General features: G+C 38.3%; 7 protein-coding genes and 2 non-coding genes across 15 annotated transcripts; 3 read left to right on the top strand and 6 right to left on the bottom strand.

Moving 5' to 3' along the window:
- Positions 1-62,541: 62,541 nt before the first annotated feature.
- LOC137766914 (U6 spliceosomal RNA) lies at positions 62,542-62,648 on the top strand. The gene has a single exon (XR_011074441.1). It is a non-coding gene; the product is annotated as a U6 spliceosomal RNA (small nuclear RNA).
- Positions 62,649-78,406: 15,758 nt separating this feature from the next.
- IL20RB (interleukin 20 receptor subunit beta) lies at positions 78,407-108,101 on the bottom strand. Of its 2 annotated transcripts, XM_068547320.1 has the most exons (9): positions 107,896-108,101; positions 96,240-96,366; positions 94,450-94,640; positions 90,438-90,562; positions 88,186-88,336; positions 85,498-85,569; positions 85,271-85,369; positions 84,860-85,002; positions 78,407-79,269 (listed from the first exon to the last, which is right to left on the bottom strand). In XM_068547320.1, the coding sequence occupies exons 1-9, from the start codon at positions 107,966-107,968 to the stop codon at positions 79,162-79,164; spliced, it is 1,089 nt and encodes a 362-aa protein (XP_068403421.1). In that variant the 5' UTR covers positions 107,969-108,101; the 3' UTR covers positions 78,407-79,161. The 2 variants fall into 2 exon arrangements, with proteins under 2 accessions (XP_068403421.1, XP_068403422.1); XM_068547321.1 differs by lacking the exons at positions 85,271-85,369; positions 85,498-85,569.
- A 9,925-nt stretch (positions 108,102-118,026) lies between these two features.
- NCK1 (NCK adaptor protein 1) lies at positions 118,027-201,096 on the bottom strand. Of its 3 annotated transcripts, none has more exons than XM_068545966.1 (4): positions 201,011-201,096; positions 138,842-139,085; positions 120,769-121,481; positions 118,027-118,726 (listed from the first exon to the last, which is right to left on the bottom strand). In XM_068545966.1, exons 2-4 carry the CDS (start codon positions 139,065-139,067, stop codon positions 118,532-118,534), a joined length of 1,134 nt encoding a protein of 377 aa, XP_068402067.1. In that variant the 5' UTR covers positions 139,068-139,085; positions 201,011-201,096; the 3' UTR covers positions 118,027-118,531. The 3 variants fall into 3 exon arrangements, with proteins under 3 accessions (XP_068402067.1, XP_068402068.1, XP_068402069.1); XM_068545967.1 differs by having other exon boundaries at positions 200,976-201,059; XM_068545968.1 differs by lacking the exons at positions 138,842-139,085; positions 201,011-201,096 and adding an exon at positions 136,599-136,699.
- Positions 201,097-206,891: 5,795 nt separating this feature from the next.
- Positions 206,892-244,050, bottom strand: SLC35G2 (solute carrier family 35 member G2). Its single transcript, XM_068547319.1, has 2 exons — positions 243,981-244,050; positions 206,892-208,148 (listed from the first exon to the last, which is right to left on the bottom strand). The coding sequence occupies exon 2, from the start codon at positions 208,128-208,130 to the stop codon at positions 206,892-206,894; it is 1,239 nt and encodes a 412-aa protein (XP_068403420.1). The 5' UTR covers positions 208,131-208,148; positions 243,981-244,050.
- A 76,443-nt stretch (positions 244,051-320,493) lies between these two features.
- Positions 320,494-746,751, top strand: STAG1 (STAG1 cohesin complex component). Its single transcript, XM_068545965.1, has 34 exons — positions 320,494-320,731; positions 443,032-443,142; positions 449,294-449,396; positions 466,255-466,419; positions 500,621-500,717; positions 549,583-549,659; positions 581,169-581,373; positions 596,703-596,854; positions 599,091-599,164; positions 622,746-622,869; positions 646,791-646,889; positions 647,405-647,484; positions 652,917-653,024; positions 656,033-656,147; positions 670,277-670,394; positions 679,399-679,502; positions 694,760-694,852; positions 694,954-695,043; positions 695,207-695,410; positions 696,407-696,477; positions 697,911-697,998; positions 706,521-706,601; positions 720,834-720,926; positions 723,285-723,459; positions 725,173-725,312; positions 728,421-728,522; positions 731,189-731,337; positions 732,100-732,228; positions 735,915-736,120; positions 739,906-740,080; positions 742,289-742,399; positions 742,952-743,066; positions 744,553-744,633; positions 744,721-746,751. Exons 2-34 carry the CDS (start codon positions 443,114-443,116, stop codon positions 744,742-744,744), a joined length of 3,777 nt encoding a protein of 1,258 aa, XP_068402066.1. The 5' UTR covers positions 320,494-320,731; positions 443,032-443,113; the 3' UTR covers positions 744,745-746,751.
- Positions 746,752-750,574: 3,823 nt separating this feature from the next.
- Positions 750,575-834,209, bottom strand: PCCB (propionyl-CoA carboxylase subunit beta). Its single transcript, XM_068545963.1, has 15 exons — positions 834,002-834,209; positions 831,410-831,529; positions 830,349-830,417; positions 827,536-827,592; positions 825,396-825,509; positions 811,869-811,979; positions 796,670-796,778; positions 795,275-795,395; positions 793,298-793,379; positions 772,700-772,823; positions 753,650-753,757; positions 753,306-753,406; positions 752,780-752,878; positions 751,859-751,958; positions 750,575-750,820 (listed from the first exon to the last, which is right to left on the bottom strand). The coding sequence occupies exons 1-15, from the start codon at positions 834,185-834,187 to the stop codon at positions 750,699-750,701; spliced, it is 1,623 nt and encodes a 540-aa protein (XP_068402064.1). The 5' UTR covers positions 834,188-834,209; the 3' UTR covers positions 750,575-750,698.
- On the bottom strand, positions 774,953-775,025 carry TRNAE-UUC (transfer RNA glutamic acid (anticodon UUC)). Its single transcript has one exon. It is a non-coding gene; the product is annotated as a tRNA-Glu (tRNA).
- A 31,679-nt stretch (positions 834,210-865,888) lies between the features above and the next one.
- MSL2 (MSL complex subunit 2) lies at positions 865,889-895,944 on the top strand. The gene is made up of 2 exons (XM_068545962.1): positions 865,889-867,031; positions 892,739-895,944. Exons 1-2 carry the CDS (start codon positions 866,890-866,892, stop codon positions 894,328-894,330), a joined length of 1,734 nt encoding a protein of 577 aa, XP_068402063.1. The 5' UTR covers positions 865,889-866,889; the 3' UTR covers positions 894,331-895,944.
- Positions 895,945-897,563: 1,619 nt separating this feature from the next.
- PPP2R3A (protein phosphatase 2 regulatory subunit B''alpha) lies at positions 897,564-1,108,046 on the bottom strand. Of its 4 annotated transcripts, XM_068545958.1 has the most exons (15): positions 1,107,935-1,108,010; positions 1,076,094-1,076,248; positions 1,055,930-1,058,392; positions 1,027,821-1,028,087; positions 1,019,820-1,019,923; positions 1,013,764-1,013,866; positions 979,793-979,867; positions 973,500-973,586; positions 969,691-969,847; positions 964,703-964,751; positions 964,154-964,243; positions 926,224-926,399; positions 924,816-924,934; positions 923,030-923,136; positions 897,564-900,203 (listed from the first exon to the last, which is right to left on the bottom strand). In XM_068545958.1, the coding sequence occupies exons 3-15, from the start codon at positions 1,057,922-1,057,924 to the stop codon at positions 900,077-900,079; spliced, it is 3,456 nt and encodes a 1,151-aa protein (XP_068402059.1). In that variant the 5' UTR covers positions 1,057,925-1,058,392; positions 1,076,094-1,076,248; positions 1,107,935-1,108,010; the 3' UTR covers positions 897,564-900,076. The 4 variants fall into 4 exon arrangements, with proteins under 4 accessions (XP_068402059.1, XP_068402060.1, XP_068402061.1 ...); XM_068545959.1 differs by lacking the exon at positions 1,076,094-1,076,248 and having other exon boundaries at positions 1,107,935-1,108,014; XM_068545960.1 differs by lacking the exons at positions 1,076,094-1,076,248; positions 1,107,935-1,108,010 and adding an exon at positions 1,063,216-1,063,261.
- Between the last annotated feature and the right edge of the window lie 45,387 nt (positions 1,108,047-1,153,433).

The raw sequence follows: 1,153,433 nt of genomic DNA, 5'->3' as shown, positions 1-1,153,433 counted from the left end.
GAAGAAATAAAACTGTCCCTATTTGCAGATGACATGATTACCTACATAGAAAATCCCAAGGAATCTAAAAATAAAAAAACAAAAAAAAACCCCTCCAAGAACTAATAATTCAACAAGGTCACAGGATACAAGATAAACATAAAAATTTCTCTTGTATTTCTATACACTAGCCATGAACACATGGACATTGAATTTAAAAATACAATACCATTCGCAGTCTCTCAAAAAATGAAATACTTAGGTATAAATCTTATAAACATGTACAGGACTTGCTTACTGAAAACTACACAATGCAAAGAAAAACCACACAATGAAAGAAATCAAAGAAGATCTAAATAAATGGAGAGACGTACCATATTCATGGATTGGAAGACTTGGCATGATAAACATGTCATGATAAAGATTGTCAATCTCCCCAAACTGATATACAATTTAACACAATTCCTACCAAAATCTCAGCAAGATTTTTTGCACATATAGACAAGGGTATTCTAAAACTTATATCGAAAGGCAAGGGAATTAAAATAAAACTATTTTGAAAAAAAGAAGAAATTAGGAAAGATCAGTCTACCCAATTTCAAGACATATAACTACAACAATCAAACTCTGTGCTTTTATACAGAGAGAGTAGAAGTGGCATTGTCCTAGATAGGGTGGACCAAAAAAGAAAGATCATACATATGATATTTTACTTGACCTAGGCCAAAAGTTTGAAATGCTCTAAATGCAGAATCCCTGGAAATGTTTCAACAGTGTGATGTACATTGGGTGTCTATATAACATAATACACCTGAATAAAAATCAAAACATCAAGTCTCTCATTTGTCTTCAAAACTGAAAGACAACTATTTGGAGTTTTCATTTTACTCTTATTAAAATTGTTCATTAAGTTTGTTTTAAGAAAAAAAATAGAAGAATTATATTCCATAGGAAGGGAAAACCTAGTTGTTCTGCAAAAATCCAGATGGATGAGTGTGCTGATAGAGAAGACAAATACAAATATATGTTGTGGGGAATTAGAAATTTTGATTAGATTTAGTGGATGTAAATTAAATTTCTACCTCTAATAAGATGATAAGGCACATATTAAGGGAGGAACTGAGAAGAAATTATACTATTTATATCTTACAGGGTTTTATTTCCCTGACAATACTGACAAAGATTTGCAGCCAAAGAAAATGCAAAGGTGCGTTCATGTTAACATCACTGCAAGTCTGAAGGTGAAAAAAACCTGACAGAATGTGTCTTCCAAAAATAGCCATTGTCTTCCTAAAAAACAAGTGAGGGTTGAAAAAAGCTGGTGATAGACAGCTCGGCCTCCCTATTCCAGTGTTATACAAAGACCATAGGCATGGGGAGGGCCAATAAATAGGTCACCTGCATTTGCAGATTGCTGAGGGCACACTAAACAAGGAGGGGAGTTATCAAGGTAGTCAGTAACACCTGGCCCCTCTTTAAACACCTAAGCATGACATTTAAATCAGTGGTTCTTAAATTTCAGCATCCGTCAGAAACACAATTGGGCAAGTTAAAGCTCAGACTGCTGGGCCCCACCCCCCGGAGTATCTGATTTGTAGGTCTGGTGTGGAGCCTGAGAATCTGGATTTCTAACAAGTTCCATGATGATGGCCCAGGGACTGCACTCGGAGAGCCACCAATTTAGAGGAACTTACACTTTTTCACTTTACTTACACACTTTTTTTGGCACTTACTTAGGGAAATTATCACAAGAAGAAGTTTTTCTCCAGATGTGCTTGTATGCCTCCCTTTATCAGATACAGTGTTTCCCTTTCTTCTAGGAAGCTCAAAACTCTTATTTTTATCATCAAGCATATTAAAATGTCAACTGAGGTTTGAGGTGCTTCTATATTCCTGTTCCTCAGCAGCTTCTCCTTTTATTGAAAAATGCTTTGTTTCTTTTAAGAGGAAGACAGGGTGAAATGAACAAATGAATAAATGAATAACTAAACTTTCATTGCACTTTATTTCTTGCCTAGAAATATCAGACTTGGAAGCTAGCAGCACTCACTAAGTATAAGCCCTAAAATTTGATACCTTTAACTTTGTAAAATACTAGCTTCCAAATGACTGCCCCACGTGTTACACCATTCCCCTCTGATAAGCTAGAGAAAGGGTCATTGAAAGATGGTGTCCGTGTGGGCTTTGATTTGGAGCCGGTTCACCTTGTTGATCCCACACCTGGCTGGCAAGGACGAGGCAGGAAGGTGCACTGCTGCACAGATGGCGCAGTGGTAGAGCTCTGGCCCAGCACTTAGCTCATGAGCCACAGAGCCTGCTTCCCACTGTCTCTTATGACACTGGCTGCTGCAAGGTTCTATTCAAAACCAGCTTCTGAATTCTCCATGTAGACATTTTCTCTGGGCCTACTCTGCCCTGCAGACAGCCCTAGCAAGAGCAGCCTCAAGTGGGACCCCAGCCCCTCAGTCATTCTCAGGTTCCAGTCATGGGTTTGGCAAGGATCCTATCACCTGCCAGGGCCCTCATCAGTCTCTGTTCCCAAATTCTTGGCCCCTTCAGCAACACCACTGTTCCTCTTGCTCACACAAAACACATGTGCACACAAATACATACACACAATGTGCATGAACACCCTTTTAGGGACTGCTTTACAAACTCCTGGGTATAAGATTTTAGGATACCATTTATAGCAAGAGTCTTTCCCAAACAAACTAGTTTGGGAAATAAAGAGATTGAATTCTACCTGGCATATGTTTTCTCTCATCATTATCAGGCTATTTTGGATCTGGCTAGTTATTAACTTGCTATCAGCTGAATTCCACTTATAGTTTTCAAAGTGCTCACTGTCAAATGATTTCAAGGGTTTTTCTTTACTGGGGATCAGCTGAGTATAGGGTCAGGCAGAGCAGCCCGACAGGAAGTCTGAAATGATGCTGTGTGTGTTGCCTGAAGGCGGAAGGATCTTGCAGGGCTGATCTATGTAGCCATGAAACAGGCTCCTGATAACAATAGCTACCATTAGTCAGCACCTCCCATGTGCCAGACATCTTATCTTGCATTTAACCCTCACCGGCAACACAAGATGTCTATCACCATCTCCAATTACAGATTCTGATGCCTAAAGGCGTTAAATGACTCAAGCCAGTAGGTGATAGGACCAGATTCCACCCTTTCAACTCCAGGACACACCTTTCTGCTACACAGTGCTGGTTTGCTTCTAGGTTCATAGAGAACCTCATTTTCTCATGATCCTATGGCCCTCTAATCATGGTTTGCCACCATCTATATAAAACTCCAAAGTTATCTGCATAGATGAAACAAAGTAATGAAAACAGATTAAATGCGTATTGGCTTTTTTTTAAGTTTATTTATTATTTATTTATTATTTATTTTTGGCTGTGTTGGATCTTCGTTTCTGTGCGAGGGCTTTCTCTAGTTGCGGCAAGTGGGGGACACTCTTCATCGCGGTGCGCGGGCCTCTCACTATCGCGGCCTCTCTTGTTGCGGAGCACAGGCTCCAGACGCGCAGGCTCAGTAGTTGTGGCTCACGGGCCTAGTTGCTCCGCGGCATGTGGGATCTTCCCAGACCAGGGCTCGAACCTGTGTCCCCTGCATTGGCAGGCAGATTCTCAACCACTGCGCCACCAGGGAAGCCCAGTGTATTGGCTTCTGAACTAATTTTTATTTAAATTAAAGGGTGCATTCGTGTCCGGACAATGGCTATGGTTTTTGGGGGTTTTTTTCCATCTTGTCTAAGCTCCTCACTTCCTGGTGGTTAGAACTAATGAATGCATTTGAAGGCACATGCACACACAAACATGTGAGCACACACTGGTAGACGGCTAAATGTGTTTGTCTAGCATTTGCCCTTAATTTAATTCATGAAGTTGAGCAGGACTGGTCCCACCAATCCACCAAGTTCTAACAGCATGGGGATTTGTTCAGGGATAGGTCTCTAATTCAAGTTGGTTCATCCTCATTCCCAGGATTTTTGCCAGAGCTGCCAGGAAGAAGACACTCCATGTCCATAGGATGTAAACCTAGAGAGAGCCTGCCTGAAGACAACACAGAGACGAGTGGAGCAGAGACATGGGGAAAAAGTCCTTAGGACAGTGTCTGAGGCCCCCAAGCCAGCATGCTTGAAGCTCACGACTGGCCTTTTCAGTTTGTGAGGCAGTACAGTGCTATTTGGTCTTAAACCAAATTGAGTTGGGTTTTCTGTCATTTCAATAGAACAAGCTCTGATGGGGAATCTGTAAACTCCAGGTCTTAGCAAGCACCTGGGTCTAGTCCCTGCTTCCCTCAACTAGAGTTCTTTTAGTTGCGAATAACTCAAATAAATTTGAATGGGGGGAGGGGCATTTTTAAGGATATATGTGGAGCAGTGAGGAGGAAGAAAGGACCTGAATTCCAGAACAGGGGACCTTCTGGTCACATCAGTCCCCACCTGCAGAAAAAGAAGACCCTCAGGATGAGTGGATTTCCACTTTGCCACCCCACACTGATAGAATTCAGCTGTCCTCAGGTATCTTCTCTCCCTGGGGCGTTTCTGTTGCAGCCTCCTCACTGCTTATTCTTTCAACCTGCCGTTTCTCTGCCTTGAGTCCCTGCTCCCTCATACCTTGGACTCTCCATCACGCCTCTCAGCTCCCACTCTTCCTCGAAGCTCCTCTTCACACAGCCCTTAAGCTCCAGCTCTAGCTCCTCACAGCCTCCTCCTCTTGGCATCTTCTAGTTCACGGTCCTGAAAGAGAAAGAAGATCTGACTGGCCCACCTCTTCTTTGTGTGCAGGGCAACTTCCTAGGTGGCTGACCAGCCTGCAAAGTGACTGCCCCTTGGGTCAGTAAGCACTTGTGATCCCATCAGCTGTGGACAGGGGTGGAATCTTTTGCTTTTGCTTAGAAGGGACTGTAGGCAAGGCAAGTGCCATGATTGCACACTCTAAGTGCACGCCCACTCTCCCCCAGCTCCGCCAATGAGGGCTTTTTCTTCTGCCTACAGTACCGTTTCTTCTTTCTCCCTCAAAAGGCATCTCAAAGGTCACCTTTCCCAGAAAGACGCTGTGTTAGATTTCCCCCTTCATAGCATCAACCATCTGCCATTGTGCAGATAATAGAATAATGTTTTAATATTTTAACTGATGTCATTTTCTCCAAGATTTTCTGATGTCTGGAAGTACTCCTGTCTTTGAGGAGCTAGACTTTGGGAACCTAGGAAAACATAAGTGATGTATTCTTGGTTTTTTGTGCTTTAAAAACCATTTAGGGAACATAAACCTGGAGTTTATTCTGAGAAAGAATAGTATCAGTCTGGCCTTGGTTTTGGAACTGGTCTGGCACCCACAGATAGGTCTGGGTGTTTTGTTAAACATAAATAACTTCACAGAACATCAATATCAGACAAGGCTACTATGAAACCATAATGCATCAAGACAAAAACAAGACCACTCCGTAATCATGTCTGAACAGAGTCAAAACATGGAAATTCTTCAAGCCACAAAAATACCCAAGATCCCCCTCTCCCAGCTAATATGAATGACTGCTACTTCTTTATGTACTAGAGCTTTAGCCTCTGTCTAGTCTTCTCTCCTTCTAGATAAAATGTATTAGATACCCAATCGTAGAATTACCCTACTTCCTGGCAGCATCCAATCCAGAGCAAAACCCCATTTCCTTATAAACCGTTTCAAGTCTCTTAACACAAGCCCAGTTCTATAATAAGTTCTTCCTAACACCCTCTTACTGACAACACCTCAGCTCTTTATGGCTTGTGCTTTCCCTCACCACACAGAGTAATACCCCAAATATTTTCTACTAAGGTGTGTTCTTGCTGGTCTTGGCAGGAGGGCATTGACATTTTGAACCTTGAAGAAGTCAAGGGGCATAGCTTATACCATAAATTAAAAGATTTGAAAGAATGTGTGTGGTCATTCAAAGTTTTTTCCAATCCGCACCCATAGCAGACTGCGTAATATTCCATAATCTGGGGAGCTAAGCCAAAAGGGAGAGAAGATCAAAGGAAACACACTGACATCTGCTGCTGAAAAATAAGCACACTCTATGGGAATATTGGGACATCAAAAACCAGTATTGCAGTCACTACACGGAAAGGAAGAAACCTGGACTCAGGTGAGTCCCTGAGAGGGGTACCCATGCCATTTACTCTCCCACCTCTCCCCATCTACCCCCACCAACCCACACTCACCAAACCAAGTCTTTTGGAGGCAGTGTGTATAACAGAATTCCCAGATAGATTTGGGGATCCAAGAGTAAGGAGGATCTGTGCTCAGTTCCCAGGTAGAGCTCACTACTTGCTAAAAGTCATGGAACTTCCTAAAGCCCAGCATCAGGACTCTGTGAACCCAGCCATTTCAGAATTTTTATGGAGGTTTAATTACATAGGTATGATTGGCTAAATCATTAGACTTGATGATTGAAATCCATCTCTAGGCTGGAGGTCGGGGTAATAGGTGGGACTAAAAATTCCAAGCTTCTAATCAAGACTTGGTCTTTCTGGTGACCAGCCCCATCGTAAAACTATCTATGGGCCCACCAAGAGTCACATCATTAGCTTAAACTCAGGTATGGTTGAAGGGGCTTCTTATGATTAACAAAAGATGCTCCTATCACCTTTATCACTCAGGAAATTCCATAGGTCTTTGGAGCTCTGTGCCAGGAATCAGGGACAAAGGCCAAATATGTATTTCTTATTATATCACACCAGCACAGTACATGGAACAGCCAACTGTGTGGGGACAACCAAGAGGGTTGTGGGAGCAGCTAAGACCCAGACCTGAAGAAGCCTTGTGGTTGGGATAAAGAGACACAGCTGTAATCTACATGGACCAGCCCTTATGAACCAGATGGAAATGAGATGCTCAGAAGATGCCAGTGTGGAAGATGACACTAGGAGCCCCCCATCTCCCAATGTCTTGGCATTCTGATGCCCCCAGAACTCATTTCAGCCCCATGGAAGGGGAGGGGACAGGAAATCCTGAACAGACCAAGATACTTACATCAGTGGAAACTAAGTGTCCATTTGTTGTCAGAATAAAAGCTCAAAATAGAAATTAAGTTCTGTTCTGAAAAAACTAAAACAGTTTCATATTGGGGGCACCTGACTTTCTTTAATGAGATCAGTCCACTACTTTTGTTGTCACCTGATCTAGGCTGTGGATGTTCGGAGTCTGTGGAGGTCATGTTCACAGGACCTGTCTGTCCCCCTCACTAAGTTCTAAGTTCCTGAAACACTGGAACCCCGTGTTATTTGTCATTGACCCACCAGTGCCTATCACAGTGCAGGTTTTTCATTTGCCCTGGATCAGCTATTAACCAGCTATAAATCCTTAGGAAAGTTACTTAATTCCTTTGAGATTCCATTTTGTCACCTTAAAATTCGGTAATCTACTGGCAAAAGTAAAGTATGTGTTTTCACCGATCGTAGCAAAGACTAGTATTACATTGGTAATGAGTATGAATTGCAGAATATATTAAAATGCAGAAAATGTGTTTTTCTATTTTATAGCTATATACTAATCAGAACTAGGTTAACTAGATTCAACCACTCCTTTAATCCAAGGGATTCAGAGTAGTCCTTAGGGAACCTAATTTAATGACTAGATAAGACAAATTTGTAATTAGCGTATCAACTGCTTATATGGAATTAAGTCTTTCCAAAGTGCTTGAAGGTACTTGAAACAGTTTATCTTAAGTAGACCAACTGTTCCCAAACCTGGCTCATCATCAGAATCATATGTGGAACTTTTTAATCACAGAGATCCCTCGGCCTGCCATGGAGATTCTGATTCCATGGGTCCTAGTGGGCTGTGAAATCTACATGTTCAAAAAGCGTCGCAGAAAATTTCAGTGATCAGCCAGGTATGAGAATCACTGCTTTAGAAAAAATTAACTAGACAATGGAAACTCCAACCGTATCTGAATTATCATAGATTCCAAATTAATTTCTCTTTTATACTTTATATTAGAACATGCTTTTTTCTTTTATGAATCAATACATTACTAGTGAATGCTGTGCTGTCTGGGAGTTGCTTCAAAATAAGCTGGGGAGTTGAGGAATGGGCTGGGGGAATGAGATAAAATGAAACAAGATTGGCCATGACTTGATCATTGTTGAACCTGGGGCAGAGTACAAGTATTCTATTTTGTTTCTATTATTTTATTCTCTCTACTTTCGTATATATTTGAAACTTTCCATGACAAAAAGTGTTTAAAAACAAAACTGAGGTACGTGAATAGTGAGTAAAGCCTCCTGCTTCTCTCTTCTCATAATCTCATTCCCCACTATTAACGGTTATTAGAAGTTGGTTGTATATGCTTTCAGATATTTTTCTGTGTGTTCTAAATGAATGTCCATTTTTTTATTCCACTTATGTGCCAACTTTGTGCCAGATCCTGTAATGAAATTGGTTTAGGAGATATGCCTGGAAAATTTTCACAGAGAAATCATTGCAATCCCCTCACCAACTTTCTTCCTGCTTCCTCACTCCCACCATCACGTGTGTCATTCCCATAGCAAACAGAAGAGTGCGCCTTAAATCCCAATCAATCTGCCTGGGAGCCATTACTGCATTTTCCTCACAGCCCAGTTCTCCCCTCCTTGACACCTTCAAAGGCTTTGAAAGCAGCCTTCAAAGGCAACTCTGAGTTCAAATCCCAGCTCCATCACTTTCTGGTTGGATACTTAATCTCCCTGTGCCTCAGTATTCCCATCTGTTCATGACACTAAAACTAACTCTTGAGGGTTATTAGGATGAGTAACACCTGTAAAGTTTAATTTTTTTTAATTTTTTAAATTTTTCTCCCCCCACCCCAAATCCTCTAATTAACATGTGCTCTTGTGTCACTGTGAGTTTTTGCCAAATTCATGTCCAAACCCAACTCTAACCTTATACACACACACACATGCACACACCCCACAAATATGTTAATATTTCAGGTTTTGTTGCACTGAAATATAAGATAGTCAAACAAATCAAAAAATTATTTTCTTCAGCCTCCTTTCAATAAAAAGATGTCTTTCCACTAGGGGGATAAAAGAGGTTGACACACATTCATATAGATATATATGTGTCCCAGACATGATCTCTAAAACACCAAGTACTTAGCTGGCCACCTCTCAGGTTTTGTCTTGGTTTGTTTTTAAATCTCATTTCAGCCCTTTCTTTTCCAGCACAATGTACAATGGTACAATGATGCAGTATCTCCAACCATAGGTTTCCAAGATGGTCTTAACCCATCAAAACCCTTGCAACACATTTCCCAAAACCTGTCTGGGTTGGTGTTCCTTGACACTAAATTCCATTTTATCTATAGAGGTATCAGCACAGAAGAGAGAGAGAGAAAGAGAGAGAGAGAGAGAAGGGGGGGGGGGTGTGAGAAAGAGAGAGAGAGAAAAGGTTAGAGAGAGAGGGAATGCTTCCAGATACCTGGGTCATCTCCTGAATTTCTTATTTATAATCCAAATATATTTAGGTCCATGTATTCACAGGCAGAAGAACATACACTTCTTGTTCACATCCTGCATGAGTGCACACACAAACACATGTATAAATCTCTTTTGACCCTATCATGTACATACTTTGAAAAGTTTGTTAGAAGAACCAGACTGGTAATAATTCACTGCACCTCATGTATAATAAGCAGAAATGCACTAGCCTTTATGATGAATTGCCGGGGTAACACAGGGACATCTTGTTTGCATTTCAATGCACCAAGTGTCAGATTCTTATTTCATTACTTGCCGGCACATTAGTGGACAGTTTTTAATTTCTTTTTTTTTTCCCCCTTTAGCAAAGCTCCACAGAGAACTCTCGCTTTTACCACTTGCATCGAGAGCAAGGTTGCATTATTTTTAAATGCTATAGTGTCTGGGTCTCACTCGAAATGTTGCTGAATTCACAAAATAAATGATAGCATACTACCAACAGTTCTACCTGGCTTTTTTAAAAAAACACACAAAATTCCTCTTGCTTTTATTGAACTCATTCGCTGAAAGGGAGTTTGGAGGATTTGTGTTATCTTCTTCATATTTTATATTGGAAGGTGCTCTTTGTTTTTAGTTATGTTTTGGAGGTTTTTTAATCCAGATTCATATTGTTCCTTACACACAATGATATGAGAAGCTACAAGAAGCTGTCCTCAAGGAAAATGTAGTTCTGAATTACCTTGTAATCTGCTGGGAGCTGTTGGATGCTTGGACCTCCCGTGAAGCCCCCTGGCCTGCCCCACACTTGAGGGATGGGATGTAGATGCCACATGGACTGAGCAGATCCAAAAAATAATCTGAAGTAGACTTTCTTCCTAATATTTTCCCAGGTACATAATCAGATATAATGCAACATTCTTTAGAGCAGTGGTTCTCAAACTTAACAGGCATCACTATCACCCAGAAGGCTTGTTAAAACACAGATGGCTGGGTCCCACCCACCCCCAGAGATTCTGATTTAGTAGGTCTGGGAATTTGCATTTCTAACAAGATCGCAGGTGATGCCAATGCTACAGATGGAGGAATACACTTTGAGAACCACTCCAGGGTGGATTAGAAGCCCGGCTCTGCCATTTACCTTCCCAGTGGCCTTGGGAAAGTTGTCGCACATCTCTGAGGTTTAGAGTCCTCATCAATACAATGGAGACATAATAGCACTTTCCCCCTAAAGTGATTGTTAGGAAAAATGAACCAATAAATATAAAGCATCAACCGTAATGCAGGACACATAGTCAGTGTTCAACAAATATTAGTCCTTTTCCCTTTTTCTTCTCACAGAAGGGAGATGAGAGGTCCAATAGTCCAATACTCCACACAGGGCAGGAATCCCTCATCCATCCTCCTGCTATCGTCCTTCGGCTCCTGTCCAGTCACCTCCAGATGTGGGAAGCTCACTGCTCCAGGGAACCCATTGCTTTGTGGCCAGCAATCACTGGCAGAAAGTCATGCTGGGCTGAAACCTATCTCCCTGAAATTACATGCCACTGCCCTCCTGAGTCATGGAGACTAAATCTTGCCTCTGAGCCTGTGTGTGAGCAGGCTCAGGAAGTCCAGACTAAAAAGGTCTAGGCTTTATTCCTGGTTGGTGGGAAGTTTTTGACTAGTTTTGTTTTGTTTTGTTTAACATCTTTATTGGAGTATAGTTGCTTTACAATGTTGTGTTAGTTTCTGCTGTATAACAAAGTGAATCAGCTATACATATACACATATCCCCATATCCCCTCCCTCCTGCGTCTCCCTCCCACCCTCCCTATCCCACCCCTCTAGGTGGTCACAAACCACCGAGCTGATCTCCTTGTGCTATGCGGCTGTTTCCCACTAGCTATCTATTTTACATTTGGTAGTGTATATATGTCCATGCCACTCTCTCACTTCGTCCCAGCTTACCCTTCGCCCTCCCCGTGTCCTCAAGTCCATTCTCTACATCTGTGTCTTTATTCCTGTCCTGCCCCTAGGTTCATCAGAACTTTTTCTTTTTTTACATTCCATATATATGTGTTAGCATACAGTATTTGTTTTTCTCTTTCTGACTTACTTCACTCTGTATGACAGACTCTAGGTCCATCCACCTCACTACAAATAACTCAATTTTGTTTCTTTTTATGGTTAATATTCCACTGTATATATGTGCCACATCTTCTTTATCCATTCATCTTTCTATGGACACTTAGGTTGCTTCCATGTCCTGGCAATTGTAAATAGTGCTGCAATGAACATTGTGATACATGACTCTATTTGAATTATGGTTTTCTCAGGGTATATGCCCAGTAGTGGGATTGCTGGGTCATATGATAGTTCTATTTTTAGTTTTTTAAGGACCTCCATACTGTTCTCCATAGTGACTGTATCAATTTACATTCCCAACAACAGTGCAAGAGGGTTCCCTTTTCTCCACACACTCTCCAGCATTTATTGTTTGTAGATTTTTTGATGATGGTCATTCTGACCAGTGTGAGGTGATACCTCATTGTAGTTTTGATTTGCATTTCTCTAATGATTAGTGATGTTGAGCATCCCTTCATGTGTTTCTTTGGAGAAATGTCTATTTAGGTCTTCTGCCCATTTTTGGATTGGGTTGTTTGTTTTTTTGATATTGAGCTACATGAGCTGCTTGTATATTTTGGAGATTAAGCCTTTGTCAGTTGCTTCATTTGCAAATATTTTCTCCCGTTCTGAGGGTTGTCTTTTCGTCTTGTTTATGGTTTCCTTTGCTGTGCAAAAGCTTTGAAGTTTAATTAGGTCCCACTGGTTTATTTTTGTTTTTATTTCCATTTCTCTAAGAGGTGGGTAAAACAGGATCTTGCTGTGATTTATGTCATAGAGTGTTCTGCCTATGTTTTCCTCTAAGAGTTTTATAGTGTCTGGCCTTACATTTAGGTCTTTAATCCATTTTGAGTTTATTTTTGTGTATGGTATTAGGGAGTGTTCTAATTTCATTCTTTTACATGTAGCTGTCCAGTTTTCCCAGCACCACTTATTGAAGAGGCTGTCTTTCTCCATTGTATATTCTGGCCTCCTTTGTCAAAGATAAGGTGACCATAGGTGCATGGGTTTATCTCTGGGCTTTCTATCCTGTTCCATTGATCTATATTTCTGTTTTTGTGCTAGTACCATATGGTCTTGATTACTGTAGCTTTGTAGTACAGTCTGAAGTCAGGGAGCCTGATTCCTCCAGCTCCGTTTTTCATTCTCAAGATTGCTTTGGCTATTCGGGGCCTTTTGTGTTTCCATAAAAATTGTGAATTTTTTTGTTCTAGTTCTGCAAAAAATGCCATTGGTAGTTTAATAGGGATTGCATCGAATCTGTAGATTACTTTGGGTACTATAGTCATTTTCACAATGTTGACTCTTCCAATCCAAGAACATGGTATATCTCTCCTTCTGTTTGTATCATCTTTAATTTCTTTCATCAGTGTCTTATGGTTTTCTGCATACAGGGCTTTTGTCTCCTTAGGTAAGTTTATTCCTGGGTATTTTATTCTTTTTGTTGCAATGGTAAATGGGAGTGTTTCCTTAATTTCTCTTTCAGATTTTTCGTTGTTAGTGTATAGGAATGCAAGAGATTTCTGTGCATTAATTTTGTATCCTGATACTTTACCAAATTCATTGATTAGCTCTAGTAGTTTTCTGGTAGCATCTTTAGGATTCTCTATGTATAGTATCATGTCATTTGCAAACAGTGACAGCTTTACTTCTTCTTTTCCAATTTGGATTCCTTTTATTTCTTTTTCTTCTCTGATTGTTGTGGCTAAAACTTCCAAAACAATGTTGAATAATGGTGGTGAGAGTGGGCAACCTTGTCTTGTTCCTGATCTTAGTGGAAATGGTTTCAGTTTTTCACCTTTGAGGACGATGTTGGCTATGGATTTGTCATATATGGCCTTTATTATGTTGAGGTAGGTTCCCTCTATGCACACTTTCTGGAGAGTTTTTATCATAAACGGTTTTGAATTTTTTCAAAAGTTTTTACTGCGTCTATTAAGATGATCATATGGTTTTTACCCTTCAGTTTGTTAATAAGGTGTATCACATAGATTGATTTGCGTATATTGAAGAATCCTTGCATTCCGGGGATAAACCCCACTTGATCATGGTGTATGATCCTTTTAATGTGCTGTTGGATTCTGTTTGCTAGTATTTTGTTGAGGATTTTTCCATCTATGTTCATCAGTGATATTGGCCTGTAGTTTTCTTTTTTTGTGACATCTTTGTCTGGTTTTGGTATCAGGGTGATGGTGACCTTGTAGAATGAGTTTGGGAGTGTTCCTCCCTCTGCTATATTTTGGAAGAGTATGAGAAGGATAGGTGTTAACTCTTCTCTAAATGTTTAATAGAATTTGCCTGTGAAGCCATCTGGTCCTGAGCTTTTGTTTATTGGAAGATTTTTTTTTTTAAACCACTATTTTTTTTTTAATCAGTCATCAATTTTATACACATCAGTGTATACATGTCAAACCCAATCGCCCAATTCAGCACACCACCATCCCCACCCCACTGTGGTTTTCCCCCCTTGGTGTCCATACGTTTGTTCTCTACATCTCTGTCTCAACTGGTGCCCTGCAAACCGGTTCATCTGTACCATTTTTCTAGGTTCCACATACATGCGTTAATAGACGATATTTGTTTTTCTCTTTCTGACTTACTTCACTCTGTATGACAGTCTCTAGATCCATCCACGTCTCAACAAATGACTCAACTTCGTTCCTTTTTATGGCTGAGTAATATTCCATTGTATACATGTACCACAACTTCTTTATCCACTCGTCTGTCAATGGGCATTTAGGTTGCTTCCATGACCTGGCTATTGTAAATAGTGCTGCAATGAACATTGGGGTGCATGTGTCTTTTTGAATTACGGTTTTCTCTGGGTATATGCCCAGTAGTGGGATTGCTGGATCATATGGTAATTCTATTTTTAGTTTTTTAAGGAACCTCCATGTTGTTCTCCAGAGTGGCTGTATCAATTTACACTCCCACCAACAGTGCAAGAGGGTTCCCTTTTCTCCAAACCCTCTCCAGCATTTGTTGTTTGTAGATTTTCTGATGATGCTCATTCTAACTGGTGTGAGGTGATACCTCATTGTAGTTTTGATTTGCATTTCTCTAATAATTAGTGATGTTGAGCAGCTTTTCATGTGCTTCTTGGCCATCTGTATGTCTTCTTGGGAGAAATGTCTATTTAGGGCTTCTGCCCATTTTTGGATTCGGTTGTTTGTTTCTTTAATATTGAGCTGAATGAGCTGTTTATATATTTTGGACATTAATCCTTTGTCCGTTGATTCGTTTGCAAATATTTTCTCCCATTCTGAGGGTTGTCTTTTCGTCTTGTTTATGGTTTCCTTTGCTGTGCAAAAGCTTTGAAGTTTCATTAGCTCCCATTTGTTTATTTTTGTTTTTATTTCCATTACTCTAGGAGGTGGATCAAAAAAGATCTTGCTGTGAGTTATGTCAAAGAGTGTTCTTCCTATGTTTTCCTCTAAGAGTTTTATAGTGTCCAGTCTTACATTTAGGTCTTTAATCCATTTTTTTATTTTTGTGTATGGTGTTAGGGAGTATTCTAATTTCATTCTTTTACATGTAGCTGTCCAGTTTTCCCAGCACCACTTATTGAAGAGACTGTCTTTTCTCCATTGTATATCTTTGCCTCCTTTGTCATAGATTAGTTGACCATAGGTGCGTGGGTTAATCTCTGGGCTTTCTATCTTGTTCCATTGATCTATGTTTCTGTTTTTGTGCCAGTACCATATTGTCTTGATTACTGTAGCTTTGTAGTATAGTCTGAAGTCAGGGAGTCTGATTCCTCCAGCTCCGTTTTTTCTCTCAAGACTGCTTTGGCTATTCGGGGTCTTTTGTGTCTCCATACACATTTTAAGATGATTTGTTCTAGTTCCGTAAAAAATGCCATTGGTAATTTGATAGGGATTGCATTGAATCTGTAGATTGCTTTGGGTAGTTTAGTCATTTTCACAATATTGATTCTTCCAATCCAAGAACATGGTATATCTCTCCATCTGTTTGTATCATCTTTAATTTCTTTCATCATTGTCTTATTGTTTTCTGCATACAGGTCTTCTGTCTCCCTAGGTAGCTTTATTCCTAGAAATTTTATTCTTTTTGTTGCAATGGTAAATGGGAGTGTTTCCATAATTTCTCTTTCAGATTTTTCATCATTAGTGTATAGGAATGCAAGAGATTTCTGTGCATTAATTTTTATCCTGCAACTTTACCAAATTCATTGATTAGCTCTAGTAGTTTTCTGGTAGCATTTTTAGGATTCTCTATGTGTAGTATCATGTCATCTGCAAACAGTGACAGTTTTACTTCTTCTTTTCCAATTTGTATTCTTTTTATTTCTTTTTCGTCTCTGATTGCCATGACTAGGACTTCCAAAACTATGTTGAATAATAGTGGTGAGAGTGGACATCCTTGTCTCGTTCCTGATCTCAGAGGAAATGCTTTCAGTTTTTCACCATTGAGAATGATGTTTGCTGTGGGTTTGTCATATATGGCCTTTATTATGTTGAAGTAGGTTCCCTCTATGCCCACTTTCTGGAGAGTTTTTATCAGAAATGGGTGTTGAATTTTGTCAAAAGCTTTTTCTGCATCTATTGAGATGATCATATGCTTTTTATTCTTCAATTTGTTAATATGGTGTATCACACTGATTGATTTGTGTATATTGAAGAATCCTTGCATCCCTGGGATAAATCCCACTTGATCGTGGTGTATGATCCTTTTAATGTGTTGTTGGATTCTGTTTGCTAGTATTTTGTTGAGGATTTTTGCATCTATATTCATCAGTGATATTGGTCTGTAATTTTCTTTTTTTGTAGTATCTTTGTCTGGTTTTGGTATCAGGGTGATGGTGACCTCATAGAATGAGTTTGGGAGTGTTCCTTCCTCTGCAATTTTTTGGAAGAGTTTGAGAAGGATGGGTATTCACTCTACTCTAAATGTTTGATAGATTTCACCTGTGAAGCCATCTGGTCCTGGACTTTTGTTTGTTGGAAGATTTTTAATCACAGTTTCAATTTCATTACTTATGATTGGTCTGTTCATATTTTGTGTTTCTTCCTGGTTCAGTCTTGGAAGGTTATACCTTTCTAAGAATTTTTCCATTTCTTCCAGGTTGTCCATTTTATTGGCATAAAGTTGCTTGTAGTAATCTCTTAGGATGCTTTGTATTTATGCAGTGTCTGTTGTAACTTCTCCTTTTTCATTTCTAATTTTATTGATTTCAGTCCTCGCCCTCTTTTTCTTGATGAGTCTGGCTAATGGCTTATCAATTTTATCTTCTCAAAGAACCAGCTTTTAGTTTTATTGATCTTTGCTATTGTTTTCTTTGTTTCTATTTCATTTATTTCCACTCTGATCTTTATGATTTCTTTCCTTCTGCTAACTTTGGGTTTTGTTTGTTCTTCTTTCTCTAGTTCCTTCAGGTGTAAGGTTAGATTGTTTACTTGAGATTTTTCTTGTTTCTTGAGGTAGGCTTGTATAGCTATAAACTTCCCTCTTAGAACTGCTTTTGCTGCATCCCATAGGTTTTGGGTTGTCGTGTTTTCATTGTCATTTGTCTCTAGGTTTTTTTGATTTCCTCTTTGATTTCTTCAGTGATCTCTTGGTTATTTAGTAAAGTATTGTTTAGCCTCCATGTGTTTGTGCTTTTCACGTTTTTTTCCCTGTAATTCATTTCTAATCTCATAGTGTTGTGGTCAGAAAAGATGCTTGATATGATTTCAATTTTCTTAAATTTACTGAGGCTTTATTTGTGACCCAAGATGTGATCTATCCTGGAGAATGTTCCACGCGCACTTGAGAAGAACGTGTAATCTGCTGTTTTTGGATGGAAAGTCCTATAAATATCAATTAAATCTATCTGGTCTATTGTGTCATTTAAAGCTTCTGTTTCCTTATTTATTTTCATTTTGGATGATCTGTCCATTGGTGTAAGTGAGCTGTTAAAGTCCCCCACTATTATTGTGTTACTGTCGATTTCCTCTTTTATAGCTGTTAGCAGTTGCCTTATGTATTGATGTGCTCCTATGTTGGGTGCATATATATTTATAACTGTTATATCTTCTTCTTGGATTGATCCCTTGTTCATTATGTAGTGTCCTTCTTTGTCTCTTCTAATAGGCTTTATTTTAAAGTCTATTTTGTCTGATATGAGAATTGCTACTCCAGCTTTCTTTTTCTTCCCATTTGCATAGAATGTTTTTCCATCCCCTCCCTTCCAGTCTGTATGTGTCCTTAAGTCTGAAGTGGGTCTCTTGTAGACAGAATATATACGGGTCTTGTTTTTGTATCCACTTAGCCAGTCTATGTCTTATGGTTGGAACAGTTAATCCATTTACATTTAAGGTAATTATCAATGTATGTTCCTATTACCATTTTCTTAAATGTTTTGGGTTTGTTTTTGTAGGTCTTTTCCTTCTCTTGTGTTTCCTGCCTAGAGAAGTTCCTTTATCATTTGTTGTAAAGCTGGTTTGCTGGTGCTGAATTCTCTTAGCTTTTGCTTGTCTGTAAAGGTTTTAATTTCTCCGTCGAATCTAAATGAGATCCTTGCTGGGTAGAGTAATCTTGGTTGTAGGTTTTTCCCTTTCATCACTTTAAATATATTCTTCCAGTCCCTTCTGGCTTGCAGTTTCTGCTGAAAGATCAGCTATTAACCTTATGGGGATTCCCTTGTATGTTATTTGTTGCTTTTCCCTTGCTGCTTTTAATATTTTTTCTTTGTATTTAACTTTTGATAGTTTGATTAATATTTGTCTTGGCGTGTTTCTCCTTGGATTTATCCTGTATGGGACTCTCTGCACTTCCTAGACTTGACTATTTCCTTTCCCATATTAGGGAAGTTTTCAACTATAATCACTTCAAATATTTTCTCAGACCCTTTCTTTTTCTATTCTTCTTCTGGGACCCCTATAATTCGAATTTTGGTAAATGTTGCCCCAGAAGTCTCTGAGACTGTCTTCAATTCTTTTCATTCCTTTTTCTTTATTGTCCTCTGCAGTAGTTACTTCCACTGTTTTATCTTCCAGGTCTTATCCATTCTTCTGCCTCAGTTATTCTGCCATTGTTTTCTTCTAGAGAATTTTTAATTTCATATTGTTTTGTTCATCATTTTTTGTTTGTTCTTTAGTTCTTCTAGGTCCTTGTTAAATGTTTCTTGTATTTTCTCCATTCTATTTCCAAAATTTTCAATACCTTTACTATCATTACTCTGAATTCTTTTTCAGGTAGACTGCCTATTTCCTCTTCATTTGTTTGGTCTGGTGGGTTTTTACCTTGCTCCATCTGCTGCATATTTGTCTGTCTTCTCATTTTGTTTAACTTATTGTGTTTGGGGTCTCCTTTTCTCAGGCTGCACGTTCGTAGTTCCTGTTGTTTTTGGTGTCTGCCCCCAGTGGGTAAGGTTTGTTCAGTGGGTTGTGTATGCTTCCTGGTGGAGGCGACTGGTGCCTGTGTTCTGGTGGGTGGGGTTGGATCTTGTCTTTCTGGTGGGCAGGGCCACATCCAGTGGTGTGTTTTGGGGTGTCTGTGAACTTAGTATGATTTTAGGCAGTCTCTCTGCTAATGGGGGATGGGGGGCGGGTTGTGTTCCTGTCTTGCTAGTTGTTTGGCATGGGACATCCAGCACTGGAGCTTGCTGGCCATTGGGTTGAGATGGGTCTTAGTGTTGAGACAGAGATCTCTGTTAGAGCTCTCGCCAATTGATATTACATGGGGCTGGGAGGTCTCTGGTGGTCCAATGTCCTGAACTCAGCTCTCCCACCTCAGAGGCTCAGGCCTGACACCAGGCCAGAGCACCAAGACCCTGTCAGCCACATGGCTCAGAAGAAAAGGAAAAAAGAAAGAAAGAAAAATAAATAAAAATTAAAATTAAAAAATAATAATAAATAAAACAAATTTTTTAAAATTATTAATATAAAAATATAATAATTTAAAAAAAGAGAACAACCAAACCAATAAACAAATCCACCAATGATAAGAAGCACTAAAAACTACAGTAATATAAACATAAATATCAGAAACAAATCAGTTGCAGACAGCAAACCCCAAGTCTACAGTTGCTCCTAAAGTCCCTCACCTCAAATTTGGGGCAATTCATCATCTGTTCAGTTATTCCACACATGCAGCGTATCTCAAGTTGAGATTTAATTGATTTAAATCAATTAATTGATTTAATTGATTGATCTCAAGTTGTGGGGGTTTAATCTGCTGCTCCTGAGGCTACACAGAGATATTTCCCTTTCTCTTCTTTGTTCACACAGCTCCTGGGGTTCAGCTTTGGATTTGGCCCCACCTCTGCATGTAGGTCACCCTCAGGAGTCTCTTCCTGACCAGACAGGACGGGGTTAAAGCAGCGGCCGATTAGGGAGCTCTGGCTCACTCATGCCAGGGGGAGGGAAGGGTACGGTAGTTATAATTGGAATGTGGGGGCGAGTCTGCAGCAGCAGTGACCAGCATGACATTGCAACAGCCTGAGGCACTCTGTGTTCTCCCAGGAAAGTTGTCCCTGGATCATGGTACCCTGGCAGTGGCAGGCTGCACAGGCTCCCAGGAGGGGAGGTGTGCACAGTGACCTGTGCTTGCACACAGGATTCTTGGTGGCAGTGGCAGCAGCCTTAGCATTTCATGCCCATCTCTGGGGTGCAAGCTGATAGCCGTGGCTCGTGCCCATCCTTGGAGCTTGCTTAGGCAGTGCTCTGCCTTCTGTGGGCACATGGGGAAGGAATCCCTTCTTCTCACGCACCCCAAAACAATGGTCTCTTGCCTCTTAGGCAGGTCCAGACTTTTTCCCGGATGCCTTCCCAACTAGCTGTGGCACACTAGCCCCCTTCATGTTGTGTTCATGCAGCCAACCCCAGTCCTCTCCCTGGGGTCTGACCTCCAAAGCCCGAGCCTCAGCTCCCAGCCTCCACCCACCCCAGAGGGTGAGCAGACAAGCCTCTCGGGCTGGTGAGTGCTGGTCAGCACCAATCCTCTGTGCAGGCATCTCTCTGCTTTGCCCTCTGCACCCCTGTTGCTGCACTCTCCTCCGTGGCTCCAAAGTTTCCCCCAATCCACCCCCCATCCCCACCAGTGAAGGGGTTTCCTAGTGTGTGGAAACTTTTCCTCCTTCACAGCTCCCTCCCAGCGAGGCAGGTCCCATCCCTATTCTTTTGTCTCTGTTTTTTCTTTTTGCTTTTGCCCTGCCTATATACATGGGGGTTTTCTTGCCTTTTGTGAAGTCTGAGGTCTTCTGCCAGTGTTCAGTAGGTGTTCTGTAGGAGTTGTTCCACTTATAGAAGTATTTTTGATGTATTTGTGGGGAGGAAGTTGATCTCCACATCTTACTCCTCTGCCATCTTGAAGATCCCCCCTGCCTTTGACTAGTTTTAAGCCAGAGAGTGAAATGGTCAGATTTGTGTTTCATAAAGATCACAAGGACAAGAGTTTGAAGAATATATTGTATATGGTGAGACTGGAGCCAAGGAGACTAATTAGAAGATTACAGAGAAGAGAAAGTGAATAGGAGCGTATCAAGGGGGTAGAAAGAATAAGACTGGATCATCAGTTGTGTGTGAGGTATGAAGAAGGGGGCATGTCTAGGATGATGTCTAAAGCCCTGGCAGCTGAATAAGGGATAACATTTACTGATACTACTTGAAGAGTATCAGATTTTCTAGGAAATAATCAATCCAACTTGGGGCACATTAAGTTTGAAATACTTGTGGGATATCCTGTGGGCAGTTGAATACATAGATCTGAGATCTCAGAGTAAGATCTGAACTGTAGATGTAGATATGGGAGTCAATGACTTACATATCATAGTTGTTATAGGAGTGATTATAGGAATTATAATTATAGGATAATAATTCCATAACTATAGGAAGGGAAAATACAGAGAGAGGAAAGAGGGGGACCAGGACACACTTGGTGGAAGAGCAACATCCGAGGGGCATATGAACCAAAAAGGATGGACCCAGGACAGCCAGCAGGATGGGAGAAGACAATGGAGAAAGCAATAACACAGAACCCCAAGGAGAACCCCAGTGTTCACTGCAGCACTGTTTACAATTGCCAAGATGTGGAAGCAACCTAAGTGTCCATCAACAGATTAATGGATAAAGAAGATGTGGTATATATATCTACAATGGAATACTACTCAGCCATAAAAAAAGAATGAAATTTTGCCATGTGCAGCAACAGGGGTGGATTTGGAGGGCATGACCCTGAGAGTGAGGGTCTCCTTAAATTTTATACCATAGGAGTCTCAGTCACCTCACCCCAGTCCTGGACGTAGATTCTCTCAAGGATCTTCTTTGATATCCTAAAACAATACTATTTGAAGATGTATAAAATTATCTCATTTCTGGGGTGATGTCACCAACATGACTAAGACATCCCTTGTTCCTCCCCCTATAGACACCTCAACAATGACAATCTGGCATCCATCCACAGATATGGGAGCTGTGGGATCCAACACCATTCACCAAGGGAGCCAGGAGGGGTCATGCCCACCCATGTGGTAGATAATAGGCATATAGACCTCTGTCCCAGCTCTGGACCCTGCAGTGGTGGCCCATGAACTTGCTCCAGCACCTCTCAGCCATAGTCTGGGAGCCCCTGGAAAACACTGTCTTAGACAATTACTCATGGACTAGAGAGCCTTTGTGGAAGTTCAGTTTTCCAGTGGAGAACTTCCAGCACACCACTGGAAGAAAAAATGCAAGTTTGAATGCATTGGAGAGGGTAAGAGGAACAATTTGGTTTTCCCACATTACCCCTTCCCAAACCAGCACAGCTCAGGGCCAAGTGACATCTTCTCTTCTTGGCCTGTGATTACTCCCACAAGGGAAAGGGAGTGTTTGAGTGAGCACCTGACTTACCTACTTGTGCCGGATGCTGCCAAGGAGGCCCATTTCTCTCTCACTCCACCCAGAGTACTGAGTCATGATCTGCATGACTAGGGGGCAGGAAGAGGATGGGAGAGCAGCACATAGGAATCTTGGAGAATATTAAAAGGATGTGAACCCACTAACTGTACCAAGGGCCCCATCAAGCCCACCCACACCTGCTAGGGACATCTAGCCCACAGATACCCCCAACTGGCCCACAGGCAACTGCAGTGCTCCATGTGCTTCAACCACACACACCCCGACCCAGCAGCCCGTTCTCAAGGTGTACTACCAATGGCAATGAGAGCAAGCTTTGGCAGATGGCTGGTGAGCAAGCACAGAAAGCCAGTCCAAATCTGCAGGCCAGGAAGAGACCACAACCTTGAGCTTTAGTGCCTCTTCCAGAAAAACAAAAAGGAGGCTGTCAACACATGATCTGGTGTGTTGCAGGATCAAGAGAAAGCATACAAGCTTAAGAATTCTGCCACAAGAGGAAGGAAGAAGTATGGAGCCGGTGTGTCCAGAGCGGGTCTGAGAAAGCCTCAGAATCCCTAGCTGGGCTAATGGAAGATATTCCTCTCCTGAAGTCAGTAAAGACAGGAGGAGGTGACTACTTCAAATGCAAAGATAGCAACTCAAGACTTCAAAAATGTGAAAAATCAAGGAAAATGACACCTCCAAAGAGTTACAATAACCTTCCAGTAATTGACCCCAAAGACATGGAGATCTGCAATTTATCCAATAAAGAATTCAAAGTAACTGGTTTAAGGAAGTTCAATAAGCTATAAGAAAACACAGAAAGACAATTCAATGAAATCAGGAAGAAAATACTCAGCGGGGAAAGAATGGTAGCTTCCATAAATGGAGTTGGGAAAACTGGATAATCACATGCAGAAGAATGAAATTGGACCTCTGTCTTACACCACAAAAATTAACTCAAAATGAATTCAGATTTAAACATAAAACCTGAAAGCATAAAACTCCTAGAAGAAAATGTAAGGAAAAGGCTTTTTCACATTGGTCTTGGAAACAATTTTTTTAGATATGACACCAAAAGCATAAGCAACAAAAGCAAAAGTAAATAAGTGGGACTACCTCAAACTAAAACACTTCTGCACAGCAAAGGAGCAATCAACAAGATGAAGAGGCAACGCAGATATATTTGTAAATCATATATCTGATAAGGGGTTAAGATCAAAAATACATAAGGAATTAATGTAACTCAACAGCAAAATTAATTAATTAATTAATTAATCCAAATAAAATGGGCAGAGGATTTGAAGAGACATTTTTCCATGGAAGATTACAAACGGCCAACAGGTACATTAAAAGGTGCTCTACATCACTAATTATCAGGGAAATAGTAATTAAAACCACAGTGAAACATCAACTCACACCTGTTAGAATGGCTGTCATCAAAAAGACAAGAGATATACAAGAGATAACAAGTGTAGCAAGGATGTGGAGAAAAGGGAACTTTTGTGCCCTGTTGGTGAGAACGTAAATTAGTACAGCCACTATGGAAACAGTATGGAGCCTCCTTACAAAATTAAAAATAGAACTAACATATGATCCAGAAATCCAACTTCTGGGTATAGGTCCAAAAGAAATGATCAGTATCACAGAGATATCTGCACTCCCATGTTCATTGCAGCATTATTCCCAATAAGCAAGATATGGAAACAACCTAACTATACATCTACAGATGAATGGATAAAGAGTTGGTATGTATATATAAATGTGTATGTATATATTAATATATATGAATATTATTTGGCCATGAGAAAGAAGGATATTCTGCCATTTGTTACAACATGGATGGACCTTGAGGGCACTATGCTAAGTGAAATAAGTCAGAGAGAGAATGACAAATACCACATGATATCACTTATACGTGGAATCTAAAAAAGCCAAACTCACAGAAACAGAATAGAATGGTGGTTGCCAGGGACTGGAGGATGGGGGAAATGGTGAGATTTGTCAATGGCACAAATTTCCAGTTATAAGATAAATAAGTTCTGGGGATCTAGTGCACAACATGGTGGCTATAGTTAACAGTACTGTATTATGTACTTGAAATTTGCTAAGAGAGTAGATCTGAAATATTCTCACCACAAAAAAGAAATAGTAATTATGGAGGTAGTGGAGGTATTAACTAACACTACTGTGGTAATCATTTCACAGTATCCAAGCTTATCAAATCATCATGTCATACACCTTAAACTTACACAATGTTATATGTCAACTATACCTCAGTAAAGCTGGAAAAAATTACCTTATTTCTATAAACTTATTTCTACTTTCTGCTAGTCTTGTGTATGTGCAGAGATATTCTGGAATGGATTTGTATTGAGAATGACTATGTTGGGATTGAGTGTTTGAAGGTGTATCTTAGCCTAAATTCCCAGAGACAAGGGTTGGTACCACCAACCTCCAGTAGCTAAAAGCCAGAAATCTAGGAGTCAGTCCTGAAATGCCTCTTGCTCCCTCCCACATCTAACCTATAACCAAGTCCTGCTGCATCTGTCTACAAAATACATCTCAATCTGTCCGTTTCTCTCTACCTCCATGACCACCATCTGGCTCAAGCCACCAGAGCTATTGACAGGAACCATATCAACAGCCTGATGACTAGGCTTGGTTCTGATCAGTCACCTCCAGCGCTGAAAATGGACTCTGGTGGAAACTTGTAATCGCCTAAAACTAGCTCAACAGGGTAGGGGTGGGGAAGAGGTGAGGGTCGCGACTCCTGACCCGTCTGGTGCCAACAGCTGAGTGGGCCTCCAGCTTCTGCAGGAGGCCTATTCTCATCTATTTAGGCTTATTCTGACCCTCAGTATTGACCTCACAGTACAGACTTCAGATCCAGGGCCCTCAAGGCCAGTGAACACATCAGTTCTTCCTTGCCCATCTACCCACCTGGCTGTCCGTTACTGTCCTGCTCCTTCTCAGACCCTCAGCACTTGAAGGTGTCCAGCACCCCTGCTGCCAGCCCTTCAGTTCTCCCTCTACCCCCAGATTTTTCCCAGGGCTTCTGGGCCTGAGCTTCGTCCCTCGGGCTGCTCCTCAGGCTCAGCCCCTCCATCCATGAAAGTTATGCCCCTATCTTGACAGTTCCCCCACACCTACAGGACAAGGGCCAGTCCCCTCCTTTGCAACATGGTACACAACTGCCCAGGCCTTGCTTACCTCTCCAGCCCTGTTTTATATATTCTCCCTCCTCTCTTGAACACTCTAGCAATCTACTTGTCTCCCAGGTAGGCCTCTCGGTTTCACACTTCCACATTTTGTTCATGCTGTTCCCTCTGCCTCAAAGGCTTTTCCCTCACTTCTACTACTGACTACTCCTGTTCATTCTTTGAGACTCAGGTCAGATGACCACCTCCCCCCATATTCCATCCCTCATCCTTCCACACCTACCAGTTCTAGATGCCCCTGCTTCCTGCTCCTGAATTTCCTTCTCACTCTGCACTGTACCTATTACATATTAATTATTTGTTTATTTTTCCATCTCTATCACTGAACTATGAGCTCTTTGAAGTCATAGACCACCTCTTATTGACCTCTGTCCCCTGGGCCTTGCATAATCGCTCACACACAGTAGGTGTCAAATAAGTGCCTGTTGAGCTAAGCTGGCCTGACTCCCAGACCCCCTGTGCCCTGTGTCCCAGGTGCCAGCCACCAGCAGAGGGTGACACGCTTCTCCCTCTCCACAGCAGGGACTCTGGCTGCTGCCTTTCCTGAACTGAGTCACATGGCGGCCGCTCTAAATGAAGTGCACAGGTAGTGAGGCCTGGATGGCTTTTTAAAGTTTCTCAAGGAAAAAGAAATTGTGAAACGCCCCAATGGGGCTGCAAAGCAATCTCTCCTAGTCCAGACTTGCGCCCAAAGCCAGCTGCTTGGGCCGGGAGATAACGGGGCCCCATGCTGAGCTGCCACCAGCAGACTCAGAAAAGTAACAAATTGACAACATTCAGGAAGAAGATTCCTCATTTCCAATAGTATCATCTATACCCTGTGGCATAAAGCACCTCCTGCCTTATTAACGTCTTTTACATTTTTTAGTGCTGAATCCAAGGTGAAAGGGAGGAGGGGGAGAGGGTACGTCTGTACCAGAGTCCTTTAGGAACTAGGAAAATGCCGTGGCAGAGATGAATTGTAGACCCAGAAATAGCATTTTGGGGATGAAATGTATAATGTTCACTCTTTTTCAAAAAAAAATGTTTAATACAGCCCAAATGACATCATATCAGGTCAGATAGAACAGAAGGAAGGAAGAAAAATATTGAGCATTAAAAGAAATTAATCCAGACAGGCGCTTTCTAAAATGGATTCCACACTGCACACACTGAAGACCAGGGAGAAAAATCTTCATCAAAAAAGGTGTCTCCCCTTACTTGCCACAGTTAAATACCAGCTGGACTTACTTAGGTTTTAAACTATCCACTGCACTTCAAAGACCAACATCAAAACTTGAAGGAAAATAATATTTAGCTAGTCTAGTCGGGTTCTCTCCGAGGTATGCCTGTGAAGTAGGGGAGTTCCTTATCATATTCACTAAGCCCAGTAAATTTCACTCACGCAGAACCCCTGCCAGCCCCCACCCTGGCTTCCCCACTGCCCAGGACCCACGTTCCCATGCTCCCCATCCTTGAAAACATAAGCTGTCCTGTGTATCGCTGAATTATAGAGTTCTAGAAATTAACGTGTCGCCACTAGTATTCTCGTGGCGGGTGGCAGGTCACTGAAGCCCACTCGATCTAGTTTCAGCAAAGAAAGGGGAGAATTTTGTTTATTCTAAGGCCACCAATCTGTCTTACAGAATCCAAGAGGAAGAATGCAGCCTTTCTCAGGAAAGAACTAGAACTCGGAGTCATCATGATTTCAAGTCCCTCTCTCATTTCTGATTCTCTCTGCACATGTGCTTCACTGCCCTGGCTCTGCAGGCTGGCATTTCCTGATCCTCAGCCCACGGACAGATTGCATAACCCACAGCCCCTGAGAAACCCACGGCTCCTGCCATTCCACAAAGAAACAAAATAACTGGCTGTCTCTCCAGTTCAAGTCCAAATTCCTGGAGAAGGGAATCTGATTGGGTAAAGTATCGTCCCTGACTCAGTCAGCCCTGACAAAGAGGATACATCCTATAGTGCATATGGTTGCCTTGGGCTCATCCAGAGCATCTGGGAGCAGTTGCCAGGGTAGATGTGTTTGTGTTCTGTCCAGGGTCCAGAACCAGCACTGGACAGTGGGCCACTGTGTCTCTCCTGACCCTAGCACAGTCTGAGTCCTGTCCAATCTCTCTCAGGAAATCTGGACCAAGTCAGGAAAGAGAAAGCTTTTGGAGAAAGGGATTAAAGAGAGAGAGAGATACTAATTATAGGCATCAAGAGAAGCCAAGGGATGAACAAGCAGTACAAGTGTTTTACCATGGTTTTCAAATAATCATTTATCAAGAAAGAAACCAGGGAGATGCAACACTGTCATGAAAACACAATTCATATACAGACATGAAGAACACTAGAAGGGCAGAGATGATATAATTGAAGAGTTATCTCATCCACTGAGTTATACCAAAGTGCTCATAATTTGTTTTCCATTTTCTATCTTGATGAAAAATTCTTTTTATAATGCTATAGAACTAATAAATCTTGATACATATAGCACTGTTTTAATGATTCTTTCACACTTATGTTATAATTTAATTTTTACTAAGTATGACCATGTGAAACTGCCATTTTCATAGGTCAAAAATGACAAATATCAGCAATTTCAAAATAATATATATGCATCCTTTTAAATAGAACTACAGACTTAAATGAAAACATCAGTCCTTGGGATGACTCCCACTACGTCCCTGATTCCTGCTGCCCAGAGACAACCATTTTTAGCTTTTTAGACTATTTTTTCTGATTGCTTATTTCTAAATAATATATTCTTATCTCTTGATCTTTCTATTTTATACTTTATATGTCAACTTCCTCCTGTGGAAGATATGCACCATCTCAATGCCATCAAACCTATCAGGTAACCTACAAGTTCCAGGGGATTTCTTGAGAACCCTCCTCCTGAGAACTTCCATCCTTCTCCTCAAATCTCAGCTGGTGCTCTCTGGACCTACAGACTAGCTGCAATACTGGAACTTCTCCTCCCATCATCCTGGGAATTCCCTTTGCCTTTGCCACTCTCCTGTGTTGCTTTTCCCCACATTAACTTGATGTTCTCCTCTTTCTTGGTTTGCAATCTCATTCTGTGGAGCACACACCCACTAGCTTCTGAACATCTGAACAAAGCAGATACATTTGTAAGAACTTACATGTCTGCAAATATCATTCTGCCTTCAATCTTGATTGATGGTTTGGCAGAATATGGAATTCTAGATTGAAATGTATATCTTTCCTCGAATTTTGAAAGCATGACTCATTGTCTTCCATCTTCCAGAGTTTCCATGATAAATCCTATGCCATTCTGATTCCTGATATGTATGCATAGCCTGCTTATTCTCCTTAGAAGATTTTAGACCCATGTCTATATCCCAGGTGTTCTGAAATTACATGAAGATGTATTTTGTAGTCAAACTCTGTTCATTCATTTTGATGGGCCTTTAAATCCAGAAGTTCTTGTCCTGGAAATCATCTTGTATTATTACTATAAATTTCTCCTGCATTATTTCTTGGATAGTTTCCTCTCCTCCACTTTCTCTCTTCTTTCTTTGGGGCTCCTTTTCATCAAATATTGACAGCTTGACCTGATTCTCCAGCTTTATCTTTTCTTTCCTATTTTCCAGCTCTTTTATTTTGTTATTCTATTTCTGAGGGATTATCTTCCACACTATCTTACTCAATGTTATCTTCCAACTTATTTATTAAATATATCACTTTTATCACATTTTAAATTCCCATGAGCTCTTCCATATTACATCACCTCATTTCTCTAAGGACACCTCATATAATATTACCTCTTATCTCTCTGAGGATATTCAATTATAGGGAGCTTTTTTAAAGATTTTTCTTCCCTTCTTATTTGTGGTTCTTCAGAGTTACTTTTTCCTGTTTGCTTGTTTTGGTCACTATCTTTTCTACATGAGACTTGTCACAAATGTCTGATGATCAGTGGTTGCCCATCTAAAAGTGAAGTCCTGGGACTTCCCTGGCAGTCCAGTGGTTGGGACATCACCTTCCAGTGCGGGGGTGGTGCCGGCTCGAACCCTGGTCAGGGAGCTGGGATCCCACATGTCTAGCGGCCAAAAAACTGAAACATAAAACAGAAGCAATATTGTAACAAATTCAATAAAAACTTTTAAAATGGTCCACATCAAAAAAAAATCTTAAAAAAAAAAAAAAAAAGTTAAAGTGAAGTCCTGAAAAAGCTGACCAGAAGCTCTTTGTGCTTGGGTGCAACAGGAGATCAGGTGGTGACCCAGCCATTTGTGTGGGGATTTCCAAATATTAATGTCTGGAGATTTGTTCTCTCCTGTATTCTTTGTTCTTGTGGGTTTATTCTCTTTTTATTCCTTCTGTCTCTTCAGTGAGATTTGAGCGGGGAAAAGAAGTGATTGTATGGATTCAACCCTTGAGTTGAGAGTGCTCTATTACATTTCTGACAGTTAACGTTTCTTTCTGGGGAACTGGGAGTTCACGTGTCTCCTGTGTGTCCCCAATACTGTGTTTCTGCCTGCTGGTGAATCAGCCCTCAGAAGTCAAGAATGTGCCCTTATCTTTTGCTCCTTTGTTTCTGTGGTCCTCTCACAGGATAGAACCCACTCGGGGGTTCTCATTGCTTTCTCTGATCCCTTGAATTCAGAGAACAGTCAGCATACTTGGGGATTTACTTACCCCCTCTTCCTTTTTCCTGCTTTAGCTGAAGCAACAGGGACCTGTTTGCTAGAATCTGCCTATTGCTTGTGCATTTAACGTGGTTCTGACCACCCCACCTAGCACAGCCCATCTTCCAGTGATAACTCTTATCTCTGTTGCACCTTAAGACCAACAATTCCTTCTCTGTAAGGCCTTTCTTTGCACCCACTCAGAAACTGGCAAAGAACATTGGCTTCCTCTGGGAAGTAGTATGATTGGCGCAGTGGGGGGGAGCATCTGCTTTAAGACAACTCTGGGTTTTGTACCAGCTTGGTCAAATACTGAACCTCTTTGAGACAATTTCCTCATTGTGAAATGGAGATAACATTAGTATAGTGAAATAATGTTTCAAAGAATTAGTTATGATACTGTATAGCCACTGTCCCACTCACACTCTGCAATTAAAGGGAAGGAAGAACATCCATTGAGGTAGCAACAGTTACTTTTGGGAACAAATGTGCTGCATTCTTTATCTTTTATGGTCAAAGGACACTTTCTGGGTATGAAACGTGAAGATTTTTAAATGGGGATGCGGATAGAGAATGCAGATTTGTCCTGTACTCCACAGCAAATGGAAGAGCTCCAAGATGGAGGAGAAGGAAGAGAGTTCTGAGAGAAAGAAGAAGGAGGCACCTTGTAGGAACCCAGCTCCCTGCCTCTCATGCCCGGGGCAGGCTCAGCCTGGGCAGAGAGCATCTGAGAGCAGAGAGGGCTGTACCCTGCCCACCAGAGAGCTCTGAGAGTCAGCCAGCAAGCAGCCTTGCAGAGCTGACGTTGGGAGGTGATGGGCTGGCTGCAGGAGCCCCAGGAGTGTCCATGGGCATGAATGGAAAGCAGAAGTTCACTGAGAATGAACACTGTGAGCCAGCCTGGAAGTAAGCACAGCACAAGGCAAGTGGACCCCATCGCTGAGGCTGGGGAGGACGGCCCAGACAGATCAGAGGAATCTCTCTGCAACTGAGCTCAGGGTGACAGCAGCAACGCAAGGGCAGAAGTGGGGACAAATCAACAGAGGAAGATACCCCTGCTCCTGGCCTAAGCACAAACTGAGGTGGAAAAAGAGGCAAAGAGGGGCACCTGCAGCAGATACCTCATCAGTGAGGCAACCACAGGCCAGAAGCCCACCAACCCAATGCCACTGGGTCCTGAAGCCTCCCTTGAACAAGATATATGAGTATGGGGGGAGCAGGGGCAGGAGGGGAGCCACAGACCTTGAAACGGTTACATTTTAAGCAGAAGGGACAAAGAAATTAGCGTCTTGTGTCGAAAGGGCTTGAAACATGGCTAGGTTACATATCTTCTAGCAGTAGGAATAGGAATTTGCCTCTGAGTTCAATATTAGAGAAATTTTTAAAGTTTCATTTCTTCTCATGTGAGTCTTTGAGGCTATTGTGACTATAAAAGCCACGGTCATTATACTTGCTTCATAGAATTTTTATTGCGATTAAATAAAGCTCTATCCATAAAGTCCCTAACACCAGGTAAGAACTCAAAAATGTTAACAACATCCATCTGCCTTTGCCCCTCTGGAGTTAAAACCTGTGGGCCTAGAAAAGTAACACAGGGAGCAAACACTCATTGCCTTGGAGCAGTGCTTAACCCTGCTCGCTGTATCCCCCAGGCAGGGGATGCCTCCCCGACGCTGGTTCCCGTCCCTGTATCTCTTTTCTGCAGAGCAGGTTAAGCTGGGCTTCTGGCTCTGAGCCCGATGCACTAATGCTTTCCCTTTGCCAATTACACTCTGAGTTCTCACTTTGCCCAAAATACCACCATTTAGGATCACTGAATCACCCTCTCTTTTTCCCCATGTCAATGTGAAGCCAGAGGTACACACACAGTCACCCTGCTAAGAATGTTAGATAAATAATGCAGTTTGCCCAGACACTGCATGTTCAATTCAGCTGGCTTTAAAGACAGACGATGTGGAAAGCCCCAACCAGGAGATAGAGATCTTTAGATCAACTACAGAAGGACAAATTTAAAACATCCGTGGACTGAATGAGACAGTCCCGTGGGGAAGATTCTTCCACTATCAGGAGGGTCCAAATTTCATACCCAGGTAACAGGTTGCTTTTCTCACTTTATAGACCTCCAGCTGGATCTGCAATTTGACATATCAATTTCTTTCTTCTAGTAAAAGATGAGCTATGAGGCAGCAGAAGATGTTATGTTCAGGAGAAAGTTAGAGGAATTTTATAGCTTATTTATGTTGTCCATACCATCCGATGGCAGTTGGCCTCTATAAATAATTATTAAAATTAATATTGTTTGAGCAAGTCCAGAAAGAAGAAAGCACTTCTGCAAACCTCTGCGTAACATAACTCTCCCTCACAGAGCCTGGGACCATAGCAACTGCATGACACGGTAGGTCATAACGCCGTGGTGATGGAAAGAACATTGTGCAGGGAATGAATAAACTCTGCCCGAGCGGCATTTTGGAATCACACTCCCAGCTTAGGAATAGCACTGCTGATTCACTCCACCTCTGTCATTTCCCGGGAGCATCCACACACCTAATACTACCCTCTGGTACGGTGACACTCATTAGGTAAAACCTCAAGACAAAGCAGGCCTTGCCCAAGTCACAGCTACAAGCCTGCGGTCAGCATCTGCTCTTACACATCTAGCCTACATTAAAGGCTGCGGCCCTGTCTCCAGAACGACAAAGAAGCCATGTCAAAATTGAGCATTGCTACAATCAGAGTGGCCTCTTGTGCACTTGTGCAACGATAATGGGAATGCATACGTATACGGTACTTTATAGTTTACAGAGGAGTTTTTACCAACTTTATTCCAATTAATCCTCAGAACATGATAAGAATAGGTATCATTATCCTTATTTTATAGGGGAGGAAACTGAGGTTCATAGAAAATAAGTGACTTGCCCAAGGCCACAAATCGAGTAAGCAATAGAGCCAGCGTTCGCATCCAGGTCCCTGACATTGTGTTGCTTTCATTCCTGCAACTCGCGCATACGGTAGCAGGGCACAGGGATGGGATTCCCCACCATTCACTCTTGCCCATCATTTTTCTGCACTTTTGGGGCAGCAGTTAGGGTACTTTGGGTTTATTACATTGAAAAGGAAGGGCATAAAAAGCAAAGAACAAAGAAGTGAGTTTTCAGCTTTTGAGTTTAAAATAGAATTTTGGAACTTCTGACAGCAAACTGCTTGAGATCTCAAAATCCTGGCTTCTGAGTACACAAAGGCAACATTCTGTAAAAGTAGAATTCAGAAGACACGCCTGAGTTGGGTCAGCTCCCCCACCCAAGTCTCCACAGGGCAGAAAGAGGCAGAGAGGTAGAGGGGGAGTCAGAGATTAATTCAGGAGTAGGGGGTCCTGCACCCCCCAGGTGGGTGTTCTAGACCCAGGAGCTGGACTCTGCAGGGGGCAGACTCTGAGCTGGCCCTCCATGATCCATCTATCTCTACCTCCTGGTACTCGTGTCCTTGCAAATCCCCTCCCCTTGAGTGTGGGCAGAACCTGTGACTTGCTTCCGACCAACAGATATGGCAAAGGTGACAGGATGTCCGCGATCATGGGTACATGATTACACTACATACAGTTTTAGTGCCTGCCTTTCAAGGAGACACCCTCCCTTGCTGACCATGAGAAGCCAGCTGCCGTGCTGGGAACATCCCCGTGGCGAGGACCACATGCCAAGGAGCTGAGAGCATCCTCCAACCAACAGCAGCGAGAAACTGTGGCCCTCAGCCCGTGGCTGAGGAATGAATGCTGCCGACCTCCATGCAAGCCTGGAGCAGATCTTTCCCCAATTGGGCTTCAGGGAAGAACTCAGCCCTGGCAGCACCTTGACTGTGGCCTTGCAAGGAACCCAGCTAGGCCGTGGCCAGACTCCCAGCCTGCAGAAACCATGAGATAATACACGTGTCTTGTTTTAAGTCTCTACATGTGTGGTAATATTGTTTTGCAGCAACAGAAAACTAGTACAGATAAGTTCAGGGATCTGTGGGAGAAGGGATGCGTGTCACTCCCAGGCAAGGCCCAGCAAGGTAAGTGAGGTCCTTGAGAGTTTCACAGCCCCAATACGGTAGCAGGGTACACAACATGGTAACAGGGAACTCTACCCAATATTCTGTAATAACCTAAATGGGAAAAGAATTTGAAAAAGAATAGATGTATGTATATGTATAACTGAATCACTGTACTGACACCTGAAACAATACAACATTGTAAATCAACTATACTTCAATATAAAATCAAAATTAAAAAAAAAAAAAGAAAGGGCTCCCCTGGTGGCGCAGTGGTTGAGAATCTGCCTGCCAACGCAGGGGACACGGATTCAAGCCCTGGTCTGGAAAGATCCCACATGCCGCGGAGCAACTGGGCCCGTGAGCCACAATTACTGAGCCTGCGCGTCTGGAGCCTGTGCTCTGCAACAAGAGAGGCCGCGATAGTGAGAGGCCCGCGCACCGCGATGAAGAGTGGCCCCCGCTTGCCACAACTAGAGAAAGCCCTCGCACAGAAATGAAGACCCAACACAACCATAAATAAATAAAAATAAATAAATTTAAAAAAAAAAAAAGAAGACACAATGGGGTAAAATGCTGGCAAGACACATCTGAGCAAATAGGACCTGGCAGAGCCTCCCCTGAGTCTTCCCCACACTGTAGAAGCTCAGGGGTTTCATCCAAGGGGCTCAAGGATATGGCTGAGGAGGGACAGCAGACAAGGAGGGGCCTTGTGGGCAATACCAGGAAGACACAGACCAATGACACAGACACCTCAGGAGGTGTCAGTGGTTCAGGATGCCAAAAACCAAACCAGAGGGGTAAGTGACACATCCCAGATGCCAGCACGGCCTCTTGCCACGACCAGAGACCAGGAGCTGTCCATGATGCTGAGGCACTCCAGCTCCCTGGACTGGGTATCACTCCAGGGAGACGGTGGGAGCTGGGGCAGGAATCCTGGACAATTGTGTTCAAAGTAGAAATGACCGAGTTTACCTGGAAATGATTAACGATCCATGTTCTGCCATCAGTGTAGGAGGGCGGCCAGTAAACAACCTGATTCTACAGGTTGATGAGTGCTGGGGTAGCAGGAAAGGCAGGGATCTTGGGGCTGTGGGAAAGGGATCACTCAGTAAAGGGTTCCTGGAGGAGGTGAGAGCTGAGCTGAGTTTTAGAGGATGAACTAAAATGAGATTCTATGAATATGAGATTCCAAACTTTCATGGTTCCATGCATTTAAGTTTTCAAGGTTCTAAGATGCTTTTTTTCCCAAGTCTACAGATCAAAGTCTCCCCGCTGGCACTGTTATCAATTGGGGCCCTGCTTGGGAGTGGGGAGGACGCAAACTATCTGAAATGTATCTGAATCAGACTCCTATTTCTCATCATTTCCCACGTCTCTGTCATCTCTGCCTGTAGGGATTTACTCCTTTTTTAATTTACTCTTTTATTTTTAAGAAAAGTTTCACAGGCACACAGTTTCAAGAATCAAATCGTTGTACAAGACTTGTATGAAAAAATAGCAATTGCACACACTGCCCCATTCCACCCCCATCTCTCACCACGCAGAGGAAACACATTCAACTTTTAGAAGATTGTTCTAGATGTTTTCCTCCCTATCTCTAAGTAACATGCTGATCCTGCTACTTCTTGATTTTTCAGTTGCACTATCCACTGGCTTCCCAGTATGGAAGATGAGACTTTTTTGCCACTGTCTCTAACCCTACCACATACACCTTCTTCTTGTCCCCATTCTCCCAATGGAGTTGATTTATAATTCTAGTTAAATTCAATACATTCAGCGTTCATATTATTATGATCATGTAAATGCTATTCACAACTAAGTCATGAGGCTTATGAACTATTATTAATATCTAATAGATTTTGTTTTCCCTGGAGTTTATGATTGTTTTGGTGTTTCATTTGCTAAGTTTTCTATATTCTTATCAGTAATCTAGGTGTGAACTCTTCCTCATATATGTAAATGTCTTCTCAATATGTTCAAACTCATTAGGCATTTTATCACTTGTATCTTTTTGAATAGCTCTCTCCCAGGCTTCAGATCCACTCCAGCAATCTGAATGGCTTTGTTTCTCTCCTAAGTTGGAGTCTATGTTTCCCATGTCCCTGTTTCACCATTTCACCATTTTTCATGTACAAACACACACACACACATGATTCCTGGTTTCAGTGTGTTTTTGTTTCCAACAGCTAGTGCTTGCAGCTCTTCTTAGGAGGACTGTCCTTGGGCAGCTGAAGTCTATTTGCCTGAAGCTGAAGATCCAAGGGCCTTGGAATTTTCATCCCCCACCTGCCACCCCCCAGAGCAACTCTTAACTAATGGACTAGTGTGGGAGCGTGCAAGCCAGCTCCTTTGTCTCAGGTTGGGACAACTCTAAAGTAACTTACCCTCCAGCATTTTCCTGGAGGATCAGACTGAACTCTGCCTGGAATCACCCCTTGTTTGGCTTTCTCTATTTCCTTGTCCTGCTTCCTCTACTTCCTTAGAGGTCTCCTTAATAAATCACTTGCACAAGAATCCATGTCTCAGAGTCTTCAAGGGAGCCCAACATAAGACACATGTCTTCCTTTTGCTTGGTTTAATCCCTTGGTTTGTTGGAGCACATCCTTCAGTAGCTCCCTGAGAAAGAATATATGGAATATAAATATTTTAAGACTTTGTATGCCTGAAAATGTCTTATTCTCTTGGCATCCTTAATTGATAGTTTGGCCGGTGTGATGGTTAGCTTTATGGGTCAGCTTGGCTAGGCCACAGTTACTTAATCAAACACTAATCTAGACATTGCTGTGAAAGGATTTTATAGATGTGGTTAACATCTACAATCAGTTGATTTTAAGTAAAAGAAATTACCCTTGATAATGTGGGTAGGCCTCAACCAATGAGTTGAAAGAAATTAAGGGTAAAAACTGAGGTTTCCTAAAGAAAAAGAAATTCTGCCTCAAGACTGCAACATTCATTCCTGCCTGCATCTCCAGCCTGCCCTACAGATTTCAGACTCACCAGCTCCCCCACTCATATGAACCAATTCCTTGAAAAAATTTATTTCATATATTTATATAAATGTATGCCATTATACATTTATATATCCCATAGAATATATGTAGCCTATTGGTTCTGTTTCTCTGGCAAACTCTGGCTGATACAAGTGGGCATCAGAGTCACTCCATCCGAATATTCTGATGTTGTTACTCTTTCGTCCTATGCTAGCTCCCAGTGTTTAGAAGTCCAATACTATTTGATTCCTGATCCTCACTATAACTTGACTTTTCCTTCTGAAGGCTTTTAAACTCTACTTCATCCCCAGTGTTCTGAAATTTCTTGATATGTCTTAGAGTCAGCTGATTTTCTCTCATTGTGTTTGACACTCAGTGGGACCTCTCAATTTTGATATGCATGGTTTTAATTTTTCAAAGTTCTCTTGAGTTGTTTTTTAATGACGTATTCTTTTTTGTTGTCATAATGACGTATTCTTTTATGTTGTCCCTGAAAGCGGATCCCCTCTTTCAGGGACATCCATTATTCAGATGGTGGCAAACACCTTGGTTCTCTAACTCTCACATTGTCCCTCTTATTTTCTATCACTAGACTTTTTCTTCTACATTTTGAGAATGTTATCTATTTTTTTTCTAATTCTTCTATTGAGTTTATCATTTTACCCTTTCATATTTTTAATTTCTAATAGTTCTTTACTCAGTAGTAATTTTTTCTTATTTTGTAAATGAAATATCTTCTTTGAGCTCTCTGAGGATATCAATGGTAGTTGTTTTTCACTTTTTCCTCCTGCAGACTATTTACTCGGAAATGCTTATAACTATTTGTTTTTGTCTCTCTCTTACATGTAAGATTTCTTCATAGTATTGTTATCCTAAATATCTACTCCTAAGAGTATAACTTTAAAAAGGTGACTGGAAGTCCCAAGTGTATGGGAGAGTTCATGAACCATCATCTCCACAACCGAGTGATCTGGCTAAGCTGTTTGTCTGGGGACCCTGGTGTCAGTGTCTTTAAGTCTTTCCTCTTAGCCTGCCAAGCTTACGTCCTGAGGTTTGTGTGTCCCTAACACACACTGTTTTGTAGATACCTTATTTGAGACAGCCCTAATTGAATGCAGAGTGTTGGGATTAATGACCTGTGATGCTCTCTCCCTCCTATTTCTCTGTAGGAATGTGTTATCCAATCAATGGCAAATCCCGAAGAGGTGACAAGGGACGTAGAGGTTCATCTCATCTTTTAAGTCATACCACATGGCAGCATGAGCCTAGAGAAAGGGAAGATAGAACCTCCAAGGCAGCTGTGATGAGGAATCAAGCCTGATTTGAGCTCTTGTTCGCGCAAGTTCCCCTCCAGAGGCAGAGTGGTGTAGTGGAGAAAATACGGGCTTTGGCCCCACAGACCAAAGATGATTCCTATTTCTAACGCTTCCCGGGTATGTTAGGAAGCTAGGAGAAATTACTTAGCTTCTACAAGCATTAACTCTTCCTTTAGAAATCTAGATCAGGAGTCAATCCAATTGTCCCCCAGGACCCTAGATTTCCTCCGCCATTAGCCTAACCTACACTATGACTGTCTGCCTGCTTGCCTCTCACCTCCTCCCGACCATCATCTCCTGGATGAGAGGGGCTGGGTCGTTTATCACTGAGCGGCATAGGCAGCCTGGGGACCTGGGATTCAGTGAATTTTGGATCAATATTCATTCTCTTTCTCCTCATTTCCCCTATGAACTAGGGACCAGAATCTTTTTGGCAGAATGGCTATTTTCAGTTTGCTTATAGATACAGAAGGTCCACAGAACACAGGGAGAGAAACAAGAAGAAAGAGGGAGAGTTGGTGGTGGATAGAGAGGAAGAAGCAACCAACTGAAAGAAACTTGAGAAGGGAGGGAAAAAAATTATAGAACATATCCAAAACAGGATTATTTTGTAATGAAGGAGGACTGGGGGAAAGGAAGGCCAGAGGATACAGGTAAATTTGGATTCTGGAGAAGAAAAATAGAACTTAATAGTAGAACCATGTGATTAAAAGGCTATAATATCTTAGCCTGGGTGAGACTGAGGTTCCCTTTTATGCTGACTGTTGTACTGGTTTTGACCAAAACCCTTCCCTTCAGGTAACTGCTGCTACCCCCCGCTTCATCCGTGCATTTTCCTCAGTTGCCGCCACTTTCTTCCATGAGTCTGCCTTCCAACTCCTGCCACAGCTGACTGAGCTAGTGGTGGGCGTCCAATACTGTCTGGGCCAATCAGAGACATTCTTCAGAACTTTCTTCATTTGTGTAGACTTAAAGGAAAAAACACAGGTGCTCTCAGAAGCTGTTTCTCACCATGTGGAGAAAGTCCATCTGCAGAGAGCAGCAGATAAGGAACACTGGCCATGCTCAAGACCATGGATCAGATTGCTGCTGTCACCCCTCCCTTTTCACAGCATGATAGTTCATTCTTCATTGACGTCCATGAACAAGTAATTTCCTTCTTTTGCCCAAGTCTGCTCAAGATAAGTTCCTGTCACTTGCAACCAAAATGGTCCTAGCTAATATGATATATGTGAAGAAAGTCTGTGATAAAAGAATATATTGTTCACATGCTTAGAAACATTTATATATGTGCACATTATCTTTAATCTTGCCAACTCATTAAAGCAGGCCTAGGAAGAGGATCTTACCTGCGTTTGTTACCAGTGGCTCTTGAGACATTTAACATAGCAAAATCCTTTCTCTAAAAGTCCGTGGCTCCAATTTCAGACCACCCTTCCTTCCCATGAATTCCCACTTTGGTCTCCTGTACTATTAATGCAAACTTTAGAGAGATATTGTTTCTTGCCTCTTCTTTGACATCATGTCCAAAATATCATCATCACTTCTACACTCTATAAATTTTGAAAGACTCTTCCTTCTCATAAACTGGTAACTTCCAAATATTGGAAATTGAAAAAAGATAAATTTCCAATTGCAGTCAAGATAGAGTAAGCACCCTCCAACTTCTCTCTCCCATTGAACACAATTAAAAATCCCGGACAGAATGCATGGGGCAATCCTCTGAGGACTCTGAAAAGTAAATGTTGACAAGTAGATTGGGAAAGGAAACCAGAACTCAAAGAACCACCCAAAGAAATGGTGAGTTTCCAGGTTTTGTTCTTCAGTATCTCTGAGCCTAGATTCAAAGGCAGTCTGAAGCCTGGAATTGTGCACCAAATGAGGACAGAAAGAACTCCAAGAAAAACAATCTATCTCTGATCTGAGGCATTGGAAAGAAAGTCCCTACAGGTCTGAGAGAGTGAAAGAATTCCCCTGGGTGGCTTGGTTGCTTGTTTTTTCCATTTCTCACTGCCCCCAGGCAAGTTCTTGGCAATTCCTGCAGTACCTGGGTAGACTCCTAAAACTCCAAGAGAGGGGAACATTTCTCTGTCCAGAGAAACTGGGGTTTCCATAATGTGGAGATAATCCACATTGTTATATTTTCTCTACATACTCACTATCTCATCATGGCTCTGGATGCAGACACAGACGAAGAAAGTAGATGGCAGAGTGGAGAAACTAAAGACCCAGTTTCCTAGCCAGAGGACCAGGAGGGGAGGACCTTGGGAGCCAGGAAGTGTCAGAGGAAGTGAAACCCAATCCCCAGCTACAGGGACAAGTCCTGCTAGGTCTAACCTTAGCAGATCATTGTGGTTTCGTTCCTCTTGACAGCAACTGGTTTAAGTAGGACATGGAATGCAATTCTGGCCAACAAGAAATGAAAGAAGTGTTGGAGATGGGAGAGGTGGGGGCAGGGGGCAGATTTTGGTAAAGGTTTCAGAGAGAAAAAGACAGTGCTGATATTAGGTGTTATATTTGTGGACTAGGGCCACAGAAACTGTGCTGGAACCACAAGCAGAGGTGGTAGAGGACAAAGCTGACATTCTGCAACTGGCAGAATGGAAAAATGGAAAGATCCTGGAGCTGGGGAATTAACCAGTCTGGAGCTGCCCTACCCCTGGGCTTCTTGTTATAAGGGATTTTTTTTTTTACATGTTTTTTGAGTGAACTGAGGCAGGATTTTCTAGAATTTGCAGTCAAGTTACCTAAGAGTCATACCTGATAAGGTACACACAATGCAAAAAGATTGCTAGACCATGGGCGAAGGGTCAGATCCTCACCCACCCAATGCTGCTCTCACTCTATGCTTTAGGTCCTTTCTTTGAACCCTGGAGCAGAGCATTACTTAAATCGTCCTCAAGGTTCAGAGGATGTATTAACTTCAGGGAAAAGTAAGAAGACTGTATCTGGAACAGGGAGGGAAGAGGGACTCCCCTTCCTCCAGGCCGTCCACAGAGACTTGCAGCATCCTCGTAATGGCTTCCTGGGCAGGCAGCAGGCCCCAGGTGATCACCCAACCACAGCAATAGTCATAGTACAGAAATAGAGGTCAGCTCTCCAAAGGAAGCTAGAAACACCCTACATGTTAGAAAAGAACTGACTGCATGGATTACCCGTATAATGAAGTTTTAACTACCATCTCATTGTTTTGTCAAATAGTAGATGTTTGACAAATATTTAAATAAATAATTTTATAGGAAAAATACCACAGAAATTGAAAACTTCCAGCTATTTACATCTACCTACATTTTCTCCCAGACTCATCAGAACACAGACACCATTTATGTGAAGCTATAAGAGTGGCTATTCTATTTTGCATTCTGCTTTGCTTGCACTTAGCTTTGTGATGTGTGCACATTTCCACAGCTCACATACTTTTCAGTTTCAGTGGTCACAGGGAATTCTGATACACCATGGTTCTCTTAACCATTCCCACTCACTGGGCATTTGGGTCACTTTCTATTTTCCCCTGTTATGAACATGCTGCCATAAATATCTTCGTAAAAATGGCTTTTTTCCATTTGGATTATTACCTTAGGATATTTTCCCAAAAGTGGGATTACCAAGTCAAAGGATATGAATGCTTCATAGTTCTTATTATAAATTGCCAACTTGCACTTGAGAAAAATAGGTACAAATTACAGAGTAGCCAACTGTGTGTGGGTTTTCCATGCAGAACCTAACTTAACAGGTTTTCTCGATCTTATTTATTTTTATTACTTTAATGTTGGCATTCCTTAGCTGTTCAAATCTGTATTTCTTTAGTTATTACTCAGGCTGAACATTTTTTCATGTTAGTTTACCACCTGTAAGAAACAAAAACAATACATCTTTGTTAGAGAAAATCTATTCCCTATGATGATGTGGTGACATTATAAATTGTAAGGGTGATATTAATTAAAGATATTACCTGTCATTCTTTATATGTAAACAATATCCTCATATCTTTTGATAAATCCTCAAGTGGAGTGCAGGTCTTAACCATAAATTTGCATAATTCTGTATCTGTTTTGGACCTTAAGACTTATCCATAATAATTAAAATAATTTTCTAATTTTTTCATTTCATTTAGTATTTTTTCTCTACCAAAAAGTTGAAATTATTTTATAATTGATTCAATTCACCTTGTTTCTGTTGATATCTTCTATTGCTTTAAATATCGCAAATATATTTCTCTTCCATCGTAGAAATAAATATGCTATTTCATCCTCTTTTGATTTTTTTATGTCTTGTTTCATGGTCATTTGCAAGGTGCAAACCTGAGGTAAATTTCATTACTGCCTGGACTTCTGGCATACGTGGCTGAATTCTTCCCTTACAACACTAACAGAGGATAAGAACACACAGTCTTTTAGTTCTGTGTGTGGTGGGTTGGTATGGAGTTCAGGATGTTACTCTACCATAGGCCTCACCCTCCTGCAGGATTCCTTACTAACCAGACAGAGCGAGTAGAAGGGTGTTCATAAGCATCATGAGTGGAAGAAAATGCACAAACACACAAACACAAATACAAATTTTAATGCTTGTCTCTGTATTATTTCTTACACCTGCATGTGCATCTGTAATTATCTCAAAATAAAAAGTCTAATTAGAAAAAAACTTTTAAAATGCATGGAAATTTAATAAGATATTTTCTTTGAGGTATTCACACCCTGACTCTCAGCAGAAGTCCAAAAGCTTAGCACATGGTATCCTGCATCGTCAATTCTGGTACTCAGGGCAGGGGCCGCCAAGAGGTGGAGTCTTCATCCTCAACCTCCCATTATTTGAGGAATCAGCTTTCAAACACTGCCATATTAAGGCCAAAGGCAGGTTTAGAAGTTCTGGTTTTTAACCGAATTGCCAAATATTTATTAAGGGCCATAAGCAATCTTGCTTGAAGGTGGGGCACCAGCTGTCAAGTAAACAACGTGTAGTGGGGAAAATATTTTAAAGCTGCCAACAGCCTCTTCCCATTGCTACAGGTGAGGTTTAATTTTTGAAGCTGGGAAACTGTCATATTGGTAGCTGATTGAATTTTGCATCCTAGAATTTAAGCGGGAATTGGTCCTCAGGCTGGCCTTCCTTTTCCTTTGCAAGGGCCTCTAGAGTGACCCTTTTAGTCATGTAGACAGAGATAAAGCAATTTCTTACCCCTTTTTCTTCAGACAGCCCGGAACCAGTCAGGGCTTTGGATGTTAAGTATTCTATGCACTAATGAAAATTTGGTTTGTATTTTAGCAGGACTGCACCTTTGCAAATAAATTATTTTAAAATGTGAATTTAAACTGTTCAGTCCCTGAAAAATATTTCTTGTTTATGAGAGGTATTTCTATTTTCTCTACCTCCAGTGTTTATTCCCAGGAGATTGCCAGACCAGCTCGTGCCAAGAGCAACATCAGGCCTGGTGATCTCCTCACACTGAAGAAAGAGGATCTGGACTGGGCTTGGCAGGTGCCCCTTGGCCTGGACAGTTGGGACCCCACACTTGGGGCTCTGCCTCTGCTGCTATTACTGCCTCTAGCCCAGCAGCCCCAGACCCTGAAACAATCTAGCCACTAGGAGCACAGATTGGAGTTTGAACCCCAATTCTATCACTATATCCCTGTATGACCTTGAGCAACTCACTTTACCTCTCCTGACTCAGTTTCCTCATTTGCAAAATGGGGAAAGTATTACCTACTAGAGGGGCGCTAAGAAAATGTTAGTTTTGCCCCCAATCTGCACCCTGGGTTTGGGGGGTTTTGCCATCCTGTAACATACAAATTGACATCCAGTCAGCCAAAGGAGCTGATAAGCAAGAGAGACAGCCTGTCACCCCCACCCCATCCCACTGGATATGCCAGCAGAACCAGATCTCTGCAGCAGCCACCTGGGAGCTGCCAAGTATGTGGAGGGCATAGGAATACTCCCTGGGACCTCAGTTTATCCAGCTTATCACAGACGATTTGGGAGATCTTCCCTGAGATCCGCCTCTCCCTCGGGTGCACAGAATTGCAGCTGACACCAAGGCTGACCTTGGTCTTCCTCACATCCTGGCCAAGGACATACAAAGACCCCTGGAGGGGCGAATAGTCTCTGCCCAGTGGGCCACCTCACTGAGTGGGCCCTTGACCCCCTAGTAGGAGAGTTAGACACAAGCGTGCGTGCCCGTGTACACACACCCACCACTTCTTGTATGCACACAGATTAGTACACACGCATTTTTCGCCTACATCCACATTCACAAACAGAAACACACACACACCTATTTGGACACACGTACAAATACAGGCAAACACACTTGTCCCCCAGAATATGCACGTACTCATTCTCAAGCAACATACCTGTACGCTTACATGCTTACACACCACCATGCCTGTTCTCACACTCCCTTCCACATGAATGTGCACATGTGTGTGCACACACACACACCTGAGGACACACACATGGTGAAGCGGGCTCAGATCAATGGCCCTGCGTCTCATCAGAATGTGTGACAAGCTAGTGTGTGTCTTAAGTCCGGTTGCCCAGAAGCAGATCCTGCGATGAGAGGGAGTGTACAAGTGATTGATTAAGGAAGTGCTCCCAGGGAAGTTCAGTAAGTCAGACAGCAGGATAGGGAAGAAGAGGAAGCTAGATGAAGCGACTGTACGTGAAGTTGCACCTCGCCCTGATCCTTGGTGTTGCTCTGAAACACAGATCACCCCTCATGGTGTCTCTCAAGAGGCAAGGAAACTGTCTGTCATCCTGCACTGGTAACTCAGAAGCATCCTGCCGCAGTATCTCGAAGCACCTGAACGTCTCCGGAGCCAGCAGAGCCCGCATCCTTCTGACAGCCCAGCAAACAGCTGGGTCCTGGGCCCCGGTGAAATGTTCATAAACATAGCCTCATTTCTCCGTTATGCAAACATCAGATCCACTTCCACACAAACTGACACATAAATGAAAGATTTGGGGAAGAGGGAAACCCTGTGGTAAATGAAACCCTGGCCACCAGGACCAAAGACACCCACCCCACTCAACAACTTTCAGCACATTTTGGTGCCTGCGAAGCTAGAACCACCCCCACTCCCTCCCGAAGGGCTTGGCATCCAACCTTCCACTTAGTTTTATGAACTTAGGTAAGTTTCCCATCCTTTCTGTGCCTCAGCTTCCTCCTCTGAAAATGAGGATAATAATAGTATCATTACATAATAATCGTATACTTACTAGAGTGGGCTCTCCATGTCCCCTGGTCCTGAATCCAACAGCACTACATCATTTTATACAAGGGACTTGAGCATTCAGCAGATTTTGGTACCTGTGGGGGGGGGGGGTCCTGGACACAGAACAATGTACCACAGGTTGGGTAGTTTAAACAACAGAAACCTATCTTAGAGTTCTGGAGGCTGGAAGTCTGAAATCAAGGTGTTGGTAAGGCTGGTTCCTTCTGAGGCTTCTCTCCTTGCTTGTAGATGGTCATCGTCTCCTTGTGTGTTGGCAGTCTTCCCTGTATGTGTATCTGTGTGTCCAAATTTTCCCTTTTCATCAGGACACCAGTCATACTGGATTAGTGGCCACCCTACTGACCTCAATTAACTTGATTATCTCCATAAAGACCCTATCTCCTAATAAGGGCACATTCTGAGGTATTGGGATAGAATTGAAGACACAATCCAACCCCTAACACCTTATAGGGTTGTCATGAGGATTAAAATGAGTTAGGTTTTGTAAAGTGCTTAGATAGTGCCTCGCAGACAGTAAGCCCTATACACATTTTGCAATGATGATGATGATGATGATGATGATGATGATGAAGAAGAAAAATTATATCAACTTGAGAACTTTTGTGCTGTGTAAGATGTAAAAGTGGTTGCAAAATGATTGTAACACAAAATATAAAAAGTTCTATAACACACAAAATGTGAAAGAAAAGACAAAACCTGTCCAAAAGTGTTTACTCCCTGGTTGCTCTAAGACCAATTTCCACCAGCATGTGGAGTGTTTGAGCTTAGCTTGTGTGCCACAAAACTGAGCCCACCAGGTGGGCAAAATTAACCCACTGTTAGACAACTCTTAGTTACACTTTCCCACTGCCGCTCACGATAAACAAGCAAAACTCACCTCAGACTGAAAATCAACAGTAAAGGGACAGAAAAAGAGGCGTTGCCTCAAGGAATCTTTTTTTTTTTTTTTTTTTCATTAACTCACGGCCCTGAGATCACAGAACCCAGGAGAAAGGTGAGAAAATCTTTGAGTGCATTGTTGAGTTCCAGGCTCAGGGTAGCTTCCAGGATAAATACTATAAATGCACATTTATATTGTGTGGGCCAATCAGGAAGCCCTGCGTCTTTGCTTGCCCTAGGAAATGGAAATTACTTCCTCCAGGACCCCTGGCAGGTGCGCGGAGGCTGAGCTTGTTGAATGAACCACACAATAGTGGTGACTGGTGGGAGACCCTGGAACTGAATCCCAGTGTGCTTCACCCACAGCTCTGTTTCCATCACTGACTGGCACCTCCAATTTGCCCCTGCGGGCCTGGAGGGGCAACTGCACCCACAGGCCAGACCTGGAGGTCACTGTGGCCTCACCCAGGCAGCTATCGCTTCAAAGGGCTCATTGAATATAAATGCAGTTATTGCATTTAATGTAATGCAATTATTAACATAGATTATTTTGAATTGGATGAATATTACATCAGATGTATTCAGCTATGAATAACAGAAAATCTAACAGATTCAAACAAATACAGGCATTCATTACTTGCTAACAAGAAAATGAGAAGAGGGTGATCCTAGGGTTGGTTTGACAGCATAATGAGGCCATCAAGGAACCAAGAGTGTCTATCTTTCCACGCTCCCATCTTTGGCTTGTTGGCTTTTGCTGCCCTGGTATCACTACCTTCTTGCTTCATCTCTCCCATGCAGGGAGGGAGCAGCCCCCTGCTACTGCTAATTTCTGGGTTGTTTTATCCATCCACTGTTTGTCTTCTCAGCAACTCTACCACCTGCTTAAACAATTTCCTACATTAAAATCCTTCTGTCACAATAACTAAAATGACTTTGTTTTCTCAATTAAAACCTGACTGGCCACACAGCTAACACAGTAACAAACTCAAATCCTCAGGGAGCAACACTTCAAGAGTGCATACATGCTTAAGGAGAACACGAAGATAATTTTTGGTAGAAATCAACAAAACTCAAAGTAGGCAATAAGAAGACGATACTAAAAATGAAGCATGTGATCACATGATGATGGTAGCACCCTCGACAAGTGAGAAGGTGAAAGAGGCCAGCCCCCTTTCTAGTATGTTCTGTACAGGGCACCCGGACAAGGAGGTGAGTAGGGGCTCAAATTCAGCCTGTGATTAGGTCAGCGCACTATGCACCCTACATGGGGCTAGTCTCCCAAGGAAAGGGCACTTTTTTATCATTTGCACAAAGGTTTCTCTCATTCTCATTGGTTGGCCTTGGCCCTGTCCAGAGTTGCCAAAACTCATGGCAGGCAGAAGAATGAAGAGGAGCAGGAAGAAATATCAACAGAGCATAAAATGAGGCCCACCCGAACCCTCAAGAGCTTCGTGTAAGGTTTTTAATGTTCCAAGAACACAAGGGGAAAGGAGTTTTAAGAAGGCGGCTCCCTGTCCAGAGGCAAGGCTGGGGTATAAAGTGGAGACAGTCCATCCTCCAGAGGAGCAGAGAGAGGCAGTGCCCACAGCAGCCCTGCTGGAAGGCACCTCGTTAGAAGGAAACCCATACCTGCAGCTATTGGGGCCCGCTCCCAATAGCTGCAGCCTTTTCTTTCCTTTCCTTTTCTTTTTTTTTTTCTTTCATTTGGGAAGGGGGCCCAAATTAGAAATTTAGAACTTAGAAAGTCAACTTTGACCTCGAGTGTGGGCTTAATAGTCTCTCTTGCAAAATAGCAGGACTCCCAGACAGACCTGGAACACACCGTTATTTCTGGAAGTCCTCAAAGGGGAGCCTGCCATGTATGCACAGCTGATCTGTGCAGCTGTCACCAGGCATCAGCCCTCCCTTCCTCTGGACCCCACATCTTATTTGTCTGTATCCCCCGCCCTTAAAGCTGCTTGCAGGAGCCTCAGCTCCACCAGCCCATGGGGGGATGCCTCCATCTGTGCCACGTGTGCTGTGACGGATGCTCCCAAAGCCACCGTCCTCAGGTGCCCTCATGGTGCTAGACCCTATGCAGAAGTGGGGAAGTGGTCTCCCCAGCTCTGTGTTTCACCTCATCACCTGGGTCCCCAAAGCAGCTCTGCCAGCACCCAGAGTCTCACCAGGTGGCCCTATCAACTCCTAGAACACTCCACTCCTGGGCCTGGGCAACCTGAGAAGCCTGGGTGCTAGCAGGGACCTCTGTGTCCTCCAGGGATTCAGCCCACCAAGCTGAACCTCAAGCAGACAGCATACCACCCACCTCACTTCCTCCTCTTCCTTTTTACCCTCTCCAGCCACCAAAAAGTCCTCTGTGAAGCAAAAACTCACACATACTGATGTGTCTGAGAGAAACACAGAGTACCACCTGCATCAGCGGCCAATAAAAGACCCTCTGGTACACTTGGCAGAAGGGGTGGAGGTCTCTCCTCGCCGGGGGAAGGCATTAGGTAGGGGCTGTGCAGAGTTCAAAGAAATATGGGCGGAGACATTTCCTGCCTCTGTTTGACCACCAGGCCTGTAGGTGGCGCAGCAGCAATGCCCTGGAACCGTGGAAGCTCCCTGACAGAATGGGGTTTGGGCGGTGGCCCTCCAGCTCCCTCCCTCCGCTCTCATCTCTGGGCTTCTTCTCCCTCTTCCATTCTTTTCTCTTCATGCTCACCTCCCTCCCTCCCTCCTGTTCCTTAGCCTCCCGTCATTGTTCTTCCTCTACCTCCCTCCTCATTCCACTTTCCCTCCGGTACCACTTGTGGACAGAACACTTTTCTACAGGCTGTTGGAGGTAAAAAAAAGATTGGGAGACACTGGCTCACCCTTAGGGGTTAGCAAGATATATATCTATAGATATATAGATATATAGATAGATAAATAGATAGATGATAGATAGATAGATAGATAGATAGATAGATAGATAGATAGATAGATTTGCTTGCAGAGCCAAGCAAAAGGGTAGGGCTGAGGCAAAGATGGCTTGACCCTCTAACCCTTGTGCATTCACCTGTTAAGGCAGCCTTGGGGGGAGACGTGGCCGGAAAAGATAACCCAATGGGACCCTACTGTATCAGTTCAGGAGACAAAGGAAGGGTTTGAGAACCCTCGCTGATGGCTGCTCAGTGACACAACTGAATTTTTCTAATGAAAAATGAGAAAGCAAAAAAATTTTCTAAGAGTGACTCAACTATTTCTTTTTTAAAAATATAATGTTCTGCTTGAATATGTTTTTACAGTCTTTTTAAAAGCCTCACACACATTGTCAGAAGTCCTGTTAGATATAAGACCCCCAAACAGTAAGGAGGACCATAAATACTGTAAATAGGAGTTTAAAATTTATTCAACAAACTTGATGAACTCAAGTTTTGTATTCAGATAGGAGGAGCTAGACAGATGAAAATTCCTCCTTTCTAGTTGGAAAAGGTTCATCATAAGGATTTCTGGGCTCAACATACAGGAATTCCTCCCTTTTGTGCCAGGAAAGACAGGCTCAGGCCTACAGAGCATAGAGGTGGGGAAGCAGGCTCTTAGGGGAAGCTAACTGCTGGCTAAGAGCGTGAAACTTCCCTAGTTGTCTAAATGCATGTCCCAGACAAGGCAAGCAAGAGTCAATATCATCTATTCCAATCTGGGAGGAGGAACCAGGGATGGGTAAACGGAAGCTGATTCTTCCCATGTTTTTATATTTCTTTAAATCTTACCCCAAACATAGTAGTCTATCTAACAAACATATATTGTATTAATAAGAGTTAACTCTGTTGTGTTTTTGGTTTTTATAGAGCTTTAGAAAAGGAAGCTATATGGTCTTCCAGTCTCCCAGGGCTATGGGAAGCCCAGATATGGACCCCGATGACCCATAGCAGGTACCTGGACTGAAAGCACCCTGCTTAGCAGGATGCCTAGAATCACCCAGCTAACCCAAGAGGTAACAACAAATAGCACAACTCCTACCTAATCGAGGCATGGGGTGAGGGTCCAGAAAACAGCTACCTAATCACACCAGTAACTTAGACAAAGCAAAGGGGAAATAGATAAGAGCACACGTTTTCCTGTTGATGTCCCACAGCTGCTTCCACCCACACCTTTGGACTAAGAATGATGGACAGGAGAACTACCTTCTGCCAATTAATTCCAGAGTGTAATTTGTAACCTGGGCCCATCCTGGAAGATCCTGGGCTGCTAACAAACCATGACACTGCTTTAATTTCTCCTTTGCCCCCGCACTTTATTAAAACCTGGAGTGGGTTCCATCAAATATCCCTTCAAGGGAAAAGCAGAGAGAGGGAGAGAAATGGAGCAACATTTGTCTCAATGCAATATGAAAGATTAGAGTTTGCTGGATAAAGAGGGAGAGGGGAGGGGGTAGAAATTCTTGTGGAACACACGCATGAACAGGGACACACACACACACACAATTTCTCTTTTGCAATGACCTCCTTATGCCCCATCCATCAGCCTGGGGTTGGCTTATTCTAACTAGCAGATTCCTTTATTCAGTATAACAGGCCCATCAGACACAATCTGCATGCCAATTACTGGCACAGACCCCTTGATACCAAAAAATGTAAATTAGCTGTCAAGGAAAAGCTTCAGCTGGCCAGGTCTCTTGCTTGCTCTCCATTTCCAGCTCATATACACACTCACTCTGCTCAGCACCTAGCTCTCACCAGTGAGTCCCCAGTGGAAAAAGTCATCTAAGAAATACAAACATATTTTATTATTATTAGTATTAGTTGCTGACTTTCTCAGTACAATGTGAAATTCACCAGTGGGCGAAAGCTGCTTAGGGCAGAAATGGGTGAGAGAGGTTGATTTCTGATAATTGCATTTCTCTGGGAGCAGATCAAGGCGTCCCATGAAAGGACATTCAAAGAAATGTGAGGATAAGGGCAAAGAAAACAGACAAGGAATGGGATTCTGTAACCAAGATAACAATCAGAACTTTCACACTTAGGAATGGGCCTAGGCAGAGTTGAGGGGACAGAGGTGAGACATGCTCCAGGAACAAGCCTGCAAGACTGCTTTGCATTCTAATCAGCGATCACAAAGCCAGGCTGCAGCCAGCCTAGAGGGCTTCTTATGGATACAGAAACACTCCAGTGTGTCTTCAACCCAACCTAAGCATGCTACCCACAAGGTTTCTGTCCTGCTGCTCCCAGAATCTCCAAAAGAGCACATTTGATTATACAGTTCCTATTTTCTTTTTCCCAAAATGAGTCACAGAGGTAGGAGTTTATTTTCTACTGCCAAGGGTCCATGTTGAATTTCATTTGATGAGACAAAGGACACCACATGGATCACTGTGGCTTAAGAGTGATACACCAGGAGATTCAGGGCATCCCCTTCACTCAGGGGCATGTCCAGCCCAATGTCGGGGAGGCCCTTATCCTTAAAATTTTCAGTGAGGAGTATCTCTGTATTAACAATTTTAGTTGCATGGATCCATCCACGCAAACAACAAATTTTTTTCATTAAATATTTTCATTATCACACAATTCAATACTTACTCAAAATCTGGATTCCTTCCATGGCAAGTGGAAAATATCTTTACTTCTAAACAAACTGTGTTTTCTTCCCATGCATTCTGGCAGCTAAAATTGTCAGCTAGGAAAGTCTGGAGTTTTTTAGATGCACAATTTTCAGAACATGATGTAAATAGAGCTTAATTTGTCCAACTGAATGCCTACTATGTTCCTGAGACCTAAATGTGTGACAAAAATTGTAGCAAGAATGAACGAATGCCAGGAGCTAAGCCAGGTACTGCAAATATGTTGGTGAATAAGACACATGCCTTGACCTTGAGGAGCTCAAGGTCAGATCTAGTTGAAATCCTCATCACTCACTTCTTGTCCCTGTATTTTGCAGCTGGCATTAATAAACAACTTGTCCATTTCACGCTAGGAACTCTTGTATGAATTGCTGGGAAGAAGGCCACCGCATGCAGTACCCTATGACCAAGTGAAACTAGACTAAGCACAAAGGCAAAAAGTGCCAGGCATGTGCGCTGTCTATTGATTAATTTTAAAAGGTAAAAGTGAATACACACATCTTGAGTTGAGTGTGCTGTGAGGAGCTTCAGCGCACATCCCGAGGTGAGGTGTTGGCTCAGCCGTTTCACGAGGAACTCTGGTCTGAAGGGCCGGGGGCAAGGCCTCTGCACAGGGGTCGGTATGAGCAAGTGAAAAAGACTAAGCACAAAAGGAAAAAAGGTGGATGGGCTAGGCCTGAAGTGAGATTGCCAGATTTACGTTCTTTCCAGATGAAATGTGGATCCTCTAGCAACAGGAGTAATGGAAGATTTCCCTAAATCTGCCCTCAAGCTTTTCCTTGATTGATCTGTGAGTATGGAACACTTCAAAATTGAATAGTGTGAAGAGAGAGCACCTTCAAGATGGCAGAGGAATAAGATGTGGAGATCACCTTCCTCCACACAAATACATAAAAAATACATCTACATGTGGAAAAACTCCTACAGAACACCTACTGAAAACTGGCAGAAGACCTCAGATTTCCCAAAAGCCATGTGGCTGACAGGGTCTTGGTGCTCCAGCCAGCTGTCAGGCCTGAGCCTCTGAGGTGGGAGAGCTGAGATCAGGACATTGGTCCACCAGAGACCTCCCGGCCCCATGTGCTATCAATCAGCAAGAGCTCTGCCAGAGATCTCCATCTCAACGCTAAGACCCAGCTCCACTCAACGACCAGCAAGCTCCCGTGCTGAACACCCCATACCAAAAAACTAGCAAGACAGGAATACAACCCCACCCATTAACAGAGAGGTTGCCTAAAATCATACTAAGTTCACAGACACCCCAAAACACAATAACAGATGTGGTACTGCCCACCAGAAAGACAAGATCCAGCCTCATCCACCAGAACACAGGCACCAGTCCCCTCCACCAGGAAGCCTACACAACCCACTGAACAAACCTTACCCACTGGGGGCAGACACCAAAAACAACAGGAACTACAAACCTGCAGCCTGAGAAAAGGAGACCCGAAACACAGTAAGTTAAGCAAAATGGGAAGACAGAGAAATACGCAGCAGATAAAGGAGCAAGGTGAAAACCCACCAGACCAAACAAATGAAGAGGAAATAGGCAGTCTACCTGAAAAAGAATTCAGAGTAATGATAGTAAAGATAATCCAAAATCTTGGAAATAGAATGGAGAAAATACAAGAAAGGATTAATAAGGACCTAGAATAACTAAAGAGCAAACAAACAATGATGAATAACACAGTAAATGAAATTAAACTTCTCTAGAAGGAATCAGTAGAAGAATAACTGAGGCAGAAGAACGGATATGTTACCTGGAAGATAAAATAGTGGAAATAACTACTGCAGAGAAGAATAAAGAAAAAAGAATGAAGAGAATTGAGACAGTCTCACAGACCTCTGGGGCAACAGTAAATGCACCAACATTCGAATTATGGGGGTCCCAGAAGAAGAAGAGAAAAAGAAAGGGACTAAGAAAATATTTGAAGAGATTATAGTTGAAAACTTCCTTAATATGGGAAAGGAAATAGTCAATCAAGTCTAGGAAGGGCAGAGAGTCCCATACAGGATAAATCCAAGGAGAAACACACCAAGACACATATTAATCAAACTATCAAAAACTAAATACAAAGAAAAAATATTGAAAGCAGCAAGGGAAAAGCAACAAATAACATACAAGGGAATCCCCATAAGGTTAACAGCTGATCTTTCAGCAGAAACTCTGCAAGCCAGAAGGGTGTGGCAGGACATATTTAAAGTGATGAAAGGGAAAAACCTACAACCAAGATTACTCTACCCAGCAAGGATCTCATTCAGATTTGATGGAGAAATTAAAACCTTTCCAGACAAGCAAAAGGTAAGGGAGTTCAACACCACCAGACCAGCTTTACAACAAATGTTAAAGGAACTTCTCTAGGCAGGAAACACAAGAAAAGGAAAAGACCTACAATGACAAACCCAAAACAATTAAGAAAATGGTAATAGGAACATACATATCGAAAATTACTTTAAATGTAAATGGATTAAATGCTCCAACCAAAAGACACAGGCTGGCTGAATGGATACAAAAACAAGACCCATATATATGCTGTCTACAAGAGACCCGCTTCAGACCTAGGGACACATGCAGACTGAAAGTGAGAGGATGGAAAAAAATATTCCATGTAAATGGAAATCAAAAGAAAGCTGGAGCAGCAATTCTCATATCAGACAAAATGGACTTTAAAATAAAGACAATTACAAGAGACAAAGAAGGACACTACATAATGATCAAGGGATCAATCCAAGAAGAAGATATGACAATTGTAAATATATATGCACCCAGCATAAGAACACCTCAATACATAAGGCAAATGCTAAGAGTTATAAAAGGGGAAATCGACAGTAACACAATAATAGTAGGGGATTTCAACACCTCACTTTCACCAATGGACAGATCATCCAAAATGAAAATAAATAAGGAAACACAAGCTTTAAATAACACATTAAACAAGATGGATTTAATTGATATTTATAGGATATTCCATCCAAAAAAAGAGAATACACTTTCTTCTCAAGTGCTCATGGAACATTCTCCAGGATACATCAAATCTTGGGTCACAAATCAAGCCTTGGTAAATTTAAGAAAATTGAAATCATATCAAGTATCTTTTCCAACAACAATGCTATGAGACTAGATATCAATTACAGGGAAAAAACCTGTAAAACATACAAACACATGGAGGCTAAACAATACGTTACTACATAACCAAGAGATCACTGAAGAAATCAAAGAGGAAATCAAAAAGGACCTACAAACAAATGACAATGAAAACACGACAACCCAAAACCTATGGGATGCAGCAAAAGCAGATCTAAGAGGGAAGTCTATAGTAATACAATCCTACCTCAAGAAACAAGAAACATCTCAAATAAACAACCTAACCTTACACCTAAAACAATTACACAAAGAAGAACAAAAAAACCCCAAAGTTAGCAGAGGAAAGAAATCATAAAAATCAGATCAGAAATAAATGAAAAAGAAATGAAGGAAATGATAGCAAAGATCAATAAATCTAAGAGCTGGTTCTTTGAGAAGATAAACAAAATTGATAAACCATTAGACAGACTCATCAAGAAAAAAAGGGAGAAGACTCAAATCAACAGAATTAGAAATGAAAAAAGAGAATTAACAACGGACACTGCAGAAATACAAAGGATCATGAGAGATTACTACAAGCAACTATATGCCAATAAAATGGACAACCTGGAAGAAATGGACAAATTCTTAGAAAAGTACAACCTTCCAAGACTGAATCAGGAAGAAAGAGAAAATATGAACAGACCAATCCAAGCACTGAAATTGAGACTGTGATTAAAAACCTTCCAACAAACAAAAGCCCAGGACCAGATGGCTTCACAGGCGAATTCTATCATTTACAGAAGAGTTAACACCTATCCTTCTCAAATTCTTCCAAAATACAGCAGAGGGAGGAACACTCCCAAACTCACTCTACGAGGCCACCATCACCCTGATACCAAAACCAGACAAAGATGGCACGAAAAAAAGAAAAATACAGGCCAATATCACTGATGAACATATATGCAAAAATCCTCAACAAAATACTAGTAAACAGACTCCAACAGCACATTAAAAGGATCATACACCATGATCAAGTGGGGTTTATCCCAGGAATGCAAGAATTCTTCAATATACGCAAATCAATCTATGTGATACACCATATCAACAAATTGAAGAATAAAAACCATATGATCATCTCAATAGATGCAGAAAAATCTTTCAACAAAATTCAACACCCATTTATGATAAAAACCCTCCAGAAAGTAGGCATAGAGGGAACTTACCTCAACATAATATAGGCCATATATGACAAACCCACAGCCAAAATCGTCCTCAATGGTGAAAAACTGAAACCATTTCCACTAAGATCAGGAACAAGACAAGGTTGCCCACTCTCGCCACCATTATTCAACATTGTTTTGGAAGTTTTAGCCACAACAATGAGAGAAGAAAAAGAAATAAAAGGAATCCAAATCGGAAAAGAAGAAGTAAAGCTCTCACTGTTTGCAGATGACATGATACTATATATAGAGAATCCTAAAGATGCTACCAAAAAACTACTAGAACTAATCAATGAATTTGGTAAAGTAGCAGGATACAAAATTAATGCACAGAAATTTCTTGCATTCCTATACACTAATGATGAAAAATCTGGAAGTGAAATTAAGGAAACACTCCCATTTACCACTGCAACAAAAAGAATAAAATACCTAGGAATAAACCTACCTAAGGAGACAAAAGACCTGTATGCAGAAAACTATAAGACACTGATGAAAGAAATTAAAGAAGATACAAACAGATGGAGAAATATAACATGTTCTTGGATTGGAAGAATCAACATTGTGAATATGACTCTACTACCCAAAGCAATCTACGGACTCAGTGCAATCCCTATCAAACTACCACTGGCGGTTTTCACAGAACTAGAATAAAAAAATTCACAATTTGTATGGAAACACAAAAGACCCCGAATAGCCAAAGCAATCTTGAGAAAGAAAAACGGAGCTGGAGGAATCAGGCTCCCTGGCTTCAGACTATACTACAAAGCTACAGTAATCAAGACAGTATGGTACTGGAACAAAAACAGAAATATAGATCAATGGAAAAGGAGAGAAAGCCCAGAGATAAACCCACGCACATATGGTCACCTTATTTTTGATAAAGGAGGCAACATTATACAATGGAGAAAAGACAGCCTCTTCAATAAGTGGTGCTGGGAAAACTGGACAGCTACATGTAAAAGAATGAACTTAGAACACTCCCTAACACCATACACAAAAATAAACTCAAAATGGATTAAAGACCTAAATGTAAGGCCAGACACTATCAAACTCTTAGAGGAAAACATAGGCAGAACACTCTATGACATAAATCACAGCAAGATCCTTTTTGACCCACCTCCTAGAGAAATGGAAATAAAAACAAAAATAAACAAATGGGACCTAATGAAACTTAAAAGCTTTTGCACAACAAAGGAAACCATAAACAAGACGAAAAGACAACCCTCAGAATGGGAGAAAATATTTGCAAATGAAGCAACTGACAAAGGATTAATCTCCAAACTTTACAAGCAGGTCATGCAGCTCAATATCAAAAAAACAAACAACCCAATCCAAAAATGGGCAGAAGACCTAAATAGACATTTCTCCAAAGAAGATATACAGATTGCCAACAAACACATGAAAGAATGCTCAGCATCATTAATCATTACAGAAATGCAAATCGAAACTACAATGAGATATCACCTCACACCAGTCAGAATGGACTTCATCAAAAAATCTACAAACATTAAATGCTGGAGAGGGTGTGGAAAAAAGGGAACCCTCTTGCACTGTTGGTGGAAATGTAAATTGATACAGCCACTATGGAGAACAGTATGGAGGTTCCTTAAAAAACTAAAAATTTAACTACCATATGACCCAGCAATCCCACTACTGGGCATATACCCTGAGAAAACCATAATTCAAAAAGAGACATGTACCACAATGTTCATTGCAGCACTATTTTCAATAGCCAGGACATGGAAGCAACCTAAGTGTCCATCAACAGCTGAATGGATAAAGAAGATGTGGCACATATATACAATGGAATATTACTCAGCTGTAAAAAGAAATGAAATTGAGTTATTTGTAGTGAGGTGGATGGACATAGAGACTGTCATACAGAGTGAAGTAAATCAGAAAGAGAAAAACAAATATCATATGCTAACACATATATATGGAATCTAAAAAAAAAAAAAAAAAAAAAGGTTCTGAGGAACCCAAGGGCAGGATAGGAATAAAGACACAGACGTAAAGAGTGGACTTAAGGACACAGGGAGGGGGAAGGGTAAGCTGGGACGAATTGAGAGAGTGGCATTGACATATATACACTACCAAATGTAAAATAGATAGCTAGTGGGAAGCAGCTGCATAGCACAGGGAGATCAGCTCAGTGCTTTGTGACCACCTAGAAGGGTGAGATAGGGAGGGTGGGAGGGTGACTCAAGAGGTAGGGGATATGGGGGTATATGTATACATATAGCTGATTCACTTTGTTATACAGCAGGAACTAACACAAAAATGTAAAGCAATTATACTCCAATAAAGATGTTAAAAATAATAATAATAAAAAATAAAATTTAAAAATAAATAAACGACTTGCCTTGGCTTCCACTGGAGGATGGCTTATGTGTTATGTGTTCCCTCACCCAAATGCTCTTCCCCCAACTCCCAGTTTTAAGAAACTGGATTTCAAAAAAGTTGTTTACTTTTTATCACCCATCAAAACAAAAACAAGTTGATTTAGGATCTGATGATATTTAGTGCTTCTACCCACTCCCTCCGTTCACTTCTGGATGCTTCAGGAGGCATTCCTAGTTTTCCTTCCATTTCTCTGACTGCTCCTTCTCCTCCTCCATTGAAGATTCTTCTTTCACTCCTTAAATGTTGGTATTTCTCAGGGTCTGTCCCAGGTTCTCCTCCTTCTCGCATATTCAGGCTCCAGGACAACAAAGAAGACAAGGAGAGTCCAAGGTGAGCCCCAGGTTTCCTGACTTGAGCACCTGGACAAACATAGATCATTCTAATCAGAGAATCTTTTATTGTAAGGAACAGAAATCCACTCAAACTAGCTCAAGTCAAAAAGGAGTCCTGGGACTTCCCTGGTGGTGCAGTGGTTAAGAATCCACCTGCCAATGCAGGGGACACGGGTTCGAGTCCTCGTCCGGGAAGATTCCACATGCTGCAGAGCAGCTAAGACCACGCGCCACAACTACTCAGCCTGCGTGCCACAACTACTGAACCCCCGTGCAACGAAGCCTGCTCGCCCGGAGACCGAGCTCCACAGAAAAAGAAGCCACCACAATTAGAAGACGGCGCACCGTAACGAAGAGTAACCCCCCGCTCACCACGACTAGAGACAGCCCGTGCGCAGCAACGAAGACCCAACGCAGCCAAAAATAAATAAATATATAAATTTATTTTAAAAACTGGAAAAAAAAATGTATTAAAGCTACTTGAATGTACTCTTAAAAAAAAAAAAAAAAAGAATCCTGTGAGGACACAAAGTGTCTCAGAGAAACACGAAAAACTCCCAGGCCGTAGGAAAGGCAAAACCAAAGCCACTTCGAGACAGAGACACTCTCTCCTCCCCGTGGAGTGGCTCCTCAGCTTCTCTGACTACCTCCACCCCCTTCCCATCCTCCAATCAGCCACCTCTGAGTTTCCTCTCTTCCTAATCTTCATCTAGCCCTTTATTGCCACCCCAGACACAAATCAGCCAGTCTTTGAGCTCCAGTGCCTACCGTGAACTGAAACTTGGTATCACTTAGATTCCCCAGAGAGGGCATCTGATCAGCCCAGCTCTCCTTTTCTGCACCAGGCCAGCTGGCCAGTGAGCTCCCCTTAGATGAGGTGCACACTCCTGTGACAATCAGCTATAACTGGGGGGTGGTCAGGGGCCTGCTGTCCACCCAGCAGGGGCTGTGGGTGGAGGAAGATTCTGTAAGAAGGGAGGTATCCCCAGATGTGCCGAATACAGTGGTGTTATTCAACAGACTAATTCTACAAATACTCATTGTGAAAATGCTAAATGCACAGCAAGAGAAGAGGACTGAGGCTTAAAACGCTCCCATTTTGGAGGAAACAGGTTGACAAGGACCAGCAGAAGAAGCAGAAGTTTCCATCACTTTAGATGTGACAATCTAGGGAGAAGAGAATTTTGAGAAGGGTATTCATTTCTTATTGCTGCTGTAACAAATTTCCACAAACTTAGTGGCTTAAAGCAATACAAATTTATTCTCTTAAAGTCCTAGAGGGCAGGAAAATGAAATGGGCTTTATGAGGCTAAAATAAAGTATTGGCGGAGCTGTGTTACTTTTGAAGGCTCTAAGGGATAATCCACTCCTTGCCTTTTCTAGCTACTAGAGGCTGCCAGCATTCCTTGACTCGTGGCCCGGCATCACTCTGCTTCCATCATTACAGCTCCTCCCAGAATTAGACTCTCCTGTCTCCTCCCTCTTTTCCTTATAAAGACCCTTGTGATGACATTGGGTCCACCCAGATAATCCAGAATAATCTCCCCATCTCAAGATCCTTAACTTGGTCACATCTACAAAGTCCTTTTTGCCATATAAGGTAACATATTCACAGGTTCCAGGAGTTAGAACATGGATATCCTTGGAGGGTCATTATTCTGTCTCCTACAAGAAGGATATGTTGGTCACACAAGACAAACCCCGCCACTAGCCTAAGGAACAGCCACTGAATCTCACGCAGCCTCATCTGAGTCCTTCAAAAATATCATTTTCACAAAATGGAAGAAATGGAAACCAAATGTCAAAAGATGAGAGGCATGCGGGTGGTGAAAATGAGGAGGGCGAAATGCTGATCATTCCTAGGAAAAGTCCAGCAAAGGCAGATGAGAACTATAATCTGAGAGGACAAGGAGCGACAGAGTCATTGAGGTATGAAAGTTGGCGGGGGGGGGGGGGGGAAGACCCCTCGAGACATGGGGAGGCAGAAATAGACCAAGCCTTGAGGGTCCAGGCTTGATTTCCCTTTGGGGAAATGCCATGGAGGGGCCCCAAGAGGAAGAGAAGTTCAGCACGACTCAGAGTCTCCAGCTGAGGCCGGATGTTGACTCCACCTCCATGACTTTCCAGAGCAGCCCCAAGGCCTGGATAAAGAGCAAAAGGCAAACAGAGGAAACAGTTGGATTGGATGGTTTCAGGGAGACGCTGAGAAGTGAGCGATGCTGTGCTGCTGGAGAGAGCAACGGTAGAACAGCTGAGAAGGCAGAGAAGCCAGGCAAGGCCGGGGAGTGGAGAACTGAAGTGGGAGGCGGAGCCAGACAGCAGCCTAGGGAAGGGCTCCATCAGCACCTGAGGAGGGACAGCACACACGGAAGAATAAACAGCCAATCCCTAGCCACAGTGCTGCTGGTCAGCTGGGTGTGATGTAGGATCTGGGGCCGCAGAGGAGGGGTTGCGATTGGATGGGGGGCGGGGCTGCAGATGAACAGCATCACATCCCTAACCAGGCCTCACCCAAGGCTCACAGAGCTACACAGATGAGGGTGCCCGGCTTTCTTGGAGGATCCATTTGGTCACCACAGTCGAAGGAGCCCCTGGCCGCCCAGAAGGAAGGAATCAAGGTTATCTCATCAGCTTCCACCAAGTGGTCTATCATTATTTAGCCCTATATCTTTTTTGCTGGGGTCGGGCAGGGGGGACAGTTTTATACACTGTCTCCACCTGCCATGCAAATGTTTATCCAGGTTTGTCAGATGGACACTGGCAGAAAGCACATTTCTCCTCCCAGGGAAAAGAAAGATGTCACTGAAATTATCTTGGGTTCTATAGGTGACATTAGTACAGCCAGACTGCAAAACATCAAGTGCCAATTTTCATGTAAGTTTCTGTTGCGTTAAACGGAAATCCTACCCTTGTTGTGTCGATTATATTGGTGAGAAAATTCCCCCAGCCGCTGGCCCGGCGCGGGGCTGCACCTGGGCCCAGGGGCCACTTATCTGCCGTGTAGGTGAATTCTGCGCTGCTTGGCTCTAGAGGAAAATGCATCTTACATAAGGTTCTGCTCCACAGATAAGTCTGTTGTTAATATGCCTCAGACTGCCTTGGCTTCGGCTATTATCACAGATACATGCAACGTACATCGTTTTTATCAGTATGCATTGTACTTGGGGTTGAAAAAAAATAAAAATAAAAAAGGAAGAGAGACCACAGGATGTCATTTGTTATTTTTTAAAAAAGAAAAAAAAATGTTTGCTACAGATTCCACCCATACCACGTATTATTCCCGATGAATAAATTGGAACACCGTGCTCGCTTCGGCAGCACATACACCAAAACTGGAGCGACACAGAGAAGATTAGCATGGCCCCTGTGCAAGGATGACATGCAAATGCATGAAGCATTCCATATCTTTTAAAAAAAAAAACTGGAACATCAAACACGCATTAGTCAAATGTGTGGGTTTTTCAGAATGGACTTTTCCATAGTTCAGTGTGATTGAGTAGTACGTATAGGGCATCATGCCTGAGCTAAATGCTGCCTGCCACGACTCTGTCCCATCTTTTAAATGTATGGGATATTTTTTCCCAAAAATGAAAGAAGAGGATTTGGTAATGAATTCTTTTAGCTGAGGGAATGGAAAAAATGTGGGGCCCTAGTGTGAATCTGGGCCATTTCTGCTTTCATATCCAGGAATTGATCAATCTGGGGAAACTGAGGCAGCTCAATCAGATGTTTGTTCCAATAGAAGCCAGCTTTGCAGCACAGTGAGTCCCAGCTGCACTGCTGGCAGAACTGCTGTCCCTCCTTGGAAGACCCTCCCCTGCATGGGGCATTCAAACAGTGCGACGCTGTTTGGGGGTGTTCGGGTAGTGATCGGACAGTAATATATTTCCCCGTTTCCTGGACCCAGGAAGGCAGAAACTTGAACGATGACCAGTGATGAAACCACCAGCACAGCCAGGCCAGGCCCAGGAGCCCATGGGCTGAAGAAGCCCCAGTGAATTGGTTGCATCCATGTCTCTAGGTCTCGTGTTCCCATGTGTGAGACGCCCTGAGGGGACTAAATGACCAATGACGTCCTTCGCACCAACCATGTGTACAATGCCTAATGGATGGATTTCACCCTCACTCTAGTCTGGCCTCTCCACATGTTTCTGGGCTTCCTGCTCGTCAGGGGGCAGCTGAGGTGCTGGCTGAGGATCCCACCTGAGCTCTGGCTGAACCCCATCCCCAAGAAAAGCCCAGATCCCAGACTAGAGTTGGTACTGAGAGGAAGGGATCCCAAAATTGTGGATCTGAGCACATGGATGGAGACTGGAGACTCCAGCTCCCACAAGGGACGAGAATCTTCTGACAAGGCTGTCCAAGAGCTTTGTGCATCACTTGCCCCAAGAGGGCGCGCTGATGGCTCCAATCGCAAACAACGTGCACAAGGGCTGATGCGGGACATGCGGAAGAGACCCTCTCAATGCTCCATCCAGATCCTCTTGGGTCCCTTCCACCATTTCTGTGCATCTCCCTCCTGGCTTCACTATGCTTTTCCCTAATGGCCACCATCCCACTTCTGGGATTCAGACCCTTCAAACAGAGATTAGTTTATGAGTCCTGGACAGGACTGAATGCTAGGCCAGAGTCTTAGGTGTTTTCCAGAGCTTGATCCAGACCACCAGAATTCTCTCCAGCCCGTAACTCATGTATTCCCAGCACGCGCTAATCCCCCTCACCTCTTTGCTCATCCCATGTCCCGACTGCCTGCCTGCCAACCGCTGAACCATATTTATGGTTGTCTTCTACGTGACTCGGAGCATAACATGGTTAAATCAAGAACCCCAGTACTCCTCTGTTTTACCCTCAGCTGCAGGAGCCTGGAGGCGTATTTAACAGTGTCACACGGAAAGTGCCACGGTGCCTGTGCTTTGTCCCAAATCCAAGAGGAAGGCTCTTCTGTCCAATGTGGTTTAAAACGCCCCTCCCACTGTAGATCGTAGCAGCGAAGAAAGCTGAGCAGGGCAGAAAACACAACATCCAGACCCCAGAAACAGGCTGAATGCCCAGGTTTAGGGAGGAGAGAGCAAGAGAGTGTGAGAGCCGCCCAGCGCTCACAGCGCCCCCATCTCCCCATCCTGGCAGTCTGGCAGCCAGTCACTCCTCACAGGCCTGAAGCCAGAGCCCAGCGCTTACTCATTCGATAATAGACAGTAATTGCATATATGTCTGTCCATAGAAATCAGTGATAAAAAGTCAGTATTTACAGATTTACTTTTCATATCTGTTGGTACAAAGATGAAGAGCTTTCTGTCAACAGTAATAGTAACTCAGTCCAAGGTGAGTCCAGAATTTAACAAATTACACTCTCTGCCTCTTAGTCCATTGGGTAAGGACAGCAAGTCACCTTGGGGCCATTGGGGGTGCCTTCTTAGTTATGCACATTAAGGCCTTACCTATATTTGGGGAGAGGATGCTAAGGCCCCATGGGGATGTAGGTATATCACTCCCTATTGCTGATGCCCTGGAGGGGTGTAACAGGTTATATGGTGCTGTGAAGCCACGCCCCTGCCTGACACCCCACGATCTGCAGAGCTCAGGAGAAAGGTGGACAGTCTGTAGTAGGATCTGGGATCTTCTGAGAATAAAGCGTCTAAGATCCAGACTTGCGGCTAAGAAAGCTGTCGGGGTGGACAGGTCTATGGGAAATCTGGAACAGGGACCCAGGCCCTAACCAGAGGCCTGAGGCCTGGGGTCAGGGCTTGCGAGGTGAAACTAGAGCTGGCAGGGCACCTGGCTGGGGCCTGTGCTGGGCCCTGAGGGTAACAGCCGAGCAGGTGAGCAAAACCTGAGTAAATAACTTGGATGCCAGGGGTGAGAGTTCACTCTGCAGAGGACAAGCATCCATCCGTCTAGGACCAGACTTTGGCAGGGATGCCCTGTGGCAGTGACCACAGTTCGGATCCAGGGGTTAAACCATCTGGGGTTCTGGAACAGCATGGAGGTGAGATATGGAGGCCTTGAGAGGTGGTTCTCATCACCCCTAGTTAGAGCCTGTGGGGACTCCCCAGGGTAGGTAGAAACAGTAAAGCAAGAGGATAGAATTTTTGTTTCGAGCCGGTGGTGTGGCTCAAACATAAAAATCTTAAAACAAAACAAAAAACACACAACACTCCAGTCTAAACAGGTGGGCCGTGGAAGAGGCTTGCACAAGCTGGAGGGAGAGAATAAAGACTATTTTATTGGCAACCCTCTCTAGGGGTCCACCAGCCCTGCTGCCATTCTCACTGGAGGTCAGCTGGGGAAGGAGCTCTACTGAGACCTCATTCCAGAGTGCCAGCTCACTCCTCCTTTTACTCCTGCCACCTTCATAAAGGCCTGGATTGAAGAGCTCCCCTGCATAAATTTAATATTGATTCGGTCAACATTCTAGAGTCCAGAGTAGCAACCACTTGGTAGCCCCTCTGGCCATCTCCCCAAGGCAATGCTCTCTGCCTTCCACCACTGGCCCGGGGAGAGATGCTCACCACATCTGGCCCCCCTCGCGCCCCGGGGAAGAGGCCCAGTCTGCTGCAGCTGAGAACAAACTGAGAGAGTAGCGCCTGGCCCGCCACGGCGGTCCCCATTGCACCTCTCTCCCCCCACCCTGTGAAGCGACCATCTCGGCTGCGCCAGGCCTCACAATTCACAAAGGGGTCCACATGCACAGCCCACCGAACAGCATCACTTGACCTGCATTACCTCTCCATAATAATCTCATACATCAAAGCGGGGAGAGACCTGGCTGTGCCTGTAAGCGACTCCGTTAGACATTGAATATCATTATCAGAAGCCCCTCGCTCCCTCGGCTTCGTATGCAAACTCCTGAGCTCCCTGGAGTCCTTCCTGAAGAAAGTGCCCTGCACGACGGACATTTGTTATTTTGCAGGCGAGGACGCTGAGGCTCCACGGGGACCGAACCAAATTAACTGCAGCCAAGAATTGGCGCCAATCAAGACCTACATTGACACCTAGTGGCGTCTCTCGGAACTTCAGCTGGCTCAGGCGGGTTCCTCTGGAAGCCACCCTCAGAAAAGCAAGAAACAAAGCCACTGATCCAAATATTTACAAATATCCGAGAAGAAGACAGAGTGGGAAACAAATTCACTTTTCAGCACCTCTTTGGTGATAGGCAAACCCACACTTCATGTTTAAATATCTTAACTTGGCATGAGAGGGAGAAATTGAAACCATTACTCTTTCATCTCATCTCGGGATAAAATTCATTGAGAAAGAGAAAGGGAGGAATAGAGTCAAAAGCCTAAGTGGAATCCAACTTTACATTGCACATCCCTCTGATCTACGAATCCGACCTACATACAGTCACACAAGTGTGCAAAGATAGTCACTGCAGCAGTGTTGGGAATTTTTTTTAAGTGGAAATAACCTAAAAAGGCCAACTATTATATATATTATATATTATTGTATATAATATATTATATATAAATATGTTATAGTTATATCTAATATATAAAAAATATAGATATCTAATAAAAGTCTTATATAGTGATATATAGATAGATCACCTGGTGTACGTGTCATGACTTTTGTTTTTGTTACATAATGCGATTTTACCTTTATTTGGAGTCTCCATTCCTCCTGACGCAGGAAAAGTAACCATGGTCAATCCTGGATAAAGTCAGGCATTTTATATTTAAACTTAGTCAATGCAGAAGTTTTCTTTCCTTACCTTGGCCTATAGATTTAGGGGCTTACTTCATATCACATCTTCAGAGGGGGGGGTGTGTGCTCCCCAAAGCTCCAAATGGAGGTTTATCACTGACCCTTCAGCTCCTGAGTCCCCAGACTCTATCCTGAGCGTTCTATAACACCCTCATATGTTATGTCTAACCCCCCAGGGGAGGGCACAGGAGACGCCCTTTTGACATCCTGACTGTTTTTTTCTTACTTCTTCCTCATCTTCCCTCTTCCTCATCCACAGCTTGATCTAGCCTGAGTTTGGGAAGAGGGGGAAAAACTGCCAAAACATAACCTTTTCTGCTCAACCTTTTGTATTTCATAGTTGGGATGAACATTTTAGACTAAAATCCAAGAACTGGCATATTTCATCTCTGATTCCACTGTGACAGCTTCCTTGAAGAGATGAGTATCTCCCACCTACCTTCCCAAATCGGGAGTGGAGGAGGGCTCCAGAGAAGAGGGAGTGTGGGATGGGAGACCGGATCTGGTGATACTTCACATATTATCCCATCTCTGAGAGAGATGGGTCTGGAAGGAGGCACAGCAAACAGTCACAGAGCTCACACCTAGGATGAAGGAGGAAGGAAGGAAAGGAGGAGCTTTTTGATTTATGTCCTTCTGTGTTGCTCAAACTTTTTACAATAAGCAGGTATTCCTTTTGGAGATAAATTTAGTTGGCCTAAAGATTAAAAATCAAGAGGCTAGCCAGATCTTAAGTTTGTTCCCTTCCTCTTCCTTCCATCCTTTGAAAGCAGTGCCTGTGACAGCTCTACGATAGGACAGCAATTAGAATATGTCACAGGAGACAGGCACTGCTGTTTCCTCGCTTGCCCGCCCTGTCTCCATCACTGAACCAGCCACAGGCTCCAATCACAGAGCCGAGTGTCCACACTGAGGAAAACCCCTGGCATAAGCTCCTACTGTGAGTGGTACTGTGTGTCTGAGCCCTAAACGACGGGTGCCTTGAGCTCATCATAAACTACATGTGGACCAGAAGTAACAGAAAAGTCTTTTTTTTTTTTTTAATGCAAAAAAAAGCCTGTTAGTCTATGGAGAGAGAAGGGAGTAGTAGAAAGCTGTGGAGACGACAGTCACACGCCCCCTGTTCTCCCTCCCTGGGCAGAAGAAGGCAGGACACACTTTTGACCCAGATGTTTCCTGTGATGGAAATGTGATCGCACTGATGCCGGCTCTCCTTGCTCTGTTCCCAGTGAGGCATGCCGGTGGTGGTGCTCGGGAGGGATTGTTTGGGTTTTTTAATTACTTTGCCCTCACCATAATCAGTGCACTTTTCTGAACTGGAATTTTTTTCAATTATGGAAATTTTTCAGCCATTCCCTCTCCTGCGATCTCACCAGTTTTCTCATTCAGAACGCCTCTCGGATTAGAATTTCTGTCTATCTTCCATGACTCTCAACTTCATAGTTTTCAGTTCTCCATCTTTTGGTTCTGTATTATATGTAATTTCCTTCTCTCCTTTGATTGACTCATCTCTCATCAGCTGTTCTAGCCTCTTATTTATCCTACTTATTGGAGTCTTTTTTATTTCCAAGAGCAATATTTTTCATAACTGCCTGTTCACATTTAGTCATCTCCTGGTCTCCTTGCAAAGATGCTATTCCCTCCTTACCTCTTCAATATGTAACATGATATTAAACTTTAAGGGAATGCCCAAATATTGTACCTAACACCCATAGAGAGGACATAAAAAGGATTGAGTTGTTGGACATTTCAAAGGATTTGTGAAGAGGATGTCTTTGGAGAGAGTGTTGGAATGCTCTGAGTTTCAATGACCCCAGGCTAAGGATGGAATGAGGGGCAGTTTATCTCTTAACCCCAACCTTAGGGTCCCATGCAGAGAGCCTGATGTGTGTTCCCTGCTGCTGGGGAAAGAGGAGGCTGGGTGCCTGGCTCACTTGGAGGAGGCCAAAGGGCCTATGAATACAGAGCAGGTGGTAGTGTCTGAGGAAACCAGAGGCTAAGGAGGAAAGCTGCAGCTGTGGACTAGTCTGGGTTCTCCAGGGAAACCCTAAGGGCCTGACTTGTGATTCACTGACAAGGGCTGCCAAAGGCTCCAAGCAGCATCCTTACCTGCCATGAGAGTCTAAGCCCCATTGGATCTGCTGGATCCTGTGGCCCGAATGGCAGAGCAGCTTGCACCGCAGCCTGGACCAATGCAGAGTCTTCTCTTGTTCTGGGCCCCACTCAAAACTAGTGTCTTTTGGGACTTCCCTGGTGGTCCAGTGGTTAAGACTCTGAGCTCCCAACGCAGGGGACCCAGGTTCGATTCCTGGTCAGGGAACTAGATCCCACATGCCACAACTAAGAGCTCGCAAGCCCCAACTAAAGATCCCGCACGAGGCAACGAGGATCCTGCGTGCCGCAACTAAGACCTGGCGCAGCCAAATAAATAAATATTTAAAAAAAAAAAAAAAAAAACTAGCGTCTTTTCAGATCACTCAGTAAATGAGCTGGAGGAACACATCACATGAGGAATTTGTTGCATCCAAAGTCCAAAGAGGTACACTGGGTGCTGTGCCACATTTTGGCTGTAGGAGGGTCCAAGCAACAACTTATCCTTTACCTTAGAAGGGCTATCTGAACAGAAGTAAAGGGCTGAGTAAGAAAGAATTCTCTCTCCTTCCCTCTCTCTCTCTGCCTGTCTTCAAGCTGGGACATCAGTCTTCTCCCCCCTTGAGACTGGGACGCAGACTAGAACTTACACCACTGGCTTTCCTGGGTCTCAAGTTTGCCAACTGCAGATCTTGGGACTTCTTAGTCTCTATAGCCATGTAAACCAAAACCTTAGAAGGGAGATCTTGACATGCCCCACACCACGGTGCCCCTAGAAGTTTCACTGAGGTAGAAGGCCCCTGAATTTTAGTCAGGTTTACTTCCCATCCTCTAACATGAAAGTGTCTTACCGATAAGTCTAGAGTAGTTGCTACTTCTTGCTCAGTAGATCCAATCAGCATAATGTCATTAATGTAATGGACCAGTGTGGTATCTTGTAGGAGAGAAAGGTGATCAAGATAGCTGTGAACTAAATGATGACATAGAGCTAGACAGCTGATATACCCCTGAGGTAGAGCAGGGGTCGTGTATTGCTGGCCTTGCCAACGAAAAGAAAACTGTTTCTGGTGGCCTTTACTAACAGGTAATGAGAAAAAAAGCAATAGCTAGGTCAATAGCTGCATACCAGGTACCAGGGGATGTGTTGATTTGCTCAAGCAATGAAACCGTATCTGGTACAGCAGCTGCAATTAAAAACACCACCTGGCTAAGCTTATAATATTCCATGATGCACTGTCATTCTCCAGGATCCATCCTTCTTCTGCAGAGGTCAAATAGGTGAGGTGAATGGGGGTGGGGTAGGAATCACCACCCCTGCATCTTTCAAGTCCTTGATGGTGGCACTAATCTCTGCCATCCCCCCAGGAATGTAGTATTGCCTTTGAGTTACTAGTTTCCTAGGTAGAGGCAGCTTTAGTGGCTTCCACCTGGCCTTTCCCGCCTCACTCCACAGGTCAGAGAAGCAGTGTGGGAATTCTGCCAGCTAATAAGTATATCTATTCCAATTATGCATTCCAGAACCAGGGAAATAGCCACAGGGTGTGTTCAGGGACCCACTGGGCCCACTCTGACATGGACTGAATTAAACCCCGTTGATCACCTGACTTCCGTAAGTCGCTGCTCGGACTGGTGGACCACAGTGACGTGTTGGGTCTCCCAAAATCACTGTCAGTTCAGAATCAGTGTCCAGTAGTCCCCAAAAGGCCTGATTATTTCCTTTTCCCCAGTGAAGTTACCCTGATAAAAGGCTACAAGTCCCTTTGGGGAAATCTGGGAGGAAGAATAACAGTACAAATGTTTGGTAATGTTCCAGTGTCCTTCCTAAAGGGCATTAGCACCCCCTTCATTCAAGGGCCTCTGGGTCTATAAACTGGCTCAGGTCTGGGAATTGATTGAGAGGACACAGTTCTGTTTTTTTTTTTTTTAATTTTATTGGCGTATAGCTGATTTACAGTGTTGTGTTAGTTTCAGGTGTATAGCACAGTGATTCAGTTATACATATACATATATTCATTCTTTTTCAGATTATGTTCCCATATAGGTTATTACAGAATATTGAGTAAAGTTTCCTGTGCTACACAGTAGGTCCTTGTTGGTTATCTATTTTATATGATTCAGGTTAGACTTTTGTTCCCTTGACCTAGAACTTTTCTGTTTCTACAGATCAAGTAGAAATGTAGTAGGCTTCCTATCAGTTTCACTTCTAGGAACACCATGATGAAGTAGCCAACGCCCTAAGCCTGTATGAGTCAGACTTTCCCAATGGCTACCTTGACTCTGCTGTCCATTACACTAACCACGTCCACCTTGCCTTTGGCGGTTGATTGCCACCACTTGGCTCCTGCCACCCCGGATCTAAGTACTCCCATTGCATTTAGGCCTCGATGACTGCAGCTCCCACTGTGAGATCTGACCTGCAGAGAAAGGTGATCACAGAGTTCTTCAAGGATGTCAGGGCTCCCCTCACAAACTTATTTCTCACAGGGATGGTGAAAGGTCTTCTGCAGAGAAAGACAAATACTGCATGTTTTCACTTGTATGTGAAATCTAAAAACTAAAACAAACAAATGAATATAACAAAACAGAAGCAGACTCACAGATACAGAGAACAAACTAGTGGTTCCCAGTGGGGAGAGGGGTGGGAGGAGGGGCAAGACAGGACAGGGGAAGAAGGTTAAGAGGCACAAACTAGTAGGTATAAAATAAATAACATACAAGGATGCAATGTGCAGCACAGGGAATATAGCTCATATTTTATAACAACTTTAAATGGAGTATAATCTATAAAAATATTGAATTACTATGTTGTACACCTAAAACTAATATACTATAAATCAACTATAATTCAATTTTTAGAATAAAATAAAATAAAAAGAAAGGTATGTCTTCTGGACCCTCCCAGTGGGGGAGAGAGAGAGATTGAGATTTATTATAAGGAATTGGCTCACGTGATTTGGGGGCTGACAGGTCCCAAGATCCGCAGTTGGCAAACTGGAGACCCAGGGGAGCCAATGGTATAGTTGCTGTCTGAGTCTGAAGGCCTGAGAACAAAGAAAGCCAATGGTGTAAATTCCAGTCCAAGCTTGAGTCTGAAGACAGAAGTTTGATGTCCAGCTTGAAAACAGTTGGGCAGAGAGAGGGAATTCTCTCCTACGCAGCCTTGTGATTCTACTCAGGCCTTCGTCGGATTGGATGACGCCCACCCACCTTGGGGAGGGCAGTCTGCTTTATCCAGTCTACCAACTCAAACGTTAATCTCATCCAGAAACACCCTCACAAACACACCCAGAATCATGTTCATCCAGATATCTGGGCAGCCCATGGCCCAGCCAAGTTGACACATAAAGTTAACCATCACAAGCTGGAAAAACAAAATTCATTACCTCCATGGGAGTTAACGGTCTGAGAGTTTCAGCAGGAAAGCTTACGAAGAACTCACAAAAGTATTCATAGGAGAAAGAATCAGCTTTAAACCTCAGCGGGTCCCAGGAAGCCCAAACCCAGCTTTCCACTGTTCCAATCAAGTAAGACCCTTCCTGATCCCCCTCTTCCCTCTTCCCTTCTTGAACTCCAATCTCAGAGGGGTCCACAATGGCTGCAGGTGAAGGAGGAGGATGTAAAAAAAAGAGAGATAGAAACTGACCACACCCTTCCCTGAAGTAAGGAAGCCACCTGCTAAAGACAAAAGAAGCTTTATATCTCATGAGAGTTCAAAGTTTTTATTACTATCTGGGAATAGGCAATTTTAATTATGAATGCAAACTCCTAGTTAAAGTGGCTATAGAGCTTTCTATTACCCAGAAGTATCCAAAATAGTCTCAATTGGCAGGGAAAAAAGCTGCCACCACTAAATTTTAAGGAAGGGTGGGAGACATTCCATGAGTTTTTAGATTTTCAAATTATCTATTATTTCCATCTCTTCTGTTATGAATTCTTCTGTCTGTTGAGTCTGTAAAATGAGCCTCAAGATGAATTTCGTGACGTCCTTTGTCATTTTTGTTCCAAAGCTCATTCTGCCTGTGAGTGTTTTCCGTGAACAAGTCCTTGCATGGTAAGTACTTTTGCAGCTGACTTAGCCCATTCTTCCTGGTTTGCACACCCAGGGCGGGATCTTAAGTTATGGACTTTCAGGTGCTGGCTCTCAGCCAACAAAATTTCTGGTGCTGCACCCCTGGTGCAGGACCAGCCCAGTTCCCAACTTTAGCAAAGACGCCCTTTTTCCTTCCTGCACCATGGGCAAGCAGCACATTTCTGGAGTGTTTTCAGCCCCTATTCGCTGGATAGGCAAGACAACCAGCCCCAACCCCAGCTTCATGAAGCAAGCACGGGTCCACTCTCCTGCCAAGCACAGGGTACACTCATCTCCATTCCCACGTGAGCTTTGAAGCCCAATCTATGCATACGCAGTTCCTTCTACCCTTGGGCTACATTTCACCAGCCTACTCTGTAGGTTTATTCTTCATTATTGGTCCACAAAGATTGATTGATTTTTTGATTCATTCATTCATTCATTCATTCATTGGCTCGTGTGTGTGTGTGTGTGTGTGTGCATGCACATTCCATCAATCACTCCTCTGTGGCTGGAGGAGGTTACAGAGAGGGCTTGATGTGTGCTCACTCCACCATCTTGATCAATGTCTTCCAGGCATGTCTCAGACACTACTGAGCTAGACAAGCAAGAATCATGTCCAGACCCGGTCATCTCAGTCTTCACAGAGTGGACAGGCCCATTTCCAAAGTGGCAACACTCTCCCTCGGTGATGGGAGGAGTTTGCTTATCAGTAGCTAAAGCAGAAATCCTTTCCTCTCCTGTCCTGTCCTATCCAGAAGAGCGGTCATGAGAGCTGACACAGGGCAGGCTGGTTGAACACCCTGGAGAGGCACAATTCCAGAGGTTCAGTGATACCAAGTTTCAGTTCATGGTAGGCACTGGAGCACAAAGACTGGCTGATTTGTGTCTGGGGTGGCAGTAAAGGGCTAGATGAAGTTTAGGAAGGGAGGAAACTCAGAGGTGGCTGATTGGAGGATGGGAAGGGGGTGGAGGTAGTCCACCCCCTTGGCTCAGACCCAAGCTTCTTATAAGTTCTTCAACCTGAGGCTTGTCTTTGCCAATGCCAAATTAAATTTCTCCTTCAGAGTTTAAAACTTTGTTAGAAAAGAAAAGAAAGATAAAAGGAAGGAAGGAAGGGGGAGGGAGGGAGGGAGGAAGGGAGGGAGGGAGGGAGGAAGGAAGGGAGGGAGGGAGGGAGGGTGGGAGGAAGCCCTTCAGCGAGGTTAATGTAGGCAGGATGGCATCAGAGGGCCCTAGTTCTGGGGTGTGATCTCCTAACCCAAAATAACATCTGTAGGCTTACACCAAGGCAGTTTGATAGAAGACTTACTGGCATCTCCAGGAAATTTGGAGATGTGTGGCCACCTCGTAGATGAGTCATTTTAAAGCACAGGAGCAAACGTAGAAGTTACTGAGGTTTACACAGGCACTTATTTTTCCAACAGCCAGGTTTTTTAAAGTCGTTTTTTAAAATTTCCCCAGTGGGGTCCAGTGGAGGACCTTTTTTGCAGGTACCTGAGAAGGCTCGTCAAATTTTCCTCCAAGGTCCTTAATGGGGTTTTACAACCTCTCCTGGGCTGGCAGCCCGCTCCACTGAAGGAGGCAGAAGGGGCCGTGTCCTCCCTTTGTGAACCTCCTGCTCCCACCTGTGTGGGTTTTCCAGGCTTTTTTGTTAGATGCTTGAGGACCTGAGAATCCCTTGAGCCAGAAAGAGAAAACTGTAATTTGGGGTCAACTCTTGAGTGCCAGTTCCAAACGTCACAGTCTGGGCGCCAAAACGGTTTAACATGACTCTCCCGTCATGGGAACAAGAAAGTCAGTCAAATCCAGGGATAGGCTAGAAATAGAACACATGAGAAAAAATACCAAAAACTCCTTTTTTAAGAGGTGGGGCGGGGGGGGGGCTTCCCTGGTGGCGCAGTGGTTGAGAATCTGCCTGCTAATGCACGGGACACGGGTTCGAGCCCTGGTCTGGGAAGATCCCACATGCCGCGGAGCAGGTGGGCCCGTGAGCCACAACTGCTGAGCCTGCGCGTCTGGAGCCTGTGCTCCGCAACGAGAGGCCGCGATAGTGAAAGGCCCGCGCACCGCGATGAAGAGTGGCCCCCGCTTGCCGCAACTAGAGAAAGCCCTCGCGCAGAAACGAAGACCCAACACAGCCAAAAATAAATAAATAAATAAAATTTAAAAAAAAAAAAAAAGGTAGAGAAGGGCAGCACAGAGGAAAGACCGACAGACAGGGGAGGAGGGAGACCCACGTGGGCACAGAGTGGAGCCCTTAATCATGTGCTGGGGACAGACAGGACACGAGCGAGGAGATGGTGGCCTTTGCTAAACTCTAAATCTACTGACGACATTGGAGGTTTGCCAGGGACCAAGCCCGTGGAAGTTTGCTGTTGAGTTCTCATTCTAGGAAACTTGCCTGGGTTTTCCTTTTCTCTATCCAGGAAGCCCAGGGCGCTTCGAGGCGAGTGGGAACAAAAGAAGGAATTTCCCGCACTCAACACTAGGTGGCGCCAGACAGCTGTGGACGTAATGAGGTTCCCCCCTCCAGGTGGGCTCAGAAGCTGGCGGAAGTTCCCTGAAGGGACCGAGTCAGGCCAGATTACAAGGAAACTGAGAATTCTAAGCACCCACAGGAAGTTAGCCAAAGGATAAAATGGGCACACAGAAAAATAAGAAGAAAAAAAAAATCTAAGAGATGGGGAAATGTGGCACAGAGGCTAGACAGTCTACAGCCTGTAAAAGGAACTTAAAAGAACTTTGCCGCGGAATCCTTGGCAGGAAAAGAGATGTGCAAGTGCAGAAAGATTGGAAGGGGAGGCTTCGCAGGCGTTCATGGCGGGGAGGGTCATGGCCTGGGCCAGGTAATGCTGGTGGTGACCGCCTTCTGACTGCTGTACCTACATTTACTAGTCGACATTTACTAGTATGATTCTTTGATACAGTGAGTCAATAAGCCCAACAGGATTCAATAACAAGAATCAGTAGAAATACATTCTGTTCATCTTCTCTGAGCATTTGCTTTTTGTGTTTACAGTTATGGACCCATGACTTTTCAAATTTATTGTGTCCATTGATGTAAGCCAGAATTCTCCTTTTGATGCTCACATCGTCCCAACTTTGGCTTGGGCAAATTTACCCCTTTTAGATTGATTCTTGCATAATTTTGAATGACCGAACTATTGAAAGCTTTGCTTCTGGCCCAACAAGGTGTAGGTGTCCTGGGATTGCCTTGCACCCTTCCACCCCAGACCAGGCATGGAATCAGACATTGCTCCAAGATACCATGGCTCCTTTTGGGGGAAAAATAGCATTAGAAACCAAAATCTGGGGTACACTGCAACTGGGCCATTTCAGTGGCAAAAAGCCAAAAAGGAAATATATTTTTCATTTAATGTTTTATAAAGACATGACTTCATATTGCTATATTCAGTTCAGTTCCAGCAGTACACTGCTCCTCCTCAAATGTTTGAGTCTACCATTGGCCTTCCCTTTCACTAATCTTGAAATCTAGGTTCCCATCAAAATAAACACAATTATATACTTGCTCTGACAACTTAAGGGAATAGCTTAAAAAAAAAAATACACTGTCAATACAAACAGTATAAATACTGAATATAGTTTTTGTTTTAGACTGCACACTCCTGAGGCTTTGTTGCCAAACCATTTTGTTCTAGAGTCATGCTTAATCTCCCACACTGTGTAAGGACTTATTTGACAGTTGTGGTTCTGCTGTTGCCATTTACTTTCATTCAGAGGAGGCTGCAACCTGCCCTTACCCCACCCCTCCATTTTCACCCCACCTTGTCATTTTCCCATAGGACTTACAAACTCCCAATATACTAGATAATTCACTTAATAATGATAATTGCTAGTATTATTTTATTATTTTATTATTATGTCTCCTTTCCCCCCACATTCGAATGTAAGCCTCATGGAGCAGGGGTTTTGTTCATTGGACTCTGGCAGCATCTGAAGGCAGGACTAAGAAAGCTGGGCTTGATTCTGGGGTCACAGGTGTCAACTCAGTTGAGCAGCACGAGACGGTGAGAGATGGTCAGTCTCCCTGCCATCCTGTTGTCGTTATTAATCACACCCATTTTCATTCATTAAAGTGTCCCAGCTTAGAGGGCCGGGTGATTGGAGGGGAGGAGGGGAGGCTGGGGAGGTAGAATACAAGTACTCCAGGCCAGAGAGGGAATGGCCAGCTACAGGGGAGGCAGCCCCTCTACTTTCAGGAACTAGCTCAATGTCCGGTGCATGGCTGGGCTTCGATAAGTGATTCTGGGGACATGGGACGACACTAGAATAACTGAGAGAAATTCCTGTATACCTGTAAATGCCTGCAAGGTGGATGGGCAGTGAGACTAGCTGTGAGAGGGACGCAAGCAGAGGGAAGTCAGGGGTCATTTCTGGGTTCTGGGCCTGGACAGGTGACAGGGGAGAGGGAGGAGGGGGTTGGTGACTGGAGAACTAGTATCGTCTTTATTTCTGCAAACTAAAAATATGTTTCCAGCTTAGGCCAAAGGTAAAACGAACACATACTCTTCATACAAGAGTCAGACAACAGAGAGGCCTACAAAACGGTACAGAGGAAATGATCTTCAGTGATCTCATCTTAAAGAGAGCCCATCCTCTGGCTCCTCGAAACCCCACCAGATGGAGAGAGGGCTGTGGGCCTCTATCTTGTAGGGGAAACACCTGGCTGAAGCAGTTAGACTGTCTCCACCTCTGGGCTGGCTGGAAGGGGCCCAGGAAGTGGGGGTGGAGACAAACCAGTTCAGAGGCTCCAGAACTGGGAGGGCTGGGGTCTAAAAGGGAGGCACAGGCCTTGCCCAGCAGTCGTTTCAGCCTTCAGGAAACTTCCCCCTCCATCCCTTCTCTGACCCTGACTCTTCCTCACCTGGTGGGGGAGAGGGTCAGGAAGAGGCTTCAGTCGCGTGCCCCAGATGAACGTGCTAGGAGAGTTAAGGACACCCGAGGAGATGTCTTAAGGAAAAGAGGTCCCCAAGGGAGTTCCTGTATCATGAGGCCTCCAGGAAGACGCAGGAGCATCCTGGCCGGATGAGGCTTTGGCCAACTGCTTCAGTCACATTTCCCATTCAGCCAGACGCTGCCCCTCGCTGGTTCCCTGCCCCAGCCCTTACCTGGGGCTACTCCCACATCTCCTGACCAAAGGTGGTCTTCAGGTGGCCCGCACTCAAGGCTGATGATATAACTGGAACCCTAAGGTTTTCTTTTTTGGAAGAAACCACAATGATTACCCAAGGTGACACCTTTTTATTTTTCATTCAATACTATAACAACTCTACAGGAAAAAGGAACACAGCAAACATCGCACTTACGATCGACATCCTTCTGCGGTCTCATCTCATCATGCACATGCATTTTAGCTGCTGTCCTCAGTGTGAACACATGATTTACCCTGTACAGCATTTCACGTGTCTGCAGCATCTGTGCGCGGCCCATTTTCAGGGGGCTGTGGCCTCCCTCCAGGTCATGGTTTGGAGAGCTGGCTGAGCCATTCAGTCACCTCTGCGCAGGCATTTGGCTGGAAGTGAAATCAACCCCGTTGCACCGATCCTTCCTTTCCTCTTTAAGGTTCCTCTAGCAAAGCAGGATCTCCAAGCCAGCAGGTGTATAGAGCCTGGGATTATTCTTGTTAGACGTGTATCTACTGCTCTTCAGAAAAGCGGAAGCAGTCCCAATGCACAGTGTTGCCAATTTCCCTACAGCTCTGCAAGTGGTGGAGAGATGATATGGATATATATACATATGGTTTAACGGTTGGGTACTTAATCCCCTCATTGTATAGTTGAGAAAACTGAGAGACTAAGCACTTTCCGCAGGGTCATCCCCCTAGACGACAGCAGAGAGATCCAGTGCTGGAGGTCGCATCCCCTGACCGCCCTCAGTGCTCCGTGGGCCACACCGCTCTGCCTCTGACAGTTGCTTCTAACACAGGCACAGCAGGCTCTTCTTCTCTTGTCCTTCGTCCTTGGAGGAAAGCCGAAGCACGGCCCTCCCCCTCGCCCTCCTGTGTACTGCAGACCAGGTTTCTAGACTTCATCTGCTAGATCCAGGCCCTGAGGAGCTCCTCAGAAGACAGCCCGGCCGCCACACAGGCTTCTACCTCTTCCCTTCTGCAGCTGATTAGCTTCTGGGGTGAATTGGTTATTTTCTGAAAAACAATTTTCATTCATAGTCATTAGGTGAATAGTCATAGTAATAGTAATCGTGGAGAATATCACCAAAAACCCCAGCTATCTGATTCATTAAGTTTCCAGCAGCAGAAAAGCCCAAAGACAATTCTAACCCCTAGAGCAAGGGCTTCCCACCTTCACTGAGATCGTCTCCCAGGTCACCGACCAGCAGATGTCTTGGGGCCCTGCCTCCTCAGCACTCCTCCCTCAGGGACCCTGCCCCCACGGAAGCCCGGAATGCAGTTCTGGTCCAAAACATCTAACCTTCTTCCACCAGAGAGCTCTGAAAAGAGTGACCTGGTCTGAGGTGCTCCACGTACAGCACTAGCAGGGTGTCCGGTCCAGGAATTGTGCTCCATAAAGAGGAGTCCCTTCCTACTCACACCTCACACTCCTGCTATCTTCTCCCAGCGACCCCAATACGTCATCGTAACTGGCTGTAAAAACGCAGGTATCAACCTTTCAGGGCCACTTTCCCCAGCGTCGCCGCTAGCCCGCTCGCCTCCAACAAACTCGCTTGGCTCTTGCACAGCTTCTCCCACAGCCCTTCCCATCATCACTGTTTTTCTTTCTTTTTTCTTTTTCTTTCTTTTTTTTTTTTTTTTTTTTTTGGCTGCGCCACAGGGCGCGCGGTATCTTAGTTCCCCGACCAGGGATCAAACCCGCGTCCCCTGCCGTGGAAGCGCAGAGTCTTAACCACTGGACCGCCAGGGAAGTCCCTCCCTGTCATCACTTTAGAGAGTGGCAGGTGGGCACAGACAGGTGGGCACAACGGTTTCCTCCACCCCCATCCCCAGAGACATTAGCTTCACCCAGTCTGTTGCCCTTGATCTTGTTTGTAAAGAGGTGGCTACAGGGCTCACTCCTGGTGTCCACAGGCAAATAACGGGAAAGCAAGGCTCACTGAATGGGATGTCAGTGTGGAGCCCACCACCAATTCGCTGATGCTGGTCTGGTCAGATTCTCAGGACGCTGGCTACCTACATCTGCAGTGCTTATACCTGATTGCTTTTTAAACTCTAGAGGAGTGCCGTGCAATGGAAATGTAATGTGAGCTACATATGCCATTAAAAATTCTCCAGTAGCACATTTTATAAGGTAAAAAGAAATAGGTAAAGTTAATTTTAATAATATATTTTATTTTAAAAATAAATGTTATTTCAACATGTAATCAACATAAAAATATTAATAAACTATTTCACACTCTTCTTGTACTGTCTTCAAAATCTGTCATGTATTTCATAGTTACAGCACATCTCAATTTGGACTAGTCACATTTCAAGTGCTTAATCATCACATATGGCTAGCAGCTACCATACTGGGTGGTGTCGTTCTAGAACATTAAAGTGAAACAGCGTATCTCAGAATTTCAGAGGGTACAAAACTGTTGTCCCATAGTTTAAAACAAACTTTCAAGCAAGGTTCAGCTGATATATATTTTTTTTAATTTGAATTTGTTCTTAACATTTGAAAATCAGGAGATTTATTATAAACTCTGGATTTCTGGATTCTCATTTCAAATTTAGGAAGCACTGGCTCACATCCCCTCTTGGCAGCAACCTGCATGAACTGAGAAGAAGCTGCTTTCTTTAGCTGGGCCATGTTTGCCATGGTCCTCATATCTATCTCTCCCTATTAAATCACATTTATTGCACTGTACACTCTTTTTTTTTTTTTTTTTATCTGTCTGGGCCCCAGAGGCATCTGGGCTCACAAACTCCACTTTCTATGAAGCACACAAAGTCAGACTTGGGATGGTCCATTGGAGCACATCTCAATTTGGAGATGACTAACTTGAGGCCATCTTGATGTTTGCTACCCACATTACAGTGGAATGTGACAGCAAGAAGAGAAAGAATAAAGCGAGTCACAGAAAGGAAACAAAGAACCTTTAGCACCAAAGCCTCCATCCCCATGAAGCAATTATGGATAAAAGACAAGGAAACTACATTATATTTTAAAATAGGGGACACACACCGAGCAGTCTTAATATAATTTTCCTTGCATATATATTTTTGCCGTAGACTGTTACTTGGTGATAAAAACTTGAATGGAAAGACATTCCTAATGGTATATTTCAGAGTGCAACCATCACCAGCTGTAAAATTATAGATGAAGACATGAAATGTTTAATCCAAACAGACAAATTAAACATTTACAAACTCAATAGGACTTTTTGAAGCCCTGTCGAGGATTTCCACTTGGTAATTTTCCATGGTTTAATTGGAAAGATGCATGGACTTTGCAAGGTTGGCTGGAAGTTGCTTTTTAATAGTTTGGAGGATTATCTATGACCAGTGCAAATGTTGAAGTGCAGCTAGGCTGTACTAAAGTAAAGGCTGAGAGGGGGGAGATGGTGGTGGTGATGTGCAGCTCCAGAACTTATTCGGGAATCGATGGACACTAGCTATCTACTTCTCACACAGCACTGTGGGAAATGCATACACTCAGAGAAACTGTCCATGTTAAAATCTGGAGAGAAACAGAATAGAAATTAAAAGTCTTATGGGAAAGAATGCATGTAGGAACAGACACTAGAACAAAGTAGGAAAGATGGTAAGGGGAACAGAGAAGCAAAAGGTCATCAAGGGTCGTGGCATTTATCTTCCATGGACAAAAGTGGTCATTCTCTCATAGAATCTCCTTGTCTCGGGACTTCCCTGGTGGTCCAGTGGGTAAGACTCTGTACTCCCAATTCAGGGGGCCCAGGTTCGATCCCCGATCAGGGAACTAGATCCTGCATGCATGCCGCCGCTAAGAGTCCCGTGCCGCAACTAAGAAGCCCACGTGCTGAAACGAAGATCCTGCATGCCACAACTAAGACCCACTGCAGCCTAAATAAATGAATAAATAAATAAATAAACAAATAAATAATTTTTTTTTAAAAAAGAACTTTTAGTAGGGAATCCAGATAATACTTTTAAAAATTTTTAAAAATAAAAAAGAATTTCCTTGTCTCTGGTCTCATCTCAGTTGCTTGGTTTTCTCCAAAAGCTATTTTTAGGGTATGGCTCATAATGCATTAGGATTTCTAGGAGCTCTTGCCATTGGAGGGCTTTCCTTGTGCACCTGAAATTCTACAGGGAACGGACCCTTTACCTTGTTCTTTCCCGGGCCCTTCACTCTGTGGCTCTCTAACAACACACTGGGTCCTGGGAGGGAACTCTGCTAGGTCATTGAATGTAGGACCAGAGGAGGGAAACTGAAGGAGGGTATTAGGAATGGAAGAGCTCGTGAGTAGAGGGTAAGCATGGGAACAGAGTTGAGAGGAAAGCCGTAAAGGGTGACTACTCGGTGGAGTTCAGCCGAGGAGGCCGAGCTTTTCACGTGTGTGGAAAAGAAGAGCTAGTGACCTGCTGAGCCAGGAATGCTCCCCTCCCATCATCATCGTTTTGGGTTCATTCAGGGGTTCTTCCTTTACTGCAGGGCTCCGCTTCTACTAACGGCAGAGGAGCACCAATCAGACCAATCCTCCTGCAGATAGCAACTTCAAAAACGGATCCAAATATGAAACCAACTTCCTTAAGTCACAGGAGAGCAACCAAAAGTTGACACTTGGAAGAAGGGAATGTCTCTGGGTGAGTTTCCCATTTTTTACAGTTCCCTGAGGAACTGAGGGCAGGTCTCTCTTGGTGCCATGAACAGAAGAACCAGAAAACAGATATGGGTGCAAACAGAAAAGTTAGGAAGTGAGAGGACTAGAGTTAAGTGTTAATGGATTAAACATTCCAGTTAAATGGCAGAGATTGTTGGAACAGATTCACTTAAAAAACAAAACAAAACAAAAAAACCTCTATGCTGCTTCAAGAGACACCATTTAAATTTGAGAACACGCATAAGTTTAAGATAAAAATGTAGAAGAAGATACACGCTACAAACAGTAAATAAAAAAGGGCTATATTGATATCAGGATAAGAATACTGCCAGAGATAAAGAGGGACATTTCATGATGATAAAGGACTCAATTATTCAGGAAGACCTATCAATCGTAAATATGTATGCATCTAAAACAAAGTTCAAAACACATGAAGGAAAAATTGACATGAAAGGAGAAACAGACACAACTACACTCATAGTTAGAGATTTTGTTGTCTCTCTCTCAGTAACTAATAGAACTATACCAACAAAATCAGTGAGGACAAAGATGATCTGAACAGTATTAAACATTTTGGTCCAATTGATATTTATAACACACCACCCAACAACAGCAGAATACACATACTTTTGTGCTTCAGGGAACCCTGAGCCCCTCAAGTTCTTGCTGAAGGGGATGCAGGCCAGCCCTGTCCCCTGTGTTTGATACATCCCACTGCCTTTATGTGTAGCAGTAACCCCTTTAGTCATCCAAAGGGGCTGGAGGGGGAACCAATGTAAAGAACACTGGTTGGTAAGCATTATGAAAAGGGGCAAATGAAATGAGCAAATATCCGTAAAGCCTTAGAACGGTGCCTGGTGCTTAATTCTGGACCAGTGTCCCCTGGAGTCATGACTCCCTAAACTCCTGGAAAGAAAGAGAGCTGACACTAGGATCATATGGTGGGGCATGCGGGGTGTCCTGAGGACTGGACTGCAGGGAGGGATAGTCCTCCTGTGAAGCGGGAGCATGGTCTGTGCTCTCAAGGCCCTGTGATGTCACAAGAGGGACTCCTTCCAGGGTGACTCCTGGCTGCTAAGGAACTACAGGAATGTACAGCTTGCAGGCAGTTCTGGCTCTAGTTGCTTCTGAGAAGCTGACCGCTAACCCCGTCCTCCCAGGACAGAAGGGTGAGAAATCCCTGAGGGGACAGGGAGGGGTTTGCTTTTGTTTGTTATTATTTTGTTGTGTTCTGCTGCACTGCTCGGTGGGTTGAGGTCTGGGGTGGAGGTGGGGGGCTAGGGTGCACAGCAAGCAGACAGGTGCAACGTGGGGGGAGCTCTGGAGGCCTGCTTTCGCTTTTCCCCGACCCTGGCACAGCACACAGGGCCTGTCCCCACTGGGGACACTCAGATCTATGGCCCAGTGACCTCAGGAGTAAGATCAGAACCCTGGCTCGTGAGGAGTTGGGATCCCTCACCTTGGGTAGTCACAGGTCCAGGTAGTCCCCCTGCCCCCAGCCAAAGGCAAAGCAGACGCCACGCGCCCTACTTTCACACGTGCGCTTCACCCTGAGGACCCATGAGGCTCTTGGCGTATGAACCGACTATGCTGTGTTGGAACGTATTTCTGGATGCAGCTGCTGTTACAATGATGGGAGGGAGGTAAGAAGGCTTGGCAGGCCGGTCCTCAGGGTAAGACTATGCATGACGCCTGGAATGCAGAGCCTCCTGGGCTGGGCTACACACCTGCTGCCTTGGCCATGCCAGGACCTGGGGGCAAGGAGCAGAGGCCTGATGGGAGTCTGGGGAAGGCCACCAACCCCCTGGTGAAGGGAGGTCTCCCAGCCCCTCTGACTAGGAGGGAAGTCCTATAAGTACTCTTCTCCCCTCTTTGTGCAAATGCTTGTAAACTCACGAAACGTGTGTCCCTGCCCCGCTAAGGCCCAGACTACATCGGGTCAGCGTCATGCTGAAAGGAAAAAGAGCAGTTACCAAGGTGTCGGGGAGCATCACCACGGGGCAACAGGAGTGCCGGAGCAGCCGGCCCATTTTCCAGACGGAGAGCGGCACAGCCACGAGGATCAGCGTGAAGCCCACAAATGAGAACAGAGCCAGTGCCAGCGGCAGGGTCTCTCCTGGAAACGGAAAGACAGGAACCGGCTTAGGAGACGATCCCGGGCCTCCCTCACTTTCCTGGATCTGGCTCTGCACGCTGGCCAAGAGAGCAGATGCCCACACCCTGACATCTGATGCGTGCCCTAGTGACCAAAATGACCACCATTAAAACCATTTTTCTAGAATCCAGATTGGTTTCCAGAAAGCCAAGGAAGATTACGATCTTGTTCTTGGGAAGGGAAAGGGAGGCGCATCATCTGTTAAGCCACTAGCTGTGTTTGCACGTACCTCTGAGCCACTGCCAGGAAGAAGGCAGAGGGCCAGGCCCCGGGCAGGATGAGGGGGAAGCACCAAAAGAGAACAGCCCAGAAGGGAGCTGGGCAGTAACTGAAAAAAAAGTGTATTTCACAATTTACTCTTGGCATTGATTCCTATGATGGAGGAAAATGCTGAATTCAGAACACAGTCACATAATAACTCATATATCAAGCCCCTGCAAGGGTTAAGTGACTTACCCCAGGTCACACAGGTAGGGCTGGCTCCAAATTCCACTAAGTGATGTATCAGAAAGTGCCAAGTCTGAACGTCTGGAGATGCGGAAGGGGGGACGGGTTACTTTCCCATCTCTCTGTGCTATTCGTTTAGCCCCTCTGGGCTGGACTGCTCACCCAGGATGTGAAGGGTGCCACAGCCGACACAGCTGCAGAGAAGCTGGTGGGCTCTTCCAGATGGCTGGGGCCCCCACAGTTTGTATCAATGATTTTGGAAAATGTGTTGGCAGTACACATCAAGAGATACACAAATGTTCATACTCTTTTCATCCACTCCTGTGAGTGGATTCCAAAGAATAATTCCAAGGAAGGAAACATATGCAGAAAGCAGTTCACAGCAATATCTTTATTAGAGCAACAGCCTCGCATAACCAGCCCCTCTCTCTGCCCAAAGCAGCACCCCTGCAACCTTCTGCCACCCCAGCACGCTCTGGTGTGCCTTCTCATAGCACGTACCACCAAGGGAAACCATCTCATTTGTTTACTGCCTTGTAGCCTGTCTCCCCAACTAGAAGGTAAGCTCGGTGAGGGCAGGGACTTCCCTGCTGTATCCCAGTGACGGGGCCAGCAGGTGGCACATAGTGCTCAATAATTATGCACTGAATGAATGAATGAATCAGTGAATGAACATCATCTTCAAAAGCAGATGGCAATGATCTAAATACCCCAAATGGAGGATGATTTAATACATCATGGGATATCATCATGGCAGGTCAGGAGTTCAGCTATTAAAATGAGAATTAGGATATATACAAACTTGTTCGCTGCATCACAGGTTGTAGTGGCAAAAGACTGGAAAGCACAGAATATACCTATTTATGGGGGATGGTTACATATACTTTGGCACACCCATATATTGGCTTGTTATGCATGTTCTTTAACAACGAGGTAGATCCATATGTACTGACATGAACAGGTGTTCACAATAGCAATACCCAGTGAAGGTGAGCGAGGTACAAAGCAGTAAGCACAGTACAGTCCCAGCTGTGACTCTGAGTACTGGCATCACACGACGACTGGAAGATTAAATGCCAGACTTGCCAAAGGAAACCTCCTGAGTGGTATGGGGAGAATGGAGAACGTGTACTTCTTACTTTATATACTTCTGTGTTGTTCGAATTTTTTAACAAGCTTGACTTACATGGTTTTAAAACGTAGTATAAAATGAGGGTCTGGGGGAGGGATAAATTAGGAGTTTGGGATTAACATATACACACTACTATATATAAAACAGATAACCAACAAGGACCTACTGTATAGCACAAGGAACTATATTCAGTATCTTGTAATAACCTATAGTGGAAAAGAATCTGAAAAAGAATAGATTTATATACATATATATATGTATAACTGAATCGCTTTGCTGAACACCTGAAACTAACACAACATTGTAAAGCAACTATACTTCAATTAAAAAATAAATAAAGACCCAAAAAAAGTAGTATAAAATGGTAATCAGAAAATCTACATGGAAAATGTTGTGGACGTGATATTTGTGAAAAAGCAGACTCAAAGTGTATATATAATTCAACAACAACATGTGTCTACACAAAGGCTGACAGCCCTTTAGAGGGCGATTTGGAAACAGCAGTCAAAATTCAAATGTGTATGCCTTTGACCCAGCAACTCTACTTCCAGGAATTTATCCTTCAAATATACCAGCAAATGATCTATGCCCAAGGTAATTAATGAAAGCATTGGCTGCAATAGCAAAATATTGGGAGAAAAAACTAAATACCCATCAATAGGGAGCTAGTTGAATTAGTTATATATACATACAGTGGAATACTATATAGCTACAAAGAAGGATGAAACAGTTCTTTTTAGATATGGAAAAATCTACAAGATATGTAAAGTGAAAAAGACAAGATCCAGAACCGTGCATGGAGTGCACTAACATTTGTGCTAAAAGGAAGGGAAATATATAAAAGTGTATTCCCATTTACTTGTAAATGTAGTGAGAAGTCTTTAGAAGGATATACAGAAAGCTAATACCTCTGGGGGAGGGGTAGGAATTACATGGATGAGGAAGAGGAGGAGGAAGGCGGTTTCACAGGTACCTTATCATATTTTTTGAACTACATAAATGTACCAAATATTCAAAATGATAATTTTTTAAAAACTAAAAAGTTATACACAAATGTCACTCGTGGTGTTTGTGTGGCAGAATCATGGCATGTGGGGTTTTGTTTTATTTCTTTTCACTGCAGACGTTTAAACCATAAAAAGTTCAAGGGAAAAAATTAAGTCAAACAAGAGGATTCTACAGACTTTCCATAAGGCCCCGCCCAGCTGAGCGCGGCCGTGCTACACGGTGGGCTACGTCCACACGAGGTCCGACGCTCAGGCCCTGGCTGCCTCACCTGCACCCCCCTCCGATACACAGGCAGCTGCCACCGGGTCAACCAGCCTTGCAATGTCTGGCCTCAGGCCTCGGGAGCTTTCGGGGAAAAGTGTTCTAGACAGCTGCCAAGTGACCCCTGCCCAGCCCCAGGGTGGACTCTCTTCGGGGGGGATTAGAACGCAGAACAATTTCACCACAGGATCCACCCAGCCTGGGGGAGCAGGTCAGGGAAACCGAGGGGATACTCAGAACCAGAGGAAGCAGCAAGCAATGAGCATCCCCCAGGAGGGGCAGACAGGCGGCCTTACCTTGCACCTTGACACATTCTGTCTGGCTGAAGGCGCTGTGCCTCCCGATGGCCTTCACGAACGTCCGGACCTTCACGCAGTGTGCAGCCCCTGGCTCCATGGTTTCCAGGTGCACCGGAATGCCCCCGTGCCTCACCATCTTGACGTGTTCCTTTAGGAAAACAGAAAACAGTTACACTCTGGGGGGAGCAGGACACAAAAGAGGGAGAAGGAGGGAAGGGAAGCTGTAAATATTTCCTTTCCACGATGCATACAGAATGTTCCTCTCATTCATTCATTTATTCATTCATTCATTCTTAAATATTTATTTATTTATTTATTTATTTATTTAGCACCTACTGTGTGCCAGGCACTGGTGTAAGCACTGAACAAAACAGGGACACGGCATTGAACAAAACAAAGTTCCTGCTCTCATGGAGCTTATGGGGGGTAAGATAGACCATATATAACACACATCAGGTGGTGATGAGGGTTATGAAGAAAAATGAAGCAGGGCAAAGAAGTAGAGAGTGATGAGGAGGCACCAGAACAGTGATTAGGGAAGACCTCTCTGATAGGGTAATATTTGGACAGAGACCTGAAGGTCAGAAATCTGACTGGGGGCTTGGCCTGGCCACTGCTGCCAGGGGGATCAGTGCACAGGAACACTGGAGCCTGCGGGCAGTGCCTCCTCACACTTCCATCCATCCACTGTCTGTCCATCCATCTGCACGGCCCTCCACCCCCACTCACCCCCTGAGGGCTGTGCTCCGCGTCTGAACCTGCGGGGACGTGTCCGGGCCAGGCCCGGGTGGCTCAGGGCACGTGCTCCTCTCCCAGCACCGGCTCTGCACCTCCCGAAGAATCCTAGGGACCTGCGTGCTCCCGGCCAGCCCAGGCCCTGATCAGTCCCCCACACGACTCCCTCCGCCTGGCAATGCCACCTCCTACCACTGGGCCCTGACCCAGCAGGAATAAATGCTGGAAACCATGGCTGTTGCCTGTTCCACCTACACATACCACCTTCCAGGGGAAGCTACCCAGCCCACAGTCCCCGTTGAGTGGGTGGTAGGGCACATGACCTGTCCCTCAGACACTGGCATTATTAGTTCAGGGGTACCCTTGGCCTGAAAAGGGTCTATCAGAGGCCAGCCAGCAAGCGGCGACCCCTAAGCTTGGCCTGATAAGACAAGCAGGACCAGTCAGATTTCCTCTGCTAGGAACTGATCTTGGGGAACTGATACCTGCAGCTAGAAGCAGGGACCAAGGGGAGAGGACATGGTGAGGAGGAGTCAGGCCTGGTAAGGCACAGCCATAGGCATGTGCAGGAAGGAGTGGTGAGGGATCAGGGCCTGCAAGCAAGCTGGGGAGAGGGCCACGGAAAGAATGCAATAGAGAGGACCCACTGGAGGGAACCAGGGACTCCACAGACGGGGGCCCCTGGGCAAGTGAGTCTGTGCTGCAGCCTGACTCTGGGCCTGCTCTGATCATGGAGTCTGTGAGAGCCCCTTAGAGCACCATATTATCCCTGCGGCAGAGCCTATTTTTCCTTGTGCTGACTCGAGTGGGCCTTGTCACCATTTCAGCTTGGACAGGCCTCCACAGGTCTGCCCAAGCTCCATCCTTTCTGCTGCTGTGGCTACAGGATGCTTGGCCACTCCCTCTGGGAGAGTTGACCTCTCACCCAGCCCAGCCCGCAGCACCCATCCCACAGGGTAGGGCAGCGCCCCATCCAGGCATTCCGGGTGGCCCATTGGCTCAGAATCAGGGTTGTTTATCAGCCAGCTCCTGACTCTCTGCCCCGACTTCTGCACCCTGCCCAGATACACACCCTCGAGAGCCTTGTGCCAGCCTCATATGCTTTTGAAATCATCCAGCTGATCTGGAACACCCTGGTCTGCCGCCTGTAAACAGCAGGGAGAATGGCTGAGAAGGCATGCTGATGAGGGAGAAGAAATGCATTGTAAAGGTATCATGGATCCAACTATGGCAGAGTTTAGTGCAAGGGGGCAGCCCTCATACTTTAGCAAACGTGGCCTGAGACAGCTCCCAGCCACGGTCTGGGTTGGACCAAGGCAGTCCTTTGAGGAAGAGGCTGCCGGGATTGTCAGCCTACACCCATCTCTCCTTTCCCACACTTCACCCAGGCCCGCTCATCCTCAGGCCACCCCAGACAGCAAGCACTGCAGGGCCTGGCTTTCCTCATCCAGTTCTTGGAGGTCTGTGACTGCTTCTCCAAAGTCTAACTCAAAGGCCAAGGGTGAAAGTCTCACCTTGGCACCAGGCTCTCTCTTCCAGTAGGCCACGAAGAACTCAAACTGTGGCCCCAGGTCTTCCAGCTTAATAACCAGGTGGAAACCATCCTTGGTGATCTCCATCCCAGGTGGGGTGAGGATGGCTGTTGGCAAGACAAGGAGAGAATCAAAGCCAGCCCCAGACAGGACTGAGTTTTGTCCAGGGAGACCATGACCAAGCCATCAGTAGAAACATCTCAGGCTCATGGGAGGGGAGGGGTTTGGATATGGCTTCGCAGTGTGCAGAGGCGTGTACACTGATCCTCTCCTGTACTCAGCAGGTGCTCAATAGACACTTTTTGAATGATGAGCAAATGAAAAACACGAACGACAACAACTTACTACAATTCGCACAGATCAGTTATATATACCGGCTGCTGCTGACTCTCAAACATCAGCAAATCAGCAGCCTGTGGATGGGTTGGCCTCTCTATTCTCAGTCCAAGGATTCTTCAATCTCATATCCTTAATGGGAGATATTGGAAAATCAGAGGGTTTTACAAATTCCAATAATCAGCTCTAGAAATTTACAGCATAAGCACAAGCACCATCCTTCATATTACTGGATCCCAAACAGAGAGGCCAGCAGCCCCCATGGATACCTTCCTATCAGGAGACCAAGAGCAGAAGGGCCCACACAGACCGTCTTTAGTCCCTGGTTACTGATGATGGATCCAGACTTGCCTCTCGGATCCAGATGCTGCAGGACCAGAGGGGCCACCGCAATTGCTGGCCTTGGCTTGGCAAGTTTAGCAGAGTGTGTTCTGGGCTACATCCTCCTGCACTGGGGTCAGTGGACACTCAAAAGAAAGGCAGTTCCTGCAGGGAGTTTTCAGAGAACGAAGTATTTCCTGGCATTTGAAGAGCTGCCTGGAAAAGGAACATGAGGACTTGGAAAGTCAGGGACCAACTGTACAAAACATACCCAGGTCGGAGGCTTCATATGAGCACACAGCACCACTAGAACTGCGTCTGAAACACCTCCAGTAGGGAAAGAGATGTTTGACTCCTCCAGTTTTAAGTTAAACATGATTAGAATTGGATCCCCTGATCTCCATCTATGTTGAGAATAGAATTAGACAAAATGACCTAATGTCATTTCAGTTCAGAGAATTTTTTGACAAAGTTGGGACAGGAACTTCTGTCCTATGTACTCTACAAACTTATCTCATTTAATCCATCCAGCAAGCTTAAGAAGGTAAATACTGTTCCTATCGTACAGATAATGTAACAGCCTCAGAGAGGTTGAGTGACTTTCCCAGAATCACACAATTAATGGCCAGAATTTGAGTCCATGTCTTTCCACGTTTCTAGACTCTGCTGTGGGGTGTTTTTTAACTCCCAGTGAACAGGATGCACATAGATCATTTAAATCAGAATCTAGGCTTGGGACCTGGAGATAAGTGGTTCTAAAGCTCCCCTGTGACATGAATTCATATAACTGAGGTTAAGAACCTCTGCTCTCAACAGGCTTCCCTTTAAGAGTAGGAGATCCTTTTCAAGAGAGCCTTAAAATAAGATTTTTCATGTGTCTGGGGAGAAGTCAGCGTGGCCTTCTTCAAAGGCCGAAGAACAGACGTAATGCCCTTGAGAGTCTCGATTCCATCCCAACTCTGCAGCTAACTTCACCTGCACGGGGACCACACAGCAGCAGCTTCTGGGGCAGGTACAGAGACTCCCTTCCGCAGCTCCTCCTGCAGTGGCCCTTTTCCTGTTTATATTGGCCTTCTCAAGCACAAGTTGCTACTGCACACACCCACCCCCGTAGCTTTGTAGGCACTCCCTCAATCTCCAAATGCCCCGTGTCTTCCTTTCCAACAGCTGCCAGCCCCCACCAATGACCTTGGCTGGAGCCCGTGCTTCCAGGAGCCAGAGGGAGGTGGTTCTGGGTGCTGCCCAGGCACGGCAGGCAGACGCAAAGCTGCACTACCCTCCAGCGCCCCTCAGGCTTCCCCAGGGCCTGCAATGGGATCCCACTGCCTCCACCGTATCCTCCCAGTGCCTAGAGAAAGAGACTGGGAAGAGGAGCCCACATTCTGCACCAAAATTCCTATTGGTATCCATTCCAATGGTCCCACTGCTGCCCCCAGCTCTTCCCTCCTTCCTCTGCTCTCTGGCTCTCAGCTCTGGGCATCCCTAGGGTAATTAATATTAATATTTACTAATAGCTGAGTGCTATGATAAGACAGCACCGCCCTGAGACTTTGCACTTTTCATCTCGCCCACAACTATCCAGTGAGGCAAACTGTTGCCCTTCTTACAGATGAGGACTCAAGGGGCTGAGCTGGGATTTCAACCCCCCCTGCCTGACTCTAGAGGGCCAACTTCCCCTTCAAATTCACCTTCCTCAGCCCCTTCCAGCGTGGGCTCCTTCACCTTCTAACCGTCCTAATTTCTACCCAATCTCATATACTCCTCAGTAACCTTTGACTCATTCCATTACTGTAGATGCTGTCCCAAACCTTCCTTTGTCCTCACTCCCAGCAGAGGGTCACCTGCCACACCAAGAAAACAGGTCACTGAAGGCCTTTCCCTTGCCTCTCCTGCATGTCCCAACTGGTCACGTTATCATCCACACCTGCCCTGCCCCTTCCCGCCTCCATTCAACCCTCCAGCTGGCAGCCTCTCCACCATCACCACGGCGCCATGAAGCCACTTTCTCAAGGACCCATTTAGGGGCCTCCTTCAGGCCCAGCAGCAGCTCATCCGCTCTCCCCTCCATGACCCTCTCCCCGCCCAGCACCTACTAGTGCCTTTCTCTCCATCCTCTTTTTAAACCTAAGGTTTCCCAGGAGCCTATCGTGGCTTCTCTTTGTCCTCATGTCTTGTCCCTGGACATCTCACCTGCTCTCAAGCCACTAGCTATTAATTTTGTATTGTGTGTCTGGCATTGACCTGTCTGAGCCCCAGGGCCTGATTTCCAACTGCCAATCAGACATCCGTGGCATGATATCCTATAGGAATCTCAATCTCAAAGAGCCCAAATCCAGCAGCAACTCTTATTCCTCAGACCAGTAGCTCCTCCTGGGTTCTCTTCCTTGGGTGACACTCCCACTAACCCCATCTGGAAGATGGATGCCACCATTATCTCCCCCCACTCTGTCTCCCAGTAACTGGTCCCCAAGCGCTGTCCTTTCTAACTCAGCAATGTCTCTAGAATTTGTCCTCTTCTTCCCATCCCTTCCCCACTTCTGGGACCAGGACCCACCTTGGCTCAGCTGGAGTGTTACAATGCCGTCCTCACTGTTCACCTGCCCTGAAGGCTTGTCCTACTCCAGTTCACTTTTCACACCGCAGCCCGAGTGATTGTTCTGTAAGACAGACCTGGCCTAGACCCTCTCTTCTTCTGTGACCCTCCTCTACCGATTTGATCAAGCTTTATGCCAAAGCCCTTCACCATGTGACCAGCTGCTTCCTCACCCCCGGCATCCAGACCCTGCTCCTGCTGTTCCCCACACACACCCTTCTACACACTGGTCATTATTTGCACTCTGCCGTATTTGGTCACCAATCTGGATTCTTCCCTTACTTCTTTCTCAAGTATTTTCCAGGTTCTATTGCTATAGAAAAGTTATTTATTTCCAAAGGACTGTTTCTGGTCCCTCTGATCATGTATAGACCCTATTGCACGAAGAAGATGCTCACACAGCAACAAAGATGGGGTTAGTGAGGCCCCAGATGGGAGGCAGTGTAAGATTTATGAGGCACTACCAGGGTAGGGAGAGGCCGTCCTAGCCCCATCTCCCCACTTCCAGAGCATTGTTCCTTCCAGAGACAGGACTGGCTTCCAAAGTCTCTTTCAAAATGAGAGAGAGGGCCTGTGGGAAGCAGCTGGCCTTTTAAAATGGACCGGTTAGGGTTCTTGACGTCCACAGTACTCTGGCTTTGCAAGACTAACCTGATGCTGAAAAGAATCCCGACCGTCTCAGTGAGCATGGTTCCTGAAGGGGAGGTTGCTGGGGGCAGGGGAGTGAGGAGAGAAGAGCCTTACTTGAGTTTCGATTAAAGGGGTGCTTCAGCGTGCTCCAGGCTGAGGTCAGGGAGCCCAGGGTGGCCCTGACCCGGAGGCTGTACAGTACAGTGGCAGTGATGTCATCAGTGATGTCACACTCGGGCCCTTGGGTGGGCGAGCACCAGCTGCTGGGGATCCAGATGTGGCTCATGTACAGGCTCTCGTACTCTCTGGCCAAAGAGAGGAGGGGACAGCGTCACACCAGCCCCTTCTACCCAGGCTCAATGATGGTTTCAAGTAACTGTCGCATCCACTGACTTTTTATGGGTCAGGAAAACAAGCATTTGCTCCATACTCCAGTTTCTCCCCTCGCCTCCCTCACCGACCATCCTTTCCTCCTTACTCCTTCTCACCAGACAAGGGAGGCCCAAGCATAAACCCCACTCTGTCCCAGTCTCTCCATCTGCACGCTCACCACCCCAGTCTCAGCCGCTGTCATCCCTTGCCTTGCTGTGTGTCTCCTGACTGATTTTCCTGCTTCCCTTCCTGCCAGTCTTCAAGCCATGCATCACTCAGCAGAGCATAACATTTGTCTCCTTAGTGGCTTCCAAAGAGTCTAGAATGGAATCCAAACTCTCTCCCATGGCCTACAAGACTCTCTGGCCTTCTCACTACACCCCTAAACGTGATGCTCCCTCCACACAGGCCTGCTCGCCCCCCCTCCGACAGGCTGTCACGTTCGCTGTGCCTCCAATGCTCTGCCCCTGCATTCCCATTGGCTGCCTGCTCCTGTCCTTCAGGTGTTGGCTGAAATATCACATGCTCAGACAGACCTTCCCCGACCATCTGATAAAAAGCTGCCACAGAGTCAACTCTCTGTTGCATCAGCCTTTTAGCTTCCTCCTAGAGATGATTTCTATCTGAACTTACCTACAGCAATGCTGCCTGATAGAACTTTCCGTGTTGGTGGAAATGTTCTGTATCCATGTTGTTCTATATGGTAGCTACTAGCCGCATGTGGCTATTAAGAACTTGAAATGTGGCTCGTATGACTGGGAAAGAGACATTTTAATTTAATTTAATTTAACTTTGATTAATTTAAATTTAAATAGCTGTCTGTGTCTAGTGGCTACCACACTGGACAGTGCAGACCTCGTGTACTTATTTCTTTACCTTTTTACTGTCTCCTCCTCTAAATGTAAGCTCCCTCTGTCCAGAAGCTTTGTCGACTGTACCCGTGAGCCTAAGAGAATGTCTGCACATGTAGCTGTTCAGTTTGTATAAATTGCTAATGAAATATATTGAGCACCTTCTGTGTCCCTGTCACTCCTTGACAGCTCCAAGGGCCTGGACACCTGGAGAAGGGCCAGCTGACCTATAGGATCACAATTTGTTTTGGCTTCTAGGGGCAAGCACACAGTCAGGAAAACTGAGGTCTCCCCCACCCCCAAAGGATCTGAGTCCCCAGTGATTTCTCCACCTCAAGTCAGAGGCAAACTCGTTTCTTCTTAAAATTTTCTTCAGCATTAGACAATTGACTCACTGTTGGAAAGAAGCTTCACCAAAAAGTGTTTATACATGTTTGTGTTCCCAGGGAGTTCACTGTCAAATCCATGGGACAATATCCCTGTTGCTTCAACTCTCTCAGTGCCCATGCAGACAGAGGATGCAGATCATGGGCAATAACCTCTCCCTGGGCTCACAAAGCTTCCTTGAGCTCCGGAATGAAGGTTGTGATTCCTGGAGAGGAATCAACTAATGTCTAAAAGAGAAAAACTGAAGAAAAAAAAAAAAAAAACAACACCAAAAAACCAAAAAACAAAACTCACCCTTGGTACTCGACAGAATAGTGTATTATTTCTCCAGGCACAATCACTGGGCTCCACGTCAAGACATGCTTCATGTTGGTTGATTGTACAGAGAGGTTCTGAGGGGCAGGCAGAACAGCCACTCCATCTGGGACCAAGGCAGATAGACAGGCTGACAGGTAAGCTCAGGGGGCTGGCATCGGGGGAAATGCCATAGCTTCAAGTTAGTTTCTAATGAAAAGCCAAACATGCTTAGGAACTAGAAACAACTCTAATGTCACCATACTTGTGTTCATGCTAAATTTTTGCTGTCATCATTGTAATTCTGCCTTTGGTGATTGAATGGCATGTTAATATTAATAATAATAATGGCTAATATTATTGAGCACTTACCATGCTCTATCTAGGCCGTGTGCTAGGTTGTCACACGATTATCTCATTTAATCCTCATGACCATACTGGGAGGTAAGGACCATTAGTTTCTCTGTTGTACAAATGAGAAAACTGAAGCACATTATGTACAACCCTTATGTCATGTTGCTCTAGATGCAGGCCTTGACTCTGCCACTTACTATGTGACCTAAAGCAAGTTGCATAAGCCCCCCACCCCTATATGGCAAACCCATACCGGCTCCTGCCAGCTTCTCATCACCACCCTCTCCTGCTACTGCCATCCTCAGGTACCAAAGCAATTCGTTTGTGTCCCCAAGAAGGCCAAACAGGGCACAGCTGCCATCTGGGAAGTGCAGGCTCAGGTCTGCCGTGGAAGGAGTCCAGTGCAGAAAGGCACCAAGCCAGATCGGAGGCTCCGCCCCAGGCAGCCTGCAGCCCTCTGAGCCAGCCGGGATTCAAGCACCTGCTCACACAGCTGTGTGCTCAGAGTGTGCACACAGTGGGTCTACAGTTTGCACACAGAATCAAAGAGGCCTGTGAAGCTGAACCTGTGCTCTTAAGGACTTTGCAGCCCCAGGGCTCATCCTTGCATGTAACCCAGGGTGCAGTCTGGATCTTCCACTATGGTCTTCCCCTCCGACTTTCACACACTCTTCTTTCAATGCCCAACACCTGCCTCCCTTTGCTGTTACAGTTGCAGTGATAATATCGACAGCATGGTGTGTGTGAGGCTGGGACCCTCGCCTGGGACTTTTCATCTGTGTGCCTGTCTCCAGATTGGCACCTGCTGTTCGTTATCCAGCGCTGTAACCACGAGAGGATGGGTGCTGCCAGGGACACCCCACCTGGTGCCCTTGCTTCTTCTCTAATGTAGGACCCTGGTGATGCATCCCGATCTCACTCTCAGCATCCACGGCCTGCCCTGTGAAGAAACACCTAGGGTACCCACAAGGGAGGCTTCCTGCCCTCCCCACCTTTAAACTTGTAATCACCCAAGGGATGAAAAGGAAAAGAGCCAGCTGCAGTGAGGTCACATGGGAGGGTGGAGTGTGGTCCTCTCTGACATCCTTCCTCTGGTAAAGTAGACAAAACATTTCCCTAGTCACATATGTGAAGATTATAAAGCTATGTAAATATAAAGCTCTAATTCATAATTCTAAAACTCTCATAAATGAAATCTCCTGGCCCAGATGATTACACTGGAGAATACTATGAAATAGTTAAAGAGAAATTAACACCAATTTTATACAATCTCTTCAAAAAAATAGAAGAGGAAAAAGCACTTTCCAACTAATTTATGAGGCCAGTATTACCCTGATACCAAGATCAGGTAAAGGTAGTATGTATTTAAAAAAAACAAAAGACTACAGATCAATATATCTCATGCACTTAAATGCCAAAATCTTCAACAAAATACTAGCAATCCAAATTCAATAATGTATAAAAAGGATTATGCACCATGATCAAGTGGAATTTATTCCAGGTATGCAAGGCTGGTTCAATATTTGAAAATCAATTAATGTAATCCACTGCATGAACAAACTAAAGAAGAAAAATCATACAATCATATCAGTTGACACTGAAAAAGCATTTACAAAATTCAACATCTATTCATGATTTAAAAACAGAAAATAACAACAACAAAAAAACCTCTCTTCGAGTCAAGAACATTAGGGAGTCACCTCAATTTGATAATGACCATCTATAAAAAACCTACAGTTAACATCTTATTCAATGGTGAAAGACTGAATTCTTTCCCCCTAAAATCAAGAACAAGGCAAGGGTGCTCACCCTCATCACTTTTACTCGACGTTGTACTAGAAGTTCTAGCAGCTGTAATAAGGCAAACAAAGGAAGTAAAAGGCATTACAGATTGGAAAAGAAGTAATTAATCTCCCCCTATTTGCACGCTACGTAGGAAATCCCACAGAATCTACCAAAAAACCTCCTAAAACTAATAGTGAGTTCAGCAAGTTCATAGGATACAAGATAAACATTAAAAATTAGTTGTACTTTTAAATACTAGCAATGAACACTTATACACAGAAATTTAAAATATTATTTACAATCATTCCCTCCCTCAAAAGAAAAACTCAGGTGTAAATCTAACGAAACATATCTAGGATTTGTATGGGGAAAACTCCACAACGCTGGTGAAAGATTTCAAAGAAAATATAAATAGATGGAGAGACATACTGTGCTCATGAATTGGACAATTTGACATAGTTAAAATGGTAATTCTCCCCAAATTGATATACAGGATTAACGTGATTCCTATCAAAATCCCAGCAAGGTTTTTTGTAGATATATACCAGCTTTTTCTAAAATTTATAAGCAAAGGCAAAGGAACGAGAGTAACTGAAACAACTGTGAAAAAGAATAAAGTGAGAGAAATCAATCTACCCAATTTTAAGACTTACAGTAATGAAGATTGTGTGGTATTGACAAAGAAATAGACATATAGATTGATGAAACAATATAGACATCCCAGAAATAGACCCACACAATGCTCAATTGATTTTTGGCAAAGGTACAAAAGCAATTCAATGAAGGAAGGATAGCCTTTTCAACGAATAATATTAGAGCAATTGGATATTTGCAGGCAAATAAAAAACCTCAACCTAAATCTCACACCTTATGCAAAAATTAACTCAAAGTGGACCATAGACTTAATAATGCAAAATATGAAACTCTGAACTTTTAGGAAAAAACATAGGAGAAAATCTTCAGAGCTAGACCGAGATTTCTTAGACTTGACACCAAAAGCAAGATCCATAAAAGGAAACATTTATAAATGGGCATCATCAAACTTAAAATATCTTGCTCTGCAAAAGACCCTGTTAAGAGGATGAAAATACAAGATACAGACTGGGAGAAAGTATTTGCAAACTATACATTGCACAAAGGATTCATATCTAGAATATACATACAAAGAATACTCAAAACCCTACAGTAGAAAAGCAAACAATTCAATTAGAAAATGGGCAAAAGACATGAAGAGTCATTTCACCAAAAAGCACATACAGATGGCAAATGAGCACATGAAAAGATGTTCAATATCATTAGCTATTAGGGAAATGCAAATTAAAACTTCCGTGAGATAGCACCACACAGCCATCAGAATGACTAAAAATTTTTAAAGTAACTATACCAGACCCTGGTGAGGATGCAGGGAAAGTCATTCATACATCGCTGGTGGGAATATAAAGTGGTACAGCCACTCTGGAAGATAGTTCAGCAGTTTCTTGTGAAACTAAACTTGTAATTACTATACAGCCCACCAATTGCACTCTTGGGCATTTATCCCAAAGTAGTAAAAATTTATATCACACAAGATCTGCACAACAATGTCTATAAACAAACTGGAATCAGCCCAGATGCCCACAGGTAAATGGTTAAACAAATTATGGTATATCCAATAAAAAGGAACAAACTATCACTACACAAAACAATCTGGATGAATCTCTAGGAAATTATGCCAAGTGAAAAAACCCAACCCCCCAAAAGTTACATACTGTATGATTCTATTTTTATAACATTTTGAAATGGCAAAATTTTAGAAATGGAGAACAGATTAAAGGTTGCCAGGGGTTAGGAACAGTGGGGAAAGGCACAGTAGGTGGAGGTTCTAAAAAGGCAACAGGAGTATCGTTGTGATACTGGAACTGTTCAGTATCTTGACTGTGGCGATAAATACACAAACCTATTACACACACACACACACACACACACTCGAACTAGTGCAAGTAAAGCTGGGGAAATCTGAATAAGACAGGTGGATTGTATCAATGATGTCAATATCCTGGTTGTGATATTATACTATTGTTTTGCGAAATACCATTGGGGAAACTGGGCTTTCTGTATTATTTCTTATAACTGCATATAAATCTAGAATTACCTCAACAAAATTTCAGTTAAAAAATACAAACATAGTGTCATCACACCTAAAAAATTAGCATTAATTCTGATTATCTGCATGACAAGATACATTTTAAAAGACCATGATAGGATAAATTCAAACAGGATGAAATGCACCTAGGAGAAAAGTAAAGTTGTAGAATAAGGTGCAGTCAATTAAATCAGTGAGGGACACCTGTTTAGGGTGGGAGACCTAACAATTAGGTGTCCTAATGACCAGGGCACTCATCAAGGCTTCAAGCAACATACTCTGAGGTTGAGTTTCTGGGTATATCTTTCTTCGTGAGAGGCACACAGGCAGGACAACAGCAAGAGATGTCCCAAAATTTAGGTGGCTCCATTATGTTATGCAGCAGTTTGCACTTGTGTAACTGTGTTCTCCTACCTGTGAAGTTCCAAATCTAACTCCACTATGGGCAAAATACTCAGTTTCATTCCTGTCTTAAAATGAAAACTACTGCTTCTTTCTGAGCCCTGTAGGCAACATCTTCAATATCTTTATGCCATTTGTATCGTATATTCCAAGTTCCTTCTTTGTTTTGTTGTTGTTTATGTAGCACACATACACATTGGGAATGAGATGGAAAATCAGTAATGCCCATGAACTACTGATGCCAGGGGATGTTTAATTGGGTTACATAGAAAGCATGGTGGCCCTACATGAGGAAAGATCCATTTTATGCTAGGACACTAAATAGGGAAGTCTATTTTCAGCTCAGACTCCAAGCTGAAAGTGACTCCTTTCACCTATGAAGTGTTTCATAGGTGAAACCCCTCCAGTTGTTAGACAAGGCTCACTGTGGTCCTGAGAACACAATTCAGTGGAGAAAAAGAAAAATTTGTTATCCACCCACCATTCTCATTAACAAGAAATGTCGTCTACCAGCCAGGAGTAATGTGTATTGAAGTCAAGTCTCTGAAGAAACCAGTTAATAGAGACTCTTCCTGATGTGAATGAGTAAATGCAAAAGCAAAGAATGCACTCAAGGCGGGAGGGGACAGTAAGCTTACAGTGTGAACAGGAACGACATATTGGCCACAGCGAGAAGGGTGCAAAATTGGGAATAATTATTTCCTCAGCCACACTGGATGAGAATTCTCAACGGAGCTAGACCAAGATACTGGAATATCTTGTGTATAATTGTTTGGCTCCTTGTGAATAGTTATGTTCCCGTTACTGTAAAGAATTGTTCTTGTTCTAGCAGTCTGACTCCAGTATCTCAAGAAGGTCCACTGGGTGGAGCCTCTTGGGTGTTTCCAACAGAGACTTGAGCCAGGTGACTGTGACTATTTAAGATTCTGGTGCTCAGTGTGGCAGAAAGTAGCTAAGCAACATTTTTTGCATAGAGCTGCATTCACAAAGCTGATCCCTCTTTCTTGCGGCCTGTTAGTATTCTATTGCTGCTGTAACAAATTCCCACAAATGTAGTATCTGAAAACAACACACATTTATTATTTTCCAGTTCCATAGGTCAGAAATCTGATACAGGTCTAACTGGGCTAAAATCAAGGTGTTGGCAGGACCGCAGGCTCCAGGGGAGACTGTTTTCTTGCCATTCCCAGCTGCTGGTGGGCACCCACCGTCTTGCGCATGGCTCCTCCTTCCTCCATCTTTAAAGCCAACAATGGCTGGTTGAGTCCCTTTCATGCTTCAAATTTCTCCTGCCTCTTTTTCTGTCCTCCCATCTCTCTCTCAGTGCATCCAGGAAAGGTTCTCAGCTTTGAAGGACTCATGTGATTAGATTGGGCCCACACTGATAATCCAGGATAATCTCCTAATCTCAAAATCCCATAACATTAATCATATCTTTAAAATCCCTCTTTCCATAAGAGGTAACGTATCCACAGGTTCCAGGACGTGGATGTCTTTGGGGGACCATCATTCTGACTACCCCAGGGGGCTTGCACTTCAGGGGATACTGATACCATGAACTGACACGATACCCTAAAATGTCTCCCTCGAATACAGTAAATTATTTCAAGAGAATCCCCTTGTATGTGACCAGAAGAAGAAAAGAGCAAGGCTGAGCTAGGACATGGCTGCTAAGCAGGTTGCTGGCATCACTCGCTGCCTAAGTAACTAGTGCCCACACCCCAGCTTCAAAAGGTATGCAAACCAATTCATGCCTCAGGAAAGTGATCTACTGCTTCAGGATCTTAAAGTATGGCCTTTGGATCAGCAGCATCACAATACCCAGGAGCTTATTAGAAATGCAGACTCTCAGGCTGCAACCTGTGCCCTACAGAACCAGAATGTGCATTTTAACAAGATCCCCCAGGTAATTCATAAGCATATTAAAGTTTGAGAAGCACTGGTATATAGAGTTCTAATTGTTTTCAACCTTGGCTGCCCATGAGAATCACTGGGGAGGTGGCTTTTTGTGGGTTTTTTTTTTAAGCTTTATTTTGAAATAATTTCAGACTTACAGAAGAGTTGCAAAAATAGTACAGAGAGCTTCCATATACCCTTCATTCAGCCTTCCAGATGTACATGACCATAGTACAAATATGAAAAGGAAGATATTAACATTGGCCCAATATCAATAATGAAGCCTCAGTATTTATTCGAATTTCACCGATTTTTTCCCCTAAAGTCTTCCTTCCTTCCTTCCTGCCTTCCTTCCTTCCTTCCTTTTTTTTCAGGAACCAATCCAGGATCCCACATTTAGTTGTCATATCTATACTTAGTCTTCTTCAGTCTGTCCTCAATCTTTCCTTGACATTTTTTACGGGTACTGGTCAGTTGTTTTCTAGACTATTTCTCAGTTTTGGTTTGTCTAATGTTTTTTCATGATTTGATTAAGGTTGTGCATTTTTGGCACATACTCACAGGGAATACATGATGTTGCTATGTCTTATTACTGGTGGTGTTAACTTTGACCACTTGGTTAAGGTGGTGTCTTCACTATAAAATGACCATTTCCCCTTTTATAATTAATAAATAACTTAGGGGAGATACTGTGACACTATGCAAATATTCTTTCTCCCCCAACTTTCATCCATTAATTTTTGTGTTTATTGGTGGATGTTACTTGCAACAATCATTGCTGTGATGTTTTAATTGTGATTTTCTATGTGTTAACTGGAATTCTGTAAGAAAGAGCTCTTCCTTCTCCACCATTTGCAATGGAAATTTATTTTATTCTATCGTTATTTATTTTGTTCCTCAAATTGTTCCAGCTTTGGCCATTGGGAGCTTTCTTGGGTTTTGTGTCCTTTTGACTTACTCCCATCTCTCACTCTCTTTTTTCATGTTATTTTTATTAATAGACTTTTAATTTTTAGAATAATTTTAGATTTATAGGGAAAAAATGCAGACAGTAAGTACACAGAGTTCCTGTACACCCTTCACTCAGCTTCCCCTAATGCTAACATCTTATATAGTCATGATATATTTGTCAAAACTAAGAAACTAACATTGTACATTACTATTAACTAAACTCCAAACTTTGTGTGGATTTTGCCAAATTTTCCACTAATGTCCTTTTCTCATTCCAGGATCTAATCCAGGATACTTGTTGCATTTTGGCCCCCATCCTTTTCTGAGCACTTCCTTCCTTACCACAAGATTCTGCTCCAAACTCCTATTTTCTCTTCCCAGTTATGGAATAAACCACTTCTCTAAGGAGCCCCACCCAGGAAGTTTTGAAAAATCCCAAAGACCAGGCAACACCCTAGATTAGTTAAATCAGACCTCTGGCTGTGAAATCCTGGCATTTGTACTTTTAAAAGCTCTCCAGTTAATTCCAATGTGCACTTGAGATTGAGAACCACTGATCTAGACCTTACTTCAGGTAGCTGAAAAATAGTTAAAACTATGAACGATATATGATATCACTTATATGTGGAATCGAAAATATGACACAAATGAACCTATCTATGAAACAGAAATGGAATCATGCACATAGAGAACAGACTGATGGTTGCCAAGGGGGAGGGGGTTGGGAGAAGGGATAGAGTGGGAGGCTGGGGTTAGCAGATGTAAGCTTTTATGTATAGAATGGATAAACAACAGGTCCTACTGTGTAGCTCAGAGAACTATATTCAATATCATGGGATAAACCATAATGGAAAAGAATATAAAAAAGAATGTATATATATGTATAACTGAATCACTCTGTCATACAGCAGTAATTAACACATTATAAATCAACTATACTTCAATAAAAAAAAAAAAACTATGAATGATAAATCCCTAAAGACTTAGATGTATTTCCCAGCAGGTTCTTATGTTTCCTGAAGACAGGAAACACTGTTTTGTTCATATCTAACCAGCACCTAACCCAGAACGCAGCACACAGCAGGCACTCAGAAATACAGAATGAATGAAAACGAAACAGGTGAACCAAGTCTTGGCTCCTTAGTGAAATTAGCCTCGGCCTGATTTTTTCCCCCGAATTCCTATCTCACATTAGACCTTTGTGCCATTCTGAGGTTTATGCCCACCACAAAGTCCCTGGGCACATTTCCCAGGCAGAACCCCTTGCATCTCCTCCCTGGAATCGCCATTCTGGCTTCCCCTCACTGGGTCTGCTGTCAGCTCCCCTCGTTTGGGTTCTGTTCTGCCACCTTTACCTCCAACAGCCCTTATAGCAAGTGTGTCAGAAAACATAGCAACATCTTCTTTATTCCTTTTGCTTTGTCCCTCTAAACTTTTTCTGACCTGCTTCAATGTCTCAGCTTCTTCTGCAGAGAAGTACAAAGGGCACAGGCTCTGTAGGCAGCAGAACCAGAGTCAAATCCCAGTTCTCCCACTTATTAGATATATACACTTGGGCAAATAGCTGAACCTCTCTGAGTCTCTATTTCCTATTGTATAAAATGGGGGTTATATCACCTACCTTGCAGGATTGATGTGAGATGTCAAGAGAACATTTTTGGTAATCCAGAGCATGGTGTGCGGTCATAAATGGCAGTTGCGATGGTCATTGTCGCTGTTATTATTGCTGTTATTATTACTATTATTATTATTATTATTGGTAGTGGGAATCAGTTTCCTGAATTACACACTATTATTTGAAAGGGACAGGGCAAGGCAAATAAATTCTGTAAAAGAGAGCAAGACCTCTACCCATCTGTCCCAAGGATCTAGAGTAAGTAGTAGAAGTTCATTTAGACATTGCAGAAATCACTGCAGGCTCCTACACAGTCCAGAGTAAATGGTCAAAATTGCATAAAGGCAACCTCAGCTAAAGCAAATAACTGCTGACACCACCATCGGTTTGCATAACCAACAGATGAAAAGTAACATGGGGGTGGGCACACTTACATCTTCAGAGTGCCTTTGTTTGCATAATCTCGTTTGACACCTCCCAACTGAAAGGTAGCTACTTTGACCATTTTGCAGATGAGGAAACTGAAGTGATAGCGATATATTCACTGAACAAGCAAGTGATAAAAGTCAAAACTCACACACAGGTCTTTCTCACTCTGACATCCTTGTGGCTTCTACCACTGGTGGGTTTTTTTGGTTTTTTTTTGGGGGGGTGGGTGGTGGAGGGGGACAGGGATGGTGGTTGTAGTTTTTTGTTTGTTTTTGTTTTTATTTCTGTGTAAGTTTACAGGTGTCTGAAGAGTACTCACCTCCAGGTCTACTTGAAATAGGAGTTTTCAGGAAAAGGCTTAAAAGACTAGACTACCTCATTGAAGAAAATGTCAAATTAAAAACTGGGTGAAGGGGATCAAAAAAGTATAAATTTCCAGTTATAAAATAAATAAATCATGGGGATGTAATATATAGCATGGTGACTATAGTTACTGTACTGCATATTTGAAAGTTGCTAAGAAAGTAGATCTTAAAAGTCTTCATCACAAGAAGAAAAAATTTGTATGGTGACAGCTGTTAACTAGACTTATTACAGTGACCATTTCACAATACATACAAATATCAAATCATTATGTTGTACACCTGAAACTAATATAATGTCATATGTCAGTTATACCTTAATTAAAAAAAAAAAATCAGGAAAAATATGCTGGCCTTTCCCCTTCTCATTTGGCCACCCCATCTTCTCCCTTTAGCTTAGTGGAGGAGTGTTTTCCTAACAACTTGTTCGTGCCACCAACTAATCAATCAATCAAGTAACTAACCAATCAACTAACATGCTGAGCCTATGCTAGGGGCTGTGGGGACGCCAGGAAAGATGCCTAGGCCCTGCCTTCAGGCCAGTGCCGGAAACAGAAATAACCCACTGAAACAGAGTACATGGGGTCAAGGATCAAAGGAGAGAGGTCTGGGAAGGGGCTGCAGGAGCAGGGACCCATCTGGCATGATGATGGGAGGATGGGTTTGGGATGCGGTAAGGACTGGAGAGGGAGCTTCTGAGGGAAAGAACAACAGTAAAGACCAGGAGGAGGAAATGAGGGGGTGATGCACCAGCTGTGAAGACAGCAGCCGCCTGTGGCCCATACTTGTTTTCAAGGAGTAGTGAGAAATAGGATTGGGGCCTAAATATGGTGTGTCATGAAACAAACAGCAAATTTGCTCATCATGTGCTGAGACATAGAGTTGTGAAGGGTTTTGAGCTACACAGGCATAAATCTGATGTTTAAGTCAGCTCTAAACATTTGCTAATCACCTCGGCACTGATTTGTTACCTGATTTAAACTAACTAGAATAATTAGTTCTCAGTGTTAAAAAAAAGAAAGTACTCAAGACACCCACAGACACTGCAAAGTGCCTAGTACCTTGGTGTATTCAAATTAGAAATTTCTCTTAAATGTTATTTGACAGGAAGAAACATCAAAAGCGAAAGCTGCGATTTCAGAACAATAACATGTAGGTGCAAGCAGCCAGAAATGGAGCAGAGAAAATTATGTAATCTTACTGGCAGGCAAAATGTCCCAAACCAAATACTTTTAAAAATGGTATGGAGTACCTGACTGCTACCTTTTCTGAAGTGACCAGGAGAGAATTCCAATTTTCATAAGTCTTGTACCCAATATTAAGGTTGCAAATTATGTCTTTTTATTCACGTGTATTTTGTTAGAATCTTTACTTAAACCTGTCCGTACAGTGAACATCTCTGAGGCACACACAGAAAGACTGAGATAATAACTATGTTGTGGCTTTTAAAACTAAATTGTAAGATAAATAACAAAATGCATGGATCTCTGCTAACCTTTAAACTATTTGTTCTGATGCCTTATCTTCCTAGATTGTTCTGTGGACATTAAGAGATTTCTAAACAGAATGCAGGCCTTTTCTTTGTGGGGACGGAGGATTAGGAGGTGAGAAAGCTTTTCAAAAACAGACATAAGATGTTCTATGCATATATTGCAACCCCAAACCCTGGGAAAGTATTTTTCACCTTCTTAACCTATATTTGAGTCCCAGACTGTAGGCGGTATTCTGATTCATACTTACCCACGAGCAAACAAGGAATCAAGGCGTAGGAAAACCACATGATAAGACTTGTCTCGATTTCTTCTAGAACCATTGTGAGGGTCTCTGTTTGGCAGGCTCAGTTTGACCTGGAACATTGTTTCCTTCCAGAATGAAGCACTCTTTCCATATCAGCCATCCTTGCTTCAGAACGCAGAAGTTGGAGCTGAGTCTGAGTCGCTGTAAAGCCTGAATTGTTCTGGAAAGAGGAGCCAGCCCAGACAGCTCAGGAGAAGCGGGCTGGGCAGCACCCTCCTTTCTGCCCAAACCCAGATGTTGCATCAGGGGGTGTGGCCTAGGAGAGTTCCAGAGAAAAGATAACTCTGGGAAGCTTAAGAATCTGCATGGGGGAGATACCTGGATCATAGGCTCTGCCCTGGGGGACCCTGGTGGTCTCCAGAGGCACCCCTGGCAGTAGCAGGCAAGATTATCTAAACTTCTCATCAAATAGCTGTTCTCTTCCAAGTCTCTCTCCTGTGAGTTCATGCAAGCTAGGTACTGATTAGCTCTTTTTCTACATCTCCACTTCAAAAAAAGTAGAGAAGTTTAAAAAATTTTTTCTAAATATCTTTTATAGAGTCGGGAGGTGAAGAATATATAGCTTCATATTTGCTTGCATCTGCAAAAAGAAAACCTGGAAGGAGATAGAGAAACTACCAAGATTGTTTACCTTGGGGCAAAGGGAGTGGGAATTGGGAAGACAGAGGAGAAAAATGGGAACGAGACTCTTTCCACTACCTTTTGTTTGTTTGGGGATTTTAAAAAAATTGTTTTTATTGTGGTAAAATACACATAACATAAATTTACCATCTTAACCATTTTTAAGTATACAGTTCAGTGGTATCAAATGCATCCAAATTGTTGTACAATCATTACCAACATCTGTCCACGTAACTCTTTTCATCTTGTAAAACTGAAACTCTATATCCATTAAACAGTAACTCCGCCTTCTCCCCTCTCCTGGAAACCACCATTATACTTCTGTCTTTATGGTTTTGACTACTCTAAGTACCTCATATAAGTGGAATCATGCAGTACTTGTCTTTCTGTGACTTGCTTATTTCACTTAGCATAATGTCCTCAAGTTTTGCCCATTTTGTAGTATATGGCAGAATTCCCTTCCTTTCTAGGGCTGAAAAATAGTCCATATACCACATTTTGCTTATCCATTCATCCACTGATGGACACTTGATTTGCTTCCACGTTTTAGCTATCGTGAATATAATGCTGCTCTGAACACAGATGTACTAATATCTCAAGACCCTGCTTTCAATTCTTGTGGGTGCTGTGTTATTTTTTATATTTTTTGATTACTGAACCATGTGACTGTATTATTGAAAACTTTATTTAAATGTTTTAAATTGGAAGGAACATCTTATGATAGGGTTTAGCCCCTTAAAATGTCAGATTTTTAAAGACTCTAAACACTCCACATGTGCAAACGCTTCAGTGGAAAGAACATGAATTTTAGAGTGCAACACATTTTGGTTCCAGTGTCAGAATTTATTTGCAATATAACCTTGGGAAAGTTACTTATTTATTCATTCAACAGACATTCACTAAGGGCTTATTATGTACTAGATCCTGGGAATTCGATAGTTCCTGCCCTCAACCAAAACCTAGTGGAGAAAATGGACATGAGAATAATCACAAATCAATACTGAAAATGAAGTGACAGAAATATTCACAAGGGAATAAAGGAGCATTAAAGAGAAACACCTAACCCAGCCTGGGTGATCAGAAAAGACTTCCTGGAGGTGACTTTGGGCTGAGTATTAAATGCTGAAAACAATCAGCCAGCCATAGCGTGTTTAGGAAACCACGAGAAGTTTGATGCAACTGGAGAGCAAGGTTGGAGTTGCAAGAAATGGGGCTCAAAGGCAGACAAAAACAGGACTCAAGAGGGAGCTTTGAATGCCTTGTTGAGGAGCTTAGAGCTTATCCTGAGTCAATGAGGGTCAAAGGAAGGGTTAAAAGCTCAAATATAATCTGTCATTCCCTGCATTTGAGCTTTAAAAAATTTATGACTTGGGTAGAGAAAATCGTGGAAGCGGCCAGACTGGAGGCAGGTGGGCCAGGAGGGAGGGATGTCGGTCAGCCAGTTGAGAGATGATGGCTTCCACTAGGTTTTCCCATGTCTGTGTAGAGAAGTGACTAAATTCAAATGATGGAGGTAGAATTGACAGCTCCTAGATGTTGAGTGGATTGGAGGAGGAGGAGGCAAACATTATTTTCAGGTTCTAGGTTTGAATAACTAGGTGGATGACAGCACCTCAACCTAAATAATGTTAAGGAGGGTGGGGTGGGAGCAGGGCAGGCAGGGTTGGGGATGGTACAGAAAAAGGCTGCATGTGTTCAGCTCGATACACTTGAGTTTGAGGTGCTCATATGGGCAGGGGGAGTCTCCAATATTCAAATGATCTTTGTCTCAGTTTATGAGTGTCAGGGTATGGCACCACTTCCCCTATGTTCAGCATTTCCGTGGTAGCTAAGACCAGGAAGTGGGTGAGAACATTCAGGGAGAGTATGTAGATTAAAGAGATGGGTGGATACGCTCCAGGAGAAGACCTGCATTTAAAGGACCAGCACAAGCAAAATGACATAGGAAGATATAGGGGGAATAAATAGGCCAGAGAGGTGGTCCTGGAACAAACTATGGTCTTGGAAATGATGAGGGATGGAGTGATCACCAAGGGGGGTGCAGAAGAGAGTCACTGAGTAAATTATCAAAAAATGTCTCCTGGATTTACATCACCTAGAAGGTCATTTGTAATCTCAGTAAGAGGAGTTTCAGTGGAGAACTTGGATCAGAAGCTAGCTAGTTGTAGGCTGAGGACTGGATGGGAAAAGTAGCGCTCTTTTAATGTGAAGGGGAAGAAAGCAACTCTATGAGCATCGTTTTTATAAAACAATGATGCCTTGCATAATATTTGTGGGAATTAAAGAATGTAGACAAAGCACATTAGCACAGTGCCAGGAACACAGTAGGTCTTCACAAATGCTGTATTAACCATTTGTTATATTAATAATATTAACAATAAATACATTAGGGTTTATTTGCTCTGACTGGCTGGCCCTTTGTGGGCTGCCCATCTTTCACTTTGGCCCCTGGATCAGCAAAGAAAAGCTTCCAGTTGGTGACATCTATTAGAGGGTGGTCATTAAAAGCATGGGCTCTGGAGCCGGACTGGGTTGGCATTGGGGCTCTGCCACTTAATAGTTGTGTTTTTTTCGCCAAGTCTTTTAAACAATGTTTTAATGTCCTCCTCTGTAAATTGGAGACAATTATAATAGTACCTAATTCGTAGGGCTGTTGTGAGGATTATATGAGATGGTACACTTAGAACAGAATCTGGCAAAGTAAGTATACAATAAGTATTCGCTGTTTATCTTTTAACTACATCAAGGTCAAGGACACTTGCTGCATCCTCTCCTTGATCCCTGCACTCTATACACATTTCCATATATTATACGACAGACTTTCAAGGTATTGATAAAATTTGATTCCCAACTTTTCAGATGAGGACACATGTGAAATTTATTTACTGTAGATCCCAGAGCCAGTCAGGGATGGAGACAGGAATTCCAACAGAGATCTACCTAACTCCAAGTTCTTTTCACTCACCTTACTGCCTCCCAATTAGTATCAAAGGAGGGCTCACAATGTGTCTGAGGGACATAAAAGAGTTAGTGATCTAGGGGATTAGCAAAGGCTTTAGAGAACGGACAATGCACCATAAGGAATTCCAAGGATGTACCTATTTAGATTTGGATAGGAAAGATGTACTTGCAGTTAAGCATTCCAACTGGGAGAATGGCATGGGAAAGCCCAAGGATGGAAAAGTTGAGGGGAAAACAGACTGAGGATGAAAAGGAAAAGGAAAAGGAAAGCAAACAGAAAATGGGAGAAAGAACAAGACTCATTTAGTTATGCGATGGGGGAGGAAGGAGAGTTGTTCACCAAACCTTGAGGTCTTAAGATAGCTCAACCTGGGCATGGGTCCCTGTCAAGATGCCCCTGCCCAGCACTGCCATGTTGACAAGGCAGTACTGCCTGCCAATCCTTTACAAGCCACTGCAAAGAGAGCCTCTGACTTGGGCTCAGCACACCTCTAGGGGCACTGAGGGGTAATGCTACCTGCCTGCCACAAGCTTTTGAATGGCAGTTCCTCTCAGGACTGGTCCATGAACAAGGAACTCAGACCATCCACCTTTGCATGGGCCATGCCACTGTGTGAGAAGCTCTGGAGGGCCGTGCCTCACTTGCTAGCCCCTACCCTTGCCTGGATCCCCGACTCTGATCTTGCCTTTCTCTTCTGGCTTTGAGGAACTTCTCTTTCTACACTTTCTCATCAGCTGGTTGTGATATTTTGTCAACGCAACATGCCAAAACCAAACTATCCTCTAACCTGTTGCTGCACTTCTCAGATTAATTTCCGCTGCACTTCTCAGATTAATTTCCACAGCCTTCCAGAGTTGAAGATGATCAGTCACCTATGCCTGAAGATGAACCGCTGGAAGAACAAAGCTATTTCCTATCATAAGCAAGTATAGTCTAGAAATAGGAATTTTTTTTCCTATTACACTATTTGCTGCTTGAATATTTAATTACAGAAGGAAAAGCAAGGAGTTAAAGGTTTTTGTGGAAAAGAGTGGGGAAGGAAAAGGAGATTGCTGGTCAAGGAAGAGAATCCTAAGCCCTCTGAGCCCCATAGGGCTGGGACTAGAATGAAGCAAGGGAGGCACCAGCGTGCAAAATTTCAGGCACTCACTCTTAGGGTTGTGCAAATGCAGGGTAGGTCCTGGTGCCCTGGCACAGACCACGTGGTCAATTAATTGCAACAACCCTTCCTTGCTCTACTTAGCACAAAATAGTTCTCTTCCCTTTACCAAGATTCCTAAATATCAATGTCCTGTGTTTTAGCACATCTGACATTTAATTGTAATCCACTGTCTCAATTATTACTTTTTTTTTTTTTTCTGGAAGTAACATAGTGTATTTAAACAGTGGAATTCTCCTTGTCATAGATTTTTCTAACTCCCGCTTCCACTGAGTCTGCTCCAGATGTAACTTTCACACACTTTCAAGCTCTGGTTTTCAGGGTTCTTACAGCCCTTTTTCAACCTCCTCTGAACAGATTTTCTTCTTCCATTTCCTGCCTCGTTTATTGTCTGGCACCAGCGCAGAACATCAGGAATTTAACCTCCCTTAACCTCAATTCTGTCCTTAGGGTGTGATGAATTAAAACCCTTAAGTCTGTCAAACTGCCCTCCTTCCTGTAGTTATAACTGATTCTTTTCTATGTGACATTCCCCAACAACTCCTCCTAAGACGTAGAATCAGGCCTTATTCAGAATAGTCCTTTGTAGTTAAAAGTTCCATGTTTAAATAAAATACCATTTTATTCAATTCTAAAATTTGAAAACCTGAAACAATGCCCTGTAAGTGAAGATCTTAATAATTTTCAAATGATTTTGATTGCTGTATTTTCAGTCATTCACTGGTTTAATCCTAGTCATCAGTGATTCTATTGAGTGAAGCACACAATATGGTCAAAGTCCGTTTTATGAGGCCTCCTTTGACCATCCTATATAAATTAACACCCCACTCTCACTCTCCGACCTCATCTTGCTCTGTTTTTCCTTCATAGCACTTCTCCATTAGGCATTACATCACTAGAAATGAAAGTTTTAGGACAGCTTTTGGACAAATTTGTCCATTTTCTTCACTATCATTTTGCTAGGTTAGAAGAGTTTGGCACCTATGCAATCAAACATTTGAGGTGAGGTGGTTGGATGGGTGGTTGAAGGATAAATATCTCCAAAAGCAAAACAAAGATACAAAATCATACACATAGATATAACCGTTCAAAAGGTATTTTTCTCATCTTGACGCCAAGTGATTATCATACGTGCTGATGAAATCAGTACTTGTCTTCTACAACATCCCCCTTATCTATAGTCTAGAAACCACATCAAAACAAGTATATGTTTGGCATTACTTGTTCCAAGAAAAGACATGCTTATTCAGGGATCACTAATTTCTTCTACAAATGCTCAAAAAAAAACATAAATTTAATAACCATTCCGGTATTTAACCTAAAACAGACACTTTAGTCTCATTCTGGACTCCACCTGTCTCCATAATTTCCCGAAAGCTATCTGCAAATGTTCTACATAATTTCTGAGCCTAGAGATTTAAAGCAACTAAATACCTTAACTACCTTAGATGTCTATTCTTAATTGTCTATTTATGTTTGTTTTCCTGTTCCAGAGTCATTATCATTCCATGAGGTACAAGAAAACATGGAGAGGAAATTGAGTACTCTTTGTCTTGTCTTCTTTGTAGTTATAACTACAAATAAAATTTGCAACATTATTTCAAAATACTGAGACCAGCTTTCCCTGGAGCTTTAAAAACAGCTTAAAAAAGTAATTTGAGTGGAAACATTTAGAAAATCAGCCAGTCCAATAGGTAAATTAAATGTTTGTGTGAATCCTTTGTAGGCATCAGGCCTATTCTGAAGTATTTGAGATAATGAAAGTGCACCGGCCAACAAACATACCCTCAAAAAGACACTGTGGTTTAAAACATTTACCTTTGTGAACACTGCCAATAATAACAAAAACTCCTCCTCCTGCTCTTCAAAACCTCACCAAGCCCAGTTTATGTTCTACTCATTAAACAAGTCTCAGCAAACTGTATACTTTCAAATCAAAAGAACCCCTCATTAGTAAACCAAAAAAATATATTTCTTTGGTCATTTGGTTTTAGGTCATGTAACAGCAAAAAACTAGGGTGTGGAGTATGCACAGTATGCTGGTCTGTAAGAGTTCAGGAGATGACAGTTGAGTCATATAAACTTGCTAAACCAATAGAACCAGTTTATCAGAAGGGAGGAGCTTCCTACTTTGCCTTGCAATAGAATAAAATACAGGTTTTCCCCAGAAGCAGTAATATGGCATTTTCAAAAAGTTCATTGGATGCTGTTCAAAACATAAAATGAGGATGTCATCTATCCTACATCAAATGTACTTTAAGTTAGAAGCAACCTCAGTTGTGAAGCCATTCGAAAAGTTAAAGGATGTATATAAATACAGGATTACAAAGGATCTCCTTTTCTTCTAGCAAAATATTAAAGTGGAAAAGTTAAAGCATGCTGTAATGCTACATCCCTAATTTATTGATTTGGACATTGCACCTCAAGTATTTCTGCAAAATGGTAAGTTTCCAGATAACTCCAAGTTACAGGAAAAACAGCGAGTTAACAGTAACTGCATTTGGAGACTTGGAACTAGGGGGATAAAAGCTGGGAAAGAGCCTCTTTTACACTTTTTTAAAAACCGTATGTATTGGTTAAAAAAAGGGAAGCATCCATACCATCTGATGCCTTCCGGGAATTCAAATTTAGTATTATCAGCTTCTCATTTTTCAGGGGAAACCAGAACTCTGAATTTTATGTGAAATCCCCCAATTTTAAAATGTTAACAATTATTTTAAGCATTGTGGGTTGAACTGTATTGGTTGTATCCTGAACAGGGCACCTTGCAAGATGGGAGAAGGGTAGTGGTGGTGAGTTTTGGACTTCTCAACAGCAAAAAAAAGTGGCTGGGCTTGCCCAGAGAAGAGCTGCCTTTTCCTAATTCTTACAATGTACCTACACAGACAGTAGTGGCCCTGCTTCTTGCCATCTCTGGATTAGATGATAGAATTAAAGCATTAAAGCTAGAGATAACTTATGTGCCACTGATCTATCGACATATCTGAGGATAACATCATTCTAACAACCCAAGTTGCTCATCTGCTAGGCTTTTTATTCTTCCAGCAATGGCAGTGGATTGCACTTAGGCCTTCTGATTTTAAGTGATATGTCTGCGACACACCATCTTTAATAGTGCCAGGTGCCTGTGTTACTGTGTATAGTCCAAGATGTGTAATATATTTTTGTGAATATGTATTCAGCTGAACTTAACGACTTACGACCAAATAACAGATACAGCAGCAATAGCTTTTTGTCATTGAGTTTATATAAAGTTCTGAAAATTCTTCTTACAAGATTTTGGAGAAGTTATTTGTAGAAGTGGGTTGGGCAGGGTTATGTGTATTATGAATATTTAAATTGATAGCTAAGCATCTCCTCACAGGTGGAAGAAAACTACTGTAATACTGCTCTTCCCAGGACTTTCCTCCTTATCTAAAAACAAGCACACAGAAGCCAATGTGTCACAGTATAGAGTGTATCAGGCTGGGAATAAGGAAACCTGGCTTCCAATACAAGTCCTGCTACTAGCTAGCTATGTAGATGTTTTCTAAGATGGTTCTAGTTCTTAAGAAAATTAATTCATGCTTTTAAAAAACAGCCATTGATGTAAAGATGGGTTTTAAGACTTTTTAAAAATTGATAAAATGTTGAAGTAGAAAATTAAGTAGTTCCCAGTGAGGTTTCATCACATAACAGGAGGAGCACACAATAACTATTATTGGCACACATGGACTATCTAGGAATTCCCTAGTTATTATAAATCTAATTATGGCACAGAAATATGCATTCTGCTTCCAGTGCTACTCCATTCCTAGCTACTTTCTCAAAGTCCTTAACATCAGCTCTGCAGGGTTTGCTATAAATAGCTCATGTCTGTGATACAAAGTAGTAATTGAATTGCTCCCCTTTTTTTTTTTAAACAAATATCCATTTTTTAAATAAGGAAGACTGGGGGGTGGGGACCACAAAGAGGTGGAGAATAAAAAGAAAGCATCATCAAATGGTTTGTTTAAAATTAAAAAATGTTTGCTACATAGTCATTTTACAACTACTTTAAAACTATTTTCCTCAATTTATATTCAAGTGATTTTACAGCAAAAAAGGTAAGAATACATGACTTTTGTTTCCATTAAACTTGCCTACTAATAATCATCTTAACAAACAAAGGGGGGCTGAGGAAGATAATGAAATATGAACTAAAAGGCTTTAAAAGCAGATGTAATGAAGATAGAAAATTGTACGATGTCTATTATCTGCTAACTCCTATTGCTTAGTGGGAGAAGTCAGGGCTGCCACCCAGTGGCAATGTAAGTCTTTAAATGACTTGAAGATTTCGAGAATTAAAAAAACATTTAAAATAAAACAAATTAAAGAAAACAAAATCAAAAACCTCATGAATTAGACAACTTCAATTTTAGAATCAGTAATTCTGGTGTCTTAAATGTCTGTTCATAACATATTAAAGAATGGAAACATTCATTTGCTTAGGCAGCATTGGGGAAATTTTTTAAAATCTCATGACTTTCTACTATTTACTAAGTTAATGTGGTTTTAGTAAGTATTTTCTATTAAAATATTGAAGGTACTTTGCTTAAATTAAATCTCCAGAATTTATAGTGGGGGGAAAAGCTGTGACCATAAAATATAACTGGTTTTCTTCTGTGATGTACAGAAATAGATTAAATACGCTACAGTAGCCTCTCATCCATACACCCAAACTTCTGCTTGATGAACAAAAACTTAATAGAAGCATCTGCAAAAATAAGATTCTAAAAATAATTTTCTCTAACCATTAGCACATCACATCTTTTCCTCAGGTATACATCAATTTTAGTGTCCCAGTCAATAAAATTCAAAGCTGAAATAAGAAAATGAGAATAGTAGAAATACTATTCCTGATAATTACTGATTTTTTTTTTTTGGTGGGGTTGGGGAGAACCAAGTATCTCATTGCCTCTTACTTCTTCAAAATTTGGCCATAGCTTTTTTCACACTGACACAGATATAACATATTCAAAAACAAGATGCTTAGGTAAAATAACACTAGGGGAAAAAAATAACACTAGAGCATCCATTTACAGTTTGAAAAGCTAAATATCTCAGAGACTGTTTTGTTCTCTTGAATAATTAGATGAGAGAGAAGCACCAAAGGGGGGGAAAAAAAATCTTAGGAATTTAGAGATTTTTGTTTCCAACAGTTGTAAATTTAAATTGTACAAGATATGTTTTCTAACCTATGTCCCGTATGTTTTGCTTTACACTGAAGACAACAAATGAATTTTGAAAAATAATGACAGACACAACATACTTGATATTTACAATGGCTTGTGACAAATATAATACCTGAAAATAATTTCTAATTTTCCATTTATTATTGCTATTTAGTCACAGAAAAGATTAACAACTCTCCACGAAATTTATTTTAGCATATGCCATATATTGATATAATTGATATAATAATTTTATATGAAGAGAACCATTGCAGAAGTAACTAAGGTGGTGCCCTTACAAGGAAACAAAGGAAAGGCAATAAAGAAATTCTTCCATATAAAGACTTTCGATCTGCATCATTTTTTCAAAATATAAAACCTTAATATTAGAAGCAAAGAGAAAAAGAGCAAAAAAAACAATAAAACAAAAGACCAAGGATAAGGAATTGCTCTATGCAGATGTTTGGCATATGTAGTATATATGTATGGACTGAGTTATAATAAAAATACTTATGTATTATAGTCAATTTTCATATAGAGTTAGAAACAGCAATTTCCAATCAAGCATGACTGGACTGATATTTTCTCAGTCTTCAATTACATGACGAATTACAACTGTATAGCAGTCACTTCTGGTCAGCAGTATCATGATAAATGCTTGATAAGATACAATTTTTCTCCTTGTTCACTTGTAAAAATTGGTGCCTTTTTGTAATGTTCTACAAGTTCTTCCATGGTGCTGAATTTACGCTGCCCAATGCAGTAGACAGTCTCTTTTAGTTGGACTTTAAAATGCTTGTTTTTCCCTTGTGCTTTTAGTGATACTGAAAAATCATTTGGCTAAAAGAGAAAAAAATTTTGAAAGACATCTATTAGCATTTTTATATGAAACTGATAACAGCTAAAATGTGAGCACTTTAAGTACTAGGCACAATACTCAATTATTTACATGAATCATCTCCTTTATGCCTCAAAACAAACCCATTTTACAGATGAAAAAAAATCAAGGCTGAAGAGAAGCTAAGTTGCCTAAGATCATCCATCTAGTTAACAAAAGAGCCAGGATTCAAATCGAAGCAGCCACACTCTGAAGTCTCTTAACTAATATGCTCTACCTAACACCAGGGCAAATCCTTTAGTTTAACATCTGAAGCATAAAAACTGTCTTCTCTCCATTCAAACTACTGGAGAGACAAAGGAGAAAATCCAAGACATCCACCCCTTTTCAATTAGTAGCTAACAGTAGCTGTCTTACAGAGTAGCTGATGTAATACTCTGCAATCTCAAAGATGAAGGACACAAAAATGAGAACTAATTTAAACTCTAATAAGAGGTCATAAACTCAAATGCCTATAAGGGGCAAAAAAGAAATGTAAACAATGGCCAGGGTGGCTATATAGGGGGAACAACAGTACATGGCCAATCTAAAGGAGGTGGCCACTTAGCTGCAATTGTTGCCTTGTAGGAATATGGCTCAACATTGACAGGCCTTCCAATTTTAAAAGGGAAATCTGATGTCTAAATTCTTATACTAAATCTCCCAATATTTAAAAACTGACAATGAATTCAAATGCTTAAAAACACTGTGCAGGTCAAATGAAATATGCCTATTTGAGACCTCTACTTTAAAAATTCTACTACTAAAATTAATGGTATATTTTGGATAATATCTATGCTCAATTACCCACAAGAAAATATACAGTATTTTGCAGTCAAGCTACTTTCTTAGGTTTTTTTTTTTTTTTAACCTAACACTCTTTTGAATAGTCTATATCAACCTCTTATACAGTTACTGCCAAAGTTTCAAACAGTGGGTTTCTTGGAAACATCTTATGGTTATTTACCACCCACTCCAAGGTCACTCCCTTCTAATCCTTCTGCCCACTGCTTGTCCTAGAAAGTAGGGCCCGGTCAGGCATCTAACAGAAAACAAATCCCACCACTCTTCCCTATCATCAATCACCTTCTCTTTCCGAGGGGTTATGTACAGGCCCCCATTTCCTGAACTTCACATCAGGCAGTTCAATTAATTTCAATCTCGCCCTCTCATCTCTCCCACCCCCCACCCCTTAAACACACACACACACACACACCACTCACACAGATAGGTTTTCTTCTTTCTTTCAACCTTCTGTACAATCATACATTAACTTTTGTACAAATACATATACACAAAAAACGCCAATACTAGTCATGAAAAGTAGTGATATCCTTTATCAAGGAAAAATAAAGGCCATTTTTTAAGGGAAATGCGTATTGCCAAATTCTAAAATCCTACATAGTACCCAAAAGAGCCCACATAACTATTTTCTTAGCAATTTTTACGGTTTTACAGTTTTATTGGTTTACTAGTATTGGAACAGAATTTATCTTTTATTGCAAATGCACTTCAAATACAGTGCATGTTCAAATGGGTTTCTGAGGTACATAAGAGTGTATTCCAACTTCCAAACAAGCAATTTATTAAAAAAAGCAAATATCAATTTTTTAAATTCAGGGATTTCCTTTATTGTAAGGATGACAGTTTATCCATTATGCAATTTTAAGAAATGTTTTCCCAGTTTCGTCTACTGCATTGTTCTACTCTCAGTGAAGAAACCAGTGTTCAATTTGCTCCATTTTTCAGTTTGATGCAAAAGAAAATATTTCAGGAAGGCAATACCAACAGAACTAGACAAAGCTAAATAATCCAGTGTAGGGCTATATATTACTAAAAATAAATACACTTGGAAAGAACACTGACTTTCACTAAGAAGCTTTACATATTTTAACAAATATACTACCTGGTTAATTTTAGGGAAGCCACTTAACTTCTCTAATCTTCTATTTATTTTTTTAATACTCAGAGTTCTATTTCCATTTACCTTTGAAAACCAACTTACCGAAGATTCACTATCACGAATGAGGAAATCACCTTCATGCCCTCTTTCATTTAATGCCATTTCTGCTTGGTGCCTGGTGACTTTCCCATAATACCATGGATTGCCAGCAAACTTTCCAGTGAGTGAAGGCCTAATGTAATCACACTGTGGAGGCGATGGTTCCAAACCTGAGGTTAATGGATTATTCTGCATAATGGTAACATAGTTTTTCGGCACCAGACCAACCATTCCATTGATCTTCCTGCATTTCCACCACTCAGGGTCATTTTCAGGTTTTTCAATAACATCCATTACATCGCCTTTCTCAAAATTAAGCTCTTCATCATTGGATGAGCTGAATGGGTAAAGAGCCTGTACCACATGTAACACTTGCCCAGTATTTAGGTTACTGACGACTGCTGCTAATTTCTCTGACAAAGAACCCACATGGTCACCCAACGGGCTGTCGCCTTCCTCAGTCACATAGTTTGAAGGGAACCATCCAACATGTCCATTGTAGCTACCCCGCCACCACCCATCACTGCATTTCTCCATGACGATCACCTTTGTCCCTTTTATCAATGACAATTCATCCTCTCTCTCTGCCATGTAGTTAAATTTTACATAAGCAGGCATGTTGAGGTCATACAGACGTTCCCCTGGGTCAACAAAGCTATCATCAGCAGGAGATGCAGAATCTGGCACACTAGGTTTTCTTTTCACTTTTCCAATGCCTGTTTAAATAAAAAAGGGTAATGAGAATATAAAACAATGATAATCAAAAACACCAATTTATTCATTATTAAGAAAGGATCTTCAATTCTGTAATTCTTTCAAGCCTTTTAACTAAGATAACAAATTCCATCCTTCCTTCCTTCCTCCCTCCCTCTCACTCTTTCTCTTTACATCCTCACGACTTATACATAAAGGCTCCAGCAAACCCGTATTCTTCTTGTTTTACTTTATTAACTGAGATTCTATTAACTTGCTGTATAGAAATAAAACAGTAACTTAAATTACAATTTGATATGCAATATAAAATTGTAGTTATGTCTAGGTAATCCTCCCATTTGCTTTCTTAGTCCCCAAGACCCAGGTTGCTCTATTTACCTCATGTTTATTTTAAAATAATATACTATTTACTTGCTTGTCTGCCTTCACCCATTTCACACATAGCCACCACAACAGCAGAAACTTTTGCTGACTTTGTTCATGGATATAATCCCAAGGATCTCATACAGTGCTTAGTACACAGGAGATGCTGAATATATATTTGTTAAAAGAATGAAAAAAATAACCAAATGGTACTATCATCACAAATGTATGCTACAGCAACTTTAGTCAGGCATTTTCACCACTGCTCACTTCTTAGCACATGATTTTGTGTTCTACTTTTACTGAGAAAACTAAGGCATTCCTAGGTAAAATTTCTCAAATACTTTCTCACTATCTCAAAATTCTTTCTCATTATCCTTACTCTTTTTCTTCTCCCAAGTTCCCAACCTCTGATCCTTCTGGGTTCTTAATACCTACCATCTTTCTTGCCTCTTTTTGGGACTCTTGGCCATCCTTGTTTCCCTCCCACTCACTCCCTTCTATTGTCTAAAAACACATTTAGATCGCTTTTACTCCAAAATAAAGTTACTTCAACTCTGCTATTGTTTTTTAACTACATCATTCTTTATAAAACTGTCTTCCCTTTCTTTTTCCTTCAACTTTTTCACCACTCACTCACTCCTAACGCCTTATAAGCTGGTTCTCTATCTCCACCAAAACTACTCAATTAAAACTGTCATCTCGGGGGCTTCCCTGGTGGTGCAGCGGTTGAGAGTCTGCCTGCCGATGCAGGGGACACAGGTTCGAGCCCTGGTCCAGGAAGATCCCACATGCTGCGGAGCAACTGGGCCCGTGAGCCACAACTACTGAGCCTGCGCGTCTGGAGCCTGTGCTCCGCAACAAGAGGCCGCGACAGTGAGGGGCCCGCGCACCGCGATGAAGAGTGGCCCCCGCTCGCCACAACTGGAGAAAGCCCTCGCACAGAAACTAAGACCCAACACAGCCATTAATAAATAAATAAATAAATAAAGAATTGGTTTAAAAAAAAAAACAAAAAAAACTGTCATCTCTTCACTGCCAAATCATTCCCTTTTAGAGCCCTCGGTCTTTTCAAACTCTCTATACAGCAACGAAGATCACAGATAACTCTGTACAACATTTTCTCCTTCTTTAATTTCCCCAAGAGTCTCCTGTTTTCCCTACTGACCTGTTTAAATATTCTTGTGTTCTTCTGTCTGGGCTCCTCTAAACCTTGTTATAAAATTGCATTGTACTTGGTTACTTGTCCATCTAATAAAGGAGTGAGTTTCCTGGGGGCAGTAACCTGGATCTTATTACCTTGTATCTCCAGCACTTAGCAGTAACTATACTAGTAGCAGGAACAAAGTGAATGTTTGCTGAAAGAACAAGTGAATGATTCCTTTGTTGAAAGTGTTTCCCAAGATGCCATGCTTGGACTTAGCCTCTGCTTCAAGGAAATCATACACTTTCACTTTCTATAACTTCTGTATAGAAGGTTCCAAGGTCTCTTTGTAGCTCTAAGCTGGAATTCAAGCATTACAATTCCAACTGTCACTAGACATCTACAGAATGAATGTACCATCAGCACCTCAAATACAACCTCCATGTCCAAATAAAAATAACCTCTCCAAGATCCATAAATCAACTAACTCCCTCCCTCCCAATTTCCTTCCTTCTGGTTAATGCTGTATCATCATCATGAAAAATTCATACATCAGGGATTTCTGGCACAGCGGGTAACTCTAGGGTTCCGTCCCTCCAAAAGAGTAATTAATGAGCTGGCGAATACTGTCAAAATCAAGTTTTGCGGAATTCCAGAATCTAGTAAAAAACTTATAAAAACTAGCTAGGCTTAGTGAATAAAGAAGCTGCTGCTTTGTAGCAGGAGAGCACTGTAGCATTTTAAGCTGCCTGCCTAATATCTCTTAAATCCCAAATCAGCGGTAGCTGTGAGGATAGCAAACTGAACTCCTAATGCCAGACAGAACAATATAGATATTATTCACAAAGAATTGTAATTGTGCATTTCAACCTATCTGGAAGCTACCTGAAGGACCGGCACAATGGCTTGCCTTGGTTTCACCTGACTTGGAGCATTCCCAGGGCTAGGATGTTTTCTGATGAAATCATTTAATTGATGCAGCAGATGGTATAAGAAACAACAACTAGGATAAGAAACAGATAAAAAATCCTAGGAAGGAAAAGTTTGAGTAAGGATGCACATGGGGTAATAAGGGCTTTGAAAAGCCCCTGTGTATAGCAGAAAATCAAGAAAGCCACACACATAGCCAGAACTGGCACTTGTTCAGCAAAGGCCTGAGAAGACCCTGAGCTTTCACCTATTGCTGACCTTCAAGCTCTGAAGAAGCAGTAAGTAAAGGCTAAGGAAGAGTTGCAAATGGCCTGGCTAAGTGTTGAAAGAGGTTTTTTTTTTTCTTTTTCTTTTGGTTTCACGTGTTTAAGAAAACTCTTTCAAAACACTAGCTGACAACTAAGCAAAAGAACACATTTCAGTGGTCATACAATGACACAGACTTTATAAAAATAGTTTAGAAAAGTCACTAAACAAGCAAACAAAACAACCACAATAAGGAGCAACAACAAACCCTAGGGACAAGGTAGAATCTGATGCTGAAAGAAAAAAGTATCAATCAAGAATTCCATGTCCATATATATACACTATCAAACGTAAAATAGATAGCTAGTGGGAAGCAGCCACATAGCAGAGGGAGATCAGCTCAGTGCTTTGTGACCACCTAGAGGGGTGGGATAGGGAGGGTGGGAGGGAGCGAGATGCAAGAGGGAAGAGATATGGCGACATATGTATATGTATAACTGATTCACTTTGTTATAGAGCAGAAACTAACACACCATTGTAAAGCAATTATACTCTAATAAAGATGTTAAAAAAAAAAAAAAGAATTCCATGTCCAGCAAAACTGTCCTTTAAAACTGAAGAAGATACTCCCAAGGTAAACAAAAACTGAAGGAATTTGTCACACTACACGTGTGCTACAAAAAAACGCTAAAGAGAGTCCTCCAGGCAGAGATGAAAGGACACTGAAGTCATATGAAGAACAGTGGTAAAGGTAGCTACACTGTAAATATAAAAACCAGTTACGTTTTTAGCTTGTAAGTCCTCTTTTATTCCTATATGATTTAAGATGCAAATATATAAAACGGTAATTTCAAATCTAGGTCAATGGGCACACAATGTATAAAGACAAAACTATAAAACAGCAGATTTTTGTATACAATTGAAGCTAAATTTGCGTTACTTCAAACTTGACTGTTAAAAAGTTAAGATGCTAATTGTAATCCACAGGATAATCACTAAGAAAAAAACTAAACACATTGAAAAAGAAATGAGAAGGGAAACAAAATGTACATCATAATAAAATCAATTATATGCAAACGAAGCAACTGACAAAGGAGTAATCTCCAAAATATACAAGCAGTTAATGCAGCTCAATACCAAAAAAACAAACAGCCCAATCCAAAAATGGGCAGAAGACCTAAATAGACATTTCTCCAAAGAAGACATACAGATTGCCAACAAACACACAAAAAGATGCTCAACATCACTAATCACTAGAGAAATGCAAATCAAAACCACAATGAGGTTATCACCTCACACCAGTCAGAAAGGCCATCATCAAAAAAATCTGCAAACAATAAATGCTGAAGAGGGTGTGGAGAAAAGGGAACCCTCCTGCACTGTTGGTAGGAATGTAAATTGATACAGCCACTATGGAAAACAGTATGGAGGTTCCTTAAAAAACTAAAAATAGAACTACCATATGACCCAGCCATCCCACTGCTGGGCATATACCCTGAGAAAACCATAACTCAAAAAGATACATGTACCACAATGTTCACTGCAGCACTATTTACCATAGCTAGGACATGGAAGCAACCTAAATGTCCATCAACAGATGAATGGATAAAGATGATGTCACTCATATATACAATGGAATATTACTCAGCCATAAAAAGGAACGAAATTGAGTTATTTGTAATGAGGTGGATGGACCCAGAGTCTGTCATACAGAGTGAAGTAAGTCAGAAAGAGAAAAACAAATACCGTATGCTAATGCACTTATATGGAATCTAAAAAAAATGGTGCTGATGAACCTAGTGGCAGGCAGGGCAGGAATAAAGATGCAGATGTAGAGAACGGACTTGAGGACACAGCAGGGGAAGGGGAAGCTGGGATAAAGTGAGAGAGTAGCACTGACATATATACACTACCAAATGTAAAACAGATAGCTAGTATAGCACAGGGAAGCACCCGCATAAAGCAGCACAGGGAGATCAGCTCGGTGCTTTGTGACCACCTAGAGGGGTGGGACAGGGAGGGTGGGAGGGAGGCTGAAGAGGGAGGGGATATGAGGATATATATATACATACAGCTGATTCACTTTGTTGTACAGCAGAAACTAACACAACGTTGTAAAGCAGTTATACTCCAATTAAGATATGAAAAAAAATCAATTATAAAAGGCAGTAATAAAAGAATTGAGGGGAAAAAAGGTATAAGACATATAGAAAAACAAACAGCAAAGTATCAGAAGGCCTTCCTTACCAGTAATTTCTTGAAATGTTGGATTAAAAGGTAAAGTTTGGCAGAATGGATTAAAAAAGTATGATCCAACACTATGCTATCTGTAAGACACTAACTTCCGATCCAAAGATGCAAACAGGCTTGAAAGTGGAAGGATGCAAAAAGACATTCCATGAAAACGGTAACAAAAGAGAGCACAGACTTTAAGACAAAAATTGTTACAGGAGACAAAGGACATTATATGTTGATAAGAAGTCAATCCATGAGGAAGATTTAACAATTACAGATATATACACACCTAACAACAGAGCCGCAAGACATATAATAAAGCAAAAACTAACAGAATTAAAGGGAGAAACTGACAGTTCTACAGTATAGTTGGAGATTTCAATACCTCACTTTCAGTAATGGATAGAACAAAAGACCATGAAACTGAAATCATATAAAATATCTTCTCTGACCACAGTGGAATGAAATTCAGAATCAATAACAGAAAGGAAAACTGGAAAATTTACAAATATATGGAAATTAATCAACACACCCAAACAACTAGTAGATCAAAGAAAAAAATTACAGGTGAGATTAGAAAATACATTGAGATAAATGAAAATGAAAACACAATATACTAAAACCTATACGCTACAGCAAAAGCAGTGCTCACAGGGAAATTTATAGCTCTACCAGCTTACATTAAAAAAGAAAATCAATCTCAAATCAATAACCTAACTTTACTGCTTAAAGAACTAAAAAAAGATCAAGCAGAAGCTAGCAGAAGGAAGGAAATAATAAAGATTAGAGCACAGGTAAACACAAAGAGTACAGAAAAACAACAAAGAAACAATGAAACCTTTGAAAACATCAAAACTGACAAATCTTTAGCGAGACTGACCAAGAAAAAAAAGAGAAAAGACTTAAATTACTAAAATCAGAACTGAAGTGGGGACATTACTAGCAACCTTACAGAAATAAAAGAATACTACAAACAACTATATGCCAATAAATTAGAAAACCTACATGAAAAGAAAAAATTGCTAGAAACACACAAACTACCAAAAATGACTCAAGAAGAAACAGAAAATGTGGATAGACTTATAAGAAGTGAAAGACTGAATCAGTAATCAACACTTCTCAACAAGGAAAGGCCCAGAACCAGATAACTTGACTTGTGAATTCTACCAAACATTTTTTTCTCAAACTTCTACCAAAAGAGAAGGAAACATTTCATACCTCATTCCATGAGGCCAGCATTACCTAGATACCAAAGACATAAAGATATCACAGGAAAACTACTGACCAATATCCTTTCCTTTATGAATATAGATATAAATATCCTCAACAAACAGTCAATTTCTGTTATTCATGGTGGTTCTGTTCTATAAAGTGACCATGAATACTTAATTAGCATACTGAACCACTGCTCCTAGGGGATACTCTGTTCACAACATTTTTGTTATGTGTGTTTCTCTTTAAAGACACTTTATTTAATATAAATTTTTGACTCACTGACACTGAACTCATGGCCAACAACACTATAAACTCATGCCTGAAGGAAGCTTACCTAGCCCACATATTTTTTCCATAAAGCAAATCAAAGCTTTCTTACACTTAGGAACACTAGACAATACTTTAGCACTATGCTTGGGCACCATTTTAAACAGTAAAATCACACACACACACACACATACACACACACACACACACGTGGCATTAAACTTCAAAAAGGGCACTTATTTGCAGTATGAGAGCTGAAATGAGAGGTCACCTTGTTTGACCTCTGCTAGCAACTCGAATTTTTTGCCCTTGGCAAATGTCCACAAAAGTACTGCAAGTACCAATTTGGGATTTTCATGATAAAAGTGATAAAACACCCTTTCATGGTAAAAATGGTCAGCAAACTAGGAACAGAAGGGAATTTCCTCAACACAATAAAGGGCATTTATGAAAAAACCATGGTTATCATCACACTCAGTAGAGAAAGACAGAAAGCTTTTCCCCTAAGATCAAGAACAAGACATAAATGCCCTCTTTCACCACTTCTATTTAACACTGTATGAGAGGTGCTAGCCAGAGCAATTAGGCAAGATAAAGAAATAAGAGATAGCCAAACTGGAAAGGAAGAAGTAAAATAATCTTTATTCACAGATGACATGATCTTATATAGAAAATCCTAAAGAATTCACACACAAAAAAGCTAGAACCAATAACTTAGCAAAGTTGAAAGATATAAAAACACAAAAAAATCAGTGTATTTCTATATACTAGCAATGAACAATCTGAAGAGGAAATTTTTTTTTTCCTGTGCTCTTAAACCCCCAAACCTTACTGGGCTCCTTCCTTATCTTTTACTTATTTACTTATTTATTTATTTAGGCTGCGTTGGGTCTTTGTTGCTGCGCACAGGCTTTCTCTAGTTGTGGCGAGCGGGGCTACTCTTCGTTGTGCACGGGCTTCTCATTGCGGTGGCTTCTCTTTGTTGCGGAGCACAGGCTCTAGGCACACACGCTTCAGCAGTCGTGGCATGCAGGCTCAGGAGTTGTGGCTCACGGGCTCTAGAGCGTACGCTCAGTAGCGATGACACACAGGCTCAGCTGCTCTGCAGCATGTGGGATCTTCCCGGACCAGGGCTCGAACCCATGTCCCCTGCATTGGCAGGCAGATTCTTAGCCACTGTGCCCCCAGGGAAATCCCAGGAAATTTTTAAAATTCAAGTTTTAATAGCATTAAGAATAAAATATACAGAAATAAATTTAATCCAAGAGGTCCAAGACTTGTACACTAAACACTACAAAATATTGCTGAAAGAAATTAAAGAAGACCTAAATAAATGGAAAGACATTCTGTGTTTATGCATTTGAAAACTTAGTATTTTTAGATGGCAATACAGGTGGCCCTCAGTATCCATGGGTTCGTATCTGTGGATTCAAACAACCTCAGATCAAAAATATTTGGGAAAAAAAACTCCAGAAAGTTCCAAAAAGGAAAACGTAAACGTGCCATGCACCAGAAACTATTTACACAGAATTTACATTGTATTAGGTATTATAAGTAAGCGAGAGATGATTTAAAGTATATAGGAGGATGTGTGTAGGTTAATGCAAATACTATGCCATTTTATACAAAAAACTTGAGCATCCTTGAGTTTTGGTTATCTGCAGGGGGTACTGGAACCAAACCCCTGCAGATACCAAGGGATGACTAAACTATCCAAAGTGATCCACAGATTCAATGTAATCCTTATCAAAGTACCAACATCCTTTTTTTTGCAGAAATGGAAAAAGCTGATCCTAAAATTCATATGGAATCGCAAGTTATCCCAAATAGCCAAAACAAACTTGAAAATGGAAAACAAAGTTGACGGACTCACACTTCCCAACTTCAAAACTTACTATAAAGCCACAGTACTCAAAACAGTGTAGTACTGGCATAAAAGGAATGATGAATAGACCAATGGAAAAGAATTGAGAGTTCTGAAATAACTCTCAATTCTATTCCAGTTGCTCCATATTTTTTGACTTTGACCTTGAGAAGGGTGCCAAGACCATTTAATGGAGGAAAGAATGGTCTCTTCAACAAATGATGCTGGGACAACTGCATATCCACAGGCAAAAGAACGAAGTTGGATTCCTACTTCACATCACATACAAATATTAACTCAAAATGGAGAGTTAAAACTTTAAAACACTCAGAAGATAACATAGGGAGAAGTCTCATGACCTTGGATTTAGCAACAGATTCTTAGATTTGACACCAAAAAAAAAAAAAAAAAGATAAACTGTACTTCATTAAAATAAAAAACACTTGTGCAAAGGACACTACCAAGAAAGTGAAAAGACAACCTACAGAATTAGAGAAGAATATTTGCAAATCATAATGCTGATAAGGGTCTCTATCCAGAACATATATAAAGAACTCTTAGAACCCACGAACAAAATGAAAAACAACCTATCTCAAAAATGGACAAAGGACTTGAATAAATAATTCTCCAAGGAGATTGTACAAATACCCAAAAGCACACGAAAAGATGCTCAACATCATGAGTCATTAGGGAAATGCAAGTCAAAACCACATGAATTTTTTTTTTTTTTTAAAGAATCAAATTTATTTTTGGTTGCGCTGGGTCTTCGTTGCTGCGTGAGGGGCTTTCTCTAGTTGCGGCAAGCAGGGGCTACTCTTCATTGCGGTGCGTAGGCTTCTCATGCTGTGGAGCACGGGCTCTAGACGCACAGGCTTCAGTAGTTCTGCCACACAGGCTCAGTAGTTGTGGCTCACGGGCTCTAGAGCACAGGCTCAGTAGCTGTGGCGCACGGGCTTAGTTGCTCCATGGCATGTGGGATTTTCCCGGACCAGAGCTCGAACCCGTGTCCCCTGCGTTGGCAGGCAGATTCTTAACCACTGTGGCACCAGGGAACTCCGACAATGAAATACTGATACCACTTCACATCCTACTAGGATGGCTATAATAAAACCAAATTAAACCAAACCAAAAAAAAAGGAAAATAAGTGTTGATGAGGATATGGAGAAACTGGAACCCCTCTGGTCAAAATGTAAAATGGTGCTACTGCTGTGGGAAACAGCTGATGGTTCCTCAAAATGTTGAACACAGAACTACCATAATTCCACCCCTAGGTATATACCCAAAAGAACTGAAAACAGGTATTCAAATAAATACTTGTACACAAGTGTTCATAGCTTCACTATCCACAATAACCAAAAGATGGAAATGACCCAAATGTCCATCCACAGATGAATGGACAAACAAAATGTGGTATATCCATATAATTCAATATTATTCAGCCATAAAAGGGATGAAGTAGTGATACATGCTACAACATGAATGAACCTCAAAAACAGTATGCTGAGTGAAAGAAACTAGACACAAAAGGTTACATATTGTATGATTCCATTTATATGACATAGCCGGAATAGGTAAATCCATATAGACAGAAAGCAGATTAGTGGTTGCCAGGAGCTAAAGGGAAGGGGTAATGGGAGCAACTGTTTACTGGGAATGGGGTTTCCTTTTGGGTGATGAAAATAGTTTGGAATTAGACAGATGTGATGGTTGCACAACATTGTTAATGTACTAAATACCACTGAACTGTACACTTTAAAACAGTTAACTTCATGAATTTTACATCATAAAAATTATTTTCTTAGAAGATTCACACATCAAATCCTTAAAGTCATCATATGTCCTTTCTGCCAACACTTTCCATTTCCACTATTCATGTGCTAGTTCAGGCTTATGTTGTTGTGCTTCAGCCTTCACTACCCACTAACTAGTTTTTTTTTTTACTAATCCAATCTATCTCACTTCAGCCCATCATCCACATCATCCAGTCTAATCTTATATTACAGCTACAATCACATGACCCTATTGCTCAAAAGCCAACAGTGGCTCTCCTAACAGATTAAGAGAAATACTCTGCCTGGAATCCACAGCCCTCTCTAGAATGTCCTCAAGCCTTCCTTTCCAGGCTTATGGTATAGACCAGTGGCCCCCAACCTTTTTGGCATCAGGGACCAGTTTCGAGGAAGACAATTTTATTTTTCCAAGGACGGGGTCGGGCGTGGATGGGATGATGACGGTTCAGGCAATGGGGAGCGGCAGATGAAGCTTCGCTCACTGGCCCGCCACTCATCTCCTGCTGTGCTGCCAGGTTCCTAACAGGCTGCGGATCGGTATCGGTCTGCAGCCCAGGGGTTGGGCACCCCTGGTATAGACTATAGAAAACAGTGTAGACCTTGAAACAGCCTTTGAGTTCAAATCCCAGGTATGCTTCTTACTAACTGTGGAAACTTGAGCAAGCTACTTCACTTTTCTGAGCTCAGAAATGGAGGAAACAGCACTTAGCATGAGTGTTGTGAGAACTGAATAAAATAATGTAAAGTAATAGTACAGTACACAGAGTAAATGTTAAACAAAAGCATCTTTCTATAACGCCCTGCACTAAAACTACCCTAAATTTTAATGAGAATGGGCCACTTAAATCCCCTGAATTAGATGTTTCTCCCTTCATGACTTAGTTTACCTTGTTTGTTAGTTTCTTAGCAAAACCTTATTAAAACTTCTGCCTTTCAAAAATCTACCCATTCAAGAAGTGTCATTTCAAATAACAACTTTATTATTTTATCTTTCTGCTTCATGTTTTTCAACATCCTTCATTCCCCATCGTCACCCTCAATGATATGTAAGCTCTCCTTTTTTAAGTACCCCAGTACCTTGTACTTCTGAGGCACTTGTATACTAGCATTTCCTGTGTTTGTCTTTTAAGCCCATCTACTAGAGCATAAGCGTCCAGAGAGGAGCATTTTTAATGTCTCACTGATCTTTTTGCATTTCCTATACTATGTAGAACTGTATATACAGCAGATGATCAATGTGTTTATTAAACTGATTAAACTGAATACTGATATAAGCAAATATAAAATTCTAAACCTGAAAATAAAGGCTAGTTCTAAAATATTTTTCTTTTGATTCTGAAAAATATAATGTCTAAGACTAATCAACCTTGTCCAAAAAAACTGTGAAGAATCTTTGGACAGACCCAACAATTAAAGCCCTAAGTGGGAAAACACCAAAACAACCTATTTTAATCTTAGAGGCCAGAAATAGTTCAGAGAAAGAATATAAGCTTAGAATATTTGTTTTCTGTGCAACACAAAGTCCTGTTTATCTTGTGAATGACTGACAAATGCATGCATAATCAATCATAATCTTCCCCTGCTTACAAATCTTCCAGAAGGGCCTGTTTATTGCCCTTTGTTTCCACTGCTTAAAAATAGTCCTTCCAATCTCATGCTATCAATGAGCGAGTAGATGCAAAAGTACTTTACAAAATTATATAAATGTAAAGTATCAGTATCTCTTAATTTCTCAAGTATGTTATCATCAGCAACAATTAGATCATTCCACAACAAGCAGGCTCCCTCAGATCAATGTATTATCTTTTCTAAATTTTTCCCAGCTTCACAGTTAGTTCACCACAATCCTAATTTTAATCAGTCCCTTTTGCATCAAATCTTTTCAATCCATTACTTATCTGACTCTAATCTTTTCCCTACTCTATAGTCATAATGTGTGCACTAGGGAAACTCTTAACAAAAGAGACCCTAAGTTTACACTTTAGTGCTATTACTTACTGGTTAATCTGATCTTGGTCAAGTTATTTAATCTTCTTTAAACTCCAGTGTCCTTGTTTGTGAAATGGTGGTGTGCAGTAAGTACCTATCTCAGAAAATTTTTGTAAAGAATTTTTTAAAGTTTATATGTAAAGCACTCAGCACAGTGCATACCACCTAGCAGGCACTCAATCAATGGCGGTTATTACTTTCCTACCTCCTAGTGCTTCTGGCATTTACTTTTTCAGAGTTGGGAGGGAAACACTCAGGTATATGCACTGAGGATGTGCGTAACTCTGAGGCAGTCACTTTTATCATTAGCTTAGTTTAAAAAAACAAAAGCATTAGTATAGCTTTCAATCTTCCCCTCACTACAATCCACTAGTCTTGCTTCTTTCTTCCTATAGCACTGTTTCTTGACCAAAACAATGTACTATTAACTCCTCAAAAGTTTTTAAGAATCTGGTTAAGCACTGTAAATATTCCATCTTCACACAATAGTTGTCCTCTCCCTAAGGCAAATCTTTGTACCCATAACTATTCTTTATGTAACCTGGTTTCCAAATCCTTTTATATACTTCATGCTAGTATTTGGAAGCATCTGAGTTTCTCAATATCACTGTTAAAGTATATTTATCCAAAGTGAATAGACGATGTCATGTTTTATTTGGCCAGCACACACACAAGGGAACTACTGCATCCCTTCACCTGAGTGCCTCGTAGATTTGAATCAATGCCATCACACAGTGCGTTGAGATTTTTTTTTAGCACCTACATTATCACAGCAGCTCCTACTAAGTCTTGCACTCATGTAAATTGCAGCCAGAACAGATTCTCAGCAACTTTTTCCAATTCCTTTTAAAAACTTAATGTAGAATTTTACATTAATGTCTGTTTCTATTCATCTTGTTTATTTCTCAGTTTTTAGCTTTCAAATAAATTTCTGAACTCAATGTACTAGTTATACTTCCATCATTAGGTCTTTACCTTAAGCATGTCATTTCCCTTCCATCTAAATCACAGAGTAAACAAGTGTTCAATAGAATGAGGCCTAAGAAAGTATTACTGATTCTTGCTAGTTCTTTAGGGAACTATAATTCTGTTATGTTCCTCCTTCTTCAAAACCAGTTTCTCCCTGATGGACTTTACCCTGATTTCTATACCACATGTAAGACTGATCAGTTGTTTACCAGAACTAAAGACTTTCAGAGTCAGAAGGGACTTTCCAGGATCATCTGGACTTGCCCAACTCTCTCCTTTACAAATAAGGAAGAGGAAATCAGGAAAGTTATATACCCTTGGCCACATGGCCAATAAGTGATATATCTGGGAGCAGAACAAAGGAATTCTAAATACATATAAATGATGTTCTTTCCAGTACAGGTTTTTATTTAATTTTTTTGTATTTTTATCTGTTCATTTGATTTATATGAAGTAAGATAAATTACTGCTTTTTATTTTTCTCTGCTTTATCTAAAACAATGTGCCCTTTTTGTTCTCAAGGGTATTCTGGCTACCACACAAGGAGCACATATATTGTTTCCTCTTACTTTTCAAGTCTATTCAGGGAAAAGGTGGGTGAACAGCTACAAAGCTAAATAAATATAAATTTTGGCTTACTGCAGGCAGTGAGGAAAGGAATATTTTGGTTATAAACCTCAAATCCTGACTCTCAGTCTACACATGTATTTAAGAATAACTATCAACTTTCTAAGACTCTATAGAGAGTAAGATAATTTTATACTGTATTGATGGTATATATTAAATCACTGTATCAATGATACAGTATATTCTTTTTATACCACTTCTAGTTGATTTATGGTCAACATCACTTAGATATCAAACTCAGATATGAAATATTAATAATAAATAACAACCACCACCTGCCTCCTCACCAGAATGTAAGTTCTGTGACAGTTAGTGTTAGTTTTTCATTCTATAATTTTTGTGTGGCTTGCAGTGGGTAGGCTCTCAATAAAAATGTTGATCAACCAATGAATGAATAAGTAAGCTCTTTAAAAGGAAAACTAACCCCCGAAAATGGATCTAAAATTTTAACAACTCCCCAAAAAGTAAACAAAAGAGATATATTCTAAAAGGATTTACTTGGCCACCAGAGTTAATTAAAGAAATGAATGAGTCTTAATATTACAATTACAACTTTTTTTTCAACAAAGTGCTTTTATACTCCCTTTCCATTTTGCCCTTTGCCCCGAAATCTTTTGACAGGTTACTCTTTGTTTCCTTAGACTCCTTACACATAAGAGACTTCTACAACAATCCCTCTGTTCATTTTCCTAGAACCACCGAGCAACTGTTCAAAGAGACCAAATCAAGTTCACTATCATAAAGAGTATAAAAAGGCTATCAGCAGATACACAGATGAGGTTGTTAGTATTAGAATTACTTTATGACCTGAACTCAAAAACAATCTAAGAATTCACTATTTTCTGCCAATGTTTTCATATTCTTTGTATGCAGCTGCTCTCACAATTCATTTCAAAATATCAAGTCTCACATTAACCAAAACAGCAATTTTCTAGCAATTGCTATAGCAATTGCAATAGCTATAGCAATAGCAATAGCTATAGCAATAGCAATCCAACATTATAAGTCAAAACATTCTCTTTACTGATGCTGTTATTAAACATTATCTTCTACATCAGTCCTCTGAAATCTAAGTAAAAAGCACCAGAACAATATCATGTTACTTCAAATGTTGAGGATGAAGGAACTTGCTCACTTAAAGCCTTTTTCTCCTCCTGTTTTTAATATGTTTACAATTGATTTAATTCACTTCAAATGTCTATGCTAAGTTCAAAGAACTAACTGCATCAAACTCAAATAATTTATATCCTTTTCCTGTTTGTTAAACATTGATATTAAAAAATTTTTAATTACTTATCAAGTCAAAGCTATTAATATTTGATGTATCACCACTTAGCTTATGTTTCATAAACAATATAAAGCACCAGCCTATATAAACCCACCATGTTCTCTCCATAGTTTTCCTTTAAATTCACAAAGTGAAAACTCTATTTCAAAAACTACAAGAAAACTACAGATTTAATAAACAGATTAACTTACTGAAAAAATCTTTAAAGACCTTTAACCAATCCATTCTGAAAAAAAATCCCCTGTTCTCTTCGTCAGTTTGTTAACACAGCTCAGGATAATTCTTGGTGAACTTCCTGGTTCTGCAACACTGAAACTCCCCACACCCAATCCATGTGACTTGGCCCACACCCAGGCAATAGAAAGGTTTCCTGAGGCTTCTCTTTTCCCAAAACATTTTTCCCCTGAACTCTAACAGAACCTATAAAACAAGTATATCGTGATGGCCACAAATATGACCTTACTATTCATATTTATCTTGGAAGAAGCTTTAAAGCGTGTATTTTTTTTTCAACAGTTGAAAATATATTCATGTATTCATTCTTTCCTTTGTTTTCTCCTTTTCTTTCTTAACCTTCAAACAATGTCTCCATCAGCACAATCAATCATTTGTGAAAAAAATCCATTAGTTATATGGGACATTTAAGTTACCAAAAAGGGATTCAGAAATTCTGAGAAAGGAAAGAAGGCTGTCGGATGCAAAAGCTGGACTTACATCATTATACAGGCTAACTATAGATCACTAGTCCTCTGGAATAGACAGCAATAACTGTAATATACTAATAAAGTTAACAGCAATAGCCTAGAACTTAAATAGATATAGTCTTGCTAAAACTGTCTCAATAGTATCAGAAAATAGTATGGAATGTTTCCCAGGAGTATTAATAATAAAAACTGTATCTAATAAGGCTTTTAAAATTCATATGCAGTCACATCTAAAACTGGGGTGTTTTTCCTCTTTGCTCTATATTAGTTTTTTCACTATCTTTTGTTAATTACTGTCACATCTGCTATACTTCTCAGGATACCACTATCCTTTTAAAAAGGAACATAAAAGTTTATCTAGGTGTGGCCCTAGTCCCTTCTGTGCCTTCATCACTATGAGGCATACCTTCTTTTTTTTTTTTTGAGGCATACCTTCTTGATAGAAGTTACCTTAATTTTCCCTAATACACCTAATCAACATGCTTTAAATAAATGTCCAGTATTCACAAAATCACAAGTATTCCTGGTTCTAACTTTGGTCTCTTCAGCTATTCAAGGACAATCTCTTTCCAACTGTCTTCCATTCATATGTGAATTGTCTTCTATTCAAAAACTACTATTAAAAACTAATAATAATGGCCTTATTTGCAAAACCTTAAAATCTCAAAAAAAAGTAAACCTAGTTAAAGCAGTTAAGTATCATGGTGAAAATTCAGATTAGTAACTCCATTTATTAAATGACCTTTAGAATAGAATAACAATAGAATAACAATAATGCTGAATAAGAAATAAAAACTAATATAAAGCAGTTAGTCAATAATATTCCATATTCATCAATCATGCCACATTACTCTCAAACTATCTTTTTTCAAGGAGAAATTTTACTTTTTCTCCTACATATATACCAAAAACTATTAAGTAACAGCATGCTTGCCTGAATATGAGGGAAATTCTGTCCCTCCCAATTCCTTCCTGTCAGCCAAGGAGAATTAAGAGAGAGAGAGAGAGAGACAGAGTAGGCCTCATTTGCACGTATTTCCTTCCTATCACAGCTTGGCCAAGCCCAACGTGAAGTAGGTTCCCCTGTCTCTGGCCCTAACGGAAGGCCAGTAAAAACAAACTAACTTTACAGTTAGGGGAAGAAAGAAGAGGAAAAAAGAGAAACAAAATAAGAGAGAAGCTTTGTAGATGCTAATATACAGTAATGCACAATTTATAACTCTTTTATCAAATATAAGAATAAAATGATGGTTTGTTTTTAAAAGCACAGTTCAAACTATAAGCCATTAGATGTAAAATGAAGCAATGTATCCTGTAAAATAAGTTGCCTTGATGACAAGGAGGATATTCTGCATCTCACTCATTTTATCCCTATCTCAATTAGATGTAGAATCTGTCTAAACTCCAACAGGCACTCATGGTTCAAGGAGCCCCTGATAGAAGATCAGAGTTAAGTTCCACGGTCAGCATCACTCTGGCTTGACTCTTGAACTCTGGCCAGATCCACCAGCTAGATTTACAGAAACTGACCTTCACTGGTCTCCCTGAACACACCTGACTTGAATACCCCTGCTATGAGCCAAATTTACCTTGCCTAGCTGAAATCCCAGCCCTGGGACGTTCTAGTCGATTCTGCTCACTGCTGCCAAAATTCAGGACAAAGAACCAAGCTCTAGCATTCATTTAAAACAAAGTATTGTCATTCTTGTTTTAATACAAAAATAACTTACCTAACGTATCCTTTAGGTTTTTTACAATCGATGCTTTCCGAGCACTGTTTTTCCTTTCCACGTAGTTAGAAGGCACAAAACCCGTTTTATTCATGGAATTTCGAACTCGCCACCAGGACTTAGAATCATCCAGAAGCCACAATCTCTCATTCTTCTTGATGTCCAGCTCTTGTTCTTGTTGGGCCACATAATCAAATTTGGCTACTACCACCACTTCTTCTGCCATTTTTCAGCAGCTTCTGCACTGTAACCACACAGAAAATATTTTACATAAGGTTTAACTAGTAGTAGTCTACATGCTTTTCAAAAAAACACACCTAAGAACCAAAGAGCACTGAATGATTGAAAATAAAAATATGAAAAAAATTAAAATACCAGGCATATACTAATCAATACAAAACTGGTATAGCTATATTAATAACTTTAAGGCAAAACTATTACTAGTGATAAGGAAATTAACTACATCATGATAAAAGGTTTCATTCAATATATATAACAGCTAAACTTATATGTACCTATTAATATAGCTCCAAAATAGAACCACAAGGAAAAATTGATAAATCCATTGTCATAGAGGACAACTTTTAACATGTTTACCTCAGTAATAAATTAAGGAGACAAAAAAATAGTAAGGCTAAAGAAGAACTGACATCATAACCGCTAAGTTTGATGTAATAAACATATACAAATATAACTTCCAAACAGAAGAATATAAACAGAACATATAAAAAATCGATCAAATGCTAGGCCATAAAAAAGTCTGTACATTTTTCATGTACTTGGCACCCTACAACCATATTCTCTGACAATTATAATAAAAAGACAGCTTTTCAAAAACGTTATATATTAATATTTAGAAACTTCTAAAAACTCATGAGTCAAAGAAGAAATCATAATATAATTTGGAAAATACTTAAAAGTAAAATTAAAGACTATACAGCTAACTTTGTGGGATGCAGCAAAAGGAATATATAAAAAGGAGATTCGTAGTTGTAAATAGTTACATCAGAAAAATAAGAAAAGTTAAAAATAAATTAATGAACTGATCATCTGTCTTCAGTTAGAAAAGAAGAACATAAAAACAAGTAGATAAAAAGTAATAATACAAATAAAAGCAGAATTTAATGAAACAGAAAACAAAGATATAGAAGAAAGGCTCAACAAAACAAAAGGTAGTTCTTTGTCATGACAAAAAAATGGACAGTCTGGCAAGACTAATCAATGAAAAAAGGAAAAGAGAGCCCAGAAATAAACCCCCACACCTATGCTCAATTAATCTTCAACAAAAGAGGCAAGAAAATACAATGGAGAAGAGACAGTCTCTTCAGCAAGTGGTGTTGGGAAAGCTGGACAGCCATGTGTAAATCAATGAAGTTAGAACACACCCTCACACCATACACAAAAATAAACTTAAAATGGCTTAAAGACTTAAATATAAGACATGACACCATAAAACTCTTAGAAGAGAATATACGCAAGACATTCTCTGACATAAATCGTACCAAGGCAACAGAAATAAAAGTAAATATAAACAAATAGGACCTAAGCAAACTTAAAAGCTTTTGTACAGCAAAGGAAACCACAAACAAAACGTAAAGACAAACTATGGACTGGGAGAAAATATTTGCAAATGATGTGACCGACAAAGGCTTAATTTCCAAAATATACAACCAGCTCATACAACTCAATAACAAAAACACAAACAACCCAATCAAAAAATGGGCAGAAGACCTAAATAGACATTTCTCCAAAGAAGACATATAGATGGCCAACAGGCACATAAAAAGATGCTCAACACTGCTAACTATTAGAGATATGCAAATCAAAGCTACAATGAGGTACCACCTCACACTGGTCAGAATGGCAATCATTAAAAAGTCTACAAATAACAAATGCTGGAAAGGGTGTGGAGAAAAGGAAACCCTCTTATACTGTTGGTGGGGATGTAAACTGGTGCAGTCACTATGAAAACCAGTATGGAGGTCCCTCAAAAAACTAAAAATAGAGTTGCCATATGATCCTGCAATTCCACTCCTGGGCATATCTCCAGACAAAACTATAATTTGAAAAGATACATGTACCCCACTGTTCATTGCAGCACTATTTACAATAGCCAAGACATGGAACAACCTAAATGCCCATCAACAGAGGAATGGATAAAGAAGATGTGGTATATATATACAACGAAATACTACTCAGCCATAAAAAAGAATGAAATAATGCCATTTGCAGCAACATGGATGGACCTAGAGATTATCATAGTAAGTGAAGTAAGTCAGAAAGAGAAAGACAAATACAATATGGTATCACTTATTAAAATATGACACAAATAAACTTATCTACAAAACAGACTCACAGACATAGAGAACAGACTTTTGGTTGCCAAGGGCAGGGGGTGTGGGAGGGATGGACTGGAGTTTGGGATTAGCAGATGCAAACTATTACATATAGCATGGATAAACAAGGTCCTACTGTATAGCACAGGGAACTATATTCAATATCCTGTGATAAACCATAATGGAAAAGAATATGAAAAAGAACATATATATAGGTATAACTGAATCACTTTGCTGTACAGTAGAAATTAACACATTGTAAATCAACTATACTTCAATAAATTTTTTTTTAAATGAAAAAAAGCACACCAAATTACCAGGAATAAAAAGGGACTCATAATTATAGATGCTACAGACATTCAAAAGACATGGCAATATTAAAAACTTGATCAATAAATCTGAGAAAAAATAAAATGTACAAATTTATAGAAAAATTAAAATGACAAAAGTAATAAAATTGAATTAGTCATTAAGAAATCTTCCCATAATGAAAACATCAGGGCCAGATGGTTTCACAGGCAAGTTCTATTAAAATTCAAAGAATAAATAATTCCAATTTATGCAAACTCTTTTAGAACAAAGAAAGGAAATGTTACAAACCTAAGTCACTCCTGAACCTAGAATACCTCTTTGCTTTCTTCAGAGAGACTATTTTACATAAATAGCTATCCCAGTTTAGCAAGCAAATAAAATCAGCTTCTGATTTTGGATACTGAATATCCAAAATACTGATTCTGTTTTCTCAACGATGAAGCAAGTTCTTCAATGTACTCAGGGAAATGCATTTTAATCTAGAATTCAACAAGCCCTAGCATTCAAGGGTAAATACTTTTACATCTACAAGGTAGATACTTTTGGGGGGTTATTGCAACATCTCAAAACCTACCACACAGTCTTCTAAAATAATGACTCAAGTATATACAGCACCAAAATTAATAATGTTAAAAAAAAGAGGATGATGTGATATTCAAGAAATGACGAACAGGGAGAAACCAGAAAAATTAATTTGTATTCTTGCAATTTTTCTGTTTGAAATTACTTGCAAATAAAAACTTACAACCGGGACTTCCCTGGTGGTCCAGTGGCTAAGACTCTGCGCTCCCAATGCAGGCGGCCCAGGTTCCATCCCTGGTCAGGGAACTAGATTCCACATGCCTCAACTAAAAGTTCACATGCCACAACTAAAGATCACGCATGCCGCAACAAAAAACTGGCGTGCTACAACTAAGACCAGGCGCGGCCAAATTGAAAAAAAAAAACAAAACGTTACAACCAAGACTAAGTAATAACTGGTGCATGATGTAAAAAATCACAAGTGATAGACTTTTTGAGACACTGAAAAGCAGAGAGATTTTGTCAGGGATACTTGGGCACCAACTGTGATTCCTTCCTGTGGGAACCTGTCCCCCCACCCCCATATTAATCTATACATTTAATAAAATTTAATTCTAGGTCCCAGTGGAATTTATTCTGAAACTTGACAAACTGATTTTTAAATTTATCTAGAAAAGAAAACATAAAACTGGCAAATATTTTGGTAAAAAAAAGAGTATAATGGTAAGAGTTGGTTAAAAAAAACAAAAACAATAAGAGTTGGTATAACAGTTGGTAGGTTGTATATCCAGCATTCATTTTCTCTTTTCCTAACAATATCCCAATTATCCTCATAGTTGCCACCTCATTATTATTATTTTAGCCATGCAACTTGGGGGAATGACTCTAGCTTCAAAGGTGTATTTGGGTTAATGAAAGCTTTCCCTCCATATTAGAATCACCTACAGAGCTTTTAAAAAAATACAGGAGCTTGGGCCCCTACTTCAGAGATTCTAATCAGTGTGGATTGTCACTTAGGCATTACTATTTTTAAAAGCCATCCAAGTGATTCTAATGTACATGCAGGACTGAGAACTCATCTAAGCCAATCATGACAATCTCTCCCTTGCTAGTTTTGTCCACATTAACCCACTTAAGGCCAATGGGATGCAAGGAAAACTATGCTAGCAACTTCAGGGTAATGATGACTGGCTCTTGAGAAACGTAGTAAAAGACTGTCTCTGTATTTTGTCATGGACAGATGTGAGGCCTGCAGCCACCTTGTCACCAGCTGGAGAAATGAAGCTGACAAGTGAAAGGAGAGCTTCTGGGAAATAGAGCCAGAGCTGCTAAAATAGGTACTAAAAACTGCCCCCTAAACTTCCAGTTCCTTGAGCTAATGTATTTCTTTATTACGTTAAGACAGCTTTAGTTGGGTTTTGTTCTTTTCAGCTGAAATTCCCACTATAGGCAAACATACCCTATCAGATATCAAAATGCACTAAAATATTAAGGCAATTTAAAAGAATATGATATTGGTATAGAATATCAAATAGACGAGTAGAATATAGATTAAGGTCCAGAAACAGATACACCTACATACAGGCGGCTTTAGAAGCCCTTTTCTCTAATATACTAGCTATGAGTTCTTCTAATTTAGGTCTTTTTGAAAGAGATGGAGTACTTCAAACCACTTAATACAAAATGAATTTTTGTATATATTTTCCCCCTAAACATTTACAGTGGTCTCACCCAGGCCTAATTCACAAGCAAGTAATTTTTTTAAGTGACTTCTTTGATAAGTCTTCCCAAAGCAATCAACTTCATTTTCACAAAAGCAATTTTCTTTCAGCACTATTTTTGTTAATTTATATAATATAACAAGATTATAGTAAGAAGCACACCTGAAAGATACAACACCTCTAATTCTTGGTAAGTAGATTCAACTCAATTGGTGAGAGCAGAAATATGTCAAGGGTATCAGGTTATATGTTTCATAATGGAAATAAAGGGGTTTAGTCAGTTAATTAGGCAAGTCAGCTAACTTCTACTATGTGTCTTTAAATATGCAAATATATGAGAATTTCATATATAACAGGGGTGACATTTCAAATCATTGGAGAAGAATGAGTTATTCAATAACTGATACTAGGACTACTAACTATCTATTTGGGAAAAAACAGTGTCCTACCTCACACTATATACAAAAGTAAATTAGACAGACGACCTTGACTTCCAGGAAGACAGAGTAGTTGTACTTTTCTCTATTTCTCCAGCTAAGTAGAACTAAAAACCCTGGATATTATGTATGAAGCAAACAAAAGAAAACTCTGAAAGGTAAAGAGAAGTCAAATCAGCTAGGGAGCTCAGGACCCAAGTAACAACATAGTGGTGAATTCCCTAGGTTTTCTTTTTGCCTGGTATATTCTAGACTTGAAGATGAAGATTGGCAAGCTAAACACACCAACAGGCACAGAAAAAAACAACAAAAACAACAAAACCCAGTGCTCTCCAGACAATGGATCAAAAAAGGGACAGCTTAGCAATACAGAAAACTTTTAGACGATAAAAACTCTACTCCAGTCAAACACTGCAGGAAAAACTGGCCCCACCCATACCAGCAAAGACCAAGAAGGAAACCTAGATTTTCTACCCTTGAGAGGCTGTAACGGGGCACCCCAACATCTGTGCCTGGTGGTGTAAGTAAAGACCAACTAAGGAGCCAGGACTTTTATTACCCATCAGCCAGACAATCGGCAAAGATGTAAAAGAAATCAGTAACACATTCAACCAACAGGATCTAACCAACATTTATATAATATTCCAATGAACAACAGCAAAATATACATGCTTTTCAAGTGCCCCTGAACAAATACCAAGATAGACCATATCCTGGGCCATAAAATAAACCTCAACAAATTTAAAATAACTGAAATTATAAAGTGTATTCTCTGACTACAACAGGATCAAACTAGAAATCAATAATAGAAAGATAACAGAAAAACCTCCAAATATTTGGAACATACTTCTAAATAATCCATGGGTCAAACAGTCTCAAGGAAAGTTCATTTACACTGAAGTGAAAACGAAAATAAAATCTATCCAAATTTGTGTGACACAAGATCAACCTGCAAAAAGCAACTGTATTTCTATATACTAGAAATGAACACATGGACACCAAAATTAAAAGCAATACCATTTATAATAAAAGGAAAAAAATGAAAGAAGTGCTAATCTAACAAAACATCAAGAGGACTATATGTTGAAAACTACAAATGCAGATGAAAGAAATCTAAGAAGATCTAAATAAAAGTGTTTATGGAATGGAAGATTCAACACAGTAAAGGTGTCAATTTTTTCCAAACTGATATACAGGTGATGTAATTCTTATTAAAATCCCAGCAAAAACTTTTGTATATATAGAATTATTATTCTATAATTTTTATGGAAAGGCAAAATAACTAGAATAGGAAAAACAATTTTTAAAAGTTAGAATAAAGTAGGGAAATACTTACTATGTAGCTACAGTAAGCCAAGACTTACTGTATTTGCAAAGGGATAGACACATATATCAATGGAACAGAACAGAAAACCCAGAAATAGAGCCACACAAATATGCCAGACTGAATTTTGACAAAGGTGCAAAAAGTAATTCAATGGAGGAAAAACAGCTTTCTCAACAAATGTTTCAAGAGCTAATGGACACCAAAATAGGCAAACAAAAAAATATACATTAACCTAACCTCACACCTTATACAAACACTAACTCAAACTGGATGACAATCTTAAATATAAAACTTGAAACTTTTAGAAAAATATACGGAATAAAATCTTCAGACTACAGAGCTAGGCAAAGAGTTCTTAAACCTGACACTGAAAGTAAGATCCATAAAAGGAAAAACTCAACAGTAGAAAAATAACTCCAATTAGAAAACAAGCAAAAGACATAAAGAGACATAAACTGAAGAAGATGTATAGATGGCAAACATGCACATGAAAAGATGCTCATCATCATTAGCTACTGAGAAAATGCAAATTAAAACCACACTGAGACATCACTACACACCTATCAGAATGGCTAAAATAGAAGAGTAACAATAACAAATATTGACAAGGATATGTTGAAACTGAATCACTCGTACTTTGCTGATGAGAATTTTAAATGGTACAGACCCCTGGAAAACAGTTTGGCAGTTTCTTGTAAAACTAAACATGCAACCACCATACAAGTGAGCAGTTGTACTCCTGGGCTTTTATCCCAGAGACATGAAGATTTATATTCATGCAAAAACTTTTACATGAATGTTTACAGCAACTTTGTGAAGTCAAAAAATGTAAACCACCCAGATGTCCTTCAACAGGCAAATGGTTAAACAAACTGTGGTATATCCATACCATGGAATACTACCTAGCAATAAAAAGGAAAAAATGATCGATACATGCAATAACCTGGATGTATCTCCAGGGAATTATGCTGAATTGGGGGAGGGGGGGGGAAGACAACCCCAAAGCTTACACACTATATAATTCCATTTATCTGACATTCTTGAAATGACAAAATTATAGAAATGGTGAGCAGATTAATGGCTTCCTGGGGTTGGGAGTGGAAGGAAATGCGTGGTTATAAAAGGGCAGCAAGAGGGATCCTTGTGGTAATGGAAATGTTCTGTATCTTGACTATCAACATTAATACCCTGTTTGTTATACTGTACTACACTTCTGCCCTATGTTACCATAGTACTTCATCATTATACACATATGACAGTTTCCTCAACTATACTTTACTGACGGACAATGGGTTGTTTCCTGTCTTCTGGTATTAAATAGTGCTGCAATGAACAGTCTCATATACATGTCACTTTGTTTTCCTGTTTTCTGTGTCTCTGGGTTCGAGTCATAGAAGAATTCTGAGATGAAGCTTAAGGTTTACATAATTTTGTGAATATTGCCAAATTTCCTATCTATTGGCTCTTTATCTTTTTGTATTCTCAACAATATATTAGAGTGATTATTTCCTCACAGCCTTGCCAAGAAACTATGTTGTCAATTTTTTGGATTTTTGCCAATTGGATAGATAAGAAATGCTACTTCAGAGCAGTTTTTATTTGTGTTTCTCTATTACAGTGAGATTGAGCACCTTTCCCAAAATTTAAAGGACATTTGTATTTGTTTTTCTGTGTGGACTACCTGTTCCTATCTTTTGACCATTTTCCTATGGTGTGGCTTCTTTCAGTTTTTAGAAGCTCTTTGTATAGTAGGAGTATATGTCCTTTGTCTTTGGTATAAATTTTTCCATTTCATCATTATCTTTTTAACTTGGTTATCGTACTTTTTGAGAAGAAAATTTTTGAAGAACAGCTCAAAATTGTAAATGCACATTTCTTTGAACCAGCAATCTACATACTATGGGCAAAAATGATTCAAGTACCCAAAGCCATTTATGTAAAAATGTTTGCTGCAGCACTGCTTATGTGAAAAATCAGGAGTGAAACGTACACCAAGAGTGCCTAAATTATAAATACTGGTATGGTAAAATGTCCAAGAAATATTAAGCAAAAAATGAAAATTCAAAATAATATGCTTGTTATGATTGTATTTTGAAAACATTCTACTACATATGCTTGTATATGCATTAAAAAGTTCAGGGAGGATACACATCAAATTGCACAGTGGTAGCCTCAGTGAGTGGTTAGACTGGTAAGACTTTCATTCCCTACTCCATAGATATGTGTGGTTTGAATATTTTTCAATAGGTACGTATTACTTGATTTTTTAAAATATACTGTAAAAAGAGAAAACCAACTGAAAGCTAGCTAATAGGAACTGGCATCCAGAACACAAAGTATGGGTGAGGAAACATGGGGCATGCAAGAGAAAAAAAGAAATGTAAGAGTAGTAAGTTGTCATAGAACTAAATCTGCTTTACAGTAGAATTACACAGAATTTAAACAACTGGAATCTAAAATGAAAACAAAAAACAAACAAAAAAAACCCCACTTATAATTCAGCTTTCCTTTGATGACCATTTCTTCAGTTAAGTACCAGATAAAAGAGCTTATCTTAGAGTTCAGATCGTAGGGAAAACTATGCATCTTTAAAAACAAGTAACAAAGTAAAATAACATGTTAACACTACAAGAGGGACAGCAATTGAGGCCAACTGAGAAAACAAAGTAAATGCTTCCCATCTCATGCTTACCCTGGAACAGATGCTCAGAGTAGAATTACGGGTAGTAACATTTGCACTATTTTAATAGCCATTTCTCTCTTGCTCTCTTTTGGGTAGAGACTAAAAGCTTAGTTCAAAACACAGAAATTACATATGAAGCGACTCCATTGCACTTTGATTCAGCCCAGAGGCCTGGCTGTAAAGCTTGTCAATTAATATTCCATACTCTCCTACAAAAGCATCAGCTCCATGTTTCCAACTACACTAATAATATTTGCACTGGGATGCTCTTGGCCCCACTCTCCTTCCAGGAATTGGATTCCTATCCTTTTGTCTCTCTGTCCTTGTACCTAGCACCTGAACCCAGGAGCCTCATCAACCAGTGTCCATTTCCTCCCTGACATCAAGTGTTGGATTTCCTTTATGAAATCTGAACTACCTATTTTGATCCTCACTGACTACCTGCCCTCCTCTGATACTATGAACGTCATGGACCTCAGACTTGACATCAGTCCCACTTTATAGTGCTCACATCCTGCTTGCCTTTTTCTCCTGGGCTCTTTTCCTGATCTCAGTTTGTTTTTCAAATTCACTTCCAATCTCATTCCCAATCTGGACCTACACACGGTCGCTGATCATACTTCTGGCCCTTTCTGATCTGGTTACCACAAGAACAGAACCAAGTTGGAATTAAAGAACTCAATCATTTAAACATGTCACTAAAGACAGACAACATGAAATTTACTGTTCTAGGGATCTTCATAAATTACACCACTCTTTCTTATTGGAAAGGGATCAACAGACTAAGTTGGAGAACACCTACTGGCTTAAGATGAGAGGTTTTTACACCATCACAAAGGCTGAGAGTTGCTAAAAATATGTAACTCTATACCAAGGAATGTTTACTAAATGTCTGTAATTCAGGTATATCCTAGCATTTCCCTCACAACAATCATTTAAAGTATTGTCCTCACTTTACAAGTATAACACAGATACTAAGAAGTTAAATGGCCTTTCAACCTTGGAAAATAAGTGGTTGAAACTGGGAGTCAAATGCATGTTCTTTTCACTCCCCCCAGAGTTCATGTATTTTTGATTACTGCTGACTCTTAAGGAACAGAAGAGGAATACACAAGTTATAAATACATGGAAACCAATTACCTAGTAAATCAGCAATTCTCAAACTATTTGGTTTCAAAACCCCTTTACATACTTAAAAACTGAAGAGCTTTTTTGTTTATGTTGGGTCTATCAATATTTACATTAAGAGTTAAAAGTGAGAAAATGTTAGGATATTTTTAATTCAATTAAATATAATCACATTTAATCCAATACATTTCAACATATTTTTATGAAAATTGTATTTTCTAAAACAAAATATTAATGAAAAGAATAAAATTATTTTACATTTTTGCAAATCTTTTTAATGTCTGACTTAATAGAAGACAAGTGGATTCGCATATCTGTTTCTGCATTTAATGTATTACAACATCGTTTTGGCTGAAAAGAAAACCTGGGCTCACACAAATGTATGGTTGGAAAAGGGGAAGAGTATTTTAAGAGTATTTTCAGATAACTGTGGATTCTTTTTTGGTACTACACCAAAACTTGACAAGCAGTAGAGTTTCTTAAATACTAGTTTCTAACGTGGAATCTAAAACTTTATCAATGAACTTTTCCATACTGTTTTAAATATTAAAACTCATTGGCCTAAGTATTTTATTTTTTTTTTGTTTATCCATTCGCCTTTTGTTCTTATTTATTTTTTATAAATTTATTTATTTACTTATTTATTTTTGGCTGCGTTGGGTCTTCGTTGCTGCATGCATGCTTTCCCTAGTTGCAGTGCGTGGGCTCCTCATTGCAGTGGCCTCTCTTGTTGCGGAGCACAGGCTCTAGGCAAGCAGGCTTCAGTAGTTGTGGCACGTGGGCTCAGCAGTTGTGGTTCGTGGGCTCTAGAGCGCAGGCTCAGTAGTTGTGGTGCACGGGCTTAGCTGCTCCACGGCATGTGGGATCTTCCTAGACGAGGTCTTGACCCTGTGTCCCCTGCATTGGCAGGTGGATTCTTAACCACTGCACCACCAGGGAAGTCCTGGCCTAAGTATTTTAAATTCCAGGAATGATGAGTGTAAGCCTGCCGCAAACTTTCTCTCCAACTGATTACAACTAAAATCTCCAGAAAAAAAATGCGAAGCATCAGCTACCTAAGGACCCTGAAAAGTATACAATAGGTAGATTGGAGAGGGAAATCAGCTTGAAAACAGACCAATACATAAATATCCTGTTGAATACACAAATTTCCTTTGAAATTTGACCAAACAATAAATTTCCTTTTGGTCACCCCACCACACACACACTTTATTTCCTAGCTATGACCCAAAGCCAAGAAGAATGGGAAATTGTGCAGAAGGTGCAGTAAGGAAAAACCTCATTTGGAAGAGAAGTTCATTTGGCCAAAAGACAAGGGGAAAAGGCTCTTGAAAGCCAGAGTGGGTGGGTTAAGTCCCTGAGGTTTTTTCCTTCTTTTCCCCCTCTCCCAGCCCTGTCCCAAGGCCAGCCTCAGTGCAGATCTGCACTGCTGCCACAATGGTGGAGATAGCATATATGTTAAGACCCCAAGAGGGGACTTCCCTGATGGTCCAAGGGCTAAGACTCCAGGCTTCCAATGCAGGGGACGCGGGTTTGATCCCTGGATGGGGAACTAGGATCCCACATGCCGCGTGGTGCGGCCAAAAAATAAAAAATAATAATTAAAAAAAAAAAAAAGACCCCAAGAGGACACCTATGCTTTCTCTATAACCTCTTCACCCTGAAGTCAGGCACAGTCAGGCCCAGAACTGAGCAACAACATGCGAGACTGAAACTCTAATAAGAGAACTCAATTTTTCTGGCCAAAGGAAGCAAGGGGTCACTGGGAGCTGGAGAATACTGGAAAACTCCCATGAAAGAAGAGCAGAAGAATGTAATCTATGACAAAGACTCTCTCCTTGACCAAACTCTAGCCAGGCTCCTCTGAACCCTCTTCTTAACTAGGCCTCAATCCGGACCTATAAAAACTGCAGACTCTCAGCATAAATGACTTGTCATAAATGATTACTCACACTAAAAGACTCGAACAAACACTAGGATAGTTTCTAATAGCTTAAGGCTCTATCCCTAAGATGACCCCTCCAGCCCCCTTAAGTTCCTGCCTGAGAAGGCTCAATGCTGCCAGAATTTACTGTTTGTTCCAGCTAAATCTTGGCGATAGACAGATAGGCCCCTGAACTCCCTCTTAGAGCAGTTACTTTAGAAAGCTTGCAATTATAAACACTTCCTCTGCTCCCTTGAGATATAAATTGTCTACCACCTAAAACTGTCTTCTCAAGAACCCAAGAGCCATCAGTTTAAAATGCAAACATTCAAGGAGATAACTCTCACTCTTGTTCCCAGACCCTGTAGGAAGATAAGGGCCCAACTTTGGTGGGCGCCTTGCTCTAACTTGCACCACTGCCTCTGTTATAAAGAGAAGTTTACTTCTCCTCTGGATAAGTACCAATGACAAACCCTGCTGCCCTAGCCATATGGACCAATCCCCTTCAACACCGCTCTGTGCCTTTCCCTTAGCACATTCCAACCTCTTAAAAGTCTGCTGCCTTTTGTTTTGGCAAAGTTGAATTCAGTTCACGATGGACTCTCTTCCCTATCATAATATTTATTGAATAAAATCTATCCTTACCACTTCAACTAGTATCGAGCTTGTGAATCTTTTATATCTATAATTCTAGGTATGAACAAACTTAAGTACTAAACTCCCCTCCCCCAAGTTGGACATGCATGGAATTTCCAAAGAAGCATGACAAAGGCACTGAGAACTGAAATACAAAATAAACACCACCCAAGCCCAGACCATCCTGACTGGTGCATATAGCAAACAGACTCAAAGAGTACAGCAAAGGTTTAGAAAATGAAACTGATATTGGAACTATTGCCCATAAAAACCAAGTAAAAGCTGGTTTGAACCTAATCAGATTGATGCCTACTAAAACAACAGCAAATTCTCCAAAGGATTTTAACAGGATCCCAATTCTCACAACTTAATACTAGAAATGTCCACTATATAATTCTAACTTACCCAACATACCAAGAAGTAGGAAAATTTGGGCAAGAATTGGAAGGAAAAAAACAACCAACAGAATGATGCCAACCAATAAATAACCCAGATATTGGAATTATCAAAAGTCTTAAAGCGGCTAATATAACCATGCTCCATGAGGTAAAGGTGAACACTCTTAAATGCAAAGATAAATCTCATCTGAGGAGGAGAAGCTATTAAATAGGATCAAATGGAAATTTTAGAGTTGAAAATCATAATATTTGAAATAAAAACTTCACTGGAGAGGCTGAATAGCAGAATCAAGATGGCAGATGTATTAATTTTCTATGGCTGCTATAACAAATTACCACAAACTGGATGGTTTAAAATAAGAGAAATTTATTCTGTCAGAGATCTGAAGGTCTCAATCAAGGATACAATCAAGAAGTCTGAAATCGAGGTGTTGACAGGGCTGTACTACCTCTGAAGGCTCTAGGGAACAACCTGTACTTTGCCCCTTCCAGCTTTTGGTGGCTGTCAGCATTCCTTGTGAGTGCATCTCTCTAACTCTGCCCCTGTGTTTACACTGCCGCCTCCTCTTCTGTCTAGCAAATCTCCCTCTGCCTCACTCTTATAAGGATACTTGCCATTGGAATTAGAGCTTACCGGATAATCTAGGAATTTATCCTCCTCTCAAAATCCTCAAATTAATTAATCACACCTTTTATCACATAAGGTAATATTCACAAATTGCAGGGATTAGGAAATGGACATATCTTTTTAAAGTGTGCCATCCAACAAACTACAACAGAGGAAACACTGTGTAAACCTGAAGACAGATCAATAAAAATTATCCAATCTGCAGAACAGAGAGGGGAAAATATTTTTGAAAAAGAAAGAACAGGGCTTCAGGTACCATTGGGACAATATCAAAAGAGCTACTATTCATGTCTTTAGAATCACTAAAGAAAAGATACCGGTGCAGAAAAAACACTTGGAAGAAACAGTGGTTGAAACTTTCCAAAAGTTTGCAAAAGGCATAAATTTACAGATTCAAGAAACTAAGCAAACCCCAAATAGGATAAGTGCAAATCATGTCCAAGTACATCATAATCTAACTGCTAAAAACCATAAGTAAAAGAAAAATCTTGAAAGCAGCCAGAGAAACACAACATATTACATACAGGCCAGTGGTTCTCAACTGGGGGTTATTTCACATCCACCGGGATATGTGACAATGTCTGGAGTCATTTTTTATTGTCACTGCTGGGGAGGAGGAAGGTGCTAATGGGGATACTGCTAAACATCCTATAATGAATAGAATAGGCCTCCACAACAAGAAATTATCCAGTCCAAAGTGCTAAGGTTGAGAAATCCTGATATAGGGGGCAATCTGAACGACAGGACTTTTCATCAGAAACCATGAACCATATCTTTAAAATGTTGGAAGAAAACAACTGACAAGCCAGAATTCTATATTCAGTGAAAATATCCTTCAGGAATGAAATGAAATAAAGATATTCTCAGATGAATCAAAACTAAGTCATTTTGTTGCCAACAGGCTGGCTCTAAAAGAAATGTAAAGGAAGTTTTAAGGCTAAAAGAAAAATGGTATCAGAGGGAAACTTGAAACTTCAGGAATGAAGGAGGAGCAACAAAAATGGGAAATACCTGGGTGAATATAAGATCAATTTTCATCTCTTAACTTCTTTAAAATATACATAGCTGTTGAAACAGAATATTATATTTTCATGGGGGGGGCTTTCAACCTGTATGTATAATTCATATGACAATTATCATATAAGTGGGGAGGGCAATGGGACTTATATACAGTTGTAAGGCTTTATGTTCTATTTGAGGTGGTAAAATATAAACTCTAGATATACTAGGAAAATTAAGAATATATAGTATATTATAATCTTTAGAGCAATTACTAAAAAGAAGGACAAAGAAATACAACTGTGAAAACCAATATATACATTAAAATGGATACTAAAAAAAACACTCAATCCAAAAGAAGAAGGTAAAGGGAAAACATGAACAAAAACCAAGAAACAAACAGGAAGAAATAATAAAACTCAAACATATCAATAATTACATAAAATAAATGACCTAAACATGCTAATTAAAAGATATACTATCAGGGGACTTCCCTGGCAGTGCAATGGTTAAGAATCCGCCTGCCAATGCAGGGGACACGGATTCAAGCCCTGGTCTGGGAAGATCCCACATGCCGCGGAGCAACTAAGCCTGTGCGCCACAACTACTGAGCCTGCGCTCTAGAGCCTACAGCCACAACTACTGAGCCCGCATGCCGACTACTGAAGCCCGTGCCTAGAGCCCATGCTCCGCAACAAGAGAAGCCACCACAATGAGAACCCGACGCACCGCAACGAAGAGTAGCCCATGCTCCGCAACAAGAGAAGCCACCACAATGAGAACCCGATGCACCACAACGAAGAGTAGCCCCTGCTCACCACTAGAGAAAGCACGCGCACAGTGAAGACCCAACACAGCCTAAAATAAATAAATAAATAATTTTTAAAAAGATAAGACTATCAGATTAAATTAACAAATAAGACCCAACTGTTATCAAAAACCCATTTTAAATATAATGCTATATAGATTAAAAGTAAAAGGATCATGCACACACTAGTCAAAAGAAAGCTGGAGTGGCTATATTAATATCTGAGAAAGTATATTTCAGAACAAGGAAAATTACCAGGTATAAAGACCTGAGTTAATGAGAAAAAGGTAAATTCATCAAGACAACCCAACAATCCTAAGTATGTATGTAATTAACAAGAGTTCCAAAACACATGAAGCAAAAACTACTAGAACTGAAAGAAGTAAAGAAATCCACAATTATTCTGAACTGTAACCACTCTCAGTAATACATAGAACAAGTAGACAGAAAAGCAGGAAAGATACAGAAGATCTAAACATCAGCCAACTGAATCTAACTGAACATTATACTCAACAACAGCAACAATATGTACACATCTTTGCTAGTACACACAGAATATTCACCAAGATAGACTATATTCTGGACCATAAAACCAACCTTAATAAATGTACAAGAACTAAAATTACACAGCATATGTTCTCTGACCATGAAGAATTAAACTAGAAGTCAATAACTGAAAAATCTCTAAATATTTGGAAATTAAACAACACACTTCTAAACAATTCATGTGCCAAAGAGTCTTCTCAAGGGAAATTTGAAAATATTTTGAACTGAATGAAAACAAAACATATGAAAATTTGCTGGATGAAGCTAAAACACTGCTTAGAAGGAGATTTGTAGCATTAAAATGCTACTAACAAAATGTTAGAAAAGAAAAAAGATCTCAAATCAATAATGTAAGCGTCCACCTTAAGAAACTAGAAAAGGAAGAGCACATTAAACCCAAAGGAAACAGAAGGACTTAATAAAGATCAGAAATCACTGAGATTGAAACAGAACATAAAAGAAAAATTACTGAAACCAAAAGGATGTTTTTTTTTCCCTAAATATATATTTTTTAAATATTTATTTATTTATTGGGCTGTGCCGGGTCTTAGTTGCTGCACGCCGGATCTTTTAGTTGTGGCATGCAGGAACTTTAGCTGCAGCATGCGAACTCTTAGTTGCAGCATGTGGGATCTAGTTCCCTGACCAGGGATCGAACCCAGGCCCCCCTGCATTGGGAGCACGGGGTCTTAGCCACTGGACCACAAGGGAAGTCCCCAAAAGGATGTTCTTTGAAAAGATCAAGAAAATTGATAACTCTCTAGTAAGAATGACCAAGAACACAAATTGTTCGTGTCTTAAGTGTTCAGTGGAAGGTAGAACTTTTGAGGATGAAATCAGACTATTTGCTTGAAACTATTTCTAAACAAAGTATAGAAGGTGCAGTTTGGCTTCTCTTGAATGCTTATACTAAAACGCAAGTAGAAAAATAAAGATGGAATTGTTAATCAAGACGGAAGCAGAAATTTAAATATTAAGTTGGAAAATTCTCTGCCTACCCATATTTTAAAAAATGAGAGGAGCTTCAAGATGGCTGAAGAGTAAGACGTGGAGATCACCTTCCTCCCCAGAAATACATAAGAAATACATCTACATGCGGAACAACTCCTACAGAACACCTACTGAATGCTGGCAGAAGACCTCAGACCTCCCAAAAGGCAAGAAACTCCCCAGGTACCTGGGCAGTGTAAAAGAAAAAAATAAAAACAGAGACAAAGAATAGGGACGGGACCTGCACCAGTGGGAGGGAGCTGTGAAGGAGGAAAGGTTTCCACACACTAGGAAGCCTCTTCCCAGACTGCGGGGGGGGGGGGGGGGGGAGGAGCTTCAGAGCCACGGAGGAGAGCGCAGCAACAGGGCAAAGCGGAGAGACTCCCGCACAGAGGATTGGTGCCGACCAGCACTCACCAGCCCAAGAGTCTTGTCTGCTCAACGGCCGGGACGGGCCGGGGCTGGGAGCTGAGGCTCAGGCTTCGGTCGGATCCCAGGGAGAGGACTGGGGTTGGCTGTGTGAACACAGCCTGAAGGGGCTAGTGCGGCACAGCTAGCCAAGAGGGAGTCCGGGAAAAAGTATGGAGCTGCCGAAGAGACAAGAGACTTTTTCTTGCCTCTTCGTTTCCTGGTGCTCGAGGAGAGGGGATTAAGAGCGCCGCTTAAAGGAGCTCCAGAGACTGGGCGAGCCGCAGCTATCAGCGTGGACCCCAGAGACGGGCATGAGACGCTAAGGCTGCTGCTGCAGCCACCAAGAAGCCTGTGTGCAAGCACAAGTCACTCTCCACACTTCCCCTCCCTGGAGCCTGTGCAGCCCGCCACTGCCAGGGTCCCGTGATCCAGGGACAACTTCCCCGGGAGAACGCACGGCGCGCCTCAGGCTGGTGCAACAACCCGCCGGCCTCTGCCTCCCAGCCTCGCCCCGCAGCCATACCCCTCCCTCCCCCGGCCTGAGTGAGCCAGAGCCCCCGAATCAGCTGCTCCTTTAACCCCATCATGTCTGAGCCAAGAACAGACGCCCTCAAGCAACCTACACGCAGAGGCGGGTCCAAATCCAAAGCTGAACCCCTGGAGCTGTGAGAACAAAGAAGAGAAAGGGAAATCTCTCCCAGCAGCCTCAGAAGCAGCGGATTAAATCTCCACAATCAACTTGATGTACCCTGCATCTGTGTAATACCTGAAGAGACAACGAATCATCCGAAAGTAAGGAGGTGGACTTTGGGAGCAACGATATATATATTTTTTTCCCTTTTTCTCTTTTTGTGAGTGTGTATGTGTATGCTTCTGTGTGTCATTTTGTCTGTATAGCTTTGCTTTTACTATTTGTCCTAGAATTCTGTCTGTCCATTTTTTTTATTACTTAAAAAAATTATTTTTTCTTAATAATTATTTATTTTAATAACTTTATTTTATTTTATTTTACTTTATTTTTAATCTTCTTCTTTCTTTCTTTTTTTTCCTCCCTTTTATTCTGAGCCGTGTGGAGGACAGGTTCTTAGTGCTCCAGCCAGGCGTCAGGGCTGTGCCACTGAGGTGGGAGAGCCAAGTTCAGGACACTGATCCACAAGAGATCTCCCAGCTCCACGTAATATCAAACAGTGAAAATCTCCCAGAGATCTCCATCTCAACGCCAAGACCCAGATTCACTCAATGACCAGCAAGCTACAGTGCAGGACACCCTATGCCAAACAACTAGCAAGACAGGAACACGACCCCATCCATTAGCACAGAGGCTGCCTAAAATCATAATAAGGCCACAGACACCCCAAAACACACCAGCAGACGTGGACCTGCCCACCAGAAAGACAAGATCCAGCCTCATCCACCAGAACACAGGCACTAGTCCCCTCCACCAAGAAGCCTGCACAACCCACTGAACCAACCTTAGCCACTGGGAACAGACACCAAAAACAACGAAAACTACGAACATGCAGCCTGCGAAAACGAGACCCCAAACACAGTAAGTTAAGCAATATGAGAAGACAGACAAACACACAGCAGATGTAGGAACAAGGTAAAAACCCACCAGACCTAACAAATGAAGAGGAAATAGGCAGTCTACCTGAAAAAGAATTCAGAATAATGATAGTAAAGATGATCCAAAATCTTGGAAATAGAATGGAGAAAATACAAGAAATGTTTAACAAGGACCTAGAAGAACTAAAGAGCAAACAAACAGAGATGAACAACACAATAAATGAAATTTAAAATTCTCTAGAAGGGATCAATACCAGAATAACTGAGGCAGAAGAACGGATAAGTGACCTGGAAGATAAAATAGTGGAAATAACTACTGCAGAGAAGAATAAAGAAAAAAGAATGAAAAGAACTGAGGACAGTCTCAGAGACCTCTGCAACAACATTAAACGCACCAACATTCGAATTATAGGGGTCCCAGAAGAAGAAGAGAAAAAGGGACTGAGAAAATATTTGAAGAGATTGTAGTTGAAAACTTCCCTAACATGGGAAAGGAAATAGTTAATCAAGTCCAGGAAGCACAGAGAGTCCCATACAGGATAAAACCAAGGAGAAACACGCCAAGACACATATTAATCAAACTATCAAAAATTAAATACAAAGAACAAACACTAAAAGCAGCAAGGGAAAAACAACAAGTAACACATAAGGGAATCCACATAAGGTTAACAGCTGATCTTCAAACAGAAACTCTGCAAGTCAGAAGGGAGTGGCAGGACATATTTAAAGTGATGAAAGAGAAAAACCTACAACCAAGATTACTCTACCCAGCAAGGATCTCATTCAGATTTGACGGAGAAATTAAAAGCTTTACAGACAAGCAAAAGCTAAGAGAATTCAGCACCACCAAACCAGCTTTACAACAAATGCTAACAGAACTTCTCTCGGCAGGAAACACAAGAGAAGGGAGAGACCTACAATAATAAACCCAAAACAATTAAGAAAATGGTCATAGGAACATACATATCGATAATTACCTTAAATGTAAATGGATTAAATGCTCCAACCAAAAGACATACACTGGCTGAATGGATACAAAAACAAGACCCATATATATGCTATCTACAAGAGACCCACTAGGGACACATACAGACTGAAAGTGAGGGGATGGAAAAAGATATTCCATGCAAATGGAAATCAAAAGAAAGCTGGAGTAGCAATTCTCGTATCAGACAAAACAGACTTTAAAATAAAGACTATTACAAGAGACAAAGAAGCACACTACATAATGATCAAGGGATCAAACCAAGGAGAAGATGTAAAAACTGTAAATATTTATGGACCCAACACAGGAGCACCTCAATACATAAGGCAAATACTAACAGCCATAAAAGGGGGAATCGACAGTAACACAATCATAGTAGGGGACTTTAACACCCCACTTTCACCAATGGACAGATCATCCAAAATGAAAATAAATAAGGAAACACAAGCTTTAAATGACCTATTAAACAAGATGGACTTAATTGATATTTATAGGACAGTCCATGCAAAAACAACAGAATAAATACACTATCTACTCCAGTGCTCATGGAACATTCTCCAGGATAGATTATATCTTGGGTCACAAATCAAGCCATGGTATATTTAAGAAAATTGAAATCGTATCAAGTATCTTTTCCAACCACAACGCTATGAGATTAGATATCAACTATGGGAAAAAATCTGTAAGAAATACAAATACATGGAGGCTAAACAACACACTACTTAATAACCAAGAGATCACTGAAGAAATCAAAGACGAAATCAAAAAATACCTAGAAACAAATGAGAATGAAAACACAACAACCCAAAACCTATGGGGTGCACAAAAGCAATTCTAAGAAGGAAATTTATAGCTATACAATCCTACCTTAAAAAGCAAGAAACATCTCAAATAAACAACCTAACCTTACACCTAAAGCAATCAGAAAAAGAACAAAAAAACCCCAAAGTTAGCAGAAGGAAAGAAATCATAAAGATCAGATCAGAAATAAATGAAAAAGAAACGAAGGAAACGACAGCAAAGATCAATAAAACCAAAAGCTGGTTCTTTGAGAAGATAAACAAAATTGATAAACCATTAGCCAGACTTATCAAGAAAAAAAGGGAGAAGACTCAAATCAATAGAATTAGAAATGAAAAAGAAGTAACAACTGACACTGCAGAAATACAAAGGATCATGAGAGATTACTACAAGCAACTATATGCCAATAAAATAGACAACCTGGAAGAAATGGACAAATTCTTAGAAATGCACAACGTTCCGAGACTGAACCAGGAAGAAACAGAAAATATGAACAGACCAATCACAAGCACTGAAATTGAAACTGTGATTAAAAATCTTCCAACAAACAAAAGCCCAGGACCAGATGGCTGCACAGGCGAATTCTATCAATCATTTAGAGAAGAGGTAACACCTATCTTTCTCAAACTCTTCCAAAATATAGCAGAGGGAGGAACACTCCCAAACTCATTCTACGAGTCCACCATCACTCTGATACCAAAACCAGACAAAGATGTCACAAAGAAAGAAAACTACAGGCCAATATCACTGATGAACACAGATGCAAAAATCCTCAACAAAATACTAGCAAACAGAATCCAACAGCACATTAAAAGGATCATACACCATGATCACGTGGGGTTTATCCCAGGAATGCAAGGATTCTTCAATATACGCAAATCAATCAACGTGATACACCATATTAACAAATTGAAGAAGAAAAACCATATGATCATCTCAATAGATGCAGAGAAAGCTTTCGACAAAATTCAACACCCATTTATGATAAAAACCCTGCAGAAAGCAGGCATAGAGGAAACTTTCCTCAACATAATAAAGGCCATATATGACAAACCCACAGCCAACATCATCCTCAATGGTGAAAAACTGAAACAAATCCCACTAAGATCAGGAACAAGACAGGGTTGCCCACTCTCACCACTATTATTCAACATAGTTTTGGAAGTTTTAGCCACAGCAATCAGAGAAGAAAAAGCAATAAAAGGAATCCAAATCGGAAAAGAAGTAAAGCTGTCACTGTTTGCAGATGACATGATACTATACATAGAGAATCCTAAAGATGCTACCAGAAATCTACTAGAGCTAATCAATGAATTTGGTAAAGTAGCAGGATACAAAATTAATGCACAGAAATCTCTTGCATTCCTATACACTAATGATGAAAAATCTGAAAGTGAAATTAAGAAAACACTCCCATTTACCATGGCAACAAAAAGAATAAAATATCTAGGAATAAACCTACCTAAGGAGACAAAAGACCTGTATGCAGAAAATTATAAGACACTGATGAAAGAAATTAAAGATGATACAAATAGATGGAGAGATATATACCATGTTCTTGGATTGGAAGAATCAACATTCTGAAAATGACTATACTACCCAAAGCAATCTACAGATTCAATGCAATCCCTATCAAACTACCACTGGCATTTTTCACAGAACTAGAACAAAAAAGTTCACAAGTTGTATGGAAACACAAAAGATCCCGAATAGCCAAAGCAATCTTGAGAAAGAAAAACGGAGCTGGAGGAATCAGGTTGCCTGGCTTCAGACTATACTACAAAGCTACAGTGATCAAGACAGTATGGTACTGGCACAGAAACAGAAATATAGATCAGTGGAACAGGAGAGAAAGCCCAGAGATAAACCCACGCACATATGGTCACCTTATCTTTGATAAAGGAGGCAAGAATATATAGTGGAGAAAAGACAGCCTCTTCAATAAGTGGTGCTGGGAAAACTGGACAGGTACATGTAAAAGAATGAAATTAGAACACTCCCTAACACCATACACAAAAATAAACTCAAAATGGATTAAAGACGTAAATGTAAGGCCAGACACTATCAAACTCTTAGAGGAAAACATAGGCAGAACACTCTATGACATAAATCACAGCAAGATCCTTTTTGACCCACCTCCTAGAGAAACGGAAGTAAAAACAAAAATAAACAAATGGGACGTAATGAAACTTAAAAGCTTTTGCACAGCAAAGGAAACCATAAACAAGACCAAAAGACAACCCTCAGAATGGGAGAAAATATTTGCAAATGAAGCAACAGACAAAGGATTAATCTCCAAAATTTACAAGCAGCTCATGCAGCTCAATAACAAAAAAACAAACAACCCAATCCAAAAATGGGCAGAAGACGTAAATAGACATTTCTCCAAAGAAGATATACAGATTGCCAACAAACACATGAAAGAATGCTCAACATCATTAATCATTAGAGAAATACAAATCAAAACTACAATGAGATATCATCTCACACCAGTCAGAATGGCCGTCATCAAAAAATCTAGAAACAATAAATGCTGGAGAGGGTGCAGAGAAAAGGGAACCCTCTTGCACTGTTGGTGGGAATGTAAATTGATACAGCCACTATGGAGAACAGTGTAAAGATTCCTTAAAAAACTAAAACTAGAACTACCACATGACCCAGCAATCCCACTACTGGGCATATACCCTAAGAAAACCATAATTCAAAAAGAGTCAGTCATGTACCAAAACGTTCATTGCAGCTGTATTTACAATAGCCAGGACATGGAAACAACCTAAGTGTCCATCAACAGGTGAATGGATAAAGAAGATGTGGCACATATATACAATGGAATATTACTCAGCCTTAAAAAGGAACGAAACTGAGTTATTTGTAGTGAGGTGGATGGACCTAGAGTTTGTCATACAGAGTGTAGTAAGTAAGAAAGAGAAAAACAAATACCGTATGCTAACACATATATATGGAATCTAAAAAAAAAAGAAAAAGAAAGAAAAAAAAATGATCAGAAGAACCTAGGGGCAAGACGGGAATAAAGATGCAGACCTACTAGAGAACAGACTTGAGGATACGGGGAGGGGGAAGGGTAAGCTGGGACAAAGTGAGACAGCGGCATGGACATATATACACTACCAAACGTAAAATAGATAGCTAGTGGGAAGCAGCCACATAGCACAGGGAGATCAGCTCGGTGCTTTGTGACCACCTAGAGGGGTGGGATAGGGAGGGTGGGAGGGAGGGAGATGCAAGAGGGAAGAGATATGGGGATGTATGTATACGTATAGCTGATTCACTTTGTTATAAAGCAGAAACTAACACACCATTGTAAAGCAATTATACTCCAATAAAGACATTAAAAAAAAAAAAAGGAAAAGAAAAAAAAATGACACGTGCACCCCAATGTTCACTGCAGCACTATTTACAATAGCCAGGTCATGGAAGCAACCTAAATGCCCATCGACAGACGAATAGATAAAGAAGTTGTGGCACATATATACAATGGAATATTACTCAGCCATAAAAAGGAACGAAATTGAGTCATTTGTTGAGACGTGGATGGATCTAGAGACTGTCATACAGAGTGAAGTAAGTCAGAAAGAGAAAAACAAATATCGTGTATTAACGCATATATGTGGAACCTAGAAAAATGGTACAGATGAGCCGGTTTGCAGGGCAGAAGTTGAGACACAGATGTAGAGAACAGACATATGGTCACCAAGGGGGGAAAACTGCAGTGGGGTGGGGATGGTGGTGTGCTGAATTGGGCGATTGGGATTGACATGTATACACGGATGTGTATAAAATTGATGACTAATAAGAACCTGCAGTATAAAAAAACAAACAAACAAAACAACTAATACTAAACTTTCATTGGGTTATTTGTATGGAAATATGTTAATATAAATGTTTCAGACATTACATGAAAGTTCTAAAAATCTTATATGTTCTGGTATAATGTTGTTAAGTCATAATTCTAGTTATTACTTTAAAATGTATATCTCAGAAATAACTAAATTTCCTTGTCAATTGCATTATTATGAACTTTAATCAAATCTTTAACCGTGGTCATTTTTAAGTCTTTTGTCATTTACAGACAGTTCTGGGTGTACTCTGATACTTTTGCAAATATGTTCCTATAAAAGGGTTTCATCTTCAAGGAATTCATGGAAAACACTGACAAGTACAGGTTTCTGGTAACTGTACTGCTGAACTGAATGAATAAGCATTTTCAGAACTCTAATGAAAAACTGATGAACTCATAAAAGTGTTAACAAAAAATCAAGATAAAAAAAAAATTAATTACATGGGACTGAGTGAACTGATGAGGATGATGATAATTTTTGTGACTTTCTGTTTGAATTAAAAAAAAAAAAAATCCCACAAGGACTCAGAGGCAAAGAATATACAAATCAATTTTCACTGCAAAGTAAAGGAGCTGTTACAGTGGAGGATTACTGGACTGAATGTCAATATTATGACATAGTATGAGTGTGTTTCGTGTTTGGTAATTGCAATCATTGTTGCTTTTGTTGTGGTCATCCATTCACAATACTTGGTGTCAGTCTATTTATCTCTTGTAAAAATAAAATACAGTGTGTGTTAAAAAAAAAAAAAGACAGTGAGTAAAACTTACCTCTTCATACTATCTTCTTGGGAAAAAATAAAAATAAAAATGAGAAAGCACTATGTTCAGAACAGAACACTAAGGTTGTGGCCAAGGACCCCTTGATAAAGAGATTAGTATGGGTGTGAACATCAGACTTAATCAGCCACCCCAGCAGGAAACAGCCAGTCAGAACTGGAAGGAGACAGGAAGGAAGGAACGAAGATTGTCAGCCTTCTTAGGTTTTACAGGATGGGACCACAAAGCTATTCAGTTGGGAACATGGGATATTCTTCAAGACAAGAGAAGAAGCACCCCAAAGGCTATTCTGAAATCACGAAGGCTGCCTCCCCAGTGTCCAAAGAGGAGGCTATCACCTGGGTTTCAACAGGCCAAACAAAGACTCCCAGCCCAAAGCCATGGGGGTCAGGCCAGTAGAGCCACTACTATGTGAGATTCCACACACTAAATTATTGTTTAATAATAAATAATTTATTATTAATTAATAAATTATTTAATTAAATATTAAAATATTTAATATTTTTAAGTGGACAAAATATTTGAACAGATACTTCACCAAAGAAGATATATGGATGTCATATAAGCATATGGAAAGATCTTCAATATCCTTAGTCATTACAGAAATGCAAATTAAAACCACAAAATGTTATCACTACACAGCTATTAAATGGATTAAAAAGAGAAGAGAGGTGAAGAAAGGAAGGAAGAACAGAAGGAAGGAAAGAAAGAAAGGGGAGGGAGGGGGCAAAGAAAGCAAGAGCGAGTGAGTGAAATAGGAAGAGAGAAAGAAGGAAACACACAAACAAACTGACACTATTAGGTGTGAATGAGGCTGCAGAGCAGCTGGAATCCATACACTACTTGTTGGAATGCAAAACAGTACCGCCACTATGGAAAACAGTCTGGCAGCTTCTTATAAACATAATTTACCATGCAACCCAGCAATCTCACTGAGCCAGATTCAAAAGGCTATATATGACATTCTGGAAAAGGCAAAATCATAGGGAAAGAGAATAGATCAGTGGTTTTCACAGGTTAATGGTGGGAAGAGAGTCTGACTACAAAGCAAGAGGAAATTTTTTTTTGAGAGCAAGATGAAGGAACTGTTCTGTACTTATATTGTGGTAGTGATTACATAACTCCAAGAATGTGTCAAATCCCATTTATACTCCAAAAAGTGTGAATCCTGTTGCATGTAAACCAAAATAAACATATAGCAGAAAACATTCATTGTTCAGCCTTAAATGGAACAATTTTTACTCATATATGGTTTTGTATCATCACCCAATATACAGTCACTGAGTTTTTGCATATCTTCCATATGTTGACATCTTTATATCATTGTGTTTTATGCAGTATCTGGAAACACCAGAGTAGAAATGAAAACTGAACATCCCAGTCTAATGAAAACAGTTTGGGTCTTATAAACTCCCTAAAAGGTCTACTATAGGAACCTTCAGAGAATTACTAATCTAAATATGGGAATAACATCAGACCAAACAGCTAAAAACATGTTCTTCCCAACCTACTTTTACAAATTCATTTGGTGTATCTATATATTAATGACACTAAGTCACTTTATCAATCATCTTATCAAATCATTTTACCATATTGTGTATGATATGTAAACAATGAGGAAGGGCACTGTTTACTAGGTAAATATATAGATCATGATAAATATGACCATTTTGGGGAAGCCAGTTGTTATATTCCGAGGAAAAAGTAAAGAACCAGCTAGTGATAGAAAATAATTCTAAAGGGTAATCTCCCATGCTAATACAAATGCAATTTTAGAATCTGCTGTACTTTAACACATAACTTGACAACTTCCTGTTTCTGATAAAAATCAGCAGAGTGACAATACCCAAGTGATGAGCTCCGGAAGTTTGACTGGGCTACAGCTCTCTCAGTAAACAATGAAGGGGTGAAAATCCCCAAATAACTAATTTCAATATTCTGTAATGCAAAAAGACAAGGCAATTCATAAGATTATTTTATTCTATTCAATGTTTTAAAACCTACTATCTCATCAAGTAATTTTAATTGCTAGACACTCTTACTAATAAAACAACATGAATAAGAATCCTACCATGAGGAAAACAAAAAATTACAGGCTAGTCTAAAATAAAGACTACTTACCTGTTTCTTTTAAAAGGACAGGTCAAATAAAATGCCATCTTATCCTATCCACTTTTGAAAATATCACTTTGAAAACATCCCCAATATGAGAAAGCACAAGATGACAAGAGCTAAAGTCCCGTGCATATCAAAATTCATTCACTTATTCATTCAACAAACGTTTATAGAGTAGTTATTACAGAGTAGGAGGACACTGAGCTAAAGCCTGAGAGTAAAGAAAGGCATATCAAGCAAAAATCCTGCTCTCAGAAAATAGACTGTAACTCTATCTCTTCAACAACTTGTTTAATTAATGCCTTTTATATACAAGGCATTATTCCCTATATGATTATCTTGTCAGGTATCACAAAATTTTACTTATTACTCTCTGAATTACAATAAGCTGTACCAAGATCACAATAAGAATGTATTGCCATTTTATAATCTGAAAAATACTGCATTTAATATAAATCAAAGAAGTCATTACATGTTACTGCTAAAGTAAAAGCAATATGATAATCTTGCTAAGATTGCTAAATTATGAGCAATTATGGTATAAACCACCATCTATAACAAAAGTGTAACATAACGAAGAATTTAATGTCATAATTAATACAACAAATGTAAACACATTAACTGATCTAATCCTTATTGTGCTTCACAACTAAACAAAAATGGGTAAAAAACTGACTGTAATCATATTTTTATATGTATTTTTTAACTTGTGGTAAAATACATGTTTTGGGTTGAACTCTCACCCTTCCTCCAAATTCAGATGCTGAAGTCCTAACCTCTAGTATCTCAGAATGTAACTACATTTGGAGATAGGGTTTTTAACAAAGTAATTAAGGTAAAATGAGGTCATTAGGGTGGGCTCTAATCCAGTATGATTAGTGTCACTTTAAGAGCTGATTAGTACACAAACACACTCAGTGGGAAAACTATATGAAGACAGTGGGAGAAGACAACCATCAACCAAGCCAGAAACCAACCCTGCTGACAACTGATCTCAGATCAGACTCTACCTCCGGAATTTTGAGACAATAAATTTCTGTTGTTTAAGTCACCTAGTTTGTGATACTTTGTATTGGCAGCCCTAGCAAACTAATACAATACACATAAAATTTATCATCTGAACCATTTTTAAATCTACAGTTCCACAGCATTAAGTATTCACAGTGTTATGCAATCATTACCACCATCCATCTCCGGAACAATTTTCATCTTGCAAAACTGAAACTCTATACCCATTAAATGATGACAATCCTATATACAGCCAAACTACCAATTAAGTATGAGAGAAGAATAAAATAATTTTCAGACATGCATTCTCAAAATATTTAATTCCAATGTACCCTTATTCAGGAAACAACTGGAAAACATGCTACAGCAAAACAAAGGAATAAAGCAAGAAAAAAGACGACACTGGACCTAGGAAACAGGGGGACCAATGAAGAAAGGCAAAGAGACTTCCAGAATGCCAACAAAAGCAAATTAAGCTCTGAAACAGGTCTAGAATAAATAGTCCAAATTGGAGTAGAATTACAGGAAAAACAGGAAAAAAAACTGATAGATTATCTGACAGGTATGACTATGTGAAAAATTATCGAAGTATGAATTTTACAGAACTGTTGTAGGGTGTGGGAAGGTTTAGCTATAAATTCAAAGAAAACAAAGAAAAGTTTAAATGAGAATCTTACAAATTTCTTACAAATTTCAAGAAAAAAATATGAAGTTACACAAGAAAGGAAATTTAAACATAGGAGGTGGGTCAGCTGTAAGCAATACATACATGGTTTATGTGGTCATGATAATGAAAACACTGAATCTGATTATATTTTATCAAGACAATGGGGCCAAGAAAGATAGGTTAAGAAAATGAATATCCTCATTTATCTTAACAGAAAATCAGTAGATGTCTAAATTTAATGAATAAGAGATAATACAGGCATTAGTTTTTACTTATCAAACTAATATATGAACATGGTTTAAAACGTTATATAGTGCTAAGACACCTATAACAAAAGTAACAGTTGTTTGCTCTCCTGCTCCTTTTTCCTCCCCCTTGCCTCAAGAGGTAATCACTTTCAACTTTTTTAGCTGTTTCTTCTTGCTTCATCTGGTATCATTAGAAACAGCTACTAAAGTTGAAAGAGATTACTTCTTGAGTAAAAGGGGCGGGAAAAGTAAAGGGAGAGCAAAGGACTGCTATTTTTATTACAGGTCTCTTAGCACTACTTGACATTTTAAACTATGCTCATATACTTTTTTTTTTAAATTTATTTTTGGCTGCATTGGGTCTTCGTTGCTGTGCACGGGCTTTCTCTAGTTGCAGCGAGCGGGGGCTACTCTTCACTGCAGTGCATGGGCTTCTCATTGTGGTGGCTTCTCGTCGCGGAGCACCGGCTCTAAGCATGCGGGCATCAGTAGTTGTGGCTCCTGGGCTCAGTAGTTGTGGCTCGCGGACTCTAGAGCACAGGCTCAGTAGTTGTGGCGCACGGGCTTAGTTGCTCCGTGGAACATGGGATCTTCCCAGACCAGGGCTCGAACCCGTGTCCCCTGCATTGGCAGGCAGATTCTTAACCACTGTGCCACCAAGGAAGCCCTCATATACTATTTTGATGATTAAAAAATTTAGAAAGCCTCACTGATCCCTTAAAAATCGAAAATTAAGTCAATCAAAATATTGAATAGCTAACTTTTAAGCTGTACCAGCATCCATTCTCTCTTCTTTTTGTGATAGTATCTCAACTTCTTTCTGAGAAACTACCCTCTCCATCCCCACCCCCCCACCCCCCAATTCTATTTCACCATTTTTTAGGTGGAGTTCCAACAACTGTGATATAGTATCTGCAATTCTTGCACGGCCAATCAGAATATTAAATTCCCTTAATTCTTGTGACCAGTTGGGGAATGGGCCTAAAACTCAAGTTGTTCATTCAGAAAGACTCCTGGGATATCTATGGGGGTTACTGGGATGACACCCTTTTCCCAACAGACTTAAACCTGAGAACATGTACCCTCAGAGTAAACATCACCATGTAGAACCTGGCAATGAAGCTGAGAGGCAAATAAAGATTAGATTTCATTTTTTGAGCCCCTAATCATTCCTCAATCTAGAACCTATCTCTGAATTTTTCATTTCAGAGATAGCAAAAAATTACCTTTCTGTTAAAAATAAACTAATAGGGCCAACATGTGTGTACGATGATAATAGGGAACCGAACTGACTGAAAAAAAGAGTATCAAATTTAAAAGAGAAAAGAACAGTCTAAGAAAGAAGACTTCAGATGGAAGAGAAATGAACAAAAACAAGAATATAAAAAGCTAGATGGGGATTAAGGAAACTCTAATACCAGCAAGTACAGATACTTCCAAACTTAATAACTCTGTGTGTGTGTGCATGTACATGTATGTACACTTTGGAAAGGGTTTAATAAGCTAACACTGAACACTATGTGGGTCTTATAAACAACCAAATCACTGATTTTACCAAGTTTTCCCTTGTAAACGTTTACCAGGTTTTTTTTGAGGTCCTTCTATGTTCCAGGCACACTGTGAGTGAACCAGCTTACAAAGCTAAAGCTTTCCTGGAAGAGCTTACAGGTTAGTGGGAAAAGTTCTATTTCTTGTTAATATTATTTTACCTGTAATGCTGACTTATTTTAAACATATTTTGCTCCCAATTAACATCACAAACTATGTCAGTTGCATCTGTAAATTAGGTCCAGTGTGTTGCTGTTTATACATTTAGCTACCTCTGACTGGACCAATAAAACTACTTGTCTTTTCACTTTATAAACTCTTAGCTGCCAGAACACACCTATTTTAAAATGTAATATAAAAACATATGGTCTCACAATTACTGAGCCTGCATGTCTGGAGCGTGTGCTCCGCAAGAAGAGAGGCCGCGATAGTGAGAGGCCCGCGCACCGCGATGAAGAGTGGCCCCCGCTTGCCGCAACTAGAGAAAGCCCTCGCGCAGAAACGAAAACCCAACACAGCCATAAATAAATAAAAATTTAAAAATAAATAAATAAATTTTTAAAAAAAGAACAAAAAATATAATGGTCCTAAGAAGGCAAGCTTGGTATCAGGTTAAAAAAGGACAGATCCAGAGGAGCAGCATAACAAGTTTATACTCACTAGTTCTAAGACAGAGGTTGTACATTCTGGTTTCATTCTCCTCACACAGGGTAATGCCAAAAAGGAAACTACTAATAGTTGGAGAAGAGCTTTTCTACTCCATGTGTCAACCATCCTGGAGTTTCTGGGAAATACAAATTATCTTCCTAAGACATGGAAGGAGGGATTTTATTCAGCCTAGACTGCCTCTAACCCCTAAGTGCTGGGGAAAAGGACCCTCATAAAGAAACATGTCCTTTTCCTAAGGAGAATGGAACTAAACTAGGTGACTCCACTCTCAAAAACAAAACAGCTGTCAGAAACTAGAGACCAGTTTTACTGGACTATGACAGTAGAACACCTGGGTTATCTCATGTCTTTATTACTGTTATCTCTACATTGCCTCCATATTTGGGTATGTGGACTGTTAAGGTAGAGGAAATGAGAGGACTGTCTAGATTCTCTAACTTTTCAGCCAAGCTTGAGAGAACCCCCAGGTGGTTGTGTAGGTGAACACAGCTTTAAAAGCACAAAGGAGGGACTTCCCTGGTGGCACAGTGGTTAAGAATCCACCTGTCAATGCATGGGACACGGGCGCAGCAGCAAAGACCCAATGCAGCCAAACATAAATAAATAAATAAAATTTAAAAAAAAAAAAGGCACAAAGGAAAATCTACATTCTCTGAAATCTGATTCAGGGGAAAAAGGAGAATAGGAACCAGTCCAGGCCTGAAGACAATACACCCTACATTGTTCTCACATAAAGTGAAGCAATGCTCCACAGGTGTTTGCAAACTGTTAGAGAGCACACAGAGGGCTAGGTCTTACAGGATAATGCTCTTCTACCATCACCTCATCTAGCTTCCTCAGGCTATCCCTAATCTGTAGGGCTAGGAGGTATCTTTTACCCTATTTGACATTTAAACCATGTTCATATATTACGCTGATAAATAAGGATCTTGCAAGTGCAGGATCTGCACCTAAGAGTGAGTACCTCCTTCAATTCTGTACCCTAGGCAACTTAGATGCTTGTCTCACTCTAGTCCCAGCCCTGCTTCATTGCCCCTGTGAATAAAATATGCTTATGATACATTCAATTTCCTTTTTAACCACATCCTTGGGTTCTAGACACTGCTCTGTCATTTGCTATGACTCAGAGAATGTCACATCAACCTCCCTGAAACTCCATTTTCTTATAAGGGAACTGAATAAGATAATATCGAAAAATCTTTTTTTGAGCACCAAAACTATGATCTAAGTTTCCCCTTAAATTTTCTGGGCTAAAGAAGACCAGATTTGTATTGTGTTTTTTTGTTTATTTTTTATAAATTTATTTATTTTATTTATTTATTTTTTGGCTGCTTTGGGTCTTCGTTGCTGCGTGCAGGCTTTCTCTAGTTGCGGCGAGCCGGGCTATTCTTCGTTGCAGTGCGCGGGCTTCTCATTGCAGTGGCTTCTCTTGTTGCGGAGCACAGGCTCTAGGCACACGGGCTTCAGTAGTTGTAGCATGCGGGCTCAGCAGTTGTGGCTCAAGGGCTCTAGAGCTCAGGCTCAGTAGTTGTGGCACATGGGCTTAGTTGCTCCGCGGCATGTGGAATCTTCCTGGACCAGGGCTCGAACCCATGTCCCCTGCACTGGCAGGCAGATTCCTAACCACTGAGCCACCAGGGAAGTCCCTGTATTGTGTTTTTAAATTTTTTCATTATATTAACTGCTCACTATTCCACTCCTTACTCTTTAGTACACTCTAATTACCGTACGCCCTAAAAGTGTCACTCCAAGTTGTACACGTTTCCAAAAGAGTACACACAGCCCAGGGGACAGTGGAACTAACATTTCCCCATGATGCAGAGTATAAATAAGGTTTAGGCTGCATCATCACTTTTACAAACCATATTTTCCTGACATACACCAAACTTGTGGTCACCTGAAATCCCAGACTTATTTAACATGCAATTAATCACAACATTTGAGCATCTTTCACATTAACTGCTGCACTTAATTCTACTTCTCCCTCATGCCCTCCATGTGTAATTTTTATTCAAACATAGATTCAGGACTTTACTCAGAAATCACCTCACAGCTATCAGAATGGTTATTATCAAAAAGACAACAAATAAGTATTGGTGAGGATGTGGAGAAAAGGGAACTTTCATGTACTGTTGGGAGAAATGTAAATTGGTGCAGCCACTATAGAAAACAGTATGGAGGTTCCTCAAAAACCTACAAATAGAACTACTATATTACACAGCATTTCGACTTCTGGGTATTTATCTGAAGAAAATCAAAACACTAATTCAAAAAGACATATGCACCCCTATGTTCACTGTAGCATTATTTATTTACAAGTGCCAAGATATGGAAGCAAACTAAGTGACCACCCACAGGTGAATGGATAAAGAAGATATGGTATATATAAATGTACACACACACACACACAGGAATACTACTCAGCCATATAAAAGATAAAATCTTGCACTTGCAACAACGTGGATGGACCTAGAGGGTACTATGCTAAGTGAAATAAGTCAGACAGAGAAAAAGAAATACTGTATGATTTCACTTATATATGGAATCTAAAAAACAAATGAACAAACATAACTAAACAGAAACAGAGTCATAGATACAGAGAGCAAACAGGTGGTTGCCAGAGGGGAGGGGTGGGGGGAAGAGAAGTAGGTGAGGGAGATTAAGAGGTACAAACTCTCAGTGACAAAATAAATGAGTCACAGGTATGAAATATGCAGTGTGGGGTATGTGTCAATAATTATGTAATATCTTTGTATGGTGACAGATGACCAGACTTATCATGATCATTTTGAAATGTACAGAAATATGAATCACTATGGTATATACCAGGAACATAGTGTTATAGGTCAATTATACTTCAAAAACAAACAACAAACAAACTCAGAAAAAAAAGATCACATTTGTAGCTACCAGAGGGGTCAGGGGAGGGAGAATTGGATAAAGGTAGTCAAAAGGTACAAACTTCCAGTTATAAGATAAATAAGTACTAGGGTTGTAATGTACAACATGATAAATATTATTAACACTGCTGTATGTTATATATGAATGTAGTTAAGAGAGTAAATCTAAGAGTTCTCATCACAAGGAAAAAATTTTTTTTTCTATTTCTTTAATGTTGTATCCATATGAGATGATGGATGTTCACTAAACCTACTGTGCTAATCATTTCATGATGTATGTAAGTCAGATCATTATGCTGTATACCTTAAATTTATACAGTGCTGTATGTCATTATATCTCAATATAATTTTTTGGTAAATTTTGTATTATATGTATTTTGCCACAATTTTAAAAATCAGGGGGAAAAGTTATATACATTTAAACTTTCTAGGTCTAATGTTTCCCTTTTTATCATTTTCTGTTTAATTATTAAATTCTAAACAACCTAGTCTCCACACTAAAACCAGAGTAATCTGAGCTTTTAACTCCCCTACTCAAAATCCCTCAATGGTTCCTACTAGCCCTCAGGATAAAAACACCTTCATACAGTCATATCTTTCCATATTCTCCACCTATGCTCTACCCATACATAAACATCCATGTTCTGCTCCCTAAATTTGGCATCCTTTAAGGATGTTTACCTCTGTATTGCTCCTTCTTTGGAACCTAAATTCAAGAGTCATTTCTCTTATCATCAGATAAGGCTGACTTAGGTGCCTCTCCACTGTGCTCTTATACCACCTTTTATTTATTTTATTAAGGCACTCAGGGTCCTGTCACTGAAACAGGCTGCTTAAATAATGTCTCCCTACACAGCAAGTTCTTAGATGAACTAGACAAAGTCTCATTTCATTTTGTATCCTTGGCACCTTAATACATGCATGTACTAATTAAATTTACAGAATCAACATCATAACTTTCAGCTCCCTTCACATGGTGTTCCAGTCCTCAATATAGCATGCCCTTCCTCACTCAGCAAACTCCTGAATATCCTTTATGATCTCATTCATGTTTGTTATTTTTTTTCATGTTTGTTTTCTTTGCATCACTTCCCCAGACATCTCTGAGCAGAGTTAGTCAATCCCTTCTCTACGCATCTACCTTTTGTACAGTTCTTATAATTTCCGTACCTCCATATGGCAGAATCCATTAGTTGTCTACCCCTTTATTTGTTCCCTTCTTCCTAAGTAACAGAACTCCCCAACTGGGCTCACCACATGCCAACCACAATAAAAAATTATATTTTAAGCCTCCTTTGGAGTTAGATGTGACCATGTAAGTCTTATTCTCAAGTAGTAGTCAGTTGCAGCTTGCCTCCTATAACAAGTAAGGCAACCCACCCCTACATCTGGTTTTACCCAGTGTCCTTAACTCTGGTCTCCAGTATCACGTGTGACTCTGTCAGCCTCTATGATCTTACAAGACATGAATTAAGGATCACCTCAACTATTTCCATATCTAAACCTGGCAAAGCCAAGCCTTCAACCCCACTTTGCAAGCTGTACTTCTAGTCCACTACTTCCAGATAAATTTATCTCATTTTTTAACAAGGCTTTTTTTTTTAATTCTATTTTATCTATCATTGCTTTTATACAGCAGGCATATATTACCCATTCTAATATTTTTTAAAATTAGTTTAAAAATTTGTTAATTCAACTAATTATTAAAATTATATGGGTCCCTGAAGATATTGGTGAAGAAAGGTTAATATGACAAAGCCAAAAGACTGTATAGGATATATATGTACTTATTTTGCTATTAAAAAGAAACACATGCTTTTTTTCCCCCTGAAAATCATACCTATCATCTCATCAACTATTTTCTTTTTTCTTTTCTTTTCCCTTCCTTCCTTTTCTTCCTCCCTCCCTCCCCCTCCCTCCCTCTCTCTCTCCCTCTCTCTCTCCCCCTCCCTCCCTTCCTTCCTTTCTTTCATACTTTTGCAGTGTAAAAGTTTCCAAATCTACTTTCAGAATACCATCACTACTACTAAGATAGAAACAATATTTATCACTGTATCACCAGTTCCTAGCATATCAGGCACACAAGGATCTAGTGACTGAGGCTGATGCCACATAAGGATATGTTACCTGTGGCGATGAGGTCAATAGGTAAGATTCTACATTCCCACTTTGTTAACAAACTGAGTTACGGGCAGTACTCAATTACCAATTCATCAAAAGACAGAAAGAGAAGCAAAAAAAAAAAAAGTGGTAACCAAAACAAGTAAAAATAAGTCTATTTATAAACTAGATGTAAATGAGTTTAGTTCATTTATAAGAGATTATAATAAGAGGTTATCAGATTTGATATAAAAATAAAATACAAAATCAACTAAAGCTCCTTATAGGAGAGAAAAGCTGAAAATAAATGAAAAAATATTTTGGCGAACACCAACACAAAAAAAGATGATGTAGCAATCTTAATATCAGACAAAACAATATTATGGCAACATTAATAGGTATGGAGAGGTATTTCAAGTACACATGGAACGTTTTAAAAAACTAATCATGGAGTCACAAAGAAAGACAAAAAAATTTCAAAGAACTTATATCCAAGACCACCTTCTCTGACCACAATATAATGTTGAAATCATCAATAAAACATCTTTTAAATGTTTAGAAACTTAAAAATGGACTCCTAGGCAAAAAATTTTAAAGAAAATCATAATAGAAATAATAAAATAAGAACCAAGCAACAATAAAAGTATTATGCTATCAAAATGTGGATCTCAGCTTATAGCTTTAATGCATTTTTAACAAAAATATAGATGAAATATGCTTAACTAATATTTTTTCAATCAAAAACTGAAAAAAGATGAGAGTAAACATAAAGAAAGCATACATATAGTAATCATGTTTTTTAATTTTCTATATTTTGTAATGCTCTGATATGGCAGGGCCTTTCAGACCCAGGGAAGGACTATCCCTCCCAGGATTACCTAATCCCTAGAGATAGCAAACAGTAAGCCCAAGAGCACATCTTTGATGTACAACCAATGAATCCAGAGCCCATATCCCCAACCATCTCCATCAAAAAAAAACTCTCACATACCAAGCCAATATTCTCCCTGCCCTAAATCATGCCAGGGCCACTACTAGAAACAACTAAAGACCACCCCTATCACCCAGAGCTATAAATTATTCAAACTAGCCAACCCCAGACTTGCTCAAGCTTGCCTACCCTGACTCATCCTTCTCACAGAAACCACAATAAAGGCTCCATACTTTCCCCTTGACTCCTTTTGCCTCCTTGGTGTAGCGTGGCTTCTGTTTCTAAGGAACTGTGAGTAAAAACGTCTTCTTTCATGACAGTCATTTCCATGTCTGTGTGTCTTACTCTACCTGATTAAATCAAATCCTGTGTGCATTTCAAGACATTAAAGGAAATAAAGAGAAATTAAGAAAATGGAAAATCAGAAAAAAATATCCCAGAGAAGGGAAGAGTTTCTCAAACTTAATCAAAAAGCATAATATATAAAGGAAAATAAATAAATAAATATGGAAAAGATTGACAAGTGAGTACATTAAATCCTCTGCTTTCCTTAAAATCAGTTGTGAGATAGAATTCACATACAAACTTCACTGATTTTAAGTGCAGAGTTTAATAAGTCTTGACAAATGTATAAAATTGTGAAACCCGCACCACAATCAAGATCTAAAACATTTTCATCACCACTTTCTGGTTCCCTTGTGCCCCTTTACAGTCAATCCTCTCCCCTTTAGCAACTACTAATGTGCTGTCACTATAGTTTACCTTTTCTTAAATTCCTCATAAATGAATCGTACAGTTGATTACATAAAACTTAGAAGTTCTGTTCATCAGATTCCCTATTATAAAAAAAATCATTAACATACTTTTAGAAAATGTTATAAAAAAAGCCTTACTAAAAAAGACGAAATTCTAGCAAGACTAGGATCACCGCAGAATGCAAACAGCAACTTATCAGACCTAGAGCTAAACAGGTGGCATAATGGGGTTGGGACCCTTGCATTCTGGGAGGGAGCAGAACTGACACACACTCTAGAAATGGAATTGCCTTCCCTGCCCAAAGTGTTCCTCACATTTACAGTACAATACCTCTGCCCAGCACCACCATCCAATGGTTTCAAAATGTTTGCTTTACCAAAATGAGACCCATCTTAACCTCACCTCAAACCAAAGGACCCGTCTAATGGGGAAGGAGAAATAATAATAAGCATCTGACCATGGCATACACTGGTCCTACCACATATCACATCACCAGGAAACTGCCAAACTAACAAAATAATGGAATGGCATATTAAAGGCTCAACTGAACAGTCGCCCTGCTGGTCTTCCAGGATGACCCAACAACTATGGTGTTATAACCCTATTATCTAGAAATGCACGAGTCCAGAAACCAAGAAGTAAAAGCTGGACTAACTAACTCTTTTCATCATCAATCCCAGTAACTCACTTGTGGAATATGGATTTCCCATACCCACAATTTAAAAGCTCTCCTGTATTAGAGGTCCTGAGGGTAATGCTTCTACCAGAAGATACAATAAGGGTTCTACTAAAAGCTACAACCATGGAAGATAATGGAAGAAAGGGTTCCAGAGAAGGAAGGCATCAAGCACCTCCTTGATGCAGGATGTGTTCTTTGCTGGAATGTTCTTCCCCACTTCTTTATCTGCTTAATTTCAACTCATCCATCCAGTCTCTAAGTAAGTGGAATTCCCTCAGAGAAACCTTTCCAATCCCTGAATGCTAGGCCTAGACTAGTCTCTCTCTCCCTTTACATTTCTCATGGTCCTGAAAGTTTCCTACATAATGGTTATCACAAATGTGTTGGTTGAAATATAACTAATGCAAACGTAACTGTACTAACTGAAATGTAATTAAATGAATGGGCACTAAAAAATGCTACAACCACTACCTGGGCACTTTGGCTTCCTCATGCTGATAGACCAGCAGACAAAGAAAGAAATAAATATACTAGGAATGATTACTGACTCTCATTACCATTAGGAGTTGTTGTACACAGTGTAGGTAGGAAGCAGTCTGCCTCAGACTCAGGTTGTTTTACAAGCTAGGTACTAATAAAGGAAACAGGAAATTGCAGCAACCATGGCCCAAAAAGGGCAATACAACTAAGGGCTCAAGTCCCTCCGGTTTGGAAGTCTAGAGGTCACAAGCAATCTAGAGCAGCTGAACTGCCGGCCCAGCATAAGGGAAATCTAGAATGGGTGGTGAAAGAGGAAAATGATGAATATTAATCCCTGCTTCAAGACCAGTTGCAGCAGCAGGTAGCACCAGCTTGCACCAACAACCCTTTTTAAACTTCTGTTGAGGCTGCAGTGACTCGGTGAAGGATTAGAATCAATGCAGGGTCCAAACAGATCAGAGCAGAGCAAGAGGAACATTTGTGGTAACTTGTTACACAGCAAAAACCTAAAACAGCTAGAATCAAAGGAGAGGCTGGCAACAGGACACAGATTCTATCAGAAAAATCTTCATCTTCATGCAGTCCAACTCTCCTTTGATTCTAGCTGTATTAGTTTCCTAATGCTATGTAACAAACTGCCATAAATTTAGTGACTTAAAACAATACAAATTTGTTATCTTAAAGTTCTGGAGATAAGTTCAAAACAGGTTATACAGAGCTAAAATCAAAGCCTGCATTCCTTCAGGAGGCTCTAGGGGGAAATCCAGTCCAGCTTTTAGAGGCTGCCCACATTCCCTGGCTCCTAGCCAGGTCATCATGACCTCTGCTTCCACTGTCACATTTCTTTCCTTCTTTTCTTAAATGAAACAGAGCCAATTTTATTCAAATTCTCCAAAATTTATACGCAACATATTGTTTCTAAAATGTTTCACCTTTATATAATAGTTTTATTATTTCACCTTTCTTTTATATTTTATAGTTTTTCCATTTTTTCTCTTTCTAAAACTGACGCTCCTGCCTTCCTCTTATAAGGCTCCTTGTGATTACACTGGGCGCACCCAGATAATCCAGAAAAAAATCAACCTATCTCCAGAGTTCCTTCTGCTATGCAAGGTAACATATTCACAGGTTTAGAAGATTAGGATGTATATATCTTTAGGAGACCATTATTCTGCCTACCACACTAGTCATAAGCCAAGGTTAATAGTTACGGGTAGATTCTGACTTACTTCCCCCACAGTATTCACTGTGATTCATTTTCTTTCTGCCCTAAGCCTTCTTTAAAGCCATGAAGTGAGACACCACTTGGCAGGCTCTTGTGTGCAGCCCTAAAATGGGGGAGGGAAGAAGAAAGAATTTATCCTGCACTGAGGCAACCGTCAACTGATGGAGAACAAGAACAGATGGTACAGTTTACTCCTGTCCATCCCTGAACAGACAAACTGAGAAGCATCTAGATCCTCAAAAGTTCCCACTGGAATTGAGCCCTGATTGCCACAGCACTGAATAACTCAATAACACACTCTTGTATTGGCTTTTCTTCTTTTATTTCATTCACGCTGGCCCCTTGCTCTTGTTCTCTAGGATCATCTGCCAAATAAATTACCTGCACGCAACTCCTTGCTTTTAGATTTTTCTTTAGGGGAGAGGATGAGGAGGAGACCTGGTTAAGACAGTCAGGTAAAGAGTTTTAGACACAGAAAAAGGAAACATGATTTAATAAAATGAAAGCTATGCACATAGGAGGTTGTCTAGTGTTGACACTATCACTGTATAACTTTGAGTCAAATCTCTTAACTTCTCTGTTTTAGCAACTGTAAATGAATGGTTTGACTTCCATGATTCTCTATAGTTCCTTTCAGCTCTAAACTTTTATGATACAACAAACAGCGTTATGGATTGCTGAAAGGGGACAGCAGAAAGGCAGAGTTGTGAGATTATCACCAAAGAGGTCAGCCAAGGAAATTGTTGAAATCAGCCAGTCAGAAGGTAATATAGTGTGGAGAAATTAGAACCAAAAAGCCATGGAGAAATCAGAACCCTCATACACTGCTGGTGGAAATGTAAAATGGTATAGTCACTTTGGAAAATAGTTTGGCAGTTCCTCAAAAGGCCAAACATAGTTACCATATAACCCAGGAATTCCATTCCTAGTTATACACCCAAAAGAAATATACATATTCACATAAAAATTTATAAAGTGAAGTTGAACCCTTACCTTACACCATATACTGAAAGAACTCAAAATGGATCAAAGACATAAACGGAAGAACTACAACCATAAAATCCTTAGAAGAAAACACGGCAAAAGCTTCACAACATTAGACTTGGCAATAATTTCTTAGATCTAACACCAAAAGTACAGGCAACAAAAGAAAAAATAGATAAACTGGACTTCATCAAAATTAAACTCTTTTGTGCGTCAAAGGATACTATCACAGAATGGGAGATATTATTTGCAAGTCACATATCTGACAAAGAATTGATATCCAAAATATATAAAGAACTCTTACAACTCAACAACAACAAAAAACCAACCCAATTAAAAAATGGGCAAAGAATTTGAATAGACATTTCTCCAAAGAAGATATACAAATGCCCAACAAGCACAAGATGCTCAACATCACTAATCATTAGGAAAATGCAAATCAAAACCATAATGAAATACCACCTCACACTCATTAAGATGGCTAATCCTATCAAAAAACAGAAAATAACAAGTATTGGTGAAGACATGGATAAATTAGCACCCTTGTGTATTACTGGTAGGAATGTGAAACGGTACAGCCACTGTGGAAAAGTTTGGGGTTCCTCAAAAATTAAAAATATAATCAAGCAATTCAACTTCTGGGTATATACCCAAAAGAAATGAAAGCAGAGTCTTGAATAGATATTTGCACACCCATATTCACTGCAGCATTATTCACAATAACCAAAAAGCAGAAGCAACCAGTGTCCATCAACAGATGAATGGGTAAATAAAATGATATATACAATCAATGGAATATTACCAGCCTTGAAAAGGACGTGCTACAATGTGAAGACATTATGCTATGTGAAATAAGCCAATCACAACAGGACAAATATTGTATGATTCTACTTAAATAAGGTTCCTCGAGAGGTCAACTACATAGAGACGGAAAGTATGGTGGTTACCAGGGGCAGAGGAGATGGGAGAATGAGAATTTAGTATTTAATTGATACAGAGTTTCAGTTGAGGAAGATGAAAAAGTTCTGGAAACAGGTGGTGGTGATGGTTGCACAACAATGTGAATACACTTAAAGCCACAGAACTATACACTTAAAAACAGTTAAAATGGTACATTGTTATGTATATTTTACCACAATAAAAAAATTTATACATGAATGTTCGTAACAGTATTAATCATAATAGTCAAAAGGGAGAAACAACCCAAATGTCCATCAACTGATGAAAGGATAAATTTGGTATGTCCATACAACGGAATATTATTCAGCAATAATAATACAGTACTAATGAGTTATGAAGTACTAATACATGCAATAATAAGGTACTAATACATGCTATAACATGGATGAACCTTAAAAACATTATGCTAAGTGCAAGAAGCCAGCCACAAAGGACCACATATTATATGATTCCATTTATATGAAATGCCCAGAATGAACAAATCTAGAGACAGGAAGTAGATTAATGGTTGTCTAGAAGGACTAGGGGTAGGGGAGGTCAGAGGGTGACAACAGGAGTGGGGTTTCTTTTGAGGAGTGGTGTAAATGTTCTATGTGGTGATGGTTGCAAAACTCTGCAAGTACTAAAAGCTACTGAATTGTCTACTTTATTTCAAGGTATTGTTTAATTTCCTCTTTGATTTCATTGTTGACCCACTGGTTTTTTAGTAGCATGTTGTTAAGTCTCCGTGTAATCCTTGTTTTCTCGTTTCTCTTTCTGTGCTTGATTTCAGAATTGTATACTTTAAATGGGTGAACTGTATGTATGTGAATTATATCTCAATAAAAGTTTTTTTTTTTTTTAAAGCCAACAGGACCCAGTGACTGAATGAAACTGTAAATGAAGCAAAGGGATGAATAAAAGATTAACTACAAGAGAACAGAAACATCACAGTTTGAATTCTTGCTCTGACATTTATTATGTGTGTGACCTTGAGCAAGTTACTTAACCTCTCTGTGCTTTGGTAACATCTACTTACAGGGTTGTTGTGAAGATTAAACAAAGTCATACATAAAACACTTAGTACAGTGCATTCTACATAATCCTCTTTCCCTGCCCTATCCTCCCACCTAATGCTAAAAATTCCACGACCAATTGTAAGAAAGTATAAATTTAATGATAGTTATATCTGAATTTTAAGAAATTATGTCCGTTCCAGGTAGCAAATAACCTTAAAGCCACCAATTATATGCTACTGGCAAAACAATTTCAACGGCTAATTCACTGCAAGTTGAAACCCCAAGGCAAACGGAAAGATAAACTTTAAAAGCTCTATTCACCAATTATCTCTCAGCTTCTTTTTCCCTTCCCCTCCTTCATTTTTAAATACTTCTTTCCTTGCCTACCAGCCTTTTTGCCTTACCCTTTATTCCAAACTACTACTCTTACTTATAGACCGCTATTGATCATGAAAAGGCAACAATAAGTTACTTTTTTCCATAATAATACATGTTAAGATGGGAAGAAAAAAAAAAAAAAAGACTGGTCATGCAAGCTATGGAACAACCAAACTCTGCCCAGCTAACCTGCCAAAGTTCCCTGAACAAAAAGATAATGAAAAGGAATGCAGGAAAGCTCCCACTTCCCCTTGTGTAAATGGCTCTCTTATTTGATTATCTGGAGACAGAATCCTGTGGCAGCTGCAAAAAGGAACTCGAATTTCTCCACACTACCTATGACCAAGTTCCACTACCAAAAGTCAAATGCTCTAAGAAGTTAGTACAATTTGACATATAAAACTATATTTCCATTATAAATATACCTTCATTTCATTTCAGTGTTAAATAAGAATTTAATCTCAACCCATTTTAAAGGACAATGCCTTTCAAAGGATCACCTGCATTATAAATGCTTCCGGAATAAGATTCAGTAAAAGGATGTGGTTAAGAAACATAAACAGATGAACCGCCATTGTACTGCTATGATTCTGTATATTTTCAGATCAGAAAATTCCTACTAAAAACTCTTCAAAATAAATTCGTAAATGTTATCTCTATATAGGCTTTTAGTACAATTCTAACTTACTGGAACATTTAAAAAGAATATATCTCTAAAGAAAAGATGCTACAGCAAGCCCAGAAGCCTTTTTTTCCTCTACAAACTCCTTAATGCCTTCTTGATGCTTAACGGTATTGTCTTCTTGTATTGTATTTCACTTCAAAACGTTTAATGGACACGTACTAAAAAGAGCAACTACACTAACTGCTTTTAGTATAGTATGTTAATAATCCTCACAGTGACCTTATGAAGCAGATATTAATATCACCATTTTATAACCTTCAGGAAAGATGACATTTCAGAAGCTTCAAATGCGTATCACAAAGAATAGCCACACTAGCAGCAGTCAAGCTAAACTTTCTTCTTTCTGAAACTTCCTGGTTTCCTTAACCCTGTATTAAATTGGTTCTCCTCCCTCTCTACCTACTCCTGGTTTCCATATCTGGCTTCTCTTTTTTTTCCCCTTGCTCTTATCAATATATACCCTCTCTCTCAGTAGATCATCCATTTTTATGGCTTCATCTTATCACCTGGGCCAAATGATTCCCAAATCTGTAATTTCAATTGTGTGCTCTAATCCAAGCTACTGTTCCCCAACATTTCTACATGAAAGTCTTGCTATCACCACAAACTCAACACACATCAATCCCAACTCATCATTATCTCCAAAACACCAACTCTTCTATCCTCTTTACTCATCTGTTAATTACAAATCACTATCATCCCCTTCACCCAGACTCCCCACTTTAGTCACACAGCAATTTGTGTTGGTTCTTCCTTTGATTCCTTCCTGTTCATCCTTTTCTGTTGCATTGACACTGCCGCCACTAAAACCCAAGCCCTCAGCAATTCACCTAAATTACCATTAGAAGTCTTGGTTATAATTCACTCCAGTCTCTCCACTTCAGTCTGTTCTGTGTAACAGTCATTCATTCATACAACACATTTACTGAATGACTAGAGCGTGCTAAGCATTGGCTGGGTGCTGCATGGATACAACAGTGAGAAAGACATCTCTTTCTAGCAGAGGACACAAGTAAAGCAAACAAAATTTTTTTTCAAATAAAATAGTTATACATTGTGATAAATGCTGTGATAGATGTAAACACAGTGCTATCATAAAGGACAAAGAATAGGAGAGCTATTTTTGTTTGGGATTTTAGTTAGAGATGGATTTTAAGCTGATATTGAAGATGAAAAGGAGGGAGTGGAGTCATCTAAATATTTAGAGTGCTCCAAGCAAAGGAAACTACAAAACACATAGTTTCCAGGAGGAAAAAATGTTTGGCATGTTATGGGAAATGACCTAGTCTAATGTAACTTGAGAATAATAAGGGGGAAATGGTACAAAATAAGGTTGGAACAGACATAGGCTAATTTTATTTATGGGTAATAAGAAGTCATTAAAGGGTTTTAAGCAAGGGAGTTCTAATCTAATACACACTGTGACAGAGACTGCTAGTGCTCATTACTATCTGTGTTCTCTCTTTCATTAGCACACTGCTATACTGCATTTCCCAGCCGCCTCTGTAGTTAGATAGAGTCATGGGACTCAGTTCTGACCAATGGAATGTGGGTGAAAATGATATACGCCACTTTTTAGTGGGCCCTAAAATCTTCCTCCATACTTGCTTCCCTTTTCAAGACAGCCTCAAAAGTCATATTGTGATGATAGTGATAATTTTAAAAGATAGAGTAGCCTGTGCCCCTGAATTACTGCGTGGAGCAGAGGTATCCCCACTCCTACTCCATCACACATATACACTAGACTGACATGAAAAAGTAATTTAAACTTCCACTGTGTTAAGCCACTAAGATTTGTGCTTATTAAAGCTGTTAGCATATCACGATTAATACAGAAATCTTAACCTTTGACTACCATGTAAAGAATTAGTTAAAAGGAAAAAAAACCAGTAGAAATACAAAGACTAGTTAAGACTCAACAGCAATAACAACAAAAGTTTTAAATACAGGACTTCAATAGACATTTCCTTAAAGATATACAAATGACCAAAAAGCATATGAAAGGATAGCTACTATCAAGAAAGGAGGGAAGGAAGGAAGGGAGGGAGGGAAGGAAGGAAGGAGAGAGGGAGGGAGGGAGGGATGGTAGTTCCTCAAAAGAAAGTATTGCAGTTCCTCAAAAAATTAAATAGAGAATTACCATATGGTCCAGAAATTTCTGAAAAGAGACTTGAACAGATATTTGTACATTCATGTTCACAGCAGCATTATTCATAATAGCTGAAAGTGGAAGCAACCTAAATATCCATCAATAGATGAATGGATAAACAAAATGCGGTATATATAGTCTATGGAATATTACCAGCCTTAAAAAGGAAGGAAATTTTGCACATGTGACAACATGGATGAACCTTGAAGACATTATGCTAAGTGAAATAAAGCAGTCATAAAAAGACAAGTGCCAATGATTCCACTTAAATGAGATAACTAGAGCAAACAAACTCATAGAAACAGAAAGTAGAATGGTGGTTGCCAGGGGTTGGGGGAATGGGGAGTTGTTTACTGAATGCAAAGTTTCGTTTTTGCAAGATGAAAAAGTTCTGGAGATTGGTTGCACAACAATGTGAATATACTTAACAATACTGAACTATATACACTTAAAAACGGTTAGAACCGTAAATTTCACGTTATGTGTATTTTACCACAATTTTTTAGAAGAGCAGTTAATACAAATGTGAATCATTACACTGTATACATGAAACTAATAAAACATCAATTATATCTCAAATAAATAACGACAGGAGTCCAAGTAAAAAGATGATGGTAGCTTGGTAGCCTGGACTTGAGCGGTATGGTGACTATGCAGACAGAGAACAGAAGAATTCAAGATGTATTTGGAGTTCGAAGAGACAAGATGGATTAGAAGTGTGGGAAGTAAGGGAATCAGGTATGACACCTGGGTTTTAGCTACTAGGTGAGTGGCAATACCACTGAATGAAATGAGAAAGATTGAAGAATGAACTAATGGAGGCGGCAGGGAAAGGGTACAGTTTAAGAGTAAGGAAATCAAGAATTTGTTTTGATTGTTTTAAGTTCAAAATACCTATGGGATACATATACAAGTGGCAAAATCAAGGAAACAGCTTGATGTATTTGCCATATTGTATTTTCCAAAGATGGCTGAGACAATATCTTCAATGCTTCTCTTACTATGTAATTTAGACACCACCTCTTAATGGGGAGGACAATTTCCCTCCCCTTGAATATTGGCAGGCTTATTACTATGCAGAAGTAAAGCTATACAACTTCCAAGGCTGTCATAAAAGGTGTTACAGCTTCTACTGGATACCCTCAAGATGCTTGTTCTTGGAGCCTAGCCATCATGCTATGATGAACCCCAAGCAGCCTACGTAGAGATCTACATGGAGAGGAACCAAGGCCCCTTACCCAGGGGTCCCCAACCCCTGGGCCACGGACCAGTACCGGTCCACAGCCTGTTAGGAACCGGGCCACACAGCAGGAGGTGAGTGGCAAGCAAGCAAAGTTTCATCTGCTGCTCCCCATCACTCGTATTACCGCCTGAACCATCCCCGCCACCCCCACCCCGGTCCATGGAAAAACTGTCTTACACGAAACCAGTCCTTGGTGCCAAAAAGGCTGGGGACTGCTGCCCTAGCCCACAGCCAGCCAAGGAGCTCACAGTCAACTGTTAACAACAATTTGTCAGCATTATGACCAAGCAACCCTAGATGATACCACATGGAACAGAGACAAGGCATCTCCACCCAAGTCCTGCCTAAATGTAGATCTATGAGCAGAAGAAAAATGATTATTGTTTTAAACCACTCAGTTTTGGAGTGGTTTTTACACAGTAGTAGATAATGGATACAATATATGACTCTGGAGCTCAGAGCAGAGGTCTTGCCTGAGCAAGAGAGGTCAGCCACATATCAATACTATTTAAAATCATAGGCTTAAACGAGATCACCTAAGGGAGAGTACAAGAGAGAAGTAATTCCAGAATGAAGCTCTAAACTCCAATATAAAAAGCTAAGAAAACAAAAGACATCACTAATTCAACTTCAAACTCTTTGCCAATTGCCTAATTAAGAGATACAGACATCAGGTATTTTATTAGTTTCACTGTCATAAAACTACCAGGGCCTTCTCACCTGTTCAAATCCAGACTTACTGCTCTTTCATCTGATAATCAGTTAGCATTAAGGGAATTCTCTTTATAACCTTAGGAATCCCCTTTGTCCCTCTAGAATTTGATTTCCTGTCTCCTATATTGCTCACCTTCCTCTTTCACTGAAGTTTACTCCTTCCTTTTGGTGGGTGGAGCAAATCACACAATAGCTTTCTGAGAAGGAAGTGAGGAAGAGAAATTTTTGGAGACCTTGCACGTCTTAAAATGCCTACATTCTATACTTGTACTTAATAATTTGGCTGGTAAAGAAATCTAGCTTGGAAATCATTTTCCCTCAGAATTTAAGGGCCTTGCTCACTGTCTTCTGGCTTGTGAGGTTGCAGTTGAGAATACTCAATCTCTGCAGTTGAGGGACCCATTTCTTCCCCTCCAGAAGCTTATAGATCTTTCTCCCCCTCCGGAAGCTTAGAGTCCCATGTATTCCAAAATTTCACAATGAAATACCTCAGTGTCTGTGTGTACTGGTTATTAAGCTATTGTCCTAGACTTCAAACCTACTCTTCTCTACTCTGCTTTGTAATGCTGAGGGGCTGGAACCCTGCAAATCGCAGTTCTTTGCTAGCTGGCTTCCTGTTAAGACTCTGCCTAAAAGGGACACTAGAAAGACACTGGAAGATTGAAGGAGGGAACAGGGAGATACTCCTTCAACTCAGTATCAACTGTCAACCTTCACTCTGGAAACAGCAATGGTTCCAGTATCAGCAATTGGTTCCAGTTAGCAACTTTTTGCTTTTGTGTTTTTCCTGCCATTCCCAGACCAGCCTTATCAAGTCTCCTAAAATACTTATACTTCCTGAGCAGGCAGCAACTCCTCAGAAGTTTGAGTTCCAGTTCCTCAGGGCCACTCTTCAAGCTTCTAAATTCCAATAATTCCAATCTCTTCTCTTTGTTTTCCCAACCCTAGGGGCTAGTAATTACTTCCTACAGTTAATTATCTTTGTGATACCTGAAAGTTCCCTTATTGCCTTTTCAGTTCTCCAATTACCTAGTCTATTATAGTTTCTGAGGGCTGCTATAACAAAGTAACACAAACTGGGTTGGCTTAGAACAGAAATCCATCTCACAGTTCTAGAGGCCACAAGTCTGAAATCAAAGTATTGGCCATGCTGTCTGAAGGTATTAGTTAGGATCTGCTCCAGGCCTCTCTCCTAGCTTCTGGTAGTCTCAGGCATTCGTGGCTTGTAGATGGCCATCTTCCCTCTGTGCATGCCTGTGTCCAAACTTATGTCTAAATTTCCCCACTGTTTTTAAAGAACACCAGTCATATTGGCTTAAGGGACACTCTAATGACCTTACTTTAACTTGATTACCTCTGAAAAGACTCTATTTCCAAACAAGGTCACATTCTGAGGTACCGCAGGTTAGGGCTTCAACATATCTTTTTGCGGGGACACAACTCAACCCATAACATCTGGCTAAACAATTCTTTATATTACACAATTCTGTTATAAGTAGTATGGTTTCCATTTTCGTGACTAGACCCTAATTCAAAGTACATTTATCTGTTTTCATCCATTTTCCTTGAGAACCCAGAAGGCTTCTCAATATGCAAAATGATATTCCTCAACTTTGGGTATTTTTCTTGAATATTTCACTGTTATTTCTTTTCCACTCTTTTCTCTCTTACCAGCACTTCTGTTGCTTGGAAGTTGATCTCCTGGACTGACCTTTGAATTACATATATTTTTTTACCTGTTTTCCATCTTTTCCTCTACTTTATGCAAGGTCTCCTCTACTTTAACTTCCATTCTTTTAGAGTATTTTCTTCTTACTATTACCCTCTAATTTTCAAGAGCTCTTTTTTTAGTTCTTATTGCTCCAAATTCTTTTTTTCTATTTGTTTTGGTCTCTTATATTAAAAGCTTTCCTCATGAACCTGGTGATCCTTGATTGTCTCGTTCATATTTAAAACTAGGGCCCTAAAAACTGATTGTGAATAACTTCAGAGTTTTTCTCCTTGGTTCTACTAAGAGAATCATCCTCTAAGTTCCTACTTGATTGTCAGGATTCTGGGACCCCAAGAGGAGAAGGGACCTCAATAAGGGTTCTAACATTGAGCACATTCACTTAATCCAGGTGTTTACTGTAGGATACCTGGTCTTCAATTACATTAGTATCTACCCCTCTCTCAGAGACACTGCATTTTATCCACTGCAGAGGATAAATCTTCAGTCTTCTGCTGCCACAGTAAAGAGGGCAGTCACTTAGCTATACATACTGACAAAGAGATCTAGGCTCATGCTGCCTTTTTGTTGTTGTTTTTTTGTAATAGCTTACTGAGATATAACTCAAATTCTACACAAGTGATCAATTTAAAGCATACGATTCAATGATTTTTAGTATATTCAGTCGTGCAACCATCATCACAATCAATTTTAGAACATTTTCATCACACCAAAAAAGAAACCTGTACCCTTGAGCAGTCATTTCCCATTTCCCTCTAATCTCCCCTATTCCCAGCCCTAGGCAACCACTAATTTACTCCCTACTCTATAGATTTGTATTTTCTGGACATTTCATACAAATAAAATCATACAGTATGTGGTCTTTTGCGACTGGCTTCTTTCACATAAGCATATTGTCAAGGTTCATTCATGTTATAACATGTATGAGTACTTCATTGCTGTTTATCACAATATGCATTTTATTTACCCATTATCAGTTGATGGACATTTGGCCCGTTTCTACTTTTTGGCTATTATGATTAACTGAGCTGGCTTCTTAAACAGACTTTCAAGGAATCCTTCTATTTTTAGCACCACTCTCAGCCCCTCTTCCACAAGAATACCTGATGCTGCCAATTCCTGAGCGTGAAGATTCTTTTCCATTTTTCCTACTGCCAGTTTAGGATTGAATATTTTTAAATCTACTAAAATGTTTCTATCAGGCTGTTGCTTTCCAGTTTCCAAATTTCATTGCTTCTTCCATTCTCTTTACCTATGCAGTTCCAACCTTTAAAAAATATCCTATATGATCAATCGCCTTGGTAGGCTTTGGAGGGGAGTAAAAGTAAATGCATCTTTCACTCATCCATCTTTACACAGTAATCTTTTCAATTATTTTTAGCCTTTATTCCAACATATGCATTATAAGGCTATAAACGTTCCCTTAAGCATGGATTACCTGTATCCCTTAAGTTATGTCATATTTTCATCATTCAGTTCAGAAGAGTTTAATGTTATTTCTTCTTTAATCCCTGGGTTACTTAGGAGTATACTGTTTAATTTCCAAACAGTTGACATGTCATTTTCTAATTATTTTTTGTAATTGATTTCTGGCTTAATTCCAACATGTCAGAGCACATATTCTAGAACTGATTATTTCCATGTTTTTTATGGTCCAGCATATGTCAATTTGCAGGGAAATTTCCATAGGCACTAGAAAAAAATCTGTATTCTTCAGGTGCTGGGTGAAATGTTCTATGCATGTAATTAGACTCATTTGTTAATTATGTTGTTCAAATCTTTTGACTTTTTTCTTGTTGTTCTACTAATTACTCAGAGTTATACTAAAATATCCCAAATTATACTTATGAATTTGTCTAATTCTCCTTTTAGTTCTTCCAGTTTTTTACCTACCAGGTTGTCAAAAATTAGAATAATTATGCAAAGTAAAGGAACACTATTTGTTAGTGAAGATATAAATTCGTATGTTTTTTCTGAATAGTAGTTTGGCAACAGTTACCAACATTTACAACATCTATACTTTTGAACCCTGTTATTTTACATCTAAAATTGCTAAACACTGCTAAATTACCAAACACTGCTTAGCAGTTAAGTGGATTCAAGAATTCTCATATAAACCTTATAATAATCCTTTGATTAAGTATTATCCCCATATTACAGATGAGAAGAATGAGGCTTCCAGACGCCTAAGCCCAAACAAAGTGATGAAGCCTATACTGGAATTCAAGTTGTCTGACTCTAGAATCTTTAAACTTATATATACTGACTCGAAAGGATGTTTATAAAAGCCAAGTTAGAAAACAAAATGTAGCATGTGATCCTATTTTAAGTGAGCACGAGTTTGTATACTCATAGAAACAAGTCTGGAATATACATGTTAAAAAATAACAGAGAGGACCTCCCTGGTGGTGTAATAGTTAAGAATCCGCCTGCCAATGCAGGGGACATGGGTTCGAGCCCTGGTCCAGGAAGATCCCACATGCCACAGACAACTAAGCCTGTGGGAGACAACTTCTGAGCCTGTGCTCTAGAGCCCGCAAGCCACAACTACTGAAGCCCGTGCACCGAGAGGCCATGCTCCGCAACAAGAGAAGCCCCCACTCGCCGCAACTAGAGAAAGCCCGCGCGCAGCAACGAAGACCCAACGCAGCCAAAAATAAATTAATTAATTAAATAAATTTGTAAAAAAATAATAATAATAACAGAGATAGGGACTTCCCTGGTGGTCCAGTGGTTAAGAGTCTGCACTCCCAAAGCAGGGGGCACAGGTTAGATCCCTGGTCGGGGAACTAAGATCCCGCATGCCACATGCAGCCAAAAAAAAAAAAAAAAAAACCGGAGATAAATACTAAAGACAAGACACCATTTAAAGGAAAGAAAGTATTATACAAGAAACCTGTGATGAGACTGCTCACACAATTAAGACTAAACATAACAGTTTTTCAGCAGCTAGCACTTAAAGGAAAAGGCATTTTACTTTATTTCCTATAACAATGCAATTCCTGTTTCTCCAACCCTGCCACGTGGCTTACATTAATTCTCTCTCTCGTTTCTGACTGATATCAGGTGGACAAATACAACCACACACACACACACATATATACGCACACTTACACATATATATGTATATGTATATTACTGCCTGGAACAGCTTCTTGTCTGGAGCCAATTTATTCTGCCAGTTATGATTTACCAACTACAGAGAGAGCTGATGAAAATTGCTAATTTAAAACATGACTTGGGCCTGTTCTCAATGCCCCTTTCCCCATTCTTCAAAGTATACGCACTTATGTTCTGCACTTAGATGACAAGAAAAAGAACAATGCACACGTACACTCATTATGCGTTGTGATTTATTTCTTCAGTATTTTGCTTTTCTTACTTCTTGAGATTTTACATTAAAAAATCTCATATCTCTGATAACAGAGTATATCCTACCAATTCTTAGTCATAACTTCCATGATATGCACTAGACTAAATTAAAACAAATAGTTTCAGGAAGTTCCAAGATTGTAAACTGAAGCTTCAGTGGGAGTAAAAGTAGTAGTAGTCTAGAAGCTTTATTAAAGGAAATCAGAGCCATTACAACCAGAACAAGGTAGGCAAACCTTTTCTGTAAAGGGCCAGATAGTAAATGGTTTAGTCTTTACGGGCCACACAGTCTCTGCCACATATTCTTCTTTTTTTTACAACCCTTTAAAAATGTAAAATCATTCTGATTGGTTGGTTACTCCACTCTGAACTAGGGCTCACCAGATATAATTAAAGATCTGCATACCCTACCAAAAGTAGGGGAATGAGAAATCCAATCCCTCAAACCAAAAAAATTGGTGGCCAGACTTTCAGACCTCAAGCAGATTTGAGTTTTCCTTCATGAACCTGACCCAAAAGGAAAACACCTCCTGCACATCAATTAGGGTTTTCTCAAAAAATGGCTCACTTGGGCCACCATGCAATGAAATTCAAAGTCTTCAAGTCCCCATCAATTCAGACTTTCACTCACTAGATAACATCCAAGGATTGATTACTGACACCTGAAGTAATAAGCCTCCAACATAAAAGCTGGAGACCAATTTAGAAGGAACAGAGGCTGCAAAAAAAAAAAAGTTTTAAAAAAAGCTATTTATAGCCTCAGAAATTAGAGAAGACAATGCGTCCGTGACAGAAGCACAAGATGCTCTCTATAAAAGAGAATCTTTAAGAGAACAAAAAGAACTCTTGGGAAATCAAAATCTTCACAGCAAAAAATGAAAAATTCAACAGACGGTTTAGGAAATAAAGTTAAGAAAGCCTCCCATATAAAATAGAGCCAAAAGACTAGGAGGTGAAAAGAGAAAAAGGGAGTATCAGAGGACTAGTCTAAGAAATCCAAACAAAGAACAGAAGTTTCCCAGAGAGAGATACAAAAGGGAGAAGAGTAAACCACTGTAATGGACTGAACTGTGTCCCCTCAAAATTTATATGTTGAAGCCCTAGCCCCCAGTGTGACGGTATTTGGAGATACGGCCTTCAGGAGGTAGTTATGGTTAAATGAGGTCATAAGGGTGGGGCCCTAATCCAACAGGATTGGTATCCTCAAAATAAGAGGAAAGATACAGTTCTCTCCATGGAAGGCCTTGTAAGGACACACTGAGAAGGCAGCTGTCTACAAGCCAAGAAGAGAACTCATCACAAACCAACCCTGACGGTACCTTGATCTTGGACTTCTAGCCTCCAAAACGGTGAGAAAATTAGTATCTGTTCTTTAAACCACACAGTCTACGGTATTTTGTTATGGCAGCCTTAGCAGATTAATCCAACCATCAATGAAAAAATTCAAGAAAATTTCCCAGAACTGATGAACATAATTTGGCAGATTTGGAGGGCACAATGAATAATATCTAAGGAAACACACAAAAATAGATGTATGCCAAGTCACACCCTCATGAAATTTACAAAATTCCAGAAAGGCAAAAAACAGGATCAGGAATCAGAATGTCTTCAGAATTCTTAAATGGGTCACAAGCTAGAAAACAATGGAGAGATGCTTTCAGAATTCAGAAGGGAAATTATTTCCAACCTACAACTCCTTACTCAACCAACCAAATCAGTGGGAAGACCAAATATAAATAAATAAATAAATAAAGGGGGTTTTATTAACACAGATCTCAACTTTTCACAGGAATCTACTGTGGGATATACCCCATCAAAAGAAGGAGTCAAAACAATAAATTAAAAAAAAAAGGAATTACATGATTCACAGGAAATAAGAGATTTAAGGCAAAGGGAATCACTAGTTTTATGGTAAAGAGAGAAATCCCAGGAAACTACTATGGACGAGCCAGAGAACTAGTTCAATCAGGTTCAAAAACTGGTAGAAAGGGACTTCCCTGGTAGTGCAGTGGTTAAGAATCCGCCTGCCAACGCAGGGGACATGGGTTCGAGCCCTGGTCCGGGAAGATCCCACATGCCGCAGAGCAACTAAGCCCGTGCACCACAACTACTGAGCCTGCGCTCTAGAGCCCGTGTGCCACAACTACTGAGTCCACATGCTGCAACTACTGAAGCCCACGTACCTAGAGCCAGTGCTCTGCAACGAGAAGCCACCACAATGAGAAGCCCGCGCACGGCAATGAAGAGTAGCCCCCGCTTGCTGCAACTAGAGAAAGCCTGCACACAGCAATGAAGACCCAATGCAGCCAAAAAACTGAAAAAATTAAAAATTAAAAAAAAAAACTGGTAGACAAAAACAGAGCAATTCTACTCCCACATATACTCAAAAGAAATGAGGGTGTATGTCCACTAAAAGACTTGTAAGTAAATGTTCATAGCTGCTTTATTCACAACAGCTAAAAAAAAACGAAGTATGTCAAACATCTATTAATGGTGAATTTTTTTTTTGAATTTTTTTTTAAATGTATATATTCATCCAACAAAATACTGCCATCAGTGAAAAAGACCAACTACTGCTGTACCCAACATCATGGGTGAGTCTCACAAACACAATGTTAAGTAAAAGCAGCCATTCACAAAAGTATATACTGCATGCTTCCACTTATATTAAGTTCAAGAACAGCCAAAATAAACTATGGTGATATAGGTCAAAATGGTGATTACTTTGCGGGGGGTGGGGGGGCAGGGAGGAGATACAGATTGGGAGGACCCATGAGAGAGCCTTCTGGAGCACTAGGAACGTTCTATACCTTGATCTGGGTAATGGGCCTATGCCTAAAATTGGGAAAATTCATTAGGGATACACTGAAATTTGGGCACTTTGCAATTTTAAAAAACATAATGATACTTTCTCTAAACAAGTTTTTAAAGAAATTAATGGAACTTTCAATTGGATCCCACAACAGGAATTAATCAAAAGGAAAATTTTCTAAGGTCTTATACACAAAGATCTTTATTTCAAAGTTATTTATAATAGGAAAAAAACTGGAAATAACAATAAATGAGTGTCATGTAAATTCTGGATTTCTCTGGTGTGGGACAGAAATTATTATTCGGTGTCTTTCTGTTACTAGCAACCAAATTTAATACTTATTAACCCAAAGAAGCCATCTGCCAGAGGGAAGAGCATGTTCACAGGCTCCAAGGCAAAAAAGAGCTTGGCTATTCAAGGCCCAAAGAGCAGCCTAAAGGAAAAAGATAATGGCAAGAAATGCAGCTAGAAGCTGGCAAAAGCCAAATCATGGAAGGCTTTATAGGGCTTTCTAAGAACATGTGAAAGAAATGTAAAAAAACATAGAAAAACTAAAGTATTTGGGTTGGCCACAAAGTTCATTCGGGTTTTTCCAAACAAACTTTTTGGCCAACCCAAAATCTGACTTCCTAGGGCAGCAAAACTTCGGGGTTGGGGGGGTGGGGGTGGGGGAGGTTGTACAGGAAGTATTCTAAATGTTTCTAAAAATAAAAATGTTGCTTAAAAACATATAGTATCTGGAAGTGATCAAGCATTTCCAAAAACCTTTCCAGTGCCTTAATTAATAAAATGTTTTTACAATATAGCTGGAATACTCAAAAAATACAAGGAACATTAAATTCTTTGTTATATTTATTATTTGAATTGATCTAAATGCAACTTGATTTTGAAGCATGCATGTACTGAAAGTTTGGGAAGGCTGATTCATTTAAAAAAAAAAAAAAAAATCTTTTTCAATGCACCCATTTTTTAAAAGATCTCTCCAAGCCATACTCTCACTGCTTTATTCAACTGGTCTGTTTGAACAAAAGCAGAAATTATTCATACCATACTTATCCAATTCAGCACTCCTTAGGTACAATTTCAGGAAAAAAGAACAAGAGAATCAGTGTTTCCACAGTTTATTTTAGCAGATAATTTATTTAAACAAATAAGAATAAGCCATTATAAACAACCAAACAATAAAAGAAAAATAGCTTCTAATTTGTTGCAGGCCAAAAAAGTAAAGCATACCCTCCAGAGATATTTCACCTGGTAGTTTTCTGTGCTGTCTTATACCATTCAACTCTTGCTACATCAATGTAACAAAAATACCAAGGAAACCCTATGCTGCTGGTATTAACAGAAACTTTAAAGTTAAGAGGGAAAAAAACGTGAAGAACAAATATATAAAAGCTCTCTAACTCCCCAAATGGAACAAATGGTTTACAGAATGTTTTGCTCAATAAGCAGATTGCTCAATAACCTGGTTCTTGACAGATGAACAAAATGACAAAATAGCAAAATGTAAAAGTGTTACTGTTCTATCAAAAAGAGGAAAAGAGGGCTTCCCTGGTGGCGCAGTGGTTGAGAGTCTGCCTGCCAATGCAGGAGACACGGGTTCGAGCCCTGGTCTGGGAAGATCCCACATGCCGCGGAGCAACTGGGCCTGTGAGCCACAACTACTGAGCCTGCGTGTCTGGAGCCTGTGCTCCGCAACAAGAGAGGCCGCGATAGTGAGAGGCCCGCGCACCGCGATGAAGAGTGGCCCCCGCTTGCCGCAACTGGAGAAAGCCCTCGCACAGAAACGAAGACCCAACACAGCCATAAATAAATAAATAAATAATAAATAAATTTTAAAAAAAAAAGAGAAAAAGAACATTTAGTTAGGTCAATAAACTTAGTCACCTAATAAGTCATTGTTCACATCTACTTTCAAGGCTCCCAAAGAGTCAGTCTCTTTTATCAAGAGAGTCAAACAAACTAAAATCCAACAGTGAAACTTCTAAGAGATTCATTTTTAGTGAGTCATAGGACTCAACAGTGGACATGACAATATTATTTTTGTTAAAGCTGTTAATACATCCAACAAGCTAGAAGTCTCTATGTAGACTTTAAATCACTGTTTCAATGATTCAAACAATGCAAGTCATGAAGGTTCCCCTGCCCTCATACAGAAGTTTTGAATCTATATGAGAAGGCATTAATACACAAAATGCAAAGTAATGTGAAGCAAACAATACAAAATGACATTGCAAGAGATGAAAAGAAGTATAGTTGCACACAGAATACACAATCTTTTTTTTTTTTTAATATACACAACTTGAGTTAGGAAGTCAAGCAGGAAATCAAGGTTTGAGTCTCAGCTCTGCCACCATCACTAGCTGAATTTTAGTGCAGTTAGTCTGTATGGATTACATTTTCCCTATCTATAAAACAGAAGGTTGAATTCCAACGTTCCCACAATATTGTTCCATAGTATTATGATACAAGTCCACCTAAGATTAAAAACCAAAAGAATGATAAAACAGTAAGGGCAGTGCGTTCAAAGGAAAGCAACAACACAAGGAACAGAAAGATCTGGAAGGCTGCACTAAAGGACCAAAAATGAAACTTCAACAAAATTTGCCTTCATTTGCCACTTAATTTAAGGAGGAAAATTTCTTTTAAAGAACGCAGGCTATACACAGGCAAAGTCTCAACAGATACCAAGGTAGAAAAATACAAAGTCTAAATGAGAACAAGAGATTGGGTTGGTTAGGGTGGACAGCTCCTATAGAGTATTAGTGCCATCATTAGAAAACACAGGTTTTGAGCAGATTGTTAGAAGGCTGGGAATTCTGAACTATACTCTGTAAATAACAGGGAACTATTGCTGGTTTAACAGTGAGGGCGTTGGAAGCATTATTTTAAGAACAGGCAGAAGGCAGGACATACTGAGCAGGGAGAAAAGACAGGCAGAAAACCCAGTTAAAAGCTAGTGAGAAGGAACAGATATCTGAAAGAAATGTCAGAAAATGGTTGACAAAAATTGGCCAATGTTAAGTTATGTGGATAGAGGAAGTCAAAGATAAAACCAAGGTTTATGTCTGGGTAATTTAAGGCATGACAAAATCACCAAAACAAAGTCAGCATATGGAATCAGTTTTGAAGGGAAGACTATAAATTCTATCTTTCAAATAAAGTGAGCATCCAAACAGAATTGTTGCCTTATTAAATAATCTTTAAATGTCATTTGTGGCCCTGTCAGCTGTCTTCCTAAAACAGCACAGCAAAGTATTCACGGAGATTTTGTTAAATGCTTAGTAATTTCAAGAGTTTCCTCCAATTCTACTTATTGACTAAATAACTAAATAATCATTCAGTCTTCTGGTGTAGGTAGACAACATTTGGTACTTTTCCATATTATAAAGGTGAGTAAATTGTAAAAATTATTAATTAAACTATAAGAGAAAAAAATGGACTGCAACTGTATTTATTAATTCTTCCTGACAAGTGATTTATAACAATAATCACATCAAATCTACCTTGAGTTTTGGCAGGAAAGTTCTCAAAGGTTCAAAAGAAAAATGAACCCAGTGGCATAAAGCATCATTCAACATCTAACAAAATGTTCGAAGCTTTATTTACATGGACTTGAAAGCACTGGTAAAATCTGGACTAAAGATAATGCTTAGAAAAATAGAGCAAACAATTTAAAATTTAATACATGAACAAACACAGCTGAGAAATCTTGAACATTCTGCAAACTGTTCACAGATCACAATTTTCCAAAGAAGAAAATCCCAAAGTTTGTGATCAAGATGAAATAAAACTAATATTAATCAACCAATGCATAGTTCTTGAGTTTCTATCAAACTTTGAATGGGATGCCTGTTTAAGAGCCGAACCTTATTGACAATTACCAAACAAAACCTTCTTGGATTATATTTCCCCATTGACTCTGTGAACTCGCTGAAGGTTGAGACTTTAGGCACAGTGCTTTCCAAGTGCTTAATAAATTGTATAGTTGGTCTTTCATAAATCTACCAAAGTAAGATTTTTAACAATGAATACCTCTTGCAACACTTACCCGTTCTGACCGGACACTGAGTGAGCTTCTTTGCTCACCACCCAAGATGGGGTTAGAAATTTCTCCTTAACCTTATTCTTTCATAACTCCCATGGTTTCTCACCAAATCTAACGGGTAGAATTATTTTTAGGTGACTAGTTCATTCGTTCGACACTAATTGGGCGTCTATAATGTCAGAGTTCTCAGCCCCGAACAAAGTCCAGCTTCCCGAGCTTCTTACGGCAAATTTAACTTTCATGGACACACATAAGAAAGGTTACAAAACAACTATCGAGGTACATTTTCTTTTTTTTACCGGATATATTACAACTCAAGTCAAAAGCTCACAGCCCAAGCAACTCGCGTACTAATCTACAGCAGGTCCATAAGATTAAAATAACCCAGCTTTCCCGAGGAGGAGGAAAACGGCTGGGGGTGGGAGGAGGGGCGAGAGGCGCATCCCGAGGACGTCCACCCTCCGCACGGGGAACGGCTCCCTCCCCCTCCTCTCGGCCTGGAGGTGAGCGCCCCCCTTCCCTCCACTACCACGTCCCTACCTTCGCGGCCTCAGATTGCGCCACAACAGCCGACAAGACTTTTGGGGAGGAAAAGAAACGGGGAAGGGCGCGCGCCTCACACTCGACCTCCCAGCCTCGCGGGGGCGGCCGGCCGCGGCGCTCACCCCGACCCGACGTTCCGGGGATGGCCCGGGAGGCCGCGGGGCCGCGCCGCCCGGGGCAGTGGCCGGAGGGTCGCGCGGAGCTCCGAGGCAAACGCCCAGGCCCGGCCGAGCGGCCTCCCCGCCCCCTCCGGCTCAGCTCCGGGCCGGCAGACGGCGCCCCGGGGGCTAACTTCGCCGGGGAAGAGGAAGCACCGCGGCAAGTAACAGGCTGTGTGGATTGCCGGGGCAAGGAAAGACTGTTCTGTGCGTCTGCCTGCCGGCACGACCGTCTCACCTCCCTTCTGCCGAGCCCGGGTGGCCCCAGCTCACCTGAGGAGGGCACCGGGACGCCGCCGCGGCCGCCGCGATGGCCGTTACGGCACGAGGCCTCCGCTCAGCCGCCGCGTAGCTCTGAAGAGAGGGGCGGGGCGCGCGTGGCGGGAGGGCGGGGCTGCAGCACCGACTGGTCGCGAGGCCGTGGGCGTATCCGCGCGGGCAGGAAACCCCCTCCCTGCCCAATCTGATAGGCTGTCTCCCCTTCCACTGACGCGAAAGCTGTCTGCGCCGCGCTGGGATTGGGCGGGCCCCCCTGTCAATCAAGCGCTGTGCTGGGTGTGGAGCGAGCTGAGGCGGCTTCGCGGAGAGGGAGTGAGAACGCAAGAAGCTCCCTGCTTGACCCTGAGTCTTGTTGCTTTTGTCTCCCCGGCTGTTCTGGCTTATTACTTTGGGCCTTCCTCCTCAGCGCCACAGGAGACTCTACAGCAGAAATGACTGCTTCTCGAGTTCAGCCCCGACTGCTCTGGGAGCTTCCTTCTGGTTTCTGCACCAGAAGGTCTTGCCAGCGGAATGTTCTTAGGGGCGGGGAGCGAAAAAGAAAAAAACAAACAAAAAGGCCTGGAAATGGGGACCTGAGAGAAAAATGTAAGACATATGCTTAATTTGAGCCGCAAACCGAAATAAGCTGAGTCTGAGGGCCTTCAAAGTACCCTGGTGCGTGGGTAGCTTCCCGTCTTGGCTGCGGTAGCCTTGCTGTGAGGGGGGACAGTGACCTTGGGTGCCGGGTCTGCCCATTCTTAGCGGCCCAGCCCCAGCCACCAGCCGTCAGAAAGTTGGTTCTCCTCAGACCCGCGCTGCAGCTCCCCATCACCTGCCTGGTTCCTCCCCAGACATCTCTGGTGCTCTGCTTAGGCGATGCCCTCTCAGGGAAGCCTGCTGGGGTGCACAGGTATTTTCCCCATCCTGCTGTTGAAAGAGCCTGTCCATACCCCTACCTGATTGTAAACTCAATTAAGTCAGAAACCATGTCAGTATTCAGTTCTTCCCCAGTGCCTAGCACATGGTAGCTCGTCAGTAAATATTGTTTAAAGCATTAATACATCTTCCATTCCCATTTTAAATCCTGGTCCTGACTGTAAATTCCAAGAGTTTATGCTTTTCTGTATTTAACTTAAAAATTATTCGTTTGGGTCCTGATAGAGGAATGTGGTTCTCTTGCCATATATAGGATCACAAGGTAAAGCACAAATCACCCATGGTCCCTTCCTGGCCTCAACTTGACTGGGGCAAATGGACCACGAAATTCTGGGCAGCTACTCTGTCTATATCCCATAATTAGCATCTAAAGTCAATAATGTTAAGTGAATTTTGGATTTATTCTGAGGGTCTAAATACCTGTGTATATTTTATCATGGCTGATGTGGACTGAATTGTGTTCCCTCTCAAAATTCATACGTTGAAGCCCTAACCCCCCAATGTGACTGTATTTGGAGATAGGGCCTTTGAAAGGTAATTAAGGTTAACTGAGGTGATAAGAGTGGGGCCCTAATCCTGGAGGATTAGTGTCTTTATAAGAAGAGACAGTAAGAAGAGACAGCAGAGAGGTTGCTTTCTGTCTTCACAACTAGAAGACACAGTGAGAAGACAGCCACGTGCAAACAAGGAAGAGAGCTCTCACGAGAAACTAACCATACTGGCACCCAGATGTCGGACTTCTAGTCTCCAAAACTGTGAGAAATTAAATTGTTGTTTAAGCCACAGTCTGTGGCATTTTGTTATAGCAGCCCAAGCTGTCTAATACAATAGTTTTATTTGTTGATACATTTTATAAAGTTTATGGATTGAGATATTATTACATTCATTTTTGAAGCTATATAAACCATTGTCCAGAGGTTGAAACTATTTCTCCAAAATCACATGGCAAACTGTTAGCTGCACCTGGCTCAATTCAATTCTAGTTACATGTGATGGGATTAGGGAGTGTGAATACAAATATAACAGGTAAAATAGTCCTTGCCATCAGGTAGCTTATATCATTGCCTTGAGTGAGGAAATTAAACCCAGAAAAAATATGCTGAAGTCATAAGTTTAGATTTCATTTTGTATGGGAATATGTATTTTGAATGGGCCAATGATCTGAACAGACCCTTTGTGAGATTTTGATCCAGATCTGTTGACTACTGTGTGCCATCTATTTAAGCAATAGAAGAAGTAAGGGAGAGAGCTTTTTCATAAAAGGATTTTAGTTCTCTGTAAATATGTGTTTTTCTTTTAATCTTCCTTTAAAAGTTCCCTCATCACCCATTCTTACCAGGAACTCTTAAAAAAAAAAAGAAAGAAAGAAAGAGAAACTAAAAAGATATAAGAGAAGGAATTGAAGAAGAAAAATGAGGAAACAGCAATGAGAGAGGAAAGCATTGGGTGGAAGGGTAGATAGACAGAAAGTCATATATTGCAGTATGGTGTACTTAGAAGGAATGGAGTCCATGTTCGTAAGCGGTGGGAGTTGTCCCAGAGACCTCCTTTCACACAGTCTGTCTCCCCAACTTCCAAATATAAACATGCGCTTGGCTTCTTCTTCCTCTCTTTTAGCAGAACTCAAACCAAAAACGGGAATCAACCCTGCTAATTAGTTATGAGTGGACTAGGGACTAGCCAGGATCAGGCAACAACATTTAGGTCAAAACTTATGACCTATGGACTAGAAATGGGGCCTCAGATATGGGTAGCTAATCTGTCTAGGATAAAAACATGTACACAGTTCACTTCATTCATCCCAAAGGAAAGAATTTGGGAAGACAAGGAAAGGAAAAATGAGCCTCCATGTCTTAAGACCTTTCCCAGGAAACTATGGAGGGCTTATAGTTAGGAATGCTTAGGACTTCCCTGGTGGCGCAGTGGTTAAGAATCTGCGTGCCAATGCATGGGACACAGGTTCGAGCCCTGGTCCAGGAAGATCCCACATGCCGCGGAGCAACTAAGCCCACGCACCACAACTACTGAGCCTGTGCTCTAGAGCCTGCGAGCCACAGCTACTGAGCCCGTGTGCCACAACTACTGAAGCCCACATGCCTGGAGCCTGTGCTCTGCAACAGGAGAAGCCACTGCAGTGAGAAGCCCACACACCGCAAGGAAGAGTAGCCCCCACTCGCGGCAACTAGAGAAAGCCTGCGCGCAACAACGAAGACCCAACGCAGCCAAAAATAAAATTTAAAAAAAGAATGATCTGGTTTAGCATCACTGTAAGGACTATTTAGGACAAAAAAAAAAAAAAAAAAAACCTATCTACTAATCAGTAAGAAGAAATTAATCACAGGCTTGACTGTGAAGTATAGAAATTAGTGGACCCTGGTAACTAAATTCAATTTCTATACTGAGTATTGTTACTCTTTTATGGGAATTAATTCAACAAAAATTGATTGAGTCCACTCTGTGGTAAGCAGTACAATAGATACCAGAGATCTAAAAATCAGTCTTCAACTTAAAGGAGCTCCATTCAATGTCAGAGAATTAGATTTAAACAGATACTTACTTGTATAGTAAATACAGCAATAGATATGTACAGGGGGACATTAGGCCACAGGGGGAGGGGAGGTGTGTGGTCAAGCTAGTCAGGCAAGTAAGGCAAAGAAGGGAGGGGCTTTCCACATAGAGGGGCCTGCGTTAAAAAAAAAAAAAAAAAGGTATTACACAATAGTAGAATATTGCTAGAGCAGAAGATGACTAAAAGTGTAAACAAGAGTGGGTTATGCAGGTTAAGGGCCTTAGACTTTATCCTACAGGCAATGAGAAGCCATCAAAGGGTTTTCTTACAGCACTTTAAACTGTCATTCTGTTGTTTTCTGGCCTCCACTCTTTCTGGTGAGAAGCCAGCTGTAATTCTTCTCATTGTTTTCCTGTGTGTCATATATCCTTTCCTCTGGCTGCTTTTAAGATTTTGTTTCTTTATCTTTGTTTATCAGCAGTTACACTATGTTTCCAGGTGTGATTTTCTTTGTATTTATGATGCTGGGGGTTCACTTATTTCCCTGGATCTGCGGATTGCTGGTTGTTGTATCTTTTTACCAGATTTGGAAGACTTTTGGCCAGTATTTCTTCAAATCTTTTTTTATGCCCCATTCTCTCTCTTCTTCTGTGACTACACTTACACTTATACTAGACTTCTTACTCCTTAGTACAGGTCATTCCAGGCTCTGTTCATTTTTTTTTCAAATGTTTTTGTTTCTGTGCTTCAGTTTGGGTAATTTCTATTGAGATCCAGTAATTCCTGAAAAATCTGAATGTTAACGTTTTCCAAAAGCACAAACACCCTACAAATGACTCTGGGTTCCTTTGGGGTATGTTTGAACGCATATTAGGAGAACAGAAATCACAAGATATTACAACAGAGAACATAGTATTGGGTGTTGATGGACTGGAAAAGCAAAAAAGGAACACTGAAGCAGCCCAGATATAATAACTATAGAGAGCAGCTACCACCCCTAGGAGTAGTGAAAAAGAGGAATCACGGTTGGGTCATCAGGTCTCAGGAGCTCAGAGGAATGACTTGCTGACCTGTAGCTTATACCCCTGGGAGGATGCTGTGCAGCTGGTCCTGCTGCTACTGACAGGGAGATGCTGAGGCTGGGTGGGGGTGGAGGAGTGCCAAAAGAAGCTTAAGGCTGAGATCAATTGCTGCTTCTGGACCAAAGGGCTCTTGCTTATTGCGGGGGTAAAAATGACAGAAACTGCAAGCAAACAGGAAGGAGGAAGTCCTTTATCCCCTCTGTTTTACAGTCTCCCTCTAATGCCCTTTATTGGTGGAACCTAGTGAGACACTAGCTGGTATAGGAAAAATGTAGTTTGCAGGGTCTGAGCCATAGCATCACAGAGGAAAGTTATAGATGGGTATATTTGAGGTTAAGATAGCTCAATAACTATAGCTTAATAAGCAGTACCATATCAACATTTGTTTGTGCTAAATTAGTAAAAATTTCCCAAATTAGACCCAAATTATTGTTACTCTATGTGGTTTTACAGACATTTAAGCTCTTCTGAAAAGAATCTCAGGACACAAAGTTTTCAGTTTTCTGCTGTACTATGATTACTGTTAGTGTCTTTTTCAGGGGTAAGGAGTACCTTTACTGCAGCTCACATATATACTTACTACATAAACAAGGGCAGGTTTGGAAGAGATCTGCATAACTGAGGATGAGTAGACCCTCCGCCAGCATTCTATCTCCCACCATAAGGCACAAAATGGCATAGACTAAGTAGAGCTGGCAGGAATCCAGTCTTTTCCCTACCTCCATTTACTATGCATTGCCTAATGTGGCCTTAGCAAGGGGGAGACCAATTTCTTCTTCTAAGGTAAGACAACCACCACTGCCAGTGAAAAACCAGCTCCCTTCCTTCGTTCCCTCTTTCTTGCCTCAACTCACTCAAGCTACTTTACCAAGCCCAATCACCTCTAGTTTTCTAATGCAAATAGATGACAAAACAGGGCTTGGTATTCAGCATTTCACCTTATAGATTTTTGAATATTGAAGGATTTTTGTTAAACATTTATAGAACATTGAGCATGAACATTTTACTAATTTTTGAACTTCAGGACCACAGAATTTCCATCTGAAAGGAGTCATTTCTTCAAGTCTTATGTTCTTTAGTGATAAAAGTTAACATTCTCTACCCTTTTATTATTTATAATAAATAATCATTCTTATAATAAAAATTGCCTGTTATTACTAACAGCAAAGAGACCAGATTCATGATATTCCACATAATTTAGTATATGTTTTTAATATATTAGACTAGAATAAAGTTTTCCACATCTGCATATATTAATTATATATTATATAGCACTCTGTCAGTTATACAACACAACATTTACAGGTGAACATTAAAATGTCAGTGTACCTATTAATAACTGAACATTAACAAGATAATAATCAGATATTCATTTAATGGGAGAGTCTAGTATTTCCTGATAATCCTGCCTTCTTAAATTCCTCCAGTAAAGTTTATAGCCAGCAAGGACAAAAACACTAATCATAATGATTACCCCTCCAAAGACATCATAGACACTAGGAAATATATGTAACACTAGAAGCTGCAACACCATGGCTACCACAATCTCCAGATGTTGCACGGTGCTGACCAAAGCTGGATGGAATTTGTCCAAGGCATAATAAACTCCTAAGAAGGCTGCAGTAGAACAAATGCATATAGCAATGAGATAACTCCAGGTTTCTCCATCTAATGGGATGATGGGTTCTTGAAGAACAAACATAGTAGATACTCCCCAGACTGTCCCAGTCCAACCAAAGGTAAACAGTGCAGTCCACATGCTGATCTTCTCCTTAATGGATCTGTATACTATCATGGAAAGAGCAGTGGTCAGTCCAGCCATCACGGTCATAGTGTACCCAAAGGCTTCTTTCCAGGCATTTAACAAAGAATTATCTTCATCAACAATGTTGGGGATCATGACAAGACAAACACCTAAGATGCTGCAAACAACTGTAGCCGTGTCAACGTAAGCCATTTTCTCATCTACAAGTAAAAAAGCCAAAATGGCACTGAAGACTGTGGTTGTGGCTCTCCACATAGTGGTCCCATTGCTGGGAGGAACTATTGAAAATGATGTATAAGCACAGGTGATAGAGATAACATTGCATACACCATAAAAGAAGAGTCGCAATCTGTATCCACTGGGTCCAAAGGGGGCTTCCTGGTAGTAACACACAACTAACACAGATAAGACCTGCAAAACAGAACGGATAAAAATCAGTTCTAGAGATGGAACTTTGGAACGATCAGAAACAAGCCTAGTGATAAGAGCTACACATCCATGAGCCAAAGCAGATCCAAACAGCACTATCCACATTTTTCTGGATTGAAAAATATTTTTCTCAGCAAAGCTTTGGAATTGTCCAATCTCATTGGTCATTGGGTCTTCTGTTGGTGGATGTTGAGTATCCATGGTTCCAAAGAAAGTTCTTCCTTTTCTTTTCATTTCACTCAGCAGGCCTTTCTTTGGATTTTCTTCCCTAAAATTTCCATAGTCTTCATTGATTTCTTCATATCCATCATCCCCAGGCTGAGGATAATGAGAAGTATATTTCACCATCACCGTGTTTGGGTGTATTTTCACCCGTTTTTTAACTGGATATTTTTTGGAGGGAGAAGTATCCATTTCTTCAGGCAATCAATTCTATTTAAGAAGGAAAAAAAAAAGACAAATGTACATATTCATCACTTGAAATATAGTTTTAATTTCTATTATAATCATATGTACCAATTCAATAATAGATAGTAGAGGTTGTAACAGGAGTTTTTTAAAAAAAGTAATAAGAAGACATGATCTGGCAATATGCCTTATCAGATGTATGAAGCCCAATGAAATTGTCTACCCTTTTTTCACTCTCATCTTAAGTCTGCCCCTATGTCTCATTCTGATTTTTCTTTGTCTCATTAAGCTCTATTTTCTTTACATCACAAACAACTGATATTTTTCCATTTGTTCATTCCTCCCTCTCTACGCATCCAATAAGATAAACACAGAAAAATAAACGACAACATAGATCAAACCTTTCCTTCTCATTGTGTCCATTTGTCTGTATTATAAATTATAAATGATTAAGTCCAAATTCTTTTGTATAATCACTTCTGTATGATACCCAAACTAGTCTTATATTACAAATTATAGTGATTTTTTTAAACATTTATTCTGGCTTCCCATACATTTTCAGATATATGGGATGCACTGAAATTAGAAAATTAATAAAATGGATTTCATGACATTCATGCATTGTTGCTATATACAGCTTTTCTGATGAGCAACTGGGCAATATGTTTAAGATTTTAACTGAAACTACCCTTTAATTCAGCAATATCACATCTAAGATTTTACCCTAAAGAGATGATCACAAGATGCTTTTTACCTTATGTTTTTTAAAAAAGAAAAAATAAGAGTACATATTTATATTTGTTTATATAATATAAAAAGTATAACAAAGGAATTATGGAAAGAGACAAAGGAAGCTAATAATCATTGCGGTGGGACAGGAAACAAGAATGGAAGGAAACATTTTTACTGTATACTTTTTAATATATTTTTTGAATCATGATAATTGTTTAAAATTAAATTACAAACTAAAAAGAAAAGTTCATCTGTTATTGAGAAAATGAGAGCATACAAAAAGGTGGGGAAAATGTATGAATAGGAGAGTTCATTGTAGCTTACCAGAATGACCCTCGATACTATGCTATGCAGCCATTAAAAATGACAATGCGGATCTTTACTGACATAGAAAGATATCCATGACATATAAAGGATTTGCCATAGTGCTGGCATATAGTAAACTCTCAATGAATATTAATAAATTCAGCTTCCTTTCACCTATAATTAACTCTTTTGAAACACTGGGTGTCTTCTACAATGTTATTCTTTCTTTGAGACCTGTATTTGTTCACTTAGTTCTCTTTACTTCTTCCCCTCTCCCCAAGAACAATTTCCTATTTCCTTCCCAATGATTTCTCCCCTCCCCTCTAAAACATAAAAATTTTTAAAAAGGAAACCTTTTAATTTTTTGTCTTCATGACATATTCCCTGTTCCTTGCCAAAAACTCACCAGTTCTAGGATCTTAAACCATGGTCCAGAAATCAAATCCTATTTTGTTCTTTAACACCATCTGGGTAAACCAACTGTTCCTATTTACTCCTTTCTCTTCTAAATGACACCACCTTCAGTTGGAAGAGTCATTTTAAAAAACACCACCTGTGCCTCCAAGCCCTTCAGTTCCTAGCATGGACCCCCCTCTTGCAGTCCTTCATGCATATTGCTATCAGGCTAATCTGGATGTTCTCTTTTTTCAACTTTTATTAGGATATTTCCACCTCAAATCATGACTTTAGCTTCAATAATCACAAACTGAACTAACAGTCTTGGTCTCCCAAATAGATTTTCCTTCCCTAAATTCCTCATTTATGTTTGAAATACCACCATCTTTTTAGTTCCCCAAGCTAGAAAAGAAGGAATACTCAATTATCCTTTCTGCCATCACACTCCATTTGGTCATCAATCTTATTGTTTTTGTCTTTGAAATATTTCTCAGATTTTTCCTTTCTCCTCCAATTCCATTTTACCTTTGTAATTCTGGATCAGGTTTTTATGAATTCCCATCTAGAATACTGCAACAGCATCCTAACTAGCCCTCTTGAATCCCAGTCCTTCTCCCCTAAAATCCAACTATATTATACCACTGTCGCATTAATGCCTTTAACAGATTCAAAACAGAACAAAAAACTTCCCTCAAGCTTTCCATTCAAGAACCTACAAGCTTTCCTACCAACTACGTCATCGGTCTCAACTCCTCTGCCTAACTCTCAAGACCCTGCCTAGTCTAGCCCCTATCGATACTTAGCTCCTTAACAAACACACTTTGCTCTGATCAGTCCAGTGTTCTCCCTGTCCTGACTTCCCACATGTACATGTTTCTCTAAGCTTTTATTCTCACTAGCTTGCCCTCTGCTCCCACTTTCTAAATACTGCTCATCTTTTAAGAAGGCCCAGTCCAAATCCTGCCTTTTAGAAACAAGCCTTCCCTGACCACTCTAGCCACTTATTTTTTTCTTCTTTGTTTAACATCTGCAGTAGTTCTTCTAATTTTTGTAATCTCATCATTTTGTTATTTAGTTGTCTCAACTCAGTGGAATTTTGTCTCCAGTCATTGTACCCAAATTTGCTGTTAAATCTCTTTTCCTTGCTAGTCAGCAAATATCTTAATGATACCTCAGTTAGATCCCATAACTTCCCACTTGCTTAAAATTGTTAAAATTATGTCTTATATCCTTTCAAAGCCTTCCCCTTCCCACTGCAGGCCAGATTTGTAGCCCCAGGAGCACAAATAGGGGAAGGACGTATTCTGTTGTTTTACTCCTTCTCCCATTCCCTCCTTTTGGAGTCCTTGGGAGGGCAGTATGGTCTACCTCTGGGACACCTCCTCCATCTCTCTTTCTAGGCTCCAGCTCCCCTGGTGTATTGGCACAGGGAGGAAGGAAAAGGAAAGGACACATATCTCATACACTGGCTGCTGTTGTGTGATGGCTTTTTGATATATAAACTTGGCTAGGCTGAACTACATTCCCTAGTTATTTGATCAAACACTAATATAAGTGCTGCTATGAAGGTTTTTGCAGATGTGATAGAAGTCCCTAATCAGTTGACTTTAAGTTAATAAAAGAAAGACTATCCTGGGTGGGCCTGACCTAATCAAGTAAGCCCTTCCAAAAACGGATTAGGCTTTCCATGAGTTCAGAGATTCCAAACAATTCATGCCATTGGGGTTCTAGCCTGCTCATGACCTTCCTTTCCTTACTACCTGTGGACAAGAAGCTTTGGCCTTTGCTCATGGGTTCCAACATGCTCCTGATCTTTTCTTTCTGACTATCTGCCCTACAGACTACAAACTTCCTTATCCAGCCGCCACAGTTACATTAGCTAATTCCTTGTAATAAATCTCCTCTTGGTTCTGTGTCTCAGGTTGAACCCTGACTCTAATACATGGTGAAATTCTCTCTTTGATTATTGTCTTTGTTTCTTTGCTAACTCTGATAGGCCATTGATACTCTCTAGGTTGCAGGCATCCAAATGCAGGCTGTCTTACGTAAATTCTGTAGAGCCTCCCCAGTGCACAAATCCCTGATGTGGGAGAGTCTCCTGCCCTGGGGCTATGGCCCACAGGTTTTTGCTGTTTGGGTCCTCTTGCCGGGTGGGCAGTTCTCTTGGTTAGGCACCAAAAGTATTCACTTGACCCCAGGAAAGTCACATATCCTTACCACTCCAATGAGTATATAGGCCACTCACCACTGCCCCCTTCTCTCCAATTTTATTTCTCTTTCCTTGAGCAAGCAAAGAACAAATTAAAATGTGCTGTCTAAGCAGATTTCCAATTGGAGAATTAGAAAGCACACCCAATCGTTGTAAATAATGATCTGGTAACTTTCACCCTCAGTTGGCTTTAAGGAGGAACAACCCTCTCCCCTCCCCATTAGGAAAAAGCACAACATTCTTCTTAGACCAAGGACCCACAATAGATAATATGATCCCGTTGACAGATTGCATTTTCCAAAGAGAGTCACTAGTCTAGTATCTCCCATACTACATGTCTGGTTTTTTAAAATGTGAGTTTGACATTATTAAATAGAGAGGTAGGGTCTATATTCCCTCCCATTAAAAGTAGCCCTGCGTTTGTGACTGTTTCAACCAATAGAGTATGGTAAAAGTGACCTATTATGAGTTCTGAGGCTAGGACATAAAAGGAAATATAGCTATTCCTTCCTAGCTGCAACACTTGTGCTTGGAGCTCTGAGCCACCAAGTAAGCATCTGACTGCTCTGAAGTCACCATGTTGTGAGGAAGCTCAACCTAGCCCATGTAGAGAAACCACATGGAGAGGTCCTGAGAGCACCTGAAGAGAGAGAAATTCCTGGTAAGCCCCTAGCTGCTCCAGCCCCCTGCTGTTCCAACTCCAGCCACCCATCTGACTTTAAGTATGTAAGAGACCCTGAGTCAGGATTGCCCTGCCAATTCCTTTCCAAATTCCTGATCTATAGAAAACATGACAGATAATAAAATGATTGTTGTCGTTTTAAGCCACTAAGATTTGGAGTGATTTGTTACCTGCAATAGATAACTGGAACACCCTATTTCCCTCCCCAGTATTTTAAGGAATCGGAAGGAGGAGTGGTCTTAGTGATAGTTAAAGTAAAAGGCCTCTTATATTTGGACCAAAATGATTGGCTTTTGAAACTGGGATATTTTGTCCCCCATTGTGAGATCCTGGATTCTAATTCTGAGGTAAGAGGAAATTTTTTTTTTTTAATTGAAGTATAGTTGATTTAGAATGTTCTGTTAGTTTCTGGTGTACAGCAAAGTGGTTCTGTTATATATATGTGTATCCATATACATACACACACATATATATAACTGAATCACTTTGTTATATATATGTGTGTGTGTGGGTGTGTATACATATATGTATATATATATGAAGAGGAAAGTTTTAGTCAACATCCTGTTAGGTATAAATTAATGTATTTAATCCTAGTCCAACTGTATACTTTAAACTGTTATTTGAACTGTGTCATCTTTGTTCATTTCTCTCAGTGGATTAGTCTATAACAGATATATTCCAGGTATTTGTCAACACCATTAATATTTTATTGTATAGGGATTCCCTGGCAGTACAGTGGTTAAGAATCTGCCTGCCAATGCAGGGGACACGGGTTCGAGCCCTGGTCCGGGAGGATCCCACATGCCACGGGGCAACTAAGCCCATGCGCCACAACTGCTGAGCCTGCGCTCTAGAGCCTGCAGGCCGCAACTACTGAGCCCGCGTGCCACATCTATTGAAGCCCGCGCGCCTAGAGCCCATGCTCTGCAACAAGAGAGGCCACTGCATTGAGGAGCCCGCTCGCCGCAACTAGAGAAAGCCCACGCACACAGCAACGAAGACCCAACACAGCCAAAAATAAAAATAAATAAAATAAATAAATATATTTTAAAAAATATTATATTGTATCCCACTGATGCAAAAGCCATCTTATACTAAAGGGGTACATAAAGATTTTTTTTTGTTTTGGCCACACCATGTGGCATGTGGGATCTTCCCGTGCCCCCTGCATTGGGAGCGTGGAGTCTTAACCACTGGACCCCAGGGAAGTCCCAAGATCTTATTCATTCTCCCTAGTTTTCATTTAATTTCAGGCTTTGAAATATAATTATTGAAGAGAATCTGGAATCCTGACTAGTACTTACATTTTTGCACATTTAAGTCTTTCAACCTGTGAACATTTCAATAAATACTGAGGTACCATGTGCCCAGCACCATTCTAGGCTCTATAAATATGAAGATAAATAAAACAGGCATAGCCCCAGCACTCATAGAGCTTATAGACTAGTGGAAGAGACAAAAAGTAATTCAAACTTAATATTTTAATGTTAATAATGCAAGTAACTACATGAAGTACAAGAAACTGTTGGAACACGTACAAAGGGCATCTAACCCAAATATGGGGGATCTTTTCAGGTTTCCAGGTGGAAAGGATGCCTGAATTGGGACTTTAAACATATGTAACATATAGACAAGTAAAGAGGAGAAGGAGAAAAACAAAACTTCTTTTCTAGAGATAAAAAATTTGAGTCAGAAATGTTGGTTTTGAGTTCTAGCTCTGCCACCAACTAGAGCAATAATTATGTCTATTTTAAGAGAAAGAGTTTTAGATGATAATTGTTGGGGTCTTTTAACTCAACTCTCAGTTTGTCTGTTTAATGATTTCACACTTCTAGTGTTTTGGTAGCTCTCCCATGCGAGACCACCATGCAATTCAGTGATCACAAATTTCTACCACCTGCTCAAAGTTGTTCTGACCAATGTGCCAAGTCAGTTCCTCCTCCTTCCTTACAGAGAGGAGGAATCTGAACTAATTTCATGGCTCCAGTTCCTCTGACACTTATGTGGGGCTGTCCCCTCCCAGGCAGAGGTGCCCATTTCAGCTGTGTAGAGCAACTCAGCTGAGAAGAGGGAATGTGAAACAATAGGACCAGAAGACTAGCCTATCCAGCTACAAATGTATCAACCTGAAATGTTGGGCAAATGGATTAAAAGGATACATAGTTTGGTGTCTGCTTGAACAATGGGCGCAATTCATTATTGCAAGCCTGAAAAAGCAGTATTTGTATCTAAAAGAGGTACTGTTTCCTAAGCTACATCCCACAACCTAAGGCCCAAGATCACCTCTCTCCTAAGGCTGAGAAAACTAACACTGCCAATCCCTACTGTCTCGGTGGGAATCCTTAGAAAATCTCCTTATGGTGCCTACAGCAAATGCCACTTGGTAATCAGAGCTTCTTTCTTTAGTTACCAGACTGATCCCTAAAATGGTAAAAAGTCTTAGATATAAAGCTGGCTAGTACAACTTGATTATAATACAGTGGTTTAAATGTAGGCATTGATGTGGTATTTGACACTCATGAATCAGACTGGCTTTGAACTAAATATTTATCACAAACTGATAGGTTACTACCTTATTCCTGAGCAACCCAGTCCTGAGATACCTTATTCCCCCAGTGTGCTTGGACAGTCTTGGCCCTGAATGAAAATGAAAAGACCACACCTAACTGGTCACCTGAAAGGGAAGACCCAGCAACTACCTTTCCAGGATATTGTGAGACATCAGGACTTGCATAGGATCTGTGCTGTTAAACATATCTCCTGAGAACTATTGAGAGAAGACATTCATCCCTCCAAACTGATGAAAAGGGGCCCATATTCTGAGGCCTCAAGGCTGTGAGCATGAGTCTACCAATCCTTATGATGAACCCTGCTTAGCATAACCTTTAACACCTCTCTTTGAATAGGGATTCACTCTCTTCCCCACTGCAGCTCATGAGGATCAGGAGAACTAGAGGCAGCATTTAAGTCTGCGTGTACTTTATTAATACTCTTTGAGACTGTATCTTTGTGTAAAGGCCCAGAGGGGAAAGAACCTCCTTCTAAGCTCCAACCTCTGGAACTAGAAAATCAGTTCTTAAATAAACTAATAAAGTAGAATTTGAAAGACAAGAATAATGATAATAAGTGAGAAATAACAGAGTAGAAGGTAAAGAGCATGCCTTTCTTAAATCAGTCACACTCAGGAAGTGAGGGATATTTCATGAAGAAGTAGATGTTTGCCCTTCTTAGAAGGTGTGATAATATTCACATTGTGTGTTAAGTGGCAAATGATCAAAATGAAATAAGTCTATAATCAAATCATGAAACGGAACAGTTTTATGAAGATGTAAAAGAGGGGCTGCAAGAAAAGTTAATTGTATAAGACTTCAAATACTCAGATTATAAGGAACTACCATAAGAAAATTCAACCAAAGGGGAAAAAAAAGAGGAGACATACAATCCAGTAGTCTTCTATGGTAAACCAACTGAATCTCTGTAAAAATATAAAAGGAAATTTCAGAGCAACCTGGACAGAATCATTCTAACTCAGATGTATTACTTAGGACAGATATACAATATGTAATTGCAGAAATTGCAATTAAATTAGCATTTGTATTGCATCAGATTATTGCCTGACAGACAACAGTCCATCTACATCTCTCTTAGAAAAGCAAAAAATAAGGCACATTATCAATTTCTCCTTTGTAACACTTAGATTAAAGCATCCTTGCAATAGCTCTCAGAAAAAGACTAAGAAGACAAGATCTTGATTTAGCCAGATATCATGACAACATTTTCAGGTCTAATGGAAACAATCAGAATTAGCCTAAAAGCAAGAATGGGAAAACAAACAGAATAAAGAAAGGCACAACTGATGGCTCTAAAATCCAGTGAAAACAGAAGGAAATATGGAAGAAGTCAATAATAACAATACTATCAATAGCCGGATGTATTGATATTTAACATTTGTACAAACAACATGCTAAACATGGGTTAACTCAGCTTTGAGAAGAAGTGAAATCTTAGGAGGTTTTGGAGTGGAAGAGCATTGGGGAAGGGTGGAAAACAAAAAATTTGGAGAAAACTAATGGCATACCTCACTTTGAACTGCAATAACTTAAAAGGAAGTAAAGGAAGGTACTCACTTTAGGAAACTAACTCGGTACATATTATTGAACACACTCTATGTGAAGGGCACCAGGTAGGCCACGTGGAGCAAGTCAGTAGGTCTTATTGTTGAAGACAATTTGTCCCAAAGTTTTGTCTAGAACTTTGTCACCTAGTGCCCCGAATTAGTCTCTCCTTCCTGCTCTTCTCTCACTCTTTCCTCTCCCCAATCCCCTCCCTCTTTCCCCATCTTACCTTCTCAACTTTACTCCCGTCTCCCACAGACACAGCCCTTTCTGACATCCTAGCCCAGAAGTAACTGCCACTGATTCATGCAAATGACTTCAGGAAAAATGATATTTATTTTATTCCCTTAAAGGACAAAGCATTATCACTGTCAGAGTCACATTCCACTTTCATAACAGAATAAACTATTTTCATTTTCCTGAAATCATAATTTCTCTGACAGGAAGCAAGAGTGATGATGACAAAATATCTGTGCAGAAAGTAGGAGAGAAGCCTCGATCATGTGAGCACCCCTGCCACTAGAACCCCACCCTAAGAACCAGCCTCCTGTCATCCAAACCAAAATGTATACACGTCACTCCTCTGGGCCTTTTACCAGTGCCATCTGGTACTTAGCCCCTGCCTCCTTTTGTCATTTTTTTAAAATTTATTTTATTTAATCATTTTTTTCTGGCTGTGTTGGGTCTTCGTTTGCTGTGCACGGGCTTTCTCCAGTTGAGGCGAGTGGGAGCTACTCTTCGTCGCGGTGCCCAAGCTTCTCACTGCAGTGGCTTCTCTTGTTGAGGAGCACGGGCTCTAGGCGCGCAGGCTTCAGTAGGTGTGACACGCGGGCTCAGTAGCTGTGGCTCACAGGCTCTAGAGTGCAGGCTCAGTAGTTGTGGCACACGGGCTTAGTTGCTCCGCGGCATGTGGGATCTTCCCAGACCAGGGCTCGAACCCATGTCCCCTGTGTTGGCAGGCGGATTCTTAACCACTGCGCCACCAGGGAAGCCCTCCTTCTGTCATTTTATTCTCTTTGTGAATGACACTGTTAAGTTTTAAAAAGCAATGGTTCCTCAGTATGTGTTTGTGGAAATAGGGACAACCTAGTGCCCCAACCCGAATGGATAAAGAAAATATGGTATATCCAAACAATTGAATATTACTCATCCATAAAAAGGAATGAAGTTCCAATACACGCTACAACATGGATGAACCTTGAAGACATTATGCTAACTGAAATAAGCCAGACCCAAAAGGACAAATACTGTATGATTCCACTTATATGTGGCATTTAGAATAGGCAAATTCATAAAAAGAGAAAATAGATTAGAGATTACCAGGGGCCGGGAGAAAGGGGAATGGGGAGTTACAGCTACAAGGTTTCTGTTTGGGGTAATGAAAAAGTTTTGTAAGTAGTGGTGATGGTTGCACAATATTGTGAACGTAATTAATGCCATTGAATTGAACATTTAAAAAATGTGTTAAGGGACTTCCCTGGTCTCCAGTGGTAAAGAATCGTGTTCCAATGCAGGGGACGCGGGTTCGATCCCTGGTCGGGGAACTAAGATCCTACATGCTGCGGGGCAGCTAAGCCCGAGTGCCGCAAACTACAATGCCATGCTCTCTGGAGCCCGCACGCCACAACTACAGAGCCCATGCTCTCTGGAGCCCGCACGCCACAACCACAGAGCCCATGCACTCTGGAGCCCGCGTGCCACAGCTAGAGAGAGAAAACCCGCATGTCACAACTAGAGAGAAGCCCTCGTACCACAAGGAAAGATCCCACGTGCTACAACTAAGACTCGACACAGTCAAAAATAAAAATAAGTAAATAAATATTTTTAGAATGTGTTAAAATGGTAAGTTTTGTATTATTTATATTTTACCACAATTTTATTTAAATAGGAAAAAAGAGGGCTTCCCTGGTGGCGCAGTGGTTGAGAATCTGCCTGCCAATGCAGGGGACACGGGTTCGAGCCCTGGTCTGGGAAGATCCCACATGCTGCGGAGCGGCTGGGCCCGTGAGCCACCATTTACTGAGCCTGCGCGTCTGGAGCCTGTGCTCCGCAACAAGAGAGGCCGCGATAGTGAGAGGCCCACGCACCGCGATGAAGAGTGGCCGCCGCTTGCCGCAACGGGAGAAAGCCCTCGCACAGAAACGAAGACCCAACACAGCCATAAATAAATAAATAAATAAACCCAAGAAAAAAGTTAAAAAAAAAAAAGTTAAAAAATAAATAAATAAATAGGAAAAAAGAAAAGAAAGGGGGGAAATGTAGTGCTTCCTCCAGTGTGGGGCGGGGGAGAAAGGAAGGCATTGGTATTTTCAAAAACCTCCCCAGTAATCCTAACGTATAATTTTCTTGTGGGAGAACCACTCAACTAGATTATCTAAGGACCTTCTGGCTTTAAGATTTAATGAATCTGTATAGGTATACATATAGCTGATTCACTTCATTGTACAGCAGAAACTAACATACATTGTAAAGCAATTATACTCTAATTTAAAAAAAAAAGATTTAATGACTCTGTGGCTGCTACATGATTAAGGAAGACAGAGAATGGCACAGCGATGGAAGTTTAAAAAAAGGCGGGGTGGTTACATACTGAAGCCAGACTGTCTGGATTTGAATCTTAGCTACAGAACTTACTAAATATGTGACCTTGGGCAACTTACTGAACATCTTTACCTATTTCCTCTTCTGTAAAATTTTGATAATAATAGGGTTCTACTTATAGGGTAAAATAAAAATATTAAATCAGTTAATACATACAAAACACTAAGTATCTGGCACCTAGCAAGTGTTCAATAACTTTTAAATCTTTTTTTCACATGATTCTGTCTGCCTGGAATGACGTGGGCCTCCCCCTTTCCGCCCTTCTCTACCTGTAGAGCTCACATTTGTGCTTCAGTGACTTGCTCAAGTGTTACTTCCTCCTTTACAAAGTCTTCCCTCTTCTCTCCAATTTTTGTGCCCCATTGCCCCTGCATTCATTTGTTTATACCCTGTCTTTCTCACCAGACCATACACTTCTTGATAGCAGACTTTCTCACCATTATATCCTCAGCCCCTAACACAGTGTCTGGCACATACAGGCACTCAATAAATGTTTGTTGGATGGAATGGAATGGATTTGAAAACCAAGAAGAGGAAGACATGGAAAAGAATGGGGAATGATGTTGACTACTGACATCTCTATAGGATCTTATAGGCCCACATACCCACTTCTGGTCTCTTAGCATCACTGCTCAATCAATAGTAGGCAGCCGAAAACCTGCAGTTTCCCGTGATCATTCAAACTGCAGAACTGTTCAGAAGAACTCTCCCTATCCTCTGCCTTTACCCTCTTTACTAGTCAGAGTTCTCCAGAGAAACAAAATTAATAGGATGTGTTTATATACACCTATAGAGAGAGAATAATTTTAAGGAATTGGCTCACACAATTATGCAGACTGGCAAGTCTAAAAGCTTCAGAGTATGCCAGCAGGCTGTAGACCCAGGGAACAGTTGCAGTTCAAGTCCAAAGGCAGTCGGCTGGCAGAATTCCTTTATCCTCGGGGGATGTCAGGTTATTTTCTTCAGACCTTCAGCTGATTAGATGAGGCCCACCCTCCATTATGGAGAGCAATCTGCTTTACTCAAATCCACTGATTTAAATGTAAGTCTCATCCAAAAACACCTTCACAGTCAGCTCTACCCACCACCAGAGCCTCCCATCAAGCCTCTTAGATAGCCTCAACCACCAGAGGGCAGACAGCAGAAGCAAGAAAAACTACAATCCTGCAGCCTGTGGACCAAAAACCACAGTTACAGAAAGATAGACAAGATGAAAAGGCAGAGGGCTATGTACCAGATGAAGGAACAAGAAAAAACCCCAGAAAAACAACTAAATGAAGTGGAGATAGGCAACCTTCCAGAAAAAGAATTCAGAATAATGATAGTGAAGATGATCCAGGACCTCGGAATAAGAATGGAGGCAAAGATTGAGAAGATGCAAGAAATGAATAACAAAGACCTAGAAGAATTAAAGAACAAACAAACAGAGATGACCAAGAAAATAACTGAAATGAAAACTACACTAGAAGGAATCAATAGCAGAATAACTGAGGCAGAAGAACGGATAAGTGACCTGGAAGACAGAATGGTGGAATTCACTGCTGCGGAACAGACTAAAGAAAAAAGAATGAAAAGAAATGAAGACAGCCTAAGAGACCTCTGGGACAACATTAAACGCAACAACATTCGCATTATAGGGGTCCCAGAAGGAGAAGCAAGAGAGAAAGGACCAGAGAAAATATTTGAAGAGATTATAGTCGAAAACTTCCCTAACATGGGAAAAGAAATAGCCACCCAAGTCCAGGAAGCGCAGAGAGTCCCATACAGGATAAACCCAAGGAGAAACATGCCGAGACACATAGTAATCAAAGTGGCAAAAATTAAAGACAAAGAAAAATTATTGAAAGCAGCAAGGGAAAAACGACAAATAACATACAAGGGAACTCCCATAAGGTTAACAGCTGATTTCTCAGCAGAAACTCTGCAAGCCAGAAGGGAGTGGCATGATATACTTAAAGTGATGAAAGGGAAGAACCTACAACCAAGATTACTCTACCCGGCAAGGATCTCATTTAGATTTGATGGAGAAATCAAAAGCTTTACAGACAAGCAAAAGCTAAGAGAATTCAGCACCACCAAACCAGCTCTACAACAAATGCTAAAGGAACTTCTCTAAGTGGGAAACACAGGAGAAGAAAAGGACCTACAAAAACAAACCCAAAACAATTAAGAAAATGGTCATAGGAACATACATATCGATAATTACCTTAAACGTGAATGGATTAAATGCCCCAACCAAAAGACATAGACTGGCTGAATGGATACAAAAACAAGACCCATATATATGCTGTCTACAAGAGACCCACTTCAGACCTAGGGACACAGACAGACTGAAAGTGAGGGGATGGAAAAAGATATTCCATGCAAATGGAAATCAAAAGAAAGCTGGAGTAGCTATACTCATATCAGATAAAATAGACTTTAAAATAAAGAATGTTACAAGAGACAAGGAAGGACACTACATAATGATCCAGGGATCAATCCAAGAAGAAGATATAACAATTATAAATATATATGCACCCAACATAGGAGCACCTCAATACATAAGGCAACTGCTAACAGCTATAAAAGAGGAAATCGACAGTAACACAATAATAGTGGGGGACTTTAACACCTCACTTACACCAATGGACAGATCATCCAAAATGAAAATAAATAAGGAAACAGAAGCTTTAAATGACACAATAGACCAGATAGATTTAATTGATATATATAGGACATTCCATCCAAAAACAGCAGATTACACGTTCTTCTCAAGTGCGCACGGAACATTCTCCAGGATAGATCACATCTTGGGTCACAAATCAAGCCTCAGTAAATTTAAGAAAATGAAATCCTATCAAGCATCTTTTCTGACCACAACGCTATGAGATTAGAAATGAATTACAGGGAAAAAAACGTAAAAAAGACAAACACATGGAGGCTAAACAATACGTTACTAAATAACCAAGAGATCACTGAAGAAATCAAAGAGGAAATAAAAAAATACCTAGAGACAAATGACAATGAAAACACGACGACCCAAAACCTATGGGATGCAGCAAAAGCAGTTCTAAGAGGGAAATTTATAGCTATACAAGCCTACCTAAAGAAACAAGAAAAATCTCAAGTAAACAATCTAACCTTACACCTAAAGAAACTAGAGAAAGAAGAACAAACAAAACCCAAAGTTAGCAGAAGGAAAGAAATCATAAAGATCAGAGCAGAAATAAATGAAATAGAAACAAAGAAAACAATAGCAAAGATCAATAAAACTAGAAGTTGGTTCTTTGAGAAGATAAACAAAATTGATAAGCCATTAGCCAGACTCATCAAGAAAAAGAGGGAGAGGACTCAAATCAATAAAATCAGAAATGAAAAAGGAGAAGTGACAACAGACACCGCAGAAATACAAAGCATCCTAAGAGACTACTACAAGCAACTTTATGCCAATAAAATGGACAACCTGGAAGAAATGGACAAATTCTTAGAAAGGTATAACCTTCCAAGACTGAACCAGGAAGAAACAGAAAATATGAACAGACCAATCACAAGTAATGAAATTGAAACTGTGATTAAAAATCTTCCAACAAACAAAAGTCCAGGACCAGATGGCTTCACAGGTGAATTCTATCAAACATTTAGAGAAGAGCTAACACCCATCCTTCTCAAACTCTTCCAAAAAATTGCAGAGGAAGGAACACTCCCAAACTCATTCTATGAGGCCACCATCACCCTGATACCAAAACCAGACAAAGATACGACAAAAAAAGAAAATTACAGACCAATATCACTGATGAATATAGACGCAAAAATCCTCAACAAAATACTAGCAAACAGAATCCAACAACACATTAAAAGGATCATACACCACGATCAAGTGGGATTTATCCCAGGGATGCAAGGATTCTTCAATATACGCAAATCAATCAATGTGATACACCATATTAACAAATTGAAGAATAAAAACCATATGATCATCTCAATAGATGCAGAAAAAGCTTTTGACAAAATTCAACACCCATTTCTGATAAAAACTCTCCAGAAAGTGGGCATAGAGGGAACCTACCTCAACATAATAAAGGCCATATATGACAAACCCACAGCAAACATCATTCTCAATGGTGAAAAACTGAAAGCATTTCCTCTAAGATCAGGAACGAGACAAAGATGTCCACTCTCACCACTATTATTCAACATAGTTCTGGAAGTCCTAGCCACGGCAATCAGAGAAGAAAAAGAAATAAAAGGAATACAAATTGGAAAAGAAGAAGTAAAACTGTCACTGTTTGCAGATGACATGATACTATACATAGAGAGTCCTAAAACTGCCACCAGAAAACTGCTAGAGCTAATTAATGAATATGGTAAAGTTGCAGGATACAAAATTAATGCACAGAAATCTCTTGCATTCCTATACACTAATGATGAAAAATCTGGAAGAGAAATTATGGAAACACTCCTATTTACCATTGCAACAAAAAGAATAAAACACCTAGGAATAAACCTACCTAGGGAGACAAAAGACCTGTATGCAGAAAACTATAAGACACTGATGAAAGAAATTAAAGATGATACAAATAGATGGAGAGATATACCATGTTCCTGGATTGGAAGAATCAACATTGTGAAAATGAGTATACTACCCAAAGCAATCTACAGATTCAATGCAATCCCTATCAAATTACCAATGGCATTTTTTACAGAGCTAGAACAAATCATCTTAAAATTTGTATGGAGACACAAAAGACCCCGAATAGCCAAAGCAGTCTTGAGGCAAAAAAATGGAGCTGGAGGAATCAGACTCACTGACTTCAGACTATACTACAAAGCTACAGTAATCAAGACAATATGGTACTGGCACAAAAACAGAAATATAGATCAATGGAACAAGATAGAAAGCCCAGAGATTAACCCACGCACCTATGGTCAACTAATCTATGACAAAGGAGGCAAAGATATACAATGGAGAAAAGACAGTCTCTTCAATAAGTGGTGCTGGGAAAACTGGACAGCTACATGTAAAAGAATGAAATTAGAATACTCCCTAACACCATACACAAAAATAAACTCAAAATGGATTAGAGACCTAAATATAAGACTGGACACTATAAAACTCTTAGAGGAAAACATAGGAAGAACACTCTTTGACATAAATCACAGCAAGATCTTTTTTGATCCACCTCCTAGAGTAATGGAAATAAAAACAAAAATAAACAAGTGGGACCTAATGAAACTTCAAAGCTTTTGCACAGCAAAGGAAACCATAAACAAGACGAAAAGACAACCCTCAGAATGGGAGAAAATATTTGTAAATGAATCAACGGACAAAGGATTAATCTCCAAAATATATAAACAGCTCATTCAGCTCAATATTAAAGAAACAAACACCCCAATCCAAAAATGGGCAGAAGACCTAAATAGACATTTCTCCAAAGAAGACATACAGATGGCCACGAAGCACATGAAAAGATGCTCAACATCACTAATTATTAGAGAAATGCAAATCAAAACTACAATGAGGTATCACCTCACTCCTGTTAGAATGGGCATCATCAGAAAATCTACAAACAACAAATGCTGGAGAGGGTGTGGAGAAAAGGGAAACCTCTTGCACTGCTGGTGGGAATGTAAACTGATACAGCCACTATGGAGAACAATATGGAGGTTCCTTACAAAACTAAAAATAGAATTACCATATGACCCAGCAATCCCACTACTGGGCATATACCCAGAGAAAACCGTAATTCAAAAAGACACATGCACCCGAATGCTCATTGCAGCACTATTTACAATAGCCAGGTCATGGAAGCAACCTAAATGCCCATCAACAGACGAATGGATAAAGAAGTTGTGGTACATATATACAATGGAATATTACTCAGCCATAAAAAGGAACGAAATTGAGTCATTTGTTGAGACGTGGATGGATCTAGAGACTGTCATACAGAGTGAAGTAAGTCAGAAAGAGAAAAACAAATATCATATATTAATGCATGTATGTGGAACCTAGAAAAATGGTACAGATGAGCCAGTTTGCAGGGCAGAAGTTGAGACACAGATGTAGAGAATGGACATATGGACACCAAGGGGGGAAAACTGCGGTGGGGTGGGGATGGTGGTGTGCTGAATTGGGCGATTGGGATTGACATGTATACACTGATGTGTATAAAATTGATGCCTAATAAGAACCTGAAGTATAGAAAAACAAACAAAACAACTAATACTAAACTTTCATTGGGTTATTTGTATGGAAATATGTTAATATAAATGTTTCAGACATTACATGAAATTTCTAAAAATCTTATATGTTCTGGTATAATGTTATAAGTAATAATCCTAGTTATTACTTTAAAATGTATATCTCAGAAATAACTAATTTTCTTGTCAACTGCATTATTATGAACTTTCATCAAATCTTTAACCGTGGTCATTTTTAAGTCTTTTGTCATTTACAGACAGTTCTGGGTGTACTCTGATGATTTTGCAAATATGTTCCTATAAAAGGGTTTCATCTTCAAGAAATTCATGGAAAAGACTCTGACAAGTACAGGTTTCTGGTAACTGACTGTACTGCTGAACTGAATGAATAAGCATTTTCAGAACTCTAATGAAAAACTGATGAACTCATAAAAGTGCTAACAAAAGATCAAGATGAAAAAAAAATTAATTACATGGGACTGAGTGAACTGATGAGGATGAGTATAATTTTTGTGACTTTCTGTCTGAATTAAAAAAAAAAAAAAATCCCACAAGGACTCAGAGGCAAAGAATATACAAATCAATTTTCACTGCAAAGTAAAGGAGCTGTTACAGTGGAGGATTACTGGACTGAATGTCAATATTATGACATAGTATGAGTGTGTTTCATGTTTGGTAATTGCAATCATTGTTGCTTTTGTTGTGGTCATCCATGTACAATGCTTGGTATCAGTCTATTTATCTCTTGTAAAAATAAAATACAGTGTGTGTGTGTGGAAAAAAAAAACACCTTCACAGAAACATCAGCATAATCTTTGACCAGCCAAGTTGACACATAAAATTAACTATCACAGCCTCATCCTTTGCTTGTCCTCCACACGCACAAAAGTTCTGGCTATCCCAAACTGCAGGAAATTCTCTATGTCATGCTCTTTTATGGCTCTGGGTTTTTACATATGCTGTTCCTTCTTTATGGAATACTCTTTTCCTGCTTTTTCACCCGGTAAATTACTGCTCATTTTTCAAGGCCCAGATTAAATGTTACCATCTCTGGAAAATTCCCTAGGCCCATTTCCCACCACAGTCTGAGTTAGATGCCCACCTCAGTGCTTCAATCATAGAATTTATTGAATGCATTGAATTACAACTGTGTTTTTGTCTTTCTCTTATGCTAGATCTGTGAGGGTTTTAACCCCACAGGTATTAAAATTAGATATTATTAATTTTTATATTTGCAGCATCTAGCTCAATGCTTGGCATGAGATGGGTGCTTAGTAACTGTTTGTTGAATGAATGGACTATTTTTTAATGAAGCAAATTTTGTTAAGAACAAAATATAAGTAATATAAATAAATGGATTTAAATGGCAAGTAACCCAAATAGGGAGCCTTATCCATTCAAATACTTTAAAGTCCTTAATAACATTTCAAGAATAATAAAACATTAGGGTGAGCAGTTTGGCTATTAAGAAAATGTGTGTATTTAGCTTCTCTGCCTCTGGCTCTATTTATGCTGCTAGGTCTCCCATATTTTCTTTAATATTAAATTCCTCAAGCATAACTGGAGCTGTTCTTTAAATAAAGTTTATCTACTTCTCTTAATTAAACTATTATCAACCAGTTAAGAAGGGTGTGGAGATACATGTCTTTCAGCATCACCAGGCTGAACTTCAGTTGCTATTTCCCTGCTTCCCAGAGCATGTCTCATAGCTTGGCCTAGTCAAGTTAGTCCCACCAACAAGACCACAGCAGTTCCTCATCAGGGTTCCCTGGGCTTGCTCAAGACAAGCTTGACTGAGAAGCTATTTACCACCATCAGCCCTTTAGAAAAAAACACATTTTGTTTATTCCTATTACAAAAGCAATATATGTTTATTGTAGAAAATTGAGAAATGTGAGAAAGCAAAGAAAATAAAAACAACTCATAATCCTACCACCCAGAGATAACTACTGACCCTTCCAGGCCTTTTTCTATTTGTGAACACTGTTTTCCCCAAAAATGGTATCAAACACTATATCCTATTTTATAACTTCCCCTTTACTTATCAATGTATTGTAGACATTTTTCCATGTCATTAAATATTCTACAACATCAATTTTAATGGCTAGTTAATATGGATCCAATATTGGGTTCTGAACACAACAGGTCAATCATTAACGTCAGCTTTCTGAGAGTTGAAAGGCAAATGGGATGACCAGCTGCCACCGATCCTTTACACAGGGATAGATCCATAACCATCACAGGAAAAGTCACATATGTGAAAAGGTACAGATAACAATGTTGAAGTTTTCCCTGAGTGTAAATGAGGAAACAGTTTTTGATGGCCAGGGGAAGATTGTGAAAGAATAAATAAGAGATAAGTCAAGAGGATTCATGTTTCCTCTTTGCTCTCTGTTCAGACGTCATCTACATAGAGAAACTAGCTGAGACCAGTAGTGATAAAGTGTCTTCATTCATTTTTTGTGTTTATTTAGGATCAATACACTGTTTGGTTTTGAAAGGATGTGAGGCAACCATTCAGCTAGAGTTAAAGGAAAAATGAAACCACAGGAAATATCAAGCACAGGTGCTTCAAAGCACCTGGGAAGTACTCTTTTGGATTGTTTCGTCCTGAATATGGCTCTAGATTCTCTAACTATAAGGATAGCTATGGTTATTTAGCCTCTATTCTGTGACAGGCATATATTAAGAACTTTATTTTATCATTTAAAGGTCAAAACAACTCTATGAAGTAGGTATTATAATCTCCATTTTATATATGAGGAAATAGGTTCTCAGAGGTTGGGTAACTTGCCAGTTAGTGGGTGACAGAACTAATTAATGGTAGAGACAAGATTCAGGTCCAGGTCTGCCTTCCCAAGCCCTTTCTTCCGTACTACTCTGCAAAGTAACCATCCATGGTAGGCAGAATAATGCCCCCCAAGCCCCACCAAGATGTCCACATCCTAATTCCCAGAACATTACCTTATATGACAAAGGGGAATTAAGATTGCAGATGGAGTTAAGGCTGTTAATCAACTGACCTTAAAATAGGGAGACCACCCTGGATTATCTGGTTGGGCCCAATGTAATCACAAGGACCCTTAAAAGTGGAAAACAGAGATGGAGAAGATGTGACAACAGAAGCAAAGTCAGAGTGATGCAATGTGAGGACTCAGCCTGCTGTTGCTGGCATTGAAGATAGAAGGGAATCATGAGTCGAGGGATGTGGGCAGCCTCTAGAAGCTGGAAAAGGCAAGGAAGTGGATCCTTCCCTAGAATGTCCAGAAAGGAATACACCCTGCCAACACCTTGATTTTAGCCCACTGATAACCCGAACTGGACCTCTGACTTACAGAACTGCAAGATAATAAATTCATGTTGTTTTAAGACACCAAGTTTGTGGTAATTTGTTACAGCATCAAACAGAAAACTCAGACACCATCATTTTATGAATGTCTAAAGATCAGATTTGTATTCTTAGAGAAAAGATCCAAACACTTAGTACTGGTGTGGAAAAGAACTGCCTGCATGTAATCCATGATTTTCCCCAGAAAAGAATTGTTGATCTTCTTAAGATCTAGAAAAGTGTTGGATGAGACTACAAAGCTCTGGGTCAAGTGACATGGACAAGATTATTTTAGCCTGACATAGAAAATATTTGCTGGCTGCTTACCCCTGTGATACTGTTTGAGACATCTGCTTTTAAGAACCACATCCTCATGGATCATCTAGAAAAAAAGTGAATTATAAAACACCTCTCAAGGGCTGAGTAAACTGCTCTGTTGGATGTAGTTATTAAATACTGAATCAGAACTTTGGTTGGATACCACCAGATAGGACTTTGGATTAATAACCAATGCTGGGGGACTTCCCTGGTGGCGCAGTGATTAAGAATCCGCCTGCCCACGCAGGGGACACGGGTTCAATCCCTGGTCGGGGAAGATCCCACATGCCGCAGGGCAACTAAGCCCACGTGCCACAACTACTGAGCCTGCGCTCTAGAGCCCGCGCACTGCAATGAAGAGTAGCCCCCACTCGCCGCGACTAGCGAAAGCCCATGCGCAGCAACGAAGACCCAACACAGCCAAAAATAAAATAAATAAATAAATTTATATATTTAAAAAATAACCAACGCTGGACAACAGGTCTAACCAATTCTTGAGGCAGCAGATTTGAACTTGAATTTTACCTCTATCACTTTCTGCCTGTGCATATATCATGTAACCTTTCTAAACATCAGTTTCTTCATTTGTAAGATGGGCTGATATTACTAACTTGGAAAGGTTATTAATAAGGACTTAATGAAAAGATGGATCAAAAGCATCTAGGACAATACCTGGCACATAGCAGGTGCTCAATAACTACTAGCTTGCTTCCTTCATGTTAGTCAAATACTGTGAAGATTTTTTTACTAGGATAGAAGAAATGCTTATTTTCCTCTCTGATCTGTTTCTATAGCAAGAAGGCTTACTTATAGTTTATAAATTGCTAAATTTGGAACTTTTTTAAAGGATAAAACAATGCACTCTAGGAAATGTGCCTGGAGGCCCAGATTAAAATCTGCTCCTCCAGCCCTTCCAATGATTTGAGAGACTTCTGATTCCTTGTATTATATCTCTTCCTGATTGAAAGAGCTAGAGTGATTTTTGTTATCTGTAACTAAACCTTGCCAGATACACAGATGCACTGTGTATTACATCATGTGATATGTAAAATTGAATCCCACCAGTCAAGGAACCTCTCCTTCTTATTCTGCTTTTAACAATATTATTTTAATACAGATGCCAATAAAGCATTAATATTTTGAAATTTATGGAAGAGTATTCATTCACACATAATGCCAGTCTAATGAACCAAAGGCTGAAGATAATGCTGGTGATCCCTTCCAAGAGTCTTAAATTGCTATTAATTCTTTTCTTGATGAGACAGGGTGGTGAACAACAGTAATTCATAGTAGACAATTTGCTTACACTTTGTTCCTCATGTGGTTATTGTTTCAGAAAAATAGCCTAAAATTTATCAAGAAAGTTAGAATAGATTTTTGAAAGAATCAACGAGGATTGGTTGGTAGTCTGGAGTAATAAAAACATAAGGTTTTCATAAAGATGGGTAGACAGCACTTTGAGCTCATACTGAAGAAATACATGTCAATTGTAAATAACTTAGGACTGCTAATTAAGACAGAATCCGAATAATTCCTTCAAGCCATCTTCTACTAGAAACCTTTTAAATTTTATGTGATTACTTAGATAGTTCTCTAGAAATGCAACTATCAAGGCAAGTTTATTATAACTTCCTTACACATTCTGTCTACTCAAATCTTCATCTAGGCCCAGCTAGCAAACCAGGCCAAGGGACAAGTATTAAAAGTCACTCAGACCTCTGATTTTTTTAAAGTGCTTTTCTGAGGAGACTCAGAGCCACAGAGAAGTCAGGAGCCATCACAGTATGACTCCATCTCCTCCCACATCCATGCTGGGCAGGACTTTTCAGCACATCTCAAGTTTTCTGGGTTTTGCAACAGCCCAGGGTAGCTCCTTAAATCTGCCATGCCTACTCTCTCAACAGACCTAGGCACTACCTAAAGGGAGTTTGCCAAGTCACCATCTCCTTTGTGGTCTGTGAGTTCCATGAAGGCAAGAGAGTTCTCATTCATATTTGTATTCTTAGCACACAGAGCACATTTAACAAATATTGAACAAAAATAAAGACTCAGTCCTGAACTGCATTCTACAACTGCTCCTTGAACTCTGTCCCATCCTGCTGTCAGTTATCACAAGCTCTACTGTTCATTCTCCCATTTCTGTCCTGGTTTCACCTTTGAGATTGTCCTCACACTGTTATCTTTGCTGCTTGGCTGCAATTCTGACTCTCTCTGATAGAGATATTGGTTCCAGAACCCTGAGGAAGCCTTCTCCTGGTTTGGCCTGCCACTGGACTCTATGCTGGCCCCATGCTGGCCCAGGATTGTCACAGCAGCCCAGCCAAGATATATGTGGGACAGGGGTCAGCATCCCTGCAAACTTCTTGGATTAAGACAACTTTCATTTGAGCTACGTTATTGAAGAATTTTCCATCTAAAAATAGGAAAGCCCTTCAACCCCATTCCTCATGCTTCCTTGTCTTGTGAAAGAGATCCTGAACCACCCACCAAGAAAGAAATAAGGAAATGGCAATGAAATCAGACTGAATGAACAAAGGGAGTAAGGGTATTCACTGAAAGGTTGGCATTGAGCATTTGGAATTTAAAAGACCAAAAAAAGTCTTGGTTTTACCTTTTTTTTTTCCATTTTCAAAATGTTTCGGTGGCTAAAATAAGTTATACTTTGAATTCACTTAAGAGCAATGAATGTTAATATATTAGAAGTTACTTCATGAAATAAGGACAATGTCTTTACTTCAAAATACTTCAAAGTAGTCATCTGAATATTTGACAGAAATATTATATTTTATTAATCCTGTGTTTAAATGATTGCTTAATTACTTAGTATTTTCATTTACACTAGCCAGAAGAGATTACTTTCCACATTTTAGATTTTTCAGAGTAAAAATGATACAGTCTTAGACTAGACTTTAAATTGGCTATAAACTGGGTTTTTTTCACACATAATTTGTGAATATAACTGATGGTAGTTACTCTTAGGTATTTATCCCAAAAATGTTACATTGGGGGTCCTTGGGGATGAATTCTGATCTTTATATTCACATTGTTGGCCAGTAATAAACTGACATTTGGCCTAAAAATTAGTAGGCTATGTAATCCTTCACTCTATCCATGCGCTTCTTGCTCTTGAGAAAAAATAATTTACTCTGAGAGTCTGAGGGATAGCTAGCTTGTTGCACTGTGGAATTTGATTTTGGTGCTCTGACCCTGATAGCCCAGCTCTTCAGTAGGGCTCACTTTTGTATTACTGTAGCAACAGCTAGCTTTTGTTTCCATAGTCAATGACTGCATCTCCTGACCCTGACAACCGTCTCTCAAATTCATCTTCTTACTTAGAAGAAACAGCGGAGGAATGTGGATGAACCAGTCTAAATCCATCATAATTGCTGTATTTTGCTGGTGACAGGTCCGTGGTGACATCCTGTGTGAGGGTCACTCCCTGTGCTAACAGATGCACAACAGCACCAGAACGGTATGACAGCTCACTCACTCCAGGTGAGAAGAGGTTTGGGGCACACTAGGCTGAATGATAAACTCCTCAGCATGCTAGCTAACATCGCTTAGAAGAGGGATACTTAGGTGAGAAAGAATCCTTATTCTGGGCTGAATAGCAGAAGCTGCCCACGTGGATGTGGGTCAAGGCTCCTTAGAAGGGGCTGAGATAGGCTGAAGTTGGGGTCGTGGCTGGCTGAGCTGGGGATGAAGGCTGCTTAGCTGAACTAAGAAGGGCAATGGATACCGGATTCCAGAGTAGGCCAGGCTGGGAGGAACAAGGTAGAATGTGGTCTAAGTAAGCTAAGAAGAATTGCGCTACGCTGGGCTATGGGAGAATGAGAGCGAAGCCTCAGGATGTTGCTGGGCTGTGTCAGTCTGGGTTATAGGAGAGGAGAAAATTACAGCTAAAGGACTTGGAGATGAGGTGAGGTAAGGAGAGAGATCGGATGGGATGGGTATGGGGTCGGGGAGAGGCAGGAAGGAGTAGTGGAGAGATGCACCAAACAGGAGCCCTAGCGCAAGTTTGAGCTGGAGACTCAGCTGACAGTTCTAGGGCAGAAGGTTAGGAAAGGGATAGCCAGGGACTATCAGCTGTGCAGGAGCTGCTAGGAGTCAACAGCTGGCTCTGGGAAGGACAAAGAATGAGAAAAAAGAAATCATTAAATTTGTAGGAGCAGGAGGTGGGAAAGAGGGGTAGGGATGAGAGTTATCATTCTGGTTAGAGCTGGCCTAAATATTCTATGTTGCCATCACCTTGGAAGTTCTGGGCATGTTAGTTGCTGTGTAGGCAAAATTGGAGAAGCCTGTCTCCTCTGTACTCAATTGTGGCTAATGACTTTAGTAGACTCTAATGAACTGTGCATACCAGGAAAGGAAAAGGTTAACTGAGATTGAAAAAAAGCCTTATGTGGCAGTTTTCAGATAAGCAGGTTGACTTGGCTTGTGTGAAGGTGATGATGCCTGATTTGGAAAAGAGCAATTTATGTTGTACCGTTTTAAAATCCATTCTGGCACACTGTGATGAATGTGTTGGCTGGCAACTAAGAACTTGCTGAAATGCAAGAGTCTTTCACCGTTTATAATCGACACTTCCCTTCCAGGAAAGAGCCTTTCTCATCTCTGAAGCAGTGGACTTATCAATTTGCATAAAATATGCCATTCTCAGTGAACATATATTTATCATCTACCACTTACTTTCCTACTGTCTTTTTAAAAAAAAAGCTGAATTAGTTTACAGTGAATCAGCACCTTTAAATTCAGCTGTGCTGGGTGAATCTGTCAAGAGTGGCAGGAAGTCATCGCTAGGAGGGGGAGGGGAAGGAATAAAATGATCCTTTTCTGTTTCCATGATCTTTTTTGTATGTATCTAAGTGGTTAAATCACCAATTAGGTTAGATGCTAATTAAATATAAAACAGATTACAGCACTGTTCTGATATCTTGTTAAAGTTGTACTTACTAGTTGTTTATTCTTCACCCAATTCTCACTAGACAGGATCAAATAGCTCAGCTGAGTTCAAAGAAGGCTGCCAGTCCCCCAGGTCTTACACCAGTCCCTGAACAAAACAGGAACACCCAGGGTCAACAGCCTACTCTCAAATCCCTCAAAAACTACATATACCACCTGCTCACATTTGCCCTGTTCTTGCTGCTGTTTATCCATGAAAAAGCCAAGCCTGAATTTTCTCTTGAGGCCAAGATTTATGGAAATGCCAAATGAATCAGTTCAAAATTTTACACATTTGGTTTCATTTAATCATAACTGATTCTTCACACTATAGACACCACTCAATGAAATTACAACTCGGTCACATCTCTCCATATATCAAATTTTATTAAACTCAAATAACATAAAGCAATTGAAAAATGGTGACCAGATGGCATCTTGTTTCAGACCAAACCATAAGTCAGATTTTGAATGAAACTTGACAACATCTGGTTGCTTAAGTGGCATACCTAGATTTATTAAAGTCGTTCCACTCCTTTAATGCCATTTAGAGAATACACACAAATATATAATGCTACTGCAAAGCTGAAAAGAGACTTTATAAAGTCCCATCACTGGCAGGGACATTGTATATGAAGGAAAAGCACAGTATAATCCATCCCATCAAGAGTTAATTTTACCAGCAACATGTACCAAAATTTAAAATGTGTGAACTCTTTGACCCAGCAATGCCATTTGCAGGAATATATCCTAAGGAGATCACTAGTAAAGTACATAAAGATGGCAAGCAATGATATTCATCATGGCTTTCTTTACACAATGAAAAACTGGAAATAACCTAATTGTCCTTTAATGAGGGACCTGTTAAATAAAAACATCAATGCAATATTATGCAGTCATCAAAAAAGATACTATATATGTATATATACTGACATTAAAAAACCTTCATGTCACATTGCTAAGAAAACGAAGGGTATAAAAGAGTATTCATGGTATGACTTTATATAAAACAATTTATATCTATACTTACAGATGGTGAAATTTCAATTATTCAGCACTTTCTTCTTTTTACTTTTTAGTTTAACTTTCCAGATAAGCATGCATTTACTTTAAAATCCAGGAAAAAATCAAGCTATTTTCATTAGAGGAAAAAAAGTCATTACTTGGTATTTCAGTTAGACAAAAAGTCACCCAGGAAGCCAAATGTAGCTCTTACATTTCTGTGCCTTCTGTTGCAAAGAAAATTGTGGATAAACAGACCATATTACAGAGAGAAACTGGATGGATGGTGTCTAGAACCCAAACCAAAATAGAGGTGAAATACTACATAAACTAAGGAGGATGCCTTTATTATACATAGTGTTTGAAACAATTAATTCATTGCACATGTGTGTGTGCATTACTATATTTTCAGGACTAACAAAAAAAATAATATGGATTCTAAATGGCAGCGAAGAATATAATCATCATTGGTTTTTCTTACATAAGTTACCACTCTATAAATCTGTGTTAATGTGGAAAAATCTGACCTGAACAGATGGACCTCATGCTGTTTTCTAAAACATGAACAGATTTCTGATCTTCTGGACCAGGAAATGGAGTCAGCACTAAAACAGCGGACCCCATCATCCATCTCCTAGAATTTCAATTTAAGGAGCTGCTAATAAAAGCAATATTCCCTCTTTAGAAATAATAGCACAGTGATATGTTTCTGTCCTAACGGAATGTGCTCTCGATATAGTAGCAAAACATAGTGGAGATTGGTTGCAAGGGAGGTGCTGGCTGACTGATCACTGAACTGCACCAATTTTGGAGAATCCCCTCACTGTCGTTCTTGGCAGGTAGCATCATTTGGCAGCTTCCATCCTTCATTCTCCAAGTTTCTCATGGAAGGCACAGTCCTGAGGGCTGCCACTCCGCCTGGTTAAATCTTCATCTCATTAGCCCAATGGCCCCCTTTCCTTGAGCATCTTCACAGGAGCAGTTTCACAATAGATACCCTTGGGCTTGAAGTCCCAATAAAGGGCTCTCAGTCAAGTAATTAGCAACTTTGCATTTTTTTTTCCCCCGGCTCCACCACTTTCTAGCTGTGTAACTTAAGGCTGTGAGGAGGCTGGTGGAGGCAGCAAGACTGGGTCTGAGGAGGAATTGGGGCCAAGGGGATGGCCCACGAGGTCAGGATATTGGTTATATAAAGGGAGAATGAGGAAATAGTTAAATACCCTGAAGATGATGGGAACCAGATTTCTTACCATCAGAGAAGGAAGATACAAACAGAAAAAGGGTGAAGACTAGAATGAACACTGTGGTGTTGGAGTGCAGTTGAAGATATTTGAGTAAACACATTTTAATATAAATAGATGAATAGATATAGAAATAAATATAGATGTGCTTAAGAGTTTCCCGGTTCTGTCTGCTAAGATGGCCCTAAAGTAACAATACTCCAGTAGCAATGACCACACCTAGCTCCCAGATCTTGCATTCTCTACTAAAAGGAAGCTGGGCTCTTTGGAAAAATAGCTTTTGAAATGACTGAAATGGTTGGGGCAGGAAAAGTACAAGATGAGCCTGGAACATCTTACACTAGAAAGTACTCTGATAATAGAGATGTCAAAACAACACAAGAAGCAGCTTGAATGGGATTCGAATGGCCAAATCTGTAACAATTTCAGCCTCAAAGTCAATAATCATTAATCATAGTAATGGGTTATAATCCACCTAATAGAATAGAAATCCACAAGTCCAAACTAATGTAAATAAATGAATAAACAAACAAATAAATAAATAAAAGAAGAGAAAACTCTCCCTTACAACAGAATACCAACTAGTAAAGGTCAAATGAATGTTGGAATTGGAAAAATTGCCATTTGGCAATCATCATAGTAATAATTTATTTGAGCAAGAACCATCATAAAATAAGTGACCGAAAGTTTGTTGAAGAATAGGATGTTTACATAGTCTCAAAGTGTCTCCCCACAAAATGCTTATAATTACAAAGGGAAAAATAACAACTTTACAGTGGAGACGTTATCACCTTAACCAAGTCATCAAAGTTAACATCACCAGCAAAAAGACAAATCAATATTGTGTCCCTTAATAAGATCCACTGAAAAAACACAGTATTGCTTCTATCATTTTCCTGACAAAAATGTATAACTAGGCCAAAAATGCATGACGTGCATCAGACAAACCTAAATGAGGAACATTCTACACAATTAATGGCCTGAACTTTCAAAAATGTCAAGGTCACTAAAGACAAGGAAGAAATGAGGAACTGCCACAAATTAAAGATTAAAGAGACAGGACAACTAAATGCAATTCATAACCCTGGATTTAACTCTAGACAAGAAATAAAAAACATTTTTCCGAAGAGGAAATTATTGGGGAAAATGGCATATATTGAATGAGGTCTGTGGATTCAATGGCAGAATTATATCAGTCTTAAGTTCCTCATTTGGGTGATAATTCTGTGGTTATGCAGGAGGGTGTCTTGTCTTTAAGGAAGACTACTTAAGTGTAGTCTTCCTACTTAAGTACTTAGGGGTAATTAGGCATCACATCTGCAGCTTATTATCAATTGGTTCAGAAAAAAAGAGAATGTATATGAATGAATGACAAAGCAAGCATTGTAAAATGTTTATAATTGGAGAACTTGGGATGAAGTATATATGAGAATTACCCTTCACCCCAAGAGTTCATTGGACTATGCGTGCAAGTTTACTGTAAGTTTGAAATTATTTCTAAATAAAATATGAAAAAATATACTGGGGATAACAGAATCTACCTAGATTTTTTGGGAGAAGTACACGAGTTAATATGTGTGAGGTGCTTAAAGCAGAGCTAGGTATACAGTAAATGTTAAATAAATGTTAGTGATGATGGTGATAGTGGTAATGAAGTCCTGAACTTTACACCACAACTCATCTGAATCAGGACAAGTTGACTCTGGTTCACTTGTTTGTTTTCTCTTTTTAGATTCAATTTAGAAATTGAAAAAAAATATTTATTTACATTTGAGATGCTAACATTATTAAACTTGTTTACTGTAGTTTAAGCACACAGTGTTCATGCAGAACAGTATTTTATAAACTGTTGTCCTCAAGAAAAAAGGATGTTAGTAGTATGTTTTAAATAATCAAGATCAAGTTTTTGAAATTTTCATCCTTCATTAATTTAGGCAATATGATAATAATGAGATTATATGATAAGTACATACATAGATATATATGTCTTTGTCCAAATACACTATATACATTAACATGTATATATTTACTATAGGGTAACTATATACAATATTATAATAATATGCATAGAATTAAAGACCATGAGAGTTGAAAAAGGCTGTGGAGTTCATCTACTCCAATTTCTTTGAAAGTAACTCTAGCCTCTACAGCAACCCCAACAAATAGTACAGTTTCCGTTTGAACCTACAGTCACAGAAAACTTATTCCTTCTCAAGACAGCCACCTGGGAGTCATTCTGATTGTTAGAAAATTCTTTTTTAACATTGAGTCAAAAATCTCTCTATATGTAATCTCCAGAGTCTGTTCCTACATATTTGCTCTGGGGTCACTAATTAATTCCCTCTTCCACATGACATTTCAGTATCAGGAACTACTATTTCCTACCCTCCCCATCCCAGGTCTCCTATCATGAGTTTTCTCTTCTCCAAACTGAAAATCTTCTCTTTCTCAATTATTCCACATATAATCGTGGTTTTCATCTTACCACCTTAACCATTCTTCTCTGAACATATACCAGTTTCTATGATCTCTCCTAGTCAGGAGATCCTGTTTCTATGAGGGCAGCCTGAGATCACACCAGCTATTCTGGCAGCCTCATGCGTTTATGTTTATTCCTTCATTTGGTCAATATTTACTAGGTGCCTATGATGTGGAAGGCACTGTGCTAACATAGTATGAGAGATAAAATTAAGAAAACAGGGACTTCCCTGGTGGCGCAGTGGTTAAGAATCTGCCTGCCAATGCAGGGCACACAGGTTCCAGCCCTGGTCCAGGAAGATCCCACATGCCGCGAAGCAACTAAGCCCGTGCGCCACACTACTGAGCCTGCGCTCTAGAGACCGTGAGCCACAACTACTGAGCCCACGTGCCACAACTACTGAAGCCCGTGCTCCGCAACAAGAGAAGCCACCACAATGAGAAGCCCACACACTGCAGTGAAAAGTAGCCCCCGTTCACCGCAACTAGAGAAAGCCCATGCGCAGCAATGAAGACCCAGTGCAGCCGAAAATAATTACTTAATTTTTAAATTTTTTAAAAAACAGACAATGGTAATAAAAGATAACTTTTAAAAAAATCAAGAAAACATACGCTTTCTCTTAAAGAACTTACATGTTCATTTTGGAGAAAAGAAATATGCTAACAAGTACCACAAAACAGACACAACAAGTGCTATGCATGTTAAAGGAAGTTATACAATTAAATATGTATTTGCTTTAACATCAGAGTACTAGAGAACAAAGCAAAAGTAATGACAATTTCAGACTAGACCTATTTTGGTTTGGGATAGCATGAGAACCAGTAAAAAGCAGCAGCTTGGGATTTAAGCAACATTAAGAGAGAAATTTCCAGATTAGGAGAATTATTCACAGATTCAGAAGACACAAAGGGTTCATAGTTTTACCCTTAAGAGCTCTGACAATGGGCTCAATAATCACTTGTCCAGAGTGATTTACATGCAACTTTATAGAAAGGCAAGAAAATAAGTAGACTAGACTACTATGCACCAGGCTTATACCAAGGGCTCAGTGTGTATTATTTTACTTAATCCCACAACAACCCCAACAAGGCAGGCACTAATATCAGTCCCTCTTTAAAAAGAAAAAAAATTAAGCGAAGATCAGCAAGCTTCAGTAACTTGCCCAAGCTTACAAGGAGTTTACTATGGCAGTCAGCCTTCAAATCCAGACTGTCAACTTCCGGTCCAACTTGAGGCCATCAACTACTTACTATCCAACAAAGCAATATCTGGCAAATTCTCACCCACGTCCCCACAAACTTCCAGGTGAACTACTTGGAGAAGGCTCTCACTAAACAATCTGTTCCTCCTCTGGGCTCAAGAACAGTTTCTACAGGACTCTGTTACAGTCCTTGATACAAGGTATCAATGTGAATTGTGTATGTAACACAAACCCCTGATAAAGTGTTACTGCTCCAAGAACAGAGATTGTGTCCTTATGTTCTTGGAATCCCCAGGCCCTAGGGCATTGCCAGACTCAACAAATGATGGGAGAATGGCATAGCTGGCCCACTTTGAAGAAAGTCACCCTTTTAACCAGAGACCTCTAATTCTGGGTCTAATTAGTTGTGGTGCAGAGCTTTGGTTGCCACAATGCTGCAACCTAACTTTATCTTCTATCTCTTAACTCTAACTAAATTAAGGGAATCTGGGAGTTCCCTGGCAGTCCAGTGGTTAGGACTCCACGTTTCTACTGCAGTGGGCACAGGTTTGATCCCTGGTCAGGGAACTAAGATAATGCAAGCCTCATGGTGCAGCCAATAAAATAAAATGATTTTTTTTATAAAAGGGAAGGGGAAAGATATATTTGACTACATAAAAACTGAAATTTTCTATACAGCAGAAAATATAAAGTTTAAAAATAAAAAAATCAAGAAAAAATTGCAACATGTAACAGAGTCTTTAGTATACAAAGAGTTTTTACAAATAAGAAAAAGAATATAAGCACACCAACAGAAAAATAAGGATATGAGCTGGAAACTCACAAAACAAAAATAAGTATGACCAATAAATATATAAAAAGATGCTCTTTACTGCCTATTGAATTGGAAAAAAACCCTGATTTTGGTGATAGTGTGGGGATACTGACATTCTAATTCAGTGTTTATGTTGGTATATATTGGTACATCTTTTCTGTAGCACAATCTAGAAATAGTGTTCTTCCAACAAATATTTCTTGAATACACATATATCTGACACTGTGCAGATACTGAGAACATAGTAAAGAATAAAGCACACACGGGAGGAGACAGGAAATAATTGAACAAATAAATAAACAAATCAATGTATCAAAAAATAAAATGTACATATCCATTGAACCATCAATTTCACATCTAGGATTTTTTTTCTAAGAAAATAAATAAGTGCACAAATGTTTGTTCAAAGATATTATTTGCAGAACTGTCTAATAACAGCAAAAATTGGAAATAAATAAATGTTCATTATTATAAGATTGCTTAAACAAATTATGTTCTGCCAACATAATGCAATATTATACAACACTTAATGATGATGACCTAGTTTTATATGTATTGGTTTGAAAGACATTAATGATAAATTACATAGTGAAAATGCAACCAACAGAAGATTGGTCCATTTAAAATGCATGTGTGTTCATCTAAGAGAAAATCTGTTAAAGTATGGAAGTTCCGTAAAAAACTAAAAATAGAGTTACCATATGATCCAGCAATCCCACTCCTGGGCATATATCCAGAAAAAATGAACGCTCTAATTCAAAAAGATACATGCACCCCAGTGTTCATAGAGGCACTGTTTACAATAGGCAAGACATTGAAGCAACCTAACTGTCCATCAACAAATGAATGGATAAAGAGGATGTGAGATATATAGATATAGGTATAGATATAGATAGATAGATACACAATGGAATATTACTTAGCCATAAAAAAGAATGAAACAATGTAATCTGTAGCAATATGGATGGACCTAGACATTATCATACTAAATGAAGTAAGTCAGACAAAGACAGATATTATATGGTATCATTTACATGTGGAATCTAAAAAACTAATACAAATGAACTTAATTACAAAACAGAAACAGATGCACAGACCTAGAAAACAAACTTATGGTTACCAAAGGGGAAGAGGGGGATAAATTGGAGTATGGGATTAACAAATGCACACTACCATATATAAAATAGATAAATAACAAGGATTTACTGAAGAGCACAGGGAACTATATTCAATATCTTGTAATAAACTATAATGGAAAAGAATCAGAAAAAAAGAATATAATGCTTATATGTATAACTGAATCACTTTGCTGCACTCCTAAAACTAACACAATATGGTAAATCAACTATGCTTCAATTTTTAAAAAATCTATTTACAATGGTTTTTTCTGGTTTTATGTATTTTTGTCACCTAAATTTCTTACAGCGAGCATACATTTTATGAGAGAAAAACCACAGATGTTCAATGTTTTGAAAAGTATATATGTAATCTTTACAGAGTTCACAAACCACATCCCACCAGTATATTTGAAATTGTCAGCATTATGATACATCTTAGTCATATTTTCTTCAGATTATAACTTTCCATAAGATCGTTAGCTAGCTATTGTTCTGTATTAAATTTTTCATTAATTCTTTTTGTTTAAACTTCCTTTAGCAACATCTTTTTTGTATCAATATCAATTTTACATCTTTCTAGACTATCTTTGTTCTGGAATTAAAATATGTGTAAATACTTCGTTGCTCAGCAAAATACCAAACACTTTAATTCACCTGTTCCCAAGGTTTTGTGACTTGGGAACAGATAACTATGGAAGTTAATGGTTCTGCGGAGTTCAGAAACACTAAAGGTGTCAAAAAATAAAGATGGATTACAAAAGAAGCTCTGGAAAAAATGTGTGACTTGTAGTGTGTGATGGCATTGAAAACCAATGAGTGTATTTACATGTGCGTAACGTTTGTGTGCATATACACATACATGCATCCTACATATGCTATGCATATGCATACGTGAGAGTTCATGTTTATGCTCACCCTGTGTCCTCCCATGTAGGTGAATCAAACCTGTTATGCATATGCTTTATCTGCACCCCTGGGCGAGCCACATTTGCCTTCATGTTATCTGCGGGAAACCAGCATCAACCCATCCGCAAAGGGTTTCAGTGTCGAGCCGGGGAGCCGGAGCCACTCTGGCCACCTGCCTTGGAGAGCGGCTACTCAAAGGTGCGGAGTAGAACCGCAAGGCAGGCCGCCGCCCGGGAAGTAAGCCAACGAAGGAGCTTGAAGCACTTCAGCACCACGGACACGGGCAACCCCAATCGAGTCCTTTCGAGCCGTAAAGCCGGCGGAGACCGCCCCTTCCCCAGGCGCCCCCAGCCCTCTCCGCCTAGTGCGTCACTGTCTCCGGGCCCTCAATCGTCACTGAGACGCCAGCTTTCCATCCCGCTCCTCGCCAAGCCCGGCAAAAGCCTGGCCGGAGATGCGGGTCCGCGCAGCCCTTCCACTCGCCCTTCCTGCTGGCCCGCGCCACCCTGCCATCCTCTTCTCTCTGAAGAGGCCAAACGGGCGCACGAAGCGTAGAAATTCTACGGCCCAGAGCCGGGTCACGGAGGGGTCCCGGAGGTGGGGAGGCTGAGCGGACTTGCTCTGCGCCTCCACCCGCTACGTTCGGCCGCGGCCTGGCCCTTCCTCCTTGCCCTCGCCTTTCATTGGGGAAAGATTTCTCCAAACCGTTTATTCTCCGCGAAAATCTCAACCCATATAGACTGGCGTCCAAGAGTCAGAGACAGACAACAGAGTAAAGGAAAATACTCATTCTTGGCCCTATTTCTAAAACCATCCAGCATTCTTAAAAGTTTGTATTTGAAATTGATCCCATGGCGCCACAGGGACTGTCCCTTGTTTGGGTGAGCTCCTGGGCGAAAGGAAAGCAGTAGCTCCTGGCCTTTATCAGAGAGGCCGGGGAAGGACCCATACATGCGACGGCGGCAGGAAACGGGGGCGCACAGCTGATACTGACCCTACCGAACCCGTGTCCAGGTTTTCCAAGAAAGCAGTGCCGGGAAGTGGGGCCCCCGCAGCCGCTCAGGCGTCGAGCAGAGCCTCCGCAAAGGCTTGTAAAGGGGGCGGGGCGCTTCGCCCAGGGCCCGGCCCAACCCCAAAAGAGGGACTCGGCCTCTTAGGTGCCTCGGCTAAAAGCGAGCGTGTGGGGTTCGGGGTACGCTCCCACTCCTTAAGGGTGGGGCGGCCCGGCAGGCAGGGTCAAGGTCCCAGTCCGCTGCTGCCGACCAGCTGCCGGGGCCCGGTTACCTGTGTGTCGCGGCGAGGAACGCGCGCCCGGGGCTCCGGCCGGGGCTGCTCGCTGCCGCGCGCCTAGTCCAGGCTCTGAGCCCACTGAGGCCACCGAGCGCTTCGCCTGGAAAACCGCGGCAGGGGCGGCTGAGGCCGCCTGGCTGGGCAGGGAGAGCGGCGCCGCAGGCACGAACCCTGCGCCTGCGCCTGCGCTCTCCGCTACTCCCCCTCGCTCCCCACCGGCAGGTGCCCAAGTGGAAGACCGCGGGGGAGCGCCGGGGATTTGTGCCCCTTACTCGCGCGGTGGGAGGGCCCAGGCGCCGCGAAAGTGCCTTCCGGGATCGCTTTAGCCTATGCCCTTCGAGAGACCGGGTCTGCCGGAGTGACATGGTTTTGAAGCAATCGCCGGTCTGCCGGAGTGACATGGTTTTCTGTAAGGGGGCAGGGAGGCAGCCTCAATCCATTTCCACCTGTCCCTTTGCGTTTAAAAGTCGCAAGTCGATTCCTTGATATTTAAAATATGTCTAGCATCAGTAAATCGTGGTCCGGGAAGGTCTTCGGGCATCCCCGACTCCACCTGGCGTTTTACCGATGAGGTCTCTGGGGCAAGGGTCTTGACGCTGCAGATCTGGTTCCTGGACTGAGGTCTATATACCCCAGTCCCGTGCTGAATGAATACAGCTTCTTGGAAACAGGGTCACGAGGACAGGCAGGAAGGCCATCAGCATAGGCCAGGCAAGGAAGGGTGAGGCCTGAACCAAGGTGCTAGCTGTGGGAAAAGATAGGAAGTGACTGCTGGTTTTTCCTCTGTCCTTCCAGATCCACTCACCACCCTGTTCTGTGACTCAGGGCTGACTTTTATGGGCGACATCAACTGTCCTCTGGCTTTTGCCTGGTTTTGGCCAATGGGAGGCGTGTGCAGCAGGTCCATCACAAGGCAGAATGTTGATCACAGGGCAGGATGTTATTCAGGACCTCTCCCCTACATTCTCAGAGGGCCATTCTATTAGCAGTGGCTGCATTCTTTATCTGAACGCCATTACTCCAATCCTGTGGCCCTCTCCTACAGTTCATTCTTAGTTCTGTTTACCACTTGCTGCCCTTGCCCCTGCAGGCCTGGCTCCCAGATGTTTCCTTTAACCCTGCCCACACCTTTTTAAATAGTCTCTTCCTTAAATTCTCAACTATCCCCTGGATGTGCCATGCCATCTTTATCCTACCACTTTTTTCCTACCATTCCAGGACTCTATAATACTCCACTGCGGTTGGGAAGATTCATAAGAAAAAAAAAATGTGTCAAAGAAAGATGGGACTTTTGGGACTTCCCTGGTGGTCCAGTGGTTAAGACTCCATGCTCCCAGTGCAGGGGGCCCTGGTCAGGGAACTAGATCCCGCATGCTGCAACTAAGAGCCCGCATGGTGCAACTAAAATATCCTGCATGCTGCAACTGAAGATCCCGCATGCCCCAACTAAAGATCCTGCATGCTGCTACGAAGATCCCACTTGCCACAACTAAGACCTGGTGCGGCCAAATAAATAAATAAATAAATGTTGGAAGGAAGGAAGGAAGAAAGAAAGAAAGAAGGGTCTTTTAAAAGGTGAGATATCTCCCAGAGTCATCTTGATAGCTCCCAGGCTCCAGGCAGCCATCATGCTAGGCGATCTCCCCACCAAGTCCCCCAGCCTGAGGGCATTAAAGACAGTTTGAATAGACCCAAGAATGGGATTCAGACTACTCAGAATCAATGTGTTCCACAAAAGGGCTGGGGGTCATCTAAGTGTCCAGCACAATAGAACTTTTGGGTGCCTCTTGATGGGAAGAGACAATCTAGATCTTTATGGAGCAAGTGCTGGTGCTCTCCCAACTGCAGCTGGGCTGCTTTTGAATGAATTGATATCCTTAGGACACTTAAAAGAGTCTTGGGCACAGTGTCTGAAAAATGTGTTTATGAAGGAGCTGCTGAGTGACGCAGTTGTTGATGAGAGTCTCCGGCTGTTTCAGTAGAAAACCCAAAGAATGTTCCCAAAGAGGGAGAAAATAAAAGGCAATAGAGTGAGTAACGATTGCCCCTAGCACTCCATGTCAGCTGGGTCTGAATCCAAGGCCTGACCATCTCTCTAGCTTGTAAAAACGATCAAACTGGTTTAACTAGTTCAATTCTTTCCCCATCCCACCCCTTCAAAAAGCACACAGACAAAAACAAAACAAAACACGAGGCACTATCTTGGCAAGACTTACCCAAAGGTAACCCCAGGAGTAGCTGCTTGCAAACAGAATTAATATCTCCCCTATTTGTACTGAGTACAAATGAGACCAGAACAGAAAATTAACAAGTATCTTTGGTCTTTCATCGTTTTGAAGAGGAAGTATCCTTTGTTGTTCAGAAAGCAACCTGGGCATTAATTGTGCTGATCTAGGTAAGGAGTAGAGGAACAGAAGCAAAAGGAGCCTCAGAAGGCTAGACTCATCCACAAAGCTCAGCTAGATTTTATGTTTCTCTTGGAGGAAGTGGGGGAGAAAGAGAGCCAGAAAAGTTTTGAGGATGGGAGTGAGAAAAATGAAGATGTAGAGTGATCTGAATTTGAGAGGTTTGAGACTAGGAATTTAGCACAGCTGCCATTCTGAATGATACTGAGAGATACTGAGAAACAGGAAGAAGGATTTTTAGATGTTTTGTTATGTGTAATAAGTGGAATTCTTCTTTTGTGCTATAATATTGAGGACTTTTTCTGACAATTGTAAAAAACGCAAACTGATTTAACTGAAAAATCTATAAATAGATAGCTTCAGGTATGGCTGGATCCAGGGAGCAAACAATGTCATCAGGATATGGTCACTCCTTCTCTCTCTGTGGACTTCAAAGAGTTTATTCTCATGTAGTGATTTTTCCCCACCTCCCCACCTTTCCCCAGTGTTGAAACTATATCATCCTTATAGCTAATCATTCCAGTAGAAACAAAGCACATATTTCCAAGTAGTTCCAATAAAATCTTATTATGTCTCATTAGCAAATTCTGGATCATATACCCAACCATATGCTTTAGTCTGGGGACAAAAAATGGGGGAGGAGTCATTCTCCAAAGAAAAATCAAGGTTCTATTATCAGAAAAAAACCCATAAAGTGATGGGCAAATTTGGGTGTCACAAACTGTGATAACAATATGAAACAATTTCTAAGAATATACTGTTAACGTAAGAAATACACAAACAAACAACAACAAAAAAAACAAGTACAGACCAGTGTGGAATGTAAGTTGCTGTTTGTGTAAAAGAGGGGGACTAGAGAGTGAGAAATGGACAAACAGACAGACCAATAGGCAGGTGGAAACATAGAAATGATAGGGACATACAAATATACATGTCTAGAGAGAATATCTCCAAAAGGATACACAAGAAAAAAAAAAGTGATGGGCAGATGAAAAAAGAACATGTCCATTATAGGTACCTCCTAAAGAAACTTCAGTTAAGATTTATACTGATTTTCAATTTTTTAATACTAGACTAGTGTTTCTTTTGAAAATGACATCATGTTGACATGGAGAGCAAGGCAGCTGAAGTTCTTTCAACCTGAAAAATAAAGTGAAATATTTTGCTGTTCCTACAGAAAGAGGTGCCAGAAAAGATTTTTTAAATATATTTTGTTTTGAGTTTCCATATACATACAGACTTTAAGAGGTCTGTTTTCTGATCCCAAAAAATGATTCAAATTCCTCAAAGCCTGAAGAAGTTACTAGAGTTCCTGATTACCATTGTGAAAATACGTGTTTCCTCCATCAGCACCACCACCACTTCACTCTTGCAGTTAGACACAAAGCTCAGTTCTTGTAGCACTCTGGGCCAAACAACTAAGAACTCGTTTGTATATCCATGCAGGGAGGCACACAGTAACACCCCATTTAGGAACATTCAGACTTTTATCAACCTCCAATACCTGGCACACCACAAATCTTGAGATAAGTGAGGCAACTTGGCTGTCTCAAAATTCAAGCACTTGCCTTAATCTTCAAATTGTGTACAAAACAAAGGGCACCAACAATAAGCACAGTTATCAATTTTCCCCCAATCAATTCTTTCTTCATTATCATTTACTACTCTATTACCACATTTGCTCACTTCACCAATTACTAGTTCTGAGCTTCAGATTCCGTATCAGAAAAGGGGATAATAATAACCTACTATACAGGGCTGTTATGAGTATTAAATTAACTAATACATGTAAAGGGCTTAGGACAGTGTTGGGCACCTAGTAAGCACTAAATTAATGTTTGCTATTATGATTACAGGGGCCCCAAAGTAAATCCCTCTAGATAAGTAAAACGAGTAAAAAGTCTGTATGGAGATCATGTCTGAAGAGAATGCTGTATAAGTAGAGCAGCTGTTCATTCAGCTTCAGAGACCATAAGGAAATGTGAATCCAGTGTTGAAAGATCTTCTATTTTTTAAATATGGGGTAGAAATCTTGATTTTTTTTTTTAATTCTTTCTGGGATGGATTTATTTATTTATTTATTTATTTATTTATTTATTTATTTATTTATTTTTGGCTGCATTGGGTCCTTGTTGCTGCGCAGGCTTTCTTTAGTTTCGGCGAGTCGGGGCTACTCTTCGTTGCGGTGCACAGGCTTCTCATTGCGGTGGCTTCTCTTGTTGTGGAGCATGGGCTCTAGGCACACGGGCTTCAGTAGTTGTGGCAGGCGGGCTCAATAGTTGTGGCTCACGGACTCTAGAGCACAGGCTCAGTAGGTGTGGCGCACGGGCTTAGTTACTCCACAGCATGTGGGATCCTCCCGGACCAGGGCTCAAACCCATGTCCCCTGCATTGGCAGGCAGATTCTTAATCACTGCACCACCATGGAAACCCTTGCTTGTGGGATCTTAGTTCCTGGACCAAGGATCGAACCTGGGCCCACAGCACTGAAAGTGCCGTGTCCTACCACTGGACCGCCAGGGAATTCCCAGAAATCTTGATTTTTAAATGAAATTTTCTGGTTATTAAAAATGCAAATGCATTCATGATTTTTTAAAACTCAACAAACTAGGAATAGAAGAAACTAACTCACCATAATAAAGTCTATATATGAAAAACCCACAGTTAACATTACACACAATGGTGAAAGACTAAAAGCTTTTCCTCAGGAATAAGACAAGGATGCCCACTCTCACCACTTCTATTCAACATAGTACTACAGGTTCTAGCCAGAGCAAACAGGCAAGAAAAAGAAACAAATGACATTGAAATAGGAAAGGAAGAAGTAAAATGATTTCTGTTCACAGATGACATGAGTTTATACGTAGAAAACCCTAAATACTCAAAAAAAGACTGTTAATAAATTAATTCAGCAAAATTGAAGGATACATAACCAATGCTCAGAAATCAGTTGCATTTCTATACACTAACAATGAACACTCTTAAAAGGGAATTAAGAAAAAAATCCATTTACAATAGCATCCAAAAGAATAAAATACTTAGGAATAAACTTAACCAAGGGGATGAAAGACTTGCACAATGAAAACTAAAAAACTTGGCTGAAAGAAATTAAGACAAAAATAAATGGAAAGATACCTTGTGTTCATGGACCGTATGACTTTAAATTACTAAGATGTCAGTACAGCCCAAAGTGATCTACAGATTCAATGTAATCCCTGTCAAACCTCCAATGATGTTTTTTGCAGAAATGGAAAAATCCATCCCAAAACTCATACAGAACCTTAAAGCCAAAAAATCTTGAAAACAAAGAACAAGTTTGGAGGTCTCACACTTCCTGGTTTCAAAACTTACTGTAAAACTACAGTAATCAAAATTGTGTGGTATTAGCACAAAGACAGCCATATAGACCAAAAGAATAGAACAGAGAGCCCAGAAATAAACACATATGTGGTCAAATGATTTTTGACAAGAGTGCCAAGACCATGCAGTAGGTAAAGGTCAGTCTTTTCAACATTTAATGTTGGGAAAACAGAATATCCACATGCAAAAGAATGAAGTTGGATTCTTCCCTTACACCATATATAAAAATTAACTCAAAATTGATCAAAGACATAAATGTAAGAGATAAAACTCTTAGAAGAAAACATATGGCAAAACTCCATGACATTGGATCTGGCAATAATTTTTTGGATGTAACACCAGAGGAACAAGCAAAAAGAGAAAAGATAGCTAAGTTGGACTTTATCAAAATTAAGTGTCTTTTGTGTGTCAAAAGACACTATCAACTGAGTGAAAAGGCAACCCATAGAATGGGAGAAAATATTTGCAAATCATGTATCTGATAAGGGATTGATATCCAGAATATATAAAGAATGCCTACAACTCAACAACAACAAAAGCAACTGATTAAAAAGTTATCAAGGACGTCCCCGGCAGTCCAGTGGTTAAGACTCCCCACTTCCACTGCAGGGGGCGTGAGTTCGAACCCTGGTCGGGGAACTAAGATCCCACATGTTGCACAGCACAGCCAAAAAAAAAAGTTATCAAAAGCCTTGAATAGACATTTCTCCAAAGAAAATATACAAATGGCCAATAAGCACATGAAAAGATGTTCAGTATCACTAACCATTAAGGTAATGCTAATCAAAACCACAATGAGATACCACTTCACACCTATTAGGGAGATTATTATCAAAAACAAAAACAGAAAATAATAAATGTTGGTGAGGATGTGGAGAAACTGGAACACTTGTGCATTCCTGGTAGGAATGTAAAATGGAATACTCACTACGGAAAACAGTATGACAATCCCTCAAAAAATTAAAAATAGAATTACCATATGATCTAGCAATTCTACTTCTAGGTATTAAATGTAATGAAAGCAGGGACTTGAACAAACATTTGTAAACTCATGTTTGTAGCAGCCTTATTCACAATAGCCAAAATGTGGAAGCAATGCAAGTGTTGTCAGATGAATAAGCAAAATATAGAATGTACATAAAATGGAATATTATTCAACCTTTAAAAAGAAGGAAATTCTGTCATATGATACAGCATGGATGAACCCTAAGGACATTAGGCTAAGAGAAGTAAGCCAGTAACAAAACAATTAATGTCGTATGATTTATATGAGGTACCTAGAGTAGTCAAGTTCATAGAGACTGAAAGTAGAATAGTTGTACCTGGGACTGAGGGTGGGTGGGGGCTGAGGAACAGAGGATGGGGACTTAGTGTTTAATAGGTACAGAGTTTCAGTTGGAGAAGATGAAAAAATTCTGGAAATGAATGGTAGTGATGGTTGCACAACAATGTGAATACACTTTAGAACTGTATACTTTAGAATAGTTAAAATGGTAAATGTATGCTATGTATATTTGCCATAATTTTTAAAAAGTTAACTTAAAAAATACAGATACATAAACACTGTCAAGCACATCCACAACCACAAGTCACAGTACTCACAGAGGAAAATACGGGCTTACAAAAAAATTAAAAATCACATGAGGAATCACCAATAGAGAGAGTCAAGGAGATGCAGCAGGGAAGATTAATTCTGGTCCTGGTTGCTTCTTACTGGCACTATGGATCCCCTGATGTCTGGCTGTGACTCCCAGAGGATTCCCAGCCCAAGTAATTTGCAAGCATCTTTTGGCTGCGAAGTCACTTTGCTGCCACCATGGTGACAGACCAACTAGCACCATCAGCTACTTTCTATATCCCTCACAGTGCAGGCAGGAGCCTCTGGATCCCTTCCATACTACACAAGAGTATGAGTAGAATGATGAGAGTCACCTCGGCTCCTCCTTGTCTATGCCACACTGCACTTTTCCTCTGCTTTAGCCATCCTGTGTTGGTTCAGAGGCACCTTGTGGGGCTTCCTCCTCCCACATTCCCGACAGGGAGTAGAACAGAAGCCCCTTCTACTCTCAGCTTCCTCCACAGTCTATTCTATAGCCTTGTAATTTCTGCCTGGAAGGTTAAAGTCACAATACAAGGGTCTACCTCTTTACTGCCAATCTCTCTCACTTTCTTCTCCTTTCTGCACTCAAATAGCAAAATGAACTTTGACTCTTTTTTTTCTCATTAAACTCCTTTTTTAGGAGTCCTAATCCTCCCCACCCTAAGCTACTATGGTTAGTAGGTACCTTTGGCTGACTAGAGAGAAAGTCATATACATGGAAATGCAAAAGAGATGAACATGTTGTATATTATTTTAAATTAAGTAAAATGGACTGATTTGGGCAATAAAGGGATATAATTGCTCGTATAACTGAACAGTCCAGAGTTTTAGGCCCGGCTTTAAGCAAATGCTGAAATGATGGGATTAAGACTCAGTTTCTCTCTGTTTCTCAAATCTACTTCTTCATTGTTGACTCCATTCTTGGCAGGCTTCTCCCCTCGTGGTTTCAAAATGACTATCAGAGGCTCCAGGACCCACATGCTTTCTTGTTCACATAAAAGGAAGAAGAGCACTTTCCCTCTTCCACTTTTTGAACCAAAGTCCTGAGCTTAGCCTGGTTGGATTTGTCCTTCCCTGATCCAATCATTGTGGTGATTGAGATGATGCCTGTTAGCTTAAGTTAAACACCACATCCCATCTGACATATTCCATTCCTAAAGCAGAAGAGGGGTATCAAGTTCGCCTGAAGCCCATGGATCTTGCAAATAAACATTAGATACCATTACCAGGAAAAAGGCGAATGTGTGTTGGGTGACCAAAGATAGCGATGTCTACTACCTCCAATGTCTACCAGATCTGATTTGACTTACTGCGCAACAAGACTTTATTAAACTAAACACTGAAAAAAAAATACAAAACAGAATCAAGTTAATCTTAGCAACTCTTCCCCACAGTACACGTCCTTTCTGACTCCTGATTCCTGTTCTGGGAAATTTCTTTTAAAATAATATCCTAGTGTCTGCACTTGACACACCAAAATTTGCCTATCTCCTGGGTGTCCTGGACCACTTCTCTCATCAGTGTCTGTCCTTGCCCTAGGACTTGGTTTGAACCCTAGGGGCTTTACGAGGAACAGGAGCCTGCCCATGTGGGCAGGCTGCCAGTCTATGTGTCCACACCTCCTTAAAGATCATTAAAGTGGTTCATAAACCACCTAACAGCCGAAGTAGAGTTTGCTCTAATTTTTATCACATTCATTATTATTATTTATTTATTTTTATATTTAATAATATCTGTAATATATGAATCTTTCTGCTTCAATTTGACTGTGAAAATACAAAGAAAAAGAAGGGGGCCTGCTGGGAGGTGGGGGGTCACCAGAACCAGGTCCAACAGAAGTACTAGGGGTAGAGGGGGCTCATCCCAGCTTCCTACCTTTGCGCCTCTGCCATTTCATTTTTTCTCCCCTCTGCACCCTCTCTAAACACAGGTGAAGAACAATAACCAGCCGGCCACCAAATTTTTTATATGCAAAATAACCTCTCTCTTCTCGCTCCATTAATCCTCAAAGACTTTTCCACTTTAGAACTTGAGATGTGATTGGTCACACTGGGTATTTAATATCATTTGTAATAATCAGTGTGATAAAAATTAGAGCAAACTCTGCTTCAGCTGTGAGGTGGTTTATGAACCACTTTTGCTTTGGCTGTGAGGTAGTTTATGAACCACTTTAGTGATCTTTAAGGAGACATGGTGGCGCAGATGGGCAGCCTGTCCGCGTGGCAGGTGGCGTTGGGCACGGGCTCCTGACTGCGGGGTGGGGGGGTGGGGGGTGGAGGCCTGAGGGTGGAGGCCTGAGCTCTATTGTTAGCTCTGCTGCTCTGCAACTGTGTGACCTTGAGCAAATCAATTAACCCCCCTGGACCTACCAGTTCCTCAGCTCTAAATAGCAGGATTAAACTTGATGTTCTCTAAGCTCTTTTCACCTGCAGCATTCTAAAATGTTCAAAGAAATTGACTATGTTTTGTTTTGTTTTGTTTTTGGCTATGTTGGGTCTTCATTGCTGCGCGTGGGCTTTCTCTAGTTGTGGCGAGCGGGGGCTACTCTTCATTGCAGTGTGCGGGCTTCTCATTGCAGTGACTTCTCTTGTTGCGGAGCACGGCTCATAGGTACACAGGCTTCAGTAGCTGTGGCACGCAGGCTCAGTAGTTGTAGCTCACAGGCTTTATAGAGTGCAGGCTCAGTAGTCGTGGCGCACGGGCTTAGTTGCTCCACGGCATGTGGGATCTTCCCGGACCAGGGCTCGAACCCATGTCCCCTGCACTGGCGGGCGGATTCTTAGCCACTGTGCCACGAGAGAAGTCCCTGATTCTGTTTTTAACAGTTCACAAATGAGAAGTTACCAGTAAAGAGTTCTTATCTTTTCTAGAACTGGAAAGATTGCCAAGAGACACTCATTCAGGCTGAAAGGGGTTAAGGAGGAGGTGGAGTGTAAACAGTGAACTACAGGGTGATCAGATGGTGGAGGACAAGCTCCTGTGTGGGTCCTGACCCTCCTCTGAGTCTCCAGTGAGCCTCAGAGAGCACCCGCACAGCCTCGGGGGCTGTGTGCACTTAACCGCAAGAATCCCCATGCTCTTTGGCCTGGGGAGAGGTTGAATATTCTAGATTCATAGGATTCCCTTCTTCTGAAGCTCCTCCAGGGACCCAGTCCTCTCTCCCACTACCTCTGTTTCCCAGAGGAGGGCCCTAACTAGGGGGAACATCCAAGGTGTTGTCCCATGACACCTAAATTAGAATGACAATTGGAAAGCTTGAAGTAACCTCTGCTCTCTCTCAAAAATCTCACTAAAACACTAGGAAGGGATTTTTTTAGAAGACATATATCTACAAGGACCAAGAGAAAAGGAGACAACAACAACGGAATTTTGGAAGTTAGAAAATGCTTGAACAAGCAGTAAATGGCTTAGCAGACTCTAGTAAATGGAATCCACAGTCAGTGATGGTGGAAGGTAAGAAGCAGCCCAATTTACACTGCAAAACCCAAAAGGTCATGAATTGGCAGCACCAGATACCACCGGAAGTGAGGTTGAAGTAAGGGATAGAGATAAAAGGGATGGATTGAAGGTTCTTTTAAGAAGCTGTCAGTTCCCCAGATGTCCCTCCCAATCCACACAGCAAGGAAACTACCTCACCCTCACTCTCGTAGGAGACTGGAGGCCTTCCCTCTGAGAGCAAAGAGGACTGCTCTCTGGAGAAGGAAAATCTGAGGATCTCTGCACTGGGGGACATCAGGCCCAACTGGGGATAGGGAGATCCACATGGAAAACAGGAGAGTGTGAATGTTCACATAGTGAATGTTAAAACCACTAGTCCTCTTCTACCTCATACCTCCCAGAATAATGGCAGCCAGGCATGTACTCTCCAAGAGCCTGGAGGATCCTTCTCTGAGTATTCCAACAAGCTCAAGAGAGAGACTTTAAAATTCTGACATAGGGATTTGCTAACCACTGGCCCTGCTAGACCACTATACAGTGAAATCCACAACTGACAAGCCCAAACCCATGCTCTCAGAGCTCCTAATCAGCTTTTTATGCCCTATCTTTAAATATTAGCAGAGGCCAAAAATCACCACACATCTGAGGAAAGCCTCAGAGAGACCAAAACAAACAAAGATAATTTTGAGGAAACAGAGCCTAACCTGGGAGAAAAAAAATTTTTTTGTAATAACCAAAATTCTCAGAGAGAGTGATATTACATCAGTGAAAGAGGAAAAGTGTATATTTATAAAAAGAATATTCAGAGAACACAAAGGGAGACTTGAAAATTTAAAACATGATAGTAGAAAGTTTTTTAGAGTTAGTAAAAAGATGGAAAGGGACAGTTTCCCATGATGTAAAACAGAAGGACAAAAAGATGGAACACTGGACAGAAAAAGTAAGACAAATAGAACACCTACTCAGGAAATCCAAATAAAGAGTCCAGAAAGATAGAACAGAGAAAATAGAAGGGAGGAAATAATCCTTGAAATAATTCAGGACAATATCTTAGAGTTTGCAGATCGAAAGGGCCTATAACCCCACATAGTTCTCAAAAACAGGCCCACATCAAGGCATATCTTAGTGAAATTTCAGAATCCTAGGGACAAGCAGAACATCTTCAAGCTTCTAGAAAGAAAATAAACAAAAACAAAAAAATTTTTAATAGGACATATAAAAAATTAAAGACAACACAAACAGATGGAAAGATACACTGTGCTCTTGGATTGGAAGGATTAATATTGTTAAAATGACCATAGTACCCAAGGCAATCTACAGATTCAATGCAGTCCCTATCAAAATATGAATGACATTTTTCACAAAAGTAGAACAAACAATTTTAAAATTTGTATGGGAACACGAAAGACCCCGAATAGCCAAAGCAATCTTGAGAAAGAAAAACAGAGCTGGAGGAATCAGGCTCCCTGACTTCAGACTATACTACAAAGCTACAGTAATCAAAACAGTATGGTACTGGTACAAAAACAGAGACAGATCAATAGAACAGAATAGAGAGCCCAGAAATAAACCCATACACTTATGGTCACCTAATCTATGAGAGAGGAGGCAAGAATATACAATAGAGAAAAGACAGTCTCTTTAATAAGTGGTGCTGGGAAAACTGGACAGCCACATGTAAAAGAATGAAATTAGAACACTAACACCACATACAAAAAGAAACTCAAAGTGGATTAAAGACCTAAATGTAAACCATGTTTCCTAGAGGAAAACATAGGCAGAACAATTGTTGACATAAATCATAGCAATATTTTTTGGATCCATCACCTAAAGCAAAGGAAATAAAAGCAAAAATAAATAAAGAGGACCTAATTAAACTTAAAAGCTTTTGCACAGCAAAGGAAACCATTAACAAAACGAAAAGACAACCTACTGAATGGGAGAAACTATTTGCAACTGATATGACCAGTAGGGGTTAATATCCAACATATATAAATAGCTCATACAATGCAACATCAAAAAAACAACCTGATTTTAAAAATAGGTAGAAGAATTGAATAGACATTTTTCCGAAGAGGAAATGCAGATAGCCAACAGGCACATGAAAAGATGCTCAAGATCACTAAGCATCAGGGAAATGCAAATCAAAACCACAATGAGATGTCACACCTGTCAGAATGGCTATCATCAAAAAGAACACAAATAACAAATGTTGGCGAGGATGTTAAAAAAGGGAACACTATTGTACGCTGTTTGTGGGAATGTAAATTGGTGCAGCCACTGTGAAAAACCTTCATACTGTTTTTCACAGTGGCTGCACCAATTTACATTCCCACCAATAGAACTACCGTATATGACTCAGCAATTCCACTCCTGGGTATATATCTGAAAAAAACAAAAACACTAATTTGAAAAGATACATGCACCCCAGTGTTCAGAGCAGCATTATTTACAATTGCCAATATATGGAAGAAACCCAAGGGTCATCAAAATATTAATGGATAAAGAAGATATCGTACATACACACACACACACAAACGTATACAATGGAATACTACTCAGCCATAAACAAGAATGAAATTTTGACATTTGCAGCAACGTGGATGGACTTGGAGGGAATTATGCTAAGTGAGATAAGTCCGATAGAGAAAGACAAATGTTGTATTATATCACTTATGTGTGGAATCTTAAAAATACAGCAAACTAGTGAATAAAAAAAGAAGCAGACTCACAGGTATAGAGAACAAACTAGTGGTTACCAGTGGGGAGAGGGAAGGGGGGAGGGGCAATATAGGAGTAGGGGAGTAAGAGGTTGAAACTATTATGTATAAAATAAGCTACAAGGCTATATTGTAAAACATGGGGAATATAAGCCAATATTTTATAATAACTATAAATGGAGTGTAACCTTTAAAAATTGTGAATCACTCTTTTGTACACCTGTAACTTATGTAATATTGCACATGAACTATACTTTAATAATCAATCAATCAGTCAGGAATTAGAATTCTTAGGGCTTCTTGACAAAGCCCCTGCCATGTGCTCCAGGCAAATTTTCAGGACTCTACTTGTCTCTCTCTCTCTCTTTTTCTTTTCTTTTCTTTTTTTTTTCTGGCCATGCTGCACAGCTTGTAGGATCTCAGATCCCTGACCAGGGATTGAACTCAGGCCATGGCTGTGAAAGCCCAGAATCCTAACCATTAGGCCACCAGGGAACTCCCTTTATTGCTCTACTCTTAAATATGAGTCAAAGACAGAGGCCAAAGGAAAATTATAAATGATGGTAGTAGAAGACTAAGTCCTGTTTAAAAGTTTAAAACTCCCTCCCCTCTCCACTACTCCTTGAGCAGCCAGTGGGATGGATAGAGCCAGAGCCAAGGACCTGTCTGCAAGCCATCTGTTTACTTTTCCCTCAGACTTCACCTCTGTCACCCAACCCTTCACTATTCACTGCCTCCACCTCTCTCTCTCTCTCTCTCACTCTCTCTCACACGCACACACACACGTGCACACGTGCTGGCTTGATTTGAGAACATGCATCATGCTGCTTTTCTTGATAGTAAACATTGTTAATTATGGCTCTGCCTAGGGAATAGGCAAAGATCCCAAGAGCTCAGGCCTTGACAGTAGGGAGCTGCACTTCTTTCTGGACAAAGAGTCAGACTAGATTTAGTGACAAATTCTAAATTGCTATGAGACTTTCCCATTTCCTTGAAGCATAATGCTCCATCGATTGATTGCAAGCTGAGTCATATACTGAATCTGCTTCTCACACTGTCAGCGGGAAGTGTAATTCCTGAATGACTCCCAGCAGACATTTATAGATTTTTCAGTCTGTTGAGTTATAAAAGATGTCCAAAACCTTTTTTTTTCTGAAGACCTTTAAATAAATCTTGATCTCAACAGCTAAGTCATTGAACATAATTACATTCAACACACTGGGAGTAATCTGCATAGAAGCAAGAGTTAAGTTAATGAAGATAGAAAAACAATTAAATAAGTGTGTAAAGAAACAAAGAACAGAGGACTGAAGACTGGAGTTCTGCCTTGCAGTTTGCTCTTGTTTAAGAGGTAGAAGAAAGAAAAATAACTATTTAAGGAGATAGGGCAAAGATGGGAATAGGGACTTGGTTAGGGTACCAGGACAGAAATCAAAGAAAAAGAATACTTCAAGAAAGTGCTGGGGAATTAGTGCTTCCCCATCCTCACTACAATGCAACAGCCCTTAATCAATGACTAACTGAAGTTGGTGTATAAATATCCTGGATCCCACACTCCTTAGGAAAACTCTGAGCCCATGTTCTACACTGACTCCCAGAGTTCCCCAGAAGCATTAAGTTCTAGTCACTCACATTGGTAATTGGCTTGATAGGGTGCCATTTATTGGCTTTCTTCCTTTTTCTTTCTCACTTTCCTACACCCCTACTGTTGCTTCCTGGCATCATCTCCAAAAGACTGAGATGAGAAAAGGCCACTGATAAGATAGCCTAAAGATTCTTGAGAGATCAAGATCTGTAGAATGGAAAAGGCAGAAGCCATACTGCTGGATTCTAAGGGGAGAGTTCGAGATGAGGAATAAGAGACAGGAATGGAAAACTCTTTCCAGAAGTTTAGCATTTAGAGGAAGGAAAGAAATGAGGGGGGGATATTAATGGGGCAATGGGACTGGGCAAAATTTTTTTGTTTACATCTATCTAGGAGAGATCCAATGCACATTTTTAGACATTTGACTCTAGGACCACTTATGTCTTTCTGGAAGCTCCCCTCCCTCTTTAGGCTCACCTTCTACCTCTCTCCTGTTTTTATCACCTCTTTGGCTAGCTTCTCTTCTTTGCCCAGACTTGAGTGTTTGTTTTTCTGAGGATACTGCACTTGACCCTCTCCTTATCTTTTTCTATACCCTCTTTCTGGGTAATCTAACCCTCTCCCATGACTTGAACTTCCACCTATACACTACTGATTTCTAAATTTGTATCTTCAACTAAGACTCCTTTCCTGGACTCTACACCCAACTGCCTACTTTATCTATCCAGCAAGCAGCTCAAAATAATCATGCAAAAACTGAACTTCCCATCTCCTCAAATTTATTTTTTCTTTGTATTTGATTGGTGAATGGTACTAACATTCATTTAGTTACCCATATTGGAAAAGTGGAACTCATCCTGAACCCTACCCTCTCTTTCATCACCTTTGTTCAGTCTCAGTCAGTAATTAAGTTGAATAAGTCCTTTCCTTTTCTTTAACATTTCCCAAGTCCACCCATTCCTTCCATCTCCACTGTTCCTGCCTGAGTTCAGGCCATTAGCATCTCTTCCATGAACCATAAAGGTCTCATAAGTGGTCTCACTGCTTTTAGTCTTAACCCATTTAATATATTCTTCACACTCCTGCCAGATAGATTGCCTGCTGTTTAAAACCTCTCCAGTCTTTGTCACACACATGTGTTGGGAGGGTGGGGTGGGGCAGGGGGTTTTGTATGATAGAGAGAGAGAGAGAAAGACTTTACAAGAATGTTCATGGACAGAGTTTGGGAAAATTGTGTCAAGGACCCCAGAATTCTGAGTCCGTTTCCATCTCCCTTTCTGTAGGTTCAAAACAAGACAACAACTCTACCAAAGTTGATTACTCCATTGGAATCTTTTTCTGGGTTTAGCCCCTGTGAATCAGGATAAAGATAGGAAAGACATCCCCTGGTATTTTTTATCTATGGATGATAGCCACCAGTGGAGGGCCAAGGTTAAGAAGCAGAGCTGAAGGAAGGTCATGATCCAGAGACAGAAAGCTCAAGGCACAGGAGCCCTCCTAACACAAGCATCTTCAAGGCAAAGGCCAACATGGCAAGACACAAGAAGGGGATTTCTTTTTTCTTAGAAAACTCTTGTTTAGAAAGTTGGTTGTGGACTGGGGAGGGAGACATTCCCATCCTAGATCCCACGTGGGTCGGCAACAACATCTCCTAAAACAGTGATCTTCAACCTGAAGCCCGTGCAGCGCTACAGGCACGTGAAGACTTTCTTATTTCTTTTTTTCTAAATGATTGACGTGGGTTTGTATCCTGCAGGTTCTCCTATCCTACCTACTATTTTACAGTTATCCTTCTCCCTCTTTACAAAAGAAAGTCAGACCTGAATCTTACTATGGTGCACCAAACAAGGGTGTGCGTGTATTGGGGTAAAGGGGGTGCATGTTTGGGTGCTGGTGCTGAGAAAGTAAATCACTGGATAACAAAACTTTTTGTAAGCCAGGTGTTTCCTATTCTTTCTTCAATAAAATTGAAGGAGGATCTAAGCAAGTTATCAGCTGACAGCTCAAAGAAAATAAATTTTTATAATATATCATTCTGTTATTTTGTGGTGTATAACTTAAAAGGAGTTTGAAGCACTGAATGACATTTGTTTATAACAAGATGCCTTCCATTTCCATCATCTTATTTATATATATAAGATTTTCAGGGCTCACACATATATAAACAAACAAAAAAGGAATATGATTGATACTGGATGCTGTCTCATTCCAGCAATAAATAATTTTCATCTATGCATTCATGCACCAATTTTTAAAATAGCCCTCCACCTCATTAATAAACTTACTTCAATAAATTTTAATTTTGATATTTAGTATTACTTATCAAAGTTTGTGATATATTTATATTGTTTTAATCAAATATGTACTTATATTAATTGTAATGATAACTCAATCCAGAAGAAATATTTAAATAAAGTGTAATGGTCATAGCAAATGTTTTAAAATTCCATTTCAATTTATATACATAATTTTGTCACAAAGAAGTATGATAGTGTGATCAATAAAAGATTTTCAAGCATAAAAATATAATTTTGTGAAGGAAGTGCAATGGAAGTATAAGTTCAAGAAGAAAAAAAATGCAATGCAATTTTGCAGTGCAAAATTTTCTACTGAAAAAGAGGTTGCTCGTGTATGTTTTAAATGGATATTGGTTGGAGGATGGCATTGCATTGCTTGGATATTTAGATTCCACAGGATTCATTTAAAAGAGTGATATAACAGTTTACTTTTTTATTTATTTATTTTTAACTTCGTTGGGTCTTCATTGCTGCGCGCGGGCTTCTCATTGCGGTGGCTTCTCTTGTTGCAGAGCACAGGCTCTAGGCATGCGGGCTTCAGTAGTTGTGGCACGCGGGCTCAGTAGTTGTGGCTCACAGGCTCTAGAGCGCAGGCTCAGTAGTTGTGGCGCACGGGCTTAGTTGCTCCGCGGCATGTGGGATCTTCCCAGACCAGGGCTCGAACCCGTGTCCCCTGCATTGGCAGGCGGATTCTTAACCACTGCGCCACCAGGGAAGCCCATAACAGTTTATTTTAAAATGCCAATATTTATAAAGTGCCAGAAATTATATCCTTTGCCATGATTAAACTTATGATAAACATGTTAAAGTTCAACTTAAAAATATGCAAAATATGCACAGTATACACAGTTTTCAGATAATTTTAGGGAATTTAAGAGCAAAACTGTTTGAAGCCCACGGAGTTAAGATTCTGTTTTGTTTTAAGTTAACCAAGACCAAAAAACACCACCATCACCATAAAAGTGTTCCTGGTCCTGATAATGCTCTTATCACTGGGGATAAACTTCTTAGCATTGAGCCAGGATCATAAAGTTCTGCCCATTTCAGATTCCATGAGCTTCCTATTTGGCTAGCCACCTCTCTTCGCCTCATTTTCCACTCGGCATCCCCTGTCAACTCCAGACTAGAGCCACATGAGATCCTTACAACTCCCCCGCAGACCACCATCACATTCCATACCTCAGGCCTTTGCTCAAACTGCTCCTTCTGCCTGGGATGCCCCTCACCTCTCTCCTCAGTTCCCCTTCTCCATCCAACAGGGAATTTCTCCCTCAAATTGTCATTCATAACTGGCCCTTAATTTAGCATAACCAACCATGCCAGTTTTCCCAGGACTGAAAGGTTTCCTCGGGGGACTTCCCTGGAAGTCCAGTAGTTAAGACTTCACCTCCCAGTGTAGGGGGTGTGGGTTCGATCCCTGTTTGGGGAGCTGAGATCCCACATGCCTCGTGGCCAAAAAACCAAAACATAAAACAGAAGCAATATTGTAACAAATTCAATAAAGACTTTAAAAATGGTCCACATCAAAAAAAAATCTTAAAAAAAAAAAAGAAAGATTTCCTTGGGATAAGGGACTTGCAGTGCTAAAACCAAAGTAGTCCCAGGCCAACCAGGATGGTTGGTCACCTCACTGTTCTACGTTCAAGGGACTCACAATTTGGCTTGGGAAAAGTGACCCCAACTTTAGGGTGTTAACTTCTGTCTTGTTCCTACTGACCAACTTTCACCTGTGGAAGACAATCAGTCTTCCATGCTCTGAGAGCACTTTCTTAAGATAATACAATTCAAATGCTTTAAGCATTTAAGTCACTGTATTCCCAATTACCAGCTCACACTTCAAAGAGCAGTTACTCTGTCATCTCAAAAGAAACACTCTCTTCTAATTAATTAAACTCATTAAGCTTGCATATGCAACTCCTGCCAGGGCATGCCTTAGATTATCACTCCAAAATAATTTATCTACAAAGATTGGGGCTCTTAATCTCCTAAAAATAATTTTGAGAGAAGCATTATAAATTTCCTGTGACTGTATGAATGTGTGTTTGGGGACGTGGAAGATGGAAGGTTGATTCTAAACCACTGAAGAGTTTCCAGAATTTCCCAAGTTAGAATGTGGTCAGAAGGGAAGAAGCCATAGAGACGTGTTACCTGACTGAACCTCAGTATCCAATCCAATAAGCCTAATAACACCTGTTCTATTAAATTATTGAAAGGTTGAAAAGAGGCAGTGTAGCAACTTAGTTAGGAGCACACATTCTGGAGTCAGGCAGCCTGGGTTTGAATGTTGTCTCTATAGCTTACTAGCTATGTGACCTTGGGCAAGTCACTTAACATTTCTGTACCTCAATTTCATCATCTGTAAAGTGGGGATAACAATAGAAGATGCCTCGTAAGCTTGTTATGAGAATTAAATGAATTAATATGTGCAAAGTGCTTAGAGCAGTGTGAGGCACATAGTAAGTGATATATGTGTTTGTCAACTAAGTGCACGGAAAGTGCCTGGAGCATTAATAGGAGCCCAGGAAATGGAAGCTATTATTGTTTTTATAGACATTCTTTCTTAGTGGCATCTCTAAACTTTCAGAGAATAACTGGATTCAACAGAAGTTCAACAAATTACTGAACCGTGAGAATAGATTTTCTAACTCTGCACTGAGAGTCCTTTGTTCAAATTATTTAGGGCTCACTGAGAAAAGACTTTGAGAGAAGAGGTTTTTTTGCATTGATAAGAAAGTCTGACAATTGACAACAGAATTATTTTAAATAAATTGTTTTATATTAGCAAGGGTATTGCTGAGGTTTTCATTCCAAGTATTTTATTTCCATCATTGTTCTGCCTGCCTGGGAAGGGAAGCCAGCATTTGCAGCATGGTTCAGAGTCCAGGTCAGCAGGCAGCCTTCCTCAGCAGGGCTCCCCTTGGTACACAGGACTGTGAAACCAATTTTGGGTTACCATGGTGACTAAGGGAGCTTCCAGAAATTTTTCCAAATGAAACATTCATTCAGGACATCAACAGTCATGGCCTGGGGGGAGGAACAAAAATGCGCTGTCCCTGACCCCACCAAGTTCACAAGTCTATTGGAGAGCAAGAGCATTTTTCAAAAATCATTATCTTAAAAAGATGATTTTAAAACATTTTAAAGCTTCTGAAATCAGATGTGTCAATGGATGAGTTCATTTAACGTTATGGGTTCCCCTGACCCGGATATCTATTGCTAAGTTAATAGATTAAAAGATATCTTACAATATGTAACTTTTTGGAACTGAAGAAATTTGGTATACTAGTGTGCCCTTTGCTATGACTGAAGCACATACAAAGGACAGGAGGAGCCAAGCATTAGAGGGAGGGAGAAGCAGCATGAGTGTAGCTGAGCTCCCCAGGAAGCTTTCTGCAAACTTCTGCCTTGGTTCTTTTCTTTTAAAAAATAAATTTATTTATTTATTTATTTTTGGCTGCCTTGGGTCTTCGTTGCATGGGCTTTCTCTAGTTGCAGTGAGTGGGGGCTAATCTTCATTGCGGTGTGCAGGCTTCTCACTGCAGTGGCTTCTCTTGTTGTGGAGCACGGGCTCTAGGCGCACGGGCTTCAGTAGTTGTGGCATGCATGCTCAGTAGTTGTGGCTCCCGGGCTCTAGAGCACAGGGTCAGTACTTGTGGTGCACGGGCTTAGTTGCTCCGCGGCATGTAGGATCTTCCCGGACCAGGGCTCGAACCCGTGTCCCCTGCATTGGCAGGCGGAGTCTTAACCACTGCGCCACCGGGGAAGTCCTACTGCCTTGGTTCTGAATTATTTGGATACAGAAAAAGATACAAGACTCTACCAGCAGGATGCAAATCAAATTGCCATCTCTCTCTCTCTCCCTCTCTCTCTCTCAACATGGCACACCAGTCTTACCTTATGACAGAAAGATGAGAGGAACAGGACTTGGTGGTGGCACGGCTTGTGCCCACAGATGGCCAGCCTGTGAGCACTCATCCCTGGCTCTTGCAGCCCAGGCAGCAAGGAGCAGACCTCCTTGAGGAGACTCTGTAGCATCAGCTTTTAGCGTGCTGATCAGGGGCACCTCCAATCACACTAATAAGGAGCTCTACAATTAAGGCCCTACATATACCACAAAGTGCCAGCACTGTACTCTTTCTTGTGCACTGGAGGGATAGTACTGTCCAAAACCAAGAATAGCAAACACTTACATAGCCCTTCCTATGTAAAAACTCTGACACTGTTCTGAGAGCCTTACATAGCTAATTCATCTAATCTACACAACAACTTTATAGGTAGATACTATTACTATCCCCATTTTACCGATGAGAAAATAAAGGCATAGAGGTGAAGTAACCTGCTGGCAGCCCCACATTCTACAAGGTGCTGAGATTTGAACTTGGTCTGACTTTAGAGTCCAAGTTCTCTACCTTCTGCTGCCTCTCAGCCTTGCTGTGAGTTAGACAAGCACACATGGGGAGTCCAGGACCACTCACAGACAACTCTTTACTTTGACTTTCATGGTATATTCCCACCCTTAGAGAGTAGAGAGCAGGGAGAAGGAGTAAAGGTGGGAAAGGCTTCTGTTGAACTTCAATGTTTAGTAACTCCCACAGGTGTGGGATGAGGTGGGGCGAGGGTTCCTGACTCTCAGACCACCCCATGTGGCCAACTCCTCGTAGCTGAAAAAGAAACGTCTCCCCTTTGCATCATTTCCAGCCCTCCATCCACAGCCCTTTCATTCATTTACCCAGAGGCCTTCAGGGGCCAGGAATGTTAACATAAATAGAGAACTAAAGAACAAATTCTCAAATTTAAAAACATTAAAACCTATGCCTGACAAAGAAGACACTTCTGGAGATAGAATGTAGACCGGGGAAGTTGCCAAGTTGCAATCGCTGGTCTATTTCTTTGTTTCCTACTCATAGCCAGAGCCTCACCCCTTTCTGGTGCTCAGCCTCCAAGGAACTGTCACCTAGTCATCCTGCCCCATCCTAATCCCTTGCAGGATAGGCCAGATGAGGCTTCGTTGATCTGGGTCTTAAAGGATGGGTAGGAGTTTGCCAGGGAGGAGTCTGACAATGAAGAAAAATGTAGAAAGAAATAGCAAGAGCAAAGGCTGAGAGGTAGAAAACTTAAGAGACTGCTTGAGGGTCTGTGGATATTTTATGTGACTGGAGGGTGTGGCCATCACATGAGGCTGGAGAGGGAGGCAGGGCCAGGTGTCAGCAGGATTCCAGCAACTACTGAAGAAACTTAGCTTTTACCCTGGAGTCAGTGAGAAGCCCTCAGAGATTTTAAGTTGGAAAGTAAGATTCTCTGATTTCTGTTTAGAACCTTCACCCTGACAGCTGGGAGCTGCAAGCAGGCCAGACTGTTTGAACCAAAGCAGAGGCTCTCCAGATAGAGGGCAGAGGTGCCAGAGATATTTAGCTTGTAGGAATGATAGTGTTCAGTGATAGGGGAGGAGAAGGGGAGAGAAAATTGCAGTGTGGATAATGTTAGAGCTGGCTCAGGAAAACAATCTAGAACATGATACTTGAATGTCTTCGTACAATCTGTACCATTGTGACTTAAACTTACCCTTGAATTGTCTCAACCTCCTATGAGTAAATCCCTGTAGAACTGCTTAAAAAGCTCATTCTTTTCCAGTCCAGTTGTAATTGAGATGTCTAGTAGAGGAAGCAAACACAGAACCGGTTTGTGAGGAAATGTGGAGGTAACACAGGGAGTAACATGGCAGCAGCAGGTGGGCAGGTAGCCTGTGTGACCTCCATGATTCCTGGTGGCTCCCATGCTCTCTTGGTTTCTCTCTCTCTCTCTCTTTCAGAGCTTCCAACTGGCACTGCCCCTCTTCAGTTCTCCAGCCTTTAATTAACTGGATCCTCAGGGGCAGGCACCTCTGGACTATTTAGTCAATGCCCTGAAAGGGCGGAACAACACCTGGTCAGGGGAACTCCAATATCTCCAGATACAGGACAATTATCAGAAGAGAGAAGGGCCAGATGGGTAACAGGGAAAACTGCTCTTTGAATCGAGGTCCCCCTGGGGAGATGAGCTGTGGGTGACAGGACTCAAAGGTTTTGTTCAGAATGAACCATAAGGATTGGGAGGCATGACGGTCAGCTTGAAGCCACTTCACAAGGGACAGTGCCTGGGCACCAGAGAGATGAAATTCAGCAGATAAGAAAAGGCTGTGGCCTTTAGCTGCAGGGGTAGCGAATCCAACTGCCTACAGGGACCATGCAAGAGTGGAATGGGCTAGGGAAGACTGTGGCACCCTGCAGCAGGGGTGCCTCATCTAGAGGGGCCAACTCCTACTCAGACCCAGCCAAGACCATGTGGGAATGTGGGCCCAAGGAAGGGAGAGCTGCCAACTTCTCAAGAGGAGGGAGAACTTCAGAGTTTTATGAGCCATCTCCTGATTTGGGGATGCTGGCAATTAATTCAAAGTTTAAAAACACTGAGCAGGCCAAACAAAGCTCACTTGTGGGACAGATTTGGCCCAGCAGCTACCAAGTTGCAACCTCTGCTCAGAAACTTGGACATTAAGCTCTGAATTCCAACAATCTGGAGCTAGAGCAGGAAAGATGGTGGAGCTATTAGGAAGTTGGAATGAGGCAAATGGTTCATCAGACCTTAGGAGTCATTAGTCCAATTCCTAATTGCATAGATGGGGAAACTGAGGCTTGAGAAGACAAGTACTGAAGGGCACACAGTTTCAGGCAACCTATGGCATTTGCAGCAAGAACAAGGAGACTCAGATCAGGTTCCAGAAAAGCAGCACTGAGCCAGCCTGACTGGCATTTGCTCCTGTCCCCTCAGTCTCCTGTTTGCTTATTTGTTTCTGTTGCTTACTTTGCAGCTGTGACTGATACATATGTCCTCTCCTGAACTCTGCATTCTCCCCATTGGACTTCCGGAGACTGTCTTGAGCTTCATCTGGAGCCCTGCCCAGACCTCTCGGCCTGGAGCTGGTGCTATTTCTGAGTCTGTTGGCACTCTGGGCGCCACCCCCCACTGTCCCTGGGCTCCTCCCTGGGCCTGTGTGAGCCCCACCTGTGCTGGCTGTGACACACAGCTAGTAAGGGGCAAAAATATGGCTTGATCTCACTCTGCCTGAGTCCTATGTTCTGTCCACTCAGACACACAGCTTCCCAGGCTTACTATCTCCCTGCAGAATGGAAAGACAGGTTTGAATATCATTTTTGTGTGTGAACTATAAAGTGAGTTTGAGTACATTTCAGTTTTGCTCTTTCTTGCCCATTTTGCCCTTTCATAGTCAGGGACAACTTACCCGTTAGGCACAGCAAGCACAGCATCGAGGGTCCATGGTACTCTAAAGGGACCACAAAATGGTTTCATCTTAATTTCTTTAAAACTCATAATAAAAATAAATACAATGAATATATAAAACCGAATCCGGTGTACTTAATGCCAGTGAACTGTACACTTCAAATGGTAAATTTTCTGTTATGCGTATTTTAACACAATAAAAAAAAAAAGTGAATGCAGCCTGGATTGTATTCATCTTTATACCAACACAGTCGTAAAATACAATTTTTAATATTTTTTATGGGAAAAGGGTCCACAAATTCAAAATTCCAGGACCCGTGAAAGTCAGAATTCAGCCCTTGCTAATAGTGAGTATTTGGCTAATTCATATCAAAAATAAGTTTCATACTTATGGACCAAACCATATGGACTGTCCCTTGTCCATGGCCTTGAGAGCCTAAGGTTACATGTGTGAAGGTAACACACCATGATCCAGGCTCCTAGCACCTGTCACCTGGTGGCAGCTACAGAGATTGTTCAGGTGAGATGTTGAGGACAGTGGCTATGAGAACTTTGTTAGTTCCAGTCTCCACAGTACAGGTTCCCCTTTCACACAGTGAAGCCGGATCTTTGCAGGTGATCAATTTTATTCCAAAGTTTTTTTTGTTTTTTTTGTTTTTTTGGCCGCACCGTGCAGCATGTGGGATCTTAGTTCCCAGACCAGGGATTGAACCTGTGCCCCCTGCAGTGGAAGCACGGAGTCCTAACCACTGGACTGCCAGGGAAGTCCCCCAAACTTCATTTTTGACCCTTTTTTAAAATTAGCAAATCTTTCTCTTGGTTTACCAAAACAGCCTTCTGGTGGCTCTCCCTGACTTGACTTTTGCTCCCATCCAACCCAGTATGACTTTTGTAAACTTTTATCTCCCTAAAATAAGATTATTCAGTGACTCCCAATATTTTCATTATTTCAAAAGCTTGATGGAAACCCCACTTTTACTCATGGCAAGTAAAATGAACTAACTCAAAGTTGCTTGAGTTTGGGCTAGAATTGTATCAGCACACTTGGTATAATTAATAAATTTTGAGAAAACAAATGGATTGTTTTCTTTCACACATGGGTCCTTGGGGAAAAGTTCATGAATGGGTCCTGGGAAGTGCAAAGGCCTGGGGTTCCCTGGAAATGTCTCAGCAGAGCTGGCCTGACCCTTCTGGGAGGGCAGCTGCTACTCCAGCCACAGAGAAATTACTGACTAGCTGACTACAGGAGAGGGGGAGGGGACGATGAGGAAACATCACATTAAAATTCAATGCAAAGTGAAAGCTTGTCTTGAGCAAGAGTGAATGACTCAGCAAGAAACCTTTTTCCAGGATTTGGTTACTGCTCTCTGCAATTCCTATATTAAATAACAAGCACATACTTATTATTTACTTGAGTAATTTCATTACTCACCAGATGGCAAATAAGCAACAAACACATTTCCTAGAATGTTTTTTAAATCCTAAAGTGAAAGGACTGCTTAGGGTCACAAATACTTGGTGCATCTGGTCATTAAGGGGAACTTGGCCTTAGGCACCGTGAAAGAGGTTTTGGTTTTTAAGTCTAGTTCTGCTTGTTTGTCTCTACAGTACATAGTTATCATCTCCCCCCTCCCAATTTTGGGGGGAAATAATAAATACTCAGTTCACTCTTTTCTTTATTTAAGTAATACTTATTAGATACCTTCATTGTGCTATTCTGGACCTAGGGGCTGCAGCAGTGAACAAAATCAAGGTCCTTGATGAAACAAATTCAGGAATTCAGGTTTATGCGGTATAGGTGGGCACGTGACCTTGGTTATTCCTTAGCATAATCTCTCTCCTTAACCATCATTCAGTAACGGACTCAGAAATGTGCACATGTCTCAGATGAGGTTCCCTAGAAGCAGAGCCTGAGGCAAGGATTCAGATGTAAGGAAGACAGGTGTGCTCTTAGGAGAAACATGTAAGGGAGTGAGGGAAGCAAGATAGAGAAGAGGAAGGAGACAAGAAGAGAGCTGGTGTCAGGTAAAGTCCAGATTTGACCTGATTTTGTTTCTGGAAGGAGAAGCTTGCCTCTGGAACACAAATTGCACTACAGAGTTGTTTCTGCCTGGAGGCAAGGGGCTGCCCTTTTGTACCTCCTTGTCTGTCAGTCACTGGTCTAGAGATAGAGGCAGTGTAACCTCCCAAGCATCCTTGGGTTAGGAGGCTCTTATTAACCAAGGGCAACTCTCGTAAGTCAAGGTCACAGGTTTAAGCTGCTAGCCACAGCCTCAAAACTGCTGTGGGTGGTGGGAAGAGGGATAAGGATGGGAAGGGTGTAACAGCTGATAGAGGGGATCTGGATGGAGCACCAAAAACATCTACTACTGCGTGTGTCTCAACCAGGCTAATATTAGACTGTGAGATTCACTTCTGGAACTTCTGTGGGAACCATTGGGAAAATAACCACTCCTTTTGCTCATTGTGAAATTAGTAGGATGCATGCCTGCAGCTGCTTAAGCCCAGGAAGAGTCAACTGAAAGGAAACAAGTATAGAGAAATGTAGAGAGACGGAGTCCTGATGACACTGAGTCTCATGACCAGCTGTACAAACAGGCATGTGGCCTTGGCCACTAGTGATGTCCAGCTGGGCAGAGTGTAAAAGCTGAGTCCCAGAGGCACAAATATTTAAAGAGAGAACCAAAGAAGAAGCACTCATGGAGGATACTGGGGTGTCGGAGAAATGGGAACCTAAACTGAAGAAGACGTTTTGAGCCTGTGTCCGTAAGGTTTTGCATAAATTCCTTTAGGGAATTAGTTTAGTAGAATATTTCTGGGTAGCACATTCCCCCTTTTTCTAGATCTCCTGCGACTGTGAAATGAACATGTTCATTTTTGCCTCAACACCCTCTCTTGGAAATGATCCCTTGCATAGCTCCTGCTCAGCCTGGGATCCTGCCTTCTCTGGCCACATTTTATTAGAACCTATGGAAACCAATCCAAAGGCAACCAAATTCCCTGATTAAGCTAAGCTGAAAAGCCCAGTGATTGTCTCTGATGGATATTTTAATTAAAAAACCATACAGTGTGAGCCTAAATCAGCACAGGGACAAGCCAGCACCACAGCTAGTAGGAAGCTAAAATAATGAGAGAAGAGTCACCTTGGGAAGAAAAAAGAAACCAGTCCTCACAGAGAAACAGATTAATAAAGCAAATGCAAAAGAAGTGGAAACCAAGAGCCATGCAACTTTGTGAGAACTGAAGGGGTAGCGTCACATCCTGACTTTCAGTTTTGAGTCCCATGTCACCAGCACAGCCTCATTTCCTGACCTCAGATGCTTAAGACACTGTCCATTGGCCTCTTATAATAATGTACACTTCACATAAGCTAACTCAAGTGACCTTCTGTTCTGTGACCAGTCCTCTCTGAATTATGAGACAAAATGCCTATCACATCTATGTAGCCCATTAAACAGATGTGTATTACATTTAGACAGTATGGTGGATGGATTTATTGGCACCAGTTCTTCACTTTGTCTGCATCCACACCCTTTGCCATGTGACTTTACAGTTCCTCTCTTTAGAGGCAGGATATATTTCTCCTTACTATGTGCAAAGTTTTGTGATTCTCTTTGGTCAAAAGGATATTATCGGACACTATGCAAGGGAAAACTTGAAATCTGCTTGTGCAATTGGGCTTGCCCTCTTGCATCTCTGCTATCACCATGAGAAGAACTGTCCCCAGGTAGCTACTGCATGATCAGCCAGAGCCTTAGAATGAACACATATGGAACATATCTGAGCCGTACTCTTAATGAAGACCCAAACACAGGTGAACCCACAGCTTGAAGCAGAGCCATCCAACCAAATCCAGTCTAGATCAGCCAACTCTCAGATACACAAGCAAGAATAAATGAGTTTGGGATTATTGTTACACAGAATTATTACAACTATAGCTCACTGACACATACACTAACAATTCCTGGAATATTGCAGCCAAGCAATGCTATTACCACTTTTCTACACTTACTGAAATTTCCTTGGCCTTACCCTCAGTTCATAGCAGGATGGTGTGGTGGGCTCAGTTTTGTGCATCAGGCCTCATAGTATCCCAGCTGACATGAGGTTCCACTGGACACAGAACTTTCATTCTTTTCAGGGTCCACGCTAAAATCATCTTCTTCAAACTCATGGCTCAATCCTAGCAAGGCTGGTGGATCTTACCTATAGCGGGTGCTGGGTTTTGGAGCCTAACAGCAAAGCAGTGCCAACTATCTTCTTTCTGCCACAACCAGACCATGAGATAGTTAAATGAGAAGGCCACCAGACACTGGTAGGTAATTTACATAAATTCTTTTGTTTAATCCTCATAGTAAATTTTGACATATTATTATAAAATGTTATGTTATCTCCACTTTTCTTTGGAGATTGAGAGAGTTTGAGTGATGTGCCCAAGGTCACCAGCTGGTTAACGGAAGAATGAATCAGGTCTCTGGTCTCCTAAATCCTAGTTGGTGTTTTTCCCTCTGCATACCAAGGTGTCCTCCACCCCGATGTGTCCAGTTCCCTTCAGCCCACATCAGCTTAACCCAGCTGGGAGGGAACTCAGTAGTCATGGAGTCAAATTCTCTTACTTCAGAAGAGAGATTAAGTGAGATTAAGGTGGCAGAAGATTGGGGATTCGCATTCAACCTCGTGACTGAAATTGAGGGCATGTTCAGGGCACTAAGCTGTCCCAGTTCTTGGAAGGGACTAAAATTCTTTTGCCAAGGAAAGAGTATTTATTTTACAAGGTCAAACTGTAAAAGAAACACAAACACAAACCCTGCCTGGTGATTGTCCAGCGTATTCCAGTTTATGGAGCGTTTTTCACATCTAAGATCTCCCTTGAGACTCCCACCAGCCCTGGAGGTCACCAAGTCCTATGCCCTCTGTCGTGTCTCCCTGGAAACTCAGAGTGATCGAGTGTTCCACTCAAAACAGAACTGGGACAGGATGAGGGCCAGCTTCTGTTCTGCCTCCTGGCTACATGCAAGCTGAGAGAGGCCCTTCCTGGAGGCTGCAGCTGCGCACTGTGAATGCAGGCTGGCTGCACTCACCCTCAGCCTCTGTTGGCTCTGCACTTCTTGCATTGAAAGGTGCCAGCAGGCTGAGGGCCAGAAGAAGATCTCATTAAGGAGTATGAAACATATGCTTCACTGCTCCTTTGTTGCTGTCAGACAAGAAGACTGAAGAATTAAGCATGGATGAATTTCTGGAAGTGAACAAGGATAGTGCCAGAATCAAGAGTACAAGAGAAAACACCAACTTTTTTAAAATTACAAAATCCAAACTTGAAGAGACAGTAAGGTTTCAAGCTGCTGGCTAGTTGTCTACCTTGGAGCGATTCCTCTGCCCTTCTCCATACTCCAAAGCTATGTTATTTCTGAAAAATATCCTCCAAGGATTAGCAATGCTTTTGTGGGACTAGTTAGTGATGCATCAGAAATCAGAATAGAACTTTTAAAACTTGAAGTTAGGATTCTCCAACTGTATTTGTACTTTTCTGAAATACAATGTCGAAGGCTACCTCCTTCCATCTGGACAGCTGGGCCATTCGGCTCTGGTGAGTTTCTCCTTGGTGAATGTCATGGACATGGTAATCTGCCACTCAGATCCCTTTCATTGCAGGATTGCTGCCCCAACTACTAGGAGGGCTGTTAGCAGACAACCTTTGACCATCAGTTCCTTCAGGGATTGTCTCATCTGTAGAGATTAGCTTCACCCAAGGTTAGTCTTTCAGGGCTGGCCATTCACCCAAGGTCAGTCTCAGGACTGGCCATATCCAATGAAGAAAGATGCAGGAAATAAAGACCTAGCCACCTCAACCTCAACCCGACTTGGGAAAACTTTGAAGGGCCATTCTCACTCTGAGACTGCATTTGAGGGAGCCAAGCCTACCGTTGGGCTTGCATCACAGTTTGATTTCTCGCTCTGTCAACTCCTGCTTCTTTCCCCTTCATTCAGCAAGAGTCCATCCCGAGGGCACTTCCCATGAATATCCAGCACACTAAACTCCATCTCAGATCTACTTCCTGGAGAACGTAATTTGAGAGAAATTGTTTCAATATTTTTTTCAACTTTTAGATGATTTTTAGAACAGGTTTAGGGTCACAGCAAAACTGAGCAGAAGGTACAGAGATTTCTCATGTAACTCCCTGCCCACCACACACACAGCCTCCCCCAGTATCAAAATCCCACACCAGAGTGATTCATTTGTTACAATTGATAAGCTTACTCTGACACATCATTATCACCCAAAGTTCATAGTTTATATTAGAGTTTTATAGGTTTTGACAAATGCATTATGGTATGTGTCAACTATTATGGTGTCATACAGAGTAGTGTCATTGCTCTAAAAACCCTCTGTGCTCTGCCTGTTCATCCCTCCCTCTTTCCTTTATTCCTGGCAACTGGTGATCTTTTACTGCTTCCATAGTCTTGCCTTTTCTAGACTGTCATATGGTTGGAATCATACAGTAGGTAGCCTTTTCAGATTGGCTTCTCTCACTTAGTAATATGCATTTAAACCTCTTTCATGTCTTTTCATAGCCTGATGGCTCATTTCTTTATAATGAATAATAATGCATTGTCCAGATGGACCACAGTTTAGTTACCCATTCACCTACTGAGGGACATGTTGGTTGCTTCCAAGTTTTGGCAATTATGAATAAAGCTGCTGTAAACATTCCCATGCAGGTCCTTGTGTGGACATAAGTTTTCAGCTCCTTTGGGTAAATACCAAGGAGTGTGATTGCTGGATTGTATAGTAAGAGTATTTTTAGTTTTGTAAGACACTGCCAAATTGTCTTCCAAAGTGGCTGTACTCTTTTGCATTCCCACCAGCAATGTAAGAGAGTTCCTGTTGCTCCACATCCTCATCAGCATTTGGTGTTGCCAGTGTTCCAGATTCTGGCCATCCTAATAGCTATATAGTGGTATCTCATTGTTGTTTTAATTTGCACTTCTCTGATGGCTTGTGCTGTAGAGCATCTTTTCATATGCATATTTGCCATTGTATATCTTCTTTGGTGAGATGTCTGTTAAGGTCTTTGGTCCATTTATTTGGGTTGTTTATTTTCTTATGGTTAAGTTTTAAAAGTTCTTTGTATATTTTGGATAACAGCCCATTATCAGATGTGCCTTTTGCAAATATTTTCTCCCAGTCTGTGGCTTGTCTTCTGATTCTCTTGACATTGTTTTTGCAGAGCAGAAGATTTTAATTTTACTGAAATCTGGCTTATAAATTATTTCTTTCATGGATTGTATCTTTGTTGTTGCTAAAAAGGTATCACCTTACCCAAGGGCATCTAGGTTTTCTCCTATATTATCACCTAGGAATTTTATAATAAGTTTTGCATTTTACATTTAGGTCTATGATCCATTCTGATTTAATTTTTTGGTGAAGAATGTGAGATCTGTGTCTAGATTCTTTTTTTTTTTTCTGCATGTGGATGTCCAGTTGCTCCAGCACCATTTGTTGAAAATATATTTTTTCCATTTCCAGTATCATCTTTGCTCCTTTGTCAAAGATTAGTTGATTATATTTATTAGGGTCTATTTCTGTGCTCTCAGTTCTGTGCCATTAATCTATTTGCCTATTCTTTTGCCAATATTGCACCATCTTGATTACTGTGGCTTTATAGTAAGTCTTGAATCTGAGTAATGTCAATCTTCTAACTTTGTTCTGCTCCTTCAATATTATATTTATCACTCTGGATTTTCTGCCTTTCTACGTAAACTTTGTTTATTGTTTAAAATTCTTAACTTTATTTTTTCCCAGCTTTATTGTGATATAATTGATATATAAGATTGTGTAAGTGTAAGGTGTACAGTGACAATTTGATATATGTATATATTGTGAAACGTTTGCCACAATAAAGTTAGTTAACACATCCTTCACCTCACATAATTACCATTTTTGTTGTTCTTCTTCGTATGGTGAGAGCATTTAAGATCTACTCTCATAGCAACTTTCAAGTATACAATAAGGTATTGTTATCGATAGTCACCATGCTGTGCATTAGATCCCTGAAACTTATTCACATTATAATTGAAAGTTTGTAACCTTTGGCCAACATTTTCCCTTTTTCCCTACCCCCTATTCCCTGGTAACCATCAATCTGCTCTCTATTTCTATGACGTTAATGTTTTTAGATTCCACATATAAGTGAGATCATACGCTATTAGTCTTTCTCTGTCTCATTTTACTTAGCATAATGTCCTCCAGATTCATCCATGTTGTTGAGAATGGCAAGATTTTTTGTGACAGAATAATATCCCATGTAGCCATATATATATATATATATATATATATATATATATATATATATATATATATATATATATATATATATAATCACATTTATATATAAACAATCACATTTTCTTTACCCATTCATCCATGGATGGACACTTTGTTTTCTTGTCTTGGCTACTGTGAATAATGCTGCAGTGAACACGGAAGTGCAGATATCTCTTCAAAATAGTGATATCAGTTCCATTGGATATATACCCAGAAGTGGGAATGCTGCATCATATGTAGTTCTATTTTCAATTTTTTAAGGAACCTCCATACTGTTTTCCATAGTGGCTGCACCAATTTACATTCTCACCAACAGTGCACGAGGGTTCCCTTTTCTCCACATCCTTGCCAGCCTTTGTTATTTATCTCTTTTCTTTTTGATAATAGCCTTTCTAACAGGTGTGATGTGATATCATGTTGTGGTTTTGATTTTCATTTCCTTGATGGTTAGTGATTTTAAGCACCTTTTCATGTACTTGTTGACCATATGTATGTTTTCTTTGAGAAAATATGTATTCAGGTCCTTTACCCAAAGCCAAATTAGATTATTTGGTTTTTTGCTATTGAGTTTGTATGAATTCCTTATATATTTTGGATGTTAACCCTTTATCGGATATATGGTTTGTAAATACTTTCTCCCATTCCTAGGTTACCTTTTCATTTCACTTCGTTGATTGATTCTTTGGAGGTGTCTTTTTGTTTAATGTAGTCCAACTTACTTACTTTTGCTTTTTTTTTTCTTTTCTTTTCTCCTTTAACACCTTTATTGGAGTATAATTGCTTTATAATGTTATGTTAGTTTCTGCTCTATAACAAAGTGAATCAGCTATATGCATATGCATATCCCCATATCCCCTCCCACCCTCCTTATCCCACTGCTCTAGGTGGTCGTAAAGCACCGAGCTGATATCCCTGTGCTATGCAGCTGCTTCCCACTAGCTATCTATTTTACATTTGGTAGTGTACATATGTCAACATCACTCTCTCAATTCGTCCCAGCTTACCCTTCCCCCTCCCTGTGTCCTCAAGTCCATTCTCTATGTCTGCGTCTTTATTCCTGTCCTGTCCCTAGGTTCATCAGAACCAATTTTTTTAGATTCCATATATATGTGTTAGTATACAGTATTTGTTTTTCTCTTTCTGACTTACTTCACTCTGTATGACCCACTCTACGTCCATCCACTTCACTACAAATAACTCAATTTCATTTCTTTTTATGGCTAAGTAATATTCCTTTGTGTATATGTGCCACATCTTCTTTATTCATTCACCTGTCGATGGACACTTAGGTTGCTTCCATGTCCTGGCTATTGTAAATAGTGCTGCAATGAACATTGTGGTACATGACTCTTTCTGAATTATGGTTTTCTCAGGGTATATGCCCAGTAGTGGGTTTGCTGGGTCATATGGTAGTTGTATTGTTAGTTTTTTAAGGAACCTCCATACTGTTCCCCATAGTGGCTGTATCAGTTTACATTCCCACCAACAGTGCAAGAAGGTCCTTTTCTCCCCACACTCTCCAGCATTTATTGTTTGTAGATTTTTTGATCATGGCCATTCTGACCTCTGCATACAGGTCTTTTGTCTCCTTAGGTAAGTTTTTTCCTAGGTATTTTATTCTTTTTGTTGCAATGGTAAATGGGAGTGTTTCCTTAATTTCTCTTTCAGATTTTTCATTATTAATGTATAGGAATGCAAGAGATTTCTGTGCATTAATTTTGTATCCTGCTACTCTACTAAATTCATTGATTAGCTCTCGTAGTTTTCTGGTAGCATCTTTAGGATTCTCCATGGATAGTATCATGTCATCTGCAACAGTGACACTTTTACTTCTTCTTTTCCTATTTGGATTCCTTTTATTTCTTTTTCTTCTCTGATTGCCGTGGCTAAAACTTCCAAAACAATGTTGAATAATAGTGGTGAGAGTGGGCAACCTTGTCTTGTTCCTGATCTTAGAGGAAATGGTTTCAGTTTTTCACCATTGAGGATGATGTTGGCTGTGGGTTTGTCATATATGGCCTTTATTATGTTAAGGTAAGTTCCCTCTATGCCTACTTTCTGGAGAGTTTTTATCATAAATGGGTGTTGAATTTTGTCAAAAGCTTTTTCTGCATCTATTGAGATTATCATATCTTATATCATGAAGGTTTTTATCCTTCATTTTGTTAATATGGTGTATCACACTGATAGATTTGCGTATATTGAAGAACCCCTTGCATTCCTGGAATAAACCCCACTTGATCATGGTGTATGATCCTTTTAATGTGCTTTTGGATTCTGTTTGCTGGTATTTTCTTGAGGGTTTTTGCATCTGTGTTCATCAGTGATTTTGCCTGTAGTTTTCTTTTTTTGTGACATCTTTGTCTGGTTTTGGTATCAGGGTGATGGTGGCCTCATAGAAAGAGTTTGGGAGTGTTCCTCCTTCTCTTATATTTTGGAAGAGTTTGAGAAGGCTCTTCTCTAAGTGTTTGATAGAATTCACCTGTGAAGCCATCTGGTCCTGGGCTTTTGTTTGTTGGAAGATTTTTAATCACAGTTTCAATTTCAGTGCTTGTGATTGGTCTCTTTATATTTTCTATTTCTTCCTGGTTCAGTCCCGGAAGGTTGTGCTTTTCTAAGACTGTGTTCATTTCTTCCAGGTTGTCCATTTTATTGGCATATAGTTGCTTGTAGTAATCTCTCATGATCCTTTGTATTTCTGCAGTGTCAGTTGTTACTTCTCTGTTGTCTTGAGTCTTCGCCCTTTTTTTCTTGATGAGTCTGGCTAACGGTTTATCAATTTTGTTTATCTTCTCATAGAACCAGCTTTTAGTTTTATTGATCTTTGCTATTGTTTCCTTCATTTCTTTTTCATTTATTTCTGATCTGATCTTTATGATTTCTTTCCTTCTGCTAACTTTGGGGGTTTTTTGTTCTTCTTTCTCTAATTGCTTTAGGTATAAGGTTAGGTTGTTTATTTGAGATTTTTCTTGTTTCATGAGGTAGGATTGTATTAGTATAAACTTCCCTCTTAGAACTGCTTTTGCTGCATCCCATAGTTTTTGGTTTGTTATGTTTTCATTGTCATTTGTTTCTAGGTATTCTTTGATTTCCTCTTTGATTTATTCAGTGATATCTTGGTTATTTAGTAGCATATTGTTTAGCTTCCATGTGTTTGTATTTTTTACAGTTTTTTTTCCTGTAATTGATATCTAGTCTCACAGTGTTGTGGTCAGAAAGGATACTTGATATGATTTCAATTTTCATAAATTTACCAAGGCTTGATTTGTGACCCAAAATATGGTCTATCCTGGAGAATATTCCATGAGCACTTGAGAAGAAAGTGTATTCTGTTGTTTTTGGATGGAATGTCCTATAAATATCAATTAAGTCCATCTTGTTTAATGTGTCATTTACAGCTTGTGTTTCCTTATTTATTTTCAATTTGGATGATCTGTCCATTGGTGAAAGTGGGTGTTTAAGTCCCCTGCTATTATTGTGTTACTGTTGATTTCCCCTTTTATGGCTGTTAGCATTTGCCTTATGTATTGAGGTGCTCCTATGTTGGGTGCATAAATATTTACAATTGTTATATCTTCTTCTTGGATTGATCCCTTGATCATTATGTAGTGTCCTTCTTTGTCTCTTGTAATAGTCTTTATTTTAAAGTCTGTTTTGTCTGATATGAGAATTGCTACTCCAGCTTTCTTTTGATTTCTATTTGCATGAAATATCTTTTTCCATCCCCTCACTTTCAGTCTGTATGTGTCCCTAGGTCTGAAGTGGGTCTCTTGTAGGCAGCATATGTATGGGTCTTGTTTTTGTATCCATTCAGCCAGTCTATGTCTTTTGGTGGGAGCATTTATTCCATTTACATTTAAGGTATCAATATGTATGTTCCTATTACCATTTTCTTAATTGTTTTGGGTTTGTTATTGTAGGTCTTTTCCTTCTCTTGTGTTTCCTGCCTAGATAAGTTCCTTTAGCATTTGTTGTAAAGCTGGTTTCGTGGTGCTGAATTCTCTTAACTTTTGCTTATCTGAAAGGGTTTTAATTTCTCCATCAAATCTGAATGAGGTCCTTGCTGGGTAGAGTAATCTTGGTTGGCGGTGTTTCCCTTTCATCACTTTAAATATGTCCTGCCACTCTCTTCTGGCTTGCAGAGTTTCTGCTGAAAATCAGCTGTTCACCTTATGGCAATTCCCTGGTATGTTATTTGTTGCTTTTCCCTTGCTGCTTTTAATATTTTTTCTCCGTATTTACTTTTTGATAGTTTCATTAATATGTGCCTTGGAGTGTTTCTCTTTGGGTTTATCCTGTATGGGACTCTCCATGTTTCCTGGACTTTATTGACTGTTTTCTTTCCCATGTTAGAGAAGTTTTTTACTACAGTCTCTTCAAATATTTTCTCACACCCTTTCTATTTCTCTTCTTCTTCTGGGACCCCTATAATTCAAATGTTGGTGTGTTTAATGTTGTCCCAGGGGTCTCTGAGACTGTCCTCAATTTTTTTCATTCTTTTTTCTTTATTCTGCTACCTGGCAGTTATTTCCACCATTTTATCTTCCAGCTTACTTATCCATTCTTCTGCCTCAGTTATTGTGCTATTGATTCCTTCTAGAGTATTTTTAATTTCAGTTTTTGTGTTCATTACTGTTTGATTGCTCTTTAATTCTTCTAAATCCTTGTTAAATATTTCTTGTATTTTCTCCATTCTGTTTCCGAGATTTTGGATCATCTTTACTATCGTTATTCTGAATTCTTTTTCAGGTAGGTTGCCTATTTCGTCTTCATTTGTTTGGTCTTATAGGTTTTTACCTTGTTCCTTCATCTGTAACGTACTTTTTTGTCATTTCATTTTTTTTTTCTCTTTTTGATGGGTGGTGCTGTATTCCTGTCTTACTGGTTGTTTGGCCTGAGACGTCCAGCACTGGAATGTGTAGGCAGTTGGATAGAGCCGGGTCTTGGTGCTGAGATGAGAACCTCTGGGAGACCTCACTCCGATTTGTATTCCCTTGGGTCTGAGGTTCTCTGTTAGTCCAGCAGTTTGGACTCAGTGGTCCCACCACAGGAGCTTGGGCCCGACCTCCAGCCTGGGAACCAAGGTCTTGCAAGCTTAGTGGCATGGTAAAGAAAAGAAAGAAAAGAAAAAAAAGGGAAAAAATGAGCAGTAGAATATCAAAGAATAAACAACAAAATAAAATTAGAAAGATACAAAATATATTAGGAAAAATAAAACTATAATTGAAACAACTGCAACAAGGTAAAATAAAACCACAACAGAAAAAAGAAAAAAAAGGGGGGGTGGGGTGGGGAACAAGCCAAAAGGAGAGAACAGTAACAAAGTATAAAGAATAAAATAAAATTAGAAAAATAAAAGATTTATTAGGAAAAAATCAAAATACAAAAGTATCAACAACAATGAATCAACAAGGTAAAACAGAACCCCAGTCTAAAAGAGGAAAAAAAAAAAAGAAAGCCTTGGCTATGGGGGTGGAGTTTAGGCGAAGGTGGAACTTCGGCAGGGACGGGGTTTAGGGTAGGGCGGGACCTAGGCTGGTGGGGGACTGAAGTTTGAGCATGGGGTGGGACCTTGGCGGGCGATGTTCAAGTGTGGGGTGGGGCCTCTGCTTAGGACGTGCACGCTGAAGGAGAGAGGCAGCACGTGGAAAGGAGGGCCCCTGGAGTGTGGAGTTCTGGAGTTTGGAGGTAGGACCCTGCGTGAGGGTATGTGGGTGGGGTTTAGGCCCAGCGCTTCGGAGGGAGTCTCCGAGTGTAGAGGTAGGGCCCTGGGTGGAGCGTAGGGGTGGGACTTGGGTTCTTCACGGCAGAAGGGAGGCTCCGAGGGCAGAGGATTAGGCCCAGGATCCCAACAGACTCCCCAGTGCCTAAATGGACAGGGAAAGCACTGGCCGCATTCCCTTCCATTCCTTCATGGCCCTCCCCCACCATATCCCCCATGGTCTCCCCCGTCACCACTGGACCCCTAACCATGGGTGGGTCCCTCTGGGTGTAAGAACTCCTCCCCTCCCCCAGCCGCCCCTCAGGGGTGCTGGTCCTGGAGGTCCAGCCTTTACTTTTGCTCGCCCTTCCCTCCCTCCCACTCCCTCAGGACCCGCATGGCTCAAGGGGGCCTCGGTGGGCAGAGGATCAGTCTTGGGATCTCAGCAGGTTCCTGGGGGCCCAAGTGGGCAGGGGAAACTTGGCCATGCTCCCTTTTGATCCTCTGCCCTCCCATTGGTTCCCCAATTTCCCCCTTCTGGCGTGGGATCCCTTCCCCTTCCCCAGCCACCTCTCAGGGGTGCCAGTCCCATCCCGCCTCCACTTCTCCTACCTCCTCACTCCCCCCACACCCCACATCCTACCCAGTCACTGGGGGTTCCTCCCATCCCCTTAGGTGTCCGTCGTCCCCCACCGGTGCCTGGTAGGTGCCCTAGTTGTGAGAAGATGCGAATTCCATGTCCTCCTAGTATGCCATCTTGACTCCACCCCCACTTTTGCTTTTGTTGCTTGTGCTTTTAGTGTCATATCTAAAAAATCATTGCTGATACTGATGGTAAGGTGTTTTTTCCCTGTTTTCTTCTAGAAATTTTATAGTTTTGGGTCTTATTTTTAAGTCTTTAATCCATTGTAAGTTAGTTTTTGTGAATGGTGTAAGATAAGGGTCTAAATTCATTCTTTTTAATGTGAATATCCTGTTTTCGAACACTATTTCTTGAAGAGAGTATATTATCCCCATTACGTATTAGTTGACCACATATGTGTGGGTTTACTTCTGTGATCTCAATTCTCTTCCATTGGTCTACGTGTATGTTTCTGTGGCAATACCATGTTGTTTTGATTACTATAGCTTTGTAATAAAAGTGTGAAATCAGGAAGCGTGATGCCTCAAGCTCTGTTCTTTCTCAGAATTGCTTTGGCTATTTGGGGTCTTTTGGGGTGATTGCAAATGAATTTTAGGATTGTGTTTTCTATTTCTGTGAAAAAATGATATTGGAATTTTAATAGGAACTGCTTTGAATCTATAGATGACTTTGAATAGTGTGGACACTTTAACAATATTAACTCTTCCAATCCATGAACATGAGAGATCTTTCCATTTTTTTGTATCTTCCTCAATTTCTTTCACCAATATCTAACAGTTTTTGGTGTATAGACCTTTTACTTCCTTGGTTAAATTTATTCCTAAGTAGTTTATTGTTTTTGTTGTTATTCTAAGTAGAATTATTTTCTTTATTTCTTTTTCAGATAGTTCATTTTTCATGTAGTTCATCTATATTCATCAGGGATATTGATTTGTAGTTTTCTTTTCTTGTAGTATCCTTATCTGGCTGTGGTAAAAAAGGTAATGTTGGCCTTGTAAAATGAGTTTGAGAGTGTTCCTTCCTCTTCAATTTTTTGGAAAAGTTTAAGAAGGAATGACATTAGTTCTTTAAGAGTTTTGTTGTATTCACCCATGAAGCCACCTGGACTTTTCTTTGTTAGGAGGATTTGATTACTGATCAATCTCCTTACTTGTTGTTGGTTTGATTTTCTATTTCTTCATGATTCAGTCTTGGTAGGTCGAATGTTTCCAGGGACTCATCCATTTGTTCTAGGTTGTCCATTTTGTTGACATATAATTGTTCACAGTAGTCTCTTATGATCCTTTGTATTTCTGTGATATCAGTTATAACATCTCCTCTTTCATTTATAATTTTATTCATTTGAGTTCTGTCTTTTTTTCTTGGTAAATCTAGCTAAGTTTTGTCTATTGGTTATTTTTCAAAGCAAACGTTTAGCTTCATTGATCCTTTCTATTTTTTTTCTATTCTTTGTTTCATTTACTTTAACTCTGATTTTTCTTATCTCCTTCTTTCTGCTAACTTTGCAATTAGTTTGTTTTTTCTTTTTCTAGTTCCTTGAGGTGTAAAATTAGGTTATTTGTTTGAGATATTTCTTTTTTTCTTAATGTAGATATTTATCACTCTACACTTTCCTCTTATCACAGCTTTTGCTGCATACCATAAGTTTTGGTATGTTGTGTTTCCATTTTCATTTGTCTCAAGATATTTTTTTATTTCATCTTTGACCTATTAGTTGTTCAGGAGTGTGTTGTTTAATTTCCACATATTTGTGAATTTTCCAGTTTCCCTCCTGTTATTGATTTCTAGTTTCATACCACTGTGGTCAGAAATGAGAGCTGGTATGATTTCAGTCTTTTTAACCTTGCTATGATTTCAGTCTTTTTAAACTTGTTAAGATTTATTTTGTGACCTAACATATGACCTATCCTGGAAAATGTCCCATGGGCTTTTGAGAAGAATATGTATTCTTCTACTGTTGGAGGGAACGTTCTCTTTATGTCTGTTAGCTCCATTTGGTCTAAAGTATAATTCAAGTCCAATATTTTCTTTATTAATTTTCTGTCTGGAAGATCTTTCCATTGCTGAAAATGGGGTATTGAATTTTCTTACAACTGTTGTGTTGCTACCTATTTCTGTCTTCAGATCTGTTAGCATTTGCTTAATATATTTAGGTGCTCTGATGCTGGGTGCATATGTATTTATAATAGTTATATTCTCTTGGTTAATTGACCCCTTTCTTTGCCTCTTATAGTTTGTGACTTAAAGTCTATTTTCTCTTTTGGTATTCAATTTGCATGGAGTATTTTTTTCTATTCCTCCACTTTGAGCCTACATATGACCTTGAAGCTAAAGTGGGTCTCTTGCAGCAGCATATAGTCTGGTTTTTAAAAAAATTTGTTCATCCATTTGATGCCTTTTTATTGTAGAATTTAATCTATTTAAATTTAAAGTAATTGTTGATAGATAAGGACTTACTATTCCCATCTTGTTAATTGTTTTCTAGCTGTTTTGTACTTCCTTTGTTTTTATTTCCTCTCTTGCTGTCTTCCTTTGTGAACTGATGATTTTTCATAGTGGTGTACTTTGATTCCCTCATCTTTATTTTGTTTGTACCTACTATAGGTTTTTGTTTTGTGGTTACCCTGTGGCTTACTTGAAACATCTATAACAATATGTTTTAAGCTGATAACAACTTAACTTCAGGCACATACGTACCCTTTTACTCTACCCTTTTACTACTCCTCTCCTTCTTATGTTTTCAATGTCTCTATGTTGTGTATCCATTAAGAAATTATTGTAGCTATAGCTGTTTTTAATACTTTTGTTCTTTTACCTTTATTCTAGGGTTAAGTGGTTAACACACCTCCATATTACAGTATTAGAGGTTTTTTTTGTTTTTTTTTTTCTGGATGTGCCACGTGGCTTGTGGGGTCTTAGTTCCCTGAGCAGGGATTGAACCCCAGGCCCATGGCAGTGAAAGCACCAGCTCCTAAACACTGGACCCCAGGGAATTCCCTAGAGCATTCTTTTCTTTTTTTAAAAAATAAATTTATTTTATTTATTTATTTTTGGCTGCGTTGGGTCTTCTTTGCTGCATGCAGGCTTCCTCTAGTTGCAGTGAGCGAGGGCTACTCTTCATTGCGGTGCACAGGTTTATCATTGCGATGGCTTCTCTTGTTGCGGAGCACGGCCTCTAGGCACGCAGGCTTAGTAGTTGTGGGGCACGGGCTTAGTTGCTCTGGAGCATGTGGGGTCTTCCCGGACCAGGGCTCCAACCGGTGTCCACTGCATTAGCAGGCGGATTCTTAACCACTGTGCCACCAGGTAAGCCCATTAGAGTATTATTTTCTGATGTGTTGTATTTTCATATGTTTTCATGTTACTAATTAGCGTCCTTTTGTTTCGGTTTGAAGAATTCCTTTCATCATTTCTTGTAAGGCAGGACTAATGGCGATGAACTCTGAGTTTTCATTTGTTTGGAACAGGCTTTATCTTGCTTTCATTTCTGCCAGATCAAGTATTCTTGATGGCAGTTTTTTTCTTTCAGCACTTTGAATATGTCATGCCCCTTCTCCAGGCCTGCAAGATTTCTGTTGAAAAACTCACTGGTAGCCGTATGGGGGTTCTCTTGTATGAAAGAAAGTTTTTTCTCTTGCTGCTTTAAAAATTCTCTCTTTGTCTTTGATTTTAGACTGTTTTATTATAATTTGTCAAGGGGAAGATCGTTTTGGATTGAAAGATGAAATTAGCTTCATGAACTTGGATTTCCAAATTTCTCCCCAGGTTTGGGAAGTTTTCAGCCGTTATTTCTTTAAATAAGCTTTCTACTTATTTCTCCCTCTCTTCTCCTTCTGGGACTCCAATGATGCATAGATTGTTTACCTTAATGGAGTCCCATAGGTCCCACAGCTTTCTTCTTTTCTTTTCATTCTTTCTGCTCTTCTAACTGAATATTTTCAAATGATCTGTCTTCAATCACATTCACTGATTCTTTCTTCTACTTGGTCCAGTCTAGTGTGGAAGCTCTCTATTGAATTCTTCAGTTTAATTCTTTAATTTAATGCTTCAATTTAATTCTTCAACTCCAAAACTTCTGCTTGGTTCTTTTTTGTTATCTATCTCTTTGTTAAACTTCCCGTTTTGTTCTTATATTGTTTGCCTGATCTCATTAAATTGTTTATCTGTCTCCTTTTATAGCTTTTGGGCATCTTTAGACCAATTATTTTGAAAATTCATGTATTTCCACTTCTTTGTGGTTACTAGAAGCTTACTGTGTTCCTTTAGTGGTGTCATGTTGCCCTGATTCTTTGTCATCTTTGTAGCCTTTCATAGGTGTCTACACATTTGAGAAAGAAAGAAAGTCTTCCAGACTTTATGAACCGACTTTGGTAAGGAAAGACATTCACCTGTGGGTGGGGTACACAGGAGCATGCTCTGACCCGGGGTCTAGTGGTGTAAGGTGTCATGTGCAGGGACATGTGGCAGCTCCAGGTCTATGGTGTGTGTGTTGACAATGGCTCAGGCTGATGGGGCCCACGACATTGACAAGTGTGTGGTCTTTTGTTGTGGGGAGTCTACAATGGTTGCAGTGGCTTTTGGGTCTAGCAGCTGGAGATCAGGGCAGACACTGGTCATGGCTGGAGGCAGTTGTGTGCACACACTTGGCTGTGGGAGCCAGCTGCAGGTGTCTGTTTAGTGGCAGCGGATGTTGCAGACGCACTTATAGTGGTGTGTGGGAAAAGCTGCTGGGGTCCCCTGAAAAGCTGGTCACTGGAAAATGCAGGGGCTCCCACCACATGGTTGATATTCGAGCGCCTGTTCCTAGCTGTCTCTATATGTCTGTATGTCTCTATATCTCTATATGTCTACATAGCTCTATATGTCTCAGCTTTGCCAGTCTCTGGGTGGGGTAAAACTGAACCAGGTCCTTTGTGTATTGCCCCCAAAGGTTGGTTGTTCATCCTGCTCTCCCTTTACTGATGAGGAGAATTCTTTCTAGCTGGGGAATTCCCTCTTGGAGCTGAGCAGTGCTGACCTGGGGGATAGGATGATACAGGCAAAATGAAGCTGTTCTTTCTTCCCTTTTTGTGAGTTAGTCTCAGGTTTAAAAAAAATTTTTTTTTCCTACTGTGTTCCTGAAGTTTCTTAAGTGGAATCCTGAGGTCTCCCAGGCTTCTTTTATTTGTGAATATCCATCTAATTGTTGATTTTTGTGGGAGGACAGAGACCGGGATCTCCTACACTGCCATCTTGGTGACATCACCCCATATACAATTTAGAATCAGTTTGTAAATATCCACAAAATAACTTGCTGGAATTTTATTGGGATTGTGTTGAACCCATAGATTAAGTTGGGAAGAACTGACATCTTGACAATATTGAGTTTTTATCATGAATGGGTGTGGATTTTGTCAAATGCTTTTCCTCCATCTATAGCCATCTACAAACCAAGTTGAGAGGCTTCAGAAGAAAAAAACTTTGCTGACACCTTGATCTCAGACTCTTAGCCACCAGAACTGTGAGAAAATAAATTTCTGTTGTTTAAGCCACCCACTCTGTGGTACTTTGTTATGGCAATCTTAGTAAACTAACACAAGGACTAATTTTAAACACGTTTTGAACTGATGATGCTCACTCATTAGTATGTTGTTAATGTTCCAGTTGTAGTAGCACATCTTGAGTTTTATATTGTCTTTGTCCATATCAATATGTGGCATCAAATCAGCCAGAAAGTTAAACACAGAAATCCAGACAAATTCTAGTTCATGGAAATCCCACCAAAAAAAGGTTAAGAATGTATTAAGTATTTATAGTTATAAATGTTGTGTCACTAAGAATAAGAGTAGAATTACCTGCTTATAATTGTTCATGTGTAATGATTGCTAAAATATTCCACAGATTAACATCTGGATCTGTATATTTCAAACCATATTTCCACTCCTCATATACTTCCATTGCCAGGTTCTATGGACAACTTCCTAAGGCAATCCATCCTCTAACTTCGTACCTTCACGTCATGATCCCAGGTAAATCAGTATATTGGACAATAGGAGTTCTCCTGGAAGGCATTTCTAACCCAGGACAGCAAGAAATAAATGACTATATATAGAATTGACTGATGAGTACATAAATACCCTTCACTAAATCCAAACTAAGTGTTTCTCCTACTTGAGTTCCCCTTAATCAGATTCCCAAAATGTTCATGGCCATGCCAATGCTATACAGCTCAAGAGGTGTGACACAGGAGAATTATAAGTGGAAATCAATTTCTTATTTTTGCAAAGTTTACAAAAATATATCACTATTAGAAAATTCTTCTAGTGTCCTCCCTGAAGCTCTGGAAGAGGTGTGTGCATGTCAGATCCCTGAAGCTTAAGTTCTAATGATTTCATTCTAAATCTGCCTCTGCCACTGTGAGACCCTTCACCCTAACACCAATCGGGAACTACTACATGGTCCTCTGACCTGCCCACTCCTAGTGCTTACCTAATTTGCTGGTCTCATCCCTCTCAGATCAGTGTAAAATTCTGCCATAACAATATCAAAGTCAATGGCTCCTTCAAGAATTTCTGCCCTATGTTCCTGTCCATAGCCCCATCCAGTTTAGGTTTATCATGATCTTCTTCCTGAGTCTCTCTATTTTGTATTCTAATTATCCCTCAGTATTGTCACAATACAAAGTGACACCATTGCTTATCACCTCAGACACTTGAATAGACCCTGAAAGAGGAGGATCAAGGAGGAGGCAGAGTATGGGTGAGCAGGGATGGGGAACCATGACCAGAAACACAATGGCTTAAGTCAGGAGGAAGAGCTGTTTATTTTATTTTTATATTAAACATGTTCCTTGTGAAAAGTAAAAATAGCATAGACAAGTTTAACATGAAAAGTAAGAATCCCCCCCCACTGTGAAGCCCTAGTCCCTTACCCCATAGTTAATCAGTAACCATGGTTAATGATTTCCTCTGGGTATGTATCTGAAGGATTAATTTTAAGAGAGAGATGATAACTCTGGCTTGAGACACGTTAAGTTGAGGATTATGATGTTACATCTTGGTGGCAATGTTCCAAGAAACAGCTGGATATTTTAAATAGGCAGCTGGAGAAGTGAGAACTAATGAGGTAGATCTGGAAATTTTTTTTTCCGCATTGTTAATGGTATGAGAGTGAAGGAACTATGAGGGAGAGAAATGAGAGGTAGAGGAAAAAAGAGCACAATTCCCAACCCTAGGCAACATCCACATTTCCGAGGTAGCCAAGGAAAGCTAGCCCTTGAAGGAGACAAATGCAATAGTCAGTGAGGTAAGAAAAGTTGAGAAATGCTTCTGTATTTTAATGATATATAAACCCTGCTTCCCCGTGAAAATGCAATATAAATATACCTGGCAGCCAATATTTCTACTGACAAGAAAATTTATAGCAAACATAAATACATTTTATGCTGTATTCCATTGCAAAACTTTCTGTTGCTTGCTCTTATTCACCAGTCTCCTACTCTGAGTTTCTGTATGCTGGAGTTTGGGCCTCAAGTCCAACATAGACATGTGGGGACCACAGACTCTCCCCGTGCCTCAGCTTTCTTTTCAGTTCTGCCCTCTAGCCATTGTGGAAAACTTCTCCTGTTTCACTGTGGTAAGCAGACTTCTAAGGTGGCCCCAAATGATCCCCCAACTCCTAGTATTCATGCCCTTGCATAATTCCCTCTCCTTGAGTGTGGGCTAGACCTAGTGAGTTGATTCTATGGAATAGGTGATGGGACATCATTTCCATGATTAAGTTATAAAATATTGTAACTTCTACGTTGCTAGCAGATATTCTCTATTGCCTCTGGGTTTGAACATTTTGAGGAGGTAAGCAATCATGTAGTAGAGGACCATGTGGCAAAGAACCGAGGGCAGCTTCTAGCTCATAGCCAGCAAGGAACTGAAGCCCTCTGTCCAACAGCCAATGAGTTGTTAGCTTGGAAGCTGATTCTTCTCCAGTTGAACCTTCAGATGAGATCACAGACCCTGGGCTAAAGTCATGATTCCAGCCTTGTGAGATACTGTAGAGGACCCAGCTCAGCTGTGCCCAGATCCGTGACCCACAGAAACTGTAACATGATATATGTGTATGGTTTAAAGTCACTAAATTTTGGAGAAATTTTTACACAACAATAGATAACTAATAAACATACCAAACCCCTAATGCTGGTTGTCTCAGAGTGTCCCAAATCTCAAGTGTTGGGCTCCAGACATGCAGAAGGGCCAATCCAGAAGAGTGATGCAGAAGCCTGAACCAGGACAGTAACAAGGGGAATAGAGAGGGGTAGTGCGTAGGAAGAGGAGGAAGCAGGAGCAGCTAGATTTTATCAACTGGATGGTGGGGGATTCAGAGGAGGAGGCGACCTGGGCTTCCAGGGGGAGGACGGGGCTATTCACTAAGGAGTGGTATACAAAGGATGAGGTGATGGGGAGACGGTTTTGCATATTATGATCTGTTCTCAAACTAGCAAAAAGAAGTTTAGTTTCAGACTTCTTTGACCTGCTTAAAAGCAAATCTGTTGGGAAAATGTGTAGGGGGTACATACACTGTATTTTTGAAGCTGGGTCATGGATATATGAAGGTATACTCTTCATTTTACAGTTTCCTCAAAATTTGTACATGTTTGAAATTTTCCATAGTAAAAAACATTTAATGGAAAAGGTTAATAGCTAGATGGATCACCTAAGTCTATCTAAAGGAAAAATGAAGAGAGAGAACGTATATTAAAGGTAACAGGCAGAAGAAGAAAAATCAAATAAAAACAAGACAAGCGGCCTGGTGGGAATTCCCTGGTGGTTCAGTGGTTAGGACTCCCCACTTTCACTGCTGAGGGAACGGGTTCAATCCCTGATCAGGAAACTAAGATCCCGCAAGGTGCATGGCACAGCCAAATTTTTAAAAATAAAAAAATAAAGCAGCCTGAGAAGTTCACTCAGCTGAAGAGGACGGTAGCTAGAGCTTTTAAGGGGAACTTATGACCTTGGCCACTGAAGGCCCAGAGTCAGCCTGACTCTGAGCTGCAAAAACAGTCCCACCCTTGGGCTTCCCTGGTGGTGCAGTGGTTACGAATCTGCCTGCCAATGCAGGGGACATGGATTTGAGCCCTGATCCGGGAAGACCCCCCTTGCCGTGGAGCAACTAAGCCTGTGCACCACAACTACTGAGCCTGCAAGCCACAACTACTGAAGCCCGTGTGCATAGAGCCCGTGCTCCGCAACAAGAGAAGCCACCGCAATGAGAAGCCCGTGCACCACAACGAAGAGTAACCCCCACTCACTGCAACTAGAGAAAGCCTGCGGGCAGCTACAAAGACCCAACACAGCCAAAAGTAAATAAAATTTTTAAAATGTTTAAAACGTATATTAAAAAAATGAATGTTTTAACAGTAAAAAACTAAAAATAACCTAAATGTCCACATGGTACATTGAAATGCTATTCAGCCATTAGAAAGAAAGTAGATGTATATAGATAAATAATCCCCAAACTCAGTTGTTAGAGAAAAAGGATGATGTAGAACAATGTTAATATTGATAGTATGCTCTCATCTGTGTAAAAAATTTTAAAATGTAAAAAGGGCAACATGGACACAAAATATTTCTTATGTCTGGATGCAGACATAAGAGATCTGTGAAAATATTTCCTCTGGGGAGGGATCTGGGGGATCTGGAATGTGAGGAAAGTTTAGTTTCCCTTGCTATACCTTTTTGCAATGTAATTTTCTATTTTAATAATCATGTGCATGTATATTACCTTTTTTAATTAGAAAAGATTAAAGATTTTTAAAAGGACCAGCAATTCCAATATTCAGAAATATTTATTGTTAATATTTTGATATAATTTCTCCCAGTCTTTTCCTTTGTGAGAGTACATGTATGTGTGTGTAGATACATATACATTCATGTGTGTAGGCTGATAAGAAACAATCCCCAAGATAATGTCAAAATTATCAAACTGTACATATAATCTTATATATTAATTTCTACCATTTATTAGCATTATATTGTGATATTTTTCATGTCAATGAATATTCTTTGAAAACAAACAGTATTTTGAATGGCTATAAAATTTATACACACAAACATATAACATGTACATGTGTGAATCATTTATGTTGTTTATTTTTTTTTAACATCTTTATTGGAGTATAAATGCTCTACAGTGTTGTGTTAGTTTCTGCTGTATAACAAAGTGAATCAGCTGCATGTATACATATATCCCCATATCTCCTCCCTCTTGCGCCTCTCTCCCACCCTCCCTATGACTCCCCTCTAGGTGGTCACAAAGCATGGAGCTGATCTCCCTGTGCAATGTAGCTGCTTCCCACTACCCACCTATTTTACATTTGGTAGTGTGTATTTGTAAATGCCACTCTCTCACTTCGTCCCAGCTTACCCTTTCCCCCTCCCCATGTCCTCAAGTCCGTTCTCTACATCTGCATCTTTATTCCTGTCCTGCCCCTAGGTTCTTCAGAACCATTTTCTTTTTCTTTTATTAGATTCCATATATATGTGTTAGCATACGGTATTTGTTTTTCTCTTTCTGACTTACTTCACTCTGTATGACAGTCTCTAGGTCCATCCACCTCACTACAAATAACTCAATTTCATTTCTTTTTATGGCTGAGTAATATTCCATTGTATATATGTGCCACATGTTCTTTATTCATTCATCTGTCGATGGACACTTAGGTTGCTTCCATGTCCTGGCTATTGTAAATAGAGCTGCAATGAACATTTTGGTACATGACTCTTTTTGAATTATGGTTTTCTCAGGGTATAAGCCCAGTAGTGGGATTGCTGGGTCATATGGTAGTTCTATTTTTATTTTTTTAAGGAACCTCCATACTGTTCTCCATAGTGGCTGTATGAATTTACATTCCCACCAACAGTGCAAGAGGGCTCCCTTTTCTCCACACCCTCTCCAGCATTTATTGTTTGTAGATTTTTTGGTGATGGCCATTCTGACAGGTGTGAGATGATACCTCATTGTGGTTTGAGTTGCATTTCTCTAATGATTAATGATGCTGAGCATCTTTTCATGTGTTTGTTGGCCATCTGTATACCTTCTTTGGAGAACTGTCTATTTAGGTCTTCTGCCCATTTTTGGATTGTGTTGTTTGTTTCCTGGATATTGAGCTGCATGAGCTGCTTGTATATTTTGGAGATTAATACTTTGTCAGTTGCTTTGTTTGCAAATATTTTCTCCCATTTTGAGGGTTGTCTTTTCGTCTTGTTTATGGTTTCCTTTGCTGTTCAAAAGCTTTTAAGTTTCATTAGGTCCCATTTGTTTATTTTTGTTTTTACTTCCATTTCTCTAGGAAGTGGCTCAAAAAGGATCTTGCTGTGATTTATGTCATAGAGTGTTCTGCCTATGTTTTCCTCTAAGAGTTTTATAGTGTCTGGCCTTACATTTAGGTCTTTAATCCATTTTGAGTTTATTTTTGTGTATGGTGTTATGGAGTGTTCTAGTTTCATTGTTTTACATGTAGCTGTCCAGTTTTCCCAGAACCACTTATTGAAGAGGCTGTCTTTTCTCCATTGTACATTCTTCCCTCCTTTGTCAAAGATAAGGTGACCATATGTGCATAGGTTTATCTCTGGGCTTTCTATCCTGTTCCATTGATCTATATTACTGTTTCTGTGCCAGTACCATACTGTCTTGATTACTATAGCTTTGTAGTATAGTCTGAAGTCAGGAAGCCTGATTCCTCCAGCTCGGTTTTTATCCTCAAGATTGTTTTGCCTATTCGGGGTCTTTTGTGTTTCCATACAAATTGTGAAACTTTTTGTTCTAGTTCTGTGAAAAATGCCATTGGTAGTTTGATAGGGATTGCTTTGAATCTGTAGATTGCTCTGAGTAGTATAGTCATTTTCACTATATTGATTCTTCCAATCCAGGAACATGGTATATCTTTTCATCTGTCTGTGTCATCTTTGATTTCTTTCATCAGTGTCTTATAGTTTTCCGAGTACAGTTTTTTTACCTCCTTAGGGAGGTTTATTCCTAGGTATTTTATTCTTTTTGTTGCAATGGTAAATGGGAGTGTTTCCTTAATTTCTCTTTCAGATTTTTCATCATTAGTGTATAGGAATGCAAGAGATTTCTGTGCATTAATTTTGTATCCTGCTACTTTACCAAATTCATTGATTAGCTCTAGTAGCTTTCTGGTAGCATCTTTAGGATTCTCCATGTATAGTATCATGCCATCTGCAAATAGTGACAGTTTTACTTCTTCTTTTCTGATTTGGATTCCTTTTATTTCTTTTTCTTCTCTGATTGCCATGGGCAAAACTTCCAAAACTAAGTTGAATAATAGTGGTGAGAATTGGCAACCTTGTCTTGTTCCTGATCTTAGAGGAAATGGTTTCAGTTTTTCACCATTGAGAATGATGTTGGCCTTGGGTTTGTCATATATGGCCTTTATTATGTTGAGGTAGGTTCCCTCTATGCCCACTTTCTGGAGAGTTTTTTTCTTTATCATAAATGGGTGTTGAATTTTGTCAAAAGCTTTTTCTGCATCTATTGAGATTATCATGGTTTTTATCCCTCAATTTGCTAATATGGCGTATCACATTGATTGATTTGTGTATATTGAAGAATCCTCGCATTCCTGGGATAAACCTCACTTGATCATGGTGTATGATGTTTTAATGTGTTGTTGGATTCTGTTTGCTAATATTTTGTTGAGGATTTTTGTATCTATGTTCATCAGTGATTTGGCCTGTAGTTTTCTTTTTTCGTGCCATCTTTGTCTGGTTTTGATATCAGGGTGATGGTGGCCTCCTAGAATGAGTTTGGGAGTGTTCCTCCCTCTGCTACATTTTTGCAAGAGTTTGAGAAGGATAGGTATTAGCTCTTCTCTAAATGTTTGATAGAATTAACCTGTGAAGCCATCTGTCCTGGGCTTTTGTTTGTTGGAAGATTTTTAATCACAGTTTCAATTTCAGTGCTTGTGATTGGCCTGTTCATATTTTCTATTTCTTCCTGGTTCAGCCTTGGAAGGTTGTGCTTTTCTAAGAATTTGCCCATTTCTTCCAGGTTGTCCATTTTATTGGAATATAGTTGCTTGTAGTAGTCTCTCATGATCCTTTGAATTTCCTTTTTTTAAAAAGTAAATTTATTTATTTATTTTTAGCTGTGTTGGGTCTTTGTTGTTGTACGTGAGCTTTCTCAAGTTGCGGCAAGAGGGGGCTACTCTTTGTTGCAGTGCATGGGCTTCTTATTGCTTTGGCTTTTCTTGTTGTGTAGCATGGGCTCTAGGTGCACAAGCTTCAGTAGTTGTGGCATGTGGGCTTAGTAGTTGTGGCTTGTGGGCTCTAGAGCACAGGCTCAGTAGTTGTGGCGCACAGGCTTAGTTGCTCTGCAGCATGTGGGATCTTCCCAGACCAGGGATTGAACCTATATTCCCTGCATTGGCAGGTGGATTCTTAACCACTGCACCACCAGGGAAGTCCCCGATCCTTTGTATTTCTGCAGTGTCAGTTGCTATTTCTCCTTTTCCATTTCTCATTCTGTTGATTTGAGTCTTCTCCCTTTTTTCCTTGATGAATCTGGCTAAACGTTTATCAATTTTGTTTATCTTCTCAATGAATCAGCTTTTAGTTTTATTGATGTTTGCTACTGTGTCCTTCATTTCTTTTTCATTTATTTCTGATCTGATCTTTACGATTTCTTACCTTCTGCTAACTTTAGGTTTATTTGTTCTTCTTTCTCTAATTGCTTTAGGTGTAAGGTTAGGTTGTTTATTAGAGATTTTTCTTGTTTCTTGAGGTAGGATTTTATTGTGATAAACTTCCATCTTAGAACTGCTTTTGCTGCATCCCAAGGCTTTTGGGTCATCGTGTTTTCATTGTCATTTGTTTCTAGCTATTTTTTGTTTCTTCTTTGATTTCTTCAGTGATCTCTTGGTTATTTAGTAGCATATTGTTTAGCCTTCCTGTGTTTGTATTTTTTACATTTTTTTCCTGTAATTGATATCTAGTCTCATAGCGTTGTGGTCGGCAAAAACACTTGATACGATTTCAATTTTCTTAAATTTACCAGGGCTTGATTTGTGACCCAAGATATGATCTATCCTGGAGAATGTTACATGAGCATTTGAGAAGAAAGTGTATTCTGTTGTTTTTGCATGGAATGTCCTATAAATATCAATTAAGTCCATCTGCTCTAATGTGTCATTTAAAGCTTGTGTTTCCTTATTTATTTTCATTTTGGATGATCTGTCCATTGGTGAACCTGGGGGTGTTAAAGCCCCCTACTATTATTGTGTTACCATCAATTTCCCCTTTTATGGCTGTTAGCATTTGCCTTATGTATTGAGGTGCTCCTATGTTGGGTGCATAAATATTTACAATCGTTATATCTTCTTCTTGGATTGGTCCCTTGATCATTATGTAGTGTCCTTCTTTGTCTCCTGTAATAGTCTTTATTTTAAAGTCTATTTTGTCTGATATGAGGATTGCTACTCCAGCTTTCTTTTTTTTTTTTTTAATTAATTAATTTATTTATTATTTTTGGCTGTGTTGGGTCTTCGTCTCTGTGCGAGGGCTTTCTCTAGTCGTGGCAAGTGGGGGCCACTCTTCATCGCGGTGCGCGGGCCTCTCACTATCGCGACCTCCCTTGTTGTGGAGCACAGGCTCCAGACGCGCAGGCTCAGTAGTTGTGACTCACGGGCCCAGTTGCTCCGCGGCATATGGGATCTTCCCAGACCAGGGCTCGAACCCGTGTCCCCTTCATTGGCAGGCAGACTCAACCACTGCACCACCAGGGAAGCCCTCCAGCTTTCTTTTGATTTCCATTTGCATGGAATATCTTTTTCCATTCCTTCACTTTCAGTCTGTATGTGTCCCTAGGACTGAAGTGGGTCTGTTTTAGACAGCATATATATGGGTCTTGTTTTTGTATCCATTCAGCCAGTCTATGTCTTTTGATTGGAGCATTTAGTCCATTTACAATTAAGGTAATTATCGATATGTATGTTCCTATTACCATTTTCTTAATTGTTTTAGGTTTGTTTTTGTAGGTCTTTTCCTTCTCTTGTGTTTCCTGCCTAGAGAAGTTCCTTTAGCATTTGTTGTAGAGCTGGTTTGGTGATGCTGGATTCTCTTAACTTTTGCTTGTCTGTAAAGGTTTTAATTTCTCTGTCAAATCTGAATGAGATCCTTGCTGGGTAAAGTAATCTTGGTTGTAGGTTTTTCCCTTTCATCACTTTAAACATGTCCTGCCAATCCCCTCTGACTTTCAGAGTTTCTGCTGAAAGATCAGCTGTTAAATTTATGGGGATTCCCTTGTATGTTACTTGTTGCTTTTCCCTTGCTGCTTTTAATATTTTTTTTTTGTATTTACTTTTTGATAGTTTCATTAATATGTGTCTTGGCGTGTTTCTCCTTGAATTTATCCTGTATGGGACTCTCTGCACTTCCCAGACTTGATTGACTATTTCTTTTCCCATGTTAGGGAAGTTTTCAACTATAATCTCTTCAAATATTTTCTCAGACCTTTTCTTTTTCTCTTCTTCTTCTGGGACCCCTATAATGTGAATGTTGGTGCATTTAATGTTGTCCCAGCAGCCTCTGAGACTGTCCTCAATTCTTTTTCTTTTTTCTTTATTCTGCTCCCTGGCAGTTATTTCCACTGTTTTGTCTTCCAGGTTACTTAGCCATTATTCTGCCTCAGTTATTCTGCTATTGATTCCTTCTAGTGTATTTTTAATTTCATTTATTGTGTTGTTCATCATTGTTTGTTTGCTCTTTAGTTCTTCTAGGTCCTTGTTAAACGTTTCTTGTATTTTCTCTATTCTATTTCTGAGATTTTGGATCATCTTTACTATCATTACTCTTAATTCTTTTTCAGGTAGACTGCCTATTTCATCTTCATTTGTTTGGGCGTGGTGTGTTTTTTACTTGCTCCTTCCTCTGCTGCATAATTCTCTATCTTCTCATTTTGTTTAATTTACTGTGTTTGGGGTCTCCTTTTCACAGGCTGAAGGTTTGTAGTTCCCATTATTTTTGTGTCTGCTCCCAGTGGGTGAAGTTTGTTCAGTGGCTTGTGCAGGCTTCCTCATGGAGGGGACTTGTGCCTGTGTTCTGGTGGGTGGAGCTGGATCTTGTCCTTCTGGTGGGCAAGGCCATGTCCGGTGGTGTGTTTTGGGGTGTCTGTGAACTTAGTATGACTTTAGGCAGCCTCTGCTAATGCGTGGGGTTGTGTTCCTGTCTTGCTAGTTGTTTCGTATGGGGTGTCCAACACTAGAGCTTGCTGGCCTTTGGATGGAGCTGGGTCTTAGTGTTGAGACAGAGATCTCTGGGAGAGCTCTTGCCGATTGGTGTCACATGGGGCTGGGAGGCCTCTGGTGGTCCAATATCCTGGACTTGGCTCTCCCACCTTGGAGGCTCAGGCCCGACGCCCGGCTGGAGCACCAAGACCCTGCCAGCCACACAGCTTGGAAGAAAAGCAAGGAAAAAAAAAAACAAACACGAACAGATAGAACCCCAAACCGAATGGTTAAAAACAAAACTAAACAGACAAAATCACACAAAGAAACATACACACACACATTCATAAAAAGAAAACAAACAACAACAAACAACAGAAAACAAAACAGGCAGACCAGTAGGACAAATGGTAAAAGCAAACTTAAACAGACAAAATCACACAAAGAAACACACACATACATACTCACAAAAAGAGAAAAAAGGAAAAAAAAATTTAAATTTAAATAAATAATAAAAAAAATAAAAAAATTTAAAAATGGAAGAGAGCAACCAAACCAATAAACAAATCCACCAGTTATAACAAGCACTAAAAACTAAACTATGATAAACAGAAAACCAGAAACAAATCAGATGCAGAAAGCAAACCCCAAGTCTACAGTTGCTCCCAAAGTCTACCGCCTCAATTTTGGGAACATTCGTTGTCTATTCAGGTATTCCACAGTTGCAGGGTTTATCAAGTTGATTGTGGGGATTTAATCTGCTGCTCCTGAGGCTGCACAGAGAAATTTCCCTTTGTCTTCTTTGCTTGCACAGCTTCTGGGGTTCAGATTTGGTTTTGGCCTCCCCTCAGTGTGTACACCACCCTCAGGAGTCTATTCCCCGCCCACACAGGAGGGGTTTAAGCAACAGCTGATTAGGGCTCTCTTGCTCACTCAGGCCAGGGAGAGTGAGGGGTATGGTAGTCATAATTGGAATGCAGGGTGAGCCTGTGGTGGTAGAGGCCGGCTTGACATTGCCACAGCCTGACGCGCTCAGTGTGTTCTCTCAGGGAAGTTGTCCCTGGTTCACGGGACCCTGGCAATGGTGGGCTGCTCAGGTTCCTGGCGGGGGGTGGGGGGGTGGTGTGGGTAGTGACCTGCGCTTGCACACAGGATTCTTGGTGGCAGCAGCTGCAGCATTAGCAGTTCATGCCCATCTCTGGAGTGTGAGCGGATAGCTGCGGCTCGCGCCAGTCTCTGGAGCTCGCTTAGGTGGTGCTCTGCCTTCTGTGGGTACACAGAGCAGGAATCCCCTCTTCTCACGTACCCCAAAACAATGGTCTCTTGCCTCTTAGGCAGGTCCAGACTTTTTCCCAGACTCCCTCCTGGCCAGCTGTGGCACACTAGCCCCTTTCAGGCTGTGTTCATGCAGCCAACCCGAGTCCTCTCCCTGGGATCTGACCTCCGAAGCCTGAGCCTCAGCTCCCAGGCCCCACCCACCCCAGCGGGTGAGCAGACAAGCCTCTCAGGTTGGTGAGTGCTGGTTGGCACCAATCCTCTGTGCGGCAATCTCTCCTCTTTGCCCTCTGCACCCCTGTTGCTGCACTCTCCTCTGTGGCTCTGAAGTGTCCCTGCCCACCCTGTCCCCCCCAGTGAAGAGGCTTCCTAGTGTGTGGAAACTTTTCCTCCTTCACAGCTCCCTCCCAGAGGTGCAGGTCTCATCCCTATTCTTTTGTCTCTGTTTTTTCTTTTTTCTTTCGCCTTACCCAGGTATGTGGGGATTTTCTTGCCTTTTGGGAAGTCTGAGGTTTTCTGCCAGCATTCAGTAGGTGTTCTGTAGGAGTTGTTCCACATGTAGATGTATTTTTGGTATATTTGTGGGGAGGGAGGTGATCTCCATGTCTTACTCCTCTGCCGTCTTGAAGGTCCCTCCCTATTTTTTTCTTTTTGACTAACATAAGTAAAGCTGTAATAAATATCTTTGTATATATTCAATTCCATTAATTTATTTAATTCCATTTTAAAGTAGTTTCTAAGAATAAATTCCTCAAAGTAGAATTACTGGGAATTAAGGGCCTTTATACATATGGTTAAATTAATTTCCAGAATGTTTACACCAGTTTACTGCCCCAGCTGTGGAAGAGATTGTCTATTTACGACAAAGTTGATTTTCCAAAATGAAAATAGCTTCGTTGCACTTTTTGATTATAAAATCAACGTATAATAAATAGAGAAATTCAGAAAATATAGGACAGTAATAAAAAGGAAAATAAAAATCACTATCCAGAGATACTCACCGTTAATACTAAGGCATACATCCAGATTTTTTCTTACTATATATTAACTTGATTTTGTTTAACTTAATGTTTCTTTCCAAGCTAATTGATCATATGGAGGTACAGTATCTTTTTAATAGGTACACAGTAATCTATTAGGAGGCTATACTATAAATGGCTGTCTCAGAATATGTCCCCTGGGAAGCAGACTCTGAGGTGAATTTTAATAGGCAGGATATTTATTACGGAGTGCCCTTGGTATCAAAGTCCATGGAAGGAAGGGGAAAGAAGCAGAACTGAACAGAGGGAAAAGTTAAACTGGGATGCAAACCAATGAGAGCCTCAGCTGACCTCACAAGGAGTTCTGGTGCAGAGTTATCCCAGATTAGACTGAGATGACCAGGACCCTGGCACTAACTAGTCACTGGATATGGGCCATGCTGGGAAGGGACATGCCTCTCCACAGAGGAGGCAATCCCCAAAGGAGCTAATAGAATTCCTGGAAGTCAGGGTAACAAATCCTTCACTGAACATGGATCTGGGCAGCATATCACATTGCCAACTGCAGTTGAAACCAAGCAGGACCCTGCAGGGCCTTACTGGAGATGGGCCCCCATATCCCCCACCTCTTATTCATAGAAAAGCTTTAACCTCCTAGGCCTTCCCCAAGTTCCAAAGACCAAATTTAATCAGAAAAGGAAGAAAATGCAGAAAGGAAGGAAAAAGTCAAGCAAGACAAAATAATAATAGTTTAGCCATAAAGCAAAGTTAAGGTCCTTTAATTCCTCCTCAAGGGCTATAGATATTATCCTGACCCATATCCTTGAGTTGTTTTGTTGATTGTGGGTATAAATTGGTACTATCCTTTTGAAGGGCAATTAAAATTAATGATACAATTTAAAATCCATACCCATTGACCCAGCAATTCTACTTATCTTCCAGATGGAAGAAGTTAACTGCATAGTGACTGCTACCACATAGACCCTAGACCAGTCAGAATCAAACTAGAAGGTTGATGATTGAGATTCCCAAAATACCACCCGGTCACCTCACCAGCAACGATCAGAAGAATGTCCCCTGGCTGATCAGGCACCATGGGACTCTCTCCCTCACCTTGCCTTTAAAAAACTTTCCCCCAAAACCATCAGAGAGTTCGAGTCTTTCGAGCATGAGCTGCCCATTCTCCTTGCATGGCCCCATGTTGGGCATCTTGCAATAAATGCTATACTTTCCCTCACTACAACCCAGTGTCAGTAGATTGGCTTTGCTGTGCATTGGGCAACTGAACCCGAGTTTGGTTAGGTAACACAGTCTACCCGTTGTTCTATTCAGATATACTTATTCATTTATGTTCTTGGAGCAGAAACACCACAATTAGGATGGGCCTCTTCTTCTGTGGGAAATACTAAAAAGGAAGGTTAATGGCACAAACTAAAACCCCTAACTGAAGCCAGCTAGTCTCTGGCTTCAACTGATACTCATTGTCTCTTTCTTTCTCCATCCATTCTGGGTTCCCCTTACCCTAAACTATCATACCTGCTGGGCTGGTGGCATGACCCAGACCCTCAACCTTGAATGGTATGAACCCTGTCACTATGTCCTTCTTGCTCTGAGATTGCTACACTAGTCCACTTATGGTCAAAACTGGGCAAGAGTTCACCAAGAGGTGTGCAATTGGATCACCTGAATGCCAAACATGTTCCTCTCTACTTCCATGTGTAATCTTCTGATGCCAGAATGGTGACTCCTCTTTTTCCCCAATGGTCCCTGGAGTCAAAGAACACAAAGAAGTTGGGTTAGCAGTCATAGCTTGTAGTTCACTGAGAGTCTTGCTGTGTTCCCTGATAAAACTGTGTTGCCTTTGGAGACCTATACCTCCAACTCTGCAGAACTGGGAGACAATTTTCCATGGATCTCTTGTGTTTCTGCTCATCTTACATGCAGACACCAACAGCTTTTGTTCTGAACTATTTTTTCAAGGATGTTTGTATAGGAACAACCTTATAAGATAGAGATGGTATCTCTCTTCAGAACAAAAGACAACTTTTTTTTAAAAAAATTGAAATATAGCAGGGACTTCCGTAGCAGTCCAGTGGTTAAGACTCCACACTTCCACTGCAGAGGGTGCGGGTTCGATCCCTAGTCAGGGAACTAAGATCCTGCATACTCCACAGCACAGTGGAAAAAAAAATAAAAAATTAAAATAAAATTAAGTAAAAAATTGAAATATAGTTGATTTACAATATTGTTTCTAGTGTACAGCAAAGTGATTCAGTTACATATATTTTATTTCAGATTATTTTCCATTATAGGTTATTACAAGATATTGAATATAGTTCCCTGTGCTATACAGTAGATCCTTGTTGTTTATCATTTTTATATCTAGTAGTGTGTATCTGTTAATCCCAAACTCCTAATTTATCCCTCCCCCACTTTCCCCTTTGATAACCATGTTTATTTTCTATGTCTGTGAGTCTGGTTTTATTTTGTAAATAAGTTCATTGGTGTCATTTTTCTGATTCCACTTATAAGTGATATCTTATGATTTTGCAAAAGACAGCTTTGTTTGGTGTTTGATATAATAAAGATAATACCTCCATCTGGGGAAAAGTTTGGGCAGGTTGTTTGATAAAAGTTTCTCTAAACTCAGAGTATCTCAGCCATGAAGCAAACCCACTGCATGTACAGCTCTATCTAGACCACCCCACATCTTCCTCATGGTTCTTGGGGAACAAGGGAAACTAGTGAAATGTAAGCCTCATGCTACTTGCTGTGCTGTGAACAATAAAGTCTACTGACTGACCCAGGAGTCTCATGTCTTCTGCCAGCATCCACAATAGTGGCAGGCTAACTTGTCAGCTTGCAAACTGGGTAAAATCTCAGACCCTTCACAGTTCTTGACAACTATGTTATTACTAAGGGTGGGAAAATTAACAGCCCTGGGGCAGAAATGTTATCCATTCCATGTATATGAGAACTGTTTCTGATTCTCTTTTCTGAGACAGATGGAAAAGAACATACTTGTCAGTTTAATGGTCGCATACCATGTACCTGCGTCTATGTTATTCTGCTTTAGCAAAGAATTGTATCTTGTATTTTTCTCCAGAATCAGTCTGGTTTTTGCAGGGACCAGACTGGTGAATAAAATGGAGGTATGGGGAATTCCCTGGCAGTCCAGTGGTTAGGACTCCATGCTGCCACCTTCGGGGGCCCGGTTCGATCCCTGGTCAGGGAATGTCCTTGTGGAGTGGTCTAAATAAATAAGTAAATAAATAAAATTCATCTTAAAAAAATGGAGGTATGATGGCGATCACTAACTTTGCATCTTGTAGATCTTTAGAAGTGGCAATAATTTCCATCATTCTCCCCAGCAATACTTTTTAAAATTTATGTCTACTAAGGGAGGGGTAAGTTTCAGAGGCTTCCAGTTGGCTTTCTCCATTATGATAGCTGTTACTTCATAGAGCAAGGACCCAATGTGGGAGTCGTGCCAACTGTGAAGTATATCTATTCTGCTTGTATGTGTGACGACTGAAGAAATGACTAACATGTGAATCTATAGGCCATTTGGGCTCACTGTGACCTGGACCTTGCATAGGACTTTTACCTGGCCCCCATGTGCACCTACTCTGAAAAGGAGACCATGATGATTCTCTGGATCTCCAAGTATAAATGTCAATCCAGACTCTATGATCAACAGTCCTTGAAATGTTTATGTATTCTCATTTTCCCAGTGCACAGTTATCTGAGTAAATGGCCTTAGGTCCAAGGGTTCTGGAACAACCTTTGGCGAAAAACTGAGGAAATCATTACTGAGTACATTTGCAATGGTGTTACAGGTTTTCTTCCTCCTGGGGACCTGATCTCTTCTTAAGTTAGTGAGCTCCAGGTCTAAACACAGATTCATGTTTGGAAACATGGCAAGGAATCATGATTTTACCTGGGGCAATTATCTCAGTCTCCTGACTATGCAGTTTTGAATTCAACTGATGATACAAACTGAGTGGTACCCTTATTGACTGCCCATTTATTTTTCCCCTAGGGACATCATATTCTATTAATTGTCTGCATAATTCTGTGTAGGTCACTTCCCACTGGCTGCTTCTCTGAATTTATATTACAATAATTGTCCTACTTGGCTTCTGACCATTAAACAATACAACCTGACCTCTATCATTTGGGGGTCTTATTATCTCTGTTGCTATCAATAAACCTAGTTCCTTAATGGTTTCCTTTACCATCAGCTCTGGCTTATAGAAAGTCACCGTGGAGCCTCTTAATGAGACTGGTGCCCCTCACAACAGTACATTTCTTATGTCCTTACATATGGTGTAGCCTCCTGGCCTTCAGTAATCTGATCATCTGGTGGGTTTTCATCCTTACATAGTACATGGTCTGTAGCATGACCAATTGTCTGATTCTTTGAATTCTTTCTTCCACTGTCTGTCATGGCAATTATGGCATTTTAACCCAACTTCCTATGAGCCATCACTTTTTCCGTGCTTCTAGAAATCATCCTAGTAGCAAATTCACACTGTCTCCTGGGTTTTTTTTAATATGTATTTTATTCTTCAATTTGTTAATATGGTGTATCACACTGATTGATTTGCATATATCAAAGAGTCCTTGCATCCCTGGGATAAATCCCACTTGATCATGGCGTATGATCCTTTTAATGTGTTGTTGGATTCTGTTTGCTAGTATTTTGTTGAGGATTTTTGCATCTATATTCATCAGTGATATCAATCTGTAATCTTCTTTTTTTGTAGTATCTTTGGTTTTGGTATCAGGGAGATGGTGGCCTTGTAGAATGAGTTTAGGAGTATTCCTTCCTCTGCAATTTTTTGGAAGAGTTTGAGAAGTATGGGTGTTAGCTCTTCTCTAAATGGTAGAATTCACCTGTGAAGCCATCTGGTCCTGGACTTTTGTTTGTTGGAAGATTTTAAATCACAGTTTCAATTTCATTACTTGTGATTCTTTTGTTCATATTTTCTATTTCTTCCTGGTTCAGTCTTGGAAGGTTATACCTTTCTAAGAATTTGTCCATTTCCTCCAGGTTGTCCATTTTATTGGCATAGAGTTGCTTATAGTAGTCTCTTATGATGTTTTGTATTTCTGCAGTGTCCACTGTAACTTCTCCTTTTTCATTTCTAATTTTATTGATTTGAGCCCTCTCCCTCTTTTTCTTGATTAGTCTGGCTAAAGGTTTATCAATTTCGCTTATCTTCTCAAAGAACCAGCTTTTAGTTTTATTGATCTTTGTTATTGTTTCCTTCATTTCTTTTTCATTGATTTCTGCTCTGATCTTTATGATTTCTTTCCTTCTACTAACTTTGGGTTTTGTTTGTTCTTCTTTCTCTAGTTCCTTTAGGTGTAGGGTTAGATTGTTTGAGATTTTTCTTGTTTCTTGAGGTAGGATTGTATAGCTATAAACTTCCCTCTTAGAACTGCTTTTGCTGCATCCCATAGGTTTTGGATCGTCGTGTTTTCATTGTCATTTGTCTCTAGGTATTTTTTGATTTCCTATTTGATTTCTTCAGTGATCTCTTGGTTATTTAGTAATGTATTGTTTAGCCTCCATGTGTTTATGTTTTTTACGTGTTTTTCCCTGTAATTGACTCCTAATCTCATAGCTTTGTGGTTGGAAAAGATGCTTGATATGATTAATTTTCTTAAATTTACTGAGGCTTGATTTGTGATTTAAGATGTGATCTACCCTGGAGAATGTTCTGTGTGCCCTTGAGAAGAAAGTGTAATCTGCTGTTTTCAGATGTAATGTCTTACAAGTAGCAATTAAATCTATCTGGTCTATTGTGCCATTTAAAGCTGTGTTTCCCTATTAATTTTCTGTCTGGATGATCTATCTGTCCATTGGTGTAAGTGAGGTGTTAAAGTCCCCCACTATTATTGTGTTACTGTTGATTTCCTTTTTATAGCTGTTAGCAGTTGCCTTATGTATTGAGGTGCTCCTATGTTGTGTGCATATATATTTATAATTGTTATATCTTCTTCTTGGATTGATCCCTTGCTCATTATGTAGTGTCCTTCCTTGTCTCTCTCTTTTTTTTAAACATCTTTATTGAAGTATAATTGCTTCACAATGGTGTGTTAGTTTCTGCTTTATAACAAAGTGAATCAGCTACACATATACACACATTCCCATATCTCCTCCCTCCCGCGTCTCCCTCCCTCCCACCCTCCCCATCCCACCCCCCCCCCCAGGTGGTCACAAAGCACCGAGCTGACCTCCCTGTGCTATGTGGCTGCTTCTCACTAGCTATCTATTTTACATTTGGTAGTGTATATATGTCCATGACACTCTCTCACCCTGTCACATCTCACCCCGCCCCCTCCCCATATCCTCAAGTCCATTCTTTAGTAGGTCTGTGTCTTTATTCCCATCTTGCCACTAGGTTCTTCATGACCTTTTTTTTTTTTTTTCCTTAGATTCCATATATATGTGTTAGCATACTGTATTTGCCTTGTCTCTTGTAACATTCTTTATTTTAAAATCTATTTTATGTGATATGAGTATTGCTTCTCCAGCTTACTTTTGATTTCCATTTGCATGGAATATCTTTTTCCATCCCCTCACTTTCAGTCTGTATGTGTCCCTAGGTCTGAAGTGGGTCTCTTGTAGACAGCATATACATGGGTCTTGTTTTTGTATCCATTCAGCGAGCCTGTGTCTTTTGGTTGGAGCATTTAATCCATTCACATTTAAGGTAATTATCGATATGTATGTTCCTATGACCATTTTCTTAATTGTTTTGGGTTTGTTTTTGTAGGTCCTTTTCTTCTCTTGTGTTTCCCACTTAGAGAAGCTCCTTTAGCATTTGTTGTAGAGCTGGTTTGGTGGTGCTGAATTCTTTTAGCTTTGGCTTGTCTGTAAAACTTTTGATTCCTCTGCTGAATCTGAATGAGATCCTTGCCGGGTAGAGTAATCTTGGTTTTAGGTTCTTCCCTTTCATCACTTTAAATATATCATGCCACTCCTTTCTGGCTTGTAGAGTTTCTGCTGAGAAATCAGCTGTTAACGTTATGGGAGTTGCTTTTATGTTATTTGTCATTTTCCCCTTGTTGCTTTTAATAATTTGTCTTTAATTTTTGTCAGTTTGATTACTATGCATCTCAGCGTGTTTCTCCTTGGGTTTATCCTGCCTGGGACTCTCTGCACTTCCTGGTCTTGGGTGGCTATTTCCTTCTCCATGTTAGGGAAATTTTCGACTATAATCTCTTCAAATATTTTCTCAGGTCCTTCTCTCTCATCTCCTTCTGGGACCCCTATAATGCGAATGTTGGTGACTTTAATGTTGTCCCAGAGGTCTCTTAGGCTGTCTTCATTTCTTTTCATTCTTTTTTCTTTATTCTGTTCCATGGCAGTGAATTCCACCATTCTGTCTTCCAGGTCACTTATCCGTTCTTCTGCCTCAGTCATTCTGCTACTGATTCCTTCTAGTGTATTTTTCATTTCAGTTATTGTATTGTTCATCTCTGTTTGTTTGTTCTTTATTTCTTCTAGGTCTTTGTTAAACATTTCTTGCATCTTCTCGATCTTTGCCTCCATTTTTTTCCCGAGGTCCTGGATTATCTTCACTCTCATTATTCTGAATTCTTTTTCTGGAAGGTTACCTATCTCCCTTCATTTAGTTGTTTTTCTGGGGTTTTATCTTGTTCCTCCAGCTGGTACATAGTCCTCTGCCTTTTCATTTTGTCTGTCTTTCTGTGAATGTGGTTTCGTTCCAGAAGCTGCAGGATTGTAGTTCTTCTTGCTCTGCTGTCTGCCCTTTGGTGGATGAGGCTATCTAAGAGGCTTGTGCAAGCTTCCTGATGGGAGGGACTCTTGGGGATTTTTTTATGATGTTAAATCCTTAGTACTAGGAGAGTGCTTCCAAATCTAATTTCTCCCTTATCCAACTTTATATTCCCTTCTTGTTTATCAAGCACCCTCAAAATTCAATCCTACATATAGTCTCTCAATTTATGCTGACTGGATATTAAAGCTCCTTTTGGGTATAATCCCTTTCTTACATTATTATATCCAGCACATTGAGGCTTATCATCAGTTAAGGCCTACGGGACAGGAGACAACCTGAAAACAAATCTTGAGAGGGAGAGCACTTGTTGTCCTGATGCGAAGAGGTCTTTTCACCATTGCTGAACAATGGAGGGAAGTGATAGGTCTAAGTAGAGGAGGGCAGGCCTCTTCTGGGAATATCCTCATCTACTGTGTCAAGCCCCATTCTTTTCCAACCAGGCCCCTGACCTTGGCTTAGTATATCTGTCTTGGCTAAAAGTTTAATCTTTGGAGCTTAGCCACCCTGAGTTTATTCTGGTCTCCCACTGCAGGAGATGAGAGCCACTTCATGCACTACCAAAGAGACCCTGTAGTCTTCATTTTAGCTTTCAATTGGTGGTTAATCACTCAGCTTTTCATTATCTTTTTACAGTGCATTAATCTGGCTAAGGAATAGTCACCTGTTTTAGTCAGCTTGGACTGCCATAACAATATACCACAGACTGTGTGACTTAAACACCAGAAATTTATTTTTCAGATTTCTGGGAAGAGATCAAGGTGCCAGCCAATTCAGTTCCCAGTAAAAACTCCCTTCCTGGTGTGCAGACAGCAGCCTTCTGGCTATATCTTCACATGACCTTTCCTTCCCTGTGTGTGGTGGGGAGAGAGGGGAAGAGGAGGGGGAGAGGAGAGGAAAAGGAAGGAGAGAGGGAGGGAGAGATAGAGAGAGAGAGAGAGAGGTGTCTTCCTCTTCTTATAAGACCACCAATCCTATCAGATCAGGATCCTACTCATAAGACTTCGTTTAACCTTAATTACCTCCTAAAAGCCCTATTTTTAAATGCAATCTCATAGGGGGTTAGGACTTCAACATATGAATTTGAGGGGAGGGGGACACAATTCAGTCTACAGGAACAATTAATTTAATTGTCCTTATAGTTACTATTTTCCCCATATTTCTCAAGTACCTGATACATCGTATCAGTTAATACATAGCCTTCCACTAGTGTACCAACCTGAAAAGTTTTAACAATTGGACTGTAATCGTGTGATGGGCTCCTTATTGTCAGGTGGGCAGCTAATGATCAAACTCCAAGACCCCATCTTAGGGCCTACTTTCTCAGATCTCACTCCTGACACTAACCATCACAGGTTGGTTCCTGGGAGGCAGACTATGAGATAGAGTTTAACAGGCAGGATATTTATTAAGGGGTGCCCTTGGAACTAACACTTGTGAACCAGAGAAGAAGGAAGCAGGATTGGGCAGAGGGAGAACTGAGCTGTATGCAGGTCCCATAGTGAGGTCAGGAGATTAGAATTGACCTTCAGAGTTGACCCAAGTTGGCTAAGATGGTCAGGCTCTTATACCCCAACTTTGTTCAGTAATTGAATGTGGGGCACCCTGGGAAGGGGCCTAACCTCAAGCGATGTAGCTTTCTGCAAATGTAGCAATCCTGAAGGTTCCAAAGACTCTGCCAACAGCACCCAGTACCTGGGACAAGTCCTTATAGTAGGGGGATCTGGGCAGTGCATCAAAATGCCCACCACAGGGGTGAAGCATTTAAATTTCTCACTCCTTTTGTTTTCATAGAGGGAAGAAATTTTCTACTCCCCAGGAGGAAAAAGAATGAGAAGAATTCAGCATCTTTCTCTTCCCAGAGAAGTAGGAATGACTTCTCTGATAGATGAGATTAGAAGGAATCAAGCTTAAAAGACTAAACCTTTTCTGGGCTTCCTCTGTTTCTGATTCTGTCTAACTTCCTTTCTGTTTCTCTTTATCCCCTGGCTTGTCAGTAGGATTCAACAAATTCTCTGCTCCTCAATGTTATAAGCTTATGGGGACGGCCTGAATCTCACGGAAAAGCTTGAGGTTGTCCAGTTTTGCTTATGACTGGGTGATGAATGTATTCCGTTGTGTGAGGGGACCATTAGCAAGCCCATTTGCCAACCCAAAGGTCTTTCTCTAATTAGCTTTATCCAAGCTAATTTTTATAAATTGTATTTATTATGAAAATTTCAAACATGAACAAAAAAGAGAGTAATACAATGAATAATCATATATTCAGTATCCAATTGAACAAATAGCAGGATTTTTATTCAAGTCAATATTTTGATTCCCTCCTGTCTTGATTCCTGAATTTTATTTTTCATTTGTTTCCATACTTAAAAAAAAAAATTAAGAAACTTCACATACAATCTGGATTTGTGACTGCCCTTGGGGAAAAGAAAAAGAAAAAAGAAAAAAGGAAACCCTGGCCACACTGGACAGCCTGGCAACCACCAGCTGATTCTGAGAAGCTACCTGCTTTAAACTGGGTTCAAGCTCTCCCGTTTGTCATAATCTCCACCCATCCCAACATGGATACCAAGTGTCAGTTTGCCACTCACCATAAAGCTTAAACTGCTGATATTATTATGTCAAATTTTCCCCTCCTCCCTACTTATTTATATTATCTGTCTGGCTCCTGTAGGCATTTGAATTTTTGGTCCTTGCTCTATGGACGGCATTTTTAGTCTACCTACAAAAGATCAAATCCAGTAAAACATAATCACAGTGTTTGAGTGTTCATAACAGCTTTACTATAAGAAGAAAAAATTATGTACAAAATGTCCATCAGCATGTAAATGGACATATTGTAGTCTAATCATATGGTGGAATACTACAGCAGCACTAAAATGGAATGAATGATTGCTATACACAACCATATGGATGAATCTCAAAATAATTGTACTAAGTAAAGAAATAAAACAAAAAAGAATTTTATATAATGTATTATTCCATTTATGTAAAATTCTAGAAAATGCAGTTAACCTTTAGTGACAGAAAGCAGCAGTGGTTGCCTGAATGGATGAATAAAGGCAGGGAGGGATGGATTACAAAGGGCTATGAGGCAACTTTTGGAGTTGATGGATATATTTATTATCTTGATTATGGTGATGGCTCCATAGGTTTATATAAGTTACAGATCATTAAATCACACACTTTAAATATGTGTAGTTTATTATATGTCAGTCACACCTCAATACAACTGTAGCAAAATAAAACTAAGCCCTCAAAACAAAACAAACAAACAAAACACCAAGTATCTGCCATATATACTAGTAAGTGCTCAATGCATGTCTCCCTAAACACCATTGACAGAAGATGCTTATATTCATTAATTGTTTACATGGATTCAGAAAAAAAATTGCAGTTCTGGTCCTGGTAACTTGCTATTAAATTTTGATCCATAGAAATGTCATAACAGGACTTCCCTGGTGGTGCAGTGGTTAAGAATCTGCCTGCCAATGCAGGGGACATGGGTTTGAGCCCTGGTCTGGGAAGATCCCACATGCCACGAAGCAACTAAGCCTGTACGCCACAACTACTGAGCCTGCGCTCTAGAGCCCGTGAGCCACAACTATTGAGCCCACGTGCCACAACTACTGAAGCCATTGCACCTAGAGCCCGTGCTCTGCAACAAGAGAAGCCACTGCAATGAAAAGCCCACACACTGCAACGAAGAGTAGCCCCCTGCTCACCGCAACTAGAGAAAGCCCGTGCATAGCAACAAAGACCAAACACAGCCAAAAATAAATAAATAAATAAATTTTTAAAAAATAAAATAAAAAAAAAAGGAATGTCATAACACTAAGATTAAAGAGAAAGTCCAAAAGCTTCTGGAAATGGATAACAGTGGCTGCTTCTTGAGAGGAGAACTAAGAGGGTAGGGGGAAATGATAGGTAAGTAACTTTTTAAACTGGTCACATGCATATAATATTTATATTAAAAAAGTTCTTTTTCTCAATGTAATAACAAGGGTCCTTATAAGGGGCAAGTCAGAGAGAAGATGTGACCACAGAAACAGAAGTTGGAGTGATCTGAGGAAGCAGCCATGAGCCAAGGAATGCGAGCAGCCTCTAGAAGCTGAAAAAGGCAAGGAAGTGGATTCTCACGTAGATCCTCCAAGAGAACTCAGTCCTGTGGACACTGTTTAGAGCTTCTGACCTCCAGAACTGTAAGATAATAAACTTGTGTTGCTGTAAAGCCACTAAGTTTGTGGCAGTGTGTTACAACAGCAATAGGAAACTAATATTAGACCACAGTTCATCTCACAATCCAGATATCACTTATGTAAGTCTGATTAAATTAGTTTGAAACATGCACACAAAAAAGTTCTTTTTAAGAAATAATGATTTTCTTTAGGGCTTCCCTGCTGGTGCAGTGGTTAAGAATCCGACTGCCAATGCAGGGCACATGGGTTCGAGCCCTGGTCCGGGAAGATCCCACATGCTGCAGAGCAGCTAAGTCCAAGCACCATAACTTCTGAGCCCGCGCACCTAGAGACTGTGCTCCACAACGGCAATTTGAAACTCTACGAGAAATAAAGCCAAACAAAGCAGCTTACCGCCCAAATGTGAAGCAAAAATATTTCGGCAGGGGATAATAAGGGAAGAGAATCCATTTGATGCTGATACTCTGCACATTTTCCTTTAAGTGGCTTTCTAGTGGATGTGACAGATGTCTTGAAGAGAAGAAAATGTAATCCTGGCACTCTTCATAGCCTGGAAGTTGGCTGTTAATTTTGAGTCAACTAATAGACAAAACACAAAAGATATTGACTGTGTTTAAGGGAGGTGAGTAGAAGGTGGGAAGGAAGAATGGTGGTATTAATATTGGAGAGTCGAAATACTATCTAAGGTTGAAATATTATCTAGAGTTTCACAGTGTACTATTGAAAGTTACAAAGATAACCAACAAAAGAGCTAAAATTAATGTAACTCTTAAATATCGGAAGACTGGATGTTAACATAATCCTTATCTTTTGTACCAGGGAGTCGTTAGATATTGTCTAAAGCTGATATAAGCATATTTAGAAATACTGAAGTAATCACAAACAAAAACATTCAAAAGAGGTTGTCCCTGGGGACTGGTCCTAGAGGTAGAAAGGATTAGCATGAGATTTGTTGCTTTTCGTCATAAATTCTTTTGTGCTATCTGATTTGTTACAATTTAATTTGTTTCTTTTTATTTGTTGCCATATGTGCATTTCTTTGACTGAAAAAAGAAATTAGAGGCTGGTTGCTCTGTTTATATGGAAACAATATTTCAGACATCTACCTTTATCAAGGTTGACTCCCTAAAATATGTCAGGCATTATCCCAGACCTTTTAAAATGAAATTCCAAGGACACCAAGACACTTGGACTAAGCAAATGGTTGTTCTACTGATACTTTATTCTCTACCCTAAATGATATTTAAGAGCTCTTAACTCTACCTTCACTAGTTCCAGCCCTCTGCTTATGAGATTTCTTTTTTCTTTTTTGCTTATGAGTAGTTCTGTTCCTCCATTTTGGGGGGATAGAGTTTTGCCCAGGTTACTGATGCTGAAAGAGGAGGTCTTCTGGCTCTGTCTTATTACCAATCTTGGGACAGAATTAATTGCTCATGTTTAGAAGGAATTGAAAAAAAATGGTATGGAAAAATCATGGTTTAATCTGATAGGACACTATGGCACATTACTGCCACCAGTTGGCAGCACACCTTAATTGCAAGAGTAGAAAAGAAGGGAAAACCATTTCTGATTTTTGTGAAAGTCTAGCTGATAAGCAACAGTACATATCCTGTAGCCAAGTGAAAAATGCAAAGGAAGAATACTTGATTTTGGGAGAGTAAAATGGGACAGTGGTCATGATCCCCAAAATACTATGTTTTAGATATTCATGTGGTATGTGGAAGTAGTCAAAATGAAGTGTGAGAAAGCATAATCAGAAGACTTTTCTGTAGTGTAAATATCCAGTAGCTGTGTTTGGAACTCTGTAAAAGGCATGGAAAAGGGAAGAATCATGAATCAAATGTTACTTTGAAAAGTTTTTCTTACAAGATCCATATGAGGAAAACTACAAAACTCTGATGAATGCAAACAGAAAAGAACTAAATAAATGAGGAGATGGATAGGAAGACTCAATATCATCAAGATGTCAGTTCTTCCTAACTTGATCAATAGGTTCAATGCAACCCAAATCAAAATCCCAGCAAGTTATTTTATGGATATCAACAAACTGATCCTTAAGTTTATATAGAGGGGCAAATGACCCAGAATAGCCAGCATAATACTGACGGAGAAGAACAAAGGTGGAGGACTAATGCTACCCGACTTCAAGACTTATTATTAAGCTACAGTAATCAAGACAGTTGTGATATTGGCAAAAGAATACACAAATAGATCAATGGAAAAGAATAGAGAGCCCAGAAGTAGACCGCCATAAATATAATCAATCCATCTTTGACAAAGGAGCAAAGGCAATACAGTGGAGTAAACATAGTCTTCTCAATAAATGTTGCTGAAAGAACTGGACACCCACATCCCAAAAAAAAAAGAAAAAAAAAAAAAAGGAGAATCTAGATAGATTTTACATCCTTCACAAAAATTAACTCAAAATGGATCATAGACCTAAATGTAAAGTGCAAAACTATGAAACTCCTAGATGATAACTTAGGAGAAAACCCAGATGACCTTGGGTAGGGTGATACCTTTTTAGGTATCACCCAACACCAAAGACATAATCCATGAAAGAAATAATTGATAAACTGGACTTCAGTAAAATTAAAAACTTCTGCTCAGCAAAAGACAATGTTAAGAGAATCAGAAGACAAGCCACAGACTGGGAGAAAATATTTGCAAAAGCACATCTAATAAAGGACTGTTATCCAAGATAGACAAAGAGCACTTAAAACTCAATGGTAAGAAAACAAACAACCCAATTTAAAAATGGGCCAAAGACATTAACAGACCTCTCACCAAAGAAGATATACAATGGCAAATACGCATATGAAAAGATGCTCTACAGCACAAGCCATCAGAGAAGTGCAGATTAAAACAACAATGAGATACCACTATATACCTATTAGAATGGCCAGAAGCTGGAATACTTTCAACACCAAATGCTGATGAGGATGTGGAGCAACAGAAACTCTCTTAATTGTCAGTGGGAATGCAAAATGGTACAGCCACTTTGGAAGATAATTTGGCAGTGTCATAGAAAACTAAAGATACTCTTACCATATGATCCAGCAGTCACACTCCTTGGTATTTACTCAAAGGGGTTGAAAACTTATGTCTGCACAAAAACATGTATAGGAATGTTTATAGCAGCTTTATTTATAATTGCCAAAACTTGGAAGCAACCAGCATGTCCCTCAGTAGGTGAATGGATAAATAAACTGTGGTACATCTGGACAATGAATTATTATTCACTATAAAGAAATGAGCCATCAAGCCATGAAAAGACATGAAAGAGGCTTAAGTGCATATTACTGAGAGAAGCCAGTCTGAAAAGCCTACCTACAATATGACAATTAAAAAAATCAGTGGTTGCCAGGGATGAGGGAGGAGGAGGGAAGAATACACAGAGCATGGAGGATTTTTAGGGCAATGAAAAAACTATTATGATATTATAATGATGGATGTATGTCATTATACATTTGTTCAAACCCATAGAATGTATAGTACTAAGAGTGAACCCTAAGGAATCACCTATGGACTTTGGGTGATTATGATGTGTTAATATAGGTTCTTCCTCAGTAACAACTGTATCATTTTGGTGAGTGATGCTGATTACAGCAGAGGAGGCTATAATGTGTGTAGGTAGAGGGTATATGGGAAATCTCGGTTCCTTCCTCTCAATTTTGTTGTGAACCTAAAACTGCTCTAAAAAAATAGTCATTAAAAAAAAAAAAGTTCTGTGAAAGGAATGCCATCATTATTGTCATGAAACAAGTTGGCTGATAGTTTTTTACTTTAAGCAGGACTCTAAGGTCAATGGAATAACTTTGAAATCTTCTTCATGCTAAAATTATCCAGAAAGGAAAAAGACATAAGTTCAGCCAAATTTTAAAAGGAGTTCTGCCATCTAAATAGTCACAAACTAGCTTTTTATGTTATAAGGCAAAGATCTTCACGTTATTGGTTAATAAATGTTAGCCATTTAGTCTGTAATGCATCTATATTACATTTACATTAATGTGTAATTCTGTAAATGCAATTTTAAGTTTATAATATTAAATTTAATATTTAATATTATATTTTTGGACCAGGTTGGCTAAAAGATTGAGTTGAAATAAAAGTTTAATGGGCATGTGCTTCTTTAGACATCTAACCTATCAACCTGAATCTTCAAAGTGGGCCAAGTCTCATTTCAGATCATTTGAAACGAACAATGAGGTAGAAATTCCAAAGGGCACCAAGAAACTTGGACTAAGCAAATGTTTGTTCTATTGATACTTTATTCCCTATCCCAAATAATACTTAAGAGCCCTTAGCACCTATCTACACTAGTTCCAGGTATTCTTTCTGACATTTTCTTCATACCTCTGACTTGAAGCTGTTAATGAAAACTGTGGTGTTTGAAAATCTTTGCCAAGAACTTTGGAATCTTGATTAAGAATTTCATGAAAGCAGAGGCTCCTGGGAAATGTGTGATTCTGCCACAAAGTTAACTTGTTATAGTACCTATTACTTTATCTTACCAAATAGCTAAAGCTTGAATGTATCTGAAATTACAATGCTATTAAGAGAAATCAGGAAACTTGAATAAGAAAGATGCATTATTTTAAATGTTGAATTTTGGGCTGGAGCTGAATTTTGGGCAAGAAAGCTGAATATGAGGAATGTTAGTTAAGAGAAAGTCAGGAACAGATAGTAATTTAAAGAGACTTTTGAAGAGAAAGGATAGTAGAGGAGAACAGAGAGCTAGGAGTTGAACTATGGATTGGAAAAAAGAGGAGGCGCTAGCCAAGGAATCAGAAGACCAGGAAACCAGGTAGGTTGTAGATGCCAGGAATTGTCTTAAAAAAGGGGGAAATAGGGTTTCAAGGAGGGGATAAGGATTGGGTGTGCCAAGAAAAGAGGATGTGGTTGTGACCTGAAAGTGTAAATTCAGTTTGTTGTTATCGGTTAGATTGATAAAAGCTAAGGAATAAGGTGGAAATGAAGGCGGGAGACTGCTTCTTTTGAGAAATGTGACAGTGAAAAGAAGGTTGATAGTATTGTAACTGGAGGGAGTAGTAGTACTGAAATTTTAAAAATGACCATGGAAACTGCTGAAAAACAGAAGCCAATGGCAAGATGTTGAAGATATAAGGCCCTAGGAAAGTGGTGGAAGGAGGAAATGGGAAGGGACGGCATACGTAGTCCAGGAAGAAAGACTAGCTTTGGAGGGAAGGGGAGAATGGGTTAATTTGGTGAGAATTTGAGAGGTCATGAACGGGGTGTGGTTACAGATATTTCAATACGGAGAGAATATCAAACCGGAATTGGAATTCCATAGCTTTGATCCCTGGAAACGATGATTTTATCTATTAGTATGGATTGGGACTGGCACCTTAACAAGGAAAGCTTCAATAGTCCTTGGGGAGAATACGATAGGAAGTCAACCAAAGATGAGTGAAAAAAATTGTAAGTGGGAGTGCAGTCACAAATTCATACCAACCAGGTAGAATTGTGACTTCCTCCAGTGAAAACCCACACACCTGTGACCCTTGGGAGAGAAATCAGAAATAGGGGTAATCTACTGGAGACTGGCCGTTAAGACTATTAAAAGAGTTGAGCGATTCTAAGGCAATACAGAAATAGAGCTGGGTATAGTAACAGAGATTTAGTCATAAATGGGGCTGATGACCTGGGAGACTAAGGATTCACTTTTGTATTCAAAGTTGTGAGTGGGTGAAAGGTAGAAGCCACGGCCACAGAGAGGCGGGTGGAGAGTAGGGAAGAGGCGACATTCAGCGGCATATTTTGGTCATGATCTCACGTTAGTCAACTGTTTCCCTTTTGGCAGCTAAAAGGCTAGGATTTTCACGTCCATTTCACAGCTACTGACAGTAGTCCTAGGCTGTGGAAGGTGAAATCTGATTCCAAAGCAGAGGCTATATTTTCCCAGTCTACCTACATTCTTGACTCACTAACTAGCCAATGCTGCCGCCTTATGCAAAGCCGGCACCACGGAGAGTATCTGCTTTACGGAGGCAGGGACGACGCCAATCGGCCTGCGGCGAGCAGTGTTGGGTCTAGATCGGCGGCGAGGGAGGTCCCAAACAGTTCTCGAAACCTTTTCACCCGCGCCGGGGGAAGCGCCTCGTCAACAATAAGTCGCTAGTACAATGCTAAACTCTGAGTCCCTCGTCAAACCTAAGAGAGGCGGGAGCACAGTTTTGTGCCGCCACCCACTCGCGTTTCCGCAGAGCTCGTCCCGGGCGGGGGATGGGGGTAGCAGGAGCCGGGCGGGGCTGCGGGGAAGCGCCAGTCCCGCGACCCGGGGAGGGGCCTCGGTGAAGGGGCCGGGGGCGGGTTTCCCTCCCAGGTCTCGGAAAAGCTCCAAAAATGGCGGGCAGCAGCTCAGCTAGCGGGGCGCGCAGGCGCTGCCGCAGCCATCCTTCCGCCCGCCTCGGGCGGCCACGAACCTTCCACAGCGCCCTCACTGAGAGGTATCCGCCGCTCGCGATTGGCTGAGCTGGGCCAGCGCTCCGTGCGGGGGCCGGGCCGCCACGCAGCGGCCACGTTTCCCGCCCCGCTGGCGCGCGTGCGCCTAATCCCCACAGGAAAGCGTTTGCGCGCGTCCCCGCCGCGGCCGCCAGCTCGCGCCTCAGCTCCCTCCCCTTTCCGGGCAGGTCCGTCCCGTCAGCGAGGCAGTAAGCACGGCGGCCAGCAGAGGGCGGTCCGGACCCAAGTCTGCAGCGGCGCCATTGGCGTGTGGAAAATGCCACCAGATGGCGGGTTAGGATTGCAGCTCCGTTGAAGGCGCGGCCCCCGCTCCCGAACCCCCGGCGACCACCCCGTAACAACCCCCCCACATCGGGAATAACACACCGGAGACTTTTGGGGGGAAACTAGGTCGACGGCCGGCTGCGCCCGGATGGGCAGCTGAGGTGAGTGCGGGCGGCGGCGGCGGCGACGGCGGGGGGCGGGAAAGAGGGGGAATGCGGCGGCAGCGGCGCGGGGGCTGGAAGCGCCGATCCAAGATGGAGGCCGGGAGAGAGCGAGAGAGCGCGATCGGGGAGCGGGCGGGCCGGGCGCGGGCCCCGCGCGGGGGAGGGAGGCCGCGCGGGCCTGTGCGGGGCGCGGCGGTCGCCGGCCGTCCGGGAGCCGGGGGGAACGACTGTGGGCGCGGCGGGCGCCCCGGAGCCCTGGTCGCTCCGCACCCCTCTCGCGGGCCCCGAAAATTGTGCCCCCGCCCGTTCAGGCACTACGGCGACGGGCGCGGAAGCCTTTGTGGCGCGCTCGGGCCCGCCGCCAAGCCCGCCCTCCGCCCCCCCGCCTGGACTCTCGGGACTCGCCCGCGCCCGGCGGGGCCGGGCCGAGGCGGGCTGGTGCGAATGCCGCCCGCCGCCCTGCGTTTCTGCGGTGTTTTAGCGGCGGTGGCGGCGTCACATGACAACGAGCTCGCCTCGGCGGAGGGGCCGGGGGGTCGCTCGGTGTGGCGGCCGGCCCAGGCCTCTTCTCGGTGGGGTGGAGCGGGGGGCTGGCGCTTGGGGCAGAGGGGACGTCGAAGCCGGGCTTTCCCGCTGTCTGCCCTCCCCGCCCCCGACGGAGGCCTCCTTGTGAAACGTGTCCAGGCCGGAGCACTGCCCCGCTAGTTTGCCAGCCCCCCGGGAGACGAGGCCAATAAAAGTTGTTTTCCCTCCTTTCTCGGGGTGGGGGGGTGGTGGTGAAGAGCTGGGAAACTGGAGTTGGACCTGGGCCTCGATTGGAGAGTGCAAACTGGGTGCTTCTTGTGTGCTGTAGGGACTAAGAAATTTTCAGGTTTTAGGATTGTCACGTCACCCCTTCCACCAACATTTGAAATTTTATCGATTTTCTTCACATTGCAGAGAATCGTGCCCCGGGCGTATAAATCATGGGATGGTTTTGGACGCTTATAGACTCAAAAGGATGCTGTTTGTATGTGACGACAGCGAATTATTTGCTGTTAAAGTCGATGTTAAGCTGATGAATATATGGTTTATTCCTTCTCGTGGTTGTGACTAGAAAGGACTTTATTTTGCATCTCTTAGCAAACATAGTGTTTATGAAAGTATTTGACTTGGCATAAAGAAAAGTTGTGTGATTTGTAACTTACGTGGAATTTGACTACACCTTTTAGATTTTCGTGTATCTTTTTAAGAAAATTGCAAATTCTGATGGTGAAGCACTTAAGAAAATACATATAACAGTGAAAATAAAAACAACCTGTGTATTGTATGATACATTGTACCACGTTCTCATATTTATAACGTACGAAATGTTCAGGCTAAAAAAATTTGCCCAACGGGGGAAATAGTGAAAGATTCGGAAAGGTTGTTTACTTGCTTTGTATTTTTGAGAATAGTTATAACACAAATTGTTTGCTAGCTAAATAAAGTACTAGAAAACCGACAAGCGTTTTGCTAAAGTTTTTTCATTACATTTCAAAATGTGCATTAAGTTTATTCAAATGATCTACCCATGGTCATTTTTACAACCAAACTACTTTTGAGTGGAAATTTCTCAGTATCGACTTTAGTTTTGACCTTCTGACAAAGCTAAGGGGTATTTAAATAGATGTGAAATACGGGAAATTGTTATGTTACTAGGAATGCTTCCCTTGAAGACAGTATACAGGTACTGTTGGTCTGAATGGCTCTTTTAAAGCCTTAAGGGGGCTGTGGTAGGGGAGAGAGAGCCCTGGACTGAAGTTACTTTAAACATACCCTAGGTTTGTGATCTTTGGGGTGTCACTCTTCCAGCCTTTCTTTCCTCATCACTAAAATGAAGGTAATACATTATATGGTAGTTGTATAACAAGCAGTGTATGGAAAAGCCCTTCTTAATTATTAAAACTGTAAAAATTTATGTAATTTTATAGTTTTAATCTTTTCCCTTGATTCTGGATCTGTATATCTTCATAATCAGTGCTGTGAGGAGATACAGTGCACTCTGGAGAAAAAGATGTCTCTTCCCCCTTTTTATCCTTTTCTGCTTTGTCCTATGTTGATGGAGTGTATTAGTTTTCTTTTTATTAATAGCAAAGTACCACACATTTACTAGCTTAAACGGCACCCATTTATTAGCTCGCAGTTTCTGTAGGTGAGAAATCTGGGTACTTTGGGCTCTCTGTTCAGCATCTCACCAGGTTAAAATCAAGGTGTTAGCTGTGGCTGCAGTTCTCATCTGAGGCTCAGGACCTTCTTCCATGCTCACTACTTGTTGGCAGAATTTCCTTGTGGCTGTATGACTGATGTTGCCATCTTCTTTCTAGCTGTTGGCCAAGGACCTTTCTCAGTTCCTTACCACATGTTCATGTAGGCATTTCACATCATGGCTGTTTGCTTTCATCCAGGCAAGCAGAAGTCAGTTGCTCTGGCTTACTCTGCCTCTGTCCTTTGGACTCCCTTTTAAGACCCCTTTTTAAAGCTGATCTGATTTGGTCAGACCCACTCAGGAAGATCTCCTTTTTGGTGAACTCAACTGATTAGGGAACTTAAATACATATGCAAAAATCTATTTGCCATGTAACAATCACAGGAGAGATGTTCTATTATATTTACAGGTCTCTCCCACACTCAAGGGGAGGGTTATATACTAGGGTGTGGGTCATTGTGGGTTGTTAGAATTTTGCTTGCCATGGGGAAAGAAGTATCTTTACAGTTGCTTCTTTAGAATCTGGATGTACAAGAAGAGCACATAGGCAGAGCAGTATAACCCCACCTGGTAAGTTTACTCATACTGGTTTTGTCTTCATGCTTTTTCCTTTTTGTATTTCATGGTACCTCAGTTAAAGTGTGTCCCTCTATAAAAGCATTTTATTGCATTTAGAGGAAATTAAAAATAAAAGTTAAAAAGTTAAGTAAAAAGAAAAAAGGCAATAGAGATTATCTCATTCTCATTATTGTTTGATATCTATTGTTTTACTCATTTTAGGGATGAGATTGAATCTCAGGGAAGTTAAGAAATTTAAATGCCTAAGATCACACTCTTATTAAGTGACAGGTAGATTCATAAACTCATTACACCAGACATTTGCTGTGGTGTGATTGGTCCAGCAACTTTTGAAGAGGGAATTGTGAAAAAGAATAGTTATTTAAAATAGAGTAGGGATATTATTGGTGGACAAAGAGGGTAGCAGAAATTGGTCATGGTATGCGGGAGGTTTAACAGTCCAAGAAGCAAAATACCTTCAAGAGGAGGCAATTAGGACAGTTTTAGTTAAGAATAACAAGATTTAGAGACTATAACCAGGAGTTAAAATTGTTTGGGAGATACAGCTTAATTTCTTAATAGAGAGGTAATACAGTAAGCACTTGGAAAATCTTTGTTAGCTGAATTAAAATATGAATCTCTAGAATTTAGATGATTCTTGGTACTGTGACGCTCTGTAGGGAAGAGTAGGAAGCAGAGACCTAAGAGGATGCTCTTGCATAAGCCCAAGAAAGAGATGATTCTTGAGGTGGGAATTAGGATGTATCTACAGAGAAGGAGGGATCAGTTTTCTGTCATTTTGGTAGTCAAGAGGATAGGATCCCAACTTCCTATGTTCTAGTGCTGAGAGAAACCTTGTCTTATTGACAAATGTGATTCTTTTTAAGTGAGCTTTAAGTAGGTCATAGACCAGTTCGTTTTATAGAATCCTTTTTTTGTTTCAGTCCTTATTTCTTCTTTCAGGTTTCTTCTCCCTCTTCTAATTCTTTAAGCAAGTTAGTGCTTAATGGACATCTCAATCCTACCTTCTTTATAAGATACATCTTTAGTACTGTGGGCCTAAATGATGTACCAGTTAGTTGCCCAAATTTCTCTAAGGAGTTTTGCTGTAATTAAACAGCTTTAGAGGTGGCTTTTAACTTGCTAGAAGCTCAGAGTTATAAAAACATTTTATGTTGTGACCCAGTACAAACACACACACCATGGAAATAATGTCTAACCTTTATGTGGCACACGCTGAGTTTTTAATTTTTTCTTTTTTTAAAATTAAGAATGCTGGTTGCAACTCACCTATGTGGTATCATGACTTACAGCAACCCACAGCTGAATTATAATCTCATTGGTAATTGGGAGAGTGCAAAGTAGAACCATAAGAAGAAATCATTTCACTTCTATCAGATTGGCAAACATTAAAAATTCTGATAATATCAAGTGTTAATGAGAATGTGGGGAAATTAGACTCCCACTTTTGGAGGGACATAGTCATTTTGCAAAAGAAAATGACTTTTGTAGTAAGTTGAAGAATACATGTACCATAAACCTAGCAATTATACTTATGTCTTTATATTTCTGATGAGAGATATTCTTGTATGTTGGGGTAGGTGAACAAAAATATTTGCAGTAGCCAAATTTAGCAACAAAGTGCTCATCATTCTACCACAGGTTTTCAAACACCAGTGGTGGTTTTCAGATGTTCATCTTGATGCCTAGGATAACCTCACTTGATTACAGTGTATTATCCTTTTTATGTTTAATATTTTGTTAGGGCTTGAGGATATTTCTTCATCAGGGATATTATTTTGTAGTTTTCTTTGGTTGTGATTTTTTTTCAGGTTTCAGTATTAGGATTATGATGGCCTCATAAGATAAGCTGGGGAGGTGTTCCCTCTACTGACTGAAAGACTTTGTGCAATATTCCTTGACTGCTTGGTAGAATTCATCAGTGATACCATTTGAACTTAAATTTTTTTTTTTTTGTGGGAAGACTTTTGGTAAATTCAAATTCAATTTTTTACTAGACATAGGGTTATTCAGATTTTGTTTCATCTTATGGTAGTTTTGTTGTATTTTTAAAGGAATTTGTTGACATTAGTTGTTTATACGATTCCCTTGTTATCCTTTGATTGCTTGTAGGATTTGTAGTGATATCTCTTTAATTTCTGGTGTTGTTAATGTGTTCTTTCTTTTTTTTCTTGACCAGTCTAATTCTTGGTTTATCTATTTGTATCTCTTTTCAAAAATAACATTGCTAATTTTCTCCATTTGTCTTTTCTCTCTCGTTTGTTTCTGTTCTTTATAATTTTCTTTCCCCCATGTATTTTGCTTTTCTTTTTCTAGCTTATTAAAGTGGTCATAGATTTCAGACATTTCTTGTTTTCTAATGTAAGCATTCAAAGCTATAGATTTCCCTCCAAGCACTGCAATATCCCACAGATTTTGGTATTTTTATTATCTTTTAGTTTGAAATAGCTTCTGATTTGCTTTGTGATTTCTTTGTTGACCCACCGATTATTTAAAAGTGTGTTGTTTAATTTTCATGTATTTGGGATTATTTTAGATATCTTGTTATTGATTTCCAACTTAATTTTATTTTGAGGTCTTGAGATATATTCTGTATGATTTTAATCTCTTTAAATGTACTGAACCTTGTTTTATGGTTCATCATATGGTTTATCTTGGTAAATGTACCTTTCACACTTGAAAGAATATGTATTCTGCAGTTGTTGGGTGTACTATTCTGTAAATACCAATTAGATTAAGGTGCTTTGGTAGCATTTTTCAAATCATTTATGTCTTGGGTTTTGTTTTATTTGTTTGTTTTGTTTTTTTAGTATAGTTCTATTCAGTTGCTGAGAGGAATGTTAAAATATCCAACTGTGACTGTGGAATTATCTGTTTCTCCCTTAATTCTGTTAATTTTGGCCTCATGTATTTTGAAGCTCTGTTATTAGGCACATAGAATTTATGATTATTAGGTCTTTCTGATGAATTGGGCTTTATGAAATGTCCCTCTTTATCCCTGGTAATAGTCTTTGTCTTAAAATCTGCTTTTTCTGATATTAATATAGCCACTCCAACTTTCTTGAGCTTACTGTTTCTGTAGTGTATTTTCTTCCATCCATTTACTTAAAACTCTTTTTTCCTTTGTATTTAAAATGTGCCTCTTGAAGGCAGCATATAGTTGAGTTTTGCATTTTTTATCCTTTCTGACAGTATGGAAGTGGAATCTGTCAGTTATAATAAACATTGATTATGTGCTAATGCCTGTCAAGAACTGAAAGTTCTGAGATTTTACCCTACTTGCAGGCTAAGTTAATCTGCTACAGTTTAATGGAGTCATGAGACTCCTTGGTCAGAGATGAAGAACAGTGCATTACAGCAATAGCAGTAGCCACAGCTATTAGTGTCAGATCTTGGAGCCCCAGTTTGTACACGGTAGAGTGAAGATGTGACACTCGCACATGCATTGGGTTGTGTTAGAGGAGGGGAATCCCAAGCTTAGAGAAACTGGAATCTTTATAATGGGTTGTAAGCATACCTCTCCTTTTCTCTGAGGGAGATGCTATTTCTCTTTTCCAAGATTCTACAAATATACTTGACAAGATTGGATCAAAGGCAGTCGGTGCCTCTGTTTTCAAGATAGGCAGAAAAACAAGAGACCCATGGAGAATTGTCTTTCAAAACTGCCCAGTGAATTTTCTCAATTTCCTCTATGTTATTAGCTTAGATTTTTCTTTTATTTCTTACATGGCCCCAACCTAGCTTTCCAGCTCTGTCTCTGCACTGTACTTCTCTGTAGGTTTTATGCTCTCACCAATTAGATTACATACTTATATTCCCACCCCCCACCCCATGTCTTTGTTCTGGGGTATAATGTGTGTGTAAGAAACACTCATTGAGTGTTTACTGTGTACCAGTAAATATTTTACAGTAACCCTGTGAGGAAGTTGTTATTATTATGTTGCTGTTATCTGTTTTACAGGTTAGATTAAACTTATTTAATCTTAAATTAACTAAATTAAGTTTATTAGATTTGCTTAAACCTCTCAAGTTTGTGATGAGGGAGGGACACATTGTAGAGAAGTTTTTGGAGTGCTCTGTTTCTTGATGTTAGTAGTAGTTACATGGAGTGTTCACTTGATAATTCTTTAAACTGTTATCTAGATTTTATGTATTATGCTGTATAATTGATATAGCTCACAAAGAAAAGAAAAACAGAAAAAACAAACACTGAGTTGTAGAATCTGTGTAAAATCTTTCCTGATAACTTCAGCCAACAGTTATCACCGTCTTTGTATTTTCATTTACTGCAAATGCATTATTGCATTTATTGTTGGCACCATAAGATTTGGTAAGTGGTGGTGTTCATAAGGCACGGTATTATGTAGACTAATTGTTCCAAGGCCAGACAACTAATAAATGAGAGAGCCAGGATTTAAACCCAGACTTACTTTCAGAACCCACACTCTAAATCTTTTAAAAGGGCATTTTTATCTCAGCCTTATTTATGCTTTTTGTAATCCTTTGCATTTTGAAGTTTATTTTACAGAGATTTGGTTTTCTTTCTTTTTCTATCATATAACAGTCATGAGGTCTTGAGTAGAACATTTAATTTCTAGAGGCCTTAGTTGTCTTATCTCTGTGATGGGAATCCAGTTAAGATTCTTTCAGCAAATATTAATATGAGTGCTTACTTCATGACTAGTAGTGAGTATACAAAGTTGTTAAATACATAGACTTTGCTTTTAAACGGCTTCTGTTTTATGGGGAGAGATTAAAAACCAAAACCAAACCCCAAAGCAACAAAACAAACAAATAGGGATGCTACCTGAAATGTTGTGAGGGCGTTAGGTTCAGGATACTTTGGAAGCATAAAGTGCAGAGGTAAGAGGACAAGCCCTTCTCCTTGTCAGGTCCCCCCAAATGATAGATTATTTTTAATGGGTCAGGAAGAGTCGGAAGAGTTTTTCAGGGTAGTCCCTTTATTTTCTAATTGAGAAAACAATACTTAAGTATTACCTGTATTATTTTTAGGCTCTCTGACAAGATTTCTCTTCATAATTGTTGAGTTGGTTTAAAGGTTCAGGTAGAGGTTTGAGACACCACTGCTTGTCTCCTCAATCTTAGGCAGAAAAAAAGTTTTATACATAGTCGAGCATGAACATGACCTGATTGTCTCTTTTGAGGTACCTGATTCCCTCTGTTATTCTAAAGCTCTGTCGATTCTATTATATCATGTTATTATTTTTTCTTATTTCATTTAGAGTACTGAGAGGTAGGCTTTCTCTGTTCTCTAGTAGAGATAGTACAAGGTAGCATATGTGCAGAAATTCTTACAACAGAATGCAAGATACAAAAGCTAAAGAATATCTTAAGCTGTGTTCTGCTTTATTTTTAAAGCATAAATTAACTTTCAGTAAGAAAATGCCTTACCTTGTACTGTTAGGGATAGTTAAAAAGTTTGTATGTTCACAGATGAAGGAAGCATTATCACATGATTAAGGGCTAAGAAAGCCATTATATATTGTCCAAGAGAGTTCCTGACACCTGAGTTACACAGCCTGTGTCAAATTCTAACTCAGCTCCTTCCTAGGCATGTAAACTTGGGCAAATTCTTCAACCTCTCTAAATCTCAGTTTTCTCACCTGTATAATGGAAGTAATAAAAGCATGTCTCATGGATTGCTGTGTCAGTTAAAAAGTTAGCTCTTAACTATTAGACTATGTTGCATTGTATATAAATCCAAAAGACATTAATCTTAAATTTAAAAGGTGAATAAAATCATAATCCAGATAAGTCATAAGATTACTTTCCAGAAGCAAATAATTTTAATTAATTGGTTCTTATTAGCACATAAAGCTAGTTTAATAATAAACTATTAATGAGAGAGGTCAGAGGATGAGGTATTCAGGTTAATAGAGAGGTGAGAGTTATAGCCAGAGTTTTCTGCTTATTGTTAAACGTATTTTAAAAATCAGGCTCTTTTTTTCTTTAGAAAGTACTGTATCTTGGAAAGCCTTTGTAATGCTTCCTTGGTAATTGAGAAAATTTGAAGACTGTATCAGGATTTTTATTTACGAATATTAGCTTTGCATGTATAATTTTGGAAACAAAGAGACTTAGGAATGAATCTTTACCAAAAGCAAAACGTAATCTTGAAAGTTACCTCTTTAAGTTCCTAGACAAAGTAAGATGGTTAGATGGCTGCTTTTCCTCTCATAAAAATGGGGTAGAGGGAACAAAACCTGGGTTAATCTGAGTTTTTTTAAAAAGTTTTGGATATTTAATACTTTATTTTATAAATGTAAAGGGAGTGTGATATAGGAGAGAGAAAACTAGTATAGGGCCAGTGACTTGAGTTTTACTTACAGCTTTACCACTAACTGGCTGTGTGTCTTTGAGTCACTACTTCTCTGAGCCTCAATTTCTTCGTTGTAAAATTAGTTTCCAAGATTCCTGTAAATTTTTTAGTCCGTGTTGAAATAATCAGGAAACCAATTCTGAATCAGGTAATGCAAAGTTTTTGATTTTAAAGACTTTAGTTTTGAAAAACCTAAGTGTGTTATCAGCAGGCCCTTTTGTCTCATCTTCCAACAGGTTATTAGAATAATTCATGCTTTCCCCTAGCTGATTAGTGTACAGACCAAATATGTTAATATTTAGATAGTATTTATGGTTTTTGGTTCCAGCTATGGGTGTGTGTTTGCTTCTTTATTTGGTGAGAAAGAGATAGATTAGCAAGTGTCTTCATGTAATTCTAGTCATTGTGAGTCATTCAAACATTTATTGAACATCTACAGTGAGCCATACACTGTGGGTATAAAAACATTAAAGCACAGTTCTTGTTTTCCTGATGTACAGAGAAGGCGATTCAAGACTCAGAACTTAGGTGTGATAATAACCTTCTCCAAAAATCCTTTCCAGGCAGCCTTATTGCCCCTTCCTCCCATCGTCTCTCCCTTTCTCAAATCCAGGATCGATCTAAGGGCTCTTCCTTTGTGTTTTAGTGGTAGGCTGTGCCAGGGCTGCCATGACTGGTTGTGGAATTGGTGGTGCTCTGCATAAAGGTGTCATGGCCAAGGGGCTAGGTGGGGGCTGAAATCCAGGTTTCATTCTGCTTGACCAACTGTCCATTTGCTTTTTCAGCATTTTCTAATTCGCCTGCCCAAAGGAGGCCTTTTCCCCCAATTCTTGCAAAACAGTCTGTATATGGTAGCAGATATCTAACCTGTGCGTTAGTATACCATTAAGAATATTCTGTAGTGTGTTTTTTTTGGCAGATAAGTTTTATAGTAGGTAATAAATGCCTTGAGGTGGTTTGTTGAAGTGAGCAAATGCTTTCTGAAGGCAAATTCTTATATAAGTTTTGAAAGAAAAGTGAAAGTTAGCCAAGCAAGAGTGGGATGATGGAGATGGGAATGGCATTTCAGGTGAATATACAGGGACAATGTAGTGATGTAGTCTAGAACCCAGTGGTTCTTAAATTGTGCTCCCTGCCTCAGCAGTATTAACATTACCTGAGAACTTGTTAGAAGTACAAGTTCTCGGTCCTCACCCCAGTCCAACTGAATCAGAAATTCTTGAGATAGAGACCAGCAATTTGTGTTTTAACAGTGATTCTAATACAGGCTGAAGTTTGAGAGCCACTACTATAGCCCACTTCTTGAGGAAGCATTATTTGAGTGTGTGTGAAGAGCTTGGGGTTACCTATAGAGGAGTGATTAAAATATAGAGCTGTAAGCAGTGACCAGAGTGCCTAGTGTGCCAAACTAGAGTTTGAACTTTGTCCTTAGGCCAGTGGCTGCACATTAGAATCACCTGGGAGCTTTAAAAATATACCAAAGAATGGCTGGGATCTACCCCAGACCAACTGACATCAAATCTCTGATTTTCTGATGCACAGAGGGTTCTGAAGTACATAACTGTCAGAACTTGGTTACTGATTATAATAGTATACATGTTTATTGAGAATGTGTCAAATACTATGTCGAGTAGCATGATAATAAACACAGCTATCTTACATAGGTATTACTCACATTTCACAGAGGAGGTAAAGTACCTTTTCCCAATATTACTTAGCTAGGAAGCGGTGGGTTTGAGTTCAGGTTTTTATAACTCTAAAGTCTAATCTCCTAAGCAACTTTTTTTTTTAAACCTGGAGTTCATAAACTTAGATGGGAAAATAATATTTTCATTTTCCCTAACCTCTAAGTGAGATTTAGCATTTTCTTCAACTTTGAATGTAGGCAGCAAATCACAGTTGTATGAGCATTGCTGTAACTTTGTTACCAATAGAAATCAGAAATATTTTCATATTAAATTACAAATGTTGCAGATATCTCAAAATATCTTTTATCCTAATCAGTGCTTTAAAATTGGGCTGTTAGACCCCCCCCTCTAGATCTTTTATTTACTGTGTTAAAGAAGCACATACAATACTGTATCACAAATTTTTTTTGATATGTTGATCATTATATTTGAATATAATTAATAACAAATTCCTTTTCTAAGTATGGTAGCCTTTGCAGAGAGTGTTTAGTAGAGCAAGGTAGACAGGAAATAAAAAATTTGTTTTGTTATCTTGTCGAATAGAGATCCTTAAAAAAGTCTCTCTTTCCTTCACCACTTCTCTTTTATTTGACTTGTTAAATAGACCAAAACCCAAGTTCTTTGTTACCTCTCAAAGTTATTAGATTAAAAACTACTTTGGGTTTAGAGTGTTTTTTTCCTAAGCACTTCTTAAAAAATTAGAGAAGATATGCATTATCTCATGAGGCATTCTAACTATCCTGTAGTCTGTTATAGTGCTGTTTAATAGAACTTTCTGCAGTGATGGAAATGTTTTGTATATGTGCTATCCAGTATGGCAGCTGTTAACCATAATGATGCAAAGAAGCAAAATAACAATAACATTAATAGTTAACATTAATAACATTAATAGTTAACAGTATTGGTAACATTAATAGTTAACAGTATTCTCTATATACCAGGCCCTGTTTAAGCATTTTACATACATTAACTTATGTGATCCTTACAACAACCCCATGAGGTGGGTAGTATTGTTAAGTCTTAGTTTACAGATGAGGAAACTGAGGCATGGAGAAGTTAAGTGATTTTCCAGAGTTCACGTAGCTAATAATTAGCAGAACTGGGATTCAGACCCTGGCAGTCTGGCTGCCTTTATGTTTCCTTTATAATATATTGCTTTACCACTTTCCTCAGACCTCCCACCCCAAATGCATATACAGAATGCTGTCAGAAACAGTATATTAAAAAGGAATTTAAGATAAATCATTTTGTTCTAATTATTAGCTAAAAGTTGTGCAGTTTCCTGTAAGGAGACTTGTATTTGTATTAGATGTATTAGGTATTTTTAGTAACCAACACTGATATTGTTAAACAGTAATTTATATTTTTCCTGAATTTAATTTAAAGCTGGGTTCAGAAATTGAATATTCATATGGTTATTTTGTTTACTGAAGCTAATTGAAGTATAATTCTGAAGTCATTTTATGATAAATTGGCTTTGGTTAACGGATATTTTGCTTTCCTCAGTCAACATACATATATGAATGACTAACCTGTGTTACACCTAGTATGGTATGTTATGTTCCTGGAGGCCTGGAAGGGGAGAGGTATCTCTTAGGTGCAAAATTACATTCTTACTGTATTCAGGGCGAGCTGGTGGTAGAGTGATATTAAAAGGGGCAAGAGAACTGTCATTTTTCAGTTATCTGTATAGGTGTTGTGCTTGGTGCTTTACATACAAAGCCATCAGTTATTGAATACAGGTTGTTTACCACACCCATCCAAGTGCTTTAGATTCATTACATATGTCATTTAATCTGCACCCAGTGCTTCAGAGAACATGATGACGACAAAGATACTTTATGGATGAGGGCTTTGTTAGTCTCTTCCTCTCCCCTCCCCTCTCCTCCCTCCACTTCAAGGGAATGATCATAAATATAGGTGGGGAATGAGAGGGGGGTGGAGTTGAAGTTACTGATACCAACTTATCTAGTATTTAAGGTTCTCGAGTTAATAAATTTGTTCATTTCATTTTGCCTAGATGCTGGAAATAAGGCAGACAAGGTATTTGTCCTCATGTGAGAGACAGTCAATAATCAGGTAAACAAAATAACCATACACTGTGTTAAAAGCTGTAAAGGGAACAAGTGAGGTACTGTGATGGGTAATAATGAGATGCTAAACAGAGTCAGGAAAGGCATCTTCGAGGATGTTAAATTTAAGCTGAGCTTGCACATAACCTGGCAAGAATGATTCAGGCACAAGGAAGAGCAAAGGCAAAATCTCTATAGCAGAAATGGCTGTGGTATTTTAGGAACTGAAAGGTCGTTATGGAGGGAGCATAATGCAGGAAGAATATAGTGGCTTCACTTGAGGTTAGAGGGATAGGCCAGAATCTGGATTACATAGGATACGTTTGGGTGAGCAAGGCTCTAAGGACTGCAGATTTTATTATAAGTAAAATGAGAAATCACTGGAGAGTTATAAGCAGAGAAACATTTAAGAAACATCCCTCTAGCTCGGTGATTCTCAACTGTGGGTTATATATTTTGTTTCCAAGGGGACATTTGGCAATCTGCAGACACTTTCAATCGCCACAGCTGGGGGTGATGGTGTATGCTACTGGCATTAGTGGGTAGAGACCAGGGTTGTGGCTAAATATTCTGCAATAGTACAGGACAGGGCTTCCCTGGTGGCGCAGTGGTTGAGAATCTGCCTGCTAATGCAGGGGACACGGGTTCGAGCCCTGGTCTGGGAAGATCCCACATGCCGCGAAGCAACTAGGCCCGTGAGCCAGAACTACTGAGCCTGCGCGTCTGGAGCCTGTGCTCCGCAACAAGAGAGGCCACGATAGTGAGAGGCCCATGCACCGCGATGAAGAGTGGCCCCCGCTTGCCACAACTAGAGAAAGCCCTCACACAGAAACGAAGACCCACCATAGCAATCAATCAATCAATAAATAAATCTTTAAAAAAAAAAGAAAAATACCCCCAGAGTTGTGGGTTTATTTATAATAGTACAGGACATGCTTCCTCCAGCAAAGTATTGTTGGCCCGGAATGTCAACGGTGCCAAGGTTGAGACACCTCTAGCTGAGGTGTGAATGTTGGATTGTGCTGGGGGTGGAATGGAAGAGGGGAGGGTTAGGTCGTTGCAGTGTTCAGGTGATGGTGCCTGGGCTGTGGTTGCAATAGAGGTAATAGTGAGAAGTGTTGTGATCCTTTATGTGTTTTGGAAGTGACGAGTCAAGAATGATCTCCAGGTTTCTAACTTTAAAAACTGAGTGAATGGTGGTGCCATCCTAAGATGGTAAAGAGCAGGAATGAAGGGTTCTAATTTTTAAAATCTTATTTCATGGAACCTGAGTTGCCGTTGAGACGGCACAGCACTATTTTATGTACAATAAGAAGGAACATGCTGTATGCCTGTGCAGTCTATAATTGGTCATAGCAGCCACTCATTGCTTTGAAATCTTCTATCCCCAGAGACTTGACAGTTTCTTCTGCCTTCATTTGCATTGCTTGGCATGTGATAGGCTGTCCTTTGGCATGTATCTCAGTAACAAAGCATAATACAACTTCATCTACTTGTGGCTGTTCTCATATCCCATAAATCACTTTATCGTTGCTTTGCGAGAAAACATGGAATTGGGATTATTACTAGCAATAATGAAATTTGATTTGCTAATCTCAATTTTTGTACCTTTTGTACACAGTAACTTTTCAATGTCAAGACATTTTAAAGGTAGTTAAACTCAACATGCATGAAACTAACAATGCAGATAACAGTTTATGACAAGGTGAACAGCTATGTCTGAGTTATGGATGAACAATGACAGCTAAGTTTAATTACTCTGTCCAGCACAATTATAAAATGCCATTGATTGTGAGATGCATCTTTACCTCAGAAATGTTAAAGTAGGGGAAAATGTATATATTAGAGTGGGTGAAATACAGTAGATGGTGAGAAGCATCCCATACCAGCCCATTAAATGTATGATATGGGTTGAAATGGATTGATAGCACTACTGATGGTCCTAGTGTTAATAGTATAAATGGTTTCTGTGTATGGAAGCTCACCTTTTAAAGATCACTGGCAGGTGAAAATTTGCATTTGCAATGAGCTGTTTAGACAGTGGTAGAATTTGTTGAAAGAATGGATACAGAGGGTGACAAGTAAGAAATAGTTCTTAGGCAATATTGTAGAAGCTAAGTGATGAAATTAAAGCAATGAAACTCCATGTGTATGTGTGTTTTGAGGCTGTATGCCAGTACTAGCAGCACAGTTTTACAGAGTAGAGGTATAGGCAAATACGTCTTAATTTTGGCTAGAGAACCTAGCTGCCGTTTTTTTCACATTGCACTATAATTTCTAGTTTAACTTACATAGCTTTGGTAAACAGTTTGCTAACAGTTTTGCTGCATCGTATTAAGAGGACAGTAACTATCACCTAAAACAGATACTGAAAGTTTATTAACCAAAACAAAGTTCCTGTGTATATAAATGGTGTGTGTGCACATGTATGTTAGTAATGTTTCTTTGACATGCAAAAACCAAATCTCTTACTACCACCACGCTTCACGAAAACAGCTGTGGCTCTTTAGTCCAAACTAGCCAGGCATCTCAGAAACATCAGGTATTCCTGTGAGGTCTGATAGTGATTCTCCGCCCCATCCCCCCGCTAATAACCATATTGGTTAAGTTGCAAATACCCTACTATGACTTTATCTTACTTGTTTGGCACTTAATACTGTTTGTATTGTGACAAACTGATAATTCACATGTGGCTTTCTTTTCTATACTATGAAGTGTCTTCAGGGTAGGAACATGTTGCTTTTGTGTGCTCCATAGCAGCAGAGCAAGCACATTGCTGGGCAAAATAATAGACACTCAATAAATGGTACTTAAATTCAACCAAATTAAATAATTTAGATTCATATCATATACTAAGTTTGATTGTTATACTTTAAGCCTTTTTATTAGAGATTATTTCATTACAGCTTCAGATGTGCTGAAAACATCATTCTTTGCTGAGATTAATGCCTTTGCTATGCTGTTTGTTCCTAAATCTTTCCAGCCACCTTTTTCCTGTTGACTTTGTTACTACATTCATTTATTACATATTGTTACTGACCAGTTTCACTTTAAGGTCAAGCTAGACAGAGCTTGGAAATAGAAAATAATTCTTTTGTCATATGACCTCACTTTAAACAGATACACACACACTATTAAAGGGTGGTATACTGATGTATGGGGTGAGCGATATGCTTACAGTAAGAATTTTGGTAAAGGTTCATTGATTCACTAAGAAATTTGGAAACTTCCTTAGTTAAACTATCATTGGAAAACAAATCTTTGGATTTACATAGAAATGTTGAGGAACATATAAATTTGCAATTATAATACTTTAAGCATTTGACCTTTTCCATTTGGAACCTTTCTAGTTCCTCTAAAAAAGGAAATTTGAATTGTTAGGCAGGCATTCCATTTTCTAAAATAATAAGAAAAAATGGTGCTTTGCTGTAAAAGACCTATTCATGAATTTCTGCATATGTTGTTGAATTTTTTGATTTCTTTTTGAACATAGACATTGACAGTTTCTTTTCAATCTTATAGAGCCTTCTAGTCCTTTGACACCTCTTTTGTCCCCTTCCTGCCTTAATTTTCTTAGGTAGCTTGGAACCTTATGTAACTTTTGGAATATGCTGAGCTGCTTTGCACTTTTGTCTCTTCATTGCATCTGTCTAACCGATACTCAGCCACAGATCAGTTAATCTTTTTCATTTCTGTGTACCTGGCTCTGACCTGCTGAGCACATCTGGAGAAAACCTTAACTTTGCAGACTGGAGCCACTAAATATTCATGCTCACCAATCTTAATTGGACCCTCAACATTACCCAGTAATTCTTCTTTTTTTCCTAGTTAGTTCTTTCTCATTTCTCATAGCAGTTATTTAAAAATTTCTACTCTCTTGTACCCCCTTACCTAACCACTTACCCTCTCTTTCTCAGTAGATGACCTTATCTATTCATTGATAAACTTGGATTTAATTACTATTTGATTTTTGGAAGATGTTGAAATGATTGAAATGAGGCTAGGATAGAGATTACTCTGACATTTGTTTGCTATGCCCAACCCTTGAAAGCATACAGCAAACTAAGAAATTTTAGAACAAAATTTGAAATACGTATCTCTGTAATAATTTTGGTTGAATCTACTGTGGGCTAATTTTAGTATAAAATCACTTTTCCAGTTATACTTACATTCTTGGAGTAGTCTTATGTTTTGAAATTTAAGATTAAAAGACGTTCTTCCGTGTTGTGTTAAAGGTTCCAAATAAATATCTTATGCCAGCTTTAAAAATTGCCATGTAACATGTTAATACATAAAGTACACTGCTCATAAGTTTGATAAAGTTTTACCATGTAACCACCTCCCAGATCAAGATCTAAAACATTTCTAGCACCCCCAAAAGGTTCTCTTCTCAGTTATTTCTCCCTCCCCTCCCCCAACCTATTCCAGCTTTTGTAGCCATCAGTTAATTGTACTTTGGCTTCTTTTGCTCAACATGATGTTTGTGAGATTCATCCATATTGTGGCATGTACCCACAGTTCCTTTTTTATTGCTATGTAGTTTTCTGCTCTATGAATATACCAAAACGTATATCCTTTTTTTTTTGGTGCATGGACAGTTGGGTTCTTTTCAGTTTTGGGCTGTTACGATAAAGCTACTGTGAACAATCTTGTACAAGTCTCTTGGTGAACATATGCCCTTATTTTTTTTGGATACATATACCTAGAGTGGAATTGCTGGGTCATAGTATACTTCTCAATACCTCTTTTGTAATGGAACCAAATCATTAACTTCACCGCTGTCTATCTATAAGTGATTTTATTTCTTTTGGTAAAGAATACAAAAAGAGCATTAGGTTTTCTAACAAGATTCTAATAGAAGGCACTTCCTTGTTTTTATTTACATATAAAAATAAAATTTTTCATTTGGTTCCAAATGGAACTGTTTTTGTTTCTGTTAGTACTTGCTTCAATATTGTTTATAAGTCTTTAATTTATTTAATTTATTTATTTTTGGCTGCATTGGGTCTTCATTGCTGCACGGGGGCTTTCTCTGGTTGCAGCGAGCGGGGGCTACTCTTCGTTGCGCTGTGCGTGATTCTCATTGCAGTGACTTCTCTTTCTGCAGAGCATGGGCTCTAGGTGCGCAGGCTTCCGTAGTTGTGGCACATGGGCTCAGTAGTTGTGGCACATGGGCTTAGTTGCTCCACGGCATGTGGGATCTTCCTGGACCAGGGCTCGAACCCGTGTCCCCTGCATTGGCAGGCAGATTCTTAACCACTGCACCACCAGGGAAGTCCCTGTTTATAATCCTTTGTTTATAAATTTCCTTCCTTTATTCAAATTTGAGCATTTCTCTCTACTATAGTTTATCTTGATCTGTGTAATATTATGTATCTTATTTATTAAAGGGTTTCTGACTGCTTTTAAGACTGCAGAAAATAATCATTGATTTTTCTGGTAGAAGCACAGGCTTTCTTGGTTTTATTGGGTTGGCCTTTTAGACACTTGCAGTGTCTAAAGTGGAAGGAACAACTGGATTTGGAGACTGGAGACCTGAATTATAATCCAGGTTAGTCCATTTATTAGCAGCATGTCTTTTTGTGAATAACTTTAACTCATGGACTCACTAGTATTGGGAATAAGCATGTATGTCCTGGTCATCTCAGAGGATGCTGGATTAGTAAATGGGCTACTGTAACAGTGCTCTATGAACTATGAATATAAGCAGTTGTCTTTTGGGGGGGACATTTTGTATGTTTGCAGATTTCTGAGCAGCATTCATCTAGTTTGTAAAACAAACAAAATACAAATTGCAGTTTTCAGAGGCATGCAGCAGGGCAGAAGAGTGTCTCTAAGGAAGGCTGACTGCCTGATGCGTCAGTTCTTAAGTGTGGCAGGAACTGATGAACTATGTAGCAGACTCTGGTTCTCAGAATTGATATGGTTAGAAGTTCAATTTATTATTTAAATGTAGGAGTGATTTAGGTTGCAGGTGAAGTCTGAGGTATAAATCAGGGTGTCAGGTTATTGATACACATTGAGAAATGTAATTTTCAAATGAAGTGGACTGTCCGTGCTCATCAGTCATTTCATTTTCCTCCTGTTGGAAGACCTATGTCAGACACAGATTATAATCTGAAGATTGACCAGTAAACCTGGAATTAACCCAAAGTGAGTTGGATCATCTTAGTTTTCAGTATTATTGAGCGGTGATAGCCTGATATATATGTCTGAACTACAGCAGATCTGGGTCAGAACACTATCCAGAGACAGTGTTGGAGACAAACTGCGAGATTTAATTTGTTTCAACACTCTTCACTATTCAGTTAATTTGGTTTCAGCTTTCATATAGTCATGGACAAGAGCTAGGTCCTGATTCCCATGCCACCTTGTTTGTATTTTGTGTATTTACTTTTTCATTCTACAGATGATTTATCTCTTGATGTTTGATTCTCTAATTTAATTCTCACTGTGACTTTACCTCAGTTTTAAAGGAGCCTTTTCTGTGTGTCCCATATACTGTTTCACTAGTGGATTTAATCTATCCTTGCAAAGTTGAGTAAGATATACGTTGCTTCTAGTGCCCCCTTACTTCTGGATATAGGAAGAATAAGGATTTTGTAGTCAAGCCTGTATTTCAGTATTGGCTTTGACATCTATTTAGCTGAGATTTTGGTCAGGTTACTTCTTAAAGATCAATCTTTCCATTCATTCATCATCTCAGAGGCACTGTAGTCCCCCTGATCCTCCTTCCTGTCTTTTCCCTTCTCCTTTACAGTTATATTGAGGTATAATTTACATAACAAAATACTCTTGTTTTTAAGTATATAATTCAGTGATTTTTAGTTAATTTACAAAGCTGTGCAACCATCACCACAGTCTAATTTTAGAATATTTCTTTTTTTTTTTTAACATCTTTATTGGAGTATAATTGCTTTACAATGGTGTGTTAGTTTCTGCTTTATAACAAAGTGAATCAGCTATACATATACATATATCCCCATATCCTCTCCCTCTTGCGTCTCCCTCCCACCCTCCCTATCCCACCCTTCTAAGTGGTCACAAAGCACTGAGCTGATCTCCCTGTGCTATGCGGCTGCTTCCCACTAGTTATCTGTTTTACATTTGGTACTGTATATAAGTCCATGCCACTCTCTCACTTCGTCCCAGCTTACCCTTCCCTCTCCCCATGTCCTCAAGTCCATTCTCTACGCCTGTGTCCTTATTCCTGTCCTGCCCCTAGGTTCTTCAGAACCTTTTTTTTTTTTTTTTTTAGATTCCATGTATATGTGTTAGCATACGGTATTTATTTTTCTCTTTCTGACTTACTTCACTGTGTATGACAGACTCTAGGTCCATCCACCTCACTACAAATAACTCAATTTCGTTTCTTTTTATGGCTGAGTAATATTCCATTGTATATATGTGCCACATTTTCTTTATCCATTCATCTGTCAATGGACACTTAGATTAGAATATTTCTATCACCCCCAAAAGAAACTCCATAACCATTTGTAGTCACTTCCCATTTTCATCCCTAAACCTAGGAAACTACTAATCTATTTTCTGTATCTATAAATTTGCCTTTTTTGGATAATTCATATAAATGGAATCTTAAAATATGTGGTCTTCTGTGTTTGGCTTTTTATATTTAAGTGGTTTTGAAGGATGATCTATATTATAACACATTTCAGTGCTTGCCTTTTTATTGTTGAAGAGTATTCTTTCCATTTTGTTTATCCATTCACCAATTGATGGTCATTTGGGTTGTTTCCACTTTTTGGCTGTTGTGACCAATGCTGTTGTGAAATTTGTGTACAAGTCTTGGTGTAGATATTTTCATTTCTCTTCCACTGATACCTTGGAGTAGAATTGTTGGGTCATATAGTAAATTTATATTTAACATTTAAAGAGATTGGCAAACTGTTTTCCAAAATGGCTATACCACTTTCCATTTCTGCTTTTCAATGTATGAGATTTCTGAATATTTTGGATGTCTTTTTGATTAGATTTTAATATCACACATGATATTAGCTGCCATAAGCAAACAAGAATCAGAGCATCACAGGATTTTACTACTCTAGCTAGAAAAAAATATTAAAATTATACTTACGTTAAATGCAAAAATATAGTGCCAAATGTTTAAATACCTAGACTTTTACTAGGTGAATGTAATTATTTGAAAAATTTCAACACAGCAAGACAAAGCATTCTGTAGAACTGTGGCCAAAATTTATTACTTTCTTAAAAATAACTTTTAATTATGGAAAAACCTAGAACATGCAGATGAAGACACAGTAGTTCAGTGAATCCTCACATACTCATCACCCAGCTTCAAAACTGTTTTCTTGTCCAGTCTTTTTCATCTATACCCATATCTGTTCCCCTCTCCCCCATATTATTATTATTTTTTTCCCCATATTATTTTGAAGCAAACCCTAGGCATCTTAAAGATAAAGCCATTGTCACACCTAAAGCCATTAGTAATAACTCTTTACCAAGAATTTATTGCTTTAGAAGAGAGATACAGAAAGAAAAATTTAAATATGTCTACATTTAAAAATGGAAATACTTAAAAATAGATTTCCAACTCAGGAATTGGAGTGAGAGAGAGAGAGTGAGTGTGTGTGTGTGTGTGTGTGTGTGTGTGTGTGTGTGTTTTAAAGAAATGTCTCCCTTTTTAGGGATTTTTCGGTCCTATGTTTTCCTCTTCTCCCCCCTAGAAAAAAGTCATAACAAAGTTTTGAGGGTGTAGAGACTGGGGTTGTTTTCATTTGGTCCATTTACATGAGGATAAGTATCTTTAGAATATAGAGTTAGGTTAGAAGGAATTTGCCGCTTCTCATTGGATTCACTTTATTGCAGCTTTAGGGAAATTGTTTTTGTCATTTACATTCAAAATTGAATTCCTAAGTTTTGACTTTCTGTATTATGATTTCTGCCTAGGATTATAGATCCACTGGATACTCCCAGATTCATAGTCTGTTTTTTGTTTTGTTTTCTGAAAAGACTACAATTTTTCTTTTCCTGGTACATAGAATTATTTTCTTATTAGTACTGAAATACCTGTAACATCAAAGTCAGTGGTAACTTTATGATAAATGTGGGCTTTAAGATTGTCTAAGGGTTAAAATGAGGTTAAGTAAGTGCATGTGGATTTTTTGGGGGGTGTGGGTGTTGGGTAGGGTTGACAAGACTGTGTGGCATTATACTCCATGCATTTACAAAGGAGAGCAACGAGAAATGGAAAAACAGAGGGCAACTATTTTATTAAGTGCCTGTTATATACAATTCATTGTGATAATCCATTTACATAAATTCGTGCTTAATCCTTACGACAGTGCTGTGCTGGAAGGGTTGTATGTATTATTATCTTCATTCCTAGCCAAGGCTCAGAAATGTGAAGTGTTTTGCAAAAGATATAGATTGTTATCCTTACTTTATAAGTGAGGCAACTAAGGCTTGCAAAAGTGTAGTAATTTGCAGAAAGTCTTACAACTAGTTACTGTTAGAATTTGAGTCTAGGGCAGTCTTAATTTGAAAGTTCATGCTTCTTTCTACTATGGGCAGTTGTATACCAGGGAGAGAATGCACAGACGTTTTTACTCTTTTTCTGTCTTAAGCATCATAATGTTAAGATCTGCTTTGGCCAATTAGTTAATTAGAATATTGTTGTAATATAGCCATGTTTGTGGGTTTGGTTAGTAATTCATTTAGGCTTTACAAAAAAGTAGAACTTGAGTTATTTTTTTTATCTGCATGGCTAAATTGGGTTTGTGGAATAAGCATCCCAGAAGCACATGGTCAAAGCAATGGGTCATTTACTTGTTTTCAGAACTTCACTTATTCAGGTACAAATGTCAGCAGTTTTGCCATTTGCCAGTTTTAGATTAAAAACTTTTGTTTAGTGTTGCACCTGGAACTATTCCTTAGCCACTGGTGGTTTGCGTATCACTCATTGGAAAACTCAGATTTGGAAGATTTAACCCTAAGGGTTTTATCTTTTTTGAAGATAAAATAAGCTGATAGAGAAAGATTGAGCTAAGGAAGGTGCAGGCATTCATACTAAGCAAGAGCAAGACCAGAGCAGAAACCATATGAGACCAGGCCCAAAGTGACTTCTTTATCTAAGCGATACGATTCATATCAATTTATGTATACCTTTTATACCTTTTTTAGCTACAGTAATTGTCTAAGATGTCTAGTGATTTTTGCCATTTATTTGCCTTTTGAAAAGAGCTTTCAATTGTGAAATAAAACACAAAGTGCATCAAACATAAATGTACTGCTTAGTTATTATAAAGTAAACATTGTGAGACTGATTTGGTCAGGACCCAGAACATTGTCAGCACTGGAGAAGCTCCTCCACTGCATGCCCATTTGCATTACAGCTCCATCCCTTTATCCCAAATGAACAGTTATCCTGAATTTTTGGTTATAATTTTCTTGTTTTTAAAAATATTTCTGCCTCTTTAGTCTTTATCCCTAAATGTTATAGCTCGGCTTTGTCTATTTTATAGAGGTTCACATGGACAGAATCACACTATTTTTTTGTGTCTTGCTTCTTTCAGTCGATAGTGCATTTGTGAAATTCCTCCAGGTCGTGTGGACCTATAGTTCATTTTTTTAAAAAATTAATTTATTTATTTTTGGCTGCGTTGGGTTTCGTTGCTGCACGCGGTCTTTCTCTAGTTGCGGTGAGCGGGGGCTACTGTTCATTGCGATGTGCGGGCTTCTCATTGCAGTGGCTTCTCCTGTTGCGGAGCACGGACTCTAGGCACGCGGGCTTCAGTAATTGTGGCACGCGGGCTCTAGACTGCAAGCTCAGTAGTTGTGGCGCACGGGCTTAGTTGCTCTGCGGCATGTGGGACCTTCCCTGGACCAGGGATTGAACCCATGTCCCCTGCATTGGCAGGTGGATTCTTAACCACTGCGCCACCAGGGAAGCCCTGTAGTTCATTTATTCAGTATTCAATTGTGTGATTATGCCACAATTTATCCATTCTACTGTTGATGTACATTAGATTATTTTCAGTTTGGGGCCATTACAAATAACAAATAACGCTTCTAAGAACACTCCTGTATATATTTTTAATGCACACGTGTTACCATTTCTGTTGTGTCTATATCTAGGAGTGAAATCTCCTGGTCCTAATGCATGTCATCAGAAAATGCCAAGTTGTTTTCCAGAGTGGTTTTACCATACTTTATTTCTGCCAGCAGTATATGGGAATTCCCTTTCCTTTATTTTTCTCCCCAGCGCTTACTGCAGTCTTCTAAAGTTTTAGCCATTTTTGAGGGTTTTAATTTGTATTTTCACTGGGTACTAATGCTGTTAAGCACCTCAGTTTTGGCTCTTTTTACAAGCTATTTTGTGAAGTGATTGTTCTTGTCACTTGTCCGTTTTTCTATTGGATTGTCTCTGTTTTGATTCATAGGGCTTCTTTATATATTCTGAATATTGAGTCCTTTGTCAGTTTAAATAGATCCCTAGTATCTTCCATTCTGTAGTTGCCTAAGGTGCCATTTAAAATGGTGTCTTTTGGTGCCAAGAAGTTCTTATATAGTTACATTTATCAGTCTTTTCCTCTATGCTTAGTGCTTTTTGTGTCCTGTTTAGAAAAACCTTTCCTTGCTTGGAGGTTATGAAGTTATTTTTCTAAATCATCTAGAAGCTTTATTTACTTTTCTTATTTAGGCATATACTTTACCTGGAAATGATTTTTGTGTGTGTATTAGGTCAAGTTTTAATGTTTTTTTTTTTTAAATGAAATAAACTGGCTTTTATGAAATTTGGAGTTTTACCAATGAATACTTATTCTATCTTGTTCTATTCTTTTTTTTTTTTTTTAATTTATTTATTTTTATTTATTTATTTTTGGCTGTGTTGGTTCTTCGTTTCTGTGCGAGGGCTTTCTCCAGTTGTGGCGAGCGGGGGCCACTCTTCATCGCGGTGCGCGGGCCTCTCACTGTCGCGGCCTCTCGTTGAGGAGCACAGCTCCAGACGCGCAGGCTCAGTAGTTGTGGCGCACGGGCTTAGTTGCTCCGCGGCTTGTGGGATCTTCCCGGACCAGGGCTCGAACCCGTGTTCCCTGCATTGGCAGGCAGACTCTCAACCACTGCGCCACCAGGGAAGCCCTTTAATGTTTTTTAATATGGATATTCAGTTGTCCTGTCACCACTTAGGAACAATCAAACAAAAAAATCTGAAATCTTTCCTATTGCTCTACAGTGTCATCTTTTTATAATTCATGTTCATATAGGCATGCTTTGTCTCTGGGCCTCCATCCTGAATCTGTTTGTCTATCTTTGCCCTAATATCATTGCCTTATTTATTGAGTTTAATGTTGATTCAGAATATTCTACAAAGCAGGTCTTCCCATTCCCAAGACTTCTTAGTCTATTTCTTTGCATTTCATGTGTATTGTAGAACTATCCTGTCAGTTTCTCCCTCCCCTCCCCCCAACAACAACAACAAAAATAAAACCCCCAGCCAAACCATAAAACCTGTTGGAATTTTGATTGGGATTGCATTGTTGCTTTAGATCAGTTTTGGGGTGGGGAGAAATGACATCCTTTATAGCTTTCTGGATAGAAGTTATGTATCTTTTGTTAGATTTATTATTAGGTATTTGAATTTTTTAATGCTATTATAAGTATTTAATTTTGTTTTTTTTTTAGGTGGACTCACAGAAATTGGGATACTTTAATCAGGAGTTTTTTTTTTTTTTTTTTTACATCTTTATTGGAGCATAATTGCTTTACAATAGTGTGTTAGTTTCTGATTTACAACAAAGTGAATCAGTTATACATATACATATCTTCCCATATTTCTTCCCTCTTGCGTCTCCCTCCCTCCCACCCTCCCTATCCCACCCCTCTAGGTGGTCACAAAGCACGGAGCTGATCTCCCTGTGCTATGCAGCTGCTTCCCACTAGCTATCTGTTTTATGTTTGGTAGTGTATATATGTCCATGCCACTCTCTCACTTCGTCCCAGCTTACCCTTCCCTCTCCCCGTGTCCTCAAGTCCATTCTCTACGTCTGCATCTGTATTCCTGTCCTGCTCCTAGGTTCTTCAGAACCATTTTTTTAAATATGTGTTAGCATATGGTATTTGTTTTTCTCTTTCTGACATCACTCTATAGGACAGACTCTGGGTCCATCCACCTCAGTACAAATAACTCAATTTCGTTTCTTTTGATGGCTGAGTAATATTCCGTTGTATATATATGCCACATCTTTATCCATTCATCCGTTGATGGACACTTAGGTTGCTTCTATGTCCTGGCTATTGTAAATAGAGCTGCAATGAACATTTTGGTACATGACTCTTTTTGAATTATGGTTTTCTCAGGGTATATGCCCAGTAGTGGGATTGCTGGGTTGTATGGTAGTTCTGTTTTTAGTTTTCTAAGGAACCTCCGTACTGTTCTCCATAGTGGCTGTATCAATTTACATTCCCACCAACAGTGCAAGAGGGTTCCATTTTCTCCACACTCTCTCCAGCATTTATTGTTTGTAGATTTTTTGATGATGGCCATTCTGACTGGTGTGAGATGATATCTCATTGTAGTTTTGATTTGCATTTCTCTACTGATTAATGATGTTGAGCATTCTTTCATGTGTTTGTTGGCAATCTGTATATCTTCTTTGGAGAAATGTCTGTTTAGGTCTTCTGCCCATTTTTGGATTGGGTTGTTTGTCTTTTTGATATTGAGCTGCATGAGCTGCTTGTAAATCTTGGAGATTAATCCTTTGTCAGTTGCTTCATTTGCAAATATTTTCTGCCATTCTGAGGGTTGTCTTTTCCTCTTGTTTATGGTTTCCTTTGCTGTGCAAAAGCTTTTAAGTTTCATTAGGTCCCATTTGTTTATTTTTGTTTTTACTTCCATTTCTCTAGGAGGTGGGTCAAAATGGTTCTTGCTGTGATTTATGTCATAGAGTGTTCTGCCTATGTTTTCCTCTAAGAGTTTGATAGTGTCTGGCCTTATATTTAGGTCTTTAATCCATTTTGAGTTTATTTTAGTGTATGGTGTTAGGGAGTGTTCTAATTTCATACTTTTACATGTACCTGTCCAGTTTTCCCAGCACCACTTACTGAAGAGGCTGTCTTCTCTCCACTGTATATTCTTGCCTGCTTTATCAAAGAAAAGGTGACCATATGTGTGTGGGTTTACCTCTGGGCTTTCTATCCTGTTCCACTGATCTATATTTTTGTTTTTGTGCCAGTACCGTACTGTTTTGATTACTGTAGCTTTGTAGTATAGTCTGAAGTTAGGGAGCCTGATTCCTCTAGCTCCGTTTTTCTTTCTCAAGATTGCTTTGGCTATTCAGGGTCTTTTGTGTTTCCATACAAATTGTGAAATTTTTTGTTCTAGTTCTGTGAAAAATGCCAGTGGTAGTTTGATAGGGATTGCATTGACTCTGTAGATTGCTTTGGGTAGTAGAGTCATTTTCACAATGTTGATTCTTCCAATCTAAGAACATGGTGTATCTCTCCATCTATTTGTGTCATCTTTAATTTTTTTCATCAGTGTCTTATAATTTTCTGCATACAGATCTTTTGTCTCCTTAGGTAGGTTTATTCCTAGATATTTTATTCTTTTTGTTGCAGTGGTAAATGGGAGTGTCTTCTTAATTCCACTTTCAGATTTTTCATCATTAGTATATAGGAATGCTAGAGATTTCTGTGCATTAATTTTGTATCTTGCTACTTTACCAGATTCATTGATTAGCTCTAGTAGTTTTCTGGTAGCATCTTTAGGATTCTCTATGTATAGTATCATGTCATCTGCAAACAGTGACAGCTTTACTTCTTTTCCGATTTGGATTCCTTTTATTTCTTTTTCTTCTCTGATGCTGTGGCTAAAACTTCTAAAACTATGTTGAACAATAGTGGTGGGAGTGGGCAACCTTGTATTGTTCCTGATCTTAGAGGAAATGGTTTCAGTTTTTCACCATCGAGGATGATGTTGGCTGTGGGTTTGTCATATATGGCCTTTATTATGTTGAGGAAAGTTCCCTCTGTGCCTCCTTTCTGGAGGGTTTTAATCATAAATGGATGTTGAATTTTGTCAAAAGCTCTCTCTGCATCTATTGAGATGATCATATGGTTTTTCTCCTTCAATTTGTTAATATGGTGTATCACATTGATCGATTTGCATATACTGAAGAATCCTTGCATTCCTGGGATAAATCCCACTTGATCATGGTGTATGATCCTTTCAATGTGCTGTTGGATTCTGTTTGGTAGTATTTTGTTGAGGATTTTTGCATCTATGTTTATCAGTGATATTGGCCTGTAGTTTTCTTTCTTTGTGACATCTTTGTCTGGTTTTGGTATCTGGGTGATGGTGGCCTCGTAGAATGAGTTTGGGAGTGTTCCTCCCTCTGCTATATTTTGGAAGAGTTTGATAAGGATAGGTGTTAGCTCTTCTCTAAATGTTTGATAGAATTTGCCTGTGAAGCCATCTGGTCCTGGGCTTTTGTTTGTTGGAGGATTTTTAATCACAGTTTCAATTTCAGTGCTTGTGATTGGTCTGTTCATATTTTCTGTTTCTTCCTGGTTCAGTCTCGGAGGGTTGTGCATGTCTAAGAATTTGTCCATTTCTTCCAGGTTGTCCATCTTATTGGTGTAGAGTTGCTTGTAGTAATCTCTCATGATCCTTTTTATTTCTCCAGTGTCAGTTGTTACTTCTCCGTTTTCATTTCTAATTCTATTGATATGAGTCTTCTCTCTTTTTTCTTGATGAGTCTGGCTAATGGTTTATCAATTTTGTTTATCTTCTCAAAGAACTAGCTTTTAGTTTTATTGATCTTTGCTATTGTTTCCTCCTTTTCTTTTTCATTTATTTCTGATCTGATCTTTATGATTTTTTTCCTTTTGCTAACTTTGGGGTTTTTTTCTTTCTTTAATTGCTTTAGGTGTAAGGTTAGGTTGTTTATTTGAGATGTTTTTTGTTTCTTAAGGTAGGATTGTATTGCTATAAACTTCCCTCTTTGAACTGCTTTTGCTGCACCCCATAGGTTTTGGGTTGTAAGCAGGAGTTTTATAGTAAATTTTTTTTTTTTAAGTGTACCTTTTTAAAAAAAATTATTTTTTTGGTTTTGGCTGCATTGTGTCTTCGTTGCTGCATGCAGGCTTTCTGTAGTTGTGATGCGCAGGGGCTGCTTCATTGCGGTGCGTGAGCTTCTCATTGCGGTGGCTTCTCTTGTTGTGGAGCACGGGCTCTAGGCACCAGGGCTTTAGTAGTTGTGGCTCATGGGCTTAGTTGCTGCATGGCATGTGGGATCTTCCTGGGCCAGGGATGGAACCTGTGTCCCTGCATTGGCAGGTGGATTTTGAACCACTGTGCCACCAGGGAAGTCCCTAGTACAATTTTTTGTGAATAGAATTTCATTCTAGTTTTAAGTCAAAATTTCCAAAGCATCTCTAGCATTTTTAAAGCCTGAGAGAGTTCCAGATGCTACCCAAAATAATTGCTTCTGATAATGACATTTTCCTTTTGTTTTCAAAGAAGCTGGACAAAGTGATTATTGTGTGTTGTGATAAAAATATACTTCACATGATCATTTCACTTAACTCAGTTTGGTTGAGTAGATTGTATTTCTTTTTGTATTTGGCTTTTAGTTGGATTTACAGTTTTAAGCTACTCGTAAAAATAGTTGCTTAAATGGTTTATTTACTTTTTTAAAAATACATTTATTTGTTTATTTATTTATGGCTGCATTGGGTCTTTGTTGCTGTGCTTGGGATTTGTCTAGTTGCAGCATGCAGGGGCTACTCTTCATTGTGGTGCACGGGCTTCTCATTGCGGTGGCTTCTTTTGTGGAGCACAGGCTCTAGGCACGAGGGCTTCAGTAGTTGTGGCTCTCGGGCTCTAGAGCGCAGGCTCAGTAGTTGTGGTGTGTGGGCTTAGTTGCTTTGCGGCATGTGGGATCTTCCCTGACCAGGGCTCAAACCCGTGTCCCCTGCATTGGCAGGCGGTTCTTAAGCACTGCACCACCAGGGAAGCCCATTACCATTTTTTAGTTTTAGATTTTTCTTCTTGGCAAACTTTACTTTGCATTAAATAGTTTCTTCTGGTCTCTGGTTATAATGGGGTAGGGGCTGTGACCTAAATAAACATTAACGTGAAGTCATTATGCAAATTACAACCTTCTTGCAATGAATATGAAATATAAAAAGACTTTTTAAAATTCTAGGACTATGAAAAGGAAACAAAATACAGTGTAGGTTTAATCCTGCATTGTGGTGTGTGTGTGTGAGAGAGAGAAAAAATTAGACAGGAACCCTGGAATTGGAGCACTGGAATAGAGTGTATGAGAGAAAAGTATCAGAGAATAAAGGTGTAAAATAAAATATCTTGCAGAAGAGAATGGTAAAATAATATTTTAACAGCTTATACGTTTTTGGAAAACCATTATGAATTCAGACTTCAGTACTGTGGGAAAACTGATCTTCAGAAATAAACATTTTAATAAAAACTTATACACTGGAATTTTGGGTGGGTGCACTTTCCTAAACCCAGCATATTTCTAGGGGTAAATAGGCCAAGAAATGTTGTATTACATTTTATGAAAAAATTCTGTGATACTGTGATACTTATATGGAGTTCTCAAACTCTTCCTTAATTAGGGCAAAGTTCATTTAAGCTGGCAGAAATAACCATAGATCGTTTATGTAAGTCATACTGTAATCTGACTTTCTCAGATCATAAATTCTCCATCAGGGTTGGTTATAAAGTAAGTAATTGTAAACATTCACATACCTAAAATAATTGTAAGAATTTATCTCACATTTAAAAGATTATGTGACTCTTTACTACATATTATTTTTTGGGGGGGTTGGAGGGTTGAACTAGGCACCTAACAATGGTACAAGCACCAGTATAGTAAGCAGTGAAACTGTTTATTTCAAGTTAGTGTTTCATAGTTCATACTGGTTTCCCATTATCCGTTACTTTTTTTAAAAATTGAGAAATTCATATACAATTAACTTTTTTTAAAAATTAATTTATTTATATATATATATATATTTTTTGGCTGTGTTGGGTGTTCGTTTCTGTGCGAGGGCTTTCTCTAGTTGCGGCAAGCGGGGGCCACTGTTCATCGCGGTGCGCGGGCCTCTCACTGTCGCGGCCTCTCTTGTTGCGGAGCACAGGCTCCAGACGCGCAGGCTCAGTAGTTGTGGCTCACGGGCCTAGTTGCTCCGCGGCGTGTGGGATCTTCCCAGACCAGGGCTCGAACCTGTGTCCCCTGCATTGGCAGGCAGATTCTCAACCACTGCGCCACCAGGGAAGCCCCACAATTAACTATTTTAAAGTGTGCAATCCAGTGACATTTAGTGCAGTCATACTGTTGTACAGCCACACCTCTCTAGTTTCAAAACAGTTTCATAGCACCAGAACACTCCCTATATCCATTAAGTAATCACTCCCCACTCCCCCCGACACCTGTTAAAAATCAATCCCCCCGTAAGCCCTTATCTGCTTTCTTTCTCTATGAATTTGTTTATTCATGGTATTTCATATAAATGGAATCATTTAATATATGTTTGGCTTTCACTTAACATAATGTTTCAAAGTTCATTCAAGTTGTAGCTTGTATCAGTACTTATTCCTTTTTATGGTTGAATGATAATTTTATTTTATGTGTGCCATTTTATATAAGGGACTTCATCTGTGGATTTTGGTATCCGTGGTGGGGTCCTGGAACCAATTCCCTGAGGATACCAAGGGACATCTGTACTGCAATTTGTTTGTTCATCTGATGCGCATTTTGGCTAATTTGTCAATAATGCTGCTATAAATATTTGTGTACAAATTTCTGCGTGAACGTATGTTTTCATTTCTCTTGGGTATATACCTAGGAGTGAAATTGCTGGATCATGTGGTTAATTCTGTGTTTAGCTTTCTGAGGAATTGCCAAACTGTTCTTGATGGTGGCTGCACCATTTTACATTTTCACCAGCAAGGTAGACTTCCTATTACTCCATATCCTTGTCAACACTTGTTATTTTTATTCTTATTGTTTTGATTAAAAAAATCAGTTTTGATTACTGTAGCTTTGTAGAAGTTTTGAAATTGAGGTGTGGGAGCCCTCCTACTTGTTTTTCGTTTTCAATATTGTTTGACTATTTGGGGCCCCTGCAATTCCATATGAATCTGAGGACTGGCTTTTCCATTTCCGTATCCTACTAGGTGGGAAGTAGTATCTCATTGTAGCTTTGGCTTGAATTTTCTTAATGACCAGTGAAGTTTTTTGTTTGTTTGTTTTGTTTTCCCAATATGTTTGTTGGCCAGTTGTGTATTATCTTTGGAAAAATGTCTTTTCAAGTCCATTGTTGATTTTAAAAAATTAGGTTATCTTTTTGTTGTTATAAGAATTTTTTATATATTCTGAATACTAGACCTTTATCAGATGTATGATTTGCACATATTTTCTTTCAGTCTGTGAACTTTTAACTCACTTGATAGTGTCCAGAGTTTTTAAGTTTGATGAGGTACAATTTATTTTTTCCTTGAAGTACTTGTGCTTTTGGTGTTACCTCTAAGAAACCATTGCCAACTGCAAGGTCATAGGTTACTTCTGTGTTTTCTTCTGAGAGTTTTATAGTTTTAGCCTTTATATTTAGGTCTTTGACCCATTTTTAGTTAACTTTTGTATGGTGTTAGTTAAGAGTGCAATTTCATTCTGTTCCATGTGGCTATCAAATTATCCCAACATCTTTTGAAGAGACTGTTTCTCCTTTATTGAATTGTTTTGCATCCTTGTCAAAAATCATTTGACCATAGAAGAAGTATGTTTATTTCTAGATTCTCATTTTTTTCTCTTGGTTTACATATCTATCCTTGTACCAGTACCACACTGCTTTGATTACAGTAGCTTTGTGGGAAGTTTTGAAATTAGGTGGTGTGAGCCATACTTTGTTTTTCGTTTTCAGTATTGTTCTGACTATTCAGGGCCCCTTGCAATTTCATATTAATTTGGGGGTTGACTTTTCCATTTCTGCAAAAAAGGCTGTGGGAATTTTGAAAGGGATTGCACTGAGTCTGTAGATCACTTTGGGCAGTAGTGCCACTTTAGCAATTTTAAACAGTCTTTCAGTCTGTGAATATGGGATGTCTTTCCATTTAATTAGGTCTTCTTAATTTCTTTCAGCAGTGTTTTGTAGTTTTTAGTTTACAGGTCTTTAACCCCCTTGGTTAAATTTACTTTGGGATGTTTTATTTTTTGGATGTTACTGTAAATGGAATTGTTTTTTAATTTGCTTTTTGGATTGTTCTTTGTGAGTAGAAACACAGTTGATTTTTTTATGTTGATCTTGCACCCTGCCCTTGGCTCAGTTTGTTTATTAGCTTAGTAATTTTTTTGTGGATTCTTTGGTATAGTTTATCTATCTATATCTGTCTGATCATGTTATGTACAACTAGAGGTGGTTATACTTCTTCCTTTTCAATATGGATGCCTTTTAATTCTTTTTCTTGCCTAATTGCTCTAGTTAAGACTTTCAGTACAATGTTGAATAGCAGTGGGCTTCCTTGTCTTGTTTCTGATCTTAAGGGGAAAGCTTTGATGTTAACTATGGGTTTTTCATAAATTTCTTTTATCATGTTAGGGAAGTTCCCTTCTATTCCTAGTTTTCTGAGTGTTGTTTTTAGCATGAAAGGGTGTTGAACTTTGTCAAATGCTTTTTGTGTGTGTCTGTTGAAATGATTGTGTTTTTTCCCTCCTAAGTTCTATTAATATGATTCATTACATTGATGAAATTATGTGAGCCACCCTTGTGCATTCCTGGGATAATTCTCACGTGGTCATGGTGTACAGTCCTTTTAATGTGCTGTTGTATTGGGTTTGCTGATATTTTGTGAGGGTTTTTGCATGTATATTCGTAAAGAATATTGGTGTGTAGTTTTTTCTCCTTGTGGTATCTTTGTCTAGCTTTGGTGTTAGGGTAATATTGCGCTCATAGAATGTGTTAGGAAGTATTACAAGTAAATCTTGTAATTTTTGGAAGAGTTTGATAGTATTGGTGTTAATTCTTAAGAAATGTTTGGTAGAATTCACCAGTGAAGCTATCTGGATTAGGCTTTTCTTTGTCTGGAGGTTTTTGGTGATTGATTCTCTTGTTATAAATATATTGATTTTCTTCTTGAGTTAGTTTGGGTTTGTTTCATTTACATTATCTGATTTGTTGGCATCCAGTTGTTCATAGTGTTCTCTTATAGTCCTTTTATTTTCTGTGAGATTGGTAGTACTGTCATTTTAATTTCTGATTTTAGTTATTTGCATTTTGTCTTTTGTTCTTAATCTAGTTAAAGATCTGTCAGGTTTGTTGATTTTAATTGTTTTTCTGTTCTCTGTTTCATTTATCTCTGTTCTAGTCTTTATTATTTCTTTTCTGCTGGCTTTGGGTTTTGTTTTGCTCTTCTTTTTCTAGTTCCTTAATGTATAAAGTTAGGTTACTGATTTGAAATATTGCTTTTCAATGTAGGTGTTACTAGGTGCTATAAATTACCTTCTGAGCACTGCTTTTGCTGTATACCAAGGTTTTGGTAACTTGTATTTTCATTTTCATTAGTCTCAAGTTATTTTCTAATTTTCCTTGTGATCTATTCTTTGACTTGTTTCTTGTTTAAGGGTGGGTTTATATTGCTATTTTCCAGTTTTCCTTCTGTTATGGATTTGTAGTTTCATTCCATTGTGGTCCAAGAAAATATGTTGTAGATTTCAGTCTCTTTAAATTTACCGAGGATTGTTTTGGTACTTAACGTGTGGCCTATCCCAGAGAATATTCCATGTGTATTTGAGAAGAGTGTATGTTTTTCTGTTAGGTGGAGTGTTCTGTATATGTCTGTTACATTTAGTTGATTTATAGTGTTACTCAGGTCCTCTATTTTCTTATTGATCTTCTGTCTAGATGTTCCAGCTGTTGTTGAAAGTAGGATTTTTAGAGTCTCCAACTATTATTATTCAACTGCCTGTTTTTCCTTTCAGTTCTCAGTGTTTGCATATTATTTTGGGGCTTTTTGCTTGCTTATAATCATTTTCAATTTTTTGACCGAAAATCAGTAACTGAACCTGGATAAATGAAGTGAATTATAACTGAATTTGTAGTTGAATTTATAAGTTATACCTGCTAATTTAATTTAGTAATTTAATTTAATTTAATGTTGGCCACTATTGGTTGTAAATAATTTTAACAATTAGTGATTTTCATTTAAAAAGATGTAAAAGAGTAGTTAAATTAGGTTTGAATCACTAATTAAAATCTAATTAATTTGTATAGTGAAACTGGGGGCAAAGAAATAGCTCTTCATATTTTATGATGTTAATTAGCAGACTTCATTTGAAGTTTCAGTGGTAGAAAGAATGGATTTGTTAAATGATTCTCACCAAAGTAATAGCTACCTTTTACTGAGTGATTGCTACATTCCTAGGACACTGAAAGATGCCATTATATGATCTATATTAATCCTCAGAGCATCCCCATAAGATAGGTATTTTCTTTATCTTTTCATTTGGGAAAACTGATGCTCAGAGAGGCTAGGTATATTTACACAGTGGGGTGGCTAGTACCAGTTATTAAGTGGCAGAGGTAGGAAGCAAGTTCAGGTCCTTCTGGGTCTGTTTCACTAAGCTGCTTTTGATTATGGGATACAGTGACTTCTAGGACTTCTCTGAAAAAGTAGAAAGAACACTACTTATTCTGGAGAGGTAATTTTCCTATAATGAGGTATTGGGTACTGATGTTTTCATTGAAGAAGAGGTTCTTTTTTAATAAGATTTTTTATAATTGCATACACATGTAGATATTTGAGGATAGAATAGTGGTGGGGGTGTGTAAGCTAGGGGTTAAGTTTTAATCAGGAACCAAAATATTCAAGGATAAAAGGCATTATTTTTTTAAAGTCCATTTTAATATATTGCAGGCAAATTGGATATTTTAAAAATAAAGTGTATTTAAAGTTTTTTGAAGATTCAGTAATTCAAGATCGGGATTGTTAAATCTACTTAAAATAGTTGAGAAAGCACATAAAATGTCCTTTTAAATTGTTCTTGAGAGACCTTGTGTTAAATTTCTTTCTAGCAATCCCATTATAAGTAACAGAATCATTGAATCATATATCCTGTAACTGGAAGGGACTTTTGAAATAATCTACTTCTGTATGTCCATTTAGTAGATGAGAAAACTGAGTTGGAAAGTTTCTAAGGTTAGAAACCCCGTTTAGTGATCCTTTTTCTTTAAGTCCCCTTGGTGCTTAGTTGCTCAGGATTAGGAATGGAGACTAGCATGAGCATCCAGAAATAATTTTCTGCAATTACCAGTTCTAGGCAAAGCTTTCTAGACAGGGAGGAAGAAATAATTTGGGAGGTATGGCAAAAAGGAGAGAAGCTGGAAGGACATTGTCATATTTTAAGAGTGTAGAAGAACATAGCACATCAAAGAAAGGGAAGAATAAACTGTTCCTTTTCAACAAGTGGGCAATTTTGAATATTCTAAAGTAAATTTATAGGCATTAGCGGGCAAGAGGAAGAATTGGGGGCATATAACATGGTAACAAGCTTAGAATTTTGAAGGTGGTGATATGTAGACATGATGTGGTTACTTGGTAGGGCCCTCCTTATTTCTTAGGATTAAATAAATCTATTGATTAATCTGTTAATTAACTCTTAACTTCTTGTTCCTCTGAAAGTATTTTTCTTTTAGAGAAACATGGATGTGAAGACTTAAAGGTTATGAATCACAACCTGTAGTATTTATTTTTTATATTTTAATTCATTGGTTGTCAATATAGTGATCGGGGTTATATAGCATCAGAAGTGTCTAGGGAGGTTTTTTGGAAAGCATATATCTATTTATGACTCCCCCTGATAAATCAGAATGTGCAAATGTAGGGTCAGAGTAGAGAGGAGGATACTATTTATATTTTGGAAAAAACTACCCAAGTGATTATTCTGCATCATCCTCCTACCTCCTCTCTCAAAAGAGGGTTTGAAAAGTCAAACTAGGGCTTCCCTGGTGACACAGTGGTTAAGAATCTGCCTGCCAATGCAGGGGACACAGGTTTGTGCCCTGGTCCGGGAAGATCCCACATGCCGTGGACCAACTAAGCCGGTGCGCCACAACTACTGAGCCTGTGCTCTAGAGCCCGCGAGCCACAACTACTGAGCCCATGCACTACAACTACTGAAGCCTGTGCACGTAGAGCCCGTGCTCGGCAACAAGAGAAGCCACCGCAATGAGAAGCCAGCTCACCGCAACGAAGAGTAGCCCCCACTCGCCGCAACTAGAGAAAGCTCGCGCGCAGCAACAAAGACCCAATGCAACCAAAAATAAATTAAAAAAAAAAAAAAGTCAAACTAAAATCTTGTGTCAAAGACAGGAATTTGGAGGAGTCTGAATTTGGAGTTGATCAAGAGAACTTTAAAATAAGGATGAGTTTTAAAATATGTTTATTTAACTGAGAATGTTAAACTGAATTGATGTCTTGGATAGGAGATATGACACAGAATGATGTGTCACAGAGGAGGACTTGTTCAGTTATCTTTAGAAATAAAACTAGAAGAGGTCAGAGATAGATCATAGGTAGACAAACAGAAGTGAAATTTCAGTAGCAAATGAACTACAAATGTCAGCAGAATGAGGAATGGGTTTCTTATTTAAAATTTTTTTTAATTAAAAAATCAGTATAGTAAATATGTGAGTGTTCACCATGTGACAGGCTGTATTCTAGATAAATCAGTGAACAAAGAAGGCAAAGATCCCTATCCTAATGGAAGTTACATTTCAATTTGAGGAGGAGGGTACAGTATAAACAATAGCTAAACATAAGTAAATAAAGTGGTAAGTATTCTTGTAAAAGAAAAAAGTAGAGCAAAGTAAGAGCATTGAGAGTGTTGAGAGGTAGAAGGTTGCAATTTTTATTAGAATGGTAAGAATAAAGCTATTGAGAACCAAAGACCTGAAGAAGTAAATATCTGCTGTAGATATTTGATGGTAGGGAAAGTTAGCTTCGCAGATACCTGGTGGTGATGTCAGTGTAGGGAGTCGTATAATACAAACCAAGAGCTTGGGAAAGATTTTTAGACTAAAGATAAAAAATTGAGATTATTAGTTTAGATGATCTTTAAAGCTGTAAGATTACATGTTGTCATCTGCAGGGACTGGGTATAGATAGAGAAGAGCCCATTGGGTGGTTTTGCACTGGGGTATGTACTCAAATCTTAAATAGTTGGGGAGGAGAGGAGGATCCAGTGAAGTTGTTACCAGCAAAGGAGGACAGGTAGAAGAGTAAGGTATTCTGGAAGACAACAGATGTTTTTAATTTTGACTGTGCTGCTGATGGGTCAAGTTGAGGACTGAGTATTGACCATTGGGTTTACCAAAAGGAGTTAATGGTGACCTTGACTAGCTGTTTTGGTGGCATAGTGGGGAAAAAGTCTTGTAGGAGTGAGTTTAAGAAAGAATGGGATGAGAGATGTTGGAAATAGCAAGTATAGACAGTTAAAATGGGTTCCAGAGAAGATTTTTAAAAGAAATTGAGGGAGACTTCCCTGGTGGTGCAGTGGTTAAGAATCCGCCTGCCAATGCAGGGGATACGGGTTCAAGCCCTGGTCCGGGAAAGTCCCAGATGCTGTGGAGCAACTAAGCCCGTGAGCCACAGCTACTGAGCCCGTGTGCCACAACTACTGAAGCCCGCGTGCCTAGAGCCCATGCTCTGCAATAAGAGAAGCCACTGCAGTGAGAAGCCTGTACACCGCAAGGAAGAGTAACCCTCACTTGCCGCACTAGAGAAAGCCCGTGTGCAGCATCGAAGATCCAACACAGGCAAAGATTAAATAAATAAATAAATACATTTATAATAAAATTTATAGAAAAAGAAATTGAAAATGTTTTTCTATGCTGAGGTGAATGATCAATTAATGTGTGAAAAATTGATGTAGGAAAAAAATTGAGGAATTGTGGGAATATAACCTTGACAAGTTCACTGGAGGGAGGCAAAGTATGTGGGTGCAGGTGCCGATGAGTGGGTAAATGTAGGGTTTTTAGTTTGTGGAAGTTTTGTGACAGTTTGTCTTTTCAGTGAAGGGGGAAGCTGAGCAAAGATGGGAAAAGATATGTTGTAGGATTGAAGAGAGACTTAATGTGGGTGTGTGTGAAATGGTTGTCTAGGACAGTGGGAAAGTAAAGTGCTCATTATTTAATTTTTTTTCAGAACTATATAAAGTAGAATATGAGAATTCCCATTCACTTTATTATCTGCCTCCCCTTCCTGAGAGGTAATTACTGTTAATGGTTTTCTCTGTATCCTTTTGTTACCCCTTTTTTTCTAGCTACTTAAAAATGTGTGCTCACACGTGTATACAATTAACAAAATGTAACTGGGCTGGATAACGTTGAATAGACCCCCGTAAATGTCCATGTCCTAACCTCTGGAACCTGTGAATGTGACTTTTGGAGAAAGGGTCTTTGCAGATATAATTAAGGATCTTGAGGTAAGGTCATCTTGGATTAAGGTGGGATTTAAATCCAATAACAAATCTCCTTAGAAAAGAAGACAAGACAGCGAAGCAGACCATGTGAAGTCAACAGATATGGGGAGAAGGTGATCTGAAGGTGGAAGCAGAGATTTGAATCCACAAGCCAAGGAACACTTGGAGCCAACAAAAACTGGAAGAGGCAAGGAAGGATTTTTCTCTAGAGCCTTTGTGGGGAGTAGGGCCCTGCCTACACCTTGAGGACTTCTGACCTCTAGAACTGTGAAGAATTTCTGTTGTTTTAAGCAATCAAATTTGTGATAATTTGTTATGGCAGCCCAAGGAAACAAATATAATTCATATTATACATCTTTTTTTATAGCTTTTAACTTTTTATTGTGAGCATCTTTCATATTACTGCGTAAGGATAGATTTTGTTCTTTTATAGCAACTGCATTGTATTTCCATGGGATGAATCTACTATGCGTAGCATGTCCATGCATGGTATAGTATGGACATTTAGCTTATTTCCTATTTCTAGTTCTTTAATAAACAAATTTGTTTTTAGATCTTTGTTGTTTAAGTATATTTCTGTCAAATTCCTACAAGATCTGCCAAATATGCCCTCCTAAAAGATTGTTTTAATTTATATTCTCATCTTCAGTTTGAGTGTTGCTAACACTGAATATGATGAATCTTTAATTTCTCTTATTTGATGGGTACAAAATAGTATATTATTGTTTTGTTTTGCTTTCCTTTAATTGCTAGTGAAATTAAATATTTTGTCATGCTTGACCATTTGTAAAGCTGCCTAAAAATGATACTCGTTGTTTAAAAGAAAATATCAAAGTATAATAAACTTTAAGTATATTTTTAAGAGACAAATGTATAATTTTCTTTTTTTTTGCAGTTGACAGTTATCTTCCTTTATTAGTTTAATCAAATTTAAGAATAAGCCTACCCTAACATAAAATGTTAAAAAAGGAGGGGAGGGCGGGGGGGGGTGCTTTGTAACCTTTGAAGACAAAAGTAGAATCTTGTGAATGTAGTTTGACATGTTGAACTTGTATAAAATACAGGTAATCCTGCGTAATATGAAATTGTTCAACTCACAGAAAACTGGTATTTTGTAACTATTAGAAGACCACTTTTGTTATGAACTTTAACTCTTACCACTTAAAATCATGAGTTCTAGGTATAACTTCTCACACCATTCTTCTTTAAACCCTATGCCTAGATTTCTTTTCTCTTCTTCCCTCCCCTCCCCTCCCCTCTTCTTTTCTTGTTTTTTCATGTAAACCATGACATAGACCTTTCATAGTAAAAAATTTTGGTATCTTGTGAAAATCAAAGAAATCATCATAATGATCCTAATTACTGAAATTAAATATATTCAGAGCATCTTAAGTTATTTTAAATGAAGATAAATAATCAAAGAAGAAAGATTTATTGCTCCTATTGTCATAAACAGAAAATATGGCTAGTGAATTAAATTGCAACTTGATCCCCAGTCTGAAGTTAAAAAATGAATTACTTTATCAAGAAACTCCTATATAAACTACCTCTTCCAACACTGAGGATTTGATTCATCCCTTGGCTCTTCCTTTAACTAAGTCTCCTTAGTTATGATAGACTGGTGTCTGTTGATTCATAGGTCTGGGAAAGATGGCCCAGATTCAGTATGCTCTGTCTTAAGTTACTGTCCTAATATATTCATTTAATTCAGAATACTCTATAAATTTTGTGAATTTTGTTCAAATTTTGAAAAAATTTTAATCTTTATTTTTCTTTACTTTTTGCATTTAGCCAGAGGAGATAGGGTGAAAAATGACAAATTGTCATAAAATTAAGAAAGGCTAAACAGTTTGGGAATGGTGCATGATGAGGCAAGTCAGCAGCATTTAGGAATGAAAGTGAATGAAAGAGTTCTTGTCTTTTTGCTGTGAACATAGTTATGAAGGACACTGAAAAACATTGAAGGCAGTGAGGAGCACCAGGCCAGTATGGTCAAGTGATGATGAGAAAATGCAGTTGACTGATTCTCTAGTTAGGAAAAATTTTTGATTATCTGGATGAGTAAGAAAAACACTCCTGTATTTCTTTTCTTTACTACAATACTGAACACTCTGACCAAATGTGTCGGTTATCCGCACATCAAGCAATTCCATGTCACCAGCTGGGTATCCTAAAATTTTAGTCAATTCTGACAGTGTTTACCTGGAGGTAGCATCAGATCACACAAGTAAAGACTTAATCCCACAAGACCAAAGCACCCGAATCCTCCCCCCACCCGCCCCCCGCCGACGGACACACATACACATATCTTCAGATACCAGTAGCTAGCCCAGGTTGTTACTTGTCCTTCTGACCAACTGGCTGTAAATGGAGGTTCCCACGACTTCCTCCTTGGATTCAATTAATTTGCTAGAGTGGCTCATGGAACTCAGGAAAACAGTTTATTTGCTAGACTATAGGTTAATTATAAAAAGGATACAACTCAGGAACAGTCAGATGAAAGAGAGGCATAGAGCCAGGTGTGGGGGAAGGAGCGTGGCACCCCCTCCTCCACGAGTTCATCAACCCAGAAGCTCTCTGAACTTCTTCCTTTTGGGTTTTTATGGAGACTTCATTGCACAGGCATGATTGATTAAATTATTGATCATTGGTGATTAATTTAATCTTCATCCCTGCTCCTCTCCTCTCCCTGGAGGTCAGGGGATGGGGTTGAAAGGTCTGATCCTCTAACTACGTGGTTGGTTCCCTGGCAACCAGCCCCCATCCTTAGAGGCTTTCTAAAAATCATCTCATTAACATAAACTCAGGTGTGTGAAAGGGGCTTGTAACGAATAACAAAAGACATTATCGCTCTGATCCCTTAGGAAATTACACAGGTTTTAGGAGCTCTGTGCCAGGAGGACCAAATATATATTTCTTATAAATTACAGTACAAAAATGGATAAACAGTCAAACACAGAATCCTTAAGTATGTGAATAAAGCAGTTATCTCAGCAGAGGCATTGTCTCCCTATAAAATTAAGTAGGCTGGTGGGACCTTAAAGGGAGATATTTTTAGTAGGATCAAAAAGATGGTTTGATCTCTCCAGTAAGACAGCTGGCTAGCAAATAGTACTAGTATCAAAGTATTTTCTAATGTGAGCAAAATAGGAAACTGTTTGATTCTTGACTATACAGCAAGTGTGGTTGAATTGTTACATACAGAAACTCAGGAATGAAGATTTTTGCTTAAGAGTCTCTGTGGGAACAGCATTCTGCCCTCATTTATTATTCTCATACCTTCTAAAATGATTTCTCATCACAGGAGATTTTTAGAAAGAGGAACTCCAGTTTTATAGGAAATTCTACATTCCTGAAGCAGTGATTTCCCGTGCTTTTAAATATATAGATTAAAATAATAAGAAAACAAGAAAGTGTGTTCTCCACAAACTTGTTTACTATTTTATGATGTGAAATAGGATTCTAAGAAGAGAAAATGATACATTCAGGAAGTAAGGGATCATCTTAAGGAGAATTACTTTACACTTATTGTTTCAGGAATCAGTGGGTCTTAAGGTGGGGGTCAGTCACTGGTTTTTAGCAATTAATCTAATAAAATAGCATTGAGAAGCAGAAGAATATAGGTTTACGTCTTGGCTTCTTATTTGATTTTTTGGGGTAAGTCGTATACCTCCTTTAGTGACAGTTTCCTGTTCTGTAAATTGATAATGATGCCTGTTAATGGGACTGAGAGAATGTATCTGAAAGTGATTTGTAAACTGTAAATATGATTTGTAAAACATATATATCTATATAGAGATATATATGTTTTGTTATATATATTCTGTTTTTAAAGATTGTAAATGGAAAGCCAGGGGAAGATGGGGGAAAAAAGGAAAAGAAATGTCAAAAGTGAAGTCTTATAATATTTAAACTCAAATAAAATTTTATCTTAGTTTTTAAGTTTTACAGAGAGTATTTAATACTAAAATGAGTTTTTAATAGCAAAAGTAGACAGTTGGCTCACCTATAATTCACTTTTCTTCAACAAATGTTTAAAAATAATCCAAAACAAACAGAACCTATGTTAGTGCTCAAGTTTGATAATCATCGGATTTTCTATAGTTGTAATGTGTATTTCAATTAAAAAAAAATGATTGTGGCTATCTCACTTGCACCAAATATACCTCGTTTATTTATTTAAATATTTGCTGTGTAGTCCAGTTTCTATAAATATATGCTCTAACTTCTCTATTAAACAAGATACAAATCTAGGGAATGCAGTCAGGCTGAGGAAATTTTGGTTTCTTCATTTTCTATTCCTCTTAGTTGCACAACTCCAGATTTAAAAATGTCTGGGTTGTGTATAACTTCAAAATGTTCAAGTAGATGAGTTTTACCAGTAATAAAAAAGTACAGTACATTGTGGTAGTAGGTTGTAGTCATTATTTGTGATTGCATGATTTTTTTTTTTTTTTTTTAAATCAGAGATCCTTGGGCTACTGACATTAGAAATGACTGGGGTGCTTGTTAAAAATCTGACCTCTGATGCCAACCCAAGACTTACTGAATCAAAATAAACCTTGGTTACACATTAGAATTATCTGGGGAATTTAAAAAATACCGATGGCTGGACCCCACCCCAGAAAATCTGATTTAATTGATCTGGAGTTGTGGCTAGGGGTTCTTAAAACGGTGTTAGAATTACCTGTAAGGTTCTTCTTGGATTGTTGGGCCCCAAACTGAGAGTTTGTGATTCATTTGGTCATGTTTGGGGCCTGATACTTCGCAGTTCTAATAAGTTCCCAGGCAGTACTGATGTCAGTCCAGGGACCACACTTTGAGAACTGTACTCTGATTGAGGTTATGAACCACCTATTTTGGAGGATATGTAATATTAAATGAGGAAACTTAGTCCATAAGGAGTATAGGAATTATAATAGATTTCAAAGTGAAAAGTGTTGTATGGTAAGCTCTAAATTTTAATTTGTAAAGCAGAAAGGTTATTACTATATTCATTATATTTATAAGTCTAAAACCTTTGAAGTTTATTTACAATGAAAAAATCCCAAATATTATAAATAATAAGTTATCAAAAAGAATATCCTTAGAGATGTTGCAGAAAGCAAAGTTTTCTCTCTCATGTCAGGTTTATTGAGGTTTACATATAGTAGAAATTACTCTTTCATGAGTTTTGACAAATGCATCGGTTGTGAAACTATCAACAGAATCAAAATACAGAAGAGTTCTAACAGTTCTCTCATGCCCCTACGTGGTCAGCTCTTCCTCCAACCCCATATAGTTCTGTCTCTTTCAGAATGTCATATAAATGAAATCATCTAGCATGCAACCTTTCGATTCTGGTTTCTTTCACTAAGCAGAGTACATTTGAGATTCATCCATGTTGTTGCATTTATCAATACTTCATTTCTTTCTTTCGTTTTTTTTTTTTTTTTGTAAGAGCATTTTAGGTTTACAGCAAAATTAAGCTGAAAATGTAGAGAGTTCTTGTATAGCCCTACCCTGCACACCTCCCACCATTCCCAGCCTCCCTCACTAGCAACAGAGTGGTTCAGTAGTTACAATTAGTGAACCTGCGTTGACACGTCTTTATCACCCAAAGTCCATAGTTTACATTAGGGTTCATTTTATTGTATATTTTTGAGTTTGACAAAAGTATAATGACATGTGTCAGCCATTATAGTATTATACAAAATAGTTTAACTGCCCTAAAAAAAATCTGTGCTTTGCCTGTTTATCCTTCCCATCCTCTTAACCCCTGGCAACCACTTTTTACTCCATAGCTTAGCCTTTTCCAGAATGCCATTTAGTTGAAGTCATACAGTATGTAGTGTTTTCAGATTGGCTACATCACTTAAAAATATGCATTTGCTGTCATTTCCTGACTTGATAGCTCATTTCTTTTTATTGCTGAATAATATCACAGTTTATTCATTTACATGCTGAAGGACATCTTGGTTGCTTCTAAGTTTTAGCAATTATGAATAATGCTGCTATAAACATCTGTGTGTATGTTTTTATGTGAACACAGGTTTTCAGTTCATTTGGATAACTTTCAAGGAGTGCAGTTGCTGGATTGTATGGTAAGGGTATGTTAGTTTTGTAAGAAACCCCCCAGCTGTCTTCCAGGTGGCTATACCATTTTGTATTCCTGCCAGCAATATAAGAGAGTTCTTTTTTTTTTTTTAATTTGTATTTATTTATTTATTTATGGCTGTGTTGGGTCTTCGTTTCTGTGCGAGGGCTTTCTCTAGTGGTGGCAAGTGGGGGCCACTCTTCATCACGGTGCACGGGCCTCTCACTATCGTGGCCTCTCGTTGCGGAGCACAGGCTCCAGACGCGCAGGCTCAGTAGTTGTGGCTCACGGGCCTAGTTGCTCCGCGGCGTGTGGGATCTTCCCAGACCAGGGCTCGAACCCGTGTCCCCTGCATTGGCAGGCAGATTCTCAACCACTGCGCCCCCATGTCCCCTGCATTGGCAGGCAGATTCTCAACCACTGCGCCACCAGGGAAGCCCTATAAGAGAGTTCTTGATGCTCTACATCCTCATCAGAATCTGATATTGTCAGTGTTCCAGACTTTGGCCATTTCGATAGATGTGTCTTCTTGAGTATCTTTTCATATGCTAATATGCCATCTGAATATCTTCTTTGGTGAGGTGTTCGAATCTTTTGCCCATTTTTACATTGGATTGTTTGTCTATTTTACTGTTGAGTTTTAAGAGTCCTTTGTATATTTTAGATAACAGTCCTTTATCAGATACATTGTTTACATATTTTTTTTTCCAGTCTGTGACTTTGCTTATTCTCTTGAGAATGTCTTTTGCAGAGGAGAAGTTTTTAATTTATCAAAGTCCAACTTATCAATTTTTTCCTTTTATGAATTGTGCCTTTGGTGTGGTATCTAAAAAGTTCTCTCCAAACGCAAGATCATCTAGATTTTCTCCTATGTTATCTTCCAAGGGCTTTATACTTCGGCATTTTAGATATAGGCCTGTGATCTATTTTGAGTTAATTTTTGTGAAGAACGTAAGATCTGTGTCTAGATTTATTTTTTATTTATTTTTAATTTTTTATTTGGCATGTGGAAGTCCATTTGTTCCAGCACCATTTGTTGAAAAGATTTACTTTTTTCTCCATTGTGTCACCCTTGCTCCTTTGTCAAAGATCAGTTGTGACTATATTGGTGTGGGTCTATTTTTGGGCTCTCTGTAATATTTTCTTAATCTAGCTGTCTGTTCTTTTGCCAGTATCACACTATCTTGATTACTGTAGATTTAAAGCAGGTTTTAAAGTTGGGTGGTGTCAGTCACCCTGACTTTGTTCTTTTCCTTTAATACTGTGTTGGTTCTTCTGGGTCTTTTGCCTACCTGTTTAAGCTTTAGTATGAGTTTGTGATATACATAGAGTAACTTGTTGGTTCTGATTGGGGTTGTGTTGAATCTATAGCTCAAGTTGGGAAGAACTGATATCTTGACAGTATTGAGTCTTCCTATCCATGAAGGTGGAATAGCTCTCCATTTATTTAGTTCTTGGATTTCTTTCATCCGTTTCATCATGATTAGTTTTCCTCATATAGATCTTGTGTATAGCTTTTTAGATTTGTGCCTGAGTATTTCATTTTTTGGTGCTGATATAAATGGCATTATGTTTTTAATTTAAAATTCCACTTGTTCAGTGCTGGAATATAGGAAAGCAATTGACTTGTATATTAACCTTGTATCCTGCAACCTTGCTATAATTGCTTATTATATAGGAGTTTTTTGTCTATTCTTTCAGATTTTCTACATAGACAATCATTTCATCTGTGAATAAAGGCAGTTCTGTTTCTTCTTTCGCAATCCATATACCTTTTATTTCCTTTCCATGTTTTATTGCATTAGCCAGGGTTTCTAGAACAGTGTTAAAAAGGAGTGATGACAGGACATCTTTGCCTTGTTCCTGATCTTAGTGGGAAAGCTTCTGCTTTCTCAACATTAAGTATGAGATTAGCTGTAGGTTTTTTAAAAAAAATTGTGTTAAAGTACACATAACGTAAAATTTACCATCTTAATTTTTAAGTGCACATTTCAGTAGTGTTTGGTACTTCCATATTGTTGTACAACCAATCTCAGAATTCTTTCCATCTTGCAAAACTGAAACTCCATATTGGTTAAACAACAACCTCGTATTTCTCACTCTCCACAGCCCTTGACAGCCACTGTTTTACTTTCTGTCTCTATGAATTTGATTACTCTAGGTATCTCATATAAGTGGAATCATATGCTATTTGTCTTTTTGTGACTAGTCTATTTCACTTGGCATAATGCCCTCAGGGTTCATCCATGTTATAACATGTGTCAGAATTTTCTTTCTTTTTAAGGCTGAATAATATTCCATTACATGTATATATTGTGTCATTATCCATTCACCCATCAATGGACACTTGGATTGCTTCCAAGTGCTATTGTGAGTAATGCTGCTCTGAATGTGGGTATACATGTGTCTCTTTGATAGCCTGCTTTTGTCTTTGGTGTATGCTCAGAAGTAGAATTGCTGGATCGTTCATTTCTTCTTTAATTTCTTTCAACAACTTTTTGTAGTTTTTAGTATATAAGGCTTTTGCTTTCTTTGTTACATTTGTTGTTAAGTATTTTATTTATTTCTTGGTTTGCCAATTTTATTTTTTATTTAAAAATTTTTTTTATTGAGGGACTTCCCTGGTGGTGCAGTGGTTAAGAATCCTCCTACCAATGCAGGGGACACGGGTTTGAGCCCTGGTCCAGGAAGATCCCACATGCCATGGAACATGTAAGCCCATGTGCCACAACTACTGAGCCTGCGCTCTAGAGCCCGCAAGCCACAACTATTAAAGCCCGCATGCCTAGAGCCCGTGCTCTGCAACAAGAAAAGCCACCGCAGTGAGAAGCCCACACACTGCAACAAAGAATAGCCCCCACTCACCACAACTAGAGAAAGCCTGCGCGCAGCAATGAAGACCCAATGCAGCCAAAAATAAATAAATAAATAAATAAATTTTTTTAATTGACATATGGTTAATTTACAATGTTGTGTTAATTTCTGGTGTACAGCAAAGTGATTCAGTTATACATATATAAATATATAATTCATTTTTTACATTCTCTTCCATTATAGGTTATTACAAGATAATTGAGTGTAGTTCTCTGTGCTATACAGTAGGTCCTTGTTGGTTATCTACTTTATTTATAGAAGTGTGTATATTTTAATCCCAAACTCCTAATTTATCCCTCCCCCCTTCCCCTTTGGTAACCATAAGTTTGTTTTCTATGTCTGTGAGTCTATTTCTGTTATGTAAATTAGTTCATTTATATCATTGTTTTTAGATTCCACATGTAAGCGTTATCATATGACATTTGCCTTTGTCTGTCTGGCTTACTTCACTTAGTATGATAATCTCTAGGTTCATCCATGTTGCTGCAAATGGCATTATTTCATTCTTTTTTATGGCTGAGTAATATTCCATTTTGTGTGTGTGTGTGTGTGTGTATACACACACACACACACACACCACATCTTCTTTATGCATTCATCTGTCAGTGGACACTTAGGTTGCTTCCTGTCTTGGCTGTTATAAGTAGTGCTGCAGTGGACATTGGGGTGCATGTATCTTTTCAAATTATGTTTTTCTCCGGATATATGCCCAGGAGCGGGATTGCAGGTAGCTCTGATATTAGTTTTTTAAGGATTTTTAAATTTTTGATGATATTGTAGATGGAATTGTTCATTTTCAAATTGTTCATACTCAGTATATGGAAACACAGCTTATATTTGTGTGTTTATTTTGTATCATATAAGTTTGCTAAATCTTTAAAATTAGTACTGAAAGCTTTTATTGTGTGTGGAATCTTTAGGATTTTCTACATATAATATTATGTGATCTACAGACAGTTTTACCTCTTTTCCTATTTGGATGCCATTTATTTCTTTTTCTTGCCTAATTGCTGTGGTTTCTAGTACCGTGTTGAATAGAAGTGGTGAAAGTAGGCATCCTTAACTCCTTCCAGATTTTAGAGAAAAGCTTTCAGCCTTTCACTATTAAGTATGATATTAGCTGTGGGTTTTTCATATATGGCCTTTATCATATTAAGATAGTTTCCATCTATTCCTCGTTTGTTGAGTGTTTCTAATCTGAAATGGTGTTGAATTTTGTTAAGTGCTTTTTCTATATCATTTGAGATCATCATGTAATTTTTCCCCTTCATTTGTTAATGTGGTGTATTACATTGATTGATTTTTTAAAATAAATTTTTAAATTTATATTTATTTTTAGCTGTGTTGGGTCTTCGTTGCTGCGCATGGGCTTTCTCTAGTTGCAGCAAGCGGGGGCTACTCTTCGTTGCAGTGCGCGGGCCTCTTATTGCGGTGGCTTCTCTTGTTGTGGAGCATGGGCTCTAGGCATGCTGGCTGCAGTAGCTGTGGCACGTGGGCTCAGCAGTTGTGGCTTGCGGGCTCTAGAGCTCAGGCTCAGTAGTTGTGACGCATGGGCTTAGTTGCTCTGTGGCATCTTCCCGGACCAGGGCTTGAACCCATGTCCCCTTCATTGGCAGGCAGATTCTTAACCACTGTGCTACCAGGGAAGTTCCACATTGATTGATTTTAATATGTTTATCCATCCTTGCTTTCTAGGAATAAATTCCATTTGGTTAAGGTGTATAATTCTTTCAGTATGCCATTGTTTAGCTGAGTCTTGAAACATTTTAAAAGATGAAGTTATCTTTGTTTATATAGTGCCAGTGTTAGTAAATGACAGAGGCTATATTCATGTTATAGAAAGTTTGTATAACCTGGTATTTCAGTTCGTATTTATGATCTCATGCCTATATACTGCCTTGCTTGGATAATGCTTGATTTAAGGGAGTATACTGTTCCCCTAAGGCTACAGGCAGATCCATAGTATAACTGAATGGCTTAATTTCACATATGAAAGCTGCTCATTTAAATCATACAATTAAATATTGGTGAGTTTGATACATTTTTCAGTTCTAGCATAAAAGAGGCATATTTTGCAAGTAGGGCATGGGTAAAGTTGTCATTTTGTAGCATTTTGAACTATAATTCCCAGATTAATATATTTTTAGTCAGAGAGTTACAACTTTAAATGATTTTATTTTCTTCTGTAGAATTCAATTGATAGTTCTTATTCATATATTTTTACCATGTATAAATTATTGTGTGTTACAACAAGCAATGCTTAGTTTTCTTTATTATATGTAAGTGTAATTCTTTAATCCTTATATTGGACAAAATTTGTATCTTGACATATCTGCTTAAAATAAAAAATACTTACTTTATAATTTTTACATAAAGACAAATGAGAATTTATCCTCCTGTGCCATTCTTTTTGGCTTAGCTCTAAACTTTCCCTTCTCACTGCATCAGAACTACTTCCATCCTAACTGTGTATATAGCACAGTATAATATATTGGTTCATGTTTATGTCTCTCTTCATATAACTTATACAGATATTTGTATTCCCAATTACATATATAGGCTTGCTGTGATGATGAGTTTAAAAAGGTGCGATCATTATATATACTTTTCTGCATCTTTCCGTTTTCACTAATAGTACCTTAGAGAAATCCCCCATCTAAGGAATGACTCTGCTGTCTGTCTGTAACTTTTATTCATTATTTTCATAACTCCAAAAGACTGCTTCATGGTGTGTTATATAAAATTTATTTAGCCATTCCCAAATTTATCCAATATTGTCTTTCTAGTTTTTTGCCACTTTAAGCAGTGTTGCATCTTTGAATATATGTCCTTACTTCCAGATGCTTTTATTTGTGTGGGATAGATTTCCAGAAGTAGAATTGCTGGGTTTAAGGGTTTTTATATTTTTTATTTAAGTAGATGTTGCCAAATTGCTTTCTACCAAAATTTTCCACTAGCAGTGTGTGAGAATACTTTCTCCTACTTCACTGCCAGGAATTGGGCTATAGCTTTTTAAACATTTGCCAGCCCAATAGGTGTAATGTTTATCTCATTGTTATTTTTAATTTGAATTTCCCTGAGTACTAATGAGATTGGGCATCTTTTCTTACATGTGAGGACATGTAATTTTCCTCTTTTGTGAATTGTTGTTTTGATATCCTTTGCCCAAATTCTATATGGGTTGTTTGTCTTTTACAGATTGTAAGAGCTCACTGTGTGTTAAAACATTAATACGTCATTACCTCTGTTGCAGATGTTTTTATTTCTCCCCAGGTACAAAAACTTTTTTATGTGAACCCCTTTATACTTTTTAGTTTTGAATTGTGAATAAGATGTTTCCCAGCTTTTTTTCCTGCAAGATTTTTAGTTTTATTTTTTACATTTCACATTTGTCTTGAGTTTATTTTTGTATGTCTTATAACATTAGGGCACCCAGTTTTTCTTCAATATTACCAGCACTTTAAAAAAATTTAATTAAGCCATCCACTTCCCACTGACTTGAGTGAGTGCCCTTATTTTATTCAAAATTTTCATTTTTATGGCACTCTTTCTCAGTTTATTATTTTATTGATATTGTTCTATTTCTATATCAATACTTTACTGAGTTGTTTTCTGTGACAATAATGTTTTCATATTTGAAGCACGTTCCAAGTTACCCTTGTTTTTCATCTTTGGTTTTTGCAGCATTAGTTCTTGTATATAAATGTGGTCATTTCTTTCTTAAAAATATAATAATTTAAAAACCATTTGGATTCTAATTTGAATTACATGAAATTCATTACTTAATATAGGGGACAACTGACATGCCTATGATAGTGCTTTCTAAATATATGGTAGTGCTTATGATTTTGATAAGAATGTATAGTTTCCTTAAATTTAATTTAGTGCCAAATTATTTAATTCATTCAAAAGTATTGTATAGGTCTTGCTGCTGTTGTAATGAGAACATTTTAATCTCATTTCCATTTCTTTCTCCAGCACAAAAACTATTGATTTTTGTATACTGCGTTTGTCTCCAACCATCAGGTGGTAAATGGATAAAACAAAATATGGTATACAACAAAACATTATTTAGCCATAAAAAGGAATGAAGTACTGATTCATGCTTTAGATAATATAGATTAACCTTGAAAACATTATGCTAAGTAAAAAGAGCGAAACCCAGAAGTTCACATAGTGTATGATTCCATTTATATGAAAATGTTCAGAATAGGCAAATCCAGAGAGGCAGAAAGTAGATTAATGATTGTCAGGGGCTATGGATAGGAGAAGTTACTGCTAATGGGTGTAGGGTATCTTTTGCAGATGATGAAAATGTTCTGGAATTAGATAGTGGTGATGATTATACAACCTGGTGAATAAACTAAAAACTACTGAATTGTGTATTTAAAGTATACAAGGGTGAATTTTATGATGTGTGAATTATGTCTCAGTGTTTAAAAAGAAATATGACTGTATTTATTTGTATCAGTTAGCATTGAATTTGGTATTAGGTAACAGAAAACCAGACTACCCTGGCTTGATAAAATAAGGCTTCATTTTTCTTACATAATTGGCTTGTATTGCTTCACTGGTACATTGATATCAGAACAGGTATCTCCATGATTAATTTTTGGCTTCTTTTTCATGTTTGCATATGGTTGATATGGCTCCAAGCACTGGAAGATAGAGGAAGGGGGGAAGCAACAGTGATTGTATCAGTAACTCCAAAGTAGTCTTCAGATCTCAAGGCTGGACCTTGTTAAATGGTCACTCTTGGCTGGAAGTTGGTTGGGGAAAAGGAAGTGGTGGGGAGTGAGATTTGGGTCAGAAAGTTCCTGGCACATGAGCTTTCCCATCTAGATCCTTATTTAAACTAATATCATTTAGTGTTTCACAGTTCAAAAAGATATTTGTTGTTGCTTTCGTAGTCTCAATTATATTCAAGTTGTTTTCCCAGTTCACTTAGTTTTTTTCTTTTAAAGTAGTCTACATTTTCAGGGGTTGTTTGTAGCATTTGTTTATTATGGAAAGGGGAAGAGGGAACTAATTATTCAAGACTCCATTTAGCTTTGTTTTTAACAGCTTTATTGAATTAGAATTGACATACAATAAAGTGTACATATTAAATTGTACAATTTATTAAATTTTGACCTAAGTGTACACCTGTGAAAACATCAATCACTGCAATTAAGTATTTTTTATTAATGCCCCCTTTATTGAGATGTAATTGATGTGTAACATTATATTAGTTTCAGATATACAACATAATGATTTGATATTGTATATATTGCACAGTGATCACCAAAGTAAGTCTAGTAAACATCCATCAACACAAATAGTTACATTTTTTTTTTCTTGTGGTAAGAACTTTTAAAACTTTCAGTAACTTTCAAATATATAATACAACATTATTAACTGTAGTCACCATGCTGTATATTAAATCCCCTGAGCTTACTTATTTTATAACTGGAAGTTTGTACCTTTTGGTCACCTTCATCCATTTGCCCACCCTGACCCCTTGCCTCTGACAACCACCAATCCCCTCTCTGTATTTATGAGTTTGGTGTTCTGTTTTGTTTTGTTTTTAATTTTTTAGATTCCACATTTAAGAGATAGTGTAGTACTTGTCTTTCTCTGTCTGACTTATAATGCCCCACGGTCCATCCATTTTTCACAAATGACAAGATTTTCTTCTTTTTTATAGATGAATAATATTTAATTGCATATATATAGTTAGATACATATGTGTGTGCATATATGTACATGCACACTTACATCTATATATAATATATCATGTTTTCTTTATGTAACGTGCAACCTAGTTGCTTCCTCCCATATCTTGGCTATTCTAAATAATGCTGCAATGAACATGGGAATGCAGATCTCTTCAAGACAGTGTTTTCGTTTCCTTTGGACAGATACCCAGAAGTGGAAGTGCTGGATCATGTGGTAGTTCTATTTTTAATTTTTTGAGGAACCTTCATACTGTTTTCCATAGTGGTTGCACCAATTTATATACCTACCAACACTATACAAGGGTTCCCTTTTCTCTGCATTCTCACCAAGACTTATTTTTTTGATAATAGCCGTTCTAACAGATGTGAAGTGATTTGATTTGCATTTCCCTGATGTTTAGTTATGTTGAGTGTCTTTTCATGTACCTATTGGCCATGTGTATGTCTTTGGAAAAATATCTATTCAAATCTTCTGCCCATTTTTAAATGGGATTTTTTTTTTTTTTTGGCTATTGAGTGGTATGAATTCTTTATATATTTTGGATATTAACCCCTTATCAAGTATATGGTTTACAAATATTTTCTCCCATACAGTAGGTTGCCTTTTGTTGATGGTTTCCTTTGCTGTATAGAAGGTTTTTAGTTTGATATTGTCCCACTTGTTTGTTTTTGCTTTTGTTGCCTTTACTTGTGGTATCAAATCCAAAAAATCATTGCCAAGACTAATGTCAAGGATCTTACCACCTTTATTTTCTTCTAGGAGTTTTACGGTTGCAGGTCTTACATTCAATTCTTTAATCATTTTGAGCTAATTTTTGTGAATGATGTAAGATGGTGGTCCAGTTTCATTCTTTTGCATGTGGCTGTCCAGTTTTCTCAACACTATTTATTGAGATTGTTCTTTCCTCATTGCATATTTTTGGCTCCTTTGTCATAAATTAATTGACCGTATATTCCTCAGTTTATTTCTGGGCTGTGTATTCTGTTTCGTTGATCTGTGTGTCTGTTTTGATGCAAGTGTCATACTGTTTTGAAATTGGGGAGTGTGATGCCTCCAGCTTTGTTATACTTTCTCAAGATTGCTCTGGCTATTCATGGTGTCCTATGGTTCCATACAAATTTTAGGATTGTTCTATTTCTGTGAAAAATGCCATTGGAATTTTGATAGGGATTACACTGAATCTGTAGATTGCGTTGAGTAGTATGGACATTTTAACAGTATTAATTCTTTTAATTCATAAGCATGGTATATCTTTCCATTTATTTGTGTCATCTTCCATTTCTCTCATCAGTGTCTTGTAGTTTAAAATGTACAAGTCTTTTTCTCTGTTAAATTTATTCCTTGGTATTTTATTCTTTTTGTTGCAATTGTGAATAGGATTTTTGTTGTTGTTACTTATTTCTTAAAATCAACTTTATTGTGGATAGTGTTTATAAATGTTTGAACTTTAAGTGCATGGTTTTAGTTTTGACAGATGTGTAGGTTTTTGTAACCACCACCACCACGATCAAGATGAAAAACATTTTTAGCCCTCCAGAAAGTTTTGTCATGTTCCCTCCCAATCATTTACACCACCACTCTTATCTCAGGCATCTACAGTTCAGCTTTCTGTCAGTACATGCGACAGAATTTTTAAATAGAATATATAGAATCATAAGTGTATATAATTTTGCTTCTGGCTTCTTTTGGTGAGGCATTGTCTTTTAAAAGTCATGCATGTTGTTGCATGTATCAGTAGTTCTCTCTTTTTTATTGGTGCATAGCATTCTGTTGTATGGATATATTCAGTACATCTGTTCACCTGTTGTTGGACACTTAGGTTGTTACCGATTTTTGGCTATTAGAAATAAACTTCTTGAAAATTTGTCTAGAAGTCTTTGTGTGGACATAAGTTTTCATTGCCATAAATATGTCAGTCTACATTGCCTAAAAATGTCATTTCTGTATATGACTATACCATTATCATGTCTAAGAAAAATAAGAGTGATATTTTACTATGCTACTTATTAGTTCGTGTTCAGATTTACCCAGTTGATTCCAAAAGTCTTTCATAGTGTCTTTTCCTCCCCTTGTATGTATGAGTAATGGACCACGTCAAGGCCCATGGTTGTTATGTCTTTGTTCTCATGTAATCTAGAATACCTCATGCTCTTTTCCCTCTAAGATATTGACTTCTTTACTAGACAAGGCTGCTTATTTTTAAAACATCCCAACTTTTTTTTTCTTTAATTGTTTCAGAGATGTTCTTTAACTTGGTCCTCTCTTTTCTGTATTCCTTGTGAACTGAAAACTGTGTTTGCTGAAAATCTTTAGTTATAATTAGTTTATACTGTAAAATCTCTTCATCTTCTGATAATGTCGAGTATATTCTGAGACCAGGATGAATAGACATTTCATTTCTTATTTCATTTTGGGGAGGAAAAACGGTGCTAATTATAATACATTATAATTATATAATTATTAGATAATACATTTTATAGTACATTAGAACACATGTGGTAAGATCTAAAAGGAGTAGAAGGTTAAACAAAGATGAATTTAGGTCATCAGAAATGACTGCTTGATGTAGGATTTAGAAAATTGTAATGTAATTGCGTCCCACAGCCCCTATTATAAGTTGTATGTATATGCTACAGTGTCACTACCTCAATATTTTAATCTCTTTTCATAACTAATATCTAAGGAGAAAGGGGGAAATTTTCCACTTCAAAGCCTGCCCATTAGATGACACAGTTCTTGGTCTCCAATTTTGTTTTCCCTGTGCATGAAAAAAACCCACTGGGTAAATTTGGAACAATTTTAACATCAAAAAGAATAACTGTAATTGATTATAGAAAATCTGTGGATCCACAGGGCTACTCGGAAAGACAGAAAGAGAGAGAAACTGACTTGCTACTCCAGGAATGTACATAGGAGAAACTCCTTATTCTGAAAAAACGGTTAAGTAAAGGTAAAGAATTAAGCATTTCTGCTGCATTTTTAGGCAGAGCTATAGTTTATCCTTGCTTGTAAGTAGAAGTTGTTTGTTTTTTTTTTAATAGAAAAATGCCAGTGAATAAATAGGGAAGAAATAAAAGAATTAGAAAATTACCATTTTGCAATCACTAATGAAATAACTGATTCAGAAACGGATCATCAATGGATTCTAACACCATTAAATGAAAGATATTTTGGGCAAGAATATCACTCCACAAATTGTAAAGGGAAAGATCTGGTAAATCTTACCATCTTATTAACTAAATGATCAGATTCATCATCACTAACAGTGGAAAAAAATTGAATTTATGTTCCCACTTCAGCAGGAACATATAAAGTACACAACATTGCTTATAAACTATCTGTGCAAAAAATGTTTAACCATAAATTAATGAAGCATTTAAGACAATTTTCATTTCACAAGACCTGAATACTCCATGTTGGTATGCTCTGTGTAGTCTGTTTTTCCTTTTATCGGAATTACTAGTTTAGGCAGCCTCTTCACTGTGGCCTTTGTCTAACAATGCTCTTGTATTCAAAATCTGAAGTTTATCTCCTTTGTCTAACAGTGCTCTTGTATTCAAAATCTGAAGTTTATCTGCTATACTAATTCTCTTTGTTTCTTCTTTTGACTAGGCGGGTGTGTATGTATGTTTTGGGGTGGAGTGGAGTGGTTGGTACACTTGCTCAGTGCTTATCTTGTTCCAAGTTCTCCAGTTGTTGATTTTTACATGTTGGTGATAACACTTTGTTAATTTCTATGTTTCGTGGTAAAGTTTTAATGGAAGTATGTGGATGTCAAAAATACAAAATAGCAAAATTTTGTTATAATTTTTTTCTTTCTCTAAATTGCAGTGCTTAAGAAAAGTACATCTAATATATACATATATGTCTGTTCAGGCATATAATGCATCTGAAAAGATACTGACACAATTGGTTACAATTGTGGGTCCAGTTGCCTTTGGAATAAGGGGTTGTAGGAGTCTTACTTTTCATTATGTATCCTTATTTACTTTTTAACCCCCACCCCCCAAATTTAAGATCTTCTTTTGTATTGAAACACATATATCTGTGTGTGCACATACATCCATTAAAAATGCTGTTTCCGTCTTAACTGATACGTTTAGTAGGAGCAATAATTTTCAGTTTGTGGGCTTCATTTTTGTGGACTAATCTGAACTCTCATGACATTTCTATTATTCTAGTTAAGCTCATGTATGTTGGCTAGAATGCCAGCTCCAGGTCAGGGAAATCTTTGCTTTGGTAAGCAGTAACCAAAAAAAAAAAAAGTGTTTCTGCATATTTATTTGAGTGAAATTATAGAAATGTGTTTTATTTGAATGGGTTACGTGGGTCAGCTCATGTTTCAGCAGCTCAACTTCCTCCCACCTCATAAAGCACTGGAGATGAGAATATGAATTTATTCCTTTATATCGTTTGTTCTGCACTTAACATCATTTGTATCTATTCATCATTTCAGTATATTACTTTCTCATTAAAATTCTTCTTCAATAGTCCTTCTATTTTTCAAGTATTTCTTAGTTTATCTTTACATTTTTCTTAGTGCTGTCAAAGGAGTTATCTAGAGATATGTTGGGTCCAGACATTACTTTTGTCCTTTACTTCCTATCCATCTGCATCAGTGAAGATAATAGTAGGCTGTATTGAGAACCAAATAGAGTATGAGATAGTACCTGTCATAGATATATAAAGCATCTGGAAGAGAAAAAACATGAGCTATAAGGTATATACACATTTTTGGTAATTTATTTTAAAGAGAAAAAAAATCCCATTAAAAACTTGAGCCTCTTTGTTTTTGTGCTGTTTCTGGCATAGTCTTTATAAATGCAAAACAAAAATAAACAGTTCACCAAGAGCTGGAAAATCCATCCATTATTGAAACTCTTTGTGGGGTCAGTTAACATTTATCCCAACATTTATCCCAACATGTATTGGGATACATGATTTTTCTTCAAAGTACAAGTTGATTAAAAAAAAAAAGAAAAGAAAATCTAGAGTTCTAGCTCTTTAAAGTGAACGTATTTTTATTTGGGTAAATTAGCGTACTGGAGGAAGGTGTGAATTTTGCAAGAGCCTTACCAGTGTAGTCTAAAAATCAATTATGAATCAGTGTTTTCCCCTGGCATTGCCACTTAATCGCTTGGTGACCTTGGCCTCATACACCAAATTCTGCATTTATTAAATGGGAATACTAGAATCTCTTTTGGCTACAGGGGTGGAAAAACCAAGAGAGTAATGTGAAATTATGTGCTTTTTACTACATACATTGCTGCTAATGTTGAATGAGTCTGTAAAATTGAAATGATTAGTGAATAATTTGACTGTAAATTGTTGCTGACACATATATTCAAATCATTGAAAATTTCCTGAAAATTACGTAATATGTCTTAGTTATTTGTGTGCTACCAATAAGTGCTATGATTTCACTAGTTGAACGTAAAGATGTTATTTGGAATAATTAAATGCATGTGTTGTTCCTTAATGGGTAGAGTGCTCTTTGAAGTGAATGTTATAATTTGTAAATGTGATTTATTTGGGGAGATAAGCATATTGCTTTCTTTATTTTTAATTGAAGTATAGTTGATTTACAATATTGTGTTAGTTTTAGGTGTACAGAAGAGTGATTCAGTTATACATAGATATATATCTATTTTTTTCAGATTCTTTTCCCTTATTGGTTAAATATTGGGAAATATTTAAAATATTGAGTATAGTTCCCTGTGCTATACAGTAGGTCCTTGTTGGTTATCTATTTTATATATAGTATCAAGTTGGCCAAAAAGTTTGTTTGATTTTTTTCTGTAAGATGGCTCTAGTAGAGCTTAGTTGTTTTTAACTTCACTTGAAACAATTTTGTTAGGTTGTATGTGACAGCTGTCATATCGGTGTGCGTTTAAAAAAAGACTTATCAAAATTGGTGAATTTTTGTGTAGCCATTTTAATATTGAAGATGGAAGAAAAAACAACATTTGCAGCATATTATGCTGTATTATTTCAAGAAAGGTAAAAAAACGCAACTGAAACAAAAAAAAGGTTTGTGCAGTGTATGGAGAAGGTGCTGTGATTGATTGAATGTGTCAAAAGTGGTTTGTGAAGTTTCGTGCTGGAGATTTCTTGCTGGACAATGCTCCAAGGTCGGGTAGACCAGTTGAAGTTGATGGCGATCAAATCAAGACATTAATTGAGAGCAGTCAATGTTATACCACGCGGGAGATAGCCAACATACTCAAAACATCCTAGTCAAGCGTTGAAAATCACTTGCACCAGCTTGGTTTTGTGAATCACTTTGATGTTTGGGTTCCACATAAGTGAAAAAGATCTTCTTGACCATATTTCCCCATGCAATTCTCTACTGACATGTGAACGTTCTGTTTTTAAAACAAATTGTAGTGGGCGATGAAAAGTGGATAGATACTGTGCAGTAATGTGGAATGGAAGAGATCACGGGGCAAGCAAAATGAAACACCACCAACCACAGCAAAGGCTGGTCTTCATCCAAAGAAGGTGATGTTTTGTATATGGTGGGATTGGAAAGGAGTCCTCTGTTATGAGCTCCTTCCAGAAAACCAAACAATTAATTCCAACTAGTACTGCTCCCAATTAGACCAGCTGAAAGCAGCACTTGACAAAAAGCATCCAGAATTAGTCAACAGAAAACGCATAATCTTCCATCAGGATAATGCAAGACCCTGTGTTTCTTTGATGACCGGGCAAAAACTGTTACAGCTGGGCTGGGGAGTTCTGATTCATGTGCCGTATTCACCAGATGTTGCACCTTTGGATTTCCATTTATTTCGGTCTTTATAAAATTCTCTTAATGGAAAAAAATTTCAGTTTCCTGTAAGACTGTAAAAGGCACCTGTAACAGTTCTTGGCTCAAAAAGTTAAAAAGTTCTGGGAAGATGGAATTGTGAAGTTGCCTGAAAAATGGCAGAAGGTAATGGAACAAAACGGTGAACATATTTTTCAATAAAATTCTTGGTGAAAACGAAAAATGTGTCCTTTATTTTTACTTAAAAACCGAAGGAACTTTTTGGCCAACCCAATAGCGTGTATATGTTAATCCCAAACTCCTACTTTATCTACCACCCCCCCCCCCACCCGCCCCTTCTCTTTGGTAACCATAAGTTTGTTTTCTAAGTCTGTGGGTCTATTTCTTTTTTTGTATAGAGGTTCATTTGTTTTTTGTTTCTTTTTTTTTTCCAGATTCCACATATAAGCAATTTTGTCTTTCTCTGTCTAGCCTTGTAAATGTGATTTTTTTTGTTATTAGTTTGTAAGAGGCCAAATAATTCTTTGTAGTAATATAGATCTGAAGTTGTGGGAAGAGACAAGTTTTCAGTTCAGGGCTTTTATTTAAACAAATTTTTAAGAGAGCTTACTCTTCCTGATTACCAAGATCTTGTAATGGGAATCGGAAAAAGTATAGAAAATACAAGTAAGCAAAAAAGGAAAAAGTTATAATCTCACTACCCAGTAGGTAACTTCAATTATAGCATTTTGATGTTTATCCTTCTAGTCTTTTTTGTTTGTGTTACAGGTTTACACACAAGCACAAGAGTTAATTCTAAACACACATTGGTTACTTTTTTCAATTAAAAGTAACTTTTTGTGACAGAGGCTTTTTTTTTTTGGCTGCTTTGGGTCTTTGTTGCTGCATGCCGGCTTTCTCTAGTTGTGGCTACTCTTCATTGCGGCGCACAGGCTTCTCATTGCGGTGGCTTCTTTTGTTGCGGAGCACGGGCTCCAGGCCTGTGGGCTTCAGTAGTTGCAGCACGTGGGCTCTAGGGTGCATGGGCTTCAGTAGTTGTGGCGCACAGGCTCAGTAGTTGGGGCTCACAGGCTCTAGAGCGCAGGCTCAGTAGTTGTGCATGTGAGATCTTCCCGGACCAGGTATTGAACCCGTGTCCCCTGCACTGGAAGGCAGATTCTTAACCATTGCGCCACCAGGGAAGTCCCAGAGATGTTCTTTGAATTTTTTGGTTTTTTTGAATTCTTTTTAGCATTGCAGTCATTTGTTCAAACTGATTTTAGGGAGAAATGTAGTAAATAAAACTGATAAAAGTGGAGCTGCTTTGTTGAAAGTGGGATGGAAATACAAAACTTCGGTATTTGGCTTTCTTCACTAGCCTGAACAATCTGCCTTTGAGATACCTCTGAAGAACTCTAGGGCTTCTTATAGGAAGTGTAATTGAAAATTAGCATTTGCTAACATTTTTAACGGCTGCAGAGTATTCCCTTATATGGCGTCTGTGACAGCCCTATAGGTGTTCTGCTTAGATCTCCCTGGGAAGAAACCTACCTTTAAGGAATATTTTTAATTGACAGCCTCCAGGCCACAGAGCCTTTGGGATATGCTGCAGCATTGAGCCATGGCCACATTCTTCCTGGGCAGCTCCCTGCCAGTAACTGAGCACAGCAGGATACTAGGGTCTAGCTGTTTCTTCCCAACGTGGGACTTCTCTAAGGCAGTCTTTGTGCCTAAGCTCCCTGTTGGGCTGGCAGACTGGAGCTGCACTGGTCTGAGGCTCAAACACTATAGTCAGACCTGCATTGCAGCCTGAAGGCATTCTCTGCCTATTCAGCTCCTGCTCATTCTCCCCTTAATTCTTTTTTTTTTTTTTTGACTGTACAGCATGTGGGATCTTACTTCCCGGACCAGGGATCCAACCTGCGCCCCCTGCATTGGAAGTGCAGAGTCTTAACCACTGGACTGCCAGGGAAGTCCCTCCCCTTCATTCTTTTTTTTTTTTTTAACAGATTATTTTTTTTTAATTAATTAATTAATTAATTTATTGGCTGTGTTGGGTCTTCGTTTCTGTGCGAGGGCTTTCTCTAGTTGTGGCAAGCGGGGGTCACTCTTCATCGCAGTGCGCAGGCCTCCCACTATCGCGGCCTCTCTTGTTGCAGAGCACAGGCTCCAGACGCGCAGGCTCAGTAATCGTGGCTCACGGGCCCAGTTGCTCCGCGGCATATGGGATCTTCCCAGACCAGGGCCGGAACCCGTGTCTCCTGCATTGGCAGGCAGATTCTCAACCACTGCGCCACCAGGGAAGCCCCTCCCCTTCATTCTTAATAGGCATTTTTCATGATGAATTTCTTCACCTTCTAACTCGCTCTTGGGTCTGATTCCCAGAGAACCTGACCTGATGCACATCCAGGTGTGTGTTTACTAAATATATTTAAGAGTTATAGATGTAATACATGTCCATGGTTTTAAAAAAAGCAGAGAAATGCACAAAATGAAAAGTAAAATATCTACCCCTTTCCAAAACCCTCAGAAAACCATCTTTACAAGTTAATTTTTATACCAATATCATGTTCTCACTTACATCATTATTTCTTGATTTATCAGCTTTAGGTAGTATCTGTTATCTTAACTGTTTTGAAGGATCAGGGAATTAGTGTATCTAACATTCCTTTTATCTTTCCTCCTCCATCTTTTAATTTTTGTTAACTCGTGATGTTATTATTTTTACCTCATCAAAGCTTTGTTTATACTTAGTTATATATCTGTAATTTAGACTGTTTTGACTATAAATTGATTTTAAAAGTGATTTTAAACAATAGCATCTGCTATATTATAATTATATAAGTATAATTTAGTTGTGAACCAAGTGATTTGTTGAAACTATAAAGGAGGAATGTTGTTCTGTATATTTTAGCTTCTGCCAAAGAATGTCTTCAAGTTTCATTCTAGATGCTCAGCTATCTCTGTTCCTTCTTGATCATGTTGTCTTCTTTATGGTTAAGAACACAAGCCACACTACTTGGGGTTGAATCTCAGCATCAGTAGTTACTGGTATGTGATTTTGAGCAAGTTACTTAAGCTCTCTGTGCTTAAGATTTCTGATCTGCAAAATTGGCGTAGCAGTTCTTATGTTGGCTTTTGATTGCCAATTAAGAAATTACCACGGGCTTAGCATCTTACAGTTTCCATAGGTCAGAAATTCAGTGGGCTAGGCCGAGTCTGTGCAGAGTCTCACAAGGCCAAAATCTGTTGGCAGGGCTGGTTCCTTTCTGGAAGCTTTAGGAGAGAAACCATTTCCTTGATCATGCATATTGTTGGCAGAATTGATTTCCAAGTGGTTGTAAGGACTGAGGTCCCTTTTCCTCCTGGCTGTTGACTTGGGAGAGGGGAGTCATTCTCAGCTTTTAGAGGCCACTCACATTCTTTCGGTTATGGTCCACTTCATATCAGAAACAGCAATGGAAGGTCGAGTCCCTCTCAAGCTTTAAATCTCTCCTGCGTCTTCTGCTGATCCTTGATCTTCTGCCGTCTTCTTTTTTAAGGGCCCATGTTATTTGCATTTGTGCCTACCCGTATAATCTATGATAATCTCCCTGTTTTAAAGTTCCTAACTCGTTTCCCATATAGTGAGATGTGTACAGGAGTAACTGCAGGGAGTAGAGATGATGGGGGCCAAAATCTTGCCTACTATAGTCCTCGTTCTGGCCTCTGTGATCCATATCCATCTCACATGTAAAATACATTAACCCCACCTCAAGGTCCCCAAAGGTCTCATCCTTCTTAGAGTATCAATTCAGAGTTCAGAGTCTCATCTAAATCTCATCAGCTCAGAAGTCCCATGTTTCATATCTATTGATAAATTGTATACATCATGTATGGATGAAGCTCTCTTATTGTGGACCTGTGAAACCAAAAAAATCGTTATCTATTCCAAAAATACAGTGGTGGGACAGCCTTAGGATGACAGTTATTAGTCATTTCAGTTCAAAAGGGAGAAAATAGAAAGAAAAGAAAGTAGTCACAAGTCCCAAGTAACTTTAAAAACCAGCTGGGGAAATACCACTAGATTTTAAGACCTGGGAATAATCCTCTGTGGTTGGGACCTTTACCCTTTGGGCTTGCATCTCTGCCCTCTCTTTGGTTATTTTTGTTGTTTGTTTTTTCATCTTTTGTTTTCCCTTAGATTTGTTGATTTTTGGCTGTCTATCCATACTCATGAAAGAAAGATTAAGTTGGTCAGTGAGGTTCTCTCCTGTAGGTTTGTTTCATTCATAGGTTCCTTCCTTAGACTGTGGCATGTGGTAGGCTTCTTTATTTACTCTAAGGCATGAATTCTCAAAGGGGTAAAAATTGATTATGGGGGTAAAAAAAAAAGTGGCCCCTTTTAAGTATATATCACAGATATACATATAGTATACAAACAGATACACAGTATATCTGTGGTACTAAAATTTCATGGAGGGGGTGATCGGGGAAAATGTTTAAAAAGCTCCTTAGTGGGTTGATAATGGAAAGAAAGGTGGGAAAAGTGCTTTTTAAGGTATATATGGTTGAGGAGGAGGCAGACTGTTAGGTAGCCACAATTGCCAAACTCATCGTAGCTTATGTGGGGAGTGAAATGCTTTAGTGTTTCAACTGCTTCTCCGCTTTTTTTTTTTCAGTCTTCAACACCCACCCTAGGAACCCTCCACAGACCTGCACACTTAATTTCGAGTAATAGCCTTCTGATTTTAAAAACTGTGATTCATAGTATAATTTACATTGAAACTTAGCACGCACACACACACACACACACACACATATATACATATATATGTTATACATATATATATATATTTTTTTTTATTGGCATATAATTGCTTTACAATGTTGTGTTAGTTTCTGCTGTAAAAGTTCCATGAAATGGTATATACCCTCGCTTTGTATTTTCTGTTTTATTCATTATTGACTGTTAGAAATTGCTAGTTGTAACCCAACAAAATTATTTCAAACCTATTTGAAGAGCACTTTAGTGCCTGGGCTTAATCCTGAGGCTAACAGCCATTGCTCTCAGCTTTTTCTTTAAGCAGGGAGAGTTGACTGAATCATTTGGAATGCAGTTCATTAATTACTGATGTACTGATTTATATTCTGGATGATACCTCACCTTCACCTCCTGCTTTGTGTTTTAAGCTTGGAGCCTCTCTTTGACTTTGTTGGAAAGATGCAAACTGCTATCTTGGTTGTGGTTCCCTTTGCTCACTTTTTATTAATCTGATTTTTTTATTTTCCAGGTATCACCCAAAATTTCTATGATGATGGAATACTTTTTCTTCCATACGTTTGTGATTTGATTTATATTCTTAAGGCACATTTGTGTGCTCAGTCTGCCATCTTGAATTGGAAGTCCTTTAGTTTATTTAACAGGCCTCAAATGTTATATTTTGGTGTTTTCTAATTTTTCTAAAAGTTTATGATTGTTAAATCTGCGTGCATAGCCATGATTATTTTTAAGAATGTTTATAACATGTTGACTGCCTGTGTGACAGATCTACTTACCTGCAAAATCTTTAATTCCCCCTTTCACTGATGCTAACTGGTTGAGCCATGGATAAGATAGGTTGTCACTGGAGAAGCTGCCAGAGGTTTTTGAATTCCAGTTCTGTCACTTATTAGCTCTCTACCTTTGGGCAAATTACCTCATTTCTCTTTACCTGTTTGCTTATTCTAAAGCAAGGTTAGTAATATGTACCTCTTAGGGTGTTGTGATAATTAACTGTTAGGGCATATTTTAAAAAAATCTTTTAAGACAGTGCTTGGCATGTAGTAAGCATTTAATAATTGTTACTTGTCTATATCATCATCATAACCATACTCATCGATACATATGTGTCTTTTTGCATAAGAAGAAAGAAACGTCATTTTATTTTATCCTCTTGAACAGTTTTTAATCTAGGTTTCATAGATGAACAAGTTCCTCCTTTTTTGGGGGGGTTGTTTTCAACCTACTTGATTTTTATTTAAAAAATCTAATTCTTTTTTGCTTTGCTTGAATTATTAAGCTGGGAAATTGACATAGCTAAGAATGAGTTAACTAAACTAAGGAGAGAAAGGGTGAGAGGTGACTAGAGAACCATCAGTTAGGATGAAGGGTTGGAGATTGTAAACCATATTCACTTACTTGGGCCTTGTGGATATTAGATAAAGGTAGGGGATATAGAGTTGGATTGTCTGGGTAAGAACATTGATTCCACAACTTACTGGCTATGTGACTTGGGGTGAGTTGCTTAACTTTTCGGTGCCTCAGTTTCATCATCTGTGAAGTGGAGATAATAAGGGATGTTGTGAAGATCCTATGAATTGACACATATAAATTGCTTAGAAGAGTTAAGCTGTTAGTAGTTTTAATATGTTGCTGGGATTTTGAATTGTGTTTGGCGTTCAGGGTTTGTGTAAGTGTAAGAAACACAGGGTTGAAATAAGGGTGAGATTTTTATATTGAAAGGAGACATGTACTATGTTTTCTACTCTTTAGAAGTGAAATAGCATTTGGAACAAAGGAATTATCTAAGTTAATGAATATTTCATTAACACAATAATACTTTAATCATTGGGCCTTCTGGGGTTGTTCTTAGGTGTCTGGGGCCACACCTGGTCACTGCTATGGTGACTTGTTGCTAGTTGTCTCATTTAATAGCTATTAAAATATTTCTCTTTCATTTTTGTTATGCCTTGTTTTTTGAATTTCTGCTTTAGTAGTTAACAGTAATTAGCCCATTTATTTATTTATTTAGATTTTATTGACGTATAGTTGATTTACAATGTTGTGTTAATTTCTTCTGTACAGTAAAGGGGCTCAGTTATACATATATATATATATTTTTTTTATTGGCATATAATTGCTTTACAATGTTGTGTTAGTTTCTGCTGTACAACGGAGTGAATCAGCTATATGTATACATATATCCCCTCCCTCTTGAGCCTCCCTCCCGTCCCCCCTCCCAATCCCACTCATCTAGGTCATCACAGAGCATGGACCTGAGCTCCCTGTGCTATACCCAGGTTCCCACTAGCTATCTATTTTACACACGGTCGTGTATTTATGTCAAACCTAATCTCCCAATTCATCCCGCCCTTCCCTTCCCACCCTGTGTCCATACCTTCGTTCTCTACACCTGCGTTTCTATTCCTGCCCTGGAAGTAGGTTCATCTGTACTATTTTTCTAGGTTCCACATATATGCATTAATACACGATATGTGTTTTTCTCTTTCTGACTTACTTCACTCTGTATGACAGACTCTAGGTCCATCCACATCTCTACAAATGACCCAATTTCGTTCCTTTTTATGGCTGAGTAATATTCCATTGTATATGTGTACCACATCTTCTTTGTCCATTCATCTGTCAGTGGGCATTTAGGTTGTTTCCATGACCTGGCTATTGTAAATAGTGCTGCAGCGAACATTGGGGTACATGAACATGGGGTACTTAATCCAAAAGATTTTGGATTATGGTTTTCTCCGGGTATATGCCCAGTAGTGGCATTGCTGGGTCATATGGTGGTTCTATTTTCAATTTTTTAAGGAACTGTTCTCCCTAGTGGCTGTATCAATTTACATTCCCACCAACAGCGCAAGAGGGTTCCCTTTTCTCCACACCCTCTCCAGCATTTATTGTTTGTAGATTTTTTGATGATGGCCATTCTGACTGGTGTGAGGTGATACCTCATTGTAGTTTTGATTTGCATTTCTCAGTAATTAGTGATATTGAGTATCCTTTCATGTGCCTCTTGGCCATCTGTATGTCTTCTTCGGAGAAATGTCTATTTAGGCCTTCCACCATTTTTTGATTGGGTTGTTGGTTTTTTTTGATATTGAGCTGCATGAGCTGTTTTTATATTTTGGAGATTAATCCTTTGTCTGTTGCTTTGTTTGCAAATATTTTCTCCCATTCTGAGGGTTGTCTTTCGTCTTGTCTATGGTTTCCTTTGCTGTGCAAAAGCTTTTAAGTTTCATTAGGTCCCATTTGTTTATTTTTGTTTTTATTTTCATTACTCTTGGAGGTGGGTCAAAAAAGATCTTGCTGTGATTTATGTCAAAGAGCATTCTTCCTGTGTTTTCCTCTAAGAGTTTTATAATGTCCGGTCTTACATTTAGGTGTTTAATCCATTTTGAGTTTATTTTTGTGTATGATGTTAGGTAGTGTTCTAATTTCATTCTTTTACATGTAGCTGTCCAGTTTTCCTAGCACCACTTATTGAAGAGGCTGTTTTTTCTCTATTGTATATTCTTTTTCATATTCTCTTCCATTATGGTTTGTTACAGGATATTGAATATAGTTCCCTGTGCTATACAGTAGGACCTTGTTGTTTATCCATCGTATACTTAATAGTTTGCCTCTGCTAATGCCAGACTCCCATTCCTTCCCTCCCCTAGTTCCTATTAAAAAATTTTTTTTTCTTTGAAGTTGCACAAAGTTTAAAGTTAAAATATGTACAAAATAGAATCTTACATTACATTAATTTATAGTTTCTTTTTAGAGTATGTTACTCCAAATATTTTTTTTTCTGGTCTTTGAGTATTAGGTACTCAAAAGTATTAGATTTTTAGTAATTTCAGTATGTTTTACCTAGTTATCCTATTTGTAGTAAGTTTTTCCTGATTAAAAACGCTTTGGGTAATACTTTTTATGCATTCTGTTTATTTACATGAATTAGATGTTTGAGTATAATTTTAGAAATAGATTTTTCAAGACTGCTAAGTTTTGTGTCCTATTTTTTCCTTTAGTCATGTATATTCATTAAATATCAATTTAGAAGTTACTTTGCAGATACAAGTTTGTTTTTGAAAGTTTTTTATTGCAGAATTGCACACTATTCCATGACTTCACTGGTTAACCCTGGCTAGCTGTGCATCTCTTTATGAGAATGAATTTCCCCAGTATAGTCTTTGAAGAAAAGATGTCTATCTCTGATGAATTGCCAAAAGAATGATTTTTCTTAAAAACAGTAGAATGTCTTTTGTATTTACTATGCCTGCACATCTTTATCTATGTAGTGTGTGTGACACGTACACACATGCATGTGCCATATGTGCATTGAAAAACGTTTTAATCTACCACATTTAGGGTCAACTTTTTTGTTAGTAAAATTGTGTGAAAATTTGGCAGTTTTTATTATAGCATATTATGTTCATTCATTACCCGTGATGGCCCATTGCTAAATGTAGTTCTGATTATTCTTATTTCCTTTCCTGTATCAGTTTTGTGCATTAATAAACAAGCTGTGCATCTATTCTTTGTATTCTGTGTTATTAATTATAAGCTTGATTTTGATATTTATAGAACACAATAACATTTTGATTCAAGAATATCAAATATTCCTTTTGTTACAGAGTAGTTACCCTGTTAAAGGTAGGTGAGTTTTTCATTTCATTTGGGTAATGTGCTCTGTTGAGCTTAGGTTGTTAATTGATAGATGTGGTATCCTCTCTGTGAGAGCTTTTAAAATGCATAACACGTATTTCGGAAAGCAGCTGTTGCTATGGCAACTCTCGGGTCACTTGCAGCTCAGCTTACATGATTGGCTGTTAATGGAGTCTAATATGCTTGAGAAGAGAATTGAGCAAATGAAAGAGGGTTTTGAAGGAATCCTCTTAAACCTCTTGAAGTTTAACAGACTAGCACACAAAAATTTAACACTTATATTACTGTTAAAGAATTTACTGGAAGTAGTTTTATGAATAATGAAAATCAGACAGGAAAAATATTTGAAAAAATAATTTTCCGAACCCTTTTAAAAAGCATGTTGGAAGCTTTTGTTGTCACTTTTCGAATTTTACTATTGTTTAAAGAAACACTCTCAAAGCTATCAGTTACATTCTATATTCTACCCTCTGTAGCACCTATCTCAGAGGAGTTAATTAGATTGAGACATGGAAAGGTTGTTAATTGTGCAGGGTCAGAAAGAATGGTAAAACCAGGAATAAAGACTAAATTGACTGGGGTTAGATTAGAGGCTGCTCTCACTTGAATTCTTAAGGTAGTCCCATGAACCTGCCTCTCTTAGGGTTATAGGAATGGTGTGAAAAGGGAGGTGGTGGTGTGTACTTTGGATTTTGAGGCCTGTAAAGTAAGTAAAATCAAGTCTAATTAAGAACTACCATAATACAAATTAATAGAGCCATGCAAATTGGCACAATAATATCTGTCTTGTTACATGATGGAATTTTCATCAGTATCTACTTACCACCTCTTCTGTAACTGTGGTGTTAGAATGAGGGCAGTTTTACTAATTTAAGTATCTGCTGTTTCTACTTTATGTTAGGGTTTAAAATTTTTTTGATTATGGTGGTAGTGCTGAAATTGATACACTAAATAAGTTATAGCTATGTTGGTTTGTATAGTTATATTAGATTTTCTAATTTTGCTAGCAAAAAATAACTTGTGATAAAAATTAATTAGCACTTAATAAATCAAAGGTAATTTAGGGTATTACTATTTCCTTTATTAAGGAAATACTTTGGGATATTAAAGAAAAACTTTTCATAATAGACTACATAGAAATGTAGGGTACCCCCATTAACTTTTTTTTTTTTTTTTAATAAATTTATTTATTTATTTATGGCTGTGTTGGGTCCTCGTTTCTGTGCGAGGGCCTTCTCCAGTTGCGGCGAGCCGGGGCCACTCTTCATCGCAGTGCGCAGGCCTCTCACTGTCGTGGCCTCTCCCGTTGCGGAGCTCAGGCTCAGTAGTTGTGGCTCACGGGCTCAGTTGCTCCATGGCATGTGGGATCTTCCCAGACCAGGGCTCGAACCTGCGTCTCCTGCATTGGCAGGCAGATTCTCAACCACTGCGCCACCAGGGAAGCCCAACCCATTAACTTTTTGACGAAACACTTTGGAAGTTCAATAAATGACTTCTAAATACTAAAATCTGTATGTCCATCATCAGTATGACCTTTGGAAATATTTTTAAAAATCATTTGTTTTTAAATGATAGTGACCATGTGACCTGATGACCATAGGTCCTGGTCTGCTTTGGGCTGTTCTGGTAGTACTGAATTATCCTGTTACCTAATGAAAATATTAATAGCACTCCTATTTTATGTTTAGTACAAGGAAATATAAAGAAAAGTACTGGAAATCACATATGAATCCGTAGCTCATAGATAGCCATTATTAACATTTTAGTGCATTTCCTTTTCAGTCTTTTTCTGTGTACATGACTGTATATAAAACATGCATAGTAGAGGTCATCCTTCATATATTTTCCTTCCATATAATATCATTAACATTTCATGTTTAATATTTTATAATCATTGTTTTAGTGGTATATAAAATATTTCATGAGTAACTGCTCTCCATTTGTAGGGCATTGTTGTTTCCAGTTTTATTTTTATTTTTTCATATTATAAATGGTTCAGGACAAGTGAACAGCTTTATGTGTAAAAATAGTTACATTTATTTTTATTTTAGGATAGATTCAGAGAATAAGAAATACTAAATCAAAGATTATTGATATTTTAAAGGTCTGAATATATGTTAGTTGCTTTCTAGAAGAATTTTTAAATTTTTTGTCTTTTGAAGTTATTTTAAATATACTTGTTGAACCCCAGGTGTGGAGTATTGAATTAATCCTGTCCTCAGTTCATGGCACATGATAATTATTGACTCATTTAAGGTCTTGCTGTCATTTTATTTATTTCCTTTTATCTGCATTATCCATTCTTTTCCCTCTCTTTTCATAGGCATTTATTTAACATGATTGATATATATACATCTATTTGTGTGCATTCTTTTTTTAAAAAATTAATTATTTTTGGCTGTGTTGGGTCTTCGTTGCTGCAGGCGGGCTTTCTCTAGTTGCGGCGAGCGGGGGCTACTCTTTGTTGCGGTGCACGGGCTTCTCATTGCGGTGGCTTCTCTTGTTGTGGAGCACGGGCTCTAGGCCTGCGGGCTTCAGTAGTTGTGGCACGCAGGCTCAGTAGTTGTGGCGCTCGGGCTTAGTTGCTCCGCGGCATGTGGTATCTTCCTAGACCAGGGCTCGAACCTGTGTCCCCTGCATTGGCAGGTGGATTCTTAACCACTGAGCCACCAGGGAAGTCCCTTGTGTGCATTCTTGTGAAACATACATTGCTGTCTTGTGTGGATTTTTTCCAAGTCAGACATAAAGCAGAATTGGCATCATTTTATTCTTCGCTATTTTTCCCACCACTCAGCATTGTGTTTTAAAGATCTATTCATGTTGCTCTATGCCTGTCTTGTCCATTGAATCTAATGGCTTCTTAGTATTCCATAGTGTTCATCTGCCATGTTTCACTTAACCATTATCTCAGTGCAGTGATGGACACTATAATTCCTCCAGCTCTCTGCTAACACAAACAGTGCTGAAAAAGAGCTTCCTTATACATGTCCACTTATGGATATATATTCAAGATCTGGATTCCTGGGTTATGTGTGCATATACTCAGTTTCACTAAATAGTGACAGATTACTCTTCTGAATACTTGCACCAGCCTGTACTCCCACCAGGAGTACATGAGGATTTCTGTCTTTCCACTGCAGATAAATTCCTGGTGTGCTCAGTTCTATCAAAATTAGTAGGAAAGAGCCAACTACTTCCAGGTTCCAGGAGTGTTAATTGTTTTCTAGGCACTTCACTTCAGTCTTTCCAGGGTTGTCTTTGCATTGTTTTGCCAGGTAAGATAGTGAAGTGGTTTAAGAGTGTGCATTCTGGACCCAGTCAGCTTGGGATGAATCCTGGCTCTGTCAGCTAGTAATTGTGTGACCTTGGGCTTGCTTAACCACTGGATGCTTCAGTTTTGTAATTTGTAAAATGGAAGTTAAGAGAAATTTCCTGCCCTTGTGAGGATTAAATTTGTGAATATATGTGTAGTGTTAGAATAGTGGCTGGCACAGACTAGATGCTACATTAAGTGGGTTACTGTTAGTTACCAAAGTAAAAAAAAAAAATCCAGCTGGAATTTAGAAGGGAATTGCATCAAATTGATACATTTGAGGGAGAAATCAAATGGTAAAAGAAATGGTAAGTTGCCTCATCCAAGAGCATGGAGTGGCTCTCCATTGATCAAAACTTTTTATGTATTTTAATAACAGATTTTCTTTTGTTTTTCCATAGTATTCATTATTCTTGATCACTAATTTTTAATCAGGGTCATTTTGTGTCCCCCAGGGACCATTAGCATTGTCTGGGGACATTTTTGGTTGTCTTGGAGACAACTTGGGAGTTGCTACTGCATCTCGTGGGTAGAAGACAGGGATGCTGCTGAACATTGTACAATGCACAGACTAGCCCCCACAACAAAGTATGATCTAGCTCAATATGTCAGTAAATGCTGAGGTTGAGAAACCCTGTTTAGATATAATGTTTTTTGTTGTTGTTGTTGCCACTGTGAATTGTGTATTTTATTTTCTAATTGGAAATGTTATGAATTTTCTGTTACCTTGTATCTGGCAATACTGCTGGACTCTTTAGTTGTGTAGATTCGGGTTATTTGTCAGTGTTTGTGTAGATTCTGGTTATTTGTCGGTGTAGATGATCTGGTCTCTTCCTTTCTCTTTCTCTTTCCCCACTCCTCCCTCTCCCCCTTTTCTCCTTTTCTTTTTTCTTGTAGCATTGGCCAGGACCTTTACTATGGTTAAATGGTATCAGTGATAGTGGGCATCTTTGTAGTGTTCCCAACTTTGTAGAATGAGTTTAAGATTTCTTAACCTTAAGTAACACCAGAAATACAAGAGGGTGTCAATCTCATTTTACGATGCCATTATTGAGTATTACCACTTAAAATATGTTTTTGAGGGGAGAATGCTTAACTTCACTATTGATCAAAGAAATATAATTTAAAGCAATAATGAAATGATGTTTTGTATGTCACTAGTGATGTCAAGAATTTTTCTACACGTGCATTAGCCAGTTTTCCTCTGTATCTTTGTCCTTTACCAGTTTGCTTGCTTATTACTGGTTTCACTGTTTCTGTAAGTTACCACTTTTTCAGATGTTAATATTAACACTTTGTCTTTTTGTGGTTAGTTTTGTAGCTTGCTTGTTTGTTTTGATGTGCAGAGTTTTCATTTTTATGAAGTCATATCTACTTATCCTTCCTTATTAAGATCTTTTACTGCTTTGATGCACAAGATGACCCTTAATTTCCTGAAACTTTCTTCTGAGACCTTCCTGTGATCTTTCCACTTACATCTGTGATATTTTCCTGGTTAAACAGGGGTATTCTTATCAATCCTTTCCCTTTTGTTCTGAATCACTCACCTGACTTCAGGTGTTACTTCTCCTGAAGTGCCAGAATTGAAGGTGATCGTAAATATTCACTGTCCCCCTCACATGCTCTTCCCCCTCCCCGCTGGTTTCCATAGAGGTCAGCATTTTATGGAGGTATCTCGGGGGCCATTGGAACTTTGCACTGAGATGTGAGCTTGATAAATGGGCAGGGTTCAAGGCTTCCTACCTTCCTACTTCAGATGTATACATATATGTATATGTATATATCTGAAGCACTTTGCTGTACACTTGAAGCTAACACAACGTTGTAAATTAACTATATTATAATTTTAAAAAATCTTAGAGTTATCTTCTATTGCATGTGTAACAGTTGTTTATAGTAAGTACAGAGAAGCAAAAACAAGGAATAAACGTTGTTCATAACTTCACTCTTCAGAGATATTCATTAGTCAAATCTTTTAAAATGAACTTCATAAGAGTCAACTATTTATTTTCATATTTATCCTGTGTATGTTCTGGTAAGTTTATACATAACTTTTAATTTTTGTGTTGTTATTATGAACTTTGGAATCTTTATTTTTTGTTATTTTTATTCAGGTTTTTTTTTTTTTTTGTATAAAAACACGTTCATTTTTCTCTGTTTTATTGGCTTCCTTACTGAAGTCTTTATTAACTCAAACTGGAGTCTTTCAATAATACACAAACAAAATGAATAGAATGTTTGAGGGAGGAAATAGCATGAGCAAAGTCATGAAAGTGTAAAACAGAAAGGTGTTTGCAGTGAATGACAAGTAGTTTGGTATTACCAGAGACATAAATTAAAAGTCAGGGAGAGATTGGAAGTGAATCTAGGGAGGAGCCAGATCATTAAGATTTTTGTTTGCTGTGCTTACGAACTTGAGTTTCATCCTAGAAACGATAGGGAGTTATTTGAAACTGATCTGGTGTGATTAAATTAATATTTTAAACAAACCAGTCTGGCTCTGGGATGGTGTATTGAATTGAGGGAAACAAGAAGAGTAGGAAACTATTGAGATATTCATGGGGACAGTGGGGGGCCTTTATTAGGGCAGTGTGAGAAGGATTAGAGAGGAAGAGGTGGATTTAAGATACATTTTGCTGGTAAAATGGGCAAGATTTTAAGGAGGAGTCAAGACTGATTTCAGGGTTTCTGATTTTCCAGCTTGGGTGACAAGATGATTCCACTAGATGAGATGAATAATTTGGAGGAAAAACAGAATTTTAAAATTTAATTTTATTAAGTTAATTTCTTTTTTTGAAAGACTGGGAGGTGGGGGTACTCTTGAGAAGAGAAGCTCAGTTTATGGACTGTCGTGACAAAAGTCACAATTTTGCAGCTAAGAAAAAGTATACAGGAAGAAGTAGTAAAATCAAATCTGAAATAAGATTTTGGAGTCATCAGGTACTTTAAAAATCGGCATAAACAACATTTAAACCTGTCCAGCATGTCTAAAGGATGCATCACATCCCATAGGTTATTTTATTTGTTGTTGCATGAGGTCAAGGATTGGGGAATTTTGGGGAGGTTGTGGGAGGGGGATACTCCCCCAACCCAGGTGACTCAGTGACTTCTGTGGTAGTTAAAAATTATGCTCTAGTTGAAAAGGATACTATAATGTAGACCTGTATTTTTTATTATTATGAACTTTTTATTAAGGAAGATTTCAAGCATATACAAAAGTAAATGGAATTATATAGTGAACCCATATGTAACTATTACCCAGCCTCAGCAGTTATAAACTCATGGCTAATAGTGTTTCATCTGTGTATCTCCAATCCTATATTCATTTGAAGCAAATCCCTGACATATTTCATCTGTAAATATTTTAGGATGTATTTATAAAAGATAATAACCTGAAGAAACATTTAAAATATTGATAATTTCATAATATCCTAGTGATTTTTTTGAAAGAGTAATTCAGCAGAGAATTAGGGCTAAAATAAGATTAAGAAAAAGCAAAACAAGAGGGGGGAATGAGAAGCAAGGAGATGGGAGCAATGAATATAAACTGCTTTTCTAGGAAGGAAAACAGAGACTGTGGTACCTACCAAGGATAGCGAGCTGCAGTCTTTCTCTTTTAAGTGATAAGGGGACACTTGAATGGTTTGTAGGCTTAGGGAAAGAGATAATAGAGAATGAAATAATGATACGAGGGGATAGAGCAAGAACAAGAAGAAGGATACCTTATTTTCTGAGATAATATTAAAGAAGAGACAGTGAGGGAGAGGCAAAAAGTTGAGCAGATAGTTCATTACTAATGACTGAATTTTTTTTTTTTTAAATGAACTTCAGGGAGGGTGCAAGTTGGCCATGGGAACGGGTCTAAAGATTAAAATTTGGAGTAGTTGTTGAAGAGAATTAGAGAGGGAGTCTATCATGGACAAATAAAAACATTGCTTTAGTGGAATTAAGATTCCACCAGAAACTGTAGACCACAGTTTAGAGTGGTATTAATTTTCATGTCTCTGATCCTTTTTCCAACACTGCTCAATAGCTTGGATGTTTAAGAGAAGATAGTTTGTGGGTTTGTTTTAGGCTTAGACTTTTACATGACAGGTCCTACAGAAGGACCAGTGGTAAAAGGTGTTGGTGAGGAATTGGTTTAGGAGATCATTCACATGTAGGCTTAACAAGGAAAGAAAATGACAAAGGGACCAGGTAGACAATGGTTGGTACTAGGTTGTGTGTGTGAAGTTGAGGAGCAGATATAAGGAAAGAGTGGGCATGAGACAGCTGTGAATATTGGAAGATTGGGTCAGATTAATTAAGTGTTTGGCTGTGAAAATTGCTAGATAAAGTCCGAAGGCTGTGTGTGAAGGTCTTTGGAATTGAAAAGGTTCAGGAATCTTGAGACTTGGGATTTAGATAGATGTTGCCCATGCTGGTAGGACATATAAGGGCAGACTTCTGACCAAGATGTAAACATCTTCAGTGAATGTGAAGAGCAGTGGTAGGTGATCAGGAAGTGAGTAGATGACACTGATGAGGAAGATTAGAGCCTTTACACACTTGGAGGGCAGGAGTGATAATGGTTTAGGAGAGACAGTGGGTAACTAAGAGAATTCAGATTGTGGGAGAATATTTGTCCTAGTTTTCAGCTGAGTTCTAGATAGCTAAGATATCTCTATACGAAGATATCCAAGACCTTGGCCTTACCATAAATTTCAAAATAGTCATGTATAAATATAAAACAAGGCAGTTTTATAAATAGGTGCCATGAATGCCATGGGCAATAATATTCTAGGAAACTTTTGAAAAAAAGATTTATCACTTCATTCTGTGAATGCAACATTTGAGATGTTAAGAGATATAGAAATATGGAAAAGGGGGTGGGGTGGTGGTGGTGTAGGTGAAATGGAGGTGGAGAGTGGTATGAGCACAGGCAATTGGGGCTGAAGACAACAAAACTTAACATTTTACCTATAATAGATCAGGGAGGTAGGGGTAGTTGGAGAGGAAAGGTAGTAGGTTTAGCACCAAAAAAATCCCACTTTCATATGTTTAGCCTTTTCACCAGATTCTCGCAACTAAAACCTAGTTCTTCTGTAAGAATATTCCTTATAGTCCTTTTGGGTGTGGGGAGAATAAAAGATACAGCTCTGAGCAGCGATATCAAGGGAGTGCTCAGTATAATTTATGTTTGCCATTCAACATGCTCAATAATTTTGGGATTTAATGCAAAACATTATTTGTCCAGATATGTGTCCCAGACATGAAATCATTCATACTGTACAGGTTCTAGTTAGTAGAGATTTTGCTGTAGTCTCTTGAGTACCCAGTGTAATAAGAGCATATGACAGAAATACTGCATGTTTGTGAGAACTGAGACATAAGAAATGAGTCTAGTAAACTGTTAATTAAATGTAACAGTCTGCATTAAACCTGATCATTGTATTAAACTGTATTAAGCTACCACAATGATAGTACCTTAGAATTCTGTACTTAGTACAGTAGTTTTTGCCTCTTCACTAATTCCCTGAATCACTACCATTGAAGATAGTAAGCTTGGCAGTGGGGAACACTAGAGAAATAAAGAGGAGAAACCTGATCAGGGGCATTCCTGGAGTATATTTAATCCAGGTGATTGCCTGGGTAGCTGGCAGGCTTGGTGCTCCAGTGAGCAGTGATGAAAGGGTATGGTTATGATTATTCTGGGACTTTTATACATATACTTTACCTTACTTTTTGCTCCACCCCTAGTTTCAGTGGAATACCGAGAAGCCTTCTATTGGGGGAGTACTCTAGTCTGTTCTTCAATCTCTGCTGAAGTTTTTTCCTTCTTAAGTTAATTTTCTCCTAATTGTGGAGCGTAGTATTTATTAACAGTAAATATACAACTGTATAGGGCTTCCCTGGTGGTACAGTGGTTAAGAATCCGCCTGACAGTGCAGGGGGCACGGGTTCGAGCCCTGATCCGGGAAGATCCCACATGCCGCCGAGCAACTAAGCCCGTGTGCCACAACTACTGAGCCTGCGCTCTAGAGCCCGCGTGCCCCAACTACTGAGCCTGTGAGCCACAACTACTGAAGCCCGTGCGACTAGAGCCCGTGCTCCACAACAAGAGAAGCCACCGCAATGAGAAGCCCACGCACCACAACGAAGAGTAGCCCCCGCTCACCGCAACTAGAGAAAGCCCGCACACAGCAACGAAGACCCAACGCAGCCAAAAATAAAGTAATTAATTAAAAAAAAATACAACTGTATAACCTATAAGTTTGCATTAAAACAGCACGGCATCTTGACTTAACCTACAATTATTAAGTTAAATGTCCTTTGAAACTCACTATTTGTGATCATCAAACTCTCATGGTATGGTTGCAGGCTACGCAAATTTAAATTATCCAAAATTGAAATAGCATAATCTAAAAAATTAAGTGTCTGACATTTTGATGTGCAGAATTTGATAGACGATTCTATTAAAGTAAGAATCATAATTTCAAAGTTGATATGCCTAATAAATTGTAAACTGTCCGCTCCATTGCCATATGGCCATAACACTTAAGTAAAGAAATACCTTCCCTGCGTTGTCAAGAATAGTCACTCTGTTCCAGCCTTTTACATTGGCCATTACACTTGCACATCCTTCAAGTCTTTGCTCAAATGTTATCCCCTCAGAAAGTCTAAAACCATCCTCTTAAAGTACTTTATCACCTCCTATCACTTTGCACAATCTGAAGTTATGTTTATCTCTTTTATTTTCTGATTCTATGAACTGGAAATACCAGCTTCTTAAAGAAAGGGATTTCATCTAATTTATTTACCCCTCTATGTTCAGCACTTATTTGGAGCATAAGGAGTTTGCATAGAATATAGGAGTTGCTCAGTAAACATTTATTGAAACGGTGTTGCATGAGTAACTTCTAAATGATACTTTTATGGAATAGAGGGGTGTTGTGGGCTGATTTGTGTCCCCCCTCAAAAGATACGTTGAGGTCCTAACCTCTACCTGAGAATGTGACTTTAGTATTTAGAAATAGGGTCTTTGCAGATTTAATTCAGTTAACATGAGATCATACTGAATTAGGTTGAGTCCTAATCCAGTTTGACTGGTGTCCTTATTAGAAGAGAGAACAGAGACAGAGGAAGGAGAATGCCATATGAAGGCACAAAGACTCATGGACACAGTGAAGAGAACCATGTGAGGATGGAGGCAGAGATTGGAGTTATACTGTAATAAGCCAAGGAACGCCTGGGGCTACCGGAAGCTGGAAGAGGCAAGGAAGGATCCTCACCTAGAGGCTTTGGAAGGGAGCATGGCCCTGTCAGCATCTTGATTGTGGACTTCTTGCCTCAAGAACAGTGAGAAAATAAATTTCTGTTGCTTATAGCCACCCCAGTTTATGGCACTTTGTTATAGCAGCCCTAGGAAAGTAATACAAGGGAAGAGCCTTGGAAGTGCAAAATATAAGCATAAAAGATAAAATAACTTACTACCATTGTTGTAACCTCTGGCTTTTAGCATTCTTTGGTTAGTAATTTTCTTAATGGGATTGAACATTTATGGCATTTTGAGGCATGTAAAAATATCATTGGTTTTATCAGAAAGTTTTTTTTCCCTTTAAGGATTTATTGAAATTCCATTTGTTGCACAGTACAGTCCCATGGAACTCTATGGGATATGCAAATAGTTTAAGTGCAATTTGGTTATAATGAGTTAGAATAGTTACCATTGTCTCAATCTTCAAGAGACATAGATTATGTTGAGTAGCGGGAGGGGAGGGAGAACCTACTAGCACTCAGGCTCAGCTTTTGTAAATGAATTACTAAGAATGAAGGAATGTTTTGAACCCTTGGGAGAAAGTGGGAAGATTGAGAAAATACCTCACCTGTTTTTTCCTTCATGTTCTTAGATCTTTTAATGAGGTGTATTTTAGTGTACAGTTTGGGAGTTATTTTGGATTTTTCTCCTTCCCTCCTGAAATAATTTCAGTTAAGTTCCAAAAGTAATACAGAGGTTTATCCTCTATATCCTTCACCTAGCTTCCCCAAATGCCAATATCTTACATAATCACAGCACAATTATCAGAATTGGAAAATTAACTGATACCATATTATTAACTAATATGCAGACCTTATTCATATCTCATTAGTTGCCCTGCTAATGTCCATTTTCTGATCTAGGATCCAATCTAGGATCACACGTTGCATTTAGTTGTCATGCCTCTTCTCGACTGTGGCAGTTTCTCAACCTTTTAAAGTCTTTCATGACTTTGACACTTTTGAAGAATACTGGCCAGTTATTTTGTAGAATGTCCTTCAGTTTGGGTTTATGTGATTATCCTCATGATTAAATTCAAGTTTTTCTTTTGTTGGCAAGAATACGGCGGAACTGAAATTGTACCCTTCTTTGTTCCTCATATCATGAGACCCCTGTTGAAATGTCTCATTATTAGCGGTGATAACTATGATCCCCTGGTTAAGGAGGGGCTTGCCTGGTTTCTCCACTATAATATTACTGTTTTCCTCTTTGTAATTAATTAGTGTCGATATCTTGTGGGGAGATACTTTGAGACTATACATAAGTTTCTCACTATACTTTTGCCTACCAGTTTTGGTATCCATTAATGATTCCTGCCTGAAAAAATAATTATGATGTTTATTAAGTGGTGATTTTTCTCCTTTTATCATTCCTTATACATTTATTTATTCTCCTGTAAGGAAAAGCTTTCCCTTTCCCATTATTTACTTTTTCATTCAATTTTTATTTATATCATTATGGACTCTTAGATGATTGCCTTATTTTGGGGGTTGTAATTCATTATAGTTCAGGTTTTTCTAATTATACCGGTGTTCAAGATGTAAAGAATTTTTCAGAATTTAAGATAAAATGTTACTTGCTGGTAGAGTAGTAGATTTGAGGAGAACTCACACATAGCTCTCTCTGGATTTAAAGTAACAACACAAAATTAGATACTTTAATTATTGTTCAATAAACAATGTTCAGATTTTCCAGTTATAAAAGAACTTTTCCTAAACCAACCCACAAAGCAATGAGCCACTACAATTTTATATCTTTTATCTGGTTTGGACCTCATTCTTTTTTTTTTTTTTTTTTTAATTGAAGTATATAGTTGATTTAAAATACTGTGTTAGTTTCAGGTGTACAGCATAGCGATTCAGTATTTTTGCAGATTATATTCCATTATAGGTTAGTACAAGATGATGGGTATAATTCACTGTGCTATACAGTATATCCTTGTTGCTTATCTATTTTATATACATAGTAGTTTGTATCTGTTAATCCTAAACCCCTAATGACTCTCTCCCCTTCCGTCTCCCTTGTGGTAACCACAAGTTTTCTGTATTTGTGAGACTGTTTTCCATATACATTCATTTGTATTCGTTTTTAGATTCCACATATAAGTGATGTATAGTATTTATCTTTCTCTATCTTACGTAATTCACCGAGCATAATATTCTCTAGGTCCATCCATGTTGCTGCAGATGGCAGTAGTTTGTTCTTTTTTTTGTGGCTGAGTAATATGCCATTGTACATTTATACCACATTGTCTTAACCCAGTGTCTGTTGATAGGCACTTGGGTTGCTTCCATGTCTTGGCTATTATAAATAGTGTTGCTATGACCACTGGGGTGCCTGCATCTTTTCAAGTTCAAGTTTTCCTTTTTTTCCAGATATATACCCAGGAGTGGAATTGTTGGATCATATGGTAGTTCCTGTTTTTAGTTTTTTAAGGAACTGCCATACTGTTTTCATAGTGGTTGCACTGATTTACATTCCCCCCAGCAGTGTACGAGGGTTCCCTTTTCTCTACATCTTCTCCAACTTTTGTTATTTATAGACTTTTTGATGACAGCCATTCTGACAGGTGGAAGGTGATACCACATTGTGGATTTGATTTGCATTTCTCTAATAATTAGCAGTGTTGAACATCTTTTCATGTGCCTGTTTGCCATCTGCATGTCGTCTTTGGAAAGATTGGACCTCATTCTTTAAAGTTTATTTAGTCATAAGGATTTATTAAGAACCCATTTCTTCCTGATCATGGTCCCATAGAATCTTATTTTTCACTGCTTCATCAAACTTAATAGGCACATATTCTTCCCTCAAAAAACTAAGAACCTGTCATGGATTCTGTGTATTTTTTCTGTCTGACTGAATTTTAAGTTCCTTAAGAGCAGGCACCATAATTTAAACATTTTTGGATACCAACATTGTCTCACATTGCCTGGCATTTAGTAGATTTTAAATACCAGTGGGGGTATGGAATGGAGGGCTCCAGAAGACGATGGTCTTGGCTTTTTAAGTTTGTGGGGTTTTTTCCCCTGTGAAACTAAGCATATAGAAAACTATTCTAGAATGCCTCCTGGCGACTACAGATTCATCCCTAACCCAGAGAACAGAAGTGTGCATGCTGCAGTGAGAAAAGTTTATTATGTTGTTCTTGTTTTGAAAATTAGAATTAGTATTAGAAAGCCAGTTTTGCAAATTAATATTGTATAAGCTGAGTTAGTGAAAGTTGGAACAGTGATTAATGTGGAAAGAGAGTTGATTAAATAAGACTTTAAACTTGAGCTATAAATTATGCATAAATTTAAAATTTTTCTTTATGAAAAGCTTTAATAATGGAGTAATACACATATTTTAGCGCCGCCCGGCTAGCTCAGTCGGTAGAGCATGAGACTCTTAATACACATATTTTAAGGGGAATTGAAAAAAAGGTTGCCCTTTAGTGATGTTTTCTTAACCAGGTTAAAAAAAAATTACCCTATATGTTTTTGTTAAATTCCATAAATTTTTTCTTAGGATGGTGGTAAGGTGTGGTTGTTGTTTCCACACTTTTGAAATAATTTTTATATGAAAATCATAGGACTATATTCCCATAAGTATTTTTATTTTTTCAGAAACTCTTTTAACAGTAGATGTTTATTTACTTTAGCCAAAGGACATATTTGGAATGTTTTTATTAATCCTCATGTGCAGTTACTAAACTGGTGATCTGTTTTTCTTAATGAAGCTGTTAGTTGCCAGACGATTCTTATTTGTATGAGTAAGTATATTCATTAGGAAAATATTTAAAAGAATGTAGCGTTTAGCTGGGGAGAAGTTAAATGGTGGTGGTATTTGAATTTTGGGAAAATTTTAATGTTTAAAAATCACAATGTTGTTTTCATATAAAGCACATGGGAACATAAATTCCTGTAGTTCTGATAGGTCAGTTATCTATTTGCAAGCATATTCTCTATTGTATATTTAGTATAGGATGATTCAGTGTAAGGAACTTAATTTCCTTGGGGTTCATTTTTACTTGTTTGCTATCTTAAAGGCTGATGGCATTTTTTTTTTTAAACTAGATCTATTTTTTTAATTTTATTTTTTAAAATTTATTTATTTATTTTTGGCTGCGTTGAGTCTTCGTTGCTGTACACAGGCTTTCTCTAGTTGCGGCGAGCGGGGGCTACTCTTTGTTGTGGTGCACGGACTTCTCATTACAGTGGCTTCTCTCGTGGAGCATGGGCTCTAGGCGCACGGGCTTCAGTAGTTGTGGCATGCGGGCTCAGTAGTTGTGGCTCAGGGGCTCTAGAGCGCAGGCTCAGTAGTTGTGGCACATGGGCTTAGTTGTTCCGCGACATGTGGGATCTCCCCACACCAGGGATCGAACCCGTGTCCCCTGTGTTGGCAGGCGGATTCTTAACCACTGCCACCAGGGAAGTCCCTGCTGGCATTTTTAATGCTATTTAAATTTAGAGCAGGCCAATCAATAACATATTTATTTGTAGTCATTTAGTTGTATAATTTAATATGGTTTAAGATCATTTTGGAGGGCTTTATATTTAGCTAAATTTATTTGATTTAATTTTTTCTTAAAAATGATAATGGATACATATCTGTAATGCTTTCTTAAATTTTGATTGTTAGATTAATAATAAAGATGAGTGAATGTCTTGATTCTGCCACAAATCCACGTATTATATCCCTGCAGTCTTTGAAGTTTTATTGTTTGTTTCTAATCTGCTTTGGTCTTGATATAGTACTTTATATAAGGTTCTTTTCTCTTGGTTCCACTTTGTGTGTATAATTTTACTCCTGTTTCTTAGATTTGTTATTTTGCATCTGACTTTGGATTCTGATTTCTTATCAAAGCTCTAGTTTGGATCTGTTCAATTGATGCCTTTAGATTTTTCTACCTTTTTCACATAGTACACCTGCCTGTTGAACTCATGAAACCTAACTCAGGAGGCCTCATTCTTCTCTAGAGAGCAACCAGGGGTGGAGCTTGCTGTATGTAATCTGACTTCCTTTCATAGCTCCAGTGCTGTACAGATTTCCAGAAATGAGAAATTTCAGTTAAACTAAAAGGTAATTTGTATGTTAACCAGTTCTATGTAAGTGGTTAGAAATTACAATGAGAAAAAGATACCATGCACAATAGCATTGAAAACAAACTTACTAATGAATTCGCTGTTTATTTACCAGTTTATTAATGTTACGTCAGTGTCATGGTATATATTTATTTTTTACACTTGCTATATTTATGTTTTACACCCTTTCTGGGTGCCAGGTACAGACATTTCCTGAGGAACAGGAAGAGAAGACAGTTCTTCCTAAAAGATGATAAAATCTCCTAAAGAGCTAGAAGTGCAACTGAATCACTTAAATTATGTGGCAAATTGCTGTGAACTTAAAACTGCCCTAAAAAATGAAGTTTATTAATTAAAAAAAAAGACCAACATAGAGTGGGGTGACAAAAATAAGGAGCTGAAAGAAATTTGTGACACTTATTGTTTACAAAATAATACATGAACACACACACACACACAATACAAGACAAAAGTTACTCTCAGCGGTATGTACAAGGTGGTGTGAAGCTTATTACATCAGTAAGTGTGAGACCTAACCCTGCCTAGATTACAAGAAGGTTAGAGCTTTCCAGTTTGCTTCAGGAAGAGTGGAGTATTGGTCATGAGGTAATATTTACACATACACAGAAGCAGAAGAGAATTGGTTTTATAAAAGAAATAACAAGCACTTTGGAATTAGGAGTAGAGTAATGGGAGAGGAGCAGCGGAAGTTGCGATTGTAGGAGAGCGTTAAGATTCTTGGTGTTATCTCTTGGTTTTGGAATATAAGAACATAAAGTAATGGGAATACTAAAAGTAAAGGGAAAGTGTGACTAGATATGAAGAAGATATGGAGGCAGCGTTTTGGGAAATAGTTTGAGGTTTATTATGGAATTGCATTTTCAGAGGTTAACATGTAAAGCTTTGGCAGAGATTGGTAAAAACAGAAAAAGTTCAAAGTTCTCTGGATGTGACAAGAGTCTTATTTAGGCTTGTCATTTTCCTTTAGTTTAAGGACATTCATCTGTGTTGTAGGGTTGTATGTGTGTTTAAGATCATTTGTGGGGGTTTTTTCAAACAACTTTCTTCCATTCCTCATATACTCTATTCCTCCATCCTATCCCTTAACTCCTTGCTTGGCCTCCCACCTTCCCCCTCCAACCATCTTAATGTTTAATGTCACTGCTGAATAAGTCACAGTTACTGAGAATGCAACCCTCAAGTATTTTTGTGTTTTCTTTTAAAGAAAAAGCTGCTGATTTTGGTGTGTTAACTCGGAGAATTCTCCTCATGTTCAGTTTTGCATCATGTGCTTTCAATTATATTTACATAATATATATGCATACACACATACATTGTTAATTCAACAAATGTTTACTAGGTTTCAGGCATTAAGAATATAGCAGTGAGCAAAAAGAACAAATATTTGCCCTCGCAGAGCTGACATTCCTTTATATTTTTATCTGCTCCTTCTTTCCGTAGCTAGGTGTTAATATTTATTAAAGAGTTGCAGGCATTCTTCCAGTTACTCTTCTCAGCAACCATATGAAGTATGCTTTTTTAAAATGTTATTCCTGTTTGAGAGGTGGGAATACTGAGGCATAGTAAGCTGCAGAGTTAGAAAGCATATCATTCTAAAGGCCCCGACAGTCTGGCCCCAGAGCCCAAACTCTTAAAGCCCTCTGCTATATTTCCTTTTGATTTTAAGGCTCTGTTACCTAGTGATAGTAAAAGAAGGGGATAGTTTTTTAGAATACTTTATTAGAAGAGAAAAGAGGAATAACGAGCCAATTTGCTGTTACCAATGAACTTTTTATTTCTGTCGCATTGAGCACGTAATTCAGTTTTGGTGTAAATTATCTTGTCTCTTTAATATTTGAGATTTTCAGGATTAATGTTTTCTGAAGTTTATTACTTCCCCATTTCTTGTGTTATAACGTTGCCTATTTCCTATTTGGGTCATCTTGTAGTAGGAATTGCTATGTAACTTGGAGGCTTGAATTCTATTTGGCATTCTTTTTATTCACTGAAAGAACTAGAAAATCTTTCTCATTTGTAGGCTAAATTTTACTGGGAAGAGAGATTGGTACTTTGTATTCTTGATTGGAATCTACTTAAATTCTCTATATTATGAAGTATACATTTATGTATGTTGTATTGGACAAAAATTTTTCTCTTAATATCTTTTATTTGCTATTATAAACATAGGTAACAAACATAATTCTGGTAAAAAGAGTAAATGAAATGAATGTAATACTTATATGTAGTTACAGAGTAGTACTTACCAAAATTGTTAAAAAGCAGTTTTAGAAATATTATCATTTTAATCATTGTTTTGCTTTGCAAATCATGTTGCGCCCCACTACCACCTACCCATGTGAGTATGTGTGTACACATTCACTGCTAAGAGATTCTTTAAGACAACTCAGGTAAAATTTTAGGAATGATAAAAGAGGGGCCTGAATTAATTAGATTGTATTATATAAGTCTTTACCTAGAGAGTGAATTAGTTAACGAGAATTTATAAAACGGTGTTACTTGGGAAAGGTACAGGCTGGGAGTTATAGTCTGCATTTTATTTTTCTTCCTCTCATCATTTGTGGCACAGTGCATGGCAAACAGATAGGGGTACTGCATGTTTAAGTAGATGGGGCATTGTGCCTCTGTATCTGTTGTGTACACATGCACTCTTGCACAGATGTGCTTAAATCCATATGGGATCATAAAATTGACCAAGGATATGAATTAACATCTGCGGAAAACTTTAATCTGCTAATAAATTATTTACTGTTTCTTTAAAAAAGACTTTATTTTTAAGAGCAGTTTTAGGATCACAGCAAAATTGAGCAGAAGATATGGAGACTTCCCGTATATTCCTTGTCCCCATGTACATACATTTTCTCCCACTATCAACATCTTACACCATAGAGGTACATACGTGTGTTTAATTGATGAACCTACATTGACATGTCCTTATCACCCAAAGTCCATAGTTGTATGTTACTGCTCAGTTTTGGTGTTGTATATTCTATGGGTTTTGATAAATGTATAATGATATGTGTCCATCATTATAGTATCATACAGAAAAGTTTTACTGCCCTAAAAACCCTCTGTGCTCCACCTGTTATCTTTCCTGCCCCTTAACCCCTGGCAACCACTGATATTTTTCCTGTCTCATAGTCTTGCCTTTTCCAGAACGCTGTGTAGTTGGAATCATATAGTTATGTAGCAGTTTCAGATTGGCTTCTTTCAGTTAGTAATATGCATTTGAGTTTCTTCTATGTCTTTTCATGTTTTTTTTTTTTTTGGATTAGTGTTATCATACTATATTTTTCTCTAACCTTTTACTTTTTTTTAATTTTTAATTTTTATTATTTATTTATTAATTTTTATTTATTTATTTTTCACACACACACACACACACTGTATTTTATTTTTACAAGAGATAAATAAACTGACACCAAGCATTGTAAATGGATGACCACAACAAAAGCAACAATGATTGCAATTACCAAACACGAAACACACTCATACTATGTCATAATATTGACATTCAGTCCAGTAATCCTCCACTGTAACAGCTCCTTTACTTTGCAGTGAAAATTGATTTGTATATTTTTTGCCTCTGAGTCCTTGTGGGAATTTTTTTTTTTTATTCAAACAGAAAGTCACAAAAATTATAATCATCCTCATCAGTTCACTCAGTCCCATGTAATTAATTTTTTTTTTCATCTTGAACTTTTGTTAGCACTTTTATGAGTTCATCAGTTTTTCATTATAGTTCTGAAAATTCTTATTCATTCAGTTCAGCAGTATAGTCAGTTACCAGAAACCTGTACTTATCAGAGTCTTCTCCATGAATTCCTTGAAGATGAAACCCTTTTATAGGAACATTTTTGCAAAAGCATCAAAGTACACCCAGAACTCTCTGTAAATGACAAAAGACTTAAAAATGACCTCGGTTAAAGATTTGATGAAAGTTCATAATAATGCAGTTGACAAGGAAATTTAGTTATTTCTGAGATATACATTTTAAAGTAATAACTAGAATTATGACTTATAATATTATAGCAGAACGTATAAGATTTTTAGAAATTTCATGTAATGTCTGAAACATTTATTATAACATATTTCCATACAAATAACCAAAAGGAAGTTTAGTATTAGTTTTTTTTTGTTTGTTTGTTTTATACTGCAGGTTCTTATTAGTCATCAATTTTATACACATCAGTGTATACATGTCAATCCCAATTGCCCAATTCAGCACACAACCATCCCCACCCCACCGTGGTTTTCCCTCCTTGGTGTCCCTACGTTTGTTCTCTACATCTGTGTCTCATCTTCTGCCCTGCAAACCGGTTCATCTGTACCGTTTTTCTAGGTTCCACATACATGCGTTAATATACGATATTTGTTTTTCTCTTTCTGACTTATTTCACTCTGTATGATAGTCTCTAGATCCATCCACGTCTCAACAAATGACTCAATTTCGTTCCTTTTTATGGCTGAGTAATATTCCATTGTATATATGTACGACCACTTCTTTATCCATTCATCTATCGATGGGCATTTAGGTTGCTTCCATGACCTGGCTATTGTAAATAGTGCTGCAATGAACATTGGGGTGCACGTGTCTTTTTTTTTTTTTAAAGTAAAGCCATTTCTTTTTTTTTTTAAATTTTATTTGTTTATTTATTTTTGGCTGTGTTGAGTCTTCGTTTCTGTGCGAGGGCTTTCTCTAGTTGTGGCAAGTGGGGGCCACTCTTCATCGCGGTGTGCGGGCCTCTCACTATCGCGGCCTCTCCTGTTGCGGAGCACAGGCTCCAGGCGCGCAGGCTCAGTAATTGTGGCTCACGGGCCTAGTTGCTCCGCAGCATGTGGGGTCTTCCCAGACCAGGGCTCGAACCCATGTCCCTTGCATTGGCAGGCAGATTCTCAACCACTGCGCCACCAGGGAAGCCTGCATGTGTCTTTTTGAATTATGGTTTTCTCTGGGTATATGCCCAGTAGTGGGATTGCTGGATCATATGGTAATTCTATTCTTAGGTTTTTAAGGAACCTCCTTACTGTTCTCCACAGTGGCTGTATCAATTTACATTCCCACCAACAGTGCAAGAGGGTTCCCTTTTCTCCACACCCTTTCCAGCGTTTGTTGTTTGTAGATTTTCTGATGATGCCCATTCTGACCAGTGTGAGGTGATACCTCATTGTAGTTTTGATTTGCATTTCTCTAATAATTAGCGATGTTGAGCAGCTTTTCATGTGCTTCTTGGCCATCTGTATGTCTTCTTTGGAGAAATGTCTATTTAGGTCTTCTGCCCATTTTTGGATTGGGCTATTTGTTTCTTTAATATTGAGCTGCATGAGCTGTTTATATATTTTGGAGATTAATCCTTTGTCTGTTGATTCGTTTGCAAATATTTTCTCCAATTCTGAGGGTTCTCTTTTAGTCTTGTTTATGGTTTCCTTTGCTGTGCAAAAGCTTTGAAGTTTCATTAGGTCCCATTTGTATATTTTTGTTTTTATTTCCATTACTCTAGGAGGTGGATCAAAAGAGATCTTGCTGTGATTTATGTCAAAGAGTGTTGTTCCTATGTTTTCCTCTAAGAGTTTTATAGTGTCTGGTCTTACATTTAGGTGTCGAATCCATTTTTAGTTTATTTTTGTGTATGATGTTAGGAAGTGTTCTAATTTCATTCTTTTACATGTAGCTGTCCAGTTTTCCCAGCACCACTTATTGAAGAGACTGTCTTTTCTCCATTGTATATCTTTGCCTCCTTTGTCATAGATTAGTTGACCATAGGTGCATGGGTTTATCTCCAGGCTTTCTATGTTGTTCCATTGATCTATGTTTCTGTTTTTGTGCCAGTACCGTATTGTCTTGATTACTGTAGCTTTGTAGTGTAGTCTGAAGTCAGGGAGTCTGATTCCTCCAGCTCCATTTTTTTCCCTCAAGACTGCTTTGGCTATTTGGGGTCTTTTGTGTCTCCATACAGATTTTAAGATGATTTGTTCTAGTTCTGTAAAAAATTCCATTGGTAATTTGATAGTGATTGCATTGAATCTGTAGATTGCTTTGGGTAGTGTAGTCATTTTCACAATATTGATTCTTCCAATCCAAGAACATGGTATATCTCTCCATCTGTTGTTATCATCTTTATAGTTTCTTTCATGAGTGTCTTATAGTTTTCTGCATACAGGTCTTTTGTCTCCCTAGGTAGGTTTATTCCTAGGTATTTTATTCTTTTTGTTGCAATGGTAAATGGGAGTGTTTCCATAATTTCTCTTCCAGATTTTTCATCATTAGTGTATAGGAATGCAAGAGATTTCTCTGCATTAATTTTGTATCCTGCAAGTTTACCAGATTCATTGATTAGCTCTAGTAGTTTTCTGGTGACATTTTTAGGATTCTCTATGTATAGTATCATGTCATCTGCAAACAGTGACACTTTTACTTCTTCTTTTCCAATTTGTATTCCTTTTATTTCTTTTTCTTCTCTGATTGCCATGGTTAGGACTTCCAAAACTATGTTGAATAATAGTGGTGAGAGTGGGCATCCTTGTCTCGTTCCTGATCTTAGAGGAAATGCTTTCATTTTTTCACCATTCAGAATGATGTTTGCTGTGGGTTTGTCATATATGGCCTTTATTATGTTGAGGTAGGTTCCCTCTATGCCCACTTTCTGGAGAGTTTTTATCAGAAATGGGTGTTGAATTTTGTCAAAAGCTTTTTCTGCCTCTATTGAGATGATCATATGGTTTTTATTCTTCAATTTGTTAATATGGTGTATCACACTGATTGATTTGCGTATATTGAAGAATCCTTGCATCCCTGGGATAAATCCCACTTGATCGTGGTGTATGATCCTTTTATTGTGCTGTTGGATTCTGTTTGCTGGTATTTTGTTGAGAATTTTTGCATCTATACTCATCAGTGATACTGGTCTGTAATTTTCTTTTTTTATAGTATCTTTGTCTGGTTTTGGTATCAGGGTGATGGTGGCCTCATAGAATGAGTTTGGGAGTGTTCCTTCCTCTGCAATTTTTTTGGAAGAGTTTGAGAAGGATGGGTGTTAGCTCTTCTCTAAATGTTTGATAGAATTCACCTGTGAAGCCATCTGGTCCTGGACTTCTGTTTGTTGGAAGATTTTTAATCACAGTTTCAATTTCATTACTTGTGATTGGTCTGTTCATATTTTGTGTTTCTTCCTGGTTCAGTCTTGGAAGGTTATACCTTTCTAAGAATTTGTCCATTTCTTCCAGGTTGTCCATTTTATTGGCATAGAGTTGCTTGTAATAGTCTCTTAGGATGCTATGTATTTCTGCAGTGTCTGTTGTAACTTCTCCTATTTCATTTCTAATTTTATTGATTTGAGTCCTCTTCCTCTTGTTCTTGATGAGTATGGCTAATGGTTTATCAATTTTGTTTACCTTCTCAAAGAACCAACTTTTAGTTTTATTGATCTTTGCTATTGTTTTCTTTGTTTCTATTTCATTTATTTCTGCTCTGATCTTTATGATTTCTTTCCTTCTGCTAACTTTGCGTTTTGTTTGTTCTTCTTTCTCTAATTGCTTTAGTTGTAAGGTTAGATTGTTTACTTGAGATTTTTCTTGTTTCTTAAGGTAGTCTTGTATAGCTATAAACTTCCCTCTTAGAACTGCTTTTGCTGCATTCCATAGGTTTTGGATCGTCGTGTTTTCGTTGTCATTTGTCTCTAGGTATTTTTTGATTTCCTCTTTCATTTCTTCAGTGATCTCTTCATTATTTAGTAACGTATTGTTTGGCCTCCATGTGTTTGTGTTTTTTACGTTTTTTTCCCTGTAATTCATTTCTAATCTCATAGCATTGTGGTCAGAAAAGATGCTTGATAGGATTTCATTTTCTTAAATTTCCTGAGGCTTGATTTGTGGCCCAAGATATGATCTATCCTGGAGAATGTTCCGTGTGCACTTGAGAAGAAAGTGTAATCTGCTGTTTTTGGATGGAATGTCCTATAAATATCAAATCTATCTGGCCTATCATGTCATTTAAAGCTTCTGTTTTCTTATTTATTTTCATTTTGGGTGATCTGTCGATTGGTGTAAAAGTCCCCCACTATTATTGTGTTACTGACACTTTCCTCTTTTATAGCTGTTAGCAGTTGCCTTATGTATTGAGGTGCTCCTATGTTGGGTGCATATATATTTATAATTGTTATATCTTCTTCTTGGATTGATCCCTTGATAATTATGTAGTGTCCTTCCTTGTCTCTTGTAACATTCTTTATTTTAAAGTCTATTTTATCTGATATAAATACAGCTACTCCAGCTTTCTTTTGATTTCCATTTGCATGGAATATCTTTTTCCATCCCCTCACTTTCAGTCTGTCTGTGTCCCTAGGTCTGAAGTGGGTCTCTTGTAGACAGCATATATATGGGTCTTGTTTTTGTATCCATTCAGCCAGTCTGTGTCTTTTGGTTGGGGCATTTAATCCATTCACGTTTAAGGTAATTATCGATATGTATGTTCCTATGACCATTTTCTTAATTGTTTTGGGTTTGTTTTTGTAGGTCCTTTTCTTCTCTTGTGTTTCCCACTTAGAGAAGTTCCTTTAGCATTTGTTGTAGAGCTGGTTTGGTGGTGCTGAATTCTCTTAGCTTTAGTTTGTCTGTAAAGTTTTGATTTCTCCATTGAATCTGAATGAGATCCTTGCCGGGTAGGGTAATCTCGGTTGTAGGTTCTTCCGTTTCATCACTTTAAATATATCGTGCCACTCCCTTCTGGCTTGTAGAGTTTCTGCTGAGAAATCAGCTGTTAACCTTATGGGAGTTCCCTTGTATGTTATTTGTCAATTTTCCCTTGCTGCTTTCAATAATTTTTCTTTGTCTTTAATTTTTGCCATCTTGATTACTATGTGTCTCGGCGTGTTTCTCCTTGGATTTATCCTGTATGGGAGTCTCTGTGCTTCCAGGACTTGATTAACTGTTTCCTTTCCCATATTAGGGAAGTTCTCGACTATAATCTTTTCAAATATTTTCTCTGCTCCTTTCTCTCTCTCTTCTCCTTGTGGGACCCTATAATGCGAATGTTGTTGCGTTTAATGTTGTCCCAGAGGTTTTTTAGGCTGTCTTCATTTGTTTTCATTCTTTTTTGTTTAGTCTGTTCTCCAGCAGTGAATTCCACCATTCTGTCTTCCAGGTCACTTATCCATTCTTCTGCCTCAGTTATTCTGCTATTGATTCCTCCCAGTGTAGTTTTCATTTCAGTTATTGTATTGTTCATCTCTGTTTGTTCTTTAATTCTTCTAGGTCTTTGTTAAACATTTCTTACATCTTCTCGATCTTTGTCTCCATTCTTTTTCTGATGTCCTGGATCATGTTCACTATCATTATTCTGAATTCTTTTTCTGGAAGGTTGTCTATCTCCACTTCATTCAGTTGTTTTTCTGGGGTTTTATCTTGTTCCTTCATCTGGTATATAGCCCTCTGCCTTTTCATCTTGTTTTTCTTTCTGTGAATGTGGTTTTTGTTCCACAGGCTGTAGGATTGTAGTTCTTCTTGCTTCTGCTGTCTGCTCTCTGGTGGATGAGGCTATCTAAGAGGCTTGACGGGAGGGACTGGTGGCGGGTAGAGCTGACTGTTGCTCTGGTGGGCAGAGCTCAGCAAAACTTTAATCCACTTGAGTGTTGATGGGTGGGGCTGGGTTCCCTCCCTGTTGGTTGTTTGGCCTGAGGCAACCCAACACTGGAGCCCACCTGGGCTCTTTGGTGGGGCTAATGACAGACTCTGGGAGGGCTCTCGCCAAGGAGTGCTTCCCAGAACTTCTGCTGCCAGTGTCCTTGTCCCAACGGTGAAACAGAGCTACCCCCAGCCTCTGCAGGAGACCCTGCAACACTAGCAGGTAGGTCTGGTTCAGTGTCCCCCAGGGTTACTGCCCCTTCCCCTGGGTCCCAGTGCGCACACTACTTTGTGTGTGCTCTCCAAGAGTGGAGTGTCTGTTTCCCCCAGTCCTGTCGAAGTCCTGCAATCAATTCCCACTAGGCTTCAAAGTCTGATTCTCTAGGAACTACTCCTCCCGTTGTCAGATCCCCAGGTTGGGAAGCCTGACGTGGGACTCAGAACCTTCACTCCAGTGGGTGGTCTTCTGTGGTATGAGTTTTCACCAGTCTGTGAGTCACCCACCCACCAGTTATGGGATTTCATTTTACTGTGATTGTGCTCCTCCTACCATCTCATTGTGGCTTCTCCTTTGTCTTTCGATGTGGGGTATCTTTTTTGGTGAGTTCCAGTGTCTTCCTGTCGATGATTGTCCAGCAGCTAGTTGTGATTCTGGTGTTCTTGCAAGAGGGAGTGAGAGCATGTCCTTCTAGTCCTCCATCTTGGTTCCTCCTCCGTTTTTTCACGTTTTGGTAACTCATTCTTTTTAATGCTGAGTAATATTACATTGTCTGCATGTAACACAGTTTATTTATCCATTCACCTCCTAAAGAACATCTTGGTTCCTTCCAGGTTTTAGCAATTTTGAATAAAGGTGCTAAAACATTTATATGCAGGTTTTTGTGTGGAGATGAGTTTTTACCTCCTTTGGTTATATACTTAGGAGCATGATTGCTGGATCATATGGTAAGAGTATGTTGAGTTTGTAGGAAACTGCCAAACTCATCCAAAGTTGCTGTACCATTTTACCTTCCCGCCAGCAGTGAATGAGAGTTCTTGTTGCTCCGCATCCTCATCAGCATTTGGTTTTGTCAGTCTTCTGGATTTTCACCATTCTAATGGGTGTGTAGAGGTATCTTACTGTTTTTTTTAACTTGCAATTCCCTAATGACATATGATGTTAGGTATCTTTTCATATGCTTATATGCCAGCTGTGTGTCTTCTTTTGTGAGGTGTTGGTTCAAGTCTTATGCCCACATTTTAAGCAGGTTGTTTGTTTTCTTACTGAGTTTTAAGAATTTTTTGTGTATTTTGGATACTTCAAATATTAGAAAGACAAAAATATCTTGAAAATATTAGAAAGACAAAAATGTCTGGAAAGATATTATTTCCCACTCTGTAACTTGTTTTTTCATTCTCTTGACAGTCTTTTGCTGAGCAGAAATTTTTAATTCTAATAAGTCCAGTTTATCAATCATTTTTTCCCCATAGCTTGTGCCTTTGATGTTGTATCTAAAAAGTCATCACCATACCCAAGGTCATCTAGATTTTCTCCTGTGTTATCTTAAAAGTTTTACTTCTCAGTGTACCTTTTGGTCTTTGATCCATATTGAGTTAATTTTGTGAAGAGTGTAAGATCTGTGTTTAGATTCTCCTCCTTTTTTTTTCCCACATGGATATCCAGTTTCAGCACCATATTTTGAAAAGACTGTTTCTTCCATTACCTTTGCTCCTTTGTCAAAGATCAGTTGACTGTATTTGTGTGGGTCTACTTCTGGGCTCTCTGTATTATTTTATTAATTTAGTTGTCTATTCTTTTGCCACTATCACAGTCTTGTTTACTATAGACTTAAAGCAAGTCTTATATTCAGATGATGTCAGTCATCCAACTTTGTTCTTGTTTATTAATAGTGTTTTGGCTATTCTGGATCTTTATTCTTCCATATCACCTTTAGCATCAGTTTTTGGTATACAGAAAATAACTTGTTAGGAAATTGATAGGGATTGTGTTGAATCTATAGACCAAGTTGGGAAGGACTGACATCTTGACAATATTGGGTCTTCCTATCTGTGTACATGAAATAGCTATCCACTTATTTAGTTCTTGGATTTCTTTCATTGGAGTTTTGGAGTTTTTCTTGTCTAGATCTTGTCCATATTTTGTTGGATTTATATCCAAATATTTCTCTTTTTTGTGGTGCTAATGTAAATGGTGTTGTATTAATTTCAAGTTTCACTTGTTCATTGTTTGTATATATGAAAGTTCATGACTTTTCTATTCTTTCAGATTTTCTTATAGACAGTCGTGTAATCTGCATACAGAGAACATTTGATTTCTTCCTTCCCAGTCTGTATACCTTTTATTTCCTTTTTAGCTTGGACTTCTAGTACAGTGTTGAAAAGCAGTGGCAAGAAGAGACATCCTTGCTTTGTTCTTGTTCTTAGAGGGCTATTTTCTCACCATTATGTGTGTTGTTAGGTGTAGGAATTTTGTAGATGTTCTTTATCAAGTTGAGGAAGTTCCCCTTTGGTTTAGTTTGCTGAGAGTTCTTTTAAAAATTATGAATAGGTGTTGGATTTTAGAAAATGTTTTTCCTGAATTTATTGATATGACCATGTGGTTTTACTTTGCCTCTTGATGTGTGATGGGTTACATTATTTGATTTTCAATTTTTAAGTAGCCTTGCATACTTGGGATAAATCCCACTTGCTTGTGGTGCATAATTCCTTTAATACATTAAAAATTTTTGATTTGCTAGTATTTTGTTGAGGATTTTTACATCTGGGTTGATGTGAGATATTAGTCTGCAATTTTCTTGCAATGTCTTTGTCTAGTTTTAGTTTTAGAGTAATACTGTTCTCCTAAAAGGAGGTAGGAAGTATTCCCTCTACTTCTTTCCATCTTTTGGAAGACATTGTGGAGAATTGGTATAACTTCTTCCTTAAATGTTTGGTAGAATTTACTAGTAAACCCATTTGGGTCTGGTGCTTTCTGTCTTGGCAGGTTTTAACATATTGATTCAATTTATTTTATAGATATAGGCCTGTTTAGATTGTTTCTTTTTGTGAGTTTTGGCACATTGTATCTTTCAAAGAATTGGTTCATTTCATCTAGGTTATCGAATTTGTGAGCATATTCATAGTATTCTTTTATTATCCTTTTAATGTCATGGTATTCTGTACTGATATTCTCTTTTTCATTTCTGATATCCGTAACTTGTGTCCTTTTTTCTTAGTTAGCCTGGCTAGAGGTTTATTGATTTTATTGATCTTTTCAAAGAACCATCTTTTGGTTTTAGTCATTCCAATCATGTTGTTGATTTACTGTTTTTCAGCTTCTTCTCTAATTTTTATTATTTGTTTTCTAATACTTAGTTTTTATTTAATTTGCTCTTTTTTTTTCCAGTTTCATAAGATGGAAGCTTAGATGATTGATTTTAGATGTTTTTTCTTTTCTAATGTATGCAGTCAATGCTGTAAATTTCTAAGTGTTACTTTTGCTGCATCCTATAAAGTCTGATAAGTCGTATTTTCATATTCATTTAGTTGAAAATGTTTTTAAATTTCTATTGAGATTTCTTCTTTGACTTGTGTTATTTAGAAGTGTGTTGTTTAATCTCCAGGTGTTTTTGGATTTCCCAGCTATGTTTCTATTAATGATTTATAGTTTAATTCTGTTGTAGTCTGAGAGCTTACACTGTATGATTTCTGCTTTTTCATATTTGTTAAGGAATGTATTATGGTACAGAATGTGATCTGTCCTGATGAATGTTCCATGTGAGCTTGAGAGGAATGTGAATTCTGCTATTGTTGGATGAAGTAGTTTATAGATGTCAATTATGTGCAGTTGATTGATGGTGTTATTGAGTTCACCTGTGTCTTTATTGATTTTCTGCTTGCTTTTTACTAGTTTTGTTGCCATTTTTTACCCCTTAGAAGTTTGACAAAATGAGGGAAACAGCTCTTTTGCATTTTATTTTGAGTGTGAGAACTGATGGTAGAAGTGGAAGAGTCAGGAGCCCTGAGAAGTAATCAGGTCAGCTTAGAAGACAACATTGGTGATGATGAGAGGTGTACCTTAGGTATTAGAAAAACTTTCAGAGTGAGTGAGAGACATATATGTTCTTTTAGGTAGAGTATCTTCAAAACCAACATAACTCAAAGAATGGGGAGTTTTCATTCTTGAAAGTGAAAATTAGCACAATGTCTAGCATGTAGGTAGTACTTGGTAGGTACTTATTTAATGAATATTGGATGTTCTCAATAAAGAAAAGAAAAGCAAAAGCAAGTTGGTTACAGAGTGATACCAATTTATGGAAGACTGCCTATAAAAATGGAATAGGTGGATGTATGACCAATGATGAATTCCAAGATTTCTAGAACTATATGAACAATGTTTAGGATGGCTTATGAAAAATATACTAAGTACAAACAAGACTTTTAAAGCTATGATTAAGAACAAAAATAAAGGTTAAGGGATGGTAAAATGTTAAGTGAAAGATTGGTACTCATCATTTATTTATACCTTCTCCACTAAGGGAAATATTTTTAAAGCTGTAGAGAGTACCCAGAACAAAATGTACAGGTTTCTAAGACAAAGTTGGATGTGCTTAATAAAATGAGACTCAATTAAAAGAAAAAGCAAATAAGAAGGCACCAGATTATTTTATTTAAGTAAAATATCCGTGAACTGAGATTCTCAAAATTTTGCAAGTGTCCTGAAACCATCACTAGACATCTTGGTATATGATCCGAAAACCTGGCAGTGGACTTTATTTTCAAAGCAAGAAGGTTAGAGGCAGGAAGGGTAAGCTGATGTGTTCTGCCTTTTAAAGTTGTACTGGTGTGAAATTAAAACTGTACTAGTTTAAATAAGTTTGAATATATAATAAGTATGTTTTTATATTTAATACAACATATATTAGTAAAAGGAGTATAATTAGTACAGTATTTTTAGAGGGTAATTTGGCAGTAAAAGATTGCATGAATGTGTTAAAAATGTTCATTACAAGGAATCTGTCCTACAAATGTTTGTCTGATTGAGGAAGAATACATGACAGCATTGCTTACAGCAGTCAAAAATTAGAGACAGGCTAAATTTAACCTAAGGAATGGGTTAAATATACTTATGACACAAGTATTAAGAGATGATATAGAATGTCCATAGTGCTTTTCCAAGTGAAAAATGTAAATTGCTTATGAATATGTAAAACATTTCATATTTGTGTTTCTTATTAAACTTGTGTAAGTTTGTATATAGGAATTAGGTATTATGAGTCTTCTGACTTTTTTCTACTTCAAAATTGTTTTGGCTATTCTAGTTCCTTTTTGTTTCCATATTTATTTGAGAATTATCTCAATTTCTGGAAAAGATCCTGGTTGGATTTAAAAGAAGAGTTTTAATTTGCATACGTAGTTCACCTGCCAGATTCTATTACGCTGTCTCTTTGTGGTCAATCCTTTTTTCCCCCAGCCTCTAACAGCCACTGATCTGTTCTTTGTCTCTGTGGTTTTCCAGAATTACCTCATAAATAGAATTCTACAGTAAGTACTTAGTTTGTGTACTTGAGACTCATCAATATTGTGGCATACATCAATAGTCCATTCCTTTTAATTATTGAATAGTATTCCATTTTGTGGATATGCCAGTTGTATATTTATATAGTCATTCAATTAAGGACGGTTTTGGGGATGTTTCCAGTTTTTGGCAATTATGAATAAGGCTGCTGTAAACATTTGAGTACATGTTTTTTGTAAGAACATAGGCTTCTTTGCACCTGGTAAATATCTAGGAATGGCATTACTCAGTCATATGGTTAGCGTGTGGTTAACTTTTAAGAGGATCGCCAAAATGTGTTTCAAAGGGATTGTGCTATTTTTGTATTCCCTCCAGCTGTGTATGAGGTTTCCAGTTGTTCTGACTCCTCACCAGCACTTGAAATGGTCTTTTTAATGTTAGTCATTCTAATAAGTATGTAGCAGTATCTCATTGTGGTTCTAATTTCCATTTCCCTAATGGTAAAGAGCATCCATTGGAATATTTGTCACCCTTTTATCTTCTTTGGTGAAGTGTCTGTTCAAATCTTTCACCCATTAAAAAAAAAAAAGGAACTGTTTTCTTTCTTATATTTGAGTTTTGAGAGGTCTTTAAATATTCTTCCTACAAGTTCTTTGTCAGATGTGTGATTTGGAAGTATTTTCTCTCAGTGTATGACTTGTTTTTTCAGTCTCTTAACAGTGTCTTTTGCAGAGAAAAAAAAAGTCCAGTGAACTGTTTTTTGTTTGTGTTTTTAGGGATAATGCTTTTGGTGTCATATTTAAGAACTCATTACCTAACCCAAGATGACAGAGATTTTCTTAGATTTGTTATCTTCCATTTTGTGATTATAGCCATCCTAATGAGTGCAAAATGGTATCATATTGTGATTTTCATTTGCACTTCTCTAATGATGTTGAGCCTCAACCCTTTTTATGTGCTTCTTGGCCAATAATATATCTTCTTTGGAGAAGTGTCTGAGTCCTTTGACCATTTTTTTAATTGGAATATTTTGTCTTGTTGGGTTGTAAGAAATTACAGTTGACCCTTGAACAACATGGGTTTTGAACTATGTGAGTCCACTTAAACACGGAATTTTTTCAGTAAATACATACTGCAGTACTACACAATCTACAGTTGACTGAATCTGTGGCTGCAGAACTGTGGATATGGAAGGCCATCTGTAAAGTTATACGTGAATTTTCAATGGTGTGGGGGGTTGGCGCTCCTAACCCCTATGTTGTTCAAGGGCCAACTGTGTAACCTGGATACTAGATTCTTGTCATATATATGATATGCAGATTTTATTTTCTCCCATTCCTTGGTTGCCTTTTGACTCCATTGATAATGTCGTTTGATGCAGAAAAGTTTTCAATTTTGATGAAGTCCAACTTTTTTTTCTTTTGTTGCCTGTGCTTTTGGTGTTATATCCAAGAAATCATTGCCAAATCTAGTGTCATGAAGCTTTTGCCCTAGTTTTTCTTTAAAGAGTTTTATAGTTTTAGCTCTTACACTTAGGTGTTTGATCCATTTTCAGTTGATTTTTGTGTATGGTGTAAGGTCAGGGTTTAACTTCATTCTTTTATATGTGAATATCCACTTTTCCCAGCACCATTGTTTTGAAAAGACAGTCTTTTCCCCTATTGCATGATCTTGGCTCCCTTGCCAAAATTCATTTGACCAAATATGTGAGGATTTATTTCTGGGCTCTCTATTCTTTTGGTCTGTATGTTTGTCTTTATGCTAGTATCACACTGTTTTGATTACTTTTACTTTGTGATAAATTTTGAACTCAGGGAGTATGAGACATCCAACTTTGGTCCTTTTTTTCAAGATTGTTTAGGTTTTTAAGGGTTCTTTTCTTGAGATTCCATAAGAATTTCGGATGGAATTTTCTGTTTCTACAAAAAACTAATTGAGATTTTGATGATGATTGTATTGAGACTGTAGATTGTTTTGGATAGTATTGATATCCTTATAATGTTAAGTCTTCCCATCCATGAACAAATCTTTTACCTTGGTTAAGTTTCTGTTTAAGTATTTCGTTTATTCTGATGAAATTGTAAATGTAATTTTTTCTCTTCCTTTTTGGTTTCTTTATTGTCACTGTACAAAAATAGAGCCGATTTTTGTGTGTTGATTTTGTATCCTGTAACATTGTAAACTTACTCTAAAAAAAACCCACGATTTTTGTATGTTATGTTGTTATCTTGCACCTGCAACTTTTTTCTACTAGTATTTGGTTGTTGTTGATTCTTTGATATTTTTGAAAAATAAAGTATTATGTTGTCTGTGAATAGTTTTATTTCTTTATCTATTTGGATGCAGTTTGTCTCTTTATTGCCTAATTCTGCTTGAACATACAGTAATTTGTTGAAAGCTGTGGTGAAAATGGACATTGTTGACTTCTTGATTTTAGGGGGGAAGCTTTTATTTTAGTCATTCAACATTGAGTGTGAAGTTACTTACGTGGTTTTCATGAATACCCTTTATTATACTAAGAAAGTTCCCTTCTATTCGTAGTTTTTTGCATGTTTTTATCAGGAAAACGTTTTGGCTCTTTGCTGTCCCTTGAGATTTTGTCAAATACTATTTGTCGTAATTTGACATGATTATTAAAAAGAAGGAAGAAAGAACCATGTAATGTATTTTATTACATTGATTGGTTTTCTAATGTTGAACCACTGCCATGGTATACATATTACGTTTAATATGTGGTTGATTCTGTTTGCTAATAATATATATATATATATTTGAGGATTTTTGCATTTATATTTATAGGGAAAATTGGTTTGTAGTTTTTTTTTTTTTCTTTTGATGTGGTGTCTCTGGCTTTTGTATAAAAGAAACGCCTCATAGATTGAGTTACAAAGTCTTTCTTCCTCATATATTTTTAGGAAGACTTTGAGAAAGATCAGTGTTATTTCTTCTTTAAATTGCTTATAGAATTCACTAGTGAAGCCATCTGGTTCTGAACTTTTTTGTTGGGAGATTTTTGATAACTGATTCAATCTCTTTGCATATTATAGGTTTGTTCTGATGTTTTTATTTTTGCTTGAGCCATTTAATACAGGTTACGCAATTTATTGGCATGCAATTTTCTGTCCTATTCTTCCACAATCTTTTTATTTCTGTAAGGTTGATAGTAATATTCCTGCTTTCATATATGATTGTAGTTATGTGCATTTTCTATCTGTTTTACTTACTGAGTCTATCTAAAAGTTTGTCAATACCATTGATACATTAAAAAAAAAACAATTTTTGGTCTTACCAATTCTGTTTTTTCTCTAGTCTCTCTTGTTTATTCTTTTATTTTTATTACTTCTTAAATTTTGCTACCTTTACATGTAGTTTGCTCTTGTTTTTCCTATTAAGGTACAGAGTTAGGTTATTGAATTCATTAAGAAAAATTTTTTTTAAACACCTTTATTGGAGTATAATTGCTTCAAGGTGGTGTGTCAGCCTGTGCTCTACAACAAAGTGAATCAGCTATACATATACATACATCCCCATATCTCCTCCCTCTTACGTCTCCCTCCCACCCTCCCCATCCCCCCCCCAGGTGGTCACAAAGCACTGAGCTGATCTCCCTGTGCTATGCGGTTGCTTCCCACTAGTTACCTGTTTTACATTTGGTAGTGTATAGAAGTCCATGCCACTCTCTCACTTCATCCCAGCTTATCCTTCCCCCTCCCAGTGTCCTCAAGTCCATTCTCTACGTCTGCGTCTTTATTCCTGTCCTGCCCCTAGGTTCTTCAGAACCATTTTTTTTTTTTAAGATTCCATATATATGTGTTAGCATATGGTATTTGTTTTTCTTTTTCTGACTTGATTCACTCTGTATGACAAACTCTAGGTCCATCTGCCTCACAACAAATAACTCAATTTCGTTTCTTTATATGGCTGAGTAATATTTCATTGTATATATGTGCCACATCTTCTTTATCCATTCATCTGTCGATGGACACTTAGGTTGCTTCCATGTCCTGGCTATTGTAAATAGAGCTGCAGTGAACATTGTGGTATGTGATTCTTTTTGAATTATGGTTTTCTCAGGGTAGGGTATATGCCTAGTAGTGGGATTGCTGGGTTGTATGGTAGTTCTGTTTTTAGTGTTCTAAGGAATCTCCGTACTGTTCTCCATAGTGGCTGTATCAATTTACATTCGCACCAACAGTGCAAGAGGGTTCCTTTTTCTCCACACCCTCTCCAGCATTTATTGTTTGTAGTTTTTTTTTTTTTTTTTAGAAATTCATGTTCTTTCTTTCTTTCTTTCTTTCTTTCTTTCTTTCTTTCTTTCTTTCTTTATGACTGTGTTGGGTCTTCGTTTCTGTGCAAGGGCTTTCTCTAGTTGTCGCAAGTGGGGACCACTCTTAATCGCGGTGCGCGGGCCTCTCACCATCGCGGCCTCTCTTGTTACGGAGCACAGGCTCCAGACGCGCAGGCTCGGTAATTGTGGCTCACGGGTCTAGTTGCTCCGTGGCATGTGGGATCTTCCCAGACCAGGGCTCGAACCCGTGTCCCCTGCATTGGCAGGCAGATTCTCAACCACTGCGCCACCAGGGAAGCCCCTGTTTGTAGATTTTTTGATGATGGCTATTCTGACTGGTGTGAGGTGATACCTCATTGTAGTTTTGAATTGCATTTCTCTACTGATTAATGATGTTGAGCATTCTTTCATGTGTTTGTTGGCAATCTGTGTATCTTCTTTGGAGAAAGGTCTATTTAGGTTTTCTGCCCATTTTTGGATGGGGTTGTTTGTTTTCTTTGATACTGAGCTGCTTGTAAATTTTGGGCATTAATCCTTTGTCAGCTGCTTCATTTGCAAATATTTACTCCCATTCTGAGGGTTGTCTTTTCGTCTTGTTTATGGTTTCCTTTGCTGTGCAAAAGCTTTTAAGTTTTCATTAGGTCCCATTTGTTTATTTTTGCTTTTATTTCCATTTCTCTAGGAGGGGGGTCAAAAAGGATCTTGCTGTGATTTATGTCATAGAGTGTTCTGCCTATGTTTTCCTCTAAGAGTTTAATAGTGTCTGGCCTTACATTTAGGTCTTTAATCCATTTTGAGTTTATTTTTGTGTATGGTGTTAGGGAGTGTTCTAATTTCATTCTTTTACATGTAGCTGTCCGGTTTTCCCAGCACCACTTACTGAGGAGTCTGCCTTTTCTCCATTGTATATTCTTGCCTCCTTTATCAAAAATAAGGTGACCGTATGTGCCTGGGTTTATCTCTGGGCTTTCAATCCTGTTCCATTGATGTATATTTCTGTTTTTGTGTCAGTACCGTACTGTCTTGATTACTGTAGCTTTGTAGTATAGTCTGAAGTCAGGGAGCCTGATTCCTCCAGCTCCGTTTTTCTTTCTCAAGATTGCTTTGGCTATTCGGGATCTTTTGTGTTTCCATACAACTTGTGAAATTTTTTGTTCTAGTTCTGTGAAAAATGCCAGTGGTAGTTTGATAGGGATTGCATTGACTCTGTAGATTGCTTTGGGTAGTAGAGTCATTTTCACAATGTTGATTCTTCCAATCCAAGAACATGGTAAATCTCTCCATCTGTTTGTATCATCTTTAATTCTTTCATCAGTGTCTTACAGTTTTCTGCATACAGGTCTTTTGACTCCCTAGGTAGGTTTATTCCTAGGTATTTTATTTTATTTTTTTCAATGGTGAATAGGATTGTTTCCTTAATTTCTCTTTCAGATTTTTCATCAGTGTATAGGAATGGAAGAGATTTCTGTACATTAATTTTGTATCCTGCAACTTTACCAAATTCATTGATTAGCTCTAGTAGTTTTCTGGTAGCATCTTTAGTATTCTCTATGTATAGTATCATGTAATCTGCAAACAGTGACAGCTTTACTTCTTGTTTTCCGATTTGGATTCCTTTTATTTCTTTTTCTTCTCTGATTGCTGTGGCTTAAACTTCCAAAACAATGTTGAATAATAGTGGTGAGAGTGGGCAACCTTGTCTTGTTCCTGATCTTAGAGGAAATGGTTTCAGTTTTTCACCATTGAGAACGATGTTGGCTGTGGGTTTGTCATATGTGGGCTTTATTATGTTGAGATAAGTTCCCTCTATGCCTACTTTTTAGAGAATTTTTATCATAAATGGGTGTTGAATTTTGTCAGAAGCTTTTTCTGCATCTATTGAGATAATCATATGGTTTTTATTCTTCAGTTTGTTAATATGGTGTATCACGTTGATTGATTTGCATACAGTGAAGAATCCTTGCATTCCTGGGATAAACCCCACTTGATCATGGTGTATGATCCTTTTAATGTGCTGTTGGATTCTGTTTGCTAGTATTTTGTTGAGGATTTTTGCATCTATGTTTATCAGTGATATTGGCCTGTAGTTTTTTTGTGTGTGATATCTTTATCTGGTTTTGATATCAGGGTGAAGGTGGCCTCGTAGAATGAGTTTAGCAGTGTTCATGCCTCTACTATATTTTGGAAGAGTTTGAGAAGGATAGATGCTAGCTCTTCTCTAAATGTTTGATAGAATTTGCCTGTGAAGCCATCTGGTGCTGGGCTTTTGTTTGTTGGAAGATTTTTAATCACAGTATCAATTTCAGTGCTTGTGATTGGTCTGTTTATATTTTCTGTTTCTTCCTGGTTCAGTCTCGGAAGGTTTGCTTTTCTAAGAACGTGTTCATTTCTTCCAGGTTGTCCATTTTATTGGCATATAGTTGGTTGTAGTAATCTCTCATGATCCTTTGTATTTCTGCAGTGTCAGTTGTTACTTCTTTTTCATTTCTAATTCTGTTGCTTTGAGTTTTCTCCCTTTTTTTCTTGATGAGTCTGGCTAGTAGTTTATCAATTTTGTTTATCTTCTCAAAGAACTATTACTATTGTTTCCTTCATTTCTGTTTCATTTATTTTTGATCTGATCTTTATGATTTCTTTTGCTAACTTTGGGGTTTGTTTGTCTAGTTGCATTAGGTGTAAGGTTAGGTTGTTTATTTGAGATGTTTCTTGTTTCTTAAGGTATGGTTGTATTGCTATAAACTTCCCTCTTAGAATTGCTTTTGCTGCATCCTATAGGTTTTGGGTGGTTGTGTTTTCATTGTCATTTGTTTCTAGGTATGTTCTGATTTCCTCTTTGATTTCTTCAGTGATCTCTTGGTTATTAAGTAGTGTATTCTTTAGTCTCCACGTGTTTGTATTTTTTACTGATTTTTTCCTGTAACTGATATCTAGTCTGATCGCATTGTGGTCGGAATAGATACTTGATACGATTTCAATTTTCTTAATTTACCAAGGCTTGATTTGTGACCCAATATATGATCTATTCTGGAGAATGTTCAATGTGCACTTGAGAAGAAAGTGTATTCCGTTGTTTTTGGATGGAATGTCCTATAAATATCAATTAAGTCCATCTTGTTTAATGTATCATTTAAAGCTTGTGTTTCCTTATTTATTTTCCTTTTGGATGATCTGTCCATCGGTGAAAGTGGGGTGTTAAAGTCCCCTACTATGATTGTGTTACTGTTGATTTCTCCTTCTATGGCTGTTAGCATTTGCCTTACGGACTAAGGTGCTCCTGTGTTCGGTGCATAAATATTTACAATTGTTACATCTTCTTGGATTGATCCCTTCATCATTATGTAGTGTCCTTCTTTATCTCTTATATTAGTCTTTATTTTAAAGTCCATTTTGTCTGGTATTAGAATTGCTACTCCAGCTTTCTTTTGATTTCCATTTGCATGGAATATCTCTTTCCATCCCCTCACTTTCAGTCTGTATGTGTCCCTAGGGCTGAAGTGGGTGTCTTGTAGAGAGCATATATATGGGTCTTGTTTTTGTATCCATTCAGCCAGTCTTTGTCTTTTGGTGGGAGCATTTAATCCATTTATATTTAAGGTAATTATTGATATGTATGTTCCTATTACCATTTTCTTAATTGTTTTGGGTTTGTTACTGTAGGTCTTTTCCTTCTCTTACGTTTCCTGCCTAGAGAAGTTCCTTTATCATTTGTTGTAGAGCTGGTTTGGTGGTGCTGAATTCTCTTAGCTTTTGCTTGTCTGTAAAGGTTTTTTTTTTTTTAAACATCTTTATTGGAGTATAATTGCTGTACAATGGTGTGTTAGTTTCTGCTTTATAACAAAGTGAATCAGTCATACATATACGCATGTTCCCATATCTCCTCCTTCTTGCGTCTCCCTCCCTCACACCCTCCCTATCCCACCCCTCTAGGTGGTCACAAACCACTGAGCTGATCTCCCTGTGCTATGCGGCCGCTTCCCACTAGCTATCTATTTTACGTTTGGTAGTGTATATATGTCCACACCACGCTCCCAGTCCGTCACAGCTTTACCCCTCCCCCTCCCCATATCCTCAAGTCCATTCTCTAGTAGGTCTGTGTCTTTATTCCCGTCTTACCCCTAGGTTCTTCATGACCCTTTTATTCCATATGTTAACACATGTATATGGAATTTAAAACAAAAAAAAGGGTCATGTAAAAGTTTTAATTTCTCTGTCGAATCTGAATGAGATCCTTGCTGGGTACAGTAATCTTAGTTGTAGGTTTTTCCCTTTCATCCCTTTAAATATGTCCTGCCACTCCCTTCTGGCTTGCAGAGTTTCTGCTGAAAGATCAACTGTTAACCTTATGCGGATTCCCTTATATGTTATTTCTTGTTTTTCCTTTGCTGCTTTTAATATTTTTTCTTTGTATTTAATTTTTGATGGTTTGATTAATATGTGTCTTGGCGTTGTTCTCCTTGGATTTATTCTGTATGGGGCTCTCTGCGCTTCCTGGACTTGAGTATTTCTTTTCCCATATTAGGGAAGTTTTCAACTATAATCTCTTCAAATATTTTCTCAGACCCTTTGTTTTACTCTCCTTCTGGGACCCCTATAATTCGAATGTTGGTGCATTTAAAGTTGTCCCAGAGGTCTCTGAGACTGTCCTCAATTCTTTTCGTTATTTATTCTGCTCTGCAGTAGTTATTTCCACTATTATATCTTCTAGGTTACTTAGCCATTTTTCTGTCTCAGTTATTCTGCTATTGATTCCTTCCAGAGAATTTTTAATTTCATTTATTGTGTTGTTCATCACTGTTTGTTTGCTCTTTAGTTCTTCTAGGTCCTTTTTAAATGTTTCTTGTATTTTTCCATTCTCTTTCCAAGATTTTAGGTCTTTACTATCACTACTCTGAATTCTTTTTCAGGTAGACTGCCTATTTCCTCTTCATTTGGCCTGGTGGGTTTTTACTTTGCTTCTTCATCTGCGTGTGTTTCTTTGTCTTCTCATTTTGCTTAACTTACTGTGTTTGGGGTCTCCTTTCCGCAGGCTGCAGGTTCGTAGTTCCCATTGTTTTCGGTGTCTGCCCCCAGTGGCTATGGTTGGTTCAGTGGGTCGTGTATGCATCCTGGTGGAGGGGACTGGTGCCTGTATTCTGGTGGATGAGGCTGCATCTTGTCTTTCTGGTGGGCAGGTCCGTGTCTGGTGGTGTGTTTTGGGGTGTCTGTGACATTATTATTTTAGGCAGCCTCTCTGCTAATGGGTGGGGTTGTGTTCCTGTCTTGCTAGTTGTTTGGCCTAAGGTGTCCAGCACTGTAGCTTGCTGGTCATTTAGTGGAGCTGGGTCTTAGCGTTGAGAATGAGATGTCTGGGAGAGCTTTCGCTATTTGATATTACGTGGAGGTGGGAGGTCTCTGGTGGACCAATGTCCTGAACTCGGCTCAGAGGCACAGGCCTGACACCCGGTCGGAGCACCAAGACCCTGTCAGTCACACAGGTCAGAAGGAAAGGGAAAAAAAAGAAAAAAGGAAAGAAAAAAATAAAGTTATTTAAAAAAAAGAATAATTATTAAAAATAAAACAATTTAAAAGTGACAAAAGAAATGAGGAAGAGAGTAACCAAACCAAAAAACAAATCCACAAATGATAACAAGCTCTAAAAACTATACAAAAAACAAAGAAACAAACAAAAAAACTGGACAGACAGAACTGTAGGACAAATGGTAAAAGCAAAGCTGTGCAGACAAAATCACACAAAGAAGCATACACATACAAACACACAAAAGGAGAAAAAGGAAAGAAATATATATATCGTTGCTCTCAAAGTCCACTGCCTCAGTTTTGGGATGATTTGTTGTCTATTCAGGTATTCCACAGATGCAGGGTACATCTAGTTGGTTGTGGAGATTTAATCCGCTGCTCCTGAGGCTGCTAGGGGAGATTTCCGTTTCTCTTCTTTGTCCACACAGGTCCTGGGATTCAGCTTTGGATTTGTCTCTACCTGTGCGTGTTGGTTGCCTGAGGGCGTCTGTTCTTTGCTCAGACAGGATGGGGTTAACGTAGCAGCTCACTGGGGACTCTGGCTCACTCAGGCCGGGGGAGGGAGGGGTACAGAATGTGGGGCAAGCCTGCGGCGCCAGAGGCCGGCATGACGTTGCAACACCCTGAGGTGCACCGTGTGTTCCCCCCGAGAAATTTTCCCTGGATCACAGAACCCTGGCAGTGGTGTGCTGCAGAGGTTCCCGGGAGGGGGTGTGGGTAGTGACCTGCACTTGCACACAGGATTCTTGGTGGCAGTGGCTGCAGCATTAGCGGTTCATGCCTGTCTCTGGGGTGCGAGCTGATAGCCGCAGTTCGCACCCATCTCTGGAGCTCGCTTAGGTGGTGCTCTACCTTCTGTGGGTACACGGAGCAGGAATCGCCTCTCCTCACGTACCCCACAACAATGGTCTCTTGCCTCTTCGGCAGGTCCAGACTTTTTCCCGCACTCCCTCCTGGCCAACTGTGGTGCACTAGCCCCCTTCAGGCTGTGTTCTCGCAGCCAACTCCAGTCCTCTCCTTGGCAGCAAAGCTGTACAGACAAAATCTCACACAGAAGCATACACATACACACTCACAAAGAGAAGAAAAGGGGAAAAAATAATATATCTTGCTCCCAAAGTCCACCTCCTCAATATGGAATGATTCGTTGTCTATTCAGGTATTCCACAGATGCAGGTACATCAAGTTGTTTGTGGAGCTTTAATCCGCTGCTTCTGAGGCTGCTGGGAGAAATTTCCCTTTCTCTTCTTTGTTCGCACAGCTCCCGGGTTTCAGCTTAGGATTTGGACCCACCTCTGCGTGTAGGTCGCCTGAGGGCATCTGTTCTTCGCTCACACAGGACGGGGTTAAAGGAGCAGCTGCTTCCGGGGCTCTGGCTCACTCAGGCCGGGGGAGGGAGGGTTACGGATGCAGGGCGAGCCTGCGGCAGCAGAGGCCGGCGTGACGTTGCAACAGCTTGAGGCGCGCTGTGCGTTCTCCCGGGGAAGTTGTCCCTGGATCATGGGACCCTGGCAGTGGCAGGCTGCACAGGCTCCTGGGAGGGGTGGTGTGGATAGTGACCTGTGCTTGCACACAGGCTTCTTGGTGGTGGCAGCAGCAGCCTTAGCGTTTCATGCCCGTCTCTGGGGTCCGCACTGATAGCTGCGGCTTGCGTCCGTCTCTGGAGCTCGTTTAGGCGGCGCTCTGAATCCCCTCTCCTTTTGCACCAGGAAACAAAGAGGCAAGAAAAAGTCTCTTGCCTGTTTGGCAGCTCCAGACCTTTTCCCGGACTCCCTCCCGGCTAGCTGTGGTGCGCTAACCCCTTCAGGCTGTGTTCACGCCGCCAACCCCAGTCCTCTCCCTGCCATCTGACCGAAGCCCGAGTCTCAGCTCCCAGCTCCTGCCCACCCCGGCGGGTGGCAGACAAGCCTCTCGGGCTGGTGAGTGCTGGTCGGCACCGCTCCTCTGTGCGGGAATCTCTCCGCTTTGCTCTCCGCACCCCTGTGGCTGCACTCTCCTCCGTGGCTCCGAAGCTTCCCCCCTCTGTCCCCCGCAGTCTCCGCCCACGAAGGGGCTTCCTAGTGTGTGGAAACCTTTCCTCCTTCACAGCTCCCTCCCACTGGTGCAGGTCCCGTCCCTATTCTTTTGTCTCTGTTGTTTCTTTTTACTTTTGCCCTACCCAGGTACGTACGGAGTTTCTTGCCTTTTGGGAGGTCTGACGTCTTCTGCCAGCGTTCAGTGGGTGTTCTATAGGAGCAGTTCCACGTGTAGATGTATTTCTGATGTATCTGTGGGGAGGAAGGTGATCTCCGCGTCTTACTCTTCCGCCATCTTTTCCTCTCTCCCAGTCCTCTCCTTGGGATCTGACCTTCGAAGCGCGAGCCTCAGCTCTCAGCTCCTGCCTCAGCTCTCAGCTCCCACCCGCCCCGGCGGGTGAGCAGACAAGCGTCTCGGGCTGATAAGTGCTGATCGGCACCGATCCTCTGTGCGGGAGTCTCTCCGCTTTGCCCTCTGCACCCCTATTGCTGCACTCTCCTCCGTGGCTCCAATACTCCCCCCCCCTCCCCCCCCGCCTCTGCCAGTGAAGAGGCTTCCTAGTGTGTGGAAACTTTTCCTCCTTCACAGCTCCCTCCACTGGTGCAGGGTCCGTCCCTATTCTTTTTTCTCTGTTTTTTCTTTCTTCTTTTGCCCTCCCCAGGTACGTGAGGAGTTTTTTGCATTTTGGGAGATCTGAGGTCTTTTGCCAGCGTTCAGTAGGTGTTCTGTTGGAGTTGTTCCACATGTAGATGTATTTCTGATGTATTTGTGGGGAGGAAGGTGATCTCCACGTCTTACTCTTCCGCTATCTTGAAGGGCTCCCTCATTTTTTTTTTAATGTAAACATTTACAGCTGTATTTCCGTTTGAGCACTGCTTTTGTTGTGTCTCATAAATTTTGGTATGTGGTGGTGTTGTTTTCACTGGTCTCAAAGTATTCTAATTTGTCTTGTAATTTTTTCTTTAACTTCAGTAATTTAAGAGTGTGTTGTTTAATTTCCACGTATGTGCAAATTTTCCAGTTTTCCCTCCTGTTATTCATTTCCACTTCCTTTCCATTGTGCTCAAAGAAGACAGTTTCTGTGACTCCAGTCTTTTAAAAAAGTTACTGCGACTTTTTTGTGGCTTAGTCAGCTATCCTGGAGAATGTCATATGTGCCCTTGAGAATAATGTGTATACTGTTGTTGGGTGTAGTGTTCCATATATGTCTATTACGTCTGTTTGGTTTATGGTATTGTTCAAGTCCTCTGTTTCCTTATTGATCTGCTGTCTGCATCTTCTGTGTTTTTTTGAAAGTGGTATATTGAAATCACCAACTATTACTATAGTGATTATCTATTTCTGTTTTCGATTCTGTTAGTGTTTTTGTCATATATTTTGGGACTCTGCTGTGTGGTGTATATATCTTTTTAATTGTTATATCTTCCTGATGAATTGATCATTTTTACTCAGTGTATTTTGTCTGATATTAGCACAGCCACTCCAGCTTTCTTTTGGTTACCCTTTGTATAGAATACTTTTTTGTATCTTCTTGTTTTCAATCTCTATGTATTTAAATTTAAAATGAATTTCTTGTAGACAGCGTGTCATTGGATCATTTTATTTTATTTTTTTCAAAATTTATTTATTTATTTTTGGCTGCTTTGGGTCTTCTTTGTTGCACGTGGGCTATCTCCAGTTGCAGCAAGAGGTGCAGAGTTGCGGTGCACGGGCCTCTCATTGCAGTGACTTTTCTCTTGTTGCGGAGCATGGGCTCTAGGCCCGCGGGCTTCAGTAGTTGTGGCACGTGGGCTCAGTAGTTGTGGCTCGCGGGCTCTAGAGCGCAAGCTCAGTAGTTGTGGCGCACGGGCTTAGTTGCTCCGTGGCATGTGGGATCTTTCTGGACCAGGGCTTGAACCCATGCCCCTGCATTGGCAGGCGAATTCTTAACCACTGCACCACCAGGGAAGTCCCTGGATCATTTTAAAACATTCCATTGTGCCAGTCTATCTCTTAATTGATTAGTTTAATACATTTATATTTAAGGAGATTGTTGATAAGGAAGGACTTTTACCATTTTGCTATTTTTCTTCTACTTGTTTTATATCATTTTGTTGCTCAGTTCCTCCATCACTGCCTTCGTTTGTGTTTGATTTTTTTCTAGTGTACGATTTTCATGTTTTAAATATTTTAAATTATCTTCGTAGTAATCATTCTGGTGATCAGAATTAATATCTCACGTTTATACCAATTTAGTTTGAAATGATAGTAACTTCGCTTTTTATTCATATATTCAGGCATACCTCAAATGCATTGCGGGTTTGGTTCTAGACCACCGCAGTAAAGCAAACATCACAGTAAAGTGAGTCACTTGAGTTACTGTAGTCTGTTAAGTATTCATTACCATTATGTCTTAAAAAGCTATGTACATACTTTTATGTACATACATAAAAAACACTTTATTGCTAAAACATGCTAACCATCATCTGAGCCTTCATCAACTTGTAGTCTTTTTGCTGGAGGAGGGTCATGCCTCAGTGTTGATGGCTGCTGTATGTTGGTGGTTGCTGAAGGCTGGAGTGACTGTGACAATCTCTTAAAATAAGACAACAGTGAAGTTTGCCACATTGGTGGACTCTTCATTCATGAACGAATTTCCTGTAGCATACAGTGCTGTTTGAGATCATTTTACCCATAATAGAACTTTTTTCAAAATTGGAGTCAGTCCTCTTAAACCCTGCCACTGCTTTATCAGTTAGGTTTGCATAATATTCTAAACTGTTTGTTGTCATTTCAGCAGTCTTGTCAGCATCTTCACCAGGAGTAGATTCCATCTCAAGAAACTATTCTCTTTGCTCATACATAAGAAGCAATTCTCATTTGTAAAAGATTTTTTTTTTTTAGCAAAGAAAAGTAACTTTATTTTTTTTAATCAGTCATCAGTTTTATACACATCAGTGTATACATGTCAATCCCAATCATTTGTAAAAGTTTTTATCATGAGAATTGTAGTAATGCTGTCACATATTCAGACTGCACTTTTAATTCTAGTTCATTGCTATTTCACTACACCCACAGTTCTCTCCCCCACTGAAGACTTGAACCCCTCAAAGTCATCCATGAGGGTTGGAATCAACTTCTTGCAAACTCCTGTTTATGTTCATGTTTTGACCTCTTTCCATGAATCACAAACGTCACTAATGGCATCTAGAATGCTGAATCTTTTCCATGTTTTCAACTGACCTTGTTCAGGTTCATCAGAGGAATCACTATCTGTGGCAGCTACAACCTTACGAAATGTATTTCTTAACTAATGAAAGTTGAACAGTGAAATGACTCCTTGTGGTCTGCAGGATGGATGCTGTGTCAGGAGGTGTGAAAACAACGTAACTCTCACTGTGCATTGTTAGCAGAGCTCTAGGCTGATCAGGTGCATTGTCAATGAGCAGTAATATTTTGAAAGGAATCTTCTTTTCTGAGCAGTAGATCTCAAGAGTAAGCTTAAAATATTCACTAAACCATGTTGTAAACAGATGTGCTGTCATCCAGGCTTTGTTTCCATTTCTAGAGCTCAGGCAGAATAGATATAGTGTAATTCTTAAGGGTCCTAGGATTTTTGGAATAATAAATGAGCACTGGCTTCAGTTTAAAGTCACTAGCTACCTTAGACCCTATAAAGAAGGCATGCTTGTTTTTTGAAGCTTTGAAGCCAGACACTGACTTCTCCTCTCTACCTATGAAAGTCCTAGACGGCATCTTCTTCCAAAATAATGCTGTTTTGTCTACATTGAAAATCTTTTGTTTAGTGTAGGCACCTTAATTACTTATTTTAGCTAGATCTTCTGCATAATTTGCTTCAGTTTCTACATCACCATTTGCTGCTTTATGTTGCACTTTTATGTTATGGAGACAGCTTCTTTCCTTAAGCCTCATGAACTAGCCTCTGCTAGTTTCATACTTTTTTTCTGCAGCTTCCTCACTTGTCTTAGCCTTTGTAGGGTCTTGCTCTGGATTAGACTTGGACTTAAGGGAATGTTGTAACTGATTTGATCTTCTATCTAGATTCCTAAGACTTTCTCATATCAGCAATAGGCTGTTTTGCTTTCTTATCATTCACATGTTCACTGGAGTAGCATTCTCAATTTTCTTTAAGAACTTTTTCTTTTCAGTTACAAGTTGGCGAACTGCTTAGTGCAAGAGGCCTTGCTTTTTATCTGTCTCAGCTTTTGACATGCCTTCTTCGCTAAGCTTAATCATGTCTAGTTTTTGATTGAAAGTGAGAGACATACAATTCTTCCTTTGACTTGAACACGTAGCAGCCATTGTGGGTTTATTAATAGGCCTAATTTCAATATTGTTATGTATCCAGGAATAGGGAGGGCCACGGAGAGGGAGAGAGACAGAGGAGTGGCCGATCAGTGGAGCAGTCATAACACACACAACATTTATCAATTATGTTTGCTGGCTTATGTGGGTGTCATTCTTGGCACCCTAAAACAATTATGATAGTAACATTGCTGATCACAGATTACCATAGGACACATAATAATAATTATGAAAAGTTTGAAATATTGGGAGAATTACCAAAATGTGACAAAGAGACATGAAATGAGCAAGTGCTATTGGAAGAATGACAGTGATAGGCTAGCAGGGTTGCCACAAAACCTTAAATTTGTAAAAAATGCAATATCTTTGAAGCTCATAAAGCAAAGTGCAATAAGATGAGGTATACCTGTAATAACTTGTAAAATTTTGCTCCCATCCCCATCCCTCACTTATATTATTGTTATAAATTACATCTTTTGATTCAAAGAAATGGAAAGATGTCCATACTCTTGGATTGGAAGAATTAACATTGTTAAAATGCCCATACATTTTGGACAAAGAAATCTACAGATTTAATGCAGTTTGTATCAAAATATCCATGACATTTTTCATAGAACTAGAGCAAATAGTCCTAAAATTTATATGGAACTGCAAAAGACCCAGAATTGCCAAAGCAATCCTGAGGAAAAAGAACAAAGCATAACCTTTCCAGACTTCAGACTATACTACAAAGCTACGATATCTTATAATAACGTATAATGGAAAATAATCTGAAAAAATGGTATAACTGAATCACTTTGCTGTACACCTGAAACAAACACAATATTGTAAATCAACTATACTTCAATTAAAAACTAAACTACATCTTTATACATTGTGTATTCATTAACATAGTTAAATAAATACTATTTTATTATTTTTCTTTTAAATCATAAAGGAAACAAATACAGGAATTACAAACCAAAAATAAAATAATACTGGCTTCTATATTTACCTGTGTAGTTAATTTTTCCAATGTTCTCCTTTTTTTCTGTGGCTTCAAGTTATTGTTTATTCTTTATTTCTGCATGAAGGAGTTCCTTTAGCGTTTCTCGTAGGGCAGGGCAGGTCTAGCAACAAACTTCCTCAGTTTTTATTTTTCTAGGAATGTTTTAATTTCTCTGCCATTTTTGAGTGATAGTCTGCTAGGTATAGAATTCTTGTTTGACAGTTTTCTTTCAGCATTTTAGATATGTCATCCTACTGTCTTCTGGCTTCCATGATATTTAATGAGAAATTGGCTGTTAGTCTTACTGTGGATTCTGTGGATTACTTGTATATGACGAGGTGGATTGTTTTTGTTTTTGTTCTTCCTTCAAGATTGTTTCATCTCTGGCTTTTACAGTTTGACTATACAGTTGACTTTTGAATCACACAAGTTTGAACTGCACCTGTCCACTCTTACACAGGTGTTTTTCAAAAAAAACTAAAATACTACACAGTCTGTGGTTAGTTGAGTGGTGATGTGGAACCACGAATACGGAGGGCTGACTATAAAGTTATATGTGGATTTTTGACTGTGCAGGGAGTCATTGCCCCTAACCCTGGTATTGTTCAAGGGTAAACTGTAGTTTGTATCTGTGTGACTCTTTAAAATTTTATTTTTAATTTTTGTACAGTTTTTAAAGATTACCTTCCATTTACAGTATTACAAAATGTTAGCTATATTCCTCATGTTGTATGATACATCCTTGAGCCTATCTTACACCCAACAGTTTGTACCTCCCACTCCCCCACCTCTATATTACTGACCCAAACCCCACCCCCATCCTCCCCACCCCTGCCCACTGGTAACCACTAGCTTGTTCTCTATATCTCTGTGTGTGACTCACTTTTGAGTTTCTCCTACTTGGAGTTCATTTACCTTCTTGATTGTGTAGATTTCTGTATTTAATTTTAAATTGCTAAGTTTTTTGCTGTTGTGTCTTCAGATACTCTTTCTACCCCTTTCTGTTGATATACTTTTGGAAGTCTGTCTTCTCTGGAAGTCTCTGACTTCAATATCTGGGCTTACATGGAGATGATTTGTTTGGAATTCTTTTTTTGTTGTTGTTAATGGGTCATATTTTCACATTTGTTTGTATGCCTTTTGATTTTTTTTGTTTTTTAAAAACTGGACATTTTGAATATTAGTTTTGTAACACTAGATTCTCCTCTCCTCCCCATGCTTTACTGTTGTTGTCTTTTCAAGGGCTTCAGTCATTTCTTTATTTACTTTTTTCTAAACTTTTTTTGCAAGGACTGTAGTCCTTGTCATGTGTGGTTACTGAAATTTTGTTGTCTGGGTGTTTAGCAGTGATCGTCCAGATTTCCTTAGTTAATGGGAATTGGAAAAATGTAATTTCTTGTTTTTTGCAGATTGTCTGTTAGCTGAGGTACTTCTTCAGAGGTTAGGCAGGCTACCTACAGCTTTGCCTTAGTATTCACCTTGTGCTTGCACAGAGAGCAAAGATCAGCTAGAGTTGCAAGCCTGTGCTCCTCAGGTCTTCTCTAAGAATTCATCCAGCCCAGGGCATTCAAGTAGCAGTCTACATTTCCTGGTATGTGCGATATCCCTTTAAAGTACTTATTCCTCAAATATCTTACTCCTCTGCCTTTTTATTTTGAGGCTTTTTAGATTGTCTGATATTTATGTAATCCACTGTCTTGCCCCTGGCAGCTACTTTTATTGTATGTCTTTAAATCCTTTTGAAAGATGATACTCTTTCAAAAAAAAGGGAAGCCCTTCAAAACACTCTGCCAGTTTTTGAGAATGGGTCCACGGTGTTCTCTTTGGCATTAGCAAGCCGTACTAGTAACTCTGTCTGCTGTCCCTGTGGGCACCATAGAGTTGGGGGAGGGGAGATGGCATACAGGTAAGCAAAAATACTACTGTGCTCTCTTATCAAATAAAATAGACTGTTAGGCACTTCTCTCTTTGTCATAAGTTTTTATTAGATTACAGATGTCCATGAAAGATGTCTTGTCATTTTTTTTTTTTTTTTTTTGCCAAGCTAAGAGTTGCTTCATTGGAGGGCCTAATTCTTGAGGTTTCTTACTCCTCCATTTTCCATGACATCATTTCTTTTTTTCATTTTTGAAAGATTGATAATTCAATGTTCATGTTTTTTTCCTCTCCACTCTTCAGTTTTATTCCATTGTCTTTCACTTTACATAGTTTCTACCAAGAAGTCTGATAAAATTTTTTGTTTTTCTGTGTGTGAGGAATTATGTTTTTTTAGCTTCCTTTTGAATTTTCTTTCATTTTTAGCAATATTATATTTTAGAGTATTCTTCTTGGGAATTCTCTGATCTTCCATCTGTGTTTTAATGTCTTAAATTATTTTTGGAAAGTTCTCCTCCGTTATCTCTTCAAATATTTATTTTGCTTTGATCTTTCTCTCTCCTTCTGGAATTCTAGTTATACCTATGTTATTCTATTAAGTATTGTGTCATGGCCTGTCTTGGATGCTCTCTTTTGTCCCACTTCCTCTGCTACTTTTTTTTTTAAAATAAACTTTATTTTTTAGAGAAGTTTTACGTTCACAGTAGAATTGAACAGAAGGTAGAGAGAGTCCCCCTATAACCCCTGTTCCCACATACATATAGCCTCTCCCACTATTAACATCTCATATTACAGTGGTATGTCTGTTACAATCAATGAACCTATGTTGACATGTCATTATCACCCAGTGTCTGTAATTTACATTAGGGTTCACTCTTTGTGTTATACATTCTATGGGTTTTGATAAATGTACAGTTAGATGTACCCACCATTCTTGTATCATACAAAATATCTTCTCTGCCCTAAAAATCTTCTGTGCCCACTTAGTCATCGCTCCTACCCCATAACTTCTGGCAATCACTGATATTTTTACTGTCTCCGTATTTTGCCTTTTCCAGAATGCCATATTGTTCAAATCATATGGTATGTAGTGGTTTCAGATTGGCTTCTTTCAGTTAGTAATATGCATTTGAGCTTTCTCTGTGTCTTTTCCTGGCTTCATAGCTCATTGCTTTTAAGTGTTAAATAGTATTCCGTTGTCTGCGTGTACCACAGTTTATTTATCCATTCACCTATTAAAGGACACCTTTCTTTCCTGTTTTGGCAATTTTGAATAAAACCGCTGTAAACATCTTTGTGCAGGCTTTTATGTAGACATAAATTTTCAATTCGTTTGGGTAAATACCAAGGAGTGTGCTTGTTGGTAGTACTGGTTGATTGTAGTCTGTATATTCTGGCATATTCATTTTATTCTAAAGTAATTTTCAAAAGACCTAAATAGACATTTTTCTGAAGAAGGTATATAAATAACCAAAAGCTACATGAAAAGGTATTCAACATCACTAGTCTTCAGGGAAATGAAAATCAGAGCCATGATGTATCACTTCACACCTCTGTTAGGATGGCTTCTATCAAAAAAATAAGAGATATATTCTGGTTGAGGATGTGGACAAAACGGAACCCCTTCACTGTTTGTGCAAATGTAAACTGGGAAAGCCTCTGGAAAACAGTATGGAGGTTCCTCAGATAATTAAAAACTACCATATTACACAGCAATCCCACTTCTGGGTATATATCAAAAGAAATGAAATCATTATCCCAAAGAGATAGATGTACTCCCATGCTCATAGCACCATTATTCACCATAACCAAAATATGGAAACAACCTTATGTGACCATGGACATATGAATAAAGAAAACCTGGTGTGTGTATGTGTGTGGAATCACTTATATGTGGAATCTTGAAGCGGGGGTGGGGAATTCGTAGAAAAGTGGTTGCCAGGGGCCAAGTGATAGGGGAAATAGGGAGACGTTGGTGAAACGGTACAAACTTTGTTATAAATGAATACGGTCTGAGGATCTAATGTATAATATAGTGACTATAGTTGATAACACTGTTTTGTATAATTGAAATTTGCTAAGAGAGTAGAACTTATTGAATGTTGGGACCAAAAAAAAAGGAAAAGTAAATATGTGAGGTGGTGGATTTGTTAATTAACTCAATGGGGGAAGCCCTTCACAATGTATCCATATATCAAATCATCCCGCTGTAAGTATCTAACAGTTTTATTTGTCAGCTGTACCTCAGTAAAGCTGGAAAAAATAATTTCTTTCTTTTTTTTTTTAATTAACAGGATTACCTTTGAGGTTATTTTGGAAGTTTTGAATTGTACAGCACTTGATTCTTTGCTCCATTGTGGAAAGATCTTTACAGCAATGATTACTTCAGAGTTACCAGTGTTACAGTAAGTATTATAGCTTTCTTTTATTTTTTTTAAATGCATGTAACACTTTTTTGTATCAAAATGCTCTCATTAGTAAGACACATCAAATATGTTCTCTGATAGTTGGGCAATATGTTTGAAGTAAAAGAACTATTAGAGGGTGTAATTACTATATCCATCTATAGCCCTTGCATCATAATGTCAGCATGTTCTGTGTTACTGAACAAAAAACATGTTACACTGTCTTATATTAGGAGTCAGCAAACTATGAACATGGGCCAGTCTGGCATGCTGACTGTTTTTGTAAATAAAGTGTTATTGGAATAGAGTCACACTGATTCCTTTGCAGAATGTTTATGACTATAAGTTGTAATAGAGAGTGAATTAACCTGCAGAGCATAAATATTTTGTTTGGCTATTTACAGAGAAAGTTTGTAGACCTCTATCCTGTATCACACTGTGTGTCTAACCCTCTCACCCCCATGCCAGAGCTTCTTTTCCCTGAGATTGAGATTGTGATTGGTGAGTCCTTCTTGGCATTTCTGGTGGCATCTCATTATTAGATTTTGTTAGGGTTGTAGGACAGATCTAGAATTTGATCTTATTATGAATTCTCTGGGAGATGTGATCAGGGTAATGGCAGATACTTTTCTTTTTATAGGTGTCATTAAGCTACAAATTAGGAATCTGCATACTGTGATCCTCCTATATGATAACAGTGCTTTAGATATAATTAAAGTGACCAACAGTTTATGTAATTATTTATATGTTTTTATAGTCCCAGATCATTTATATGTGTCTCCTCCAAGAGACTGTAGTCACCTTCCAGTTGGTCTCCTGGCCTACTGTTTTTCCTCTGGAGCTCTCAGACAAAAAGCTATCCAAATTAGTTTACGTGCTGAAAACCCATCAGTACCTACCCTCCTTTGTTTGTCCAAATATAGGAGATACAAGCCCTTTTTATTTACTTAACTACAAGCTTCTTTATTAGCCTTAACTTGAACATAATACCAAGTTTGGAGGTCTCCATATAGTATTTGTACTTTTGTTTTTCTTAATTCTGCCTGCAATGCCTATGTGTATCTTTCCTTACCTCGCCATCTTGGTAGTCCTGTGGGTCTTGGCTAAAGTATGCCTCCAGCAAAGCTCCTCTGACTCCTCAAAGTTGGGTAGGTTCCCTCCTGTGCTCCTGTCATACTCTACCCTTTTTTTTATAGCGTCATACTTAACATAATGTTTTATAACGCTTTCTTATTGTTTTTGCCTGAACTTTGTGCCTTTGTGCTTTATTTTTGTATGGCCAGCTCCTAGCACACTGCTGGGTATTAGGCAGACCCTTTGTAAAATATCTCTTTGATTAAATGTGAAACACAGGTTGTATTTAAATAGATTATATTTAACAAGCGATTGCATGGGCATGATATTATTTAACATGTTTTGTAGAAAACTTTTTTTCATAAAAATGTAAACTTTTAATACGATAATGGATAGTAGTGATCTGTGAGATAGGTAAATGAAATTTGCTTTTAATCTGTTAGCTGGAGATGTACTCTTGGTCAAGTTGAGATCTAAACCATTTATTGAGCACATAAAACAATTTTCTGAGGATATTATCTTCATCAATCCATCTAACTATGCCATGTCTACATTGTAGAGGAAAGGAAACATGATATGTCTCTTAGTATTGGTAAACTTCAGTTTCTGTCATTTGTAAAGTGAAGATAATATATTGGAAATTAATTTCTAAAGTCTCTTCAAAAACAGACAAATCTTCTGATCCCATGATTGTTAATGTTCAATTCAGTAGCGATTTTTCTAATGGAGACACTAGAAAGGTCACTCTAGTGAATGATCTTATTATTTCTTGGCTTGCTTAGTCATTATAATAATGACCAATGAATTTGTTACCTTAGTGTGTTTACTGTTGGGTTGGCCAAAAAGTTCGTTCATGCCTTTTTCCATTACATCGTTGGAAAAACCTGAATGAACTTTTTGGCCAGCCCAATATTAAGCATCATCAAATGTTGTCAATTACCACATATTATATATTCCACCAAATGTTGTAGTACAAGGAACTGTGTTAAGCTCTGGGGAGAAAGAGCAAGTGGAAAAGACTCAGTCGTTGTTGCCATGAAGCTTATATAGATAGATATTAACCAAATAGGCACAAATATATAGATTTAAACTGCCATTGGTACTATGAAGGTAAGCTAGAGGATTTTATTAGAATTTTAACACATGCCTTGATTTAGTCTACTTTTCTAAGGAAGAGACATGATTCTTAAACCTGAAGTGGAGGGAATTTGGGGGAAGAAGAAGGGATCAGGGTATTAATTCCAGACTGAAGGAATGGCATGTGCAAAGACCCTGAGGTAGGAGGAATCATGGTATGTTTGAGGGACTGAAATAAAGCTGTTATTTTTCTTTTTTCAGGATTGAGGATGGAGAGTGGTGTGAAATAAGGATTGCAAGTAGGGTAGGGCTGTATCATACAGGGACCTGCTAGGTCTTACATTAAGAATTTTGAGGTTTTTATCCCCTAGAAGCAGAAGGAAACCACTGTAGGGTTTTAAGCATGGGATAGACATAATAAGATATATACTTTGAAAATCACTCTTAGTACAGTATAGTGATTAGATTGGAAGTGGCAACAGAAGAAGCAAGGAGTCCTGTTAGGAGAAAGGTGTTGCAGTGTCCAGGCCAGGGATGATAACAACTTGAGCTAAAATGATTACAGAGGAAATGGAGAGAGGAAGACAGAATTTAGAGTTTTAGGGAGCAAAAAAAATCATTTATAAGGTTTGATCTGATTCTTCCATTCTCTTCATTTATGTCTGATAGTCTTATAAATGTGCTTTTTGTAGAGCAGTTGGTTGATGTTTGAATTTGCATACTCCTTGATCCAGCATTCTGTGTCTATTCTAGAGAGATATTTGTTGATGTGTAATAAGAATTAATGTGCAAGGACAGTTGTTACAGCTCTGTTTGTAATAGCTTAAAAGTAGAGACAATCTAAGTGCTCATAGATAGGGAACGTATTATGGAGTACCATTCAGGAATCCTATGTATTTGTATGGAAAATTCCTATTAATTTAAATTTTAAAAATTAAAATATATTGTTTTGTATTTATGTATATATATATATACCAGAACATAAATATTTATGACAGAGTATTGATGAAACTGTTAATGATCTTATTCTGCAGATTGAGGTTCAGAGTTAGGGCATGGTGAAGTGAAACTCTTCCTTGTATTCTTATATCTTCTCTTGCTTGAAATTAAAAAACAAAAATTTATGTATCATATTCTAATAAACAAATAAATGTACATATATATACTAATTGGAGTGTGTTAGTTATCTGTTGGTAATAGCTGTCACCTTCTAAGCTGGCTGAAGTTTGCGGAATTAGAAAACAATTGTACTTTTTTCTTTTGTCAGTAAACTATATTGCTCAAGGTTAAATTAATTTCACTGATGGGTCACATATTATATGATGGAACCAACCTGCTTTTGTAGTTGCCAGGAGATTTCTATAAGCATCAAAAGCACTAGTGTATTCTGTCCACGTAAGAGAAATACAAAACGTATTATTTGCATTCTAGTATCCTGCTGTGGAGATAGAGAATTCACGTTTACCTTGAGATCTAAGTGGACCCTGCCACTTGCTAGTTGTGTAAATATGGACAAGATGATCAGGTTTCCAGATCTTTTGTTTCCTCATCTGTAAAATTGGGACAACAGTATGTTTTCTTACAAGGGTTGTGCATATTTATTCTAGATAATGTATATAAACCGGCACACAGTATATGCTAAACAGTCTATTTGGACTGTAGTGAGGACAAAAAGCAGAATGATTTATTGTTCTTTAGTAGAAATGAATAAGATCAACTAGATCAGTGATTGAAAAACTTACTGCTAGTGGCTCAGAAGCCTGTTTTTATAAATATTATTGGACCACAGCAACATCCATTCATTTACGTATTATCTATGGCTGCATTCATGCTATGGTCCCAGAGTTGAGTAGTAGATACAGAGACCTTAAGACCCCTAAGCCTAAAATATTTATTATATAGCCCTTTAAGAAAATGTTTGCTGATGCTCGGACTAGATCAATATTACTTATAGTTTTAAATACCAGATTACCTTTGAAGATTTGCAAGCAGAGAAGGAACATGATATGAGAATATTAGTGACAGGAGTGTGTAGAGTGGCTTGGACAAGGGGAATAGTAGAAGCAGGGAGATAAGTTGCAATTAATTCAAGAAGTTGTGATTATGGTAATAATCATGAAAAGAATGAGAGACAGAGTTAGTACACAGAGGACAACTCAGGAGGACTTTAACTGATGGCACAGAAGGAAGACTGATACGATTATAGGAATTTGAGTAAGACAATAACAAATTTATATAACAAAGCACACTTGGGCATTAACTTACTAAATCAGTTAACCAATGGTATTGCCATGAGCAGAAAGCTAGAAATAGTCAGAATTGGACTTAATTTTATATGTGTTATTTGGTGAATTTGAGGTGGCATGCAAAGAAGCATGTTACACATGCAGTTGAAAATCTTGAATTACAGATAGTCAGGTCTGTGATAATATACTGAAGTCATTTGCATAAAAGTTACACATCAAATAGATGAGCTCTCCAAGAGAGGGTAGTTTAAAGGGAGAAGAGCAAACAGTAATGAAATGAGCTTTGAGGAATCAACACAAGGAGAGAATGGAACTAAACCTTCAGTGGCGCAGTTTCAGTAAGTTGTGAGTTGAGCTTACCCTTCCTTCCATTTGCTTTGTACCCTTCCTGCTATTTGCAGTTTTATGCAGATCCTTTATACAGTTAGTAATGTAGAATTCAGTGAGGATGTTTTTGTTAATACTATCTGTACCTTTTTAGTGCCATGCTGGGGCCAGCCTGTACTGGCCTGGAGAGCTGAATATTAAATTTCCGGGAATTTTGTGACCTCGTTCAATATAACATAGCCATTATAAAAAGTTAAATTATGCAAACTTAAAATTAATTAAATCATGTTAAAAACAAAAGTAATAAATACTCAAAACTCATCATTTCCTAATTATTTTACATCCTACTATTTTCTGTGCTCTTGAGGTTTTTATTTACACCTATTATTGTATGTATGGTGGAAATACTTTTTAGTAGTGTACTGCTACTGTTAATTACTTCTCAACTATATTTGGTGATGTCACTTTGGTAGTTTGAATTTGGCTGCGGTGGGAGCATTCACATTATAAAAATCAGCAAACACTACAAATCAGGGCTCAGTTTATTGTTTTGTTGTTTGTGGACTCAAAGTGATGGAGAAATTGTTAATAACAGATTAAACTTAAAGGTGTATCAAGTCTATAGTCATTACATTATGATACCACACAAAATTGAGGATGTATCCTTCTAGTGTTCGAGAGCTATTATGTATTCCGTTCAGTAAAAAAGTTGCTCCCAACGTTGACCAATGAGTGAAGTTCCCACAAATGTCTTTGTCATTTCATTTGCATTCTATTCATTAAAGTGAACAAAGATATCAACTGTCTTTCATGTCAAAACACTATTTGTTCATCAGTTGCAACCATAGGTGAGCTAGGGATACAAGAGTTTGGCAAAATTATCAAAATCATTTTATATGAATCAATTAGCTGGATAGAATTTACAATAAAGAATATTGTGCATTTTATTATTGTTTGTAAGTTGAGTGCTCTGCATCCTTTATATTGTTAACATTTCTAATAATTTATGCATGTATTTTTTGAAGAGCCAGTTGTTAAACATTTACCAGCACACTTTTATTATTTTATAAAATGTATAAAATTTCTCCCAAGCCTTTATCTTTTTTATATTGAAGAATTAGTCTTTTGCAATTGTTATTTTGCATTTATATGTTGTATAGCAGCTGCCATTTCCACAGTCATTTCCTTGTCTGTATTTCTCTATTTGGGGAATCATTTTATTCAGTGTTATGTGATATTAGCAGGGAGGGTAACATTTTCAATTTGCTAAAGATTTTTTCTGAAAGTGGAAGTATAAACCACTTCTAATCAGCCATATATGTACATATAGCAGGAGGTAAGGAAACCAGTGGAACAGAGCTGCATTGTATTATAAATAGGTATGTATTATTAATTTGTTCACTAAAATAATATATCATATTTTCTAGGGATTCAACTAATGAAACTACTGCCCATTCTGATGCTGGCAGTGAACTTGAAGAAACAGAGGTCAAAGGGAAAAGAAAAAGGGGTCGACCTGGCCGGCCTCCAGTATGTATATACTTGTCGTCTTTGTTCCTTTAACGGTTACCAAGTAAAGGGGCTTGATATGAGCTATTTGTTAATTCTAGTATTGTTAACACTTTTTCAGATCTCACTGACACATCAGAAATTCTTGGAAACTTTGCTTCATAAATTGGCTTAGTAGTGCTTAGAAAAAGGAAATTAATTATAGTATCTTTTTTGCTTTCCATGCTTCTCTTGTAAATAAATGGTGGTCCATGTGAAGGCATTGAGAAGATGATCAACATGGAATGAGGTGTAGTTAGTTATGATTTGTTTGCCTTTTATTTTTAGATGCAACTCTGATTTCCTGTGAGCTCCTAAGTATGCATTTTGGTAGTATTTGGGTCCAGTCTCAGAATATATTCTCATTTATACATGATTGAGAAGTTTAGAAAAGCTCTAGGTATCCTTACTTTGAGGTATATCTTTATGTAATCTGAGTACACAAGTTGTCATTTAATTGAAGGTGGTATAAACTGTCAGACAGTAGTATCAATGTGTCATTGGGTTACGGCTTGTACTATTTTACACTCACCTTTATGATGGGATTTGCTATTCATAGTTTTAAAATTTTATTTTATAAAATTTCTTATTATGGAAAATTTTAGCCTCCTTCTCTAGGAGGCATAATAGTATAATAAACCCTCCATATAACTATTACCTAGCAGTTACCAAGTCATGGCCAGTCTTTGTTTCCCATGTTATTTTGAAGGTCATTCTAGACTTAATTCCATCTTTAAATATTTCAGAATGTATCTCTAAAAGATAAGGGCTTGCTTTCTCTCTCTCTTTTTTAAACATCACTCCAATATCATTATCATAATGCAAGATAACAGTATTTTTTAGTAACATCACTGATTAACACATTTAAAGTTTATAATCATTTCATAAATATTATCTTTTAAAAAATAGTTTGTTGTTTGAATCATGATCTACTTATTGCAATTGATGGTTATGTTTAACCAGTTATTATATATGTATGTCCTTTGTAGTGACTTAAAAATTTTTTTAATGTTATTGCTGTTCTATCAGTATTTATCTGTTTGCCACAGTTTTTAATTAGCTTCGGTGAAACTCCATAACTTTTACTTTTCCAGGACAATCTAACAACAACAAAAAAACGGATAGAAGGATGACTTCTACAGTTTTCTCTACACTTGCTTTTATCCTCCACCTTTATTTAAAGGGAGAAAAATAGTGGAGGAAAAGACATATATTATAGTCACTCTTTATAATCCTTCTTAATTTTTAGAAGTATTTGGTGGTACAGTGTTCCTTAAAAAAACGTTTTGGGAAAAGTGAAGAAGTCTTGTACTTAGAAGCTGGAGACTATTTTAGTTCCCCTTACTAGTATATGATTTTTCTAAGACTATAGGTGAGTTGCATTGCTTTCTCTAGGATTCATAGGTTATAGGTACCAAATTTGAAATAAGACTAAAGTTTCTTGAAGGTTGTAGAATAAACTGCCTACATGATTGCTTACTTGAATTTGTTCCCCTCCAATTAAAATTCTTTACTTGAAGATTCAGATTAAGTGCTGTCTTCTTGAAGAAAACCTTTTATTTTTTTTCCCTTAAAGAGAATTTATCACCCCTTCAGCAGGCTATTGTATTATTTTTTATAACCTATTTAATTTTGACTTGTCTACAGCTGTATCCCTGTAATATTTTGCTTTCCTGATGAAAAGGAGTCTGTGTATCCAAATGCTTAGCTCTTTTGTGGTTAGAAATTAGATTTTATTTTTAGTGAAATTGCTACTACATAATCTAGCAGGTAAATAGTACATGTTCATCCCATGTTTATAGAATTGAAAAAAAATCAGCCAGCATAGGATAGTAGCAGTCTAGAGACTTGTGTTAGACTTTAGTCCGTATTTTCACACTCCTTAGTTCACATGGCTAGCTATATTTCCACCTGACTCAGACCCATTTCTTGATCTTGGAAACAACAGAACTTCCTGAGTTTCTGCTCTGGGGTTTGTACTGAACTGAAGCTTTTTATGTCATTTAATCTTCACACCAGTACTAGGAAATAGGTCTTATATGCAGTTTACAAAGTAGAAAACAAAAAATAGAAAGTGGTATTTTGCATAGGGTCACAACATTGCATAAGTAGCAAAGCTAGGATTTAAATTCATAACCTACCTCCCAAATTTTCCCTCAAGAATGCCAAAACGCCAAGCTGTTAATTAAAATTGAGAGGTATAATTGTCAGAATGATCATATTTGAGTTATTCTACAGTACCTGTTCTGAAGATTGCTTGGACATTTTCTATCGACTGGCTCCATTTTGAACAATTCTGAGTTTTGACTGATACACTCTTCGTTTAGCTATTTTAATACTGTTCATACTTGTTAAGAGGACTTCATGGATCTCTGGTTTTATTAATTTACTCAGTCAAATGAAAACAAATAATATAAGGACCTCTGTTTTGGACAGTATTATTTTCTTTATTTCTAAATTCTTAGGAGACATCTCATCTTTGGTATTTCTTTTCAGTATACTGTTAGTTCAGAGACGTTTGTTTCTTATTAAACCACTCGTATTTTGCAGATGTCCTAATTCATATTTGTTATTATTGTGGCTCTCTATCCAAATGATTATTGATCTCTAAACAAACACTATATAGTATCATGTTTATTCTACCCCTGTGATTGTATTAGCAAATAATGGACATTATTTTCTCTGTCTTCACAGTACTCCCTTGGTGATGTCCAATCTCATGACTTTAAATACCATCTTTAAGCTTATGTCACCCAGATTTTGTCTCCAGCTTGGACTTTATCCCTGGACTCCAGACTCATATTCATTGCCCATTGAGAATCTTCATTTAGATATTTAATGGGCCCAGGATGTTTAAAAAACCAAACTTTCAAGCTTCCTATCCCCTGCTCACCCCTTTTCCATAATGGCAGCTTCGTGCTTCTGGCTGCTCAGCTATAAATCTTGTAGTCATCTTTGAGTCTTTCTTTCTCAGCCTATATCTAGACTATCAACACATCCTGTCTAATTGATTTGCAAATTGCATCAGTCATTTTTTACTACAACACTGGATTCAGCCACCATCATGTGCCTTTGCTGAAACTTATGAGGTGTGCTCCTTGTCTCAGGGCCCTGTGTCATCTTCTCACTGGGGCCTCCCTATGGATGGTATCTAGAATTGCGTATCTTCCCTCCTACCCAAAGGGACTTACTGTCCCTTTCTTCCGTGTGTGTGTGTGTGTGTGTGTGTGTGTGTGTGTGTGTGTGTTTTCCCCTTTCTCTGTAGTACTTACTGCCATCTAACGTAGTATACCCTTTACTTATTTGGTTTTTGTCTGTCTCCCCCTACTAGAAGGTAAGCTGCATGAAGGCAGGGATTTTTATCTGGTTTGTTTACTGCTGTATAGTAGTGTTCGACTTTCAGTAAGCGTTTATTGAATGAATGAATGGTGTTTAATTATGTTAAATCATCACTCTTTTTTCCATCAAGTGTTTAAAATTCTTTTTATTTTGAAATAATTTCAGACACAGAAGAATTCCAAGAATTCTGCAAAGAATTCCTATGCAGATTCTTCATGCAGATTGTCCAAATGTTAGCATGTTACTACATTTGCTTTATCATATTTTTTTCTATATATACACAGACACATAAATATAAATTTATATATAAAAATTTATATTTGATACCAATTATTATTTTTGAAAGTTGCAGACATGAAGCCACTTTACTTTTAATGCTTTAGTATGCATTTTCATAAAATCAAAGATATTCTACACAACAACAGTACATGTTTGAAAATCAGGAAAATAATATTGATATAATACTGACCTTACGTACATACACTTCATTCAGATTTTGCCTGATGTCCTAATAATGCCCTAAGCAAAAGAAAAAATATTTTTTTTCCTTCGTTTAGGATCCAGTCCAGGATTTCATGTTGCATTTAGTTGCCATGCAAATCAGCACATCTGTAAGCTAACCTATCTTTAGTCTCTGGTTTAATGTTTTATTAAGGGTTTTGTTCTCTTTATTCTATTTAAGTGAGAACCAGCACTTATATTCTCATCATTATTTAACTTTCATATTTACGTAGGCTGAGTAGGAAGGGTAAATAAAAAGAGATACATTTTTACTTTTATGTATATATATTCATACACATAGAAGATGGAGCATAGCATACACAACAAAATATTAACAATGAGTATCAGAAGGAGAGGTTAACAGGTGAATTTATTTATAAAAATTGGATATTCTAAATTACTTGGTACTTTTGTTTATAATCTTATGAATTTCATGATATCATTTGTATATTTTACATAATTTTAATGGCTACATAGTATTGTGTGTAATTATTTATATAGTCCCCATTGTTGAACATTTATGTTAAAAATTCTTCAGATTTAAACCATGCTGACATGAACTTATATCTCAAAAATAAATTTTGCTCTAGAGCCATAGATACTTTTTATCCTAAGTTCTTAAAAGTAGAATTGATTACTCAAAAGATATGCCATATGTTTTGAAAGTTTTTTTTTTTTTTTAAAGCTTTTACTTTTTTTTTTTTAATTTTTTTTCCTTAATTTTTATTTATTTATGGCTGTGCTGGGTCTTCGTTTCTGTGCGAGGGCTTTCTCTAGTTGTGGCAAGCGGGGGCCACTCTTCATCGCGGTGCACGGGCCTCTCACTATCGCGGCCTCTCTTCTTGTGGAGCACAGGCTCCAGACACGCAGGCTCGGTAATTGTGGCTCACGGGCCCAGTTGCTCCGCGGCATGTGGGATCTTCCCAGACCAGGGCTCGAACCCGTGTCCCCTGCATTGGCAGGCAGATTCTCAACCACTGCGCCACCAGGGAAGCCCTGAAAGTTTTTGATGTGTATTATTGGGTTGCCTTTCACGCCAGCAAAATATATGGCGTTACCTGTCTTATAGTAAGTTGAGTATACTGATTGTTAAATCTTTTCTAATTTTTAAGTACTGTAACATTTCATCAGTATGTTCTGAAATATTGGTCATTTGTGTTTCCGAATTGTCTGTTGGTCATTTTCCATACCACTTTTCCTATTTATTTTTCTAAGAAATAGAAATCTCTTTTTAAAATAATTTTTGTGGCTTAAGCCTACATACTTTTATGATCCCTTTTGGAAATGTATTTATCAGTTGGACTTGTATCTCCTCTTCTCTGTCAAATCAGCTTTGTTGTTTTATTTTGAAAATTTTTCATTTAATTAGAGTTTAGTTCTGACTTCCTTAATTTTGCTAAAAGATACCATAATTTTTCCAGGAATCTAGAATTAAAATGTGAGTCACCATTTAATTTCCTCATCCCAAGTCCCTTCCCCTCTCTCCTATATGTAATGAGATTCCGAATCTCATGAATTTTTATTTCAGTGTCTTGTACATCTGTCCTTTCTTTTACATTTCCCAAGCTCCTTTCTTTAGGCCTCACTTTATAGGAGTGTGTATTATTATGTTCCTGCTTTTTAGTCTTTTCCTTTTTCCATCCTATCCTTTTTAATACTGCCAGGTTGACCCTTTTTTTTAACTTGTTCCAATAGCAAGAAGCACCTTTTTTTGGGGCATGTTCTTCTAACTGTTATTTTATTGTGTTTCCCAACTCATAACCTTTTATTCAGTCAGATACATCTCTTTTGTCCTTCTGTATGTGGCTTGTGCTTTTCCACTTCTATACTTTAGCTCATGGTGTTTTTTTCTTTCTGGAATCCTTGTTTCCTAAATTCTATTTATGCTCATCTTACTAATTTTACTAATCTTACTTAATTCACTAAGTCCCAACTTGCAGTTCATCTCTTTTGTGGAACTTTCCATGGTTACCAGTCATGGGAAGGGAAGTTATTTTTCTTTTCATAGAACCCTTCCAACACTTATCTTAAACCAAATTTCCATGAAAAGTCTTTTTTTAATGTAATTTAGTTCACTGTAGTTATCTGTGTTTCTGTTTTGATTGTATGTTTCTAAAGATTTTACATTAAACTAGTCCAAATATGTTGATGTACATTATTTGTGAAAGGATAGAGGTTACTTTACATTCATAGCTTATGAATAAATTCAGGTAAGGCACAAAGGATTAAAAAAAAGGTGGTATATCTCTGTCTCTTAAAGTTTGTAGAAAACTTATTGCACATTTAGACTGCAGCTTATCTTATATAGAGCTTTTGGGATAGAGTAATTTTGGATAATCTTCCTGTAGAGCTATGCCAATTTTTACTTTAAAAAGTTTACCAGAAGTATAGATACACATTTAATTTTTAAATATCTTTATTGAAGTATAATTGCTTTACGATACACATTTAAATTAAGTCGTATATAGTTGTAGTAAAGCATTTGTCCTAAAGATTGTTCTAAACTCTGACTTTAAATTGCATCATTTTCACAAAGTGAAGGTTGTATAGCTTTTTGAAACTCTGAGCGTATTTTCCATAAAATTCATAACTTGATACGTTGAGGCAGGGTTTGTATCAGGTAGTTTTTTTTTTTTTTTCCCTGCAGATACTCGTTCGTGTCTTTTTTTCTTTCCCCCCACTATGTCCCTTGAATTAGCTGCAGCAATGAATATCTGAACCCTAGTTTCTTTATTACAACCCTATGGACCATAGATACCTCACTTACACTGTGGTTTATGGGATTTGAAGCATGACTGTTCGTCCTCCACCACCAATTGACAAAATTGTATTAGGATGTTGAAAAATAACATCTATCTTAAACACTATGAGTTCTTTGAAAGGTATGTGTGGTACTATATAGAAGGATCAACTTTTTAATATTTTTGGTACATAGTAACTGCATGATGAATGTAGAAATAAAAGAAAAGTTGTGTTGAATGAGTGAAAAAATTATTTCCTAATATCTTATATTCTGTAGACTGAATCAATTTGATTTTGCTTGCTAATGATTAGATTAAGGTTATGCATATTTGACAATAATACCACATTGTCACTTGGGCTGTTGAGCATGAATTCTTAAAGGTGGAATAAATGAGACTCCATGAGATAAGACATTAGAAGCTAGACATGCACACTAGGTTGAGGCACATATTAGGGAAGAGATCCACTTTCTATTAGTGGAAGAAAGATTTCCTAGGCAGGTAGTAGTTGGGGTAGATGGAGTAAGCTGATCATGTTCTACCAGGGAGACTATATCTCTAGGATGAGTGAGCATGTAAAGATCTGTGCTGAGCTACATCTGGGCTAGAGCTAGCATCTGTGTGGTCTGGCAACCTGTTGTGGGGGTCCCACCTAATGGCCTGGGATTCAAGGATAGGACTTCTGTCCCTGAGACAAACTGATAATGGACAGAACTCTAGCTCCAGAGGAACTGGGTTACTGGCTAGGTTACTAAGGCATTAGTAACCTACCAATTAAGGCAAAGGCTCAGTTTTTCTTTTTTTTTTTGTTTTTTTGCTATTAATTTATTTAAATTGAAGCATAGTTGATCTACACTATTGTGTTAGTTTGAGGTGTACAGCAAAGTGATTCAGATTCTGTATTTCAGATTATTTTCCATTATAGGTTATTATAAGATATTAAATATAGTTCCTTGTGCTGTGCAGTAAATCCTTGTTGTTTATCTGTTTTAGTAGTTTGTATCTGTTAATTCCATACTCCTAATTTATCCCTTCCCCCCTCCCTTTCCCCTTTGGTAACCATGTTTGTTTTCTGTGTCTGTGAGTCTGTTTGTTTTGTATATTGATGCATTTGTATTATTTTTTAGATTCCACATAGAAGTGATATCATATAATATTTGTCTGACTTATTTCACTAAATTTAATATTCTCTGGGTCCATCCATGTTGCTGCAAATGACAATATTGCATTCTTTGGATGGCTGAGTAATATTCCATTGTATATCTATACTACATCTTCTTAAGCCAGTCTGACTCTTGATGGATACTTGAGTTGTTTCCATGTCTTGGCTATTGTAAATAGTGCTGCTGTGAACATTGGGGTGCACGTATCTTTTCAAATTGGAGTTTTCATTTTTTCCTGATATATAGCCAGGAGTGGGATTGCTGGATCATATGGTAGTTGTATTTTTAGTTTTCTTAAGGAACCTCCATACAGTTTTCCATGGTGGCTGTACCGATTTACATTCCCTTCAACAGTGTAGGAGCGTTCTCTTTTCTCTGGACCCTCTCCAGCATTTATTATTTCTAGACTTTTTGATGATAGCCATTCTGACCGGTGTGAGGTGTTGTGTTGCATTTCTTTACACTAAGAATGAAATGTCAGAAAGAGAAAGTAAAAAAACAATCCCATTTAAAATTGCATCAAAAAATACCTAGGAATAAACTTAACCAAGGAGTTGAAAGACCTATATGCTGAAAACGATAAGACATTGATGAAGGAAATTGAAGATGATTCAAATAAATTGAAAGATATCCATGCTTTTAGATTGGAAGAATTAATACTGTTAAAATGTCCATACTACCCAAAGCAATCTACAGATTTAATGTAATCCATATCAAAATGCCCATAACATTTTCATAGAACTAGAACAAATAGTCCTGAAATTTATATGGAACCACAAAAGGCCCAGAATCGCCAAAGCAGTCCTGAGGAAAAAGAACAAAGCTGGAGGCATAACCCTTCCAGACTTCAGACTATACTACAAAGCTACAGTAACCAAAACAGTGGGTATTGGCACAAAAACAGGCATTATAGATCAATGGAACAGAATAGAGAGCCCAAAAATAAATCCACATGCTTATGGTCAAGGAATCTATGACAAAGGAGGCAAGAATATACAACGGAAAAAAGATAAACTCCACCTCTTCAACAAATGGTGTTGGGAAAGCTGGACAGCTATGTAAATCAATGAAATTAGAACATTCTCTTACACTGTGTGCAAGAATAAACTAAAAACTGTTTTAAAGACCTAAATATAAGACGTGACACCATAAATCTCCTAGAAGAGAACATAGACAAGACATTCTCTGACATAAATTGTTACAGTGTTTTCTTAGATCACTCTCCCAAGGCAAAAGAAATAAAAGGAAAGATAAACAAATGGGGCCTAATCAAACTTAAAAGCTTTTGCACAGCGAAGGAAACCATCAACAAAATGAAAAGACAACCTAGGAACAGGAGAAAATATTTGCAAATGATGTGACCAACAAGGGGTTAATACCCAAAATATACAAACAGCTCATACAACTCAATATTGTAAAAACAAACAGCTCAATCAAAAAAATGGACAGAAGACTTGAATAGATATTTTTCCAAAGAAGACATACAGATGGCCAACAAGCACATGAAAAGATGCTCAACATCGCTAATTGTTAGAGAAATGCAAATCAAAACCACAAGTGAGTTATTACTTCACACCGGTCACTAAGACTCAGTTCTTAAGATGGCACAAACTCAAAACTGGACCAACAAGCAAGTTTGACACAGAACATCACCCATTTCTTTCATTTGAGAGCACCATGGTTCCTTTGTCCAGGAAGGAGACTACATCAACAGGTGTCCTGACCTTTGTAGCACAAAAAGTGTAGCGAAGGGAGCCTGGAAAGTCACAACTAAAGGGTAATGTGTATATTTTTACCCTTTGAAATAACTGTCACAGTTCTTAGTTTTCAAATCCCCCTTACAGCACTGCCCCCAATCTCTATACAAATGTGTTATTTTATTGAAGGGAATAAGTATACCTGTGTTCTGAGAGAAGAATTATTCTCAGGACTGCAAAATTGTGCCCCTTGGGTATAAGCTAAAGATTGCATGTATCCTGTTATGCTGTGATCTTTCCTCTTCCTTACTCTTTTTATTGGGCACAGTTTTTCTGAACATCAGCTTTTTGGTTTATCTTTCAGCATCTTTACTGTATATTACTGTATGGGTCTGTAATAGGAAAAATCATTCTTGGATAATGGGATAAAATACAGATAGACCCTAGATAAGATCAAGTGGATTTTTTTTACCTTCTTATTCACCCTTTATAACCAGTGCTAATTGGCTCCCAGGTTTAAAAATTATGGTTTATTTTCTCTTTATTCATGGAGTTTAGTTCCTGCTATATAAGTACTAAATATGTGTAATGATGTATGTGTCTATGACACATGCAAACATTCCTACATGTGCACAAGCTTATTTGTTGCAGCATTATTTGTAATAGTAAATGATCCAAAACAAAATAAATGTTCATCAATAGGTTATTGGCTAAATAAGTTACTGTATATCTATGTAATGGAACACTGCAGCTTTTGGAAGAGTCAAGACATTCTCTAGGTCTTTGCTATAGATTAAGTATAAAATATGTTGATAGTGAAAATAGAATGGTGCAGAACTGTGCATACATAACATAAAATATACTAGATACATGGAAATATATATGCATTTTTTTTCAAAAAATTTTTTTTATTAGGTGAAATACACTTGTGATTTACCAAGTTACATTTTTAAGTGTACAGTTCAATGGCGTTAAATATATTCATATGCAGTCATCACCACCACGCATCTCCATAACTTTCTTCATCTTTTAAAACTGAAACTGTACACGCATTAAACAGTAACTACTCATTCTCCACTCCCCGCAGCCCCTGGCAATCACCGCTCTAGTTTCTGTCTCTTGTGATTTTGACTAAGTACTTCATGTAAGTGGAATCATACAGTATTTGTCTTTTTTGTGACTAGCTTATTTCACGTAGCATAATGTTCTCGAGATCCGTTCACATTGCGGCATTTGTCAGAATTTCCTTCCTTTTTAAGGCTAAATGATATTCCATTGTATCTATATTCCACATTTGCTTATCCATTCATCCACCGATGGACACTTGGGTTGCTACCAAGTTTTAGCTATTGTGAACAGTGTTGCTGTGAATAAGGGTGTACAAATATCTTTGAGATCCTGCTTTCAATTCTTTTGGGTACATATCTAGATGTGTTATTGGTGGTCATATGATTAATTCCATTTTTAATTTTTGAGGAACTGCCATACTGTTTTATACAACAGCTGTACCATTTTACATTCCTATCAACAGTGCATAAGAGTTCCAGTTTCTCCACAACCTTGCCTAGACTTTCCTCTTTCTTTTTGATAGTAGTCATCCTAATAGGTGTGAGATGGCATCTCGTAGTTTTGATTTGCATTTCTCCTAATTATTAGTGATGTTTAGCATCTTTTCACATGCTTATTGGCCATTTGCATATCTTCTTTGTAGAAATGTCTATTCAAGTCCTTTGCCCATTTTTAAAAAAAAGTTTATTTATTTTTGACTGCGTTGGGTCTTCGTTGCTGTGTGCAGGCTTTCTCTAGTTGCGGTGAGTGGAGGCTACTCTCTCTTGTGGTGTGTGGGCTTCTCACTGTGGTGGTTTCTCTTGTTGCAGAGCATGGGCTCTAGGCACACGGGCTTCAGTAGTTGCAGCGCGTGAGCTCTAGGGTGCATGAGATTCAGTAGTTGTGGCGCATGGTCTCAGTAGTGGTGGCGCACAGGCTTAGTTGCCCCGCGGCATGGGGGATCTTCCTGGGTCAGGGATCGAACCTGTGTCCCCTGTGTTGGCAGGCAGATTCTTAACCACTGCACCACTAGGGAAGTCCTCTTTGCCCATTTTTGAATTGGGTTGTTTTGTTGTTGTGTTTTAGTTCTCTGTATATTCTGGATATTAATATCTTATCAGATGTATGATTTACAAGTATTTTCTCTCATTCTGTGGGTTGCATTTTTACTCTTTCCCCATTGAATGGTCTTGGTACCCTTGTCAAAAATTATTTAATCATATATGTGAGGGTTTATTTCTGGGCTCTGTATTCTGTTCCATTGGTCTGTGTATCTTTATGCCAGCACCACACTGTTTTGATTACTCTAGCTTTGTAGTAAGATTTGGAATCAGGAAGTGTGAGTCCTCCAACGTTGTTCTTTTTTCAAGATTATTTTGGGTATTTGGAGTCCTTTGAGATTCCCTATGAATTACAGAATGGATTTTTCTGTTTCTGCAGAAATGGTCATAGGCATTTTGATAGAGACTGCATTGAATCTGTAGAAGATCACTTTAGGTAGTATTAACATCTTAATGATATTAAGTCTTCCAACCCATGAACATGGGATGGGTTTCTCTTTATCTATGTCTTCTTTAATTTCTTTCATGTGTATTTTTAAAATATGTTTAAATGTCTCTGGAATGACATATAGGAATGAATAATTTTGGTTGAAAGAACCAATCTTCTTTCCTAAGGCTTGAGGGTAAGAGTGGGCAAGTTTTCATTGTGTAACGTTAATCACCTTTTGAATTTTTAGCCATGGGAATGCATTACTCAATAAAGAAAAATAACATTCCCCCCTCTCCTCTTCATATGCACACACAAGTGCTCATGCACATACCTGCCATAGGGAAGACACCTATTTTTCCAAAGAGTGAGCACAGAAACAAGACTTGTTAGGAGGAGCCAGGATCTATCAGCTAAAAAGGATGAATGCATGAAATAATTATATTTTCAAGCAATTTTAAATTGGTCAGTATGGCAAGATAGTAGCCTATAAATAGGGATCTGGTGTGGTAGAGGACTGAACAGGTAATAATTGATAGCATTACTTGCTGTGCTGAGGACTTTGGACTTTAACTTGATGGTTATGAGAATCATTGGAGATTAGAGATCAAATAAAGAAGAAAATAAGTGTTGGAGTAAATTTGTAATATAAGGATTACTGTGGTTATAGTATTAGAATGGCATTGTCTAACAAATGTGATTTGAGCTACATCTGTAATTTAATATTTTCTAGTAAGTTATAAGAAGTGGGTGAAATTAACTTTAATAATATAATTTATTTAAGCTAGTATACCTAAAATATTATAATTTCATCATGTAATCAATATATGAATGAGATATTTTATATGCTGTTTTTCATACTAAATCTTCACAACCTTGTGGATAGTCAAAACATTGCTCATCTAAGTTTTGAGTAGCCATATTTCAAGTGCTCAGTTAGCTTTGTGAGGCTAGAGACCATGATATTGGGTAATGCAAGTATGGAGATTTTAATCAGGAGACAAATTCTCACCAGTAATTCAAACAGAAAAATTTACTGTGAAGAATTACTATTTATTGAAAAGTCTTTAATCATTTATCGCTCAGGAATTGCAAATTAATACAACAAGGAGATATCACTATATGCCTGTTAGAGTGGCTGAAATCTAAAAACCTGACAGTACCAATTTCCTGGCAAGAATGCAAAGCAGCAGAAGCTCTCATTCATTGCTGGTCAGAATGCAAAATGGTATTGCCACTTTGGAAGACAGTTTGGCAGGTTTGTACAAAGCTAAACATAGTTTTACCATATGATCCAGTAATCCTAGGTGTTTACACAACTGATTTAGAAGTGTTGTCCACACAAAACCCTGCATGTGAATGCCTATGCAGCTTTATTCCTAACTGCCAAAAATGGTGGCCAAGATGTCCATCGTTAGGTAAATGGATGACAAAACATGGTATATCCATACAGTGGAATATTGTTTAGAGATGAACAGAAATGAGCTATTCAACCACTAAAAGACATGGATTCATCTTAAATGCATTTTGTTAAAATGAAAGAGACCAGTATGAAAACGCTATATGCTGTGCGATTCCAATTATATGACTCTCTGTAAAAGACAAAACTGTAGTGGTGATTAAAAAAAATTTTGGTGTTTGACAAGGCCAAGTGAGAGGGTTGAATGGATGTGAAGCACAGGCATTTTTTAAGGTAGTGAAACTTTTCTCTGTGATACCACAGTTGTGCATACATGACAGTATGCGTTTGTCAAAGCCCACCAAACTTTTCAGAAAAAGAGTGAATTTTATTAATACAGATGTTTAAAAAATCATTTATAAGGTAGGGGGAATACCAGGATGGAATGTAGAGTGTAACAGCATAATCTCTTTTGCAGTGAAGGGAGGAGGGAGAGAGTTGCTGACTTAGGTAACTTTGGAAATGAGTCTGTAAGACTAAAGTCAGAGAAATTGTACACAGTGTATATAAGAACTGCAGTCTAGTTCATAAAGTTGTTTTCCATGGGGTAGGGCTTAAAATATTGCCCTACGTGTATACTGAGGAGAGCCAGATTTCTCATTGTTGGAGTGGGAGTTTGTCGATGAGCAAGGGGAAGAAGCATCCATGTGGTAATGGATTAGAGTTGGAGATACCAGTTCCAACTTATGTTTAGCTTAATATAGATAACAGATCATTGCATACAGAAACATTTATAGTTATGTGTATATATATGGAACATACATTTCTTTGTTTTGTCTGCTTAAGGGCCTAGAAGCAAGGGCACTTAGTATCAAGGAGCCAAACCTAGTGCCCAGATCTTCATCTCTAGTAGTAAAATTCTCTAATAAAAGGAACCAGGGCTCCTTGGAGTATTACCTGATTCTAAAACTGGAAAAGAGAATATACAGTATGAGCCTGGAGAATGATGTGCTGCCAGAAAGTAACCAAGTGCTAAAAAAATAAAAAACAAAACACACAGAATGATGGGAATATGTCAAATGGACACAGGAACCAACGGAAAGATATCTTAATGGCCAAAGCTGAAGCAAGTTGAACAACAAAATAAAATAGTATTGAATTATAATCCAAAAATATAAAATAAATGTCGATGAGTCTACATTAGTACAAATGATTGAGTGAATGGGTGAGAATAGACAGATCTCTCATACTGAAGAATTTCAAATGGTATGCGTAAATGCTCTACCTTCAAGGAGGTGGATCAAGGAGGTGGAGCATAACTCCCCACCCCTTAAATGTGGGATGCACATAGTGACTTTCTTCCAAAGTATGGAAAGGAGAGGAAAAGTAACTTTACAGTGGAGAAACCTGACAAATACCACCTCAGCCAACTGATTAACAGGTCAACATTAAGAGTGATAAATCATATTGTTAGTATATACCCTTGATATGAGGTGACAAAAATGATACTTCGTCTCTCACATCTTCCTCTCCAAACCCATAATCCCAGTCTACTCATTAGAAAAACATCAGACAAACCCCAGTTGAAGAACATTATATAAAATATCAGTACAGTACAAAATCCCTGTACAAAATTCTTCAAAATTGTCAAGGTCACCAAAACCCAGGAAAGTATAAAAACTGTTGGAGCCAAGAGGAGCTTAAGGAGACATGATGTGAGTATGTCTAGGTGCCCTGGATGTTCTCCTAGAACAGAAGAGGTCATTAGACAAAAACTAAGAAAATCTGAATTAAGTATGGAGTTTTGTTAATGTATCAATTTTGGTTCATTAATTATAACAAATGTACCATACAAATAGTAAGGTGTTAATAATAGGTGTAATTAGACGTGATATATGTGGGAATTCCTTGTACTATCTTCACATTTTTTTTGTAAATCTAACACTGTTCTAAAAATAATTTATTTAAAAATAAGCAGTAAATTCATTATATATTAATCCACACACACAAATGGTTGTCAGGCTGTTAACTATTAAGAGGAGTGAAAGAGTACTGTGAAGAATACAGGAATAGAGAATGAAGGGAGCAGGTCCTGTGAGCAGGGAGAAAAGCCCCTCCACGTTATGCTTTGTAGTGTTCCTCCAAGGCCCTCTAGTTATAAGCCTACCAGTGCAGCATATGACAAAAGAGAAATGTTTACAGAGTGGGGCAAATTAGAATACATTTGGAGATGAGGAACAGTAAATTGATAACTGAAGCAGGCTATTATGAGAGTGAAGTAAACCACTCAAGAGAGACTATAAAGATTGAGAAGATGCTCAGGAGAGACCTAAGGTAACACTGACAGGTAAGGAGTATAAGGAGGGAAAAGATATCTGAAAGACAAGGGGGATAACATGGCCTGTTGAGAGAGTTTCAAAAAATGTCTGTTGGGCTTCCCTGGTGGCGCAGTGGTTGAGAATCTGCCTGCCAATGCAGGGGACACAGGTTCGAGCCCTGGTCTGGGAAGATCCCACATGCCGCGGAGCAACTAGGCCCGTGAGTCACAATTACTGAGCCTGCGCGTCTGGAGCCTGTGCTCCGCAGCAAGACACGCCGCGATAATGAGAGGCCCGCGCACCGCGATGAAGAGTGGCCCCCACTTGCCACAACTAGAGAAAGCCCTCGCACAGAAACGAAGACCCAACACAGCTATAAACAAACAAACAAACAAACCCCCCAAAAAAAGTTTTAAAAAAAAAGTCTATTACGTTTAGCAACATTACTTTTACTGGTGGGCTTGGTGAAGCAGCAACCCTGATGAGTTTATATATGAATGAAATTTATGGGAATAATAACAGTGACTGCAAGCAATTCTATCTTGACTCTAAAGGTGAGACACAGATAAGGTGATAACTAGTGTTGACTTTTTTTAAAAAATTGGGGGCGTGGGATGGGTTGTTAATTGAAGAATGTAAACTCTGTCAAGGCAGAAATGTTTGCTGTATTTCTAGTATCTAGAATGGTTCCAAATATGTTCAATATATATTTGTTGTATGACTGGATAAGAAATATTTGAGCACTTAAGTCGAGGGAGAAGTTGAATATGCAGCTTTTTCCAAATAATGTTTTATTGAACAAGGTTTCTGAGGAAATAGAATATTGAGGAAGTTAGGAAGAAGAAAATGTCAAGAAGGGGGCATGGTTGGGGCATGGTTAAAATGTTCAGCATTGGCATTATTGTACAAAATATTAAATCTTTTTCTTTTAACTTTATTTTCATGCCATGTATAAATTAACTTGTACTTTGCTGTTTGTACTTTGTTTTTATCAATGAAAACATTGTAAAGCTTCCTTTGGGATTATGTCTCTTATCTATAACAGTGCTAACTTCCCTTTCACAGGATCAGACATAATTTGAGATCATTCTGCGTAAAGCAAAGTATGCTTGCATTTAATTTAACTTTTCCTCATCTTTTTATTCAGTCTACAAATAAGAAACCTCGAAAATCTCCAGGAGAGAAGAGTAGAATTGAAGCTGGAGTTAGAGGAACAGGCCGTGGAAGAGCTAATGGGCATCCTCAACAGAATGGTGAAGGGGAGCCTGTCACATTATTTGAAGTGGTGAAACTGGGGAAAAGTGCAATGCAGGTAAATTTTAAGTGTTTTTATCTTATTAATAAAGAAATACAGTCAATAACGTGGAACCTATTCGTGTATATATTGACATTTTATATACTCTTGTTGATTGTGTAATCAAGAAGTTTATTAACTTAAAGGTTTTTCTTTGCTTGTTTTGTGAAAAGTGTCAGGAAAGGCATTTTGTTTAATAGTGAGTTTAAGATTACAAACTTTAGATTACATTGTGCTGAATAAAGTAACTTGCATGTAACAGGAGCTGCCTAAGAATTTTTATTACCTTAATAATATGTATTTTTTTAAAATTTTGAGTTAATATAAGTAACATATGTGTATTGAAGAATATTTGAAAGAAGAAAAGGTATAAAAAACATTCCTAAGAGTGAATTAGGAATAACCACAGTTAATATTTTATGGTTATTTGTGTGTGTGTGTGTGTGTGTGAGAGAGAGAGATCTGTTACAACCTTCTTACTCTCTTTTCTCTCTCCTCATTGACTCAACAAATATCATTAAATAGTTTAGAAGAGCATATCTTCATTGGCTTCTTACTAATTCATTACAAGGATAAACCATGATTATGTGTGTCTTTACATTTTTTTCCACTATTTTAAAACTTATCATTTGTATTTACTTCCCCACATCTTTTTTTCATTTTAAAGTACCAGAGGTAAAATTATTTCATTAAAGAATATTTCTTAACTGTGTGGTAATAAATACCATTTTACTCTCCAAAAAGTTGTACTAGTTTATCTTTCACCAGAAGTGTAGCTAGCAATTGGATATTTTATATTTAAGAATTATTTGACAACATAGGCAAAGATGGTAATTCATTATTTTAATTTGCGTTTTTTTGATTACTAATGATTATATGTTAAATCTTTTAATTTGATACCTGCTCATTTTTGATACTTCATTTTCAATTTAAGTTTTAAATTTAGGTAATTGATGAAACAGATTTATTTTTAGAACTAAAAGCAGGCAAGTTTTCATTAGTATACCTTCTATTTTTTAACCTGTATTTCCCTTTGAATTCCTTAAGGGAGTTTAGTGTTCACTGCTTTTTATGTATGTTACCAGATTGATGTGTTCAAGAATCCTGGAATTTGTATGGGAAGGGAGGGAGGTGGAGTGGTGGGATGATGCTAAATAGTAAAAGAAATACTGAATTCCCAGTTACCCAAAGCAATGGACAACTTTAGATTACATAAGTATAATTTTAAAATATATTAAGTGACTTTTAGCCCTTAAGCTTGACAGTTTCTTTATTATACTGTAATAGAAAAATTGTTAACAAGCTACAGAAATACTATTTTTGAGATGTGTTTATTGCCTCCCACCCTTACATGGAAACACAAGCAGAAAGATGAAGGAAATTAAATTTAAAAATTGCATTTCAGTATTCTGCTTTTCTTTTTTCATGCAAAACTTTATTTTTCCAACTTTTACTTAATAGGAACAAAATCTGCAATATTTAATGTGAACAAAATCTAGTCATCTGTATTTGATACACACTAGTGAGTAGTGTACATTTTTTCTTTTTTGCCCAGTATCTTCTGTATTCTTCATTCACATTACTCTTCCCTGTTGCTGTTTCCATACTCTACTCTCTGCTTAAATTCTTTTGGATTCGTGTTTTATGAAAGGTAAAGATTAGTAGTCAGAGCCTACTGCTACTTGCATAATTTGGTTTTAAGTCACTTTTTCAACTTTTTCTCACTATTCTTCTATTGAAGTTGACTCTAAGCATTTTCTACTTTGCTGTAATTTTTTATTATTCTTTTATGTTTTTCTTTCCTAGCTATATTCAAATTAATCTGCGAACTTCTGTAATTTTTTTTTACTCAGCGTTCTATTGTGGGCATTTTTTCCCATGAATTAACCTTATAAATTTTAATAATTATATATCATTCCCTAACGTGGCTGGGCTGTGATTTATTTAACCAGTTTTCATTTGGGCTGCTTTACTGTTAAGGAAGAATAAGTATATTTAAGATAACTATTTAAGGGTAGTTCTATTAAAAATAGTACTTCTTTGAATATCCTTATATATCCCTCTGAAATGTGCACGTGGGAATCCTTTGTAACATAAATTCCTGAAAGTGGTTGCTGAGCAAAAGGAATGCATGTTTAAAAAACTCTGATGCAGGTCTTTTATTGAAGCTGGCACACTAATTTAAGTGTTTATTACCCCTTCACTTCAAACATAAAGTAATGAAAGATAAAATATTAAAAAGAGGGTAGACATTAATGAGTTTAGAAACTAAATGTTTCTATGGTTTATATAAAAGAAAAACTACCTGGTGATCAGGATTGGGCTTAAGGTAGCAGAAGCAGGCACTTGTAGCCAAGAGTTTGGCTCTTGTGTGTTAAAAAGATGAAAGATGCTTCATGAAGGGTAGAGGAATAGAGTTAGGCTTAAAATACATGAAGCCAGGGCCTAACACGAGACTCCATACTTGTAAAGGAGACTGAAGAAAGCTGCTGAGAACTAACGGCTGCATAGGCTAAGGCTTATGTTTAGGGGGATTGTATATCTCAGGTTACCCTTGAGACTCTTGTTTATGCTTAGCATCCATGTAGTTATTAGTAGAGACTCCTTTAATACTCAAGAGGGTCCTAGTTTGGATAATAACTTATACTAAAACCCCACTTTTAGGAAATCATGGGCTGAAGGAAGGGAGAGGACAGACATAGTCCTTATAATCAGGTCCTGAATTAAAATGACTACTTTCTTGGTTGGAGACTGGGTCTGTAAAAATCCCCTGTATCATCTTAGACCAGGAAGTTCTTTCTAAGCCCACTATATGATCTAGTTGTGCAGTGGAGTGAGTAGAATGAGCAGAGATAATCACAAAAACATTGGCTAGGGAGGGATGAATAATAAAAGAAATAAGTATATTTAAGATTCTAGAGAGATGAAAGAAGAAATTCTAATACCAGAAAGGAAATAAACTTAGTAAATTGGTTTTACTGAAGATAAAAAGCTACATTAGATGCCATCAAAGGGAGAATTGAGGAATTGGCATTCATTAGGCATTCATTTAGAATGTAGCCCAGAGAAATAAAAAAGTAAATATGAAAGAGCAGTTGAGTGACTTTGATGTGGATTGAAAGGGTTCCAAAATATGCAGGGGAAGAATTCTGAGGGAATAAAAGAGACATAGGTTTTGAAGAGGTACTTTTGTGGAAATTTGCAGTCACATTTCCTCGGATCTAGAGTTTGTTCTCAGGAGTCAACAAGATAAGTGAAAATCATTACACAGCTAGTAATAGTACAGGCATTCCTTGTGTTTTTTTGTTTTTCGTTTTTTCCTGCGCTTCACAGATACTGCATTTTTTACAAATTGAAGGTTTGTGGCAACCCTTCGACAAACAAGTCTATCAGCACCATTTTTCCAACAGCATTATTTTTTAATTAAGGTATGTACAGTGTTTTTTTAGGCATAATGTTATTGCACACTTAATAGACTATAGTATAGTGTAAACATAACTTTTATATGCACTGAGAAACCAAAAATTCATGTGACTCTCTGTATTGCGATGTTTGCTCTATTGCAGTGGTCTGAAACCAGACCTGCAATATGTCTAAGGTATGCCTGTATAGTATAACTAAAATATTGAGGATTGAAAGAAAGTCTTGAAATATTTCATTAAAGAATGCTTGACCCTTTTCTTTGACTACAGTGCAATAAGGTTGAAATACACAAAATAAATTCCCCTTCTACATTACATTATACTCAAAAGTCTGGAAAGTCACTTTTAAATAATTCATGTGGTAAAGAGGAAATAAACAGAGTTGAAATGTGAATGTTAGTGAAAGTAATGTTAGTGAAAAATTGAGGCCAGCTAAAGCACTACTTGAATAAATATACAGTCTTAAATGTATTACTATTAGCAAAAGTAGTACAAACTTAGAGAAAGAAAAATAGGAAAACTAAAATAATTAGGAAGAAAGGAATAATAAAAGTAGAAATGGAAATTAAATAGAAAAAGAAATGGTAGAAAAGGTCAACTAATTCAAAATATTGGCAATTTCAGTTCAGTGCATTTTTAAGACTTAGAGGTTTTATCTTAGGAATGCAAGAGTGGCTTAATGTTAGAAAATATTTTACTGTTATATAGCAGATAATCCTGGGGGGAAATTGACATAGAATGTTTAGAAAAATCATTTGATAAAATATAGCTGATATTCATAATGAACAATAACTCTTCATGAATAAACGAACAAGAGGGAAATTCCTTAGCTTGGTAAAGTTATCACACAAAAACCTTATAGCTGACATCACGGCACTTTTTTATTTTTTTATTTTTTATTTTTGGCTGCATTGGGTCTTCGTTGCCACGTGTGGGGTTTCTCTAGTTGCGGCAAGCGGGGCCTACTCTTCGTTGCACTGCGCGGGCTCCTCATTGTGGTGGCTTCTCTTTGTTGTGGAGCACGGGCTCTAGGCACGTGAGCTTCAGTAGTTGTGGCACTCGGGCTCCATAGTTGTGGCTTGCGGGCTCTAGAGCGCAGGCTCAGTAGTTGTGGTGCACAGGCTTAGTTGCTCCGCGGCATGTGGGATCCTCCCAGACCGTCCCCTGCATTGGCAGGCGGATTCTTAACCACTACGCCACCAGGGAAGTCCCTCACATCACGGCATTTTAAAAAGGGAAATTTAGATGAATTCCCAGGAATAAGCACTCGAGTATAACAATTGAAAAGGAAAATACAAAATTTTCCGTATTTGCAGAATATACAATTGTCTATGTAGGAATTTCAACATAAACTGGAGTATTAGAACTAATGAGTGATCAGCAAAACTCCTAGAGAGAAAATTAACACTAAAAAAAAAAAATCATCATTCTGAACATGTTAGAGGAAACAATAGCCCATGTAAGAAAATAGTAAGGAAAAATGAATAAAATTTTGAGTGGAATAGAATAAAATTCTGTTTCATACTCTTCATATTGAGTGACATAAAAATGTCTGGAAGATAGTGAGAGTCAGTAAGGATGTAGAGTAACAACTAGTGGGAGTACAAATCTGTGTAACCCCTTTGGAGAAAAATTTGACAGTATTAAGAAAAGTTGAACGACCTATTCATTTTTCATTCATTTAGCAAATATTTAATGAGTGCCTACACTGTGGGCAACACCTTAATGAGTGCCTACACTGTGGGCAACACCTTATGTCTTTCTTTTTTTAACTGAGGTACTTTGAAGAAAGGGAATTCAATTCCTAGATGTAACCTTTAGAGAAATTTTTGTGTATTTTTATAAATGAGGCAAATACAGGAATTTTTATTGCTACTTTGTAAAAGCAAAAAGAAAAAAAAGGAAGTAAAAAAAGTCTATGAACAGGACAATTGATAAATAAAATGTGGTATATTCAAACACTTCAAATGAGTGAGCTAGAGCTCTAGGTACCATTATAGATAAATTTCAGAAATGCATTTTAAGGGACAAAGCAAGCTACAGAATGATACATAATATATTGTACTGCTTATATAAACACATATCTAAGTTTATTTAACATCAAGTTTATGTTATTGGTTACTTACTGAGGAGATAGGAGAAGGAGAATGGGATCAGATGGGTGTATGTGGGGTACTACAGCAGTTACTGAAAAAAGAAGCAGAAAGAAACAAATATGGCTGTAAAGTATTAAATGTTGTTGAAGCTGGATACCTTCTTGTCTATCTTGTTTATTTTATTATTTGAAATAAAAATGGATAGCATTTCTGAAATGCCCCCCAAAAGGAGGGCTTATAATGTCCATATATTTGGGAAATGACTGTATCCCTTCCCCTTTGAAGAGGTAAAATGTGAAGGCTTTGATAAGATTTGTGTTAAAGAACCTGGCTTCTTTTATTTATCCAGCATTCCAGAAACCTTTGATTCCTACAACTATTTATGACCATTTTCTCTTTTAAGTCTTTTCTCCTTATCAGAATTGTGAAGAATCAGTTTTACTAGCTTAATAGATACTTGTTACACACCTCCTGTAATCAGATGCTGTGCTAGATAGTTTCTGAATGTACAGAAAAACAACCACAGTTTTGCCCTCATGGGAAACAGGTGTTACAGAATACTTTAATAAAACAGATATACTGAGTGGGTTGAAAACTCTGAAAATTCACTTGGGCACGTCTAGAGGACAGGGTTTTGGAAGGTTTGCCTGTATAGCTAAAACTTGACCTGAGACTTGAAAGATGAGTAGGAGTTAGCTAGGCAGTAGCAGAGGGCACTTCTTATAGCAGAAATAGGGCATGCAAAACTGAAATCTTTACCCCTACAAAGAGGGCATAGATGGCCAGTAAAAATAGAGCTGAGAGAAGCTAGATTCTGAACATTGAACGTTTTGACTTTTTGTGAAATTGATGGCATTTTAGAAAGAAAATAACATCATATTTAGCATTTTAGAAATACCTTTCTGGAAGCAATACAGGTGATGATTTGGGGTGTGTAGGGCTGGAAGAAAGACCAATTAGGAGGCTTTTTTTTTTTCCCCTCCCCCTCCAGTGATCCAATTGGGAAGTAATGAGAGTTTGCATTTATAGTGTCAGTGAGGGTGAAAAGGAAGAGGAAGTGACCGATTCTGTAAATATTAAGGCTGTAGGATGCTTCTGAAGGATGAGAAAGAGGACAGAATCTAAGGTAATTCCTAGTTGTTTGACTTGGGGATATTCACTGAAAGGAAATTTTTAAGAGTATAGGTGTTAGTAGATGGGTATGGGAATAGTTTGGTTTGGACATTTTGACTTTTAGGTGCATGACACTGACTATATGTTGAATTTTGGAACATTCAAGCTCTTAAGCTGGTGTTTGTTGCTTTAGTAGTTATGAGTTAGCATTTAAGTGAATTTCTATAATCCATTGGCATTTGCATTTTGTACCTCCAGACTTCAACTAAAAATGTTGGACTACAGTTCCTTCATTCAACAAAAATTCATTGAGAGCTCTTGTTTCAGGCATTGGGTTAGGTACAAGAGATACAATATGAACTAAACTTGCCTGACCCTTCCCTTCATAGACTTTCTAATCATAGAAGGGAAAGGAAATTCTCCATACTAATCAAATGATCTGTTAATATACTATTACAAACTGTTGATTAATGCTAAGAAAACTCCATTTGGTCTTAATGTACTGATAATAATAACTTATGTGAATGAGGAATTGGATTCAGCCTATAAATGAAGTATACTTAATAGCACAGTTTGGTCTCCTATTTGCTTTTGACAGGTGACTATGTGGGTAAAACTGATTTTGTCCGTTGAAGTTATGATTGGGAAAGACATAGGTATCTTAGCGGGATAGTCTGTGATTAGTCATTCTCTCTCTTTTAGGGAGGAAACTTTGTTCTGATGTTAAAGAAAAGTATGAACTTTTATAGGACATTCATTTCTTCTAGTTCCCAACTTACAAATGGGTTAGATGCCAAATCTCAAGGTATCAAATGCAGAGGAGTTCTCCCCTAAGATTTGTGTAGGTGAATTTTAATTACTCTATGTCGACACCAAGGAAAGTGAAAAAGCACCGGTGAGTTTATTAAAATCTCACCTGTTAACTTGTGTTTGAACTGACAGTTTATTTAGAGACTGTATGAGAATTGAATGCTTTTCTGAGCTATTAATAGAATGGATAAATGTGTCTATAATACGTTTTGAATTTCTGAATGTTCATTGAAAAGCTTAAAAGTTTCAAGAAGTATTAAAATGGCTGAAGAATGTCTTAAGAAGTTTAATTATAGAAGAAATGGTACTGAAACGTTAGAGGGGAGAACAAATGTACTATTGACTGAAATGAAACTTTATAACAAAGATGGTCAAGAAATATTGAAGGAAGGAAATACTACAGTGAAGAGGAGTAAAACCTTATAGAACTAAGCAAATATAAGTACTTGAATAGAATCAATATATGAGTGTAATACAAGAAATATGTGCTTATAGCTGCAACCACTACAGTGCAGGATATTGGGTATGGGACTTAAAATCATGAGAAAAATATTAAAACATTTATTCAGATTTTTAACAACATCATAATAAAAAATTTAAATTTAACATAAAAACATTTAGATTAAGTTTAGCTGAAGGTAAATGTGGAAGACTGAAAATAACAGTAGTTTAAACAAGACAGTTTATTTCTCTCATACGTAAAAGATCTTAGATAGATGATCTTTTCCATGGCAGCAGGTAGACTGTCAAAGGATTGAAATTGTTAATACTTTAATAATCATTAAGGTATACATAATCATAACTTTAGCAACTGTACATTTTGATGTTTATCAGAAACGAATTTTACATAACAAAAAGGAAGAAGCTGCCAGGGCAGCACAATTGCAGTCTCTACCCCAGGCAGCAGACATTGGGTTCTGTTTTAAGCCCTATGAATATCTTTCTATCCTATTTCTCATTCCTCTGTCTTGACCCTTGTGGGAAGTCTGGGCCTAATGTTCCTACTAATGATAACAGCCAGCCACATTGCACATCACATGTCCCATGAATAAGTTGATGTTTTAAGGGTGGGAGCGCTGCTGGTGCCAGGCACTGGGCTCTTGAGGCGAACTGCTTCATTTTAGACTTCTTAGTTCCTGCAGGTAAAGCCATGTACGAATGGCCACAAAAGTGGTCAAAGTCTGGTGAAGCCTAGCAAGCAGACCTTTGTGGATGTTGATTGCTTACAGAGCCCCAAATGTGATAGAAATGGTGTTTGAAGGCCCACCAGTGCAGCATAGATGTCATAGTGCTGGTGGGTGAACCTCATGGGCATCCATCATGGCATCCATGATTTGGAAAAAGAAGACCTGAGTCTTCAACACAACACTCTTGTTGCAAAAGCATCACTGCCAGGATGCCTGTGCCTTTTAAACTCAGATTGGGAAGCTGAGCTGCAGTGCCTCTTTTTTGACTGCTGCTGGCTCCATTCCAGGTACATGCCAGCACTACAAGCAAGCCCACCATCTATATTAAGCAGTAACAGAACACCTCTTAGAAGACCCTAGATGAGATGGACACTGGATGAGATGGACATTGCTAGCTCTACCTATATTGAGAGGAGGGTAGGGTTGAATTACTCTTCTGTGGCTGTAGCAGTCTCAGTATGCTCTTCTGTGGAAGTCTCCTGCTGGTAATCTCTACATGGATAAGAAATCCACCCCAACCCCCATGAAGCTTTGACAGCTAGCTCCAGTATTGTCATTGTGGAGGTCCTGGTGGCCATTGTTGTTGGCATTGCAATCCTGGTGATCACCATCAGGTTTCCACCTGATGGGGAAGTACAAGAAGGCAGGAATGAAGGACTGGGGGAATTGAATATACAACCCAGCATAGGTCTGTAGTGGGGAGGGTCAGAGGACAGTGTCCAGGACCACTTCAGCGTGAAACTTAATTCTTGACTCAAGACAGATACTTTCTCCACCACCATCCCCTTCTGCTCTCCCTCCTCCCTCCATCCTAACAATTCTTGTCCTAGGGCTACCTTTCTTTCTGACTTTATCTCCCAACCTCTCTTGAAGAGCTGTTTCTATTATTATTCCTTCTTCCTCTTGGTCCATGGACAAGAAATCTCATTCTGTAAATGCAGACACAAGAATGTCATCTTTGATTATGTTTAAAATAAAAGGTTAAAATGACATCCTGGGATCATTTAAAAGTGGTGGAATACCTTTTGAAGGCTTAAATGACTTTAGGTGAGGAATAGTTCTATCTCATTATAAAGGAAAGAGTAGCATCTTCATCCTGAACTATCTACTAGTTTATCTACTGCTTATCGATGAGAAGAAAATTTGGCTTTATTTGGGCTTGCATAATGGCCGTATCGCTGTCTGTTACACCATGAACACATATGCTTCTCACTTAAAAACTAATCTTATTTTAGTTGCCTAAACACATTTTTATTTGTTTGAGAAGAGACTGTCCAGATACTTTTGGGGTTTGTTCTTCAGCTCACCTCTATTATAGTTGATATTAGTAATGTTTTATTATGTAAAAATGTTTGTATATACTTTGTCATTGGTAATTTTTGTGACTTTCTTAATATTACAAACAGTGAAATTTAGTAAAATATGAGGGAGACATAAAGCAAGAGAGAGTTTGAATTTGTCAGAATTATGCCAATTAAAAAAAAAAACCTTAACTTTTTTTTTTTTTGGATCCTGTGGGAGGTTATACATAGGACGAAGGTGAAATAAACAGAACTTTACAAATACTAATTGGATAAATGAAATAGTTACATTAGTCAAGGTATTGTCACAACAGGGCCCTGTATCTTAGAATCACAGTATCTTTTTTTTTTTTAAACGTCTTTATTGGGGTATAATTGCTTTACAATGTTGTGTTAGTTTCTGCTGTATAACAAAGTGAATCAGCTATACATATACATATATCCCCATATCTCCTCCCTCTTGCATCTCGCTCCCACCCTCCCTACCCCACCCCTCTAGGTGGTCGCAAAGCACGGAGCTGATCTCCCTGTGCTATGAGGCTGCTTCCCACTAGCTAGCTATTTTACATTTGGTAGTGTATGTCAATGCCACTCTCTCACTTCGTCCCAGCTTACCCTTCCCCATCCCCGAGAATCACAGTATCTTAATTTGAACTTCAGAAATGTTCAGATTTTATAGCCCAAGGTTTCCCCCACAAATGATTATATTTTTATAAAATAATCATTGTTGATCCCTTTTAGAGATTCAGCTGGATTACCTTTGAACTCCTTCATTGTTTAAGCTTCATGGTCACATCTCATCATCTTTTGCATCTCTTAAAGTGACATGTGGAACTGGTCCAGACTATTTCATAATCAGTTTAGTGCCTTAAAGTTCTGAGGTTTTTGAGAACAGTTGTAAGAAAGTTCTAAACATAAACTGTATTTCTTGCAGTTTTTGTGTTTAGTTACGTAGTATTTGAATTAAGTTGTTTACTGTTTCTCAAAGATAGATGTACATTTACATTTATCTACTGTTTACCAACCCCAGTAGAAAAATGAGCAAGTGAAGAGAGTATTGTTTTGCTATTTGTTGAGCAATGTCAGTATTTTTGTGAGAAAAGACGTTAACATTAAAATGTTAAGTTTCTGATTCTTCCCTGAGTCTATCTTTAACTCTTTCTTTAACCTAATAACAACCTAATAACATGTGTGATTAACTGTAAGCTAATTTTTTAAAGTGCTTTAGTCCTGATAGCCCCCATTTTCCTAGAATGAAAAGTAATATGTAAAATATACAGAATGTTTTAGGGCAGAAGATATAAATTGCTTTTTTCATTTCATAGGTATTTGAAAATCCTCAAATGATAGCTTAATATTTACTTAAGAGTGAGTTTTTGATTTTTTGTTTAGTTAGAATGACTCTCTGAAATTTGTGCATGTTTTAACCTGTCCCCAACAATTCTAGCATGTACATAGTTAGAGTAATATACATACTGTAAAAAATAAACCTCAGATATTGGTGGCATATCATGATAGACATTAATTTCTCATATATGTAACCATTCGTACATATGTAATATAAGAATTAGTGGTAGGTGTCTTTCCTTCATATGGTGACTTAAGGATCCATGCTCCTTCCATTTTCTGGCTCCTCTTTCCCTTAGAGCCTCAATGTTGTTTGCATTCAGTGGCTGGAAGGGGAGAGAGAATGGAGCACTACCTACTTCTTAGACGCTTTTGGTCCCCCTGTTTACATTCCATTGATGGAAACTTACCAGTACTACAGTGAGCCAGGTAATGGAGTCAATGGCTGGGTAGTTGTTACCCAGTTTGGTATACACTGTGAAAGGGAGAACACATGATTGTCATACTCTGGTTACTTTTAGATAATTAGAGGGAAGGTATACAGTAAATAGTTTGATTATGTTTAATTTCTTCAATACAGAGATTATAAAAGCTGCTGATTACTGCTAAGATAAGAGCATTAACTCCTTGTAAGTTATTTAGAACTAAAGTCCTAAGTTGAAGTTAGGGACTGTAGGAATTTTCACAGCCTCTATTCAGTTACGTCCAAAGATACCTACTGTTTTTCATGTATTTAGCTTCAGTAAACACATTGCTGTTGTTATTTTTTGTGTTGTTGCTGATGTCAAGCTTGTGGCTTTAACTGAGGTGTTTCAGATATTATTAGTCTTCTTCATGATATCCCCTAACCTTCCAGAGGTATCATCCACAAGTATATCACATTTTATGTAGATGGTCTAGGACATGTCAAGTAAATAGAGATATGACGGTTGCTGTATTTGTGATTATGATAGTGAAATATTTATAAAAGATTATGTATATAATGGGTTTACTTTATGAAGTCATTTCAAGGAAAAATAGCCTTTATTTTACATATTTATTTGTATTTATAAATTGTTTATAGATATTTGAAGATATGGAATATGGTGCTTTCTACTAACTTTATTTTCACAGAGAGTACCTAACTTATTTTAATGCTTCTGGTCAGAATTCCTTACTTATAGCTTCAGTAAGAATTGAAATACAGAAAACATTATATGAATAAAGACATATTGAAGTCTGAGACCTTTTTAGAATTTCTTCTTTTGTCCACCTCAGTAAATTTGGATTGAGTGTGCTTGTGCAGTTTCTTACCCTGTACACTAACTTTAATCATGTATAAAGCAGAACCCTTCAAAAATTTTTTTTCATGATTTGTGTCCAAACTGCTGAAGAAAACTATATATATATGTTGATATAATTCCTTATCATTTCCTGGGCTTTGGTCCTAAGCCTTTGAGATGGGAAGACAAAAAGGATTTTCCTCCCGATGAGGACTTTTGATCTAGTACAGGATTTCTTAACCTGGAGTCAATGCTAGAATTTTTGATAAGCATGAACAGAAATGAGGAGAGTGGTAAAAAAATTTGGAATTGATTTAAAAAAATAAGTGCAGAGAGAAAACTGATCTGGGACATTTAAAAGGATTGTTAATGGCATTGAAGACTAAATTTGTAGCAGTATGACTTCATATAATTGTTTGATTTTCCTCCTGCAGCCCTGTAACCAGATATTAGAAATGTGAATTTACTGTTTACTAGAAGGAACAAAAATGTAGGTTTTGATCCGTGCCAGGAACTCCTTTTCAGTAGTTATAGTCCTTTGAGGGTTCTGAATTGCTTGAAACAAGACAAAGACTAATCTGACATACACAGTCTTAGAAAGTGTATATAGATGTTGTGTTGTTTGCAGCATCATTGGGCTAGGATATGAATGTTTCCTAACTGGCTGCAGAAATTCCGGACTATGTAAACACACATTTTCAAGAAAGTTAAAAGCTACATATCCTCTATTAAAACTCCAACTTTCACTCTTCACTCAGAGATACGTGCCTTGGTGTGTTTCTTGCTGGCTTCTCCTTGTGAACTCTGTTGTCTTATGACATTAAACTTGATCGTGCTTAGGTCTTTTCTTCCTGTCCGTTTTAAGTAGGTCTGATAAATATTAATCTGTATTTTTACTAAGATCCTATATTTTAACTGAGAAGAGTGTGATAAACTGAACTAGACAGGGTTATTCTGGACGATATGATAGGAAATCATTTACCTATAATATCCACAAGGCTAACTTTGTTTATGAAACACCATTATTTCATAATTTAGGTATCTTGATTTCAGAAGACACATTAGAGACAAATATTCTGTACTTTGAAAGAGTTGTTGCCAACTTTATGACAACTCACGCATTAACAGCAAAACAGGTGTATTTTCACTACAGTTATCTGTCTTAATAATCCATGTCATCATATCCACCCATGTATCTTAGATTTGTATGCTATGATATCACTTCCTGGTCATTCAGAACCAGCCATTTCACACCTTTCCCCACACTACATACAATAGCAGATTATTCTTCAGTTATATTAAGCTCTGGCAAGGTTTTTTTTTTTAAAGATGTTATTTTAGAAATCCTTTTAGAACTATTCGGTTTATAAAATGTTTCTGATATTTAGTCATTTCATAAATTACAGCAGGAATTGATGAATCCCAGAGTAAAATGGAAGAGAGAAAAAGAACTAGGATGACTTTAACTCCACTTTTCTGCTGCTTGTGCAGAAATTCCAGAATAACCTTCTATTAGTAGTTGAAGCCATCGTCAACACAAAGCAGTTGAGAGTCCTGGCAAGAGATTGAAAGGATGTATAATAGGATTTAGGACAGACTTTTCTAGCATAATTATTAATAGCACCCTCTTTCACCCTGTAAGTGTTGTAGTTTGTATGATAAATTGTAATGACACTGTAAGAATTGGTAAAGAAATGAATGCAAGATAAAGACGTTAGAGGACTAAAGTTCTTGATGAGGCTCAAAAGGCAAAGTGTGAGTGTAAGACATTCTGTACTAAATGGACAGAGATCATACCAGGTAGTATGGAAATTTAATGATTTCAAAGATGGAGTAGTTCTTAGATGTCTAGGATGTGAATGGAGAGTTTGAAGTAAAAACATTGATGGTTTTTTAGACCAACGGAAGTAAAAATTGTGTATCTTAAGATATCAGATATATCTTTATTAACATTGTTGAAATGGCTCTGGATGGCTTGATTGGGGTAGAGGGGAAGACTTTGAACCAAGAAACAAAGGTTCAGTGACTGGGGGTGGAGAGAGGGGTGACTCTAGAGGCTACTTAATGTATCACAAAAAGGAAGGTGGTGGTAGGACGGTAAGCCACCTGGCATGGGTCTTAAAGGCTGATGAGTTTCAAATGCTGATAGATATAGGGTGGCTTGGATATGACAGTAGTTAGGAGAGGCAGTTATCTTAAAGCACAAAAAAGGAAGTACTGTAGTATTCTGGCCATAGGGAAAACAGCCAAGTTTCAGATTGGGCCAAGGAGGTAGAGACAGATTTTGTGAATTGGTTGAATATGTAGAGGAATTTTACAGCGAACTGCTAGTTCCGGATGTTTTCAGAGGAAATAGTTGGGAAGGAAAATCAGTGGAAGAGTGAATTAAGAGAAAGAAACCAAGAACTGTGTAGTATTCTAGAGCAGGAAAAAAATGGGATAACTGTGTTTTTAATGGTTGTAGATGATACAGATTACATAGTCATTTTAAGAGATTTACTGACTTCAGGGTTCAGAATAAACTCGGCTTAAAATGGTTTGAAAATTCAGTGTATGCTGTCCAGGTGTTTTTAGCTTTGATTGACGTAAAATGGACCCCTATTATTCAATAGTGGGGAAAATACTGCACTGTTAGAAGACAAAGTTGTCATTATTTAGCTGGGATGGTCTTGGGAAAGTCACCAAACATCTTTCATCTGTAGTTTCCTTATCAGTAATTGATGTTCTGCCATGAGGCTTCTTGTGAGAATAAAATGAGGCTGATTTATGTCAGTGTATTGTGATACAAAATATTTTAGTCATGCTTGGTTTATGATAAAATTCAAAGCTCACCTTTCAGTGAGGCTTAATGTGGTTTTGAATCTGTATTTTGTGTTTGTATTTTGTATTTGTAGATATTGTATGGAATTCTAGAATACATCATGTTAAAATTTAAGTTAAGGCTGGAGAAAGTTATAAGGAGAAGGATTCTGAGAGGTTACGTTTTGAGCCAAGAAAGACCTTGCCAAGCATATGTAATGTCCCTTACCACAAATTAATCATGTTCTTTTAAAATGTGTATTAGAGAATTTACCATAAGAAAATGCTGCTTAGAATAAAATGCTGAGGTTAATAAAAATAACTCATTTGGACATTTTTAGTTGATTTCTTTTGATATCAGTATCTCTTCTAGCTAGGGAGTAGTATGACCATGCAAAGAAGCATAGCAGTTCAGAATAGTTCCACATATTCTCTGACATAATTCACGCAAAAGAGAAAAATAAAGGCATGTAATGAGTGTCTCTTTCTCATTTTTTGTTGTTTCTTTTTTTTACTATTAAATTGTTGGCAACTCTTTGCTTATCTCTCAAATTATATTTGCTGGTTCATGAAATACAAACCTCTTGAATCACTAATTTAACTTAAAGTCTGACATCATTAGGAAGTAGCAGACCACATTTGCTCTTCAGTTTTCCATTATCAGCTCCTGCTGATGGCTTACCGAAAAACAGGTGGTCAGAGTTAACTATTATTTGAAAAACATCTGTTCAATGTGAGGCAAACTCACTTAGCTTTCCTTAAAGTATGTACAGCTTCTTCCAATCACGTTTAATGCAGGAACTTCTCTCATACGAGATACTAGCTAGATACTTATGATAGGCTTGTGTCCCTCCCTGTCCCGTCCCCCCCCCACCAAAAAAACCCCCAAGATTAAATGTTTTTGGATATCAGGAACTGTGGCAAGCACTTTTTGTATCCACTATACCACCGTCCACAGTAAAATGCATATATTCAACATTTAGTAAATAGTTGACAAATAATGTTAATCACCTCACACCAGTCAGAATAGCTATCCTCAGAAAGTCTACAAATAACAAGTCTTGGAGAGGATGTGGAGAAAAGGGAACCCTTGTACACTGTTGGTGGGAATGTAAATTGGTGCAGCCACTATGAGAAACAGTATGGAGTTCCTTAAAAAACTAAAAATAGAACTACCATATGATCTGGCAATTCCACTCCCGGGTATATATGTGGAAAAAATGGAAACACTAATTTGAAAAGATACATGCCCCCCAGTGTTCTTAGCAGCAGTGTTTACAATAGCCAAGATATGAAAGCAACCCAAATGCCCAATGGATGAATGGATAAAGAAGATGTGGTATATATATACAATGAAATATTACTCGGCCACAAAAAAGTGAAATCCTGCCATTTGCAGTAATGTGGATGGACCTAGAGAATATTATGCTTAGTGAAATAAGTAAGACAAAGAAAGACGATACTGTATGATATCACTTGTAATGTGGAATCTAAACAGTAATACAAATGAATGTATATGCAAAACAGAAACAGACTCACAGATATAGAAAACAAGCTAGTGCTTACCAAGGGGGGAGGGGCAAGGTAGGGCTATGGGATTAAGGGAAACAAACTACTATGTCTAAAATAGATAAGCAAGAAGGATATATTGTATAGCACAGGGAATTATAGCCATTATCTTGTAATAACTTTTAATGGAGACTTATCTGTAAAAATACTCGATGACTATGCTGTACACCTGAAACTAATGTAATACTGTAAATCAACTATATTTCAATAAAAATTTTTAAATAATACAAATGAATCTATATACAAAACAGAAACAGATTCACAGACAGAAAACAAACTTATGGTTACCAAAGGAGAGAAGGAGTGGGAGAGGGACAGGTTAGGAGTGTGTGACTAACAGATGCAAACTATTATACTGTATATAAAATAGATAAGCAACAAGGATTTACTGTATAGCACAAGGAATTATATCAAATATCTTGTAGTAACCTATAATGGAATATAATCTGAAAAAGAAAAACTAAATCACTATGCTGTACACCTGAAACTAATACAATATTGTAAATCAACTATACTTCATTTAAAATAAATTTTTTTTTAATGGTAGAATTTTGAATCCCCAGGATTTTGTTTCTTTGATTAGAAGTAAATCAGTATTTTTCTGAAATATTTATTGTTCATTAGTATTTCCTTTAAAAGTCTTAAAATTCATTTATGTATATAATGCAACACCATTCAAAATCTTAGGGATTAATTTTGAAATTGCTGAAGTGATTGAGAAGAACAAATTACACTTAGAAAATTCTGAAAATGAAAAGTAACAAGGGACTCACTCTACCAATTAATAGGCTGTACGTAAAGCTACAGAAAATATTAATGCACGTGATTGGCTCAACAACTGGCAAATGGATCAGTTGAACACAGACAGACCTAAGTATAGATGATAATTTAATTTGTTAAAAAACGTGTCGTGCCTGTTTCTTTCTCTTCATAATTGTCACTTGATTAACAACTTGAAAAAAATGCAGAACTTTAACTCCTATCATGCACCAAAGTCTAAATGTAGTAGAGAATTAAATATAAACAATGATGTCATAAAACTATTAGAAAAAAATTATATGAAAAATTATTGGATTTGAGAATTATAAAAGTCAAAAAGCAAACTTAAAGCAAATATTTCACTTATTTAAAAGCCTTTAGTATTTAGCCTTTTACCCATTATATAATATCTATTTTCTGTTTATTGCTTTTAATCTTAAATGCCAATTTTATGTTAATATTACCACTTCAGCATTTCTGGTTTTGTTTATTCACCTAGTATTTTCTTGATCCATATCTTTATTTTCTTCTTTTTATAAGCCAAATTTTATTTAAGTAATATATGTACATGATTTTTTAGAAAAATCAAAGAGTACAGTGACCAAAATTGCAGTCGGTCATGTCTTTCCCTACCCATTCCCAGTCCTGCTCCTCAGAGTAATGTTTTTATTTCTTTTAGCTTTTTCTTCTGATATTTATTCTACATAATTATTTAGTGTCATTTTTGACAGCAGTTTGCTAATTGAATATGATGAACAGAAAGTATTAAGTACAAGCAAACCTTAGAAAGACATATACAAAATAGAGGGCAGTAACCCCCTAAAAACATTAGGGGCCCCATGGCCACCTCAGTTAAGTATTTGGGCATTCAGTGGTTGGGGCATGTCATCAAAATAGTGAACTAGTGTGATATTTTATGGAATGTAAAGATGATCAAGATATCTGTGCACTGTTTTGGTGGTCAGACTCAAGTGTTGCCCCTGGTGGCCCCCACCTCCTGCTATTCATGTTCTTGACCCATCCCTTTGAGTGTGTTGAGACCTGTGACTTGCTTCTAACCACCAATTATAGCAAAGGTGATGGGAGGGCAATTCTGTGATTACACTATGTTATGCAAGACGCTATCTTGCTAGCAGGTTTGCTCTCAGGATTCTCCTTGTTGGCTTGACAGGTAATTGATCATGTTGGAGAAGCCCATGTGGCAAGGAACTTCTTGGCCCTGAGAGTTGTTTCCAGCCAGTAGCCAGCAGGAGGTCAAGGCCCTCAGTCGACAACCAACGGCAAGGAAAGAAATTCTCCCAACAACATAAGTGAGCTTAGAAGTAGATTCTTTCCCATTTGAGCCTCCAAATGAGAATGTAGCATGGTGAATATCTTGATTGCAGCCCTGTGAGACCCTAAGCAGAAGATTCAGCTGTGCTGTATCTAGATTCCTGACTCTCACAGATTGTGAGATGTAGATAACCAAGACAACTGTTTATGACAGAAAGCAGGAAAATTATCACAGTGCTGAAGCAACACTGTGAAAGTTATACTTTTGTCCATTCCAGGTAAAAACAACTTACTTTGAGTGGTCCTTGTTAATTGGAGAAAAAGGCATTAGCCAGGTTAGTAGCTGCTTATGAAGTGCCAGGGTCTGCAACTGCCGTGAAGGTCACCACCTGATTAAGCTTATGATGATCCATAGTTGTTCTCCAGGATCCATCTGACTTCTCTGTTGGCCAAACTGGTGAGTTTAATAGGGGTATGCTAGGTTTCACCGCCTTTGCCTCTTTGAAGTTTTTGATTAAATTCTGTAATTCCCCTGGGGATGTAGTATTGCTTCTAGTCTATTATCTTGGTAAACAGAGGAAGTTCCATGAACTTTGCTTTAGACATTCCTACCATAATGCCTCTTATCCCACGGGTCAGAAAGTTAATGTGGGGTCCTTTCAGTTGCCAAATATGCCTCTTCCAAGTATATATTCAGGAACCAGGGAAATAACCACAGGGTGAGTCCCTGGACCATTTGGGCTCACTTTCAGTCAGACTGGAGTTAAAACCCCATGTATCACCTGACCCATGTATCATGTATCACCATAAGCCTCTAATTTAACTTGTGGACCACAGTATCAGGAAATAAGGGCGATTCAGAGACAGTGTCTATTAATAAGAGTATTTCCTTTTTACAGTACATAGTACCTCTGATTAATGGCTGCAAGTCTCTGGGGAAGGATTAGAGGAGGGTGTATGGTGTGACTTGCAATAGCTGTGCAGGGTCCTTTTTCAAGGGACCTGGTTTCCACTTTGTTCAACTGACTCTGGATCTGTGAGCTAACCCAGGTTTAGTAACTGGTGAGAAGGCTATATAACTCTCCAATGTGTTGGAGACAAAGTTAGACTTCTGGCTACCAGACCTAGAGTTTTTCCTGTTATATAAATTAAACAGTATTCTACTAGGCTGCCCACCTGTTTTGTTCCTAGGGACACTGTAATCAGCTGCTGCCAAAACTTTCTGTGGGCCAAATCATTCTGGTGACAAGTACATCCCTGCCTCCCTTTACAGATAATGTACCCACCTTGTCTTTGATGATTAAGTATAGCCACTTGGGCTGTATTAGCTTGGCTCTCATCATCTCCATTGATGATCTTCTTAATGACCACATCCCCTACACTCATACCAGGCTCACAAAGGAGAGTAACCACAGACCTTTGTAAGAATGGGAGATGTAGCTCCTCCCTTCACTAATTGCTTTCTGGGCCCTTTTGTGTAACATAGTTGAGGAATAGCAGTATGAAATTCTCACATGATAAATCCAGTCCAACTCCCTAAATCATTAGATTCTTTCCTCCCTCCATCCATATCAATGCCAGGAAAGCTCTGGCATCTCAACCTTTAAATCCAACTTTTAGTGCACCAACTAGATAATTAATAATTAGAGCCATTTTCAGGTGCATGGACTAATGTAGTAAATCTGATATCTCTACTAAGTGCACCCATGTCAATTAATTTGTCCTGATGTAGCATTATATTTCATCCTCTTTGGTCAAATACTTCAGGAATCTACTCCACACATGGTTCTCCAATTTCTGTTGGGTATGTAAGCTATTTCCTCTTGGGTCATAGTGTGTACCTGTACCCCTGGAGCATGCTGAGGTTTGACCGTAGTTATGGATCTAATGGCAAAAGGAGTTGGTTGTGGTGGGTCTTCAGGAGAATGAGCATCCTCCTTCAAGGCATCTGCCCGTGTGAGATCATCAGAAGGTTTTCAAGCCATGGCAGGCTAGTGTTCTTAGATGCTGGAAAGCAAGCTACTTCCACTGGTATGAGAGGCTCCCAATTAGTGGTGAGGGGCTAAGGGAGTGGGAAAGAGGTCAAAATTGTTAGTTTCATCTAAGACCAACTAGATATCTCCATTCTAATTTCAGGATCTCATTCTTTCCCGATCAAGGTTTTATTTTTCAAATGAGAAACTTGATGAGATTGAATTCAGCTGTTTTTGTAATTCAGCAACCTACACAATTAAATTTTTAGCTTGACTTTCGGCAATATCAGCCCCATACGTATAAGAAGAGATTCTTCCAGGGGAATCATGGAAGCTCTCTGGTTCTCACACTGTTACTTAAGCTGAGAGTTAATGGACTTGAGCTTGTCATTTTCTAAGTGCTCAGTTGTACACAGAATCTCATACTGTTGTCCTCACAGTTATCACTATCTATCTATCTCATACTGTTGTCCTCACAGTTATCACTACTGCTGTAATAGCAAACATAGCAGCCACTTAAGTTCCCAAGGCATGTGCTTGAGTTGACACTTCATCACAATGAACCACAGGTGTTAGCTTCACTGATTTTCTGAAACTACTGTATGCCATAGATTACTAGCATCCCATTTCCTTGGCGAGCAGCTCAGCCCTGTGCTTAATCCCAAGGGCATGACCAAACCAGTCCCCAAATCTTATCTTTACTGGTTTATCATCTGGAACCACTCCTGGGACTAATTCTGTACCAGTCTGGATTCAATCAGGAGTCGAAACTACAGAGTAATTTGAATTGGTAATATGCATTATACATAATTGCTAAACTATGATAGAAGAGTTAACTATAAAGATGTAAAAATAACACTAAGTCTCCTAGGGCTGAAGGAGATTTCTCAAGGAAAGACAGCCTTGGAAGAGAGGGGTTCCCTTCCCCAGGCGGGGGTTCAGACCTTGTTGGAGAAAGTGGACTTAAAGCCTGTTGAATGACAGAGAAGTTCACTGGATTGCCTTAACCAGAACTGGTTCACAGTTTCTGGGCAGCAGGAAACAATATTCTGAGGTACAGTCATGTTCAGCATGGTAGACAGTTGTACAGTGAAAGATGAGGCACTGCTGCCAGCATGAGACCTGAAGCATGCCAGTGTCTCTGTCAGTAGGGCTGCATCAGGAGGGTAATCACTAATCCCAGGCTGGAGTACAAGGTTGCCAAAGGACTGCATACTCTTGGCGTGAGCCTGGGACAAACACCACTGGATTTCCTTTTATGCACTTGCTGCTATTGGACTATGCAGCAAGAGCAAGAAAAGCTACACTCTGCCCTATCGAAACCAGGAAGAGAAAACCCCTTTCCTTCTGCAGTGTCCTTCCAGAGCTCTATGCTAATAAAGCTTAAATAGTGCTTACTGTGAAAGAGAAATGCTTATAAAGTCCAGTTCATTATTATAGAGCAGATACTGAAGGGTAGCTTTGGAGCCGAGGCACAGTAAATTGATAACTGATGAAGAGGCTTTCCTTAAATGTCTGGTGTTGGCAGCTATTTGCCTTCTTAAGAGAGAGGCATTGAATGCAGATTGGATGCTCTGTATGTTGAGGTGGAGTTTGTATAGATTATCTGACTTTAACTGTTGGTCCTGACATTTATGAGATATTCTCTTTTTCCTTGGAATTTATGAATTTTATCTTGACTTGCTTATATGAGTCATTTTCCCATTAATTCTGGCAACAACTAGATAAGCTATGTTAATGTACAGATGTAAATCTTCCACTGATCAGGTGGTTTTTCCTCTTAAAATGATCAGTTTAACTGTATTCTCTTTTTTCCCCTTCTCAAACACCTGTACTTGTTAGTCTTAGATATATCTACCAAATATTTTACCCCTTACCTCATGAATTCCATTTCTGTATTTTTATTTTGTGTTGAGATTTTTTTTTTCCCCATTCAACTTCCAGGACGTTAAATTCATTCTCTGTAGTGATTATTCTTAGGTTGATCCAATGAATATTTAAATTTGATAGTCTTTTTTTTTTTTTAGACTTCCAGAAAGTCTTTTTATGCTTTAAATCTCCCATCTGTTTCATATATACCCAATTTACTTTTTCTTTTCTCCTTCTTGATTGCTGAGTCTTTTAGGCATATTATTTTGCTTTGACTTCTTAAGGCTCTTTTCAATTTGGGTGGTCAAATCCAAATTATTAGGATCCCTCCATTGGCACAAATTCATATATAATAGGTGTTGCCATGGTCTCCATTCCTGTGAGTATCACACTAACCAACAGTTCTGTTAATTGGATAATGTTTTCCCAGGCTGAGGAGTAGGAGGCAACTCAGCTTATTGTAATAGTCCCCTGCAATTCCTCTGAGGCCAAGAATATAAAAACTTTACATTAAGAGAATTGATATTTAAAATGTCATTTTAATTTATCTGTACCATTTTATTTAGACATCGCTATTACAGTACTCAGCTTCAGACCTAGTTAGGTTATCAAATTAAACTGAAAAGTATACTTGTTGACAGAAGCTTTCTATTTCACAGGCTGAATAATACAAAACAAAAGAAAAACAAAACTAAGATTAGCATCAAGTAAAAGTATGAAATGGGAGTTATTTTTCTGAAAATGGCATTGAAATGATATTACAATCTGTGATTCCATTCGTAACTCTGGAATAATATCTGGCCTGTCATGTGACGTCACACCATTTATCTGAGCTTAAAAACAAATTTCTCTAAGTTTAGGCGATAATATAGTTGTGTAAAAGGACAGTGATATGATCATATTGGCCAGAAACTGCAGTTAGTTAAAACACAAAAATCAACAAGAAGAAAAAGCAGCCTTTAGAGAACTCTGAAAACCAAGAACATTTAGCTCATATCTGAGGGTAAAATAACAGCCTAGTTTCATGGAGTAATAAAGAACTCTTAGTCTACCTATGTAGTATTTATTTTTTTATTTGCATTCACAGAAAGCATGTATATGATATTACTAAGGGCTATGGTGAAAAAAATCATCTAAATATTAATTTATTATATAGTGATTCTTGGTTGGGAAGAGGGAGGGCCCTTTATTCATTTAAGATTCCTAGTTAGGGTCTTTAGTTTATGAAGAAACTATATTGCCATCTGCTTGTATTTCTCCAAAGCAAATGAATCTACTCTTAAGCAACAGTATAGAATACTAATTCTCTATGACCTTGTCTGTTTAACCAAGGTCCTATCAAATGGTCTGCCGAAAGAAGTATATTTATCTAATAGAGTTTGAAGAATGTGCACTCAGTGTACTGTGTAGATATCCATATTGAATTGATTATCTTTTTTTTAGGTTTAGTTTATAAGAAGCTTAGAGGCAGATTTAAAACTCATTTTTAACCATGACATTGACTGTTCTGTTTCACATATTTCTATTTCCTCTTCTTATCCTTGACATTTTCTTTTGTTTTCTCTTTAGTTTTTCTTTCTCAGTTTTTAAAATATTATACTCCTAACTACTACAGATTTCTTCTTATACTGTAATATGATAAAATCATACAGCAAATGTCATTATATTTATCATTTGACTGTTATCTGTGATTCAGATGCTGGCTTATGGTTTCCCTTTAAGGATCTGTGGCTAAGTTCTCAGAGATTTTCATTTTAGTAAAGTCTTAGGTTTAAACTTCTTGGAATGAATCAAGGGCAAACCTGTCAGTGTCACAGTTTGAATTTTTGCATATCTGTTTGTATGCTACTATAAATGCATGTGTGTGATACCATTTACTTTAAAAGTAGAATCATACATTTCTCTTTTTACTTAATATGTCACAAATAACTTACTGTATCATTAGTGCTAACGTATCAATACAGCTCATTTGTATAGTTACATTTTATTCTAGTTTGGTGAAACCTTCTTTTATAGACATTTAAATTGATAATATTTTTGCCACAATAAACAGTACTTACAGTATCCATGCAGGTGAGTAGTATTTCTGTGTAGGAAGAAGGCTGCATATAAATACTTATAGCCAGAGGGGCAGATTTTGGCAGAGATGACTGGCCACTTAGCAAAAATTTATTTTTCTTTTTTCATTGTGGAGAAAGTTCCAGGAGGGTACTGGCCAAAACAGACTTCATGTTTCTGCTCCCCTTTTATCTAGATGTGGCTAGTTTACAAGTTCTTGCCAATGAAGTATTAGAGAGAGTGATATGTACTACTTCCAAAGCTGAATTACAGAAATCTGCCATACTTTTCTGTGTTTACTTCTTCCATCAGCTGGATATTGACTTTTCAGGATCAACTTTAGAAACCTCTTAGGATAATAGAGCCTCTGTCAGCTTAGGTCCCAGAATGATTGTGTGACTATACCTTGTATTTTAGATGTTCTAAGGCTATGACCTTCTCTTTGAGAGGCTGTGGGTATGTTATTAGAAATGTTTCTTCTTGTAATCTTGGAGTAATATCTTTCCTTGCTCCCTAATTGAGGACAACCAACATTTAAATGTAATGTGTGTTTCTTAAGGTGGAAGCTTAAATCATTGATTTAGAACTTCTTTTATTATAAAGTATGTGAAGCTATAAATTTCCCTCTAAACACTGTTTTACCTGCATTCTACAAATTTTGATATGTTGTATTTTCATTATCATTCACTTCAAAATATTCCATAATTACCAGAACATTTGGGGATATTTTAGGTAACGTTTTTGTTACTGATGTCTAATTTAAATCCATAATGGTCCGAGATTTTCCATCCTTAAAAACTCATAAAGACTTGCTTTTTGGTCTTTTGGTGCATGTTCAATGTGTACCTAAAATGAATGTGTATTCTCTAATTGTTGGTGTTGTGATTATACATGTTGATTAGGTCATGTTTATTAGCAGTGCTGTTCAGATCTTCTATATGTTTGCTATTTTTTGTTTGCGTGTTTGCTTCTGTTATCAGTTACCAATAGACATACAGTAAAAATCTCAACTATGGTTATCGATTTGCATATTTTTCCTTTCAGTTCAGTTTTTGCTTTATGTATTTTGGGACTCTTGTTATTTGGTATATAAAAAATTATAATTGTTTTATCTTCCTGATGAATTTAGTACTTTATTATTATAAAGTATGTTTTTTTAGTAATGTAAACACTGACATTTATTTATTATTTTATTTATTTATTTATTTATTTATGGCTGCATTAGGTCTTCGTTGCTGCGCGCGGACTTTCTCTAGTTGCAGTGAGCGGCGGCTGCTCTTCCTTGTGATGCGTGGGCTTCTCATTGAGGTGGCTTCTCTTGTTGTGGAGCATGGGCTCTAGGCGCAGGCTTCAGTAGTCGTGGCTCGTGGGCCCTAGAGCACAGGCTCAGTAGTTGTGGCACACGGGCTTAGTTGCTCCGTGGCATGTGGGATCTTCCCAGATCAGGGCTCGAACCCGTGTCCCCTGCATTGGCAGGCAGATTCTTAACCACTGTGCCACCAGGGAAGTCCCATAAAACATGTTTTTTTTTAATGTTTGTAATTCCTTGTTTTGATTTCTTTGTCTGCTGTAAACATAGTCATAACAGCTTTTTTTATAGTTAATGTTTGCATGGTATACATTTTTTCTCCCTTTTAGTGCAACCTATCTGTGCTATTATATTTAAAGTGTGTCTCTTGTAAATATCATGTGATTGATTTTTATTCAGTCTGGGTAGTTTTCTTTCAAGAGGAGTGTTTATTAGTCTATCTGCTTGGTTTTGTTTTGTTTGAGAAGTTTTTATGTTGCTTTTATTTGAAAGATACCTTTTGGCCAGATACAAAATTCTAGATGGGCAGTTTCTTCTTTTTTATTTCCTCTACCTTTATTGAGATAAAATTGACTATAAGATTGTGTAAGTTTAAGGTGTACAGTGTGTTGATTTGATACATTTGTATGTTGCAAAATAATTACCACCATAGCTTTAACTGACATCTCCATCCCTTCACATTATTACCATTTGTTTTTTCTGGTGAGAACATTTAAGATGTACTCTTTTAGCAACATTCAAGTATATAATACAGTATTATTAGCTATAGTCACTGTTCTGTATGTTATATCCCCAGAATTTGTTAATCTTTCAACTGGAAATTTGTACCCTTTGACTAACTTCTCACCATTTCCCTTACCCCCAAGCCCAGGTAAATACTACTCTGTGTCTATTTCTCTTGAGTTTGGCTTTTTTTTTTAGATTCCACGTATAAGTGATATCATATAGTATTTGTCTTTCTCTGACTTACTTCACCTAGTACAGTGCCTTCAGGGTTCATCCAAGTTGTTGCAAGTGGCAAGATTTCCTCCTTTCTCATGGACGAATTAGTATTCCATTGTGTATATACATACACCACATTTTCCTTATCCATTCATCTTTTAACAGACACTGAGGTTGTTTCCATATTTTGGCTATTGTGAATGCAGTGAACATGGAAGTGCAGATATTTTAATAAAATCCTGATTTTAATTCCTCTGCATATATACCCAGAAGTGGGATTTCTGGATCATATGGTAGTTCTATTTTTTAATTTTTTGAGGTACATCTGTACTGTGTTATGTAGTGGCTGTACCAGTTGGCATTTCCACCAACAGTGCACACCCTCACCAACACTTGTTATCTCTTATCTTTTTAATAGCCGTTCCAAACAAGTGTGACATTAATATCTCTTCGTGGTTTTGATTTGCATTTTCCTGATGATTAGTGATGTTGAGCATCTTTTCACGTATTTCTTGGCCATTTGTATTCCTTCTATGGAAAACTATTCAGTTTCTCTGCCAACTTTTAAATTGGATTTTTTTGCTGTTAAATTTAGTGATTTGTTAAATTTGATTTAATATAGAAATGCAATTTTATGTAGTATAGAAATGCAACTGTTTTCTGTTTGTTGATTTTGTATCCTGCAACTTAATAGGTTTATTTGTTCTAACAGTTTTTTGATGGAGTCTTTAAGATTTTCTGTATGGAAGGTCATATCATCTGAAAAAAAAAAAGTTTTACTTCTTCCTTTTCTATTTGGATACCTTTTATTTTTCTTGACTGATTGCTCTGGCTAGGACTTCTAGTATTATGTTGAATAGGCGTGATGAGAGTGTTTGTTGACTCTGGTCTTTCCTGATCTCAGAGAAAATCTTTTCAGCCTTACACTATTGAGTAATGTTGGCTGTGGGTGTTATATATGGCCTTTATTGTGTTGAGGTTTGTTCCTTCTATACCCAGTTTGTTTTAGAGTTTTTATCATAAATGAATACTGTATTGTGTCAGAAGCTTTTCCTGCACTTATCGATAGGATCATGCAGTTTTTATCTTTTATTCTATTAATGTGGTGTATCACATTTATTTTTGCATCTTGAACCATCCTTGCATCACAGGACTAAATCCTGCTCTATCATGGTATATGATCCTATTAATGCATCGTCGAATTTGATTTGCTAATATTTGTTGAGGATTTTTGCATCTATGTTCATCAGGAATATTGGCCTTTTCTTGTGGCATTTTTTGTCTGGTTTTGGTATCAGGGTAGTACTGGCCTCATAAAATGTGTTTGGAAGACTTCCACACTCTTCCTTTTTTTGAAGGAGTTTGAGGAGGACTGGCATTAATTCTTAGAATGTTTGTTAGAAGTCACTAGTGAAGCCTTCTAGTCCTGGACTTTTGTTTGTTAGGAGGCTTTTAATTACTGATTCATACTCCTTGCTAGTAATTGGTCAGTTTAGATTTTCCATTTCATCGTGATAAAGTATTACTAGGTTGTATGTTTCTAGGCATTTACTCATTTTTTTCCTAGGTTGTCCAATTTGTTGGCATATGATTGTTCATAGTAGTCTTTTATAACGCTTTGCATTTTTGTGGAATCAATTGTAACATCTCTTTCGTTTCTGATTTTATTTTTTTGAGTTCTCTGCCTTTTTTTCTTGGTGAGTCTAGGTAAAGGTTTGTCAATTTTGTTTATTTTTTCAGAGAACCAGCTTTTAGTTTCATTGATCTTTTCTGTTGGCTTTTTAGTCTCTATTTCATTTATTTCTGTTCTAATCTTTATTATTTCCTTCCTGCCACTAACTTTGGGCTTCATTTATTCTTCTTTTTTTTTTTTCAAGTTCCTTGAGGTGTAAAGTTAGGTTGTTTATTTGAGATTTTTCTTGTTTCTTGAGGTAGGTATTTATCACAGTGAACTTCTCTCTTAGAACTGCTTTTGCTGCATCCCATAAATTTTGGTATGTTACATTGCCTTTTTCATTTGTTGCAAGAGAAGAAGAAAGGAATAGAGAGGAACTACAAAAACAGCTTGAAAACAATTAACAAAATGGCAATAAGCACATACCTATCAATAGTTACTTTAAATGTAAATTCACTAAGTTCTCTAATCAAAAGATACAGAATGGTCGAATGGGGAAATAAATAATAAATACATTCTGTATTGAATTCTTCACTACGGTCATTGTATTCTTGTTTCAAAATTTCTGTTTGGTTCTTTCTTTTGTTTTCTGTCTCTTTGTTGAACTTCTCATTTTGTTCTTGTATTTTTTCCCTGATACATTAATCTTTTATATGTGTTCTCTTATAGCTCTCTGACCATCTGCAGAACAATTATTTTGAATTCTTTGTCAGGCAATTCCTGGATCTTCATTTCTTTGGGCCAGTTACTATAGGCTTACTGTATTCTTTGGTAGAGATATATTTCCCAAATTCTTCGTAATCCCTATTGCTTTGTTTTCCTGTTCATGCATTTGAAGAAGCTGTTACCCCTTCCAGACTTTATAGACTGAATTTGATAAGGGGAGGCCTTTCACCTGTGGGTGAGAGGACACTGGATCATGCTGTGACACTGGGTATAGTGATGCAGGGTGACAAATGTGGGGGCATGTGGCAGCTTGGGTCCATGTGGGCATGATGTGTCTTTAGCTCAGGCCACTGGGGTCCACACTGTTGACAACTGTGTGGTTCTTGATAAGCACTGTGGGGGATCTGCAGTAGTTCTAAGCAGTGCCTCTAGATTTGTCAGCTAGGGACCAAGGCAGGCTGTGGTAGAGGCCAGTCACAGGCACCCTTGTAGTGATGAGGGCCACTGCAGAGAGCAAGGATTGGGGCCAACTGTGGTCTCATTGGCTGAAGTGGAGTCCCTAGCCATCAGCTTCCTCTCCTATGGTTTTTTTACAGTCTCCCCACAGGTGTGCACACTGCATTGGAGGCTGGTGGTGGGCATTGGACAGGGGTATGCAATGCACAGCTTGGGGTGGCTAAGTTTAGGTGGGCATGCTGGTGCTGGCCAGTGACAGGAGGCAGGACCTGATCTGGGCCCACAAGAAGCTGTGGGGTGCCTTGGTTTTAGGTGGTGCTCACCGGTGGCTGCATATCCCTCCCTTCCGCCACATGCATGCTCATTGCAGTGGAGGCCAATGATGGCTGTCAGGCTAGTAGTGCGCAGTTGGAGGGGCAATCCCTGAGCATGGGCACAGTGGTGGGGTTCAGTGTGGGTGGGTGGTGTTAGGCTGGTATCTTGCATTTGTGCAGCTGCATCAGCCCTAGTTGGCTGCACGTGTGGCTCCCTGGCTCTGCTGTGGGTGGGTAGGGATTCAGGTGGCTGGCGTCTTATACTCTCGCAGCTGTCGAGAGCTATACTGTATATATTCTCTTTCTCTTTCTGTATTTATTTATTTATTTATAAAAGAGCATATAGTGGCTAATAGTGTAGGTCTTGGTATTGGTGGGGGAAGGGTGCAGAGAGGGACTCAGGAAGTTGGCATCAGTGAACACAAACACAAATACCTGTGGGGGAAAAGCTGGCAACATCTGTGGGGGTCTACAGTGGCCTTTGACTTCCTCGTTGGTGAAATTTGCTGAGTTTGTCTGAAGAGCAGGTCTCTGTGAATTGTGATCCCTCTGGCAGCTTGTCTGCTAATAATAGCTTCTGCTTTTATTCCTTGTTCCTAGCCAGCTCAGTACATCTCAGGTTTGCTGGTCTAGGTGGGGCGAAACCAAAGCAGGACCACTGTACGTTGCACTGTGAAGCTGGAGAAGCTGGTCAGTCACCCCACACTTCTTTTCTTGGCAAGAGGAACTCTTTCTAACTGGGAAGTTCCTTCTGAGCACTGAACAGTGCCAGTTTGGGGAATGGGATGATGCAGGCAAAATGGAGTTACCTTCCTTTTCTTCTAATGTGATTATTCTCAGTTTTGTTGTTCTTAAAACTTCGTAAGTGGACTATAGAGGTCTCCTGGATCTGGTTTTGTTCTTGGATAGCTGTTCAGACGTTGATTTTTATGGGACGATGGAGAAGCTGGGTTTTATCCCCAACTGACGGACAGTTTTTTCTTTCTTTCTTTAAATATGTCATCCCATCATCCACTGACTTTTATTATTTTTAATGAGAAGTGTGCCATATATCTTATCCTTTTGTCTCCTGTATGTACCCTATGGATGCTTTAAATTTTTTTCTCTTTATTGAAGATTCCCATCTATTTAGTTTTGATGTACCTTATGTAGTTTTTTGTTTTATCCTCTTCTTTTCCCCATCAGCCAAGGCCCTATATATTATGACAGGTTGTATCATCCATCCACCTGTGCCCATACTTGGCAGTGCCTCTAATACTCATCAGTCTCTGCCAGTCTAAGAAGGGCTTATCTCTCTGGAGTTAGTTGTTTAGATTCCTTTGCCCCTACATGTCTCTGATAAAGGTATAACTTCGTTTCTTTCCAGGTGAATAACCAATTATATCAGTATTATTTATTAAATAAACCACCCTTTTCTATCTAAAATTGAAATATCTCTTCTGTTACAGCTTGTTTTAAATATACCTGGATCTGTTTCTGTGCTCTGTTGTCTTGTATTACTTTTCTAGGCGTACATTGCTTTCAATCTATGTTGTTTTCAGTATTTTTGTATTGTTTTAATATTTCTAATGCAAGTCCCTCCTCGTTAGTCTTACTTATTCAGAATGTTTTGGGCTCTTCATATATAACTGGTGGGATTATAAATTAACATTTATGCTTTGGGAGCTAAAGAAAAATTTGGTCACCGTGTTCAGAGTGCGTTCACAATGCTGGGCCCCATATAGAAGTGGGGAGATGGCTTCCTTCTCTGCTGTGTGCCATACTTCATTACCTGGGTCACAAAGCATTTCTGCTTTGCTCCTGAGTCTCAAAGTCACTGCTAACCTGCTCTATCCATTCTTAGGCCTCACCATCATTTTTAGCCAAGAGGGCCTGAACGCATTATGCAACAGAGGTGAACCCTGAACAGATACCATGCCGTTCTTTCTTTTTCTTTTTAGCCTCTCCTACCACCGTTGTATTTTCTTTGTACTTTTAAAACAAAATCTTCCAGACACTGATGTGATGAGACAGAGAAACAGTGTTATATACATCAGCAGTTAATAATAAAGTCCTCCCTTTCATATTAGAGAAGGAAATACAATTGCTCCTCAGTAGAAGAGGTCATTAAAGAAGGGAAAGGGGTATGCTCCAACAGAATGGGTTAAAATAAAAGGACTGACAACACCTGGTATTGGTGAGGATGTGGCGCACCTAATATCATACATTGCTGGAGGATGTATAATTTAATACATCTGTTTTGGAAAATTGGATGACATTGTGTACTGGCCCTCAATATATATGTATTCTGTTTGTTAATAAGTCTGCTACTAAGTATATATACAGCAGAAAAAACGTTTATGTCAAACAATGTGTACAGGTATGTTCATAACAATTTTATTTGTGATAGCCCTAAGATGGAAACGACTCTCATGTACATCAGTAGTAAAATGGGTTATAAAATATACTATATTAATACAATGAAATACTATCCAGCAGTACAAACAAGGAATTACTGATAACACATACTATAACATGACTGAATCTCACTGATAAAACATTGACTGGAAGAAATCAAACACAAAGCACAGTATTATATGAATTTCAAAAACATATCTACTGTAAAGGAATAATAGTTAAACTATTGACATTTGTGATGGTTACTGCCTGGAAGGGAACATGAGGCAGCCTGTTTCAGTTCTGGAAATTTTTTTATATTTTCATTTTGGTTATGGTTATACAGGTGTATGTATATGTAAATTTTCATCAAGGGAGTAACTTAAGATTTACGCATTTACTGTATATAATTATACCTTATACCTAAATACGAAACTAAAAATTGATTTAAAATTTTTTAAAAAATTATTTTTATTGGTTTCCTGTGCTTTCCCCACCTCCCACCCCCAGAAAGACCCGCAACAATTCTGCCTGGTAGTATGCTAAGTGAAATCACATTAAAGTTTTCTAGCAATTTGGAAAGACTTTATTGATACAACACTAAACCTTTTTTTAAAACTTCAGTATATGAAACTTATTTAGGTCATTTTCTATATCCTGTAAGTTTTTTATAATTTTCATCATTAAAATTTATACAGTCTTTGAGTTTGTTTTTAGATGATTTTCATTGTGAACAGCCTTCTCAATCTATTTATATTGCTTATATATTGCCAATATTAAAATTTTATTTTGTACATTTATCTTTTGTCAGTTGTCTTGTCAAATTTTTTAATTCATCTTTCAAGTCAGTTTGGTAGAGACTCAACTTTTCTTATCAACTATAGGAAAGGAGAATTGTGTTTACTAATATTTTACTAATTTTTGCACAAACTAAAAACTTTTAAAATCTGTGTTGAATGCTTAGGGATGCATCCTTGCCTCATTCTATTTTAGAGCTGAAAAGTGTTAAGGATTTCAACAACAAATATGTTGTAGTCTTTGTCTTTATGTTTCCCAGCATATCACATAACACTAGTTTTTCTAGACATTTTTTATTAAGCTTGGCTGCAGGATTTTTATCAGATACCTTTTTGAGATCTAGTGTTAAAATCATTTATTTTTCTTTACGTTGTTGATAAATTGAATTGTTTGAGTTCCTAATATTGAGTCATCCTTGTATTCCTGGGGAAAAAATGCATTTTATTATATATGGTGTGTATTCTTTTTATGCTCTGCTGGGTTTTCTGATACTCAGAAAGCTTATATCTATGTATAAGTGAAGTTACTTTTTGTGTTATTTTCACAATATGGTTTGAATATTAGTATCTATAGTTGTTTAATAATTATTGGACTTCATATGACTGGTAAAGTCAGACTTATATTGTGCTCTATTTTGCACGAATTTCTGAAACCTAGTAATTTACCTTTGAATCGCCTTTCAACATGAGGGAATCTCTACTTTTATTTGGCTACAGAGAGATAATTTTAGGTAAGTAGTTTTCTTGTTTAAATAGATACACATGGAAAAACAGGAATTTTTTGAAAATTTATTTGCTATAATATAAATTTTTTAATTTTTAATTTTATGTTTTTTTCCCCCCACAGTCTGTGGTCGATGACTGGATTGAATCATATAAACAGGACAGGGACATCGCACTTCTGGATTTAATCAACTTTTTTATCCAGTGTTCAGGATGTCGAGGTACAGAATGTTGGAATAAATGATGTACATTAAGACTGTCAGTCCAGCAGTGTCAAATTTACTTTACCTTGTGTTAGTCATTTTATAATTCATCCTGGAATTATGTGCTCATCTTTTTCTGATAAAATTATTTTTATTTAAGTATACATATTTTTTTCTGGTTTGGTTTTACTCAACAGACTTCTGAATTTTTTAATATTTTGAAGGAAATCTGAAATTAATGAATTTATGAATTGGCTTTTTAGGTCATAAGATTTTATAATTAATATTTACTGATATTATTTGTATCTGTGCTCCATATTGTAAACTGTACTAGTTGCTAAAATTCATTATTTTGAATCCTCATGTTATAGATGAAATGCTTGAAGCTTAAATAATTCAAGGTAACATAAGTATGAAAATCAGTTTTCTTAAGTTTGCAGTCATTTGGAATCCATAGACAATTTGTTAAAAGTAAAGTTTTATTTTTATCATATTAATAGATAACTGATAGATACTTATCTTCTCTAGAATAAATATTAACAGGTTAAATTGTACTATATGGGGAAAATCAGTTGGTAAACACCGTTCTTATTAATACAGAAAGAATGGTTGTCTTTTATTGAGATCACTGATCAAATTGATTTCTTGAAGGCTTTCTTATTTCTGACCAAGTTATCGCTCACCATATTGACATAAGAAGTTTTATCAAATATTTACAGAGTACCTAAGTTATACTAAGCACTGTTCCAAAGTATACAGATATTATCAAGACAGTCTCTGCCCCAGTGTTGAGTACGTTTAATTTTTAAAGAAAGCTTTATCTCAAAGAAAAAGAGGGAAATGTACCAATAGTTTACTAAAGTGCTCAGTGCCATGAAAGTAATAATAATAAAACTGGTTACAGTTTAATGGCTAGTATGTGCCAAGCTGTGTGCTTTACATACATTAGCTCATTTAATATTGGTTTGACACTTCTATCAGTCAGATGTGATTTTTATTCTGTAGTTCAGGAAACTGAGAATACAGGGCTTAGATTAGTTTTTGGACATCATACAGTTTGTAAGTGCCAAATTCACGATTTAGATTCAGGCTTGTCTCAATCTGAAGTCTATATGTCTAACCAGAGGGTAGTGTGGGGATAACAAGGAGGAGCTTCTGATCCATCCTAGGCTGTGTGTTTCTGTGTATGTGTGAATGTGGGGATATTTGTAAGAAAATGCATCTCAGAGGAAGAAACTCTACCCTGGGACTGAGGTTGAGTAAGAGAAAATTAAGGAGGAGGAGAAAGGCCAAAGTTAACAGATTGTGTAAAAATTCCGGAAGACAAGAAAATACAGCACACTCCAGGACATAAAGAGAGTTTATGGCTGAATCCTAGAGCATAGAGACAGGTGAGGATTGGCAAGAGATTAGTTTATTAGAAGGAAAGTGAGTTTGTTAATTTTACAGTCTTAAAATGGGAAAGGCAAGCACTGAGTGATGTGCTTTACATATGTTATCTTGTCTAAACTGTGAAGGGTCCTGTTAGATTGAGTTTTGATTTTAAAACAACTGGTAGTCTTAAAAAATTTTCCTTTTGTAATTCATTCCCATGGTTCAAAAAACCAAAAAAAAAAAAAAGATATGTAAAGGAAAGAGCCTTTACCACTTCTTGCCTTCCTATCTATGTCCACAGAGTTAATTGCTCTTAACTACTTTGTTGTATATTCATCTGTCTATCTATATCAATAGGAAATATATGCTCTTTCCGCCCCTCCCCCCCCCCCCAAAAGATACTGGTGTATAAAGAGCTTTCTTGGTTTCCTTCCTTCCCTCCCTTCTCCCCTCCCCTCCCCTCCCCTCCCTTCTTTTCCAGCATCATAGCATTCATTTCTTTGTGTGTATGTACAACAATTTATTTAACTAGTCTTCTGTTAACAGACCATTGCATTATCTGTAGTCTTTTGCTGTTACAATGAGTAATTTTGTGTGTACCTTATTTGCTACTGGTGGAAGAATGTCTGTAGGTTAATATATTTGTAATTATATTAGATATTGCCAAATTTCCTGATATGGGAATTGTACCCATTTTTACTCCTATCAGTAATATATGAAAATGTCTGTTTCTTCTTGGTCTTTTCAACAAAGCGTTTTTATCAAATTTTTGTATTGCTCTTAGGAATGATTTAAAAATATGTCAGTATGATTTTTTAAAATTGAGGTGAAATTCACTTAAACAATTAACAACCATTTTAAAGTGGGCAGTTCAGTAGTTTTTAGCACATTAACAGTGTTGTGCAACCACCTCTCTCTAGTATCAAAACTTTTCTTTTTATCACCCCAGAAGAATACCTAATATTCATTACATAGTCATTCCTCTTTCCCTTCTTCCCTGCAACCCTTGGCAATCACTGATCTGCTTTCTACTCCTATGGATTTGCCTGTTTTAGTCATTTTATGTAAAAGGAGTTGTCCAATATGTGACCTTTTGTTTCTGATGTCTTTCATTTAGCATAATGTCTTCGAGGTTTATCCAAGTAGTAGCATGTATTGATAGTTTATTTCATTTTATGTATATGTTACAATTTGTTTATCCATTCATCTGTCGATGGACATTGGGTTGTTTTCACGTTTTGGTTGCTGTGAATATTGCTGTGAACGTTCATGGACAGATATCTGCTTGAGTACTTATTTTTTAAATCTTTGGTGTAAATACCTAGGAGTGAAATTGCTGGATCATGTGGTAATTCTATTTTAACTTTTTGAGGAACTGCCAAACTGTTTTCACAGCAGCTGCACCATTTTAAATTCCAGAAATGTATGAAGATTCTTATTTCTCCACATCCTCTAAAACACTTTTATTTTCCGATTTTTAAATTTTACTGACCTAGGGATTATGAAGTGGTTTCTTATTATGGTTTTGATTTGCATTTTCTTAACCACCAGTGATCTTGAGCATCTTTTCATGTACTTTTGGCAATTTGTATATCTTTTTTGAACAAATGTGTATTTGATCCTGTGCTTATTTTAAAATTAGATGGTTTTTATTTTTGTTGTGAGTTATTAGAGTTCTTTATACATTCTGAATATTAAATCCTTATCAGATATACAACATGCAACTGTTTATAACTTGCAACTATTGGCTTCCCGCTCTGTAGGTTGTTCTCTTCACTTTCTTAAAGATACTCTTTGATGAACAAAAGTTTTAAATTTTTATGAAGTCCAACTTACCTATTTTTTAATTTTTTTGCTCATGCTTGTGGTGTCAAATCTAAGAATCCATTGCAAATTCTAAGAGCCTGAAGATTTATCTCTATGTTTTCTTCTAATAGTTTTATCATTTTAGATCTTATATGTAGGTCATTGATCCATGGTTAATTTTTGTATTTGGATGATTTAATTTGTATTTCTCTTACGAGTGTGGCTTGACAGCCATTTCTATTTCTTTTTCTTGAATTCTCTGTTCTTATCCCTTGCCACTTCCTTTCAGCTGTTTTCATAGTTCCTGAAAAAAATTTGACAAAATGGATTTTAAAACATTTTAATAAAACAGACATAGATGCATATTTTCTTAATATGTTTAAGAGAGAAAACTTACTGTCTCTCACATCAGTGCAGTATAGTAAAAATCTAAAATAGACCCAAGTACCTGTGAAACTGTAGTAAGCAGATATTAAAACATATGAAAGAAGAGAACTACAAAATACAGCTATACCAAGATACCATTTTTGCCTATCAGATTGATAAAAATTAAAAGTCATAACAACACTCTGTTTTTTAGACTGTGAGGAAAGAGACACTATTACATTGTTTGTTGGAATACAAATTGATACAATTCTCATGGAAAGAAATTTGACATTATCTACCAAAATTACATATGTTTTTATCTTTTGACCTAGCCATCCTGTTTCTGGAATTTTGCCATGAAGATAATACCTCCAGTTTTATGAAAACAAATTCACAGGGTTACTCAATACCATATTGTTTGTACTTGTAAAATATTGGAAACAACCTAAATGCTGAGATATAGGACAGTGATTGAATAAACTTTGGTACAACTTATACAATGGATTTTTTTGTCATTGCAAAAAATTATGAGGAAGATCTCTGTGGACTAATGCAGGGAGATTTTTCAGGATACATTTTTAAAGTGCAAAGTGCAAAAGAGTGTCTAAAAGTATTCGAGTTTTTTTTTAGAAGAAAGAAAGGGAAATAATAGAATATACACATGTATCTGGTCACTTGACCAAAAAAAACCAAAAAAAGATAAAATAGAATGATTGGCTGCCCATTGGGTGTGTGTGTGTATGTAAATGAAGTGGAAAGCTTAGAGGGAATTGGGGTAAAGGGATGACACTTACTGGAATATACTTTTTGAATAGTCTTGACTTTGGAGTTATCTTCATGTTTTGCATACTCAGAAAGAAAAAAAAGAAAAATCAATAAAGATGGAGGGAAAATCCTAAAACTGGATGCTATCAGAACAGATGAACCATGCCATGCCGTAGCATAAATAACATAACCACAGTGACGAGTGTAAAAAGTATAAACTAAAGTAAATTTTGAGCTCAGTGCTCACACTGTAAAACTAGTGGGGGAAAGTGAAGAACACAGTATTTACCTCCTCAAATTGTCTCCTTACAAGATATTTATTATGGGTAAAATGGTATTGATACTTTACCTGTACAGACTTGGTAGACATCACCATAAACAAATGATGAAAGCAAACACTGCCAGTTATAGAACCAGTTAATAGCATGTACTTCGTGTTATGCACCTAGAAGAAGAACTCAACCTCACTTTTGTAGTATTCTTGCCAAAAGTTTAGAGCCTAAATCTACTCATGAGGAAACGTTGGATGAGCTCAAATTGAGATATATTTTTCACAATAACTATCCTGTACTCTTTAGAAGTGTCAGTATCATGAAATACAAAGAAATGACTCAGAGAACTGTTCCAGATTCGATACTAAAGGAACTGAATGCAGTGCACGATCTTAGATTTTTTTTTGGTAAAAAGAACATTATTGAGACAAATACTGAAATCCGAAATCAGTTTTGTGGGTTAGAACATACATATTAAATTGTTAATTTCATCATTCTGATCATTGTACTGTAGTTGTATAACATTTTTGTTTTGGGGGGGAAATATACACAGGAGTATTGATGAATAAAGGGATATGTAAAGAGTGAAAGAAGGATAAAACAAATGTAAAATGTTTACATCTGAGAATTTGGTGATGGATATTCAGAAATCCCTTGTACTTCTCTTACAACTTTTCTGTAAAGTCTGGAAAGTAGAAAATGGAAGGAAAAAAAAAAGCCTTTTAACCCCAAAGCCAACATCATGCTCAAGGGAAACTAGTAGAGTCATTTTCACTGAAGTCAAACAAGGCAGGGATGTCCACTCTCACAACTCCTATTTAATATTGGCAATATAAGCTGACACATTTGGATAATAAATTGAAGTATGATTACTATTTAGGAGTAATATTGAAAGTTTAGAAATTTCAAGAGAAACTGTTTGCAAAACTAATAAAGGCAATATAATAATTCTGAAAGAGGGAGATCAAAATGGCAGAATATGAGGACGCTGAGCTCCCTTCCCCCCATAAGCACCTCAGAAATACAGTACATGTGTACCTGCTGTCGTTGAAACAAAGTGTAGGCTGGGAGAAAGGCTTTTCTATAACCAAGACTGTAAAGAAAGATCCACATGGAGTTGGATAGGAAGGGAGGAGAAATGATCAGGTCTGGACTTGCACCCTAGTGAGGAGAGGATGTCAGAAGCTCGGGGATCCTCCTTGGGGAATGAGAGGTTTGAACCACATACTGGTCTAGAGCTGGTTCTGACCTGGCCTTACTTCTGAACAGGGCAAGTGTGGTCCAGGACTGGATGGCTTCACAGGGGAATTCTGCCAAACATATGAAGAATAGCTACTACCTATCCTTCTCAAACTTTTCCAAAAAATTGAAGAGGAGGGAACGTTCCCAAATTCATTCTATGAGGCCACTATCACACAGATACCAAAACTAGACAAAGACTACAAATTTAAAAAAAAAAAGAAATTACAGACCAATGTCTCTGATGAATATAGCTGCAGAAAACCTCAAGAAAATATTAGTAAACCAAATTCAGCAATATATAAAAAGGACCATACACAATGATCAAGTTGGGTTTAATATAGGGACCCAAGGATGGTTCAACATTCGTAAATCAATCAGTGTGATACGCCATATTCACAAAAAGAAGAATAAAAATCACACAATCATTTCAATTGATAAAATTCAACATTCATTCGTGATAAAAACTCTCATCAAAGTGGGTATAGAGGAAACATGGCAACATAATAAAGTCTGTTTATGACAAACTCACAGCTAACATCATACTCAGTAGTGGAAACCTGAAAGCTTTTCAGAAATAAGACAAGTTATGCTCACTCTCACCCCTTCTATTTAACATAGTATTGGAAGTCTTAGCCACAGCAATCAGAGAAGAAAAAGAAATAAAGGAATCCAGATTTGAAGGGAAGAAATAAAACTGTCACTATTTGCAGATGATATGATACTATATATGGAAAACCCTGAAGTCTCCACCAAAATATTGTTAGAACTAATAAATGAATTTAGTAACATTGGCAGGATACAAGATTAATATACAGATATCTGATGCTTTTCTAAACACTAGTAATGAACTGTCAGAGAAGACAAAACAATTCCATTTAAAATCTCATTGAAAAGAATAAAATACCTAGGAATAAACTTAACCAAGGAGGTGGAAAATCTATACTCATAAAACATTGTTGAAGGAAACTAAAGATGATACAAAAAAACAGATACCCCATGTTCATAGATTGAAAGAATAAATATTGTTAAAATGTCCGTAATACTCAAAGCTATCTACAGATTTAATAGAATCCATATGAAAATACCCATGACGATTTTTACAGAACAAGAATAATTCTAAAAAGTATATGGAACCACAGAAGACCTTTAATGGCCAAAGCAATCTTGATTAAAAAGATTAAAGCTGGAGGAATCTTGCTCCCTGATTTCAGACTATGCTACAAAGCTATGGTAATCAAAACAGTATGGTACTGGCACAAAAACAGACAGATAGATCACTGGAACAGAATAGAAACCAGAAAGAAACCGACCCACATGTGGTCAATTAATGTACAAAAAGGAAGCAAGAATATATAATAGGAAAAAGACAGTCTCTTCAAAAAGTAGTGCTGGGAAAACTGGACAGCTACATGAAAAAGAATCAAACTGGACTGCTTTCTCACACCATATACAGAAACAAACTCAAAATGGATTAAACACTTATATGTTAAGACCTGAAACCATAAAACTTCTGGAAGAAGTCACAGTCCTCTCTTTGACATCAGTCTTAGTAATATTTTTTTGGATGTTTCTCTTCAGGCAAGGGAAACAAAAGCAAAAATAAACAAATGGGACTACATCAAATTTAAAAGCTTTTGCACAGCAAAGGAAACTGTCAACAAAATGAAAAGGACGCCTACTGAATGGGAGAAATATTTGCAAACAATATATTTGACAAGGGGTTAATATCCAAAATACATAAAGAACTCATAAAACTCAACATCAAAGAAACAAACAATCCAATTAAAAATGGACAGAGGACCTGAGTAGGCATGTTTGCAAAGAAGACTTACAGATGGCCAACAGCCACATGAAAAGATGCTCAGCATCACTACTCATCATGGAAATGCAAACCAAAAGCACAGTGAGGTATCACTGAACACCTGTCAGAATGGCTATCATTAAAAAGACCCACATCCGTGGGAATGTACTTTGGTGTAGCCATTATGGAAAACTGTATGCAGGTTCTTCAAAAAAATGAAAATAGAACTGCCATATGACTTAGCAATTCTACTCCTAGGTATATGTCCAAGGAAAATGAAAACACTATTTTGAAAAGATACATGTACCCCAGTGTTCATAGCAGCATTATTTACAATGGCCAAGATATGGAAGCAACCTAAGTGTCCAATAATAGAGGAATGGATAAAGAAGATGTGGTATATATACACAGTGGAATATTACTGAGTCATAAAAAACAATGAAATTTTGCCATTTGCAAGAACATGGATGGAACCAGGATTTATTTTGTCTAGTGAAATCATTCAGATGGAGACAGAAAACTATTCTATGTTATCACTGACATATGGACTCTAAAAAATAAATGAATAAAATAACAAAACAAACTGACTCATAGAGAACAAACTCAAGTTTACTAGTTGGAAGAGGGGTGGGGGAGGGGCAAAATAGGGGTAGGAGGAAACTACTATGTATAAAATAGATAAGATGCAACAGCATATTTTACAGCACAGGGAGTATAGCTAATATTTTATAACTTTAAATCCATAAAAATATTAAATCACAATGTTGTACACTTGAAAGTAATATAATATTGTAAACTACTATCCTTTAATAAAAGTGTTACAAAACAATAAAGTAATTTGGTAAGTTATTGAGATGGAGATACTATAGATGAGTTAGTATGTTTGTTTTTTATTAGAATAGGCAGTTAGAAGAGATAGAATAAAAGATCTTTTTAAGGGGCTTCCCTGTGGCGCAGTGGTTAAGAATCCGCCTGCCAATGCGGGGGACATGGGTTCGAGCCCTGGTCCGGGAAGATCCCATGTGCCGCGGAGCAACTAAGCCCATGCACCACAACTACTGAGCCTGTGCTCTAGAGCCCACAAGCCACAACTACTGAGCCCACGTGCCACAATGACTCAAGCCCGCGTGCCTAGAGCCCGTGCTCCACAACGAAGAACAGCCCCCTCTTGCCACAACTAGAGAAAGCCTGCGCACAGCAACGAAAACCCAACACAGCCAAAAATAAATAAAATTAAATCTTAAAAAAAAAAAAGATATTTTTAAGATAACAAATGTGGAAAATGTTGGAAATTATTTCAGATCTACACCTTACTTGATAATGTGCGCCAAGATAAATTCCCAGTGCATCAGGAGTTTAAATATAAAAACAACAATAAATAGCAGAAACAAACTAAATTTTTTTTTACAAAAAGAACAAATAAATACGAGAAAGAAAGAAATAATAAAAGCACTAGAAGAAAACATGGAATAAATTTTTTATTACCTTGGAGTGGTAATAAAATGTGACTCAAAATTAAGTGTAAGTCAAAATCTGTAAGTTATAAAAGAAATGATTGATGGATTAAACTACAGTTCAAACAATATTGGAAACATTTGCATGGTGGCACATTACAGGGGAAGTTCAGAAGGTGAAGGACACATGGGGAAATTTTTTTATATTATTTATTGAGATAAGGTTTGCATTTTATAAGGACTCCTTGTGTTGCAAAGTAATTTCCAGTATCTACATTGGTGTTCTTTCATATCAGCCCATTTTCCTCTAACACTACATAAGAATCAAGAACAAAAAGATGTTAAAATTTTTGGCTAAAGTGGGATGAGAACCAAGTAAGGGAGGAAAAAGTTACAAAACTTATTTTCCTACTTTTTGACTAGAAGGAACATCCCTCAAATGACACGACAAATTGGAACACCATGTTGTGAGTAGTTTCAGCAGCCCCTCTTTTATATTGCTCTCTTATTACTATTTTCTCATCTCGATCCTTGAGTCTAGGGTGTGGTATTGGTTTCCTACGTTAGCTATTTTAAGTTGCATCAGCAGACCTAGCTGTTTCCTTAACCTTTCTCACACATCTGTGTTCTCCTCATTAAAACCTCTTTATTTAAACCATCTGGAATGAATTCTTTTTACTGCTGGAACCCTTAGTTAAAATATACTACTGACTAAATCAATGTGTGATAATAGGGTATATTCAGTATCAAGTAGGAAAGATCGCAAAGGAGAAGTTCATTCAAACACTGTTCACTTACAGTTATGCATTTTAAAAGCTGTGTAACTTCATAAATTTTCATAGAAATAAATTCTGAGGAAACTAAGAACACAATGATAATATTTATATTATGTATAACAAAATAAAGATATGTTATCTCTATATTCAAAGTATTATCATTGTTTAAAACACCACTGGTAAAGGCATATATATTTGGGTGTATTCTAGCACCAGTATATAACAGATTTAAGAAATATATATCAGAGGTATTGATAAATAGTTTTCAGTGACAATGTGATTTTTTTAGTTATTAAGGATGTGTTTCTTAAGCTTGTTTATTATGGGTTAGAAATACCTTCTTAGTTGGTTATAACAAGTAATGGTTCTGTGTTGCAGTGCTTGTTCCTAACAGTGGATTTCCAAATGCATGAGGGCTTTCTAGGAGGTTAGGATTGCTAGAGAATTGATCTCACCCAGGAACGGTGACATCAAGAGTTTCCTGAATTTCGCATCTCATGGGCTGATTACCGTCTCAGTAATTTTTTCATGGTATCAATAGGCCAAAAAAAGCACCTAAAAGTTTCTTTTCAAAATAGTTAATTCCAAACTACGTCCTAACAACTTACTATTAGTCAAAATGATAAACATAATTTTGGAAGAAAAATTAAAATTTCATTCTATTCTTAAATAATCACAATTACTTACTAATGGATATAGGTAGCTGTTGGGCACTGTCCAGCCACCCCAACCTTCATTGTTCATATCTGGGTGGGGGCAGGGCAGAAGTTGAGAACCATTGCTGTACATCAGTGGGGGATGAATTTACATCTTTATAAAATCCACTCTTCCAGTTCATGATCACTGTATATATTGCTCCCTTTATTTAGGGCTTTATTTTCATTCAACATTTTAGAGGGTAGTTTTGTGTATGAGTGAAAAGGTATTAATATATGTGTTACCAAAATTTTTATTTCTGGACTTTAGGCATTTAAAAAATTCATTATAAATAGTATCTTTTTTTTTCTTAAGTAGACTTAATTTTTTTTGTAAACCGCAAACTCCTATAAAAAATAAAGCAAAAATTACAGAGTTCCCACATACCCTTCTTTCCTCCCCACAGTGTCCCCTATTAACATCTTGTACATTTGTTAAAATTGATGAACCAATATTGATACATTATTATTAACTAAAGTTCATAGTTTACATTAGGGTTTGTCGACTGAAAAAAATGCACAACCTAAAAGTTGAGAATTATGTTTTATTTTGTGGACTTGCTGAGGACTTAAGCCCAGGAGATTAGCCTCTCAGATAGCTCTGAGGAACTGCTTCTAAGAGGTTAGGGAGGAACCAGGGTATATACGAGTTTTTGCAACAAAAACCAAGTAGTCAGCACATCAAAATATTACTGTTAATTAAAGAAAAACTAGACATCTCAAGTTAATGAATTTAGCACTTTCTTATCTATGGGAAGATGCAAGAGTCTAGGCTCCTTGAAATCATTCCTTTGATATGCACCTTACTGTCTTAGGCCAGTATCCTGTTTTTATAATATCTTGATTCCCCTCAGGGTGCACAGTGGGGAGCCACGGCAGCACCTGATGGCTTGATGGCCATAACATCTTTGTTTACTAATATTGCAGGAGAATTTCTTAGTCTACAGGTGCACTGTAAATTTCTGTAGGTTTGGACAAATGCATGGGGAATCTATCTACTACTATGGTATTAAACAATAGTTTCACTGTCCTAAACATCCCTCCTATGTCCCTCCTATTTATCCCTTCCCCAACTCTCTACCCCTCATCCCTGGCTACCACTGACCCTTTAAAAAAAAATTTTTATTTATTTATTTATTTATTTGCACCAGGACTTAGTTGCGCAGGCAGGCTCCTTATTTGTGACTCGCGGGCTCCTTAGTTGCAGCAGGTGGGCTCCTTAGTTGCAGCTCCAGGGCTCCTTTAGTTGCAGCTCACCGGCTCCTTAGATGCAGCATGTGGGATCCTTAGTTGCGGCAGACGGGCTCCTTAGTTGCAGCTCACCAGCTCCTTAGTCGTGGCACGTGGGATCCTTAGTTGTGGAATGCGAACTCTTAGTTGTGGCAGGCATGTGGGATCTAGTTCCCTGACCAGGGATCGAACCCAGACCCCCTGCATTGGGAGCATGGAGTCTTATCCACTGCGCCTCCAGTGAAGTCCCTGATCTTTTAATGTTATATCTAATATGCATACTTGAAAGGAATTTAACTTGATCATGGTGTATCGTGTATATGTTTTTTTACATCTTTATTGGAGTAAAATTGCTTTACAATGTTGTGTTAGTTTCTGTTGTACAACAAAGTGAATCAGCTATATGTATACATATATCCCCATATCCCCTCCCTCTGGAGCCTCCCTCCCACCCTCCCTATCCCACCCCTTTAGGTCATCACAAAGCATCGAGCTGATCTTCCTGTGCTGTGCACCAGCTTCCCACTAGCCATCTATTTTACATTTGGTAGTGTATGTATGTCAATGCTACTCTCACACTTCATCCCAGCTTCCCCTTCCCCATTCGTGTCCTCAAGTCCATTCTCTACGTCTGTGTCTTTATTCCTGCCCTGCCACTAGGTTCATCAGTACAATTTTTTAAGATTCCATACATATGTGTTAGCATACAGTATTTGTTTTTGTCTTTCTGACTTACTTCACTCTGTGTGACAGACTCTAGATCCATCCACCTCACTACAAAATAACTCAATTTCGTTCATTTTCATGGCTGAGTAATATTCCATTGTATATATGTGCCACATCTTTTTTATCCATTCATCTATTGTTGGACTTTTAGGTTGCTTCCATGACCTGGCTATTGTAAATAGTGCTGCAGTGAACATTGGGGTACATAACTCTTTTTGAATTACGGTTTTCTCAGGGTATCTGCCCAGTAGCGGGATTGCTGGGTAATATTGTAGTTCTATTTTTAGTTTTTTTTTTTTTTTTTAATTTATTTATTTATTTTTGGCTGTGTTGGGTCTTCGTTTCTGTGCGAGGGCTTTCTCCAGTTGTGGCAAGCGGGGGCCACTCTTCATCGCGGTGCGCGGGCCTCTCACTGTCGCGGCCTCTCCCGTTGCGGAACACAGGCTCCAGACGCGCAGGCTCAGTAGTTGTGGCTCAGGGGCCTAGCCGCTGCACGGCATGTGGGATCTTCCCGGACCGGGGCACGAACCCGTGTCTCCTGCATTGGCAGGCGGATTCCTAACCACTGCGCCACCAGGGAAGCCCTATTTTTAGTTTTTTAAGGAACCTCCATACTGTTCTCCATAGTGGCTGTATCAGTTTACATTCCCACCAACAGTGCAAAAGGGTTCCCTTTTCTCCACACCCTCTCCAGCATTTATTGTTTGTAGATTTTTTGTTGATGGCCATTCTGACAGGTGTGAGGTGATACCTCATTGTGGTTTTGATTTGCATTTCTCTAATGATTAGTGATGTTGAGCATCTTTTCATGTGTTTTTTGGCAGTCTGTATGTCTTCTTTGGCAAAATGGCTATTTAGGTCTTCCGCCCATTTTTGGATTGGGTTGTTTGCTTTTTTTTTTATATTGATTTCCATGAGCTGCTTGTATATTTTGGAGACTAATCCTTTGTCAGTTGCTTCGTTTGAAAATTTTTTCTCCCATTCTGAGGGTTGTCTTTTCGTCTTGCTTATGGTTTCCTTTGCTGTGCAAAAGCTTTTAAGTTTCATTAGGTCCCATTTGTTTATTTTTGTTTTTATTTCCATTACTCTAGGAGGAGGGGCGAACAGGATCTTGGCTGTGAGTTATGTCATAGAGTGTTCTGCCTGTGTTTTTCTCTAAGCGTTTTATAGTGTCTGGCCTTACATTTAGGTCTTTAATCCATTTTGAGTTTATTTTTGTGTATGGTGTTAGGTAGTGTTCTAATTTCATTCTTTTACATGTAGCTGTCCAGTTTTCTCAGCACTGCTTATTGAAGGGACTATCTTTTCTCCATTGTATATTCTTGCTTCCTTTGTCAAAGATAAGGTGACCATAGGTACGTGGGTTTATCTCTGGGCTTTCTATCCTGTTCCATTGATCTGTATTTCTGTTTTTGTGCCAGTACCATGTGGTCTTGATTACTGTAGCTTTGTAGTATAATCTGAAGTCAAGGAGCATGATTCCTCTAACTCCGTTTTACTTTCTCAAGATTGCTTTGGCTCTTGGAGGTCTTTTGTGTTTCCATACAAATTGTAAAATTTTTTGTTCTAGTTCTGTGAAAAATGCCATTGGCAATTTGATAGGGATTGCATTGAATTGGTAGATTGCTTTGGGTAGTATAGTCATTTTCACAGTGTTGATTCTTCCAATCCAAGAATATGGTGTATCTCTCCGTGTGTTTGTATTCTTTTTGATTTCTTTTATCAGTGTCTTACAGTTTTCTGAATACAGGTCTTTTGCCTCCTTAGGCAGTTTTATTCCTAGGTATTTTATTCTTTTTGTTGCAGTGGTAAATGGGAGTGTTTCCTTAATTTCTCCTTCTGATTTTTTGTTGTTAGTGTATAGGAATGCAAGAGATTTCTGTGCATTAATTTTGTATCCTGCTGCTTTACAAATTCATTGATTAGCTCTAGTAGTTTTCTGGTGGCATCTGTAGGATTTTCTATGTATAGTATCATGTCATCTGCAAACAGTGACAGTTTTACTTGTTTTCCAATTTGGATTCCTTTTATTTCTTTTTCTTCCCTGATCGCCGTGGGTAAAACTTCCAGAACTATGTTGAATAATAGTGGTTGAGAGTGGGCACCCTTGTCTTGTTCCTGATCTTAGAGGAAATGCTTTCAGTTTTTCACCATTGGGAATGATTTTGGCTGTGGGTTTGTCATATATAGCTTTAATTATGTTGAGGTAGGCTTCCTCTGTGCCCACTTTTCTGGAGATTTTTTCTCACAAATGGGTGTTGAATTTTGTTAGAAGCTTTTTCTGCGTCTATTGAGATGATCATACGGTTTTTATCCTTCAATTTGTTAATATAGTGTATCACATTGATTGATATGGGTATATTGAAGAATCCTTGCATTCCTGGGATAAACCCCACTTGATCATGGTGTATGATCCTTTTAATGTGTTGTTGGATTCTGTTTGCTAGTATTTTGTTGAGGATTTTTACATCTATATTCATCAATGATATTGACCTGTAATTTTCTTTTTTTGTGACATCTTTGGTTTTGGTATCAGGGTGATGGTGGCCTCGTAGAATGAGTTTTGGAGTGTTCCTCCCTCTGCTATATTTTGGAAGAGTTTGAGAAGGATGGGTGTTAGCTCTTCTCTAAACGTTTGATAGAACTCGCCTGTGAAGTCATCTGGCCCTGGGCTTTTGTTTGTTGGAAGATTTTTAATCACAGTTTCAATTTCATTATTTGTCATTGGTATGTTCATATTTTCTGTTTCTTCCTGGTTCAGTCTTTGAAAGTTATACTTTTCTAAGAATTTGTCCATTTCTTCCAGGTTGTCCATTTTTTGGCATATAGTTGCTTGTAGTAGTCTCTCATGATCCTTTGTATTTATGTGGTGTCAGTTGTTACTTCTCCTTTTTCTTTTCTAATTATGTTGATTTGAGTCTTCCTTTTTTCCTGATGAGTCTGGCTAATGGTTTATCAATTCTGTTTATCTTGTCAGAGAACCTGCTTTTAGCTTTATTGATCTTTGCTGTTGTTTCCCTTGTTTCTTTTTCATTTATTTCCGATCTGATCTTTATGATTTCTTTCCTTCTGCTAACTTTAGGGTTTTTTTGTTCCTCTTTTTCTAATTGCTTTATTTGTAAGGTTAGGTTGTTTATTTGTGATTTTTCTTGTTTCTTGAGGTAGGATTTTATTGCTATAAACTTCCCTCTTAGAACTGCTTTTGCTGTATCCCGTAGGTTTTGGGTGGTCATGTTTTCATTGTCATTTGTTTTTAGGTAATTTTTGGGTTTCCTCTTTGATTTCTTTAGTGATCTCTTGGTTATTTAGTAGCATATTGTTTAGTCTCCAGTCATGGTGTATTATATTTTTAAAATTATTTCTAGCTTTAGTTTGCTAATATCTTGTTCAGAATCTTTTACATTTGTATTCACCAATTAGATTGGCCTGCTATTTTCCCTTTTTATTCGTTCCATTTCAGGTTATGTTATCAAGGCTTTGCTAACTACAAAAAGTGAATTATATGGAATATCTTCTTTTTCTGTTTTCTGGAAAACTAAATGAAGTTGGAATTGTTTACAAAACATTTGATAGAATTCACTATTGAAACTATATGTGCCTGAAATTTTTTTGTTGGAAGACTTTATTGATTCAATTTCTTTAACTGATTTAGCACTCTTCAGGTGTTTTATTATTTTGACAAGTTATATTTTTCTAGAAAATTGCCCATTTCATCTAAATTTTCAAATTTATTTAATAAAGTTGTTTGCAATATTCCCTTATATTTTTAATGTTTATATCTTCTTGTGATGTTTCCTTTCACTAGTTTAATTCCAGATGTATTTTAATTTTCCTTTTCTTTGACTCATGGATTACTTAAAAGCATATTTCTTAATTTTCAAACATGAGATCTTCTGGTTAACTTTTGTTATTGCTTGCTTCTTGGCTTAATTGACTTGAGACCAGAGAAAATGTTCTGTATGATTTCAGTCCTTTCTTATTTGTGTAGTGTTGTTTTAAAGTTTCATGGTCAGTTTTTGCAAATATTCCATGTGTACTTGAAATTAATGTGTATTATGTATTTTCTAGGTACAGTTGTGTCTATTAGGTTAAGGTTGTTCAATAGTAGTGTTAAAGTATTTTATACTTACTGTTTGCTTTTCTCAAAATCTCTGAGAGAGATATATTAAAATCCCATATCATGATTGTAGATTTATATATTTGTCCTTGAAGGCCTCCCCACTCCCTCACTCTCCCCTCCAGATCCTCTCCTTCACCCATCCCCATTATGTTTTTAGGCTCATACTAATATTGAAATAATTCTTATAACTCAAATATTTTATATTTACTTAATGCTCTTCTTTATCTCTGGCAGTGCTTTTTTCTAAAAGTCTATTTATTTAAATTTTAATGAAGCCCACCACCTGTTATGGTTTTCTGGTCCCACCTTTTCTGCCTTTTTGATTTCATTGTTTCTGTGTATCTTTACCTCTTAGATACCTTTTGTAAACAACATAAACCTGAATTGTATGTTTTTATTCAGTCTAAAAACTGTTTTTTTTTTTAATGGTATCACTTAATCCTTTTTTACATTTAATATAATCACTGGATATTTGGTTTATTTCTTTATTTTTCTCGTCTTTGTTGCCTTTAGGTCTTTCATTCTAAAAGAATTCCTTTTTTATCCTCTACTACATTGGACAGTTTTTATATTCTTCACATTCACTTAATGGTTACCCTAGAAATTATAGAAGTAATACTTAACATATGCAAATCTAAAGGTAATTACCACCTTTATCCTTTTCCCAGACAGTAGAAGCACCTAGAATATCATAATTCTTTGATAAGAAAGAATTACTTTCTTTCTTGTGTTGTAATTTAAATCTTAGTTTTCCCATTGTAATTATTTTTTTTAATAAAGTTATTATTTATTTAGTTTTACCCATGTTCATGCCATTTCATCTGTTTTTTATTTTTTCTTCATTTCATATGTATCTGGGATCAATTCTGCCTGATGGGCACCATTTAGAAATCCCTTTGAAGTTCTGTTGGAGATTTTGTAGATTCTGTTGAACTTTGTCTGATATGTGTTTAAGTTGTCTTTATTTTTTAAAATATATTTTGATGGGTATATAATTTAATATTAACAATTATTTCCTTTCAGCACATTGAAGACTTTCACTGTCTTCTGGCTTGTATTGTTGTTGAGAACTTGGAATAATCATTTTTCTCTTTTTCAATATTTGTTTTTCCCAAAGTTTAAGATTTCTTTTTGTTTTTGGTATTCTGCAGTTTTAACTATATTATGTTCTAGGTACAGAATGTGTTTCTTTTGTTTGGTGATTTTCATCAGTTATCTCTTTAAATATTGCTTCTTCTTATTTTATTTCACTTCTCCCCTAGTAACTTTGTTTGAACTTTGCATACTGTTTTCTATTTACATTTCTGTATTTTAAAATTTCTGTGCTGATTTCTGCGTAATTTTTCCCTCTTCCACTTCAGTTTACTCTTTTTTCATCTGTGCCAATCTATTTTAGTTACTCTGTTGCCCATTTCTAGAAATTATAGCTACTTCGTTCTTTTTAAAGAAAAAGAAGTTCATGGAATTGTTCTCCATGTATATTCAGTCTTGTATTTTCCTTTTTTAACAAGTAAATTTATTTCTTTTATAATTTGTATCTGATAATTCTAATATTTAAGTATAATTCTAACTTATAATCTGTATTTGATAATGTAACTGAACCCAGGTTTGACTGCTCACTGCTCATAAGCCAATAATTTGAGAGACAGGTGTCAATAGAAAGGAAAGGTGCTTTAATCCGAAAAGCTGGCAATCTGGGGTGATGGTGGACTCGTCTCCAGAGACCAACTCCAAAGATTCTGCTCAGCCATGACAGTTTTTAAAGGGATAAATGGAGGGAGGCAGAAGAATCTCAGGGAATCATTGAGGCAGGAGGTTGGGTTCTGTATCATTCTCCATTGAGTGCAGGCTGGCTGACTCTTTCTTCAGATGTTATCTTGCCTGCATCATCTGCCTGCAGTATTCCTTAGGGGGCTATTTGGGATAGAGAGCTAATCATTCTTTAACTACTTAATTCTTTATTCTTACTACTTTTTATCTAGGAAAAGAATGAACAGGTTAGAAAAGGTATGGTGTGCATTCAGGAGAGCGTAAGTCAGGAGTTTGTTTCAATTGCTTAGTGATCTCATTCCTATAATTAGGTTTTTAAGGTTAGAGGGGACAGAAATGGTTAAACAGGAAAGGGGCAAAACAGCTGCTTTCAATAATTCTAATATTTAAGTCTTAATTCTAATATTTCTGTCTATTTCTGTGGTGTATTTTGCTTGTCATTTTGTGTATTGCTCTTCTTCTTGATATGTTTAGTTACTTTTTATTTCAAACTCCATATTTTCTCTCAAATTTATTTAAGGCCTAGGGTAAAGGTACAATCCACTAGTGAGGATTTATCATTTACTTGACAGATGCCCAGGGATACTACCAGTCTAGGACCATTTGCAACTAGGTACACTTTACAGTTTCCTGATTCAGATTATGTGAATTCAGGATATTTGTGAGAGCACCAGTTTTTGATTACTACCTCCCAGGTACATTTACCCCCTTGTACTTAGTATGAAGAAAACAACCAAACACAAGAAAAACCTTTCTTTGTACTCCCCAGAGTGTTAGATTTACTGCTAATTTAACCTTAATCTAGAGATGAAATTCTTTGAGCCCCCACTTCATGAAAGAGTTGTTTCTTCTAACCCTTCACCTCAGAATTCCCAGTTTGTGCTTTGTAGGCTCAGTAAGTGTTATCAGAGAAAGGTGATTTCAGTGCTCCTTCTGTATTTTGGGTTTCTACTTTTAGTTATTTATCCTAGTAATTTCATACAACTTCATAAGGTTTCAGATGCTTTTCAAATGTTTTACATATTTTAGTTAGCATTTCAGAAAGAGGATTTATATTATTAATATTGTTTACAGTGTCACATAATCAGAACCTTTATATATCAATTTAAAGTGACTTCTTTCCTTGGATAATGGTAAGTAAGTGCATATGTGTATGCATGTGTGTATAAATGTAACATGTAATTTTGATACTTTCACACTTGCATTTCACATTTTGCATATTTATCTTTTATATTGTTGTAAAGTAATTTCTACTTTTGTGGACTTTGAAATCTCTAAGGACTAATGAAAAATCTTAATTTCTTATTGCTCTCATGTTTTTGGAAGAGCTTTTGAATATAGATGTATACAGGTACTATTTTGGGTAGAGTGCATTGAAAACCACAGATAATTCTGACAGGCTTATCGTTTATGAGAAACTGTTGGATGTCCAGAGCACAGGATAAAAATTATTAAAATATGGAGAGAATTGAACATGAAATATTTTGGTATATATTTGTCTTTCTTTTTCCAATGGGTTCCTGGAGATAGGTATCAAATTTGTATACCAGAAATTATTCTTTTAAAATATTACAGGAATCACACAAATATAGTCAGCTGATTTCTTTAAAATATATATAACGATGCAAAGGTAATTAAATGAAGAAATATCTTTTCAACAAATGGTGCTGGAACAATTGGATGTTTATATGGAAAAAATGAACTTAAACACAGAGTCCTTTACACTAAAAGTGACTCAAAATAAATCCTGTAAAATACAAAACTGTAAACTTCTAAAAGAAAACATAGAAGAAAGTCCACACAATCTTGAGTTTAGTGATGAGGTTTTTAGATATAACCACCAAGAACATGATCCATGAAAGAAAAATTTGGCAGGTTGGACTTTATTAAAAGTAAAATTTTTTTCCGATGCAAAAGATAATGGGAAGAAAATCAAAAGACAAGTCACAGAGTGGGAGGAAATATTTGCAAAACACATATATGATAAATGATTTGTATCCAAAATATATAGAGACCTTAAAAAATCAACAGTAACAAAATAAACAGTTCTTTAAAAAAGTGGGTAAAAGATCTGAACAGACATCTCACCAAAGAAAATATACAGATGGTAAATGAATGTAAGAAAAGACACTCAACATCAGTTGTCATTAGGGCAATGCAAATTAAAGTATCACTATACAAGAAAGGCTAAATTCAAAAAAAAACTGATAAAACTAATTACTGCCAAGAATGTGAAGCAACAAGAATTCATTATCGGTGGGAATACAAAATGGTATAGCCACTTTGGAAGACAGTCTAAGATTTTCTTACAGAACTAAACACAGCCTTCCAGCAATCATGCTCTTAGGTATTTTCCCAACTGATTTGAAACTTATGTCCATACAAACACCTGAATGTCAGTGTTTATAGTAATTATAATTGCTAAAAGACTGGAAGCGACCAAGATGTCCTTCAGCAGATGAAATGGATAAATTGTAGTACATCTGTACAAGGAATACTACTTGACGATAAGAAGGAAATGAGTTCTCAAGCCATGCAGAAACATAATGAAATCTTAATGGGCATTGCCGAGTGAAAGAAGCCAGTCTGAAAAGGCTACATGCTTTATAATTCCAGTTTATGTGACATTTTGGAAAAGGCAAACTACAGAGATGGTAAACAGATCAGTGCCAGGGTTTTGGGGAAGAGTGTGTGTTGAGTAGGGGAATTAGGTTGATGGAACTATTCTGTATGGTACTGTAATGGTGGATACGTGATATACATTTTTCAAAACCCGTAGAACTTTATAGCACAAAGAATAAAAATCAGTGCCTGCAAATTTTAAAAAAATACTTATTAGGTCATCCCAGGATGAATGCAGACTATGACAAAAGGATCTAACTGTATTAAAAATACACGAAATAACCTCACTGAAGGGGTTTGGGGAAAAGGTGTTGTCCTAAGTAACTAAAGAAATGAGTGGAGATTCATGACTAATGGCAAAAGGAACTGTATATGATAAACAAGAAGGACTTACTGTATAGCACAGGAACTATAGTCACTGTCTTGCAATAAACTATAATGGAAAAGAATTGAGAAAAAAGAATACAGACATATACATACATATGTATAACTGAAATCACTTCAACGTACACCTGAAAGTATCACAGTATTGTAAATCAACTATACTTCAATTAAGAAAAAAAAAAAAGGAACCGTATATAAGCACTGTACTCTAAATGGCAAAGTTGTTTACCATGCGAGTATGGTTTACCAATTCTGAGGTCACTATACATGTATACTCAGGTTGGAAAATTAAGTAAATAGATGGTTAATGGTGGGAACTGGATTTTTCACTGTTGGAGGAGGAGATTTTATGGATAAGCAAGGGGAGGACGCTAGAATAATCCATTTGGTAACGCTGTTGAAGGCATTAGTATAACTCACATATAGCTTAGTATATATATGTTCTTTCAGCTAAGAGGGCCTAAGGGAAATGACATCCCACTAGTAATGAGCCAGTACCAACGAATACACCTATAGCCAAATCTCGGTTTTTAATTCCATTCTCCAATAAAATAAACCAGGGCTCCTTAAAGAAATGTTAGATTCTAGGACTGGGACAGGGAATATGTAAGATAAGCCTGGAACATTTCATAGTGTCAGAAAGTAAACAAGTGCTCAAAGAAAACAAAACAATGGTGAGGGTATGTCAGAAGGATATATTAGCCAACTGTGAAAGAGCCCTCAACACCAAACCTGGAACAGTTTGAGCAATAAAATAAATATCATAGAGTTGGATTATAACTCAACCTATAAAATGTTCATGAGTCCATGCTGATAATGATTGACTAATGAAACAAACAGGTGTGAATAAACAAATATTCTTCATAGAAGAATTTAAAATAATGTAGTTACTTACATAAACCTCAAGGAAATGGAGCATAATTCCCCACCCCTTAATGTGGGCTGTACATAGTGACTTTCTCCCAAAGAGTACGGTATGAAAAAAGGAAAAATGTGTAACTTTTACAGTAGAAAAACCTGACAGATACTACCTCAGCTAGATGATCATGCTTTGTTAATCAGTATTGTTTGGTCATGTTGATAGCATGTACACTAGTTTTGATGTGATGAGTATGACACATTATCTCTTTGTTCTTCGTCTCAAAAACCTATAAACCAAATCTAACCATGAGGAAAACATCAGACAAACCCAAAGTAAAAGATACTTCATAAAATATCTGACCATTGCTCCTTAAAACCATCAAAATCTCAAAAGTCTGAGAAAGTGTCACGGTGTAGAGGAGCCTAAGTAGATATGACAGCTACCATCTTTTGTGGTGTTCTGGATAAGATCCTGGAACACAAAAAGGATATTAGGTAAAAACTAAAAAAACCTGAATAAAGTATGACGTTGGTTAATAATAATGTTATCACGGTAGGTAGAGGGGGAATCTGAGGAAGCTGATGAAAAGGAATATACTTCGAGTTATAAGATAAAAAAGTACTAGCCATGTAGCGTACAACATGATCAATATACTTAACACTGCTGTATGATACATAGGAAAGTTGTTAAGAGAGTAGATCCTAAGAGTTCTCATCATAAGGAGAATTTTTTTTTCTTTTTTTTGTGTCTATATGAGATGATGGATGTTAACTAAACCTATTGTGGTAATCATTTCACAATATATATATATATATATATATATATGTCAAACCATCATGCTTTATACCTTAAACTTATATACAGTGATGTATGTCAATTATTTCTCAATAAAATAATAATCTTATCATTAATGGGAAAATAATAATGTTATCAATATTGGCTCATTAGTTGTTTCAGATGTACCATACTAATGTCAGATATTAACAGTAGTAGAAACTGGTTGAGGTGTATATGGGAACCTCTGTACTACGTTTGTAACTTTACTGTCAGCCTAAAACTATTCTGAAATAAAAAGTATATTTTAAAATACTGGGGAATTTAGTTTAAGAAAAATTCTTTGAGACTCTTTTATTAAGACCAGTTAGTTTTTTTTTTTCTCTTTGATCACATACATAAAAGTTAGATAAAATAGAAAAAAAGACATTTTAGACAAAGATGGGTTGAGAAAGTCTTAGTGGCACATAAAAAAATTATAAGAGGATTTCACAAAACTATGCTTGAGATTATTTAGGACCTTCTGTTGACACAGCTTTCCAAAACAGGTTAAAGAAACAGGACTTGGTCATTTACATGCAGTTTGATAAGAAACTGCCAAATAATCCTAAATAATCTCAAATATTTAAATCCTAAATTATCTTACATATATTATGTAACTGGAGTGAAATGTATCACATCTGTAAACAGGATGCTTGATAAACAAAAATTTTCACCAAGTAATTTATAGGTTCCTGTAACATTATGGGTAAGTTCCCCTGTGCTTTTTTCTTTGCCATTTAGGGATGAAACCTGGTTCTCCTTAAACGATACCATTTCACTCATGGCCTGATTTATTAGGATGGGAAAGAGTTCAGCCTTTTCTTCTCCCCATTTCCAAGTCCAGTCTTTGCTTTTCCATATCATGCTCTGAAGGATGAATCTTCTCTAGAGCTATAATTTACTGTCGCAATTTTATTTCTCCCTTTATTTCCCTAAGATGAAAAATCTTTGGTTGCTATTTTTCCTATAATGTGTAATTTTTACCTTTTGGGGTTCTCAAATTCCTTTAATAATGTCCTGAAAATTTGGGGCCTTTCTCCACAAAAGTACATAAACCCAAATTTTCATACAGTTTCAGAAAGTTCATAGATACTTCGGAATCCATGTGCCACAGATTAAGAAACCCTGAATTATATTAACAACAGTAAGAGGGCCTGAGGTAGCAGGCAGGCATTTTAAAAAACAAGTTTATTTTCCTTACTATCCTTTCGTCTAATTCTTGTCTGTGTGAACAGCATTAGCACTGAAGATGAGGTTTTTATAATATCGATGAAGATTTGGTGAAAATAGTTTGAAAGGTTATAGCTCTAGGACATTGCTTGCTTTGGCCCTGGGCTATTCTAGCATGGCTCAACCAAGCTCCAAAATTTGAAATTCTAGTATTTAGTAAATAAACTCTATGCAGTTTTGAAAGACTTGGTACTCAAAAATCATATGTGTGATTTTTCTTTTTGAGCATTTAGTTTGATGTTTCATTTACCTTTTATATTTACAGAGAAAGAAGTATATTAGCTTTTTTTTTTAAACAAAGAATGTTACAAAGTACAGGCTGCCATCTAGAGACAGACTTGTCACTGGAGATATAATCACAACAATTTTTATTTTTAAGGAATTCTAAAGGATTTATAAGTTTCTGAAACTATATGTTTATAGTAACGTGTGAGGTAAATTTTTTTCCATTTTTTTCATGTATTACCTAGACAGAACAAATACATCCCAAGATATTTATAATTAAGCTTGAAATGCTTATTAAAAGGCAAGCAAAGTGTCTGTCTCTCTTTGCCTTTTTCCCACTCCCTCTCCTTAAATCTTGAGAAAGACTTTACATATGGTCACTGGAATCCTAGGTAACCGGTAAGTCCTACATTTCTGATATGCAGATGTTTCTTTAGTGAATCTTTCTTCATTTTAGTAACCTCAGCATTACTTCCCCTCTTTTGACTCAGATTTTCTCTACTAATTTATCCATATTTATGTTCAGTCTTTCTCCATTTCATTTTGATTTACAACCTGCTGTCTATTGCATACAGTAAAAATGAAACAAAAAATAAAAGACAACCAAAACATCCTGTTATGTGCCTGGATTCTTTCTGGTCCATCACCAGATTAGATTTTATTTATTTAGACTCTATAATTCACTCTTTAAAAGTCTTAAAAGTTTTTCAATACATGGAACAGTTACTTAGAAAACATCTACTGTTTGGAAGGCTGTCTGTTAAGTGCTCTCAGGCAGTGTTAGTGTCCTACTCCCAGGAAATCCCAACACCCAGGTTTAATTTTTGATTGAGCCAGAAAGTTACTATGTCATAAAAGCTATAAATCTTTAGTTATATTTAGGTAAATTGTTTTTCTCCTAAGTAAAGTTCTTGTCTGCCTTCAGTCTTCTCTTCCACGTGCTTCTGTACCTTGTTGGAAGGATACAAAGAAGGCTAGGGTTCCTGCTGTGGCTGGCATTATAGAAAAGAGGAGGGGTAGAATTGAAAAGGACTGAAGAATATAAGGTGAGACATTTCTTTAAGCCATGGGTTCATATATATGAAAATAAGACAGTTTGCTAGTTCCTGCTTGACTTTTCTAAGAATGACTTCTTTATTGCCTTAACTCATCCCTGTTGTGGATTCTAGGCTTTTGGGGCCCAAATGTCTAGTGCTGTTGTATCAGATCAGTTCCACTCTGGAGGTGGAGGCTATAAGTCTGGGTGATGGGAAAATTGCTAGAATGACTTTCCTTGGCTTTGGAATGAAAGAGGTGACTGATCTCATTCCCCAAAGAGCATTAACCTGGCAACATGCACAAGTAGAAATCTGGCGTCCAGTAGTACTCAAATAAGGAATTAGAGCTTTTGGCTTGCCTCCAAAATGGGCAGAATAATCTATCCAAAAATGAATGCTAAAAGTAGGAGAGCTTAATGTTGGGGTGGCCAAAAACTTCCTCCGGTTTTAAAGTAAAAAGACACATTTTTCATTTTCACCAACAACTCAATTGAACAACAGACTCACCATTTTGTTCCACTACTTTCTGCCATTTTTCAGGCAACTTCATAATTCCATCTTACCAAAACTTTTTATCTTTGTGACCAACGAACTGTTCCAGGTGCCTTTTACAGTCTTCCAGGGGATTAAAATTTTTTCCATTAAGAGAATTTTGTAAAGACCAAAATAAATGGAAATCCGAAGGTGCAACGTCTGGTGAATACTGCGGGTGAATCAGAACTTCCCAGCCAAGCTGTAACCGTTTTTGCGTGGTCGTCAAAGAAACGCGCAGTCTTGTGGAAGTTATGCGTTTTCTGTTGACTGATTCTGGGCGCTTTTCATTGAGTGCTGCTTTCAGTTGGTCTCATTGGGAGTACTACTTGTTGGAATTAATTGTTTGGTTTTCTGGAAGGAGCTCATAATAGAGGACTCCCTTCCAATCCCACCATATACAAAACATCACCTTCTTTGGATAAAGACCAGCCTTTGGTGTGGTTGGTGGTGGTTTATTTTGCTTGCCCCACCATCTCTTCCACTCCACATTGTTGTCCGGTATCCACTTTTCATTGCCTGTCAAAAATAGTTTTAAAAACGAAATGTTTTCATTACATTTCAGTAGAGAAGCGCATGGGGAAATATGGTCAAGAAGGTTTTTTTCGCTTATGTGGAACCCAAACATCAAAGCAATTCACATACCCAAGCTGGTGCAAATGATTTTCACCGCTTGATTTGGATATTTTGAGTATGTCGGCGATCTCCCGCGTGGTATACCATTGATCGTTCTCATTTAATGTCTCAATTTGATCGCTGTCAACTTCAACTGGTCTACCTGACCGTGGAGCATCGTCCAGCGAGAAATCTCCAGCACGAAACTTTGCAAACTGTTTTTGACATTTTCAATCAGTCACAGTACCGTCTCCATACACTGCAGAAATCTTTTTTTGTTTCAGTTGAATTTTTACCTTTCTTGAAATAATGAAGCATAATATGCCAGAAATGTTGCTTTTTCCCTTCCATCTTCAATATTAAAAGGGCTACACAAAAATTCACCGGTTTTGATAAGTTTTTAAAAAATGCACACTGATATGACGGCTGTCATCTACAATCTAACAGAATTGTTTTGAATGAAATTAAAGACATCTAAGCGCTACTAGAGCCACCTTACGGAAAAAAAGCGAATGAACCTTTTGGCCAACGCAGTACTAACTGAATATCTTATAGGCTACAGGTACTATACTAAGTACTTTATATTTAATATCTCATATCATCCTTAGTTGTTCATTCAACATTTTTTGAATTTGTTTAGTAGTTCTAACAGTTTTTTGGGGTGGGGGGAGTCTTTAAGGTTTTCTGTCTATCAGATCATGTCATCTGCAGACAGTGACAGTTTTACTTCTCCCTTTTGAGTTTGGATACATTTTAATTTGTTTATGTATTTATTTTTGATTAATTGATCCTGCTAGGACTTTCAGTACTATGTCGAAGTGGCGATAGTAGACCTTGTTGTCTTGTTCCTGATCGTAGAGAAAAGCTTTCAGCTGTGCACTGTTGAGTGTAATTGTAGCTGTAGTGTTGTTATATATGGCCTTTATTATGTTGAGATAAGTTCCCTCTATGCCTGCTAAGTTGAGAGTTTTTATCATAAATCAATGTTGAATTTCATCAGATGCTTTTTCTGCATCTATTGGGATCATTTGATTTTTATCCTTCATTTCGTTAATGTGGTGTATCACATTGACTGATTTAAGTATGTTGAACCATTCTTGCATCCCTAGAATAATTCCCACTTGATTATGGTGTATGATCCTTTTAATGTATTGTTGCATTTGTTTTGCTGTTGTTTGACCATTTTTGCATATGTGGTCGTCAGGGATATTGGCCTGTAATTTTCTCTTTTTGTGGCATCCTTGTCTGCTTTTGGTATGAGGGTAATGTTGGCCTTGTGAAATGTGTTTGGAATAGTTCCCCGCTCCCCTCACCCCAGTTCTGTTTTTTGAAAGAGTTTGAGGAGGTTTGGCATTAATTCTTCTTTGAATGGTTGGTAGAATTCACTAGTGAAGCATTTGGTTCTGGATTTTGTTTGTTGAGAGGTCTTTGATTACTTGTATCTCTTTACTCTAGTAATCTGTCTATTCAGATTTTCTGTTTTGTCATGATTGACTCTAATTAGATACTATGTTTCTAGGAATTTATCCATTTCTTCTAGGTCAGCAGTCCCCCAACCTTTTTGGCACAAGGGAACGGTTTCGTGGAAGATAATTTTTCCGTTGATGGGGGTGGGGGGGGATGGTTCAGGTGGTAATGTGAGTGATGGGGAGCGATGGCGAGCAGCAGAAGCTTTGCTCCCTCGCCGCTGCTCACCTCCTGCTGTGCGGGCCGTTCCTAACAGGCCAAGGATTGGTACCCGTCTGCGACCTGGGGGTTAGGGACCCCTGTTCTAGGTTGTCCAATTTGTTGGCGTATCTTTGGCCATAGTAGTTTCTTATGATCCTTTGTATTTTTGTAGAATCAGATATAACATCTCCTCTTCTGTTTCTTTTTTTAAAATTTGAGTTGTGTCTTTTTTTTTTTCCTTTGGTGAGTCTAGCTGAAGGCTTGTCAATTTTGTTTATTTTTTCAAAGAATCAGCTCTTAGTTTCATTAATCTTTCCTATTGTCTTTTTAGTATCTGTTTCATTAATTTCTGCCCCAATCTTTATTATTTCCTTTCTTCTACTAACTTCTGGCTCCATTTGTTTCTACTCTTTCTATTTCATTGAGGTGTAAAGTTAGGTTGTTTATTTGAGATTTTTCTTGTTTCTTGAGGTAGGCATTTATCACAATGAACTTCCCTCTTAGAACTGCTTTTGCTGCATCCTATAAGTTTTGGTATGTTACATTTCCATTTTCACTTGCCTCAGGTATTTTTAATTTCTTTTTTAATTTCTTCTTTGACCCATTGGTTGTTCAGGAGCATATGTTATTTAATCTCCACATATTTGTGAATTGTCCAGTTTTCTTTATGTAACTAATTAATACTTTTATACCATTGTGGTCGCAAAATATGCTTAATATGATTTCTGTCCTCTTAAATTTCTTTTAATTTTAATTTTATACTGGAGCATAGTTGTTAACAATGTTGTATTAGTTTCAGTTGCGCAGCAAAGTGATTCAGTTATGTGTGTGTATGCATATTTATATGCATACACACACGTATCTATTCTTTTTCAAATTCTTTTCCATTTAGGTTATTACAGAATATTGAGCAGCGTTCCCTGTGCTATATAGTGGATCCTTGTTAGTTATCTATTTTAAATGTAGCAGTGTGTGCATGTCAGTCTCAAACTCCCTATCTGTCCCTCGTCTGACCCTTCCCCCGGGGAAGCAGAAGTTCCTTCTCTAAGTCTGTGAGTCTGTTCTCTTTTGTAAATAAGTTCATTTGTATCATTTTTTTAAGATTCGAGTTATAAGTGATATCGTATATTTCTCTTTCTCTGTCTGACTTCCTTCACTCATATGGTAATCTCCACGTCTGTCCATGTTGCTGCAACCACATTATTTCATTCTTTTTAATGGCTGAGTAATGTTCCATGGTATATATGTACCACATTTTCTGTATCCATTCCTCTTTCAATGGACATTTAGGTTGCTTCCATGTCTTGGATATTGTAAACAGTGCTGCAGTGAACATTCGGGTGCATGTACCCTTTTGAACCATGTTTTTCTCCAGATATATGCCCAAGAGTGGGATTGCTGGATCATTTGGTAGTTCTATTTTTAGTTTCTTAAAGAACCGCCATACTGTTCTCCATAGTGGCTGTATCAATTTACCTTCCCACCAACAGTGCAGGAGGGTTCCCTTTTCTCCACACCGTCTCCAGCATTTATTGTTTGTAGATTTTTTGATGATGGCCATTCTGACTGGTGTGAGTTGATATCTCCTTGTAGTTTTGATACGCATTTCTCTAATAATTAGCGATGTTGAGCATCTTTTCATGTGCCTGTTGGCCATCTGTATGTCTTCTTTGGAGAAAGAAACGTCTATTTAGGTCTGCCCAGTTTTTGATTGGGTGTTTTTTTGTTGTTTGTTTGTTCATTTGTTGTTGTTTTTGATGTTGAGCCTCACGAGCTATTTGTGAATTTTGGAGACTAATCCCTTGTCAGTCACATCATTTGCAAATATTTTCTCCCATTCTGTGGGTTGTCTTTCCATTTTGTTTATGGTTTCCTTTGCTGTGCAAAAGCTTTTGAGTTTAACTAGGTCCCATTTGTTTATTTTTGTTTTATTTCCATTACTGTAGGAGACAACTAGGAAAAGATGTTACTGTGATTTATGTCAGATAGTGTTCTGCCTTTCTTTTTTCTCTAGGAGTTTTATACTATCTGGTCTTAAATTTAGGTCTCTAGTCCTTTTTTCCCCCATGGCTTGGTATTTTTATTATTTATTTATTTCTTTATTTTTGTAACTTTAAATACCTAAACAATTTATTTTTCTTTCTGTGTAGGCAAAACTTAATCAATTTTCATGGCCTAAAAATTTCTTTCTTTTTTTTTTTTTTTTTTTTTTTTTGCATCTGCTAACTCCAAACTCCGAATGCATCCCTCCCCTACCCGCCCTCCCCTTTGGCAACCACAAGTCTGTTCTCTATTTCCATGAGTCTGTTTCTGTTTTGTAGATAGGTTCATTTGTGTCATATTTTAGGTTGTACATATAAACAAGAAGGTCCTACTGTATACCACAGGGAACTATATTCACTATCCTGTGATAAACATAATGGAAAAGAATATTTAAAAAATGTATATGTATGTATAACTGAATTACTTTGCTGTACAGCAGAAATCAACACAACGCTGTAAGTCAGTTATACTTCAACAAAAAATTAAAATTTTTTTTCTGATATGGGTAGAAAAATTAAAACATTTCTGTAACCCTATTTTTTTTGCCTTGTGATTGTAAAGAATTTTTTTTTCATCTCCAGAATTCTTTTTTATTTCCCTATTGGACTAAAATTGCTTCACAATGTTCTGTTAGTCTCTGATGCATAACGAAGTAAATCAGCCATATGTATACCTACATGCCCTCCCTCTTGGAAATCCCTACCACCATCCCCACCCACCCACCCATCTAGGTCGTCACAGAGCACTGAGCTGTGCTCCCTGTGCTATACAGCAGGTTCCCACTAGCTAGCTATTTTACATATGGTACTGTATTTATGTTAAACCTAATCTCCCAATTCGTCCCACCCTCCCCTTCCACCCCGTGTCCACATATCCATTCTCTACATCTGCATCTCTGTTCCTGCCCTGGAAGTAGGTTCATCTGTGCCATTTTTGTAGATTCCACATATATGTATTTGTTTTTCTCTTTCTGGCTTACTTCACTCTGTATGACAGACTCTAGGTTCATCCACATCTCTACAAATGACCCAATTTTGTCCCTTTTTATGGCTGAGTAATAGTCCATTGTGTGTGTGTGTGTGTGTGTGTGTGTATATACACACACACACACATACACACACACTCCACATCTTCTTTATCCATTCATCTGTGTGGACAGGTAGGTTGTTTCCATGACCTGGCTATTGTAAATAGTGCTGCAGTGAACATTGGGGTACGTGTGTCTTTTTGGATTATGGTTTCCTCCAGGTATATGCCCAGTAGTGGCATTATTGGGTCATATGGTAGTTCTACTTTTATTTTTTTAAGGAACCTCCATACTGTTCTCCATAGTGGCTGTATCAATTTACATTCCCACCAACAGTACAAAACGGTTCCCTTTCCTCCACACTCTCTCCAGCATTTATTTTTGTAGATTTTTTGTTGATGCTGTTCTGACCTGTGTGAGGTGATACCTCATTGTAGTTTTCATTTGCATTTCTCTAATAATTAATGATGTTGAGCATCTTTTCATGTGCCTGTTGGCCATCTGTATGTTTTCTCTGGTGAAATGTCTGTTTTGTGTTCTGCCCCCTTTTTTTTTTTTAATTTTTATTTATTTATTTATTTATTTATGACTGTGTTGGGTCTTCGTTTCTGTGTGAGGGCTTTCTCCAGTTGCGGCAAGTGGGGGCACTCTTCATCGCGGTGCATGGGCCTCTCATTATCGCGGCCTCTCTTGTTGCGGAGCACAGGCTCCAGACACGCAGGCTCAGTAATTGTGGCTCACGGGCCTAGTTGCTCCGTGGCATGTGGGATCTTCCCAGACCAGGGCTTGAACCCATGTCCCCTGCATTGGCAGGCAGAGATTCTCAACCACTGCACCACCAGGGAAGTCCCTGCCCATTTTTTAATTGAGTTATTTGGTTTTTTTTTTTTTTTGATATTGAGCTCCATGAGCTGATTGTATATTTTGGAGATTAATCCTTTGTCCATTGTTTCATTTGCAAATATTTTCTCCCATTCTGAGGGGTGTCTTTTAGTTTTGTTTATCGTTTCCTTTGCTGTGCAAAAGCTTTCAAGCTTAATTAGGTCCCATTTGTTTAGTTTTGTTTTTATTTCCATTACTCCAGGAGGTGGGTCAAACAGGATCTTGGCTGTGGTTTATGTCAAAGAGTGTTTTTCCTGTGTTTTCCTCTAAGAGTTTTATGGTGTCTGGTCTTATACTTAGGTATTTAATCCATTTTGAGTTTATTTTTGTGTATGGTGTTAGGTAGCATTCTAATTTCATTCTTTCACATGTAGCTGTCCAGTTTTCCCAGCAGCACTTATTGAAGAGGCTGTCTTTTGTCCATTGTATATTCTTGCCTCCTTTGTCAGAGATAAGGTGACCATACGTACGTGGGTTTATCTGTGGGCTTTCTATCCTGTTCCCTTGATGTGTATTTCTGTTTTTGTGCCAGTACCATACTGTCTTTTTTACTGTGGCTTGATAGTGTAGTTTGTAGTTGGGAAGCCTGATTCCTCCAGCTCCGTTTTTCTTTCTCAAGATTGCTTTGGCTATTTGGGGTCTTTTGTGTTTCCATACAAACTGTAAAATTGTTTGTTCTAATTCTGTGAAGAATGCCATTAGTAGTTTGATAAGGATTGCATTGAATCTATAAATTGCTTTGGATAGTATAGTCATTTTCACAATATTGATTCTTCCAGTCCAAGAACATGGTATATTTTTCCATCTGTTTATGTCATCTTTGATTTCTTTCAGAGTGTTTTACAGTTTCCCGAGTACAAGTCTTTTTCCTCCTTTGGTTATGTTTATTCCTAGGCATTTAACTCTTTTTATTGTGGTGGTAAATGGGATTGTTTCCTTAATTTCTCTTTCTCATTTTTCATTGTTAGCGTATAGGAATGTCAGAGATTTCTGTGCATTGATTTTGTATCCTGTAACCTTACCAGATTCATTGATTAGCTTTAGTAGTTTTCTGTTGGCATCTTCACTGTTTTCTGTGTATATTATCATGTTATCTGCAGACAGTGACAGTTTTATTTCTTCTTTTCCAGTTTGTATTCCTTTTATTTCTTCTTATTCTCTGATTGCCGTGGCTAGAACTTCCAAAAGTATGTTGAACAAGAGTCGTGAGAGTGGACATCCTTGTCTTGTTCCTGATCTTAGTGGAAATGCTTTCATTTTTTCACCAATCAGTATGATGTTTGCTGTGGGTTTGTCATATATGGCCTTTATTATGTTAAGGTAGGTTCCCTCTATTCCCACTTTCTGGAGAGTTTTTATCACAAATGTGGTCACCCCCACCTCCACCAGCTGCCTCACCTCCTCTTCCCCCCTCCTCCTTCCTTCCCACAACCCTAGGACCCACGAGGCTGGAGGGGCCCCCAGAGAACGGAGGACCCGGCCTGGGAGCCCAGCAGCCTTCCTGGGGCCCGAGTGGGTGGGGGAAATGCCCTTCTTGCCTCCCGTGATCCTCCGTTCCCAGAGGGCCCCTTCCACCTGCTTCTTATCTTCTCCCCCCGCCCCCCGTCTCCCTCCTATGCCCCTAGGACCAACACAGTCCAGAAGGGGCCTTGGAGGGCAGAGGACGCAGCCCAGGAACCCCACAGCCTTCCTGGGTCCCAGTTGGGCAGGTGAGACAGTAGGCACTCTTCGCCCTGATCCTTCAAGCCCCCAAGGGTCCTCCAGGCATGGGAACCCCTCCTCCCTCCCAGACACCCCTCAGGGGCACCGATCTTGTTCAGCCTCTCCACTTCTCTTTCCCCCTAATTCCTCCCTCGTCCTACTCGGTCACTTGGTGATTCCTCCTGTCTCCTTGGGTGTCGAGGTCCCCCACCAGCATCCTGCAGGTGCCCTAGTTGTGGGGAGATGCAAACTCCATGTCCTCCCCTGCTGCCATCTTGACTCCGCCCCCTGGCTTGGTATTTTTAAAAAGCAGCAAGATGTGAGACTGAAGTCAAAAATAACTTGGCTGTGGGTCTCTGATGCAAAACCACTGGCTGCCTGCCAGGCCCAGGCCCCTCTCTAATCCATTTTGAGTTTATTTTTGTGTATGGTGTTAAAGAATGTTGTAATTTCATTTATTTACATTTAGCTGTCCAGTTTTCCCAGCACCATTTATTGAAGATACTGTGTTTTCTCCATTGTTTAGTCTTGCCCACTTTGTTGTAGGTTAATTGGCCATAGGTGTGTAGTTTTATTTCTGGGTTTTCTATCCTGTTATCATTGATCTATATTTCTGTTTTTCTGCCAGTACCATACTGTTTTCATGACTGTAACTTTCTAATATAGTCTTAAGTCAGGGCACCTGATTTCCCCAGGTCCATTTTTCTTTCTCAAGATTGCTTTGGCTATTCGGGGTCTTTTGTGTTTCCATACAAATTTTAAGATTTTTTTGTTCTAGTTTATGTGAAAAATGCCATGGGTGATTTAATAGGAATTGCACTGAATCTGTAGATTGCCTTGGGTCGTTTTGACAATATTGATTCTTCCAATCCAAGAACATGGTATATCTTTCCGTCTGTTTGTGTCATCCTCAATTCTATCATCAGCATCTTATAAGTTTCAGAATACAGGGCTTTTGTGTCCTTAGGTAGTTTTATTCCTAGGTATTTTATTATTTTTGATGCTATGGTAAATGGGATTGTTTCTTTAATTTCTTTTTCTGGTCTTTCATTGTTAATGTATAGAAATGCAACAGATTTCTGCATATTAATTTTGTATACTACAACTTTACTGAATTCATTGATGCCCTCTAATAGATTTCTGGTAGCATATTTAGGATATTCTATGTATAGGATCATGTCATCTGCAGACAGTTACATTTTAAGTCTTCTTTTCCAATATGGATTCCTTTTACTTATTTTTACTTGTCCGATTGCCATGCCTAGGACTTCCAAAACTGTTGAATAAAAGTAACAAGAGTGGACATCCTTGTTTTGTTCCTGATCTTAGAGGAAATGCTTTTAGCTTTTCACCATTGAGTATGATGTTAGCTGTAGATTGTCATATATGGCCTTTATTATATTGAGTTATGTTCCCTCTATGCCCCCTTTCTGGAGAGTTGGTGTTGAATTTTGTCAAAAGCTTTTTCTGCATCTATGGAGATGATCATATGGTTTTTTGTTTTTTTTTTTTTAAAGACTTATTGATTGATTGATTGATTGCTATGTTGGGTCTTCGTTTCTGTGCTAGGGCTTTCTTTAGTTGCGGCAAGCGGGAGCCACTCTTCATTGCGGTGCGCGGGCCTCTCACTATCGTGGCCTCTCTTGTTGCGGAACACAGGCCCCAGACGCGCAGGCTCAGTAGTTGTGGCTCACGGGCCTAGTTGCTCCGTGGCATGTGGGATCTTCCCAGACCAGGGCTCGAACCCGTGTCCCCTGCATTAGCAGGCAGACTCTCAACCACTGCGCCACCAGGGAAGCTGATCATATGGTTTTTATTCTTCAGTTTGTTGATGTAGTGTATCACGTTGCTTGATTTGAAGAGATAACGAGAAATCCTTGCATTCCAGCTTTTAGTTTCATTGATCTTGTCTGTTGTTGTCTTCGTTTTTATTTCATTTATTTCTGCTCTGATCTTTATGATTTCTTTCCTTCTACTAACTCTGGATTTTGTTTGTTCTTTCTCTAATTCCTTTGGGTGTAAGAGTAAGTTGTTTATCTGATTTTTCTTATTTCCTGAGGTAAGATTGTATTCCCTCTTAGAACTGCTTTTATGGCATCCCATAGGTTTTGGATCATCGTGCTTTCATTATCATTTGTCTTTATGTATCTTTTTATTTCCTGTTTGATTCTTCACTGATCCAATGGTTCTTTAGTAGCATATTGTTTAGCCTCCATGTGTTTGTGTTTTTTACAGTTTTTTCCTTATAACTGATTTCTAATCTCATAATCGTTGTAGTCAGAAAAGATGCTTGATATGATTTAAATTTTCTTAAATTTACCAAGGTTCACTTTGTGACCTATCATGTGATCAGTCCTTGAGAATGTTCCATGTGCACTTGAGAAGAATGTGTATCTTGCTGCTTTTCGATGGAATTCTCTATAAATATCAATTTGGTCTAATGTGAAATTTAAGGCCTGTGTTTCCTTGTTGATCTTCTGTGTGGATGATCTGTCCATTCATGAAAGTGGGGTCTTATAGTCCCCCATTATTGTTGTATTACTGTCGATTTCTCCTTTTATGGTTGTTAGTATTTGCTTTCTATATTGTGGTGCTGCTGTGCTGGGTGCATATATATTTACAAATTGTTATATCTTCTTGAACTGATCCTCTGATCATTATGTAGTATCCTTGTTTGTCTCTTGTAATAGTCTTTATTTTAAAGTCTATTTTGTCTGATATGAGTATTGCTACTCCAGCTTTCTTTTGATTTTCATTTGCATGGAATACCTTTTTCCATCCCCTCACTTTTAGTCTGTATGTGTCCCTAGATTTGAAGTGGGTCTCTTGTAGACAGCATGTGTACAGGTCTTGTTTTTGTATCCATTCAGCTTGTCTGTGTCTTTTGCTTAGAGCATTTAATCCATTTACATGTAAGGTAATTATTGGTTTGTATGTTCCTATTGCCATTTTCTTAAATATTCTGGATTTCTTTTTGTAGGTCTTTTTTTCCCCTTCCTCTTTTGTTGTCTTCTGTTCCAATTTGATGACTAACTTCAGTGTTGTGTTTTGAATCTTTTTTCTTTTTTGTATGTGTATCTATTGTAGAGTTGCAGTTTGTGATTACAGTGAGGTTTTGATATAACAGCCTATATATAAACAAGATTGTTTTAAGTTGCTGTTCTTTTAATTTCAAATGCATTTCCCGTATCCTGCATTTGTGTTCTCTTCTCACAGTTGCTGGTTTTGATACCATATTTGTGTGCAGATGATTTCCTACCTTTATTTTATGTTTGCCTTTACCAGTGAGCTTTTCTATTAGTAGTTTCGTTTGTAGTAGTGGCCTTTTCTTTTTCACTTTGAAAAGTTGCTTTAGCATTTATTGTAAAGGTGGTCTTGTGGTACTGAATTCTCTTAGCTTTTGCTTGTCTGTAAAGCTTTTGGTTTCTCCGTGGACTCTGAATGAGAGACTTGCAGGGTAGCATATTCTTGGTTGTAGGTTTTCCCCGTTCATCACTTTAAATATTGGGTTGGCCAAAAGTTTTGTTCAGTTTTTTCTGTAAGATGTCTCTAGTAGCACTTAGTTGGCTTTAACGTCATTCAAAACAGTTTTGTTAGATTGTATTTGACAGCTGTCATACCAGCGTGCATTTTAAAAAAGACATCAAAATTGGTGAATTTTTGTGTAGCATGTAATATTGAAGATGGAAGAAAAAAAGCAACGTTTTCTGCGTATTATGCTTTATTATTTCAAGAAAGGTAAAAACGCAACTGCAACACTCAAAATATTTGTGCAGTGTATGGAGAAGATGCTGTGTCTGATTGAACATGTCAAAGGTGGTTTGCGAAGTTTTGTGCTGGAAATTTCAACGGTATACCACGCGGGAGGTCACTGACATAGTCAAAATATCCAAATCAAGCATTGAAAATCATTTGCACCAGCTTGGTTATGTGAATTGCTTTGATGTTTGGGTTCCACGTAAGTTAAGCAGAAAAAACGTTCTTGACCCTATTTCCCCATGTGATTCTCTACTGCAATTTAATGAAAACGTTTCATTTTTAAAACTAATTTTGATGGGCAGTGAAAATTGGATGCTGGATAATAATGTGGAGTGGAAGAGATTGTCGGGCAAGTGAAATAAACCACCACCAACCACACCAAAGGCTGGTCTTCATGCAAAGAAGGTGATGTTGTGTATGTGGTGGGATTGGAAAGGAGTCCTCTATTATGAGCTCCTTCCAGAAAGCCAAACAATTAATTGCAACAAGTGCTACTCCCGATTAGACCAACTGAAAGCAGCACTCGATGAAAAGTGTTCAGAATTAGTCAACAGAAAACACATAATCTTCCATCAGGATAACGCAAGACCGTGTGTGTCTTTGATGACCAGGCAAAAACTATTACAGCTTGGATGGAAAGTTCTGATTCACCCACTGTATTCACCAGACATTGCACCTTTGGATTAGTGCAAAATTCTCTTGATGGAAAAAATTCAATTCCCTGGAAGACTGTAAAAGGCACCTGGAACAGTTCTTTGCTCAAAAAGATAAAAAGTTTTGGGGGGCTTCCCTGGTGGCGCAGTGGTTGAGAATCTGCCTGCCAATGCAGGGGACACGGGTTCGAGCCCTGGTCTGGGAAGATCCCACATGCCGTGGAGCAACTAGGCCCGTGAGCCACAGTTACTGAGCCTGCGCGTCTGGAGCCTGTGCTCCGCAACAAGAGAGGCCGCGACAGCGAGAGGCCCGCGCACTGCAATGAAGAGTGGCCCCCACTTGCCGCAACTAGAGAAAGCCCTCGCACAGAAACGAAGACCCAACACAGCAAAAATAAATAAATAAATAAATAAATAAATAAATAAACCCAAAGTTTAAAAGAAATCTTGAAAAGCACATATGAAAGAGAGGAAACTTAGTGTTTAAAAAAAAAAAAAAAGTTTTGGGAAGGTGGAATTAAGTTGCCTGAAAAATGGCAGAGGGTAGTGGAACAAAGGGATGAATCCGTTGTTCAATAGAGTTGTTGGTGAAAATGAAAAATGTGTCTTTTATTTTTACTTAAAAACCAAAGGCACTTTTTGACCAACCCAATATATCGTGCCGCTCTCTTCTTGCCTGCAGAGTTTCTGCTGAGAAATCAGCTGATAACCTTATGGGAGTTCTTTTGTATGTTGTTTGTTGCTTTTCACATTTTGCTTTTAATATTTTTTTTTTGTCTTTAACTTTTGTCAATTTGGTTACTGTGTTTCTGGCGTATTCCTCCTTGGGTTTATCTTGCCTGGCACTCTCTGCGTTTCCTGGACTTAGGTGACTGTTTCCTTTCCCATGTTAGGGAAGTTTTCAGCTATTATCTCTTCAAATAGTTTCTCATGTCCTTTCTCTCTCTCTCCTCCTTCTGGGCTCCTATAATATAATTCCAATGTTCGTGCGTTTAATGTTGTCCCAGAGATCTCTGAGACTGTCCTCGTTTCTTTTCATATTTTTTTTTTTATTCTGTTCCACGGCAGTGATTTCCACCATTCTGTCTTTCAGCTCACTTCTGCCTCACTCTCCTGTTGATTTTTTTCTATTGTATTTTTCATTTCACTTATTGTATAGTTCATCTGTTTGTTCTGTACTTCTTCTAGGTTTTTGTTAAATATTTCTTGTATCTTCTCAATCTGTGCCTCCATTCTTTTTTTGAGATCTTGGAGCATTTTCAGTCTCATCACTCTGAATTCTTTTTCTGGTAGATTGCGTATCTCCACTTCACTTAATTGTTCTTCTGGGGTTTTATTTTGTTCCTTTATCTGGGACATATCCCTCTACCATCTCATTTTGTCTAACTTTCTGTGATTGCCGTTTCTGTTTCGCATGCTGCAGAATTGTAGTTCTTTTTGCTTCTGCTGTCTGCCCCTGTGGTGGATGAGGCTAAGACACTCGTGCACGCATCCCTGTGGGCCTCCTGCCCACTGGTGGGTGGAGCTGGGTATTGTTCCTCTGGTGGGAAGGGCTGAGCTCAGGAAGACTTTATGCAGACTGTCTGTGGATGGGTGGGGCTGTGTTCCTGCCCTGTTGGTTGTTTGGCCTGAGACCTCCCAGCAGTGGAGCCTATGGGCTTTTGGGTGGGGCTAGATCTTCGGGAGGAATTGGTGGCCTCCAGGAGGGCTGACGCCAATGAGTACTCGCCAGAACCACCACTCCCAGTGTCTTTGTCCCAGCAGTGAGCCACAGCCTCACTCTCAACTCCACAGGAGACCATCTAATACTAACAGTTAGGTCTGGCCCAGTCTCTTATGAGGTCACTGCTTTTTTCCCTGGGTCCTGTTGCACACGGGACCTTGTGTGCACCCTCCAAGAGTGGAGTTTCTGTTTTCCCAGTATTATGGAATTTCTGTGATCAAACCCTGCTGGCCTTCAAAGCCAGATTCTCTGGGGTCTCCTCCTCTTTTTGCCAGGCACCAATGCTGGGAAGTCTGACATGGGCTCAGGACTTTTACTCCTGTGAGAGAACTTCTGTGGTATAATTATTTTCCAGTTTGTGGGCCGCCCACATGGCAGGTGTGAGATTTGATTTTATCGCGATTGTGCCCTTCCTACTGTCCCGTCACTTCTTCTTTGTCTTTGGATGTAGGGTATCTTTTTTGGCAGCTTCCAGTGTTCTGGGTTTTTTGTTTGTTTTTTTTTTTTCCTGGTTTTTTGTCAATGGTTACTCAGCATTTAGTTGTTATCTTGGTGTTTTTGGCAGAAGGGGTGAGCTCACATCCTTCTACTCTGCCATCTTTTCAGCCAAAACTGAGTCCTCTTAAATTTATTAAGACTGTTTTATGGCCAAACATATGATCTTAGAAAATGTTCCTTGTGCACTAGAGAAAAATATATGTTTTGTTGATTTTGGATGGAATGTTTTATAAATATCTGTTAAGTCCATCTGGTCTAATGTCATTTAAGGCAGTTGTTTTCTTACTGATTTTCTGTCTGGATGATCTGTCTATTGGTTTAAGTAGGGTATGAAAGTTTTCTATAATTGTATTGCTTTCTCTTTCTCCCTTTGGTTCTTTTAATATTTGCTTTATATGTTTGGTTCATAAATATTTTCAAATGTTATATCCTTTTGTTGGACAACTCCTTTACTATTATTTTTTATTATATCTATACCATTAATTTTCTCTTAAGTCTGTTACGTGTGGTATATATATATATATATATATATTTATCTACTGCAGCTTTCTTTTGGTTTCCGTTTGCATGGAATATCTTTTTTCCATCCCTTTACTTCAGTCTGTGTGTGTCCTTACATCTAAAGGGTGCCTCATGTTGGCAGCATATAGATGGGACTTGTTTTTTTTATTCACTTATCCACTCCATGTCTTTTGATTGGAGAATTTAGTCCTTTTACATTTAAAGTAGTTACTGATAGGTTTGTGTTTATTACTATTTTGTTAATTGTTTCCTGGTTGTTTTTATAGTTACTCTTTGTTCCTTTTTTCTTCTCTGCCTCTCCTGCTTTGTATTGGGTTGGCTGAAAAGTTCATTCAGGTTTTTCTGTAACATGTTAACATCTTCCGTAACATTTTTCCATAATGAACTTTTTGGCCAACCGAATAGTTTGATGACTTTCTTTAGTGATATGTATATATTTCTTTCTTTTTATCTTCTGTGTATTTATACTATAGGTTTTTGCTTTGGGTTGTCATGACACTTAAAACAGCATTTTAAGTTGGTAACAAGTTTCATCCATCCTGTTTTAAAGCTTAACGTTTTTACTCTCTTTGCAATGTCCACATTTTATATTTTTCATGTTATATTTAAAAAATCTTATGTATCCCTTAATTATTGTCATGCTTATTTTTATTACTTTTGCCTTTTAACCTTCATATTAGCTTCATAAGTCATTAATCCACTACTTTACTATATATTTACTTTTAAGTGGGATTTATTCTTTCATATGTGTTCTGATAACTAAGTAGTGCCCTTTCCTTTCAGCTTAAAGACATCCATTTAACATTTCTTGTAGGCTTGTTTAGTAGTGATGGACTCCTTTAGCTTTTGCATCTCTGAAAAGCTCTCCCTCCTTGAATTCTGAATGAGAACTCTGCCAGGTATAGTATTCTTGGTTGGAAGTTTTTTTATTTCAGCACTTTGAATATATCATGCATTCCCTTCTGGCCTGCAGAGTTTTTGCTAAAAAGTGTGCACATCGTGTCATGGGAGTTCCTTTTATATAGCTAGTTGTTTTTCTCGTTGTTTTTAATATTATCTTCTTGTCTTTAACTTTTGACATTTTATTTTTAATGTGTCTTACTGTGAGCCGTTTTCAGTTCATCTTTTTTGGAGCTCTCTAGGCTTCCTGGACTTGAATGTCTGTTTTCTGCCCCTTTCTCTCCCTCTTCTTCTTCTGGGAGACCTAAAATGTGAATGTTAGTATGTTTGGTATCATCCCGTGCATCACTTAAGCTGTCTTTGACCTTTTTCTTTTTGCTGCTATGATTGGGTAAGTTCTAGTTCCTTGTCTTCAAGTTGATTGATTTTTTCTTTTGTTTCATTTAGTCTTGAACCCATCTAGTGTACTTTTCAATTCAGTTATTGTGTTCTTCATCTCTGTGAATTGTATCGGTGCTTTTTTATGTTTTCCGTCTCTTTGTTGAAGTTCTCACTGTATTTATCCATTACTCTCCCCATTTGATGGATATCAAATGACCATTACTTTATCAGGTAAAATATTTATCTCTATTTCATTAAAGTTTTTTTTTTTTCCCCCCTGAAGTTTTGTTTTTCTTTCATTTGGAACATATTCCTCTGTTTCTTCATTTTGCTTGACTCTCTCTATTGGTTTATATACAGTGGATGAAACAACCACCCCCTCCCAGTCTTGAAGGAGTGGCCTTGTGTAGGAGATGAACCTTTTTGTTCAGCCTCGCCCCAACTATTGGTCATCTCTCAAACCTCTTTGCTTGTCCAAGCATCCTAATATATTTTTAATAGCTCCCAGTAGTTGAGGATGTGCCAAGGCCTGTCACTGTCCCAAAGTGGAAGATTTCAGCACCTAGATTCAGGCTGACTAGAAGCCAGGCCATCAGCTAGCAGTTTTTAAAAGTACGTAGATATAATATATGCAGTCCTGAAAGGCTGCAAGCATAAGCCCCACTGGTTACCAGAGCCAGGCAATCTGGAAGTATACCTTGGGCAGCAGTCAGAAAAATCAGAGCTTCAGATGAGTGTATAACTTCTTTGTAGGAGATAACAGTGAGCTGGAGCAAGGCAAAAGGAGAGTGCCAAAATGACATCCACAGTCTATGTTCCTTTAGAGCTGCTCCATATGCCACTACATGTGTGTCAAACCTAAATCCTGTTGACATATATACACTACCAAATGTAAAATAGGTAGCTACTGGAAAGCAGCCGCATAGCACAGGAGATCAGCTTGGTGCTTTGTGACCACCTAGAGGGGTGGGATAGGGAGGGTGGGAGGAGAGATGCAAGAGGGAGGGGATATGGGGATATATGTATATGTATAGCTGATTCACTTTGTTATATAGCAGCAACTAGCACAACAATGTAAAGCAATTATACTCCAATAAAGATGTTAAAAAAAACCCTGAAGCCTGCTTCTCAATCCAAAGCTGCAGAAGAAGCAAAGTGGCCTCTTTCATAGACCGGGAAATGTGCTTCAGCCAGCTGTCTGTGCAGTGAGCAACGTGTGGTAACCTGCCCAGAACCATCCCTCTAATTGCCACAGTCCCATGGAACCCAGGTACCCAAGCCCCTTTTGCAACCAGACCCCGGTGATCAGGGGGCCCTGGGCTCCAGTTGCAAAATGTCCCAGGTATTAGACACAGAAACCAGGGTATCAGATGCATGTCAAGCTTCTCACCAGGAGACACTGGTGCTCTGGAACACTGCAGAGAGTGAGTGTGAAGATAGTGCCCACCCTCTGAAATCTTTGAAAAGGATTACAGTCAACTCCTAGATGCATGTTTAAAGAGAACCCTGCCCCTCAAGCCACAGTCATAATGTTTAGCTAATAGGTCTCTTTCACAGAAAGACTGAGTTCTTGGATCTGTTGCCTCTTGCTGTGCCCTGGAGGTGGTAGCTGGTTTAGAACTCTTTCTTCATTGGTTACAGTGTTGCAGTACCTACAGATGTCAGCCCCACTGGCCACCAAAGCCAGGTGAAGTAAAGGTGATCCCTGGTAGCAGTCACAAAAATCAGGGCACCAGATGGGTATGAGCTCCATTCTGGGTGACACTGATTATTACAGTTGCATGTGATCAGGAATGCAAGCTCCCCTGGCCTCTAGAGCCAGGAGATCAAGAATCATGTCCTGGGCAGCAGCCGCAAAAATTAGGGCACCAGGCACATGTAGTCTCCCTTTCGGGAGATATTGGTGCTCTGGAGCACAGCAAAGGGGAAGTGTGAGATGGTGCCTGCCATTCTCCATCCCCAGAGAGTGTTTCAGCAGGCTCCTAGATGGGTGTGTTAAATTGGATGCCTGCCCCTTAGGCCATGGTTTTAATGTAAGCAGGGGGTCCGTATTCAGTTCAAGTTGAGTTGCCTTAGGCTGCCTCTGAGCTGGGCCCTGGGTGGATGAGTCCAAGTTGTGCAGGCCGTTTAAGAGCTTTCTACCAGATTGGTGTTGTCTTGTGGGTCTCAGGATGTGAGGCTCTGTTGGTTTTCAAAATTAGATGTGTTGGCCGGGGTCGGCGGGGGGGGGGGTGGCTTATCTCTCAAGTGCATGTCTTTAAAATTTTTGGTGTCTGATGTGGGGTTTGAGCCCTTCAGTCCTCAGGGAGAAGCCCTGATTTTGAGTTCCCTCCTGCTTGTGGTTTCCTGTGCTGTAGGTCGGGTTTATTTTGTGCCATATTTGGTGAAATTTTGTGGCAGCCTCTCTTACCTGCTTTGATGTGGTTTTCTTCTCGTTTGCCTGATATATAATTGTCATTCAGCCAGCCTTTATGTTTTTTTAAGAGGAAAATTTTCCATATGTAACTAGACTAATTCTGTCCATGGGAGAAGATGAGTGCAGGGTCGTCCTACATCACCATCTTGAACTGGAACCTATCCCTTCTTTTTTCAGGTGTTAATATATCCTACAGGTCTTTTCGTATCAGTCATAGATAGCTTTATTGTTTTTTATGTCTCCATGGCTTCCATTGACTTTAAGAGCCAATTAAAAGTAGTGGTTTTCATGGATCTATAGCCAGATTGCCTTCATGCAGGCCATGGATGTGCTGCTGGAAAACCTTTTTTACAAGTTGCTAAATCTCTAGGTGCCTCAATTTTCTCATCTGTAAAATGGGAGAAAAATTGTATTCTGAATAAGGTTGTTGGGAAGTTTCAGCACTTATTTAACACAATGCCTGGCAGATGGTGAGCACCCAGATGTAGGCTGCCACCACCATTGTCGTTATCATCACCATTTTTACTTATTTAATCAGATTCTTATTTATGGGCATATGGGTTTTTTTCCTATTTTACTGTTACAGTGCTTCAGGGAATAACCTTGTATATTCATTATTTTGCACATGTGTGATTTTATGGATACTTTGTAACAAGTACAACATCAAGACAAAGGAGGATGTAAATTTGTAATTTTGGTAGACATTTGCCAAATTGCATACCACAGGGATTGTATCAATTTCTGCTGTTACCAGCATTTGACATAGTTTAAATGATTAAGAACTTGATGGTAGTTTTCTGATGTTACTTCCATTTCTAAAATTATTCATAGTTTAAAATGACAATTTTGAAAGTTCTTCCTTTTGCTTTATTAAAAGTACAATCTTGTGAGGAGGGCCTGCTCAAGCGAACTTTTACTTTTTAATATAAAATATGTATGTTGGTGGCTTATTCTTTTAGGATTTTCATAGATAACTTGTTAGTATTTAAGAGAGTGGAAGATGATCTTTTCTCTCTTTTATTCTTTATTTTCAGACATTTATGTTTCCATGAATCTGAATCATTTCAGATTTTTTATTTACCTTTACTATCCATAATCTTAGGATAATCTTCTATTAGAAATATGCATCTTTAAGAACCAAGAATCCAAAGATGAACTGAGATTAGCTTTTTAATTTATTTTGAACATTTGTGTTGAATTAGGGCAAGAGTTTTTTCTTTGTCAAAGAAAGCTTAATAGGACAGAGGAGTTAACATGTCAGGCATTTTTCAAGGTTCATGGGGGAATACAAAGATCAGTAAGTAGTGGTCTCTGTCATACTTTATTCTAGTGGGTGAGCTAGATAGGTAGGGACCATCTCCGGGCTAGAAAATGTAAAAGGGCAAAGAAGAATGCTTGGATGGAGCTTTAGAATTACCTGTATGTACTCAGGTTAAATGACTAAAAGTAGGTGAAAGAAATAAAAATAAGTCATCAGAGAATATAATGTAAAGATATACTGCTGTGGGAACCAATAAAATAAACAAATTCTTTAAATACATTAGATAGATTATTACTAAGGAAAAACTGTTTGATGTAGCAGTTCGGAGACAGCTGGTGTGAGGAAGCAGTTTCTGTAGAGTTGTGGTACCCAATTGGAGAAGAATGAACAGTTGGAAAATAAGTAAATAGGCTAATCTTTGGAATAGTCATTGTCATTGGCAGGAGAAGGAATTTCTTCCTTAAAAGAAAAATCAGTAACAAGCTTCTGTTCATTTTCAAAATTACGGCTTTTAAGCATCTGATTTTATTTTATTAGTAATTGATATTTGTATATTGTAGTCATCTTTAAAGATGCTAAGCATGAGGTTGTTTTTTTCATATTGCTTTTAATGCTAGTTACTGTTTGGTTGCCCTTCACTTTACCACATTAAATTGATGCAGTGAAATAGTCCTCTCTTTATGAACTAACATAGCTATTTTATTGAAAGTATAGTTAAGACTCCACTGAATATGAAAACTGCCATGTCAATCATGGATATAGAGTAGTTGAACATTATTTACACTGGGAGTATTTTAAGAGTGATATGTGCAACTTATTAATGAAGTAGTAGAATTAGTGTTGTCCCTTTTCTTGAATTTTTAAAAAATCAACTTTACCAAGATCTAATTTCCATACATTAAAATTCACACACAGTATACAGATAGATGGTTTTTGACAAATGCGTACAACCATGTAATGACATTCCATTCAAAATATAAAATATTTCCATCTCCCTAAGAAGAAGAGTTAATTCTTCCCATTTTCAAAAATTTTAACATCTAATTTTACTTCTTTTGCTTTTTTATTAGTACTTATGAATGTAATTTTACTTATCAAGAGTACCATGAATTAACCCCTGAAATTACATGCTTTTTATCTATGGGAATCTTATTTCAGATTGACAGAATATTTCATGACCCAAACAAGGTTAAATAGAAACAATTTTGTTTGAGTGATTTTAAGAACGTCTAACAGAAAGTTACTTTTATTTGAGATTAGTTACAATTATCAGTTTAGCACATTTCTTGTTTATTTAATTTTTTAAAATCCTCTGAAAATAAAGGCTGTATTGTAGTACATAAGCAATCTGTCTTCAACACTGTTGAATACTCTCTACGTTACTGTTTTTCACATAAAAAAATAAAATCAGGATAAAAAGTTTCTCATTTTGTTTCAGAAATTGCATGTTGGGGAAGAACTCTTTAAAAATACTTTTCCTTTTCATCCACCTTCCAACCTAGACTGTCATCTCTAAAGTTGAATATTGGGAATATCCATTGGTGGTACTTAATTCATTATCCAGAAAATGAATGAGAGCTATGTATCAGTAAATAAACTGTGCTTTTAAATGATTCTGATTAAAAGATAGGGCAGATATCATTTTTCTCATTTTATAGATTTTAATTCAGTTAAATTAAGTTTAATAAGTGCCAAATGTTCCATTGTAGTTTTTGTTGGGACTCTGAATTAAGATCATACTTTGACTTTTAGTGGCTGTCCTACTGCTCCATGGTCTTTCCTATAAGAGTACAGTACATTTCAGAGACTCTTCCCACCTACATTCCTAATTGTGATTTGAGTTGGAGCTGGTAATCACTGGCAAGGAGCCTGTCAGAGGTTATAAAGTAATTATTTTCTTACTGATTCATTGAGTGTTATTCTTGTGATTTTTAACTTGAGTATTTTATACTTAAACAGTTGAAACTGAACCTCATTTAATTATTAGACCGGAATTCTTTGTACCTAAGTTGATTTTTGAACCTTATTTCAGTTTCTTTAAATGTTATTTTTAACACAGGTTTTCAATGTAAACCACTCATTCTCATAAGAGTGATAATATTTACATAACCATATTTGAGATAAAAATAAAGTAAGGTAAAAGTAGTATGAAAGAATGAGATGTTGAAAGAGGTTAACTTTTTCTTTGGTTGTTTGATCCTTATGTAGAAGTTACTGAGCAACTATTCATGTTCAAAAAAACAAATTTAACTGAAATGTGTTGTTAGATTATGGGACATGTAGTTTTAATTTATCAAAGAATATTCTGATGATTAAAAAATATCAGAGGGAGCCTTGAAGGGAGATAACACTCTCTATACTTGCATGTTTTTCAGACTAAGGCAGCCAGCTATATGTCTGGTTAGCACCAGTATATATTTAAGTCAATCTTTAGGGGCTTCTCTACTGTATAAATTCATTGTTTTATGTCTTTGTCTTTTCCTTCTTCAACACTTCTCTCAATATTTTTCCTTATACTTATCTAATTCATAGGATATTCAGGGTTTTTTTTTAATGTCTAAAGAACTTTTAAATTCTTAAACAAGGGATTCCTTTAGAATAGATAGAAGTTTGGGGGAAGTAAGAAAAACCCAAACACTTTCATATAAAACTTTTCAAATAGTGCTCAGGTTAAATTTAATTTTTAGCATGGGATAGAAGAGATTAACTATAAAATCTGTTGTTCCACAGGTACTGTGAGAATAGAGATGTTTCGAAATATGCAGAATGCAGAAATCATCAGAAAAATGACTGAAGAATTTGATGAGGTATAGCATTTCAATATTTATACAAACTGCCTGCTTACACTTGTAAATGGTGAATATGTTATTTTAAGTTTTGTTTTGACTTGGTGTTTAGTATAAGAGAAGATACACTGTTTTCTCATTTATATGATAATCCATGCTATTAATTCCAAAATTAATCTCATTCATTTGGGAATTTTATTACATTGCATGGAGGTAGTAGCACTGATGGCTGACATGGATAAGAAAATTTATGGTGTGAGGTAGAAGTTGACTCTTGACATTCATTCTTGAAGACCATCTAAAATTCCTGAATTTATAAATATATCTCCAGCAATTTCATGTTCTGTGGAATACTAGTCTTGTTAAATGCTTTAAAGAAAAAAGGGTTGGAGGTCAAGGAAGTGTGAGCAGACTGCCTATTATACCTACCTTAGAGATTGTGAAAGCATATTAACTTATTTAAGGTTCTTAGAAATCCTAATGGAGAAAAATCTCCTTAACTTAATTCAATCCAGAATTCCCAAAATTATTTTACATGGATCCCCACCACTGACATATCCACACACACACACCTCCACCCCCCCCGCCCCTTTCCCATTTTCTCTGTGTGTGTGTGTGTGTGTGTGTGTGTGTGTGTGTGTGTGTGTGTAAAACTTGAACTTCTATTTGGGACACTCTACATGAGATAATCTGATTTCCATTAAGAATACAAGTTTTCTTTACTAGTCTTCACAAATTAATCATGCAGAAACTATTTTTTTCTGCATGATTTTCCATTTTCACTAAAATATTCACTCAAGCAGTTTTACACTGTAAATGTTGAGATACTTTTACAGTTTTATTTCTTTATTTTATTTATGGTGAACTCAATTCATGTCATGCTTAGGCCACCATCAATTCCAGTTTTAGCGTTCTGCCTTTGATTTAATTAAGATTTCTATTTTCTGAATTAGGTGTTCCTTTTTCTTGACTTTCAACACTAACAACAAAGATTGGTTTTCTTCTAGATCCACTCTTTTAGTAAGATGGGGTTAGGCTTTTTATTAGTAGTAGCAGTAGTGTTTATTTTTAGTTAAAAAAGTACTATAAACACATGTCAAAGCAAACATTCAAACACAGGCTGTTCAATATATGTCTTTCTCATCAGGTGTTCACCTTTATTCTAGCAGCAGTATGAAAACGTTTTACAGAAACATTCTGTCAGTGGCTTTCAGACTATTTATTCACATTTTATGGGAGGTAGGGGAGACCTTAAATTGTCACCTATGCAGATATACTCCGTAATCACTTGTCTTCATTTCTGTAATCCAAAAAGCTCTGAAATTCCAAAACCTGGCCTAAAATAACATGAGGCTACTTACAATTTTTATTTATCACAGTCAGCGTGAATATCTGTATGCATTGCTGTTAAATGTTAAATGTTCTTGATTACAGGGGGCTGCCCCAGCTTCTTTTGGGGTATGATAAAATATAAGGTATATGCACTGTATTAACTTCCAAAATGCAAAAACTCCTAGATTCTGAAACATTTCTGTGGGACTACTGTTCACTAAAAAATAATTTTGTTGTTGTTACTACATGTGTTTTTATATGTTGCAAATAGAAGTTAAAGCCAGATAAGATATAAGTTAAGGTGCAAGTAGTAGGTTTACTCACCAGCTACTATACTAACTACTATGCCAGGCTTGCAATACAGGTGATTCAGATTGTAGATTTAAAAGTAGTATGTATCTTGGACCTTCACAGCACTAACACGTGATGGAATGATTATTAAGAGTTTAAGACAGTAGTTTCCAAACATTGCTGCACATTAACATCTCATGGGGATACTGATGCCTGGCTCCCTTCCACATCCCCCAGACATTTTGATTTACTTTGTAAGGCATGTGACCTGGATATAGAGATTTTTTTAAAGCTCACCAGGTGATATTCTAATGTATAAGAACTATTGAGAACTATTGTTCTAAGGCAAATAAAAAGAGGAAGCCAAGATTTGTTATAAAAACACTTCATATATGAAAACAGAATGAGGGGGAAACAACAATGAATAAAATGTAGCAAATGAAATTATTCAGAAGGCATTCATTTCATATTCCTAAACATTTTGTCCCAATATTTGAGATTGTTGACCTAATCAAAGAAGACTTTTAAAATCATCATTCTGTTATTTTTTTAAACAGTATATCTAATACAGTTTGGATTATTAGAATGTATTAATTTAAAGCAGAATTTGATATCTTCTGAGGCTACTTAGAAATAAATAAATATAAATATAATTGTGATGATTAGAAGTTTTAATAAATATTGTCAGTTTCAATTTAAAATATCTATATAATGCTTTTAATTAGGTGGCTTAAAACAGTGTCATAAATAGGATGCTTACTGACTTTGCTTGAGACTTTACTGCATAACCAATTTGAAAAGTAAAAATTTAAACTCAAAATAAATAAATAAATAAACATACAAACAAACAAATAAATAAAAATTCCAGAGATGATGTTAGTGAGCAGGATGTGCCAGACCTGTTTGACACTGATAATTTAATTGTCTGCAAGTGTGACAAGATTCATCGAAGCAAGAACAAATGGAAATTCTATTTGAAAGATGGTATTACGTGTTTTGGAGGGACAGACTATGTATTTGCAAAAGCCATTGTTGATACGGAGTGGTAAAACTTACGAGCTGAATACATCATAAACATATGCTGGGACTGTGTCACATATTGTTCACTGTATTGAATTTAATGAAATTATAATTCAGATGCAGATACAAAAAATTTTATCTTAAACTCTTTAGCAAGATATTGATCTTTTGCTACTCTGTATATACTCAAGAATGCATTTAAATGCTTTCATATTGTTAAATGTACAGTATTTTAAGTTTTTTTTTCTTCAAAATACTGTATAGGTTATTTAGTTCCTTGGGAGTGGGAGGAGGTTAGTTTTGGTGAATTATATTTTGTGATAAAATTCTGAAATATCAAAGAACCATTAGATCCCAAGATCCTAGAAAAATGCCTAGTTAACAGGGAGTAGCCATTAAAATTCTTTTGAACGAATGAATATATTGTATTATAGCAAACTAAAGTAAAGGTGAGATGAGTTAGAAGTCATTTCAGTTGAAAGTGTTTAAATTGAATAAGGTAGTCCAAGAGTATGTTATTGACTGAAAAAGTAGTATACTGTAGCTTCTATTCCTTATTACAAATTGGTTATAACTACAGATCTGCACCTGGCCACATGTCCTTTGTAATTGTAATATCAGCCTAATTTAGAAATATAATATGTTAATTCCCAGAGCAGCCTATAGCTTTTTAAAGTCAGTAGATATACTTGGTTCCTGTTGGAGCCAGTTGCCAGGAGGTAAAGCACACTGTAATTGTATTTCTTCCCCAGATTATTACAATCAGATCTCCATGTATCAATTCTTAGATATGTTTCCCAAAGGTCAATTTGTGTAGTTTTCATATATTTCAGTATGGCATCTATGTAGGGAAACCTTTGCAACACAACACATTTAATATTCAGCTGACCCTTGAACAACACGGGTGTTAGGTACTCTCAGCCCCCTGTAGCTGAAAATCCTCATATAATTTTTGACTCCCCCAAAACTTAACTACTAATACTCTACTGTTGACTGGAAGCCTTACCAATAACATTAACAGTCGATTAACACACATTTTGTATTTTATATGTATTATATGCTGTGTTCTTACAATAAAGTAAGCTAGAGAAAAACTGTTATTAAGAAAAGCATAAAAAGGGGAAAGCACATTTACAGTACTGTACTGTATCATTACTGTAAGTTTATGTCATCTGTCTATAAGCTAAGTCATCTGTCTGTTAGTACCTATATCAACATTGTCTTATATGATGCAAAACACCATAGATCTTATATGTATTATTAACACTAGACATCAAAAATGAAAAGATAATGTGAATAATTCATATTTTCTTACAGATATGATGATTTATGCATTGATAACGAAGAAGCCAGCAATCTGATTGCTTTTTGCTAGCCTAGTGTAACTGATACAATTGTTTCATGGTAGCGTAGCCTTTATACTAGTGAATGAATTGTTATAAAATTGTTATGGCATACAGTATTACTGTCGTATTCATAATACAATATTGGAAACACTGTTACTTTTCTTAAGAAAAATCACTTACCTGTGATGATAAGCTGATATGCAGTTTCTCCAGCTATGAGAGTGAGAGTGTGTCATACTGTACAGTAATGTAATTCTTTGAAAGCAAAGTTATAGAACAGTATATATTAAATATCACTCACCTTATGCCTATGTATGGGTAGGCTATCCACTTCAATACAAGTCTTGCATACGAAGCTCTACACAATGAATAGTTAGGCAATGATGATATGACACGAGTGTCTCATACAGTTCTTGCCATACAGTACTATTTTCACATGGAGACACTCACACACATATACAACAGATATGTTTATTAAGTGTATGGCATGGTGATTATTAACTGTTCATTAAGTGGAAGTGGATCATCACAGAGGTCTTCATCCTCATCGTCTTCACATTGAGTAGGCTGAGGAAGAGGAGGGGTTTGTCTTGCTGTCTCGGGGATGGCAGAGGTGGAGGAGGTAGAAGGGTAGGCAGGAGAGGCAGGCATATTTGGTGTAATTTTATGGAAATACATCATAATTTCTGTTTGAATTTTGCTTTTTCATTTCTCTAACATAGTACCAATCCTTCTTCCACCATTTGCTACAGTTTCAATGCCCATATCACAGAAGGGTTCATGTTGTAAAAGAAGTTAAAAGCAGTGTTGAATAAGCAGAACCCTTCTACCAGATTCTCTAATGTCATTTGTTTTCTGGCAACGCTTCTTCTATGTCTTCTTCCTCATTGTACGGCACTGGTTAGGAAGCACTCATCTTCATCAAGTCATCTTCTCTTAATTCCTTTGGTGTAGTGTCTATTAGCTCTTGAATTTCTTCAAGATTCATATCTTAAAACTCTTCACTGCCCCCCTGCCCCCCGCCCCAACCTTTTTTGCCATATCCACAGTCTCTTTCATGATTTCTTTGATCGGCTCTGTCCTTAGTCCTGTGAAGTCATGCACAACATCTGGGCAAAATTTATCTCCAGCAGGAATTCATTATTTCGGGCCTGGTAGCTTTCATGGCTTTTTCTATAGCAACAATGGCATCTTCAGCTTCAGTGGTGTAGTCCTTGCAGACTTTCATGATGTTCTCTCTATGGGGGTTCTCTTCCATAGCCCTGACAATCCTTTCCATAGAGTACTGTGTGTAATGAGCTTTAAAGGCCCTTATGACTCCCTGATCTATAGACTGAATTAGAGATACTGTGTTTGGGAGCAAGCTGATCACTTTGACACTTTTGGTGTTGAACTCATAGGGTTCTGGGTGGCCAGGGGTATTGTTCATTATAAAAAGAATTTTAAAAGTCAGTTCCTTACTGGCAAGGTACTTCCCAACTTCAAGGACAAAGCATCAATGGAACCAATCCAGAAAAGGGTTCTCATTGTCCATGCATTCTTGTTCTACAACCAAAAGACTGGTAGCTGGTGTTATATTTTCCCTTCAAGGCCTGGGAGTTTGTAGCTTTACAGATAAGAGCAGTCCTGATCATAAACCTGACTTGCATGTGCACAAAAAGTAGAGTTAGCCTGTGCCTTCTTAGCTAAGTCCTGGTGCTCGCTTATCTTCCTTACTAATAATGTTGTTTGTGATGATTTTTTCCCGAGTAGGGTGCTTTCATCTGCATTAAAAACCTGTTGAGGCAGACTTACCTATCACTGAGCAACTCCCACGTGCAAGTGTAAATGTCTCTTCTCCAGTAAGTTTGTCAACTGTCAGTTAATTTGTAGGCTCTCTCTGCAGGACCCAAGCTGGAAAAGAAAAAAGTTTTTCTTTTCAGCAGTTTTGTTGACTAGGATGGGATGTTTGGGACTCCCGGCTCACACCAGAGACTGAGGCTGCAGCTGAGATCACCAGTCCAGCGAAGCTGAGCTCCTCGCCTGCCACCGGGATTTGTATAAAAACACCTGGCTGCAGGCAGCGAGGGATCTGCCGTGCTCCTGGAGAGCAGCTGCTGGCACTGCTGATGCCAAGCTGGGTGCTGCAGCTCTGCCTAGTCCCAGCCAGCACCCCATTCTGATCGGGCCAGGAGAGAAAACAAGATGGCAGAGTAGAAGACCTTGAGATCACATCCTCCCATGAGAACACCAAAATCACAACTAATTGCTGTACAACCATCAATAAAAAAGACTGGAACCTACAAAAAAGATATTCTGCGTTCAAAGACAGAGAAGCTGAGATGGTAGGAAGGGTACACTCATGATATAATCAAATCCCATACACCCTGGGTGGGTGACCCAGAAGCTGGAGAATAATTATATCACAAAAGTTCTCCCACAGGAGTGAGAGTTCTGAGCCCCACATTAGGCTCCCCAGCTGGGGGGTCTGGCATCAGGAGGAGGAGCCGCCAGAGCATTTGGCTTTAAAGGCCAGCATCTCCTGATCACAGGAGCTCCACAGAACTTGGGGAAACAGACTCCACTCTTGGATGATGCACATGAGGTCTTTTGATCACCAAGACGCAGGGAAAAAGCAGTGACTTCAAAGGAACCTGGGCCGGAACTGCCCGCTGGTCTTGGAGGGCCTCTTGGGGAGACAGGGGGTGGCTGTGTCTCTCTTGGGGCATAAAAGTTGGTGGCGAACATATCTGGGAGAAATCATCTGAAGGCTGACATCTTGCTTGGAACATTAGTGCCAAGACCTGGCCCCACCCAACAGCCTGTAGGCTTCAGTGCTGGGACATGTCAGGCCAGATAACCAACAGGGCTGGAACACGATCCCACCCATCAACAGACAGGCTTCCTGAAGACTTCCTGAGCCCATAGCCACCTCTAGGCATGCCATTTGACATGGCCCTTCCCACCAGAGGGCCAAGACCCAACTCTACCCACCAGGGGGCAGGCACCGGTCCCTCCCACCAGGAAGCCCCCACAAGCCTCTAGACTAGCCTCACCCACCAGGGGGCAGACAATAGAAGCAAATTCACAGTCCTGTGGAAACCTGTGGAACTGAGTCCACAAACACAGGTCAGAACCTACCGTGGGACCAGCTGATAACTGGCCATTGAGTTACGAGAGGAGCTGTACTGCTGGGACACATAGGACATCCCCTACGGAGGGCTACTTCTTCAAGGTCAAGACACATAACTAACCTTCCATATACATAAAAATACAAACAGAAGTTTAGACAAAATGAGACAGCAAAGGAATATGTTCCAGATGAAGGAATAAGGTAAAACCCCAAAACAACTAAATGATATGGAGATAAGCAATCTACCTGAGAAAGAGTTCAGAGTAATGATTGGAAGGGTGATCCAGGAATTCGGGAAAAGAATGGAAGCACAGAGTGAGAAGTTACAAGAAGTTTTTAACAAAGGATTAGAAAAAATAAAGAACAACCAAACACAGTTAAAGAATACAATAACTGGGGCTTCCCTGGCAGCGCAGTGGTTAAGAATCCGCCTGCCAATGCAGGAGACACAAGTTCAAGCCCTGGTCTGGGAAGATCCCACATGCCGCGGAGCAACTGAGCCCATGTGCCACAGCTGCTGAGCCTGAGCTCTAGAGCCCACAAGCCGCAACTACTGAAACCCGCACACCTAGAGCCCGTGCTCCCAACAAGAGAAGTCACCACAATGAGAAGCCTGCGCATTGCGGGAAAGAGTGGCCCCCGCTTGCCGCAACTAGAGAAAGCCCACGCACAGCAACAAAGACGCAATGCAGCCAAAAATAAAAATAAATTTAAAAAAAATACAGTAACTGAAATGAAAAATACACTAGAAGTAATCAATAGAATAAATGAGGCAAAAGAACAAATAAGTGAACTGGTAGACAGAGTGGTGGAAATCACTGCTGCGAAACAGAATAAAGAAAAAAAAATGGAAAGAAAAAAGGATAGATTAAGAGACCTCTGGGACAATGTCAAATGTACCAACATTCGCGTTATAGGAGTCCCAGGAGGAGAAAAAAGAGAGAAAGGGCCTGAGAAGATATTTGAAGAGATAATAGCTGAAAGCTTCCCTAACATGGGAAAGGAAGCAGTAACCCAAGTCTAGGAAGCAGAGAGTACCATACAGGATCAATCCAAGGAGGAACACAACCGAGATACATTGTATCAAATTGACAAAAATTAAAGATAAAAGAAAATATTAAAAAACAATGAGGGGAAAGCAACAAGTCACACACAAGGGAACCCCCATAAGGTTATCAGCTGATTTTTCAGCAGAAACTCTGCAGACCAGAAGGGAGTGGCATAATATATTTAAAGTGATGAACAGGAAAAACCTACAACCAAGAATATGCTACCCAGAAAGGCTCTTGTTCAGATTCAATGAAGAAATCAAAAGCTTTACAGACAAGCAAAAGCTAAGAGAATTCAGCACCATCAAACCAGATTTACAACAAATGCTAATCAACTTCTCTAGGCAGAAAAGAACAGTCCACAAGTAGAAGAAAGAAAATTATGAAATGGGAAAGCTCACCAATAAAGGCATACAGTAAAGGTAGGAAATCATACACACACACAAATATGATATCTAAACCAATAATTGTGAAAGGAGGAGAGTGTAAATGCAGGATATTTCAAATGCATTAGAAGTTAAGAGATCGACAACTTAAAACAATCATTATATGTATAGATTGCTATATCAAAGTCTCATGGTAAACCGAAAATCTATAGTAGATAATACACAGAAATAAGAAGGAGGAATCCAAACACAATACTAAAGAAAGTCATCAAATCACAAGAGAGGAGAACAAAAGACAAAAGGAGAAAAAAAACTTACAAAAACAGATCCGAAACAACTACAAAATGGCAATAAGAACATACATATGGGTATTTGCCTTAAAGGTAAATGGATTAAATGCTCCAACCAAAAGACATAGGCTGGCTGAATGGATACAAAAACAAGACCCATATATATGCTGCCAAGAAGACAACCACATCAGATCTATAGGTACATACAGATTGAAAGTGAGGGGATGGAAAAAGGTATTCCATGGAAATGGAAATCAAACGAAAGATGGAGTAGCAATACTCATATCAGACAAAATAGACCTTAAAATAAAGACTGTTACAAGAGACAAACAAGGATACCACATAATGATCAGAGGATCAGTCCAAGATGATATAACAATTGTAAGTATATGCACCCAAAATAAGAGCACCTCAATGTATAAGGCAAATGTTAACAGACATAAAAGGAAAAATTGATAGTAACACAATAATAGTGGTGTCCTCTAATACCCCACTAACGTCAGTGGATAGATTATCCTGACAGAAAATCAGTAAAGAAACACAGGCCTTAAATGACACCTTAGACTACATGGATTTGATTGAAATTCATAAAGCATTCCATCCAAAAGCAGCAGAATACACTTTTTTTTCAAGTGTACATGGAACATTCACCAGGGTAGGTCACATGCTGGGCCACAAAGCAAGCCTCAGTAAATTTAAGAAAATTGTAGTTTTATCAAGCATCTTTTCTGTCCATAACACGATGAGGCTAGAAACCAACTGCAAGAAAAAGAACTGCAAAAAACACAAACGTGTGGAGGTTAAACATATTGTAGTAAGCAACCAATGGATCACTGAAGAAATCAAAGAGGAAATCAGAAAATATACCTAAAGACAAATGAAAACAAAAACAGGACAATGCAAAACTTACGGGACACAGCAAAAGCAGTTCTAAGAGGGAAGTTTATAGCTATACAAACTTACCTCAGGAAACGAGAACAATCTCAAATAAACAACCTGACTTTACACCTAAAGCAACCAGAGGAAGAAGAACAAACAAACCCAAAGTTAGTAGAAGGAAAGTAAGTATAAAGGTCAGAGCAGAAATAAATGAAATGGAGACTATAAAAACAATAGAAAGGATCAACAAAACTAAAAGCTGATTCCTTGAAAATATTTTTAAAAATTGATAAAACTTTAGCCAAACTCATCAAGAAAAAAAGGGAGAGGGCCCAGATCAATAAAATTAGAAATTAAAAAGGAGAAGTTACAACTGACACCATAGAAATAAAGGACCATAAGAGACTACTACAAGCAAGTATATGCCAAAGAACTGGGCAACCTAGAAGAAATGGACAAATTCTTAGAAAGGTACAATCTCCCAAGCCTGAACCAGGAAGAAACAGAAAATAGGAACAGACCAATTACAAGTACTGAAATTGAATCTGTGATTTAAAAATTCCCAATAAACAAAAGTCTAGGACCAGATAACTTCACAGGCAAATTCTATCAGACACTTAAAGGAGAGTTAACACCTATCCTTTTGAAACTATTTCCAAAAATTGCAGAGGAAGGAATACTTACAAGCTCATCCTATGAGGCCACCATCAGCTTGATGCCAGACAAAGATGCGACAAAAAAATCTGCAGGCCTATATCACTGATGAACACAGACACAAAATTCCTCAAGAAAATACAAGCAAACTGAATCCAACAATACGTTAAAAAGATCATACACCATGATCAAGTGGGATTTATCCCAGAGATGCAAGGATGTTCCTGTATCTGCAAGTCAATCAGTGTGGTACACCACATTAACAAATTGAACAATAAAAACTATATGATCATCTCAATAGATGCAGAAAAAGCTTTTGATAAAATTCAACATCCATTTATGATAAAAACTCTCCAAAAAGTGAGCAGAGAGGGAACATACCTCAACATAATAAACTCCATATATGACAAACGCATAGCTACTGTCATACTCGGTGAAAAGCTGAAAGCATTTCCTCTAAGATCAGGAACAGGAGAAGGATGTCCACTCTCGCCACTTTTATTCAGCATAGTTTTGAAGTCGTAGCCAAGGTAATCAGAGAAGAAAAAGAAATAAAAGTAATCCAACTTGGAAAAGAAGATGTAAAACTGTAACTGCTTGCAGATCACATGATACTATACATAGAAAATCCTAAAGACATAACCAGAAATCTATTAGAGCTCATCAATGAACTTGGTAAAGTTGCAGTATACAAAATTAATACACAGAAATCTGTTGTATTTCTGTACATTAACAATGAAAATTTAGAAAGAGAAATTAAAGCACAATGCCATTTACCATTGCATCAAAAAAACCCCAAGAAACAAAAAAACAAAAAGCCTAGGAATAAACCTAGAAAAGGAGGCAAATGACCTGTACTCCAAAAACTATAAAACGCTGATGGAAGAAATCAAAGATGACACAAACAGATGGAAAGCTATATCATGTTTTTGGATTGGAGGAATCAACATTGTCAAAATGACTATTTGCCCAAGGCCATCTGCAGATTCAGTGCAATTCCTATTAAGTTACCAATGGCATTTTTCACAGAACTAGAATAAAAAATTTTTTAATTTGTATGGAAACACAGAAGACCCCAAATAGCCAAAGCAATCTTGAGAAAGAACACCAGAGCTGGAGAAATCAGGTTCCCTGTCTTCGTATTATACTACAAAGCTACAGTTACCAAAACAGTATGGTACTCGCAGAAAAAGAGACATACAGGTCAATGGAACACGATAGAAAGACCAAAAATAAAACCACGCACCTATGGTCAATTAATCTATGAGAAAGGATGCAAGAATATACAGTGGAGAAAGGACAGTCTCTTCAGTAAGTGGTGCTGGGAAAACTGGACAGTTATATGTAAATAAATAAAATTAGATCATTCTTTAACACCATACACAAAAATAAACTCAAAGTGGATTAAAGACCAAAATGTAGGACTTCCCTGGTGGTTAAGAATCCTCCTGCCAATGCAGGGGACACAGGTTGGAGCTCTGGTCTGGGAAGATCCCACATGCCGTGGAGCAACTAAGCCTGTGTGCCACAACTACTGAGCCTGCACTTTAGAGCCCGAGAGCCACAACTACTGAAGCCCACACGCCTACAGCCCGTGCTCCGCAACAAGAGAAGCCACCACAATGAGAAGCCTGTGCACCACAGCGAAGAGTAGCCCCCTCTCACCACAACTAGAGAAAGCCCACGTGCAGCAATGAAGACCCAATGCAGCCAAAAATAAAATAGATAAATTAAAAAAAATAAAAGACCAAAATGTAAGACTGGATACTATAAAGCTCCTAGATGAAAACATAGGCGGAACACTCTTTGACATAAATCATAGCAATATCTTTTTGGATCCATCTCCTAGAGTCATGGAAATAAAAACAAAAATTAAAAACTGGGACCTAATTAAACTTAAAAGCTTTTACACAGCAAGGGAAACCATAAACAAAACAAAAAGACAACCTACAGAATGGTAGAAAATTGCAAATGATGCAACTGACAAGGGATTAATCCTCAAAATATACAAAGATTTCATACAGCTCAAGTTCAAAAAAACAAAACAACCAAATCAAAAAATGGGCAGAAGATGTAAAAAGCCATGTCTGCAAAGAAGACATACACATGGCACATGACAAGATGCTCAACATTGCTAATTATTAGAGAAATGCAAATCAGAACTATAATAAGGTATCAGCTCATACCAGTCAGAATGGCCAATATCAAAAAGTCTATAAATAATAAATGCTGGAGAAGGTATGGAGAAAAGGGAATCCTCCTACACTGTTGGTGGTAATGTAAATTGGTACAGCCACTATGGAGAACAGTATGGAGGTTCCTTAAAAAACTAAAAATAGAGCAAACCGTATGATCCTGCAATCCCACTCCTGGGATTATATCCAGAGGAAAACATAATTTGAAAAGATACATGCACCCCAATGTTCACAGCAGCACTATTTATAATAGCCAAGACATGGAAGCTATGTAAGTGTACACTGACAAATGAATGGATCAAGAAGAGTGGGGTGTGTGTGTGTGTGTGTGTGTGTGTGTGTGTGTGTGTGATGGAATATTACTCAGCCATAAAAAAGAATGGACCTAGAGATTATCATACTAAGTGAAGTAAGCCAAAGACAAATATCATATGATATCACTTATATGTGAAACCTAAAAAAAAATGATACAAATGAACTTATGTACAAAACAGAAATAGACTCACAGACATAGAAAACAAACTTATGGTTACCAAAGGGAAAGGGGGGATGGATAAATTAGGGGTTTGGTATTAAAATATACACACTACTATTTATAAAATAGATAACCAAGAAGGACCTTGTGTATAGCAAAGGGAACCATACTCAATATCTTGTAATAACCTGTAATGGAAGAGAATGTAAAATAAGAAACAAATATATATATATAAATAATAAATGCAGGTATATTTACATATATATAAATATATATACTGGAATCATTTTGCTGTACACCTGAAACTAACACAACATTGGAAATCAAGTATTTTCAATAAAAAATATAAAAAATAAAAACCTTTTTAGGCAGATATCCTTTCTACTCAATGATTTTCTTAATGGCGACTTGGAAGTTGTCTGCTGCCTCTTGGTCAGCAGAATTTTGTTTGCCCGTTATCTTGACATTTTTTAAAGCAAACTCTTTTTCTAAAATTATCAAACCATCCTTTGCAGGCATTAAATTCTCCAGCTTTAGACCCTTTACCTTGCTTTTGCTTTAAGTTTTCATATAATGACTGCATTTCCTCCACTCATATTAGAGTCTATAGGTATGCCTTTCTTCAAGCAGTCCAGCACCAACGTAAGAACTGGATTTAATATGAAATAAAAAGATATATCAGAAAAGTGCAAGGTTTTCATGCCTGCTGGTGTAGCTACAGTGATGACTTCACGAATTTTCTTTTCTTTTTAAAATGGTCGTTATGCTGGATTCATTTATTTTGAAATGGTGGGCAGCCACAGCTGCAGACCTCAATCTATGGCACATATCAAGCAACTCGACTTTTTCTTGGAACGTTATGACTTTTCTGTGCTTTGGGGGAGCACTTTCATCATCACTAGTAGCACTTCATGTGGGTCCCATGGTATTATTTAAGGTTTACAGTATTGCACTAAATATGATGTTAAATATGCAAGATCCTCAAGAGATCACTTTTTACTGCAATTATGCAATTTACTGAAGAAATAAACTGCTTACATGGAGATGATTAGTGTCACATAGCATTGTAAGCCGGTGCTCACTAAAAATAGGAATGGGAAGTGACTACAAAATTATGACAGCAATACAGTATGTACTGTAGTTAATTTTACACAGTTATGTTTTAATATTGCATTTTTACGTTTGTTTACATTTCTCCCAACTGCAAATGGCGCCATGTGACAGTCTGTAAGTGTTTGTGTGGGTAAGTTTTGATACATTTTAACTTTTTATAACTTATGTATATTTTATGGTTGTGATAAAATAAATGGTATTCACGATATTCCTATTTTTCTTAATTTTTTTTTATTACGCAGGCTATGTGGTTTGCGAGGTTTTTCAAATCTTCGCAAATCTACAAAAAATTTCCCAATATATTTATTGAAAAAGTTTGCATGGATTTGCACAGTTCAAACCTGTATTGTTCACGAGTCAGCTGTATTCACTTAGTGCCTTTCATTCTTCTCTGTGTTATTTTGTTTTGCTCTGCCCACAATTATAAATAGAAATTTTGTTTATTGTGCTCTTTTATAATGATATGACTTATCTTGTAGCTTTTTTTCTCTTCTCATTTCTAATCATACGTGCTTCTGTGAATTTGTTTATTTAACCTTAAGTATAGAACTTTTCATTTGCTTATCCATTTGAGCCGTTATTAATCAAAGGATTAAAAATATTATGAAATGTAAAAATGGTTAAATAGTACAAACTGAGAAAATGTAAAGAGATGCCAAAATGTGGTAGAGGAAAGCTGAATTTACTTCTAGTCCCAAATTAAAGTCTCTAAATATTTTTGATTGTACATTCCATCAGTAAAGCATTTTTAGCCTAAATTCCTAATAGTGAAAACTTACGAAAAGGCTAAATTATTCTGTCCGTGTCTCCCTCTTCCCCATACTTTTTCTCAAAAGGCTTGAGTTCTTATCTTGTAAGGAAAGTGCTTAAGAAGTTGCTGCCTGGCGATTGTTGCAGACTTTTTAGTTCTGAACTAAATTTATTTCCTAAATACCTAATAAGTAAAAATAAAGTTTTATTTTCTTTTCATCCTTTTATCAGTAGACTGAGTGTGTAGTCCTTGTTTATTACGTTTAGTGTTTGTTGAAGCATATATATATATTTATAGAATTAATTGCATGTATGAGTAAGTCAGTTTCTAATGACGAATGTCATTAGCTCGTCATCAGTGGTCTAAGAACAGCTTGTGCAAGAAGTGTCAGTGCCTCCTCATTTCTGTTATTCACTTGTGATTACATATTCAGATATTCGTTTTTGTGTCTGTTTTCTCTAGAAATCTGTGCATTTCTATTTTGTGAAGAGTTAAAATAAATAGTATAAATCATAAATCTATCGCAGTGGTCATAAGTAACTTACAAAATGAACAAACCAGTGTAGAGTTCCATTTCTAATGTCAGTCCTTTAGAGCACTGATCTATTCTTATTCTCCTGGGATACATCAAATACCATCTGTGACAGAACAATCTGAAATATGAACCTAGCGAGGGCATACCAATCTTATTCTCTGTATTTAAATATTTTGTTTCTGATTTTTAGATAAAAATAGAAGTTCTAATATTTTTTGCAGTGCACTTCTCAGTTTGTGTTGTCTGTATCACTTTGGAGACTACTCCAAGTTGAGGAAGGTAAACAGAATATTAAAGAAAGGAAGCAAAGTTGGATATGAAAAATGCCAAGACAAAAGAGTGATCATGTAGAAAACTAATGAAAACTCAAGAAATTGTAACCAATTTGTAATGTGAAAAGGAGTAAGACAGGAAACAGTATCACAGCTGTGAAGCTTGCAGTGTAATGTATTGGAGCCAGGAGGAAATATGTTGAACAGTAATAGTAGCAAATACAGATATCATATTTACTACGTGCCAGGCACCATTATAAGTACTTTACATATATGTAATTCTCAACATTTTTATGAGGTATGTCTTCTATATTATTGTTACCGCCTTTTCACAGATGAGAAAATTGAGGCAAAAAGGGTTAAGAAACTTGCCTGAGGTCACACAACTAGTAAATGGCAAAGCCAGGAATTGTACGCAGATCATCTAGCTCCTAAGTTCATACTGATAGCCACTACTGTATTCTGCCTGGTGTATAACTCTAAGTGTATAATCTGAAATAGCTGGGGAAGGGTACTCAAGTAACAGTTGTGCTCTTTCCACTCACACCTTCAGTCATATAATAAATTTCTGGTGGTTTTTATTACCAGTGTCTTAGGACTGACTGAATGAGTTATGGAATTAAACTAGTATTTTTTAAAGGACCAGTTATATTCTGTTGATTAATATTAAATCTTTTTAGATTTTTTTCTGAGGCATTACTCTTATTATGAGAAATGCTTAAATGAGATAGTCATAAACCCAAGTATAACTCAACAATAACATTTGTATCAGTGGGGAGTAGATTAACTCCCCATCTGGATTAGTCATGATCAACTGTATATTGAGGTTATTATTACCTCATGGTAATTTCAAGCATTGTATCCTTCAGTTTTAAAACATACCTACAAAAACATTATTTTACTGTGACATAAATGGTGCACATTTATTGCACTTTCTATTTTAACGAGTGTTAAATAAATGAACTGTTTAATCTTTCAAACTTATTTATATGGGATTCATTTTTATTATTATTTGTTCAGTATACATTTATTGAATACTTAATGTATGTCCAGCTTTTAGGTAGGAACTATATATTTAGAGATCAACAAAGTTATAGCTCTAGACAGTGAGTTCATGTTCTAAATGAGGAAAGAACTTTGTAAACTAATAGCAGTAATACCTTGACAAGTTCAGTAGTTAAGAAATATAAGACCCTTTGAGAACCCAAAGGATGAGTTCGTTATCTGAGGTATGAGTGCTTCACAGATTATTTAGGTGTGAAATTAGATTTTCAAAGATAAATCGAAGTTCAGCAGTAAAACCAGGAAGGAGCTTATAGAGAAGATGGAGTTTTGGATGTATAGAAGGAACAGCGAGATACAAAGCTGGAGAGAGTGAATAATAGCCTTGTAGACTAGACTAAGGAGATTGGATTTAATACTAATAAATGAGCCATGTCCAAAAACATTGTTTTCCTCCTAAGCACATGAGACAGTGTCCTAGATAAATGCTAGAGATACAGAGATAAGATTTTAGTGACATTTTTGTTGAATTGATTTGTAAAATTGTTCTTTCCAAATGTATTTTTATATTGTTTCTTAATTGGTGTACATATGTCTCTGTGGGCCAAGTGAATTTCCTGATACTTTAAAAAAGTCTGAGGTTTTGCCAGAATTGGGAATTAGTTTGGGCTTAATTCACAGAGGTCTGATAGTAAAGAGCAATTTTTCTTTAAGTGCATCATGGCAGTCAGCCAAAATAATCTATCTAAATAATTAATCTTTATAGTTATTTTTTGGTTGATTTTAAATGTACAATAGAACGTATTTTAGAAGTTCGAACGATATATTTAATGATAAAATTTATGTAAGCCACTCAGTTTTGTTTCATAAAAATGTTTTCTACTGGATCTTTCCAAAGATAAGAAGTATATCCTTTTCTTTGTTCCCCTGACACACAGTTATTATGCATTCTGACTTTCTGAGGAAAAATTAAAATGAAAAACTCTACTAATCACTGTGATATGTAAATTAACAGATGTTAAACAAGGACTGTAACGTTGTGATAATTCAGATAATTGTACTCCAGAATTTGGGATATCTTCTAGTGATTTCAGGAACTCGAAGATGTTAATGTGGATAATTTCAAATACTTTAATGCACCCACTTAAAAAAATTATATGTCATTTGCTACACATAAAAGAATGTATGTAACATGTAATACATGTAAATCTCCCACTGCCCTGCTTAAGAACTGAAATATTACTAATACTACTAAAATGCTTCACCTCAGAGGTAATCAATGTCTTGAATTTTGTAAACATTTTTTTCTTATAAACCCATTAATTTACCACTCTTCATGAAATGTTTGTGAAGATGCATGGTTGAGAGTAGAGGCCAGACATTTGGTAGCACTTCATGTAAATAATTGATGTCAATTAGGAGTAGGACATATTTAAAAGGAGTGATACTGGTAGTCCCATTGCTGGTTTGACTTTACCTATTTTCCTCATTTCTGTCTGTGCCTAAAGAAATACAGATTGTCAAGATTTATGATTAAGGAAAAAAAATATCTGTAGGGATCATTTAGATATGCTTTTACCCTTATTTTAGGCCCATTTTGACAGTATTGTTTTCGTGGTGATTCATTCATTTGACCAAGAAATACTTGACTGTCTGTTAACCATTCCAAGCATGGAGGATATAGCACTGAATAAACCAAACGAAAATCCCAGCCCTCCTGGAATTTACATTTTAGTTCGGGGGAAAAGCTAATGAATAACTTACATAGGCAAACTATTGTAGTATGACAAATGATAAATGCTATGCAGAATAATAAAACAGAGAAGAATGAAGATATTGGGAAGAGAAGGATTATTTTAAATAGGATGGTCAGGAAAACCCTGTAAGAATGTGACCTTAAATAAAGACTTGAAGGAGGTGATGGAGCATCCATGCATACATCCGGGGGAAGAGAAAACAACAAAGGCAAATGGTCCCTTGGTAGAAGCATACCTAGGATATTAGAGAGACAACAGAGAAGTAAAGCACACGGATTTACATACTGCTTTTTTTTAAATTAATTAATTAATTTTTTGGCTGCTTTGGGCTTTCGTTGCTGCACCTGTGCTTTCTCTAGTTGCAGTGAGCGGGGACTACTCTTTGTTGCGGTGCACAGGCTTCTCATTGCGGTGGCTTCTCTTGTTGCAGAGCACAGGCTCTAGGCATGCGGGCTTCAGTAGTTGTGGCACGCGGGCTCAGTAGTTGTGGCTCACAGGCTCTAGAGCGCAGGCTCAGTAGTTGTGGCGCACAGGCTTAGTTGCTCTGCGGCATGTGGGATCTTCCCAGCCCAGGGATCGAACCCATTTCCCCTGCATTGGCAGGAGTATCCTTAACCACTGCGCCACCAGGGAAGTCCCTACATATCGCATTTGATTGTTGTGTTTTCAGGACTTTTTTGAAATATGAAACAGTTCCCCCACATTTTTTTGTTGTTTATTTGTATCACAGTAACTTTTGATGACAACCTAGTTGTCTTAAAAAATACCTCACATTTTTATTTATCTAATTTTTTTTTCCCCTCATACTATCATTTAACTTATCCCTATATCTCCTGTATTTTGTACCTGAAAGTTAGGTCTAATGACTTCATTAGGTTACATTTACATTTTTTGGCAAGATAATTTCGTAGGTGATGCTGTGTACTTTATATTTTGTCACAGTAGCTAGCTCATAATGTCAGGTCGTCCACTTATTAGTGATGCTAAGATTGATCATTGTTTAAGGTGATAGCTATTGAATTTTTGTAAAAGTACCTTTCCCTTTTCAAGTCTCAAGTAATTTGGCATTTTATTAACATTCTGCTTATGTCAACTTGCCACTTAAAGGTTTTGGTATCTGTTGATGATGTGTTTCTGAAATTTTGTATTTATTTTGAATGTAGATACCACTGTGGCCTGATGTCTGGAAATAGGATATTCTGTATCAATCATTTATGAATTAAAGGATGTCAGTCTCTTCTAATGGGACATACTAATTAGGCATTCTTTTTTTTTTATTTAATTAATTTATTTAATTTTGGCTGCGTTGGGTCTTTGTTGCTGTGCAGGCTTTCTCGTTGTGGCGAGTGGGGGCTACTCTTCATTGCAGTGTGCGGACTTCTCATTGTGGTGGCTTCTCTTGTTGTGGAGCACGGGCTCTAGGCACGTGGGCTTCAGTAGTTGCAGTGCATGGGCTCAGTAGTTGTGGCTCTCGGGCTCTAGAGCACAGGCTCAGTAGTTGTGGCGCACGGGCTTAGTTGCTCTGCGGCATGTGGGATCTTCCCGGACCAGGCTCGAACCCCTGCAATGTCCCCTGCATTGGCAGGCAGATTCTTAATCACTGCGCCACCAGGGAAGTCCTAATTAGGCATTCTTAAACAGAAGAGTTATGCCTCCTACAGGAGTCAGGGGAAAAGAATTCTTTGCTTCCTGTTGTGAATAAACACACCCAGACGACCACACCAGAAACAGAAGTCATTTTTGTCCATCAGTCACTTACTTCAGTAGATTTTATTTCTTTAACATTTGAATATTTATCACGTACCTGCCATTTTGTCTATCATTATTGTTACTATCTTAAACTGTCTCTTCCCTCACCCTTCTATTTTTGGATTGACTGCGGTGGTAAGTCACCTTTGCTCCATTTCTTTCACCTTTTCCTCTGACTATTTTCCATATTGGAACCAGAAATATTTTTTTAAAACTCATAGCTGTTGATGAAAATCCTTCAGTGACCATCTACTGTCTCTAGAATAAAGTTTGGCTTCCTAAGCCTTTTTTGATCCAGCCCCATCTTTCTTCTTGGTTACAAAATCTGTTTTCGATTCCAAACTTAAAGTAGCTCTGTGCTCCCATTGTTGTACCTTTGTTTATAGGCCTTCGCTAATGCTACTGCCTAGAATGCTGTTGACCCTGTTTCCCCTTCCCAGTTGCTTTTGCAGAGAATTGACACTCCTTTCTAAGTACTACGTACGCTTGTCAAGTTCCTATCATTGTATTTAATTCACTTACTATTTTTTTACGTGTTCATCTTCTCAGTTAAAATCGAGTTTCTTTAGGGGATGGGAGAAATGGGGAGAAGTTGGTCAAAGAGTATAAATTTCCATTTATAAGATGAATAAGTTCTGGTGATCTAATGTACAGCAGTAGTACGTATTACATACTTGAAACTTGCTAAGAGAGTAGACCTTAAATGTTCTCACCAAAAAAAAAAAAAAAAGCAATGTGATGGGATGGAGTGTTAGCTAGTGCAGTGGTGGTAATCAGTTTGCAATATATGTGTATTAAATCAACATGTTGTATACCTTAAGCTTACACAATGTCATATATCAATTATATCTCAATAAAGCTGGAAAAAAAATAGAGATTCTTAGAAGAAGACTCTTGTTCTGCTCGTCTTTATGTGCCCAAGGACCTGGTGTAGTGCTACAGCATATTTGTTGCTTAATAAATGTATGAATAGATAAATGGGCGGGTAGATGTTTGGGTGGATGTATAGTTTCTTCAAAGAAGTGTTTGCAAATTACTGTTTTAAGCAATAGTGGTATATATCTTTGGGTAAGTCTATTGAAATTAGGGAACCAAAAGCCATGTTTCACCAAAAATAGGTAACTTTTTTTTTGTGACGTTGCCCATCAGCTGGGTTAAAAATCAAGCCTCTTGGATTTATTCCTAGAGAGTGTTTTATCTCTTTAGATATCTACAGTTTGTGACCACATTGGGTTCCCAAATATCAAATGCTTAGGGATTAGGCAGTTAGCCTTCTACCTCTGTTAACTGCATGAGCTCTACCTTGCAGTGCACCTCTTATAAGATTGTTATTCCCAGTCAGAGGCGCTCAGTCTTCTAGTTTTTGTTGTTGGCTCTTGTCTCTGAAGCTTGACACCCTTTATCCCACCCCCATCAGTGTTCCCAAAACTTCCAAAATAGACTTCTTCATTAGTTTCTTGTCTCTCCATTTGGGAGCAGAAACAAAGTGTTCCTCCCATGGAAGAATATTCACTAGACAACCTTTCTGTCCTCCAAGGTTACTGGAGTAAACCAGGTGAAGCTCCATTGTAGAGTAGAGAATACATGGATTTTACAATCCCAGAACCAGAACCCTGTAGCTCTATGATGTAGGACAGGTTCTTTAGAACTTATTTTTCTCATCTTTTTTTTTTTTTTTTTCTCATCTTTATACATACTAAGAGTCACCACAGTGTATGGATAGTACAAGATCATATATGTGAAAAACACATACCATATGAATACTAGCTGTATTATGTTATGTTTTGCTGTAGATTTCTCCTCTTCTATTCTTCTGAACATACTTAGAGGAATTGCTTTCTTACTGGACCTTTTTTGTTTGCTCTATGTTATCCTTCTTGTATGTTTCTGCCTGATATTCTTCCTACCCTAAGTTTCTTTCTGCTTTTCTATACCTGTTACTTATTTGATATGGTTTATGTTTTCATTAGTTTATCAATAAATTTCTTATGCAAAGCATTATAATGAGACTGTCCTCAAAGAACCTAAATATTAGTGTGAATAAGCCATTTAGGCTACTTGATTATTGTCTTCATTTTATTATTGTTATTTCATTTTCTTAGCTATATTGAGAAAAGAAATTATTGCTTTGTGAAGGATGCTAGTTTTCATTACCCTACTGCCCATCATTAACTAGACTGTTCTTTTTACATGGCATGTATAAGTGTACATAACAGGAAGAAATTTATAACTAGTATCAGAGTAAGGCAAGAAACTGCCTTTTGAAGTAGATATGGGAGATTTTCCTTTTCCCAAAATGTTTTTCCTTTTAATCACAATATTTGCACATGATATAAAAATTAAAAGGGACAAAACAGTATACATTTTCAGTGTGGTTAGGAAATGAGCTAGCTTTGTGTTCTGTTATTGCTATCATTATCTTTAGTATACCACAGGCTTCAGATTTTTCTAGTTGTAGGCTGCTGTTGCCTTGTGCTTAGGCTACTAGAGGTATTTTTTCTCAGCGTTTATGCTGCACCCTCAGCTTTCAGCTCTCTCTGCACGCCTATGCCACAGAGTACTCCGGCTCTACACTCTTCAGTCGTGTGGCTTGTTGCCTGGTGCTATGATGAGGGCATGGGGATTCTCTTTTGTCCTAGTCCTGCCTAAAACTTAAGCAAGTCTTCTGTACCTGGAGCTACTTAAGGACCTTCTCAGCTTTCCTGACCCTCCTTCCTATGGCAGTTAAACTTGGCCTGTGTCTGTGGTTGGCCTTGGGTGGGAATTTCCTATCCATCTCCCAATGCCAGCAGACCTCTGTTTGGTATTGGTATAGGATTCAGGGTCCAGGACAGTGTTTTGTCTCCCTCTCTCCCATAGTTAAAGGATTTTTTCTTCTACCCTTCTCCTAGCTGTAGTAGGTCTTTGCTGTGCAGTAGTGGTGACTCAGTGTACTGATCCTCCCCCATCAGATTAAGGTTTCTGGCTTTTAGGAGAGAAAGGTTTGGAGAAGTGAGCTGAGATTTTTACCTTTCCCCCAGCATTGAGGATCATCCCCTGTAGGCCTGCATTAATAAAGGTTTTGTGTTTCCTTCTGTCTAAAGCCTCAACCAGGCTTTAATTACCTGGTTGAAACCTGTGGTCACCTCAAAAAAGAGCTTTGGAGCGAGTGCAAATTCCTTGTTATTCCACACTGACACTTGGTCTTTGACAGTTTGTTAACATTTTGCCTGATTTCTCCTTACCTTTTTCTTCCTTGGTTCTGCCACAGATGACAAAGTTTGTATGTCTCATCTTTTCTTGCAAGGCTTATCATTCTTTGGAATTCAGGTTACTTCAGTTCAAGATGGGCTTAAGAAAAGCTATGACTTTTCTTAAAGTCATAAAGTGCACGTGTCTTTTTGAATTATGGCTTTCTCTGGGTATATGCCCCGTAGTGGGATTGCTGGATCATATGGTAATTCTATTTTTAGGTTTTTAAGGAACCTCCATACTGTTCTCCATAGTGGCTGTATCAATTTACATTCCCACCAACAGTGCAAGAGGGTTCCCTTTTCTCCACACCCTCTCCAGCATTTGTGGTTTGTAGATTTTCTGATGATGCCCATTCTGACCAGTGTGAGGTGATACCTCATTGTAGTTTTGATTTGCATTTCTCTAATAATTAGCGATGTTGAGCAGCTTTTCATGTGCTTCTTGGCCATCTGTATGTCTTCTTGGGAGAAATGTCTATTTAGGTCTTCTGCCCATTTTTGGATTGGGTTGTTTGTTTCTTTAATATTGAGCTGCATGAGCTGTTTATATATTTTGGAGATTAATCCTTTGTCTGTTGATTCGTTTGCGAATATTTTCTCCAATTCTGAGGGTTCTCTTTTAGTCTTGTTTATGGTTTCCTTTGCTGTGCAAAAGCTTTGAAGTTTCATTAGGTCCCATTTGTATATTTTTGTTTTTATTTCCATTACTGTAGGAGGTGGATCAAAAGAGATCTTGCTGTGATTTATGTCAAAGAGTGTTCTTCCTATGTTTTCCTCTAAGAGTTTTATAGTGTCCGGTCTTACATTTAGGTGTCAAATCCATTTTGAGTTTATTTTTGTGTAAGGTGTTAGGGAGTGTTCTAATTTCATGCTTTTACATGTGGCTGTCCAGTTTTCCCAGCACCACTTATTGAAGAGACTGTCTTTTCTCCATTGTATATCTTTGCCTCCTTTGTCATAGATTAGTTGATCATAGGTGCGTGGGTTTATCTCCGGGCTTTCTATGTTGTTCCATTGATCTATGTTTCTGTTTTTGTGCCAGTACCATATTGTCTTGATTACTGTAGCTTTGTAGTGTAGTCTGAAGTCAGGGAGTCTGATTCCTCCAGCTCCACTTTTTTCCCTCAAGACTGCTTTGGCTATTCGGGGTCTTTTGTGTCTCCATACAAATTTTAAGATGATTTGTTCTAGTTCTGTAAAAAATGCCATTGGTAATTTGATAGTGATTGCATTGATTCTGTAGATTGCTTTGGGTAGTGTAGTCATTTTCACAATATTGATTCTTCCAATCCAAGAACATGGTATATCTCTCCATCTGTTGTTATCATCTTTATAGTTTCTTTCATGAGTGTCTTATAGTTTTCTGCATACAGGTCTTTTGTCTCCCTTGGTAAGTTTATTCCTAGGTATTTTATTCTTTTTGTTGCAATGGTAAATGGGAGTGTTTCCATAATTTCTCTTTCAGATTTTTCATCATTAGTGTATAAGAATGCAAGAGATTTCTCTGCATTAATTTTGTATCCTGCAAGTTTACCAGATTCATTGATTAGCTCTAGTAGTTTTCTGGTGGCATTTTTAGGATTCTCTATGTATAGTATCATGTCACCTGCAAACAGTTACAGTTTTACTTCTTCTTTTCCAATTTGTATTCCTTTTATTTCTTTTTCTTCTCTGATTGCTGTGGCTAGGACTTCCAAAACTATGTTGAATAATAGTGGTGAGAGGGGATGTCCTTGTCTCATTCCTGATCTTAGAGGAAATGCTTTCAGTTTTTCACCATTGAGAATGATGTTTGCTGTGGGTTTGTCGTATATGGCCTTTATTTTGTTGAGGTAGCTTCCCTCTATGCCCACTTTCTGGAGAATTTTTATCATAAATGGGTGTTGAATTTTGTCAAAAGCTTTTTCTGCATTTACTGAGATGATCATATGGTTTTTATTCAATTTGTTAATATGGTGTATCACATAGATTGATTTGCGTGTATTGAAGAATCCTTGCATCCCTGGGATAAATCCCACTTTATCATGGTGTATGATCCTTTTAATGTGCTGTTGGATTCTGTTTGCTAGTATTTTGTTGGGGATTTTTTGCATCTATATTCATCACTGATATTGGTCTGTAATTTTCTTTTTTTGTAGTATCTTTGTCTGGTTTTGGTATCAGGGTGATTGATGGTGGCCTCATAGAATGAGTTTGGGAGTGTTCCTTCCTCTGCAATTTTTTGGAAGAGTTTGAGAAGGATGGGTGTTAGCTCTTCTCTAAATGTTTGATAGAATTCACCTGTGAAGCCATCTGGTCCTGGACTTTTGTTTGTTGGAAGATTTTTAATCACAGTTTCAATTTCATTACTTGTGATTGGTCTGTTCATATTTTGTGTTTCTTCCTGGTTCAGTCTTGGAAGGTTATACCTTTCTAAGAATTTGTCCATTTCTTCCAGGTTGTCCATTCTATTGGCATAGGGTTGCTTGTAGTCTCTTAGGATGCTTTGTATTTCTGCGGTGTCTGTTGTAAGTTCTCCTTTTTCATTTCTAATTTTACTGATTTGAGTCCTCTCCCTCTTGTTCTTGATGAGTCTGGCTAATGGTTTATCAATTTTGTTTATCTTCTCAAAGAACCAGCTTTTAGTTTTTTTGATCTTTGCTATTGTTTTCTTTGTTTCTATTTCATTTATTTCCGCTCTGATCTTTATGATTTCTTTCCTTCTGCTAACTTTGGGTTTTGTTTGTTCTTCTTTCTCTAGTTCCTTTAGGTGTAAGGTTAGATTGTTTAGTTGAGATTTTTCTTGTTTCTTGAGGTAGTCTTGTATAGCTATAAACTTCCCTCTTAGAACTGCTTTTGCTGCATCCCGTAGGTTTTGGATCGTTGTGTTTTCATTGTCATTTGTCTCTAGGTATTTTTTGATTTCCTCTTTGATTTATTCAGTGATCTCTTGGTTATTTAGTAACATATTGTTTAGCCTCCATGTGTTTGTGCTTTTTACGTTTTTTCCCCTGTAATTCATTTCTAATCTCATAGTGTTGTGGTCAGAAAAGTTGCTTGATATTATTTCAGTTTTCTTAAATTTACTGAGGCTTGAATTGTGACCCAAGATGTGATCTATCCTGGAGAATGTTCTGTGTGCACTTGAGAAGAAAGTGTAATCTGCTGTTTTTGCATGGAATGTCCTATAAATATCAATTAAATCTATCTGGTCTATTGTGTCATTTAAAGCTTCTGTTTCCTGATTTATTTTCATTTTGGATGATCTGTCCATTGGTGTAAGTGAGGTGTTAAAGTCCCCCACTATTACTGTGTTACTGTCAATTTCCTCTTCTATAGCTCTTAGCAGTTGCCTTACGTATTGAGGTGCTCCTATGTTGGGTGCATATATATTTATAATTGTTATATCTTCTTCTTGGATTGATCCCTGGATCATTACGTAGTGTCCTTCCTTGTCTCTTGTAACATTCTTTATTTTAAAGTCTATTTTATCTGATATGAGTATAGCTACTCCAGCTTTCTTTTGATTTCCATTTGCATGGAATATCTTTTTCCATCCCCTCACTTTCAGTCTGTATGTGTCCCTAGGTCTAAAGTGGGTCTCTTATAGACAGCATATATATGGGTCTTGTTTTTGTATCCATTCAGGAAGCCTGTGTCTTTTGGTTGGAGCATTTAATCCATTCGCATTTAAGGTAATTATCAATATGTATGTTCCTATGACCATTTTCTTAATTGCTTTGGGTTTGTTTTTGTAGGTCCTTTTCTTCTCTTGTGTTTCCCACTTAGAGAAGTTCCTTTAGCATTTGTTGTGGAGCTGGTTTGGTGGTGCTGAATTCTCCTAGCTTTTGCTTGTCTGTAAAGCTTTTGATTTCTCCATCGAATCTGAATGAGATCCTTGCCGGGTAGAGTAATCTTGGTTGTATTTTCTTCCCTGTCATCACTTTAAGTATATCATGCCACTCCCTTCTGGCTTGTAGAGTTTCTGCTGAGAAATCAGCTGTTAACCTTATGGGAGTTCCCTTGTATGTTATTTGTCGTTTTTCCTTTGCTGCTTTCAATAATTTTTCTTTGTATTTAATTTTTGCCAGCTTGATTACTATGTGTCTTGGCGTGTTTCTCCTTGGGTTTGTTCTGTATGGGACTCTCTGCGCTTCCTGGACTTGGGTGGCTATTTCCTTTCCCATGTTTGGGAAGTTTTCGACTATAATCTCTTCAAATATTTTCTCAGGTGCTTTCTCTCTTCTCCTTCTGGGACCCCTATAATGTGAATGTTGTTGCGTTTAATGTTGTCCCAGAGGTCTCTTAGGCTGTCTTCATTTCTTTTCATTCTTCTTTCTTTATTGTGTTCTGCAGCAGTGAATTCCACCATTCTGTCTTCCAGGTCACTCATCTGTTCTTCTGCCTCAGTTATTCTGCTATTGATTCATTCTAGTGTAGTTTTCATTTCAGTTATTGTATTGTTCATCTCTGTTTGTTTGTTCTTTAATTCTTCCAGGTGTTTGTTAAACATTTCTTGCATTTTTTCGATCTTTGCCTCCATTATTTTTCCGAGGTCCTGGATCATCTTCACTGTCATTATTCTGAACTCCTTTTCTGGAAGGTTGCCTATCTCCACTTCATTTAGTTGTTTTTATGGGGTTTTATCTTGTTCCTTTATCTGGTACATAGCCCTGTGCCTTTTCATCTTGTCTGTCTTTCTGTGAATGTGGTTTTTGTTCCACAGGCTGCAGGATTGTAGTTCTTCTTGCTTCTGCTGTCTGCCCTCTGGTGGATGAGGCTATCTAAGAGGCTTGATGGGAGGTACTCTCTTCCACGTTTTCTTTTTTTTTTTTCACACACACACACACACACACACACACACAGTGTATTTTATTTTTACAAGAGATAAATAAACTGACACCAAGCATTGTAAATGAATGACCACAACAAAAGCAACAATGATTGCAATTACCAAACATGGAACACACTCATACTATGTCATAATATTGACATTCAGTCCAGTAATCCTCCACTGTAACAGCTCCTTTACTTTGCAGTGAAAATTGATTTGTATGTTTTTTGCCTCTGAGTCCTTGTGGGATTTTTTTTTTATTCAAACAGAAAGTCACAAAAGTTATAATCATCCTCATCAGTTCACTCAGTCCCATGTAATTAATTTTTTTTTTCATCTTGATCTTTTGTTAGCACTTTTATGAATTCACCAGTTTTCCATTAGAATTCTGAAAATGCTTATTTATTCAGTTCAGCAGTATAATCAGTTACCAGAAACTTGTACTTGTCAGAGTCTTTTCCATGAATTCCTTGAAGATGAAACCCTTTTATAGGAACATTTTTGCAAAAGCATCAGAGTATACCCAGAACTGTCTGTAAATGGCAAAAGACTTAAAAAATGACCACGGTTCAAGATTCTTCCATGTTTTCTGCTATTTCTTTTTTTGGTTGAGTATTTTTAAGTGTTTTGATTTCATTAGGAATTTATTTTAGTGTATGGTGCAATACATATCTGATTTTTTTCTAATGAAAAACCAGTTGTACTGTACCAAAGTCTTTTACTGAATAATATGTCTTTTCCCACTGCTTGTAACTCTACTATAACAGGAATGGATTTGTTTGTGAGTAACAGAAAATCTGACCAACAGTGGCTTGAATTCACAGGAGTTTGTCTCACACAAAATAAATCTGGGAGTAGGCAGAACATGATTGATATTGATACTACACCTCAATAGAGCAAAGACCTACATTTTTTCCATCTCTCTCTGTACCATTCTTTATCTTCATACTGTCCCCTCATGGTTGCAAAATGGCTGTTGAACATCAGCACCACATGAGTTCCAAATCAGTGAAAAAGGAAAGGACAGAAGGTTGAAAAGGTCATATTAACCTACTTTGTCCATTTTAAAAGGTTTTTTCCACAGGCCTCATCTAGCGTGTTACGTGTTTTTTTCTCCGATATGTCTTGCACGTTATTTTCTAGGCTACTAATGTATCTCCTATCAGTAACCATCCTTTCCTTCAGTTCATCAACTGAGTTTTTTACGAAATAAATTATTTTAGATATATGCAACCTCATGTTAATGGCAGCATTATTTACAGTAGCCAAACATGGAAATAACCTAAGTGTCCATCAGTGGATGAATGGGTGAAGAAAATGTGGTATGTACGCGCACGCACACACACACACACACACACACACACACACACTCAGAGGAATAGTATTCAGTCGTTAAAAAGAGGAAATCTTGCCATTTGTGACAACATGGATGGACCTTGAGGGCTTTACACTAAGTGAAATAAGTCAGAGAAGGACAATTACCTTGTGATCTCACTTATATGTGAAATGAAAATAACAACAACAACAAAACAACACAAAAGAACACTGAGTGAGCTTATAGATACAGAGAACAGAGTGGTCGCCAGGGGTTGGGGGGAATGGGTAAAATGGGTGAAGTGGGACAAAAGGTACAAACTTCCAGTTGTAATATAAATAAGTCCTGGGGATGTAAAGCATGGTGACTATAGTTATCAATACTGTATTGCATATTGAAAAGTTGCTAAGAGTGTAGATCTTAATAGTTCTCATCACAAGAAAAGCAAAATAATTTGTAACTGTTTATGGTGACAGATGTCAACTACACTTATTGTGGTGATTATTTTTTAATATTTACAAATATTGAATCATTATATTTTATACCTGGAACTAATGTTATATGTGAATTATACCTCAAAAAGGTGTGTATTTCAGTTCCCTAGAGTTTTGGTTTGTTTTATGCTACATTTGAATCTTTGAAGTATACTTATTTTTTATTTAGGTTTTCCTAAATGCTGATTTTTCTGGCTTCCTCTCCTCTTGCTGTTGGGGCTGTTTAGATTCTTTTCTTTGTACTTTCCTTGGGGCCCAGATCTGGTTGTGAGCACTAAATGGCTGAATCTCACAGTTGGTACAAAGGAAAAGAGGCTCTACCCTGGTGGGCTTTTGTGAAATGGAAGCAGCAGGCAGCCTTCAGAGATACCTTTGAGAAGCATCTCACCTCTCCATCCTGCTACCCTCTCCAGTCTGTTCCCCCACACCCCCAGTCTAAAGAGCAGGGAAGATTCAACCATCCCCTTCAGTTCCTTTTTGATGTCCTATAGAGCTTAGTAACCCACATAATACTCATGTAGCGCCAAAATTAACTTTCTTTGGGGGTATTTGACTGACTGCCAAGCTCTTCCCTATCTCTGCTTTCTGTTCCTTGCTCTTGGGATTTCTTGCTGTTCTAAGTATCACACTAGTTCTCTTTCCTGGGACACCAACAGAGCTCAAGACCTCATTTATAACCAGTTTTCCTAACAGCAGTTTGGCCTAGAAAAGACAAATAGCCACAAATTGAGAGTATTCAGATAACTATGTTCACAGAATTTCTCACTCTCTGCCTTGTGAATTTCCATTCCTCCACCAAAATGTTTTAGGCTAGAGTGGGAAACCTCTGCTGGGTTCAACTGTCAGTTTCGTGTTTTAAAGAAGATAACACAATCTGGTGATACCAAGAGCCCATGCTAGATTTTTTTCTTTGAAAAGTTAATAAATTCACTCCATAAAATAGAGTTAATTGAAAGTTCATAGTAAAATTGGAAGAAATAGGTTTGCAGTTTCAGGTGTGAAAAGTTGGTTTTGGACTTCTTAATGAAGTGCTTATACTCTTGAAACTGTCAATTCTTTGAAGTGTCTATTTAAAATAATTGAAAGATGCTATATGTCACAGGTATCATGATTAGTTTGATCTGAATTCAGTAGCAAATATCCTTTCTAGTCTAAACTTCAGTTCTTTTTTTGTTTCCTACTTTCAATTATCTCAACTAGGACCCAAGTACAACAAAACTGGAACTATTATTTTGAATGAATGGCTTAGAATAATGGATTAAATACTGGTTGTAAATAATAATTTGAGCACATTAACAATTATTTAGTTGTCGAAGATCAAAACAAGCAAAAAAGAGAAAGCCATCTTGTGCCCTTTGATTTCTGTTCATATCTACTTTGAGAAGAATGTTCCTTTTCCAGTAGGAGAAAAAAAAACTGATCAAACTTGATGTCATATTTAATATGTTCTTTTTTAATCCCTTTTAGGACAGTGGTGATTACCCCCTTACCATGCCTGGACCTCAGTGGAAAAAATTTCGTTCAAACTTTTGTGAATTTATTGGAGTCCTGATTCGACAATGTCAGTATAGCATAATTTATGATGAGTATATGATGGACACAGTAATCTCCCTTTTGACTGGTTTGTCAGACTCCCAGGTCAGAGCTTTTAGACATACAAGTACCCTTGCTGGTAAGTAACCAACATTTTATTTCCTTTTCAGTTTAGTTTTGTTAAATATGTTCTACTCTAGTTAAGCTTTATTTAGATTAAATATTAAATTCATTACTTTGCTCTTGAAAAATACAGGTTTTCTCCAAAATTCACATGAATGGTTTGTATTCTCTAAGTAAAATGTGTGCCTATTTTGATAACTGGCATTTGATAGTCTTGAGAATGAAAATTGAAATTTTCTGGCGAATGTTAACCAAATCTCTTTCTGAACATGTGTTTTCCTGCATTTTTATTTTATAACCAAATAAATTTTAGGAGTCCACCAGGCCATGTTCTTTGGTAAACCCGAATAATAGTTGAAATTCCAAATTCATAGTATTTTTTCTACTTAATTACATTGCTTCATAGTTCATTGTTATTATACATAAATGTGTAAATTTTGTTTATATATATGTATTTTTATATAATTCCATCCAATTGTAATAGGTAATTGTGACCTAGCTGGCATTCTTTCTATTCCTAGTGCTGTAATAACCTAAATGTAATGTCTCTAAAATCAGTTCAGATAGGTAGGCTGAGTCCTGAAGAACTGACAGATTATAGTTTTCACTTTTGCTTTTATTTTAGAATTATCTAGACAAATTCTGAGTCAGGTATGTTCTTTTTCCCCTTGTTTTTCCGTAACAAGGTAATTTTGTTAATTTAGCCATCATTCTCAATTCCTCAACGATTTTAACTGTGCTTACCTAAAATGACTAAATGATTGTTCTTTTTCTCCTGTAATACAGAGAGAGAGAGAGTGTGTGTGTGTATGTACATACACATATATTTAAATACTCCCAAATTACATCCTTTTTAATAGCAATAACTCTGGCTATATTCATCTTACACATTACCATGACAAAAAATGAGATTTAATTTAATTAATTGCATTTCATCTTGAATTTAAATTTAAATTTCTCATTTATCTAATTTATTGAATGCATTGATTCTTAAACTTTAGCATGCATCAGAATCACCTCCAGGCCTTACTGAAACAGATTGCGTGGCCTTGCCCCCAAGTTTAACAGGTTTCTAGCTGATGCTGACACTGATACTTTGGGGACTACACATTGCAAACCCTGGATTTGAAATTTTATCATTTTCTGGTTTAACCTGTTGCCTAAAGCCAATGTGATAATTTTATATAGAGTCATCCATATTTTTTTCCACTCCTTTTTCCTTCCTTACTCAATGTGGTTAATCCATATTATTAGTGTCCAGTATTCCCTTAGTTGCAGTTCTATATGGAGTGAATATGACACACAGTTATTCTTTTGAGGGTGTCCTTTTTCTCACTGGGAAAAGAGGAAGATCTTTTACTTAATTTTATCTCTTTTAAAAAGGTAAAATCACACAATTTATTGTTGAAAAAATTTTCTATATAGAACAAACATCAAACACATTTTATTCTGTGTTTTGAGAGTATCCCCTTCCTCATTATTAGGAATAAAAAGAGATCTTGTACCCAGTTGTAACTTTTTGAAAAGGTACTGTAAATATACTATTTATTACTTAAAAGTTATCTGATACTATACAATTTTTCTTTCTAATTTCATCACTTTTAGAATCTTCTGCCCTTTATGTTTGCTTTTTTTCTTTTTTTATATTTTCTATTTACTTTTTATCTATGTACAGTAATTCCTGTTTAGCTGGTTTTCAGATGCATAGTAAATGCAGTGATTTGAAATAAACAAAACTTAAACATAAGATAGAAGTTACTTCTGAATAGCCAAAATTACTACCATAAACAGTTATTATCTAGTTTCCCAATGCCAAGAGAGAAAGAGAAGCAAGTGTTAGATTGGAGGGCAAGTGTTAGATTCTGTCCTGCTGACAGAATTGTGAAACGGTAATTTATAACAAAGAAGACAAAAAAAAATTTTGCTTACAGATATCAAGATACAGAGCAATCTGGGGCTTCTCTGTAGGGGCCAGCTACCTCTCTTTAATCCAGAAACCTGTGTGCATTTTATATAAAAGACTAAATATATGCCACATACTCTACTCACGAACACAAGAGAAGGAATAGTATATTATAGAAATATACAGAATATTTTGAGTTTTAAAACGTTTCAGTTTCCTGAAAAATGCAGTTTAATTCATTTGCATTTGTCCTTCACTGCCATGTAAATGAAATATTACTGTATTTTACTGACTTTATGATGGTCCATTTCAGCTCTTCTTTCCATTGGCCCATTTTCAGTGACTTTTATTATTATCTTGTTTTTCATATATTTATCCCTTTGGTAATCTATACATGCTAATTTTATGTATGCTTAAACATATTTTAATTATGGTTTTCCTCCTATTTCTTTTGAGTTGAGTTGCTCCCTCCTCCTTCCAGTGCCTTTCTGTCTTTCTTTTCTCACAATTTACCTGTGATCATGATAGCTTTTAAAACTGCCTGATAAATGCCATTTGGTTTTCTCCTAAGCTTTTTTTATATCATCTAGCCTATTTGTATTTGTTAATTACTTTTCAAAATCAGAAATCAAGAAAAATAGAAGGAGATCAACATTATGTTTATACTTACTTTTTAAAAGCTAACCTATTTTTCAACTTATTCTCAAATTTATTTCAAAATATTACTGTAATTTCTCTGTGTACATTAATGATCATGTCTTCCAAAGCTCAGTTGCATAAAAAGTGAGACATCAGTCACCTACCCTTCAACAAAGCACAGAGATCTTGCTGAGAACTTAATTCAAGGATTATTTTCTTTTCATCTTTGCCCTCTTCTCTGGTACCCCCTCCCTTTTTTTCTTTTATGGTATGTGTATGAGGGGTAGTTTAAAAGGTAATCATTTTTATTCACTTTGCAGGACGAGTCTTGGGGACTAGATAAAATGGGCAGGAACATTTAATCCTCTGCTTCAAAGACTATGTGCATGGACAGTTACAAGGCAGTTATGGCCAGATATGATTATCGGCTTTGGAATAAAATGCTCCTTGACATTGCTTATATCTTAGCTAAGAAGAGAGACAATCAGGTTAGTTGTTTTGTAGGGTACAGACAAGACAAGTTTTAGAGCTTTATAAATCATCAGAGTGGTCTTATCAATAGTACTTTTAATCTATTTTCTAAATATCCCGTTTTCTTGTTATTAGTTAATAATATGTCCCAATTGTCAGTGTTTATGCATTGCATTTAATTGTATACTTTTGCCACATTTTTACTAAAATTTTTCATCATTTTGTAGTTCTTCAGGTTTGTTTATTCTCCAGGTAGAAGTAGTCTCATTTTTCCAGTAAACTGTGCTTTCTCCCTTCTTTTTGGAATTCTTTTTACCATTAAATTGAAACAGACTGTTAGCAATTACATTTTGTATTATATTTTCCTTATTTTTTTCTATTTTAATTGGAATTGTAAAGCATACTCTCCTATATGTCTGACTCATCTTAATAAAGAAGATTTACACTGTAGTAAAGTTTTCATTACCGATTAATCTTCAGAATTAAGTGCCTTTGTTGCTTTTCTAAATAGCTATCTCAAACGTATTAGAACATAGTTTGTGGATTTAATTTATATAAGTAGTATTTTGTCATTATTATTTTGGTGGATTTATAATCTGAGGCTGGCCATATTTTCTTTCCGCAATTTCATGGAATTTTCATGAAAAAATATTTTCCTCCTCCAGCTCAAAAACAAGTAAGATTCCCTTTGTTTTACCACTGTGTTGTTTGGTATTATAAAGATAATTCTACTCTCGAAGGATCTATTTTTAGATTTATAGTTAGATTATACATAGGCATTTGTTTTTAAAATGTATGCCAATACTTTAGAAGTTGGTGACTTCATATTTTTGTTAGATGGCGAGATGAGTAATGTTGGTTTACCTTTTTTATTTTTTGCTATTTTCTCACCTGCATAATTTTCTATGTTACAAATAGATTGATACTGGCTACCTCTCACTTCTAAAGTGAAAATGCTAATTTGAACAAAGGGGGATTAAGACTACAAAATGTTATTAATAATAGCATGGTGATTGATTCTGTTCTATTTTTTTCTAAAGTGAATTATGAAAAAATTAGAAAATGTGGTTAAGATCATCATATGATAGTCAGGTGGCCTCATTATGCTGGGAGGCCGGTCTTTACCACTAGTTAACAATAATAGGTCACCCTCAGATTCTTGGGGAAGTAAACATTTCTTTGTATCTCATTGTTTACCATTATTATATTGGTAAATGGTTGATTTTATATTGACATATGATTTGTTGTTGATTAACATTTTTTTACCAAGTCAGCATCTCTGGACTTTTACTCTGAGAAGAGATAAGCTGTAAGAAATTTCTTTGTTCTCCCATCACAGACTGAAAATTATCTTGCCTCAGTAAATTGATGTCTTTTCTTTGGCTTTCGGTTGCTGAAACCATATAACATAGGGTTCATAGAATGGGTTCTGGACCAGACTGTCTGAATACATATCCCTTTCTGCCTTTTACTAATTGGGTAATTTGGACAAGTCCTTTTGGCCTCACTTTCTTCATATGCAAAGTGGGAAAGATAATGATAGCTACCTCATTAAAAGAAATTAAGAAAGCTTGAACTAGTGCCTGACATTTAGTAAACTGCTGCTGTTATTCTGTAATGACAGTGAGAGCCAGTAGTGTGTGCAGTGTTTCCCTTCACTCGTTTTTTTTTTCCTCAGAATTTATTGAACACCTCCTATTTTCGTAGTAGAAGACATTGCAAATGGGGAAATCAGAACAAACAAGTAAATAAACAGATCTTTCAGAAACTGCTATTAAGAAAACTAACAGCATGCACTTTCATTTTTACTTATCTTTTGGTTCTCACATGCCAAATTCTATTTATTAAATTCAGTAGGTATTTTATAACTCTTAACCAGACTGAATATTTCTGGTTGCTATGGTTAGAACCTCACAATTTTAGGTCAATCTGGCATCATCAAAGAGCAGACTATAATCTCTCTTCCTTAATTTCTTTATATTTTATTTTCCTTTTATTCATTAAAGAAATTTTTACTTTCTCATTGCTTTGTATTTTCACCAGTGCATTTTTTTTTTAACTTTAGTACCTTTGTGTTTCTCGTTGCTCCTCTAGATATAACACTCTTTTTTCACCTTTCTAGAATTTGTATGTAGTAGACTTTTGGTGTTCTCATGAGATTAATGCCCAATAATTGACCAAATTTGTGAGTGCCACTATATCATATAACTGTACACATAAAATACAGTAAACTTTTTAAATGTAGTTACTCTTTCAAATGTAAATATAGGTATCTAGAGTAATGTTTTACATTTTCTAGTTACAGAAGTATCATTTTCATAGATTTATCTCCTTTCTATCATCAGGTATGAAAATTAGTTTTCTTTTGGGGGCTAGTTTTTGTAAAGAAATTATGATTTTTAAAATCATTTTATAATCATGTCTTTTATGTATCAACTTGGTGACCTTGGACAAGTTACTTAACTTTGGTGCCTCACTTTCCTCATCTGTATAGTATTGCTACTAATAGTCCCATTTTATAGGAGTGTTGTGAGGCTTAAATGAAATAATTTGTGTTAAATGTTTCACATATACAAGTTATTCAGTAAGTGTCTGATGTTATAACTGTGATAGAATGACAGAGCTTGCTTGGTTTGGCTCTAAAGAGGACAGAGAAATTGAGAAAATTTCTTGTAGATTTTTCATTAATAATGTTGTATGTTTAAACATTTTCTGTACATATAAAATTACATATACAACTTACAAAGAATTCAGAAAAGGAGAAAAGTATAAAAATTAGCCATAATCATACCATTTCTTAATTTTGTCATGACATGTTGGTGTTTCCTTTTATGTGAGGATTTTTTATTTTATTTTTAAACAAATAATAGAATGTTATAATCAATTTTGTGGGGTACATTTTCTGTACTTTTAATTTTTTATGATTATGTTTGATAAGGCTGCGTTGTTTTCTAAAATCTATATGTCCTTTAAGTTATTTAACTTTTCTGCCATTATTTGGATCCTTTGTCTTTTGTTGAATCCCCTATCTCTGGCTTGCCTGGTTTTTTTTGTTTTTTTTTTTAAATTTATTCTCTCCTTTTTGGATAGCATGTTTTTTGATAGCTTCTTAAGAAAAAGAGTATTGGAAAAGTATATATTTGAGATTTTACATGCCTGAAAAATTATTATATTCTTATATTTAATTGAACCAATGTAGAACTTATTGAAAATTTTCTTCAGAATTTTTCCTCTTGTTTCCAGTATTGCTGTTGAGACGTCCAATCCTGTTTCAAAGTTCTGATTCTGATCCTGTTTCTTGTCTTCGGAAACTTTATGTTCTTTTTGTTCCTGATTTTCTGAAATATCATGGTGATATACCCTAATGTGTGTATATAATTTCCCATTCATTATGCTGGGTACTCTTTATAGAATACATATTACTTGGATGTTAATCTGTTGAATCAATCCTGAGTTTCTTGTTATTTCTCTTTTAGCTTCCATTCCTTAGTCTTTTTGTTCACTTTTCTTGTATTTCTTCAACTTTATTGAGCTTAATTTTCATTATCATTTTAAATATTCTAAGAGTTATTTCGCATTCTCCAAGTCTTTTTTTTTTTAACATTGTTTCATGGATGTAACATTTTCTTTTATCTCTCTTTGACAACGTTAATTATTACTCTGAAGTTTTTTTTTACACCCTACTCTGACGTCTTTTCCAGTTCTCTGCTTTTATCAGTGTCTTTCATGTTGGAAACGTTCCTTAAGTATCTGTTCATTGGCTTTCTAGTCATTGCTGACAATGAGACACTGAAGAGCTGATTGCCAGAGAGGGTGGGGGTGGGGGGTGGCATGGGTGTGTGTGTGTGTGTGTTGTGTTTCACAGGGAGGGGCAATGGCTCTGGCCTCTTTGGTGAGCATCACTGTAGGGTGGTCCTGTGGCCACATACCGTTTTCACTGTGGACCCTAAACTCTTGGTATTGCTAATTATTTTTCCCTGGGGAAGTTTAGCTTCTTTGCAGAAGGATCTTTCAATCTCCTTAAGTCTGTTTGCTGTCCACCATTTGGGAGTTACACAGGGTGAAGGAGCATCCAGGGCACTCTGCACTTCACCTATATCCCTCCTCTGTGTCTGATGAGTACAAATCTCTGGTTTATATTCTTCAGGGAATAAACTTCCTGGACTTCCAAGATGAGTGTATGTTGGGGGAATTGCCTGACTGCCTAGGTTCGAGTGGAGATTTAATTACTTACTATACAAACTTTGAAATAATGCTCCTATTTTCAGACCTTATTTCACTGCATCTTCTGTGGACACCAATACTTCTCCAATTCCTTAATGCTTTTGGGTTCTACAGAGCAAAATTGTTTTTCTTTTTGTATTTCTTTAGATATAGTTGTCAAGCTTTTTCAACCATTTGGTTTGATTTGCATGCTTCATCCATCTGCTTTCCATATACATATATTGATACATTGTGGTTTGGGGGTGCAGGTAATTTTCTGGATTTATTGAAGATGAAAATTGTTTTCTCGTTATTTTGGTTGGGTTTTTAAGAGACAGGGATTGATTAAATGTTTATTATTTAGAAAGTGGAAGCTTGTTGTAAGCCTTTTTGTTTTTTTAAATAAGTTTTTTAAAACTAAAGAAGGAACATAATTGCAATGGAATACTACTCAGCCATAAAAAATAATGAAGTAATGCCATTTGCAGCAACATGGGTAGACCTAGAGATTATCATACTAAGTGAAGTAAGTCAGAAAGACAAAGGCCATATGATATCATTTATATGTGGAATCTAAAATATGATACAAATGAACTTATTTACAAAACGGAAGTAGACTCAGACATAGAAAACAAACTTATGGTTACCAAAGGGGAAAGGGGGTGGGGGAGATAAATTAAGAGTTTGGGATTTGCAGATACCAACTACTATATATAAAACAGATAACAGTGTTGAACTGTATAGCACAGGGAACTATATTCAATGTCCTGTAATAAACCATTATGAAAAAAGTATGTATATATGTATAACTGAATCACTTTGCTGTACACCAGAAACTCACACAACATTGTAAGTCAACTATACTTCAATTTAAAAAAAAAAAAGGAATATAATCATACCTCTCTTTAAAATTTAGTTTTGTCCCATTATCATATATATTTCCAGGGTTTATAGTAATAGTTTTCAAAAGTTTGGTAGGTATCACTAAATATAAAGGCAGCTTTTTAGTTTTCATTTTTATGTTGAAGAACACATAAATGCAAATTGTTGAATAGTAAATAAAAGGGCCAGTGTCCATAATCTTAATTTTAACCATCCCATTTGCCAATAATCTCTTTTGTTCCAGTTTTTGTCTTATATGTTCCCAGCTCCAACATTGTTTTTCTTCTATTGGGGCTTTAAATTCTTTGATACTCTGTTTTTTAGTGTTCTTGATGTCCTCACTGCCTCCACTTTCCTAGCTTAGATTCTGTTATCCAGATTTATTATAATCATGTCCTTCTCATGAAGGACCCTCAATATCCTTGCCCTCCATTATACCCCCTAGGGAAACCTCATATTACTACCTGTTCCATACCTACACAAGTGGAGCTGAAAGTGGCTATAGAACAACACATAGTTATAATGGCTGGGCATTTTACATTTTTCTCTCAAGTGGACCTTTAGTGCTGCCTAGCAATCCTTTTACAGTATTCTATGCCATGGATATTCCTACTTTCTTATAAGATTATTTCACACCTTCTCAAACCTGTAGCATCTGCTATCCTCTTTTCTTCACAATTAGCTGATTATCTTGCTAGCTTTGTAGAGACAGAAGAGAATCCTTCAGTGATTAAACCTACTTATCTAGGTGCATCAGTACACATATACTCTGCTTTTTCTCTTATTACAGTGCTATCTATCTAAGGTTAGTCCTTGCCCTTGTGCAGTGGATCCAATTCCTGTTCACCGCCTCAAGAACTTTACTCTTCAGGGTGTTTTTTCTCTTTGTCCTGCTTCAATTCCCCCATTCCCTTTATCATTATATTAATATGCTATAACAGCCTTTATCTTTTAGAAACACTCTGTATCAGTTAGGGCTCTTCAGAAACACAGAACCATCAGGAGATATACTTAGTTACTTGCTTTCTTATTTGCATTCATACATACACACACAAAGATATATATATTTGGGGAGAGGAAGATTTATTTTCGTGAATGGCTCACACAGTTTGGGAGCTGGCAATTTTAAAATCTGTAGGGCAGCCAGCAGGCTAGAAACTTAGGCAGGAAACTTGTACAGTCTTGAGGCAGAAATTGCTTTTCTAGGAAACCTCGGTTTTTGCTCTTAAGGCATTCAGCTGATTGGATGAGGCCACCACATTATTGAAGGTAGTCTCCTTTACTTACAGATGTTAATCTTATCTACAAAATACCTTCACAGTAACACCTGGATTAGTGCTTGATTAAATAACTGGATACTGTAGCCTAGCCAAGTTGACGCATAAGACTGACCATCACACCCTCCCTTGTTTCCACATGCTCCTTAGCTACAGTCCTATTTTTCTCCTTTTCTTTATAGCAAATCTCAAAGAATTATTTCTATTTACTGTCTCTACTCACTCTCTTCTTATTCTCTTTAAACCCACTCCAGTCAGGTTTCTATCTACCTGTTCACTGCCTTTGCTCTTATTGAGGCCAGCAGTTACCTTCTTAGTGTCAGAAAGCACTGGGCAGCTCCATTGTCATCTTTCTCTCTTGAAAGACATAACTACTTCTTCCTTCTTGAAGCACTGTTTTGGTGGATTGTAGAAAGCTAAACTGTAAATACTGAATTATCTCAGACTCAATCTAAAGACCTTTTTATCTTTTCTATCTTTATTCACTCCTCAGTGAATAAAGTGAAAACCAATTCCATGTTTTTATTATTTCTATTAAAAAATAATGGTGGTGAAATCACAGCAAGATCTTTTTGACCCACCTCCTAGAGTAATGGAAATAAAAAGAAAAATAAACAAATGGGGCCTAATGAAACTTGAAAGCTTTTGCACAGCAAAGGAAACTATAAACAAAATGAAAAGACAACCCTCAGAATGGGAGAAAATATTTGCAAACGAATGAACAGACAAAGGATTAATCTCCAAAATATATAAACAGCTCATGCAGCTCAGTATTAAAAAACAGACAACCTGGGACTTCCCTGGTGGCGCAGTGTTTAAGAATCCACCTGCCAATGCAGGGAACAGAGGTTCAAGCCCTGGTCCGGGAAGATCCCACATGCCTTTGAGCAACTAAGCCCGTGTGCCACAACTACTGCGCCTGCGAGCCACAACTACTGAGCCCGCGTGCCACAACTACTGAAGCCTGCACGCCTAGAGCCTGTGCTCCGCAACAAGAGAAGCCACTGCAATAAGAAGCCCATGCGCCACAACTAGAGAAAGCCTGCGTGCAACAAGGGAGACCCAACACTGCCAAAAAAAAAAAAAAACAAGAAAAACAACCCAATCAAAAAATGGGCTGAAGACCTAAATAGACATCTCTCCAAAGAAGACATACACATGGCCAAGAGGCACATGAAAAGCTGCTCAACATCACTAATTACTAGAGAAATGCAAATCAAAACTACAATGAGGTATCACCTCACACCAGTTAGAATGGGCATCATCAGAAAATCTATAAACAACAAATGCTGGAGAGGGTGTGGAGAAAAGGGAACCCTCTTGCACTGTTGGTGGGAATATAAATTGATACAGCCACTATGGAGAACTGTATGGAGGTTCCTTAAAAACCTAAAAATAGAATTACCATATGACCTAGCAATCCCACTACTGGGCATATACCCAGAGAAAACCATAATTCAAAAAGACACATGCACCCCAGTGTTCATTGCAGCACTATTTACAATAGCCAGGTCATGGAAGTAACCTAAATGCCCATCAACGGACGAATGGATAAAGAAGTTGTGGTACATATATACAATGGAATATTGCTCAGCCATAAAAATGAACGAAATTGGGTCATTTGTAGAGACGTGGATGGACCTAGAGACTGTCATGCAGAGTGAAGTAAGTCAGAAAGAGCAAAACAAATATCATATATTAACGCATATATGTGGAATCTAGAAAAATGGTACAGATGAACCGGTTTGCAAGGCAGAAATAGAGACACAGATGTAGAGAACAAACAAATGGACACCAAGGGGGGAAAGTTGGGGGGCAGTGGGATGAATTGGGAGATTGGGATTTACATATATACACTAATATGTATAAAATAGATAACTAATAAGAACCTGCTGTATAAAAATAAATAAAATAAATTAAAAAACATAATGATGGTGAGAGAGTAATGCTGTCATATGATTTAAAATTCCAGATTTAAAAATGTTATATGGTGAAATGTCAGTGTTCTACCCATGGCTCTCAGCCATCAAATTCCCTTCTCTGAATGCAACCAAAGTTGCCTGTTTCTTATATATCTTTCCAAAGATTTTATGAATATGATAGCACATACATATTCAGTGAGAGGCAGTATGGTATAGTGGTTAAAAACTTAGACTATGGAGCATGACGGCTGTAATCAAATTCTGTCTCTGCCAGTTACTGGCTGTGTAATTGCCAAGTCTCTTAGCCAATCTGTACCTCAGTTTTCTCTTATGTATAAAAGAAATAATTATAGTACTTAACTTGATAGAGTTGTGAGGTATAAATGAATAAGTGTGTGTGAAGAGCTTAGAAGAGTGACTGGCACATAATAATAAATAATGCATTCCTTCTTCATGCGTAAATGATATTATAATATACACAGTGACAGGCATCTTGCCTTTTTTTCCCACCAAGAAGTATACTGGCAGACTTTTCTTTACAGCATATAAATCATGCCTCATTTTTTTCTAGTGGCTGAATAGTCATCCATTGAATCGATATGCTATCCAGTTTAATGGCTCTAAAAACCAATATTTTTATGATGATGTATATCTATTAACCATCTCCGCTTAGATAACTAATAAGCACAAGACTTTCTAATTACCCTTGCCTTTCCTATTTCTCTCATTTCCTGTATTATCATATTCTTTTAGCTCTACCTTGAAAATATATTTCAGATCTTTCTCTCCACCTACTGCTACCACTTCAATCCAAGCTAGCATTGCTTTACTGAGTTGCTCAAGGCCAAAAACTTGAGAATCATTATTGTAAACTTTTGGCAAAATATGTTCAGTTCTCTTTCAGTGTTCTTCTATTTGGTCTCCCTTCTTCCACTTTTACTCTTCTATAGTCTGTTCACATAGCATTTAAAAATATAAATCAGACTATTTCTCACCCACACCAAAATTTCCAGTGGGTCTTATCTCATTTAGATTTAGTTCTTGAGTCCTAACTAGATCCTAGTAAAACTCTTACAACCTGGCCTTTTGATTTCCTCCTCAACCTTGTCTCCTGCTTCTGCCTATTTCTGTGCTTCAGCCACACTAAGTACCTTGCTCTTTTATGAGTCCCCTCTCATAACAGTTTACCTCATAACCTTTGCACTTTTTATTCCCTCTCCTTGGGACACTTTCTGTCATATAATCATGCTCATTGCCTCATGCATGCTTAAATATGAGCTCTTCAGAGAGGCCTAGCCACCCCGTTTGCTCTCTGTCCTCTTTACCATACTTTACTTTTTTTAACCATATTTTTTTTTCTTTAACTGATATATTTTTTCATTTGTATATTATCTATTGATATATTATTTTCTCCTCACTAGAAGATAAAAATCATGGAAGCAGATACTCTGTGTCATTCACTTTTGTGCTTCTAGTACGCAAAACAATTCTCGGTACTTATGGATTGGTAAATGAATGAGGAAGCACTAATTAAGTGTTTTTTGAACTCTCTGTGGTGAAAGACTAGTTTTTAAATTATGATCTTAGTGTCATTTTATTACTAGATTCAGTAGACATAAGATTATTCTGTCAGATTGTTATAAAAATTTCTAAAAACTTACTTTCAAATTTATACTTTTGATGAACTGGTAACAAGCCATTTGTGGTCAGCACATATTTGCAGAACACATTCTTAGTAGCACAGCAGTAGAACAAGTTTGCCATTCTGTAGCCAACAGTTAAAATGTGAAGGCTAAATTAAGTATTCTCCTTGGTAGACAAAGAGAAGGCACTTCAAAGCCCACATCACAGAAACCAGGCTGAATTACTGGATTTATAAAATTTATAAAATTCTGTTAGTAATACCAGTAAAACTTAATTAGTGCTCACTCTGTGCAGGAATGAGTCTTTTTTTCAGTGGACTCAATAATCCCTATCACGATCCCCATGTTGTATCTATATCGTTAAGTTAGAAGTCTCTCCTCAATAGCTGTTTATTTGCTTATATGTTAGTATGTAAAGTGAAAATTTCAGTGAAGTTTAAATTTTACAGGTTCATAAACATCTCAGTAAATACTGCTCTATCACATCTAATATGTTTCTGAAAATGTATTGATCATTTTGCATTTTTTTTGTTTTAGTATGTTGATATATTTTGTTGTTTATATATACCTAGGATGGGAGGAGGGTCATTACTCAATGAGATTACACAATGGGATCTGGGTTCCCAAGGAGATATATAGCTGAAGACAAAAAATGATTAAGTTCAAGAAAATTTGTATTTCAGCTTCCGCTGGTGAATTCCAGCCAGGGTTGGTGTTAATTTTAATGCTTTCCAACTCCTTGATCTTCAAGTCATTTTATTTTAGAGATCTAGAAGTATAAACTGAATTAAGGTCCATTTGGGTATGACTTTGTATGCTTAGGACAAGCTCTGTTAAACTGTTATCTGTTATCCCTGACTTGGGCAATTTGAATACACCAGATCCCTTCTGCCGTTGAGCTATTCTCCTTTTTTATACAGATTAATTTTAGAAGTACTTTTAACCTTCAGAGGTATTCTACTGACAATGTGTAAAATGCTGTAAAATCACTAGCCTATATTTTGAAACACAAGAAGATTTCTCAATTTATTATATTTAGATGCTGTATCTCAGGAAAAGGGAAACATTTTCATTTAAATGCATTTCTAACTAGTCACTAACTTAAATACATTTTGTTTTTAGGATTTTTGTCTTATATTTTGGTTTGAGGGCAGTAGCAATCGCTAGTAACGTGGATTTGACCAAAATGTAGATAGAGTTTCCGAATAACAAATTGTGTGTGTGTGTGTATGTGTAGATAGATAGATATAGTTACACTATTATGTATACATGTTTATATGTGTAATTAAAGGGAAATTTTAGAAGTTCTAAAAGAAATGCATGCTCATCTTTAGTTATGTATATGTTTGCAGATGTTTAGATTGGTTCTTCCAAAACACTCATTAATAACTGAACATTCGTATTTGCAGATAAATAAACTAAATGAAAAAAAAGGGAGATCATTTTACCATCACAAACTTTTATTCCTTTACCAGAATTCCCTACACTCTTATCATCTCAATGATGAAAATAAATATGAATAGACAAAAGGTTAAGGTCTGTGTCATACCTGTTCCTCAGAGGACTTGAAAGAGAAGTTTGATAATATTTAATTAGATTTACAAATACAAGTGAGTGTTTAAAAATACGTTAACACTGTGACTGGGGAAACAGATCAGAAATTCACAGAATATATTTTTAATGAATTTAATGACTTTGGTAGGTTCAGTCTATTTTTCAGGGATTAGAGGTTATGCCATTCATTGAGGTGAGGAACACAGGGAAAGGACCATCTTTGGGAGTAAAAGTCATGAATTGATTGTAAGCAAATAAGACACCTTTGATGCATCTAAGTAAAGGTATTAAGGAAGCAATTGTATACACAGAATTGGTGGCCAGAAGAAAGGTCTAAAAGGTTTGGTTAGTATGCTCTTACTTAGGTTGTGTATGTTTGAAGGTGAGGGAAAAAGGGGTTGTTGAAGAGACTACGTAAATCCTTCCTGCTGATAATTAGGATGGGTCCGTTTTGGGTTTTTTGGAGTTGTTTTTTTTTTTTGGCCGCACCGAGCAGCTTTTGGGATCTTAATTCCCTGACCTGGGATTGAACCCAGGGCCACGGCAGTGAAAGCACCAAGTCTTAATCACTGGACCACCAGGGAACTCCCAGGATGAGTCTGTTTTTCAGTGGGAATGTTAATGAGGCAAGCTTATAGGGACACTGAGGCAGAGAAAATTGTCACAGACTAAAATGGTGACTTTATTTCTATAAAATAAGTTTTCGTCTTTCTTATTTAAATTATGCCTAGATTGTAAAACATAAAAGTTGACTAGTTTCCTTCCATCATCCATTTCTGTTATAAATTTGTAATCTTATGGATGAAATTCTGATTCACAGGTGAATACTATAATCTTACTTTATTTCATAGCCATGAAGCTCATGACTGCTCTGGTGAATGTTGCCTTAAACCTCAGTATTCATCAGGATAATACACAGAGGCAATATGAGGCTGAGAGAAATAAAATGATTGGGAAGAGAGCCAACGAAAGGTTGGAGTTACTACTTCAGAAACGCAAAGAGGTAAGGTTCACAGTAACTGTGATTCTTATGTTCTGTAAATGTGTAGTAAATATATCATATGTGTTTTTATTCTCTCTAAAAAGGTTTGTGTGTATTTTTAAAAGTTGTTTTTTGAAGTTAGATTATTTGATCTCAAAGTTTTCAAATGAAACTGGAATTTGCTTCCAGCCAGTGATTGATTATCTGAGTGCTGTCTGAGGGCAGAAGAGAAACACAGAACAGCCCTACTTTAGAAAGAAGGTGGTCTGGGAATTAGATAACTCAAAAAGATTATCAAGCTGTGGGCCCAGAAAGCACAGTAAATACTAACATCAGAACTAGGGGCCAGCAAAGATGCATTGCAGGAGAAAGCCAAAGACTGTGTATTAGTAGATGTATGAGACATTTCTGTGAATAATAAGATTGGTTCCAGTTTTACAGTGAAATTTTCATATACATGTGTTGAAAGAGATTTTAAACTGGATTTTTAGTAGGCAACATTTTTATTCATCCAATCAGAAATTAAATTTTAGATGTACAGTGTTAGTCTGTATTTTAACTTGAAGAAAGAATAATATCTCAGTGCTCTAAATATATTGCTGTCAACAAATAATGGGTTATAACAGGCAGCAGGAAGCAACAAGCTTATGAGTAAATTATGGTCTGTGCTATATTGGAGTTCTAGGGCTGCTGTAGCATATACCACAAACTGATTTTTCTTTTTTTTTTAATTATTATTTTTTTAAATTTTATTTATTTTTGGCTGCATTGGGGGGATCTTCATTGCTGCACGCGGGCTTTATCTAGTTGCAGAGAGCGGGGATTCTCATTGCAGTGGCTTTTCTTGTTGCGAAGCATGTGCTCTAGGCGCACCGGCTTTAGTAGTTGTGGCACATGGGCTTAGTTGCTCCACGGCATGTGGCATCTTCCCAGACCAGGGCTCGAATCTGTGTCCCCTGCATTGGCAGGCGGATTCTTAACCACTGCACCACCAGGGAAGTCCCTGATTTTTCTTTAGAATAGAAATTTATTGTCTCACAGTTGTATAGGCTAGAACTGGCAGATAACTCTAATCTTCACATGGCCTTCTCACTGTGTGTGTGTCTCTAAATTTCTCCATTATAAAAAGGAGACAGTCATATTTGATTTGGGGCCCATCCTACTCCAGTATGAACCCATCTTAACTAATTACACTGCTACAACCCTATTTCCAAATAAGGTTTGAGGTTCTGGGAGTTAAGACTTCAGCATATGAAGTTTTGAGGAACACAGTACAACTCATAGCACATTCTATACTGGAAATAATAGTAAGTAAGTTTTGGAACTGTACTTTAGTAAGAACTGCTAATAACCAAACTGTATCTCTTATAAACTATTTAATTTTTTATATAATAAATGCAGCAAAAGTAGAACTTACAGTAAGTTTCAGTAATTTGAATGATTTACTATAAAAGTATTCCCAAAGTTATTTCAGTAAAACCCAAAACAAAGCGTATAGCAAAAGAGAAAGTCTGAAGGAATTTTATTGTCACATTTGTATATGCAATAAAAGCAGATGTTTCACTGCAGAACAAATTAAAATAAAAACTATCATCTTGAATGTGATTTTGTATCAGTGCTTTTGTTCCTTTTGAGTAGTAAACTCAAACTTTAATTCCGATGTGTAGTATTGCCTGAAATTTATTTATATTTTTTCTATAGTATTTTATTTTGTTGCTGCATTTCACCACTAATGGCTAGTGTCCTTGCTATCTTCTACTGTTCCTTGTATATTGGGAATTTGACCAATGCTCAGTTTGGTGCTAATCAGACGCAGAGTAATATTTGGATACTTTAGGTGGAATAGGAACTTTCTTACACAGTGGCAAATATGATAATTAAGGATGATCTGTTACCAAGAAATGTAAAACCAAGCAGGGGACCTGGTTTGGACAGGAGAGGTAAAGAAATTGAGGCCTATTCCCAAAGCAGATGATATTTTGTGGTAGTAATCTGGTCACACTTAGCCACACCACTCCTTTTTAGTTATTGTGTAATACATGTTGAGACAGAAAGAGGTTTTAAGCCAATGTAGAAAAGCTATAGAAATAATGAAAGAATACTGGTAATTTCAGACATCTGTTGCAGAATACATGAGAAAAAAGATTGAAAATTACCCAGAATGAGAATAATCAGGAATTTAAAACAATTGGAACTCTTTATTGCAAATAAACTGATCAATATTTTAATTTATATTTTTATTTATTTTTCATTTCAGCTACAAGAAAATCAGGATGAAATCGAAAATATGATGAACTCTATTTTTAAGGGTATATTTGTTCATAGATACCGGTAAGGGATTTTAAAAATCATTTAGAACATTTTGAACTTAAATAATTTATTGCTTCTTTGTAGTCCTAGGCAATAAAAATATAAACTTTCTAATTATTTGTTTTGTTAGCTGGAAAACAGCTTTGGGTATAAAAGCTAAATAAATGTACTATTAACTGTGGTCAAAACTGTACCACCACCATCATTGCCACACTCTTCCAGATTCAGAACGTATACTGTTAGAGACATCCTATGTACTTGAATTTGTACTGATGTAATATTAATAAGATATCATTAAGTTAATGTGGCCTTAATAAGATTTGATTGTCTTCATATTTGAAAAAATTAAATTCCCTGCTTCCTGCCCTTTTGTACTCATCTTGTTATATGATCAAATTAACCAACGGTGTTTTAAAAATGTGTTGGTGAAGATGGGAGAAATGAGTATGGGAGAGGGCACCTCTGCAGATAATGCAGCATCTTTATAACATCACTCTTCTTTACCTTCAACTATACACAAGAAAATAGGATCAAAGTATTTCTGAAGTATTTTTGTCATGCCCCATTGCAAGTTTAATTTGTCTTTCTGTGAAACGTGTGACCTATTAAAATACTACATGAGCGTATTCCACGGAGAATTAATGAATCATATACATACGCTTGTTGCCTTCTATTAATTAGGCGTGATTTGATATGTTTAGGCAGATAGACACAGATAATAGGTGCACTGTTTTTAGACACATTTGAGACTTTAATTGGCCAGTTAGTTTTAAAAGTTAATTAAAACAGGGAAATTATTTTTTTAAAAAAGGAAAAATTTGTAACTTTGATAATTTACCTTAAAACATTTTGTTTTAACTGAAAACGTAAAACTCTTTTGAAATAGAACCAAGGCTTTTACTTTGAGTATGAATTCTCTGAATGGAGTATCACATCCTCTTTCTGACATAAACCATGCATGTAATGAATGATCGACAAATTTGTTTTCAAAAAAGCAAAAGTTTCCATATACCTGCTGTGCAGTCTTTTTTTAAATTACAGCTTTATAGACGTATAATTAACATAAAATAAACAGCACATTGAAGTGCATGATTTGATGAGTTTTCACACACACACACACAACACACACACCCCTACCTGTAAAACTACCACAGGCAAGATAATGAATATATCCATTATCCTCAAAAGTGTTCTCCTACCACTTTGTAATTCCTCCTTTGCTGCCACTCTCCCCCTTCCCCATCCTTAAGCAATCAATGATCTCCTTCCTAACTGATTTGTTTACATTTTCTAGAATTTTATAGAAATGGAATTTACATTTTGTACTCCTGATTTTTGTTCGTGTCTTGGTCTGGCTTCTTTCACTAATAAAATTAAGGTCTTTCATCCTTAAGACTTAACTGTAAGTTTTTTATAGATTAACTTTATCTGGTTGAGGAAGTTTCCTATCCCTAGTTTTCTGAGACTTTGTTAGGAATGGATATTGAATTTTGTCAAATACTTCTCTCCATCCTTTGAGATCATTATGTAGTTTTTCTTTTTTAAGAGTGTTAATGTGGTGAATTGAATTGGTTGATTTTTTAAACGTTAACTCAACCTGAACTCCTTGGGATAAAACCCACACACATAATCATGATATATTATTTTTCTTTATTTAAATCTTTTTATTGCTATTAAGTCATTTTTTTTTGAAGTATAGATGATTTACAATGTCCTGTTAGTTTCGGGTATACAGCAAAGTGATGCAGATATATGTATAGATAGATATAGATATATGTATAGATATATAGATATATACAGTAAGTCCCCTACGTACAAATGAGTTCCGTTCCGAGAGTGTGTTCATAAGTCGAATTTGTTAAGTCCAACAAAGTTAGCCTAGGTACCCAGCTAACACAATTGGTTATGCAGTACAGTACTATACTGCAATAGGTTTATAATACTTTTCACACAAATAATGCATAAAAATCAAACACACACAAACAATAAAACATTTTTCATCTTACAGTACAGTACCTTGAAAAGTACAGTAGTACAGTACAATAGGTGGCATACAGAGGCTGGCATCAAGTGAACAGGGAAGAAGAGTTACTGACTGGAGGAGGGAGAGGAGATGGGAGATGGTGGAGCTGAAGGATCGTCAGCAACAGGAGATGGAGGGCAAGCTGCAGTTTCACTCATGCCCGACATTGATGGCACAGGTTCTGGTTCCTTGCTGGATTCAGTTCTGTCTACCCTCTTGAAAAAATGATCCAGTGATGTCTGCGTAGTAGCTCTTTTTTTCTCGTCATAGATGACACGGTAGCACTGGATTGCATCCTGAATGGCTGCTATAACCTTTGTGTACTGTTCCACATTTGGGTCCTGTGCCTCAAAAACTAACAGTGCCTCCTCAACTAAAGAAAATCCCCTTGTCATTTCCTGCATCATAAATCTCTTCAGTTCTTCAGATACTTGTTCTTCCTCTTGTCTCTCTTTGCTCTGGACCTCCAATTCTTGGTGCCTCTTAGCAGTACCAGCTCCATCACTGCTGCTTTTACACTTGCTTCCGGACATCCTGGGCTTGAAATAAAGATACTGTACTACTGTATACATTACTGTACAGTAAAGTACACAAAAGCACAACCACTTGAAGAGGATGCATACACATCACAGTGTACGTCAGACACATGAACTAACTTACATGATTAGACATGCGAACGCACGTTCGCGTCTTTGAAAGTTGTCAACTTGAACGTTCGTGTGTAGGGGACTTACTGTATATGAATGTATATCAATTTTTTTCAGATTCTTTACCCTTGTAGGTTATTAAAAAATATTGAGTATACTTCCCTGTGCTATACATTAGGTCCTTCTTGGTTATCTATTACATTTTATACACAGTAATGTGTATATGTTAATCCCATCCTCCTAATTTATCTCCTCCCTGCCCATCCCTTTTGGTAACCAAAACTTTGTTTTCTGTGTCGGTCACTCTACTTCTGTTTTGTAAGTAAGTTCATTTATATCTTTTTTTTTAATTGATTCTTCCAATATTGTAAAAATGACTCTACTACACAAGGCAATCTACAGATTCAAAGCAATCCCTATCAAATTACCAATGGCATTTCTCACAGAACTAGAACAAAAAAATTTTTAGTTTGTATGGAAACACAAAAGACCCCAAACAGTCAAAGCAATCCTGAGAAAGAAAAACGGACCTGGAGGAATAAGGCTCCCTGATTTCAAATTATACTACAAAGCTACAGTCGTCAAAACAGTATGGTATTGCACAAAAACAGAAAAAAGATCAATGGAACAGGATAGAAAGCCCAGAAATAAACCCATGCACCTATAATGAATTAATCTACAACAAAGGATGCAAGAATATACAATGAAGAAAAGACAGTCTCTTCAAGAAGTGGTGCCGGGGGCTTCCCTGGTGGCGCAGTGGTTAAGACTCCATGCTCCCAATGCAGCGGGCCCAGGCTTGATCCCTGGTCAGGGAACTAGATCCCACATGCATGCCGCGACTAAGAGTTTGCATGCCACAACTAAGGAGCCCGCGAAATGTGACTAAGACCTGGCGCAACCAAATGAATAAACAAAATGAATTTATATAAAAAAATGAATCATTTAAAAAAAAACGAGGTGGTGCTGGATAAACTGGACAGCTACATGTAAAAGAATGAAATTAGAACATTCTCTAACACCATATACAAAACTAAACTCAAATGGATTAAAGACCTAAATGTAAGACCAGATACTATAAAACTCCAGGAGGAAAATATAGGCAGAACACTCTTTGACATAATTCGCAGCAAGATTGTTTTAGATCTGTCTCCTAGAATCATGGAAATAAAAACAAATACTTTTTAAATGAGACCTAATTAAACTTAAAAGATTTTGCACAGCAAAGGAAATAATAAACAAAATGAAAAGACAACCTACAGAATGGGAGAATATATTTACAAACAGTGCACCACCAAGGGATTAATCTCCAAAATATACAAACAGGTCATAAAGCTCAATAAAACAAACAAACAAACAAACAAAAAAAACCCAATGGAAAAAAATGGGCAGAAGACCTACATAGACATTTTTCCGAAGAAGACATACAGATGGCAACAGGCACAAGAAAAGATGCTCAACATCATATTAGAGAAATGCAAATCAAAACTACAATGAGGTATCACCACACTCCAGTCAGAATGGCCATGATCAAAATGTCTACAAATAATAAATGCTGGAGAAGGTGTGGAGAAAAAGGAACCCTCCTAAACTGTTGGTGAGAATGTAAATTGGTGCAGCCACTATGGAGAACACCATGGAGGTTCCTTAAAAAACTAAACATAAAGTTACTATATGATCCTGGAATCCCACTCCTGGGCATATATTCAGAGGAAACTATAATTTAAAAAGATACATGCACCCCAGTGTTCATAGCAGCACTATTTACAAGACATGGAAGCAGCCTAAATGTCCATCGACAGATAGATGGAAGATACAAATGAAGTTAATTATAAAACAAATAGACCCACAGACATAGAAAACAAACTTATGGTTACCAAAGGGGGACGGAGGGGGAGAGAAATTAGGAGGTTGGGATTAACATATAAACACTACTATATATAAAATAGATAACCAATGAGGACCTACTGCATAGCACAGGGACCTATACTCAATATTTCGTAATAACTTACAAGGGTAAAGAATCTGAAAAAAATGCATATATATGTGTGTGTGTGTGTGTATATAGCTGAATTATTGTGCTGTATACCTGAAACTAACACAACATTGTAAATAAACTATACTTCAATTTTTAAAAGATAAATTAAAAAATTTTTTTTAATTAAAAAGAAATATTGATTCTTCCAATCCAAGAGCATGGTATATCTTTCCATCTGTGTTGTCTTCAATTTCTTTTTGCCAGTGTCTTATAGTTTTCAGAGTACAGGTCTTTTGCCTCCTTTTGTAGGTTTATTCCTAGGTATTTTATTCTTTTTGATGCGATAATAAATGGGATTGTTTCTTTAATTTCTCTTTCTGATGTTTTGTTGCTAGTGTATAGAAATGCAACAGATTTCTGTATGTTTTGTATCCAGGAACTTTACCAAATTCATCGATGAGGACTAATAGTTTTCTGGTAGCATCTTTAGGATTTTCTATGTATAGCATCATGTCATGTGCAAACAGTTACAGTTTTACATCTTCTTTTCCAATTTGGATTACTTTTATTTCTTTTTCTTCTCTGATTACCTTGGCTAGGACTTCTAAAGCTATGTTGAATAAAAGTAGCGAGAGTGGCATTCTTGTCTTCTTCTTGAACTTTGAGGAAATGCTTTCAGTTTTTCACCGTTGAGTATGATGTTAGCTGTGGGTTTGTCATGTATGGCCTTTATTATGTAGAGGTGTGTTGCCTCTATGCCCACCTTCGGAAGAGTTTTTATCATAAATGGATATTGAATTTTATCAGAAGCTTTTCTGCATCTATTGAGATGATCATATAGTTTTTATTCTTCAATTTGTTAATGTGTCTCACATTGATTGATTTGAGGATATTGAAAAATCCTTGCATCTCTGGGATAAATCCCACTTGATCATGGTGTATGATCCTCTTAATGTATTGTTGGATTCAGATTGCTAGTATTTTGTTGAGGATTTTTGCATCTATGTTCATCAGTGATACTGGCCTGTAATTTTCTTTTTGTGTGATATTTTTGTCTGTTTTTGGTATCAGGGTGATGTAGCTTCATAGAATGAGCTCGGAAGTGTTCCTTCTCTGCAATTTTTTGAAATAGTTTCAGAAGGATAGGTGTTAACTCCTCTCTAAATATTTGATAGAATTTGCCTGTGAAGCTATCTGGCCTGGACTTTTGTTTGATGGGAGTTTTTAAATCACAGATTCATTTCAGTGTTTGTAATTGGTCTGTTCCTATTTTCTGTTCCTGGTTCAGGCTTGGGAGATTGTACCTTTCTAAGAATTTGTCCCATTCTTCTAGGTTATCTATTTTTTTGGCATAGAGTTGCTTGTAGTAGTCTCTTACGGTTCTGTGTATTTTTTTGGTGTCATTTGTCACTTCTCCTTTTTAATTTCTAATTTTGTTGATTTGGGCCCTCTCTTTTTTTTCTTGATGAGTCTGGCTAAAGGTTTATCAGTTTTGTTTATCTTTTAAGAGAACCAGCTTTTAGTTTCATTGATCTTGTCTATTGTTTTCTTCGTTTCTATTTCATTTATTTCTACTCTAATCTTTATGATTTCTTTCCTTCTACTAACTTTGGGTTTTGTTTTTTCTTCTTCCTCTAGTTGCTTTAGGTGTAAATTTAGGTTGTCTATTTGAGATTGTTCTTGTTTCCTGAGGTAAGTTTGTATTGCTATAAACTTCCCTCTTAGAACTGCTTTTCCTGTGTCCCATAAGTTTTGGATCATTGTGTTTTTGTTTTCATTTGTCTCTGGGTAATTTTTGATTTCCTGTTTGATGTCTTCAGTGAACCATTGGTTGTTCAGTAGAATATTGTTCAGCCTCCACATGTTTGTGTTTTTTACATTTTTCTTGAAGTTGGTTTCTAGCCTCATAGCGTTGTGGTCGGAAATGATGCTTGATCTGATTTCAGTTTTCTTAAATTTACCAAAGCTTGCTTTGTGACCCAGCGTGTGATCTGTCCTGGAGTATGTTCCACGTACACTTGAAAAGAATGTGTATTCTGTTGCTTTCAGATGGAATGCTCTCTGAATATCAATTAAGTCCATCTGAGGTGTCATTTAAGGCCTGTGTTTCTTTATTGATTTTCTTTCTGGATGATCTGTCCTTTGGTGTAAGTCAGGTGTTAAAGTCCCCAAATATTATTTGGTTACAGTCAGTTTCTCCTTTCGCACCTGTTATCATTTGCCTTATATATTTAGGTGCGCCTATGTTGGGTGCATATATATTTACAATTGTTATATCTTCTTCTTGGATTGATCCTTTGATCATCATGTAGTGTCCCTCTTCGTATCTTGTTACAGTCTTTATTTTAAAGTCTATTTTTTCTGATATGAGTATTGCTACTCCACCTTTCTTCTGATTTCCATTTGTGTGGAATAACTTTTTCCATCCCCTTACTTTCAGTCTGTATGTGTCTCTAGATCTGAAGTGAGTCTCTTTGAAGGCAGCATACATATGGGTCCTGTTTTTTGCATCCATTCAGCCAGTCTGTGTCTTTTGGTTAGAGCATTTAATCCATTTACATTTAAGGTAATTATCAATGTGTATGTTCTTATTGCCATTTTGTTAATTCTTTTGGATTTGTTTTTGTAGGTCTTTTTTTTTCTCCTTTCTTTTTTTGTTCTCTTCCCTTGTGACTTGATGACTGTCTTTAGTGTTATGTTTGGATTCCTTTTTCTTTTTTGTGTGTATATCACATGTTTTGGTTTGTGGTTACCATGAGGTTTTTGTATAGCAGTCTATATATATGTTTTTGTTTTAAGTTGTTGATATCTTAATTTCAAATGCATTTTAGATACCCTGCATTTGTACTCTCCTCCCCTCACAATAACTGTTTTTGATCTTATATTTTATATCTAATATTTTTATGTATCCCTTAACTGTTGTTGTTGTTTTTGGATACAAATGATTTTATTACTTTTGTCTTTTAACCTCCCTACCAGCTTTGTATATGGATGATTTCCTACCTCTATTATATGTTTCCCTTTACCAGTGAGCTTTTCAATTTTGTCCGTTTCTTGTTTCTAGTTGTGGCCTTTTTTTTCAGCCTAGTTCCTTTAGCATTTGTTGTAAAGCTAGTTTGGTGGTGCTAAATTCCTCTGGCATTTGCATGTCTGTAAAGCTTTTGATTTGTCCATCAGATCTGAACAGGAGCCTTGCTGGTAGAGTATTCTTGGTTATAGGTTTTTCTCTTTTATCACTTTAAGTAATATTGTGCCCCCTCCCTTCTGTCCTGCAGAGTTTCTGCTGGAAAAACAGCTGGTAGCCTTATCATAGTTCCCTTGTATTTAATTTGTTGCTTTTCTCTTTTTGCTTTTAATACTCTCTCTTTACCTTTACCTTTGTTAATTGAGTACAGTGTGTCTAGGTGTGTTCCTCTGTGGGTTAATCCTGTATGGGACTCTCTCTACTTCCTGGACTTGGGTGACTGTTTTCTTTCCTAGGTTAGGGAAGTTTCCAGCTATTATCTCTTCAAATATTTTCTCAGGCTCTTTCTCTCTCTTTTCCTTCTGGGACCCCTATAATGTGAATATTAGCGTGCTTGAGTTCTCTTAAACGTCCTCATTTCATTTCATTCTCTTTTCTTTTTTCTATTCCGTGACAGTGATTTTCACTACTCTGTCTTCCAGCTCACTGATACATTCTTCTGCCTCATTTAGTCTGCTATTGATTCCTTCTATTGTGTTTTTCATTTCAGTTATTGTATTCTTCAATTCTGTTTGGTTCTTCTTTATATTTTCTAATTCTTTGTTAAAAACTTCTAATTTCTCGCTCCATGCATCCATTCTCATCGCAGTACCTTTTATCATCTTTACAATCATTACTCTGAACTCTTCCTCAGGTAGATTGCCTGACTCCATGTCACTTAGTTGTTATTCTGTAGTTTTGTCTTGTTCCTTCATCTGAAACATATTCCTCTGTCATCTCATTTTGTCTAAATTGCTATTTGTATTTTTATGTGTGTGGTAAGTTGGTTACATTTCTCGACCTTGTTGAAGTGCCCCTCTGTAGGATACATCCTATGCTTCCCAGCAGTGCACTCCCCTCTCATAATCCAAGGACCAGGGGCTAGCTGGTCCCAGGGTAATGTCTGGCCTGCATTTCCAAATTCAGTCTGCAAGCTGTGTGACTGTAGTTTTCTTGTTTCTGGTGTCTGCCCCTTGGTGGGTGAGACTGGTCTAGAGGCTTGTGCAGGCTTCCTAGTGGGAGGGGTAGAGCTGGGTTTTGGCCCTCTGATGGTCAGGGCCTTGTCTAAAGGCCTGTCTTTAGGTGGATGTTGGCTCAGGAAGTCTTAGGAATCCTGTCTGGTGATGGGTGGGGATGTGTCCCCATCCAGTTAGTTTTTTGGCCTGAGGCATCCCAGCACTGGAGTCTGTAGGCTATTGGATGGGGCCAGCTCTTGTGCTGATGCCCCAAGCCAGATGTTAGCCTCCCCAAGCATTCATGCAAATGAATACTCCCTGATATGTCTATCACCAGTGTCTATGTCCCCAGGGTGAGCCACAGCTGCCCCCCCACCTCCACAGGAGACCCTCCAAGACCAGCAGGTAGGTCTGGCCCAGGCTCCTATCAAATTACTGCTTTTGCCCTTTGCCCCAGTGCACGTGAGATTTTGTATGCACCCTTTAAGAGTGAAGTCTTTATTTTACCCAATCCTGTGGCCTTCCTGTAATCAAGCCCTCCTGGCCTTCAAAGCCAAATGCTCTGGGGGCTTCTCTTCCCAGTGCTGGACCCCCAACCTAGACAGCCTGATGTGGGGCTCATAACTCTCACTCCTGTGGGAGAACCTTTACAATACAATTATTCTCTAGTATGTGAGTTGCCCACCCGGGTATGGGATTTGTTTATATTGCGAGTCTGCCCCTCCTGCTGGTCTTATTGTGGTTCCTTCTTTATGTCTTTTGTTGTACAAAATCTTTTCTGGTAAGTTGCAGTCTTCAGTGATGTAAGTTTCATCTTACAACAATCAATGATGATTGTTCTGAAAATTATTGTGATTTTGGTGTGCTCATGAGAGGAGGTGAGTTTAGCATCTTTCTACTCCTCCATCTTGGCCACTCCTCTATTATTCTTTCTTTTATCTTGTTGGATGTCATTTGCTGAAATTTCCCTAAGAATTTTTGTATCTGTGTTTAAGAGGGATATATATCTATAACTCTTTTATTTTACTGAGTGTCTCTGACTGCTTTTGGTACCAACGTGATGCTGGCTTTGTAGAATGAGTTGTGATGTATTCTCTCCTTTTTAATTTTCTGGAACAGTTGAATAAAATTGGTATTATTTCTTCCTCTGATAGGAATTAAACCATTGGGTCCTAGAGTTTTCTTTGTAAGGATGTTTTAAATTACAAATTAAATTTCTTTAGTAGATATAAGACTGTTCAGTTTGTCTTACAAAATAATGATAGATTCATCTAAGTTGTTGAAGTATATTCAAGAAATATCAGCATAAAGTTGTTCATAGTATTGGTGGTTTCATCTCTCACATATCAGTCTGTCTAGAGCTAATCAACTATATTTATTTTTTCTTAGAAAATGAGATTTTGGTTAATTGTACTTCTCTATTTTTCTGTTTTCTGTTTCACTTGATTACTGTTCTTCTCCTTATTATTTTCCTTCTTCTGCTTTCTTTGGGTTTCCTTCCTCTGCCCTTTAGTTTCTCAAGGGGGAAATGGAGAAATAAATTTCTTTCTTAGCTGTGCCATAGCTGTATCCCCTAAATTTAGATATGTTGTGTTTCCATTTTCATTTAGTTCAAAATACTTTCTAATTTCCATCTGGACTTGTTTCTTTGAGTCATGGATTATTTAGAAGTTTGGTATATATTTGCAAATATCTCAAAACTTTGTTATTGTCTCCTAACTTAAGTTCATTTTAGTCAGAGAACATACTTTATGTGACTTGAATGCTTTTAAGTTTATTGATATTTGTTTTATGGCCCACAGTATGTTCTATCTTGATAAAGTTTTTATTTGCATAGGAAAAGAGTATGTATCATGGTTTTGTTTTTATGTCAATTAGGTCAAACTTGGTTGATGGTTATTGTTGACGTCTTTTCTATCTGTACTGATTGTCTGTCTTTTTATTCTAACAATTATCAAGAGGGATTTTATAGGAGTACTTTTTGTATTCTTGATACAGGTGCATTATCACATAAATGATTTTCATATTTTTCCCCAGCCTTTGGCTTTCCTTTCATTTTCTTAATGATACCTTTTGAAGAACAAGTTTTCAGTTTGAATGCAGTAACATCAATTTTTCTTCTATGGTCATGCTTTTGATGTCATATCTGTGAACATTTTTCCTAACCCAAACTGTTCTTCTGTGTTTTATTCTAGAAGTTTAATCATTTAATCATTTAAGTTAATTTATATGAATGATTTTTTAAGTTAATTTTTGTTTATGGTGCGATATAAGGATATAAGGACACTTTTTGCATATAGATATTCATTTTTACAAGCACTATTGGTGAAAGGCTGTTCTTCAGCTGAATTGCTTTGGCACTTTTCTTGGGAATCAAATGACCATGAATGCAAAGTTTTTTTTCTGGATTTTCTAATTTGTCCTTAAACGCTTACCAGCTGTATTGATTACAGTACTTTTAAGGTGTTTTTTAAAAGCTTTGTTGAGATGTAATTGACATATAACATATGTAAGTTTAAGGTGTACAACAAGATCCTTTGAAACACATAATATATTGTGAAATGCTTATCACAGTAAGGTTAGTTAATACCTCCATCATCTCAAGTAATTACCTTTTTTTATTTAGGTGGTGATAACATTTAAGAATTACTCCCTTAGCAACTTTCAACTGTGTACTACAGTATTGTTAACTGTAGTCACCATGGTGTACATTAGGTCCCTAGAACCTATTTATCTTATAACTAGAAGTTTGTACTCTTTGACCAACATCTCCCCAGTTTCCCCCCACCCCAGCATCTGGTGACCACCTTTCTACTCTCTATTTCTATTAGTTTAGCTTTTTTAGAGTCTATGTATAAGTGAGAGCATACAGTATTTTTCCTTTAGAGTAAGTTTTTAAAATTAGGTAGTGTTATGTCCTTTTACTTTGTTTTTCAAATTGTTATGACTAATAGATTCTTTACATTTCTATATAAATTCTATAATCAGATTGTCAATTTTTTCACAAAAGCTTGCTGGAATTTTGATAGAGAATATAATGAATCAGTACACCAATTTGGAGAGAATTTCCTTCCTCATTATATTGAATTTTCCATTCTGTGAATATAGGTTGTATCTCCATTTATTTAGATATTCTTTAGTTTCTCTTAGCAATTTTTATTATTTTCAGTGTATGTCTTCTACTACTTTTGTTAAATTTATTTTGTTTTCATTTTTATTTTGTTATAAATGGAATTGTGTCCTTAATTTTTGTTCTAGACTCTTCCTTATTAATATGTAAAATATAATTCTTTTATTACTGCAAAATTATAAAATACTTTCATTAGTTCTGTAGTTTGGGGGTTTTGTTTTTGTAGATTCTTTAGAATTTTCTACATAAAGGATCATGCCATTTGTGAACAAAGGCACTTTTAATTTTTTTTATTGCCCTGTTGTACTGAATAGAATCTCCAGTACAATATTGAGTAAAACTGGTGAGAGAGGACAGCTTTACTTTTATTCCTGATCTTAATGGGAAAATAATTAGTCTTTAAAATTAAGTATAATGTCATTAGCTGTAAGTTTTTTATGTCGATACCCTTTAGTAGGATGAGGAGATTCCCTTCTAACCTGGTTTTGTTAGGTGTTTCTATTGTGATTGATTGTTTGATTTCATTTTTTCTGTTTCAGTTGAGATAAAAATACAGGCTTTTTTATTGATATAAGGTTTTATATTCATTCATTTTCAGATATTAGACCAATCTTGCAATTTGGGAAAATTCCACACGGTCGTGGTATATAATGTTTTTTCTATGCTACTGGATTTAGTTTGCTAATATTTTGTTAGGGATTTTTGTGTCTGCTTTCATAAGGGGTATTAATATGCTTACTAGCCTCAGAGAACTGGAAAATGTTCCCTCCTGCTCTATTTTCTGAAAGAGTTTATGGAAGATTGGTTTTTTTGGTTTTGTTTTGTTTTATTAATTTGATAGAATTCACCATGGAAGTCCTTTAAGCCTAGGTTTTCCTTTGTGTGAGGATTTTCATTTACTAATTATACTTCTTATTATAGATCTATCCAAATTTTCTATTCCTTGTTGATTCATTATGGTAATTTGTCTCAGACAATACTTTATTTCATGCATATTGCACATTTGATTGTATAATGTTATTTATGATATTTCTTTATAATCATTTTTATTTCTGTAGGAAGTCTCCTTACTCATTCTTGATTTTGTAATTTGTATCTTCTCTCTTTTTTGTGTTGGTCAGTCAGCCTAGCTAAAGGTTTATCAGTTATATTGATCTTTTCAGAGAATAAACTTTTGCTTTCATTGACTTTATGTATTTTTTTATTTCATTGATTTTTGCTTCAACCTTAATATTTCCTTCCATGTGATTGCTTTAGTTTTAATTTACTTATCTTCTTTTAGTTTCCTAAGGTAGATTGTTGATTTGTATAGCCTTCTTCCTTTCTTATCTGGCATGCTAAGCTATAAATTTCCCTCAAAGTACCGCTTTAGTGACATACCATGACATTTTATACAACAAATATGTTGTATTTTAAATTTTATTCACAACTAAATATTTCCTTATTTTACTTGTGATTTCTTCTTTGACTCATGGGTTGTTAAGTTTTCTTGTTTAATTTTGAAATATTTGGAGGTTTTCCAAATTAATTTCTCTTCTTAATTTCTAGTTTAATTGCATTGTTGTTAGTAAACACACTTTCAGGTATTGATATTTGAATCATTTTATACTTTATGGACCTTGTTTTTTTCTTAATCAGTTGGATTATCCAAAAAAAAATACTACATGTGCATATAAAAAGAATATATTCTGCTGTTTTGTTACATCTTCCTGTAGACCTTTTTATCATTATGAAATGTCCTTTTTTAGTATGACTTTTTTTTGTGTGTGTCTCAAAGACTTCTTTGCCTGATAATAATATACCTCTAGTTCTTTTATGGTTACTTTTTGTATGATGTATCTTTTATCATCCTTTCACTGTTTGTGTCTTTGAATATGAAATATATCTCTTATAGACAGCCTAGAGTTGGATCTTGTGTTTTTATCCATTGAACAATCTCTGTTATTTTCTTTATGGTTGCTACAGAAACTACATCCCATTAGCATGACTAAATGTAGCATCTTTGCTCCAGTATAGCCCCATTTTCTTGTTCTTCCTTTGTACTATTATTGTCAAATATCTTTTATCTCTATCTGGTATTATCCCAACATTACCATTTTAACTATTATCAGTATATACAATCTTATGATTTTCAATGAAATTAAACAAAGAAGTATTCATGCTATCTTCTCTTTTTACCCTGTTGTTAACATTTCCAGCATTCTTCATTTTCTTCTGTGAATTTGAGTTACTGTATAGAGTTATTTCCTTTCAGTTTGAAGGACTTTCTTTACAGTTTCTTATAAGGCAAGTGTCCTAGCAGTCTTTGTTTATCTGGAAATGTCATTATTTCATCTTCCATATTTGAAAGATAGTTTTGCTGGATATAGAATTCTTGGTGAACAGTTTTATTTTCCTTTAACACTTTAAGTGCCTCTCTACCACCTACTGGACTTCATTGTCTCTGAGTGAAAAATTAGTTGTTAATCTTGCTGTTCCCCTGTACATTATGAGTCACTTTTTTTGTAGCTTTTATTTTCTTTTCTTCTTTTTTCCCCCATTTTTCTTTGGCTTTCAACAGTTTGCGTATGTGTTTAGATATGGACCTCTTTGTGTTTATCCTACTAAGATTTTGTTGACCTTCTTGGATCTGTAGATTCATGTTTTTCATCAAATTTCATAAGCTTTTAGCCATTGATTCTTCAAGTATTTTTTACCCATATCTCTTTGTTTGGACTCCTTTCACACATATACTGGTATACATGATATTGTTTCCTAGGCTTTTGGAGCTTACATGCATGTGCGCTCTCTCTCTCTCTCTCTCTCTCTCTCTCTCTCTCTCTCTCGTTTTTCCTTCCTCAATGTTTTTTATCTCTATTCTTTGGGTAATTTCTGTTTACCTATCTTCAGGTTCATTATTTTTTTTCTGTCAACTCAAATATGCTGCTGAAACCATATGGTGAGTTTTTTATTTCTGTTATTGTACTTTTCAGTTGGTCCTATTTTTATAGTTGCTGTTTCTTTATCATAATCCACTATTGGTTGAGGCCTTGTCATGTTCTCATCTAGTTCTTTGAATATAGCATCTTTCAATATAATCTGATTATATTTATTGGATCTGCTTGAAGATCGTTGCTAAATTTAACAGCTGGGCCCACTCGGAGACAGTTTCTTTAGACTGTTTCAATATCCAAGTATAGGTATTACTTCCCTTTTTCTTTGTACATCATATAATCTTTTGTTAAAAACTGTGCATTTTACAAAATATATCTTAGCAAATTTGGATTCTGATTTTTTTTCCCCTGAAGTTTGTTGTATTGTTGGGGATTTTGTTTTTGAATAATTTACTTGGACTTAATCTGAGGAATTTATCTCTCCTGGACTGTAGCTTTAGACTAGCAGAACTCTGGTATTTCCCCATACATTTCTTACAGAGTTTGCTCTTTTTATTGAAATCTTCCCTGGGTGTTGGTGTTTAGCATGTTGCTACCAATCAAGTCAGCTTCCTCAGCTTAAAACCGTGGTTTTCATGGGCATTCCCAATCCTGCTACCTCCACTACACCTGCTGCTCTGGGTTTTAGTGTGTTTGAAGGGGTTATGTCTATTCAAGAATGCCATAGATTTTTGCTGTTTTGGGCCCAAATTTCATCAGCCTTTTATGAGTAAATGCTTCTCAACTTTTTTGAATTTCTTTCCAGAAAACTAAAAAGATTGTTTTTGTATTTTGAGTTATTTGGGGGGATGGGAAGAAAGGTGTTTTCTCTTAGTATAGAATCGTAGGTTGACTTTTTTTTCAGTCTTTTAAAGGAATTGTTCCATTATCTCTGGTTTGGCTTGTTTCCAACTAGAACTGCTGTCATTCTTATCTTGTGTCCTTTGTAGTTAATTATCTTTTGCTCTGGTTGCATTTAAATTTTTTTGTTTTTGTAACTAGTTTAACCAATTTTGTCATGATGTTCTTCAGGGTTATTTTCTTCATTTTTCTTTTATTACCTCCAGGCTCTCCTCAAGTCTCTTGAACATACGTATTTTGTTGTAACTTTTAATGTTCTGTTTTACTAGTTTTATCATCTGCGTCATTTCTGATTCTGTTTGTTTTGATTACTTTTTCCCCTTATTATGGGTCATTTTCTTCTCTGAATGCCTGGCAATTTTTATTAGGTGCCAACCACTGTGGGTTTTGTTTTGATGTGTGCCAGACAATATATTCTTAAGATATTCATCCACTTTTCTCTGGGACATAATTAATGTTTGATCTTTTCAAGACTTTTTTTAAGGTTTGTTAAGTGGACCAGGGCAGCGTTTAGTCTAAGGTTAACTTTACCCAGATACTAAGATAAAACCATTCTTTGTACTTTTCTTGATGCCCTGTGAATTACAAGGTTTTCCTGCTCTAGCTCACTGGAACACAAAGTATTCCAAGCCCTATGTTTGCTCCAGAGATTGCCCTCTCTGCTCTTTCCATTCTTTCCCCAGCATTGGGTGGTTTGTTCACATGTACATGCTCTTTATACTCAGCTGAAGAGTTGATACGGTCTTTCTGCAGATTTCCAGAGCTCACTCTCTGTGCATCTCTGGTACTGTGCCTTGTAAAATCTAGCCACCTTGTCCTCTAGAGTCCCAGCTCCTTTTCCTCAACTCAGGGAAATACCCAGGCTCTGTATAGGTTCCCCTGCCTATACCACTGCCCTGCTCTGCCTGATATCCAGCATCTAAAAAATATTATTTTATGTATTTTATGCAGTTTTTTCAAGTGGAAGAAGCATAAATCCTGTCCATTGTGGCTCAGCCACGCAATTTTGAATGCAGAATCCATATCATTTTTTATGATTTTACCTCAGTCTTCAACACCAAAATAGCATAGCCTTTATTTCATTTTAGTGACCCACCCTTTCTGAGTCTTGCCAAAATTTTCAACCTATTATTCTCATAAAAGCAACTTCGTTAATTTCCTACTGTTACCTTATTGATTTTTTTATTTAATCAGACCTTGCATACTAGTATTGAATCTGTCATAACTCACTTTTGATACATTAAAATTTCAGTTCCTCTGGGCTTCCTTGGTGGCGCAGTGGTTAAGAATCTGTCTGCCAATGCAGGGAACACAGGTTTGAGCCCTGGGCCGGGAAGATCCCACATGCCGTGGAGCAGCTAAGCCCGTGTGCCACAACTACTGAGCCTGAGCTCTGGAGCCCAGGAGGCACAATTACTGAAGCCCACGCACTTAGAGCCCACGCTCCACAACAAGAAAAGCCACCACAATGAGAAGCCTGCACACTGCAATGAAGAATAGCCCCTGCTCGCTGCAACTAGAGAAAGCCCATGTGCAGCAACGAAGACCCAACGCAGCCAAAATAAACTAAATAAATAGATAAATTTATTTTTAAAAAATTTCAATTCCTCAAAAGAGGGTTGAAAATATAGGTGAGAGTATGACCTGCCTGCCAAAGTGATCAGCATGTCATGGATACCAATCATTGGTTTTTCCAGAAGTATCACTTAGTCCACTTTACTGATTAAGGGAAAATGTTACTGCATGTACATACTAGAAATAGAAGTGCTGTGGAGAGATGACACTTTCAGTTAATGCTTTTTCTCTCCTGCTGCCCGAACTTCAAAAATTTAAATATTAATTAATTAAAATTAAATTAAGATTAAATTAATTGTTAGATTTAACTACTAGTCCATAGGAAACACAGAAAATAGAAGAGCATTTTGTCTGACTGAATCCTTATGGTATCATTTTAGTCCAGAATGAGGGAAGTTGCATAGATCAAATGACCCAGTTTATTCAACAATTAAATGGCATATAATATGAACAAGTGGGCTTAAAAACACAATTTTAAAATACCAGACATGAAAAATATATTAATGGATATATATTTAGTGAAGAAAATATGCTTTAGACTGTTGAAGGGACACTTAGTGAATTAGAATATAATATTGAGGAATTTACCTAGGCATAGAAGATAATAGAATGACATTTCTGAAAAATGGGGGATCATTTGAGAGGCCTCTTAAGTCCTTTACATAGGATTTCAAACAAAGAGAGAAGTATTGGAAAGAAGTAGTAAAATGAGAGAACTGAAATTTTACAAAATTGATTAAAAAATGGAATGTTCAAATTGAAAAAATTAAGAGTGTTGAGCAGGTTAAGAAGAATGTTTCACATATAAACCTACTGTAGTCAAAGTACAAAACATCAAAGACCATGAGAAAGTCTTAAAATCAAAAAAGAAAGACTTATTTTAGTGATAGTAAAAGAATTTAAAAGTTTGGTTCTTATTATTAACAAATTTAATGAAAGAAGTGATAACAGAGGAAAGATTTCAACAATTTTGAGAAGATGAAACATGGATATTTTTTATATTCTCGTTGAGTCTTTCATCTTTTTATACAGTAGTGAAACATTTCAGAATCATGTTTTCAGAGCTATTCTTATATGATTTATTCTGAGTAAACTGTCATTCTATTATTTTAATCTTCTTACTTCCTAACATTTCACCCTTGACTTAACCTGTGGGTTAAGTTCATAGTTAGAATGTAAATATAAATTAAAGGTATTTTTCTTTGAAAGTTAATGTATCCTTGACATTCAGTTTTTAATGTTACGCCTAAATTTCTGTTAATAGTAGAATATTAAGGAGTAATGCATGATAGCAGATAGCTATGTCACCTGCTCTCTGGGAGACTCTTAGTGATAAAATGCCTTGTATATATTGTCAGTATTTTCTCTAATGGATAATGCAATGAAAGAGATGAAAAGTATTTTTAATTTCATAAACTTATTATGTTTCTAATGCACTTTAAATGATGCTGGTCATCCTGAAATAATTCAATGGAAGATTTGGATTTAGTAAGCAAACCAGGAGAGTTTCAGCTCTTTGGGTCTACACAAACATTACTGCCTCTCAGAAGCCTTCCTTGACCCCTTCTGTTTCCCTCCATCATTTTACATGCTTCTGTGTTCCTTCTACTGCCCTTTGCTAACATTGAATACTCTATAAGGTAATAGTTATTTTAATCATCTTTCTGCAGGCTATCATCTCTATTCTCAAGTTCTTGTTCACAGTCTAATAAAGGATATAGTATGACTTTTCAGTAACTCCTTCAGCTATTCCTTTCTCCCTTAGGCTTTTTTTCCCCCAATCTCTAAGAGTTGTTCTATTTTGGAAAATGTAAATTTTTTTAGACAAACATTAGTGACAAAATTGGTTGAGTCATGAATTTATTGTGTTGTACAATTTAGATAGCAGCCCTTCTTAGCATTCGCAATTATTTCTTACTCTAGAGCTCTCATGAGATTTCTTGTGTAAGAGAGATAACTGTGTCAAAACATATATATTAACCAAGAATTAGTCTCTGAAATTTGTTTATCAGTCATTTTAATTTAGTCTTCTTCCTTACTGGGAAAGCATCTATAAGGGTAGTACACAAAACATTTAATTAAAATTCAGTAGCAGAAAACAATTTGAATTTCATTTACCAATAAAGTAATTCAAAACAAAAACTTAAGTCCAGATATTAAATTAAAGGCATACTAACTGAAGATCAGTAAATTAGGTAAGTTTTCCATAGAAATGAACATAATTATTCTTTTATGCTTTAAAAAAGAGCTACAGCAAAGGATTAATTGCCCCAGAATTATTCTTTTCTAGATTTTTTCTTTCTTTGAGTTTGCAAGTAAAGTGTATTCTGACTTCATTTTTAGTTGTTCATTTCAAGGCCCCAGTACTAGAACTATGAAAATTAGTTCATCGTGTGATTGTCTTTATACATTTCCTCTTGTCTTACTAACTTTTTTGCCCCCTACTTAATCTTTGCTTTGGAAACTTCCAAACACCTGCAGCTAAACGTTATCTTTCTAAATGGAGTGAGACCTTTGGAAATAAAGATTAAGGTGTTAAAAATAAATGTAACATAAAAATCAAAGACTGAAGATCTCTAAAATATGAGAAAAATATCTGTATATCAAAAAATATATTGTAATCAAGCCAGGGAATACTTAGAAATATACTGCATTTTCATTTTGTACTTCATTTACTTAAATAGAATGTTAGTTCCTAGAAGGCAAGAAGAAAGCTATCTGTGGTAATAAGAGGATGTGCCATGAATCATGGAGGACCTGAAAGTTTACTAGAGCTTGAAAGAATAATCATTGTAGGTAATCAGAGTGGAATGAGGGCACTGTGAGTGTAGAAATCACCACAGACATGTAATCTGTGCAGTTGAGCTATTTGGACTAAAGAACTCATTCATAGACCAAACTAAAAGAAGATTGGTTATGGCTCAGTTGGTAAAGGCCTTTAATAACAGTAAAACTAATAATATTGGTTATCTTTTGCCATATAACAACTTACCCCAAAACTTGGTACAGTATACGTTATCTCATTGTTACTATGGGTCAAGAATTTGGGAGTGGCCTAGCTAGGGGGTTCTGGCTTAAGTTCTCTCAGCAGATTGCAATCAAGACTTTGGTTGAGGCTGCAGTCATTTGAAGGCTTGACTGTGGTTGGAGCATCTGCTTCTCGTATGGCTTACTCACATGGCTGGTGGAAGAAGACCTAGTTACTCACCACATTGAGTTCTCTATAAGGCGGCTAGAATGTCCTTAAGACATGGCAGTTGGCTTTCCTGAGAGAGATTGATCCAAGAGAGAGAACAAAGGAGAAGTCAGTATGTCATTTTTGACCTAGCTTCAGATGCCAAAATTCATCATTTCCACTGAATTATATTTATTAGAAACAAGTTAATAAGTACACCCATATTCAAGAAAAGAAGCATGTGTCTCCACCAAAGGGAATAGTAACAGAAAATTTGTGGACATTTTAAGACCACCACAAAGAAATAACTAATTTTACTGTATAGTCTGTAATTACTTAATATAATTACATGTAGAGAATGATTAATAGGGTGGTATCAGCAAGCAAAGTAGATTAGAGCTCCAAAACCCAAATAGGAGAAAAATCACCTAGGGACTTTTAATAGTAGTAGAATGGGCTGTCTTACATACATAGTCAAATTCTAAGTCTAGAAAGGATATTTTAAAAATTTTAAGTTCAAGTGGGAGGCATCAGACTAGCATCTGAAGTAGACAAGGACTGGGATTCCAAGAAGATAAGCTGTATCAAAATGTTGGCACTGCTTACAGAGAAGAGCTGTGTTCCAAGAACATGAGCTTTTGGCAGTCTAATAAGTGAGAGAAAAAGGTATTAGAGGTTAGGCTTAGACATAGAAATGGTTATGAAAAAAGATTTTGAGCAATATTTTCCTACTGAAATAAATCTAAGCCTTTATATTCTCTAGCCTTGGGAATCAGCCACCCATAATCTCAATACCAGAGGTAATGGTAATACCAATGGTAATGAATGGAAGAATGATTGAGCTATGTATTATGAGTTACTGTACTTAGTAGTCACTATAGTTTTAATCAAAATACCATACCTATTCACTGTGTCCTTAGGCTACTTCCCTGAGCTTGTGTAATAAAAAACTCAGCCTGGTTTTGTTTAATTTTTTTGATTGGTTTGTACAAGAGCATTTCAGCAGAGAATAAGTGTAATTGATCTTTGGGATTTGGGTATTTTGTGGTTATGTTTTGGTTTTCGAAGGGAGCTATTTTATTTTGTTCTATTTTTGCTGTTGTTATTTTTTTTTTTTAATTTGGACAGCCCAGTAGAAGACAAAGTATATGAACTTGTAGTTCTTAGAAGTGGAAATTTATATAAAATAGTAGAACAATACCAAGTGACAGGCAGGGATGAAAGCACTATATGGAGAAATTTGTTAATATCTAATTCAGGTGAAGACGTGTATTTCTTCTCACCCAGTAAATTTCACTTCTAAGTATAACAACAGTGTCTCACAGGCTTCACTGACCATGTCCTACATCAAGTACACAGATGTTCCAAGAAAAAATACTTACTTGCTACCCCATGTGAAGCATTTTAGTATTTTCTATCCCAAATACTTTTTTTTCCCCCACTCAGTGTGTATAAATTGCAAAACCTGGTTTGTGAAAAAATCTAATTGGAGAGGATACCTATAAGATATAATGTATGTAAAGTTTCAAAATATATAAAACAATATATATGAAGTTAAAGCATAATAACTTTGTAATGTCTGAAATTTTTCATATTTAGAAAAAAAGAAACACCCTTGAACCATTCACATTCATTATTTTAAAGGTCAAGGAACATTCTTTCACAGTTTTTAAGCTACTTTTTATATTGTATCATCTATGAATGTCTAGATTGATGACAGTTAAAAGATTATAATAATGAACATTGATGGAAGGTTTTAGTAGGTACCAGGCACAGTTCTAAGTATCTTATTGATACTTTTATTAAGTGAGTTCATTCTCACAGTAACTGTGAGGTCTAGGTTCAGTTATTATCCCTGTTTTACAGATGAGGAAATCTAAGAAAGAGGGAAATAACTTGCAGCTAGTAAATAACAGAATCAGGATTTGAACTCAGGATGTCTTGCTCCAAAGTCTGTATCATTAGCCTCTGTGCTATAGAATCTCTCCATGAGAAAAAGGTATAAACAACAACAAAAATGTAGGAAAACTAAAGACTGTAATTGATAGTATGGTTTTGAAAGAGAAAGTTTCTCACATTTTTATTCTTTAAGCAATGACATGGACTTAGAAGGAACTAAGATTTATTAGAGCAGAGAATTAAATATTAGAATACTAGCACTCATTTTATCATGAAAGAGAAACTAAGGAAAGCTCCTTGACAGATGATTGCCTTGTGTAAATTGGAGAATTAAAAAGTATTCATGTATGGTAACTCAGAAACCTTTAAGATTGATCTACAAAAGAAAGTTAGGATTTATTTTAATTGTATAATATGGGGTTTTTTTAGCCAGAGTTATTAGCCTGTTGAAAGATAAGGTAAAAATACTAACACTGTATTTGTTCATGGTTCACAGATTTTAGAGTAGAAGTCATTCCAGGAGGGTTGTAGTAGATGCTTATGGTGAGGTGAAAAGCTCTCTGGGCACAGAGCCAGAGACCTGACTTTTGAGGTTCGTTCTGCTACCACTTCATAGTGTGGTCACCAGGATTGTTCTGTTGTGACTAAATGTGAATTATTCTTCTTCCCTGTGCAGTTACTTCAAGGTCTTGGTTTTGTAAACTACTATACATTTTCAAATAATACAGGCTGCTACAATTTTGCCTCATAGATACTAATTTTTTGTTCATGAAAATTATTTTCTTTTAATTCTTTAGATGTGTACTAGCTTAGAAAGAGTCACGGTTATTTAGAGAAACACGTTTTGAGTTCTCCATTATTCTGTATTTGGATGTTGATACTCTGGTTCCTCAGAAGTTTTAACATGTTTATTGATCCCATAATAATTGTGAGGCTTTCAGAAAGCTCCAAATGTCATTTCCTAGTCCACTGAAGATAGAGCAGTTGAGTCAAAATAAGATGATTTCCAGAAGCATTTTTTTTTTCAGTTTGGTATTGGTGGTTTTTATTTTATAGAAGCCATATAAAAAATAGAAGATATTCAAGTTGGAGACCTTTGAGAGTGCAGATATAAAAACAGTATTTGGATAATATTGATATCTATTGCTTGCTGAGAATGAGTAGGAAGTACTTTCTAGCTTTGGATATTAATCAGAGGTTTGTCTCTTTTATTCCTTCTCTAGTGATGCTATTGCTGAGATTAGAGCCATTTGTATTGAAGAAATTGGAGTATGGATGAAAATGTATAGTGATGCCTTCCTAAATGACAGTTACCTAAAATATGTTGGCTGGACTCTTCATGACAGGGTAAGTTACTCTGTTCTCGACTTTCATAGAAGATGTGCTTGTCCTAATATTAATACTGGAAAGCTAGGAATTAAGATGGCATTGGTTGGTTTTTCTCAAGAGTTATAATAATATGGAAATTTAAGATGATACAGCTGAATACTGTTTACTTGTGGCCATGATGAAACTTGAGACATCAGCATATGTGTGAAAACCGTGTCTTACTTAGTTGTAATGCTTTCTTTTTTTTTTTTTTTTAATTGATTAATTAATTTATTTTTGGCTGTGTTGGGTCTTCGTTTCTGTGCGAGGGCTTTCTCTAGTTGCGGCGAGTGGGGGCCACTCTTCATCGTGGTGCGCGGGCCTCATTATCGCGGCCTCTCTTGTTGCGGAGCACAGGCTCCAGACGCGCAGGCTCAGTAGTTGTGGCTCACGGGCCCAGTTGCTCCGTGGCATGTGGGATCTTCCCAGACCAGGGCTCGAACCCGTGTCCCCTGCATTGGCAGGCAGATTCTCAACCACTGCGCCACCAGGGAAGCCCCTGTAATGCTTTCTTAAACCAAGGTTGACAACCTGGTACATCTAAATTTTAAGAGAATGTAGTATCTCAAGAAGCTAATTATAATCTTTTTACTAGTTTGGAATCAAAAGTGATTTCTTGTTTCTCTTAATATATAGAAACTAAATAAGCTTTATTATTTTGAATTCTCTAAGGTCATATCATAGTAGAATGTTTTAGCAGAGTTGAATAGATTTGTTGGATTCTAGGATATCTGGTCTTAAAATCTGTCTCTACTTCCACTCTCTTAGAAAAGGCTCTGACTTAAAAGGAATCTCACATTATTAAGTCCTGAGTATGTAATCCTTAAATAACCAAGGATAGGAATGATAAATTGCTGGAATTTTTATAGTGAATGACCTGACATTCTGTAACTTGAATTGCCAGGTTTTCACACACAAAAAAGAAATCTTAACAATGATTTCTTTTGAAAGATGTTATATTCCATTATTCGAATTGTTAAAAGTATCATAACTATTAGAAGACATTTTATCTTTTTTTTATATTATCTTTTAAAATGCAATTATATTCTTAGACTTTTACAGTAATTTTGGTAATAGTCTAAGACTTATTTTCTATATATTACCATTATTAGCCTGTGGAACATTTTTTACTTATTGATTGATTGATTGATTTTTTAGAGAGCTCAGAGCAATTTATTTTTTTTATAGGTTTGGCATTTAAAAAAATTTTTTTTTGATGTATAGTTGATTTACAGTGCTGTGCCAATCTCTGCTGTACAGTAAAGTGACTCAGTTATACACATATATACATTCTTTTTTTATATTTTCTATTATGGTTTATCACAGGATATTCAATATAGTTCCCTGTGTAATACCTTAGAACCTTGTTGTTTATCCATTCTAAATGTAATAGTTTGCATCTACCAATCCCAAACTCCCAGTCCATCCTTCTCCCTGCCCAACTTGAGTCTGTTTCTGTTTTGTAGATAGGTTCATTTGTGCCATATTTTAGATTCCACATGTAAGTGGTATCATATATTTGTCTTTCTCTTTCTGACTTCACTTAGTATGGCACTCTCTAGTTGCATCCATGTTGCTGCAAATGGTATTATTTTGTTCTTTTTGTGGCTGAATAGTATTCCATTGTATATATTTACTACATCCTCTTTATCCATTTCTCTGTCGATGGACATTTAAGTTGTTTCCATGTTTTGGCTATTGTGAACAGTGCTGCTATGGACATAGGGGTGCATGTATCTTTTGAATTATAGTTGTCCAGGTATATTCCCAGGAGGAGGATTGCTGGATCATGTGGTAAATCTGTTTTTAGTTTTCTGAGTAACCTGCATACTGTTCTCCATAGTGGTTGTACCAGCTTACATTCCCACCAACAGTGTAGGAGTTCCCTTTTCTCCACATCCTCTCCAGCATTTATTTGTAGACTTTTTAATGATGGCCATTCTGACTGGTGTGAGGTGGTACCTCAGTGTAGTTTTGATTTGCATTTGTCTAATAATCTTTTCATGTGCCTATTGGCCATCTGTATGTCTTCTTTGGAGAAATGTCTATTAAGGTATTCTGCCCATTTTTCAGTTGGGTTATTTGTTTTTTTGTTGATGAGTTGCATGAGTTTTTTGTATATTTTGGAGATTGAGCCTTGTCTGTTGCATCATTTGCAAATATTTTCTCCCATTCCGTAGGTCTTTCTTTTTTTTTTTTTTTTATGGTTTCCTTTGCTGTGCAAAAGCTTGCAAGTTTGATTAGGTCCCATTTGTTTATTTTTGTTTTTATTTCTATTGCCTTGGGAGTCTGACCTAAGAAAACATTGGTACAATTTATGTCAGAGGATGTTTTGCCTATGCTCTCTTCTAGGAGTTTTATGGTATGTTGTCTTATGTTTAAGTCTTTAAGCCATTTTGAGTTTATTTTTGTGCATGGTGTGAGGGTGTGTTCTAACTTCATTGATTTACATCAGCTGTCCAACTTTCCCAGCACCATTTGCTGAAGAAACTGTCTTTTTCCCCTTGTATATTCTTACCTCCTTTGTCAAAGATTAATTGACCATAGGTGTGTGGTTTATTTCTGGGCTCTCTATTCTGTTCCATTGATCCGTATGCCTGTTTTTGTACCAGTAGCACACTGTTTTGATTACTGTAGCTTTGTAGCATTGTCTGAAGTCTGGGGAGTTATGCCTTTGTTTTTTTCCCTCAGGATGGCTCTAGCACTTCTGGGTCTTTTATGGTTCCATATAAATTTTTGGATTATTTGTTCTAGTTTTGTGAAAAATGTCATGGGTAATTTGATAAGGATGGCATTAAATCTGTAGAATGCTTTGGGTAGTATTGCCATTTTAACAATGTTAATTCTTCCAATTCAAGAGCATGGGATATCTTTCCATTTCTTTGAATCCTCTTTTATTTCCTTTATTAATGTTTTATAGTTCTCAGCATATAAGTCTTTCACCTCCTTGGTCAGGTTTATTCCTAGATTTTTTTTTTTTTGGGTGCAATTTTAAAAGGTGTTTACATTCCCTTTCTGATATTTCGTTGTTAGTGTAAAGGAATGCAACTGATTTCTGAATGTTAATCTTCTATCCTGCTACTTTGCTGAATTTATTTGTTAGATCTAGTAGTTTTGTGTGGAGTCCTTAGGGTTTTCTGTATATAGTATCATGTCATCTGCATATAGTGACAATTTTACCTCTTCCCTTCCAATTTGGATACCTTTTATTTCTTTTTCTTGTCTGATTGCTGTGGCTAGGAATTCCAATACTATGTTGAAAAGAAATGGTGAGAGTGGGCATCCTTGTCTTGTTCCAGATTTTAGTGGGAAGGCTTTCAGCTTTTCATCCTTGATTATTATATTGGCTGTGGGTTTCTCATAAATGGCTTTAATTATGTTGAGATATGTTCCCTCTATTCCCACTTTGGTAAGAGTTTTTATCATGAGTGGAAGTTGAATTTTGTCAAATGCTTTTTCTGCATCTGTTGAGATGATCATATGGTTTTTGACTTTTCTTTTGTTAATGTGGTGTATTGCACTGATTGATTTGCATATATTGAACCATCCTTGTGAACCTGGGATGAATCCCACTTGGTCATAGTGTATGATCTTTTTTATGTGTTGTTGGATTCTTTTTGCTAATATTTTGCTGAGGATTTTTGCATCTATATTCATCAAAGATATTGGCCTGTAATTTTCTTTTTTGGTGGTGTCTTTGTCTACTTTTGGTATCAGGGTGATGGTGGCTTCATAGAATGTCTTTGGGAGTGTTACCTCCTCTTCAGTCTTTTGGAAGGGTTTGAGAAGAATCAGTGTAAGTTCTTTGTATGTTTGGTAGAATTCACCTGTGAAGCCATCTGGTCCTGGACTTCTGTTTGTAGGAAGTATTTTTATTACAGATTCTATTTCACTTCTAGTGATTGATCTGTTCAAATTATCTGTTTCTTATTGATTCAGTTTTGGTGGTCTGTATGTGTCTAGAAAGTTATCCATTTCTTCTAAGTTGTCAAATTTGTTAGCATATAATGGTTCATAGTATTCTCTTATGTTTTTTGTATTTCTGCGGTATCAGTTGAGATTTCTTCCTTTTCATTTCTCATTTTGTTTATTTGGGTTCTCTCTCTTTTCCTTCTTGGTGAGCCTGGCTAGAGGTTTGTCAATTTTGTTTACCCTTTCAAAGAACCAGCTCTTGGTTTTGTTGATTTTTTCCTTTTTTTTTAATCTCTATTTTATTTATTTCCTCCCTGATCTTTATTATTTCCTTCCTTCTGCTGACTTTAGGTTTTGTTTGTTCTTCTTTTTCTAATTCTTTTAGGTGATAGGTTAGGTTGTTTACTTGAGATTTTTCTTGTTTTTTGATGAAGGCCTATATCACTATAAACTTCCCTCTAAGAACTGCTTTTGCTGTGTCCCATAGATTTTATATGGTTGTGTTTTCGTTGTTTGTCTCAAGGTATATTTTAATTTCCTTTTTGATTTCCTCATTGACCCATTGGTTTTTTAGTAGCATGTTATTCAGTCTTCAGCTAATTGTTCTCTTCTCATTTCTTTTCCTGTGGTTGATTTCTAATTTCATGACATTGTGGTCAGAGACGATGCTTAAAATAATTTCTGTACTCTTAAATTTGTTGAGGTTAGTTTTGTGCCCTAGGATGTGGTCAGCCCTAGAGAATGTTCTATGTGCACTCAAAAAGAATGTATATTCTGTTTTTTGTGGGGTGTTGTTGTTGTTGTTTTTGGATGTAGTATCCTGAAACTATCAATTAAGTCTTAACTGTTGTATCATTTAGGACCTCTGTTACCTTGTTTATTCTCTGTCTGGAAGACCTGTCCATTGATGTGAGTGGGGTGTTAAAGTCTCCTACTATTGTATTCCATCAATTTCTCCCTTTATGTCTGTTAGTATTTGTTTTATGTATCGGGGGTGCTATATTAGGTGCATATCCTATATTAGATACATATCCTATATTAGATACATATATGTTGATAAGTATAAAATCATCTTCTTTTATTGATTCTTTTATCATTATGTAGTGTCCTTCTTTATCTTTCTTTATAACCTTTGCTTTAAAGTCTGTTTTGTCTGATATGAGTATTGCAACTCCTGCTTTCTTGTCATTTCCGTTTGCATGAAATATCTTTTACCATCCCCTCTTTTTCAATCTATGTGTATCCTTTGCCCTAAGGTGAGTCTCTTGTAGGCAGCATATTGTAGACTCTTGTTTTTTCTATCCAGTCTGCCACTCTATGTCTTTTGATTGGAGCATTCAGTCCATTGACAGTTAAGGTGATTACTGATATGTATATATTTATTGCCATTTAAAACCTTGTTTTCCAGTTGATTCTTTGTTTCTTCTTTGTTCCTTTCTTTTTCTGTTTTTCTTTTTGTGGTTTCATGATTTCCTTTTATTTTATGCTTAGGTTTTTGTGAATTTATTGTATGTTTTTCATTTGTGGTTGCCCTGTTTTTCAAGTATGTTAACCCCTTCCTATATATGCTTGCTTTAGACTGGTAGTCATATAGGCTCAAACACATTTTAAAAAAAGAAAAAGAATCTGCATTTCCTTACTCTCCTTCCCCACATTTTATGATTTTCATGTCCCTTTTTACATCTTCATGTTTATCCCGTGCTGTTCCTTGTGTTTATCATTGCTTTCACAAATAAGGTTGTTTTTTTTTTCTTTTTGATCTGTATACTGGCTAATTTAAGTGATTTACTTTCCACTTGTGATTTCCTCCTTCCTATTTCTTCTTGCTGCTTCTTTTCTATTTAGAGATGACCTTTCAATATTTCTTTCAGGATAAGTTTAGTATTGCTGTTTTCTTTCAATTTTTGCTTGTCTGAGAAATTCTGTATTTCTCCTCCTATTCTACATGATAATCTTGCTGAGTAGAGTATTCTAGGTTGCAGATTTTTCTCTTTCAAGACTTTGAATATATTTTGTATGCCCTTCTGGCCTGCAGTGTTTCTGTAGAGAAATCAGCTGATAGTCTTATGGGGGTTCCCTTGTAAAGAACTCTTGGTTTTTCTCTTGCTGCCTTTAGAATCCTCTCTTTATCTTTAACTTCTGCCATTTTTATTATAATATGTCTTGGTGTAGGTCTGTTTGGCTTCATCTTCTTTGGGACCCTCTGTGCTTCCTGTATCTGGATATCTGTTTCCTTTTTTTTAGTTTGGGAAATTTTCAGCCATAATTTCTTCAAATACATCTTCAATCCCCTTTTCTCTTTATTCTCCTTCTGGAATCCCTATTATGCATAGATTGGCCTGCTTTATATTATCCCATAGGTCTCTTATATTGCTTTCATTTTTTTTTTTCATTTGGCTTTCTGTCTTCTGTTTTGATTGGGTAATTTCCATTAGTCTATCTTCCAGGTCAGTTATTCTTTCTTCTGCATTATTCATTCTGCTGTTCATTGACTTGAGCTCAGCTTTCGTCTCAGCAAATGAATTTTCTAACTTTTCTTGGCTCCTCCTTGTAGTTTCAAGTTTCTTTTTACAGTAATCTGCCTTTCTGTTGATAGCCTTTCTTAATTCCTTCAGTATTTTCATTACCTCCTTTTTTAACTCGGTGTCTATTAGACTGAGGAGGTCTTTTTCCTTGTTCCTGCAGGGGAATTTTTTTGGTCTTTTAACTGAGAGTGGTTCCTCTGCTTTTTCATTTTGCTTCTATTTCTCTTACTCTGTGAGTTCAGGAGAAACAATTATCTACTGTGGTCTTGGAGGGCTATTTATAAGCAGGAGAATCCCTGTGTAGCTTGTGTGGGTTCAATATTTTTTTGACATGAGTGCTGTTTTTGGTTTGGATGCTTGCTGTCTTTTTCTTAGCGTGTGCTGGCTGTTATCCCCTTGATCGGGTTGTGCAGGTGCACACTCCCAGGGAGGCGGGGGCAACAGTTGGCTCCTGGTCGCAGGTTTCTCCACAATGGCGGCAGTATGTCATGTGTCCCTGGGGAAGTTGGCCCTAGATCTTGGGACCCTAGGCGGCAGCGGTGTGTTGCGCACCCTGTGGAGGTGGGGGCAGTGGTTGGCACCAGGTTGCAGAGCCCTCATCAGCAGTGGTTGGCTGTGTACACTCCTGGGGAAGTTGGTCCCAGTTCATGGGACCCTCTGCAGTGGTGGGCCATGCTGGCTCCTGGGAAGGTGAGGGCAGTGATCTGCACCCCTGCTCACAGGATCCTTGGCAGTGGCAGCAGCAATGGCAGCGTTCCGCACCTGCCTCTGGAGTCCAAGATGTCAGCCATGGCTCACGCCCGCCCCTGGAGCTCATATAGGCAGTGCCATGCTGCCTGTGAGCATGCAGAGAAAGAAGCTCCTATGGCGGGCCCACCCCTCTCCTCTCATGCCCCCCAACAATGGTCCCTTGCCTCTGGTGGGCCCAGGCTTCTTCCCAGACTCCCTCAGTTGTGGCGCCCTGTACCCTAACCCCCTCAGGCTGTGTTCACACAGCCAACCCCAGTCCTCTCCCCGGGGTCTGACCTCCAAAGCCCGAGCCTCAGTACCCAGCCCCCACCTGCCCCAGCGGGCAAGCAGACAAGCGTCTCAGGCTGGGGAGTGCCGGTCAGCATCGACCTGTGCAGGTCTGTCTCTGCTTTGCCCTCCACACACCTGTTACTGTGCTCTCCTCCAAGGCTCTGAAGCTACCCCTCTGTCCCCGCCAATGGACAGAGGGACTGAGGGGACTTCCCAGTGTGCGGAAACCTTTCCTTTTTCACAGCTCCCTCCCAGAGGTGCAGGTCCATTCCCGATTCCTTTCTGTCTCTTTTTCTTTTGCCCTGCCCAGTTACATGGAGATTTTCTTGCCCTTTTGGAAGTCTGAAGTCTTCAGCCAGCATTCAGTAGACGTTCTGTGAGAGTCATTCCACACGTAGATGTATTTTTGATGTATCTGTGGGGAGAAGGTGAGGTCCACGTCCTACTCCTCCGCCATGTTGATCCGGTTCCCCGAGCATTTATTTTTTAAATGGTAGTGTGCTAAGTATTATCAAAGAAAACCACAAAATTACATAAATTATAATGAAAGTTCCCAAGGGAATTTTATAGGCCATTTTTGCTATAAAAGAGAGTTCAGGGTGTAGGGAGATCATCATAAGTTGGTTGGTCAGTTTCAGTGACTAATTTTTAATTGAGGATTAAAAGGGATTCTTATTTCCCACCTCATTTGAAGGAAAATCCAGTTAGTATGTACCTAGTGAATTTTTTCCTGAATATTTATTTTCCCTAGCAATTCAGATTCTTTTGTCTATAGTAATAAATCCCAAACTCGATTTTGTTTTCTTTTTCCAATCCTCATGTGGTACTGGGGACCTTTACATCTAAGCCTCATCTCAGATGCATCCAGTTACATTTTACTGGTGTGAGAGATATTAGAATTACACCTTGTGCCCTCGTGCAGGCATATCCACACTACTAAATCCAAGCAGACAAGCTTTTTAGTAGGAATAAGTTTAAAGTCTTTCATTTTTATTCCCTACTACTACCATACCAGTTTTCCTCCTCTCCTCACCTCCCTAATAGAGTATTCTACTGAATTTCAATAACAGTAACAATTACCAGTTTTAACAGAACTTATGTATGTCCACAAATTCTGGGGAAAACACCGATTTGATGTGGCTTATCAAAAAATAAACAAACATCAATTTAAAACAAATCGCTAAACTGTGTGTGTCTGTAGAAATCCTCTGTCCAGATAAAGGAAGAGGTAGGTTTCTCTTATACATTGTTGATAAAATGATTTAAGGAGTAGTGTTTTCGATAGAATGATTTTATAAACTTCTCCTGTGAACTCCAATTGCTTTACTTAGAAAAGAGTGTATTAAATATTTATTTCTAAGCTTTCCTTTTTGTCATTCCCTTTCTGATCACCTTGTACTTTTTTACTCTGAAGACTAAAGTAATTTCCTTTCTCTCCTTTTAATCATCTGGTTGAAAGTGTTCATTGTATAGGCTGTAGCCTCTGTCTTCAGACTCATCCTGTGCATTTTCAAATGGGCTGATAAAATTTCTTCTCATTTTTTTAAAAATTACATTTTAATTATCAATTGCATTTTTCCATTTTTGTTGAGATATAATTGACATTAAACATTGTGTTAGTTTAAAGTATGTAACATAATGATTTGATATTCTTTCTGTCTTGATTTTAGACTATTAGAGGTTATAACCTAGTCTACCCTCCTATAATAAGACAAACATTTTTCATACTGCCAATTTGTGTAAGTTCTAAAGTATTAAATTTTGGTCATTAGAAAGACAGACAGCTGTTAGCTCTAACAGCTAAAGGAGTTATTAGAAATTCAGTTTATCTTTCTGTTGACCAAAACTTACTTCTAAATTCCTACCCACTGGTTTTAGTTCTGACATTGAGGGTGACACACAATAGGTCTAATTTAAATACAGCTTTAGTAATCTCTGTGCTCTGCACTAAGTATCTTACTCTCTTTTTGTATTTATGCTCATGACACTAGATTACCTTTCTTTGTCCTTTCCAGTTTGTAAATACGACTGTACTGTTCTTTGCTTTTAGCTTATGTGTACAGTTCTTCTACTTTCTTGCAAATGCTTGATTGCTTATATCAAAATCTCTGAGTGCTTGGGTGGGATTTATTTTCAGTTAGTCCATTTCATTTCCTCATCTTTGTGTTCACTCATCCCATATTCTGTTTCTCTTAAGTTTACCAAAAACCTTTTAGCTCTGTATATGTCAAGCAAATGACATCTGTTGCCTATCACTAGAAGTAGAAGTTCAAATTCTTTGCCCACTGCATACTGATCACCAAGGAAAACACAACACAGTCAAGCATTGGATGGAACAATGCTTTACTCACATGGAGAAGGGACAGAGCAAGATTAGCTTCAGTAGTGTCAGTCCCCCATGGTCCAGCAGTCAACACAGAGCAGTTGCCCTGCATGCACCCCTCTTGTGCCACAGAACTAAGGATCCTATTCTGTCCTCTCAGGGGACAGATTTAATAGTGGGGTTGGCCAGGTGCCATATGATGCACACACTTAAGCAGAACAAAAGAAGACACATTGAGTCTAAAACGGGAATGATATTCCCACACAAAGTGATAAACCCAGCACAGTCCATGAAGACTCTTATCACTTGATAAGGAAGTATTCCAGACCCAAGGCCTCTTCCTGTGCAGCCAAGTGTGGGTCAAAACACTGTGTACAGGAGACTGCCTTTCCCAACAGTCTACCCCTCACCCCTGCTCGACCACTGACATGGTAGATAAAGCATGTCAAATCACCCACCCCAAACTTGAAGGCGGAATTGGGTTCACCAGGGTCCCAGAACAATCTGTTTGGATATGGAGTGCTCATAGAGCCTCCCTGTCATTAGGAAACAGCACTTTACCAGGCCTGTTAGGAGAGCCAGACCCAGGAAGACAGTCAAGCCTCCCTAGAGGGTGGTCTTCAACGTGGATTAAGCCAGCTAAAGAGGTCAAATTGTGAGTTTGGGGAGACTGCGCATGTACAGCTGATAACCATCTCTCCTGAGCATGGATGTTCATCAGCTCAGTTTTCAACTTCCCCAAATTGTTGACGTATACACAGTAAGAAATGCTGACAATAACACAAACACCACCTTGTTCTGCCAGCAGGTAATTGAGGGCTATTTACTTATCCATCACCACCTTGACTAGTGAGTTCAGTGAGTCTCATTGGCTTGGATGGCTTGGGCAGTAGTGTTAGCTATTTGTGCCATGGTTGGGGACAGGCTGTACATCTTTTTCTAGGGCCTGCATACCTATTCCCAGTATTAGAATTTGGATAGCAGAATGAAACCAGTGGTTAGTTTGTTTTCCCAGGAGGATACTGTGAGCCACTTTGTAGTACGTCAGCAGAAGGGGTCCTTTTCAGCCCTCTCTGCAGTTGCTGACATGGACAGTCAGCCTTAGAACTCTGAGGCAGCAATCCCCTGGAGGCAGACATTCTATTGCCCATTGGGGTCCACAGAGAAATACATAACCCAGAGGGGTGCAGGGGACACATGTCAGGGATTTTGTTCTGATAATGCTGGCTAGTCCAGTTATATACAGACTTGGCTTGCTTTTACCATATGGTTGCAGGGAGAGAAAAGTTACATACTGGGCATCCAAGTCCAAAATGTTAGTGTAGATCAGTAATAAGCATTCTTGTACAGGGGTTTTTTTCTGTCACATCATAGGAAATATTAAAGTAAGGGACTCCAGAGCATGCCTGCATCTGGGCCTGTATCAAAGGAGTGACCCAGCTATTTGACCCATTGACAACTTGAAGTTCTGAGCAGTTTTGTGTCAGCCAGGCCATTACAGTGGGAATGTGGAACGAGAAGGAATTCATTCTGTGATGACAAATCCCAGCATTGTTTAAGTTTGCCTCCTCTGACTATGGCTGTTGTTGTAACAGGCACAGCAGATGATTCTGTAGGAATGAGAAGAGGAAAGATTAATGTTTCTACTCCTCTCCCACTTCATGAATCTTCTCAGGCCAGAGCTACTCTGGTCTACTGCTTGTGATACTAGCTGCCCTGGTATTGCAACTCAAGCCTGATGTTACCTCCTCTGTGGGCACCCAGTGCCTTTGTGGCTTGGCACAAAATTTTTGGCCTCAGTTGGCCAGTCTAGGGAAGGACTGCACAAACTTGACATGTCTGTTAACGTCACCCACCTGATTGAAAGGGTCAGTGTGCCCAGCACTACTAGAAGGACCCTAGCTAGCACCCTGATACTCCTTGATTTCATCTCCCACCTTTGTGGTATCCCATAGGAGGGAGGTTCCCCAAGGTAAGTATCACATCCAGACTAGAGTCAAGGGGCCCTGTCTGGGGTACAGTGGTAGGCAGAACTGCAGATCACCCCAAAGACGTACACTCCAATGGGAAAAAAGAAGAAGAAAGAATGACATGTTGAGATTGTGATTTTGCAGGCACAGCCTAAGCACATGGCTGCCTAGGCCACTTCCACCACAACCAAACTCAGTATTTCCCAACGTGTGTTGCAGTGCCTGTTTTCCTTGCACTGGAGTGTTTAGTAGCCGTAGTCCCTGAGAGTGTGCCCATTGTTGTCTTGCTTGGGCAGTGAAGGATGTTCCTTGGTCAGAGTGAAGTCCCATGGGGTATCCAAAAATATGACATAAGTTTTATTCAAGGATAGCTATGGTAGTTTCAGCATCCACGTGCCAGACTGGAGTAGCTATACAATAGCCTGACTAGGTGTTATGGTAGTGAGGCATCATCTTTGCCTGTGGCTGGTGGTCAGGGGTTTGATGTGAACAATCTGCCAGATCCAGGCGAGTCCCAGTCCTTGGTTAATATGTCCCAGTTCTTCTCTCTGGATGATTTGAGTATACTGACAAGAATCACAAGATTGTACTACATCCTTAGACTTCTGGGTTATCTCTTGGGCTCTGGCCCATTTTTGCATCTGAAGTGGACTCCTTTTTCCATAGATGTACCCACCAGGCAATTGTTGCAGCCCACGGGGCACAAACTTGATTGACACGAGTTCCATTTATGTTTTTATTTTAAAAGTTCCTTTGCAAACACAAGCATGTGGTCCTTCACAAAAACATGCTACTAAAAAAAGAACAAAACAAGTCAATGAAGAAATTAAAGAGGAAATCAGAAAATACCTCAAGACAAATGAAAATAAAAATACAACTTGCCAAAATCTATGGGATGCAGAAATGCAGCTCTCAGAGGGAAGTTTATAGTGATACAGGCCTACAAGAAACAAGAAAAATCTCAAATAAACAACCTAACCTACCATCTGAAGGAGTTAGAACAAAGCCCAAAGTCAGCAGGAGGAAGGAAATAATAAAGATCAGAGAGGAAATATAAAAATAGAGACCCCCCCCCAAAAAGACAATAGAAAAGATCAATGAAATCAAGAGCTAGTTTTTTGCAAGCATAAACAAAATTGATAAGCCTTTAGCTAGGCTCCTTAAGAAAAAAAGAGAACCCAAATAAACAAAATAAGAAAAGAAAGAGAAGAAATTACAACCGATATTACAGAGATACAAAAACGTCATAAGAGAATATTATGAACGGTTATATGCCAACAAATTGGAAACCTAGAAAAAAATGAGTAAATTTCTAGAAATGTACACTTTTCCAAGACTGAATCTGGAAGAAGTAATCTGAGCAGACCAGTCACTAGTAGTGAAATTGAATTAGTAATAAAAAAAACTCCCAGCAAATAAAAGTCCAAGACCTCATGGCTTCACAGAGGAATTCTACCAAACATGTAAAGAAGATCTACTATCTATCCTCAAACTATTCCAAAAAATAGAAGAACACTTCCGAATTCATTCCACGAGGCCACCATTACCCTGATACCAAAACCAGATGAAGATATTACAAAAAAAAAGAAAATTACAGACCAATATCTCTGATGAATATACATGCAGAAATTCTCAACAAAATATTAGCAAACCTAATTCAACAATATATAAAAAGGATCATACACCATGATCAACTGGGATTTACTATAGGGATACAAGGATGGTTTAATATCCACAGATCAGTCAATGTAATACACCACATTAACAAAATGGAGACTACAACCACATCATCATTTCAATAGACATAGAAAAGGCATTTGACAAATTTCAACACCTGTTCATGATAAACACTCTAATCAAAGTTGATATCAAGGAAGCATATGTAAACATAATAAAGGCCATTTATGACAAACCCACAGCTGACATCATGCTCGACGGTGAAAAGCTGAAAGCTTTTCCTTTAAAATCAGAAACAAGACAAGAATGCTCACTCTTGCCACTTCCATTTAACATAGTATTGGAAGTCCTAGCCATGGCAATCAGAGAAGAAAAAGAAATAAAAGACATCTAAATTGGAAAGGAAGAAGTAAAACTGTCACTGTTTGCAGATAACATGATACTATATATAGAAAACCCTAGAAGTCCACCATTATACTATTAGAACTAATAAATGAATTAAATAAAGTTGCAGGACACAAGATTAATATACAGGAATCTGTTGCTTTTCTATATACTAGAAATGAACTATCAGAAAGAGAAAGCAAAAAAACAATCCCATTTAAAATTGCATCAAATGGAACAGAGTAGAAAGTCCAGAGATAAACCCATGCACCTGTGGTCACCTAATCTATGACAAAGGAGGCAAGGATATACAATGGAGAAAAGACAATCTCTTCGATAAGTGGTGCTGGGAAAACTGGACAGCTACATGTAAACGAATGAAATTAGATACTATAAATCTCTTAGAGGAAAACAGGCAGAACACTCTTTGACATAAATCACAGCAACATCTTTTTCGATCCGCCTCCTAGAGTAATGAAAATAAAAACAAAAATAAACAAATGGGACCTAATTAAACTTAAAAGCTTTTGCACAGCAAAGGCTGTGCAAAACCGTAAACAAGATGAAAAGACAACCCTCAGAATGGGAGAAAATATTTGCAAACAAAACAACCGACAAGGGATTAATCTCCAAAATATACAAACAGCTCATGCAGCTCAATATCCAAAAAACAAACAACCCAGTCACAAAATGGAAGGAAGATGTAAATAGATATTTCTCCAAAGAAAACATACAGAGGGCTAAAAAGCACATGAAAAGATAGTCAAAATCACTAATAGAGAAATGCAATCAAAACTACAGTGAGGTATCACCTCACACTGGTCAGAATGTCCATCATCAAAAAATCTACAAACAATAAATTCTGGAGAGGGAGAAAAGGGAACCCTCCTACACTGTTGGTGGGAATGTAAACTGGTACATCCACTGTGGAGAACAGTATGAAGGTTCCTTAAAAAACTAAAAATAGAGCTACCATATGATCCAGCAATCCCACTACTGGGCATATATCCAGAGAAAACCATAATTTGAAAAGATACATGCACCCCAGTGTTCATTGCAGCACTATTTACAGTAATCAGGACATGGAAGCAACCTAAATGTCCATCGACAGAGGAATGGATAAAGAAGATGTGGTACATATATACAATGGAATATTACTCAGCCATAAAAAAGAACAAAATAATGCCATTTGCAGCAACGGACCTAGAGATTGCCATACTGAGTGAAGTAAGTCAGACAGAGAAAGACAAGTATCATATGATATAATTTATATGTGGACTCTAAAAAAGGGTACAAATGAGCTTACCTACAAAACAGAAATAGAGTTACAGATGTAGAAAATAAACTTATGGTTACCAGGGGGTAAGCGGGGGGAGGGATAAATTGGAAGACTGGGATTGACATATACACACTACTATATATAAAATAGATAACTAATAATGACCTACTGTATAGTACAGGGAACTATATTCAATACTCTATAACGGACTATATGAGAAAAGAATCTAAAAACAGAGTGGATATATGTTTATGTATAACATTCACTTTGTTCTACACCTGAAACTAACACAACATTGTAAATCAACTGTACTCGAATAAAAACTTTTTTAAATTGCATTAAAAAGAATAAGATACCTAGGAATAAGCTTAAGCAAGATGGAAGACCTATACTCTGAAAACTATAAAACATTGATGAAGATAACTGAAGATGATACAAAAAAATGAAAAGATATCCCTTGTACTTGGATTGGAAAAATTAATATTGTTTAAATGGCTATACTACCCAAAACAATCTTCAGATTGCATTCCCTATCAAAATACCCATGACATTTATCACATAACTAGAACAAATAATCCTAAAACATATATGGAATCACAGAAGACCCTGAATAGCCAAAGCAATCTTTAGAAAAAAGAACAAAGCTGGAGGTATCATGCCTCCTGACTTCAGACTACACTACAAAGCTACAGTAATCAAAACAGTATGGTACTAGCACAAAACCAGACACATAGATCAATGGGACAGAATAGAGAGTCCAAAAATAAGCCCATGCACATATAGTCAATCTACAACAAAGGAGGCAACACTATACAATGGAGAAGATACAGTCTCTTCAATAAGTGGTTTGGGAAAACTGGACAGCTACATGTAAAAGAATGAAATTAGAACATTTTTTCACACCATATACAAAAATAAACTCAAAATTGGTTAAAGACCCAAATGTAAGACCTGAAACCATAAAACTCCTAGACGAAAACACAGGCAGGCAGGACACTCTTTGACATAAATTGTAGCAGTATTTTTTTGGATCTGTCTCCTAAGGCAAAGGAAACAAAAGCAAAAATAAACAAATGGGACCTAATTAAACTTAAAAGCTTTTGCAAATCTTTTAAGCAAAGGAAACCATCAACAGAATGAAAAGACAACCTACTGAATGGGAGAAAATATTTGCAAATGATATGGCAGATAAGGGGTTAATATCCAAAATATATAAACAGCTCATACAACTCAATATCAAAAAACCAAACAACCTGATTTTAAAATGGGCAGAAGAGCATGGGCAGACTATCTTTTCATGTGCTTTTTAGCCCTCTGTATGTTTTCTTTGGAGAAATGTCTATTTACATCTTCCACCCATTTTGTGACTGGGTTGTTTGTTTTTTGGATATTGAGCTGCATGAGCTGTTTGTATGCATTTTTCCAAAGAAGGCATACAGATGGCAAACAAGCACATGAAAGGATGCTCAACATTGCTAATCACCATAGAAATGCAAATCAAAACCACAGTGAGATATCACCTCACGCCTGTCAAAATGGATGTCATCAAAAATACCACAAGTAGCAAATGTTGTCAAGGATGTGGAGAAAATGAAACCCTTATACACTGTTGGTGGGAATGTAAATCGGTACAGTCACTATGAAAAACGGTATGAAGGTTTCTCAAAAAACTAAAAATAGAACTACCATGTGATGTAGCAATTCTACTCCTAGTTTTATGTCAAAAGAAAATGAAAACACTAATTTGAAAAGATATGTGCATTCCAGTGTTCGTAACAGCATTATCTACAATAGCCAAGATATGGAAGAAACCTAAGTGTTCATCAACAGATGAATGGATACAGAAGATTTGGTGTATATACATTGTATGTGTGTGTGTATATATATATATATATATATATATACACACACACATACATACATACAATGGAAGATTACTCAACCATATAATAGAATGATATTTTGCCATTTGCAACAACACGGATGGACCTGGAGGGTATTATGCTTAGTGAAATAAGTCAGACAGAGAAAGACAAATTCTGCATTTTCACCTTATATGTTATATCTAAAAAATGAAATGAATGAATATAACAAAACAAACAGACTTACAGATATAGGGAACAAACTAGTGGTTACCTGTGGGGAGGTCCAGGATAGGGGTGGGGATTAAGAGGTACAAAGTACTATGTATAAAATAAATAAGTTATAAGGATGTACTGTACAACATAGGAAATAGAGCCAATATTTTATAACTTTAAATGGTGGATAAATCTATAAAATGCTGAATCAGTATATTGTACACCTGAAAGTAATAATTATAAACCAATTTTACTTCAATAAAAATTTAAAAATAAAGAAAAGGTCCTTTGCCACGAGTATCTACATAAGTGACATATGTTTTTTTCTTCCCAGGGAGCAAGCTGCTGCCATAGTTCTTTTCCCCATATGGGGGATCCATTAATAGTCCAGTCTTTTAGTTGCCATTTGCCTGACCAGATGGCTAAGTCATTGGCAACGGCCCATTTGTTGGTGAAAAATGTATCAAGGAATGGTAGTAGAGGTGGCCTGCACTGCCATTACCACAGTGCAGAGCTTGACCTATTGGAATGCCCACACCTGATAGTCAAAAGATGGCCATTTACTGGTTCAGATGGTAGCTGCAACCCAGCAGACCTCATCTGCCTTTAGTTTCACAGAGCTGTCAGTAAACCATGCCATAATGTCATCTTTGCATCTTGGGCCTTAGGAATTGCACCTGCTGTACCTAGGGCGTGGACTTTATCTGGATTATAGTCACATTGGTACTAATCATTCTGTCAGTGACTAAGTGCAGCACTGTAGCCACCATGACATTAGCATTGTAGCCGTGTCGTTAATATAAGGGATGACTAAAATTTCTGTAGCACTTGAGCTTATTGAAGATCAAGCCCTGCCCTCTGGTAGCATATTACAGAAGAATTCAGGTATCCCTGCAGGAGTACAGTAAAAGTATATTGTAGGCTGTTCGGTGTGAACAAAAATTGGTTGTGACCTCATTCTGCAGAGGGATCAAGTAAAAGGCATTACCCAGATCAGTCAACAGCATACTTGTTTTCCATATGGGTTGCACTGTCTCAGTGATGGTGATAATATCAGAAACTGCTAGGGCAAAAGCTGAAACTTCTACATTTATCCTTTGGTAATCTGTCAACCTCCAAACTCTGGAGGCCTTCCTTACTGGCCTGATTGGGCTGCTTGTGTTGTCTCGAATTAACAGAACGATGTCCTTTTCCCCACCGTAGATATAGTATTTTTGTTGAACAACGCTCCATGATTTGGCCAGCTCTGGAGCAGGCTACGAATGCAGCTAGCCCATTATGCTTGAATTTGTCCTTGTTGTGGTACATACCGCTTGAGGCAATGGTGGTTTTCAGTACCGTACACAGCCAAAATGTTAATGCCTATTACGTATTCAATAGTAGGAACCAGGATCATCAGTACCTGAAATGGTCCAAAGAGTCTCATCCACAAATACATGTGGACTTGTCTTCCATGGGTAACTACATTCTTCCCAGACCTACTATTTTAATTCTACCTCTATGGGGACCTGTCATTTGGGCACCAGTATCCAAAGGCCCCATAAAAGTTTGGCTCCCCTCTCCCCTTTCCCCTTCTATCTTGACAGAGGCATAGGGCCTCTGGTCCCCAACAGGGACCCAGAGACCTTGGCCCCATCCCTAACTGTGTTATTCAGCCCTAGACAGTTAAAGTCTGCAGTGCCCCTTCATCAAACAGATACACCAACCAGGCTGCATGAGACACCCCTGGCTCCTGTTCATATCCGTCCTTCAGTTTCCATATTTCACTTTCAAAGAAGAACTTCATTTCAACACTTTGTTTTCAGCAATGCCGTAGGTAGTTTTGCATTGAGTGAAACAGGTTTTATTTGAGGCCTGTAAGCCACCTGGATCAGGTAAAGTTTCCTGCATGGGACCCCTTTACTTCTCTCAGACATCATTTGTGACCCTTAAGACACCTTGAGAGTTGGGGGGTGAAATGGGAGCGCAAAGGTGACCAAGAGCCCAGATTATTGTTTCCCTACACTTTTTAGGACCCATTTCACATTTCCACCCTCATGCATTGCACCAGCTTTTCCCTGTTAACAGAGATATTATCAATATCCCTATTTATCCCCATATGGCCAGAGGGAGGCCAGCACATCACCACCACCCCACCCCCAGAGCCAGCTGCCTAGCCCTTTCATTCTACCATGCCATGGTGTTTTTTGTTGGCAACTGTATCTCTTGGTAAGGCAGTGTTCCAAGGCTAAGGCCTGTTCTTATGGAGCCAAGTGGAGGTCTAAAGACTACATGAACAAGACTCTCTTTCCTAATAGTACATAACAGTGTCCCTCTCAAGACTTCTCTTCTTACCAAATGAAAAAGGGGGGGAGGTGTTAAAAGGAAACTTTTGGAAGTGATGAGTATGTTTGTTGCCTTGATTTTAATAGTACCATGCATGTATGCATGTGTCCAAATGCATCAAGCAAACGTGAAGTTCTTCGCATGTCAAGTATGTCTCAATACAATTGTCAAAATATAACAACAAAGACTATCTTCTCTGTACTCCCTTCACCCCACCACATACAAACACATCTACTCCTTGACAGGCCACCTGAATTTGGTTCATTTATTCCCATTGTGGTGTACACATTATACATAGGCATTTTAATAACAATCAGCATTTTCTCCTAGAAGCATGAAAATTGTCCCTTTAAAATACAACTCATTATGAAATGATACCATTATGCTACACAATACTTTTTGTAGCTCTTAACATTTTTTTCAAAAATAATTTTGCAAAAGTGCTGATAGGTTAGTGTCTCTGACAAATATGCCCAGCTCCCTCCCTCAACAAATTATTTTATTTTTCTGTGTTTCTTTTTGTTTGTTTGTTTTCTTATTTTTATATTATATAGTTATTCATTCAAAAAATATTTATTGAGCAGCAGCTATGGGTTAGGCACTGTGTTAAATAGCATTCAGATCTGAATAAGATTTTGTGTAATAGGAAAACAACAAAACATTTAGGTTTTGTAGTAGAAATACCTTCAGAGTATAGTAGAGCCCCCAAATAGAGAAATTAACAAAAATTCAAGTGGATTTTTCATCTAAGTTATTGTTAGATGTTATTATTAAGTTATTTAATGAAGTCCCTGTAATGTACCAAGATTTGGTACATTAAAGAACCAAGATTTGGGAGGAGAAGTAGTTGATTGGGAGACATCATTGGACAAGGTGTAGATAAAACTCGACTGATGTCTTTGTTCTACCTATAATTTGCTGTGTGAACTTGAATGGATAGAGTAATTTCATCTTTTCTGGCCTTGTTTTTAAATTTAGAGCTACAAGTAAGGAAACTTCTTACATGCTGTCTTACATCTGGGGTTATGATTTTACTTTGGGTCAGCTATCTTTAGTCTTTTGCTTATCTGTTGTTGATCTCTTGTGATTATAGATACATAATATTTTTGTTGGCTTTCCACATCTTGCCTCCAGGAAGACCATATCTTGTGAGCCATCTCCGTAGGTCCCCATGGGCTGCTCTTCAACATTGCTGCCCATTATAATTATTATGCCCACCTTGCATGTACTAGTTAGGTGATGCTACCTTCTTTCTGCTATTCTGTGATCTCATCATCTTCATTGTACTGGAAGCCAAATTCTGTTTGAGTATCTCCTATTGCCAGCTCTAGCCTACAGAATACAGCTGTTATGGAGTTTCTCAGCAATGCCTGTGCCCCCATCACCAGTCTTTTCTTTATTGCCTTGGTAAACAATATTCTCTGGGCCCTCCTGAGGAACATACTCAACTAGTAGGTCTTCTGAGTTTATACAACAGATCCTTTATGGCATGCTTACTTCACTGTGTTTTAAATGCCTTTCTTCACAGTCTGCCACAATGATTCTCGGATCTCTTATTTCATTAATATGCACCGTTGCTTTTTCCAGGAGTCATCCAGCAATGTGTTAGGCCATTTCCATGGGCCTTAAATCCTGAGGCAAGGGAGAGTGCCCTATATCCAAAAACTCTCCCGTATCCTGTTTGATATTCCCATTCCCCAGTCCAGTACCCTCAGCAGACACTCTTTTGGTTCTTACTGGTTCAAGTTGGCCCATTCCTGCAACACCTATAGCATATAATCCTTCTCCTCCTTTAGCAGACCCAGTACTTCCCCATTTGGGCTATGCTGAAATTTGACCTTAGCTTGGAGCTACAAGGGAAGGTTAGTATAGAGCATGAGGAGGGCTACTAGCATTGTCCTTAAGGTACTTGCTTCGCTTGAGGTTTCCATATATTCGAGGGGAGGGGTGGGTGGAGGGGGGGCATGCTACCCTCTAACATGAGACTTATTTGCAGACCCACAAGTTCATGGGAAACTTGGAGTTGAAGGTTCTCAGCTACATCCACCAGTTGTTCTTTGAACTTGCACTTCTTTCCTATATGGCCCTGATTTTGGCATAGACTTGCCTGGGATGCAAAGTCCCTTAAATTCTGCCACCCTTAAAATTGAGTTCTGGGTCTGGTCTTCAATATGTTCAGCTCTTTGTCTGCAGGAGATAAGGATCTCTTTAAATGTTGCCAGTTGTTGATTTAAACTGGTGATTAATTAGCCTGTCATTTTCTCTCTTTAGCATCTCAGTGACAGCCATAGTCCTTAGTCCATAGTCCTTATAGTTATTAATTACCCTCATCCCTCAAATGCTTGGCATGTTGTACAAGCTAAGTGCACATCTCCATTCACCCGCAAGTGCATTAGCAAATGGCTGCTATTCTGTGTCAGAGACTATCGTTAACTTCACTTACAACCAGAAATTGAGTCCTTCCTCATAGTAGTCCTTCCTTTAAGTGATCCAACCTCAGAATCCCATCATTAAGGTCTGCTTCTTAGGACTACTCTTGGTACCAACTGTTCAGGTCACATTCCTTAGAAGCCCAGCCTTAGTCAGAGATTTTTGTGCTAGTGATACATTGAGGTTTGTAGTCCCCTGAGAAGCCTCTAAGAAAGTGAGGAATATAGGATTAAGCAGGAGACACACTAACAGAAATGTGGTTTCAGAAGAAGTTTTGTCTGAGCATCATCTCAGAAGGAACTTTGAAAAATAAATTGCACCTCAGAGGTTGTACTGTCCTGAGGCAAGGAGGTTGGGCTCTTTTACCCTCCTGTATCATTCCCCACTGGCTATGAGCCTCATCCTGAAGGAGGGAAAGGGTGTGGACAGGAGAGGCAAGGTAGAGCATAGGAATCTTTGTACCAGGTGGTTCTTTTCAGCCATGGTCAATTCTCCAGAGAAAGATGCAGAAAAGCGCCATTAGTTGTCAATACAGGAAGAAGCAGGAAGATTAACCTTGTATATTAGGATTTGGACATCTGGGCGGGACATCAACAGCATCTACCACAGGTACCTCCTATGTGCTAGAGACTTTACCAGCAAGCATTGTCTCATTCAGTGGTGTGCTCGAGCTACCTTGAATCAGCTTTCAAGAGAGTGATTATGCACATCCATTCACTTATATGAGTTCAGTATCATTGGTAGCTTGAAATTGACCATGGAGGGAGTAATCACATCACAGAAATCTGCAAATGCAACAATTCAGGGCCCCATCCCCCAGAGCTGGTTGTTAAAACTTTTACCAGCATTCAAATTTTATAACAACCTTATGAAGGTATCATATTTTATAAATGAGAACAGTGAGTATCAGAGTGATTAATATACTTGCCATCTCTCATGTAGCTACTAAGCTATAGAATTGGAAATCTAGCTTTGTCTGATTCCAAAACTTGGACTCCTACTGTTACAGCATATTGCTTTTTTTTTTTTTTTTTGACTACCCTGGGTCTTTGTTGGGGCATGCGGAAATCTTTAGTTGCGGCATGCAGACTCTTAGTTGGGGCATGTGGACTCTTAGTTGCGGCATGCAGGCTTCTTAGTTGCAGCATGCAGACTCCTAGTTGCAGCATGGGGCCTTCTTAGTTGCAGCACGTGGACTCAGTCCCAGCATGCGAACTCTTAGTTGCGGCATGTGGGATATAGTTCCCCGAACAAGGATCAAACCCAGGCCCCCTGCTTGGGAGCGTGGAGTCTTACCCACTGGACCACCAGGGAAGTCCCCAACATGTTGCTTTTTGAACACAGAAACTTCGTTCTCTTTTTCATCATTTGAGAGTTGGCTAAATTTCTAGATGACCCGGAATGCACTTTGATCACCAACATCTTCTACTCCAAGTTAATAATTTTATTATATTTCCCTAGTAAATAGCAGCCCAGGACACATCACTCTATCATTTTGCCTCTGTTTTTAAACATTCTTCCCTTTATCATGTTTTCTTAACTGCTCTTTCTGGAAAGTAAAAGGTATCCAGTAAATATTTGTGAAATGAATAAATGATGACCCTTTAATATGAAATTAGATTTTTCTACAGGACGGACAAATTAACATACCCTTCTTTAATTAAAATCGTAGGTCAAAAATTCTCTCGGAGTGCCACAGTATAATGTGGGAAGTATTTCATGTTGAACCAGAGTTGATACACATTTGAAAAAGGTGTAGCTTACTCTCAAGTAACGAAGGGATTTTTAATGCATTTTTAATTAAATGTAAGTGCAAATAGAATTGCTTGGTTCCACCTTATGTTGAATTACAATATGAAGTAAATTGAATGATTAAGCTGAAAATGACTTTAGTCTTCATATAGACTTGAAAATCTTTTCAACTTTTGTGGCATGGAATTGACTGCTTCTGTTGTGTTTTTGTTTGTATTTCTGAAGCAAGGAGAAGTCAGGCTGAAGTGTTTGAAAGCTCTACAAAGTCTGTATACCAATAGAGAATTATTCCCCAAATTGGAGCTATTCACTAACCGATTCAAGGTAAGAATGCTTAGCTTATTTTCTTTTTCATTTTAAAAATGCTCGTTTTAGCTAGTTTAGCAAATGACATTACCATAACAAGTGTTTAGGTCATATTCTTTACAGCATATTGTTTAAATGAACCTGTATTAAATAGATGAATCTCTGCTTTACAAAAGATATTACCAACATGAGTTCTTATTCATTACCTTCAATAGAAGGCTCACCTGCTTAAAATAAGATTTTTTTCATAGACAACTTTTTTATAGTTATATTAATTTTGCAAGGTAAGGTTTGTCTCTGTTAGAGAATGCCAGTTGATGAGAAAGATTTTATATTATAAACATTTATAACACCTCCTGTGTGTGCGTAGGACTCTGATAATATGGTTTCAATAGTAAAGCTTTCCATTTAATCTAATCATCATTAGATTAATCTATCATTAGTCTTCCATGAATTCCCCCAAAGACATTACCTCAGATCTGTCTCCACTTACTTTCTGTTCATGGTTGGTTTGATTTATAACTTTTCTGCAGGATCGCATTGTATCAATGACACTTGATAAGGAATATGATGTTGCTGTGGAAGCTATTCGATTGGTTACTCTGATACTTCAGTAAGTATAAAATTTTAATTTAATCTGCTAATATATTAATGTTTTTTCCCAGCATTATTGATGTACTTCACATATATAACCCTAATATATATTCTTATCACTTTAGGTTTTACTTTCACATTTTAAGGTTAGGTTTGAAACAAAATGTTTTGTTTTCTCTTTGTTTTTTATTTTGAATATTGTCTATTTCCTTTACATAAAAGTTCTTTTATGCAGTATCAGTGAAGTAACATACTTCTGTTTAAAGAGAGAGAAGGCTTCAAAGGGATAGGTTTTTCAAATAGGCTTCTTTGGAATGGTATAGAAGTAGGAGAAAGGAAATAAGGCATTTAAATTGTGTCATTAATATGATAGAGATTTAAAAATAGGAATAGTTAGTTTCATCTGTAGAGCTTTGACTAAAAACTAGGAAGAATCTAGGTGAGAGAATGCAAGTCCCGGCAAAGTCATTACAAATCCTCCCCTCCCCGCTTTGTGATGCTATATCTGTCATACACCAAACATCATGTATGCCAGGGTCTGTTGTTGTTTTGATCTCTTTTTACCTCTTTCTGCTCTACTACCCTATTCTTTGTTATTGTGGCTTTATATTCTAGTATATGTTGTATGTTATAAATATGGCCTCTTAGTGGTTTGTTCCTTCTTCTTTGCCTTTCTTTTTAAAATCCACTTAGCTACTTGTGGATTTTTTTTTTCTTCTTTATGAATTTTTAAAGTACTTTTGTCTAATTCCTCAGAAACTTTGGTTGGGAGTTTAAATATTAGAACTCCATTGAGGGACTTCCCCGGCGGTCCAGTGGTTAAGACTCCACGCTTCCACTGCAGTGGGCATGGGTTCGATCCCTGGTTGGGGCAACTAAGATCCCATAGGCTGCACAGCATGGCCAAAACAAAGAACTGCATTTAATTTTATGAAAAATTTAGGAGAGAATGGAATTTTTTACAATTATGTATTGTTTATACATAAACATGATGTATTGCTTTATTCAGATCTCATTAGGTCTTTTATATAAGGTTTAAATTTTTTCGTAGAGGTATTGTACATTGTTTACTAGGTTAATTCTTAAATACTGTATGGTTTTATTGTTATTTGGTTAGTATTTACTGTTAAAAATATTTTCTACTTAGTTATTGCTAAGGCAAGGAAACCTTTAATTTTTATGTTGGTCTTTTATGTGCAGCCTATTAGAACTTTCATCCATGTTGACGGTTTGATTGTATTGAATTTACTACATAGATTATTATATGATCTGCAAACAATTTCAGTTCTGTCTTCCCCTTTTCTAACCTTAAAACTTTTGTTTCATTCTCTTGTCTAGTTCCATTAGCCAGGACTTTGAACACTATGAAAGTATCACTGATAGTGGATTTTTTTGTTCTTTTTCTAGGAAGGCATCTAAAGTTATTTCTGAGATAGGTTTTTGGTATGATAAAAGTTCTTTCGTGTTCTCAGTTTTCTGGGATTTTCCTTTCATACATTGTTGAGCCTGAATAAAATTGGTAGATTTGTCTAATGGTAAAACACCCATGCATTTCTAGAATAAATCCTGTTTGAACATGACATATTTGTTTTCATTGTATTTTGCTTAAATGCAATGTTATATTTAATATCCTATTTAGGATTTTCACATCTGTGTTGTATGTAAATTTGACATTTTTTCTGTTCCTTACCCAACTTTGAAATCAAGATATATACTGTTTGTAAAATATCTTCAGTAGTTTCTCATCCTTTTTCTGTTTTGAAATAAATTTGCTATGACAGATTAATTCCTCCTTGAAATTTTGAGAGAATTCTTTTGTTAAAGCCATGTCAGTTTTAAGTTTCTTTTGAGAGAAAGGTCTTTGATTACCATTTCTACTTCTTCAGTGGTTATCTATCTAAGTTAACCTTTACTTCCTCTTATTAATTTTGGCTTTTCATATGATTTTTATAGTATATCAGTTTTATCACAGTTTTCAACTTTATTATTTTATAGCTTATGATATTTTTATTCATAAAACTTTATTATTTCTTTTGTTATTTCTCGTTTACATCGTTCATTTTATTTGTATCCTCTTCTTGATCAGTCATGGCAGAGGTTTGTCCATCCTAGTGTTCTTTTCAAAGAACTAGCTTCTTTTAGCTATTTCTTTCTTGGTTTTGAGCAATCATATTTAAAGTAACAAATATACCTTTAAGTACTACTTTACTAGTCTCCTAAAAATTTGGACATAGAATATTTTCATAGACAATCAATGCTAAGTATTTTGATTACCTTTATGATTTTCAGTTTAATCAAAATTATTCAGTAGTAATTTTTGTTCTCCCTAGATCAGATTGTTTAAAGCTGTTCTTTCTATTTTATTGTATTATTTGAGAATGTGTTCTGAGTACCTTGGTCAATTTTCTGAATTTTCTAAGTATGTTTAAAAACAATACATATCTATGTTGTATATATAGTTATTTATATTCATTACTTTGAATTTATTTAGTGTCATTCAAATTATCTATACCTTTGCTTATTTTTGTCTACTTTTTCAGAAGGATGTGTTAAAGTCTTCAACTACTATTGTTCACTTATCTTTCCTTTTAGGTTGTTGCTTGGTATACTTCAGAGTATATATAGATCAGTACCTCTCTATTCATGATTTGTACATCTTCTGATAATATTCACTTTATCCTTACATCTCATTCTTCCTTGTCATTTATGAAGAATTTTTTCCTTTTCAATTCTATTTTAAATTATTATGCCCCCTAGTTATAGTTTACTTGTAAATTTCACAAGCTTATCAATGTCTTTCCCTTGAACAAAAAATACCCACATTCCAACCACTTGTCTTTTTCATTGGAATTGTCTAGAGTTTAAAATCTATTGTTAAGGATTACTTTTTTACCCTTTTTTGGGGTTTTTTGCTTCCTTTTTTTATTTAGTTTCAGTAATTGCTCATTTAGATAAGAGTAAACTTTGCTTTGATATTACTTCTTCCCTTACTTCCAAGGAAGAGTAATTCTCTCATAGACTCCTCCAGTATTGTCTTTTCTGGCTAGTTTACTTCCTCAAAGAGTATTTCCAAACCATCTAAGACCTTGTTTGGCTAAAAAAAATCATACTTTCATCATGAATTTAGAAAATGGTTTGGCTAGTTTCAAAAGTCTATTTTTAAGGTTTTTTTCTATGTTTTCATTGGAGGAAATAAGGGCAAAACATGTCTTATATAAAAGTATAGTTATGGCCCTCCAGCTGTGTCAGATGACCTAATTCATTAGGTACATTGGTCCTTTTATGGATTCCTCAGAGAGCTCTCCCTGTTGCAGGAGAGGGAGATGTCATCCTGGAACCTGCAGAAGTCCTTAGGATGGACCTCCAAGTGAGGGTCCTTGGCTTCCCACAGCAAAGAGTTCCGGAGTGAACCATAGTAAAGGGAAAGCAAGTTTATTTAGAGAGATACACATTCCATAGGCAGAATGACATCTGTCTCAGAAGGCAGGAGCGGCTCCAGGGCACAGGGTCTTCTGGGAAAGTGAGATCTGCCCAGGGGCATGGGGTCATAGGTTTTTATGGGTTAAGTAATTTCATAGGCTGAGTGGGAGGAATATTCTTGCTATTTTGGGGAAGAGTAGGGATTTCCCAAGAATTGGGCCACTGCCTACTTTTTGACCTTTTATGGTCCTCCTCGGAACTGTCACGGTATAAGAGGGAGTGATTTTTAGTATTTCAATGAAGGTATAATGAGCTAAAGGTCAATGACCCGACTATTCTCAAAGCCACCTTGGTTTGAGCTGGTTCTAGCCTATCTTAGCATCCCAACAGCTGCTCCCCTTCTTCATTATCTAGCATTTTGTGTCCTGTCCCTTTCCCTCTTGTCTCATCCCCACTCTAGGTATTTGTGACAATGGGAAGTTCCCCAGAGTGGACAGTGCCTCCTCTGGCTATTTACTGTGTGACTCAGCGCCTGACTTTCAGGTTTCCTCTGTTTGAGTTGCTTGCCCTATAGGTGTTCTTGTTGGGCAAAATGTCTTTTAAAACGATCCAGGCTGGCTCCCTTTAAGTATTCCATATCTGGCCTAAAGGAAACATGGAAGAAGTATGGATTTCTACTCATTATATTGCTCAATCTCCTAATGTCTACTTATATATTATTTTGGTGAGAAATGAGCTAAGGTTCACAAAACTAACTCTCCAGTCTCTTATAGCATTGCGTGAAATGATCTGGCCTTATTTTTCTTGGCTTGTGGGCTCTCTACCAAAACTTTCCCAAAACAACAAGTTAAGTCACCTTTAACATCCTGTTATACCATCTTTAAATTCTTTTTCTCTGCATCTGTTAATTCTTCTTCTTTTGGTATAGATTACTTTCCTTTCACTTATGAGCTTAGATTACTGAGATATCTTGTTAAATTTTTTTCCTATGAGTTTAACTTTATCCTGAGGGTATTAGCTAATTGAGTTGATGATATACATGTAATTAAGTGAAGAGGTTAAAACTTAGGCCTTCTTGAGAGGGGGAAAAAAGTGTACTTTAAAAAATGCTTCTATCTGTCTCCCATCCTTGATATTCAGCTCTTTTTCATTCAGAACTAAAGTTCCTCTCTTATACTGTGATGCAGCTACCTTATTCTGCTGCAAAGTTCATTCTAATTTATATTTGTCAGATCCCTCAATCTCCTCCTAGCCTCTAGGCATCTCCAGGATTGAATTCTAGAGAATGAGTTTATACCCCTACATCTTGTCAAGAACCTGTACAGCCCAAGAATTCTATAGTCATCTAGTCATTAATCTATAATCCTGTCAGACATTTTTTTTTTTTTCCTGTCAGACATTTTTAATCATGTTAATAATCAGGAAATAGATGTTCCCTCTTTGGGAAAAAAATACTTAAAGATACATTCCAGCAAACCAAGAAAAGGTTCAAACTTTAAGAATACATGAATAGAAAGGTGGGAAATTTGTGTTAGTAGAGGAGTGGTTATGACTAGTGAATCCATTTTATATAGAAAGAAGACTAAATAGTATTGTAAATATTGTGATAAACTATAATTTGAAATAGACAATTCTGGAAAGAGTTACATAGTACAATAATAATTTAACTCTGTGAAACAGGGGCAAATATATGACCAGTGCCTATTAACAAAAAACTTATGCACATTTAAAGAAATTGAGCTAAACTGGGCTAATATATATCCCAAGGTATTAATACTCATTGTCCATAGGTGTGTATGGGAAGAAATGTGGACATTTTATTTTCTTTTGTTATCTGTATTTTCTGAATTTTATATAACAATTAAGTGTCTTTTATAGTTAAAGAGAAATATTATTTTCAAAGTCAGACTAAAAAGAGAGGAAAATAAAGTCAGCATGCTTGAGCTTTTATAAAGAACCTTACAAAATTTTAATCAAGGTAGAACTGACAGTAAATATTTTTGGCTCAGTGTTACTTTCTGAATTTTTCAGTGGAAGTGAAGAAGCTCTTTCCAATGAAGACTGTGAAAATGTTTACCACTTGGTATACTCAGCACATCGCCCTGTTGCTGTGGCAGCTGGAGAATTCCTTCACAAAAAGTGAGTTAATTCTCTTTGAAACCAGGTTCCACTTTCATATGTTGTTTTGTCGTTGTTTTACAGTTAATGAAAGAAAGTAATAGTGACTGAAAACAGTGCTAGAAGTGGCCATTGCCCCAAGTTCTGGGGGCTATAATATTCTCACAGCCTACATGCACATCATGAATCACATCCTTGAGAATGATGTCCCTTGTGATATATTCCTTTGACCTGAAATCTAAAAGGATGGTTCTCAGCTAGTCAGCTTAGGCATGTGAGGGGAGAAAGGAGAAGTGCTTGAAGTTTATAAAGACTCCCCTAAGTAACTGATATTTTATTTCACCAAATTTTTTTCCCTTTTAAAATTCTAAGTTCTCATCTTATCTTCTCAACATTGGTAATCTAAAATTATCCTCAAAACACCTCCCAAATTTTCATTTTTTTCCATTCTGTCAGAATGAAGATTATTTTAATCAGTAATCCATAATGATGCTAAAAATTATATATGCAGTTACAGTTTAAAAGCAAAATCTCATCTATTTTTTGACATAGAGCATAGAGCTATTTTTTTGACATAGAGCATAAAGCATAGAGCTAGTGAGAGTTTATGAATGTAATTAAACATTCTTATGAAATATATTTTTGATCATGGTCTACTGTATATGTTATATAATTTATTAGTAGATTAATTCTTAAAATGTAAACATATTCTTGGGCAAGGGGATGTTTTGCTTTGTTTTTGTTTTTGTTTTTGTTCATAGATTTAACTTAGTGACTTTGACAGGTGAACCCAGAAGTCCATTGCATGTTGTGATTTGTAATTATGCTAAGCACAGATGTAAATCATGCACTGGGCAACTGTTGTATATGAATGATTAACTTTGGTAATGAGCAGGCCTGGCCCTCCGTCCAGCATCAGCAACTCAGTGCTGCAGCCACAAACTGTTCTTTACTCACTGGTACCTCTCAAAGTGAGAAAAAGTTGTTTCTATGTGAAAAATCTTTAAGAAGGAAGCTGGCTAGTAGGGCATGCTGGTAATGAAAGTGAGGAAGAAAGTCAGAATTTTTAGGCATGACTTTTAAAATAAGATATTGACTTTGCCAGTGACTCTGACATCATTGGCTAGTAAAGAATAATGCTATTTCCATATTTATCTTGAGGTGTTGTCTATCACAAATATCAAGGGTATACTGTAGTCTTCACTTGCCTTCCTTTTTTATTATATTCTAGTAATAAATTCTACTCTGTTCTCTATTTAACTTTTCAAAAAGCTTTGTGTTTTTTTAGAAAGAATTATTGCTTCTATAGTTTCAAAGAAAAGATAGACTAAAAAGGCTGGTCAGCTACAGAATAGAGGCCATAAACTGGCAGCACTGTAATCAGAAAGAGCCTTTGGATATATTTAATTTTATTTGTATTGTGTTTTTGTAAGTTTGAAACACTTGCTAAAGATTTTTAAATTATAATATTTTACATAAAAATCGACAAATGCAAGCTGCCATTATTTTTTATTTCTTTGTGAAAAGGAAGTCAATTCCTATGCAAATGAAAGCTTCACTTCATAAGCTTGTTTTATGCCCCTGCCCTGAAGATATTCAGTTTGAGAACTTTTGATTCTTAATGATCTCTTTCAGCATTTTCCCACCATTTAATATTGTGATCTGTTAAAATCTTAACAAGTAAACTGTAGACTAGCCCCAGAATTCCATGATAAAGTTTAAAAAAAAAAAAATGTGTGCCTGCACGTAGACTTAGTCTGTTTTTTAGTCTAGTGTATTAAGCTATACCAAGCATCCAAAAAATGGTAAAATGTATCTGAAATGAATATTTTAATGTCATTGAAAATTCTACATTTTAATATTAGAGAAATTAAGCTAATTACTCAGTGCCTTATATACAGTGAATGCAATTATTTAAATTTGTACATTTTAGTGTAAAGGACCCTCTTATTTTCCATTTGCCCCCCACCTCTGAAAGCTACCCAAATAAACTTTCTCTTAAACCAGTCTGATGGCTGTGCAGATATAGCTTCAAGATAATACTCTAGTCTTCTATAGCCCCTGCCATATACTTTCCCCTTCCCTCCAAAAATACTGTTTCTCAATACTCATTTTCTGCTTGAAATTGGTTTATATTTTATGTCACATGAAGTTTTTCTTATTTTATTCAATTATTTAGCCTCTCATCTGAGAGGCCTACTATGACTTCCATGTCTAAACTAGCACTCTATATCCCTATTCCTAGACCGTTGTTATTTCCTTGTAACACCTGAGGTGGTACATATTGATCTACTGTTTGTCTCCAGCCACCAGAGTGAGAGCTCAGTGAGAATAGGGATTTTGTCTTTGTTCAGTATTATATCCCTTTTACCTGGACCAATACCTGGGAGTAAGGCACCTTGAGTAGTCCGTAAGTTTTGTTAGAATAAGTCTTCTTAGCAAATTAAAATTTTCAAGTCATTTCTTTGCCATATTTTAGAAGTTTTGCCACTAAGTAGTATTTTTATAAATTTAATGTTTCTTTCATTTTACTCAATACTGTTGGGTTGGTGAATACTGTTTCTAGGTAATAGGTTAGTAAACAGAAAAATAGTGGAAGAAGTAAATCATGATTAAAAGTCTGAATTTTTACCATTATTGCTGGAGCCTTTGGTTAAATTCTATAATTACATGACTGTAAAATGGATATTTAAGAAAATAGAACTCTATTTAAAATTACATACTTTAGTATCTATCATAGAGAATAAAGTTTGTTTTTCATAAAGATTTGAACATTGATTAGTCATCAGTAAAAAAAGCTTTCTTTTACACTTTATGTGTAGTTGAACTGTATGAAATTGTTTAGATCTAACCACTTTTTTGACCTATAAAAACATCAGTTACATACTTGTGTTGAAACAAATCAATAACCTGATCTCTGATACTGTTTCCTTTTTTTTAACACTGAAATAATTTATACGTTGAAGGAAAAGACTAAAATGCATATCCATGTAAATTTGTAAAGTTCTTGTTTTGTTACTTACTTCCAGGCTATTTAGCAGACATGACCCCCAAGCAGAAGAAGCATTAGCAAAGAGGAGGGGGAGGAACAGTCCAAATGGGAACCTTATTAGGATGCTGGTTCTTTTCTTTCTTGAAAGTGAGGTAAATTTTTAACATAATTCTTTATTTTGTTTTAACATTAGATTACATTTTAAATAAAATTGTTGTTTAATTCATTGTAATTAACGATATTTTTTAATCAAATGAAGACAAGCCTGTTTCTTACAAAACTGCCTCAATGGATATTTTCTTTGGTTTTTTTTTTTTTTTTTTGGTTTTTTTTGGCTGTGCCACGTGGCTTGTGGGATCTTAGTTCCCCGACCGGGGATTGAACCAGGGTCCATGGCAGTGAAAGCCTGCATCCTAACCACTGGACCACCAGGGAATTCCCTGCCTCCATGGATTTGATTTTATGATTATGGAATCAGTACTCTGCCTTTTGTGGGAATATGTATGCAGGTGTGGATTAACACTGAATATAGGCTAGCAATTTTTAAAGTTTTATAGTATTGTATTGTAATACTGCATACTTTTTATTGTTGCTTTTTTTTTTCTTGAATTTTTGCCCATGCCTTTTAAATTATATTATTTAGGGAATTCCCTGACAGTTCTGTGGTTAGGACTCCGTGGTTTCACTGCCGAAGGCCCAGGTTCAATCCCTGGTCAGGGACTAAGATCCTGCAAGCCGTGTGGCATGGCCAAAAAAAAAAAAATTATATTATTTAAACAGTTCATGAATATTGTCAAGCTATTAAAACCATTAGTTCTATCTTGTTTGAAAATTATGTTATTTAAGGAGAAAGAAAAATATGAATTTAGATGTAAATTAGTAGTTGTACAAGTCCATAGCAGTAATTCCATGTGACATATCCATGTCAGTTTATCAATTAAACAGTTAACATCCATAACATATTATCTATCTAAATCTGTTTGCACAAGTGAACTTTGGTTTGCCCACTTAAATGTTCTTTGATATTAGAACTGTGTTTCCTACTGTTGGTATGACATTGGGGGAATGGCAAACTAAACCTAAAGACCCCCTGAATGAACAAACTTGTTGGCTTATAAATGAGTGGGAACAGAGTTGCAAAAAAGGTGGCGAAAATCTGGAAATCTAGGACCCTGAACTTTACTTGGGGGAAGAGTATTTTTGGTTTGTATTGGAATGTCCAGGAAGAAGAAAAACTTGAGACTGTATGCTCAAGTTTGAAAGTGCTGGAGAAACCCTGTAGGAATGAGGAATAGAGAGACAAACAGGCAGTCTATAAGAAAATTAAAATCAGAGAGAGATGTAAGAACTTACTCAGTGGAAAGAGTGGCATTAGGGCAAAGCAGAGCCAGAGAAGTGGTGAAGGAATTCCCGGTATCTTTTAAGTGAGTTGGGAACAGATAGAGAAAGAATAAAGTCAGAAACAAAACCAGTTGGAGAGTTGCATTTGAGTAAAGGACGTGTTTAAGAATTTAAGAACAGTGTTTTAAATGTGTATACAAATTACCTGGGGTCTTGTTAAAATGCCAGTTCTGATTCAGTAGCTCTGGGTTGGGGTCTGAGATGCTACCTTTCTAACAAGCTCCTAGGTGATGTTTATGCTTCTGGACCAGAAATCCAGGGACCACACTTTGCATAGTAAGGGTTTAAAGCATTATTTTCTTAACAAAGCAAGTGTGGATAGATTATGGAGTAAAATACAGATGTTTGTGAATGTTTAAGGTAAAACACTAAGTACTTAATAAATATCACACTTCTGGTAGACTATTCAAATTAAATCCTTAGCCCTTTAGGTTTTAAAGAAATGGGATTAAAAGTATTTTGCAACAGTCAAGTCATATTTAAAAATTTGACTTTAACAGCAACAGTAATTTCAAAATTTGATAGGGATGAGACACGCATATACTATTTAAACTGCTGAAAAGTTCAGGGAATATGATGATCAGGCTACTTTAACTTGATTATTAATTGAAAGAAAATGTTTTGGATCTCTGAAAGCCCAAGGACTTCACTTTTTGATATATTAAAATCCCTAAGTACTTAGTTTTACACAGTTTCATCTTCTGTATAAAGCAGTAATTTGTGATGTTTTATTACTGCTGTATATTTCAAATGGTACTGCTGTTTCGTGTGTTTGCTGCTGTTTACTAAAGTATTACAAGAACATTAAAATATATTTCCCAGTTCTCCTCTGTGGCATTCTTGTCAGCTGCAAAAACAACTGCAAATCATACTTAAGGGTTTCTTGTGTACACCTGGAGCTGAATGCTTATTAAAGCCATATTCTTATAATATGGTGGGCTTCTGATTGTCTTATTCTGAATTCCTCTTGTTTTACTGTAATGTGTGTTTCAGTAATATATTAGACACATACAAAGTTGAATTGAAAGAGACCTTAGAAATCATAAAGTAGAATAAGTCCAGCTTATAGATGATTACTGATCAGTTAACTAGAATTAACTGAATTGAAAATCATTCCTATTCCTTTGTTTTACTCGGATGTTAAATAGTAACATTTTAGTAATAGAATTCTAAAATGTTGAATTGAGAGAGGTTTGTAGTCCATGGAGTAGTAGTCCTCTTTTATATGGGAATTATAGGTGAAATGATGGAGATTAAGAGATCTGCCTAAACTAGTTTTTCTTTCCTTTTTAGCAGTCATTGGTTTCAAGTGAAAAAATACCTTGTGTATTTGAGATACACGCCATATAGTAGGATAAATGGTACTTGCATGTGATGAGTCCAGATTTCCCTATATGTAGTGTGACCATAATACTGTACAAACTGTGATGCTTTTCAGACTGACAAGGCTGCTATTAATAATTATTCCAAAGCACTAATCATAACCCAGAACATTTCTGGACAATCTAGAAGTATGGTAACTGTCCTTCTAGGCATATGGAATGATGAGGTGCATTATGACAGTAATTTAAGACAGAAAGTTAACAGACATATTATTGATATAACCAGGAAATCTCCCCAGAGTGATAACTTTTTGGAGTTCTTTTTTAATATGTTTTTCAAGCTTCACCAATAGCTGGCTCTGCTTCTGCAGAGAATAAAAGCCAATATAAGAGTATTTAGAAATTTTAGGCTTAATAATTTGGAATGGTTATTTGCACTGTAAATGATTTTTCATAAAAGGTATAAGTGTAAGATTCCATTATACAGTGCACTCCTTTAGTGTATTTAACTATTCGACAGAGAAGTGAGCAGGGCAGAAAAAACATGAGGTAAAATATTTATGAGTAACCTTGAAGCCAATTAAAGATAAATGGGAACACACCCGGAAAATTGTAATTAAAGTCACCAGGAGAATAAGATTAGTTTGTTATATACAGGATTAGAGGACACCTATAAAATAAATTATACTTAGATATAGCAAGGTAAAGTTCACCTAGACAATAAATATAATTTTAATTTATGTTATATAACTTATACATAAATTTTAATATAATTCTGATTATCTATTTGCTGTACAATGACTCTTTCTCCATTAATGAGCTACCTTTTTTGTTCATCTAATTCCCAAGGAGTACAAAGAATGCTTGCAGATGCCTGATTTTCATGCTGTTTTTATAAAATTATGTTACAAAAAACTGTTTAGAAAGTAAACTTTTGTGTCGTTGTTAGGGTTCCAGATCCTTTTTTTTTAAAAATAAATTTATTTTATTTATTTGTTTGTTTTTGGCTGCATTGCGTCTTCGTTGCTGCCGCAGGCTTTCTCTAGTTGCGTTGAGTAGGGGCTTCTCGTCACGGAGCACGGGCTCCAGGCACAAGGTCTTCAGTAGTTGTGGCGCACGGGCTTAGTTGCGCTGTGGTGTGTCGGATCTTCCCAGACCAGGGCTGGAACCCATGTTGCCTGCATTGGAAGGCGGATTTTTTTTTTTTTAACATCTTTATTGGGGTATAATTGCTTTACAATGTTGTGTTAGTTTCTGCTGTATAACAAAGTGAATCAGCTATACGTATACATATATCCCCATATCTCCTCCCTCTTGCATCTCCCTCCCACCTTCCCTATCCCACCCCTCTAGGTGGTCACAAAACATGGAGCTGATCTCCCTGTGCTATGTGGTTGCTTCCCACTAACTATCTGTTTTACATTAGGTATTGTATATATGTCCATGCCACTCTCCCACTTCGTCCCAGCATACCGTTTCCCCTCCCCGTGTCCTCAAGTCCACTCTCTACGTCTGCGTCTTTATTACTGTCCTGCCCCTAGGTTCTTCAGAACCTTTTTTTTTTTTTTTTAGATTCCATATATATATATGTGTTAGCATACGGTATTTGTTTTTCTCTTTCTGACTTACTTCACTCTGTATGACAGACTCTAGGTCCATCCACCTCACTACAAATAACTCAATTTCATTTCTTTTTTATGGCTGAGTAATATTTGATTGTATATATGTGCCACATCTTCTTTATCCATTCATCTGTCGATGGACAGTTAGGTTGCTTCCATGTCCTGGCTATTGTAAATAGAGCTGCAGTGAACATTGTGGTACATGACTCTTTTTGCGTTATGGTTTTCTCAGGGTATATGCCCAGTAGTGGCATTGCTCGGTCATATGGTACTTCTATTTTTATTTTTTTAAGGAAACTCCAGACTGTTCTCCATAGTGGCTGTATCAATTTACATTCCCAGCAACAGTGCAAGAGCATTCCCTTTTCTCCACACCGTCTCCAGCATTTATTGTTTGTAGATTTTCTGCTGATAGCAATTCTGACCAGTGTGACGTGATACCTCATTGTAGTTTTGATTTGCACTTCTCTAATGGTTAGTGATGTTGAGCATCCTTTCATATGTTTGTTGGCAATCTGTATATCTTTTTTGGAGAGACGTCTATTAGATCTTCTGCCCATTTTTGGATTGGGTTGTTTGTTTTTTTGATATTGAGCTGCATGAGCTGCTGGTATATTTTGGAGATTAATCCTTTGTCAGTTGCTTCGTTTGCAAATATTTTCTCCCATTCTGAGGGTTGTCTTTTCGTCTTGTTTATGGTTTCCTTTGCTGTGCAATGGCTTTTAAGTTTCATTAGGTCCCATTTGTTTATTTTTGTTTTTATTTCCATTTCTCTAGGAGGTGGGTCAAAAATGATCTTCCTGTGATTTATGTCATAGAGTGTTCTGCCTGTGTTTTCCTCTTAAGAGTTTTATAGTGTCTGGCCTTACACTTAGGTCTTTAATCTATTTTGAGTTTATTTTTGTGTATGATGTTAGGAAGTGTTCTAATTTCATTCTTTTACATGTAGCTGTCCAGTTTTCTCAGCACCACTTATTGAAGATGCTCTCTTTTCTCCATTGTATATTGTTGCCTCCTGTATCAAAGGGAAAATGACCATATGTGTGTGGGTTTATCTCTGGGCTTTCTATCCTGTTCCATTGATCTATATTTCTGTTTTTGTGCCAATACCATACTGTCTTGATTACTGTAGCTTTGTAGTGTAATCTGAAGTCAGGGAGCCTGATTCCTCTAGCTCCATTTTTCTTTCTCAAGATTGCTTTGGCTATTTGGGGTCTTTTGTGTTTCCATATAAATTGTGAAATTTTTTATCCAATTCTGTCAAAAATGCCATTGATAGTTTGATAGGAATTGCATTGAATCTATAGATTGCTTTGGGTAGTATAGTCATTTTCACAATGTTGATTCTTCCAATCCAAGACCATGGTGTATCTCTCCATCTGTTTGTATCATCTTTAATTTCTTTCATCAGTGTCTTATAGTTTTCTATGAACAAGTCTTCTGTCTCCTTAGCTAGGTTTATTCCTAGGTATTTTATTCTTTTTGTTGCAGTGGTAAACGGGAGTGTTTCCTTAATTTCTCTTTCAGATTTTTAATCATTAGTGTATAGGAATGCAAGGGATTTCTGTGCATTAACTTTGTATCCTGCTACTTTACCAAATTCATTGATTAGCTCTAGTAGTTTTCTGGTAGCATCTTTAGGATTCTCTATGTGTAGTATCATGTCATCTGAAAACAGTGACAGTTTTACTTTTCTTTTCTGATTTGGATTCCTTTAATTTCTTTTTCTTCTCTGATTGCTGTGGTTAAAACTTCCAAAACTATGTTGAATAATAGTGGTGAGAGTGGGCAGCCTTCTCTTGTTCCTGATCTTAGAGGAAATGGTTTCAGTTTTTCACCATTGAGAGCGATGTTGGCTGTGGGTTTGTCATATATGGCCTTTATTATGTAGAGATAAGTTCCCTCTCTGCCTACTTTCTGGAGGGTTTTTATCATAAATGGGTGTTGAGTTTTATCGAAAGCTTTTTCTGCATCTATTGAGATGATCATATGGTTTTTATCCTTCACTTTGTTAATATGGTGTATCACATAGATTGATTTGTGTATATTGAAGAATCCTTGTATTCCTGGAGTAAACCCCACTTGATCATGGTGTATGATCCTTTTAATGTGCTGTTGGATTCTGTTTGCTAGTATTTTGTTGAGGATTTTTGCATCTTACGTTTCTCAGTGATATTGGCCTGTAATTTTCTTTTTTTGTGCCATCTTTGTCTGGTTTTGATATCAGGGTGACAGTGGCTTCGTAGAATGAGTTTGGGAGTGTTCCTCCCTCTGCTATATTTTGGAAGAGTTTGAGCAGGATAGGTGTTAGCTCTTCTCCAGATGTTTGATAGAATTTGCCTGCGAAGCCATCTGGTCCTGGGCTTTTGTTTGTTGGAAGATTTTTAATCGGAGTTTCAATTTCAGTGCTTGTGATTGGTCTGTTTATATTTTCTATTTCTTCCTGGTTCAGTCTCAGAAGGTTATACTTTTCTAAGACTTTGTCCATTTCTTCCACATTGTCCATTGTATTGGCATATAGTTGCTTGTAGTAATCTCTCATGATCCTTTGTACTTCTGCAGTGACATTTGTTACTTCTCCTTTTTCATTTCTAATTCTGTTGATTTGAGTCTTCTCCCATTTTATCTTCATGAGTCTGGCTAATGGTTTATCAATTTTGTTTATCTTCTCAAAGAACCAGCTTGTAGTTTTATTGATCTTTGCTATTATTTTCTTCATTTCTTTTTCATTTATTTCTGATCTGATCTTTATTTATTTATTTCTGTGAGCTTTGGGGTTTTTTTTGTTCTTCTTTCTCTAATTGTTTTAGGTATGAAGTTAGGTTGTTGACTTGAGATTCTTCTTGTTTCTTGAGGTGAGATTGTATTGCTATAAACCTCCCTCTTAGAACTTCTTTTGCTCCATTTGTTTATAGGTATTTTTTTATTTCCTCTTGGATTTCTTCAGTGATCTCTTGGTTATTTAGTAGCATATTGTTTAGCCTTCCTGTGTTTGTACTTTTTACTGTTTTTTTCCTGTAATTGATATCTGGTCTCATAGCAAAGTGGTTGGAAAAGATACTTGATACGATTTCAATTTTCTTAAATTTACCAAGGCTTGATTTGTGACCCAAAATATTGTCTATCCTGGAGAGTGTTCCATGAGCACTTGAGAAGAAAGTGTACTGGGTTGATTTTGGATAGAATGTCCTGTAAATAACAATTAAGTCCATCTTGTTTAATGTGTCACTTAAAGCTTGTGTTTCCTTACTTATTTTCATTTTGGATGATCTGTCCATTGGTGAAAGTGGGGTGTTAAAGTCCCCTGCTATGCTTGTGTTACTGTCGATTTCCCCTTTTATGGCTGTGAGCATTTGCCTTATGTATTGAGGTGCTCCTATGTTGGGTGCATAAATATTTACAATTGTTATATCTTCTTCGTGGATTGATCCCTTGATCAATGTATGTAGTGTCCTTCTTTGTCTCTTGTAAGAGTCTTTATTTTAAGTCTATTTTGTCTGGTATGAGAATTGCTACTCCAGCTTTCTTCTGTTTTCCATTTGCATGGAATATCTTTTTCCATGCCCTCACTTTCAGTCTGTATGTGTCCCTAGGTCTGAAGAGGGTCTCTTGTAGACAGCATATATACGGGTCTTGTTTTTGTATCCATTCAGCCAGTCGATGTTTTTTGTTTGGAGCATTTAATCCATTTACATTTAAGGTAATTATTGATATGTATGTTCCTATTATCATTTTCTTAATTGTTTTGGGTTTGTTATTGTAGGTCTTTTCCTTCTCTTGTGTTTCCTGCCTAGAGGAGTTCCTTTAGCATTTGCTGTAAAGCTGGTTTGGTGGTGCTGAATTCTCTTAGCTTTTGCTTGTCTGTAAAGGTGTTAATTTCTCCGTGGAATCTGAATAAGATCCTTGCTGGGTAGAGTAATTTTGGTTGTAGGTTCTTCCCTTTCATCACTTTAAATATGTCCTGCCACTCCCTTCTGGCTTGCAGAGTTTCTGCTGAAAGATCAGCTGTTAACCTTATGGGGATTCCCTTGTATGTTATTTGTTGCTTTTCCCTTGCTGCTTTTAATATTTTTTCTTTGTATTTAATTTTTGACAGTTTGATTAATATGCATCTTGGCGTGTTCCTCCTTGGATTTATCCTGTATGGGACTCTCTGTGCTTCCTGGACTTGATTAACTATTTCCTTTCCAATATTAGGGAAGTTTTCAACTATAATCTCTTCAAATATTTTCTCAGTCCCTTTCTTTTTCTCTTCTTCTTCTGGGACCCCTATAATTCGAATGTTGGTACATTTAATGTTGCCCCACAGGTCTCTGAGACTGTCCTCAATTCTTTTCATTCTTTTTTCTTTATTCTGCTCTGCAGTAGTTATTTCCACCGTTTTATCTTCCAGGTCACTTATCCGTTCTTCTGCCTCAGTTATTCTGCTATTGAGCCCTTCTAGAGAATTTTTAATTTCATTTATTGTGTTGTTCATCACTGTTTGTTTGCTCTTTAGTTCTTCTAGGTCCTTGTTAAACGTTTCTTGTATTTTCTCCATTCTATTTCTAAGATTTTGGATCATCTTTACTATCATTACTCTGAATTCTTTTTCAAGTAGACTGCCTATTTCCTCTTCATTTGTTTGGTCTGGTGGGTTTTTTCTTTGCTCCTTCATCTGCTGCATATTTCTCTTTCTTCTCATTTTACTTAACTTACTGTGTTTGGGGTCTCCTTTTCACAGGCTGCATGTTCGTAGTTCTCATTGTTTTTGGTGTCTGCCCCCAGTGGGTAAGGTTGGTTCAGTGAGTTGTGTAGGTTTCCTGGTGGAGGGGAGTAGTGCCTGTGTTCTAGTGGATGAGGCTGAATCTTGTCTTTCTGGTGGGCAAGACCACGTCCCTTGGTGTGTTTTGGGGTGTCTGAACTTATTATGATTTTAGGCAGCCTCTCTGCTAATGGGTGGTGTTTTGTTCCTGTCTTGCTAGTTGTTTGGCATGGGGTGTCTAGCACTGGAGCTTGCTGGTCGTTGAGTGGAGCTGGGTCTTCACGTTGAGATGGAAGTCTCTTGGAGAGCTCTTGCCGATTGATATTACATGGGGCTGGGAGGTCTCTGGTGGTCCAATGTCCTGAACTTGGCTCTCCCACCTCAGAGGCTCAGGCCTGACACCTGGCCAGAGCACCAAGACCCTGTCAGCCACACGTACCTGTGGCAGGATGGTTGTCACGATTTCCACTACACACACCTAGACTGATGGTGAGCCCACCTCCTTCAGAGCGAAGTGCTGACCAATAGCACAGACCACCAGGGGGATGTGGCAGGAGGTCAGGCTGAGTCAGTCCATTGACCTGAATATATCTGGAAACTGGGTGGCTAGTGTTGGAGCATCTCCTGCAGAGGCAGGGGGCAGCTGTGGCTCACCACGTGGACAAGGACACTGACAGCAGAAATTCTGGGAAGTACTCCTTGGCGTGAGCCCTCCCAGGGTCCACCATTAGCCCCACCAAAGAGCTTGGCAGGTGGATTCTTAGCCACTGTGTCACCAGGGAAGCCCTCCAGATCCTTTTGAATCCCAGGGGTTTTTTTATAGCCATCGAGAATGCTTCAAGGCCTTCCTTCTTACAGCTTCATCTTTTGCTACGAATAGAAGGTCCATGGTATGAAGTGTCTGAAAGGCGATTGTAACCTTTTACCCTATTGGCCACGTTAAAATTTTTTTTTCTTGGACATGGATCTTTTCTTATAGAGATTTGAGAGTAGCAAGTTATGTGGCCATCACACATGCCCCAAGACAGGAAGACTGTATCATAAATATTATATCAAGCCAATTCCTGACAGACCATGTTATACTGATTGTTGTCGCTAATACTGGTGAATTTGAAACTCTTAATCAGAAAATGGGCCAACGCATTATCATGTCCTGCTGGTATACACGCTGAGTTTGAAACTAAGTGGTTATTGGTGTTAACAGAATGCATTCTACTAAGCCACCTCCTTACAGTCAGAAAGAGGAAATGCTCAAAGAAGTTTGCATCTATATTGAGAATATACACACAAAAAATTTCTAGAATGATAACAACATTCTTGAGTTAAATTTTAATATGCCTTGGTTTAAGGCATAGAAAAGTCATCCTTAAAAATGCCAGTGCTACTGAAATTATACTATTTAAAGCCTTGAATTGTGCCAGCAACTCATACAACTGAAAAACCTCATGATAAAAAAGTCAAAATGAATGAGATATCACCAGTTGACCAGGACAGTGAAGAATTTGTGGAAACTGTAAAGTAAATGACTGTGAATTCCAGTAGAGTTAAGTAACCCATACCCCCACAGGAGACGAAAAGAGGGAAAATCTTTTCGAGATTTTCTGGTAGAAATCTGAAATACATTAAAGATCAGAGCAACAAAGGCTGGTGAAAGGAGTAAGCTGTCAGTAGTAATTAAGTGTCTGCCCTTTAGAGGAGCTTATTCCTCACTTTAGAAATGCTGGTCCAGGCATTTGGGATGTGGGCACTGGTCTGAAAAGCAAAGTAGTGAATAAATACCCCAGATATGTATGGCCATCAGTAGGGAGAGGGAACTTCTGCACTCAAAATGCAAAGCGCATACCTACAATTAGAGGAAAAGCCTACCTGATTATAGATCCCCTTTTTCCACTTTCCTACACAACCAAGGAAGCCAGGACTTTGCAACCAGATTCAAGAAAAGGATTCTAGCTACCAGTATTCTTGAGTCTGGGCTCATTAATATATATGTACCGGCAACCAAGAAACACTGAAACTTGAAAAAAATCAGTATCATGAAAAAGAAACACAAGGCTCAACATACCGATGAATTTTTTTTTTTTTAATTTTAGGTATCTATTTTTTATTTATTTACTATTTTTGGCTGAGTTGGGTCTTCGTTGCTGCGTGCAGGCTTTCTCTAGCTGCAACGAGCAGGGCCTACTCTTCATTGTGGTGCACGGGCTTCTTGTTGTGAAGCACAGGCTCTAGGCACGCAGGCTTCAGTAGTTGTGTCATGCAGACTAAGTAGTTGTGGCTCGCTGCTCTAGAGCTCAGGCTCAGTAGTTGTGGCGCACGGGCTTAGTTGCTCTGCGGCATGTGGGATCTTCCTGGACCAGGGCTTGAACCTGTGTCCCCTGCATTGGCAGGCGGATTCTTAACTATTGCACCACCAGGGAAGCCCCTGATGAAAATTTTTGATTAATGCCCCCAAATATAAGAAGAAGCAATTATGAAAGAGGAAGAGGCTTCTTAGAAATTAAAAACATGTATTCCAAAATGTAGGTGAGAGGTGGATTATTAAATGACCTGAATAGACATAACCAAAGATTGGGATTTTTGCAGGAAGTAGTGCAAAAGAGGAAAGAAATGAAAAGTATGAGAGATAAATTAAGAGACAGGGAGTACAGATTAAGAAAGTTTATTATATTATCTAGTAGAAACTCTGTAAAGAAAAGAGAGAGAATGGAGGGGAGGAACTAATCAAAGGATAGGCAATTAAAATGTTTACTACCTATGTACTCTATATGCAGGGTATTACTTGAGGGTGTTTTCTAGCAAAATGAAAAATGGATGCAATAACAGGAAAATAAGGAATATAAGAAGTACTGGTGAGCAAATAAATCTGAAAAAAATTAGAACTAAGCCTAAATAATATGGTTGTGAAGCTTAAGGCAGGTGTCTGAAAATTATTTTTGGTGATCTTGGTGATGGAAAAAATATAAGTTAGAAAATAAAACTCTGCAGGAAGCACAGCTTAAAAAAAAAGAAAATGTCATCAGGAGAGCACAGGGAAGCAGATGCCAACATCTGTAATCTCAATAAATGTAAATAGACTAACATGCTTTATTAAAAAGGCAGATTGTCATTTAGGGTTGAAATAAAGGAATTAAAATGTTTACAAACACACCTTAATCAAAAATTTAACACAGGAAGTAAACAAACTGGATAAATGCTGGATGTAGTTAACAAAGGCTTACAGAAAGCTGAAAGGACAATATCATGTAAGATAAACCAGAATTGAGGGCCAGAAGCATTAAGAGGGGCAGAGAGGATATGTATAGAAGGTATAATCCACCAAAAAATATAATTGTGAACTTTTTTATACCTGTTCTACAGGCATGTTTAAGTATGTCAGGCATAAAAGCAAGTTTATTCAGCATAGGGTTTTTTTTTTAATTTTGGTGAAATAACAGAATTTACCATTTTAACTATTATTAAGTGTACTCTTCATTGGCATTAAGTACATTCACATGGATGTGCAGCTGTCACTGCCATTGATATCCAGAACTTTTTCAATATTTTCCTACATTGAAAACTCTGTACCCACTAAATAATAACTCCATTTCAGCATAGGCTTAATAGCCTATTTTTTGGAAACTATTGGTTTTTCTGTTTTCTGCTGTTAATTTTCATTTTTGACACCAGATTGTGCACTACTTGTGCCTGTCACTGTTGGAATGATGTTACTTATGGTCTAGGGATATTTTCCTAGGATATGTGATTTAGAAAGTTTGAATAGACCTGGCTGCAAACCTTTGTCCATCTTCTTCCTTAAGCAGAGATGCTAATCAATAGTATCTACTCTGGCTTCGACAAAAAACATTGGGAAACTGTGGGGTGTTGTGTGTGTATGCGTGTGTACGTAGTTTTCCTAAGGCATTTCAGAAGCCAGAATGTGAGATTTGAAATGCAGTGGAAATGAAGTATAGAATGCAAGAGGTCAAATGAGGCAGAGCTTTAAATAGATTATCAAATTTTTCATAGAAGTTAAGAATAATGATAGAATTAGGAATGAGGAAGAAAAGCAACTCACGTGCCAAATGTGCCATGATATCAGTAGATAATCAGTAGGTCTACCAAGGTGACTTTCACACATTTTCAGGCCACTCCTCATGATGCAAAAACCATTTTCTCTCACAAATACAAGAACATATAACTGAAATATGAAATAGTACTTAACGTTCTATGTGCTATACACTCATTTTTACTGTGTTTCACTTCTTTGAAACGTTGGTCTCAATACATTAAATTATTTTAACAGCCAGTGAACGGGTTGCAATGTAAAGTTTGAAAAGTGGTTTAGCTGGTTGTCATGAGACTCAGAGGTGGTAGAACTTTTATGCAAGGGTAGAGAAGTTAATTGTAAGTAGCAGAAACCAGAACATGGCCAACACTTCTACTTACCTTTTCTAAAGAACTTTACTGAAGTAATTAATATTCTTCACAGTTCAATGACTGACAGGTGGTAAAGCGTTCCATGTGAAATGTTTGTTGAGGAACTTGAGAGTGTTGTTTACTGTGGGAACATGGGTTCCAAAGAAAATTGTCAAGAGTAATGAGCAGCAAAAAGTGGAGGTGAGGTGAGATGTGGAATTCATTGAGTTAAGTGGAAATGAGAGTGGAAAAACAGAGAGATGGAGTAACTTACATTTTGACCTTAACCAAATAACAGAGATAAAAAGTAAGTAAGGCTGGTACCGAAGTGTCAAATGGAATTCTGAGAGGAAGTAATTGATTTTCTTTAAAAAAAAAAAAAGATCATTGTAGAGAGAGACAAATAAAGAGTAATGAAAAGTACCCTAAATCCAGCTTATAGCTTCAGGAAAATTGTTAACTAGCTGTACTCTCAGTTTCTTCATCTATATATGATGTCATTGAACTAGGAGATTCTTAACCTTACTACTATTTTAAAATGATTAAGTCTATATATTGCATCCCCATTATCAACAGTGGAATACAAATATGTGTGTATGTATGTATGTATGTGTGTATATATATATATATATATATATATATATATATATATATATATATATAGTTCTGTAAGTGGCTCTTGGAAACATTGTGACCAAGCAGTTTTAATTATGAAGAAAATGGCTTAATAACTCAATATATTATTACTGATTTCTTCATTAAATGTTCTTCAGTCACATTTGATTTGTTATTTTTAGTTACACGAACATGCTGCCTACTTGGTGGACAGTTTGTGGGAGAGCTCTCAAGAACTGTTGAAAGACTGGGAATGTATGACAGAATTGTTATTAGAAGAACCTGTTCAAGGAGAGGAAGGTATAGTATTTCGATAAGTTGATTTACATATTATTTTGGGTTTGCATTAATTATTATACCACCCTGTATAGATCACTTCTTACAAATGAGTATATGCAAGCGTACTGTGTGTCTTTTTTTGCAAAAAGAACAGTTTGTTTCCTGTAACAAGCAAGGATGTCTCAATAGTGTATAACATATTTCTGTATTAGGACTACTACCATTCATGCCACACAAGTTTTTTAAATCCTATAAATGTCATGTAGCATTCAAAAAAGTTTTCTTTATGCTGATTTGAGACACAAAGTACTGACATACTTAATGTAAAAAAAAAAAAGGCACATGCAGAATCTTTTTGCTATATATGTGTACTTAACCTTTCACATACAATGATTTAATTAGACCACAATCATCCCCTCTTTTGTTATATCTTTTTAAAAATTAAAATAAAGAAATCAAAAATAAAGTCACTTACCTAGCTATTCAAGAAATAGGGAGAAATAACTGCTATGTTGATAATTTCCGAAGTATGCATCTTATATTACACTTTGTGTAATAACATGAACAGCAAAATGGATATGTATACTTAATAAACCATTTATATTCTAAAAGCTTATATGAATATTAGCTCCTTAAAACTAGCAATGCTTTTTCCTCTGTATAGCTTGTTTTTCAGTCTAGCCCACAACAGTAGTTTAAAGAACTACTATTTCATTTAATCCATACAAAGTCCTAAAATGTAGATGATACCTTGATGTAAGTGAGGCTTGTAATGAACTAAACATGGACTTCAGAATCAAAAGAAACAGATTCAGATTTCTAACTCTGTCCTTTGTGACTTATGTCCTCATTTTTTCTGCTCCTTAGCTTCCTTTTCTTTATAATATAGGGATTCTTTTTCTTATTTACCTTATATAGTTGTTGTGAGAATTAAATGAAATAGTATACTATTGATTCCCTCTTCTGTTTCCCCTGCTTTTCTATGTAGTTCAACCCTCTGGGATATAAGAGCAGAATGAGCCATCACCTGCAGTAGATTACCTAAACAGTATAGTGACCATCCCCCAGTGTTCTTTCCAAGCAGTGATGCTAATTGGTATTATCTGCTCTGGCTTTGACAAAATTCAGTGAGAGAAACAATAGCTATGCATCATACCCAAATACACTCCAGTAAACTGCCTGAAATTGCTTCTTTTAAATTCAAGGTATTTGCCTCGCAACCTCATTCTTTTTTTTTTTTTTTTTTTTCCCCCTCATTCTTAATCTGTAACACAAATCCTTCCCCAAAATTTCCCAGACCTTCTTTCAAGGTAGAATTTATTATAGTATATTTGACTCCACCTTTGATTATTATTTACTATATTTGCATGTGCTTTTTTTCCCTCCATATCTTTGGTAAGAAGACGGGTCTCTTATTAAGTTGACAGGACCTTCTGCTCACTAGGTCAAACTCTCAACTGTACTCTGGATTCCTTTCACTTTTGAAGTAATCAGAGGAACATGAACATACATTCTACATTGTCTTTATTTTGCTCATACATGTTCCTGCTAAGTTCACTGACTTCATAAATCTATTTGTAACTAATCTTAATATTTTCTCTAGCAAAATCAATTTCCTTTCTAATCACTACAGCCCAGTCAACACTTGAGCAAAACGCTTGGCATAGTATTTAATAGTACATTTCATCCATTTTCCTTCCTTGCTTGTGGCCATAGAATCAGCAAATTGTCAGAGTAGGTTAGAGCTTCTTATTTATGATTCCAGGCCATTTTTCTTTTTGTCACGTATGCTCTATACGGTTATTTCCAAGGAGAAGGGAAGCAGGGGACTTAATAAATTAAGGGAAGAAGAGCCAAGGTGCTATGATTTGGTATTGTTAACTTTTTACTCTCATTTAAATAAGATGTGTCAGTCAGAAAATAGTAATTACTCTGTCCGTCAGTCATCAAGATGTTCTAGATGGATCTGCCTTCTTAAAATAACTATGTATTATTAGGTTTTCTTTGTGGTTTAAATTTAGTTGACATTGGGTTTAACTTTCAGTCAAGAGATTGGTTAGGTTTGGTTTCGTTTGGTTTGGCTTGGTTTGGTTGGTTTGATTTTAGCTAGAAAAGTGAGTTGTAAAATGGGGAAAAAATTTTAAGTCAACCACAGTTTTAGGGTATGATTGAATCTGGGAAGGCAAGGCTGGAGAATTTGTGTGTAACAAGTCCAGGACTGTTTTGAAATCATGATTCAACTTTTTTTCATACATTTGTCCATATGTTTGCTGTGCCACATATAAGCTCTGGTATGGAATGGTATCCAAATCAATATTCTGAGCTACTATTTTGCTATATTTTATGATAACAAAATGCCATTAGTGATTTACTTATTTCCTTAAGACTAATTAGAAATTAAGTTATACTTTACGTAAGTGAAGTGTGATAGATATTCCAGTGGATGAAAGTCTAGTTAGCAGTTGCAAATATAGGACTAAAATTTGGGAAAACAGACACATTGTCAAAGACTACCAATAGCAATTTAAATCACAACTGCTATATATCAGAACAAAACTATCACTCAAAAAGATACATGCACCCCTGTGTTCACAGCAGCACTATTTACAGTAGCCAAGACATGGAAACAACCTAAATGTCCATTAACAGATGAATGGATAAAAAAGATGTGGTACATACATGCAGTGTACCACCCAGCCATAAAAAAGAATGACTTAATGCCATTCGCAGCTACATGGATGGACCTAAAGATTATTATACTAAGCGAAGTAAGTCAGAAAGAGAAAAACAAATACCATATGATATTATATGTGGAATCTAAAATATGACACACATGAACTTATCTACGAAACAGAAATGGACTCACAGACATAAAGAATAGACTTGTGGTTGCTGGCCGGGGGAGGGGGTTGGATTGGGAGTTTGGGACTAGTAGATGCAAACTATTATATATAGAATGGATAAACAACAAGGTCCTATTGTGTAGCACAGGGAACTATATTCAATATCCTGTAATAAACCATGATGGAAAAGAATAATAATAATAAATAAATCACAGCTGCTGTAAGACTGCCTTGCAGTGTTTTTAAGGGACAGGGTATTTTGGGGGTGTATGTGTATTCTACAGCAAAATCAAATTGCTGGATAAATTTTTAGTGTAATGTGAAGGTCTGGTTAACAAGTAATCAGGCAAAAACAGGGCCGTAACTAAGTCATTTAACTTCTCTGGGTCTTAGCTTCTTCATTTATAAAAAAGGCTCTTTGATTAGATAAACTTCTGTGATCATTTCTTTTTTTTTTTTTTAAACAGTTTTTGAAACATTTGATAGCTTGCAATGAAAGCTAATGATTTCTATTTTTTAAATATATTTATTTTTATTTATTTATCTTTGGCTGTGTTAGGTCTTCGTTGCTGCGCACGGGCTTTCTCTAGTTGCGGCGAGCAGGGGCTACTCATCATTGCAGTGCACGGGCTTCTCATGACTGTGGCTTCTCTTGTTGCAAAGCATGGGCTCTAGGCATGTGGGCTTCGGTAGTTGTGGCACGTGGGCTCAGTAGTTGTGGCTCGCGGGCTCTAGAGCGCAGGCTCAGTAGTTGTGGCACATGGGCTTAGTTGCTGTGCGGCATGTGGAATCTTCCCGGACCAGGGTTCGAACCCGTGTCCCCTGCATTGGCAGGCAGATTCTTAACCACTGCACCACCAGGGAAGCCCTGTGATCATTTCTAATGCTAGAATTCTGTGATCCAGTTGATGGGTGAAGTAATGTGTACAGTGGAATTCTTCAAGTAGGAAATCGTTAATTCACTTATAATTTTAAAATATTTATTGACCACCTTCTATGTGCTGTTATACGAAGCACTGAGGGTGCAATCTTAAACAAGGTCAGCTCACTGCCCATATGGAACTTACATTCAAGTGGGGAAGGCAGACCAAAAACTAAGTGGTCAGAATAATTTCAAAAGTTAATAAGTATCTGTGATGGATAATAACAGTAAGAAGGGGTCCATCTTTAGATTGAATCCCAAAAGGAAGATCTCTCTCTAAAGAGGCCACCCGTGAGCCAAGAATCTAAAGGATATGGGGGCTAGCCATGGGAAGTGTCAAAAAAGAGCTGCCTAGATAGAGGAAATAGCAATTGCAGAGTATCTGAAGCATGAATGATATTGTTATATTCCCGGAGCTGCAGTAGCTTGAGCACAGTGGGCCAGTGGCACTAGATGAGATAGAGGCAGAGCCCTGATGATGTAGAACATTTAAGTCCATAAGTGGATTTATTTAGTTCATTCTAAGTGTAATAGGGAGCCACTGAAGGATTTTAAACAGGGGAGGGATGTGATCAAATTCATATTAAAAAAAAAGTGCTTTTTGTCAACATGGTTTCGAGTGGTCTCTATGGGATATGATAAAAATGTAAAAGATGAAAATAGATTATAGAAAGAAAAAGCCCATGGTGAGTTCTAAAGATTGTGGATAGGAAGGGGACAAAAGCAGGAAGAGCAAGAAAAAGTGAGAGCAAGCTATATAAAAAGGATAGTAAGAGTTCATTGTACGCTATAGAAGGCCCAGTAAAGAGGGTGTTCAAGAGAGCTATGGTTAATAATATCACGTATTGCAGAGGAGAAAAAGGACTATGCAAAGACCATCAGCTTTAAGTGAAGATTTAGGTTGTTGGTGACTTTTTAGTGTTTCTTTTCAGTGATATTAAGGAGAAAAGCCAGAGTTCAGGGTGATAAGACTAAAATCAATAATGAGAAAATGGAGATGATGTGTAAAGAGGTTTCTGAAGACTTAGAAAGTTGTGTAGGTATTTGGTAATTCATAATGCGAACAGCCACCCTTTCCTTTCTATCATTGTGGCTGTTTGGCTCTTGTCTGTGGCTTAAAGCTTGCTTTGTTTTCAGTTTTATTATTTGGTTTTGCTGTTTTATCCCCAAAGAGATTTCAGTTAAATTTCAAATGTTTTGAGTTTACCATATCTGAATGGATGGTTTCAAATTATAAACTAATAAAATTGATGGCATTGGACACTGTATAAGGTTGAGTTTTTCTTCAACACTGATGTATGGATTTTAGTGTATAATAGTGGAATGTTTCTACACTATGTAAGTTTTTCTCTCCTCACTTTCCATAGAACTAGATTTTTTTTCATAAATAATAGAAAATGCATTTAGTTCATAGACAATCTTGTCATTCCTCTATCCCTAGCCAAATTGAAAAAAATATGAAATTCTAGATTCATAAAATAGAAACTTGATTGTTTTATTGGATCAGGGAGTATAAATGGAAAGCTTAAACTGTTTCTTGTGGTTTTCCTAAGACAAGCTAAAGTTCGTGTGCTTTTCCTATCACAATTAATATGTGAAACCAAAAATGATTGAATTAAGATGTACATACATATTCCTGTTCAGGATGATTTTGGTACAGAATAAGGGATAAGATGTTATGCCTTTGTTTGCCTTTTCATTGCTGTTGTCCCAGTTTATTTTCAAATAATCAGTACAAACTTCTCAATTTCTAAAGCTTAATATTTTTTTTCTTTTAATTTATGCCTAGTTCTGTCTCTATAATCCCCACATCTATTGGTCTTTTTTTTTTTAATTGGTCTTTAACATAAGTAAGTATACAGAGAAAAGAACAGAGAGGAAGGAGGGAGGGAGACAGAAAGATAAAATTAAACTATTCAAATTAGTCTCAAAAATGTATCTTTAAAAATACATAGGAATGAATTCAACAAGAAAAGTACAGAATCAGTGTGAAGAAAATCATAATGTTTCATTAAATAATGTCAAATAAGATATAAATGAGGAGCTATATCATGTTCCTGGCTGAAAAGATTATTAAAATGTCAGTTCTTCCCAGTGTAATGTATAATTTTCTTAAAAATACCAGTTCAAATTCCAGTAGGTTTGAGAGAGTTCTGGGAGGTGAGAGAAGGAACTAAGCAAAATGATTTTAAAGTTTATATAGACTGGGACTTCCCTGGTGGCACAGTGGTTAAGAATCCACCTGCCAATGCAGGGGACACGGGTTCGAGCCCTGGTCCAGGAAGATCCCACATGCCGCGGAGCAACTAAGCCCGTGTGCCACAACTACTAAGCCTGCTCTCTAGAGCCCTTGAGCCACAACTACTGAGCCTGCGTGCCACAGCGACTGAAGCCTGTGCACCTAGAGCCCACACTCCGCAACGAGAAGCCCACGCACCACAACGAAGAGTAGCCCCCGCTTGCCGCAACTAGAGAAAGCCCGCGCGCAGCAACGAAGACCTAACGCAGCCAAAAAGAAAATAAATAAATAAATTTATTTAAAAAAAAAAAGTTTATTACGTAGACTGAGTGAAGTAAGTCAGACAGAGAAAGACAAATATCATATGATATTGCTTATATGTGGAATCTAAAAAAAAGGGTACAAATGAACTTATCTACAAAACAGAAAAAGAGTCACAGACGTAGAAAACAAACTTATGGTTACCAGGGGGGTGGGTGGGGGAGGGATAAATTGGAAGATTGGGATTGACATATACACTCTACTATATATAAAATAGATAACTAATAAGGACCTACTGTATAGCACAGGGAACTCTACTCAGTACTCTGTAATGGCCTATATGGGAAAAGAATCTAAAAAAGAGTGCATATATGTATATGTATAACAGATTCACTTTGCTGTACACCTGAAACTAACACAACGTTGCAAATCAACTATACTCTAATAAAAATTTTAAAATAAGAGTTTATGTAGAATTTCAAGCTTATTTTTAAAAGGTGGTATAGCATAGTGCTTAAGAGCATATAGACCTTGGAGTCAGACTACCTGGGTTCATATCTTGGCTCTACTACTGAGTGCTTTGAAAAGTTATTTAACATCTCTGTGGCTCATTTTCCCAATCTGCAAAGTGTGAGGATATTAATTCCTATCTCTTGGAATTGTTTTGAGGATAAAACAAGTAAATATGCATAAATCACTTATAACCATGCCTTACACATAGAAAATACTTAATTGTTTGCTACTAGCTTTATAGAAATTAGAAATTTTTTAGGAAAAGGACTAGATAAGGGAAATTTGTTCAACTAAATATTCCAATTAGTTGAATTAAGTTACACATTAAGGTATATTATAACATTATAAAGCTGTTATAATCAAAACAGTGTGTCCTTGTAATAGAAAAATAGATTAGTGAAACTAAATAAAGAATCCAGAAATAGATCTAAGTATATATAAGCACCTAAAACATGTTTAAAGGTGACATTTCAAATAAACCAGGGAAAGCTGGTTTTATTTAATAATGGTAGAGGCATAATTGGCTGCTCATCTGGTGGGAATAAACAGACCCATACTTGATACTATCGGCAGAAATAAATTTCAGACAGATTAAAGATGTAAAAGCAAGCAACAGATGGAGACAGAAAAGAAAATATATATCTATAATCTCTAGGAGAAAGGAGATCTTTGAAAGCAATACAAGAAACCCAGAAGCCTTTTTTTTTTTATCAGTATGAGATGATAGATGTTAACTAAGTTTACTGGGATAATCATGTCACGATATATATAAGTTAAATCATTACGCTGTACAACTTAAACCTATATTGTATTGTATGTCAGTTATCTCAAAAAAACTGGAAAGAAGAGAGAAATCTGAAAGCCATAAAAAAAACAAGTACAGATATGACTTTGTAAAAGTTAATAATTTCTGGCAGAAGATACCATGAGGAGTCTAAAAACAAAAGAACAAACTGGGAGAAAATATTTGCATCATTTAAGACAAAGTTAGGGACTTCCCTGGTGATGCAGTGGTTAAGAATCCGCCTGCCAGTGCAGGAGACACGGGTTCAATCCCTGGTCCGGGAAGATCCCACATGCCGCAGAGCAACTAAGCCCATGCGCCACAACTACTGAGCCTGCGCTCTAGAGCCCGTGCACCACAACTACTGAGCCTGCGCTCTAGAGCCCATGAGCCACAACTACTGAGCCTGCATGCCACAACTATTGAAGCCCGTGCGCCTAGAGCCCGTGCTCCGCAACAAGAGAAGCCACTGCAGTGAGAAGCCCGCGCACTGCAACGAAGAGTAGCCCCCACTTGCCGCAACTAGAGAAAGCCCACACACAGCAACAAAGACCCAATGCAGTCAAAAATAAATAAAAAATAAAGAATCCAAGAAAGGTGAATAACAATGGAAAAATTAGCAGAGAATAAACATTAAAAATCTCCAAATAAATTTTAAACTAATAAACAAGAAAATACACTCCACTAATTAGTAGTTAGGCAGGAGCAAAATAACATACCATTTTCAATCATTGGATTGGCAAACATTAAAGGGACTTTATAACATCCAGTGCTGGCAGGGATGTGAGGAACCAAACATTCTCATCATTGCAGTTGGAGGTGTGGATTGCAGTAAGTAACCTTTTTGATTTGTCAGTACCAAGATTTTAACCTTTGAGTCATTGCTCCCCCTCTTGAAATGTATTCTTCAGAAATAAAAGTATCAGTTATATAAATATATGTGTACTTATGATATGTATTACTGCATTGTTTATAAACGTGACAAATTTGGGGAAAATTTGCATGTTAATAGAAGGATGAATAAATTGTGGAACACAAATTATGTAATAACTTGTAATTATTTAACATAATTATTTGTACATGTCATGTGACTTGAAAGATATTCAAAATCTATTGTTAATTTTTTAAAAACATATAGCATGTTTGTTTTTTGCTAAAAAAAAAAAGATATATGAGCTTTGAAGTGATATAGAAGGAAAATTTTGGCATTGCCTAATTCAGAAGTATATTACAAGAGACTAAGTATTAGAAGAAACCAGAGTTTATTGTCTTTTTTACTTTGTATATCTCTTTCTTGTTTGACTTACGACAAGCACATATTATTCTTAAAACAAGAAAAAAGACAAAGAATAGAACTTTAGTCTTTAAGTAATAGACTACAGTTTTTTATAATTGTGCTCATTTTTGATACATGGCTATTGTAAAACTATCTACTCATACTAATGTGTTTTGTTTCACTTTAGCAATGTCTGACCGTCAGGAGAGTGCTCTTATAGAGCTAATGGTTTGTACGATTCGTCAAGCTGCTGAGGCACATCCTCCAGTGGGAAGGGGTACCGGCAAGAGAGTAAGTTATATTAGAAATCTACAAAAAAAAAGAAAAAGAAAAAGAAAGCTTTTAATGTAATTAACTGTCTTAAATATTTGAATATTTTTTGTAAATGATATATGCTGTGGTAGTTCATCTTACATTCTGTCTACTCAGGTTCCAAAATAGATTCTTTGCATCCATGCTTCTATAGCACCTGTGCCTGCTTCTAGTCTAGGATCTTATGAATTTTCACATTCATATTTGTTAAAGGTACAGAAAGGCTCTGAAGGCAAACTGCCTAGTTTTGGAAGCTCTTCCACTTAACATCTATGTAATCTTTGGACAGTTGATTATTTTCTTTGTTAATTTCCTTACCTATAGTATGGGGCTAATAATGCAGGTGTTATTGCTATTCAAGATGAACTGAGATAATCATGATGGAAAGACTGGCTCCAGTAGTGTGAAGAGGTAGGCAATTCCTCTCTGCCAAAAAAAAAAAAAGTGTAAAACTGGAAAAATTGTCAAAACCCATATCAGGGCTCTGGAAATTAACCAAAGATAAAACAACAAATTGAGAAACATTTATGGGCATATCTTGGAGATATTGTAGGTTCAGTTCCAGACCACTATAATAAAGCAAATACCGCAGTAAAGCTAGTCACATGAATTTTTTGGTTTTTTGATGCATAAAAAGTTGTGTTTACACTATACAATAGTCTATTAAGTGCGCAATGCTTTATGCCTAGAAAAGCAATGTACATACCTAAATTTAAAACTAGTGTATTGCTAAAAAAATGCTGTTATCTAGCCTTTAGCGAGTTGCAATCTTTTTGCTGGTGGCAGTTTCTTAAAATAAGACAAAAATGAGGTTTACCTCATTGATGGAGTTTTCCTTTCACAAACAATTTCTATATAGCATGCAATGCTGTTTGATAGCATTTGACCCACAGTAGAACTTCTTTCAAAATTGGAGTCAGACCTCTCAAACCCTGCCACTGCTTTATCAACTAAGTTCATGTAATATTCTAAATCCTTTGTTGTCATTTCAACAATCATCACAGCATTTTCACCATGAGTAGATTACATCTCTACAAACCATCTTCTTTGCTCATCCATAAGAAGCAACTCCTCATCTGTTAAAGTTTTTATCATGAGGTTTATCACATATTCAGTCTCTGCTTTGAATTCTAGTTCTCTTGCTGTTTTCACCACATCTGCAGTTCCTTCCTCCGCTGAAATCTTGAACCCCTCAAAGTCATTCATGAGGATTGGAATCAACTTCTTCCAAATTCCTGTTAGTGTTGATATTTTGACCTCTTCCCCTTGAATCATGAATATTCTTAGTGTCGTCTAGGACGCTGAATCCTTTCCAGAAAGTTTTCAATGGACTTTGCACAGATCCATCAAAGGAATCACTATCCATGGCAGCTATAGCCTTACAAGATCTCTTTCTTTACTAATGAAACTTGAAAGTCAGAATTATTCCTTGATCCATGGGCTGCAAAATGGATATTGTGTTAGGAGGCATGAAAACATTATTCTCATGGTGCATCTCCATCAGAGCTCTTGGGTGACCAGATGCCTTGTCAGTGAGCAGTCATGTTTTGAAAGGAATCTTTTCTTTGGGCAGTAGGTCTCAACAGTGGGCTTAAAATATTCACTAAACCATGTTGTAAACAGATGTGCTGTCACCCAGACTTTGTTGTTCCACTGATAGAGAACAGGCAGAGTAGATTGAGCATATTTCTAAGGGCCCTAGGACTTTCAGAATAGCGAATGAGCATTGGCTTCAACTTAAAGTCACCAACTGTATAGCTATGAAAATCCTACGTGGCATCTTCTTTTAATATAATGCTGTTTTGTCTATACTGCAAATCTTTAGTGTAGCCACCTTTATTAATTATCTTAGCTAGATCTTCTGGTTAACTTGCTGAAACTTCTACATCAGCAGTTGCTGCCTCACCTTGAACTCATGTTATAGAGATGGCTTCTTTTCTTAAATCTCATGAACTAGATTCAGCCTTTTCTTTTGCAGCTTCGTCACTTCTCTCAGCTTTCATAGAATTTAAGAGAGTGAGGGCCTTGCTGTGGATTAGGCTTTGGCTTAATGGAATGTTGTGGCTGGTTCAATCTTCTATCCAGATCACTAAAGCTTCTTCCATATCCGCAATAAGGCTGTTTTACTTTCTTATCATTCATGTATTCACTGGAGTAGCACTTTTAATTTCTTTCATGAACTTTTCCTTTGCATTCACAAGTTGGCTAACTGTTTGACTCAGGAGGCCTAGCTTTTGGCCTGTCTCAGCTTTCAACATGCCTTCCCCACCGAGCTTAATCATGTCTAGCTTTTGATTTAAAGCAAGAGATGTGTGGCTCTTCTTTTCACCTGAACACTTAGAGGCTTATTAGGGGTTAGTAAGGTTGTTAATTGGCCTGATTTCAATACTGTTGAGTCTCAGGAAATAGGGAAGCCTGAGGAGGGGGAAAAGATGGGGGAACAGCTAGTTGGTGGAGCAGTGAGACACAACACTTATCAAGTAAGTTCCCCATTTTATATGGGTGTAGTTTCTGGCACCCCAGAACAATTAAATGGTAACATCAAAGATCATTGATCACAGATCACCATAACAGGTATAATAATAATGATGAAAAAGTTTGAAATATTGCAAGAATTACCAAAATGTGGCACAGAAACAGACACACAAACACAAAATGAGCAAATGCTGTTGGGAAAATGGTATCAATAGACTTGCTCAACACAGGTTGTCACAAAGTTCCAATTTGTTTTCTTCAAAAAAGCAATATCTGCAAAGCATAATAATGAGGTGTGCTTGTATTCTTGAAAAACTGCTGAAGCTTCAGGTTAAAGCTGTAGGAGTCTACAGCCTTCCTGCCTAGGGTTACAGTATACACAGAACCCACAAGCTTGATTGGTGACATCTGTAATTTTACCAGAGTGGCACCGTATGTAAAAACCAGCAACTTTGCTGTCAAAGGAAGCAGACTCAATATGGGACAAATGGGAAAAGTCCACAGCTTTGTCAACTAGAAATGGCAGAAACAAATAAGGAAAACCTGTACCTGTGATATTCAGAGATTGTGTCTGCAAGTTGGTAAGAATAGTGAACCAGCCAAGAATCTAACAAAAAAATGCTAGAAATGAGAAAGCCATAAAAGGATTAATAAACTCTTCATACATCCCTGGCTGACTGGGAAACCTGAGAGAACCCAGTGGAAAATAAAAGTCAAGCAAACTTACACAGTGGCTGAAGTTTGAATGTGCTCTCTATCCCACAAACAGATCAGGTCTCAGAGACTAGGAGCCCTGTAAATTTGGAGCATTTCAGCACCACCTCTACCCAAATCATTGGCTGACTAGTGATCTATTGAAACACAGAGGAGACTCCCAGGAAGACAGGCTGAAAAACAAAAATAAGAATAAAAATTCCCAACAGAAGCCACACATCATGGGAGAGACAAATTACACAGTTTAAGTTAAAGATTAATTTGTTAAAATGACACTTAGAAAAATAATTTTTAAATACATAGTTATTACAGTATATCATCCAAAAATGTCCACTTTTCCAGAAAAATTGAAACCATGCAAAAAACAAAAACACAGTAAAGTGTGACCATACTCAGGGGAAAAAAGTAGACAGTAGAAATGGTTTCTCAGTAGGCACAATTGTTGGGTTTAGCAAATACTTCAGAGCCCTTTTTTATAAATATGTTCAAAGAATTATAGGAAAATATGTTCAGAGAATTCCAGGAAAAGATGATAACAACAAATAAGGAATCTCAGTAATTCCAATTTTTCAAATGGAAATTCATGAGTTGAAAAGTACAGTAACAAAAATTTAAAATTTATTAGATAAGCTCAACAGATGTGAGATGACAGAAGAAACAGTGGACATGAAAGATTAATAGAAATTATTCATTCTGAAAAAAACAGGAAAAAAGATGAAGAGAAATGAACAGAGCCTAAGAAATGTGTGAAACAACATCAAGTCACCAAATTTGTGTAGTGGAGTGCTACAAAGAAAGGAGTGAGAGAAAGAAACAGGAAGGAAAAACATTTTAAGAATTGCCAGAAACTTCCCAAATTTGATGAGAAATGTTAATCCACAGATCCAAGAAATTTAACAAAACCCAAATACTATAAACACAAAATATCTACCTCTAGACACAGGGTAGTCACACTGTTAAAAGCTAAAGACATAAAATCTTGAAAGCTGCAAGAAAAAAAATAACTCATGTGGAGGACAACAGCAATAGATTAGCAGTTGACTTATCAGAAGTAGTTAAGGCCAGAAGACAGTAGAATGGCAATCACCGAAAGACAACAAAATTGCCAACCAAGAATTCTAAATCCAGTAAAATTATCTTTCAAGTATGAAAGTGAAATAAAAACATTCCCATATAAACAGAGATTGAGAGACATGTTAGAAGACCTGCCTTAGAAGAAATACTAAAAGAAGTCCTTCCAGCTGTAAAGAATGGAAACTCTAATCCACAGGAGGAAATAGAGAGTACCAGAAATGGTAAATATGTGGGTGGATATAAAAGGCTGTGTATATTATAGTTTTTTTAATTTTTAAAGAGACATGAGATTATTTAAAGCAACAATTATAGCACTGTAGTGTTAAGATTATAATATATATAGATATATGAGAATGACACAAAGAAGGGTAAAGGAAGTAGAACTCTCTTGGAGTAAAATTGCTGTATTTTGCTATAATTAATACATTATTAATCTGAAGTTAGTTGTAATAAGTTGAAGAAGTATATTGTAATCCCTAGAGTAACTATTCATACCTAAAAAAGGAAAATGAAACCAACAGATAAATTGTAATAGCACACTAAAAAATGTTTAACTGCAAAGAAGGCAGTAAAGGACGAAGAGAGGGGAGAAAAAAAGACGTAAGATATATAGATAACAAATAGCCCAATGGCTGACATAAATTTAACCATATTAAACATTACATTAAATACGAATATAGGAAAGACTCCAAAAAGTAGAGACTGAGAAAACTAAAGACTGGGTATGAAATGATAATAAGGAATTATTGTTTAATTTTGTTGGAGATGTAAAGCTTAATTATTCTTGCATCTTCATCTGTTAGAGACATAATTAAATATTAGGAGTGAAATGATATACAAAGAACTTGCCTTAAAATGCTACAGAAGACCATTGTTTCGGGGTGCACAAGGAGAGGGGATTCACAGCACCTCCTAAACCAGCTCCAGAGATGGGCGCAAGCCGCGGCTGTCAGCGTGGACACCACAGACAGGTATGAAACGCTAAGGCTGCTGCTGCAGCCAGCAAGAAGCCTGTGTGCAAGCGCAGGTCACTATCGACACCTCCCCTCCCGAGAGCCTGTGCAGGCCGCCACTGCCAGGGTCCTGTGATCCAGGGACAACTTCCCCGGGAGAAGACACGGCGCGCTTCAGGCTGTTGCAACATCATGCTGGCCTCTGATGCCGCAGGCTCGCCCCACATTCCGTACCCCTCCCTCCAACTGGCCTGAGTGAGCCAGAGCCCCCTATCAGCTGCTACTTTAACCCAACCCTGTCTGAGCGAAAAACAGATGCCCTCAGGAGACCTACACACAGAGGCAGGGCCAAATCCAAAGCTGAACCCCAGGAGCTGTTCAAACAAAGAAGAGAAAGGGAAATCTCTCCCAGCAGCCTCAGGAGCAGTGGATTAAATCTCCACAGTCAACTTGATGTACCCTGCAACTGTGGAATACCTGAATAGACAACAGATCAGCCCAAAATTCAGGCGGTGGACTTTGGGAGCAATAATATATATATTTTTTTCCTTTTTCTCTTTTTCCGTGTGACTGACAGGGTCTTGGTACTCCAGCCAGGTGTCAGGCCTGTGCCTCTAAGGTTGGAGAGCCGAGTACAGGACATTGGTCCACCAGAGACCTCCCAGCTCCACATAATATCGAACAGCGAAAGCTCTCCCAGAGATGTCCATCTCAACGCTAAGACCTGGCTCCACTCAATGACCAGCAAGCTACAGTGCTGGACTCCCTATGCCAAACAACTAGCAGGACAGAAACACAACCGCACCCATTAGCAGAGAGGCTGCCTAAAATCATAATAGGGTCACAGACACCCCAAAACACACCACCAGACGCGGTCCTGCCCACCACAAAGACAAGATCCAGCCTCATCCATCAGAACACAGGCACTAGTCCCCTCCACCAGGAAGCCTACACAACCCACTGAACCAACCTTAGCCACTGGGGGCAGACACCAAAACAACGGGAACTACGAACCTGCAGCCTGCGAAAAGGACACCCCAAACACAGTAAGTTAAGCAAAATGAGAAGACAGAGAAACACACAGCAGATGAAGGAACAAGGTAAAAACCCACAGACCAAACAAATGAAGAGGAAATAGGCAGTTTACCTGAAAAAGAATTCAGAGAAATGATAGTAAAGATGATCCAAAATCTTGGAAATAGAATGGAAAAATACAAGAAACGTTTAACAAGGACCTAGAAGAACTAAAGAGCAAACAAACAGTGATGAACAACACAGTAAATGAAATTAAAAATTCTCTAGAAGGGCTCAATAGCAGAATAACTGAGGCAGAAGAACGGATAAGTGACCTGGAAGATAAAACGGTGGAAATAACTACTGCAGAGCAGAATAAAGAAAAAAGAATGAAAAGAATTGAGGACAGTCTCAGAGACCTGTGGGGCAACATTAAATGTACCAACATTCGAATTATAGGGGTCCCAGAAGAAGAAGAGAAAAAGAAAGGGACTGAGAAAATATTTGAAGAGATTATAGTTGAAAACTTCCCTAATATTGGAAAGGAAATAGTTAATCAAGTCCAGGAAGCACAGAGAGTCCCATACAGGATAAATCCAAGGAGGAACACGCCAAGATGCATATTAATCAAACTGTCAAAAATTAAATACAAAGAAAAAATATTAAAAGCAGCAAGGGAAAAGCAACAAATAACATACAAGGGAATCCCCATAAGGTTAACAGCTGATCTTTCAGCAGAAACTCTGCAAGCCAGAAGGGAGTGGCAGGACATATTTAAAGTGATGAAAGGGAAGAACCTACAACCAAAATTACTCTACCCAGCAAGGATCTTATTCAGATTCCACGGAGAAATTAACACCTTTACAGACAAGCAAAAGCTAAGAGAATTCAGCACCACCAAACCAGCTTTACAGCAAATGCTAAAGGAACTCCTCTAGGCAGGAAACACAAGAGAAGGAAAAGACCTACAATAACAAACCCAAAACAATTAAGAAAATGATAATAGGAACATACATATCAATAATTACCTTAAATGTAAATGGATTAAATGCTCCAAACAAAAAACATCGACTGGCTGAATGGATACAAAAACAAGACCCGTATATATGCTGTCTACAAGAGACCCTCTTCAGACCTAGGGACACATACAGACTGAAAGTGAGGGCATGGAAAAAGATATTCCATGCAAATGGAAAACAGAAGAAAGCTGGAGTAGCAATTCTCATACCAGACAAAATAGACTTAAAATAAAGACTCTTACAAGAGACAAAGAAGGACACTACATACATTGATCAAGGGATCAATCCACGAAGAAGATATAACAATTGTAAATATTTATGCACCCAACATAGGAGCACCTCAATACATAAGGCAAATGCTCACAGCCATAAAAGGGGAAATCGACAGTAACACAAGCATAGCAGGGGACTTTAACACCCCACTTTCACCAATGGACAGATCATCCAAAATGAAAATAAGTAAGGAAACACAAGCTTTAAGTGATACATTAAACAAGATGGACGGGGGCTTCCCTGGTGGCGCAGTGGTTGAGAATCCACCTGCTAATGCAGGGGACACGGGTTCAAGGCCTGCTCCGGGAAGATCCCACATGCCGCGGAGCAACTAGGCCCGTGAGCCACAATTACTGAGCCTGCGCGTCTGGAGCCCGTGCTCCACAACAAGAGAGGCCGCGATAGTGAGAGGCCCGCGCACCGCAGTGAAGAGTGGCCCCCGCTTGTCGCAACTAGAGAAAGCCCTCGCACAGAAACAAAGACCCAACACAACCAAAAATAAATAAATAAATAAAATTAAAAAAAAAAAAAAACAAGATGGACTTAATTGATATTTATAGGACATTCCATCCAAAAACAACAGAATACACTTTCTGCTCAAGTGCTCATGGAACATTCTCCAGGATAGATTATATCTTGGGTCACAAATCAAGCCTTGGTAAATTTAAGAAAGTTGAAATCGTATCAAGTATCTTTTCCGACCACAACGCTATGAGCCTAGATATCAATTACAGGAAAAAATCTGTAAAAAATACAAATACATGGAGGCTACAAAATACACTACTTAATAACGAAGAGATCACTGAAGAAATCAAAAAGGAAATTAAAAAATACCTAGAAACAAATGACAATGAAAACACGACGACCCAAAACCTATGGGTTGCAGCAAAAGCAGTTCTAAGAGGGAAGTTTATAGCTATACAAGCCTACCTCAAGAAACAAGAAAAATCTCAAGTAAACAATCTAACCTTACACCAAAAGCATTTAGAGGAAGAAGAACAAAAAAACCCAAAGTTAGCAGAAGGAAAGAAATCATAAGGATCAGATCAGAAATAAATGAAAAAGAAATGAAGGAAGCAATAGCAAAGATCAATAAAACTAAAAGCTGGTTCTTTGAGAAGATAAACAAAATTGATAAACCATTAGCCAGACTCATCAAGAAAAAAAGGGAGAAGACTGAAATCAATAGAATTAGAAATGAAAAAGGAGAAGTAACAACTGACACTGCAGAAATACAAAGGATCATGAGAGATTACTACAGGCAACTATATGCCAATAAAATGGATAATCTGGAAGAAATGGACAAAGGCTTAGAAAAGCACAACCTTCTGAGACTGAACCAGGAAGAAATAGAAAATATAAACAGACCGGTCACAAGCACTGAAATTGAAACTGCGATTAAAAATCTTCCAGCAAACAAAAGCCCAGGACCAGATGGCTTCACAGGCAAATTCTATCAAACATCTGGAGAAGAGCTAACACCTATCCTTCTCAAACTCTTCCAAAATATAGCAGAGGGAGGAACACTCCCAAACTCATTCTATGAAGCCACCATCATCCTGATACCAAAACCAGACAAAGATGGCACAAAAAAAGAAAACTACAGGCCAATATCACTGATAAACATAGATGCAAAAATCCTCAACAAGATACTAGCAAACAGAATCCAACAGCACATTAAAAGGATCATACACCATGATCAAGTGGGGTTTTTCCCAGGAATGCAAGGATTCTTCAATATATGCAAATCAATCAATGTGATACATCATATTAACAAAGTGAAAGATAAAAACCATGTGATCATCTCAGTAGATGCAGGAAAAGCTTTTGACAAAATTCAACACCCATTTATGATAAAAAAACCCCCAGAAAGTAAGCATAGAGAGAGCTTACCTCAACATAATAAAGGCCATATATGACAAACCCGCAGCCAACATCATTCTCAATGGTGAAACACTGAAACCATTTCCACTAAGATGAGGAGCAAGACAAGGTTGCCCACTCTCACCACTATTATTCAACATAGTTTTGGAAGTTTTAACTACAGCAATCAGAGAAGAGAAAGAAATAAAATGAATCCAAATCGGAAAATAACAAGTAAAGCTGTCACTGTTTGCAGATGACATGATACTATACATAGAGAATCCTAAAGACGCTACCAGAAAACTACTAGAGCTAATCAGTGAATTTGGTAAAGTAGCAGGATACAAAATTAATGCACAGAAATCCCTTGCATTCCTATACAGCAATGATGAAAAATCTGAAAGAGAATTTAAGGAAACACTCCCATTTACCACTGCAACAAAAAGAATAAAATACCTAGGAATAAACCTACCTAAGGAGACAAAAGACCTGTATGCAGAAAACTATAAGACACTGATGATAGAAATTTAAGATGATACAAACAGATGGAGAGATATACCATGTTCTTGGATTGGAAGAATCAACATTGTGAAAATGACTATACTACCCAAAGCAATCTACAGATTCAGTGCAATTCCTATCAAACTACCAATGGCATTTTTCACAGAACTAGAACCAAAAATTTCACAATGTGTATGGAAACACAGAAGACCCCAAATAACCAAAGCAATCTTCAGAAAGAAAAACGGAGTTGGAATAATCAGGCTCCCGGACTTCAGACTATACTACAAAGTTACAGAAATCAAGGCAGTATGGTACTGGCACAAAAACAGAAATATAGATCAATGGAACAGGATAGAAAGCCCAGAGATAAACCCATGCACATATGGTCACTTTATTTTTGGTAAAGGAGGAAAGAATATACAATGGAGAAAAGACAGCCTCTTCAGTAAGTGGTGCTGAGAAAACTGGACAGCTACATGTAAAAGAATGAAATTAGAACACTTCCTAACACCACACACAAAAATAAACTCAAAATAGATTAAAGACCTAAGTGTAAGGCCAGACACTATAAAACTCTTGGAGGAAAACATAGGCAGAACACTCTATGACATAAATCACAGGAAGATCGTTTTTGACCCACCTCCTAGAGAAATGGAAATAAAAACAAAAATAAACAAATGGGACCTAATGAAACTTAAAAGCCATTGCACAGCAAAGGAAACCATAAACAAGACAAAAAGACAACCCTCAGAATGGGAGAAAATATTTGCGAACGAAGCAACTGACAAAGGATTAATCTCCAAAATATACCAGCAGCTCATGCAGCTCAATATCAAAAAAACAAACAACCCAATCCAAAAATGGGCAGAATATCTAATAGACTTCTCTCCAAAAAAGATATACAGATTGCCAACAAACATATGAAAGGATGCTCAACATCACTAACCATTAGAGAAGTGCAAATCAAAACTACAATGAGGTATCACCTCACACTGGTCAGAATTGCCATCAGCAGAAAATCTACAAACAATAAATGCTGGAGACGGTGTGGAGAAAAGGGAACGCTCTTGCACTGTTGCTGGGAATGTAAATTGATACAGCCACTATGGAGAACAGTCTGGAGTTTCCTTAAAAAAATAAAAATAGAACTACCATATGACCGAGCAATGCCACTACTGGGCATATACCCTGAGAAAACCATAACTCAAAAAGAGTCATGTACCAAAATGTTCATTGCAGCTCTATTTACAATAGCCAGGACATGGAAGCAACCTAAGTGACCATCGACAGATGAATGGATAAAGAAGATGTGGCACATACATTCAATGGAATATTACTCAGCCATAAAAAGAAACGAAATTGAGTTATTTGTAGTGAGGTGGATGGACCTAGAGTCTGTCATACAGAGTGAAGTAAGTCAGAAAGAGAAAAACAAATACCGTATGCTAACACATATACATGGAATCTAAAAAAAAAAATGGTCATGAAGAACATAAGGGTAAGACGGGAATAAAGACGCAGACCTACTAGAGAATGGACTTGAGGACACAGGGAGGGGGAAGGGTAAGCTGGGAGGAATTGAGAGGGTGGCCTTGACATATATACACTACCAAGTGTAGAATAGATAGCTAGTGGGAAGCAGCCGCATAGCACAGGGAGATCAGCTCTGTGCTTTGTGACCACCTAGAGGGGTGGAATAGGGAGGGTGGGAGGGAGGAGATATGGGGATATAGGTATATGTATAGCTGACTCACTTTGTTATAAAGCAGAAACTAACACACCATTGTAAAGCAATTATACTCCAATAAAGACGTTTAAAATTAAAAAATGCTACAGAAGAAAAAAAAAACTTTAGGGAAATTGATGAAACAATAATGACAAAATGAGTGTTTTTGAAATTTTCCAAAATAAAAGTTTTAAGAATATGTAATGTCCTAATTTTGAATGACAGCCCCTTCAGGCTGATTTCTTATTGTTTTGACATGTCATCATTTTTTGAGTGCTTTCTTTCAGAGCAAAATGTCCCAGGCTCACTTTCTACCTTTATTGCTTATGTTAGTTATCTATTCCTACGTATAAGAAATTACAATAGTTGCCCCTTACCCATGTTTTCTCTTCCCACAGTTTGTTACCAGTCAGCTATGAGCCAAAAATATTAAATGGAAAATTCCAAAAGTAATCTATTGATAAGTTTGAAGTTGCATGCTGTTATGAGAAGCATGATGAAATCTCATGCCATCCAGCTTTGTCCCTCTCCATCCTGCCCGGGGCATTGAATCATACCATTGTCCAGTGTATCCCACCAGTTAGTCACTTAGTGGTTGTTGTAAGTCATCAGATTGACTGTCACAGTATTGCAGTGTTTGTGTTCAGGTAACCCTTATTTTACTTAATAATCGCCTGAATGCCCAAGAGTAGTGATGTTGGCAATTTGGATATGTCATAGAGAAGCCGTAAGTTCTTCCTTTAAGTGAATAGGTGAAAGTTCTAGACTTAACAAGGAAAGAAAAAAATCATATGCTGAGTTTGCTAAGATCTTCGTTAAGAATAGATTTCTATCTGAAATTGTGAGGAAGGAAAAAGAAATTCCTATTAGTTTTGCTGTCACACCTCAAACTGCAAAAGTGATAGCCACAGTGCTTGATGAGTTCTTAGTTAAGATGGAAAAGGTGTTAAATTTATACAGGATATTTAGAGAGAGAGAGACCACATTCACATAACTGTTATTACAGTATATTGTTATAATTGTCCTATTTTATTAGTTATTTTTGTTAATCTCTTACTATGCCTAATTTATCAATTAAACTTTATCATAGGCATGTTTGTATCGGCAAAAAACATAGTATATAGAGGGTTCGGAATGATCCGCAGTTTCAGACATCTGCTGGGGGTCTTGGAATGTATCCCACATGGATTGAGGGGGACTACCATACTTCAAAACTTAGAGGCTTAAAGCAATAAGTATTCATGGTCTCATATAGTTTCTGTGGGTCAGAAATTTGTGAATGGCTTAGCTGTTCATTTGGTTTAGATTCTCTCATAGGGTTGCAGTTAAGATGTTAGCCAGGGCTTTAACCTCTGAAGTCTTGATAGTAAATTTACTTCTTCCATAACGGTTCATTCACATGGTTGGCAAGTTAGTGTTGATTGTTAGTAAGAGGCCTTAGATCCTTACCATGTTGACCTCTCAGTAGGACTGTTTCAAGGCTGCCAGCCTCCCCCAGAATGAATGGTCCAAAAGAGAGTAAGGTGGACACTTGTGTGTGTTTTATGACCTCAAGAGTCATACAATATAATTCCCACAATATTCCTTAGATTACACGTCAGCCTTATTCATTTTCAGAAGAGATTCTATTAAGGGCATGAATACCAGGAGACAGTGGTCAATTGGGAGTCACCTTGTAGGCTGATACTACATTACCCTAGCACAGGAATCTCCCACGAGCCCTTGTTCCTTTTGATATAGAGTAATATGTAAAGATCAAAATCTTGTTACTAGGGATACTCATTGTCAATTGGTTGTCATTTCTGCTAGGCACCATTCGTACACAGAGCTAAGAAATATATGTATTTCTCTATATATACACATATGTTTAAATCATGCATTCATATTGATATTTCTGACTTAAATTTAGCATAACAGGGTTTTTACCTCTGCTTTTATGTTTTCCATTTTTATTTTTTGGAAATATGTAAAAAATTTACATAGTTAAAAAGTCAAAACCATGTAAAAATATATATATATATTTAGAGAAGTCTTTCTTATATGCCTCCCTCTACACCCCTTTGCTACCAGTAACCATTTTTATTTGATTTTTTTCTATCCTTCCAGTGTTTCATTCTGCAAATATAGATAAATGCATGCACACATACAGATATGTGTATTCTTATTCTCCATTCTCCTCCCTCTCAATCTCCTATCTCCTACAAAGGATAGCATACTTTATATGGTGTTCGGTACCTTACATTTTAATTTAACAGTATATCCTGGGTATTACTCCATAACTCGATTTGGAGATCTTCATTTTCTTATGGCTATATATGATCTATTATGTGGATATAGTATTGAGAGTCTTTTGGGTCAGTCTTTTGCTGGAAATAATGTGCAGCAAATAATATTGTGTCATTTCGTACTTGTACCAGGTGTGTTGGTGGGGTAGATTGGTAAAGTGGGACTGCTAGGGCAAAGGAAAAATATGTATACAATTTTGTTGAGTATTGGCAAATTCTCCTTCATAGGTATTATGCCATTTTTGCTGTCCCATCGGAGATATTGTGAGGATTAAATGAGTTCATGTGTATAGAGTGCCTGACACGATGACCGTTTAATCAAAATAGCTGTTACCCTACAGTCAACATTCTTAGACCTTTCCTACATTGTCAAAGGAATTTCAAGACTTCTCAATATCCTGCATACATTTCTAGATATATATTTCACTTTACATGTAGCCCCTTTAATTGCTTTGTGCAGAACCAAACATGACACTTGGTGGTAGATCATTCCAAAATGTTATTTTATATGTTTAAGAGGTTGAAAAACAACCTGAAAGAAGAATGAGATAGGAGGCCCTATTACTTCTTTCATACATTCTCAAACATTGGGGTTTACATTTATAAAGTGGCAATTCACATTGGAATGTTTCTGTCCCATAAAACCATTCAACATTATGATGGTAAATTCCTTCAAGATAATAAACTGCAGAATACTTTGGGGAAATAATTATCCTAACTGAGCCTGCATTTTAATATTTTATTTTTGGACCCACCTATAGTTTAGCTAGTTGAATACAGGCTAAGGTGAAGGGCTGTAATCTGTTCAGTGATCACAGGCTGTACCCCTCTGTCTTGATTATTGCCTAACAGATTTATGGCTTAATTACAAGAACAATCAAATATAAATGAGTCCAGAGACATTGTTAGTATATGCTTTAAAAATAAGTGAAAATTTACTAGCTGCTGATGGTATTAAAAAAGGATTGCTTGCTAAAGTACTTTTAGAATAGTTTATTTAGCCTAGGGGAGATAACTTAATATTTTGAGATTAGAACTGTAGAAAAATTATTTCTCCATTGGTTCCAGTATTTTTATATTCATAACTGGTTTTTTAGAAATGTTTTTGTTTTTATTTAAACAAGTAGTAACTTATCTAAAATAAGTAGCTATTTAATAAAGTAATAGTAATAAAGTAATTTGAATAAAACTAGATGCATTTATTTTAGTAGTTTGTTAAGCTTTTCTGAAAATTCTGTTATATTATCTGCCAGTGCTTCATCATCTTTGTAACATTCTAGATTTATAAATTAGTACATGACACTCTTATTCTTTGCCCATTTAAATTTATTTGTAGGTGCTAACTGCCAAAGAAAGGAAAACTCAAATTGATGATAGAAACAAATTGACTGAGCATTTTATCATCACACTGCCTATGTTGCTATCAAAGGTACAGTTTCATTTACAGTTTTGTGATAATATGCCACTGAGTTTGCTTATTACACTGTACTATTAAAGTAGTTACTTCGTTTTCTTTGCTTCTCCTTCTAGTATTCTGCAGATGCAGAGAAGGTAGCAAACTTGCTACAAATCCCACAGTATTTTGATCTAGAAATTTATAGCACAGGTAGAATGGAAAAGGTAAGACACTATAAAATTGAAATTCTGCTATTATAGTCAGTTTTATTAACTGGATTATTTTATTTTCATGTAATATATAGGCTTATTTGTTATTTGACAGATGCTTTTTTAAATTTTTGTTATTAATCTAAATATCATAGTTTTTCTTTTTTTTCCTCCTCAGCATCTAGATGCTTTACTAAAACAGATTAAATTTGTTGTGGAGAAACACGTAGAATCAGATGTTCTAGAAGCCTGCAGTAAAACCTATAGCATCTTATGCAGTGAAGAATATACCATCCAGAACAGAGTTGACATAGCTCGAAGCCAACTGATTGATGAGTTTGTAGATCGATTCAATCATTCTGTGGAAGATCTGTTGCAAGAGGTCTGTTTTAAAGTTAATGTGTACATGTAATGATTTTGGCTAATAATTTTTCAAGGTAGCTGAGTTTTAAATTGTTTCCATTTTAAAATAAAATCTAGTAGAATTCTCTACTCCTTTCAAAACTGAGCAGCATTATTGCAGTTGTTCATTTTATGAAGATCAGCCTTAGTTACACTTCATTTTTATTTTAAAAACCTGTTTCATAAAAGACAGACTTTTTTTTTTCTCTTTTAAGAAAGGTCTGACTTTTCTTAAGTCATTTTTTCATTTTCTATTCCTGGGACCTAATTTGCATTTTAATATTACTGAACTATTATGATGTGCTAATGAATAGAACATAAAAATTGTGTGCTTATAAAGGATGGCTGCTTACCAGTGGTGTGCCCAAGATAGCAGCAAGCATCTCCAACTGGTTATTTTTATAATTATTTCTGTGATTCCTGCCTCTTGCCCTCTCCTTTCAATCTATGTAAGGCAATCTGGAATTCCCACAGCTTTTGTATGTCCTGATGGCCAGGCTGATAGGATTTACTTTTAATCCATGTAATCAGTTTTCCCCTACTTTTCATTTTTAATTTTAACTTTTAATTTTTTCAACCATTTTTTGATTTTCATTGTGATTTTGAAGTTACAGATGTAACTGACAATCAGTAAAATCTCTGAAATAACCAATAAAATCTTTAAAGTACCTATCCTTTCACGCAGCAGTTTCAAGGAATTTATCCAAAGGTATTAATCAGAAAATTGTACAAAGTCACGTTTATGACATTGTTTAAAATGCAAAAGTGGTTATTTCTGGGTGTTGGGCTTATGGGTGTTTTTTACTTTTTGTTTTTTTGCTTATTTGTATTTTCTCATTTATCAACAGTGAATATATACTATTTATATAATAAAAAAGAATTTTTCTTTAGGCAGTAAGTATTAATAGACTTTGATGTGAACTTGAGGATGAGTAAATTTATGGTATTAAGGTACTGTCTGCTCTTTTTTTTATAGGGAGAAGAAGCTGATGATGATGATATTTACAATGTTCTTTCTACATTAAAGCGGTTAACCTCTTTCCACAAGTATGTCATTTTATTTAAAGTAGATTTAATGAATAACCTATATTAGTCAACATAAAACAAACTGATTGTAATGTTTAACATCCATGTAACAATGGGAAATTTTAGAGAAATACTGAGATGTTGTGATGTTTTCTTTTTATTGTTCAGATTTCCTCCAGATAAATATGAGTTTTTATTATAATTTGATTACTTAAGGAGTAAGATTTATCATTCAGTGTAATGAATGTACGCTGTACACTGTAGAAGTTTAATATAATCAGTATAATTAACAAATTATATGGGCTTATTCTGCAGCTAGAGTTTTTATAGGTATAATTTTCAGTTGATAGCTCTTAGAAATCATACTAAATAAAAATCACAGCTTTGGAGAAAGCCACAAAATTGTTTCTATAAGCTTTTTTTCCTGAATTGTTCTTGTTTGTCTAGTTTGTTTATTATTGTGTTCATACTATGTAGAAGAACTGTTAGATTTGAATAAGGAAAAAAGGCTCAGATCAGTGAAATAGGTGTCATTTTCAAATTGTAATTTGCATATTCCTTGTAATGAAACATGCTTATCTTCTCCATAGAGAAAGGAAAATAAAGAACTTTGTTGTGAAAAAGAATGTTTAGGTGTAGCCCTTACTTTAATGAATACTTCAGATTTCAAAAGCAGTGTCTAAAATCTAAGCCTTTTCTGTATACACAAGTACATTTTTGGAATTCCATGGAGAAACAAACTCTTATTTGAAAAAATATTTTGACATCGGAAAATAAAAGTTGACAACCAGTGTCAAAACTCCTATTTAAGAAAATATTTTGACGTTTGAAAATAAAAGTTGACAGTCAGTAATCATACTATTTTTAGTAGCAGAGCTCATGAGAATTTACACTGTCAGTGTTATCTCATTCAGAAGTCCTCAGCACATGTAAAGAGCTACACTAAAGTTTTTGAACTGTGCCATATTTCCTTTACCCTGACTTTGTCTTTATCTCCATCTCGTGAATACAAATCTCTTTTTCAAAAATACGCATGTATTTATACTTTGAAATTCTGAATGAATTTGTTTAAATGTGCTTTAAAACATACTAGAAAGAAAGAAATGGTAACCTTCACTTTAACATATGAAGTTTTGTTGTTATTAATTTCTTTTAATGAATTCCTAATATCAGCTTCCACTCTGTCTTTCTCTACCCGTCTCCCTCTTCTCTTCTCCCCCTCTCATTCCCCCCTTCCTTCTTTTTTTCTTTCTCTCTTTCTTTGTTTTTTTCTCCCTCTCCCTCTCCCTCTTTCTCTTTTTCTAAGTTTGGGGACTTGAACATTTCCTTATGGAACTTTTACAATTCTACTAGAAAATGAAGTTACTTTATTCTTCCCCCATTGAAACTGAGCTCAACAAATTTAAACCTTCCTCCACTCTAGAATAAAGTTAATGCATTTTTGTTTATTTTAGCGCTCATGATCTCACAAAATGGGATCTGTTTGGTAATTGCTACAGATTATTGAAGACTGGAATTGAACATGGAGCTATGCCAGAACAGGTAGGAGTTTATTGATATTCTTCCTGTGTCATTTTAGAAAGTTTTTCTGATATCGTGTAGGATTATCAAAAGCCTTTCATGGAACATAGTTGATAATTCTTAAACGCAGCCACTTCCTTTGAGAATTATTGCCATAGTGATTCAGTGTTACAGATAGATATATTATATCTTCAGATTTGAGCAGAAAAAAATAGAAAAAGTTTGCTATAATGTAGCAAAAGTTTAATATTTAATTTTGACATAAACATTATTACTCTTTTAGGGAAAATACCATTACTTACTATAGTAGCAATTTCAAAACTTCATCAGTTTAATATAATGAAAATTTCTGATCATGGCTGTATTTCAGGCACTGTTCTAGGTAATGATAATAGTAAGCCTTAGATATGGCTTAGTTTTTGTGGTGAATCATATTTACATAAGTTTGGAGGCCTTTAGCAGATTTTAGACTTTTTTGCATTCATACGTAAGTTGGAGTGAAAAGGGCAGGAATTCAACAAACTTTCTCCAGTCTGGAAGAGACTTGGAATAGTCAACTTAATTATCATACAGAGAATTAGGAATTTAATACTTCTGTATGAGAATTAACTTGTTAATTACTAATTAACAATTATAATTATTGCTAATTAACAGTAACAATCTGTTATTAAGAATTAAGGGTTATTTTATACATTGCAGACATTCATGTAGACCAGAACACCAACCCCATAAGTTAGGTATAAGGTGGTGTTTAGGTGTGAGCTCATCCATTCCTGTTTTGGTAATATGGGATGCTTAGATGACACTTCATTGTTCTAAAGTAATCAATAGATATAACAAAATTATAATTTCATGTTAAAAGTTCATCATAGAAACAATGCTTTATTATTGCTATGATTAACTCTTAAATTGCCTTAATTCATGTCTTTGAGCTCTACTTTATAGCCACTCTTAATAACAAATGTCCCTGATGATGTTAGGTGTTTTATTATAGCTTGTGGGAAAATGCTGAAAATTTGACCCCTTGTTTTTCTTCATTTATTGTTTACTCTTCAGCTTTGATCCTCTTTTCATCTCAAACTTTTCAGTAGCCTAAATGCAATTCACTGATATTCTAAGCTGTGCTTCAGAGTTGAAAGGGAATGATAGAGTTAAGATAATCTTTTTTTTGGTTTTCACATTTTCCTCAAGAAGAGAATAAGAATAGCACTTCTCTGTTTTATCTGGAGATTATAAGTATATCTAAATTTATTTTTAATTCTCCATACCATCATTTATTGTCTTAGACCTGACTTGTTACAGTCTCACAATGTTTTTCTGTGATTATGTTGGTTTTCTGTTATTTATTTTTTTATTTTTTATTTTTTATTTATTTATTTTATTTTGACTGCATATACATTATCTACCCAATTTTGTTTTAATTTCTTTGAGTAAGAGAGCATTTATGTGACATTTGCTTTAACTTTGTTAACTTCTTAGACACATATTCTTTACTTGAAACATGTGTATGAAGTTTGAGTACATCACTACTAGATTGTACACTTATTTATTTTAGCAATCAGAAATTATTTAGCATTTAGCACCTCTTAGAAACATCTCTTTAGATACCCAGTACTGAGAATCCAAAACCTGTATTCAGCCGTTTCTTCATAGGACCATGCAAGCTCACTTTTTTAAATTCCAACTCTGTTCCTTTTAATTAGAATCCAAGAAAATACTCTTTTAGAGCAAGGATATCAAAGAACTGCCAAAATGTTTGCTGTTTGTTAACCCTCAGTTATGCTTAACATTTTGAAGATACCTTAAAACTTTCTAGCTCTTTTGGGGGAGTTGTATTGTCCTTATATGCTTGACTGTTTGTTTTCCATGGTAACCATTTCAACTAGAAGTTTCACAGTCCCACCCTTCAGGATTAACTGAATTCTTTTTCCTTCCTCTTTCTGTGATCTACCTTTTCTCACGTCAGTGCTATTTTAATTATTATAGTAGAATAGGTAAAACCAAAGTTTAAAAAATTTAGCTATTCTTAAAATACGTTTTTTAAAATTGAATTATAGAAAAGTTATAATCGAAAAATCAGCTCTCTTATTTCCTTCAATTCATCAATTGTCAATAATTTTTCCCATTTGTACTCTTACATGCTTGCGCACCTCTCTCTCGCTCGCTCTCCCTCTTGCTCTTCCTCCCCATATAATATTAATATGCATGTGTACAATAAATATTAATAATATATTTATAGCAGTTTTTCTCCAGCCCAAGATCCAAGCCATAATAGCACATTGTATTTCTTTTTTTTTAGAAAAATATTTTTAATAAATTTATGTATTTATTTTTGGCTGTTTTTCGTCTTCGTTGCTACGCATGGGCTTTCTCAAGTTGGCGGCGAGCGGGGCCTGCTCTTCGTTGAGGTGCACAGGCTTCTCGCTGCGGTAGCTTCTCTTGTTGCGGAGCACAGGCTCTAGGCACGTGGGCTTCAGTAGTTGTGGTGCATGGGCTCTAGTAGTTGTGGCGCTTGGGCTCAGTAGTTGTGGCTTATGGGCTCTAGAGCACAGGCTCAGTAGTTGTGGCACACTGGCTTAGTTGCTCCATGGCATGTGGGATCTTCCCAACCAGGGCTCGAACCCATGTCCCCTGCATTGGCAGGTGGATTCTTAACCACTGCGCCACCAGGGAAGTCCCACATTGCATTTTTGTAATGTCTTTTTTTTGTTCTCCTTTAATCTGAATGGTTTTTCAGGCTTTGCCTTTCATGACATTGACATTTTGAAGAGTACAGACCAGTTATTTTATAGAATGTTCTCCATTTACTTTTGTCTGATCTACACATTTAGATTGAGATTATGCATTCGTGGCAGGAATGCTACATAAATGATATTCTGTTTTCAGTGAATCACATCAGGAAGCACATGATGGCAGTTTGTTCAGTATTGGTGATAATTAATTTTGATCACTTTAGTAAGTGAGGTCTGCTAAGTATCTCTGGTGTAGAGTTACCATTTTCTTTTTAGATGAATAAGTAATCTGTGGGAATATTCTTTAAGACTATGTAAATAATCCTGTTTCTTATCAAACTTTGACATAATAATTTGAGCATTCTTTTGTGATTTTGCCTGGCTCGTTTATTATTATGATAGTCACAAAATGGTAACTTAAGTGGTGTTTTTCTAACTCTGTCTTTTATTTTATATTTATTTGTTGGCCCTCTGCTATAAGGAAGAACTTTCCCTTCTCCCTTTGGTTATTTATGTATTTATTCATTCGTTTACCTTTTTAAATTTTAAATTTATTTTTTAAAATTTAGTATCAGTATGGACTCATGGATTTCTGTTTTATTCCTATTCTGTTCATCTGGTTAAAACAGTACTATTATAATTCATTTTGGTGCTGAAATTGTTGCAGATTTAGCCAGAGGGAATTTCTTTCCAGCCTGCTCCTATGTGCTTTAAATATTTTTTTGAGCACTTCCATACTTTCTGGCACAAGAATATGTTCCAGGGTCTGTTTATGCCTAACCCTGTGCTAATGAATTCTTAACCTATGGAAAATATAAAACTTACTGCAGTTCCTTAACACAATAGTCATTAGTTTGTAAAGAACCCACATTTCAGAATTTATTGTAGTATTTCTTCATACTTTTTTTGTAAAATGAAGGCAAAAAATATTTAAATTCTCCTTATCCTGTTTTATGGCCTTTGTGCCAATTTCCTGTTGGTATATCTGTATATCTGAAAGTTTAAACCTTCTCTTAGGCAACATCTAAGAAAAATTAAATATTAAAATTCTGCTTCAATGCATAGTTCCAAGAATGTCTTTCCAGATTCTAAAAATTGAAAGCCAATAAAAAACAATTCATAAATTATTTTGGTAAATATATGCTATATAACAAATTAGTGTGATTAAACCCATAAAGAAGGAAATGTAATCATATCAGTAACTTTGGGCCTATCAAGCCATCAATAATAGAAAATTTAAGATTTGTACTTATTATGTACCATGTACTATCTTAAGTCTTTATGTGCATACATTTCTTGAAGCCTCATGACAACCCTATGAAATATACATCGTTATTCTCATTTTATTGATTATGAAACTGAAACATAGAGATATTAAATAACTTGCCTAAAGTCTCATAGCTGTTACATACCCACTTTAACCAAGCTTTTAAATTCTTTTCATTGTGTCTTCCAATTTTCTACTGCTAATTTGCTACTACTGTTTATAGTATCCCATGCCTTCTGATGTTTGCCCCATGTCAAACTCTTATTATTTTGTATTTTTATATTTTCCAAACTTCTTTTGTATTGTATTGTTTCACTGGGAATTGTGGGGAGAGATTAGATTCTGGTACTTAACCTGGAAATCAACACATTTGAACTGGAACACAACACATTTGAACACAGTTGAACTGGAAATCAACACATTTCTTTAGACAGAACATAATATAGGAGTTAAGTTTAATTTTAGTCCAGTTTTTGCTTATGATTATATTAAGGCTTATTTGTTACTAGCTTCAATGTTTGTGCTTTTCTTCGCATTTACTCAAAACTATTACTGCAAACTCTGCTCTTTGCCACACTGATTCTTATTTTTTTAATTATCATACAGTAAAACTGACTTGTCTTCCTTCCTATGTAAAGTTATGAATTTTAGCATATGTATAGATGTACGTAGTCACCACCACAATCAGGATACAAAACAGTTTCATCATCCCCAAAACTTCTTCATATTATCCCTTTATAGTCATATGATTGAGCTACTTACACAACTCCTGAAAAACACCCATCTGTTTTCCATCACTATAGTTTTGTCTTTCTGAGATTTCCAAATAAGTGGAATTGTACAGTATGTAAACCCTGAGCATAATGCCTTTGAGATTAATCCAAGTTGTTGTGTGAGTCTGTAGTTGGTTTGTTTTTACTGCTCAGTTATATTCCATTGTGTAGATACACCACAGTTTGTTTTATTCATTCAACTGTTGAAAGATATTTGGGTTGTTTCCAACTTTTGGCTATCACAATAAAAAGTGCTATGAATATTTGTATACAGTCTTTCGTTTGAACATAAATTTTCATTTCTCTAAAGTAAATGCCCAGGAGTATAATTGCTGGGTCTTATGATAAGTATATGTTTAACTGTATTAGAAACTGCCAAACCATTTTCCAGAGTGGCTGTACCATTCTGCATTTCTGCCAGCAATGTATGAGAGTTCCAGTTGTTCTGCATCCTCATCAGCACTTGATACTGTCAATATTTTTTACTCTAGCCATCCGAGTAGATATGTAGTGGTGTTTCACTGTGCTTTTTAATATATATTTTCTTAATGCTAATGATGTTGAACATCTTTTCATGTACTTATTTACCAGGCTTATGCCCTTTTTGGTGAAACCATGTTGATTATTAATTTGTACCTAAAGGCTCTTTTTAAAAGGGAATATTAATGTCACTCATGTTAACCAAGTCTAAATATAAAAAGATCAGTTTTGGATATTAGAAGCAGACTAGTATTAAGTTTAGTTCACTCTTTTGTCATGTACTTGTCCACTAAAAAATTTGAGCCTCCTTCCCCTTAAAGTCTCTTGCAAACAGAAAAGTAAAAGAGCCTAAATTTATCCCAGTCATTATGTGGATTTTCAGAATTTTAAACATGTCCTATATGTGTAGATAACATATATCTACACATGCATTTATTAGTTTCCTGTCAGGTTTTATTTTCAGGCAAATTCAGTTTTTCTAAACTTTAAACACTCTAAGAGTTTATCTCTTGGTCTTAACTTAGATGTAATAATACAGTTCATCTTCATTTTCAAGATATATCATTAGCTGTAGGTTGAATGATTCTCATTGATTCAATCTGCTAATCAAAGGTAGAGAGAGCTAGCTCCTTTAAATAGATAAAAGTAATTATTAAGAAAAAAGGCTAATAAAAAATAATTTTTATGTTGGTTAAGGTAATGCTAGCTGCTATAATAGATTAATCTCAATATCTCAGAGGCTTAACACAATAGAAATTTATTTCTCACTTACATAACCATAAGGCACAATTAAAGGAAGCGGCGTGTCACTGCACTGCCAAGTCATTCAGGGACCCATGGTCTCTTGGGTTATTGGTATCCTGCTGGCAGATAGGGAAGGAGAAGATGGAGAAGGCAGTCCTGCTTCTTAACTAATTTTTGCCCAGAAGTGTGCAATATACATTACTATGTCCTTCCAGGTACATCATTACCTTGTGGAAAAATGAGGTCGGAAGAGTAGGGTTGGAAGAAATTCTTAGTCATCAGAATAATTGGAATTATTTGAAGATCCTTTCCAGGGTCAGAGCAGTGTTAGTCAAGAAAAGGCAGAAGGACTGTGGTGCTAATAGGTTAGAATAATCTCTTTTGGCTTTTTCAGTTTTTTATTGCTTCTCCTTCTTGTTTTACCTGTGCTACAGAAAGATGAAGTTGCTAAATAAACGACTTTTGACGAGTTAGGATAACATTGATAGTATGGGGGATAAAATCAATATGACTGATGTAAAGCCTGGAAGGAAGAGTTCTGAATTTCCTTTTGAAGTGTGATCAACTGTATTGTTATATAATTATACCTGTGAGAAAGCAAAATGTTTCCCAGTCAATAAGAGTGAGCTTTTTATTTTAAAATAATACAGTGGAGCCCTTTTAAAGTAAATGTATGATGAATACCAATATATTGAAAATTAAAATGGAGATGCTCTATTGGAAATAGGTATTGAAGTGACCAATCTCTCTCTTCTCTTATAACCACATCTAAGAAACTTGTGCACAACTTTGGAACACACTTTGAATAATTCCTAGTATATAGGTCATAGAAATGTAGAAGGAAAGGAAATGATATTTGTAATGATTAGGATAGATATAACCAAAATCAAGCAGTTCTTCAACATTACTTTTTTCCATATCTTAATTTCCCATTGGTTAATGTTCATTTGTATATCACTCTTCTAGTAATTTAACAATGCAGATTGTTTCAAATTCAAGAAAAAGTTTTAAATCACACAAACCACTTTAGTACTTCTTATTATAAAGTAAAGGTTATCAAAAGGTGTCTCAACCAGAGGTGTACCATATTGAGTATCCCCTAAGTATAGTAAGATGATTTCTTTAGCATTAATGTTCATAAGTTGACAGTGTTTCAGTAGTCTTGTTTCTGGCATTCTGACATGAATCAATCATTTAATTGTCATGTTTAATAAAACCCTGACATCTCATTAGTTTTGTATAAAAAGCAGCACCACTCATCCCTCTAATTCTGATGAGTTATTTTCAGTGCTGAGTAGGTGCATTGGAGATATCTTTTACGTACGTGATCTGAAACCTGAAATTTTTCAAGTAAAACCAGCCAAAATTGTACTTCCCGAAGCATTCCACTTACTGATTTCTCTTTTGATTTTTTCTCTACATTCTCTTAGGGTTTTTAGTTTATCAAGAGGAGAAAATAATAGAGACACTATCATAGTGGAATATCATATTATCAGACATGCTTTATTGCAATAAAGATGTACCATGTATTCAAACAAAAATGTAGTAAAAGACCTATCCAAAATGAAATTTTCTTTTTTATTATGATTCTTAACCAGTTTTTATTTTCCTAACTTCTTCTATTTGTCTCTCTGAAAAATATGGATAAACATTTCACAGAACAGGAATTCAGACCCAATGAAAAATGAAAAGGTGCTCATCTCCATTGGTAATTAGAAAAATGTAAATTAATACCACATTAAGATAATACTCATACATAATAAAATCACCAGATTTAAAACATCTGATGATATCAAATGTTGGTAAAAACATGGAGCCACAGGAACTGTTAAAGACTATTAGATACAGCCACTGTGGACAAAAATTTGGTACTATCTACTGTAAAGTTAAATATACACATACTGTATGACCCAGCGATCCTGTTCCCTGAGCAGTGATTCTCAAAGTGTGGTCCAGGGAGCCTGGGGGAATTTCCAGGGCAGGCTCATAAGGTCAAACTATTTTCATAATAAGAGGAAGATGTCTTTTGCTTTCTCTCACAAATGTAAATTGGAGTATTGGTGTCATATCAAAGAATATCCACATTTTTCTACAAAGACTAATCTGTGACAGTATTTTCTTCATATACTTCAATCATTGTTTTGTATATGTTTTATGCACATTTCTGTATGTGTTGTATTTTATATTAAAAATGCTTTAAAACAAAATAAGTAATCATTTAGGTATAAAATTTGGATAAAAACAATTTCTTCAATCTCCCCTTAAAAATCTGACTGAGCAAAGTATTCTGACAGTGCAGTTTTGTTTAAAGCGTAGTATCATTTGGGTCCATATTTATCGAGATACATTATCTTTATTCTCTAGATTGATATGTTTGTTGGTTTTGTCTTTTTTTAACTAAATATTATTTTATACATTCTCATTAATTCTACAAATATTTGGACTTGAAACCTTATTGTAAGATAAAAACTATGATAAATATTGTTCTCTTAATATTGTACAAACGTAAATTATGTCTCATTTGTTTGAATTTTTTATTTGATACAGATAGTCGTACAGGCACTGCAGTGTTCCCATTACTCGATTCTTTGGCAGTTGGTGAAAATTACTGATGGTTCTCCTTCCAAAGTAAGTAAGAGTTTCTGTAGGCAGAAGGGGTACTACTAAAGCAAAATAACTTTGCTTAACTCATTTATTTAATAATTTATTTTTATCAGTTATTGTAACAAATTATAATTTTAATAAAATATATAATAATTATTGTTATCAATTCTTGCTTTATCCTATATATATATTTTACCTCTTTGGAAGATAAACAGTTTTTCGAGCAGTAGACACAGAGTTATATGTATATACAAAGTTTAAATTCTTAATAAGAGATAACTGTTGTTGAAACCACAAGAGCTCTGATAGGTGACATGCTATTAAAAAGAGAATAATATTGAAAGACAAAAGTATGTAGCTTTCAATTCTGGCATTATGGCACCTTGGGGCCCAAACTAAACAACTCTTTTATTTTTTAAGTTTACATTGTTGGATAAAAATTTTTTTTTTAATTTTTAATCTACACATGACCATGCAAAACAAAAAGGAAAATACAAACCAGAAGTTAAGTGAAACTAGGATCCAAGAGAGTCAAGCATAGTACTAAAGCCTACTTAACCTTGAAGATATTTTCTAATCTAGGTGAATCCCAAGACCCTCGCGAGGAGGAAAGTCTAGTAGGTAGCATGTCTCCTTGATAAATTTGGGATCCTAAAGAGCTACACCCAGCATGAGGGTAAATTAGAAATAAATCCATACCAGTTCCATTCATGGGGGAATATAAGGAAAACAGCCTGTCTTAAAATTTGTCATTAATTAAAGTGGGGAAAATAGGTCACCCATGAAAGTTTATAACCATGAGCTAACTGTCACATAGGTTTGCACCCTAAATTCATACAATTTCTGTGGTCCATTAGAAAAAAAAAAACAAAATAAGATTTTGATTTAAAATGTTCTGTAGTGGTGGTATCCCCAAGCAACCTAAGACAATCAAATATAAATCCTTTCTGAAGGAACTTGCCTCAAAGAGTTTTCCACAAAGTTTTAAGAAAAATGAGCTCATGGTAAAAAAAAAAAAACTCTACTAAAAAGAAAATTAGAAACCATGAAGAGAATCAGACTAAAAAAGTATTTTATACATTGGAATTATCTGACTTAAATATAAAACAAATATGTTTCAATTGTTTTATGAAATCAGAGTCTTGAATATATGAGTAAAGAGCAAACACTTGATAATGAACCAAATAAAAACATATGATGTTTACATATCCTCAGCTTAACAAAGCACAAGCTATTCAACCAGTAAAGCATGTAAATAATACATTTCCATATAGAACCAACTGCTTGATATGGAGCGTTCTTTTCTTGGAGAAAGAATTTCTTTTCTTTTTGTCCTTTCCAATGAATAATTTGAGGATTTCTTTGCCTTTGGAAGTAATTGGGGTTTTTTTTCTATTTTATTAACAGTTTCAGTCTTGAAAAGCAAAAATCAAAGTTAACCTCCTTGTATTGGAAACAAAAACCACTTTAAAACTATATTACATTTTCATGTTTTTTAAAATGTTCTTTTATATAGTAAGATTAAAGGAGATTGAATATATGTAAGTTAAAATTTGAAAGCAAGAGTTTATATATTATACACAATTACTTTTATTCTGATCTTTTCACCTGGTTGACTTTTATATTGTTTTTTTCCACTGACATCATTTTGGTTATCTGAGTTATTTGTATTTTAACTGAATGTTGATAACTACATTTTAGTAAATTTGGAATATACACTAGCCTAAAACTTTAGCATAATTAGTGGTTATTTCCTCCATTTAATTTAAATTCTGTCCCTTTACAACTATGTTCCATAATTAGAGTGAGAATCTCTATTCTTGGACCTACTTCTTTGAATATTTTCTATTTTTTTAATCCTGTTACAGCAGAATTATTTTGAGATTCCTTGCCTTTCTATTTAATTTTCATCTGATACATTCTCCTAATAAAAATAACTTCCTTTTTGTCATTAATCATTCTACAGATTTTGTTGTTGTCATTGCCACAGTGGCAATGCAGATTTTGCAGGCAACACTGATTTTCTTCATTCCAGAAAGAATGCCATAGCATCTTTTAGGTGCTTTATTGTTCAGTTGATTTCCATTTGTAGTTTTGTGTGCATTTATATCACATGTGAACTTCTCCTTACTTAGGTGTCTCTCAAGTTGTTTCTTCTCACTTTGAAGTTGTTGATAATTTTTGTAAACCAAAGTATATTTAGTAATCGTGTATCGGTTGCATCTATAGTTTAAAAGTGGTTCTCTCAAAGAGATAATCTTGAAAAACATGAATCTTCAGGACACATACAAACTTGAAAAATTAATCTTTCGTTGCTAATATTCCTCCTTTTAAAATAATTATTTTAATGATTCTTACTTATAATAATCACAAGATCAGGAATTGCCAAACTTTCTAATCCCCTATATGATATAGGATATCTCTGAAAATGTAAGAGCCACATATATCAGCTATGTACACATGTAATCTATATCATTAACATCCCACTTGATAAGATATCAACTTCTTAAGTATATAGTCTCAGCCACATCATTAACTTGTGTAAATAACCTTTAGGCAAGTCACTTAAATAATTTTAAAATAGATAATTTATATCAAAGCGTGTTATCAGTTGTAAAGGGCTTTCCAGGTACTAATAACAAGTGAAAAATCACTTATCTGTGTCTCAGGTTATATTTTATGAAATTTAAAGTTGTATTGGGCCAATTCTTTCTAGCTCTAGAATTCTGCAATCTATGCTAAGGTTAATAACTGCTATACTGAAGATGTCTGGATAAATATACAAGAATCTTAACAGTGGTTACCTCTGGGAAATAGAAGTTCTTTGGGGGCAAGCATACGAAGGAAAGAAATTTACTTTTCCCTTTATACCTTTTGATACTTTTTGAGGGATTGTTTTTGTTGTTGATATTTAAAGTGAATATTAATATCACAAAAATTAATTTTTAAAAACTACTACTACGAAAACTTCTTGATTCTCCATCTTCTAATCATAGGTTTTGGTTTATCACATATAACTCACTGAGTTGTTGGACCTGAATGAATACTAGAAAAGTGCTTAGTATGTTCTGTATCTTATTTGGTGTAGCAGCATTCTTCTGTTGTTTGTAAATGTAATATTAGAGCTATAAAGGAATTTGGAAATAATTTGATGAAACCTGTTTGTTTTAGGTAAGGCCTAAAAGGGGACATTGTTATTTTTACCTTGTTGATATTTTACATTTTGTTAATCACTTTAATATAAATGCTCTAATTTAATTAAATCTGCTTAATAATCCTATAAAGTGGATGTTATAATCCCATTTTACAGATAAGGAACCTAATACTTAACAAAAATTGAGACTTGTCTAAAATCACAGACTTACAGCACAAGTCTTTTGAATCTCAATCCTAGTGTCTTTCTGTTAGTACTCTTTAAAATCTTGTATTATGAAGCTTTTAATACAACTACGTTTATAGAGTTCTGTTGGTGGTGGTTTTCTTAAAAACAGATTTTCTAAGGACACACTGGGTGACTCCTCACTGAACACAAACTAGCAATATCAGTTATCAGTTAGTTGGGTATTGAAAAATTGTCACATGGCAGTTTTCTTTCATCATTCTGTATCCCTAAAGGTATTTAAATGAGAAGTTATGTGATTTTAAATGGCTGAGTTTGTAATGTCAGTGGCTTAGTTAAAGTATATGGAAGACTTTGCTAATGATGCACCTGAAATTCTCTATTCTCTTTTTCCCTTTAATTTGTTTCCTGAAATTTAAATGTAATACAGCAGACCCTTGGGGTCTATATATTTAACATTTGTAATATTGATTTTGTAGAGACAACTTGAAAGTCTTATTACATGAATTAATTTTGGTTTTTTGTTGTGGAATAATTATGTTAATATAGAATGAGCCATTTATCTAGTGAGGGAGCTGGCCACCTGACTGCTCTGTTTTTCTCTACTCATTGTTACATTTATAGAAATTCATTTAAATCTCTGAAGAGGTCACTTACATTTTTAATTAATAAATTATGCTTATTTGTTTTTAGTGTAAAATACAAGGTAGAATGGTTTTCTTAAATTTGAGCTTTCTTACTTGAGTATGTGTTCATTGTAAAGACTATATACATAAAATAAAATTTCCAAATCTTACCACCTGTGGATAACCACTGTTAATATTTTGGTGTATTTTCTTTTAGTACTTTTTCTTACATATTTTTCAATCTTACTGAGATCATGATGTATTTATAATTTTGTCTCTTCTTCAATTAACATAACATTTTCTTCATTTATTAAATGTTTATAGATAATATTTTTAATGTATGCATGGTAGTGCCTAGTATAGCTATACCATAATTTATTTTACCACTCTCCTCTCTTGGATATTTAGGTTGTTTAAACATTTTAACTAATAAAATTAATTCTGTGGTGGACATTCTGGTGCAAAAGCTTGTTCTGTGTTTTGCATTGTTACATCTTATATTCTTAGAAATGGAATTGCTTGATCAAAGACTACATACTTTTAAGGCTTAATACATATTGCCAAATTGCTCTTTAGAGAGTACTTTCTAAAATTTATTTTTCTTCCCTGTTGTCACGAACACTGTCATTCGGGGTATTATGAATGGTAGTTATATTTGAAGTTTAAATTCAAATTATAATTTAACTCAACAGTAAACAGTATTCTATAAATTGAAGTATATGAGACGACTGTATCAAGAACAGGATTAGATCTTTATTTGAAATAGAAGTGCACTGGGTTTCACCAATGGGTATTTCCTCTGTTCCCCTAATTTCCAGAGTTGAAGCTCTTTGGCAGTCTCACAGGTCATGCTCAGTATACTTTGCTCCGGTGCCCCCTAGTGCTGGTCCTGTAGAAGCAGCCTTCAGTTTCTCTTCTCTGTAGCAGAAAACATCCTTCTTCCTTCAGCTCCTTCTGGACATATACAAAGACATTTAAAGAGCCAGGTAAATAAGAGTTAGGGCTAAACTAATGCCCCTATTGCCTTTTTTGGCCTGGGGATCTAGAATTTATCCTCAATTTTTTTTCCTCCTGGGAGGAGCTGTCCTATTCTCTGTAGTCTTAAATTTGTAGTGCTCTCTGCCTCACCCTGCATGTTTCTATGCTAGACAGCAGTAGGAATGGCCTGGGGCAAACATCGCTGCATTCTGGACCCAGGCCTTATCCCTAAGTTTTTAAATTAAAGAAAATCTACATCCCTCAGAGAGCTACAAGTCAAATTATTATTGAGGAGTATAGCATGTTTACTGTGAAATTTGTTCCTCCATTACCCTCTTGACTGAAGGTTCTCCTCTGCAAATTTCAACTTGTTTACCTCCAAACAAACTGGGGAAAAGTGAAGTTTAGGGTGAAGATGGGACTAGTGGTGGCCAAGCCCCATGAAGAGACATGTTTAACCTTGCTGTGTATAAAAATCTACAGGCTGCTTTCTAGACCTCTTCCTCTCCCCTTCCCCGTCCTTTAGAATAACAATTAATAAGAAAAGAGATAGCTCACTCAGTTCCTTCCCCCAAATTCCTGTAGTAACAAAATATAGATAGTACCTCTCCATCTGCAGAGTTAACTGCTTTGAAGGGGAAGGGAATGGGGCCAAGAGTTGGAAATAATAGCTATCCCTCTAGGAATGAATTTTCAGTAGTTTATAACCATTTTACTTCATTCTTTTCTAGATCTTTTCCCCCTACCTTTTATTTCTTGAGAAGACTATCCTCAGTAACTATCTAGTTAGTTTTAAGCCTTTCTTTTTGATTGGTCCATGACTTCAGAGTCATTCTTTGATAGCTTTGTTTCTATTAATATATCCTATCTCAAGTGCCTGATTGGCTGGTCTAGGAAAGTTAGGAGAGAAAGATCCAGGACTTGTTTTTACATTCATTTCTTGTTCAGCTCTCAGAATGTTCTTTTTTTAAAATCTGGAATACATAAGTAGATGGCTGTTTATACTGAACTCTGAACTTGTCCAAAGTTTTATCCAACTCTTAACATTCTAAAAACCTGTGGAAGTCAGAAGTAAATATGTTCAACTTAGAAGAGAACTTACAAGTCATGATTCCAACATTCTATTAAGAATTCTATGCTGTGTTTGCAACCCTATTCCTGGGCCTCTACTTTTGGAGCTTTCTATCTGTAAGGAATACCTTCCCACCCCTTGAAGGACAGCATAAGGCTTCCTCAGCTTCCCTAGCCTGTCCAGTTGGATGCTGTTTTTACTTACACAGGGACAGTGGTCTTTAAAGTACCACTTTGTAAATACTCTTAACTCCTAAGATATTTAATAGCTCAGAATCTAAGTAATGAGCCAGGACTGAGAAGATCTATTCTAAATAACAATTATTATAATGTAAAAATGTGTTTTAACTGAGTTTATTAGAGGCCTAAAGCAACATTAAGAATATTTAAATGAAACGTTAACACTTCCCACATTTCAGTACAGAGATTGGAGATCTTTCTCCACCAAAATTAATGATAAAAGTTTACTTTCCTGTCAGGCCATTTATTTGAGTAAAAGGAAATAAGTGTTTTAACCTATTTAATATTCCCTGATAAAGTAATGCCTTTTCCTTTCCACAGTAGGTTTTTTATTTTGAAATTTTTTTTTTCCAGTGGTCATTCCGTAATTACTAGGTATTTGTTTAAACGACTTATTGTTGCTCACCTAATTTATATATATAAGAAGCTCCCAGTTTATAAATAGGATATATTTCCAGCATTTTTTCTGTTGGAGCATGGTCTTTGGAGTTAAATCCGAGTTTGAATTTTGACTCCATTTCTTACCACCTATGACAAAGGTATGCAAGTTACTTCACATTTGAACTTCAGTTTCCTAATATGTGATATTCACTGCTGGATAGGGTTGTTGGGAAGATTAAATTAAAAGAAATGTTTCAGTCAACAATAATTATTGTTTTGATGGCATTAAACTGCAGTCCTAGTCTGTGCTTTCCTAATCTTCTCCCCTGCCAAAACCAAAAATTAATACTAAATGAACTATTATATAAGGTTATGGGAGCATGTAAACATGCTCAGTATCTACTGTAGGTTTGGAATATAGCATGGTAGATTTTGTCCTCCATCTATATTTTGAAAATCTGGGAATTCAAATCTCTCGCTTTGGTCCTAACAGTCACTACTTTTCCCCTGTTCCTCTGACTCCTTCTTTAGCTTCTTCATCTTTGTACACCACAGAAAAGAGAAATCAGAAGATGTTTTGGAACTACAGTAGGCAGCTTAAGGGTTCCTGGATCATAAGTGGATTAGCCTTTGAGGCAATGGCAGGAGTCAAGCAGGTGGGGATTCAGATCGCCAAGAACAGCAACAACATTGAAAACTAGGTATTACATTTGGGGTTTAAAAATCCAGTAGTTATTTTACTGTGTATTAACAAGAGTGGCACACTCACTCCTTAGCCTCAAAAGAGAAGCTAGTAGCAGTTATTCATATAAGAAAGCAATTTCAAAGATATTCCATAGGGTTTACCCTACCACAATGGTGACACCAATGTATCCCAAGTGAATGAATTTAGTTACATGTGTTTCTATCATATTTACTATGATAGAATGACTTAGTTGAGCTGAAAAATAATTAAATGAGCCTCGTTATATGTTAGTAATGATGCTAAGTACAGATAAGCATAACACAGTTTATACCGCCAAAGAGCTTTATAGCCCAGTACAGACTGGACAAACTATATAGCCCATGGGCCAAATCTGGCCAGACACCTGTTTTTGTAAGTAAAGTTCTAATGGAACGCAGTAATGCTCATTCATTTATGTACTGACTAGGGCTGCTTTCTTGCTCCAGTGGCAGAGTTAGGTAGTTCGAACAGAGACATTATGACCCACAAAGCCTAAAATATTTACTATCTGACCCTTTACACAAAAAGTTTGCCAGTCCCTGGCCTAGTAAGGTAACCCCTTGGTCTTGTTTGTAACTAGTTTAGTTTTGTGCCCCATTTTTATCATGAAAACTGATCACTAAATTCTTAACAGGCTTTATTTTCATATTCTAAGATCTTTGGCCTGATCTAGGTCCTTATTTCACACCTTTATCCTGTTTTATTTCTGCCTATTCTAAAAATGTGTATTTGTCAGATAATGTTGAAATAGTTTTATGTATTTACTGCTAGTTTTTCCATGGCTTCAGTTTCTGGCTATGATTATCTTAATGGTATTTCATAGTTGTGGATAAAAGGACAGCTAAATTTAGTCTTTCTCTAGACACATAAAATTGCGATACAAAATGAAAAGAAATCACCCATTTAAAATCTGCATGTTCTGTGTGTTTCAGAATTACACCCTTATCTTTCCTCACTGACTATAATCATATGGAGTACTTAGCTGTTAAGGGGCAATCTACATTTAAGATCTTTTTTTTTCTTCCCAAGATGTTAGGGTATTTTGAGCCTTTGTACCTTTGAGAAAACTTCTAATATAGCTTATATGATAAATTCACCATCTTAATTGTGCCAGCCTTATTTGGGAGTCTTCATTGTTGAGATTTTGCTGGTCGGGGTGTATTTTTAAAACATCATCTTAACTCGTTAAGAGATATTTCTCTTATTTTTGTCAATAGATCACTGAAAAACAAACTATTTTAGCCCTTTCACATTAGAGCGTATTAGGTTTCAGTCTTCTAATTCTTGGTTTCACTAGATCTACAGGGAAGCAAAAAAAATTTTAGCCAGGCTAGTGAAGCAACTTGCAAAAGGCATACAAAAGAATATAGCCAAGATATTATAATTTAAATTTCAGTGTAATCTTCTCACCTGACCCATTTGAATTCCTTTCCATAGCTACTTTAGGAAAAAGTGCTCTTAACGCCAAGCTGCTTTCTGAAAATAAGAGAAAATGTTGGTTTCATCTAGGAAAACACATTTGAAAGGAAGCACCATATACTTAGTCTACATTCTCTTATATGGACTGAGAGAGGAGATTACTCTTCTACTCTTTGCCTTCAGTTTCATCCCTATAATTCAAGTACTCTGGCTAGAAAGAGTAAGTAGAATTTATTTAAGTAGAATTCCATTGTGTTCAAAGCGTTAGAGGCACTCCCTGAACATTCTAGTTGCTTAAAATTGCAGTCTAGATAATTAGCATACCTTGTTCTTGGGTTGTTCTTTTTCAGCGTCTTTTGGGTTGACTGGCATTTTTGTTTATATATAAATATATTTGACTAACTGGAGTTTCAAATTTCTTCCCTCCATAATGCTGTCTGTTTCTTCAATATGTTAATTTTCCCGCATTATAAAAAGAGTCATTATAGCAAAATGGTTAAGAGCACAGACTCTGGAAGCAGACTGCTCTGGTTAATTTACTACTCCACTTACTAACTGTGTCTTTGGGCCTGCATTTAACATTTCTGTGCCTGTTTCTTCATATGTAGAATGGGAGTGATAATAGCAATACCCATCACAGTTGAGAGGATTAGTTGAGTTAATATGTGAAAAGCTTAGATTAGTAACTCGTACACAGTTAAGTGCCAAGTAAACGTTAACTTTATGTAGTGTAAGATGCCAGCATAATGAAGTTTGTAGGAAAATTGTGTTCTGAAATCCAAAAAAACCTAAATTCCGTTCCCAGCTGTTCAAAGGAATCTACTATATGAGATTAGCTAACTCTGTTAAATATACAGTAACTGTGCCTATTTACCTAAACCTATTGATTGGTACTTATATTTCTCTCAATGAATTCTAACTGATTACAATTAAGTTAACTTTCTTGAGCATTCAATATTTAGGTTGCATCCAAATCTATGCTAAACTTACTGCTAAAGAAGGCCTTTAGCTTCTCTCAGTATTTCCTTGATTACTTCCCATTTCCACTTTCTTCTTAAAATGCTACAATCAGTAGGTTGCTTACTTAGTTGTGATGTTAAATTTACAACTCCTCAGATGAATTGGCAAGTAATCATTTTACATAAGACACATTTGCTTTATGATTGACCTTTAAAGGAATCTTTTGCCTCCAACTCCAAAGATAGCTGATTCCCTAGACTGCTTCAAACTGCACACTAACCATGAAATTTAAGGGAATAAAGGAGCATTAATACCTCCTAGCATATTTTAATCATATTTATTGTGTGATGATAAAATGAACACATTACATATTTCTCCCTAGGATTGTGGTATCATCTGTATTATGTGTACTTGGATTTCATTCAGCAAATATTTACTAAACATCTGCCCATGTGCCAAGCACTATTCTAGGTACTAGCAGGAACTGAACATTCATCCTTTGCATACTACGTTTACCAGTTAGCACCTGTATGTTCTCATTTGAGTGCCTAAATTAATTCAACAGAATCACAGAATGCAATAGAACCTCAGAGAATACATAGTTCAACCCTCTTGTTTATAGATTTTTAAAATCTGTAATCCTGGGATATAAGATAATTTCTCTAAGGTCACATAGCTAGTTAGTAGCATGGCCTGCATTTTGTTTTTCTTTCAGTTATTTATTCAACAAATATTCTTAAATCTTTTATATTGAAAAAGTCAACAAAGACGCCAAAAGACCTCTAGCAGCCATCCTATTTTTCTCACTCTTTATTGTTTTTGTTTTTTGTTGTTGTTGTTTTTAATAGATCTTTATTGGAGTATAATTGCTTCACAATACTGTGTTAGTTTCTGTTGTACACCAAAGTGAATCAGCCATATGCATACATATATCCCCATATCTCCTCCCTCTTGCGTCTCCCTCCCACCCTCCCTATCCCACCCCTCTAGGTCATCACAAAGCACCGAGCTGATCTCCCTGTGCTATGCTGCTGCTTCCCACTAGCTAATTATTTTACATTCGGTAGTGTATATATGTCAATGCTACTCTCACTTTGCCCCAGCTTCCCCCTCCCACCCTGTGTCCTCAAGTCCATTCTCTATGTCTACATCTTTATTCCTGCCCTGCAACTAGGTTCATCGGTGCCATTTTTTAAATTTTTTTTTAGATTCCATATATATGTGTTCACATACAGTATTTGTTTTTCTGTTTCTGACTTACTTCACTCTGTATGACAGACTCTAGGTCCATCCACCTCACTACAAATAACTCAGTTTCGTTTCTTTTTATGGCTGAGTAATATTCCATTGAATATATGTGCTACATCTTCTTTATCCATTTATCTGTCAGTGGACATTTAGGTTGGTTCCATGTCCTGGCTATTGTAAATAGTGCTGCAATGAACATTGTGGTACATGTCTCTTTTTGAATTATGGTTTTCTCAGGGTATATGCCCAGTAGTGGGGTTGCTGGGTCATATGGTAGTTCTGTTTTTAGTTTTTACAGTCAAACTTTTTTGAAAGAGTTGCCTTCTTATCTCCTTTCTACCCCTTGCGGTTTGACTTTAGCCCTTTTAATTACTTTGAGACTGTTCAACCCAAGGTTACTCACAACCTTGAGTTGCTTTATCCTTGCAATACTTTCTAATCCTTATCTTGTCTTTTGGTAACATTTGTCATCGTTAAACTATTCCATTCTTTTCTCTTTTTTTCTTTTTTCTTTTTTTGGCTGCATTGGGTCTTCATTGCTGCACGCAGGCTTTCTCTAGTTGTGGCGAGTGTGGACTACTCTTTGTCGCAGTGCGTGGGCTTCTCATTGCGGTGGATTCTCTTGCTGCAGAGCATGGGCTCTAGGCACGCGGGCTTCAGTAGTGGTGGCTCACGGGCTTAGTTGCTCCACGGCATGTGGGATCTTCCCGGACCAGGGATCAAACCCGTGTCCCCTGCATTGGCAGGCGGATCCTTAACCACTGCACCACCAGGGAAGTCCTTCTATTCATTTTTAAATGTTTTCTTTCCTTACCTCTGGGATGCCATGTTCTGGTTTTGTTCTTACTTCTCAGACCATTTCTTAGATTTCTTCATATGCTCTTCTTATCCATCTGTTAAGTATTGGTGTTCCCCAGGATACTTTTGTCAGCCCTCTTTATTTACATATTCTCCTTTAACAGTCTCATCTACTTCCATTGCTTCTGCTGCCAGCTAAATACAGAGGACTCCCAAGTCTCTACTCTTGCTCAGATTCTTTACCATGGACTTTGAATTCATCCAACTGCCTACTAGACATCTCTAGTAGCATATCTTTCAGGGATCGTAGATCATCATCTCTAAAGCCAAACTTGTTACCTTAGCATTTGTTCCTGTGTTAAATAACTATCTTGGTGACTTATACCGTAAGCCATTTAGTAGGCAACTACCTAGAAATTTAGGCGTAACATCAACATCCCCTGTTGTGATTAGTTCCTAAATTCTATCAATCCTGCTGCTTTAATTTCTTTTCACTCTATTTACATCTTTTCTGCCAACATTTCATTTTCAGGCCCTCATTTTAGATTATTCCCATGGCCTTTGTGATGAACTGTAGAATAATGATTAGAAGCATGGGCTTTAGAGTCAGATAACCCTAGGTTTGGATCCTTACTCTATCACTTAGAATCTATATGTGCTCTGAACTTCAGTTTCCTCATCTGTAAAATAGGAGTATTAACCACTTACTTCATAGAGTGATTGTGAGACTTCAATTTATGCCCCTTAGAACACAGTATTTGGTACATAATAAGCCCTCAACAGAAGATTGTATTTACTATTAACTAGCCTCCCTATTTTATATCTTTCTCCCTTCTGCTTAGAATATGATTCTTTAACATAAATTATTACAACTTCATGATAAAAATCCTATTCATTAGTTCCTTTATTGCCGACAGGATAATAGCCAAATAATTTAACATGGCATTTTAAGTACTTTCCATTTAAATGGAAAATGGGTCCTCTTTTTCTCTTCAGTTTTCTCTCACCACTCTCCTCCCTGTTTGTGCCTCAACTGCAATAAATTAGCAGTCTCTCAAAAGCACCTCTGGGCTTTTGAACATTCTGTGCCCTCTGGAACACCTTTCCCTATAGGTAGATAATTTTTAGTTGTTCAGAACTCAGCTTACATGTAGTCTTCTTTGGGAACCCTTCTGTGACTACTTTTGACTCTGGGTTAGGCTTTCCAACATAGCACTCCTTACATTCTGTTGCGGTTGCCTGTTCTCTTGTCTGTTTCCCCTAATGCTTTGTGAGTCTTTGAAATTAAAGGTCAAGGAATGTTGAGGTTTGGTTGTTGGATGTTCATCTGCAGGAACATTAAAGGTACTGGAGGCAGTGTCCTTTTTACTACTCTGCACAAGATGATCTTATTCCTTCTTCTGAATATTGCACTCATTTTAGCAAGAGGAAATATGTATAATTTTTAAAGTATCATTATTTGGGATGTGAAGATCCCAAAAAGGAATAAGTACGGTCATCTGTACAAAATAGAGTAGTTTAAAGAATTTTAGTTTCACAGAGTACTTTTTAAAAGTGATTTCTACATCAGCCTATGCTCATTTAATTACTCTTCATTACTATTTTAAATATTGATATCATACTGAGTCATCTGCATGCGTCTTGCTCATTAGTCAGTGAAAAGAACATGAACTCTGATATCAGACTGTCCTGGTTTCAAACACTTGCTAATAATAACTACTTCTTCTAATCAATATAAATACGAAATTATGTAACAGCCCTCATACCAGTGCCTGGCACATTATAGGTACTTGATAAATTTAAATTTCCTTTTATACTTTTTAAGTGTTTCATTTTGAATATTATATGGCCATCTGATTAAATCCTATTCACCCATCCAATCTTAGATTAAAGGCCATCTTTCTATGAAGCTGCCTCCAACTCAGCTCTTTCTGCTACAGTTAGAGTTAACACCAAAAAATTAAACACTTAATTACTCTCTAATTGGTCTAACTCCCTGCTAAGATGTTAACTCTTTGAGAACATGGACACTATCTTAAAGTTATCTTTTCCCCTTGACATTTTGCAGAGTCCTGAGAATATGGGAGTACGTGTTTATTGCTTAATTGATTTTTTTCAGTATGCTGCTGCACTCTCTCACTTTACTACCAGCTAGTATTTGCTATAGGAATGGCTAAAAATTTTAATATCAGCCTGAGTAAACCATATTGATAAAGGAAAATATGTTGGAGGAAATCATACTGAGCATTCCAAAGCTAAATAGAACTGAGTATTCAGGATTATCAGTTTCGCTGACCCTTCCATTAAGATAACTAGGAAATAACTATATGATTTGGGTCCCAACAATAAATTTGGTTTTATGAATTTCCTTAACAATAAACTAGTTTGGCTATTTTCCATTTATTATTTCTTCTGGATCAGTTTTCTAGGATATTGTAATTCATGCTTGTAAATTTGAATGTGTCTTACAGGAGGATTTGTTGGTATTGAGGAAAACAGTGAAATCCTTTTTGGCTGTTTGCCAACAGTGCCTATCTAATGTTAATACTCCAGTGAAGGAACAGGTAAGAAATTGTCAGTTAAGAGCTCTCAATAAAAATAACTCAAATGAGTTACTGAAGAACAGTAAGAAGATGTAAATTTTTTTTAAGAAGATGTAAATTTTTTTTTTTTTTTAAAGACAGTGAAATAGAAAGTCTTTATTTATTTATTTATTTATCTATGGCTGTGTTGGGTCCCCGTTTCTGTGCGAGGGCCTTCTCCAGTTGTGGCAAGCGGGGGCCACTCCTCATCGCGGTGCGCGGGCCTCCCACCATCGCGGCCTCTCCCGTTGCGGAGCACAGGCTCCAGACGCGCAGGCTCAGCAATTGTGGCCCATGGGCCCAGCCGCTCCGCGGCACGTGGGATCCTCCCAGACCAGGGCCCGAACCCGCGTCCCCTGCACTGGCAGGCAGACTCCCAACCACTGCGCCACCAGGGAAGCCCCAGAAGATGTAATTTTTTATGACAGTTCTTAGCATGCAGGTTTATCCCTAACATTTGTGGCACCTGGGACAAGAATATAGATGTCTGAATATTTAAGTTATAAAGTAAGCTAACCCGTTACACGTCTTTGTACCTTGACAAGTATACTGTCATAATGGCCTGGAAGGCCAGGTTCAAATTTAGAATTCTTGATTCCTAAGAGTTCTATACCAGAACTTGGAGGGTTGGGGAGCTGGCATAGGGTCCACCTTCTCTTCTCACCTTCAGCTCTTTCCCACACCAGGTAGAACTCCTCACACATGCATATGAACAATTCAGCCCCCATATCCAAACTATCAACATCACTTCCTCAAACAGCTGCTCCTTGATAACCCTGGGGCCTAGGAGTACACACTGGGGATGCAGTGTGTCTAGGAAAGATGCCTGTGCACCCCCTGGTAGCAGAATCAGGTCTGTGAGGGCAGGGAATTCCTGAATCCCTGTACCTGGGCAGTGATGTAAAGTAGGGGTGCAGGTGGGCATATCCCATTGGTCCAACAGACTCCTCACCCCTTGGGAAAGGTCGTAGACCAAAGAGGGTCAAAGTGGAGCCCAAGGCAATACCATTTTCACAAAGTGATTTTGTAATCTATTTAATTATACTGTTCTATTAGGAAATACTTTTATATAAAACAGATACACCTTTTCCATATCGTTTTTTATTATGATGTTGGGCTAGAAAACGAGTTTACATCTAAAAGAGTACAGCAGTACTTACCCTTTGCTATCTCTTCTTACAAATAGGTTATCCAGGTCTCTTCTATATTGAGTTATCAGCATCTAACGTAAATGGGAACAGAAATGATCTTTCCTAAACCTTATTCTCTAAACCTTCTGAACTCAACCAGTGCTGTCTAAAAAGTACCTAGCTCAGGACATTTAAGCCAAAAATTCAGTGTTTCTGCATCCTCACTGTTTGGTGACATGCAAAAGTATGGCCTCAGTTAAAAATATATATTCTCCTGGATTCCTTTCATGTTCTCCTCTTTTCAAGTGACTCAAATAATGTATTTCATGGCTGTGTACTTAGAGCATGAACTGCCATGAGTCTTGCTGGAGGTAAACAACCAAGTATACAGCCATCTCCAGATACATTCCAAAATTATGTTTTCCCATAGAAGTCAATTTTTAGAAGGGGGTGAGTGGATTGTTTTCAGGTATCAGAGCCCTCAGTTATTCCATAACAAAATCTTTCAGTTTCAATAAACTGATGATACAAGTTTATTTTGTACCATCCATTAAATAGGATAAATGTGGCAACATAACTATAATACTTTCTCTATGGGGAAATATATTGAAAGTTTCTTTATGTGATTACATTTGTTGGGAAGCTTTCAGGCACTGGTTTTTATGTGAATGATCTTGAATTCAATTTTAACCTACTGTTAAAAATTTTATTTTACAATAGATTTTTTTAAAGAAGAATCCAAAATAGGAGCTTACAGATTTAGAGTACTACATTGTAATTTGTTGAATTATACAGTTTGTGTTAAGATTTATGCTTATTATTTGATTATGCAGTATAAGATTGATTTGTAACATCTGTCATTAATTTATTATATCAATTTTGTATTTCCAGAGTTGAGTTTAACTCATATTTTATGAGTTCAAGTCAAAAATCTCTTAATCAACTGTTTTGAGTTAATACAGCCAAGTAAAAGAAATAGGTTATATTTAGGGGGGTGGAGAGTCTTAAGTATGACTAGTATGTAATGAGACAGAATAATTTTATTCAGTTTGGAAATTAAAATTAAGTAGCTGCAATTTGAATACTCAGAATTTCTATTATGGTACTGTTATTGAGCTGTATTTAATTTAGTATATTTTCATTAACATTGATTTGTAGTTACAGCTACATTTGTACAATATTTTACTGATGAATTTCCTTTGCATTCCAGGCTTTCATGTTACTCTGTGATCTATTGATGATTTTCAGCCACCAATTAATGACAGGTGGCAGGGAGGGCCTTCAGCCTTTGGTGTTTAATCCAGATACTGGACTTCAGTCTGAACTCCTCAGTTTTGTGATGGATCATGTTTTCATTGACCAAGATGAGGAGAACCAGAGCATGGGTATTTGTAGCTATCATTTTGTCAATATTGATCTTGTTTTACCAACCCCAAAAGATATGAGAAAAAATTTCAAATTCAATCCTAAAAAATACTACAATTTCTCTCTTTAAAAAAAAAGTGAATACATTCATGTAGTTCAGAAACCAACAAGAATAAAAATATACACAGTGAGGTGTCCCTGCTTTAACTTTAACTTAGTACCTTAAAGATCTTTCCCCATCACTACATACAGAGCTTCCTTATTCTAATAGCTACATAGTATTTTATTATTTAAATATAGCATAATTTATATTATTCATTTTATATTGATTGACATTTGGCTAGTTTCCAATCTTCTATTATAATCTATGCTATAATGAATAATTGTGTACATTTGTCATTTCCCACGTGTAAAATGTATATTTAGGATAGATGTTTTTTTTCTAATTGAACTGCTTCCAGGTTCACAATTTTTCTAAAGGAAAGCATCTGAGTTCCTTTCTGCTTGTGAGTAGTGATCATATATTACTTAAATTAACAAAATGTGACTCTAAGATACTAAGTGCTAAAAGAATGTTATCAAACCTCACCAGTCAAAATTGTGCTGAGCCTGCAGAATGAAAACTTAGTAAAATTAGACTGAATATAAATAATTATAAATAAACATTATATAGGTTATTTGTGAAATAGATAATCTCTAAGATCCGTGGCATATCAGATCCACAGATCTACCTGGTGCTACTAGAATGTTCTTTATTTAACAGAACATTTTAGAAAATAATGGGCTGTGAACAAAGGATCTTTATTTTGAGCTCATATTAATCTCAGGAGATAAAATTTACCTTCTACTTATCTTAAGCAAAAAGATTTCCAACTTCTCAAAGCATTGATGCTTCACAGCAGGACCAGTTAATAAAGGGAAGAGAAAAGTTGAGAGTAAGTTTTTTTATGAATATATACATGCAAAGAAGGGAAGGAAGAACACTGTCCCTAAATAAGGGCATGCCAAAACATGAGAGGGTCAGTACAGAGCCTGAAACAAATGTGTTAACTTTTATTGTCTGTGGCCTTGTGGAGAAATTTTTCTTGGGATTAGAAATAGATAAACCAATAGGGCCTTAGAATCTAAAAATTGAGGAATAAAGACTACTTGTTTGAAAGCATTTGGTAAGGTTTTGTTTAAAAAAATGCATATGTACATTAACATGGTTTGCAAAATATACTTTCTCAGCTTACAGTGTAATGATGTTTAGGACAAGAACTGAAAACTAACTCCTCCATATAATTTCCATTACTCCCCATATATTTTTCTAAAAGAAAACTTTTTCCCTGTGTCTTAAAATTTTCTAGAAATTTCTTCTCTGTAGAAATACATTAGCACATAAGGAATATTCAGATAAGAGAAGACAGCATTTTAAAGGTAAACAGAACAACAGTATTATTATGACGAAAGTATCAGAAAAAAATCTATATGGTTTGTTTACCTTACTCAGTCTTTGCTATGACAGTCTCCCAGAAGACAGAAACCTTAGTGCCTACTAAGTGTTTAATAAATGTTTAACTAAATATAGCATCCTAAAATAATGAGTATAACTAACGGTTTTTATCCTATCTAAAACTGAATGGTACCTATTTGTAAAGTTATAAGCTGGTTTTTTATTATGCAGATTGTCTACTTTGTTTTACCTTGGATAAAGGGCCGAAGTTCATAAGTAATTTATTTTCTGTGGTTAGAGGGTGATGAAGAAGATGAAGCTAATAAAATTGAGGCCTTACATAAGAGAAGGAATCTACTTGCTGCCTTCAGCAAACTTATCATCTACGATATTGTTGACATGCATGCAGCTGCAGACATCTTTAAACACTACATGAAGGTATAGTTTTACAGTCTTTTTTTAAACGGGTAAAAGGATATTTATTTATTAAGATAGTAGTTTCATATTCTTATTTTTCTCCTTCCACTTAAGTGGCAGAGAAGTTTGCAATTAAAAATGAAAGAATGATGAATAAGCTAAAATTGACAGCTTTTACCTAAATATTATTGATGATTTTCTGACATATTTAAAATTCCTCTCTTTTATATATGAGCTTTTTATCACTCTATACTATTATATCAATTCCATAAAGTAGGAGTTGCTTACATTTATATGAAAGAATGCCTTTTTATTTTCATGAGGCCATGGACTCTTACGGAAGAAAGCTAACTCTCTTCCCTATGAAATTTCTTCACATATATTTATAAGTATGCCTACTACTGTGTTGCCAGGCACTCAAGTTACAAAGATTTTTAAATTCCTGATCCAAAGTGGTCTAAAGCTGGAAATAGTCAAGTAATTAGACAATTGCATTTATACAGTATAATAGAAGTACGTATAGGGGCTCCTGGAAATATATAAAACAGATACTCCACTCTTAAGAAATATGAGGGTTAATGAAAACTGCTTAGAAGTGCCTTCTGAACTAAGTCTGAGACGATAAGCATAAATCAGCCAGTCAAGCAAAAAAGTAGTGGGAGGACTTTTAGGCAGATTGGACTTCGTGTACAAAGCAAAGGAAATGAATTGTTTGGGGGAAATGCAAGTAATTTGATATAGCAACATAGATTGCTTATGAGAATGGAGCCAGAGGTAAGATTTAAAGAAACTGACAGGGTAGACCTTATATGCTGTGTGAGAACTTGGGATTTTTTTCCTGAGGGAGGTAAAGAGATGTCGAAGGGTTTTATACCATTCTTTATTATGACAGGATTTTGATAGGTTGTCGCCTTCCTGGCTGCTCTCCTTTCCAGAAGCTGCATTTTGTTTCTGAACCACAAAAAAAGCAGTGCTCAAAAATCTTTGATATAGCCTAAGAGGCACACTTCTCAGTTTATGTATTTTGGCCTTGTTCTTATGTCAGAGACAGTATTTTATTTTGCCCATGTTCAGAATATTGTGTATTCCGCTGATTCACATGTTTATGTCCAATTCTAGTTATGACATAGTAACTAAGTCATCATATTTTGCTAAACAACTGCAATGTGATGAGCACTGTGTTTGTAGCCAGGGATTTAAATAAGACATGATTTCTGCACTAAGGAGGTTACAGATTAACAGAGAAACTGAAATGTAAACATAATATAACATGCTAATAATGAATAGCTGCCTATGTTCTATGCCATTTATATTTGAGACACTGTTCTAAAGCTTTTACATTATCTTTGTTGATTACAGTAACTCTGTGAGTTAGGAAATAATATCATATTTACAGATAAGGAAATTAAGGCTCAGAGAGGGTAAATAACTTTCGAAGATCCACACAACTTTTTTTTATTATTTATTTATTTATTTACTTACTTACTTACTTACAGACTGCGTCGGGTCTTAGTTGCAGCATGCAGGATCTTTCGTTGCAGCACGCGGGTTCTTCATTGCAGTGCGTGGGCTTCTCTCTAGTTGTGGCACGCGGGCTCCAGAGTGCATTGGCTCAGTGGTTGCGGCACGAGGGCTCCAGAGCGCGTGGGCTCTGCAGTTGCGGCACGCGGGCTCTCTAGTTGTGGCGCATGGGCTCAGTAGTTGCAGTGTGCAGGCTTAGTTGTCCCGCGGCATGTGGGATCTTAGTTCCCTGACCAGGGATCGAACTGGTGTCCCTTGCATTGCAAGACCAATTTTAACCACTGGACAACCAGGGAAGTCCCCACACAACGATTAAAGTAGCAAAAACTGGCATTCGATTTTAGGTTTGCCTAGCTTCAAAGCTTAGGTCTTTCCACTAAACCATAAAGCCTCATCATGATTACTGTAGTGATAGATGTATAAATTACAAAGCAAGCACAAATAGAGACAAGTGAGCAACCAGAGAAGGCTTCCAAAAGTAATGTTGAAATGGGGTTTGGTTAGATGAACATGAGCTTAATATGGTTTTCCTTGTCATCCCTTAGCAATACTGTCTTAGTTTCAAGAAATAAGCTTTATCATCCTTAGCAATTTTTACACTCCTCTGTTCTTTCTACGCTTTAATCTTTTTGTGAATATTCTAATAGTTGTTTGCTATTCTTTATTATACATCCTTGTCTATTTGGCTTTTTGCCTCATTTCTCTGTGTGATCGTTAAAAATCTGAATTTATTGTTGATCTACCTGTCGAACCACTTTAGTGTTCTCATTTATCTTTCTCTTTTTATCTGCATTGAGATAATTTTTAATTGCACTGAAAGGATGATTCTTTCGAGACATTTCCCCTTTTTTTTGCACCTCACATCATGGAAGTATACCCATCTTCTTGAAGATTATAAAAATCCAGTTGTCAAGCTAATATACTCACTTCTTTACATAGGTTATAGGTTTTATGCTCTAGCTTGGAAGTAACATCCAGATTTAATGGTCTCAAAGTTTTTCCTAATTATTTACTCACAAGGAAAACTCTTTAAATCCTGTGTCCAAAAATTGAATTATAAAGAAATTAGCTGAATTTTTCTTAATCACTGTTGGAGAAGTCAGTGTTTTTATTTTTTATAATGGTAAAATATAGACATGTTATGGGGGATAATGAGTGCACAAAAGTATTCAGTGAAAACTTAAATCTATTACTGTAATCTACCCTTCCCTTTATTTAGGCCTACTCCCCAGAAGTAAGCAAGCAATTTTAACTGTTTTGATTTTAGCTCTTTAAGATGTTTCTGTCAGAGTTCTATTTCTTGATTTGTCACCTTTTAAATCTATTGAATCTATGTTGTAAAGAATGAGGAATTTTGCTCACCTATATCACTTCTTCTCCTCTTGGAATTCCCAATTTTTTAGTTTTATTATTATTAGTTATTTCATAATTTTAAATATCAAATGTGTATTCCTTTAACTTTAGACAATATCTTTTAACTCTCATTAGGTTTTTAAGATGAAAAATTAAACACCTCTGTACTCACCTTTCCATTTCTTTCATCAGCCTATTATTTATCTCATTAAATATCGACAGTTTTAAAACTATGTTTTTTTCTTTTTCTCACAGTATTACAATGACTATGGTGATATTATTAAGGAAACACTGAGTAAAACCAGGCAGATTGATAAAATTCAGTGTGCCAAGACCCTCATTCTCAGTTTACAGCAGGTAAGAAATTTGAAGGGAAAGAGATGAAGAGTAGAATTAATATTATTGAGCACTTCCATGTGCTTATTATTATGTGCTAGGTATCTTACCTCATTTAAATTAGGTCGTTACATTAATACATTACTATGGATACTTTCTGGTACAAAGATGTGTTATGTGTCTTTTCTTTAGGGAGACAGTCCTATAGTTCACATTTCAAATAGATGAAATCCTAAGGTGATCTATTCTTAGACCAGATGAAATGCCAAATTGGATATTTTGAAAGTAATCATTTTTAAAGAAAAAATTTAAAAATACATTTTTAAAGTATTTAATAAGGGAAGGGGCAACAATAGTATCCAAAGAAGAAAATATGTCACATGTATTGCCTAACTAAGATTTCTAGTAAATGCCTAGTATTAACGTAGAGATGGGAGAGTTGGGGATGGCTGTAGGTATGTATGTATATATTTAGCCTATGATAAAGGTCAGTGGGGAAAGGATCGGGCCTATTCGATAGGTGATAGCCCTACATAACATGTACCCAAAATAACTACTAGGTGGATTACATATAAATGTTAAAAATTAAAAGTTTATAAGAAAACAAAAGGATATTTTTATGTCCTGGAGTAGGGAATTCCTCAAGGAAAGAAGCCACAATGTAAAAAATTGATTATATATATATACTTACACAGATTTATACATCAACCAGCACTCTGAACAAAATTAAAAGAACAGTGACAGATTGTGGGAAAATATTTTTAATCATACATAGCAAATCCTACAAATCAGTAACAAAGGTAGATAAATCCCATAGAAAAGTGAGCAAATGAAAAGCCACTTTTCAGAAGAGGAAACTTTAAAAAGCAGTAAACACATGAAAAGAAGCATAACTTAATTAATAATTAATATAATACAGATTGAAATAAGGAGACATTTATCACTGCCAAATAGACTGGCATGAATTTAAATGATAGATAATACCAATGATTGTTAAAGATGTGGCAGGAAAAGGTCCGTTGTGAAAGCAATTGCTCTTACCTTCTTGGAACATAATTTTGCAGTATATTTCAAAATTTAAGGTATACATTCCTTTTAAACCAGTATTTTTGCTACTTAGGTATCTACGTAGATACATGCAGGTGTGCACAAAAACGTATATGTGAAAGATGTTGTACTGCAACAGTCTGTGTAATATTGCAAAATTGGAAATAGTCTAAATGTCCATCAACAGCGGAATGGTTAAATAAACTGATACTCTGAAGTAGCTAAACGATTTTTAAGACAAAATATTAAGTGAAAAATAGCAAGTTTAAGGATAAAATATATAGTACAGTACCATTTGTGTAAAAGTTAAAACTTTATATATGTAATATATTAATGTGTCTAAATTAGTCTAGAAAACTTTCAAACTTTAACATTGATTATCTTTGGAGAGAAGAATGATATATAATGGGAAAGAGAAAAGAGAATTTTTACTTTGATATTTGTACAGTGAAATATATTCTTTGTAATTTATTTTAAATGTAAATTTTAAAGTTAAAGGCTATTGTATACAATTATCTGTGAAAACATTTTAAAGTTTAAGAACTTATAAACAATTATCTATGTATAAATTTGAAAATCTCTGGAAGAACTGCTGTTTCTACTCATGGCAGAGTAAGTAGTTTAAGCTGGTCTATTGCTAAAGAAACCTAAAATGGTAGACAACATAATTAATAGAAGATAAGAGCTATTTCAGTGAAATGGTGTGATTAAAGTGTATTGAGAGATTGGGAGATGAGGAAGTGAAGAAAACAAATGTAAACAATACTCAGGATCTTTGTGTAAAGAGAATGAGAAAAACGTGTTGGTAGCTGGCAGAAGAGATGGAATTAAGAAGTTAGGGTTGGTTGTTTGATTTTTAAGATGCATGCATCTAACAGAGAGGGAATAGTTAATGGATTCAGGAGAAAGCAGTAGCTCAGGACCAAACCACTAAGTAGGTAAAGGACAGGGAGATTCAGTACATAAGCAGCGAGTGGCTTTAGATGAAAGCTTGGGCTATCTGTCTCTCATAATAGAAGGGAAGGCAGATAATCTAAGTGTCTGACTTTGATGACAGAATGATGATTGCTTTTATATTCTTTAGTACTCGAGTTTTGTTTCTGTTATTTTGATACAATATATGTAATGTCTATGTAATTATAAAACCTCTTCACTCAGTTTAAGAACTTTTTTGTATATTTTGTTATTGGGTGGGAAAAATCACCCCATATATTTTAATGGTCTTCTTTTACATAATGTTCTTGTCTAAGATGTAATAAGTGAAAAAACAAAGTTCTGAGCCCTGTGTTTCATATATTACCATTCCTGTGAAAACAACAGAAAGAATACATAGATGTTTATGAATACATAGTATATTTTTGTAAGCATATTTCCTTTTCCCAACCCAAAATGTGTTCCTTTTTGATAAAAAAGAAATTCCGGTTTGCATTTAATCACACAACTAGCATGAAAATGAGCTCAAGAAATAGTAGATGACTTGGAGAACAGGAACAGTGTGGCTACTGTTAGTACAAGGAGGGAAATACGTATTTTACCATATGGCTTTTAAATATTTTTAAATTATATTACTTATTCTAACAATAAATAAATATTTCTTAACCATAGGTTTTTTCCTCTTTTTTTTTTTTTCTTTCTACCAGTTGTTTAATGAACTTGTTCAAGAGCAAGGTCCCAACCTAGATAGGACATCTGCCCATGTAAGTGGCATTAAAGAATTGGCACGTCGCTTTGCCCTTACGTTCGGATTGGACCAGATCAAGACACGAGAAGCAGTTGCCACGCTTCACAAGTGAGTGAGCTAAATAAACACTCTGTTATATACAGTCTGGTTTACTGGAGTTTACCAGAAACAACTATTATATGACCAATTTTTAAAGTGACAAATGTTAGAATTTTCAAGTTATGAGAACTTTAGAGGTTGTCTAATCTAGTGATTCTCAACCAGGAGGGTATTTTTAATTTGAAAAATAGTTACTTACTTCACACATTTTTTCATCTTATAAAGTATAGAAAGGAAAGTTTAACAAGATGTTCTTATCTGGTCTATTGGTGAGAAAATGTTGTGGGAGACATAGGTTTAAAAGCACTGTGCAACTTCATTTCATAATGGAAACCTCATTTCATAATGGAACACTGAATGACAAAAAATTTTGGGTATCTTACAAAAACTCAGACACCTGCTTGGTACCATGACCAACTCTAAGAACCAAATTTTCTAACAATCTCAGTATCTTTCCAGGGTATTCTGTTATCTCTAAAAGCTACACAGGAATTTAGCTTTGTGGGTGTTTAGCTATTTCTTATTTTTCCCAATATAAGTTGTGAAATATATGTTCACAATATAAGTTGTTTTCCACTGTAAATAATAAAATTAAATATTATTATGCAACTGTGTCATACAAATTAACATTATTTTACCATTTGAATTTGTCAGGTTTTACTACCTTCAGTGATGATTTTGCTGCCTTCCCAACTATTTTTGAAATTCTAGCCCATTGAAGAATTATACTAGCTATTTGGAAAAATGAGACAATATTTTCTTTTATTTCAGGGATGGCATAGAATTTGCCTTTAAATACCAAAATCAGAAAGGACAAGAATATCCGCCTCCTAATCTGGCTTTCCTAGAAGTACTAAGTGAATTTTCATCTAAGCTTCTTCGACAAGACAAAAAGACTGTGTAAGTTGCACATTGCAGGACAAGTGGCTTTTATCATGACACCATTATAATTTTAAATGTTTAATTTTTGAAAAAAATCATCTAGATATAATTACTCTTGGTAACTTAGGCTCTGATAGGTTGTTTTAGGGAAGCGGTCCCCAACCTTTTTGGCACCAGGGACCGGTTTCGCAGAAGACAGTTTTTCTACGGATGGGGGATGAGGGTGGGGAATGGTTCAGGTGGTAATGTGAGAGATGGGGAGCGGCAGATGAAGCTTCGCTTGCTCACCCGCCACGCACCTCCTGCTGTGTGGCCCGGTTCCTAACAGACCCGGGGGTTGGGGACCCCTATTTTAAGGGACTATAATTTTCTTTCAAACTTTTATATAGTTTTTCTCTGATTGCTTACCTTTCAGTACCCTAGAATTTGCAAGTGGAAATGACTTCTTATTCTCTAATTCAAAGATCTGTAAACACTGGCTTAACTATTGTGGAACACTTTCTTCTTTCCTTTTATATTAATTATATTTTAGTTTTATTTTGTTTTTGACTTGTTTCAAGAAGATTGAAGGTCCATTTTGCTTATAGTTTTCTTTAGGATGCTGTTCAAGTCTTCTATTTTCTTTTGTTCAATTGTTCTATCCATTACTGTAAGTGGGGTATTAAAGTCTCCAACTATTTTTACTGAATTGTTATTTCTCCTTTCAGTTCTCATTTTTTGCTTCATGTGTATTTTGGGGCTCTGTTGTTAGGTGTATATATGTTTATAATTGTTATGTCTTCCTGGTGGATTGACTCTTACTTATCCCTATAAAATGTCCTCCTCTGTCCCTAGTAATTTTTCTCTTAAAGTCTATTTTGTCTGATACTAGTGTAACCACTCCAGCTCTATTTTAGTTACTATTTGCATGGTATAGCTTTCTTTCCATCCTTTCACTTTCTGCCTTTTTGCCTTTGAATCTAAAGTGTGTTTCTTGTAGACAGCATATACAGGCATACCTCAGAGATATTGCAGGTTCACTTCCAGACCACCACAAGAAAGCAAATATTGTAATAGATAAAGCAAGTCACATGAATTTTTTGGTGTCTCAGTGCATAGAAAAGTTATATTTACACTCCACTGTAGTCTGTTAAGTGTGCAGTGGCATGATGTCTTAGAAACAGTGTCCATACCTTAATTAAAAAATACTTTATTGCTTAAAAGTGCTAACCATCATCTGACAATGCAGAGTTACTGCAAACCTTCAATTTGTATAAAATGTAGTATCTGCAAAGCACAGTAAAGCAAAGCACAATAAAATGAGGCACGCCTGTAGTTAGATCATGTTTTTTCTTTTGAAACAATCTCTGTCATAATAATTTCTATTTTTTATATGTCTGTGCCTTTGTTTTTTCCCTCTTGTATTGCCTTCTTTTATATTAAATGGCTATTTTCTAGTGTAATATTTTAATTCCTTCAGAGATCTTTAATTATATTTTTTAGTTATTTTCATAGTTGTGGATATGAAATACCATCTGCTATCATTTCCTTACTCTAATAATACATCTTTGCTGTCACACACTTTTTTTGTGTACATTGTCAAATACACATTTCTATGTTATTGTCCCAGTGACAGAGCAATGCATAGTTTTATACAATTGCTTTTTAAAATCAGTGAAAAGGACAAAAGATAAGTATATATGCAATTATATTGTCCTTTATGACTACCTGGTAATTACCCTTCAGCACTCTGTTTTTTCCTGTAAATTCAGATTACTCTCTGATTTGTTTTTAGCCTGAAGAACTTCCTTTAGTATTTCTTGTAAAGCAAGTAAGCCAGCAACAAATTCTCTAAGCTTTTGTTCATCTGAGAGTGTTTTTATTTCATCTTTAGCTTTGAAATATAGTTTTCTAGATACAAGATTTGGGGTTGATAGCGTTTTACTTTCAGCACATTGACTATGTTATCCTGCTGCCTTCTGGCCTTTACTGTGTCTGATGAGAAGTCAGCTTTTAAACTTACTGGGAGTTCCCTTGTGTGTAATGAGTTACTTTTCTCTTTCTATTGATACTTTTCAAGATTTTTTTAGTCTTTGGCATTCAGCATTTTCACTGTGATACATCTGGTTGTGGATCTCTTTGCATCTATCCTGCTTGGACTTTGTTGAGCTTTGAAAATGTGTAGATTCATGTTTTTCATCAAATTTGGAAGTGATTAGCCATATTTCTTCAAATTTATTTCTATACCTTTCTTCTCCTGGTACTCCCATTATACATGTCAGTGTACTTAATGAATCCCACATTTCTCTCAGGCACTGTTCATTTTTCTTCATTTTTTTTTCTCTCTGCTCTTCAGATTACATAATCTCTATTGATACATGTTCAAGATTACTGATTTCTCTTCTGCCAGCTCAGATCTGTTGAGCACCTTTAGTGACTTTTTAATTTCCGTTGTTGTACTGCAGAATTTCCATTTGATTCTTTTTTTTATATTTCTATCTTCTTATTCATGTTCTCTATTTAATGAGAGATAGTGTTATTATACTTTTAATTCTTTAGACGTGGTTTTCTGTAGTTCTTTGAACATAAGTATAATAATTGCTTTGCAGTTGTTGTGGGCCAAGTTTCTATTGCTTGGGGTTTTTTTCCTACATATGGATTACATTTCTCTGTTTCTTTGTCTGTCTCATAATTTTTTGTTGCAAACTGACCATTTTAGATAATATATTGCGTATGTGATACATTGTAAAATAATAATTTAGCTACTCTTGATATTCATTCTTTATCCTCCTAGAGATTGATGTTGTTGGTTGCTTGGTCATTTATTTGGAGTAACAGACTCTGTGAGGTCTGTTCTCTTGCATTATGCAGCCTCTGCTGTCCCTACTCAGATCTTTTTTTCCCTTGTTTTTTATCATTTAGCCTGTGTCTGCCCCTTATTAATCAAAGGTTGTGCTTAAACCTCCTTAGCAAGTTAGATTTTTACTGTTGGATGTGGGTGTGGCTTTTGAAAGCTGCTATCACAGTTCAGGGTGTTTCCTTTGCCCCATGGTCAGCCAGGGGACCGGCAGCTTAGAAGGTCCCTCTCTGATTGCTCCTGAGAAGGGCAGTCTTGGGCCATGTACAGTCTTCCATACTAACAGGAAAACATGTGATTTAATTTATTTATGTTATTTATTTTAACTTTAATTTTTTAGAGCAGTTTTAAGTTCATAGCAAACATGAGAAGAAGGTACAGAGAGTTGCCATCCCATAGACCCCCTGCCTCTACACGTGCATAGCCTCCCCCACTATCAACAACCAACACCAAAAGGGTTGTTTTGCTGGGGAGAGGGTATGCCAAGCTCCTCACGTCACCATTCTAGAAATCCTGCCCTGGCTTGAACACTTTTAAAAGAAAATTCAATAACCTTTTTGAGCCAGACTTCTGATTTTTTTTTTTAAACATTGGTATTTAAAAACAAAGAAAGCAGTAAAGGAAGAAATACACATACACCCTTAGTAATACATTTGCTTGTTTAAAAGTATTCCAGGAATTTGTGAAGCAAAACCTTAAATTCTCAATCCCTCTCTTTCTAAAGGTAACCACTGTTAATAGTTTAATGTGTGTCCTTAAGGATTCTTCAGAACCTTCAGAGAGAGAGAGCCTCAGGTTATGAAAAAAAATGAAATAAGTGATGCATGAACTACTTCCATAAAAATGACTGCTGCTTTTGTGTTTCTAGTCACTCATACCTAGAAAAATTCCTAACGGAACAGATGATGGAAAGGAGGGAGGATGTATGGCTTCCACTCATCTCCTATAGAAATTCGTTAGTCACTGGAGGTGAAGATGATAGAATGTCCGTGAACAGTGGAAGTAGCAGCAGCAAAACCTCCTCAGTAAGGAATAAGAAAGGACGACCTCCACTTCACAAAAAACGAGTAGAAGGTAAGTGTGCCTTTTATACTATGAGGCAAATAGTGTGCCTGATAGTATCAAGATAAATAAAGTGGTAAATAATCTGTTGAAGCAAGATAATACTGTTAAGCACATTATTTCCTTGTATGTTTCATATACACTGAGAGGTTCAGCCACAAAGGTTGTAACAGACAAAGTGGGACAGAAGCGGGTCAAGGAAAAGGAGCTTGAAAAAGCACTGAACACAGAGGAAGATAGGCACAGAGAAAAAGAGGAGACAGGGAGGTTTATAAAACTGATCCTCTTACCATAGATCTCTAATACATTAAAATTTAAAATAAGACAGTCATAATGTTATTCTATCAAAATGCATCCTAATATAGGAGAGATTTTGGTTAAGTTGAGGATGGAACTCTGCAGCACATTGAATATACCAGAAAACTTTCCATTTCCACCACTTGGTTGGATAATTTATTTTTGTATATTAAATTAGTGATGGCCAGATCTGGTTTTTTAACCCTCATAGGCTATGGGGAACAGGGAGTTGAACTGTCATGAAAATGCGATCAATAATAGATATTCCTATATCCAAAAAGACTAAAGATTGCTTTACTAAAACAAAGCATTAGTCTTAAACTAAGAAAACTCAAAGTAAAAATGCTTATTTCCTCAAATAATCTTGCTCCATCTCCATGCTTCTCCTAATAAAATCTCTCCAAAGCAGGAGAGGACAGTGATCTGAATCATGCCGTGGCCCCTTTTCACAAACTTCTGTTTACCTCTGCTGCCTAAAAAATAGTGACTCATCAAAGACTTTGCTGAAATCTGTAGCAAAATTAATTAGAATTTAAGTCTAATGTTTCTTTCATCACTGGGGAGGCAGTATTAACTACTGATGAAGAGCACAAACTCTAAATTCAGAGTTCTAGGATTCAGACCTGGCTTTCTCGTTTTTCAGCTGTGTAACCTTGGAGCATGTTACTGAACCTCTCTAAGCCTCAATCACCGATCAGATGAAGGATGATCTGAGTATCTATCCTGTTAGCTATTGTGAATATTAAATTAGATACTTCCCCCAAAAAAACTTAGCACACACACAGTGATTACTTAGCACAGTGCTTGGCACACAGGCAGCATTTGATAAATGTTAGCTGCTGTTGTCAGAATGTTGTCATCATATAGTAATGCCCCTTTTCTTGCATCAGTCAGTAGATTAGGCTGAATGTATATTTCGAAGAGAATAAAAGATTTGAAAATATTTACAGACCTGATGGTAAAGTTTAAGATTACCTTTCAAGTTTCAGCTTTGGGGCTTAAAATCTTTTTGGTTCAGAAAATGAAAATACAAAACCCTGTCTTTATAGTATAGCATCCTGAACTGTTCTCTAAAGAATGATGCCAGTCATTTCCTTTCGGAAATGTCTTCTAGAGCAGCCTTTTTATCAGGGCACCCCACATCTATTCCTCTATCTGTATTTTTTTTCTGCTCACAGCTTTTCTTAGATGTAATAGTCATCTTAGCCAGCATTCATCAAATCCTTGCTGTACCAAGAATGTGTTTTACATGCATTACATCACTTAATCATTTATTTGACTAATATTTGTAAAGCACTTAGGTCAGTCCCTGGCACATAATAAATGCTGTATAGATGTTTTATAAATCAATTCTGAGTTCAACAGTATTATCCAGGTTTTACACAGAAGAAACCAAAGGCTTAGAGAATTTAGATAACCATTTATCTATACATTAATGGAGCAGTTAGTATTATCGTCCTCAGGAGGGAGAAGCATATATGGACCAGATAACCTAATTTGGTAATCATTAAATTGCAAAAAAGAAAACTTGCTCCATATCAGTTTCAAATTTACCAAGTAACTAAGGTAAGTTACATGTCCAGAACCCTTAGGCAACAGAGTTTCATCTGTTTGGAATGAAGATGAGAGAGCTTTGCAAGAAGTGTTTTCATTGAGGAATCTTGAGGGTTAGGAGGATCTCTTCAAGAAGAGTGAGTTCTTCCTGAAGTTACTCTTTTTTTCAGTAAGTCTTTACCAAGCACCTTCCTAAGAACTGTACTAGATGCTGGAGATTGGGTATTAATTCCCAGTGAAGAAAGGGAGACAGAGAAGCAGGCAATTTCAGTTCAGCATGGTGAGTTCTCTGATGGGCCAAAAAGGTTCTCTGGAAACATACAGGGAGTGACCAAACTCGTAATGAATCAGGGAAAATTTTTCTGGAAAAGATGACATGTAGTAGAAAGCTGAAAGATGGTTTACCAGGTTAAGAACCTAAATGAAACCATTCCTATGATCATAAAATTTTAAGTGCAGCAGAGAATAAAAGTTTTGAATTAAATGTTGAATGAAAAGTGTTATGAATAAAAGATGATGTAACATATCTTTGCTGAAGAGATTCAGTAGTGAGCTTTAGATTAGTGGAATGACCTTAACCAGACAATAGGTAGGTATTTCCAGGAACAGAAAAGCCTATCCGGAACATACATGCGTCTGACAAAATTTTAGAAACCGGAGAATACACTGAGAGAGAGAGAATACTTGATAGCAGAGGAGGAGCCTCACATGCACATGTCTCTGAGACTTATTGGGGGAGGAAAAACAATGGGATTCATACTACATTTTGTGATTAAAATTCTTCAGAAGGAAACACATAGCAGTAATACTATTTTTTAAGTCTTCCCACATCAAGAACTTGCAGTTGACCTAGAACAGTGGGGTGAGGGGGAGCATTAGGGGCACCAACCACCTACAGAGTTGAAAATCCATATCTAACTTTACAGTCCATGTACTTGGTTCCGCATCCGTGGATTCAGCCAACTGTGGATCGTGTAGTACTGGAGTACATACTTATTTTTAAAAATCTGCATTTAAGTGGACCCATGCTGTTGAAACCGTATTGTTCAAAGGTCAACTGTAATTTAGCATTTTGTAGGTAGAACTTTATAATTATGTAGTATTTTATCAGGATTTAGATATGCAAATAACGCTATAAATAGTAATTTAATCTGTTCAAATCTTTATAAATGATCTTTAGAAGAAGGAAAAAATAGTTCCTGATCTCTTGAAGAAACTCAAATCTAATTACAGAGATCACATATACACACGACAGATCACCTGCCAATGCAGGACAGTGTATAATTAAGCCCTAAGTGAGCAAGAATGATTTTGTTTCCTCTAGAAGCTAAAAAAGAATGGTAAGTGGGGGCTGAGTGGGGTGATCAGAGAAGACTTCCCTAAAGAGGTAGAAGTTAAAGGCATGAAATCAGTGAGTCCCTCAATCCAGCCCCGCAAGTATAACCTGGCCAAAGAGTTACTTCTCTGGTGACCAGTGCCTAATGGTGTAACAGGATTTGCTGATTTCTCAGTAAAGGCCAGCCAGATTTTAAGTGCTGCTGCCTGGGGCCCCTCTAAGACCCAGTAAATAGGCCTTTTATTGCTTGAGCAAAAGGAAGGTTAGAGGGGTCTCTCTGGCTGGCCACATTCTTCCCCTTCTATAGGGATGGAGGGACTTGGAAGAGATGATAATGTAGGATAGCTAACATTTGATGTTTACATACATTACCTTATTTAAGCCTTACAACTCAATGAGGTCAGTTACTGATATCCCCTTTTGTATATGAGCAGACTGAATTTTGGAAATTTCATAGCTTATACAAAGTCACACAAGTGAGTGGTGTAACTGGAATTCAAACCTAGGCAGTCTACTCCAGAGCCATGCTCTTTAAATCTATGCTATAACTTCTACCAGAGTTCATTCCACCCATGACATTCTGTGACACTCATTAACTGGAATTTTACAGATGAAAGTCTGGATAATACGTGGCTGAACAGGACTGACACCATGATTCAGACTCCTGGCCCCCTGCCAGCACCACAGCTCACTTCCACTGTACTGCGAGAGAACAGCCGGCCCATGGGAGAGCAGATTCAGGAGCCTGAGTCTGAACATGGTTCTGAACCTGACTTTTTACACAAGTAAGTAGTAAAAAAATTGTTTTCTTGGCATAAAACCTGCAACTGTTAAAGTAAGAAAAATTATTTCATCCGAGCCTATTGTTTTCTCAGTTAATGAGAAAACAAAACCACAAATAGAGTTTAAATAACTTATATTAGAAGATGTATAATAAGTCTGCAAACACTTGTGGATCTCAGTTCCTCAAAGTCCAGAGACCGTTAAATGCATGGTGTCTTACTAAGCGCTGATTTCAGTTGGAGTTTGCAGATTCACTGGGCAGGTCTGTTTCTTCTCAGAGATTTGCCAAGAACACATGCAGGTTTACTTCCTTGGCGAGAGAGCCTAGAAGAGTCTCTGCTAAGGTTGTTCCTAGTCTGAACACCAAATAGACTATTACTTTTATCAGCCATTTAATTAATAGTACTTTGTCTTGGTTAAGTTTATATTTTAAACTTGAACTGTTCATAGATTAAGAATTGTTAAAGCAGTGATAAATTCTGAGAATAGCGGTCCTTTCTGTAGGAGAATCAAGCTCTTAACCTTTTACCGCACTAGCAATTAAACTGTTTTCTAGTACCACGGCTCTGAAAATCATGGAAAAGGCAGGGTGATGGCATGACTTTTGCTTTGAAAACCTTAACCGTTTCTTTGTTATTTTCCATTCAACTTTGAAAGTCTGTAAGCTCCTCACTTGTGTTTCTGTTCATATTAGAGTAATGCTGTGAATTACTCTGATGGATAAGAGAGAATTCTCATTAGAACTCAACAAATTTAGCAGGTTGAAAATAGAAAGGGGCAGTGTTAGAAGAATTCAGATCCTGGGTTTTCATAAGGAATCTTTGCTCTGAGGATCTGCCTTCTTCAAAGCTGAAAGGATCATCTTTGTCAGCCACTGCATAACTGGGCCATCTTAGAGGGTAGTTTGCCTTATGACCAGCACTCCCACTCCATTTCCTACTGGGGAAGGGGGGGTATCCTCCTTATTTGAGCCTTGCTTCCCTGAACTTACCATGTCAGCCCCTCCTGGCTGTGGTCTGTCGTCTTTTTCCTGCTATAGATTTATAAGTTGAATCAAGGTGGTAGCCTAACATGATATAAAGACAGCTGCTTCGAGAGAACTTTATGCGGCAGATTTTAGCTACCAAAAATCGTTCAAGTTTCCATCCTATAAAATTCCCAAGAGTCATGTTGATTTTATGCAAGTGTCCATGTGCCAGTAAGGATAGAGTGCAGGTGGAGATTTGGCTCAGCATGTACCTGACTCCAAACTTCCTCAGAAGGACTGAGAAAAAATGTGATCTACCCTCCCTTGTTCAACTCTGGAGAGCTCTGAGCCACGAAGCCAGCATCATTCCTGTCCCTTCGGGGACTGAGTGTGCAGCTAGGAACCCTTGTAAGTAGGGCAGCAGCTGGATACAGAAGTGTGAGAAGCGCTCTGGTTTAGCAGGGATTTGGGGAAAGAAGCTGATAATTTAAGCACCTGTGGGAGAGGAAAAAGTTTTCCTCAACCTTCTTAGGGCCCCTGGCTGGGTCTAAAGATTAAACTGACAAAGACAGATTAACAGGAGAAAAGCATACAAATTTTATTAAATTTTTACATGTACATGGGAGCCTTCACAAGAGAATGAAGACCTAAAGAAGTGACCAGAGCAGGAAGCTTTTAAGCCTTTTAGACAAAGAAACAATAAGTTTGTGAAGAAATGACAAGACAAACGAGTTTGGACTAGGGGTAGTCCAACTAGGGCTAGGTAGTCCTCATCTTAACTAGGAAGATAAGCATTAGTTTAACAGGGTTTGTTTGCACGTTCCTCTGGTGCCATCTCTGGGCTGATAAGAGTCTGTCTCCAGTAAAAGGAGAACTTATTTCCTGCCTTTAGGCAGAAAAGGGGGAACTTTTTCTGTGTTTTACTACTTCTTAATTGCCTTCAGCTCAAAACAATTTTAATCTCAAAGAAGCATATTTTGGGGTGACATATTCTGATTGCCTTCACACTTAACAACTAGCCTCCACAGCCAGCTTCTCTTGGAGACTTAGGGATCTCCAGTTTACTGCCATTTCTGCGAAGACAGGTCCTTTGATAATGATCTCAACCTTGACCCTGGAATAAATCCAGCTAACTCCCCTTACATGGGGATTAGGCCAACCAACTATGGCCTTTTTAGCATGGGCCTGATTGCCTAAATTCCTCATCTGCTGCCACAAAATGAATAATAGTACCCTCTCTTAGTCCTCAGATGCAGATCTCTTGGTTAGGCCAGCCGAAATTAGAAGACTTAAATCGGAAGGACAGAACAGGAATGAACTACATGAAAGTGAGAACTGGAGTAAGGCATGCCGTGTAAGTGTTACATCAAGTGTCACAAGAACATGATCACTGTGTGATGGTCATTTTGTGTAACGACTTGGGTTTCTCTGATGTTTGGTCTTAGGAGTTAAAATCATAATTCAGGATATGCTATGCAGCGTAGGATAGGAATGGAGGACATGGGTGCTTGAGGCTTTCAGCATTTAAATCCTTGTGTGCCACTTGCCAGCCGTGTGGCCTTGGATAAGCTCTAAAACCTCTGTGCCTCTGGTTCCCCATTTGTAAATTTGGGATAATAATGGCACCAATCACTTAGAGTTCTGTGGGAACTGACATGACACATAGCTAGCTAGTAATATTGTTATTGCATTTAAATTATACTTCCTTCTGATGAGTTGAGATGAATTCTTGAGTTAACCAAATGAATGATTCTTAATTACCTTAGAGTTCAGTATCATAATTTGTGCAGTCTATTGGTTGTAATTGGAAGGTGTGCTTTCATTGCTTAGAAGACCCAGTGTAAGAGCCAGAACTCCAGGTTCTATCAGTCTGAACAGCTTTCTGACTGTGCTTCTTCTGTATCAGTCGGGGTCTAATGGAAGAAGATGCTGAGCCCATCTTTGAAGATGTAATGATGTCATCCCGGAGTCAGTTAGAAGATATGAATGAAGAATTTGAAGATACTATGGTTATTGACCTGGTAAGGAAGTTCAATACATTTTTCTTCTGTTAAAATATGTGAAGGTGTTGGTGTAAGATGATGCTCTTGTTTTCAGAACCCTGTGAGAGGAAGAGGAGGAGGAGGCAACATTGACAGTGGGCAGGGCCCGTGTAGCGCTTGTAGCACTGCTGGGCATTTGGATGAGCTTATGTTTTTCAAGCCTGTTTTCAAAGCAGTCAGATTTTCAGTTCTGGCAATAACAGGAACTGGCTCCTTCTTATTACCTTCATGAAAAACAGCTTACACTAGATCTGTCTTTCAGTATAGCATGTTCATCTGGCCTCTTGTACTTTAAATTGGAGTCTATGTACACTGCGCTCCAACATAGCAACCAAATGCAGAATATGGACCTTATTTGTTCAATGTGAAGAGACGTGTTTAAAATAAGGAAATCTGAATATGGACTAAGTGTAGGTGATATTAAGAAATTTTCTTTGTCAGAAATAGTAATACATGGTGGTTATGTTTTTTAAAAGTTTCCATCTGTTAAGAGATACATACTGAAGTAGTTATAGGTGAAATGACATGGAGAAGAAGAAAACAGGAATTCAATGGAAAAGGATTGGCCAAATGTTTGAAAATTGTTGAAGCTGGGTGATGGGTGTATGGGAGTTCATCATACTGCTTTCTCTATGTATTAATTTGCTAGACTGCCATAACAAATACCATTGACTGGGTTGCTTCAATAGAAATGTATTTTCTCACAGTTCTGGAGGCTAGACGTCAGAGATAAGGTGTCAGCAGGATTGATTTCATTCTGAGGCCTCTCTCCTTGACTTGTAGATGGCCATCTTCTCCCTTTGTCTTCACATGATCTTTCCTCTGTGCGTGTCTCCTCTTCTTATAAGAACATGGGTCACACTGGATTAGAACCCACCCATATGATCTCCTTTTACTTACCTCTTTAAACGCCCTGTCTCCAAATACAGTCACATTCTGTGGTCTAGGGGTTAGGAGTTCAACATATTAATTTGGGGGGACATAATTTACCCCATAGCATTCTGCTTTGTATGTTCTGAATTTTCCATAATGAAAAGGTTTGGTAAGAAATGTAAATGAGACCATATCCAATCTGTAACCTCCCTCAACCCACCCATCAGTAGCTCTCCATCTACCTGCTTTGGGGAATTTAGTGAAGTTTTGTCACCTAGTGTTCGATCAATCTTATAATTATTCCATGATTGAGAGGTATGTTCTTTGTTTATAGGCCCAAAAATTATTTACATGCATTTACACATTCATTGTAATTTGAAAGCCTTTTTTTATCTAAGTGATAATTAAAAGCCAAATACTGTTACATTTTTCTTTAATGTATGCTCCTGTAAAAGACAGATTCTTTTCCTTTCAAATTGACCCTTAACAGTTCTTTATATTTATGATACTATTAGAAATATTAGCTGATTATCACAGTTCATTGTCTTAATGTATCTCAGGAAAAAATTAAGTATCTGGCTTCTCTTTCCAGCCCCCATCAAGAAATCGGCGAGAGAGAGCTGAGCTGAGGCCAGATTTCTTTGATTCTGCAGCTATCATAGAAGACGATTCAGTAAATGTTAAATTATTACTGTTCTTTATTATGGTTTCTGGGTCTTGTTTATGCATGAATTTAATAATTGTGTTTCACTTTTTCTAGGGATTTGGAATGCCTATGTTCTGAAGTCTGAAGAAAATTTACAAATCTGGAACTCTATTATTTAGAGCTAGAGGCCTATATACTGTGATAGCTTGTATGGGGAAAAAAACACTTTTGATGTGATCTGATTTGTTTTTTAATCAAATGATTGAGGTCAATCCCTTTTTGCAGTGACAGAAGAGGAGCATGTAAATTACCCAAGAGAATGTTGGTGAATGTCACCTCAGAAAGACTGACCTGAAAAATCATTTGTGTCCTATTATTGGACTTATCCCAATACAGATGTGTGTGTTTTTCTGGAGGGAGGAAGAAATTTTAAATTTTTAAAACAGCTGTCAAGATAAACACTGTAATACACCTGTTTTATGAAAACTCAGCATTGAGTAAAAAAAAATATTTTTAACTTTATTTTCCTGTTGTACAATTTAAAAACCGTTTTAACATTTTGCCTTTTTATGTTTTAAAAGCTAACCATTTTTATTAAACCTATGAGTAAAGCAGCTCATCCTAATTGCCGAAGAGTGTTTTGGAGCTCACTGGATTTGGTTGGACCTTGTGGAATACAGAAATATGGAGGAGCAGAATACTGACAAGCTAAGATGAAACTCTGACAGTGCATCGCTGCCAAAAACCATACACCCTCTGTGGACATAGATATGAAATCCCCGATTTTATATACTCTTGAATAAAAAGGTTTATTTTTATTTATAAGGGGGCATAAAATAAGACATGTCCAAGCAGCCATTTTTCCAACAGATGCTGTACACCATTCATTTTATATAGATTAGGGAGATTCAAATACAGTACATTTTCTATTGGTATTTGTTCTGTGCATTTTTAGCAACTTCTACCAGCAAATAAAGTATTCTCAGTAAAACAAAAATGGTTCTCAAGTTATCAGTTTGCCGTTTTTACCACTTATTTCATGCCCTGCCAAATTCAAGTTACATGGACTTCCATTTTCTTAAAAAGATAATCATGAAGAACTCCTTCGCCATTCAAACGTTATTTTAAGTGTAACATAACCGTGTCTACTTCCCATGCACTTTTAATAATACCCTTATGCACTAATTTTGTGAATTAAGTTTACCGATTATAGAAGTGTGTGCTGCATAGAAGTCTGTGCTTAGAGGGTGAAGTACTTAAGCTTACCTTGAAATACAGCAACATTTCAGTGTTAAATGTGCATATTAAGGATAATTCTTTGGGGGAAAGAAATTATGAATCTTCAGGACAGCCTTTAATGGTTTAGAGTTACATTCTGCTTAGACTTTTATGACTTGCTGCTACTGTTATTTTAAAAAGCCCACTTACTTACTTTCTTCCTTTCTGATTTTTAAAGTAAGCCTCAGAACTTCCAAACCAATCCATCCACAGCTGTTTCTGGGCTGGTTTTTAAAGTAGCTGCAACAGAGTGATGAGGCTTTCCCTTTTTACCAAAAAACAAAAGCATTAAAAAAAAAAAAAAAATCTGTGCACCCAGTGACTATGTGGGAAAGCAGAATGGATTACTTTATTCATCCTTTTAGTAAACAGACAAAACAAACTTTTCTCAACATTTGTACAGTTCTGAAAAAAACTTCTTGGTCATCAAAAATGTTTTATCTGCTGATTGAGCAATTCCTGGGCTCCAGTTGGGGCTGGGGTCTTGCTTTCCTCCAGAAATGTGGGTTTCACTGGAAGTGAAGGGGCGGGGATGATTGATTGGACTGTCCACCACGCCAGCCCTGCCCGCCTGTGGTTCTGGCCAGGGAGCAGGCTGGGAAGTGACCTGGCACCTGCACAGATTGATCCTTGGCTTGACAGTTTCACGTGGAAAACAAACAGATGCTGACTTAGAATTGTAGACTACCATGCAACAGAAAAGGCATAATATCGACTCCAATGGGTTTCCAGTTCAGTTTGAAGTCAATCGAATTTTTGTATTTTCAGTGTCTCCTTGATTGGTTTTGCTAGTAATTCTGTAAATTGTACATTTGCAATATGAGGTTTTTTTTCCTTTTGTACAATTTGAAACTGATGCTTCACCTTTCCTTTAATAAACTATTCAAAATCAGGCTTGTGGTAGTCATCCTATTGTTCCTACTGGGTAAAGCTTTAAAGAGGTGATTTCTTGTCCTGTCGACAGAATGATGAAGCTTTCCTTTTTTACCAAAAACTGAGAGTTTGCTCTTTCAGATCATTTGTTAAATGATGGCAAAATTCCTGTATCAATGAGGCTTTACTTCTTTAAGCAAGCATTATCTTAGGACTAGCTCATCAGTTTTCTTTCATTCTTTGTATTTCCTTGGAGAGAGTGAGAGACTAGCTAGGCCAAGTGGTCTGTGATTCAAGAGGAAGCCTCTCGTGGGCTGCGTTTTGGAGGAGGCATTCAGGGATTATCAACTGGTCTGAAGCCTGGGTGCTTCCCCCACCTGAGATCCAGACTCAGCACTTCTGCACGGTTGCCCCCCTAGCAGTGCCCTGTAAAGATCACTTGTGTTCTGCATGGCTGCTGAAGTGAGGGTTTCTCTTGACATTGCTGCCAGGTGTCACTCTGAACAAAACTGTATCCTACACTTCATGGGCCTGACCGTGTTCTCTGGGCTGTGTTCATTAGATGGCCTAAGATGGCTGTGCAGAAGAGGCAGGAATGCAGGGGATAAATCGGCAGGTGAGCTCTCCAGGCAGCCCAGGAGGGAAGGTGATGAGGACGGATCTCTGTAGCAGCTCATCTTGAAGGTTACGTGCTTATGAGATTAGACCAGGGCTTTGCCCATGTGTGACTCTACCTTCGGACAAGCTTGCAAACCTCCCAGATGTGACTTGACTGTGACTCTCTATTGGCCCTGCTCTCAGAAAAGAATCTATCAAACAAGGAGCAGTGTCTTCATGGGAAACAAAGGCTTAGTGCCTGCTCAGGCTACACATATCAGACCAAACTCAGGTAAGGTTCCATCCATGCCCTCCTAAGTGCCTTGCTCTGTAGGGGTCTCCACTGGGTATCACGTCTTGAAGGATAACTTTCTGCTCCCAAGGACACATAAATGAGGCATTTCTCATCACCAGGACAGTAGGGACATGGTCAGTACATACCTACTAAGGCTGCCACATCTGCCCAATGTGCTGGCTGGATTCCACACAGGCCCCAGACTGAGGCTCCGCCCACTGAGTAGCCACAGCTTCCGCTTGGAATGGTGGAGATCCCATGCTGACAGGGAAGCACGAGCATGAGGACCTGTAGTTTCACTAAAATATATATATAATAAAGCCACAGCTCTCCAGAAATCCTTTGAAACCAGAAGGACTTAAAGTTCACATCTGTCAAACAGGTGGAGTCTGGGTTGATTCAACAACTCCATCAAGGGTGTTAAGTCAGTGTACTGGGTGAGTGTCCTTCACAGGCTTCTCTGACTCTGGGCAAACCACACCTCAAGTGCCAGCAAAAAGCATCAGTGCATCCAGAAGCAGAGAATTGGGCTGGGGAGACCAAGACGTGGTCAGAAGAGAGGCTGGAAAGACTTCACACAACAGAAGCACTGGACGGCTGCTGGTGGATGTGCGTGCTCCCGTGATTCCAGCAGCTCAGAGGGATGCCGTCATGCATGAGGCGGGAAAGTTCTCCAAGTTTAGTAGCTCTTCAGGTTGATACAATCCCAAGTGGAGCAGACCACCACCTTTCTCACTCCAACCCTTTGGGATTCAGACAAGTACTGCCTGGGTTCAAATCCCAGCTTCAACCCTCATTAGCTGTGTGGTTCAGGACAAATCGGTTTACATACTTAGGGCAGGGACAGTTACAGCAGGACACTCACAGAGCCTCCTACCTCCACCACAACTCGCTGTATTATCTGCTCTCGGTCTAAACACGCATTTGCCAGCGCTCCACTCAGTACACCCAAGATTCAGCATTTTTCTCTGTCCCTTTAAGACGAGACCACAGTTGGGAATGGCATTCCTAAGAGCAGCTGATGAGAAAACTGACTGCTGCTCTGCAACACACAGAGGCTGGTCTACTTGACAGAGCTTCCAAGGTCTTGCAGCTCTGTGTCTCCGCCACCAGCTTGGTTTTCAGATGGGCCAAATCCTAGCTTGGCAGACCCCAGAAATCGGATTGGCCAGGCAACTTTAAGCTATTGAGCCACATGCTAACCAACCTGTATGGTTCTCCCTCAGCCAGGAGGCCTCTAAAAGACCAGGAGTCTGCCACCACTCCTTTCCCAGCTCCAATGGCTTACAGTCTTACTGCTGGTGCCAAAGAGAAGTACAAGGAGCCTCTGGCCAAACATCTCTGCCCCCTAGGAACTAACCACCTAGTTAGGAAGACAAAAATATGTTTCAGGCCATATGTTTGCTTCTAAATTTCATCTACTAAAAGAAACCAGGGCTCTTAGAGAAATCACTAAATCCGGAGCTGGGCGAGGAAAATATAAGATGAACCTGGTACATTACCCTGTGTCAAAAAATAAGGAAGTGCACAAAAAATTATTGTGACATATCAAAAGGACTGAGGAACCAGCTTGAAAGAGCACCCCTCTGGCCGTATCAGGAAATTCTGAGCATCAAAATGAGTAACATTAAATTTTTAAAGAACCCATGAGTCTCTATTTTTTCTTGATTGAATGACAATATAATTCATTCACTAAAACATTTATGAAACACCTACTATGTACTAAGCCCAGATTTCAGTTATGAATATTAATATATGATTCTCAATAAACTAGTATAATGTGCATTTGAAAATTTGATAGGGTGATAGCATAGTAAGAAAAATATATTATTTCAAAAAAAATGTTTAAAAATGAAAAAATAATTTATGCATCTAAATTGATACTAAAAACTTAAAGAAGAGAAAGCTCTTTCTTCCTTCCTTGTGGATATAATGATAGGGTTAGAAATACAGTATTTTACCACCAACATAGAACAGCTGATTGAGGCAAGAATCATAACGGATACTAAAAAGTAGTGGACGGAAGTGTGCTGACAGGCTTAAAGAATGCTGATCAGACTCAATTTCATCAATAATGGAAAAACCTAACGTTTTTCCTAATGTAATACAAGGAAAGAACACTCTTGTGTATTACTCCTACCTGGATCTAAATGTCTGTAAACAATCAGACAAACCCAAACTGAGGGACATTCTACAAAATAATTGGCGAACATGCTTCAAAAATGTCAATGTCATTAAAGACTATGTAAGACAATGAGCCTTGTTTCATATGAAATAAGCATTGACATTTGGGGGGACAAAGGGTCATGATTCTGCAACTTACTCTCAAATAGGTCAGTAAAAATAGTAATTATATATTTATATAAAAGATGAATCAAATATAGAAAATGTTAACTGGGTAATCTAGGTGAAGGGTATACAACTCTTGCAACATTTCCACAGGTTAGAAATTTTCCAAAATAAGTTTTTTAAAATGTGAGAACACGTTTCTGGAAAGAAGTTAATATAGGGTAAGAAATTAATATAGGGTATATGCCTTACTTAGCATCTATTCTGGTAGACACACACACACACAATTACAAACATCTCCTTTAATCCTCAACAATTCCTGAAGGAATTGAAAGGATAGGACATATCATTTAACTGTTATATTATTTAAAAGTAAGAAAACTAAAAGCCTAAGCAGACAAGTACTTCACCCTAAAAGCTTATTATCTCACCTTTAGAGAAAAAAATTAATTCTTGAGAAAAGAAAGGAAAACAATACACAGAGGTGTTAAATAAGGGTCAGCTCTAAGTGATAATACTATAGTGTTTTCTTTAGTTTTCTTCATTTTTCAGATTTTTACCACAAAAAAATAAGATTTATGCTCAAAAAATATTAGTTAGGATTTTTAATAAAACAATTTTATAGGAAGGCACAAATGAAATCTTTTTAGAATTTAATAAACTTAGCCAAGTTATTACTGGTATTTAGATTGCCAGGTTTCATGACTGCAAAAGGCAGGGATGGGTGCAAATGGCCAGGCAGTAATTACCCTTGGTACATTTACAGTGGAATATTTGCATGTTTCCTCCATGGGCGCTGTACCTTCTTGCTGGCCAAGACATCCAGGTCACAGCAGATTCGGGCACGTGTAGAGGAAGGCTGGATGATGTCATCCACAAACCCTGGGGAAGCACAGAAAAGGAAGCAGATCATCTGCAGCCCCAGATACTGCCACCCACCCAACACCCACATGGTGCTCAGCCAGGGCACTATCTTCTGCGGCCAACAGTGTGAGCAGGGCCCAACCTGACACAAGAGGAGCTGGGTCCTGTGAACCTTCCCCTGATCCCAGGAGCCCCCTGTTCCTCTGGCAGGTCCCAAACTTCTGGTCTAGGAACACTCGGCAAGAAAAGGAAAATGTGACCCCCTCCCTACCAAGATGAATTCAACAGGGAATCAAATTAAGAAAGTGCACTTTTATTTTTTTTAAATCACTACAACAATTCCTCCCATCCTGTACATAAACCCCTCTGCAATGTTACTATGCCACTCCTCCCATCAGGAAGTGGATTGTATTTCTTCACCTGGCCTTGTAACTTGCCTTGGCCAACAGAATGTGGCAAAAGTAACACTGCAACTTCCAAACCTAGGCCTCAAGGCACCTTGCAGCTTCCCCGCTCTCCCTCTTGCCCTCAGGACACCATGTAAAGCAGTGTGTGGACTAGCCTCCCTAAGAATAAGAAGCCACATAGAGAGAGAGTCTACCTGACAGCCAGCACCAGCCATGTGAGTGAGGCCATCGTGGACTAGCCCCAGTCAGACCGCCAGATGACACAGCTGCATGACTGATCCCAGGCCCAGCCAGCAGAAGAACCACCCAGCTCAGCCCAGACCAAACTGCTGACCCTCAGAACTATGAGGGAAAACGAAACAAAACAAAACAAAACAAAAACGGTGGTGGTTTTAAGTCACTTTGTTTTGGGTAGATTTTTCACAGCACTAGGGTGACTGGAGCAACACTAAGAGACTCAGCCATTTCAGCAATGTTGTTTTGATTCTGGTGACAGAGCAGCGTCCTTAAGTGATGACTGCTCAGGGACAAGCCAGCCCTCACTGGTCTCCAGATTAAACTGGAAGGGCAAAGGCAGACTTCTGGAGTAAAATAAGAAGCAAGTGACCCAACAAACGAACGGAGCTGCCCTCCCCACCACAGGCCCTACCTCTCACGGCTGCAGGAAAAGGGTTGGCAAACTTCTCGATGTACTCTGCCTGAGCGGCCTCCACATCCTCGTGCCCTTTGAAGATGATCTCCACAGCGCCCTGTCACGAGAGGAGTCAGTGAACGCCCCTGGAGGCCCCTGGAGACCTGGGCAGGCCTCCCTCAGCTCATCATCGTGGGCATGGTTGCCAGTGTCCTGGTAAATCAAAGTGTACCAGAGACAAGTGCCGGCTCCAGGTGCCTGGAGGTGACCTCCGTGACTCCGGGGGCTGTGATGGGTGCTCAGCTGCGGCCCCAGGGACGAGCAGCCCAGGCTAAGCCAGGTGTTTGCCTCCCCAGATTCTGTCCTGCTCTCTCCAACTGCATTTATCCTTCTCTGAGGCCAAGATATTTGGCCTAGTTTCCACCGTTAAATCCACAGTTCCCTCACTGAGGGAAGCAGAGTGCTGTTTTCCTTTTTCATGATTCTGAGCCCTGAGCACGCAATTCAATGGCCAGAGGTGGAAAGACTGAAATGCAAATGTAGAAAAATGAGGACTGAAAGATGAGCCTTCACGTCAGAACCCTTGAAAGTCAGCTTGGAGAGGCGGGGGCACGGGAGTTACCTGGATCAACCGCACCAGCTGTTTTGAAGCAGGAAAGGAGTGGGGAGCAGGCACAGCAACAGGAAGTACCTGCCCTAAGTCAGCAGCTGGGGGCTGGGGGAATGTCCAGTCCTCCAAAGGCCAGTTCAGCCCCTTCCCCTTTACTGACGTCTCAAAACCCACTCTAGGCTCCTCCCACCTGGGCACGAAGATGGCGGCACACGCCTGAAGTGAGAGGGCAGGAGGCAGGCTTGCCAGGGTCTAGACCCCAACTCCCTGGAGCCCTGGCCCCTCTCCAACATTTCCCAGACGCAGAAGGGAAAGCCAGAGGGCCTCACCTTTGCTCCCATGACTGCAATCTCTGCTGTGGGCCAGGCGTAGTTGGTGTCACCACAAAGGTGCTTGGAGCTCATGACATCGTAAGCTCCACCATAGGCCTAGAACAGACCCAAATGTTGAATGTTAGTGCCTGAGTCACCCATGTCATGTCCCTGTAAGACCCCAGGAAGCCAAGCAAAATGAGGACAAAAAGTAAGTAGAGCCCTCCTGGGCTGCTAAAGGCCCAGTGTCTGTGAGGCCAGGGAGCCGGAGCACAAGGGCACAGCCCACAGGCCTTTCACGGTTCATGGTCACGGTCTTTCCCGGCTGCTTTTTCCCACTGCTGCTTTCAGTTCCCAGATGACCAGGGACACCTCTGCAGGGCGTGTCTGCAGGGCTGTCCACGCTGTGCTGTCCTCCAGAGCCTTTTAAGGGGAGCGAGGCGTAGTCTCCCTCCAGCGCTGCTGAACCTCTCAGCCAGACTTCCAGCCACGACCCTGCTGTGGGAGTGAGTGAGCTCACAGCCTCCAGCGTTGAGTTCCTCACCTTCCTGGTGATGACTGTCACTTTGGGCACAGTTGCCTCAGCAAACGCGTAGAGAAGCTTGGCGCCGTGCCGGATGATGCCCCCATACTCCTGCGCAGTGCCTGGGTCACGAGGAAGAGTTACTGGATACCCACAGAATCCTCAGGAGGTTGGCCTCTGCTCTCAGCTGGGAGGTCTTCCCCCTCCCCAGAGGGCCACCCCTCACACAGCCGCACCATCCAGACACCCACAATATGGAGACGTCACAAATCCTGAGGGAATTTTGCAAGAAGATCTCCAAATAAAGTGGGTGCCTTGCTGGGCAAAACCGCCTCTCCTGGCCCCCACCTCTGTCAATGACTCACCAGGGAGAAAGCCAGGGACATCCACAAACGTGATGAGTGGAATATTGAACGCATCACAGAATCGGACAAAACGAGCCCCTTTCACGGATGAATTAATGTCCAAGCATCCTAGAAAAAGACAGATTATCCAGGCTGAGCTTCTGGGCAATTCCCAGTCCCACCCACACTGGGAATGTGCCCTCAGCAACCATTCAGAGCTGGTTACTAAGGAGGCACCAAAGTTACCTCCTCAGAAAACAGCTAAGGGGATCCTCACACTCCAGGAAAAACTGGGAAGACAGGAGAACCCACCTGGCACTTGCCAGAGGGCCAAGGAGTAGCGCCGCCCCTGAGGGTCTGGCAGCAAAGCCCAGGGCAGGCAGCCAGTCTCGGCCTCGTAAACTGAAGGGCTGCTTGCTGCCACCTGATGCACAGCCTGCCTCGCCCCTGCAGCCAGTCGTGGGAGGTGACATTCAGGGGCTGGTCTTAGAGAGTCCCTGTACCCTGGAATCGGATTCTGGCTTCACCAGCTATAGCCATGTGTCAGGTTAATTACTTCACTTTCTGAGCCTGAGATTCACCACCTGAAAGGCAGGGGTGTTACCCCTCTCCTACCACAGCTGTAAGGATTCCAGGAGACGGGATCTGTGAAAGGGCACAGAATGAGAGCTGTTACTAGTAAACCCTCTCCTAGCACAGCTGTAAGGATTAAAGGAGATGGGATCTGTGAAAGGGCACAGAATGAGAGCTCAGTTACTAGTAAACCCTCTCTTACCACACTTTGCAAAGTATTTTATAAAGCCAGCATTACCCCGATACCAAAACAAGAAAAGGACACTACAAGAAAATGCAGACCAAAATCCCTCAAGAACATAGATACAAACAGTCCTAAGATATTACCAAATCAAATCCAGCATTAGATAAAAACACTGATGCATCATGACCAAGTGCAGTTATACCCAGGAATTCGGACTTGATTTAATGTGTGAAAAGCAATGAAATTATTAAAGGAGAACAACCATATGGTCACTTCAATAGATATAAACATCTGAGAAAATCCAACATTCATAATTAAAAACTAGCAGTAAACTAGGAGTACAATTGAACTTCCATTGTCTGATAAAGAATATCTACAAAAAAACTTATATACTCATGGATTAGAAGAATAAATCCCCAAACTGATCTATACCAGTGCTGCCCGAAAGAGCTTTCTATGATGATGAAAATGTTCTCTGGCTTTGCTATTTGTCGACATAGTAGCCACTAGCCACATGTGGCTACCGAATACTTGAAACAGGACTAAAAAAGTGAGAGACTAAGTTCCTAATTGTAAAAGTGAGAGACTAAGTTCCTAATTGTATTTAATTTTAATTACTTATACTATTTTAATTATTTTAGATTTAAAGTTTAATAGCAAGTATAGTGGAGAAATCTGTATTTTTCAAGCAATTCCTATCAAAATCATAGGAATTTCTTTTGTAGAACTTGATAAGTGGATTCTAAGATTCACATGGTTAATACAAAGGAGAAAGAATGGTCAAAACGGTATTTTCTTTTTTAAAATATCAGTATAGGAAGACTTACACTAACTGACTTGAAGACTCACAAAAGCAGGGTTTCTCAGTCTTGGTATTATCAACAATTTGGACAGGATAATTCTTTGCTGTGGGTGTTTGACTTCTGCACGTAGGATGTAGAGCAGCATCTCTGGCCTGCACCCACTAGATGCCAGTAGCACACCCCTCCACCCCTCATCCCCAGTGTGACAACCAAAAGTGTTTCCAACACTGCCACATGTTCCCAGGATATTGAAATTGTCCCTGGTGAGAACCACCAAGAACTACAAAGCTACAGTAATCAAGACAGTATGGCAGAGGCATAGAGGTAGGCAAAAACAGCAATGAAACAGGATAGATTGTGAAGAAACAGGCCCACACAACTGATTTTAGACCAGGCACCAAAACAATTCAGTGTGGAAAGTAAGTCTTGTTAACTAATGGTGATGGAACAATTAAATATCTGTATGGAAAGAAAAGGAAGTAGACTCCTGTTCCACTCTATACTCGACACACAAAAATTAGCCCAAAATGGACTGTAGACCTTAACATAATCCACAACTACAAAGCTCCTAAAAGATGATGTCGACTATCTTTGAAACCTTGTAGTAGGCAAAGATTTCCTGGAAAGGACACAAAAAGTTCTAATCAGAAGTAAAAACACTGATAAATGGGACTTTACCAAGTTTTTTAAATAATGTGAATCAAAAGACACCATTAATTAAATGAATAAATAAGTCACAGACCACGAAAAAAATATTTAAAATACACATATCTGACAAAGGATTCACATCCAGAATATATAAAGAACCCTACAAATCAACAATAAAAAGACAACTCAAAAAATAATAGCAATAGGCAAAACTTCCCTCTTGCCTAACGCATTTTCTGAGATGATAGAAATGTTCCATATCTTGTTTTGAATGGTGAATACAAGGTTGTATAAACTGCCAAAACCCATCCCAATGAACATGTAATTTACTGTGCCTAAATTGTAACTCAATAAAAGAAAAATCTATGTTAATGACTTGAAATAAAGAATGTGAGTGATGAGTCCTGGGATGAAGACAATTCTAAATTAAGAAACCACAAGAAGTACAAAGAGGCCAGAATAAAAATCAAAATGAAGAAAAATACAAGCAGTGACAACCAAAACAAGATAAAATCGTTGGGGAAATGAACACAGTCAGAAATGGAAAACCTGTGGCCCTGAGCTGCCAAGAGTGGGCCCCAGGTCCACTAAGATGATGGCCTCATCATCTTATTAGGCCCTAGTCCAGGCCTGACAGAGCACCTGGCACCCAGAGAGCCCAATGAGCCCTGGCTAATTCCTACAAGGAAGAAATGAGAACCAGTGTCAAGGGGAAGGAGGATTTGGGGAGGGAAGGATCGGGAGTTTGGGATTAGCAGATGCAAACTAGTATATATAGGTTGGATAAACAACAAGGTCCTAGGGTATAGCACAGGGAACTGTATTCAGTATCCAGTGATAAACCATAATGGAAAAGAATATATATATGTAGAACTAAGTCACTTTGCTGTAGAGCAGAAATTAACACAACACTGTAAATCAACTATACTTCAATAAAAAAGAAAAAGGGGGCTTCCCTGGTGGCGCAGTGGTTAGGAATCCGCCTGCCAATGCAGAGGACACGGGTTCGTGCCCCGGTCCGGGAAGATCCCACATGCCACGGAGTGGCTATGCCCGTGAGCCACAACTACTGAGCCTGCGCATCTGGAGCCTGTGCTCCGCAACGAGAGAGGCTGCGACAGTGAGAGGCCCGCGCACCGCGATGAAGAGTGGCCCCCGCTCGCCGCAACTGGAGAAAGCCCTTGCACAGAAATGAAGACCCAACACAGCCAAAATTAAATAAATAAATAAATAAATAAAAAGAGTCAGAATCTATCACACTTATAAAAAAATAAATAAATAAATAAAAAATAAAAAAAAAAGAAGAAATAAAAGAAAAAAGAAAAAGAAATGAGAACCAGAAAAGAGGCCTCCTCTGTGAGCCTCCAAAGCTGCTTTTTTTGACACCCCATAAACATCACAAAGAATTACTGAGTCAAGAAGGAGGGAAGCTGAGGAACCACAATGGAACCAAGTATTCAGACTCCAGCCAGGGCTAGGGCAGGCCCCTAGGATAGACATTCTAAGTATTTGTAGATAAAGTTTCCACAATGAGCCAAGCAGTTTCTTAAAAAGTGAGCTTGTGAAAGTGCACCTGTACTGGAGGGTGCCAGAACCTGCAGACATAGTCACGGGACAAGAAGTATCTTTGAGCAGACACAGAAAATCATGTGAAGTCCACACCAGGGACAGACACAGCGAAGAGGAGGAACTAAAGAGATACGTGAACAGCCGAGAACTTACTGTAGGAACAAAATGCATTTTCAGTATGTGTAAATTCCTAACTTTAAACACTATTCCTAGACAACAAAATGGTGGAATAGGCAGCTCCAAGCTCCTGTCTGCAAACAGGAACATCAAAACACAGGCAGAAACTGTCAGAACCAACTTTGTCAAAACTCTGGAACAGGAAAAAGTTTACAACTAAGTAAAAAGCTGAATCAGGAAAAAGGCAACTTAGAAACTGTAGGGAAGCTCTGTGGCGTTTTGAATTACACTTGCCCCACACTTCCCTGGTTCTAGAAGAAGCAAAGAAGACCCGAGGCACAAATCACCATGTAGGTCTGTTCTAACTTGTCTGGGGGCTACCTGAAAGATGGACGTAAGCCTTTCATCACTTCACCTAACTCAGAACTCACCCAGGCCAGAAAAGTGGCAGGCATTGCTCACTGTAAGACAAAAGAACCACCTATAGACATCTGGGGTGAAAGATTACAGTTGAGATTCCCTAAGGCCTGGGAGGAAAAAAACAGGGAGAGAGGGGGTTTGGGGGGGAAATTAGGTCATTCAAGAGCACCTGTGTATACAAGGGACTTCAGAAAGACGCAGATATACCTAGAGCCAGATGCATGCTCAGAAAAGACCTGAGAAGGGAAATTAGAAAATACCTTGAACGGATCAGTGGAATGGAATAGAGAGCCCAGAAATAAACCCACATACCTAGGGACAATTAATCTTCGACAAAGAAGGCAAGAATATACAATGGGAAAAGACAGTCTCTTCAGCAAGTAGCGTTAAGAAAGTTGTACAGCCACATATAAATCAATGAAGTTAGAACACACCCTCACACCATACACAAAAATAAACTCAAAATGGCTTAAAGACTTCAATACACGACAAGACACCATAAATGTCCTAGAAGAGAACATAGGCAAAACATTCTCTGACATAAATTGTACCAATGTTTTCTTAGGTCAGTCTCCCAGGGCAACAGAAATAAAAGCAAAAATAAACAAATGGGACCTAATCAAGCTTATAAGCTTTCACACAGCAAAGGAAACCATAAACAAAATGAAAAGACAACCTACAGACTGGAAGAAAATATTTGCGAATGATGCAACCAACAAGGGCTTAATTTCCAAAATATACAAAGAGCTACAATTCAATAACAACAACACAAAAACCCAATCAAAAAATGGGCAGAAGACCTAAATAGACATTTCTCCAAAGAAGACATACAGATGGCCAATAGACAAATGAATAGATGCTCATCATTGCTAATTATTAGAGAAATGCAAATCAAAACTATAATGAGGTACCACCTCACACCAGTCAGAATGGCCATCATTAAAAAGTCTACAAGTAATAAATGCTGGAGAGGGTTTGGAGAAAAGGGAATCCCCCTACACAGGTGGTTGCCATATGATCCAGCAATCCCACTCCTGGGCATACACCCAGACAAAATTATAATTCAAAAAGATGCATGCACCCCTATGTTCACAGAAGCACTATTTACAATAGCCAAGACATGGAAACAACCTAAATGTCCAGTGACAGATGAATGGATAAAGATGATGTGGTATATATATAATGGAATATTATTCAGTCACTAAAAAGAATGAAATAATGCCATTTGCAGCAACATGGATGGACCTAGAGATGATCATACTAAGTGAATTAAGTCAGGCAGAGAAAGACAAATACCATATGATATCACTTATATGTGGAATCTAAAATATGACACAAGTGAACTTGTCTACAAAACAGAAACAGACTCATAGACAAGAAAACACACTTGTGGTTGCCAAGGGGGGGTGGGGGAGGATTGGGAGTTTGGGATTTGCAAACTATTATATATAGAATGGATAAACAACAAGGTCCTGCTGTATAGCACAGGGAACTAACAATATATTCAATATCCTGAGATAAACCAGAATGGAAAAGAATATGAAAAAGAATATATATGTGTATAACTGAGTCACTTTGCTGTACAGCAGAAATTAATACAACATTGTAAATCAACTATACTTCAATAAAAAATTTTTAAAAAGAAAATACCTTGAGATGAATTAAAATGAAAACATAACATTACAAAAGACTTGAGAAGACCTTAAGCTTTAACCTTGGGCTGATACCTAAACTCAGTTTAAGTCTGGCTACATGTTGAAGAACAGCCTCAGTACAGAGCCAATTTGCAAAGACTAGGAGAGATGTTTTCTTATTTGTCTGTTTTAGCACCTGGTGTTCAAGGTAATCTCTGTTAAAACAATAGCTGGACACAAGCTAAGGAAAACAACAAGGAATATAGCCTCTGCAAAAATAGTTGGGAAAAGTCACTAGACAAATGGACTACTACAGCATTCAACAATCAAAAAAAACAACAAACTCTGGAAAAAGGGGAGAATATGATTTCCAGAGTTACCGCATTATAATATTCAAATGTTCAGTTTCCAACAAAAAATAACAAAGCATACAAAGAAACAGGAAAGTACAGCCATTCAAATGAGCAAAATAAATTAAAAGAATCCATCCCACAGAAGCCCAGACAATGAACTTACTAAACAAAGATTTTAAAACAACTGTCTTAAATATGCTCAAGGAGGTAAAGGAAAACACGAAGAACTAAAAAAATCATGAAAAAAAAAAGTATGAACAAAATGAGAATATCAATAAAGAGAAATTATAAAAAGAAACCAAACAGAAATTCTATGGCTGAAAAGTACAATAACTGAAATGAAAAGTTCACTACAGGGGTTCAACAACAGACCTGAGTAGACAAGAAGGGTAAGAAAACTTGAAGATAAGAAAACTTAAATAATCCAGTCTGAGGAGCAGAAAGAAAAGAAAAAATGAAGTGAACAGAGACTAAGGGACCTATGGAATATCATCAAGTGAACTGACATATACCACATGGCAGTACCAGAAGGAAGAGAGAGAGAGAAAGGGGCAGAGAGATTATTTGAAGAAATAATGTCCAAAAACTTCTCAATTTTGGCACAAGACATGAAGCTACAAATTCAAGAAACTCTAAGTAGGATAAACTCATACACACCCATACTGAGACACACTATACTCAAATTATTAAAAGACAAAGACAGAATCTTGAAAGTAGCAAGAGAGAAGTGACTCATCATACACAAAGAATCTTCAATAAGCTTACCAAATGGGACACATATTTAAAGTGCTGAAAGTTCTATTTTTTATGGTAGTTCATTTTTAGTTTTTTGAGAAACCTCCATACCGTTTTGCATAGTGGCTGCACCAATCTACATTCCCACCAGCAGTGTACAGGGTTCCCTTTTCTCCACATCCTTGCCAACATTTGTTATTTGTGTTCTTTTTGATGATAGCCATTCTGACAGGTGTGACGTGATATCTCATTGTGGTTTTGATTTGCATTTCCCTGATGATTAGCAAGGTTGAACATCTTTTCATATGCCTATTGGTTATATGCATTTCCTCTTTGGAAAAATGTCTATTCAGTTCTTCTGCCACAGTAATTCCACTCCTAGGAATATATCCAAAAAACCCAAAAACACTAATTTGAAAAAATACATGCACCCCAATGTTCATAGCAGCATTATTTATAATTGCCAAGATATGTAAGCAACCTAAGTGTCCATCAACAGATGAATGGATACAGAAGATGTGGTGTATATATACAATGGAATACTACTCAGACATAAAAAGAACAAAATTTTGCCATTTGCAGCAATATGGATGGACTTGGAAGGCATTATGCTAATTGAAATACAGTAAGTCCCCTACATACAAACAAGTTCCGTTCAAGCGCGGTCGTAAGTCCAATTTCTTCGTAAGTCCAGAAAAGTTAGCCTAGGTACCCAACTAACACTATCAGCTATATAGTAATTGTGGTAATAGGTTTATAATACTTTTCACACAAATAATACATAAAAAACAAACACAAAAACTAAAGAAAACATCTTTAATCTTACGGTACAGTACCTTGAAAAGCACAGTAGTACAGTACAACAGCTGGCATACGGGGCTGGCATCGAGTGAACATGCAAGAAGAGTTACTGACTGGAGGAGGGAGAGGAGGTGGGAGATGGTAGAGCTGAAGGATCGTCAGCAATAGGAGATGGAGGGCAAGCTGCAATTTCACTCACGTCTGACGTTGATGGCACAGATTCTAGTTCCTTGCTGGATTCAATTCTATCTACCCTTTTGAAACAACGATCCAGTGATGTCTGGGTAGTAGCTCTTTTTTTCTCGTGATAGATGACACAGTAGCACTGGATTGCATTCTTCACGGCTGCTGCAACCTTTGTGTACCATTCTACGTTCGGGTCCTGTGCCTCAAAAACTAACAGTGCCTTCTCAAATAAAGAATATTCCCTTGCTATTTCCTGCATCGTGAATCTCTTAGGTTCTTCAGTTACTTGTTCTTCTTCTTGTCTCTCTTCATCCTTTCTCTGGGCCTCCAATTCCATCAGGTCTTCATTAGTAAGCTCCCGCGTTGCACAGCAAGGAGTTCAATGAAGTCGTCCTCTTGCAGATCTAGCTCCAGCTTCTCGCTGAGGATCACTAAGTTGCTGAAGACCTCTTTGGACTCCTCATCCACCTTCTCAAATCCATGAAAATTGTGAACAAACTGCGGGCAAACGTTCTTCCAAACCCCATTCACGGTGATGCCGTAACCTCATGCCACGCAAAGTCAACGTTTTTTATGGCCTTGTAGATGTTACAGTCCTTCCAAAATTGTCGCAAGTTTGTCCCTGATTCATCACTCGCTTTTACTGCCTGATGAAAAGTGTGACATAAATAATATTTCTTGAAAGTCGCTATAACCCCTGGTCCATAGGTTGGATGAGCGACGTAGTATTCGGTGGCAGATGCACTACAGGACATTGGAATGAAAGTTGTCCATGAATGGGGGATGGCCCAGGGCATTGTCGAGCAGCAAAAGAATGTTGAATGGGACATCCTTCTCCAAGCAATATTTCTCCACATCTGGGATAAAGTGGTGGAAAAACCAGTCCTGGAAAATGGCCTGTGTAACCAGGCTTTGGGGTTACTCTTCCATACAACAGGAAGAGAGCCCTTGGCTATGTTTTTAAGGGCTCTTGGGTTCTCTGAATGATAAACTAAGAGAGGCTTCAGCTTTATATCACTGGAAGCATTGCCAGCAAACAACAGAGTTAGCTTATCCTTTGCTGCTTTATAGGCTGGCATCAACTTTTCCTACTTACTGATGTAACTTTGGTCTGGCCTCCTCTTCCAGTACAGTCCTGTCTCATCCACATTAAAAACCTGCTTGGGTGAATACATGCCTTCATCAAGAATTTCTCAAAGCATTTCAGGAAATTCCTGGGCAGCTACCATGTTGTGAAGGTTGGCTCTAGTCTTGAAGCAATGAAACCAGCCATGGCTGGCATTAAAAGATGCACCCTCTGATTCTTCGCCGTGTTTCTTCTTCAAGTTTTCATAACGGCTTTTAGCTTTCTCTTGAATCAGCATTAAGCTGAACAGGACTCGACACTGGTGCTGATCCTGCATCCACACACTGAGAAGTTACTCATCTCCTCCATCACTTTTCCACGCTTCTTCGATAGTATTGTTGACATCATCAGCACAGCAGACTTCACGTTCCATGATCTTGTCCTTGTTATTTAGAATTGTGCTGATGGTTGAACAATTCATGTTATAAGAATGAGTGATGTCTACCATCTTTTTGCCTTGCTCCACTCTCTCAATTATTTTCATTTTTCTTTCCACTGTTATCGCTTGGCACTTCTTAGCAGTACCCACTACATCACCGCTGCCTTTACGCTTACTTCCGGACATCCTGGGCTTGAAATAAAGATACTGTACTACTGTACTCTATACCGTACTGTAAAGTACACAAAAGCACAACCACTTGTAGAGGATGCACGCACGTGACAATGTACGCCAGGCACGTGAACTAACTTACGTGATTAGACAGGCGAACACACGTTCACATCTTTGAAAGTTCACAACTTGAAGATTCGTATGTAGGGGACTTACTGTAAGTTAGAGAAAGACAAATACTGTATGGTATTACTTATATATGGAATTTTAAAAATACAACAAACTAGTGTATATAACAAAAAAGAAGTGGACTCACAGATATAGAGAACAAACTACAGGTTACCGGTGAGGAGCAATAAGGGGGGGAGGGGCAATATAGGGGTAGGGGAGTAAAGGACACAAACTACTAGGCACAAAATGAGATACGAAGATATATGTATAACATGGAGAATATAGCCAATATTTTATAATAACTATAAACAGAGTATAACCTTTAAAAATTCTGAATCATTATATTGTACACCTGTAATATATAATATTATACAGCAACTATACTTCAATTAAAAAATTAAAAAACAAGATGCTGAAAGAATAAAAGGCAACCAACAACTCTACACTTGGCAAACTGTCCTTCAAAAATGAGGGACAAATAAAGACATTCCTAGATAAACAAAAGCTGAGGAGTTCGTTACCACTAGGCCTGCCCTACAAGAAATGGTAAAGGGAGCCCATCATGTTGAAATAAAAGGGTAGTAGATGGTATCACAGAACTGTATGAAGAAGTAAAGATTTCCAGTACAGGTAACTACATGGGGAAATATAAAAAAGCCAGTATTATTGTATTTTTGGTTTGTAACACCACTTTTTATTTCTTACATGATTTAAAAAACAAATGCAGGGAATTCCCTGGTGGTCCAGTGGTTAGGACTCCACACTGTCACTGACAGGGCCTGGGTTCAATCCCTGGTTGGGAAACTAAGCAAGCTGCGTGGCATGGCCAAAAAAACCCAAACCAAACAAAAAAAAAAATGAAGCCCACAAAGGTTCACTGGTGAATTCTACAAAACCTTTAAGAATGAAATTACACCAATTCTCTACAATCTCTTCTAGAAGATAGAATCAGAGGGAATACTTCCTAACTCATTCTATGAGGCCATCATCACCCTAATACCCAAACCAGGCAAAAACATCACAAGAAAACTATAGACCAGTGTCTCTCACAAACATAGATGCAATAATCCTCAACAAAACATTTAACAAATCAAACCCAGTAACATACAAAAATAATTATACACCACTTCCAAGTGGGATTTATCCCAGGTATGCAAGGCTGATTCAACATATGAAAAACAATTCAGGTACTCCATTACATCAACAGGCTAAAGAAGAAAAATCACATGAACGTATCAATAGATGCAGAAAAGCATTCACAAAATCCAACACCTACTCATGATAAAAACTCTCAGCAAACTAAAAATACAGGGGAACTTTCTCAGCTTCATAAAGAACATCTACAAAAACATATAGCTAACATCATACGTAATGGTGAAAAACTAGAAGCTTTCCCACTAAGATCAGGTATAATGCAAGAAAAGTGCCCTCTCACCACTCCTTTTCAAAACTATGCTGGAAGTCCTAGCTAATACAATGAAACAAGGAAAGGAAATATATAAAAGGCATACAGATTGGGAAGGAAGAAATCAAACTTTCTTTGTTTACAGATGACATGACCGTCTATGTAGAAAATCCTAAAGAACAAAAGTACTGCTGAAACTAATAATTATAGCAAAGCTGCAGAACACAAAGTGAATTTATTAAAGTCAATCGCTTTCCTGTATACCAGCAATGAATTTGAAACTAACAACAGAATACTGTTTACATTAGCACACCCCCACCCCCCCCAAAAAAATACATAGGCATAAATCTAACAAAACAAGATCTATATGAGGAAAATTACAAAACTCTGATGAACAAAATGAAAAAGCTAAATAAGTAGAGAGATATTCCATATTCATGGATAGAAAGACTCAATATCATCAAGAAGTATGGTATTGGTGAAATAAATCAATGGAACAGAATAAAGAGCCCAGAAATAGACCTACATAAATATAATCAACTGATCTTTGACAAAGGACCAAAAGTAATACAATGGAAGAAAAACAGTCTTTTAACAAATGATGCGGGAACTACTGGACATCCACATCCAAAAAAAATGATGTAGACAAACCTTATACCTTTAACAAAAATTAACTCAAAATGGATCCACAGACCTAAATGTAAAACACAAAACTATAAAACTCATAGAAGATAACATGGGAGAATACCTAGGTGACCTTGGATATGGCAGTAACTTTTTAGATACACTACTTTCAAAGGCATGATCTATGAAAGAAATAATTGGTAAGCTGGACTTCACTAAAATTAAAAACTCCTCTGTGAAAGACACTATCTAGAGAATGAGAAGACAACCACCAACTGGGAGAAAATATCTGCAAAACACACAATCTGATAAAGGACTGCTATCTAACATATACAAAGAACTCTCAAAACTTGTGAAAGAATTTCAATCTAAAATAGAACTGGAGGATGTAATTGGAAAATCTCACACAGGTGCCCTCAGGAAGACAAAACTTAAGGACTAAGAAACTGATTTCCTTTAAAGGCCTGATTTACAGAACACTGATAGTGCCAAAATTTTCTCAGATGACAGGGGGTTGATCAGGGGTTATCTCATATCAACCTTGGGAAGTTTCATGAATGGGAGATGACCCAGGTCAGGATGGACTCACAAAGTGGGCTGAATTGAGTTTTGTTTCTGTGACTGGACTGATTTTATCTGCTCAGGAAGTTTTCAAGGCTGGTCTCCATTTGTTGTTTATTTTAACTGACTCTAACTGGACTCCCCCCCCAACTCTTTACATTTCCTGTCCATAAATACAACCTGCCCCAAACCCTCAATGGACTCACCTATAGCTTGCTACAGTTTGCTTGTCCTGAACTACAGTTCCTCTGCTATTCCTGAATAAACTTATCTTTTTGAGTTTACCTCTTTGTTTAGGTCAAACAAACACAACAATAAGAAAATGACCCAATTAAAAAATGGCCAAAGACCTGAACAGATACCTCACCAAAGAAAACACAGACAGGGCAAATAAGCATATGAAAAGATGCTCCACATCATACGTCATCAGGGAAATGCAAATTAAAATACACACTTATCAGAATAGCCAAAATGTAGAACACTGAGAACACCAAAAGCTGACAAGGATGTGGAGCAATAGGAACTCTCCTTCACTGCTGGTGGGGATGCAAATTAGTACAGCCACTCTGGAAGACAGTTTGGCAGTTTCTTACAAACTAGACATACTCTTACCATTTGAGCCAGCAATCATGCTCCTCGGTATTTACCCAAATGAGTTGAAAACTTACATGCACATAAAAACCTGCACAAGAATGTTTTTAGCAGCTTTATTAATAACTACCACAACTTAAAAGTAGCCAGGACGTCTTTCGGTAGGTGAATGGATAAATGAACTGTGATATATCCAGACAATGTAATATTAACACTAAAAAGAAATCAGCTATCAAGCCGTGAAAAGACACAGAGGAAACGTGAATCATAGAGTATGTGGCCTTATCAGACCAGCTTCCTCCATATAACTAACTGGAAGAGGCTGATCTGAAAAAGCTACATACTGTATGATTCCAACTATATGACATTTTGGAAAAAGAAAACTATGGAAACAGTAGAAGGATGAGCGGTTGCCAGGGGTTATCAGGCTAACAGGGTTAGGGGGAAGGGAGTGATGAATAGGTGGAGCACAGAGGATTTTTAGGGCAAGTGAAACTATTTTATATGATGCTGCAAATGGTGGATACATATCATTACACATTTATCCAAACCTACAGAATATCCAACGCCAAGAGTCAACCCTACAGTAAACCATGGACTTGTAATGATGTGTCAATGTACATTCCATAATTGTGACAGACGTACTGCTCTGGTTCAGAATACTGATAGTGGGGTAGGCTGTATATGTGTGAAAACAGAGTATATATGGGAATGCTCTGTTGTTTCCACTCAATTTTACTGTGAACCTAAAAGAAGCTCTAAAAAATAAAGTTTATTTAAAAAAAAAAAAAAAGATTAGACACTATGACCAAATGGGATATATCCCAGGAATGCAAAAGTGGTTCAATATACAAAAAAATCAATCAGTATAATACACCACATTAATAGAACAAAGGACAAAAGCTACATGATCAACTCAACCAACATAGAAAAGCCATTTGGCAAAATCTATCACCTTTCGTGATAAAACACTCAGAAAACTACAAATAGAAGGAAATTTCCCCAACACGATGTAGACCATATATGAAAAACCCACAGCTAACATCATATTCTATAGTGAAACACAAAGTTCTCTCCCTAAGATCAGGAACAAGACAAGGATGCCCACTGGCACCATTGCTATTCAACACTGTGCTGGAAGTTCCAGCCAGAGCAATTAGACAAGAAAAAATAATAATAAAAGGCATCTAAATTGGAGAAGAAGTAAAACTATCTTTATATGCATTAAGTATGATCTTATATGTAGAAAATTCCAGAGAATCTACAAGAAAGCTACTAAAGCTAATAAATTCAGCAAAGTTGCAGGTTACAAGATCAGCAAACAAAACGCAGTTGCATAGTTGTCTTTCTATATACCGATAATGAACAATCCAAAAAAGAAATTGAGAAAGGAATTCCATTTACAATAGCAACTAAAAGAATAAAACAAGAGTAAATTTAACCAAGATGTTAAAGACCTGTGCAGTAAAAACTACAAAACACTGCTGAAGAAATAAAAGAAGACCAAAATAAATGGAAAGGGGACTTCCCTTTTGGCACAGTGGTTAAGAATCCGCCTAACAAGGCAGGGGCCGTGAGTTTGATCCCTGGGCTGGGAAGATTCCACATGCCACGGAGCAACTAAGCCTGTGCACCACGACTGCTGAGTCTGTGCTCTAAAGCCTGCAAGCCACAACTACTGAGCCCACGCACCACAACTATTGAAGCCTGCACACTCTGGGACCTGCATGTCGTAACTACTGAGCCCACGTGCTGCAACTACTGAAGCCCGTGCACCTACAGCCCGTGCTCAGCAACAAGAGAAGCCACTGCAATAAGAAGACCACACACCACAACAAAGAGTAGCCCCTGCTCATCACAACTAGAGAAAGCCCGAGCCTAGCAATGAAGACCCAACACAGCCAAAAATTTAAAATAAATAAATAAATAAATAATAAATGGAAAGGCATCCTGTGTTCATGAGTTAGAAAACTTTACATTGTTAAAATGTCAATACTTCATAAAGTGATCAGCAGATTCAATGCAATTGCTACCAAAATTCCAACAACCTTTTTGCAGAAATGGAAAGGCCAATAGTCAAATTCATATGGAATTGCAAGGGGCCCCAAAAAGCCAAAATAATCTGAAAAGGAAGAACATGAGAAGACTCACACTTCCCAATATTAAAACTTAACTACAAACCTACCATAATCAAAACAGTGTGATACTAGAACATGGATAGACTTGCAGACCAAAGGAATAGTATTGAGACCCCAGAAATAAACTCATACATCTACAGCCCACTGACGTCTAACAAAAATGCCAAGTCCATTCAATAGGGAAAGAATAGTCTACTCAACAAATGGTGCTGGGATAACTGAATTTCTGCATGCAAAAGAATGAAGCTCACTACAAATGCTAATGCATATATATGGAATATTAAAAAAAAATGGTACTGATGAACCTAATTGCAGGGCAGGAATAAAGATATAGACATAGAGAATGGACTTGAAGACACAGGGTGGGAGGGGGAAGCTGGGGTGAAGTGAGAGTAGCATCAACATACATACACTACCAAATGTAAAATTATTAGCTAGTGGGAAGCATCAGCATAGCACAGGGAGATCAGCTCAGTGCTTTGCGATGACCTAGAGGGGTGGGATAGGGAGGGTGGGAGGGATGCTCAAGAGGTAGGGCATATGGGGACATACGTATGCATATGGCTGATTCACTTTGGTGTACAAACACAATATTGTGAAGCAATTATACTCCAATAAAGATCTATTTAAAAAAAAGAAGAATGAAGCTGAACCCCTAACTTACACTATATGTAAAAATAACTCAAAACTGATCAAACCTAAATGTGAAAGCTAAAAGCATAAAACTCCTAAAAGAAGACATAGGGGAAAAGCTCTATGACATTGGATTTGCAAATAAGTTCTTATAATATGACTCCAAAAGCACAAGCAACCAAAACCAAAAAGAGAGAGAAAGAGAATTAGACTTCATCAAATTTTATAACTTTTGTATATCAAATGACATTATCTAGAAAGTGTAAAGACAACCTACAGAATGGAAGAAAATATTTGCAAATCATTTATCTGATAAGGGTTTAATATCCAGAATATACAAAGAATGCTTGTAACTCAACAACAACAAAAAAACTCTTAAGTAATTAAAAATGGGCAAAGGACTTGAATAGACATTTCTCCAAAGATATGCAAATAGCCAATAAGCCTAAGAAAAGATGCTCAACATCCCTAATCATTAGGGAAATACAAATGAAAACCACAATGGGATAATACATCACAGCCATTAGGACTGGCTATTATCAAAATATACCAGAAAATAACAAGTGTTGACGAGTATGAAGAAATTGGAACCCTGTCCATTGCTAATGAGAATGTAAAACAGTGCAGCCACTGTGGAAAATAGTGTGATGTTTCCCCAAAAAAGTAATCCTAAAATTACCATATTACTCAGTAATTCCACAACTAGGTATATACCCAAAAGAACTGAAAACAGGGTTTCAAACAAATACTTGTACACCAATGTTCACTGTGACATTATTCACAATAGCAAAAAGGTGGAAACAACCCAAGTGTCCATCAACAGATAAATGATTAAACAAAATGCAGTTATACACATGCAATGGAATATTATATAGACATGAAAAGTTAAAATGAAGTTCTGATACATGCTACAATATGAATGAACCTTGAAAACATTATGCTAAGTAAAACAAGCCAGACACAAAGGAACAAATATTGTATGATTCCACTTATATGGCATATCTAGAATAGGTAAATTCACAGAGAGTAGATTAAGATTACCAAGGGTGGGAGGTAGGATGGAAATGAAGTGTCTATTTGGGATGATTTGAAATTTTGGGGGGAAAGTTAGTGGTAATGGGCTCACACATTGTGAATGTAATTGACGCCACTGCACTGTACCCTTAAAAATGGTTAAAATAATATCAAAACAACAAACAACCCAATCAAAAAATGGGCAGAAGACCTAAATAGACATTTCTCCAAAGAAGACATACAGATGGCCAACAGGCACATGAAAAGATGCTCAACATCACTAATTATTAGAGAAATGCAAATCAAAACTACAATGAGGCATCATTTCACACCAGTCAGAATGGCCATCATCAAAAAGTCTACAAATAATAAATGCTGAAGAGGGTGTGGAGAAAAGGGAACCCTCTTGCACTGTTGGTGGGAATGTAAGTTGGTGCAGCCACTGTGGAAAACACTATGGAGGTTCCTAAGAAAACTAAAAATACAGCTACCATATGATCCAGCAACCCCACTCCTGGGTATATATACAGACAAAAGACAAAAACTCTAATTCGAAAAGATACATGCACACCAATGTTCATAACAGCACTATTTACAATAGCCAAGATATGGAAGCAACCTAAGTGTCCATCGACAGATGAATGGATAAAGAAGATATGGTATATATATATATACACATACATACAATGGAATATTACTCACCCATAAAAAAGAATGAAATATTGCCATCTGAAGCAACATGGATGGACCTAGAGATTATCATACTGAGTGAAGTAAGTCAGACAGAGAAAGACTAATATTATATGTTATCACTTATATGTGGAATCTAAAAAATAATACAAATGAACTTATTTACAAAACAAAAACAGATTCACAGACATAAAAAACAAACTTATGGTTACCAAAGAGGAAAGGGGAGGGGGTGAGGGATAAATTAGGAGTATGGGAATAACAGATACACACCACTATATATAAAATAAACAATAAGGGTTTACTGTATAGCACAGGGAACTATATTCAATATCTTGTAATAACCTATAATGGAAAAGAATCTGAAGAATTTATATATATACACATATGGCTGAATCACTTTGCTGTACACCTGAAACTAACACTATATTACAAATCAACCACAGTTTAGTAACAAAAAAAAAAAGGTTAAATTGGCAAATTTTATGTTATATATATTTTACCACAATAAAAAACATTTTTACAAACCTTTTTCTAAAGACAAGGAGAAACTGCCACAGCAGAAATAAAAGATGAGGCTAGGTCAAAAAGGGAGGGTGTATGTGTCCATATAGGGATTCAAAGGAAACCTAAGAAGGAAAATAGTAAGGAGGGAAGCAGTATCCAGAGTCCCCAACCCCACTCAGAGCACAACCATGGAAGAGTCCCCACACCCTGGCTGTGACTCAAGTCTGACCATCTCACCAGAAAGCTGCGGGGTACAGACACAGCAAGATGCTGTTAACTTGTCATGGATCGGGGACTTCCCTGGTGGCGCAGTGGTTAAGAATCCGCCTGCCAATGCAGGGGACACAGGTTCAAGCCCTGGTCCGGGAAGATCCCACATGCCACGGAGCAACTAAGCCCGTGCGCCACAACTACTGAGGCCGCATGCCACAACTACTGAAGCCTGCATGCCTAGAGCCCGTGCTCCACAACAAGAGAAGCCACCAAAATAAGAAGCCCACGCACCACAACAAAGAGCAGCCCCTGCTCGCTGCAGCTAGAGAAAGCCTGTGTGCAGCAACGAAGACCCAATGCAGCCAAATTAATTAATTAATTAATTTTTTAAAAAGAGTATATAACTTGTCATGGACCAACTGTTCTCCTGGCACCATCAAAGGCACTAGAGAGAAAACTGTGAATAAGACACTAACACCCCTGGCCTCAGGGGGCTCATAGTTTAGTGGGTCAGTCATAATGTAATTAGGGGGACAGAAAGCAGGCCTCTGAAAAAGTAAAGACCTTAAAAGTCGAGGAGGAAAGTTATCTATAAATCCTTAAAAAATTAGAGAAGCATGAAAGAAGCATTTTCAGATGCTTATGTTAATTTTGAGAAATTAAGAGACAAAGGAGCTTTCACAACTTCAGCTATTGATATTTGAGTGTTTTTCTCTGGCCACAGAAGGCCGTGTCTGAGGAAAAGGCAGAAGATGGGCACCTTGGGCCCAGGCAGCCCTGGCTCCCAACCACCCCCCAAGGTCTATGAGAGCATCTCCCTCCTACCTGAAGCCACTTTAGGTTGGTTGCCAACAATTCCAACAGTCCTCCCGTTCATTCTTGCAAAACCAACAATGATGTTCTTGGCATAACTGGGCATGATCTCAAAAAATTCTCGCTCATCAACAACCTGCAGGGATAAATTTACTCCTGAGCTCAAAATGATAAACAATATCCAACTCCATTATAGAATGACAGACATTTACAGAATTACAGGCCGGATAGCTGCTCCCTACCACAGGTTCTACCAGGAAGCAGGACAACAGGCAGAGGCAGTACCTCCTCCCTGCTGGAAGGGAAAACAATCTCGTACACAACTGGAAGAGGATAAACCAGTACAGTCTTTTTTAAAGGTTCTATTTGAACTTGGCATATTTAATACACTTTTTTTTTTTTTACCTTACTTTGAAATCATTTCAAACTTCCATAAAAATTTCCAGAATAATACAAAAAAATTTAAATATCCTTCACCCAGATTCCCCATTTATTAACGTTTTACCATGTAAGCTTCATAGTTCCCTCTCCCAACCTGCCTACCCTGCTTTTCTCTCTGTCTCTTAAGTATGTGTCTGTATATATATTCTCTAACTATATATATGTCCATATACACGACTTTTTTCCTAAACTGTTTGAGAATAAGTTACAGACATGACACCTCTTTACCTTTAAGTACCTATCTGTCTATCTCCTAAGAACAGGACATTCTCTCATATAACTTCAGTGATATTATCAAAATCAGGAAATTAACATTAATATATTATTATCTATTATAAAACCTTATTCAAATTTCGCCAGTTATTCCAACAACATCCCTTATAGCAACAAAAACCTGGTTCTAGAACCTGACCCAAGGTCACCTGGTACTCTGAGTGGTCATGTGGTCTCTTTAGCCTGCCTTGATTCTTTCCCCTCAATCTTTGTCTTTCATGTTCATAACATCTTTGAAGACTACAGATCAGTTACTTGGTTATTTGGGTTTCATGTTTGTTCACGTTTAATTTCAGGTAAAGCGTTTTTGGCAGAATATCACAGAAGTGACCCTCTCAAGTGCATCACATCAAAAGGCACATGATGTCAATTTGTCCATTAATGGCGGTGACATATGTCAGGTCTCTCCCCTGTAAAGTTACTATTTTTCCACTTGTAATTAATAAGTATTTTGTGGGGAAATATTCTGAAATTACGTAAAAATCCTATGCTTCATCAAGCTTCTACCTAGTAGGTTTAGTTAGCATTCATGGATGATCCTTGCTTATTAACCCAATTACTGCCATGATAATTGCCAAACAATTTTTCTAACTCCATTTTTCCTTCTCCATTTATTACTTGGTATTCTACTGTCAAAAGTGTCTTTGCCTTTCCCATTTACTTATGAGAAATCCACAGTATGAAGGTATAGATTTTTGTTTTATTATGTGGATTATAATCTTTACCACCAACATTATTTATTTTATGTTCAAATTGTCCCATATTTGACAGTGAGAGCTCATTCAAGGTGGATCCTATGCCCTTTTGATGATTCTCCATCATTCTTTGAGCATTACCTTACATTCTGGAATTACCTTACTTTCAGGTTCATCTTGTATTTTTTTCCTGCCCCTAGCCCTAGAATCAGCCATTTCTCCAAGGGAACCAGGTCCCAAGGGTGGGGGGTAGAATAAGTGGCTGCTTCTAAGAAGTTAGCCCAGAGCACAGAGCTAGGAGATCTACATACACATACACACACACACACACACACACACACACACACTTATTTCTATAAGTAATATGAAAACCAGGAGTTCATACTGATAACTCCAATTCCAACTTCCAATTCAACTACAGGGTTCATTCTCGTATCCCCCTTTCCATACCATAACTCCTTTCTCCTACAGTGGACATCTAACTCCCATTATCCTCAAAACGTACTTATTATTCAATCCTCAAATGTAAATGAAATGGTTTCAGAATTGCTAACCCATATGACAGCAAAAAAAAAAAAAAAAAAACCACCTAATATTCAGTATTTCTTTATAACTATTTCTGTCATTAGACTAAAGGTATATAGTCAAAATAATGTGTTCAAAAGTTATTCATTTGAAACACAGTCAGGTTCATTTGTTTTTTATTTCAAAGGTTTACCCCCACCCCATCTTGATTTTATTTTTAGTATGTAAACATTAATATAGGTTAATAGTGTCACTCCCCATCCCTTCTACTCACCCTGTTTTTGTTTTGGGTTTTTTTTTTTGCAGTGCTGCACAGCTTTCGGGATCTTAGTTCCCTGACCAGGGATCGAACCCGGGCCCACAGCAGTGAAAGTGCTGAGTCCTAACCACTGGACCACCAGGGAACTCCCTCACCCTGTTATTAATGTCATCACTTTCTGAGTTATCCTTTGTGTGTGCACTGCAAAAATGAGTAGATACATTTATAGCTTTTTAATTCCCCTTCCACCTTAGATGGAAAGTAACAAACTATAGATACTCTCTCACACTCTGAGTTTCTCTCTTGCACTCTGAGTTTCTTCACTTAACAATATATCCTGGAAATCACTCCATATCAGTTCATAGAGCTTTTCCTCACTCTTTTTCACTCCTGCATAGTACTCCATTGTGTGGACGTACCAAAGTTTATTCAACCAATCTCCTATGTGTTGTGTACATTATTTTGACACTTACATTCAGGTTGTTTAGAATACTTTGCAATTATAAATAACACTGTAACATTAGGAACCTTGTGCATCTATAATTGTGTAAAGTGGGAAGTGTATCTTCAGGGTAAATTCCTAGAAGTGGGACTGCCGGGGCAAACTCTCAAATATTACCATAACTCTTATCAGCAACGCATGACAGTGTCTGCTTCCCCATAGACTTACCATGGAAAGTATTTTCAAGTTTTGAATCACTGGCCAATCTGACAAAGGAGAAATAACTCAGTATAATTTTAAGTTGCATTTCTAGCATTATGAGTAAAGCTGAACATCTTTCCAATATGTTTAAGGTCCATTTTATATCTTCTTTTGTGAGCTATCTATTCATGATTTTTGCCTGCTTTTCTATCAGTTTTAGTATTTATTCCTTCAATTTTTTAAAAAGCTCTTTACATATTAGGGATATTGGTCCTTTACTTGTGATATATGTTGCAAATATTTTCTCCCAGTTTGTTGGTTGTCTTTTTTGTTGTTGTTGTTGTTGTTTTTGGGGGGACGCCACACCACGGGGCATATGGGATCTTAGTTCCCCAACCAGGGATTTAACCTGTGCCCCCTGCAGTAGAAGTATGGAGTCCTAACCACTGGCCCACCAGGGAATTCCTGGTTGTCATTCATTCATTCATTCATTCATTTATGGCTGTGCTGGGTCTTCGTTGCTGTGTGTGGGCTTTCTCTAGTTGCAGCGAGCAGGGGCTACTCTTTGTTGCGGTGCATGGGCTTCTCACTGTGGTGGCTTCTCTTTGTTGCAGAGCACAGGCTCTAGGTGCTCAGGCTTCAGTAGTTGTGGCACGCGGGCTTCAGCAGTTGTGGCATGCAGGCTCAGCAGTTGTGGCTCGCAGGCTCTAGAGTGCAGGCTCCGTAGTCATGACGCACGGGCTTAGCTGCTCCGCGGCATGTCGGATCTTCCCGGACCAGGGCTCAAACCCATGTCCCTTGCAATGGCAGGTGGATTCGTAACCACAGTGCCACCAGGGAAGTCCCCGTGGTTGTCTTTTAACTTCATGTATTTTTTGCTATGCAGAGTGGAATTTTTAAATGTTTATACAGTCATATTTATCAATTTTTAAACTGAAACTGAATTTTAAATCACAGTTCAAAATTCTTTACCTTCTCCTAAAGTTAGAGAAATTCATCTATGCTTTCTTTAAATATTTCACTTATTATATTTAGTTCTCTATTTGTAGTTTATTTTTGTATATAGTATAAACTACAAATAAAATTTTATATTTTCCTAACCAGCTATCCAGTTGTCTAGCACCATTTTTTATTTATTTTTTTTGCAGGGCCACACTGCACGGCTTGTGGGATCTTAGTTCCCCAACCAGGGATTGAACCTGGGCCCTCGGCAGTGAGAGAGCAGAGTCCTAACCACTGGACTGCCAGGCAATTCCCTAGCACCATTTATTAAAAAACTAATCTTTGCCCCTGGAATTTGACATAATACCTTTATCATATATACCAGAATTCTATATGTACTTGAATCAACTTCTAGCTTTTCTATTCTATTCCACTGATCTATTTATGTGCCAGGACTACACTGTTTTAACTATAGTATGCTTTAATAAAGGATATGGCCATAGCTTTTCTTTTGATGTTCTTATATTAATTCAATATCCAGGAACAAGGGATGTCTCTGCATCTGTTCAAGTCTATTTTCATGGTTTTCAGAAGTTTTAAAATTTGCCCCATAAGTTTATTACTAAATATTTTATCTTTATTGCTATGCAAAAGGAGTTTTTACATTACCACAACATAATTGGTTACTGTTTATGTATATGAAGACTATTCCTAGGTTAATTTTATATCCTGTTCCCTATTTATTGTTTCAGTTTTATCACGCATTCCCTAGGATTTTTAGCATATTATGTCATACACAAGCATAGGTCAACTTTTGCAAAGCTTTTTGCCTCTAATTGATCTTCTTCTTTATCTAATTGCGTTGGCTAATACCTCCAGTACAATGTTAAATAATAGTGGAGACAGAGAGCATCCTTGCCTTGTCCCAGATCTTAGTGTAAGTATTTCCATATTAAGTAAGATGCTTGGTTTTGAAAAAGTGTATATTAAACTCTATCGTGTTAAGTATTCATCAATTCCTACTTTCTTGAGTGTTCCTATTAGAAATGGGTGTTGAACTTTCTTAAAGCCTTTTCTCAGCATGTATGAAAACAACCATATAATCTTTCTCCTGTCTATCTATTAATGCAGTACATTATAGATTTTCTAGAACCAACCTTGCACTCCTACAATAAATCCCACTTGCTTATGGTATACAATTTTAACATGGTGTTGGAGTCTGTTAGCTAACATTCATTTGGTATTGTTGCATCAATATTGGTAAGTGATGCCAATCTGAAATCTTTTTCAGTTCTAGCTTTATCAGGTTCAGGTATCAATGTAATACTTGTTTCATAAAAAGAATTTGTAAAGGGTGTGTGTGTGTGTGTGTGTGTGTGTGTGTGTGTTTACTGTCTATGATCTGAAATAATTTATGTAGCACTGTGATTCTTTGGTCTTTGAAGGTTTCATAGAATTCCCACATGAAACTATCTGGGCCTAGTGCTATTTTTGTGAAATAACTACTATGTAATTTGGTCCACTTAGGCTTTCTACCTCTAATGGGGTCAATTTTGGGTAAAATGTATTTTCCAAATAAAATGTCCAATTCATCTAACCTCTTATGATTTTTAAATTTCTTCTATCTCTATCATTTCTCCTTTCCACTTTTTACTTGTGCCTTTTTTTTTAAGTTAGCTAGTAGTTACTCTATTCCATTAGTTACAGCTATTTTTCTATTTCTCAAGTCATAAAATTTCTGCTTTCATCCTTATTAAATCCTGTCTTGTTATTCTTTAGAATATTTTTCCCCAGCTTTTTGAGTGCAGAATTTAGTTTCTTTTCCTTCTTTCATTTTTTACTAAGCAATTAAGGCTATAAATTTTCCTCCTCTCATAGATAGTATTCCACAGATTTTGATATGTAGTGTTTTCATTATCTTTATTAGAATTCTGTCATTTGGCTTATATTTTCTCCTTTTATTCAGGAATTAACAGAAGATTTACTTTTAAATGAGACAGTGCTTTTATTGTTGTAGCTATAAATTTCTAGTCTTAATCATTGTTTTTGTAATATTTTTGCTTTATGGACTGTTAGGATGCTTTCTTTCTGACCAAATATGTGATCAACTTTTGTGACTGTTCCATGTGCACTTGAGAATAAGATTCATTGCCTATTACCAGGCTGTAAAGTCTGAAACAGATCTTTAATATCTATCTGTGATGTTATCGAGGTCTTCTATATCTTACTTATTTTTGTCCATTTGACATACTTTGTACTAATTATGGTGCATTTAAATCTATTATTATTCATTTCTACCTATGTCTCCTTGGACATCCTATAGTTTCTCCTTTTTAAAGATGGTAGTTGCATCATTTAGGGCAAAGATCTTTTACATCATCACTGTGAATTATGGCTTTTAGCATCTGAAAATGTCTTTCCTTGTCACAGTAAATACTTGAATTTCACATCACCCAATATTAGGCTCACACACACTGCATTGTTTCTGTTCTCCTGACATACCTTTCCCCATCCCTTACGTTTAATTTTTCAGAATCACTTTGTCTCTTGTACACCACATATAGTTGGTCTTGCTTTATGAGGGAAATTGAACATCCTTTTCTTTAAATAAATGAGATAAACAAGTTTAATAAATAAGTTAGGCCATTCATATTTATTGCTATTTCAGATGTTTTTTATTCTTGTAATTATTCTGTATACCATGTTATATTTACTGTTCAAGTAATATGCTTTATGTTGCTGTTTACAAAGATTTATATTTTTGGTCTAGTGGTTACCTTTGTAATTATACCTTTTTAATGCCCTTAGTCTGTTTCCTCATTTAATGTCTTATTAATGGGGTTGTCTACTATTAATATCTGTTGAGTCACAACAATCAGTATACTTATTCTGTTATACTCTTTCACTCTTCCTTCTCTTCCATCTTTCAGTGGCATTTTTTTCTGCAACTGAAACATAGCATTTATACATTGTTCTCTACCCTCATTCCCAACCTTATTTTAGTCTTATAATTAAATAAGCACCATCGATCCTTTTCCTAAAATTTGTCCAGTAATCTCTTGGTTGGATGAAACTCATCCTCTAGTAGCTTCCTCAAGAAGAGCCTGGGAACACAGAATTCCCTCAGTATTAGCTGGTTTTCTTTAGTCTTAATACATGAACATCAGCTTGGCCAGATATAAAATCCTTAGTCTTTCCTGGAGTCTCCGGGAAGTGCTTCTCTATTGTTGCCTTGCTTTGTTGCTGCTCTTGAAAAGTCTGATGCTACTCTAATTCTCCCATCCTTGTACGTTATTTGATCTTTTTGCCTCAAAGTCTTGAGGATTTTTCTTTTCAAAATCTAATAGTGGGACTTCCCTGGTGGTCCAGTGGGTAAGACTCCATGCTCCCAATGCAGGGGGCCTGGGTTCGATCCCTGGTCGGAGAACAAGATCCCGCATGCATGCTGCAATTAAGAGTCCACATGCCACAACTAAGAAGCCCACAAGCCACAACTAAGAGTCCACATGCCGCAACTAAGAAGTCTGCATGCCGCAACTAAAGGTCTCACATGCCACAACAAAGGTCCCACGTGCTGCAACAAAGACCTGGTGCAGCCAAAAAAAAAAAAAATCTAATAGTTATATGTGGATATTTACTCGAGTTTGATCATTCTTGGTTAATTTTCCCATACACTCAGTGAGCTATTTCATTATGTAGCTCTGGGTCTTTTTCTGGGATGTCTTCTTGGATTACAGTTTTAAACATTAATTCTCTTCCTGTTTGTCCTTTGCCAGACACTCCAGTTATATGTATGTTCAGTCTTCTTTGCCTATCTTCCATTTTAGTCACTTTTTTCTGATTTTTTTTACCTTTTTCTTTATGCTTTTGGTTGTTTTCCCACTTTTCTTCAACATTCCTTATTAAATTTCATTCAAATACACTCTCCCTAGAGCACTATAATTCTGTCTTCATTTCTGATATATGAGTTTGTCCCCCCCCCATTTTAATTCAGTTACCTCTAACTTTACTTCTTCCTATTTTATGTCCATTCTGTCATTAGTTTCTGAATTTGATTTTCATAACTCAGGTGATGATTTGAGGCTACTGAACTCAACTGCAGTGTGATCATCTGCTGAATGACTAACTTTTACAATGAAGGGAGTTTTCTCAAGTGAAGTTTTTTATTCTCATTTTTGGTTTTCTTATCTTAGTAGCTCTGTATAGATAAACTACTTGTATCTGCATTTTGTGGACAGGGTTGACAGTTTGGGATGGTGAACAAGATTCCCAGTTCAAGAGCGCCCTCTTCTGTCAGTATAACAAAGTGCCACTTAGCTAATGGGTGTCTTGATATTAGAGAGGGTGGTAGGGAAAGGGGTAGTATGACCTTCAGTTTTTTGTTTTTATCTTGCAGACACATAAATTTACCTCTTTCTTCATTTTTCCTTCACTTCACAATTTCCAAAGGTGCCTCTCTCTTCCTTTTTAATCTTTTCTTCGCTAGAAGGAATGCCCTTCCATGCTTTCTTGATTCTTGTGCATGTTTAAGTCCCTCCCCTTAAGTAACTCTTCTGACCTAACAGGACTCTTTTCCAGTATTTTCACTCTTACAGTGAAAAGAGTGAACTTTCTCTCCCTGAGTGATTTCTTCTAAATTCCCTTCTCTTTCTTCTGAGCAGTGTCTCAACACTTCTTCCAGCTCTCCACAGAGACTTATTGCCAAAATTCAAGAAACAGTCCTACTAGAAAGTGGTGTTTAGGGACTTCCATGGTGGTCCAGTGGTTAAGACTCTGAGCTTCCAATGCAGGGGGCCTGGGTTCGATCCCTGGTCAGGGAACTAGATCCCTCATGCATGCCACAACTAAGAAGTCTGCAGGCCGCAACTAAGAGTCCACATGCTGCAACTAAAGATCCCACATGCCACAACTAAGACCCAGCACAGCCAAAAATAAATAATAATAAATTTTTTTTAAAAAGTGGTATTTATTGTTCTACTTATTGTTATATGAAGTTTGTAGTTTCCTGTCTTACAATTATGATAAAGGAATGGAAATGGTAGTTTTATTTTTTCTTCTTATTGACGTACATATAGTTTTTCAAGTATGTGTAGAGTTTTGGATTCAGGAGACTTTGACTACCCAGAAATACCACCTTCCCCCTCTTTTTTTTTTTTAAACAATTTTAAGAATTCATGCTCATTGACAAAATTCCATTATTGAGTTCTGATCCAATGGATATAGTCACAAAAACATACTAATACACAGATGTTTACTGCAGCACTGCTATAACAACAAAAACTGTAAAAGATCTAAATGTCCATCAGTACGGTAATGTTTAAATAATGTTCCATCCATACAATGGAGTACTATACAGTCATTATAGTGAATAAGGTAGACCTGTATGCCATGATAGGGAAAGAAAGTGAAAAAAGAGTAAGGTGTGAAAGTGTCTATAATACAATCTTTTTTCAGTTAAAAGTAAATATATTGATATATATTTGACATATGAATAATTTTTTTTCTGGAAAGATACACAAGAAACTTAATAGTGCTTACCTCTGGGAAAGACTGATAAGAAGGAGAGAGAAAATATTTGCATTTCATTTTACATGTTTCTATACTTAAGTTTTTTCCTTTGTACATATTATTTGCTTTTATTTAAAAAGGATTTAGAGAGTGTAGCAGAGACTCCTAAGTATCCACCAAAAATCCAGCTAATGTTTCTACCACTGTAAACGAAACGATGGGCAAATGCCTATCATATTTCCTAACCTCCCCTGCAGTTAGATGTGGCTATTTGACTATGTTTTCTACAATGGACTTAAATACAGTATTAAAAATGAAACAGAATATATTTATTAAACTTCTAGCTCAAAAGTTCGAGAAGGAAAAAAAAATGATTAACTGAAAGAAAGCACAAAAGGAATTAATCAATAAAAAAGTAGAAAATACATAGCTTTAAAAAGAAACAAAAATTAAACAAAAAGTTGATTCTCTGAAACACATCAATAAAATATTTCAACTACTAGGTAACTATCAAAAAAATATAAAACAAGAAATGTCAGAGAAAACCACTGAAACAGATTTTGCTAATCTTCTGAGACTATATAACCCTGCATAATCCTATGCAGGTAAAATTTAAAATCTGGAATAGGTAATTCATAGAAAAAATATATATAGTTTACCAAAACTGGCTCAGTAGTTGTGGCACACGGGCTTAGGTGCTCCGCAGCATGTGGGATCTTCCGGGACCAGGGACTGAACCCATGTCGCCTGCATTGGCAGGCAGACTCCTAACCACTGCGCCACCAGGAAAATCCCTCCAGATCTTTAAAGAGCAGATAATCCCAATGCTACTTCAATTGTTCCAAAGCATAGAAAACTTGCAAATTCTCATTATGACACTTTATGAACTGAACGATGTACTCCCACCCCCAAAATTCATACATTGAAGCCTAACCCCCAATGTGATTATGTTTGGAGACAGAGCCTTTAAGGAGATAAAGTAAATGAGGTCAGAAAGGTTGAGGCCCTAATTTGAAAGGCCTGGTGTCCTTTTAAGAGGAAAAGACACCAGAGATCTCTCTTTCTTGCGCACAGAGAAGAAAGGCCACATCGGGACACAGTGAGAAGGCAGCCGTCTGCAAACCAGAAGAGAGGGCTCACCAGAAACCAATTCTGCTGGCACCTCAATCCTGGACTTCTAGCCTCCAGAACCGCGAGAAAATTAATTTTTGTTTAAGCAATTCAGTCTGTGGTATTTTGTTATGGCAGCCCTAGCAAACTAATAAATGATGCAAGAGCACTGACACCAAAACCTGATTTTAAAATACACCACCTCCTCAAAGAAGGGACAGTCAGGGAGTTTGGGATTGACATGTAAATACTGGTATACTTAAAATGGATAACCAACAAGGCCCTACTGTATAGCACAGGGAACTCTGCTCAATGTAATGTGGCAGCCTGGGTGGTAGGGGACCTTGGGGGAGAATGGATACATGCATATGTATGGCTGAGTCCCTTTGCTGTGCACCTGAAACTATCAAAACATTGTTAATCGGCTATACTCCAATATAAAATAAAAAGTTTAAAATAAATAAAATACCCCCAAAATCCGCTAACATTCCATGATATTGATGTAAACATTCAAAATAAAACATTTATAAAATATAACAAGTATTAAGATATATTTACAAATAGAACTAAGAAAAATCATGTGATTATCTCTATAAATGCTGAAAGGGCATTTAGCAATATTCAATACCCACCCGTGATTTAAAAAGAAAACAAGTAGGTAACAACAAAAATTAAAATAGGAACCAGTGTGGGATAGGGAGGGTGGGAGGGAGACGCAAGAGGGAGGGGACATGGGGATATATGTATACATATAGCTGATTCACTTTGTTATACAGCAGAAACCAACACAACATTGTAAGGCAACTATACTCCAGTAAAGATGTTAAAAAAAAATAGGAAGCAGTGGTAGCTTTCTTAACATGAGAAAAAGATATAAAATTAGGAAACACTAATGACAGTCTCTCTAAAGTTAGGAACAAAACAAAGATGCCCACTATGACAACCGCTGCTTATCACTGCATTTGATAATATATGGAGGTACAGTCAATGCAACTGAACAAGAGAAAGAAATGATATAACATAACTGGAAAGGAAAAGACAAAACTATTTGTATGTAGGCAATATACTAATATACTTGAAAAAGCCAAAAGAATTAACAGTGAAAAACTATAACAAATAATAAGAGAACTTAATAGGTAATTGGATATAAAATTGATAAACAGAATCTAAAGCTTTCATATATACCTAAAAAACAACAGAAGATAGAAAAGACCCCATCTACAATAAAAAGATACTTAGGAATAAGCAAGGAAATCTTTAAAACAGTCAAGGAGAAAAAAGTACAGTTTAACAAATAAAAATGCAAACTGTGTTTTTAGATTGTTTCAGATTCATAAGGATGTCAATTTTCCCTAGTTAGTGCATAAATTTAATGGGATCCCAATAAAAACAACAAAAGGATACCCTACTTCCACCCCCCGCTTTCACCCTAAAACAAGACAAACTGACTTCTAAATTTCATATGGAAAAATAAACAAGACTAGGCAAGAAAATTCCAAGAAAAGAATAATCAAGAGGAACTATCTCTACCAGATGTGAAAGCGTACCATCAACTGAATAATTAAGGCAGTATGGTATTGGTCAAGTTTTGGTGACAATGTTAAGGCACCAGAACTCTCAAATGCTGCTGGCGGGAGTGCAAACTGACTCAGCCTTTGAAGAACCCTTGGGCAGGGTCCACTAAGGCTCCATGTATGCCTGGCTATGAGGCGGTACTTCCACTCCTCACTACAGATTCAACAGAAACGTGGAAGCTTGTTTATTCGTTTATTTACCAAAATCGCATAATAGAATGATCATATCTGAACTATCTGTAATAATCCCAAACTAGAAATTACCCAAATGCCCACCAACAGTAGATAAACTGTGGTCTGTTCATACAAAAGACTAAGGAGAGCAGAGGGCAGATAGCAGAAGCAAGAAGAACTACAATCCTGCAGCCTGTGGAACAAAAACCACATTTACAGAAAGACACACAAGATGAAAAGCCAGAGGGCTATGTACCAGATGAAGGAACAAGATAAAACCCCAGAAAAACAACTAAATGAAGTGGAGATAGGTAATCTTCCAGAAAAAGAATTCAGAATAATGATAGTGAAGAAGATCCAAGACCTCAGAAAAAGAATGGCAGCAACAATCGAGAAGATGCAAGAAATGTTTAACAAAGACCTAGAAGAATTAAAGAACAAACAAACAGAGATGAACAACACAATAACTGAAATGAAAAATACTGTAGAAGGAATCAATACAAGAATAACTAAGGAAGAAGAACGGATAAGACACCTGGAAGACAGAATGGTGGAATTCACTGCCATGGAACAGAATAAAGAAAAGAGAAGGAAAAGAAATGAAGACAGCTTAAGAGACCTCTGGGAGAATAAACACAACAATATTCATATTATAGGGGTCCCAGAAGGAGAAGACAAAGAGAAAGTACCCAAAAAAATATTTGAAGAGATTATAGTCAAAAACTTCCCTAAAAAAAAAAAAAAAAAAAAAACTTCCCTAACATGGGAGAGAAAATAGCCACCCAAGTCCATGAAGCACAGAGAGTCCCAGGCAGGATAAACCCAAGGAAAATCACGCCGAGACACACAGTAATCAAATTGACAAAAATTAAAGACAAATAAAATTATTGAAAGCAACAAGGGAAAAAAGACAAATAACATACAAGGGACTCCCATAACATTAACAGCTGATTTCTCAGCAGAAACTCTACAAGCCAGAAAGGAGTGGCATGATATATTTAAAGTGATGAAAGGGAAGAACCTACAACCAAGATTACTCTACCCGGCAAGGATCTCATTCAGATTCGATGGAGAAATCAAAAGCTTTACAGACAAGCAAAAGCTAAGAGAATTCAGCACCGTCAAACCAGATCTACAACAAATGCTGAAGGAACTTCTTTCAGTGGGAAACACAAGAGAAGACTACAGAACAGACTACAGAAACAAACTCATAGGGCTTCCCTGGTGGCGCGGTGGTTAAGAATACGCTTGCCAGGGCAGGGGACATGGGTTCAAGCACTGGCCCGGGAAGATCCCATGTGCCAAAACTACTGAGTCTGTGCTCTACAGCCCGCAAGCCACAACTACTGAGCCCACATGCCACAACTACTGAAGCCCACGCGCCTAGAGCCCGTGCTCCACAACAAGAGAAGCCACGACAATGAGAAGCCCGTGCACCGCAACAGAGTAGCCCCCACTCACAACTAGAGAAAGCCCGCACACAGCAACGAAGACCCAACACAGCCAAAAATAAATAAATAAATAAATAAATTTATTTTTAAAAAAAACAAACAAACTCATAACAATTAAGAAAATGGTAATAGGAACATACATATCGATAATTACCTTAAACGTGAATGGATTAAATGCTCCAACCAAAAGACACAGGCCTGATGAACGGATACAAAAACAAGACCCATATATATGCTGTCTACAAGAGACCCACTTCAGACCTAGGGACACATACAGACTGAAAGTGAGGGAATGGAAAAAGATATTCCATGCAAATGGAAATCAAAAGGAACCTGGAGTAGCAATACTCCTATCAGATAAAATAGACTTTAAAATAAAGAATGTTACAAGAGACAAAGAAGGACACTACATAATGGTCAAGGGATCAATCCAAGAAGAAGATATAACAATTATAAATATATACGCACCCACCATACAAGCATCTCAATACATAAAGCAACTGCTAACAGCTATAAAAGAGGAAATCAGCAGTAACACAATAATAGTGGAGAACTTTAACACCTCACTTACACCAATGGACAGATTATCCAAACAGAAAATTAATTAGGAAACACAAGCTTTAAATGACACAAAAGACCAGATAGATTTAATTGATAGTTATAGGACATTCCGTCCAAAAACAGCAGATTACACTTTCTTCTCAAGTGCACACGGAACATTCTCCAGGATACATCACATCTTGGGTCACAAATCAAGCCTCAGTAAATTTAAGAAAATTGAAATCATATCAAGCATCTCTTCTGACCATAATGCTATGAGATTAGAAATCAATTACAGGGGCTTCCCTGGTGGCACAGTGGTTAAGAATCCGCCTGCCAACGCAGGAGACACGGGTTTGAGCCCTGGTCTGGGAGGATCCCACATGCCGCGGAGCAACTAAGTCCGTGCGCCACAACTACCAAGCCTGTGCTCTAGAGCCCGCGAGCCACAACTACTGAGCCAACGTGCCACAACTACTGAAGCCCGCGCACCTAGAGCCCGTGCTCCGCAGCAAGAGAAGCCACCGCAATGAGAAGCCTGTGCACCGCAACGAAGAGTAGCCCCTGCTCAGCGCAACTAGAGAAAGCCCGCGCACAGCAACGAAGGCCCAACACAGCCAAAAATAAATAAATTTTTTTAAAAAATCAATTACAGAGAAAAAAACGTAAAAAACACAAACGCATGGAGGCTAAACAATACGTTACTAAATAACCAAGAGATCACTGAAGAAATCAAAGAGGAAATCAAAAAATACCTAGAGACAAATGACAACGAAAACATGACGATCCAAAACCTATGGGATGCAGCAAAAGCAGTTCTAAGAGGGAAGTTTATAACAATACAAGCCTACCTGAAGAAACAAGAAAAATCTCAAATAAACAATCTAACCTTACACTTAACGGAAACTTACACCTAAAGAAGAAGAACAAACAAAACCCAAAGTTAGCAGAAAGAAAGAATTCATAAAGATCAGAGCAGAAATAAATGAAATAGAAACAAAGGAAACAATAGCAAGATCAATAAAACTAAAAGCTGGTTCTTTGAGAAGATAAACAAAATTGATAAACCATTAGCCAGACTCATCAAGAAAAAGAGGGAGAGGACTCAAATCAAGAAAATTAGAAATGAAAAACGAGAAGTTACAACAGACACCACAGAAATACAAAGCATCCTAAGAGATTACTACAAGCAACTCTATGCCAATAAAATGGACAACCTGGAAGAAATGGACAAATTCTTAGAAAGGTATAACCTTGCAAGACTGAACCAGGAAGAAATAGAAAATAGGAACAGACCAATCACAAGTAATGAAATTGAAACTGTGATTAAAAATCTTCCAACAAACAAAAGTCCAGGACCAGATGGCTTCACAGGTGAATTCTACCAAACATTTAGAGAAGAGCTAACACCCATCCTTCTCAAACTCTTCCAAAGAATTGCAGAGGAAGGAACACTCCCAAACTCATTCTATGAGGCCACCATCACCCTGATACCAAAACCAGACAAAGACACTACAAAAAAAGAAAATTACAGACCAATATCACTGATGAATATAGATGCAAAAATCCTCGACAAAATACTAGCAAACAGAATCCAACAACACATTAAAAGGATCATACACCACGATCAAGTGGGATTTATCCCAGGGATGCAAGGATTCTTCAATATACGCAAATCAATGTGATACACCAGATTAACAATTCGAAGAATAAAAACCATATGATCATCTCAATAGATGCAGAAAAAGCTTTTGACAAAATTCAACACCCATTTCTGATAAAAACTCTCCAGAAAGTGGGCATAGAGGGAACCTACCTCAACATAATAAAGGCCATATATGACAAACCCACAGCAAACATCATTCTCAATGGTGAAAAACTGAAAGCATTTCCTCTAAGATCAGGAACAAGACAAGGTTGTCCATTCTCACCACTATTATTCAACATAGTTTTCGAAGTCCTAGCCACAGCAATCAGAGAATTAAAAGAAATAAAAGGAATACAAATTGGGAAAGAAGAAGTAAAACTGTCACTGTTTGCAGATGACATGATACTAGAGAATCCTAAAGATGCTACCAGAAAACTACTAGAGCTAATCAATGAATTTGGTAAAGTTGCAGGATACAAAATGAATGCACAGAAATCTCTTGCATTCCTATACACTAATGATGAAAAATCTGAAAGAGAAATTAAGGAAACATTCCCATTTACCACTGCAACAAAAAGAATAAAATACCTAGGAATAAACCTACCAAGGGAGACAAAAAAACCTGTATGAAGAAAACTATAAGACACTCATGAGAGAAACTAAAGATGATACCAACAGATGGAGAGATATACCATGTTCTTGGATTGGAAGAATCAATATTGTGAAAATGACTATACTATCCAAAGCAATCTACAGATTCAGTGCAATCTCTATCAAATTACCAATGGCATTTTTTTACAGAACTAGAATAAAAAGTCTTAAAATTTGTATGGAGACACAAAAGACCCCGAATAGCCAAAGCAGTCTTGAGGGAAAAAAACGGAGCTGGAGGATTTCAGACTATACTACAAAGCTACAGTAATCAAGACAATATGGTACTGGCACAAAAACAGAAATATAAATCAATGGAACAGGATAGAAAGCCCAGAGATAAACCCACGTAGCTATGGTCAACTAATCTATGACAAAGGAGGCAAGGATATACAATGGAGAACAGACAGTCTCTTCAATAAGTGGTGCTGGGAAAACTGGACAGCTACATGTAAAAAATGAAATTAGAACACTCCCTAACACCATAAACAAAAATAAACTCAAAATGGATTAGAGACCTAAATGTAAGACCGGACACTATAAAACTCTCAGAGGAAAACATAGGAGGAACACTCTTTGACATAAATCACAGCAAGATCTTTTTTGATCCACCTCCTAGAGTAATGGAAATAAAAACAAAAATAAACAAATGGGACCTAATGAAACTTAAAAGCTTTGCAAAGCAAACTACAAACAAGACAAAAAGACAACCCTCAGAATAGGAGAAAATATTTGCAAATGAATCAACGGACAAAGGATAAATCTCCAAAATATATAAACAGCTCATGCAGCTCAATATTTAAAAAACAAACAACCCAATCAAAAAATGGGCAGAAGACCTAAATAGACATTTCTCCAAAGAAGACATACAGATGGCCAAGAAGCACATCAAAAGCTGCTCAACATCATTAATTATTAGAGAAATGCAAATCAAAACTACAATGAGGTATCACCTCACACCAGTTAGAATGGGCATCATCAGAAAATCTACAAACAACAAATGCTGGAGAGGGTGTGGAGAAAAGGGACCCCTCTTGCACTGTTGGTGGGAATGTAAATTGATACAGCCACTATGGAGATTCCTTAAAAAACTACCATATGACCCAGCAATCCCACTACTGGGCATATACCCAGAGAAAACCGTAATTCAAAAAGACACATGCACCGCAATGTTCACTGCAGCACTATTTACAATAGCCAGGTCATGGAAGCAACCTAAATGCCCATCAACAGGCAAATGTATAAAGAAGATGTGGTACATATATACAATGGAATATTACTCAGCCATAAAAAGGAACGAAATTGGGTCATTTGTAGAGACGTGGATAGATCTGGAGACTGTCATACAGAGTGAAGTAAGTCAGAAAGAGAAAAACAAACATCGTATATTAATGCATATATGTGGAACCTAGAAAAATGGTACAGATGAACCAGTTTGCAGGGCAGAAATTGAGACACAGATGTAGAGAACAAACTTATGGACACCAAGGGGGGAAAGTGGTGGTGGGGGGTGTTGGTGGTGGGATGAATTGGGAGATTGGGATTGACATATATACACTAATATGTATAAAATGGATAACTAATAAGATCCTGCTGTATAAAAAAATAAATAAAATTTTAAAATTTTTTTTTAAAAGCATCAAAAAAAAAAAAAAAAGGCTAAGGAGAACCATGAGAATAACATGCATTGCAACAATATGGACGAATTTCAGTCATCTCATTGAATGAAAGCAGCCAGACGGAAAAGACCACACACTAAATGATTCCATTTATATAGTATACAAAACCAAGAAAAACTAATTTATGCTGTTAAAGGTCAAGATGGTGGTTTCCCTCAGGGGCTTGGTGGGAAAACAATGCCTGGAAGAGAACACTGGGGAGGCTTGTCTGTTTCTCTATGTGATGCATTTATTTGATCTATTCTATATAAATGTTTCTGTTATTTAGGAGGATTTATATTTATTTTAATAATGGTTACCTCTGTAACTATACCTCTTTAATGACCTTAGTTCCCTGGATTTAGCAATTTGGAGAGGCCATTAGGAGAGCTGTCATACAACAGAGGGAGAAAAGCAGAAGCCAGATTCCAGAGAGGAATAAAGGAAGAAGAGACAAGAGGAGTTTAAGGAAAAAGGCAGAAAAGACTGTGGACATCAGTTAAACAGATATTCAGGTTAAGAAGGGTTTGGTTTAGCAGACAAGAAGTCCATACATGTTCAAACACATTTATTGCCAAGAGGAAGGAGTTAAGAGAGGGAGAAGAAGTTAAACCAGTCAAGAAAGCAAGATGCCAGATAGGAAGCAATGGAGTGAGGAGCCCAGGTGAAGGCACCTCATTCTTTGAGCCTGGGGAGACACAAAGGGATGGTGGAGAGGGAGAAACAGGCACCTATGGAGAGTGATGAACCTGATGCTCTCAATTTTCTCCACGAAGGAAATGCTGATGTCATCTGATCAGAGTGGGGAATAGAGAAGGAAGTTAGGGTTTTGATCAGGGAAAGTGAAGAAGATAAAAACAGGAGCTGAGGGGAGGTTCACGGCACATATTCAAGCCAGAGACCAGAGATGTGAACCGAGGGCCCAGCTCAGGCTGGAGCAAGGATGCGGGGCTTTCCTCTGGCAGGCTCAGGCCCCACTGGCAACATGGGTGGGTGGATGAATAAGTGACCGGATGGATGGATGGGTGTGTGGATGTGGATGGATGGATGGATGGATGGATGGATGGATGGATGGATGGATGGATGGATGGGTGTGTGGATGGATGGATGGATGGATGGATGGATGGATGGGTGTGTGGATGGATGGATGGATGGATGGATGGATGGATGGATGGATGGATGGGTGTATGGATGGATGGATGGATGGATGGATGGATGGATGGATGGATGGATGGATGGGTGTGTGATGGATGGATGGATGGGTGTGTGGATGGATGGATGGATGGATGGATGGATGGATGGATGGATGGGTGTGTGGATGTGGATGGATGGATGGCTGCAGCCTTGAACCAGGGATGGGACTCCACAGGGCAAAAGGAGAATTGGAGCATGGATGACACAGACCCCATTTTACCTTCTTCACACTATTCTTGGACCTAAAACTACCCATGCCATGTGTGCTTTTGTTCTCTGAATCTCTCACCCAAATGTGAGGTCGCCGAGGCAGGATTTCTGTCCATCACAGTGTCACACAGCACCAACACTGAGAACAGGGCCTGGCTGTTAACACCTGGCACAATGGCAGAGTCCAAGCTGGGCCAGGAAGACAGAGGCCAGGAGGGGCAGAGGGCTCCAGAGGAATGGGATGATTGAGGGCTGGAGAGTCCAGGAGCAGAGGTGGTGAGAGACGGACAGGACAACTGTGAGGGTGTAGAGAGTACTGAAGGCTAAGGTCAGAGGAGGACATGCTGGTAGAATCGGTCTCAAATGGTGCTCAGCAGGCTAAGAACCCAGCAATGAGGAGGGGCAGAGCCCGGCCACGGCTGCTGACTCACGCTGACTCCCCACAGTACAGGGAGGAGGAACAGGTCACTGGGAGAGCCAGGGCCCCGGGAGAGGCCGTGCCCACAGAGCCGTCTGGGTTCAGTTAAGCAAGAAGAGCTAAGAGCACAGTGCGTGTAGGAAAGTATGAGGGAGACAATGGCCATCGACAGATGCCCCCAGTTCACCCCAACACTGTCTCTTCACTTAATGACCCAGGAACCTGCTACACCAAGAAAAAGGTTACAAACGACTCCCGTCCTCCTCCGACCTACACACACACCCCTCAACCCTGTCACAGGACACCTTGTGTACTCTCCTTTCTCCAGAGGAAAAAAAAAATGCCCTCTGAGCATGAGGCTCCAAACAGAGGTACATGAAGAGTCATCCTGCCTCAACTCCAGGCTCTGGAGACACGGCCCTTACTCTATGGGTCTCAGAGTGCCAGCTCAAGAGCCCTGAGCTCTGCGGACCCACCTGCCACACCCCCAAGCCCATCCAAGCCAGTAGGGTGGCCACAGCCACTAGCTCTTCCCATAACACACTACTCAGTGCCCTTGTTCTGTGCCACCCCGTGCCCTGCCTGTGTTGCCCAATGGTAAGGCCTGTGGGTCCAGCACTTCCTCACTGAGCCAAAGCACAATGACATGCACATGGCTGAGCCAGCACAGACAAGACAGACAGATGTGGCACTTACAGAGTGTATGATGTCCACCATGTTGTAGGCTTTGGTAGATTCCAAAGGGACAATTGTATCAAGCTCAGGAACCAGACGGTCACTTTGGATAGAAAAAGCAGCAGATATAATCAACATGGAAGAGCCCGTTGCCTTCTGTGGGTGGGGAATGGGAGAGGAAATGGGGGAGACACAGCACGGGGGCTGGACTGATTCTGTCCCTGCTGGGCTTGCAAAGCAGTCCCCAAAGATACATTCCTTTGTTACCACCATATTAAACTGAACCTGAGCTTGATATTAACCCAGAAGATCTTTCTGTTTTCATTCTGAGGAAAAAAAAATGAGCTTATTCCCCTGAATGTGGAGATTCCTTCATTTATCCTCTCTGAACACCTCCTACATTCTAGGTATTGTATGGAGCACCAAAGGACATTGTAGTGAACAAGCCACTGTACCATCAAGCCCAGCTTCCCAAAGAGCTCGGCACCAGCGTCTTGGGTACAGCCCCACCCAGTAACAAAGTCCTCCCTTACTTTTCATGTGCTGTTTACACATATGCATACAGCTTCCCTGGGACTGAATGAAGAGGAGGTATGGCTGGGCCAAAGCAGGCTGTTCAGACATGTCTGGGCCCTCGGACCATAACACCTTCAAATGATGTCCTAAACCTTTCAAGAACCCCAAACAGGGCTTCCCTGGTGGCGCAGTGGTTGAGAATCTGCCTGCCAATGCAGGGAACACGGGTTCGAGCCCTGGTCTGGGAAGATCCCACATGCCGCGGGGCAACTGGGCCCGTGAGCCACAACTACCGAGCCTGCGCGTCTGGAGCCTGTGCTCTGCAACAAGAGAGGCCGCGATAGTGGGAGGCCTGCGCACTGCGATGAAGAGTGACCCCCGCTTGCCACAACTAGAGAAAGCCCTCGCACAGAAACGAAGACCCAACACAGCCATAAATAAATTCAAAAAAAAAAGAACCCCAAACAGTACAGCAGCTCGGAAAAGGAGGCTGTGCCCATCGCTTCTGGGTCTTGTGACCACCCTCCCTCTCATGACTACACACAGTGGGCCACTGATTTTATCCCCTGAGGAGTGAGGCCGAGGCAGACAAGGAGGGGCCCTGGGGACATGACTCTTCAGAGCATCCCTGGCCCAGACACGGCCCCATAGGTAGAAGCCCAGGGCAGTGTCTGAAAACGGCTTCTTCCCGAGGGACACAATTTCAAGTCCTTCTGCAGAAGTATTGCAGGCCAAGTGAGTGCTTCAAAATCAGAGAGGAAACAAAATGGAGAAGACAGCAGCCAGCGGTCTGGAGCTATAGTTCCCCAGCTGGGCTTCTGGCTTAATCTGCGGTGCCCCCCACATCAAGCAGTGGCCGGAATAGCACGAAGGAAAGAAGGTCTTCACTAGGTGGTCAGCAACACACCCTTCCCCAGGAATGCCCCGGCTTCTGGCCACAAGCAGGTGTGCACAGCACATTTCCTAAAGGGCATGCTGTCTGAATCATTTCACAGTGATTTATTTCATGTTAAGACCAAAAAAAAAAAAAAAATCTCTCTCAATTCTGGACAAAGACTCAGAAATAATATTTTTTTTGGCCACTTTTTACTCCCAAACTACTTGTCAGATATTACAGAGAGGAAAAACGTGAATAAAAATAAAATCTCTTGGGATTTCCCTGGCAGTCCAGTGGTTAAGACTCTGTCTGAGCTTCCACTGCAGGGAGCACGGATTTGATCCCTGGTGGGGGAACTAAGATCCTGCATGCCACACAGCGTGGCCAGAAATTTTTTTTTTAATTTCTTTTTAAATAAGTAAATAAAATCCTTCGTGGCTCCTATACCCAGACATGCCACCACCATGCCTACACCTGACTCCACTGCACAGTGTACTCCAAGCTGCCCACCAGGGCAGACCCTGGAGGTCCCGCCAGGGCACAGGGGCCAGAGAAGGACAAGCCAACCTGCAAAACAAGAGAAGGAGCTCCGGCCTGCAACTCACCTGGGATCATGGCACTCACGGACGGGGGCCGGGTCCTTATTGCTGAGAGGCAAGTAGTTGAAGAACTCCCGGAGATTACACAAGGCGTCAACGTCATTTTCAAAAGCTCTGTGGGCCACGCCTGAGAAAACAGGGAGTATATAATGGGCCAGGGCGCCTGTCAGCCCAGAGACGTAGCTTCATGCCCACCTGCCCCCTCCAGGGCGGGTCTGCAGCAGACTGTGCCGACAGCCCTGTCGCCACCCCCTCCACTGAGGATGGTACCACACCACACACCTTCAGGCTGACCCTCAGTCCATGCAGCCTGTTCTCTCTGCAAGGGTCACTCCTTTCATTATCCAGGTCTTTGGCCTAGTGTCGCCTACTTGCCGAGGCTTTCCCTGCCCCTCTCCAGAGCACAACTTTCCCCATACCCCTCACTCTCCATCCCTGGACCAGGTGGGAATTCTCATCACACTTTTCCCTGCAGCACCTATTTCCCTGTTTACTGCCTTACAGCTCCCCGAGAGTATCAGCTCCAACAGGGTAGAGGCCAGGCCTATCTTATCATTGCAGCCCAGCAACTGGAATAATGCCTGGTTATATGTCCATTAACACTCAAGAAAGCTGGACAATAAAAAATAAAAGGAAAACAGCTGGCACATGTCATGGTACTCAGCAATGGCAGAACAAAGGAGGAAAGAAGGGGAACCACGTGGCCCTGGTAAGGAATCAAGCCATCATTCCTCAAGAACACTCTGAAATCACAGAAGAGCCAAACAGGGCCATAGACATGATAGAGAAAGTGGGGCAGAAAACTCCCTCTCAGGTTCACCCCACCAGACTCCCTGCTTCTACCGCTGCCCCCAGAGTCTCTTCTCTACCAGGCAGCCCAACTGAGCTTTTAAAGTCAGATCATGTCATGTGTCTAATCCAACCACCCTTCTTGCCACTCACCAAGCACACCAGCCCCTCTCCTTCCTCAGAAGCCTCTGCCTGTGATGCTTCTCCCCTAGGTATCCACGCAATACACTCCTTCAAATCTGCTCAAATCTATTGCCCAGTGAGGCCTGTCCTTACCACCCTCATTAAAACTGCAACAATCCCAACTTCCTTTACTCTGTGCTACTTTTTCCACAGCACACATACTTTTATGAATCATAATTCTTATAACCATCATTCTAGTTAGCTCAAAAATTTCAAAGACTATGAAAGCATTAGTAGTAGCCTGTAATTTAATTTAACGAGTTTGAGATATAAATCCACCTTTATTACTGTATCTGTAGACAATACATGACACTACAGTCTACTCAAAGAAATTCTGTCAATGAAGTGGTATCTGTAACAGACTGTCACTTCTAGCAATTCCTCTTCTCAGTGTCTGACAACAGTAAGGTAAGCTTCGAGGCCTCTAACCTGACATGGTGGTGTGGGTCCTGGCACCCCCGAGCTCCTCCTGGGTAACGTCCTCATTGGTGACAGACTTCACAACATCAGGGCCAGTGATGAACAAGTAGGAGGTGTCCTGAAACCAGAGAATTCCAGAAAGTTCAATCTCAGAGCACCAGAACTCAATGGAGCCATAGAGTTCACACAGCCAAGATGACAAACGCAGAGAAGATAGTGACGTGGTGGCAAAACCAGGTTAGGACGCAGCTCACAGATGCGTATCCAAACTAAAGACCCACGTTTTCCCTGCCTCACTGTCTATCAAAAAACCTTCGTTGCCTGCTTCTCTCTCAGCAAAATGGCCTGCAGTATGGCTACCAATCATTCATCTGTAGAACACCCTAACAGGTGACCCTTATTCAGAGCTTGCTGCACACCAAGAATTTTTCTAAGCATTTCATGGGATTGTGTCATTAAAGCCTAGGTACTATTATCACCCCATTTACAGATCAGGAAACTGAGGCACTGTGATAGTGTGCAGCTTGCCTAAAATTAATCAGTCACTTTAAATGAAGCCATCTGGAGACAATGATAATCAATGTTTGGTGTTTTGAGAGAGTGACAGGCTTTAATTTTTAGTTTCTAACTTAAAGATGATAAAGACATATTGTAAAAAATTTAATCAGAATAGGAGATACAGTAGAAAGTAAGTCTACATGCAAGCCCTTATTTCCAGCCCTCTAATTTCCATCCCCAAAGGCGACCACTGTCAGTTTCTCTGACATCCATGCATATGAGCATTTATATATTTTTTCCCTTATTCTCTCTCTAGCACACTGTCCTACACACACTGTTCTCAAACTTCTTGAAGATTATTCCGTATCAGTATAGTAGGATATGTATCACAACTTACTTAACTGTCACCTACTGATGGTCCTTTAGACTGTTGCCAGTGTTTTACTTATAACAAGCAATGCTGCAATAAATATCTTACTACAATCATCTCTGTCATCTCATTGTTCATGTTCTTTGCCCATTCTCCTACTAGATAGTTGTTTTTATATACTAAGGACATTAGTCCTTAGACTATTATCTGTGTTGTATCAGTCTTTATTTTATGGCTCCTTGGTTTGGAATCTTGCTAGAATGGCCTAGCTAGAGAGGTCTATCTTCCACACTCCACACAAAGACTCAAACAAACGTTCATAAGAGCATTACTTGTAACAATCAAAAACTAGAAACAGAGACTTCCCTGTGGTGGCGCAGTGGTTAAGAATCTGCTTGCCAATGCGGGGGACACGGGTTCAATCCCTGGTCTGGGAAGATCCCACATGCCTGAGCAACTAAGCCCGTGAGTCACAACTACTGAGCCTATACTCTAGAGCCTGCATGCCACAACTACTGAGCCCGAATGCTGCAACTACTGAAGCCCACGTGCCTGGAGCCTGTGCTCTGCAGCAAGAGAAGCCACCACAATGAGAAGACCATGCGCTACAACAAAGAGTAGCCCCCGCTCGCTGCAACTAGAGAAAGCATGCACGCAGCAACAAAGACCTAACACAGCCAAAAACAAAAAAACTAGAAACAGCCCAATTCCATCAACAAGTTAATCTCAAAATAATTATCCTAAGTGAAAGAAACCAGCCCTGTCAAAAAAAAAAGAAAGAGTACATACTTTTTGTATATATTTTGTACATACAAAATGTCATTTTGTATGGTTCTGTTTATATAACAGTCTAGAAAATGCAAATTAATCCTGTGTGATAAAAAGCAGATGAGGGCTTCCCTGGTGGCACAGTGGTTAAGAATCCGCCTGCCAATGCAGGGGACACAGGTTCGATCCCTGGTCCAGGAAGATCCCACATGCCGTGGAGCAACAAAGCCCATGCACCACAACTACTGAGCCCATGTTCTGCAACTACCGAAGCCCATGCGCCTAGAGCCCGTGCTCCGCAGCAAGAGAAGCCACTGCAATGAGAAGCCCGCGCACTGCAACAAAGAATAGCCCCTGCTCGCCGCAACTACAGAAGCCCCCGCTCGCCACAGCAAGAGAAAGCCCGTGTGCAGCAACGAAGACCCAACACAGCCAAAAATAAATAAATAAAATTTAAAAAAATTTTTTAATTAGAAAAAAAAGCAGATGAACAGTTACCTAAAGACAAGGCTGGGAGGTAGGAAAGAATGAATTACAACAATACATGAGGAAACCTTGGGAAGTGATGGTTATGTTCATTATCTTAATTGTGGTCATGGCTTCACGGTTGTATACATGCATCAAAGCTCTAATTGCACAACTTAAAGTGTATGCAGTTCACCGTACATGAGTTATATCTCAAAGTTGTAAAAAAAAAAAAAAATTGTGGAAATGCAAAGGATCAAGAATATCCCATATCCATACCACTTAAAGAAAATACAGAAGGAAAACTTGCTGTACCAGGTATCAGCATTTGTCATAAAGCCATTGTAATTGAAAATATGGTACTGACTGGCACAGAGATAAGCAAACAGACCAAGAAAGCTCAGTGAAACACTCGATATATGGATACTTGATTCACAATATAAATGACATCACAGAGCAGGAAAGATTGTTCTTTTCAATAAAAGGCTCTAGGTCAACTAGGTATCTATACTGGAAAAAAATTTTTAAAAAAATCAAACTAGCCTCTATTTCATACTATGTGTAAAAACCAACTCCAACTTTAGATGCAAACATAATAATAAAACTTTTAGAAAACAGAAAGTATCTTCGTGACTTCAGGGTAGGAAAAAGTTCAAGAACTAAAACACACTACCCATAAAGTATACATATGACATTGGTTCTCCTAACAAAAGAGCACAGAAGCCAGCTTACAGGGACTCCCACTGGCTAAAGGAAGGACAATTTGAGCATCAAAATAATGATAGTACTGTAATGGAATATAAACCACAGAGTAAAATAGGAAATCCATGAACCCATATTAAGTCAATGAAATAAACAAATGCCCAAGAAAAGCAGGGCTCTTCCTTAGAGTAGATCACCAACTGATATGAAGCAAGTGGTGGAGCTGAAAAATAACCATCTTGTAAAGACTGGTTTGGACAAGAATCATCAAAAGATACTAAATCAAGGAAAAAAAGTATAATGTGGAACAGCATACTTGTATGGTCTCAAAGCATCTCCCCAGTGAGTATCAGTTACAAAGAAAAAACGGTAACTACACAGTGGAGAAACCAGACAACACCTCAACAATGATCAAATTAATGCACCAGTGAAGGGCAGATGGCCATCACTTGCCTCCAGATGTGATCATTTGAGCAGGATACAACATCACTAATGTAGTAGACAGGCTGGGATACCTAATCTGAATCTGATCGTGAGGAAATACCAGATAAACCCAAAGTGAGCAACAGTCTATGAAATAATTCATTCTGTAGCCTTCAAAATGTCATGACAAAGAGTCTGAGGAACTGTCACAGAGTAAAGGAAATTAATGCAACATGACAACTAAAGGCAATATGTGATCCTGAAATGGATCCTGTACTGGAGAAAGAAAATGCCATTAAGGACATTTTGGGGACAAGTGACCAAACTGGAATCTAGATGGTAGAGTAGACAACAGTATTATATCGGATAGACTACACGTTAGGCATATGTGAAACAAGTCTTAATAAATTTAAAAAGATTGAAATCATATAAACTATCTTGTTTGATAGCAATGGAATGAAACTAGAAACAAGAAAAACTGGAAACTTACAAATATGTGGAAATTGAACATCACACTTTTTTTTAATAAATTTATTTATTTTTGGCTGCGGTGGGTCTTCCTTGCTGCGCACGGGCTTTCTCTACCTGCGGCGAGCGGGGGCTACTCTTCATTGCGGTGCACGGGCTCCTCATTGCGGTGGCTTCTCTTATTGCAGAGCACGGGCTCTAGGCATGTGGGCTTCAGTTGCTGTGGTGCACAGGCTCAGTAGTTGTGGCTCGCAGGCTCTAGAGCCCAGGCTCAGTAGTTGTGGCACACGGGCTTAGCTGCTCCACAGCATGTGGGATCTTCCCGGACCAGGGCTTGAACACGTGTCCCCTGCACTGGCAGGCAGATTCTTAACCACTGTGCCACCATGGAAGTCCCAAACATCACACTCTTAAAACAGCCAATGGACCAAAGATTAAATCAAGGGAAATTAGAAAATACTGAGAAATGAAAACATACAAAAACTTACGAGATGCAGCAAAAACAGTGCTAAGAGGGGAATTTAAAGCTGTTAAACACACTAAGAAAATCAGTTCTCAGGGCTTCCCTTGTGGCTCAGTGGTTAAGAATCCGCCTGCCAATGCAGGGGACACGGGTTCGAGCCCTGGTCTGGGAAGATCCCACATGCCTCCGAGCAACTAAGCCCGTGCACCACAACTACTGAGCCTGCGAGCCACAACTACTGAGCCTATGTGCCACAACTTCTGAACCCCGTGTGCCTAAAGCCCATGTTCTACAACAAGAGAAGCCATCAAAATGAGAAGCCCACGCACCGCAACGAAGAGTAGCCTGCGCTCACCGCAACTAGAGAAAGCCTGTTCTACACAGTGGAGAAACCAGACAACACCTCAACGAAGACCCAATGCAGCCAAAAAAATCAACAAGCAAAAAAAAAAAAAAAAAAAGAAAGTAAGTTCTCAACCTAACTTTACACCTTAAGGAACTAAAAAAAAAAAAAAAAGAAAAGAAAAGAAAAAGAACTAAACCCAAAGTTAGCAAAAGAAAGAAAATAAAGATTAGAGCCGAGATAAATTAAAAATAGAGGGAGGAAAAAAAAAAATCAGTAAAACCAGAACTTGGTTCCTCAAAAAGATCAATAAAATTGACAAATATTTAGCTAGATGGACTAAGAAAAAATAGACTCAAGTTACTAAGATCAGAAATGAAAGTGTGGACATCACTACCAATTCCACAGAAATAAAAAGATTATAGGAGTACTATGAACAATTCTATACAACAAATTGGATAACCTGGATGATATGGACAAATTCCTAGAAACACACAACCTACCACCAAGACTGAATCATGAAAAAATAGAATATCTGAATAGACCTGTAACTAGTAAGGAGACTGAATCAGTAATCAAAAACCTCCCAAAGAAAAGCCCAAGACCAAATGGCTTCACCAGTGAATTCTACCAAACATTTTAAGAAAGATTAAACACCAATCCTTCTCAAGCTCTTTCCAAAAAATTAAAGAGAAGGAAATACCTCCTAATTCATTCTGAGACCCAGCATTACCTTAATACTAAAGCCAGACAAAGACACTACAAGAAAAGTACACATCAATATCCCATATAAATATTGCCGCAAAAATGCTCAACAAAATACTAGCAGATCTAATTCAACATTTTATAAGGAATTATACACCAAGACCAAGAGGAATTCTTTCCTGAAATGCAAGGATGGTTGAACACACCAATATCAATACACCACATTAAAAGAACAAAGGGAAAAAATTACATGATCATCTTAATGCAGTAAAAGCATGACAAAATTCAATACTCTTTCATGATAAATATACTCAGAAAACTAGAAAGAAACTACTTCAACATGATTAAGGCCACATATGAAAAACCCACAGCTAACATTATACTCAATGGTTAAAGACTGGAAGCTTTTCCTCTAAGATCAGGGACAAGGCAAGGATGCCTGCTTTCTCCACTTCCATTCAACACAGTATTGGAAATCCTAGCCAGAGCAATTAGTCAAGAAAAAGAAAAAGGCACCCAAATCAGAAAGGAAGAAGTAAAATTATCTGTTTTCAGATGACATGGATCTTATATGTAGATAACCCCAAAGATTCCACACACGCACAAAGTTAGAATAAACAAATTAAGTTGCCAGATACAAAATTAACACACCAAAATCAGTTGCATTTCTGTACACTAACAAGGACCAATCTGAAAAGGAAGTTACAAAAACAATTTCATTTACAATAGTTTCTAAAAGGATAAAGTACTTAGGTATAACTTAGCCAAAAAAGCAAAAAAAACTTGCACAGTGAAAATCATAAAACATTTCTGAAAGAAATTAAATAAGACATAATGGAAAAGATATCTTCTATTTATGGATTGAAAGACTCAATACTGTTAAGATGTAAAAACTACCAAAAGCAATGTACAGATTCAACATCATCCCTATGAAAATCTCAATGACATTTTTGTAGAAATAGAAAAGTCCATCCTAAAGTTGATGTGGAATCTCAAGGGACTCTGTATACAGCCAAAACAATTCTGAAACAGAACAAGGTTGGAGGTCTCACACTTCCTGACTTCAAAACCTACTAAAAAGCTACAGAAATCAAAACAGTGTGGTACTGGCATAAAGACAGACATATAGACCAATGGAACAGAATAGAGAGCCCAGAAATAAACCCTTCCATGCCTGGTCAAATGGTTTTCAACAATGATACTTAGACCATTCAATGGAGAAAGAACAGTCTTTTCAACAAATGGTGCTGGATCCCACTCCTGGGCATATATCCAGAGAAAACTCTAATTCAGAAAAGATAGGTGCACCTCAGTATTCATATTTATAGCACTATTTACAATAGCCAAGACATGGAACCAACCTAAATGTCCATCAACAGATGAATGGATAAAGATGTGGTATATATATACAATGGAATACTACTCAGCCATAAAAAAGAATGAAATAATGCCATTTGCAGCAACATGGATGGACCTAGAGATTATCATACTAACTGAACCAAGTCAGAAAGAGAAAGACAAATATCATATGATATCACTTATATATGGAATCTAAAATATGATACAAATGAACTTATTTACAAAACAGAAACAGACTCCCAGACATAGAAAACAAACTTAAGGTTATCAAAGAGGAAGGGGTGGAGAGAGGAATAAATTAGGAGTTTGGGATTGACAGATACACACTACTATATATAAAATAGGACAACAAGGACCTACTGTATAGCACATGGAACTATATTCAATATCCTGTAATAAACTATAATGGAAAAGAAAAAAAATAGTGCTAGGAAAACTGGATATCCACATGCAAAAACATGAAGTTGGACCTTATGTTACATCATATACAAAAATTAACTCAAAATGGATCAAAGGACTAAACATAAGAGCTAAAACTACAAAACTTAGAAGGAAACATACAGGGAAAGTCTCGTGACACCGGATTTGGCAAGATTTCTTGGGTATGATAATAATAGCAGAGATTACAAAAGTAGACAAACTGGACTTCATCAAAATTAAAATCTTCTGTGCAAAGAACACTAACAGAATGAAAAGGCAGCCCACAGAATGGGAGAAAATATTTTCGAATCATGATCTGTTAAGGGGTTAATATCAGAATATATGAAGAACTCCTACGACTCAACAACAACAATAAAATGATCCAATCAAAAAATGAACAGAAGACTTGCATAGACATGTCTCCAAAAAAGATATATCAATGGCAAATAATATGAAAAGAGGCTCAACATCACTAATCATTTGGAAAATATAAATGAAAACCACAGTGAGATACCACTTCACACACATTAGGATAGCTATTATCAAAACAGAAAACAAACGCTGGCAAGGATGTAGAGAAATTGGAACCCTTTGTGCATTGCTGGTGGGAATGTAAAATGGTGCAGCCACTGTGGAAAATAGTCTGATGTTTCTTCAAAATATTAATAAACAGAATTACCATAATACCCAGTAAGTCCACTCCTAGGTGTATGCCCAAAAGAACTGAAAACAAGGATTCAAACAGATACATGTACACCAACGTTTATTACAGCATTATTCACAGTAGCCAAAAGGTGGAAACAACTCAAGTGTTCATTGGCAGATGAATGAATAAACAAAATGTAGTATTACATACAAAGGTATATTAATCAGTCTAAAAAAGGAAGGCAGTTCTGAAACATGGTACCATATGGATGAACCTTGAAGACATTATGCTAAGTGAAATAAGCCAGTCACAAATGGACAAATATTGTATGAGTCCACAACTTCCGCAACAGAAAGGGCCTGGGGGTAGGGAATGGAGAACTAATGTTTAATGAGTACAGAGTTTCAACTGGGGTAGATGAAAAAGTTCTGGAGATGACTGGTGATGATGGTTGCACAAACAGAACTGCAACTTAAATCTTACCACTTAACCATTTCTTATGTATATTCTACATTTTTTTTAAAAATGTACTGTATCAGTGTTAAACTTCTGGACTTTAACAACTGGTTATGTAAGAAAACATCCTAGTTCTTAATTATATACTGGGGACATCCCTAGCGCCCCAGTGGCTAAGACTCCACACTCACAATGCAGGGGGCCCAGGTTCGATCCCTGGTCAGGGAACTAGATCCCACATGCTGCAACTAAGAGTTCGCATGCCACAACTAAGAGTTTGCATGCCACAACTAAAGATCCAGCATGCCACAGCAAAGATCCCACAAGCAGCAATGAAGATCCTGCGTGCCGCAACTAAGACCTGGCACAGCCAAATTAATTAATTAATTAATTTTAAAAAAAGAATTATATACTGAAGCATTAAAAAGGTAAAGGAACATGATATATATAACCCACTCTCAAACAGTTAAGAATTCTGTAAATTTGAAATTTCAAGATAAAAAGATTTTTTAAAAATTCTGCTCAAAGGATAGCATTGAGAAGAAAAAACTGAAGTCACAGAGTGGGAGAAGACAGGTGCAATATATATAATTGATAAAGAACTTACATCCAAAATATACAAAGAACTGCTAAAAATCAGTAAGAAAAAAACAAAAACCTCAATTTTTAAAAATGGGTAAAATAGATGAACGGCCATGCCATGAAAGAAACATGAGGGAATTCCCTGGTGATCCAATGGTTAGGACTCAGCGCTTTCACTGCTGAGGCCCAGGTTCAATCCCTGGTCAGGGAGCTAAGATCCCGCAAGCTGCGCAGCACAACCAAAAAAAAAGAAAAAAGAAACATATGAAAAGGTGTTCAACCTCATTAGTCATGGAAATGCAGATTAAAACAATGAGAGGGCTTCCCTGGTGGTGCAGTGGTTAAGAATCCGCCTGCCAATGCAGGAGACACGGGTTCGAGCCCTGGTCCGGGAAGATCCCACATGCCGCGGAGCAACTAAGCCAGTGCATCACAATGACTGAGCCTGCGCACCACAACTACTGAGCCCACAAGCTACAACTACTGAAGCCTGCGTGCTTAGAGCCCATGCTCCACAACAAGAGAAGCTACCGCAGTGAGAAGCCCGCACACTGCAACAAAAAGTAGCCCCCGCTCACCGCAACTAGAGAAAGCCCGCGCGCAGCAACAAAGACCCAATGCAGCCAAAAATAAATAAAATTAAAATTAAAAACAAAACAGAAAAAAAAAATGAGAGATCACACCACATGCAAACTGGCATAATTAAATTATGTCAATAAAAGTGCTGGCACGGATGTAGAACAAGTGAAATTCTCACACACTGCTAGTAGAAGTGTAAATTGCTGCAACTTCTTCAGCAAACAGGCATTACATAGAAAAGCTGAAGACATGTTTATCCCATGACCTAACATTGCTCCACCTTGAGAAACTGAAATATGTATGCGCCAAGATACATGTATAAGAATGCTTATATCAGAATCATTTGCAATGACAAAAATCTTGAAACAGAAATATCCATCAACAGTAGAAAGGATGAGGATCTTAAGATAATATACACAGCTACACAGCTATTAAAATGAACTACATTTACAAAGAACATGGATAAATCTTATAAACATGCGTCACAGTCACACACAAAAGAATGCATATTATATGTTTCACTTTACATTAAAGGTCAAAATAGGCAGCATTAACCCCATTGTTTAGTGAGGCATAATTAAAATTTTAAACTGTAGAGCAAAGCAAATTTTTACATTACCATAAAAGTTGAGACAAATACTTCTAGGCAGGATGGAAAGAGACAATACTGATTACGAGGGTAATGGGGGCAGGCTCCTGGAGGGCCATTTCTTGATCTGGGTATCATTTACATGGATCTGTACTTTATAATAATTGCTAAACTTCATGTATTTTATGTACTTCCCTGAGTATGTATTACATTAGAAATTTTAAATTGTTTAAAATTTTTTAATTAACTGGGAGAGGAGGCAGAGACAGAAGCAGGAAGACCAGTTAGAAGGATTATGCAATAATCCAGGTGAGGTGCTTGAATCAAAGTAATAGCGGTGTAAGTAATAAGAAGTACATAGGAATTTTATTATATTTTAGATTATATCCTAAAATAGAGCAAATATGATTTTAGACTGATTGAACTCGGAATGTAACAGAAAAATGAGTCAATGTTTTTGACCTGAGCCACTGGAAGGCTGGTCTTGCCATTTATTGAGATGGGGAAGGCTATAAGAGAGCACTTTGGGAGGGGCTCATTAGAGATCAAAACCTATCAATTTTGAGAAACCCATTAAAGTCCAAATGGAAATGTTGATAGGCAACTGAATGTTTAATCCTGGAGTTCAGGAGACCGTTCCATCCTGAAGAAATAGGTTTGAGAGTTGTCAGCATATACATAGATGGATATTTAAAGTCTTGAGGTAGGATAAGATCACCAAGGGAATGAGAGAATTGCTAGGAGAAAACCAAGGGAGTATAGCGCCCTGGTGTTTCAAAGAGGAAGAAGTGATGACATAGGTCAAATGCTGCTGGAAGGTCAAGTAAGATAGGACTGAGAAATGTCAATTGGATTTAATGATATAGAAATCATTGGTGTCTTTGCTACAAGAAACTGCCATTATCAGTGACCCTGAATAGAACAATATCCTTTCCATCATAAATTAAATGTCTAAATATATTTAGATCTATCTGTCAATTCTGTTCTGTTTCTCAATTCTGTTCTGTTCCCTGGTCTATTTATTTACAAATTGAACAAATAGTTTTAGTTATTTTAGCTTTATAACATATTTTCTCACCTGGCAGGGCTAGCCCTTCATTGCACTTCCTTCATGGAATGTCTACTCTTACATTGTAGTTTTCTTATTAATGTGAACTTGTCTAGACCTTTAAGAAAGAATCTGTTAGCATTTTTATTGTACTCTCATTAAGCACATGGAATAGTTAAGATGTAGAATGGTTAAGGCTTAATGATTAGTTGCGGAGGACAAGAAAGAGGAGGTGGTGCCAATATGCAGGTATTAATTAAAGTTCTGCAAGTGGAGGATGGGATTGCTTAGGATGAAAACACAGGATTAAAAGATACAGCGTACAAAAAGTCAACATACAGACATCAGTTGTATTCCTATACACTATGTACAAAATATACACTATATAGAAAATATCTGAAAAAGAAATAACACCTGCCCATTCACGATAGCATCAAACATTACAAAACACCTATGTATAAATTTAACCAAGGAGGTGAAAGATCTAAACACTGAAAATTATAGGACTTTGATGAAAAACACCAAAGATGACACAAGTAAGTGGGAAAAAAATCCCATGTTTATAAAAATATTGCTAAAATGTCTGTACTACCCAAAGCCATCTATAGATTCAATGCAACTCCTATCAAAATTCCAATGTCATTTTTCTACAGAAGTATGGTGTCACATAAAAAGAAACACAGACCAATGGAACAGAATCAAGAGCCCCGAAACAAACTCTCACGTATACAGTCAACGAATACTTGACAAGGAAGCCAAGAACACTAAATGGGGAAAAGATAGTCTCTTCAATAAATGATGGTGGGAAAACTGGATAACCACATGCAGAAGATGAAACTGGACACATATCCTACACCACTCACAAAAATTAACTCAAAATAGATTAAAGACTTAAAGACCCGACTCCGTAAAACTCCTAGAAAAAAACATAGGAGAAACACCCCCTGACACTGCTCTTGGCAATAATTTTATGGATGACACCAAAAGCAAACGCAATAGAAACAAAAATTAATAAGTGGGACTACTGCAAACTAAAAAGTTTCTACACAGCAAAAGCAACAATCAACAAAATGAAAAGGCAACCTACTGAATAGGAGAAAATATTTGCAAATCATATATCTGATAAGGGATTAATATCCAAAATAGATAGAGAACTCGTAAAACTTAACAGCAAAAAAAATTTTTTTTGATTAAAAAATGGGTAGAGGGGCTTCACTGGTGGCGCAGTGGTTGAGAATCTGCCTGCCAATGCAGGGGACACGGGTTCGAGCCCTGGTCTGGGAAGATCCCACATGCCGCGGAGCAACTAGGCCCGTGAGCCACAATTACTGAGCCTGCACGTCTGGAGCCTGTGCTCCGCAACAAGAGAGGCCGTGACAGTGAGAGGCCTGTGCACCGCGATGAAGAGTGGCCCCCGCTCACGGCAACTAGAGAAAGCCCTCGCACAGAAACGAAGACCCAACACAGCCAAAAATAAATAAATAAATTAATTTTTTTTAAAAAATGGGTAGAGGATCTGAATAGACATTTTTCCACAGAAAACATACAAATGGCTAATGAAAAGACGCTCAACATCACTCATCATCAGGGAAATGCAAATCAAAACCACAGTGAGGTTTTAGCCTCACACCTCTTAGAATGGCTATTATCAAAAAGACAAGAAATAACAAGTGCTAGTAAAGTTCTGGAGAAAAGGGAACACTTGTGCACTCTTGGTAGGAATATACATTGATACAGCCACTATAGAAAACAGTATGGAGGTTCCTCAGAAAACTAAAAATAGAACTACCAAATGATCCAGCAATCCCACTTCTGGCTATATATCCAAAGGAAATAAAATCAGGACCTCAAACAGATGACTGCATTCCCATTTCACTGCAGCATTATTCACAGTAGCCAAGATATGGAAACAACCTAAGTGTCCATCAATGGATGAATGGATTAAAAAAAAATGTGACATACATACAAATACACATATACACACAGAATTATCCACTGGATATCCATATCAATAAAAAAAAGTGACACATACATACACACAGACAAAAACAGAGAAATATTATTCAGCCATAAGAAAGAAGGAAATCCTGCCATTCGTGACATGAATGGATCTTTAGGGCATTTCACTTAGCGTATGCTAAGTAAAATAAGTCAGACAGAGGAAGAGAAATACTGTATGATCTCAATTATACGTGGAACCTAAAACAGCTGAACTCACAGAAAAAGAATAGTGGTTACTAAGAGCAGGGGCGGTGTTGGAGTGAGGGGAGATATTGGTCAAAAGATACAAACTTCCAGTTATAAGATGAAGAAGTTCTGGGGATCTAATGTACAACATGGAGATTATAGTTAACAGTACTGTATCACATACTTGAAAACTGCTAAGACAGTAGATCTTAAACGTTAATCACCACAAAAAAGAAATGGTAATTATGAGAGCACTAAGGGGGTAATCATTTTACAATATGTAAGTATCAAATCAACATGTACACCTTAAGGGGGCTTCCCTGGTGGCACAGTGGTTAAGAATCTGCCTGCCAATGCAGGAGACACGGGTTCGAGCCCTGGTCCGGGAAGATCCCACATGCAGCGGAGCAACTAATACCATGTGCCACAACTACTGAGCCTGCACTCTAGAGCCTTCGAGCCACAGATACTGAAGCCTGCGCGCCTAGAGCCTGTGCTCCGCAACAAGAGAAGCCACCGCAATGAGAAGCCCGTGCACTGCAACGAAGAGTAGCCCCTGCTCACCTCAACTAGAGAAAGCCTGCACACAGCAATGAAGACCCAACGCAGCCAAAAATAAATAAATTAATAAATTAATTATTTTTAAAATGTACACCTTAAACTTAAACAATGTTATATGTCAATTATATCTCAATATAACTGGGAAAAAATGCTTTAAAAATAAGACAAAGCAGGGCTTCCCTGGTGGTGCAGTGGTTAAGAATCCGCCTGCCAATGCAGGGAACACGGGTTCGAGCCCTGGTCCGGGTAGATCCCACATGCCGCGGAGCAACTAAGCCCATGCACCACAACTACTGAGACTGTGCTCTAGAGTCTGCAAGCCACAACTACTGAGCCCACATGCCACAACTACTGAAGCCCACGCGCCTAGAGCCCGTGCTCCGCAACGAGAAGCCACCGCAGTGAGAAGCCAGCACGCTGCAATGAAGAGTAGCCCCCACTCGTCTCAACTAGAGAAAGCCCACGCGCAGCAATGAAGACCCAACACAGCCAAAAAAAAAAAGAATAAATTAATTAAAAAAAAAAATAAGAGAAAGCAGTTTAGAATTTTCCAGCATGTATGTAGGGAGAGGAGGAAAGAATGGCCTTAGTCAGAGGAATTGATCCCACACCTCCATTCCTGCCAGGTAGGAAGACAACTGGGGTAGCACCACATAGGTATGGCATATATAGATTTAGTGGGCAAAGTTCAAGGAATCCTGCTTTGCTCAGGAAATAAGAGATGTGGTCATCTTAATTTTTAAAGTCCACCCTAAACTGAACATTGAACATTTAGGTTGCTTTTAATCTGTCACCAAGAAAGAATAGTTGAGTCAAGGGGTAAGCACTTTGCTAAACTTTAATTCCTACTGCCAAAGAGAAAAGTGTTTCCTATTCACGCTTCCTCTATTTACACTGTTTTCATACTGGATGACTCTCTTTCCTTTTTGCCCCCTAATTTGTCTTGACATTTATTGCTCATTATGGTTAAAAATATTTAAGAGGAAAAGACTGATTTTTTTTTTTAAGTATCAGGTTAAAGGTAATTACCCATGTATGATTTCAAATAGGCTTCTTTTAAAAATCATTTTAAAATATCATTTCATATAAATCATGTAATAAAGATATGTACCTCTTTACAATGAAGTTGGAGATCAGATTTACCATTACCATCACAGACAAAATGTAATAAAATGGCAAACAGCTAAAGAAATAAAGGTGGGACATAAGAAACAACCTCCTAGTGAAGCAGTTTACAGAAAAGCTTTCCATGAGAAACTTTCTGAATAGGATTCAGTAAACGATCATCTGTCTGGGTAGAGGATAGGACCTTTGATTACCTGAAAATCATTTGCAATTCAGATTAACAAGTAAAATCACCCACCAATGAAGGAGACAAGCACATTCTGCCACCGAACCCACACAAGCTACAGTCTTCATGCCAAAACCTTCTCTCCACCAAGACCTTATCAGCACTGCATTGAAATCCAATAATCGTGCAGATAACAACCCAGATCTGGGTCAGGAATTATTGTTATTTCAGGTGAGGTACTGCACAACTCTCAAAGGGCAGGAGAACCAGGTCCTTCTTTCTTACCTTTACCATGAACGTGAAGTCTGTTAGGGCCGGGGAGTAGACAGCCCCACCGGCACAAGGGCCCATGATCAGAGAAATCTGAGGGATGACTCCGGATGCCGTGACATTCCTCTGCCAAAAGAGAAAGGCAAAGGCATCTGGTTACAGAGGTGTTCAAGGCATTATCTGCAGAAAGACAGAGGCAACAATAAAAGCACATTTGGCTTTTATTCACAGAAATTCTATCCTAGAGACAAGAGGCCTAATCTGTACAGTTTCTTCCAGAATTGTATATGCAACTTTTCCCCATAACTGGTGGGATGGTTGGCATATTACTTTCTGGGGCAAGTAACCTCTTCTCTCCTTGGCAGGGCAGTAGTTCCCCCAAAGCTCCACCAGGACATGACCTCAGAGAGAATCCTACCACTCTCACCCCAGCTCTAAACACACCTCAGGCCAGGACCCCTGTGTGTACAAAACTGGCTGGAAGAATCAATGAAAACCTTAGGTGGAATATACAGGGCCAACACTTACCCTGGATCCATGAGCTCTACTTGCAGCCCCTTCACACTATCCACAGAGGATGCCCAACAGTTACAAGCCAAGGCTAAGAGGCAGGTGCTACTTTACTCAGTCTTCAATGTCTGCCCACCCCTACATAGGGCAGATGGGCAATAGGGAGGTGGCAGAAGGCAAAAAGGTTCCATAGGGACAAGGGTGTTGTGAAGAGCCAAGCCTCAGGCCACCTTCTAGGAAAAACAAGATTTCCCAGGGGGCTGGAAGACCCAGGCAAGATAAGAGCCCAATGACTCCTTGCCCATCCCCCAGCTTCTATCCTTCCCTGAACCCCAACAGCTTAAGAGAAGTATGTCCACTTTTAGCCCTGCCCTGGGTCTGAGACCAATTTCTATAATTCACAGGACATAGCTCAGGACAGCACAAAAAGGCATCCACAGAGAGGATTCTGAGAAGATGGTAGAATGGGAAGCACCAGGAATCTGTCTCCCCACCTGGACAAAAATTACACTGGCAGAATCTCTCTGATGTAACTTTTTGGAACTCTGTTAAGCCTACTGAAGGCTTATCATCCACAGGAAGATTTGGAGGGCAAATCGTGGTTAATTTCAATCAATTTCAACTGGTAGCACAGTAGCAGCTACCCCTACCCACCCCCTACCCCCAGCCATGAGGCATGCAGCTGTGCATGTGTTCCTGGAGTGGCTTACACAGAGGCAGACAAAAAGGACCCTGTCCTCCAAATATCGGAAATCTATGCTCCGACAGCCAGTTGTTGATTCTGATCAGAGGTGAAGCTAGGAAGTTAGGCAGCCATTGTTGTTGCACCTCACCCCACTGTTGCAAGCTCCTCCCCCTCCAGCTCAAAATCACTTGCATTAGGAAAATGCAAATCAAAACTAGAATGAGATACCACATCACACACATTAGGATGACTACTATCAAAAAAACAGAAAACAAGTGGTGTTGGTGAGGATGTGGAGAAAGTGGAACCCTTGTGCACTATTGGTAAGAATGTAAAATGGTACAGCCGCTGTGAAAAACAGCATGGTGGTTCCTCAAAAAATTTTAAATAGAATTACCAAATGATCCAGAAATTCTACTTCTGGGGATATACCAAAAAGAATGGAAAACAGGGTCTCAAAGAGATAACTTGTACACCCACATTCATAGCAGCATTACTCACAATAGGTGAAATGTGGAATCAATCCAAATGCCCATCAACAGATAAATGGACAAACAAAATGTGGTATATCTATACAACGGAATATTATTCATCCTTAAAAAGGAAGGAAATCCTGTCACATGTTACAACATAGATGAAACTTGAGGACATTGTGCTAAGTGAAATAATAAGCCAGTCACAAAAAGACAAACACTGTATGATTTTACTTAAGTTATTTAGTCAAAATAATACAGACAAAGTAGAATGGTGGTTACCAGGGGCTGGCAGAGGGGATAATGGGGGGTGATTGCTTAATGGGTATAGAGTTTCAGTTTTTGCAAAACAAAAAGTTATGGAGATGGCCCCTGTCCACCTCCCTGCGGCTGCCCCGCTGGCTGAAAATTTTCTCCAGGTGCGGAATTCCAGGCTACCACCAGCACAGAGCGTGCACGCCAGTCAGGAACCAGCCCACCCAATGGCCCAGGGGCAACGGATATGTCAGAAACTGAAGCAAGAAAGAACTCAGCAGAGGGGGGAGTCAAGATGGCAGACTAGGAGGATGCAGAATTCATGTCTCTGCACAACTAGGGCACCTACTAGGCACCGGTGGGGGACCACAGACACCTAAGGGGATGGGAGGAACCCCCAGCGACAGGGTCCTAAGCAAAGGCCCCGCCCCATGCTCAGGCGTCACCCCCCCCACGGGCCTAGGTCCCACCCCACCCTAAACCCCACCCCTGCCTATGTTCCACCCCTCCTAAACTCCACCCCCAGAGCCAAGGCATTTTTTTTCTTTTTCTTTTTTCCTCTTTTAGATTGGGGTTCTGTTTTACCTTGTTGATTCATTTATATTTTTATTTTTCCTAATAAACTTTTTATTTTCTAATTTTATTTTATTCTTCATACTTTGTTACTGTTCTCTCCTTTTGGCTTATTCCCCCCGCCCCCCAACTTTTTTTCTCTTTTTTCTGTTGTGGTTTTATTTTACCTTGTTGCAGTTGTTTCAATTATATTTTTATTTTTCCTAATATATTTTTTATCTTTCTAATTTTATTTTGTTTTTTATTCTTTGATATTATACTCCTCCTTTTCTTTTTTTTTTTTCTTTTTTTTTTGCCACACCACACAGTTTGCGGGATCTTGGTTCCCAGGCCAGAGGCTGGGCCCGAGCTCCTGTGGTGGGAGCTCTGAGTCCAAACTGCTGGACTAACAGAGAACCTCAAACCCCAGGGAATATTAATCGGAGTGAGGTCTCCTGGAGGTATTAATCTCAGCACCAAGACCCGGATCTATCCAACTGCCTGCAAACTCCAATGCTGGACGCCTCAAGCCAAACAACCAGTAAGACAGGAATACCGCCCCACCTATCCAAAAAGAAAAAACAAAAATGAAACAACAAAAAAATACGTTACAGACGAAGGAGCAAGGTAAAAAACTAAAAACCCAAATAAATGAAGACAAAATAGACAACCTACCTGAAAAAGAACTGAAAATAATGACAGTAAAGATGTTCAAAAATCTCGGGAACAGAATGAAGAAAATACAAGAAACATTTAACAAGGATCTAGAAGAACTAAAGAGCAAAGAAACAGTGATGAACACAATAACTGAAATTAATAATACTCTAGAAGGAATCAATAGCAAAATAACTGAGGCAGAAGAACGGATAAGTGACCTGCAAGATACAATAGTAGAAAGAACTGCCAAGGAGCAGAATGAAGAAAGAATAATGAAAAGAATTGAGGACAGTCTCAGAGACCTCTGGGACAACATTAAACACACCAACATTCGAATTATAACGGTCCCAGAAAGAATATAAAAAGAAAGGGTCTGAGAAAATATTTGAAGAGATTATAGTCGAAAACTTCCCTAACATGGGAAAGGAAACAGTCAATTGAGTCCAGGAAGCAGAGAGTCCCATACAGGATAAACCCAAAGAGAAACACACCGAGACACATATTAATGAAACTATCAAAAACTGAATACAAACAAAAAATATTAAAAGCAGCAATAGAAAAGCAACACGTAACATACAAGGCAATACCCATAAGGTTAACAGCTGATCTTTCAGCAGAAACTCCACAACGAAGAAGGGAGTGGCAGGACATATTTAAAGTGATGGAAGGGAAAAACCTACAAGCAAGATTACTCTACCCAGCAAGGATCTCATTCAGATTCGACGGAGAAATTAAAACCTTTACAGACAAGCAAAAGGTAAGAGAATTCAGCACCACCAAACCAGCTTTACAACAAATGCTAAAGGAACTTCTCTAGGCAAGAAACACAAGAGAAGGAAAACACCTACAATAACAAACCCAAAACAATTAAGAAAATGGGACTAGGAACATACATATTGATAACTACCTTAAATATAAATAGATTAAATGCTCCAACCAAAAGACAGAGGCTCGCTGAATGGATACAAATACAAGACCCATAGATATGCTGCCTACAAGAGACCCACTTCAGACCTAGGGACACATACAGACTGAAAGTGAGGGCATGGAAAAACACATTCCATGCAAATGGAAATCAAAAGAAAGCTGGAGCAGCAATTCTCATATCAGACAAAATATACTTTAAAATAAAGACTATTACAAGAGACAAAGAAGGACACTACATAATGATCAACAGATCAATCCAAAAGAAGATATAAGAATTATAAATATTTATGCACCCAACATAGGAGCACCTCAATACATAGGGCAAATGCTAACAGCCATAAAAGGGGAAATTGACAGTAACACAGTCATAGTAGGGGACTTTAACACCACACTTTCACCAATGGACAGATCTTCCAAAATGAAAATAAATAAGGATAACACAAGCTTTAAATGATACATTAAACAAGATAGACTTAATTGATATTTATAGGACATTCCATCCAAAAACAACAGAATACACTTTCTTCTCGAGTGCTCATGGAACATTCTCCAGGATAAACCTATCTTGGGTCACAAATCAAGCCTTGGTAAATTTAAGAAAACTGAAATTGTATCAGGTATCTTTTCCAACCACAACACTATGAGACTAGATATCAATTACAGGAAAAAAAACTGTAAAAAATACAAACACATGGAGGTTAAACAACACAATACTAAATAACCAAGAGATCACTGAAGAAATCAAAGAGGAAATCAAAAAATACCTAGAAACAAATGACAATGAAAACACGACAAACCAAAATCTATGGGATGCAGCAAAAGCAATTCTAAGAGGGAAGTTTATAGCAATACAATCCTACCTCAAGAAACAAGAAAAATCTCAAATAAACAACCTAACCTTACACCTAAAGCAATTAGAGAAAGAAGAACAAAAAAACCCCAAAGTTAGCAGAAGGAAAGAAATCATAAAAATCAGATCAGAAATAAATGAAAAAGAAATGAAGGAAACAATAGTAAAGATCAATAAAACTGAAAGCTGGTTCTTTGAGAAGATAAACAAAATTGATAAACCATTAGCCAGACTCATCAAGAGAAAAGGGAGAAGACTCAAGTCAACAGAATTAGAAATGAAAAAGGTGAAGTAACAACTGACATTGCAGAAATACAAAGGATCATAAGAGATTACTACAAGCAACTATATGCCAATATAATGGACAATCTGGAAGAAATGGACAAAGTCTTAGAAATGCACAACCTTCTGAGACTGAACCAGGAAGAAATAGAAAATATAAACAGACCAATCACAGGCACTGAAATTGAAACTGTGACTAAAAATCTTCCAACAAACAAAAGCCCAGGACCAGATGGCTTCACAGGCGAATTCTGTCAAACATTTAGAGAAGAGCTAACACCTATACTTCTCAAACTCCTCCAAAATATAGTAGAGGGAGGAACACTCCCAAACTCATTCTACGAGGCCACCATCACCCTGATACCAAAACCAGACAAAGATGTCACAAGAAAAGAAAACTACAGGCCAATATCATTGATGAACATAGATGCAAAAATACTCAACAAAATACTAGCAAACAGAATCCAACAGCACATTAAAAAGGTCATACACCATGATCAAGTGGGGTTTATTCCAGGAATGCAAGGATTCTTCAATATATGCAAATCAATCAATGTGATACACCAGATTAACAAATTGAAGGATAAAAACCATATGACAATCTCAATAAATTCAGAAAAAGCTTTCAACAAAATTCAACACCCGCTTATGATAAAAATTCTCCAGAAGCAGGCATAGAGGGAACCTACCACAACATAATAAAGGCCATTTAAGACAAACCCACAGCCAACATCGTCCTCAATGGTGAAAAACTGAAACCATTGCCTCTAAGATCAGGAACAAGACAAGGGTGCCCACTCTCACCACTATTATTCAACATAGTTTTGGAAGTGTTAGCCACAGCAATCACAGAAGAAAAAGAAATAAAAGGAATCCAAATCAGAAAAGAAGAAGTAAAGCTGTCACTGTTTGCAGATGACATGATACTATACATAGAGAATCCTAAAGAGGCTACCAGAAAACTACTAGAGCTGATCAATGAATTTGGTAAAGTAGCAAGACACAAAATTAATGCACAGAAATCTCTTGCATTCCTATACACTGATGATGAAAAATCTGAAAGAGAAATTAAGGAAACAATCCTATTTACCATTACAACAAAAAGAATAAAATACCCAGGAATAAACCTACCTAAGGAGACAAAAAATCTGTATGCAGAAAACTATAAGACACTGATCAAATAAATTAAACATGATACAAACAGATGGAGAGATATACCATGTTCTTGGATTGGAAGAATCAACATTGTGAAAATGACTCTACTACCCAAAGCAATCTACAGATTCAATGCAATCCCTATCAAACTACCACTGGCATTTTCCACAGAACTAGAACAAAAAATTTCACAATGTGTATGGAAACACAAAAGATCACGAATAGCCAAAGCAATCTTGAGAAAGAAAAACGGAGCTGGAGGAATCAGGCTCCCTGACTTCAGACTATACTACAAAGCTACAGTAATCAAGACAGTATGGTACTGGCACAAAAACAGAAATATAGATCAATGGAACAGGATAGAAAGCCCAGAGATAAACCCATGCACATATGGTCACCTTATCTTTGATAAAGGAGGCAAGAGTATAAAATGGAGAAAAAACAGCCTCTTCAATAAGTGGTGCTGGGAAAACTGGACAGCTACATGTCAAAGAATGAAATTAAAAACTTCCTAACACCATACACAAAAATAAACTCAAAATGGATTAAAAACCTACATTTAAGGCCAGACACTATAAAACTCTTAGAGGAAAACACAGGCAGAACACTCTATGACATAAATCACAGCAAGATCCTTTTTGACCCACCTCCTAGAGAAATGGAAATAAAAACAAAAATAAACAAATGGGACGTAATGAAACTTAAAAGCTTTTGCCCAGCAAAGGAAACCATAAACAAGACGAAAAGAAAACCCTCAGAATGGGAGAAAATATTTGTAAATGAAGCAACTGACAAAGGACTAATCTCCAAAATATAGAAGCAGCTCAGGTAGCTCAATATCAAAAAAAACAAAAAACCCAATCCAAAAATGCACAGAAGACCGAAATAGACATTTCTCCAAAGAAGGTTGCCAACAAACACATGAAAGGATGCTCAACATCACTAATCATTAGAGAAATGCAAATCAAAACTACAGTGAGGTATCACCTCACACCAGTCAGAATGGCCATCATCAAAAAATCTAGAAACAATAAATGCTGGAGAGGGTGTGCAGAAAAGGGAACCCTCCTGCACTGTTGGTGGGAATGTAAATTGATACAGCCACTATGGAGAACAGTATGGAGGTTCCTTAAAAAATAAAAATAGAACTACCATATGACCCAGCAATCCCACTATTGGGTATATACCCTGAAAAATCCATAATTCAAAAAGAGTCATGTACCACAATGTTCATTGCAGCACTATTTACAATAGCCAGAACATGGAAGCAACCTAAGTGTCCATCGACAGATGAATGGATAAAGAAGATGTCGCACATATATACAATGGAATATTACTCAGCCATAAAAAGAAACGAAACTGAGTTATTTGTAGTGAGGTGGATGGACCTAGAGTCTGTCATACAGAGTGAAGTAAGTCAGAAAGAGAAAAACAAATACTGTATGTGAACACATATATATGGAATCTAAAAAAAAATTTTAAAAATGGCAATGATGAACCTAGTTGCAGGGCAGGAATAAAGATGTAGACATAGAGAATGGACTTGAGGACACAGGGTGGGAGGGGGAAGCTGGGGCAAAGTGAGAGTAGCATTGACATATATACACCGCAACTAAGGAGCCTGCCTGCCACCACTAAGACCTGGTGCAACCAAATAAATAAACAAATATTAAAAAATAAATGTCAACTACAATTGGCACTTGCCATCTACCTCTACAAGGATTAAATCTTGTGCATTTGCAGCTGCTGACTTTCAACACCACCCCGAAAGGAGTTCAGGGTGGAGAGCTGAAATTAGGAACTCCGTGCTCTGGGAAAAACTGGCAGAACAGGTCTTCAGAATGTTAGATATTTTCAGGAGCCAATTTTATGAGCTCAATTCTTTTTTTTTTTTTTTTAAATATTTATTTATTTATTTATGGCTGTGTTGGGTCTTCGTTTCTGTGCGAGGGCTTTCTCTAGTTGTGGCAAGTGGGGGCCACTCTACATCGCGGTGCGCAGGCCTCTCACTATCGCAGCCTCTCTTGTTGCGGAGCACAGGTTTCAGACGCCCAGGCTCAGTAATTGTGGCTCATGGACCCAGCTGCTCCACAGCACGTGGGATCTTCCCAGACCAGGGCTCGAACCCATGTCCCCTGCATTAGCAGGCAGATTCTCAACCACTGTGCCACCAGAGAAGCCCCTGAGCCCAATTCTTGCATCTCCTCATATCTAGAAAAACACTAAAATCCTTCATGGTGACATCTGCTCCTTGTGACTAGCAGTAACTTTCATGAGACTAGCAGAAAACTTCTACAAAAAATATGTGCTTGATTACATGTTTTCCTCCTTCACCAAAATCACATACATACAGACCTTCCCTCTTACCTCTTTGGAGCAGTTTCTCAGAGCTATCTGGGATGCTGTCTCCCGAGCTGTAGTCCTCATTTTGCCCCAAATAAAACTTAACTCGCAACTCTCACATTGTGCATTTTTTTTTAAGTTGACACAACTTTTAGTTTGTGAACAGTTTTTAAGTCCACAACTCTGAGGAACAGCAAAAAAAAAAAAAAAAAAAAAGGAAAAAAGAACAGAGGCTGAGGGACCTGTGGGAAATCAAATGTACCAACATACACATTATAAGACTATCAGAAGAGAAAGTGTGCTTCTGATGTAAGGATAAGCGTATACATCAATGGAAAAAAGCTGAGTCCAGAAATAAACCCTTATATTTATGGTCAATTGATTTTCTTTCCACCAAAGTGCCAGGACCATTCAGTAGGGAAAGAATAGTCATGTCAATTAATGGTGGTGGGACAAGGATGAATTTGGACCCGACCTCACACCATACTCAAAAATTAACTCAAAAGGGATCACAGACCTAATATAAGGCCAAAAACCTATAAAACCCCATGAAAAAAAACTGAGACAGGCTGGGAGCTGGGACCCTTTGCTGCAGTGCTGCAGTGCTTGCACCTGGACACACCTCTCCTCGAGCAACAAAATACAAGGAAACTACGTGGGACTAAAAATAACTGCATGCAGGTGCAATCAGGGCAAATTCTGGACAAAAGATACAAAGAGACCAAAAAACGCAACTGCCACTTTTGAAGAGCCCGGAGCTAAAGCAAGGCACTGCACATGCCCCCTGCACACAACACCACCTAAAGGGTGGGCAGACCACCTAAGCCACCCCTCCAGCCCGACTCCCAGACACACCCCTACCCTCACCCCATGTAATGAAAAAGCTCGCCTGCACCCCCCTCAGTGAGCAAGCAAGCAAGGGAACCTGTTGTTTGTTCTCACTCCCTCCTGCTGCAGCAGGGGCCCCAATAAAGCCTTGCCTGAATTTCTTGTCTGGCCTCTGACCAATTTCTATTGATTAAGGAGGCCAAGAACCCTGGTTGGTAACAAAACCACTAGACAAAATCTTCATGACTTTGTATTGGGCACAGTTCTTGTATGAGAATAAAAGCATGACCTACAAAAGAAAAAAACTGATAAACTGGACTTTAAGATTTAAAACTTTTGCACTTAAAATGCCACCATTAAGAAATAAAAAGCCACAGGGACTTCCCTGGTGGCGCAGTGGTTAAGAATCCGCCTGCCAATGCAAGGGACACAGGTTCGAGCCCTGGTCCAGGAAGATCTCACACACCGTGTAGCAACTAAGCCCGTGTGCCACAACTACTAAGCCTGTGCTCTAGAGCCCGCGAGCTACAACTACTGAGCACACATGCCACAATTACTGAAGCCCGCGTGCCTAGAGCCCATGCTCCGCAACAAGAGAAGCCACCACAATGAAAAGCCTGCGCACCACAACGAACAGTAGCCCCCACTCCCTGAAACTAGAGAAAGCCCACACACAGCAATGAAGACCCAACACAGCCAAACATAAATGATAAATTAATTAATTAAAAAAAAAATAAAAGAAATAAAAAGCCACAGACTAGTAAAAAAATATTTGAAAATCATATATCTGACAGAGGACTTGTATCCTGAATGTATAAAGAACTCTTACCCAAAATCCAATTACAAAATGAGCAAAAGATCTGAAAAAACATTTCAGCAAAGAAGATATACAAGTGACTACCATGTACATAAAAAGATACTCAACAGGGTTAGTCAGATGGGAAATGCAAATTAAAACCACAGAGAGAGGGCTTCCCTGGTGGCGCAGTGGTTGAGAGTCTGCCTGCCAATGCAGGGGACATGGGTTCGAGCCCTGGTCTGGGAAGATCCCACATACCGCAGAGCGACTAGGCCCATGAGCCACAACTACTGAGCCTGCGCGTCTGGAGCCTGTGCTCCGCAACAAGAGAGGCCACGGTAGTGAAAGGCCCACGCACCGCGATGAAGAGTGGCCCCCGCTTGCCACAACTAGAGAGAGCCCTCGCACAGAAACGAAGACCCAACGCAGCCATATATAAATAAATAAATTAATTAAAAAAAAAAAAAAAACACAGAGAGATACCACTACTTACCACTGAAATGGCTATAATGGAAAAGATTGACAATACTACGTGTCAACAAGGATGGGGAGAACCTGAAACCCTCAATTACACTGCTTGTGGTAATATAAAAGGGTACAGTCACTTTGGGAAAAAATTTGGCAGTTTCTTAAAAAGTTATACATAAACTTACAATGAAACCGAGCAGGACCCTGTGAGGCCCTCCCAAGTACAAAAGCCTTTCTGTGTCCCCCATTTCTTGTTTGTAGGAAAAAGGTTTTAGCCTCCTAGACCTTCCCTGAGTTCCAAAGGACAGACTCAAATAGTTACTAATTAGGGGATTGAGGGAATGCAGAAAGAAATAATAGTGTGGCATGGGGCCTGGGCCTGGTTCCTCCTCAGAGGATGTGCATAACAATTTGATACATATCTCTGAGTTCTTCTACAGGAACTCAGGTCCCCTGAGCACAAGCATGCGGACCCCAGACTGGTTGGAACCGGAAGGCTGATGACTGAGATTCCTGAAACACCACCCTGCTACCTCACCACCAACCAATCAGACACACACACCCTGCTACTCCCCTCCCTCACCTTCCCCTTAAAAACTCTTCCCTGAAACCCATGGAGGAGTTCAGGTCTTTGCTTGGCCCTACAATAAACTTTTCTCCGCTCCAGTCTCTGACATTTCCATTTGTTTGGCTTCACTGTGCATTGGGCACAAGAACTTGGGTTCAATAATTTGATCCAACAATTTCACTCTTAGGAATCTACTCAAGGGCTATGAAAACATATGTCCACACAATGAGTTATATACAAATGTCCATAGCAGCATTATTTATGATATTCAAAATGTAAAAACTACCCAAATGTCCATCAACTACTGGATGGATAAACAAAATATGGTATATGTATATAATATTATTCAGCAATAAAAACAAACCACTGATACACAGTACAATATGAATGAACCTCAAAAACATTATGTTAAGTGAAGAGAGATGAAAAAACTGTAGAGGCAGAAAGCTGATCAGTGGCTACCTAGGGCTGGGTAGGAATTGACTGAAAACAGGCAGGAAGGATCTTTTTGGAGGGAAACATTCTAAATTGTAGACTGCGGGGATGGTTGCACAAGTTTCTTAAAAATCGTTGAAATGTATGCTTACAATGGATGGATTTTATGCTTCGTAAATTATACCTCAATAAAGCTGTTTTAAAAAAAATCAAAAGTCATAGAAGACAAAAAGAAATTGAGGAAATACTCCAGATTGAAGGAGATTAAAGATATATGACAACTAAAGGCAGTACTTAATCCTGGATTGGGGGGGGAAGGGTGGGGAGGGGGGATAACTATAAAGGCCGTTATTAGGATCATTTGATGAAATATGAATAAGGACCACGAATAAGAATAATACTGATGAATCAATATGAAGTTTCCCAATTACTGTACTGTTTATATAAGAATGTCCTTGTTCTTAGAAAACATACAATGAAGGATTTAAGAGATAAAGGAGGCACAATCTCCAATTTACTCTCAAATGTTTCAGAAAAATATAACGTGCAAATATGTGCATACGGAGAGAAAATGATAGAGCAAACAGGCAAAATGTAAACAACTGGTGAATGTGGGTAAAAGACATACGGGAGTGCCTTTACTCCCCAGTGGGCTATCCCCAGAGCTCAAGTTTAAAGATTAAAAAGTAGGTTTAAGATCTACAAAGTGGCTTCTCAACGAACACAAGTACTCCCACAACTACCAGAGTATCGTACACAAAGCAAACACACATTTTTCTGACTGATCACGAAGGGCAGTGGCAGGGAATAAAACCCTCATAAGCCTGCAGGCCAGGGGATGTGATGGCAAGAACAGCTGGCCTGATTAGAAACAATGTCTGCCTGTCTCTGTCCTTTCTTCCCTCCCCTCCCTGGAAATGCTGATCTGTCCCTTCTCTCAAGTTTACATCTGGCAGTATCTCTCCCTCACCCCAACCTCCCTTACTATACTCTCACAATGCACTTCCTACTTCAAATAATGCATTTAATGCTTGTGTTTCTTTTCATTTCTTTCTCTTTTAGTCTGTAAGAAAGCAGATATCTGAAATGATGTTCACCAAATGCTTCTGAATGGTGGGATCTCGGGTGATGGTGGGATTTCTTTCTTCTTTGTACTACAGCTTGAACTTTGTATAATGATCTTGTAATGTCTTAACCAAAACAAAACAAAAAACAAAAAACATTGCTTTTTTTAAAACTGTTAATTCTATAGATACATGTATATGTATAACTGAATCACTTTGCTGTGCATCTGAAACTAACATAACATTGGTCATCAACTATACTCTGATATAAAGTAAAGTTAAAGTAATAATAAAATTCCTAATTTTTAGCAAGTCAGTTCATTTTAATCTTTTATATTCCCTCCTCCTTGCTTTTGAAAAAAAAAAATATTTAAGTGATTTTCCCTTCTGAATAATCTTTAATTTTGTTTTCCCCTATAAGTATCAGTGGCCTCTATGAAAGAAAAAGAAAGATAACCCTCCCCACCTTATCAGTTCCCCCGACCAGGGATTGAACTGGGGCCACAGCAGAGTCCTAAACACTAGACCACCAGGAACCCCCATCTCTCTTGCTTTCCATCCACCCTTCATGCCACCCCAATGACACAGGAAGGAGCTACAGGACACAGTGAGGTAAGATGGGGAAGCTCTGACCAGGACGCAGCTTAGAGAACTCTCTGTACTCTTCCATTCTCTATTAACGGTTTCTCACCAGAAAGATGTCTGCGTAGCCAGCCAAAGACTCTACTCCCTCTTGGATCCGTGCTCCTCCAGAGTCATTCAGTCCAATCACCGGAGCCCCCACTGTCATGGCTTGGTCCATGATCTGAGATAGCAGAAAAATCTTTTGTGAGACAACTGATCCTGTTATGAAAAACAGCATTTACAAAGCACCATGGTGGTTTTCTGGAAAATGTTCTGAGTGTACTTTTCAAAACAGGAGTCCATAACACTGGCTCCATTCCACATGATGATTGGGTACCTCGTGGAAGACAGAAAATCAGATATTTAAACCGCTGATTAAAGCCCCCCAAGCAGCCAAGAGCCAAAGCACTTCCCATTTGCAGGGGCGAAGACTGTTCATGGCAACCATTTCTAGAGCCTCAGGCCCAGGCTGTAATATTTTTTCAGCCTGGGCCTGAACAAAATAATATTTTGAACTGATAGACAGAATGGCAAAGCAGTATTTTTGTGAAAGTAAATGTGGACCCATCTATTAACTGGAGGCCAGGCCCAGGCCTTTTACTTCTAATAAGACAGATTTTCCTCATGGGTCAGTAGTTGACAGCCTAATGAGCAACATTTCTAACAGTCCTTGAGAATTTACAAAGCACTTTCACTTCCATTATCTCATTTAGCAATCACAACAGAGGCAATAAGAAGAGGAAATTAGGAAGGTTTAAAAGTTTAGTGATTGGCCGAAGGTCTCAGGAGTAACACACGACAGGACCACACCGAGAAGCCAGGTATTCCATTACACAGGGAAGCCCTGCCCAGCTACTAAAAGTCAACTCTACCTTTATTCCAAAACTCCCCAAATATGATCTACACTTTTATTCACCACCAGAGCATCTCATCTGTAGCAGCATTTTTTAAACACCATCACGTAATCCTTGCACTGCTTTTTTAGTACCTGGATTCTCCACCTAGACCATGGGTTCTTTACTTGGGGTCCTCAGAGCTGTAAGGAGCCTGTGAGTAGATTTCAAGGAGTCCATGAACTTGGAAAATTTTACATTTTATTAACCACAGCAGTATTAGAAATACCTGTGACTTTGTCATTAATAGAAGCCACAGATTTTTATGCCACATTAAAGTTGCTGCAAATATCTTTTTTTTTTTTTTTGGCCACATCGCACGGCATGTGGGATCTTAGTTAACCTCTGGACCACCAGGAAATTCCCACTTTCTGGTGGGTCCCACTTTCTGGCAGATATCTTGAAATATTGTTTTCAACTCATGCCAACTTTGAAATTATAGCAGTTTATCCACTGCTAAATCTCGTTATTTAATTCATTAATAAGGAAGCATATATATTACAAATGTGATTTTTTAATTTTCAATCTCTTGTAATCCTACATTTTACTTTATGCATGTGTAAAAATGAGGGTCCAGGGACTTCCCCAGCAGTCCAGTGGTTAAGACTTCACCTTCCAATGCAAGGGGTGCAGGTTCAATCCCTGGTCGGGGAGCTGATATCCCACATGCCTCATGCCAAAATACCAAAACATAAAACAGAAGCAATACTGTAACAAATTCAATAAAGACTTTAAATTTTAAAAAAATATAAAAAATGCGGGTCCGGCTTCACCAGCCTGCCAAAGGGATCCATGCTACAAAAAATGTTAAGACCTCCTGCCCTGGACTGAAGGCACCTTCAGGTCAGCACCACATCCTGCACACCTCTGCCCCACCCCATGTGACTGATAAAAGTATTGAGTTTGTTTTCAATATTAAATACTTACTTTGGGGGCTTCCCTGGTGGTGCAGTGGTTAAGAATCTGCCTGCCAATGCAGGGGACACAGGTTCGAGCCCTGGTCTGGGAAGATCCCACATGCCGCGGAGCAACTAAGCCTGTGTGCCACAGCTACTGAGCCTGCGCTCTAGAGACCGTGAGCCACAACTACTGAGCCCGTGTGCCACAACTACTGAAGCCCATGCGCCTAGAGCCCACGCTCTGCAACAAGAGAAGCCACCACATTGAGAAGCCCGCGCACCACAACGAAGAGTAGTCCCTGCTCACTGCAATTAGAGAAAGCTCGCACGCAGCAACGAAGACCCAACACAGCCAAAAATAAAATAAAATTTTTTTTAAAAAAAGAAAATTTATAAAAAATAAATAAATACTTACTTTGCAGATCTTTTGGGCATGTGCTCCGGACAGGCTGCCTCCAAAAACTGTAAAATCCTAAAAAGAAAACAAATCAAAAAATAATATGGAGTGACTAACCAGAGATGAAGACCCAATAGGAGGAGGAAATGGAAAATTCATAGATAAAAGTTTTTAAAGGATTTTCAGAAGTTTAAAAGATTAGGGGAAAAGTGTGACATAAAGTATTCCATAGAATGAATAGTGAATAAAATGTCTTAAAAGGAGTTCATGTAATGTGAAGAGCAAAAGACCTAGTCTTTGTATACAAAAATGACTTGTAGCTCTGAGGGAAGGAAAACTTTTCAGGCAGAATTAACCAAAAAAAATCAGATTCTATGGAGGTCAAACAGACATTTCTATTACTAGGAAATATCTGCTATTTTGACAAAGGAGGTGAAAGAAGTGAATCAGAGTCCTCACTGCTTCTTCTTGCTTCTGGATTTTCATTACCTTCTGATATAAAAAGCTTCTTGCAGGAATAACCTCCTTCCTAAACTCCCATCAAAAAGATAGTAGGGAATTAAAAACACATTCAGCCCATGAGGACAAAAAAAGGAAGAGGAAACAACAGCAGAAGAGAGTGAACAAATGAGGGAAGTGAAAGCACAAGAATATCTGACTTGGAGCAAATGGAAGCCTTTACACCTGCAGAGGGAGTAACCACAGGAGGGGACAGCCCAGGAACTACAGAAAGTGCAGTGGAAAGCAGACTGACAGAAGTCTGTGTTGGGAGCAGTTAGACCCCACAGGGCCTCTTCTTCACCTGGAGAGGAGAAAGGAGGTTTACTCTCTAAAGAGACTTAACCAGAGGGCTTCTGGAGTCACAATCCCCAGGCACAAAAGGCAGCAAAGGCAAGGCTGAAAACAGGTGAGATGCCTAATCTGTACAGTGAATGATGAGCCACTGCTGGCCCTTCCTTCCTCCCACCCACCTCCCCCAGAACACATCTAAAGCCAATTTATCACACAAAAGACTGCGACTGCTTCTCTGGAAAAACAGAAGCTCCCGGCAGAAAAAAATGCCTGCAGATGTTAACATTTGGGGGATCACTACAAAAAAGCTGACCCATCACTCCTCCCCCGCAGTATCCTTCAGGGCCTACTTCACATACCCCATTTTCCCTAAAGCTTTCCTGGATCTGGATGTGATCTTCCCTTGTCCTGAGCCCATGGCACTTGCCCAGAACCTCTCACCGGCTATCGGTAACTGTAGCCACTCCTGTTCTGCCCCATTCTACCTACAAAATGATTAGCTTCTCCAGGGCAAGAACTGTCTCAGTCATCTCCACCTCCCCCTCACTCCCACCCAAACCCACGGGCGTAAGAGGTGCTCCAAAGCATCAATTCAATGAATTTTTGTTATCTCCTTATAATAGTTAAGGGAACATCGTGCCCAGAAAGCACAATAGCCTTCTTTGTTCTAGCTATCTTACTAATGGTTCCTTCTATACAATTCTTTGCCTAGCTCTCATAAATTACAAAAGAGAGATGATCCCTTCTAGTTAGGCATTCGGCAGACCCATTTAGAACACAGTTTTAAAATATTTTAAAAGTAATTCTATTAGCAAATGAGTACTGTCTAAATAAATCTTAAAATAATCAAGTATAATTATTTTACTCTCAAACCCGGAAAACGTTCTAGGTTCCTAAATAAGCTCTATACCTTTAAGATCTGTAAAAGAAACTAAATATTTAGAATTATATACATATTTCCAACTCTCAGTGGAGAAAAAAAAATCAAACAAAAAATAGTATACAATATGTTCTTTGTGTTAGTTTTCTACTGCTGCTGTAACAAATTACCACAAATTCAGTGGCTTGAAACAACACATATTCATTATCTTACAGTTCTGTAATTTAGAAGTCCTACATGGGTCTCAGTGAGCTAAAATCAAGGTTAGCAGGGCTATGCTCCTTTCTGGAGGCTCCAGAGGAGAATCTGCTGTCTTATCTTTTCCAGCTTCTAGAGACCATCTATTTACATTCCTCACCTCATGACCCCCTTCCTCCCTCTTCTAAGCCAGCAACAGCAGACCAAGTCCTTCTCACATAGCATTACTCTGACCTCCCCTTCTGCCTCTCTCCCACTTTTAAGGGCCCTTGTGATTACACTGGGCCCACCTGGATAACCCAAGCTATTCTATTTTAAGGTCAACTGATTAGTAACATTAGTTCCATCTGCAAGCTTAATTCCCCTTTGTCAGGTAAAATTACATATTCATGGGTTTCAGGGATTAGGATTTGGATATATTTGCAGGCCATTATTCTGCCTACTACATTCTGCCTACTCCATACATCCTATGGTGTCCGTGTGAAGAAACTGTATGTCTTGATGCAGCCTAACAAAAATTGTTTGAACTCTTTCATGAAAGCCTAAAACTCAAGGGGCCTGTGGCTCTGAAAGTCAAATGCCCTCTACCCAAGCTGCATCCGCTGCACTCCCTCAGGTCCACACAATCTGCCCAGGACACGGCTGCCCTCCCGGCACGCACCCAACATGCCAAGAGGAATCTCATTCACTTGGATAAACTCCTGGTTCCTGGGACTTCTTAGATGACTACTGCCCTGTGATCCTCCCCCAAACCGACTAAGGAGTCTTTCTCCCTAATTAAAAACACCCTATTACATTATAATAGTGTAATACGCTGGACATACGCACTAAGAAACAAAGTAATTCCCTCACCTGCCCCAACTACAGGCAAGTTTTCATTCCCCAGGACTGTTTTCTTCTCACATATTTTGTTCCTGGCTCTGCCCTCGAGGAAACCTCAGCCAATTAGAGTATGAAATACCTGACTGAAGACATAAACCAATCTTCCATTGATTCGGCCCCGTCCAGTGACCACACTGTCTCCAGGAAACTACCAGAAAAATAGAAAAATAAAAGTTAAAAAAACCAAATACTTCTCTTAATTAATTTCTCAGTTATGCCCCAAGGAAAGACTCCCCCTAAAAAAAAACTACACCCCAAATTCCTTAAAATTCAATATGAATAAAGAACATGAAGGAATCCCCGCTTCCCCCCTCAGCTCTGCAACAGCAAGCATTGGGCTACTGCTTCATCAACAGAACACTGTAATCTTGGGCCTTACCCTCCTTCCTAAAAGCAGAATAATCAAGGGACCCCCTAGGGATGCCACTACCGAACGCTCACAGGAGGAAGGAGAATATATAACAAAACATGGCAACTTCTACAGAGCCACACATCCCACCCCCAAACCTTAAAAAGGCAAACCTATCATTTTGCTCGGAATTCTGACAGTCACTGTGTGGCCCATAATGGCTCAAATGGAGCCAGCAAGTTTAGTGCCAAGGTTACAAATCTTTGATCATAGTCTTGAAAATAAATGAACCAAAAGAGAGTCCAAAGAATTCTGTGCACCATGGAGAACACCCAACTAAAGGAACAAGTGTTGGTAACTCTGACCTCCAAAACTCCAAGGCATAAACTTAAAGTATGTCAAAAGAGGCGACTGATTAGCCTTTAGGGGTCCCTGGTGCCTAGGCAGACCAGAACACAATCAAAAAAAATTCTCAACTCTCCTTCTAAGTTTGTCATTCTATACCAGCAAGAACTGTGAACCCACACCGGAGCCCTGGGAGCTGGGCCAGAGTCACCCTGCACAAGGTATGAGTAGTGCACCCACATTCCTTCATCTGTAGACAAAGTTGAGTGCGGAACCTGGAGGCCCCAGCAGTGCTTCTCAAGAGGCACTTCTGCAATTCCAGGGCCCCACACTTGAAAATGTTTCAATGTATCCTGAAAGGACTTCATTAATCTAGTGTGTCGAACTGCAGGGCCACAGCTGGTAAGTGAAACCTGAAGGCTTGCACCACCACTGTGAACAGATACCTTATTCTTATCAGCAGCCATTCCAAAATCTGCACATCTGTGTTCCACAAACATGTCGCTCTCAACAAAACTGCCGGGGTCCAGCAAGAGACTGATCCGCTCTCTGGCCGTTAGCTTTCCCTAAAATGCAACAAAAATCGCTCAGTGATGTCATCATAGACAAAAGTCAGTAAGCGAGGAGTGCTCATCGGAGGACCAGGAGGACTAGTTTTTGCCTTCACCCCATGTGAAAGCCTCTATTCCATAAACCTGCCCAAGAGAAAGGTGTTATCAGTAGAATTCAGCCAGTAAGGAAATCAGGGCAGACCGGCTGTTCCAGGAGCCACTAACTGTGGAAGCAAATTAAGGGAGTAGGAGGAAAAGGCAGAGAGGAGAAGTGGGGGTAAGGAGAGGCTGACCCTGGAACAAGATAACGAGTTCTACAAACATTTACTGGAGACCCAAGGAGCAGTAAAAAGGAGAACGGAGAAGCAGGAGATAGAAAACTAAAGCAGGCTTCACGAAGGGTCTGAGGCTACACCCCCAGGTTCACAAGCTTCTTCTAAGGAACCCCACAGAAGCTCACCTCACTAGGGTCCAGCCCCAAGGACACTTCCTGGTTCTTCTCCTGCCTCCTCCAGGGTCTTCTCCTACATTGGAGGCCCTGCTTAGGGACCCTACCCGTGACAGTGACTCTGATACACAGACAACCCCACAGCAGAGAGTGGCTTAGTAGAAAAAGAGTGGGACAGAGAGTGCTAAAGAGCTCACTTGAGAGGAGTTAAAAAGTGGTTCTTGGAGGGGGTGAGGTTGGAGACCTCAACCTGTCAAGAGCCTCCATTGCTTGGGCTCCCAAACCCTTAGACCAAGACCAATAACCAGGCCCACTGTCTATCCCCGATCCCTGTTAAAAAAAAAAAAAAACACCTCTAACTAGCTATATTTTCCCCTTAAGAAGGAAGCCAATGCCAGTGAGGTGGTATTAAAACAAAAAGGTAATCTTCTACACTACTGTGAAAAATAAGTTTTCAAGAAAGCAATTTGGCAACATATATCAGTGTTAAAAATATTCGTATCTTTTGACCCAGTAATTCCATTTCTGGGAATCTATCCTATGGAAGTAGTCCAAATATTGTGTAAAAGGGTATGGAGTACGAGATTTAAACCAAGTAAGCCTCCTGACTAAGTCAGCCTTGGCAAAAGAAAAACAGTTTCTGGAGGCTCCATCTAAATCCAGTAAGATCCGTCTGGAAATGGGTGGGATGATGTTCCAGGGAGGGATTGAGCCATGGGCCCCAACAGAAAGAGTGCAGGGAGCACTGACAGGCCTTTCCAGAGGATAATCTAAAGTTCCCTCACAGAACTTCCCTGGAGGTCCAGTGGTTAAGAATCCCCGCTTCCACTGCAGGGGGCACCCGTTCGATCCCTGGTTGGGAAACTAAGATCCCGCATGCCAACTAAGATCTCGCATGCCGCTCAATGCGGCCAAAAATAATAATAATAAAGTTCCCTCACCCCAGACACTGCCACCCCAGGGACCTCAGGGGAGGGAGGAAAAGCACTCCGGGCACCACACACTGTCAACCAAATTTACATCTCACTCCCAAATGGCAAAAAGGAACTGTCACCTTCAGGCTCTTGTCAAATGGGCATTTACAACATCTAAGTTAACACTCAAATTAGAGTTAATAAAGGGCCAGAGCAAATGTCCTCACTAAAGACCCCACTACCCCCACGCCTGTAAATTTATGCCTCAGTGTCCTTCACCTCTAAAAATTTCACTTTTGCATCTTCCAGGTTGGTTATTTAACCCATCCAGCACATCAGGCCAGACTCACACGTGTCCGGGACGCACTGAGCGAGCCTCGTTTCAAGTCCCAAGTCACCGATTTGGGCCTCGCAGTACCCCGGGGAAGTGGGTGGCAGTGCCTCAGCTGCTCACTCCAGCCAAACTCTCAGAGTAACCTGAGCACCCCCAGGAAAAAACACCTGCTTCCGAAGGTGTCTTTCCTACCCAGCAAGCACGCTGACACCCTAAAGGAGGTTCGGCTGGCATTCGGGGGGCAGAGTTTCCACAAGTTCCCTGCGCACACCACACAGCCACCCCAGACGAATGTGAGTTTGCCCATGTAACTTCCCCTGCCAAACGCCTTGATTTTCCTGCTTCCATAATGGAGCAAGAACCTACCACCACTCTTTCATGGGGCATGAGAAGAACAAGGTTTTTTTTTTTAATTAAGTGCCTATCATTGTTTCACTGTCTTATTCCAGTAAGATTACAAGGGGAGAATTATTACCATCTTCTATTTAGAATAAGTTGACTCCAAAGGAGTAACTTGTCCAAAAGTTCATAGTTGTTAACTGGTAAGCAGCTGGAGCCCAGCCAGACCCGTCTAAAATTCCAAAGGGAAAGCAGACAGTGACAAAGCACAACGGTGCTTGTCCTGATTTTACCTGCCCCAGTGAAAGGAAACAGGTTCACAAGGTGAAGATCCTCGGCTCCGCCCCGCCCCTCGCGGCATCGCGCGGATTGGCTGGGAGGCCCCGTACGCCGCGAGCCGCGCACGCTGTGATAGGTCGCGACCGCCGGAAGCGGGCTGGCCTAGGACTCACTCGCTTATGCTGCGCGTCGATGCGGCGCTGCCCTCCTCCCAGTAGTGCGGCTTGACGCTTGTTCTCGATGCGCTCATTAACAGAGACAGGCTGGGTGCACACGCTGCGCACCGCGGCCCGGAGACTGCTCACTACAGCACTGAGCCTGATTCCGGGTGCCGCCACGCGCATTGCCGCCGCCGCCATTTTTGCTTTACCAGCGCACCTGAGTGCGCATGTGCGTTGTTTGCGCACCGCGGGGTCTGCGCCTGCGCAGCGTCGGCGGGACGTAGGGAGCCTGTGGGCTGGAATGCGGAGCGCGTTTAGCAGAAAGGCAGGAGAGTTCGAGACCGGAGGCTGCGCTAGGGCGTCACCCTGAGATGTGTGGGCCTGGTCAACCGATATTGTGCCCGCCAGGCTGCACAGAAGAGCGACTTAGCCCTTGCTTTTCTCTGGCTACCTAGACCCCTAGTTTTGTCCTCCCACTTTCTTTAGAAAATAAAGTTAACCAACGTTTGTTGAACACTGTACCAAGTGTTGCTTTAAGCATTTACCTGCATTAGCTTACTATCCTGATTTCACAGATGTAGCAAATGAAGCACAGAGAGGTAGAGTGATTTGATCAGCCAAGACTAGAGATGTAGTGGAACCAGGATTCAAACACAGATGTATTATGTACCACTTACTGAGCACCAGGCTTCAGCATCACCTGAAAGCGAGTTGGAAATGCAAACTTTCAAATTCTCAGGCTCCATCCAAGACCTACTGAATCAGAAATTCTGGGGGTGTTGCCAGCAATCTGTTTCAACAGATGGCCTGTAGGTGATTTTGATGCTTGCTCGAGTTTGAGAACCACTGCTCTAGGGATTTAGAACTGAACTGTTGGGAGCTTGTCCATCTGTTTCCCCAGCCAACAGTCAGCTCTTCAAAGCAAAGAACAAGGTGTATATTTCACATTCTTAGCCACAGAAAACTGCCAAAGTTGATCATTAACCCCGCCGAGCTCCAGCTCACAGCCAGGGCCTTTGTAAAGTCCAAACTCTGGCCTGAGACTTTAACGTTAATAGAACTCAATTTAGCAAACATTTTTGAGCAGCTGCTATGTGCCAAGAACTAACCACTAGTATTTATTACTTTCCTGGAGTAGGAATTGTTCACCTACATAGGCAGTGAAGCTGAGGGTCTAAGGCTTGAAGGCATGTGGCTGGACAAAGCCCACCTGCATCTCTTTGACTCCGTAGTAGATGCTCTTGGCCCTGCATCTGGGTCCCTGCTTTAAGGACCTTTCCAATCTAGACAGGTAGACAAAGGACCAGCCTGGTAGCACAGGGGAGAATTTAGGCAAGGCTTGGTGTGTAAAGGAGAGTTATCTCTGAGAAGGTAGCTGCATGCCAGGAATAATGGCCTGTTCAGATTCACACACATGGTTGAGTCCCCAGCTTTTGGAGAATGGTGGTACATGAGCCCGAAAAGCAGGGATGTAGTTACAGTGCGAAGAATTTTGCCATATTCAGACATTGGGACTTGATTTGGGTTGGGGCATTGGAACTCCTTTGTCCTAAGATGCTTTGCAGATCCCTCTCCTGTGGCACATCTCACATGGTGTTAACATTGTTTAGAACTCTTCCCAACTAAATTCCCAAGCCAGAGGGCAGGGACTGTGGCAGCTTGCTCACCACTGTGGCCCTTGCACCTGGAACAAGGCGCAACACATAGGAGGCCTTCAGAATGTATTTGTGGAATTGAACTGAGCTAGCAAATAGACAATAGCATGTTTTCTTCTATGCCTATTCATCCTTCCAGGCTCTACTCAGGTATTTCCTCAAGGCAGTCTACACTGATCCTCCCTCTACCTGGGTTAGGGAAACTATCGGTCCCTCAGGAAGCAAGGAAGATTTTTTTCTTATTTAACTTTGAGTAACCAGCATTTAGCAGAAAGCCCAGCACAGAAGGGATCCAGAAACAACTGTTAGACTGAACCTAAGTGCTCCGTCCAGGTAGTTCTCTTTCCCTCCCCTTCTTTCTCCTCCCAGTCTTCTTTTTTGCTGTACTAGTGCCCCACCCATGGGTGCTCAATACAGAATTCTAAAGATCTATCATGTTATTTCTCCTACTTCAGATGCAAGACCCAGCCTAGGGTGGGTGGGAGGAGGAGGAGGAGGACTTATTTACCCAACAATTGCCCTTTGGAATCCTTGCATGCTCTGGCCTATTTTCCTGTCCCTAGTGCCCCTTCACTGAATTACTATGTCTGAGTTATTTCTACACTTCAAGACAGGAGTCACCCTGATCTGGCCATCCTATTCTTGTCAGTGACCACTGTCAGCAAAAATGGGTGAAATAGAAGGAAGGAGTAAATTTGGAAGAGGTGCCATATTTGGGAGAGTGTGTTAGTCTGAATCTTCAGAGAAGCAGCTGCCAAGAGGGGAATTAAACATGTAAGAAATCAGTTAGGGGACCACCTGTGAGAGAAAATGGAGCAAAACCTGGGAGAGGCTGGGAGAACTATCAGTCAGGTTGCAATCCAACTCTGAACCCCAGTCAAGGAGAAAAAGAAGGAAGAAGGGTGACTAGGAGCTTTTTAGACTACTATGCAGTTTTAAGGAAAGTTCAGCAAGGCTGTTAAGTCCTGGAGCCAAAATATTTCTGCCCCTGATTGGATGGGAGCAGCCTGTGAGAGGCGTGGCCTCAGTGCAAATTCAGCAGTTAATTTCAGAATAAGGGCCAGAGCTCTCCGTCAATTAGGTGTAGTGCAGTACTGGTGTCTTCTCACCTTAGTGAGGTTTGCGTGGTAGGAGTAAAGGGTGTTAGAGGAAATTTTGGAGAGCAGCTACCATCCACGTGGGGAGAGAGGATTTTTTAAATGTTTCTTGTGCATTATGAATGCACTTCTCCCTTAGTGTTTTATTTTAAAAACTGAAGGGAAAAAAAGAAGTATTTTAAATTCACATTTTTTCCCCTGAACTGTGTTTCTTTGGCTACTAAGATTGGGTTGCAAGAGACCTGGCTTAAATTCCAGTTAAAATTGTTATCAAGATGTGGAACCTGGTTTTCCCCAGACCACACACATTTTTCACACCATCTTGGAAAATCTTCATCTTTTCTGGCTCCTTGGGCTCTGTGGGAAATGAACAGAACTGCCCTATCCTTTTTTCCAGAGGCAATTCCAGACATCCCTTCCACCCTTGCTGAGCTGCTCTTGCTTTGAAGTTTTTTTTTTTTTTTTGGCTGCATCGGGTCTAGTTGCGGCACACAGGCTTCTCTCTAGTTGTGGCACACGGGCTTCTCTCTAGTTGCGGCACATGGGCTTCTCTCTAGTTGTGGCATGCGGGCTTCTCTCTAGTTGTGGCACATGGGCTCCAGAGCACATGGCCTCTGTAGTTGCGGCACGCAGGTTCTCTAGTTGTGTGTGGGCTCGGTAGTTGTGGTGCATGGGCTTAGTTGCCCTGTGGCATGTGGGATCTTAGTTCCCTGACCAGGGATCGAACCCACGTCCCCTGCATTGGAAGGTGGATTCTTAACCACTGGACCACCAGGGAAGTCCCCCTTTGAAGTTTTTGCCATCTGTTGGTACCACCTTTCAGCATTCCCTGACCTCTACAACACACCCTCCTCTCCCTTCTCTCATGAAGTCTGTGTCGGGCTCACTTTTTCCCTCTTTCCTGCTGTATTAGTCAGGGTTAGGGTTCTCCAAAGAAACAGAACTTTTAGGTGATAAACGATAGATAGGTAGATAGATAGATAGATAGATAGATAGATAGATAGATAGATAGAGAGGTTTATTATAAGAATTGGCTCAAAACAGCGAGGTACCACCTCACACCAGTCAGAATGGCCATCATTAAAAGTCTACAAATAACAAATGCTGGAAAGGGTGTGGAGAAAAAGGAACCCTCTTACACTGTTGATGGGAATGTGAGTTAGTGCAGCCACTATGGAGAACAGTTTGGAGGTTCCTCAAGAAACTAAAAATAGAGTTGCCATGTGATCCAACAATCCCACTCCTGGGCATATACCCAGACAAAACTATAATCTGAAAAGATACATGCATCCCTATGTTCATAGCAGCACTATTTACAATAGCCAAGACATGGAAACAACCTAAATGTTTCGTGACAGATGAATGGATAAAGAAGATGTGGTGTATATATACACAATGGAATATTACTCAGCCATTAAAAAGAATGAAATAATGTCATTTGCAGCAAGAAGGATGGACCTAGAGATTATCATACTAAGTGATGTAAGTCACAAAGAGAAAGACAAATACCATATGATATCACTTATATGTGGAATCTAAAATATGACACAAATGAACATATCTATGAAACAAAAACAGACTCACAAATATAGATAACAGACTTGTGGTTGCCTAGAGTATGGGTGGCGGAGGGAAGGATTGGGAGTTTGAGATTAGCAAATGCAAACTATTATATATAGAATGGATAAACAACAAGGTCCTGCTGCATAGCACAGGGAACTATCAATATATTCAATATCCTGTGATAAACCATAATGGAAAAGAATATGAAAAAGAATACATATATGCATAACTGAGTCACTTTAGTGTACAGCAGAAATTAAACATGACATTGTAAATCTACTATACTTCAATAAAATTAATTTTAAAAAAGAGAATTGGCTCATGTGGTTATGGAGGGGGAGAAGTCCCACTATCTACTGTCTGCAAGATGGACCAGAGCAATTAGGCAAGAAAAAAAAAAAGGCATCCAAATTAGAAAGGAAGTAAAGCTGTCACTATTTGCAAATAAAATATTATATATGGAAAACACTAAAGACTCAACCAGAAAAACGTTAGAGCTAATAAATGAACTCAGTAAAGTTGCAAGGTACAAAATCAATGTGCAAAAATGTGTTGCATTTCTTTAAACTAATAACAAGTTATCAGAAAGAAAAATTAAGATAACAACCCATTTACAATTGCATCAAAAAGAATAAAATACCTGGAAATAGGATTTCCCTGGTGGTCCAGTGTTTAAGACTCTGTGCTTCTACTGCAGGGGGCACAAGTTCGATCCCAGGTCAGGGAAGATCCCACATGCTGCGTGCTGCAGCCAATAAATAAATAAATAAATAAATACGTACATACATACATACATACATACATACATAGATACCTGGGAATAAGCTTAACCAAGGAGGTAAAAGGCCTGTACATTGAAAACGATAAGATATTAATGAAAGAAACTGAAGAAGACACAAATTAATGGAAAGATATTCCACACTCATAGACTGAAAGAATTAATGTTGTTAAAATATTCATACTACCCAAAGCAATCTATAGATTCAACACAATCCCTATCAAAATTCCAATGACATTTTTCACAGAAATAGAACAAACAATCCTAAAATTTGCGTGGAACCACAAAAGACCCCAGTAGACAAAGCAATCTTGAGAAAGAAGAGCAAAGCTGGAGGCATTGTGCTCCTGATTTCAAACTTTATTAAAAAGCTATAGTAATCAAAACAGTATAGTATTGACATAAAAGCAAATGTGTAGATCAATGGAACAGAATCAAGAGGCAACAAATAAACCCCACATATATGATCAATTAATTTATAATAAAGGAACCAATAATATGCAATGGGGAAAGAACAGTCTCTTCAATAAACAGTGTTGGGAAAACTGGATATCCACATGCAAAAGAATGAAACTAGACCACTACCTTACACCACACACAAAAATTAACTCAGAATGGATTCAAGACTTCACTGTAAGAACTGAAACCACAATACTTCTAAAAGAAAACATAGGCAGTAAGCTCCTTGACATTGGTCTTGGCAATGATTTTTTGGATTTGACACCAAATACAAATGCAACTAAAGCAAAAATAAACACGTGGGGCTACATCAGACTAAAAAGTTTCTGCACAAAAAAAGAAACAATCAACAAAATGAAAAGGCAACCAACCGAATGAGAGAAAATATTTGCAAAACATATATCTGATAAGGGGTTAACATCCAAAATATATAGAGAGGGACTTCCCTGGTGGCACTGTGGTTAAGAATCCGCCTGCCAATGCAGGGGACATGGGTTTGATCCCTGTTCCAGGAAGATCCCACATGCTGCAGAGCAACTAAGCCCCTGAGCCACAATTACTGAGCCTGTGCTCTAGAGCCCGTGAGTCACAACTGCTGAAGCCCATGCACCTGGAGCCTGTGCTTCACAACAAGAGAAGCCACTGCAGTGAGAAGCCCACGCACCGCAACAAAGAGTAGCCCCCGCTCGCCACAACTAGAGAAAGCCCGCGCACAACAACAAAGACCCAATGCAGCCAAAAATAAATAAATAAAATAAATAATTTTTTTAAAACATAGAGGAATCAGCATTTGCAATGAATATTAAAGGATGGATGGAATTTTTAAACAATAAAATAACATGAATATTAAAAAAATAGAGAGCGAGAACTCATAACTCAACAGCAAAATAATAATAATAATCTGATTAAAAAATGGACAGAGGATCTGAATAGACATTTTTCCAAAGAAAACATACAAATGATTAATGGGTACATGGAAAGATGCTCAACGTCACTAATCATCAGGGAAATGCAAATCAAAACCACAATGAGGTTTTAGCCTCACGCCTATTAGAATGGCTATTACCAAAAAGCTAAGAAATAACAAGTGTTAGTGAGGATGTGGAGAAAAGGGAACACTTGTGCACTCTTGGTAGGAATGTAAATTGATACAGCCACTATAGAAAACAGTATGGAGGTTCCTCAAAAAACTAAAAACAGAACTGCCACGTGATCTAGCAATTCCACTTCTGGGTATTTATCCAAAGAAAATGAAAACACTAATTTGAAAAGGTATATGTACCACCATGTTCACTGAAGCATTATTTACAATAGCCAAACTAGCTTAGGCAGATGGAAACTGCCTAAGTGTCTACCAATCGATAAATGGATAACTAAAATATTATATTATATATATATATGAATATTATTCAGGCATGAGGAAGAACGAAATCTTGCAATGGGTGGACCTTAAGGGTTTTATGCTAAGTGAAATAAGTCAGTCAGAGAAAGACAAATACTGTATGATCTCATTTATATGTGGAATTTTTAAAAAAATAAAAGAGCTCAGATTGGTGGTTGCCAGAGACAGAAGGGGGTGGGGGCAAAATTGGTGAAGGGGATCAAAAGGTACAAATTTCCAGGAATAAAATAAATAAGTCATGGGGATGTAATGTACAGTATGGTGACTATAGTTAATAATACTGTATTTCATATTTGAACGTTGCTAAGAGAGTAGATCTTAAAAGTTCTCATCACAAGAAAATAAATTTGTAACTATGTATGGTGGTGTATGTTAACTAGATTTGTTGTGGTGACCACTCCACAATATATACAAATATAGAATCATTATGTTGTATACCTGAAACTAATATAATGTTATATGTCAATTATATCTCAATTAAAAAAGAAAACACTCTATAATATTCATAGTGTATTGCATGTTTACACATGTATCAATGAATATTAAAGATTATATGGTCTTATTTTTAAAAAAAGAAAGAAAGATGGAGAACCATGAAAGCCTGTTGTGCAATTCAGTTTGAGTCCAAAAATCTTAGAAAAGGAGACTGGAGAGTGAATGATGTAAGTCTCCACCTGGGTCCAAAAGCCCTAGAATCAGGAACGCAGATGTCCTAGGGCAGGAGAAAATGGATGTCTCAGCTCAAGCAGAGACAGGGAATTTGGCCTTCCTCTGCGTTTTTGACCTACTCAGGCCCCCAATGGATTGGACGATGCTCACCCACATTGGTGAAGATGATCCTTTTTTACCCAGTATACTCAATCAAATACAAACCTCTTCTAGAGACACCTCACAGACACACCCAGAAATAATGTTTACCAGCTATCTGGGCATCCCTTAGCCTAAACATAATTAGGTTCACACATCAAATTAACCATCACACCTGCCTTTCACCACTATTCTCAGAGGGTTCATTCAGCCTTTATACCAATATCTTCTGGCTACCTGGCCTGAGAATGCCTCAGCTTCCTCAACAAGAAGGGTCTTCAGCTCTGTTCCACTTCAGCCACCCACAAGCTGGGCCTTGTAATCACCAAGAATTGCTCCACTTCCAGAACCTGGAACCCGGAGGTTCTCTCTACCACCCCTTTCATCCTACCTTCCCCCAATACCCATTCTTCATACTGAATCTGGTCCATTCCCTCAATAGAACCTTTTAATTCCCACAGTATAACTATTTAAACTCTACCTACTCTAGCACTCTAGCCTCCCTCAACTCCTTTCCATCACGATCACCATGCCAGGACCTCCCTGGTGGTCCAGTGGCTAAGACTCTGCACTACCAATGCAGGGGACCAGGGTTCCATCCCTGATCAGGGAACTAGATCCCCCATGCCGCAACTAAAGATCCTGCATGCTGCAATGAAGATCCCACGTGCCGCAACTAAGACTCGGCACAGCAAAATAAACAAATATTTATTTTAAAATTTAAGAAAAGATCACCATGCCAAGGCCCAACCCTGGGTCACCGCTTCCTTTGGATCACTCTGATTCTGCTCACAGACTGCCCACAGTTGCTGGAAGAAGTCAGAAAAATCATACCAGGTACATTAGTTTCCTAGAGCTGCCGCAACCTATTACCACAAAATTGGTGCCTTAAAACAACAGAAATTTATTTTCTCACAGTTGTGGAGGACAAGAGACCAAAATTATGGTGTCAGCAGGGACAATCTGCCTTCAAAGGCTCTAGAGGAGAATCTTTTCTTGTCTCTCCCAGCTTCTGGTGGTTCCTGGTTGTTCCACTTCCAGGACCTGGAACCCGGAGGTTCTCTCTACCACACCTTTCCTCCTACATTTCCCATACCCTTTCTTCATACTGAATCTGGTCCATGCCCTGGTGTTCCTAAGGTTGTGGTAGCATCACTCCAATCTCCATCTTCACATGGGCTTCTTCCCTGTGTCTCCTTGTCTGTGATCTCCCTCTTCCTTTTCTTGTTAGGGTAACAGTCACTGGATTTAGGGCCCACCCTAAATCCAGGATGACTTCATCTCGAGATCAATAACAAGATTACATATGCACAGATCTATTTCCAAATAAGGTCACATTCACAGAGGTGCCAGGGGTTAGGGCTTGGACATACCTTTTGGAGGGACATCATTCCCAACACTACACTAGGTCACTGCAGATTCTTGCCTTGCTGTTCTCCTCAATGCTATCTATGCACGTCCAAATCTAATGCCTCCAGTTTCAAGCACCATTTCTTCCGCAAAACATTTCCACAATTTCCCATTATAAGCAACCTCTTCTTTCTCTAAACTCCCATCTGTTTTTTGTTCCTAATTTATAGCTTTTATCAATTTCTACCTTCTATTGGTGATATCTGTGTAAGAGAGCCTTACACTTTCTCTGGTTACCTGGGTTGCAGAAAGTGTCTCATTAGCAGACTTCAGTGTGGAATCTTAGCTCTGGCTTGAATCATTTATGTTGTTCCTGCCGCCATTGAACATGCTGCCCTGGCCCCTCTATCCTAAAGGTCCTTGTCTTTCTCAACAAAAAGAGGCTTATGATTCTTAGTGATTCTTATTCCCTAACCAGTTCTCTGTCTTCCTACCTCTTTGCTTCTGCTTTCCCTCAGTGCTCCGCTCAGCAACCTGTCCCTTTTCTACTTCCACCTCTCAATCTCCCACCTTGTTCAGCCCTATGAAGCAAAAATCTGCCACTTAGGCCGCTGATGGCTTTCCCTTTTCTCTCCTCTACCAGTTCAGTCCTTTGCTTGGGGCTTTCTCCTACCCCCTACACCTGGCCCACTAGATAGCCTTAACTTTCTCTAAGAACACTCCCTTCCCCTTCTTGCTTTTCCTGATGGCCTTAGTTCCCTTCCTTCTAATATCCAACATGATTTCCATCCCACAAAGTTACTGCATTTTTCTTTTGTGTTCCCATGGTTTGTCCCTACTTCTATGACAGTACCTTCTTGATCAGTTGCATTAAAATTACTTGTTCAGGTTTTGCTAACTTCGCCCTTCCCACCCACATTACACTCCAATTCTATCTGTATTTATACCTGGCAATGGGTTTGGGATGTATGTGTTCAGAACTATGGTATACTGGGTACAGACATCCAACTGGAATGGTAGAAGATAAGAAAAACGATGTGGATTCGAAGAAAGAGCCCTTGAGCTCACAAGAACAGTTCCAGTATTGCCTTCTGAGTATACTGATTCTACTACCCTTGAGGATGGCCTTTTCCATTTCAAACAAAAGAGTCTTAATGATTCTCCCCATTTCTGGATACTGGGTTGCATTTAACTTAAAATGCAGCCATGATACAAGAAATATTCTTTCATTTCCCCTCATCCTCCTCCTTTCTAGCCCTCTTCCAACTGTTCAGAAAATTCTAAGACAAGAGTCATGGTACTGGATTAAGAAATGCTTCTTTTAATTAGTGGCTTCTCCTCACTTCTTTTTCTTTTATAATTCCTGCTATCATTCTAACAGGTTATATGATCTATGCTAATTTCACAATTATTTCTATTATAATGGATGGTTTAAAGCATTTGGTATGAATTATGCTGTTCTAAAGCAATTAAAGTTAACATCTAGAAACTGGAAAAGATAACTATTAATATATGACTCTCCGCTGGACTATAAGGTTGTTTAGGGTAAGGATTCTATAATTTTTATTTCTATGTTTCTAGGACGAATGGTCCCTAATACAGGGGAGGTATTCAATCACTGAAAGACTTTGTCTCTCCCTACTCCAGTTTCTCTGGGAAAATGGAACTATCTGACCCTCAGCTCCATCATTAGAGGCAGCTTCTTTTTCGTGGAGCACAGGAAACCTATAGTTTCCCAAGGGTGTTGTTGATATTTGAGACATACTTAGTGAGGAATATCAAAAGTAATAAAGATAATCACTTTCCATTAGGGTATGGTGCACCCAACCTTATGATTGATGCAAGTGTGAGTGACCCTAAGTGAATGAGAGAAACAAGGAAGGAAGGTTGGGAAGAAGCATCTTAGATTGCAGTGCATTCTAAGGAAAGTCAGCTCCCCTGGAGCTGACTGAAGTGATGCCACCATGTACTATCTGCTATCCCACATGATTTGTTGTTTTGTCAAGGAGGAAGGAAAGAAGGAAGGAAGGAAGGAAAGAAGGAAGGAAGGAAGGAAAGAAGGAAGGAAGGAAGGAAGGAAGGAGGGAAGGAAGGGAGGGAGGGAGGGAGAAAGGGAAGGAGGGAGGGTAAGAGAGAAAGAGAAAATAAGGAAGGATGAAAGGGAAGGGAAGGAAAAGGAAGAAAAGGGAAGGGAAGGACAAGAAAGGAAAAGAAGAACACATACTCTTTGAAGCCTTAGAAAACAGCTGCAACAAGAAAATTTTCTTTACAACCGCTTCTATGTATAGGAAAGGATTAAGTAAATATTGATATTATTCCATACTTCCAGAATCAGATGATCGTAGGCTATAAGAGGCCCTAGAAAGAAGCACTGCAGTAATTAGGAGTTGGTGAAGGGTTTCTGGTGCAATGGAAAAACATGCTTTGATGCCATCAAAATTGAATTCCAAGTAACACTCACAAGCACTGAAAAAATCAGTTAATCTCTTTGAGCTGCAATTTTCCCATTTATTAACAGCAATAATAATACTGACCCTATAGAAGAAATGGAAGGATTAAATTGTGGGACAGCATATTTAGAGTGCCTTTCACAGTGCTGGGTGCTTAATAAATGGTCATCCTGTTGACTCTAGCTTGGGAGGAGAGGCCAGTGTAGATAGGAAAGATAGTGTAGATGAAACAAATTCTGGAGCTTTGAAGAAGATAATTAATTATTGCAAGGAAGGAATTGTCAAGAAGGATGAAGAAAAGTGAAAAAGCAAGTGAATCTAGAAGCAGGAAAACACAGCAAAGGTCATGCCACAAGAACAGTCTTGTTAGGACTTTGACCTAAAAAACATTGTTGCCAGGCCTTGCTGCCACTGCCCCGGATTCTCAAGGCCATACCACTACTGTGAACGGTTTCTATACTGTCATGTATCTTTGCATTACTCCCACATTCAGAGTCTTGAGTGGGAATGTGTCAGATTGTCAGAGACTAAGTAACATGCCCACACCCTAGCATGAGAAGGATCTAATCCGTTTGTCCTCAAGAGTCCCATAAAAGGACACTCCCTCTAAGTAAAAGGGAGTTAAGATGGTGAGTGGCCAAGAAAAGGACAAATGATTTCTGTATTATTTAGAATAATGCTAGCAACTGTAAAAAACAACCCCCAAATTTCAGTGACCTAACATAATAGAAGCTTATTGTTCACTCATCCAACATTCCAGTGTAGGTGTTCCTCCTTATGGTAGGTAGCTTTCCTCCACATGGTGATTCAGGGACCCAGGCCTCTTCCATCTTGTGACCTCACCATCCCTACCCGTATTCAACTGGAGAATGGGGAAGGAGACAAGTGGAAGAGGAGTCCTGCCTCTTAAAGATCCCAGCTACCCCTGGATACAGGAGCAAGCTTGGCAATGTGGTCCCTGCCTGGCCAGCCTCTTTTTAGCAACAACTCCACACTACAGAAAGGGGGTCACAAAAATTTGGTTGCCAGGTAGCTGTCTATGCCACATCCTCTACTGAGTCAATGTATGTGGTAAAATGTATGGGGTCTGGGGACAGGAAACTAAAGATGAAACCACCCTGAAAAGATGGGGAACTCTTTGAGTAGGGGATTTGGAGAGTGGAGAAAGATATAGTACACCAGGAACTTGAAGTAAGTGGGGAACATCAATCCTGGGGTGCAAGATAGTCTGAACAACTCAGCACCCCTGACAACCTCTTTCCTATGACCATTGCACTGAGTTCTTTCTAGGTATAGGGCACTTGGTGAAGTGCAGAGGTTGACAAGTGTGACATAATGGTAGCTATCTCCAAGAGACTTCTAAACTAATTGGGAAGATGTGGGCATGGAAAGATAAATTTTGTTTTCTAGGTAGCATTTGGGAAGTGTCAGGTGAGCGGTGGGGGCAAGTGCTATAAAAGTTCAAATAGGAAGTTACCACGGACTGCTGAGGGCTTAGGGCAGGGGTTTAGTCCAGGTCCTCCAAGAAATTTACACCCAGACAGGATTGAATATGTAAGAAATGTATTAAGGTGATGCCTGTGAGAGAAAATGGGGAGAGAGCCAGGGGAGTCTGGGAGACACTCTAGACTGTAAGCATAAGGTAAATCTGACCCTGAGTGAAGGAGAGAGGAAAGGACCAGAGGTGGGCTGGGTGGAAGCATCTTAAACTGCAGAGTAGGTTAAGGAAAGTGGAGCAAGACCATCAGGGAGTCCTTAAGCAAAGTCACCCTCCAGATGAGTCCCCCATCTCCCAGGAACTTCAGTTTCTCTGCCACACTCAGTCATTGGCTGGGAGCAGCCTGCAAGATGTGTGGCCTCAGAGTGAATCCAGCCATGGAATTCAGAGAGCAGTAGCTGGGGCCCTTGGTCAATTATACTCCTTGCAGTTGGAGATCTGAAAGGTACATTCTCACAGCCACCACAGTCTACCCTTAGCCTCACACGGATCTACCTCTTCCCACAGGTTTGGGAAGCAGTTCCTCTCTGTTCCTGTGGGCCTTTCTTCCTGAGAGGAAACTCAGAAGAGGGCATTTAGTAGCACAAGCTATAGTCTGTGTCGCTAGAGTTGATCTCAGAGCCACAACTGGTATTCATCCTCTCCCTCCTTTACCATCCATTCACAAATCCCCTCATCCTCAGCAATCGCCTCGGCTGGTCTTGTTGACTTACCTGGTGATGTGACCCAAACTTTCATTCTGGAAGGGTCTGAACCATTGGTAATCATACGTTTCCCAGGCCGGGTTGCATTGTATGTCCATTCATGGCTACAACAGACAGCACCAGGAGGCACCCAAGTGGATCGCTGGCTTCCACATGTGTTCCTGCTTGTCCCTTTTGTGTAAAAGCAGCCCCCATGCTGATCAAGGTCAACTACTCCTGATGGATAGTCATTCTTCTCGCTTGCTGGTGCCTGGACACACCGAACTCAAAGCGCCCTGGCAGCAGCTGCAGCTTGTAATTCAATGGGGTCCTTGTTATAGCCTCTGGCACAAGTTTGCGCTCTTTGGGGACTTGGACGCCTAACCTGCAGAATCAAGAGTTGTGGGTACAGGAAGCACAAAATTCCTCGGTGGGGCATTGGGGGTCATAGTAAGTGGGGTCACTTCTGCTTGGTTCCCAGACCCATGTATCCTTCCTAATGAGGACACAGCACCATATAGAGGTCTCTGATTAATACATACACTGTGTCTTGAAGGCAGGCGCCCCATCCACCCAAACCCTATACTGTACTTGCTACCTCTATCCATTACTTCAGTGTCCTTGGAAGGCTATTGCAGACCTGCCTTAGCTGAGCATTTTAATGTCTCTAGAGCTCTGCTACTCTAACAATTAGGTCTTCATCCTGCCACTCAGCTGTGTATTCCCTTCCCCTGATGGAGATAAAGTTCTCTTTGTAAGCTATCCCAAAGGCCTATGGCTCTCTCACTTAACCAAAAATTGCTTGTTGTTAATGGCCTTCAGTCTCTCGTGATTTCTCTGCAGGCATCAGTACAACTTGGTAGTAACTACCCAATTTTACTATCTTTGTAGGCATTGTTCCTTCCCATGTTTTTCAAATGCCTGTGTCATCACATCTGCCACAGCATTCCCCTCCACTGGGCCATTTTCCCAGGTTAACACTGGAGGAATCTTTAGCAACTGAGCTACCATCTTGTGCCAGGAACTACCTATGCCCCACCTACAAACCATGTTGGCATTCTCTTTGGATGGCAGTAGATGAGTCAGTCCAAGTTTCTATCTTACCACCTGTTTTCTTGGACCACGTCTGGTACCACTTGTGTAAGTCCAGGTCCCTGAGAAATGATGCAAAACAAGATTAATCATGCAAGAAATGTGCTAGAGGAAATGACTATTGGAGAAAACGGGGAGGCAAAAAAGGGAGACTGGGAGAGCCATCAGATTACAATGCAAGTCTGATTCTGAGTGAAAGAATGAGGGAAGGAAGATTGGATGTAAGCATCTTACACCCCAGTGCAGTTCTAAGGACAGCTTGGACAGTTGTTTTAGTATTTCTCAGAGTCATCTGTCAGAGGAGTCTGGCATCTCCCAGGAATGGGCCTGCCTTAGTATCTGTGCCATGCTCAGTCATTGTCTGGGAGCAGTCCATGGGAAGCAAAACCTTGGTGCAAACAGTGATGAATTGCAGAGGGCAGTAGCTGGTGCCCTCATTCAATTATGCTCACTGCAATCAGAGATCTGAGAGGTGCATTCTAGTGGCCTCCACGGCAATCTTCGTAGAGGAGGTGAAATAGGGTCAGGGCCTAGAAAATAGGTAGTAATTAGATAAGTAGCAGTGGGCAGAAGATACATGCAATGGTGATTGGTAGGCAGAGTGTTCTAGATAAAATAAATGGGGCATTTTATCTGAAGAGCACCATATCTAAAAGGCTCATTTTAGCGATGTCATGGGAAAAATGATGGAAGTGTATGTAAAAATAAAATTGTTGTGGGCCTTGAATACCAAGGTAAGAAATTCAGACTCTATCTTATTGGCATTGGGAAGTGATGGACATATTAAATCTACATTTTACCCACCTTCTCAGTAGCCTTGAATACTAATGGTCACTCTCTTCTTTTTCACTTCCTCCTTCATGAAAAATTCTCTTGGCTTCTTTGACATCACATACTCCTAGTTTTTCTCCTATATCATTGGCCACTCATTCTCAGTCTCCCTTGTGCAGTTACTCATGACTTGAAATTGGGTGGTTTGCCCAGAGGAGAATATAAATGGGGAAGAGCAAAAGTCTAAGGGTAGAATTAGCTAGTTAGTTAGTTAGTTAATCCATCTAAGCAACTATTTCATGATTATGCCATTCTCAAACCTAAACTCTTCAATGGATTCTCAATGTTCATATGATAAAGACAAACATTCGTTTTAAAAATATTTATTTATTTATTTATTTATGGCTGCATTGGGTCTTAGTTGTGGCACGCGGGATTTTTCGTTGCAGTGGGCGGGCTTCTCTCTAGTTGTGGCATGCGGGCTTCTCTCTAGCTGTGGCACGTGGGCTTCAGAGCACATGGGCTCTGTAGTTGCGGCACGTGGGCTCTCTAGTTGTGGTGTGTGGGCTCAGTAGTTGCGGCACATGGGTTAGTTGCCCCATGGCATGTGGGATCTTAGTTCCCCTACCAGGGATCGAACCCATGTCCCCTGCATTGGAAGGCAGATTCTTAACCACTGGACCACCAGGGAAGTCCCGACAAACATTCTTAACATTGTCTCTAAGACCCTGCACGGCCTAGATCCTACCAATCTCTATGACTCATCTAGTACCATCCCCCCATCTCTCTGCTCCAGCCAAACTGGTCTTCTGTCAACTCCTCAAAATCACCATGCTTCTCTTCTGCAGGGTCTTTGTCTTCACTGGGTAGAAGGTTCATCTCTTCCCTTTTCAGTACTTAAGGTCTACTCATCCTTAAATTTCAGTTTAACACTTCCTTAGAGAAGCCTTCCCTGACTTCTTTAAATCAAATGCTTCTGTTATATGTCTCTTATACCCTCTCCTTTTATTTGTAATTATCAAAGTTGTCATTTTATATTTATTTGTGTTAATGTTTGATTAATGTCCGTTTTGTCAAAGTCTCCAACAATACTATAAAGGTACATGAGGGTAAGGACTGTGTCCATGTTATTTTTCTAATATCACTTAGGACAGTGACTGAAATATATTTAACACAGTACCTTAAATAATGAATGCATGAATGAATAAACAGTAGTAGTTCTTGAGCAGAGGAGGGTGGTGAGATTTGTGCAAATTAGAGACTTAAATAGCTTAATAAGTCAATACTGAGTAAGATAAATTATAGGTCTAGGAGGCTTACATTAGAGGGTCTGGCTAGAAGTCAACTGTAAGTTTGAGGTAAAGAAGGTACACTAGGGCAAAGGCTAAGATGCTGTATAAAAGGACCCCTAGATACAATGGCCTAAATAAAATAGCAGTTTATTTCCCGCCCAGGGATGTCTTCAAAGTTTACTTGCAGCAACATTCACTGAGTGTTATTTAAATAGTGAAAAATGAATAACCTCAATGTCCAACAATGGCAGGATACTTAAGTAGATTGCAGTATTACTATTCAATGGAATATCATGAGCTGTTAAAAAGTCATATTGTAGAACAGTGGCTCTCACACTTCTGTGTACATTAGAATTACCTGGAGGGCTTGTCAAAATACAGCCTGCTGGGCTCACCCCCAGAGTTACTGATTCAGTAAGCATGGGGTAGTGTGTGAGAATTTGCATCTACAAGTCCTTAGGTGATGCTGATGCTGCCAGGGACCATGATTTGAGAAACACTGTTGTAGAAGAAAATTTCACAAAACGGGAAAAAGCCTATGGCATATTGTCAAGTGAAAAAAATAGGTTCCAAAAACAGTTTCCAAAATAGAATTGCATTCATGATCTCATTTTAGTGGAAAATATATATGTATTTGTGTACATATAGAGGCTGTAAAGACATGCAAATTGTTAACAGGTGGATTTACAGGTGGTCATTTTGTTTGCATTTATAAATTGTTTGCAAGACTTCCCTGGTGGTGCAGTGGTTAAGAATCCATCTGCCAATGCGGGGGACACGGGTTTGATCCCTGGTCGGGGAAGATTCCACATACCGCGGAGCAACTAAGCCCACACGCCACCACTACTGAGCCTGCACTCTAGAGCCTGTGAGCCACAACTACTGAGTCCACATGCTGCAACTACTGAAGCCCGCGTGCCTAGAGCCCGTGTGCCACAACAACTGAGCCCGCGTGCTGCAACTACTGTAGCCGGCATGCCTAGAGCCTGTGTTCCACAACAAGAGAAGCCACCACAATGAGAAGCCCACGCACTGCAACAAAGAGTAGCCCTCACTCACTGCAACTAGAGAAACCCCGCACACAGCAATGAAGACCCAACACAGACAAATAAAATAAAATTTTTAAAAATTTTAAAAAATAATAAATTGTTTGCAGATGTATAACATCTGTAATAAGGGAGTTTGTTGTCATTGCTTTTAATTTTTTTTATCGTGGTAAAACACACGTAACATTTACCAGCTTAACCATTTTTAAGTGTACAGTTCAGTGGTATTAAGTATATTCACATTGTTGTGCAACCATCACCACCGTCCATCTTCATAACTCTTTTCATCTTGTAAAACTGAAACTCTATGCCCATTAAATATAATAAAGCTCCATTATCCCCTGCCTCAGGCCCTGGCAACCACCATTATATTTTTGGTTTTTATGAGTTTGGCTATTCTAATTACCCCGTAAAAATAGAATCATAATAATCGTAATAAGCTGGTTTGTTATTGTTTTTAAGAAAAAGGGTTGATGAAACTTGTTGGGGGAAGTGGTAACCCCAAGGTTATAAGCTTTAGAGAAAGAGAGAACAATGGCATAATGAAAGAATAGAGAAGAGCAACGCGAGACCTGAATATTGGGGAAATGACATATTCAGTTTTGGATATATACACTTTAAGGTGACTACAGCACATCTAGGTGAAGAAGAAAGCAAGAAGCTAGAGATGTGAATCTGAAGCTCGAAGAGATGTAAAAGTAGAGATACAGATACAACAGTTATTCAAGAAGAAGGGGTCGCTTCATCCATTAGAGAGGATGAGTTGCCAGAGCGGGGATATGAAATAAGAAGAGCTAACAACTGTGGCCTGAATTCATTCATTCAACCACGCATGTGTCCATTCAAAAATAAATGAACTAATACTTCAGGCCCTCAAAAAACTTATGGTCTGATAAGTGAGAGATGTAAATAGCTGATTTCAATTTAAGGGTATCTTAAATGTCAAACTGAAATAGGAGGAAATAATCCACTAGTGAAAAAGAGAATACACAGACATAGGAACACTCAGACAGTGCAAAATCGCGGAACAATGGAGAAAGAATGTTTTCAGAAGGAAGATGTAATGAATGATAAAAAATTTTTTTCAGAGCGGTCAAGGAAAAGAAGGGTTAAGATTTAGTAAAGTAGATTGATATTGTTGAATTGTACCTTTCCTTTGTTCCAGAAGTGGGACTGGGTCCCATAGCTGAGGATAATGAAGCACAGGACCTCAAATGTTGCAGCCATTTTCCTCAGGACTGAGGCAACAAAACCAGTCCTGCTACTACCAGATACCACCCCAACCTTCTCTCTCTTCCCAGTTCATAGGAAAAGAGAGAAGAAATAGGAGATCAGAGTCTAGTCTTGTGGTTGTGTGTTTATGGCAAGAGGCTTTTTGTTCCCCTCCCAGGGAAATATGCTTTTCCTCTATTCTCACCACCAGGTGAGATTGGAGTCAGGGTATGTGGGAAGGGGAAGCTGATTTCCTGGTTGAATGTATTCTTGAGTAGGAGACGATGTAAGCAAAGGGAAAGGAACAGAAGAGAGATGTCAAATGGGCATTGGAGGTAGGCTATGGAGTAGTCTGAACTCCCACCATTTTTCATAGCAAGAATGAGTAATTCCTGTTAGATGGGCCCTGAGGAAAGTAGCCACGATTGAACCATTTTGGCTGTACCCCACTTCAGGAAGCTATCACCAGGCCAGGGGGTGCTGGCGGTAGGAGACTATGGGATAGAGTGCTGGGAGTGTGAACCAAAGAGGTCCTGGAAGTGGCCAACCCAGAGATATTCTCCCATGAATATCTGGGCGCATGTGAGTGGACACCCAGAAGTAGTCCTAGAGAAATACAAACACATACCCAAGAGAGACCTTGAACTTAGATGCCTGCCACTCAGAACGTCAGTTGCCAGTTAATGTTAGCCAGAGAAGTAGTGGCAACCATCAGGGTAAGAACTTCAATCCTTCCCAGTTGGGCAGACCCTTGTCCAGACCCACCCCAACCATTAGCAGGGCCCAGGACAAGAGTACACATGGCAGCTTACATACCATATGTCTAAATATTTACAAGTTATAAATCAAACTAACAAAAAACTTTTAAATAAAATATGTTTCATCTTCCTACTTTGACAAATATATTTTCAAAACAACATGGAAGGCCAGGTTACAATCTAGAATTTTTGAAGTCCTTGGCATTTCACACCAGAATGTGGCAGCACAGGTAGAGTTGGTCTCCCAAATATGGCTCCTGGCCCACCTCCCTTTTCTTTTTACCTTGGCTCTTCCTCATTCTTCAAGGTTCCTAACATGCTCACCTCAATCCAAACATCCAATCTCTATTACCAACTGCTGTCCCTTGGTCATTTCTTAGACTCTTGGGAAAATCTCCTTGGCTCTGTGGATCCCTCTACCTGACAGGAGGAGAGGTTTCCCCAGAGTTGCCCTTGCTAATCTGGGTTTAAGGGTGCTACTGTCCTGTCCCTCTTTCTCTCCTATTTGTACCTACACACCAAGAGGAGCTAGATCTTGAGGAGTGAAGGGAGAGGAAGAGATAAGATTTTAAAACATTTTGAGATTATAGTTTGTGGCAGAAACTGCTAGTTGCCATCCAAAGTCTATTCTCTCCTTCTTCCTTGATAGTAGAACTTCGATTTTACTTGGCAAGTTCATGCACCTACTAAAAGACTATTTCCAGACTCCCTTCCAACTGGGCATGGCAAAGTGACTAAGTTATGGCCAAAGAAACATAAGAGAAATGTTATACAGGCTGCTTAAAATTGGAGACTGCTTAAAAGGCTCTGACTCAGCTGGGAAGTGGGCCCTTTTGTTTTCCCTTCCTCCTTACTGTTTTCTGAAATGCTGAAGCTTCAGTAGCCATCTTGGACTATAAGATAATCTTGAAGGTAGATGTATTTGCATGGTAAGGTATAAAGACAGAGCCTGAGTCTCGGATGACAGTGGAACTACCATGTCAACTGTGCGTGGCCTACCTCTGGACTATTTTTAAACATGAAAGAAATAAATTTCTATGTTGTTTAACCATAGTTATTTTAGGTTTTCTGTGATTTCAGTCAAACCTACTCTTGATTCAAAGTTTTAAACTAGACAGGACTTTATTAACCAGAAAGTTATGGGCTCTACTTAAGATGTAATACAAGGACAAGAAAGGACAATTTAATATAGCATTGTTGAAAGTAGTGATTGGACAATAAATAAGACAAACAGTAGGGGCCCTCTGTGAATATAGCTTCATTAGAATGGTGGGGGCATAAATCTGATTTCAAGAGATGAAAAAATTAATGGTTAATGAAAAAATTGAAATAAGGTTGAATTCTACCAAAAGTTTGACAGATTAAAGGAAGAGAAAGAGGGGGCTTCCCTGGTGGCGCAGTGGTTGAGAATCTGCCTGCCAATGCAGGGGACACGGGTTCGAACCCTGGTCTGGGAAAATCCCACATGCCACGGAGCAACTAGGCCCGTGAGCCACAATTACTGAGCCTGCGCGTCTGGAGCCTGTGCTCTGCAACAAGAGAGGCCGCGATAATGAGAGGCCCCGCGCACCGCGATGAAGAGTGGCCCCCACTTGCCACAACTAGAGAAAGCCCTCGCACAGAAACGAAGACCCAACACAGCCATAAATAAATAAAATAAATAAAATAGTGTTTAAAAAAAAAAAAAAAAGGAAGAGAAAGAAGATGAGGTCAGAAAGATGGTCTGAAAGAAGCATATGGCATAGCTAGATAGAACTGAGAAATATAGCAATGAGGGACGGAGGGCTGAAGAAGTAAAACTTGGGAAAACCATGGAGCAAAGTCCTGGAGGAAGCCAGAAAGAGAAGGGAAGAATGAATGATGGGGAATTATGGAATATTTTGATGTAGAGAAGAAGGAGATCTTGATTTTCTCCTTAAAGTAGATGTAAGGTCTGCTGCTAAGAATTGGAAGGCAAGGAGGGATGGGAGTTCAAAGACATGAGAATGTGGAAAAGGTTTGGAACAGCCCATACTGTGGCTAAGAAAGAGCTAGAACTTTCAAATAAGACTTCAATAGTAAAAGGAGCTACCATTTGTGATGCCTACTGTATGCTGGTTGTTACGCTAGTATTTATATACACCACCTGACTAAACATGAAAGATCTTTCCAGTTTGCTGCTTATCTCTATAACTACTCCTTCTCAGTCTTTTTTTGTGGGATGCTCTTCTCTACTCTTTGTTTAAATATTGGTGGTCCTCAGGGTTTCATTCTTAGCCCTTTTCTCTTCTTATTTCCCCTGTGTAATCTCTATCTCTCCCATGATTGCTCTTGCCATCTGACTCCCAAGTCTTTATCTACAACCCAGATCCTTCCCTCCTACACCCAGAGCACCAGACTCATTTATCCAACTGCCTATAGGACATTTAATTTGGAAGTTCCACAGCCACTTTAAACTGCATATGTCTAAAACCTGCATTCATCATTTCCCTCCAAACCCATTTTTCCTGCTGAGTTCCCTATTCTGAACTTATAGAATAATCTTAAGAGTAGAGACTGGGGAACCAGACAGCCTGGATTCAAGTCTCACCTCATATTAACTGTGTGACCTTGAACAAATTACTGGACCTCTGTGCCTCAGCTTCCTCATACGTGAAACGGGGATGATAAAAATAATACTTCATAGGGTTGTTGAACAGATTAATGAGTTAATATACGTAAACGACTTAGATCAGTGCCCGGTGCATGGTAAGGCCATGTAAGTGTTTGTTATTATGGTTGGCAAAATAAGAGAACTTGGACATCACCTGTGACTGTTTCTCATTCTCACATTCCACCATTCACCAACTCCTATTGATTCAGTCTCCTAATATCTCTCATCCCTCTCTGACACCACCTTAGCTTAATGCCCAAGATCAAGGGTCAGTAAATTTTTAAAGTAAGAGGCTAGCTAGGGACTTCCCTGGTGGCCCAGTGGGTAAGACTCCGCGCTCCCAATGCAGGGGGCCCGGGTTCAATCCCTGGTCGGGAAACTAGATCCCACATGCATGCTGCAACTAAGAGTTCACGTGCCGCAACTAAGTCCGCACGCTGCAACTAAAAGATCCTGTATGCCGCAATTAAGACCCAGTGCAGGCCCCCCTCCCCCCCAAAAAAGAGGCCAGCTAGTAAATATTTCAGGCTTTGCAGGTCACAACTACTTAAATCTCCTGTAGCAGTGCAAAAGAAACTCTAGACAATTCATAAATGATTGAGTGTGGCTGTGTTCCAACAAGACTGTATTTATGGACACTGAAATTTTAATTTCATATAAATTTCATGTGTCATAAAATATTATTATTATTTTAAAAAATTTAACAGAGTAAAAAAATTCTTAGCTTGTAGGCCATACAAAAATAGGCCTTTGGCCTTCAGACCGTAATTGATGACCCCTGGGCAAGATCATCTTTTGGTGAAATACTGCAGTGACTTCTTAATTGGTCTCTCAGCTTCTAATCTTGCACCTCCACCCCAAATCTATTTTCTATGATGTCCCATTACTCTTAGGATGACCCTTATAATGTCCATAAAATCCTTCATATCTCATCACTTTTCCTCTTATAATATATATGCTTTAGCCCTACTCAACTACATGAAATTTCCCAAATATGCAAGCTTTTTCCTCTAGGCCTTACTACATTCTCTTCCTTCTGCCTAGAGACTCTTCCTGCCCTTCCCCTGTTTCCCCTACTTGTCCTTCAGGTCACATTTTATATATCACTTCCTCTATATTTTCCTGAGCTTTGATGTCTGGTTAGGTGTCCCTTCTCATGTTTTTACAGCACCATATTGAAATACTTGTCTCATTGTGTTATAACTGTATGTTCATTTCTGTCTTAACTTGTAGACTGGAACTCCTTGAGACTGTTTTTTTCACCTGTGTACCCATAGTGCCTGTGTTAGAAACACATTTGATGAATATATGACTCTCCATGGTAACCCTTCAAGGAAAGTATTTTTATCCCCATTCTACAGTTGAGAAAACTAAGGCTCAGAAAACTTGAATATTTTCCCCAAATCTACATAGTAAGTATTGGAATAAAGATTTGTTCACACTAATTCCACTACTCCATGCTACCTCTCAAAGCTCAGGAATAACAAGAAGGACAACATGGCCCACAAAGTCTAGTTTGTTCAACTTCAGGTTAGAAGTATTTTTTAAACCATTTTTTTAAGTTGAAATATAGTTAATTTACAATGTTGTGTTAGTTTCAGGTATACAGCAAATATATATATATATACATATATATATCAGGTTAGAAATCTTCATTCTTAGCTTGTAGTCTGTCTCTGAGTTGCAAATACCATGCTTTCCCAATTTTATAGAGAAATAATTGACCCATATGACTGTATAAGTTTAAAGCATACAGCATGATGGTTTGATATACATACATTACAAAATGATTACAATAGGTTCAGCTATCATTCATCTTCTCATATAGATACAATAAGAAGAAAATAAAGAAAAGAAAAAAGGAAAATATTTTCTCCCTGTCATGAAAAATCTTAGGGTTTACTCTCTTAGTAACTTTCCTGTTTATCATATATCAGCGTTAGTTATAGTCATCATGTTGTACATTACATCCCTAGTACTTATTTATCTTATAACTGAAAGTTTGTACCTTTTGACCACCTTTCTCCAATACTTCCTTCCATCACCCATTGCCTCTAGTACCACAAATCTGATCTCTTTTTCTATGAGTTCATTTGTTTTTATTTTCAGGAATTCCACATATAAATGAGATCATATAGTATTTGTCTCTCTCTGACTTATTTCACTTAGCATAATGCCTTCAGGGTCTATCTATGTTGTCACAAATGGTAGGATTTCCTTGTTTATTTTTTTTAATGGTTGAATAACATTGCATTGTATACATATGCCACAACTTCTTTATCCATTTATCCATGGATGGACACTTAGGTTGTTTCCACGTCTTGGCTATTGTAATTAAAGCTGCAGTGAACATGGGGGTGCAGTTATCTTTTTGAGCTAGTGTTTTCATTTCCTTTGGATATATTCCCAGAAGTGGGATTGCTGGATCATATGGTAGTTCTAATTTTAATTTTTTGAGGATCCTCCATATTGTTTTCCACAGTGGCTGTACAAATTTAGAATCCCACCAACAGTGCATCAGGGTTTCCTTTTTTTCCCCACAACCACACCAGCATTTGTTATCTCTCATCTTTTTGCTGATGGCCATTCTAACAGATGTGAGGTGATATCTCATTGTGGTTTCAATTTGCATTTCTCTGACTAGTGATGTTGATCATCTTTTCATGTACCTCTTGGCTTTCTGTATATCTTCTTTGGAGAAATATCTATTCAGGTCCTTTGACCATTTTTAAATTGGATTTTTTTCTATTGTGTTATATGAGTTCTTTTTATATTTTGGATATTAACCCCTTATCAGATATATGGTTTGCAAATACTTTTTCCCATTCCACAGGTTGTCTTTTCACTTTATGATGGTTTGGTGCAGAGGTTTTTAGTTTGGTATAGTCCCACTTGTTTATTTATTTTTATTATTATTATTTTTTAATATTTATTTATTTATTTATTTATTTATTTATTTATTTATTTATTTATTTTTGGCTTAGTTAGGTCTTAGTTGTGTTAGGCGGGATCTTTCATTGCAGCACGCAGGCTCTTCATTGCAGCGTGCGGGCTTCTCTCTAGTTGTGGCACGTGGGCGCCAGAGCACATGGGCTCCAGAGGGCATGGTCTCTGTAGCTGTGGCCCATGGGCTTAGTTGCCCCATGGCATGTGGGATCTTAGTTCCCTTACCAGGGATCGAACCTGCATCCCCTGCATTGGAAGGTGGATTCTTAACCACTGGATCACCAAGGAAGTCCTCCCACTTGTTTATTTTTGATTTTGTTGCTTGTGACTTAAATGTCATATCCAAAAGATCATTGCTAAGACTCATGTCAAGGAGCTTTATTCCTATGTTTTCTTCTAGAGCTTCATGATTTCTGGTCTTACATTTAAGTCTTTAATCCATTTTGAGTTAATTTTTGTTAAGTGTTGTAAGATATGGGTTCAATTTCATTCTTTCACATGTGAATATCCAGCTATCTCAGCACCATTTGTTGAAGAGACTTGTCTTTTCTCTACTGAGTGTTCTTGGCTCCCTTGTCAAATATTAGTTGACCATATTAGGTTTATTTCTTGGTTCTCAATTCTGTTCCATTCATCTATTTGTCTGTTTTTATGCCTGTACCATACTGTTTTGATGACTATAGCTTTATAGTACAGCTTGAAATCAGGAAGTGTGATGCCTCCTGCTTTGTTCTTCTTCCTCAAGAGTTCTTTGGCTCATTGGGGTCTTTCGTGGTTCAAAGACCATTTTTTAAGCCTTTATTGTCCAGGAGTGTCTACTAAGATATCTTTACAGATCCTATTTATCCAAGAGGTATACCCTTTTGGAAACCATTTTTGTAATCCCTTTTTCTGTCCCTAAGCAGTTCCTGCTCTCATTTCACATAGCAGTGATTCTAAACTCTCATCACTCTCTTGATGAACTTTTCTCACTACCTTCCCTAATAGTAAAATTTTGAACAGTCAAATTTAGGACTGAGGCTCTTTTAGTCCTACCGTTTTGACTCAACTTGCTTGACCAGAGAACTGTCTCAGTCATGTAGTGCTGAACCCTGTAGAGTAAGTTGATGGCCCTGAGACTAGCAACCTTCAGGTACTACCATAGGCCATATGGAACAGGTGGGAATTGTAAAGAGATACAAATTGTCCTAAGACAAATAGCGATCTTAGATAATGGCCACATAGACAGCCCCCAGGGACAAACAGGCTGTGTTCCAAAAATTCAATTTTAAATTGACTGTTTGGAATGCAGAACACATTTTCTCTTAGAAACAATGCTGTGAATAATTGCAGTTATTTTCCCAGGAAAGTCTACACAAGCTTGTTTAACCCATAGTGTAACAGAAATATCTACTAAGATACTTTAGATTTGCATCAAGTGCATCCCTAAATCCTTACCACTCTGAATTATAAATTAGCTGTTTACATAGCTGCCACTGCAACTAGACTGTGAACTCTTTGAGGGCTGGAAACTGTTGAATTATTCATTTTTGTATCCTGAATGCCTGGCATATAACTGGCAATAAATGTTGGTTGCATAAATGAATGGACAAATTTAATAGGCATTTGAATAGTGTTGAAAGTGTCTTAAGGAATAAGAACAGTAGCATTTAGTAGGTACCTTAGTATGTGTCTGGCACTCTGCTAGGTGGATGACCAACAAAGCAGCTGCTTCATCTAGGCTGGAGTTAGGGATGAAAAAGCTGAAGGCAATTTTAATATTTGAGATATAAAATAAATAGGCGCTAGACTTGCTAAATAAATGTTTTGGATGAAATGAATGGATATATGTATGGATTTAGAAAAGAATTCATTGAAAAAATATGAACAGGAATTGATAGGCAAAGGGATATGGTTCTTTTGAGGGGCACCTTTTGAGGAGGAGATAGGTATGACCACAGCTAAAGAGCAGAAGATGGAAAATGAAGTTTGGTAACAGTCAGAAGGGAGTGGTTGGAAAGAACAGGATTGGTTTGGATTAGGCCCTCATTTAAGTTCATCTGGTTTGCTGTTCTCCATAAAGAGGTATTTGCTCTGGCCAGTCTTCAAAGATTTGTTGTAAGTTAGATTAAGCTATTATCACTCTCCATAGATTGAGGTTAATTGGATTGATTTCTTTCCAGATGACAGTAGATTAAGCACTTGTTAAAATTTGGTAGGGATGATGTCTTAGTGAGCCTGGGCAGCTATAACACAATACCATAAACTGAAACCGAGCAGCTTAGACAATAAATATTTATTTCTGCAATTCTGAAAGTGTGAGTCAAGGTGCCAGCATGATCACCTGGTGAGGGCCCTCTTTTGGGTTGAAGATGGCTGACTTCTTGTTGTATCCTCAGATGGCAGAGAGAGTGAGAGCTCTCTGGGGGCCTTTTTATAAGGGCACTAATCCCATTCTTAAGGGTTCCACCCGCATGACCTAATTATCTCCCAAAGCCCCACCTTGTAATACTATCATATTGGAGGTTAAGATTTCTATATACATATAGGGACTTCCCTGGTGGTCCAGTGGTTAAGACTGCACTTCCACTGTGGGGGGCATAGGTTCGATCCCTGGTCGGGGAACTAAGATCCCATATGCCAAGGGGCGCAGACAAAAAAAAAAAAGATTTCTACATATAAATTTGGGTTGGCGGGGACAGACAACAGATGGTTATAATGGCAAAGGCACTGGAGTGGAGACCCTAGGTAGTGAGGGAGAATGCAACCTGGGAAGAGGGAACATTATTTCTAGGTAGATTTTGGTGTAGAAAGAAGAAGGAGGGGGCAGAGGAAGGAGGGTGAAAGAGGAAGAGAAAAGAAGGCAAACAACTATTTCACAATTTTGTAAAGGGCTTAACCCCTCAGAAAATCCCTTTGAGTTGCTGCCAGCCTGATCTTTGTTCTTTGAAAGTATAACTACAACTACTTCTGCATTTATTTTATTATCCCCAAAGTGCTAGAGTACAATCAATAAATATTTGTTGACTGATTATTTTGAGTGTTTAAAATCAATCCACACTTCTTGTTTTATTAAGGATCTTAGAATTGACGTTGATCTAGCTGATGTAAGAACCGTCTTTAAATTTGTAAGACATTTTATGTCTTTCCCCAAGGAGAAGCCAACATGTGTCCATGCCTATTATTCACCAAACACTGTACTGGGGTGTTTACTTACATTATCGCGTTTCTAGTAATTCACCATTATTTTATTTTTTAAAATTTTTACTGTTTTTTTTATCTTTTGGCCACGCCGCGGCATGTGGGAGCTTAGTTCCCTGACCAGGGATCGAACCCGTGCCCCCTGCATTGGAAGCGCAGAGTCTTAACCACTGGACTGCCAGGGAAGTCCCCGTCATTATTTTAACAATTACCGAGTACCTGTTATATGTCAAACCCTGTGCTAGGCAATGACGATAAAAGGCAAAGAGGAAGAAGAGCAGAAAACTGCTCTTCAACAGTTATAGTATAATAGGGAGAAGACAGGGCTAAACCAACAACTGCCACTTAGTATGATAAGTGCAATGATAGAGGTAAGCACATGGAAATCTTGGAAGACAGAAAGGGAAGCTTTAATTCAAAATGGGTAGGAAAGATGATAATAAGAAGGAAACAAGTATTTGTTGTTTGTCTGAAATGAAAATTTAACTGAGTGCCAAGAGGAGCCTAAGGAAGCCATGACTCAATGTGATGTGCTATCCTGGATGGGATCCTGGATCAGGAAAAGGACATTAGGGAAAAACTGAACAAATATGAATAAAATATGGATTTTAGTTAATAATAATGTATTACTATTGGTTCATTAATTGTGACAAATGTACCATACTAAGGTAAGATGTTAATAATAGGGGAAATTGGGTGTAGAATATACTAGAACTGTCTGCACTATCTGTGCAATAATTCTGTAATTTCAAAACTGTTCTAAAATAAAAAGTTAAAAAAATTTTTTTAAATTGGCATTTCATATTTTTGTTAGATCTGGCAACCTTAACATTTTTACTTCCGAATAATAATTAAACACAAAATATGAAAAAAATTACCCTAGGTTGATAGTTTAAGGAATTTGAGTTATGTTTGATTTCTCCTATTTGATCCAAGCACTTTTTCTGTATAAACCGTTCTTTTGTTTTTTTAGGCAAACCTCAAGCGAGCAAATAGTTACTAGACAGGGAGTATACTTCAGTGTGGAGAGGCTTTGCCTCTAAGTGCCATAGTTTATCATCACCAGTTGCAACCAATTTCAGAAGCTATAAAAGAACTGTCTCCTCTCTCTCTCTCTTTCACACACGAACCATCAATAGAATTAATCTTAGTTTGATGTGCACATCTCAAGAGATTTTAAAAAATTAGTTTATGAGAAAATCAGCAAGGTTAAGGCCCTGCAAGTAATCACTTGCCTAGGGTGACTGCTAATTTATACTGTCTGAATGGAAACAGTGCTGATTATTTTACTCTCCGTGTTGGTCCTCTGGGGAAGAACAACCTGTGTGTTTTAGAAGAACTTAAGAGTCTGGAATAGAAATAGCACTGTATATTATAACACTTTTATTTGAAAGTGAGCTTAGAAAAGATCTCTTATTTAAAAAAAAAAATGATGAGGCTTTTAAAAAAGAGTGAATTTTATAGACTGTCATTTTCTAGATAAAAGATGACCAAATATATTTTGCACAGCTTTGTTCGTTTTACAAAATTAGGAAAATAGATTGTTTTTGCTTAATACATACATACTGATAATATGCTAGGACTTGTAAAGAAAATAAACCTGTTCCCAAATGGTAATAGAAATTATATATCAGAGGTTACATGGGTTCCCTTATCTTAACTCTTCATTTCTCCTCCAAGTGGCAAGCCTCTAGAACTAACAGGTATTTGTGCCGCTAAAGATTTACATACGTCATAAATCTTACTTTGCAAACATGTGTAGAGCATTTACTATGGGCAAAAAATTATGCTGAAGAGCTCTGGTGTATCCAGAGATAATGATTCCTACGCTGTTTCTATTTTTAAAGAAGGTTTTGTCCTTTTGGAGGGGAGGGGAATCAGACGTTAATTTAGGCTTTGCTTATTTATATCTGTGCCCTTGGTCTCCTGCAAAAACACAAGGCCAAAACTTGTTTAAAAAAAAGATAATACTTTCAAGGATTTGGGTTCTAAAGCAGGACCATGGGTTAAGAGATCTGTTCACACAGAGGGGCTACGTCTGTTAAAGGAGCTAAAATAGAAGTTCGTTTTGTTTTTAAATTGTACTCTGTTCTCGTGGAGATCTCTGTGCGGTCCCGACCGGTGCCCCTGGAAGGCCGGGCTGCCCGCGTCAGTCGGACTCCAAGGACCACAGGCCGCAGGAAGAGCCCGCTCGGACGGGCAGGAGAAGCAGGTGGGTCCGGGCACCGGCGCTTCAGACGGCCTGCCCGGGCCTCAGAGGCCTCAGGCTGCCGTCGACGCGGGCCGCGGCCCCAACCAAGACCCTGAAGCTCGAACGCTCGCTGGGCGCACAGCCACGTCGCTCGCCGCCTCCCTTCTGGGCTGGGCGAGTGTCGGCGGGGTGGGGGGGGGGTGGGCAGCGCCCTCTCGGCGGCCGGGAAGCGCGGTTCTAGGAGAAAGGCCTCGAAGGCGGGGCTTGGGGCGGTGTGGGGCTTTCTCCTCACTTCGCGGTCAGCCAGGGCGAGGAGAGGCTGCGTTGCGCCAGCGCAGAGAGCCACATGGCGCGACCCAACAGGGCCTCCGCGTTGGCGGACACCGAGGAAGCAGTGTAGTGCGAGAAGCCTACAGCCCACACTGGGGAAAGATGGGTCAACTAACGAACGTTTCACCACAGCCCACACGCCTAAGAGGGAATTTGAGAGCGCATGGGGGAGGGGCGGAAAGAGCAGGCGGCTTGCCGGGAGCATGCTCTGTACAGAGAGCCGTAAGTGGAGAGCCAGGCATGCGCAGTGAGCTCAGGGTGGGTTGGCAGCGGGGAGGGGCTGGCGTGAGCGGGCTGATGTGTTTATCCGGTTTTCTGGGTGGGCGGTCAAAGCGCACGCGTAAGGGCGAAAGGCGGTGGAGCTGGGTAGTGGAATGCGCATGCGCAGAGCGAGCCGGTAGCTCTGGGAGGGCGTGGAGGGGGCTCTTAGAGGAGAAGCTGGGGAAAAGGGAAGCGAAGGGAAAGCAAAGGGCGGGGGGAGGGGTGAGAGTGTGGTCTGCGCATGCGTGCGAGCGCTAGCGACGACGGCGGCGGGGGAGTCTCGGGGATGACAGTGGCTTTGCCCGTTGGGGTAACGGTCGTCGTCGCCAGCAGGGCCTGAGGCGCCGCACAGCCCGCGGGATCCATTAAGGCCGCTGCAGCCCGGGCCCTACCGAGCTAGAGTGGCGCGTGGAGTCGGGGTGAGGGCGGCGAGGCACGGGGGGAGGGGCCTGCGGCGGGGCCTTGCTGTGTGCGCTGGGCGGCGGCGGGGCCTGGCGGTGTGAGCGCTCGCCTCAGCCTCTGCCGCGGCCGGGTGGGCGCCGTGGGCGGCGGCGACCGTGGTGCTTGACGGAGGAGGCGTCCGTGTGTGCCGCGCGGAGAAGATGGCCGGGCAGTGAGGGGGCGGCGCTTGCGCCTGGTGACCTCGGAGTAAGCGACTGAGGAGCGAGGGCCGCCGCCGCGGCCCGGCCGGGCCTGCTCCCCGCCCTCTCCCGCCGCCGCCGGCCCGCGCACTTCCTCCCCGGCCCTCCCCTCTCGGGCGGGGGCCTCTCCTGTCCGCTTCGCCACCTCAGGGAACTGCCGGGCTGTAATCGCCGGGGCGGAGAGCCAGGCGTGTCCGATATGGAGAGAGCGGCGGCGGCCTCCGCCAGCCGCAGCAGCCACGTTCGCCGCCGTCGCGGCTCGGTGCACTAGATCGAGGAATCCGACGACCGCACCGCAGTCCTTGCCGTCGCCGCTGCCTCCGCGCCGGGCGCTGTGATGGAGTAAGGGCCCTGCAGCCCGTGAGAAGCGTGCCCGCCCCTGGACCGGGCCGGGGCCTGCTCCCGCGACCGCCCAGCTCGACCACAGGAGGTGCCTTCGCGTCCCGAGATGCAGCTCGAGCGCAAGCCGCCCGCCGAGCCGCGGGGCTAGACTGAGCGCCGAAGCCGCCGCGTTCTGCGCCCCGCGGCCGCTCGGGACAAACTCGAACGCTGGTTTCTCTCTCTCTCTTTTTTTTTTCCCCTTGGTCTGCAAATCTCAGGGACGGAGGAGGGGCGCCAAGGCCCCATGTGTGGGAGGACTGCTACAGCTCTACAAACTTGTACGGATTTTGGTTACAACTTTGGCCAGTGGTTCTCCCCCGATTTCCTCCGAATTGTTGCAAATTCGCCATTGTTCCCTGGCTGCTTACAAAGTTGGATCCGGAATTTCTCTTCAGCCGAGAGCCAACAGTGTCGAAGTGTCTGCAATGAACCCCGTGAATGCTACTGCTCTCTACATTTCCGCGAGCCGCCTAGTGCTCAACTACGACCCCGGAGACCCCAAGGCGTTTACAGAGATTAACAGGCTCTTGCCTTACTTCCGACAGTCCCTCTCGTGCTGCGTTTGCGGTGAGACGCTTTTTATTGTTCCCCTTTCAGTGCTTGTTTTAAAAAAACTCTGGGCGATGGTAGCAGAAATGGTTTGACGGCGGGGTAGTTTGTATTAAACTTTTATTATTTGTGCGGTAGTTTGCGGTCTTTAGTTTTGAAACTCGGCAGAGCACTTTTTCCCGGCATTCAGAAAGACAGAACCCTTCCAAACCGCTCTCTCTGTACAGCGGCCTCAATGTTCAAAACTGTTAAATTCGCCTTGGGTCATTTCTGGTGTTTTTTTTTTTTTTAAAGAGGTGAAATATGCATCTATGTTGCTGTCCCCCTCTTTCTTTTTTTGTTTTTTAAAGCTTTTGATACCAGAGCTGACTTAATACCTACCTTGGTTAAACGTGGTGAAACCTGGTTAAAACACCTACATGTGGCGTGTTTGCATTTCCCCAAACGTGTTGTGTGTGGGTGGTGGTGGTATAGCCGGTGAAGTCGGTGCGGAACTTTTTCCCCCGGGTTCTTCTAATGCTTTGACAGTTTGACGATAAACAGTGAGCCAGGGCAGACTGATGGTACTCAGTGCTTTTTAGCTGGTGGGATTTTTTTTACAGGATTACGTTTTTTTGTGGTTTTGCTATATTGTGGCCTGGTAGAGGGTTATTTTGGGTGTTTTTGTTCAAGAAGTATTACTTTGTGCTGGGCAGGATATTTTCAAGTTATTTTTGAGAGATGAAGATATGCTAAATTGTCTAATAAATCCATGTCTCAAAAGTGATAATAATTTGGGATTATTATCTCAGTGATTAACTGTATGCGTATAATAATAATTTATTTTTGAAAAAACTTAGACTGAAAACGTTAACATAAAGGAAAGGGTAACTGGCAAAACCAAAACAGTAATATTCCACTTCACATTGTTACTTCGCCAAAACTTTTGAGGTTTTGTTGATCCACTTGTAGTCAGAATTTGAGAAATTCAGGCATTTCAGGCTTTCACTTTATCTTAAGAGAGATTTTGCGACTGTAGTGGCTGAAGGGAGAGATGGTATTCATTTGAGATTCAGCATTTTCCGTATAGCTCTGGGGCAAAGCCCTGAGGGGGAACAGAAGAGGTGTTTTTTTTTGCACATCGGGTTCTTAATCTCATAAACATTTAAGTAACTCTTACAAGCGATTAAGTGCTACTCTGACTGGTAACCGACACTTAACACCTTTATAGAGAAGCAGTTGCCCTGGTAAACCACTTAATTGCCCTGGGCCTCAGTTTCTTAACATGTAAAATGAGAGCTTTGGGCTAGATTCAAAGTTTCTTTTCCGCTTATATTTTACAAATATAGTATAAGAATTTGCTTAGTTTCAGCGTACTCCGCCACCCCACTCTCACTTTTTTTTTTTAATGGAGTGCTTTTTTTTTAACGTCTTCATAGCTTTTGATAGTTTGTGGAATGAGGAGATGGGGCTACTATAACTTCTTTCAACACAAACCTTTCTTTTGGTGGGGGAATTGCTACTGTGGTGATGTAGAGGGCGTAGACCAGCCCATCCTGGCCTGCTAGAACTGCAGTAGAGAGTGATGTCATTATCCAGGTAACACTTGAAGATCTGGTAGGTCTGCTTTTTACATGGTGGATGGGACTTAGCTCTCAAAGAGGGAAATGGTAGTTTTGCAGATGTTTGGAATTTTAAGTTCTTAGCAGTAGCTTCAGGACAGTTGTGGTCTAATTGAACATTTTCCCAGAACCTAACCTGGATTTTAAAAACTGGTATTAAAGATAAAGCTACATTAGAAAGTCCAACTGTAGCTTTTTTTTTTTTTTTTAAATCAGTCTTGACAACTCAAAGGAATTTTTCTGACATTGGGGCTTTTAATTATTCTTTCTTGTTCAAGCTTCTTTTCCCCACCATCCTATGCAAAAGATTTGTGGGTTGTACTTCTCCCTTATAATTGAGTAGCTGGCATAAAATTTCAACAGTATGGATGTAGGTTCAGTTTTTTTCCCTTCATCTCTTTGGACATAAGTCTGTGGTTATGAAGAGATGGGGGAAAATACCCAGTTATTTGAATTCAGGTCCAACATTTTTTATCTTTGTGTCAGGTACTGTCCTGGACTCTCTTTCCTAGCTGGAAAGCATAAACTCCTTCCAGTTAATAGGGCATGTGCAGTCTTATTTCATTAGGATAATAGATATGTAAAAGTTAAGTTTTAATTCTGTCTTGGCGCTGTAAATAGGAAGTTTGTTTCAACAGGTCCTCCAGTGTCTGACCCAAACCTCCCCTTTCAGCTTTGTATTTAACTGCCCTCTTAATTTCTAATAATTTCTCAGCTTAAGCCGGTTTGATATTTTTGTCTTTTCAAACATACATGCCTTATGTTTTCCTTCTCTTTTCCCCACCTTTGCTCTTTGTAGTTCCTTCTGCCTAAAATATATTCTTTTTGTGTATGGTCTAACTCATCAACTCCCTCCCTCCTCAGTGAATTCTTTGTTCTGTCACAGGTGCTTTTAACTCTTTCAAATTATTCTATCTTAGGGAAAATATTATTTTTTTGTACATTTCTGTGTTCCTTCTGCCTCATTCTCTCCTGTTCAGTGAATAGCATGTAGGTGTTTATGAAAGACTCAGAGAAAGAAAGTGAGAGGAGGTGAGGGAGGGAAAAAAGGTCTATGAACTTTGCAGTTAGGTACAAATCTTAACTTTTCTACTTTCTGTCTAGGCAAGTTACTTTAACTTTTTGTCTAAATGTCTTGTATCTACAAAAGGGGATAATATCTTCTTTAAGTTTGTTTTTCCAAATTTGTGTTATATGTGAGTTTATTTTTAAGTGGGAAAAACCTTTTGAACCCATGAGAACAAGTCTGTGGACTTTGTGGCACCCTTGCGCAGAGGTGGAGAAAGGTAGGGGGAAGTGAGAGAAGGGATTGAACTGTCCGTTCAAATATTGTCAAACCTAGATTATTCACTGGAACTACAGGTTTTGTTATCATTGTTCTTTGAAATGTTAATTAGCTGATTATCACTGCTTGTTTTTCAGTTGCTTTGTATGTTTAAACTTTCTGAAGTTTCTGGTGAATGGGATAGCAATGCTCCAGAGAGTTATTTTACTTTCTAGGCCACAGAAACAGTGACCAAGACAGTATTACTGTGGGTACTATTTCTGTGTCAGTTCTTTCCCCTTGTTCTTAATGTTGGACTTGCTTTATCATTTATCACGAAGTATGTAGAATGAATTTTCTTTTGATGGCATGAAACTCAATAAATTCTGCCCTAGGGATTTTAAGTTTTTTATTAAGCTTTTATATCCTCAAATGACATAACAAGTTTAATATGTAGAATCAAATACTGTTAGGACTGGAAGGACATCTTAAGTGGAAAAATAGTATTCTCTGAGATATTTGGAGTCCTGTAAATTAATCATGGTCAAATCCAGGGACATGAATATTTCCCTGATGTTTTAAATTCTAGAAACAAAGTGGTTTTGGCTTTTACTGAAGAGTTGTGGAACTTTTGGATATCCAGTTTCTTATTTATAAAATAGGAAGGAGCTGGAGAATAGTGTTTCCCACTGACCTAGGCTGACCAAGTTTTTGTTTTGAATGTTAAGGACTTAAAAAAGCAAATCCTGTCATCTTTTCTTACTACTGCTACTCTCACATTCCACTACAAGGTATGTGGTTCCCTGAGGGTGAGAGTCTTGCTGGTGTTGTTCACTGTTGTAGCCCTGCACCTGACAGTTCCTGGCTGAACAAGCGTTGTTGAATGGATGAAACTGCCGTTAAAAAGAGCAAGGTTCAAAGTAGGAAGGATGTGCTCTCAGAATAAAGTATATGCCTTAAAATTAAATAGATTTAGCTTTGTGAGAGACTACTTTCATTTTCCTTATTTTTCTCATTTTGGCATTGTTTGTGGGCCCACTTTGGAATCAGTGCAGTAGATGATCTCAAGAATCTCTTCCAGTTCTGGAGTTCTGATTCTTTTAGCAGAAATACTTTGTTTTTGACTGAGCAAACAATTTATAAATAGCAAGAATCTTCTAAAATGAAATTTGAACATTTAGCGTGATTTATTTTAAACTACATACCTTTTAGAAGCTAAATTAAAAGGCCATTTGTTTAATTGTACTTAAGCGTTATACTGTTTTATATTTATATTTTTCTCAAGTGTGAGTTCATTTGATACTTAAGATTTTATTTTTCTTGTACTTAAAATCACTATAATTATTTTATTGTAGTAAGCATATAATGTAAAATTTACCATCTTAACCATTTTTAAGTGTACAGTTCAGTAGTGTTGAGTATATTTACATTATTGTGAAACAGGTTTCCAGAACTTTTTGATCTTGTAAATCTGAAACTCTGTACCCAGCAAGCAACCACCATTTTCTTCCTTCCCCCCAACCCCTTGTAACCACCATTCCGTTTTCTGTCTCTCTGAATTTGACTACTGTAGATTCCTCATATAAGTAGAATCATGCAATACTTGTCTTTGTTGACTGGCTTATTTCACTTAGCATAATGTCTTAAAGGTTCATCCGTGTTGTAGCATGAGACAGGATTTCTTTCCTATTTAAAGCTGAATAATATTTTATTGTATGTATACACTATACTTAGTTTATTCATTCATCCAACGTTGGACATTTGAGTTGCTTCCACCTCTTGGCTGTTGTGAATAGTGTTAAGAACATGGGTGTGTAAACACTCTTTGAGACCCTGCTTTCAGTTCTTTTGAATATATACCCAGAAGTAGGATTGCAGGATTGTGTGGTATTTCTATTTTTATTGTTTGAGGAACTCCGTACTGTTTTCCATAGTGGTTGCACCATTTTATCCTACCAGCAGAACAAGGTTTCCAGTTAGTTTTTCCATATCTTTGCCAACACTTGTGTTTCCTGTTTTGTGTTTTGTTATTGGTGTGTGTATGTTTGTTTGCTTTTTGTTTTTTGGATAGTAGCCATCCTAATGGGTGTGAGAGGATATCTCATTGTGGTTTTGGTTTTCATTTCTCTAATGATTAGTGATGTTGGTGATCTTTGCATATGCTTCTTGGCTGTTTGTATATCATCTTTGGAGAATCACTATCATTTTTTTATCTTGAAAAATATATATATTTTTTTCCTCACAAAATCTTTATTAATCACCAGTGATGTTCTCAGTGCTGGAATAAAAAGATGAATTAAGACACATGGCCCCTACCCATATGTTGCTCAGTGTTATGGGGAAGACATAAGTAAACCAGCATTTATTGTGTGTTAGAGGCACTTATGTTATTACCAATATTGATGTAATATTAACTTACTCGTAAGTTAACTTTGTCACATGTGTAAAAATTTCAGAAATTAACAGTAAGTGAGATTTTCCCCCCATGTAACTCGTTTTTGAATAACTGTTTGGGTCAGAGTTTGGGCAGCCCTCACTGGGGTTAAAGCAGAGTTTGGTTTACCAGTTTTTTCTTGGGACTTAAGTTTACCTGTTCTCTCTGATCTGGGAAGAATTCTTTAGGGAACATTTATCTAGTAGGCTGGTTAAGGAAGAACAATATTTAGTACTGTGTTCTGGCAGATACTCTTATGTCAGATATATTAATTTAACTGTTGGTTTCTTTTCCTAAGAAAAATCTCTTTTTCACAATTTCTCCTTTTAGTATTCCAAAATTAGTTCTAAAATATTAGTTCCTAGTTGGTTATGTTTGTGTACAGTGAAATTGCCTTAGGGAAAGGACTCTAAATGCATTGTTCTGGATACTGAGAGAGAAGAAAAGAGCTTTGATCCATCAGCCTTTGTTATATGATAAAACCAACTGAAAAGTTAATAATACCAGTTTAAATAATGATTTAGGGCAGACAGTATGGTACTGTAAAATTAGGCAGCAGAAATTGTTGCAGTCTTGTGAGAACTAGGAAGTATGGTGCTTGAGCTAGGCCAGGAGGAATGGTGAAAAGTGAACATTTTCAGTAAGGCTTGAGGGAGAAAACATTGGCTTGTTTAGGCTGCAGAAAATCAAGTTTATCCCTAATGAAGAGTTCTTGTAGGAGAGTCCATCCATGCCCTATAGTGGTAACTCGGGCCTTTTTGCAGGGAACCTTGATGCCAGGCTAAGGAATTTGACATTTACCTCGTAGACCTGTTCTTTTTCGAAGTGTGCTCTATAGCCCACCTAAATCAAACCTAAAGGGATTGTTAAAATTCAGATTCCCAATTATCATATCAGGCTGATTGAATTGGAATCTCTGTGGGCAGGGCCTGGTAATGTGCATTTTATGCCCCCCCACCCCCGTCTTGATATGGGTAGGGGAATTTGCAAATCCCTGTTGTGTTTGAGAAATATTTTAAGTAGGAGAGTGATGTTATATAGATTTTGTTTTAAAAAAGGTTAGTTTAGGGATAGAATATAGGATTGATTATTGGAGTGTGGTGAAACCCAGTTAGGAAGGATATCAGATGTATCCATATTTATAGAGGCCGGAATAGTGGTGGTAGTGAAAAGGAAACAACATAAGATAACGCAAAGGGAAAATTTTGTCCTCTTTATGGTTATCAGAACAGCTTAATTTTTTGGTATACTGTATTACAATTTGTTTTTGGTTAGGTATATTTCACTGTGAATAGATTAAATATTTTCTATCCTTAAACTTATAAACATGTCTAGTATAGTGCTTTCACAGGGTATACACTTGATAGAAAGTACTGAATTGTATGGAAGATCCGATAAAACCTGGCTTATCAGGTGCTTGGGAGAGGATTCAGTTAAGGTAGGAAATAGACGGGATCTAGTGTGGGCCTGAGGAGAATGAAGAGAAGGATAAGACAGTGTTTAGTACTTTGATGGTGCCTGGGAGTTGGGATTAGTGAGGAAATGTTATTGGAAATATGTTTAGGAAAGGCTAAAATCTAAAAACTTTAATTTTGTGCCCCTTCCTGGAAACCTTGATTTTAAAATCATAAGATATACTGTTATATAAGATATAAGATATACTTATAATATAAGACATACTGTAAAACAAACAACATATCTTTTGAGTCTTGGGGTTGTGGGCTTTCAAATTAATTTGAACATTTAGTCCTCCTCCTGTGTTTGCACTCTTTGTTTTCATTGCATTGATAGCATACTATCACTAATTGGTTAATGCCTTATTGTATTATCTTCTCAGTTGACACCTTCCCTCAGAGTCCACCTGGCTACATTATAATGTATGATTTAATCTGTTTTTGTGAGGTCTGATTAAATTTTATCTTCTAATTTAAAAGGTAGTATTTCAGAATCTTTATTTTAATTTATATTTTTCTCTTTGTCCATCACCTTTGACTTTTTTTCTTATCCGTTTAGTTTCTGTTATTGGCTTTCCTCTTTTAAAGATTTCTTTTTGTTGTTCCCATGTCAGGAAATTAATTCAGATAATTTTTTTCACCTTAATTAGTGTATGGCCATTTTCCTCATTTTTTCCTTGTTCTGACTCCGTAATATTTTAACAGAATTATTCTAGTTCATTGCCTTTCTGTTCAGAAATCTTGAATCTTTGCAGACTTGGAATATCTGCCTATCTCAACCTGTTTTTAATCTAGTTTTATAGCCAGCATATTTTTTGTTTTGAATTTAGTTTGTCTTATCAATTAGCATTTGTCCATTTTTATTGTTATAATCCACAGAAAATGCGCACTTAAAATGTTGTCTGGCGTCAAATTTGGAAATAACTTAGGTTTTCTGGCAAAGTCAAGTAGTTTTAAAATTCTTTTTGCAACAATTAAAGGCATACCTAGGGACTTCCCTGGTGGTCCAGTGGTTAAGACTCCCGCACTTCCATTGCAGGGAGTGTGGGTTCAATCCCTGGTTGGGGAACTAAGATCCTGCATGCCCCGCGGCCAAAAAAAAAAGGCATACCTAAAGTGGAGGTGGGTGGTCCGGGGTATAGCTTTTGACCTTCTCCCAATCCTGCTAAATGCCATTCCCTTGAAGTTTAAATCTCTGTCTGCTGTTCTGAAATTTGGGACTCTGGCCATATATAATATGGGATTCTAGGATTAGAAGGGAGCATTCCAATTCAGGTATCTTTGTGTTGGATTTCTGAATCCCCTCTACAGTTAATCAGTTGGTTGTCCAGCTTGTGAGTGAATTTATTCAAGGTATGACATAGGATATGACTGGCATATTCTATCCACCAGAAGCTGTGAGCTGTTTCAGGGATCCTTTTATAGTGTCATTGAGCTTGCCAGCTCAATTTTTACATAGGTTTTACAAGGAAGGTATTACTAGGTTATTCTTCATGATGAGAATTTATAAAGCTTTAGACAGAAAGCACCATAAATCATAGTCATTTTTTCACATCAAATGAATATTTTGTATTCTGTAATATTCTGTAATAGTCTTGAAAGTTCACCCAAGCCTTTTCCTTAATACCTCTGGGGTAGGGAGCTAAATTTTACTCTGCAAAATAGCCCTATCCATTTTTTTTTTTTTTTTAAATGATGATGAAAGCTTGATGGTATTCACATTGCTTAATTTGTGTCATGCTTTATTTATTTATCTATTTATTTATGGCTGTGTTGGGTCTTCGTTTCTGTGTAAGGGCTTTCTCTAGTTGTGGCAAGGGGGGGCCACTCTTCATCGCGGTGCGCAGGCCTCTCACTGTCGCGGCCTCTTTTGTTGCGGAGCACAGGCTTCAGACGCCCAGGCTCAGTAATTGTGGCTCACGGGCCCAGCTGCTCCGCGGCACGTGGGATCTTCCCAGACCAGGGCTCGAAGCCGTGTCCCCTGCATTGGCAGGCAGATTCTCAACCACTGCGCCACCAGGGAAGCCCAGCCCTATCTATTTTTAACCATAGAATTCTAATGTTGTTGGGATCTTGAATTATTTTGTGAAACCTTACCTGGATAAGAATCAGCGTTGCTTTATCTTGTTTGCAGTCAGAATAGTTATTGGTTCAGTGTTTATGGTCAGTTAAAACATTTTCATAATTTGGTTGATGGTGGTGTTTAGATCTTCTGTGTCATTACTGATTTTCTATTGTCAATTTTTGAGAGATGTTGAAATCTCTAACTGTAATTATGGATTTATCAGTTTCTCTTCGGAATTTCTATCACTTTTTGCTTCATGTATTTTGAAGTTGTGTTTTTAGGTGCATAAAATAATTCTGAACATATGGAATATAGTTAAAATGTATAATGTAGTAGTCACATAATTTTTACTGTTCTGCTGTAATCCTGTAGAAGTTTTGTTGCTCTTTGGTTTTTCTTCTCTGCATGGGTCATATTTTCCTACTTTTTTGCATACCTAGTTAATTTTGATTGGATGCTAGATATTGTGAATTGTACCTTGTTGGTAAAATTTTACCTTGTGGATGGGTATTTTTGTACTATAAATATTCTTGAGCTTTGTTCTTGGAATTTGGTTAAGTTACTTGCAGATAGTTTGATCCTTGATCCTTTCAAGGCTTTTTTTTTTTTTTTTTAATAAAGTTTTCACCGAAATTGGATTTCTGTTAGTGGAAGGGATTTGCTTTTTATTTATTTATTTGTGGCTGTGTTGGGTCTTCGTTTCTGTGCGAGGGCTTTCTCTAGTTGTGGCAAGCGGGGGGTGGGGGGCACTCTTCATCGCGGTGCGCGGGCCTCTCACTGTCGCGGCCTCTCCTGTTGCGGAGCACAGGCTCCAGACGCGCAGGCTCAGTAGTTGTGGCTCACGGGCCCAGTTGCTCCACGGCATGTGGGGTCTTCCCAGACCAGGGCTCGAACCCGTGTCTCCTGCATTGCCAGGCAGATTCTCAACCACTGCGCCACCAGGGAAGCCCTCAAGGCTTGTTTTTAAGCTTTTTTTTTAGGTGGAACCAGAGCAGCCTTTAGGGGCTAATTTTTCTGCATTACTTGAGGCAAGAACCTTTTGACTACTCTATCTAATGCCTCGTGAATTATGAGGTTTCTCACACTAGGTGGTGGGAATAGGATTTGTTCTGCTGCCTCTGAGTTATAGGGATTGTTCTTTTTGTTCCTTTCTGGGGATTCTTTCTCCATCCTGGGGTAATTTCCTCATAAACATGTGCTGATCATTCAGTACTCAGCTGAAGATTTGAAAGAGACCATATATAAATACGGCGTTCTTTCTCTGTGCGGCTCTGTCATCTCTAGTACTCTGCCCTGAGAAGTCCAGCTGCCTTGTCTTCGCGACTCTGTCTTCTCAACTCAGGGAGACTACTGGGCTTTGTCTTGGTTCTCCCTCCTTGTGCTGTGGCCTGAAGATTATCTCCAGACAGTAAGCTGGGGCAATTGTAGGGCTTAGCTCATTTGTTCCTCCATGCACGGATCACTGTTCTGTGGTGTCTGTTGCCCAGTATATCTGAAAACCATTGTTTTGTCCAGTTTTTGTTTCAGTTGGGAGAGTAAGTCTCCCAACTGAAACAAAAATGAAACAAAATGTAATTATTCCATTTTGTCTGGAAGCAGAATCAGATTATATTCTAAACCTACACTGTCCTATATAGCAGCCACTTAGCTGTTGTGACAATTTTAAAAACAGTTCTTTAGTTATACTGAGCTACCTCTTAAGTGCTCAGTAGCCACATGTGGGTAATAGCTACCTTACTGTAGATACAAAAGATTTCCATCATTGCATAAAAAAGTTCTACCGGACAGTGCTATAACAACTAAAGAACTTAGATTTGTTCCTGAAAGCTGTGGGAGCATTGAAAGATGCCTTCAGTGTTTTTATCTGAGGTTTTGATTTTAAAACATTGAGCGGGATAGGGTTATGAACAGATCACTGGAGTTCACCACTATAGACTTAAAAAACAACTCCCCTAAATCAGTGTTAGTGAATTGGGTTCAAGAAGGTGTTCCATAGTGTTCATGTAGTAAAAGGTTTCCATTATTTAAAAAAGAGAAGATAATTTAACTATTTTTTTTCCCTCTAAAGTGAGGCAATTTGAGATGTCAAATGACTACTGGACCAAATCATGTGCCATACCAGTTAATAATTCTGCCAAATCCTTTCTGCCATGACGGTTTTAAATTGTTTTTATACTCAGTCACGTATTTTATTAATTCTTAGTCGTATTGTTTTAGTTCTCTCAATTCTCCATATATCCATTCATGGATCATTGGTTGGGGACAAGAAACATTAAGAAAATTAGGTTGCTATTGAAATACTAGGTAATGAGGAACATAAAAATACTAATGATTCCAAATATCTGGTTCATGATTATTATTACCCCCCTCTGTAAATTGTCTTTGTTCTCTTAATATCCTCCATATCAACAAGGTGTAGGTAATTATCCAAAAAGCAATGTTAGCAGGAGAATACATAGTGATATACAGTATGGCCTTTTATTTTTAGAGAATAAAGATTAACTACACTTGCTGTGTGTTATTTGAAGTGTTTGCAAATACTAGTCTAAAGCCACCCTTAGTTTATCATTTAGTAACAGAACACTAAAAATTTTTTTTTTGTAAAAGATACAAGAATTACAAATACCAAGTCACATTTACAGCTTTGTCCTTGCATAATATATTCAATTTTAGCCTATGTTTTTAACATTCATGAGTTTATAAACAAGAGAGGTCATTTAAAAACAGATATATTGCCAAAATGTGTTTTATTACATTATTTAAATAAAGCAAGATGTAGCCCTTGTTAGTGGGAAGTCAAAATTTGTCTTTGTATGTTTTATTAAAATGAACTTTATAGTATAATCTTTGATAATATGTTTATTTTAAAAATTTCTTAAAATCTTTTAATCACATTTCTTACTTAACTGATTAGAAAAAAGTCCCAGTTCCTCAAGGCAAAAAAGGTTAAAGTATCTTTAATCCCGGTTGTGGATCAGAATTTGTTGGGAAGCTTTTTAAAAATATACATTCCTGGGCAGTATCTGCAGTTATTGAGTCAGTCTGAAGCAGGCCATCTAGGTGATTCTAATACTAATCCATGGATGAGAGTAGTGCTGTCTTTGAATACTCCTTATGTGAGGTTTATAGGTGTACTTAAACGAAAATACATGTGCCAATAAATTTAAGTAATGCTGTGTTAAGCAAGTTTCTTGACATTGGTAGTTTTCAGTTTTAAGACACTAATGTAAATTTGGGGATGACTTTCCAGGAGGGTATTAAAGCAAACCTGTTAATGCATTCTGGTACAGTGGAACACCAGTTTGGGAACTTTGGATCTAGCTTCATATTGATGTATTCAATTAACGTTTGTTGTTCAGCTGTGAATTGATTTAATTGTGCCTAATTGACTAGCCTGTTTTATCGTATTGGTAATAATTTAATGAGAGACCGTCATGGCTTTGCTAAAATATGAAAATAACAGAATATTACAGAAGTGCTCTGTAACCACAAAACACTCTATAAAATCTCGCCTGCATAATTATTAAGATAAATGGTGTCTGGCATTCTCTTTTAATTCTTACTAGACTGTGAAATGAGGCATGACTTGAGTTTATGAATGTGTTGTGGTTTATATATCATCCATTTAATAATGTATGGTCAGTGTTTGGTTTTTTAGTTATAATAGTACTTGACTGGTGAAGCTTACTTACTTTGTATAAACTGTTGATACATCCAAGAGTATCAGGAAGTATTTTTCATAGTGTTAGGTTGACCAAAGACATAAAAGTTAAAGAAACTCTGAAATTTAACCATTCATATGTTCAGTAAACAGCTTGGCTTGAGTAACATTCATACTTCTAAAATTGCGATATTTAACAGTGGATTTCCATTTTTCATTTTTCTGCAGACTGGTTGTAATCCTTTTCCCAAACTGGAAACACAGATTTTGTCTTTTTTTCCACTGCCCATTCCCCTGGTATACATGTTTAGCTATCACTGGTCTCTCAGTATAGTAGTGTTTAGTTATTTGAAGTGATGCAGTGAACTTTAAAATAATTACTGGGTCACATGGTCAAAATACCTCTCTCTGTCACCATTTTTAGTGACCAATGCATATCTATCATAATATTCCCTTATTTTAAATTAAAATGCACATTTTCCTGTCATGCTGCGAAATTATTTGTGCTAGATATTTTAAAGAGAAAAGTTTACAGGTTTGTGGAATCCAGATGATCAGGGGCTAATGGTGGTTTAGGACATAGCTGCTTGAATATTTAATTAGAGAACTAATAATTTCCTTGAAACTTTAGTTTCTTGTTTGGACCTGTTGATTTTTTGAGGCATGTATTTGCTTTTTGGTTTACTACTAAAATAAATTGTGTGAAAGTTTAAAGGAACATATTCTGAGTGCTGCTTAGTCAAAAATTTAAAAAGAACGGACCTGGGTTAGGAAGCTCTGCCAAGGGGAAAATGGTGCTGTCTTCTTAAAAGGGTTCTCTAATTTCAAATTCATTTCTCTTTGATTTGAGTTTATTCTTTTTTTTTTTTGAATTTTATTTTTTATATAGCAGTTTTTTATTAGTTACATATTTTATACATATTAGTGTATATATGTCAAACCCAATGAGTAGCATTCATACTCATGAATTTCGCCTAATGAAAAGATTTTTAAGAGGTTTAGACTTCAACATATGTCTGCAAAAAAGTATATTGGGCACAGGTTTTGTAAAACTAAAAACAAGCTTTAAAAAGGACAGTTTAAATTGTCTAAAACAGTTAATTCATCTATGCCCATTTGCTAAGTGATACATAAGATCTTTTTATGGTATTGTCATTTTTGTTCTTAGCTGAATCCAGATTATTATTCCCATGTGTTTATGTATCTAGGAGATTTCTTACTATTGTTTCAAGACATACTTTACATCTTTAATTTTGGGGTGTAATTTTGGTGCTGTAATTCAGTGATGTAAAAAAGGTCCAACTATCCTTTGTTAAGTGCACAGTGCTTGGCATATAGCTGGGCCTCAGAAGTTACTGAAGTGATTGAGGAAAGAGGAATATTTTCTTAAATGAAGATAGCCTAAACAATTCTTCATTTGGAAAAGTTGGAGAATGGGGATATTTATATCAGTGGATTGGATTATGGAAGGATTATTGTTCAGGTCCTATGTCAGACTTTTTTTTTTTTTTTTTTTCCACACACACACACTGTATTTTATTTTTACAAGAGATAAATAGACTGACACCAAGCATTGTACATGGATGACCACAACAAAAGCAACAATGATTGCAATTACCAAACCTGAAACACACTCATACTATGTTATAATATTGACATTCAGTCCACTAATCCTCCACTATGTCAGACTTTTGACATCAGTAGAAGTATATTCTCCCAGTCTTTATATGTGCCTTGATAATGCTGTTGGAGATTGATTGAATCTAAGCTGAATGGATATGACTCAGAGTCAGCATAGTTACTCTCACACCACAGGAAGAATAAGGTGTATGTATATATTGGGGTTGATCAGCATCAATTTAACGCTGCTACTATTAATAATGCTTTCTAAAGTGATACCACTTACGAAAACCAACTGTACCTATTTTACTAATTTTATACTTAATATTATATATATAACACCCATTTAATATATATGTATACATATACACATATACATATATATGTGTGTGTATATATATATATATAAATATAAATATATACAGCCTTTAGCTAAGATTTCTCATGCTGTAAATTCATAGACTGATATGCGGGCTGAGGTTTTTTTTATTGGGCTGTCTTTACAGAGGAGGTAGTACAATGCTTTATAGTATATATGTTCACTTAAAACATTTAAGATTAACTTTAAAAATTGAGCTTGGTGTGTAGAGAATCCAGGCAAGGCTCTTGTAGCTCCAATTTCTATGCAGTAAAGATTTCCTGACCCTCACAGAATGTACTGGTCATCCATTCTCCCCTTTGTTTCACTCTTCCTGACCCACTCACTATTTGTTACTGCCAGTACCTGTTCTTCTGTCTCCTTCCCCCAAAAGGTTTTGCATCTTGTGGTTAATATGTTGATTTCTGTTATGGCCCAATTTCAGTGACCATTCTTTTTGGTAAGTGAAAAGAAGCTAAAATTGTCTCAGTGGATGCCATGGACTTAGTAGCAGAAGTAGGGATGCTGCTGGTTAAGTAGAAAGAATACTAGATTGGGAATCAATAGACTAAGCTTCTATTTCTCATTGCTAGTAACTAGCTAGGTAATCTTACGAAAGGCCATCTTGGTTAAAATGAGGCCATGGGACAAGTTTATTTCCAAGGTCACTCCCAACTCTAGTGTGCTTTTTATGATTCATTCATTGTACATTTATTAGGTGCTGGCTTATGTGCCAACACTGGTTTAAAGATACAGAGATAATTAAGTTTCTGGTCTTGAGTGAGACCCAGTGAATGGTGACAGTATAATGTGATAAGTGCTATAATAGGAGAATGTGCATAGTGCTTTTTGAACAAACTGAGGGCTAGGAATTAAGGAAGGCTTCCTCTCCGAGGTCGTATTTGAGTCAGTTCTCAAAGAGTAAATAGTTTAGTGAATTCCCTGGTGGCACAGTGGTTAAGAATCTGCCTGCCAATGCAGGGGACACGGGTTCAAGCCGTGGTCCGGCAAGATCCCACATGCAGCGGAGCCACTAAGCCCGTGCACCACAACTACTGAGCCTGTGCTCTAGAGCCCAGGAGCCACAACTACTGAGCCTGCGTGCCACAACTACTGAAGCCCGCGAGCCTAGAGCCCATGCTCCGCAACAAGAGAAGCCACTGCAGTGAGAAGCCTGCACACCGCAATGAAGAGTAGCCCCCGTGCACCACAACCAAAGCTCACGTGCAGCAACGAAGATCCAATGCAGCAAAAAAAAAAAAAAAAAAAAAAAGAGTAAATAGTTTACCATGCAAGGAAGGAAGAAGGACATTCTAGGAAGAGCAAATCACAGAGGAATGAGTTAAGCAAGCATTGCTTGTTTTGGAATGGCCAGGTGAGAATGGAGTATGGAGTTTGTGGAGAAAGCTTAATGTTACAAAATTTTGGGGGGAGGGTGGGTGTGGGCTAGATTCTGAAAGGCCACATATGTCATTCCAAATGTTAAGTCGGTAAGTTTGAAATTATGGAAATATACGGAGAAGTGGAAATATGCAAGCTTTCATTGGATTTTATTTTGAAACTTTTATAGAAAATTTCAATATACAAGATAGAACTCTAATATATTGATAATACCTATCACCTAAACAGTTAATGGTATTCAAATGCAAGACTTCTGATACACTGTAGATCTTGCCATAAAATCTTAGCATCATCAAATTTTAGAGCTAGAAAGAACTTAGATATTTAGTCACTCTATAGCTTTAGGGAATGGAGGGCTAGTCATTTTTAAAGGTACATCATCATTATTACTTTTTTTTTTTAACTTACATTCATCAGATTTGGACAGTTAAAATTACTAATTGTAGTGGATGCTATGTATACACTACCCAAATCCCCATTTCAGGACTGAAGGACTTCATTTTCTTAGTTACTGGGAGTGTTGCTGGGGTTGTCAGACTTCCCTGGGAATTGCTGTTGGCTGAAGAGAGCCACTCACCCAAGCTCACATCCCCTTCCTTGGAGTAGCCTGCATTCAAAGACTAGTCCATTAAAGACCTGGCTCCCGTGTCCCACCATAGGACAACCTTGAAGAGCCGTCCCAGCTTCAGAGCTCCCTGTGGGGTCATCTGAGGCCTTTGTTGTTATACATCCCAGCCTAATTTGTTCTTCTGCCCCTTCCTTCCTCACCTGATAAACTTTCAGCACGCTGACCTCTCTCCCAAGAATTTCACTGCCTAGGAACCTGACTTCCAACAATGATGAACTTTAAAACTTCTTTGATTTGTAACAGATTTGTAAAATTTAAAGCAGCTGTCCCCAACCCTTTTGGCACCAGGGACCAGCTTCACGGAGGACAATTTTTCCACGGTTGGGGGCAGGGGGGAATGGTTCAGATGGTAATGCGAACGATGGGGAGTGATGGGGAGCGATGGGGAGTGGCAGATGAAGCTTCGCTCGCTCGCTGATCACCTCTTGCTGTGTGGCCAGGTTCCTAGCAGGCTGCGAACCCCTGCTTTAAAGGATTTAACATCTACCAGTTTTTCATGTTTATGAGAAATATTCAGGTAAAATGTTGAAAGACTCACGTAATAATATAATGAAAGAAAATGATCAATTTGTATAGTGCCAAACATACAGAAAAAAATTCTTATTAGAAAGAACATGTTTTGGAATGGAACAAAAAGGAACCTTCTCAAACATGTTGAACAAAGATCTTGGCATTTAATTGACCTCTCCCCCCCCCAATCATTCATTACTAGTGTTTCTGCAGTCTCATTTTTATTACCTTTTGTAAATTAAAGGCCACCCCCTGCCAGCCCCCCTTTGAGATCAGGCTCACACGTTTTTATTGATTTTTTTGTTTGTTTTTTGGCCTTGCCATGTGGCATCTTAGTTCCCTGACCAGGAATTGAACCCACGCTCCCTGCAGTGGAAGCGTGGAGTCTTAACCACTGGACCACCAGGGAAGTCCCTTTATTGACTTTGAGAAAATTTAAAATCTGGACAAAGATTTTTTTTCTTTTTTGGTCATACTGTAGAAAATGGAAACATATGATGTATATTTGAAACAAATTGAGTCAGATTGAGTGTATAAAAAAAAAGTCTTGCCCTTATGGTGCAGGAGAGATTTGCGTAGCAGAAGAATCCAAGACTGCGTTTCTGAACAAAATATTTGAAGTTTTTATGTCTGCAACATTTGAGAGTGCCTTTCCTAGACCAAGTGTGCCACTTGTCATCATTCAGTGAAATGTTTTGTCATTGCTTAAGTTACTGTCCTCTCTTGGATTCAGGAGTTTCACAGCAATGTGATTTGGCTGGCAACAAAATTCTTTTTGCTGCTAATAAAGCTTTTTTTTCCCCCTCCCTCTTCTTTTTCTGTATTTCTTTCTGTCTGTGTGACTGTCTGTATTTAGGTGGTCAATACAGTTATTTAGGCCTTTTGGAAAGGAATGGCTGATGAAAAGTACGTTATCTTATTCAGTAGTGATTGCTGAGGAAATCGGCTTTAGAATCAGTAACATAAGTGAACCTAGAAAACTTCTTATTTAAGAATTCTACTTTTTTGAGTATTTTAAGATAACCAGTTAGTACTATTTTTTTTAAAGTTCCTTTACTTTAGTCATGATTTTAAGAAAATTTCATTGAATATAATTATTCTATTTTAGCAACTGAAATTTTTCATTTTTATTCTTTTCCTCCTTTTGCCTTAGAGCTTTAATATAAGTATCTGGTAACCTTTAATTTTGCTAATCAGTTTTGATGTGGGTCCATTTGTTGGAAAGCAAATTTAAGCTGTGATGGAAAGCATATTTTATTGAGTTAGTATGTAGAAATGTATCTTTTACGATATCCCTTCTGTTTCATGTTGCTTACATTATCAGTAAAAGCAGAAAACTGCTTTCTCTCTTTTGTAGGATACCACATATTTTACAGCTGTGGAGTTCTATACTGATTTTTTTCCCTCTTTCCAGATACTTTTCCATATGTACCATATATCTAAGTATCATAAGATTTATTTCTTTTTGTGAATTCCTTGACTGTTTAATACTCTAGTTTCCAAGAATGCTTCTTGGAGAAATGGTATGATGGTTTTAATTATTAACCGTGACCTGCCTGTGTGCATTTTTTGCTTTCTGATAGTGGTGTCAGGATTTGTTTATATGAGACTTGGCTAATTTTCCCTGATCCTGAAGTGTCATCTCATCAACAACAAATAAGGCTTATATAAAATTACTTGCATTATCTGAGGTTTTTGATTAGGCATTCCTTGTTGCTGTAATAGAAGCATTACCAGGAGAAGGAATTCTGGACAAGGAGTGGTGGTAAATACAGAATGTTTTGATTCTGATAAATGCTCTTTTTGTGCCTGTTAGAATTATATAATGCTCTTTTTGGTCAAATGACAAAATTAAGCCATTGAGATAGTTTAATTCCTTAAACCATTTTCCACTTTTTCCAGTTTTCATTTTACTGAAATTATTTTCACTGGGATCATTTCTTTTCCATGTAAGCTTTAGAATGAGGAATTGATTTTGTAGTCTCTCTGTTGTTGTTCACATCTAATTTGTCCCTGTCAGATTTTAACCTATTGTAGCTTTTGTAGGTTTTATTTTATGATCATTATTATTGCCAGGTTCAGTGTTCACAAGATCGTTTTTTAGTCATTCACTAAGTTTTGCTAAGCATTTTAGCCATTATTGGTTTTTATTTTTTCTTGTGTCCTCTCTCCGCACCTCTTAAACTTAATTTCCCCCACTCATCTGGTCAGAATATTAGTGGGGTTAAACACCATCACTGTAAAAAGGAGAATAAAAGATCTTGTTTCAGAAGCAGTTAAGGCATAGTTTACTTGGTAGTCTGCACGTCAGCATAACATTTATAGTATGGTCCACTTTTACCAATGGTATTCTGAAGTGAATGAATTGCCAGTGGCTTTGTTCGAAGTTGGAATCAGTTATGTATTTAGAAGAGTTTGCCAAGACTAATCATATCTTTTTGTTTGCTTATACTAAGGAGTTGTACCTATCCCTTGTATGGAGAAAGGGGCAAGCTGATTTGAGACCTACTTATAGTTTGCTTATTTATTTTGGTGCTGTGGGTCTCTCAAACTTAGGCTGCTTTGAAATTCTTGATGCTGTCAGTGATTCTTCTCAGGGGTAAGGATAAAGTGCGTGGCAACCAGTCCAAGTGCTACGTTTGGTATTTTAATACTGTAAAGTAGTGATTTGATCTATGTTAAATCTGTTTAATAGAAGGAACGTTTTATGGCTAAAAAGTATGTTTACTGAGAAGAATATAACTTTTGAAATGTTTCTTTTTTTTGATGCCAGAATTAAAGCCCTTTTCTAGGGCTTTAAGATTTTTTCCCCTTAAGTTAAACCTAAATTTGATTTAAAATTTATTTAAATAATTGATTTTGTTAGGTGTGATAATGGCATTGCGATTACATAAGAAAATGTACTTTGTAGTGATATATACTGATGTATTTAGAGGTTTGCTGGGATTTGCTTTGAAATACTTAAGAACAAAAGATGGGTAGATGAAGCAAATGTGGCATAATCTAGATAATTATTGAATCTGGTATACGTAGGTTTATGAAGATTAATTATACTACTTTCTGACTTCGTGAAACTACTATAATAAAAAGTTTCACCAAGTTAAGAGCATTAAAAAAATCTGATATTAAATATCTTAGCAAATTCCTTGCCAATAGTTATGTATTCCCAGAAATTCCCAGAATGACTGCTGTGGTCATCTAAAAAGAAATTTTAGTCTCAAGTTATAATTGGGTGATTTGGGGATGAGAAAAGTGAAGGAGAGAGAGAATAAAAAAGGAATTAGTAACTTCTATTAAAGTGAAGAGTAAAAATGAAATTTAGTCTTTAGTATTTTTAGGGTCAGTATAGCACCATTTAGTATTATTTAAACAGGGCACATAATATCAAATTCATTTAGTTATAAGACAACTTGTATTAATATTATGTAAAGGAAGATAATTCCTGTAATATATTGCAGATTAAGGATTCAAGGCAGTGCAGTGAGAAAACTTTTTGTCATGAACTATAAATTTTTAAGCTCTGAATATGTGTTTTGAGCAAGTCTTTTTGTACTTGAGTGTGAAACTATAGGGAACATGATGTAAGCTAAAGCAAGTTAAACTTTTCCCCAAATACTACCCAGTTTTTATAGTACAGTCTGCCAGTAAGTGATGCACTTCTGCTTGACTAAGATTGCCCGTCCATTTTACTTTCTAGTATAAGATGTATATTTACAATTTTAAAAGTGTTATCTGACATTTCTTAATTTACAGGGAGGAGTTTCCTTAGGGACATGTAGTAAGTATATGGCTAACACTTATCCCAGCTCTAAGAAGCCCCTGAACTTTTTCTTTGTTCCTGTATCACTGGAGCTGCCTTTGTTGTGAGGTGTAAAGAGAACCCTCTGGGAAGCTTTTGAAGGTTAGGATACTTAGCTGAGTGCATAAAACAAGTTTGCCTATAGGCATCTTTAATGATAGATTAAAATTTCAAATATTTGTGTTGAGGAATGGTTGGGCAATCCAGTAGGTAATATGAGGCCACATAGTGGAAGTAGTTAGGAACTCAGTGGTGGTGGAATTATGAATCAATAAGTGATAGTTTTTGTGTTTTCTAGCCTATTTTCAGTTCTTAGTATTAGGCATAGTCTCCTAAAATCTCATAGAAGAATACAAAGATGTGGAGGGTGTAAGTCCTTTAAAGGTGTTTGGTACCCCAGGAGGTTTTGATTGACATGAATGGTGAAAAGAAAATCAGTGATGGAATGAAGGCCAGAAGAGGTAATCCTTACTTATCACTTAGCTTGTACAGTTTGCAAATCATTAGGGCTTATAAAATGATGACATTCAAATTATGTCATTCTTCATTTATTAGTTACATTATTCCCATAAAGAGAAACTTCTCATCTGTGATTTGGTTATTTGGTGATTTAGCTTATATATAGGTAAGGTAAATCAGAATAAATACTTGCTTCTTGCTCTTTATTTACCAGTTTTCAAACTAATGAGCTGGTTCACTAGCATCTGATTTTTTTCCCTTTTTTAAAATGAACTCTAGAGATTTGAACATTTTAGATATGCTTTATATTCCATTGCATTTATGCATGCTCAGATTTTCTCATCTTTGGTCACTGGAAACCTCTTAGGTTTGCTCCTGAGTCCCTTTAATGTTATCCGGATCTTTGAAAGTTTCCTTGCTTTCCGGCATAAGAAGGTAATCAAAACTCATCTCGTCTAACTTATGCCACAGATCTAGAATCAGCCATTTGTCCAAGAAGCTCTGATTCGTTTGAACAAGAAATTGTTTTTCAACATGGTTATCTGAGTTCATTGCCACTGGGGTTGCTCCCTGTTTTCACGCCTTTTCAGTGTATAGTGAGTGCTAGGAAATATGTACTTTTAAGATGAAAACATGAGTTCATACTGATAAATCCAATTGAAATTCAGGGCTACAGGATTTTTTACTTTTCACATCTTATGACTTCCTTCCTCCTACTAAAAAAAATATCTAGATTCTCAAGGACATCAGCATTTACTTTATCCTACAATTAGACACTAACACTTTATAATAACCATCAACACTACCACCAAAAAATGTAATTTCTGAAAACAAAACAAGGATGTAAGGTTAGAGTCAATTTTCTGTTTTAAAGTCATTTGAAGTAGTTAACTGAGTAGTTATACCATCAATTTGATAAGAAATTACAGTTTTGGTACATTTTACTTTTGACTTTTAGGAATTTCCTTTAAATTTTTTGGTTTTGTTATATAATTATGTAAAATATTTACATGGTTTAAAAGTTAAAAGCTATCAAACACATTAAACCCAGAATAGTGTAGTGCTGTCCTTTTTCACTTTGTTCAGTCTCTCCTTCCCAGTAGATAATGTATTTCTTTTTAACCTTACGGTTTATCCTTTTAAGCGTGTACCCATCTCTCTGTATGTATTAATATCCCCTACAGCCTTCCTTAGATTAAGTCAAGGGTAGTTTAAGGGATTCCTGTATTGGGTAGAAAGAAGGTTGGACTCTGTAACTACTGGGGCCTTGTCTTAAGGCGTTTTTATTTATTTTTTTTTAGAGTTGTACAAGCATCACCACGGTATGATGTTAGAACATTTTAATCACCCCCAAAAGTTCCATTGTGCCCATTTACAATTAACCCCTGCTCCTGCCCCCAGACTTAGACAATCACTATTTCTGCTTTTCTGTCATTTTTAGACATTTTATATAAATGGGATAATACAATAATGTACTCTTTTGCATCTGGCTTTTCACTTAACACAGCGTTTCTGCACTTCATCATGATTTGGCATGTACCAATAGTTCTTTTAATTGCTGAGCAGTATTCTTTTGTATGAATATACTACATTTGTTTTTGTCTATTATGAATAATGCTGCTATGCATATTCACAAACATCTCTTTATATGGATGTATATTTTCATTTGTCTTTGACTAGGCTCCTAGGAGTAGAGTTGCTGGTTTGTATGGTAAATGTATGTTTAACTTTTTAAAAAAATAAATTTATTTTATTTATTTATTTTTGGCTGCATTGGGTCTTTGTTGCTGTGCGTGGGCTTTCTCTGGTTGTGGCGAGCGAGGGCTACTCTTCGTTGCGATGCACGGGCTTCTCATTGCGGTGGCTTCTCTTGTTGTGGAGCATGGGCTCTAGGCACGCAGGCTTCAGTAGTTGTGGCACCCGGGCTCAGTAGTTGTGGCTCACGGGCTTAGTTGCTCTGCGGCATGTAGGATCTTCCCGGACCAGGGCTCGAACCAGTGTCCCCTGCATTGGTAGGCGGATTCTTAACCACTGCGCCACCAGGGAAGCCCTGTTTAACTTTTAAAGAAACTACCAAACTGTTTCCCAGTGTGATTTTCCATTTTACATTCTCACCAGTAATATAGAAGGGTTCTGATTTCTCCACATTTTTGCCAACTCTTGGTATTATCCCTCATTTTGAGTTTATCCATACTAGTAGGTGTGTAGCAGTATGCCATAGTTTCACTTTTCTTAATAACTAATTATACTGGCATATTTTCATGTGCTTATTATATATTTTCTCTGGTGGAATGTTCAAATCCTTTGTTCAATTTTTAAATTGAGTTTTTTTATTGATTTGCATAAAGTGTTTTTAATGTATCATGTTGTAAGCCCTTTATCAGATATACAGTTTGCAAATATTTTTTCTCCGTCTATGGATTATCTTCTCATTTTCTTAATGGTGACTTTTGAAGCACAAGTTTTTTATTTTGTGAATATCCATTTTACAATTTTCTTCCCCTTTTGTGCATTTGATGACACATCTAATACTGCCCAACCCAAAGTCATGGTTTTTTCCTGCATTTTGCTTTGCTTCTGAATTTTAGCTCTTAGATTTATGTGTGTATGATCTACTTAGAGTTAATATTTGTGTATATTGTATATGTTTATTTTTTGGCATTGGGATATGAAAGTGTCTCACAGTGTTGAAAATACTCTCTTTTCCCCTATTGAATTATTTGGACAATCTTGTCAAATAGATCAGTTGACCATAAATGTAAATTTCTTTCTGGACTCTATTCTGTTCCATTGATTTATGTACCTATCCTTTTGCCATTACCATACTGTCTTGATTACTGTGGTTATGGAAGATTGTAAAGTTAGTAGTGTAAGTCCTCCAACTTTTTTGTTCTTTTTCAAAATTGTTTTGGCTGTCCCAGGTCCTCTGTGATTCCATATGAATTTTCGAATCATTCTGTTAATTTCTTAAAAAAGAAAAAGCCACCTGGGATTCTCAAAGGGATTATATTGAATTTATAGATCAACTTAGGGGAAAATTGCCATCTTGTGTTGTGAGGCCTCTCTGTCTAACCTGAGCTACTGTGTAACCTCAGGCTAGTAAGAGCTGAGCCGTTTGTCCTCCCCAACTGGCCAGCTTCTGACAAGTCACTTCCAGTGATAATGCCTCTATGTTTATGCATTGTCTTCTGTACTAAGTGGAATGAGTCCCCTTCCATCACAGCAGCTTCCGGTTCTCACAGGGTAACACTGATAGAGCTGGGTGGTAGGGGAGAACCTGGGTAGCCCCGGAGCAGAACACCACAGATTCCCACTGTCCTTACCTGAAATCCAGCAGTTTTTCAAACATAAATGCTTCTCAGATGGTTTTATGTCTTTGGTTGTGAAAATGACTCTCTTTGTCAAGAATTTTCAGGTTTATAGTTGCTTTTAAGGGAGAGGGTTTGCTGATTTCACTAGCTATAACCAGAAGTACTTTCTGGTTAAATTATGTAATGTGTATGAGAAAACAGGTGGTGCTTTGAGTTAATTACTATTTGTCCTGAATTGGGAACCAATGAGCAGTTGCTTCTTTGGGGAGCTAGTTGTTTTCCCCTTTTTGATTCATATATATAGATCATTTATAGTTTAGGAGTTATATCAAGTTGGGGGATCACTTTCACTTTTATACTATATTGCTATACTTTGGGTACTTGTGGTTCATGACCACGGTCATTGTGTATTCTGTCAGAAGAATTTGAGCCCAGTATTATACCTGTTTTTTTTTGTTTTTTTTTTTAACTACATTTAAACATTTTTTTCCCATTGTCATTGTATTTTGATTTTCTATAAAATAATTTAGTAATATTTCCTTTTTAAATAAATGAATATAGTTCTTTTCCATCATAACTATATTTTGGTCTTCTCTTAGTTTGTGATTGGTATATACAATGAAATGGTTTGAAATTGTACTTTTTTCTGTGAAGATGCCTTTGTATTGAATGACTAATGCCCTCAAACGATGTTTAATGGGGGCAGGGACTAACTCTCTCTTGCTCTTATCTTTTTCCCATGTCTAACACAAAATAAACAGTATGATTGTGCTCAATATGTTGTGGCATTACCAACAGTTGCGTTAGGTTGAGGTCCCAAGGGTTTTAAGCCTAGTTTGTGCTTTTAGTGACTGATCATCACCACCTCTTTGTAGCCTTTGGAGAAGAGAATAAGAAAGTGGACCAGAACATACTGATTTGGGGGAGAAATGCAGACTGAGGAAGATTCTGTTTGAGATAAAGGAATGGGGAATATGGCATGGAAGTGAAGTGAGCTATTGAGTATTTTTCTGTTTCCTGTAAGATACATGTTTTGTTATCTGGTCTGGTGAGTTTAATCCATCTTAACTTTAATAGATTACTTATAATCTCAATTTCAGTATATGAAATTATAAATTTATCTTACTAAAATCTTTGCTTTCCTCCTTTTTCCCTCTTAGGACATTTGCTACAAGATCCTATTGCACCCACCAACTCCACCTGCCAACACTATGTCTGCAAAAGTTGTAAAGGCAAGAAAATGATGATGAAACCTTCATGTAGCTGGTGCAAAGACTATGAGCAGTTTGAGGAAAACAAGCAGTTAAGCATCCTAGTGAACTGCTACAAAAAACTATGTGAATATATAACACAGACTACATTGGCACGGGATATAATAGAAGCAGTCGACTGTTCTTCTGATATTTTGGCTTTGCTTAATGATGGATCATTGTTTTGTGAGGAGACGGAAAAACCCTCAGATTCATCCTTTACTTTGTGCTTGACACATTCCCCTTTACCTTCGACCTCAGAACCCACAACTGATCCTCAAGCTAGTTTATCTCCAGTATCTGAAAGCACCCTCAGCATTGCTATTGGCAGTTCTGTTATCAATGGTTTGCCTACTTATAATGGGCTTTCAATAGATAGATTTGGTATAAATATTCCTTCACCTGAACATTCAAATACAATTGATGTATGTAACACTGTTGACATAAAAACTGAGGATCTGTCTGACAGTTTGCCACCTGTCTGTGACACGGTAGCCACTGACTTATGCTCCACAGGCATTGATATTTGCAGTTTCAGTGAAGATATAAAACCTGGTGACTCTCTGTTACTGAGTGTTGAGGAAGTACTCCGCAGCTTAGAAACTGTTTCGAACACAGAAGTCTGTTGCCCTAATTTGCAGCCCAACTTGGAAGCCACTGTATCCAATGGACCTTTTCTGCAGCTTTCTTCCCAGTCTCTTAGCCATAATGTTTTTATGTCCACCAGTCCTGCACTTCATGGGTTATCATGTACAGCAGCAACTCCGAAGGTAGCAAAATTGAATAGAAAACGATCCAGATCAGAAAGCGACAGTGAGAAAGTTCAGCCACTTCCAATTTCTACCATTATCCGAGGCCCAACATTGGGGGCATCTGCTCCTGTGACAGTGAAACGGGAGAGCAAAATTTCTCTTCAACCTATAGCAACTGTTCCCAATGGAGGCACAACACCCAAAATCAGCAAAACTGTACTTTTATCTGCTAAAAGCATGAAAAAGAGTCATGAACATGGATCCAAGAAATCTCACTCTAAAACCAAGCCAGGTATTCTTAAAAAAGACAAAACAGTAAAGGAAAAGATTCCTAGTCATCATTTTATGCCAGGAAGTCCTACCAAGACTGTGTATAAAAAACCCCAGGAAAAGAAAGGGTGTAAATGTGGGCGTGCTACTCAAAATCCAAGTGTTCTTACATGCCGCGGCCAACGCTGCCCTTGCTACTCTAACCGCAAAGCCTGCTTAGATTGTATATGTCGTGGCTGCCAAAACTCCTATATGGCCAATGGGGAGAAGAAGCTGGAGGCATTTGCTGTGCCAGAAAAGGCCTTGGAGCAGACCAGGCTCACTTTGGGCATTAACGTGACTAGCATTGCTGTGCGCAATGCTAGTACCAGCACCAGTGTAATTAATGTCACAGGGTCCCCAGTAACAACGTTTTTAGCTGCCAGTACACATGATGATAAAAGTTTGGATGAAGCTATAGACATGAGATTCGACTGTTAAATCAGTGGGTCTTTAAACCTACCTCTGGTAGGGAAATAGCTACAGTTTTACGGCAGCTATGGTTTTGTTGGTTTAACTTGCCGGAGCTCCTGCATATAGATCACTTGTATCAAGTGTTTTCATTGCTAAGTTATATGTGTTAGTGTCGGGGAAATAGTTTGCAGTTAATGGAGGAGTAACCCTACAACTATATGTCCTTAGTTCTTACAGAACCTCATAGTTTGAGAACAAATGCTGATGCAACTGATTTATACAAAATGAACTTTGGCAAGGAAAATAACATTAACCTCACTGTTTATGGTCATGCTTTGTGCATAATCAAAGTTTATGATTAAATGTAAGGAAGTGGTATCTAGTCAGTCCATAAAGATTGTGCTCATATTTTGTGAAAAAGTAGCCATTAGTTTGTTCAGGAGACTCAGTGCTACCTTCAGATGCCATTGATGTTTCTCCTGTTGAAAAGCTGATGTGTCCAGCTCAACCTTTGTGCTGACATAATACCATTTCTGATCATGAAAATTGGCTACTGGTGTATGTAGCAGTTCTTAAATCAGCAGTATTATGAAAGAAAATTTGCCCCTCATTAGAATGTTGAAGAAATCTGTCTTTTAAAAGTGAACAAACTGAAATTCTGTCAGACTGCAGATGTTTAGCTGTTTATGCCACAAAACTCTTCTGAGTTGATCCCCATTTTTAGTTAAGTCTGACTCATTTCTAGGGAAAAAACCAAATCCTTCCTTCACTTTGAGCAATGTTCTAATCAGATAAATGAAGTGGAGAAGAACAGTTCTGTTCTGAAGGTAATTGAATTTAGACTATGGTATGTGACAGAATTTTTTAAAAAAATATTTAAATGTTTTATTTAGAAATTGGGATTTATTTAAAATAATTTTGGAATAATGCTCCAAAAGTTACTCAGATTTATGCATTATACCTATTGCCATTGGCCACTTCAAAGTGATTTTCATTTCCTCTGTTTGCCACAGACTTTATTTTGAATATGCTGTTTTTCTTTCTTTATTTTTTTTATTTTTTTTTTTTTTAGGGTGCTATTCGTTGTGGAGACTTCTTTATAGAGGCCTAATAAAAATGCCTTTTTATGAAGCCTGTGCATTTAGGTGGGTTTGAAGCTAGGAGGATATTCTTTAGAATACTCTTTTGCATGTAAAGCACAAACTATGTTTCAGTTTTAATGCACTTCTTCCCTGTAATTTTTATGGGGGAGATAAGTGAGTCACAACATTCTGTTGAAGGGAAATCTAGTCAGTTGCTTGAAAGAGCACAGCCCAGATAAAACAAGGACTGACTAGGTTGTAAAGAAATGACCTTATGATTTAAAAGAAGAGTTGCTGCTTTGACAGTGCTTATTTAAAGAAAAATACTGCTGGAAAATTTTCAGTTTCTACTACGTTCACCATCTCTCCTGAGATCTGACATATGTTGAAGTTATGTTTTGATTTGGCACACAGCATGTTCAATGATGGTTACTCACCTAGTACAAGACATGGAGAAGAAACCTTTGGACACAGAGCAGATGACACCTTCTGTTTTGTAGTGTATCCTGGTGTCATTTTCTGTGAATGTGGTCAGGTAGAGTTGTTTTTGTTGTTGTTGTTGGGCTTTTTTTTTTTTTTTTTTTTTTTTTTTGTCTCTTTTGGTGGGGTGGGGGTGGGCTAAAGCCATAGGAAGAAAAATGTGATGTATGTGTCCAGTATGTACTATTTTGTTTTTGTTTTGCGAGAAGAGTTGAACTATTTTTGATAACAAGAGTAAATGGTGGAAAATGCTTCTTAGTTGTCTTGTCTTTATTTGCTTTCCAAGTTTCGGAATTTTATTTAATTCCTCTAAGTGTTAGCAGTGTCTTATGAAACATGTATTTGCCTAAAGTTTGTAACAATTTTGTGTTGGACGCAGATGCCCTGCTATATAAACTTGTAAATCTGTTCTTTATTCACTAATGATCACTGCAAAAATGACTAGAAATGAGATTGTACACATGGATGATAGGATAAATTTTGCAAATCTCCCAAACTTTCCTAATATTATGATTTTAAAATTCCTTGAGTACTTTATTGCTTCCCAAGTTTGATAATCTTAGTTTTGTGTTTTTTGATGCATGGGAGGTTGGCAATATAGACAAATTGAAAATCATTAGTATGTGAGGGCCTTGATTGTTATGTAATATTGCCAATGATGAATTCAGGTTGTTTTTAGCACAAGTTACTCTTTTTTATGCTGGTACTCTCACTGCCACACTTTTGGAAACCTGTATTACACCTTAAATCTATCAATAAATGTTAGTTTTCTAATTCTATGTTGTAGAATACTGAGGAGTTTGGGATAGCACGCTCTGAATGGCCTGTATTATATGCATTTGGGGAAGAGTAGTAATTACAGTGCCTTGATTTTTACGTTGTTTTTCTTTATACCGTGAGTTATTTTAGGAATGCTGACCAATGGCTAACAAGGGATGATTGAGAAATTATTACTGAAGTAACTGGATTTACTTCAACAGGATTTGAAACCACCAAAACAATAACAGCATTTAATATGACTCATCTTCACTTGTTCTTTTGAGTCCTTGTAATTACCATAAATGATCCAGTGATCTTTCTTTCACCTTAGGTGACAGAAGTTTTAGAGCTGACAGTTTTAGAGCTAATCTTTTTGATTAGTTTCCATAGGTCTACATCTCTAAGCAGAGGTGTAATACAGTTCTTAGGATAAAGAATTCCTTCACTGTGTTCTTAGTTTTCTTAAAATAACTCGGTGACCTTGCTGAAGAAAAGTAAAAGTTTAACAACCGATGAAAAGTAAAATTTCTTTTCCCATATCATAGGCAACAAATATAAAATGCTTTAGAAAATACTAAGTTCAAAGTATAGAATGGGAACCTAATGTGTGGATGGTATTTTAATTTTTCCCCCTCATTTTTAAAAAACTAAGTTTTAGGTATCCAAATAACAATTACACATTCTTTTAAAAGAATATACTATATATAAGGCTAAAGTCTCCTTTGATCCCTGTGAACTTCTCACTTCCAAACCCAAATTCCTATCCCCAGAGGAAATCACTTTTCATTATGCGGTGTTATCCTTCCAGATCTTTCTTTATAAAGTTTTCCCAGGGGTTCAAAGAGTTATTCTCTTTGAAACTCAAGTTTGTTTATAATGCTACTCTTTCAAACATAAAAATGAATTGCAAGTGTGATTAAAACCAAAAGTGTGCAGTGATTATCTTAGTTCATATTTGACAACTTTATTTAGTTTTGCAAAAAGGGAAAAACAAAAACAAAAGTTAAATCATGCAGGCTTCTCCACCCAAACACACCGTAACATTTCCAAAAGTTGAGCAAATGACTTCTCTCATTTGATCAGTCTAGAGTTTTATAAACACTTTGAACAGTACACAATGACACAGATAAGATGCAGGGAAAATATACAGAATTTCATTAGTTTGATTACCTTGGCAATTAATGTTAAACTCATTTTTCATTGACTAGCATTAAGATCATACCCTCAATTTAACTTTTATCAAGAGTCTTGGATATTGTAATAACTTGAAATTTCCAGTTGGGCAGTAATGATTATATTCTGCATGATCTTTACCAGAAAGTCAAATACATACTATCTTAGTTCCTCAGAATTCACATTTCTTACATTCAATACTAAGAAGGGAGTACAGTGAAACACATTCTTATGTCTGAAAATGTGATACTTCGGGTAACCTAAATTAAAAAGCACTATCTTAAGTGGAATGATATTGTTAGCTGTACTTTTATAGTAACTGTAGACTTTTGAAACCAATTATTGACCAAAGTGAAAGCAAGAGGACTTCAGTAAGTAGAAACAAGGTCAAGTACAGCCATGTAGTAAAAAAACCAAAATCAAATGTATATTGGAAAACTGAATTTTTGCTGAGTCTTAGTAATAGTTTAGATCATTATGGCTAATAAAATCTTTAAACCATATCTGGCTTCTAAAAAAATTTACCTTTTTAGTATTTTTATCTGAAAATTAAAAAAAGTTGCTTTTGTTCCCTGGTAAAGGTTGGATGGGATAGATGGTAAATTTCATGTACCACATAAACACTTTTAATCCTAGTAATTTACCAGTGTGTTTAGATTATTGTATGTAGTGTTTCCTAAAAATTTAGTCACTTTTAAGCTTTTATTTCTTCTTTGTGAACTGTTAGAAACTAAGTTTTAATACTTATCACTTTCTGTAATAGTTAAATGGAAGGTCAGTTCTGATCATAAAGGTAAAATAACAGGAAACTGGGAGGATACTGACAGGAAGGATTGCTGACTCTATTAATAACTGTACTAGTTGATGGTGCATTTCCTAAATTCTCCTTTTCTCCACTTTTTGCCTACCACAGCCCAAGGTTTGATTATTTCAAAGTCTGGCTGTCACACCAGCAATGTGTGACATTGTCGGGTGGAAAGGAAGCTATTCTGACATTTAGGACTTGAGGTTAAAACAAAAAATCCAGGGGAAAACTTGACTTTGACAGAAGTGGATATTAAAAAGTTTCTTGGGGGTTTCTTTTATAGTGTCAGAAATTTCCATCCTTTTTAATAGTTTTCAATTTTATCTTCAACAGTATTGCGGGGCTTGGCTGCATTGTGGCTTGCTGAAAAATGTATCCTGTGATGACCACATCTACCACTATAGTAAACATGAAGTTGCTTTCCTTTATGGGTGGCATCACTGTTTTCCATTTCTGTGATAAATACTGAAGTGGATGCAATATTTGAAATAGTTTCTTTTCAACATGAAGTTAAGGAATAATGTTTAGATTGAGGCCTTTACTGTTGGCCTAGTCTAATATTTAGTGATGAATATGTCTAGTAAGAATTTTCATATATAATTATTTAAGTCTTCAAGTAGGTCTTCTGATATGAAGTATAGATGGGACATCAACTAATTTTTAGATTAATCACTCAATAATTCTCTACAAATGTTAGATGAGTTAAAAGGAAACTTTCCCCCCCCCCAAGTATGAGTCATATTCTGTACTTCAGTTAACAAGTTTTTCTTCAGATTTTACATAAGATCCACAGTCAGGATGGGGAGGGGTTATTTAGAGCTTGCCAGCAAGGTTGGAAGGCCCAGTGGTTACAATACCTGAGGATGTAAAGTGACTAGCAGTTTGGCAGGTCATTGTGAAATTAGATTAAACTAAGTTCAAGATCTTTGAACTCCAGTACACATACAATTAAAAGAAGTCTCTGAGATGTTTTGGCAGTGCTTTTATTACCAGGGCTAATTCAGTTCTGGAGGCCCTGACTGCTTTTTCAAGTTCCAGAATTTTTTGACTCAAGTTTTCTGCAAGTGAAGGTTTCTTCTGGGCTCCATAGGAGCCCTGATGGGCCTCAGGGATGCTGGACAACAGAGGCAACTCCTGCTTCTGTGCAGAGAACTGTGCTTGGCACTGTCCCCAAGAGATCCTTGGTACATTCAGGGGTGAAGAGTGCTGATTCACAGACGTTGGAAGGTGATGTATATCTTACTTGCTTCTGAGGAAAAGCTCTGTAAGAGGTTTGAGGCAAATTGGAGGAGTCTCCCAAACTGGGTATGTGTATCCAGAGCTATTGCTCAAAAACGTTAAAAAATTCCTAGTGCTGCAGATAACGCACTTGCAGAAATCGAAGCCTTTAAAAAGCAATATGCAAACTACAGCATCTCTTCACAAGAAAAAAACATTTAAAATACATATCTCCCTTTCATGTAGACATTGGCAGCTATTCTTCATCCACTGACTGAAGCTTTCCACATTTCTCTGAAAGGCTTGAGGTCACTATTTTATTGCCTTTGTTTCCAATTTCAGAGGGAGAGGCAGGTTCCTCTGTTTCATAATCTTCAAAGGAGCTGAAAGAACAGCAAAAGTGAGTTACTGATTTTTTTAAAAGAAAGTTTTAATGTTTGGGTAGAAGTCAGTATAGCAAACTAGAGACAAGACCAGCTAGCGGAAATACCCCGAGTTGCTAAATGGTAGTTGTGAACAACTGAGCCACCCTGGAGGGGACAGTGCTCTGGAACAGAAAACACATTCTTCTACCTGTTACTTACGTTGAAAACGGGCTGAATCAAGCTTTCCCTAGAGGCTTTGATTGGAATGAGAGCATGATGGATGAAGCTAGGTTAGGGAGGGTATGAGGTCTGGAAAGTAGGAGTTTTACATGAATGCTTTCATTGAAGTGGCTTCCATGCAGAGTGGGGAACTTTCTCTCAAAGAGCTTTATAGCTTCCATGGCTTCCAAGAAATACGTTGAAGATGTACATCTATGTGTACATAGAGCAGGCTAAAGTCCACTCATGGGTTTCCTTCCATTCTTTGCAGAACTCCACAGCGTATTCCCTCTTTAGAGGTTACTTGTATTTCCTGAGTTCCATATCCTCCAGGCCACCCCTCCTGGCTATTCCAGGCAGGGATGACAAAATATTTTATCTCGGAATGATGGCTGCTTCATCTGTGCAGAAATTTCTGGATATATAGTCCTTTTATCAAAAAGGTACCAAGACTGCCTGGTGATGAAAAATATGCTGAGGCAGGAATACCTGGTAGGTGGCACCTATTCATAGAGAGTAGAGAATATTACATTTTTATTAAAAAGCTTATCTGATGTTTGGAAAACGTTGCCCTGAGTACCATTTATGATCCTGTCAGAAATTATTTACAACTGTCAATTTTGCAAAAATATTCCATACTTAATTTCTGTTTCCACTCCTCCTCCATCTCCTTGAGGCCTCAATAGTTATATGCCAGTTATGGCGTATGTTGAATAAGGAGGCAATAAGGAGAGTAACTTTGCTTTAATGGAACTGAAGCAGGGTTGATGGTAGAGGCTCCATTCCTGGGGGGAAAAACTCTCAAAAGTTAATTCTAGAAATGCAGTGTCAGACACTGGCTGCTTATTTCCTGTCAGAATGGAAGGCATTTTCTTCCTCTTGGTAACCTAACTTGCTGTCTGTGAGCTCTCAATGCAGATCTGGGAATGAGTTAGAGTTAAGTCTGAACTGAGACTCATTCACAGTAACTATCTGAGCTCCTGTTGCTAAGCATGAGCCAAATGCTAGGGATACAATGGTGAAAAAGACCGACCAGCCCCTTCCTCACAAAGCTTGTAGCCTAATGGAGGCCATCTGGAATAGTGGCTAAGTGGTTTAGCCTTAGAGCATGGACTTTGGAAGTTGAGTTCTAATCTCAGGTCACTTAATGTGACATTGGGCATGTAACTTAACCCCCCTGCATCAGCCTCCTCGACTAATAGCAGTTCCTACCCCTTATAAGGGTTGAACAGAGATTAGGCGAGAGGGCCTACACATCATAAACTCTTGGAAAATATCACATATTATTCTCGTGATGGAGAAGTGCTGGGGCTTACTGAAGCAGGATGGTGATACCTCATCCTATACTGGGGGGCAGGGTCACAATTTTTTGTGTAATTAATTTGTGAATAAAAAATTTTTACAAAAGAGTATTTTTCCCCACTGTAGCCTCATACAGAAATGGGATTTCCAGCAATGGATTTGATCCAATCTAGTACCTAAAAGTATTCCAGTGCTTTGTGGGTTGGATGTAGTAGAATGTCACCTGCATTTCTTTTGTACTTCCAAGGCAAGTTTGAGGGAGCTCATTCAGAACCTCTTGTCAGTGTCCTTTTGTCAGTGTCCTGGTGAGTCCTTTTACCCTAACTCAGTAGTTCTCAGCTGGCGGTGCTTCCCCCCACTCTGGGGGACTTTTGGCAGTGTCTGGAGCCATATTTGATTGTCCCAACTGGGTAGGTCCTATTGGCATCTAGTGGGTAGAGTCCAGGGGTGTTGCTAAACATCTTACAATGTGCCAGAAAGTGCCTCACAACAGAATTACCCAGCTTAAAATATCAGTGCTGTTGTTGAGAAACCCTGCTCTAACTCTTGCCCCATTAGGGTTAGTGCATCCCAGGGTTCTGGACTAAGCTCTTCTCATTTTGTACTTCCCTGAGCAATCAGTCTTTCTCATGGCTTTATCCACCACTTGTTCACCTGTGGTTTCTAAATGTACATGTCTAGCCTCAGCCTCTTTCTAAGTTGGAGACTGCCACGTATCCAACTGTCTATTATGTGGCTCTTCCCATATGGCAGCGTGTACAAACCTGGACTCGTCCTTCCCATACCCCTGGTTCTCCCTATTTTAGCAAATAGCACCATAATCTACCTACTCAAAGCCATAAACCTTGTTATTCCAAGCTCCTCTTCCCTCCTCTCCCCTCCCCTCTTCAAATCCAGCCACTCTCTCCTACCACTTTCAATACCACATGGATGCAGTCCTGCTGCTTCCTCTCCACTGCCGCTGATTTAGTTCAGGATGCTATACTATCTTGCTTGGATTATTGCAATAGTTTTCTAACAGTTGGTCTTCTTGCCTTCGCTCCTATCACATACCCTTTGCTTTTGCCATACCAGACTGTTCACAGTGTCAGAATAGGTCTTGGGACCTAATGCCACGGTACAATACATGTTTTTCAGTGGCCTGCAGTGCCCTTCCCCCTTTGGTTAACTTGTGTTCATCTTTTAATCTGAGATGTCATTTAAAAGGTTCTTGATTCCCAGTGCCTGAGCTTCCACATCTCTTATTTAGATGTCTGTAATGGCTTCCTTATTTGTGTTCCTGCCTCTATTCTTGCCCCTCTACCAATCTAGCAGAGTAATCTTCAAAAAATGCAAGCGGTGTTACATTACTACCTTGTTTAACTTTTTTCAATGTCTCCCCTAGGCCCTGCATGATCTGCCCCCTGCTAATCTTCCCAGCCACATTTCCCTCTGTTGCTCACTATACTCAGCTACACTGGCCTTTTAAAATGTCCTCAACACAGTTTCCTGCCTCAGAGCCATTGCTTATATTTTTCCCTCTGCCTAGAACATTTTTGCTCCCTGCTTTTTGCATAACTTTCCTTCTCAAATATTAGGTTCTCATCGCCTCCCCAGGAGATTCTTCTTCCCTCAGCATCCTAAGTTGCAAGCCTCTCTCCATTATCGGTTTACCCTGTTTATTTCTTTCATAACTATATAATTAAATAAATGTCTGTCATCCCTACTCAACTGTAAAGTGTCCATTTTATAACTCACTAATTTTCTTGGGCTATGTAGTCTAGTGCCTGGTGCTAGGTGCTTAAAATGTACTGTTGAATGAAAAATGATGTCCTAATGCTTTTGTAAAACGATGTGTTGAGTTGTTGGGGAAGGCTGGAGTCAGTAAAATGGTGAGGGTGCAGAAGTCACCTTGAAGTCACTAAAATCAGAACTGCAAGAGCCTTATCTTTATCCTGCTCTCCAGGAATTCCTGAGGGAGAGAGAATGTTTACTGATTCCTTCTAAATGACCACTTCCAGGTTTACTTGTAGGTCACTGGGATTCCTCTGGGCTCAAATGAAATTATTTTATGAGGTATTCTCTGTTAATTGGCCATTTTAAATGAGTAGTGTGGTCAGAGCATTAAAGCAGAACTCACAGAGTTTACAAACAGTTCAGTAAGAAACCCTAGATATCAAATTGAGAACAAATTCTTTAACTTAGTAACATAGTAGTAACTACTAGTAACTTCATAGTTAGCATAAGGGAAAATGATGGTTCATATACTTTTGCAATTTGCAAAATATCAAATATCATATTTTTGCTAGCAATATGATAGCCTTTAGAAACCTGTTTCCCTAAGTAAGTTTCCCCTTTCAGATGAGCAATTTCTGGGCAAAGGTATTAAGGCTAGTTCTGCAGATTCCTGGGATGGAAGTATAATAGCTGGAATGAGTAGAAATAATGACTGGCACATATGTGGTCTGACAAAGAATTTGTATGCAGTTTCAGGGTGTTGTCTGGGAGTTGTGGTTTGATTCCACTTCTGGGATTCTGACTACAGGGGCAAAGGGATAGAATATTTGATTCAGGGCTTGTCTGAGGAAATGTAAAATATATGCTGGCTATAAGTATAAAATAACTGTTAAATAGTTCTCTAATTTGGAGTCTATAACACTTTAGAAATAGGAGTGGATGAATTTTACCTTTATACTTTTAAGAACAGATAACCTAAGCCATTTATATAAAATGGATTACCTGAAATATCAATACTTTAGAAGTTGGATATTTGGTTCAGAGAATTTCCTTATTGACCCATTCAGTAACTATTATAGAAAATCTTTTGCTTCAACTTTTGTTAAAATTTCCTAATATGTACCACCTCCTTTCCTGCCTCAGAAAGTTGATCCTACTTCATTTTTTTTTCTTTATTTTTTTGGCTGCGTCAGGTCTTAGTTGCGGCACGTGGGGTCTTCGTGTGGGATCTTTCATTGAGGTGTGGGCTCTTCGTTGTGGCACCCGGGTTTTCTCTCTCTAGTTGTGGCATGTGGGCTCCAGGGCGCGTGGGCTCTGTAGTTTGCAGCACGCGGGCTCTCGTTGAGGCGCGCGAGCTCAGTAGTTGTGGTGCGTGGGATTAGTTGCCCCGCAGCATGTGGGATCTTAGTTCCCCGACCAGGGATCAAACCCGAGTCCCCTGCATTGGAACGCGGATTCTTTACCACTGGACCACCAGGGAAGTCCTGATACTACTTCATTTTTGATGGCTGAGGATCTCTTGCAGTTCTAGGGTCATGAGTCATCAGTTACTAATCCTTATTTATTTTGGATGTAGATAGTATAAAAATTTTAGATTAAAATTTAAACTTAGATTAAAAATTTTTTTTGCTTTATAAATTTATTTATTTATTTATCTTTGGTTGCTTTGGGTCTTTGTTGCTGCGCGTGGGCTTTCTCTAGTTGCGGCGAGCGGGGGCTACTCTTCGTTGCGATGCGTGGGCTTCTCATTGCAGTGGCTTCTCTTGTTGCGGAGCATGGGCTCTGGGCACTCGGGCTTCAGTAGTTCTGGCTGGCGGGCTCTAGAGCGCAGGCTCAGTAGTTGTGGCACATGGGCTTAGTTGCTCCGCAGCATGTGGGATCTTCCCGGACCAGGGCTTGAACCCGTGTCCCCTTCATTGGCAGGCGGATTCTTAACCTCTGCGCCACCAGGGAAGTCCCTAGATTTAAAATTTAATCTAAAATTTAGATTTTAGATTTAGATTTAAATTTTAGATTTAAAATTAAATTATATGCTAATCATGAACTTGAAGGGAGGGACAGGGTTTAATTCATTTTTTATTACCAACTACAGTGCCTGGCATAAATTAGGTAGGTACCAGTGAATATTCAAATAAATTAAAATTGGGCTTTGTTTTGCTGAATGCAGAAAAAAATGAACACATTAACTTCAGGCTCATATAAAGGCTCTGTTTATTGAGCACTATGAAAATAATGACTCAGAACTATTGGACTTGTAAGATTATAACTCATGCCCCAATGTGTACACACATGTACCCCACCCGCCACGATCCCTGCTCTTCTGCTAAATTCTCCCACCTCACTCAGGACAGCCAGGCTCCACACAGCCCCTTACCCCAGACTTGACTCTCACCAGCTTACATTCCTGGAAGACTGCTCCAGTGGGTTTCTGACTGGCCTTCTTTGCCTACAGTGTCTTATTTTCCAGTGCTGAATGAAGTAAATGTAGATCTCATACAAGGTGTAAGTCAGTACATGTTTATATTTAATATAAAGGAGAAATCCACCTTTAAAAACATTCAGTAGAAAACAGTTCTTCTAAATTGTCTGAATGTCCGATGATAGGGAAAATGGATGTGTTATTGCTTGAGAGAATACTCTGAAACATTAAAAGTGATTTTTTTTTTTTTTTTTTTTTTAAATATTTTATTTATTTATTTATTTATTTATTTAAGGCTGTGTTGGGTCTTCGTTTCTGTGTGAGGGCTTTCTCCAGTTGCGGCAAGTGGGGGCCATTCTTCATCGCGGTGCGCGGGCCTCTCACCATCGCGGCCTCTCTTATTGCGGAGCACAGGCTCCAGACGCGCAGGCTCAGTAATTGTGGCTCACGGGCCCAGTCGCTCCGCGGCATGTGGGATCTTCCCAGACCAGGGCTCGAACCCGTGTCCCCTGCATTGGCAGGCAGATTCTCAACCACTGCGCCACCAGGGAAGCCCAAAAGTGATGTTTTTGAATACACTAGTAACATTAAGCATCAAAAAGAAATATACCAAAGTATAAATAATGGTTATCTCTGGATGACTGAACCGAGGATGATTTTAATCTCTTTATATTTTGCAATTTTTCTGCAGTAAGCCTATCTTTCTCTACTAATCAGATAAAGACTCTCAGAAAAGAAAATTGTGTTTAATCTAAGTTAATCAAATGTAAAGCTGTTGGTGAAACACCAGGATATCCTGTAAGAAAGTATTTTTGAGATAATGTAAACGACTCTTAACTAAAAATCTGAAGTAATCAAGTATTTGTCAGATTGGCAGAGTATCTTGTTTCTAATTATTACAGGCTGCGGTTTAAGATAGCAACATAGAGGACCCTTTAGCCTGCTTTTCACAGTTTTTGTGGAGTTTTAAACTTCATTGCAGAAACCATAAGAATGTTAACTATAAATAAGTTTGGTGTCATAACCTGTTATCTTCATATAGGTGACACAGTCATAGTCATAGTCATTTAGTTGACTAGGTATATATAACTGGTACCCTGTCTTTCTGGCTTCCCCTATGACCGTTCATTACTTTGATGCTAGATGGGATAATTCACAATGTTTGCAAACGCATACTTACGGAGACCCTTTACCCTCTTTCACCTCACTAAAATATGGAGTCATAACCAGATTACTTATTATTTTTTAATTACTAGGTTGCTTATTGAAGGCATTACCTAAGTACGAGCCTTGAATCAGGAGGTACAGGCACTTGGCCCAGAGGTGACCTATGATGTTAGATGGTAAAGTAGATAGAGAATTTCAAGTTGATTTTGGAGGGTCAAGTTGTCTGGGCTCCTGCGTTATCCTTGTAGTGAGGGTGGCTGCCAGATTACTGCTGCCTTCTGTGCCACTCAGTAAACATTTGCTGAGGATCTCCTACATCCCTAACAGTTTGCCAGGTGCTGGTATTACAAGATGAATAAAACAAGGTGCCCTGCCCTGAAGGAGCCCATGTTCCAGTGGAAACACAAATAGGTCCATTTTCCCCAGCATTTATATGCCAGACACTGTTAGATACATTATCTTTCTCAGTACAGTCCTGTTGTTCATGCAACAGATATTTACTGTTGCCAACTGTGTGCCATGTTCTGTGCCCTGGGAATGAAGGGAACAAGGTAGGCAGTGGAATGCTAATGTAATACCTGACTAAATTATAGTTCAGAGAGGTTATGTAATGTGGCCAAGATCACAGAAGTGGTAGTAATAATAGCCATTGTTTATTGATTACATAGGCACTACGCCTAAGGGCATAATACATTATGTACATTGTCTTATTTAATCCGGAAACAGCTTGGTGTGGCAGGTGGTATCCTCATTGTATAGGGGATGCTGAGGCTTGCTCTAGTGATTGATAGAGCAAGGCTTTGAACTTAACTAAATTTGTCTAAATCCAAATTCTGTGCTTTTAACCATGATGTTATATTGTATCTCGTCTCCTTCAGGGAGTAGTAATAGTAGTAATAGCTATTATTTGTCAGGTATCTACGATGTGCCAGGTGTTTATATGTATTATCTTTGATTCTCACAACCACCTTGGAAGGTGGTTGCTGGTATCTTCTGAAACTGAGCCTCAGGAGTCAGATAACCTGCCCAGCTGGTGAGTGGGAGGTAGAACCAGATCTGTCTGGCTCCTAAGCTTATGCTCTTTCCATGGCACTACCATGCTTCCTCCCTTTCTAATATTTGATTCTGGTAATTTCTGTTTGGCAAACTCACCCTGATTTATTTGTAATTCCTCTTGAGATGAAGCCCTAGGTGATGTAGCCTTGGAATTCTGGGTCTGGCCTTGCTTTTGAACCATGTCAGTCAGTTATTAACAACTGTAATAAAGAGGCCTTTCTTTTCCTTTGTTGACATTCTAGTGCTCACCCTACAGGCCATGGCTGTTGTAAGGCTTCTCCTCTCCCCTTGAGATCTCATCACCCACATGTGCTCTGTGTACGCCTTATCTTATCTCCCACAACATGAGAAGATGGGTGTCCAGCAGAAGCCTCTCATATGCACTGGTCAAATTTCACTACAGCTGGTCTCCGCATCTCCTCTCATGAGGAGATCATCTCCTCTCTCCCCTCGCCAGTATTTCTGTCTGCATCCCTTTGCTTCCCCTCTCTGCCCTCCACACACACTGGCACCTTCTTTGAGCACTACCACAACTCGAGAAAAACTTTTGCTTGAGCCAGTTACCTATCCTCTTTAGTTGCCATATATTTTCTCTTCTTTTTAGACTAATAAACTTCTAAGTGTTTAGACCTGCTATCTCTATTTTCTCCTTCCTCTAAAGCAGGTTACAAAACAATATGTAGTATAAAATTCCATTTCTGTAAAACAAATTACTTATCTATTTGCAAAGAAATGTCTAGAAGGATATACTCCTAAATGATAAGTCAGGCTATCTCTGGGTGGTAGATTTTAGGTGAAGATTTTTATCTACATTTCTAACTGTTCTGCAGTGAATACATATCACCTATGTAAACAGATAAAGGAGAAAAATAACTTCTTCCTGTTTATTAAAGTAGTACATGTTCATTATACAAACATTATAAATTATAGAACAGTATAAAAAACCAAAGTACTTGCAATCCCACAGCCCAGAGTTAACCACTGTTAATATTTTGGAGCCTTATCATTTAGCATGTTTATATAGATACACATTTTTAATATTGAGATTATATCACAATTTTGTAACCCTGATTTCTCCATGTTACATTTTTGTGCAACACATAATTTAAATGTCTGCAAAATATGACACATAGATACCATGACTTACTTAACTATTCTATTATCGTGCATTTGTGTTGCTTTGAATTTTTTAATTTTATAATTACCTGTGACCAATGCCAACTGTTTGGATAGAACAGTTCTATCTAAATTTCTGATTATTTACAATAGATACCCAGAATTAGAATTGGGAGTCAAAGGGTATGAATTCAGGCTTTTGCAGCATATTGTCAAATTAATTTCAAATTAATTCCAATTGGAGGTTGGGCCAATTTGCTTCTACCAGCAATATCTGTTACTACAATGTGCTGCTTCTATGAGAGAGCAGTTAAGACACTTTATTTTAATTGTACCTGCCTGTTTTTCCCTGCTAAGGCAGGGATCCTGTCTGTGTTCACCAATATCCAATAATGCTTAGTATACAGCAGGAATGCAAACATGTACTGAATTCATACCATCTCTTAAAAAATTCCTGCCAATTTAATAAGCTAAACTTTTTTGGGCGCTTGCTTTTTACAAATGTTTTATTTAAGCTTAATTTACATATCATAGAATTCACTGATCTTAAGTGTTTAATGTGTTTTAGTAATTGTGCAATCATCACCACAATTCAATTGTAGAATACTTTCATCTCCATCTGCCTTTCCTCTCCCTGTGCTTGTTTGCATTCACTTTGTACTCTCAATCCTGGAACTAGGCAACCACTGATCTGTTTTCTGGCTCTATAATTTTGCCTTTTCTAGAAATTTCATATAAATGGAATCATATAATATATAGTCTTTTAGTGTCCGGCTTCTTTCATGTAGAATGGTATTTTTTAGATTCATCTGTGTTGTTGCATGTATTAGTAGTTCTTTCCTTTTATTTATTGAGGTATATTTGACATAGAATAAATTGCTCATATTTAAAGTGTATAATTAATAAGTTTTGACTTTTGTATACACCTGTAAAAGCAACACCTCAAGATCATGTAAATACCCCCCCCCGCCCCCACCCCCCCCCCCCCCCAACGAAAGTTTCCTCATGCCCCTTTAGAATCACTTTTGCCCTCCCCAGCTAACCACTGATTTGGTTTCTGTCATTCTAGAATTTTTTAGAAAAATTTTAAAACTTGTGATATTTTCTTTTTTATTGAAATATAGTTGATTTGCAGTACTGTGTACTTCAGGTGTACAGCAAAGTGATTCAGTTATACATATATATTCTTTTTCAGATTCTTGTCCACTATCGGTCACTAGAAGATACTGAATGGAGTTCCCTATGCCACACAGTAAATCCCTGTTGGTCATCTACCCTACATATGGTAGTGTGTATCTGCTTATCCGAAACACCCAATCCATCCTCCCCACCCCCCTTTCCCCTTTGGCAAGCCTGACTTTTTTTTTTTTTTTAAATTTTTGGCTGTGCTGTGTGGCATGCGGGATCTTAGTTCCCCAACCAGGGATTGAACCCGTGTCCTCTGCATTGGGAGCACGGAGTCTTAACCCCTGGACTGCCAGGGAAGTCCCTAGGATGCATTTTCTAGAATTTTACATAAATGGAATCATACAAGATTGGAATATACTCTTTTTGTCTAGCTTCTTTCACTTGGCTTGAGATTCATCAATGTTGTGTTTGTCAATGGTTCTTTTTTTTTTTTTATTGCTGAAGAGCATCCATTACATGGATATACTATATTTTATCAATTCACCAGTTTAGTGGATATTTGGATTATTTTCAGTTTTGGGCTACTAAGAATAATGCTGCTGTAAACATTCATGTACAAGTCTTGGGTAAACATTTCTCTTGGGTAGATTCCTAGGAGTGGAACTGCTGATTCATATGATAAATGTATGTTTAACTTTTTAAGAAATTGCCAAACATTTCTAAAGAGGCTACATAATTTTACATCCACATCAGTCCAATATATGAGGGTTCCAGCTTCTTCACATCATTGCCAACTGGTGATTTTAGATGTTCTAGTGGCTGTGTAGTGTATCACTGTGGTTTCAATTTACATTTTCCTAATGTCTAATGATGTAAAGCATCTTTTCATATATCTATCTGCTGTTTGTACCTCTAATTTAAATATTTATTCTAATTTTTGTTCACTTAAAAATTTAGGTTGTCTTTTTATTATTGAGCTGTAAGTTCTTTATATATTCTGGAAAGAATCCTTTATCAGGATGTTTTAGAAATATTTTCCCCCAGTGTGTCTTTTTCATTTTCTTAATGGTGTCTTTGAAGAGCAATAGTTTTTAATTTTGAAGGAAGTCCAATTTATCAATATTTTTATTGCTCTTGCCTAACCCAAGGTCACAAAGATTTTTCTCCTATGTTTTATTCTAGAAGCTTTAGGGTTTCAGCTCTTACATTTATTGAGATAATAATTAATTAATATTAATTAATAATTATAATAATAATTATTTTGGCACTCCATGCAGCTTGCGGGATCTCAGTTCCCCGACCAGGGATTGAACCCAGGCCAAGGCAGTGAAAGTGCCAAATCCTAACCACTAGACCACCAGGGAACTCAAGATAATTATCTTTGTATATGGTGTGAGATACAGATTGAGGTTGTTTTTGCATATGGACATCCAATTATTTCAGTGTCATTTCTGAAAAGACTACCCTTTCTCCTTTGGTTGAAAATTAATTGGCTGTATATATGAGGGTCTATTTCTAGAGTGTGTCACTGATTGTGTATACTTACCAATTCTACAATGCCGTGATGGTTGTTCGCTTTGTAGTAAGTTTTGAAATCAGGTAGCTTAAGTCCTTCAACTTTGTTCTTTTAAAAAAGTGTTTGGCTATTCTAGGTATTTTGCATTTCTATATAAATTTTAGGATCAGTTCGCCAATTTCTATAACAAAGGCCTGCAGGGATTTTGATAGGGAGTGGGTTAAATCTGTAGATCAATTTGGGGAGAACTGACATTTTAACAACACTGAGCTTTCTAATTCTATTTATTTGGGTCTTCTTTAATTTCTCTCAGCACTGTTTTGCAGTTTTCAGCGTGTTTCAGCGTGCAAGTATTATAGTTCTTTTGTTATATTTATTGTATTTTTTCTTTTTGATGCTGTTGTGAATAGAATTTTTTATTTGAATTTCACTATTTGATTGTTCATTGCTAGTACATGGAAATACAACTGATTTTTGTATACTGAGCTTTTGTATTCTGAGACCTTGCTAACTCATTTATTAGTTCTGGTAGCTTTTACACAGATTTCTTTGTATTTTCTACTTAAAGGATATATAATCTAGGAATAGATTTACTTTTTTCTTTCCAATCTGAACACTTTTAATGTTTTTTTTTCTTGTCTTACTGCACAGGATAGGACCCTCAGTTACAGTGTTGAGTAGAAATGGGGAGGGACAGAAGCATCCTTGCCTTGTTCTTGATCTTAGTGGAAAGGCATTCAGTTTTTCACTATACATATGATGTTAATTATAGATGCCTTTTATCAGGTTAAGGAAGTTCCTTTTTATCCTTACTGGGGTAAGAGTTACTGTGAATGGATGTTGGATTTTGTCAAATGCTTTTTTTGTGTCTATAGAAATGATTATGTGGTTTTTGTCCTTTATTATATGAATATGGTGTATTACATTAATAGATTTTCAGATGTTAAGACAGCCTTCCATTCCTGGAGTAAACCCCACTTAGAGTGTATAATCTTTTTTATATGTTGCTGGATTTGATATTTTAAATAGTTTGTGAAAAGTTTTATATTGATGTTCATGAGGGATATTGGTTTGTAGTTTTCATTTCTCATGATCTCTTTGTCTGGCTTTGGTATAAGGGTAATATTGGCTTTCTAAAATAAATTTAGAACTGTTCCCTCCTACTGTTATTTTCTGAAAGTATTAATGAAAGATTGGTATTATTTTTTCCCTTAAATATTTGACAGAACTTGCCATTGGAACCATCTGGACCTGGACTTTTCTTTTGGGGAAAACTTAATAACTTATTTAGTATCTTGATATAGTCTGTCCTGATTTTCCATTTCTTCTTGAGCCAGTTTTGGTAATTTGAGTTTTTTGAGGATTTTGTCCCATGTCATCTAAGATGTCAAATTTATTGGGATAAAGTTGTTCATAATATTCCTTTATAATTAAGTTCTATAGTATCCATAGTGATGCAACCTCTTTCATCCTGATTTTAATTTATTCCTTTCTCTCTCTCTTTTGTTTTTTCTAAAGCTTTATCTCTTTTAAAATCTTTCCAAAGAACCAACTTTTGGTTTCATCAGTTCTTTCATATTGTTTTCCTATTTTCTATTTCATGGATTTCTACTCTGATCTTTATTATTTCCTTCTTTCTACTTATTTTGGGTCTATTTGGCTCTTCCTTTTTCTAGCTTCTTAAGATGGAAGCTTATATTATTGATGTTCGACCTTTCTGGGCCATAAATATTCCTCTGAGCACTGCTTTAATTGCACCTCATACATTTTCATATGTTCTTCTTTTATTTTCATTTGTTTCAAGATAATATTAAATTTCCCTGCAGTGTCTTCTTTGACCCATGCGTCTTTAGAAGTGTGTTATTTAATTTCCAAACGTTTTGGGGTTCCCAGATTTCCTTCTGTTATTGATTTGTAATTTTATTCTATAATGGTCAGAAAACATACTTGATTTGAATTTACTGAATCTTGTTTTATTCACCTAACAGATGGTCCTTCCTGAAGAAGTTCCATGTGCATTTGAGAAAAATGTGTATTTTGCTAGTTTTGTGGAGTGTATATATTGATTAGATCAAATACATTGACTGTGTTGTTCAAGTCTTCTGTATCCTTAGTGATTGTCTCTAGTTCTATCAGTTACTGTAAGAGGGGTGTTGAAATCTCCAGCTATAATTGTTGAATTGTCTGGCAATTTTTGTTTCATGTATTTTGGGGCTTTGTTGTTTACAGATAACACTTAAAATTGTTATATCTGGCTACTACGTTTTAACTGTTGGTGAAGTGGGAATTTTCTTTGTTATTTCCTGGGTGAAATTTCTATCTTTTGATGTTGTATAATTGGTTAATATTCATGTTCTTAACTATTGATTTTGAAGAATCCAATTTATGAAAGAGTATTCAACCCTATGTGTTTGCCTTTTGATTGTGATATAGAATTTGTCACTTTTAAAATATACTCAAATCTATAAATAATTTCCCTATAAATTTCTCCCATCACTTTTTTTGCTTTTAAACTCTTTATTTGCATGCAGATATTAGCTTAATATGTACTTTTTTCACTCCACCACAGAGAGCCAACATTTTACTGACTAGACTTTTCTTGACACACTATCTTTATCATATACTGTATTGCTTTGCATAAATCTTCTGTTTTGGCATGGATTCTAAAATGAGTTTAATTACTATGGCTTTATAGTACACATCCCCTGTGCCCCACCATACCTTTGTTTCTTTTCAGAACTCACTGCAATTCTTTTGTATTTATTGTTCAGTATGAGTTTTAGAATTAGCTGATCAAGTTCTACAACATATTTGGGGGGATTATATCAAATTAATAAATTAATTTTAACATGGGGAATGATCTTTATAACTTTTAGTGAAATTTTATATTTTCTTCACATATATTTTCGAGTCACTTTTTTTGTTGATATCACAAATAGGATTTTTTTCTATTATATTTTTAGCTGGTTGTTTCTGGGGCATGGGATTAATACCCTTTACCCATTAAGGAGGTGCTCTTAAGTTTGCTTAGTTTTATGATATTTTCCAAACCAGAAAATATATTTTATCACATGCCTTCAAAGAATCAGTTTGTATTTTGTTTCCTTTTTACTCCTTTCATCTGTTAATGACAGATTTTGTAAAGTTGAACCACTGTTGCAATCTTGGGATAAAACCCCCTTACTTATGATGTATTCTTTTATATATGTTGGTAGATTTGACAAATTAATCTTCTGTAGTTCAGTTTTTTTTTTTTTTTGTAGTTCAGTTTTAATATCTGTAAACTAGGGATAACAGCACCTACAAAATAGAGGTTTTATGAATTAAAATATTTAGAATAGTGCTTGGCACAGAATATGGGTATGTATGGATAAGTTAATAGATTTATTTTTGTTTGAAATACAGTTGTTGAACTCCTTCCTTTCATGTACTTTATTTGGGTCTATTTTGTCATCCTTTTTCATGCATCATCTAATTCATTTATTTCTGTCTACAGGTTACAAATTTTCCCCTGTCCATATCCCACAGATTTTAATAAATATAATACTTTCATTGCCTGATTCTAAAAGAAACTGTAATTGGTATTTTGATCTTCTCTTTAGCTTAACAATTATTTTAAGATATATTTAATTTTTCAAAATTTTAATTTTAACTCTCCAGATATGTGCATTTTTGTTGTTGTTAATTTCAGGTTACATTTTAAGTAACAAATGTGGCCTATATGCTAGTAATTTAAAAAAATGTTGCAGTTTCCTTCATGCCTTAATAAATAGGTACTTTATTGTGATGGTTCCATGTGTATTTGTTGGGTACCAAGTATACTTTTGAGTACCTCTATGAAAGTTTACTAATTCTATATTCTTTATGAATTTTTTAGCCTGTTTGATTTGTTGGTTTTTATATGACTATGGGATTGTCAATTTTTCCTTGTATTTCTATCAGATTTGTTTTATGTATTGCATAAAGTTCGTAACTTATTTTCATGGCCAGCTGCTGAAATACTGGTAAGTTTCTTTTAAAGGTTTCAATTATCTTTGTCTCATTAACATTGCTATACCTGATTTCCTCTTGTTTATTATTTATTTGACTGCTACCTCTGTGTTAGGTATGAATCTAAAAGAATAGTGTACAGTTGGATTTTTAATCCATTCTGAGTTTTGTGATTCATACTATATCTGGACTTACTTTGTCCATTTATTTTGTCTGTGTTTGTCTTTTTGTCTCCTTTCTTACTGTAGTGGACATCTGTTGTTCCTTTACCAGTATAGCATTTCCTTTTTTAGGGCCATATTTTCAAAATTCCCAAATTTTCCTTGGGAATACACATGGTTTGGATGAACTTGACTCCTGTCCAAGCTAAGTTCTAGGCTTAATTCCTTCAGGAGCTGGTTCAGGGACTAGACCCAAACCAAGCCAATCAGAGCCAACACAAGTCCTGGGCTTTTGTTGGATCTTGTGGGAAAGGGATTTTCTCTTTTATTTGAACTTGAAGGTATCATCTTGCCACCACATATAAAAATCTTGCTGAAGAGTGAAAGAATGAAAGCAAAGCATTATCTAAGAGATGAAAGAGATAAACTCAAAGTCTCTAAAGTCAGTACTATCCCTAGACTTTTCAGTTCTATAAGCCAATAATTTCCTTTTTGCTAATGCTTTTCCCCCCTTATGCCAATTTGAGTTAAAGTCACTTCTCACCAAAAGAATACTGATAAACACATTGTCTTTTAGTAGACTGAGTTTTCTTTATACAACTATTTTTCCAGTTAATAGTCTACTGTCTTTTTCTAAAAATGATTAGAAAGTTTTCCATTTAATATTTATTCTTTTAGTGATTTTCCTTAAACTTTTTTTTTTAAGTTTTGGCTGCGTTGGGTCGTAGTTGCTGCGCGCGGTCTTTCTCTAGTTGTGGTGAGCGGGGGCTACTCTTCGTTGCGGTGCGTGGGCTTCTCGTTGCGGTGGCTTCTCTTGTTGCGGTGGCTTCTCTTGTTGCGGAGCACGGGCTCTAGAGCGCAGGCTCAGTAGTTGTGGTGCATGGGCTTAATTGCTCTGTGGCATGTGGGCTCTTCCTGGACCAGGGCTCGAACCCATGTCCCCTGCATTGGCAGGCAGATTCTTAACCACTGCGCCACCAGGGAAGCCCCGCCCTTAAACTTTTTAACAGACATATATAAATAAATTTTAATTTATTTGCTTTATGTATTTATTTTTGGCTGCGTTGGGTCTTTGTTGCTACGCGCGGGCTTTTCTCCAGCTGCAGAGAGCAGGGGCTACTCGTTGCAGTGCACAGGCTTCTCATTGCGGTGGCTTCTCTTGTTGCGGAGTACGGGCTCTAGGCATGTGGGCTTCAGTAGATGTGGCTCGCGGGCTCTAGAGCACAGGCTCAGTAGTTATGGCGCACGGACTTAGTTGCTCTGCGGCATTTGGGATCTCCCTGGACCAGGGCTCGAACCCGTGTCCCCTGCATTGGCAGGCTGATTCTTAACCACTGCGTCACCAGGGAAGCCCAACAGACATACTTTAACTCTAGTCATTGTTAAATATAAATTTATCAGTGTCTATATTCTTCACTCTAATAAAGATTCATGGCATATTACCCTGACTTTCTTTTACTCTCTCTGTTAACAGTATCTATAATCAATACTTCCCTAATTCTAAGGATAAATTTTACTAATTTTGTTGTTTCTTGTATCCCACTATTCCTCTAGGATATATTTACCTTCTTGCTGAAGAATACCCTTTAAAATTTCTTTCAGAGATCATCTGTGGGTGGCAACCATTTTGCATCTTTGAATGTCTAAAAATGTCTTTATCTGGCCCTCACATTTAAATAGGAACAGAATTCAAGGTTCAAAGTTATTTTCTTTTCAGTATTTCAGTGAAATGCTCTATTTCTTTCTTCTTTTTTTAAAAATTGGGGTATAGTTGTTTTACAATGTTGTGTTAGTTTCTACTGTATAGTAAAGTGAAGTGGAGTTCCCTGTGCTATATAGCAGGTTCTTGTTAGTTATCTATTTTATACATATTAGTTAGTGTATCTGTTTCTTTTTGTGTTTAATTTGTGGGTAATCTTTTCTTTTCCCTCTCCGGTAGCTTTTCAGTTCTTCTTTATCTTTTATGTTCTGAAATTTCACTCTACTACAGGGATTGGGAAACTACAATCGGTGGGCCAGATCTGTCTCACCACCTGTTTTGGTACAGTCCATGAGCTAAGAATGGTTTTACCTTTTTAGATTTGAAAACAAAATCAAAAGAAGAATATTTCGCGATGTGAAAATGATCTGAAGTTAATATCTCAGTGTCTATTATTAAAATTTTATTGGAACACAGCCACATTCACTTGCTTACATATTATGGCTACTTTCACACCACCGTGGCAGAGCTAAGTAATTGTGACAGAGACCTGCAAAGCCTAAAATATTTACTACCTGGCCAGAAAAAATTTGCTGATTCCTGTTTCTGTGTATATTTTTATTTGTTTAAACAGCTAAAATTCTGGGAATTATTTGGCTATTATTTCTACTGGTTTCTACAAGGATTTCTTACTCCTGTATCACAATCAATATTCCAAATCAACTTTTCAGATGTGTCCATTCTATTATTTAGCCCAATGATTGTGTTTTTTCATTAAGATTTTTTTTCTTTTCATTTCCAGATACTGGAAAGATACTGGCCGGTCTTGCTTGAAGAGTGTAATATTCTCTCTTATCTCTCTAAAAATAGTCAGACTTCCCTGGTGGTCTAGTGACTAAGACTCTGTGCTTCCACTGCAGGGGGCACGGGTTCGATCCCTGGTTGAGGACCTAAGATCCCACATGCTGTGCGGTGCAGGAAAAAAAAAAAAAGTAAATATACCCATTTTGATGTCTTGTTCTGATTGTTGTAGTGAGTCTCCTTCCAGGGTTGAAAGTTCTTCCATTTGTTGAGTATTTTATTGGTTGATATTTGTCCACTTTACTATGTAGTAGAGAACAGACTGTTGCCTCTGCACTGGCTGCTTAGGAGAGAGCAATGTGGGGTTGCTAGTGTTTTAAATGGGAATAGGGGGATGGATGGGCCATGCTGCCCCAAGATCCCATACTCACTGCTTTTGTCTTTCCTTTATGGGTAGGATGGGATGTACAGGGTTCAGCCTCCCTGGATGCTTCTTCTTCTGGTCTCCCTCTTGCTCTTGGTTTCAATCAAATTAAGGTATGAATCATCTGTAAGTGCTGCTCCCTTTATCTGTGGCAATTATCTTCCTCATCTTCCTGCACAGAACCTAAGCTCTGGCTCCCTCTTCAATCCGATTCCATCTGCTTTCCTTCTTTTAGTCCACTGAAAGTTTCTCCTATTACTTCAAGTGGTGCTCTGTATTTCTTATTTTTATATGGTATGAGAGACTGAAAACTACAGGATGCTTTGTTTACCTCCTTGAAATGAGAAGCTAGTCTGTATTATTGTTACTTTTTAGAAGTCCACTGAAGTTTTGTTTGTGGCCTAATATGTATTTTGTAAATGGTCTCTGGACAATAAGCCACAAAGGTATCCATTTTCAGGGAATATTTTATTATGGCTGCAAATAACAGGTTTCAATTTCTCCTTTTTTTTCCTTTTGGAGTTTCTGCTTCAAGAATCTGATGTTATCAGGACAGCTTTTTTGGGGTGTTTAGTCTTTTTTAATTCAACTTTTGTTGTCATTCTATAATTGAATACTTTTCTTTTAATAAGTGAGTTTGTTCCATTTATATTCACTGACTTAAAAGTATTTGTTTTAGTTCTGTCATCTTTATGCTGCGTGGTCTGTGTTTTTCTTTTTTGTGTGTACATGTTTTCTGATTGAATTAGAATATTTAGAGTCTGGCTTTGGTTTTTCAAATGTTTATTTTAATTGATAGCCTTAAATCCTCAACTTGACTTATCAGCTTTAGAGGGTAGCTGTTGAGGCCCTGCTAATGAAACTTACACATATATTTCTTCCTCCTCTCTACATCCTACTTTTAGTTATATTATTTTTTCCGGAATATTATGTTCTGTCTCCATCCTTTTATATTTAAATGGATTGAACACTCACTATTATTTCTTTTCCACCATGGCCACTCCATTTCTGGGCTCTCTATTTTGGTTCATCTCTTGGTTTTATGATTATGTCCTCTTTAAAGAAGAGCTCATGGGTGCTTTATTCCTTTCAGTTCTTGTATGTTTGAAAATATCCATTTGTGTTTTCATGTTTGAATGCCATCTTGGGTTAGTATAAATATTGTTTTATGATCTTCTAGTATTCATTTTTACTGTGGAGGTACCTGAGGCAAAGCTGATTTTTTTTTTCCCCCTCTTGTCTGGTGACTTGCATTTTTAAAAAATGGAAAAAGCCCCCAAAGTAAACTTTTATTTATCTTTGAATTCTGTTAAATTCACCACACATCTATGGGGCCAGTCATCATCAGTATTTCCTGGATATGGTGTGACTTCTGACCTTTCAGATTCAGGTCTTCTTTTATTTCAGAAAAGCTTTTCTGTTATCTTTGAATATTTTTTTCTATTTCGTTTGCTCCACTGTCTAGTATATATAAGTTAGATCCCTTTTGTTTTCCTTACATATACCTAATTTTCTTTCTGATAACTTTTGTTCCTTTCTGTTCAGTTTTACTTGATCTTTCAAAGCCTTCTTTCACATCCCTATTTTTTCTTTGCTAGTTAAGAATTATACGTCCACAAAATGATTTTTAATGGTTACATGGGCTTGCACTGTGTATATGTAGGATAATTTTATTAATCTTCTTATTAAATACTTAGATTGTCTCCAGTTTTCACTATTATAAACATCTACACATCTTCTTAACAGTAGTGATATTGCTTCATAAGATCAGTACACTTACCCCAATTCCTACTAATGAAGCTCCCTGCCAAAAAACTAAATCATGCCTGTGAATCAACTTGCCTGTCTTTTCTGATGCACTCAGACTTAAGATAATCAATGAATGATGAATGATTTTAAGGGCTTCCTCTGGGTCTTTCTTTGACATAAAAATGAGGTCCCAGTTTTGTGGCTAAGCATATTAAGGAAATCTCTAGATTAAAGAAGGTGGTTTGGTGATGGCTTCTTCAGTACTCTCAAAAAAGATACTCAAGACTTAATGGTAGGGGTAAAATGGTACAATCTCTATGGAGGACTATTTGACATTATCTACTGAGCTGGGTATTTTCTGTTTATCCCTCTAGACCTACTCTTCCCCTAGCTCTGTGCCCCAGGAGGCTGACCCAAATGGACCACACCATTGGGCTCTCTTGTCTTCTGGTTTCTGGTTGGAAGCTAAAGGGAAGCGCCTGCAGGATACTGAAGGATATGAGAATGAAACGGGATATTCTAGCAGCTGTCTCTCAGCTGGGTTGCCACAGGTTGGCTAAATCGCATTACTGAAGGTCACAAGTTCTGTCAGGTGACCCTCTCCATATAGCTTTTCCCTTTGGGTTCTGATGATGGTTTCACCTCCTTGTCCTTTTAGGCCTAGGGATGAAATGCTCCCACCATAGCTATTTCTGGGTGTCTGCATCATTTCTTGTTGGTTTCTCTAAAACCCTCCTATGTCTTTGCAAGTTTGCTATCTGTTTGCCACACACTAGAAATTTATCCCGCATATGTATAAAATGACACATATAAGATTATTCACTGCAACATTATATCTCTAATATTTCACTATTTTCACTATAATGTTCGTGAACGGAAGAATGTAAAATAATGGTATAACTATATAGTGGAATGTTATGCAGTTATAAAAAACTTAGCACATTCATTAAATATATTTATGGAATAATCTCCAATTTATTGATTTGTTTTTTCTCCAACCGTCATTCTTTTATTAATTTTTTCATACACCTCAGGGCCCCCCAAATATTTGTGATGCCTCATTTATACCTCAATGATCATAAAATACAAGCATCTGGTTCACCATGCTGCTCTCACAATCTTTGTTGTTATCATTTTTAGCTTTATTGAAGTTTGATACAAAAAACTGTACACATTTAGTGAATACATCTTGATGATTTTGGATATATGCATATATCTGTGATATCATCACCACAACCAAGGCACTAAACATATCCATTACCTCCAAACATTTCCTTGTGTTCTCTTTTTTTTCTTTTGTAGGAACACTTAACATGAGATCTATCTTCTTAACATATTTTAAAGTGCACAATACCATATTTTAACTATAGATACTATGTTGTACAGCGGATCTCCAGAACTTATTCATCTTGTATAAGAGAAACTTTATAAAAGTGTGGAAAAAGCAGGGAACTAAATAATGAGTATGCTACCATATGTGTAAGAGGAAGAAAGAAATAAAAGAATGTATATGTGTATTTGCTTTTATACATACACACATATGTATGTATATATGTATGTGTGTGTGTGTGTGTGTGTGTGTGAGAGAGAGTGTGAGAACGTGTGGGAGGGAGTGGGACGGAGTGTCTTTGGAAGGGTACACAGAAAATGATAACAGTGGTTGCTTCCGGGGACAATTGGGTAGCAGGAAACTTACTATTTATTCTTTTATTTGAATATTAAATCAAATTAATATACTGCCTATTCAAAATGCATTACATTAATAATAAGGATTAATTGAGAGGCTTAGAGAAACAATGACTAAGGAAGAATCATAGGAACTGCTAAAGGAATCGCTAGATGAAAAGAGCCAGCAAATTATAGTTACTGAAATGTTCTAAGCAGTAAAAGTCTTGGATAATTTAATTTCTTACAACAGTCCCTTTATGGAATTATACCCTATTATAAATCCTTGGTAGAAGTTACTTCCTGTTCAGGGTTGAAAGCACAAAACCATGTCTGATAAAGATTTGTTTTAAACATGATGATCTTTACTACTTAAAAGAGCTTCAGTTCTTCTAGCCTCCTCCTGTATTTACAGGGTGTACCAACATCCCTAGCAAAGTAGTATGACTGCACAATGATCTCAGTTTTCAGTGAAAGGTACAACTCCATTAAAGGAAATGGCACATGAGAAGACTTTTCAGGAAATTAGTGAAGAAGGAATGAGAAGACTGCTGGGGAAATATTCATTTAACTAAAGCTGGTTAAAATCACTCATTTTTATGATAGTCAAAAATGGTAGAAATAGGAAAGGATTACTAGCTTGATTTTTTAAGGTGGTCCTAATGTGGTTACCCCTGTTAAAAAAAGTTCTACAAGACCAAGGGAGACTCACTCACCCTTCCTGGAACTGTGCTTGGGCAGACTCCTCTGCTACAAGGGTCTCATATTCCTCAGCAGCAAACCTGTCCCAGTCAGAGGGCTCAGGACTGTCATTCTCAACATCCTGATTGGGAAGAGGACAGCCACAGGAAACAAAATCAAAGACAAAGAATTGGAGATAGGTCATTACAAATGTTTTACATCACTGAAAAAAAACTATCTGAAAAATGTTTCATTTAAACATGTTAAAAGTGGTGCTAAAGTAACATTCCTAAAGTGATTTTCTACACCTTGAATTACAAAATTATAAGGCTGTTCAGCAGCTGGACTGTTTAGGTCTAGATTCCTCAGCCTTGTTATCAGAGGCTCTTCTCTAGCCCCTTCTCCTCTGGCACTTTGCACAGCAGCTATCTGGAGTGACTTGTGGTTTGCTTATGCCCACCTGAAATGTACGATCCCTTCCTCTGACAAATTTTTATTGCTTCTTTCAAAGCCAGCTCAGATACCGTGTTATCTGTGTTATCTTTTAGAAACAGCCCTTCTCCCCCCAATCATTTCCTTCGCTATACTATGCTTGGTTGCCACCTTTTGCTCTTCTGTCTTTTTTCATCTCTATATACCCATTCTTTATATACTGAGTCATCTCTATATAACCAGTGTCTTTTCAACACAGTGCTTGGAATTTACTGAGCACTTTCTGCACTTTCAGAATGTTGATAATTACCACCTCTCAGAAAAAAGAGGAAAATTTAAAGGTAAAAAATTTAAAGTAGAATTTATAACACAAAAGAAATGAAGGGGGAAAAAGGGCATATATTTTCTTTTCCTTCTACAATACAGGCAGCATCTTGGATTATATGTTCTAGGTAAAATGATGTTTTTCCATGATGAAATTGAGTTAGCATTGCCCTAGGGTGTAAGGTTAGTTATGCCTAGAAGAATGCAAGTACCTAAATACTGACTACACAATGTCTTAATTACTATATTTAATCCATTTTAAGAACTTCACCCCACCCTTTTAACATCTCTGAAATTGGCATGCATCTCAGACTTACAATTGGCAATTATTTTTCTTGCTTAAAGGTATATAAAATAATGGGGCATCTTAAACTCAATGAAATATAATACTGACTTCAGGCTAGTGATAATGCATCTTGATATGCCCCAAGTTCCAGTACAGAGTATTTGTTTTTAGAAGCTGATCTTTGTATTCTTACAAGTACAGTTATGCAACATATGGAAGACAAAGAAAAGACTGAGAAAGTTTCCTGTACTTGTACTCCTATAGGACTCAACTGAAACAGTTCTTTTCCATCAATATAATTTTTACTCTTTAACCAGGGGATTAGAAGGAGAAGTGGTGATATTCTGCTTTTTGTTTGTTTGGTGTTTTTCTAGACATGGGTTTTCTGAGAGTCCACAGGTTTTTGTGTATGGGGAAGGCAGCTCACCCCTCTTCAGCTGTAGAATGTCTTCAAACTGATAGTCATGTACAGTGATCATTACCACTTGAAAAAGTGTTACATTATCTGAAGGTTGTCTTATTTTGGAGAGCATCTAGTTTTCATTACCTTGTCATCCCGAAATTGAATGGTACAGTTAAATCAAGCCCAATATACTTTCTAATACTATGGGAAGAGATGTGCTCTAGGTCCTTTATTCTCTCATTTCAGTATGTGATGAAATGTTTTAAATGTTACCTCTTTAAATACCAGAATTCCTGCAGGCAGAGACCATTTTTATCTGTAGCACACAACCCCTGATACTGCAGCCCTCAAATAGAAGTTAAAACTATACTGGTACCTTCTGGACTGCAAAGGGATCTCTCTGTTCATGGTCTAAGTATTTCTCCAGATTAAAGAAAGTGTCATAAAAGATGTGAGCCATTCTGCATCTCTTCAGATCTCGTAGAGTTATTTTGCCTGTGTAAGAACAAATCTGGTAAATTTCAAGAGCTGTTTTGGCAAGTGAAAAAAACTTTTACTGAAGTTTAAAAGTATATGCATATGCTTATTTGATTATAAAAATCGATTTCTTTTTTTTGAGGTAAAGTTCACATAAAATTCACCATTTTAACCATTTTAAAGGGTACAACTTAGTGGCTTTTTGTACATTCACAGTGCTGCACAACCATCACCACTATCACATTCCATAGCATTTTCTTCACCCCCAAAGGAAACTGTACCCATCAAGCAGCCCAACTCCATCTCCCCTCCCAAATCCTCAGCCCCTGGCAATCACTAATCTGCTTTCTGTTTCTATGGAAAAAGCCTATTTCTTTTTTTTTTCTTTAAACAATTTTTTTAATTTATATATTTTAATATTTTTATTGAAGTATAGTTGATTTACAATGTTGTGTTAGTTTCAGGTGTACAGCAAAGTGATTCAGTTATACATACACACGTATTCATTCTTTTTTAGATTCTTTTCTCATATAGGCTATCACAGAATATTGGGTAGAGCTCCCCGTGCTATACAGTAGGTCCCCGTTGGTCATCTAGCTTAAATATAGTAGCGTGCATGTGTTCATCCCAAGCTCCTGATTTATCCCTCCCCACCTTCCCCTTTGGTAACCATAAGTTTGTTTTTGATATCTATAAGTCTGCTTCTGTTTTATAAATAAGTTCATTTGTATCTTTTTGTTAAAAAAAATTCAATTCCACATATAAGTGATATCATATATTTGTCTTTCTCTGTCTGACTTACTTCACTTAGTATGATAATCTCTAGGTTCATCCATGTTGCTGCAAATGGCATTACTTCATTCTTTTTTATGGCTGAGTAATATTCCATTCTATACACGTACCACAACTTCTTTATTTATTCCTCTGTTGATGGGCATTTAGGATGCTTCCATGTCCTGGCTATTATAAATAGTGCTGCAATGAAAACTGGGGTGTCTGTATCCTTTCAACTTACGGTTTTCTCTGGATATATGCCCAGGAGTGGGATTGCTGGATCATATGGTAGTTCTATTTTAAGTTGAAAAAGCCTATTTCTTAAACAGAATTTGCCATCAATTGTTGGTTCTATGCTAACAATAAAGGAGAAACTTAAATACTTCTGTATTTGGAAAGCCTGTATGGAAGACTCTGGGAAGTTAAATAATTTAGGACCATCCAGGATTATATCCCACACTCCATTACAGTGCAACGGAGGCTGCATTGTACACCTAGGTGTACAATGCAAATGGCTCTTTATTCAATCTTACCATCGTTGGCTGGCTTCACCAGGTCAAGCATCTGGCACAGCAAATCATGGAATGGCAAGGGCTCAATGCCCATGGCTTCCATCCGTTCACACTGCTCCTCGTAGAAGTATTCCAGCTCGTACATGGAGAGCACACCATCCCCATCCACATCCATGCAGCGGAACCAGTACTCAATGCTAGGAGATAAGGATACTCATTAGCAATGGCCCGTTAAAGGTCCTTTATTCACTCAGATTTATTATTGTTCATGTTTCTTTTAAAAGTTACATATGTGTATACTTTAGACTTAGACATAGTTTTACAAAATTTATTAGAAAAAATGGCAGACCTTTATTTTCTCTTCCCCAGATCCAACCATTTTCAACACCTGATTATTTTGGTTTTTATCTTTACATTTCAGTTAAGATGCCTATATTGCTCCTTTCTCATATTTCTGTTCTAAGGAGTGGATTAATTTTGCACTGTGAAAGATGAGGTTTCAGCTCTTTTGCCATTCATTCCACCTTACCCACATGCCCTCCGCAGCCTCTTAATATATAGATAAATTACTCAACATTCAGAATTTATAGCTACATTTTCCTTTTCTCTTTTATTTGCTTAGTTTTTGGGGTACAGTACATGTTACTAATTCAACCCCCAAACCTCTACCAGTTTTCTACATCCATAATCAGTCCCATTAGGTATTCTATCAATTGCATTTCCTTGAAGTCTTTCTTGGTTCCTTCTGACGTACTCTCATCTAGACTGGTTGATCTCTAGGCCTGGTTCACAGTTTCACCCTAGGGATTCCCTTCACCTTTCTCCTGTTTCTTATATCTCACATTTTCCTCATTCTTGGTTTACTTCCTTGTTTGGTGTAACACATCCTTCAGTAGCTTCCTAAAAGCTACATTTTTAGATCTTGGATCATTGAAAATACCTTTTATCTACTCCCAATGTAGTTGGTATTTATAGAATTATAGCTTGGTGGTTCTTTTCCTTCAGAATTTTAAAGGCACGGATCCATTGTCTTCCATTTATCCATTGTTGTTGAGAAGTCTAAAGCCACTGATCCTTTGACTGTGACCTGTTTTTTTTTTTTTTTTCCTTTGAAGCCTATAGAGGTTTCTGAGTCCCTGGTGTTTTGAAATAATATGATGAGGTGCCTTGGTCTGTATCTAATTCACTTATTTTGCTGGGCTCAGAGCCTGCTCAATTTGGAAACTAGTATTCTTTAGTTCTTGGACATTTTCTCAAATTATTTTGTTTCTTCCCTGCCTCTGTTTCCCCTTATCCATTCTCTTTTTCTGGCATTCTTGTAATTCAAATCTGCATGGTCCAATATGGTAACCACTAGCTATATGTGGCTAGTCCAATTTGAGATGTCTTTAAGTGCAAATACACAACAGATCTTGAAGACTTAGGAAGAAAAAAAATGGTAAAACATCAATACTTTTATATTGATTACATGTTGAAATAACATTTTAGATATATTGGGTTAAATAAGATACATAATTAATTTAAATCTTACGTTTCTTTTTACTTTTTTACTGTGGCTAATTTCATTAAAAAATGTAAAAACATTGTAACTAAAAATTGTATGTATTTAAAATATATAACAAAATAATGTGATATACACAGTGAAACGATTACTACAGTAAAGCCACTTAACATATCATCTCCTCACAATGTTACCATATTTTTGGGGGGGGGTAGGGATGAGAGGACCTGAACTCTACCCTCTTTAAGTAAATTTCCAGTATTTAACACAATATTATATTAAATGTATAGTCATTATATTGTACATTACATCTCTAGATTTACTCATTCTACATAACTGCAACTTTGTACCCTTTGACCAGCATCACCCCATTTCCCTCACACCCCCAGCCCCTGGTAACCACCATTCTGCTCTCTGCTTCTATAAGTTTGACTTGTTTTTGATTCCCATATAAGTGAGATCATGCACTATTTGTCTTTCTGTGCCTGGCTTATTCCACTTAGCATAATGTCCTCCAGGTTCGTCCATGTTGCAAATGATAGGATTTCCTTCTTTTTAAAGGCTGAGTAATATTCCACTGTGTGTGTATACATATACCACATTTTCTTTATCCATTTATTCTTTGAGAAACATTTAGGTTGATTCCATATTTTGGCTATTGTGATAATGCTGTAGTGAACAAGGGAGTACAGATATCTCTTCAAGAGACTGACTTCAGAGTTCTGGTTCAAGATGGTCAAGTAGAAAGATCCTGAACTCACCTCCTCCCAAGACATGCCAAATCTATAGCTACATATGGACCAATTTCCTCTGAAAAAACCTAAAAACTAGCTGAGTGACTCCTACATATTGGGCAAATGAGAAAAAACTCACACCTAAGCGGGTAGGAGATGCTGAGACACAATCTTGCTGTAAACCCCAACACGGCACAGTGACCCACAATCAGGTAGAAACTCAAAATCCAGAGCTTCTCCCTGAGGAGCAAAGAGTTTGAACCCCACATTGTGCACCCAAACTTTTAAGACCTACAACCGAGACAACTGCCCCCAAGTCTAGCTTTTTTCCCCTCCTTTTTTTAAATTGAAGTATAGTTGATATGTAATATTATATTAGTTTCAGGTGTACAACATAGTGATTTGACATTTATACATATTATGAATTGATCACCACAGCAAATCTAGTAACCATCTGTCACCAAAGTTATTACCATATTTGACTATATTCTCTATGCAATACAGTACATCCACATGCCTTATTTATTTTATATCTGGAAGTTTGTACCTCTCAATTTCCCTTCATCTATTTCTCCCAACCACCCCCTTACCCTCTGGTGACCACCACTGTGTTCTCCGTATTGGTGAGTATGTTTCTGTCTTATTTTGTTTGTTTTTTAAATTCCACATATAAATGAAATCATATGGTATTTGTCTTTCTCTGTCAGACGTATTTCACTTAGCATAATACCCTTAAAGCCCATCCATATTGTTTCAAATGGCAAGATTTCATTCCTTTTTTATGGCTGAGTAAAATTCCATTGTGTGTGTGTGTGTGTGTGTGTATCACAGCATCTTTAGCCACTTATCTATCGACGGACACTTAGGTTACTTCCATATGTTGGTTATTGTGAATAATGCTTCAGTGAACGTTGGAGTGCATGTATCTTTTCAAATTAGTGTTTTTGTTTTCTTTGGGTAAATACCTGGAAGTAAAATTGCTGGATCATATAGCAGTTCTATTTTTAATTTTTTGACGGACTTCTACAATGTTTTCTGTAGTGGCTGCACCAATTTACAGTCTCACCAACAGTGCATAAGAGTTCCCTTTTCTCCATATCCTCACCAACACTTGTTATTTGTTGTCTCTTTGATAACAAACAGCCACTCTGAAAGATGTGAGGATCTCATTGTGGTTTAGATTTGCATTCCCCTGATGATTAGTGATGTTGAAGATCATTTAATGTGTCTGTTGGCCACCTGTATGCCTTCCTTGGAAAAATGTTTATTCATGCCCTCTGCTCATTTTTTAATCAGACTGTTTGGTTTTTTTGATATTGTGTGATTCTTAAAATATATTTTAGATATTAACCCCTTATCAGATATATCATCTACAAGTATTTCTATTCAGTGAGTTCCCTTTATGTTTTGTTGATAGTTTCCTTTGCTGAACAAAACCTTTTTAGATTGATGTCTCATTTGTTTATTTTTGTTTGTTGCCCTTGCCTGAAGAGACAGACCCAAAAAAATATATATTGCTAAGACCAGTGTAAAAGAGTATACAGCCTATGTTTTCTTCTAGGAGTTTTATGGTTCCAGGTCTCACATTTAAGTCTTCAATCCATTTTGAGTTTATATTTTGTATATGGCATAAGAAAGTGATCCAGTTTCATTCTTTTGCATGTAGCTGTCAAGTTTCCCAACATCATTTATTGAAGAGACTGTCCTTTCCCCATTGTATATTCTTGGCTCCACTGTTGTACATTAATTGATCATGTAAGAGTGGGTTTCTTTCTGGGCTCTCCATTCTCTTCCATTGATCTATGTGTCTATTTTTGTGCCAAGACCATACAGTTTTGATGACTGCAGCTTTGTAGCATAGTTTGAAATCAGGGTGTATGACACCTCCAGCTTTGTTCTTTCTTAAAATTGCTTTGGTTTTCACAGTCTTTCGTGGTTCCAATACACATTTTAGGATTATTTGTCCCGATTCTGTGAAAAATGCCATTGATACTCTGATAGGGATTGCACTGAATCTGTAGATTGCTTTGGATAGTATGGACATTTTAACAGTATTAATTCTTATATCTTTCCATTCATTTATTGTCTTCAATTTCTTTCATCAGTGTTTGATAGTTTTCAGGGTATAGGTCTTTCACCTTCTTGGCAAAATTTGTTCCTGGGTATTTTGTTCTTTTGGTTACAATTGTAAATATAATTGTTACACTAATTTCTTTCTGATAATTCATTATTTGTGTATAGAAATGCAATAGATTTCTGTATATTGATTTTGTATCCTGAAGTTTTACTGAATTCATTTATCAGTTCCAATAGTGTTTTGGTGGAGTCTTTAGGGTTTTCTATATATATTATCATGTCATCTGCAAATAGTGACAGTTTTACTACTTCCTTTCCAATGTGGATAACTTCTATCTCTTTTTTTGTGTGATTGCTGTGGCTAGCGCTTCCAATACTATGTTGAATAAAAGTGTCAATGGTGGACATCTTTTTCGTGTTCCTGATGTTAGAGGAAAAGCATTCAGCTTTTCACCATTGAGTACTTTCTTAGCTGCTGGTTTGTCATATATGGCCTTTATTATGTTGATACATGTTCCCTCTATATCCATTTTGTTGAGAGTTTTTATCAAAAATGGATACTGAATTTTGTCAAATGCTTTTTCTGCATCTAGTCACATGATCATGTGATTTTTATCCTTCACTTTGTTAATGTAGTATATCATGTTGATTGATTTGAGCATACAGAACCATCCTTGCATCTGTGGAATACACTTGATAATGGTGTATGGTTCTTTTACTATATGATTGAAATCAATTTGCTAATATTTTGTTGAGGATTTTTGCATTTTATGTTCATCAGACATATTGGCCTGTAATTTTTTTTTGTAGTGTCTTTATCTGGTTTTGATATCAGTATAATGAACTTAGAATTGTTCCTTCCTTTTCAATTTTTTGGAATAGTTTGAGAAGGATAGGTATTAACTCTTCCTTAAGTTTGTTTGAATTTACCGTTAAGTTGTCTGGTCCTGGGCTTGTTTGTTGGGATTTTTTTTTTTTAATTACTAATTCAGTTTCATTATTGGTAATCTGTCTGTTCAGATTTTCTATTTCTTCCTGATTCACTCTTGGAAGGTTGCATGTTTCTGGGAATTTATCTGTTTCTTCTAGGCTGTTCAATTTGTTGGCGAATAACTGTAGTAATCTTTTATGATCCTTTGTATTTCTGTTGTGTCAGTTGCAACTTGTCTTTCATTTAGTTTTTTTCACTGACATTTCTTTTTTCCCCAGTCTTTATTTCATTTATTTCCATTCTGATCTCTTATTTCCTTCTACTAACTTTGGGTGTTGTTTGTTCTTTTTCTTGTTTCTTTAGGTATAAGGTTAAATTGTTTATTTGAGGTTTTCCTTGTTTACTAAGGTAGGCCTGTAGTGCTATAAACTTCCCTCTTAGAACTGCTTTGCTGTGCTCCAGTTTTTGGAACATTGTGTTTCCATTTTCATTTGTCTTAAGGTATTTTTAAATTTCCTCTTTGATTTCTATATTGACTCATTGGTTGTTTAGAAGCATGTTTTTTAGCTTCTATGTGTCTGTGCTTTTCCCAGTTTTCTTCTTGTAATTGATTTCTACTTTCAGAAAAGGTCCTTGATATGATTTCAATCTTTCTAAATTTATTGAGACTTGTTTTGTGGCCTAACATGATCTACCCAAAGTATATTACATGTGCACTTGAAAAGAACGTGTATTATGCTATTTTTGGATGGAATGTTCTGTTAAGTGCACCTGTGTCACTTAAGGGCAATATTTCCGTATTGATTTTTCTGTCTGAATGATCTATCCATTGATGTAAGTGGGGTATTAAAGCCTCCTATTATTATTGTATTACTATCAGTTTCTCTCTTTTGTATGTTAATATTTGCTTTATGTATTTAGATGCTCCTATGTTGAGTGCAGAGATATCTGGAAGTGTTATATCCTCTTGTTTGATTGACCCCAAGGATCATTATGTAATGACCTTCTTTGTCTCTTGTTACAGTCTTTGCTTTCAAGTCTGTTTTGCCTGATATTAGTATTCTAATACTAATTCTAATATCATTAGTATTAGATTTCCATTTCCATCTAATACTAATATCATTAGTATTCATTTCCATTTGCATGAAATATTTTTCTATCCCTTCACTTCCATTTTTTAAAAAAATTATTTATTTATTTATTTAATTTATTTATTTTTGGCTGTGTTGGGTCTTCATTGCTGCACGTGGGCTTTCTCTAGTTGCATCGAGCGGGGGCTACTCTTCATTACGGTGTGTGGGCTTTTCACTGCAGTGGCTTCTCGTTGCAGAGCACGGGCTCTAGGTGCGTGGGCTTCAGTAGTTGTGGCATACGGGCTCGGTAGTTGTGGCTCATGGGCTTAGCTGCTCCGCGGCATGTGGGATCTTCCCAGACCAGGGCTCGAACCTGTGTCCCCTACATTGGCAGGTGGATTCTTAACCACTGTGCCACCAGGGAAGTCCCTATCTCTTTACTTTCATTCTGTGTGTGTGTCTTTAGATCTGAAGTGAGTCTTGTATGAACCATATAAATGGGTCTTGTTGTTTTAATCCATTCAGCCACGCTTTGTCTTTTGATTGGAGCATTTAGTCCATTTACATTTAATGTATTTTTAAAAAATATTTATTTTATTATTATTATTAATCTTTGGCTGTGTTGGGTCTTTATTGCCGCGTGCGGGCTTTCTCTAGTTGCGGCAAGCGGGGGCTACTCTTTGTTGTGGTGCGCAGGCTTCTCATTGCGGTGGCTTCTCTTGTTGTGGAGCATGGCTTCAGCAGTTGTGGCACGTGGGCTCAGTAGTTGTGGCTCACGGGCTCAGTAGTTGTGGCTCGCAGGCTCTAGAGCGCAGTCTCAGTAGTTGTGGTGCACAGGCTTAACTGCTCCGCAGCATGTGGGATCTTCCCGGACCAGGGCTTGAACCTGTGTCCCCTGTGGCAGCAGATTCTTAACCACTGTGCCACCAGGGAACCTCCTAATGTAATTATTGACAGGTATGTACTTACTGCCATTTCGTTGTTTTGTTTTTGTAGTTCTTCTCTGTTCCTTTCTTCTTTTCTTGTTCTCTTTCTTTCTGATTTGATGACTTTCTTTCATGTTTTGTGTGTATTCCTTTCTCTTTATTTTTTGTGTATCTGTTATACGTTTTTGGTTTGTGGTTACCATGAGGTTCATATACAACAATCTATGTATACAGCAGTCTATTTAAATTGATGGTCATTTAAGTTTGAGTGCATTCTAAAAGCACTACATTCGCTGCCCCCGATATTTTGTTTCTGACACATTTTGCATCTTTTTGTGTATTGCCTAACTAATTGTTTTATATATAGGTGCTTTTACTACTTTTGTCTTTTAACCTTCATACTAGCTTTGTAGGTGATTGACCTTTACTATATGTTTGCCTTTACCAATGAGATTTTTTCTTACATGATTTTCTTGTTTCTAGTTACGGCCTTCATTTTTCTGCTTAAAGAAGTCCCTTTAACATTTCTTAATAAGGCTTATTTAGTGGTGATGAACTCCTTTAGCTTTTACTTGTCTGGGAAACCCTTTATCTCTACTTCAATTCTGAATAATAACCTTGCCAGGTAGAGTATTCTTGTTTGTAAGCTTTTTTTCTTTTAGTACTTTAAATATCATGTCAGTCCCTTCTGGCCTGTAAAGTTTCTGCTGACAAATCAGCTGATAGTCTTATGTGGGAGTCCCTTGTTGCTTTTCTCTTGTTGCCTTAAAGATTCTCTCTTTGTCTTTAACTTTTGAGATTTTAATTATAATGTATCTTGGTATGGGTGTCTTGGGTTCATCTTATATAGGACTCTCTATGCTTTCTGGACTTGGATGTCTGTTTTGTTAGCCAGGTTAGGAAAGTTTTCAGTCATTTTTCTTCAGATACGTTTTGAGGAAAACTTACGCTCTCTTCTCCTTCTGAGACCCTTGTAATGTGAATGTTAGTACACTTGATGTTGTCTCACAGGTCCCTTAAACTATCCTTTTTTTTAAAAAATTTAATTTAGTTTAATTTATTATTATTATTCTTTTGGCCACACCACGTGGCATGGGGAACTTCCCCGACCAGGGATCAAACCCGGGCCCCCTGCAGTGGAAGTGTGGAGTCTTAACCACTGGACTACCAGGGAAGTCCCAAACTATCCTCATTTTACAAATTATTATTTTTTTGCTGTTTTGATTTGGTGACTTCCACTACCCTGTCTCAGATTGCTGATCTATTCTTCTGCATCCTCTAATCTGCTGATTCCCTCTGGTGTATTTTTCATTTCTGTTGTTGTATTCTTCAGTTCTGACTGGTTCTTTTCTGTGTTTTCTATCTTGTTACTGTTCTCACTGAGTTCATCTGTTCTTCTCCAGAGTCCAGTGAACAACTTTAAGACTAATGATTTGAACCCTTTATCTGGTTAATTGCTTATCTCCATTTTGTTTAATTTTTTTCTTTTGGTTTTGTCTTGTTTTCTCATTTGTATCCTCATTTTGCCTAACTGTCTGTGTTTGTTTCTACATAATATGTGTATCAGCTACATCTCCCAGTCTTGAAAGACTGGTCTTATGTAGGTGTCCTGTGGGGCTCAGTGGCAACATCACCCCTGGTCACCAGAGCGAGGTGCTCCTGGTTATCCCCTGTATGCGCTGTGTATGTTCTCTTGTTGTGGTTGGGCTGCAAGTGCTGTGGGTGCACTGGTAGATGGAGCTGGTCCCTGGCCTGGCTAGCTGAGTGGCTTGGCCACAACTGCTGTTGACACCCTGGTGGGCAGGGCTAGTCCCCAGCCTGGCCATTCATGAGGCCTGGCTGCGATTGCTGTGGGCACATTAGTGTGCAAGGATGGTCCCCTCTAGCAGGAGCCACTTTTGAGGGGCACTGGTGCTGGTTCAGGCCACCTGGCAGGTGGGGCAGGGTGGGAGTTGCTTTGGAGGGGATGGCTGAGGTTGGTGGGCTGGGTGGGGTGAGTTCTCAGAGGAATGCTGGGGATGGATGCCAGGTGTTAGGCAGGTTGATGGAGAATGACAGAAATGGTGCCTGCCAGACCCAGGCCAGCTTGGTGGAAGGAGAGCAAAAACAAAAAGGGAGCCCACCAGCACTTCTATTCCTGGAGAAAGTTTCACCAGAAACCTGCCTCTCTGGCACATGCCCTAAAATTAGTCAATGAATCTCCCTCTTGTATGATTCAGATGCTTTCCAAGCTGCTATCTCTGTGCTGGGACTCAGAGTGAGTTTGTGCAAGCTCTTCAAGAGTGGAGCCTTACTGGACAGCTACATGTAAAAGAATGAAATTAGAACACTCCCTAACACCATACACACACACACACACACACACACACACACACACACACACACACAGAAAAAGAGTGGAGCCTTAATTTTCCCCCAGCCTTTAGGCTCTCCTGGACATAAGCCCAGCTGATTTTCAAAGCCAGACATTGCGGGGGCTCATCTTCCTTGAGCAGGCCTGTGGGCTGTGAAGCCCGACATGAGGCTGGGGCCCCTTGCTCCTCAGGGGAAACCTCCTTGGTTATGATATCCCTCCTGCTTGTGGGATTGCCACACCAGGGGTATGGGTTCTGCTGTACTGCATCTCTGCCTTTCCTACCTGTCTTGATGTGGCCTTTTATTTATATCTATGGTTGTAGAAAATCTGTCCTGCTAGTCTTCAGGCTGTTCTCAGAGACAGTTGTTCCATATGAAGTAGTTTTAGTGGCTCTGTGGGAGGAGATAAGCTTAGATTTTCTTTCTCTGCCATCTTGATCTGGACTCTCTCCGAAACACTTAGCTTTGAAAACCAATGAGGCTCGAGTCCATGAGATCTACAATGCTCTAGTGAAGTGAGAAAAGGCTCTTAAAGGGCTTGCATGCTTGGACTCACCTGCCCCAGGGCCCAGTACGGAAGCAGCCGCTATAGAGGTGCCCAGATTTTCTGTTAAGGAGGCTAATTTCCTTATCTTAAAGCCTCGGCCTAAGGGGCAAGCGTCTAATTTAACACCCATCTGGGGGCCTGCTGGGCTACTCTCACAGGACAGAGACTAGCAGGCACCCTCTTTACACTCTCCCTCTGCGCCTCACTCCAGCCAGAGGGCACCAGTTTCCCACTCTCCCTCTGCCTTACAGAGCACCAGTATCTCTCAGAGAGGAGCTTTTACATAAGTCTGGTGCTCCAGTTTTTGTTGCTGCCACCCACGGAATGCCACTTGATTGCCTGGCTCTGGAGGCCAGCAGGGCCTGTGTTTCTGGGTTTCATGGGACCATAGCAATTGGAGACAGTTCTTAGCAGGCCACCATATCAGGGCACAGCACACATAGCAGACTGAAACACACTCCTAGTCTTTCAGTGAGAGGCCTATTTGCTTGTCCAGGAACTTGGGCCTGAGAGGCAGGCTGCTGGTTTGGCACAGGTCTAGAGGCCTGTGGAGGAGCTCTCAGGGAATGAAGGCTGATGCGTGCAGTCTTTGAGCTCCCCCTCTGTCATACTCTAGCTGGCCAGTATCTCCCAGGAAGAGCTTATAAACTTGTCTGACTCCTTGGTTATTGTGGCTGCCTCCAGGGACATCTCTAGATTGTCTGGCTCTGCTGGCCACCAGGGCTTATACTCACAGGTTCCACAGGACTGTAACCAATGGAGAAAGAATTCTTAAAGAGCTACCAATCCCAGGGCACAGCAAGAGGCAACACACCCAGCAGCCCAGTCTCTGTTAAAGAAGCCTATTAGCTTACCATCAAAGCTGCAGTCAGAGAGGTAGAATTCTTAATTAAACACAGATCTAAGGGTAATCCCTTCCAGAGACCTCAAAGTCCCTTCATACTCTCCCTCTGCTGCACTCCAGAGTGCCAGTATCTCCCGGAGGGGAGTTTTTATATATGTCTGGTGCCCTGGTTTTTACATCTGGAGCCCTGGTTTTTGTGGCTGCCACCCAGGGGACACCTTCTGATCACCTGGCTCTGGTGGCCAGGGAGGCTTGCATTCCCAGGTACCATGAGACTGTAACAACTGGAGAGACAGTTCATAGTAAGCTACCATGCTCAGAGCACTACACACACAGCAGAGTGAAATATAACCCCACTCAGTCTGTCTGTGAAAGAGGCCTAGTTGTGTGTGCTGGATCACTGGCCTCAGTCACAGGCCTCAGGTTTGGCTCACATCTAGGGGCCTATGGAGGTGCTTTCAGGGAACACAGGCTGATGGATGCCATCTCTGCACTCTTACTTTTTGCCTTGCTTCAGCCTGCTGGTATCTCCCGGAAAGGAGTTTATATAGTCGTCTGGCACCCCTGATTTTTTTCTATTGCTGCCCAGGAATACCTCCCAATTACTTAGTTCTGATGGCCAGTGGGGCTTATATTTGTGGTTCCACAGGACTGTATATATTTGCATAATTTAAGAGCTGCTGATGAGAGTCTGGCTTGTAATCAGCCTGAATCTAGGTGCTGACTGAGATCCTTCCTTTTGGGACACTGACCGGTCTTTGCATACCCTCAACTACAGGGAACCATCAAACTTAAAATAGGATGCTTGGATAAGTACAGAGGTTTGAGAGACAACCACGAGCTAGGGCAGGCTTGAACCATAAGGTTCATCTCCTATGTGAGGCCACTACTTCAAGACTGGGAGAGGTGTTTGTTTTATCTAATGCTTAGAAACCAACACACGAGAGAGAGTCAAGCAAAATGAAGAAAGAGAGGAATATGTTCCAAACTAAAGAATAAGAAAAAAAAAATCTCAGAAAAAATCCTTAATGAAGTGGAGATAATTGACTTGCCTGATAAAGAGTTCAAAATAAGGGTCGTAAAAATGCTCACCAAACTCAGAAGAAGAATGAATGAATACAGTGAGAACTTCAATGAAGACAGAAAATATAAGAAAGTACTAAATAGAAGTCACAGAACTGAAGAATACAATAACTGAACTGAAATACACTAGAGGGGTTCAACAGCAGACTAGATGAAGCAAAGAAAAGATCAGTGAACTCAAAGACAGGGTAGTGGAACTCACACAATCAGAGGAGCAAAAACAAAACAAAAATATTGAAAGAAGGTGAAGACTACTTAAAAGACTTATGGGACAGCAAACAGACCAACATTCGCATTACAGGGGTCTGAAAAGGAGAAGAGAAAGGAGCAGAAAACTTAACTGAAGAAATAATGGCTGAAAATATCCCTAACATGGGGAAAGAAACAGACATCTGGATCCAGGGAGCCCAGAGAGTTCCAAAAGAAAGTAGCCCAAAGAGATCCACAGGAACACATATTATAGTTAAAGTGTCAAAAGTTAAAGACAAGGAGAGAATCTTAAAAGCAGTAAGAGGAAAACAAGTAGCTACATACAAGGAAACCCCTATAAGGCTATGAGTTGATTTTTCAGTAGAAAAATTGTAGACTGGAAGGGAGCAGCATGGTATATTCAAAGTACTGAAAGAAAAAACTTCTAGCCAGGAGTACTCTACCAGGCATCATTTTCATCAAGAATTATAGAAGAGATAAAGAGTTTTCCAGACAAGCAAAGCTAAGGGAGTTTATCACCACTAAACTTACAAGAAATAAAAGAAAATTACTTTTTTTTAAACTGAAAAAAAAAGAAAACGGTGCTGGACTTCCCTGGTGGCACAGTGGATAAGAATCTGCCCGTCAATGCAGGTAACATGGGTTCTATCCCTGGTCCGGGAAGATCCCACATGCCGTGGAGCAACTAAGCCCATGCACCACAACTAATGAGCCTGCGCTCTAGAGCCGACGAGCCACAACTACTGAGCCCGCGTGCCACAACTACTGAAGCCCATGTGCCTAGAGCCCGTGCTCTGCAACAAGAGAAGCCACCGCAAGGAGAAGCCCATGCACCACAATGAAGAGTAGCCCCCGCTCACCACAACTAGAGAAAGCCCGCGCACAGCAACGAAGACCCAACACAGCCAAAAATTTTAAAAAAATAAAAAATTTAAAAAAATGGTGCTAATTAGTAACAAGAAAACATATGAAAGTATAAATCTCACTGGTAGTGGCAAATATATAGTAAAGATGGTGAATTAATCACTTATAAAGCTAGTATGAAAGCTAAAAGACGAAAGTGGTAAAACTAACTATAACTATAATAATTAGTTAAGATATATACAAGATAAAAGATGTAAAATGTGACATCAAAAGCAAAACATGGCAGGAGACAGCAAAAATGTAGAGCTTTAGAATGCATTCAAGCTTAAGTTCTTATCAAGTTAAAATTGACTCAGTATAATTTGTTATATGTAAGCCTCATGGTACTCACAAAGCAATAACCCATAAAAGATACACCAAAGATAAACAGAAAGGAATCTAAGCATAGCATGAAAGAAAGTCATCACACCATACAAAGAACATCAGAAGAAGAAACAGAGAACTACAGCAACAATCAGGAAACAGTTAACAAAATGGCCATAAGTACATACCTATCAACAATTTAAATGTAAATGGACTACATTCTCCAATCAAAAGACACAGAGTGGCTAAGTGGATAAGAAAACAAGACCTATCTATATGTTGCATACAAAAAACTCACTGACTGTAAAGACATGCCCAGACTAAAAGTCAAGGGATAGAAAAAGATTTCATGCAAATGGAAACAAAAGGAAAGCTGGGTTAGTTATACTTGTGTCAGACAAAAGACTTTATAATAAAGACTGTAATAAGAGAGAAAGAAGGGCATTACAGAATGATATAGAGATCAGTCCAACAGGAGGACATATCATTTGTAAATATTTATGCACATAAATATATAAAGCAAATATTACCAGACTTAAATGTACAAATAGGCAGCAATACAATAATAGTAAGATACTTAAGTACCACACTTTCATCAATGAATAGATCATCCAGACAGAAAATCATCAATAAGGAAACATCAGCCTTAAATGACATGTTAGATCAGATGAACTTAACAGATACATACGAAACGTTCTATACAAAAGCAACAAAATACACATTCTTCACAAGTGCATGTGAAACTTTCCCCAAGATAGATCATACGTTAGGCTATAAAACAAGTCAATATACTTAAGAAAACTGAAATCATATCAAGCATCTCTTCTGAGCACAACTGTATGAAACTATAAATTGATTACAAGAAGAAAACTGGAAAATTCTCAAATATGTAGTGATTAAACAACATGCTACTGAACAACTAATGTGTCAAAGAAGAAATAAAAGAAAGTAAAAAAATACCTTGAGACAAATCAAAATGGAAATACAACATACCAAAACTTAAAGGATACAGTGAAAGCTGTTCTAAGGGGAAAATTCATAGCAATAAATGTCTATATCAAAACCCAAGAAAAACCTCAAATAAACAACCTAACTTTACTCCACCAGCAATGAGAGAAAGCAGAACAAATGAAACCCAAAAGTAGTAGAAGGAAGGAAACAACAAAGATCAGAGTGGAAATAAATGAAAAAGAGACAATAAAAAGTCAATGAAACTAAGAACTGGTTCTTTGAAAAGATGAACAAAACTGACAAACCTGTAGCTATACTCCCAAACAGGAGAGAGAGAGAGAGAGGGAGACAGAACTCAAATAAAATCAGAAGTGAAAGAAAAAACAGTAATAGTGATACTACAGAAACATGAAGGATTATAGGAGACTACTATGAACAATTATACACCAACAAACTTGACAACCTAGAAAAAAAAGGATAAATTCTAGAAACATACAACCTACCAAGACTTGAATTATGAAAAAAAGGAAATCTGAACAGTCTAATTACTAGTAAGGAGATTGAATCAGTAATGAAAAACCTCCCAACAAACAAAAGCTTAGGACCAGACAGGTTTACTGGTGAATTCTATCAAGCATCTGAAAAGAATTAATACTAATCCTTCTCAAACTCTTCTAAAAAATAGGAGAGGAAGAAACATCCAAACTAATTTTGAGGTCAGCATTACCCCCAAATAACAAAACCAGACAAGGATGCCACAAGAAAAGAAAATTACAGGCCAATATTCCTGATGACTGTAGATGAAAAAGTCCTCAACAAAATATTAGCAAACTAAATTCAACAATAATGTGAAAGGATCACAAACCAAGATCAGGTGGGATTTATTCCAGGGATGCAAGAATGGTTCAACATCTGCAAATCAATCTACATGATACACCAAATCAACAAAATGAAGGGTAAAAAACACATGATCATTTGAATAGATATGGAAAAATCATTTGACAAAATCCAACATCCATTTATTATAAAAACTCTCAACAAAGTGGGTATAGAGGGAACATACCTCAACATAATAAGGGCCATATATAACAAGTCTACAGCTAACATCATACTCAATGGTGAAAAGCTGAAAGCTTTTCCTCTAAGACCAAGAACAAGAAAAGGATACCCACTCTTGCTACTTTTATTCAATGTAGCACTGGAAGTCCTAGCCAGAGCAATTAGGCAAGAGAAAGAAATAAAAGCCATCCAAATTTGAAATGAAGAAGTAAAACTGTCACTATGTGCAGATGATATAATATTATATATAGAAAACCCTAAAGAATCCACCAAAGAACTGTAAGAAAACTAATAAATAAACTCAGTAAAAATGCTAGATACAAAATCAATATACAAAAATCTGTTGCATTTCTGTACAGTAACAATGAACTAACAGAAAGAGAAATTAACAACCCCATTTGCAACTGCATCAAAAATGAAATAAAATACTTGGGAATAAATTTAAACAAAGAGGTGAAAGATCTGTGCACTGAAAACCACAGGACACTGATGAATGAAACTGAAGATACATATAAATTGAGATATTTCATTCTCATGGACTAGAATAATTAATGTTGTTAAAATGTCCATACTACCTAAAGCAATCTACAGATTAAATGAAATCCCTATCAAAATTCCAATGGCATTTTCCACATAAATAAAACAAATAATCCTAAAATTTGTATGGAATTATAAAAGATCCCACATAGTCAAAGCAAACTTGAGCAAGAAGAACAAAACTGGAGCATCACACTACCTCATTTCAAAATATACTATGAAACTAAAATAATCAAAACAGTATGATTGTCATAAAAACAGACACATGGATCAGTGGAACAGAATAGGGCCCAGAAATAAACCCACACATATATGGTCAATTGATTTATAACAAAGGAACCAAGAATATACAATGGGGAAAGGACAGTCTCTTCAATAAAGGGTGTTGTGAAGAATGGACAGCTTCATGCAAAAAAATGAAACTGGACCACTGTCTTACATCATACACAAAAACCAACTCAAAATGGGTTAAAAACTTGAATGTAAGACCTGCAACTGTGAAACTTCTAGCTTCTAGGCTGTGAGCTCCTTGACACTGGTCTTGGCAATGAATTTTTTTGGATCTGACACCAAAAGCAAACCAACAAAATAAAATAAACAAGTAAGCTACATCAAACTAAAAAGTTCCTGCACAGCAAAGGAAACCATCAACAAAATAAAAAGGCAACCTACTGAATAAGAGAAAATATTTGCAAATTATATAGCTGATAAGGGGTTAATATTAAAAATATATAAAGAACTCATAAAACTCAACAGCAAGAAAACAAACTGAAAAAATGGCAGAGGATCTTAATAGACATTTTTCCAAGAAGACATACAAATGGCCAACAGGTACATGAAAATATGCTGAACATCACTAATTATCAGGGAAATGAAAATCAAAACCACAGTGAGATACCTCACACCTGTCAAAGTGACTGTTATCAAAAAGACAAGAAATAACAAATGTTGGCAAGGATGTGAAGAAAAGGGAACCCTTGTGTGCTGTGAAATGTAAATTAGTGCAGCACTATGGAACACAGCAGGGAGTTCCTTAAAAAATTGCAAATAGAACTACCATATGATCTAGCAGTTCCACTTCTGGGTATTTATCAAAAGAAAAAGCAATATCTCAAAAAGATGTATGCACCCCCATGTTCACTGTGCATTAATTATAATAGCCAAGATATGGAAACAACCTAAATTTCCATCAATGGATAAATAGGTAAAGAAAATGTGGTATATATACACAATGGAGTATTATTCAGCTATAAAAAAGAATGAAACCTTGCCATTTGTGACAACATGGATGGACCCTGAGGGCATTATGTAGGTAAGTCAGAGAAAGGCAAATCCTGTATGATCTCACTTACACATGGAATTTAAAAACTACCACCACCACCACCAAACCCCAAAACTGAGAGATCACGGATACAGAGAACGGATGGGTATTTGCCAGAGGAGGGTAGGGGGTGGGTGAAATGGGTTAAGAGGGTCAAATACTACAAACTTCCAATTATAAAATAAATAAGTCCTGGGATGTAATGTATGGCATGGTAATTATAGTTTATAATACTGTACTGCATATTTGAAAGTTGCTAAGAGAGTAGATCTTAGAAGTTCTCATCACAAGAAAAAAAAGCGTAACCATATATGGTGACAGATGTTAAGCAGACTTATTGCGGTGATCATTTTGCAATACATATGAACAGCAAATCACGAAGTACACCTGAAACTAATATAATGTTAGTATAATGTTATATGTCAATTATATCTAAAAAAGGGAAAAAAAGGGTAAAAAGAGGTAGAAAAGGAAAAAGAAAAGACACAAGTTGCAACTGTAGTAATTTGAGAAGAGGCCAGTCTTTTTTCTTTGGGGGAGGTGGGCAAAGCGACTATTTTATTTATCTATTTATTTAAATGGAAGTATAGTTGATTTACAATATTGTGTTAAAGTGATTCAGATATATACATTTTTTTCAGATTATTTTCCTTTACAGGTTATTACAAATAACCTGTGAGTCTGTTTCTATATCTGTGAGTCTGTTTCTCTTTTGTATATAGATTCATTTGTATTATTTTTTAGGTTCCACATATACAATATTTGTGTTTGTGTTTTTCTGTCTGACTTACTTCACTTTTAGTATGATAATCTCTAGGTCCATCCATGTTGCTGCAAATGGCAATATTTCATTCTTTCTTTACGGCTAAGTCATATATATATATATATATATGTATGTCACATCTCCTTAAACTAATTGTCTGTTGATGGGCACTTGGGTTGTTTCCATGTCTTGGCTAGTATAAACAGTGCTGCTATGAATATTGAGGTGCATGTATCTTTTTGAATTAGAGTTTTCGTTGTTTTTGGATATATGCCCAGGAGTGCGATTGCAGGATCATATCACACGGTAGCTCTATTTTCAGTTTTTTAAGGAACCTCCAGACTGTTCTCTGTAGTGGCTGTACCAATTTACATTCCCACCAACAGTGGAGGAGGGTTCCTTTTTCTCCACACCCTCTCCAGCATTTACAGTTTGCAGACTTTTTGATGATAGCTATTCTGACCAGAGTGATGTGATACCTCACTGGAACTCTGATTTGCATTTCTCTAATAATTACGATGAGCATCTTTTCATGTGCTTGCTGGCCATCTGTATGTCTTCTTTGGAGAAATGTCTATTTAGGTCTTCTGCCCATTTTTGATTGGGTTTATTTATTTTTTTAATACTGAGCGGTATGAGCTGTTTGTATATTTTGGAAATTAATCCCTTGTTGGTTGCATCGTTTGCAAATATTTTCTCCCATTCTGTAGGTTGTCTTTTTGTTTTGTTTATGGTTTCCTTTGCTGTGCAAAAGCTTCTGAGTTTAATTAGGTCCCATTTGTTTATTGTTGTTTTTATTTCCATGACTCTAGCAGATGGATCCAAAAAGATATTGCTGCTATTTCTGTCAAACAGAGTTCTGCCCATGTTTTCCTCTGAGTTTTATGGTATATGGTCTTACATTTAGGTCTTTAATCCATTTTGAGTTTATTTTTGTTTATGGTGTTAGAGAATGTTCTCATTTCATTCTTTTACATGTAGCTGTCTAGTTTTCCCAGCACCACTTATTGAAGAGACTGTCTTTTCTCCATTGTATATTTTTGCCTCCTTTGTCATAGATTGACCATAGATGTGTGGGTTTATTTCTGGATCTACCCTTTTTTTCAGTGGGTTGTTTGTTGTTTTTATTTTGAGTTGTATGAGCTGTTTGTAAAATATATTTTGGAAATTAACCCTTTGTTAGTCCCATCTTTTCAAATATTTTCTCCCATTCCATAAGTTTTTTCATTTTGTTAATGGTTTCTTTTGCTGTGCAAAAGCTTTTAAGTTTGATTAAGTCCCATTTGATTATTTTTGCTTTCCTTTCTTTTGCCTTGGGAGACTATCTAAGAAAATATTGCTACGATTTATGTCAGAGAATATTTTGCTTAAGTTAAGGGGCTAGTCTTTGAAGCCTGTACTTTTAAGGGCTTGGAGTTAGAAACAAAAATTATCTTAATAATTTACTGTGGTTAAAAACACCATTACATTGCTTCTAAATCAGTCATCATTTGAGAAAGGAGAGTTTCTTTAGAGCCCAGAAAATGTCACATGCCACTAGCATACTTCCATTTTTGCTCAGAAATAAAACAGTATTCAGTAAATGAAAGAAAAAAAAAAGACACTGATTTCATTTCCTTTGGATATATACCTAGAAGTAGATTTGCTGGATCATAAGTTAGTTTTATTTTTAATTTTTTGAGGAACCCTCCATACTCTTTTCTATAATGGCCGTACCAATTTACATTCCCATCAACAGTGTACCAGGGATCCCTTTTCTCTACATCCTCATTTGTTACCTTTTGTCTTCTTGATAAAAGCCACTCTAACAGGTCTGAGGTGAAATCTTGTTGTGGTTCTGATTTGTATTTCCCTGATGATTAGCGATATTCAGCATCTTTTCATTTATCTGTTGGCCATTTGTATGTCTCCTTTTGAGAAATGTCTATTCAGGTCCTCTGTCTATTTTTATTATTTATCTATTTATTTATTTTTATTATTTTGGCTGTGCCGGGTCTTAGTTGTGGCATGCAGGATCTTTAGTTGCAGCATGCGGACTTCTTAGTTGTGGCATGTGGACTTCTTAGTTGCATGTGCAGGCTTCTTAGTTGTGGCAGGCATGTGGGATCTAGTTCCCCAACCAGGGATTGAACCTGGACCCCCTGCATTGGGGGCATGGAATCTTACCCACTGGACCACCAGGGAAGTCCCCTCTTTGTCTATTTTTAAAATGAGTTGTTTTCTTGGTATTGTGTTGTTAGGGTTCCTTATAATATTTTCAATATCAGATGTATGGTTTGCAAATACTTTCTCCCATTCCATAGGTTCTCTCTTCACTCTGTTGATTGTTTCCTACTAGGAGCTTTTTAGTTTGATTCAATTCTATTTGTCTATTTTTGTTTTTGTTGCATGTGCTTTTGGGTTATATTCCCCCACCCCCACAAATCAATGTCAAGAAGCTTGTTCCCTATGTTTTCTTCTAGTAGTTTTATAGTTTCAGGTCTTACATTTAAGTCTTCAATCCATTTTGAGTTGATTTTTTATATGGAGTGAGATAATGGTCACATTTCATTCTTCTGCATATGGATAACCAGTTTTCCCAACACCTTTTATTATTTTTTTCCAACACCCTTTATTGAAGAGATTGTCCTTTCCTCATGTGTGTTCTTGGCACCTTTGAAAAAGATCAATTGACCAGGGACTTCACTGGTGGTGCAGTGGTTAAGAATCTGCCTGCCAATGCAGCGGACATGGGTTCAAGCCCTGGTCCGGGAATACCCCACATGCTGTGGAGCAACTAAGCCCGTGCGCCATAACTACTGAGCCTGTGCTCTAGAGCCTGCGTGCCACAACTACTGAGCCTGCATGCCGCAACTACTGAAGCCCTCACGCCTAGAGCCTGTGTTCCACAACAAAAGAAGCCACCAAATTAGAAGCCTGTGCACCACAACAAAGAGTAGCGACTGCACGCAACAACAAAGACCCACACAGCCAAAAAAAAAAAAGATCAATTGACCATAAATGTATGGATTTATTTCTGGGTTCTCTACTCTGTTCCATTAGTATATATGTCTGTTTTTATGCCAGTACTATGCTGTTTTATTATAGCTTTTTAGTATATTTTGAAATCAGGTAGTGTGATGCCTCCAGCTTTGTTTTTGTTAACATTGCTTCATGTTCTTTTCTAGTACCATATGAATTTTAGAATTGTTCTTCTATTTTTGTAAAAATGTCATTGGAATTTTGATAGTTATTACGCTGACTCTGTAGATCACTTTGAGGAGCATGGATATTTTAACAATATTCTTCCAACTCATGAAGATGGGATATCTTTCCATTTTCTTCTGTCCTCTTCATATTCTTTCATTAAGATTTTATATATTTCAGTGTACAGATCTTTAATCTTCTTGGTTAAATGTATTCCTATGTGCTTTATTTCATTTGATGCTTTTGTACATGGGACGATTTTCTTAATTCCCTTTTCAAATACTTTGTTGTTAGTGTATAGGAATGCAACTAATTTTTGTAGGTTCATTTTGTATCCTGCAACTTTCTGAAATTCATTTATTTTTTCTAACAGTTTTTTGTGGTCTTTAAGGGTTTTGTATATATAATATTATGTCATTTGCAAAGAAAAAAATTTACTTCTTCCTTTCTGGTTTGGCTACTTCTTCTTTACTTTTCTTGCCTAGTTATTCTGGCTAAGACTTCCACTTGAATAAAAGTGGCAAGAGTGGGGCATCCTTGTCTTGTTCCTGATCTTAGAGGAAAAGCTTTCACCTTTTTACTATTGAGTATTATATTAGCTGTGGACTTGTCATACATAGCATTTATTATGTTGAGGTACATTCCTTCTACACCTAACTTGATAAGAGTTTTTTTTTTAAATCATGAAAGGGTGTTCAATTTTGTCAAATGCTTTTCTATATCTATTGGGTTGATCGTATAACTTTTATCCTTTATTCTTTTAATGTGGTATATGACATTTATAGATTGGCATGTCAAACCATCCTTGCATCCTAGGCATAAACCCCACTTAATCATGGTGTATGATCATTTTAATGTGTTGTTGAATTCAGTTTGCCAGTATTTTGTTGAGGATTTCTGTATCTATGTTTATCAGAGATCTTGGCTTATAATTTTCTTCTCTTATAGTGTCCTTATCTGACTTTGGTACAAGAGTAATGCTGGTCTCATAAAATGAATTTGGGAGTATTCTCTCCTCTTCACTTTTTGGGAAGAGTTTGAGAATAATTTGAATTCATTCTTTCACTGATAGAATTCAACTGTGAAATCATTAGGTCTTGGACTTTTCTTTTTTGGGAGGTTTCTGATTACTGAGTCTATCTCCTTACTCATTATTGGTCTATTCAGGTTTCCTGTTCAGTCTTGGTAGGTTGTATGTTTCTAGGAGTTTATCCATTCTTCTAGGTTATCCAATTTGTTGGCATATAAGTACTTACAGTAGTCTTACATGATCTTTTGTGTTTCTGTATCAGTTGTGATGCTTCCTCTTCAATTATAATTTTATTTGAGTCTTCTCTTTTTCTTAGTCCAGCTAAATGTTTGTCAGTTTTGTTTATCTTTTCAAAAAAACATCTCTTAGTTTCACTGATCTTTTCTAGTCTCTATTTCATTTATTTCTGCTCTGATCTTTATCACTTCCTTCCTTCTGCTAACTTCAGGTTTAGTCTGCTTTTTAACTTTTTTGAGGTGTAAAGTTAGGTTATTTGAGATCTTTCTTTTTTTCTTAATGTAGGCATTTATTGCTGTAAACTTCCTTCTTAGAACTGATTTTCCTTCATTGTATAAGTTTTGGCATGTTTCCATTCTTGTTTATCTCAAGATACTTTCTGGTTTCCCTTTTGATTTCTTCTTTGACTAACTGGTTATTCAGGAGTGTTTTTTACTTCCCACACATTTTTGAATTTTCCTTCTGTTATTGATTTCTAGTTTCACACCACTGTGGTCAGAAAAGATACTTGATATAACTCAATCTTTTAAAATTTAGTAAGACTTTTTTGTAGCCTAAAATATGATCTTAGGGAAAGTTCCATGTCCACTTGAAAATAATGTGTATCCTGTTGCTATTGGATGGAATGATCTGAATGACCTGTATAGGTCTGTAAGTTCCACTTGGTCTACATGTTGTTTAAGGCTGGTATTTCCTTTATTGACTTTCTGTCTGTATGATCTATGCATTGATGAAAGTGGGGTAGTAAAGAAACCTCCTGTTATTGTAGTACTGTTTATTTCTCCATTTAAGTCTGATAATATTTGCTTTATATATTTAGGTGCTCTTACATGTTGGGGTGCATAAATATTTACAACTGTTATATCCTCTGTTGGATTGATCTCTGTATCATTCTGCAATGTCCTTCTTTCTCTTTTATTAGTCTTTATTTTAAAGTCTTTTGTCTGATACAAGGATAGCTAACCCAGCTTTCTTTTTGTTTCCATTTGCATGGAATATCATTTTCCATCCCTTCACTTTTAGGCTATGTGTGTCCTTAAAGCTAAAACGAGTCTCCTGTAGGCAGCATACTGTACAATCTTGTTTGTAGTCACTTAGCCACTCTGTGTCTTTTGGTTGGTGATTTTGATCCATTTACATTTAAAGTAATTATTTATAGGTAAGGACTTACTATTGCCATTTTGTTAATTTGTTTCTGACTGTTTTGTAGTTCTGTTGTCTCTTTCTTCCTTTCTTGCTGTCTTCCTTTTTCAATGGATGATTTTTTTGTAGTGATGTACTTTGATTCCTTTCTCTTTCTCTTTTGTGTATCTACTACAGGTTTCTTATTTTTGGTTATCATGAGGCTTATATGAAACATCTTATAGTTGTAAAAGTCTATTTGAAGTTGACAACTGCTTAAATTTGACTGCATACAAAATCTGTTATGTTTTAACTTTTCCTCCTGTCACATTTTATGTTGTTGATGTCACAATTTATAACTCATGGATTGTGTATTCACTATAAAATTACTGTAGTTACAGTTAAATTCTTTTGCCTTTTAACTTTTATAGCAGAGTTAAAAGTGATTTATGCATCATCCTTATAGTATTAAAATATTCTGAACTTGACTATATTCTTACTTTTACAGTGAGTTTTATATTTCCTATGTTTTTATGTTAGTTGGCATCCTTTAAGGAAAGGCTGAAGAATTCTCTTTAGCATTTCTTGTAAGGCAGGTCTAGTGATGATGAACTCCCACAGATTTTGTCTGGGAAAGTTTTTATCTCTCCTTTATTTCTGAACTATAGCCTTGCCAAGCATAGCATTTTTGGTTGACAGTTTTTTCTTTCAGCAGTTTGAATATATCATGCCACTCTTTCCTGGTCTGCAAAGTGTATGCTAAGAAATACAGTGCTGATCTTATAACAGTTCCCTTGTATGTATGAGTTGGTATGTGATGAGTTGGTTTTCTCCTGCTGATTTCAAAATTGTCTTTGACTTGAGAATTTGATTGTAATGTGCTATAGTGAAGATCTCTTAATATTTTTATCTATTTGAGGTTCCTTGGGCTACATGGATTTGGATGTTCATTTCCCTCTCCAGATTAGGGAAGTTTTCTGTCATTATTTCTTTAAATAAGTTTTCTGCCCTTTTCTCTTTCTTTGTTCCCTCTGGGACTCCCATAATGCATATATTGTTTATTTGCATGGTCTTCTGTAAGTCCTGGAGGATTTTCATTCTTTTTTCTCTGATTGGGTAATTTCAATTGACCTGTTTTCATGCTCATTGATTCTTTTGTTTAATTGCTCTGTTGTTGAAGCTTTCTATAGAATTTTTCAGTGCAGTAATTTTGTTCTTTTGTTTTAGAATTTCTGTTTGGTTCATTTTTATGATTTCTCTTTGTTGAACTTCTCATTTTCTTCATGTATTGTTTCCCTGATTTTGCTTAGTTGTCTGTGTTCTTTTGTAGCTCACTGAGATCCTTTAAGATGATTATTTTGAATTCTTTGTCAGGCAATTCACAGATCTCAATTTCTTTAGGGTAAGTTATTGGTGTTTTATTTTGTTCCTTTGATTGTGTCATGCTTCCCTGATTATTTGTGATTCTTGTCACATTGCATTGGTGTTTCTGCCTCTGAAGAAGTAGGCATTTATTTCAGTATTTACAGACTGGCTTTGGCAGGGAAATCCTTTCACCAGTCTCCTTATTCAGAGATTTTGGACAGGCTGTCTAGTGGGGGTCTGTGAGCAGGTTTACTGCTGGAGTACTTGGGTAGGCTGCTCAAGTACCTGGGTCAGCAGGTGAGTCGGGCCTGTGCCTGGGTCCATGGGCGCTGACCTGGTAATAGGTGGATCTTGAGCCTGATCCTGTAGGGACTGGCCTAGTGCTGGGATGGGCCTGTGGTACCTGAAACCTGACTCTGCAAGGGTGAGTCTGGATCCTGGGTCTCTGGGGGTTGGCCAGTGTTAAGGTCTACTGGGGTTTGTTGGAACCTGGGTTTCCAGGGTTGGTTTGGCACTGGGATGAGTCTGAGGCCACAGGGGCTGGCTTGGTGCTGGGTGAGTCTGGAGGATGGGCCGGCAATATCCTACCTGGAGTCTGGGGTTGCAGGGGCTGGCCTGGTGCTGGGGTGAGCTTGGAACTCGAATACAGGGGTGAGTTTGGAGCCTGGGGACACAGGGGCTGAACTGGTGCTGAGGTGGGCCCAAAGGTTGGGTCTTTTGGTGCTGCCCTGGAATCCTTAGCTCTTGTGAAGGTATTTTTGTTCATGGATAGTTGTTCAATTGGTATTTCTGTTAGGGGATGAGCAATGGAAACTTATATCTCACCCTCTTGCTGCCATCACTCTCTTATGGCTGAATTTTAAAATTACCATGTAAATCTTATATTTCAATTTCTAGTTATGTTGGACTTTTTGGATTGGCTTTCTAATTTTCATATCTTGTCTCTATATTATATTACTTCAATTTTGGGGTTCTTTTTGGGAGGTCTACCTAGCTTTATCTTCTGAACATTGTTTTTTTTTTTTCCTGCTATCATAATTTTGATTTTCCAGAGTTCTTTTTCGGTTCCATGAATGTTTCTTTTATAAAAAGTACCATTCTGTTCATGTTCTATGAATTTCATTTTTTCTCTTATCTCTGAGGCTACTAGTAACCGTGTATTTGTTGTTTTTGCTGAAGGTTTCTTCTCCCTGAATTCTGTTTCATCCAAGTTACTTTCCCCCCACTTCTATCTGTTTGGTCTCTATCTTTTATGTAAGAAGCTGTACTTAGGTATTTACTGATCCTTTGTTCTCTGCTCATATTTAAGAGTAGATGCTAAAAAGCTGACTGGAAGTTCTGGCTTATGGGTTTGTTGACTCTGAGCTTTACTGTAAAATGATCTGCCTGGGTTCTTTCCTTGGGGCTGAGCCAATGTCAAATTTTCAGGTCTTTATTCTTGGGCTGGCCAGATTCTCCAGAAAAGCATCTTTTTGTCTCCTGCCTAGAGGTTCAGGACAGGTTGCCTAGATTCTGAAAGTTGAGTAAGGAATGAAGACTGGGCATCTTAGCTTTCAGTAAGGATACACTCATTTCATCTGTTTTCAATATGGTAGCCCTACCTTCAATTGTGCCCAGTGCTCCCCAGTCCAGAGGCCCTCTATTTTATACTCTTGAGGGAATAAAGCACAGTCTCCCAGCAGCAGTCTCCTGCCTGGGTAGAGGAGATGATCTGGAGATCAGCTGTTTCCTTAAAGAAACTTTCTATAAACTCTCCTCATTTTTGGTTCTATCTTTATCCCACCCCTACTTCCAACGTTCCCGGTACCCCAAAGTCCTGACTGTTTGGAGGTTTTTGTGATATATCCAGTTGCTTCTTTGTCTTTTCCTATGGTGGCTTAGGTTTCAGGTAGTGTGCTAAATTTATTTACTTTCTGGTTTCCAAATCCTTATTTTTTTCTCCTTTTTTCCTTTGTTATTATGGATTTATTCCTTAAAAAAATCTCTGTACTGTCATTTTAGTGGAATTTCAAGAGGGACTAAAAGTACTATATGTGGGTAAGTTGCTATCTTCATTCAGAAGCTTACCCACACTTTACTATGGCCACTTTATCATATAGCAATGTCACTTATAGTAGCAAGTATAGCCATGCCACTAATTCATCATAGAATATGAAGCTAATAGTATTAGTTGGTAACAGGGAACAATATTTTTCTATAAAGAGCCACTGATTCATGGTAGTTTAAAACTTCTCAAGAGAAGGTTCTAAGAGACTCTTGGTTAAATTACCATTTGTAGGCCTTAAGCTATACTGAGAAACTCTATACATTTAATGGTTTTAAAAAATCTCTTTTGAGGAGAAAAAGGTGAAAATAACTAAGGTATGACTATTAATTGTTTTCAAGTAAGTCACACTAAGATCTGTAATGCACCTGTATTCCAAAAGATAAAGTTTACATTACTGCAACAAATTAAACTGTAATACTTGCAAAATTCTTTTCAGAAATCTATTTTTAAAATTGTACCAGCTTGATGTTTAACATTACCATCAAAGAACAGAGGAGACATTCACTGGAGCCAATGAACATGAGGTAATAGAGTTTGGCTGTCATATCACATCTACTCTCAGGGTTTTAACACTGCCACACTTTGAAACATGATTTCATGATTTGTGATTGTGAGAAAAACCTTGAGGAGACAGACCTGATTTCTTGATTGTGAGAAAAACCTTGAGGGTACAGACTTCATGAGCAGAGGGCTACAATAAATGTGGTAATATGTGGCTCTTTTACCACTGTATCATTAGTCTGTAAGTAATAATGTTTTGAATAGTACAAAAAGAAGCAGTAGACTGTCCTCTGGTCTTTAAGGCCTCTTGGTGTCTTGAAATTCCTTCTTACTTATCTTAGGATAATAGAAATTAGGACAATAGGAAGGAAGTACCTCTTGATTTTGGCAATTATCTAATAGGACTTTAGTGAAAAGCAACTTATTTTACCGAGAAATATAAACTAAAGTCAGTTGCATTTTCAATTAAGAACTAAGATAAAAGAGTCTATAAAATAAATAAAGCTAAACCATATACTTCAGTTCTTTGTAATAGCTCATAAAAGAGAAACAAAACTAGAACACAAAGAAAGAGACAAATAAACTGCCTCAATATTTGCCAAAGTCACATAAGAGCTGCCTTTAAATATAATGTTTGAAAGAACATCGTGTAGTAGATGAATCTGATGAATCTGATGTAATTCTGTGAGTATTAGAGAGCATAAAAAGGATCAATACACAAAGAAGAGAAAATGTTTTAAGGCTCAGAGCTGGAAAAATAAAATCATATACCTCAGTAGATAGCTATTTGTCCCCGGAAGTTTAGAAGCAGGGGCTACTGGATGGTTAAATACTTATAGGACATGTTCAGAGGGAATTTTCTTATTGAAAGTAATAGATACTCTCTAAAGTTTTTTTCCAATGCAGATTTAATTTTTTTTCTTTCCTCTGTTCTTTTTAACAAAGGTAATATTTTCTTAGGTCTAGAAGTAATGACTATTCATTGCAAGAAAACTGGAAAACAGAAAAGCACACAAAAGGAGTAACTACCCAGAGAGAACCAGTGTTAAATTTTTGCTATATTTGCCACCAATTTTTGGTTTTAAAGCATAATTATATTCATTAAAGACTGTATTTGTACAATTATAGACATAAACAAGATTACCTTTTGGCCTTGTTCACAGGCTGAATGAAATTAACTTCTGGACCAGAAATGTCTTATCCCTGATATAAACTCCAATAAGCTATTGCAGAAACAAGTTACGGGGAACTTCGTTATTACTTAGGGATTAACTAAATGTATATTCCTTTGTATATTCAGTATACATATTTTAGCACCTACTACCTTCAAAGGCACTGGCCTAGTGTCCTCAGACATAAAGGTGAATGAGATAGTTGCTGGAGAGGACACCTAGTCAGAAGACCAAGGTAGAAGAAGAACGTGATAAACAGCCAGACCAGAGGGGTGGTTAAAGGACATACCAAAAGAGGGTTGGTTGCAAGAGCCTGTCCACAAAAAATAATCTATCCAAAGATGCTTTCCATATCTAACCCTGACAGGACCAGGCATAGGAAAGACTCAAGATCACAATTTTTTACGTAGTATTTTACACAGCACTTATCACACTTCAGTGAGTATATTACTTCTTTCATGAAATGCATTTTTTTCTACCCATGTCATTCATAAGCCACAAATCTGATTTCTACTACGTTTTAAATAAGTGTTTGATTTTGATGTATAGATATTTTCTTCATTACTTTAAAACTGAGGTTTAACTGTCTTCTGATCACATTCTGCTTTTGTAAGATAATGTGAAGCACTGAGAACAAATACTCTGGGTGCCTAGTAAGTGCTAGTAGAAGCCAAGGAGACAAATTAGGCCAATGCCTAATTTTGAGTCTCTTAAGCAATAAGGAATTTCAGGACACCAAAGGAACGCTCTTTTAGGGATTCCATAGCCTAGTTGGTAAGAAGACAGACATGCAAACATGCTGTCTCACATAATAGGCCATACATTATAGTGATAAACAGTCCAGAATTTGGAGTGATACAGACCTGGACTTGAATCCAAGCTAGGTCACTTTGTATGTGTGCAATCTCTCAGAGCGTCTGTTTCCTCAACTGTAAAATGGGAACACTGACACCTAAACTCATAGTGATATGAAGATTAAACAAGCCATCATATATGAAACAGTTGTTACCTCGCAAAGAATAAAGCCTCAGCAACATGTTAGCTGTTAGGTAGGAGAAAGGCAACATACAAGGCAGAAAAGGGGCACAAAAGAAAGCTTTTGACTTAAAAACCTCTTTTGGCAATATTTCTATAAGTAAAGATACACTTATGTATCTCGAGATATGAAAAGTTGATCTGAAGGGTCCTGCTTCTGGTAATGATGAACTAAGTGTTTTGGATTAACCCTCCCACTGAGAAAATCTGCAGTAAAAATCCTTTTTGAAGGCACTGGACTATTAACAGGGCAGTGAAGAACTATGGTGTCCAGATGTAGAAGGAAATCCAGCAAGGAGGAGCCTAGCATTTGTGACCATCTTTCCCTTGGGGTATCTGCTGATTTTGGAAGAGGGGCCTGAGAGGTTGAGAAGTTGAGCTTTCACTTGCTAGTATTCTGTTAATGATTTTTGGGTCTATCTTCATGAGGGATGTTGGTCTGTAGTTTTATTTTCTTGTATGTGTCTGTCTGGTTTTGGTATCAAGGTAATGCTGGTTTCATAAAATAAGCTGGAAATTGTTCCCTCCTTTTCTATTTTCTGGAAGAAGTAGTACAGAATTTGATATTTCTTCTTCAGATGTTTGGAAGAATACAGTAGTGAAATTATCTGGGCTGAGAGGTATCTTTTTCAGAAAGTTTTAAACTATGAATTCAATTTTCTTTAATAGATACAAGACTATTCAGGTTATGTATTTCTCCTTGGACAACTTTTGTTAACTTGTGACTTTAATGGAATTGGTCCATTTCATTTAAGTCACCACATTTACATGTGTTTATGTCATTCATAGTATTCCTTTATCTTTTGAATATCTAATTTCTCTTGATACATTCTTTTGGACCCAAGCATTATTTAGAATTGTGTTCTTTAATTTCCAGTCGTCCTTCTCTTATTGAGTTTTACATTAATTCCATTATGGTCAGAGAATATACTTTGTATTATCTCAACTCTTCTTCTTTTTAAACAGCTTTATTGAGATATATTTCCCATATCATACAATTCATCCATCTAAAATGTATAGTCAAATGCTTTTTAGTATATCCATAGAGTTGTATAACAATCACCACAATTAACTTTTATCACATCCAAAAAGAAACTCTATACCTAGTAGCACTTATACGTCATTCCCTGCCCCACCCCTGCCTCTCCAGGTCCCTCATGGCCTAGGCAACTACTAACGTACCTTCTGTATCTATAGATTTACCTATTTTGGACAACTCACATAAATGTATTCATACAATATGTAGTCTTTTGTGATTGATGTCTTTTAATCTGCATAATGTTTTCAAGATTCAACTATGTTGTAGTATGTAGTACTTCATATTTTTTTATTGCTGAATATTAGATTATATGGATGTATCACATTTGTTTTTCCATTCATTAATTGATAGACATTTGGGTGTTCCCGTATTTTGGCTACTGAAAATAGTGATGCTATGAAACTTGTATGGGTGTACAAGTTTTTGTGTGGATATGTTTTCATTTCTCTTGGGTATATTCCTAGCAGTGGAATTTCTGGGTCATATGGTATCACTATAACCATTTGAGGAACTGTCAGTGTTTTCCATAGTGGCTGCTGCATTTTACATTCCCAATAGCAGTGTTTGAGGGTTCCCATTTCTCCACATCTTTGCCAACACTTGTTTATTATCTGACTTTTTATTCATAGCTATCCCAGTGGGTGTAAAGTGGTATCTCAGTGTGGTTTTGATTTGCATTTCTTTGATGATAGTGATATCAAGAATCTTGTTATGTGCTTATTGGCTGTATAGATATCTTCTTTGGAGAAATGTCTATTCAGATCCTTTGCTCATTTTAAAGTTGAGTAATCTGTCTTTTTATTATTGAGTTGTGTTATTTATATATTCTAGATACAAGTTATGTATCAGATATATCATCTAAAAATATTTTCTCCCATGCTGTGGGTTATCCTTTATGTTCTTGATGTTGTTTTTTGAAGCATAAATTTTTAAAATTTTGATGAAGTCCAATTCATTCATTTTTTTCTTTTGTTGTTTGTGGTTTTGGTGTCATCTAAGAAACTGCATCTAACCAAGGTCGTGAAAATTTACTCCTATACTTTCTTCTGAAAGTTTTTATAGTTTTAGCTCTTACATTTAGGTCTGTGATCCATTTGAGCTAATTCTTTTGTATAACATGAGGTAGGGGTCCAAATTCATTCTTTTGCATGTGGATATCCAGTGTCCAGCACCACTTGTTACAAGACATTTTTTCCCCCATTGAATTGTGTCTTAAGATCCTTGTTGAAAATCAGTTACCATAAATGTGAGGATTTACTTCTGGACTCCTAATTCAATTCCATTTATCTGTATGTCTGTCTTTATGCTAGTATTTTATATGGTCTTTACCTCAGCTTTGTATATTTTGAAATCAGAAAGTATGAGTCCTATAATCTTATTCTTTTTCAAGATTGTTTTGGTTACCCTGATCCTTTTGTTTTTTCATATTAATTCAAGATACATTTCCATTATTGCAAAAACAACAACAAAAAAAGTAGCTGAGATTTTGTTAGGAATTGCTTTGAATCTACAGATCAGTTTGGGGAGTATTGCCATGCTAACAATATTAAGCCTTCTGATCCATGAACATGGGATATCTTTGTTTCATTTAGATCTTCCTTAGTTTCTTTCAACAATATTTTATAGTTCTCACAGTATAAGTTTTATGCTTCTTTTGTTAAATTTATTCCTAGATATTTTATTCTTTTTGCTGCTATTATAAATGGAATTATTTTCTTAATTTCATTTTTGGATTTTTCATTGTTCATGCACAGAAACAATTGATTTTTGTAAACATATTATGTATTATATCAATCTTGTAAACTGATTTTGTAAATTGAAATTAACCTTTATTATGTTCTAACAGTTTCTTGGTTGATTTCTTAGGATTTCCTGTATATAATATCATATTTAACTTTATAGTTTTTGGGACTTCCCTGGTGGCGCAGTGGTTAAGAATCCGCCTGCCAACACAGGGGACACAGGTTCAAACCCTGGTCCAGGAAGATCCTACATGCTGCGGAACAACTAAGCCCGCGTGCCACAACTACTGAGCCTGCGCTCTACAGCCCGCAAGCCACAACTACTGAGCCTGTGTGCCACCACTACTGAAGCTCACAAGCCTACAGCCCGTGCCCCGTAACGAGAAGCCCGCACACCGCAACAAAGAGTAGCCCCCGCTCGCCACAACTAGAGAAAGCCTGCGCACAGCAATGAAGACCCAACACAGCCAAAAATAAATAAATTAATTAATAAATTTAAAAAGTTACATTAAAAAATAATTTTCCTTCTTCCTTTCCAATTTGTAAGCTTTTTATTTCATTTTCTTGCCTGATAATCCTGTCTAGGATCCAGTGTTGAATAGAGCAGACATCCTTGTCTTTTTCCTGATCTTAGGAAAATAGCATTCAAACTTTCACCATTAACTAGTTGTTAGCTGTAGGTTTTTCATAGATATGCTTTATCTGGTCAAGGAAATTCCTGTCCATGTTTAATCTGTGTTTTTTTTGTTTTTTTTAAATCATGAAGCAATGTTGAACTTTTTCAACTGCTTTTTCTGAGACTACTGGGCTGATCATGTGGTTTTTATCCTTTGTTCTATTAATATGATGTGTGACATTGTTTGGTTTTTAGATGGTAAACTAACCTTGCATTTTTGGGATAAGTCTCACTTAGTCATGGTATATAATCTTTTTCATATTTTGCTAGATTAAGTTTCCTAATTTTGTTGAGTATTTTTGTATCTATATTCATAAAGGATAGTGGTTTACAGTTTTCTTGTAATGTTTTGTCTGGTTTTGGTATCTGGGTAACACTGGCCTTATAAAATGAATTTGTAAGTGTTCCTTCCTCTTTTATTTTTTCAAAGAGTTTGTAAAAAACTGTTATTTTTTAAAAAGTGTTTGGTAGCATCCTTTAGTGAAGCCACCTCAGCCCGGGACTGTTTTTCTTATTCAGATTTTTAATTTCTTCTTGAACCAGTTCAGCAGTTTGGCTCTCTCTAGGAATTTGTTCATTTTGTCTAAGTTACCTAATTTGTTAGCATAAAGTTGTTATATATTATATATATATATATATATATATATATACACACTATAATCCTTTTCATTCCTTTATGGTCAGTAGTCATGTTCCCTCTTAATTCTGACCTTAATAATTTGTATGTTCTTTTTTTTTGATCAGTATAGCTAAAGCCTTATCAACATTACTGATATTTTCAAAACAACTGACTTTTGGCTCCACTGACTTTCTCTACTGTTTTCCTATTCTCTCGTTTATCAATTTTAATCTTTATTTTTTTTTCTGTTTGCTATACTTCATTTGCTCTTGTTTCCCAGTGTCTAAAAGTGGAAGGTTAGGTTATTGATTTAAGACATTTCTTCTTTTTCAATAGATGGATTTACAGCTTCATCCCATAAGTCTTGGTATACTATGTTTTCCTTTTTGTTCATCTTAAAGTTTTGGTATGTTGTTCCTTCATTTTCCTTCATTTCAAATTATTTCCTAATTTCCTTTAGGTATGCTTCTTTGATCCATTGGTTATTTAAGCAGTGTGTTGTTTCTGCATATTTGTGAATCCTCAAATTTCTTTCTGTTAATTTTATTCCATTGTGGTCAGAGAACATAATTTGTGTAATTTCACTTATTATATTTTTTGAGGCTATTATATGGCCTACCACATACTCTATCCTGGAGAATGTTCCATGTGCACTTGAGAAGAATATATTGATATATTCGGCTGTTCTTAGGTGGGGAGTTCTATAGATATGTGTTAGGTCCAGTTGATTTATAGTTTTGTTTATAGTGTTATTCATGACTTTTATTTCCTTGTTGATCTTCTTCCTGACTGTCCATCACTGAAAGTGGGGTACTGAAGTCTCCAAATATTGTTGAATTATTTACTTCTCCTTGCAATTCTGTCAGTTTTTGTTTCATGTATTTTTAGGGTTCTGTGTTGTTACGTGCATATATGTTTGTAATGTCTTTCTGTTGGATTGACCCTTTTATGAAATAGAATGTCCTTGTCTCTAGTAACAATTTTTGTTTTGAAGTCTATGTCCTCTGATATTTATATAGCCACTCCAGGTTTCTTAGATTGTTGTTTGCATGGCATATCTTGATCCTTCCTTTTCCTTCCCCCCCCCCCTTGTATCTTTAAATCTAATCTGTCTCATATAGACAGTACAGAATTGTATCCAAAAAACTTTTTTTTTTTGATCCAGTCTGAAAATCTCTGCGTTTTGATGAAACGATTAATCCATTCACATTTAATGTTATTATTGTTATAGTTGGACTTATGTCTGCCATTTTACTTTTTGTTTTTTATGTGTCTTGGAGTTTTTCCTCTATTTTTCCTTTATTGCTTTCTTTTACATTTAAGTGAATATTTTCTAAGTGGGACACTTTAACTCTTTTAATGATTTTTTTTTACTATGTATTTTTGAGTTAATTTCCTGCTGTTTGCTCTAGGGCTTACCATATACATTTTAACTTCTTAGAATTACTTCAGATTTATACTTAATTCCTGTGAGATACTGAAACACTCCTATATAACTATTCCCTCATCCCTCTTTTTTATGCTATTGTTATATATATCACATCTCTATATACTACAAACCCAATAATACATTGTCCTAATTATTACAGTATATAATTTATGTTTTTTAAAGAAGCTGATAGAAGAAAGGCGAGCAAGTATATATTCATGTTTGTTATATAAAGCTTCTTTATTATCATTTATATCATTTGTTCCTATGGGATAATAGGAGGAAAAGATGGGAAGTATTTGAGGAAAGCTTTTTCATAATTAAGTAAATATGAAAGATAAAAGACTGAAATTGAGAAGGTTAACAGAACACCAAAAAGGCAAGAAATGGAAAAATGCACAGCCTTCAAACCTTCGGAAATTTAGATAATTAAAACCATCTAAACATTCAAAATAATGGATTAATGGTAAATTATAAACATGCACACTTACTGGCATAGAAATATACTCTTACGTGAAGAAGTGTATCACAAAACTGTATACTATATGATACAATGATTTCTCACTTGGTGCAGAGAGAAAGAGAGAGGAGGAGGAGTGAAAGGAGGGGATGGAGGGGAATGACGAGGGAGGAGGAGGATGAGGTAAGAGGACATATACCAAAATGTTAACTATGGGTCAAGGAATTATGAATGAATTTTATATTAAGGTTTCTGAATGTATGTATTTTTAAATTTTTAATACTTAATGTATATTTGTGATAAAACGATAAACTTAAAAAATTAATCCAGCAGAAATGAGCAAAAAACATGAAAAGGCAAGTCACCTAAGATGAAATAAAAATGGCCAAAAATGTATGAAAAAAATTCAGCCTTGGGACTTCCCTGGTGGCACAGTGGTTAAGAATCCTGCTGCTAATTCAGAGGACACGGGTTCAATCCCCAGTGTGGGAAGATCCCATGTTGCTTAGAGCAACTAAGCCTGTGTGCCACAACTACTGAGCCTGTGCACCACAACTACTGAAGCCTGCATGCCCTAGAGCCTGCGTGCTGCAACTACTGAGCCCATGTGCTGCAACTACTGAAGCCCGCGTTCTCTAGGGCCTGTGAACTGCAACTACTGAGCCTGCGTGCTGCAACTACTGAAGCCCATGTGCCTAGAGCCCGTGCTCTGCAACAAGAGAAGCCGTCACAATGAGAAGCCTGCACAGTGCAACAAAGAGTAGCCCCCGCTCACCACAACTAGAGAAAGCCCGCATGCAGCAACGAAGACCCAAAGCAGCCAAAAAAAAAAAAAAAAATTCAGTATGTCTTAAAAAAAAAATTCAGCCTCACTAGCAATCAAAGAAATGCAAAAAAGATAATACTGAATTCTTATCAAATTCGAAAATATTTTTAAGAGGAAGATACCTAGTGTGAATAAGGGTTATAGGAAATATGCTCAATACTTTGTTGATAAAGGTATAAAATGATACAGTTTTTCTGAAAATCAATTTTAATAGTTTTTATAAATGCTCTTAAAAATGTCTACACCCTTTAACCTAGCAATTCCTTTCCTGGGGAATTTATTTTAAGGAAAAATATAGTGGATGTTACAACTATTTAGCTAAAACTACTAGAGGATATTAGGAGGTAACATTCCAAAGGATTAAATCTAATCGTATGGAATTAATTAACCTACATGTCCAAAGAGTATGTAAAACTTTATATGAAAAAGACTGTACAACACATACCAATTTTTAAGTGTCTTTTTCTGAGTGTTAGAATTATCAGTATTAAAATTTATTTTCTTCTGCTTTAGCCATGTTTTCTAAGTTGTCTACAATGAACAACAAATTACTATCTTTGAAATGGACAACATGCTGCCCATGAAATAGATTAGCTTTATTTCCATTTCAATGATTTCCAAACCATATATCCAACATTTAGATAACTTCTTGAACTAACATGCAGACAGCTGAGTCAGTAATACCAGCAAGCAGCATCAGGGACTGCAGACTCTCCCTCCCTTGGTACTGAGCAGAAGCTATGTGCAGGACACTGTGTTACACAAGCTAGGAATAAAAAGAAGAGAAGGACACAAAAATCTATGCCCCTCTCTTCTTTTTATTCCTAGCTTGTGTAACACAGTGTTACAGAGGTGTAAGAAACAGATGGATAAACTCACAGCGACAAATCAAGGTATGCCAAGGAAAGGGAGAGATGATTCTAACCGGGAGAATGAGGGCGTGTACTATACTAGTACTAGTATACTAGTCATCCACAATTTGCTCATATACTAGTCATCCACAATTTGCTCTTCTTTCCTCTCCAATTTACTACTGAACAAGGAAGATCATGAAACAACTAAAATCCACAGTATCTATCCCCATATTCCATATAAATGCTTAATATCCTTCAGGGCCAGCTCACATGTCACTTCACCTTTGTTTCCAGGGGTAAGAGCACTTCTCTTGATACATTGTGGCTGTGCATTCAGTCTGAGGGCAGAGATTAAATCAAACCCATCTTGGCACCCCTAGTTGAGCTGGCATTCACTAGGTATATACATCATGAATTTTTCAAGCTTTGCTCATGTGTTTAACATCTTGGCAAAGGAAACTCAGAAGTCATACCTGGTGGGGTTCCTTTTGTCTTCCTCAGAAATCAAAAACCAAACAAAATCTGCATAGCTCATTCTTCCCTCCTTCTGTACTGTTTTTCCCCTGAAGAAAACACATGGTTATAAAGTTTCCTGAGCAATTACTCAGATAAATTTAGTACTATGAGAGACTAAGAAATAAAGTAACATTTCTTTGGAAATTAAGTTAAAAATAAATAGAATGCTGGAAACCTCACAAAGGGCAACCCCTTCCATTGCCTATCTTATTTTCAAATGCCTAGAGAATGAAATCAGAAAGCATTTGCAGATATGAAGAAAGAAATCTGGTTTCTAATTTGAATACAAATAATCAGCAGGTTAAATACTGTTACCTGTATTTAGATAAAGGACTAATGCCCATATATTAAAGAATTACCGCCATCTTGTATGAAGCCACAACTGCATGTTTTGTAGGGTATTATCTGACCTACAGCACTGACAAATCATGCAGGAAGCCTTACTAAAATGACATTGTTAAAGTATTACTTGCAGTTCATTTTAAAACTCAGATGCTTTTTCTTACCTTGTTACTGCCCCAGAGAATATCCTTTCAATAATCCTGTTTGATGAAGCTAAATGTAAATAAAAAGTACAAAACTAGTTAAAACATGCTCCAAAAGGCAATATTTTTGGCAAATTTATTTTCAATTAGCCACAAGCTAAAACTTAATAATCCTCCATGATGAGAATATGAGTAGTTAAAATTTTACTTATGTATAATTGATACTTTCTGAAAGTAGGAATTTGAGATGGCTTAATCAATCAATCATTTAAAAAAGAACAGGCAAATGGATGTGCCTGACAGCTGGGATATATTAATATAGTTGAGCGTCGAATTGGTTCTGAATATCCTGACAACTAAGACAAAAATGTACAAAATTTGTATTGATTTTGTTATCTAATGAGACAAGACAACTTTTCCCCTAAAACAAGACAGATTTTATCCTAGCATTAAATTCAAGGGGGGGAACTGATTGTTGGGGAATTTGAGTAAAACAATGGAGAACTGTTTTTCAGGTAGAATTTTATAGAAGATACCAAAACATACCACAAATACTTTTCTTATATTCTCATCCTATAAAAATCCAGGATATAACATGATATAACATACAATTTTTAAATAAATTCCATCAGTAAGTTTTATTCAGAGGGACGATTATATCTTAAGATAGTATGTTGCTTTTCATGATAGATCCTAGGTAATCTATATCAGTGTACCTCATTGTGAGTTCAAAGTAACCAAAAGCATTAGTTAAAAAAAAGGAGATAACAGTGGATCTCAGACCTATGCATGTAGTGAGGATAGGAATCTGTTCTTTCAACAAGTGCCCCAGGCAATGGCATGCACACTAAAACTTCAGAACTAGTGATGAGATCATTAGAGTTAGCAGCTACCAGCTCTAACTCTTCTGCACAGCGTTAGGTACAGTCAACATAAAGGTTAATTAATTTGGTTGAAGAATGTTGAGAATATGAGTGTCAGCGCTACCATTCCTGGCCACATAACAAAGGTTGAATAAGGGCCCCCTAGAGTTTGTTGAGCACTGGTTTATGGGGTTAATAATTTGAAAATAAGAGGAAATAGAACAAAACAGGGCTATATAAGAAAGGCAATGGTATTTAATTCTGAAGCTAAAGTCTTTTTGAAAGTCTTTCTTTAGAGTTAGAAGGTTTAAGCTCCTAAAACTTAAGATCATGTTGTCCCATTAAGGACAGATTAGTGGGTGGGCAATTACACAGAGTTTCAGTGGCTCCTGCATTATGCAGGCCTAGATGCCTGCTTTTCTGGACTTCATTCCTTTAATATGCCTCTAATGAGTTAGTCTATGTGTATATACAATATTTTAGGGCTTAATGAGAACTACGGTTATACCAGCCAGAGAGGGCGCTTTAGAGCCCACAGGGTTTTGTATGACCTCTGGAGACCAGCTCATGTTATACAGATGATCTGGCCACTGGTAATTAGAAGGTGCATAGCTAATAAGGTTGGCCTGATACCCCTATAAATATCTCCATCTTTATGCTATTCTTGTAATAGGAAGGTATGACTATAGTCATACCTCAGAGATATTGTGGGTTCAGTTCCAGGCCACCTCAATAAAGTGAATATCACAATAAGGTGAGTCACATGAATTTTTTGGTTTCCCACTGCATATGAGTTATGTTTATTCTATACTATAGTCTATTAAGTGTGCAACAGCATTATGTCTTAAAAAATCAATACATATAACTTAATTAAAAATACTTTATTGCTAAAAAATGCTAACCATCATCTGAGCCTTCAGCAAACTGTAATCTCTTTGCTGGCGGAGGGTCTTGTCTCGATGTCGATGGCTGCTGACTGATCAGCGTGCTGGCTGCTGAAGGCTGGGGTGACTGTGGCAATTTCTTAAAATAAGACGACAATGAAATCTGCCTCATAGATCGACTCTTCCTTTCACAAATGATTTCTCTGTTACATGCAGTGCTGTTTGATAGCATTTTACCCACAGCGGAAGTTCTTTCAAAATTGGAGACAATCCTCTCAAACCTTGCTGCTGCTTTATCAACTAAGTTTATATAATATTTGCAATTTTTTGTTGTCATTTCAACAATCTTCACAGCATCTTTACCAGGAGTAGATTCCGTCTCCAGAAACTGCCCTCTTTGCTCATCCATGAGCAGCAACTCCTCGTCTGTTAGTTTTATCATGGGATTGCAGCAAGTCAGTCACATCTTCAGGCTCCTCTTCTAATTCTAGTTCTCTGGCTGTTTCTACCACCTCTGCAGTTACTTCCTCCACTGAGGTCTTGAACCCCTCAAAGACATCCATGAGGATTGGAATCAACTTCTTCCAAACTCCTGTTCATGTTGATATTTTGACCTCTTCCCATGAATCATGAATGTTCTTAATGGCATCTAGAATGGTGATCCTTTACAGTAGGTTTTCAATGGACTTTGCCCAGATCCACCAAAGGAATCATTACCTATGGTAGCTATAGTCTTATGAAACGATTTCTTGAGTAAGACTTGAAAGTTGAAACTACTCTTTGATCCATGGGCTGCAGAATGGATGTTGTGTCAGCAGGCATGTAAACAACTTAATCTCACTGTACATCTCCATCAGAGCTCTTGGGTGACCAGATGCATTGTCAATCAGGGTCATATTTTGAAAGGAATCTTTTTTTCCTGAGCAGTAGGTCTCAACAGTGGGCTTAAAATATTTAGAAAACCATGTTGTAATCAGATGTGCTGTCATCCAGGGTTTGTTGTTCCATTTGTAAAGTGCAGGCAGAAGAGATTTACCATAATTCTTAAGGGCTCTAGGATTTCTGGAATGGTAAATGAGTGCTGGCTTCAACTTAAAGTCACCACCTGTATTGCATTAGCCCCTAACAAGAGAGTCAGCCTGTCCTCTGATGCTCTGAAGCCAGGCACTGACTTCTCCTCTCTAGCTATGATAGTCCTAGATGGCTTTTTCTTCCAATAGAAAGCTGTTTCATTTACATTGAACATCTGATGTTTAGTGTAGCCACCTTCATTATCTTAGCTAGATCTTCTGGATAACTTGCTGCTTCACCTTGTACTTTTGTATTATAGAGACGGCTTCTTTCCTTAAACCTCATGAATCAACCTCTGCTAGTTTCAAACTTTTCTCCGGAAGCTCCCTTACCTCTCTCAGCCTTCACAGAATTAAAGAGAGTTAGGGCCTTGCTCTGGATTAGGCTCTGGCTTAAGGGAATGTTGTAGCTGGTGTGGTCTTCTATCCAGACTACTAAAACTTTCTACATATCAGCAAACAAGGCGGTTTCACTTTTTTTTTTTTTTTCTTAACCACATCATGCAGCTTGTGGGATCTTAGTTCCCCAACCAGGGATTGAACCTGGGCAGTGAAAGCACCAAGTCCTAACCATTAGACAGCCAGGGAATTCCCAGTTTCACTTTCTTATTCATGTGTTCACTGGAATAGCACTTTTATTTTCCTTCAAGAACTTTTCCTTCACATTCATTCACTACTTGGCTAGCTGTTGGCACAAGAGGCCTAGCTTTCAGCCTGTCCTGGCTTTCAACGTGCCTTCCCCTCTAAGCTTTCTAGCTTTTGATTTAAAGTGAGAGATGTGCCACTCTCCCTTTCACCTGGACACTTAGAGGCCATTGTAAGGCTATTAATTTGTCTAATTTCAATATTGTTGTGTCTCAGGGAATATGGAGGCCCGAGGAGAGGGAGGGAGATGGGGAAACACTTGGTCGGTAGAGTACTTAGAACACAAACAACAGTTATCTATTAAGCTTGCTGTCATACAGGTGTGGTTCATGGTCCCCCAAAACTATTACAATAGTAACATCAAAGATCACTGACCACAGATCACCATAAAAAATATAACAATAATGAAAACGTTTTGAAATATTGTGAGAATTACCAAAATGTGACACAGAGACATGAAGTGAACAAATACTGCTGGAAAAATTTGGCACCGATAGACTTGCTCAATGCAGGGCTGCCCCAAACATTCAATTTGTAAAAAATGCTCTATCTGCAAAGTGCAATAAAGCAAAGTGTAATAAAATGAGGTACATCTGTACTTGAAGAAGGAAGGATACAATACTAAAATGCTTGTTTATCAAATAAGTACAATTTAGTATTTCCTCTTGATGCCTGGTTGGCACCTGAGTTTTGTGAGCTAGAGCTCTGTTTCTTAAAATGGAAAGTTCTATGAAAGCTGACATATAGAATGAACCTTTTCTTAAGATGTATACTACTAGTCACAGATATACCAAATATCAGAAGCAAAATTCTAAGTATTTATTTAAGATTTGTACTTTGCTACATCTAAAAGGCTAAGGGCTTATTAAAAAAATCCACAGTGTCTGAGAAGACATTTAAGAACAGAACAGGGACAATCTTATGAGAGAAGAATGAATCAGTGTATCTTGGTGCTTGGTTAAGAATATTAAATCAGCAGGAAACAGGTTCTAAGTTTACTACTGATCAAAGTGAAGTAAGAAGGGTAATATCATGTAATATGTAATTTTTTGTTTTCTGACAAAAGAAAGCACACAAAATTCACCTGCAGAGAAAATACCTTTTCTAGAACTAAATTCCAGAAAAGGTTTTATGAATCCTTGAAAACACTGGCAAGTTAGAAACATCATTTTCATCCTTGGTTGTTTATAAATACTGTAAAATGAGAATTTATAAAGGCGTATATACATTCTCTTTCAAATAAACTTTACATAGAAGTGGTTCCTATTCAGTTCATCATCAGAAAATAAGCATCACTATAAAGACTCACCCATTCATCAAAACTAAGACTCTAATTTCTTACTTACCTCCAAACCCCTTCTCCTAAACCTGGTTTCTAAATAAAAAATTAGTATCTTCACTCATTTCTACTTAAAAATTCTTGGCCCTTTCAAGAGAACTTGATTAGATACAGAATTTAAGAAATGGGAACTCCCCATAACGAGTGAGCACAATTTAACTCTTGCCTTCTTCAAAATAGTAAAGTCAACATCCATAGAAACACTCACCCTGGTCATTGTATCGAGACAGATCGGCCTGGCTGATGTAGAGGTCATGATCACTATCTAGTTCCCAGAATTTACAATAAATAACATAGAAGTGTTCATAGGAGAAATAATCTGTGATTTGGTTTATATCTTCCTCTTCTTCCAAAAGCGCTAGAGTCTGAAATGGTATGAATAGAAGGATTAATTTATTTTAAAAATACGAAGACCCAGCTTTAGCCATTATATAGATTCTAGTTAATTTTTATTCTAAACTGAATTAAAAATTTTGGTTTTGGTACCAAACCAGGAAATTTAGTAGGCAACCTCATCCTACCTTTTAATCAGTTGATCAACCTATAAGCATTTACGTGCTCTGTAATATTCTTAGCAAAGACTTAGATGCTACAGAGGATTTAAAAGCAGGGAAAGGGAAGAGCTATCACCAAGGGGACTGCAGCCTATCAGAGGTCCCCAGACTAGCAAGCACAGAACAATCAGACAACAGACTTTTAATTACATGGCCATAAACTCACATTGCTTTTAACTTTTCAAAGTTATGAAGACTGATCTTCTATCTATTCTATTATGGAGAGTGGGCATCCACATGCAGGGTTTGGTTTTGTAATGGCATCAAGTTTACCATAAAGGTGACTTATTTATACCATTGTGATAGTGTGGGATAGCCTGGCATAGAAGGCATGGAGGGTAGAGCTGCAGGGCCCTGAGCTGGAAATAAGCCTGGGTCTCCCCTGACTCACTGTGTGCCCCTAGGGAAAACACCAGAAACAGTGATTTTTAAGCCCAGAATTCTTGTAATAAGCCAAATTATCATATAAGTGGGCAGATAAATGAAGATGTTTTTAGAAAGAGTCAGAAAAAAGATAAACCATAAGGAAACTTAGGAAATAGAAAAAACAAAGTGAGATGACAGAAATAAGACCAGATATATCAACAGTCACAACAAAGGTAAATGAGCTAAATCTCCCTATTAAAAGATTTTCAGAGAATAAAACCCAAACCCAAAAAGCAGATTTAGGTATATGCTGTCCATCAGAGAGAAGTCCGAAGTAAAATTTAAAAGGAAGGTTAAAACATGTACTAGCTAAATCTTAAAAAGAAAATAAAATGGAATTTTGGATTTCCAGTATTTACATTTTAGAAAATAATTTTTATCAAAGTAATACACTTGTATTATGAAATAGTCATCTTTCTTGTAATGTTTTTCACCTTGAATTCCAAATTATGGTAAAAGCCACTCAATGAAAGATTTTGCAGCCAGTAAAAATTATAAGGTCTATATAGAAACAAAGGAAAATCATGACATGGTAAGTGCAAAATACAGGATATAAGATTGTACACATTAAGAACTATATTAAATTCTAAAATCCAAATATGCATATGAATGAGACTAGACGAACACATACAAGAATATTAGTTTAATTAGGGTGGTAAAATATGCTTTTTCTTCTGTTTTCCAAACTTGCTTGTAATGTTTTTTTTTATAAAATGCTCTTTAATGTGTATAAAGCAGAATATGTACAATAAAACAAATATCTTGAGAAGCAGGGAGCTCTCACTTTCATCTACTAGACTGTCATAAAATGAAAAAAATGAATAACTTCTGCTGTTGGTGAGTATGTAAATTTAAGTATTAACTAGTGCAGGCGTTTAGTAGGGTAACTTGGCAGGATCTATCAAATTAAAAATGCACATGCCACCTGATCCAGGATTTTCCCTCCAGTACTCTATTTTAGAGAAATTCTTACTCATATACACACAAGAGGAAAGTATAAGGATGTTCACTGCATTATTGTAATAGGGAGATAATGAAAGCAACTTGAACATCTTCAGTAGAAAAGTATGTAATTACAGTACAGCCATGCCACAGATTACACAATAGTTAAAAGAATGAGATAGATTTATACGAATGGAAATGAAAAAACATCAAGACATACTGTTAAGTTAAAAAAAGTTAACAGAATAATAAGTATGGTCTCACATATTAAAAAAAATTCAAAAAAGCAGCCACACAGAATAAAACTATATACTCCACACATACAATATGTACTCCACACACACACACACACACACACACACATATACAGAGGAATAAAACCACAGATAATATGTGTTCCCTCTGGTAAAGGGAGTGAAATGGCAGGGTGAAGAGATAGTGACTTCTGCTTATTATTCTATATATGTTTATGTTATTTGAATATTTTATGAGCATACCTTCATGTACTAAGAGGAAGACTAAGGAGAGGGGTAGGGGAGAAAATAGAGGGACACAGAACACTTGAGTTCTATTTCCAGTTCAGCCACTTATTTTGCTGTGTGATCGTATCCAACTCATTCAACCATATGAATTTTATCATCAGTAAAAAAATATGGATTATAATAATGATCTAGAAATACAAACTCTAATGTGCTTCAGGAATGTGAGGGATTATTATCATTTTTAAAAAATTAATTTATTTTTGGCTGCATTGGGTCTTTGTTGCTGCACGTGGGCTTTCTCTAGTTGTGGGTAGTGGGGGCTACTCTTTGTTGCAGTGCGTGGGCTTCTCTTGCTGCGGAACACAGGCTCTAGGTGCGCGGGCTTCAGTAGTTGTGGCTCACGGGGCTCTAGAGCGCAGGCTCAGTAGTTGTGGTGCACGGGCTTAGTTGCTTTGTGGCATGTGGGATACTCCCGGACCAGGGCTCAAACCCGTGTACCCTGCATTGGCAGGCAGATTCTTAACCACTGTGCCACCAGGGAAGCCCCTATCATTCTTAAGGTGTAAGGCCTTTTTAATGGAATTCTTGCCATCTCAACCCATACCACATTACCTCTTGAGAGCCCAGGCAGACATCAGGTATTCAGTAAATATTAATAATGACCGTGATGATGACTTTTCATTTATTAGAATAAAAAGCGTTTGCATATTTATTATGGATTGCTAATTTTGCCAAGTCTTCATTACTTTGTCTGTCCCAGATGAAGATGGGAAAAAACAGAGTGTAAATAAGGTTGTATTATTTGCTTAAGCTTCACTTAGTATGATTTATTTAAAATAAAATATTTCATTTCCTTTCCAGTGTGACCAATTCTACTTTCTTTAGGTTAACAGAAGAGCTTGAACAATCAGGCATGAAGATTGCCTCGGTTAAAGGCTCCCACTAGTGGTCAATACTTTCTCATTTGGTAAAATAAATAAAATAATTGAATGAAATGCATTCTTTCTTAAAAGGAATTTTTAGTATTTTTCTCTAGCAGGAGATGGATATAGAGTCACTGCTAAAAGGAACAAGTTGAAATTCCTCCATTTCTTTTGCAAGGCTCTTCCCAACCTGGCCCTGTCTCACCCCTCAGGCCTCATCACTTGTTACTCTCCTTGGAGCCTGTGGCCACTTAAGACTGTTCTGCAGTTCCTGAACGGGACACTTTCATGCTTCTGGGCCTTTGCTTATGCTTCTTCCTCTATCTGGAATCCCCTTTTCTTTTGATTTCTTTATCTTGGTAAACTCCTGATATCTCTAAGGTCAAGATCACATGCCAGTCCTACTGTGAAGCCTTCACTGCATGTTTATGATACATTTCTGTGGAATTTTTCAAGTCAGGTGTGGCTGTCTGTGCCCTTTTCTCTTTTGCTCCACAGTGCATGCCCTGATGTGAAAATCTCTTGTTATTCATCTTTGTTCCCCCAACACATTCCAGGTATCTGATAACTGCTTAATGACTGAAAGTAGTGACAGGGCTTTGCACATAATAAGCACTCAAATATTTGTTAAATGAAGTAAGATTATTATTTAAATTGCTCCTTATATATGAATTTCAATGAGAGGCATACTTGCAAAAAGTTGCTTTTTCTTATCTCTGTTGCAGTAATTTTTCCACTCCAAGATCTGTTGACTGTGTAGAATATTCTCTGAATAACCTGGTTCCAAAAGGAAAACAAAACCAAATAAAAACATTAAAGATATCTATTACTTTATCAAAGGCCATCTTATGAACATTCTTTGAACTAAGCTAAGTTTTGGCCTTTTGATTATATCAAGTGTAATTTCTAGTAAAAATTAATACTATATTAAAAAAAGTCTACATCCATACAGTTTGCATCTGCCCTTATAATTCTAAGAATAAAAAAATTCTTTGCTCACAAGTCTGCATTTCCCAGGTGCCTACATGTCACTTTCATTTTTACCTCTCATATAGTGATTCAAGTAGTGCTTATTAGGCTAGATGTTTCTGGAAGGCATATGAGGTGGGAAATCTGCACTGGGGTGGCTTAACAATTACTGGGTCAGAAGAATGGCTGCCAACATGGTATGATTCAAGAGGACATATTCTGGTTATCCTTTTCCATTGGAGTTTTGAAGACTTCTGAACTCTCTCTGGAAACTCAGATACATCTGGGATAATTTATATCCCAAGTCCTTATTTAGGCATGAACAGTTTTGTTACTAACTAGTGTTTTATTAAGTTTAACAAAGGTGAAACTCTGGAGAAGACCCTGGACAAGATGGGAGAGAAGGAGGATGGGTAGCAAAGGTGTCTGAAATTGAGAATGTATGTGCTGTTGTGTAGGGGACGACTGGAGAAGGAAGACAGGCTGCAATCCTGGGGGTAGGAGGCCACAGTGCATTCTTAACAATTTTACCTGGGGTTATTCCCACCCATTTAATTTGCACTTGACCTATTACGGTTTTTTTCTTTTTTTTTCTTTTCTTCTTTGAAAGGAAGCAAGGGTGAGAAGAGCAATTAAGCAGCTTTTTTGGTACTTTGGCTTTAGTTTTGATTATCTAATGATATGGAAATCCGGTATCCTTGGTGGTTTTTATCATAGAAGAGGTTAGATCCCTTTTTTAGGCTATTTTTAGTGCAAGAAGAACAAAAAAGAGAAGACATTTGGACATCTATCCTAAGAGTAGGCCTAATGAGGAACCAAACCACTATTCTGTTTCTGGATTCTTTATCAAAGAGAGTGATTCCCAAAAATAACAGGAAAAAACTAGCCTCAGGATGAAGGTCCAGACTTCTGCTGCCCAGCATTCCTCACCCCCCATCTCTGCTACCAGTGCTAACTCCTCCTGATCCTTCAGAATCTAGCTCAGTTACCAACTCCATAGGAAGCCCCAGCACAGGGACTTGGGTAGAGCTGTCTGTCCTCTGTGCTCCTGATGTCACCTGAGTCTCCTTCGGTCATCCTGTGGTTATATTCTAAACACAGGTACACCTGATTGTCATCACCTCCAAATTCTAAGGAACCTGATCTCTTTTCACTTGCATCCCAGTGCCTGATATGTTGCTCTGCCTATATCATCAGGTGGTCAATAACTGCATGATAATTTTAAGAACTGAGGTATAATTAACATACATTATATTAGTTTTTGGTGTACAACATAATGATTTGATATTTGTATATATTGTGAAATAATCGCCACAATAAGTCTAGTGAACATCCATTTCCACAGTTACAGAATTTTTCTTTCTTGTGATGAGAACTTTTAAGATTTACTTTCTTAGTAACTTTCAAATATTCAGTACAGTATTATGAACTACAGTCACCATGCTGTAAATTACATCCCCATGACTAATTTATTTTACAACTGGAAGTTTATACCTTTTGATTCCCTTCACCCATTTTGCCCTCTCCCCACCCCCTGCCTCTGGCAGCTCCCAATCTGTTCTCTGTGTTTGTGAGCCTTCTTTTTTTTTTTTTTTTTTTAAAGATTTATATCCTACAGTATTTGTCTTTCTCTGACTTATTTCACTTAGCATAATGCCCTCAAGGTCCATCCATGGTGTTGCAAATGGCAAGATTTCACTCTTTTTTTATGGCTGAGCAATATTCCACTGTATTCCACATCTTCTTTATCCATTCATCTGTGGATGAACACTTAGGTTGTTTCCATTTATTGGCTATTGTAAATAATGACACAGTAACACAGGGGTGCATGTATCTTTTCAAGTTACTGTTTCCGTTTCCTTTGGATAAATACCCAGAAGCGGAATTGCTGGATCATACAGTAATTCTATTTTAATTTTTTTGAGGAACCTCCATTGGCTGCACCAATTTACATTCCCACCAAGAATGCACATGGGTTCCCTTTTTTCCACATCCTTGTTATTTCTTGTCTTTTTGATGATAGCCATTCTAACAAGTGTGAGGTGATATCTCACTTTAGTTTTGATTTGAATTTCCCTGATTAGTAATGTTGAACATCTTTTCATGTACCTGTTGGCCATCTGTATATCTTCTTTGGAAAATTGCTTGATAAATTAATGAGATTGGAAAGCTATGTAACAAAGAGTTTCATGTTATATTTGTGATAGAGGCATATGGGTTGGATTCATAGCTAATTGAATAAATCTATCCAGAGTTCTGAACAGCAGATGGATGCTAACCTAGGAAAGTTCTCTAATTAATATTTTACATAAAATCAGTACTGTTGTCTATGATTTATAGATAGATTGCATATAAGATGTACAGGAAATATAAAATAGGGGACTGTATACAAAATTATTGTGAAAGATACTACTAACGTAGTTGTGTTTACTCTTGAGGAAAAAATAAGACTACAGTATAGATGTAACCATGATCTGAATGGTTATCAGGTGGAAGAAGAAGTTGATTTGTTTTGTACTGCATCAGAGGGTAGAACTAGAACTGGAACTACTAGAATTACTGGATAGAAATGCCCTTACTGGTTAGAAATGCTTCAATGTAAACAAGAGTTTCCTAACATTAGCCTTATGAAGCAATGGGTTGTATGAAGTAGTGAGGTTTCTTCTCACCACAATTATTTAGGCAGAAGCACACAGGATTCCCGTATTAGGTGGGAGCTGGGACTAGCTGGTGTCTACAACTTCTCTACTGGACCCAGTCACTCAGACTCTGAGTGAGGTGCTTCAGGGCAGAGAATGTGTTTTACTCAACACTGTATTTTTAGCACTAGCTTCACAAAAGTTCCTATAAAAAAGATGGAGGATTTTAGGCCAGAAATTATATATATGAAAATAAAAATTAAGAATATCTTTTATCATAGTTCCATGTCTTCTCTCTCAAGTTAAAGTCAATTTTAATACATATTATTACACCAAACTTTTCTTTGTTGCGCATTATTAGTCTTTTGTCCTTATTTCTTGACTTTGAATGTAAATTTATCTTAAAGTCTAAGTTTCCTGTCTATCTAAATTTTGTATTTATATACCCCTCAAATATTTTATATTACTTATGGAGGTACTATATAACACTTAAAATTATAAAACTTTAATCTGTAATTTTATTTTATTCTTTTCTTCATCTTTTGACAGAATTTTTAAAATTCATAAACATTTTGAATGTTAAGTAATTTCCTATTTTTTAGCTTCTGCTAACCTACTTGTCTCATACTGTAATAAAATGTACCTGTATTCCATTTTTCCATAGCCTAAATCTCCTTATTCAGTGGCCCCTTACATCAGCACATTTCTTGGTTTCCACGCAACTGATTCAGCATTTTAGCTTATCGAGGTAGGGGTACCATCTAGTGGTGAGAGCATGTAACTGCTGGTTCTACATTAATTACAGTTGTTTTTTTCCCCCTAACTTTTTTGGTCTACCAGTTTTAGGTTTTTAAAAAGAAATTAACCAAAAATTTAAAAATATCAAACAAAATGTAAAAATTAATAATAGTAAGAATAACTGTTTACTATCAGTGAGAGACATGAAATTTGATAATTTTTCACCAAGGGATCTCTAGTCAACTTGACAATTTGAATCATAAGTCAGTTCTTTTTCTTTATATCTATTGAATTGGAAACCTCTAATTCACAATTAGAGGTCACCAGGAATAGAAGTATGTGTTTGGTGGTTCTGTCAGAGTTTTTGATAAGCAGATCAAACGCAGACACAGAAATTACAGAGAGATTGCTCTTTGTGGATGACTTTAATGCAGATGAACAACTCAATGCTGGAAGCCTGGCTCTTCTATTAGGCAGTGTGTGCGTGTGTGTTTGTGTGTGTGTGTGTGTGTGTGTGTGTGAATGGGTTCCTGATCCACTCTAGTTACTATGGCTCTGAAAAGTATTTCTTCATGGCCTCCTGCAGAACTTGGACTTAAACAAAACTATCTAATAAAAATGATTTCTTTCTCTGTCGAGAGGAAACGTTCTCAAGGGGAAAGAGTTAAGCTATTAGTGATGAGCAGTTTCCACCAGTTTAGCCATTTTAGGAAATATCACTACCTTGTCCTCAACAATGAAAATCCTGACATTTCAGCCTGGAGTGATAGATTCAGGCCAATCAAGACACTGAATACACCACTAAGACACCATCTGAGCAAGCCACAGAAATATCTTTACTGCCAGCACCAATATCACAAAAAAGTATTTTCAATCTTATCACTTATTTTAAAACCTCACATGAGTACCTCTTTCCTTAAAAGTCATCATATGCCAGTAAGGATAAGCAGAGTCTTATTCACTGGCAATTTCTTTGCATGGTATGCAAACCTGCAAACTCAAGGGCTACAATTTGCTGGTATTTCCAATTCTCATTTTCATTCGATATCAAGAGGCTTATTTCTCACTTGCCAACTCTTCTCTGGAAATAAAGGAGAACGTGGAGTGACTCTGGGTATAATCTCTTATTTAGGTAGTGATGTCCTTTTTTGCTATATGTAAATTTGGTGTTCTGCCTTTCCATTCTAAAACAGCTGACAAAATAGTTAACTAAACAAATAAAAAAGTCTTTTCCTGTAGCATAGGTTTTCAGTGATAAATGGAAAATAAAAGTTGCCTAACTTTTCTTCATTGTATATGTGCCACACATAAGCTAATATTTGAGTCATACACAGTGTGAGCAGTTTCTTCCAACTGTAAAGTGAAATAACTGAATAACTCTACCATGCAAACAAAATATGTTAATTGTCCTATACTGTATGCCACTGAGATTATATATTCAATAGGGTCATGTGATAAATTAATTTTGCTTTTTTTGAGATATCTGTCATTAATTCTGAGGCTGACCTTTGTAAGTTTCTTGGCAATACTGTTATCTTTGCCATGAGCAGGGTAGAGAATGACACTTCTCTAATTTGGTTACTTCTATGCCATTAGCAACAAAATTAATTTCATACTAGAAAGCTTATTTTATATTTTTTTATAGAAAAATTCACTGTACTCTGAAATAATGTAAAACTTCCAGTGATAGTAGAGTGTTGTGGTTAACAGGCAAAAATAACTTCTGAGATAGTCTTGGATGACAGTGACATCTTATGGTTCAAATAAAGTCTTATAAAGTTTTATGACAGAAGAGAACCAATGTAAAAGCAAATAATGAAGTTCCTACAGTAGAAAAAGAATGGTAGTATTCTGTAACTCAACAGAAACCAACAAATCCATAGCCAACAAAAAGTGCCCTAAGAATGAGAAGGCCTTCCTCAGAGGAGCCTGCCCTATTTACCAGGGGATCAGAGCCAGAGGCAGGGATCATCTCCCCCAGGTATGGCTGTGAATGTGAGGTGTGCCCTGAGGTTGGTTCATCTGTGGAGTTCTCCCAAAGATAATCTGGAAGCTAGGGCAGAGAATGCCTGGTGTGGCTGCAGTGTGAGCTGTAGGCCTGTGTGCTCTCACTCATACTGGATGCCCTGCCTGTGACTGATCAAATGAGGCTGTGCATGAGAAATATGGAATGAGAACACCCCACAAAATAGGAGATTGTGATCATGTTATTTTAAATTCTTACATGATTTGTTTTCTGATTACACACAATCTATTTTTCATTATCATTTCAGTTCTAACTTTGAGGTACTATAGATACATCTTTTTTTGGAAAAGGCTGTTGAAAATTCTTTTCAGTATTATTTGCAAATGCTAAAGATCAACTCGGTATCAATATTAATGATACAGCAAAAGGTATACCTCACAATACCAGACAGAATGAGCATATCACTTAAATTTTATATACAAGAGAACTCTTAAGCTCTGGACACATATAAGAAGGCAAATAGATAGAGGTAATTAATTCAATTTTACTTCCTTCCATTTAAAATAATCATTATAGCCCATTTTGCGTAAAGATCTGAAAGCCCGGATACTAGATAATGACAAAAAGGAGACTTATAGAGTTAAATTAAGACAAAAAGGGACTCGGCCTACCGTGGTGATGTAGCGGGAGTGGAATTCTGGAGCATCTTTCAGGAACGTGAGGCCAGGATGCGTATCTACCACATCCTGAAAAAGAACAAAACCAAACTAAATTAACAAACATACCAAAAATACCCCCAAGACACCTACAGAATTTTTTTCCCTCTTGTAGAATACTTGCCAGTTGAGCAAACTTGCTGTTTCAGAATATTGAACAATGTACTTAAAATGTAATTAGTACTTTATTAAATTCAAATATTTCACAAGCATACTTATGTGTGTTTTTGATATGCACAGTATATGGCAATAAAAAGTTAAAATTTTAATTTAGCAATATTTGGTGATTTATGAATCAAATGTCTTACAGGTACATACTGTAATTCTAACATGCATGTCCGGGAAATTCATCCCACAGATCTTGGTAGGGATTGCTAAGTGAAATTTACACAGAAAGGATGATAGACACAAGCCCACTAGAACGATTCTTTCTCAAACTACAGACATGGGAAATTTTTGGAAAAAAAAATAGCCTTGTAGCCAAATAGCTTTAAATCTATGTTAAGTTGTATGAACCAGCTTATGTTCATCAAAATAACTATGTTGACAAATTTGTTTTCCAATTTAGGATTTTATTTATTTTAAAATCTGATATTTTGTTCTCATGGAAGACTATTAGAATATTAAATTCTTGAAATACTGTTTTTATTTTCTAATTAGGTTTTAAAAGCACTTTGAATGAGCCTAGAGAACCTAATGGAGATAATTACTGTTAATTTAATAACCAGAGGCAACAGCAATGCTAACATAGATATAATCTATTAATTGGCTAGTCATGAATGGACAGACATCAGTTATATCTCTTTCCTTTGTTTCTTCAGAGCAGTTAGCTATTCATACCTACCAATACAGTCTAAAACCAATGGACCTAACTATTTCTTTAAATTTTATTTGGAAATAATTTTAGACTTACAGAAAATTGCAAAAATTTTATAGAGAGATTTCCTACATCTTTCTCCCAGCTTCCCATAATGGTAACAACTTACAAACCATAGTACAATTATCAAAACTAGGAAATGAACATTGATGTAATACTAACCTACAGACCTTATTCAAAAATTTCCAGCTTTTCCCCTAATACGTTTTTTCTGTTCCAGGATCCTAACTGCATTAGTTCTTGTGTCTCATTGGTCTCTCCCAATCTGTGGCAGTTCTTCAGTCTTTCCTTTTATTTCATGATTCTGACACTTTATGAGTTCTGGTTAGTTATTCTGTAGAATGTCTCTCAATGTGGCATTGTCTGGTATTTCCTCATCATTAAAGTTACACACTTTTAATGGGTATACCACAGAAGTGATGTTGTGTCCTTTTCAGTCTTACAAGGAGTCTGTGATGCTGATATGTCTTACAACTTGTGTTAATTTTTGAACACACTTGGTTAAAGTGGTAACCGCTGGGTTGCCACCATAAATTTATTATTACCCCCTAATAACTGATAAATATCATGGGGGAGATACTTTATGACTCTGCCAATATCCTGTTTCTCTGCAAACTTGTGCCCACAGATTTCAGCAGCCATTGATGGAAACTGATTGTGGCATTTATATGGTGGTGTTTACCTTATTTATTTATTTACTTATTTAACATCTTTATTGGAGTATAATTGCTTTACAATGGTGTGTTAGTTTCTGCTTTATAACAAAGTGAATTAGCTATACATAAACATATATCCCCGTATCTCTTCCCTCTTGCATCTTCCTCCCACCCTCCCTATCCCACCCCTCTAGGTGGTCACAAAGCACCGAGCTGATCTCCCTGTGCTATGCAGCTGCTTCCCACTAGCTATCTATTTTACATTTGGTAGTATATGTAAGTCCATGCCACTCTCTCACTTCATCCCAGCTTACCCTTCCCCCTCCCAGTGTCCTCAAGTCCATTCTCTACATCTGCGTCTTTATTCCTGTCCTGCCCCTAGGTTCTTCATAACCATTTTTTTTTTTAAGATTCCATATATATGTGTTAGCATACGGTATTTGTTTTTCTCTTTCTGACTTACTTCAGCCTGTATGACAGACTCTAGGTCCATCCACCTCACTACAAATAACTCAATTTCATTACTTTTTATGGCTGAGTAATATTCCATTGTATATATGTGCCACATCTTCTTTATCCATTCAGCTGTTGATGGACACTTAGGTTGCTTCCATGTCCTGGCTATTGTAAATAGAGCTGCAATGAACATTGTGGTACATGTCTCTTTTTGAATTATGGTTTTCTCAGGGTATATGCCCAGTAGTGGGATTGCTGGGTCGTACGGTAGTTAAATTTTTAGTTTTTTAAGGAACCTCCATACTGTTCTCCATAGTGGCTGTATCAATTTACATTTCCACCAACAGTGCAAGAGGGTTCCCTTTTCTCCACACCCTCTCCAGCATTTATTGTTTGTAGATTTTTTGATGATGGCCATTCTGACTGGTGTGAGGTGATACCTCATTGTAGTTTTGATTTGCATTTCTCTAATGATTAGTGACGTGGCGCATTCTTTCATGTGTCTGTTGGCAAGCTGTATATCTTCTTTGGAGAAATGTCTATTTAGGTCTTCTGCCCATTTTTGGATTGGGTTGTTTGTTTTTTTGATATTAAGCTGCATGAGCTATTTGTAAATTTTGGAGATGAATCTTTTGTCAGTTGCTCCATTTGCAAATATTTTCTCCCATTCTGAGAGTTGTCTTTTCATCTTGTTTATGGTATCCTTTGCTGTGCAAAAGCTTTTAACTTTCACTAGGTCCCATTTGTTTATTTTTGTTTTTATTTCCATTTCTCTAGGAGGTGGGTCAAAAAGGATCTTGCTGTGATTTATGTCATAGAGTGTTCTGCCTATGTTTTCCTCTAAGAGTTTTATAGTGTCTGGCCTTACATTTAGGTCTTTAATCCATTTTGAGTTTCTTTTTGTGTATGGTGTTAGGGAGTGTTCTAATTTCATTCTTTTACATGTAGCTGTCCAGTTTTCCCAGCACCACTTAGTGAAGAAGCTGTCTTTCCTCCATTGTATATTCTTGCTTCCTTTATCAAAAATAAGGTGACCATACGTGCGTGGGTTTGTCTCTGGGCTTTCTATCCTGTTCCATTGACCTGTATTTCTGTTTTTGTGCCAGTATCATACTGTCTTGATTACTGTAGCTTTGTAGTATAGTCTGAAGTCAGGGAGCCTGATACCTCCAGCTCCGTTTTTCTTTCTAAGGATTGCTTTGGCTATTCGGGGTCTTTTGTGTTTCCATACAAATTGTAAAATTTTTTGTTCTAGTTCTGTGAAAAATGCCAGCAGTAGTTTGATAGGGATTGCACTGAATCTGTAGATTGCTTTGGGTAGTATAGTCATTTTCACAATGTTGATTCTTCCAATCTAAGAACATGGTATACCTCTCCATCTGTTTCTATCATCTTTAATTTCTTTCATCAGTGTCTTATAGTTTTCTGCATATAGGTCTTTTGTCTCCTTAGGTAGATTTATTCCTGGGTATTTTATTCTTTTTGTTGCAATGGTAAATGGGAGTGTTTCCTTAATTTCTCTTTCAAATTTTTCATCATTAGCGTATAGGAATGCAAGAGACTTCTGTGCATTAATTTTGTATCCTGCTACTTTACCAAATTCATTGATTAGCTCTAGTAGTTTTCTGGTAGCATTCTCTATGTATAGTATCATGTCATCTACAAACAGTGACAGCTTTACTTCTTCTTTTCCGATTTGGATTCCTTTTATTTCTTTTTCTTCTCTGATTGCTGTGGCTAACACTTCCAACACTATGTTGAATAATAGTGGTGAGAGTGGGCAACCTTGTCTTGTTCCTGATCTTAGAGGAAATGCTTTCAGTTTTTAACCATTCAGGACAATGTTGGCTGTGGGTTTGTCATATATGGCCTTCATTATGTTGAGATAAGTTCCCCCTAGGCCTACTTTCTGGACGGTTTTTATCATAAATGGGTGTTGAATTTTGTCAAAAGCTTTTTCTGCATCAATTGAGATGATCATATGGTTTTTATTCTTCAATTTCTTAATATGGTGTGTCACATTGATTGATGTGCACATACTGAAGAATTCTTGCAGTCCTGGGATAAACCCCACTTGGTCATGGTGTATGATCCTTTTAATGTGCTGTTGGATTCGGTTTGGTAGAATCTTGTTGAGGATTTTTGCATCTGTGTTCATCAGTGATATTGGCCTGTAGTTTTCTTTCTTTGTGACATCTTTGTCTGGTTTTGGTATCAGGGCGATGGTGGCCTCGTAGAATGAGTTGGGAAGTGTTCCTACCTCTGCTATATTTTGGAAGAGTTTGAGAAGGATAGGTGTTAGTTCATCTCTAAATGTCTGATAGAAATCGCCTGTGAAGCCAATTGGTCCTGGGCTTTTGTTTGTTGGAAGATTTTTTTTTTTTTTAAACATCTTTATTGAAGTATAATTGCTTTACAATGGTGTGTTAGTTTCTGCTTTATAACAAAGTGAATCAGTTATACATATACATATGTTCCCATATCTCTTCCCTCTTGCATCTCCCTCCCTCCCACCCTCCCTATCCCACCCCTCTAGGTGGTCACAAAGCACCGAGCTGATCTCCCTGTGCTATGCGGCTGCTTCCCACTAGCTATCTATTTTACATTTGGTAGTGTATATATGTCCATGACACTCTCTCACCCTGTCACAACTTACCCCTCCCCCTCCCCATATCCTTAAGTCCATTCTCTAGTAGGTCTGTGTCTTTATTCCCGTCTTGCCACTAGGTTCTTCATGACCTTTTTTTCCCCCTTAGATTCCATATATATGTGTAAGCATACTGTATTTGTTTTTCTCTTTCTGACTTACTTCACTCTGTATGACAGACTCTAACTCCATCCACCTCATTACAAATACCTCCATTTCATTTCTTTTTATGGCTGAGTAATATTCCATTGTATATATGTGCCACATCTTCTTTATCCATTCATCTGATGATGGACACTTAGGTTGCTTCCATGTCCTGGCTATTGTAAATAGAGCTGCAATGAACATTTTGGTACATGACTCTTTTTGAATTATGGTTTTCTCAGGGTATATGCCCAGTAGTGGGATTGCTGGGTCGTATGGTAGTTCTATTTTTAGTTTTTTAAGGAACCTCCATACTGTTCTCCATAGTGGCTGTATCCATTTACATTCCCACCAACAGTGCAAGAGTGTTCCCTTTTCTCCGCACCCTCTCCAGCATTTATTGTTTCTAGATTTTTTGATGATGGCCATTCTGACCGGTGTGACATGATACCTCATTGTAGTTTTGATTTGCATTTCTCTAACAATTAATGATGTTGAGCATTCTTTCATGTGTCTGTTGGCAATCTGTATATCTTCTTTGGAGAAATGTCTATTTAGGTGTTCTGCCCATTTTTGGATTGGGTTCTTTGTTTCCTTGTTATTGAGCTGCATGAGCTGCTTGTAAATCTTGGAGGTTAATCCTTTGTCAGTTGCTTCATTTGCAAATATTTTCTCCCATTCTGACGGTTGTCTTTTGGTCTTGTTTATGGTATCCTTTGCTGTGCAGTGCAAAAGCTTTTAAGTTTCATTAGGTCCCATTTGTTTGTGTTTTTATTTCCATTTCTCTAGGAGCTGGGTCAAAAAGGATCTTGCTGTGATTTATGTCATAGAGTGTTCTGCCTATGTTTTCCTCTAAGAGTTTGATAGTGTCTGGCCTTACACTTAGGTCTTTAATCCATTTTGAGTTTATTTTTGTGTATGGTGTCAGGGAGTGTTCTAATTTCATACTTTTACATGTACCTGTCCAATTTTCCCAGCACCACTTATTGAAGAGGCTGTCTTTTCTCCACTGTGTATGCTTGTCTCCTTTATCAAAGATAAGGTGACCATGTGCGCGTGGGTTTATCTCTGGGCTTTCTATCCTGTTCCATTGATCTATATTTCTGTTTTTGTGCCAGTACCAAAGTGTCTTGATTACTGTAGCTTTGTAATATAGTCTGAAGTCAGGGAGCCTGATTCCTCCAGCTCCATTTTTCATTCTCAAGATTGCTTTGGCTATTCGGGGTCTTTTGTGTTTCCATACAAATTGTGAACTTTTTTGTTCTAGTTCTGTGAAAAATGCCAGTGGTAGTTTGATAGGGATTGCATTGAATCTGTAGATTGCTTTGGGTAGTAGAGTCATTTTCACAATGTTGATTCTTCCAATCCAAGAACATGGTATATCTCTCCATCTATTTCTATCATCTTTAATTTCTTTCATCAGTGTCCTATAATTTTCTGCATACAGGTCTTTTGTCTCCTTAGGTAGGTTTATTCCTAGATATTTTATTCTTTTTGTTGCAATGGTAAATGGGAGTGTTTTCTTAATTTCACTTTCAGATTTTTCATCATTAGTATATAGGAATGCAAGAGATTTCTGTGCATTAATTTTGTATCCTGCTACTTTACCAAGTTCATTGATTAGCTCTAGTAGTTTTCTGGTAGCATCTTTAGGATTCTCTATGTATAGTATCATGTCATCTGCAAACAGTGACAGCTTTACTTCTTTTCCGATTTGGATTCCTTTTATTTCTTTTTCTTCTCTGACTGCTGTTCCTAACACTTCCAACACTATGTTGAGTAATAGTGGTGAGAGTGGGCAACCTTGTCTTGTTCCTGATCTTAGTGGAAATGGTTTCAGTTTTTCACCATTCAGGACAATGTTGGCTGTGGGTTTGTCATATATGGCCTTTATTATGTTGAGGAAAGTTCCCTCTATGCCTACTTTCTGCAGGGCTTTCATCAGAAATGGGTGTTGAATTTTGTCGAAAGCTTTCTCTGCATCTATTGAGATGATCATATGGTCTTTCTCCTTCAATTTGTTAATATAATGTATCACGTTGATTGATTTGCGTATATTGAAGAAGCCTTGCATTCCTGGAATAAACCCCACTTGATCATGGTGTATAATCCTTTTAATGTGCTGTTGGATTCTGTTTGCTAGTATTTTGTTGAGGATTTTTGCATCTATGTTCATCAGTGATATTGGCCTGTAGTTTTCTTTCTTTATGACATCTTTGTCTGGTTTTGGTATCAGGGTCATGGTGGCCTCGTAGAATGAGTTGGGGAGTGTTCCTCCCTCTGCAATATTTTCGAAGAGTTTGAGAAGGATAGGTGTTAGCTCTTCTCTAAATGTTTGATAGAATTCGCCTGTGAAGCCATCTGGTCCTGGGCTTTTGTTTGTTGGAAGATTTTTAATCACAGTCTCAATTTCAGTGCTTGTGGATGGTCTGTTTATATTTTCTATTTCTTCCTGGTTCAGTCTCGGAAGGTTGTGCTTTTCTAAGAATTTGTCCATTTCTTCCAGTTTGTCCATTTTATTGGCATATAGTTGCTTGTAGTAATCTCTCATGATCTTTTGTATTTCTGCAATGTCAGTTGTTACTTCTCCTTTTTCATTTCTATTTCTATTGATTTGAGTCCTCTCCCTCTTTTTCTTGGTGAGTCTGGCTAATGGTTTATCAATTTTGTTTATGTTCTCAAAGAACCAGCTTTTAGTTTTATTGATCTTCGCTATTGTTTTCTTTGTTTCTATTTCATTTATTTCTGCTCTGAACTTTATGTTTTCTTTCCTTCTACTAATTTTGGGTTTTGTCTGTTCTTCTTTCTCTAGTTCCTTTAGGTGTAAGGTTAGTTTATTTGAGATTTTTATTGTTTCTTGAGGTAGGATTGTATTGCTATAAACTTCCCTCTTAGAACTGCTTTTGCTGCATCCCATAGGTTTTGGATCATCATGTTTTTGTTGTCATTTGTCTCTAGGTTTTTTTAAATTTCCTCTTTGATTTCTACAGTGATCTCTTGGTTATTTAGTAACGTATTGTTTAGCCTTCATGTGTTTGTGATTTTTTACATTTGTTTTCCCTGTAACTGATTTCTAATCTCATAGTGTTGTGGTCAGAAAAGATGCTTGATATGATTTCAATTTTCTTAAATTTACTGAGGCTTGATTTGTGACCCAAGATGTGATCTATCCTGGAGAATGTTCCGTGTGCACTTGAGAAGAAAGTGTAATCTGCTGTTTTCTGATGGAATGGTCTATAAATATCAATTAAATCTGTCTGGTCTATGGTGTCATTTAAAGCTTGTGTTTCCTTATTAATTTTCTGTTTGGATGATCTGTCCATTGGTGTAAGTGAGGTGTTAAAGTCTCCCACTATTATTGTGTTACTGTCGATTTTCTCTTTTATAGCTGTTAGCAGTTGCCTTATGTATCGAGGTGCTCCTATGTTGGGTGCATATATATTTATAATTGTTATATCTTCTTCTTGGATTGATCCCTTGATCATTATGTAGTGTCCTTCCTTGTCTTTTGTAACATTCTTTATTTTAAAGTCTATTTTATCTGATACGAGTATTGCTACTCCAGCTTTCTTTTGATTTCCATTTGCATGGAATATCTTTTTCCATCCCCTCACTCTCAGTCTGTATTTGTCCCTAGGTCTGAAGTCGGTCTCTTGTAGACAGCATATATATGGGTCTGGTTTTTGTATCCATTCAGCCAGTCTACGTCTTTTGGTGGGAGCATTTAATCCATTTACATTTAAGGTAACTATCAATATGTATGATTCTATTACCATTTTCTTAATTGTTTTGGGTTTGTTATTATAGGTCTTTTCCTTCTCTTTTGTTTCCTGCCTAGAGAAGTTCCTTTAGCATTTGTTGTAAAGCTGTTTGGTGCTGCTGAATTCTCTTAACTTTTGCTTGTCTGTAAAGGTTTTAATTTCTCCATCGAATCTGAATGAGATCCTTGTTGGGTAGAGTAATCTTGCTTGTAGGTTTTTCTCTTTCATCACTTTAACTATGTCCTGCCACTCCCTTCTGGCTTGCAGAGTTTCTGCTGAAAGATCAGCTGTTAACCTTATTGGGATTCCCTTATATGTTATTTGTCGTCTTTCCGTTGCTGCTTTTAATATTTTTTCTTTGTATTTAATTTTTGATAGTTTGATTAATATGTGTCTTGGCGTGTTTCTCCTTGGATTTATCCTGTATGGGACTCTCTGCGCTTCCTGGACTTGATTAACTATTTCCTTTCCCATATTAGGGAAGTTTTCAACTATAATCTCTCCTAATATTTTCTCAGTCCCTTTCTCTTTTTCTTCTTTTTCTGGGACCCCTATAATTCGAATGTTGGTGCGTTTAATGTTGTCCCAGAGGTCTCTGAGACTGTCCTCAATTCTTTTCATTATTTTTTCTTTATTCTGCTCTGCAGTAGTTATTTCCACTATTTTATCTTCCAGGTCACATATCCGTTCTTCTGCCTCAGTTATTCTGCTATTGATTCATTCTAGAGAATTTTAAATTTCATTTATTGTATTGTTCATCATTGTTTCTTTACTCTTTAGTTCTTCTAGGTCCTTGTGAAACATTTCTTGTATTTTCTTCATTCTATTTCCAAGATTTTGGATCATGTTTACTATCATTACTCTGAATTCTTTTTCAGGTAGACTGCCTATTTCCTCTTCATTTATTTGGTCTGGTGGGTTTTTACCTTGCTCATTCATCTGCTGTGTGTTTTTCTGCCTTCTCATTTTGCTTAGTTTACTGTGTTTGGGGTCTCCTTTTCGCAGGCTGCAGGTTCGTAGTTCCTGTTGTTTTTGGTGTCTGCCCCCAGTGGCTAAGGTTGGTTCAGTGGGTTGTGTAGGCTTCCTGGTGGCGGGGACTAGTGCCCGTGTTCTGCTGGATGAGGCTGGATCTTGTCTTTCTGGTGGGCAGGTCCATGTCCAGTGGTGTGTTTTGGCACGTCTGTAACCTTATTATGATTTTAGGCAGCCTCTGTGCTAATGGGTGGGGTTGTGTTCCTGTCTTGCTAGTTGTTTGGCACAGGGTGTCCAGCACTGTAGCTTGCTGGTCGTTGAGTGGAGCTGGGTCTTAGTGTTGAGATGGAGGTCTCTGGGCGAGCTTTCGCCATTTGATATTATGTGGAGCTGGGAGATCTCTGGTGGACCAATGTCCTGAACTTGGCTCTCCCACCTCAGAGGCACAGGCCTGACACCTGGCCAGAGCACCAAGATCCTGTCAGACACACAGCTCAGAAGAAAAGGGAGAAAAAAAGAAGAAAAGAAAGAAAGAGAAAAAAAAGAAATACAATAAAATAAAGTTATTAAAATAAAAAATAATTATTAAAAATAAAAAAATTAAAAATAAATTAAAAAAAGGAAAACAGAAGGAAGAGAGCAACCAAACCAAAAAACAAATCCACCAATGATAACAAGCGCTGAAAACTATACTAAAAAAACAAAACAAAACAAAACAAAAAACGGACAGACAGAACCCTAGGACAAATGGTAAAAGCAAAGCTAAACAGACAAAATCACACAGAAGCATACACATACATTCAAAAAAAGAAAAAAAGGAAAAAAAATATATATCATTGCTCCCAAAGTCCACCACCTCAATTTTGGGGTGATTCATTGTCTATTCACGTATTCCATAGATGCAGGGTACATCAAGTTGATTGTGGAGATTTAATCCGCTGCTCCTGAGGCTGCTGGGAGAAATTTCCCTTTCTCTTCTTTGTTTGCACAGCTCCTGGGGTTCAGCTTTGGATCTGCCCCACCTCTGCGTGTAGGTCGCCTGAGGGCGTCTGTTCCTGCCCAGACAGGACAGGGTTAAAAGTAGCAGCTGATTAGGGGGCTCTGGCTCACTCAGGCTTGGGGGAGGAAGGGGAACGGAATGCGGGGAGAGCCTGCGGCAACAGAGGCCAGAATGACGTTGCAACAGCCTGAGGCGCACCGTGTGTTCTCCCGGGGAAGTTGTCTCTCCATCACGGGACCCTGGCAGTGGCGGGCTGCACAGGCTTCCGGGAGGGGAGCGGTGGACAATGACCTGTGCTTGCACACAGGCTTCTTGGTGGCGGCAGCAGCAGCCCTAGCATCTCATGCCCGTCTCTGGGGTCCGTGCTGATAGCTGCAGCTTGCGCCTGTCTCTGGCACTCGTCTGGGTGGTGCTCTGAATCCCCTCTCCTCGTGCACCCCGAAACAATGGTCTCTTGCCTCTTAGGCAGTTCCAGACTTTTTCCCGGACCTCCTCCTGGCTAGCTGTGGCGCACTAGCCCTCTCAGGCTGTGTTCATGCAACCAACCCCAGTCCTCTCCCTGGGATCTGACCTCCGAAGCCGGAGCCTCAGATCCCAGCCCCCACCCATCCCAGCGGGTGAGCAGACAAGCCTCTCAGGCTGGTGAGTGCTGGTCGGCAGCAATCTTCTGTGCGGGAATCTCTCTGCTTTGCCCTCTGCACCCCTGTTGCTGCGCTCTCCTCTGTGGCTCCGAAGCTTCCCCCCTACCCACCCCCCGTTTCCACGAGTGAAGGGGCTTCCTAGTGTGTGGAAACTTTTCAACCTTCACAGCTCCCTCCCACTGGTGCAGGTCCTGTCCCTATTCTTTCCTCTCTGTTTTTGCTTTTGCCCTACCCAGGTACGTGGGGAGTTTCTTGCCTTTTGGGAGGTCTGAGGTTTTCTGCCAGCATTCAGTAGGTATTCTGTAGGAGTTGTTCCATATGTAGACGTATGTCTGATGTATTTGTGGGGAGGAAAGTGATCTCCACGTCTTACTCTTCTGCCATCTTGAAGGTCTCCCCCTACCTAATTTATATAGTGGTGTTTACTTTGTTTTTTCCCTCATTCCCTCTACATTTATTAACTGAAATTCTTCTATAAGGAAGAGCTGTCCTTTCTCTCCAATATACTTGTTTGTTCAATTTATGAGCTAGCTTTGGCTCCTGTGTCCTCTTGACATGCCCCACCCTTTTGTAAGCACTTCTATACTTTTTGGTATCACAAGATGGTCCAGTCTCATCTTATATTTTCCATGCTCCAGCCCTAGAATCAACCTTTTCTCCAAGCAGCCCTGATTCCTTTTACTGCAGAATGGTATTGAGAAACCAAATCTGGGGGCTGCTTGTTACTACTAGGGTGTCATTGCTAGTGGACCCTCTTGGCAGACAGGACTAGATATATACATATGTATGTATATCAGTCCATGCATACACATATATTTCTTTCTCTTTCTATGTGTGAATATTAAAAACTATGTAATCATACAGATAACTGATTTCAATTCAATACCGCAAGGTTCATTCTTGACTTCCCCCTTTCCTTTGTAACTTTAACAGACTTTCCAACACGTACCCCATTGAGAAAGTAATTTACTAACTAGACTATAGTATTTGTGTACAGTACCTTTTGTCTTTAGTCTCAAGAGTATCCAGTTAAAATATTGTTTCCAAGGTTACTTAGGTTAGCTCTTTCCTTATCTGCCTTTATCCTCTTTAATGTGGTTGTGTTATCCATGTGTAATACATTTCAGTTCATTTGTTACTGTTTATATTCTATTTTGGGTTTCTTGCCTACAGGTCTTGGTTGATTATAATTCATTATTTATTGCAGGGAGAGTATGCAAAACATTACTATGGTTCTAAGAGTCAAATCTAACGTAAAACTGACATCTTAATAATATCAAGTCTTCCCATCCATAAAGAAGACAATCTCTCCATTTACATAAATCTTAATTTCTCTCAGCAATGTTTTACTGTTTTCAGTACACATGTCTTGCACATCTAGTGTCAGATCTGCCTCTAAGTATTTGATATTTTTGGGTAGTATTATAAATGGTATTTAAAAGATTTCAATTTCCAATTATTTGTTGCTAGTATATAGAAAGAAAATTGAGTTTTGTACATTGATAATGTAACTGTAACCTTGCTAAACTCACTTATTAAATACAGCTTTAAAGTGATTGGCTCAAGATGGCGGAGTAGAAGGACGTGCACTCACTCCCTCTTGCAAGAGTGCTGGAATCACAACTAACTGCTGAACAATCATCCAGAGGAAGACACTGGAACTCACCAAAAATGATATCCCACATCCAAAGACAAAGGAGAAGCCGCAGTGAGACAGTAGGAGGGGCACAATCACAATAAAATCAAATCCCATAACTGCTGGGTGGGTGACTCACAAACTGGAGAACAATTATACCACAGAAGTCCACCCACTGGAGTTAAGGTTCTGAGCCCCATGTCAGGCTTCCCAACCTGGGGGTCCAGCAACGGGAGGAGGAATTCCCAGAGAATCAGACTTTTCAGCCTAGAGGGATTTGATTCCAGGACTTCGACAGGACTGGGGGAAACAGACTCCACTCCTGGAGGGCACACACAAAGTAGTGTGCACATGAGGACCCAGGGGGAAGGAGCAGTGACCCCATAGGAGACTGAATCAGACCCACCTGCTAGTGTTGGAGGGTCTCTTGCAGAGGTGGGGGGTGGCTGTGGCTCACTGCGGGGACAAGGACACTGGCAGCAGAAGTTCTGGGGAGTACTCCTTGGCATGAGCCCTCCTGGAGTCCGCCATTAGCCCCACCAAAGAGGCTGTAGCCTCCAGTGCTGGGTTGCCTCAGGCCAAACAACCAACAGGGAGGGAACTCAGCCCTACCCATCAGCAGACAAGCAGATTAAAGTTTTACTGAGCTCTGCCCAGCAGAGCAACACCCAGCTCTACCCACCAACAGTCCCTCCCAACAGGAAGCTTGCATAAGCCTCTTAGATAGCCTCATCCACCAGAAGGCAGACAGCAGAAGCAAGAAGAACTACAATACTGCAGACTGTGGAACGAAAACCACATTCACAGAAAGATAGACAAAATGAAAAGGCAGAGGACTATGTAACAGATAGAGGAACCAGATAAAACCCCAGAAAAACAACTAAAAGAAGTGGAGATACACAACCTTCCAGAAAAAGAATTCAGAATAATGATAGTGAAGATGATCCAGGACCTCAGAAAAAGAATGGAGGCAAAGACTGAGAAGATGCAAGAAATGATTAACAAACACCTAGAAGAATTAAAGAACAAACAAACAGAGATGAACAATACAATAACTGAAATGGAAGCTACACTAGAAGGAATCAATAGCAGAATAACTGAGGCAGAAGAACAGATAAGTGACTGGAAGACAGAATGGTGGAATTCACTGCTGCGGAACAGAATACAGAAAAAAGAATGAAAAGAAATGAAGACAACCTAAGAGACCTCTGGGACAACATTAAACGCAACAACATTCGCATTATAGGGGTCCCAGAAGGAGAAGAGAGAGAGAAAGGACCAGAGAAAATATTTGAAGAGATTATAGTTGAAAACTTCCATAACACGGGAAAGGAAATAGCCACCCAAGTCCAGGCAGCGCGGAGAGTCCCAGGCAGTATAAACCCAAGGAGAAACACGCCGAGACACACAGTAATCAAACTGACAAAAATTAAAGACAAACAAAAATTATTAAAAGCAACAAGGGAAAAATAACATACAAGGGAACTCCCATAAGGTTAACAGCTGATTTCTCAGCAGAAACTCTACAAGCCAGAAGGGACTGGCACCATATATTTAAAGCGATGAAAGGGAAGAACCTACAACCAAGATTACTCTAGCTGGCAAGGATCTCATTCAGATTCGACAGAGAAATCAAAAGCTTTACAGACAAGCAAAAGCTAAGAGAATTCAGCACCACCAAACCAGCTCTACAACAAATACTAAAGGAATTTCTCTAAATGGGAAACACGAGAGAAGAAAAGAACCTACAAAAACAAACCCATAACAATTAAGAAAATGGTCAAAGGAACATACATATCGATAATTACCTTAAACGTGAATGGATTAAATGCTCCAACCAAAAGACACAGGCTCGCTGAATGGATACAAAAACAAGATCCACATATATGCTGTCTACAAGAGACCCACTTCAGACCTAGGGACACATACAGACAGAAAGTGAAGGGATGGAAAAAGATATTCCATGCAAATGGAAATCAAAAGAAAGCTGGAGTAGCAATACTCATATCAGATAAAATAGACTTTAAAATAAAGACTATTACAAAAGACAAGGAAGGACACTACATAATGATCAAGGGATCAACCCAAGAAGAAGATATAACAATTATAAATATTTATGCACCCAACATAGGAGCACCTCAATACATAAGGCAAATACTAACAGCTATAAAAGAGGAAATCGACAGTAACACAGTAACAGTGGGGAACTTTAACACCTCACTTACACCAATGGACAGATCATCCAGACAGAAAATTAATAAGGAAACACAAGTTTAAATGACAAAATAGACCAGATAGATTTAATTGATATTTATAGACCATTCCATCAGAAAACAGCAGATTACACTTTCTTCTCAAGTGCACATGGAACATTCTCTAGGATAGATCACATCTTGGGTCAGAAATCAAGCCTCGATTAATTTAAGGAAACTGAAATCATATCAAGCATCTTTTCCGACGACAACGCCATTAGATTAGAAGTCAATTACAGGGAAAAAAAACCGTAAAAAACACAAACACATGGAGGCTAAACAATACGTTGCTAAATAACCAAGAGATCACTAAAGAAATCAAAGAGGAAATCAAAAAAAACCTAGAGACAAATGATAGCAAAAACACAGCGATCCAAAACCTATGGGATGCAGCAAAAGCAGTTCTAAGAGGGAAGTTTATAGCAATACAATCCTACCTCAAGAAACAATAAAAATCTCAAATAAACTAACCTTACACCTAAAGGAATTAGAGAAAGAAGAACAAACAAAACCCAAAATTAGCAGGAGAGAAATCATAAAGTTCAGAGCAGAAATAAATGAAATAAAAACAAAGAAACAAAAGCAAAGATCAATAAAACTAAAAGCTGGTTCTTTGAGAAGATAAACAAAATTGATAAACCATTAGCCAGACTCATCAAGAAAAAGAGGGAGAGGACTCAAATCAATAAAATTAGAAATGAAATAGGAGAAGTTACAATGGACACTGCAGAAATACAAAGCATTATTAAGAGACTACTACAAGCAACTCTATGCCAATAAAATGCACAACCTGGAAGAAATGGACAAATTCTTAGAAAGGTATAACCTTCCTAGATTGAACCAGGAAGAAACAGAAAATATGAACAGACTAATCACAAGTAATGAAATTGAAACTGTGATTAAAAATCTTCCAACAAACAAAAGTCCAGGACCAGATGGCTTCACAGGTGAATTCTACCAAACATTTAGAGAAGAGCTAACACCCATCCTACTCAAACTCTTCCAAACAACTGCAGAGGAAGGAACACTGCCAAACTCATCCTACGAGGCCACCATCACCCTGATACCAAAACCAGACAAAGATACGACAAAAAAAGAAAATTACAGACCAATATCACTGATGAATATAGATGCAAAAATCCTCAAAAAAATACTAGCAAACAGAATCCAACAACACATTAAAAGGATCATACACCATGATCAAGTGGGATTTATCCCAGGGATGCAAGGATTCTTCAATATATGCAAATCAGTCAATGTGATACATCACATGAACAAATTGAAGAATAAAAACCATATGATCATCTTAATAGATCCAGAAAAAGCTTTTGACAAAATTCAACACCCATTTATGATAAAAACTCTCCAGAAAGTGGGCATAAGAGGGAACCTACCTCAACATAATAAAGGCCATATATGACAAACTCACAGCAAACATCATTCTCAATGTTGAAAAACTGAAAGCATTTCCCCTAAGATCAGGAACAAGACAAGGTTGCCCACTCTCACCACTATTATTTAACCTAGTTTTGGAAGTCCTAGCCACGGCAATCAGAGAATTAAAAGAAATAAAAGGAATACAAATTGGGAAAGAAAAAGTAAAACTGTCACTGTTTTACATGATAGTAAAACTATCATGCTGATGATATGCAACTATACATAGATAATCCTAAAGATGCCACAGAAAACTACTAGAGCTAATCAATGAATTTCGTAAAGTTTCAGGATACAAAATGAATGCACAGAAATCTCTTGCATTCCTATACACTAACAATGAAAGATCAGAAAGAGAAATTAAGGAAACAGTCCCATTCACTATTGCAACAAAAAGAATAAAATACCTAGGAATGAACCTCCCTATGGAGGTAAAAAACCTGTACTCAGAAAACTATAAGACACTGATGAAAGAAATCAAAGATGATAAGACAGATGGAGAGATATACCATGTTCCTGGATTGGAAGAATCAATATTGTGAAAATGATTATACTACCCAAAGCAATCTACAGATTCAATGCAATCCCTATCAAATTACCAATGACATTTTTTACAGAACTAGAACAAAAAATCTTAAAATTTGTATGGAGACACAAAAAACCCCGAATAGCCAAAGCTATCTTGAGGGCAAAAAACGGAGCTGGAGGAATCAGACTCCCCGGCTTCAGACTATACTACAAAGCTACAGTAATCAAGACAATATGGTACTGGCACAAAAACAGAAATATAGATCAATGGAACAGCATAGAAAGCCCAGAGATAAACCCATGCACCTATGGTCAACTAATGTATGACAAAGGAGGCAAGGATACCTTGCCTTGGAGAAAAGACAGTCTCTTCAATAAGTGGTGCTGGGAAAACTGGATAGCTACATGTAAAAGAATGAAATTAGAACACTCCCTAACACCATACACAAAAAGAAACTCAAAATGGGTTAAAGACCTAAATGTAAGACTGGACACCATAAAACGCTTAGAGGAAAACATAGGAAGAACAATCTGACATAAATCACAGTCAGATCCTTTTTGACCCACCTCATAGAGTAATGGAAATAAAAACAAAAATCAATAAATGGGACCTAATGAAACCTAAAAGCTTTTGCACAGCAAAGGAAACTGTAAACAAGATGAAAAGACAACCCTGAGAATGGGAGAAAATATTTGCAAACGAATCAACAGACAAAGGATCAATCTCCAAAATTTACAAGTAGCTCATGCAGCTCAATATTTAAAAAACAAACAACCCAATTCAAAAATGGGCAGAAGACCTAAATAGACATTTCTCCAAAGAAAACATACAGATGGCCAAGAGGCACATGAAAAGCTGCTCAACATTACTAATTATTAGAGAAATGCAAATCCAAACTACACTGCGGTTATCACCTCACACCAGTTAGAATGGGCATCATCAGAAAATCTACAAACAACAAATGCTGGAGAGGGTGTGGAGAAAAGGGAACCCTCTTGCAACTGTTGGTGGAATGTAAATTGATACAGCCACTGTGGAACACAGTATAGAGGTGCCTTAAAAAACTAAAAATAGGGCTTCCCTGGTGGTGCAGTGGTTGAGAATCTGCCTGCCGATGCAGGGGACATGGGTTCGAGCCCTGGTCTGGGAGGATCCCACATGCCGCGCAGCAACTAGGCCCGTGAGCCACAACTACTGAGCCTGCACGTCTGGAGCCTGTGCTCCGCAACAAGAGAGCCCGCGATAGTGAGAGGCCCGCGCACCACGATGAAGAGTGGCCCCCAGTTGCCGCAACTAGAGAAAGCCCTTGCACAGAAATGAAGACCCAACACAGCCAAAAATAAATAAATAAATAAATAAAATAAAGGAGTTCCTTTTAAAAAAACAAAATAACTAAAAATAGAGCTACCATATGACCCAGCAGTCCCACTACTGGGCATATATACCCAGAGAAAACCATAATTCAAAAAGGTACATGCACCCCAGTGTTCACTGCAGCACTATATACAACAGCCAGGTCATGGAAGCAACCCAAATGCCCATCGGCAGACGAAAGGATAAAGAAGATGTGGTACATATATACAATGGAATATTACTCAGCCATAAAAAGGAATGAAACTGGGTCATTTGTAGAGATGTGGATGGACCTAGAGACTGTCATACAGAGTGAAGTAAGTCAGAAAGAGAAAAACAAATATTGTATATTAATGCATTTTTGTGAAATCTAGAAAAATGGTACAGTTGAACCGGTCTGCAAGGCAGAAATAGAGACACAGATGTAGAGAACAGACATATGGACACCAAGGGGGGAAAGCGCGGGGGTGGGTGAGTGGGATGAATTGGGAGATTGGGATTGACATATATACAGTAATATGTATAAAATAGATAACTAATAAGAACCTGCTATATAAAAATAATTTAAAAATTCAAAAAAAATACAATAGGAAGTAAAAAAATAAATAAATACAGCTTTAGCAGAATCCCATAAATTTTGATATGTTGTATTTTCATTTTCATTCATTTCAAAATACTTCCTAATTTTCCTTTTGATTTCTTCTTCTCTGACCCATAGGTTACTTAGTTATAAAATATTCAGGAATTTTTCACAGATCTGTTATTATTTCTAATTTAATTCCATTATGGCCAGAGAACATATTTTGTGAGCTGAGTATCTAAAATTTGTTGAGATTTGTTCTATGGCCCAGAATATGGTCTATTTTGGTAAATATTCTGTGTACATGTTAAAGGAATGTGTATTCTGTATGACAAAGGTATGTGTGAACCCACACCTTCTTACTTAGATTCCTAATACCCTTTCTGGTTTACAATATAAAGTAGAAAAGATAACATGTGGGGAAAAATATAATAAAATATATCAAGATTTCAGAGAAAAAAATAAAGGAATGTGTATTCTGCTGTTGTTGGGTGAAATGTAATACAAATGCCAATTAGGTCAGGTTGGTTGATAGTCTTGTTTAAGTGTTCTAAATCCTTATTGATTTTTTCTCTACTTGTTCTATTCATTATTCACAGCAGTACGTGGAAATCTACAACTATAATTGTGCATTTATCCTTGCAGTTCTATCGGATATTGATTCATGCATTTTGAAGGTCTGTTATTAGGTGTATAAACATTTAGAATTGTTATATCCTCTTGATAAATTGATCCATTTATCATTCCCTAGCAACATTATTTTCTCTAAAAACTACTTTGTCTGACATTAATATAGCCACCCTGCCTTTTCTTTTCTTTTTGTGGCAAAAAAAATACATCAGAGGGCTTCCCTGGTGGCGCAGTGGTTGAGAATCTGCCTGCCAATGCAGGGGACACGGGTTTGAGCCCTGGTCTGGGATGATCCCACATGCTGTGGGGCAACTGGGCCCGTGAGCCACAACTACTGAGCTTGTGCATCTGAAGCCTGTGCTCCGCAACAAGAGAGGCCACGACAGTGAGGGGCCCGCGCACTGCGATGAAGAGTGGCCCCTGCTTGCTGCAACTAGAGAAAGCCCTCGCACAGAAATGAAGACCCAACACAGCCAAAAATAAAAAAAATTTTTTAAAAATACATAAGATTCATCCTCCCAACAATTTCCAAGCATACAGTACAATACTGTCAACCACTTGCACATTGTTGGGCAACAGATCTCCAGATTCCCCCCACTCCCCACCCACTCAATCCCGGATGACTAAAACTCTACACTCATCACACAATGAATCCTTACCTCACCCTCCCTCAGCCACTGGCACCCACCATTCTTCTTTCTATCTGTATGAATTTGACTTTAGATACCTCATATAAGTGGAGTCATGCAGTATACATCTTTGTGTGACTGGCTTATTTCCCTTAGCATAATGTTCTCAATGTTTATCTATGTTGCTGCATGTGACAGAATTTCCCTTTTTAAAAAAGGTGAACAATATTCCATTCCATGTATATACCACATTTTCTTTATCCATTCATCCACTGATGGACATTTATGTTACTTCCACCTCTTGGCTATTGTGAATAATGCTGCTATCAACGTGGGTGTACAAATATCTCTTTGAGATTCTGTTTTCAATTCTTTTGGATGTACACCCAGGAGTAGTATTGCTGATCATATGGAACTTCCATATTACTTTCCATATTGGCTGTACCATTTTACATTCCTACCAGTATTCCAATTTCTCCACATCATTACCAACACTTAAAAAAAAAAAAAAGTAACCATCCTAATGGGTGTGAGGTGGTATCTCACTGTGGTTTTGCTTTGCATTCCCCTGCTTATTTAATGATGTTGAACATCTTTTCATATGCTCATTAGACATTTTATCTTTAGAGGAAATATCTACTCAAGTCCTTTGCCCATTTTAAATTCAGGTTCTTTGTTGTTGTTGTTATTGAGTCACAGGAGTTCTTTATATAGTCTGGATATAGTAACCTCATCAGATATGTTTGCAAATATTTTTCCATTCTGTAGGTTGCCTTTCACTGTGCTGTTTCTTCGCTGTGAAGGCTTAAAGTTTGATATAATCCCATTTGTCTATTTTTGCTTTTGTTGCCTGTGCTTTTGGTGTCATATCCATAAAATCATTGTCAAATCTAATATCGTGAAGTTTCCCTCATGTCTTCTTCTAGGAGTTTTATAGTTTCAGTTCTTATGTTTAGGTCTTTAATCCATTTTGAGTTAATTTTTCTATATGGTGTAAGATACGTTCTAACTTCTTTCCTTTGCATGTGGATATCCAGTTTTCCCAGCTCCATTTGTTGGGGACTGTTGTTTCCCCATTATTATTCTTGGCACCCATGTTGAAGATCATTTGACCATATAAGCAAGAATTTATTTCTGGGTTCTCTATTCTGTTCCATTGGTCTGTATATCTGTGTTTATGCCAGTACCATCCTGTTTTGATTGCTGTATCTTTGTAATATGTTTTGAAGTCATAAAGTGTGAGACTTCCAGCTTTGTTCTCCTTTCTCAGGATTGTTTTGGCTATTCCAAGTCCTAAAAATTCCATATGAATTTTAGAATTGTTTTTTCTATTTCTGCAAAAAATACCACTGGTATTTTTAAACAACTTTATTGAGGTGTAACTGATATACAGAAACGGCACCTATTTAATATACACAATTTGATGAGTTTGGACACATGCATACGCCTAGGAAACCATCAGTGTAATCAAGGTAATAGACATATACTTCATCTCCAACACTTTCCCTGTGCTGCTTCTTTTTTTGTTTCTTTTGTTTGTTTTTTTGGTAAGAATACTTAACATGAGATCTACCTTCTAACAAAATTTTAAGTGCACAATACAGTATTGTTAATGATAGGTGCTATGTTGTACAGCAGATCTCTAGAACTTATTTGTCTTGGATAACTGAAACTTTATATCCAATGAACAACATCTCCATGATTCCACTTATATGAGGTATCTAAAATAGTCAAACTCAGAGAAGCAGAGAACAGAAATGGTAGTTGCCAGGGAATGGGGGAATGGGACCATTGGGATTTTGATAGAGATTGCATCAATCTGTAGATTGGTTTGGCTAGTATGGGTATTTAAAAATAGTAAGTCTTTCAATCCATGAACATGGAATGTCTTTCCATTTATTTGTAAGAGTTTTTTTTTTTTTTTTTTAAACAGGGGAAAAATTAAACAAAAGTTAAATGTGTATACATGGGAGAGACCCAGGAAAACTGAGTAACTAGCCAAAATGGCCAAAGCCCTTACCTTAAATACCATCTTCAGCTAAAGACACAAGTGGATGTTGGGAGTAGTGGTTTGGGACTTCAAAGAGGAGGAAGGCAATTCACATGAAGATGGAAAAGCAAATGTTTGATAAACAAATGTTCGCTGGGCTACACAGAGACAATAGGACACAGAGTGGACTCTGATTTCTAGGCCCTGCCCAGTTTCCCCCACCATACTTAGCCCATATTCTTTGCAGAGATCTCTGCTGATAGCTCTGTTCCAGGAACAGGCCCTCTATCTAAATTCTTTTAGGCAATTAGGGAGAAGGTCAAAGTTTTTTCCTGAGTCTTTTGGGCTTTGATTGTTTTCAGCCTGAAATAATCTACATGCCAAAGAGACATTTTGGGTTGGCAAATTTTGCTCTCCTACATGGGCTTCAGTGAGGAAGTCAAAATATGAATGGGCTACCTCACAAAAATAATTCTCACAGACTTGGAGGCAGGGGTCAAGGGCAGCTGAGATCTGGTGGCCTGCAGGAGAGCTAAGGGCTACTGCAATGAGGGAATTCCTGGGGACCTCATCCTTACTCCGAATCAGATAAAGCCTGGGACATCTGGTTATTAACAACGTAAGGGAGTAATATTATGAAGAAGCTTGCTTTAGGGGTCTCTCTGGCCCCTCCTGTCTTCACGGCCCCTTCTGACTGAGTTCAGAGCCCTTGAAGTGCCTAAAAAAACCCCCAAGCCCCACCCCCAGGAAAATCTCTGCTGGGGTCTGCTTTCTTCCTGGAGATCCACGAGGAGAGAGGTCTGGGTATATAGGTGAGATCCTCCAAACAGTGCATGTGGATGGAAAAGAGAAGGTGTTAAAGGGCTCAGCTGTGGGAGTTCCAACATTTAGAAGTCAAGAGGATGAGGAGGGACCTTTCTGCTTTTGCCAAATTGTTTCTTTCTTAAGTTCTTAGTGGTAACATTTCTGGCTAAAGGGTGGGAACAATATGGCTGTAAGAATGTATGAGTCAATTTCTGGGCAACTTCACCATCACTGGATATAAACATTCAACTTTTTTGGGGGGTTCTTTTAGAATGTGTAAATTGTCATCTTCAGACTGCTTTCATTTACATTTCTTTGATATCTAGTGAGAATTAACATTTTCCCACTGTTTGTCTACTATGTCCCTTATGGGATTGGTCCTGTTTTTTACTTATTTATCGTTTGGAATATAGATATTTATTTTACAAATTTGAATAAATTATTTTTTTCATTTAATTTTTTATTGAAGTATAGTTGATTTACAATATTATGTTAGTTTCAAGTGTACAGCATAGTGATTCAGTATTTTTGCAGATTATACTACACTATAGGTTATTACAAGATAATGGCTATAATTCTCTGTGCTATACAGTATATCCTTGCTACTTATTTTATACATATATACTTTTTCAGATTGTTTTCCATTATGGGTTATTAGAAGATACTGAATATAGTTCCCTGTGCTATATAGTAGTTCCTTGTTGTGTATCTATTTTATATAGAGTAGTGTACATCTGTTAACCCCAAGGTCCTAATTTATCCTCCCCCCCACCCCCACCTCCTTTCCCCCTTTGGTAACCATAAGTTTGTTTTCTATGTCCATGAGTCTGTTTCTGTTTTGTAAATAAGTTCATTTGTATCATTTTTTTAGACTCCACATATAAGTGATAGCATATGATATTTGTCTTTGTCTGATTTACTTCATTTAGTGTGATAGTCTCTAGGTCCATCTATGTTGCTGCAAATGGCATTATTTCGTTCTTTTTATGGCTGAGAAATATTCCATTATATACATCTTCTTTAGCCATTCATCTATTGATGGACATTTAGGTTGCTTCCATGTCTTGGCTATTGTAAATAGTGCTGCTACGAACACTGGGGTGCATGTATCTTTTCAAGTTAGGGTTTTCGTCTTGTCTGGATACGTGCCCAGGAGTGGGATTGCTGGATCATATGGTAGCTCTATTTTTAGTTTTTTAAGGAACCTCTATACTGTGTTCCACAGTGGCTGCACCAATCTACATTCCCACCAACAGTGTAGGAGGGTTCCCTTTTCTCCACACCCTCTCCAGCATTTGTTATTTGTAGACTTTTTGATAATAGCCATTCTGACTGGTGTGAGGTGATACCTCACTGTAGTTTTGATTTGCATTTCTGTAAGAGCTTTCTTTTGATTAATATTAGCATGGTATATATATTTCCCTCCTTTTACTTTTAACCTATTTGTGTCTTTATATTTCTTTCAGGCAACATACTATATTTGGGTCTTGGTTTTTTGTCTAATCTTTGCTTTTGGGGGTATTCACACCACTTACATGTAATGCGACTACTGATATGGTTAGGTTTAAATCTATCATCTTGCTCTCTGTCCCATCCATTTTTTGTTCCTTTTTTTTTTCTTCCTTTTCTTCCTCCTTTTGTGTTAACTGAGTGTTCTTTATGATTCTTTCATTTTATTTCCTTTTTTGGCTTATTAGCTATAACTCTTATTTTAGAGGTGCATCAGAGGTTACAGCATACATCTTTAATTTACTACAATCTACTTTCAAGAGATGTTATACAACTTCATGGATTATATGCAAACCATTAACAATATACCTCCATTTCTCTTCTCCCAGTCTTTATGCTATTGCTGTCAAATTGTACTTAAACATATGTTAGAAACACCATAATGCATTGTTGATAGTTTCATTTAAAGAGTTACTTTTCTTCTAAAGAGATGTGAATAATAAAAAATCACATACATGTAGTTACCACTTCTGGAGTTCATTCCTTTGTGTAGATTTGCATTTCCATCTGGTATTACTTTCTTCCTTGCCTAAACAACTTTTAAAACAAACAAACAAACAAATAAAAAACAAACAAACAAAACACATCTCTTGTAGTGCATTTCTGCTGCTGATGAATTCTTTGAGCTTTTCTATGTCCAAAAAGATCTTTAATTCACCTTCATTTTTGAGTGGTATTTTCACTGTGTATAGTATTCAAGGTTGATAGTTCTTTCCTTTCAGTACTTTAAAGATGTTGCTCCTCTGTCTTCTGGCTTGGACTTTTCCAACACGAAATCCGCTGTCATCTTTATCTTCGTTCCACTCTATGAAATGTGACTATTTTCTCTGGCTACTTTTCAAAGTTTCTTTTTATTACTGGTTTTGAGCCACTTTATTATGATGTGCCCTAGTATAGTTTTGTTTTTCTTGTGCTTTGGGCTTATTGAGCATCTTAGTTTCGTGGGTTTATAGTTTTCACCAAGTACAGAAAATTCTGGGCCATTATCTCTTCAAATAATTTTCTGTCCCCCTGGAATGCAATTTCAGCACTAACTGTGCAGAGTTAGTGCAGATTTCACAGGTTAAGGGCACAGTCCCCCACAAGACTCCTCTCACTTCAGACACCAGCCATAACTCTGGGGTTCCCAGGCTACCCATACTTCTGACTAACTGGCCATGCATTTGGGGGTTTCCATTATCCCCTGAGGTTCAACAACTTGCCCAAATGACCCACAGAACTGGGGACAGTAATATATTATGATTACTATTCTATTATAAAGGATACAAATGAGGACCAGCCAAATAAGAGATGCACAGGGCAAGGTCTGGGAAGGTCTAAAATGTGGAGCTTCTGTGTCCTCAAGACATGTCACCCTCCTAGCACATTACTGTGTATCATTAACCAGGGGGAGCTCAATTGTGCTTCAGTGTCCAGAGTTTTTAATTGGGTTTCATTATGTAGACACGATTGATTGAATCACTGGCCACACGACTGAATTCAATCTCCAGGCTCCCTGCCTCTTTGGAGGTCAGGCTGATATCACCTAGCTGAAAGTCTCAACCTCTAATCACATGGTCGGCCTTTCTGGCATGGGAAGCCCTCATCCTGGAACTATATAGGGGCCCACAATGAGTCACCTCATTAATATAAACTCAGGCATGGTCCCAGGAGCCCACCATGAAAAACAAAGACACTCATCATTCGGGAAATTCCGAGGCTTTAGAAGTTCTGTCCTAGGAACCTGAGACTAAGACCTGACAAATTCTTTATTTAACAACATCCTCTCTTCCATTTATAAGTATGTTAAGTTGCTTGAAGTTAGGCCCCACAGCTCACTGATGCTCTTTTCATTTTTCTTTCTTTTTTTATGTCTCCATGTCTCATTTTGGATAGTTTCTATTCTATGTCTTCAAGTTCACTAGTCATTTAATTTGCAATGTTTAATCTGCTGTTAATCTAATCTGGTATATTTTTCACCCCAGACACCTTAGTTTTCATCTCTAGAAGTTCAACTTGGGTCTTTAAAAAAGTATTCAGTTTTTGATTTGTTTTAATATACTTATCTGCTAATTTTAACATCTGTGTTAGTTCTGAGTCAGTTTCAATTGATTGATTTTTCTCCTAATCATCAATTGTATTCTTGTTTCTTTGCATGCCTGATGTTGCCAGCCATTTTGAATTTTACCTTTTTGAGTGCTGGATATTTTTATATTCTTATATTCTCAAGTTCTGAATAGAATAAATATTTTCTGTTCTGGGATGCTGTTAAGTTACTTTGAAAAACCCTTTCATCCTTCTAGATCTTGCTTTTCAGATCTGTTAGACAGGACTGAGTGCTATCTAATTTAGGGCTAATTATTCCCCACTACTGAGGCAAGACTCCTATGACTACTCTACCTAAAGTGCCATGTATTATGAAGTTTTCCAGTCTGGCTGGTAGAGACAGATATTATTCTTGGTTGGCCCTGGGAGACTTATGGGTACTGTTCCCTCTAATTTGGGGTAGCTCTTTCTTCAGCTTTGGTTACTTTCCTCACATATATCTGCTGATCAGTACCTCTGCTGAATACTCATGGAGGAGTTCTGAAGCTCTCTGGAGTTTTCTCTCTGTGCATTTCTTTCCTCTTTGGTGCTCTGTTCCAAGAATTCTAACTACTTTGGTCCTTCTAGATTCTCAGCTCTGTCTCCTAAACTCAGGGAGTTCGCTGAACTCTGCCTAGGGTCCCCATCAACACACTGTGGCTTGGAAACTCTCTCAAGGCAATCATAAGGACCACTTTGTTTGTTTACTGTTTCTCAGGAATCGCTATCTTTTGTTGCCAGATGTCTGGCACCTTGAAAACCATTATTTTGTATTTCTTGCCTGACGTTTTTTGTTGTTTCGGGTGAGAAGGCAAATCCAGTCCCAGTTACTCCATTTTGGTCAGAAATGGAAGTTCTGTTCATTGTATATGTTAATTTTATTTCCTACTATTTTACTGAATTATTTTATTGTTTTGAGTTTTATCACTGATTCTCTTGGGTTTCCAGGTTTACTGTCACATCATCTATGAATACTTTACTTCTTCAACCATTCTTATGCCTCTAACTGTTTTCTCTTGTACAATATAATTACTCTAGTACAATGCTGAACAGTAATGGATATTGTGACATCCTTGCCCTGTCTCTGATCTTAATGGAAATGCCTCTTATGTTTTTCTATATTGGCTTTAGCACTAGGTATATATATTATAATCATGTTAAGAAAGCATCTCAAATACTTACTTTCTTGAGCATTTTTTAATGAATGGGTGTTAAATTTTGTCCAAAGTTATTTCAGCATCTATTGAGACAATCATAATTTTTTTCTTAGATACAACATGTGATATTAAAAAAGATCCTAATATTGAAGCAATCTTGAATTCCTGGAATAAATCCCACCAGGTTGTATGCATCTGTTTAATATTTTATTTATTACTTTTTATTATTAATCATGAATTATCTTCATTTGCAATTTTCTTTTTTGTACTGTCTGTACTTGGTTTATGTATCAGTTGTTTCATAGAAGGAGCTATGGAGTTTTCCTTCCTTTTCAATTCTCTGGAATAATTTATTAAGCATTAGGACTATCTGGTCTTTGAGGGTTTTGTAGAATTCCCTTGTGAAACTACCTGGGCCTGGTGCTTTTTGTGGGGTAGTTCCTTAATAAAGATCTCTACTTCTTCTAAGGAAATTACTTTGTTAAGCTTTCTAAATAAAATGGGGTCGGGCTTCCCTGGTGGCGCAGTGGTTGAGAGTCCGCCTGCCAATGCAGGGGACATGGGTTCAAGCCCTGGTCCGGGAGGATCCCACATGCCACGGAGCAGCTGGGCCCGTGCATCACAACTACTGAGCCTGTGCTCTACAGCCCATGAGCCACAACTGCTAAGCCAATGCACCACAACTACTGAAGCCCGTGCACCTAGAGCCCGTGGTCCACGACAGGAGAGGCCACCGCAATGAGGAGCCCTAACGCTGCAGCGAGGAGTGGCCCCCACTCGCCGCAACTGGAGAAGGCCCGTGCGCAGCAACAAGGACCCAACACAGCCAAAAATAAATAAATAAAACAAATAAATAAATAAATAAAATGGGGTCAATTTTGGTCAGATGTATTTTCCTAGGAAATTTTCCATTTCAGCTAGGTTTTCAAATTTATTTCCAAATAAATTTGAGGCCTGCAAAACAGTCTTTTATGACTTTTAAAAAATTTCTTCTGTTCCTCCTTGTCATTTCTTATTTTGTCCATTAGTTCTTTCTCCTTTTTCTTGATGAAATTAGTTAATTGGTGGTCTATTTTGTTAACGTTCTCCCCATACCAAGATTTCAACTTACTGAAAGTGCTACTGTTTTTAAAATTCTCTATCTCTTTAGTTTCTGATAATTATTGGGGGTGGGTGATGGGTACATGGGGGTTCAGTAGATCACTCTGCCTGCATTTGTATATGCTCAAAATTCTCCACAATAAAAATAAGAGAAATTACATATACACATGGTATAAAATCAAGGAGTATATAAGAACTTATGATGGAAAGAACCATTCTACCAACCTACCCCATCCATGCACCTTTAGCCCCACTTCTTTTGAATCGTTTATATCTTTATTTCCTTTGCTGCTTACCTCTATAATTAAACATAAAATTTAATTATTATTTAAGTATAATTAAATACTATGTTACAATTACTTTTTTTAAATAGGCATCACTTTTTAAAATTAATTTATTTTTAAAAATTTATTTATTTTTGGCTGTGTTGGGTCTTCACTGCTGCACTCAGGCTTTCTCTAGTTGTGGAGAGCAGGGGTTACTCTTCATTGCAGTGTGCGGGCGTCTCATTGCGGTAGCTTCTCTTGTTGCAGAGCACAGGCTCTAGGCGTGTGGGCTTCAGTGGTTGTGGCATGCAGGCTCAGTAGTTGTGGCTCGCGGGCTCTAGACCACAGGCTCAGTAGTTGTGGCACATGGGCTTAGGTACTCCGCAGCATGTGGGATCTTCCCAGACCAGGGCTCAAGCCCATGTCCCCTGCGTTGGCAGGTGGGTTCTCAACCACTGCACCACCAGTGAAGTCCCTACAATTACTTTTCTTTATAGTTCTATCAACTTTAGACAATATCTATTATTCTTTGCTAGGGAAGATGAGGATTTAGCTCATTTAAACTGTCCCACTTTACTCCCCTTACCCAATATTTGAGGTTATGATTTTTAGTTCTTGTATTGGTTATCTTTGTAAACTGCAAATAATCTATTTATACATTTAATTTTCACCCCATTCATCTTAGTGCCTTAATTTCCTTTTACAAAGGATGATGATTATAGCACCCTTACCCTTATTTTCTCTTCTCCCTCTTTTTCTCCTTCACATTTTGTTGGCAATATTCTGACTTTTACATTGTTCAGGCTGTTTAAATACTGTTCTGCAACCATAATAAAATTTTCTACAGTTAATCCATAGGGTGACTTTAGGTGTTATACATTAAAATATTTTATGACATTTTGACTATATAAATACTGTTGAATGCTAAGTTAAGCAGCATATAAGGAATGCATTTCATTTCTTATTGGTCCAACATCATGTCCCTTGGGGGCATTCAAAGGAGAATGTTCCAGGCATTGAGGTTAGATGAACTTCCTTTTCTTACCCTCCATCAGTTGTTTATAATCATGTCACATTTCAGTTTGCTTTGTGTTTATACATGACTGTCTTACAGTTTTTTCATTTTTCAAGGAGTTTCTAATTGCTTTTCTTTAGCTTGTTGATACACAATGCTGCATCTTCATCATACTCTCCAGTTTCCCTGTTCTCACATGTAACAACTATCCTCTTCTACCTCCCTTTCCAGAGAAATCCTCCACCTTCTCTATTCTGGACTGGCTGTTCTTCAGTTGCCAACCTGGGACTTAATTTCACTGCTTCTCTGGATTGAATCCACTGTTTCCTGGATCTCATGCATTTCTCCTTTTTGGTTTACTTAATTTGCTGTAGAATATATTCCAGTAACTCTCTAAGAAAACAGGAGATAAACTTTCTGAGTTTTTAAATGTCTTTATTCTAACCTCATATCCGATTGATAACTTGGCAGGATGTAGAAATCTGAATTCATATCCATTTCCCCAGAGTTGCCAATGAGAATCTAATACCACCCCGATTCTTATTCTTATTAAGGTGACCTGGTTTTTCTCTCTGGGGGATTCCAGTGGTTTTCTAAAATTTCAAGAGGACTTGTTTATGTATGTCTTTTTTTTATTCATTGTGTTTGGCACTCAGAGGCTCCTTTCAACCAGAAGATTTATATTCTGTATATTCTGGTTCTGTGGGCAGTGACTGGAGGCAACATGAGAGGCTGGGATGGGAGGGTCACATTCTGTTTTTGATCAGATGATGGTTACACAGGCATGTTGTATTTCCCCAAGAAAGGAAACAGGAATCCCAAGGAATCCCACTTGGTTCCTGCTCTCTGGACCCATCCTATCACTCCAGTCTTTCCAATTCTCTCCATCCTGTATTATTTCCTTGAGGACTCTATATTATTTCTTTAATGATTTCCTTCTCTCCGTTTTTTCCCTTCTTTCTTCCTCAGATTCCAGTTAGTTAGATGTTGAAATTCTTGAATTGGTCCTTTATGTCTTCTCTTCTGTCTCTCTCTTTCTCCCCCATCTGTGAGTTTGTGTGTGCCAGAGATATCCTTAACTTTAGTTTCCAGGCCTTATGTTGAAATTTAAAATTTTGGCACTTACATTTTAAAATTCAAACAGCTCTTTCTTGTGTCAGCATCTATTCTTGTTTTATATAATCTCCCTGAATATAGTAATTATTTTTTAAAAATGCCTTTTTAGAACAGTTTTAGCCTTACAGAAAAATTGAGAAGACAGTATAAAGTTCCCATATATCTGCACCCAGGTCCCTAATTATTAACATCTTACATTAGCATTTGCTATAATTAATAAGCCAATATTGATACATTATTATTACTATTATTCAAGGCCATACTTAATTCACATTTCCTTAGTTGTTACCTAATGTATTTTTTTCTGTTCTAGGATCTCATATTACATTTAGCTGTTGTGCCTCCTTACGCTCCTTCCGGCTAAGACAGTTTTTCAGACTTCCCTTCTTTCTGACGATCTTGACAGTTTTGATGAATACTGGCCAGACACTATCTAGGATGTTCCTCTACTGGAATTTGTCTTAACATGCTCTATTGTTTGTTTTGTTAATCTGTCAGGCTGCACTTTACATTTGGGAACCAGGTAAGGAGTCAACTGGTCAACTGCTCTGTACACCAGCCTTCAATGATTCCCCATTTCTAATACTTCTCATCAGCTCTGCCAACTCCGAGTTTACAGCCTCTCTGGGATCCTAATGAGCAGAGTGGAAAAGAGTAGCTCACTTCTCCACTGCAGCCCATACACAGCCCCTCGTTCCGGGCTGTGGTCTCCTTAGCCTGCTTCTGCTTTCTATCTTCAAGGAATACTACGTGTATCTTGTATACTGATTTTTTTCCTCCTCTGTTCCTCTGTGCCATTCTATTAACTTTCATGGGTTTATTCCTTTTAAATATCTATATTTTAACTGGAGGGGTTTGGAAAAGAATGGGAGGAGAATGTATCAGTCTGTCATCTTTTACCAGAAGACTCCATATGTCCACTTCTTATATGAAAATAAAACTTCTCCTTACATTTAAGGGAAGGAAGTAAAAATGTCCACTAACTCATAATTTTGTTGTTTGTTCATAATTCTCTTGGTACAGCTTAATTTATATTCCTGTCAAAGCTTTTATTAAAGCTTCTGATAAAACTCAGTCAAGGTAGGTCCCCATAGGAAAAAGAATTCGCCCATACGAACCTTTCACGAAGCAATTGTGTGTAGAGTCGTGGGGAGGTTAAGGGAACAAACAAGGGAGTGGAAGGCACCAGGGATGAGCAACAGAAAGATATTGTTACAATCCCTAGGGCCAAAGGGACAAGGGGAGGAACAGAGCTACAGGAGCCCAGTAGGCACTACAACTGTGGAGAAGCGGCCATCCAGCAGAAGCTGTATTATAGAGAAATACAGTTACTGTGCTGAAGCAAAGAGTTGGGAAGAAATGCTAACTTCTTTCTTTTCTGCCCTCCCACCTCCTGGCGGTGCTATCCATCTGCCAGACCCAACCAGAAGCTATTAGGGGAAGGGGGCCAAAAAGATGCAGTTTGTAAGAGACAGAGCACGGCTGCAAATGGATTGAGCTGGTGAGGGTGAGGCGTGGCTGGAGAACTTTCACAAAACATAAATAGGAACACATAATATTGGATATTATGTATGACGATCTTGATTAAATGTAAGAAACTATTAACAGTCCTCATTCCCATGAACACTTTTTAAAGGGGAACAAAAACATGTAGCAGATGAGTCTAAGGATAATCAAGGCTATCATGCAAATTAAGACAAGCTCAAAAACGCTGCACACAAAATAAATTATAACCAAACTTCATTTTCTGGACATGTAAAACTGTTCCAACAACTAGAAATCTATGTCATACAGTGTTAGAAGTCAGGATAGTGGTTCCCCTAGGGCAGCAGTGACTGGGAGGGAGCATGAAGAGCTTTGGGGGTACTGGTAATTTTTGGTTATTCATCTGGGTGCTAGTTACACAGATGTGCTCACATTGTGAAAATTAATTGATGCACTGTGATTAGTGTGTCTTTTTGTGTATGTATGTTGCAATTCAACAAAAATCTATTAAAAAAAAATGATGGTAGCCACGAATACAACTTAAAAAAACCTGCACTACGTTAATGCATCTTTCTGCCCTTCTTTAGGTATCCTAACTAACAGTAAACAAGGATTTACTAGAACAACTAAAAAAATGATGTGCATTCAACAGAAATGAAAGGCAGGTCTCAGCTTCAAGTAATTTGTGAACTACTTAGAAAAATGTAATATTTAAATATGAAATTAAGAATATTAACAAGCAATGTATCAGGCTATGAAGAATGCTATAATAAAAACAGATCCAGTATTGGCATGCAATTGATTCTCATCAGAAGGCCTGGATATAAATATTCCCCAAGTGGGCTCTTTCTGTTGGAGATCTCTTTCTCTTTAACCTTAACAGAGGTCTACTCGACTAGGCGAATCGCCTAGTTTCAGAAGGTGCTTCTATGACTGCTGTGGGTGGGCAAGAGGAGAGGCTGAGTAAGGCCTCTCTCTTCTGCTTCAGTGGGAGTAGCCCTGTTTTATCTGTTTCATACTATTATCTGTTTATACTATTATCAGTGTTAATTTTCTCTAAACAAAAGGATTTTGCTGCTGAAACAAGCTTGGAAACAACTCGTCTAGAAATCTGACCTCTAAATTTGTATATCTCAGTTGACATATCTCACAGTTGAAAAAATTGTAAAAGCCTCTGAAACTCTAAAAATAAAACCCATTTTTAAAAGGAAATGAAAATTACCTGAAGTAAAGGAATAAAATCATCCTGTTCTAGATAGCTGCAGCTGGGCTTTGCAAGAAGACAAATAAACTTAGAGGCATCATCATGATGGTTACTCAGCAACCTAGAAAAGAAACAATTGCTTAGGAAGACTGGCTACTATGAACAATGACTACAACATCAATAGTTGGTAATTTCAGTCTGATCTGAAGGCCGTTTAGATCAAGAATCAAGTGCTCTCTTTTCAGTGATTAAAAAAAAGGAAAATTTTCCATGCTCTTGATTTTGTCGAAGGGCCATCTTAATAAAAGCTCAACAACAAGACGGTACATTATTTTTGTAGAATGCTTCTGAGACCACAGAGTCAACTGAATTAATGCATGTAAAAATACACTTGAAGGAGAATGTCTGTTCAGGTTAGCTCAGGGCATCTGGAACCAGAACTCCAGAGCTGCCCACTGGGAGGGAACACATCTGATGGACCACTACATACCATATAAGACATGAACTTCTGCTTGTCCAGGTTGGCAGACATATTCAGGACTAACCTGATAGGGGGCTTTTGAAATTAGACTTTGAAGGACCAGACTTAAGAAGAAAATGAAGGCCCTATTAAATCTTCAAGTTCTAAGAATTCCTCACATCCAATTAATTGCTTGACATTTCCATTTGGATGCTATACTCTGACAGCAAAGTCAAAATAGCGAAAACCAAATTTAAAATCTTCCTCTCTAAGTCATAGATGTCTATTTTTTGTTAATGGTGGTACCACTCCAAGTTATCTGGGCTTGAAAATTTGAAGTCATTTTAAACTTATTTCTCTTCCTTATTCTCCACATCCAATTAGTTTCCAACCTTTCTTGCTTTTCTTCCTTAATCATTTATTGAATGCTAATTGTGTGCCAGATACTGTGTCTGGCCTTGTGAATACTTGAAATACAAAGAAAATAAGACATAGTTTTGTGCCCTGTAAGGAGCTTACAGTCTAGTGAAAGAGCTACACCAATAAGATTATATGCCTGTATAATCTTATTACATAAGTAATAAACTCAGGGTGTCATGGAAAGACACAGGAGGACCAGTGAAATTCCCTGAAGAGTTGTGAAGTAGGAAAGTGGGCTGTTGCAGATCAAGAGGGTTGCATGTACAAAGACCTGGTGTGAGACTGCACAGATTATTTGAGCAGCTGCAAGCACTGGGGTGGTAAGGGAAGGGGACATGAGCATGTAGGATTGGACCCTGGAGGCCCTTTTATGTTAGGTCAAGAAGCCTGGACTTTCGCCTACTCGCAGAAGAATTTTAACTTGGACTGTCACATGATCAGATGTGTTTTTCATAAATATCAAGCAGAAATCTTTCCAAGGGCCTGAGCATGGCTACTGGCAGTGGGAGACAAAGAGAAAGGGGCAAATATGGTTCAAGTGAAAGGAAATGGTAGTTGATAGGTGTGGAGGGGTAAAAGGGGGGAAGTCCATGATGACTCCCAGGTTTCTATCTTAGACCACTAGGTGCTTGGAATTTGGGATGGGAATACTAGAGTCCTGAGGAATATTTCCTCAAAAAATTTTAGACAACCATTCCTTCCTTCCTATTTCTGTTTTACCATCAAGTCCAGGGTCTTATTACTTCATGCTGAGACTTCTAGAAGGGAAGAGGGTCATAACAGGCTTCAGTGTCCATCCAACCTCACATCATGGACAATTCATCATTCTAAAACATTCTCTGATTATATAATTCCCTTTTCCAAAAATGTTCAACAGTTTTCTACCACTTATATGAGTAAGTCTAGATGTCTAAGTTGGGCATTTAAGGCCCTCTTTAATTAGGCTAGAGTCTGCCTACCTCACCACTTTGCTAAATGAAACGTCCACTCCGGGCAGCTGGCCTGACCCACTCTTCTCTGAGCGTGCTGTGTGCATTCTTGCCTCGGTGCCATTTCTCATGCTGTTTTACTCTCCTAGAATACCACCTCTCCCAACTTTGCTATCTGAACGCTGGCTATTCTTTAAGGTCCAGCTAATAAACTACCTCTTTCAAAAAGCCTTCTCTGACAACTAAATTCCTTACTGATCTTTGTACTATTTAATTTGTATGTATTACATACACCATTGTACCATGAACTTTCTTTTATTTCTCTGGCACCTAAAGGGCAGGCAAAGTTATAGCTCTTTTTTTCCCTTAGCACTAGACATAGTGACTTTCACATTGAAGATTCTCAAAAAATGTTTGTGATCTAACAGATATACCCTTAACTGACTTCATTTGTGATTATTAAAGCCATAGAATGATCTTTATATTTATTTTCCTTATCATTCTTCAGCATGCTCAGGACCCCCAAAGTTAAATAAATACACATTTCAGAAAAAGATTAGTGAAATAGGTGTTGATGGGAATCACCTCTTAGGGTAAGAAAATGGGTGGGATGATCACAACAAAAAGGCAGTGAGGTATAGCACCACCAAGTACAAACTGCACAGACGTGACAGATGAGCGATTCTCTAAGAGGGAAAAGTCAAATCAGGTAGGGCCTTTTGCTATCAGAAGCATGAATCAGAGAGAAAAGGTGAATTCTGATTCTCAGCCAATGCTAGTGGCTGCTGAACTCTATAAGGCAGGAGAAAAAGAGATTTAAAAAAGTTGTGAAAGCTGGAGAAAGAAGGTAAACATAGCTGTTCTAAACTATCTTCCAGAGCTCTTAGGACGAAATATTGTTTTGTTAGTGGACAAATGACACTTTGACATGAAAAGGTAAGAGGAAGTAAAGCATAAAAAAGCTGGGACAATATTACTGACTCAGTGTAAGAGGAGCTCTGTCACAAAGCTAGTAAACTGGGAACTCAAAAAGAAAAGCTGTGGAGCAATGCCTTTCCCCTAAAAATGTCTTGACTGTAAGAGAAACAGATGTCAAAGTACAGATATGAAATGGGCAGCAGAGCAGGGAAGGGAAGGGGAGCAGAGGCAGGGGAACAAGAGCCTGTTAAGGTGTTCATGCTCAAACCACTCAGAGGAGGGCTCAGAAGCTTCCACCCCATAAACACTGGGACAGGAGGCAAACTATTTCCCGTTTTGCTCTTAACTTTTGTATTTGACTTTCCCCCCAAGATTATATAGAGCCTATTATTGGAGCAAGTCAGCATGTGTATGTATATGCCAATATGTTTTAATTCTGTGTCATTATCTGCCAGTTGTGTTTTTTTTAATTTTTAAAAATTTATTTTTTGGCTGCGCGCGGGCTTTCTCTAGTTGCGGTGAGCGGGGGCTACTCTTCGTTGTGGTGTGCAGGCTTCTCCTTGCGGTGGCTTTTCTTGTTGTAGAGTATGGGCTCTAGGCACGTGGGCCTCCGTAGTTGTGTCACGCGGGCCCTAGAGCGCACGGGCTTCAGTAGTTGTGGCGCACGGGCTTAGTTGCTCCGTGGCATGTGGGATTTTCTTGGACCAGGGATCGAACCCGTGTCCCCTGCACTGGCAGGTGGATTCTTAACCACTGCGCCACCAGGGAAGTCCTGCCAGTTATTTTTTTGTACTTGAAAGTTTTATATACTATACTTGGGCCCAAGTCACTTTATGCAAAGGGTACAGTTTGTAAAAAATTATAAAAATAAACACATGTCTTCTTTAAGGTCAGTGTGGTAATTCAAACCATCCCGCTTAGTTGCTTTGTCTCCCAAAATAGCCATACTTGGGTCTCCTTTAAAGCACCCTGGTTTTTAAAAGGCATTTTAAGTGCTGAGAAAGGAGCTCCCACTAGAGGGCGCTCCAGTCATTACAGTATCTGGCCAGAAAATAAAGCTTTGATACAGAGACATCACAGGTTTCTGTTCATAGAATTTTTTTTTTTAATTTTTTAATGAAAAAAGACAGGGACAGTTGCTCATGCTGTATAACTTCATAAGCAGTTTCCTGTAGTAACTGAAAATGAAGACTTGTGCTTCAAGTCTTTTTTTGCCTTTTGCCTTTGCAGAAATAATCTCTTTTCCTTAGAGATAAAATGAAAATGATTCATCTCAATAAAGGAATACAGCTGTTGCGGGTGCTGCTGCTCTGTCCACCAACAGAAATGTCCGCCCTATCCCGGTGACATGAAGTCTAAGACAAAAAAACTGGCTGTTACTTTCCTTAATATTATGCAGTTAACTGCCGATAAACAAGTTGATTACTAGTTTTTCTTTGATAGTCAGCCTCAGGCTCACAAACATATGGTCCTAGCACATTCAAAATAACTTAGAATGTAAGTAGTTATAGTTCTTCTCTCTGGCCCTAATTTTTTTATAGAATGAACTACTTCCCCCGCCCCCCCTGCTTTTTAATCTCCCAGCTTCTTCAACACTTTCTCTGAAATAATCATAACTCACTTCTTGCTGCTTTCCCAGATTGTTAGATGGCTTTTGCCAACAATGCTGAACTAAATGGCTGAAGATACCCAGGACAACAGCTGTGTAACATCCCTATTCTTTCTATCCCTTGTTCACACTCCACCTGAGGCATTTTTCAGGGCCTGGCACCTACTAGGGGGAGAGGAATTAGCTCAATAAAAGCTAGAACATCTACACATTTCAAGATCTTCAATTCTGCTACTGTTATACACTGATTTCTAATAACAACGATAATAATTAATAATAGACAAGCAGACCACACAGCTGAAGTCCTGGCTTTACTGGTGGGGAAAGGAGAGGGAATCCAAGCTGACCCCCCTATTGTTCAGGCCCTTGGCTCTATTTTCTTCCCTCAGGTTCTAGGGTGCCAGAGACAGCCAGAATGGCAAATGCCAAATCTTTTACTGGTTTACTCCTAATTAGTGCTTTTTTGCTAATTCTAGACCCCAAGGAATTCTTCTACTTTTATGACTGCACACACAAAAAAATTTTTTTAAGATATTTATCTAGCTGTTTCCTATTTGCTATAGGAGAGGTGGAATGGTGACCATGGCCCTGACTTTGGAGGGTCATCCTGCTGGTATACAAGGAGTGGTTCTAGTCCTAGGGCCATTCTAGTCCTTGGTATTTGAACAACTTAGAACTATTCCCTGTAACAAAATGACTAAAATTCACCTGGAAAACATGAAGCATTTATAACTTTTAGCTTTGATGTCGTTCTTTAAAAGAAGTCCATTAACTGGTAGTCTTATATCCCCTGATCACTTTAGTTCTATTGTAATGAAAGAACTTGGTGAACTCAACTTGCTGCTAGATTTTTCAAAATAAGAATACAGTTATTAATCACCTATTATGTTCTCAAGCATTATATTACTAAGGGCTTTGAGGTGGCATGAAAGAATCAGAAGAATCTGTAAGCTGAATTTTGCTGCTATTATATGTTGATTTTAAATAATGATGATGATGATAGTGACATCAGGTGAACAGCATTTCCTGATAGTTCATCAGGAAGGGTATCTAGCCCAGAAAAGGTGAGAAGAGCATATTTAAAGAAGGCTGATCAGTTAAAAGAGGTAGAAGGGGCATGCTATAACAGTCTCTTAAATTGATAAATATATCAAGAAATAACTTCTAAAGAAGAAAGAAGGGAGAAAAAAATAAAAGAGAGAAGAAAGTTGGATTTGAATTCAAGAAAACTTGTCAGGATGTTAAAATCCAGGAGTATCTTGATAGATGTACTATTCCTTTGTTCCTTAACTGGAGCTTTCAAAAAGTAATAACTAAAATCTACTAGAATTCAGCTATTTTTAAGAAATCAACTACATACAATTCTAAATTTGATCACATGAGAATGGAAGCATGTGACATGTGTGGTTTGCTCCCCTTAAAGGAGCATTTATGTCACTGCTGCAAGAGTCAAATCCTAAGACTCAAATTGTTAACAAGTGAAACTAAGAAACTACCAAACAGTTATTAAAGAAGTATTTCTGAAGATCTGTTTTACCGATTAGAGACATGTAAGATAAAGGCTTAGGGAAAGAATTTGTGTGTGGGCATAAAAAATTGTGAATCATTGAATTTTACTTGTTGAAACAAAGGAAAGGGGAAAATTAATAAATGAGTAAAATAAGTGACTTGTATAAAGCATGTCATGAGGACTGGGCAATTCCTTGCCCAGCCCCAGAGTAACTGCTCTCATACTTACTTTCTCCACATGGCAATGAATGACTGTGCTGACACAAATCCTGTCCTCTCTCCCCCTGCAGCCCTGAACATGGGGGTTTTCCAATAAAGAGGACAGCCACAGACCTGCAAATAAAGCACAAATACAGTGTAAGCCAAGGGGCAGTGAAGAGATGACGTGGCCAAAGAAAGGGCCTTTGTGGCTTTTACCCTTCATGCCACAGTGGACAGAAGGGCCCTTGGAGGAGCAAAACTGGGGCAGAGGCAGATACATCAGCTGGGGTAGATTCAGCAAGACAGAGGGGAAACAAAATAAGAAGATGACATGTTTAATGAAGAAAATGAAAATCCATCTGCCTTTTCTTCAAGTGCATTTATAGTGATGTTTCTTTCCCCTAACCTGAAAAAGCAACCAGTCTCCCTCCCTCCCTACCACTCTTACATCATATATTTTCTACCTTTGGAAAAAAAAAAAAAAGTGACTGAACGTCATGGTTGTGTATGCCCTTCCTTCCTATGGCAGGAAAATACAGCCACCTTTTTTGCTCACTCACTTGGTGTCAATACACTATCACCTCTCTCCCTCTCTCTCCTTTGCTTATTGTGTTATTAAGCCCCAGGTGCAAAAAGAACCAGAAAAGCCTGGACTGTTCAAGAAAACAGCTATAAATCTATTTAAATGGATACAATTCAGGTGAAAGCTGAAAGGCAAAAATTAAAATGCTATTATGTATTTAGAAGATACCACAAACGACTACATATTTATACATAAAAGCCTTAGAAAGAACTAAAATACAGTACCCTAAAAGATAATGATTTTTTTTCTCCTCAATAAAAAAGCTCTTTCAATTAAGAAAAATTATTCTTACACTCTTACAAGAGACAGTCTGTACCAAAGTAACGTGCTTTTCTTCTAGAGGGAAAATTCTTCCGAGTAATAATAATATCTAAATATTAGCGGAGAAATAGTCTCTAAATGATCCCCATTTTGTATATACACATAAAACGTATTCCCAAATCTGAAGCTCTCTCTTCAGAGAGTCACATCTTGTCACTGGATAAAGATATTCTTATTATTCATATTGGATATAGGATCTGTTGAGCCTTATTCTACAAAGGGAAGCTTCCCCTCTGACACATGGCTGGATGTGAACCCGCACCAGGTTGAAGTGAAGCTGCTCCTGACGTGAGGCCTCAGTGCATGGGGGATCCCCACAGAAGCCTGCACAGCACCCCATCTGAGATCAGTTATGCTGAGAGAATGCCCAGGGCTGCTGGGTTCATGTCAGAGATGAGGATATGGATGGTGAGATTCAGGCCAAGGGAGGTAAGTACAGGGCAGAAATAAGAGATTGCTTCTGCCAGGGCCACTAAAGCATGTTCTGCAAGCAGGATGGAATTCAAGATTTCTTAAGCCCAGAGGTCAAATACCTCCACTGAGGTCAAGAATGAGGGAAAGGTGCTGCTTAGCAAACAAATGGATTTTGTTTATTGTATAAATTACGACTGCCAAGGTACAAAGCTTACAATTAACATACTTTGGGTGGTAACTGTCAAATCCACTTTCCCCAATCCCAATCCTTCCTTTCATGCAGAATGGTGGTTTGCCAAGAAAATGCTCTTAAATATGACAGGCTGTTGGTAACTGCTGGGAAAGTTGAAAGAATAGCCTGTACTATGGAGGTGGGGGGTGCAGAGCCACAAAAAGGGAGAAAATACAAGGAGAGACTGGAACTGGCTTGCCAAGGTGCTTGAAGCTCCCACCACTAGAGTCACTACAGATTTTTCAGAATTGGAAGGGATCAGGAATCTTCTAGTTCATCCTTGGGAAGTGGTCACCAGCTCAGCGAAACACTTCCAGGGACTGTGCACTTACTATCTCCCGTGGGGCCACTTCCACTATTAAAAACTTTCATTTCCTTGGATTACGGTCTTTTATTCAGAAGACTCCAGTTAAAATGTGTACATGTCAGCTCATAAAGAGTAGTAAATCACTGGGCTTAACATTTACAAATTTTTTATGACCCAAAGGCAGAATCCTAAGAGATAAGGTACAGAATAGATATGTTTTGAAGTAGATGGGAAAGGGCTGACCTGTTTTTCTAGTAGTGGGTCACCCTGAGCAGCCAAGGGTTGGGCAACATGAGGGTATCGGGCCCTTGGAGAAAATGCCAAAAGAAAAAACTGGAAGGGCAGTGGATGGCAAGGGCTGCAGACATTACACTTTGACCATTTAAAAAAAATGTATGGCTGGCCTGCATCTGCTTAAGAACAAAGGATTAAGATAAAGGGAGTGAGCGAATAGCCAAAGCAATCTTGAGAAAGAAAAATGGAGCTTGAGGAATCAGACTCCCTGACTTCAGACTATACTACAAAGCTACAGTAATCAAGACAGTACGGTACTGGCACAAAAACAGAAACATAGATCAACGGAACAGGACAGAAAGCCCAGAGATAAACCCACACACATATGGTCACCTTATTTTTGATAAAGGAGGCAAGAATATACAATGGAGAAAAGACAGCCTCTTCAATAAGTGGTGCTGGGAAAACTGGAAAACTACATGTAAAAGAATGAAATTAGAACACTCCCTAACACCATACACAAAAATAAACTCAAAATGGATTAAAGACCTAAATGTAAGGCCAGACACTATCAAACTCTTAGAGAAAAGCATAGGCAGAACACTCTATGGCATAAATCACAGCAAGATCCTTTTTGACCAACTTCCTAGAGAAATGGAAATAAAAACAAAAATAAACAAATGGGACGTAATGAAACTTAAAAGCTTTTGCACAGCAAAGGAAACCATGAACAAGACGAAAAGACAACCCTCAGAATGGGAGAAAGTATTTGCAAATGAAGCAACTGACAAAGGATTCATCTCCAAAATTTACAAGCAACTCATGCAGCTCAGTATCAAAAAAACAAACAACCCAATTCAAAAATGGGCAGAAGACCTAAAAAGACATTTCTCCAAAGATATACAGATGGCCAAAAAACACATGAAAGGATGCTCAACATCACTAATCATTAGAGAAATGCAAATCAAAGCTACAGTGAGGTATCACCTCACACTAGTCAGAATGGCCATCATCAAAAAAATCTACAAACGGTAAATGCTGGAGAGGGTGTGGAGAAAAGGGAACCCTCTTGCACTGTTGGTGGGAATGTATATTGATACAGCCACTAGGGAGAATAGTATGGAGGTTCCTTAAAAAACTAAAAATAGAACTACCATACGACCCAGCAATCCCACTACTGGGCATATACCCTGAGAAAACCATAATTCAAAAACAGTCATGTACCACAATGTTCACTGCAGCTCTATTTACAATAGCCAGGACATGGAAGCAACCTAAGTGTCCATCAACAGATGAATGGATAAAGAAGATGTGGCACATATATACAATGGAATATTACTCAGCCATAAAAAGAAACGAAATTGAGTCATTTGTAGTGAGGTGGATGGACCTAGAGTCTGTCATACAGAGTGAAGTAAGTCAGAAAGAGAAAAACAAATACCGTATGTTAACACATATATATGGAGTCTAAAAAAAAAGTTGTTCTGAAGAACCTAGGGACAGGACAGGAATAAAGATGCAGACATAGAGAATGGACTTGAGGACACGGGAAGGGGGGAAGGGTAAGCTGGGATGAAGTGAGAGAGTGGCATGGACATATATACACCACCAAATGTAAAATAGATAGCTAGTGGGAAGCAGCCGCATAGCACAGGGAGATCAGCTCGGTGCTTTGTGACCACCTAGAGGGGTGGGATAGGGAGGGTGGGAGGGAGATGCAAGAGGGAGGGGATATGGGGATATATGTATACATATAGCTGATTCACTTTGTTATACAGCAGAAACTAACACACCATTGTAAAGCAATTATACTCCAATAAAGATGTTAAAAAAAATTAAAAAAAAAATTAAGTGGGTTTCTTGCAGACAAAAAAAAAAAAGATAAAGGGAGTCAGGAGATCAATAAGAACCTTAAAAAAACAGGTAAATGATATCAATCTGAGAGCAACAGAATAGAGACTTTTATAACAAAGGAGAGAACAAGCTCATGTCAAGGCTTTTTACAAAGGAAAAGACTGGATGACAAGTGAGGAGGTACAGGACGCGCTGAAGATGGGTTTAGAAAACTTCGGTTTAGAGGAGCAGGCAAGAGTCAGCGTTGCTGGAGCAAAGAAAACTTGATTGACACCTATAATTTGATCTAAAAATGGCCCAACAACATAAAGAACTGAAAGCAAGGTTGTCTAATGATACACAGGAAGAGATGATCGCTCAATATTTGTAAAGTTCTTTAACATTTTAAAATGTCTCACACCTGTTATTTCATTTGGCCCTGACATGATCCCATACAGAAGAGGGCAGGTATTTTTATCCAGTTCTGCAGATGAAGAAAAAAAGGTACAGAGAGGCTAGCTTACAGGCCACAGGCACGATGGGTCAAGATGGTACTGTATCAGCCAATGAGAGGAGCTGGAGGGCTTTGTACGGTTCAGAAGACTTTCATTCTTTTCCCTCGACTTTCTGTTAGAGGCTAAAACTCAGTGGTGACAAATACTTCCCTTGCTGTTCCTCAGTTTCTGTTCCTATGCTGCTTTTGTCCCTCTTAGATTCATTCTCTAGTCATTTCTTCTCCATCACTACTTAAAGCTGTGGAAAAAAGTACAAACTACACACTGAGAATTTAATCAGAAATGGACATTAATCTCTCCACGCTGTTTGAGGTTGAAGATGAATGAACTAAACTTCACCAACAGATGCAGATTTCATAAACACAGAGTTTTCTTTGCACTTAAAACACAGACCCCAGTCTCTACAGCTACACTTAAGCGTCACGGAGAGTAGACTGTAAACTCAAGCTGGCCTTCCAAGTAGCTTTATAAGAGAGAGATTTTTTTTTTTCTTTTGATGTGGACCATTTTTAAAGTCTTTATTGAATTTGTTACCATATTGCTTCTGTTTTATGTTTTGGTTTTTTGGCTGTGAGGCATGTGTGATCTTAGCTCCCTGACCAGGGATTGAACCCACACCCCCTGCATTGGAAGGCAAAGTCTCAACCACTGGACCACCAGGGAAGGTCCCCCAAGTAGCTTTATAAACTATAAGAATCCATAAAAACGTTCATTTATTGCTCTGACCACCTCCTCCTTCGTTGTCTCCCAGGGGTTGTCTTCTCCTTTCCTATAGCCAACCTGTCGTGAGAACACAAGCACACGAGGGCGAGTGATGCAGGCACTGCCAAAGGATGAGGACGGTCTGCAGAGCAAAGAATAGCGGAAAGTAAGACTGATTCAGTGAGTGCTAACAGACTGGCGTAGCCAAGGAAAAGCTGGATTACATGGGACTAGCTAACTGGAAGACATGATTAAATGAATTTTTAAAAAATAAATGATTTTAAGAATAAAGAGGCAAAATCCAATAAAATGAGCTGATACAGTACTTCTGAGGTCATTATAGACACATCCTCATCTTTATACGCAATGTTAGTTTTAACTTTTTAAAAGTATGAGCAGTTCACCTTGCTATCTGAGCTGATAATTAAGGTCTAAGAGCAGTGAACACAAATGCTTGGCACCCCTGAATGGAATTTAGGGCTATAATCAAGTACAATTCAGACAAGTTAATCAGACATGTATGTGTATACTGGCTATTGTGCCACATGATAATTTGGTATAAACAGTAAATTGTCATGTAAATGCCTGTTACTATGGCTACTAAACAAAATAGTTTTCTATCTTTTTAAACTTCTCTATGTTGTCAGCTTCAACACTGCCAGTTTTTCCTGATGCCACCTATAGATTGATCCTCACTGCCTGTAAATAGGAAAGTCCTCCCTCTGACTCCCCAGCATGTAAACCCCTTCCCTGACTTGACTATGCTCTTTCCTACACTTCTCGTGACCACGTGGAGTCCTCAGGCTCTCTGCTCTCCTCTCACTGTGCATTCACCGTGGAGTGCTGGTGGCCACTGAGCCACAGGCAGGGCAGGGCTACCACCAGCCAGGTGGGAGAGCCAGAGCAGGAGGGTGGAGGCAGCACAGCAGGAAGGCTCCTCAGTCAGGCGCTGGGAATACTTAGAGGAGGAAGGTCGACCCACAGACCTTCAAGACAGAGCAGGCTGCAGGTCTCTGGCAGCGAGGCACTAGTCACTCTGATTGGCTCTCCAGATGTGGGGAGCCCAGCAGACCACCGGGGAACTACCATGTCCCGCAATGTGCAGTTTCTCCTGTTTGCCTGCCCGAAGTGGTCCATGAAACCTCATGTCTCTCTCACACAAATTGTTACCATGTTAGACATACCCTGTTTGGCATTTATGCGATTAACATGTTATCTCCAAATTAGACTTCATTCATCCTTGCTAAATTCTATCTTTTGGATTTAGATTCATCATTCTAGCCCACTCAGATAATTTACCACTTGATTCATAAAATAGCCATCTCTCAAAGCTTGGGGTAAGAAAATGCCAATGTCCTGAAAGAACTTATAACTTATTTGGGTGAATATAGCTTGGAAGTCAGCTGATGGTATGTTAGCATACGTTCAGGGGAGATAGGGTAGAAACAGCACGATGCAGGAGTCAGAGGACATGTCTCCTGACATGGACAAACTCTGTGACTTCAGGTACATACTTGTAGGACTTCAGTTTCCTCATATGTACAATAGAGGAGAAGCAGGTGAGCTCTTACTTCTGGAATGAAAGAGGTTGTTTTTCACTAGAAACATTCTAAGGGGTCAAAAAGCAAGTTCTAAGATTGAGGGGGTGATGAAAAAAGGAATAAAAAAAGAATTCTTTTTCACTCCCCTTAAAATCACTCTACTTACAAATTATTTAACAGTGGTAACAAATGTTCTGAGGCTAGAGGTAGGAGAGAGGATGGGACATGACAGGGCAGGGGTTCAGGGACGTCTCTCAGGACACAATGGAAGCTAGGTCTTAGAGGATGGGTGATGTGGGAGTGGCAGAGTGGAAGCCCATTTTGGAGGGGAGAACTATGAGAGCCCAAATGCAGAGGTGAGCCTGTGGGAGGGCAGGTGGGTCAGGCCCATGCAGGGAACAGTAGTTTGGGTTTTATCCTCAAAAGCGGTAGTTTTCAAACTTTCAAATATTATTCCTGAAAGCAGAGGAAGCGTTCCCAGTGGAAGGGTGCATGGGGTCTTGGGAACTCCCACTTGGTGTCTAGTTGTCCACATGCAGCCCTTAGCCTACTAAAACCCCTCTGTCTCTTGAAGCACAGCTTGACACCACTGCTAAATCCTGAGGTATGATCTGACTCTTCAGTATACATGCATCATAAAAACAGAACCCAAACAAAACAAAGAACTCCTACAGATAGTAGGAATCCCTGAATATTGCTGAGCTGGGGAATTATATTACTCAGTATTAACTGTTCTAGGAGGAGGCTGGAGGTGTAGAATCTGTTACTAAAGATGTTACAGTAGTCTTAGCATTAGGGACTAAGACCTTAAATTAGAAGCAGTTGGATATATTGAAAAGTATCACAGACTTGCTTCCTAGTGGCAAATCCATTTATTTCTGAGAAGAATTACAGTGTTGAGCTGGCCTAATTGTTTCTTGTCTGGCTTCAGGGCAAGGAGTTATGATCAATGAATGAGAACAAAAAAGAGAGATTTGTATTCAACACAAGGGAAATTTTTCTAACAAGGAAGGCTATTTAATGATGGAACAGGCTGCTTGACAAGGTAGTGAGTTTCCTGTCACTGAAGGCATTCAAGCAGATAATGAATTTATGTGTTGGTGATGCCATGGATGGAATTCCTATATTAAATGGGAGGATGGACCAGGAGACCACTAAGGCTTTTTTCAAACTTAAGAGTTCCTTGAAGTAGAACCACAGCTAATATATCAGTATCAAATACATTTTTTCAATATGGAAAAAAAGATCTATGTATGCTTACAAACAGAGAGCAAGGAGGCAATAAAGAGAGGGAGATTGGGATTGCTAGAGAAAGGGAGATTATACGTCATTTAGTAGTTATATTACCTTTGCAATTTTTCCCATTTCATAAATGTCTGCTTTCTGATCTTCAATATCCATGAAAGCAGTTTCAATTCTGCTTAGAGTCTGTTCATGATTACTGCAGGCATCGGGGAGTCCTTCAGGGAAGTAGAACCGTGGAATGTTTATGGATAATGTTGCATTCACAACATTATTCACATGAGGAACAGGGGAGAGAGGTTGGGGGCTACTTGCAAAGGTGGCTGGAGGTGGAAGTGGTGTTCCAGGTTTCTTTTCTGGTTTACTTTGAATCTGGAAAGAAAATATGATTATGAGACACAAATATTCTAAAGAGTATATATTGCTAGAAAGTCCTCACCAGTAATAGGAAGTTGGTTACAAATACAAGAAACCACAATTAGAAGCAGTACAGATGAAGAGCTCACTCGACTATAGACAGGGGTAAGCATGCTCTGAGGGAATGCTTATCTACACTGAATCAATCAGTACATTACTTATCTGTTAATACTAGAGTCTACATAGATTTGTGCTTAAAAAATCCTACAGTACATTTTCCCACCAGTGATGAGCGAGACATTTAAGAGCAAGGTCAGTTGACATATTAAGGACCTCAAGGTGAATTCTCAGTCTGTTGGACCTGGATTAGTAAATTCTTCTTGAAGACTGTTCTTGGTGTTTCTATGCATTTCTACCTGTCCTTCAGCAGGCAAACAGAATGAGTTCTTTTTAAATATGTAGATCTAAAATGTATTGTGGGGGCTGTCCTTCTACCTTCTTCCCTAGTTTGACTTTATCTAGGTAGAATCACTGCTAGTCCCTGATGCAAAGAAAGTCTTTGTTAAGAAAATTAAAGCATTTTAGTTTTAGAATGTCTTCTACCAGGCTGACTGACTTGCCACCAGGGGCATGCTATTTTTTCTGAGATACACATTTCTCTCATTTTTAGTATAGTCTAATAGACAAGGATCATGGTCATTAATTTCACCACAGCCAAACTCTCTTTACAGTTTATTAATTCATTAATAGTTTATATCGTTCCTTTTTCCAAAAAGGATTTGATGTGGTGTACCATAAAGAGACATAGAAAGGACAGTATTAAAAGGTTGGGGGGCAACAGGGAGACTAAGAGTAACCATGATTTAGGGAAAGGGGAGGGGAGGTACACTAATATTCAGGTAGAAGTTTATTTTAGCAAAGAAGACTAAATTTAGTTCTGAGATTCCTAACAGAAAAAGCAAAAAAGATTCCCTAAAGATTTTCAGAGTTTAATTTCTATTCTTAATTTTGACCAAATTATCTATCAAGGCTCATGAGCATGGCATTATTAAATGCTACATAAGGTATGAAAGATGGACATGACTGTTGACTAGCTAAATTTATTTTAAATTCACTGTGAACACAAAATATTACTCGAGTGTTCTTCTTCCTTAAATTATATCCTAATGCCATTCCTAAAGTTTGAACAATGATTTATCAGTATGAAGTAGATCTGAGTATCATATTCCCTTTTGACATATGGACTTATAACATGATTTTTAAATTCAGGGTAAAAATTTTAGCTACCTTTGAAAAGCATAAGTATTATAGGAAGACAAGCTTCATTCATATAAATATGTGATAAATATGATTTAACCTCCTACCTTTATTAAACACGGCCCATTTCTCATGTTAATATCTGACATTAATACAGAGTGGAGTCTGCTCATATATTACTACTATTGGGGATACGGAGTCCAGTTGGTCACACCAAGCCTTTGCTGCAGTATCAAGATATCACCCATATAAAGCAATAGTCAAGGAAGACATGGCAGAGGGAAGTGATGCCAATGAAATATGAAAAACTTAACAAAAATCAGTGATGGCTTACTAGCTCTGTGACCTCAGGAAAGTTACTTAACCTTTTAGAATTTCAGTAATAAAACAGATTATAACCCCTTCTTCTTGGAAGGTTGTTGTGAGGATTAAAGGAAATTACAGGATGTAACATAGGGAAGAGGCTCAAAACTGTGCTGGGCAGAGATATGTCTTATTTAAGAAAATGAGCCAAAGGATGGGGTTCTCAAAAGATTAAACATAACTTGGTATGGCCCTTCAGATTCAATAATAAATAAAATAATCACTTACACTTGTCAGGCAATTTAAAGTTTACAAACTACTTTTGATTTAACAAACTGATAATCTCTTCTAAGTAAACAATTCTCTCTGCCTTAGTGTTAAATCTGCAACTATTATTACATAGTCCTATGAGTCAATAACAGTAGAAACTGTTCTTAAATTTCTAAAATAAAGCATATAATTCTTCAGGGGCTTTACTTAGGTCGCTTGTATTAGTGTCATTTCCTTTCTATTATTCTATGCTGAAAGAGATTTGTGAGACTACAAATATACAGTTACCAAAATTCTTTTTTGTTTCCCCAAAATGTTTCCCATGGTGTGACATCCAGGGTAGTTATGGATAACTTCAGGGCAATTATAACCATAGGATTGAGACCACTGGTGTCACTGGGAATGAAACTCAATATTCTAGTGAACACACAATACTGGAGAAGGTTTAGAGCAAGCCCTTCAATGTTAACTCTACACTTTTGCTTTGACAGAAATAAATGACATTCAGAACAAACCCTGGCTATTTGTCAAAGTTCTAATTTGAATGGGAAAATATTAAGTTATATAATAGTTTACTTTGCTTTCCTCAGTGTACTTAACACAGAGCAGTTCACTAATAGGGAAGTATTTATTAATTCACTGTTTAAGTCCATATTTAATAAAACTGTTGTTAATACTTAAAAGGAAAATAAAAAGAATGCATTTACTTTGAACTTTTCAGGTGTACTGATTTACTTTCCACTGGGTTCAATAGGAGACATATAATTTAAGTCTTAAAGTAGTTTAATAAAACTGATGCTTTACAACATTATAGAATAAAACAGTAATATAAAGTTTGTCAGATTTACCAAGTTTAGCATCTGCCCACTTTAAATAAAACTATTTCATTCAAATCTAGGAACAGCATTAAAACAGAATTAGCTGTGTAAAGTATCTCAATTCTCCATTACAGTCTTTCCCTATACAGTATCATTTAGATATTCATGCTGAACAGTACCCTTATGTTACTGTAGCATTTCCAATATTTGACCTTTTTTTTTTTTAAACATCTTTATTGGAGTATAATTGCTTTACAATGGTGTGAGTTTGACCATTTTTGTCCTATTTTTAAAAACGCAATTTCGTATCATTCACTCAAATAATCTGAAATTACTCTAGGTCAGAATAACTACAAAACTATGGTTTCTTGCTGGATTCTGGATGTCCATCATTGATATGGCCCTTGATCTGTACTGTATTCAGTGCTAGGTAACTTGTTTGATGAGACACTGGCTCTACAGTTGTAAGCAAATAAGCACGATCTCTGCAAGCAGCCACTGCAGGCAGAAATGACTCAACCTCACAGCTGAGGGAAGACATTCTTTCACAACCCAGGAGTAACTGCCATCCTTCGCTCCCTACACACAGTATATCACACACACACAACTGCCTATAAATGTAAAAACAGTTCTTTCAAAAAAAAAAAAAGACTATCAGGATCAATATTCTTTTTTAAAAAAGATTCATTACAGATGTATGTATGTTAATACAAATTTAGTCTACTGAGTCAAAGTGCAAACAAGGATTTTAACATGGAAATTCTAACTTCTCAAAGATATTTCTATGAAAAATTCTAAATTGTAAAATATTTGTTAAGTTGTATTTAATTGTCTCTAAAACTGGATTCCCTCTCTACAAGAGAAAAATGTGAGTACTGTACTTCAGGTCCAGAAGGTCTATTTTTAAACCTGTTGGACTCTCTCTACAAATAGCTTTCTGGAAATAGCTGAATAGAGGACACAGATTAATTCCTTGATCTAATATCAAGTGAGCTGTAAAATTATTTGTAAGTTAGTTCACTGGGTGGTTTTATTAGTAATAAAAATATTTTAAAAGAAACACCCAAGTTTCAAACCTGTGTCTGCTGAAATGACTTCAGCCGCTTCTTAAACCGTGACGGGAGAACAAAATCACAGCCCCTTGCCAGGAAAGCTAACTCTCCCCTTAAATCCGGGTCCCTTCGTAGAGATGTTTCCTTGATCATCATCTTTGAAAAGTGGATGTTTACTTAGCAAACTGTCCAGCACACTTCTGAAGATAGTCAGACTTAATAAGTTGTCAATCTCGTCAGGTAGAAAGGTATTTTTTTCTTCTTATCTCCCAAAGAAATTAAGTTCAAGCATTGTGCTCTCCCAGCCTCCAGGGACCACAATCCATGCTTGTACTGACATGCAGCTGGTTCCCAAATACAGCCTGTGGCTCCCAAGACCTGCTCATAATTTTCAAGTAAGAAACACGGGCTGCAATGGGCCTGCTGCTCCTTGTAGGTAGCTTTATGTCAAACTGACCTGCCCATGTGGAGAATACAGAGCCTTCTGGGAAAGGAAGCACCCACTACTCTGAGCACCAAAGTTAGAAACATTACAGCTGGACCTAAAAATAGTGACTTCTCAGATAATGCTAACTTCTTAAACTCAGAATACATGAGGTGTCAATCCACATAAAACAGTTTCTCCTCAAGCTAGGAGAGAACATGTAGAGCATTTTTGATTTTGCTATTTAATATTTTATGAAAAAAAGAACATGCTGCACTTCAAATTTGAAACTATCATTTTAAGAATAATTTTTAAAAATTTCTTATTTGAAGGGAAGCAAATGTTTAAAACCTTCTAGATATAACCAGTCAAAATATGGAGAAAAACACTATCATCCTCAAACAGGAATATACAAAGAGATTTGATAGTCTCAGATTTTAAAATCAAATCTTTTTTTTTTTTTTTTTTTGGTTAGTTTGCAGAAGACTATCCAGTGATCAAGCATACTTTTTTGAAGTGATTCTGAATCTGGATACATTTGAAAATTTATTGTCAAAGCATTGGTTAAGAAAGTGGAACGATGGAATGCCAAAAGAAAGCAGATTTAGGTACACAGAAGTGAATGAAATTTGGTTATAAAAAAGGTACAAAAGATGGTCAAATAGCAATGACATAATATATCTTGAATTTGTGAGACTCGTTTTTCTTAAGCTTTCAAGAAATCTCAGATTTTAAAAAAATTCTATTATTTTATCATATATTGAATAGCTGCCTCATAGTTATTTACAAGCGAATCTTCAAGTATTATCTCATGTTTAATATTTAGAATTCAATATTTATTTTCAGTCATCCATATTATTCAATCTATACTGATTTTCTACTTCTAGAAAATATAAACCAAATATTACCAAATAAACCCCAAAACCAAAAACAGCTTACGATTCTCTTCTGCTGAACCTTTGTCTAATTTACTGGGAATTAAATTATTTGGTTTTCCATTGTTTCCTACAACTTAAGTTTTTTTCTTGATTTTAAGACATTCTGGTAACACTTTATAACTTGTATATTGGGCTTATATGCCTAAACCTGTAGTTTTCAAATTTCTTTTTAAGCTGTAGAATTCTCCACTCATACAAAATCTTACCTGAAAGCTCTCAATATATACTATGATTGAAAGAGGATTACATTGAAACCACTGGTCTAATGCTTCAACCTGGGCCTTTCCTTTGTCTCCCCAATTTTCTCTCACTCAGGTTAACCCTTTGAGCTAGGTGGCCTTCCCTACACTCTTGCCTATAATGCTCTAATTCCTCCTTCATTATTTACCTCCAGATTAAAACATTAAAAAAGTTTGTTATGAATGAAACTGGGTTTTTAGACTTGTGATTTAATGCTTTTTCAATTTAGCCACACCTTAGTTGTATTTCTCCCCTTCCTACAACAACCCGTGGCTTCAGGGGTGTGACTCTTCATCCCCTTCCTGAGAATACTCCTTCTCCTCAAATTATACACACTTTAACCATCCTTCGAAATTCAACTCAAATTTTACCTATTTCATGAAGGATTAATCTATTTAAGCCCCCTTATTGCAATTCTCTTAATAAAATATTGTAGAATCTTTCTTGAATGACTTCCACTTAACTTATTCTCTGGACGAACCAATGCTCTCCATTTTACCTATAAGAGAACCACCAATGCCCAGGACACACTGGTTCATGGCTAATAGTTTAGTTTCTGTTATGCTCTCATGTTTCTTATCTCAGTAGTTGAGTTCTATGCTTACTAAGAGATGGTTGTATTTGTCCCCATCTGTTTATACTGGTTGCACTTTTTACAGTAATAATTCAATTCAATTACATAAACTAATGAAATATGAATGTGGAAAAAAAAAGAGTTGATATTTCTAAAACTGGGGAGAAAAACCCTAAGTTGAATATTTTATAAAGACTCAGTAAAGGCAAAAAACTACTAGAATTTTTCTGCTGTAAAATTAGTTATTGGTGAGATAAAGGAGAAAAATCATTAAAATCTAGAAGGTAACTACATTCAAATTGCTTCACTACTGACTTAAGTTCATGGAAATCAGTTAACAAATATACTGAGTGTGATTTACTAAAAAAAGATGTCATGAAACTTCAATTTCCAATTATGACACTCATTTCCAAAGAAAAGGCTTGGCTCTACATTAAAAGATCTGAATAATTAATGTTCCAAGTTAAAATAAAATGTTTAAGATACACATTTTACAGAATACATGGATAGAGTTTACAATTCCCTACTGAGTAACTATCCATCCAATCATGTTCAGGTAAAAGGGCTTCTACTGCAATATTTTATAATCTGGCAATATTTTCCAATAGTGTCTAAGCTTTTCAGGGTAAGGTCACTTGTAAAGTCATTCAATCACTCAACAAATATATTTCTGACACTTATTATGTGCAGTTACTTTGCTGGGTGCTGAGGATATGAAGAAGATAAGAAGTGATCCCTTTTTTTCTTCATTGCACCTAGCACAATGTTGGTTTGGAGCAAAGGACAACAAATACTTTCATTTCACTTACTTCTTATAAATCTCTGGAGTTTCAAAGTCAGAACAGTGGTTAAGAGCCTGTCCTGCTACCCCTCTTAAGCAGGAAGAAAACATTTTTCCATGTCTTTTGATGGTGAAATAAGCTCTAAGTTTTTATTTATCCAACGGCTTTCCAAAAAATTCACAGGGAGAAAGGCCAGGTCCCCTAAAGGGGGTTAGGAAAGAACTGGTCTGTGGCAATGAGTTATTGATGGAGAAAGACTATTATGAAGTTTGTTTATTTGCTTTTTACATATTTACTTGTGTCTGTATAGAAGTATACCTGCTTGGTTCAAGAAAGAGTCTGAGAATGTGAGTTAGTTTCAAGAAGTATACGATAACTGAAACATAGCAGCAAAGAACATGGTTTTTAGAGTGACCTCTTCTTTACTGGAAAAAGATCAAACAAGGAATTTCACTGTTGACGCAAACACGGCCTATGATCTACTCTCTTCTCTCCTTACGTTAGTCACAGAGAAAGTGGTACAACCCTTGGGGCTGGGGGCTGGGGGCTGGAAGGGAAAAGCTGTTTCTAGGTGAGAGGTTTTCCAGGGAGGAACTAAACAGAATGAGGAAGAATAGAAAACTATAAACATATAGTTTATAAATTCAATTTGCAAAGATGGAAAGTTTGTCAGTTATAATGGAAAGAGTCGATTGTAAGGGTCTTCCCAATGTCCTTCTGGAATAAACCATATGATACTCTCTCCTGCCCTCTGCAGCATACATGAAGTCCATCCTAACAAGACAGCTAGCCAATAGTAGGTGTTTCCTGCACAGCAACCTGCATCTCTTTTTGGCCTGCAGATCATTCATGCACATACACTGCCTGCAGACACAGGATGTCCTGTCTGGACCATGGGCCCAACTTGGTATTCAGGGCAACTGTGTTAAGACAGCTTGACTAGAGGATGGAAAAGACTGGTGCTCTCTTGCTGTGGGAATGACTGGGATATATCAGTTGCTACCTAAAGATCCAGCTGCCTTGACTGGGGTTCCTTTCCTGTGTTACCATTCCGTATATGTTCCCCCAGAGCAAACGTGCTTGAGCAAGGAGGATAACCTTTCTCAAAGAGAACCAGCTCAGCGGTGGATTCCTGGGTTACAGGGTTTTACAGGTTCCCTGGCAGGGGTACATACAAGAGAGACTGGCCTCTCTGAAATGACTCTAAATACTATAGAACTGTTTTAAGGATAGCCTCCAATATATCAAGCAAGAAAAGATATTCCCTTATCATGTCCTGAAATGACCTACAGAACTGAGGCGTGAGTCCAGAAAGAGTCTGTACCCTAAAGGAAGGTGACACTGGGAAGGAGATAGAAGGATAAAATTGTGTGTGACACCCAACATATTGTTTTTGTAGAATTCAGTCTTTGAAATTTAGTTTGGAACTCAGAATGGATTTTCTAGAGCTTTCCAAATCCTCTCATAACTTCCTGCCCTTCCCCCTCTGAAAATGAAGACAGTGGTGATATACAATATTAATTCTCTCTCTTTGGAAAGCATCAGCTCTATGGGATGTTTTAAGGAAAAAATGGGTTGATTACACAGGATAGAGAAAATTTTGAACATTTGCTGAAGACGTGAATCACTTATTTTGACTTGTATAAAACTGCTAAACAGTTAATGTTGTATCGATATATGCAATGTGTTGTCCTAAAATAAGACTAGCCTTTATTTTATAAACGAACATGTAAGGTCATATCAGCTTCAGGTGACAATGACTTTGGAGACTGAGATAATAGCACTGATCAAGACCACAGAGTTAAGAAGACCTGTTGGGATAAACAAGGCAGCAAAACTGCAAAGATCTGAGTGAGTGACAGAAACATGTAGCATAGCAAGCCTGGGAAATCAGCTCAGCTGTGAGGACGTGTGTTGAGGTGAGAAGAATCAGGTCCAGAAAGACATGAGAGTCACTCTGAAGTGACATCAAAAGATTTTGCTCATAAGATGCTACAGGGAAAAAAAAGTTATGTATGAAAGAGGAAGTTCTGCTACATCAAGAGGGTACTTTTGATTTTAAAAAGGAAGCTGGCTGTTTTGAAAAGAAAAAAAACAGCTAAATCAAAAGCCTTTTTCTGTCTACACAAAAACTTGTACATGAATGTTCACAGCAGTGTTATTCACAGTAGCCAAAAAGTGGAAACAACTGAAATGTCCATCAGTTGATTAATGGATAAACAAAATGTGGTATATTCATACAGTGGGATATTATTTAACCATAAAAAGGAATGAAGTACTGATACATGCTACATGATAAATCTTTAAAGCATTATGCTAAGTGAAAGAAGCCAGACACAAAAGACCACATATCGTATGATTCTGTTTACATGAAATGTCCAGAACAGGCAAATCTATGGAGACAGAAAGATTAGTGATTGCCAGGGGCTGGAGGGAGGGGGGAATGGGGAGTGACTGCTAATGAATACAGATTTTTTTGTGGGATGATGAAAACGTCCTGGAATTGGTGCTGAAGGTTACAAAATCTTGTTGAATATACTAAAACCTACTGAATTATGCACTTTTTGTGTGTGTGATTGTACTTTATTGATGTAGAAACATAAAGTGATACAATGAACATTATAGGGCATATAGTTTTTGTAACTGAGGTACAGTTGATGTACAATATTATATAAGTAACGGGTATACAATATAGTGATTCTGAATTAGGCACTTTAAAAAGGGTGGGCTTCCCTGGTGGCGCAGTGGTTGAGAATCTGCCTGCTAATGCAGGGGATGAGGGTTCGAGCCCTGGTCTGGGAAGATCCCACATGCCGCGGAGCAACTAAGCCCGTGAGCCACAACTACTGAGCCTGCGCGTCTGGAGCCTGTGCTCCACAACAAGAGAGGCCGCGATAGTGAGAGGCCCGCGCACCGCGATGAAGAGTGGCCCCCGCTTGCTGCAACTGGAGAAAGCCCTCGCACAGAAACGAAGACCCAACACAGCCATAAATAAAAAAAAAAAGGGTGAATTTTATACTATTATATCTCAATTTAATAAAGCCTTTCTCATCTTGGCTGTAACTGGCAGAGCAGTTAAAAAAGCTAATAATAACTTGGAATCATAGACTTTGCTTAAAATATCACTGTAAGTAAGCTTTAATAGAGGAAATTGATTATAAGCTAATTACTCTTAATACTAAATTTTTATATCCTCCTTTATGCTCCAACTTGGTGTTTTCTCATCGTCTTATTAATAGCTTGCTTTGTGTTACGAATTTTATTTTACTTTTAGTAATGCAACACTGGAGTGGGGGAAGGAGGCTGGTGGTTGTGTTGGTGGTGATCCATGGTTTCTTTGCTCCTCTAGCCTTAACTTCACTGGTTGTAGCAAAACAGGAGGACATCTAATTAAGCATTTTTGTGTCTTGCTTCAACTCCTCCAAACGACAGGAACACATTCCATGACCCATAGGAAAAAGAATCCATAAATCTAATATTTTTACCTTTCAGTGTTCCTAATACTTAGGGGTAGATGCCCTTCTAGGATCTGGGGCAGGCAGAGATAATTAAGAACCTAAAATTATTACATATTATAATTCTTGGAACACTGGAATTTCTGGTTCATAGAGTTCTGTACTTCTTAGTCTGCCTTTCTTCTTCCTTCAGTAATTACTTCAAGTAGAGACTGCTCATTATAGAGCATAAGAATTCAATTTTGGCCTATAAACATGTTAGACAACTCAAGTTAGAAGGAATAGAGGGTTTCCAATCCACTGACACTGCCATGTTGAATATCAATGAATGCATGGTGGCACTACTATAAAATCAATTGCCCCAATGTCTTTGTTGGCAGTTTACATGTGTGTGATGTCTCAGGAATTTTGGGTGAGGGTTGAATTAAGAGATGTCAAAAAAGAAGGCTAATATATGACAAACCCACAGCCAACATCGCTCTCAATGGTGAAAAATGGAAACCATTTCCACTAAGATCAGGAACAAGACAAGGTTGCCCACTCTCACCACTATTATTCAACACAGTTTTGGAAGCATTAGCCACAGCAATCAGAGAAGAAAAAGAAATAAAAGGAATCTAAATTGGAAAAGAAGAGTAAAGCCATCACTGTTTGCAGATGACATGATATACATAGAGAATCCTAAAGATGCTACCAGAAAACTACTAGAGCTAATCAATGAATTTCGTAAAGTAGCAGGATACAAAAGTAATGCACAGAAATCTCTTGCATTCCTATACACTAATGATGAAAAATCTGAAAGAGAAATTAAGGAAACACTCCCATTTACCACTGCAACGAAAAGAATAAAATACCTAGAAATAAGCCTCCCTAAGGAGGTAAAAAACCTGTACTCAGAAAACTATAAGACACTCATGATAGAAATCAAAGATGACACAGACGGATGGAGAGATATACCATGTTCCTGGATTGGAAGAATCAATATTGTGAAAATGACTATACTATCTAAAGCAATCTACAGATTCAGTGTAATCCCTATCAAACTACCAATGGCATTTTCCACAGAACTAGAACAAAAAATTTTACAATTTGTATGGAAACACAAAAGACCCCGAATAGCCAAAGCAATCTTGAGAACAAAAAATGGAGCTTGAGGAATCAGGCTCCCTGACTTCAGACTATACTACAAAGCTACAGTTATCAAGACAGTATGGTACTGGCACAAAAACAGAAATATAGATCAATGGAACAGGATAGAAAGCTCAGAGATAAACCCACGCACATATGGTCACCTTAATTTTGATAAAGGAGGCAAGAATATACAACGGAGAAAAGACAGCCTCTTCAATAAGTGGTGTTGGGAAAACTGGACAGCTACATGTAAAAGAATGAAATTAGAACACTCCCTAACATCATACACAAAAATAAACTCAAAATGGATTAAAGACCTAAATGTAAGGCCAGACACTATAAAACTCTTAGAGGAAAACATAGGCAGAACACTCTATGATATAAATCACAGCAAGATCCTTTCTAACCCACCTCCTAGAGAAATGGAAATAAAAAAATAAACAAATGGGACCTAATGAAACATAAAAGCTTTTGCACAGCAAACCATAAGCAAGATGAAAAGACAACCCTCAGAATGGGAGAAAATATTTGCAAATGAAGCAACTGACAAAGGATTAATCTCCAAAATTTACAAGTAGCTCAGGCAGCTCAATATAAAAAAAAAAAACAACCCATCCAAAAATGGGCAGAAGACCTAAATAGACATTTCTCCAAAGAAGATATACAGATTGCCAACAGACACATGAAAGAATGCTCAACATCACTTATCGTTACAGAAATGCAAATCAAAACTACAATGAGGTATCACCTCACACCAGTCAGAATGGCCATCATCAAAAAATCTACAAACAATAAATGCTGGAGAGGGTGCAGAGAAAAGGGAACCCTCTTGCACTGTTGGTGGGAATGTAAATTGATACAGCCACTATGGAGAACAGTATGGAGGTTCCTTAAAAAACTAACAATACAACTACCATACAACCCAGCAATCCCACTACTGGGCATATACCCTGAGAAAACTATAATTCAAAAACAGTCATGTGAGAAGCAAGAAGAACTACAATCCTGCAGCCTGTGGAACAAAACCCACATTCACAGAAAGATAGACAAGATAAAAAGGCAGAGGGCTATGTACCAGATGAAGGAACAAGATAAAACCCCAGAAAAACAACTGAATAAAGTGGAGATAGGCAACCTTCCAGAAAAAGAATTCAGAATAATGATAGTGAAGATGATACAGGACCTTGGAAAAAGAATGGAGGCAAAGATCGAGAAGATGCAAGAAATGTTTAACAAAGACCTAGAAGAATTAAAGAACAAACAAACAGAGATGAATACAATAACTGAAATGAAAACTACACTAGAAGGAATCAATAGCAGAATAACTGAGGCAGAAGAATGGATAAGTGACCTGGAAGACAGAATGGTGGAATTCACTGCCATGGAACAGAATAAAGAAAAAAGAATGAAAACAAATGAAGACAGCCTAAGAGGCCTCTGGGACAGCATTAAACGCAACAACATTCACATTATAGGGGTCCCAGAAGGAGATGAGAGAAAGGACCAGAGAAAATATTTGAAGAGATGATAGTCGAAAACTTCCCTAACATGGGAAAGGAAATAGCCACCCAAGTCCAGGGAGTGCAGAGAGCCCCAGGCAGGATAAACCCAAGGAGAAACATGCCAAGACACACAGTAATCAAACTGACAAAAATTAAAGACAAAGAAAAATTATTAAAAGCAACAAGGGAAAAATAACATACAAGGTAACTCCCATAAGGTTAACAGCTGATTTCTCAGCAGGAACTCTACAAGCCAGAAGGGAGTGGCATGATGTATTTAAAGCGATGAAAGGGAAGAAGCTACAACCAAGATACTGTACCCGGCAAGGATCTCATTCAGATTTCATGGAGAAATCAAAAGCTTTAGACAAGCAAAAGCTAAGAGAATTTAGCACCACCAAACCAGCTCTACAACAGATGCTAAAGGTATTTCTCTAAGCGGGAAACACAAGAGAAGAAAAGGACCTACAAAAACAAACTCATAACAATTAAGAAAATGGTCATAGGAAATTACATATCAATAATTATCTTAAACGGGAATGGATTAAATGCTCCGACCAAAAGACAGAGGCTCGCTGAATGGATACAAAAACAAGACCCATATATATGCTGTCTACAATAGACCCACTTCAGTCCTAGGGACACATACAGACTGAAAGTGAGGGAATGGAAAAAGATATTCCATGCAAATGGAAATCAAAAGAAATATGTATTGTAATATGTATTAGTATTTCATTCCTTAAAAAAATGTTTTTGGTCATGTAATTGTTTGATATTTAATTGCTCCATTCCTTTTTATACTCATATCAGATAAAGTAGACTTTAAAATAAAGAATGTTACAAAAGACAAGGAAGGACACTATATAATGATCAAGGGATCAATCCAAGAAGAAGATATAACAATTATAAATATATATGCACCCAACATAGGAGCACCTCGATACATAAGGCAACTGCTAACAGCTATAAAAGAGGAAATAGGCAGTAACACAATAATAGTGGGGGACTTTAACACCTCACTTACACCAACGGACAGATCATCCAAACAGAAAATTAATAAGGAAACACAGCTTTAAATGACACAATAGACCAGATAGATTTAACTGATATTTATAGGACATTCGATCCCAAAACAGCATATTACACTTTCTTCTCAAGTGCGCACAGAAGATTCTCCAGGACAGATCACATCTTGGGTCACAAATCAAGCCTCAGTAAATTTAAGAAAATTGAAATCATATCAAGCATCTTTTCTGACCATGACGCTATGAGATTACAAATCGATTACAGGGAAAAAAACGTAAAAAACACGAACACATGGAGGCTAAACAATACGTTACTAAATAACCAAGAGATCACTGAAGAAATCAAAGAGGAAATCAAAAAATACCTAGAGACAAATGACAGTGAAAACACGACGATCCAAAACCTATGTGATGTAGCAAAAGCAGTTCTAAGAGGGAAGATTATAGCAATACAAGCCTACCTCAAGAAACAAGAAAAATCTCAAATAAACAATCTAACATCACACCTAAAGGAACTAGAGAAAGAAGAACAAATAAAACCCAAAGTTAGCAGAAGGAAAGAAATTATAAAGATCAGAGCAAAAATAAATGAAATAGAAACAAAGAAAACAATAGCAAAGATCAATAAAACTAAAAGCTGGTTCTTTGAGAAGATAAACAAAATTGAGAAGCCATTAGCCAGACTCATCAAGAGGGCGAGGACTCAAATCAAGAAAATCAGAAATGAAAATGGAGAAGTTACAACAGACACCGCAGACACACAAAGCATCCTAAGAGACTACGACAAGCAACTCTATGCCAATAAAATGGACAACCTGGAAGAAATGGACAAATTCTTAGAAAGGTATAACCTTCCAAGACTGAACCAGGAAGAAATAGAAAATATAAACAGACCAATCACAAATAATGAAATTGAAACTGTGATTAAAAATCTTCCAACAAACAAAAGTCCAGGACCAGATGGCTTCACAGGTGAATTCTATCAAACATTTAGAGAAGAGCTAACACCCATCCTTCTCAAACTCTTCCAAAAAATTGCAGAGGAAGGAACACTCCCAAACTCATTCTACAAGGCCACCATCACCCTGATACCAAAACCAGACAAAGATACGACAAAAAAAGAAAATTACAGACCAATATCACTGATGAATATAGATGCAAAAATCCTCAACAAAATACTCGCAAACAGAATCCAACAATGCATTAAAAGGATCATACACCATGATCACGTGGGATTTACCCCAAGGATGCAAAGATTCTTCAATATATGCAAAATCAATGTGATACACCATATTAACAAACTGAAGAAGAAAAACCATAAGACCATCTCAATAGATGCAGAAAAAGCTTTTGACAAAGTTCAACACCCATTTATGATAAAAACTCTCCAGAAAGTGGGCATAGAGGGAACCTACTTCAACATAATAAAGGCCATATACGAAAAACTCACAGCAAACATCATTCTCAATGGTGAAAAACTGAAAGCATTTCTTCTAAAATCAGGAACAAGGATGTCCACTCTCGCCACTATTCTTCAACATAGTTTTGCAAGTCCTAGCCACGGCAATCAGAGAAGAAAAAGAAATAAAAGGAATACAAACTGGAAAAGAAGAAGTAAAGCTGTCACTGTTTGCAGATGACATGATACTATACATAGAGAATCCTAAAGATGCTACCAGAAAACTACTAGAGCTAATCAATGAATTTGGTAAAGTTGCAGGATACAAAATTAATGCATAGAAATCTCTTGCTTTCCTATATAATAATCATGAAAAATCTGAAAGAGAAATTAAGGATAGACTCCCATTTACCACTGCAACAAAAAGAATAAAATACCTAGGAATAAACCTACCTAAGGAGACAAAAGACCTGTATGCAGAAAACTATAAGACACTGATGAAAGAAATTAAAGATGATACAAACAGATGGAGAGATATACCATGTTCTTGGATTGGAAGAATCAATATTGTGAAATGACTATACTATCCAAAGCAATCTACAGATTCAATGCAATCCCTATCAAATTACCAATGTCATTTTCTACAGAACTAGAACAAAAAAGTCTTAAAATTTGTATGGAGACACAAAACACCCCGAATAGCCAAAGCAGTCTCGAGGGTAAAAAATGGAGCTGGAGGAATCAGACTCCCTGACTTCAGACTATACTGCAAAGCTACAGTAATCAAGACAGTATGGTACTGGCACAAAAACAGAAATATAGATCAATGGAACAGGACAGAAAGCCCAGAGATAAACCCACGCACCTGTGGTCTACTAATCTATGACAAAGAAGGCAAGGATATACAATGGAGAAAAGACAGTCTCTTCTATAAGTGGTGCTGGGAAAACTGGACAGCTACATGTAAGAGAATGAAATCAGAACACTCCCTAACACCATACACAAAAAGAAACTCAAAATGGATTAGAGACCTAAATGTAAGACTGGACAGTATAAAACTCTTACAGGAAAACATAGGAAAAGAAAAAAAAGAAAAAGAGTCATGTACCACAATGTTCACTGCAGCTCTATTTACAATAGCCTGGACATGAAAGCAACCTAAGTGTCCATCGACAGATGAATGGATAAAGATGATGTGGCACATATATACAATGGAATACTACTCAGCCATAAAAAGAAACGAAATTGAGTTATTTGTAGTGAGGTGGATGGACCTAGAGTCTGTCATACACAGTGAAGTAAGTCAGAAAGAGAAAAACAAATACTGTATGCTGACACATATATATGGAATCTAAAAAAAAAAAAGGTTATGAAGAACCTAGGGGCAGGACAGGAATAAAGACACAGACACAGCTAGTGGGAAGCAGCTACATAGCACAGCTCAGTGCTTTGTGATCACCTAGAGGGGTGGGATAGGGAGGGTGGGAGGGAGACGCAAGAGGGAGGAGATATGGGGATGTACGTATAGCTGATTCACTTTGTTATAAAGCAGAAACTAACACACCATTGTAAAGCAATTATACTTCAATAAAGATGTAAAAAAAAAAAAAAAGAGAAGGCTAGAATTGATGGTCAAGGACCCTAGGGATGAGCATTATGGTGCAAATATAACAGCTGATGGAGCTGTGTCTCTTGGATGTCAAAGTGCCTTTTGGATGCCTGGTTTTAAAGAGGGCAGAATTGTTGCATGTTTATCTGCTGACAGAATGATCAAAGGGAAAAAACTGATGACTGCAGGGGAGAAAAGGGTCAATCACTGGAGGAGTGTCCCTGGGTTGATGCGAGAGGAGGGGATCTAGAGCACAAGTATAGAGGATGGCTTTAGAAAGGTGCCCAGACTGTAGATGCACAGCAACAGAAGGGAAGGGAAAGTATATAGGTACTGATATGGCTAGGTGGGTGGCTACAGGTCTCCTCGTATTGCCTCAGTTTTCTCAGTAAAATAGGAACCAAAGTAATTCACTGAGGGCAAGGATGGAAGAGGAGATGTTAGAGGACAGAGGAGAAACTACGAAAGAGTCATTTGCAGAGCGGGAAAGTGAGGGAGTAGGGAAACGTAGTAGGACTGCCAGAGTGCTAAAGGTACACTGTATGTTGGCAGTCATAAATTTAACGCAAGACCACTCAGTATGGTTGTGTGGTATTCTCCAGCCAAGGTCAGCTGCACAAATAAAAGCCCAGAGTAGACAGAGAACACATTTAACATGAGTTGGAGTTTTCCCAGATGAGTACCACAAAATGAAGGCAAGGCATGGAAACAGAGTATATTCAGAGAGTGATTTTAATGATGAACTATGACAGTGGTTCTCAAACAAGATCATGTATCAGAATCACCTAAAGGGCTTGTTAAAGCACAGGTTGCTGGGCCTCACCCTCAGAGTTTTAATTTAGTAGGCCTGGGCCGGGGCCTGAGAATATGCATTTCTATCCAGTTCCCAGGTGATGCTAATGCTGTTAGTTGGGAACCATACTTTTAAAGCCACTGACATAAACACAGGACCAGAGAATGAGTAGCTAAAGAAGGGCAGAGGACAAGCTCACTGGAGGAGAGATCAAAGAACTGAGAAGCCCATGTACTGAATGCCTCATCTACTGAAAACTCACAAGAATGTTAGCAAGTAGTATTGGAAAGTGTCATACAGCCAGGAGTTAAAATCTTCAAGAAATAAGGGAAGGGACCTGGGGGTGGTAGATGACTAAAATCAAGGAGGGGTAGTGGGTGGCAAGTCTGATGACATTAGCTCAAAGTTGGGGGAGGGTAGTTTCAGAGAGGTGGGAAAAAGAGTAGTCTGGAAGCTGCAATGAAACGTAAGAACATTTACTGCTCCCTCTAGATCCAGTGAGACAGGGGGTGGAATGGGAAAGAAAAGTGCCATCATTTCACATGGCTATAGTACTCTTAGGGAGAATTGGGTTTCAGTTAGAACAAGAAGGTAAAGGGAATGTTTAGAAAAGAGTTTGATGACCTAGGACATTTTGCCAGTGGATGATCAAGAGGGCTTGGTGATAGGATTTCAGGGCCGGACTCAGAAAAGGGGGTGTACAAGAGTAGGGTGAGGAGGAGAGTGACGATCTGGATTCCTAGACTTCCGTGGTGACTAATGTAAACAGGGATGAAGGGTATATCAGATTAGTCCTGATGGTCTTAAGGCAGAAATGGTGAGGGGAACCGAGGACTGCTTACCAGGAGCAATCTGAGCTCTGGGAGCTCCCTTTTGCTCCTGTTCTGGAGGCTGTAGGGGGGGCTATACTTAGCAGGAGTACCTGGATATCTGGGTCTCGCATTTTACTTCTGAGGAACATGCATAATTGGGAGCATACTTACCCCCCATTTTTCTGTGTACACACAGACATATTAATAACAAAAAGGGATCACATTGGTACATCTGTTTTGCAATTTATATTTTTATCTATTTATCTTGACCATTTTTCTACATTAGTACATACATATCTACCATATTCTTTTGAATACAGGTGGGGACATATCTGAGATAAGTGATGTTGATTAATTAGAACGGGTGGAGATGCAAAAGGACCTGATCTCAGAAGACATTAAAGGTGGAGGGGGAACACTGGTTGAACTCATTCTGCAAATTTATATTTGCCCCTGGCCAGATCCCTTTTTACTTTTATTAATCTACATGGTGGTTAATGAAGTAGAAGGGAGAATCGTTTCCTATTTGAGTGTTTTGATTTCTAGTCAAACATTCCCAGCACTGAACTCAAGAAACCATCAGCACCTATAAAGCTGGGGGAGAAGAAACATTTTCCCTCAATGACATGGCTGGTTCATCTTAATGAAGGCATGGATACAAACCTAGAAAGTAAAAAGAGAAATGCTCCAGAAGAAACTTTTAATAAGGTTCCAAAAGTGTGCTTTGCTACAATTTTATTTATTTACATAATTATTCTGCATTTAAATATATGTATGAAATTATACAATATAATATCTAAACTTTGAAAAAACCCGTAATGTTAGATCATTAACCTAGGAAGGTCCATTATTGCCCCTGGAATGATATCTCAGACATATATTCCTGATCAGGGTCAGAAAAAACAAAGTGAGTTCTAGTAATAAGTGTAAATCCTTCCCACCTTGAAAGATTTCTCTGACCCTCTTGGGCATCCAAAAACAAACAAAAACAAACAATTGTACTGAAATTAAGTGTCCAGAAAAGTTCTTTTCCAACCTAAATCCATGGGGATGAAGATGGGACTTCTGAGAATGGGGAAAAGGAATTTTCAGGATTTAAACAAACAGCTTGTATATGGAGGTACTACAAGAGGGCTTGAGGGTGCAATGGTGAATAAGGGAGCACCCTCTCCTCAAAATGCCTACAGTCCATAATCAAGAAATTTCCATCCTGCGATAAGGTAAAATGATCTACACTTTTAATGGGGTTCTCCCCTCTTGCCAGGGAAGGTGATGGGATTTTCTCCAGAACACCATAGGTTTTTAGGTGTTAAAAGCTAGAGGAATTAAGAGGCCAGAGGTCTGGGTGAGATACTTGAGTCTTGCTGAGGCACCACCCTCAAGTCCTAGAAGGGAACCTTATGTCAGGTCCTTTTGCATGCACCCTTGAGAAGCCAAGGGCCAGGAAAGAGATGGCCTTCAGGCAAGAGGGCAGAGTTTCCATTTGAGAAGGGGGCAAAGCAGACAAGCAAAAATCCCTTCATTTGATTATTCATTCGCTTTTTTGTTTATTCATTCAATAAATACTTATTTAATGTTACCATTTGCTAAATAAAGGCCAATAGAGGATAGTGGCCCAGGCAAAGAAACTTGAGAGGAATTCATAAATCTCTCTGCATGTGCTTATTTTAATATTTCATTTTTAACAGGGGTATGTTTGGGAGCTGGAGATTACAATTTTGGAGCCTGAAGTGGTAAAGAGAAGATAAGGTATGAATTAGGTTGTGAGATAGAATGTCTGCTTAAAGTCTGACTTAAAAACTGCAGAAAAATGATGGGAGATTGGTCCCACCCATTTAACCCTTTACTTTATTAGTGTGAATTCTACTAACTTGGAATTTGAAATAATATACTGCTGTGCTTATATTTCCCTTTATACTCTCTTGGAAGGAGAGTTCTGTTAAGCCCATTTCATTTGCCCTTGATCATCAAGATTAGACTACCAGAGAGCCTGAGTTTGAGAGAAACAATGGATTTATGATCTATCCATCTAGCCTCCCTTACTGGATTCCCCTAGGACCAAAGGCTTATATTTGTAAGATAGATGGAGAAGATTAAGGTACATTTTGATGTCTTGGAACAGTATGGAAATGGTCTAAGCCAATGTGAGAAATAAACCTCTACTCTTAGTATCATTAACACTGTAATAACACCAACATTTAGGACCTTAAGTAAATTAATTGGATAAGAGCAGGGTATCCATATCCAAATGCTATTTCCTCCAGAGAAACTTCCTTGAATTCCACAAGCTGGGATCTCTCTCTCCATCCTCTGAACTCTGCAGCACTTCACTTATCTCTCTCATGGAATCCATTCTTTCTACTTTGCATCACAATAAATAGCTCATCTCTCCTACTAGACTGTGAGCCCCACAAAGCTTATGATGTCTGATTTATCTTTATCCCCAACTGTGTGCTGTACTTAGTACATGCTTAAGCTATTTAGAAACTATCTTTTTAAAAGCATTTTAAAGCATTTTAGCAACCTCCGTTTTGCATACCAATAATGTGTTAACTATGTTGAAATAAACTTCTAGGCTCAAGATGGAGCTGCTCCTGCCATGTCACCAAACCAAAACTTGGATAACTTATGTGTCCCTGTAAATGGTCCACTTGACCAAAAATGTTGTATATTCAGTCAGCTAATCCCCAAATGCCAAGCCAACTCTGGGCCTTCTCACCCCAAACAAGGTTGACTATGGGGCCCCAGCCAATCAGATATTTGCCTCTTCCTTTTTCTTTATCCTATAAAAGCTTCTTGCCTTCCACTCCATTTTGCCGTTCTCCAAAAGGAGATTCTACTTCATGAAGTGTTAAATAAAGTTTGTTTGATCACCTAAATTGTCTTCTTTAATCATTTTTTAACAACTATGAATGATCTTTACCACATTATTAAGATAGATCCAGCTAAAGTTCACACCTGGCAATACTCTGACAATAGTTTTACTCTTTAATCTTGAAATTAATAGTTTTTTTAAAAAAAATTAAACATTAAAATTTTAATTTGTACTTTCTAGTAATTCAGACAGGTTTCCCCCTCAAATAGTGAAATTTGTAAGGTTTCACTAGACTTAAATATTATAGTATAGCTTTAAAAAAAATCTTCCTCTTTCACTGAAGAATTCTTCCCCCTGCCCTCCACTCTTTCCATTGAGATAAGCAGTAATGGAAATTTTCCCCTGGCTTTGTTTTTACTAAAATTAAGCAAAAGTAAATAATTTTCAGGGGAGGCTAGGGTTTATTATTTTAACCTGTGAATAGCAGCCAACAGGTTATTGCCCCATAAGGCTAAAAACAGACCAGAAATGACTGTAATACCATCTGCTGGAGGTAATAAAACATGGAATTAAAATATCATTTATTACGTGAACTTCCAAAGCAGTACAATTTTTCTCAGTGTTTAAAAATTTTTTTAATGTCTCATGTCAAAACATGTCCTCAGTAACTCACCCATTTGTTATTATGAAACCCTTTGAAACCTCAGCCACACCTCCTTTCTCTCCTCTACAAGCTGTTCTTTTTATTTTTAAATTGAAGTACAGTTGATTTAAATATTATATTAGTTTCAGGTGTACAACATAGTGATTTGGTATTTTTATAGATTATACTCCATTTAGTTATTATAAAATACTGGCTACATTCCCAATGCTGTACAATATATCCTTGTAGCTTCTTTATTTTCTCCTTAGTAGTTTGTACCTCTTAACCCCCTTCCCCTATCTTGCTCTATCTCCCACCCCTCAACCCACTGGTAACCACTAGTTTGTTCTCTATATCTGTGAGTCTGTTTCTGTTTTGTGATATTCATTCATTTGCTTTAATTTTTTAGTTTCTACATATAAGTGAAAACATACTGTTCTCTTTTGTTTAACTCATTTCAGACCCATCTGAAAAACATCTCAGCTATTCTAGGACCTACAGGATTGTTTCCTGTCACTTAGAGTCTTTGTGAAAAAAGTATGTACAGAGGCAAACACTCATTTGTTGACCAATGATATAGATAACTTGACATAGTGAGAGAGTTCATGAGCAAAGAAAGGAAAAAAGAACAGGCAATAAGACAGGGGATGAAAAGGAATCTGTTTTGCCACATAGCACAGGGAGATCAGCTCCATGCTCTGTGACCACCTAGAGGGGTGGGATAGGGAGGGTGGGAGGGAGATGCAAGAGGGAGGGGATATGTGGATATATGTGTATGTATAGCTGATTCACTTTGTTATACAGCAGAAACTAACACACCATTGTAAAGCAATTATACTCCAATAAAGATGTTTTAAAAAAAAAAAGGAATCTATCTTAAGCGGAAAAGTCAGAGATAGGTAGTGACTGGAGAGGAAAGGGGAGAAAGCTGTGTGGATCAGAACCCATGATGAAGGATTCTGAAACTCTGGGCTTACTTACTTTTCTATTTCTACTGGTACACTGTTTTACTGCCATCCATCATTGGTAGTTTTTGCTATTGATATTTAATGATGTTTCCAAGATTTCCAATGTCTTTAACAAAATATCACAATGAACCTTATCAAAAGTCTGTTTTTAGAAAAAAATCAATAATAGTTTAAAATAATTTAAAATGAAAAAAAAAAGTCTGTTTTGCTGATCTACTATGAAATGATATCTAGACTAAGAATTAGCAAACTTTTTCTGTAAATGGCCAGATTGTAAATATATTAGGCTTTAAGGTCTCTGTTGTAACTACTCAACTTAGTAGGCAGAGCACAAGAGCAGTCATAGACCATATGTAAGTGAAGGACTGTAGCTGTGTTCCAATAAAACTATTTACAAACACAAGTGGCAGGTCCCATTTGGCCCACGGGCCACAGGTTGCTGACCCCTGATTTAGACCAATATCCTCTTTATCAATCTCTCAACATCCTCCTAGTATTTTCTATTTGACTCCCTCTCCCAATATAGGTTTGAATTGTATTTCTGGACAACAAATACTGTTCCTTGTGAGAAATTATTTTGAAATACATATGTATTAAAATATTAATTACATATAATATTGTCAAGTCAATCTTTCTTCTCAGGGATAATCATCAATGTCATATAAAAGCAATTCCTACATGCCCCTTATGTAAGCCTTTTACTTGAAATGTTTTGAACAACTGGAAAATTTTTGACTGTCCAAAATGTTGAAAAAATAAGAGGCTTAATTTAAAATTTATTATTCTTTAAAAAATTATTATTCTTAAAAAACTGTACTTGTGGGACTCCTCTGCTTTAAAGTCTTCTTTAGCTCCCCACTCCCCTAGAACAAACTTTTTTTTAAAATTGAAGTATAGTTGCTGTACAAAATTATGTAAGTTACAGGTGTATGATATAGTGATTCACAATTTTTAAAGGTTATGCTCCATTTATAGTTATTATAAAATATTGGCTATATTCCCCGTGTTGCACAATATATCCTTGTAGCTTATTTTATACCTAGTAGTTTATACCTCTTACTCCCCCAACACTATATTGCCCCTCCCCGCTTCCCTCTCCCCACTGGCAACCACTAGTTTGTTCTCTATATCTGTGAGTCTGCTTCTTTTTTGTAGAGCAAACTCTTTAGCATAGCATACAAGGAAGGTCATTCGTAAGCTGGCCCCAACCTACCTCTCTGATTTTATTTTCTGCTACTTTCTGTTCATTTTTTTATACAAGAATAAAAACATGACCAACAATACTGTAACAACAAAACTTGCAGGATGGGACTTCCCTGGTGGCACAGTGGTTAAGAATCTGCCTGCCAATGCAGGGGACACAGGTTCGAGCCCGGTCCAGGAAGATCCCACATGCCACGGAGCAACTAATCCTGTGTGCCACGACTACTGAGCCTGCACTCTAGAGCCCGCGAGCCACAACTACTGAGCCCGTGCTCCACAACAAGAGAAGCCACCGCAATGAGAAGCCCGCACACTGCAATGAAGAGTAGCCCTCGTTCACCGCAACTAGAGAAAGCCCGCGTGCAGCAACGAAGACCCAGTGCAGCCAAAAATAAATAAAATTTAAAAAATGTTTTAGGGGCTTCCCTGGTGGCGCAGTGGTTGAGAATCTGCCTGCCAATGCAGGGGACACAGGTTCGAGCCCTGGTCTGGGAAGATCCCACATGCCGCGGAGCAACTAGGCCCGTGAGCCACAGCTACTGAGCCTGCGCGTCTGGAGCTTGTGCTCCGCAACAAGAGAGGCCGCGACAGTGAGAGGCCCGCGCACCGCGATGAAGAGGGGCCCCCGCTCGCCGCAACTAGAGAAAGCCCTCGCACAGAAACGAAGACCCAACACAGCCAAAATAAATAAATAAATAGCGTTCCCTTTAAAAAAAAAAAGTTAAAAAAAAAACTTGCAGGAGATAAATATTGACACTTCAGGAAGTGGTTACTTCTGGAAAGGGGAGAGAATACTGGGGAGGGGAGCCCTGGGGATATCAGCTATATCTGAGATGACCTTTTTTTAAATGCTGATAATAATATTAATGAAAATATTAAGTAAAACAAAGATCTGAAACAAAGCTATGGCAAAACGTTAAGATTTGACAAAGCTAAGTGGTGAGTAATAAGAATGCTTTTTCTATCATTCACAATACTTTTCTATTTGTTTAAAATAGGGGTTGAAAAACTACAGTCTGTGGGCCAAATCTGGCCCACTGCCCATTTTTTAAGACTTGGAGCTAAGAATGGTTTTACATTATTAAAAGGTTGTTTAAACAAACAAACAAACAACAAAGAAGACTATGTGACAGAGAACTTGTGACCTGCAAAGCCTAAGATATTTACTATTTGGCCCTTTATAGAAAACGTTTGCCATCTCCTGATTTAAAATATTTCATAAGAAGAAAAGAAAGATAAAAAAAATGAAAAGGTAGGAGGCAAGGAAGAATGGTTTTGTTTTCTTGCATTAAGTACCTTCCTGAATTAAACATTTTATATTACCTGTTTCTTTAAATTAGCTCTTCATGAATTACTTTTTCAACTTTCATTAAGAAGAAATCTCAACATCTCAACAAAGAAATAAAAATTGTAATGGTGATGGATGGTAATGAGACTTACTGTGGTGATTATTTCACAGCGCATACAAATATCAAGTCGTTATGTTGTACACCTGAAACTAATATGTCAATTGTACCTCAATTAAAAAAAATTATGTACCTCTGGGGGGAAAAAAAGAAGAAATCTCATCAAATTTTATTCTATGCTTATTAAAAAGACCTATGGGAGAGTCTTTTAATATGATTTTGACTTCAGTCCATACTTGTCAAAAAACTGGGGAGCTCATTAGAGGCCAGTGTGTCATTTTTAGGTAGCTGTATGTAGATTGGAGATCCACTTATGAGCTGTCAGCCAGGGACACAGGAGAGGTGCTGCATGGGACCTATTCTTGGCTTCAAGTTCACATTTTCTGCTTTCTGTAGCCCACCTCTCCTAGAAGAATTTTGTCTCCTTTTTTCACAGAAGATAATGGGGCAAGAGGGTTAAATAAAATTCAAAACACTGTATTACAGTAAGAGTTTCTGGCTAGAGTGGTTGTGAGACATTGGAATATGTCATCAGAGAAAGTAGACTTTTTTTTTTAATGGGGAAATAGTGAGATAATACATCTAAATATCTTGGCATGGCTCAGATCACAAAAACTGTTAGATCTTCTGTTATTACCATTTTGAGGTTGCTATATAGGCATTTTCTTTTCTTTATAAAATATTAAGCACATCAGTATTGCCTGTGTACATGAAAGGATTTTTTTCTTATTTTTATAATTAATTTCCATAGTTCCTCCCACCAGCACTGACCCACGTTAACTATAGATATTACCATCTGTGAATCAATGAATGAGGAGGCTCACAAAGAGATTTCACAGAAATGCTCAGTGAACACTTGAGGATCTTTAGACCTAAATTATTTAATAACCTTAAGTAGGTATTGTTTTAAACTTTAGTGTCACTGGTAACTAAAAATGTGCACAGGAGAACAACAGCCACAAAACAAATACGAGGTAAAATTTATTCATCTGATCACAGTATGCATTTTTTCCTGTTCCAATGAAAACATTAAAGCTAAAATAATAAGTAACTTGTTTTTTAACTTGGCCATATTTATGCCATCTCTAATATCCATTTGTTTTTCAAATTTACTACATTAAAGATATACAACATGGCATAAAATAATATGACAAAATACTTACGATCCATCACCAGATTATGAAATAGAACATTACTAATTTTACTGAGGCCCTGGGCGCCCTTCCTCAGTTCCATCTCTCTTCCTTCCTCTAGGGATTAATCATTGTTCTGAATATTGTATTTGGTGTATCCATGTATTTATTCATACTTTTTGGACAAATGTAAATATCTCTAAATAATTCATATCATTATTTTACAACTTGCTTTGTTGACTTGGCTTCATGTCTGAATTCATACATGTTGGCATGTATGGTATATTCATATGGTAGAGACAGTGCTCACCAAATATTCTATGTGCTCCCCTATGATTCTTAGACTTCAGGTTGGAATCACTGGATTGTGAGCAGATGGGAAGTGTGTCACGTGTGGGACAAGGCAGTTAAAAGCTCCATCCCTTTCTTCGCCTTCCTCAGTGAACTCACAGGCCACATATTCCAGATGGGGCAATGGGGCAGCTGTAGGAACATGGAGCCTCCATCAGCCTGGGTCCCTGAGTGAGGTGGAGCAGAGCCTCTTAACAACTGCGTTGGACATGTAAAACGAACAAAAATAATCCTGTTGTGCTACGACACACACACATACCTACAAATGGGCAGATAACTCCCTTTCTGGGATTATTCAAAAACAGTGCTATCAGTGGCAGGGTAGATTCAAAGCCTTTTGAAAATACTTCTACCCTATGACTGTAGATGGATATTTATTCCCACTTGCATGATGAAGGAAATCTCACATCCTCTAGTCTTTACCTTCTTTGAAGACCTACTGCACTTACAAAACTTTCAGAGACATGTTTACATGTTCACATACTGTTTCTGGTACGTTAGCTTTGTTTCCCCAACTAGATTTTAAGTTCTACTCTGGCTTGCACTCTACACAGCATTCAGTAGTAAGTGGCCTACTGGTTGACTGAGGGTGAGAACTAATATTAAATGCCTACTTTGTGTAAGGCACCTTGCTTGTGCTTCACATATGTTATCTTGATCGTTATTATTTCCATTATATAGATGAGAATATTAAGGCTAAGTAACTTTCCTTTGGTCACAGAGCTAGGAAGATGATAAAGGATGTGGGGAAGGCAACTAAAACTAGTCTGATTGACTCTGAAGACTTTGCTTTTTGGCTTTCTCCACTGAACTTAGTGAGACCGTGCCTACTGCAGGGCAGGAGCTTTAGTAGAACATAAAATGAGTAATAAAAAAAGTTTTTGTTTATAAATTTTGCAAACATTAGAACATTTCTTTGGAGACATCTCAGAACTGAAGATTGTCGGGTCTTACCTTGATCACCTCTGGGGTCTGCTGAATCAAAACCACTGAGGTAGTGTCATTGGCTTTATCACCAACAGGACTTCTACAGACTGATAAACTGGCCTGCGAGGAAGTTGTCAAGGTTTCTTGTAGAATTTGCATCATCTCTTTTTCTTGTGATAGGCTCCCTCTGCCTGATTTGCATTCAACCAGTTCTTGAGCAAAGTCTTCAATGCTTTCTAGAATTCGCAGTAAGAGGGCTCGATCCTCTTCCTCTATTTTGTGTCCGTTGGTTTCAATAATCCTTGTTAGGCAGGAAGGTGAGACTTTTTCCGTGGGTGAAGAGACTTTAGATTTAGGCTCAAGATCTACAGGGAGCTGACCAGTCAACTGACTATGACTATTTAGAGAGACAGAGCTTTTACCTTTGGCAAGTGGCTCTCTTAGAGCGGTCTCCATTTTCTGTGAGAAAGATTCCAAATCCATTAACAATTTATCTATCTCTTCCTGACTGTTAGGATTCATAAAATCTCTGTGGTTTCCCTCTTCAACTTTAGGAACTTTTGATTTAAGATCTTCCTCAGGTAGATTAACAACTGCTTTCTCAAATATCTTACCAATTTCATTTTGCATTGAGGCAGGGCATTTTTTAAGATGAGTACCACGATCTGATAATTCTGCTCTATCTTCATTTACCTTTAACAACTCCTGACTGGGTCCATTTTCTGTCCTCTGTCCTTTATCTAATGCTTTCTTTCCCTCTGACTCTTCCTCAATATAAAGGGTTTCCATTAGATTACCAGAAGAAACATTTTCTAAAGCGTTCATGGTTAATGACTGTGATTGAAGCTGGACATTTTTTAGAGGTCTGGGATCACTTATCTCTAAATTACACAAGGAATTTGTAGAGTTCTTTGGAATGGATTTTACAGTGTCTGTTTTCCTAGAACTGTGCTTGTCATCTTGCAATTCTATAGTTTGAAAGTGTCCAGAGTCAGGGGCTGAGAGCTGGACAACATCCTCATACTTAGGGGGCTGTTCAGTGCCAAATACTGGGGAGAAGGGAGTCAGTTGTAAACTAGGCATATTACTGACCAGTTCTGTTAAATCTATAGCCTCATTATTCCCAGACTGCATGAATTCAAATGGTAGCTTTTTGAGATAGGATGCTAACCTGGTCATTACATTCATATAGACAGTTTCAGAGCTAGAAATTGCATCATTACCATTTCCTTCATTGATGCTACTCCCTGACTTTTTCTTTATACATTGTTTTATGATGTCTGTGCATTTTTTCAAATCCTCAGAGCATTTTAGCAAGATATCTAAGCACATCTTTATGTCTGTTGCAGAAGAAAAATTATCTATTTTATGTTTTTCCAAAATCTGAGTAACCAGGTCTTCTTCAGAGAAGTTGTGAAGAAGCAATGAAGTCAGGTTCGTATCGAGTGAGTTTCTATGGGATAAAGATTTTTCCTCAACTGAGGAACTCCGGAGTAAACCAAAGGATGGGGAGTTCCCATCATGGTTATAATGGCCACAGAGCAAGTCAAAATCAACTGACCTCCTGTTAAATGAGTCAGACTTAACTTTCCTTCCCTTTCTGTAAGCTGCGTGGTTAGAGTTTTTGAGTTTTTCAAGGGAAAATTCTTTTATTTTCCCACTGGCAAAACTGATTGCTTCTCCTGCAATGTCCTTTAAGTTACAGGTGTTCTGAAATGTAGATCCTTTCCTGACCCTGGGTATGCCTGTGAGGGCCTGATGGGGATAGTCACCTTCAGCTGAGGAAAACCCATTTTCATGGGGTAGAAACAGAGAGTCCAGATCTGCATCTCTGAACTGAGACACAGGGATGTGTAAGAGGTCTGCACAAACACTATGATGGACCACAATGCAGTCAACTCCATGTGTGAAGGTGTGGCAGGTTCCAGTGCAATAATGTACAGCTTGCTCAAAACGCCGGTCTATCACCACACTGCTGTAGTGGTTCACAGTACTAACCACAAGTCTGTAAGTTGCTGCCATAATATCAAATCCACTTAGTGGTGGGGCGTGGAATTTTCTAGAACTTGTTTCAAGTAAATTCTCCTAAATGACACTCAGCTGAAAATATATTTGATGACAATGTTCAGTGGTTTCTTGTAAATATAATGACCTTTCCCACAAAGGGAAATCATCAAAATTTGAGGTTTGGTAACTGTCAGGATACAGTAGCCGTTGCACATGTGTGCTCTTATTAACAAGTCTAATAATTTAATAATTGTGCCTTCTAGTTTAATTTAGTAATATCATGATACTATAGGATTGTTTTTAGGAATAAATTTTAAGAAGATTAAAGAATATTCTCTTTTAGTTCTTCAGCAGTTCTATGATGCAGACATTTATGGTCATAAATTTACTGTCATGAATCTCAGTTGGTAGTATAGAAGTATTGTGATAACTGAGTCCTCCAAAGGTTTAAATGATCCATTTTTCTGTGAATGACAGGAAAACCTATAATGAAAAAAGAAAATAATTAAAAGGGAATATGATCTCTAATACTGAGAGAACCTTTTATTTCCTCTCCCTTTGCATCCCATATGCAGTTAATCACCTCATTCTTTGCCACATCACGGACGGCTTATCTTTGATTCATGCCTTTGCTTCATACACTCCTTACTAACCTAGAGTAGTAATACCTCAACTCTGCCTTGTTACAACTGCCTCTCAATTGGTATGGATATATTCTTATCCTACCCTCCTTGCTATCTTACATGACACTGACTAGCTTGGATTTAGAGAGCTTTCTCACCTCTCATAGTTCAAGAATTCACATTACTGAACTCTATCATGCATCATGGCAGGCCTAGCTCCTCTGACTCATTTTCAACACTTTTAACATCTATTCGTCACCTATAGCCTTATTTTCTGCTACTGACCTGCATCAACATTTTGCTTCCATCAACCTAGTTTTCTTTTTTTTTCCTTTTAATTTTTATTGGAGTATAGTTGCTTTACAATGTTGTGTTAGTTTCTACTGTACAGCAAGGTGAATCAGCTAAATGTATATATATATCCCCTCTTTTCTGGATTTCCTTCCTGTTTAGGTCACCACAGAGCACTGAGTAGACTTCCCTGAGCTATATAGTAGGTTCTCATTAGTTATCTATTTTATACATAGTATCAATAGTATATATATGTCAATCCCAATCTCCCAATTCATCCCACTCCCCTCCTTTCCCCCTTGGTATCCGTACATTGGTTCTCTATGTGTCTCTATTTCTGCTTTGCAAATAAGATCATCTATACCATTTTTCTAGATTCCACATACATGCGTTAATATACGATATTTGTTTTTCTCTAACTTACTTCACTCTGTATGACAGTCTCTAGGTCCATCCACGTCTCTACAAATGACCCAATTTTGTTCCTTTTTATGGCTGAGTAATATTCCATTATACACATGTACCACATCTTCTTTATCCATTCCTCTGCTGATGGACATTTAGGTTGCTTCCATGTCTTGGCTATTGTAAACAGTGCTGCAATAAACACTGGGGTGCATGTATCTTTTCGAATTATAGTTTTCTCTCGATATACGCCCAGGAGTGGGATTGCAGGATCATATGGTAGCTCTATTTTTAGTTTTTAAAGGAATCTCCATACTGTTATCCATAGTGGCTGTACCAATTTACATTCCCACCAACCGTGCAAGTGGGTTCCCTTTTCTCCACAACCTCTCCAGCATTTATTGTTTGTAGATTTTTTGATGATGGCCATTCTGACTGGTGTGAGGTGACACCTCATTGTAGTTTTGATTTGCATTTCTCTAATAATTAGTGATGTTGAGCATTTCATCTGTTTGTTGGCCATCTGTATGTCTTCTTTGGTGAAATGTCTATTTAGGTCTTGTGCCCATTTTGTGATTGGGTTGTGTTTTTTTGATATTGAGCTGTATGAGCTGTTTGTATATTTTGGAGATTAATCCTTTGTCAGCTGCTTCGTTTCCAAATATTTTCTCCCATTCTGAGGGTTGTTTTTCGTCTTGTTTATGGTTTCCTTTGTTGTGCAAAAGCTTTTAAGTTTAATTAGGTCCCATTTGTTTATTTTTGTTTTTATTTTTATTACTCTAGGAGGTGGGTCAAAAAAGATCTTGCTGCGATTTATGTCAAAGAGTGTTCTGCCTATGTTTTCCTCTAAGAGTTTTATAGTGTCCAGCCTTATGTTCAGGTCTTTGATCCATTTTGAGTTTATTAAAGACGGCCAACACACAGTGCTTGTTCTTGATTGTACAACTTCCTCTATACTTGGAAATTATTACCCTGCCATCATCTCTTTTCTTACTCTCTAAGAGAGAGAGAGAAAAACAACCTTTATTACTGCTCTTGATCTCATCCTCTCAGACCCTGCTACATGCAGACCTCTCTCTCTCTTGTCATCAATGGATAGAATTTAACATTCTCTTACTTTAAAAAAAAAAAAAAGGCTTTTAAACCATGCTGTAAGTTGCTGTCCAAAAAGGTTCAATCAACTTCTGCCTAGTAGTTCTATCCATTATTGAAAGTGGGGCTATTGAAGTCTCCAAATATTATTGTTGAGTTTTCTATTGCTCCCTTAACTTGTTTTGCTTTCTGTATTTTGATATTCTGTTGTTAGATGCGTATATGTTTCTAATTGTTATATCTGCCAGTTGGAGGGACACAAACTATCATAAAATATGTATAACTTACTCACTGTGCTGTACAGCAGAGACTAACACAACATTGTAAATCAACTATACTCCAATAAAAAAATTAATTAAAAAAAGAAAAAAAAGAATAAAAGAAAAAAATTTAAAAAACAGAACAGAAAGGTTCAATCAATGTTCCTACTTAATCAATAAATACTGAGTGCCTACTATGTGCCAGGCACTTGCTAAGTGCAAGGGATACAGCAGTGAATAAAGTCCCTGTCCCTATTGAACTGAATCTAGCTGGAAAAAGAAAAACAACACATAAGTAAACATATAACTTAGATGGTGATATGTGCAATAGAGAAAAATGAAGTGGAGCAAGGGCTTAGAAAGGATGAGAGGGTGCTGTGTTACAAAGGGCAGTCAGGGAAGACCTCACTGACATCTGAACAGAGATCTGAAAGAAGAGAGGGAGCAGGTTGAGGAGGTATTTTGGGCTAAAACATCTCAGGCAGAATAACCATAAGTAAAAAGGCTCTGAGGTGTGAGTATGCTTGACTTACTACAAGAATGACAAGGAGGCTAACATGACCAGAGTACGGAAAGCAAGGGGGGCAGTGTGGGAGACGAGGTCAGAAAGGAAAGGTGGGAGACTAAACCATGCAGGGTCTGTAGACTATTATGATGAATTTGGCTTTACTCTGAGTGAGCTGGGATACAACTGATGTCTACTGAGCATAGAAATGACATGATCAGACTGACTTTTTTTTTTTTTTTTTTTTAGTTAGTTAGTTATGTAACATCTTTATTGGAGTATAATTGCTTTACAACGTTGTGTTAGTTTCTGCTGTATAACAAAGGGAATCAGCTATATGTATACGTATATCCCCATACCCCCTCCCTCTTGCATCTCCCTCCCACCCTCCCTATCCCACCCCTCTAGGTGGTCACAAAGCCCCGAGCTGATCTCCCTGTGCTAGGCAGCTGCTTCCCACTAGCTAATTATTTTACATTCGGTAGTGTATATATGTTGATGCCACTCTCTCACTTCGTCCCAGCTTACCCTTCCCCATCCCTGTGTCAAGTCCATTCTCTACATCTGCGTCTTTATTCCTGTCCTGCCCCTAAGTTCATCAGAACCATTTTTTTTTTTAGATTCCATATGTATGTGTTAGCACACAGTATTTGTTTTTCTCTTTCTGACTTACTTCACTCTGTATGACAGACTCTAGGTCCATCCACCTCACTATAAATAACTCAATTTCATTTCTTTTTATGGCTGAGTAATATTCCATTGTATATATGTGCCACATCATCTTTACCCATTCATCTGTCGATGGACACTTAGGTTGCTTCCATGTCCTGGCTATCGTAAATAGTGCTGCAATGAACACCGTGGTACATGACTCTTTTTGAATTATGGTTTTCTCAAGGTATGTGTCCAGTAGTGGGATTGCTGGCAGACTTACATTTTACATTGGTAATTTTGGCTTCTGTGTTCAGAGGAGATTGCAGAGGAGCAAGATAAGAAGAAACAAGTCAGGGGCTATAGCAATAAATCAGGCAAGAAGGCTGGGGGCTTGAACCAGGAGAGGAACACTGGAGACATTTAAACGCTGTATATATTTCAAAGGTAGAGCTGATATGATTTGTTGAATGATAGAATGTGCAATACTACTGCACCAAGAAAGGTGCAGTAAGGCCACAATAGGAAGGAGATGATGACAGCAGAGAAGGAGAACATGAGTTTAACTGTACCATCAATTGCATCAGCATTTTAATGATAAAAACCTTTACCCATTTAATAATGAGAAACAGAACTTCATTGTTTTCATTTTTATTTCTTCAATCCTAGAAAATTCTGTTTATTTTCCTTATTTGTTATATTTCTTCTTTGGTAAATTTTCTATTCATATCCTTTGTTTATTTATGTATTAGAGACAGTGAAATCAGATACAATTTATACAATTAATTCAAGAAGAACCCTTTTTTTTGTTGAATTCTTATACTGTTTAGGGTATATTTCCTGGCTCTTTAGATTCAATGATTATTACTCTGTTTTTATGCCAAGCCTACACTATCATAATTACTGTTGTCTTATTAAGTTTTACTACCTGGCTCTTTTCCCTCATATTTCTAATTATGATTCTTTTTTACGCTTCAAATATTCTTTGATGGTCTTCCAGATGAGTTTCTGCATTGTCAAGTTTTAAGAAAAATCCTATAGGAATTTGATTATAATTGCAATAAACTTATGAATTATTTTGAAGGAACACTGACATCATTATAATATTCAGATTTTCCTTCCACAAATATATAAATCTTAATTCCAATATTCCTTTCTTTTTCTTTCTTTGTGGCTTTCTTCAGGTGAGTCACCCCATTCTTTTTTTTCCTTCAGTGTCTCAACTTTGTTGCTATGTGAATGGATCTTGAGCTGTTGTTTCATCCTCTATTGCCTTGCCTTCAAATCCCAGATAGTGGCTCATATAAAACTATAAAGCTAAGTATCCTGCAGGGTGGATGAAGCTCAAGTATAAAGTTCCATAGTAAAGTTCCACAATAAAGTGAGCACCCATTAATTTTTAAGTGAAAATACAAAGGTGCCAAAGAGGAATGAGTGTTATGGGACAAAAGACTAGAACATGGCAATCGAAGGAATTACCTTTTCAAAAGATGTACATCCAGAAGACAGGGAAGAAACAGCACCAAACACGAAAAACTATGCACCTTTTCAGAAATCCAAGATTTTGAAAAAGCTTTTGGGTAAGGATAAAAGAGAAGGAAAATACAATGAATATTGTCAAGAAAGTATATTAGAATAACTGTATGAGAGCTTTTTTTTTTTAATCTTTTTTTTTTTGGCCGCACCGTGCAGCATGCGGGATCTTAGTTCCCTGACCAGGGACCAAACCCATGCCCCCGGCAGTGGAAGCACGGAGTCCTAACCACTGGACTGCCAGGGAAGTCCCAGGACTATATCTTAATACAGGTGATAAAACTGGTCCAAAAGCAAAATGCAGAACTGTTAGAAAATTTAAATATCCAGATACCTATTAAAACCCCTGTCAAATAAATTCCTAAATTGACATGAAATTTGAGGAACTAAAGAGAAGTATTTCTCTAGGTTTGAAAATAAGCAAAACAACAAGTTGATAAAGTAACATGACAGAAAATACAAGAAAGTATTCATGTGATATCAGAATCTGAAATAGTCAAGGAGGAGAGAACACTGGCCAGAGTCAGATGTATGCTTTTAGACCAGTGCTGTCTAATAAAACTTTCTGCATTGATGGAAACATTCCATATCTGCACTGATATGGCTGCCATTAGCCACATGGGACTGCTGAGTACTTAAAACGTGGCTGGTGTAACCGAAGCACTTAATTGTAACTTTAAAAATCTTAATTTTGAAATTGTTGTAGACTCACATAGAAGTTACAAAAATAATATAGAGAGTTCCTGTGTACCCTTCCCCCAGTTTCCTCGAATGGTAACATCCTATATCACCACAGCACAGTGACCAAAACCAGGAAATTGACTATTAACAGAGCTTATTTGGATATCATCAGTTTTACATGAATCACTTCTTCCTTTTCTTTCCTTCTTCCCTTCCTTTTATAGTAAGTACCACCACAATCAGGATACATAACTACCCCATCGTCCCTCAAAACCCCTCATACTACCCTTTTGTAGTCATACAGTCAACAGACCACTGATCTGTTCTCCATCATTATGATTTTGTCATTTCAAGAATGTTTTATGTGTGGCATCACACAGTGTGTAAGCTTTTGAGATTGGCTTCTCTCACTGAACACAATGATTTTGAGAGTCATTCACTTTACTGCATTTATCAACAGTTCATTCCTTTTTATTGCTGAGTTTATTGTATGGATATACCACAGCTTGTCTGCCCATTCACCTATTAAAGGATATTTACGTTGTTTGCAGTTTTGGTTATTACAAATAAAGCTGCTGTGAGTATTAGTGTGCAGGTTTTTGTGTGAACATGTTTTTCATTTCTCTATGGTAATTAACCACAGGTTATTTACAAGTCTGATTGTTGGGTTGAACGTTAAGTGTATTTTTCTAAGAAACTGCCAAACTGTTTACCAGAGTGGCTATACCATTTTACATTCCCACCAGTAATGTATGAGAGATATGGTTGATTCCACATCCTCTTCAACATTTGTGATTGTCAGTATTTTCTATTTTAGCCTTTCTAATAGTGTGTAGTGTTATCTCATTGGGGCTTTAACCTACATCTACATGGCTAATGATGTTGAACATCTTTTCCTGTGCTTACTGACCAGCCCCTGGAGAAGCACTGTTTAAATCTTTTGCCTATTCAAATTAATTTTGATTAATTTTAACTTAGAAAGCCACATATGGCTAGTGGCCATCATATTATTCAGTATAGTTCCAGATAATAGGAATGCAGCTTTCAGAAATTCTGAGACTTTAGAAGAAAATATGAAGAAAAAAAGAGAAGATATGGCAAAAATGAAGATTGATAGGTTTTAAAAATAAAATTTGATGAACTTCTCATAAGTAATCTTACTGAGAAAGAGAAGTGGTGGGAAGAAGAGTTAATGAACTAATTAAAAATTTAGGTCTTTAAGTTTTGAAGGGACATGAATAGCAGAGAGAGGGAACATATAACAAAGCTAAATCCCAAGGGGTGATACCAATTTCAATGAGAAGTTTACAGTCTAAAATGATTTGAGTTTTTTTTTTTTAAAAGGCCAAAGAAAAAAAGATTACTTCCCTGGTATTTGGTTCAGATCTGTGGGTGTCAAATTCTGCCTTTTTATTTAGACCACGATTCAACTGATGCCCAATTGTCTGGCTGGAATCCTAGACATAGAATCTAATCCAACTATTCTCAATCAGAGATACCATCTAACTCAGAACCACGATGCTATCTTGTGTCACTAGTAAAAGCCAGTCTGCATGGGTTTGAATCCCAACCCTGCCGCTTACAGCTGTGTGGCCTTACAGAAGTTGGTTAACTTTTGTCAGCCTGTTTCACCTGCAAAACAGAGATAATAATAGTACCCATCTCATGAGGATGAGGTTAATATGTCAAATGCTTAGAACAATGCCCAAGACACAGGAAATGCTCAATAACTGTTAGCTGTTACTGGTATAACTCACTCATCCAGCATTTTCTACTCTGAGCCAGGTGCTGGTGGGATGATACTGAGTAATTCATGGTGCTAGCCCTCAGCACACTCACTGTTTAATGAGGGCAACAAGGGAGGCAAGCACAACAGGGTATCAGGAGCACTAGGGTGGGGCTTCTGTTTCCCCTGTTTTGCACTCACAATTAATACAAGTTCTTCTCAGAAAAGTTAGAAAAACACTTTAATTACTCATATTACCATTTAGAAATAACCACTGTTAATATTTTTATGAATGAACATCCTGAAATTTTTCTTGTGAAAATATGTTTTACCAAAAAGTTATTTTCTTAGGAAATATTGCAAGGAGGAGAATGCTGAGTCAAAAGGGGTGTATGTGTATGCATATACTTTTTAATGGTTCTTAGATAAATAGATATATACATCCGTTTTCTGCCCTCCAGAAAAATGGCAAATTTATACTTCCAATGTCAGTGTAGGAGTGGACCCATCTCCCCACGTTCTCCTTGAGTGATACCACTCTTTAAATCTTTGCCAATTTGATAGGTGAATAAATGAACTACATTGTTTTAATCTGAGCCTGAACATCTTTTTATTTACCTAGTAGGCATTTTGTGTTGTTCATTCACAAAGCCTTTCTTCATGCCCTTTGTCCATTTTGAAAGAGAGTATTTAAATCAGATCTAAGAGTCAGGAAAGGTTTCCCCAAATAAGGGATGTATATACCTAGTTTTGAGGGATTAATGAGAATTAGTTAGACAAAAAGGAAAGGAAGAATACTCTAGGCAGAGGGAGACATACATGTGAAGGCTCCAGAGGCCTAACATGGCACAGTGAGTTCAGAACTATGATAGTTCCAGCTGATTTCACTGGAGGGAGTGTACAGACATGCAAGAGGGGAGGAAACCAGAGAGCAGCAGGAACTGGACCACAGACTGTCTTGTGTGCTAACCTAAGCAGTCTGAACTTTATTTGGAAAACTATGTGAAGAGAAACAAGACATTTAGGCTGGGAAGTAACATGATGAGGTTTATGTTTGAGGAAGACCACTCTAGTAGCTGAGTGGAGGCATGGAAATCAATTAGAAGGCTTTAAGAATCCATGCAAGAAGTGGTGAGACCCTAAACCAGGAAGGTGGCAGTAATTAACAAAGAGAAGGGCACTGATTAGATAGTGAGAAAGAATTCACAGAAAAGGAGGAGGAGAGAGTAAGAGGGAGGAACCTTGGGTTTCTTGCTTGGGTATTGGGGGACTAATGTTGTCACTTCCAACACAGACTTTTTGTTTTTGTTTTATGGGAGGTGGCCATAGAAAAGATGAAGAGTTTTACTCTGAATGTGTTGTTTGAAGAGGTACCTGTGGAACATCCAAGTGGTGATGACTGCATGAAATGTGAATATAAAAACCTGCAGGTCAGCAGCAAGATCTGGGTTGGAGAGGCAGCCCTGAGAGGTCACTCAGGGTGAGTGCATAAAGTGAGAAGGGCTCTGGGCTGAGGATCACTGACATTTCTGGGTTAAAGAGAAGAACAGAATTCTTAGAGGGATCCTAAGAAGCAATTTCAAGGATGCTGAAGGAGAAACTTTCAAAACGGAGGTCACTAGTGTTGGATGCTGCTGAGAGGTCAAGGAAAAACAAAAATTACCCACTGGCTTTGCCAATGCGAAGGTCACTGGTAACCTTGGCAAGTGAGATTTCAAAAAAAAATCCCAAAGACTATGGCATAGTCCCAAAGACTATGTATGCACAAGAGTTATGTATAAGTAAAAATATCTGTCTAAAAGATATCTGTGAAAAGAACTCTTCTAATAAGTAAAAAAGTTCTAAATGATAAGAAAGCATTTTATCATAGTTTTAATTTTTTCTTTCTTAATGGCACATGCAATGAGTGTTTTACAATCTTCAATTTGATGAAATATCGGTCTAAACATGTATATCAGGGGTAGAAAGCAGAAAGGGAAATTAGAGTTGATACTGTGAATGTTCACGGGACTTCCCTGGTGGTCCAGTGGTAAGGAATCGCCTTCCAATGCAGGAGATGCGGGTTTGATCCCTGGTCAGACACTAAGATCCCACGTGCCATGGGGCAACTAAGCCCACGCGCCACAACTACTGAGCCCGCGTGCCTCAACTAGAGAGCCCGCGTGCTGCAAACTACAGAGCCCACGTGCTCTGGAGCCCACACGCCACAACTAGAGAGAGAAAACCCACACGCCGCGACTAGAGAGAAGCCCGTGCCGCAATGAAAGATCCTGCACGCCTCAACGAAGATCCCACGTGCTGCAACTAAGACCCGATGCAGCCAAAAAAATAAAATAAAATAAATAAATATTGAATGTTTACATTTATTTCTCCTCCGGTCTTGCTGCACACTGCCCGCCCACCTCCCCCAAGGCTTTCATCTTCCCTGCTTCTTTCATCCCTGCAATGGGCCAGGGTCTGTTTTCCCAATTTCTGTCTAAGTGGTTCATATGCAATTTCAGAGTTCATTCAACACTTCCTATCACTTTCACTTTAATCAGTGTATGATTACTCTAACAAGTACTTTCCAGTGACTCCTGGTATTCCTCCAGAGTAAACTTCCTGATGAAGTGGATTTCTTGTGAAATAAAGGTACAGTGGCAGCCAACAAGAAAAGTTAGGAGGGAGAACTGGATTTTGAAAGATAAAAGCCTTAGCAGGTGAAGAAGAGATTAAACTGGACCTTATAAGCAAAAAGGAATTCTACAAAGGTACAGAGATATGAAAAAACCTTGTGTGTTTGGAGACTTAGCAGGAGTTTGGTATTGCTGAAGTTGAAAATGTACAGTATGGATTTTACAGTTCTAAGGTCCTCCTCCAAACAGTAAGAACAAAAATAGGAGTGTAAACTCCATCTTCAAAGAACCTAAGTGACACCTGTAACCCCAAATCACTGTATATGAAGATAGAAAACAGCAGCAGAACGGTCAATGACTTAGCAGAATAGAGGAGGAAGGGATACTAATGGCAAACAAACCAATTCTCCCTGCACAACCCCCAAAGGCCCAGGTTAGGAGGTACCAAGTACCACAGAAAATGGGCTAGGGTAGAGGACTGAACACAGGGGGACTGTTTGAAAGTCTGCAAAGGAATAGTTAGAGTTCTCCCCACTACTCCACAAACTCAGAAAATCATCCCTCCTTCATCCTGCTAAGACAGGAATCTTATTTGCTGGTGAAAAAAACTGAACCAGAAAAGCACCAACCCCAGGGCCATCACACACAGAGAGGGTGGTAAAGGACTTAAAGTTGAGTAAAAGTCTACTTTCTGAGTAAGTCCACCAGCCCCCTTTCCCCTGCCCAAGTCCAGGTCACCAGAAACCAGGCTTATTACCTCCAGCTCCCAGCCCCCACTATGGATTAAAGAATCCTTTTCTGGAGGAAATCCCATCTATCCACATGATCACCTTACATGAAGCCCACTAAGTGACAAATGCTACTCTAAAACAGAGAGCTTCCTCTCAGCTCTTCAGAGCCTCACTTTTATTTTAAATCAGCTTTACTAATGTATAATTTACATACAGTAAAAATGTTCATATTGTGTAGTAACCACTGTCCTAAAAAAGAAAGAACATTTACATCACCCTAAAACTATTCCTGTGCCCTTTGCCAATCAATTCTCCTATGCTGCAATACCTGACAACTGCTGACTGAGTCCTATCATGATAGATTCATTTTGCCAGTTCTAGATCTTCACATGAATGTGATCACATGAGATGTATACTTTTTAGTCTGGCTTCTCTCACTTCAAACAATGGTTCTGAGATTCATCCATGTTATTGCATGCATCATTTGTATATACCTTTTTACTGTTTAGTAGATATTCTATTGATATATAATTAAATATACCCAAATTTGTCTTATCTATTCAGTTAATGGACATCTGGGTTGTTTCTAGTTTGGACTATTATGAATTAAAACTGCTGTGAACCTTCAAGTAAAAGTCTTTTTGTGAATACGCGTTCATTTCTTTTGGGTAATTAACAATGGAAATACTGAGTCATGAGAAGTGTACTTTAATTTTATAAAAACCTGTAAAATAGTTTTCCAAAGTGGTTCTACCATTTTACGCTCTCATCAGCAACACCTGAGAGCTCTACTGGCTCTACAACCTTTTGGATACTTGTCAGTTTCCTTAATTTTACCCATTTTAGCAGGTGTGAAGTGGTATCCCACTGTGGTTTTAATTGGCATCTCCCTGACAACTAATGATATTGAGCATTTTTCATATGCTTATTATTAGCAATTCATATGTATCATTTTTTGTGAAGTTTCTATTCAAATCTTTTGGGTTGTCTTTGACTGAGTTCTAAAAGTTCATTTACATATTTTAGATGTAGATATTATCTCTTGGTCTGTGGCTTCCCTTTCCATTTTCTTAGCAGTAGCTTTTGGTTTTAACTCTAATTTTATTAATCCAATTAATCAAATTCTCTTTTATAGTTAATACATTTGTATCCTGTCTTAAGATCTCTGCCTATCTTAAGGACACAGATGTTTTCTCTTAAGGTTTTTTGTGGGTCTCAAGTTTTATGTTTAGGTCTACAATCTATTTTGAATTAATTTTTATGTATGGTATGAACTGAGTTTGACCATCATCCAGCACCACTTGTTCAAAAGACTATCCTGTCCCCAATGAATTATGTTGGAGCCTTTGTTGAAAAGCAAATTACCATATATATGGATTTATTTCTGGATTCTCTATTCTTTTGTCTTTATAAACACCAATGCCATTCTGTCATAATTATTGTAGCTTTATAGTAAGCCTTAAAATAATAATGTAAATCCTCCATTTTTTTCTTTTTGTTTTAGCTATTCTAGGTCCTCTGTACTTCCATATCAATACTGGAACCAGTGTGCCAATTTTCACAAAGAAAACCTGCTGGGGTTTTGATTGGAATTTCATTGAATCTAAATCTCCATTTGGTAACAATGGAGACCTTAACAATATCAAGTCTCCAGTCATCACAATCCATGAACGTAGTGTATCTCTCCATTTATTTAGATGCTCTTTTATTTCTCTAAGCAATGTCTGTAGGCCTTTTATTAAATTTACTCCCAAGTATTTCATATTTTTTGATGCTAATACAAATGGCACTGTTAGTTTAATTTCATTTTCCATTGTGTTTGTTGTTGGTATAGAGAAATACAGTTGACTTATGTGTATTGATCTTGTCACTTGCCATCTGGCTAAATTCACTTATAGTATTTGGGGGGTAAATTCCTTGGGGTTTTCTATATAGACAATCATATTGTCTGAGACTAGAGAGTTATTACTTTTTCCTTTCCAATATTTACTGCCTTACTGACTACTGCACTGGCTAGGATCTTCAGAACAATATTGAATAGAAGTGGTGAGTTTAGAAATCCTTGCCTTGTACCTGATCTTAGGGAAAAGTCTTTCACCATTAAATATGATGATAGTTGCAGGTTTTTTGGTAGATACCCTTTATCAGATTGAGAAAGTTCTCTTCTATTTCTAGTTTGTTCAGAGTTTTAAAAAAATCTCATAAGCTTTTTTTTTTTAAATATGTATCTTTCCTGGAGTATAACTGCTTTACAATGTTGTATTAGTTTCTGTTGTACAACAAAGTGAATCAACTATAAGTATACATATACCCCCATATCCCCTCCATCTTGAGCCTCCCTCCCATCCTCCCTATCCCACCCCTCTAGGTCACAAAGCATTGAGCTGATCTCCCTGTGCTATGCAGCAGCTGCCCACTAGCCATCCATTTTACATTTGGTAGTGTATATGTCAATGCTACTCCCTCACTTCATCCCAGCTTCCCCTCACCCCGTGTCCTCAAGATCATTCTCTATGTCTGCGTCTTTATTCCTGCCCTGCCTGCCACTAGGTTCATCAGTACCGTTCTTTTAGATTCCATATATGTGCGTTAGCATATGGTATTTGTTTTTCTCTTTCTGACTTACTTCACTCTGTATGACAGACTCTAGGTCCATCCATGTCTCTACACATGACCCAATTTCATTCCTTTTTATGGCTGAGTAATATTCCATTGTATATATGTACCACATCTTCTTTACCCATTCCTCTGTTGATGGACATTTAGCTTCCTTCCATGTCCTGGCTATTGTAAATAGTGCTGCAGTGAACATTGGGGTGCATGTATCTTTTTGAATTATGGTTTTCTCTGGGTATAGGCCCAGTAGTGGGATTGCTGGGTCATATGGTAGTTCTATTTTTGGTTTTTTAAGGAACCTCCATACTGTTCTCCATAGTGGCTGTATCAATTTACATTCCCACCAACAGTGCAAGTGGGTTCCCTTTTCTCCACAGCCTCTCCAGCATTTACTGTTCGTAGATTTTTTGATGATGGCCATTCTGACCAGTGTGAGGTGATACCTCATTGTGGTTTTGATTTGCATTTCTCTAATGATTAGTGATGTTGAGCATCCTTTCATGTGTTTGTTGGCCATCTGTATGTCTTCTTTGGAGAAATGTCTATTTAGGTCTTCCGCCCATTTTTGGGTTGGGTTGTTTGTTTTTTCGGTATTGAGCTGCATGAGCTGCTTGTGTATTTTGGAGAATAATCCTTTGTCAGTTGCTTCATTTGTAAATATTTTCTCCCATTCTGAGGTTGTCTTTTCATCTTGTTTATGGTTTCCTTTGCTGTGCAAGAGCTTTTAAGTTTCATTAGGTCCCATTTGTATATTTTTGATTTTCTTTCCATTACTCTAGGAGGTGGGTCAAAAAAGATCTTGCTGTGATTTAAGTCAAAGAGCGTTCTGCCTATGTTTTCTTCTAAGAGTTTTATAGTGTCTGGTCTTATATTTAGGTCTTTAATCCATTCATAAGGTGGTTTAATTCTGTTAAATATTTATTCTGCATCTGTTGATATGCTCACATAATTTTTACCCTTTATTTTGTTAATGTGGTGGAATAGGGGTGAGAGAACTGAAATTCATATCAGGAAAGCAAGACATAAGGTTTAAAATTAATTAATGATGAAGTTGCAATATATATGCATTTATAAATATGAAGGTAAATAATGGAAGAAATAGCTAAGAAAAATTGGCAGTGGTTGTCTCTGAGGAGCAGGCCTAGTTGGGAGGAGAAACTGATATTTTCAAAAGGTCTTTTAAGGATTGACACTTTAAGTATGAGAATATGTAATATTTGATAACAAATTTTAAAAAATGGATTCTAGGGATATGTAAAAATGAGGCTGCAGCTGATTACTGTGTGCTAAGGCTTGGGGGGCAAGGGTGTAGGGGAGACAGACTCAGCTGCAGGCATGTGTTATTTTGGCGGGGCATCCAGGAGACATATTTCCCATTCAGATGAATATACTGAATTCCCATTCAGTAGAGATAGGAGTTGAACATAAAGACTTGGGAGTAAGCACCAGATAAAGGTTTTAAAGCCACAAGAGTGGACAAGACTGAACTTGCATAGGTGAGAAAAGAGTCAAGGACAAAAATCTGAGGAAAAATAAAAATAAACAAATGGGATCTAATTAAACTTAAAAGCTTTTGCACAGCAAAGGAAACCAGAAACAAAACAAAAAGACAACCCTCAGAATGGGAGAAAATATTTGCAAATGAAGCAACCGACAAGGGATTAATCTCCAAAATATACAACAGCTCATGCAGTTCAATATCAAAAAAAACAAATAACCCAATCAAAAAATGGGCAGAAGATCTAAAGACACTTCTCCAAAGAAGACATACAGATGGCCAAAAAAGCACATGAAAAGATGCACAACATCACTAATTATTAGAGAAATGCAAATCAAAACTACAGTGAGGTATCACCTCACACTGGTCAGAATGGCCATCATCAAAAAAATCTACAAACAATAAATGCTGGAGAGGGTGTGGAGAAAAGGGAACCCTCATGCATTGTTGGTGGGAATGTAAATTGATGCAGCCACTATGGAGAATAGTATGGAGATTCCTTAAAAAACCAAAAATAGAACTACCATATGACCCAGCAATCCCACTACTGGGCATATACCCAGAGAAAACCATAATTCAAAAAGATACATGCACCCCAATGTTCACTGCAGCACTATTTACAATAGCCAGGACATGGAAGGAAGCTAAATGTCCATCAACAGAGGAATGGGTAAAGAAGATGTGGTACATATATACAATGGAATATTACTCAGCCATAAAAAGGAATGAAATTGGGTCATTTGTAGACACACGGATGGACCTAGAGTCTGTCACACAGAGTGAAGTAAGTCAGAAAGAGAAAAACAAATATTAACGTATATATGTGGAATCTGAAAAAATTGGTATAGATGATCTTATTTACAAAGCAGAAATAGAGACAGACACAGAGAACAAATGTATGGATACCAAGGTGGAAAGGCAGGGTGGGATGAATTGGGAGATTGGGATTGACATATATACACTACTGATACTATGTATAAAATAGGTAACTAATGAGAACCTACTGTATCACACAGGGAACTCTACTCAGTGCTCTGTGGTGACCTAAATGAGAAGGAAATCCAAAAAAGAGGGGATATATATGTATACATATAGCTGATTCACTTTGCTGTACAGTGTAAACTAACACAATATTGTAAAGCAGCTACACTCCAATAAAAAAAAATCTACAAACAATAAATGCTGGTGAGGGTGTGGAGAAAAGGGAACCCTCCTATGCTGTTGGTGGGAATGTAAATTGGTACAGCCACTATGGAGAACAGTATGGAGGTTCCTTAAAAAACTAAAAGTAAAACTACCATATGACCCAGCATCCCACTCCTGGGCATATACCTTGAGAAAACCATAATTCAAAAAGATACATGCACCCCAGTGTTCACTGCAGCACTATTTACAATAGCCAGGACATGGAAGCAACATAAATGTCCATCAACAGAAGAACAGATAAAGAAGATGTGGTACATATATACAATGGAATATTACTCAGCCATAAAAAAAGAACAAAATAATGCCATTTGCAGAACATGGATGGACCTAGAGATTGTCGTACTAAGTGAGGTAAGTCAGACACAGAAAGACAAATATTATATGATATCGCTTATATGTAGAATCTAAAAAAAAAAGGGTACAAGTGAACTTATTTACAAAACAGAAGTAGAGTCACAGATGTAGAAAGCAAATTTATAGTTACCAGGGGATGGGGGGTGGGAGGGATAAACTGGGAGATTGGGACTGACATATGCACACTACTGTATATAAAATAGATAACTAATAAGAACCTGCTATATAGCACAGGGAACTCTACTCAATACTCTGTAATGGCCTATATGGGAGAAGAATCGAAAAAAAAAAAAAAAAAAAAAGAGTGGATATATGTATGTGTATTACTGATTCACTTTGCTGTACACCTGAAACTAATACAACGTTGTAAATCGACTATACTCCAATAAAATTAAAAAAAAAAAAAAGGATATGAGAATAATGAGACAAAAAAAAAAAACCCAAAAAAAACTCTGAGGAAGGCTGGTATGTATAGGGTGAGGAGAAGGATTCAAGGAAGAAGACAGAGAATGAATTTCCAAAGGACAGGAAGAGAACCAGCCAAATATGACATGGAAGTCAAGGGAGGAAAGTGCTACATTCTTCCAACATGCTGAATTCCAAAGATTTTGTGTACCAACAAACATTAAAGCTATACTTTTCTTTTACAGGTGTTTCTCCCTAAATTCATGTAGAAATTTGGGAAGTTAATAAAACCTTAAACAACATAAATATAATGATGGAAAACAGAGAATGATGTTACACATATTTTCATGTTGCTATTTATGTGTTCTATTTCAGGAAACATCTGGAGCAGAGGGTATGAGGTAAAGAACTTCCTCTGCTTATCTCAAATGATGAAAGGGTTCAAGAAGAAAATGATCCACATAAATCGTAGATGCAAGGGAAAACTGGTTGAATAGCCATGTCATTTAAATGGGATATTTTGAAGTCTGGAAGAAGAAAAATTGTAGAAAAGTGCCTAAAGCTTTTTATTTAACAGAATACATAAGGTGTGATGATTCAGAAGGAATGAGTCATTTAGAAATAATAAAACAGTTTGCCTGGAAAACACGGGCGCTCAGTGGTGGATGACTCAGTATGGAAACTGATCCCAAGAGTACAATTTAGAGGAATACAAAAACATATACTATATGTATTTGCAGGATAAAAAAGGAGACCTGGAATATTTTATTTGTTGTGTTCACTTCAAAAATAGTTGAGAAAATAAATTAAGGAATCTCTTAGAAGGCAATATTTTTCTGGTGCTCAAAGAAATTATACATATGAACATGAAAGAACAATTAATGCTCTAGGTTTAGGGCTAATGTCTTAATGAGACTAAAAGTAAAATAAGAACATCTCAGCAGCAGGTCTAATTTGAGCATACAGGAATTAGGAAGTGCTTAAAAACTTACTTTTATCTTTACTCCAGTGGAGAAAGAGGAAATGTGCCTGAGGGGAAAAGCACCAGGTGGGCAGTCAGGGGCTCCTCCTCCCAGCTTCTGCTTCTGCACTGACCAGCTCAGTAAGATGGTCAAGTCACTTCCCTCACTGGGATTCGCCTTCTCTTCTGGAAAAATAGGACAAAAGATGGCTCTGGGGTCTAGGGAACACGAGAAAAGCAAAAAATTCTTTCTTGTTTTGAATTACAAAAAAGCTATATATTTACCAGAAAACTATTTTGTATTCTTTGATGTGGGAAGTACAATGAACTGGCTATTAATTTTTAATGCATGTAATTTGCAAAGCTACTAATTTCTTGGAGCACTGGCTCCAAAGGAAAATCAGGAGGTTAAACTTTGACCATTTTATAATTTAAAAAAATCCTCTATAATATATTCCAAAAAATAGTCATCTCTGACTGCTGGTAGTATTTTAAGTTATTTTAATTCATATATTTTCCTTTTCTAAGCCTTGTTCTTGTTTTGGAGGAGATTATATAAAAATGAAATCACATTCTGTAAATAAAAATCATTTGGATGGGGCTTCCCTGGTGGCGCAGTGGTTGAGAGTCTGCCTGTCAATGCAGGGGACGTGGGTTCGAGCCCTGGTCTGGGAAGATCCCACATGCCGCGGAGCAACTGGGCCCGTGAGCCGCAACTACTGAGCCTGCGCGTCTGGAGCCTGTGCTCCGCAACAAGAGAGGCCGCGATAGTGAGAGGCCCGCGCACCGCGATGAAGAGTGGCCCCCGCTTGCCGCAACTAGAGAAAGCCCTCGCATAGAAACGAAGACCCAACACAGCCAAAAATAAATAAATAAATTTTAAAAAAAATCATTTGGATGGTTTAGAAGAACATATATACAATACAGTTTAATAAACATTTGAATGCTGCCAGGTACTCTTCAAGACAAGGGAACTACAAATCCTATAATTTTGCCTCAAACAGCTTGCAGTGTGAGTGGGCAGAGGAACAGAATATCTTTTACATCAAGGAAGGCACCCCAGAGAGGAGGACTGCCAAGCCCAGTCTGGAGTTAAGCAGAAGCAGTGGCTGCAGAAAGAAAGGGAAGATGCCTTGTGGACAAATGGAGCAAGGCAGGAGGTGGCCCCGGGAGGCCTGGGAGGTGTGAGGAGCTACTGGGAGTTTGGTGTTATTCCAGTGGCAAGTTTGAAGACAGGCTTCTAGGTGCTACCGCTAAATGGTGGGGGTTGGGTGGGAGGCAATGTAGCATCAGAGAGTCCCTGAGAGATGTCAGTCGGGGGTGGTGGGGACCAGGTCAGATTTACACTGTGGGTGTATCACTGTGTAGCACTGCAGAGGACAGAGTTGGGGAAGCAAGACCAAAGCCAGGCAGACCAGGCAGAAGGCCTCTGCAAAGAGAGTCCAGAAGAGAATCAGTGAGGCTATAAATGAAGGAAGCTCAGAGGCTTATGTGACTACCCACGATCACAAATCTATGAGTACGAGCTGAATGTAAGTTATCTTTAAATCCTGTTCTTTTCTGTATCCCTGTGCAAGCACAAATTCTGGTCAAAGTTGACAACAGATCCTACATTCACTTTTATTAGGTAAATTATGGATCTTTTAAAAAAAAAAAGGACTATTCATTAATGTATATTAAGTACCCAAAATGTTTAGGGCATTATAGAAAACAAGCAAAGCTCCTGATTATAGGAACTTATAAAATAAATGAGACAAAAAAGAATAGATCAATTCATTCAACAGGTATATATTGGGGCACTTCTGGGCCTTGATCACATTCTAGTGACAGTTCCTTTTAGAACATAATTTTTGCATCCTCCTTTCCTTTTCTGACAAGTTTATTTGGGTACAAGTGAACAGAGAATCTCTCCAGAGCCAAGTGTGCAATTCTAGGAGAGGACCAGGAACCTGGAGTAAAATAAATACAAGCCTGGGTCAGGGGAAAACTTGCTTGAATGGGACAGTAAGAGAACAGGGAAAAATCCCAACAGATGGCATGGATGGAGTGAGCAGAGGAGGAGCCTGGAATCGCCTTCAACGTAGCTTGGATTTGACAGATCAAAGTTATTATTGCTTATTTTTTTTAAAAACAGTTCTAATCTTTATAAAAGTAATGACTGTAGAAATAAGACACGACTGCTGGGAAAAAAAAAAAGAGAAATACAAAGAGGAAAATAAAGATCACACCCAGAGATAATATCAATATGAACATTTTTGCCTTTTTTGACTTTCAACACACACATAAACATTCACAGAAATAGACATGGGGATTTTTGTGAATATTAATTTTTTTAACAAAAGTGAGACAATTATAGTTTATTATTTGCTTTTTCCACTTAGTATAGGGAGACCTCTTTTCATGAAAATAAAAATCTACACCATACATCTTAGATACATTCTGTGGATATACCAAATTTACTTGTTCAGTTCTTTACAAAGGCACATTAAGGCTGTACGATAAATAAGGTGCAGAAAGGAAGCAAGCAGCAAGGAAATGATAAAACTGACTTCAGTTGTGGCAGCATTTTCAATATTCTAAAGGTGGAAAGAGGTAAGACATACGGAAGCTCATGAGATTTTAGTGTTCCAGACATAAGATGAATAATGTCTGATTCTGGAATTCTTTGTGGATGAAGAATTTCCAAAAGGGAAACAAAGAAAGTCTGCAGCCCAACACACACTAAAAATGAAGTAATTTCAAATCTTCACATCTGCAGAACAGATAGAATGTCAAAGACAGCACTCAGACAACTAAAAACAGTGGGTGGACTGCCAGGGAAAAACCAAGTGCCATTCTAGTGATCATCCATAACCTCGGCTTTCCCAGGAAGTGACAGCTCCCCACACTGTGCTCTAACACAAAGCGCACTGAGCCTTTCTCATGAGATGCTAGGCCGCCTTAAGACTCCATGGATCCTCTTTGGGCCTCCGTTTCCTCCAGCACTTGGCTGGGCTCTGTGAATTACAAACTGCGCTTGTCACAGTTCCCTTGGAAGCTGCCAATACTAGCCATTTCCCACTGCAACTAGAATAGTTCTGCTGTTATCTGTTTTATATATTGGATGGATCTCTAAAGAATATTTCATTTGAAAAAACAAACTTATATAGCTAAAAAACATTCTTAAAAATCACACGATTAAAAAAATAACATTCATCCTTCAGATTGTTAATCACAAAGGTAAAAATGCAAATTTATAATAGAGGGATCTGAAAGTTACCGCCTTAACACCTTGGTTAAACTTAGAATCACTAATGGTGGGATAATCAGATATGTACCTTCCAATTCGATGTAATATGAAGACTGAATATCATGTATGGACTTTTCTTGCCAAGAATATTTAGCTTTAATCAAACTTTCAGATTTAATGTCCAATTATAGGAAATACAGGCAGTAGAGAAATAAGCTACACACCACCATGAGTAAACAGAGAAATTCATTATATGGCTCACTATAAGACAATTGGCTTGGTCTCTTCAATAAGTCAGTATCATGAGGGAAAAAGCACATGTGTGGAGCTGCATTGGGGGGGAAGTGGTGGAAAGAACACCAACTATAAAGGCTCTGAGGTGGGAGCATGTCTTGAATATTTTAGCATGAGTGAGAATGCCAGTGTGACTAGACTTTGACTTTTATTGAGTGAGATAGGAAGCTACTAAAGAATTCTGAGCAGAGAAATTCATGATCTGACTTAACTTTTTAAACAAGACCATTCTAGTTGCTCTTATGAGAACAGACTACAGGGGACAAGAGTAGAAGCAGGGAGACCAAAAAGGGGGCCAAATTCTCCTGGAATAATCCAGGTAAAAGATGATGTTGGCTTGGACCAGGTGGTAGCAGGGGAAGGGTGAAAAGTCAGATTCTGCATATATTTTGAAACAAGAGCCAATGGGACAGATGTGTCGGTTTTGTGGAAAAGAGGGAGGTCAAGGATGAATCTAAGGGTTGATTTTTTAAAAACTGTTGTTTGTTTGCTTGAACAACTGGAAGAAGAGAACTGACTTAATTCATACTGGGAAGACTGCAGGAAGAACAGATTTGTTGGTGGGAGAGGGAGCAGCTGTGGCAAGAAGGTCAGTAGTTCAGTTCTGGCCGTTACTTCTGAGGTGCCTACTAGACATTCAGGTAAAGGTGTGCAGAATGCTATTAAAGAATTAAATCTGGACTTCTGGGGAGAGATTTAGGATTATACAAATTTGAGAGTCATATTTAAAGCCTTGAGACTAGATGAGATCACCAAGGGAGGGAATATAGAAAGAAAAGAGAGAGAAATCTATATAAATATTTATTCTATAATAAATCTTATTCTACAAGATTCCATAGAAATCTCTATTTCTATATAGGAATAGAATACAGAAAGAAACGTCCAAAGGCTGAGCTTAGGAGCACTCAAACATGCAGAGTAGCGCTAATAGAACTTTCTGAGATGATGAAATATTTATATATCTGTGCCATTCATGTGGCTATTAAGCACCTGTAATATGGCTAATGCAACTGAATAACTGAAAACTTAATTTAAATAGCTACATGAGCTAGTGGCTTTAGTACTAGACAGCCCAGACCTAGAGTCTGGGGAAGTGAAGGAGAGGAGAGAGAAAAGAAGTGGTCAGAGAGGGAGGAACTGTGAGACAGTTCTCCATGGGTCTCTCATGTTTCTGTACACATTGCAAGCAAGGCACTGCCTGTCTTGATAGTCAGTGATATGATATTTTATATGATATGATAGTCCCGTATGGTCTTTTTCAAGAATGTCTGTATAGCAAACAGCCTTGGAAAACTTGGTACTATCTCCCTCTGGAGCAAAGAGAAGGCATGCTTATTGACCATTATAAAATATTTGGGTTCTCTAAGATCAGGTTTCCTTTCTAATAACTCAACTCACCATGTGGGCAGGTGTAGTCTGGCCCCCTTCACATTGCCTCAGAGTAACCAGGGCTAAGGGAACCAGTACAAAAAGACTCCTACTCTGGCTACTGCTATTGCTGTAAGTAATAAACTGTCTTTCGTCTCTGATGCAGAAGTCCTGTGTCTTCTACCACCACTCATGAAACTGGCAAGCTAACTTGTTAGCTTACAAATAGGGTAAAATCTTAGATCTGCATAGTTCTTGACAAGTATTTTAAAATAAAGTGAAGAAGGTATTACAAGGAGGAGACAGTGGTTAACTCTGCTCCTGAATGTTAAGTCAGATAACTATAGAGAAATGTTTTGATGGAATTTTGGGAGCAGAAATATGACTGGCTTGTGTACAAAAAAAGAATGGGAAGACAAAAACCAGCAACAGACTACAGACAACTCTTCCAAGAAGTTTTGCTGTGAAGTTTAACTGAAACAAGACAATAGTGAGAGGGGAAAGTGGAGTCAAGGAGGATTATTTTTAAGATGGGGGAAATACAAGCATATTTTCATGTATAAGACAATGATTCAGAGAGGGTAAAACTGATATAAGAGAAAGAATTACAAAGTACTTATTAGGTTAGTTCTTTCACAGTAACAGGAAAGAAAGCAGAGTATACGGATACTACTACAAGTAGTAGGTAGGTATGGTTGTGAAAGCCTGTGAAAGCTCTTTTTCTTCTATTTCTTTTCTGTAACTAGGAAGCAAGGTCATCAGTTGAAAGTGACTTTTAGTCACTTTAAAAGTGAAAGTGAGGAGATGGTGAACATGTAAGGAGACTGAAGACATGCAATAATCATCTAGGAGGAAATGAAACAGAAAATGACTGGAGAAATCTAGTATGATTGCCAGGCAGCATTATGGGCCCACTTGAGGTTATGATCATTAATTTAATGTAAGCTCAGCATCATGATTTTACAGGCATGGAACAGGCAAAGAATTGGATTTAATCAGTGCTGTGGTTTAGCCAGGCAAGGCTGCTGAAGTGAGAGAGAGGCAAAGGAACTGAGGATGTATGCAAGGGAGAGATGATGATGATGATGATGATGATGATGATGATGATGATGATGATGATGAAGAAGAAGAAGAAGAAGAAGAGGAGGAGGAGGAGGAGGAGGAGGAACTCCAAGCCTCTATACCATCTCCAGAAATCCTAACCCTTCCACTGAGCCCTGTGGACTCATGGGTAGACAACAGCAAAATCCCCAGATCCTGGATCTCTTTGAAGCTTTTTTCAACTTCCTTTACCTTCTTATTTAAATTGAAACTGTACTTTCCCCTGAGGATGCTGATTTCCCTGTAGCCCTCTTAGATGACAACTCTTTCTCTTCTACACCCTTCAAACATGAGGCCTGGTAGGTGCCCTTCTGGTTCCTCATTGTTACTTTCACACCATTCTCCACCTGCCCTCTCCCCAAATCCCCTGCTCTGAGTCACATAACATTAGATTTTACCACCCACCACCCTTATTGCAGGATTGAAGGCTCCCCAAAGTCACTCCCTTTCATTCCTTGATTTTACCTTTTGGTTCACTGTCACTCCAACACTGTTTCTAGTGTAATTCTTATTGATTTTGACATTCAAATAGATAGTCCATCTGATACCCTGGCCTCTTAGGTTCTTGACCTTTTCTCCACAGTGTTAAATATGTTGATCTTGTTTTCTTCCCTGTCTCAGTCACTTTCTCCCATGATCCTACCCTACACCTTTAGAACATTTAAAAGTATATTTTAATAACCACACATCTAAAGGCTTATCATTCACCAAAAATTTATTGGTGAGTCACAGTAAGAATACCCTCCCTAGGCCTCCACTGGCAGAGTCAAGAAAATGGTCATACATCCGGCATAAGACCATCCTCTGCAGGAATTCATGCCAGCATCATCAGCAGATAATGAGAGCGCAAGAAGGAGAACTAGACATGTTTCCTCTCTGAGGACTCTTGGGCTTGTATTCCTTAGATGCAGGGGAGAGGTGTGTGTGAAGGACTGCGGGAGAGGCAGAGGCATGCTGCTATGCTGACTGATCCTTCTTGTACTGGGCTTGCAGAGGGAAGATTAGTATTACTACACCATCATTTTAAAAGTACTGATATGCTAGGTATTGTGCTGAGCACTTAAATGCATTATCTAATTTAATTTTTATGCCAGCATTGAGCACAGTGTTATCTCCATTTCAAAGATGAGGAAACTGAGGCTAAGGGAAGTTAAAAAAACACTTGCTCATATTACATACTTAGAAAGTGGAAAAAGTGATTTGAGCACAATTTTCTCTAACATGTAAGCCCCTCTGTCCATATTAAAGCCAAAGGAGCTGGGATAGTCAGTACCTGAGTCCCTGCCATAATTCCATATTTCTCAACATCTAGAGAAGGAATTGTCTCAAATCTCAGTAGGCACAAGAAAAAGAAAGGAAGTATGGAAGGACAGAAGGAAGGAAGGACGGATGGATATAAATCTATAGAACAGTGAAGTTCTTTGTAGTAACCTGGACAGAAAGAACACAAAAGTTTTTTTTTTAACCCTAATTTTGTGTTTCAGAAACCTTGAAAACTTAATAAATTTATTAGTGAATGATTAAATTGTGACACATAAAATAGCCATATAAAATAAAATCATAACAGATAAGTTGAGTAAAATTTAGACCCTTAAAAACCAATGAATAATGTTAATGCTACTTATTTGAACGTCAGACAATAAGTATATTACCAAACTTTGTAAGCATAATTAAGACAATGAGCTTGTTCAATAATAAACCTGAGAAATAATTAAAAGCATATTCACAAATGGCATCATATCCAGAAATAGAACTATATACAAGACATGCCATAAAACCAAGCACAAAGCTTAACTTTTTTTTTTTAGAACAAGTGACCTGGGGCTTCCCTGGTGGCGCAGTGGCTGAGAATCTGCCTGCCAATGCAGGGGACATGGGTTCGAGCCCTGGTCTGGGAAGATCCCACATGCCGCGGAGCAACTGGGCCCGTGAGCCACAACTACTGAGCCTGTGCGTCTGGAGCCCGTGCTCCGCAACAAGAGAGGCCCGTGCACCGCGATGAAGAGTAGCCCCCGCTTGCCACAACTAGAGAAAGCCCTCACACAGAAACGAAGACCCAACACAGCCAAAAATAAATAAATAAATAACTTTAAAAAAAAACAAAAAAACTCACTTTAGAGCAAGTGACCTATGAGATTAAATCAACAGGAGGGAAGTAAAAAATGCAGAAGACTCTAAACATGGAAGAGCTGCAAACATCAGGGCAAGAAAAAAATTAATGTAAGTGTAAAATATGAGATTTGATTTGGAGGAAACATAAATACAAAGATTTAGTGCAAAGAGTCTCTGAACAAAAGGAACTTAGAAATAATTTCCATTTATTCATGAGGTATTTATTAAGCATTTATAGCACTGCTACAGTTTCTTAGGAAGGTAAATGATGGGATTCAGGTGGCAGTGGGATGGATCAGGGAAGCAGCAGCAGAGGTGAGTCAGAAAGCCACTGCAATTTACTCATCCTTATATCCCCAACGTGGAGCCAGTGCACAGCATAAGATAGGAATTCAGTGTTATTTTCTTAATGTATGAACTGTCAGATGCTGTGAAGCACCCCAAAATTCAACTGGTGTAGGGGAACAGGGCAAAAGCCCAATGGAAATATCTACAGGCAAGAAGGAAATGCAAACTATTTTGAGCTGACAACCTTCAGTTTTCACATGTCCCTCAACAGAACGCACTGCTTCCCCATTTCTTTGTTTCTGCCCTGGATACAGCTTTGGTATCTTACTTATTGAGCCAACTGATCCCTTCTATTTAATCAACCTTGACATATCTTAGCTGAAGTTGTATCACAAATAAGATCATTGGTTCACTTTTGCCCCAATCCAGTGAATCTCTGAGCTTGCCCAATGGAAGAGCATAGGAAGCACTTGTCTGTCTGTAAGACAATTTCAGGCAAAAGGCTGTGGTCCTGTGGGCTCAAGAGTAGTACCTAACTAAATAAAACAACCCTTGGGGCACAAGTCTGAGTCACCACCTCTAGTGGGGCTCTGTGGCCACAATTTCAGCAGAAAATTTTTCATTCAATATCATAATAGGTGTGTTTGGAAGAGCAGGGAGCTGGGAAAAAGGATGCTGAGATCAGACAGGAAAGCAGAACTGAGAACAAGGTTCAAAGGGTGACATGATGGGCATCCAAACCAAAAGGCTAGAAGCAGGTATGGAGGTTGAGCACAGAGTCAGAAATTTGAGAGCAGGAGAGCTGAGAATAAACAGAGAGTTATCTGCTATAAAAGAACAAGTGAGGTTGTTCATGACTTGCTTTGTATTTGCTGGTCATACATGTGGTATGTCAGACTGAGCTGACAGGTCCAAGTCTAGGGTCAGGGCAGCCACCAAGCCTGCCTCACCAACCTGTCATTAAGCCTCAAGTACCCTGAGGGATATGATGAGAACCCTGAGACACTCCCAAAGTTCTTCATTCAGTTGACATTCTGCATGTGGGACTAAGGGACCTCTGTGTTCCTGCAGATGAGGTCTAGCAAGGGTTTACTTGTTATTAATTACTTACTATACAGACAACCCAGTATAGCCTGGTATATACACAACCAGAGTACCTTATGCGGGCAACAGATCTTTTTACAGATACCTTGGTAGGTGTTTGTAAGGCCCCAAAAGTGGAATGGCCATCTGACATATTTGTAGGCCATACCCAGGATATAAACTCACTAAGGGCTATCAACCCTATCTCCAAAAATCTCTCTCAATTTTGACCACTTCTCATTAGAATCCTGCTACAATCTTGGCCCATATTATCCAGCTCTCTCACCTGCACTATCATCATGGCCTTTTAACTGGTCTCTCTGCTTCCACTCTAGCCTCTCCATACTCCAGTCATTTTCCAAACAGCACAACTAGAGGAAAGCAAATCAGAGTGAATCACTCTCCTATTTAAAATGCTCCAGTGCTTACCTACTCCATTTTGAACAAAATCTAAACTCCTCTACCATGGCCTAATATACCTCCAGAATCTGCCTACCACTTCCCTCACCTCATCTTGTACTGCTCTTCCTTGGCCTTTGTTTTGGTTCCTCCAATAGACTCTTCTCCCTTGACCAAGGCCCCGTTTCATTACTTTCTACCCCATTACCCAGTTTACTGTTTGTATCAGCACTTATCAGTACCTGTAATTGTTTTATTTATTGTTTACACATTTACTGTATTTTCCCTGCAATAGAATGTAGGCTCCACAAAGGCAAGGATCTTGTTTGCTTGTTCGTCACTGTATCCCAACACCAGTACAGTGCCTGGTATAAAGGAAGAACTTAATGAGGAAGGAAAGGGAAAAGGGAAGGAAGCAATTTGCTAATATACTACCATTTCTGATTCGTTAGATGAGACTAGACTAGGAAAAAAGTCACCTTTTAAAACTAGTTTCAGGACGGACTGACTGACACCATCTAGGATGAAGAGGCCCTCTTGGACATTTCTGATAACTGCTTAGCCTAACCTTCATTTTACTTAATGAGAAGGTTTAGCACATGCCTTGTACCTAAGACCAGCATCCCTGGCCCCTATCACAAATGCCCTAGCACTGAGAGGCAACATACAGAAGACGATCCACTAGAACTGCATGATCCCCTTCCAATACACACTGAGAAAGACTGCCTACCAAAGGAGGATTGATTATTTGTGTACTATGGCTAGGAAAGTTCTTTTATAAAAGTCTACTCATCAATATATCTCTGGTTCACCAGTAAGGGGGCTCTGTACTACCCTAATCTCCAAACTTAGCTGACACATGTCCAAATCCCTAGAGAATGTATTCCTGTATAGGCACTTGGTTACCAAAGCATCTGAGAACATTTTGTCAACCAGGTCTTAGTCCTTTAAGAAAAGTGACACATCCACACTGATAAATGGGGACCATTAAGAGCTTCTGCTGGTAGTACTGTCACTCAGTACATCTATCCCTAGTGGTGCTCCTCCTTATGAATGCCCTTGCTACTACTCACCTGTGCTACGCATGAATGGCTCAAGACAAACCCAACCCCACCACTTTGGAGTGGGAGGACTAGGCCATTTGAATGTTGGTGGTTACCAAGCTAGGTGAGCTGGATGGAACTTAATGGAGCTCCCCAGTCTGATTTGTCATCTGCCTAAACAGACTTTTATCATGACTGTAGCTGGGAAACAGACTTCAGACCAAGGTATCTATCTATAACTTGATAGACATTACAGTACAGGTCTTAGGAAAAATTTTGGTTAAATTCCTCAAGTTTTAATCATTTACTTTATCTCATCTTCTAGGGCCCTCATTCTTGTTGGTTGGGAATCAGCTGTAAAGATTATTGGGGCAACAAAGTTGCCTAAGGTTATAGAATGGACAGTGGGTGGTTCACTTTGTAAACTGACCTGATTTTTTTAATTGAAGTGTAGTTGATTTACAATGTTGTATTTGTTTCAAGTGATTCAGTTATACATACATATATATATGTGTATATTCTTTTTCAGATTCTTTTCCCTTATAGGTTATTACAAAATATTGAGTACAGTTCTCTGTGCTATACAGTAGGTGCTTTTTGGTTATCTATTTTATATACAGTAGTGTGTATATGTTAATTCCAAACTCCTAATTTATCCCTCCCCCCATCTTTCCCCTTTGGTAACAGTTAAGTTTTTCTAAGTCTGTGGGTCTATTTCTGTTTTGTATATAAGTTCATTTGTATCATTTGTTTTTATTTATTTTCTTTCCTTTAAAAAATTTTTAAAATTTAAGTATAGTTGATTTACAATGTTGTGTTAGTTTTAGGTGTATAGCAAAGTGATTCAGTTTTTTTTTTTCAGTTTTATATATATATTCATTTGTATCATTTTTCTTAGATTCCACGTATAAGTGCTATCATAGGATATTTGTCTTTCTCTGTCTGGCTTACTTCACTTAGGATAATCTCTAGATCCATCCATGTTGCTGCAAATGGCATTATTTCATTCTTTTTTATGGCTGAGTAATATTCCATAGTATACATGTACCACATCTTCTTTACCCATTCCTCTGTTGAAGGACATTTAGGTTGCTTCCATGTCTTGGTTGTAAATAGTGCTGCAATGAACACGGGCGCGTGTATCTTTTCGAATTATAGTTTTCTCTGGATATATGCCCAGGAGTGCGATTGTCGGATCATATGGTAGCTCTATTTTTAGTTTTTTAAACAACCTCCATAATGTTCTCCATAGTGGCTGCACCAATTTACATTCCCACCAACAGTGCAGGAGGGTTCCTTTCTCTCCACACCCTCTCCAGCATTTATTATTTGCAGACTTTTTGATGATGGCCATTCTGACTGGTGTGAGGTGATACCTCGTAGTTTTGATTTGCATTTCTGTAATAATTAGCGATGTTGAGCATCTTTTCATGTGCCTTTTGGCCATCTGGATGTCTTCTTTGGAGAAACATCTATTTAGATCTTCTGTCCATTTTTTTTTTAGAAATTCATGTTCTTTTATTTATTTATTTATTTATTTATTTATGACTGTGTTGAGTCTTCGTTTCTGTGCGAGGGCTTTCTCTAGTTGTGGCAAGTGGGGACCACTCTTCATCGCGGTGCGCGGGCCTCTCACCATCGCGGCCTCTCTTGTTGCGGAGCACAGGCTCCAGATGCGCAGGCTCAGTAATTGTGGCTCACGGGCCCAGTTGCTCCGCGGCATGTGGGATCTTCCCAGACCAGGGCTCGAACCCGTGTCCCCTGCATTGGCAGGCAGATTCTCAACCACTGCGCCACCAGGGAAGCCCTTCTGTCCATTTTTTGACTGGGTTTTTTTTTTTTTATATTGAGCTGTATGAGCTGTTTGTATATTTTGGAGATAAATCCCTTGTCAGTTGCATAGTTCGCAAATATTTCCTCCCATTCTGTAGGTTGCCTTTTTGTTTTGTTTATGGTTTCCTTTGCTATGCAAAAGCTTTTAAGTTTAATTAGGTCCCATTTGTTTTTTTGTTTGTTCGTTTCGTTTTTATTCCCATTAATCTAGGAGATGGATCCAAAAAGACATTGTTGCGATTTATGTAAACTGACCTAATCTTCCTAGGAAGATTACATTTAGGAGACTATTACACTCTGTCTTTTTTTTGGGGGGGGGGCGGCGTACATATTTTATAATCTCCTCCTTTTTTTTCAGAGCTCAGGGCACCAATCCATTCCTTCTTAAACAAGTCTTCTCTCTTATGTACTGAACAAGAGATGTCCCTACTTCTTAGGGACCTGCCTTGTTCACAGGTTAGGTGGGACAACTATATGAGTCACAACTGCTTTCCAATCCCTGGTCAAGTTTAGTGGAGACACCGACTCAAGGTAGGCCAATCATGTTTTCTCTCCCGGGAACTTGGAATTGAAGCAGTGGAACACTGTCAATTAGCTGAGAGCTCTGGGTCTTAAAGTTCTACAGAATTAATGGCTGAGACCACTGTTTTGGGGCATCCCACAATGAGCAACATGGCAGGAGAAGCTGGTGTTAAGAAAACAGAGCACATATAACAGAGAGAGAAAGAGAGAGAGGAGTATGTTCAGTTTCTAAAATTGCAGTGAACTGATGTGCTCCCTGTGTATTTTTTCTACAAATAACCTTTTTACAAATATATCTTTAAGTGGATATTTATTCCTTACAACCAATCATTTTCTATGACATGAAAACATACACCTTCATTGATATTCTCTCTCCATTTTTCTTTCAGCTCTTGCTTTCATAATACTTTACTGCCTTCCCTCTCCTGGTCTTTCTTCATTTAATCTGTAACCAAAAAAACTTCACCATGTGTAATGGATGTGTTTTTTTTTTTTTTTAGCAGCCTAGATAGACTCTTTTGGACATTCTAATCTTTGATTATAATGGGGCAGTTGAGCAATACATGTGTCCATCTGCCTACTTTTGAGACCAAAGCGACAACATATATTGAAAGGGGGAAATCATTACCCTTCTGAAAGTGAGTGGAAATTTTGTGCTCTTCAGTTAAAGGGCATCATCCCATGACACATCCTGTCCCTACATTCTGAGGATGGTACCTGTCTTTTCCAGGCTGGCCATTCTGGATACAGGCCCAATCTGACATCAATCAGTACAATTTCAGTGATCAGGTCTACAATGCAGATCAGTGTTTCCCAACCTTTCTTGAACAATGAATGTTTTTTAAAAATAATACTGTGAACCTCCTTAGGAATTTAAAAAATTATTTTAAAAAATTTCTTATGACACAAGTAAAGGAGTTTTAAGTAAAAATATTTCATCTTAGTTCAGCATATTATTAAAGCTTTATTATAAAGCTCATGTGGCAAAGTTTTAATTATACTGATAATATTTAAGGACAAATTTTGACTTCTACTCACAGTAGATGAACTGTTTTATCATGTAAAGAAAATCACATGTTGTCAAATAAAATTGTCAAAAATTAAAAGATGGATTTACAACCAATATCCTGAGATAACCATAGTTCGAAAAGGTACATGCAGCCCAATGTTCATTGCAGCACTATTTATAATAGTCAAGACATGGATGCAACCTAAATGTCCATCAACAGAGGAATGGATAAAGAAGATGTGGTACATATATACAATGGAATATTACTCAGCCATAAAAAAAAGAATGAAATGCCATTTGCAGCAACATGGATGTACCTAGATATTATCATACTAAGTAAAGTAAGTCAGACAGAGAAAGACAAATACCCTATGATATCACTTATATGTGGAATTTAAAAAAAACATACAAATGAATTTATTTACAAAACAGAAACAGACTCACAGACTTCGAAAACAAACTTATGGTTACCAAAGGGGAAAGGTGCAGGGAGGGATAAATTAGGAGTTTGGGATTAACATACACACACTACTATATATAAAATAGATAATCACCAAGGACCTACTGTATAGCACAGGGAACTCTACTCAATATTTTTTAATAACCTGTATGGGAAAAGAATCTAAAAAAGAATGGATATATGTATATGTATAACGGCATCACTTTGCTGTATACCTGAAACTAACAGAACATTGTAAATCAACTGTACTCTAATATAAAATTAAATTAAAAAAATGGTTTGGCACCAAATGTATATTGAAATGTAGGCTGAAATTTAATCCACATTATAGCATCCAAAACAAACAAACGTTAAAAACCTGATATTTGGAATTCTTCCATTTTGAGCTTATAAAAATCAACTCTTATTTTGATAATTTGGAGGTTTAGTTTTTTTTGTTTGTTTTTTAAATAAATTTATTTATTTATTTTTGTCTGACTTGGGTCTTTGTTGCTGTGTGTGGGCTTTCTCTAGTTGTGGCGAGCAGGGGCTACTCTTTGTTGCGGTGCGCGGGCTTCTCATTGCGGTGGCTTCTCTTGTTGCGGAGCACGGGCTCTAGGCGTGCAGGCTTCAATAGTCATGGTCTGTGGGCTCTAGAGCGCAGGCTCAGTAGTTGCGGTGCCCGGCTTAGTTGCTCCGTGGCATGTGGGATCTTCCCGGACCAGGGCTCAAACCCATGTCCCCTGCATTGGCAGGCATATTCTTAACCACTGCACCACCAGGGAAGCCCTGGAGGTTCAGTTTAATCAAGGTAGAAGAAATGGTTTCATGTTGCTCTTTGAGAGACGTTCTCAGCAAACATACACTGTAGATCTTTATCACCAATAAACAAAAAGCCAGTTGGACAGAATAACGCTGTATATTTTTTCTTTTTCATATTTTCAAGTATTTAAATCTTTCCTTTTTAGAATCTGAAGTACCTAAACAGAGTATGATCAATTATAATAAAATAAACATCCAGCTATCTATAACACTAGTTGTATAGTAAGTTGAAAATGAATTATTTTTAGAGCAAACCTCTTATTTCATACCACATGGAGCCTCTCAATTGACAATTCATTTTAGAAATGAAATCATCTGAACTTGATTAGACCCCTTCTATGTTTCATGATATTCAGTACAGTATCTTTACCTTGCTATTTGTATTTGGTTAACCAACCTGAAATTATTTTCTCTAGAGTAGCTTTAAGAATAGGAAATAGCAAATGCCAATTATATGCATGTATGAATACACATGACTTTAAACTAAGGCATGCCTGGCTAATGTTTTTATATTTAAAATGATTAAAAAAACCTTTTTATTTTGAGTTAATTATAGATTTCCAGAAGAACTGCAAAGAGAATACAGAGAATTCCCTTATACCCTTCACCCAGCTTCCTTTAATCATGTAGTTTTTTAAGTATTAGAAACATCTTGATATTTCATAAAAATTTTGATCAGATGAATGCAAATTAAGTATTTCATAAAGAGCATCTTGAAATAGTTTTGCAGAACTATCATTTTTCATGCTCCTCAATAATCTATGATATCTTGACATGTGTTTCACACATGTTCCATCTTTAACCAACAGTCCATTATGAGTACAAATTAAACTATACTTAAAACTAAGAACAACACTTAAAAACAGTATAATGGTCCTTCTTAAACTCTTCCAAACAGTAGAAGAGGAGGGAATACTTCCAAACTCATTTTATTTTATTATTTTTAAAAATTTTTATTAGAGTATAGTTGATTTACAATGTTGTGTTAGTTTCAGGTGTACAGCAAAGTGAATTAGTTATAAATATACATATATCCACTCTTTTTAAGATTCTTTTCCCATATAGGCCATTACAGATTATTGAGTAGAGTTCCCTGTGGTATAGAGTAGGTCATTATTACTTATCTATTTTATATATGGTAGTGTATATATGTCAATCCCAATCTCCCAATTTATCCCTCCCCACCCCCACTCCCTGGTAACCATAGGTTTGTTCTCTACATCTGTGACTCTACTTCTGTTTTGTAAATAAGTTCATTTGTACCCTTTTTTTTAAAGATTCCACATATAAGTGGTATCATATATTTGTCTTTCTCTGTCTGACTTGCTTCACTCATTATGACAATTCTAGGTCCGTCCATGTTGCTGCAAATGGCATTATTTTGTTCTTTCTTATGGCTGAGTAATATTCCATTTTACAAATGTACCACATCTTCTTTACCCATTCCTCTGTTGATGGGCATTTAGGTTGCTTCCATGACCTGGCTATTGTAAACAGTGCTGCAATGAACACCGGGGTGGGGTGCATGTATCTTTTCGAATTATGGTTTTCTCTGGGTATATGCCCAGTAGTGGGATTGCTGGGTCATATGGTAGTTCTATTTTTAGTTTTTTAAACAACTTCCATACTGTTCTCCATAGTGGCTGTACCAATTTACATTCCCACCAACGGTGTAGGAGGGTTCTTTTCTCCACACCCTCTCCAGCATTTACTGTTTGTAGATATTTTTGATGATGGCCATTCTGACTGGTGTGAGGTGATACCTCATTGTAGTTTTGATGTGCATTTCTCTAATAATTAGTGATGTTGAGCATTGTTTCACGTGCTTTTAAGCCATCTGTATGTCTTTAGAGAAATGTCTATTTAGATCTTCCACCCATTTTTTAAAAAATTATTTACTTATTTATTTATTTATTATTTATGGCTGTGTTGGGTCTTCGTTTCTGTGAGAGGGCTTTCTCTAGTTGCGGCAAGTGGGGGCCACTCTTCATCGCGGTGCGCGGGCCTCTCATTATCGTGGCCTCTCTTGTTGCGGAGCACAGGCTCCAGACGCACAGGCTCAGTAATTGTGGCTCATGGGCCTAGTTGCTCCGCAGCATGTGGGATCTTCCCAGACCAGGGCTCAAACCCGTGTCCCCTGCATTGGCAGGCAGATTCCCAACCACTGCGCCACCAGGGAAGCCCCACCACCCATTTTTTTGATTGGGTTATTTCCGTTTTTTGATATTGAGCTGCATGAGCTGTTTGTATGTTTTGGAGATTAATCCCTTGTCAGTTGCATCGTTTGCAAATATTTTCTCCCATTCTGAGGGTTGTCTTTTTGTTTTGTTTATGGTTTCCTTTGCTGTGCAAAAGCTTTTAAGTTTAATTAGATCCCATTTGTTTATTTCTGTTTTTATTTTCATTACTCTAGGAGTTGGATCAAAAAAGATCTTGCTGTCATTTATGTCAAAGAATGTTCTGCCTATGTTTTCCTCTAAGAGTTTTATAGCGTCTGGCCTTACATTTAGGTCTTTAATCCATTTTGAGTTTATTTTTGTGTATGGTGTTAGGGAGTGTTCTAATTTCATTCTTTTATATGTAGCTGTCCAGTTTTCCCAGCACCACTTGTTGAAGAGACTGTCTTTTCTCCATTGTATATTCTCGCCTCTTTTGTCATAAATTAGGGGACCATAGGTACGTGGGTCAAACTCATTTTATGAGGCCAGCATTACCCTTAATTCAACCAGACAACAACACTGTAAGAAAAGAAAATTACATGCCAATATCCTTGACGAACAAAGATGAGATGAAAATCCTTAACAAAATATCAGCAAATTGAAATCAACAATACAGTAAAAGAATCATATACCACGGTCAAGTGGAATCTATTCCAGGGATGCAAGGATGGCTCAACACCCACAAATCAATCAACATGACACACTGCATTAACAAAATGAAGGATAAAAAGCGTATGATCATCTCAATAAATGCAGAAAAAGCATTTGCCAAAAATCACAATCCATTCATGATAAAAACTCTCAACAAACTGGGAATAGAGAAAATATACCTCAACATAAGAGAGGCCATATATGACAAGCTCACAGCTAGCATGAGATTCAACAGTGAAAAGCTGAAAGCTTTTCCTCTAATATTGGGAACAAGACAAGGAGACCCACTCTTACCACATTTATTCAACATAGTATTTGAAGTCCTAGCCAGAGTAATTAGGAAGAAAAAGAAATAAAGAAATCCAAATCAGAAAGGAAGAAATAAAATTACATTTACAGACGACATGGTATTACATATAGAAAACTCTGAAAACTCTACTAAAAAACTGTCAGGACTAATAAACAAATTCAGTAAACTTGTAGGATACAAAATCAATATACAAAAATCAGCTGCACTTCTATATGCTAATAATGAGCCATCAGAATGAGAAATTAAGAAAACAGTAGCATTTACACTTGCATTAAAAAGAATAAAATACCTAGGAATAAAAGGTGCTCAACATCACTCATCATCAGAGGAATATAAATCAAAACCACAATGAGTTATCACTTCACATCTGTTAGAATGGCTATTATCAGGAAGACAACAAGTAATAAGCATTGGCCAGGATGTGGAGAAAGGGGAACCCTTGTGCAAGGTAAAGTAAACTGGTGCAGCCCCTATGGAAAACAATATGAAGGTTCCTCAAAAGATTAAAAATAGAACTACCATATGATCCAGCAATTCCACTTCTGGGTATGTATCTGAAAGAAATGAAAACACGAACTTGAAAAGGTATCTGCACTCCCATGTTCACTGAAGCTTTATAATAGCTAAGACATGGAAACAACCCAAGTTGCTTTGTAAATGGGAAAAACATTTAAATAATCTGTTTATTAATTTCCAAAAAGCAATTACTGATACAGAAACTATTATTGCCTTCAATTATATGAATTGATTCTATGATCAATTTATAAGCTAATTCTAAAATTTCACAAGGAAGAGGAAATGTGAGAGAAGAGTCAAGAGAACCTTGGAGTGGGGGGGACAAAGACAAAGTAGTAGCAATATTTTTTCCTTAAACTGAGCAGTGGGTAACAAGTGTTCATTGTACTGCTATGCTTTACATCCTACATATGTTTTATAAATATTGTGCTGTAGATGCTTAATATTTTTAAAAAGAACAGAGAAAGAAGACCTTACCTACCAAAAATCACAATTTATTATCAAGCTATAGTAATTAAAAGTGTGTTAATGGCACAGAAGCAAAGATCAATGGAACTAAATAGAGTCCTAAAACCAACCTATACATATATGAGAATCTATTAACTGATAATCTGACATGCCACTTATTAGAAAAATTATTATTCAAATGGATAGCCAACTGAACAAGATTCCTCCCTTACACTATTCACAAAAATAAATTCCAGATGAATTAAAGACTTAAATTTTATATAAAAGTATAAGAAAATGTAAGATACTATGTTTATATCTTAAGGCAGGAAAGACATCCATTAAAAAGTTAGTTAAAAAAAAGTTAGTAAAAAAAAAAAAAAAAGTAAAGTCAAAAGCCATGAAAGCAAAGATAGGTAAATCTGACATCAAAATTAAAAACCATTACTAACAAAGGGAGAGGACTACAACAGATTGGAGGAAAATGTACCATTTTCATAAATAAAGAATGAGTATCTAGAAGCCAAAGAACTCCTATAAATAAATAAAAAGTATTTGCTATGCTGCATATAACAGGAAAAAACAAAAATAAGAGTGCTTAAACAAAACAGAAGTTAAATTTCTCTTATGCAAAAGAAGTTGAAGGCTGGTGCAGCAGCTTGACCAAATGCTCAGAGACCCAGACTTTCTGGCTCACTGAGCTACCACCATGGTCCTCATAGTCTAGGATGGCTGTTAGAGCTCAAGTCATTACATCTGTGTTCCAATAAATAGAATGTGTGAAGGGATGAGGGAGAGCCTCCTCTCTTGAAGGAGACTTCAGAAAGTCGTATCAAACCCTTCTGCTTATGTATTTTAGCTAAAACTTACATAGTTATACTTAGCTCCAAGGAAGCCAAAGAATATAGTCTTCTGGATGGGCAGCAATGGACCTGGCTAAAAGCTGGGGTTCCTATTACTAAAGATGAAGGAAGAATGGATCACAGGAGGTAACCAGCAGTCTTTGCTATGCAATCCAAATAGAAAAGAAAAAAAGAAATACAAATGGTCAAAAACTAGAAAAGATGCTCAACCACATGGAAATAAAAATTAAAACAAGGAGAGAGGAGTTTAAAAAACTTTTGAGAGAGGCAAAAATTTTCAAGTTGGTGAAGGCATGAGGATTTTTGTCCTCTGTTAAATTTTTTTTTTAACAAAGAGAATGTATTCTATATTCCTAGTGTAACTAAAAGTAATAAAGTAATAAAAATATTTTATTTATTAAAAAACATGAACACATTACTGCTTTTAATTATATTACATATTATATAGTTACATAATATTAGTATAGATACCTTGGGGACCAATTTGGCATTATCTATTAAAATTTTGATTATATGACTATATGACCCAGTAATTGCATCTTTCAGTTGTTTAAACAATATAAACATTCACACATTTGCATAAGTACAAGGATGTTCATTGCAGTAATGTTTAAAAGAGGAAAAACTGGAAACAACTCAAGTGTTCATCATCAGGGGAATAGCCCTACTTAATTTTCTTCATAGCACTATTACCACTCTCTGAAATTACATTTTTTATTTATCTACTTATTTGTCATCTAGGAAATTAGCTCATCTAGGAAAAGAGTAGAGGCAAGGAGAACATATTTATATAATACTTGTTTGGTTAAAAACTCATTAGAAATAATGCATTGTCTTTTAAAATAATGAATCAAAACAGACACCATTCCAGCCTTTAATAACATGATCCCGCCAGAATGCCCTCATGAAGGCCTGCAGGTTTATAGACAAGCTGAGAAACAATGACCCAGATGAAGCCTCTCAACCTGCTGCTATCCAGAGAGACCGTCATTGGACATGATCTGTTGCCCTTTTCTTTTCAGTATGAGGCATTTCACAGTAGAATCAACACACTCTCTTCATTATGTGGAACCCTTAACTGCCTTTAATACATGGATTCCAATACTGCTGCCAACACTGAGTGAACCTCCACTCACTGAGCAGGGCCTGCCATGGGAAAGAGGTACCAACTAGAATGTGAGGAGAATGCCAAGATTGCTAAGATGTACCATGCTGAGAAAAGACAAAATGCTGACACCTGAGCCACAGTGCTTGGGGCTTGGCGTTGGCAGGAGTGCTGTGTTCATCAGTACTCATAGCAGGAGCATTCCAGGGCTCCATCCTCAAGGCTGTGAAACAGGGACTATGCCTGTGATCATGAAATGGAAGGGCTCAGTGTGCCTTTGCTATGATTGCTAAGTCCTTAATGACATACCCATTCACAGACACTAATCTCTGCTTTTTATTTCTAACCTCACAGACAAGCAGTTTTCAAACTGCTTAAAACAAAACAAAACTGGAGGGACTCAGTTCAAAATAAAGCTTAAAGATGAATAAACATACGGGGGCACGGGAGAGAAACAGCCTCAGTGCTCAGTCTTGGGGGGGATGGGAGGAACACCCAGATTATTGAGAGATCTGGGAAGAAGAGTTTGAAAGGGAAGAGAGTGCTGGGGAAAATGAACTTTAACAAAGACCTGAGAGAAGGAGCTTTGTAGATATTAGGGGAAAGCAAAGGTCTTGAGGCAGGGATGTAGCTGCTTTGTTGAAGGAAGAACAAGAACCATTTGTGACTGGGACAAAGTAAGCACAGGGGAGAGTAGCAGGAGATGAGGTCAGGGAAGTAAAAGGGGGTTTAGATATGTAGGGCCTTGTAGGTAAGTGTAAAGCCTCTGATCAGAGAACTTATTTAACAGTGTCCCTCTAGCTGCTAGGAGAGCAAGGACAGAAGCAGGGAAAAAGAGGTGATGACAGTAATCTAGGTGAGCTACAATGGTGGCCTGGACAAGGTAGAAGCAGTAGAGATATTGGGATGTGACCAATTCTGATACATTCTGAATGTAGAGCCAAGAGGGTTTGCTGATAGACTGAATGTGGGGTGAAAGAGAAAGAAGAGAGTCAAAGATGTTGCCAAGGTTTTTGGCCTGGGTTCCTGGAGGAATGGAGCTGCTATTTACCGAGATGGGACAGGCTGTGGGAAGAGTGGGTTTTAGAGGGGAAGAGGAGGAGTTCAGTTTTGAGATGTCTGTTAGATATCCAAGTGGAGAGGTCAAGTAGGCACTTTGATATCAGAGTATGAGATTCAGAGAAGAGGTCTAATTTGGAGAAAAAATTGGTAGTCCTTGGTGGTAGCAGTTGGTGTATATTTAAGGTCATGAGACTGGGTGAAATGACAAGGAAATAGGGTTGATAAGGAAGAATAGAGGTTTGAGGAATAAACAGCTCTCCAATTTTCAGAGGTCAGGAAGATGATGAAAACAAAAAGACTGAGAAAGAATCACCAGTAAGGTAGGAGGAAATGCAGAGAATGTAGTACTCTGGAAGCTAAGTGAAGAAAGCATTTCAAAGAAAGGAATAATCAACTGTGCAAAATGCTGTTGAAAGGTCAAGTAAGAAAAAGACTGAAAACTTACTCACTGGAGTTAGCAATGTGGAGGGTAAAGGCCTGACTCAAGAGAGAGGACTCAAGAGAGACTGGTGGAAAGGAACTGGACTGAGTGAGTTAGACAACAGAGAGGAACAGATTTGGAGGAGGATGCAGGGTCAAGAGAGAGTTTGGGCTTCTATCATAAGGCACTGTATCTCTAGTATCTAGCAAAGTGCCAGGCACATAGTGGTAACTCAATAAATATTTGTTGATTGAGGTGAATAAGATCACTAACCACTGAATCAGGAAATAGTCTTAGTTCTAGAAGTTTAAAGGCTGATACATTGAAATGTGAGAATTCTTGGTTCAATAAAAAGAACTGCCTTTATTCTCCTTCAAAGCCTGAAAACTCTTTAGTTTTGAAAACTATGACTTACACACCTAGAACAGCTATCCCTAGATTTGAGAAGAGGGACTTCCCTGATGGCGTGGTGGTTAAGAATCCAAGCAATGGTCCGTGAAGATCCCACGTGCCGCAGAGCCACTAAGCCCGTGCGCCACAACTACTGAGCCTGCACTCTGGAGCCTGAGAGCCACAACTACTGAGCCCATGTGCCACAACTACTGAAGCCTGTGCACCTAGAGCCCGTGCTCCGCAAAAAGAGAAGCCACCACAATGAGAAGCCCGTGCACCACAACGAAGAGTAGCCCCCTCTCGCTGCAACTAGAGGAAGCCCGCATGCAGCAACGAAGACCCAACACAGCCAAAAAATAATAATAACAAATAAATAAATTTATTTAAAAAATAAATAAATTTGAGAGGAATAGCAACAGAATTTGACAAATGCATGCTCTACAAGAAAATATACCTTTAATTCTGGATGGGTACAATGTATCCAAATACCTTTTGTACCTGGGACTCTGTGACTGGCTGGATCCCAGCCCTCTAGTTATGTCATGACTCACTATGCACTAGAATGGAAGACTCTTGGTGGTTGCTGAAGGATCATACCACTCTTGGTGGTATCTGACAAGGGTCTAGTAATCAGAATATATAAAGAACTCTTAACTACTCAACAACAAAAAAGACAAACAGCCCAATTAAAAAACAGGCAAAGAACTTGAATAGACATCTCTCCAAAGATATACAAATGGCCAACAAACACATTCAAAGATGCACAACATCATTAGTCATTAGAGAAATGCAAATCAAAATCACAGTGCGATATCACTTCACATCCACGAGGATGGCCATAACCAAAACCAAAACAAAACCAGAAAATAAGTGTTGACGAGGACGTGGAGAAACTATAACTTTCAAACACTGATAGTGGAAATGTAAAATGGTGCAGTCGCTGTGGAAAACAGTTTGGTGGTTCCTCAAAAAGTTAAACATAGAATCACCATATGATCCAGCAATTCCACTCCTAGGTATATATACAAAAGAACTGAAACAAGTATTCAAGTAAAAACTTGCACACGAAAGCTCTTGGCAACACTATCTACAGTAGCCAGAAGGTGTAAACAACTGAAATGTCCATCAACTGATAAACGGATAAACAAAAGGTGGTATATCCTTTCAGTGGAATTATTATTCAGTCAAAGACAGGAATGAATATTATTCAAAGAAAGGAACACATGCTACAACATGAATGAACCTTGTAAACATCATGCTAAATGAAAGAAGCCAGACACAGGAAGTCACATTTTGTGTGATTCCATTTATATGAAATGTCCAAAATAAACAACTCCATAGAGAAAGAAAGCAAACTGGTGGTTTCCAGGAAATAGGGGGATAAAGGGATGGAGAGTAACTGCTTAATGGGTACACGGCTTCCTTCTGGGGTGATAAAAAATGTTCTGGAATTAGATAATGGTGATGGTTGAACAACACTGTGAATGTATTGAGATTCATTGATTGTACACTTTAAAATGATTTAAATGGTTAATTTTATGTTATGTGAATTTTAACTCAAAAACAATAAGTCACACAGCTCACACTTGACAGATCAAGGTCATGCACCCACGAACTGACTCTAAATCCTATTACCATGCAACCACTGTCTCCTTTACAAACCAAAGGAGCTCTGGACAACCTTGGCAGTGAACTTTTCCCTCCATCTATCACCATCAGGCATAGTACCTAACTATATTTGTGATAAAAGAATTCCTACAATTGCCTAAGCACATACAAGTTTCTAAACAAAATATTTTCTTACCATAAACTCCCAGTATAAACCTTAAACCAAAGTCTGCTATTCATGTCACAAAGTCATCCTTCATTTAGAAGTTAACCATCATGCACCTATCTGATGAACCAATGACAACTATGAAGGACAATCCCTTACAAGATGATACTCCTGTTTGCAAAAAGAGTACAGCAATGGGGCTTATGCCTTCAACTAATAAATACCATTCTTCACTAATAATCCTTGGCATTTTCCAACCCCTGTGGTTTCTGTTCTGCTGGTAGATCACAACTTTTAGAAACATGAAGTGTAAAACTGACCTTTAAACCCTCCTGTGCCAGATTAAGGTTGCCAGTGAGGCAGAAATGGATAAATGACAGATTGGTAGTGAACATCTGCATTACAACCCACTCCAGAGAGTCAGTCTAATCCAAAGTCTTCAAGGTAACTGCATTCATACAACCTTTTGGAAACCAAAGTTTGTTTGGTGTTCTCTTCTTCTCCTTCTCTCTGAGCTCAATGAGGGCCTACTTCTCCAACTTATATCCATACCCTTTAACCACCATCAATGATAAAGATTTCAAAGTATGAGAAATGTTACATACACGCAACTGGAAAACCAAACTGCAATATCAAGTTAATTAGAAAAAAACACAGCTGCAAAAACTATCCCTAGGAATGACAGGGATACATATTCCCTGACATAGCCAAGTATTCCATTTTCAACATGCCAACAATCTGGTCTTTGTTCATCAGTTCACTGAAAGGATGATGTCAGGGTCACTGGAGCCCTGCTGGTCCTTAGGAGTTCTATGGCTTTCCAGATAAGAAAGAGACTACGGGCCTAATCACCAACATCTGAGTCTCAAGGGTCCTGGCAAAATATCTCCTCAGTGAAAAGCACAAAGTCTCCAAAACAAATATAAGCAAGACCCCTCTGAAATGGGGTAGACGGGTAATCAGGCACGACTGAGATACCTCCCTGAAAAGTCAGGAGAAGCATTTGGGTAACCAACACAGACTAAGCACCTACCATAGAGACATGTAAGGCACCTCCCCCTGCCTCATCACTCCCCTTTTGGGTAAACTTCTCAAAAGATTTTTCCAACATTCACCATTTCCATTTCCTTACTTTCTATCCACTTCAATCTGGCTTCTGCCTTTTTCAATCTAAAACGGTTGTTGCTAAGGTCAAAGACTCCATCTTGCTAAATTCAGTACATCATTTTAGGTCTACATCTTTACTTGATGACTCCTCTTTTTAAAATACTCTCTTCCCTTGACTTTCATGACACATCTTAAACTGGAATTAAATTTGAAAGTGAGCTTCTAAGACAAAAATCGAATGTAGTTTAAATTACTCTCAAAAATTCTTTAAATGGCCTATTAAGTAAAGCCTAACTGATTTTTGTATGCATAACTCTATACAGTTATGAACAGCATATATGTATGCATGCATGCATGCATGCAAAAAAAAAAAAACAACAGTAAGTGTACCTGCAAAATAGAACACTTTCTTTCATCTAATTAGAAACACCTTCAATATTCGGTTAAGTTTGCATATCTTAAGGGCAAGCAAGGTGTCATTCCACTGTACCTCTGGCCACTTCTCATCCCTCTCCTGGGGTTACCCTCCTTGACCCAACTTTGAAATGCTGGGCCTGAGCCCTCATCTCTTCTTAATGTCTATCGTTGGTTCTCAATTTCCACTGCTCAGTGGAATCACCTGAGGACCTTTTAAAAATCCCAGGCTGCAATTCAGAGCAAGCAAACAGAAAGAGAAATTGAGGTAGGCCTCAGCATCAGTATTTTTTAACCATTCAATGTTTCCAATGTGTAGCCAAAATAAGAATCACTATTCTATACTCTCTCCCTACAGCAGGCATCACACACTCCTATGCCTACACAGTCGGAGAAGAAAATAAACAAAGCAGGCCAGGAATCAGTTTTAGGGAGTGGTAGGCTCTTTGGTGGACTAGAAAGCAGCTGGGATCAGCTGTGACAGAGCTCCAATCAACTGCTCCCACATGGGAAAGCCAGCTCAGTAGTGCCACATCTTCTCACTTTTAAAGAAAAGCTCCAAAATCTGGATTTTCATGTGAAATCTTCAGATTTTAAATTACTGGCAACTAACTCAAAATTAAACAACAACAACAAAAACCACTGTATGTGAAAAACAACACACATCTGTAAACCAGATTCAGCTCTGGGCTGTGGGTGTACAACCTCTGTGCAGGGTAATTCCATCTACACCCTTCAATTTACACCTAAATATTTATATCCCCAGTCCATCACACCCTTCTGGGCTCTGGATTTGAATTATCAAATGCTTATGTGACATCTCCACTTCTCATCAGTCCCAAAGTGAACTGTAATTTAAACCACCTCAACCATTTATCCTTCCAATGTTCTCTAGCTCAGGTAACACCATTCACCTGGCTGGGTAAGTGAGAACCCTGGGCTTTATCCTATACACGTATTTCTCCCTCACTGCTTGTACCGTGTCAATCATCAAATCCTATCAATTATGCCTCCTAAATATATCCCCTGCATCCATTTACTTCTCTCCATCTCCTCTGCTACCAACTTGGTCCCAGCTATCAGTTTTTCTCTACCTTTCCACAGTGTAGTTTTCCCTCTGTATCCATGGATGTAAACCTGCAGATATGGAGGGCTGACTGTACTACGCCATCTTATATAAGGGACTTGAGCATCCGTGGATTTTGGTATCCAGGGGGGTCCTGGAACCAATCCCCAGAAGATACCAAAGGCTGACTGTATTAGCCAGCTCAGGTTGCCATAATAAAATACCATAGACTGGGTGGCTTAAACAACAGAAATTAATATTCTTACAGTTCTGGAGGATAGAAGTCCCAGATCAAGGTCCAGCAAGGTTGGTTTCTGGTAAGGACTCTCTTCCTGGCTTGTAAATGGCTATGTTCTCACTGTGTACACATGGCCTTCCCTTCCTCCTCTTCTTATAAGGCCACCAATTTTATTGGATTAGGGCCCCAACCCTTATGACCTCATTTAACTTTAATTACCTCCTAAAGACTATCTTCAAATATAGTCACATTAGGGATTAGGGCTTCAAAAAGCAATTTTAGGGGGACACAATTCACTTTATAACACTCTGTAATCTTAGTTAGAATCAGTTTTCTCCAACATCCACTCATTTCCAAGCCATTCTCTACAGTATGACCAGAGTAATCTTTTACAACCACAAATATTTACAAACGTGTATGTGTACATATTTGACCCAACAATTCCACTTCTAGGAATTTATCCTACAAATATATTCACACAAATGTGAACTAGCATATGCATAGTACGATTTGTTATAGTAAATTATTGGAAACAATTTAAATGTCCCTCAATAGAGGAACACAGTTTAAATGTCCCTCAATAGAGGATCCATTAAATAATCTGTGGTGTATCTATACAATGGAATACTATACAGTCGTTCAAAAGAATAAGAAAACTATATATTAGAATGGAAAGATTTCCAGGACATTGTTAAGTGAACAAAACAAGGAACAGAACAGTGTGTACAGTATGCTACCAGTTGTGTAAACAACAGGAAGAAAGAATATGCATTTGCTTGAATGCCACAGAAAATGTCTAGAATGATACATAAAATTACTAACAGTGGTTATCCTGCTGGAAGGTATGAGGAAAGTGGCAGCTGGGGGAGGAAATAAGACCCACTGCAGACATTCTGATCTAATGGGCCTGGAGCACGGCCCAGGCACTAGTATTGTTTTAAGTTCCTCTAGTGATTCTGATAAGCAGGCTGGACTGAGAACTGCTGCTCACCGTGCCTTCGCCTACTTTCCCAGCTTCATTTTGTATCATCCGGCCCCTATCACTCTCCATCCTCCAGCCATACTGGCCTCTGAATTCCCAGAAAAGGTCCTGCTCCTTCTGCCTGGAATATAGTCGCCCTAAGCTTTACCTTGTAACTTCCATTTATTCTTCAGTCTACCTCTTTCCCAAAGAAACCTTCCCTAGTTTCCAAACTAGGTCAGTACCCCTTTTTTATGTACTCAGAGCACCCTGTACTGCTTCCAGAATCTATCACAATTGTAACGAGGAACTGTATAATTAAATATACATGTATGTGTCTGTCACTCTCTTTAGACTGTAAGGTCCAGGAGTGCAGAGACCACATCCATGGCTTTTACCACTGTAGTCCCAGACCTAAATTAAGGTCTGGCTGGCAAGGTAGGCTCTCTCTCAGATGCTTGTTAAATGAATGACTGCTCTTACCTTCAAACCCAGCAGAGTAGAAAAAATGACACAGAAGCAAATGAGGACAATGCAGTGTCATTAGTGTTAAGACAGCAGTCCCTTTAGAACAGTGGTTCTCAACTGGGGTGATTTTGGCCCTCCCAGGGGACATCTGGCAATGTCTAGAGGCATTTTTGAGTGTGGGTGGTGTGGGTGGTGTGGGTTGTGTGACTGACTGTCACAACTGTGTGTGTATGCAGGCGGACTACTGGTAACTATTAACTAGAGGTCAGGAATGCTGCTAAACATCCTATAGTGCACAGGATAGCCTCCACGAGAAGAATTATCTGGTCCAAAATGTCAATGGTACCTCTAATTTAGAGGACGGTCATACTCAAAAGGGTGATCAATTCTATTCCAGGCAGTGGGTTTTTTTTGGGGGGGGAGGTGGGGTGAGGAGGATGTCAAGAAAAACTTCAGAGAGGAAGTAAAGCTTTAAGCTGTGTGTTGAAGGGTGGCATGGACCATATCAGTGTAGACTGTTTGCCAGAAGTAATGCGAAGCCTCTGAAGAGTTTAAAAGCAAAGTTATGGTTTGAACAGGTACCCCCCTCAAGTAGCCCATACTCCAATATTACTCATCTCCTTTATTCCCTTCTTGCTGAAACAAACCTTTCATTCTCTTAGGGCAGTGGTTTCAGCTAAACATTAAGGCCAAATTAAGTCAGAATAAGATAAAGTCGTATAGCCCTTTCAATCTCCAGAATGTTAGCTGCATTTTAAAATATGCAAATACTTATGAATACAAATAAATCTTTAACTGCTTAAAGTTCAGATCATTTGTAGATAAAGCTATTTTTTGAACTCAACAGCCAGGTTGGTCCTGGTAAAGACTTCTCCAAAGCTTTCCATTTTTAAAAAAAACTTCTTTCCTCTGGCCTCAATTTCTGAGCTCCCAGAGTTAGAAAAGATTCAAGTTTTTCCACAAGTATCTCATGCTATAAGTTCTTCTGCCAGAGAGGACAGGATGCAATAAGTGTGAATAAACTGTATGTATAAATTAGTCTATAGATTTTTTAAAAGGTTTTCACTAAAAGTCATGGATACTCCTGGAAGAAATGAAATTGAGGTAATTTAAAATAGTATGACCAAGAAAGAAAACCGTGTTTTACTGTAACACAAGCCTGCTGCCTACTGAGCTGGAAACACACGCTCTGCTCTAGTATATGGCTATTCTTAGGGTCTCAGACTGGGTGCTCTCTCTATGAGAAACTGAGGCCTGAGACTAACGAAGAACAAAGAAAAATGCTTGGCACGGAAGGTTTGGGCGATGTTTTGTACATAAAAGATTTGAGGAGGAAGACTTCCTCAGATTTTGGAAGGCATACTAATCACTCTTTTTTTGCTTACGTGTTAAAAATGTTTATTTCGTGTTTCCAGACCATTTCCTAATAAGAAAATACCTTATAATTTACAAAGAGCAATTTATCCTCCCTTACATTTGCTGACCACTAAAACTGGATACAGTTTCCTTAAGCTTTACCAGAGTCAGAGGATTGGGAATAATGTGAGCATAGCAGAGTTCAGATGCAACATCAACTCCAAGGCCGGCCAGCTGGTTTCCATCGAGAGGTCCCCCAGGAGAAAGCCCCTCCGAGGCGGCGGCCAGGGTCGGCGCGGGAGTGAGACCCCCCGGGGCGGCCCAGCGGCGGGCGCGGGGCAAGGCCGGGGTCAGCCCGACCCCTGTTTACCTTTGTTTCAGGTACTCCCGCTCCCAGCCGGGCCCGGGATCCCGCCCGAGGCCGCGAGCTGGTGACACATCCTTCTTTGGCCAAGTCGGGCCGAGGTTGGTCAGGGGGCGGGGAAGGAAAATAAAGGCTCAGCGCCTAACGACGTGACTCTCAGTTCTTCCAAAACGTTGGCATTTGTTTCTCTGCCAAGCTTTCCTATTAACAAGTTCCCGAGGGTTGTACGGGCGAACTGGCCCCCCAGCCTCCGAAAGTGGGAGGGACCAGGCCGTCCCCGCCTTCCCTCCTCCGTGGGCGTCCCCGGGGCAGGCCGTTTCCACACCTCCCGGGCTGACAAGGCCCGGGACCGAGCCGGGCGTGCGACGGCGCCCGCACCGCCTCGAACCCCGACTTCCGCGGCTCAGCCAGCAGGGCCAGCGCCGCGCTGCCCTGCCGACCCCGCCGGCCCCTGGGGCCAGGCCGGTCCCCGCCCTCAGGCCCCGGCCCCGCCCGCCCGGGCCTCCGCGCACCGCCCCCCGCCCTCGCCACAACCCGCGGGCCGAACGCGGGGCGCGAGGGCTCCGGGCCGCGCGGCGGGCTGCCCCACGCTTACCTCAGCGTCCGCGGCTCCTCCTCTGGCTGCTGCCTCCGCTCGCGCACAGCGTTGGCCGCCAGGGCTCCCGGCGGCGCGGGATGTGGGCTGGGAAAGCGGCGCGTGAGGAGCTGAGGCCCAAGCGCGCCCCGCCCAACCGCCCGTCCACCCCCTCCCATCCCTCAGCCCCACCCTCTGCTGCGGGCTCGGCGCCCCTCCCCGCCCGCCAGGCTCCGCCCCTCCCAGCGGGCCCCGCCCACTCTGCCGGCCAGAGAGTGAAAGGGGGCAGTCAGGGGCGCCGCAAGAGCCGCCACGGCCGCTGTCCGTGCAGTCCCCTGTATGGCCGGCCTGCGGGGACGCGATTCGTAGTGCATACTACGATTTGGCGGATGAGTTTCACTCTCTGGTTTATTATTACTGTTATCGTTGTTGTTGTTATCTTCATTAGTTGTTTTGCCCTCCTGTAGCCGACTGGATGGTTCCATTGAGGCCAGAGGCGGTGGACAGGTAGCCCTCACCGCTGACCAGACATTCCCTGTAACTCCGATCCTACCTGTGGCCAGCACCTGCGCCACATGTCATTATAATATAGTGAACAAGTTGTGTGAATTTTGAAAGAAGAGATATTTATTTTTAACAGTTATTGTTAAATATAACACAAATATAGAAAGCCATATAAAACCAATGTACAACTTATGAATTATCCTGAGACATAACACCCTTATAACCACTTATACCCTTATACCATAACACCCTTATAACCACTCTTGAGATTTAACACCATGTGAAATCTCATCACTAGCTGGGGGGACTCAGCTTGGGAAGGTCCTCCCAAAATTGCCTTCCTTGTAACAGACACAGGAACTCATAGGCCACCTGCCCACAATCATGTGCTAAGAGCACATATGAAAAATGTGAAAAAGTGAAATTCTTAATTAAAAAGATAAATCAATAAATACATAAACATGTAAACAACTTAATAAATAAGTCAATCAGGAGATTGAACAGCATGAGTAAGGAGCACCTAGGGGTGGGAGGTAGGTGGGTATGTGAAGGCTTAAAAATAGCCAGGGATTAGGTGGCCTGCAAGGATAGGTCCTGGACACCTAGCTGTCTTCACTCTGTGTCACTAGCACCTAGCACAGCACCAGGCATATAATAGGTGCTGTGTGTGTATTATAGTTCAAGGAAAGAAAAATATTATATATAAAAATATATAAATATAAAAATATATAAATATATATATATAAATATATATATATAAATATATATATAAATATATATATATATATATATATATATACAGTTGACCCTTGAACAAAGTTGGGCAGGTTACGGGCGTCTACCATCCACCCACCTCCCTTGCAGTGGAAAGTCCTCTGTACTGCTATCTCTACCTCAAAAACAAAGGAATTGATAAATGACTCACCTAAGGGCAGGAAGCTGAAAAAGTGGATAGAATCAGGACTCAAAACCCTAGTTGTTTTGACTCCACATACTGCAATCTCTAATCAAACAAAACTTTTCCCCACATTTAAAGATCTGTAACATGAAAATCCAAGTACCATATTTATTGAAAAATATCTGCATATAAATGGACCTGCAAAGTCCAAACCCTTGTTGTTCAAGGGTCAACTGTATAATCACCCAAAACATGCTTTGCCTACTGAACAATTTCATCCAGGGTCAGATCTTCCAATAGCTAAAATGATGTGCTCTGTAAGATGCCTTCATGCCTTAGAAAGAGGTCATTATACTTTAAACCTTATACTGCTTTCCAGTTTAAAAAAAGCCCTTTCGTGTGCATTAGGGTATCTTACTTGATACTTAGAGCAGTCATGTGAGAAAGGCAGGGCAGGACGGAAGGACTTTGCAAAAGTCACAGTGTAATGCATACCTGTAAGGAAGGGAAGTACACAATGAACTATACAACAATTTTAGTACTGCTGACCCTGCCAATCTCTGCTGGATTCCTGGTTTGCCTTGACAGTTTCATTACCTGAGTTTTTAACATTAGAGCTTTTTGGGCTCCTTTGCCATACATTTATATGCAGTATGACTTGAATTTATAAAGGACACAACATCTAACTTGAAATTTAATTCAGTACGACAGAGTCGGCGTCTTTATCGTAAACACCTTGGCAAACTAGGGTGGAGAGCTGCCAATTCGCCATCGTTTATTGAGCATCCCAGCTCTGTGGTTTGGTGATGGAAAAACAAAGAATAGAAAATGAGTAAGACATCATTTTCACTCTCAAGGGGTTTATGGCTGAATAAGGGAGAACGATTTGAAAATAAATGAGAGTTTAATTTATTTGGATGGTAGGGGAACATTCCTGAGCACAATTAATTCTATTAGGTGTAGGGAGACAGTATGGCAAGTTTTTCAGAGAAGAGAACATCTGATTTTTTTTAATTATGGAAAAAGATCAAATATTGCAAAAGCAGAGAGAATAATATGTGAACTACTATGCTCTCATTACTCAGCTTTAACAGTTACCATCCCATGGCCAATTTGTTCCATCTGTATCCTCACCTTCTCTTTCCCTCCCTGGATTATTTTGAAGCAAGTCACAGCAGCGTATTATTTCACCCATAAATATTTTACTATGTATCTCTAAAAACTAAGGTCTATGTTTAAAACCAACAAAATCATTTATCTTTAAAAATTAATGATTTCTTAACATCTAGTCAGTATTCTGATTTCCCCAACTTTCTCATAAATGTTTTAAATAGTTTATTTCTTCAAGTCAGGATTCAGACAAGGTCCTCATATCGTATTTTTTAAAAATAATGCTTCTTTTTTATTTTTATTTATTTATTTTTAAATTTTAATTTAAATTAATTTTATTTTTTGGCTGCACCAAGCAGCTTGTGGGATCTTAGTTCCCCAACCAGGGATCAAACCTGGGCCCTTGGCAGTAAAAGAAAGGAGTCCTAACCACTGCACCTCCAGGGAATTCCCATCACATTGTATTTAGTGAAAACTCTTAAACGTTTTTCTTTCTGTGCACTTTATATACTGAAGAAATCAACAGTTGGTCCTGTGGATTTTTCCACATTCTGCACTTTACAGATTACACCCCTGAGGTGTTGTTTAACGTGTTCCTCTACCCCTGTATTTCTCATAAACAGATAATAGAACTAGCGACTTGATCAGATTTAGGAAAATACAATCCATAATAAAGAGAAAAGTCAATCAATCAAAAACAAACCCAGGACTGTCATAGATGTTAGTATTAGCAGATAAAGACATTAAAACTGTTACTCTAATTGTGTTTTAAATGTTCAAAAAGTTAAGCAGAGACATGAGATTCATAAAAAGACCCAAATTGTACTTCTAGAGATGAAGACAACAATGTCTGAATAAAAATACACTGGACAGATTAGTGGCAAATTAGATATTGCCAAAGAAAAGATTAGTGAACTTGAAGTCACACCAATAGAAATTTCCAAAATGAAGCATACATAGGAAAAAAAAATTTTTGAAAAAATAAAGAGAATCAGTGAATTGTGGGACAATTTTAAGTGGCCTAACATATGTAAATGAAGTCTCCAAAGGAGAGAGATGGCGACAAAAAATATTTGGATAAATGATGGCCTAAAATTTTCAAAATTGATGAAAACTATTATACTCACAGATCTAAGAATTTCAACACATCCAAACACAAAAAACCATAAAGAAAGCCACATGAAGGCACAGCAAAATCAAATTACTCAAAATCAGTAATAAGGAGAAAAATCTTAAAAGTAGCAGGAGAAAAGAGGCATGTTATATATACAGGAACAAAGAAAGGATGACAGCAGATCTCTTGTTAGGAACGATGCAAGCAAGAAGATAGTGAAATAACATCTTTAAAGTACTGAAAAGAACTATCAATCTAGAATTATATTCTCATCTCAAAAATGAAGGCAAAATAAAGACTTTTTCAGATGTACAAAGTCTAAAAAAATTAATCATAGACCTGTACTACAATAAATGCTAAAGGAAGTCCTCCATGCATAAGGAAAAATGGCACCAAATGGAATTATGGATCTACAGAAAGGAAGGAAGAGCAAAAAATAGTAACTGCATTATAAATACATAAAATCTTAAAGTTATTATTAAAATCTCTTTAAAAGATGTTTTATTATTTAAACAAAAAATATAATGTATTATGGGTATGATTGCCAGATAAAATATGGGGTGCCCAGTTAACTCTGAATTTCAAATAATTGTTACCTTTTTAGTGTTTCAAAACATTGCATGGAACATTCTTATTTAATGAAGTTATTTGTTATTTATCTGAAATTTAGATTTTACTTGGTGTCGTTCATTTTTATTTGCTATATCTGGCAACCCAATTTTGAGGTTTATAACGTATGACAAAAACAGCAAAAAGGCTAAGAGAGGAAATAAAAGTATGCTGCTGTAAGTTTCTTATACTGTATGGATACATGAAGTGGTACGATTTCACTCAAATTTAAATTTTGATAAGCTAAAGATTCATACTATAAACCCTAAAGCAACTACTAAAATAACCAGACAATAAGAGCTAACAAAGCAACAAAGGAGTTAAGATGTAAACACAGAATTTTTAAATTAATCCAAAAGAACATACAAAAAGAGGAGAAAGCAACAAATAATCTATTGGAAAGGTAGAAAGCAATTAACAAGATGATAGACTTTAACCAAACCATATCAATAATCACATTAAATGTAAATGGATTGAACACCCCCAGTTAAAAGGAAGAGACTGGATTAAAAAGAAGACACAGCAGTATGCTGCTTACAAGGAATGCACTTTAAATACATAGACACAAATAGGTTAAAAGTAAAAGGATGGAAAAAGATTTACTATGCAAACAAAAGAAAAATTAATCAGAAGAAAAGATTTCAGAGCAAAGAATATTACCATAAGTAAAGAAGGTCATTTCATAATAACAAAGGGGTCAGTTCATCAAGAGGACATAACAATTCTAATGTTTATATACTTAATATAATAGAGCTTTGAAATACATGAAGCAAACATAGAAATAGACAAATTCACAATCATAGTTGTAGATTTCAAACCCTTCTCCTAGTAATTGGTAGAACAAGTGGACAGAAAATTGGCAAAGATATAGAAGACTTGAATAACACTATCAAGCAGCTTCACCTAATTGACATTTGTAGGACACTGCATCCAATAAAATAATTCACATGCTTTCTAGATACACATGGAATACTTACCAAGATAGACCAGATTTTGTACTGTAAAACAAAGCTCAATACATTTAAAAGTATTCAAGTCATATAAAGTATGTTCTCTGACCACAGTGGAATTATACCAGAAACCAGTAACATATCTAGAATTTAGTGTACTCCCTCCTCTTTCCCCTAACTCCCAAACCTGCTCTTCCCCCCATGTTTCTTGCTCATCTCCATCAAGGTCCCATTATCCACTCAGTTACATAAGCCAGAAAATTTTTTTTTTTTAACACAAGCCAGAAATTCTTAATTCCTCCTGCTTCCTCATCTCTCTTGTGGAACAAATCTCCAAATTCTGCTGAGTTTTCTTTCAAACTGTTTCTCAAATCTGTTTGCTCCTCTCTGCCTCTATTACTGCTGCCTCAGCCATTAGTGGTTCAGATCATCTCCATCTCTCTTTGTGGGCCTGAACCAGCCACCTAACTGGTCCCTCTGCCTCCCACCTTGCCCTGCTTTAACTCACCTTCCACATACGGCTGAGCGTAGTGAACATTCTATCATATTCTTATAGTTTCTTAGCATCTGTGAATAGCTTTCCTTTATTTGGGCAATCTCCACCGTTAGGAGTTCTGACTCCCAGGTTGAAACCAGAACTCACTTTCCCCACTTTCTTTGCAGCTATGGGAGGGTATGACCTAGGCTCAGTCAGATGTACCACACAAGATTTTAATTAGAAGAGCACAATATGAGGAAGCAGGACATCTACAACAGAATAAAGTCATTAGATATATGTGCAGAAGTTTCTTGAGACATTGTTTCCTTGCAGGGGGAATGTGATTACTTGGGGAAATCTGAAAAGTTTGAAGTTTGTGTTTGATTTTCTTTTTTGTTTTTCTTTTTGTTTTCTCCCTCCTTCCCACCCTCCTTCCCTCTCTTCCTTCCTGTGACAATTTTATTGAGACGTAATTCACAAACCATATAATTCACCTATTTAAAATGTGAAATTCAGTATTTTTTGTATACTCACAGAGCTGTGCAATCATCATCGAAATTAATTTTTTTTTTTATTTTTTTTTTATTTTAATATTTATTTATTTATTTTGGCCACACTGGGTCTTAGTTGCAGCATGTGGAATCTTTTCGTTGCAGCCTGTGGATTTCTTAGTTGCAGCATGCATGTGGGATCTAGTTCCCTGACCAGGGATCGAACCTGGGCCCTGCATTGGGAGCACAGAGTCTTACCCACTGGACCACCAGGGAAGTCCCCTGAGTTAGAATTGTTACATACAATAAAATCTACCCTTTTGAGTGTATAATCCTATGAGTTTTGACAAATGTTTGCAGTTGTGTAACCACCACTACAATGATCAAGGAATAGAATATTTCTATCAACCCTCCAAATGCCCTTGTGCCACTCCTTTATAGTCAATCCCTCTCCCACTGCCCACCCCGCCACTCAGCTCCAGCTCCCGGCAACCACTGACATCTGTGTAATTCCCTGGAGGGTCACCCAAATTGCTGTGTATGTCATTACTTTGTTCCTTTTTCTTGCTGAGTAGTATACCATGGTATGGATATACTCCAGTTTATTTGACTATTCACCTGTTGAATGACATCTGAGTTGTTTTCAGTTTGGGGTTATTAAGCAAAAGCTACTAGGAACATTCCTGTATAGGTTTTTGTGTGAGCCTATGTTTTCATTTCTCTGTGTAGTGATATGTCTTTGTGATTTAAATTTTCATTTCCCTAATGGCTGATGACGTTGAGCATCTTTTCATATGCTTACTTACCATCTGTATATCCTTTTTGGTGAAACGTCTGTTCATGTCTTTTGCCCATTTTTTAATTAGATTGCTTATTTTTTCACTGTTGAGTTTGGGATTTTTTTGTATATTCTAGTTAGTAGTCCTTTGTTGGACATGAGGTTTGCAAATATTTTCTCCCAGTCTGTAGTGGCTTGTTTTTTCTTTCTCTTAATAGTGTTTTGGGTTTTTTTAGAGCAAAAGTTTCTAATTTTATTGAGGTCTAATTTATCAATTTTTCTTTTTTGGATCATACTTTTGGTTTTAAGTCTAAGAACTATTCACCTAGTCCTAGATCCCGAAGATTTTGTATTGTCTTTCAAAAGTTTTATGGTTTTATGTTTTACATTACGTCTATGATTCATTTTTAGTTAATTTTTACACAGAATGTGAATTTTAGGTTAAGGTTATTCCTGCCTTCCCCCCCCCACCCCCATGTATGTCCAATTGCTACAGCACCATTTGTTGAAATGGTTATCCTTCCTACACTGACTACCTTTTACATGTTTGTAAAAACATCAGTTGGGCATTCCAGTAACAAGGAGTACACCTAGTGTCCAGAATGTGGTTTCTAATATCATTCTCCAATAAAAGGAATAGGGCTCCTTAGAGAAATTGTTGATTCTAGGGCTGTGGCAGGAAATATATAAGATGATACTGGAGAATCTTATAGTATCAGAAAGTAAGGAAGTGATTAAAAAACAAAACAAAACACATTGATGGGGGTACGTCAAAGGTGCACAGGAACCAACTGGAAGAGTTCCCAGTGGCCAAAGTTGGAACAATTTGAGCAAGAAAATAAATAAAGTAGTATTGGATTAAAGCTCAAAGTACAAAATAAATACCCATGATTCCATACTGAGGTAAGTGATTGAATAATAAATAAATAGGAGAGAATAGACAAATCCCCCATACAGAAGAATTCCAAATAATTGATGCAGATATTTTGACCTCAAGGAGGGGAACATAACTCCTCACTCTTTGGGTGTGATCTGTGCATGGTGACTTCCTTTCAAAGAGTACAGTCTGGAAATAGGAGGAAAGCAACTTTACAGTGGAGAAATCTGACAAACACTAGCTCAGCCAGGTGATCAAACACAACATCAACAGTCATAAATCATGCTGATAATATGCACTTTTGATATGAGGTGATAAAAATAACACTTTACTTCTGTTATCTTCCTCCTAATAACCATTACCACAGTCTTATCGGGAGAAAAACATCAGACAAATTCCAATTTGGGGGCATCTTACAAAATATATGACCTGTACTCCTCAAAGCTGCCAGGGTTGTGAAAACAAGGAAAGTCTGCGAAACTGCCACAGCTAAGAACAGCCTAGGAAACATGACAACCAAAAACTAAGACAATCTGAATACACTATGACCATTAATTAATAATAATGTGTCAATATTGGTTTCCTCATTGTAACAAATGAACCATCCTAACGTAAGACATTAATTATAAGGGAAACTGGGGGCAGAGTATATGGGAACTCTTTGGACTATCTGCTTAATTTTTCTGTAAATCAATGGAGAAGTGAAACTTGGCTGTAAAAGCTTCTATTCTATTTATTTCTACATTCGTTCCCAGGGTTGTAAGGACACCCAACTGAATTAACATCAGTTTCTTGGAGAAGATGTGGGTCTACCATATATTCCAGATTGGGGTTATCAGGACACAGGGCACTGAATCTAGGGTCACCTAGGTTATTCCTCCTGAACCATCTGTTTGTTTGTTTGTTTGTTTTTAACCGAGAGACTCTCTAAGCCCATGCCTTTAACCTGTTTCATACACTAGTGAATTGCATAGTCCCTAGGCATAGCTAAAGTTATATCTTTACCCCCTCCTCCTTTTTATCACCAAAGTCTTTTTCAAACGTTTTTGAATTTGGGTTGATGGGAAGGAACTGTACCCTCCAACTACTCTGCAACTGCCATATGAAAGGATTCTGCACCTTTTTCCCCTTTGGCAGTTTATGAAGCCTATGGATCTCTTCTGAGAATAGTGTTCTAAAATCTATTTCATAAAATACATAGGATCACAAAGGAAACCAAGTATTGAAATACAGTTATCAAAATATTAAGACAGATGTGCAGTATATTTCTATACACTTCTTTATTAACAGGTTAAATATTAAGATCTAGTGACAAATTTATTTGCCATCACAATTTCAAAGTAACAATGAACAAAAATGATATTTCAAGATACTGGCAACAGCCATAAAGCTAATTGAAGATATCTGTGAATTCTATTGGTGACAAAGTCATTGGTGGTGTGAAACTGCTCTGGTATATTGCCTCCATTCATTATTGAAGGAAATGCTAGATTTTCAGTTAGAAGTTGGTGAAAATAAAGAGGCAATTTTTTTTTCCTTCCTCTGAGTTCATGGCTTAATGGAATCCCATTTCTGTTCTGTGAGATTCTTCACCCTTTTCACATTTTACTTTATTTGTCTCATCTACCAGCATTTTCTGTTCATTTTTATTAACCCCTCTGGGATGAGTTTCAGAAGGAGATTGAAGGGAGCGAGGGATATCAGTGAGTACAGACTTGCCTCCTGGAATGGATGCCTCCCCCCCAGACCCCCACCCCCAAGCCTAGCTGGCTGCTGCAAGCAACTCCTCAATCATAAATACCAGCCCTAGTCACAGAGGGCTTGGACTCTGCGTTGGTTTCCCTATGTGCTTTGTTGACTTACCCACAAGACCTACCCACAGCAAGTTGTTCTCTCCTTATCCTCCTGAAACTTGTCCTTTTGGAAAAGTGTTTTGACTCAGACATCCTGAATCTGGGCAGGCCCTTTGAAATGTGTGAGAATGTGTTTTCCAGTTCCAGCCTCTATAGATCCTAGAAGGCAAAATAGAACCACACATTTAAATACCACCAATAAAGCAGAACACTGAAGAATTTGCTATGGAAAATGAGCCCTCAAGGATATAAGTAATATATTGCCAGTACTGTGAAGTTAAACAATGAAGGCTATTATTTTATTAAAGTGGGGACAACTGTTTAGCCTCTGCAACATTCTTTTGTCTTCAGTTCCAGTGCCTGGAGACCAGCAGTACAGTGGGACTCTCAATGGTGAGAATGAGATGTGTTTTCTGCCTTTGGTGACACTGCTGTTTTTACAGTGCTTTTCTTGCTCTGGGACTCTTGTTGATTTCTGCCCTAGAGGTCGAGGGCAGACATGTTCCAGCTCTCCTGACGAGTTGCCAGGGGACTGGGAGTGGACTGGATTCTGGCCACGGCCATTTATTCTTGAAGAAATTAGAAACCAGCGGGATATGGCTCTGCTTATTCAGAAGGAGTAAGAAATAAACTAGCATGTGACAAGGGCAAGGAAGTTTATCTTCATCTAGACAAACTTTTATTTTTATAGGTCTATAGAGGGGATAAAAATGAAGACCAGGAGAGAAGATATGGCTGGTAGTAAAACAAGAGAGGAGGGGGAGAGAGAGAGAGGTAAGGCAAGTTTCTATCCAGTAAAGGTTCTTTTTTATGTAGACTTAGTTTTCTTCCCCCTTATTCTCTCTCACAGTTCTTTTTTCTTAAATTAAGAAATTTTAGAATATATAAAGCATACAGAAGGGCAGAGTTCATTACATAATAAACATCCATGGAGTCACCACCAAGATGGGACAAATGTTACAGATACCTGAAAGGAGAGGGAAGCTCTGATGAGCCAAGAAAGACGCCCAAAGACAAAGAGTCACCGTTAACCATCTTCCTGGCTCAGAGAGTGTGAAGCCACCCAGCCAGGTAAGAACTGTTCTATCCCCTTCCTCTCCTTGCTGCTAACCCCCTACCATATGGGAGGAGAACAAAACAGCAGGTGTTTAGTGCGTGAAGAAGAAAGCTAGGGAGAGTGGAGAGCACAAGACCCTATTCCCCTTTCCTACTGCAGGCTGCCAGCCCCCGGGGCTGGTGGAGGGGAGAAGGTTTACCACTAAGTGAAGTTGCGAGTTTTGATTATTTCAGGGGATTATGTATTCTGATTGTTAAACTGAGACTGTGTTTGTGACTTAAAATGACTGTGGGATTGTTCATTATTTAAGAGGGAACAGAAAAGCCATGGGACTCACAGAGTTTTTGTTCAGGAACAGGGAAGGTGACTTCCACTGGATAAATGTGTAAAGGAAACGGAGGGAAACAAAGCCAAGTTGAATTTCATTGCCAGGTGTCATGCTTATTCCACATACCACATGGAAAGCGTTTTAACAAATCTAAGGTGCCCTCGATACTAAGGCAAACTATAATTTTATATGCCACTAAGAATGAAAAAAAAATTGCTACACATGATACATCAAAATTAAGGCAAAAGTCAACGATGAACAAAATACCAAGCATTAAATAGACAGGATCAGGAGTACTGATTTTTCCTTTTGCCTCAGGCTTCAATATGCCTTGGTATGGCATTGTCACTGACGTTTATCTAAAAATGTGATATTTTGTTCATCCTTTTTTGGCATTAATTTTATTTTTGAAAATATTCATTAAAATATATTTATCTTGATTTGGTTCTTTTTGGCCGTGCCTTGCAGCTTGCAGGATCTTAGTTCCCCGACCAGGGATCAAACCTGCAACCCCTGTGATAGAAGTGTGGAGTCTTAACCACTGGACCACCAGGGAGGTCCCTATGTTGATTTGTGAGGGTTTTGGCTCTCAGTTAAAATTTTCATCTGATGAATGGATAAAGAAGATGTGGTACATATATACAATGGAATATTACTCAGCCATAAAAAGGAATGAAATTGGGTCATTTGTAGAGACGTGGATGGATCTAGAGACTGTCATACAGAGTGAAGTAAGTCAGAAAGAGAAAAACAAATATCGTATATTAACGCATATATGCGGAACCTAGAAAAATGGTACAGATGAGCCAGTTTGCAGGGCAGGTATAGAGACACAGATGTAGAGAACATACGTATGGACACCAACGGGGGAAAGTGGTGGTGGTGGTGTGATGAATTGGGAGATTGGGATTGACATATATACACTAATATGTATAAATTACTATATGTATATGTAATTCGTGTATTATGTATACACTAATATGATAACTAATAAGAACCTGCTGTATAAAAAATAAAATTAAATTAAAAAAAAATTTTCACCTGAGACAAGTGCCTCACTCATCTTACCTGCTTCGCTCGGTTCCTCTGGGGTAGAAAACAAAGAAGAAGAAGGGAAGAAAGAAAGAAAAAAAAGAATGAAAGATCCTTTTGCTTATTTTCTTGCCCAAGTAATTATAAATGGGAGAAATAGTTTCATAAATTTCTCAAACAGACATCTCATTAAAATTCTGGCTGGAAAATATCAGAGATGGTCTAACTGATAGCCCCAGATAACACTGAGGAGAGGAGCTCTAATCTCTTTGAGAAGACTCCAATTTACTGCCTGGATGACAAAAGTCCACAATAACCCACTAAACTGGTGCTTTCACTGCTGCTGATATTAAAGTAGGAAGCAAAGTTCTTGTGTTTATTTCCTCATTCCTGCTATTTAAGGAAATTCCCTCTAGTTCCAATGAAAGTGTAAGAAGAGATTTATGACACCTGTGTGTAATGATAATACCTGGTTTACAGGTCTCTACCACTTCCATCATCTCACTTAATTCTCGTAATATTTCTTATTCAATTCTCAAAAACTACCACAGGGGGTAGGCAGGGAAGGTATTGTCTTATTTTATGGACGAGGTATCAGTCTCATTTTTCAGGTGAGGCTGACCTAAATCACATGATGAACTGCTACGGAATGGGAACGAGTACCCTGATCTTTCTACTTCAAGGACAGTCCCTTTCTTTTAGTGTCGTATGTCCCTGAAGACACACGGAGAGACACTCTTAAGTGGCCGTGTTTGAGGGATTGCAGCTATAATCTGAGCTGGTTAGCAGCTGATCTCCCTGAGGCTATCTCCAGTCTCCTATTGCTGTTTCATATTAAACAGGTTTGGGAGTGAGTCATTTGGCTGGCACAAAGCAGCAAAGTGATTGCTTCAGCCCTGCTTGGAAACTCCCTTTGCCTGGGGGAAGCAAACTCAATGCAAACCACAGCTATAATATTGCAGCTGCTCTGGGGCTGACTTTGTGTTTCACTTACATAATTTCAGGCTCCGTTGAGCATTCACCCATTTTCTCCTTCCATGTTTACGTGATTTGGTACAGTGTTCTTTTATGCTAACACCCCGGTTTACACACGATTTCCTTTGTTTAGGTGATATTGGAGTAGAAAGGAAGACACGCCCTATCCACAGAGCTCTTAGTCAGAAAAGGAAAGGAAGCCCTCAGTTAGCCCAAGTGGGCTGCTGGCTGCCTGACACCCAGGTAAGCCTTAGAGGTGACAGAATTTTGATCAGTCCGAGGAGGGAATTTGGATTTCTGCTTCTTCTTGTCCAGGACTGAGGCATAGGTTGCTCTTGGTAATCAATTTGGGAGCTAGAAAATATCCCCTCCTAAGCTCCATTGACCTTACTGATGAGAGAGCACATATCTTTCTTGAGCTAGAGGTAAACTAGGTGACCTCTTCCTCAGTTGCCACCCCCGTGCCCTACAGAGAGGTGTGACACAGCGCTCAGCAAAGTTTTATTGTGTTATTTTATGTTAAATGACTGTTTTCCCTATTGGACTCTGAGCGTCTAGAGAGGAGGGGCCATGTCTTATACTGTAATCCCCTGAAAGCTGGGCCACCTTGCAGCCAGTTTTATCATTGTGCGGCATCCAAGAGTAAAACACGATTCCAACTGCAAAGAAGTTCATAAAATCTCCAAGAGACCATGGGCAGAAATTACAATCTCACACACACACACACACCCTGTGCTATTCTGGCCTTTGCAGGTCTGTCTCCCCAGGCCCATTCATTGACCCACCTGCTCCCAGTTTTCTCACCACCTCAACTCCAGCCTCATTCAGTTCCTTCTCTCTCTCTCTCTCTCCATCTCTCCTCTCACCCTTCCCTCTCCCTCCCTCCCTTCCTCAGCTCCTTTGGATCTCTGCTCTCCTCTCCTCTGATCATCTCTGGCTCAATTCTTTATTATATCATCTCCCCTCAATTCTTTCAGTCTTCTTTCTCACCCATTCTCCTGATCAACACAGCACAGCTCCAGAAGTGGAGTATGTGAACAGAAGCCTCCAAAAAAGAGCTGGGAGTGAAGGGGAGGAGGGGGCTGTGAATACACATATGTTAATATTTTTGTCCCTGTCATAGTCATCTTTGTCTCCTCAGCACTTAGCTCTGCATTTAGCACATATTAGGTTTTCAGTAAATCATCCATGAATGAATGAAAGATTATTAGCCTTTACCCCAATGTGCCATCAAAGCTGTTCATGAGCACTACCCCTTTCAAGGAGAGACTGAGAGACCAGTAGTTTTTGTCCCATAAATTGGTGGGATTTGGCTATAACTTTTTGGCTGTTTTTAATCTTGCTGGCAGAGGTGCCAGGCTCCCTGTAGCCATCCTCCATCAGGAGGGGGCTAATTCCTCCCAAGCCCTCTTGTGCTTGGGTGCCCAGGTCACTGGCTTCCTAGGTGGTGTGTGGCGGTAGAAGGCCTTCTCCTGGTGGGGCAATGAATTGGGAGATTGGGACTGACATGTATACACTAATATGTATAAAATGGATGACTAATAAGAACCTGCTGTATAAAAAAATAAATAAAATTCTAAAATTTAAAAAAAAAAGTTAAAAAAAAGAAGAGAAAAAAAGAAAGAAACCCTTGCTGTGGCATGTCTGCCAGGTATATGGGGCCTGCTTCACACCTTGATCCTGCCAATCCTGTTTCCTAAGACTGGGCCCATGCTCCTATCTCCCCTGGGCCTCAGTGAACAGAATGCTTCAACACACCTCTTCTACCCGGTGCCCCTCACTCTTTTGACCCCAGTTCTTTGAGTGGGTTCTTCCTGTGGCCCCTCAACCTTGGCCTGTACCTGGGCTGAGTCTGTTGCTTTAGGCTCAGATTTCTGTCTTTTATTGCTGATCTCTGCCTGACTTACCTCTACATCCATCTCTGGATTTTTTGCCCTGCAATTTCTTTTCCTTTTTACAATCTCCTGGCAACCATTTTCCTAACCCTTTGATGGATGCAAACGTTGACAATCTTCTTATAAGATTGTGGGTCTCAACTCTAGAGAGCCATGGCTTGAAGTGGAGAAGGAAGAAGAAAACAGTGCCTGCTATCTGAACAGTAAGGCCCACCTGTTATGGCCAAAGCTTCCTGCAGAGACTTGATTTGAAGGTTAGTATTAATACACTTTGGCAAGAATATTGGATATAAGTGACTTTTCATAGTTTGACGTTAAGAAGTGTTTCTACATTATGATAAAAGAAGAAAAGTGATATAAGATGCATGGAGAGTTAGGTTGAAATGGCAATAATTCCCTGAAGACATTATGACAATTCTTTAAAAAGACAAGGCACCAGGATAGTGCTGAGAGGGGAAACATTTGTTGGATAATAAAATTTTAATTTGTTCCTGGATAGAATCCTCTGAGTTCTACTGCTCCAACACTGCTCAAAATCCAACTGGGAGGTGAATTGGCTCTATTTAAATCCAAGTAGAGTTTACCTATAGGCCTCTGACTTTTGTTCAGACTTACTAGTCATTAAATATTAGCCAGAGCCCTGTGGAAAAGTTTAAGATTACCTGGATAATGTCAATCCTAGTAGAAGTGTTATTTTATTAATATTTATTTTACATAGAACACTGTTCATTGTTTTTAGTGTTTCATTTATAAAGAAGCTTGCCTATTCTCAGGGGTTTCTATCTCTGAATGGACTGATAAAAGTTAGTGGTAAAATACTGGTTTAATGGACAGCACATAGGGCCCAAGTAGGTGAGACAGATGGTTCTATAAAATAGAGGAACCCATGGGTTAGCACGCTAAAGGAGGTCAAAGAGAAGTTGTCTTAAAAGAGGGAACTGGAAAATGGACTGGTAATGGTTTTTGGTGGGATATTGGACTTTAAGTTGGCAGAATTGAAATAGCTCTGGATAATGATTACGTTCAGGGTGAAGCCACAGGAGTGGCTGGTGAAGAGAGAGGAGGTGAAAGTCACCTGTAACCTTGGCAAGACTTGGGGAAGAGAGTTAGACTGAGGTCCAGTGAATGTGGAGGGAGTGACCAAGAGAAGGATAGATGACAATGATGGCCACAACAAAGGGTAGAGAGTTTTTCTAACTGAATGAAGAACAAGTGTTTGGATATGGTCATAGGGAGCCGGAAGATATAAATATGTTCCTTTTCCCAAATAGCCATGGGGTGTGTGAAGAATGGAAAAGTAAAACATCCTCACTCCCGGGGGCCTGAGGGAAAGGCAGTATCCTTCAGCAAGTGTTGTGTTTCAGTTTAGGAAGGAGGGAAAAGGAGCCCAAGGAAAGGCTTACATTGTAGAGAAGGGAGTTTGTCAATGAATGAGGGTTCCAGAGGGCCAGTGGAAAAGGTGGGGTTGTGGGGAGGGAAAAGTAAGAGGATGAGCCAGGGAAGGTTGGAGGTAATAGTAACAGAAAAAGACAGGCCATCAGAGGGGCTAGTATTCAGGGTGGCAGCAAAGCTTGCCAGTAGTGGAGAGATAGGTAAAGCTGAATTAATTAGCCTGGAGCATCTGTTTGGGCCTCTGGCATAAGGGGTTTCTAAGCCCATGCAGAGAGGGTGCCAGGTGGTGTCCGAGGCTAGGTGCTGCCCACCCTCTTGGTCTTGTCAGCAACAAGAGGCCTCTGCCCAGGGCACCAAAGGGTTGCAACATGGCTGTACGGTTGTTTGTGTTTCTGCATGAACCAGCCTCAAATAAAGAGGGTAGAATTGTTAGACCTGAATCAAAGGAATAGAACTGTACATGCTCCCAGGCCTTTGAAGTGCCTCTAATCATGGGTCCTGACAAATTAGCTAAGCCTTTCCTCATGTTGGTGACACACCCTCAACCCTGGTGTCCCCTCAGAAGCCTTGGGCCTCAGCCACAGGGTCTTCAGGTTTAGGAGAGAGAAGAAATCAGCATCTAAACTCCTTGGTCAACCCAACTTGACCAGGTGACCAGAAAATAAAGCTACTCCCAAGAGTTTTCGTCATGATAACAGTGGGTCTCCCCAGCACTGCTTCCCTTTGCTAGGGTGACCACACCTCACACAACCCTGTACTGGGTAGGGGGCCAGTTGCTGGGGATTTAGGTATGAAGCTGGGAATTTGGTCCAAGAGGGAAAAACTGTAAATTCAGATTTTGGGAAAATTGATATTAAATTAAGACAGGAAAAGCAGCAAGATAAATGCAGTGCTGAATTGGTGAGTGGCTGATCTAATCTGTATGTAACTCAGATGTCAGCTGTAGTCACCCTGCCCCTTAGTATCTGTTAGGATTGGCTCAAGCCCATCCTGGGGAAGTTCAGCGCCCTCCTCGGGTTTCTGCACAGCCCCTCCTGCTGTGATTCCCAACTTTGGCTGAGTTCTCCACCCCCAAGTGGACCTAGTCACGGGATCTAGCTCCTTTTCCTCGGTTCCCTCCTAAAGCACTACTCATAGAAGTTAGCAGCACGTTGGAGAGCTTCTGGTGGCCCACCATATCAGCGCTAGACAGTGGGTGACACAGAGTTAACATCAGATAGGCCTGTTTGAAAAATCCCCTTCACCTTTTCTCCCAGCTCCCAGATTCCAGACTTCCTACTGCATTGCCTAAGCCTCTTTTTCCTCCCCTCTCTCTCCCATCTCCTTCCTCTTTCACTCTCTCCCACTCCAAGTCCCTTTTTTTTTTTTAAGCAGAGATGTTTATCTGCTTCCTTGTTAACTCCTGCCAGCCCCTGTCCAAGGGCTCACCCTTTACCACCACCTGGCTTTTCAAGGTATTTTCCTAAACAAGGTAGTTGCTTCTCTAAGAGGAATTCTGCAGAAAGCTGGCTAAAACATTTTCCTTACTTCTCTATTTTTATTGCCCCTATTGAAAGACACCTGGCTCCCAGAGTCTGCAATGGGGCTTAACATACAGGTACATTTTAAGTGGTTCCTGATATGATGGGCAGAGGAGGGGTTATTAGCGCTGGGCTGTTCCAGTGACCTTCTCAACCAGGGCTTGGCTCTTACACGTTCTCAATTTTGGGCCCCCTTAGCAACTTCTCTCATGGGAACTTCCAGACCACCTGTGTGCTTACTCTTGGAAAATGCATCAGCTTGTCTTTTATTCACTCTCTTTCAGGTAGCAGACTGGTCCTCCCTCAGTTTTCTCTCTCTCTCTTTCTCTGAACTCCTAGCTCAATGATATCTTCCTCCTTTCTCTCCAGGAGGACAGACACAAAGCAGCTCTTTGTTTAAGGCTTGAAAACTCAGTGTCTCTTTTCACCTAATTGGAAGGAAGTATTTTTCCGTTCACTTCATTTTCTCATTGGAAATTTTGCTAACTGGAGCTGAGGAGCTTAGTTTGCACACTGAGTTGTTCATTAATTAACAGCCTCCAGGCCAGGTTGTCCTTATCAGTACTTAATATCTAACTCAGCACTGGCTAAACCAGAAAGAGTGCTGGAAATTGCTGGTAGCTGCTGCTATGCTGGGAAAGGACCTCTAAGGTGGTAGCAGCTCTCTTTTCTGGGCTGGAAGCTATTCTGAAGACTAAGACTCTCCAAGGACTGTAAGCTGAAATGTTTGGGGATCCTTAACAGAGATCAGGGATGGCCACCACTTTGCCAGTTTCTTGTAATGATGAAGTAAGACAAATACCTCAAGATTCTAAGAGACAGAAAATAGTCAAAAGAGGTTTTTAAAAATTATTTTTTCCAACAAGTCCTTTCTATTTTCTACTCAAGAAAGCACTAAGTAATTGCCAGCTATTGCCTCACTGGTTTCTCCATCCTCTGCTGTCTGGTTGTGATAGGCAGAATTTTGGCCCCCAGATTTTTGCTCCCTGCTATTACTCCTGTGGTTATGCTATATTAATTGGCCAAAGAGACTTTGCAGATGTAATTAAGGTTACTAATCAATTGACCTTAAAATAGGGATACTATCTGAGTAGGTTCAGTGTAATTATGTGAGCCCTTAAAAGCTGAAGGCAGAAGGGCAAGGCAGAGAGATTCCAAGCATGAGAAGGATTTAATGTGCTGTTGCTGGCTCTGAGATAGAGGGGCCATGTGCAAGGACCAGGGAGAGGCCTTTCAGAGCTAAGGGTAGCTGACAGTCAGAAGAGAAACCTTAGTCCTACAACAGCAAGAGACTGAATTTTGCCAACAACCTGAATGAGCTTGGAAGTGGATTCTTCCCCAGAGCCTCCAGAAAGGAATGCAGCCTGGCTGACACCTTAACTTAAGGCTTGTGAGACCCTAAGCAGAGAACTCGGTTGACTTATGCCATATGCAGACTTTTGACCTACAGAAACTGTGAGACATATATGTGTTGGCTTAACCTTCAAAGTTTGTGGAAATTTGTTGCAGAAATAGAAAATGATTACATGGGGTTTCTGTTTTTTTGTTCAAAAGCTGTGAGCAGTGGAGACTCTAATTTCTTAGGAGGAGATGACTAAGCAAGGGTCTTCATGGCAAGGTTCTGTGGGCAGACTTGGTTACCATGCTCAAAGGGGCGAGGTGGCTTGGCTTCTTGTTTTATAATCTAGATCTGTGCAGTCCAATATGGTAGTCACTAGCCATAGATGGCTTAAACTGAAATTTAAATGACTTGAAATTAAATAAAATTTAAAATTCAGTTCCTCAGTTGTATTAGCTGTGTTTTAAGTGTTTGATACCCCTATGTGGCTAATGGCTACTGAATTGGAAGTCACAAATACAGAACATTTCCTTTATTGCAGAAAGTTCTATTGGACGGTTCTGGTCTAGATGATTAACAGTGATGACATTCAACTGCAACTGTTCTTTTTCTCATTTGGGGCACTGAGAAGTAGGATTCCTCTCCTCTTTCGTAGAATTATCACAAAGTAGATGCATGCAAATTTCTCCCAACTGCAGCAAGAAATGGATGAAATTTGTGAAAACTTTCATGTCTCTACTTTCCTTATCACTTGCATAAATTATCTCCTGGAGATAAAAAGCCCTGGACTTTCAGTAGAACACTTTAAGTATACCAACGACAGGGTATTAGGCATCACTTCTTTCCGGATGAAGGAGGGGTTACTGTAAGACAGACGGCCAGAAAGCCCCTGGCTCTGACTGCAGGATTTTCTAAGGGTCTCCTGTATAGTAAGACAAGGTAGCTGCTGGGACAGGCCAATAAGGTACCCCCTGAAACAAATAAACCCCAAAAGGCTATAGCTGTTAGACTGTCCTCCTTCTGTTGGTTTCCAATGCCCCAAAATGACACTAACCTAAAGGGGAAAAAGAGCCTTATTCTCTCAGGAGACTGAAGCATCTTCTGCCTCAGGCTCAAACAACAAAAGCTGAGCCATAAGACTTCGTGGCAAAACACCCTTGTAACTGGTGGTTGTGGACTAAAGCTTGCAGGTGATGCAGTTGGAGAGGTATGGTACAAGCCAAGGGAAAGGACCTAGCTTTGGGGTTAGAAGACCTGACTCTGAATCCTGTATCCATATTGCTTGTTACCCTGAGCTAGTTAATGAACCTTTGTGAACCTCACTTTTTTCATCTGGGACACAGATGAAACAATTGGAGGATAACAACTTCTGATTCTTGGCGTTGTTGTAGGGTTATTGTGAGGATTAAAGGAGAGAATTGTATAGATTGTATGGGACATGGGAGTTGCTCAGGGAATAGTAGCCAATGTGGTTACTCACACGTGTGTCAGCCCCGGGTTACATCAGGAAAGACCTTTCATCCAATACCCTGGCCAGTTACATATGTGGTCTTGTCTCTGTTCCCACCTCAATCACTGCTCCTATGACCAGAGCCTCACATGAGGCAATCTGACAATTGTACTCCTCACCAAAAACCCTACAATTTCAAACACCCCACTCGCTCACCTCTACTCAATACATTCCTCTGAACATCTGATTCCCTATGGTCCTTGCATATCACTAATACCTCCAGTCCATTATTTCACTGGAAAAATAGAAGCAGCCAGAAAAGAGCTTCCACAAGTTCCTACCACCACATCTTCCCACCTTCTGGCATCTGTGCACATAGACTCTGCCTTTCCTCCTGTTGTGATGGGTGAACTGTGTGTGTGTCTATCTAAGTCAGCCTCACCACCTCTGCACTGGATCCAGCCCCTCTTCCCTACTCTGGAATTTCACTCCTGCAATTACCCTTCTCTCCTATATCTTTAAATTTTTTTCTTTTTCACTGGATCATTTCCATTGCATCAAATATACCTTAATATTTCTCATATTAAAAAAAAAATCCCTCCTAAGCAACCTAAATGTCCATCAACAGATGAATGGGTAAAGAAGATGTGGTATATATACACAATGGAATATTACTGAGACATGAAAAAGAAGGAAATAATGTCATTTGCAGTGACACGGATGGACCTAGAGATTATCAGGCTAAGTGAAGTCAGACAGAGAAAGACAAATATCATATGATATTGCTAGCATGTGGAATCTGAAAAAAAAAGATATAAATGAAGTTATTTACAAAACAGAAATAGATCCACAGACATAGAAAACAAACTTATGGTTACCAAAAGGGAAAGGATGGGAGGGATAAGTTAGAAGGTTGGGATTAACACATACACACCACTATACATAAAATAGATAACCAACAAGGACCTACTATATAGCACAGGGATCTATACTCAAAATTTTGTAATAAGCTATAAGGGAAAAGAATCTGAAGAAGAATCTATCTATCTATCCATCCATCCATACTGAATCACTGTGCTGTACGCCTGAAACTAACACAACATTGTAAATCAACTATACTTCAAAAAAAAAATCCTTCCCATATCCCTATCCTTCTTCAGCTGCTACCTCTTTTCTCTGCTTGTTTTATAGCGTCCTTCACTGGTGTTTCCTCATCCCCCTGAATTCTAAATGTCAGTGTCGCAGTGTTTGGCCCTCGGAACTCCACTCTTCTCTGCCTACACTCTTTCCAGGGGAATGGACACAGTTCCATGACTTCAAACACCTTCCATGTGCTGCTGGATTTGTATGTCCTGCCTGGACCTCTCCCCTGAACTGCAGACTCTTATGTCTAACTGCCTTCTTAACATCTCTACCGGATACCCATTAGGCATCTTAAATTTAATATGTTCAGAAATGAACTGTGGATATTCATCCCTCAACTCCCAAATCTACTCCTTCCATAGTTGTCCGTGACTCAATAAATGGAACTCCGTTCTTCCATTTGTGCATACTAAAAATCTCAGTTTCTCCTTGGTCCCTCTTTTTCTCTCTCATATCTCATCTAGTCCATTAGAAATCAAGGGGAGATCAAGAATCTGGAAAGGCTATTTCAACCAGGCCAGAGAAGAGTCCTGAGTCACCAGAGAATACTCCCCTCCAGTGATTAGAATTATTACATACATAACATAGGTGTATTCAGCCTTAATTCAGCAAATATATTTGGAACATTTACCACATTCCAGGCAATGTTCTAGGTGATAGGGATTTAACAATGAACAAAAAATTTCATGGAGCTTAGCTTCTACTTCAGGGAGACAGAAAACTTGTCAGATGGTTAAGGAAAAATACTTCAGGGTAAGGGGACATAAAGTGAAGTCAGGGTGCTGTTTCAGGTAGGGTGGTCATCTATGACTTCTGCAATAAGATTCCAGTTAGGCATAGATATTTAGGCATTCAGCATCGTGAGCCTTGCAAATATCTGGGAATAGATTATTCAAGCAGGAGGGGAATTTGCAGAGGTCCTTAGGCAAAAGCACTCTTTGGGTATCCCAGGAGCAGGATGAAAGAATCTGTGGAGTGAGTGAGGAGGGTAGTGGTGGGACACGACAAGATCAGAGAGAGAGTGGGGGTGAGAGCACGCAGGTGTAGCCCAAGAAAGACATCTGGGCTTTTATTCTAACAGGTAGGAAGCCAATGGAGTGTTTTGAGTGGAAATACATGATGATCTTTTACATTTAAAAGGATCAGCCTGACAGCCTGATCTGTGGCAGGGAGACAGTGGAAACCGGGAGACCAATTAGGGGGCCTAGTCCATTAATCCAGGTGCAGGAAGATGGTACTTGAATTAAATGGTTACTGTGGAGGTAGTAGGAAGTACTGGATTTAAAATTTATTTGAAGGTAGAGCTGACAGGGTTTGCTGAACACACGGTAGGTGCACAATTTATATTTGTTGAGTGATGGATACACACAGTGTATTCTGGGGTGAGGCAGGACTTTTCCCTGACCTGGTTGAAATATCCTGGCCATTGACACCCACACCCTTTGCTCTCTCTCCATGATTATTTGCAGCCCTCTGATGACTACTTTGTTCCACATCCCCTGACTCTAGGGAGGGATGTCCTAAACATTGAACACTGGGATATTGTCACTGGAAAATATCTACAACTCTAACTTAGTAAATTGGGATTCTGTATATTTGCAATTCTCTTGCCAGTTTTCCTCAATTGGATCATCTCTCTTTATGCTGATAAAGTTGAGCTCCAAGTCTGAAAACTTGAAGCCCAAACTCTGGAGCATGGTGGTCCCACATAGTCCTTTTACACTGTCGGCCCATTCTGACCCATTAATTGGAATTCTTGTTGAGAGGCTTCTCTCATTTTAGCAATACATGCTTCTCATGACTCTTTGAATTCATATTGTTAAATTTCTAATAGGTAGAATAATATTATTGGGTAGAAACCCAGTTATCACTATCAGAGATTTATAGGGTTCTTCTTTACTTCCAAGCCCTTTTCTTCAGTTCCAAGGGCAGCAACAATGCCTACCGGGGCCAGGACAAGGGTGAGGTTAAGTGAGGAGCCTAGGGTGCAACATTTAAGGAAGTGCTCACTCTCAAGGCCACGTAAGTGCAGGTGGGCACATGGGAATGAGGGCCACCTGAGACGTTGTGATCTGGGCACCTCAATTGCCTCACTCCAGTCCTGGCCCCTCTGCCTACAGAGAAGCATTTTGGTTTATTCACCAGCCAGCTGTAGCATCAAGAGCAAGACCAGTTCCCCACTGTTTGGCCATGACTGTGCAACAGAAATCTGCTCTCAGAGAAAGCAAATGGCATGGAGAGGAGCCATGGTCTGGGAAGCTCTGCCAATTTAGACATTAAAACCAGTGGGAAAATGGTGACAAACATTATGGAGTTTTGCTTTGTAATCCACTCAACAAGCCACTGGCGTTCCATTTGTTGAGGGCTACCTGGATCTAGTCATTCTATCTATGGCATTTCTATCTTGTTTGCAATTCCTCAGATACAGCATTTAAAAAACGTTTATTCTCCACTATCTCTGTGCCTTCTTTTTACTTGTTACAGAAATTAGCAGAACAAATAATGCCTGCAGTGTAAATGCTTTGGACAGTCAGGTAAGGGCTTATTTTTAAGGTTGAGTTAACAACTTCCATTTTCAAAACAAGCCCAAACTGACTGAGTGATTCTAAATTAGCTCCATAGTTTTTACCCTTAGCCACTGATAATGCCACTATTAATTTCAATTATTTAGAGGCAACATTAATATGTGTGAAACAAGAACAGCAATAAAGACAGAAAGGAATAAATTACTCACTGCAAGACAGAATGACATTTTGACTGGCACAGAGATTTTTTTCCTTCACACACTTTGTGCTTTGACATTTCACTTGGCACAAACATTTCACAAATTCTTGACCTAATCTGATGTACTGTTGTTTAGCAATTGCTGACATGACATGTTCTAACCTCAAGCTCACTGGATTCCAAATGTTACCTTTTCCTGTCAATCAGGGTTGGATGACCTCCAAAAAACAGTCCAGGCAAAAGTCTGTGTACCTAGGAGGTTAAGTGTATTTGCTCAGAATGGAGAAAGAGTAGCTTGGAGTAGGATTTGGGGGAAAGGCAGGAAAGGAGGTGTCATTCAGGGAATTGTGGGGTGAAAAGAGGCCAAAGACTGATCCCTAGGGAACCTTAACCACTTGAGAGATAGCCCCAAACATAAAATACCTAGGAATAAACCTAACAAGAAATAGGTGGGGCACATACGACAAAAATATAAAAGTTAGGGATAGAAGAGGTTTAAATAATCGAGAGAAATACATTTTCTTCCAACAAAGGAAAACCGTATTGTAAAAAAATGTCACTTCTTCTCAAATTACACTTTAAGCATTACTTGACTGCCTCTAAGCCTCACTGCCTGTGGGTACTGGAAAGAGGTCACATTCTTATTATTACTCAGATTTGCTATCTCATTAGCTTCTGTTGACATCTTCTGCCTCCCAGGTCTTTACTGAAGAATAAACCAACTTACAATGCTCTGCTTGATCTCCTTTTTCAAGGGCTCTATCATTTAGAAATGCTTTCAGTAGCAAGTAATAAAAGAACCCCACCAACGGTGGCTTAAATAATAAAGATTTTCATCATCTCCATCATTAGACCAGAGACAGGCAGTTCCAGGTGTGATGCATTGACTTACTGAACAAAATCATCAAGGACCTAGGCTTTTTCTATGTTTCCACACTTGCCAACCTGGGAAAATTGCTTTTGTTGGAAGAACCACAGCTCCAAGCAAAACGTCCACACGTAACTATGTTCAAGGCAGGAAGAAGGGTCAGGGGCCAAGGAATTTCTTTTTACAAGCCTGTGTCTTTTTATCAGACATACAAAATTTTCTAGAACCACTCCCAGCAGACTTCCCCTTACATCTCATTGCCTACAGCTGGGTCATGCTGCCCGTCAGACTAGACCAATCACTGGCCAAGGTGGACTGCAATTGCTGTGATGCGCTTTGACCAAACATGATTCATCCATGGGTGCTGGGAGCATGGCTGCCGGAACAAAACTGTGGTTCTGTGAGCTATGAAGAAGGGGACGGGATGTGGCTGTTGGGTAGGCATCCAACAGCATTTGCCCCAAGAAGCAATACCCACAGGCATTTAGAGAGGCCCCTCACAAGAGCACTGCTCTGCTGGCTTCTCCAGACTCTTCTTTGATCTGCAAGGCACACTCTCCCAAGTGGTTGCTCCCAGTCGGGAGTGTCCAGGCTGCATGGCCGCCTGCAGCAAGGAGGGGCAGGGTGGCCTTCTCAGCAGTGTGCAGTGTGTTGCTTGGATCCCACGGCAACACTGCTGGGACCAGTCTTGCACATGTGCTCCCAGAAACAGCTCCTGCAGCTCCTGCCTCTAATCCCTCTTCCATGGTGACTTCATGGGAGTCCCTGCCGGTGGGCTCCCTCCTTTCTCATCTTCCTTCTCCCACCTCCATTTTAGAGGCTGGAACCTAAACATCATTTTGTAGCCTTCTTTTCAGGGGAGGGTAGTCATGTGTGTGACAGTTTTGCGTAATGCTATGGAAGTAAACATTTGCTGGGGGTTTCTGGAAAAATCTTTGCTTTCCTGATAAAGGCCTCAGCTTCACCTTGGAGAATAGGGCTACTTAAGTGTAACATGACCTCAGGCAGCGTATTAATGGGATTTTTAATGTGTGGGGGGATGACAGCAAAATTTTTCTAAAGTTTACCTGGAAGAAGGCACAAGTGAGAATAGCTGGAATATGAGCTTTATGAGGGCAGGGATTATACAAAAGTAATTTCCTTATTGTTTCTTCCAATGCTTTTATGATTTGAAGACTTCCTAATTCTGACATCCATGAAATATTATTCTCATTTTTTTCTGGTTTCATTTTTTATATTAAAAAAAGTATGCATCAAAAATCACTATAAGCAAATTTGTGAGGCAATCGACAAACTGGGAAAAGTCTCCCTGTCTCAGCATGGTGACACAGGAGCATGATATCAGGGGGTGGGGTGCAGGCTAGTGTTACTGGCGTCTGGGGTCTCCTTTCTACCACGGGCTGGTGGTAGTATCATCCCCCAATACTACTGTTGTCATTTATCTCCATTTTGTCAACAAGGAAATTAAGAAGTTAGGTAATTTGCCCAAGATCAAGTGGGAGGGACTGAAATCCAAATCCAGGTGTTGTTAATGATAAAAAGCCAAAGTCTGTGCTGTCTCTACTACACCTCATTGCCAATGAATACTTAACTGAGAAAAGTTAACTTTCCACTGAATTAGAAATAATCAGAGGAGTGCTGCAGAAGAGGGCGATTTGAGAGATATGGAGAACAGGAGGGATATATATTAACAGGGAAAGATGAAAATGAAAGTTATCTGCACACATAGTCCAAATTGGGTCTGGGATCATTGGGAACAGGCAAAGTAGGAAGGATGGACCCCAAATCCGTGTTGCTTGTGACCTGGATTGAATTCTTGGTCAAACATAGCCAAGGTAGTGTATGATGGAAAGTCCAGACCTTTTATATCTAACAGATCTTTGTTGAGCCCCTTTCATCACTTACTAACCACAGGTCAAAGTGAGGATGAAACTGAATCCTTAAGTAATCCAACTACAGCCTCTACCAGATTGCAATTTTCTCTACTCCAAGGATCCTGAGGTTGGGGCTCTTGCTCCCAGTGTTCTGATTCCTGCTAGATTGCACTCCCAGACACCAGTGGTATGTCCCAGAGCTACATTTAAAGCTGTAGGTATGGAAGCTTTTGTTGCCAACAAGAACCCAATAAGCACAATTTAATTCTGGTTGCAAGTATCCATCAAAACTCCATGCATTTAATACTCCACACTGTTTTCCCTGGCTTGATATTGCATAAAGATTGCACAATTGTACCCACAGCCCTCCAGAGAATAGTATTTTTTATAAGTATATTATATTTAAACAGGAGTGGCCATTGTGTATTGACGAAGGTAAAATGTAATTAAATAAAAACGATTACGCTCACCATGGATAATTTCTATTGGCCCTATTCATATGGATGAATAGTAAAATCCACGATGGGATAGTTCCATTTAAAACTAATGTTGCTCAATTGATGGCCAGCTTTTCAAAATCTTAACTTCAATCACTTTCTTACTCAACACAATTATAACCATAAGTAATTCAAATTGATTAAATTTGAAAATGAAAAATTCAATTTATGAAAGTTAATAAAGCACAGTAAAATGTGGCAAATTTATAAGTACAGATCAGATAACACATGGAAATTGGCTTATATAGTTTGCAAAGAAATTCTTAATACAAGTAATATGATATATATAATACCAGCTTATCAAACTGATCAGTAGGCAGAACTGAAGATTATCACAATAATTTTTTTCATAAATAAAAGTGACTGATATGAGAATTTATATTATTTATCCTCTTCTTTTTTTAAAAAAATATTTATTTATTTATTTGGCTGCACCGGGTCTTAGTTGCCGCACACGGGATCTTCTCTGCGGCATGCGGGATCTTTTTTTTTTTCAGTTGTGGCATGCGGGCTCTTAGTTGCTGCATGTGGGATCTACTTCCCTGACCAGGGATCGAACCGGGGCCCCCTGCATTGGGAGTGCAGAGCCTTAGCCACTGGACCACCAGGGAAGTCCCTAACCTCTTCTCATATTTAATAATGAATAAGAACATGCAATTAAAAATGGCCATATTCTTTCCTAGTTTAGTGTATTTGCTTATTATTTTACAATCGCTGTGTTATTGCTTTGATGTCTGTAAAAGCTTTAATTTTGCTACAAACCTTGAAATTAATTTAGAAACAGTTCGATGTTCAATTTTTCAGTAAACAATTAAAGAAACAAGCCGGTAAAACTAATCATAATGCATCGGTATGAACATATTTAATGAGTGTGTATGGGTGGAAAAACATATTCTTGCTTCAGATGGTTCTTAAATATTTATAGTACCATATTTAAATATGAGCACACATATCCTGGTACATAATAGGTACTTAGGAAATGTTTGCTGATAAGGGATTAATACACTTTATCAAGCAAATAAGTGCACATTATCATGTCATACCCATACTCTCTAAAAATCATGGAATTTTAAACATTAAAAAAGTATTCTAATGATGTTGGCGTATTTATTCAAGGGAGTAAGGCACAAAGTCCTCAGACAAATGTGACCTCACATCTGTTTGTTGCACAGCATGTCAATTCTAACCACCTTTTCCAGACCCCCTCCCATTTCTGCACCTGTGAACTTAAATTCCAATATTATTAGAAAGGTTCCATCCTTCCCCTAGGGAAGCCACATTTTTCACTTCTTATTTTAGAAAGAATCTCTGTTGGATTAGATGCACTTGTACAATTTTCTCTGGCTTTTCAAAACTTCTTATAAAACTTCTTCCATCATGGGCTCCCAGACCTGAAAAAACCCTCTAAACTCAATTATACTTTCATCTCCCAGTTTGTCCTACTGCTTCTTAGTGGGTCATAACTTTTTCGTTTCCTACATTCATTTTAAGTCTCTCAAATCCATACAATTTTGACTCAGACTTCATTCGAAATGTTTAGTGACCATCCATCAATCCAACTGCATGTTGGTATTTTTAGAATTAAAAAGGACTTCCTTTATTTAACTAGCACATTGGCCTAACATATGTTCGTGCTTGAGGACACAGAAAGCATCACTCCTGCAGGGCGTGTCACCAGGGACCACTACGGACCCCGAGCCAAAAGGGCTCCTGGTGGCTGGGGTAGGGATGGGGTACAATGAACAGGGCTAGAGCATCTGAGGAGTCAGCCAGGAAGAGCTTACATCAATTTCTGAAATGTCAGTAGAATTTACTCAAGATTCTTACTTTGTTGGGGGGAGGGAGGGTGGTCATGGGACGTGCCACATTATGGAGCCCTTGGCTTCTGCCTCTCAGCTTCTCTCCTGAGGACCTTGGGAACACCCACGTAAGTGCCAGACAGTGTAGTTCTGTCCTACTCACAGCCTATGTACTAGATGCTGAATTGTCCATTCATTTCTTCCTTCCCCCTTCCCCACAGGCCCACTTTCATTTAGGCACCCATCTCTCCTTCCCCACTCCCCCGACAGCTCACTGCCTCAAGGAAGCTGACCCTCCTTCGGTTCCAGGGCTGCACCTGATTGGCCCAATGGGACTCTCAGCCCCTTTGTCAGGAAGTGGGTAGTGAGCCAATGAGGCTTACTGTGACTTCTGGGGAAGGACTTCTTCGATTTCAGGAAGAGCTCCTAGCAGCAGTTGGCTTTCTCTTCCTACAGCTGTTGTTACTCACAGTTGGGAGGCCTCCAGCCTGAGGAGGAAGCCAAAGCACAGAGGAGCACACTGATGGAGGGCAGAGGAGGTGAAGGCATCCCTGCTTTTTCACCCATAATTTGGGAAGGCAGTCTTTGTCCTTTTCCTACCTCCTTTCCTCCATGAAGAGTGACTTAAAAAATTACCGTAAAATATACACAAAGTAAAAATTTACCATGGTAACTATTTTTTTTTTAAATTTTATTATTTATTTATTTATTTTTTAAACATCTTTATTAGAGTATAATTGCTTTACAATGGTGTGTCAGTTTCTGCTTTATAACAAAGTGAATCAGTTATACATATACATATGTCCCCATATCTCTTCCCTCTTGCATCTCCCTCCCTCCTACCCTCCCTATCCCACCCCTCTAAGTGGTCACAAAGCACTGAGCTGATCTCCCTGTGCTATGCGGCTGCTTCCCACTAGCTATCTATTTTACGTTTGGTAGTGTATATATGTCCATGCCACTCTCTCACTTTGTCCCAGCTTACCCTACCCTTCCCCCTCCCTGTATCCTCAAGTCCATTCTCTAGTAGGTCTGTATCTTTATTCCCGTCTTGCCCCTAGGTTCTTCTGACCATTTTCTTTTTTTTTTTTAGATTCCATATATATGTGTTAGCATACGGTGTTTGTTCTTCTCTTTCTGACTTACTTCACTCTGTATGACAGTCTCTAGGTCCATCCACCTCACTACAAATAACTCAGTTTCGTTCCTTTTTGTGGCTGAGTAACATTCCATTGTATATGTGTGCCACATCTTCTTTATCCATTCATCTGCTGATGGACTCTTAGGTTGCTTCCATGTCCTAGCTATTGTAAATAGAGCCACAATGAACATTTTGGTACATGAGTCTTTTTGAATTATGGTTTTCTCAGGGTATATGCCCAGTAGTGGGATTGCTGTGTCGTATGGTAGTTCTATTTTTAGTTTTTTAAGGAACCTCCATACTGTTCTCCATAGTGGCTGTATCAATTTACATTCCCACCAACAGTGCAAGAGGGTTCCCTTTTCTCCCACGGTAACTATTTTAAGTGTACAATTCAATGCCATAAAGTTCATTTGCATTGTGGTGAAGCCATCACCACTACTCATCTCCAGAACTTTTCCATCATTCCAAACTGAAACTCTATACCTATTAAACATGAAAAGGGACTTTTATATAGTATGTGTGTATGTATGTATTTATTTATTTTAATTGAAGTATAGTTGATTTACAATGTTGTGTTAGTTTCTGGTGTACAGCAAAGTGATTCAGTTTTATATCTATCTATCTATCTATCTACCTATATAGATAAATATATAGATATATATAGTCTTTCTCTTTTCCATTATGGTTTATTACAAGATATTGATATCTTGTTCCCTGTGCTATACAGTAGGACCTTGTTGTTTATCTATTTTATATATAGTAGTGTGTATCTGCCAATCCCAAACTCCTAATTTACACCCCCTCCCCTTTTTCCCCTTTGATAACTATAAGTTTGTTTTCTATGTCTGTGTCTGTTTCTGGATTGTAAATAAATTCATTTGTATCATATTTTAGATTCTACATATGAGTGATATCATATATTTCTCTTTCTTTGTCTGACTTCACTTAGTATGATAATCTCTAGGGCCATCCATGTTGCTGCAAATGGCATTATTTCATTTTGTTATGGCTGAGTAATATTCCATTGTATATATGTACCATATCATCTTTATCCATTCATCTTTCGATGGACATTTAGGTTGCTTCTGTGTCTTGGCTATTGTAAATAGTGCTGCTATGAACATTGGGGTGCATGTATCTTTTTGAATTAGAGTTTTCTCTGGATATATGCCCAGGAGTGGGATTGCTGGATCATATGGTAACTCTATTTTTAGTTTTTGAAAGAACTTCCATACTGTTTTCCATAGTGGCTGCACCAATTTACATTCCCACCAACAGTGTAGGAGTGTTCCTGAAAAGGGACTTTTAATCCCACTGGATTCCAGGGTATAGACTGGGCTCTTGCTTCCTGGAGCAGGAGGTCACAGTGTGTTTGAATGTCATACACAAAGGGGTGTCTCTCTCTCTGGCTTTTCCTTCCACCCATCTAGCAAGAGGATGAGCTCAGTCAAGGTCCCCTCCCTGGAGGAGGCCTGGACATCTTGGTCCCTCCACTTCTACTTCTATGAGAAAGTACTGAGAGAAGGCTGGTGGTTAGTTGGACCAAAAAGAAAAAGAAAAAAAAAATTCATTGTTTACCTGAAATTCCACTTTAACTGGGCATCCTATATTTTTATTTGCTAAATCTGGCATCCCTAGGTAAGGAGAATGCAACCAATTGATTGTGGTGAGTGGAGGCCTTGAAGGACCCCTGGTGGCAGCAGTGGACCCCAGTGCATGGCAATAAGGATTGAGCAAGAAGCTGGCTATCTCAGCAGAGACCAGCATGGAGAGAGGATTGTGGGCCCAGCTGACCCTCTATATCCTCATTCCTGTTGTCAGGATGGTACATAAACTACACCTCACATCCCACCTGAACTTAGATTTTGGGGGGCGGGGATGGGGGAGGAGAACAGAGAGAGAATCCTTAACTGGTGGGTATTTTTTTTTTTTTTTTTATAGAACAGATTTTTTTTTTTAACACTATTTTTATTTATTTATTTTTATTCATTTATGGCTGTGTTGGGTCTTCGTTTCTGTGCGAGGGCTTTCTCTAGTTGTGGCAAGTGGGGGCCACTCTTCATCGCAGTGCGCGGGGCCTCTCATTATCGCGGCCTCTCTTGTTGCGGAGCACAGGCTCCAGACGCGCAGGCTCAGTAATTGTGGCTCACGGGCCTAGTTGCTCTGCGGCATGTGGGATCTTCCCAGACCAGGGCTCGAACCCGTGTCCCCTGCATTGGCAGGCAGATTCTCAACCACTGCGTCACCAGGGAAGCCCTAACTGGTGGGTATTAACCCAAAAAGAACTGAGGGGGGAAAAACATGAAAGTGACTGAGTTATTCTGCATTGGCAAGATTGGATAGACATGAGAACTTAAGAAATAAGTTCATTTATAATGTAATCAAGTCACATTTTCACATCTAAGTCTGGGAGTGAAAATTTGTTCCTGCTACAGATTAAAAAATGGGACTGATGAGAATGTCTCCAAGGTCCCTTCTGCACTGACAATTCCATAGCTATAGAGATGAGGCTTGAGGCCCTGAAAGGAAAAGTAAGACACGAGTTAGACAAGGGTGGGAATATTTCAAAACCCCTATTGAGGGCCTGGTTACAGGAGACCCAGCAAATGAGCCTGGGTGGGAAGAGGCTTGAGGAAAATCATAACCATTGTGTGTTTAAGCTGTCCCTGTGTTTTGAGTTTGTTACTTCTTAAACATTTAAAGTTGAGAACTTGCTGGAGTTAATTATTATTAACAGTGAGAGGCAGCTGATTTATGCTCATTAAGCTGATTTAAGAGCTGTTTTCTTAAGAGAACTATGAACGGGCTTTCTAGGGAACCAACTGGTGAACAAGCATGTTTTTACAGGGAGAGCCACATAGGACTCTTGACCCAGGAAGTCTGAAAGCCGAGGGAATTGCTGCAGAGTACACCATGTTCAGCTTCCTGCTTAAGCAAGCAGTATGTGCTGCAAGCACAGGGTGTTCCCCCTGCTTCCAGAGAAGGTGAAAGGCTTCATCTGGGGCTTCCCTATCCCTGCAGAGGAGAATGTTTACCTAGACAGTGGGGAAGACACATACCAGGCAGGAAGTCAGAAGGAAAACCTTCCTAAGAGAGGCAGGGGTTTAGCCAGTTTCAGGAGGCTTGATAGAATAACAGTAATCAGGGACTTCCCTGGTGGCACAGTGGTTGAGAATCTGCTTGCCAGTGCAGGGGACAGGGGTTCGATCCCTGGTCCGGGAAGATCCCACATGCTGCAGAGCAACTAAGCCTGTGTACCACAGCTACTGGGCCTGTGCTCTAGAGCCTATGAGCCACAACTACTGAGCCCACGTGCCACAACTACTGAAGCCTGCACACCCTAGAGCCTGCCTGCTGCAACTACTGAGCCCACATGCTGCAACTACTGAGCCCACATGCTGCAACTACTGAAGCCTGCGTGTTCTAGAGCCTGTGTGCTGCAACTACTGAGCCCATGTGCTGCAACTACTGAAGTCCATGCACCTAGAGCCTGTGATCTGCAGCAAGAGAAGCTATCACAATGAGAAGCCCGTGTGCTGAAACGAAGAGTAGGCCCCACTTGCCACAACTAGAGAAAGCCTGTGCACAGCAACGAAGACCTAACGCAGCCAGGAGGGGCTGGTGGAGGAGAAATATCTCTACCTGGGGCCAAAGAGGCAGTTTTGTGCTCCTGCCCAGCAGTGCTCCACACTTATCTGCCATCAGACGGCAGGCCATGCCCTGGCAGGAGCAGGAGTGAGCAAGGCTGTTCCTACCCAGTAAGGAAGAGATGAGTCACAGATGTTGGTGAACAACTCCCTTTGGGGCAACCCTGTGGCCTGACACAGACAGCAGGGGTGAACTGTCATGCTGGAGCATGCAGGCAAGCAGGACATGACTGACACCCACCAGTATATATCAGTCCTACTGATCAATACTCATACCTACAGAGTTATATATAAAGGAGTGAGTGAGGTAGAAGAACTCTGCCATGTATATCTTTTTTTTTTTTTTTAAAGAGGGTGGGGGTGGGGAGGGGGAATGGGGAGGTTAGTGGTTTTTTGTTTTTTTTAAATTAATTAATTTAATTTATTTATTTTTGGCTGTGTTGGGTCTTAGTTTCTGTGCGAGGGCTTTCTTTAGTTGCGGCAAGTGGGGGCCACTCTTCATCGCGGTGTGCGGGCCTCTCACTCTTGTGGCCTTTCGTTGCAGAGCACAGGCTCCAGATGCACAGGCTCAGTAGTTGTGGCTCATGGACCCAGTTGCTCCGCGGCACGTGGGATCCTCCCAGACCAGGGCTCGAACCCGTGTCCCTGCATTGGCAGGCGGATTCTCAACCACTGCACCACCAGGGAAGCCCTGCCATGTATATCTTTATTGGCTTTGAAGGCCCTTATAAAATCCATGGAAGGCTAAAGTAGAGGCAGGCAGAGGTCATAATCATGTCACACTGCATTTTAAAGGTTGCCACTTGTGAAGAATAATGAGGAGTGAAAACTGAAGTATTGGCTACTCCTGGTATTAAGTAGCAGGCTTTAGTTTTCTAGATTGTGGTTTTTGATACCAGAACTTCTGGCAGAGATTTTGAGTGCTTTGCACTAAATCTGGGAAGACCTGTTTGACAGGAAATGCCTACTTAATTGAGAGATTCCACCCAAAATTGGAAAGAGTGGGGAGAAATTGGTCTAATAACACCATGGAACCAAGTATCATGGAAGATAATCACTATAGCACAAAGGGAATATGAAATCAGAGAAATTTTCAGGTGGAAGTATCCAGTAAATGGGTTAGAAGCAGTGTCCATAGGCCTTGAGATCTAGTCTGTAAGGTGCAGAATCAGGGAAACAAACAAAATGTAGTTTACATTTTTACACAGTGAGGTAAACATAATCCCATAGATATGAGGTGCAGTGGGAACCAATGGCTAGTCCAGGCCTGTTATACCCATGAGAAGAGCGTCAGGAAGGCTAAAGCCAAGAAGGAGCCAAAACTTGTTGGAAAAAAAGACTAAAGACAAGCAAAATATTAAAAAAAAAAACTATGTTTGGAACAAGAAGTACATAGAGGGCGTAGGCTTGCTGTTTGGGAAATTTAGTGCAATATTTGCAGACGAGAAAGACCAAGGGAAAATATATAATAAAGGTAGTGGATCAATAACTTATAAAGCAAGCACAAAGGTTAAAAGATGAAAGTAGCAAAATTAACTAAAATTACAGTAATTAGTTAAGGGATGCATGAAATAAAAAGATGTAAAATATGTCATCTAAAGTATAAAATGTGGAGGGGGTAAAATGATAAAGCTTTGGAATGTGTTCAAATTTAAGTTGCTACCAGCTTAAAACAGGTGACTATTTACATAGAATGATATATGTGAACCATGCAGTAACCACAAGGAAAAAACTTAGAGTAGGTACACACAAAAAATGAGAAAGGAATCTAAACATAATGTTAAAGAAAATCACAAAAACACAAGGGAAGAGAAAAAGAGAAGAAGAAAAGGACAAAGAAGAACTACAAAACAGCCAGAAAACAATGAACAGAATGGCAATAAGCACATACCTATCAATAATTCTTTAAATGTAAATGGACTAAATTCACCAATCAAAATACATGGAGTGGCTAAATGGATAAGGAACAAGACCAACCTATATGCTGCCTCCAAGAGACTCACTTCAGAAGAAAAGACACACACAGTCTGAAAGTGAAGGGGTGGAAAAAGATATTCCATGCAAATGGAAATGTGGAGTAGCTATACTCATATCAGACAAAATAGACATTAAAAAAAGACTTAATGATAAAAGGGTTAATCCAGAAAGAAGGTATAACATTTACAAATGTATATGCAACTAACAGAAGAGCACCAAGATATATAAAGCAAATATTAATGGATTTAAAGGGAGGAATTGAAAGCAATAAATAACAGTTGAGGACTTTAACACCCTGCTGACACCAAATGGATAGATCATTCAGACAGAAAATCAATAATGAAACATGGAATTTAAATGACACATTAAACCAGATTGACTTTATACACATGCATGCACACACACATGCACACATACACACACACACACACATACACACACACAGGACATTCTATCCAAAAGCAGCAGAATGCACATTCTTCTCAACTGCACATGCAACATTCTCCAGGGTAAACCACATGTTAGGTCACAAAATGAGTCTCAATAAATTCAAGAAGATTTGAATCATATCAAGTATTTTCTCTGACTACAATGGTATTAAACTAGAAATCAGTCACAAGAAAAAACAAAAAAACCCACAAAAATGTGGAGATTAAACAACATTTTACTGAATAACTAATGGGTCATTGAAGAAATCAAAGGAGAAATTAATCTCCTAAGAAACCTAGAGGTAAATGAAAAAAAACCTAGAGATAAATGAAAAAAAACCTAGAGATAAATGGAAAAAAACCTAGAGATAAATGAAAAAAAACCTAGAGATAAATGAAAAAAAACCTAGAGATAAATGAAAATAGAAATATAGCATACCAAAATCTAAGTGATGCAGCAAAAGTGGTTCTAGGAGGGAAGTTCATAGCAATACAGGCCTACCTCAAGAAACAAGAAAAATCCCAAATAAACAATCTAACTTTACACCTAAAGGAACTAGAAAATGAAGAACAAATGAAGCCCAAAATTAGTAGAATTGACATATATACACTACCAAATGTAAACTAGATAGCTAGTGGGAAGCAGCTGCATAGAACAGGAAGATCAGTTCAGTGCTTTGTGACCACCTAGAGGGGTGGGATAGGGAGGGTGGGAGGGAGACGTAAGAGGGAGGGGATAAGGGGATATATGTATATGTATAGCTGATTCACTTTGTTATACAGCAGCAACTAACACAACAATGTAAAGCAATTATACCTCAATAAAGATGTTAAAAAAAAAAGATCAGAGTGGAAATAAGTGAAATAGAGACTAAGAAAACAAGAGAAGATAATCAATGAAAGTAAGAGCTGGTTCTTTGAAAAGATAAACAAAATTTACAAACCTTTAGCTATATTGAGAGGGAGAGAGAGAAAGAGAGGGAGAGAGAGAGAAGGGAAGGGAAGAGAAAAGGCAAGAGAAGACTCAAATAAATAAAATCAGAAATTAAAAAGAAGATACAACTGATACCACAGAAATGCAAAGGATCATAAGAGAGTACTATGAATTATATGTCAACAAATTGTACAACCCAGAAGTAGATAAATTCCTAGAAACATACAATCTTCCAAGACTGAATCATGAAGAAATAAAAAATCTGAATGTACTGATTACTAGTAAGGATGTTGAAACAGTAATCAAAAATCTCCCAACAAACAAAAGCCCAGGACCATATGGATTTACTGGAGAATTCTACAAAACATTCAAAGAACATTTAATCCTTCTCAAACACTTCAAAAAAATTTAAAAGGAGAGAAAGCTTGTGCACTGAAAACTATGACACTGATGAGAGAAACTGAAGAAGACACAAATAAATGGAAGGATAATCTGTGTTCATGGATTGGAAGAATTAATATTGTTAAAATGTCCATACTACCCAAAGCAATCTACAGACTCAATGCAATCCCTATCAAAATTCCAATGGCATATTTAACAGAAATAGAACAAATAATTCTAAAATTTGTATGGAACCTCAAAAGATCCTGAATAGTCAAAACAATCTTGAGAAAGAAGAACAAAGCTGGAGGCATCATGCTCCTGATTTCAAACTATACAACAAAGCTATAGTAATCAAAACAGTATGCTACTGGCACAAAACCAGACACATAGACCAATTGAGAGCCCAGAAATAAACCTATGCACATATGGTCAATTAATTTACAAAAAAGGAGCAAAAGACATACAATGGAGAGAGGATATTCTCTTCAATAAATGGAGTTGGGAACACTGTACAGCCACATACAAAAGAATGAAAATAGACCACTATCTTTCACCACACACAAAAATTAACTCAAAATGGATTAAATACTTGAATGCAAGTCCTGAAACCATAAAACTCCTAGAAGAAAACATAGGTGGTAACCTCATTTATAATGGTCATAGAGATGTTTTTGTGGATATGACTCCAAAGGCAAGGGAAACAAAAGCAAAAATAAACAAGTGGGACTACATCAAACTAAAAAGCTTCTGCACAGCAAAGAAAACCATCATCAAAGCAAAAGGGCAACCTACAGAATGGGAGAAAACATTTGCAAACCATATATCCTATAAGGGATTAATATCCAAAATATAATGAACTCATACAACTCAGGAACAACAAAAAGCCAATTAAAAAATGGGCAGAGGGAGGCTTCCCTGGTGGCGCAGTGGTTGAGAATCTGCCTGCCAATGCAGGGGACACGGGTTCAAGCCCTGGTCTGGGAAGATCCCACATGCCGCGGAGCAACTAGGCCCGTGAGCCACAACTACTGAGCCTGCACGTCTGGAGCCTGTGCTCCGTAACAAGAGAGGCCGCGATAGTGAGAGGCCCGTGCACCACGATGAAGAGTGGCCCCCGCTTGCCGCAACTAGAGAAAGCCCTTGCACAGAAATGAAGACCCAACACAGCCAAAAATAAATAAATAATTTTTAAAAAATGGGCAGAGGATTTGAATAGACATTTTTCCAAAGAAGACACACAGATGGCCAACAGACACATGAAGATGTTCAACATCACTAATTATTAGTGAAATGCTAGTCAAAACCCAGTGAGTTACCACCTCACACATATTAGAATGGTTATCATCAAAAAGACAAGAAATAACAAATGTTGGAGAGGATGTGGAGAAAAGAGAACCCTTGTACACTGTTGGTGAGACTGTAAATTTGTGCAGCCACTATGGGGAACAGTACAGAGATTCCTCAAAAACTTAAGAAAAAGAACTATCATATGACACAGCTATTCTACTTCTGGGTATTTATTCAAAGGACATGAAAACACTAATTTGAAAAGATATACACACCTCTATGTTTATTGCAGCATTATTTACAATTGCCAAGATAGAGACACAACTTAAGTGTCTGTTAATAAATGAATGGGTAAAGAAGATGTGGTATATATATAATGGAATACTACTTAGCCATAAAAAGAATTAAATTCTGCCATTTGTGACAATGTGGATGGACTTTGAAGGTATTAGTGGTTACCAGAGGGGAAGGGGGTTGGGTGGGTGAAACAGGTGAAAGGGTCAACTGTAAGGTGACGGATGGTAACTAGACTTGTGGTGGTGATCACTTCGTAGTATATGCAGATGTCGAATTTTAATGCTGCACACCTGAAACTAATATAATAAAAAAGAGGTTAATCCCAGGGAGACAAGTTGAATTGGAAGGTGAAGGGTATGGGAAGGTTTTCACTTTACATATTTCTGTATTCTTTAATTTTTTTTTTACAAGAATGTGTTTTATATATTACTTAACTGAAAGAAACATTTAAAAATACATTTTAGGGACTTCCCTGGTGGCGCAGTGGTTAAGAATCCTCCTGCCAACGCAGGGGACACGGGTTTGAGCCCCGGTCCAGGAAGATCCCACGTGCTTTGGAGCAACTAAGCCCGTGCGCCACAACTACTGAGTCCGCGCGCCTAGAGTCCGTGCTCCGCAACAAGAGAAGCCACCGCAATAAGCCCACGCACCACAACGAAGAGCGGCTCTTACTCGCCACATCTAGAGAAAGCCCGCATGCAGCGAAGAAGACCCAGCGCAGCCATAAATAAATAAATAAATAAATAAATAAATAAATAAATAAATAAATAAATAAATAAACACACTTTAAAAACTGATCAGGCAAAGCAGAATGAGTTTAGTGGTTCGATTTAAAAATACTGAAATAAACTCATTCTTAGTTTAAAAAAACGACCAAGGAAGAATACACCGTCTGAGTGTTGCTTCTGTCTCCTCCAACAAGAGAATGCTTTTCAAGCTCCATAGAGCCCAACAATACACAGAGGAGAATGAAAGATAAGAGAAGTGATACAGGCTCCAAATACTTACCTGTCAGGGTTGTGCTTGCTGAAAAATTGTTGTTAATTAACTTGGTGCAAAAGATGAAGCATGGCGAGGAGATGAAAGAGACCTTTACACAAAGGGATTTGAGTACTTATTTTAGAAGATTCTCTTTATGTGGACTATCCTCTCCTAGCGCTCTGGGGAGTATCTGCCCAGCTTAATGGGTGTTCTTGCCCTCCCAACTGCAAACCCTCTTAGTGCCAGATTACAGAGAAAGGGCATAACAGAGTTAAAACTGCACATTACGATCAAGGTCAAAAGTCCTGCCAACTTCCCATTCTCAGAGGTAGGAGCAGAAACAGTGGGAGAGCGATAGGAGGTCCTCTGGTCCTGGGGGCAGGGGAGGGGGCTACCATGTCATTCTCTGCTAAGCTGACACCTGTTCTCAGCAGGTGACTTAATCACTAATCCCTTAAAATAGCAGCTTGTTCCCTAAGCATTCTGGGTTCCCGGTAAAAAAAAAGGTTCTTCAATGATTTGTTTTAAAGAGACATACATAGTCATAGTATGAAATTTGGGAAAACATTTTGGAAAACACACAGAATTAAAAAATCAAATTTGACCTCATTTTCTAGAAATAGACTCTTAATATTTTCTTTTATAATGTTTATTATTTTTCTCTGATAATAGTGGGGCATACATAGGATTCAAATTTGGAATATAGAGAAAAGCTTACAGAATAAAATAAAACTGCCTGTAATTCCACTACTACTGATATTTTGATCTTTTTCCTTCCAGTCTTTGCACACACACACGTAAATTTTAACTAAAATGTAAATCATATAGTATATGTAGTTTTGTATCCTATTTTTTGTACTTAATGTTGTATCATGAACATTTTCTTTATCATTAAGTGCTATTCAAGAGCATAATTATAATTGGTCATCTGCTATTTTACTAGATGCATTAGTCACAGTTCATCTAACCATTAGACGGAGTGTTGGAATTTGACTTCTTTCTACTTCTTTACCATTTGAAGATAATGCCATTATAAACATCCTTACGTGGAAATCTTCACTTAGGATCAGTTTCTAAAGGTTGAATTTCTAGGTCAAAGACCATGGACATTTTTAAGTCTTTCAATACATATTGCAGCCTTGTCCTTCAGGAAGGCTGTGTCCTTTCACACTCCCCCAATGGGCAAGCCAGTGCCCATTTCTTGTCAACTGCTATTAGATGTGTAGTTTCTGTCTGAGAGGCCTCCCTGCTTTGTGCAATCCCATCGCACCACTGCCATCTTGTGTTCTTCCTCTGTGGCTTTTCTAGGAGAGAGGAAATGTCTGGTCCCTGGACTATTTGAAACGTTCTGCCTATATTCCTCTGAAGATCTTAACTGCTCCGTAGTTATTTCTAAGTTTGCTTTGAGGTGATATGGGTCCCCCTTGTTTGACCAGCTGAGTAACCCTGTCCTGCACTCAGCTCACACCTTGTCTCCTCTGCAAAGCTTCCTCTGACATTCCAGGCTGGTTTAAGAACCTCTCCTTGTTACTCCCCTCAGTCCTTTCCCTGTCAAAGTTCTTGTCACATTGTACTGTGTGCTCTGCTGTCTCCCCTCCAGATGTAAGCTCCTTGAGGGTACGGGCGTGTGCCTTTTCCCACTGTATCTTCAGTGCCTGATTCTGTACCTCGCAGATGTGGATATTCCATAGATGCTGAATACATGCTTTATTTTAAAAATTCTTGAATGTTCACCTCTATTTCCATACCATGTATTCTATCCTATTCCCCCTAAACATTTACTGAGAGTTTTTCTGATTACATAAGCATCTTGTAGTTCTATTTATTTATTTAATCTTATTTTTCTAGCTTTATTGAGGTATAATTGACATGACATTGTGTAAGTTTAAGGTGTACAGCATGATGATTTGATACATTTATATATTGTAAAATGATTATCACAATAAGCTTAGTTAACACATCTAACACCTCACATAGATATTATGGTGAGGTTTTTTTGTGGTGAGAACTTTTAAGATTTATTGGGTTGGCCAAAAAGTTCATTTGGTTTCCATAAACTCTTACACAAAAACCTGAACGAACTTTTTGGTCAACCCAATAACAAGTGAGATCATACAGTGTTTGTCTTTCTCTGTCTGACTTATTTCACTTAGCACTATGCTCTCAGTTTTCATTCATGTTGTTGCAAATGGCAGCATTTGTTTCTTCCTTATGACAATAATATTCCATTATATACATACCTGTATATACTTTTTCTTTATCCATCCATTCATCAATAGGCCTTTAGGTTGCTTCTTTGTCTTGGCTATTGTAAATAGTGCTGCAATGAACATGGGAAAGTAGATATCTCTTTGAAATAGTGATTTCATTTCCTTCCGATATATACCCAGAAGTGCAATTGCTGGATCATACGGTAATTCTATTTGTAATTTTTTTGAGGAAACACCATACTGTTTTCCATAGTGGCTGCACCAATTTACATTCCCACCAACAGTGCACAAGAATTTCCTTTTTGCCACATCTTTACCAACACTTGTTATTGTCTCCTGGATAATAGCCATTCTGACAGGTGTAAGGTGTTATCTCATTGTGGTTTTGATTTGCATTTCCCTGATTATTAGTGATGGTGAGTACATTATAATGTGTCTGTTGACTATATTTGTTCTTTGGAAAAATGTCTACTCAGATCCTTTGCACATTTGAAAATTGGATTATGTGAGGGTTTTTTTTTTTTTTTTGCTATCAAGTTGTATGTATTCCTTATATATTTTAGATATTAACCCCTTATCATACATATGATTTGCAAATGTTTCTTCCCATTCTGTAGATTACTTTTCATTTTGTCAGTTGACCATTTCTTTTGCTGCGTGGAAGCTTTTAGTTTGATGTGGTCCCACTTGTTCATTTTTGCTTTTATTGCTTGTGCTTTAGATGTCATATCCAAAAAATCCTTGCCAAAACCAATGTTGAGGAGTTTTTTCCCTATGTTTTCTTCTAGGAGTTTTATGGTTTCAGGTCTTACACTCAAGTCTTTAATCCATTTTCAGTTAATTTTTGTGTATGGTGCAAGATAGTGGTATAGTTTCATTCTTTTGCATGTGGCTGTCTAGTTTTCCCAACTCTACTTATTGAAGAGACTGTCCTTTCTCCACTGTACGTTCTTTGCTCATTTTTTATAAATTAATTAATCATATGTGCATGGGTTTATTTCTGGGCTCTCAATTCTGTTCCATTGGTCTGTGTGTCTTTTTTTGTACTAGTACTATACTGCTTTGATTGTTGTAGCTTTGTAGTATAGTTTGAAATCAGGAGATGTGATACCTCCAGCTTTGTTCTTCTTTCTCAAAATTGTTTTTGCTATTTAGGGTCTTTTGTGATTCTATAGGATTTTTAGGATTTTAGGATTGTTTTTTCTATTTCTGTAAAAGATGTCATTGAAATTTTGATAGAGATTGCATTGAATCTATAGGTGGGCTTGGGTATCTAGCAGTTCCTAATCATCTTTTGATAACCTAGAGTTGACCTTAGGGCACCAAAAAAGGAAGAAGGGAAGGAAAAAGAATGAGGAAAAGAAAGAGGGAGAGGAGATATATAATAGAATATAAAGTTTTTTTTGTGTGAATTGACAGTGGAGTCTTTTTATTTATTATTTATTTTAATATTTATTTATTTATTTATTTGGTTGCACCGGGTCTTAGTTGTGGCAGGTGGGCTCCTTAGTTGGAGCAGGCAGGCTCCTTAGTTGTGGCTCACTGGCTCCTTAGTTGCAGCACACGGGCTCCTTAGTTGTGGCATGTGAACTCTTAGTTGTGGCTTGTGTGTGGGATCTATTTCCCTGACCAGGGATCGAATCTGGACCCCCTCCATTGGGAGCTTGGAGTCTTAACCCCTGCACCACCAGGGAAGTCCCAGAATATAAATTATTATACTTTACATTTCTGTATGATTTTACAGTTTACAGTGTTCTTTCATACGCTTGTGGAAATTCTAAGTCCCTTCCCAGAAAGGTTGGACCTTCATGCTGGATGCTGTGATAGTACACTGTATCTTCCATAGCACCTCTTGCAATTGTTGGCATATCATTATTAGTGTTCACTGATGTATCCCCAATACCTACCAGAGTGCTTAATGCATTGTAGCTATTTAGTAAATATGAACTCTGAGAAAAAGCATTATTATCTCCATTCAAAGACATATCATTAGAGAACTGACATTTTAATCTAGGGAGTTGGATTCCAAGTTTGGTGTTCTTTCCATGTCAGCTAATGTAGTGGACATTTTTCGCCCATGGGAAAAAATGGAAAGGGAGAATAATTGAGAGAAAGAAGAGAGGGAAGAGAGGAGGAGAAAATCATAGAGATGGAGAGAAGCGGTCTGAAGTTGACACCTGATGATGAAGGGAGGATAAATGCAGAGCTTTGATGCACATAGGATGTAGCATTTGTGGCTCCATCAAGCTTAGTAAACCAAGATTCCACTCAAAACTGAAGTATTTTTAAAACAAGTCAAACATGAAAATTCAATAGTACTTCCCCCCATTACAGCTTTTTATACTCTCAAGCTAATCAGTGATTGAATTTCCACAGCTTTGAGACTGCACCAAGTGGTAGTGGGAGAAAGGGTTCTCCCAGTGATGTCCTCCAGAGAATACATGGACAGCATCAAGCTGCTTCCTCCTGGCTTCATACACCTGAGTGTACAGGTTAGATGAAGCTTTTCTGGAGACAGGGAGATGTGCCCTCTGGAGTGGTACAGATGAAGACCAACAAATGCTATGACATAGATATCACTACTTTTCATCTGTAGCATTTTTGGAAGGCAGCAGAGCATAGAGGTTAAGAGCATGGGCTGTGGAGCCAGAGCTTGAGCTGGAATCTTGGTTCAAT

The sequence above is a fragment of the Eschrichtius robustus genome, chromosome 6, assembly GCF_028021215.1.
Source record: "Eschrichtius robustus isolate mEscRob2 chromosome 6, mEscRob2.pri, whole genome shotgun sequence".
Taxonomy (NCBI): Eukaryota; Metazoa; Chordata; class Mammalia; order Artiodactyla; family Eschrichtiidae; genus Eschrichtius; species Eschrichtius robustus.
The sequence above is the reverse complement of the archived record's forward strand: the minus strand, read 5'-3'. Positions and strand labels throughout refer to the sequence as shown.

Coding starts and splice junctions, on each gene's coding strand:
- SLC35G2 (XM_068547319.1), bottom strand. CDS start 208,130: ATGGATACTTCTCCCTCCAAAAAATATCCAGTTAAAAAACGGGTGAAA.
- MSL2 (XM_068545962.1), top strand. CDS start 866,890: ATGAACCCCGTGAATGCTACTGCTCTCTACATTTCCGCGAGCCGCCTA. Junction 867,032..892,738: donor CCTCTCGTGCTGCGTTTGCG/GTGAGACGCTTT, acceptor TTTCCCTCTTAG/GACATTTGCTACAAGATCCT.
- NCK1 (XM_068545966.1), bottom strand. CDS start 139,067: ATGGCAGAAGAAGTGGTGGTAGTAGCCAAATTTGATTATGTGGCCCAA. Junction 121,482..138,841: donor AAACCTAAAGGATACGTTAG/GTAAGTTATTTT, acceptor TTATTTAAACAG/GCATTGGAAAAGTGAAAAGA. Junction 118,727..120,768: donor TTCGTGATAGTGAATCTTCG/GTAAGTTGGTTT, acceptor TTTCTCTTTTAG/CCAAATGATTTTTCAGTATC.
- STAG1 (XM_068545965.1), top strand. CDS start 443,114: ATGATTACTTCAGAGTTACCAGTGTTACA. Junction 581,374..596,702: donor ACATACAAGTACCCTTGCTG/GTAAGTAACCAA, acceptor TTTATTTCATAG/CCATGAAGCTCATGACTGCT. Junction 732,229..735,914: donor CGACAAGACAAAAAGACTGT/GTAAGTTGCACA, acceptor TTGTGTTTCTAG/TCACTCATACCTAGAAAAAT.
- PPP2R3A (XM_068545959.1), bottom strand. CDS start 1,057,924: ATGGCAGCAACTTACAGACTTGTGGTTAGTACTGTGAACCACTACAGC. Junction 1,013,867..1,019,819: donor TTCATTGCCATGTGGAGAAA/GTAAGTATGAGA, acceptor TTTCTTTTCTAG/GTTGCTGAGTAACCATCATG. Junction 964,752..969,690: donor GTCTCGATACAATGACCAGG/GTGAGTGTTTCT, acceptor ATTTACATTTAG/CTTCATCAAACAGGATTATT.
- IL20RB (XM_068547320.1), bottom strand. CDS start 107,968: ATGGTTCTAGAAGAAATCGAGACAAGTCTTATCATGTGGTTTTCCTAC. Junction 96,367..107,895: donor GATTCCTTGTTTGCTCGTGG/GTAAGTATGAAT, acceptor CCTTGGTCCCAG/ATGGAGTGGCTGTTCTGCCT. Junction 85,570..88,185: donor AGAATGTGTCAAGGTGCAAG/GTAAGGCCGCCT, acceptor CCGCATCTCCAG/ACGTTCAGACTTGGCACTTT.
- PCCB (XM_068545963.1), bottom strand. CDS start 834,187: ATGGCGGCGGCGGCAATGCGCGTGGCGGCACCCGGAATCAGGCTCAGT. Junction 825,510..827,535: donor ATGCCCAAAAGATCTGCAAA/GTAAGTATTTAT, acceptor CTGCTATCTCAG/ATCATGGACCAAGCCATGAC. Junction 753,407..753,649: donor TGTCCCTGGCTTTCTCCCTG/GTGAGTCATTGA, acceptor CTCGTGACCCAG/GCACTGCGCAGGAGTATGGG.